Raw genomic sequence first — 1153433 nt, 5'->3', positions numbered from 1 at the left:
CTCTTTAATTCCAGCCAGAGGCTCCCACTTGCCACATTCTTCACGGGCTGGCATGATCCAGGAAGGCCTTGAGCCACAATGGACCCGAGGGCTGGGCTCCTGGCAGGAGAATGGAATCCCCGCTGGATTCAGGCAAAGTGGAAGGATCTCACTGGGAGTGGGTATGCCTCGGTACCGAAAGTCTCTGAGTCTCTGTTCAACCCCAGTGACCACATGTGGCAGAAATTAAGAGCTCCATCTCTGGAGTCAGATTTGAGTTCAGTCCTCTCTCTACTACTCACCATGTTGGGAGACCTCAAACAAGTTACTTCATTCCTCTGAACCTCAGTTTCTTCATCTATAAAATCGGTATACTACTTCTTACGTCATAGAAGTGTTGTAAGGTGTGGTCCATCTTCAGAAGGCTTGGTTGGGTGATGGAGAAGACCAGTGATTTGTGGGGACTAGTGAGCAGAGGGCCTCTGGAAGGCTCTAGATAATAGAACATTCCCCATGCTCTCTCCAGGGCCCCACCCCAAACATACAGGCCTGGGATATCAGAGCCGGGAGAATCTTGGACACCATTCAAGGTGGTCCACTTCTCAGAGGCCGGGCTGGGACTGGAGTCCAGCCCTCCTGACTTGGTGGGACTCGTTCTGGGGAACATGACAGTGATTAGAGCGTGACCAACAGATCTGGAGTCCATCTGAAGTCTGGCTTCAAATCCTAGCTCTGCCACTCAGTCACTTTCCCTCTCCAATCTTGTCCTTTCATCCCTCAATGAGATTAACACTGATCCACACCTTACAGTTGTGCTCCCAATACAGCGGCCGCTTGGAGTAGCTACTGAAATTCAATTAAAATTGAAGTGAAGAAAATTCATGTTCTCAGTCGCACTCACTACCTTTCAGACGCCCAGCTGCCATGTGTGGCAGACACAGACTCTGGTAAGTGGCTAAGTGCTGCCTTGGTGGCTTGGAAAGCGTAAATGAGACAATGCAGATGAAGTGTGTACCTCCAGCTGTCACTGTTGTTTTTCTTATTTTTTATTTTAAAGATCCATTTATTCATTGGGGGGGAGAGGCAGAGAGAGAAACTCAAGCAGACTCCACGCGAACATGGAGCCCGACATGGGGCTCGATTCCAGGACCCTGAGATCACAGCTCCAGCTGAAACCAAGAGTCAGACACTTAACGCACCGAGCCACCCAGGTGCCCCCAACTGTCACTGTTATTATTGGAGCCTCTGGAGTGGTCTTGGTCTCAGCAAGGGTGGCCTAAAGGCCAGGGCATTCCTTGGAACCCTGACTATGTTTGGACCACAGAATGTGGGGATAGAAAAGTAACCATCTACACATCTCCTCGAGCCATCCTCCGAGGATGGAGACAAATTGTTCAAGCTCTGTACTTTACTAAGAAGGAAACTGAGGCCCTGAGAGGTGACATGGATGTCCCCAAAGTCGCCTGACAGAGCAGAGGCCAGAGTACTGTTTCTGACCAGGCACCCAACGATCCTTGCCTCCTGCCCCCCTTCAAGGGCACTGAGAGCCAATGCCATCAGGATTGTCTGGTGGCTTCGTAAAAACTCAGATTTGCAGCCCCCACCTCAGGACAGGGCCCAAGGTCTGCTTTCTTACCAAGAGCTCCAGATGCTTTTGATCCCTAGCCAGTTTGGGGGCACAGGGCCAGGAGATCAGGTCTGACTGGCTCAGGCCGCTGGTGGGGTAAACATGGCAGGCTCGGGGAGCAGCGGCCTCCTCCACTCCTCACACTCCCCTAAATTGGTTTCCCCAGAAGAGCCCTTCTTTCCCCCTCTGACACACGTCAGAAATTCTCAGGGTGCTTTGGGAAAGGTGAGCAAATGAAGACCTTCAGCCTGTTCCCATCAGACATGCCAGGACAGCTGCTCTGACCAAGGTGGCCCATGCTGCGGCTTGAAGAGGCCTAGGAAGTGCGCAGGCTGTGGCATGGTGCTCACTGAGGGACTGTTTTGGCCTGGGCACCTTGACTTTGCCTCAGGCAGGTTGGCCCAGGAGGGAGCCAGTCACTCGAGGCCTGGCAGCCAAGAGCAGCCCTGACAAGATGGCTGCTGGCCAGCCGTCAGTGTTGTTTGGCTCAGGGGGACTGCTCTCTCCGACAGGAAGCCTTTAATCTCCATAGTGGTAATCACGAGTTGAGAGGGACCAGCTTCCCATTCCAGGGAGCTCAGTGGGATTGTGCAACACAGCTCTTTGCAAGGAGAGCCCCCTTTCATCTGAGCACGCCAAGTGTCTTGTTATCCATGTGGCCTGGGAACAGAGAGAACACTTGTCGGCATCTGTCCCCTGCGTACGTGCAGTTTAGCTATGGCTCTGGGAATTGATGAACAAAACAGGATCTGGGCGGGGGAGGGGTCCTTAGGCTGGGGGTATGTAGCTGGATGGCCCATAATCATCTGGGGTGGGCACTTTCTAGAAAGTCTTCCTGCTCTCCACAACCAGCTTCAGACACGCCACATTCCAGTGGGGAAATTCCCAAGAAAGGGAGTCCCCTTGGAATGGCGTAAGAACTATGTCTCCTTCCTCTGTTCAGGGCTCACTAGGTCTCAACAGGGGGCTCTTTGTAAGCCTCAGCCCCGCTGACTCTTCCTCCAAAGTGTAGAGCCCAAGGAGACTCTCCATCTGGCTGAAGCTAAAGACGGAGGGGGTCAGTTTGGAGGACTCGGACACCCGCCCCCGAAAAAACTGACATGGAGGATATGTATATACGGTTAAATGACCCCTCGAGCTTTATTCACTCACTCACTCATGTATTCACTCAACACACCTTTACTGAGGGCTTCTTATGTGCTCTAGCCTCTGGGGAAGAGCAGCAGACAGGACAGAGTCCTTGTTCTGTGGAGCTTATATTCTTATGGGGGAGACTGAGATAGAAAATAAATAAAGTTAATACATAATTAAGAAAGGGGCTATGAAAAAACCAAAAACAGAGAGAAGACAGGGAGAGGAAGGACAACTTTTGGGTGGTTGGGGAAATGGGCTCAGGAAGCATCGACTTGTTCTACCTTTAGGCTGGTCTTAAAAACATCCTGGACGTCCCCGTTGCTCTTAGAAATCAGAGGTTAAAATACCCCTCGAGACCCCTGGTTTGGGGTCTCACTACCCACGCTGTAGACAACTTCCCTGAGTCGAAGATTCCTGTATCTAAAGGATTCAACCACAAACCACGGAACTTTCATGATGTGATAAAAACGGGCAGGCTGATGTTATATCCTTTCCCTTGACGGCGACAGCACTCAATCCTGCCACTGACAGTAAGTTCTGCTTACGTCACCAAGGGCTTGGTCTCGAGAAAGTGTCCCCTTTGGGCCATTCTCCCGACTTTCACTTTCCCAAACCGACACCTTGGATCTGCCGTGCCTGGTGCCCCCGTTTTAGGAAGATGGAGGTGCAAAGGTATCGTGTGCGATAAGGGAAGGTCTGCCTGGAGGCCCGTCTGCCACGACTGATACCGGCAGCCCCACACTGACAGGTGCTCAGTCAGGGCACGCGAGGCCAGCCCTTCCCTGAGAGGCGGCTGTGGTGGATTCAACGGTAGAGATACAGCTGGAGTCCCTGCTGCCTTGTGCCCTAGAGGGACCCAGTTTGGGAGTCAAGCAGGCCCAGAACCAAGTCCTGGCCTTGCTGCTTCCTGGGTCGCCTCAGCGCCTCTAAAGCCTCAGTTTCTCCATCTGTAAAAGGAGGATCTTTAGCTAGCCTGAAGAACCCGTGCGTGAGCCCCTGGCGTGTGGTAGACAGCTGATCAATGACCCTGGCCATGGCTCCCCGGGCCAATGGCTTCATCTCACTCAGCTTTGATTCATCAACTGTGAAAGCGAGATATCAATATATTGTCCTCCTGGGGTTACGGGAGGGTGAAGTGATGCGTGTCAAGTCGCCTGCCACGGGGCCTGGGGTTCAACAGTGTGTGTCTGGTGGGGTGCAAGCCAGAGTGTAGACAGGTGCTCGGACGGGCATGATATTGCCTGAGAAGCGCCCCACGTTGCAGAGCATGGGCCCTCCTCCCTAGCGACTGGCTGAGTCAGTGAAGAGAAAGTGAGGGAGGGGAAGTGAGGGGAAGGACTTTCTGGATGTTTTTGCTGATTTCAGTTTTGGTTTCAGGGTTGGAACCAACTTCAGTAATGCACCCGCTGAACAGACCTCATCACCCAGGGAAGGCCGCGTGGTACCAGGCCAGAGGGTAGAGAAAAGTGCAGTCTCATGGCCTCTACTTCCCCTGCTGGAGAGATAGTTCTGCTTCTCCAGGCTCACCATTAGCCTTTCCATCTGCTGACTCATTCTCACACAGCTCCAGCCCCGGAAAGCTGAGCATGTGGAAGGAGGCCTATTAATAGCCTTTTCCTGGGACACTCATCCTGACTTTTCCTAAGACAGTTTGAATGCAAGCACAGATGCCCTACCCCTCATCCTCCTCCCCACCCCACCACCACTCCCCTAGTAGAGACTGAGAAGGAACAATTCTTGGCCCCGAGAGGTGCCCGGAAAGCTCTGGGGCTTCCATTCTGTCACTGCCAGATTTGTTGGGATTTCAAAATGGAGGCCTATTCATTTTGGTCAGAGAGCAAGGTGTGGGGGAGCTCTTTCTAGAGTGTTCCCAGAGGGCTCCACCAGGGAGCCTTAAAATGGGAAGCTGTAACAAGCGAGAAGGAGGGCACAGAGCAAACCCTGGAAAGTGTCCCGAGGCCCAGTGGAGGGCAGAAAGCACTGTGCCGGGCAGTGTGGCTGGGCTTGTGTGGGAAGAGCTTTTGGGGTCCCTGGGCTCCTGCCCACACCAGAGTACAATCGAACCTGGCTTGGCAAACAGGCCACAGAGCAGAGAAGTCACCTGGACTGTATGCGGTGTGGGGGCCATGGGGCCGGCCAGTGCCTCCATGACCACAGCCCCACACGGACATCCTGCTCTGGGGGCATCAACCACCACAGTAAAGAATGGTGACTGGGGAGCGCCTGGGAGGCGCAGTCGTTAGGTGTCTGCCTTTGGCTCAGGGCGTGATCCCAGAGTTCTGGGATCGAGCCCCACATCAGGCTCCTCCGCTGGGAGCCTGCTTCTTCCTCTCCCACTCCCCCTGCTTGTGTTCCCTCTCTCGCTGGCTGTCTCTTTCTCTGTCAAATAAATAAATAAAATCTTAAAAAAAAAAAAAAAAGAAGAATGGTGACTGGGTGGAAGAAAAGCCATGAAAGGACAAACTGAGGCCCCCTGCGCAGACGTGAAGAGAAACTAAGTGGTCCAGGTTTTTGGACACCACCTTGGGGACCTGGCCTGCACAGTCTCTCTGGTGCCTTGTGTACGGAGGGATGGAAAAGAGGCAGCCTCGTGGGGCACAGAGCACTGGTGCTTTTCATCTCGGTTTTACGGCTCATTAGCTATGTGACCTTGGTCAAGACATGACCCCTCTCTGGGCCTCAGGTTCCTCAGCTGCAAAAAGATAGTGTTAGACAAGGTGAGTTCAAAGGTCTCTTCTAGCCCTGACCTTCCTGGCTAATATGATGTGCCTCTTCAGAAAATGTGGCTCCGTGCGGGACAAAAGAGAGGAACAGCCAAGAGAGTGGGTGGACTTGGGGGGGGGGGGGGACAAGGGACCAAGACGGGAGTGTTGGTGGTTCTTTTCCCTCTTTCCCTCTCCCATCCCTTTCATTAGAAAAGCTTCCCCACGTCCCAGGGTGCCTGGGGGTCTCAGTCGGTTAGGCGTCTGCCTCTGGCTCAGGTCATGGTCCCAGGGTGCTGGGATCGAGTCCTGCATCAGGCTCAGCGGGGAGTCTGCTTCTCCCACTGCCTCCCGCTACCCCTGCTTGTGCACGTGCGAGCTCTCTCTCTGTCTTACAAATAAATACATAAAATCTTTAAAAAAAAAAAAGAAAAGAAAAAAGAAAAGCTTCCCCACGTCCCCTCCCACCATCGCTGGCAGGTCCCCGGCTACCTGGGAAAGCAGAGTCTAGGGTATAGCTTTTCTGGGCCTGAGACCAGCCTCCACCGTCAGGCCCTGTCAGCTGAACCTGCTTCCTCTTCCACCCCTGCTCTGGCCCCCTGTGCTTCCCTTTTCTTCTGGTGCCTCTACGTTCCAGTCAGGATTCAGAAGGCTCCCGGGGGCCATGGGGACTCAAGGAATGACAGTGGTGTGAAGGGGGTGTGGGTAATAAAGAGGAAGCTTGGCCAGTTGGGATGGGGGTGGTGGGGAGAGAGAGGGAGAAATCTTGGCAGAAAATGTGGGTGCTCCCCCCCAACCGCTAACAACCAGCAAGACCCGTGTGGTCCCAAATGTCTTCTGCCTTCTCTTCTCCATCTTCAAGTGGGCAAACCTGCCCTTTCTGCTCAGGAGGAGGCTGGAGACGTTCACATAGCCCTTCGACAGCCTGGTGCTTCACTAGCCGGCAAACAGGGCAGGGGGGGCACAGTCTCCTCCAGCAGGGGAGTGTCACTGGGGACCTGAGGGTGGTAGGGGTCAACAGATTAACTGCTGGCGTGGGAAGAGCCCTGGGCCCAGCTCCAGGATACTTCAACACCATTCGAGGCGAATCCAGGCGGGGACACTCCCTCCTCTGCCCCTTGAACTCGGCACGAAGGGAAGATGGAAAGAGCCGACACGATTTCCCGGCTGGCGCTCCCACCCGCACGTCTGGCTAGCGATTGCTCATGCCCGCAGAAGCCACCTTGCGCACAGCCCCTGGATCCAGATCTCTGCAAAGCGGTGCCAGGGAACCATGGGGGAAGGGAGGGGCATCTGGCTAATGAACTCGCTTTGAGCCAAGACGGAGTTTTTGGTTTGAAAATAGATTGTCTTTTGCTCTCTGACTATTTCTCTGGCATTCGTTTGCTGACTGTGAAAGAGAGGCTTTGGGCCAAAAAGTAAGTCTTCCTGGAACAAATAGACTAGTGAGAACTAACCCTGCACAAAGAGAGGGCATTTTTCCTTTTCGGCACGGCATCCACAATTACAGTAACCAGTAATGAGCACCGGCTGAAGGGGAGCCATGTGCTAAGGGGACAAATTCTGGAATCGGACTGGCTGGGTCCAATCAGGAACCTCTGACTGGATGTGTGATGTGGCCTTGACTTCCTCATCTGTAAATGGGGTAAGAGGTGAGGCTTAGAATGAGGGTCTTTTTTTTTTTTTAATAAAAGCAGTTGGAACTCTTCCTGGTACATGGTGAGCCCTCGGTGACTATTACTCTAACTACTGTTATCTGTACTACGGATAACTATAGATCAGCACTCACTAGATAGAAGTGATTCACTGATAACTATTGATAACTATAACTATTGTTATCATGTTATTGCAGACATTTAGGACCTTCATTTCTGTTTTTTTTTTTAAGATTTTTTATTTATTTATTCGACAGAGATAGAGACAGGCCAGCGAGAGAGGGAACACAAGCAGGGGGAGTGGGAGAGGAAGAAGCAGGCTCCTAGCGGAGGAGCCTGATGTGGGGCTCGATCCCATAACGCCGGGATCACGTCTTGAGCCGAAGGCAGACGCTTAACCGCTGTGCCACCCAGGCGCCCCAGGACCTTCATTTCTACTGTGAAGGACATTTATAATCTAGTTAAATGGATATGAAACAAGCACATGTAAATTTTGATAATACTTTATTTTTTTAAGATTTTATTTATTTATTTGAGAGAGAGAGCACAGAAGGAGAGTGAGAGGGAGAAGCAGATTCCCTGCTGAGCAGAGAGCCTGACATGGGACTCGATCCCAGGACCTTGCGATCATGACCTGAGCCGAAGGCAGACACTTAACTGACTGAGCCACCTAGGTGCCCCAATATAAAATACTTTAAATAACCCAGGACAGTAGCACACAAATGGGGTGTAGGATTGATTACCAAATGGTGGTACAGCTTCCTGAAAGGCCAGACTGGTTCTGCTGGGCCCACAGTCCATTTCTAGGTGGCCAGGTCTCCCCTCCCTCAACCCTATGGAAAGGGCAGCCCAGTGGAGGCTACACAACCCACCACCTATCCACAGGTGTTTGGACCAGGGGCCAAGACTTGGCTCAGTAACCATAGGCCAGCCAGGGACCTGGCATGACTTGGTGTATAAAGCCTAGTTATTCCAATTCAGATGGGGCCCATATGGGGGCCCCACATGGTAGGCACACATACCCCAACATTACAAGAGCACAACAGTGACTGAGAGGCTGACCGTTCACAGAGATGGGACCAGAGCAGACACAGAGCAGAAAACAGCACGTGGAGGCAACCGGAAAGCTCCTGAGGAGAGATGAGAAGGCGCAACCCTGAGAGCTGCCTCAGTTCCTAACAACCTTCTGAAGAATTTAAGTCAGTCTGACTCTTGGGACCAAGAAAGTGGGACTGTAATTTGAAGAAGGAAGGGACCATGGGTGCTGTATCAGCCTGAGGAGAGGACAGAGGTTCCTGTCTGTGAGGCCAAAAGGACATCTAAGGGGCAGAGGGGCTGGAGGAAGAAGCACCCAGAGGATAGTCATGGCGCTGGAAAGACATGAGGAAACGTGAGTAGACTGGTTGGTTGGAGCCAATGATTAGAAGATCGGAATCTGGAAATATTCAGAAAGATACCTTATTGTATCAGTTAGGATGCTTTCAATTGCCTTAGAAAACCCAACCATGGGGCGCCTGGGTGACTCAGTCAGTTAAGCGTCTACCTTTGGCTCAGGTCATGATCCCAGGGGCCTGTGATCAAATCCTGAACTGGGCTCCCTGCTGAGCAGGGAGCCTGTTTCTCCCTCTACCTACTGCTCCCCCTGCTTGTGCTCTCTCTCTCTTTCTCTCTCTCTCTCTCTCTCTCTCTCTCACACACACACACACATAAGTAAATAAATAAAATCTTAAGAAAGAAAGAGAGAGGGAGGGAGGGAGGGAGGGAGGAAGGAAGGAAGGGAGAAAGAAAAGAAAAAAGAAAAGAAAAGAGGGAAGAAGGAAGGAAGGAAGGAAGGAAGGAAGGAAGGAAGGAAGGAAGGAAGGAAGGAAGGAAAGGGAAAGGAAAAGAAAAGGAGAAAACCCAACCAAACTCGGCTTAAACTCTAATGGGAACAGACTGGTTCGAGTTTGGGAACAGTCAGCACGTCAGCACGTTTCCGTGGAGGCCCAATCCAGAGTTCAAAGGCTAGAGAAAGGACCTCACATTGATGCCTGTTCCACTCTTCTAAAGCAGGCATCATCCTAAACCCTGGCTTTAAGTCAATCTGCCAAATGACCAACTTGCCAAAAACATAATTTAAGAAATATTCTTTTTTAAAACAGTCAATGAAAATGCATATATTTTTAATTTGATTCAGAAACTGGCTTTCAGCTAATTGGATTTCAAAAAATTGTTTTTAGGCAAATTGCCCTGCTTTCAGCTATTCTTGGAAATGAAGATGGCTGTAGCAGCCCCTGGGCTATTAGCCTCTCTATTCAGGTCCAGGAGGAGAAAGAGCCTCTGTGCCTCAGCCTGAACAGCAGAAGTCCTGCGGTTCACTCTGGTGGGTCAGCTGGGCTCACATGCCATCCTCTGAGACAATGACATTGGCCTGGAGAGTGTGCTGGCTCGTGTGAACCCAGCTCAGCGGCTTTTCCTGAAGCAGCAGTCGGGTGATGGGACAACACTCGTGGGCTTATGCCATTTGAGCCCCGCTCTTGATTCTAGGGTAGGTGAAATCACACCCAGGCACGTGGCTGGAAGACTCGATGGAAAGACCTTGGAGGTCACAGTTGTTGAGAAGGCAATTAGCAACGTTGGTTACAGCTGGGGACAGTCGTGACCAACCAGCCAAAGGGATCTGACTTTATTCTACCTAGGCAGAAAGGTGACATGGGAGACTTTCAGATCTGGGATATAACCTCTCGAGGTGGTATTTTAGGAAGAGGAGTCTGACTGTAGAATGGATTGGAGGAAGGGAAAATCTAGCAAATCAGTGGGATTATCAGAGAATGAGGGAGGTTGGACAGTGAGGACTGGACCAGGGAACCAGAGCGAGAAGGGAAAGAGGAGCGCAGATAGGAAAAATCTTGAAAGAGGAGATAAGAGGAATTTGTGTCTTATTAGACACTAAGGAAGTGGGAGGATGATGGCCGAGGGAGGAGTCAAAAATGACCCCAAGGTCTGTGACCTGGATGAAAATTTGGGGTGTCTACCCCACTTATTCGCCTTCTCTGAAAGCTATCCCTTCACTCACAGGACAGGGCCCTTGTCCTGGTGCTCCGTTGTGTGGGCAGCTTGGCATTCCTCCCACTTCTGGGAATGGACCCTTCCCTCCTTCTGGGAACAGCCCACTCCCCACCTTCCATGGTTATTGCGAAGCCACTGTGCCAACAACCCCTGTCTAGGGACACTTGACCCAAGATGGGTCAATGAGAACTCTTCCTCAACTTGGCAGTAGAACTGAGAAAGAGATGTCTGTCTGTCTCTGGGAGGCTGTGGATGGGATTGGCACAGCTGGTACCTGCTACTGGCCTCATTCTTCCACGTGGTCCAAGGAGCAGAGGAAGCCAGTCTGCAATACAGAGAAGAACACAGCAGATGCAGTCACGGTGTCTAAGAGTGAGCCCAAGAGCAGCTGCTGGGATCCCTGAGGGCTGTCAGCTTTCTGCACGTACTTCCTCTTCTTGGGTTCGGAGAGACACCCCCTGGCTTCTTCATATACATTTTAAGCATCTATTTCTGAAGTAGGAAAGCAGTAGTTGCTGATTCTAAACAGAAACTATCATTTTGAAACTTATGTGCACTACCAGTGAATTTATTGTAGGTATTCAAGCTGGACCATCACTTAGAGATGTCATGAAGAAATGCCAACACTTGGTGAACAGACCGTTAAGTAAAGAAGGAAGCCACGGGAGCAGGAGAGCACTCCCAGAAACAGTGGAGAGAAGTTCAGAGGAACCTTGTAGAGATTAGAAGGTGTAAGAGGACCCAGCAGAGATACTGATTTACCAGAGAGTTGGGGGACCTGGGAAGGAATGTCCAAAGAATCCAAAGGGAGGTGCAAATTCAAGGAAATACGGGTGACTGTGGGCAGGCTCTGGAGCTGGCTGATTGAGCAGCTCGGTGACGTTACTTAGAGCCCTCGCTAGGTGCGTCCGCTGCCCTGCTCTGCTGCACCGCGCACGGGCTCCGTCTAAGAGTTCATTCCTCCCGTGGCAGAGTAACCAGAATGGGGGAAGAGAGTGAACTGCTTCCCAGCTGAGGACGCTAAGCTTCTCTCTGCAATCTGATTGGACCACTTTAGATCATGTGCACACCCCCAGCCCAGTAAGAGTCACCAGATAAATGCCATTTACTGATTGGCTTAGACCAATCGGAAACCACTTCTTAAGCAGGAGGTGGGATCAGCGTTCCCTGAAGCCCCTGGCAGGGTAGTGGATGGCAGCTGCACCTGAGGCTCCTGGGAACTTAGGGTTCTGTTGGGGGAGGAAGAAAGGGGATCAGAAGCGTCAAAGGCAATAAACAGCCCCCCACGTGGGGCCCACAAGGCCCATATGTGCTGGTCCTGCCTCACCTTGCTTTTTCTCTCTGTGCTTTGTAAAGTTCCCAGGATGTACTAGGTTTCTTTCTCGCTCATGCTCTTCTCATACGCTGATCGCTCTGTGGGGAATAGTCTCCATGATATTTGTTGCCTGACTAATTCTTATTCTTGTATCAAGTCTCACTTAAATGACATTCCTTAAAGAAAACTTTCCAGTCCTCCTAAACTAAATTAACCCCCCTCCCACTTGTGTCCCTATTGGAATCTAATATCCAGTTGTAATTATGTTTATCTTTTGTTCATTTGTAGCTCTGTGGGGGCAGAGGCCATGTTTGTTCTGCCCACCAAGGAGTCCTCAGAGGTTGGCACACAGCAGATGCTCAAGAAATATTTGATGAATGGATGAGTTAGATAGTTCACCCACTTCTTTTTCTAACTCACACCTGACATATCTTTGGAGTTTACATGAGTGTAAATATTTCTATAAAACAATATCTCTTCTAAAAGAATGATGACTTTAAATGAACCTAAAGAATTAGGGATGCTTGGAAAGCTTATGGAGCCGAAGCAATGGGACTTTCTTTTTTATCATATATTTTTGTCATGTCCAAGTAATTATGCTTCATGTCAGTTACATAGATAAAGAGAATGCTAGAAAAAAATGGGTGAATTAGTCCAACACTGCTTTGTTCCACTCCCTACCTCATTAGTTAATTACATTATCAAACATTTATTGAATTCCTCCTCTGCACCAGCCATTGGCTGGGGCTCTAAGACTATGTTTACGTCAGGGTCATTGTATCTGCTAAGGCAAGAACTGAATGAATACATCTTCAGAATGGTGTTGTTGTTGTTGTTGTTGTTGTTGTTTGGTTTTGTTTTGTTTTGTTTTTTTACTACGAAATTTGAAACAATGTTTTTCTGATTAACCTTTAGAGAATCAATTAACTTTTATTACCAGAACATTCTAGCCTGCTTTGCTAGTCAGAGTTTCTACCCAGGAGGGGCTTAAGGGCCAGCAATCTGTTAGGAAGGGAGGCGTGTTTACACAGCAAGTACACTGTTTCTGCTCAGATTGTATGGCTATTTGGCATGGCTAGAGGCAGCTATTGGAAATCATGGGATGATTAAATCATTGCCTCCTCCCAACCACCCCCCCGGAGCTGCCGTTGATCCTAGTTAACTGAAGCATAATTGTATTTTGTTTATCAGACTTTCAGATATCTCAGGCTTCAAAAGCCACTAAGATCTCAAAAAGAAACTTTCAAAGGGAAGAAGTAGCAGTGGTCTTCTTTGATAATTTGTTTATCAATTTATTTTCCAATTGCCCTATCCTTGTCTCCCAGAGGGAGATATGGTTGAGAAACTGACTCTCAGGCTTGATGTCCATAACAGGCTTTAAGATAGAGAATCTTTAATTATTTGGGAGGAGGGGGAGTTTTTGACCTTAAAAAGAAAAAGAAGGTGGAGGAGGAGGAGGGGCGAGGGGGAGGGGGAAAAGGAAGGGGAGGAGGAGGAGGAGAAGAAGAAGAGGGAGGAGGAGAGGAGGAAGAAGAAGGAGGAGGAAAATGTGGTTAGAATGCCAAGTTAAAAATCTATAAATTGGCAATATGGAAGTATAGATTTACCTACTTTATAGGGACGTGATGGTATCAAAATCAGAGGAATGTGCTGTGCAAATACAAAGGATGTAATTTAATAGCTTCCAAAGAGCCTTTCTTGTTTTATTATCGCCCATCCGCTTCTCATGCATTGAAAAAACAAAAACAAAACTTGTTGGTATTTATCCTTCTCACTTATGCTGAATGAACATATTTCACTCAAGGAAAGCAAAACTAGACAGGTCTGGTTTTATTGCACAATCGGATATTAATATACTGTTTTTGAAGATAAATGCTTTATGACCTCAGAATGAATCAGCTCGTGGGGCAAGAAGACATTTAATGCAGCAGGCGGGACGCCTGCCATCGGCTCTCTGCGGTGTGCTTGCTTGCAGCGCCGCGGGGCTGAACTTCACGGCTGCACATGTATGGACCACAGGCAAGCTAGGTTTTCACAGATGCGTGAACTTGGACTTCATCCCCTCTCTCCTTCCTAAATTCTGCTCAGGAAGCTCAGTTCTGTGGTGATGCAATCCGACTGGGTGAAAGCTCACCATGATAATGAGACTCCTAATAATAGCTAACATTCGTTGTGCCCCTATCCCGGGGCCAGACGCGGGGCTAAATGTTTTCGTCCTCATCTTTGGAGCTGGCCCAATACCATTATCAGGTGTATTTTATCATCTTGCCATTTTCCAAAATTATTTGCAGGTGAGGACAAGAGCAGAGAGCAATTCGGTCACTTGCCCAAGATCCCACAACTGGGATTTGAACTGAAGTGCGCCTGGCTCAGGAAAACCTCTGAGCAGCCAGCGAGCTGAGCTCTCAGGGTCCTGCACTTACATGCTCCCTTGTGAGGCCTTGTGCCTAATTCTGTGTCGTAATTTTGTGTCGTAATTTTTCTTACAGTGGCCCCCCAAACTGTGTTAGCTGTAGTCCCCATAAAATCTGGATTCATCCCTGGCTTGACAGCAGAACCTTCATTTTTAATCTCCAAAGTGTGGTTTATAACCAGTCATAGGGCACCTGGGTGGCTCAGCAGGCTTGGCTCAGGTCATGGTCTCAGGGTCCTGGGATCAAGTCCTTCGTTGGGCTCCCTGCTCGGTGGGGAGTCTGCTTCTCCCTCTCCCTCTGCCCCTCCCCTCTGCCTGTGCTCTCTCTCTCTCTCTCTCTCTCTCATGTGCACGCTCTCTCTCTCAAAATAAATAAATAAAATCTTAAAAAAATAACCAATCATAAATGGTGACCCAAGTGACAAGAACTATCTTATTTCCAACACAAAGTAGGTGCTCAGTTCAACTCAGATAAGATGAAAGTATAGACGACTGAAGAAAGGTCATACTTGGAAGCCAGGCTGTGGTTGGATCACTATTATGGGTCAAAAACTATGGGGTGGATTAAAAAGCTGAGAATCCAGAGCACGTTGTGAACCCTTCAAAGAAACGGACTCTTCCCTGACGTGGGGCACAGCATAGCAGCTGAACTTTCCCCCGTGTAAAAGAGCTGATGGGATTCTTCTCTGTACCATTGTACTATTGACAAACCAGGGAGAATGCCACAGTGGTGAATTTTCGGTGACTTCCTCTTCGCAGGCACTTCCATAAGAGACATCTCATTTCACTTAGCTTATCCAATTAACAAAGGGAGGCAAACAAATTAAAAGGAAGTCCCTGAGGTGGCTGAGACTCAGTGTGCTAAGTGCATAAACAACATAATTGGAATCGCCTACCCTGATGAAAGCACCCTGCTCGGGGCTGGCTGTAAACGAGTAGTTCTAGTTTTGCAAGAGTTTGCTAGTGTCCTTGCAAGGAAAGGCTAAGAGGAAATGTGTTTAAAATGTATTTAAAACAAGTTTTTAGTTAGACATGCAGATGGTGAGGATTGATACATATTGGAAGTAACTATTGAAGGAAGTTGGAGAGCCGTATGTTCCTCATGCCTGAATGTCATCTTGTCACCAAGACAAGACCGGAAATTCCAGTGTCCTAATGGGACGCATTTACCCTATGATTTACCCCGAACTATATGCCAGAATGAGGAGATTCTAGAGGGTGGACTACTCTTGAGAACAACAGTGATGGTTCCCAGGATCACCTATGCTTTTTCTTGTGACCTGACTCCGGGGTTCTCTGCCCACTGGTTTCATGCAAGAGTTCTCACCTGACTCAGAAGAATTTGGCCCACCCAGTCTTGATGCCTTGTGTGCTAAAGAAATGACTTGGTCCCATGTAACCTTTACGCTACAAAGGACTTGCCCTTGCCTGTAAAGGAGCAATTAGCAAAATCACAAACTGTCTCTCAGTTTTGGGGGCAACTCATGATTCAGTTTTGGGCACTTCTTGCCTTGTTAAAAAGGATCATGACTTAGGATAGGTGACTTTCTACACAAAGCAATCAACACATTTCATGCAACTCCGCTCAATATTCTAATGGGGAAAAGAAGACAAGGAGGAAGAAGAGAAAGAGAAAGAGAAGACCAAGAAGAGTCATAAGGTAATGAGGCAGCTACTTTCCTTTTCATATATTAATACCCATTACAAATGTTCAGATACACACACACACACACACACAGTTGTTATTTTTTTTTAAAGATTTTATTTATTCATTCATTCAACAGAGATAGAGACAGCCAGCAAGAGAGGGAATACAAGCAGGGGGAGTGGGAGAGGAAGAAGCAGGCTCATAGCGGAAGAGCCTGATGTGGGGCTTGATCCCACAACACCGGGATCATGCCTTGAGCCAAAGGCAGACGCTCAACCGCTGTGCCACCCAGACGCCCCCACACGGTTGTTATTTATCCTCTATCTATCTATCTATCTATCTATCTATCTATCTATCTATCATCATCTATCTATCGATGTTCAAAGTATGACCCAGAAATTCCACTCCTAGGTAATTATCCAAGTGAAATGAAGACCTATGTTCACACAAACACCGAATATTTACAGCACTTTGATTCATCATCACCAGAAGCTGGAAGCAACTCAAATGTCCCGCAGTCTGGAAATGAATAAACAAACTGTGGGGCATTCATGCAGCGGAATGATAGTCAGCAGTCAAAAGGAAGGAGCTGTGGATACAGACAACAACGCGGATGGAACTTAAGGACATAATGCTGAGTGAAAGAAGCCAGCCTCAAAATCATACCTACTGTATGATTCCATTTGTATGACATTCTGGAAAACACAAAACAGTAGGGACAGAAAACAGATCAGTGGTGCCAGGGGTTAAAGGACAGGGGAGGTCTGACTGTACAAGGACAGCCTGAGGGCATTGGGGAAAATTAGTTTATAAACTAAAAGATGAAATAAAGTCAATCAGTGTTACATGAGTATAAGTACAGACAAGTCTACGGCACATCACAGAAAGCTAGAATGAAGTGTACCTAGTTCATTAGTTTTGCTAAAGATGGCATTTTCAAACCCATGGGAGAAAGATGCACTATTTAATAAATGGTGTCGGGAAAACAGGTCTTTATCATTCATTATTAAAGATATGCTTCATACCTTAAATCAAAATAAACTCTAATGGATTAAAGACTTAAATGGGAACAACAGCAAGACTACTAGAAGAAGATACAGACGTTTAAAATGAATCTTAGAGCGAGGAAGGACTTTTTAAGGATGATTCAAAAGTCAGAAACCAGAAAAAAGATTTGCTTTGACTATATAATACATCTTAAAAACTCAGTACAACAAAGAATAATTATAAGCAAGTCAATAGACAAATGGAAAAAACATGGACAACACATATCATAGTTAAAGATATCCATAGTGGCTGCTGGGATGTCCTAACCAGATCCCACCTTTAGCGCTGAGGTCAATGCCCCAGCTGTGAGGTCAGGTGTGTTGGTGTCTCAGAACTCACAGCTAGGCTCTTCTCCTCAACTATCCATAGCTGAAGAGTCACTCTGCCTGGTCATCCCCACTCCCTGAGACAACCCTCACCCAGTGACTTGTCACTAAAGGGTTATAAAAGCCTCACCCTCTTGCCTCAAGTCAGAACTATGAAGGGTCACCCCAGCTCTAGAGCCTCCCATGGAATTCACTGAGTGAGCTCTTCTGTGCAATCCTGCTTTGTTTTCACTCTTTCTTTGGTATTCATCCCAAGAGCACCCCCCAATCAACTCATGCATGGGAATCTGTCTCAGAAACTATTTCTGGAGAACTCAACCTAGGGTAATATCCTTTATATGTAAAGAACTTTCATAAATCAACAAGAAAATTTTTAAATGGGCAAAAGACAAAAACAGCCAATTTTGACATGCATCATAATTAAAATTACCTGTATCTTTTGTCACAGCAAGTTTACTTCTGGAATTTGTCATAGAGAAATACTCTCACAAGTGTGTAAATCTGTATGGTCAAGGATGCCCATGGGAGCATTATTTATAAGAGGGAAAGACCGGAAACAATCTTAATGTCCATCAACTCATTAATAAATGTCATACTATGTAGTTACTAAAAGCAATGATTTAGATGTTTATAAACATGAAATATGGGGCGCCTGGGTGGTGCAGTCATTAAGCGTCTGCCTTTGGCTCAGGGCATGATCCCGACATTATGGGATCGAGCCCCACATCAGGCTCCTCCGCTAGGAGCCTGCTTCTTCCTCTCCCACTCCCCCTGCTTGTGTTCCCTCTCTCGCTGGCTGTCTCTATCTCTGTCAAATAAATAAATAAAATCTTAGAAAAAAAACATGAAACAATATTTAACATTCAAACATATTCTTTAAAATACATTCTGTAAAATAGATTGCACAATATATAGCATATATATAAAATAGAAAAACAACTTGAAAGGTTATAGAAAAAATTTTAGTAAATGTATTTAGGATTATAGAGGATGCTTATTTTCTTCCTCATACTTTGCTGTATTTTCTTTAAAAAAATATATAATGAGCATTACTTACATAACCAGAAGAAAGATAAAAAAATACAATTGGATAAGCCTTTGAATGAAATTCAAGCATACTGTTTAAGACTCAAGCATATTTCATCTTCTCATTTCTAATTATTTCAATTAAAGCAAAATAATTAACCTCAAGATTAACCTTAACAGCAATATATAAACAACATCTTAATTTAAGGCTTTGCTCTTCACATTAATCCATGAGAGTCCCACACTACTTGTGTTGGACACATGCTGTTTCTATGTGTGCTTGCCTGAGCTGTACCTAGTCTCCTAGTTCAGGTCAGGGGGCCTGGTTTGCCCTTAGGGAGCCCTCCCCCCTCTCCTGAGGCCATGAGGGTCTTGTGAGGCTGACCCCACCACCTCCATGGAGGAGCACATAACCTGTCCTCACTTCCCATCTCTCTGGCCACGAGGCATTCAGGGCACCTATGTCCCAAGTCTATTCACTGAGGGTCACCTGCAGAACTCTGCTGGAACTATTGGAAAAGCAATGCTCTTTTTGCTAGGAGGGTCAAGAATAGCTTGGAGAAATGGTGCTGAGTATGAAATCAACACAACAAAGCAGAGCAGAGAGACGGAGGGAGAAATATTTCTGAAGACAGAGTTGGCCTTTCAATCCAGCTGTGCCCAAAGATTCATTTCTGGACTTTCCAGTTCCACAAACCAATACATCCTCCATTTTGCTTCAGACTGTTTGAGTTGGGCATCCTTTGCATCTCGGGGATGTGCTACTACACGCACCCTGCTCTAACTCCACGGAAGGCAAGATCGTGTGGATTTGTTCAATCTTTCAATCATTCCATTAAAATGTAGGGTGCACTGTCTTAGCTCAGGCTGCCACAGCAGAAGATCACAGACGGGGCTTTAACAACAGAATAGAGTTCTCACAGCTCTGGCGGCCAGAAGTCCAAGATCAAGGTGCCAGCAAAGGTGGGTTTCATTCCGAGATCTCTTGGCTGACAAGTGCCACCATCCCGTGATCACACGTCTTCTGTGTGCATGCTGAGACAGAAGCAAGCTTCTTGGCATCTCTTCTCATAAGGGCACCAATCCCGTCATAAAAGCCCCAACCTCGTGACCTCATCTAACTCTAATGATCTCTTAAAGGCCCTATCTCCAAATACCGTCATATTGTGAGCTAAGGCTCCAACATGTGAATTTTGAGGGGAACGAGACGTTCAGTCCATAGCAAACACCTTGGACCCACAGTATGCCAGCCACTGTGCTAATCCTAGGAATACAGGGGAAAACGGCACAATGCCTGCCCTTAACAGGAGGGGTACACTTGGTGGGAACTCAACCCCAGAGAGTGGTCCTTGGGGGTTCCCCAGGTTTCTTCCCAAGGACTTTCCAGCCACCTCTAAGCAGACTGTGGGCCAGCATTTTTATCTCTCTTTGGTCACTCGCTCCTGCTGGAGAGTTAGCGTCTGCCTTCCCTTTGGCTCTCTCTGGCATTCCTTCTTTAGACTCTTCCTTTTGTCTCCCAAGTCAAAAAGGCTGCAGTTGCCCCCACCAGGGAGGCCCGGGGTGGGCAGGCTGGACCAGCTCTGTTTTTGGTAGTGACACAATTGCTCTTTTGCCCTGGCGTCCGTCTTGCTGTTTGTGCTCTCTTCTTGTTGCCTGGACATTCCTCTCTGCTGGGCACAGTGAAATCTGGACCCAGGGGTGACTTAGGGGAAAAGGATAAAGAGAAAAAAGCTGCCCTGTGCCTAAGTCAAAGGGGTTCTGCATGAGCCCCGTCCAGCCTGGACAATGGGCTCCACGGTGGGGGTCAGGACATATGTCTCAGTCAGTCTTTGCCATCAGCCGTTGTTCTCTGAGAATGGGTTTTCTTGGAGGATCTCATGGAGAGGAGTTATGGGCCAGAAGCCAGAATCTGGGCCTTCTGGGGTTCTCTGGCCACATGCTACCTTTATTTCATTACCATTCTCACCCCACAGATGTGTACAAGACCTTCTAGGGAAAGTACTCAGACTCAGAAGAGCTGGGAGTGGAGCTCAGCTGGACAGTTCTCTCCGAAAGCCCTCTTGGAGAATTTTCGAGGTTGTAGATCACATCTCCAGGAGGGGAAAATAAGCAGGCTCAGCAGATTCCATTAGAATAAGGGTAACCCAATGAAGTCATGTCTGGTAATTATAGAATTATCTTAATTATTTTTTAATGTATTCAAGCCTTGAGAACACTGGCATTCTCATTATACAGTATAAACTTTCAGAACCAAGCCCAAACCCTACCTGGGGAAACTGTGCAAATGAGCAGTAACCCCCAAGCACCCTTGGAGGTGAACGGCCCTAAATCCAGCTAAATGATAAACTGTCAACTTTATAGAGCTACCTAGGGAATTTTTTTTTTCTTCTCACTCTAGGAAAATCCTAGAATTCACCCACCTCAGTAGTTCCTTCAGTGTGGACATCAGAATCTCATGGGGGAGCTTTTTCAGACTTCACTTGTCCAGGCCCCACTTCTGGAGGCTGCTTCTGGAGGTCTAGGGTGGGGCCCCAATATCTGAGTCACCACTGATTAATCCCTAAATTGGCAGATGGGGAACTGAGACCCGGAGAGAGAAAGTGATTTGACTAAGGTGACAATAGCCATCTGTCAAAGAGTCAGGGCTAGCGCTCAGGTTTCCTGACTCGGACCCAGTGTTCTTCTTCTCACAAGACAAGTAGAAGTACCAAGAAATTGGTATTCTTGCTCAAACTGCTAGTTATCTTCCATTACACAAGTGCCCACCTTGAAGAATGGAGTGTGGTTCCAGTCTGTGCTTGGGAACACCGCTCAGGGATTTATAACTACTGCCAAACAGACAAACCAGCCATTTGGCTAACAGCTGCCAGACCTCTCTGTCCTTCATTTTCAAAACCAAGGCCACTTGCCCTTTGTATTCCACTGTAGTAGACAAGATAGGGCAATGTGTGACACATGTCTCCCTCTGTTTGCTGCGCCTTTACTCCTAATGCCCTGTGGTTTGTGGTTGTGGTTGCTTGTTTACAAAACCTGGGGCTCAAAGTCATGGTCAGCCCAAAGCCTTTGCTATGGCTTCGCAGAGGGGCTCCTCTGTGCTGCTGTCCCTTCTCGCCTTTTCTCCCAAAGCCACAGAATGTGAATGTGAGCATTTCCAATGAAGGCAGGAGCTGGACCCCCACAACATCAATCGAGAAATAAGTAGTTGTTGAGAGACAGTGCATACCCAGCATCAGATTTATGTTTAACTCACCTGTAGTTAGAAGGCATTTCAGGGTGTTGGGGAAAAGGAATATAAGCTGCTTCAGAGTTCCTTTCTGGAAAAAGAAGTCCCTCTTATTCACAGCACACTTAAAAGAATACCAAAATGTATTACTCCTGGAGGAAAACATTCTTCGGATACTCTGGAAAACACCCACCCAACCTCTCTACGCTGGGCCTGTCTGTAGGAGCTGAGCCATGCACCGTTATCAACCATCTCAAAAGCGTTAGCTCGTTTAGCAGAAATCTGACAACAACGAGTCCTACCGCTTCCTGGACACTTGGACTTGTCACCCATTATAACCACCTGTGTTTTACAGTTGAGGAAATCTAGAGACGGAGTGATTAAAGCCCAGCCAAGGTCACTCCCATGGAGTTCAGAGTACAAGCAGAGGAGAAGGAAAACTTGCTGGGTGTCTAGAATCAAAGGACGCTGTAACTGGAAGGGATTTCAAGAGGTCATTCAGTTCACTTGTTTCACTGCAGGTGAACAGTGAAACCGTCCAAGACTAATGACTGGGGGCAAAGGCTTCATAATGCCTCCAACCTCTTGGTTCTTCCTTAAGTCTCACCAAACTCTCTCTTGCTGTTACTTTTTCTACCTTCCCAACCAGTGTTTAATGCAGAGAACAGTGTTTCTCTATTGTGAGGCCTCACTTGTCCGATTGAAGAGTTGGCTCTGGGGAAGTCTTGAAAGAGCCACTTGGAGAGACTCTGTGGGAAGCTAGAGCAGGCGAAGGCAGAATGTTCTGTATTTTTGGCTCTTTTACGCTCTGCCTGAACGCCAGACAATTGTACTTCTCTGACCCATCCTCTCCAGGGATTATTTTCCCTGGAGAAGAGAAAGCTGAGAGACAAATCATGGGGGATACAAATGCAGAAGATATTGAGCAAAAGTATCCATGACCATAGGCAACCGCAGGGGGTGAAAGGTATCTGGTTGGGTTGATGGGGAGGGGTGTTTCTGCTTCTGGGGGCCATTACTGAAGTAAAATCTGATCCAGGGGGATGCTGAGGAGTCTCCTCCCCAGGAAGACTAGCAGATGGGAGAAAGCTTCACCACAGGGGTGATTTCCTGTGCTTCCCAATGGGAGAAGAAAGATGGAGGAACTTTCCTTGGACTCTTTCCAACTTTGCGGGAGCTCTTCCCCTGGTCTGAAAAAGCACTAGTTCTAAGCATTTGGAAAGACCAGTGCCTAAGAGGAAACTAATAAGCAAACGGCAGCTCAATGAGACTCCCTTTGAATTTGGCTCTTGCCCTGCATTAAACCAGCAGGGACAAGCCGAAAATGAGACGGCTCTTATGTGGCTCCCCAGGCAAAATTTTGAAAGCTAACAACTGACATTTTCTTCTTGATATTTTCCCACCCTATTGCCTCCTTCAATTAGTGCAGTGGGAGGAGATGCAGAGCTCCAAGATTAATTCCATGTATCGGGTTTTATTTTATTAAGTCTCTTTTGGGGGTCAACTATCCGCTAGCATTTGCACTGATTGTTCTCAAATGACTACCTAACATGAAATGCTTCAATTGGGAGAAGAATTTCTCTCAAGACAGTTCTTCCTAAAGGGTAAAATGAGATATTTCAAACTATGCAGAAGAGCTTTAAGGGAAAAAAAATAGGGCAAATACACAGCCTGTTCTTTATATCGGCACCTCTCAGAACTCTTTTCACCCATCTCTTACAGTCTACCAACAAGCACGTCCATCAGTTATGATGGACACTGACTGAGCCCAGCTTTAGGCCAGGCAGTGTGGGGTTCACCGCAAAATATAAGGTTTAGCATCTGCCCTTAACAAGTGTCCAGACTAGTCGGGCCACGAGACTAACTCAGACTCACACAAGGCAACCCACATTCAGGTGCTAAGTGGTGTTAGTGCTTTAGTAGATAGAAGTAGTAAGGACGTTTTTTATTAAAGACTACACAGCTTGAACCGGCTTTCAAGAAATGTCAGATTTGTGGGCACCTGGATGGCTCAGTTGGTTAAGCGTCTGCCTTTGGCTCAGGTCATGATCCCAGGGTCCCGGGATCAAGTCCTGCATTGCGCTCCCTGCCCAGCTGGGAGTCTGCTTCTCCCTCTTCCCCTCCCCCCTGCTCGTGATCTCTCTCTCTCTCTCTCACTCTCTACCTCTCAAATAAATAAATAAAATCTTGAAAAAAAAACAAAAACAAAAACGAAGAAATACCAGATTTGGGAGAAGCAGAGTAAAAAATTAACAAACAAAAAGAAACAAACAGGATGGAGGAAGATAAAAAAGCAAAATTATGAGAATTTAAAGTAATCTTAAAACTTTTTCTTTTTTAGAGAGAGAGAGTGGTGGAGGGACAAGGGGAGAGGGAGAGAGAGAATCTTAAGCAGGCTCCATGCCCCACGCAGAGCCTGACTTGGGGCTTGATCTCACAACCCTGAGACCATGACCTGGACTGAAATCAAGAGTCGTGCTTAACTGACTAAGCCACCCAGGCGCCCCCTAATTTTAGAACTTTAATTATAGATCACTTCAATCATATAAAAAGCTGCAGAAGCCCTATGTACACATCACTCTGCCTCAAACTTGATCAATTCATGGCCAATCTTGCTTCACCTATCCCCTCATCCACTTTTTCCCACATCCTGGATTATTTTGAAGCAAATCCCAGACATCGTATCATTCCATCTGGAAATATTTCAGTATTTTACTAGCATTTTGATGTAAGCAAGGATCAAATTATACAGGTCAGAGCATGTTTCAAAAAACAGCACAAAATTGAATATCTTGGCACAATGAAAAGATCCCCTAAGCGTCAGCCAATGGCATGTGTATTCCCATTTCTATTTTGTTCAACAACAGCCCAACACATCAGAAGAACCCCTAATTTATTTTGGAGGAGGTTGAAATAAAATATATAGGTCCAGAAATATGTGCTTTTTGCTATAATGCTTGGACTTTAATGGAATGTCAGAGGCATATGGACAAACACTTGTCCCTGTACGTCTGCTGCAACTTAAGTGTATTTCTTCATTCTATTTTCAACATAGATCAGGGTGGTATTTCAGGAAGACATGCCTTTCTTAAACCAGAGTCCAACAAAAATGGCCAGTGGAATCTGAGGATGGTGGGACAGGCTGGGCAGGGAGGTGAAGGCACAGCGGGGGGGGGGGGGGGAGCAGAGCAGGTTGGGGGGGGCAAAGAGGGCTCCGGCTGGATGTGAAACTGAGTGGGAGGCAAAGAATGAAAGTGGAGCATGGTAATCTTGGAACAAGGATGAGTCATGCTGAAAATGAGATGCTTTCCCACTGATGCTCTGAATAATACCCCTTGACTGGGAAAAGAAACCAAATGAATGCTGTGCTTGATTGCGGTAGAGATAGAGAATGGCATCCAGAGCACTTAGCTGAAGACTGGGCAGCCCTCCTGGCTCTTCCACTCTTCCAGGTGACCAGCAACAAGCCAACAAACCCCACAGGGTCTCCGACGCCTCGTCATCAACAAAAGGAAAGCGGGGCTAAATTATCTCTGGATTCCTGGAGACCCGCAATAGTCAACAATTCAGTTAATTGAAATGTATTTTAAAAGGTTAGACAGATACGAATTTGCAGTGGCTTTTGGATGGTGTCTGTTAGCAGTAGGAAGCAGCAGTAGCAATTGAGACAACCCAGACCCTGCACAAGCTGTCATATGGGGAAATTAACTAATGGCACTAGCCCACGTGTATCAAGTGTTAGTGACTCTACTAAGCAGCTTACATACATTATCTTACTTAATTCTCACCACAGCCCCGTGAAGTAAGTTCTAATATTATCACGCTACAGTGAGGATACTGAGGCATAGAGAGAGTAAGTAGTCTACCCAAGAAACATTGCCAGTAAATAGGAAAGCCAGAATTGACCCCAGATCTATCTCAATTTCAAACTCTTTACCACTGTACTACATACTCTCCTGTTATCCTAAGGTGCGTAGAATAACGACTAAAGCCTTGTATTTTATCTTCTGATCAAAATCCAGAAACCTTAATTAAATATCTATCTGACACAGAAGCCAGCTTGAAGGGGGTTCCCACTGACTAAGTGTGGGACAAATTCGGCACCAAAATTAAGTGCAATGATGAATTATAAACCACTGAAAAATAGGATTCATAAGTTGCCTTACTGATAACAGATAGATAGATAGATAGATAGATACACAGAAACATAGATACATAGATGAGAGATAGATAGATGATAGATAAGTAGACTACTGAGGATTAACTGGTAAAGGTGGAAATATTGCTGGAGCTGGAAAATCATCCTTTGGCAATCATCAGAGTAAAGATGGGATTAGGCAGAAACCATCGATCTGTGCTAAATCTAAGGGAGAAATGTTAATGAGCAAGATATTTGCATGTTCTTAAAGCATCTCCCCAAAGACTGCTTATTAGTTCAAAGGAGGGAAAAAATTAATTGTACAGGAGAGAAAATTGAACAAGACCTTGACACATGAGAAAAATTTACATTATTACCAGTAAAGGGTAGATGGACGTTGTGTGTCTCCAGCTGCAATACAATCTTAGAAGGACGAAATGTTAATTTTGCAACATTCCAGCCAAGAATGTACAAACAAAACATCAGACAAATGCAATATGAAAATTAAAAAAAAAAAAGGTGAGGGAAAGTGTATTCTTAAAAAATGTAAACATCATAGGAAACAAGAAAAAGCTGCGAAAATGTTCCAGATAAAGGAAGCTAAAGCAGACAAGACAACCAAATGTAAGCCTGACCCCAGGCTTGATGCTTCACGTAAGCTGGGGGGCAACATGGACAATGATATCAAAGACATTGGGGTGCCTGGGTGGCACAGTCGGTTAAGCGGCTGACTCTTGGTTTCAGCTCAGGTCATGATCTCGGGGTCATGAGATCAAGCCCCGCATCAGACTCCACGCTTAGCTCTGAGTCTGCTTGGGACTCTCTCTCCCTCTCCCTCTGCCCCTCCCCCTATCACGTTGTCTCTCTCTCTTTCTCTCTCTCAAATAAATAAATCAATCGTTTTAAAAAAGACATTATTAGATCAACTGACAACATTGGAATATGGGCAATGTACCAATGTAAATTTATGAAGTTGGTAAATGTACTGTGGTTATGTGGAGAATATTCCTATTTTTAGGCAATGCACATAACATTTAGGGATGAAGGATCCTGATGTATGTAGCTTACCATCACCTGATTCAAGGGAGAAAAGAGAGAGAGGGCCAGTGCTAAAGCAAATGGGATAAAATGTTAACAATAGGTGAATCTAGGTAAAAGATTTACCTTTTAATCTTGAAATTTTCCTAAGTTTGAAAACATGTCCAAATAAGAAGATTTTTTTTTTTAAAGGTCAGTCTGATACCACATTAGCAAGCGGTGGTCGGTCCGAGTCCTTAAACTGTGTGGAGGGGAGAAAAGGAATGACCTACATTGAGTCATGAGAATAACTGTCATCAGATGCAAGAAGCTTAAGGCCGAGCTGATTCCCTGCAGTTTAGGGGTTCACCAACCAAAACAAGGAATTATGTGGGTCACACAGAAAACAGACTCACAAGTGAACAAATTCAAATGATTCCACCCTGAGAAACATCAGGAAAACCAACATCTCTGTATGTGTAAGACAAAGGTTTTTAGGCGTGGGCCTATAGCCCACTTACTTCAACACAAGTCTACCCAGGAGAAGAATTGGCCCGTTCAAGCTCACCTTCCATTTGCTGCTCCTTGAAATATGTGGGGACTAAGAGGTTCTGTGCTGGTTGGAAAAGGTAGTTGACAGAAAGAGCAAACTGCTAGCATTGACAAGGATACGATAAGTGCTAGAGGTTGGGGAAACTCTAGAATGAGTAACAAATTCGTGGACAGCTTTTGATGATGGGATTATTGTTATTGTCACAGATTTGAGTTACTTACTAGGCCCTGAGGATACAGAAAGATAAAAAAAAAAATCCCTGTTCTCAGGAAGATTTGGGAAGAGAGACACACAAAGGTAAACCACAGGACAGCAGGTGACAAGTATGAAATGATTGTTCTTGTCACTGTATGTTAGAGTTTATGGACTAGGACAATCAGGAAAAGCTACTGTGGGCATGGAACACCAAGTAAGTGGTAGGGGTAGGCCCTTGCTCCCTCCCTTCTTTCCTCCCTTCCTCCTTTCCTTCCCTCCTTCCTTTCTTCCCTCCCCCCCTCCGTCTTTTGCTCCCTCCTCCCTCCCTCTCTTTTTCTTTCTCTTTCTTCCCTTCCTTCTCTTTCTTTCTTTCTTTTTTTTTAATTTTTTTTATTTTTTTTAATTTTTTTTTATTTTTTTTTATTTTTTGAAGATTTTATTTATTTATTCGACAGAGAGAGAGACAGTCAGCGAGAGAGGGAACACAAGCAGGGGGAGTGGGAGAGGAAGAAGCAGGCTCATAGCAGAGGAGCCTGATGTGGGGCTCGAACCCAGAACGCTGGGATCACTCCCTGAGCCGAAGGCAGACGCTTAACCGCTGTGCCACCCAGGCGCCCCTCTTTCTTTCTTTCTTTCTTTCTTTCTTTCTTTCTTTCTTTCTTTCTTTCTTTCTTCCTATAGACATTTTTTTCAATAGATATTTATTCTGTTTTCTAATTGCAAGGTACTGTGCTAGACACTTAAAGAGAACAGTGAGATAAAAGATGATGCTGAGAGGAAGAAAGAAAGGCACATTTGGGGATTAATTGATGATAATAATGGCTAAAATATAATGGGCCCCTTATGTGTTGCCTGTAGTTGCCATAACACTTGAGCACAAACATAGTGGCTTAACATGACAGAAATTTATTCTCTCACACTTACAAAGGCAGAAGTCTGAAATCAAGGTGTTGGCAAAACCACGCTCTAGGGAAGATTTCTTGTCTTGCTTATTCCAGCATCCGGGGACTGTGGGCATTCCTTGGCAACCTGTCTCCACCCTCCCATGACCTTCTGTTCTGTCTAGTAACCCCATGTGTCTCTTCCTAGTACACTTGTCATTGGATTCAGGGCCTACCTAGATAATCCAGGATGATCTTTTCATCTCAAGATCCTTAATTACATCTTCAAAGACCCCTTTCCAAATAAGGTAACAGTTGCCAGGAATTAGGACACGGACGTATTTTCTGGAGCAAGTCATCCAACCCATTATAGGCCCTTTCCATGTGCCAGGCATTGTCCTAAGCATCTTATATGTATTAACTCACCTCATTCACAATAACCTAATAAAACGTTATTATTTTGGTCCACAGTGAGGAAACGGAAGTGCAGAGCCATTAGCTAACTTGGAAGCATTACTTAAGATAATTTGGCTTGAGTGGTGGGCTTGTGTTGAGGAGGCGTGAGAGATAAGTTTGGCTAAACAAGTTCAGGTCCTGTGCAGGATGCCTCAAATACCTAGATAAAAGGCCCTATTCTGTGGGTAATGGGCAGCCACTGAGGGTTTTGAGCAAGAGTATCATGTGAGCATTGATGTACGAGAATATTGATCAGAAGGCACTGTGTTAAGTAGATTGGAGGAGGGCGGGAGCGGGAGGCCTATTAGCAGCGCTCACGTAATTGCTATGAGAGCTGTGTAGGCCTAGACTGCAGAGCAGGCCACAGACACAGAGAGGCTTACTTAATAGCTCAGCCTTCTTTCATCCCAACATGTGGAGCCAACTCCATTTTCCATTAGACTCAGCTCTGCCATCTTCCTGGGTGCCATTCCGGGAGGCAATTGAGAGAGAGGCCAATCTCCATTTGCCCCAGTTTAGCAGACACTGGTTTTTCCATTAAAGGATTGCTCTCAAATTGGAAGGTACCGAAACAGTGCCTAGAAATGCAATCCCCGTACCTTTGATTGCGGTCGCTTGTAAGACAATGGCACTTTGGGGACTGAAGGATGTCTCTCTTGAGGTTTAGAGATGGTCAACTCTGACCTGATGATGGAAGAAGGCTTGAAGCCAATTTAAAGCATAAATAAAGTCCATAACAAGGACTCCTGGGAACGGTCGTTGATGCAGCTACCATGAAGCCCCATCTCGGCTGTCTTCCTCCAGAGTCAGCAGACAGGCGGAGGCAAACATCTCTAGTCTCACCTCTCATCTACTCTTCTTGGTGACCATTGCTGCTCCTGTACAATCTGAATATTAAACACCCCCTTATTCACTGCTAGTCTTTTCGTCTCCTTCTGATATTTGATCAGTAACACCACGAAACAACATTTCCTATTGGATAATACATGGCTTGAGTCCGAGGGACCCCCAATCATACTCTGAGTCCTCAGCCCAACCTATTATTCAGGCTTCAGGAGCCATCAACGCTAGTCAGAAATATCAAAATGTTTCAAAAGCTCTAAAGTCTTTTTTTTTTTTTCTGCCGCAGTGAAAACAAAACCTGAAATGCCTATTTCACACCTGGAGTTTAATTTTAAGGAGGGCTTTCCTATAAGGATAAGATATTTGATTCATTAAAAAGTTTTCAATACAGAAGTAATACCATCCATTACAAAATAAAATTCAACTACCACTCTGGCATGTGAATGTAAAATTAACAAGTAAAATATTCTTAAGTTTGAGGAGACTATCTTAACTCCATGTAATATCGTTCCAGGGTTAAAAAAAAATTTTTTTTTTTCTAATACATTTGTCCTCTGTGTGCTCTGAGGGCCACCAACATTGGAATCCTGCAGGGGCTTCTTGGAAATGCCACATCTCAGGTGCCGCCGCAGCTCTCACTGAATCTTGAAGCAGAACCGGCAATTTACCAAGGCACTTCAGGTGAGGGCCAGTTTTGCGCTGTTAGTCCTTCAGAAGACAGCTCAGCTGTGACCGAACTGGAAAGATAGAAGTGGACAGAAGAAGGATTAACTAACTCATTCTACAGAATGATGTGTGAACAGGACCGAATTTTGGAACACGCCCCTAGGGCATCAGACTTCGGAGTGACCTGTTAAGGAAATGTCACTCACAAGTAGGCCACCTCCCCTTGGTCCTTATAGTAATTACAAATTAATCAGAAAATCCTAGAACCAGAAACTTTAGAACTGGGATGAACGCCAGAATCTAGAGTAGTTAGTGCCTGTTAGGTTTTGAGCCTCAAACTGGGTTTGTCCCCCCCCCCCTAATTTGGGTATGAAGTTAAAAATAAACACATTCTTGGTGCGATTAGGGCCTCACAAACCCTGGGACCTGGAGCACATTTCTTCATATCTTGGAATCTCAGCCCGTAACCTGTAGGATCTACTCGGCAGGCTTCACAGAGTCGCCATATACCTGAAGGAAGGAACATGGAAGCGCTTTGAAACCTGTGAGAACCTCGAATGTTATCATAGGGCAGATTTCAAGGCTGAGTCCCAGTTTCGTGCAGTTAATTGCATCTCGTGTGAGATAATATCACAGCAAAAGTCTGCTTGAAGTAAAGAAGAAGGTGAGCTAATTAATAAGAAAATGTCATGGTGTTTCCAACACCGTCCAGAAGGAAAAGGTGCTCTGATTCTCATGTGCAAGGGCAGATGGGTTACCGTGGGTGTTCCCTGTTCAGGTCCTGCTGACTGAATGCATGAATTACTGAGCTTGAGAAAGGTGATTTATTAACATTCATTCATTCGACAAACACTGACCGAACCAGGCTGGCTAGGGTTACAGTGCTGAGCAAAAGCACGTGCTGCCCTTGCCCACAGGGAGCTCATAAGCTAACCAAGGAGTAGATAAATGTTAATTGCATCATTGTTCTGGGCCACAAAAGATCAGTCCGAGGAGCAAAGAGCACTTGCACTAGAGAGATTTGACCTGGTCAGAGGTGTTAGAGAAGACCTCCCTGAGGACATAGCCCTTGAGCTGAGAGCTGAAGGATAAGCAAGAGCTAAAGTGGGGGAAAGGGAGAAAGAGAGAACGGTGTGTGCACAGGCCTTTTTGCAGGAGGGAGAATGGTGGTCGGAAAGGCCAGTCCTGTTAGGTGATGGCTTGAGGCTGGGGAGGGCAGCCAGGGCCAGACCATACCCAGCCCCATGCACTTGGGTTCCTCCCAGAACACTGGGAGGCCTCTGAAGGATTACGCTGTGGTGGTGATGGTGGTGGAAGCTGTGTGTTTTGCAATGACCAGACCTGGGTTTTGAAAAGGTGACTCAGGCAGCAAAGGAGAGTATAACGCAGGGGCAGGAGGGCAGAGTGTGTGCAGAGACAGGCAGGAGACTTTTACAGCCTAGGAGAGAGAACGGAAACGCTCCCCTCCACAGAAGATCCAACGGCTGGTCTAGTTCTCTCCTCCCTGGTCAGCCTTGTTTCTGAATAGCCCGGTCCACCAACGGGGAGGCCGGCTGTGTGCAATGGGCTCTCCCCTCTAGACAGAGGAAGTGAACAGACCAAGGGTCCAGCCAGCAAATCAGTCCATGTTAAATCCATGGGAATCCGTCTCGAGCAGGTGAAATGATAAAAACGCAGTTTCTGAGTCTGCAGGTTGAAAATGCAGCCCTGCCTCCATGGTAACCCCAAGTACAGGCAGCCTGAAAGGGCCAGGCTGAGAGTGTCGGCCAGGCAGCAGCACCCCCCTTACTCACTTCCTAACTCCAGGGCAGAGGTCATCTCTTTCATCCACTCACTGAAAAGATGTAGAAAGGTCTAGGGAGGCTAAATAACTTCTCCAAAGTCACAGAGTAACTTCTTACTTTTTAAAGATTTTTAAAATTCATTTGAGAAAGAGAAAGAGGTAGTGAGCAAGGGGAGGGGCAGAGGGAGAGGCAGAGAATCTCCAGCAGACTCCACGCTGAGCATGGAGCCTGACTCAGGGTTCAGTTGGAACCCTGAGATCAAGACCCTGAGATCATGACCTGATCGGAAAACAAGTCAAAAGCTTAACCGACTAAGCCACCCAGGTGCCCCTGAAGTCACACAGTAACTTAAAGGACCAGTTCCCTGGCCATTCTAAAACTCATTAGGGGTGTGATACTTTCAAGATGCCCTACTCGTCAGCATCATCTTTATAGACAAGTAATGGAGAGAGTCATAGAAACATGCTTTTAAATTAAAAAAAATTTTTTTTTAAACTTCTGTTCTTTGTACTTTAATTACAATCTCCAGCTCCTAGAATAGAGGGCTAAAGAGAGAATGGGCATTCCATCTAAACTGACTACCTGAGCCTTCAATAGTTTCTGGTCTAATGTGACGCTGCACGCACGAAATTCACAAATGTCTTTAACGAGCCTTTCTGTATAGGTGTCACTGCCTTTCCTTCTCGAGTTAATTTCCAGGCATGACTGGAGTACTTTGATCCAGTTTTCAGTCTCCAGGAAAAATGAGCTTTCCTTTGCTACTCACTCTCACCCGCCATTCCTTAGCCTAACCAAGTACAAAAAACTCAGCGATTGTCCTGGGCCTCTCAATGTACATTCTACTCTACACTGTTCCTGCTTCCCCTTTGCTTCCTCATAGGGTTTCCTGCTCTGACCCTTTCTTTCATATGGTTTCCCTTACACCCCTGAGCCCTTTTGTGATGTTTCTGGGCTTTATTACTGCATTGTTACTTGTTTATTCTTTTTTCTACTGCCTGTTCCCTCAGGGAGCAGCTACAAATTCCAACCTTGGCCCTCATGCTGTTGCTAGAGATTTTACTGTATATTTGTAATAATTATTCAAGTACATTCCAAAACAAACAAACAAAAACACCCCAAACAGATCCATTTCCCCCATCATTTTTGCTTGAAGATTGAGCATTAGAAGTGATTTACTGTCAACCAAAGTCAAATGCAGTCTGGTTTTCACATGGTTTTCTTCTTCCCGTGGTGCAGTCATGAGTGTGATAACCGAGATTCCGAGGTGTGTCTGTGTGTAGCAGTTATTTGCGAGGGTCCTTAGAAACCTGCCTTTGGGATGGATCGTCTTCAGGCTGGCTTCCTGCCTTGGGCAGCTCCAGGTCGGGGGAGCTTGGCATTGAGAGCAGGGAGGGGTCCTTAGAGGCCTTTGAGATCGCAGTTTGTGTTACACATTTGATTTTTCACTCAAATTGGCAGTGTCTTTCCAAAAGGAGCATTATTTTCTCATCTTTAAAGTATGCTGAGTTTAGTCAGTTTGGATACTAAGCGAAGTATCAGGAGAGTTCTCAAGATTTAGGAAGAAAAAGCCAAGCCATTTTACTCAACCAGGGACCACAACCTCCAGAGTTGTTGGTGAGTAATAGTTACGGTCTCCTTCCGTGTTAACACCCCCCTCCTGGCTGTGTTAACATTGGGAAAGACCCACCAGCTGACAAAGGACAAAGGACAAACGTCAATCAAGCTACCGAAGTATTTTGACTACAAAGTGCTGGGGGGAAGAAAAGTTTATTCAACTGAAAGGTTTTGCTGGTATTGCTCTTTGTGGAGTTCAGGATTATAACTTTTTATAACCTGGAAAATGTAGCTCCCTCCCCCCTCCTCCCCCTTCACATGTGAGAATAAAGCACATTGTGAAATGGCTTTTACAAAAGAAAGAAAAGTCTGTACAAAATAGGTTCTCATAAGTGACTATTGGGTTGAATTCAACCTAAGAGCCTGTTTGTTGGTTGGTTTGTTTTTGAGAGAGAGAGAGAGAGAGAGAGAGAGGAGAGCACAAGCGCCTACCAGCGCCAGAGGTGGGGGGGAGGGGCAGAGGGAGAGAGAGAATCCTAAGTAGGCTCCACCCACCTGGCCTGGCGGAGCAGGGCTTGATCTCCTGACCCTGAGATCATGACCTGAGCCGAAATCCAGCATGGGACGTTTAACTGGCTGAGCCACCCAGGTGCCCCTGAGCCTATTTTCATACGGGTCTGAACATCTTCCAATTCGGTCTGCTCAGTTATTGAAGGGATTGCTATCCCATTTGCTGAGCACCGCAGCCTTCTACGTCTCCTTATCGGGTCCTCTTTGGGCATGAAATTCTCACATTTGGAGAAATCCATTGTTTAAACGAAGGGACACAGCAGCTCCCAAAAGGCAGCAAAATGGTCTTCCAACATGGGGTATCTTGACCCGTAAGTGGCTCCCCAAGTTCTAGAGAGGAGGGGATGGTTGGAAGGAAGGTTGAAGCTGTGTTTAGGGGAGATTATGAATTCCAAAGACCCATCTCCCCACTCCTTAGCACTGTCACCATCCAGATTTCATTTCAAATTTAGCACATTAAAAACGGGCTATTTTCCCCTTAAAATCAGCTCCTCCCTCCACCCTCTCCCCCAGCTTCCTCACCTGTTTAAAGCAGTATTTTCCTTATCAGGTTAAAACATTTGAACTATCTTTATTAAATTCTTCTCCTCAGTTTTCACTCTCCCAATTCACCTTCAAATCCTATCAATTCCTCCTTTTCTACTGTCTTGGAAACTTTTCTCCTTTCTTTTCTACGACTGCAGAACAGAAATAGAAGATGAGGATCCAGCTCTGTAGTTTGGATGGAGAAATGAGAAACACACCACATACAAATGGGGGGAAAAAAACAGAAATAGAAATATTTTTTAAAATGCAAAATAACACGGCTCCAAACTAGCCTTATATATAGATCGTGAGCACTGGCTAGCACTGCTTTTGTCTTGTAGCAATCCAGAACAGTGGGGGTTCTTCCTCCTGTTCTGGGGCTGTGGTGAGGCCTTTAGGGGGTCCAGCTTAGGTTATTCTGATCCCAGCCACCCCTCCACTTTAGGAACAGGAAATCTTCACTTCCAGATGAACTAATCATCACTCAGAGTACAATGTGTATGTATATGCACTCTAGTGTTGGCACAATTTATTGAGTATTTCATCATAACTTAAATATTTTATATGTTTATATTTTACTTCCACCTGGACAGAAGCTCCTTCTTCTGTATTCTTAACTGCCCCTCCTCTTCCCCATAGCAACCAACACAGGGTTCAGCTCCTTGTAGTCTATAAATAAAATGTTTGTTAAATCACAGAGCCTTAGAATTTTGACTCAGAAAGAATCTTGAGTTCCTCTTGCCTAATCCTTTACTTTATGGGTAAAGAAACAGGTCTAGATAGATCAGTTGACTCTCCCAAAGTCACACAGCTGGCTAGTGACAAAGCAAGGACCAGAACCCCGGGTTGCTCCTGCTTGACGTCTGGACCCTAAACTGTCCTTAGATAATCAGTGACAGAAGGTCTCCTAGGGTTGGTGGTGAGAGGGGTGGTCTGCTTTACTGAAACATTCTCAAAGATTCAGTTCATGCCCCTTGCAGGACCTCTCAGAAGGCCTTAACTCCTCAGCCCCGTGGGGAGCAGCACTCGTTTTATGAATGCGTCGCCCTCGTCCCTGGTCTTTACAGGAGGGCGCACCCGGGAGCCTCGCACCCACCGACTCCCCCTCTCGGCCCCTCCCTGGCTGCCTGCCGTCACACAGCGGTCAGGGTCCCTGGTTCTCTTCTATTGATGCCGGCCGGTGGAGGCCATGAGAGGGAGGGTCTCCAGCCCCTCGCCAGGGTGGTGGTGGTGGGGGGTGTCCTTGGCTTCGCGGAGAAAGAACTCAAGAGCAAGCCATGGGGCACCTGGGTGGCACAGCGGTTAGGCGTCTGCCTTCGGCTCAGGGCGTGATCCCGGCATTATGGGATCGAGTCCCACATCAGGCTCTTCCGCTGTGGGCCTGCTTCTTCCTCTCCCACTCCCCCTGCTTGTGTTCCCTCTCTCGCTGGCTGTCTCTATCTCTGTCGAATGAATAAATAAAATCTTTAAAAAAAAAAAAAAAGAGCAAGCCATTCAGGGAAAGAGACAAAGGTGTATCTAGAAGAAAGGGGCTACTTAATAGACAAAGTAGTGGTCTCTCCTCCCAGGTGAGGAAAAAGACCTCCCCCTTTCCCTCTAACGGTTTTCTAAGTTGTTGTGTGTGTGCGTGTGTGTGTGTGTGTGCGCGTGCGCGTAATTGGCTGACGTATAGGAAGGGGCTTACTGCTTAGCTTTATCATTTACACTGAGCGGTGAGTTTTTCTGTTGTCTTAGGGTTGTGGAATTACCCACAGGGAGCAATTTTAAGAATGTTCAGCTTCTATGACTTTCACTGCCAGAGGGAGTCGGGTCTTGTGGTCTTCCATGAGTGGGATCTTGTGACTCTTTTTATGACCTGACTTTTAGGTTAAGGGTCAGCCTAAATACCAAAATGGCTTTACTTTGGTCAACTTGTCTCTCGAGCCTCCCTTCACCACGTGGACTCAGCTCGGAGGATCAAAGTCTGTTGGCTGCCCGAACCCCGTACGTGTGTGGGGCGCCGCGAGGACCCGCAGGGCCCGAGCCGCGGCCCGGCCACGCGGGGGACCCCGCTTGCCCCGCCCCCTCCTGCTGCACGCGGCCCGCGCCCCCAACCCTCCCCCACGACGCCCGCCGCTGCACCCGGCCGCGGCCCCCGGCCCACGCCCGGCTCCAGGAGGGAAAGGCCCCGCCCCCATCTGTTGGAGCCTTGACACCGCCTCCTCCCGCCCCGCCGAGCCTCCACCCAATAGCGAGCGCGGATGGGCGGGGTGCGGAGGCTGTCGTGATGGGGTCCTGGCCAATGGGGAAGCGTGCCGGGCCTGGTGGGCGGGGCGTCGAGGCCTTGTCACGCTCGGGTCCGTGTGAAAACGGGGGTTCCGAGTGCAAAGCAAAGTTTTTTTGTAAACCGTCTGCAAAGGCGGGGGGGCGAAGAAGGCGCCGGAGACCGGGCCGAGTGCAGCTGCCGTGGCCGCCGCCTTTTTAGCTCTTCAGGCGTCGGCTTCCCGGTCCGAGCCACACCGGAGGAGACCAGCGAGGGGAAGACCTGCGCGGAGAACCCTGCAGATGCCCGGAGCCTTCGTAGCGCGGAGCTGCCTGTCGCCCGCCCCCGCCGCCCGCCTGCTCCTGCTCCTGCTCCGGCTCTTCGTCCCCGGGCTTCGGGAGCCCCAGCTCCCCGCCGCCACCGTCACCACCGCCGCCGCCGCCTCGGCCTCTGCCGCCCCGCTGTGGGTGTGGGGACTGGTGGGGCTGAGCCGGGCCTCCGCGCCGGCTCTGAGCACGGACGCCTGAGGAGCTGTGCGCTGCCGGCCCGCCGGGGACGCCCGCAGGCGCGGGGGCTCGGCGGCTTGACCCGGGGCTCGTCCCCGTCCCGCCGCTGAGGCCACACAGCGGTTTCCCGAGCGGCCCAGTCGGGCGGCGAGAGCCCCGCGCCGCCCTCCCGCCTCCGCCTCCGGGTCGCCGGCCGCCGGCGACTCGCCGCCACCGCCAGTGTAGCCGCCCGGCCGCGCTCGGCGGGCCCCTGAGCCGCAGCCATGGGGTGCTGGGGTCGGAACCGGGGCCGGCTGGTGTGCATGCTGATGCTGACCTTCATGTTCATGGTGCTGGAGGTGGTGGTGAGCCGGGTGACCTCGTCGCTGGCGATGCTCTCCGACTCCTTTCACATGCTCTCGGACGTGTTGGCGCTGGTGGTGGCGCTGGTGGCTGAGCGCTTCGCCCGGCGGACCCACGCCACCCAGAAGAACACGTTCGGCTGGATCCGGGCCGAAGTGATGGGGGCTCTGGTGAACGCCATCTTCCTGACCGGCCTCTGCTTCGCCATCCTGCTGGAGGCCATCGAGCGCTTCATCGAGCCGCACGAGATGCAGCAGCCGCTGGTGGTCCTCGGGGTCGGCGTGGCCGGGCTGCTGGTCAACGTGATGGGGCTGTGCCTCTTCCACCATCACAGCGGCTTCGGTAACGACTCCGGCCACGGCCACTCGCACGGGGGTCACGGTCACGGCCACGGTCTCCCCAAGGGGGTCCGCGGCAAAAGCAACCGCACCGGGGACAGCGACGACAGCGTGACCCCGGGTGAGCAGAGGCCCGACCAGGAGGAGACCAACACCCTGGTGTCCAGTAGCAGCAACTCCAACGGGCTGAAACTGGACCGGCCAGGTGAGGAGAGAGTGGCCACCGCAGGTGGTTGGGTCAGGGGAAGCCGGGACCCCAGCCTGGCCCTGGGCGGGATGGCCCGCACGCCCCCTGGTGCCCGCGCCGGCCGGCGCCGCGCCGCCGCCTCTAACCCTGCAGGTCCCGCCCCCGCGGGGCACACGAGGAAATAGGACCCCTTTCGGCCGGGTGCTAGGAGCCGGGGCGCGCGGTTGGGGGTGACGGTGGGGACTGCGGTTTTGGGAGTGGGAAAAGGGTCGGGAAGGGGACCGTCAGCCCTCTGCAATCCACAGCCGCACTTGGCCGCCCTTACGAGCAGTCCTTTCGAGAGACTGTCTGATTTTGGTTTTCACAGAATCAAAAGCGCTTCCTAAGTAAATTTCTTGCCCCCCCCCCCTTGGGAAACGGAGAGAATTCCCAATTCATCCTTAGTTGTTGGCCATTTGACACCTTGCCCTAAGTAGTTCTTGTGACCTTTAAGCAAGTTTCTTAGTGTTATATTCAGAGCCATCTAGCCATTGACTTTCCTGAGCTCAAAACCCTGGTTAAAGGTTCCTTTTATGAAGGGCAATGTGTACTTCAGTTACTTGTCTGAAGTCTGAGCCTAATCCTGCAAATCCTAGATTTAGGACCTGTTTGGTCATGTTTAACATTTCACTTAGGACTTTTCAAAGTCAAACTAAATAAAAGTGATGGTAACTTATTCATCTTATTTTTTACTGGGTGCTTTTCATTCTAAATATAATTGCTCTTGAAGGCAATTTGGAAAATGTTGAAAGAAAAGAGATGGGAAAAAGAATCAACCAAAGCCCAACTACCCAGGCTCTTAATGATGTTAACAATTTGGTGTATTTCCTTCCAGTTTTTTTCATTTACATTTATTTGCTTAGTGGTATGTTACTACATGGACAACTTGTGCTTTTTTGAAGGTGCAGGATATCATGTTAACAAAATTGAACTTGTACATTGAAAAGGTTTCATAAACAATTGAATTTCCCCCTCACTCCCACTCTGCAGGGTGTTACTCCAAAGAAAATTAAGCTGCTCTGGTGTGTACACAGCAATTCCTTTAAAAGATGGGCACGTTTGGTTTAAGAACTGGTAGGGTAGATAGAGATATTTCAGCTTTTCCTGAAGTAGATGATTGTTGATGGGTTTATATTGCTAATTTGTCAGTTTCTAAACCCTCTCCACCAAGAGACTCTGTGGTTTATATTCCTGATAAAAGTTTGAGTTAGCCACAACCCTTTAATGACAAAGAGTGACTAGAGCAGTGTGTCAAATCAGGCATTTGTAGTGGACTTCTCCATAGTTGCATTTAGTTTCGTGGGGGATAGTATTCAGTCTTATGGTTTCTTTTTTTTTCTTTTTTTAAAAGATTTTATTTATTTGTTTGACAGAGATAGAGACAGCCAGCGAGAGAGGGAACACAAGCAGGGGGAGTGGGAGAGGAAGAAGCAGGCTCCCAGCAGAGGAGCCTGATGTGGGGCTCGATCCCATAATGCCGGGATCACGCCCTGAGCCGAAGGCAGACGCCCAACCGCTGTGCCACCCAGGCGCCCCCAGTTTTATGGCTTCTTTTTGTATATGCCAAAAAGTATAGCGGAATGTTCACAGGACCCCACCCCCACAGAAGAGATGAACTTTTTTTTGGAGATGGGGAGGTAGGAGGGTGGTAAGGAGAATGGGGAAGCAGTATCTTCATAATGACTCCATTTAGGCCTGGCCGTTATGCCCTTGCTTGTTCCCAGTAAGTCAGTTTATACTAAACTGCCCTGGGCACATTTTTAAATGACGTTCCATGAAAAATGTTTACCTCTTTCACTAAAATGGAATTAGATGAAGATGCTTGTATAAACACTTCAGATGTATTTGATACCACATTTTTTCTTTCTTTATAGATCCAGAAAAGTCCAGAAATGATGCGGTGGAAGTACAAGTGAATGGGAATCTTATCAGAGAAGCTGACCATGTGGAATTGGAAGATGATGATAAGGCTGGACAACTTAACATGCGTGGAGTTTTTCTGCATGTCTTTGGAGATGCTTTGGGTTCAGTGATTGTAGTAGTAAATGCCTTGGTCTTTTACTTTTCTTGGAAGGGTTGTCCTGAAGGGGAGTTTTGTGTGAATCCATGTACCCCTGACCCCTGCAGAGCATTTATAGAAATAATTAATAGTACTCATGCAACAGTTCATGAGGCCGGTCCTTGCTGGGTGCTCTATTTAGATCCAACTCTTTGCATTGTAATGGTTTGTATACTTCTTTACACAACTTACCCATTACTTAAGGAATCTGCTCTTATTCTTCTACAAACTGTTCCTAAACAAATTGATATCAAAAATTTGATAAAAGAACTTCGAGATGTTGAAGGAGTTGAGGAAGTTCATGAATTACATGTTTGGCAACTTGCTGGAAGCAGAATCATTGCCACTGCTCACATAAAATGTGAAGACCCGACATCATACATGCAGGTGGCCAAAATCATTAAAGACGTTTTTCATAATCACGGAATTCACGCTACTACCATTCAGCCTGAATTTGCTAGTGTAGGCTCTAAATCAAGTGTAGTCCCATGTGAACTTGCCTGCAGAACTCAGTGTGCTTTGAAGCAATGTTGTGGGACACGGCCACAAGCCCCTTCTGGAAAGGATGCAGAAAAGGCCCCAACAGTTAGCATTTCTTGTCTAGAACTTAGTGACAATCTAGAGAAGAAGCCCAGGAGGACTAAAGTTGAAAGCATCCCTGCTGTTGTGATAGAGATTAAAAAAATGCCAAACAAACAACCTGAATCATCTTTGTGAGTCTTGAGAAAGATGTGATATTTGACTTTTGCTTTAAACTGCAAGAGGAAAAGACTCCATTGAAATTCTAAGTTTGCCAAGTAGTGTAATTGAAGTCCTTGTCTGGTCACACAGTTTAATTCTATTTTTGTAAGAACATAATGGGACTGCTTAACAGAGTTCTATATTACAACTTTGTGATAATTAGTGCAGAGTACAGCTATGCTGTAACAATTTTGGAAAGCCAGTTTTAACACTATGTTACATTTTTGTTTAAAGTAAGTATAAACCTTATATAACATAATGACATTTGATTTCCAGTTTTTCCATGGTAAAAAATTAATTAGGGGGATAAATAAATTAAAATTGTTACTGGAATTTCTCTGCTTTTCTTTTCCCCCAGTGTTATACTTTGTTTTTTAGAGTTATAATCACTAAGCTTGAAAAATTATCAACAGGTTTGTTTCCTTTGACGTTTTGCCCTCTGAAATCATTACATAGCATAATGGCAGCATGTTTTTGAGAATGACTCATGGATATTATTAGGAAAAGTTCCCTTTTTTTCCTTCACATGGGGTATTTGTAATACTAAAGATCACTTACTATCCTGGATTCTATATTGCTGAGTATTATTCTAATAAACAGTTGAGATAATTAACAAGTTGAACTACAGTTTACATATATATAATAGGGCATATGGAGAGTAAGAGCAGGGAAGATGGTTTACCAAATTAAATATTTAGATTGTTGGAAGTTAATGTTCAAGACCGCATGTTTTGTTTTACCAAAGTTAGTCTAAAATGTGGACATGTTCACCAGCATTACTTTCTCTGAAAGATTGGCATTAGGAACATTGAGCTCAAAGTTTACTTAATGAAATACATACAGTAAATATTTTTAAGGACCTTAAAGCTAATCTGATAGTTCCATGTTAAATGCAAGCTTATTCGTGTAATCTTTCAAATTGTAGATATTTAAACAAAACTTAAAGACTTAGTCATTTCATGGTGACCAATCATGAATGGATTCAAACGGAGCTTTTTTCGAGTACAACCAGCAGTTCTTGTGCTTCGCCCAGAGCTATTGACTTAGGAAAAGAAGGAAATCTAATGGTTAATGCAGTTTAAATGTTAAATTCTTAAAAAACAAAGTTAAAGCAAAATTAATAATTAAGATTCTGTAGGTCATCCTGTCTTGACATTGCTCAGATCTTGCAGTAGTGGCTTATTTTGTAAAGATGCCACACTATCTACACAGGAAATTGTTCTTGGCTATTTCGTTGTTGCTGTGGGTTTTGAATCCATACACAAATATTATTTAAGGATATTTAAGTTATATTTTTCTTGACAGAGAGGGGTTATGCTTTGTGAAGAAACTAGATTTTTGTCCTCATAAGGATGAATATTAATATCAGTTATCATGTATAGCTCTATTTTTCTAGAAATAAGGAATCCTGACTACTTCAGTAACTTTTATAGCTGACTACTTTTGGGATGGCTATCTTTTGGGATTTGAAATAATTCATTGTTTAATGGGTCTTAAGATGAAAGCGTTGGCATTGGACAGTTAACTTTTTAAAGGGATCTTTTGTGGTAGATGGTGTCTTTTTCTAGTATAAGCCTGTTGCTGGCAATGGGCCTATTTAAGAACAGCCGATTTTTCCAGTGAGAATGAGGTAATTTTAGGAACACAGTTTGTAAGTTCACATTTGCTATAATGGGCCAAAACCATAACCTGCCAATTTGCAGTACATCTTGATCTTTTAATACTCTTATCTGATAATTGTGTAATTCAGTTCCTAAACCGGAAGGTACTTTCAATTTTGCAGAAAAAATTTAAACATGAAATTCGGGAATCTCATCGTATGGGTAAACGAGAGAAAGCTTCAAACTGTACTGTATCACGTACATTCCTGATTCAACACTTAGAACTACAAACCATTAAGATCTTCAAACAGTTTATGTTACAGAAACATTTTGGTAATGACACATAGAGTAGGGTAACTGGTAAAGTACATTCAGTGGGGTTTTCCTTACAAATGCTTTATTGGGTCTTTCTTAAAGGTTGTATAATGTATAAGACATCAGCTAAATGAGGATTTTTCTTTTTTTTAATGGTGTATAAGCGTGGGATAAGGGCTTTTTTTTTTTTTTTCAAAGTGCTTTGAAGGTAACAGCCTTTAGATTTCAGTTACTTCACTTTTCATAATTTTTAAATCGCTTATACATAACAAAGTGGTACCATAGAATTCTTTTTTCAAAGGACTTTGTTATAACAGCAAAATCCGTGGGCACTGACTCACCTTTTGAGTTTTAGCAGAGAATTATTTATTTCTTTACAATGCACTTTCTAACCCATTTTTAGCATTATCTTTTAAAAAATGCTTTTATATTTAAATATTGTGGGATTTAAGTGTCTTTTCCAAAATAGCTTATTCCTTCCTGAAAGAAAATGAGGGAAATAGCCCTGAATTCGTAGGACACTTAAACTCACTATTTAAATATGCTGTTTTATAGCAATGCATCAATTTTAGGAGGTGCATCTCTCCTGCTGGCTCTTTTATATTTGAGCAAGATCAGTGTATTTAGAATATGTGTTTAGAAACTTGTCTGTTGTCTCAGTTTAGTGAAAAGGAGGTGCTGCATGTGCCTGAAATAAAACCAACTCCAATTTTCCCAAGCCCAATGCCGCCTTAGTGAGGAGAGATTGCCTTCTCCCTTGTCACCTTTCAGCTTCTGTGATTGTTTCATAAGGGGTTTGGGGAGGGCATCTGCATTGTAAAAATACGGACTAGAACCTTAAAGTCAAAAAAGGGCAAAAACTTTGGTGTATGAATTTTAGCATTTTAGAAAATAATGTTTGAATAACTAAGGTATGTAATTTGAATCGGAAGAATGTCCATCAAGAGCACCTTGGAAAAATCTCAGTAGGTAGAAGACTGTTAACATGTTTGTATCCTGTTAACATGCTCAGTTAATTTTGAATTTTCGAAAGCTTTGAGGGAAAGGGCCTATGGAACCTAATGTGAAGTATTTAGTAGGCTAACTGGTATTAAGTTGAAGATTCTTTTACTGTTTATAAGCAGATACCATTTGAATGATATAAATGTCATTTACCTGCTGTCTTAAGATGTTCACACATACACAAATATGGAGAATAATTCTACAATATAGAAATATTTATTTTAATAGAGTTTCAGTTAAGGCATAAAACAGTGTTAAAACTCTTGGGAAGGTGGAGGGTTTTTGTTGTTTTTAAGTGGAAAACTGTCAGATGCAGTGTTTGGCCAGCTGCAATGGGAATTGTACTAGCACTCTTTTGATGTAGCTCTACCGATACTATGTGGCGATGCTATTTTGTTATACTGACAAGCTCTGGACTATTTAGCCGTCATTTTCACTGGCACAAGAGCCTTTTGTATGTCATTCAGTTTAAACTTTTAAACCAAAAATTTTGTGGTCCAGTGTCTTTGGCCAAAAGATGCTGGAGGGAATGTAACATACAATTATTATGTGGCTATATATAAAAAGACACAAATTGCCATGTTATGGTCCTGCCTTGAAACAGCACAATGAAGTGTATCAATGTATTCTGTGATTCTTTATGAAACTTCCATGTTGTGTTGTTTTGTGTCGACCATAGCCTGTCGTTTGGGCCAGATGTGGCACAGTTAAATGCAATTATCATCTCATTAAATGCAGATGCAGATAAAAAGTCCTTTAGTGCTGCAACATTTTACCTAACTTTTTGTATGTTTTATGACCGTGCGTTGTTTTCCAAAGCTGTTCCTACCTCACCATGAGGCTTTATGGATTGTTATGTATTATAAATGTTCTTTATGAGACAGACTACTGTGTTTCTTCTCATTTATTAAAAGTTAAGTAGAAAAATAAACTAATTTTAATATCTACTTCATTGTTTTGTGCATGTGGCCTCCCCACCTGTACTAGTTTGGGTTATGTAGACTTCAGGGGCTTAAAGGGGAATTGGAGCTCAAGTGTTGCTAGGTGTACAAGATGACCAGGTTAGAGGATAGTATTGTGGAAGGAAAAAAATGGGCAAAAATTGCAATAGAAGTAGAAAGGGTAACACAGCAAAGGTTCACTAACATGAAATAGGCAATGGCTGTGAAATTTTTTGTTACAAACATTAAGCATTTACATTATGTAATTACATATTAACCTGCTCTTTTTTTAACTTGCTCTTTGTAAGCATAGTTACTAACAAGGATTATTAAATACTTTACAATTTCCTTAAAGAACTTGTGCTCCGGGCTAGGAGATAAGCAGATAAAATTGCATAAGAAAAAAATCATTTGGCAATAAATGGCAATAGAGAAAAGAATTCATAAATACAGTAATACTCCAAAGAAGGGATGAAGATCTTTGGAAAGGATTCATGTAGGTTAAAACTGAAAGGAGGGATGGGGGCTGAGAGGCAAGGGGGCATAGAATGGAGGACTGAGGATCAAGAGGTAGGACCTTGTTAAAAAGGGATGCCTGGGTGGCTCAGTGGGTTAAGCACCTCCCTTCGGCTCAGGTTGTTATGATCCTGGGGTCCTGGGATCGAATCCCACATTGGTCTCCCTGCTCAGTGGGGACCCTGCTTCTCCCTCTCCCTCCGCAGCTCCCCTTGCTTGTGTCAAGTGAATAAATAAAATCTTCGAAGGAAAAAACGGTTGAAGTGCCAGTGTCAACTGGTTTGAATTTGGTTTTATAGGAATAGAGGAAGCCTTCAGTATTTGGATAGACGAGAAAGAAAAGGATACAGGATAGATTTGGAATGACAAGTAGAGAAAGTGAGACAGGAAGACAAATCCATTTACTAGGTAGTGCTAAGAGAATGAGTGAGTTCTCAAATACACAAGCCCATATCTACGTGTACCGCATTTCAGTTGATTCCAAGTTCATCCCTTTTTTATACTTTAATGTTTCTGAAGTCCGAATGCATAGATAGAATCAATAGTATCTTACAACTGTTGGCCAACTTACTTTCTTATCTGGATGTGTCTTACTATTAAGGATTCAGAAAAGAATTCTCAGGCAATATGGGCTTTTAAGAAGTATTTGCCAACATTCCCTAGAACATAATTTCATGTACTATGCATTGCACATCTGGATGAAGGCTGTTGCTTTTGAATTAGACTAAAAATACTCTTAAAAAGGGACAGCATTGTTTTTTTTGAAGAATTTCATAGACGTTTCTGCGTCTTCAGAATTGACCATTTTTGCTCCCCCAACCCTAGGCTATATAGCCTTTTTTTTTTTTAAATCAAGGAATTTATGGCACTTTGTTGCATTTGCTTATTTACAAACTTGTTTCACGTTGTTGAACAAATTTTGTTGTAACAAACTTTGTTACAAACTTGCACAACACAAACTGTGAGGTCCGAGTTGTCTATATTTCCTCAGGATTTAGCACAGAAACTGGCACACTGGAGGGTTTCAAAGGTGTTTGAATGAATATTGAGGAATGGGGGAGTGGAAGAAATAAGATACTCTTCATAGCTAAAATATACTGAGCACTGAAGATATAGTAATAATACTACTAATAGCTAATAATATTCTGGGCACTTGTAAAAATATACTAAGGGACACATGCTTTCATTGAATTCTTACAAGCCATTAGGCATATTTCATTATTCCCATTTTACAGACTTGTTCAGCGCCTGACCCAAAGTCATCTGGCGAGGATGCGACGGAGCCAGGACTGGAATTCCGCAAAGGCATCCGCCAAGTAGCTTGCTTTCCCATCACTTCATATCATCAACAACCAACTTCATAAGCAGATTCAAAATGAAGAGTTCTCTTTAATTTTCCTCCGAGCAGCAATAGAAAGGCCAAAGAAATGAGGAAACTAGATTTTAAAGCATTTGCTATTTATTTAAGAAAATCATGGTAGTCACCATAAGAAGAATTAGAACTCTTCCACCTGAGTTAGACTTTCTTATGTTATGATTTAGTGTCATTTTTATTTTGCGTTACGCGAGGGACAGGAAAAACAATCTTTTTTAAAATTCAGAGTCTCTCCTGGCCTTGTGGACAACTGTTAATCTCTACAAACTGGTAGTATTTTCACCTAAGCTACCATATAGCGTTGTCGCAGGTATTAACTGCTGCTGTTGGAACACAAAAACTATGGCTTCAGTATCCATTAATGCTGAAAACAGCGGGTCTTTGGGGGTATGAGGAGTGGAGGTGATTGAATGAAGTCAATGTGGGTGAGGAGACACAGGGAGGGGCCCTTCTACTTTTCAACAGGGGAGCTGTTAGCATTTGGGTGAGATAATTTATCAGAGAACAGGAGTGAACCATGCACTGAGTTAGGGACCCTGGCTTCCTTCCACACAAATGCCAGAAGCTCCTGCCCCCCCCCATCAAGACACCCTCACTGTTTTAAATGTCCCCAAGGGAGGCAGAAGGGCCCGATGGGAAACCATAAAAGCTAACCAGTGAGAACTCACTCCTCCAGCCTCTCCCACACAATCCGAATGCTACATGTAGTCTCCCCCATTTACATAGACTGGTAACAGAGATCCTTCCTGTTTTGTTCAAACTTCGGTTCCAGGAACCATTCTTTCCTGCTGCATAGTCACATAGAAAGTGAAGTCTAAAGGTGTGATTTCTAAGACTTATAAGCATTGATAGAACCAGGTAGACAGGAGCTCCTCTGACAGGTTGAGAAGATTGTTCTGCTCCAGAAAGCAGTGCAAATGTGGCCATCTGATTTGGTCATGGAACCCTTGGCTATCTCTTCTGAAGTATAAAGTAAAAATGCGTTTCTGGAAACATAAAAGGGGTTAAAACCAGTGCCTTTTTTAAAGTGCAAACTCGAATATTCAAGTAGAAATTGAGAATGATTTACCCTGTTTTTTTTTTTTTTTCTTCTAATGGTGAAAATGTCTAGGACAATATTGGAAAAAACTTACCAGGACTTTTTGTAGCTTGAATCAACAGTGACCTTCAATGACACCTGCCCGAGGCTCTTGCATCAAGATTCCTCTGGAAGGTGATAGTGATGCAGCAATGTTTATTGATAAAGCCGCTGGGTCTTGAGTTTCTATACATTATTCAAAGTCAGTGAGCTGAAAAAAATTAGGTAGCATATTATGGTAGAATAATGATCCCCTAAAGATGTTCATGTCCTAATTCCCAGAAGCCATGAATCTGTGACCTTACATGGCAAAGGGACTTTGCAAGTATAATTAAGTTAGGAATCTTGAGATGGGGAGATTATCTCAGATAATCTACATGGACCAAATATAATCATAAGCGTCCTTAAAGGAGGAGGCAGGAGGGTCAGAGTTAAAAGATAGGATGATGGAAATATGGATGGCAGAAGTAGTGTTGCGGTTAGAGAAATTGGAAGGTGCTACACTGCTCACTTTGGAAATGGAGGGAGAGGCTGCTAGCTGAGGAATTCAGGTGGCCCCTAGGAGCTGGAAAAGGCAAAGAAACATCGTCTGGAAGGAGTACGCCACTGCTGACGCCTGAATCTATTCCTTGAGACCCATTTTGGACTTAGGACCTCCAGAACTATAAGATAATACATTTGTCTTGTTTTAAACCACTAAGTTTGTGGTGATCTGTTATAGCAATGAAAAATGAATATACATGTATCACTGTGTAACTATAATGTACACACTAAATTGGTGATTTATTATTTTGCTCTCATTGGAGTTAAATTACAGGCTGATTTGTAAGTAAAATTTTATGAGAAAAGGGCTAGACACTATAAATGGTGATATAGCTTTTTGTTGAAATATTTATGCGGTAATTGACTTTGGATGTGTATGTGAATGAAGCATTGATCTGCGGTATTAACGTGAGAAGGAATGCTCAGGTTGAACACGTGACATACAATGCAGCGTTTTCTTTACGTATACATGTCGCCCGAGTTTGTATGTCAAGGCACCAAGCTTTAGGGATAAATAATTCCTTAAGGGCATTGGTGGGAGTCCAGACATGCTCGTGTGTTCCCATGAGACCCAGTCTGAGCAAAAGGAGAGCCCGTGGTCAGTGAAAGAACCTTGTATGAATTGGAGATGTCATCCAGAGGCCACCTGCGGTAACTACAGAGTGTCATTCACACAGCAGCCTCCCCTTTCCGCTTCCTCCGTTTCCTGCTTTCATTCCACTTGGTCCCTCCTCTCTATCCTCTCTATCCTGCTCTTTCTCAGCCCAGCCCGTTATTAGGCATATGACCTTGGCAGGTTGGATACTCCTTGGAGTTTCAGTTTTCACATCTGTGAGATGGGACAATGCATCCTTTATGAGGTCCTTGTGAGGAATACCTGGGACAAAAACTAAAATGTATCTAGCACATTCCATGTTCTGGCACTGTGAGAAATGTTTACCCCATGTTATCCTTAACGATCACTCCATGAACTAAATGCTATTATTATCTCCACTTTTTTTTTTTCAGATTTGTTTATTTTGAGAGAGAGGGAGTGAGCAGGGGGAGGGGCAGAGGGAGAGGGAGAGTGAGAATCCCCAAGCAGACTCCCTGCCCAGTGTGGAGCCGGACTCAGGGGTCGATCCCAGGACCCTGACTCAATGTCAAGAGTTGGACGCTTAACTGACCGCCACGCAGGCGCCCCATCTCCACTTTAAAGATGAGGAAACGGGGTGAGAGAATGGAGTGATTTCCATAAACCTGGTGAGTGGGGGAACCAGGACTAACCCAGCTCTGTCTAGGCAACGCCCCTGCTCTTGGCCATGACATCAGCCCCACAGAGAGTCAGCCCGGTCTCTCATCTCCGGTGCTCTTCCAACTCAGCTGTTACTCCAGGCATTCAGCTCTGCAGCCCGACGCCCTGGCTTCAAATCCCAGGCTCCAGAGCTGTGCGATGTTGGCTAAGACACTTAAACTTTCTGCCTTCATTTCCTCATCTGCAAAATGAGGGTAAGAAGAGTATTTTTCTTAGAGGGTTGTTTTAAGATTAAATGAATCAATATAAGTAAAGCACTTTGAACAGTGCCTACTCCTTATTAAGTGCTCAGGGAAGATTGGCCAGTTATTTTATTCCCTTCCTAGTTCTTACTCTCCCTTCTTTCCATACTTCTCTCCCCCCCCTTCTTTCTTTCCCTCTCTCTCTCTCTCTCTCTCCCTAAACCCAATTTGTGACCCTTAAAGCCTTGAATAATCCCTTTCCTAACTCTTGGACTTACACCAGTCCTCTTCAGTGATAACCACTTTTCTCTCTGTCTTTCAAAATCATTGGACATTTTCCCCCCGAGGTGACTTTGTAACACGCGTTAGCCCCATCTCGGGAGACAGGAGTGTCCGGAGGGCAGAGATGATTACCTAGTGATCTGTTCTATGACTGCTCTGGGGGAAGGAGGGAAGGAGGAAAATGATTCAGGCTCAAAACAAGAAAGACAATTCCAAAGATCGCATAGGCTGTGGAAGGAGCCGGTGAGAGGTGCTTCCATGAGTCTGGTGTTCGATGCAGGCGGCAGAGCCTGCTGGTGATTTCTGCTCAGGGCAGAGCTTGGACCCAATAGTTCTGGGATCTTTCTAGCTGAGATGTGGGAATTTCCTGAGAAGTGCTTGTGAGGGGCAGTGATATGGTCCAGAGAAAAGAGCCCGGGGTGATTTTCCTCTGCACTGGCCCCACCACCTGCAGTGCCGGGGAGACATGTCCTTCCGAAGGAGGTAATGACATTCACTTCCATTCTGCTTCTCTTCCCCTTCCTCCTCCTCCCGCTCCCCCTCCCCCTCCTCTTTCTTCTTTTTAAATCAGTGGATAATGTAATTTTCACTTTTTTCCCCCCCAATGGAACTGCTTGAGAACCTCCGAGCGGGCAGTGCGTGAGTCTGGTGGGTCTGGTGAGCGAACCCCTGAGCCCCGCGGCTCCAGTGTTTTTCCTGGACGCCACGGGCGCTGTGGGTGCTCTGAGCTGCGTTAGACTGGTAAGCTGTGTTTTCCCCGCTCTTCATTATAACTTAGCAGCAAGTCACATAAGGAACGACTATTTGAAATGAACAGTGAATGAACAGCAAAAAAACAAAACAAAACAAAAACAGTGATTTTGCAGATTTGCTTCAATATCTGTTTCCCTGGGTCCCTCTGCCGCGTTCCTTTGGGGACTTTTATTTTATAGAACATCCAGGGTCTACCCTCCTCCACACTCCGCTGTACAAAAGAGAAAGGATGGTGCTGGTTCCATCCCATGAGGTTTTTCATTTATTGGAAGTCAAGACCTCTCTTGCCCACAGTGTGGGATTTGTGGAGAAGGGCTTGCAAAGAGCAACCTGAAACTTCTCTTACCTCATCGTTCCAAGCACAACACTCGCATTTTGTATGTATTAAAAAAAAAACTAGCAAATTTTGTGAAGTGTTTAAGTTTTAAAGCCCTTTTTGTCTACTTTTGATGCCAGAACACATGGTAATATTTCAACTTGTACTTTAAAACTATATACATGTATATGTAAATATATGGGTCTACAAATTTTTTTTTTGCTTAAATAAATAAAAGTCAGTCGAACAACTTACACTACTTGTGAAACGGCAAAAAGTTGAAATGTGAGATCACATTTAAAAGAGACTTTTAGAACAATTTTAGTGATATATTAATTTAAAGTAAAAATATTGTTTCCTGTAAATCACTCTCCGCAAAAGTGACAAAGTACCAGGGCCCAGGGGCAAATGAGATGCTGGCAGTAGTGGGGTGAGATGATATGCACTGGAACGTGAACGGCTGCCGCAAGTCAGCAGGCTGGGGAGGGCAGGGGTGTGGGTTGTCCTGGATGCTCGGCTGCCCGGCTCTCTGTCAGGGGCAGGAGCAGCGCTCAGACACGTGAGTCGGGAGCAACTCCGCTGAGGGCTCGGGCAGGAGTGGAAGTTAAGGGGCCATGTAGGCACCTGTGAGCCATCAGGGCCCAGCTCTGTATGGCCACAGATGCACGGTTCATCTGGTGTGGTAGTTCGCACAGGGGTGTCAGAGACACCCAGATGGGGGCTGGAGTCCTGCGACCTGTCCCTTTCCTCTTTATCACCCTGGACGCATCACTTTGGTCTGTTTGGGGTAACAGCAGTATATGCTTATGGGATTGTTGTGAGGGTTGAAGGAATAATGCACCTGCGGTCCTTGGCACAGGATCTGGTATTACATAAAGGCTCAGGAAATTATTATTGGACCTCACTGCAGTCCTAGGAGGCAAATGTTCTCCCTTGACCCCCCACAAAATGAGGTTTAGTGAGACTGAGTTTTGATCTAGATATATTTTTTAAAAGATTATATTATTCATTTGAGAAGGGGAAGGTGCAGAGGGAGAAGGAGAGAGAATCCCAAGCAGACTCCGCTGTCGCTGAGCCAGACAAGGGGCTTAATCCCACCACCCCAAGATCATGACCTGAGCTGAAACCAAGAGTCCGTCGCTTGACCGACTGGGCCACCCAGGCACCCCTAGATTAATTATTAAACTAGATTAAGTATTCATCTAGACTAGGCCTACATTCCCATGGGGCCTCCAAAGCTCTTGATTTTTCCCTGAATGCCACACTTAAACCTTGTGGGGGTTTTCTAGGATTTGGCCGTTCTCCTCCAAAGCACAGATTGATTTCTTCATTCAACAAATCCTTACTGAGCGCCTCTCCTGCAGCGGTTAGCGCTTCACCCCGAGCAGAGACACAGATCCCCGCCCTTGGGAAGTTTACAGTCTACAGAGAGATAAGATAAAGAAGTACAGTGTGTATTAGATTAGCGAGTGATGGAGTCTAAGGAGGAAAAAAATAGCCGGGAAGAGCGCTGGGAGATTATGGGTGTGTTTGTGTGCGTGTCGGAGCGAGGCTTGACGTCAATATTTTAGATATAAAGGCCAGAAAACCTGAAAGAATGAATGAGATATTTGAGTAGAAAGCTAAAAATGCAGAAGCCAGCTCCTGGGGTTTCTGGGGAAAGAGACTTCCAGGCAGAGGGACCAGGAGGGTAGGGCCCTGAGATGAGAGCTCATCAGCTCCTAGAGGCCAGAAGTGGATGCCCCTGGGGAAAGGTCTGTGCTTCTAGAAAGAATTTCTTTATTATTTATTTGATCAGGCTGAGAATCAGCTTTCTTCCCCCAAAGCAGGTTTTTCTAAAACTTGGACTTCCCTTTACGAGCTGCCGCCCCTTGGTTGGGTCACTAAAGCCCGAGGTTGAAGCAACGCGGAGGAACAGTGTTGGCTTAGCGGCGGTCTGATTTGTTGTGTAATGGCAGGGACTTCCTAGATGACTCAGCAGGGTTCTCTGCTTGAAAGTCAAGCCAGCCGATGAGGAGCTCCAGCCCCAGGCCTCCCAGGTCTAGAGGATCCCCTGTAGGGCAAAGGAAGGGACTATTTCTCTGAGCCTGATCTTGACGTCATTTAGCTGCCTGGACTCCTGGAGCTTTGAGCAAATAAATGCTTTATCCCTAAAACACAGATCTTCCAGCTTGACTTTGCCTCCCTGGAAAAGAAAAAAAAAAAAAGAGAGAGAGAGAGAGAGCGAGCCTGCCCCATGCGGTGGGTGAGAACATGGACTTTGGAACAGGAGAATTGGTTTAAGTGCTCACTCTGGCAATTACGAGTTGTGTAGCCTTGAGCAAGTGATTGACCTGAAAAATGAGGCTCTTCTCACTTGAGTCCTAGGACACTGGGGTCAGGTGCCGGGAGGTGGGAAGTGTGCCCAGCGCCGTGCCAGCAGCGAGTAGAACCTTGCCGGATCACCATGATTATTTTTACCCTCTTGAGCATTCCCGTGCTGGTAAAACAGCCACCCCACTACTCTGTCCAATTCCTAATCCTTACCCAAATATTGATACAATTCTGGCCCCTGTACTTTCAGAATCACAACTGAAAATGGATGGCATGATCTCCATATGCAAAGTAAATGTGCTTTGGAGGAACTAGGGTGGGAGGTAAATTGAACCAACTTTTGATTCCCTGCCCTCCCCTTATATGGAAGGGGTGGGTGTGTTTCCCCTTTGATCTTAGAATGTGTTATTCTCCTTGTGCCTTAGACTCCTCATTTACAGACGGGTTCTGGTGAATGGAAACCTGTTTTGAATGTAGCAAGAGAGATTACTATTTAAAAAAAAATCTACATTGTGTGTGTTTTAAGAATGTAGATTCACTATCTCCTAATGGTTTGGTTTGCTAATTTTGTGTTTGCAGAATCATTTGCTTTTCATCAAAATTTTCCGTGGATCTCCGTGGAGTTATGATCCAAAGGCTTTGCATTACAGTGTTTTCCCCATATATAGTTTATAGGGGGTGCAGGGACAGTCATTAGCCTGGGATTTAACTTGTCTTGGGTGAAACGCACATGGGGCACTGGAGGTCACTGAGTTAATGCTAGTCACCAGCAATTAAAGGCCTCCAGAGACAAGAATTTGCACTCCAGCTGCCTTCCCCTCTGTCCTAAGGCGCCTCTGGTCAGGGTGGCCAAAGCCATCTACTCAGCACGGGCATTTTAAAAAATAAACTAATTCTTAATTGCACAATTTATATCCCGATTCATTCTCTTAGTAAGCAATTTAAACGATACTGACAAGGCTCAAGGACGTTTCCCTCGGTTTTCAAGGAGTGTTTGAAAAAATAATGGATTTTGAATTTATCAAAGGTTTTCATTTTCTACTGTTCTAATCCTATGGTTTTGTCCTTTGATCTAATCACCGTCCCCCTGTAATACTCAATTTGATGTCCTTCAAGACCTTTTCCTATGTGTGTGTGTGTGTGTATATGTATGTACTGATACCTGTGTGTGTATATACAGTCAATTAATATGGATACCATATTTATATAGGCATTTAAGCTATATTCATATATATGTGTATGCATATATTCTTAACATATAATTAATACCTTTATTAATTTATGCAGGATTATTTTCTGTGGAGGTTGTTTCTCAACTGAATTGGTCTGCAACTTGCTTCTTTATGCAACAATATGCGGTTCATAGAGATTTACTTTTTCCTTTGGAACTACTGCATAGTTTCCGCTAGTGATAAGTTTATCACATGGGTAAGGCTCCTACTGATGGGTGTTTAGGGTGGTCTGGGTTTTCACTCCTGGAGACAATTTTGCAATGAATTGTCTTTAACCACATTTCCTTGTGCCCGTGGGTCTGCTTTCTAGGAGGCTGATTTTAAGAAGTGTCATGGGGTATATGGAATTTAAATTTATTAGATACTGCCAAATTGCCCATCAAAGGGCCAATTTAAATTCCCACCGACAGTGCATGAGAGGACTTGAAAACTTTTCATATTATTAAACTAAGATTCTTTTTTTTTTTTAAGATTTTATTTATTTATTTGACAGAGAGAGAGACAGCCAGCGAGAGAGGGAACACAAGCAGGGGGAGTGGGAGAGGAAGAAGCAGGCTCTTAGCAGAGGAGCCTGATGTGGGGCTCGATCCCATAATGCCGGGATCACGCCCTGAGCCGAAGGCAGACGCTTAACCGCTGTGCCACTCAGGCGCCCCTAAACTAAGATTCTTGTCAAAAGTTTGGCAAATCCAAATCCAATTTGGTTTTAATTTGCATAAAACCAAATCCAATTTGGTTTTAATTTGCATACATTTGAATACCAGTAGAGTGGAGTATCTTTTCAGGTCTTTATTGGCCACTGATATTTCTTCTTCAATGAGTTTCTTATTCAAATTCTTTCCATAGCTTTCTCATTCGGATTGGTCATCTCTTTTACACTAATTTGTAAGAGTTTTTAAAATATATTCTTGATAGTAATTATTTTTTTCTCCTAGGCTATTGCTTATTCTTAAAGTTTGTTTATGGTATCTCTTCACACACAAAGCACTTATATTTTTGAAGTAGACAAATTAATTACATTTTCTCTTTATAATTTTTGCTTTTTGAATAGTTTCAATAGACGTCCCTAGCCCCATGGTAATAAACATTTGTTAGCATATTTTATTTTAATACATATACACATATAATTCACACATACATACATATATGTAATTCACATGGAATTTATCATCAGGTATAAAATGTATTTTTTGAAATGGGTAAGGCTTAAATATATATGGTACATATATTCAAATATATATTATATATATTTTTATTTTTGATTATTTTAAAACAACTCACAGAGATATTACTCATGAGTATTATATACTATTATTTTCTTAAAGCCTTGTCAGTTAGAAATATATATATTGAAGTACTTATATATTCCTAGCTCACTGGACATTTTTTTTTTAGATTTTATTTATTCATTTGAGAGAGAGAAAGGGAGCAGGGGGAGGGGGAGAGGGGTAGGGGGAGGGACAAGCAGACTCCGTGCTGAGAGCAGAGTCCCACGTGGGTCTCGATCCCACACCCTGAGATCACGACCTGAGCCGCAATCGGGAGTCAGACGCCCAACCCACTGAGCCATCCAGGTATCCCCTAACTCACAAGGCTTTAAAAAAATAATAATAATACATAATAATCATACCTGACAAAATGAGTAGAAATGTCTCAGTATAATCTAATACCCCATTCAGGTTAACTTTTCTTTGCTTGTTCAAAGATATATCATCATGTTCGTTTGAACTGGGATCTAAACAAATTAGTGGGGGGGGAGGGGCCTGGGTGGCTCAGTCAGTTAAATGTCTGCCTTTGGCTCAAGTCATAATCCCAGGGTCCTGGGATCAAGCCCCACATTGGACTCCCCGCTCAATGAGGAGTCCACTTCTCCCTCCCTCTGCCTATTCCCCAGCTTGTGTGCGCTCTCTCTCTCAAATAAATAAATAAAATCTTATAAAAAAAATTAGTGGGTGGATATGTTCCTTGATTTTCTTCTACTCCGTAGCAGTTCTGCCCCCCTCACCATTTTTATTTCCTTATGAATGGTAAGGAGATCGTATTTTATTAGTGATATTCTTGGTATCTATATTTTTAATCATTCACATCACAGTACAGATTGCTAAATTTGTTGTTTGTACGTTTGTTTTGTTTTTGAGGTCTTGACTTTTTTTTAAAGACCTAAGTTTTTTTAAGTTGTAGGTTCACAGTAACACTAAGAGGAATGTGCAGATTCCCCATCTACTCCCCCCCCCCCAGGCACAGCCTCCTCCGATTATCAACATCTCCCACCAGAGTAGAACATTTGTTACAATCAATGAATCTACATTGAACGATCATAATCGCCCACAGTCCATAGATGGCCTTAGGGTTCATTCTTGGTGTTGTACATTCTATGGGTTTGGCCAAATGTACAATGACATGTATCCATCATTATCCCTTCACTTTTTCACGTGATTAATTTGGTGAAAAAAACCTGGTCATTGGTCCTGAAGAGCTTCCTGTGTTCAAGGTATGTCTGCCTCACAATGTCACTTAGTGTTCCCAGCATTTCCTGAAAACTGGTAGTTAGCTTTCAAGTCTTCATTAGATTCAAGTTCAAATATTTTGGCAAGGATATCATGACATTTTTTAATGAGGTAGCTGGTGTATATGAAAGGTAGTGGTTTTGTTCTGTTTTACTTTGTTTATATCTCAATTTTGTATTTGGCCATCTTGCTAAATTTTGTGATCAGTTATAACAGTCTACCAATTAATTTTCTTGTATTCTCTAGTCAAACCATTATATCATCTGTTAATAATGGTAGATTTTTCTTTTCCCCCCAACATTTATACATTTATATATTTATACATTTATGTATCATTGGACAGAGCATCCTATAAAATGTTGGAGCATAGAAATAATAATAATTAGTCTTTACCCACTTTAATGGGATTGCTTTAGTGCTTTACAAAAATATGCCACTTTTGTTATACATTTTGGCTAATGCCCTTTAACAAGTTTACAAAGTTTTGTTAGTTTTCTCAGAGTTTATTTAAAAAATCATGAATGGATTATGAATTTATCAAAGGCTATTATTGTTTATTATCTCTTGAAGCGAGATATCTCTTTAATTTCATTAGTATAGTAAATTACACTAATAGATTCTCTATGTGAACTATCTTTGAATTCTCAGTTCAATTCTTTAAAAAAATTTTTTAAATTTAAATTCAACTAATTAACATGTAGTGTGTTATTAGTTTCAGAGGTAGAGTTCAGTGGTTCATCAGTTGTATATAACACCCAGTGCTCATTATATCACGTACCCTCCTTAATATCCATCACCCAGTTACCCTATCCCCCCACCCCCTCCCCTCCAGTAGCCTTCAGTTTGTTTCCTATGATTAAGAGTCTCTCTTATGGTTTGTCTCCCTCTCTAAGTTTCTCTTGTTTTATTTTCCCCTCTCTTCCCCTATGCTCCTCTGTTTTGTTTCTTAAATTCCACACATGAGTGAAATTATATGAAAATTGTCTTTCTCTGATTGACTTATTTCACTTAGTATAATACCCTCTAGTTCCATCCACATCATTGCAAGCGGCAAAATTTCGTTTTTTTGATGACTGAGTAATATTCCATCGTGTGTGTATATATATATATACCGCAACTTCTCTATCCATATATCTGTCAATGGACATCTGGGTTCTTTCCATCGTTTGGCTATTGTGGGCATTGCTGCTATAAACATTGGGGTGCAGGTGCCCCTTCAGATCACTACATTTGTATCTTTGGGGTAAATGCCAGTAGTGCAATTGCTGGTCCTAGGGTAGCTCTATTTTTAACTTCTTGAGGAAACTCCAAACTGTTTTCCAGAGTGGCTGCACCAGCTTGCGTTCCCACCAACAGTGTAGAGTGTTCCCCTTTCTCCACACCCTCGCCAACATCTGTCATTTCCTTACTTGTTTATTTAAGCCATTCTGACTGGTGTGAGGTTGTATCTCATTGTGGTTCTGATTTGTATTCCCCTGATGCCAAGTGATGTTGAGCATTTTTTCATGTGTCTGTGGCCATCTGTATGTCTTTTTTGGAGATACGCCTGTTCATGTCTTCTGCCCATTTCTTGATTGGATTACTTGTTCTTTGGGTGTTGAGTTTGATAAGTTCTTTATAGATTTTGGATACTAGCCCTTTATCTGATAAGACATTTGCAAATATCTTCTCCCATTCTGTCGGTTGTCTTTTAGTGCTCTCTACTGTTTCCTTTGCTGTGTAAAAGCTTTTATCTTGATGAAGTCCCAATAGCTCATTTTTGTCTTTGTTTCCCTTGCGTTTGGAGACATGTCTAGCAAGAAGCTGCTGTGGCCGAGGTCACAGAGATTGCTGCTTGGGTTCTCCTCTAGGATTTTGATGGATTCCTGTCTCACATTTAGGTCTTTCATCCATTTTGAGTCTCTTTTGTGTATGGTGTAAGGAAATGGTCCAATTTCATTCTTCTGCATGTGGCTGTCCAATTTTCCCAGCACCATTTGTTGAAGAGACTGTTTTGTTTTGTTTATTTCCATTGGATATTCTTTCCTGCTTTGTCAAAGATTAGTTGACCATAGAGTTGAGGGTCCATTTCTGGGTTCTGTGTTCTGTTCCATTGGTCTCTGTGTCTGTTTTTGTGCCAGTACCATACTGTCTTGATGATTACAGCTTTGTCTGAGTTCAATTCTTACTTGGTCTTTTAATACAATGCTGATTACAATGTTGATTTCCCAACATTTTCTTAAGATTTTTGCATCTGTCTCACAGTTATATCAGACTCTTAATTTCTTTTCTTGTGATAGCCTTGTTTGGTTTAAGAATCAAAGTTAAGCTATCATCTTCAAATGAGTTGAGTGGTTTTCCACCATTTTTTCGATGCTGTGGAAGAGGTTATGTAAGCTAGGAAGTATTCATTTCTTGGATGTCTGGTAGAGTTGTCCCTCATAATTATTAAATATACTTTGTATCTATAGTCATATGTCTTTTATTTTTCTTTCTGTTCTTTTTTTTTAAGATTTTATTTATTTATTAGAGAGAGAGAGAGCAAGAGAGCACAAACAAGGGGAGCAGCAGAGGGGGAGGGAGAAGCAGTTTCCCCGCTGAGCAGGGAGCCCGACATGGGCTGATCCCAGGACCCAGAGATCATGACCTAAGCCAAAGGCAGTGAGCTGCCTAACCAACTGAGCCACCCAGACACCCCATGTCTTTCATTTTTCTTAGTGTTTACTTTACCCTTTCTTTTTCTGTTTCGTTATATTTACCAAAGGATTATCCATTACATTGTGCTTTGCAAAGAAACCTCATTTCGTTTTAGAAACAAGGGCAAATTTGTTTTTGAATTATTAATGTTTAGTTTCAACCATTTTTTATTCCTTTACTCTATTTCAGTTGGATTTACTTTGTTTCTCTTTTATTAGCTTAGTTTTTTAAGTTTGAGCTCATTTGTTTTTGAACTTTACAATTATGTAATGGGTATTTAAGATTATAAATGTTCTGAGTACTGACTTGGTTGAATCTTTGCAGATTTCAGTATGTACTCTGATTCTGGATCATTTCCACATAATATGTCATCACCATTTTGACTTCCTGTTTAATCCAAAGGTAAGTAGAGTTTGGGGAGCTATTTTTTTTTATGGTTTCTAATTTTATTGTATTATAGTTAGTGAATGAGGCTATACAAAGTTAACATGTTAGAATTTGCTGAAATTTCTTTCATGGTCAATTTGTGATGAATTTTGTGCAAATTTCATGTGTATTCCATTTGTTTGTTGGGAGCAATTTGTTGATTTGTGTTATTAAAACCCTCCCTACATCCATAATTATTTTTTGTCTGCTTAATTAGTCATTTTCTGAAAGAGATGTGTAAAACTCTCCCAGTATTGCTATGTATTTATCAATTTATACTTGTGATGCTATCAGGATTTACTTTATATATTTCAATCTTGTGTTTAAGCATCTCGATAATCATTGCTATTATATCTTCTTGAGAGATTGCTCCTATTTCTTTTTATCACTTTTAATGCCTTTTATCTTGAATTCTATGTAGTCTGACACTTATGTTGTTACAACTATTTTCACTTTCTTTCCGTTTGCTTCATATATCTTTTTTCATTTCTTTATTTTCATTTTCTTTCGTCATTTTTTTTTAAAGTACATCTCTAGTTTAAAGTCTATGGCTGGATACTTTCTAAAAATGCAGTTCTAGATTCTGTTTTTTAATGGGCAAATTTAATCTGTTCATATTTATTGAGACTATGGATTATTTACAATTGGTCATGCCGTTTTGTGTTTTAGATTTCTGTATGTTATAGTTTTGCTTTTGTTTTTGCTTTCTGCTTTTTGCTCCATTTTATTTCCTTTACTTATTAGAAAGTTTTACATTCTACTTATATTTTTGTAAGTGCTTCAATTCCTTTAAATATTTAACATATATTCTTAAGCATACTTTTTTATTTTATTTTTATTTTTATTTTTATTTTTAAAGGTTTATGTATTTATTTATTTGACAGAGAGAGACAGCCAGCGAGAGAGGGAACACAAGCAGGGGGAGTAGGAGAGGAAGAAGCAGGCTCCCAGCGGAGAAGCCTGATGTGGGGCTCGATCCCAGAACGCCAGGATCATGCCCTGAGCCGAAGGCAGACGCTTAATGACTGCGCCACCCAGGTGCCCCTTAAGCATACTTTTTTAAAACAATGGCTAGAGTTCAATCTATTTTTTTAATTGAAGTATAGTTGACATTAAATATTATGTTTGTTTCAGGTGTACATTATAGTGATTCAATTATATACATTACAAAATACCACGGTAAGTGCAGTTACCATCTGTCACCATACGAAGTTATTATGACATTATTGACTATATTCCCTGTGCTGTATTTTTCATTCCCATAGAGTTTGTCTATATCAAAGCCCCTTGAACAGGAAACTTAGCATGTCTTTACTTTTCTCCTCTTTCATTCCACTGCACAACCATCCATGCTAAGATTTTTTACAATGTATTTTTTTATTGTGATAAAATATATATACCATAAATCTTACCATTTAAGCATTTTAAGTGTGCAATGCAGCGGCATTAAGCACACTCACATTGTTGTGCAAGCATCACCACTCTCCATTTCCAGAACTTTTTCATCATCCCAAACAGAACCTCTGTACCTATAAAACCATAATTCCTCTTTACTGCTTTCCTCCAGATCTTGGTAACCTCTATTATATTTTCTGTCTCTATATATTCATCTATTCTAGGTACATCATATATGTGAAATCATATAATATGTTCTTTTGTGTCTGGTTTATTTCACTTGGCATTATGTTTTCCAGACTCATCCATGTTGTAACATAGATCAGAATTTCATTTTTTTAAAGGCTAAATAATATTCTGTTGTATGAATATACCACATCTTGCTTATCCGCTCACCTGTTAATGAACATTTGGGTCATTTTCACCTTCTATCTAAGGTGAATAATGCTGCCATGAAGATTGATGTGCAAGTATGTTTGAGTCCCTGCTTTCAATTCTTTGGGGTATAAACTTACAAGTGGAGTTGTGGAATCATGGTAATTCTATGTTTAACTTTTGGGGAAACTACCAAAATATTTTCCACAGTGGTTCCACCATTTTACATTCTCACCAGCAATCCTCTGGGATTTCAATTTCTCCATATCATCCCCAACACTTGTTATTTTCCATTGTTTTGATGATGGCCAACATAATGGATGTGGAGCAGTATCTCATTGTGGTTTTAATTTGCATTTTCCTTAACGGCTAGTGATATTGAGCATCTTTTCATGCGCATATTGGCAATTGGCATATCCTTTTTGGAGAAATGCTTATTGAAGTTTTTTGCCGATTTTTCATTTTTGTTGTTTGTATTTTTGTTGTTAAGTTTTAGGAATTCTTTATATATATATATATATATATATATATATATATATATATATATATATATATTTGGATTTTCTCCCATTTTGTGAGTTGTCTTTTCACTCTTGATAGTGTCCTTTGATGCACAAGAGTTTTGAATTTTGATGAAATCTAAGTTATCTGTTTTTGCTTTTGGTGTCTAACCAACAAATCATCACCAAATCAAATGTCGTGAGGATTTCCCCCTATATATTTTTTCCCACTAGTTTTAGTATTCACATTTTGGTCTTCGATCCATTTTGAGTTAACTTTTGTATATGGTGTGAGGTAAGGAACCAATTTCATTCTTTTGCATGTGGAGATCCAATTTTCCTAATTTTCCTAATACTATCTGTTGAAAAGACTGTCCTTTCCCCCATTGAATGATGTTATTATGGGCTGAATTATATTCCCCCCACCCCAAATTTATGTGTTGAAGTCCTAACACCCAGTACCTCAGAATCTGACCGTATTTGGACATAGGACCCTTAAAGAAGTAATTAAAGTTAAACGAAGTCATATGGATGGACCTTAGTCTATAGGACTGTGTTTGGAGTTGAGTCTTCAAAAAGTGATCCAGTTGAAGTGAAGCTGATAGGGTGAACCCTTAATCCGATATAACTGATCAGATGTCCTTATCAGAAGAAAAACAGACATTAGGAATGTGTTCTCATAAAGAAGAGGCCACTTGAGAACACAATAAGAAGATGGCCACTTGTAGGCTAAGGAGAGAGGCCTCAAGAGAAATCAAACCAAATTTAATAATATTAAGTCTTCCAATTCATAAGCATGAGATGTCTTTCCATATCATCACCAAGAGTAACTGTTGATATTACCTGGGTTTAGTTCTAGAAATTTTTGTTTGTTTTGGGGAGTTTTTTTTTTTACAGTAAACATTTATATACACCTAAATATAGATATGATATAGCACAGAAAATACACATACATACGCATACATGTACTTTTGTGCATGCACAAACACATGTGTGTTTCACCTCACTGCTTCTTGAAACTCACTTATTCCTTATGGAGTCATATTTCTTCTTATTGGAAACATCCTTAATTATTTCAGAGACAGTCTACTTTGTCTGGACATGAAATTCTAGCTCTGTTATTTCCCATTAACATTTATAGAGGTATTGCTTGTCTTTTTTTTTTTTTTCAAGGTTTTATTTATTTGAGAGAGAGAGACTGATTGAGAGCACGTACAAGCCAGGGAAGAGGCAGAGGGAAGGAGAAGCAGACTCCCCACTGAGCAGGGAACCCTATCCAGGACTTGATCCCAGGACCTTGGGATCATGACCTGAGCCCTGAAAGCAGATACTTAAGACTGAGCCACCCAGGTGCCCCTATTGCTTGTTTTCTTACATCCAGCATAGCTGATAAGGGCTCACGTCAATCTGAGTTTCTTTCCTTTGTAGACAATCCTTTTTTTCTCCCTGATAGGATTTAGGATTTTTTCTTTGTTATTCTGAAATTTTGCTACCATGTGTCTACATAGAGCTGGCTGAGAGGAAGAGTAGGGGACAGGGTACGTAGGGGTTCAACCCCTATGTGTCTTAGGGGCTCTCAGTATCCACCTTGTCCGAGGATGGGGTTCTCTTGGTACCGCCCTCTTATTATGAGAACAGTGACCTTCTCCGTAATCACATGTACCTTCTGCCTTTTAGGGACTCCACACAATTTCTGGCCCAGAAGAGGTTCTTCTTCTTGTTTTTGATTGATTATAGATTTATTTCATTTTTAAGTTGTATTTTTCAAATATAAGAACTAAAACAATCAAATTTTTGAAAGAAACATAAACTGTCTTTACCATCTTAGGCTAACAAAGGTTTCTTAAATAAGACACAAAAAGCATAAACTATAAAAAAATTAATAAATTTTACTCCACCAAAATGAAAATCTTTTGTCCTTTGGAAGACATTCTCAAAATAATGAAGAAACAAGCCACAGACTGGGGGAAGATATTTGCGAAACACCTATCTGATAGAGGAATCATGAGCAGAATACGTAAAGAACTATTACAACAATTAGAACAAAAGGGTCCTAGAGCGCCTGGATGGCTCAGTTGTTAAGCATCTGCCTTCGGCTCAGGGCGTGATTCTGGGGTCCTGGGATCGAGTCCCGCATTGGGCTCCCTGCTCTGCTGGGAGCCTGCTTCTTCCTCTCCCATTCCCCCTGTTTGTGTTCCCTCTCTCTCTGGCTGTCTCTCTGTCCTTTTTTTTATTATTATTGAGGAAAAGATGTAAGCAGACTCTTCATCAGCGAAGGGGTCTGGATGGCAAAGAGACGCATGGCAAGATGTCCAACATCATTAGAATTAGGGAAACACAAGTTAAAGCTACAGTGAGATATCGCTACACATTAGCTGGAATGGCTAAAAAATAAAAAGTGCTAGTGAGGGTCTAGAACAACTGGAGTCCTCATTCATTGCTGAGAAGAATGCAAAATGGTGCAGCCACTTTGAAAAACAGTTTGGCGCTTTCCCACCAGGGCCCGGCAGCACGGCTCCCGAGAAGGGTGGAGAGAAGAAGGGCCGTTCTGCCGTCGACGAGGTAGTGGCCAGAGGATACACCGCCAACATTCGTAAGCGCATCCGTGGAGTGGGTTTCGAGAGGCGAGCTCGTCGGACACTCAAAGAGATCCGGACGTTTGCCGTGAAGGAGATGGGAACCCCAGGTGTGCACGTTGGCACCATGCTTAACAAAGGTGTGTGGGCCGAAGGAATAAGGAATGCTCCACACTGTATCTGCGTGCGGTTGTCCAGACAACGTAACGAGGATGAAGATTCGCCAAACAAGCTCTACACACTGGTCACCTATGTACCTGTTGCCACTGTCAAAAATCTACAGATAGGGGCGCCTGGGTGGCACAGCGGTTAAGCGTCTGCCTTCGGCTCAGGGCGTGATCCCGGCGTTATGGGATCGAGCCCCGCATCAGGCTCCTCCGCTGGGAGCCTGCTTCTTCCTCTCCCACTCCCTCTGCTTGTGTTCCCTCTCTCACTGGCTATCTCTATCTCTGTCAAATAAATAAATAAAATAAAATAAAAAATCTACAGACAGTGGGGACGAGAACTAGTCGCTGATTGTCAAATAAAGGTATAACACCGCAAAGAAGAAAAGAAAAACAGTTTGGCAATTTTTAATAAAGTAAAATATACGCATACCATAAAACCCAGCAGTCCTACCCGTACTCCTAGGGCAGTTTCCCAGGAGACGTGAAAACATGTCCATGCGAGATCTGTGTGAGTGTGTGTAGCTGTCTTATTTGTAATTGTCCAAAGCCGGGAATGACCCACGTGTCCATCAACTGGTGAACAGATGAGCAAATCCCAGCACTTTCATACTATGGACTACTACTCAGGAATCCAAAAAGAGCTCCTGACACACACGACATGGATGAATCTCGCAAACATTATGCTAAGTGGAAAAAAAAAGCCAGATAAAAAGGTTTATATTGCATGATTCCTATCAAATGACATTTTGGAAAAAGCACAACTGTAAGGACAGAAATCAGGAAGGGAATATACTGTAAGGGGCACAAGGGGACTTTCTCAGGGTGGGGGGGATGGAAGTGTTTTACATCTGCATTGTGGTGGGGATATGACTATATGCACTTGTCAGAAGTCACAGCTATACATTTTTAAAAGGAGTGAATTTTTAATATTTATTATTTTTATTTTTTTAAGATTTTATTTACTTATTTGAGAGAGAGAGAGCATGAGGGGGGAAAGGGGCAGAGGGAGAAGCAGACACCCCGCCAAGCAAGGAGCCCAGTGCAGGGCTTGATCCCAGGACCCTGGGATCATGACTTGAGCTGAAGGCAGATGCTTAATGGACTGAGCCACCCAGGCACCCCAGGAGTGAAATTTGTATATGTAAATTATGCCTCAAAAAATTCTGACATTTAAAAAAAGGGTTTTTTTTTTCCTGTGATTTCTAGCACTTGAGCCAAAAGAGAGAGTGGTAGCTTGTGCTCAGTTGGTCATCTTGAAATGACACTCAGCACAAGATTTTTAAGCAGCACAAGCATCAGCATCCACTTCAGAGCTCCCTGGGTCAGTCTCGCTCTCCTAGGAAGATGGTAATGTCTGTGGAGCCTGGACCAGGGGGACCGGCCATCTTGGTTTGCCCAGGACGGAGAAGGCGTTTCCTGGGACATGAGACTCAAGTATAACACTGAAAGGCCTGGGCAAATTGGGAGGAGTTGGTCCCCCCAGCGAAGGACTGCTTCAGATTCCATTTTTAATCCATCTACAGTACCTAGCAGGGGAAGAGGCACAAACTTGTTGACGGGTGTGTTGTTCAAGAGACGGTCAACAGGCTAGTGACCAGGTTCAGGTGCCTGCCACACAAGGCGTGTGGCCCCCAAGGTCATCATGAGTCAGAAGCAATCTTGGCAAATCCCAAACTCCTGCATCCTGCTGGAGAACCGCCCCGACAGGCTCAGTGTGGGATCCTTTGTCAGCCCTGAGGCATTTCCTCTGTTGGCCTATAACCTAACCTCTTAGCAGTTCAGTTTCTTCATTTATTAACTCAAGTTTGAGTTAAGAGTTAAGTTTGCCGCATCTGATTTAGTCTTTGCAAAAGCCCTTGGAGGAAGCGCGGCTACCCCTTTCGACAGGTGCAGTCTCAGAGGCTCTGCGTCCAAAGCCACACGGTTAACACAATGGCAAATTGGGGTCCGGACCCCAGTCCTGCTTGTTCTGAGCTCAGATACTGAGGCATTTTCCCAAATATCAGGCTAAGTAGCCTATGAAAATGGATAGAAGGCATTCAAGCATTAGTTTTCTGCCTCACTTACCTCTTCCTCCCTTCCCCCAAAATGGAAGGAAACTTTTCTCCCCACAGGTGACTCTATCAGCCAACAAATACAGTTCACTGTATTTAGATTTTCCTGAGTAAGAACTAAGGAAAGAAGAACTTTCCTGGGGGCAGGAGAGAGGGGGAAATGTTGGATAGTCGTGACTGCTAGGCTGGGAGGCGGAAGGTTGGGAGAGGGGTTGCCCTCAGTCTGCGTGGCTGATGCTGTAGCTGGGCCTGTAATCTTTCAGGAAGCTCCCTCCTGTCTGGTCTCCTCTGCCACCAACAACCCAGCACTTGCAGGATGCCTGACCTGGGATTGGCCTGTAACCTGTGGTTGGTGACAAAGCAAACTTGGCTGCCCAGGGCTCAGCCTGGCGCTCCCCCTGGGGCCCTGTAGCCTCGTTAGGTGGTATGTGCCAGGCAGGGCCACTGGGACAGGACCCAGGAGGTCAGCAGCTGGCAAGCATCCTGCAGCCCAGCCCACGAGAAGGTAGGAAAGAATCCCAAACTCCTGAGTGCCTGGGGATGGAACATTCTGCCTTGCTGGCTGTGATTTTCCTCCCCCCTTCCTTGGCAAAGCGAAATAATTAGGTGCATCTCGGCAGCTAAGTCAAAATTAATTTTGCTTCCCTCTGCAATGCGAGTCCAGCTGAGTTGGTCAGGGAGGGGCCCTGGAAAGGTATTTCCACCTTGGCTTGACTTATTAGCTTAGTAGAAATGGACTTTTTGTTCTTACTGGTAGGTTATTAAAACCCTCAAGGAATGTGCAGAAGGCAAATTTAGTTTGAGGAGCCCAGTGGGCCGAGGAAAGGCTGAATAAATAGTGCAGCTGTTTGGATAGCTGGGGTGTTGGAGAGAGGGAGCGTTTGAGGAAGGGCTGCCCCAGGGCCACATCTCCCGCGTGGCTCCTGGGGCTCCACCCGGAGAGGGTCTGCCGGCAGGGTCTGCTGCCCTCAGCCCCATTCCCTTCCCCTGGGTGAGTGGCTCCTCGCCTTCTCCCTGGAGGCCTGAGAAGTGCACTAGCCTCTCGCCCTTGGACTTGATCGCCGCTGAAATCTCTCCCGGTTGAGGAGTGCAGGAGGAAAGGGAGAGGTGACTCGGGGTGACTGGGGAGATGGGGGAATGCCACATCTAGTATGTTCTGACACTCTCTGGAGCAGCGAGCCCTCAGTAGGGTGAAGCAGGCTCCCAGTGCAGGAGGCTCCCAGGGAGGAGGCGGCCCTGTGACCTGTCGCTTGTAAAGGGCTTGATTGAGCTGTGACTCAGAGGCGCAGGGTTGGTTATCCATAATTACAGCCTCGTGTGCTGTTGCGTCTTGTCCAAATGCAGAGATCTCTTTGGCCCCAGAACCTCCTTGCCCCTTCTAAGTGGGAGAGGCATTTCTAAAACACAAATGCTCACATCTCCCTACACTCAACTGCACAAAGGCAAGAATCACCTTTCTAGAAGACGTGTGCTCGCTCCTGGAGCCCAGGGGAGCTTTTCTGAACGTGATAGTGATCATGTCAGCCCTCCTCCAGATCTTTAGCAAGACCTAAAAGCCCTGCTGATCTGGCTCCTGCCCACCTCTCAGCCCCTTCTATCAGCCATGATCTCTACGCCCAGTCATTCAATTAGCGCAACAAATAGTAGTGAGCGCCTACTGTGTGCCAGACATGCTCTAGGCATCGAGGATATTCACGTGAACCAAGTAAAGTCCCTGCTTTCATGGCATTTATATCCTAGAAGGGGAGTAAGGCAAAATGTATAGCACGTTGTTGTCTGGCAGTAAGTGTAAAGGAGAAAAACAAAACAGGGAGGGGACAAGGGAGTCCTATTTCATAAGGATGATCAAGGAAAGTCTCACTTACAATGTGTCATTGGAACAAAGGTCTAAAAGAAGAGAAAGGTTGGGTACCCTGGGTGGCACAGTCTGTAAGTGACTGACTCTTGGTTTCAGCTCAGGTCTGATCTCAGGGTTATGAGACTGAACCCCACATTGGACTCCACACTCAGAATGGGGTCTGCTTGGGTTTCTCTCTCCCTCTCCCTCTGCCCCTTGCAGCCCCACTCCCCATGTGCACACATGCACGCTCTCTCTCAAATAAATAAATTAATTAAAAAAAATAAAAGAAGAGAAAGGGCAAGTCAGATATCTGGGGCAAGGACATGCCAGGTAGAGACCAGTACGTGGAAAGGCCCTGAGGTGGGAACATTCTTTCCATGCTCCAGAGCAAGGAGGACAGTGTGGGTGTAACAGACCGTTGAGATCAAAGAAGAACCTGGGAGCTCGCACTTTTGTTCTTATTCGAGTGAGATGGAGGGTTTCGAGCTGAGTAAGGCTATGACTCTGACATATTTTAAATGGATCCTCTGCCACTTTGTTAACAATGAAATGAAGGAGGGCAGCAGCAGGATCAAGGAGAGCAGTTAGGAAGCTCTTACAGTCATCCAAGAGAGGGGTGAGGGAGGCTTGGGCATGGTCCTATTGGTGGAGGTGGTCAATGGTGGCCAAAATCCAGACCTGTTTGGCACAGCTGTCAGGACTGAGCATGACAGAAACAGGAGTCAGAGATGACTCCAAGTTTTGGGCCGAAACAACTGGAAAGATGAATTGACCACTTACAGATGTGCCAAGACTGCAGGAGAAGCAGGTTTGGGGGTAAGAGCAGGACTTTGGTGTTGGACGTGTTAAATTTGCGATCAGTACTAGACATCCCAGAGAAGGTGTCAAGTAGGCATTTGGATGTTCAAGTCTGGAATTCAGGGGAAAGCTCTAGGAGTCATCAGCTGTAGGAGGTATTTAAAGCCAGGAGCACCCCGTTAACACTGTCCTTATTTAAATTCATGACCGCCCACCTCAATAGGCTCTTGAGAAGACAAAGAAATCCAAGGACAGAGCTCTGGGGCACTTCAGTGATTTGGGGTCAGGAAGATGAAAAAGAGTCACAGAAGGCAAGGGTCACAGAAGGAGTGGCCAATGAGGCAGGAGGAAAAGCAGGAGAGGGTGGTGTCCTGGATGCCAGGGAGGGAGAGCGTTTCAAGGAACAAGTGACCAACTGGGTTAAAAAGTCCTGAGGGGCCAAGTGAGATGGGAACTGAGAATCAATTACGTGGCAAGTAATTGGTCACCTTGAGAAGGTGTGTTTTGTGGAGAAGTGAGAGAAAAGGGCTGATGGAAGTGGGGTCAAGAGAGAGTGGAGGATGGGAATCGAAGACAGTACAGGTAACTCTTTTAAGAGTTTACTGCAAAGAAGCAGAGAAATAGGGGCAGGAGCTGGTAGGGGACATGGCACTAGAAGAGGACTGTTTTTAAAAGACAGAAATAGCATCATATCTGTAGGCTAATGGGAGTGACCTGATGGAGGAAGAAAATGTGATGATGAAGGAGAGACGCTATTGGACTAAGGCCCTTGGGTAGACAAAAGAAGATGGGCTCTAGTTTCTAGGTAGAGGGTTTGGCTTCAGATAGGAGCACGAACAGTTCATCCACAGGAACAGGAGGAAACGTGCAATATCCGGATCCACATTTCAGTTGGCAGGTGTGGTAAGAGCCTATGAAAGCTCTCTTGCAAGTTGTCTTGGAGAGTGGGAGGGCGAATGAACAAGGGAAATGAGGTAGGATTGCAGGGGAGCCCTAAGTGTCCACTTGACCTTAGTTGGCTATGAATTTAGAGTAAGGTCAGTTAGCATGCTTGATGTTTTCTAGGCATGTTTAGCTGTTGTCGTAGAGGTGTTAAATAGGTGGACAGCTAGATTTAACCAAAGTTGGGGTTTTTCTAGAAGAGTACAGTGAGGGGTGCCAGGGTGGCTCAGTCATTAAGCATCTGCCTTCAGCTCAGGGTGTGATCCTGGGGTCCTGGGATCAAGCCCCGCATCGGGCTCCTTGCTCAGTGGGGAGCCTGCTTTTTCCTCTCCCACTCCCCCTGCTTGTGCTCCCTCTCTCACTGGCTGTATCTCTCTCTGTCAAATAAATAAATAAATAAAATCTTTAAAAAAAAAGAAAAAAAAGAGTACAGTGAAGGAAGAGGAGGCAAGAGAGTTGAGGGTATGCAAACGAGTCGCTATAATGATTGACCAGATCATCTAAACTGGGTGAGAGGGGCATTGGGAAAGCGGAGGGGAAGGGAAGGTTGGGTAAGTCTCAGGAGATGGAAGAATTATTGGAGTTCAGGTACCAGGGGAGTGAACTGGGAAGATAAGAGGTGTGGAATTGAGATTATGGAGTTTATGGTAATAACATCTCTGGGGCATGACCATGACGGTGAGCCCCGGAAGTGAGGGGAAGACAGGATGACTAGGAGTGAGGAGGCGAAGAAGAGACCAGGTGTGCCAGATTGCCTGTTGACTTCAGGCTCCCTTCCCCTCTGTGCTCTGCCCAGTACTGCAGGGGCTAGAATTTCCCAGAATCTCCTGCCAATACGCTTCTGAGTTTGTTTCCACAAACGAGGAGGCACTTATGATAGACTTGGAAGTAGAAGAGAAGCAGAAATATTATTGTTTCTCCAGCAGGGCAGTGCTGGACAAGTACACAAGCTGTGGGTTCATCGACAGATTTGCAGAACTCTGTGGGTGGCTTCTGTCGCATCACCTGCCTTCCTAGTGGAGTCAGGTCACTGTGGAAAGCTTCCTGTGTTTCCTGTACCTTCCTGACTTTCTGAAAGCAGGTATCGAATTTGAATTCTATGGCAGCTTCTCTGACCTGTCTTTCAGCCTTTATTTATTTATTTATTTATTTATTTATTTATTTATTTATTTATTTATTAAACCTTTAACTCCTTGTATTGAATACTTTGTGCTTGAAATACCTGGAGGGGTTTCTGGTTGCTTGCTTTCTTTGTTGTTTTTTAATACACCAGATTCCTCCTACCAGAGGTTTTTGTCCCTGCTGCCTTCCCCAACCCCCCTATTCAAAATGCTCTGCTCCGATGCCCCTGCCTCAGCTCTGAGCTCAGGTGATCCTTCCTAGTCAACCTTGTTCCAATTATTTATTGCTGCATAATGAGCTACCCCAAAATGTATAAACAACAACCATTTTACTATGGTCAGGAATTCGGACAGGGCACAGTAGGCATGGCTTCTCTGTGGTCCACATGTCTGGGGCCTCAGTGTGGAAGATGTGAACAGCTGGGGTAACTTGGCTGGCTGAGGACTAGAATCATCTGGAGACATCTTAACTCTCACATGTTTGGTGCCTGGACTGGGATGGCTCACAGGCTGGGCTCAGCAGGGACTGCCAACTTGTGCCCACATGAGTCCTCTCCATGTGGCTTGGACTTCCAAGCATGGTGGGCCCAGAGCCATTGGACTTCTTACAGGGTAGCTCAGGGTTCCGGAAGTGAGTGTTCCAGTGAACGGAGCAGAGGGACTTTTATGTTCTCACCTCTGAAGTCATATATCGGTACTTCCAGTGGACTCGGCTGAAGCAAGCACGAGCCACCCAGACTCAAGAGGAAGAACATAGACTCTTCTTCTCCATGGGAGGAATGTCAAAATCCCGACTTTTGTTTCTTTCAGTATTCGGCTCCTTGTTTGTAGTCATTGCGATGAGAGCATAAGTCAGGGCTTGCACATTCTAATGAATGGCTCCCGCAGCCAGGCAGGGGAGCAAAGCTGGCCAGGTATAAGAGACATGAATGGCTAGGGAACCAGAGAATGTTCCAGCTCTTGGAAGTAACCAGCCACCTCTCGGCACTGGTTAATTGTTATCCCTAGGGAAGGCATGCCTAGTGCTGCTAGAGCTTCCAATTTTTCAGGAGGATCCAGAACTCAGGGTGTTTATGTAAAGCTTTCCAATTTTAACAAGGCTGTGCCGGCCAACTGCCTGGAACCTAGTAGGCTCAATAAATAATTGTGGAAGAAATAGAAAAGTATCCCTGAAGTCCTCTCACACACCCGCCCCCATGCCCACTGCCATTCCTGTCCTGGGTTTCTGCTGACAACGAGAAAAAAGAAAATGTATCATGATGTGAGGAGTGTGGGCGGGGCGTTCCCACCCCTTGGTCAGGGTGCTGTAGGCGATGATGGGGCAAGACTAAGAAACTGGGCTCCCACATGGGCCTGGCCATTTGGTATGATCCACACGGCAGCTCAAGAGGACACTGTGACCTTCCTCTGCTTTCTTTGTCTTCTAAATGCTTAAAATGATCTGAGATACAATGAACGAAGGTCTGGCTCCTCTCACACAACACGTTACATCTCTTTTGTTTTGTTCGCTCTGTGTCCAGGGCCTAGAGAAGCCCCCTGCCATAGAAAGCGCTCAGCGGCTTCTTACTTAGTGAAGGGATGTCAAGGGGGTATTAGGGGTAAGGCCCAGGGGGCAAAACACCCAGGGACAGGTCCCCGGATATATGAGGAAGCTGGGATTAAAATATACACATAGACACACGCACACCCAGTTTGGTACAAAATAGGACTACCGCTGATGCTTTAGTATGGAAGGTGTTCCTTGTACTCTAGCGTCAGGTTTTTGAAAACGCTTGTGCAATTTAAAAATGCATGTTAAAATCAGTTTCCCTATAGGATATTACAGGAAAGAAGGGGATTAAGAGATTTCGGAAATCCTTGGGAAACATTACAAGCTTCATGATTCTCGTCTATTTCAGGCAAAACTGTGAATATTTAAATACGGGATATAAATGCAGAGCCTGGGGATGGAGAGAGCGAGGAGCAGAGTTTCAGCGGAAGGGGGGCTTGGCCTCCCTAAATTTGCCTGGGGGTTCATAGCAACAGAGACTATTCCGTTTTCCCTTTTTTTTTTTTTTTTTTTTTAGTTGTTTTAAAGACATTTGGAAGTTTTGATCTTTTTCCAGGCAGAGCTCACGTAGCCCCGCCAGCTGGGAAGTCAGAAGTTTTGTTTTGTTGTGTCACAAAGGTATGGGGTGTGGTGCCAGTGAGCGCAGACAGAGCACAAAGTCCCTTCCTCCGGAGACTGATGGCCTCAATCCGCAGCTGCTCACCGGTGGCCAGCCGTCCTCCCCCTCGGTCCACTGATGTCAGCGGTGCTGGGGACACAGAGGTGGCAGCCTATTGTGATGTCACTGGCAACAGCATGTTCAAGAGAAAGCCAGCCCTGCACAGAGAACCGAATATCCTTCCAGTCTTTCTTCTACGGAACTGGGCTTGGAACCGGACTTGCCTGACCCCAAACCCTTTCACTCTCCGTGAGTTTTGCAGATGAGCCTTAAGTCTTTTCACACCTTCAGTGGATACAGCCCCCTAATAAATGGTACTCATTTCTCAGAGGCAAGAAGTTAGGACAGTCTCTGGGGGTCCGCCCCCACCCGGCCCCAAGTCACACACAGCGGGTCGCGTGGTCTATCTGCTCGCCATCCAAGGCAGAATTCCAGCAGCAGCTCGGGGCGCAGCTCCCCAGCTTGGTGGGGTCTAGTAAGAGGGATGCTCTCCCCTCCCCCGCGCACCAGGGGGCCGCCCAGCTGCCTGCCCCTGTAACAGCACGGGGAGCGCGGGGGACCCTCAAGAAGTGGGTGTTCGTGGAGGAGTAGCCACGACTGAGCCCCCCCTGGGCGCCAGCTGCAGGGCCGGCTTCTCCCCCAACACATTCTCCTTTAACCCTTACAGCAACCCTAAAAGGCAGGCGCGCTTCCCACCTTACAGACGAGGAAACTGAGGTTTTAGGAGCAGCGCGGACTCGTCCACACTCACAAAGCTACCTAGCAGAGGAGCTAGGATTTGAATGGAGTTAATCTGCCTCCGTAGCAGTTCCTGTGGTAGAAACCACGGAGCGGGGGCGGGGGCGGGGGGGGGGTGCGATTGCCACGTGGGGGCGGCGCGGGGGGCGGGGGCAATGCTTAAGGTGCCTGTTCCCAGCGCTGAGGGCATCCAGAGCAGAGCCGGCGGCCTTTGATCTGGGGGGGGGGGTGGACGTGGGGAGGCAGCGTCCTGGCAGGGGAGGAGGAGGAGCGAATGAAGGGAAACAGGTCTGGCGGTAGGTGGGTCGCTCGGCAGGCTGGATGGCAAGCTCCTCTGGGCCCCTTGGGGTTTGGAACTGGAGGGCGCTGAGGGCAGGGCCACGTGCAGAGGTCACGGCTGGGCTCAGCCCGACCTGAGCAGTCCTTGCTGTGGTGGTTTTCAGCAGGACCCACCAGACGTGCCCTAGCAGCTTCCGGGCTTCCTCAGGCCTTCCCTGTCTCCTTCCTAAGTCACTGGGCTAAGAGAACAGAACATGCCCACAGGGCCAGCTGCCCAGCCGGAGCCTCAAGCAATTCTAGCGCGCAGGCAAGCGAGAGAAGAGAAAGGAATAATCTGTTCCTTAAGTCATCAAATATTTATTGAGCACCTACTAGATGCTGGGTGCCACCATGGAGACCTGAGACCCAGCAGCAAGCCAGAAAGACAGACACCTCTGTCCTTAGGGCGCTTCTCGTGGGGACCAGGGAGACAGTGCATAATCACCATAAGAAATAAGTGAGATCTTAAAGACTGAGATAAAGACAAAGCGAAGCAGAAAAAGGGGGACCAGTAGTGTGTGTGACCGGGGCTGGGGTTGATGCCGGCTGTGATCTTCACATGGTGGTCAGGGGTAGTGAGGCGTGATGCGTGCAGCTCCAGAGGAAGAGTATTCCAGGCAGAGGGAACAGCCAGGTCAAAGTGCGGAGGCAGGACAACACAGGCTTGTGTGTCTGAGCCGGAGCTAGAGGGGAGGGGCATGGGGGGAGCAGAAAGAGATGAGGATTGGCAGATCCGGGGCAGAGAAGGGAGACTAGCTCTGAGCAGAGAGGGGACGTGACCTGCTGTCTGGGTGTAAAGGACCCTCCCTGTTGTGGCAGGAAGAAGGTGGAAACAGAGACCAACCCGAACCCCGGGGCGAGGGGGATCCCAAAGCAGAAGGTGAGGGCGGCTTGGAGCAGGGGGGATGCAGCGGAGGTGGGGGAAGACATTAGTTCTGGATGTAGCTGAGGGAAGAGCCAAAGGGCTCTCTGACAGATTGGATTTGGGGACAGAGAGAAAAAGAGGAAGCAAAGAAGGCCTGGGGGTATTTGACTGACTTGGGGAGCACTGGGAGCTCGCAGGGGCTGACGGGAAGGACAGGGAGGAGCAGAGGGAAGAGCTGGAGTACAGCCTCACACCTACTACCCCTGAGATGTCTGTCACTCGGGCTGGACATCTCGGGTAGGCAGGTAGACATGTGACTCAGAGGCAAGAGAAAGGTCTGGAGTAGAACTGTGTTTGAGGTGTCGTCCTTTAGACGGTGGCCGTGAGCCTGAATGAGGTCACCAAGAGTGTGAGTACAGACCGAGAAAAGGAGGGGCCTTGGGGACTCCGGTGTTGAGAAGCCCAGGAGAAGAGAAGGAGCAAGCAGGAAGGGAGGAGGAGAGCTGGGAAGGCTGGCGTCCCGTCCCGGGGCCAAGTGAAGGACGAGCTTCCAGGGGAGGGGAGGACCCGCTGTGTGGGGCGGAGCTGAATCCAGTCTAGCTGCCTTTGCTGGCCCCGACCTCCCCTCCCCTCCCCTACGCTGAGCTACGATATCCACTCCTGGGGGTGCAGTGAGGATGAAGCGAAATACTGGCTGAAGGGAAGGGCGTTTTGAAAGCTCCTACCAAACAGGAGTTTCTTTCTGGAGGAGAATTCACACACATAATAACGATGAGAAAAATAAAATTATCATGACCATAATGATGATATACTGCTTATTTATGTCTCAGGAAAAAAATGTCTAAGGAATGACCTTGTCAGTAGTAGTAGCTAGGGAGAAACCCCACGGACTAGCGGACTAGCGGGTCACCAACAGTGCCTGTGGGGCGCAGGCTGGAATGGAAGGGCCCAAGGGCCAAGGAAGGGCTTCCCATGGCCGGAGACTTCACAGAGGAGGGTCCCCTAGGCTGGCTCCACAAGGATGTGGAGATGTAGGTGGGCAAAAGGGAAGAGACATCCATGTGAAGGAAAGGGCGTCTTGGAGGTACAGAGCAGGGACTAATGGGGACCTGCTTGATTAGAAAAGCGCAGATTGGGGTGTGTGTGTGTGTGTGTGTGTGTGTGTGTGTGTGTGTGTGTGTGTTGGGGGAACAGGGACAGTGCAGAAGATATTGGCAAAAAATAAGGTGGCATCAGATTTTACACACAGTGGCCATGCTCTGTAAACCAACAACCAGGCCACCAAGCCTAGGTTCGTGCCCAGCCCTGTGCCCCAATGCACCCCAAACCTTCCCCCAACACAGCCTCCATCTCTCCGAGTGCAGTTGCCTGAGTAGTGCCCCCCCCCCCCCCGCTGCAGGCTCCCTGGAGGAGGGATGAAACGCACACGGAGGCTGAGGGAGAGGGTCCCCTCAGGCCCTCTGGCCAGTGAGACCCCAGCGCAGCCCCGCACCCAGCCCCCTGGGGCACGGGGTTACTGGGAACGGGCTCTGCCGCCCCAGTTCTGACCGTTCTAAGGCCTGCCTCCGAGTCTCGGGTGCCTGTCACTGGTTCTTGCAGACGGCCGGGTGCCTGGGTGGCCCCACTGCTCCGCCAGCCCGTGGCCAATCCCAGCTCTGGAAGGCCGGGGAGCACCGCAGACAGCCGCTCCCGGCACAAACACTGGTGGAGGGCTCTTCATCCTCTTCACTGGGAGTCAGAACCCGTCCAGCTCCTGCCCTGCTCTGGCCTCCCTCAGGCTCTGATAAGGAACTATTTTTGCTCTCCACCCCTCCCCCACGTGCCCCTCCTGTCCTGTTCGCTAGGCCCCAGCGGGGCTCTCAGAAGGGGATTCCTGAAAGGCCCGGCACTTCTCGGGACAGGGAGGGGCCACCAGCTGTCAGGCAAGCAGAGGACAGGACAGAAGCAAGTGACTCAGAGGAGCAGCAAGAGAGAGAGAGACACAGGAAGGAGCAGGTGCAGGGAGCGGTGGGAGTGGGGGCGGGGGAGCAAAATGGGACCTGCAGGTTGGGCAGAGTGGGGCCTGGGCGGAGGTGAGGAGGAAATGGAGGAGGGCTGAGGAGAGACAAGGAGGCAGGCAGAGTGCAGGACCCCAGCAGCACCCAGGCTGAGCCCGCTGAGCCCGGGACTGAGAAATCACTGGAGTGGGTGGCTCAGGCTGGGACCCACAGGCCGCCCAGATTTCCCCGAGCAGAGGAAGCCCTCAGCCCTGCCCCTGAACATGAGGCCCTCTGCTGCCCTCCCTTGGGGCCCTGCGGGCTCACAGGTCCAGTAAAGCGTCCAGAGATGGCAGGGGTCACGCAGAGCCTTTCTGTCCCTCCCCAGCAGGGGTGGGGGCGGGGCCTCAGTAGCTCTGGATCTTTGGGGGTGTAGATGGGGTGCAAGGAGAGAGAGGTTCTGGGAGAAGGAGCAGAAGGGATAGAGAGGTCTAGAAGAAGGGCAGGTAGAGGGGTTCTGAAAAAGTGCTAATTTTGAAAAAGAGTGAAAATAGAGACTTTTAAATTTTTTAAAAGATTTTATTTATTTATTTGCCAGAGAGAGAGAGAGCACGAGAGTCCAAGCAGGGGGAGCAGCAGAGGGAGAAGCAGGCTCCCTGCTGAGCAAGGAGCCTGATGAGGGACTCGATCCCAGGACCCTGAGATCAGGACCTGAGGGGAAGGCAGATGCTTAAGCAACTGAACCACCCCAGCGCCCCAAAATAGAGATTTTTTTTAAACTTCAGTGTCCGCTACTTGAGGCTGCTACGCAGTAAACGTTTACTACACAGCGTGTGCTTTGTGGGTTGGTCACGTTGTAGCTGATCTGTGAGCTGCTGACAGTGGAGGCCATCAGGAGGGGTGAGGGTGTGAGTGTGTGAAAGGGCGTAGGGGGTGTGTATGTAATTGTGAGTATGTGATTGTGTGATTGCGTGTGAGGGTGTGTGTGATTGTGAGAGTGTGTGTGGGGGTGAGGGTGTGAGTGTATGTGCATGTGACCCCTCGGGCTGGCCGTCCTGGGGTCCCGTGCGGACCTCAGACAGGATTAGACGTGCCTGGCTGACGGGCTGCCCTGCACAAGTTCTGCTCCAGTCCCTGCAGCCGCTGCGGAAAGGACTCACCCCAGGAAGGAGGTGGGTAACCAATCTCCCCCACATTAGGGGGACAAGTGACCTGCGGCCCATCAGGGGAGGGGACAGCCCAGCCTGACACTCTCTAAGCACGAGGGAGAGGACTCTAAGTAAAACGGGAAGGTGTTCCCTGGAAGACTCTGGCCCTCCAGCCACGTGTAAGACCAAGGGGGGACGGGGCCGCTGCTGCAGTCCAGAGCCCCTGGCGCCCCAGCTCCAAGCCATTGGCAGCAGCAGGTGGTGGCCCCCAGTGGGGTGCGCTGGGGAGGCAGAAACCCTGGTGGGGGCATCTGGGGGTGGGGCCAGTCAATAAGGGGGGTGCTTGAAGAGTCGGCAGAGGTCTGAGGCCTTGTAAAAAGGAAGCAGGAGAAAGCTAGAAGCCGGAGACGTTGTGCTGCAGTCGGCGCGCACAGAGCGTGCAGGGACCGGGGGGACGCAGGTGCACGCGGTAGGAGCAATTCAACACGATCCACGGTTTTCACTAGACTAACCTGTCCTGAGAGCGTGTGTGTCCTGCCAGACCCTGGGGTCACCAGCATGAACTCAACTCCGGCCTGCCCGGCCCTAGGAATGCGTCCTCCGGGGAGTGGGATGAGCATCAATGCCGTCACCGAACCTTCTCGGGCCGCATCTGATAATGACGATAAAAGCAGCAGCGCGGTGAGGACCCGCAGTCCCGCACGTCCCAGGCCCTGTTGGAGGCATTCTCCACATACTCGTGCAGGGGCTGAGGTGCGGGTGAGGCACGGGAGGCAGCCAGAGAGGAGCCCTTGCGGCGGCCCGGCGCCCAAGGGCAGAAGTTCATCGCCCTCACTCTTCACCTCAATCCTGAGGAGAGGCTTCTCCTGAGGAGAGAGCGGTATTTTCCGCAGGGTTCTAGCAGAGGTCAAGGAGGGCATCTGAACTCCCAGCAGCGGTCACTCCCACCGCCACCTGGGCCGGCGGCTCTCCCTCGTTTGGGGCTGGCTGCATCAGACTTGTCTAGACCAGAACACCCATTACCCGATCTCTCCAACTCATCTCTTCCACGGACACCCTCAGGGCCTCCTGGAGAAAGCAGACCTTGGGAGGACAGGGGAGGTCACAGGGAGAGAGGGCAATCGAGGTTGAGGGTAGGGATGGAGGGGCTGGGGGGTGGTGTCCAAGGCTGGGAGGCTGGAGGCTCCCCAGGTGGAGAGAGGCCCAGCCAGCCAGCTCCCTCTTGGCCCACTCAGAGCAGTCCTTCTGGGGAATGCAGGGCTGGCAACTCAGAGGTAGGTGGGGACAGCAGAGATAAGTGGGAGGCCCTGGTATTTACAGGGCTCCGCGTAGGAGAACAAATGTATTCCCAGACGGTGGCCCACCCACATTTTCTTCCCATTTCTGGTTCCATCCTGTATCTTGGGGGGGGGAGGGGGCACCAGTGTCACCAGTGCCTGTGTAGACACCCCCTCCCGCACATGGACACATCCCCAAACAGCAATCCCTAGCCACTCCTTGTGCCCAGGGAAGGGTTGTAATGTTTGGGACACCCTTACCTAAAACATGATTCCTTGTGTATCTGAAATTCAAATGCAGCTAGGCTCCCTATATTTTATCAGGCAGTCCTAACCAGGGGTGTGCCCACCAGCCATAAGGCTGGCCCTCAGTAGGCCCACGGTAGAAACCCTCACAGCCCTGCAAGCTGGCTTAAGGCCCACTGGGCAGGGACTCTCAGGGTCCCAATACTAGAGTGCAGTTGGGAGACATAGGCTCTGGGTGGGCGTTTCTTGGCCCTGTACACTTTCCTGGCCTCTGGATCAGGATCTGGATCTCCTAAACTCAGGAGCTAGAATAGGGGTCCCTTGCCTGCTTACTGGCTGTATGGGGTGAGCCCCAGCCCACCTTCAAGTGAGAGCTCACCTCAGGCAAGACGTGTCCCAGGACCTTTATTGGCCTCCTTGGAGCCTTTGCCTCTAGAGTTCCTCCACCATCCCGGGGAGGCAGTGGCCTCCGACACTGGGAGACGTGGTGGAGCGGCTGAAAGCCAGGGCTGCGAGAGCAAATGTAGGATGCTAGTTACCTTGGAATGGCACGTGAGCAGCGTAATCATTTTTTACTATAAATACGTCCCATGCAATATTTGGGGCAGATTTATACTAAAAAATGATTTCTTGATTATCTGAAATTCAAATTTAACCCAGTGTTCTGGTGTTGATTTTGTTTTTGTTTGGTGCCGGTACATCGGACAGCCCTATCGACAGCTGGGACATGGGAGCCCTGCCGCTAGGTTCCGGCCCTGGCTTCCCCACTTGTCGTCATGTGAGGCTTCCAAAGTTCACTTTCCTTGTCTGCTCCCCCCACCCCGGGCTGGTGGAAGGATGGAATGATGAAGTGTCTGGCTGGGGTAAGTGACAACTGTTATTGTTGTCCCTGGCTGAGGTCCCACAGCTAGAGGCCCCGGGGCTGGGATTCACCCTCCAGCCTCTAGGCTCAGGCCCTCCGTCTTCTCCAGACACTCGCAGCCCAGTGCACACTCCTTGCACCTGAGACCACCCAGCCTGCAAGCATCCCGGGCAAGGGTGCCAAGGCCATAGAAAGGTTTGAGAAGGAAGCACGCTCTGGTCTGGATATCTTGAGTTCCCTGATGACTGGAGAGGAGTCCTGTGGGTTATAAGGGGGAAGGGAGGAGCTAACATGTATTCTGGGCCTAGTGTATGCCTGGCATTTTGTTTCCTAATTTAATCCTTGCAGGCTTGCTCGTTTCTCTTTTGCAACTAAAGATGCCTTCATAACAACATGGGAGGAGGCCCCTGAGGCTACTCCGTATGGACCCTCGTTCCTCCGCCCAGGGCCCACCATCATGGCTCATTCTCACCTCCTGCAGGCCTGGGCTCCCCTCCCCCTTCCCAGTGGGCGTGTCCCTGACCACCCTGCTCACAAAGGGAGCCCTCCACACCGGCTTAGAAATTCCTTATTCCCCCTTTCTGCTGTCTTTTCTTTCCCCAAAGCACCCTCATCAAATATATTAAATAAGGTTCTTATTTGGTTTGTTGTCCCTCTCCCCTTCCAGAATGTAAGTTCCAAGACAGCAGGTTTCCCCAGTCCATTGTGTTTACCGACAGGCTCCCTGTGCCTGAAACAGCCTTGTACATACCGGTCGAATAAATCAAAGGTAATAATGACAGTAACAACCAACATTTATTTGGTACCTCCTTTGCCCCGGAACTAAGTACTTTACATGTGTTCATTTACATAGCCTCATCCTCCCAATACCTCTATGAGGCACAGAGAAGATAAGTAACTTGCCCAAGGTCACACAGCTAGTGGGCAGGATGCGGTCTGGTTGGCCTGAGTTCCTGGTTGGCAATCTCTTACGCACCCCACAGGTGTCCGTGACCCTGGCCTCTGACCCTCTTGTGTGCATCATGGCCCCTTGGTGGCACCCCTCCGGCTCTTCCAGCTTGCCAGATGACGAATGTTTCTGCTTGTTAACTGCTGACTTCGTCTCTTTGCGAGCAGGGACCAGTCTCCTTCATTTTTGCGCCCTCGGTGTTCTGAACAGTGGCCAGCCCCTCCCAGGGCCTCCTCTCTGTGTTCCTGGTTGGTTTGTACGACAACCCTGGGAGGTGGGAAGCACGAGGTAGGATCACTCCACCAGCCCCATTTTACCAGCGAAGAAACAGGCTCAGAGAAATGAAGTGATTTGTTGCAGCAGGAAGAGTAACCAGACCCCAGGCAGCGTGGCCACAGCCCCCGGGGTGGGGATCCACACTCTAGAGCCCCACGGGTTCTGGCTGCTGCCCAAGCTTTGGTGGGCACCTGTCTAACCACATGTCAGAACTGGGCAAAAGCGAAATATCGGTGTGGGGGGTGTGTGTGTGGGGGGTGTGGACCGGGGGGATCCAGCCAGGCTCTTCCATGGGGCCCCGTGGGGGCTGCTGCTTGGCGCTGGAGTGGGTGAACGGCGAAGTACGATTCCAAGGCTGTGATGCGTGTCTGCCAGGTGCGCGGTAGAGCAAACAGAATGCAAAGCGGGGTATATTTAGCCCGTGGCTGCTGCCGTGGCACTTGCCTGCTGCCCAGTCCCCCCTGCTGGGGAAAACCCTCTGGAAGCTGTTCTTCTGGGTGAGGAATGTGTTCTAGTGTTGGTGGCAGGAGCGTGTGTGTGCATGTGGGGCAGGGGGTGGGAATGTACGGAAAACCCAAAGACTCATGGCTCAACCAAGAAAAGGCAACAAGCTCCCAGAAAGAAATATACCTCAGGGGGAAGCAGACGGTCTTTCGGTCTTTCGTCTGTCCTTTCCCTCGGTGCCTGAGGGTGCACTACGGACAGATTCATGCTGAGACCAGGGAATGGTGGAGAGAGGCTACATTTATTCATTCATTCACTCATTCATTCGTTCAGCAAGCGCTTATTGCACTTCCGTTATGCACCAAGCACTGAGCTAAGTGCTGAGAACATACTAGGGAAAATAATGTGCCTGTTCTCATCGAACTTTCAATTTCAAAGGAAACGACCATTAAAGGAGTCTTGCTGGTACTTAGTCATTCTTAGCCATCAGCGCTCTGAAGGAAAATTACCAGATGCCTTGAGAGGGTAAAATAAGGAATTTCAGTCCAGCAGTCAAGGAAGGCTTCCTGGAGGAAGTGGTGCTTAAGCTGAATCCTGGAGGGTACCTAAGAGTTCATTTGGCCACTTGCTGAGAGTTGAGGGGCAGAGAGGGGCAGAGCAGCAAGCCTTCCAGGTCCTGGCAGTGGCACATGCTAAGACCTTGAGGCGGAATGGAACGTTCCCTCTGCAGGCCGCACATCAGGGACTCCATTGCGGTTGGCGTCGGGATCCGCACCTGATAGGGAGACACAGCCCCTGCCCACAGGCATCGCCTTGTCTGATGGGCAAACGAGGGAGTTCAGCCACGAGAACAGCTTTCCACTGGTGCAGAGATGTGGAGGTCTGAAGCGGGCTTTTGCCACGAAGGAACGAGTCCGTTTGGGAAGCCTAGCTGAAGACGGCACGTCTCTGGTTTGGAAGGTGGGAAGTATCCTGATTTGGCAGAGGGTGTAGGAGGTTGAGGAGCTGTGTACAGGGCTGAGGCGTGGGAACAGGCGTACTTCAGGTGGGAGCAGGAGGTGGGTGAACGATTCGGTTTGGATGGGTGCGTTCTGTCTCTCCAGTTAACTGGAGTAGCTACTACGAATTTCCCGATCGTGCGTGTCAAAAAAGCACGGATCTAGCTCGTTTGATCCATGCAAATAGCCCTTGGAGGCAGCTACCGCCATCCTGTTTTACAGGCGAGAAAAAAGAGGCTCAGAGGACTCAGTGGCCTGCCCACGGTGACCCAGGGGAGAGGCGATAGGACCAGGAATGAAACAGAATCTGTCTGCTCTGCGGATCACGAGCCTTTCATTGAACTTGCCTTCCTAACGACCTGACATCCTAGGGATTGTCCCTGCCTGCCCTGGGAGTCGTTTGTACCTTAAGAGTGGGCTGAAACCATGGTTAGCATTTGCAAGCATTGACTGGTGACATGACTGTGGTCATCTGACCCGCCGGCACACATCCCATCCCCTCTGCAGCCCACAGAGGAGCCGCTTGGAGTTCTTTATTGCAAAAGGCAAAGCCCGGGAGGAGGTAAGGCCTGCCCCAGATCCCAGAGCAAGCTGGAAAGAATTCGAAAATGGTCTTTCCTCCATCCTATAATCCACAAGTCTTGACTGGTATCATGAGAACTGGGGTTGTGGTCTGTTTATCGCTATATCCCAGGGCCCCAGAAGAGAGGATGGCACCCAGTACGCATGCAAAAATTTTGTTGCAACCCATCTCTGGGGACGGTGCAGTGTTAAGGGGAATTTGACACATACAGTCCCTGCCCTCTGGCAGTTCGTCGTCTAACTGAACATAATGTAACAGACACACACGCGTGTGCACACACACACACACACACTCACGCATGCACACACATGCACACACGCTCACAGGAAGCCAGTCTCTGACTTATCCTCTACCCGGCCATACACGATGAAATAGCTTTCATCCATAATAAGGCGGACGTAAGTTACACGCGAGCCAGCCAGCTGATTTTTCCCACCGGTGAAATTACTCAGAAACCAAAACCAAAGTCAACCAATACAATAGCATCTAATATTTTTGTCATCTTCTTTTGGAGGTTTTTTTCCGAGGGAGGTGGGTGGTGGATATAACTTACATGATAAAGTTTGCAAGTTTCGAGTGTCCAGCCAGATGGATTTTTACGTCTCCAATGTGCGTATACACTTGTGAAACCTCAACCTGGATAAACACAGAGCATTTCCAGCACCCTGGAGCTTTCTCACGCACTCTCCCAGAATCCACCCTTCCCCTGGGCAGACGCTTCTGCTATATTTTACTTTGCCTCTTCTTGACCTTCACCGAAATGGAATTATATGGTAAGGACTCTTTCGTGTCTGGCTGCTTTTGCTCAACAGAACGTCTGTGAGGTTCGTGCTTGATTCTGTGTGTAGTGGTTTCCTCTTTTTAATTGCTGTACAGCCTATGTAATGCTGTGTAGCAAATGTTATATATATATGTCATATATGTAACATAATACAAGTAATATAAAACAAATATATAAAATTATATATATTGACTATATATGTGCATAATCAATCCATTTATCCATTCTCCTTTTGATGGGTGTTTGGGTTATTTCCACTTTGGATCTATTGTGAATGGAATCACAATGAACACTTCTGCACGTGTCCTTTGATGAGCTGAAGCACTGAATTCAATTGCTAATATCCAAGAAGCAGTGTTGCTCGGTAGGCTTACGCTTACCTTTAGTAGATTTCTCAAAGCGCTTCCCAGGTTGTAACCATTTATACTTCCACCAGCAGTAGAAAGAGATGGGAGACTTTTTAAGGTCAGGAATGTGATCCCCCCTCTAAGTCTCCTGCCGTTCCCCACAAGACTGGACTAAAATATTGGGTAGAGTATTAGAACCAGGATCTCCATGTGCTCTCCCCAGACCTTAGGGGAGCAAGGATTCCTTGCGGCGCCAGGGAGTCTGGGGGTGGGAGGCTGGGGATGGCCGGTGGGCTGGGTGGGGATCTGCTGGGGAGGGTTTCTCCATAGTTGGCCCAGGAGACAGTCCAGGTGCTCCGAGAGCTGTTCTGTGATGTCCCAGTGGATTGTGCTGGTGTCGGGGTGACTTGGTCAGTGGGACATCTCCAATCGGCCCACAAATAAAAGGTAAGTGGTACTATTTATTCTGGAATGAATTTATGGCTGGAGTGCCACCTACCACAGGAGAATACAGTCTCGTTCCCTCTCCCCCCATTCTCCACGCAGCTCCCTACTTCCTCCCTCTGCCAGAATGAATAGTGACATCGACATTGAGGAGATGGGTCAAGCACTCTGGTCCCAGGGAGATGGGAGAGTGGGCAAGATATTCACTGCTCTCTGTTGCCCCATCGAAGAGGCCGCAGGACTAAAACTCTCGGTTTCCTGCGAGGGAAGAAGTACCTAGACAGGGAAGGATTGTGGAGAGGGCTGAACGGAAGAGGGGCTTGCCCCAATTAACTTGAAGAGGTGTCTTCCGGGGACACTTCCCCTATTGTTGCCGCTGATGGGACGCGATGTTACCCATAACGTGTCCACAGGCAAAAAAGGAAAAGCTCAGTGTAGTCCTCACTCAGTGGGCTCATTTCTGCCGCTGTGACCTGGGAGCACGTGGGAGAATGGCGTAAAAGGTCCTTACGGAGTCAGTCAAACCTGCATTCCAGTCCTGGTTCTGCCCTTTACTAACTGCAAGGCTTTGAGCAAGGTATGGGAGCTTTCCAGGCCTTAGTTTCCTTGTCTGTAGTGTGGCTGGTCTACTGATTAAACGGGGCAGGCACAGACAACATCAGCAAAGGGCACAGGTGGGCGCTCACAGGAGCTCCTTCTCAGGGAGGGAGGAGAAGTTGGGCGTGGGGAGGAAGCCAGTTTCTCTGGGAGCCCCTGCCTGGGCTGATCCAGGAGGCAGCCAATGTGGGCCGGGGGAGACCATCTGCCTGATTTTATCAAGATGCCTTTCAGACTCAGCATTCTCTTTCCTGAAAACAGACAGATAAAGGGACTGGGAGGTCAGCCGAGAGGACCAGAGTTAGACATAAATTGGAGGGTGGGCGTCAAACCAAGCTGCAAGGTCTTTGCAAGAAAGAGAGAATTTCATTCCTGGCATTTGGGGATAGAGTTCTATTTGTTGCCACAGAAATGACATACTGAGGGGAGGGTCACTTAGAGGCCTTGGTCTCCCGGCCCTGGAGGCCAGGCCACGAAGAAGGTGTGGCTGGTGTGGAAGCCACAGGTCCAGCCATCTGTAAGTGCTGGATTCAGGGGCAGATCTGAACCTGCCCAAACCTCCAGGCCTGCCTTTCTTATTTATTCCACCCTCTAGAAGGCCTTGGCCTACCCTGGGGACCCACTTCAAGTGGCTTCCTTCCCTTGGCTACAAAGCCTTTGAAACTGGCTGAGGCATTTCCTGTCCCCGGCCGAGTCAGGCTAACAGGGGGCCAGGTTTCCTCCCCAGCCTGCTGCTGGGTCAGGCCTGGTTTGAGCCTGGGCCAAGCTTGGGAAGGCAGTAGGTGTGGGGGTCTTCCTTCCAGCTCAGGGAAGGGGCTGGGGAGGAGGCAGGCCCTGGCCGAGCATGTAGCACTGGGGTCAGGCTCAGATTGGGGATCAGAGGCACGCAGCCCGGTACTTTGAGAACAGGGCACAGAGCTCCATAGCTGTCCCCCTAAGGCAGCCCGAGATAGCTCCCTGCGGGCCCAGGAGCCACGGCAGCTCGGCAGCTCGCTGAATGAAGCAGGGTAGGTAGCTTTAAGCAATCGCTTTACGTTTAACTCTCCAAACGCTAAGTTCCAAATTTAGCTATCAGCTCAGGGCTGATAACCCACTCTGCTGCCACTTCCCATCTTGCTTTGTTTTGTTTTTGACAAATAACAGTTGTAAATATTGAAGGTGTACAGTGTGATGTTTGGATAGGGTATGCATTGTGAAATGGGGTCACGAGCAGCCTCCACTCTGCTTCTTTATCCTGAGTCCCGCTCTCCGGCCTCCGGGGGCTCCTGCCCTCAGGATAAAGTAGCGATGGCAGTAGTAATCATAGTAACAGGGGTTCAGCCAGGTGATCCCACCGGAAGCAGAGAACACCCTGCCCCTCCCTGTCTGGACGGTCTTTGGACCTTCTGGCAAAGTGCCACAGGGGTCTAAGGCAGGGGGTGGCTTCCCAGGTGAGGGGTCTCCTCTTTCCTGCCTCCCCGTGCCTGTTTCAAGGTCTGAACCCACAGAGAGGCCCCTCTTGAAGATGCTGCAGCCAAGGTCACCACCCAATGTCAGCAGTGCACCTGCGGGGTGGGGTAAGGATGCGGGAGGATGGGCCGAGGGCCGGGGGAGAGAAAACAGAAGAAAGGTTGCCGAGGCTGTGAGGTGGGGAGAAGAAGCCAGGCTCCCCCTTCATAGCCTAAAGGATCATGGGACGCTGGGGTGGGGGTGGCGGGACAGAGGATGACTTGGTGGAAGATGTGCTCATTTGCATGCTATTTTTGCACGCCATTTGCATGCTTTTCATGGACTGTCTCGAGTACAGCCCAGGGAGGTGCCCCCCCGCCCCATTCTCTCCCCTCCGTCCCTCTCTGAGGTGCTGGGGTCTGCAAGCCCCAGAGGGGAAGCCGTGGACGGGCTCCCCCTGCACCACAGCCCTGTCTGCGCAGGGGCTGCAGGGGTGGGGAGCGTGTCATGAGCCCCGTGGTAGGGAAGCCAGGGCTAGGAGAGAGCCTGGGGCAGGGGGAGCACCCTACTAGGAGGAGAGGGGTGCAGGGATGAAGGGGGTCTGAGGATGAGGAGCTTTCCGACTCCAGGCTTTTTCCTAGACAAGGGCCCCAGAGGAAGGAAGCCAGATCGGGCGTCTCCTCCTGAATTCTTGTGAAGTTTTGTTTCTCTCAGCAAAGCCGGCTTTGACATCAAACGCCTTTCTTTCCCAGGGGTCCTGCTTCAGCCGCAGCCCTAGACCATCTCTGTAGTCAAGCCTGGGGGGGGGGGGTGGCAAGAAGGAGGGACCATCAGGGACAGGGCTCTGTGCCTTCATAGGGGCTGGCTGGGCCCATGATCAAACAGGAACATGGGTCCTGAGCTGGCTTTTGGGTGGACCTGGGGTACCTGAGCCCTGGCTGGCTTCTGACTGGTCAAGGGTGGCTAATCCCAGAGTGCCCTGGGGCAGGACTATGGGTGACCTGGGAGGGATTCTTCCCCACCCCCAGCTGTGAGGATCCGACCTCTTTGCACTTTTTCTTTCTGTCTCTCAGTTTTCTTTGCTCACTCTCACCATCTATGTGATTTTTAAATCATGAACATAGAATTATGACCCTGTAGACCTGTTGGCCTTCCCAGGGCATTTCCCCACTGCTAATCCCAGCCTCTCCCGATGCTGCTGACAGGCTCACTCTGTTTGCGGTGGGGAGGGGGACATCTACTTTCTAGCTTACACTGTTGGAAGCATGGCTTCACTGTCTGAGGAGCCGACAGCAGGCATCTGGGCAGCTGGAGGGCAGCAGGAGAAGGCACTTCGGTTGGGGAGGGCTTGACACACTGGTGAGGCCTCCACGGGCCCCAGAAAGCAGGGATGGCCCAGCCAAGCCTGGGAAGAGCATCTTAAAAGCCTTGGTTCAACTCCCAGGAAACAGGTTGAGTTCATCTCTTCTGAGGGGAGAAGCACCTAGAAGAGGCAGGAGACGATTTATTCCACAAAACAAACAACCTAGCTGCCTGGCCCGCCCACGGGTTTGGCAGACCCAGGAGCTGTTTGCACACGCACAGTCTGGAACGCTCACAGGCTAGGTGCACACTCACCGGCGCTGGAAGGCATGTGTGGGATCTGTGCGCACTCGCGGAGGCTCTGTGTGTGTCCAGTTCAGAAACACCCACAGACTCTAGCTAAGTTATGCTCCAGGGTCATTTGTCTTCAGGTGAGGTTCCATCTTGTCCTAATTCATGCAATTACGCGACCCCTATGCTCTAGCGCCCCGTGCAGTTCAGGTGGCCCACCCCTCTTCCATTTACAACTGAGAAAAGAGCAAGTGGGATCAAGTGATTTATCTAAGACCACACAGCTGATAAGCAAATTTGCTTTGGGGTTTTCAGAGTTTAGAGTCTGGAGGTGACAGAGATTTTGGGGGTGACTTAAATCCGGGGAGGCTTTTCTGAGCTCACGTCCAGATCGGCCTCTTTTTAAAAGTGTGTCCTTTGACAAGTTACTAAACCTCTCTGAGCTCCAGCTCCCTTTGCTTTAAAATAGGAGCCATCAAACCTACCCTGCAAGGTTGTCACCAGGCTTGCGAACCATATACATTTGAAGCCTGGTGCATAGTAGGTACTCATAGAAGGGGTTCTGCAACTATTTGATAAGGTGGTAAAGCAATCGACCACAATGCGACGTCATGACATCGAGCATGGGCCGGGCTCTATGCTTGTTGCTGGGGAGGCTAGGGCAGCTGGGGGTGTCTGGGTAGGTAGCACGTGGGGTAAAGACGAGGAAAACTGGTGTGTCCTGTGACCAATGTCATAGGGAATGTGGAAGAGAGGCACTGACAGCAGATGGTGCATGTGGGGGTCCGGATGGGGCAATGAAGATTTCCTGGAAATGGAAGGATGAATAAAACTTACCCAGGCAAGAAGAAAGGGAAAGGAGATTCGATTCCATTGAGGAACCGTAAGGACAAAGACCCGGGGCCATGGCGAGTCAGACGGGTGGATATGGCTGAAGGGGCCCAGAGGGGCCCCAGGGAGAGGATTGGTGTGGACAAAGAAGTGTGGCTTTGGCCTGAAGGGCCAGGGAGTCTTTGAAAATAGACATAGGCCAACCCCAAAAGTTCTCAGCAGAAAAGCAAATTTAGAAAATAATGAACTTTGCTTCAGTTGACTCTTTTTTTCTCAAAGTGTTGCTTCATCAAATGCTAAAAAACCTTTTGCCTTTAATAAAGGTCACTGGCCAATGAAAGTTGGCACAGCGCTAGGCTCCTCGGAAGAAATTCAAACACACCTGAGAAATGCAAGTACCTACCCATTTCCTGATGGCTTAATAAACTATTATCGCTTGGGGACTTCGACCTGCGGGGCCCGCAAGCCCCCCCGCTGAGATTTACCCCCGTTGCGTCATCAGTGTATCGAACACACCATGGTGGATGGTTGCCAAAGCCATGCTTGAGGATGGTGAGTGGGGAAGGGGGTTTTCAAAGTGTTTCACTCATTCCAATTGATTCAACAAATATTAGCCAGGCACCATTCCAGGAGTTTGGGGATGACTTCGGAAATAAGACAAGGCTCCTGTGCTCCTCAGGCCTAGTCGGATTACACTGGCACTTTGTGGCTGCTACCAAGTGCTCCGGTGACAATCACTCAACCATCCCGACGATGGCGGCGGAGCGCTGGGAGTCGGGCCTTTCCAAGTCAGACCACATCTGGGCTCAAATTCCCGCTAGTGGAACTCAGGCCAGTGAGTCATCAGGAGTAAAGTAGGAGACACAGACTGCTGTTTTCCAGGATGAAATGGGATAAAGAAAGTGCCGAGAGTTGGGTGGCAGACAGTTCCAGGAAGATACTATTCCACGGGGTTATTCTGGCCAAGAAAGGTCAACAGAACCTGGGACATCTTCAGGAACTGGGTCATTTGTGAAATTAGCAAACACGTGGAAACCCAGCAACACATTTCTGGAAAGAGTACAGAGAACAGAAAGTTCAGGAGAGACCAGTCTGGGGGCAGGGAAGGAGAGGAAAACTTTGGGGGAAGTGCCCTGGAGGGTCTTGTTCCACAGTTCATGCCTTTGACCTTAACCTTCATCAGAGAATCTGTCTCACTGCATACCAGCAGCTTACATAGAACACTCTTACATTCAAACAAGAATGAGGGGCCTGGGTTTCCCACTCAAGAAGAGGAATCTACGATGCTCAGGATGGTCTTGGATCTGACCAGGGAAGGGACAGCCAAGGTCACAGTGAGAACTTCCCAATGGCCAGTCTACCAGTCTAAGAGAGCCAGAAACACTCGCCAAATTGGGACACTTCTTTCCCTGGTTTTGTTTGGTGGCGGGGTGGGGTGGGGTGGGGGGGGTGGGAGGGAGTGCGGGGAAGGATGATTCAGGGAGGTTTGGGCAATGCTTCATCCTCATAGGCTCACGGATTCAGAGACTCTTGTAGTTGGACGGAGCTTTTGTCTACCCCCAGTCGAATGCTGAGGACAGAGTCCCAGGGGCAGGCCGTGATTTGATCAGTGAAGCTGGGACCAGAACTCACACCAGCTGGTCGCTGGTCGTGGGTCAGTGCACACAAGTTGTAAATGACTCACACGTATTATCTCCGAACTCCTGACTAAGACATCCAGCTGCCTACCTGACATCTCTTCTTGAATGTCTTAAAGGGTCCTCCAACTCAGTGTGTCTAAGACTGAACACTTCATCTTCCCCTCATACTGGTTGCAGGCTCCGTGTGTGGACCTCCACCTACCCAGCCGAGCGAGCCAGCAAGAAACGCACACACACTCTTTCTCATACCCTCTGTACCCCATTGGTTCCTGAGTTCTGCTGATTTTATCTCTTAAATTCTTCTTTAGTCCCCCCCCCACCCCTTTCCTCCACTTCCTACATCATTACCCTGATGCAAGGTACCCTGACCTTTCACCTCGGACGTAGTGCAATCGCCATCTACCTGCTAGGGGCGCCTGAGCGCATTCTGGACCATTCCTCACAATGCAGTCACATGACCTTGACAGAGCCCAGACCTAGTCATTGTCACACGCACACACACCAGCTTGGGAAAACCTCAGTGTCTTCCCTTCATCTTTAGGATAAAGACAAAGCTTATTAACGTGACTTCCAAAGCCCTACATCACCTGGCTCCTACTTGGCTCGGCCACCTGCTCTCATATCATACGACACATGCTCTTCCTGTCCCCACACCAGCCACACTGACCAGACAGTCCCACACCGTAGCCGTTCAAGGTTATCCAGCTCTTCCTCCCTTCCTCCCTTGGCCTCGGTAACACCTTTTCATCCTTTCGATTCCAGCGCATACTCCATTTTCGCAGGAAACCCTTCCTGAGTGGGTCAAACCCTCCTGTGTTATGTTCTTGAAGCACCTGTCACGGCTCACGGTTTACATGGGTTTGGTGAGTGTTTGGCGAATGGCGTTTCCTCACGTCCTATAAGCTCCACGAGAGGAGAGACCAGGTCTGGTCATGCCCTAGGTGCATCGTTAAGTGCCTGGCGCTTGGGAGGCCCCAAAACATTTGCTCACTGAGCAAGTGAACTAACGAATGCTCCATTTCTCCTATTTTCTCCAAATATGACACAATGAAGAAAAATCACCACTTTTTGTCCACAGATGGCCTCCTGTGCCTCTTTCTGAAACAAGATGGGAGGTTAGATCGCGAGACGCATGTGAATTCGTTTGTACCACGAACCTTACATCCTAATAGTTTCCTTTCTACATTCCTGAGGAAGATCGCCATGTTCTGGTAAGCAGAAAGAAAAACAGACCGAAGTGATATGTACAGTATGACTCTACTGTCATTTTTAAACTCACTGAAAACGAAGAGCAGCAAATAGTGGGATATGAGTGACCTTCCTTCCTTTTTTCTTTTTTGGTAAATTCTCCATTATGTATTACTCGGTAGAGAAGTAAAAAGTATGAGAACTTTTCTGAACATATTCACACACACACACACACACACACACACACACACACACTGGTTTGAAAAATGGAAGGTCATGTGTTCACATACCCAAGAATGGAAACCATATTTCCCCTCAGCCTGGGGCCTTTCTGAAAGTAGAAACCACTTCACTTCCCCTCTGTATTTCTCTCCGCACCATCCTCTCCCCACTTCAGCCAGCACTCTTAGTTCCAAGTGCCAGAAAACCAACTCAGATTAATTTAGGCAAAAGGGAAAGGTAGATGCTTCCATAGCCGGACAGTTCCAGGCATGGTAGCTCTCAGAGCTCAAGGGATTGGTCTTTCTCTGTGTCTTGCCTTGGCTTTCCTCCCAACGGTGGCAAGAGGCCCACCAGCAGTCCCGGATTCCTATGTGCTACCAGCAGAGAGCACCCCTCACCCTGGCAAGTGTCTTGATGCTGATCTCTGCACCGGTAGCTGTGGCCAGGGTGCGGATGGGGCCAAATCTCTTACTGGCCAGGCCTGGGCCAGGTGCTAACTTCTGGCCGTGGGACCTACAGGAATCTGACAGATTAGAGGTGAGTGGTTCAGAACTGGAATGCCTTTGCCAGAATGAGGGGCAAGGCGCTATGTGCAGGCAAAACAGAAGGTTACCAGCGCACACGGAGCACTTGGGCTCTGCCCGCAGCACTGCCTGGCTGGCCTCGTGCTGGAACCATCTGGGGAGGGAGGCAAGTGGAGAGTCGGGCAGCAGGACCTTTCCACATCAGCTGCTGAACCTCCATCTACTTCCATCTGTGCCAACAGTCTCAGCTGAACATTCAGAGGGAGGGATTCGGAGTCTATGCACGTCCCAGAAAGTGGGGAGGAGGAGGAGAGCGATGTTTGCCAAGTCGCATGGAAAATTGCCCTTGAGCTTCTCCAAACACCGTATGCCAGGAGGCCCAGCTTGATAACCGGTAGAACTGGGGCCCTGACTGGCTAAGCAGGCCACTCAGGATGGCTGGGAGGACCTGGTGGCCTGGCTTCCCTCCCAGGAGCTGGGCCCATGGGCTGGTGAGGGCTCCGTGAGTGCAGATCAGGCTCTGAGGGATAACCCTCTCAGGCAACCCTCTGCTGGTGAGGGTGTAAGATGAAGAGGAAACATGACTGATGGGTTCAGGAAGTTCCCAGCCCGACCAGAGAGAAGTAACAAGCCAAGATCGAGGCTGTACTTTGGGGCATTGGGCTTGATGTGCCGGTCCCTGGTCCCTGTCGGAGAGACAGCATGCCAGCCCCCTCTATGCCGGGGATTAAGTTTGTCCCACGCTGTCTTTACTTGTCTTGTCCACTCGATTATTTCTGCCCTTGGAGTCCCAGCCCATTCTGACCACAAAGCCTGCGGCACGACCCACTGCACCTAGGAGCCCCAGCACGGCGCCTGCCCCGACAAGAGAACCGTCCCTTCTCACTCTGGCCCAGCCCCTCATCTGCCTGGAAGGCCCCCCAGGCAAGGCTGGTACAGGCTCTCTTGGTGGAATCTCTGCTGGAGGGAAAGGTCCCAGGGAAGCCTGAGCCCAAAATGAGGAGTAAGGTTGGTTCCCGCAGGGGCCTCCTGGGGGGAATCTTCTGCAGGCGTCACCATTTCCAAATACTCATCACCAAGGCTGGGAAAGGCCGGTGCAGGAGAAAGTGGCAGAGAGCCGGGGGTGAGGAAGTGAGAGCAGATGGAGGCAAGAATGGGAGAAGACAGCGCTGAGCAGCCCCGAGCCAGCCAGCCCAGCGGATGTGGGGACACCAAGCCACACCCTGCTGGACGGTCCCCTGGCAGCTTGCAGGAGAACCTCGGCCCAGCACTGTCTGAACCAGCAGCCCACCAGCGAGCTCCTGGGGCTTGATGAGGCCATCGGATGAGCCAGCCTCCTCCTCTTCGCCCCTCTTCCTCTGTCCCCCACCTTGCAGTGCACTTCTCCCTGCTCCCTCCTGTGTCATGCCTCCGCCTCCTCCCCTGAGCTGGCCTCCTCTCACACAGCTTAATGGTGCCGAGCCTGTTTGCGCAATGAACTGCCAGTGCTTGGTGTTTAAGACTGGCAGGCACTCCCACAGGGGTCCTTCTTGATCTTTCTGCTGCTACTGAGAAGACGGATTGTCCTGGCAAGTTCTTAATAAACATTTAATGAATGAACGGATTAACGAATGAACACCTGCTATCTGATTTGAACCCCAGCAACCCTTTAAGGCAGCCCAGAGAGTTACCATTAGTGCCATCTACGGCTGGGGGAAACTGAGACCCAGAGAAATTATATGCTACACATAGGAAGGCAGTGGCCAACTGGGGTCAGAATCCTGTTCTCCCAGTACCCGCGACTGCACTACCCTGGACCCACAGCCTATCCCTTTCACCCCCCTGCACCCTCTCAGCCACCCCTTGGGGTTCAGAGAGCCAGACTGGAGGAAAGCACATGGATCATGTGGGCCGATTTGCACCCCGCTGGCTCTGGGCTGGGGGGACAGGTGGTCTGGGTGGCTCTCTCTGCTTGCTGTGATGGCCTCCTCCCTGGGTCCCCAGCATTCCGCAGCTCCTCTCCCCTGGGGTCTGCCTGCCCAGCACAGTCACATCAGAGCCTCCACTGCATTACAGTGAAACCTGGCTGCACATGGCAGTGACCTTTGACCTGCTGGCAGGAAGGGACCAGATTAAATGTTCAGTGACCTCCTTGACTTCGGGACTGTGGGGGAATAGGAGAAAGCAGGATTCCCAGGGAGTTGGAGGTGGGAGACACTAGCATACTTTCCAATCTCCACTGGTGGTTGTGTGGCCGCCACTGGAGGAGCTCTTCTGGCACCCAGAAGACTTTAACCTCAGGGGTGGACTTCACAGAGGACAGCCTCGAGGTGCTGGGGAGACTCCTGCCCCTCCAAACCCCACTACCATTCCTGTGCACCAGTTTCTTTGCCATGAGGCCCCGAACCTGGTGGAGGACGGATAAAGGCCTTAATTACGTGCTTCTCATTGTCAACCAATTTATCTGATCTTTTCCAGGACAATTGCGGGGGGGGGGGGGTAGTGTAGCTGATAAAGGAGTGATAGTCCGACTAAAGCTACTAGCCACAAGTGGCAATTTAAATTCAAATTCATAAAATGAAATAAAAAATTCCTCAGTTGCACATTTTGAACAGCCAGAGTGCTCAGTAGCTACTGGATTTGACAGCACAGATACAGGACGTTTCCATAACTGCAGAAAGTTCCATTGGACAGGGCTGGGCCAGAGACTGGCCTTGGCTCCCTGATAACCTAGCAGACCCCTTTTGGAAACTGGGCATGTCCAGGGTGGGGGGTGGGGGGTTGGGTATTGGGGGATAGGGCTCCGCCGGCCCAGTCATCGCAGTGGGGAGGGTTCAGGCTTTGAGGGAAGGCACCACCTCCCACACTGCTCCGGGCCCGAGCCCGGGCCCCGCGGGCGCCCCCTGCGGGCTGGGAGCTGCTGGGCGCCGGAGGCGCGGCTCCGCGGGTGAGGGGACTCAGCAGAGGGTGCGGGCGGGGTGAGCGCGCGGAGCCGGGTCCCCGGGGAGGTCGGCGCCGCGGGGAGCTGGCTGAGGCCGAGCAAGAGCGACGGGACACCTGCGGAGAGCGGCCTGCGCCCCTCTTTCCCCCGGAGCAGGGAGCTCCCTGCTCTCTCCGCGCCCCAGCCGTCGCCGTTAACCTGGCGGTTAATTATTAATTTCTCTGCTCGGCTAGAAGCGAAAGTTCCGCGGGACTCAGACGGGGAGGGAGCCTCGGAAGCGCTCCCAGCCGCTCGTTTTGCCGCGGGAAGCAGAGGCCAGGGCAGGGCGAAGTCACCGGCACCGGGCTGCGGCCTTGGCGGGGGGGGGGGGGGGCGAGGGGGGAAGGGGGGACTGGGGGAGGTGGCAGGGGTGGGGGTTGGGGGGAATGGAATGGTAACGTTCTTTCCTCTCCTCGGCCCCTTCCTCCCCCGCCACCCCGCTTCGGGGACTCCACTCACTGGCCTCCTCTTACCGATAGTCCATCCCATGCCTGCTCCTTGTGCCAAACTCCGCAGGGCGCCTCAGCCTCGGTGGCTGATTCCGTCGTCCCCCTCTGCTGGATGAGCAATCTCAGAATGCTGCGGCGAGGCCCCCGACGTGGCACAACTCAGGGGCAGAGCGCAGAACCGAACCCAGGTCTGGCGGACACGGGCCCAGCGTCGCTTTCTGTCCCCACAGCTGCCCAGCCCCGGAGATGCCTGCACCCCAGTCTACCCAGTGAACAACTACAGGAGTAGAGGAAACAGGGGCGGCACTGCCCAGGCCTCCAGCCTCCCTTCCCCATTCGCTCACAAGCCCTTACTATTACTACAACCTTAATCAGTCCGAAAATCCTGCCAAGGATTCATGTCAGGCTACATTATAAAATGCTCCTTTGGGCTGAAAGCAATTGTTAAGTGAGACACTCCGTCCAAGAAGTCCCTTTCCTGACTGCAGCCACCCCATCTGTGGCCGAGACTTCAAGGTTTTGGTTCACAGGTGGCAAGGCCAGGGAAGGAACTCATTCAAAAAATGGGGATAAAAGTATTCTGAAATGAAGCTGGACGTCCCAGGAAGCAAGATTAGGTCTCCCAGGCCCTTGGGTACAATGAGGCACGCAGGCGGCCGCACACTCCGAGGCAAGGACTGGGCCTATTAGAATCTATCTGGGAGGTGCGGCCCTGACCCAGCATCCATCCTGGACCGGTGGGCACCGCGGGGGCTGAGTTTCGCAGGGAACCCAAGGTTCGTCCCCCTCCTCGCCACGAGATGTCGCTGCTGCTCACAGTTGGAGGGCACGGGGCGGGATCAACTCCCCAGCTGACTTCCGGCATCAGAAACTCTCCAGCCTTCTGTGTTTTTAACAGACCTTACAGGGGATTTTGATGCTCGCACAAGATTGAGAACCACTGATACAGGTCATCCTGTGGCCCCTGCAGTCTTGCTCCTCTGCAGGTAACTCAGCCTGTCACCCATCTGGAGTTCCCACCCTGCTCCCTAACATGAACCTACGTTCTCAGAGCTTCCATTTCCCCTATGGCAAAATGGGGGTGATAGTACCCACCAGACAGGGCTGTTATGAGGCCAAAATGAGACAGTGTCTGAAAATGGCTCTGCAGACCAGGGCACTGTGCTGTAAAGCTGTGTCATGGCACTTGCTGTTCTAGTTCCTTCATGACTAGCTCCAAACATTTGAAATGCCGCTTATTCTGAGGGTTCCATCGCCTCTCTTTTCTTCTCTCAACACCCCTATTTCTGTCCAGCGTACACCCCGATAAAAGCTCAATTCCACAGAGCACTCCCCATGTTCTAGACCCTGTTTTATGTATTTTATTTAATCCTTACACAGCCCTACGACGTCGGTACTATGAGGGACGATGATAAGGACACTAAGGTGCAGAGAGATTAAATAATTTCCCCCAGATCATGTAGTTAGCAAGTGGTGAGGCTGGATTTGAACTCAGGCAGCCCAACACAGTGCTTGTGTTTGCCAGGTCTACCCAAGGCTGCCCCTACAGCGTGGTTCCCGCGCCCTTGTATGGTGCGCAGCGGTGTGGAGTGGTGGAAAGAGCGCTGGGTTTGGATTCACTTTCTAGCTCTGTGATTGCAGCTGAATCACTGAACCTCTTGGTACACCCCTCCTCAACACGGCTGGGCTCTTCATCACACCAGCACTGACTCAACATCGCCACCAGATCTGTAGACGACAGCAGTCTTCCATGGTTTCCTTGCTTTGTAATAGAGGAAGTTCCAGGTCTTATACGTTTCCTGCCCAGGTCTGCAATCGGCCTCTTCTCCAAGAAACCCTCATTAGTTTCAGAGATAAATGGCATTTCAAGGCCACAATCTAGGCCTTAGTATCCGTTTTTTAAAATTTAATTTGATCACGTATTGCGTGTATTTAAAAAATATGTAAGCAAATAATTTTATTAACCAGTGTATTGAATGCCTACTAGGCATCAGGCAGTTTCTGGTAGAAGGTGGATTATAAAGAAGCATAATTTATTATTACCACATTTCAGGACCCTAAGAGAAATGGAGGAGGCCATTCGAGGGCATTTGTGCAATGAGTCCCAGTAACTCCTTGGGGACAGAGCAGCAGTTCGTGGCATAAGTAGAATAACCTGGTCTCCCAGCTGGAGCCCAAAGCTTGAAGGTCTCAGCGTCTGTTTGGCTGGTGAGGGAGAGATGTTTGAGTTCAGGATGAGGCCAGGTAATGGGGGCAGGTGACTCCTGTTGCCGTGTTTACTGGCTCGGGTGGCCCTGGGGACTGACTGAGGGCAGGCAGGAGGAGCACAGTGGAGCTTTCTGAGCAGTCTCTCTAAGGAGCCCCGCAGGTGTGGTGCCTGATTCCTGCCTAAACAGGTAGAAGTCTCAGGGGCCAACAGAGAATTGTGAGCACTGTGACCCTGCTCCGCCCCCGTCCGTCAGACGAGGGAGCTGGGGTGCTTGAGTTTGCCCCAGTGAACGAGGATTGAGGAAGAGGTATCGGATAGGAGATCGGGCACCCACAGGAGCCCCGGGGACTGCGCACTGGGCAGTGTTGTCCACCCTGGAGCTCTAGGTCAGGGTGCCTGGGAGTGAGGGGTGTGTGCCTAGGGTGAACTCCATTTCTCAAAAGCCATGGGAATAAGGCCCCAGCCACAGGGCCAGGCTCCATGAGAACCACGCTCCTTCCCTGTTCCATCAGCCTGAGGGGGCCTCTGACCCCGGGCAGCCATCACCAGCACCACAAGGGACAGCTCTGGCCTCTGGTGGGATGCAAAGGGCCTGGCCTTTCGGCTCTGAAACTTTCAACAATTACTGCCCGAGCCTCAGTTTTCTCATTATCAAAGGGAGACACTCAGAATACCATCATGGGAGCACCTGCGGGAGGGAGACGGGGTGATGTGACAGGGGCCTTGCAGAGGCCTGCCTATGGTAGACTGGGCCCTTTCTCCTGTCATGGCATTAGGGACACCGAGAACCTGTGCGACTGGCATGGGTGTCCATGCAGGGCCTAGAACCTCAAAGACCTCCAGGAGCCAGGCAAACACCCCACACGTGGAAGCAGCCACCGCGAGAAGACAAGGGAACCAAGTGGAGAGCGCGTGCCCAGCGGCATCCGAGGTATGGCTGCCAGTCCCCCCTGGTGTCGCCTTTACACTTGGACTTGCCCCAGCAAACAAGGACCAACGCGAGGGTCTCCCTGAGCTTCCAGAGAATGCTGAGGGTGAGTCTGAGCCTCCTCTGCCCCGAGTCTCACAGAGTGCCCCGCTTGGGCTCTGAAAACAGCCTCTCTCCAGCCAGGGAGCAAAGTCTGTCTCTGCATGCACTGGCAGGAGCCTCAGGGTTTGGTCTGGAGCTCGGTGAGAGGGGGTGATTCCTGGCAGGACAATGGGACCCTGGCTGGGCCCCTCTCCACAGCCAGAAGCCTGCCCCGGGGACAGGTCTGGGTCTGCTCTGGAAGCACCTCCCTGTCCTGAGGGCTCCAGGAGAGTCTGGAATAAGGGGGACTGCGAGAGCCCCCTCACCACCCTCCTGCCTCTCACAGAGGTACGGTCTGCAGTATTGGGGTGTCTTTTGTTAAAGCCAAGGAGATGGGGGCCATGGGCTCTGCCCCTGAATGTGCCAGTGCGATAACACAGAGAAACTGACTCTGGGGGTCCCCAAACCTGGGACTAGCTGCTGTTTATTGAGGGGGCTAACTCACTGGACATGTTACATCCATATCTCCTCTAATCCTTACAACTCTCCAAGGAAGGTATTCTGGCCCCCAATTATAGCTGAGGCTCAGAGAAGTTCCGACACAAAGCTGGGATCACACAGCAAACAAGTATTCAGTCTAGGTCTGAAACTAGAGAGATAGAGGCCTTTGAAGAGCCCCACTCCTCATCCATAAGGCCCCCTGCCTCTATGCCGAGCTCCCATGAGTTCAAGAATGGTTCTAGGAAACTTACCCCAGACACCGGAGAGCAAATGGTTTCTGAGACTTTCTGGACTCTGGGGATGGGCGCTGGCATTCTCCACAGCCCCAGCACCCAGGAATCTGTCCTGCCCTCCTCCTTGGGCTCTGGTGAAGGAGGACCCATGTGTGTTAATAAAATGAAACAAAGGAAGTGAACGTGTTTTGTACATGGTCAGGGGGTATGCAAATGCAAAATGGCCGCGCCTTACTTTCCCTCCTGGGCATGACTCTCCAGCGAATGAGGAGGCTGGGTTTCTGTGTTTAATCCTTCTTCAGTGAGGTCATATAGCAGATTCATCCAGCCCCGTGAGCACCGTCTGACACGACTCGTGTCCACACAGCACAGCGTGGACCAGTCAGATAGTTTGCGGTTACACATCCCCTAAGATGACCTTTTCCAACTCTAGATCCAAGCAGACGCTTTTGTTTTTACAGAGTGAGCTGTTACGTGCACGTCGTTTTTAGCCTGTTCAGCAAACCTGGACGGGCAGGCGGCCTGAACTCAACTACCCTTGGAAGAAATGTGCAAGCTAAGAGAAGCTCTATGGTTCTCTCTGACCTTCACAGACACCCAGAAAATCAAGTGACCTTACTGCAAACAGAAAAGCTAGGAAATAATGGCTAAGAAATAAATGAATAAACTTCCCTTCTCCTTCAAGAGTCCTTTTTTCAAGGGCGATGTAACCACAAGTCAAACACCTTGAAGAGAAGCCCAGCACACGTGCCGTGCAGCCCTATTCTTCGCTGAGGCTAATACAGGAATTCCAGCACAACACCGGGGTTTTCTGGGGTGCGATTTACTTCTCCCCGCCTTTATCCACGTGTATACCCAGCACAGTGGGTCCTGCTCTTTCCACAGGATAGGAAGCTAGAAAGCGAATTTTGGCATAATTACTGTCGTGCGGCTGGATAAAGTCTGGGTTGTTGATGCGGCATAATTTGTAAGCAGCTGCTCCCTTGGCGGACAGCTAGACTGCTTCCAGCATGTGTCAGAACAGCTTTGGAATCTTGGTTTTTCAATTCCTGTTTCCAATTTCCTTCCCATGGGGTTTCTAGAGAGTCCAGGCAACTGGCAGCTCCCACCCAGAAGTGAAAGGGGCTTCTTGCCCCAGTGAGAAGCATGTTGGGGCCTCAACACGGCGCGTGGCCCTCTGCTTCTCTGTGGTCGATTAGACGGCTCTGCTCTTTTTCTTTCCTGACAGGTTGTTTAGCAGGAGGAGGTTAAAGTGCTTTTGTTTTATCTTCTGAGGAAAGAACCAAGGGCACAGGTCAAAGAAACCCTGGGGAGCCTGCTGCCACCTTCTAGCAATTTCCAGCAGCCAGTGGGGTCTTACACACGACAGGTGCTCAGCCTCAGCTGACATCCTGACTCTTTCACCAGCCCTTGATTTCAGATTCAATCCCTAATCCTCCTGTTCCTGGGTTCCCTCCTTAATCAGCCCACCAAGTATATCTATCTATTTGAAAGACTGCTGAAATACCTCCTTTTCCAAGCAGCCTTCCAGGATTATGAGAAGAGCAAGTAACATGGAATTCCGCCCAACACACACACACAGGCGCGCACACACACACACCACCTCCTTATCCCCTCCGGATAAGGCACTTGTAACACAGAGAAAACGAGAAAATGAGATGTATTTGGTGCTCATGACCAAAGCTTAGGGTGTACGTGCCCAGGGGCTTCTATCTGATTTGTGGATGCTAGTGAGACAGCAGGGCACAGAGGAGGTTTGGAAAAAAAGAGCGTAGGTTATTGTCCTGGCTTTGTTCCCCACCTGCTGTGCTGCGTGAGCAAGTTGCTTGCCCTTTCTGAGCTCATTATCTCAGCAGTGTGGGAGTAAAGGGCATCCAAGCCCCCTGCTTCTCCAGGATTCTCCGTTGAGCAACCCAGGGACGAGAGAGGGGTGTGTGTGTGGTACAGGAGAGAGAGTGGGAGCTGGGAAGCCAGGGGCTGCTGTCCAGGGGGTCCCTGGATCTCTGCAGTGCCGTCAGCCCCCAACACACAGCCTTGCTCCCCTTCTCTGGCCGGAAGCCCCTGAGGGCACAGACGAGGCTGGTGTCTCCACCTGCCCCTGCACACCAAGCCTGGGGGCCTGGGACTGGCACAAAGTACGTGCTTAGTGAACCTCTGTAGGGGAGATGAATGGGGCCAGGACGTGCAGGGAGGCCGGATGTGGTGAATGAAAACAGGGCACTTGGAGTTCCCCAAGGGCTCGTGTAAGCTCTAGCCATTTACAAGTCTGTCATAAAGGACCCTGGGGGAAAGATTGGGGGAAAGATTGGGGAAAGATTCCAGAAAGGATTGTTCTTGGTCCTTCGCGTGCGACCGTAAAGCATCTGCTTGGACTAGTGGGGAAAGATTGCACTGGATCAGCCGGTCTGTTGCCCTGGTGTGCTCTCTGTAAAAAGCCACTGCGGGAAGAGGCACCCTGCTGACATGGGATCCCCAGAGACGACAGGGTCACTCAGACCTAAGGCCTCTCGCTGTGCCTTACCTTTCAGGGTCATTGAGCAAGTCTGGCCCTCAAGAAGGTGGTGGCGAGAGAGGCGGCCCAGCTACGTGGAGGACAGGTGTCCGGGAGCCAGCAGGGCAGAGGGCCCAGGAAGCAGACAGGGGTGCCTGGCGGTGACTGAGAAGGGTAAGTGTCCAAAGGGTTTGCAGCGCAGGGTGTGATGAAAACCCCCTATTCACTTCCATAAACCCTTCAGTCAACTCTGGCTGAGGGAATGATTCTTTCTGGGGACCGAGGCTGAGCCCAGTGATAAGGGTCACACAGAGCAGGAAGCATCTGCTTGCTGGGGTGGCTGTCCCTGGGATACTGGTCCTGGGGCAGTGTCCCCCCAACAACCTGTGCCACATCCCTGTTGCTAACGGTTCTTCCTGGACATCATGCTACTTGACCTCTTGGCGGCATTTAATGTCACAACCACCCCTACATTTGATTTTTCCCTTCTGACTTTTCCAAAAGCAAGAGCCCAGGACAAGGATGTGAATGCAGGTCCTGGGGCTTGGGAGGAGGCAGGAGTGAGGGCGCAGGAGAAGGAGGCAGGAAGGAGGGAAACCGGCCCAGGGTGTCGTGGCAAGTTCACCACTGAGGGCAGCAGGGTATGAGTCCCTGGGGGCGCCCTGGGAATTGTGACATCACGCCTTCCAAGAACTGTCAACCTGATGGACTGGAGTCTGGAGCATTTATCTGCCAGCTCCCATGCCCCAGAGGTTGAAGACTGTCCCCAGTGACACTAGCTGCCCCAGGCTTGGGGACTACACTCGCAGGTGGGCCCAGTGGGCTTCCTCAGCCTCAGACGGTTGTGAGCTTGAGCGGGGATGTTGTCAGTTAAAGGAACCTCTGACTTCTAACAGAACTGCTCTCCAGAGCTGTGCTCGGAGTGGACATGGGCCAAGGAGATGTGATGGGGACACCAGTGGTGTCATTGCTGCCGTCCCCGACCACCCTTCCTCCATCTCTCTGGGGATGCTTCTCCGGGCCCGTCGTCCATAAGTATCTGCTAACGCTGCTTGACCTCCACTCCCTTTTCTACATGCTCACGGACTATTTAAGAGAGCCCGGAGTTTTGCCAGGGCCCTGGGATGGGGTCGGAATGCCAGGGACACACATTACCAGGGGCTGCTCACTCGCTGCCCCTGTGTTCCTTTGTCCGTGCCTGCACCTCCCGGGCCTGGGGCGTCTGTCCCAGGCTCTCTTCTCTTGTGGTCCTCTGTGATCGGAGTCTGCTCACCTGCGCCCAGAGTTACACCTCTCCCCTGCCCCTGACAGCCCCCAGATCTGCATCTTTCTCCAAACCCTTTCTTCTGTGGTGTGCAGCTGGTCACTGATCTCTCCCCTGGGAGTCATACAGTCCTCTCCACGTCCACACAGCCAGAGCCCAGCCTGGCTTCCCCAGGGCTGTCATGTCTCACCACCATCCAAGTCAGAGTACGCAAACAATGCAGTCTCTCCTCCTTCTCCACGCCCAGTCCGAACGGCCCCTTGGTCGGCAGGCAGCGTACTCCCCCCCCGGGTGCCCCCGTTGCTCTGGACTCACTGATGTTCTTCCTTGGGAACTGATTTTAGAATCTATTAAGATCCACATGCGATGTCCAGGTCCATGTAGGACAACCACCCTGCACAATCGCACCTTCTCCCCCACCGTTCTTCCCAGGCCCCAGGGCATCCCCTCCACAGCCTCACGCCAGTGCCCCCCCAGAGGCCCCCATCAGCATGAGCCATTCTCTCTAATGCAATGCCATATGCCAGGCCCCCTCCTCCCATTGGTTTTCCATTACTTGGCCTCCTCCCAGAAGCATTTCCAGGTTGAGCAGAAGGGGCTCCCCTGCTTTCTTAAGCCTACCCTGCCTGCGCCGGGGTGCAGCACACCCAGGCCTCTGGGCCACCCTCCAACGGCCCCCAGCTTCCCCTGCCTCCCCTGCCATGAGCACCTTAGCAGCACACAGCCCATCCCTGCCCGGCTCGTGTCTGTTGCCCGCAGATCCTCGAGCTGTGACAGTTCACCTCCCGGGGAGCTTTCAGGTTCAGGAAGAGCCCAGGGGCAGGTCTGGGACAGTCGCTTAGCACAGACAGCAGGCTCAGGCTGCTTTCGCCGTCATCTTTCAATCCCATGCAGGACAAACATGTATGTCGTATGTGCTCGGGCTTGGGCTCCTTGCCCTGGAGGAGCTCTCACCCTGCGGGGGTGCTGAACCGCGTGCTCAGGAAACTGCGAGGCACAGCCAATTCTCATTAGTTGAGGTCATGTTCTGAAAGTCGACGCAAATGATGAATTAGCAAATACGAAGCAACTGCTCCTGGGGGAAATACAGAGTTAGTTCCCAAAAGCCTCCGGTCATGACATTTTTTGCCAACCAATCAATCCATTAACTTGTTTTGTGTGTATTTCTGGTTAAAGACACTTTACGTATATATATTGTTGATTCATGCACACTGAACTCACGGCCAACAGGGCTGTAACTCAGACTTGGACGAGGCTTGTGTATTTTCTCCGTGAGGCCCATCACAGCCTGCTCGTGCTTGGGAACACCACACGGCGCTCCAGCACCGTGCTTGGAGCCATCTCCAAAGGGAGGAATCACCAACAAGAAGCACCAAGTGGGAAAAGTGTGGCACTCAGCAGACCATGAAAAGGACCCTTGTTTACAGCGTGAGAGCTGAGACAAGAAGGCAGAGGGCTGCTTTGTTCGGCCTCAGCTGGGAATGTGCTTGCCAGGCGAGTCAAATTTTTCAGTGCTTTGTAAAGGTCCAGAATGACCACAAAAGTGCTGTGAGCATTGATTTGGGGATAACAAATTTTAGCGAGTAGGAAAATTGGCAAATATGGAATCCGTGAGTAATGAAGATCGACTGTATGTACAGAATTAAGAATGAAGCTTCAGGAAGTGGAGAGGAGGGAACTGCTGGGAAGACAGGAAAACTTACCAGGGTTTTGCCACTGGAGCTAAATTTCGAGGGATAAGTAAGACTTCCCCAGGCGGGAGGGCACTTGGGGCAGAGGGCGCGTTGTGCACAAAGGCATGAGACAATGTGGAGTGAGGTGATTAATTTCTTTGGTATGAAGATGGGAAATCTGGGAGGGAACATGTCAGGAAGAGCTCTGATTTCCAGGAACCAAGGGAAGGGCAGAAAGTTTCCACGTCCATGCATTCTCACAGGGCTTTCCACTAGTCAGGGGCAGGCCAACTGCTGGGGCAGAGAAACCCCAAATGGCTTGACCCAATGCATTTTTTGCACTATTAGAGTTCAGAATGGGTGACTGGCAGATGGCCTTCCACATAACTTAGACTTTGGCTCCTTTCAAATCGTGGCTCCACTGTGCTCCAGGACCTGAGTCCTCACTGCCCATCAGCAAATGGGAAAAGATGGAAGGTGAAAACTTACATTGGAGACTTACGTAAGCCAGGCCTTACAGTGGCACACATTTCCCGCCCACCCCCCATCCCCCCACCATTCTGTCCTGTGAGGCTACCTAGATTCCAGGGAGGCTGGGTGATGAAATCTCTGTCTGGACAGCTGCTTCCCAGAACGTGCCCACACTCAGGAAGGGGGCATGAAGCTTTGGTGGACAGCTAGCTTTTTCTGCCGCAGGTTCTCACGGCAGAATCTTGAAGAAGTTAGTAGTGAGTGAATTCTATGGAAATGGGCCATCTGTCCAGCACAGAGTAGATAGTCAGTAAACACTCTGTGAATGACTGAATGAGAAATGCATTATGCCTCTCTCCTTAGTCCCCTTTAGTTTAATGTATTTGAGACTAGAGCAGGGGGCTGGGGGAGAAGGACAGAGAGAGGGAGCCAGGGCTTAAGCAAGTCAGCTGGGAGGAAGGTGAACATTCTCATTTTTCCTGCCGTCAGATACAATGCTGCCTTTACTTGGAGAAGGAAATGTGGCCACAGGAGTGGGGAGAGGGCTGCCCAGAGAGAAGAGGTATGGGTAAACGCAAGTCTGGTCTGTGTCTATTATGTCAGTTTTAATGCAATCTCATTCAGGATTTGGGCTACAGAGACCTTCTGCAGGACTCGGAAAGCCCAATGCATGACTGAGTGGTGAGAAGTGGTCTGGAACAGTCCCCACGACCTGGAAGGAAGCCAGGGAAAAGGAACAGGAGGAGCACCCCCATAAGGGCAGCCTGACATCTAGGGTCAGGGAGCTTCTCCAATCTCCCCTCGGTTTTTAATCTAGCCTTGCGCCCAACGGCTTCATAATTCCACATATCTAATTTCTTAATCAAGCGCCATCTGTGAGGCAATGTCATGGGCCCCACTGGTGTTTCTGCCTTTGAATGGCTGCTGAATATTTACGCTTCGGCAACTCCCATTGATGTCAAATGAGAGAAAAAACAACCACCACCTTTTCTCTCTAGTACAAATTCACACTCAGCATGGATAATCACAAAGCCTCCACAGGCTAACAAATCAAAATAAATTAGCAGTCAACACAAATGCCAAGGCCTCTTTGAGTTATGGTGTCAAGGCTGCAGGCAGGGGAGGGAAGGTGGGTGGGGATGACCCCCTCTGCTGGTCACAGGCATCATTGGAAAGTGCAGGAAAGGAGCCAGCTGTGTCAGGAAGGAAGATACAAAAAACTTGGTCATCTGTGTGCATGTTCCCCAGAGTCGCAGGTCAGGAGTTCAGAAGCTCACCCCTTGCTACAATGAAATCTTCCTTTTGATGGCTGACGACATTGACCTGTATGATCTCATTTACATTAACTGTGTGTGTGTGTGTGTGTGTGTGTGTGTGTGTGTGTGTGTGTGTGTGTTTGAGGGTGAGGTATTAAGACTAATGCATGGCTCTAGAAAAGGGATAAAATTTTTCATTCAAACAGAATGGTCAATAGTAGACCCAAAGTTGTACAGTAGGAAGACAGAAGTCTTTAGCTCTGAACCCTAACACTGTCCATGCTCCCTACCCTCCTGCAAGATTTCCATCTCTTACTCATCTGACCCGCCTCACAGAGGCTTGGCTGGGACGCGTGGAGGGGGAGGGGAATGGGATCACCCATCCTCATCCAGCTCCTACCATTGTGACTGCATAGCACAGTGCTTGGACCTACGTGTGGCATGAATTAATGTGTGACTTGGTCACTTCTCATCACTTCTAGTAACTTTCCCAAAAGGACGGCAGAGCTTTCTTGCCCTCTAGTCCATACCCCCCACCCCCAGCGTAGAAATGCCTTAGAATCTCTGCCCTTGAGGAAGTACCAGGACGGAAGTGGGACGTTCAGAGGTGGGAACTTCCGGTTACCTGTCTCAGGTTGCTCTGGCCTCAGCTGGCCCCGGGGTGGGGGCCACTTGGGAACTGTGGGTCAGAGGAAATGAGCTTCAGCTCCCCAAAATGTGGCAGTCCTCCAGACCCAGCGGCTCTCCCAACCTTTGGAACAGTTGTGCCGTGAACTGGCCAAGAGAAGGAATGGCCCAGATCCTGACTTAAGACCCCTGCTTGAGAAGCTGGTTGAGGAAAGCAGATTCACCCAGCAGAAGCAAGAATACAACAAGCACAGAGTGGCAGAGCTCCCAGGGGAAAATCGCAACATGCAGGCTGGCAGGCCAAGCCCGTTCATCAGAGTTACTCCTTGGCTAAGCGTTCTGTTTTATTGCGCACGCAGTTAGGACTGGATGTGCCCAGCAGTCCGTCCATCATCTGGTGGCTGGCACAGCATCACAGTAGGCCTGATGCTGCTCACAGGGTGATAAGCATCTGTGTCAGCGCCCCCTAATGTCTGGTGAGCCACTAACTGAAATAGCCTGCAAGTGATAAAGCGTCCAGAGCGCGGGGAGGCCCACAGGCAAGTGTGGGATCCCGGAGAGCAGCAACAGAAGGCTCCCACCAGCCCTGCACATCACCTCAAATACCTCAGAATCAGTCACTGTGATCCACACTCCCCCTTCCCCCTGGACTCTTTCCTCCGCCTCGTGCCCTCCTCCAGAAAGTCACCAGAGCTTCCCGCCCTTGAGCTTGCCTTGAGGGATAGAATTTCGATCAGCAAAGAGGAAAACAGGTACAGATGCAGGTGAAGGTGAAGACAAATCTTTTCAGGCCCAGCCCCCCACATCCCCCCCTTTCCTGGAGGAGGGAAGTAGGCGGGAGGAGGGCAGCTGCACCAAGATGGGATCATCTGCCCCCTGCAGCTCTGCCCCCCGTTGGTGCCACCCCACCCCAGCGCAGGGAGGAACGCCATCTGGACGCAGGCGCTCTGTCACCACCTGGGTCTTCCCAGGCCTCGGTGTCAGGTCAGACAGGCTCCCGTGACAGATAATACAGCTCCAGGTGAAAGAGGCTTAGGTGGGTCTCCATGGCAACCGCAGATCTGGGCTGGCCCGTTGCCTCTGAGGTTCAGGAGGAGCCGTGCTTCCAGCCCCCTGGGGCACGCACACACGCGCACACACACTCCACAAACACCAGCCCAGACTGGATCTCTCCTCTGGTCAGGGTTGTTTTCTCTCCGCACAACTTCTGAGGGACAGAGAGGGAAGAGCGTGAGGCAGCAGCCAGCTGCAGAAGAGAAAGAAGAGGGAGAGGTTTCTAGTATAGGTTCCCTCCACCCCGCCCCTTCCCTGGATGATCTCTTCTCCCCGGCTGGGAAGCAGAAGGCAGGACCCCCGCTGGACCTTTCACCTCCCGAGAGACTGACCTCAGAAAGCCAGGTAAGAGGGTGATCTCCCCAGCAGACTGTGGCTTCCCCACCCGAACGCTGGAAGCAGCAACCCGACCTGAAACCTTCTAGATGTTGGAGCAGAGGCTGGGCCAAGCCTGGAGCAGGGAGGAGTGGCTCGGGGCTGTGGCAGGCTGGGGACAGCCTACTGGCAGTCTGAGCCCAGGACCCAGATGGCCTCAGCGAGGCCTCATCGGTCCTCATCTGTCCCACAAGGGTCGGTGGACTCCGCAGGATCCTCGGGGCCTTGACTTGTCCTGTGGGAAGCCATAGGTCTGTCCACTCTGGAACCAGCAAGCCCCAGCATTTTCTCTTCTGCTTTGATGGGGAGGCCCCTGGCAGGGGGAAGAGAGGTGAACCTACCAGAGAGTCTCTCATTGATTTGAGAATTGTGACTTGAGCACCTACTAAGTGCAAGATGCAGAGTCAGGCTCTTGGGACACAGCCATGACCGAGACACACGGGTGATGTGTAGACCTCAGTCTGTGAGTCCTGATGACACACCCAGGGGAGCGGCCTGGATGGGGCCGTGTGGGGGTGCTCTAGGGAGAGCATCAGACTTGCGAAGAGACATCCAAGCTTTGACCCTCAGATCCGTGTAGAGTTTCTTGGGGATCAGCCGCCCTTCCCCACCCCCACCGCGACCGTGGTCATTTGGGCCTGAGCACTTGACCTCTCCTGGTTGCACCTCTGCCCCCGAACGAGGAGGACTGACTGCCATTCATTCATTCATTCATTCATACATTCAGGAACCATTTATGAAACGCCTACTGCATGCCAGCAAATTCAACAAACAGAGCTCTTGCCCTCTCAGAGCTCACAGCTGGCAGGGGAGAGAGAGAAACAACCAAAACAGTAAGAAGTGTATTTGTTACAGATGCTGTGATATGCTAGGCCCTCATGCCACCCACAGCAGACACCCAGTTCTACCTCAGTGGGGGTCAGTGAGGGGCAGGCAAGGGGGAGCCGACCCTCGAGGTGAGTCGTAAAAGATGAGCAGGTGTTTGTCAGGGGGATGGAGGCCCACAGGTCAGCAGGTCAGGCTGAGTCACACCTGGCTTGGTGGGTTACTGGTTTTTTCTATGATGCCAAAAAGAAATAAGGTCAGTGTATAATCTGTGAAGTGGGCCTTGGACACTTGGTTTTTTGTTTTTTTTTTTAAAGATTTTATTTATTTATTCGACAGAGATAGAGACAGCCAGCGAGAGAGGGAACACAGTCAGGGGGAGTGGGAGAGGAAGAAGCAGGCTCATAGCAGAGGAGCCTGATGTGGGGCTCGATCCCATAACGCCGGGATCACTCCCTGAGCCGAAGGCAGACGCTTAACCGCTGTGCCACCAAGGCGCCCCTGGACACTTGGTTTTAACAGGGCTGGAAGGAAGGTCAGAGAGAGGAGCCTTTACTCTCTGCACCTGTTTTGAGGCCTCTGCCCAGATGAGGGTCTGGCTTCAGCAGGGCCACCCTGCCTGCTCTATGAAGCAGGGGGTAATTTGGGACAGCCCAGCAAAGTTGTTACTCCATACCCATAGGCCGGGGGACACGGAAGGCAGCCCTCCCTCTGGCCAGCAGACACCCCAGTTCAGCTGTTAGAGCCTGGCTTCAGAGGTGGGGCCTGGGCGTGGCTCCCTTTGTACTGAGACAGCAGCTTCCTGACCAGGACTCTGCCGTCCCTCCCTGGCTGGCCACCGGGCTGGTGGCCTGGTGCTCACTGGAGGCAGGGGACCTCTCATGCCTTCTGTAGGGGTCTCAGAGCCTTGTTTCTCACTATGAGGGCACACCCCTGATTGTTCCCACCACTGAGACATCCCCTTTCCCCTCCGACTGCTAACTGCCTGGAACCAGGCTCCTCTTGCCCTTGAGCTTGGGGATGGTTTTTCTAGCGTATCTAACGAGCCACAGCTGGTGATAGGGTCTCCCAGGGAGCCATGGAAAAGGCATTATCCTCAGGGATGTTCAAAAATAGGCTGAAGGAAGAGCTCAGAGAGTCTAGTGGTGGAAGGGGTAATGACGGGGAAGGGAGGGAGGGGAAGGAAGAGCAGTGAATGAACAAGCACTTAGTGGAGTGAAGCCAAAAGGCTGAGAGAGCATCGGAGGGCTTTCCTGCTGGTGGGGTAAACTGAGCCCCCCCCCCCGAACTTTCCCTTCATCCAGGGGGCTCAGCTCTGGAGAAGCCAGGGTTAGGGCAAGGCCAGGAACAAGGCTGGAGTCTGGCTTGTGCCAAACCACAGAGTCCTTTATTTTTTATGCTGCAGACCCCTTTGGAAGTCTGTAGAGCCTTCGGATACATTCTTAGCAAAACGTTTCTAAATGCATAAAATTCAGCTCATAGGCTTAGGGAAGAAACCACCTGCACTGAAATGTAGCTACTTATATATTTTTAAAATATCAATTTAAGATCTAGTAATCTATGCGCCTCTCCATCAACCTGTAAAATAATGAAATCCAGTGGCAGGGCAAACCCCATGATTTCACAGTAGCGATGAACAGAAACCATATTTTAAGAATAACAGCTTTCAAGTGTTGTGAAAATATCTGTGATCTCTGCTGGTGGTGATGTCACAGGTGCTCCCTATACTGCGGTGGCGGGTGGCCCGCATTCATAGCTGACAGAAATACTACATCCCAGTTAAAGTTCGTGAAAATAAAGAAGGGTGTTTTTTTTTTCCTACCTGAGTTCGTAAACCTCAATGTCTTGTTGATTTATGAAGCCCTTACGTGGACATCCTTTTCTGATCTTCACAGTACTGGGAAGTAGGTATCCTTATTACCCCAGCTTACAGACAGGTAGACTGAGGCTTGGAGCAGTGAAGGCGGCCTGGACATAGTCAGCATCTGGCGGGGACAGAAACGCAGAGGAATTGAGCTTAGGTTTACTCTGCTAAAGCCCGTGCTCTGCCCCCAACCCCAGCCCCCTCATCTGAGCTGGCAATGGGCCAAGGGCAGGGTGGGCACACGCCTCATGGGGCTGTACTCCGGATTACAGCCGTGCCCGTGCTCCACAGAACCATCCTTGCTTGTCTCCGTGATGTCCTTCCCCTCCTGAACGTGTGCTCCCGGAGGGAGACCCAGCCCCCAGCACCCCAGCACGGCGGCCCCCAGCACAGTGACCGGGAGCGCTGGGTCGGAAGGCAGGCCTGGGCCTCGGGCCGCAGACTGCAGGCCAGCCCAGCACACCCACGGCTCGCTCCCTCCACACCCACGCGCGTCCATGGAGAAATACCGCGGGCTTTGCACAAGTGTGGTGGAAACCGTGAGTGGAGGTGCTGAGGAACAAGTCAAGTCCACCGGGTAGAATGAGTTAGGAAGGCTTCCTGCAGAAAGTGAGTTTTGAGCTAGATTTCCCCCAACTTTTAAATTGTGAAGATGCTCCAAGATGCAGGGGAGTTGGCAGAGGAGTGCAGTACACACGCATAAAATCGCCCTGGAGAAAACCACTGTGAATACTTTGCCCTGGTTGCCCTATCGCTGTGTGTGTGCATGTGTATGTGACATTTTTCTGAACCGAAAAAGAAGACATTGCTGACATTGTGTATTTCAGCCATGAACACTTCAACATGGCCTCCTACGTTGGGCTATTTGTCCCTACTCCCCTAGAACCATGACACCATTTTTATACCTAAGAAGATCAACACTCATCCCCCCAATGTCCTAATTGTTTTATTTTTTTTAAAAGATTGTATTTATTTATTTGTCAGAGAGAGAGAGAAGGAGAAAGCGCACAAGCAGGGGGAGAAGCAGGCTCCCCACTGAGCAAGGAGCCTGGTGCGGTACTCGATCCTAGGATCCCGGGATCATGACCCAAGCCGAGGGTAGACGCTTCACTGATGGAGCCACTCAGGCGTCTCTGTCCTAATTGTTTTAAACAAGGATTCAATCAATGTTCGAGCATTGGAGGCAGACTATAGGTGCTGTTGGCTGAATGGGAAGCAGGCGTTCATCAAAGGAAGATTCCAGAGTCACCACGGTGCTGCCAAGGCACTGAGCAGGAGTTTGAGGGGACCTGAAGCTTACATGGAGGAGTCTGGCTTTGCCACAGAGGGAGGGGGTTAATCCAGATTTGGGGGGCGGGGAGGAGTCGAAGCCAAATTGTGCAAAGTGCCTAGAGAAGGCCACACTTGCTGTTCTGATTAGCCTTCTGGGTGTCTTTATCGGACTCCATGTGACCATCATGCTCTTCCCAAGACAGTCCCTACACAGACTCACATGGGTCTCGGCTGTGGGTCAGGTCCTGGGGATGCTGTGAGCTAAGCCAATGACCTCTGGTGGCTGTGTGGCCGGCCCGCCTCTGCCCTGCTCTCCCTCCCTTTATCCCTCTTTCCCTCCTTTGCCCTTTTAAGAACTTAAGCAGACCTGCTAAAGAGCCTCCCAGGACAACAGCTGGCACCAGAGAGAGAAATAGCTCCAGCAGAAACCTTGTCTCTGTCAAAGGCTCCAGTGAGGGCGGGGAGAGGGGAGTGGGGAGCAGGGAGAAAATTCAGAGCCTGCCCCCTGCCCTTAGGAGCCCCCACCGCCTGGGCCAGAGAGGCTGAGAGCCCACGGAACCCAGGACTCAGGTAAGGTCACTCCGCACAGCCCCTGCCATCTGCCGTGGGGTGAGCACCTGTCTCTAGGCCAGCTCGGGTCAGGAGCACAGCCTTGAACCCAGGGGAGATGAGCCAAGCCCCAGGTTGCACTTTAGACCATACTTTGGCTTTCTTCTGGCCTCACCCCCCTGGGGCAAGGAGTCTAGGGGTTAGGAAGATGTGCATACACTGAGGTCACGTCCCCTCCAGATCAGGCCTTAGATTCTAAGACCAGAATCCCCCACCAGTCTCCCGCCCACTTCCAGAGCCTGAGCAAGCCTCCTCCATGGCCCAGTCTCCTCAGGGTGGGCGACATGGCCAACACCAACAATCCCAGGGCTGAGCGTGGCAAAGAAGTGGTGGTTGGTAGGTGTGCGGATGGGCCTTGGATGTGAACGCTGGGGTGTCCCCACATGTTTGCCAGGCCCCTCATGGTGTGAGAAGAGAAGGGGGACAGGCTGAGAGCCAGGTTCAACCCATGCCTCCATGTTCTAGCAAAGAACTCTCTCCTGAGAGTCCAAGAATTCTCAGTTTGAATCTGAGCCTCCAAGTTGTTATGAAGCTGCAGTGGACAAGGAAGGAAGCACAACGTATTTTATTTCATAGCTTGTTAACCTAATTTGTAACTTAAATGTTTAGACACATGGAATGTGAGGTTCTGTTTACGGCACTGCCCTAGTCCCCTAGCAAATGTGTGGTGCCCTGACCCGGCCTGGCGTGGCTTTGCTGCCAATATTCGGAGGCCGGTTTGTGTGGAGATAAAAGTGTCTTCAGTGCCTCCCATCTGTCCTTTGTTCTGTATTCCCCCGCCACAGGAGGACCCTCTAGCCTAGAATGGCCAAGCCATTCTCTTGCTGCCTCCTTCTGGCTCAAATGCAAATCCAGATTAAGAAGAAAAAAAGGCCTTTGAGGGGGCCATGCTTGACCCAGGGATGAGTCCCTCAAAATGGATCTTAGGAAGGGTGAGAAGTTTTGGATTGGGAAGGGACTCCCTAGAGAGAGTTCTAGCCAGCTGTACACACACACACACACAACACACACACACACACACACACACACACACACACACAGGGACAGAGAATGAGGACTAAAGCACCACATGGCAACCGCATCCATCACTCTGGGATTAATCCAATATCACTCTATTTACTTATGGACCTCAGCTGCACTCTTGCCGTAGATCAGACCTTCTGCTGGGTGCTGGCTGCTGGGTAGGATGATGCCCAAGACCTGGTTTGTCACTGTGTCTGGAGAGGGAGATGGACACACGTGCAGTCGCGGTGTACTGGGGCTGTGCCTGGGTGGGGAAGCACAGAGCAGACTGGGAGCAGAGAGATGAGGCCATGGAACCTGGTCAGGGAGGGCATGGGAGCCTCCTAAAGGAAGCAGAGTATGAGCTAAGAGCTGAAGGAGGATTTATTCAGTACAGTGCTGAAAGTGCTCTATGCATAAAGAAAATGGGATATATATATATGTATATACTCACCTATAAGAAAGAGGGGAATCTTGCCTTTTGCAACAACACGGATGGGCCTTGAGGGCACTATGCTAAGTGAAATAAGGCAGACAGAGAAAGACAAATACCGTATGACCTCACTTATATGTGGAATCTAAAACAAAACAAAAACAAAAAACTGAGCTCATAGATAGAGAATAGACTGGTGGTTGCCAGAGGCAGCAGGTGGGAAGGGGGGTGACATGGGTGCAAGAGGGCCAAAAAGTACAAATTTCCAGGTGTAACTTACATGAGTCCTGGGGATGACTATAGTTAAAACCCTTGTATTGTATGTTTGAAAGTTGGTAAGAGACCTTAACAATTCTCATCACAGAGAAAGCAATTGTAACCATGTACAGGGGACAGATATTAACTAGACTTATGGGGTGATCATTTCACAATATATACGAATATCGAATCATTATGTTGTACATTTGAAACTACTGTAATGTTACATGTCAATTATACCTCAGTAAAAGAAAAGAAAAGAATGTTCTAGATATGTGCAAAGGCCTAAAAGCAAGAGAAAGCTGGGCACATTCTGAGAAAGAATGTGTGTGTGTGTGTATGTGTGTATGTGTGTGGGACTGGGGGGAAAGGGGACTTTGATGAGACATGAAGCTGACGATATAAACAGGAGCCACATGATAAAGGGCCCTGAAGCCATATGAAGGGGTCTAAGGACATTGGGAACAACTGAAAGCCTTTACATACCCCCCTGGGCTTAAACACAGGGCAATTTAAAGCCCCTCACAGGCCACAGACACTTTGACTATTGGAGCACCTGCCCCATCACATCAAACATCATCATAAAATGAATCCACATTACGATTATTTTTAAATAAAAATTTGAAAGGGGGTTTATAACTTTAATTTGGAATTATTATTAATAATTTATTAATTTCAGTTTTTCAGACTTCTATTGATATTTCGAAGCCAGTGAAATTTGGAGGGGGACACATGGAGGTGACAGGCTCACAGCTCCCAGACCGCATGCTCCATCTATGTTATGGTATCTAATGAAAACAAAACAGGGACATGATCAGACTTATGAGTTAGAAGGATCACACTTTCAGGGCACCTGGGTGATTCAGTTGGTTGAGCATCTGACTCGTGATCTCAGCTCAGGATTTGATTTCAGGGTTGTGAGTTCAAGCCCCACTTTGAGCCTACTTAAAAAAAGAAAAGAAAAGAAAAAGATCATGCTTTCTAAGTCATCGAGTGGAAGCTGTTCAATGGGTATGGGACTTCAATTTTGCAAGATGAGAAAGTGCCAGAGATTTGTTGCGTAACAATGCACTTATAGTTAACACTACCGTCCGGTACATTTAAAAATCTTTCAGATGGTAAATTTTATGTTATTTGCTTTTTTTTAGAACCACAATAAAAGGAAAGTGGAGTGGAGATTAGATCAGAAGGATCAGCCCTGAGTTGCCAGCTAGGAGCAGCTGTAATATACCTGGGAGATGGTCTAGACCGAAACTAAAGGAGGGACAGAGAATAGACAGATTTAGAAGAATTATAATATTTAAATTTGGAAGAATCAACAGGAATTGGATGCAAGAATTGACAGATGGGGCAAAGTGATGAGATGAGGATGATGCATCACTTTTGGCAACAAGGTTATGCCCACTGCCACGCTGGGGCCCTGGGAAAAGCAGCAGCCACAGGGAAGGGATGTGGGAGCTGTGGGTTAAGGTGTGAGTGGAACATGCTGTGTGTGGGAGGGGGTGTCCAGGAAGCATCTGGACACCATGACCTGGAGTTTGAGAGACAACTGGCTTCTGGATTTTGATTCGGGAGCTATCAACATTGAGGAGATAATTGGAGATGTGTGAAAGGATGAGGCCTATTAACATAAGACAGCCTCAGACAGAGCCCCAAGGAACAGCGACAACCCAAGGAAGGCCAGGGGACGGGTGCCCATATGGGGTCTAAAAGCAAGTCCCAGGAGGCAGACCAAGGCACAAGGCAGACCAGGGCAGGACCTAGACCAAAGATTGTGGCCTAATGGAAGCCAAGGAAGGATTCTTTCCACTGGAAGGGATGGTCAGTGGAGTTGGGTTGGGAAGCCTCAGGTGAGTTGGGACATATGCAGTCAGTAGGGGTGTGGCAGGGAGTGGAGGATTTTTGGAGCGGGGACAGTGTCTGTGGCAGGTTACATTCATTCCAAGGCATCATACCCCTCCCCCTGAGCCTCACTGGTCTCTTCCTCATTCATTCATCTTCCGGCCTGGTGAAGCTCAAGGGACAGCTTCCCAGCATCGAGGGGCAGGTGATGGTGGGGGGATATTGGGGTGGAGGGGTTGAGGGAGGTTAACCAAAGATATCTTCCTGGGGAAGGAGGGCCTGGGCCAGGTTTGGAAGTATCATAGTGTGAGGCTCAGTGAGGCAGAGAGGCAGGAAGCATCCCGGCAGGGAGACCCCACATGTCCTCATGACCCCAGAGCTCAGCCAATATCTCATCCTCAGGAAGGGTCTCTGAGTGACAGGACAGTGTGGAGCCATGGGGGCCAGAGGAGATTGTCTTTCTCATGGCCACTGACAAATGCCCCCTCATTCAGGGGAGGTCAGATCTGTGGGGCTCATTCTTTCACCATCATTCATTCATTCATTCATTCATGCATCATTCATCCCTTTGTTCGTGCGTTCACTCACTCATTCGTTTGGCATTTATTAAGCACCACAGCAGTACTATCCAGCACCAGGGATGGAAGCATGAATAGGGCATGGTCCTCACCCACATATAACACACAGAGTCAGGGAGGTAGATGGTCTCGCTCCGTAAAGTGTTCCTGGTGCTATGAAGAATGTCTGTAGGAGTGCTATCAGGGGACAAAGTGGAGAGTGGTCACATCAGGAAAAGTGTCTCAGGGAAAGTGTCAGGAAAAGCTCCAGAGAGGAGCTGAGCCCAGTGCTAAGTCCCCAGGCAGGGGAGGGAGGGACACTGGACAGAGCATGGGGCTGTGAGTAGCCCAGCACCGTCAGCAGCCCCTGCGGGGACTGGTAACCCACCCAGACTTGGAGTGCCCTTCACGGGGTTGAATGAATACCTCAAATGACTACATTCACTCTTTTGCTGTTAAGCATCAACCTGACCCATGTACTTGTAAAAACACAAACACCTGCTACTGTAGGAAACATAGCACATTCAGTTACAAGGTGTCCCACCGCCTGATTCAACCAGAGCCCTTGGCCTTGGGCAGAGGCTCCCAGTGTTCACGGCTCTAAGGACAGAACACAGCCCACCTCCATCCCCCAGCACTTTCCCCACACTACTGCCCAGCCTTATGATTCTAAACACATGAAGCAGCTACGGACAGAGAAGAAAAGCTTCTAAATGTCCCAACCCCGAGAACAGGGTCTGATGGTCTGTGTCCTCCTCTCCCTACCCCCTGGGAAGGAGTCAAGGTGTAATCTGAGGCCCCACTGGTGATGGGCTTAGGCTTAGTGGAGGATGAAAGTTTTAAACTTCCTAAATATAATGGTTGCTAAGGGAATTGGTGGTTCATGGGTAAAGAGGAGTTTTCATTGGTGCCACCCCAGAAGTCTACTACTGCCCCATAAAACTTTTCCTATTTGTGTCTGATTCTCCAGCATTAACAGTTCATTTCTCTGCCAGGTGGTGGGAAGGCTGCCTAAAAATGTGTATGTCTCCATGCCCCCCAGCTATGTTGTGGAGACTGCGTTCATCCCATCACTTTTCTTGGCATCTGGAGGGTCTGGGCAGGGAGACCATTGGTGCATGGCATGGGGAGCTCTCAGGAGGGGGAGAGGCATAGACGGGGGGTTGGGGCATCTGGAAGCCCTCTGCAGATTTTGACCTGGGAATGGCCCTCACCTTCACTGTTGTCAGACGCACAAACCCACTTCGGACAGGCATCGGGGTATGCCTGAGATGGTAGTTCCTCTACCCATCCATCCATCCGTCCACCCACCCAGTCAGCCATTCACCAAACCTGTATTGTGCAAGACCTTGTGGAAAAATGACAAGTTAAGGTCCCTGCTCCTGCCGCCGATGCTCCTTGCACATGCCTCTCTTCGTACCTTGGCTGGGTCCTCGGGATGCCTTCTCCATCAGTCTGTGTGTATGAAGCCAGCATTCCCCCTTCAGCCTGCTCTTGTCCACAAGCCTTCTACTATCCTCTTCATCCTCTGGAGTCCTTCCCTTCCCCTTAAGTACCGACAAGATGCTTCACTGATCCCGTTTACCTCTTTCCATGACATCTCCTGGGCAGCAGGGTCCCTGACATGTTTCCGTTTGTGTTCCTCCACAGATGGGTACACAGTGCTTGATTAATGCCCATGAATGAATGAATGAATGAATGGTAGGTAAGTTGTGTCCTTTGCAGGATGAGGTCAACCCCACACCATTCCAAGCTTCCTTCAGCAGCAGGCTGGGGTATTAAGAAACTCAGGGTGTTTTCCTGTTAGGTTGACAGAAGATGTAGTGATGTACTTTTTCCCCCTTAAACTGTAGGGATAAGATTGTGCTCAGCCACACACAGTGTATTTCCTTCTTTGTTTGGAATTAGTGGGGATTTGGGAGGTGGTTCCTTGGGGCTCAGCCATCGGGATGCATTAGGGATCGTCATAACCATGAGACTATCGTACTTTAATGTGGGGCTGAGAGTGCCCCACGTTGATTCACAACTGCTTCTCATGACAGCCCAATCTTGTCTTACAGAATTAGAAATGAAGGCTCAGAAAGGTTAAGCAACTTACTCTGGGCCACCCAGCCGTGAGGGCGGAGCAGGTCTTCTGTCTCGGGTTCCAGCTCTCCTCCTTCCCCTTCCTCTCCCTGCCCTGACTGACAGACGGGCCCAAGAAAGACACACTCTTGCCCTGTCTCGGCAGGGTCCGGCGGGGCCATGTCCCTCATCCCCTGGCTTCGGTGGACTGAAGCGCCCCCACGGCTGTCGTCCCGGAGGCCGGCTGAGATGGTGCTGGAGACGCTCATGATGGAGCTGGCGGGGCAGATGCGAGAGGCTGAGAGGCAGCAGTGGGAGCGCAGCAACGCGGTCAGGAAGGTCTGCACCGGGGTAGACTACAGCTGGCTGGCCAGCGCACCCCGGCCCACCTATGACCTCAGCCCTGGCGAGCGGCTGCAACTAGAGGACGTCTGTGCCAAGATCCACCCCTCCTACTGTGGGCCCGCCATCCTCAGGTAACCCCTGGCCGGGCATGGGGCCCCGGCTGGTGCACTGCAGGCTCCCGGGGTGCAGCTGCGGGGGGGGGGTGCTGAGGCCATCAGGACTGGATCCAGGGCACCTGCATGCCCCAGGGATCTGTTCAAAGGAGCAGGGCAGAAGGAGGAATCTGCAAGAGCCCAGAGAACACCAGGCCAGAGCTAGGGGTCCAGAAGGAGGCAGGAGGCAGCTCCTGGAGGCACATAACTTTTGATGCGTGAGAACCCCAGGCCTCTGAGCTTCCTGTTCTCCCTGGATTATCATTACCCTGGATTTTAACACAGCTGGCTCTTCCTCCTTCATCGGTTCGTCTTCTATATCACCGTCTTAGAAAGGTTTTCAGATAATCTTTCCAAAATTCAGTTTTTAATTATCCTATTTCATACTAGTATAATAGTTTGCTTCAGGGGACTGTGCATGTGTGTGTGTGTCTGTGTGTGTGCGTGAGTGCACGCATGTGTGTGTGCGTGTGTGCATGTGAAGTGATCAGAGGCCTGGGGCATTGAAGATGCAGAAATTCAGAGCTTGGGTACCACAATGTTCCTGAATATAAATGTAACCTTAATAGACCTCTGACCCACATGGCCCAGGCTTGGTTGGGTTCATGTTAAAGTCGAAGAAATATAGTCCAACAACCAACAATAATTTCAAAAGTTCCTCAAGTTCCTCACCTGCACTTCTGAAACATCCCCCAAATCTTCAGTCACATCTCTTTAACCAATGTAAGCATCTGTTGTACCCCTTTTTTTCTTAGAAATTCTCCTTAAAACTCCTTCTTAAACTCCTTCTCTTTCTCCAGTCTTACCCACACTCCACTGGATTTTGTAGTCTTTTTCACCCCCTGCCCCCTTTCTTCCTTCAGGCTGAGAATCTTACCCTCTCCAGGTTCTCTTGTTCCGTACTATGGAATCCCCCCAAAATATACCTACTTCCAGAAGCACCTGGGGTTGGGGCGGTAGGGGGAGTGAGTCATGGGGGTGGTGCTGATGAGAGAATCCAGGCTGGTAAACCAAACCTGATAAACGAGGGGGAGACTGGGGACACACATAGGATCATGATTGTTCCCTCATAATTCCTGTCTCACTGCTGAAAAGTTTGGTAAGTCCAGACTCGAAATATGGTGGAGGAAACCATTAAGTGGACTTGCTAATAACTATCCTTCATTTTGAGTGCTAAGCAAAGACATTTTAGGCAGAGGAAAACCTCACCCAGCAGGTACCAGGAGCTATGGAAGGAATATCACAGGGCAGTGACACCATCAGATAGACATTTCAAAGAGATCGCTCTGGCCACCGGGGAGAGAAGGGTGGGAGAGCTGAGCCAGAAAGCCTCATGTAGGTAAAGCCAGGCCATGGTAGCAGTGGGTTCCCCTTACTACTCTGGCATCGATAACCTGAGGTCAATGTCAGGATCTTTACATATACACATACACACGCACATGCACACATACACATATACATATGCATATGCATACAGACTGGTAGCTATGACCCCAGTTTACAGATGAGAAAGCTGAGGCCCATAGAGGCCGGAAGTAGCAGAGTGGGAATTTGAACTCAGTACTGGCTGGAGCAATATAGGGAGGTGCAGTGGTTTCTGATTGACGTCAGAAGGGAGGAAGTGGCAGAAAGGGGACCTGCCCACTGGGAGTGCACAGGGAAGCCCCGGCGGTTAGACACCTGCTCTGTGCCACTCCGGCTGACTCACCCGCAGCCCCTCTCCTGCTCTGAGCTCAGGTTCCGGCAGCTGCTGGCCGAGCAGGAGCCCGAGGTGCAGGAGGTGTCCCAGCTCTTCCGCTCGGTGCTGCAGGAGGTCTTGGAGAGAATGAAGCAGGAGGAGGAGGCCCACAAGCTGACGCGACAGTGGAGCCTGCGGCCTCGCGGCAACCTGGCACTGGCCACCTTCAAGACCCGCGCACGCATCTCCCCCTTCACCAGTGACATCCGGACTATCTCGGAGGACGTGGAGCGGGACACGCCGCCGCCGCTCCGGACCTGGAGCATGCCCGAGTTCCGGGCGCCCAAGGAGGACTGACCGGTGCTCTCCCCTGCCCAGGAGCTGAGCCACCTGCGGGAGGGCATGATAGGCTGGTGACTGGTCCCGAGTCCTGGAACCTCCCCACCTGCCCTTGACAAGGGGCCCAAGAGGTGGCCCCATCCCAAGACATTGCTGTAAGATGGAGCAAGCCCTCCGGCCCACCCTCCCCCATCAGCCACGAGGCTTGGGGTTAGGGCTTGGAGCTTGGAGCGGCAGCGATCCCTCCCCCGCCAACCTGCGCAAGTCAGCTGGAACATCCCCTCCCCTGCCTTGCAGAGATTCGGGGCCTTGGCAGACAGACCCCAGCCCATCCGCATCTTCTGCTTCTGTCTGGAAAGGGAAGAGTTGCCCTGACTTTTTGCCAAGACCTGAGTTCTCACCCCAATTCAGGGATGTCCTAGTCACCCCCTCACTCTGAGTAAGGAGGGACTTGTTGGTAGTGTGGATTCTCTGCGGGTGACTGCTGGTGGCTGGTCTCACCACTGCAGGTAGGTCACCGCCTGGTGGACAGGCAGAGCTGAAGGGGACCACAGAAGCCAATAGGTCCACTCTCCTCAGCTAGTGAAATGAATAAACTGAGGCTCACAGACAGCCAGATTCTTATACCTTAAATTGCAGCCAGATCCCCATGGGCCACAAATTGTTCCTGCAGGCATAGTCTCTGCCCCTGAGTCCTTGAGTCCTGGGCTATGATGGGACAGGTCCAAGGGCTATGTCTCCACCTGCCTGTGGCCTGACACATCTCTGACCTAGGAATTGACATGGGGTCTAAGGCAGCTAGGATCAGAGGTAGGATGCCCTTACCCCACCCCCAAGAGTATAGTCATGTGGGATGTGGCCAATACCTGGCAGCTCCTTCCAGAGGTGAAGTTTCAAGGCCTTCCTCCTCACTGCTCTGGAGAGCCCAGGTGTCTGATTCCAGGGTCTGTTCTCTAACTGGTCACCCCAAGGAAAGTGACACCAAAACCCCTAACTGGCCTCAAAGAACCAAGTGAAATGTTCTAGAAGAGCCTCCCTACAGCCTTCACTGTCCTTCCATTTCTAATTCAGTTAGACCTTGATAATGTGCATGTGGTGCTCCAATGTCTGGAAAGTCAGGTGGCTTCCCCACATACCCTGGGCTGAAGTGGAGTGTGGGGGGATGGGTGGGGAAAGGGTCTGTCCCCAACTATCAGTGCGTGCTCAGTAAATGCAAGTGGATCTTAACAATTAGTCTAAATCAAATGCCAGGAGATAAGTCAATGGGGGAAAATCCATATATTGCCTGACCAAGCTCAGTAGAAAAAAATAATTTTTTTAATGATCTGGTTTTGGATTATTTTCATTCAAGTCTGGACAAAAAAATCATATGATGGAAAACCTCTTATCCAATACAGTCAAGATGAAGGAGTTGTCTCATTACATAACTGGTGGTAGTTGAAAAGCACTTAAATGAAAATATACACCTAAGCTTCTTACATATTTTCTGTTAAGACATAAAAAAAAGTTCATTCAATTGCCAAGCTGTGTTCGTTCTTTTGCGACATGTGTGGATTTTCTGATGAGAATTCCACAATTGAGTGTTATTGGCTTGTGTGCCCTTGAATCACACCAATAAGAACAACTGGCCTAAACAAGTTTGGGACAAGCAGAAGTGACCCTCGGTAAGCAGACGGGTCACTTGGTAGGGGCAAAAGTGTTGGGGAAAGTTAGAATAGGGTGTACTAGCTGTGAGCTTTCTGGGTACCCTGGATGGGGGTCAGGGTGTTTTTTCCGAGGGAATGGACTGTCAGGGTCAACCCGGTTGCAGGGTGCGGGCGGTTCAGGGGAGGTCACTTAAGAGAATATCTACTATTTTCCTCCTTCCCCACCACCCTACATGAACCTACCCTCCCCAAAGAAAAGGAAGATGTGAGACTCTCAACAGCATGTTCTTTTTTAAGTTGAAGTAACTGGCCATCCGTGGAAGCCTTCCCTGCCCACTGCAGTCAAGACAGACAGAACCCACCAGCCCCAGACACAGCTTGTCCTACTGCCGTGAATTCCAACTGGTGACCCTCAAACCTGTGAGAAGTTGCTCCTCTGGCTGGATTCAAGTCACTAAAGGAAGTTATGATGTCAGCCTCAATTTCTATCTATAAAACTCCAGTAAGAACAAATAAAAGAATGAAACAGTTGGAGAGCCTGCCTGCGAATGTGTGGCAGCCGCTGGCTGGCGCCAGTTGGAGGACTGAGCAGGGCTGTCCATCTCCCCTCAGCCCAACACCGCCAGCCACTAGAGGGAGCCACGGGGGGTGGGAACGCTCGGTGGTTGGTGGTTACATTTTATTTTACTGCGTGGAATTTTTCTTTAAATCTTGTTTTATGAAATTTAAAAATTTTTAAAAATTCATAATAAAATTTAAATTTGAAAACAGAGGAGTATTGCAAAAAGTGTAAGAGCCCGCCATATGCCTCTCACCAAGGCTTAGTAGTTATTAGCATTTTGCCGTATTTCCTTTAATATATTTTTTGGTGAAGTATTTTAACATAACTCCCAGTCAGCATGACATCTCAGCCCTGAACCCTTCAGTATGCACTGCAAAGGCAGAAGGAAAGTTTCCTGTGTAACTCCAGTGCAATACTATGACTTCCAACAAAATTAACAGTAATTCCTTAATATCGTCTAATATCCAGTCCATATTCAAATTTCCCTAGCTACTCCCAACAATAGATTTTTGCAGTTTTATTTCTTTGACTGAGGACCTAGTCAAGTCCCACACATTGACACAAAATTTGTAATTTGTTTTATACATGGTCATATAGCATTTATTTAATTTCACAATGAAGAATTGCTTAAATAGAAAGTGTTTATGGAACATTAGTGTTAATATGCAATAAGTTAATGACAGCACATAAACGAGGATAATTCTGCAAATTAGCCTAAGAATGCTCTTTATTTCGCTCCTTGTTATTTTCATTTGATTAAAATTCTTCCACAGCAACCAAGATTCTCTAATACCTTGAAAAGTGATGTTAAAAATCGATAATGGCAATATATCTAATTTGACTTTTCATTTGATGAAAGTGCTCTCCGTGTCCGTGGGCTTAATTATCTGAGACACGCTTGCAAATAGCAACCTAAAGCCTCCTCTTTTCCCGCCCTTTAGAAACAAAACACTAAAATGTATCAAAATAACTCAGGGGAAATCTCAAGAATTCTAGTAGTAGGTAATGAAAATAGTTTATGTCTATGTTTGATGCCATTATTCAACATGTAGTGAAATCTCAGTCTGTCTTAATATTCCTGTGGCTCCCCAGCACAATATGTTATTTCAAAATTTATTCATCGACAAATCATTTTTAGGCAGTTATTTTAAATCAATTTAACACCCTGCATCATTTGTTAAATGGGGGAAATTGGCATCTGTTTCCTTTTATCAATGTTATTACATAGAGTATTAAATTAGCATTATATATTTAGTCAGGTGCTAATCTAAAAATAAAAACATGGACTAAAAAGCATGACTTTATCGTACTCAAGGCAAAAATAAAAGAATGATTTTTAAAAGTTTCTAAAAATTTCCAAGAGTTGTTACAGTCTTGAGAAAGGCATTCACGAGCCAACAGGAGTTGGAGTGTTTTCTAGCACATTTGATTGTACTGCATTCCAGTTACAATTCCCTTGCTGGAACAAATGCAACATTCCCGAAGCCCTGCAGGCAAACTTGGAAGTTCTCCAGCCCTGTCTCCCCTCCCAGCTAGGTTTAGTGTGCAGAGAATTCCATTCCAGGAACAAGCTATTTCTCTCTGTGTAGCTGAGTCCTGAGGTTCACAGCTGAAAATCGACTTCTGGCCCCTGCTCAGGGCTGTGGGCCTCTGCTAGGCTCTCCCTAAGTGTCCAGGCTCCAGGGCACCGGGCAGAGGAGATCTAGCTGAGGTTCACCTGTCCTTAGTAGAAAAGAAATCAAGGTGCTGGGCAAAGAAACTGCTCTGAAGTGTGAAAGGGACTGGAGAAATACGTCTCTTATCCACATAAGCCAGTCCAACAATATTGCTAAGGACAGAAATGGCACTGTCTTCAAGAAAATGCCTTTATTGGGACACCTGGAAGGCCCAGTTACTTAAACGCCTGCCTTCAGCTCCAAGTCATGATCCCAGGGTCCTGGGATCGGGATCGAGTCCCACATTGGGCTTCTTGCTCAGCAGGGAGTCTGCTTCTCCCTATCCTCTGCCTGCCGCTCCCCCTGCTTGTGCGCATGCACGCTCTCTCTGACAAGTAAATAAAATCTTAAAAAAAAAAGAAAAGAGGGGCGCCTGGATGGCGCAGTTGTCTGCCTCCGGCTTAGGGCGTGATCCCGGCGTTCTGGAATAGAGCCCCACATCAGGCTCCTCCACTAGGAGCCTGCTTCTTCCTCTCTCACTCCCCCTGCTTGTGTTCCCTCTCTCCCTGGCTGTCTTTCTCTGTCAAATAAATAAATAAAATCTTTAAAAATAAAAAAATTTTTTTTAAAAAGAAAAGAAAAAAGAAAATTCCTTTATTAACATTTGAATGGCCCTTTGCACTTGACCCACTTGATCTGCATGTGATCTTGACCATCAGGCAAGTGCATTCTGTTTTTGATACGCCAGGGGCCAGCCTAGACCTGGAAGGCAGGGCTCCTTTCCCTTGTCTCACTGCTCCTCAGTGTTCCAGATCCTCGTTCCCTCTCAGAACCACCCGGCAGAGCCTCACCACTGAACCTCTCACACAGGGATGTAAACTTAGGTGTGTCTCTGCTCACTCCTTCCCCGGGCCATTCAGCTGCCTCCAGTAGCCTGCGAAATCCTCAGGGCAGGAACCAGGTCTTTCACCTCTGAGTCTCTACCTTCTGGGCATGGAGTAGGCACTTTACAAACGTGCTTAGTGGATGGTGCATGTGGACACCAACTGCGAGCTGAAGGCACCACAAATGAATGAGCACTGAGGCATTTATGATGTATCCACATCATTGGTTGGATTCAGTTCTACAAGGCCAGGGTCCATGTCTGATTTGAGTGTGTATCTCCCAAAATATGCCTGGCACATTGTAAGTGGTCTTTTTAAGAATTCATTCATTTATTCATCAAGTATTCGCTGAGTGCCTCTATGTGTTGTAGCCGTACAGGAGATGGGGCAGGGGTGCAGTTACCTGTAAGGGTTCTAGCTGGATAAAACAAAACCGAGCTTTTGGCTCTTCTCTGAATTACTCTGGAAGGCTTCCTGGAGGAGGTAGGATTTCCCAAGGGCATGTTTGGTCAAAATGACCCCAGTGTGCGTGGTCTAGAAACAGACCCAGATGCCTATCATCCTTTCTTTTGCCCGTGTCTTTCCTTGTTCAGTGTAGGCCTGAGGGAGACACTTCTACTTAGCATTTTGACTTTACTAGAAATAGGTTCTCTGTGAAGACAGAGACGTGGAAGGACTCTTCTAGAAAGACTGTACTTTCCCATGGTGCTCAGGCCTAGACCAGATAAACGCTTACATTAATTCTTTCTGGGATTCAGAAGATGATACAGAAACCAACAAGGGGGAAGCTTTCCCTCGGGGAAACCACGGAGCGCCACACAGCTCCAAGTCTGTCAGGGTCCAGGGACAGGAATACATGGAGGACTCACCCTCTTTCTTCTGTGAAACCTTCTTCCTTTTGTCTGGAGGTGAGGCTGGGTGCTATGCAGAGGGGTTGGAGGCTTCTGCTGCTCGGAGCAGGCATTTATCGTGGAACTGAGAGCAGGGGCTTAGGGGAGAGCATGCACGCACCTCACTTGAAGCAAATTCGATTTCAGAGAATGTGCACTTTTGAAAGGAACAGTTCTTGGCCCGACAAAATAATTCCCCATGAGGTTCCTTAAGGGGTAAGTACTGAAGGTAGGATTTGGTTTACAAAGAACGAAAGTATACTATGAAATTTTGGGGGACTTCTCTCTTGTCAAAAGACATGTACATCTCTAGGCCGATTCACAGAATCCTACAACCACAACAAACCTCCAGAGCTCAGCCCGGTCCTGATTCCTGCCTCTGAGAAAAACTGCCCTAATCAATCCTTACTGACATCCCCTGTATACAGAGCTCCATGCCAGGACTCGTAAACACACTGCAGATTTATTATAATTTCCAAAAGCCGAGGGTTTACAACCTCTGGGGGACAGAGTCTAGGGCAATGCTATTGTATTCATCAGGAGTTTTAGTTGCTGGTGAGAGAAACACAGATGAAATTGGCAGAAAGACCAAAGGGCATTTGTGACTCCCCCGGGATCAGTCCATGGGCATGTGACCTATAAAGTCACACAGGGCCCCATGCCCAGAAAGGCCTATCCTTGGTTTAATGCTTTGCTATCACTGCCTTGAAACCCTTTTTTTTTTTTTAGATTTTATTTATTTGAGAGAGAAAGACAGAGATAGCAAGAAAGATCATGAGTGGGGAGGAAAGGGAGAAGCAGACTCTCCGCTTAGCTGGGAGCCCGATGTGGGGCTCCATCCCAGGACCCTGGGATCATGACCTGAGCCAAAGGCAGACGCTTAACCGACTAAGCCACCCAGGTACCCCTGTCTTGAAACTCTTCATAACTTTTTAATAAGGGGCTCCAAATTTACTTTGGCATGTACATGGCTGGTCCTGACGGCAGCCACAGTTGGGAGTCCAGGGTCGTTACTGCCCAAAGATACTCATACCATGGAATGTGGGAATGTGCTCTCTCCTCCCCTCCCCCATCCCCTCCTCCTCACACGGCCCCCCTCCTTTCTTCTTTCCCTTTCTTTGCTCTCTCTCTTCCCTTCCCTCTCTCTCTCTCTCCAGCTCCTGGCTCTGCCTCCCTCTGTGTGCTGATTTATTTGTCCTCTAGAGTGTCCTCTAGATGGCCACTGGTGCTGCAGGCTGGCATGACCCCAGGTTGGCCCTCCTGACATCCGTATACCAATCCCAGAGAAAGGCTTTTTGGCAGAGCTTGACTGGCCAGTCACCAAACCTGCTTCTTCCTTCTCCTGGGATCACAACTAGATGGCATTCCAGCCTCCCCTGCCTCTGGAGTGGCCACGTGAATGAGTTTGGCCAATGGAATGTGAGCAGATGTGAAAGTCTCCTCTTCCAGCCTGGCCCATAGAAACCTCCCAAAAGTGATTTTCTTCTTCTCTTTCTCCCTTTGCTGGCTGAATAGAGCAGACTCTGAGGCCCAGAAAGAGAATGGAGCCACAAGATGAAAGGAGCTTGGGTCCCTGAATGACTCCATGGAGGGCCACATTGGACTTAGAGTGAATTACAAATGCACTTCTATTTGGTAAACCACCAAGATCTGTGGGTTCTCTTTGCAGATGCTAGAGTTTCTAATCTGTACCTAACACATACTGTGATTGCCCCTGCGTGGGACGTAAGCCAGCCTTGGACCAATTACTACTGCTGGGTGATCATGAGCCCATCTAAGGGCCTGGGGCATCAGACTACAGCCCCACTAGGACTACATGCAGCGGGGGAGGAAAGTGGATGGAAAATACACACATGGCCCCACAAAAAAACAGCTTCCAAAGTTTACTCTAGCCCTGAATAAGAGAGCAACCCAAAATCTCAAAGTTTCCAAAGATGTATTCTTTGAAAATTTAGATAGCTTACTATTAAAATGGTTCTCCCTATTACTGACTATTGTAATATCATCATAGTTCTTTCAAAGAACTTAATATTGCCTTCATTCCCATATCGAGGTAATTAACAGAGGCTCACCCCCTTTATTCTTGCTTCAAGGGCCACATATAAGACTCTAGCTGAAGGTCTCGTGGATGAGAAAGCTAGAAAGTTCCCTTGACAGTCTAACCTTCTGTTGCCATTTCAATCTTTAGCCTAGATGTAGCTAAATAGAGGAAAAAATAACGCAGCAACTGCTTCTCATAGTCCCTGAAATAAAGCCATGCCCGCCATTGTCTGCTGAGGAACTTTTCATTTTGGTTGGTTTTCTCTCTGCCACTCCATCTGCTCTTAAAAGGTTTCCTATCTTTGACTGGTGAACAGATTTCGCTCTGCCTCGGGGGGTGGGGGAGAGCTTACCAATGTGGATAGAATCGTTGGGACTTTGGGGCTGCTGGAAATTCTGGGTTATAGTGTTCACAAAATGGTTCCCCCATTTCCAACTTTGCAAATCACTCACCTATCTGAGGCTCCTGTTCCTCATCTATCAGATAAGCATGGCTACGCTGTCTACCTCCCTGGCTGTGGTGAGGTTAAAATAAGATCAAATGCATTGCAAACTAGAAAGGAACTTTCAAATTTAAGATCTGACAGTTGCTCGTGACAGACTTCCTTTCAGTTAGTATGGATAATGGAAAGTCAATGGGACACACTGAAGATCATTTGTCACCTTCCTTCCTCTGGGATATCCAGATCCAGTTCTTTAATCATCACTCTTGAACCTGATTGCCCCAATCTCTTAGATCTGTGGTTCTCAGGTGTGGCTGCACAGATCATCGGGGGAGCTTTTATTCCGGTGCTCAGCTGCACCCCAGACTCAATAAATCAGAAACTCAGGACGGGTCTTAGGCATAGGTTTTCTAAAACACTCCAGGTGATGCCATTGTGCGGCCAAGGCTGAGAACCACTGTTTTAAGTTACTCTTTTGGGGGGGGGGGACTTAGGAAATTCTCTCTTGTCATATCTGAATCTATCTGAATCTAATACGTGCCTAAATAATTTCATTTCAATAGGAGATGAATGCACTTTGGAGCTATTACATTGGCCTTATGTTATGTTAGAGACAGTTGATTGCCCAGATTGTCACATAGATGTTTTTCATTTTGCTTAGCAGTGTTCAGGAGATGCTTGGAGATGAGATGTATCTTTTACAGAATGCTGAAAATGCTGTTTTATAACAACTGGAAAGATGGAGAGAATGATGGACTCTGAGCTGTTTTGTATAAACCTGGAAGAATACCATTTGGTAGGATGACAATTATCTGGTGTCTGTTGTAGAAACTATTCATGAGGCTGTGTGTGTGTGTGTGTGTGTGTGTGTGTGTGTGTGTGTGTGTGTCTAAGACAGAGACAGAGAGTTGGAATCCAGTAGGTGGAGGGGCTGGCAAGACCACGAGGCAGCTGGCTAGAGTGGGAGGGTGGAGGTGCCATCACTGGTGACACTCTGATCCACTGGGCGCTAAAGCAGCCCTCAGACCAAAGCCACTCCAGAGAACCAAGCCGGGTCTCCTTTGCAGAAGGTCCCGTGAGCGTCCGCTGGTGGTCACGGGAGGCTCAGCTGGAGAGTCCATCCTGTGGGCTGTAGATCCCCAGGGAAGAGCAGCATGCTGGTCTTCCCCAGCCACAGCCAGCCCACTTCTCCCCTCCAGCCACAGGTCTGCCCTGCTGCTGCAACATCACATCCTCTCCTTTTGTGTGACCTGGGCCCAGGTATTTAATCTTGCTGAGCTTCAGTTTTCTCATTTAGTAATATTTACTTGACACCAGTGTTGTGGGGATCCACGGAGATTGAGGCCATATGGAGCTCTGGGAACCAGAAGGGGAGTCCGCTGAGCCCCTCTCTCCGTGCTCAGAGGCACCTTGCTGCGTGCACTCTTGCTTTCCACCTGCTCGCCTGCCCTCTGTGTCCTCAATGGCTGTCCCCATGGTGTAGGCTGTTTCCCCAGGATCCATTCTGGGCAGCTCCCTCCCATCTAAGAGCACATCACATTCTGTCCTGCAATCCTTTTTTTATTCCCCATTGACCTCCACACTTACCCTGGGAAGTAGATGAGGCAGCATCACCATTTCCAGTGTGCCCAACATCAAAGCGCAAATCACTGGCAAGCACCTCAAGGAAAGGACCTGCCATCTTAAAACTTACTATGTGTGCCAGGCTCATGCCAAGCATGCTGCACACAGTACCTCATTTTAGCCGCACAAACAACACGGCGAAGCAGGTATTTTTGTCCCCACTCTACAGAGAAAGAGGCGGGGGGTTAGGTAGTTGGTGACTTTTCTAAGGTCATAAAGAGAGTAACTGGTATACCAGAACTTTAACCCCTTTCTCATCAGTTACAAAGGCCTCCCCACCTCTCCGGCAGTGACTTATACCTAGGTCTCTGGATTCCTGGAAAATTGTTTCTCTTCCAATAAAATCCTATCCTCTAGGAACAGCCTAGCACACTCATAGCTGCCAGTAGCACTGTGCTGGGCATTTCAGTAAAGCCTTCTCTTCACTTGGAGACATTTCTGCTTAGGATAACTAATTGTCTAATGCAGAATAAACCAGAATATGTACTCTCATGACTCAGTCCTTCCAGGGCCAGAATCAGGTAATCCCCAGATAAGTATCAACCCTGGCTATTCTCACAAGAGTGCTTCAAGGGGGAAGAAATGTAGATTCACTCTTCTTTCCCTTTCCTGTTCACTTAGGTGGAAACAGTACTTAGCCCTGAAAATCTGTGTTTTTAAATGTTTTTCAAGCGGTTCTATGATAAGCCAGGACTTTTATGCTTCAGGTCCTGACCTATTGACAAACAGATGGTATTATGGACCTGACTCATAAAATCAATGTATTGGATTATGACTAGGAATTTTTTTCTATTTTTAGGGATTTATTCATTTTAGAGTGAGAGAGCATGAGCGGGGGTGGGGGGACAGAGGGAGAGAGAGAGAGAATCCTCGAGCAGGCTCCCCACTGAGCACAGAGCCCAATGCAGGGCTCGATCCCAGGATCCTGAGACCATGACCTGAGCCAAAAATAAGAGTCAGGCACTTAACCGACTGAGCCACCCAGGCACCCCGGATTATGACTAGGAATTTTTAAAAGAAAAGCAATACAGTAGAAAATAACAGTGTATATGGCACATAAGAATAAATATAAATATTACTTCAGGAAACTTTTGCCTTGGTTCCATATCCATGAATATGTGTATGTGTGTATGTATACGTATACTAGGTCACAATGTAAAATGTATTTCTTTTGAGTCACAGAAAGCACTTGGAAAATGCCAACTGTTTGTTGTTTATAATCTGTTTGCCATTAGGATTTATTATATTAACAGTTTTCATAGTTTTGGTCTCAGACACTGTACTCTTAAAATTTATTAAGGTACCCAATGAACTATTTTTTTTTTTTAAGATTTTATTTATTTAGTCAACAGAGATAGAGACAGCCAGAGAGAGAGGGAACACAAGCAGGGGGAGTGGGAGAGGAAGAAGCAGGCTCATAGCGGAGGAGCCTGATGTGGGGCCCGATCCCATAACACCGGGATCACGCCCTGAGCCGAAGGCAGACGCTTAACCGCTGTGCCACCCAGGCGCCCCGCAATGAACTATTTTTTATAAGCATTACAACTATCAATATTTACTATATTAGAAACTAAAATTGGAAAATTCAATCTTTACTAATTCATTTAAAATAACAACTAGAAACTCATTACACATTAACATGAAGGACATTTTTAAATAATATATATATAATAGTGAGAAGAGTGACATTGTTTTTTTTTTTTTTAAAGATTTTATTTATTTACTTGACAGAGATAGAGACAGCCAGCAAGAGAGGGAACATAAGCAGGGGGAGTGGGAGAGGAAGAAGCAGGCTCATAGCAGAGGAGCCTGATGTGGGGCTCGATCCCAGAACGCCGGGATCACACCCTGAGCCGAAGGCAGATGCTTAACCGCTGTGCCACCCAGGCGCCCCAAGAGTGACATTGTTTTACATTTTTGCACATCCGTAATGTCTGGAGTGGACACACCCTAAGATGACCTCAGTGAGTCTAGGGAGCGAGGGAGAACCTATGACTTGCTTCTCGCCAAAAGAATTTGCAAAGGTGATGATATAGTCACTCTTGGGATTACGTTATGTTATATAAAATGCCATCAAGGAGACTGGAGTGGGATTTTGCTGCTGGCTTTGGAGAAGTAAGCTACAATGTGGTGGGAAGCAAGGACCGATGTTGTCCTATGGCAGGGACCCGCGGTTGCTGAGAGCAGCCCCTGGCCAACAGCTAGCCAGAAAACAGGGACGTTGGTGCTACGACTTCACAGCACTGAAATCTGCCAACAAGCAGTGCCCTTGGACAAGGACCCCTGAGCCTCAGGTGAAATTGCACCCCTGGCCAACATCTTAATTTTAGCCTGTGAGACCTTGTGCAGAGACCCTGAGGATCCCATCTGAGCCCAGACTCCTGACCCATAGAAACTGATATAAATGGGGGTTGTGTTAAGCTGCGATGGTTGTGGTTGTTATACAGTAACGGGAAACCAATACATATGGCCACTTGTATCTGCTTCTGCATTCAATCTGTTGTGATAAGTTGTTTTAACTGAAGTATCTGAAGAAAATCCAGCTGCACACAGATATGCACTTAGAAAAGGGAAAAGAATTTTAATTGTTTTTTTAGATCCTGCTGGGAGAGGAAAATGGGAATTATTGTTTAATAGATACAGAAATTCAGTTGGGGATGATGAAAAGTTCTGGAGATGTAATGGGTGATGCTTGCCCAACAATATGAATACACCTAATGCCACTCAACTGCATACTTTAAAAAATCGTTAAAATGGTAAATTTCATATTATGTACATTTTACCACCATTAAAAAAAATAAATTCCTGACAATTCAGAGATCAAAACAGAGTTAGCTGCAATGTGGAATCCGAAATCATGTCAATGATTTTCATACTCTGTTACACTAAAATCCATTGGTCAACCTTGCACTTTAAATGGCTTTTACCTATTCATGATTTTGTAACATCATGCATTGATTATCTGAAAAATATTGGTCTCACTTAATTATACAATATAAAAAATTCATATTCATTAACATCACTACTAATCACATCAGAAAAGTCATTAATTAAGTTTGGGGAAGCTGTTAAATTCATGATGTAAGAAAAAGAAGGAAAATGAGGAGTGGATTTAAATTTACCAAAATTTTGATTTTTCCTTGAGAGCTTGACTTTTATCACTGGCAACAAATACAGTACTACTGACTATATACTAGAGATTTAGAAAACAAAGCAGGAAAGAGGGCATGGGAAGCAGAAGGTCAGGAAGTTGACATCTTTTGGTTGTATTTTCCAAAGATGGTCACAGCCGTATCACCCTTTACAATGTGTTCTTGTCACACCCCATCAAGAAATGGAGTCTAATCCCATCCCCTTGAAAGCAGGCTGACTAGAGTGACTTGCTTCATCAACAGAACAAAGCAAAACTGACATTCTGGAACTTCCAAAGGTAGGTCACAGCAAGCCTTACAGCTTCTGCCTGGAATGCTTGCTCTTGGAACACCCCTGTCAGAACTCGGCCACCAACCTTGAAAACACAAGTCTCCTGGTGAGGACACCTGTTGCTTGACAGCGCCAGAAGAGCTCCCAGCAGCCGGTCAGCTTCCACTAGCAGTCACAGTGGGGAGCCCTCTTGGTTGTCCAGCCCTAGAGTGCCTTCAGATGACTACAGCCCCATGAAAGACCCCAGGTTAAAACTGCCCACCTGGGGCACCTGGGTGGCTTAGTGAGTTAAGCGGCTGCCTTTGGCTCAGGTCATGATCCCAGGGACCTGGGATAGAGCCCCACATTAGGTTCCCTGCTCAGCGGGCAGCCTGCTTCTCCCTCTTCCTTTGCCCCTCCCCCTGGCTCATTTTCTGTCTCTCTCTCTCTCAAATAAAATATATAAAATCTTTTTTAAAAAGACAGTAGGGAGAAAAGATGGAGGAAAGTGTAGGGGTATTTATAGAAAAAAAGAGTAAAATAACTGACTATAGTTGATGGAACAAAAAGTAAAATTGCAAGCATGTTAGTGATGCCAAATTAGCAAAAAGAAAAACGAATTATAACACAGGTAACAAACTGACAGGATAAAGTAGGTGAGACAAAAGAACAATTAAAAGTGAACTAATCAATAGATATTGTCTAGACTTGAATGTGAACAACAGTTGTTTTATTTTGACTATTTTGACTGCCCTGTATCTGATTCTTCTATGTTTGGTGACTATTCCTCTGCGTGCCTCCTGCCATCAATGCTGAAAAGGTCAATGCTTGCTTTCCCAGTTTCCTAAGCAGGCAGGACATGGGCATGTGATCGAGGCTCAGTCAACCACTGCTAGGAGCCAGTGACACAAAAAAGCAGAGATGGCGAAGAATCCATTCTGCAGGGAGGCAGAAAAGCCCAGCGTCTAGTGGCAGCAGTGGCAGTGAATGCAGAGGGTGGCAGTGACCACGGCAACGTGAACTGAGGCGGTCGGGCTCGGCAGAGGCGGTGGTGGTGGTGTGCCCTTACCAGACTGGGCTCTGTGGCATGCATTTACCTATAGTTCTAGCTGCCAAGTTTTACTTCGTTCCTAACTATTCTCAGATTCATTCTCAGGGTTTCTTGGCATTTCTGTGAGTTACTCAATATCCTTTCAGTATATCCCTTTCCTATTTACATAAGCCAGAGTCTGTTTCCTTTGCTTAGAGCTAGGAACTCTGATTAGTCCACTGATAAATCAAGAAATAGAAGTGTAAGCATATTACCTGAGAAAGAATGAGAAACCCAAATGTCAACAGTGGTTAGCACATGCAATTCCTTTAGCTTTAACGAATCTTCCTGAATTGCACTTTCCTGGCTTTGTCTGGAAAATGCCTCATCATCCTCCAGATTTCAATTTAGATATCATTTTCCTCTCCAAAGCCTTTCCTTGTCCTCTAACACATTCGTACCAAGTCATAGCATTCATTTGCATTGTAGTGGACTATTTCTTTGTCTTTATTGCCCAATATAATAAAAGTTCCTTGGCTGAGGGGACTATATCATGGTTACCATTATGCCTGGTACATACTGCATATTCTCAATGAAATTTGTTAATGAACAAGTTATAGGGGAGTTTTAATGAATTTTTTTCTAAATTATCTAATTTATAAATGGAAATACCTTAACAAGGTACTAAACATACCTTCTTCACTACTTGAATCCATAGGGCTTCCTTAATAACGATGAAGAAGTAAACACATGGTCATCTGAAGAATAAAATATTGATCAGCTGTGTTAGTGTCAGTGGTGTCTTGGGTTTTTCTTTCCCTTTTTCTTTTGTTTGTGTTGATCTTGATTGATAATAAATGTAACACAATTATCCTCTCAAATATTAACAACAAGTGAAAGAGAAACAAAGTAATTTTCAAAACATACATGAAAATACTCAGAAGGTCTTAAACCAAGTAAAATTCCTACCTCTGTTTCTGGCGGTCCAGGCATCTTTGGCACTTGTGTGGACATTTTTTTTTTAAGATTTTATTTATTTATTTGAGAGAGAGAGCAAGAGCAGGGGGAGAGGGAGAAGCAGACTCCCCACTGAGCAGGGAGCTGGGCACTAGGCTGGATCCCAGGACCCCGGGATTAGGACCCAAGCCCCAAGGCAGGTGCTTAACTCACTGAGCCACCCAGGCGCCCCCTTGTGTGGGTTTCTTATCCATATCTATACAACCTGCCTTCGTTGCCTGTAAAACCAAAATGTTGACAAATTATTAGAGAATTTAAAAAACAAAATGAAGTTTTTGGGGACAAAAGATATGAAAACTATGTTTTAAATTCTGAATAGAAAGAGGGACAGATATTAGTGACTCACAAATGGTTTTATTTTCCTATTAAATGGTAACTTCCATAAACCTAATGTGAATATCTGTCCTCACAACAAAAATCAAATATGTATTTCTTTTTTTTTTTAAGATTTTATTTATTTATTTGACAGAGAGAGAGAGAGAGACAGCCAGCAAGAGAGGGAACACAAGCAGGGGGAGTGGGAGAGGAAGAAGCAGGCTCCCAGCAGGGCAGGGAGCCTGATGCGGGGCTCGATCCCAAGACTCTGGGATCACGCCCTGAGCTGAAGGCAGATGCTTAACGACTGAGCCACCCAGGCGCCCCTCAAATATGTATTTCTATAACCTTGCTAAAAATCTCATGCAGATTCAATCAAACTAAGCACCCTGTTTCAGTTGAATTTTGCTTTGTAGTCTAAAAACAAGAATTCAGTAGTGATGTGGTGATACTCTTGGACCACATTACATCAGACTGGTTTTCTTCATTGATAAAGGGAAATACCAGTTGCTACAGACTGAATTGTATCCCTCCAAAATTCATTTATTGAGACTCTAACCCTCAGTGTAACTGTATTTAGAGATAGTATCTTTAGGAGGTAATTAAGGTTCAACGAAGTCATTGGGTAGAGCCCTAATCTGATAGGACTGGTGGCCTTACAAGAAGAAAGAGAGATCTCTTTCTCCTCCCCATGCACCCGGAAGAAAAGGCCATGTGCAGGTGTGAGGGTGCAGCAAGAAGTTAGCCATCTGAAGCCAGGAAAAGAGTTCTCGCTGGAAACCAAACACTGCTGAAACCCTGCTCTTGGACTTTCTGGTCTCCAGAAGTGTGGGAAAAGAAATTCCTGTTGTTTAAGCCACGTGGTCTATGGTATTTTGTTATGGCAGCCCAAGCATAGCAATGGACCAGTCAAGGAGAGCTGCGATTTGGCTCCCTTCATAGCTGAGATCATCTCCTTGGTACCTGCCACATACCATTCCTTATCTCAATCTGGGGCTTCACTTTTTTCCTCCACACTTAAAGAAAGTCCATCTTAGGGCTCAATCCTGAATCTTTTTGATTGTTCCTCTCTATACCTTATTGATTCCTAACCTTTAGTACACATAAGAAACACCAAGGAGCTTGTTAAAAAACTAAATCCTATGCTCCACACACAGAAATCTTCATTTAGAGGATCTGGATTCAAGAAGACTTGAGACCAAACTCTGCAAAACACTGCTTTTTTAGAAATCTTATGTAGTCCTATAATTTCAATGAATATATTACACCTCCAACCTTTTATTTGTCCAGATCTCCAATATTTCATCTCTGTTTAATAAGCACTTGCCCTGAATCATCAATTACCAATTTGCATTTTAAAGTAAAACCAAGCTCTTCTGGAGACTTAGTCATTTCGGTAGGTAAAACCACATTTCTCCTAGTTCATACTGTCATACAGCAAATTTACTTAAGTCTCTGATCCAGTGCTGAAAATGTAGTCCTGAACAAAACAGACAATGTTTCTACATTCACAGAGCTTACATTCTAGTTTTGGGAGAAGAAGAAAAAACACAAAACAATTTCTAATGGTAAGTGTTATGAAGAAAATAAACAAGTGATGTAATTGATAATGCCCTGGTGGATAGGAAGTGTCTGCCTCTGAGGAGGTGACACTTGACCTGATAATTTGAAAGATGCGAATCAAGGGCACCTGGGTGGCTCAATCGGTTAAGCTGTTAAGCATCTGCCTTTGGCTCAGGTCATGATCTCAGGGTTCTGGGATTGAGCTCCCTGCTCAGTGGGGAGCCTGCTTCTCCTTCTCCCTCTGCTCCTCCTCTGTTCTCTCTCTCTCTCATAAATAAATAAAATCTAAAAAAAAAAAAAAGGATGCAAATCAGCCAACCATGTGGAAACTTGTAGGAAAAAACTTTTAGGCAGATGGAACACACAAGTTCAATGGTCCTGAGACAGGAAGAAGTTCAGCATTTTTGATGTTCAGAAAGATGGTTGGTAAATCTCAAACACAGTAGTCAAGGGGGAGTGGTATGAAATGAGGTAACAAGTAAGCAAGGACCAGACAATGTAAAACTATAAAACCAGCTTCATGTTTAAGGACTTGGAATTTCATCCTAAGTACAGTGGGAAGCAAATGGAGAGTTTTAAGCAGGGACTGTCAAAATCTGAATGAAATCTGATTTGTGTTTTTAAAAAGATCATATGGCTGTGTTTTGTGGGAAGAGATTGTATAAGGGTAAAAGCAGAAGCAGGAAACCCAGTTAGATGCGTTTTACAGTATTTTGAATAGGAGATTTTGGTGGTTTGGCTTAGGGCAGAGTTTCTCCACCCTGTTCCTATTGTCATTTGGAGCTGCATTATTCTTTGTTGTGAAGGGCTTTCATATGCAAGTAGGATATTTAACTACAGCTCTGGCCTCTACCAGTTAATTTCAAGTTGCCTTTTTTTTTTTTTTGGAAAAATGAGAGGAAAAAAAGAATTACAGAGAATAAATCTAAGAGGCCTATAAGTATAATAAGAATGCCAGAAAGAAGAGACAATGGTGGAAATGAAATAAAAGAGTGGAAAATGTGTCAGGGCTGAACAAAAAAGAACTCTTCAAATTGACAGAACCCACTAACTACTAAAGAAGATAAAAGAAAAAAAAAGAATCTCTATGCCTATATTCATCATGTTGAAAGTTTCAAGAGATTACCAAATGCTTCCAAAAGGAAAGTGATCACAAAGAAAGATTTAGACTAGCATCAGTCTTTTTATCAACACTGAATGCTAGGACATATTGAAAAAGACCTTTAGGGGCGCCTGGGTGGCTCAGTCAGTTAAGCATCTGCCTTCTGCTCAGGTCATAATCCCAGGGTCCTGGGATCTGGCCCCGTGTTGAGCTCCCTGCTCAGTGGGGAGCCTGCTTCTCCCTCTCCCACTGCCCCTGCTTATGCTCTCTCTCTCTGTCAAACGAATAAATAAAAATCTTTAAAAGAAAAGAAAAAGATCTTTGGAGATCTCAGGGCAAACAATTTTAAGCCTAGAATTCTATATTCAGCTAAGTTATCAGGAAATAGGCAGGCAAAATCAAGTCATGCAAAGATGTGGAAGGTTTATTTCCCACGTACCTTTTCTGAGAAGTTCCTTGAGTATTTGCTTCAGCAAAATTAGGGTGAAAAGAAAGGAAGCAGAAGGTGAAGGATACAAAATTGTGGAAAACCCTAGGAGTTCAAAGGAAAAAGTAAGATCTCAGGAAAAAAGCTGTGCAAAGGACTAAAAAGGAATTGGTCCAATTTAGAACAAAATATCAGTGGGTTCCAATAAAAATGTTATTGAGAATTAATTAATACTAGCAACATTCTCCTAGAAACATGACCCCAGAACTTAAGGAAAATATAAGCCAAGCACATAACCAGGACTTGTAGTGAGCCATATTTACAAAATTACAATGATATAAATGTTCTTTTTATCAGTTTTCAACTTTTAAATTCAACTTCTAGAAGAAAATATGGATGTTTTAATCAAGGCTATAGAATAAAAAGTAATTTATCCAATTACAATGCCATATCTATAAAGTCACAACTTACAGAACATGAAAGATAAAGGGGGAGAAAAGGTAGAGGGAAAGATAGGAGTGCTGATATCATCCTACAAAATCAAGAAATACTGCTGAGATTTGCTGGAATGAGAAATATGTGATTAAATATATTGTTTAAGATTATAATCGTGAATAAACAATAGAGGAAATAAAAACAGTCTTAAAACTATCAAATCTGGGGAGAAAAGTGGTTGGCACAAGTGAAGGGTGGTAGAAGCAAGATGAGTGCTCATCTATCATAGCAGAAAGTCAGAGCATAACATATAAATCCGATTGAGAAAGAACAGTATAAACATATTATTTAGAGATGTAGCTGTAAGCACCAAAGAAACTAAACATTCAGGGGCACTTGGGTGGCTCAGACGGTTAAGTGTCTGCCTTCAGCTCAGGTCATGATCTCCAGGTCCTGGGATCAAGACCCATGTTGGGTTCCCAGCTCTGCTGGGAGTCTGCTTCTCCCTCTTACTCTCCCTCTCTCCCTGCTTGTGCTCTCTCTGTCTCTCTCTCTCTCAAATAAATACAATCTTTAAAAAAAGTAAAAGAAACTAAACATACAAAAGATTTAAGGTGTTTGTCTGTGGGGAGCTGGATCTAAAATTAGAAGAAAGCAAGTGGGCTAGAGACTGTTACTTTTCATTATAAACCTTCTACACTCCTTGATCTTTTAATCATGTGCATGCATTATGTTGCTGAATGTTTTAAGATATTTTTTAAAAGAATGAGTGGTAATCAAGGAAACAGAGCCAAGAAACATAATCTATATTTTATGAAATACAGTTCTTTGAAAGCAGAAAAGTGGCATAGTGGTTGGAGGGACTATTGAGGTCAAGGGTAGGATTTTAAAAGAGATTTTACACCAACTAGAGTGCTTTTTTTTTTAACTTAAAAATACTTTTAAATTTCCATACAGTAAAAACTTATTTGTGTGTGTCTACACAGCACTTTGAGTTTTAACACATGCATAAATTCTTTTAACAGTATACAGAATAGTATAACAGTATACAGAACATTAACAGGATACAGAACAGTATACAGAACAGAACAATTCCAATATCTCAAAAACTCCTTCATGCTACCCCTCTGCAGTCAGACCCTCTCCCTACCTATAACCCCTACCACTCACTGGTATGTTCTCTGTCCCTTCAGTTTTGCCTTTTCCAGAATATCATATAAATGGAATCCTACATATGAACCATTTGAGATTAGCTTCCTTTGCTTATTAAATACATTTGAGTCATTGCATATATCAATAATTTGTTCCTTTTTCCTTTTTTTTTTTTCTAAGAGAGAGAATGAATTTGGGGCAGGGAGGAGGGGCAGAGGAAGAAGGAGAGAGAATCTTAAGAAAGCTCCATGCCTAGTGTGGAGACCGACATGGGGCTTGATCTCACAACCCTAAGATCATGACCTGAGTCAAAATCACAAGTCTGATGCTTAGTGGACACCCTTTTTATTTCTGAATACTATTCCATTATATGGATGAACCACGGTGTGTTTATCCATTCACTCACTGAAGGGCATTTAGTTCATGCAGATTTTCTTGTTTAGTCTGCTAATATAGTGAATTACACTGATTGATTTTCAAATGTTGAATCAACTTTGCTTTGGGACATTTGAGATAATTAATAATGCTGCTATAAACATTGATATACACATTGTTGTGTTAATGTTTGCTTTCATTTCTCTGAGATAAACATATAAAAGTGGAATTTCTGTATTATATGGTAAATGTATGTTTAACTTTATTATAAGAAACTGAACAGCTGTTCTCCAGAGAGCCTGTACTATTTTGCATCTCCATAGCAATGTATGAATGTTCCAGTTTCTCCACATCTTTGCTGGTACTCGGTGGGTTTTTTTTTTTTTATTCATTCTAATAGGTATGCAATATTTTTTGTGGTTTTAATTTTCATTTCCCTAATGATTAATTATGTTGAATATCTTTCATGTGCTTATTTGCCATCTGTGTCTCTCTTTAGTGAAGTGTCTGTTCAAACTTTGCCCATTTTTTTGAGTTGTTTTCTAGTTAGGTTTTGAAAAAGTCTTTAAATATTCCAGATATAAGTCTTTTGTTGTGTATATGCCTTGTCTTTCATTCTCTTTGTAATATCCTTCATGTAGCAAAATATTTTAATTTTGATAAAGTCCAATTTATCAATTTTTCCTTTTATGAAGTGCTTTTGGTGTTGTAACTAAGAACTCTTTGCCTAATCCAAGGTTTCAAAATTTTTTCTCCTATGTTTTCCTCAAGTTTCATATTTTTTGCTCTTTTAGGTCTATGATTCGCTTTGAGTTAATTTTTATATGTGGTATGGGATGTAGGCCAAGATTTATTTTCCACATGTGGATATCCAGTTTTTCCAGCACCATGTATTGACTGAAAGGGCTGTCCTTTCTTCATTGAGTTGCATTTGCCCCTCTCTCAAAAATCAGTTGGCCAAATTTTGTGGGTCTATTTCTGGACTCTGTTCTATTCCATTGGTCTATGTGTCTATCCTTTCACCAGTACCACATTGTCTTGATTACTACAGCTTCATAGGATGTCTTAAAAGCAGACTGTGTGGATTCTTCAAATTTGCTCTTCATTTGCAAAATTGTATTGCTATTCTAGTTCCTTTATTTTCCTTAAAACTTTAGAATCAACTAATATGTATGTACAAAAATCCTGCTGGGATTTTTATTGCAATTGTATTAAGTGCATAAATCAATTTGGGGAGAACTGACATCTTAACTATATTGAATCTTTTAATCCATGAACATAGTATGGGTGTTGATTTTTTTTATCAGCATTTTGTACTTCTCAGCATAAAGATCCTGCACATACTTTGTTAGATTTACACCTAAGTATTTCATTTGTAGACGAGAGGAGTGGGTCACCTTCCAATTGTTCATTTCTAGTGTAGAAATATGATTATTGTACGTTAACCTTTTATCCCGCATAAATTCACTTCTTAGTATTAAGACCTTCTTGTAGATTTCTTGAGATTTACTACATAGACAATTATGGATTTGACTCTTTTTTGGGCTCAAAATGTTTATTTTTCCTCAACTTGGTTGAACCAAATTTTACTTTTTTTAAGAACACAGATGAAACATCTTGGGTTTGTGATGATGAGTTTTAAAAAATCACAGATGTTGAATCTTGTTAAGTGCTTTTTTTTTGCATCTATTCATAGGATCATGTAGTTTTTCTTGTTTAGTTTGTTAATGTGGTAGATTATACTAACTGATTTTCAAATGTTGAACCAGCCTTGAATTCCTGGGGTAAATGTCACATGATCACAAAGTATTTTTCTTCTTACATGCTGCTGGATTCAATCTGCCAATTTTTTTGAGGATTCTTGCATCTTTGTTCATTAGAGATACTGATGTGGTTTTCTGTTCTATATTGTTTTTATCTGGTTTTGGTATCAGGTAATTTTGGCTTCATAAAATGAGTTGGGAGCCTTCCTTCTTCTATCTTCTAGAAGAGCTTGTGCAGAACTATCATTTTATCTTTAAATATTTGGTGAAATTCACCAGCGAAGTTATCTGGGCCTGGACTTCACCCTTTTATAGATTTTATTTTTTTAAGTAGGCTCCACACCCAGCATGGAGGCTGACACGGGGCTTGAACTCATGACCCTGAGATCAAGACCTGAACCGAGATCAAGAGTTGGATGTTTAACTGACTGAGCCACCCAGGTGCTCCTAGATTTTTAAATACAAATTCAATTTTTTAATAGTTACAGTACTATTCAGCTTATCTGTTTCTTCTTAGGTACATTTTGGTAGCTGTGATAGTGGTCTCATTCATCTGAATTGTTGAATTTATAAGTTTATAATTGTATCTCTTTTAATATCCATTGGGTCAGTAGTGACATCTCCTCTTAGAGCATGTATACTATAGGAATGACCTAGTGCAATAAAAAACTGAAGACAAAGTAGAAAAAGTATATAATTGCAGCTGTACAGACCTCAAACCTTGTTATCATTGACTCCTTCCTGTCTTTCAATTCTATATCCATCCTTTTCATTTGTCCTTGCCAATATTTCTTGCAGTTTCCCCCCATTCTCTATACTGCTTGGCATAGCCCTGTAGTATCTCCTCCACTATCTACCTAAATTATTCCACTGGCTGCCTAACCGGTTTCACTGCCATTGCCCACTGCCATTGCCCATTCACCCTTCGCACTCCTGCCAGATTTTACTACTTAACTTCCAATGGCTCCACTCTGCCTGCAAGATAAGGACCCTCCATATCTGGTTTAGTCTTGCCTTTTGAGTTGCAGTTCATTTTATTTTCCTAAATCAAGGGTCTTTAACATGCAGGCTTTGGAAGGGAGGGGTGGGTCATGAATCTCCTAAAATTTGAGTATAAAATGTTATATGAATAGGAACTTTATTTCTAGAGGAAAGCTACAACCATTATCAGATATTCAAACTGAAAAAAAATGTGCTAAGAAGAGCCTTCAACCTAATCTTTGTTTCTATAATGTATCAAGAATACACTATACATATTAAAAAATTCACTATATAGCCTCGCCAGCAGTTCCCACATCAGTAGTGATCACTCCTTTCTCTGATCTTAAGATTCACATAACTTCAATGATCTAGCGTAAACTTAACATTTTACAGATGAGGACACAATCTAGCACTTAACAAATTTGTCTAAAGTGGCTCCAGTAGAACTTCTCTGTACAACTGAGTGCTGATGTGCTATTTGGTTGGTCTTTTTATGAATAAATTCCATATTTCTCCTTGTAGTCAGGAACTAAACCTCAAGAGTTCCTTGAAACTCCAATTATCTTTACTGTCTTAAATAAACTAGCTGCTCAAATGTTTGCTGAGAACAGTGATGATGATAAGACAGTCATACTGGGGCAAAGGAAAAGGGCTGGTTAGTGAATACTGGGTTAGAAGCACATTTTTAAGAAAGCATAAGCACATTTGGGGGATGCAACATATTAAGACCAGAGCTTAGATAACTTATAAAATGTAACTCTCAGGCGTCTGCAATAAGGAGAGCTTTGAGGGTTCCTAGACAGCATCCAGAAAAAAATTCCTCAGAAGCAAATAAAAAGGGGATGCCCAGGTATTTGGTAAAGAGAAAGGATAATAGCACCTGCTTTGGAGTGAGCTACACCATGGATTCAAATGTCAACGCCACATCCAAGCTATTCACTGTTGCAGTTACAGGGTTCTTGTCTCACAGAGTAGAAGAATGAATCTCAAGGAAAAAAGGGTGAAATGAAGTAAAAGTTTAAGTGAAGGTGAGAACAGAAAGAAAAGAGCTCTCTAAAGTGAGAGGGGTTCCGAATGCGTTGTCACTGAGGGGTTTTATGGCCGGTCTTTTATAGAAAACTGACCAGGGAACTCGGTAAATATCTCATCTATAACATTTAGGACAAACAAGGTAGATTTGTAAATATTATAAAAGTATCTCGACTATATTTAGAAAAAACAAGGTGGATTTGTTATGTTCCCTTCTCTCTGGTTAATATCTTGTCTATAACATTACTCTACATCTGGAATTTCTGTGAGGCTGGTTATGTAGCCCCCTACCCAGCCTCACCTGTCCCTTACTCATCACCTGAGCAAATTATTAACATTTCTGTGCTTCCGTTTTGTCATTTGTTTCTACCTAAGGATCGTAGCAATGTTTAAAATAATGCCTGTGGAGTGCTTCCGTCCCTGTCTTATTCTTAAGGCATTCCTTCGTTAATTGCTGCTATTATTTAATGACAAGAGGGGGTTTGGGAAGGGAGGAGGTGCTGCGCTGAGGGATGATCCTTGGTAGAGATTTTCGTCGGAAGATGGGAGATTCTGTAGCAGACAGATGAGGTATATTCGAAGAAGTTGGGGGTAGGGGTCACATTTCCCCGGTGCGTACCTGCAGGACCCATCCCAGTGGCAGCGAGAGGAAGAGCTGGCAGTGTCGGACCAAGAACACACCCTCCACAGTACATACACGAGAGGCCCGCGACCGGATAAGATGAATGAAGCTTACGAGAAAGGCCTCACCTGCTGGGGAAACCTGGAGCGCTGGAAACGGCCTCATTTGGGGAGAGGGGGAGGACGGCCTAGGGGGTGACCGGGAGGTCGGAAGACATGATAACGGTGCTTGAGGGAAGGGGAAGGTGGGAAGAAAGGGGCAACGCCGGCCCCTTCCAGCCACAGCTCCCACTGCGACCATCACTTACTGGAAACTACAGGGGAAACGACTATTTGGGGCGAGCTCCACAGCCCCAGGCCGCGGCTGCTCAGGAACCCGCCGCGGAGCAGGACGTGGGACCGCTCCCCGGCGCGCGGCGGGAGGGCGCGGGGGAGTCACCGGCGGGAACCGCCCCGCCCACGACGCAGGGAGGGCGGGGCCACGGGCCTCTTCCGGCCGCGCTGTCTTCGGCCCGGGCTGCGGGCGCGGGGGCGTGAGGGCGCATCTGCGCGGGCTGTCACGCTCTTCGCCGGGCGTTTCCCCTGGCGACGTCGGGAACCTGGAGCTCTAGGGCCGAGTTCTGTAACAGATGGTCGCCAAATGGCAGCGGTTTTCCGGCATTTGTTTGGGATTCCATTTCAAATTCTATAATGGGTTGTCGCCAAATGGCAAAGGTTTCCTGGGCTTTGGTTTCCCGCAGATTCGTTTGCCCAGATTTGGTATCAGTACAATTTTGAGAGTTCCTGTCCAGCACTGAGGATATTTCTCCGTTTATCCGAGTCTTCCCTCGTTGTTCAGCTGAAGTCTTGCAATCTTCTTGGCGGTTTGCACATTTCTTTTTAGGTTTTTTTTCCTGGCAGTTTTTATTGCTATTTTGGTTTGTTTGTTCTTCCTAGTGGACTTTTATTGTACGCTAGGATAATGTGGGTTTTGGTGTGGATCTGTGACTTGACTGAACCTTTGTTTTCTAATAATTTTCTTGGATTTTGTAGGTAAGAATTCATCTGTAAATAACAATTTCGGCTTTTCCCAAGAATCCAACACAACACTTCACTAGCCTCAGGACTTTCTCCCTTCTTTCCAGAAGTTACTTGGATTGCATTTTACCTTAGCCTTCATGATGTTTTCTGAAGGTTTCTGGCAGTTCCTTTTTTAAAAACATTAACTGCACTTTGTTCTTTTCCTAGTTTATCAATTCGTTTTTATTTTCTTAAAATCAGAAATGGGTATTTATTATCAAATACTGTATCAGTCTCACAGATGATCATACAGCTTTTCTCCATTACCCTGTAATAATAGGACTACAATAATAGATTTTCTAAAGTTGAGCCATCCTTACAGTCCTGGTATGTATTCTTCCAGTACATTGCTGGATGAAAATTGCTGTGTATTTCATACAGGAGTTTTGTGTCCAAGTGAATAAGGAAAGGGTTAAGGTATAGACAAGGAGAGATAGGGGGCCCCTGGCTAGGCTCTGAGACTCTTCCTGGCAGGCAGAAGCGTTAAGACAGTAAACAAAAGATAAGGAAACAGACCACCCGGCCTTGGATGGTCTGGAGTATTTTTCTTTGGCGGCTACAGTGTATCACAGAAAATGACCAGACCTCAAAGAATTACGTCACTGAGGGTGTTCTCAATGGTCCTTACTCAAACCAAGATGGCAAAGAATCTCAAGGCCACAAGCTTCCCAGTCAGTTTTTAATAAAAGACTGCCACTAGAAGCTCTCGGTGGCAACCAATTCGGGACCCCCTCACTTCAAAGAGCTGCTTCTTTCTTCTTTCCTTTCCTTTCCTTTCTTCCCTTCACTTAATAAACTTTCAATTCACTTCACCCTTTTGTGTCCACGAGATTCATTCTTCGACTCTGAGACAAGAACCCTGGATCCTGCAACATATGTTCATAAGTGAAATTGGCTTATGCTTTTCTTTAGTTGTCCTTGTCCAGTTTTGATATTAGTTTATGGAAGGTCAAAATGACTCAGATTAATTTCTTTTTATGTGACCTGGAATAGAACTACCGTATGAATGATCTATGCCTTAGGTTTGAAAAACTCATCTTTAAAGCCATCTGGGTGTCGTGACTTTTTAAGAGATAAATATATTTTCTTCCTAGAAAAGTATCAATTTCATTTACATTTTCAAATTTTGGGGTATTAAATTGTCTCTGTGTCATGAGCACGCTGTCAGGGTACACGCAGGAGTTGTGTCTTTCCACTATGTCAGCTTTATTCTGTCATAAATCAAGGTTAATGTAATTATAAAGCAGGTTCAGGATTCCAAACTCAATGACATTTCACCAGTGGTTAACTTGGCTTTTTCCATGACACACAAAACAGAACACAAGTCACCCAGAAAACAAGATAACACAGGGGGTAGGAAGTTAAAAAACCAAACGCAAAGTCATTCTGTGGGCGCGCAGTTGAGATAAGGCCTTGGTCAGGTCCAAGTCAGCTCTTGGCACTTGCATCTTACTATGTTTAGGCAGTGAAGGGTCTCAGTTCTGTTCAGAGATCAATGGGGAGAGCCTTCAGCGTAAGCTGCCTTTTTTAAGTGGTCAGACGTAGAGAGGTCAGTGTCTGGAGAGTCTGACAGATTCCTGCAAAAATCCTCCCCTTTTTAAATGGGTTGAATTGGTTTGAGGTCCTGCAGACCTCCTCTGCCTCTGCTTGTGATCAGTTCTGGGGTGTCGTCAGCTGGTGCTGGTCTCTGCGATATCTCATGGCTGCAATGCCCTTAACTGCTGGTGTCATTGCTTGACATAGGCCCCTGCTGGACATCAGAGACTCCATCTTGCTCTCTACACTCTGGTATTAACTTTTTTTTTTAATCTCATATTGTTCTTATTCATATATATTCTGTTGGAGTCCATTTTCTTGATCAGTTTTGTTGAACCACCTTTTGATTTTTGATTAATTTTGATTGATTTTGTTATTGATAACATTTATCTAGAAGTTTTTTCTCTTTCGTTAATGTATGCCTTCATTAATTTCTTCCTTATTTTGTTTAAAGATTTGATTTATTTATCTGACACAGCACAGGCGGGGATAGTGGCAGAGGGAGAGGGAGAAGCAGGCTCCCTGCCAAGCAGGGAGCCTGATGCGGGACTCAATCCCAGGACCCCAGGATCATGACCTGAGCCGAAGGCAGACGCTTAACTGACTGAGCCACTCAGGAGCCCCGCTATTTTGTTTTAAATATGTGTTTAAATAGCATATACATGTGCCCCCACATTGGAGATATTTCCTCCTTTAATAGTAAAATTTAACCCTTTCATATGTATGTGCTTGGATTTAATTCTGACTTGTTTTTTTCTATATATTGTGCTTCCTGTTGTTTTCTTCTCTTTTCTGTCTTTGGTTTGATAAAGTTTCATTTTCCAGATTTTTTTTTCTTTAGTAGTTTGGAAGTTATATATTCAATTTTTATCTAGTGGTTACTCATTATATTTTAGCTCATTTAAATTTCTTTTTTTATATAAACATATGGAGCTTATCAGCATTTTTATGAGGCAGTCTTATCTAGTGGTTAAGAGTAAAGACTCTGAAGACAGATTGCCTGGATAGAGCTTATTATATAACCTCTTTGTGCCTCAGTTGCCGTATCTGTAAAATGGGGATAAAATAGCATATACCTGATAAGATTATTGTGAGGATTAGTGTGTTAGTGTATAATTAGTATGTAAAATTCTTAGGATACTGCCTAGCACACAGCACATAGATCTCTCTAACCACGTTTTTTCATCTATGAAAGGGACATAATACCTGCCTAGCAGATTTGTTATAAAGATAATGCATTATTGTATCTATACTATTCAGTTTAATAAAATAAACACCTTCTACGCACTTGAATTAGCATGGGTTTTGGCTTCAAGGATTCATGATTTAGTAAGGACCCAGGCACAGAAACACAATTGCAGTATGACACAACTTTAATACTGTTCCCATCTCCTCTCTTGTCACCTTCTTACCCATGTTCCACACAGAGCAGTTTCAGAACACATTAATCAGATCACGTATTCTCCTGCCAAAATGATTTCCACTTCCATTACACTTTACACAAACCACAGTCTCCTGACTATGACTTTAACACTACACTCTGGGCCCTGCCTCCCCTCTACTCTCATCAAGTGCCAGTCTCCCCTCTTCTGGTGACTCTAACCACACAGGCTACCCTTGGTTCCTTAAACCAACTCTCTCATTCCTTGGTGCCCTCTGCCTAGAATTTTCATCCCACCTGTGCTGACTCATCATGGCTGACTCATCTTTCAGGTCTCATCTTGACTCAGTCAGGTTCTTAGTTACAGACAACAGAAAGCACTCCGGCTGAGAAAGGGACTTTATCAACATTGCATAGCCCACAGAGTCTCCAGGAAGACCAGAAGCCAGATGTAGGTGCCGCAACACCCAAACATGCCAGCGGCTCCAGTGAGAACCCACTGCTCCTGCCAACGCTTGACACCAACACAACTTCCACAAACACACGCTTCAAAACTCAGGGCTCTCCCTCTGGGACGCTCGGCTCCCTCCCCACTGGGTAGGCAGAGTTTGGCACGTTTTCTTCTTCGTCTTGCAAATCGTTCTTGCAACAAATGAGTTGAATCTGTCCAACTTCATCTTTCAAGTTGAAGTGGTGTGTGACCATGCCTAGGTCACCCCTGCCTGTGCTGCAAAGGGGGTCCAGGGGGCAGGTCTTCTCACAGGAAACTCCTCAGGTATTGGAGGGTGTTCAAAAGTGCTGCACATTCAGAGAACCTGTCATGTGAACACTAAATATCATGTCACCTCAGCAAAAGGCCTTCCCTGACAGCCCTAAGTATACACATACTCTCCCCAGCCCAGCCCCGTATTCTTTGACCGGGCTCCGTCATCTTCTTCAAGGCATTTGCCACAACTTCTATTGTTGTCCATTGGCTCAAATGCCTTATAAATCCTGGCACCAGAGTCTAGTCTCCAAGTGGAGGTGCATTCAAATAAGTGTCACTCAAGCAGCCAAAAATAATTTTAAAATGTATTTCAGCCTTTAACATGGGTCTCTTGGAAGAAAAAATTATTACAGGGGCTCCAGTCAGAATTTCCATCTGTTCTCATTGGTTCGCGTTCCCTTTTCTCTCTTCGTTCATTCCCGCCAATCCTCCTGTGCATTGATTTAGCATTTCTTCATAAATTTTGCCCCTAGGGCTCTCTCTTCAAGTGTTTCCTGCCTGTTCCCTTATCCTGCGTCACAGACATTCAGAACTGGTCTGAGACATCCATCTTTCTCACAGAACAGGGGGAAGAAGTTGAGAGACCGAGGAGGCTGAGAACATTTACACATTGAGGCTCACTGGCTCACCACGTGTGTCTGACCTCCAGATTATAAATTTTACAAAGACAGGGACAATATCTGTTCTATTTGTGCCTAACGGAAAAATCTGACAAACACATAGCCAATTAACATCTGTTTTCTGGAAAAAAAGAAGAGTCCAGCAACTGAAGTACAGAGAAGGAAGTACACAGTACAGAGCAGGAGCGCTTGGCTTAGTGAAGGGCCGGCAGCGGGGAGGAGGGAGGAGCAGTGAGTAAGGAGTTTGGGAAGGCATCCTGGAGAAGAGGAGGCCAGGGCAGAATCTTAAACAGAAAGAATTCACCATGGACAGAAAGAGGTAAGGATGGAGAAGAGCATTCTAGTTAGAAGTGCAGCACCAGCACAGAGAAATGCCAGTCAGCTTGCAGGGACACCACTAAAGGTGACGTAGGGGGACCGGCAGGAGGCAGGCATGGCGGGCCTTATATGCCATGCTAAGGAGGCTGGGCTTTGTCCTATGGGTGATGCAGCCACAGTGGGTGGAGTGAGGAATCGTTCTCAGATTTTCATTTTAAAGAGATTACTGGGTGGCAGTGTGAGGTTAGATGTGACAGCAGCGAAAGAAAAAAATAAAACAAGCTGTGTAGCAAAAAATGTAGGCTTTCAAACAGGGCAGTAGTGGGGAGTAGGGATAGTTTGCAGGGATCAAGAAATTACTTGGAGGTCAAATTGGCAGTACCGGGTGGGTGACTGGATGGCGAAAGGGAGGGAGGAATCTAGAATAGTCTCCAGACTTCTGGCTTGGAGGATGAGGTCATCAGCTGGGGTAGAATAAATGGGAAGAGCCACGGATTGGCAGTGGTGGGGAGAGCCAGAAGATGGCCAGTTCTGAGGTGGACTTTAAAGTACCTTCGGGACTTCGAAGACGAGACGTGCAGCAGGTACTTGGATATTTGAGGCTGCAGCTTACGGCAGGTCAGGGGCAGAGACGCAGAGATGCTCCTGAGGAGGGAGCAGCACGGACGGAGGGGACCCTGAGTTTAAGAGTTGGCTGTGGGGTGCACTGGGAGGAACTGCTGTTTTCAGGGGGGCATCTGGCCCTCCTGACATTCATTTGCCTTCCCACCTCTCTTGGTACGTCTTTTCCCTCCGACCATTCCTTCTCCAAATGCTTTGCTGGCTCCTCTTCCTCCTTTCCTAAAATGTGGCGTTCCCAGGTGATTTCCCCACCTGGGCTCCCTCCTGTGCGTCCATCAAAGCTTTATCTCCGGTCCAGAATTCTTACGTAGAGTTAAGACCCATGTCTCCCACCACTTTCTAAGAGAAAAGAGGTAGTTAGACTGAGTGTCCAAGGGACCACACAAAGGGCGTGTGGCTCTCCGTTCTGTTTGCTTGCGTACAAGACTGTCACTGTGACCTGGAAACTGGCTTTAACTATCTCCTGTCTCTCTGAAAAACCAAACTTGGACATCAGGGGTCAGAATTCAGATCTGTTCATATGCATTGATATGTACCCCACCTTTCCACCCTACTTTAATCCTGTACATACTTTTCTCGAGGTTTTTAACTTCCTTTTTATGCCTAGTGTATTGTTTTCATTAGGAATTTAAATCAGACCAAGATAGAGATAAAAATTTAAATATTTCTGATATAGGGGTGCCTGGCTGGCTTAGTCGTAGAGCATGACTCTTGATCTTGGGGTTGTGAGTTCGAGTCCCATGTTGGGTGGAGAGATTACTTAAAAAATAAAATCTTTATATATTTCTGATATAGAATAAAAATACCTACTCTGATCATAAAAGAGGAAAAATAGTCTACATGGATCCACTTCTTTAAAACAAAAATCACAACTCTTATTTTGGAGAAAGGAGTGCTTTTTCCTCTGGAATACCTTGTTCCATGATCACTGTTTCAATGATGAAGGGACTCTGAGCTCGTAAGCAAACCATGCCACGACTGAAGCTTTTTATGTAGAGAAGCTGGTTAGAACACAAAACCAAACCAGTATTTTGATAAATTCACTTTAAAATGTTTTCCATACAAGCTCCTTCAAACTAGTGACAACAATATGAACTTCGACTCCCAAGGAGTTGGACCGGATTAAAAACACTGAAAACAAACACGCAGAACCAGGCGGTCTGGCTGTGTGATCTGCATTGGTGTGAGCTCAGTCTGTCGACCATCGGTTGTACCCGCGTTCACCAGGGGCTACGGTGTGGTTCTTTAGTATGTGTCCACTGTGAACTTACTTCTTTGACTTTAAGCCTTTGGCATGATTTCTGCACTATGAGTCTTCAGCATCTTGAAAATTTTCACCGAAGAGATTAAGGAAGTTCCCATTATTCCAGAAGCCACTGGTATGAAAATCATGTCTCTTCTATCAGATTCAACTGTTCAAATTTGTAAGGTTAATGGAAGTCACCTGAGGGAGCTGCATTAAGTGGCTCTCAGCCCATGGCACTTTGCCCTTACACACTCAAGGCAGCCAGCTTGAGTGTGAGTGAACACTCAGTTGCATAACAAGGAAGGAGGGCTTGGAAAACTGGGTACTTTTTTTGATCAGCTCAGGCTTAACAACAATCAGAAGGACTCATTTCGACTTATATAAACACCCTTGTATAGAGACCCACACAGATAGATGCATAAGAATAGAATCATCTCTGTTTTCACAAAGTACTTACAACTTTGATAAGAAAAGTCACAAGTTTATATAAATGCCCATTTTCATAACAATTTGTGAATTCAAAAGTTCTCTCAAAAAGAATAGGAGATACTGCTTTTCATAATCAGTTTGGGATGGGACTACTTTTGATACCATAGGACTAAAAATGGTGTTCTCCCTAGGTTTTAAATTTCTCTTATCCATGAATGACATTTTCTCCGTCACATGCTAAATTCTGCCCATTCTCACATTAACTTACTATTATTACCAAAATACCTTAAAGCTAGATGTATACATATACAGGTACACATATATTTACTAAATTGACTCATGAAATTGTTACTATTTGACCTTCCCTGATGTATGAAAATAGTTTTCTTCACAGGGGTTGAACCTAATAAAATACAAACTTTAGTTGGATGGCTATATCCCCTTATATATACATATATATATGTATATACTTTATCTCTCTACACACACACACACACACACACACACACCACAATATTTCCTGTTTACTTCAACGGGAAGAATGAAAATCTTTCTCAATACACCAGTTCTAATGTGCTTGCTGACCACTAGTGATTTTTAATGAAAATATTTAGAGATATAGTAATTTCTACAAATTTAGCATTTGACCAAAAAAAGTCTGGTCCAAACTGGGCATATTGTCTTTGAAATCACAGTACCCTGCTATGTAATTGGGACAGCCTATCTTGAAAGATGGCTTTTGCAGGCTTACGGTTAGGTCTAGAATCAGCAGGCCAAATACTAAAATGCTGAAGCGTTTTCAATTCTTCCTGTGTGTCCTCAATAACATTTCACACAGTGCCTACCCTGAGACACTATGCCAAGCACCAGTAAAAGAGATAGGCCCCAGACCTTGCTTTCAAGAAACTTAACATCTTTTAAGAGATATAAAAATATAAATAATGAGAGGATAGTCTAAGTGTTTTAAGTTTCAAACTGGGACAGAGTAAGATGTAAAAAGAAGATAGCACTTGAGAAGTTTTACACTGACTTCAAACATCAGGGGTAAAAAGCCAGCTACAAATGTGTACTGAGCTCAAAGTCAGTCCATATGCTAATCACAGGTGTCCTCCTCCATGGTTCTGGACCCAACAAGCCCTTCATCACCCCAGACACAGGGACTAGAGGTCCTCTAGGTCAGTTAAATCCACAGCCACTTTCAGGAACACGGTGTCATCTTTAATGTAGGTGTTCTTGGCATTCTCCAAAGTGGAGTGGGCCACGAAGCGGGGGCAGCCAGACGCAATGTTCATCTCCCCATCAGGTCTTTTAAAGCTACTGCTGCTGGGGTCAGCCTTGAAGGTCTCCATGATGTGGTTCTTTTTACCACTCTGGTCCAAAAGCATCAGGGTCACCCTCTGCCTGAACGGCCACTGCAACAGGGAGTCGAACTCCCCTCGCATCACCACGAAGTACAGCGACAGGTGGGTCCCCTTCCCGGACCCGTCCCCGTTCAGGTACGCTCTAGCACAGAGCCGGTAGCCGCACCGGCTGGTATAGAAAGGCTGGCTGAAGATGGACAGCGTGTGCCCGTCCAGCGCCTCCCTCTTCTTCATCTTATAGTCTGTCACCTTCCAGATGAGCTTTCCATTATAGCAGGCCCCTTCCAGCAGCTTAAATCGCTCTTCGTTTTTATTCAGTTGGGCTTTATGGATATTAATGTGGGCATCGTGTTTGTTCGTCTCCCCTTCCAGAACAACTGCAAAGAAAAAAAAAAAAAAAAGATTCCACAGGCCTTAGAGCTGTCTTTAGAATTTGCCCAAAGTGGAATTTTGATATAGGAAGAGAACCAATAAAATTCTGACACCCAAAAATGAACTGAATTCAATGTCCACCAATGGACCATTTGTATTAATAATTACTGACTCTCGTGTCTTGGCAAGAGTAGCACCAAGGAAACCCGAATGCGAACTCTTGAACTGAAACTGATCAAAGTGCAGAGAAGACACACGCATTGAACTAGTGTGCATTAGCAAGGTGAGCCCCATTATTTAATAACTGGAATGCTTTTAAAGAGCCAAACCTTTTATATTTTTCTATACTTAAAACAATGTTGATGCCACTTCTCTCTCTTCACTTTCTCATTATCTTCCACTCTCCTTAAAATCCACCACTCCCTGTTTCTGGAATTTCCTGGCCCATTTCCACCCCTTGCCTGTTCCAGCCCCTGCTCATCGCCCTCCATCACTTCTCCCCCCGAGTGGCCAGAATCTCACGCTGTTCTGTTTCACAAATACCAGATTCGACCATTGTTTATCCTGGACAGCTGCTACTCTCCATTTGGCCAGACAACAGAATCATCAAAAGAGACAAGAGAATCATCAAAAGAGAAGTAAAATATGAGACATACCCAGTCTTTGATCATTGGTTTCTAACAGGGTAATTTTCTGTTTCACTGTATCAATCGCTTCCACCAAAGGCCTCAGATCAAATTTATTTTGCTGCTGGTTAGCCGTTTGTAACAACTGGCGCACTTGAGTTTCTAGCCAAGCAGATTTGTCAATGTGACTGGCGAGAACCTTTCAGTACAACATGGATCATGACATCAAAAAAATATATTGTTACTCTCTTAGTAATTCACTGAGATTGAATTTTTTCGACTCAAACATTTCACATTTAATTAAACAATTAATGAGATGGAAAAGGGACAGTCCAGAAGAGAAAATTCGGTAAGGATCACAGAGAGATGACCCATCTAATAATATCTTCCTCCTCCTCCCAATCCCAGCTCCTGTTCCAAGTCTTTGAACTTCTCTTCATCTGACTTTTACTCCTCCCTCAATTTCTCTCCATTTGGTTCTCTAACCTATCTTTATATTTCTGTTCTCCTGTTGTCTCTCCTCTTCCCTTACAACTTCCTGCTCAGGGGCTACTCTCCGGATCCACTCCTGCTCTGGTAGAAGACCGAGAATGAGCTGGGAGTTGGCCCACCGCTCTGGCCTGAGCACTAAGATGGTACAGAAGTGCCCTGAGGTAAGGCCTGAACTTTTGATTGCTCGCCTTAGATGGAAGAGATTAAATAAACCTAGGCCTATATTACTCCTCACCTTTACCCTTCAGTACCTTACCTCTGACAGGTTTCTGTTAGAAAAAGGTCAAAACTGAGATAGTAACATATGATGGATTTCCTTTTTTCTTTCTTTCTTTCTTTCTTTCTTTCTTTCTTTCTTTCTTTCTTTCTTTCTTTCTTTCTTTCTTTCTTTCTTTCTTTCTTCCTTCCTTCCTTCCTTCCTTCCTTCCTTCCTTCCTTCCTTCCTTTCTCTTTCTTTTTCTTTCTTTCTTTCTTTCTTTCTTTCTTTCTTTCTTTCTTTCTTTCTTTCTTTCTTTCTTTCTTTCTTTCTTTCTCTTCCTTCCTTCCTTCCTTCCTTCCTTCCTTCCTTCCTTCCTTCCTTTCCTTTTTTTTTATGTCCTTTTTTTCTACACACACACACACACACACACACACACACACACACACACAGTATGCTGACCAAGTATGGAAATTATACGGCCTGCATTTTTCTGGGAGAGTCTACATTTCAAAAATACTACCCGTGCCACAGGTCTTAAAATCTTTTTCACTATAAATTTTGTAACTACAATAAAGACATAATTCATTAGAAATGTGTTTATGGTTATTTAACATTCATGATTTGCAAAGTAATTTTTGCTATAGTTTAGTGTTGTTTAAAGCATTTTCTTCCCAAGGGAATTAATAGTTTCACTTTGTTGACTGCAAAATGCAGAACTATAGATACTCTCAATGAAGCAGACATCAAGGGACTAATACTGGCCCAACATTAATTACAACCCCAATTGCCATATACTGTATAAAAGTATTGTATCAATATTAAATTTACTGACATTGTTAAATGTTGGGGTTATGTAAAAGAAGATTTTTATTCTTATGAAATACATACTGAAGTTTGTAGGGGTAAAGGGGCCTAATATATACAGCTTACTCTCAAATGGTTCGGAAAGAACACACACCCACACATACAGCAACAGTGAGATGGAGAGAGAGATGGGACAAAATACTGACAATGGGTGAATCTGGGTGAATACACAGGTATTTTTAAGCACTATCTTATTCTTGGAGCTTTTCTTTACATTTGAAATTCTCTCCACTGAAGAAGTTATAAGGAAAACCTTGGCTATGAGTAGAGAGGCCATTTCTCACCTGGATGTTTGAGAGGAAGCTTCCATTTTTGCCAAACAGCTGTGCAAACTGCTTGAACTCCTTTTCGAATTTCTTTACAGTTTCTGCTAGCTGCTGGATTTTACTTTCTTTCTGCTCTAGGCTCTTATATAAATCAGAAATCTAGTAACAGGAAGGTGAATGAGATCATTTAAATGCACGTATACAAGTTAAAATAATGTAAATATAGCCCTAGGAAAATATTGCAAGTTAGAAAACATTTCTAGAAAAATATATACATATATATATATTTCTAGGAAAATATTTACCAGTAGGTTCCTATATAATATTTGCAGATACTTCAAAAAAACCAGATCCACAGATTTTTTGTCAGCCTTTTCTATACTTAACCTGTTACGAGGGTCCATCTAACCATTGTGATATCACTTGACTAAATTTACTGAACTGGTTCTCTTCATTCATTCAGCATGCACTGAGTAACAACCGCAGAGTACTGATCACCATACCATCATAGATACTATCTGCACCGTATCAGCAGTAACAGCTGAAATTTGCTGAATGTCTGTCATACCCTCATATTCATTAGCTCTTTTAATCCTCAAAGAACCCCATGAGTTGGGTGTGATTATCAGTCCCATTTCACAGACAAAGAAACAGAGGCAGAAAGCTTAAGTCACCTGCCCAGAACACAGCTAGCTTAGCAAGTGGTAGGCAAAACACGTTATGCTCTTCGAATCCGTAATGTATTTGAGGGAAGTAACCAAAAGCCTTCGTGTGAGCCTGGATCGCTCTTCTCTTATCCCCTCATCTGTTCAATCATCCATACTCAGCAACTTTAACTCCTGACACACAACAAAACAAACACGACTCTTACATCCACTTCTCATTTCATCTCATTTCATCTCAACACCTGTTTTAGACTTCATTATTTCTCACTCGGGCTGGACCCACAGCTTCCCAACTGGTCCTACACCGTGCCTCGCACTCCCGCCAGAAGGGAAGCTCTATGGGAACTGGGACGCGGGTCCCACAATCCACAGTAACCCCAGAACTGGCCTGGTGTCTGGCATGTGTGATAAATACTTGTTGAGTGACTGTATGAATGAATGATGCTCTCCCTTTCTTTAGTCTTGTTTTCCTCTAATTTATCCTCCATGCTGTAACCAGAGTAACATGAAGAGAGAAATCTGGTCTTGTCACCTCCCCCCTTCCTTAACCATCCTCAGTGGCCTTCTTTTACAGACCCTACAGGGCCCTGTGTGATCTGCCCCTGGCTACCTTCTCAGCCTCCTGCCCATCCACATCCCACGTGTGCCCAGCAAGACTACACTCTTCTATTGTCCCTTGGGTCCTGCTCTCTCAGATGCTTCCTTCTCCATCTAGAAACCAACAATTTTTCAGCCTCCACTCAAGGGCACTTTCTCTCAGAAATATCTCCTTACCAGTACCAACAACGTAGGTCCTCTCTCAAGTTCCAAGACCCCGACCTCGCTCTAGCATTTCACTTGCCCTCATTACTCTTACTGCTTCCTGGGGTTGTTTTGGTCTTTTTCCTCCACTCCATTGTTGAGGCTACATTTCACTCATTTCTCCAGCCCCAAAGCCTGGCACCCAGGGGACATTTGATACATGTTTTATAAATGTGCTCTCCGGCCCCAGAATCTTCCATTTAGACCCTGAGAGCTGACTTCCACCTACACGACAGACCTATCTCCCTGATCGAAAGCAAACCTCGGTGTCTCCTCTCCCCACCCTCTCCTCTGCTCTCCTCTGCTCCTGCTCCTGTTCCTTAGTGCCCATCTCAGGCAGTAACTGTCCTCTGCCTTCTCGACTTACAGCTTGCAGTCCCGACCTCTCTCAGTGCCCTCTCCATCCCCACAGACACAGCCTCGGCTGGCCTTCTCCAGTACCGCCGGCACCGCCGGCTCCAGTATCTTGCCTTCCCCTAATACTGAGCAGCTTGTCATGCTGGCGCTCTGCTAAGAGTTTAAACCGATTCCCTCATTTAAGCCTCACCACAACCCCATTTATGAATGAGGAAATGGGGAAAAGAGAGGTGAAGTAGCTTGTCCAAACCCATACATGGCAAGTGTGGAGCCAGGTCTCGAAACCAGGCGTTCCGGCTCCAGAGCCCTCAGCCATCCGTGGCCAGGCTCTCCGGCTACATCGTCTAGGTTAGCGCAACATCCTTCTGCCTCGTCCCCCCCGTCTCTCACGCTCTCCTCTCCGTCTATCTGTCTTCTATGCTTCCACCAGCTGTCTTTTTTTTTTTAAGATTTTAAATTTTATTTATTTATTTGAGAGAGAGAGAGAGAGAGCACGAGCAGGGGGAAGGGGAGGGGCAGAGGAAGAGGGAGAAGCAGACTCCCCACCGTGCTGGGAGCCCAATGTGGGGCTCGATCCCAGGACCTGGGATCATGACCTGAGCCGAAGGCAGACGCTGAACCAACTGAGTCACCCAGGTGCCCTGCAGTTGTCTTACTTTTTAAAGCCAAACAAAACATTAGCTGGCCACGTACTGGTCCCCACCTGCCCCCAGTATCCCGAAGTTCACCTAATGCCACTTTGCTTTTATGAAAGACCTATGTTAGTACCTGTTTCCACTAACCAAAAGAAGTCGAAGAGGATTTTCGCTTTTATGAAATGGTGACTGTTTCTTTGCTTTACACCCCTCCAGCTTATGAAAGGTTTCATAGGATCGCTCTACTTTCCCATAGTGGGGGAAACCTGTATTTTCCTATTTCAAAAACCTCCATTATTAGCTCCCTATTACTGACAAACATTAGTTCTATCTTTGGCCTTTAAATCCTTTCTGAAACAAGGCAGAATACGAATGAATAAAAAAAAATAATTGAATGTACAGTATCCACAACTTTTTAGCTTACATGGAAGGCGGTGGCAGTGTGGATCCAGCATACCATTCATCAGCTCTCCCCTGTCTCGCACTCAGCAGCCTCACCACCCCAAAACCCCTGTTCCTTGAACCGTCAGCCTCCCTCATGCCTCCCTGTCCTGGCAGGAGCTCTCCTCTTCTGAAACGTCCTCTTGCTACAACATTCAGGCTGACAAATCTCTTCCTTCAAAGCGAAGCTCACATGTGCTACCTTGAAGAGCCTTCCCCAACCCCCGCCGAGGAAGCTGCTGCAGCCTCTGTACCCCAGACTGAGCCCCAGCATGTCCCAGGGCACAGCAACGTCTCTCTTTGCATTTTCATACGTTCTTCAAGGGCAGAAGCCGTGTCCTCCTCCACTCAGAGCCCCTAGCAACTAACCTCCCACCTGACATATGGCAGGTGTTTGCTGAACGAATGAATGGCTGGGTGGATGAGGCGAGTGGTACAGAAAGAGCTTGGGAATGGTTACCAGGCAGCGTGCCCTCTACCAAAGTTACAGTTTAACTGGTCTTTCCAATTTTCTCCAGGATCTCACCTTGAAACTCATATACCTCCTTTAATATGGAACCAGACATCATACAATGGGTTTGAGAAGTCTGATCCTCTGAGATGTTCTAACAGAATAATTAACTTTTATAATAACTACTCAACAGAATCAGCACTTATTGAGGTCCATGACGAATATTCTGGGGATTGTGGCAGGCATTTGCACACACAATTTCACTTGATAATCCCAACTCAGTGAAATAAAGAGGTATGTAGGCATGTATCAGGCAGCAAAGCTTCTCCGACTTCTAAGACTTACTGCAAAATATATAAAACCCATAATGCCTAGAACAGATAATCAACTGTCGTTTCAGAGTAACACTGGTCTAATTCAAAAACATCAAACGCCTACTTGTCACCTACCAGGTGCCAAATATTAACCAGAAGGCGTGTGGTTAGGCTGCAGAGAGGCAGTATGGTATTTCGTGCCGAGCACTGGACTGAGAATCAGGGGACATGGATTTGAGGTTCCATTCTGCCACTTACAACTTACAAACACACCAGAATTTCTTTGAGCTTAGTCACTTCATCGGATGAATGAGAGGGTTGGACCCAAAGATCTCAAAGGCACCTTCCAGTTCTAATATTCTATAATCCTATGAGTCTGTCCGGCCGCTTAGTAGAAAAACACCTACCTCCAGTCGACTTGTACTGAAACAGAGGAGAATGTAAAAATACCAACAGTTACCAATCCCAGCAAGGGTGCTGCCTCCCTTTACACGTGAACCCTTGAATATTTACCTGTTCTTCTAACTGAAAGTTCTTTTCTAAAACCAGAAGCATGTGGTCCCGTAAGGCAGAATGCTCATGCTCCTGCAGGTTCCCCCGTTTATCCTTCAAAAGGAAGAGGAAAGGAAGTCAGGTTGTTGAAAGGCTTAAAAAATGAAGGTGGTGGTGGGATATTCCGCTAACGCAGAGCTGTAACAACTTTGCTTACTGGTCTAAAGGTGGGTTGTAGGGAAAAAGAGCCCCTCCTGGTCCCTTTTCCAGTTCCAGGATTTTAAGGTGCCCATGCCACCATTTTATTTTATTTTTTTCATTCTGAATTTCTTTTTTTTAAATGTTTTTTTATTATGTTAGTCACCATACAGTATGCGACCATTTTAAGTCTGCAGAAACAGAAACTGTCAAAATTCTCAAAGCGGATTTCCTTCTGTGCGCTGGGAATCTAGGACTGTGGGGTTAAGTGTAGTTATCGTTTCTCAACTAGTCCCACATAAAACCTATCTCCTTGGTGGGTTAGCTTCAGATCAGGGTCAAGCCTAGTTGAGTTCTCTCTCCTACCAAGCACCCAATTCCATGCTGCCTTCTATCAAAGGCCAAAGGTACACAACCTGATGGTAATTCCATCCCACGCAAATTTGTTGCCCTCAAAATCAAATAATATGTTTGCAAGAATAAAGGGTCACTTCTTCCCTAATCATTAAAATACTGAATCGCAAACTGCCTATATTACCAGTAAAAGCAAATGTTAGGTGTTCTGGGTGATCTGTGGACCTAAGCATACATTTATCATCAATTTCCCTTCAGTTTTGGATTGGTTCCTCTTCCAGAGAACAAATCTCATCCTCCGCTTTGGTACTGAGGAGAGTTCTAGTGGACGGCCCGACTGTGAAGATTTCTCTCAGAGCTGGAAAGCAATTCTGTATTTCATGCACTAAAATGGTAAACCCTATCTGTTTTACAGCCAAGATAATCACTGGCTTGGTATGTGAAAATGTATGGACTCTTCACTGATTTTTTTTAAAATGCTTCTCACAATATACATTTTTTTTCAGATAGGTTTTTAAAATAAGAGAAATGTATGCTTATGTCAAACAAAACAGCAAGAAACAGAATGAAAAGCAAAAGTCCCCTTCCCTCCATCTCCACCCCCAATTCCCCAATCTCTCACTCACCAGACTCAGCAAAGATATATACACATTTTTAACTCAATGAGATCATAACCATATTCAATTTTTAAAAATATGTACCTTATTCTTTTTATCAGATGCATGGTATTCCCAAATATAAATATATACAATTATATAGTCAGCACTTTAGTGATGGGCTTTCAGGTTTTTAGCTTTTTGTTTCATTTTGCTATATAAACATCTTTGTGTGAGTGTGTTTGTATATGTGCGTAATCATTGCATACTTATAAAAGAGTGAGAAACTCCTAGCAATAGAGTTATAAGGTCAATGCGTGGATTCACTTTTTTTTTTTAATGAAGACATTTTTATTTTATTTATTTATTTTTTTAAGTAACCTGTATGCCCAGCATGGATGGGGCTTGAACTTACAACCCTGAGATCAAGAGTCATATGCTCCATTGACTGAGCCAGCCAAACACCCCTCACTTTTCATAAATATAACCAAACTGCCCTCAAAAAATTTGGGTATTATAAACTGTATTAATCTTCGCCAGTTTGATGGTGAAAGTTTTATTTCTTGTTATAATTTACATTTATTTAGAAGTGAGATGGAATGTCTTTTTTTTTTTTTTACATCTATTAGTCAATTGAATTTTTTTCTGGAACTACTCATATATTCCATTGCCTCTTTTTCTATTAAGTTGGATAAACTATTTACATGTAACAGTTTTTATATATTAAGGAAAATACCCTTTTTGCCTTGTCATATACTGGAGATATTTACTTCCAGTTTGTGGTTTGCCATGTGACTTTATTTATGGTATTTTAAAAAATCATATAAAAGTTTCAAATAATTGTGGTTAAACATCAAAGTTATAGCTTCTGGTTTTGTGTTAGTCATCTAAGACCTTTATTTCAAGAATAAAAAAAAATTCACTCAACTTTTCTTCTAGTATTTTTATGATCTTTTTAAAATAAACTTTTTATTTGGAGTAATTTTAGATGTACAGAAAGTGTGAAATAATACAGCGCATGATATATCTTAATGCGTAAAACTTTGATTCATTGAAATGTATTAAACTGAGGTAGGACTCAAACTTTCTTTTCTTCTCTTTTTAATTTATTTTATACAATTTATTGACTAATATTTTTAAGGTTTTTAATAGGTAATAAAATACACTTTAAAATATGATTTCAAATCAATTCTGTTTCAAAATACTTCGTGATAGACCAGGGGTACCAGAAAACCAAGATTTATAATCATCAGAGGAATCACTCCAGAAAGTCTCAGAATCTGGTAGAGGCAGTGGAGTCCAAATTAGAGAAATTACCATGATGGTTAATTTTATGTCTCAGCTTAGCTGGGCTACGGTGCCCAGTTGTTTGGTCAACACTAATCTAGATGTTGCCATGAAGGTATTTTGTAGATATGATAAACGTTTACGATCAGTTGACTTTAAGTAAAGCAGATTACCCCACATCGTTTGGTAGGGCTTCATTCGACCAGCTGAAGGCCTAGTGAGCAAAAAATAAGGTTTCCTGAAGAAGAAGCACTTCTCCTCAAGACTATCACACAGAAACTCCAGCCTGCTGGTCTACCCTGCAAATAATCCAATTCGCCAGCCCTCTCAATCACATAAACTAATTTCTTAAAATAAATTTCTATCTATGTATCTACATGTAGATATGTATCTCCTATTGATTCTGCTTCTCTGGAGAACCCTGACTAATAACATTGCCAGCCTTAAAGTTCTTCCAAAGTGAATGTCCTTCTGCATCCTGAATGGGATCAAAGAGTAAAATAAACCTGCTATATAAATTACACAGTGGAATGTAGAGGCAGAAACAAAAAGGCATCCCATACCTTTACAGCACAGCCATAGTGCTTAAAAGGACAGTCTTGTTCACCTTCAGGACACACAGCAAGGTGTTCATCCACCTATGAAACAGACGGCCTCATGCTACCGAAATTCATCACCAGTCTCCAGCTCCCTGAGAGAAGTGTAGCACGCAGGGAACCCCAGGGTGGCTTGGGAAGGAGGGAGGGAACAGAATGGGAAAAGCCATGCTGAGGCCTGGTGGAGAGAGAGCTACGGTAAAAACGGAGAAAAACTCTCAGGGAAAAGGGAAGGGGACACAGAGACGTGGTTATCGTGGGTGTTCTTTAAACCCTGGGCCTCAGCTGGTGGGATGTGATCAAACACACACCACATTGGTTACTAAACCTTTATCTTACATAAAATCTACTCAGAGAATCATTTACAGTTACCTCAGTTCTTGGAATAATCTGCAAACACTTGTTAGGACAAGATACTGGGTACTCGGGACACAAGTTTTCCTCATGATTCTGAAACAGAGAAAGGGTGATGAAACAGAGCCAATCTTTGCTTCCCAGGGTTCCTTTCTATGGCCTCAGAGTGCTGATGCATGTCTCTGGGGGTCTGTGTTGTGTGGCTTACCCTCTACAGGAAGGTACAGCCTAGTTCCAAAAAGGACTAAAGATGGCCACTTCCTTCCCATGAATTCAATTCAATTTTCCAACTATTCCAAAAGAAGGTCAGAGGGCACAGGACTCACAGAGGGCAGATTCTGGGAGACAGCAGTATGGCTCCTCCGGTACATGTAAAAGGTACCCCATGCTCTCTTTCTCTCCTTATGACCTGCCACTCCAATTAGATCATAGCACCCTGAGGGCACAGTATCGTCACCTCCTTGTGACCCAGTACCCAGCATCGCTCCTTGCACACTCACACTCAGTAGGTGCTCAAACAATGCTTCTGCCAATGATAAATAAGTAGAGTCCTACCAACAAGAAGGTTGTTAGCTTTTTACAGAACTTTCAGATAATTCTTTGGACCTATTTCTGTACAAAAATAAATTCAGGAATGTCCTGATTCAGTGTGACGGCTCACGTAGAATTTAGTCCCATAAAGACTATTCGTTGTTTGTTTGTTTGGGTTTTTTTACCTGTAGATTGATTACTACCACATCTTTTTTGCAATAAAGGCATTTTTCCTCTCGAAAATGGCAATGTGCACTCAAATGTTCTTTCAGATCTTTCCGAAGGACTAGCTCCTGACAGTTCTCATTAGAACACTGCACAGCTTGAAACAGGCACTGTTGGAGGTGGTCCTGCAACAGAAAAAACAGGCCAGTGGGCCCCACTAACCAGGGCAGTGGGAGGGGGAGCCAGCTGGAAGCCTGGAGAGGGAGAGAGGACACGGGGGGCAGGGTCAGCAGGGCAGACCGAGGCCGCGCCAGGCAGCCTTGTTTGATAGGAGTTAGGAGGACAGGGGCGATGGCTGGAGAAGGAAGCACGTTGAGTCTGTTTCAGATTATCTATTAGCTCAGATTCTCAGGTTAGTTCCTGAACATTTTCCTTAGGCTTGCGAATGATTTATCTGTTCTTCAAAGACATTTTTAATTTCTTTTTGCACCCCTGGCACCAAGTACTAATCTCTGCACAGCAGATGGCAAAAGCTAGGACGGAGGGGAAAGAGAGAAGAAAAGCAGGGTATGTCCTAAGTGCAGGAAGGAAGGGAAAGGATTGAAGAGAAGAAGAGGGGGGAGGGAGTGGGAGCTGTTCCAGAGTGGTCAAGAAAAGCAGACGGAAGAAATACAGGATCCCAGGCCCAAGAGAAGCTGGGAATGGTCAGGCTGTGGTCAAAAAATGGGCTTCACCAGAATATGTGACAATGATGACATGGACAGTGCTCGTTCCAGTATCTTCCAGGTATAGACTTTTAAAAGCAGGAGGCATACATTAATAAAACCTCTGATCACTGCAAGTTATTGCGATGCTAACAAGTCATCAAAACCCTAGTGAGTCCATCCCCTGCGCGATCCCCTAAAACACAGCTGGCCTGTTACTTGTTTTCGTAAATAAGTTTTTTCTGGAGAACAGCCACCCATCTACTTGTTTACATACCGTGGGGGGTCGGGGTGCTGGTTTCCCTCTGAAAGGGAAGGGCTGAGTTGAGCGGTGGATACAGAGACTGTATGGCCCGCAAAGCCTAAACATTTTACTAATTGGCTCTTGACAGAACAGTTTGCTGAGCCCTTTCCTACAGGAAAGAAAAAGCAACCAGTTTTTCTGCAGGAGATAAATAAATATTATAGCTACTCTCCTTTGCCTCTATTTATAAGAAACAAAGAGTGACCACTGAAATCCATATCTTCTCCAGAATTCGCTAATGCCACCCCTCCACTCTCACCAAAACAGTCAACACTCAACACGATTCCGCTACCAGGGGGAACCTACACCTCACCATGCAAGCCAGGGTGCGGGTGGGGGGCAGGAACGAGGGGAAACACGGAAGAAACAGGTGAAAAGAAACCAGCCACTGTTCTCTGGAAGCTGATGATCTGGTCACAAAAGCTGATGGCTGGTCCATTTGAGCCTCATTTCCTGCTCAGGCTTCGTGACAACAAAGTTGGAAAAGAGGCTCTGCTCTAGGGCCTGGCTATAAAAACATAAGAAAGTTCTAGAAGGTTTGGTGAACCTCCAGAAAAGTCCTGGGGTTAACAGGGAAAGCGTTTACACGTTTAGAAGCTCAGTGCCTGGGGGGTTTGGAGGCAAGGGGGAGAAAAGGCTGAATCACCTGAAATGTGTTCCAAAATGTGTGGGTGGGAGAGGAAAATTTCAGCAGCCTCCAAGCCATTCTCTGGAAGCTAGAGACGCCTGCTTCTTATTCCTGCACAGTGTGATCAACCCGATATGGGCCTGCCATGGCAGAGCCCCACTGCCCTATTTCCAGTTTGGCATTTACCAAGCTTCCTGCTTCCCCAGCTGGATGGAAGAACCAGGTAGGGCAGTTTCATGTGAAAGTAACTCCCCTTCGCTCCCCCTACACCTCATGAGTTTGCAGCTCATACCAGTGCTTCACCTTTAAACCACATCCTAGCTCTGATCTGGTCTGCATTCTATGCTTCAGATCATAAACTAACAGGCCACAGCCCACAGCTTCTGGAACCACCCACCCACCACCTGCCAATACTTTCGGGCAGGGATCCTTGCAATCACGTCTTCCTGCAGACTGCCATGGCTCCCACCGTGGCTACCCCAAATCCTTCACAGTTCCCCACAAATGACATGTCCTTTTGCCCCACTTGTCCCACATCTTCTCTTTTGGATCAATGACCCCTAACCCACAATTTAGGTCTAGCACAGATAGTACGCCCTCCATGTGTTCCAAACGAAATGGACCTCTTCGCTCGCACCTTAGCCTTTGGGGTGCTGTATGGTAGCCAACTATATTGCTAGACAGGAATTCTCTGAGAGCAACCCAATGAACCCCATACCACGCTTAGCCCAGGAACTGTCACATAAAGGTGTTCAGTACATGTCACTGGAAAAAATGACAAAGGCAAATATTGGTCATGAGTAATACCGACCTGGAATCGTCCCAGAATAATCTTGGCATTACATCCAGGAGCATTTTTGCAATACACATATAAATTGAGGACTTCCCTTTTGCAGCAGTTGTCTTTGAACACCTAAGAGAAAAGACATAATAGGTCTCATACACTTCAAAGCTTCAGAGCAATGTGAGTGAAACTATTATTAGTTTGGTCTTCAAATACATCTCAAAAGTCAGGTGGAAACTTCCAGACAATGGTTGGAATGGAAATATCAGATTCAGCACCATAAAAGAAGAGGCTTTCTCAGATACATTTTTCCGACAGGCTACCCTAAACATTCAAGTCAGGAAATTCAATGCTCAATGCAGTAGGCTGCAGGAGAATCTCACAGTGACTTGACCTCGTACGCTCAAAGGTCAGAAGGTGGGCTGTGGAGGAGGGTGATGCTTTCAGCTTCCTGTCATAGTGTAAAAGTTTGTATTAGTCATCAGGTCATGTCACTGAGGCTGTGCTGACTTGCTATTTCAGTGCACACCAGGGGTTGGCAAACTTTCTCCATAAAGGGTCAGATAGTATTTTCAGCTTTGCAGGCCACGATGCAACCTTTTCTTTTGCAACTATTCAGCTCTGCTGTACACAATAGTTAAATTGACATATACGGCTGTGTTCCAATAAGGCATTATTAATGGACACTGAAATGTAAATTTTGTGTAATTTTCATGTGTTACAAAACATTATTCTTCTTCTGATTTTTAAAATAAGTTTTTGTTTTGAAATCGCTCAAAGACTCAAGAGAAGTTGCAAATATAGTACAGAACTCCCGTGTACCCTTCTTTGGATTTTTTTTCAATGATATACGGGAAAACCATTCTTAGCTCACAGGCCATACAAAAACAGGTGGCAGGCTGGATTTGTCCCAACAAATCTCATGTTGTAGTATGCCAACCCCTGATCGAGTGGGTGAGGCCCAGACAAACACAGCACTGTCCTCTGCTAGGCATTTGCAAAACACAACGTAAGAGCGTAGAGAAGGAGGGGTGCCTGGGTGGCTTCGTTGGTTATGCGTCTGCCTTCAGCTCAGGTCATGATCCCAGGGTCCTGGCATGGAGTCCCATGGCCCTGCTCATCAGGGAGCCTGCTTCTCCCTCTCCCCGCCCCCCCACTCATGCTCTCTCTCTCTCTCTCTCTCTGACAAATAAATAAATAAAAAGTCTTGGGAAAAAAAAAAAGAGCATAGAGTAGGAGCTTATACATCAGACTAGGTGCTCAGGGAGATTCCTGGAGGGGGTGACGCTTAGACGCCCTGTAACAGAATTGTAAAGGAAGAAAACTGAGCTTAAAAGGAAGTTTTAAGGGTGGGGTGCCTGGGTGGCTCTGTTGGTTAAGCATCCAATTCTCAATTTCAGCTCAGGTCATAATCTCAGGGTTGTGAGATCGAGCTCCAGGTCAGGCTCTGCACTGAGTGTGGAGCCTGCCTAAGATTCTCTCTCTCCCTCCGCCCCTCTCCCCCACCAAAAGGAAGTTTTAAGGGAGAAAATCTTCAGATTAGGTAAGTTTCTTAGATGCAACACTAAAGGAACAAGCAACCAAAACAAACAGAAGACAAGTAAGACCTCATCAAAATGAAAAGCTTTCATGCTTCAAAGGACACCACCAAGAGAGTGAAGAGACAACCCACAGAATGGGAGAGAAATATTTGCAAATCATATATCTGATAAGAGCCTTGTATCTAGAATATATTAAAGAGCTCTCAGAACTCATCAATAAAAGACAATTAATCCACTTAAAAATGGGCAAAGAAATTAAATAGGCATTTCTACCCAAAGATATACAAATGGACAAATATATGAAGAGATGCTCCATATCATTAGTCATCAGAGAAATGCAAATCAAAACAGGTACCCTCTGGAAAGACAATAATCAGGACAGTAGGGGTGCCTGTGTGGCTCAGTCGGTTAAAAGTCTGCCTTTGGCTCGGGTCATGATCCCAGGGTCCTGGGATTGAGCCCTGCATCGGGGCTCCCTGCTCAGTGGGGAGTCTGCTTCTCTCTCTCCCTCTCTCCCTCTGCCCCTGCTATGCTCTCTCTCTCTCTATCTCGCTTACTCTCTCTCAAATAAATAAATAAAATCTTTAAAAAATAATAATAATAATGAAGACAGACAGTAACAACTTTTGGCAAGGATCTAGAGACATTAGAACTCTCACACCCTGCTGGATAGAATGTAAAATGGTGCAGCTCCTTTGGAAAATAGTCTGACAGTTCCTCAGAATGTTACACGTACAGTGACCATTATGACCCTAAACAGAATTACCACATGACCCAGGAATCCCACTCCTGAGTGTATACCCAAGAAACACATACACTTTGAAGGCAAATTTAGTGGCAGATGAATTATATCTCAATAAAGCTATTGTTAGACATAATCATAATAGAAGGAAGTTTTAGAAATTGACGCGAAGAGAAAGTGAATTCCAAGAACCAGGATGTTTCATTTCTCCAAGCAACTCAGTACACCCGGAGCTGGTGTAGGAAGGGGGTAAGGAGAGAGCAGAGGAGAAACTGGGCGGGGGGGGGGAGGGGCGTCAATAAAGCCCCAAACAAGCCTCTGAAACAACGATAGGAGTGGGGTTTGACCTGACCCCACAGCAGAAGAATGTGGACTCTAAGAAAGGGCCCCCTGTCCCGCTCTACTGCTCCAACCCCTCTGTCCAATTCAGCCCAGAACACTGGCTTCTCCATCACCCAGCAAACTACTAAACCAAAGTGGGGATTTTCTTACCTCCTGAGATCTGATAACCTCCTTATCTACAGGACAGAGTGGAACTGCATTTAATTCTCTGGAGAGAAAAATAAAAATAGAGCAGAATTAAGAGTTGACCTCAACAGCTCTTCCGAGAGCATCCCCAGCACTCCCGCCATGCTTGATCCCTTCGAGCTCCCCCTGAACAGGCCAGGCCCTGTCTTCCCTCCTGCGCTCTCTCCCCAAGAAGGGTTGTATCTCTCCCCCGTGCCCCCATTGCAGCTTCAGCACCTCCCCAGTCTGCTGAAAAACTCCTGTTCATTCCGCAGGATGCAGGTCAAATAGTAAGTTCCCCAGACAGAGTTCGATGTCCTCTGCCAGGGCTTATCACCCTGTACCACAATCTGTCTCCTTCACTAGACTGGAGCATTCTAGAGGGCAGAGACTGGGTCCTGTTCCACACTGGACCTCCAGCTCTTCCTCTCCGTGCCCTAGAGCTTAGTTTAATAAGATGCCTGGAACACACAGGTACTGAATGGACAAACCCATGAATGAATGAGAATGTGCTGTAATAACCTCATTTTCAAGCTTGGTAGGAGACAGCTTGCTAACTGCCCTAAATAAGCCCCCAAAGCCTGCTTCCACATCTCTCCTGGTCTCCCCTTCTAAAGTGCAGGACCCAGGTTTTACAGTGCGCCCACTGAGGTGAGGATGTGACACCACCTCTGTCTTAAGGCAGGGAAAAGTCAGAGCAACTATCACGAAGATCCTGTGAAAGTCGGGTCCTTCCCAACACAGACGGGGCATCAAGGTTGGCGCTCCCGTGCAAAGCAGGCGTGGTCTGCATTTTAAGAAAAGGTGATGTCGTGAGCCCCAAGTCATGTATAGAATTCTTGAATCATTACATTGCACACCTGAAACTAACAGAACACTGTATGTTCATTACACTTGATTTAAAAAAAAAAAGTGGGTGGGGAGGTGACTATCAGTGAGTGGCAAAAAAAAAAAAAAAAAAAAAGAACATGATTCCTCAGGCTCTCAGAGAAGGGCTTCCAGAGAGCCCCTCCTCGTGTCCGTGGTTCTGCGGCCAACCACAGCAATTCCAAAGCTACCAAGCTGAGTGGCCGCTCTGGACACTTGGGTCCCAGGAACACCCCTGTCTGCTTGTGAGCAGAGCTGCGGGCCCTGCGCGCTCACCTCAGGGACAGGATGCAGTGCTGGCAGAAGCGGTGCCCGCAGCCCGTCTGGTGGGGGTTGTGCAGCACGGAGTGGCAGAAGGCACACTTGTAGCGCTCTTCTAATGGCTCCACAAACTGGTACTCTGTGTCGGGCTCAAAGTCCAAGGAGATGGAGTTGCCGGAATTCTGGCGGATGAAACCACACGGGACACCTCCTTGCTCCTCAGAATAAGCCATTCTGCGGGGGCGGGGGGAGGGGAGTCAGAGAAGAGAAGGAAAATTGAGTGTGCAGAGACCAAAACCACTGTTTCCTAATTAGTGCACATCACCCCCCTGGTCATTTCATGAGGACTTGGTAACAAACAGTAACAACCTCCGGCCACTGGAGGGCTCCTGCACAGGGGAGATGTCTTTGGGGTGCTCAGGCAGGAGGCTGGACCAGAACACTTCTTTTTTTTTTTTTTAAAGATTTTGTTTATTTATTCGACAGAGATAGAGACAGCCAGCGAGAGAGGGAACACAAGCAGGGGGAGTGGGAGAGGAAGAAGCAGGGTCCCAGCGGAGGAGCCTGATGTGGGGCTCGATCCCATAACGCCGGGATCACGCCCGGAGCGGAAGGCAGACGCTTAACTGCTGTGCCACCCAGGCGCCCCTGGACCAGAACACTTCTAGCAAGATTTTATGAGACTTCGGACTTTTGCCCATCAGCCTCTTACAGGATGCTAAATTATCCTGTCAGTGTGGCCACACACTTGGACCAAATACAGCCAGGTGTTAACTACATTCTAAGCAGACTCTTGTATGCAATTTTCTTCCACTGAGTTGAGAGAATGGAAACAAACGTTTTGTTAACATTTTTTGGAAGCACCTTGTATACCAATACAATTCTTGCAATATATATAGATACATCACCACCACCAAACCCCAACATTTCTCACCTGAACTAAATAAGCACGTTAACTGCTTTCCCCTCCAATCCATTCTCCATAGTATAGCCAGGGCAACATTTCCAAAATGCAAGTGTGATTGAAGGTTACCTCCTCTCATTGTTCAGTGGCTTCCCAAGCTCTTAGGGGAAAGTCCACAATGCTAAGAGAGCGATGAGACTGTATCCTCTCCACCCAGCAGCACCCCAGAGCTCTCCTCCCCTCGCTTTCTGCACTAGAGCCATACAGGCTTTCTTTTCATTCTTCTAATACATCAAGCTGTCTCCTGCCACAGGGCCTTTGCATAAGCTATTGCCTCTACCTAGAATGCTTCCCCTAGCCTCTTCCAGTCTTCTTCACTTCACATTCATGATTCAGATTTCAAATGTCATATCCTCAGGTAAGCTTTCTCTTCCCCACTCCCCTTCCTCCACCCCATTGAACAGCAGAACACCCACTCATGCCTATGAAGCATGCATGGCCTCCAGGGAGTGGCTGAGGGATAATGGTAGGTGGGTGGCAGGGGTGGGGGTTGGGGGGATGGAGTGGTGTTTCACTCTATAATCCGTTTGAATTTTTGAACATGAATATAGTACCCGTTCAAAAATAAACAAGTACACAAAAACAAAAACTAAACATCCACTGTTATATCTATCATAGAACCAGATTCTGAACTCTGATTTTAAATTAGACATGCGTTTGTGTATTTGATCTATAACTGTGTGCTTCAGTGACACACAAATCCCATCTGGTCTTACTCATTGTTGCTTCTCTAGCCCTCAGCTCCGAGCCAAGCATGGAGAACAAATCAACTATTTGTTGAATTAATCTGATTGAATGGACTCTGACAAATCTGCAACAGGACGGCTCTAACTAGTGTTGCCTGTTAACACAGTGATTCTTTACTTTCTTATAAGGAAGGACTTTCCCCATCTTTGAAATCTGATGAAAAGTCTAGACCTTCTCCGCATAAAACAGCACAGACACCTGATCTCTGGACCTCCCCAGACCCTCTGAAGTTTCCCCAGGTTAACAACAGCCCTGCCTCCCCAGTAGGAATGCTGTTGCTTTGGGCACACAGCCAAGAGTGGTGTTTTCAGGGTGTCTGGCAAGTGGCTAAAGGATGGGAGGCAATCGAGTGTGGTCCCTGGCAGTGACACCCTTCCACGTGGTTAGGGAACAGGAAGCCTTGGCCTTCAGGCTTGCTTGCTTTGGCTTGTGCTTGGGATCCCTCAAGAATCTCCTGCAGCTGATGAGGTCAGCTGGGCCTGAGAGCAGCTGCGTGGCCTGACAGTGCAGGCGGGAGATGGGCGCCATCCAGCCCCCAGCCCCGCTCGTGTCAGCTGCCGACCTCCCCCAGTGCTGGAGAGGGCTGACTCTGGGGTGCGGCTGCAAACTGGAGCAGAGAAAGCAACTGGCCTCTTTCAGCAAAGAAAGCTTTCTCTCTGGAGGAGACCCGCGGAACAGGGGATTTTTTTTTTTAATCCCAGGGTTTGAGACTGAAGCCCCCCCTTTTCCTCTCTGCATATGTTTCCTGAAGAACATCAAGGTGGGTAGGTGAATAGTACAAGATGTGATTGCTCCCCTTCCAACCTGGTTTACTCTTGAGAGTGAACGAGTCTTAACTGTGAAGATGAAGAGGCACCGCACTTGACTCACACGCCAATCCTAATGTCCAAGACTCACCTTTCTCTCAGAGAAACGGAAACACCAACTCCAAACCTCCTTCATCGGCCCTGGGTTCTCTGGTCCCAAGGGATGACAACGATTCATGTCGACGCCCCTCTAGGATTCTCTCTGAGACCAGGCTCATGTCTCTGTCACGCAGCATCTAAATTTGGACTCTCAGAGATATGTCCTAATGGAACAGGCTTGCTCAGCTCCTAAAACAGGGCAGTAAAATGTTCCCTTCTGCTACATTCGATCCTCTTTCCTAACAAAAGAATTTAATACATTCATCTGTGTATCCATCTTTCTCTACAACAGCAGTTGTCAAACTTTTTGGTCTCAGGACACCCCCATCCCTTTACACTCTTAAAAAAAAAGAGGACCCAGAGACCCAGAATAGCCAACACGAAATTGAAGGAGTAGAACAAAATTGGAGGATTGACACAATCCTACTTCAAGTCTTACTACGAAGCTATAATAACCAAGATAGTGTAGTAGTGGTGAAAGAACAGACAGATGACTGGAACAGAATAGAGAACCCCAAAGTAGACCCGCATCAATATAGTTGACTGATCTTTGACAAAGAAGCAAAGGAGCAAGGACAGGTTTTCCACCAGTGGTGCTGGAACAACCGGACATCCATGCAAAAAAAAAAAAGATGACTCTAGACCTAGACTTTCCACCCTTAAAAACCTAACTCGAAATGGATCATAGCCCTAAATGTAAAATGCAAAGCCATTAAACTCCCAGGAGACCACATGGGAGAAACTCTAGATGACCTGGGGTATGGCAACGACTTTTTAGAGACAGCACCAAAGGCACAGCACGAACCATGAAAGAAAGAATTCGTAAACTGGACTTCATGAAAATTAAAACATTCTGCTCTGCAAAAAGACACTGTCAAGAGACAGACTGGGAGGAAATATTTTCAAAAGACACATCTGATAAAGGACAGTTGCCCAAAATACACCCCATCAGAGAAGATAGGCAGAGGGCAAATAAGCATATGAAAAGCTGCTCCCCATCCTATGTTGTCAGGAAGATACAAATAAAAACGAGATACCACTATTTACCTACTTGAATGGCCCAAATCCCCAACACTGATGGTCCCAAATATCAGAGGATGTGGAGGGACAGGAACCCTCACTCACTGTGGGTGGGAATGCAACACTTGGGAAGACAGCCTGGCAGTTTCTTACTAAACATTTCTTACCATCCAGGAATCCCTCCTTGGTATTTACCCATGGGAGTTGCAAACCTATGTCCACATAAAACCCTGCACACAGATGTTTATAGGAGCTTTATTCATAACAGCCAAAACTTAGAAGCAATCGAGATGTCCAACAGCAGGTGAATGGATAAACTGTACAACCTGACAACGGGACAGTCTTCAGCACTAATAAAAAATGAGCTATCAAGCCATGAAAAGGTGTAGAGGAATCTTAAATGCATATTACTTAGTGAAAGAAGCCAATCTGAAGAGCCTACATACTGTACAGGTTCAACTATAGGACATTCTGAAAAAGGCAAAATGATGGAGGCAGTAAAAAGATCAGTGGTTGCCAGGAATTAGGATGGAGGTAGGGAGAGATGAATGGGTGGCGCATGGAGGATTTTTAGGACAGTGAAAATACTCGGTATGATACTATAACGGTAGATACATGTCATTATACATTTGTCCTAAGCAACACCTTATCTGCCTAAAGACAGATCCTCCAAATGGAACTCAATAATTATAAACCACCTCTCCAGGAGTCTCATCAACCAGGAAAGAGTGGCCAGAAGAAACTAGAAGGTGACACCCCGACAAACTTGGTCACAAACTATCACATCTCCCACCTAATCTTCTAAGGGCTCATTTATCTCTCCTAAAAATCATTCCCTCTTCCCTAAGAGGCCTACTTCCCTCTCCCCTCCCCCTCTTAGGATGGTATTCAAGCCTGAATCCCAAGCCACCTCAGAGAGCTACTCATTTTCCCCTGGGTATCTCCCACGCATACATGAATTATAGATGTTAATAAACTTGTTTGTTTTTCTCTTGCTAATCTGTCTTTTATCACAGAGGTCTCAGCTAAGAACCCTTCCCCAAAATGGAATCAATTCAATGTATTCACAGATATGACAGAGTCCCAATAATACGACCATAAAGGTTGCCGTTTCTTTGTCTAACAAACATATTTCTTTAATTAATTGAACATTTCCAGCTAGTACTCTGTCATTCCTAGGCAGCTATTTAGTGGAAATAAATAAGAGTTCCATTTTATTAAAATCTTTCCCCTTTGGGTATAATAGCTTATGTAACAGGAAGAGTAAAAAGAGTTCAGTTCTTGCAAATAAGAAAAGAAAGTCATTGAAATTATTATCAGAGCCCGTATGTCTGCCTTATTCCTGCCACTGATGGCACTCACAGTGCGGTCCTCCTGCTGAAAAGTTACTGACTCAAATCTGGAAAGACAAGAGACCTACAATATGCTCCCCAAGGGTTCTTATTGAGTTTCTTATAAACGTCATTTTTTAGCTTCATAAATTGCTGCCTCTTTTCGTTGAGAATTTTCTAAGAATTCCAAAGGAAAGCTGTGGATGTCAAGATTTAAGTTCTTTACTTACAAATTTCTTCTGATTCACTTTGGGGGAACACATAATGAACACTCTAACATCTGAAGCAACAAGAGCTTAGGCTTTAGTTACTATAAAAAAGGCACATGTCTAGCAGAATTCAGTCTCGTGTTTAAAAAAAAAAAGGTAGATCCTTGTCTGTCCGTCTGTCCGTACTCCTTCCATAGGATCCCAAACACCTTGTTTAGATTAATGAAGGTTTGGAAAACTTGGGAATGTTTTTATAAATCATTTTATACTTTGTGGGGAGTTTTTTTTTTTTGAAAGATTTATTTATTTTGAGAGAGAGAGCTTGAGTGTGGGATTGGGGGGGAAGGGGCAGAAGGAGAGAGAGAATCTCAAGCAGACTCCCTGCAGAGCATGGAGCACTCCCACAAACCTGAGATCACACCCTGAGATCCCGACCCGAGCCAAAAACCAAGAGTCAGAAGCTCAACTGACTGAGCCACCCAGGCGCCCCAATCATTTTATACTTTGTAAGACATAAGCCCAGAAATTATGCCTCCAGAGCTTTCAAGATCTGATTCTTGGGAGTTACTCGTTACTACAGATGAAGTTCCAGAGTGAAAATGGCACAGGGCCAGAGACCTGGGCTCCATCCCTGCTCTGCTGCTCACCACCCAGGCAACCTTGAACAAGACACCCCCACAGCTCCCTCATTTGTCCAGCCCTCATGGACTCAGCATGCATGTGTCCTGGATTGGGTCCCAAGAGTGCAGAGATCTGTTATATTACATCTGCCGTGGAGGGTCTCCAGGGCAAGTAGAGGCAATTAGACACAAGAATGATGCATTATAATTCCCTGGAGGCAGGTACCACAAAAAAAAAAAACCTGTCTGAGCCCAGGTGAGGGGTAGCTAACACTTTCTGAGGTGTCTGTGTGGATTTTACAGAGAAGAGAACGTCTCGCTGGTTATGAAGAAAGTACCCCTTCTCCTTTCCCAATGAAGGAGATACAAGAATTTCCCATAGGATATCATAAAAGTTCTGGAATAATTAATAATTAAATGTAGATCAAGGGGAATGAAGGGAACATGCCAGTCATTTGCCTGTTTGCTCTCAGACTCCCTGCTCTCCTGCCCTGGCCTGCATCACGAGGTGGGGTGAGGGTTGACCCCCACAAACTCTTGTTTTCTGGGCTCCTGGCTTTTGGCTAGGTTCAGCCAATAAGAGACACTGTTAAGAGACTGAAGGGTGGCAGGAAGGGAGAAGCCAGAATATTTCTCTCCCATCCCTTGGTGCTGGGTAGCATCTCCACAGTGACTGGGTCTCCTCTATGGCTTTGGTCGCCAACAGATGGCCCCTGGCTCTGTGGACTAGCTCCTGCCAGGTGGGCCAAGAGTGGTCCACAGCTCCTAAGCTCTAGAGGGTTGGGCAGCCTCCCGCCAGGACTCATCTCTGAGTTGCTTCATCCTGAGTCTTATGTTTAGCTTCCCAGCTTTGCCATCACCTGTGTAAGCTGATACCTGTGTAACTAAAAACCTGTCAGAAACCACTGAAAAGGTCTCCGTGAGATATACGTGTGGAGAGAGAGGGGAGGAGCATCACATGAGGAGCCCTGAATGAATGCCACAGCCAGGAATTCCAAATTTTACCTCATGTTTTCGATGATTTTAGGGATGCTAAACATACGGGACAGGCCCAGGCACGGAGTTTAGGAAAGAGGCTAATACAACAGACCAAAGGAGGATGACAATGGCCTGATCTAAGGCAGAGGCAGAGAGAAGCCATGTTTGTGAGGCATTTCGGAGGTAAAAATGCAGGAATTTAGAAATGGGTTCAGTGGAAGGGCTGAAGGAGAGGACAGTGGAGGATGAATCCCAGGTTCGCTTGGAAGACTGAGTAATTGATGACACCAATGGGAGAGGATGAAGGAGAGAAGGAAAGAAGCAAGGGTGTGGGTAGGGAACATATCGAGGTTGGGGTCCCTTAGGGACAGTCTTAAGGGAGTGGGGGTGAGCCAGACGAGCTGACATCTAACATCTCTTCCAGAATAAATGATATGATTTCTAGGAATGGCCACATTTCTTTTTTTATCAATAACCTTTTTAAAATTACCCAAGGCATTAAAAAATTGTTTGACTTTACAAATAATTCGGTTGTCATTTTAGTGACGGCATTTGACATAATAGATTTAGATCTATGCCAGGAATGTAAGATCTGGAGACAGAAGACACCCCAGAGAGACAGCAATGGAAAAATTCCTTGAAGCCAGTACTGAAGTCTGCCCTTCCCACTCACGCCTGTGGCTACAGAGCAGCCCTTGTTTACTCCCTACTTGGGATTTAACTGGTGCCGCTTCCCCCAAAGTAACTGCCATTCAGCCTTGTGTGACATTCTACCCCTTTCTAGGTCCAAGATCCCTCCTACTAATGACTTCTAGGGTCCAGGGGCTGTTGGTAGGTGTACAGAGGTGCCTGGGAAGGGTTTGAGAGGCTTACAGTGTTCCCCCAAGGCTCCTTTGTAAGGGAAGGTCCTGACAGCTGCAGTCAAGAGAGGCTGCTTTCTCTGACAGGTGGGACTGACAGGGTCAGGTGACAAGGAGGGGGCACAAAGGCTGGCCAGGAGCCCCAGGACAGTCCTTGAGCTGTGGGCAATGGAGGGGCAACCCCGCACTGGCCAATGAAAGCTACCAATCCCAGGATGGGCTGCTAGAAGGCAAACTGCCCTTTTCTCAGCTCCATTCAGGCCTCACCAGAAGCATAAGGAGCCAACCCCTGATTGATGCTCGCATTTGGCAACGGGAGGGGGAGGTGCAAGAATGCTTTTCCCCAGACCCACCTGAGAGCCAACAAAGGGTCCTGGGCTGAAATTTAAGGAGGAGAGATGTACTGAGTGATGAGGAAAAGTTAAAATGTCAAATCCCAAGAGGCAGTGACCCAAGGAGACTCTGGAATCTGTGCCCTGGCTCCGACAGCCCGGTGCCCATCTGCTAGAAGGACAGGCAGTTCCTGCTCTCAGTCACCTGGCCCTTGAATTCTGAGATTCCGCTCTTCCAGGAAGAACAGTTACTACCAGGAAAGTGAAAAGAAGAAGAAGAAGAAGGAGGAGGAGGAGGAGGAGGAGGAGGGGGAAAAGAAGAAGAAGAAGAAGGGGAGGAGGAGGAGGGGGGAGACAGCAGAAGAGGAAGAAGATACTTTATTTAGTACGTTATCCGCATGGCATGAGGGAGAAGTGAGATACATTTAAAGTGGTTACCAAAACCTCAGTCTTCAATGGCCCAGAAAGATCTTTCCTTGGAAGACAAAACCCCTTAAGACAACTCCTAGGCCTCTGGTCCAACCCTTGACCTTCTCTTCCTCTCTATCGTTTCCATAGCTTTTAACACAACAACAATATGACTACTATGTGACCTCTGGGAGAAACTGGTTTTATTTTCACTAACCTTTAGCCATGTAGGTTAGACAAAGAGGAAGGGCCTTGGAGAAACGCAGAAGTAATGAGGCCATTTTCCATCAGGCGTAATGTGGGAGGGAGACCATGCGGCCCGACAGTATGTGACGACAGCTTACGGATGACCCACTGCCTATCCACGGGATGGCTGGCTTTGGTGTTGCTGAGGCAGAGGTAAGGGTGTATTTTCTTTTTCTTTTCTTTTCCTTATACTTGCCCAGGAAAGGGTTTTCTTGGATACAGGATGAATGATGTGGGTAAGATTATAATTCCTTTAAAGAGAAGTGTGATTTCTTTCCAAGCTGTCAGGAAACCCCTGGTTCCCCATTTTCCTGGGAGTGCAGCAAAGCACTGCTGGTGAGAAGAGGGTTCCAGGGCTGAAGGGCATCCCTGCACCCCTCGTGGTGTGCCACCCCCATTGCCCTCAACAGCTATCTCACCTACGGGGAAACCTCAGAGCCCATCTTGAGCCCACCTGGTTCCAAGTGATGCTGGATCAGACCTTTTAGATTGGCTCTCAGAACTTAAGAACAAGAGAAAAAAAAAAGAGAGAGAGAGAGAGAGAGAGAGAGAGAGAATACTGCTGATCTTCCCGCACAAAAGCTTCCTCTTTGGGAAGCTTCGACTCCAGTCTTTCGGCCGCCAGCCTCAGCTGTCCCAGTCCTCCCTGCTGTCCGGGGTCAGCTCCTTGGCGAGCTCCTCAGGGAGGGGCTGTCCTCATTGGTCTCCAGATCCTCAGAGTCAGCCTCAGGCCCGGCCTACAGCACTCAGTCAGCGTTCGCTAAATAGGGGAACTCTAGGATTAATGTGAGGCCTTCCTGAAAAGGGGCTGTTGGAAGGAGGGCCACGAAGACAACCTAGGGCAAATATGAATGAGGCAGACAGACGGCAAGGGGACGATATGAAAAGATGTGAAGGGAACTAAGGGCTGGAATTGGATGTGGGTCAGGATTACATTCAGTGAGGCTATGTCTAGGCTCAGAGCCAGCTAATTTACGTGCACAGTCTTGTTTTAATCCTGATGGCAACCCGATGACGGATACATCATTAGTATCCCCAGTTTGCTGAAGGAGGAAACTTGGAGATTTCCCATGGCCAGGAAGCAGTGGAGGCCCTCAGGGGAGAAAGAGGTGCTGGGGTTCCTCTCTGCTTCTCCAAAGCCTGCCAAGAGGAAGTGCGGGATGTTGGCCACCGCCATGGACTCCGGAGTTGACCTGCCTTGGCACAAATCCTGATTCTATCCCTGAATAGCTGTATGATCTCAGGCAAGTTGCTCAGTCTCTATGCTTCTCAGTTTCTTCATCTATAAAATAGTGATAATGATAATAGTAGTTACCTCAGAGAATCTTTGAAGATTATATAAGTTAATATGATACATCAAGGGTCAGCCAACCCACCACTTGTTTTCGTAAATAAAGTTTTATCAGAACACAGTCACGTTCATTTGTTTACATATCATCTATGGTTGTTTTGTATTGTTTTGTTTTGTTTTTTGCTACCACAGCTGAGTTGAGCAGTTCTGCCACAGACCATATGGCCCAGAGCCTAAAATATTTACTTTTTGGTTCTTTACAGAAAAAGTTTGCTGACCCCCCCCCATGCATGAAAGCTTATAATGGTGGTACACAGGAACTGCTAGGAGGGCTATGATGATGATGATGATGATGATGAAGCATTTGCCTCAGAGCCCCTCCATCAATGTCCCCCACTCCGAGGATAACCCTGTGGGGCACTGTATCAGGCTCAGGGGGCCAGGGAAGAACAAGAGAGAGAGAGGGTCCAAGGCTGCTCCTGCGGGGCTTACAACCTAATGGAGGAGACAAGGGAGTAACAACAAAGGAGGCAGTTACAAACTGTGATAAGTCCTCTGAAGGAAATAAACAGGATGTTGAGATAAAGAAACGGAAGCAGCCACTGTTGACAGGAAGGCCTCATGGAGGAGGTGATACTTGAACGGCAAGGGGAGGATGAGAAGGAGCAAGTGTGAGGAGTAGCAGGACGGACGCTGCAGGTGGAGGGACAGCAAGGGTAACAGTCGGGTCTGGGAAAGGCCTTGCCATATTTGAGAAACACCGAGAAGGCCTGCGTTGCCTAATGTCAGGGACAAGAGAAAGAACAGCAGGAGACAGGCCAGGAGCCAGATCACATGGGCCTGGTCGCCCACAGGAAAGAGTCCGGGTTTGTTCTAAGAACAAAGCAACGGGAAGCAGCATGAGTATTTTAGGGAACTAATGGCAGTGTCTGCTTTGGAGCCTAAAAAGGCCACTCCAGATGCTGCACGAACGGACTGTGAAGGCAGCGGGAGAGCAGTCAGGAGGCTGATGGAGTGGAGACACTGCGGCAGTCGGGGGGAGAGCACAGACCTGGACTGTGGTGGTGGCAGGGAAATGGAGCAGTCCAGTGACTGAATATGAGGCTTGGAGGCAGGGAGGACTGGAGGCTGATGCCAGGATTGGGCCTCAACACCTCGGTGGAGGTGGTGCTGTTCTCTGAGATGGGGAAGAACGAAGGCAAAGGGAGGGAAGTCAGGAGTCATTTGGGACCATAGGGAGAGAGCCTAGTCCCTTTTCCTGAAGACACCCCTTCAGGTAGGAGATAATGACCTCAGCCCCTCACCCCCACCCCAGGGCAACTTGCCTAAATATTCCCCTTTCCTTCCTATGTTCTTTTCATGCTTGTATATGTTCCCTCACTCACTGGTTTGCTATGCATGCACTTTGCTTTTTCTGCATCCCTATATTCCTACCCCCACTCCCCTGTCCGGGCCCAGAAGCGATAGCGATGAGTGGGAGTTCTGATCAGAGTTGCGTCCTGAGAACCCGCCCACTGTCCCCTCCGCTACAGTCAGCAGCCCCATCAAGGCTCGAGTCACACCATTCCCTTGTGGGTGGGCACAGCACCTCGCTGACTCATCTTCACTCAGATGCATAAATTGTACCTACTCCCATGATTTCCCCAGATACCAGCCCCTCCCCAACACAAAGTGCTGCTCCCCGTCATCAGGGACCTGCCTTTCTCATTTCTCTATCTCCTCCTCCAAACACATTCTCCTTCTCCCTTCACCCAATGCATTATTCTGAATTCATGGTTACACTGGACTATCTCCCACTGAAGTTCATTCATTCAATCACTTCTTGTAAATCATTCCTCTGCTGAGGACCTATCACACGCAGACACTGATGGGGAAACAGGAATGCAGCGCTGTGGGCCCGGATTCCTCACACCCCCACCCCCACCCCGCCACGGGCTGTGGGCAGTGGGCTTCGGCCCAGCAGCACCCGCACCGGGCACTTCGCCCCCTCCCCTGCCCTTTCATTGCTGGCTCCAGAGCAGTGCCTGTAGACCTGTGTCCCTCCGAGGAACCCATGGGCACCTCCCTGCAGCCTGGCCTGCTCTCCCAGTTCTCTGTACCCTACCCTTGAACAAGCTGGGGGGCCTGAATCATCTCGTGTTGAGTGGGCGAGGGGAGTGCCCTAGGTAGTTTGGAAAAGCATATTATATTAGTTTGATGACCTAAACTGAATCACACAATCAGACTCACCAATTAGTCTGCCCTTTATGTGGCATTTGGTACTTCCTCCTTGAAACCCCCTGATCCCTGGGTCCTGGGGACACTGTGCTGTGTGGCCTTCTCCCACCCCTGACCACACTTCTGTGGGGCTCCCTGCGGGACTCCCCTGAGATTGGGTCAGCCTCTGTCCCTCATTCTTGCCAAACTCCCACCTCTCCCCATGGGAAAGGCTGCCTCATCCCAACCGGATTTCTTTCCAAATGTGGGGGAGGATCCCTACTTCATCACATCCTGGGGCGTCATCTGAGCCTTACGGTTTTCTCACCTTCTCCCTTCCCAACCACCCTACCTTCTCACATACATGGGGAGATGAAGACTCCAGGGGCCCGGCCAGCAGAGCCAGTGGCAGTTTGGAGACACAGCCAATAGACAACGGTTGAGAGGCTGAGACTGGGCTTGGAATTCAGAAGCTTTTGCCCAGCCCCACCGTCCATGGCCTACGGGGGGTCTGCGGAAAGGGGAGAGACCTGAGACCTCCCTAGACCGGATGCACAACAGACAAGCCAAGGTGGATTCAGAAGCCTTGGCCTGACCTTCCGGCAACATCGTTCTAGCCGCGCCTCATCTCTCACATGAGCTCGTGCACAGCTGTCTCTGGGCCAAGTCACATCTCCAAAGCTGACCACAGACGTGTGACACACTGGCCAGTGCCTCAGAGCTGGGAGAGACTGTGGCTGGGGCAGGAGTTGATGTTCTGCAAGGAGCAATCCCCTCCTGACCAGCGGCGAGGCCAGCTCTGGCCCGGGCCCAGGGAGAAAGCGGATGGGACTAGAGGTGGACCTCTCATCCCGGCTCTATACTGTGGCAGTATAGCCTAGAAGCTTCCTGAGGTCTGCTACTCCAGGTGTACCCCAGATGCCCAGCGCACACATGGGTAGGCATCCTTGAGTTGTCACAGAACTCTCTAGCCCCTCACACAACCCTGGACGTCGGGTTCTTGGGATCAGGACGGCAGAAGAGGGACAGAAGGAAGGGAGCCCGGGGGGTGGGGCAAGAGAAAGAGAAAGAATTTGAAAGAATGGCTTTCCCTGCAACAACTGAGCCAGTCAGTTGTACAAGGGCTTAAGAGATCAGCAAGCCAAGGGTGTCACAGCTTTTAAAGAACAGCGACACTCATTAAACCAAATCTCACGCAGAGACATCGGTAAATAAAAAAGTGTACGGAGGAACTATTTTGGTGGAAACAAGGCCTGTTTGGGTTTCCTACGACCTATACCCCCTCTGGCAACTTCTCTGGGTAGTTTTAAGGGGTTCCACAGCTTGATTTTTCAAGATAATAATACTAACACTACCACTCACACACTTAGCAGTTTGTTCACACACATCTCACCCAGTCCTCACACTAACCGTGTGGCAATATTATCGTCACCTTTCTGATGGCGTCTGTACCTGGGGCCCGAGCTGTCAAGCCACTTGCCCCAAATCACACAGCTAGCACGTGGCGGAGCAGGAATTCAATCTAGGCTTCCCAACTCCAAGTCCAGTGCTCTTTGCTCTGTGTCATGGCTAAAGGGAAATGTGCCACATTCACCCGACACCAAGACCGAGGTCTGGGTGAGAGGCAGTGCAGCCTAGAGACCAGCTCTGGAATCAGACCTTGGGGTTCAATTCCTTCTGCCATCCACTTACCTGGGTCATCTCTTCCTCATCGAGAAAATGGGACAATAATAGTTAGGATTAAATATGTTAATTCATGTAAATCACTAGCACACAGGGCCTGATGCATAAATAAGCACCATCCTTCACTCCTAGTCAGCATTTATTCAGTGCCTGTTGTATGCAGAGGCCCATGCCTCATTCTACTGTGGGAGGGGGAGGGAGGAGGAGCGGGGGAGGACCCCAAGTTACCAGACAGTTCCCATCTCCCAGACGGTTCCAGCCCTACATGCAAAGTACAACCACCGTATGCCCTAAGAGCGCGCCCTAGAGCATGGTACAGATGCTGGCTTGGACAGCTTACCCCAGGGAAACAGACCTCCGTTTGGGGAGCCTCCCTGTCGCAACATTTTAGCCTACCCTATAATGTATTTCAGAATTGGGATCTCTCAGTAGTAGCTAGAAGTCTGCTTGTTAAGCAAGTTTCTGGGCTAGATTCTGTAGCAGGTTACCATGTGAGCCGCACAGAGCTGGACCCTTGGGCCAGCTCCTAGACCATTCCTCCTCCTCCCCACTGGCTGCTCCTCATTTCCCCATTGCTCAGAGGACCCAGGCTGGTGCTGGACCTCTTTCTCTTCTCTCTACGCTCATTTTCCTGGTGAGCTCATCTTGGCTCCCGCCTTAGATGGCATCCGAGGCTGACAAGTGCCCCGATTTCTATCTGCAGTCTGGACCTCTCCTCATTCCAGCTGCCTGGTCCACACCTCCACGTTCGTTCACCAGACACCCAACAGTAACACAGCCGAGCCCACCCGACCTGCTCCTGCATGGCCTTCGTCCACCTCAGGAAAATGGTGCCACCGAACACCCTACTGCTTGGATCAAAACTTTGGAGTCGCCCTTGGCTCTTCTTACTCTGCACCCCACCACACAGATCCTCCCAGCTCTTCTTCCAAACACCTCAAACTGCCACTCCTCACTTTCGGCACAACCACTCTGCTCTAAGCCGGCATCGTCTCCCCACTGGAAACAGCATTAATCTCTTAGCTGGCCTCCTGCCTCTGCCCTTCCCTGTACAGCCCAGTCACACCCCAGCAGCCAGAGCCACCTGTCTAAAAACAGAAGTCGGATATGCCACTCCTCTGCTCTCAGGGTGAAAGCCAGTGTTCTTCGAGTCCTGCGTGACCTGGCCTGCTACTCAGTTTCTAGCACTCTCCTCCTGTTCACACACTCGAGCCACACTGACCTCGCTTCTTCTTAACCAGTGCAAGAGGCTTTATTTGCTGTCTGTCCCCCCGGCGCCCGAATGGCTTGTCCCCCCACTTCAGGTATCTGCTCAAATGCTACCTCTCGAGTGAGGCCTTCATCGACGGCCCGCTTGGAGACCCCACCTCCCTGACTACACACCCCCTCCCTTGAGGCATTTTTCTCCAAAGCGCTTACAACCAGAGGCATGTTACAGGTTTACTTCCTTACCGCTGAGCCTTCCCAGCCAGGATGCAAGCTCCGTGGGGGCAGAGGGGTTTCTTCTGTTTGCTGAGGCCCTGACGCTCGGAACAGTGCACGTGATAGTACACCACAGACCCTGACGGAAAGACCACACGGCTCCCTCACGGTGCTCTGCAGGGAGCGGGAGAGCTTCAGCTCCCACCTACCCTGCTTCCCAAGGCCTAAATCTTCTCATCTCCGCTGTTTGTAAGTCTTGAAATCCCACCCGTTCCAGCTAGACGGGGCAAAGCTGGCTAATAATGCTGGTCAACCTGGAGAGGGGCACTCAGGGTCAGGAGGGGAGGGTCCAGCCAGACGGGGCTGGAAAAGCCGAGTTTGAGCCTTGCTCCTGACTCCTACTAACGTGAACCAGCCCCTGGTGAGGGGTCACAGCGGGAGCCAGGTACCGGGGAAGGAGGGGAAGATGCCAAGAAGGATTTTTAAAGGTTGACAGGCCAATATTTCAATCAATAAACATGGATGGGGCCCTCACCCAGGTGTCTCGCAAGGTGCTAGAGAGCTGACATCACATTTGCCAGGGTCCTTTTCTGGAGGCTTCATCATGCGGACAGGTAACAGGGTTTGAGGCCAGGTTTTCCTTTTCAACTTATTCTCTTGTTTTCAGTATCTATTTCAAACCTTTCTCTTCTCCACAGACCTTGACCACGCCCCCCTACGCCTGCCCCCTCCCCCTCTCACCCAGAAACTTCACTTCCTACTGCACAGAAAAAAATAGAAATCTTCAGACCAGAACGACCTCCACTTCCTGCCACCAGACCTGCGTGTCTCCCTGCACAGGGGCCCCCTTGCTCTGCCCTCTCCCTCCCAGGGGGTGTGTTAGAGGTGACCTCTGAATTAGGCCAACCTCTCCACCTATCCTGAACTCCTGCCTTCTCTGGGGGACTTGACTTGACATCCATTGTCTCCCACCCCACCTTCTTCATTGCCAACTTCTCCCTGTCAGTTGGCTCCTTCCATCAGCTCTCACACAGGTCTCTCCAGAGATCAAAGCAACACTAAAAATCCTCACTCTCATATTTCTTGAAAGTTCTAGCTCTCTCCTTCCTCTCATAGCCCAACTTCTTCATTTACCCTCACCCAGTGGAGTGACCGTCTCCACTGGCCTTTCTTCACTCCAGTCCTCAGCCCACTCTGGCCTGGCTCACATCCTCACCAAGCCACCCAAAGCAGCGATGGCTGGGTCACTAATGCCAATGGTCCATTTTCAGTTTTCATCTTCCTGGCTTCTCAGCAATGTCTGACATTGTTGTCCCCCAATCCCTCCTCCAAACACACATTCTCCCTTCAGCTTCCCTGAAACCACACTGTCCAACACCAGAGACAATGTACGAACTAACAGCGGCCAGGCGTCTCTCTCTCCCCACCCTGGACCTCCACTGCATCTAGACTCACATTCCGGCTGCCTACCCAGCGCCTCCTTCTGACTGTCATGCAGGCACTCCAAAGCCAACACATCCCCTCTCTGAAGTTGCTCTGTCTCCAGAGCTCCCTCGTAGTGAAGACCCACTCTTTCTTTATCTTCCTGCTGTCACCAGACAACTGGCATCATCCGGGCAATGCCTTCCCTCTCCCCCACCCCCATCCTATCAGTCACGGAGGCCCCCCGAGTGTACCTGATGGGTCCATTCCACCTTCTTCTCTCTACCACCCTCACGACCAACGCCCTGATTCAAGCTGCCATCCCTGTCAGCTGGGCCCCCGCACAGCCTCCGACAACTCGTCTCCTTCACCCACTCGCTCCTGCGAGCATTTTTCACACAGAGCCGAGCTGAGCTTCTGAAAACACCAAGCTGCGTCACTCACACAATCTTTTTTGCGGCCTCCCAATCCTCTTAATGTCCTCAAGCCCTAGCACATGCTGCAGCGGTCCTGCCCCCATCCCCAGTGTCATCTGGGAGCCCCCTCCTTCCCCACCCCTTGCTCTCCATCCTCCCCAGCCCCCTCGCCGCTCCCCCTACACGCTGCAGACCCGCCCCATGCAGCCTGCACCCTGCAGGCTCTCTCCCTCTGCTCCAGCTGCGGTCTCTGCTGGGGACAGCCTGTCCGCCCTCGCCTCCCTCTCGCTGAGCGAACCCCCTCCCGAGGCCCAGCTGAAGCGCCTCATACCCAGCTAGGGCGTCACGAGCCTCCTCGGCCAGGTTAGGTCCCCTCTTCCTCCGGGCGTGCTAGTCACCACCCTGTGCCTCGCCTCACCCTTCACAGCACCGCCGGTGACCGCGGGCCGTTTATTATGTAATTACCGGTTCAGTATTAAGCTGCACCAGCAAACAGAAAGCAGGGCCTCGGCCAGGCCTTTGTCAAGGTGCTGGCACAGAGCAAGCGCTCGGTATCTGAGTGAATGAACAGCTGCCCCTTCGGGTGCCTGCAACGTGCTAGAAGCTTTACATGGGTCGTTCCCACTTGGCACAGCAACCCAATGAGGTACGAGCGCTAGTCTTAGTAGTCGTGCTCCCGTTCTACCGATTAGGATTATAGAAACGTGTCCAAGGTGACATGGGTGGTAAGTGCTGGCTAAACCCCAGGCTGGTCTCCCCTCAAAGCCACTACACCACGCTTCCCTCTGAGCTCCCACGGGCTCACTCAGCACTGGACACACGGGAGGAGCTCGACCAAGAGGGACAGATGGAGTCACCCACTATGTCATCTCTTTGGTCCTCACAGTCACCCTTGAGGCCTACAAAGAAGAATTATAATTCCCCTTTTCCAAATGAGGAAAGAAAACGGAGTCTAGGGGTTCAGACGGTCACCAGAGGTAGGTGGCCATGCTGGGCTGGTCCTAGGTCTCCTGGCTTCTCTCTGGAGTGATTTTCTCCACAGCATAACCATAGCTAGGCACGGATGGGTGGAAGTATGCAGGGAAGCCATGCAGAAAAGAGGTAACATAGCAGGCTTGAGACTGCCATCCTTAGAAAGTTCTGCTTCTAAGGATGGCCCTTGGTTAACATCTTGGAGGGTGGATTTGTGGCAGGTGCCTCTGACTGGTTCGGGTGGTGCACTGGGCCCAAACTGTTTTTGCAAGCAATGCGGTTGTTGCTGAGCACTTGTTTTTCTTCTGGAAGTCTGGAATTTTGGTATAAGTTAGGCAGGGGATGCCTACATAACCCATCCTCAATAAATACCCTGGGCACTGAGTCTCTAATGAGGTTCCCCGATAGACAACATTTCACACGTTGTCACAATTCAGTGCCGGAGGAATTACGTGATCCTATGTGACGTTGTTGGTGGGGAGGACTCTTGGAGCCTGCGCCTGGCTTCCTCTGGACTTCTCCCCGTGTGCCTTTTTCATTTACTGATTTTACTTTACATCCTTCCACTGTAACGAATCATAGCTGTGTGACTATATGCTGAGTCCTGTGAGTCCTCAGAGAATATCATGGAACCTGGGTATGGTTTTGGGGAGACATTCCTAACAAGAGATGAATTTGAGTTTTCTTTGAAAAGGGGCATGAATTAGTCTATTAAAACAGGAGGAATTCTAGGCAGAAGAAATGATATGAAGAAAGTTAGGAACAGGTAAGTCAGATGGAGAAGACCCTACAGCCGTACGACACAGCCAAGCAGAGTTGACATTGAGAGAATCGAGCATTACGGCTGTGGGGTGGAAGAGACGGGCACTAGAGAAGTCCCACTTGTTCTAACGACCCAGCATCAGTGAAGGGAACCACTTGAAATCACACAGACGGAATTACTGTCAAGGAAGGACTGAAAGAATTTAGTGTCTGGCTGTCCACAGCTAATATCCACGGAATTGGACATTTCTCAGAAAGGTCTCCAGAAGTACCACTGAGCAGTTGAAGCAACAGCCTAAATTATTGGCTTTTCAAATAAACCACCTCAATATGAGGAAGTCAGTCTGCACCAGAATAATCTACTTCCCATCCATGAAGGGCAACTATTCACTCCTTCCTTGTCCCTTCGAAACGCCTTTGCCCACAGTCCAATATCCCCTCCCATCCCTCCTGTCCACTTCTCACTCTTCAGGAGGGCTTCCTGGAATAACCTCACTCAACTGTCGAATCGCTTCTTTTATTCTGCAACTCCGTAGCACTGAAGCCTTCACTTTATGTTAACTCGTTTGCCTTTAACCCAGGGCAGCATGGTAAGTTTTCCTAGGTTGGATCATAGGTATCTGCCCAGCCTCTTCCTCAGAATCTTCATGTCATGATGGCAGAAGAGGGACTTTCACGACTGTTTGGCTTCACCCCACCCACTTGCCTCCATCCTCTAGCATCAAGGGCCCCTCTAACGGAAGGCTCTGTATACAGCCTGGCTGTTCCAAGCCACCCCCCTTGTAGGGGAGCATGGAAAGGGCTCTGGCTGGTAGCTTTGTACCCAGTCACCTTCACTCCATGCTCTGCTCTGACGCGCAGCTGGCTCCCACTAAAGGAACGGCTCTGCTCCTGTAATCAAGCCAGTGCCTGTATTTTGCTTTCCAAATCCATTCTGTTTCTTCTGCTGGGTCCCTGGTTCACCTCCCTACCCAGCACTGTTTTCCCTCCAAGATGGCAGCTGCTCTGCCCACAGATTATTCTAAAGACTGGAATCCTGTCCCTGAAACCTACTCCCTGGGGCCGGGCCCCCATTATCTGCTGCTGTCTGCCCTCCTCTCTGGCGTCTGCCTGCCAAGGGCTTGTCCCAGCTTCTCCCCACCATGCCCTCTCCCGTCCCAGCTCACCTGTCCCCCGGAGACTGAGGTCTGCCTGGTCTAGAGATTGCAAAGTGACAGCACCAGGCTAGTTTAAAGGATGGTCCACCCTGGCACTTGGCAGTTCTTTCGTTTGTCTGTTTTTAATTTAAATTTGAATGCCTTTAGGCTAGACACACATTTTGCACCTCCCCAGAGACCCCACAACTCCCTACTGCTATGACACGCATGGAACAAGAAAACCAGCTTTACTGAGTACCCACCAGATGCCAGGCTCTGTGTACATATTGGCTCATTGAATCCTTCCACCAGCCTCAAGCGAGCGACATTACTATCTCTCTGTGGAAACACTGAGGCTCCTGGAAGTTGGGCAACTTGCCCAGATCATACAACTACAACCAGCAAGCCATAAATTCAGATTAGAACCCAGATCTCCCAGCTTCTGCAAGTCCACACGATTTCCACTATGCATTACGCCCCCTCTGCAGCGGGCGTGAGAGGATACAGGAGGAGGGCAGGGCAGCGAGTAAATGCACGATTGAGGTAGTACAGGAAAGAGGTCGAGTGGATGTGAACTCAGGTAGCAGCCCTGGTGCCCAGAACCGGCTGGAGGAGACAGGCCAGACATTACCGTGGGAGAACAGTGGTGTCTGCACGGGTTAGGGAGACCTCAGAACTTCTTTCTCTTCAGACGGCTTGGGACAGGTGTCTAAGCGGCTCCTGAAACATCATGGTGAAGATTTTGTGTGTCACAAATCAAACTGGCCAGGAAGAGAGCTGGGGGAGAGACAGAAACCTTTCCTCAAGGGTGATGGTTTAAACCTTGGGAGGTCAGGAGGGCTCGAGGGAGAGGAGCGCAGGGGATAGAGGGCGAGCCTGAGGACACAGCCTGGGCCTCATACCAGCACTTGCAGGGCAGAGGGAGGATGAGAAGCCTGAGGTCAAGGAAGGGAGTGTCAGTGGGGCCAGGGGGGCACCCTCCAAGGAGATGGGCAACAGCTGCACAGCAGGCTGGCGACTGAGGATTACCAGGCCCCAGAAACCCTCAGGCAATCTGAGCAGCAGGCCAGGTGCATGGCGCTGAGTGAGGAACACAGCCTAAGTACAAGTGTTGGCTGCTCTTTCCAGAAGCTTCTCAGTGAAAGGGAGAGAAGAGGGGGTGCAGAAACATGGGTTTTTCCTGTTTAACAGAGGCTGAGTTAGTGGAGCAGGGGAAGGAGTCAGTGGTCAGGAAACAATGGAGGGAACCTGTCAGAGGGAGCAGAAGGCTGAATCTGGGGTGTAGGTGGAGAAGGTGTTCTCCCGTGGGTCAGGAGAGTACCTTTTCCCTGAGAGAAAACAGGCCACGGGGGAAATCCCAGGGATATTCTAAACTGGTGAGCAGAGAAGCCGGTGAAGCGTGTGTCCAGCCATGAGGCACGGGGAGCTGCTGAGAGACAGATGGGTCCCCCTTCCCTGCTCACACCCCCCGGGGAAGGGCGCTCCCCGGGCTCCATGATTCAATGCGGGGCCACAGACCCTGCAGGTGCATGCGAACGTCCCCTGCTCTTGCTGCCACCCGATCTGAGCGCGCACCACCACCTGCCTCCTGATAACAACAAGCAGATTCATCCCCGTCGCTGCAAATGGATTTTGAATTTTTCTGTCAGGACGGATGAGTATTTTCACTTTTATTTCCTCTTGGGTCCTCCAGCCCACTTCCTCACAAGACAGGGCCTGCCGGGGGCCATGCGGATCCACTGCTGTCCGACCCTCCAAATAAAGCTCTCCTCTGGGCAAAGCAACAAACTCAGTGGGGCCTAACGCTGGCCTCAGCCGTGGCGGGAACCTCCAACCCTGGGGATCACTTCTGCCCCTGGGACATGTTCTCCTTTCCCCCAACACACACACAGACACCGGCATAGCTCTGCTGAGGGGAGGACTCCTGCCCCAAAGGAGCCTCAGAAAAAGCCACCACCCGGGCAGAAAAAGCTCTTCAGAGACTGGGTCTGCCAGTGCTTCCGCTTCCCTGGGTCTATTAGCTCTGAAAGACCCCGGATCAGTGACGGAGGTGTCAGGCAGCCTTTGACGAATGCCTTTCTGGTTCCCTTCTGCTCCTCCCACCCAGAATCCTGACTTCCTCTAGCTGAAATAACCCAAGAGCACAGGACTTGGAGGCCAAAGACTTGGGCTGGGGTCCTGGCTGGTCCCTACATCCCGTGAGAGCTTCCCAGTCACTTCCGAGCCCCAGCTTTGCAACCAGCTAAGTGGAAGGAACAGCACCTGCCTCTCCCTTCTCTCAGGGAGGCAGGGAGAGGTTAACCAGGTGAGAAAGGCTATTTTCAAACTGCCCAGGGCTCAGCCTGTCTAGAGCCCCACCCAGCACAGGTTCCCCAGCCATCAGCCCCTAGCAGCTCAGAGCCCGAGGGAGACACATCCCCAATGAATCCAGTGCAGACATTTGCTTAGGCCTACTCTATGCCAGATTCCTGGACGTAAACAAGAATAGACACAGGTCTTGCCCCCCAGTTCACTCGGCTGGGCAGAGCTAACGGGGCGGGCATCTGTTCACGCAGTGGCCAAGGCAGAGTCACCAGAACCTGGTCCGTGTCGCTGGGAATAGACCGGACATGCATCATCAGAGTCCAGGCTGAGGAGGAGGTGGGCAGACTTAGCTCTCTGAGAAACCAGGGTGGGGGCCTGGAACCAGATACCTGGCCCAGCACGGGAGCCTAAATAAAGGGTTACTACACTAGTGCTTCGCCCTCACCGTCTGGGAGATGTGGACAATAATCCTGCGTTGGCCTCACTCACTAGGATATCATGGAGGACAACATGAGAATGGCAATGAGAAAATGCTTTAAAAAGGAAATTAAAAAATTTTTCTTCAGGGTCCTCCGCAGTGAAGCTGAGATAATCCCAGAGGGTCTGTTTGTGTAAACGCTGGTGAGCCTTTCCCATGGCTAGCCTAACAGGCCTGACTCAGAGGCATCCAGCTCCCTCGCTCTGCAAATCATCCCCCACTGAAATATCCCACTCACTGCACTTGGTACTTTCAGCGGATGGGGCCTCCTCTCCTTTCCCTATTCTTCCCACTGCCCTGCCACCCAGGGCCAATGGGTACCAGGTGATGGCTGGCTGACAGATGGAAACACTGCCCAGCCTCCTCCCACTGCCACAGACCTCAGCCCAAAGCCCAGAGGACCTGAGAAAATAACCTCCTCCATCACCGCCTGTCCAGCAGGACATCCAGAGGCTGGCTCAGATAGGAGACTTTCTTCTGCTTCTGTCTAGGACTGGGGGAGGGAGAGTCCAGGATCTGAGTGCCTACCCATTCCTCAGGGTTCAAAACAATAACAAACACAAGAAAGAGTTGACAGGGGCTCGGTATTTTATGCTTCCGTCTCATATCCATCTTTCCTGCAGCAATGCCTGTCCTGTGCAAACAGCAGAACTGGGGGGAGGAGTGTTCAGAGGCTAGGTTTTCACCCAGACGATCCAGTGCTAACGCCGTCTCGCTGGCCAGGTGAGGAGGGCAGAGCAGCCAGAGGCACTGTGGATTTGAGAGGTCGCACCCGGCCCTTCCGGCCTCAAGCTCTCACGCCCTGAACAGGTTCTATTCCCAGAAGTACTTCAGTGTCTTTGCATTTTGTCTTCCAGAGCGCTTTTAAAATGCAAACGCCCCTGGAGGGAGAAACCGTATTCCGCTGGCCCCAGCCACACAGCACCTGGGCCCGATAAATATTTACTGAATTAGATTGGTTATGCGGGGCCTGTCCTCACAGGACGCGGGTCGGAGCGCAGGGCTGAGAAGGGTGGGGCTGCAGGGACCGCCTGGGCAGGGAGCCACGCCTCCTTCCGCGAGCTCGAGCAGCCCCGCCAGCCACAGCGAGATAACGTGAGTTAGGAGAAAGTAAATCTGAAACAGCCAAATATGGAAACTCTGCAGGAGGGGGCAGAACCAGCCGAGAAAGTCGGCAGCGGCGGAGCGGCGCAGCGGAGTGAACCACAGGAGCGCGGCCCCAGCGCTCACTGACAATTCTCAGAACTGCCAAAACCCTGCAGGGCAGGAACAAGGGGGAGGCAATCTGGTCTGGAAAACCCAGATTCCACCAATTCTCTGGGTGTCCCTGGGCAACTCACTTCAACTCCCCGAACCTTGGTTTCCTCCAAGACCCCTCTGAGCTCAGCTTAGGGTGTGTGTGGGCAGTGTTGTGTTTTGTCTCGTGTTGTGTTTCTAAATGAGCACGCTCCATCGAACAGTTTGTGGAGGTTTCCATTCATTCTAATATTCCAGTTTCATTCCGGAGGGCTCTGGTTGGAGAAGTTCTGCAGAAGTGGAGGGGGTGCTTAAGGGTACGGAGGGAGAGCCTAGGGTTTGCAGTGCGTGTGTACCGGGCTCGCCTGAACCCCCAGCCCCCACAACCCGCTACGTCCCCCAACCTGAACCTGGTCCATCCAATCCACAGCCGCGCTCTGGAGCAGCTCCCCAGCTCGGGACCCCCAGCTGCGTCCACACCACACCCTTCCCCTGCTAAGAAAACCCGCTCCGAGCTGCGGAGCCCAGCTGTCTCCCGAACCCCCTACAGCACCTCCTCGCCCGCAGCAGCGGCCACCTGCCCCGCGGGCTGGCCCGGCCGCGTCGCACTCACCCCCCCGCGCCCTCCCGGCGCTGGTCGGAGCCCCGGTCGGGGGACTCGCTGACGCGAGCAGGGCGGGAGGCCCGGGGCCCCAGCGGCCGGGCGCGGGGCGCGGGGAGGAGGCTGCGGGTCTCTTGCCGCTGCGGCGCTTTCGGTTTCAAAGCAAACGGGACAGGCCAAAAAGCGCTCCTCGGTCCCCTCACTCAAGCCCTGCAGCCGGGTGGCTGATCGCCGCTGCCACCGCCGGGGCGGCGACCTGCCAGGACTCACATGTGGCTCCGCGCGGGGGGTCCGTCGGCGCGGGTCCGCAGGCGCGCGGCTACTCCAGGAAGGGGCCGGCGGCGAGGCGGGGGCGAGGCTCTCAGCCCCCGAGCCCGGCCTGCTGAGCCCGGCCGGGGAAGGAAGGAGGGCGGGCCCGGGACCGGGAGGGGAGGGGCCTGGGGCGGGGCCCGCGAGCGGTCAGGGCGAGGGGCGCAGGCCGGGGGGTGGGGTGGGGGGAAGGGCGGACGCGCGGTAAAGTGCTGGGTAGAACGCTGAGCGACAGTTACTGAGCAGTTAGAAATCTAACCCACCCTCACTAGAATCACAAGTACTTACAAACAAAAAGCATCTCAGATTTTCCTCAAATGCCTCTGAACTGCACACATCTTACCCCTCAACCTGGGACAACCAAGCTCAGCCAACCCTTTTTCATGCTTTGACCCCATTAGCTCAAGGTCTCAGGTCTGGTTCCAATCAGTCCTTCCTCATCTTCCTTAGCAGGAGCGCAGATTTGCCAGCCCTCCTCCTTGTTGCTGGTCTAGCAATCCCTTAGAGATGTCGAGGTTGCCCTTGGACCAAGGGCTTCCCAAACATCTCTTTGGATCTTCAAAACAACCTTGCGAAGTAGGCCTGGTCCTCCTCATTTCACCTATGAGCTATTTGAGGTCCAGAGAAGTGACCTGAAGTGATGTGCCGGAAGCTGGACCCTCAGCAAGTGCTGTAGCTACAACTTGATCCTGGTTCTCCCGAGTCTGAAACACAGGACTCCCTTACAATACCCCTCTCCATGAGCATGTGTTCTGAATGATATTTGTCGTCTAATAAATCTCCTCTGTGGGGCAACTGGGGGGCTCAGTTGGTTAAGCATCTGCCTTCGGGTCAGGTCATGATCCCAGGGTCCTGGGATCAGGTCCCCCATTCAGCTCCTTGCTTAGCGGGAAGCCTGCTTTTCCCTCTGCTTGCTGCTCCCCCTGCTTGTGCTCTCTCTGACAAAGAAATAAAATCTTAAATATATATATATATATATATATATATATATATATATATATATACACACACACACATACACACACATATATATGTGTATATATAAATCTCCTCTGTGAAGGTTGATGGGGCATGAAGAGCATGGACTTTGGAATGAAATAGACCAGAACTCCAATCCTAGCTTCCTCACTTTCCGTTAGGCAAACTCGGGCAAGTTATTTGACTGCCTTGAGCTTTAATTACTCATCAGTAAAAGGGGAGAATTAGTGAAATGCACAACCCAGATATGCAGAGGAGCCAGGCAGGAATCAGACATGCTCTGGGCTCCTGGTACTGTCATTGACTGTGATTCAATGGCCTCTCCCCCCCTCCTCTCCATCAACTGAATAAAGCAACCAATTTGTCCCTAGAATCATTTCAGAGTTTTAAGGATAATGAAATCAGATTCTGGGGCAGATAGTGGATCTTTAATCGTGGGCTGCATGACTTCAGGGCTAGGAATATAAGTCAGGAGGTAGAGGAATTTTCGACAGGTATTAGTTGAAATTAAAGGACATTTCTCAGCTCCTCATGTTGATTGCAGAATCCTGGGCAAGGTGTCTGGAAGAATGGAGAAGACAGACCCTGGGAATAAACAGGTCTGATGGAAGAGACATGATCCCTTTCCTCAAGCATCTTTAAGATGGATAGGAAGGACAGGATGTAAATGTACATATGAAATCAATATTAAATACTTGCAGAGGATAGCTAACATTTATTGTCTTATTATACACCAGGTACTGTGCTCAGTGCTTTATTCCTATTAACCCATTTAATCATCAGCCCTGTTTTATAGATGAGAAAACTTGTCTCTTGAACAATTTTCCCCAAACTGCGAAATCCTTAGTTTGGAAAGATGGGATTTCAACCTGAGAAGTCTGGCGCTATTAGCCATCACACCACCGTGACCCTCAAAGAAATGGTTGGTGTAAATTCAAACAAAACAACTTTAAGAAGGTGACAAATTTTAGCAATTTTAGTGTTCTGAAAATATTTGCAATGTTATGAACAGAATGGTCTTCAAACTAAATTCATCTATAAAAATAAGGGCAAGATTAGACTATACATTAAATTTTTACACAACAGAAAAGGCCTCAACTTTTTATCTGTCTCCTATAAACACCCTAAGTTTACCCTCAAACTTCAAAGAGACGTGGCTTTCAGCTGTTTCATTTGCTGAATAAATTAATAGGGGAAGAGACTGCAGCCCAGGCTGTCAAAGGAAGATTGTGCAGATGGAGCGGGGAGGGCGCCACCTACTGGAAAAGCAGATGGATGTATCACCTTCCTCGTGCTGCCCTTCTGTGACAGGACCAATTAATACAGGCAGTTAGGAGCGCAGTAAAATGTCACATCTTCCATCACCTAGATGTCAGTGAGATCAGACAAAAAGCAAAAATCTTCTTGGGGCTTAGCGTGCACCTTTAACTTCCATTGTAAGTCACAATGGAAAGTCTTTGCCTGTAATGGAACCACATATGGAAAGTATGATAGAGCAGCAAAACCTACCAGTGCTGAGGACATAGAACGCTCACTTGCTAAGTATGTTCTGCACTGAGACGATAAATGAATGAATACCTGTGGGTTTTCCGTATTTAAATTCTTGACCCAGTGATATGTGGTCCCTTTGCTTTCATCAAATAATCTTTAACCCAGCTCCGCCTGTGAGTAGGCTGACCACCACAAGAAAAGAGGCAAAAGGTGCTGGAGGCAAGGAGCTTCTCCCAGGACAGGTGCAATTAAAAAAAAAAAAAAGACTCGTTTTCCAAAGACTCTTTTTTCCAACCGTATATCCATTGTATGGGTGTACCACAGTTTATTTATCCATTCACCTAATGAAGGGCATCTTGGTTTTTTCCAATTATGAACTGGAATTAATTGGAAATTATGAATAAGGCTGCTATTAATTTGTATGCTGGTTTTGGTGGAAAATACATCTCCATATAGTCTGTATTTGTTCCAGAAGATCCCTCACTCAATATACACGTTCCGCCCTCCCCTTCTCTGTTCATAGTTTGTGTGATCATCAGCCTTTTTGTTGGAGAAATTAGATTTTTATTGTTTTAAATGTAGGCCTGCTGTCCTCCCTGTATGTTTGGCTAAATGTGGATTTTGTCCATTTTGATAGTTCCTTTAATAAGATTCACACATGCAATTCCCATCAGTGCTTGGAAAAAAACATTTTAACATGTTAACTCTGCATAGTCAATGTAGGGCATTAAAAACTATATTTTAAGGTTATTATTTAGCTTTAGGAACCATGAAGTAAGATCATGGGTTTGATTGGCACAATCTGGTTTTGTTAGACTTTGTAATTGGTCAGTAACAAGGAAACCATTTATTCAGTATTTCTTTCTTTCCTCTCTTTCTTTCTCTTCCTTCCTTCCTTCCTTCCTTCCTTCCTTCCTTCCTTCCTTCCTTCCTTCCTCTCTCTCTCTCTCTTTCTTTTTGAGAATGTTGCCTACTCTATATGGAGAGATTGTATTTATTTTGTTAAAGATTTATTTATTTATTTTAGGAAGAGAGAGAGAGCGGGGGGTGGGGCAGAGGGAGAGAAACTCAAGCAGACCCAGCACTGAGTGAGGAGCCCGATCTCAGGACCCTGAGATCAGGACCCTGAGATCACAACGTGAGCTGAAACCAAGAGCTGGGTTCTTGACAGACTGAGCCACCCAGGCGCCCCAACATGGAGAGATTTTAAACAACGCTCTTAGCTCTTATAACCTTGGTTAACCACATCCTCTGTTGCACAGAAAACAGGACAGAAGCATTAAGAAGGAAAGGCATAAGCTCAGGAAAGGGCTTATCCTGGGAAAAGCTGACTAAGTTCAAATGTCCTTGACTCCCACACGTAGTCTATGACCTTGCTCCTTTATCCTGAGAAACACGCACAAGTCCCAGCAGGCACAACGAGGGCCTGTCATTATGATACACCGTCCTGAGGCTGCTGCATCCATTGCACACACTTTAGTTACGTATTTTTTCCCTCTTTTAAACATGTTTACTGTTATACCCTCAATACCACAAAATCCACCCAATCAATGAATTTTAGTAAATGCAGACAGTTATGCAACCTTAACCAAAATAAAACTTTAGAACAAACCCATCACCCTGTGTGTCCTTTTACAGTCCATCCCTACACCGAGTCCTGGACTCGGGCAAGAGCAGATCTGCTGTTTCTATAGTTGTGCATTTTCTGAAATATTTATATGAATAACTACATAGTATTTTGTGTCAGTTGACATAATGTTTTTGTGGGTCATTCAGTTTGTTGCATATATCAATAGTTTCTCCCTTTTTATTGCTGATTGGTACACCATTGTATGGATACTCCGCATTTTGTTTACCTGTTCACCAGCTTATAGACATTGGGATTATTTCCAGTATTGGGTTATTATGAATAATGCTGCCATGAACATTAAAATACAAATTTTTGTATGGACATACATTTTCACTTCTCTTTAGGTAGATACCTAGGAGAAAAATTACTGGGTCGTGTTGTATATGAACATTTAATCTGTTGGAAATTGCCAGTTTTCCAAAGTGGCTATATCACTGCATATTACATTTCTACCAGCCATATGAGAAGTTCCCAGTTTCTCCACAACCCTGGCAACAGTTGGTATTGCCAGTCTTTTTAATAGTAGCCGTTCTAGTTGGTGTTATAGGTGCCTCGTTGTGGCTTTACTTTGCGTTTTCCTTATGACTAATGATGTGACATTTTCCTTTTACTCCTTTGTCATTTGTCATTTGCATGACTTCTCTATCCAAATGTCTGTCCAAATTTTCTGCCCATTCTAATTGTTTTTTGTTGTTTTTGTCCTCTTATTATTGACTTGTTAAGAGATCTTATTACTAGATTCTTAAGAGATCATTATATGTCTGGATACAAATCTTTTTTTTTATGACTTTATTTTTATTTATTTGACAGAGAGAGACAGCCAGCAAGAGAGGGAACACAAGCAGGGGGAGTGGGAGAGGAAGAAGCAGGCTCCCAGTGGAGAAGCCTGATGTGGGGCTCGATCCCAGAACTCCGGGATCACACCCTGAGCTGAAGGCAGACGCTTAACGACTGAGCCACCCAGGTGCCCCTGGATACAAATCTTTAATCAGATATATATCTGTAAATGTTTCCCCCTTGTCAATAACTTGTGTTATTTTCTTAGTTGCATCTTTTGAAAAGATGTTTTTAAACTTTGAAGAAATCCAAATTATCAATTTTTTCCTGTTATTTATCATTCTTTTGATGATGTATTTTATTCCAGGAATTCATAGTTTTAGTTCTGACCTCCAGGCCTATGATCCATTTCAATCTGATTTTTGTGGACAGTGTGAGGTAAGGATCAAGGTTTTTTTGTTTTGGGGGTTCTTTTTGGCATGCAGATATCCTATCCTTTCTGCCATTGAACTACCGTTGCACATTTATTTATTTATTTATTGAAAGTCAATTAACCATGTAGTGTGAGTGTACTTCTGGAGTCTATTCTGTTCCACTGTCTATATGTCCATCTTTACACCCTTTATAACAAGTAATCAGTTAGCGCAAGTCCCCAGTTTTGTTTTGTTTTTTAAAGATTGTATTTATTTGAGAGAGAGAGCATGAGTGAGGCGAAGGGCAGGGGGAGAGAGAGAGAGAGAGAGAGAGAGAGAGAGAGGGAGATATCTCCAGCAGACACTGCCCTGGGCAGGGAGCCCGATGCAGGGCTCGATCCCAAGACCCCGGGATCATGACCTGAGCAGAAGGCAAAGGCTTACCACACTGAGCCATCCAGGCACCCCTGGTTTTGTTTTCAAAATTGTTTTAGTTAGTCTAAGGTTCAGGTTGGCATTTGTTTTTTGTAAATGAAGTTTTATTGACATATAGCCATGTTTGTTGATTTTTATATTTTCTATAGCTATTTTGTACTACGTGGGTAAAGATGAGTAGTTGCAACAGGTGTGGACTGTAAAGCCTAAAATATTCACTGTCTGGCCATTTATAGAAAAGTTTGCTGACCCCTGGTCTAGGTCTTCAGCATTGCTACATAAATTTTGGAAATAGCCTGTCAATTTGTGCAAAACAATCCTGCTAAGATTTTGATAGAGATTGGGTTGAATCTATAAATTAATTTGAGGAGAATTACCATCTTAACAATATTAAGGCTTCCAATCCATAAACATGGTATATCCCTCCATTTGTTTAGGTCTTCTTTAATTTACCTCAGCAGTATTTTATAGATTTTAGTGAACTGGTCTTTCACATTTTTATTAAATTTATTCCTAAATATTTTATTCTTTTTGATACTATTGTGAATAAAATTGTTTTCTCAATTCCATTTTCAGATAATTCATTCCTACTATATATTCAGTCGATTCTAGATTGATCTTGTATCCCATGACCTTCTTAAACTCACTTATTATTCTAGTAGGTTTTTGGAGGTTTATTAGTATTTTTTACATGCAAGATCATGTCATCCACAAATAAAGACAATTTTTGTTCTTTCCCATCTGTATGCCTTTATTTTTCTCACCTTTTTGCTTTGCTAGAATGCCCAGTTAAATGTTGAAGTTGTGAAAACAGATACCCTTCCCTTGGTTTCAATCCTTGGGAAAAGCATTCAGTTAAGTATGGCATTATTTATGGGCTTCCTGTAGATGCCCTTTATCAGGTTGAAGAAATTATCTTATATTTCTGTTTTCTGAGAGTTTTTATCATGAATGGGTGTAGATTTTGTCAAATGTCTTTTCTGTGTCTACTGACATGACTGTCTTTTCCTTTTATTTTATTAATGTGATATACTGCAACGATTCTCATCAGAGGGTGATTTTGCTCCCCGGGGAACATTTGCTAATGGCTGGAGACATTTATGATTGTCAGTCTGGGGCTGGGGGAGAGGAGGGTACTGGCATCACATGCAGAGGCTGAGGATTCTGCTATACATCGTACAATGCATAACAAAGAATTATCTAGCCCAAAATGTCAATAGTGCTGAGGTTGAGAAACCCCACACTATTGACAGAAAGAAATCAACCTTAGCTGATTTCTGTTAAACCAAACTTGCATTCCTGGGATAAACACCACTGGGTTATGCTGTGCAATTCTTTCTGGATGCTGCTATCTTCCTAAGGATTTTTACATCTCTGTTCACTAGAGATATTAATCTGAAGTTTTCTTGTCTTCATTTCGCTTTGAATCAGAGTATTAATGCTCTCATGGAATGAGTAGGAAAGTGTTCTTTCCTCCTGTATTTTCCAAGTTTGTGTAGGTTTGGTATTATTTATTTAAGGATTTAATAGAATTCACCAGTAAAGCTATCTGGGACAAGACTTCTGTGTGTGTGAAGATTTTAAGTTACAAATTCAGTTTCTTTACTTGATTCAGATTTTCTATTTCTTTTTGAGACAGTTTTGGTAAGAATTTGTCCATTTCATAAACATCACCCAATTTGTTGGCATAAAGTAGTCATAATATTCCTTTACAAATTATTTTAATTTTTGCAGGTTACACAATGATGACCTCTCTTCCAGTCTAGATTTTGGTAATTTATGTGCTTTTTATTCTTGATCTAAAAAATTTTCTAATAGATTTTCAATTGTTGATCTCTTTGAGAAGCTACTACTGGTTTCAGATTTTTCTCTATTGTTTTCTAATCTATTTCATTTATTTTTCAACTATGATCTTTATTTCTTCTCTTCTGCTTGAGTTTACTTTCTTCCCCCTAGCTTTTAAAGCGGAAAGCTTAGATGATTTAAATCTTTCTTCCTAATATATTTAAAGCTAGAAATTTCCTTCTAGGCACCACTTTGCAGCATCCAGATTTTTATATACTGTGTTTTTACTTATTTTCAGTTCAAGATAGTTTCTAATTTCTCTTGTAATTTATTTTCTGACCCATAGTTTAGAAATGTGTTTAATTTTATTTTATTTATTTATTTTTAAAGATTTTATTTTTTTTTTTTATTTATTCGACAGAGATAGAGACAGCCAGTGAGAGAGGGAACACAAGCAGGGGGAGTGGGAGAGGAAGAAGCAGGCTCCCAGTGGAGGAGCCTGATGTGGGGCTCGATCCCATAATGCCGGGATCACGCCCTGAGCCGAAGGCAGACGCTTAACCGCTGTGCCACCCAGGCGCCCCTAGAAATGTGTTTAATTTTAATATTTGGGAATGACAGATTACTGTAGCTGATTCCTAATTCCATTGTATTCAGAGGACATAACTCCAGAAGATTTGAATGCTTCTCCACATATTAAAACTTGTTCCTGGCACAGAATATGGTCTATCTTGGAAACATTTCACGTGTATTCTGTTGTTGGGTGGAATGATCTTTGAATTTCAATTAGAGGTAAAGGTGATTGATAGTGTTGTTCAAGTCTTCTATATTCTTACTCACTTTTGGTTTTCATGTTCTATCAATTTTTGAGACATGGGTATTGAAATTATGGACTTTAATGGTTGGATTTGCCTACTTCTTGCATTTCTCAGGGATCCTCTTGATGATGTGGAACCTTTATCATTATTAAATGACCACCTGTGTCTTTGATAACAATCTTTGCTTTGAAATCCTTGACATGTTATTATCTAGTCACTCCAATTTTCTTTTGTTAAGATGGTATATATTCATCTATTGTATTGGTTTTCTACTGCTGCATAACGAGTACTACTCCTAAATTCAGCAGTTCAAAGCAACACTCATTAATTCAGGTCCTGTAGTAAGAAATCATGGGCACAGCTGGGCTGAGTTCTCTGCTTCACGGTCTCTCAAAGAAAGGCTGGAGTGTAACCAGAGAATGCAATAGTCTACTAACAACGGAAATCACAATCTTTTAATCTAACCACAGAAGTGACATCATCACCTTTGCCATATCCTATTGGTCAGAAGCAAGTCACTACATTCAGCCCACATGTAAGGGCATGAATACCAGGAAGCAGGAATTTTGGGGGGCCTGCCCCCATCTCTGTCTCTAATCTGAGGTTATTATGGGACATTTCTGAGGATGTTTTCCTGTGCTTTTGCTTTCATGGAGTTGAGAGGTTCTTCAGTCGTTAGGTTTTGTCATAAATCTGTTTCCATCTGCTGGTGGCACCTCCCCTGGCCTTCCCACACCGTTAAGGGCTATTTTATTTTTTGTTGTCATTTCAGTAAGATTTTGGAAGGGAAGAAAAATAAACTGGGGCTCATGATGTGAAGTAACTTGTTGAATGGGGTTGGAAAAGTCACCATAGTACAAGGAGGACTCTTTTGTATATACAAGCCAAGTGACAAGCCCCTCAATGGCTGTTTTCAAACTCTGTTTTGGAAAAGCAACAACATATGAACAAAAATGGTGTTAGGAATAAAGGCTTCTTGAAGCCAAACCCTACCAATCATGAAAGCTGTTCTGGGCTGTAAGCTAGATAGCTCAAGAGATAAAACTTTTGGGGGCGTCTGGGTGGCACAGTGGTTAAGCGTCTGCCTTCGGCTCAGGGCATGATCCCGGTGTTCTGGGATCGAGCCCCACATCAGGCTCCTCCACTAAGAGCCTGCTTCTTCCTCTCCCACTCCCCCTGCTTATGCTCCCTCTCTCGCTGGCTGTCTCTGTCAAATAAATTAAAAAAAAAATCTTAAAAAAAAAAAGAGATAAAACTTTTGTTGTGATATTATTCAAGACCTCCTTAGCTACGGTAACTATACCCTGTATGTTTAAATAAGATTAAATAATACAGAATAAAAATTTAACCTTTCTTAAAATAATCCAGAGAAAAAAGACATTATATAAAGCATTCTGGGAGGTTAACCTTTATGCCATTTACATTGTGAAGACTGCTCCTAGATCTCTCTAGTTCTCATTCCCAGCCTCTTCTCAAGAGACTCTGCTCACCCAAATTCTAGATTTAGGATTCTAAAGTTTAAGTTACCATATTGTAAATACCTATTCCCTTATCAATAAGCAACAGTCTAGCCACATGGCCTTTCAGATACAAACTCACACATCCAGGAGCATTCCTTTTAATATTTTACTCCCAAACTCCACTGCTACTGAAATTTATTGCTACAGAACATTCCTTCATTAAGGTAAAATTATGATACAGACTTACATTGGGAGGGGTCATTTGTGACCTACTTTGTCCTAAGAGAAGGTAGGTTACATACCCCCATTAATGCTGTCAGAACATGTCATTTCTTAGAGACATTTCATACCACATGGTTTCTCAAGCTTGATTATTGGATTCTTTCTGTATTCACTTACTCTGTTATCTTCCTATGAATATCTATAATGAATGCCTAGGTTAAAAAACTAAAACAAACATGTTAATTTTTCTTGTGTTTTCTTATAGTTACAATGTATTCATCATTTATTGTGGGGAACCACAAAGAGAAAGACAGATCCTCCTTTGAGGTCTAAGTCAGATTAATAGTTGTTTTGAGGAGACCTTCATACCCTAGTGTTAAGTGATCAGCCATAATTAATGTGTCTGAGTAAATCTACTTTTGATAGCAGGAAGAAATATTAAAATAGTACAACACATTTACTAACTAAACTCAGTACTTTCACCAAAAAACTTGGCAATATTAATATTTTTAAAAATCATGACTGACACTTTTTTTGCTTATTCCCTATATCTATTCCTAAAAAGAACGCTGGCCTATATTAAGACAGAATTTTACATTCTTTCATCTTTATTCTACATTGTATTTTACTCAATTGTAGGATTATTGATTAAGGAAAAGTTCTGATCAAAACTTACCTTTACCTCCATCCATATTACACTGGAATTAAAGAATATAGAAAAAATATTTTTTCATTGATATTACCAGGCGTATCAACAGTGTGATTTATTTTTAGTTATGTAATGAAAAAAATACTTGGGTGTAGATTTTTCAAAAATGATAACCTTGACATTATGAAATGGTCATTAAAATATTTCTAGATTTTGCTTTTTTATAAAAATCAATATTTAGAATTTCACAGTGAAGAGGTCCTAAATTCTTCATACAACATGAAATTATATAAAAATAGAAGACATAGACATCTTTAACTCTTTAATCCTTTGATTAAGCAGCAAGCATATCACTCTTCCAGGCCAAACACTGCTTAAACAAAAAAGAAAATTAATGACGTGCAAAATATTTACAAAATATGCAAAGCACACAATAAGACATCTCACTATATACATGTGTCATATTACTAACGAAGCTCAGATTTTTCTACTGTGTGCTCTAGTGTACGTAAATCAAATCACAGCACATCCCTCAGATACAGCATCTTGGCCCACGGCTGGGATAGAACAGATTTTTAAATGAATCATAATGTACTCAACAGCTGGACAGATGCTGGTGCTGACCAACTTGACTGACATGTCCCACACACTGTATACTGAAGGTCTACTGACAAGAGACAAGACAATAAAAGCCGTATAGTATGCACATATGCAAGACAATCTAAGTACTTTAAAAAAATGCTTTAGATATTTTCTTTTGATATATAACTGCCCACCCCCACCCCCCGTGGCTTTTAAAGTAAAAATAAGTATAAATTTTTGAATATTAAGAATTTTGAATCAGATTTTTATCTAGTTACAATCCAGGGGCAGGGACTATTTAAGATGATCCAATGAGAAAGACAAGACACACCCTGGAAAAAGTTTGTGTGAGAACTTAAGGTCCTTATGAAGAGAAGTGGTCTAAACTTCAAAATTAAAACTAATCAATGAATTTAAATCTAATAGCTCCTTAAGGCTTTAGAGCCAATGGCAGGGGCTATTTTTCCAATATTGGGAATATATGACTTCTCAAAACATAAATCAAGGGCTTTAGATGTTGACTATTTCGTAAAGTAGTTCTAGATATGATGAGAATATAAATGTGCAAACATTTAGCCTTAAGTTCCACTAGTACAATTATCTAAGTGATCTGTCCCTTTGCACAAGTCATGATTCCAATATGAAATCACTGTATCAAAAATATTAGTAACACATTGTTGAAATACTATTACTTGTAAAATATTCTTTGTAGGTGCTTAATGATTTATGTGTTCAGTTAAGACTTGAAATGTTTTTGCTTCTTTATAAAAAAGGGGTCTCAGCATTTTAAGTTAACAGCACAATTGTGACAATATACTGATACATCTTTAGATAACACAGAACAAATTCTTAAATTTATTTTATGAAATATTGTTGATGATTTAACCCTAAACCAAACTCACAAGCACAGGTCGGCTGCAAGGAATACACAAATGTATCCAAATAGTACAATAGAGATTTATCAAGAAAACATCCTTTATATTAAATGCAGACCATATTAATAAGTATGAGGGCAATTTTAAGTCAGAACCTAAACACAAAAAGGGTATTGTAAATAAATGCTTCCATAACCACTATCTCCACGTAACTGACAAAATATAATTCTCTTCTAAAGTCCCCAAATATAGGCAACTACTAGTTAAAAGCAGATAGCATTTAGAAACATTTTTTTTAAAAATCAAAATTAACTCCATTTTCAAGGAACTTAAAGACAATGTACTTCAACAAATTAAGTTCTCATGTGTATGTAAAATTATTATTCTGATCCTCTTATTACTGACAGATGACAGGTCAATGACCTTTAAGCAAGGACTTTGCACTAGGACCCTAAACTGTATGTTAAAGGGTTAGTAGGTTCAGTACATTCTTTGTGGTTTCATATAATTGCTTTGCAATTGATTAAATTGCTTTCTTTTAAAGGAATATATTAAAATTCCTTTAGAAAAAAAAGCAAGATTTTTTGAAAAAAGGGATATGCACTATAATTTCTTAAATATGCATTAAATGAACATATGTCAAAATCTGAAATGCAGGCTATTTATTCTTGCACTCCTAACATAGGAAAATGTTGTTAAAAATTAAATTAAGGAAGAAAGAAAAAAAGTCAAACATCCTTAAGAAACTTAAGGAGTTTTCACAATTCCTAAGTCAATATTTCTGTACTAGGAGCCTTGACTATGAAGAGGCAGAAATATAAAGAATCTCAATAAAATAAATACAGTAAAAACAAAACAAAAAAACCTTGGTATATAGAATACTTAACCTTTTTTTTTCTTTTATGAGATCATGTCGCTGAACGTATACTCTAGAAAGGAGGCTAACTGTAGGCTTTTTGTTGTATAACATTTAGTTCGGTTACACGAACCAAAAAATTTCCTAGACATCCACTTATGCTAGCCCACTGCCACAGACCTAGTTCGCAGCCTCAGTATCTAGGAGGGACTGTTCTCTCCTCTTTTGCATCAGTCTGATGAGCATTGGTATAATGATGGGGTGAAGAGTTACTGTAGCTCTGTCCAATTTAATTTTAGTGCAGTGAGGACTGTGAATCTGTCTGAATTCCGATAAGTGACGGTGGCTGTTGACCACCAACCGTGGACAACACTGGTCTTGGGTTTAGACGGGGTGGCATAGAATTAGCAGGGCGAATGAGAGGTGGTGGAGGCTGATTTAAAGTTGGTCGGGGCTGGAGGAACCGGGCCTGCTGCTGGAGTGGAGGAGGCTGCCGGTGAAGAGCAGGGGCAGCAGGCAGTGTTGGACGAAGAAGTGGTGGAGGCTGGTTCAGAGTGGCAATGGGGGCTGTTGGTGTTGGAGTGGATGATGGGGCAGGAGGTGATGGACCCAGAGTCCGAGGAGCCTGTGGGGTCTGTGCCTAGAGGTGAGGAAACAAAAATACATGTATGAGATGAGAGTTCCTAATGAACTTAATACAATATAGTTTGGGCTGTCACAGGAAAAACAAAACAAATCAAAACAAAACAAAAACGTAACACCAGTGTTTTTTGGAAGCAAAAGCTTCTTTTATTTTAAACAAAACAAAACAAAAAACCAAAAACTGAAAAAGCAACGAAGCTACCAAACAGGCATCTTTATTAGTAACAGCTTAACACTGGAAATAAAAATAAGACTATGAAAGAACAATACACTCTCCATTCTTCTAGGATCAGAACTTAGCATGTCATTAGGACTTAAGAGTCACGAGAGAGGCACCACTGAGTCAGTGCACTGTCAACCTTTCATGCTCATTTAGCTAGTCCTCTGACAAATTAACCTTACAGAACACCACACAAAATGATGATTCCTCAACTCATATTAGCTCAAATTCCATACACAAACACACCTCCTCTTCTTCATCAGTGCTCTTCCCTGATGGCACATTAGAAGCACTTTTTGTCTCCTCCCCTAAAGTAGAAGCATCACCATTAGAAGCCTGGGTTCCTTGTTCTGCTTCCCACTCCTGCAATACCTCCTCTAAGTTAAACCGACGCCTGTAGTTTACAAAGAAGTTCTTCACTTGGCCAACAGTCTTGTTGCCAATTACATCTGCAATAGCTTGAAAATCTTTACCATATTTGCGGACACCTGGAAGGCAAAGTAAATAATACACCTGTGAAGGATCAATAAGGAGAGCTGTGTGTACTATACATCATGCACACACAAAAGATACCAGCAATGAAAATCCTTTCTCATACACTCTGCTCATTTCTCAATTCTGAGTAGAGACTCAGATATCAGGGTCACAGATGAGAACTATTAATTATGTCATTTCAGTGAGCCAGCCACTTGCCTTCAACTGAACAATCAGAAACTTACCATTTTTTACATACTCAGTTATTTTCTCCAATCCTCTCTTGAACTCTCAAATACAGTCCATTTATTGTAAAGCATTGAATTCTTTGTTCCATCCTCAATTCCACATTCATTTATTTCCCTAGTAGCCAGTCACCTAAATTTGAGCAACACCGTTTGTAAACAAAACTGGATGGGAATGAGCCATCTCTTTTATCCCCTCAACGGACTGAGTGAGTAGTCTTAAGAGTTCCCCCATTAAGAAAAGCATTATAACTTGGTCTAAATACCAGCTTCAATAGGATTACTTGCCTAATCTCACCGGGGTACCAATGAATAGAAATAAGAATTGAAACATAAAAAAGAGAATCATCACAATGTGATGGGTAAAAAAAAGAGAAGCTATTTTTCAGAGTTGGTTGGATTTCAACTCATCTAACAGTTCCAAAGACTGTGTGTGTGGAGGACTCTTCCCTAGCTGTACTTTACAGCCTACAGAATACGGTTACAGCAGTGACTACGTGTAGAGTACTTGCTGTGCTTACCATCACTACCTTAAATTTAAGAAGGACTGTACATTCAGTTACTTGAGAACCTAACTTTTTGTAATGAAAATTTTATTGTAATGAAAGATAATATTTGATTTATGGACTTGAGATAGTCAATTATACAACAGAATTTGGAATGACTTCATATAATCAGATGGATAATAAAGTGCTCTTAAGGGAATTCTAAAAGGACGTTCACTGACTCATCATTTAACTCAAAATATAAAAGGTGTCAAAAATTTTGATTTTACAATTTCATAACTATTGTTTAAAGTACCGGAAAACAGTCACTCATTAATTACAGATGAAAAAAGAGAAAAAAATGATACTTATGATATTAAAGTCTATAATGTAACCTAAGCAATCAGAATCATGGGAATTTAAATAAATTCAACATGTATACAATCACAGATGAGATAATAATATAAGGGTATGTCAACACCTCAAGAGAAATGCTAGATTCATTCTTAAGGATATCTACTGGTACGATCTACCCAATTACCTAAAAGCACTATCACAATACGACAAAATTCTTGTTTTTAATTTCTGCCTTTATTTTGTATGGAGAACTTGGGAATGAGTATCTCTTGCTTAAATTCAACTAGCCAGGCTTGACTCTAGGGGGAGTGCCTTATCTTAAAGAGCATTTTGGGCAGGTTTGACATGATTAAGCTATAATGATTTTTAATATAGAGTTTGGGGTCTATAAACTGTGCTCATTTGCTTTGTTCTCAGGAAAGACATATGCATGACAATAAATTATGACACTTAATATTAATTACAGTATTTAGCAACATAAGTTCTCTTTAAATCCATGAGCTAATTTCCAACTCAAACTCTGTAACTGAGTAAAAATTCTAAGGGTGACTAGGTTCCACTGAGGGTTTATTTGGCAATAAAAAACCACCATTATTTAATACTAGGAATTATTGCTATCTATTCAGGTACTTCTCTACCACTTATACTTTGGAAAATAACAACTCATTTGAGATTGCTGCACTGAAAAATAACTCCTATTTAGTAATCAGACACAGAGTTCTACTGATGTACTAATTTTTACAAGGGGCATTTAATTTACATTCTAGAAATGGCCAAATCTATTGAACACTTGAGTTTGGAAATGAAAACTTTAAATAAATCTAAGACTAGTTCTTCTGTATCGTAGCAAGAAGTCACATTAAGACTATCTGACTCCAAATATGAAGGTATTACAATCCTCAGAACACCTATTTGTTTAGCAAAATATATTCCAAAACCTACCAGTAAGTTGTCCCCACGTCTGATTCCATTTTATAACTGTCCCTTTTTTTGATTTTCCATTTTATTTTCTCTTGCTCAAGGGACTTTACCTTGTCACCAACATTGTTGGACTTCCCGAATTACAGACCCCCAAACCAAAACTACTTCCTGTAGGAGGCTTGGTTTTCCTATACACTCTGGATGTCAAGGACTTTTTCTAAGTCGCCTAGGTTCTGAGTCACCCAGTATGTTTATCATTAACTCAGGTATGCCATATAGACTACTCTGTAAAATCTTAAGGCTCAGACCACACTGCAGACTTTTGTAGTATGGTTGAGGATCCCACTCGTGTCCTGAGAACAAGTGGGCCTTCGGGGATGTTAAAGCACTTAGCCTGAAGGATGGCTGGGCACGGTCTGGAATAGCTAGTGTTTCTTGGCAGTCCTTTCTGGACAACGGCAGTCTCATTCGTTTGCCCCGGTGTGTTGTGACAAATTTCATAATTTTTTTCTGTATGCCATGATGTGAGAAAAGTTGGGAGGTACCGTCCTGTGAAATATAATGCTCAGTGCACAGGAAGTGCTCAGGAAATAGATTGGCTTTTCTTCCCCAAACCACAAGAATCGCATATAGCTAACTTCTTTAAACACCTTCACATTTCCCATGATGCTGGTTCAACAGCATATTTTGGTTAGAAGGTGGAATTCTTAAGTCTATACTGTGGCTGATAACTATGTAAATGCTAGTGAAACACAAACTGAAGACTTACTGGAACAGCTCCTTCAGAAGAATCCAGCTAGGCTTCTGGAGGAAAACCTAGCAGGGGTAGCAATGCAGAGCAACTAACTTTAACAACCCAGGACATCAGAGCTACTTCAGTTCCAATTTGTACCTGGAAGAAGGGTGGTCCACTCTTTTTTTCACAATTTATAGTAAGTAAGGACATCTGATTGCTTTATCAGCAAGGGAATCAAACACTGATTAAATCTCTCTCACTTCCTGAAGATGTAAAATGGTTATTAGGTCCATCTGAATCATGGTTTTAAATTAAACTTCTCACCTTGGGGCAAAAGGTCAGTTTTTAAGGTCAGTAGAATGAAATTTTAGAAAATCCTAGAAGAGGTAAATTGCAAATTTCCCAGGAAGAGGGAAAAAAGTGTTTTCAGTCAAATTTTGAAAGTTACAGTCAAACAACTTGCCTACCTATGCTGGCAGATGATACCTTATAATCTTCAACAGACACTTCTGAAGTTTTGTTTGGGAATTAATATAAAAATATAACTATCATCATATTTTATAAAAGCCCACATTTTCCAAACAGTATTTTTCGTTCTGCCCAACAAAAACACATATTCATATTTTTTAAAATTTGGCTAGTAAGACTATAACTTCAGGAGCATTTGTGGTGTTGTGTTTTCCAACTCTGGACATGAAACTATAGGTGTCCTCCCCCCCCCCCCCCCCCGCCCCGAGATAGAAGGGACATCATGAATCTGCTTTTGGTATGTTTAAGATGTTATCTTTAAAATCTGATTTTGGGCTACCCAGAAAAAAAAGTCAAAACATTATAGTGGCAAGCTGCTCCTAGGCGTAAAATTTGGGGGGGATATTGTTTCTTGCTTCTTATAACAATATTTCTAAAAGTGAGCATGTACTTAGTATAACCAGAAAATATAGTTTTGAAAATAAGAACATAGTGACATCTAGAAACTCCAAGGATGTGGTTCTTTCCTATCAATAAGAGATTAATTTTAAACTCAAACACTTTGAGAACTTGCATTTCTTTCAACCTCCTGTAAATCTCTTCAAGAACTCATTTTTAAAGTTAAAAAAAAAAAAAGACATCAACAGCAGTGGGACCGGGAATGGTGCATCTAGGTGAGGACTACAAGTCAAAATCATATATTCTCATTCTAATATCTAGCCTTTCTCTTCCGAGTCTTGTGTTCCCATCATCCTTGTTATAAGTTAAATTCCACCACAAAGATGCTGGAAATTTTGAATCATGCGTTATCTGAAGCGAGTGAATCAGAGGGCTGACAATTATACTTTTGGTTCTCCATTTTTATGATACCTGTTATAATAGAAGAAACTCTCTAAAGCAAATGAGTGTCTTTTAAATGGAAAAATACAAATCTCCTGATCTCCATTTCCTTTTGCTCATTCATGTACTGGGTTACAATCCATATATTTTAATCAAGTGCCAAATTGCTTTCTCCCCTCCTTTAGGAACCATTCTAGCTTTTTTCTTAATGTATGAGATAAAATTAGAAAGAAGACAATTTCTAGGCTTGCAACCTAAAAATGAATGAAATGTATAAACTACAGGAAGAGAAGGTAAAATTTAACTGTGAAAGCATAATGACTTGAATGTAGTTCTGTCATTTCCCGTTTTATGAGAAGGCAGACAATAAGAAAAAAAAATAAAATAAACATTAAAGCTGATATCTTGATAAAACTGGAAAAGTTTCTTGTTGTTTACCCTAAAATAGCACTAATATTTTAGCTGGGGAATACATTATTTTTTAGCACTAATATGAAATAAATGCATTTAAGAGAAGGCCTGAAATAAATATTGTACACCAGGCTTCCGCCCCTCTACACTTTGAAGAGTCAATGTTTTCTACTATCATTTAAATGTATTATTATTATTATTTTTAAAACAGCTAATAATTGTTCCATTTTACATGAAAAAAATACACCCAGAATCTAATTCTCTTCTTAATTCTTGCTAAATAAGAAATGTTTATCATATGAATATCAAGACTGACCTAAAAGCATTACAAATTAGAAAAAATATTTATATATGTATCACACAAGCTATAAATAGGGATATTTCCATTCACACAAATTGTGAAGACTATAATTAATATCCTAACTAATCTGTTATAATAGAAAACTCAGCTACTTAAGGCTGGCACAGATTACAGAAAGTAGAGAAATACCATTTTTAACAAGTACTTTTTAGAAAGAGGTTTAAATTAGCCACATTTGTAACATCCTACCTGAGGACTCTTGAAAGAATGTTAATGAAGTTATAACATAGCTAGAACTAAAATTTAGAACTAAAATTAATATAATAAAGTGATAGATTACACAAGTATAAACATTCTTGTTTGGTCTGAGCATGATTTCCCCCCTTCCAAATAAGGCAGAAAGAAGGAAAAATAGTTTATTATTTATTTAAATAGTCATTATTTAAGTGGTAGTATTTAGTTAACAACAGTATTAAGTAGACGGGAAAAAAAGTGGGAAATATGTATTTAAGCCCTAGGAAATGATCCTAATATATGTATGTGGTTTTAAAAAAGTTACAATAAAAAAGTTAATTAACAGTAGAATAGTAAGTCTCACTAATGACACTAGAGTTTATATTTCTCTCTGCAGGTCACCCTAATAGTCAATTATGAGCAAGATTTAAAAAGGCATTTAACAAATGAGTGTTAAATCAAAATACATACACAAAATGTCTTAAATATAAAGTGCTTAGAAACTAAAATATTAGTATCAAAACTTACATGATTTATTATTTTATAAAACTGAAACAGTCATAATAATATCATATAAAGGTTTATCACAAATAAAGATTAAAAAGAAGAAAAACAAAAGAACTGCCTGCTAAGACAGGTATTTCTGGACAGCAAACTGCATGTTAAAATAAAAACTGCAGTTATGTACCTTAACCACACTGAGATTCAGGTACATGTGACATTACTGTAGGATTATACCGTTTATAAGACACGCTTCTGAGCATTATATAAACGTGTGGGCTCATTAGCAAAAATGGCGCCTTTTAGTCTTCCCTAAAGTCTTCCCTATTTTGGATACAAATAGCTATATTGTTTTATTTTATGTAACGAACCCCCCTCCCAGAAGAGAAAAACAAAAAACCCTAAAAAACCCGAAGTGAAACAAAAATCCCACATATAGAGTTAAAATAAAGACATTAACTTATCAAGAAAGTGCCTTCAAAATCCCAACAACATGCGTATTTCTGTACAAACTGCTGCATTAGTATAATTTAAGAATTCCTTTTTAAATGTGCATAAGAATACTGAATATATCTCAGCAGAGAGGAAATGTTTGACTATATCCATAAATATTTTTTTAATATTTATAAACTGAGATAATGTCCACATATACAGCTCAAACTATACATGTAAATCCTGCCATTGTCCCTTCCCTTGAATGCAGCTCAGCATATCTGACCCAGGCATAGGATTCCATGGTAGTGCTGCAGAACATCAAATCCTAAACATATTTCCCTAAGTGAGTCTCTCCAGAAAATCCTTTCACTGGGATAATTTTCATATTAGAGTACAGGATTAATAACTAACCTTTAAGTAAATGAAATACTGGAAATCAGGGTTAAATTCTACAGGGCACACACACACACACACACACACACACACACACACACACACAGATGGATAGAAACACAGGCTTTACGTCAATAAAAGCAATGCTTCCCCAAATAACTATGTTAGAGCTATAAGTCATAGATCTAAATCAATATGAAACAGCCCCTGAAAATACTAGTTGTTTTGTTTTGTTTTTTAGTAACATGGAGCCTGACCTCACGACCCTAGTCTCATGCTCTACCGATTAGGCCAGCCAGGCGCTCCTACTCATTTTGTAATCTAAATTTTAAACAGTTTCTAATTTAAAAATAGCTGTTATTGAACATTATAAACTAATTAAACTTTGTTCTGCCTCATTCAGAAACTTAGCTCCACAATTACAGATGCGCTAAATGCATAGCCAGCACCCTGCCTCCATAGGATCAAGTATTTATTCTGTTTATGAAATGACTGTTTTGTGCTGTATAGGCAAAGAGAAGGCTGACATCATCCTGATGGCACCGTCCTGTGACATTTTCTAATCACACTGGCAGGGTAATTCTTACTCACTCTAGTCCAAACTGCAGAGTCATCTAGTAATCAAATTATTCTCACATGCAAATGATACCTGCACATCCTTTTTGAGTTAAATATGTTCTCTATGTTTGAATAATTAGAATATTTTTCAAAGTATACTTATATGTTTCGCAGGGGCCCAACTCTCTTATAGTAGTTAACCTAGATAAAAAAAAGCTATTAGTACTCAACACAAAGAGGGCTCAGCCAGGAAAAACCAAATTGTAGACCAAACTTGTAATTACACAATCAGTCCTGCAGATAGTTTACCTTGAACGGAAAAGAAAAAAAAAAAAAACCTACAACACTGAATTAAAAATACACAGTTTGCCCTTCCTTAAGTAATTCAAACCTGAGAAAATCCAAGTTTATAACACTACAAATTTGCCCATGGGCATTCATAATACAAAGAGTGCTCTGCCATATAATTCAACAAAGCATTCTTATAAATAGTGCATTTAAAAATGCTATATGTATATTTTTCAATGTATCTCTTAACTCTCTCTTTTATTATTTATATAGTATATATATGTATTTTTAAAGTCGGATTTCTAAGCATTCAGTGGCATATCTCTTAAGTTATGGTACACTGAAAGTTAAGTGTATCGTTAATATTTTCAGTACCTGACATTTATCAGAGAAACACTATTATACAGAATAATTGGAAAACCCAGAAACATGTAATAGTTTATGCTTTTAATGATGAAGTATCAATGACTAATATAGTAAGAATGAACCCAATTGCAGGAAAACTGAAGCAAAGGCACAGAGAGACCACATGACTTGTTCAAGCTTGTCATCACCATCATTGTTAAGGCTGAGAATGTGTTACTTGCTGTACAGGACCCCAAATGCATACAGGCTCGGTAAAGTCACATCCACAAGAACAAAACAGAATTCCTGGTTTTCAGGACTTTGTGGTAAACGCAAGAGCCCTTTCTTGATCCATTTCTAAAGGAAGGGAAGAACTATGGTAGTCACCTTTCATGACAAGTTAAATAATTAACAACAATAACTGCTTATCTTTAATATACCTTGCACTGCTAGAAGCTGCTCCTCTGTGGTCCAACGGGCATTAATTTTCTGATTTGACTACAAAATTAAAGAGAAGTTTCCTAATGAGGATATGAAGACAGACATTTTTCCAAAGTGCTTATTTTTGTTTAACTTTTCACCAAATCACAGACATGAGATTACTAAAACTCTGATTTACGAAGATTCTGTTTTTATAAGGATTAAAAAATATATTTTGAGTTACCTTTTACCCACACAAAAAGATAATGAAAGGGAAATGTACCAATATGGGAGAATGAACAACATTCACATTTATACTCTAGTCAGAGGCATTAAAACTGAGAATATCTATTAGTCATTCATTTTCCAACTACAATGTTCCTATCACACATGGCAAGTGTTAATTTTAGCCTAGTTTTAAGCATTTAAGAGACTTTATCTTCTTTAGAGAGGATCTGTGACTTGCTCTAAAATTTCTTCTCTTCACGTTTAAATTAAACCTAACCTTACTCCACCAAAACCAGTGTTATAAATTAATACAGAACTGTAGATCAGGCCTAATTCCTAAAATATTGATTTAAATTTCTGAAGCAGAAAGTGACCCACTGTTAAGAATAGATTTTTTCTCCCTAAGACCTCCCCACACTTCTCCCAATATTTTTGTTGAAAAAAAAATCCTACGTTTAGGACTTTAATTATAGCAAAACTACAATACTGAACACCGAATCAAATTTCATTACTGTATACCCACTGATTAGTGCAAGAACTGCTGGCAGTAGAAGAAGGGACAGCAATAAGTATATACCAGCCTACAGAGGTTTACAGAAGAAACTGCCCAGATAAACTGGCCTGGTGTAATACATGGATAGGCTGGGCAAAACAGAAAAAAGGCCTCCTTTGAGAACAAGTGTTTAGGTCTTATGTCACTTGTGGTCTTAGCAATAAAAGTTTCTACAGTACACAGAGGTTCTGGGAATATCTACTTTCTCACCATGAGTGAAGAGGTACACAAAGTAAGCATTCAGAAGAAAGAATAAAACAAAAATTCAAAATTAGAAAAATATTATCAGAGAAGAAAGGAAAATGTTTTTAAAGAGACTGAATAAAGGAGGAAAAAACCTAAAGCAAAAGCACTGAACACCAGATGATGAGATTAAGAAGAGACCAAGGCAAGGGCAGGCAGACAGTGGATAAGCCTCAAGGTCAGGATACTGGCAATGAATCAAAAGAACATTAAAAAGGTAAAGAAAAAGAATGGGCCATAGGCTATATATAAAGAAGCAGTAACAAGAGAAGGCAAACCATGGTTTAAAAAGTGAAAAAAAGGAAAGAAAAGGAAAAAGGAGATGACAGAAGAAAAACTTGAAATTCAAAATCCATCTTCCCCAAAAAGAGGATGAACATGAATGGAATAGGAGCTAATATCTGAGTCAAAACCCAGGCAGTCTGATGCCACCTTCACTGTGAAAGGTAGATACTAGAACCTTATTAAAACAGGTCCAAATATTTCAGGATAAATGGTAAAAAATAAAGGGCTGACTTGCAACTTAATCTGAAATATGAAACTAAAACTTATGAAAATTAGTTATTTTAAAAAAAATAGTTAATGATTTTGCTTATATGTTTTTATTTCTGGCATGTCTTTGCTGAACATACACTGGCATGTCTTTGCTGAACATACACTGGCATTTGAAATTACAACATGAGCACAGAGTGGGTCATTTTTGTTTGAAGACCTCAACAATTCTTTCAAGGGCCTCCCTTAATTCTGTTACTCAAATTCTTTTTTGAAATGCCTATGAGTCATCACCCTTTTTTCTTCAATTGTTAACTCTGCTAAATACCCATCTGTCAACAATTTTGCAAGAGATTAAAGCCATTCTCTTGTACTTTCATAGACTTCAGAAGTTTTGCATCTTTTGCAAGGTTTAAAATTTGGTTTGTGCTGTATTTGCATTACATTAGCAAGAAAGTAAGAGAGAAGGATGCTGATGTGATGGGTGGGAAAGGTAACAGCTAGAGTTAATTAGCTAGAATTAATTAGGGATAGCTCGGGAGCAGAGCCCAATTTTATAAGTTCATTAGCAAATATTCTGTTGTTTGGCAACTTTTGCTTCTCCATGAATCCTGTAGATTAATGAGCATTTGGATACTGAGGATCTCCTGTAATACTACACGGCAAATTGTTTTGAGGACTAAATTTAGAATAAATGTAAAATATATACATGTATATATACATACATATATATGTAAAATTTATATATGTTTAGAACATATACAAAAAACACCTGGCACAGTGCCTGAGCAAACAGAATTTGAAGTTGATCAACTGATGTTTGTTAAACCTGAAAGGCAGAAACTGGAAGAAAAGTTATCATTAATGGAAAGGGAACAAAAAATAAAGTAACATGCACTATGAAAACTTATTTTGGCTTATAAGCAAATCAGGAGATAGGATAAACACAAATAGCTATAAATAAAATTAAAAGTTCAGAGTATACTGTGGATTCAAAGATGAGAGGAAAAAGTCACAACGACTAGAACAGGGAAGGCCAGCTGGAGGGGCTAGACACTGAGGTGGGTTAAAGAACAGGGTAAGTTTCTGAAAGGCAAAGATCAGAAGACACACCATGCATAGGCAACAACAGGATCAACAATTAGGAAGAAGTGATAAATACGCCTGGAAAGTTGGTGGTATTTAAACTAAAATATGGTAAGGACCACTTTTGGAAGGGCAGTAAATATCAAGATTAATGAGTTCACACTAAATTTAATAGGCAATAGGTTTTTGGGGGGAGGGAACAGAGGGAGAGGAGTAGAGTTCTAATCAGATTAAGACTTTAAGCCTGGAGAGCTGGGAGAAGGGTGGTGCCATTAAGGACCTAAGAAGTTATGAAATGCTGATTGGGGAGAAGAGGAAGGCAAGACTAAGATGATGACTGTAACTTGGGATTCACTGACAATGAGGTATTAAGCAGGACATTCAGGTGGAGCTCAGGATCCACTTGAGGCTAAAACAGATTCATCTATGCAAACACAGCTTTTAAGGGTCTGGAAAATGTTTATGAGGGAAAACAATGGAGTAACATCCTACTCAGATGTAAGGTTCTAAAATCTGCCTCTGAATTTAAAACAAAAAGATTTTTATTTTAAATTCCAAATTACTATTGAAATGCTCTTACAAAGGTGGTCATGGAGATAGGCACACAATCTCTCAATAAGCCCACACGGCCAGATATTCCTCCAGCACTGAAATGGACCACTAGTTTTTCAGTTAATCCTAGATGAAGCTTTGGTTGAAATTTAGGGTAGTACTGAATAAAAAAACATAAATACATATTTAAATACTAGAATTTCAAATCAAGGAGACTGCTTGCACAGGAGGCCTGTGGAAGCTAAAGCCTTCTAAAGAAATAGTGAATTCACAGTTCCAGCCCCAGTGAATTCACAGTTCCAGCCCCTAACTGCTTACTCTGCGGGACTTCAGGCAGGATTGCCAGCTCTCCTCTTACTAAACATACTCCTTTTCACTTGGCTAAGTATCTGTGGCTGAGTTTGTGTCATTTAAATGTACATATGATGCAATTTTAGTATAGTGAAGTGATGAGCTTGTATGATGTTTCCAAAGAGAAGAGAAGTGAATTTTGAGGATAAAAACTTGGATAATGCTTGTATTTACAAAAGGAAAATTACAGCTAAAAAGGGAACGTAATAGTTACAAAAGACATCACCTCTCAAAAGTTAAAGGAAGAGAGGTTGTCATCTATGTCAAGGCTCAGAAAAAGGCAAGAAAAATGAGTTAGAGCCATGGAATTTGATCATTAGCAGCAGTGTTAGCCTTTAAGCAGCAGCTTCAGTGGAAAAACGCAGGGAGGAGGGCTGAAACTGCATTGAATTAGAGTCTGTATGACAAAACGGAAGCAGTGGAAGAAAGGGAAGACTGAAGGAGAAACAGGGTCAAAAAATTTTAAATACATAAGATTCCTTCAAGTTATTGATTTTTCTATTCTCTTTTAAACCCAAGAAACTTTCGCAGAGATTTGCTTAACTTAAGGAAAGGACAACTAGATTATATCTAGGAATCTAAAATTGTGTAGTAGTTATGGTTAGTTAGGTAGTACCACTGAATGTTCAGTACCAGAACATTCTTCTACAGCAAATCCCAGACGGAAATATAGTTGTTTTTAAAATAATGAAATGTTAATCTAAACGAAAATAATCCAATATATAATGGTCATAAAACTAATAATATGAAAGACCCCAAAGAGGCTTCTAGAACAATCTTTGACATCCTTCGTGATTTCGGTATCTTCACGCTTCCTTTCCCTACTAAATTAGTCCTCGCATCTTTCCCATTTTTGTCAGTAGTAGATTCATACTATCTTTGAACTGAAAGTATTAGAAAAGGACACCAAGTTAAACCTTTCACCCAATGCTGAAAATTCCAATCTACATCCATAATGAAAGACAGTCACCCACCTATGCATGAAAACATCAATAGATGGGGAAATTTCTAGCTTTAAAAAGCACTCCTTTTTTAAGTTTCTTCTTTCCTGGTTTCATTAATCTCCTTGTCCCACCTTCCTACCTCCAACCAAAACAAATCAAAGGATACCCACAGGCCACCACTCCCCCAACACTCTTACATACTTTCAAATCGATACATTATTTTCTATTTTGCAATGTTCTTTGGATTTATCACTTGCTGTCCACTCCTACAACTAATACCTGACCATACCCAAAACGCCTTTTACCATTTACTTTATCACTCACATGCTTAGTATTTTAACAGCTATAAAGTTTCCAACTTAGCCTATATACTACTACCTGGATAACCTTCCTAAAATTAAAAACTCCCATTACATCCTTCTTATATTGAAGAAACTACAGGGTCTTCCCATTTGACCTAATTTAAAAGGCAAACTTCTCTTCGTAGCTCTCAGACTCTTCTACTCTAGCCCTTGCCCACTGATCTCTATTATAAAGAAGTCCCTGCTGAACTCAACCCTGTTAACATCTCTCTCATATACCACATTCACTCGTCCCCTGCGTCCAAATTTGCTTTCCTAAGGAGACAATAGGTGTCATGAGAGAAAACTGTTTTACACTTTCACTAAATTCTCAATAGTAATCAGAATGCCCGTTGACTGATTTTTTTCCCTCACAGGATTTATACATATTTTGAATGTACTGTTCAATACCAAACCATTGTTCATATTATTCCCTTTGCCTGCACTTTTTGTATGTGCAAAACTCCTACTCATCCTTCAAACTTCAGCTGAAACGTCACCCGTCAGGAAGTCTTCCCTGATTATCTAGCAAGAATGAGGAATTACCACTTGTTTTCCTGTAGCTTTTTACTTATAAATCTATCACACAACTTCAACCAGCTTGCCTTATGACATCTAGACTGTGTTTTATTTTTTAAGGCAGATGGAAAAATCCATCACACATTTCCCACAGTGCCTAAAACAGTGCTTTACATGAAATAAGTGATCAGTAAATACTTATGGGAGTGAATAAATTTTCTTCAACAAATTTTTTCCTAAGTGAAAATAACAAATACAACCAAATGAGTAAGTAAAGCATCTTAGTAACTGTTTACTTCCAGATGAGTTACATCACTTAGTAGCCTATTGTTCTAATGGTTAATGAAATTCTTTTATTACATATTAGGTAGAAATTCTATTATCTAACCTAAAGAAAAGGTGACAGATCACATGATTTTTCAAGGTCTTTACTAAGACTGCTAATCTAGTATTTTGAAATAGGTGTATTCTGGGTGTTCTTCCCTGCAAAGCAACAGAAATAATATGATAAATATAAATATATCCTCAGTGTTTTCTAGATAATAAACACTACATACATTTTTCAGGTCATAGGAGTTCAATAAACCAACCTCAAAGTAATAATCAAACTTCATGGTATAGATGGTAGAGTGTTAAGATTCTGCTTGTTTCATTTTGATCATTATTTTTACAAAAACCCAAAAAATATAAATGTCTGATAACTTCTAACCCCCAAACTGCATTTAAATGTGAAAATCAAAATATAATTTTGCTATTAAATGAAAACTTTCAAAAGTAAGAGGGAGCAGGATATGAACCTAGGACTCTAAATGGATTCTAAGATTGTGAAATATGGCCAAAATTTCACTATTTACTAGATGTGACGTTGATCAAGCCAGTTAACCTCTCTGAGGCCCAAATTTGTCATATAAAATAGTAGTTGCTACATCTACTTCTTGGGATTTATGGGAGCATCATATGAAAATAAACTTATAAACGTTACTGCACTTTCATGTCGTACTTTATGTTATGTTAATGAGTGAAGCTATCCTTCCATTTTCTGGAAAATTTGAGTTTAGAATCATTGTTTCCTTGAAATTTGGTAGACTTTTTCTGTAAAACCATCTGGGCTCAGTATTTTCTTATGAAAAAAATGTTAACTGTTACTTCATTTTATTTAATGACTATACATTTATCAGTTTTTCCTTCTTCTTAAGACAATTTTGGTAAGATATATTTTCCTACAATTTTTTTTTTTAAAGATTTTATTTATTTATTTGACAGAGAGAGAGACAGTCAGCGAGAGAGGGAACACAAGCAGGGGGAGTGGGAGAGGAAGAAGCAGGCTCCCAGCGGAGCAGGGAGCCCAATGCAGGGCTCAATCCCAGGACCCTGGGATCACACCCTGAGCCGAAGGCAGACGCTTAACGACTGAGCCACCCAGGCGCCCCTTTCCTACAAATTTCTAAGTTTTATTTAAATTTTCTAATTTATTGACATAAAGTTCTTTATGGTAATAAAGTTCTTTATGGTATTCTGCTATTTTTAATATCTGCTATAATTTTTTAAAGTTAATTTTTTAAGTTATGAAATTATAGGCATTTCAAACTTTTGGCTTTTATGAATTTTAATGCATAATTAAATATGAAATTAAAATAATTGTAATATGAAATTTAAAACAATTTTTGTTACAATAATATAAAGTAATATTCTTTGTATTACTATCTTTAAATAAACAAAAATGTCACTCAAATGTTTGTCATTTTACCTGTGGGTTTGGAATGAGATATTATATTAGTTTATATATATTTCATTCTTTCCCATTATCTAACCTTCTTAAAAGAGTTCTTTCAAAACAAACAAACAAACAAACAAAAGAACAATTTTATTCCCAATGACTCTTCCTTTCTGAAAGATTCTAATGAGTGAGACAGAATATGGTGCCTTCGTTCTGAAGCACTGCCCCCTGGCTCTTCTGCCCTCCCCCCCACCCCTCACGCATATTTCATTTGTAGATATTTCAGGCAACTTGTGATGGGGGGCGGGGGGCATCCCATTAGGACCAAATAAGGATGAATTTGATTATTAAATACAGAGAAAGGCAGGTCCAGGATATGAAGCACGGCATAGGAGTCTTAAAAAAAAGAGACAAGAGAAGATTTGTAATAGAAGCTTTTGTGAAAAGACTTGATTGGACTTTATGGGCATTTAAATACTATAATTATCACAAATATCAAATATGTATTAGGTTTCAGAGGAAACAGAAGAAAGACTTGAGAAAATGGTTAATCTCTATCTTGTTTTTAGATTTCACATTTTCAGGGATAGGAGTACAAGAATGTTAATTAAGTCCACATACTAAAATCCTAATTAAAAATCTGAGTCAAAAGATAAATACCTTAAAATAAAAAATTGTTAAAATTGCTAAATGAGCTCCTTTTCTTACGTTCTTTCTCTTGTTGTGTTACCAATTCACATACGTAGGAAAAGGCTTTGAGCAAACACTCCTGCAGACCCAGAAATGTACTGGCTTCTTATCAATTACTTTCTATTTTCACATGCACTGGGCCTACCTGTATAGCTGTTTTTCCCTACTCACTTTGCTTGATATGAATTGCTAACGGCAGGAAAGAAATGACTTCACCTAAATTGTTAGCCAAGTCTCAAAAGACTATCTAAATGACAAAACAGAAACATGACAAATTACCCACGCTATGACATCTTCAAAGTATTAACAACACATGCGACCAAAATAGTAAATACTGGATAGATAACTCAAGGAATAAGGTTTCACCATACTTAGTCACATATATTCTTCAATAACATACCTCAGGAGGTTTGAATTCTTCAATTCCGCCTTCCATTTTCTGTTTAAGTGCACTGTTTACTTGCTTAGCATTCTGAACCTTCAACAAAAAAACCCGAAGTATGAATGAGATCACATACTTAAGTAAATGTATGAGTATTCAACAAATGAAAAGGATATATACCAAAACCTTCTTAAATTTTATTTTAGGAGGACAGACACTTAATTACATTTTACCACACTTGGGGCCATTCAACTAATATCCACATCAATTACTATATATATATCTACTAATTAACTAATTATATATGTAACTAATATATCTCTAGTATGCTAATAAGCAGTCTACAAATCATAGTATCTGAGTATCTTTTAACAATGTCTCTTATAAGACAAATGGTATACAGAGGAATTAAATTCCATCAATATTGCTCATTACCATAATGTTTTGATAAAAATAACAATTATTCCAATAAGAATAATAATGATGAGAGTGGATAACATTAGGTGTTTATTAGGTTAAGCATCATTGTTGGTGCTTCACATGTAATAAATCACTTAATTTTCACAACTACTTTGTTAAGTAAGTATAATCAGTTCTGCTATAACCTGACATACCTATTCTCAAAAATCACCCTACTAGGCCAAATCAAACAATAAAAACCACAGGACTTATGGGGAAACAGAGCCTGGGACTCAACACTGAAAAACTTTATCAATGACACATTAAAAAAAAGACAGGAACCTCATAAAAATGATAGCAGATTTACACATTTAAATAATAAAGAAATTTACAAATGCTACAATAAAGATGGTACTTTACCTTGGAAAAGACCTAAGGTTGCTTATACAAGTGTCAAATAGTTGCAGCTTGTGAGTTACTGGGAAGTGGTAGAAGGAAGGTTATTTGAAATCCGATGAAAAATTTTAACACCAGATACGGATGTGTGTGGTTCGTAACATACAGTCAATTGAGGGAGCTGGTATACACCTGAAGTGTTTGGATATGTACTCAGCTAGGTCAGTTTTCCACTCATAAAAATCAAATACAAGCAAATGCAAAATTCACATTATACTCAAATTGTTCCCTAGTATATCAATCGTGTTGGAACAAATTCATGTTTTCAAAATAAGCATTATAGCAGAACTGACTCTACTTTTACTGTAACCATTTTACAGATGAGGAAGGCAGGGCACAGAGAAGGCAGGAAACTTTGCCTACGCTACAGAGAGAGGAGGCAGAACCTGAATCTGAACCATGCCAAGTTTTTAACTACTATTCTACTAGCAATGTTATTAACCTTTACCTAGAATATTAAGGATTCGAATTTTTGTTTGTTCATTTGTCTACGCTTTTTTTCTTGGTTTGCTATTTTTTTTCCAGTATACTCAATTAAATATTTATAAAGTGATTTGAGAAATTTTTTCTCAGAGATCTTAACACAGCTAAAATATAAAAATCTAGGTTGATTCAAATGTAGTTAGTCGGTCAACCATGTTAGATACACAAAGATAGAATGTAAAAATGTAAATTCTCAGTCTTTAAGGATTTCATAGATTAGTGGGGAGATAAATAAATATAAAAGTATGATAAACGCTAAAACACCTAAACTAAACTTGGAGGAAGAGAGAAAAGAGAGCAAGTATTTTGTATTCATGTTAACAGGCGTGGGTAATGGGGAAAATAGGGTAAATTTTCCAAAGGAGATGACATCTAAATTTTGTTTCAAAGGATTAGTAAGAGAAATACACAGGTAGGCAAGGTTGGGCAGGAAATGCCTTCCAGGCAGAATAGCATGTAGGAAGAAGAGGAAAAGCAGTTAGGCTGGGACAGAACAGAGAATTTGAATTCTGCCTAAAGACTGAGGAAACCTAAAGAATTTTTTAAAATATTTTATTTATTTATTTATTAAGAGAGAGCGCACGCACGCCTGCAGAGGGGAGCAGAGGGAGAGGGACAAGCAGATTCAGTGTTGCATATGGAGCTGACGTGGGCCTCAATCTCACAACCCTGCGACCATGATCTGAGCTGAAAGCAAGAGTCAGACGCTTAACCGACTGAGCCACCCAGGTGCCTCAACCTAAAGAATTTTTAAGCAAGGAAGCAATGTAACCATATTTGCCTTTTATAAAAGAACAATAATTCCAGTAGTAATTTGTAGAATGGAATGGAATGAAGAAGGAAAAAATTAATGTAACAATCCCAATGAGAAACATAGAGGACTTCAATTAAAACAGTAGGAATGAAGTAATCACGGTGGTGGCACACAGATGGATAAAAGAAATAACCTGGAAACAAAAATTAAGATGTGTTTGTAAACACGTGATGGGGAGAATTAGGGAGAAGGAAGAATCAAGGATAACTCTGGCCACTGGCTTGAGTACCTGAGTGTATGTGGTGTTAATCACTGTGATAGGGAATGCAAAGGAGGAACAGGTAACTAGGGCAGGTGTGGGAGAAGTCAGTTTGGACACTGTCTTCATATGAGATGTGTCTGGAATATAAAAATAGTAGAATTTATAAACCCAAGAGTGCAAATCTTTACTATGTCACACATCAAATGACTAACCAAGAAAGGAGTTTAAAGCTTTAAAAAAGGTCCTTTATAATAAAAATAGGCTATAAGTCAAGTTGTAGTGTTAAGGATAGAATATGAGTACAGGCAACTGAGTACATCTTACTCCCTTGTTGTTTAAAAAATTTTTGAGCAATTTAAAAAATTTTAACCCTATGTTTACAAAAAAAAAATCATTCATACATCAAACTGGGTTTTCCGGGATTTTAATACATTAAAATGACATCATCCAATCTAACTCATGTACTACTTTCAGAGACAATGCAACTGGAAATATTTTTGCCATTCTAGTGGGTATTTCTAAAAAGCAAATGCCTATGGACGTTCCTGCATCTTCAAAAGAAAAAGGAAAGAAACAGACCACAGTTCTCCAAGGCTGGCTATTTTTCCCACACTGCAGAAAAACAATTAAAAATCATCTTCAAGAGTTTCAATATGTACTGTAACACAGCCTTCGCTTCTTCAGTCTGCTCGCTGACTTCTTAGACTGCTTGGTTAGAAGACTCTTCTCACTGCTGGTTAACTGCTATTGGTACTTGATAGGTTCTATGTTCTGAACTCCTGTAAAGAACCTTACAAGCTATTTCATGTAATTTAATTTTGTGCTGAATAGTCTTCAAAGGACTTTATAAATAATGTAACATTTTAAATGAGTCTCCAATTCACTTGTCTTTCTACCATATTATTGCTTTCTCCAACTTTATCTACAAATTCCAGGTAGATTCTAGAGGAACCCGAAGACTGGCACTCTTCCTATAAAGCCAATGACCATATAAGAAAGAAGCCCTTGAACATGAGAAAGAATTTGTAAATTTCAAAGATCATGCCTATCAAAGGCCAACCAACAAGGACTACAAATACACCACCCAGGAAAAACCCTATAGCTTTCATTTTAGGTTTTTGGAAGAAGAATCTGAATCTTCTTCATAAACCAATTACAAAAGCCAACCCAGCTACAAAGAAAACATTACCAACAGCCAATAGTGCTTTGTCAAATCAGAGAATCATTCCAAAGGAGAGGAAAAACACTCAATATCCTGTTAATCCCATTCCAATTTTCTGGGTGTCCATTAAGATCATGGCTACAAGGGTGAAGGCAGTGGCGACAGAATGTCAGGGCGCCCAGGTCACGAAGCAAAGTCAGGAGAAAAGAAGCTGGGAAGCAGACAAGGCAAGAGCCGCCACATCTTCTGGAAAGATGCAGCCATCCCTACCCTAGCTTCAAGACCACTTGAAACCTTTTTAAAGATAGCTTTTTCCAGTGGTAGAACTGGGATGGTGTATGGGGCAGAAATTACACTGGGAAGGGTCAGAGAATATGTGATGGTAAGAAAGCAGAGGAAGGGGCGCCTGGGTGGCACAGCGGTTAAGCATCTGCCTTTGGCTCAGGGCGTGAGCCCAGCATTATGGGATCGAGCCCCACATCAGGCTCCTCTGCTAGGAGCCTGTTTCTTCCTCTCCCACTCCCCCTGCCTGTGTTCCCTCTCTCGCTGGCTGTCTCTCTCTCTGTCAAATAAATAAACAAAATCTTAAAAAAAAAAAAAAAAGCAGAGGAAGCTAATATGGTAGATATTTGTTCAAGAAGTTTGTTGGAGGGGCGCCTGGGTGGCACAGCGGTTAAGCGTCTGCCTTCGGCTCAGGGCGTGATCCCGGCGTTATGGGATCGAGCCCCACATCAGGCTCCTCTGCTATGAGCCTGCTTCTTCCTCTCCCACTCCCCCTGCTTGTGTTCCCTCTCTCGCTGGCTGTCTCTATCTCTGTTTTGAATAAATAAATAAAATCTTTTAAAAAAAAAGAAGTTTGTTGGAGAAAAAAGAGAAATATAAGAGCAGTTTGGGTGAATAACCAGGGTCACGAGATAGAGAAATCTGAATGTTTGGGATAGAGAAAAACTATCTTGCTCCCACACTAAACCGCTGCCAAGGTTCTTACATTTTATATAAAGTGGTACAATATTAATTCTAGGGATAACATTGTAATACCTAAGCAAGGATGATATGGTAGGCTGAGGATGCAAACCATAATCCCTAGAGCAACTACTAAAATAAAAAATGCAAAGAGATGTAGTTGAAAAATATAAATAAGACGATGTTACACCTCTCTTTAAAATCCTTCAGTGGTTTCTTAACTCATGATGAATTTTAGATTTCTTAACATGACCTTCTGATCAATTCTTGTCTACCTCTGCTGTAACTTGCTAAAGGCAAGTAGAAATTAACGAAGAGCTTTAAAATGAATGATTTTGATCACACCAGTATTTTAAGAAGATAACATGGACAACAATGTGTAGCACAGAGCTGCAGTGAAAGTGGACAGCAAGGAGAATTCACAAGACAGTTATGGTCAGATAAGTGGTTGTAAGGACCTGAACAAAGGTAGTAGTGATGGGATTAAAAGTGAGGGGACTGATTTAAAGAAAATTTTTCTGATAAACTTACACAACTAGGTTACCATTTGGATTTGTGTATACTGGGGGATGTGATAATGGCAAGGGATAAAATGAAGAGGATTCTCATGTTTCAACAGACAGGCGACAGAGAAAAACCATCTTTTAGGGGTTAGATGAGATGCCTAGCAGGTAGCTAGAGGTATAGCAATACAAAGCTTGGGAGAAAAGTCACAGCCTGAGAAGCAGATTCAGAAGTCACTGGTGCATAGTGTAAGATTGCTTGATACAGACCAAGAAAGTACACACTGAGAAGAGTTACTAGGTCTAAAGGATAGGGAAAACAACAGAAACCAAGACAGAGAGGAAAAGATGACTGAGAAAGGCCAGAAACCTAAGAACAACCATTAACTGAGTATTTACTATGTGCTAGGCACTGTTGTAAGAACTTCTCATCTTATCCTGTTTAATTCCTTCCAAGCATCATATTATTATCCATATTTCAAGACGAGAAAGCTGAGTTAAGAAGTTAACCAGCACCCCCGAGGTTACACAGAAACTAAATGATGTAGCTAGGGTTAAAATTTACGTTCAGTGACCCTAGATCCTGACTCTTAACCATGATTAACCTGATTATGATGATGACATATTTATAATACCACGGCAGCTACTACTTATAATAATGATGAGGATGAGGAAAGCAGCCATTATTCACTAAGCACTCAAAATGTGCCAGACACAACTCAACAATCTGCAAGTAACATCTCAACTAACTCCTAAGAACCTGTAAGAGAAGTATGATTATCTTATCCTCAATTTCACAGATATAAAACTGAAGCTCAGAGAAATCCTATTATTTCCCAATATCACAGAGCTAACTGGTAACAATGCTGGGATTCAAATTTAGAATAGGTGGAGGCATCTCTGAATTTGGAAACAAGGTAAATTTTAAAGAGTAGAGCTTATGTAAGTGGGTAGCTGAGAAAATCTGTACAAAACTTAGTTTACTGAGGTTTTAAAAGTGGATGAACAGAATAGACAGACTCATCAAAAATATGATTTTTATAGAATACCTGACGTTTTAAAGAGATCAGCTCCATGTCCAGTTGCCGCAGGATGGTGTTGGCTGCATTGGGACTACAGGAAACAGCTACCACGTCTTCCTGGGTTAAATACATGCCCTTAGGTGGACGGCACTTAGAACGCTGAGAATGATGGCGGTGTTGTAAACTCTGATACTCTCTCCTTCCAAGTCCAATCTTGCTAGTTTGGACAGGTTGTTCAGTATTACCCTAGAAGAATAAAGATAGAAGAATAGGTCATTTGGTTTTCATGCATGTATAAACCGAAGAAAGTCTATTACTGGAAGTATCTGCTACACTAAGCACACCTAAAAAATACTTCTAACCAATTACATTATGTACAAGTACACACACACACAGACACACACGCAGCACTCATCAACTGGGGGAAAATACGCAAACAACATAATGTGGCCTTGACTAAGCCACTCAATAAGATGTTTGGTTTCTAGCCCAGATGACTATGAACAAACGAAAAAGTAAGTTGGACTCTATAAACTATTCTTGTTTGCTTCAAGATGGAATATATTTTCCCTCAGCGATAAAGGGCCTTAAAAAAAAAAAAAGCTGTAACTTATTAAGTTCCAGGAAAATTAAAAAGGGACAAATTAGGAATTATGACAAGTGGCAGATAACACTTCATTCTCACTTTAGAGTTGTTGAAAGAGAACTATGCCTCTGAAGATTAAAAGGGACACAGAATTATCTTAATCTTGACCTTTCTAAACTCTAAATCTATTTATCTGTGAATAAAATAAAAAGTGAATTTGTATTTTGAAAGAGGTTAGGACAGCTCGAATAATAAGGACCATGAACTCTTAAGTAGGATTTCATTATTACTTGCAATATTCTTAAAGTGTGATATAAAAATACAATGTTATTCCGTGCTTCTGAGACAGGAATCCATTTGAAATAGTGCCCATTAGGTTGAAGGGCAACCTAATTTCAACTGATTAGATTTAATGCTCAATTCTTTAGAGAAGGAACTCTGAGTAAAAGTCATGAAACAACTGTATAATGAAGCATAATCCACTTCACTGCTTAACTCCTAACTCAAAGCAATACATGGCAAACTTGATGTTCAAGGAAATTCCTCCCAGTGTAGTACTCCTAAAATTGCTGGACCAACTATTTTTTTGAAACATCTTTAAAAATTTAATTCTGAGGTGGCAGGGAAGTGAAAAAATTCCTCAGAAATCAGAAATAATGTGAAAGCAGCAATCTAAGGGTATAAGTGAATATGCAGGAGCTGGCATATGCCTAAGGCCCAGGTTTCAATGGACAATAGGTGTAGGTCACAGGAGACAAAGCCAGACCCCTGGGAGGGGACCCATTATTGCGCAAAGTAGAAAAAAATGCTCCAGTCCTGCTGAGGAAGAGGATGATTTGAGAGAGATATGCCTATCTTATCCTTAGCTGAATGAAAAGCAAAGATACCCAAAAAAGTCTTCCCTGAGAATCCCTAATCACAGGCCTACATTAAAGCTGGTTTGGGGATTAAATTTATATGAACTGTCTGGCCTGAAAAATCCCAGATCAGAAACTTAAATTGTCTCAGGTTGGTAGGGCCTTCAGACACTTAGCAAAAGCAAATGCAAAGTGTCTCTAGAAGAATGCGTTTTAAACCCAGGTCTCAAAAATTTTCCACAAGTATGCTCCAAGGAAAATGAGTTCCCAACCACAAACTGCTAAACAAGCCCTATGAGTGAGAGACAGCAGAAGCAAACAACAGAATTAGAACAGCAAAGAGTGCAGATACTAGAATTACTGAATAAAGGGAATAAGATAAATGTGTTACAAGTGCATAAAGAGATAAACAACAGATTTGAAAATACGGAATATTCTTTTAGGAGTCTATCAAAACTGACTAAGCAGATATGCCAAAGAACCGAATAACACATCTAGAAATTAAAAAAATACTATAATTAAGATTAGAAACTCAGTGGATGGGTTACTTAGCAGATTAGACAGAGCTCAAAAGAACAGTAGTGACTTAGAACATACATACGATAAAAATTACCACAATGCAGCACAGAAATATGGAAAGACAAAAAGATGGAAAATGAGTGGTTAAGAGACATGTGGAACTCCATTAGATTTCTTAAAAGGATTCCCAAAAGAAAGAATAGATAGAATAAGGAAGACAATATTCAAAGAGGCAACAAATGAGAATTTTACAGAACTTAAATAGGACTCAAGAAGTACGATGAATCCAAAACAAATTAAAAAAAAAAAAATCCACAGTCAGATACATTAAAGTGAAACACCACTAAAGACAAAGAAGAGACCATAAAAGCAGAGAAAGAGAAAAGACAAATTACCTCCAAAGGAATGATAATTAGCCTGGCAGCAGACTTTTCTGCAGGAATGGCAGAAATCAGAAGCAGTAGAATATTATCTTCAAATAATAGCTGTAAACCTACGAGTCTAACCCCAGCAAAACCACGGTTTCAAGAACAAGGGAGAAAGAGACATTTTGGACACACCAAAACCAACTATTTATAAGTAACAGACTCTCACTAAATTAACTTGTACAAGATATACTTCAGGAAAAGGGGAAATGATTTTTAAAGAAAGGTCTAAGATTCAAGAAAGAATGATGAGTAAATTTTAAACATATACATAAATAAATACAAAAAAACAATGACTATATGTTTGAGAGATTTTAAAAAACAAGATGTGGGGCGCCTGGGTGGCGCAGTCGTTAAGCGTCTGCCTTCAGGTCAGGGCGTGATCCCGGCGTTCTGGGATCGAGCCCCACATCAGGCTCCTCCGTTGGGAGCCTGCTTCTTCCTCTCCCACTTCCCCTGATTGTGTTCCCTCTCTCGCTGGCTGTCTCTCTCTGTCAAATAAATAAATAAAATCTTAAAAAAAAAAACAAAACAAACCAAGATGTAACTAAAATTGGATAAAAACAGCATATAAACCAGGAGGGTAGAGAATCAAGTGAAAGCATTCTAAGGGCCAATATTAATCAGAAAATCATTTAAAAAACCCCAACATTAGACTTTAAGTTAAATACGCAGGAAAAATTTCCAGGGTACACAATAAGAATAGAAATATAGAAACATCCCAAACTTGCAGAGAATAAAAAAGTGGAACTGGAGATGATGGAGTCTTAATGCAAAAAAAAAAAAAAAAAAAAAAAGAAGAAGAAGAAGAAGAAAAAAGAAAAAAGCAAGCCATGAAGGAGGGGAAACTAGAAAAAGCAAGTCAAATAAAAGTAAAAAAAAAGAACAAAAATATACATAGATCAGTGATCATGACTGATGTAAAGAGACTAAACTCTCCAGATAAATTATAAAATCCTACCAATATGCTCCTCATAAAGACACACACTTAAATTGAAATACTGAAGGAAAATAATAAAGATATATCAGGCAAATACTTAATAAAAGAAAGATGGCAGTTATATCAGACAAAATAATTTTAAAAGCAGAAGACATTACAAAATATGTAAACATTTTTGAGACCTGGGGTTTGAAGTGCATTCTTCTAGAGACAAGTATTGATAAAAGGTTCAATTCAGCAGCAAAATAAAACAATTCTAGACCTCAATTCTATGCACCTAATAACAACAGCTTTGAAATATAAAGCGTGTCACTTCTCAGTTAATTGATCAGATAAGCAGATAATAATAACCACACTAGCAAGGCAAGCAGTAAGAGAACACAGAATTCAAGCACAGAACTGACAAGGTACAATTAATAGACACAGAATCCTATAACTAAAAGAGTATTATTTTCTTCTCAAACACACATGGAAAAACATTTATAAAAATTCTGTATTCTAGGCTTGGAGGTTTCAAAACATGTCATCAAAATCCTCAACATTCCAGCCATTGAGAAGTGGGATCTATATCCCCTCCAACTGATTCTGGACCAATTTCAGCAACTCACTTACAACCCACAGAATGCAACAGAAGTGATGCTGAATAACTTCCAAGGCTAGGCCAGAAGAGGCTGGGTAGTTTCCACTCAGTGCTTTCGGAATGAATGCTTTGGAGAAAACCAACCCATGGTAAGAAGCCAGATTACTCATGGACCACCAGGCTAGAGAGGAATGCCAGCTGGCAGCTAGCATATCAACTACTAGTCATGTAAGTGAGCTGAAAACCTTCAATTTATTCTAGTTGATATTGAAACATAAAAACCATTCTAAAATTAGGAATAAGGTAAAAATATTTGTTATCATAACTTCTCTTCAACATTATAAAGGTGAATCTAACCAGTTCAGGAAGGGAAGAAATAAAAAGTATGTAAGAATTGAAAAGAAAACTATTATTTTCAGATAACATAAATCTCTTCATAGGAAATCTACAAATAAATTACACAAAGGTTTCTTTTCTCCCAATATGTAGATCTCCACTTCTCTTCTATAATGTAGATTCAATGGAATATCTATTAGGGCTTCTTAAAAACCACAACCAAGCAGTGGGACTTATCCTACTTATCAAGACTTATAGGCTATCAAGGCTTAGTCAAGGCTTAGTCAAGTCAAGGCTATCAGACTTATCATAAAGCTACAGCAATTAAGACATTGTAGGACTGACAAGAGAAGAACAGACAATCACGGATATATAAAACCTCATATATGATAAAGCTGACATTGCAGACCCATTGAAAGAGATGAACTCACTTCTGTATTAGGAAACAAAAATAAAAATGGAATTCTACCTCACAACACAAACAAACCTTAATTACTGACAGATCAAGGACTTAAGTGTAAAAAGCAAAACTTTAAAGCTTAAATGTGAAAATATAAAAGAACACTGACATTTGACTCTGTACATGCTTCTGATGTAACAGCTGTTCATCAAAAGCATGTAAAGAGGGGCGCCTGGGTGGCACAGCGATTAAGCGTCTGCCTTCGGCTCAGGGCGTGATCCCGGCATCACGGGATCGAGCCCCACATCAGGCTCCTCCGCTATGAGCCTGCTTCTTCCTCTCCCACTCCCCCTGCTTGTGTTCCCTCTCTTGCTGACTGTCTCTATCTCTGTCGAATAAATAAATAAAATCTTTAAAAAAAAAAAAAGCATGTAAAGAGAGTAAAAAGATAAACACAAACTGCTAAAAGCTGTTGCAACACATTTAACTAAGGGATTAGTATCCAGAATGCATAAAGATTTTAATAAGAAAAAAAATTTATACATTCAGTCTTTAAGAAAAAGACAAAAACAACCCCACAGGAAAGGAGGTAAAAAATAAACAAAAATAGCAATTTTTTTTTAAAAGACACAATAATAGACAATAAACAAATGGAAAAATATTCAGGCTCATTAGTAATCTGATGAAATTTCGAACACAATGATACCATTTCATACTACCAGATCTGTAACATTTTAAAAGTCTGATTACATCAAGCGTTGTCAAAGAAGTGGATAGTAGTACCCTCATGGCCCAACAGAAGTACAAATGACCCATGAACAATGCAGGGGTGGGGATACTGACCTTCCCTGCAATCAAAACCCTGTGTACAACCTTTTTTTTTTTTTAAAAGATTTATTTATTTATTTATGTGACAGAGGGAGAGAGAGAGAGAGAGCACAAGCAGGGGGAGCGGGAGAGGGAGAAGCAGACTCCCCACTGAGCAGGGAGCCTGATGTGGGGCTCGATCCCAGGACCCTGGGATCATGACTTGAGCCAAAGGCAGTCACTTAACCAACTGAGTCACCCAGGCGCCCCTGGTACAACATCTGACCCCTCAAAAACTTCATTACTAATAGCCTACTGTTGACCAGAAGCCTTACTGACAACACAATCGATCAACACATTTTTTGTATGTAGTATATATACCATATTTTTACAATAAACTTAGCTAGAAAAAAGAAAACGTTATGAAGAAAATCTTAAGGAAAAGAAAATAAATCTACAGTACTGTATTAATTGAAAACATCTGCATGAAAGCGGACCTATGCAGTCCAAATGTGTGTTGTAAGGTCCACTCGACTAGGTAACGGCAAAGATGAACATGGTTATAACCCTAGAGTAATTCCATTCCGAATACTTCTCGGGTATTATTTACTCAGTAAGTCACTGGTGGCATTTTGGTGGAACAAATCTGTGCTGTGCATTTCAGGAGAGCTGGCGTGACTTTCCCACCATATGCCACTGTAATAATGAAAAACCCGTCCACAATTTCTAAATGCCCCTTATGGGGACAATACTAAACCTACTAAACCTGAGAGGCACTATTCCAGAGGAATTCTTATATATGTGTATTCAGGATATATTCTTATCAGTATTGTGTACAATAATAATAAACTGGAAATGATGTCCATTGATAAGAAATGGGTAAGTTGTGGGGGCGCCTGGGTGGCACAGTCGTTAAGCATCTGCCTTTGGCTCAGGGCGTGATCCCAGCATTCTGGGATTGAGCCCCACATCAGGCTTCTCCTCTGGGAGCCTGCTTCTTCCTCTCCCACTCCCCCTGCTTGTGTTCCCTCTCTCGCTGGCTGTCTCTCTGTCAAATAAATAAATAAAATATTAAAAAAAAAAAAAAAAAAGAAATGGGTAAGTTGTGGCATATGCATACAATGGAACACTGTAATACAGTGATGAAAATGAATTGCAAAAACATGTTGGACAACAACAACAAAATGCAAGTAGATAAAAAATATGTATAATGATTCCATTTAAATCAAGTTTGAAATGGACAAAACTCAATGACAGTTGGTCAGAGATACATACATATGTGATAAAACTATAAAAAAAGGAAGTGAATAATTGATACAATTCAGGATCGGGTTCCCTTTTCAGGATAGAGGTTCTCTCTGGAGAGAAGAGAGAGGGGTACAATGAAGGAAACATACACACAGGACTTCTTGTTTCTTAAGCTCAGTGATGGAGATGCTGGTTGTTTATTCTTTTAAACTCTACATACTCCATGATAATATATAGTCCACAATTTTTAAAAGTTTATTAAAAACCTTCTATATAATGTGTCAATAACATGCAGAAGCAGGTATGCAGACCTGTGTTAAAGGCAATAATACATTATCATTCCTGCCTGTGTCCCTATCATTTGTGAAAGAGCAGAGGAATGAATGAAGCTGCTGACATATACTACCTGTCCTGAACCACAACCTGGAGGATTCCTATTAGCATTTTTTTTTCAAGATTATGTTTATTTATTTATTTGAGAGAGAGAGAGAGATAGAAATAGAGAGCACAAGTGGGGGTGGGGGGCAGAGGGAGAAGGAGACTCCCCACTGAGCAGGAAGCCAGTCACCGTGGGGCTCGATTCCAGGACCCTGGGATCATGACCTGAGCTGAAGGCAGCCACTTAACTGACTGAACCACCCAGGCATCCCCCTTTTAACATTTTTTAATGTATACTTTCCTTATGCTAATAGTATGAGATCGCAGGCAAACAAAAGGGAAAGTGTGTATGTATCATCTCACATAGCTGGACAGAATAGTTATTATACATACATAAATTCTCTAGATAACTCAAATCCCTAATCTCTTACATTTGTACAGTAAATAACAAGTTTATAATGTGTATTCTCATTCATTATAATAAATTTGACCAAATGCTTACTATATTTCAGGCCCTGTAGATAGATACGATTCTTGCTCTTAAAGAGCCTACCACAAAGGGATAGGCAGGCAAAATAGGGGACCCCAATGAGTATTTTAATAGATTTAAAGAAAAATAAGGAGTTGGTCAATTCAAGAGAAAGCACAGGAGAGATTTCATAAAGAAGTTACATCTTACAGAGTTATGAGGAATTTCCTAGGCATATTTAGGAAGAAAGAGAATTCCAGAAAAAAAGAACCAACATAACCACAGGACAAAAGCGAGGGAACTAAAACACTTCTCTAAAACACTGTTAGTAATTTGAAATATGTGGGGTGGGGTGGGGAATGCCTTACTAGAGAGCTCTGTGTTTTATCCTAATCCTACATACAAAGCCATGGGAGGGTTACAAGCAGTAAATATGGTTTTAAAAAGATTGCTTTGGCAACAGGGTTAAAGAACAGACTGGAAGGGGTGGTGTGGAGAGTCTGGAAGCCAGGAGGGAAAACAGAAAATTCCAGTAATTCAGAGAAGAGATGATAACCTAAAAGTAAGGCAGTTGCATAGAACATAAAGGACAAAATTTACAGCTATTTGAGAGAAACAATTAAAAACAATGATAAAACGAACAGAATTGAGAAAGTATAGAATAGTATAGTATAAAATAATAACAGAGAAAGAAAAAAGTCACTAAAATTGAGACAGAACAGTTAAAAAAGTAGACAAAGGGCACCCAGGTGGCTCAGTTGGTTAAGTGTCTGCCTCCAGCTCAGGTCATGATTCTGGAGTCCTGGGATCGAGTCCCAGATCCCAACATTGGGCTCCCTGCTCAGCGGGGAGTCTGCTTCTTCCTCAGGCCCTCGCCCCCAGCTCGTGCTCTCGCTCTCAAATAAATAAATAAAAGCTTTAAAAAAAATTAAAAAGTAGACAAGAATCACAGAACCACCTGAAACCAAGATTGTACTGTATGTTAACTAACTAGAATTTAAATAAAATCTGAAAAATAAAAAGAAACTTGGCCACTGGGGGGGAAAAGAATCATAGAATTGTGCTACAAAAAAAAGAAGAGATTTTCAGGAAGAAGGAAGGGTCAGTAACTTGAAATGATATAGAATGCACGAGTAGAATATAATGAACAATCAATCCATCATTGGATGTGGGAGTTAGGTTGACCTGTCAGCTGTTTCAGTGAAAAGACCGAAGACGCCCGAATGAAGTAAAGTCAAAAGCGAAGTAGTAGGAATGAGTAGAGTTTTTTCTAGACTGCTAGATATTTCTCTACCAGCTACACTTTTACACAGAAGATGTGAGCATAATTTGGGCTGCAGTGAAAAGGTTAGAGAGGGATAACTGATGGAAAAAGTCGTAGTTGTGACACGAAGGGACAGACAGGATCAAACCAGGGAAGGGACGTTTGTTACTGTGAGAGAGAGGCATTGAGGCAGACTTCATTCAGCAAATGTTCCTCAGTATCATTTCATATTAATAGATTTATAAGATTTTTAAAAGTCTGATCATATCAAATATTGGCAAGGAGGTAGACAGTAAGCACTGTGTAAAGTGCTTACAAGAGGTACAACGTAACTCATCCCTGACTTCAAGAAGTGTACAGCCTAGTGGGCAAAACAGTAATTTTAATTGTTCTAAAAACATGCTCAGATGAAAAGGGTAGTAACAGAGGTCAGGGAGAAGGGCTGGAATTTAAGGGAGTTCCTGCTTGATATTTTCTCTGTGAAGTTATCAGCCAAGTTTTTGGGGGGAGTGGAGAGACAGTAGATGATGTGTAGAAAGGGATGCATGTTCAAAATACCTGCTTAAATAATGAATAGAACAACAGCACCTTTCATTCAAGATTTACTATGTATTGGGTACTGTAAGAAGTGCTTCTGTATATATTACCTCTTTGATTCCCAAACAATCCTATTATTTTCATTTTACCAAGGGAAAACACTGAGGCTTAGAGGTTAAACACTGAGAGGCATAAGGACTGCACTGAGATCTGAAACCATATTTTCTAAGTGGCAACAATTTACAGGATTGTGCCATTTTCTCCTGCTGTGCCTCTCAGACCAAGAATAGCAACAGACCCAGCATTGTGGGTTCATAGGGTTAGGGAAGGTATAGAAGAGGATAGGGAAATTGGGAGTTAAAGATACTGGGAAGAGAACAATAAAATGTCATTGGTGAAGAGTTTAAGATGACAACAAGGGACAAGAATGGGGCAATGGCATTGAGGTATGTCGGTCATTAAATAGGAGGAAGTTACGTTCTGTCTCCCAATTTCCATCTTCGCTATTCCACAGCTGTCTCTAGCTCACAAGCCTTTACCCTTCAATATTTGGTCTATTTTTTACAATTATGTGATTCCTTGCCTGTGTAAATGAGTATGTATATCAATTTAGCCTTTTCCTAGTGATTTTAAGTCATCATGATTATCATCATTTCGAGGAACAGGAGTGCTTTTCTAGTTGGGGATTCTCCCATCTCTTCCTTTGAGGCAGCTTTTATTTTCACTCCTGTCAGTATACCGCTACACAGAGTGCCCCAACTTATGATGGTTCCGGTTACAATTTTTCAACTCTACGATGGTATTCACAGGTATTCAACAGAAACTGTACTTTGAATTTTCTTCTTTTTCCAAGCTAGCAATATACGGTAAAATGCTCTCTCATGAAGCTGGGCGGTGGCAGTGAGCTGCAACTCCCAGTCGGCCATGCGAATGCGAGAACAACTGATACACTGACAACCACTGTGGATATTTACCACCATTCTGTGTTTCACTTTCAGCACAGTATTCAATTACATGAAATACTCAACACTTTATTATAAAATAGGCTCTGTGTTAGATGATTTTGCCCAACTACAGGCTAACGTATGTTCTGAGCATGTTTAAGGTAGGCTAGGCTAAGTGATGATGTTTGCTAGATTAGGTATATTAAATGCATTTCTGACTTACAATATTTTCAGTTTACGATGAGTTTACTAGGATGTAACCCCACTGTAAGCTGAGGAAGATCTAATTTCTGATTTGCTAAAATATGGAACAAAACAAGTGTTTTTAAGAAAAATTGGGTGATAAAGCTTAATTTTAATTGTATTATACTCAAGACTGTATGTTTTGATGTGATGATGTTTGCTAGATTAGGTATATTAAATGCATTTCTGACTTACAATATTTTCAGTTTACGATGAGTTTACTAGGATGTAACCCCACTGTAAGTTGAGGAAGATCTAATTTCTGATTTGCTAAAATATGGAACAAAACAAGTGTTTTTAAGAAAAATTGGGTGATAAAGCTTAATTTTAATTGTATTATACTCAAGACTGTATTATCTGAGGGTGGTTTTCTTTCTTTTCTCTGGGGCAGGGCTTTCATACTTCTAAGTGGATGAGATAACCCCACAATTATTTTAACTACTGGCTAACTGGGAGTTCTAGATACTACTTTTTTTCCCCAAAAACCTCTAGCACTGAAATTTAGTACTTCCTACACCATGATATAAAAATGTTTTTCTTAACATGAAGTACGATTCATTCTTTTTTGCATGGATTTGTAGAACAATTACAAGCACTCTAATGATCATCATTACCTCTTTCTTGGCTTCTTTTTTTGGATCATAATCACTATCATTTCCATCCATTGGGTGTGTTTCTTCCACATCATCATCACTGAGAAGAAACAAAGATTAGTACATTTAAGTCCCTTTTTATTCTGTTCCGGGGCTCTTATCAAATTACAGTATACCTTGCTAATAATTTCACTAGACATTCCCCAACAAAACAAGAGTTGTCCTTGGGAAGATGACCTTCTATAATTTAGATTTCTGTGGTGTTCAGAAACATTTATCTTTTTGGGTATATAGAACCATGTTAGCAAACATGTCTACCTAAAAAATAGAGACCCAATAGGAAAGATATTTAGAGAGAATACCATTTGGGAAAGAGAACACATATATTAATTTGATATAATACTTATTATTTCATTTCTCCATTTGGAAGATAAAGACAAACACCAATAAGCAAAATGATTTTATACCACCAGAAAGATATAGCTACAATAATGGGGACTTCAGTTACTCAGGTAATTGTACTCAGGCAATTATGGAAAGAGCATGTTCTAGAGAATATATTTCTTAATGTATTCTAAACATATGTATTGCATATATCAATACTAAAAGGAAGCACTTGCAAGTACAGTTAAACACAGCTCAAATATATCTCAGTTGTAGTGTTTGCTGGCTATGATTAACAGTTAAAGAGTTAAAAAAAAAGTCCTTACTATTAAGATTTGTGATCATTCTTCCTGCCAGAGACGAAACATGAATGTAAAGTTAGGAAGTATTTACAATGTGTTGTGATAATTTTTCTGCCTTAGGAAATGTAAGCAATCCAATACAGTGTCCCTAACAATATAACTATATAAAGGAATCCAACCTACCTGTCGCCCTGATTATGTCTATTGGCTAGTTTACGAGCCTGACGATCCATCAAGCTTGTCCTGGATCGAGTTTTTTTCCAGGAATAGTAATATTTTACAAGGCTAGCAATTGTCTTATCTGGAAGCTTGAAAAAGAAAGTCATGTTAATATCAGCAAGTTTAATTCACAAACTCCGATTAACAGAATGAGTAATATTTCTGATATTCTTTGATCCTTAAAGGCATAGATGAAAAATATTTTCATGAGTACATTTACGAATTACAGAACTAAAAACTACTGTTACAGTCATAGTAATCCACCACACCTATGTCACTGACATTTCTGAATGAATACTCCTATTTTTTCTGAGAGGAAAGGGGAGACAAGAATGTCACAAACATGGTAACAATGCACCCAGATGTCCCCAACACAATGTTAGCATTTGGTATTTGTTTTTCTGAAAGAGTTACTCTTTTCTTCCCATCTCTGTAAGTTGAAATTTTAAAACTGATAATTAACATACCTGAAAATTCACCAGTTTAAAATGTACAATTCAGTGGTTTCTATCATATTCATTAAGTTATGCAACCATAACTATTTAATTCCAGACATTTTCATAACTTCAAAAAAAAAAACATTAGTAGTCATCCTCTGGTCTTCCTTACCCCAGTCTCTGGCAACAAGTAATCTACTTTCCATCTCTATGGATTTGTCTATTCTGGACATTTCATATAAATGGGATCATATACTATGTGACCTTTTATGGCTGGCTTTTGTCACTTAGCATCATGTTTTCAAGAAAAGCTATTCAATTTTCAACAATGAATTTTCTGAATCATTTGTCTTAAATCCAGGTTTTAAGATGATAAAGAATACAATCAGACTTTAGCTACCAAATAAACTCTCTGGGTATTAAAATGACTAATCATCATGCGCTGATATGTCATACTGGCAAACAAGGACACATACTCCCAATCAAAGGCTCTCTTCAATTATGGAACACACTTAGATATATTTGCAAACATTATCTAATTTTTATCCATTCAGGTTAAAAGATTCTAATGCAGCAACTTCTCAGGTTTATATTCTTTTGACACAATACTAAAAATTTAAAAACTAGAAGTAAGGAGTTTTTCTTCTTAAAAACAACAGTACCTGTACAATATTGAAATACAGAATTTTAAAAAATTGATTTTCATACCCAAAGGAATATAAATTAGAAAATGTTAAAAATGAAACATTTAAAATTAAATTGAAATTGTGATTTTTTTCCCTAAAACAAGCACATTTAATACACATATATTTAAGTCATAACGAAACATAAAAACGATGAAATAGCACATAACTGTCATGAGGTAGAGTGGGTATTGAAAATAGGGTATATATAAATATATAGGTACTTTAAATATCAAATATTTTTAAATATTAAAATTAGAACGAAAACTTTTTTGTATTTAATAACTGGGAAGTGTTTAATAATAGCGTATCTTTCAGGTATGAATTACAGTAAAACCAAAATTACCATACCATTTGCTGAATCCTGTGAAAGCTCTTCCCATGAAAACTAAAGGCTTGTTCAAACAGGACTTTATCTTCCACTGTCCACTCATCCGGAAAGGGAGTGAAATTAGGGAGATCAGCAAGGGACTTCTCAATGTTATGTTTATGCCAGAATAACATGCCAAGTGCCTTTGAAGAGAAATCATTCCCCTTTGGTTTTAATGGACTTATGTTCCATCACACTTAAGAGAGTTAAACACAAATTAGGTTAAAATCTTAAGCCCATGACTTCAACTGAAAATACACTCACAGTTTAGACCTTTTAATCAGGAATGCCCAAGTAGTAGACCTCACTTATTTATTTCTTTTACATCAGGGCCTCAGAACAGTGAATGTTCTTACATACCACATTTGCTGCATAACCTAGGAACAACAGTGAGCTGAAGAGAGTGACTATAATTACTAAAGCAGGTTTGTAGACTTGTATCAAGACTGACCCACATTTACTCATTTGTCAATGTGTAGAGAAAAACATGCTAAAAAGAAAAATATCCAGTAAATACTTGAAGAAAACTATCAATCATAACACCAAACTAGAAGTGCTCAGTTGAAACTGAGTAGAGAAATATTTAAGTGTTAACCTTTTAGAAGTATATACCAATGGGCTGAACAGTTCCAAGGAGTACCTCAATTGCAACCTTAATAATATTTACCACATATAACTTTTAAAGTTCTTTATTATCATAATGCACACAAAGAATTATTATGAGGCATATTAATAACTTCAATGACTTTATTACCAAATCATAGGAAAGCCCAAAATGGGTAATTTCTAACCTTCCACAACTTTCCCTTCTATTGTTAAGTAAGTCTTAGGTCTTCATCTTTACTATAAGGTATTGAGTATCAAATTTCACTTTTTTTTTTTTTTAAGATTTTATTTATTTATTCGACAGTGTTAGAGACAGCCAGCGAGAGAGGGAACACAAGCAGGGGGAGTGGGAGAGGAAGAAGTAGGCTCATAGCGGAGGAGCCCGATGTGGGGTTCGATCCCATAACGCCGGGATCACGCCCTGAGCCAAAGGCAGACGCTTAACCGCTGTGCCACCCAGGCGCCCCCAAATTTCACTTTTTAAGAAGAGAGATAGCAGCTTTTTAAATACTGCATTTTAAAATTAATTTCTATACTCTGGTAGTACTCCTTTAAAATGAACATGAAAATGAACATTATTACGTTTTGAAGGATTAATGTCTCAAATATTAAACAGAAAGTCAAGAATACAAAACAAAATAATCAAAGGCTTCAAAATTCACAAAGAAAGTTAACGATGTTTAGATAAACATCTCAATTTCTAGAAATGACTTTGTATTATTTAACCACGGTACTGACTATAAAGTTAGCTCTTAATAATCCAGATTATAGATATTTCATTTATTTTACTATTAATTTTGATAAAGGCTGATCTAGTAATTAGTTGAAAAGAGATTTAAGAATCTCTATTTCCTTTTTATTTTTTCATGTTCTTCATTCCTTCATTACAAGGGAAAATGAACCATTTGCCCCATATAGATCTCCTTTTAAAGTTATCTAATAAAAAAAAAGCCCCCCAAAATAAATTTTAAAATTAAATTTAAAAAAGGCCCTTCATAAATTGTTTCATTCAAAATTGGGAAGTCAAATATTTCTTTAAATAAAAAGTTTAACCTCTAAGTCTTTCAGGTTAAAAGGTCACAGAGAATTACTTATACTAAAAAAAAAAAAAATTCCTTTTGGTAAGCGTTTGCCAGAATAATCTAAAAGCTTTCAGAACTCAAAGCAGAGTAAGAAATAGAGGTATTGAGAGAAATGTTCAAGCCCTTGAGATGAACAATGTTTATAAAAGCAAAATCCATAATTCTGAAAGGTCAGACTTTGCTAGGACTTTTGTGGTACCTATAAAATTGGTTGAACTGCACTTTCTTAGGATAGAAACAACCAAGAGATGTCCTTTGGATTTGGTAAAGATTGAGGAAAGCTTTAATATTAAAATGTTACTCTACATACCTGTTCCACATTGTAGCCATGTTTCTCCTTTGCAATTGCAATATATTCATCCACTGCAATGAAACAATGTTATATAATTAATTATTCTTATTTACTTTGTGTGCTTAGGTGTACTTTTTTTTTTTTTAAACAAAGCAAAATGAAAATATTATATTCCAGGGCTTTTTCCAGGGAAAAGTCCTCTTCCATAAATGTTACAAAAAAAGACTTCTATGAACAGGATCAGAAGCTTCCTTGATTTAAAATTTTACTTAGTATGATTTATCTGTAAGATTGTATAGCATATATTTATTAAATTCAATGACATTATATAATTATTTTCATATACAAAAAAGAGCAATCTGTATATAGCCAATAGAACCTAATTACAGTGTAAAATATTAGATAATTTCTTCATTTTTGTTTCAGTCTTTATTTGAAGGGACTTAGCTGTTTCAGCCCCATGTCATAGTAAGAGTTGGCCCAAAGCCTCTACCTTCCCACTTTTCACTGCTGTACAAAGGATGGTTTATCTATGTATGGTTTTGCCAGCTATACGTAATAACATGTTCATGCTTTGGTAGCCCTAAATTTTCTTCAGCTCTTCCTGCAAGCTATACAGAAGGTGTCTGAATATTCCATTTTCATTCATCTTCCATATGTAATCAAGCCAATAGAATTACTTAGATAAGCACAGCTTCAATGATGAGGTACCAGCTATTTCAAGGCCTCACTGCTGAGATGTCTGCCATTTCAGTCAGCAGGACTGTTTTATGTGAAATCCACAGTCACTCCTGTTTGATCCTTTTTTAAGGATCAAACAGTGTGTGTGTGTGTGTATGTATATTATATGAAATATGAAATAAAATTCTCTTTAAGCATATTTGGAGAAGCAGAGGTTAAGAATTCTGATCCCAGAACAGCTAGTCTACCAGGGCTTGGTTCTCAGCCTTATTGCTAGTTTTTTCACTATAAGCAATTAACTCTTCCTTTTTGTACCTTACTTTCCTCACTCTAAAACAGTACCTTCTTCCTGGGATTAAATGAGCTAACATATATCGAGTGTTTAGAATAACACCTGGCACATTTAAGGCACTTTATATGAGTTTGCTATTATTATTAGTCAATATAAGATAATTTAATATATAAAAATGATACTGTAACAATAATGCTATTAGAATAACAACTATTTTTTATGGATGCTATTATAGTTCCCTAAGACTGTAAAATTTTGCAGAAAGTCCAAATACTGTATTTTGTTTAGAACTTAAATACATAGCACTTAAACACAAGACAGGTCTAAATATATGCTGTTAAACTTTAACAAAAATGTCTTACAGTCCTATAAATAGAAGGCTAAACAATACCAGCCAATCTGTGGTTTCCAACCTTGGTTACGCATCAGATTCAGTGGGGGAGCTTTATAAAAGTAAGTTCAGGAGCACCTGGATGGCTCCATTGGAAGACAGTGCAACCCTTGATCTCGGGTCATGAGTTCAAGCCCCATGTAGAGTATATACATTATTTAAAAATAGAATCTTAAAAAATAAATAAATAAATAAAATAAAAAATAAAAAGTAAGTCCAGAATCCACCCCTAAAGATTCTGATTTAATTGGTTTGTGATAGAGACCAGACATCAGTACCGCCTTTTATAAGTTCCCCCAAGGGGGGCGCCTGGGTGGCTCAGTCGTTAAGCGTCTGCCTTCAGCTCAGGGCATGATCCCAGGGTCCTGGGATCAAGCCCCGCATCAGGCTGTCTGCTCTGCTGGGAGCCTGCTTCTTCTTCTCCCATTCCCCCTGCTTGTGTTCCCTCTCTCGCTGGCTGTCTCTCTCTCTGTCAAATAAATAAATAAAATCTTAAAAAAAAAAAAAAAAAAAAAAAGTTCCCCCAAGTGATTCCAACGCACAGCCAGGGTTGAAAACCACTGCCTGAGATCTTCGGTCTAGGATATTTTTCATGGACACCACACAATCAGGATATGCTGGCTTTCTGAATTTTGTTTTCCACCTTGTTAAGAAATGCACCATTGTACAAAACAGTGCTAGGACAGCAAAAGCCAGTGATACCCTGATGCTCAGTTTATGAATGAAAACCTTTGCCTGTAATGAGAACTGAACCAGAGAAACCTGATAATCTCCCTCAGGTTTCTTAGTATACAGTCCCAGGCCAAATGTACAATTTTGTGTTTTCTGTTAAGAATGCCTCAAGGGCATGTAATTCCTAGATTACCAGCTAGACTTCTTGCTGGTATTCCAAAACTGTCAAATAGGAAGAATTATCAGGTATGCACCATAATACTCAATTTTCAATTTTTAGTTCTCTTATTGCATCAATAAGTATGCTGAGACTTACTACGCACATGATATACAGGACATCGTTAATTTTCATGGGACTAAATAAACCATTACGGGACATCTTTAAAATTTAGTAAATATTTTGAAAAGACAAGCTTATTTTACAGCTGCAAGAACAGCTGTGCAGTGGTTTTTTGTTTGTCTGTTTTAACAAATTCAATGATAACTAAATGGAGGGGTGGGGATCTTAGTTTTGTTACCTGCACGTTTCCTATATCTGATGTGCCGCAAAGGATCAGGTCCGCTACATCACATTGAAGTCTAAAGCCACACCATGATTCAAGAAGTGCATGGTCAATGATCCAGAAGGTCTCCGTCCAGAAATGGGGAGCTCAAAGATGACCTGATTGATGGCTGCTGAAGTCAGTTCTTTCCCCTTTCCTCTTTAAAATGGTAATGATAGTGGGCTCTCTGAAGTTTGAAGGCATTTCTTTACAGCTCCATATACTGAGGAAAAGCCTGTGCAGATGTCTACATAGTAACTCCCTCCCCTGCTTGAGGATTTAAGCAGCAATGCCATCAGATCCTAGGTATTTTCAGTCTTCTGGGCCTGACACAAATTGGAATGATCAACCCACTATCTTTCAAAAGGAAAAACATTCTAATATAACAACCTCCATCAAAAAACAAAACAAAACAAAGACAAACTGTTTTCTTATGAGAATCCAAGTGACCCAAAACAAATATAAGTTGCATTTTCAATTGGTTGATAGATCCCTATTGACATAAACATTCAATTTCAGAAGACTTACATTTGGCATCTGGGATACTGTGATATGGAGACCACACAAGCATTCCTCCATTGTCTTTATCTGTGTACTTTGTAGCACCTGGGGAAAAAATTCATTACTTTGAATATGATGGATTTTATGTACATTTAAAGTAAGTATAAACAAAGTAAGCTTTATTTCTATTTTTGTACAGTACCTCCAAGAGGATAAAGGAACAAAATACGAGGAAACAGAGAAGAAAAGCAGATTTACATTAAATACAGTTAAGTATTTCATTTATGGAATTGAAGAAAATTTCACAATGACTGAAGTTAACCCCTTTTAAATGAAAAAGAAAGACTTTCTTAAATACACTATATAGCCCTACTTCTTGACAGGTAATAAACCTTAACCTTCTAAACACTATTTGGGAGGCAATAAAAATTTTGTCTTTTAAAATTAGAGAATACCTCAGGTGATAAGTTATTTCTGTTTTGCCCCATATCTAAATGGGCCAAGATTACCATCATTTAAAAATACTTGTATCTGGTTTTTATTTACTCTTATTCCTTGTGAGTCTGCCAACTATTCCTTTAGCATTAATTTCATTTATTACAGTTTATATTTATAAAATTATGTGCTCTGTGTAAGAGGTCAAAAACAAAAGTCAAAAAATGTAGAAGTTAATAATGCTGTTTTTCTTAAAGTAATCAGAGTCGACCTCTAATGTAGAAGCACACTATTACGGTTGCTTATTTCTAATCTGTTATAATATAAAAAGTCAGAAAAATCAAGCTCTATTAAAACTACATTAAGGATAGAATGAATGAAAGCCTGACACAGCTGTCCCAGTGCCAAGTACGTGCCCGTGGGTTCTGTCTTTTAATTACTCGGTGGTCTCTTTCTGGCTTCTTTCTAATTCCTAGGTGCATTCAAGTTAATTAAAACTATCAAGAAATGAAGCATTGTTGCCACCTACTTACTTTAAGACTTGTCTATGACCATATCATAATTGACTTTTATGAGGTATTGATAGCCGCCAACAAATGGCAAGAATTTCAAAAATTATTCACATAAAACATCAACAGAATTCTGTGGTTAAACTGTAATCATTCATAAAGTTATAAGATATTTGGGATAAAGAACATTCACTTCCAGGGGTAAAGGAACTACTAGTATAATCTCAATCTAGAGAAGTTATCTATCCAGGAACAACGTAATATAGTTCCGTAGTTTTTAATTTTTGGACAATCATTACACATCACTACTGCATATTCAATCAACAAATTATAGAAAATGATACATTGTTAGTGAAAATATGAAGCTAAAATTGTTTAAAAATTGTATGTGTTTTACTATAAGGAAAAATTAAGGATGGAGAAAAGAGAAATGAGAAAATAGTACCAAAGTATTAGAAAAATCGTATTTACAAAATGAATCTAAAGCAAAACCTACAGCATTTTGTCGTATCTTTAATAAAGATGGCAAAAAGCTGAAAGTTTAAGAAAACACAAAGTAGAAGTACATTATCTAAAATTTATATTCAATGAAAACAAATTTCAAGTTTTTTTAAAAACTTCAAAAAAATATATATTAAATTTCTAACCACATAAAATATAAACACAAAAGCAAAATTGGCAGCCACTCAATGGAAATAAAGACATATTCAAGTTGGTCAGAAGTCTTTATCTAATGCTATTCCTAGTGAGTATTCTAATCTTCAAATCAACATGGAATGATTCTTTTTCACAATGGATTATAACAATAATTTATTTTTTTTAAAGATTTTATTTATTTATTTGACAGAGATAGAGACAGCCAGTGAGAGAGGGAACACAAGCAGGGGGAGTGGGAGAGGAAGAAGCAGGCCCATAGCGGAAGAGCCTGATGTGGGGCTCGATCCCATAACGCTGGGATCACGCCCTCAGCCAAAGGCAGACGCTCAACTGCTGTGCCACCCAGGCGCCCCAACAATAAGATAATTTAAATCCTACTTAACAGAGTAAGGATTGCAACAAAGAAAGGTTTCCATTAAGTCTCAAGTCTTAAGAGCATACCATGCTTAATATTTAAACATATTTCCTGCATCTGATTCTTGCATTACAGAAAATCTTAATACCTTCACAAAATGTCTCTTCTTACACAGATATAAACTATTTCTTGTATTTTTCCCCATGAAGAGTAACAGTTAAGTTTTCCAAAAAAATTCTTAGGACTACAATTAAGGGCTTGATCTGACAAAAATTGACATCCAAGCTGTGGGGACTAACAGCTCTTCTAATATGGGGGTGGGGGGTGCTAATAGGGAGAGTAATTGTGTCTGGTAGCAGAGAATGCCTAATTAGGCATTTCACAATGTTCCTTTTTTTTTTTTTTTAACATTTATTTATTTGAGGGAGAGAAAGACAGCGAGAGAGAACATGAGTGGGAGGCGGGGTGAGGGAGCAGCAGATTCCCTGCTGAGCAGGAAGCCCCAAGCGAGGCTCAATCCCAGGACCCCAGGATCATGACCTGAGCTGAAGGCAGATGCTTAACTGAGCCACCCAGGCACCCCCACAATGTTCTCTTCCTAACCTTGAACTAAACTCTTACCATTTTCAATCACGTATGTGTCAACTAGGCCCAAGAGATGACTGATGTTCACAGGAAATGAAATATTTTAATATAATGGTTAAGAGTGTAACCATTATAAAGCTAGACTAATTCGAATCCAAGCACTGCCATTCCCTAGCTTTGCCATCTTAGGGAAATTTACCTATGTTGTCCATGCCTCAGTTTAATTCGTTAAAAACATGGATGATGAGGGGTGCCCCGGTGGCTTAGTCGGTTAAGTGGCTGACTATGGATTTCAGCTCAGGTAAGGATCTCAGGATCCTGGGATCCAGGCCCCATACTGAGCCCCCACACTGGGCTTCCCACTCAGTGGGGAGTCTGCTTGAGGATTCTCTCTCTCCCTTTCCCTCTGTTCCCTCCCCCCCGCCCCCACTTGCACGCTCTCTAAAATTAAATAAATCTTAAAAAAAAAGGGATGATGAGAGTACTTCACAGTATTAAAAAATTAAATGAATGTATGCAAAGTACCTGGCATACAGTAAGCATTACCTACACATTATTATTACTAGTATATGCTCACTGAAAGCCGTTCTTGTTCCCTTTTATCTCTACTCTGAAAAGACTTGTCATCTTATCAAATAATAACACAAATGAATAAAACCTCATGGGGCTCTAACACAAACAGCTGATGCCTTCTCTCACCAATCCCTTGAAAATGAGATTGGATAGTTGAAATGACCCTTTTGTTTCTCTAACAACTCAGACCTGACTTCTCTCCTATAAAAAGAGAAAGTAACTTGTATTATTAAATCAATGTACCCCTCAGGATGCTTTGCATCCAATAAAGTTTTATCCTTTCCATTATAAAAGTTGAAAAAATATCTAAAGGACATAAACTCAGTATTTATTTTGCTTTTATGTGTAACAATATTTAACATTATATCTCAAAACTATCTGATACTCAGATATAATACTGAAGGAATGCCTGGGTGGCTCAGCTGCTTAAGCCTCTGCTTTTGGCTCAGGTCATGATCCCAGGGTCCTGGGGTCAAGTCCCACATCAGCAGGGAGCCTGCTTCTCCCTTTTTGGCCCCCTGCTCGTGCGCTCTCTCTGACAAATAAATAAATAAAATCTTAAAAAAAAAAGAAGTAATACTGAAAATCAAGCTTGCCTCACCAACAAAATAATCCAGTTTAGAAGTATTCTATCTTCCAAACAGATTAAAAAAAACAAACCAAATCCTAGATAGCAAGCTACCATCATTTTAAAAGACTATATAGTAGCATGACAGTTCTGAAAACAAAATTAAACAATTTTTTAAAGTATGAAATGAAACACTTAAAAGTTTAATAACTGCAGTTGGTAAAGTACATTTATGAGACCAATTGGGGAAAAACAACAACTGAAAAACAAAAGTATAATTTTGATAAGCTAGGATTTTTACATGAAGAGCAATTTTCAAAATACGTACAAAAATAAAAATCTACTTCTTCTTAGTTTAAGACATTTAGAATAAGGATTTTGATGAAAATCATAGAACAAATATTCTATATAAATAATTTAAGTACTGAGAATATTAAGACACACCAAATATTTTTTTAAAAATTCTCCTATTTATGAACTCGGCTCTCACTTACATATATAATTCACTACCTTCAAACTGGGATAAATAACAACTTTCCAAAGGGTATGTAAGCATAGGTAAGTTTTATGGGAATCAATTTTCAGAAACGTTAGCTTCCCCGTGTGCTCTTTCCCAAGACAATCTGCCTGAGAATTCACCTGCAGCTTAAATGTATATGCTCATTCTAATTCTAACCTCCTTCACTAATGCCCTCCTCTGTCTTACAAAAAAAAAAAAAGAAAGAGGCAGTTCTCTTACCCCATCCCACATCCGACAAGAGTACATTGCCTAAAATTTTAAGACCTCAACATTGTCAAACAAAGGGTGTCAGCAAGGCTCTCCTTTACTGAAGGCATCATAGCTATTACAATTTCAATCAATTATAAGTTAATTGTAATAACTCAAACCACAAGAGACTTAACACTTAGAGCCTTATGTTCACAAGAATACATATTACAGTGGTAGAGAAACTGGATAGGTGATCAATAAAGCACTTTCAAGCACAAAAATATAAAATTCCGCGGGGGAAAATGCATGGAAATGATTTCAAAGATAAAAAGGAAAAATGTAAACTTTCAGACTATTTGCCTATTCACACTTTTTATAAAATAGATACTATCATATTACTGTAGTACTTATATTTAACTGGATGCATTTAAAATAAGGAATAATGGCTTTATTTCAGAGTGCTAATATTTTCAATACACTGGAGATTATGCTTTTCAACTACTTAAACACAGCAACAAGTGATAGATGTCAAAAATATGCGAGAAAAATTTTTTGAAAATTCTTTTATGAATATACAAGCAAAACATTTTGAAGACCATTGCTTTATAGACTTTAATTTTCACCTAATCTTATGATATAGTTAACATCATCTCCCTGTCACAAATGAGAAAATAAAGGCATGGATACATCAGGTAGTTCGTCAAGGTCACTACGCCCGTAGCTAAAAGGCATATGGGAAGAGGTGAGACTCAATCACCACACGAAACTGCTCCTTCCTTGATATACAAATAGTCAGGAGGCACTAAATAAAGTCGGGAAGTGAAAAATCTGAAGAAGAAAAAGGCACCTAAGAAAATAATCAAACCCAGTTAGTAAATTTTTATAAAGGCATTCTCAGCAATGGTGTTAACATAAACTGTTCCTAAACTTATATTCAGTAATTCCAATTTAAATCACAATTCTTTTCATACTTTCTAAAATACTTATTTTAGTAAGTCATTCTCTGCTTGATTTCTATCATCACTATTAAAAATGTCCTACACACACAAATCCTCTTTAATTTTCCTATATTCTGATCATAATAATCTTGGTACCTAAGAAATTGTACTTCCAAATAAGTTGGTTACAGGTGAATAATCTCCATGAAGGTAGACTGAATGGTTTATGAGACTAAAGATAAATGTATGAGAAAAAGAAAAGGAGAAAGAGGAACTGACCATTTCTCAATTTCCATCATTAATAAATATCTCTTTTCCTTTTATCTTTCCCAAGGAAATATGTTTAATTTCTTACCAAATTATATTGAATTGATGTGAAGTAGAAACTTCACACAACAGCACAACACTTAGAATAAAAGAGAGCAATGGCACTATGTTGAAAAGCATAGAGGTTCAATATTTACTTTTAAAAAGTGTCTAACAACTGATAATCTACATTTGCTTGACAAGATTTGCTTATGATGGCTATAGGAAAGCCTATTCAGGTTTAAGTGATAACTGGTTTTACTTGTGTCCTAGGATTCAGTATTCTTCTGCAGATTATTAGGGAGAAAATTTATAGATGAATTTTTAAAATGTGACATATATTCCTATCCTAATAAAGAGTATCAATTATAATCTAAATAAATAACTTGAAAATGACTTTAAAAAATATAATAATTCAGTGATTTTTTCCCCACAAATATTCTGCTTAGGTTCAAAATAATAATTAAAAAAATGATGATCAAGTAAACTGGATAACTCAAACTGGCTATATGAAACTACCTGAAGCATTCTGCACTTTTAATGAATTATTTTTCAAATTTTGAAATATATTCCAATCTATCATGAAATGAAAACCAAAACAAACAAAACAAGACATAAAAACCTTTACAGTGATCTAGATCATGGCATATATAAATTTGTTTCAGCAAGAAGTCTGGTTTTTAGACACAGGACTTCCTAATCAACCTGCATACAGTTGTCTATAAAATATAAACCTACCAAATGGAACAAAAAGATATGTTTATTAACTTATGAAATAACTAATAGCTAATTATTTACTAATTTACTAATTGTAACTAATAAGTAGTTACAAATAACTAATTTGTAAATCAGTTTATCATTTCCCACAAAAGCAGAGTACCAGTGAATGCCCAAAATCACAAAGGTACAAATGTATGCAGAATCATTCTTCTTAATTATGAAATTTGATCTTTACTGAATAACTGCCATATGCCCAATCATGTATTCCTGATAAGAATTCCATGAAACATTTTTTTTTTTTCCATTTTACAGCTAGGGAAACTAAGGATCAGAGAAGGTCACTGACTTGCTCAGAGCACAAAAATAAAATAGCTGGGAACTGAATTCAGTCTATCTTAAGCCAAAGCATGCTTTTTCCAAGTATCAAGTTAATACCTGAGGCAACATAGTAATGTGAAAGTGTTATTCACCTACTAGCTGCATCAATAAACAAAATTAGTTTCACAGAACATTTAAAATTATTTGAAGACCACCAGTACACACACCTGATAGTTTTTGAATAAAATGTATTAACAGCTATGTCATTTATAAGGACACCCACATCTAACGAGTATTCGTATCATTGCTTTTACCTACTGAAAAACAGACTGCACTGACAATCCTTTTAACATTCATTATTTTACCCTCCCCCTCGGGACAGGAGATGCCACCTAAAACTCTTTATTTTGCATTGTTGTAATGGGCAGGGGATGGATGATAATACCCATCTATACCCTATAATGAAGTAAAGAAGCTATCCCTCACCCCTCAAAAAAAAAAAACCCACAAGAAAGCCGTTATTAATATCTAATACAGAATTCAAAAGTCCGACACAATGTTATTATGAGTGGGCAATGGGCAAAAAACTGACCAACTGTAAGGGAGAAAGGAAAAAAAAGAGCTCCTTCAAAGTCTGCCCAAAGACTGAACTGAAGAGGGTCTGGGGTGGGGAGAAGGAAACACGCTCCACTCCGGGAGGCTCCAGCAAGGGCGCCTCCATATGCGGAACTCTCGCCCAATCCCCGTCCAGGCTGAAATCCCGTGACCGCCAGAGAGCCTGTTTGGAGAAAAGTAGACAGGGAGCCCGCAAGCTGGGTTGGCAGAGGACGCTGGAACCTGGCTGCTCGGGGAGAAAATGTCTCCTTGGCAGCTGCAGCCACTGTCCTGTGGTCTGACTTCCTAGGGCTGGCTGGAGGGCGAGGTGTGCCTCTGGCTTCTCCCCACCCCCTTCCCCCATCCCTTTCTCTCCGCGGCTCCTACAGTCCGCAGAGCTGTCGCGACCAAAGCTACACCACCTAGCTAAAAAGAAAGAAAAAAGAAAATCCCGTGTGCGCGCGGGTCGGCCAGGGCTCGCCCTCGGCTTCGGCCGATGACAGCAGCCCCGGCATCCGCCGCCCTTGCGGAGCGCGGCCCTCCGCTCCCGGGGGCCGACGGTGTGGCAATTGACATTTGCATGGTTCTTCCACACGCAGCCCGCACGCCCTCTCCTCCAGCCCTCGGCCCAGCAGCCGCTCCTTCCCCAGCCTCGGACCCCCGAATCCGCCGAGGGCCGCCTCCCTCTGCTCTCCCCGACCTCGCCCCGGGCTCGTGGGGACAGAAAGGCGATGCCACCAGCGGGCAAGTGGCCTCCGAAGGAACCATGTTAACCTTGCAATGCACACATCTGCCCACACGCCCTGTGTCACAGCCCTGCCAAGCCTGACATCCTCCCCGCCAGATGCCTGCCCATCCCAGCCCCGCATCCCCTCCCAACAGCACACCCGGACCCCTACCCCGGCCGCCCCTCTACCCCTTCCACCCTAAACCATTCCCGAAAAAGGGGAGACAGGATTTTGCTTAAGCAAATATATCTACCTGGATCAAATTCAGGGATCCGAGCTTGGTATTCAGCTCCGACTCTCATCCCAACATCTGCAAAGCAATGCCAAAAAGAAAAAAAAAAAAAAAAAGAAAAAAGAAAAAAAAAGAAAAGAAAGAGAAGAAAAAAAGAAAAAGGAAGAAACACTTAATAAAATATAAAAATTGCTGGAGGGAGGAAAGAAGCGGCGGGTGGATGGGAAGATATTAACTCCGGGCACTCCGGGAGATGGCAGCGGATGGGGGCGGGGAGCGAGGTGGGGGGGGCGAGGGCGGAGGATTGGTCGAGGGCGGAGGGACGGGGGTCGCGGGGGGTGCTGCTGCACTGCACCGGGAGTTCGAGGCTACCGCAGCGCCCGGGCTCCGAGGGGAGGGCGGGAGCGCGGCGAGGGGAGGGGGCTGGGGGAGGGGAGGAGGGAGGGGGGCAGGCGGGCTGGCGGGGAGGAGTTCGAGGCTACCACCGTGCTCGTCGTCGCTGCTGCAGCCGCTCTCGGGCTCGGAGTAGTGCAGCCCGCCGTTGGTGGACGAGGCGCCGCCGCCGCCGCCGCCCGCCGGGCTCTTGGCGCTGTCGTTGGCCGATCGGTTCTTCCCCAGTAACTCGGGCCCTTTCTCCATCATGCCGGGCATGGTAGAAGAGGGGAGGGGGAAAGGTGAGGGAAAGCGGTAGGCGTCAGGGTGAAGGGGGAGATGGCTTACGAGTGCGGGCGGGAGGGAGAGGAGGAGGAGGAGGAGACGGCGGCGGCGGAGGAGGAGGAGGAGGAGGGTGTTAATATGGAGCCGCCATAACCGCCCCGGTCCGGCAGTAGCGCAGTCGCCTCACAACAACCCGCCCCGGCCCCGCCTCTCTCCCCTCCTCCCTCCGCCCGCCCGGCGCAGTCCCGGGCGCCCCTGTCGGCCGCGCCGCGCTCTACGCCGCCGCCGGTATCACTCCGCCCCGCAGGGAGGTTCCGGCCGCCGGGCGGGGAGGGGCGAGGGGGGGAGGCGGAGGGGAAGAGGGGGAGGGGCGGGGAAGCCCCGCTCGCCGGCAGCCTGGGCAACCCCAACCGAGCTAATAAAATCTCCGCAGAAGCGCGACCGCCTCTCCGGCTTCCTTCCTAGGGGGCGCTCGGGCGCGCGGGCGGAGGCGAACACAAGGGCGTGGGACTCTTTGCCCTCTCAGGGCGGAAGGAACGCGCCCAGCCTGAGAAAGGGCCGGCGCGACCCGAGGCGCTGGAGTCAGGGGAGCGGCCCCCCTCTCTCGGAAGGGGTTGCGGGTCGGGGCGGCCGGGCGGGTCTCGGCGGGAACACGGCCCGCCTTGAGATCCTGCGGCGGTTCGACTGTTCGGTTTCGCGGCTCCTCCGCCGGCGTCGAGCTGGTGTCGCGCGCTTGCCCGCGGTGCCGCGGGGCAGTCGGACTGTGTGACGGGGAGCCCTTCGAGTTCCAGGGCCGGCGGGCCAGAGTAGCAGACGCGGTCATGATTATCTGGACGCTGCAGTTTGGGTGTCTGAATCCCAGAACTGGGGCCTGACTCCCTAGAGGGTTTGAGGGTGCCGAGATGAGTTTCCAGTGCTGAGCAATGCAGCTGTATTTTGCTAAAAGGTGTTTTGTTAAAAACCTTTCCCCCGTTCTCTCACCTTTGCTTTATTTTTATCCATTTTTCGCCTTTACTGTTACGTTAGTTAGGAAGTGGGTGTTGTCAGTGGTGAAATAAAATTACGACCGGGGCCTTGTCCAGTGGTGCTTACTCAGTCGGCGCTGACCCGTGGTCAGGGCTTGGAGCAGAGCTGTAGGGAGGGCGGAGTCCCCGAGTAGAGGTGAGGCAAGAGCTGCATTCTGGCAGGATTTCCAGCCTGGCGGGCTCTGTGCTCTGTAATGCTTTTCTGAATTGCAGTAGACAGAAGGAATAGGGAACTGCCTATTTCGTTCACCAGATTTGAGGATGTCTGCTTTGTGCCAGCCTGCCTGGCATTGGGAGCTATTTATGATTTTCTTTATTATTTATTTATTGTTTTTGCTCAGCAATAAGAATTAAGGACTTCCTGTGAACATCTAGTATGCAAATGAATGCAAAACAGTATTTGTGGTCCATAGATAAGGTATTCTCCGAACACTTAAAGATTGTCCTGTATGAATTCTATTATAGGTCAATGCGGAGTGGATCAAAGCAGAAATAAGCCTCTCTGGCCAGAGCAAGACTTCACTGAAAGCAGTAACATACCTAAAGCAGGAATGTCTGGATCAGGAATTGATTGAGAAAAAAAAAAAAAAAACCTGGGAAGTAAATATTTGGCAAGATTCCTGTCTAAAGGGGAAAGTCTCCTGAGCAGGTACAAAACCTATCTTGTTCTGATAGTGGATGTAGTTTGATCTATCGAAGCTTGATATGATTCCATTAGATCATACAACTAAACCTTTTATTCTTTTCTTTCTCTCAACAAATATAGTTCTGAATATTATTTTAATTCCCATATAGTTTTTGTGCAATGAGAGAATATCCTGGGCAAATGAAACAAATAGCCATTTCCTATGACAGATACATTTTTGATTGTAGATTAATACATTGGTATTTTCATTTTCACACACAAGCTTCTAATGAGCATGATTCAGCATCTCTGGTCCTATAATGCAAAGGCCAGACCCTGAACTAAGTGAATTCACGAAAGATAAATGTTGCTCTGAGTCCTTTGGGCCAGAATGCTTTCTAACTTCCCAACTTTGCAACACTTTCCAGCCTCTTTTCTACTGAAAGGAATTCCTGCATAAAGATCAGGGATTAAAACATTGCGAAGATTTGGGGACTTTTGTAACATTTCTAATGATTAGTAAAACCCTTAAGGAAGATTCCACACTTTTCTTGAGTACAACGAAGAGGACAGAACAAGGAAGAATGCATTCTACTCTTGGGAGAAGAACCTCAGGGATGGGATCTTTTTTTTGTGAAAGAAAACATCTGAAGCTGGCCTGGTTCTGAAGAATAGGCCTTAAAATGATTTCCCAACAGTTAATAAGAACAGTATTAAAAAAAAAAAGGGAAAACCTAAGAAGAAAATCTTGGGGATGTCTATAAGGGGTTAGAGGAAAAGAATCTGGTCAAGGAAGAAGAATGCTCGGGGTGCCTGGGCGGCTCAGTCATTAAGCGTCTGCCTTCAGCTCAGGGCGTGATCCCGGTGTTCTGGGATCGAGCCCCACATCAGGTTCTCCGCTGGAAGCCTGCTTCTTCCTCTCCCACTCCCCTTGGTTGTGTTCCCTCTCTCGCTGGCTGTCTCTATCTCTGTCAAATGAATAAATAAAATCTTTAAGAAAAAAAAAAAAAAAGGAAGAAGAAAGCTTTAAGAAAGGGTTAATAAATAATGTCCAGTGATGCAGAGTCATGAGACAGGTTTGAGAAAAGGTCTCTGGATTTGTTAACTAGAACAATATTTGTTATTTTGTTTGTTTGCTTTTTTACTGTATTAAACTTTTCCTATTTTCATTGTAGTTTAAATTTGGAATACATCTCATAGTTCTAAAATCAAATGATATAAGAGGAAATACTTCACTATTGTAGTGGACATCCCAGTGACAAAAAGGCAAGGAATAAAATGTATAAAGATTTTTTGTTTTGTTTTGTTTTTATTTGAGAGAGAGAGCAAGAGAGAGAGAGCATGAGTTGGGGGAGGGCAGAGGGAGAGAGAGAGAAGCAGACTCCTTGCTGAGCAGGGAACCTGACTCTGTGCTTGATCTCAGGACCCTGAGATCACGACTTGAGCTGAAGGCAGGCACTTACTTGGCTGAGCCACCCAGGTGCCTCCAAAATGTATAAGGATTGGAAAGAAATACATAAATTTGTTATTTGGAGAAAGCATGATAGTCTGTATATAAAATTATAATCTATAAACCTTTAGTATTAGTAATGAATTTAGCAAGTTGCTGGATACAGTCAGTATATAAAGATCAATTAAGTTTTAAAATACCAGAACTAAACAGTTAGAAAGTGAATTTTTAAAAATGATAACATGTGAATGCATCAAAAATATCGAATACCTAATGTTTTAGCTTCTGACGGCTGTAACAAATTACGACAAATTCAGTGGCTTAAAACAAACTCCTGTCATACTTCTGGAGAAGCCTGAAATCAAGGTGTCAGCAGGGCTGCACTCCCTACAGAGGCTTTAGGGAGAATCTGTTCCCGCCTTTTCCAGTTTCTGGTGTCTGTTAGCATTCCTTGGTTTGAAGCCTCATCACCCCAATCTCTACCTCCATCTTCACATTGCCTTCTCTTCTGTGTGTGATGAATTTTCCTCTTCCTCTATTATATAAAGACACTGATAACAATAGGATCCATCTGGATAATCTAGGATTATTTCCTTGTCTCAAGAGCCTTAACTTAATCACATCTGCAAAGACCCTTCTTCCAAATAGGGTAACATTTATAGGTTCCAGGAATTAGGACCTGATATGGGAGCACCATCTAACACATGGCACCTAGGAATAAATCTTAATGAAAGGTTATAAGAACTCTATACTAAAAATTATGTTATTCAAAGAAATCAGAGAAGACCCAAGTAACTGGTCAGATACAGTATGGTCATGGATTGGAAGATTCAATATTGTAAAAATGTCAGCCTCCCCAGTTGATCAGTAGATTTAGTCTAATCCCTATTAGAATCCTAGCAGATTGTGTGTGTGTCATTTGACAAGCTGAAATTTAAATGGAAATTCAGAAGATCAAGAAGAGTCAAGACAATCTGGAGGAAGAACAAAGTTGGAGGACTTATACTATCGGGTGTTAGAAAGGAGACCAATGGAACTGAATAGAACTCATTTGAACATTTTATGTGAAGGTGACACTGTACTAATGTGGAGAAAACAATGGATGCTTTAATAAATGTTGCTGGATCAACTGAATGTCTGTGGAAAACAAAAAACCTTGATTCGTACTCATACTAAAAACAAAAGCAAAACAAAACCCTAAATAGATTGTGGACCTAAAAGTAAAAGGTAAAGCAATAGTGCTTTTAGAAAATACCATGGTTTGGGGCGCCTGGGTAGCGCAGTCGTTAAGCATCTGCCTTCGGCTCAGGGCGTGATCCCGGCGTTCCGGGACTCGTCCGGGATCGAGTCCCACATCGGGCTCCTCCGCTGGGAGCCTGCTTCTTCCTCTCCCACTCCCCCTGCTGTGTTCCCTCTCTCGCGAACTGTCTCTCTGTCACATAAATAAATAAAAAAATATATTAAAAAAAAAAAAAAGAAAATACCATGGTTTATTGTCTTTACAGTTTGGGTAGTCAAATTATTTCTTAAATAGGACATAAAAAGCATGAGGAAAATATTGAGCATTCCAGGCACAGAAAATAATATGGGGGGCACCTGGCTGGCTTAGTCAGTAGAGCATGCAACTCTTGATCGCGGGTTTGTTAATTCAAGCCCCACATTGGGTGTGGAGATTGCTCAAAAGTAAAAAAATCTTTAAAAAAAAAGCAGTATGGGAAATGCAAAGAATCTTGAATTGTGTTATGTCAAGGAGCTACAAATAATTTTGTATTCCTGGAGCATGAAGTGAACTGAGAATGGCCCTGGAGAGTTAGGCAAGGACTGAACCACATAAAGGCCTTGATAGCCTTCAAAGGGTTAAGCAATTTATAGATAATGGAAAAGGATCAGAGGGATCTAAGCAAGAGAATGATTCAGTTCAATTGGTATTTTAGTGGTGCCTGGGTGGCTCAGTCGTTAAGCATTTGCCTTAAGCCCAGGGCATGATCCCGGGATCCTGGGATCGAGCCCTGCATCGGGCTCCCTGCTCTGCTTGGAGCCTACTTCTCTCCTGCTCCCCCTGTTTGTGTTCCCTCTCTCGCTGGCTCTCTCTCTCTCTCTGTCAAATAAATAAATAAAATCTAAAAAAAAAAAAAATTGGTTATTTTAGATGAAATTGAATGTGGCAAAGAAATCAATTAGAAGACTGTTCAGAATTAGTTAAGAAATTATGAGGTTTAAGTTATGGCAGTGGTAGCAAGAATAGAATTGGAGACAGATGCAGATAAATAGGAGGCAAAATTAGCAAAATTTGGGGCTTGATTGAATATGGAAAGGAAGAGGGAATGGAGGAGTCTAAGCTGATGCCAGGATTTTGGCTTGACTGTCTGGGTGGATTGTGTCAACACAGAGTTGGTGAATAATGACCTACCAATTTGAGGGACAAGGAGAATGAATTTATTTCCAGATATGTTGGGTTTTCAACAGGGAGATATCAGCATGCATTTGGATATATAACTAAGATCAAGAGTGCAGAGAGGGCTTTGTTGCCAATTGATTGTAGCTAACTAAAGTCATGAGACCTAAGTAGATCATGCAAGAAGAGGATGTAAAATTAGAAGTATAATGAGCTGAGAATGAAAAGCAGATGAACACCAACATTGAAGGGCCATACAGAGGAAAAGAAATGCGTAAAAGAGACTGAGCACAAATAGAGAAAGAAATAAGAAGACAACTAAGGAGAGTGTAACTTCCCGAAACCAAAGGTATAGAGAGATCTAAAGAGAAAGGATCTCCAGGACAGCAGAGAAGTCAGTAAATTAAAGATAAGACACCAGTATGTACAATGCTTTGGCAAGTAAGAGAACATGAAAGATCTTGGAAAGACCACTTTTACTAGGATCATGGACCAAAGAACCGAACTGCAGTGGATTGAGAAGTGAAGAAATCCTTTAAGGAAAGGGGAACAACAATATGAACCTACTCCAGAAAAGTACTCATATGGATAAGAAAAGGAAAAAATGGAACTAAGTATCTTAGAGCAATGTAGCTCTAGAGTTAGAGGCGAGAGTATGTATATATGTAATATCTCAAAAGTTGAAGTACCAAGTGTGGTTATTTCTCCCCTATTAACAGATGGATGTATACAGCTGGAACTTTATGTTAAGGAAAAGAGAACAAAGGTTATCTAAGTCTGTGTACGTAGTAGGTGTTTAATAAATGTTTGCTGAATTGAACAAAACCAACATCCAGACCGTAGCAGTATGTATGTATTTCCTTTCTAACACACATAAATAACTACAGAATGTTTCTGAAAGAGTATAGAAGAAACTGTTTACTGCTGGGGAGTGGGTGTCACTGTCTGAGATGGAAGGGGGATTTTATGTCATGTATTCCATTCACAGTTGGTCTCTTTTGCCATGTGTACGTATTACTGTTTTGAGGAAATAAATGTTTAAAGAATCAATAGACAAAACACAGATAAGTATAATTTTAAAAATAATGTAGAAGTTCCACCTACTAGAAGTTGAGAAGTAGAACGGAAGAGGAAAGATGGAAAGATTATAGGGGTATTATTCTCGTTTGACAAAAGAAAAAAAATTTAAGCAGGGCAGTAATTGTGGGTTACACCTTAATTCACCAACTACGCTAGGCACACAGGAAGGACCTTAACAGATGTCCTATTTTATTCATATCATCCAGGCTCATAATGATTTTCTTTATGACAACAATTTTGCTGAAAAGCTTATTGATTTGCTTTTTGGTTCTCCTTCATTATTACATTAAAAGTGTCTGTCTCAGATGTTTAACTCCAAAACAGTAAAGTGATGCTGTGCAACATTGAGCCCAGGCTGGTGGGAAGGCCCAAACATGTTTACAACAGTGAGGAGCTTCGTGTTTTTGTTTGTTTTGTTTTTTTTAGAGCCACTGATCCCCAAGGTGGGGTGGGGGTGGGATCATATAATTTTAGAGGTCTGGCAATGCCCCTCCCCCATAGCTACCATTTCTCAAACTGGTCTTCCAACTTCCTTTAAAACAGATAATAGAGATAGGAAACTACAACACAAAGTAGATCATTTCATTTTTTAAGTTTAAGTCTTAGAAAACCTCTTCTTTTTCTTCTTTCTTCTTTTTTTTTTTTTTGTACCCAAAGTTCATCTACATCTGAGAGAAACCCCAAATAACTGTCTTAAACAAAATGAAAATGTATTTTTCATGTAAAAGATATCCAGAAGTAGGCAGTCCTGGCCTAAATGACAACTGCAGTGAAAGTGTCAGGGATCCAGGCTCCTTTTATTTTAGCTCTTCACTGTTCCTAGAGTGTCACTTTTGCCCTTGTGATCCAAGATGGCGGTTAGAATGCCAGTCATCATGACCACGCTCCAAGTTAGAGGAAGAAAGGCAGAAGGCCACAGCCCTTCTCTTTAAGGAGATTTTCTGGAAGTGTAGCATACCATTTATGTTGATGTATCGAGGTTCAGAACTTAGTCACATGGCCCACTAACTTCAAAGGAGACTGGGAAATGTCAAAGTGCTCCACTAAAAATCAAGGTTCCATTGCTAAGGATGAAGGAGGAAATGAGTACTGAAAGGCAGCTAGCAAGCTCTGTCACACTGGTCATTTAAGTATTTGAAAAGAACAGGGGTGCCTGGGTGGCTTGGTCAAACATCTGACTTTGGCTCAGGTCATGATCCCAGCATTCTGCGACTGAGTCCACCTTTGAACCCCATGTGGAGTGGGGGTGGAGCCCCCCATCCAGCCCCAGGTCCAGCTCCCTGCTCATCGGAAAGTCTGTTTCTCCCTCCCCCTCTGCCTGCTGCTCCCCCCAGCTTGTGCTCTCTTTCTCTCTCAAATAAATAAATAAAATCATTTTATAAAATAAAATAAGCTTTCTTGGCAACAACCGCCCATGTTACTAAGTCTGGAGTCATCTCTATTCTCTGGGTCTTTCACATTTGTTATTGTTTAGCCTGTGCCTCCATTTAGACTCCAGCAGGTTTTTAATTTTCTTTTTTTAACCCCTCCCCTCCTAAGCAAAGGAATATAAATGTATTGTCATTTAATTTCACCTGGTTTGTTTTAGCTTATCTAAACCTTTTGAGAACTTTTTGAATTCCAACTTTCCTACTTAACACATGACTTAGCTGTGGGCATTTGCACCTCTGATAAAAAGTATCTCGCTTAAGGAACAGAAACAGTGTCTTAATTTATATTCTAAGCATTGGGTACAATCCCTGTGTATAGGTGATTCTCAATATTTGTTTAGTGAGTGAATTCTGCAGTTAAAAGTAAAGGACATTTTCTTGAAGAGTTGGGTTTTTTTTTTTTTTTAATTCTGGAATTGTTTATGAAAGGAGACTATGAAATCTCCCTGTCTTTTATTTATTTATTTTAAAGATTGTATTTATTTTATGACAGAGCACAAGCTGGGGGGAGCAGCAGGCAGAGGGGGAGGGAGAAGCAGACTCCCTGCTGAGCAAGGAGCCCCACCCGGGACTCATCCCAAGATCCCGGGATCATGACCTGAGCCAAAGGCAGACACTTAACCAACTGAGCCACCCAGGGGCCCTAGGAGAATCATATTTGAACACGTATCCTGACTTTTAAAACTGGGAAGGTGATTTAAACAGTTTTGCTCAATTTCTAGATCATACAAATACGATTTTGTGATGATTTACTTGGCTATATTTAAAAAAAGGAAAAGACTAGACAGTGACAAGTTTCAAGTTAACTGTGCCCCCAATACATAGTATCCTTTCCTAACTCATTTCTTTCCCTCAGTTTTATAAATTACAAAATAGAATTCATAAATCATTTTTTTTTAAATTGAAAAAGGCATTTAAAGAACATATTCATTAGAGTCAGTCTAGGATCCAAATTCTGAGGTAATCTGAAGATTTGGGCATAAGATTAGATATGCCAGTCTCTGAAATGGAAACAAACTAACACTAAATTCATTTGTGGCAATAATCCTAGAAAGTAACTTGAAAATGTTTTAGAAAAACTGCTGCTCATGAAATTAAGAGTTCCTAATATATATTCGTGTAGACTGGAGATTGTAATCAAAATATGTGTAGAATCATCTATAAATTTGGTTTTTAGACATTAATGACACACACACACACACACACACACACACACACGCCAGTCACTGGCGTATAGTAAATATTCAGATTTTAATTATTATTATTAAATGTATAGATTAGAAATAAAGTTGAAGAAAGAGGAAGAGACCAAGGAGATGGCACCAGAAATCTATACAATGGTCCTTTACTTAGAATAAAATAATCCTAGAAATAATACAAAGAAACAGGTTTCCTGAAGAATCTCAACTGGCTATACACAGGATTTTTAAAAAAGTAACTGTTGCTAACTGTGCTATGTTTTGTCCCCCTTTCCCTCTGGCTACAGGGTCTCTTAGCTACATCTTGATCTAATTTCATTACGTTTGGTTATCAGAATAATGTGATTCTCTTTAGCATGGGCCATATTTTTGGCTCTTGGGGCTTGCAGTAGGTATAGGACCCTTATTGCTATTAAGTCTCTCTGTCTCTCTCTCTTTCTCCCATACACTCATGCACACATCTCATTTCTCATCTCTCAGCTCTATTTTCTCTGGGTTTACCTTAATTCTCTAATACTTCAGGAAGCCACTCCTAGACATGAAGTCCTTTAAGCCTCATTAAATAACACGGGATGAAGGAGAAACATGGTGCTTTAACCCAGTGCAATACACATTATATTGTCAACCCAACACAGACATGCATAAATGTGTATCAGTCAGCTATTTCTGCGTAATAACAACCAGAACATCTCAGGGGGATACAACACTAAGCATTTATTTTCACTCATGGGTGTGTGTTGGTTAGGGTCAGCTGATCTATGCTGGATTCAGCTGGGTTTCTTGGCTGATCTTGGCAGGGCTAGCTTGTGTCTGGATTGGTTGGTGGTTAGCTGACACAGGCTTCTCTTACTCAGGGGAGGGTCAGCCTTTTTGTTCTATTAGATTTTCAACTGACTGGACAAGGCCCACCCACATTAGAGAGAGCAATATGTTTAACTCACCTAAGGATTTAAATGTTAATGTCATCCAAAAACACCTTCAAAGAAACACTCAAAATAATATTTGACCAAATATCTGAACATCTTATGGATCAGTCAAGTTAATACATAAAATTAACCATCACAGTCTCTTAATGCTTTGCTTCCCTAGAATAGTTATCATCACCAATCTACCTCTCAGATTACTCCTTCCCCACCCTCCCTGGAAGAAATGCATTGTAACACTCTTGTTTCTGGAAGATAGGCCATATTTATCTTGTAGTTTTGTGAACTTCCAGTCCACCACTGAATACCCTCTTTGGGGTTTAATACCTCACTGTAGATAATACTGTTTTACATAAAAGTATTGAAGTAATTGGATTTTTTTTTCTACAAACACACACATAAAGTTGTTTCAAATTCCTGTAGAAAAGAATGGAATATAAATATGCATACATTGTTTTTGCCAACTAAATGTTTTACATATTTAACTACTTTTCTTATAAAGTGAAAGCTGTCTTTTAAGGTCTTAAATTGTTGGGTTTTCAGACTAACTCAGTCTTATCTTTTTTTTTTCTTCCCATTTTATTAATAAACCAGAAAAGTCTTCCCTAGTTCTTAAGTTTTTTCTGTTTTTTCACATTTCTTAGTTTGAAGAAGCAAAGAAGTCATAGACTATATTTGATGAATCCAGAGACTTTAAAATTCATTCTGTCATTATTCCACATACATTTACCCATCATAATTTTGAGATATTTGGAACACAGAGCTGCATAATGCATAGTCCATAGCTTTAAGGGGCTCATAACCATATGAGAGAGAAAGAGACTTATCAAAAACAGTCCTGGAGTTAGGGGCTCTCTTTGTCTAGTAACATGCCCCATGTTTCTCCATTTTATAGGTGGAGAAATAGGTGCAAAAATCTATAACTGGTTGGGCAAATTGTAATGAATTGGTAACACAGTAAGAGAGAAAACACCAAGGTGACACCCACTCTAATAAATTTGTACCTGGGTCTGAGCCCGGCTCCAGAGAATCAAGCCACTGGACAAACTGCCACCCTAGCAACTGACTGGCACCAGCTCAATATAACTTGCCATATCTCCCGACAATCCTGTCTTTTTAAAAAGATTTTATTTATTTATTTGAGAGAGAGAGCAAGAGAGCGTGAGCAGGGGCAGAGGGAGAAGGAGAAGCAGAACCCCCACTGAGCAGGGAACCCGCTGTGGGACTCCATCCTAGAACCCTGGGATCATGACCTGAGCCAAAGGCAGACGCTTAACCGACTGAGCCACCCAGGTGCCCCACAATCCTGTCTTTTAAAGTCAGCTCATTTTCTCCTTCTCAAAAAGGGCTATTTCAGATATTCTTTGTTTTCATTTCTTTAACCCTACTATTCACCTCTCTTTATTTTCATAGATAACCTTTCTTCTAACTTTAACCCCCTCCCCCAACCATAAGCTATTAAACACTCTGCCACCAAATTGTAGTCCAAGCCTCTACCTCCCCTTCCCTTCCACAGGTCAGTGTAGAGATCTTAGGGAAGTTCAGTCTCACATTTCCCTTACGCTGCCCACTCAGTTCTCTTCTAGGCACCTAGTCAGCTTTGTGGCACTGTTCTTAGTACTGCTGGTCACTTAGAGGAAATCTGGGACATGGCATCCTTCAGGGAAGACGGGCCTGGAATAGACTACCACTCCAGTTTACCCAGGATCACCAGTTAGACTGTGCAAATACACATGAATCTCTTCACAATTTTAAAAGTGGAATTACAATGTGGGATAGAAAAGGCTAAAGATCTGCACTGAATGGGCTTCTCCCTGAATCCAAAGGAAAACTATAGCAAACACCATCAACATTCTGCTTCATATCCTCTTGGCCTTCTTAAGTTCTCTGTGAAGACGGTTTCCACACACTCAAGCCCCCATGTCTCCTTCCTTTGCTTGAAGGCTCTCTTCAGCCCCATGGGAGTTTGTTGTGCTATAGGCAGGTGCAACGCACAAGCGTGGAGGGGGAGTTATACCCATGGGGGCAATCTTCAACCAACAGGGGCTGGGGTGGGTAAATAAATGCCCCAGCCTCCTCAACCGCCAGATAATTCTTTGGTGTTGCACATGGTTTCTCAGAAGATCCTCAATGGGATTGAGCCCTAGTTGCCTACTCATTGACAATGGAAAACCGCTTATTACTAACCCACTCAACCCCACTCAATAAAGCACTGTTGGTGGCTTTTCTCCCTTTTCTGTCTCACTTTTCCCATGTCTTCTTCTGCCCTTCTTAGAATCACCTCACAAATAAATCTTCTGTACCCAAAGCCTTACACTCAAAGTCTACTTTTTGAAGAAGGCCAAACTAAGATATTGAACAACTTAGGTTTTTAAAAAAGGGAGTCCCTTCACTGGAGTCACCCCTAGTCTCTCTACTGACTATGCGGCTTTCAGATTTGTTCCTGTATCAGACACCTCTTGTGAGCCATTTCAGAGTGGTTTAGCCTCACTTACCTTTTACTCCAACTACTGCTGTGGCAACTAGTTCTCTGCATAGTCTCGTAGCTTCCTCTAGGTGCAATCTGGCAATACCTCACCTCAGGCCCATGGAGCTTAACTCTCACTCTCCAACTGGGGTTTGTCTGTTGACTCCATAGTGAAGAACACTGTGGAAACTAACTGTGGTGCTAGTGTTTATGCAACTCAGGAGTACTAGGGCTCAGGCCTTTGGGGGAAAACTTTGAGCAGTGGGGGATGGGATCCAAATCATAAATACTACCCCCCTTTTATCTCTAATTAATAGTCTGGAGATGTATTTCAGACAACTCCTTGGCAGTCCCCTGGATCCCACAGCCAGTCACCCACTGTGGTGTCCAAATTAGTAATGCATCTTTGAGTGGTCTTGCATCTTTCCTGCTCCCCCACATCCCTTGATCCTGCTTCCTGGTTCATACTCCTCTATAGGAAATGTATATTTAAACCTTTGTTTCAGGCTCTGTTTCCTGGTAAACTAGCCTAAAATAGTACCTTTCTTCTTCTCAGCCTCATTTTTAAATTGTTCCCTGTGAAAGTTTTACCAAACTTTGGTAAACCAAGGATGGGAGTAACTCCCTGGATCCATACTTCTTGCCTCATTAGTACAATTCTGTAAACTTGTATCATTCAATCTGAAATGATGCCCTGTAGTTTTAGAGGCTGGTCAGGGATGTCAGGTGCCACAGATTTTTTTTTTCTTTTTTCTTTTTGTTTTGGTGTATAGCTATGGGGAGATTTGACACACCTGCTCTCATCGTGTGTCCAAAATAGTCTGTTAGGCTAGGTTAGGTTAGGACTTCTGAGTTGGGTCCTCTCTTTGATGTGACTATCAATGTGAACTGGACAACTGTTGCTCTACTGCTGTATCTGATGAGACAAACATGAATACACCATTGTGGTAGGCACTATCCAAAGTGGCTTCTGGTGATCTGTGCTCCTGATAGTCACTCCTTTGTATAATCCCCTCCTCTTGAGTGTCAGTGGGACCCAGTGACTCGGTTCTAACAAACAGAATACAGCAAAAGTGATGGGGCTGTCACTTCCAAGATTAGGTTAGAAAGGACTGTGACTTCCTTCTTGCTCACACTTTCTCTCTGGTTCTCATTAGTTCACTCTGATGAAGCTAGCTGCTACGTTTTGAAAAGCCCACATGGCAAGCCCACATGGCAAGGAACTGAGGGAGGCCTCTAGGCAACAGTCTGCAAAGAACTGAGGCCTTCTGTGCAATAGCCCACAAAAAGCTAAATCCTGCTGACAACCAGGTGAGTGAGCTTGGAAACACATTCTTCCTTCAGCTGATCTTTGAGATGACTACAGTCCCCAACTTATGATGGTTTTACTTACAATTTTTTCACTTTACAATGGTGTGGAAGCAATATGTACACATTCAGTAGAAACTATACTTCGAATTTTTAATTTTAATCTTTTCCAGGCCTAGCAATATGTAGTACAATGCCTTTTCATGATACTGGGCAGTGGCAGTAAGCCGAAGCTCCCAGTCAGCCAAGCAATCACAAGGGTAGACAACCAGTACACTTATAACCATTCTTACCTACACAACCATGCTGTTTTTCACTTTCAGTACAGTACTTGATAAATTACATGATCTGTTCAACACTTTATTATAAAATAGGCTTTGTGCTGGATGATGTTGCCCAACTCTAGGCTAATGTACGTGTTCTGAACACATTTTAAGATAGGCTAAGCTATGACGTTTGGTAGGTTGGGTGTATTAAATGCACGTTTGACATAACAGTATTTTAAATTTACAATAGATTTATTGGGATGTGATACCATTGTAGTCAAGGAAGATCTGTAGAGCCCAACATCTTGATGGTAGCCTTGTGAGAGACCCTGACCCAGAAGACTCAGCTAAGCCATGCTGTGATTCCTGACCCACATAAAATGTGAGATAATAATAATTGTATTAATAATATATTTTCTAAAGCAAACATTAATTCTCTGGAACAGTAAATCTAAAGACATAAGAAGAGCATATTTTCTGATTACATGTGATTTGAAATGGGCTGCCTTCCACAACCCACTCCCCTTGGAATCAACTAGTTATTTTAAATTGTGTTTAGTTCCTTTTATACTTTCTCTTTTGGCCTTCAAATATAATAAAGGAGCTATAAGAGTTCCTACCTTAGTTAACTCAAGACCACTGAAATGATGGTTTTAAGTGTTTTCCTTCAAGATAAAGAAGATTCCATACGGATTTTATGGTTGCATGACCACCTCTTTCTCTCTTTAAAGCATTTATTCTGCAAACATTAATTGAGAACCTCCTACTGTGTGTACCAAGTCCTCTGCCTGAGGTTGGGGTTACAAGGATTAATTAAACTTGGTCTTTAGTGAGGAAGTCTAACAAATTCGCAAAGTCATTAAATGCAGTAGGATAAGTCTCAGTCGCTTTGGAAACACAGTGTGGGGATTCTGTAAGATTTTTGGTAGAACGTGATTTCTAATTTGAGACCTGAACAAGTGGTAGATGGCCTGATGGAGTTAATGGAAGGAAGTCTCTGGTAAGAGAGGAACAGTATGTGCAAAGCCTTGGAGCCTTAATCATTGGGTTATTCTATATCACTTTTTCTGTGTTTTTAATGTCTCCCTTTCCATTTGGCATCTTCTTCATGGCCTTTAAACATCTTAATATTTCTTAGATTCAAAAACAATGAAAAAGAAGATGGCAGAGTAGGAGGACTCTAAGCTCATCTGGTTCCACAGATAACAACTAGATAACACTCACACCAGCAAATAACCCAGAAAATAACGTGAAGACAGGCAGAATAAACTCCACAACTAAATGTAGAGAAGAGGCCCCATTGAAGAGGGAAGGAAGGGCAGAGACACAGTCAAAAGCTAAATGGACCTGCAGGACTGTCCGTGGGAGGGAGGGACACCACGGGCATGGAAAAGGGAGAGAAACAGACCCTTAGACAGATAAGCCTGTACAGGAAGATGAATTCCCATAACATTTGGCTTTGAAAACCAGAGGGGCCTAATGTGAGTTCTTACAACCAGCAGGACTTAAAACCTGGAATTTTAAAACCAATGGGCTTGGCTTTGGGAAAGCCAGAAGGACAAAAGGAAACTGAGTCCCCATCCTTCAAGAGATAACACCAAAAAACAGCCAACAGATACAGCATAATAGAAGCAGTTTGCAAAACGCCTGGGGCATCCAGGGGGGAGAGTAGTTTACTCATCTCAGAGCATGTTCCAAAGCAACAGAGGTCTTTGGAAGACTTCTCCAGAATAAAGGAGTTGGCAGGCACCATTTCCCTCCCTTGCTCCCAGCATAAACACATGACCACCTGCTGGAACCAGCCCATTGCTGATACTACCTAACTTGCTAACACTGCCTCCCCATGTCCCCTTTCCCAGAGCTGCAGGGCCACTTGCACAGAGGACCAGTGGCCCAAACCTTGTTAACACCACTGCATTGCTGCCCTGCCCAATACTCCCCTCCTCCACATTTTGCAGATCCACTCCCTCCAAAATGCTCTTGGCTGGAGCTCATCCTTGGTGGTGCCACAGGCCTGGCAATGTGCAAGCCACCCCTTTAGTGCCCAGCACCTCTCCAAAATGACTCCTGTCCTGAGAGAGGGGAAGATAACCACATATACCAGTCAGACGGAGGCACCAGCAGTGGGCTGAAGGCAGACAGCTGGTATGACTGCAGGCCTCACACACCAATGAAAGCTTTCCTGGGGACAACACGGGGAAAGTGCCCTGCAGTTTGGTGCTACTGCATCTTTGGCAAACACCTGGTCTGACTCAACTCAAACCTAAGGCAGCCCCAGACTGACCCACTAACATCACAGGGACCAAACACTGCCTACAACAGGCAGAGAGCCACTGCAGAGGACCTAACTGAAGGAAAAAGTAGCTCGTCCACAACGGGAGGGCACATGCAACACACATAGGAGACACACCCAAAGGACTAGATTCCAGTGAACAGGCAACATTGTTCAGGGCACCACAGGAACTCTTCATAAGACCACTACTTTCAAGAGCAGGAGATATAGTTGACTTTGCCAACACAGAGAAACACAGAATTAGACACAATGAAGAGACAAACAATATGTCCCAAATGAAAGAACAGGACAAAAATCAAGAACAGCAGAAGACTGAAGCAAAATGGAGATAAGTAATATGCCTGATGCAGAATTTAAAATTATGATCCTAAAGATAATCACTGAACTTGAGGAAAGAGTGTGGACATCAGCAAGACCCTTAACAAAGAGATAAAAAAGAACCAATCAGAGATGAAGAATACCATAAATGAATTAAAAATACACTAGATGGAATAAATAGTAGACTAGAGGAAGCAGAAGAACAAATCAGACCTGGAGGGCAAAGTAATGGAAAGTAATCAAGATGAGCTGGTGAGAAAAAATTATGCAAAATGAGAATAGACTTAAGGAATTCAGTGACACCATCAAGTGTAATAATATTCGTTATTACAGGGATCCCAGAAGGAGAAGACAGAGAAAAGAGGGCACAAAATTTATTTGAAAAAATAATAGCTGAAAACTTCCTGAATTTGGGGAAGGAAACAAATCCAGATCCAGGAGGCACAGAGATTACCCAAAAAAGTCAACCGAAGGAGGTCCACACCAAGACACATAGTAATTAACATGGCAAAAAGTAATGATAAAGAGAAAGTTTTAGAAGCAGCAAGAGGGGAAAAAAAAAAAAGTTACATACAGGGGAAACCCCATAAGGCTATCAGCTGATTTTTCAGCAGAAATGTTGCAGGCCAGAAGAGAATGGCATGAAACATTCAAAGTGCTGAAAGGGAAAAATCTGCAGCCAAGAATAGTCTATCCAGCAAGGCTTCATTCAGAATAGAAGAAGAAGTAAAGAGTTTCCCTGACAAACAAAAGTTAATGGAATTCATGACCACTAAATCAGCCCTACAAGAAAGGAAAAAGGAGGCTCTGAATGGAAAGGAAAGGCCATAAGCAAGAGTAAGGAAAGTAGGAAACATGAAAGCAGAAAAAATAAGTATATCTGTAAAAATCGGTCAAAAGACTCACAGAATAAAAGGATGTAAAGTACAACATCACATACCTAAAACACGGGGAGGAGACATGTAAAGAATGGGTTTAACCTTAGGTGGCCATCAACTTAAATTAGACAGCTATATGCAGAATAGTAACCACAAATCAAAAACCAGTAATAGATATGCAAAAAATAATGAGAACAGGATCCAAGTATAACACTAAAGAAAGCCAACTAATCCTGAGAGAAAAGAACAAGGGAAGAAAGGAACAGAGAAAGACTATAAAATAACCATAAAAATGTAACAAAATGGCAATAAATACATACCAATCAATAATTATTTTGAATGCAAATGGACTAAATGCTCCAATCAAAAGACGTAGAATGACAGAATGGATAAAAAACAAGAACCATCTACATGCTGCCTACAAGAGACTCATTCCAGACCTAAAGACACATGCAGATTGAAAGTGAAAGATGAAGCATTTTTTCATGCAAATGGATGTGAAAAGAAGCTGGGGTAGCAATTCTTATATCGGAAAAAATAGACTTTAACACAAAGACAGTAACAAAATACAAAGAAGGACACTATATAATAATAAAGAGAACAATCCAACAAGAAGATACAATAATAGTAAATATTTCTGCACACAACATAGGAGCACCCAAATATTTAAAGCAGTTAAAAACAAACATAAAGAAAGTAATCAATAGTAATACAGTAATAGCAGGGAACTTTAACACCCCACTTACATCAACAGACAGATCATGCAAACAGAAAAACACATTGGACCAGATGGATCTAACATATATATTCAGAATATTCCATCCTAAAACAGCAGAATACACATTCTTTTCAAGTGTACATTGAACATTCTCTAGACTAGATCACATATTAGGCCACAAAATAAACCTCAACAAATTCAAAAAGATCAAAGTCATACCATGCATCTTTTCTGATCATAATACTATAAAACTAGAAATCAACCACAAGAAAAAAATCTAGAAAGAGCCCAAAACATGGAGGTTAAATAACATGCTACTAAACAATGAATAAGTGGCGCCTGGGTGGCTCAGTTGGTTAAGCGTCTGCCTTAGGCTCAGGTCATGATCCCAGGGTCCTGGGATTGAGCAGGGCCCTGATCAGGCTCCTTGCTCAGTGGGGAGTCTGCTTCTCCCTCTGCCCTTCTCCTGCTCATTTTCTCTTTCTCTGGAAATAAATGAATAAAATCTTAAAAAAAAAAAAAGCAGCGAATGGGTCAACCAAGAAATCAAAGAGGAAATTAAAAATTCCATGGAGACAAATGAAAATGAAAACACAGTGGTCCAAAATCTCCGATATGCAGCAAAAGTGGTTCTAAGAGGAAAGTTTATAGCAATACAGGCCTACCTCAAAAAGCAAGAAAGATCTCAAATAAACAACCTAATCTTACACCTAAAGGAGCTAGAAAAGGAAGAGCAAACAAAGCCCAAACCCAGCAAAAGGAAGAAATTAATAAAGCTTAGAGCAGAAATAAATGATATAGAAACTAAAAAACCAAACCAAAACAACAACAAAAAAGAAACTAAAAAACAACAGAACACATCAATGAAACCAGGAGCTGATCCTTTGAAAAGATCAACAAAATTGATAAACTTTTAGCCAGACTCATCGAGAGAGAGAGAGAGAGAGAGAGAACTCAAAACAAAATCAGAAATGGAAGAGGAGAAATAACAACTGACATCACAGAAATACAAAGGATTGTAAGAGCATATTATGAAAAATTATATACCAACAAATTGTGCAACCCCGAAGAAATGGATAAATTCCTAGAAACATATAACCTCCCAAAACTGAATCAGTAAGAAAAAGAAAATTTGAACAGACTGATGACCAGCAATGAAATTGAATCAGTAGTAAAAAAACTTTCAACAAATGAAAGTCCAGGATCAGACAGCTTCACAGGTGAATTCTACCAAACTTACTTACTTAATTTATTTATTTTAGATTTATTTATTTATTTATTTATTTGAGAGAGAGAAAGAGAGAGAATGATTGAGGGGAGGGGCAGAGGGACAAGCAGACTCCCTGCTGAGCACAGAGCTCAATGTGGGGCTTATTTCCAGGACCCTGAGATCATGACCAGAGCTGAAGCCAGAAGCTTAACCAACTGAGCTACCCAGATGTCCCTCTACCAAACATTTAAAGAAGAGTTAATACCTAATTCTTTTCAAAGTATTCCAAAAAATAGAAGAGGAGGGAAAACTTCCAAATTCGTTCTATGAGACCAGCATTACCCTGATACCAAAACCAGGTAAAGACATTACAAAAAAAAAAAGAGAGAGAACTACAGGCCAACATCTCTAATGAACATAGATGCAAAAATCCTCAACAAAATATTAGGAAACCAAATCCAACAATGCATTAAAAAATGATCCACCAAGATCAAGTGGGATTTATCTTTGGAATGCAAGTGTGGTTCAGTAGTTGCAAATCAATCCATGGTACATCACATCAATAAGGGAAGAATAAAAACCATATGATCATTTCAGTAGATGCAGAAAAAGCATTTGACAAAGTACAGCATCCATTTATGATAAAACCCTCAACAATGTAGGTTTAGAGGGAATATACCTCAACGTAATGAAGGCCATATATGAAAAACCCACAGCTAACATCATACCAAATGGTGAAAAACTCTCACTGAGAATTTTTCACCTGAATTCAGGAACAAGACAAGAATGTCCACTCTCACCATTTTTATTCAAGATAGTACTGGAAGTCCTAGGCACACAGTCAGACAAGAAAAGGCAATAAAAGGCATCCAAATTGATAAGGAAGAAGTAAAACTTTCCCTATTTACAGATGATATGATACTATACATAGAAAATCCTAAAGACTCCACCAAAAACCTACTAGAACTGATAAATGAATTCAGTAAGGATGCAGGATACAAAATCAATGTACAGAAGTCTGTTCCATTTATATACACTAATAATGAAGCAGCAGAAAGAGAAATTAAGAAAACAATCCCATTTACAATCGTACCAAAAATAATAAAATACCTGAAAATAAACTTAACCAAGAAAATGAAAGCAAAGATATTCCATGCTCATGGATTGGAAGAAAAAATATTGTTAAAATATTCATACTACCCAAAGCAATCTACACATCTAATGCAATCCCTATCAAAATACCAATAGCATTTTTCACAGAACTAGAACAAACAATCCTAAAATTTGTGTGGAACCACAAAAGACCCCAAATAGCCAAAACAATCTTGAAAAAGAAAAGCATAGCTGGAGGTATCACAATTCCAGATTTCAAGTTATACTAAAAAGGTGTAGTAACCAAAACAGTATGGTACTGGCACAAAAATAGACACATAGATCAATAGAATAGGATAGAAAGCCCAGAAATAAACCCACAATTATTTGGTCAATTAATCTTTGACAAAGGAGGCAAGAATATGCAATGGAAAAATGACTGGACAGCTACATGCAAAAGAATGAAACTGGACCACTTTCTCATAACATCCACACACACACACACAAAAACTCAAAATGGATTAAGGAACTAAATGTAAGAGCTAAAACTATAAAAATCCTATAAGAAAGCACAGGAATAATTTCTCTGACATCAACCATAGCAACATTTTTCTAGATATGTCTCCTGAGGTAAGGGAAACAAAAGCAAAAATAAACTGTTGGAACTACATAAAAATAGAAACCTCTGTACAGCAAGGGAAACAGTCAACAAAACTAAAAGACATCCTACTGAATGGGAAAAGATATTTCCAAATGACATATCCAATAAAGGGTTAGTATTCAAAATATATAAAGAACTTGTATAAGTCAACACCCAAAATCAAATAATTTAATTTAAAAATGGACAGAAGACATGAACAGACATTTCTCCAAAGAAGACACAGATGGCCAACAGACACACAAAAAGTGCTCAATATCATCAGGGAAATGCAAATCAAAACTACAATGAAATATTACCTCACACCTGTCAAAATGACTAAAATCTAAAATACAAGAAATAGCAAGTGTTTGTGATGATGTGTAGAGAAAGGAAATCTCGTGCACTGTTGGTGGGAATGAAAACTGGTGCAGCCACTGTAGAAAATTGTATGGAGTTACCTCAAAAAATTAAAAATAGAACTACCCTATTATCCAGTCAACACACTATCGAGTATTTGCTCAAAGAATACGAAAACACTAATTTCGAAAGGATATATGCACTCTTATGTTTATTGCAGCTTTATTTACAAATTATGGAAGCAGCTCAAGTATCCCTAGATAGATGAATGGATAAGGAAGATGTGGCACATATATGCAATGGAATATTATTCATCCATAAGGAATGAAATCTTGTCATTTGCAACAACATGGGTAGAGCTAGAGAGTATAATGCTTAGGGAGCTAAGTCAGTCAGAGAAAGACAAATACTGTATGATATCACTCATGTGTGGAATTTAAGAAACAAAACAAACAAAGGGAAAAAAAGAAGAGAGAGAGAGAGACAAATCATGAAACAGGCTCTTAACTTTGGAGAACAAACTGATGGTTACCAAAGGGGAGGGGGTGGGGGATGGATGAAATAGATGATGGGGGTTAAGGAGGGCAATTGCTGTGATGAGCACTGGTAATGTATGGAAGTGTTGAATCACTATATTGTACACCTGAGACTCATATAACACTGCATGTTAACTAACCAGAATTAAAATAAAAACTTGAAAAAATGGAAAAACTTATTGTTATTATGTTCTTATGTAACCTGTTTGGTGAATGGCTTAGTCATGATCAAATTAGATAATGTGTATGGAAGCGACACGGAAGCTGTGAAATGCTACAGAGAAAAATCTATCTTTTTAAAAAATCTTTTAAAATATTTCATTTATTTATTTGAGAGACAGAGAGAACGAGCAGTGGGGAGGGGCAGAGGGAGAGAGAGAGAGAGAGAGGGAGAGGGAGAAAAGCAGGCTCCCTGCTGAGCAGGGAGCCTGATGCTGGGCTCACAGGACCTGGAGATCATGAAGGCAGATGCTTAACTGAGCCACCCAGGCGCCCCCAGAAGAATCTATCTAAGAGCTATAGTTAAAGAACTGAAATTTCTTCTTCTCTTCCCCAAAGAGATTTACTTAATGGGATTGCATTTCCAACCACACAAATTCTTGAGAATGTTTTTGGAAAATCTACTAAACTGCAGTCAGAAACAGAACCCCACACTGAACCTTTACATCTACTGTATCCTTATACCAAGCCAGAACAGAGTTTGCAGGCCTGCATCATGCTGCCCTAGGTCTGATTTAGATTTCTAGTTTTTTTTTCCCTAAGATTTTATTTATTTATTTATTTGTCAGAGAGAGAGAGAGAGAGGGCACGCGTGCACTCACACAAGCAGGGGGATCAGCAGGCAGAGGGAGAAACAGGCTCCGCACTGAGCAGGGATCATGACCTGAGCCGAAGGCAGATGCTTAACCAACTGAGCCACACAAGTGTCCCCAGATTTCTAGTTTTTAGTGAGGTGGACTATTCTTTGCTGATTGGCATCTTCCTCATTGTAGCATTAAGCTCAACCATGCAAGCTTTGTCTTTGAAAGCACCCAAAAAATAGCTTCAAAATTATTTTAAATAATAGAGAATATTTAGCCCTTCCTTCTCACCACCAAGAAAAATACGGCAAGTTTTCTCATTTATATCCAAATGTGAATGACTGCTTTACTACTCACCAGCAAAAACTGATTCCGGTTCTCAGAAACCCACTATCTACAGGCTTCTAAGTAGCTTGTTCATAGTTGGAACTTAAAAAGGTTATGTTATAGTTACTCAGTAACTTCAAAATTCCTTTTCTATACTATATAAGATGCTACTAAGCTTTTAGCAACAATAAATTTTATTTTATTTATTTTATTTTTTCTTATGGGAAGCTAGGCAAAACTACCAAGGAAGTATTAAAACCCATAAAATTATTATTGAGAACAATCACTTGATATTATGTGGCCACAAAGACATTAAGCCATATTCCACATTTCTACAAAGTCCCCTGAAGTATGGCACAGTCCTATAATCAATGTTATATGAGTAAATTTATTTTAAAATCTTAGTGGATTTGAAACATATAAAATAATAATACATTTTAAATGAGGTCAGAAGATTTTCTGAAGTTTTCCCCCAAATTTTTTTGAGGGTAACTTTCTTGGCCAATATGAGAATTTATGAGGCCCTGATAATTTGTCTTAAAATATATTTTATAAAAAATTTTAGGCTCTTTAGAAAGAGAAATTGCTTTGAAATGCTAATTACCCCGACCCCTCCTTGGTTTCTATTGCATTTGTCATCTTATTATCTTAAGACATGTTGGTAAAAAGCTGATATGGAAGGGCTTTGAAACAAGAAGAAAGTCTTTCCAGCCTTGAATTAAGGTAATTTTAAGTATCAAATCTGCAGACATCCAGGGGTTGTTCAAGAACAAAGCTTCATCTGTCGCCTGTTCTTATGCATTTTAATGTACTGTACACTAAGACTCAAGAAAAAAAAGGTTTAACAAGCTTCTGACTTTTGATTGAAACTCTTTTGCAGGGTCTTTCACAAAAACATTTTATAACCCAGAGAGTTAAGTAAGGATTTTTGAATTTTTAAAATATTATTATTATTATTTATTATTAATTTTTTTAGAAGAGTGAGCCAGGCTTTGAAAAGCATTCTTCTAGAAACCTAAAGCTTTGCTGATTGCTTCCAGGTTTTGATATATTTCTGAGGCTAACAGGTTACCACAGTAGGGGGCATCAAAGAGATGGTAAGTTTGCACCTCGAAAATAATTCTATTTTTGTATTGAAATTGAATTTGCCTTTATAGATAGAATAAATTTACATTTCAAATAGCAAAGGAAATTCTGCAAAGGACTCCTACAACATCCAGACCCAAGTTATCTATAGTCTACCACCTTCAGTAACTTCTTTGCCAATTATCCTGGATCTGCAGAGAAATTCTTATAAGGGCATTTTAAACACCATGAGGAATGCATGATTAACTTTTATAGAAAAGCAATCTAGAATATAAGAACTATAGGTTATTTGTCCAAAATGCCTTTTTTTTGAAAAGCAGGGACTGTGGGGTCATCAAGATAAATAGAAACCTAGTAAACAGAAATGGGAGATACTGTGAGTGACAGGAATTCAAGCTGAGTGAGGTGTGCCCAAAGCCCAGGGTTCTACTTGGTGGCCAGATGGTGGTGGGGAGATGCCCTTTCACCCTACCCAGGTGAGCCAGGTGCCTGTCATCCTCAAAGAGGCTGTCAGGATTAAATTTACCTTGTCACTCTTCCCTGTTTTCATTAATCAACATTTAAGTTTCCTGTCCTTGACCTAGTCTTAAACTTTGCTTCCTACCTGTTTCCAAATCATTTCACTGCATTTCTAGGAACTTCTAGTCCACAGATTAAACAAATCCTCTGATTATCTCAAGCTATGACTGAGAACTCACCTTCAAATCTTGCCTTAACTGAAACCTGATTCTCTGCTGGAGATAACCTCCTCCATGGGCATTTCCAATAGTGGCTATTCTTACACGCAGTTATAAAGGAAGACATTTTATCAATGGGACCCCCTCCTTCTGGCAAATATTTAAAGGTCGCCTCTTCCCTGATTCTCTTAGCACGCATAGCCTGACCCTGCTCAACACTATCTATGAGGTTCAGCTAGCCTACCAGAAGAGTGTATTCCCTCCTTCCTCCTCTTCCCCCTCCCCCTCCACCCCCTACTGTTCTTCCTCTTTTTTCTCCTCCTTCTTGTCTTGTCCTTGTTCTTGTCCTTGTTCTGCTGCTGCTGCTTCTGCTTCTTCTGCCTTTTCTGTTTCTTCTTTTGGCTGCCAAGAGGCATGTAGTTCTTGGTGAGTACATTTAATTGGTAAAGTTTTAGTAAGTTTAAATGATGTTTAATAAGAAAAGTTCATATTTTGATCTTCACATCACCTTTCATTTTTGACAATATAAAAAAGTTTTTTATATTAAACTGTGAGTATGTAGGAGAAAGGAAACAATTTTTAAAATGTTTCTTTTTGTATGTTAATCAACTACCTTATGGATTTTTCTTTTTTTGGTTTATATATTATTTGCCTGGAGTAAATTGTTTTCTTAAGTACTATTCAGTGAAGGCTTGTACAATTATTGATGGATTTAGGCTGTCTTTTCCAAGTTTTGCTCCCTAAATCAGACTCTTTAACCCCTTTGAGTTGCCATGCTACCATGCTGATGTGACAATTACTTAAAGAAGCATTTTCGGGTCCTTGGAGGGATTCTGATCAATGCTTTCTCTGAGATCTGGCAAAAGTATTTTACTTCCTTTTGCAACAAAGACATGTAATATTGTTTATAATAAGTTTGAAAAGATTACTTGAATGGAGGCTGCCTATTCTCACATTTCCATAGGGAAAGGTCCTGGAGCAACCAACATTCTTCTAGCACAATGTTCTAGACCTTTTCTTTTTCTTTTTTTTTTTTTTTAAGGTTTTATTTGTTATTTATTTATTTTTGTTTTATTTTTTTAAAAAGATTTTATTTATTTATTTGACAGAGAGAGACAGCCAGCGAGAGAGGGAACACAAGCAGGGGAGTGGGAGAGGAAGAAGCAGGCTCCTAGCGGAGGAGCCTGATGTGGGACTCAATCCCAGAACGCTGGGATCACACCCTGAGCCGAAGACAGATGCTTGACTGACTGAGCCACCCAGGCACTCCTCTAGACCTTTTCTTTCCCGTCCTTATGTGGCAATCCTACTTTCTTTGGAATTGATACTCTGACTATCCTCACTGCTGGTATCTTCACATCTGGAGGTTATTACCCTCATTCTTGAAGATTTTGGCTCCTGTCTTCTCTTCTTAACACCGGCTCTCATCCTAGATGCTCTATCCAATACCAAAGCCTCAAAGTTCTTTGATAGCTTTGACCCCATTAACCCATCCCTCCAATTTATTTTAGCAAATTACTTGCCCTTTGGAATGACTTCACATTTATCATAGCTGTGGGAAGAAAGGAAAGTGCAGTAGACTGAAATTTTTGTGGGCCCTAATGAACCATGCTAGTATTTATGACCTGTATACCTTCTTGCCTTGACTCTGAGCTGACTGTATGACCCGCATGGAACAATTACATCAGTTCCAGTCCTAAAGCTTAAGAGGTCCTGAGAGCTCTCACTTTGCACTCTTGGAGAAGCCATCTGCCATGCTGTAAGTAGCTCAAACTAACCTTTTGGAGAGACCATATAGAGTATAATTAGGGCCCTGGGAAACAGCCCCAGCTCAGCTAAAACCCAGCACCATGTGAGCAGTGTTATTTTGGACCGTTTAGCATCCCAGGACCCCAGGAGATACCTGTGAAGTAGAATAACCACCTGGTCAATCCATACCTTGTAAGAAATAATAATCTGTTATGATTTTAAGCCTCTAAATTTTGTGGGTAGTTTGTTATGAAGCAGCAGATAATGGAAACACAAAGTATTTTCTCTCCCCACATTCCCATCCTGGGCCATAGAGGAGGAACATATATGGCCTCTCTTCTAGTCCCTTGGGTGTAATTCCCAAGAGTGGCTAATATAATTGTGAAGATTTTTCCCATAGCTAGTTGAATAGTGTTCCTCCCCAAAATTTGTGTCCTTCCAAAAACCTCAGAATTTAGGCATATGGTAATTAGTTAAGGATTTTGGAGCAAATCATCTTGGATTTAGAGTAGGCTCTAAATCTAATGACTATTATTTTTATATTAGAAAGGAGAGGAAGATTTGGACACACAGAGACACAAAGGAGACAATGTGAAGATGGAGACAGAGATTGGAATAATGGGTCTACAAACCAAGGACTGCTAGGAGCCACCAGAAGCTGGAAGAAGCAAGAGTGTTTCCCTCCTAGAAATGTTGGCATCTTGATTTTGGATTTCTCTCTGTCAGTACTGTGAGAGAATAGATTTCTGTTGTTTTAAGCCACCCAGTTTGTGGTAATTTGTTATAGTAGGCCTACAAAATGAATATGTTGACATTCACTGTTGGGTGAAATCATTGCATTGAAAGGAAATGGGTGACCACAATTCTTGAATCCATCTGTACCTGGATGGACGCAACAGGCCCAAATCCTTAATCCATGCATCTGATTAGAAAAGTGGACTTAGAGTCTCTTCTGCAAACCCTGTCGTATCTCTGACTCGCAGGAACTTTTTCCTTCCCAGTGCTACTTCAGATGGTTAAGTGTGTCTACCTGTTCTCTGCCAATCCAGGATCCTCCTATCTCTTTTGATATAAGGTAGTTCAGTTCAACTGTAGTGTTTCCAATTAGCACCAGACAGCAACTAACTTACTTTTGAAAAATGTTAGTGCTGCCAAGGGACCTAATTATAGACAAGGGACATATGTTAAGGGACATAATTTAAGAGTTTGTAGGGCAGTTTGCACAGGATAAATCCAGCATAATATTTGTATTCACCCCACATTATGCAACTTGCTTTGCCAATGAACTATGAGCTGAAGTAACATGTATCCCCTCAAAAGTAGAAGCTTTGAGAACTACATGTGAATCATCATAATATCTTTTTCCTGTTTTTGCATTCATAGAATCACATGTCAAGATGACTTCCATCAGCACTGGTCCTTGAATGTCTATAATGAATAAATTTCCCTTAGTGCTCTCTCTATAGTAAATATGTAGTGTGAATGAGAAGCAATGTTTTTTTTTTTTTTAATTACTGAGATTTTCAGATTGTTTGTTGCCTCAGCATAACCTGGCCTATCCTGTCTATTTCAAACAATATCAGTAAATTCAGTGAGCATCTCAAATTATACTCTTCTTTTCTTGTTCTAACACCTTCAGAATTCATTTTCACACTTACTCTCTAGATTTCTGCATAGCCTAAGATAGCAAAATCTTATAATTATTAGGAACTGTAATCCTTCTCTTCTTGTTTTAAATTTGCAGTTAGCTCTCAGGGGATCTCTGGGGGTGCCAGATACTGTCTAATGCAAACTCAGCATCATCCCTGCCCTTATAAGGATTCCCCTGCATTACAGTGGCCAGAAGTCTGGAACCTACATTTCCCAGATTCCCTTGTCATCAGGGTTTTGGTTTTGATTCTTCCAATAAGAGTTATTCCTGCTAGATTTTGGAAGGTGGAAGACAGCAGAAATCATTATTGCTCAATCTTAACAGGCAGGCATGTAGTCTTCAGAGACATCAGGCGTGAGATTTTCCAGTGGTTTCTAGGCTTTCTACTGAGCACCATCTGTTTTGGTGCAACAGGCTGTTGAGATCATTGGTGGCAGTTTCCTGTGATTCCTGAAACTTTGATTTCCAGATATAACTGATGACTTTCCCTGTCCATCGCTCTCTTCAGCACTTCCAAAGGTTTTTTAAACATCTAATCCCTTTTACTAAATATTTTCCTGCCTGAAAAGCAGTGGCTTCCGTTTTCCTGACCATAGACTTACAGACTATGGTCTGACTCTAGTTATTATTTAGGCATAGACACCAATCAAACAGAGCAGATCCCAAACTAATCAAAATAGATTCTAGTTACAAACAACCAGTTCAGCTTCACTGGTGGTACCAGCCGAATGTCAGCTCTGGTTAAGGAATTGGAGAGAAGTGTATATGAGAGAGGCATGAAATACATTGCTCTCCTTTCAGACAAGTCTTCACAGTTTAAAGTAACAGCTTCATCTGATAGGTAAGAGGTAGCTGCGTTGCTAGTGTGGTGTAATCAATATGTATGATCTTTGTCCCGAGTATCCAGCGCAGAGTTCCTAAGACACTTGGAATTTCTTGAGTGATAGGATCGTCTTTTATCACTCATTAAGAAGTCCTTTTGAGCACATTTGAGTTTATGCTAATGAGACAACTTAGGGTGGGGCCCCCAGATAACCTTGGGATGGAGCTGGTCACCAGAAAGACCAAGTGATTGGAGTATTGGAACTTTCAGACCCACCCACTGACCTCCAGGAAGGGGAAGGGAAAGGCAGCTATAGATAAAGTGCTGTAAAAACTAGTGAACAATAAGAGTTGATGAACTTCTGGGTTGACAAATGCCTGGAAATGGGGGAAAGTGGAGAGCCCAAACAGCAAGGAAGCTCTGCACCCTTCCCACAAACCTTGCTCTATGCATCTCTTCCATCTGGCTGTTCCTGAGTTCTATCCTTTTATAATAACTGGTAATTCAGTAAGGACAATGTTTCTCTGAGTTCTTTGAGCCACTCTAGTAAATTAATCAAACCCAAAATGAGGGTTGTGGGAACCTCCAATCTATCGCTGGTTGGTCAGAAGCACAGGAACCTGGACTTCCAATTGGCATCTGAAGTGGGGGCCATTCTAGTGGGACTCAGCCCTTAATCTGCGGGATCTGATGGTATCTCCAGGTAGACAGTGTCAGAATTGAGTTAAATTTGTGGGACACCAATTCATTAAAAACTAAAGATTGCTTTCTGTTGGATAAAAACAACATTATTCCAGTAAGAGAGATTCGATGGGAGTGGGAACTGAAGGTGTTCCAAATCATTTTATATACTCCAATTCTAATTACTGGATCCCAGTCTTTCTTGATCAGTGCCCTTTCTTGCACACCAGACAGATAACAGCAAGACTGTAGATTTAATGGTCCTGTAATTCAGTAAGTTTGGAGGTCAGACTTTGAATTTATTTTTCAGCTATCTCAATGTTTTGGTATTAGAAAAGCAGATATGTTAGCAAAATCTAGAAAGTCCACAGGTTTCAGACTGTGACATAAGTAAAAAATTTAGGAATCTGAACATTCTCTTACTTTAAGCTTTCTGGGGCCATTAGAAAAGCTACCCTATGTCATAGTCCTTGAATTCCTCATAATTTTTCTGTGTCCTATGGCAATAGCCATTTAATTGCCAATGCCTTCAAAAAGCACTTGATTTCAGATAGTCATGACAGGTGGTAATTTAATTAGCTCTTTGGAGACTATGTTCCATGGACTATCACTTAATACTAACTGAGTTTTCTACACCTTCAGATTCAATCATTCCTTATAACTAACCCATGTATCACCTCTTCTTTCCCCTGAAGGTATATTGCCTACAACTGTATCTTTTCAATATCTCTGTCATATCCTCAGTTGCAAGTTTCAGAAACTGGAAGTTCTAAGAAAAGGAATATATTGAAACTATGTCAGGTGGCTCACAACATCACTAGATATGCTAGAGAACCAGGCTAAAGAGATTGGTGCAAGGCATCCCAGACACCTGCATCCAGGATCATATCAGTCATCACTGACCACTGGGCACTTCAACTTGTGCCACCACCAAACTTGCATCTTGTGGTCCAAGATGACCCTTCCAGCTCATTTCATCACATATACATTTAGATAAGCAGGAAGGAATACGACGAAGTAGAGGGATAGCCCTTTCCTTCAAAGCAAGTTCTGGAAATGGAACACATAACTTCTGTTCATATCCCATTCATCAGAATGTCACATGACCATACCCAGCAAAAAAAAAAAGTACCATGAAAAGTGATTTCCTCTGGGAAACACCATATGTCCAGCTAAAATTTTGAGGTCTTATTACTCCAGAAAGAAGGGAAGAATACATAGCAAAGGACAATTTTCTCTACCAAGGTAACTTTGTGGAAATAAGAGTACACAAAGAAGTATTCTAGCCAAATGAAATTTGTAGCAGAATAAAATTTCAAAATCAAAAAGACATGAAACATAATAAAGTCTAGTGTTTAATTCAGTAAAGCATGTGTATAAGTCAAAATGATGCTGGTTATATGGCTAAGAACTATAATGAAATTGTTAAGAAAGGACTCTTTATTTTTAATTTTTTTAGAGAGAGAGCAAGAGCATGTGCACAAGCTTGAGTGGGGTATGGGGAGAGGGGAAAGGCAGAGGGAGGGGAAGAGCAATAATCTTAGGCAGACTCCATGCTTAACACAGAGCCAGTGCAGGGCTCAATCTCACAGCCCTGAGATCATGACCTGAGCCAAAACCAAGAGTCGCATGCTTAACCAACCGAGCCACCCAGGACCCTAAAAAGGACTCTTTAAATAGAAAAGCCATATCCCTGATTATCCTTTACTTAGGGTTATCACTTGTTAATATGAAATATATGATTTTTTTTCCTTACAAAAATGAACTAAGGGTCTCTTCAGAGAACAGGTGAGAGACAAAGTTATTTTTGAATTGCGTATTAACAGAGAAATATAAATACAAATGCTTATAAAGGTTTAAAAGAAACTATTAGAGAGTTTTTTGTTAAACTCAATATTGCCAGAAGGAGTAAAGAGAACAGTGAAAACAGGCAATTCATCAAAATAAAGGAAAGGGGCAGGGAGGAAAACAATAAGAATACATAATAAACATTATGAGTTTATTAAGGAGTCTCAGCTTTTTGGGATGGTAGGTAAAGTGAAATGATTAAGCTTGGGGGCACTGAGATCAGATTTAATGGTTTCACCACTTACCAGCTGTATGACTAAGGCAAATTGCTTAAACTCTCTGGGCTTCAACTTCTTTTCTTTATAAAGGGAACATTGCCTCATGGAGGTTGTTGTGAGGTTTAAACAGAGTTACTATATGTAAAGTGCTTAATACAGTGCCTACCACTTGGGAAGTGCTCAAACAATGTTAGTTATTGTGGTAGACTGTGACACTGGTAGCCTGTAGTTAACCATATTTCCTGGTATTTGAGTCCTTGTACAACCCCCTCCCACGCTGACCCTAGGCTTTGCCCTGTGACTTGCTTTGGCCAATGGGAAATTTGTAAGCATGATGCAGGCAGAGGCTTCACAGATGCTTTACATCTTGGGCTCCCTCACAGCTGTGATGCTGTGATGAAGTTCAGACTGCCTTGTTGGAAAGTAAGGTCGCATGAACAGACCCTGCAGGATGAAATACCACCTGGAGGAGAACTGAGGCACCAGGCCAAGCCCCTGCTGAATGCAGCAATGTGTGCCCTCATTGGACGCTATGTAGAGTAGAACAGCCCAGTTGACCTGTAGAGTCATGAGAAATAATCATTATTATTTTAAACTACTGTCTTGGGGTGATTTGTTATATAGCAATGGATAACTAAACTGGTTACTATTCTCAAGATGAAAACGTTTTTCTTTTTTTTCCTAATAATCCCCCATTTGTGTTATATCAACTGCCCTCCCCCCTGGGTGAGGAGGGGAGGACCGGTGCTGGATGAGATTCCTGTCTTCTGTTGTCACTGCTTCTCTGGTGATGTGAACTGGCTGTGCTTCATGCCCTCTGTTCACGGGTGTCCAAAAGCTGGCCTTTTCATGGAACATGAGTGATTTCTTCAGGGTGCCCAAAGAAAGAGCCACATACCACACCCCATTGCATATTCCTTGAGAGCAAGATCTGACTCATGGTTGATTTATTTTCCCTCCCTCATTTCTACAAAGTTGCCCCACAGGCACCTTCCCCTGGCTTCCCTTAGCCCAAATAAGAGAAAACGTGCAGAACAGATAGCTCAAGCCCACCCATTTCTGGCTATTTCCAATGCTTTTATTTTACATTTATTCTTGAAAAATAGTGTTGTTAATTCTATTTATCTCTCACATCTATTTTTGTTATCAATACCATGTATTTTAATTCTACATATATTTTAACCTCAACAAGATATTTTCATTGTTTAGTCAACATTCATTTAGTTTTAACCATATATCTACCCTTTCTTTTTTCTCTATACCTTGTATTACTGAGCTTAAATCAGGGATCAGTTTCTTTGCCTGAGGAACTGTTTCAGTGTTACTTTTGGTGTAGGTCTACTGGCATTAAATTCCCCCAAGTTTTTATGTGTCTGAAATTGTCTTTATTTCACCTTTACTTTTGAAAGATATTTTAACTGGATGTAACTTTCTGGGTTGACTGTTACTTTCTTGCTTAAATTTGAAATTTTTTTTCCATTGTCTTCTGACTTCCATATTTTCTTTTGAGGAGTCAGCTATCAGTTTTTATTGTTACTCCTGTAAAATTATGCATCTCTCCCTTTTCCTCTGCTTTAAGGTTTATTCCTTTTTCTTTAATTTTTAACAATTTTACTCTGATGTGTCTAGATATTATTTTCCTTACATTTGTTCTACTTGAGGTTTTTCAAGCTTTTTGGATTGGTGGCTTATTGTTTTTTCACCAATTTTGGAAAATTCTCGGACAGTATCTTTTCAAATACAATTTTGCCCATTCACTTTCTCCTTTCCTTTGGGATTGCATATTTTGATTGTTTTACCATGCCTTACGAGTCCATTTTATAATTCTCTTTATTTTCCATTCTTTTTATCTGCTTTAATCTGTATAATTTCTTTTGACCTATTTTCCAGTTCACTAATCATCTCTTCTGTTGTGTCTAATTTGTTTTAAATCCTACATATTGAGTACTTCATTTCTGAAACTTTATTTTTAATTTCTAGGATTTCTACTTGATTTATTTTTACATGTCTTCAGGTCTCTAATAAAATTCTCCATATTTTCACTTGTTTTCTGCATCATTCCCTTGATATTTTTGAATATATTAAGTTATTTTAACTTATAAGACTGACAACTTCAAAAAAAGATTCATCTGAGTATCTATTTCTACTGTCTTTTTTTATTTTGCTTTTTAATCATTTGGTTCAGTACATTTTTATTTAATACTGGACATTGTGTATGAAACTTTCTGAGGCATTGGATGATGTTATCCTCCTTCAAAGAGGATTAAATTTTCTTCTTGCCCTCATTTAAGTAGAGCAGGCTTTGAGATGGTTGGAGACTGGGCTTAAAGCTTTATGAGGGATGGTATATTACTGCTGTAGCCTTTAAACTAGGGTATAGTCATTCAGAAATCTCTACTTGAAAACTGACATATTGTCCAGAATTCCTTCTCCATTTTGGGCTCTGAACTCCTATTTTTGTCTGTTTAGCCACATATGACTGCCTTAATCTCTGTATATCTTTTAAACACCTTAAAAAATTTGAGGGGTGTGTGTGTGTGTTTGTTTTGTTTTGGGTTTTGTTGTTGTTGTTTATTTCTTTTGTTTACGGTTCTTCTTCCTTACCTCATTACCCAAAGACTTAGGATTCAGAGAAATTCTTTGAGGCAAAATCTTTGTGGAATGTTATATTCATTTCTCTGTGATTCTCTTCTCTCTGAGGTCCTGGCTGCTGTACTTGTTTTGAATGCTAATTTTTGTCTTTCTGTCCTCATCAGATCGCTAAAAGCTGTCGACCACTGTTTTATGCTGTGTCCCTATCTCCCAGTTAGGAAATGGCAAATTCCCTGAGGGGAAAATTGGTGGAGAATGTCTGGTTTATTCCAGTTTGTTTCCCTTGCCTCTATAATCTTGACTTTCCTGGCCTGGCTACTTGGCTGCTTTTCAGTATGTTTAAATGACTGACTTTTTGTTTTTGTATTTTATGTAGCTTTATAGTTGTTCTTTTTAAGAGCTTCTCTTAAAAATCTTAATGTTAGACTTAAAAAGTAAAAGTCTAAAGCCTCTACAGCCTTTTAAGGTTAAAAAATCCATAACATTTCCAACTGCTACCTTTTAGACTCTTTAAGTTTTTAGCATCCTCTGGTTACACCAAATAAGAAATGGCTTTCCAAGTTTTTCTTAAAGCATCTCTTCTGTTCTCTTTACTTGTGACATACTCATATAAGTGTCCATTATGTATCTATTTTTTCCACTGCATGCATCCCAATAGAAGAGTGTTCGAATAGCACCAAAACAAAAGCTGCCAAATAGATGAGTTGAGAGGGAGAAATACAGTTCTTGCTTAAATAAATAATGTTGAATGAAATTCTCACTTTTTGCCTATTGAGAATCGAGGTAGTAGTCTGCATCAGTGCATTTTTGTTCTTGAAGTAAATAACTCCCTCTGCTCCTACTTTCTACAGCCCTTAAGTAGTGGCTTATTGTAATAGTGACTTCTTCAACTGCAATTGATACATCACTGCATTTTCCCCTTTCTAGTACTAATTTTTAACAGCTTTTTTTAATGATTTGGCATCAATATGATTATCCACAATTCACTGACAATGTTTGTCTTGTTCTAGGCACTGAGCATGCAGTGGTAAGCAAACAGACACATGGTTATTCTGTCATAAAAATGACATGCCTCAGAGGGATGATACAGGTAGAACTTAACCACTCTTTTTCCTGAATATTGCCAGGCTGTTGCACTGTCTTGATTCACAATTGGGCTATCTTCTCCTTCACTGATGCTTCTGAAATTGTGTAGTTTGTAGGGCTGAGTGCTTCCACACTGCATGCTGTTATTCTGTTTTTGGTGGTGATAATGTTGTCTTCCTTCTTGTCGCATCTACCTTCTCCATGGTAACTTCTTGAAGCTGCCAGAATGATGTAACTTTTTTCCTCTTCCTTTCTTTCAGCCACTCCTGCACAGTTGCCAAGGGAAACCAGATAAGTATTAAGTGTAATAATAATTTAAATATTCTCTGTTTGAATAGAGATAAAGTGCATGGCTTTAATGACATCTATTTCAAACTAGCTTCAGGCTTTTGCTGCATTTACTTTAGGTTTTTTTTTATTATGCTCACAGGTGTTTCAGAGTTGAGGTACCTGGAAGTCTAAGTACCAGATAAATAGGGTAATGTCTATAAGGAGAAAGTCTAGACAATGTTGTTGGGGAAATGGGGGTGGGGGTAAGGGCCTTATTTGAGATTGTCCTAATTTTTTAAAAAAAGACTCTAATATGAATGAGTAAGGGATGGTCTATAGGTATTTTTTTTTAAGATTTTATTTATTTATTTGACAGAGATAGAGACAGCCAGCGAGAGAGGGAACACAAGCAGGGGGAATGGGAGAGGAAGAAGCAGGCTCATAGTGGAGGAGCCTGATGTGGGGCTCGATCCCAGAACGCCGGGATCATGCCCTGAGCCGAAGGCAGACGCTTAACCGCTGTGCCACCCAGGCGCCCCAGTCTATAGGTATTTTTAACTCCTTCTTAGCAGCTCCTGCTCCAGGTGGGAAAGAAAGGCCACTGCCTGGATAAAGTTGGCTAACTTTATCTTGCCTATTTCCCCTCTTCAATAAACTGGTCAATCTATGCTCAGCTTCTCAAATTCTTACTATCTTTATCTCTACAGTTTTGATAGGCTCTGTTACATCGTGACCTTTATGAACTAGTTTATTCCCCAAACCAACCATTCTGTTCTCTGCTTTGTGTTGTTGGATGCCGCAAACCACAGTTTTTGCTTTGCCAGCTGCCCCCATAGGCTTTGACAATAGTGATTCCTCACATTGACAATGACAAGTGATTGCACTGTTTGGTTTCTGTTTGTAGTTTTCCATTATATCAATACTGGAAACCCAGAGATATAACACTACCTGACCAGTGTGCTTCCTCAGAGGATTAAGTACCAGCTCCTCAGGGCTCCTCCTCCAATACTCTACATTTTAATAATACCAATGTCTTCATTTTCTGTCTTCTTACAGTTCTAAGACTGGTACTTGCTTCCTGAGGCTACTATCTTTGTGATACTTTAGCTTCCATGTTTGCCTTTTCAGTTCCCTATACATGACTAACAATTGTTTGGATTAAATCCTCTCTGTTGAAATAATTTATGTAGTTTTTCTTTTTTCTGAACTTGACCCTGACTATCCATATGTGCCATTTTATTTCTTTCATAAGAAGTACCATAGGTTTATGACACACTAAAAGTATAGAGAGGATAGCCAACATTTATATCAATCAGCCCATAATTCCTGGATTCCAGGTGAGGAACATATGCTGTAGCAAAAGGCTATTCAGATAGGAAAAGGGTGATGTGTAGTCACTGATTTCTAAAACACAGAAATTTCTAGTAAAACAATCAGCATAATACAGAAAACTGATGAAAGGGTGGAGAATGAGGTTTGTTACCACTCAACTGAGCTTTATTTTTGGTTCTCCAGGATAATTGAGTGTTTCCAATGGATGAGGCTTGGGATCTCTGCTGAAGTAATCTGCAGCTTGACTTTCATGGTAATTTTACTTAACACTTGTCACAAGGATTATTAAGTAATTTTTTGAGTATTTAAAAAATTTTTAAAAAGATTTTATTATTTATGCATTTGAGAGAGTGAGAGAGAGAGAGCACAAGTGGGAGAGTGGCAGCAAGAGAGGGAGAGGCAGACTCCCTGCTGAGCAGGGAGCCCAATGTGGGGCTCAATCCCAGGACCCTGAGAGCATGACCTGAGCCGAAAGCAGATACTTAACCCACTGAGCCACCCAGACACCCCTAGTTATTTGAGTATTTTTTTTAAATGTTTATTTACCCATTTGGGCTGCTTCTTAAGGACAGGGACTATGTCTGTTTTATTTCTTTCTCTATTTCTATTTATAGCACAGTGCCTGGCATAAAGGTGCTCAGAAAATTTGTCAAAGGAGAAACAGGAGGAAAAAAGATAATTTAAATCTAAAGATCACATGCACAGAATGCACAATATGTCCCTTTTTGGAAGTCATCAACTGGTCTAGATGCCCAGGACATCATTCTCCTCTATTTCCTCCTATTTTATTGTCGAAGGCTGTCCATCAATCAGGGATATCATTTAGTTGGTGCATATCAGCTGTTGTCATTCTGCTTCCCCTTTCTAGTAAACCCATAGTAAATGAGGACATCAAGATTTCTGGTTCAGAAAAAATAATAAGCTTGAAAACCTTTCTGCTAAAACACCTAGAAATGCTGGATGAGGCTTGGGATCTCTGTGTTCGGTCCTGCTTTTTCCCCCAGATTATCTATTCTGATATTCCCTGCCCTCCTTTTTTGATGTATTTAGTCCATTAACATTTAATGTAATGAGAGATATGGCTTGATTTAATCTGATTTTTCATATTTTTTTCCTGTTTGTCTCCACTCCTTTTTGTTTTGTTTTGCTCTTTCCTCACTTTCTACCTCCTTCAAAATTTTGTTTTTATTTATTAGATTTTTAGTACTAATTTCTAGTTGTTTACTCCAGAGGTTATAATATACATCATTAACTTTTCAGTATACTTGGATTTAATGTTTTGTGTCTTACAATGTGTAAATCTTCATTTGTATAGGACAATTTAACCCTCTATCTGCCATCCTTTAGCTTTAGTTGTCATATGTATTACGTCTACATTCATTATAATCTCCAAAAGTAATTCTATAATTTTTGCTTTAAACAATTATGTTTATTTTAAATAAAATAGGAGAAATAGTCATATATACTTATCCAGTATTTACCATTCTTGATGGCTCTAATTCATTCCTGAAGATCTGAGCTCCTCTTTTGTGTCATTTCCCTGTAGTTTGATGAATTCCCTTCAACATTTCTTATAGTACACTTCTGGTAGTAATGAAATCTCCTAGTTTACCTTTATTTAAAAACCTTTTCAGTTTTCTTTCATTCTCATAAGATATATTTGCTAGTTACAGCATGCTGAATTGATAGTATTATTCTTCAAGGACTTGAAAAATATCGTTCACTCTTTTCTGGCCCCCATAGCTTTTGAAGAAAAGTCCAAAGCCATTGAATATTTTTTCCTCTTATATGTAACATTTCTTCCAGGTGCTTTCACAATTTTCTCTTTACTTTTGGTTCAACAGTATGTCAGTTATCTATTGCTGTGTAACAAATTACTCTAAAACTTAACAGCTAAAATAATACACATTTATTCTCTTACAGTTTCTGTGGGTCAGGAATTCAGAATCTGGACACAGCTTTCTCAGTGCTCTGGTATTGGTCTCTTATGGGTTAATCACAGTTTTCTCAGGCTTGATTGTGAAGAATGTACGCGTAGCTCAAGTGCAAGGTTTTGCCAAGATTCGGTTTCTTATGGGCTGTTGGCCAGATGCCTCAGTTTCTCATGAGCTATTGACCAGAGGTTTCCCTCAGTTCCTTGCCACATGTTCCTCTCCCTAGAATATCTCACAGCATGGTAGTCTGTTTAATGAAAGTAAGCAAGCAAGTATGGCAGGGGAAAGAGAGAGAGAGAGGGAACTACCAAGAGGAAAGTCACAATTTTGTCATCTAATTATGGAAGTTATAGCCCATAAATTTTCTGTATTTTACTCACCAAAAACAAGTCACAAGGTTCAGCCTGCACTCAAGGAAAGCGATTGCACAAGGGCATGAATATCATGGGGTTGGAGTTATTTGGAACGATTCCAGAAATTGTCTACCAATTTGACTACCATACGTCCAGACATGTTTTTCTTTGTATTTATTCTTTTTTAAAGATTTTACTTATTTATTTGAGAGAGAGAGAGAGAGAGAGAGATTGAGTGGTGGGGAGGGGCAGAGGGAGCTGAGCAGGAAGCCCAATGTGGGACCCAGAGATCATGATCCGAGCCCAAGGCAGACACTTAACTGATTGAGCCACCCAGATGTCCCTATTTTTTTAAGTTGTCTCCATGACCAACATGGGGCTTGAACTCATGACCCTGAGATCAAGAGTCACATGCTCTACAGACTGAGCCAGCCAGGTGTCCTTGTATTTATTTTTATTGGGGTTTGCTAAGCTTCTTGAATCTGTAAATACATATATTTCATCAAATTTGGGAAGTTTTGTTCCCATCATTTCCTTGCATATTTTTTCTACCCCATTCTCTCTCTTCTCTTTTTTGGGGATTCCAGTTGCCTGTATGTCAGCCTTTTTGATATGTCTCTCAGATTCCTAAGTTTCTGTTAATTTTTTTCAAAATTTTCTTTCTGTTTTTTCAGATTGCACAATTTCTATTGATCTAACTTGCTCTACTCTCAACTTTGGTTCACTATTAAAGCTATCCAGGGAATTTTTTATTTCAGATACTGTATTTTTTAGTTCTAAAATTCCCATTTAAAATATTTAACAATGTTGTAACCCTTATTAGAATTCCTTCAAATTTTTAGTATCATAGTACCTCAAACAATGGAAGTGGTCAGACCTCTCACAATCTCTGAAAAAAATGATTACCTAGAAGATACTTAACAAGTGTTTGCTGATTTGGGGGTACCTGGGTGGCTTAGTTGGTTAAGCATCTGCCTTCAGCTCAGGTCATGATCCTGGGGTTCTGAGATTGAGCCCCATGTCATGTTCCCTGCTCAGCAAGGAGTCTGCTTCTCCCTCTCCCTCTGCCCCTGCCCCCAACTTGTGTTTTCTCTCTCTCTCTCTCTCTCTCAAATAGATAAATAAAATCTTAAAAAAAACACAAATGTTTGCTGATTTGAATTTAATCACAACAAAGCCAGTGAACTCAACATCAAACAAGAGAAAGTCCAGGAAAGGAGCAAGAAATACCAGGTATCTTTACTGACTTGTTTTGGGAAGTCAGGCACACTGACTTCAGATAAGTCTGATTAGTAGAGTACCAAGAAAAGGTAGTGTATGTTTTAACTCACAGACAAGGAAGGTTTTAAGTCTGTGTGGCAGACAGATTATAAGATGGCTCTCATGATTTCTGTCAATTGGTATTCACATCTTTGTGTAATCCTCTCCCCTTGAGTGTAGACAGGACTTGTGACTTGCTTCTAACAAATAGAATATGACAAAGGTGATGGACTCCTGTGATTATGTTGTATAAGACTCTGTCTTGCTAGCAGACTCACTTTACAGGCTATTTGCTGGGCTGATGAAGGAAATGGCTTGGTTGGGGAAACCTACATGACAAGGCACCACAGGTGGCTTCCAGCTTCCAGCCAGTAAGAAGCTTGTCTTACAACCACAAAGAACCACAACAGTCGAAATTTATTTAGAAGCAGCTTTTCCCGCAGTTGAGCCTGCACATGAGAACACAGCACAGCTAACACCTTGACTTCAGCCTTGCAGAGGACCCAGTCAAGCCATCCCTAGTGTCCTGACCCACAGAAACTGTGAAATAATAAATGTGTGTTGCTTTAAGCCACTGAATTGGTAGTAATCTGTTATGCAGCAATAGAAAATGAATACAAACTACATTGTTACAGAGTTGTGCTACCTTTTATTTTGTTGACAGTGATTTTCCTAAGTGATTTTCATATTTAATATGCTGCTTGAGTTTTAGGAAATGAAATATTTTGAGAGCAGCAATTTTATAGAGTAATCGTAGGAACAATAGGACTCTGGGGAACCCAAAAGAAAAGCTTTTTTTTTTTTTAATGATCTGGTGCCAGCATTTCCACTCTTGGAAATTTGTCCATAGAAATAAAGGCTTATTCAGTGAGGATAAATGCATGATATATATTTTTAATTGCATTGTTGTAGTGGCAAAAGAACCAGAAACAAATTTTTAATAGCTAAATTGCTTTCCAAAAAGGCTGTTAGAATGCACATTTCAAAAAAAAAAAAAAAGAAGAACAATTCCCATTTCCACCAGCAATGTATAAGTACCCTTTTCCCCATGTCTTTTAATGGATTTCTCCTATCCATCCATATTAGTTTGCTAAGGCTGCCATAGCAAAGTACCAGGCGGCTTAAACAAATGAAATTTATTTTCTCACAGTTCTGGAGTCTAGAAGTCTGAAATTAAGATATTGACAGGGCTGGGTTTTTTTCTGGGCCTCTCACCTGGGCTTGTGGATAGCTGTCTTCTACGTATACCTTCTTACAGGCTTCCCTCTGTGTGTTTGTATCCAAATTTTCTCTTATATAGATACAATCATATTGTATTAAGGACCACCCCGATGACTTCATTTTTATTTAATAAGGGCATATATATATGTGCCTGCACTTATCCTTCATGATACTTCATCGTTGTAATATTATCCTATTTTTGTGAAACAATGACAATCTTCCTTTATTTATATGTTTATTTATTTGTATATAATTACACAGAAATGAAAAAAGATATAAAAGATACAATATAGATTGGTAACATTGGATATGTGGGGGTTGGAGGAGGGGATATAGTAAGGAGAGTGGCAGAGATATAGTAAGCAATCAAATAAAAATCAACAACAAAATCTGAAAAAATATGGTATTCATGCATGTATGGATAATACTGTACAATTTATTATTTAAAAAAAATGTTTTTCATTGCCTATATATGATTGTGTAACAAAGAGTTGCAAACTCTCAGGGTACCTGGGTGGCTCAGTCAGTTAAGGGTCTGCCTTCACCTCAGGTCATGATCCCGGAGTCCTGGGATCAAGCCCCACATCAGGCTCCCTGCTCAGCAGGGCATCTGCTTCTCCCTCTGCCCCTCCCCCCGCTTGTGCTTGCACTCTCTCTCGAGCTCTGTCTCTCAAATAACTAAAAAAAAAAAAAAAAAAAAAAAAAGAATTGCTCTCATTGACATAGAGCAATAATCGGATCTTGTACAGCTGGGCTTGACTGGACCAGCAGAGGTTTTGCACAAGGTGGGATCAGTGGGAGGGCTAGGGCAAGCTCTTCTTATGGAATAGCAGAATCTCAAAAGGTCAATAGAAGATATGAAAGGCATCAGCAGGCCTAGGCTTGAAACTGGTACATTGTCATTTTTTGGCCAAAGGGAGTGACAAAGTCAAGGGATTGGGAAGTATGCTGTACTCGCGGAAGTGGGGTTAGGAGAGGGAGTTAATATTTCTAATCAATAATCCAATCTATAGCAGTTATATAAATATATATATTTAGAGTTATGCATTTCTATATGTACATAAAGAATTTTATGAAAGGATGGATCCAAAATTAATGGGAGTTATTTGAACATGGTAGAGTTTGAATCATGTTTACTTTTTTGTTCTTTTTACTTTATGTGTTTAAATTTTTGCCATGAATACACTTCATTGTACAATCTAACAATAACAATAAAGATATTTTATTGGGGTATAAAGTAATTTACTCAAGTGAAGGGGATTATAGGGGGAGGGGAGAGCAGTCTAAGCAGAGAAAGCCTTCCAGAGTCAAGATAGCATTATACACGGCCATGAATCCTTAAATAACTGAAGTAAAAATTTTCTGACTTTGCCAACTTTATTTTGGTCATTATGCAAAACCACTGATTTTAGTCACATAGATACTCAGTTATAATTTGTTATATCCTAATTTAATTTAATAATTTATACTATATAAGAAAAGAAATTAAAGCAATGGTTCTCAAAAACCTAGCTGATCACTAATCAACCAGAGTGCTTTTCAAATTATATATATTTCAAAGTCCTACTACTGACTCAGGTCTATGAAGTGAGGGTTAGAAAGCATTTTCACAAACTCCCAGATAATTTTTATGATCACTCACATTTGGAAACCCTGGGATAAAGCCAATTTTGTAGACTTTGTCCAGTATCCCCTCTCTCACACAGATGATGAAAATGAAAAGAATTAAATTATGTAATTGTCTATGGGCCTTTCAGATGTCCTGACCATCCAGACTAGTTGTTTATATTGCTCCCACATCACCAGTACAAAGAGCAGTTGCCGTGCTCTCCATGTTGCTTGACTGTGTAGAATCGTATTAAAAGTAGCCACTAGATAAGTGAACTTGATCCTAGGGTCAATTTATATACTTGCTGGGGAGACTGATTTACTTTTTAAGTGAAATTGAACAGTTCAAAAGAAATTCTTGCTTAGACTGACTTCCATGCAGAGGGTTTTTTAATAGGGTTGAAAAACTTCCATATAACTAAAAGCACTCTTCCTTAACCTAAAATTGCAACGTTTCTCTCAGAAACCCAGGTACTGGCTCAGTGAACCTGGAAGTACATGCCCTAGAAAGGGAATAGAATAATTTCCTGAGGTTTAATTTTTTTAACATGATTTGGTTCCTTTTATGCTTTGTACTTAACAGCCAGGCTTTGAGGCTGTTTAACCCCCCAAATGGGCAGAGCTCAGGCCCATTGAAACAAGAGGAGATAAGCCTATTCTCTGCACTCCGGCTAAGGAAACAGAAAAACAAAAACAAACACAAACAAACAAACAAATGAAAACACCCCCTGATGTCCAGAATTTGGGGAACTGGGAGATATAGAAAAGATCTTAAATGTTTGGGTATGCAGGCAGGGAACTCTTTGAGAAAGGAAGTAGAAGAAAATCAAGGCTACAGGTTCTTTGATAAGCTTGTCAAGTTTGTCTCAATGTGGAGAGCAAAATCAAATTGACAGGCAATTAACAATCTGGACCTGTTCTCAAAATTTCTCTGCATTACAGCCAGAGGAATTTGGAATTTACAGAGATCCAAGGTAAAGTAATTTTCCCCTCATATTTCATGCAGGTAAAATATGCTGAGAAAAATGAATAAACCTAAACTAAATGTACAAGAATACATATTTCTTGTTCTCTTGCCTATCTCAAGGGCTGGAAAATTCCATCTCTCACCATTACATCTTAAACTTCTCACTTGCTTGATTTTGGATGGAGTCTTATACTCCAGGCTGTAAAAGGTAAACACAAAGTCCTGTGAGGTACAAGTCATCCCTACTTGATGAGGAACCATCAAATTTGACCAATTTGTCCCTTGTGTCAATAATTAGGATTGCCAAGAAGAAAATGCAGAACAAATAAAAATGTGATTAGAATTATAAATGAAAACACAAGTCACCAAATTCAGAATTTGGTTCTGTTGAAATGTGCTGACTCTGGTCTGGGGAAATGCCATCATACTGTGGCTAGTCCTAAGGAATTCCAACATGGCCCTTTCTCTCACTCAATTTTTCCATCCACTATTCTTCCCTCACAGCATGCCATTCACTACTATATTAAAGGTAGTGATGTCTGTAAAGAACCAAAGCCAAAACCAAACAAAACTTCCAGTTCTCCTAGAGATAACCCATACAATGCTCAAGATAAAAACACTGCCTTCCCTTCTCAAGGGGTAGAACTTAACCAAACGGCTATTCCTTTACTTTAGGTTGTTTTGGAGAATATTTTTGTGGTCCAGATTTACTCAATAGTTTTAGTTAAAAAAAAAAAAAAGCTACACATTCCCTTCAATTTGAACTGGTACCGTGCTTTCAAAAACCTTAAAATTTACTTGAAGTATAGCTAAAATATAGTACTCAAACTCATTAAGTGGGTAAAATTTGTTTTCAGACGTAATTGTTTCAATTTCATTCCAGTGTCAGCCTAGGCTATCACTGTTAAATCAGTCCTGGAAATAAAAGGAGTCCAGTTAAATAAATTTTTAATGTTAATTTTGCCCCTTGATAAGAGAAGAATTTTTTTCTTCTAAATAAAGGAAGAGAAGATTGGGAAGTACTGTGTCAATGATTCTTAAAATACATTAATACAGCCTATCATCTGAGGATTTGGGGTGGGGCAGAGAGAAGCAGAATTTTTTAAAAAATTTTTAAAAAATTTATTTATTTGACAGAGGTAGAGAGAGCCAGAGAGCATAAATGGGGGGGAGGGTTGCAGAATGGCAGAGGGAGAGGGAAAAGCAGTCTCCCAGCTGAGCAGGGAGCCTGATGCGGGGCTCGATCCCAGGACCCTGGGATTATGACCTGAGTAAAAGGCAGATGCTTAATCCACTGAGCCACCCAGGCGCCCCACACAGAATGTTTTAGTTGAAAACTTTCCCTCTCCTTCCATGATCATGTTAACAATATGTTAAACCATATTCTTATTCCAACTCCCAAGATAGTGACCCAGAAAGAGATAAAAGAAGGAAAAGAAAGATTCAGTCAAAGAACCATTCTGGAATGTTTGACTGCTGTCTAAAATCTTGGGTTAGATGTCAGCCTTCCTCCCACGACTGTTCCTAAATTCAAGTCTTCAAATGCATCTTGTTTCTGAAATAAACAAAGAAACAGATAAAATTTAGTGGCTTGCTTTAAGAGAAGTCCAAGGAGTTTATTTTTTAAATGCTGAAGACTTAACCAAAACTTCATCAAAAATAGCAGCACAGGGGCGCCTGGGTGGCACAGCGGTTAAGCGTCTGCCTTCGGCTCAGGGCGTGATCCCGGCGTTCTGGGATCGAGCCCCACATCAGGCTCCTCCGCTATGAGCCTGCTTCTTCCTCTCCTACTCCCCCTGCTTGTCTTCCCTCTCTCGCTGGCTGTCTCTATCTCTGTCAAATAAATAAATAAAATCTTAAAAAAAAAAATAGCAGCACAATTAATTGTTTTGATTGCTTTAAGAGGACCAATGATAGTGTTAGGGTTTGAATGTTTGTGTCCCTCCGAAATACCCAATGTGGTGGTATTTGGAGGTGTGGTCTTTGGGAGGTAATTAGGTTTAGATGAGGTCATGAGAGCAGGCCCTCATGATGAAATTATGTCTTTATAAAAAGAGGAAGAGACACTAGAGTTCTTTTTCTCTCCACCATATGAGGACACAGCAAGAAGACGGACATCTACAAGCCAGGAAGAGAGCTCTTGCTGGGAACTAAATCTGCTAGCACCTTGATCTGAGACTTCCTAGCTTCCAGAACTGTGAGAAATAATGGGCTGTTGTTTAAGCCACCCAGTCTATGGTATTATGTTATTGCAACCTGAGCTGACTAATAGAGATAGGTTCAAAGGGAGTAGCAGTGGGACGCTGGGTTAAGTGTCCAACTCTTGATTTTGGCTCATGTGGTGGTCCCAGGGTCATGAGATTGAGCCCTGAGTCTTTGGGACCCGCACTCAGCATGGGGTCTGCTTGAGATTCTCTCCCTCTGCACGTCTCCATGCTCTCTCCCTCTCTAAAATAAATAAATAAATCTAAAAAAAAGGGGGTAGTAGTCGTAGAATGCACAGAGAAATCCTGAAATTAAGTAACGGGACATGTAGAGCATAACAGAAATAACAGTAGAACCAGTACAAGTTAATCATCTGGTCTTAGGAGAACCAGACTTAAAATGAATGCATAGGACTTCTCCTTTCCAACCATTACCAGAGTAATTGGTCTCCTACTACCTACAATAAGGACACTAGATAAAAATATATGTTTTTGAGATTTTTCTTTATTTTTGGTTTTCAGCAGTTTAAACATTAATTAATTAAATTGTATAATTAGCATACAGTGTTAGTAATTTTTAGCAGTTTGACCCTGATATGCTAACTAGCTGTGGTTTTCATTGCATTATCCTGTTTTGGAGGTTTGTTGAGCTTATTGAATATGCAAATTAATATTTTCTACCAAGTTTGGGAAATTTTCAGCCATCACTCATCAGATATTTTTCCTGTTCCACACTCTCTTATTTTGGGACTCTGTTTACAATGTCCGACAGGTTTTTGAAAATGCTTTAATCTTTTTTCTCATTGTTCTTCATATTGAATAATTTGATCTCTTTTCAGTTCACTGATTCTGCCTTCTACCATATCAAATGTGAAGTTGAGTCCGTGTAGTGAGCTTTCCATTTCTATTATTCTACTTTTCAGTCTAGAATTTGTATTTGTACTTTATTAAAAAATATTTTCCATGGGTCTATTGAGATTCTTTATCTGTTTGAGCATTGAGACTACTATTTCCTTTAGTTCTTTGAACACATTTTAATCCTTTATAATAGCTGCTTTGATTTCTATGTACAACATTGGGCCCACTTGGAATCACTAAATGTTGACTTCCTTTCTCCCTTTGGGTGTCATGCTTTCCTGTTTTTTTTTTTTTGTATGGCTAGTAATTTTATTGAAAACTGAGTATTATAGATAATGCATTGTATCAACACTGGATATTCTTTTTTTTATTTTTAAGATTTATTTATTTATTTTTGAGAGAGAGAATGAGTGAGCACAGGTTGGGGGAAGGGTAAAGGGAGAGAATCGCAAGCAGACTCTCTGCTGAGTGCAGAGCCTGACATGGAGCTCCATCTCATGACCCATGAGATCATGACCTAAGCAAAACCAAGAGTTGGATGCTCAATTGACTGAGCCACCCAGGCACCCAACACTGGATATTCTTATATTCTTTTAAGGATTGTTGGTTTTTTATTTTAATAAACAGTTAACTTGACTGGACTAAAACTGTTTATTCCATTGGTATGTCCCATGTGATCATAAGCTACTGGCTGGCCAGGGATATGGGCAGATTTATACTCAGATTTTGATACTTTTGTCCTTTTAGGATTACATTTCTAAATTTCTAGCTGCTCCTTCAGTCTTGAACTCTGTCCCCTGTCACACTAAATGAGTAAGGATTTAGTTTTCTGCTTCTGGAGATATGGAGTTTGGGAGAATATTTTAAGACAAAAACATCACAGACACAATTCTTACCTGTTTCAGTTGTGGATTTTCAAGTGGAAACTCTCTTGTGGTTTCTTTTGAATGCCTTTAAATCGTTATTTTTAAAAAACATTTTGTCCAGATTTCATAATTGTTATCTATGAATGGATTTGCTTGAATATTTCACCCTGTAAATATGGGAAACTGGACTTTCACTCTTAGTTTTGAAAGATATTTTTTGCTGCATTTAGAATTCTGTGCTAAAAGCTTTTTCTTGTTTCTGTTCAGCTCTTTAAGAGGTATTCATTGTATTCTGGCCTCCATTGTTTCTAATGAGAATTTAGCTGTCATTCTTATTGTTCCTCTGTATATAATGTATCTCTTTTTCTTCAGCTTGTGTGTGTGTGTGTGTGTGTGTGTGTGTGTGTGTGTGTACTTGTCTTTGTCAAACTTGGGGTTCACTAAGCTTCTTGAATAAATGCATACTTAAGTACATGTTTTTCACAAAATTTGGAAAATTTTGAAATTTGAAGTTTTTAGTTATTCTTCAAGAAAAATATTTTCTTTTTAAATTTTTTATTATGTTATGTTAGTTTTTGATGTAGTGTTCCTAACAACATAATACAAAATTTAAAAAAAAAAAGATTTGTAATGAGGGAAAAAAAAGAAATGTATTTTCTGCTCCATTCACTCTCTTCTTTCCTTCTGTGATTCTAATTATAAATATTAGAGAGCTTAATTTCTTTTAAAAGCATATTATTTAAAGTAAAAATAGTGGGATTTCATAGTTGGATTTGTAACATAAGTAACAATGAAACATATCACAAAAAAAGGCACAAAGTATGGAGGGCTAGGAATGAATTGTACAGTATACTCTTTTAATTTTATGTGTTCAATATTAACCCTAATTAAGCTGTAGTAAGTTAAAGGTACATATTGTAACTCCTAGAGCAACCACTAAAAATAATGCAAAGATGTGTTGCCAAAAAAACAGTAGAAGAATTGAAATGTAATATTAAAAATATTTGATTAAACCAAAAGAAAAAATAAAGGAGGAAGAGAAGAAATAATAGATGGGATATGTAGAAAACTAAAAGCAGATTGTAAACCCAGTCCCGATAATATCAATAATTACATTCACTGTAAATGGATTAAATACTGCAATTAAAAGAATACAATGATCAGAATGGATTAAAAGAGAGAGAGAGAGAGATGCAGCTGTGTATGGAGAATGCACTTTAAAAATAAACACAGTTCAAAGTAAAAGGAGAAAAGATCAATCATGTAGGCAATAAGGATAAGAAAGTAGTTGTTATTATATTAATATCATGCAAAATAGACTTCAAAGAACATCACCAGAGATAAAGGGGAACATTTTATAATGATGAAAAGATTGATTCATCAAGAAGATGTAAAATTCTTAAGTATCTATAAACCTAATAATAGAACTTCAAAATATGTGAAGCAAAACTGACAGAACAAAAGGGAGAAAGAGACAAATGCACAATTTTTAACACATCTCTCTCAGCAATTAATGTAACAAGTGGTTAAAACAAGTAGACAAAAATCAATAGGGTATAGAAGATAGGTTAATCAACTTGACTTAATTGAAGTTTATAGAATATTTCACCCAGCAACTGTAGAATATGAATTCTTTCAAAGTGAATATGGAATGGTTGCCAAGATAGACCATATGCTAGCTCATAAAATAATTCTGTATAAATTTCAAAAGGTTGAAATCTTATAGACTATATTCTCAGAACATAATGAAATTAAATTAGAAATTAATTACAAATAAAATACCTAAAGAAACTCCAGATATTTGGAAATTAAACAGCTTGTTTCTCTATAAGCCATGTGTCAAGAAACATCATAGAGGGAAGTAGAAAATATTTCAAACTGAATGACAATAACAAATACATAAAAAATTATGGGGAAATGTTTTACTTTTAAAAAATGTTTATGTCAGAAAATGGCAAATTTTCAAATCAATGACCTCAGTTTCTACCTTAAGAAGCTAGAAAAAGAGGAGCAATTTAAAGTAAAAAGAAGTACAAGGAAAAAAAAAGAGCAGAAATCAATAAAACAGAAAATATACAAACAGAATAATTAATAGTTAAAAGTTGGCTTTTTGAAAGAAATGATAAAAATGACAAAAAAAAGAGAAAAAACACAAATTACTAAAATCAGCAATGAAAGAGGTGTTATCACTATATGGGATCCTACAGACGTTAGTGAACTAACTGGGGTGATGGAAATACTCTATCATAATTGCTATTTTGTTACACGAGTGTGTACATTTGTTAAAACCCATTGAATTGTATACTTAATATCTACACATTTCACTGTAAGTAAATTTTACCTTAATTTTAAAAAGTTAAGTCAAATGTATCATGCTCTCAGTTGGCTTCTTTCTTTGCTTTTGTGTATGCTTTTGTGCAAACCAGCATTTTGGTAAGACTTGAATTTATTCAACCCATTCTCTAACTTGGAAATGCAGTCTTTGACCTATTCATTTTGTAGTTACTATAATTGTATGTTCTTATTTCCTTTCTTCTTAGATTGTACGCTCTTGAAGAATAGGACTGTCTCTTCTGTACGCTATGTTCCAAGGACCTCATATGGTACCGTGAACTTTGTGGGTGCTTGACAAATATCTGGATTATTTCTCAACTCCCAGCTTTTGATCGTAATTAAAGCAAGCAGAGCTAACCAAGATAGGATCGAGTATCAGGCATTTAAGAGGGTGAATTAGAGCATGCCTGCGAGTGTTTGTGTGAATGATCGTGTGTATGTAGCTCTGTTCCACAACAGATGAAGAACAATTTGGGTTCATTCTACATTAGCTATTTCTCTTCTCTTAGATACAGGGCATAACTAAGGCTTCCCATTTTTAATTGGTCTGGAAAATCATCTCAAGCATGTTACTTTGTTGTAAAAATATCTCTAACAAAGTTAAGGATTACTGTGCCTCACTTCCTTGTCAGAACCTTCATCAACAGAAATGAAATCATGTAGGATGCATAGGAAAAATAATTCCCTAATGTCAGTGAAATTGTTAAATGTGTATACTAGTATGTACAACACTCCCACAGTAAATGTTAATTACAAGAAGGTCATATGGGAAGGACAATATCAAACATGCTTTGGGGGTCTTAAACCTAGCAAAGTGCATAAGCTTAACTTCTAAGGGTATGCCTTTGAAGGGGTAAAGAAGAATTAAGAGGGCAGGTGGGAGAGAGAAAGAAGTGAAGGACAAATTGGGGGTGAGAAGAACTTATTTTTTAAGTCATTCGAAGCTTGAGTTCATCAATTCAGGGACCATGTGCTCCTTTCTTTCATCCTCAACATTTATTGTGCATTGGTTTTGTAGCTCCATGGCTATTGAGACATTTCCTGCCCTTGGGTTAGTCTGGGACTTACGGGGATTCAGTGGGTAATATGTACAAAGTGCTTCATATTTCTCGACATTTGGGCAACTATCAGTCTTATTGTGTTTGTTCACTTTATGGATCCTAGTATTCCTCCCCCTCCCCTGGTCACTCCCCATTTAGATTTCAAACTTACAAAGGAATAGGCCATGTCTTATAACTTCATCTGTTATTTTATATAGTACTTAACACCCTGTGGGCAGCATAGCATTACTGTCCTTAGACTCCAGCGAAGGGGCCTTTACTATCCCTCACAGGGCTCCACTTATCACACAAACAAACATAGATGTATGGACTGCGTGTCACTCGTGAGATGAGCTCAGCTGTGGCACAGCGTGACCTATAATCCTAAACAGCCCCTCTTGAGACTAACAGCATTCACCTCTTCATCCCTTGCTCCATGTCCTCAAAATAAAAAGCGACTGTGTCTAATTGGTGACGATTATAGATTGTGCACGACCAACATTCGAAACAAAAATTTCTGAGGGAAGGATTTGAGCAGTAGAAGCACTTAGGTAAGAGAAAAAACAAATTAATTAACTTGCCAATTTCTTCCTCTCAGATAATATGAATACAATAGATTTTCACATAATGAATTATCATATTCCAATACTGCCTAGCATCCATTTTCTTACTTCCTTACAACAATTGAACATGACATCTGGCAAACACTGTGTAATATTAAATGATTCATATTACTCTTACATTGATATATATGCAGGTCTAAATATAGCATGCGTAGTAACTGATTCTTTATATAAAAGTTTGGATATAGATATTGATTTAAGAGATGATAAAAACTATTAAATGATGCTGAAATTAAAATATTTTATAATATTTAACAATTATAATAATTTTTCATATATAGCTTTATTACAATGTTTGAGTATGATACAAAAAGTTCATGATTTGTTTCTGAATCTAAGTAATGCTTTAGAGATTTTACTTTAGTTGCTATTGTTTCAGCAAAGTTTCTCCAAATTGAAATTAGTAACAATCAAACAAACAAAAACTTATATAGGAACTTCTCTGGTTCAAGAAAGGCCATCTAATTAGGAATGACTCAGAGTAGAAACAAACTATGTGAAAAATCTTGATTATAACCACATAATTAGTGATTTTGCTAGAATGGAAACTAGAAAAGTAAATTTCATGGAATAAATGTAATTAATGAATGTTTTGTTACTCATCAGTTATCACTGACTCATCAACAGAACACCCGAGACGTGCAGTAGTAATTAAATTCAATTGTTTTTGATATTTAGCTGACATTTGATCATATAAAAAACATAGTTTCACACATTAAAAAATTTTTGTTATGAAAGATAATTTGTCCAGGTAAGAGGATAGAACATATTTTATTTGAAAGCTTATTAATATGAGTTAGAACTTTCCAGTATTTCTTCTGTTGGTATGTGAGTCTACATTTGTATTCTTGCACTGGATCATGTATATATTAGGGGAAGTTTCACAAAGTAGCATATGATGAATACATTTTTGCTTATTGCTTGATATAAGATCTTCATGGGAAATAAATATTTTCTTCATGGTAAGAATTCTTTAAAAAATAATGCTTTAATTTGCTGAAAATCTTTTTCTAGCAGTTTCAGATGAAGGTTTCTGGTGATTTCTTATTCTCTGGAACAATTCCCATGGTTTAAAATAGCATTTGGTAATGTATCAATTGGCTTCCTTTCTCCTTTCTGAAAAGCTCAGATATTAAAGTCAGACTAAGGTTGGCATTATGAGGTGGATGGTGTGTGGGGGAGCCAGAGCTGGGTAAGGAGGGCATTCACATGGTGGGGCACCCTAGAGCAGTGTTGGAGCCCAAGCTGGGTGAAAAGAGCACTCATATGTATAGGGAAGCCTGGCCATGAGGTTTCAGAGCCTGAGCAGAATAAAGACATTGTCTCTATAGGGAAAAGATGGTGGCAATAATGGGAAATGGATTACAAATGGGGGGGTGCTAATAAAAAAGATAAAGATATCAAGAAAAGTGGGAGTCAGGATTTTCACTATCTAATGGAAAGGGAGAAAACTAGAATGAACACTGTGGTGTTAGGTTGGAATTGATTGTATCTGTGTGAACTCATGATTTCAATGAATATAATAACTTAAATTGATAAAATAAAGAAATAGATATAGATGTGCGATGTGTATGTATGATGGCCTTGCAGTAGCATCCCCTTTCCACCCCAGTAGCAATGAGCACACATTTCATCCAGGTTTCTAAATGTCATTTTCTACTAAAAAGTATCAGAGCTTTCTAGTGATGACTGATTCCAGAGCTCAGTTAAAACTTCAGGGACATCCTATTGAGCCAGAGAGTAAGTGTTCTAGGAATGAAGGACCATGTCAAAGGGATACAGGCACAGCAAAGGAAACCATCAACAAAATGAAAAGGCATCCTACTGAATGGGAGAGAATATTTGCAAATTATGTATCTGATAATCAGCTAATAACCAAAATATGTAAAGAACTCATGCAACTCAATAGCAGAAAACAATCTGATTAAAAAATGGGCAGAAGATCTGAATATGCATTTTTCCAAAGAGGACATACAGATGGCCAATATATAATGTACCTGCACCTGTTGTTCAACATCACTCATCATCAGGGACATGCAAATCAAAACCACAATGAGATACCACCTCACACCTGTTAGAGTGGCTATTAGGAAAGAAACAGGAAATAACAAGTGTTGTGAGGATATGGAGAATATGTAACTCTTGTACACTGTTGGTGGGAATGTAAGTCGGTGCAGCCACTATGGAAAACGAAGTTTCTGCAAAAAAAAAATAAATAAAAATTGAGCTACCATAGGATCCAGCAATTCCATTTCTGCGTATTTATCTGAAGAAAATGAAAACCCTAACTCGAAAAGATATATTCACCCCAAAGTGTCCATCTATGGATGAACGGATAAAGAAAATGTGGTGTAGCCTGCTGCCCTCATGCTGCTCCTGCCTAGCGCTGCAGACAGCCACGACACCGCTGTCACCCACTCTCTGACCTCTGCCTCCACACCCTGTCAGCCTCAACCTCTGGAACGTGGTTTGATGCTTTTGTTAAGAGGAGAAACAAAATGCTTCTGCCTCTTTTCAGGAACTGGAGGATAAAAGGAGTTATCAGAAGAGTCAGAAGATGAAGAGTTACAGTTAGAAGAGTTTCCCTTGTTGAAAACACTTGATCGCAAAGGCTAGAAGATAAGGCAATGGTTTTAAAACATCACCCAGACAAATGGAAAGCAGCTGGTGAACCAGTAAAGAAAGAGATAAGGACTACTTCACTTGCATAACTAAGGCTTATGAAATGCTGTCTGAACCAGTGAAAAGATAAGCATTCCACAGCATAGATCCTACTTTCGATAACATGGTTCCTCCCAAAAGTGAAGCAAAGCACACTTTCTTTGACGTGTTTTCCCCAGTGTTTGAAAGGAATTCCAGATGGTCAAATAAAAAGAAAAAAAGTCCCTAAACTTGGTGTTATGAATTCATCATTAGAAGATATAGAGGCCTTTCATTCTTTCTGGTATAATTTTGATTCTTGGAGAGAATTTTCTTATTTAAATGAAGACGAAAAGAAAAAACAGAATGTCATGAAGAGAGGAGACGGATTGAAAAGCAGAACAGAGCAACAACGGCACAAAGAAAAATAAAAGAAATGGACAGAATAAGAACATTAGTTGATAATGCTGTGATCCAAGGATAAAAAAAATTAAGGAAGAAGAAAAAGCCACCAAAGAAAGAGAAAAGAAAGCCAAAGCAGAAGCAAAACAGAAGGAGAGAAAAACTAAAGAAAAACAAGACAAGCTGAGCTAGAAGCTGTTTGGTTAGCCAAAGAGAAAGAAGAGGAGGAAATTAGACAACAAGCATTATTGTCTAAGTAGGAAAAAGATATCCAGAAAAAAGCCATTAAAAAGGAAAGGCAAAAACTTTGAAACTCACGTAAGACCTGGAATCACTTTTCTGACAATGAGGCAGAGCAGGTTAAAATGATGGAAGAAGTGGAAAGAATGTGTGATTGGCTTGAGCTAGCAAGCTTACAGTGTTTGAATGAAACACACCAACCTACTAAAGAAGTAGGAAAGGCTTGCTCTGGAAAAGCAGAAGAAATAAATGAACAAGTTCAAAAAGAGACAGAGAAACCTGAAGCTCGCATGCAACAGCGTCTAAGAACGCAGACAAAGCAACCGGCTAAGTGGAAATGGCAGTAAAAATCGGTCAGCAGACGATCTGCAATTACAAACTAATTGAACCTCCTCCCTGCTGGAACAAATTGAGCATGGGAAGTTATTGCTACATCGTACGAAGGATGAACATACATCCTTCTTCTGGAGTCAAGAGAACTGCCAAAGATGTTATTGATAAAGTAAAGAGTCTTCAAAAACTTGACCCTCATAAAAAAGGTGACATAAAGAAAAAGACTTTTGATAAATTTCGAAAAAAAAAAAAAACCAACACAACAACAACATGGAGTGGTGCCTGAAGCAGACAATGCAACACCTTCACAACTATTGGAAGGTCCACACACAGATTTCATCTCTCTGACAACAGAAGAACAGAAGCTTCTGGAACAAGCTTTGAAAACATACCCCGTAAATACACCTGAGAGATGGGAACACATAGCAGAAGCAGTGCCTGGCAGGACAAAGAAGGACGGCATGAAATGATGCAAGGAACTCGTTGAGGTGGTAAAGCAAAGAAAGCTGCTCATTTGCCGAATGCAAGTAGAGCCAAGAAACGGCTTACGACAATTTTTATTTTGTGTGCATTTTTAAAGCAAAACTGAAAATACTGTACAAAAAAAAAAAAAAGAAAACATGGTGTATATATACAATGGACTATTATTCAGCCATAAAAAATGAAGTCTTGGGGCGCCAGGTGGCTCAGTCGGTTAAGGGGCAGACTCTTGGTTTCGGCTTAGGTCACGATCTCCAGCGGCGAGATGGAGCCCTGCTTCAGGCTCCATGCTCAGCCCAGATTCTTCTTAAGACTTTCTCTCCCACTGCCCCTCCCCACTGCTCTCTGTCTCTGTCTGTCTTTCTCACATAAATAAATCAATCTTAAACAGAAAAGAATGAAGTCTTGCCATGTGTGAAAACATGAATGGACTTTGAGGGTATTGTGCTAAGTGAAGTAAGTCAGACAGAGAAATACACATGATCTCACTTACGATCTCACTTACATGTGGAATCTAAGAAACTCCAAAAACAAATGAAAAACCAAGCTCACGGATACAGAGAAGAGATTGGTTGTTGTCAGAGGTGAGGGGTGAGGATAGGTGAAGCAGGTGACGGAGGTCAAAAGGTACAAAAGGTACCAACTTCCAGTTATAAAATAAAGAAGTCATGGGGATGTAATGTCCAGCATGGTGACTAGAGTTAATAATACTATATTTGAAAGTTGCTAAGAGAGTAGATCTTAAAAGTTCTCATCACACATAATTTTTTTTTGGTAACTATGTATGGCGATGGATGTTAACTAGACTTACGTATATGAATATCAAATCATTATGTTGTATACCTGAAATTAACATATTGATACATGTTAATTATACCTCAATAAAAAATAAATAAATAGAAAGTAATACAACAACAACAAAAGGACACAAGCCAGCTTGAAGGAGATCCCACTGATCAATTTGAGCCTCAAAGAGATATAATCTGTTATTTTAGAGATGGTAACCCGCTGAATATAATAGGAAGTTTTGAGTCCATGCTAGTATAAATTAATAAATTTACATTGTTTTAAAGTGCTTCTACATAAAATATTTATTAATTATAAAGAGAAGAGGAGGCTTGCAGTGGAGAAGCTTGGCAGACACGATCTAAATCATATGGTTAAGGCTGACATTCGCCATAAAGGAACAAATCAAAAGCCGCACCACCTAAGAATGCAATGAGAGGATGTCAACATTGTTTCTGCAATATTCCTACCAAAGATGTATAACCTGAATTTAAGGAGGAGAAAACATCATCAGACAACTCTAACTTGAGAAGCATTCTATAAAATAACTGGCCCATCATTTCCAACTGTGTCAAGGCCATGAAAGTCAAGGAAAGACAGAGCTGTTCTAGCCTGAAGGACATTTTGATGCAACGTGTGATTGTGAACTGGATCTATAAAACACATTAATGGACAATTGGGGTCTGAGGATTAAAGTGTAGTGTCAGTGTTAACTTTGTGATCGTGATGGCTGTGGACTATAGGAGGATGTTCTTGTCTGTAGGAAATATACACTAAAGCATTTAGAGGGTGATGGGGCATCAGGTTGGAAACTTATTCTCAAATGATTCAGGAAGAAAAGGTCTTTGAATTCTATTTGCAACTTTTCTATAAGTTTGAGATTTTTCCAAGACCAAAAAATTTATGCTAAATATAAACAATTAAAAATAATTCTTAAAATCACTAATTATAATCCTGAAAATGAATAGAAAATAACAAATCAGTTTTGGCCAACTAACCTAAAGACACTTTAAGAGCACAGTTTACATAAAACACCCCAGGCTGTTTTAATGAAATGGCAGATAAAATGAAAGAAACATTGTGCCTTATAAGTGATATATAAGCACAAAATGCCACATAGCAGGGGGAAAAGCCTACATCCCACGTGAGTACCAAGTACTCAAAACCGAGGTCTGAAGTAGACTGTTGTATAGAGTATATTTCTACATTATTAGAGTAGAAAAAGGAATGTGTTTCTGCCTGCTGAGACAGAATATCACAAACGGTTGGATTGTTAATTAGTTGATTGGTTGATTCATCCTGGCTCTGCCATTTGCTAGCTGTAAGACCTTGACATGTCACCTAATCTCTCTGTGCCTCAATTTCCTCATATATAAAATAAGCATAATTACAGGGCCTACCTCATAGGTGCTCAATAGGTGAACTTTATTTTTTTAAAGATTTTATTTATTTATTTGTCAGAGAGAGAGAGCACAAACAGGGGGAGCAGCACAGGCAGAGGGAGAAGCAGGCTCCCTGCTGAGCAAGGAGCCCAATGCAGGGCTCAATCCCAGGACCCTGGGATCATGACCTGGGCTGAAGGCAGACGCTTCACCGACTGAGCCCCCCAGGTGCCCCACAGTGGGTGAACTTTAAATAAGTTAGTGTATGTACAGTGCTTAGATTACTGCCTGGCACAAAACAAGTGCTACCTGAAAGTATTAGCTTTTGTTATTAATTCATTCATCAACAGTGCAATTTGCATTTTTCAGTGTTAAGGATGGTAATGCCATGGTGCATCTCCCTACCAGGTGTTGAGAGATAGTTTACCTGCTATGGAAATTTCTTATACGATCCCCCCAACCCCTCGCACCCCTACCCAGCCTGTGTCCCTTTGGACTCTCCTCAATGGAGAGTGTCAGTACCCACCATGGCCTGACCCCAGCTTTTCATCCTGACCCTAGAACCCCACTGGCTGAGCTGGGAGTCCTTCGCCAGAATATCTAGAACATATCTTATGTTTTCTGGCAAATGGTTCATTGTTTTCCTTCATGTGACTCTGCCTTCAGGATGTTTGCTTCTTTACCTCCTTGTAGAACTAATCAAACTGTCTGGGACTACGACCAAACCCACCTCCTCTGTGTTCCACAGAGCTCCTCTGTTCATCTCATTCCATTTTGAAGTTAATGCAGTACCTTCAATACATTTGAAACTGAAATACTGTTACATTTTTGATGTTTTCTATTTTCAGTAACCATGCAGTGCTCAGGCCCCCCAAAGTCTGTGATGATGAGCATATTAACACTGACAGAGGAGGGCTTACATAATTTTTTAAGGATCGTGTGCAAAATTTTAAGCTTTAATTATTGTTATCAATCAATAGTTCAGTTCTTGTTTGCATCTGTTTATGGGACTCATTTAGGCAAATCTCTTATGGTCTGTGAGTCATTTATTTATGCATTTTATTGCTGTGTCACTGTGAAGAGCAGATGGCAGTAAATGTATCTTGACTTGATTTAAGGACTTGAATCTCCCTTGCATTAAGGAGTGCCACTTTTAATGCTGCCATCCTCTTTAAAGTTGCTTGCTTGAGAGCATCTGAGAATATACGGTAAAAATCTGCATGTCCTTTACCTAATCTAGTACATAGGCCTAAATGTGGACACCAGTGAATAGAGTATGAATTTCAGAGACAGTCACAGCTATGTTTAACACTTGGCTCTTCAAGAAAGTACTTCATAACAGCTGAGGAGTTTGGGCAAATTTCTTCATCAAAGAACGGTGATATTGACTCCCAAAAGGCTACCAGAAAAACAAAACAAAACATGACCTATTGCCCAAACAAATCTTTGTGTATTTGATTTGCTGTAGGAAGGGTGAACATCATCTTGACAGAGAGTAATATCTCAGAAGAGAGAAGTCAGGGGAGGATATTTATAGGATTTAGATAGGCTGGATAGCATTTAAGGTGGAGAACTAGTTGAGGGGGGCAGAAATGATGAAATAATAACTTTGGATTGGGGGGCCTAGGGAGATAAGCATGCAGCTAATGTTAAAATTAACCTATTTTAGTTGGTTCACAGTCTTATTTTCCAGGGGCAAGCAGTTAGGTCATTTTTGTTTTTTTCAGTATTTTGTCTAACACAGGGACAGGAAGATATGTCCAGTTCCAGGACTGTTTAACACAGATTTAGGAAATTCAGTGATCAAATTATGCCATCAGATTGTTGTATAAAATAGAATACTGTATATAAATGAGACCTGCACTGAGTTAGTGCTCATTAAAATGATAGTTTCTTTTCTCTCCTAGCTCAGCTGCTTCCCAAACTTTCCACCTCTGTTTGTTTATATGGAGACCTCCTCTTTATATTAACACCATCTAAATCAGTGGTCTGCCATAATAATAGCACTCAAAAAAGCTTCTTGAATGAGTAAATAAAAATCAAAAGATAAAACTTTGGAAATAAAAAAGTGTTTGCAGAGTTTTAATAATAGTTTAAACCCATGAAACTGGGTTTCTTCCAAGCATAATTAACTTATTTATTATTGTACTGAATGCAAATTTCTCATTAACTCATTGAAGTTCTGGAAACTTGAAAACCTGAAGAAAAGCACTTAGATTTTGATTGCCAATATTTAAATTATTCAATTTTGTTAACTGTCATGGTGGGAAAAAGTTATCCAAATTAGTTAAGAGTCATTATATACAGATCTTCTAAAGATGCTGCTACAACATCAGGTAAAGTGAGAGGTCTAAAGATCAGGTTCCGTGTAACATTTTTTCCTCTTTGAACTGGTAGGCTTTTTTTTGATCACCTTCATTAGAAAACAATTTCAGTTACTTCTGAATCACTTTGCACCTAATTTTATTGATAAAATACAATAAATTGTACAATTGTAAAGGTCTTACATCCCATAATGCTCCGTTTTCCCATAGCGTTTGCCTGCTTTCTCTCTCTCTCCGTTTCTGTCTCCCTATCTATGTGTCTGTCTCCGTCTTCGTCTCTCTCTCTCTCTCTCTCTCTCTCTCACACACACACACACACACACACACACACACACACACACACACACAGAGACATCAGCAGTTCCCTGACCACTAGAGCCTCTTAGAACTTTTAAAGTACACATATCAAAATCCCTTTCTCTCTTCATCAACCCCTAGGAAATTCTGACTCAGTCAAGTATACACTGAGCATTTAGGAATCTGTTCTTTTGAAAAGCACCTCAGGAGAGTCTGGTGATCAAATGGGTTTGGGAACCAGCCCCTGAGGAATATGGCCTTAAGGGCACTCACAACTCCTGGGATTTCAGAGGAGCCCTGCATCCTCTGACAGTCATTCTTACATGCAGAGGGCAATGGCTTCTTTTCCTTTCCTGCCCCCGTTCTAGCTTCAGTGGAGGTACCCAGGCTGCATCTGGTTCCGGGCATGCTTCATTAGCTGCAAGGTTAATACGACTGTGACTTTGTTTTGTTTTCTTTTGCAGGGCCATCAGAAGGGCGAGATGAACAGGAAAAGGAAATTGAATACAGTAAAATTCTATTCTTCTTTTAAGAAACTGGAGTCCCCTTTATTCCTGCATGGGCACGAGGTGTAAGAAGTTGATGTGTCAGCTGACAACTGTTCATGAAAACCTCACCAAGAAATGTCTGAGTTTCTATAGAATTTAAAGCCCCAGACTGATCTATTTTAGTTTCGAGGCAGGTGCTAATTCTTATGGCTACAGCAGTCATCTCTCTCTCTTTCATGTGGTGTTGGACTAATAATAGCTACCATTTATTGGCAGCTGCTACGTTTGGAGAACAAGTTCAGCACTTTCTCTACTTTGTTTCATTTAATTCTAACAGCAACACTGAAACCTATTTTCCTCATATTACAGAAGAAACTGAGGCTTGGGAAGATTAAATAATTTACCCGAGGTTAGACACCACGTGCACTGCACAGCCAGCCTGGAGACCTAGGTTTTTTAACTCCAGACCTGAATCCTGAAGGCATTACAGAATAGTGAATACAACTATGGGCTTTGAGCCCTCCTGCCTGGCCTCAACCCCCTGCTGTGTAACCCTGGGCAATTTGTGGAACCCCTCTGTGCCTCAGTTTCCTCATCTGAAAATGGGGTTTTTAACCCAGTTAATAAATGGGCAAAGGATCTGGACAGATGGCAAATAACCATATAAAAAGATGCTCAACATCTATGTCATTAGGAAATTGCAAATGAAAACAACAGTGACATACCATCACGCACCTATTGGAATAGCTAAACCCCAAAACACTGACAACCCCAAATACTAGGGAGGATATGGAGCAACAGGAACTCTCCTTTATTGCTCGTGGAAATGCAAAATGCTACAGTCACTTTGGAAGACAGTTTGGAGGTTTATTTTTTTAAAGATTTTTATTTATTTGTCGGAGAGAGAGTGAGCGAGCACAAGCAGGGGAGCATCAGGCAGAAGGAGAAGCAGGCTCCCTGATGAGCAAGGAGCCCAGTGCAGGACTCTATCCCAGGACCCCCAGATCATGACCTGAGCCAAAGGCAGATGCTTAACCAACTGAGCTACCCAGGTGTCCCCAGTTTGGTGGTTTCCTATAAAGGTACACATCTTACCATACAGTCCAGCGGTCATACTCTTCAACATTTACTCGAACAAGTTGAAAACATGTCCACACAAAAACTGACACATTTATAGCGGCTTTATTCATCATTGCCAAAGTTGGACGCAACCAAGATGTTCAATAGGTGAATGAGTAAACAGACTGGCACATCATTACAATGGAAGATTATTTAACAATATGAAGAAACGAGCTATCAAGCCGCACAAGACGTGGAAGAGCCTAAATGCATACTACTGAGCGAAAAAAGCCATTGTGAAAAGTCTACACGTATGATTTCAACCGTAGCATATTCTGAAAAAGGCAAACTATGAAGAAAGGAAAAAGCAGTAGTTGCCAGGGATCCAGGGGTAGAGGGAGGGACGACTAGGTGGAACACGGGAATTTTAGGGCAGTGAAACTATTCTGTATGATACTGTAATGGTGGACACATGGCATTACATGTTTGTTAAAACCCACAGAACTGTACAACACGAAGAGTCAACCCCGATGTAAACTAAGGAGCTTAATTAGTAATAATGCATCAATATTAGGTCATCAGTTGTAAAAAAAAGTACTACATTAATGCAAGATGTTGATAATAGGGAGAACTATGTGCATGGTGGGGTGGAGGGAGGAGGGAAAACAGAGTATATGGGAATTCCCTATACTTTCCACACAATTTTTCTGTGAACCTCGAGTTGCTCTAAAAAATAGTTTATTAATTAAAAAAGAATGTCCAAAAAAAGAGAGGGTTATTGTGAGGATTAATGAGTTAATATAAATAAAACACTTAGAAAAAATGCCTGGTACTGGCACTGAATAAATATTATTATTGTTATTATTATTCCTAATCTATATCGCTTCTTTGGAGGTGATCCAAACATTTGTCTGGGAGCAGCCTGAAGTTTTGGTGGGAAATTTAGTGTGACCTTGGCCAGATAACATGAACTCTTTGTACCACCATTTCCTCCTCTATAAAGTGGGGATGCAAATTATACCTACTTCTTAGGTTGTTGTAAAGAATTAATGGGTCAATGCATATAAAAGGTTCAGAACAGTGCCAGGCATGTAAGTGTACCCTAAATAGAGCTACTTGTGCTACTGTTTCTAATGCTTGACCTCCCAACCCTCAGTACTCTATGGAACTCTGCTCAAGCCCATCACCTAATTTTCGTTTTCTTTGCTTGCCCCCATTTTAGCACAAGAACTTATGTTTGACCTCGGGAGGGGATGTAGCACACTGAGACGCTCAATATCTGCTGAACAAAAGGACAGAGCTATAGAACTGAAACCTGGACACCTCACCTGCAAGGAGGCCTTCAGCGTTCAAAGTTGTGAGAGCATGTACATTATGCAGGTCTTAACGTGCAGTCCAAATGATGAGAAGTACGCTTGCTTTCCTGGGGGACTCCCTCCTTTACTATCTAATGTATCTTGGGCTCTTCTTGGGTTATTCTAACATTTGGACACTATTGCTATAATATCTACTTCCCATCTCTCTTCGGGTTTACAACTCTGATGATACTGCAATGAATTTCAGCTGTTTGATATCCCAGTGATCATAGGTTCTTAGTCCTATGGTTGACTTTGAATTTGGAAGGTATTCTTTCTGGTCTATCAAACTTCATCAAGTTTATATCTAACCTTCACAGTCTGATATGAATTCTAGGTTTCAAATAACCTTTCATCTCTTAGGGGGCAGAATTACAAATATTCCACCAAAGTCAATTTCTTTTTCTAGAATGGTATACATGTGTATGTATGTATGTGCACAGGTGCATGCGTGTGTGTATGTATGAAAGATATGTATTATGTTCCTTATAAATTCTACAGATATTTAATTAAAATATATAGGCACTGAATGTTCTCAAAACAGAGTCACTTTTTTTATGAGTCCTTAAAAGATTGACGTGTTTAGGTGTAACTCTTGTGGAGAAAGAATGAATGAAGACAGTTTTAAAAACAGTGAAAGAATCTATTGCCTTGCATTTTTAGGTATGATAATTATGATAATACCAATGCATAAAAATTGGAACCAAGTTATTTCAAACTAAAAAAATCTAAGGAAAATATATATGCAAAATATGATATCATTAGTGATTATTCTAATAATAGGCTGAAAACACATATATACTTTTTACACATAAACTAAATCATAGTTGTTCACTGGTCTTGACTTATGGATCCTTAGAGTTCTTAAACATGAATCTTAATCTTTCGAGGTGGCCTAGATGATGCATTTGGTTTATCAATGTTGATGGCGTGGAAAATTCTCAAAGGAAAGAACTCTGCACATCTCATCCTATGACTCCTCTCTTTAAAATCCTTCAGTGGCTTTCTGTTGCTTTTTGGTAGAGTAAACCTTTCATTGGGTCAACAAGGTTGGACCTAATCGCCTCATTAACACATCACTAGACACATCTCTCACTCTCTTAGCTTCACCACCTCTGGCCTTCTGGTTCCTCAACCTGTTATGCTCCCTACACCAACTGATTTTTAGAAGGGATAATTCCTTCAGGTATCTACTTAGATCTCATTTCCTCTCCCCATGCCCTACATTCTGCTCTTACTCTCCTTACTCATTCTCCCTAATTCTGCATCATAAAAGATCTGGGAATTGTGATGATGGTAAAGCAGGGTCCACTCCTTGAGCGTTCTGGGGGGTGTTGGGAAGTGAGGGGGCAGGAAGGCCCTTGGAAGGAACAATCCTGCTTGGTTGCTTTGTCTCTGTCATGCAAATGATTGGGATTTCTGTTCGTTAAAAACAAAGCTGTTTCCTTCTCTTCATCACGATCTTGTGTATCCTCATGGTTCCCGGGGTGGGTGGAAGGCTGTATTAAATGGCATGTGGGATTCTCTGGGTCTAAGAATCTAGCTTTTCTCCTGGGTAAACTATCTTTCTGTTCTTAGGCTCAGTTATTATGTTCCTTCTATGTTTCAAAATGTCTGTTCCAAGATAGCCCAAAGGATTGATGAGAAATATTAAAGCAGTTGAAGGCGCAACTGAATGATTGCCCTTTGTGAATTTATTTTCATTCTTTTTTTTTTTTTAAGATTTTTAAAATTTATTTGTCAGACAGAGCAGGGGAAACAGCAGGCAGAGGGAGAAGCAGACTCCCCACTGAGCAGGGAGCCCACTGTGGGACGCCATCCTGGGACCCTGGGATCATGACCCAAACCGAAGGCAGTTGCTTAACCGACTGAGCCACCCAGGTGTCCCAATTTATTTTCATTCTTAAGGCAAAACCATCACATGCGTGCTGGTAAATGTGTAACAATCAACCATATGGGGGAGAGGGGGGAAGCGTGTATTTGCAATATTTGCTTGTTTCTATGGTGGAAATTCTCCCACCATGGCCACTTTCAAGCTACCAACGTGCAGTAGCACACCACTCTGTAGCATTTCCACTGGACAGAAAAAATAGGTGCAAATAACTTCAAGGAGGCAGATAATAGTAAAGTAATAAAAGTAAATAAAAAGTAAATAAAAGTAAATATACAGTAAAGTAGTAAAATAATTAGAATGCGATGAGTTTTGAGTATTTATCTTTATTTTTAACATAATTTATTTAATTCTAATTTAATTTAATGTTGAATAATGACTTTCTTTAGCAACTGGCTTGCAAAATTCCTGAAAATGTAAAAATTAATTCTCATAAACTGGTGTGAATCAGCTTAAGCACATACTGAACACCATTTTCTCCCCTTAACATAAACAGTCTGTTCACATTGAGATTCAGCAAACATGAAACTTAAACTTCCTGATTCCCTGTAGGAAATTAACTTCTGTATAAAATTAGAGTTGTGAGTTAGGTATTAAAAGTATTGCAAGTAAGAAAGGTTAAGAAATGTTACACTGATCTTTTCTAACTGTCAGGTGATTTTGTTGTTGTTTCAGTATGTTTTTCCCATGAAAGAAACACACACCAACTTAATAATGTATGGAAATTTAAATCTTTATATCTAATGGTTTACAGTATTACTCAAATGCTGTCTGCTAACCCACAGCATTATTATCACCTGACATCAGGTTGAAAATGAAGATTCTCAGGTACTATCCAGAATTCTTGAATCACAGTCTGCACTTTGACAAGATCCCGAACTGATCTACACGCACAGTGCATTTTTGAGAAGCACTGACAGACTGAGAATCAGCTTGAAGTTAGGCAAGTCTGGCTCTAGAACAACACTGTGATGATGGAAATGTTCCATATCTGTGCTGCTCAAAACATTAGCTGTTAACCACATGGGGCTATTGAGCACGTGAAATGTGGCTAGTGCCTGAAGAAGGTCTCCTTGAGTATTCAGTGAAGTACTGGATTGGCACATGTGTATGAGGAAATTATTCAGATTGGGAAAAAACCATCCAAGAAGTTTAAAGAGAATAGTGCTTACCGCTAGGAGATCCAGGAATGGTGCCTGTTCCTATAAATCCAGTGCTTCATACAGTGTAGCAAATATTAAGTGCTTAGCTAGTGTTACTGTTGGTGTTGGTGTTGAATCCTTATACTCTTAAGAAAGTTAATGTTATTAACCCTCATTTATAGATGAAAGCAGAGGAGCAGAGAGGTTAAGTAACTTGTCCAAGATCACACAGCCAATAAGGGGTAGAGCTGAGTCTCAAAATGGTTCTATTTGACTTCAAAACTCATTTTTTCAACCACAATGCTGACCTAACTCCAATAGGAGATTATGTTTTTCTCCTCTGCTCTTCAGTACTGAGCTTGCTCCAAATCAACTGGATCTCAGTAAAAGTTGATCCTCAAAAGTGTTTGTGGGTAAGAGATGGTCCTTCCATAATCCATTTCTGGAAAATGTCAGTACTCCCTAGGAAGCAGCTCACACATATTTCCCATTTTCCCCTGCACTGATGCTAACGTGATTTCTTAAATCCTGACAACATGTGGGAAGTTAATTTGAGACTTGCCCTTTCTGCTAGAAACTAGAAGTATAGGACAGTGAATTGGTGATCTGAATAGCTGTCTGGACTTCTTTCCATTACTTTGTCAATCATGGCACTGCTCTCTGCCCTGGGTTTAATGAGTTTATTTTTAATGTCCCCATGTGAAATAATTTTCCCCATTCACAAACTAAAATGCTCTGTAATTTGCAACTCTTCCCTGGTTGCCTTCCCAACCCTGATTGATAACTTGATTGTCTTTTTTCATGTCATCCCCTAACGTCTAGGCACAGTTGTCTTGCCATGCTGGTCACCTCAGGGGCTCTCTATCATCTCCAAGACCAAGTAGAAAGTTTGTATTTTTGGTTTATGTAAGCCACATGTCAGCTGTGGATCTGTGACCCACTGAGACCGAAATAGGATCACCTCAATTCTAGGAAATTCATGTTTGTCTCCAAGATCTCTGTGTCTCTGCATCTTCTGCATGAATACTCCTACTTCTGGGCTCAGCTTTTATTGGGTAGTGCCTCTGCAGGTATGTAATTCTGCTTTGTACGTTCTTTAAGCATTTAAGAACTGCCCCCCCCCCCAATTTGGCTTTGAGGTTAGCTGACTTAAAGCTAATTTGGGGGAGATTTCTATTGTATCAGTGCAAATGACTTCAAATTGAACATTAGATATTCTTTTTTTTTTTTTTTTAAGATTTTATTTATTTATTCGACAGAGAGAGAGACAGCCAGCGAGAGAGGGAACACAAGCAGGGGGAGTGGGAGAGGAAGAAGCAGGCTCCCAGCGGAGGAGCCTGATGAGAGGCTCTATCCCAGGACTCCGGGATCATGCCCTGAGCCAAAGGCAGACGCTTAACGACTGAGCCACCCAGGCGCCCCAGATATTCTTTTTGTGAAATGCCTTTTAGCTACTCCCACATTACTGGACTTTTACCCTACATGGTCTCCAACTGTGCATCGTATCTCTGATTCTCCTCTTACCCTCCCTGTTTAGAAGCTAAAATATATTTCTTTCTTTGCTTTAGGAAGACCACTCTAGCCACTTTCTAAAATATTTACCATGATGCCTGCTGATATTCATATTCTTTGGTCTACCAATAAGCAGCAGTCCAAATATTGGCTCAAAAAATTACAGTAACCTCCCCAAGAGGAATTCTGGTGCCAACTGTTAAGACAATACATTTGTTGCTTCCATTGACCTAAGTTTTGCTTACATTTCCAGCCTCATCTCCCCACTAGTGTACGTGCTATTTCTGCTATCAACATACTATGTTTTTCTTCATTTCCGTATTTTAAAAAGTGTCACTACTTCTGCTTGGAAGTCCCTTCCATCCTCCCATTAAAAAAAATATATATATATATATATATATATTAGATTATTTATTTATTTAAGAGAGAGTGAAAGTGAGCGAGAGAGAGCACAGAGGGAGAGGGAGAAGCAGACTTGATGCTATCAACATATTGTGTTTTTCTTCATTTCCGTATTTTAAAAAGTGTCACTACTTCTGCTTGGAAGTCCCTTCCATCCTCCCATTAAAAAAAAAAAAATATATATATATATATATTAGATTATTTATTTATTTAAGAGAGAGTGAAAGTGAGCGAGAGAGAGCACAGAGGGAGAGGGAGAAGCAGACTTGATGCCAAAAGGAGAGCCTGATGCGGGACTCGATCCCCAGACCCTGAGACAATGATCTGAGCTGAAGGCAGACGCTTTAACCGACTGAGCCACCAGAAATATATATATTTAAAGGGAAAGTTGTGCCTCTTATACGATATAAAATTCTTTAAAAATCAAAGATTTTATATAACTCATTAATTAATGTGGGAACTAGTAAGATGCTACAACACGTTCAAAGGACAGTCTAGAGAGCAGAAACATGTATGGGCCATACAAGCCATCAAGAACACAGAGATAAATTTGCTTCAGAAATGCAAAACTGGTTTATTCCACATTGGGGGAGGAAGACCAATGGAAGCTCCATCAGAAGAAAATGCATTTGTGCACCTCTGGACAAAATTAATCTGCACTGCTCTAAGTTGTCCACAAATTACAGAGTTATAAGTAGCTCAAAGGCCACGAAGGGCACAAAGACCCCATAAAACCAGATATCTTTGGAGGATGTGCTAGACACCACTTGGTTTTCATTAAACACACCCAGTAATCTTTTTGGTGCATTTCCAAGGAATTCACAATTTTTCTTTGTACTCCCTTTCTCTTCCTCTACCATCTTCTGCTCCTTTCTTCCTCTCTTTGCTCCCATTTCTAGTTCCCAGTGGTTGACTCAGACCTTTCTACATAGTCTCAACCTGTGTACTTAATAACCTGTCTACAGTTTGTGCAGAATCTGTATCACTAGCTTGCTAAACAGTGGGTTTTTTTTAAAAAAAATTATTTCTTTCTCCTTTTGAACAGAATTGGTAAACCATTTGTGTGCTTAGGCCTCTGGTTACTCTGGTGTTTCATTCTGCTGGGTTTGGAGGCTTGAATTAACTTGAACTAGCTGTACGGTTTCTTAATACATTTTTTCCATATCTTAGACTTCAATTTCTTCTGTACGATGTTGGAAGGTTGAATTAATTCAAATATTATTTTCTCTAACAAAGAAGGTAAGACCAAAAGGGACTTTGAGGAATTCCATATTTTCTGTCATTTGTTGCATTTTTATGCAAACATATTCTATAAATAGTCATCCTCTGCTTTATATATTCATTTACTTGCTCTAAGAATAAGGTTTGGTTGCCTGTAACATTTATCACAATTCTCAGAATATTAAGGGAGTTAGTTTCTGGCACTTGGTTTATAAGTTAATACAACTGACATTTATCTTTTGTCATTTCTGTATTTATGTCCTAAATGTAAACTATTTGCGGAGCTGTAGTGCTCTGGTTTTGTTATGTTCTTCTTTACTTTCTTCCTTCTTGGGATGATACATAATAATACTTGTGGAACTGTATTGTACTAGTCAATACCTTATAGAGGTAAATTGTATTAAGGCTCCTGAGAATTCATGCTATATAGTTCTTACTGGAAGATACTTTACCAAGTCATTTATTAGGTGGCCACAGAAGGGGCCTGTTGACACTGAGGCAGTATTTTTCAGAAAAAAGATGGCCAATGAGTAAACAAAGTGGCGTTTGAAGAGCAGAGGTGAGTAGGATCCCACGCTGGTGTAGAGAGAAATCTTGTGATCACAAGATCGTGTATAATGTGAACAAACTAAAGCTATCCAAACAGTGTCACAGTGATTCCCCAGTGACTTAAAAGCACAAATAAGAGTTACTGTTCTGCTGAATTTTCAAGTCGGAATCTTGCCCAATGTTAAGCACAGAGAGAAAAATCTTATGCTGTTCTCCTAAATGCTCTGGGTGCAGTTGGACAATCTTTTGTGTGGTTGAGGCTTTAAAAACTGCTGCTCACAAAGCTGTGGGGGTTGAGGATTGCCGGCCTGGGTCGGAGAGGAAGGCTCTGCCTGCAGCAGTGGGTAGAAAGCCAGGCTGCGGTAGATGGGGCCAACCTTAAGTGTATTGTCATGGAATGGACACCTTCATGGCCTCTGTCCACGGCTTCTCTTACAAGGCCTCTGCTATTTGTATATCTTCTTTGGAGACATGTCTGTTCATATCTTCTGCCCATTTCTTGACTGGATTTTTTATTTTTTGGGTGTTGAGTTTGATAAGTTCTTTATAGATTTTGGATACTAGCCCTTTATCTGATATGCCAATTGCAAATATCTTCTCCCATTCCATAGGCTGCCTTTTAGTTTTGTTGACTCTTTCCTTTGCTGTTCAAAAGCTTTTTATCTTGATGAAGTCCCGATAGTTCATTTTTGTCTTTGTTTCCCTTGACTTTGGAGACATGTCTAGCAAGCTGTTGCTGCAGCTGAAGTCACAGAGGTTGCTGCCTGGGTTCTCCTTTAGGATTTTGACAGATTCCTGTCTCACATTTAGGTCTTCCATCCATTTTGAGTTTATTTTTGTGTGTGGTATAAGAAACTGGTCCAGTTTCATTCTTCTTCATGTGGCTGTCCAGTTTTCCCAACACCATTTGTTGAAGAGACTGTTCTTTTTCCATTGGATATTCTTCCCTGCTTTGTTGAAGGTTAGCTGACCGTAGAGCTGACGGTCCATTTCTGGGTTTTTTATTCTGTTCCATTGATCATGTGTCTGTTCTTGTGCCAGTACGATACTGTCTTGATGATTGCAGCTTTGTAATACAGCTTGAAGTCCGGAATTATGATGCCTCTGGCTTTGGTTTTCTTTTTTAACATTACTTTGGCTATTTGGGGTCTTTTATGGTTTCATACAAATTTTAGGATTATTTGTTCCAAATCTATGAAAAATGCTGATGGTATTTTGATACAGATTGCATTGAATGTGTAGATTGCTTTGGGTAGCATAGACATTTTAACAATATTTGTTCTTCCAATCAGACATTTCTCCAAAGCGGATATACAAATGACCAACAGATACATGAAAACATGCTCAACATCACTTGACATCAGGGAAATACAAATCAAAACCACGATGAGATACCACCTCACGCCAGTCAGATTGCAAACTGGTTCAGTCATTCTGGAAAACAGTATGGAGGTTCCTCAAAGAGTTAAAAATAGAGCTACCCTATGACTGAGGAATTGCACTACTAGGTATTTATCCGAAGGCTACAAGCATAGTGATTTGAAGGGACACATGCACCCCAATTTTTACAGCAGCAATGTCCACACAGCCAAAATATGGAAAGAGTCTAGATGTCTATTGACAGATGAATGGATAAAGAAGATGTGAAATATATATACAATGGAATATTACTCAATCATCAAAAAGAATGGAACCTTGCCATTTGCAACATGAATGGACTAGAGGGTTTTATGCTAAGTGAAATAAGTTAGCCAGAGAGAGACAAATACCATATGATTTCATTCATATGTGGAAGTTAAGAAACAAAACAGATGAACATAGGGAAATGGAAAGAAAAATAAAATAAGATTAAAATTGAGAGGGAGGCAAACCATAAGAGACACTGAACTCTAGGAAATAAACAGGGTGCTGGAGGGGAGGTGGGTCGGGGGGAAGGATAATTGGATGATGGGCATTAAGGAGGGCATTTGATACCCTGGGTGTTATAAGCAACTGATGAATCACTAAATTCTACCTCTGAAACTAATAAAAAGTTAAAATATAGGAGAAGTAAATACACCACTAGCACAGATGGGGGTTATTTAAAAAAAAAGAGACAGTCCTCTGCTATAGCCTCCTGGAAAGATTAGTGGGGAGGGGGAGATTTTAGCTTCCAAGATGAACTCCTAGAATTCATGGTTTTTCTTCTTGCTCTTCTTGCACAGTGTCTCTCCTGTCACAAGCCCCTGAGCTGCAGGCAGGTTAGCTGCATCAACCAGTTTTAAACAGTAAAAGGGAATGGCAGGGCATAAAGTGTACAACCGAAAACGAACAGGCAAACAGTGATGTGCCAGACATCGTCCTCGTTGCCTTACGTTATGAATTTGTTTACTCTTCATTTTGCCTTGCAAAGCGGTAATCCATTAAAAAAGGAAAAGGCTCTTCTTGTTTTACACAATTTACAGTCCTAGTTAATCCCAAACCTTGGTGAGTTTAGTGTCTTGGTGTCTCTGGTTAATTGAGTTAATTTCTGTCCTCTAGTCCAAAGTGTCCCCCTGACCCCCCACCTCTTTCTCTTTTAATTTCTAAGGGAATAAATTCCATGTGTGAAGGTCGGCCATGTCCTTTTGCAGATGGCCAGACCCAGAAATATTGATTTGGCATTTGATACCATGACTGAAATCACACTGAATCTTCCAGCTTCCTATAATTCATGCTAAACATCTTGGTCTGCTTCTTTATCTGTTGATCTATCCATGATTTTCACCAGCAATATAGCTATGGTAGCAGGTCCTCAGGTGGCTTTGTGTGTCTTATATTTGATGAAAATCTTTGGGTGATAGTGAAAATAGGACTCTTTTAAAATAATTTTTTTTGGGGGTGGGGGCGCCTGGATGGCTCAGTCAGTTGAGCATCCAGCTCTTGGTCTCAGCTTAGGTCTTGATCTCAGGGTCTTGAGTTCAAGCCCCGCATTGAGCCTACTCAGGCCCTGTGTGGAGCTTACTTTAAACAAACAAACAAACAAACAAACAAACAAACAAACAAATTGTTTTTGGGTTATTTGAAACTGTATACCATAGAGTAATGAGGCCCAACTCTGTTTTTTATGATAACTAAGGATGTTTATTATATCCCCCCAAAATTGTCAAAAGCTACCAGTGTTCCTTTAAGAATAATAATAGCTAATGCTTCCACAGTGCTTGCACTGTGCCAGGCCCTGTTCTAGTTGCTGTATGTATGTTACCAAATCTTAATCCTCACAATAACGTCTGCCAGCAAAATTAGTTTGACTTGTTTCCTTCCTTCTATCATTTTCTTCTAATTCCAAGTCTCATGTGGATGCAGTAAGTGGTGAGACTTAATGTCACAAGCTTACGCTTGATTGCAAGGGAGGCTGTCAAGGCAGGCCCAGGTCTTTGCCTTGGGAGTTTGGACTCATCGTGAAGAATGTGACCACAATATGGGAATGTGTTTAAAAGATTCCAGGACACCATAAATTTAAATAATGCCACTATGGAGACACTGGAAGAAAATCAGGAATGTGGCATCACAGAAGCCAAGGGAAAAGTATGTTTCAAATGCCAACAAGAGGTCCAGTGCTGTGAAGAGTGAAAATATTCACCAATGACCTTAGTGAGAGCCATTTCTGCAGAGTGTTGGGAAGGGAGAGAGATGGATTGGACTGAGGAGAGAATAGGATCTGAGGAAATGAAAATAGTGACTTTAGGCAACTCTTTAAAGATCAGCAGTGAAGAAGGGGAGAAATATAGGATAGCAGTTGATAGAGTGGGAAGCGGGATCAGGCTTTTTTTTTTTTTAATTCGAATGTGAAGGATTCAGTGGAGAGAAGATGATGAAGATATAGGACAGAAAAGGTGTAATCAGTAATAGTAAGCTTCTGAGAAGGAGGCTGGGGATGGTATTCAGAACACACTACTGTTTCAAAAGGTGGAATAGATGAGAAAACAGTAGCAATGGTAGAGAGTGGCTGCCAGCTCGCTGAGGGCTCTGGTAGGGTAGGGAATCTTGCAGGTATAGGTAGCAATGCCAATCTGGCCTATTTCACAATTGCCTTCAGCATGGTTTAGCTGCCAAGATGCAGGCGCAGAGGGAACAGATAGTGTATTTATCTAGGATTGGGTTTATGAAATGATAAGGGTAGAGGAGTTTAAGATGTTGGTGAGAGAGTTACTAAACTGACAGACTATGTAATCAAAACTGAATGACGGGAAGTAAACATGGTGGTGGTGGCGGTAGTGTTAACTAACAGGGAGTTCAGCGACCTGAATGTCCCAAAGATACAGAAGGATGTTTGTGGTGGACAGTGGTTGAATAATCAAATTGGAAAGATAGAAGTTTTGGGTCAAAAGCATATGTGGTAGGCAACCTCTAAGAAAATTCACAATGGGATGCCTGGGTGGCTCAGTCGGTTAAGGTCTGCTTTCAGCTCAGGTCATGATCCCAGGGTTCTGGGATCAAGACCCGCATTGGGCTCCTTGCTCAGAGGGGAGCCTGCTTCTACCTATGCCTGCCGCTTCCCCTGCTTGTGCATGTGCTCTCTCTGACAAATAAATAAAATCTGGAAAAAATCAAAACACCAAGAATGTCTCCCTCTCATCTTTTCCTAAGGAACAGACTTAAGTAGGCCCTAAGAGGAGATGAAGTAAAGAAGATCTGTATGCAGCATTTTAGTACGATTGATGGCAAGGTCCAAACTGATGGAACCTACCCTGCTGGTTTTATGGATATCATCAGCATTGACAAGACAGGGGAGAATTTCCATCTGATCTATGACACCAAGGGTTGCTTTGCTCTTCATCAGATTACACCTGAGGAGGTTAAGTATAAGTTATACAAAGTGAGAAAGACTCTTTAAACCCATTGTAATTTGGTTGCTTCCCCAGTATTCCACTGAAAATGTATCTACTAAGGTCTCGATCACCAATGAATCATTAGATCCAGTGGACATTTTCCAGTGTTTGTAGCATATGGCATACGATGGTGTTCTTCATTTCTCCCACTTAAAGACTTTCTCCCTCTGCGCTTGTAGAAAACTGCTTCTCAGAGTTGTCCCTGCTTCCAAACTGCTCCTTCCCGGCCTCCTCAGAAGTCTGTAAATTGTTGATTTCCAATCTCTGGCTCTACTCAGATGTGTCTTTTGGGCTCTACACCTGTGTGTATCCACCTGCCTACTCAATATTTCTTTGTAATGTCCCACAAACACCTAAACTTTTTCAAAACTGAATAAAATTTTCCCTAAATTTATTTTAAGAAATGAAGAAGAGTAGTGTTATTTCTATTGATCATGGTCTTCAAAGGAGAAAGTTTACATGAATGTGGAAAAGTAGTGATTTGGATATGGTAGTGAGGGATTGGATGAATTCTCACTGCAGCTTCTGGCTTCTAGGCACACAGGCCACAGCAGATGAATATACCCTAAATGAGGGGGATCAGTGGGATTTCCAGCTTAGAGGAAAGCTAAGTCTCAGTTCAGAGGAGATGGGAAAGCCTTCAGTGATGAGATCAAGCTGAACTATAATTTCTTTTTTTTTTTAACTATAATTTCTTGACAAAGAAAGAAAGATTTAGAGTGTATAACTGAGAGAGGAAAGTAGCTGAAAGGAGGGAAATTATAAAGAAGCAAATCACTCACCGCATGAGCTTCTCGAGGACAAGTGCCAATCATTAGTATCTTTCCAACCTTCGAATCTATCCCAGTGTCTGGTATATGCTAGTCTCTGAGCAAATGTTTGTTATAATAAAATGAGACTGTTGTAAATGGCTTTTAATTATTTTCCACGAGGGGTATGCAGTAACAGATCCTGTTCTCTGATGGTAAGAGGAAATGAGAAAGAAGGATATTAACTTTGGGCATTTAGAAGGACATAACCCAATTCTACAAACATTTATAAATGTCTATTGAGTTAGCCACAGTTGAGTGCAACACCCACATTTGTGCATCCTTTCCCCCCAGTCACATAGATTGATGGACTATGATTCTCATTGTGGCAGATTCTCTCCCTTTCCCAGCACTCAGGAGGAGATATCTATAATAAAGAACAGGTCCTTCCAGTGGATATGGCCTATACACCTCTCTTCCTGTAAGTTTATTAGAAAAGAATTTTTGTTAACAAAAATTAAATATAATGAATAATACACCAGTCATTGGGTTATAGGAACTGAAATTTCTCTTGCTACAAATTCCCCGTTTTAGATATTTCACTCATGGTGGCAGAGCTGGTGAAGTTACCTCCACATTCAATTTCTCCTAATGGAGCTAATTGTTTGGTAATGATGAGGCATCCCTGCTTGGCCATTCTGGCTCCCAGGCCTTCCAGGACTCCTGGGTGACTCTCCCATGTTTGAAGGGTCCTTGGCTTTCTGAAATATGTCACCTATACCTAATGGTCTTAATAAAACGAAAAAAATGTAATTTCTGTCTTTGCATGCTGCCATTTCCAACCCCCACCCCGGTGTGCGGCATTGTCTTCCTCTGCATTTGATAGATTTTTTTTGTTATTGTTGGGCATAGAGATGTTTCTGTTACCTCCTGGACTCTTTTCCCGGCCAGTCTGCAGACTTCCATCATCATGCTCTCTCTGTTGTGGTGTACCTCCATCACTACCAATGCCCTGTGAACTCATCATGGCTCAATTACATTTGTCAGAACAAAGATTGGCAAAGTTCATCTTTGTTTCAAGGAGCTCTCCATCTATTGTATGATACAGATATAAACTCATGTTATAATTGAGAGGTAAACTAAACGATGGAGAGTATAGGAGGAGAATTGCTGAGAAAGGTAGGCAAGAGACATTGGAGTCAAAGTTTACAAGTTTTTATTTCAGACTGGTGTATCCTTCTTGGTAGAAGTTCTAGACAGTGGTAGCCCATTTTCTTCAGGGAGGGACAGAGGCAGCTTAATTGGAATTCTGGTCACAGTTATTTAAAATTGTCCCTTTAAATGAAAAGTGGCTTTGCCTGTTATATAAAAATACAGGCGCTCCCAACTGCTTTGCCAATGCACATTGGTATATAGTGAATCCTTTACAAATGTGTTACCCAATTTTGACAAATTTGTAAGAAGAAAGCTTGCTCCAACTGAGATTCCTCCATTTCAGTAATAGATCTCAGAATTTGAAGCTGAGCAGATCCTGGAACTGAATGTAGAGTGGGGAACAGAAGGTGTCAAGTAAGAGGTAGGAAGCATAGCGTATTGTCAAACCAGCCCCTCAAAAGATGGTGTGTTTACTGAACCTGTGCAACCTTGGCCTGTGAATTATCAAAGAGATTGTGGACTGGACGGAACACGACTCTTCCCACAGTCCCCTAATGTTGAGCGTTGGGCAAGGGAATGCTTTGCTTTCTCTTTGAGACGTGCTTTCATAGACACTGTGAGACATGGTCACACTGAGTAGTGATGGTGGTTAAAGACTGCTGACTTTTTAGTATTCTTTTAGGTCTTTTATTCTCTTCAAGTGTGCCACTAAAATTTATAGTATTCAAAAAGGTGTCCCCCACACACAATGTAGTGCATGATAAGAATCACTATGGTAATACATTTAAAATTAAAATGGCAGCGATCTCCTTGTTCTTTTTTCTTATCAGGTAAAAGGCTTTAACATCTCTCACCTCAAATGAATATCATCTGTTTCTTTTCTATCTGAGCCACAGAACACAAAACTCATAAAATCTGAGAAGTTTTATTAACTCTCTATGACAGTTTTCCCCCATTCTCTTCTTTATCTTCCCTGCACAAGCAGGATTATGAGGTTGCTTGATGGGTTTTTAATATTGTCAGGAAAAATCTCCCCTCGGGCATGTTTGTGCAGTAGATAACATAACCTTAAGAGCCTTATTCAAATGAACTTATTCAAATGAAGTGGGCAGACACTCTTGAGCCAGCTCAGCACCAAATACATTTCAGATAAGTTCTCATCAACCACCGTTTGTTATCTCATTTGTAATGGGACAAAGAACCACTAGACGGAGCTAGGGCTTAAGAAATCACAGCTCTCAGTTGGGCGTCTGATGTGATGGGTTATCTTATGGAAGAAGGGTATCATTACTTGGATTTCAAAGCCTACACAAGCCTTACCGACCTCGGCTATCAGCCATCATCTATTTACTTTGTGCCCGCACACGATGATGTCCTCAGTGGCCCAATTTATTTAGTCACTCAAATGATGACGTCTCACCTTGGTATAGCACTTCACAGTTTAGAGTGCTGCCCCGGCGTAATGTTTGATCTTCACGGTAACTCTGAGGCATTGCTGGGCAAGAGTCAGTCCTTGTATTTTGAGACTAGAAAATGGAGACAGGGTGCCTGCAATACAATAGGATGAGTCAGTTTAGTTAACCTGGACAGTTGAGGTGGTGTGGTCTGCTTTTCCCTTGTAAACATTTTTGTGTTGACTATTATTCTAGCCTGGAACTAACTAGAAAACTCTCAAGCCATTCACACCCACTGGGGGGACATACAGTAAAATAGACAGGTAAAGAGTTGTGCGGGTGGAAATGGCCCAACGTAAGTGAGCCCAGGAAAAGTGAGCAAATGTGAGCTTCTGCCGAGAAACTTTTGATGTATGTGATTCTTCATATCAGGGGCAGGTGTGGAGACCAGTACCTCATCCTTGAGGTGTAGACAGTGCTTCTCAAGCCAAGGTTGTGCTTATTACTTAATGTTAAGTGTTGGGGAAGCCGCTCACCCCATCCCTCCACCCCAAGCATTTGCCCTCAGAGGCAAGCCCACTGTTTGAATGTCTGTCAGTTTGTTCCTGTTCCCTAAGCTCACACATTGATCATAACAGGTTGTTATGATCGACTAAAAAAAAAGTTATGCATATATACTTATATTTTCTTGGCCTTTTGTGAAAATAGACCCTGGATAAGATTGGGAATCAGGTCACTCAGCAAATTTACCAAAGGTCCAGAGCCTGCATTTGTGCCTTTAGTTATCTTTAACAACTCAAGACAGTTCTTCTGGAGCTGGATCGGTTAGTGGTCACTCTGCAAGTCCGACCTCTCACAACTCAACTTCTTTAACTCCTGGTACAACACTGGCAACTTTCACAAACGAGGCTAACAAACCCTAAGGAGAGGCGGGAAGGTGTTCCAAGAGTCTCAGAGCTCCCAGAGGTTCCGGCCTGAAACAGAGCGAAGGAAGAGGGTTACAGGATCACGTCCCCCCAAGGCTCCCGGTAACCTCGTTGGTAGTGAATCCACCAAAGACAGGGATCAGAACACCTTCCTCTCCAGCCCAAGGCGCATCCCGAACCCATTCCCGGGCTGTGCCCAGAGGGTGGCGCTGCTAACCCAGCCTCGGCCCACCGCGGCCCGCCGCTTCCTGGCCGCTGCGGGAGCCCCCCGCTCACTCTCCCGCAGGCCGACGGGGGGCGAGGGGGGGGGCTGCGCCCAGTAGGGGGCGCCCCGGCTCAGGCACCGCGGCTCCCTCCGCCCACCCGGAAGCGGCTGCGGCGAGGCGAGCCCCGCGCGAGTGCTCTGCGAGGCGGGCCGCAGGGAGGGAGGCGCGAAGAGGGCGCGAGGGTGGCAGCCGGAGGGAGCCGCCGCCCCTGGCCGCCCGGGTCCCCGCGGGGCGCATGGGGCGCTTCGAGCCGGGATCGCGCGAGGGCCCGGCGCCCAGCTTCCTGCTGCCCTGAGAAGCCGCGCCGGGACGCCCCCAGGACCCCAAGCTGCCGGGAGGATGACCATGGCCGGGGGCAGGAGAGGACTGGTGGCCCCGCAGAACACGTTTCTGGAGAATATTGTCCGGCGGTCCAGTGGTAAGAGGTGCATTCGGATTTCGGTTACCCAGGCTTTTTATCCGTGCCTCGACTGCCGACGCCTCCCGCCGCCCGGCGCCAGCAGATGCAGTAGAACCCGGAGCTCTGCTGGGAGCCGCGGCGCGGGCGCCCGGGGCTGCCTCCCGGAGGCTAGGCTAGGTGGGCAGGGTGGGGCGAGGTCTGTGGGCCCCCATCCCAAGAGGAGAGCTCTGCTGGGGACGCCTTTGGGGCGCTTCCCGCGCCTTCTCGTTCTCCTCTCCAGAGAGCGTGACAGCTGATGGGCAAAGTACTGGGAAAAGTGATGGGAAGCCCGACGCGGCACGAGCGGCAGCGCGCTCCCCATCAGCACTGCCCACCCGTCCGCGGAGGCTCGCCGGGCTCTCCGGCTGCAACCCAGGCGCCGCCTCTCCCCAGGGAGAGCCAGCAGTAGAGAAGGCCACTCGGGTCCGGGCCCCGGAGGGATGGGGGCGGCGGCCGCTCCCACCTTCCATCGGGCAGCTGAAAAGTCCGAGGTGTGGGCACGCGGGGGTATGGGGACGCGCTGCAGGTTACCCGGTTCCACCTCTTCACCCACCCACCCTCTTGGAGGTTAAGTTAAAGCTCCCGAGGGGCAGAGTTTCCTGGACTTAGATGGGAAATGGAGCGCATAGGTGCAGAGCTGGCCAAGCGGTCACAGGGACAGACCTGCCATAGTTCCTCTCTTCCAAACCTCAGCAGTGTTTTATGCCTGTACGTCTTGCTCAGCTCAACATTCCCAAGCTCACCAAGTCTGTAAATCTATCCCTTTCCCAGTAAACCAGTGCTCCCCGCTCCTCTTTCTCTGTGGCATTAAGATGGACAGTGGCATTAAGCGCTGGACGGTGAGAGCCCTAGCAGCAGGGATGGAAAGGGAAACATCTCCGATACCTTTAGGACCCACAGCAAAGCATCCTGGCTAAAGAACTTGCCTAGCAGATAGGAGGTGGGCATCTGGAAGGTGCGGTGCACACCCGTTCGTCAAAGAGCCCAAGTGAAAGGGGGCCAAGTCTGGAGATGCTCTTTACAGGCTCTGGGACTCCTCTCCTTCCAGAGGCAGATGACACGAAGAGCTAACTTAGGAAACCGGTTTTAAAAATGCGGGAATATCACAGCTTCAGAGCCTTAAGGAGGAGCTTATTTTAAAATCATGGACTTCTATTTGGATTTGGTTAGGGATTCAGGGGAAGAGCGTAAAAAGTGACTTACGCTCCCAAGAAATACTCTTGAATTAAAAAGTGATTTAAGTTTAGCTTCCAACCAAAAAACTTGTCAACTAGGATAGCATATTATTGCGTATTACTTAAATATTTTAGAAATGATCATTGATTGTGTGCCTCTTAAGAATAAGAGTATTGAGTTTCTGGTTAGTCACCTTTCCCTTCAAGGTCTTTCTCACTCAAACTAACTGAGGTGGCTTTTAGAACGAGGTCACAGCTATTACATGGGGATTCAAGGGGATGATAATTACTACATGAATAGTCACAATGAACTCTTCTGTCATAAAAAAGCTAGAGGTGTTCATGGATCTTTAAATAAAATCACTATTTCAGAGTTAATTTGCTGTGATTGCTCTGGTTGTTGACCTGTTAGGGGGTGTGGAGACAGTCTTACAGCTTTGGGGCTCCCAGTGCCAGTGAAACCAACTTTCTCATAAATATCAGTAACAATTCCATTTGGGGGGGGTGAAGAGGCAGTATTCTTTAGGTTATAGGGGAAACCTTGTGTCTAATATGTATCATATAATGTTTCTGAGTGGAGGAAGAGGTAACAGAATCTTACATGTATAGTTATAAGGTTCCTTGGGCTTGTAGGAGGACCTTAAGAATAGTGGAACCAGGGGTACCTGGGTGACTCAGTCGCTGGAGTGTCTGACTCTTGATTTCAGCTCAGGTCATGATCTCAGGGTCCTGGGATCAAGCCCTGTGTTGGGCTCTGCGCTCAGCAGGGAATCTGCTTGAGGATTCTCCCTCCTGCCCCTCCCCTGCTTGCACTTTCTGTCTCTCTCTCTAAAATAAATACATAAATCTTAAAAAAAAAAAAGAATGGTGAAACTAATACCACACACACACACAATGAATGTTAGAACTGAGACGGCAGAATACTGTAGTTGATTTTCTTAGAGCCACTTCTCCTGTCTAAGCATATATAGAATGTCAATAGACCAAGTAGCGGGGAATATTTTTAGCATTGGCATTTTAATTTCAGCACCAATTCCAACAGCTTGACTTCAGTTAACCAACCAACCAACCAAACGACATCAACACAAACAAAACATTCTAGGAGAGTTGGATGAACTTTTAAAGTTACCTATTATTTCAGAAGAAAATATTCTGATCTTGACATGTGGTTAAAGCTTTTAGTGATCCCTTTCATCAGGTTTCCAAAACACAAATAGAAGAAAAATATGTGGACTCAGATATATCACAGTATCTACACGCATTGTTTTATTTTACTGTGATGGAAAAAAGTCTATTTAAAAATATTGATCGTCTCCTCCTAAAATCCACTAGCCTTTTTTTGGACAGGACAGTATTGAAATAGCAGTTTACCTTTAAATAGCAATACTTTTTAGATCATCTTTAGTAAGCATTTTCTCCTAGTGGTCTTATGCAGTATTATTGTTCCTCTTTTACAGATCAGAAAACTGAGCCCTAGGAATGTTAAGTGACTTATTTAAAGCGGGAGGCACATGGTGCCTAATGCAGGAGGTCTTTGGAGGGTATCACTCATCATTGTGTCTCCAGCCATATGACTTAGCCTGTGCAGCTACTGTTATCCTTAAAAAAACAAAACAAAACAAAAAAACCCTGCTCTCATTATATGCTTATGGATAATAGAACTGGCTTTGTCTTGGGGCATTTGAATATCTGGTGTCTGGGATATCCTAGCCTGTAGGATTCAATGCTGTATTGCCTGCCTCTCCTTCCCCGTCTTTGTACAGATGAAGAAAGTGAAGCAGGGGCATTTCCTCAAATATTTAAGGGCAGAGCTGACAAGACCCGAAGTCCCTTGACCCCAGGGTCATGTTCCTTATGGTACACTCTGCAACAATCTTCCTTGAATTACCATTATGTTCTCTAGAGAAGCTTAATTTCCCAGTGGAGATTGAATAAAATGTTATAACAACAAGAACGACATCCATTTTGGCTAACAGCCACACTACCACATCCAAACAGAATAACAGGGCAAAGGAGAAGCTAATTCTGTTCTAAGGAAGGGCAGTATTTTCACCTTTGTCAGCATGGTTTAGCTGAAGTCACCGGCAGTGTAACAGGCGCTTACTTATTCAAGCACCTGTTATAAAGTATTAAATAACTTTGATCCTTATATGCCAGCAAAGGAGGTGCAGTGTCTCCATTTTAGAGTTTCAGGAGCTAAGAATCTCGAGGTGCCTGGGTGGCTCAGTTGGTTAAGCATCTGCCTTCATCCCAGGGTCCTGGGATGGAGCCCTGTGCTGGACTCCTTGCTCAGTGAGGAGCCTGCTTCTCCCTCTGCCTCTGCCCCTCCCCCTGCTTGTTCTCTCTCACGCTCTCTCTCAAATAAATAAATAAATAAAAATCTTTAAAAAAAGAATCCTTAGATTAAGTAATTTACCTACAGTTAGTAAAAGGCAGAATTAGAAAAGGTAATTAGAGGCGCATCGGGGACTAGTCAGCAGCTGTGACAGGTTTGTTCATTCAAAAAGGATTTATTGAGCACAGTTATTGAACACCGGGGATATAGTGGAAATCCAGAAACCCTCCTTAGCCCTTAGAAATTTACATTCTAGTGAATCTGCGTCCCAGCATCTTGACCCTTTCCACAATGTTTCTGGCTGCAGTTTTTATTTAGGCCTGACACTGTGTTTAAAAAAACCCCACATTTTTAAGGTGTTTAACTGGTCTGGATGGGACTAAAATCTAGTTTAACTTTCTCTGATACATTCTGAATACTATTTGGAGGAAAGATTTAGTAATTATCTGTTTTTTGGATAGTTGCAAGTAGTTAGCAGAAATAAGTAACTATTCCCCAGATTTGGCTTATGGTCCTGTCGGTGATCATTTCAAATCCTTCAATTGACTTTCTTACCAGCCTGTTTCTCTTTTATATTCATGATTGGAAAGTGCTGTTCCAGAATATTTTTCGATGGTTGCTTAAATCCAGGCACTTACTCTCTTAGGAAGGCTGGCAGACCTTAGTGCCAGGAAACTACAAAAATATTACCCTAAATGGTCCCATTCTAGGCAGAACATATGTTTTAGTGTTCGGAAACCTATATCAAACAATTGTAGGTGCCAGTAAGAATCCATGCACGTTAGCAGGAGTGAAACGTAGCACGTTTTGGTACAGATTTATGTACATGTATAATTTACAGATTGCTAAATCAGCTGTGTTTTTGTGTAGTGTTAAGTTGGTTCAGGTTGTTGATATAATTAGTACACAAACAGGATGAAAGCCGCGGGTAATGTGGTGTCTCCTCATAGATGTGTTGAGCCATGGTAATATTTATAAAACAGAAAACTGGTTAAAAGCCATTGTTGCTCTGAAAGGGGAATAGATGATAACCCGGATTACTACCAGCTCGGCGGAGCCTGTTTTTTTCTTGTAATGTGTTCTAAGATAACCTTCAGCCAAGGCTCAGCTGTCTTGCTCGGAAAGTGTCAAAGAGTTAAATCTAGTGACTGATCATCAGCTCGAAGATAGGGAGGATGAAGGCTTCTGATTTAACGGAAGGCAGTAACATTTCCAAACCCCATGTTTCTATGAAATCCCTCTATTTTGATCATGTAAAAGAAGAAATGCATTTGAGGAGCATTGCGGATGAATTGAATCTTTGGGTTCATTCTTTCTGACACCAGCTCTTCATTTATGATCGGGTGTCATTTGGGCCAGCATTCCCTCGAAGTTCCTCCATTCTTCCCCTCCCCTGTATTTTTGGTTAGTTAATGGCTTGTAAGCAAACACTTAAAAAATATTTGTTGTTTATTCAAAGTGTAAAGTGTCTGCTTTGTACATTTCGGATAGTTGGACCATGGTTGGTTTTTGTTGTTGTTGTTTTGTTTTGTTTTTTTGTTTCTTAAAGTGGCCACACCTGTAACTGGTGAGAAAGAGAAATAGAAACATAGACTCTTAGGTCTGAAGGGACATTTTTTACTATTCGTTTTCCAGTGTTTGAATGTCTCCGGAACTTCCCTCTCATGCTCGAATAGCTTCAGTGATGGGACATTCACTTTCTTACAAGGAATGTTCTGTTTTTAAGTAACTGTAACTGTGAGCTAGCTTCTCTTGTCTTGCCTTGTCTTGCGTTGCCTTCCCTTCTCTTCCCTCCCGTCCCCTTCTTTTCTCTTTTCTCCTCCTCCTCTTCCCTCCCCTCCTCCTCCTCCTCTCTTTTCTTGTTGTTATTCTTTGGTCTCACCCAAATCTGTCCTCTTACAGGGCTGCCCTATTTGAGATCTGCTCCATAGAACAAAACTGACTTAGTTCCCTCCTTTTTTCCACCAGAAAACCACTTTTTTTTTTTTTTTTTTTTTTTTTTGGTGGTGGTTATTTGATAATAGTTGTCCTGCCTGGATTTGTCGCCCCTGTTTTTTTTTTTTTTTTTTTTTGTTAACCTTTTTGATTGTATAATACCACAATAGAAGAGCACATAAAATAATTTTGTGCAGCTCAGCACATTTGTATAAAGTAAATACTGTGCTGTCACCACCTATGCCCAGAAATAGAATCTTGCCAGCTCTCCAGAAGCCCCCGGGACCTTCCTGATCCCAGCGACCTTACTTTCCAAAGGGAGCCATCTTCTGATTTTCTGGTGATCACTTTCTTGCTGTTCCTCTTAATTTTACCACCTTGTTTTGTATTTCTGAACACCTACAGGTTCATTTTTTGTCCGTTTTTGAGGTTTATATGCATGGGGCCATATAGCAAGTGTTCTTGGGTCAGCTGGAGATTCACGCATGTTGTTACATGTGCTGTTGGTTCATTTTCACTGTGATGTCATGCTTCCTGGTGTGACTATACTGCGGTTTTATTTATCCATTCTGCACTTGATGGACATGCATTGGTTCACAAACTGGCCCCGTACACGGAAGGCGAAGATCTACCAAAGAAAGAGGCAGAGCACTCCTGACGGGTAGGTGGCAGGCTCAGTAAGCAAGGGAACTTACTTCGGAGGCTTGTCTTGGGCCGCCAAAACCAAATAGAGCTCCGCACCCACTACCAGAATCGGAAAACTTTGCATACAGGCCTTAACTGGGGTCAGCCATGTGTTCAGTCCACATGTATCAACCCCTTACTCTCTCAGGGCTGCATGCTTGGTTGGAATGGCTCCCACTGTGGGAGCTGGGAGCAGAATGTACATTCCCAGGATGGGGGAGAGGGTGAGGAGCCTCCGATTCACTGGGCCCCACTGGCAGGTCAACCAGTGGCCATGTTGTCTCAAGGACCTCCTCCAGCAACATGTGAGTTGTTTCGAGTTTTATGCTATTCCTTCTGCCGCAGACATTCTTAGACATGTCTTTTCGGACATGTGGGCACAGGTTTCTCTTGCGTGATACCTGGGGTATTTGTGGTCAACTGTGTTAGATGGCAAGCAATTGGCTGAAGGGTTTGTATCCATTTACTGTCCCACCAGCCGCGAAGGAGAGTTCTCATTGTTCCACCTCCTTGCCAAAACTTGGCAATTTTCTCCTTTTTCTTTTTCGTAGGGACATTGCCCAAAGAGTCTAGTCACTCCTAAAACAGGGTCATTTAGAGTTATGTTAATAGTGAGCACATGATCCAAATGAAATGAAAACAAAACTTGCTCTTGTCCTTGGGGAGGCGTCAGTGTCTGTGTGTTGAAATGTTCTCACAGTCTGAACTCCCTCACACACGCTGGTAAATGACCTGAAAGCTTGCACAGTTAGAATCGTGTGCAAAGGGTACGCGCAGGGGTGCGCGTGTGCAGACGCGCATGTGGCTGTGTGTACTTAGGAGACTTATTTTCTTAAACGGAGAAGCACTAAACCCCGGGGACAGAGATTATGGAAGCATCAGAGCTGGCAGTGAGAAGGACATGGGAAGCGAGTGATTTATGTTCACTTTAGCAAAAGACGGAAAATGACTGATGGAAGGGCAGAGATGAAGGAGGAACGAAATATCAAAGACAAAGTAAAATGCCAAGTAAAGGCTCGCTCATGCGTTCAGCTTCAGAAACATGGTGGCCCTCCTTTGCCAGATGCCGAGCTGGAGGCTGAGCATACCACCATGATGGAGACTTTTGTGATACTGGGTCTCGTCGAGGGATTTATGATAAAGACCAACACGCCCTAGAAACCTCGGAAGATTTAAGAGATGTTATGTTGGTGGAACACGCGCTACCCATTTTCCTCTTATAAATGCCTTACCCCAAAATAATTCTTAGATTTTACAGCCTTTTCTTTTTCTGTGAGATGGAATGTGGGATGACTAGAACCCTGAAGTCAATTTAAAGAAGATTGCAGAATGTGTGAATCTTTGTTTCGGTGGGTGGAAGTTTTCCTAAAAAAAAATCTCATTCCTCTGGGATATCTCATTGCTCTGACTTCTTTGGCATGCTGTCTTGGTTTGTTCACCCATCGTGAGTTTTCAGCTGTTGACTTTAAAAATAAAACAGTTATTTTACCAGCAAAAGTGGGTTGCTTTAGGATTAGCAGAGAATCGCAATTCGGGACAAACGGGCTATGGCAGAAACGACAGCGCCGTCCAACAAAGGAGAGGAACGTTATTTTATGGAGAAGAAGGGGGAAAGTTGGGAGGGGTTGTTTCAAACAAACATCCATGGGAGAAAGGCAGGAATTCAGGGAGATGATGGTTTCTCATTGGCCGAGTTGCTGAGGTGGCCGATTCTTATTGGAGACACAGTATACATCGTCTCCTGTTGGGCCTGCAGCTGATGAGGATTCTATCCTGTTGCGGATTCTTCTGTTGGGGGTCTGTGTGTAATGGACTGGTCGTGATGTTGAGTGGTACAGTGGGAGAGCGCCCCTTTCTGGCCTCTCCACTCCCATTTCAGTAAGGTGTCCCTTGATTAATTTTCCCACGGCACGTCCTAGATGCTGGGATTTGTCTGGTGCTCCGGTGGTCCTCCAGTCGCGTGCAGTCTTGGCGACCCCACTGCGGTCTGACCAAATCAAGCATCTCCTCAGTTCTCATGGTCTCTGTTCCAGCACCACTGTTAATGACCAACTACCAAAAACTCATCTGATTGGATGTTAGAGAGTTACACCAGTAATCAGAATGTTTGCTCACTCATCCTAAGATTGCTCATTTTGTAAATTGAAATGACAATCTTTGGATTAGTCCTATGTTGCATAAAACTGAGTTTGCAAATTAACTGAGTCAATTCTTTTCTTTTCTTTTTTAGATTTTATTTATTTGAGAGAGAGAGAGAGCGCGTGAGCATGAGTGGGGGGGTGGTAGAGGGGGTGGGAGAAGCAGACTCCCCGCTGAGCAGGGAGCCTGACTGGGGACTCGATTGCAGGACCCTGAGATCATGACCTGAGCCGAAGGCAGATGCTTAACCCACTGAGCCACCCAGGCGTCCCTCTAAATAAATTTTTCAGTTTCAATTTTCTTTTGTTTTTTTCTCAGCATTATCGGTATCAAATTGATGAGAGTTCTAGCTCCTATCACGACGGTTGTGCTTTGAGCCTCTTCGTGGGTCAGTGTACTGCCCATCTTCTGTTTGCCTCCCCAGGGCCCTTCTCTTTTCTTCTCCAGCCTGTTCTGTGTCTGGGAGGCTGACCCTGTATGGATTATGTCCGTAGGCTCCCTTGCTTTCTGGCTTCTGGCTGGCTTCAGCACGTAGGGCATATCGCCATGAGATGGGAGGCAGAATTTATTTACTCTGTGCTATTTATTCTCCCAGTTTCCTCCCTCCCTCCCTCCATTGTAGCCTAGCTGTTTTCCCTTGATTAAAGGTTACATATCCAGCTCGCTCTCTTTGGGTCTGGGGAGGGCTGAATGTCGTAAAGTTTCCAAGCGTTGCTAACCCTGGGGGTGCTGCCTGCCCCCGAAGCTTTCCTCAGAGGTGTTTGGGGGGCAGGCTGCAGCTGTCCAGTACTACCCCTAAGGTCTGATTATCGCATCTCTTCCCTATTCTGGGTTCTGGGACTTCGCCTTGGTAACTTTAAATCTGCCGTGCTGGGAATATTCGCACCGCAGAAATTGGCGAATGGTATATATCATTTGCCACAATTTACTAGCAGGCCGCTGCCGATAGCTCACCCGGGCCTTTGTGAATAGTTACGTTATTAAACACTCCTCTAAGGAACTATTTTGAGTGTGCTGTTATTTCCCTGCCAGCACTGACAGACAGAACCTGTTACTTGTTCTCTGGATCAAGGACTTTCTCAGCCTTTTGTCCAGACCAGCTGTAATCACGGGGGTGAACTTGGTGAGGGGGTGTGCGTTCAGGTACTTCCTTCGTCTGCGCAAACAACACCTGTGTTCTGCCTGCTGAAGGCAGCGTGCCCTTGCTTTTCCACTCGGTGAGTTGGTCACCTAGGGGCTGGAGAGCCACTTTCATATGCCTTCTCCGTCGTTTTTCACTGTCATGAGCTCAGAAGTCAGGAAAGACCGTAGGTAAACTGGGAGTTTATCAGAGACATCGGAAGCCAGGACCGCTAGTTAGAAGCACTATTAGAGTTCTTGGTTACAGTCGTGACCTTAGACAGAGAGCCGTTCTCACACGTGTGCCTGGCAGCGTGCCAGAGGTTTTGCAAGCTTCGCCTCCTCTGACCTTCCGTGTGACTCCTGTCGTGTGAGTGCTTTCATTATTCCCATTCTACACATGCAGACACTGAGGTTTAAAGACACTAAGTCAATTGCCCTTGTTAATTTCTAATAGTAGACTCTCTAGGGACTCGATAAGAATGCAGATTCTCGGGCCCTACCTCATTCCTGGTGCATCGGGATCTCTGGGCAAGGGACCCAGTTGCTGTGTTTTCCGGGCCCTCCAGGCAGCTCTGATGGCTGTTGCAGGTGGAGGACCCCTGCTTTTGAGACCCACCCTGTGTTGTTTTTCACTTGAGAGTCACAGAGCTGGCTGCTCGGGTGTGTGGGTGGAGGAGGGTGCCTGTTGGAGGGCGAGTGAACTTTTTCTCGATAGCCTTTCCATGAGTGTTCCAGTTTTTCTCCTGCCTCAGAGGGCAGCTAGTGTGTCAGGGAGTGAAATCTCTCCAGGCACCTGCTGGGCCCTGTTAGCCCCCTCTGTAGCAAGATCCCTCTGGAATTTTGAAATTGTGGTTTCCTCTGCTGCACGTTTACCCACCATCTACTTCCCGTCTCCCAGAGACGGGGCTCATGCTTCTCTTTGTCGTCGCGTATATTCCTTTTGATTTTCAAGCCGTCATTCCAGAACGAGGAAATACACGGTGTGATCCATCTGCCGTTTTGAAGTGATAACTGATACTTTCCGAAGATCGAGGCGGCCCTCAATTCTAGTCATTCTCCCTTGTCAGATAAAATGACACTTGATACTTTTCCCGCCTAGCGAGCACACCCAGAGATTGCGCTCCCGCCGGACTTTCATAGAGGGTGCCATTTTTCTCTGTTGTTCTTGACAATGACAGAACTAAAACAGTTTAGTAACGACTTTCATGTCCTTTATTCAAGGGAACAATCCATGGACTGGGGGTGTGCTGTGCCTCACAAGCCGCAGGGGCTCTTCCAGAGGGATTCGGGGCAAGAGGGGGTTTTATGTGGCGTTAGAAGAGGCAACGCGGAAACATGGCAGCACGATGGGTTAGGAGGTCGGGGGATTTCCTCAGGAGACTAGCGCGTCTTGTTTTCTAGGTAAGGTGGGCTAGCTACAGCTGAGTTGGGCAATTGGAATATGTGTGTGTGGGGGTATATGTGAGGCGTCCTTGATAGTGAGGCATTCCCTGTAAGTGTGGGCTGACTTAGGTTTAGATCTGTGACGTGGGCTGGGCCACTGGGGTGGCCACCATTTTGTGGATCCCAGTGCACGAATTAGCTATCATTCTGTCCCCCAACTTCCCAATCCTTACCTTCCAATTGTCTCTAATTATGACTTCTCTTTGAATTTTCTGGTTTTCTTCTCTTTCTCTATCTCCCTCGGGCTCTTAGTCTCTGTCTCTCTCTTCAGTCTCTCCTACACACTCCTCCAGCGGGCTTACGTTCTCTGCTCACTCACTCTCTAGGTCTTGCTTTAGGTATCTTGCTCTTAGGTGCCCATTCTCCAGCTCTGGCTCATGCTCTTGTAGTCTCTGCTGCTGTCCTTCCCAATCCCCTCCCCCATGCTCCCTGTCCTTCCATTCCCTCCTTCTCTCCATCTGTCTTCCTGCCCATCTCTGCCTACTGCTGACTGCCACGGATTGTCTCTGTTGTCTGTCTCCGTTGCTCTCTGCATTTTGTCTATATCCCCGTCTGTCCGTGTTGCTCTCTGCCACTTGTCTTCATTGCTATCTCTATGTCATCTCGCTCCATCTGTTTGCTGTCTCTCTCTGTCTGTAGTCTCTGCCTCCATCTCTCTGTCTCTGCCTTTGTCTGTCTGCCTCTTTCTGTCCAGTTCTCCTCTCACCTGCCTCAATAGATGCTCTTCTGTGTATCCATCTGAGTGCCTTGTGTCTCTCCCAAGACCTCCTTTCTCCATTTACTGACCAGCATGCACGGGGTCACCTCTACAGACTTCTTGGCCTTGCTGTCTTGGTTTTTGTTCTGAAAGAATCTAATTGGCCCAGCCCTGCCAAGGGTGGGTTGGCCAGTTGTCCACTTCTGGTCTAGTGTGCTGTGACTGGGGCCTGGGTGGACGGTGGGGGGGGTATGGAGTTGTGTGATATGTAGACTATGGCAGGCACAGCTAGACAGGGAGGGTGGGTGGAGCTTTCAGATGGACACGTGTGTCCCCTGCACTCCTGCCGTGCCTGGGACAAAGTAGATACTCAAATATTTGTATTAAGCTGAGCTGCTCTGAGATTCCTTCCATTTACCTTGGTGCTATACTTTAGCCTCACTGGGCCATTTACCAAGAAAGTTTTAAAGATTTTATTTATTTATTTGTCAGAGAGAGAAAGAGAGAGAGAGAGCACAAGCAGGGGGAGCGGCAGGCAGAGGGAGAAGCGAGGCTCCCTGCTGAGCAAAGAGCCCTATGCGGGGCTCGAGCCCAGGACTCTTGGATCATGACCTGAGCTGAAGGCAGACACTTAACCAACTGATCCACCCAGGCGTCCCACCAAGAAAGTTTTAAAATAACACAGGAGGCAAATGTAAAACTAATGAAAAAAATCTTTTTCTAGCACTATTTAATATTCTATACTGCTTACTTTGAGTCACTTCTTTTTTTTTTTTTTTAGTTCTGGGGATGAAATTTTTGCATGTTATTCAATGATGGTCAAAGAGTTTTGTTCAAAATGCCTATGCATAAAGAAATGATTATGACTATAAAAATGAGAATAAGACACCTGCTTGATTAATCTGTTGCACCACTTGTTAGCCACTGAGGACAACAATAAATATTTCTTTGCAGTAATTCAACATATCACTAACCTCTTATTTATTAAGTAGACTATCAGTGAATCCTAAAAAAGTCTCCATTTTTAACACAATTTCATGTGTTTTTGTTCCCTTCCATCCTGCTTGTAAAACTGATTCATCTGTTTTTATTGTTTTAAAATCCTTTAATTTGATGCTGATTGAAAGTGGAGGTCATGCTTCTGAAACCACGTACTTGGGCGTAACTACCCAGGTAACAAAGTGTTTGAGTTTGCTCTAGGAAACTGAAGCCTCTCTTTCTATTGTAACTTACTGACTTAATCAAAATGTATTTATGTAGGATATTAAAATTAGAGGCAAAGCAATTGATTATCGAATCTATTGGGAGTTTAGTTTGTAATGTGCCAGGATTGGGCCCTTGACAGTTTAGAAGAGTCATTTTCATGGAATTTTATCGTTGAAAAACTCAGTAGAGCCAGGACATGACTTCTGCTGCATAAAGATTTTAGATGTTTTCTTTAGGTGTGTCATACTGACCTAGCTTGTTTCTCTTGTCCCTTCTTCTCCATTCTTCCAAATATTACCAAATCTCAATCTTTTCTGTGTTTCCAAAAATTAATTTCTGGCATGGATTTTATTTAGGTGCAAGCAAGTTGAATTGTTGTTTTCTTGTCTTTGTCTAGTGCTCATGTACATACTTCTTGTTCTTATCATTTATCTCAGTGATTTTTTCTATTGTTTTTCTATTGTTTTAAAAGAAGGAAAAGATAATTTTACTGAAACTTGCTTTTTGTAAGAGCACTGACATCCTAGTAATCTGTAACAGTGAAAGTATTCCAAAGATGTGTTCCCTTCTAAGAAGAATATCTCTCGTTCTTAGAAGCATGTTGTGAAATATATATTGTAGGTCTCTAAATAACCAGTGTGTGCAGGGAACAATACGTTTGCATGAACTGCTTGCGGGATGTAGCTTTTATCTGCGTGATGGCCCAAACTGAGTCACTTGCTAAGTCATTGCTTTAGTTAGTCTCTCCTTTGTTATTTGTGGTAATTAGGATAAAAAGCAATTTTCTAATAATTTCTTTTTGGAGTCTCTCTGTGTTATGCTTTATGGGCAAATGGTAGGTTTGGGATGATTCTGACCCGTCTCACTGACTGCGGTGTGACTTGGCTCATTCCCCATCAGCTGAAGAAACTTTACATGGTGTGGGGAAGGGAGTCTTTAAAATTTTAAGAGAGTGTTTGTTCTATTCTGCAAACCAGAGGAAAACTGTGGGCTGGGGAAGGTTGAATTTGGGAAACCTTACTTTTAATTGCACACGCTTATAGTGAAAGACCTTCAGGGGGTAAAAAGGCATCAGAGGGAGGCAGTAGAATCAATCTAATTTGCATCAAAGACCTGGAGACACAGGGAACTTTCAGATGAGAGCCAATGAATAAATCATGGCATGGGCAGCCAAGTTGAACCTACACATTTTGTTGAACAACGTAAGAGGGACTTGATCAGTTCAGAGGATATGAATTTGGAGGCAGGCTTGGTGCTTCAGAATGGGCCACTGGCTGATTGGAAGTCACACATTCTACATGCAAAAGCTATATGTATAGGGGCGCCTGGGTGGCTCAGTCAGTCAAGCGACCGACTTGATTTCAGCCCAGGTCATGACTGAGGGTCATGGGATCAAGCCCTGTGTCAGGCTCCATGCTCAGCAGTGAGTCTGTTTGTCCTTGTCCCTTTGCTTCTCCTGTGTTCTCTCTCTCTCTCTCTCTCTCAAATAAATAAATAAATAAATAAATAAATAAAATCTTAAAAAAAATAGCTACATCTATAGTCAAGAGCATATGTCTTACTTGGATTTAACAAATTCCGAAGACTCATTTGGGCATTTTCTGTATATATGAACTGACCTACCAACATGTGATTTCTGTCTACCATAGACTCCCTTGCATAGTATACTTCTACAGGAATATAGCACATCCTGTCATGTGTGCAAATCCAGGCAGTTTTGCTGAGCAAAAGCCCGGTACAACATGGCTCACCTGAAATGTATCACCTTCCCACTGAGTTAAGTTTAGGGGGTGTTTCTGCTATTTTTAAAGTGACCTAGACTCTGCAGAGTCCAGCATTTAAAGTAGTGATAGTTCAGGGTTATGACTGATTCGTTCTTTGTTATGAAGCCAGTTACCTAGAGAGTCAGATTTTATTGCTAGCAGAAGCATAGAAAATTTGTAGTTCACCTCCACTGAGACCCAGAGAGCTGAAGTGACGTACCCACACAGCTCATTAGGGGACAACACTGCCACTAGGACCCACCTTGGTGTCCCCATGGTTGTTCTTTCAGATGGTGCTCTGGGGACCCTAGGGATTGCTGGGGAGGGGGGGATTAATAGGGCATCTTTCATCCCTTCTTCTCCCGTTGGTTTTCATTGTTGACTAGGTTCCTTGGTGCTTCTCCATAGAATCTCATGGCCTCTGTCTTCCTAGATGTCCTCTGCTTATAGAATGTCTGCATGGTGTCTCCAGTAGTATAGCTCAGGGCTCACCTGGCAGCTCAGGGCTCTGCAGAAGCAGATGCTTCCAGACCTTCAGAGCTTAGGCCTGGGATTGGCATTGTATCCATTCTACTGCAGTCTGTTGGTCAAAGCAAATTGCAGACCCACCCAGATTCAAGGGGAGGGAACTAAACCAGAGCATCAGTGCGAGGAGGCATGGTTTATTGGGGGCCATCAGTGTAATCTCAACTGTTTATAATGCTGGTTTGTACCAACTCTCAGAGTCACGGTCCTGAGACACGTGAGGGTCTCTACAAAAATATGTATATTTTTTTTTCAAAAAAAAAGAGAGAAAGTGAAAAGGACTTAACAAAGCACCAGGAGTGTTCTGGAAGGGATTGTATTGCCTCTTCTTTTGTAGGTATTTTATGAAGACTTACCAGTGCTATTTGGCAGAACCAGGAGGCAGGAACGCAGATGACCCCTGAATACCCTTGTGATCTTGGAGTTTGATTCATGTTAATGTGTTGGAGCCCATTTAGCCTTCAATCCTCCAGGTTTTTACCCAAGTGAAGGTTGTCTGAAGGAGCCACTTGAAAGTCAAAATACAGTATCAGCTTTATGACTATTAAACTAGATTGGAGACTATGCACTGCCACCTGTCTCCCTCCTCAAGCCTAGACTTTGGCTTCTAGACCACGAGTCACTGACCTACTCCTAGAGGGAGAAGCTGGAGATGACCGAGCATAGGGCTGGCAGGACTATCCCAGTGGGTTTTTTTTTCTTTTCTTTCTTTTTTTTTTTTTTTAAAGTAGGCTCCGCACCCAGCATGGAGCCCCATGCAAGGGTTAAATTCACAACCCTGAGGTTAAGACTTGAGCTGAGATCAAGAGTTGGACACTTAACTGCCTGAGCCATCCAGGTGCCCCCCAGGTGGGTTCTGAGACAGGTAGCTCAGGCTCTCTCTTCCTCACCATCCCAGGCACAGGCAGGTCTGAGAGGTGAATACACACAGTGGATTCTGTTTGCTTTTGAGATACCTGCTGGTAGCTTGATCAGTCTACTTAGGCAGGTGTAAGTGAAGGGGGTGAAGGAACGGGTCAAAGTATTCATTTTAACACTTCTTTCTGGGGATGGGTAGAGACTCCTTCTGCTCAATGAAAGCCCCAGGTGTGGAAAGATAAGTGTTGCCTTCATAAAAGCTATTTATTAAAATAGAGCTTTATAGAGGTACTGTATTCTGCCAAACCTAGAGTCCTGGAGTACTACCAAGGACTTCGGGGGAGCTGCAGAGTTTGTGAGCTGTGGTCCTGCTGATTCTGTTAAAGATCATTGTAGAACATCATACAGTGAAGAGCATTGGCTTTGGTGTTTGTGATGGTTAATTTTATGTGTCAACACGATTCAGTTACAGAGTGTGGAGCTATTTGGTCATATATTATTCTGAGTGTTTCTGTGAGGGTGTTTTTGAACGAGTGTAATGTTTAAATCAGTAGACTGAGTAAAGCAGATTGCTCTCCCTAATGTGGGTGGGCTTCCTCTAATCAGTTGAAGGGCTGAATAGAACAAAAAGCTGAGTTTCCCCCTGAATAAGAGGGAAGTCTTTCTACCCGACTACTTTTAAGCTGGGAATTGGTTTCTTCCTCCCTTTGGGTTTGAAATGAAACATTGGCTCTTCCGTGGTCTACACCATGAGTTCTCCTGGTTCTTAGGCCTTTCAATTTGAACTGGAACTACACACCATTGGCTGTCTTGGGTCTCCAGTGCGGCAACTGCAGATCTTGGGATTTGTCATCCTTCATAATCACATGAGCCAATTCTGTATAATAAATCTCTCTTTCTTTCTCTGGACACACACACACACACACACACACACGCACACACACACACCCCTACACACACACACACACACACACACACACCCCTCCTACTAGTTCTGTTTCTGTGAACCATGATACAGTGGTAAGCAGTCCCAGCTCTACTGGATGTATGACCTAGGAAAAGTTTCATCAATTTGCTAAGGCTTTTGGCAATATCTGTAAAAATGGATTAATTCGAGTGTCTGCCTACCTCAGGGAGTAATGACCCAGTGACTGTTAATACATGCAGTCTTGATGGTGATGATGCCCTTTTCACCAATGAAGAATGGCAGATATCCTAACATTTCTCAGTTTAAAATCTCCAAATCTCTGTATCCAGGTCAGGCCAATTCTGCTGCAGTCTTAGGAGGGTATTTTTTTTTTTTTGATGTTTTGTCCATGTTTTGTTTGGTTTCAAAATATGTTTTCACATATTCAGCTTGGTGAATAGTAAATAATCCTGGAGTCATTTATGTGCAGATGTGGAATGCGTGTCTCTCCATTTGGCTAGAAAGTCCGTATCACTTCACTAGAACCCTCTTATTTGGCATTCTTACCCAGCAGGAGTATAGCCAACTGCCTGGAGGAATTAAGGAGACTTACTTGAACAAAACTGCGGTCATGGAGGTCTTGCACCAGAGTTTATGCACCTTTTCAGGAGATCCCCACTTGCTGAGCCTGTCTCTTCTTGTGCAGACATACTTCTGGAAGCATGGTAGCAAATTGACTCAGACCCACCTATATTCGCTTCTTTATTTTATTTAACAAAGCTTATCTCCCTCAGAAGCTCCCACTCCACTGAACAGCGGAGAGAGACTCTGAACAACCCAGTTCGTAGTATCTCAAGCTCTTCCGTTTTAATTATTCTTTTGTGGGTCACTCAGTCTCTTGTGTTGAGAAAACAATTCTGCCCATCCCATTGCTTTCCCCTCTGATGGTGTGGGGGGTGGAGGAAAGCACTTGGCACTGCCTTGGGGGACCTTGTTTCCCCCCCTCTAGTTCCTTGGGTCTCTGGCAACGGCCTATGTTCTGCTCACTAGATGACTAGCAGCTGAATTTATATTCTGTTCCTTGGATTGAGCAGAGCTTGATGTCCTGCCTCAACCCAACACGTACTCCCTTGTGTGTGTATATGGGTGTAGTACGTGTATGTATGTGTGTGCATGCATGTTGCGTTATGTGTGTGTGTGGACATAACTCGATCCTGTCTGGGCCCCCACTGGCTGTGCAGATCGCCTCGGATGTTTGCCTGCACCCCTAAGTCAGGCAGTGTGACACACAGCGTTTGGCTACAGGGTCACTTCGCTCCACTGTGATAACCATCTGCTTATGCAACTTCAGCACTAGCGGCGTAGTTGGGAGCTTCTGGGTCCTTTCCAGAAGCCACGGGAGTGGAGGGGGTACTCCGGAGGTTAATACAGCCAGGTTTGCTCTGCAGCTACTTTCAGCCGCCAGTGTGGTATCCCCTCCCAGCCCTGAGTGTCGGCTCTAAGGCACCAAGTTTCCCCTCCTCTCCTGTCCTCGCCTGTCCCTATGTGGAAGCAGGACTGTTGTAGAATCAGTCAGCACACTAGCTTTTAAGAAGTGGGAGGTGATAATTTGCAAGGGAGGCAAGAGACCAAATATTAAAAATTTACACAGGGGAACACAAACATTTAGATGAGGAACACTTACTTCTATACACATCAGTATTTCCTGAGGACATCACTGTGGATCACAAAGTAGAGTCACAGTGTATAGTGACACGGATGGTAATGTTGACTCGCCAGTTCAAGGTCTCATTATACTTAGTATTTTTATTTATTTATTTATTTATTTATTTATTTATTTATTTATTAATTTATTGATAAAGATTTTATTTATTTATTTGTCAGAGAGAGAGAGAGCACAAGCAGAGGGAGCAGCAGGCAGAGGGAGAAGCAGGCTCCCCGCTGAGCAGGGAGCCCGATGTGGGACTCGATCCCAGGACCCTGGGAACATGACCTGAGCCGAACGCAGACGCTTGACTGACTGAGCCTCCCAGGTGTCCCTATACTTAGTATTTTTATAGGAAGGCTCACAAATCTAATGTGTTATAAAGATTTTCATAGAAATGGTCTGATTTTCGTACTTAATGAAATACCAGGGAGACGGTGTAATATGATGATTAAAAGCATGGATTTTGAAGTCAGATAGACCTAGATTCAAATCTGACTCGAACCTGCTATGACTGACTGTGTCCTCAGGGGCTCAGTGTACTTGTGAGTAAAAATGATGAAATCCGTGACACTTTGTTTAGTAAAGTGGTACCATCTCACAAAGGTTGTTATGAAGATCAAAAAACCCTCCCCTTAATATATGAAAAAGTCTTAGTACAGAGCCTGGCACAGAGTAAATATCAATAAATGGTATGTGTTCTTATTAATATCTGAAATATTGCTTATGTGGAATCCCTTAGTTTCTGATGATATATGTAATGTTATGGCATTTATATGGGTAGTCTGCAATTATAAACAGATTATAGTTTGGAAGGCAATTTGCAGGTCAGTTATTTGTAGCTTAGGAATTGAAGAGAATCTAAGAGATGCCCCCTTTCCAGCCAACCATAATAGGGTGCACATGCGTGTGCAAGGGATGGGGCAGGGGAAGGGATAAGAATTTCCTTCCTGTTGGGGGTAAATGGCTTTGTGACTGGGACTAGAATTCTTTCCTCCAATTCACTCCACATCCTTGGCTAAAGAGAGAATTCCTAGACCCTCTATCACACAGTGGCAAGGGAATCTTGCTCCCTGGCAACTATAATTTCTTGCTTGGGTTAATAGTGAGAGGTAACTATTTTAGAATTTTTAAATTCTATGATGAGAAATCCTCTGAGTGGATGATCAGTAGGCTGATGTTTCTATTCCTACAGCACTTCCTATTTTTCTGTTTCCTTTCTAAAGTTAAAGATACTAGGAGACTTGCTTTTCCCCTGATAAGACTGTAATCTGTACCCCAGCGACAGTGGGAATGCTTAAGGAAGGGTGAGCACCTTTAAAGGAAGACAAGAGTGTGTTTATGAGAAATTGCAGTGATATCTGGAGCTTGAAATGTATCCTGTTCTCATTTTTTAGCAAAAAAAAAAAAAAATCAAGAAGTTAATTTTTCTGATTAAATTCATTAAAAATTAAGAATATACTTATTTTTATCAAAGTAATATATGTTGTTGGTTAAAAATATCAAACTGAAGAGCTTATAAAGAAAAACAACCATCCTGTGCCTTGTCCCTTTGCCCATCCTGCTCACCAGAGGTCACATGTTCTAATTTTAGCCATTTCTTCTTATGGTTTCTGCCATGTCTCTAAATAGTATGCATTACAGCTATTTCTAGATTTATCAATTTTAGCTATTAGCTGTTGACTTCTGTGAATTTAGCTGAGTTTTTATCTCACTTTATTTACGTTCAGCCCCCTTCTCCTAATTTAATTATATTTTTCCCTTATTGGTTATCTTTGCAACTTTAAAATATTTATACCTTTCTTTTTTATTATATCAGCTCTAGACACCATCCCGTGGTTGTTCTCACTTTTCTGTCTAAACTTATCATTTGTATTTTTTATGGTGGGAATTGATAAGATTATATTCAGATACTTACAGTTAAATATTTCATGCTTTGACTATATGTGGGTTTTAAAAATTGGAAATTAATAAGGTGTTTTACACTGTGGTGACAGTGATGAGGTATGGTATGATTTGGTTTCCCTTCTTGCCCAGCCTTTGTTTTCTTTGATGCTTCTACTTTCTTTTCCTGCCCACTCCACACCCCCAAATTATATACTTATATTGACTTATTTTTTTTAGATTTAATTTATTTATTTGAGAGAGAGAGAGAGAGAGAGCAAGCATGAGCGGGGGGGGGGGAGGGGCAGAGGGAGAGGGAGAAGCAGGATCCTGTCTGAGCAGGGAGCCCGATGCAGGACTCGATCCCAGGACCCTGGGATCATGACCTGAGCTGAAGGTAGACGCTTAACCGACTGAGCCACCTAGGTGTCCCTTGACTTTTTATGTTGTTTCAAATGATCAGGAATATCATCAGATCCTGACCTCCTTTCTCCCTAGATAACTCTCTTCTGGAACTTCTGTTCTCTGAACCACTGTGCTGAATGCTTTCTGTTAGCTTCCTTCTGCTTTCTATATTTGGAGTCACTTTCCCCCTGGTTCTCATGTTATCTTCTTTCCTTATTCCTTCACTTGGCTGATAGACATCTCCAAGTAACTTCCCAAGAAAGAATATGCGGGAGGGGCCTGGGTGGCTCAGTCGGTTAAGCATTTGACTCTTGATTTCAGCTCAGGTCCTGGTCTCAGGATCCTGGGATCGAACCCTGTGTTGGCTCTGCGCTCAGCGGGGAGTCTGCTTGTGGAGTCTCTCTCCCTCTCCCCCTCCTGCCAGTCATGTGCTCTCTAAAATAAATAAATAAATATTAAAAAAAGAGAATATGTGAGAAATAACTTTCCTAGGTCTTTGCACATATGAATATCTTTATTCTACCCTCATATTTGGTTGTTTTAATTTTTAAAAAATGTCGCTGGCTTTTTCTCAAGCTGTTCTTCCTCTTGTTCCTGTTAGCATGCATGTTGTTCCTCTTGGATTGATGCTCTGTGTCTTATTTTAAAAAATATTTCTGTCTCTTTCTGTACTACTCTCTATGAGACTTTATCATCTAATATTTATGTTGAATTCTTAATTACTTTTAATTCACAGAGGGTCTTAATTGTTCTCTTAGTTTTTTCTTTCATAGCATCCCATTCTAGCTTTATGGTTGTACTAGCTCTTGAATCTCTCTGAGGATATTAATTGGGGATTTTTTTAAAGTTATTTTTTGTTTCCTCTATTATTTCTGCTTCTTCCATTGTCATTTTTTCTGTTCTTTATTACTCTAATTTTTGTGTGAATTTTAACGTTTTTAATTCATTTACTTTTATTTTAGAAGTGCCTAGGATAGGAGAGAAAATAAACACATGCAGTCAAATCATTATCTATACCTGGCAATTACTCCCTCTTAGCACATCTCTTTAGTGGGGCATTAGTCGTGAAAGAGCTCGCTCAGTTTTTCCCAACTATGTGAGGTCTTTGAGGAAAATTACTTACACTTTTATGAGTCAACAACAAAGTTAAACTGATTGGACTTCATATACATTTAAGGGTGATTTAGTGAATTTGTTTCTTTTCTTTTTCTTTCTTCTTTTTTTTTTAAGAGAGAGCAAGCGCCACGTGTGTGATTGGGGGTGTAGAGGGAGAGGGGAGAGAGAGAGAATCTTAAGGAGGCTCCATGCTGAACTCCACACAGGGCTTGATCTCCCCACCCTGAGATCATGACATGAGCCGAAATCAAGAGTCACACACTTAACTGACTGAGCCACCTAGCTGCCCCTGATTTATTGAATTTTGCACTGTTCTGTTCAAGAATAACTCAGGAAGAGAAGACCAATATGAAGCGTTATCCCCCCTTTTTATTTTTTTTATTATTTATTTATTTATTTATTTATTTATTTATTTATTTATTTTTTATAGGCCATTTTATTTTTTTTATTTATTTATTTATTTTTTTTTTATGATTTTTTATTATATTATGTTAGTCACCATACAGTACATCCCCGGTTTCCGATGTAAGGCTCGATGATTCATTAGTTGTGTATAACACCCAGTGCACCATGCAATACGTGCCCTCCTTACTACCCATCACCGGTCTATCCCATTCCCCCACCCCCCTCCCCTCTGAAGTCCTCAGTTTGTTTCTCATAGTCCATAGTCTCTCATGTTTCATTCCCCCTTCTGATTACCCCCCCTTTCTTTATCCCTTTCTTCCCCTACCGATCTTCCTAGTTCTTATGTTGCATAGATGAGAGAAATCATATGATAGTTGTCTTTCTCTGCTTGACTTATTTCACTTAGCATTATCTCCTCCAGTGCCGTCCATGTTGCAGCAAATGTTGAGAATTCGTTCTTTCTGATAGCTGAGTAATATTCCATTGTATATATGGACCACAACTTCTTTTTTTTTTCCTTTAAAGATTTTATTTATTTATTCAACAGAGATAGAGACAGCCAGCGAGAGAGGGGACACAAGCAGGGGGAGTGGGAGAGGAAGAAGCAGGCTCATAGCGGAAGAGCCTGATGTGGGGCTCGATCCCATAACGCCGGGATCACGCCCTGAGCCGAAGGCAGACGCTTAACCGCTGTGCCATCCAGGCGCCCCTGGACCACAACTTTAATCCAGTCATCTGTTGAAGGGCATCTCGGCTCCTTGCACGATTTAGCTATTGTGGACATTGCTGCTATGAACATTTATCCCCCCCTTTTTAAAAAAAATAGCACCTTTATTAAGATAGAATTCACATAACATAAATTTCACACTTTTTAGATGTACAGTAGTTTAGTATATTTACAGAGTTGTGCATCCATCACCACCGTCACATTCCAGAACATTTTCATCACCCCAAATCAGAACCTCCATACCCATTGGCAGTCACTCTGTCTTCCCACCCCTCCCCTCCAGGCCCCTGGCAACGATGAATCTACTCTGTGTCTATGGATTTGCTGCTTCTGGGTATTTCACATAAATGGAACCAAAAAATATGTGACTTTTTGTGTCTGGCCTCCTTCACTTGGCATGATATTTTTAAGGTTCATCCATGTTGGAATATGTATCGGTATTTTGTTTCTTTTTATTGCCAAATAGATACCACATTTTGTCTATCTGTTCATCAGTTTATGGGCTTTTTGGATTGTTTCCACATCTTGGCTGTTGTGAATAATGTTGCTATGAACATTCATGTACAAATTTTTGTGCAGATGTATGTCGCCATTCCTCTTGAGCGTGTATTTAGGAATAGAATTGCTGAGTATTATGGTAACTTTATGGGTAACTTTTGAAGAACTGCCAAACTGTCGAATTGACTGCACCATTCTACATTCCCATCAGCTGTGCACAAGGGTTCCAGGATGAGAGTTCAATTTCTCCACATCCTCATCAACACTTGCTGTTGTCTTTTTAATTTTAGCCATCCTAGTGGTATACCTGAAGGGTTATCCTGTCTCCAGAAGAAAGTCAAAGATCTTTGACAGTCAAGCCCATCCCAGTCTGGTCTTCAGGCTCATCTCCTGCCAATCTTCCTGGCTGCCCTTTGTCTGTCTATGCCAGTCTGCATGTGTTCCATGCTGCCAGACCTTTGCTCATGCTGGTCCTCAGCCTGGAATGTTCCCTTCCTCCCACAACCTCTTGAGTTCACCAGAGGCAGACAATATATGTTCATTTCTCTAAATATTGTTTTTGTATCACATGTGGTAATTACATATTAGGCATTCAAAATGTTTGAGTGAGTCTTACTCACCCTTCTAGATTAGAGCAAGTTCAAATGTGACCCCCTCTGAGACACAGGCCTTTACCTCCCTCAGAGTTAATCATTTTATTACTGGTTTCTTTAGTTAGTTGTGCATATGTCTTTTTGTCCTGATAATTCCTGGAACGCATGGACCATATCTCATCAGGCTGGATATCTCCAGGATCTCGTAATGTGCTTGGTACCTAGTGGGCACGCAAGAAGTATTCATGATTATATGGGAAAGAGGGAGGGAAAGACTGGTTGTAGATTTTCAGTAAAAGCATATTTATAGAATTAACAGGTATATAGATTAACTTCCTGAAAGTTGTGTTCTATGTTCCTTTCAAATAGATGAAAGCATTTTCAAGAATAGATTACCGTATTTGGTTATTTCTCCAACGTTTGGTTCCTCTACTCCTCCCCACATAGATAAGAAGGGATAGTTACCCATATTTTAAATAAATTGTAGATGTTGTACTAAAACAAAATTAGCCTCCCAACTAAATGAGGACATTATATGTCACTGCTATTTCACTGTGCAGGGTGTTCGTATATAAACAAAACCCCCTCCCGTTTACAACAAAAGAAGGGTTGTGTGCATGTTCTTTTTTTCTTTTCTTGGGAAAGGGGTAAGTATTCTGTGGAAAGGAGAGAGCCAAGCTAACATAATGATGATATTTAAGTTCTGGATGTTATTTGCCTAATTTAAGGTCTTGAAGAGAAAAAGAGGGACGGTTGATTACCTGAACACAGAAAGTACTGAAGACTTGATCTTGAAAACTGTGGGAAGTGGGGAGAACATGCTGAGCAGCCACACATCTCTGGCCCACTGAATCCCTGCATCCGAAGTGAATGTGGGCTGATGGTCAGTGGAAGAGCTCTGAAACGTGGCTCCTGTGGCTACAGAATCTCAGAATCAGCAAGAAGGTTTTTGCCACTGTGAGCGTCTTGATCAGGTTCTAATAGGATCTAGTATTAGGAGCGTCTAGTCACTTCCTTACCAAGAGGGGGGCTCTCCGGTGTGTGGGTTGCACAAGGACATCGTCCGTCTCCATTCCTCTGCCTAAGAAGACTTTCTCCTCCTAGGATTGGTAAATGCTAATCAGGGTCAACAAGGCCAATTTGTAGCTTTTGGCCAAAAGACTGACAAGGCTAAGATGCTAGATGGAGCCCAGAAGAAATCCCTTTTGCGTTCTCTCTTGCTCCAGAGTACCAGTGTACTTTCATTGTGATGACTTAGGACTTGAACTTGTCTCATGGGAATCACTGAATTTCTGCAGGATTCATTGGCTGGTTGGTTAAGTATCTTCCTTTGCTAACTTCCTCTTGGAGGACAATAACCTTAGCATTTGAATTCAAAATATTCAGTTCTAAAGGACTGTTCTTTTGTATTCCTCACAGGGCCATTTTCCTGTTCAAGAGACTGTTTTAGAGGGAAGCCAAGATACGTGGATTGGTTGACATTATTTATGTCCTCATTGAATCTCAACTAATGTCTTGCCTCCTATGCCCTTTTCTTTTCTCCTTCTTCTTCTTCTTCTTCTTCTTTTTCTTCTTCTTCTTCTTCTTTTTTTTTTTTAACAGATACTAATTTTGTGTTGGGGAATGCCCAGATAGTGGACTGGCCTATCGTGTACAGCAATGACGGATTTTGCAAGCTGTCTGGCTATCACAGGGCGGAAGTGATGCAAAAAAGCAGTACCTGCAGGTATTTATGTCCGGGGTTGTTCTGTTGAACAGTCTATCATGGTATCTTCTGGAAAAACAAAACGGCTTACTTGGTGCGGGGATTGCCTTTCTCTCATTTAGTGTTTATTCAGGAACATTTCTGGTGATACCATCTCTCGTTCACGCACTATACCGGGGAATCAAAGAAGGCTTCGAACATGGCCTCTGCAAACTGACTGGACTTGTAAGTCACTGACACGGGGTCACCTAGAGAAACTCAGGAAAGCCACTTTATCTAGAAAATGGGGACTCAGAAGTTTATGAGGTGTTAGATGAAATGATATGAAAGTTAGGTGATGCTATAAAATGAAATGAAAATGAAATAAAATTTTAGGCGATTAATTAATTTTTGAAAATACATGACTGTTTGAGAAGAAACCCTACCATGTTGGAGACAAGGGCCTTGTTCATAGGGCTTTTCACCAGAAAAAGAAAAGAGAACTGAGATTTGGTTGCCTTCTAATCCATGCTGTCACATCTCTGGTCGCTCACTCGGAGGCAGGGGCAGATTGTGCTAACAGTGCGCGCAGCCTGGGCGTTTGACAGGGTTACTGATCGAGCAGTACCCTTGGGCTGGGGCATTAGAAACGCCTTTTAAAGCATCTACAAGGTGTGGAGCTGAGCAGAGCAAGCCGAGTGGAGCATGTGCCCGGCCCTGCCAGACACCCCCCTGCGGTGCCCTGGCAAGGTCTTGGCTCAGCACAGCCTCTCACTCCTTCTCACTCCTTCTTCGGAGTCTTCTGTCTTCACTGGCGTTTGCATGAAGTGGACTCATTTTCCCAGACCTGCCAAATCAAGAAATACAGTCATCTCTGAAGGGTGGAAAAACCTGTCTGATACAGGCATCGTCTTTGGTTTTCAGAAATTGCATTTTGATGGTCTTAAATCAGCCACGTAACTAGTTCTGATGAGAAGTATTAAATGCTTCGAAAAATATCCTTTTCTTAAATTTTAGGTGTTTTGGGCTGGGAAATGGAAAACTTAAGATTCTCCTTCTTCCCTTCAAGATGTAGAAATTATGACTCTTAAGTCCTGCCATAGAATTCTCTTACATTTGTGGTGTGCTGTTATCCTCGTTAGCGTCTCTCTCTGTACCTGCATCTACGTCGATATTTGCATATATACAATCAAAACAAATCAGGGAGTTAGCCTCACTTTCTGGTGTGACCTGAGCAACTTTCCTTCCCTTTCTTGCTTCTTATTGGCTCTAACCAGACCCTTGAAGAAGATCAGATCCGATAACTTGCAAATTTAGCCACCTTTTCTTTCATGCACAATTGTAGGAAACTTACTCAATTCCCTGAACGTGTCCCTTTCCTAAAGATAAAGTAGACCTGCCTTCGTGCTGGCTGTATTCCTAACAACGGCTCAGGAGCCTCTTGTGCGTATTTCTTGGATTGCAGGTGTCTGAAATCTAATGTCCGGGTAAAGGAAACTTACAGCTACCAGTAAACTAGTCTGAGGAAGTACATAAGACTAATGAAAGCTGGGTGTAATTTTGGCACCTCACTTATTTCAAGTCTCCATTTTACAGGGATTTGTTTCCCCTCGTGAAGGAAATGGCCAGGCTATATACCATGGTGTCACTTAAATGGAGGTCACTTATCTAGCAAATTAACTCAGAAAGAGAAAGTGGGAGGAAGCTAAAAAGGCAACTGGCTAAATAGGACGGTCACAGAGCTTACGTTCTTTTCCTCCTTCAAGAAGTCCTCTTGTTCTCAGGCAGGGCTAATTTAGTCTTGATCGAGCCATCTTTTTAAAGATAAGTCAACAAGCTCAGTTATCTCTTTTCCTGATTTATGGATGAAAAGCGGAGTGCTGCATGAGAAAAGCACGAGGGCAACCGTACATAATGATGTCTCAACAGGCTGGGAAGGGACAGAATAACAAAAGTGACACAGAATTCATAAAGTCAACAGTGAGGGCACTTTTTTTTTTTTTTTTAAACAGAGTGCCGGCAATCGCAAGCCTGCAGTAAGCTCAAGGCGGTTCCAGTATCAAGCCAAGCAAGGCCCTTGAGTTGGTGGTAGCCTTGAGGTTCTCTGTGGCTCTGCAATTCTGATTCTGTGATTCAAGTCATCACGAGAGAGATTGCGTTCAGCACGCACAGTTTTGGAATATGGGGATTGTGTTGTTTAGAACGCATGCCCTGGCTTCCACCTTACCCGAGGCTTGGGGGCTGAGTGTTGGTGTCCTTCTTGTTCTGGTCTCATGAAGGCCTGAGGTGGACGGGAAATGCTCGCTGTGTCCATGGCGAGGCTTTGTCCGAGGACTGGCTTTTCCTGGCCCATTGAGAGATGGCTTTTCTCCTCTCCCATGTTGTTAGTGTCCTGTGCTGTGGTTTATTCTACCTAGCTGGGGGTATATCTTATTCCCAGAGGGACAAAGCTTATTCACAGTGAGGCCCAGTCCTGGCTGTTTTCCTGCCTCTGCTGAGAACCAGAATTAGTCAGTAGGAAGTTCTGTCTGGAGGTTTTCTCTCATTTTCTTTCATGCTGCTTATTTCCCCCCTTAGTCTACTTTTCTCCAAATGTGAGCAGTAGGGAGCTGTATTGGTAAGAACTGTAGGATTTTATCATTTCTATATTTTAAGCCCGGTGCTTTTTGGGGGGTGCGGTGGGGGGGTAGGAAACAGAGCTGCACACAGAGTGCTGAATCTTCTGTTTCTTTCCTTAGCTCTGCCTTAATGGTCAGAGCATCAAATTGCACCCTTTGGTGCAATTCTTTGGTTGATGAATTTTTGTGATTTTTTCCCTATTCTTTTGTTTATTTGGTTGGGAATTAGAAGAGGAAAAAAAATCTGTGGTCCAGATTTACTCTGCCATCTTTCCCGGGAAATTTCCCAGAGTTGTACTTCTAAAATGCAAATCTGATTATGGAACTCTTTTGCTTAAAACTTTCTGGTGTCTTCCCCGCCCCCCATTGCTTTCAAGATAAGGTTTAAATTCCTTCACGTGGCTTATCATGCCACGTGCTCCTTCATGATCTGGTCTGTGCTTATCTTTCTATGTTATCTGTTGGGGAATCTCCCCTCATTATGTATATTCCAGTCCCAGTGAACTGAACCACATTCAGGTTCCAGAATTAACCTCCCTCTCACCTCTCTGCCTTTGCACATGTTTTTCTTTTGCCTGGAATGTTCTTTTCCCTCCTTTTCCCATCTAATTTCCACCTGCTCTTTAGATTTCATTTGCCTTTACCTCTGGGAAGCCTTCGCTGACCACACAGGGCTCTGTGCCCGTATTCTGTGTTCTGTAATTCTGTATGGGTTGGTCACAGTGTTTCCTGATCCACTCTTTTCTGTGTATCTCCTCTTATTATACCGTTCATTTTTGGGGGAGGTGGTGATAGAATGCTGGTGAGTTAGTGAGTCTTCTTTGAGTGAATGTTTTCATTGTGCATGTGAGTGTGTGTGTGTGTGTGTATGTGTGTTCATTCCACATAGCACAGTGCTAGGTAGAGGAGAGATGTTTAACAGATGCTGGCACAAATACTCAATATTTGTTAAACTAACTTGAGCTTTTTGGTTGATTTGCAGTTTTATGTATGGGGAGCTGACCGATAAAGATACAATTGAAAAGGTGCGGCAAACATTTGAGAACTATGAGATGAATTCCTTTGAAATTTTGATGTACAAGAAGAACAGTGAGTATCCAGACCATTCTGAACCATACCTTTACGTGCTTGGAATAGCAAAAGAGGTCCTCTTCCTCTGTTGTTGACTTGGATTTTCTTGTCCCCTATTAGCTAAATGTTGTTACGTGAGGCTATTGTGTATGTTGGGATAAATGGTGTGGATTGCTGAGTTATACTGTTCCTTACAGAACACTTGAACTTGTTACTAACCAATTAAGACTTATTTTTAAAAAAATTTTATTTATTTATATGAGAGAGAGAGAGCACCAGTGGGGGCAGAGGGAGAGGAGAAGCAGTCTCCCTGCTGAGCAAGGAGCCAGATACGGGGGTCGACCCAGGACCCTGGGATCATGACCTGAGCCGCAGGCAGACACTTAACCAACTGAGCCCCCCAGGCGCCCCCAGTTAAGACTTCTTGATCTCAGGGCGCCTGGCTGGCTCAGTCGGTAGAGCACTTGACTCTTGACCTTGAGGTTCTAAGTGTGAGCCTGACGTTGGGTGTAGAGATTATTTAAAAATAAAACCTTAAAAAAAAGAAAAAGACTTCTTGATCTCTTTTTCTGCCAAGGTAATGTTTTTCGTATTGGTTTACCTATGGTGAGCTGCTAGCTGGAGATACTTACAGACTTTAAGCCTTTTGGGGGGAAAGGAAGCCATGGGACAGCGACTCTGGCCAGATCATCTTTGAATCTGTCCTCCACGGTACCCAGCCCAGCAGGAAACACCAGTAGATGCCCTGTTAGGTGAAGGGGATTAAGAGCACACTTATCCTGACGAGCACAGAGTAATATCTAGAATTGTTGCATCACTATGTCGTACACCTGAAACTAATATAACCCTATATGTCAACTACACTGGAATTAAAAAGAAAAGAGTTTCTGAATAAAATTTTCTTCTCCCGATCACCTTAGTTTTCCATCAGAGTTGGTATTACTATTCAGAGTGGTTTGTGATTTTGTATTTGTTTTGGCTACAATGATTTCCACAAAGTATATTAATGAAGAGTTTTGGTCAATAGCCATACACAGGTATAAAACTCGCTTTTCTCTCCTGACATTTCCTGCCGAATGGAGATGAGCCATGTTAGAAGTATGGAACAGTGGGGCATATATGGCCATAGCAGGGCTGCAGAGGTGTCCAATAGTGCTGTGTTTTGGGTTTTAAAAAACTATTTTGTCTGTAAAGCATTCTGTTCTTTATATGTAGATTAAATGGTAGGTCATAGATTCAATAGAACGTTTCCAGAGTGGCGCAGATGGCACATGAGGATACGGGTTTATCCTGGTGGCATTCAGAGTGATACATTTTGCTCTGGAAAGCAAAGGGCACGTTTTATCTGGAAGGAGCTGGGTCTTTGGTCTGCAGTGTTGGAGCGGGGAGCTGAGAGCATTGTTTGCTCGCCGCCCTGTGCTGATGCTGATCTGAGAGACTGGCTCCGGGCGTCAACTAATCCAAGAGGGCTGGTCCTGCAGCTTTCACACTAGCGGGGAGCCTTGCTCCGCCTCCCTCCTGCAGCCAGTAAGCTGAGTTCCTACCCCGCTATTCAGCAGGAGAGGAGCAGGGTGAAAGACCGTGAATGACTCCTCCACTATGGGGAGTACAGCCCAGAGCACCAGCTCTGACCAGGAGCACACTGGCCTTTTCATGGGAAGGAGATGCTCTGCTCATGTGTCCCGAGCTAACGGAGGAAGTTCAAGGTTTTTCACACTAGGAGCCTTGTGTACTGAACAGTGTGGATTTCCCCTTGACACAGCATACTAGTTGGGTAGGTGTCTCACAAAAATAACGCTTTGCAGTTATATTTTGCTTCACAGTTTTCAAGCTTCATTAGACTATGCGTTTAACTTGCTCAAATTATATGTGTTTGGCACAAAAGGGAGAGAAGGGGAAACTTAATTTAAATTGAGTCAGTGATTTCACTTGCCATGCCCTTTATTTTTTTATTTTAATGTTTTTTTATTATATTATGTTAGTCACCATACAGTACATCCCCGGTTTCCGATGTAAAGTTCGATGATTCATTAGTTGCGTATAACACCCAGTGCACCATGCAATACGTGCCCTCCTTACTACCCATCACCGGTCTATCCCATTCCCCCACCCCCCTCCCCTCTGAAGCCCTAAGTTTGTTTCTCAGAGTCCATAGTCTCTCATGCTTCATGCCCTTTAGGGAGCACGTACCCCAGAGGAAGTGTGCGATGAGGAGGGGAAGCTGTTGTTCCCTCAGCTGCCTCTGGGGCTGAAGGCCTTGTATTACGAGCATCTCATTGCTGAAGGTGGTTCTTGTAGCTGAAGTTCTGAACGTTAGGTAGGCATGGCCCGTGCACGGAAGTCAGTTGGTTCAACTAATTCTACCAAAGAACGATCATCTCTTCCTTGCTCTGAGGTTGTGGTAGGCGTACTGAGAGATGCATGCCGGTCTCCAGGGGGGCGTGTCCGCCTAGGCATGGGACTCTACTTCCAGGGTGGTGCTAAAGAATTTTCAAGAGTAATTGTGCTTACCCTTTGGCTTGAGAAAATAAACTCTGTGGAAGATAGGACTCCACTCTATTATAAAATGTTGATTCTCTAAGCCCTGTGAAGTAGTCATGGCTGATGTTGTTTATACCCATTGTATAAGAAGTTAAATTCCTTACTCAAGGACACGCGGAGTTTCCAGTGTCCTGGCCATTCTTCGAAGACTGGGTACAAGGCAGGGCCACCATATATAGCTGTGGAGGCTATTCTCTGAATAGAGGGCAACTGGAAGCCAGCTTACGGTTTACTTGCTGAATCCTCTACGCACCGTAGCTTAGCATTACATCTGTGCTGAGGGAGGAGCTTCTCTTTCTAATTTGCACAAAGATGTCTAGAAGGCTAGCGGGAGTTCCATGCAAGGCTAAGCCTGTACGGAAAACAGGGAGCAGGAAATTGATGCAGATAGTGTTGGGTTCTTCCTAGGAACCTGTTCATGGCCTCCCAACTCCTCCAAATCCCATCTTCTCCTTAGGAATTTAGAAACTTTCAATAATTTATTAAGCCTGAGTATTTTACATTTGCACTGAATTCTGTGGTTTTTTTTTTAAGATTTTATTTTTTTATTTGAGAGAGAGAGACAGCACAAGCAGGGGGGAGGGACAAAGGGAGAGGGAGGAGCAGACTCCCCTCTGAGCAGGGAGCCCAGCATGGGGGCTCGATCCCAGGACCCCGAGATCACGACCTGAACCAAAGGCAGATGCTAAACCAACTGAGCCAACCAGGTGCCCCCATCCTTTTTTTTTTTTAGCTGCTTTTTATTGACCCACTACTCTGTGTCAGACACAGGCTTACAGTAGGGATGTGGTTATGAAAAGAGACACAGCCTCTGCCCCTATAGCAGGGGGGCGGCAGCATCCACTCCACGGTACAGAGCCCTTAAGTGTTTTGATGGTGACACCATTTGGAGAGGGTCACCAAGCCCTAACTTAGAAGGTCAGGGAAGGAAGTCTTCCTAGCAGACAGGAAATCCATGCAGAAACTAAAGATGGTGGGAGTTAGGCAGAGGAAAGAGCAAAGAGTAGCTCAGGCCAATGAAATGCACTGGAGTTTCAGGAGACCCAAAGCAGGGCGCCTCAGACTTACATACATAGGAGATCACCTGCATATTGCAATTCTAGTTCTCTTCAGTAGGTCTGGGGAAGGCTCTGAGCTTCTGCCCCCAGTGATAGCAGCGTCACTGGTGCACGTATCACACTGAGTTGCAAGGACAGAAAGCAGCTATAGTGAAGACTGACTTCCGTGTCTACAGGATGTGTCTCCTTCACGGCCGGATCCCCTGCACCCAGCACAGTGCCTGACACATAGCAAATGCTCCCCCAAGCTCATGGAGAATTGTGTAAATATGTAAATCGATAAGGGGTGACCATTGAGGCTGGAGAGGTTAGGAAGGGCCAGTAATGCAGCCACGTTAAAGAGTTTAGAATTTGTCTTAAGAGCAATGTTTGGGGGGTACCTGGGTGGCTCAGTCGGTTAAGCATCTGCCTTCAGCTTAGGTCATGACCTCAGGGTCCTGGGATCGAGCCCCACGTCGGGCTCCCTGCTCAGTGGGGAGTCTGCTTGTCTTTCTCCCTCTGCCCTTCCCCCTGCTCATGCTCTCTCTGTCTCTCTCTTAAAATAAATAAAATCTAAAAAAAAAAAAAAGCAGTGTTCAAGAAAGAGGGTGGGGGTGGGGGAGGATAAGTATATAACCAGATTTACATTTTAGAAAGATGACTCCAGTAGAATGGGGAGATGGAATGAAGCATAGGAGACTGGAGGTCAGGGGCCCACTTAGGAGTGACCTGGCGACAAGATGGTTGCAGCCTACGGGGCGGGGGGAAGAGGCAGTTGAGAAGGAGAGATGTCCAGGGATGTCTCCTCCAGGACCAGGAGGACTGAGTGTGGGGACTTCGTCGGGGTGCCTACTGACTGGCTCTCCCCTCAGTCTGCCAAGCCCCAGGCAGTGCCCAGGAAGCAGGAAGCATAGTGTTTCCCATCAGGAGTTCTTCGTCTGGCCTCAAGGAAACCATGCGAGTATCTAGCACAGAGCCTGGCATCGAAGATGCTCGGTGAATGTTTGTTGAGTGACTTTGGAAGGAACTCTGCAGTTACGAAGAAACAGCTGAGTGCAAGAGAAGCATGTGGTTCCGAATGAGGGCCTCAGGGCCGAAGTGGGAATATTGTGGGGCCCAACTGGCCGGTGATGCCGCCGAGGAGCAGACTGAACAGACCTGGGCCGGAGGAGGGAGGGAAGAGGCAGAGTTTGCTTCTACTTTCAAAACATCTAGTTCAGTAGACGGAAACGTTCAGCATTTTGAAGCAGTAGAGTCCCATGGGGGAAAAGCACTCTTCTTGAGATTTTAAAATGTGAAATGTCATTTCTAAAAGAATTTTTATTTTTTTCTCTGATTTTTAGATTGAATCATTTTTACTATGGAGAATACATGAACATAGGAAGGAAAACAATCACCCCAGAGACTCAGAGCAATATTACTATGCTATAAACTTTCTGGTGTGTTTCCTTTTAGGTTTTGTCTTACACATGTTACATAATTGAGATTTTGTTGTGTATACAACTTAATGTCATACATATGTTTAATCTTTTATCATAAAAATATCCTCCTCGTTAAAATCCCCCATAACTCTAATTTAGGAAAAATTCATTAATACTTCCTCCACTGTTGGATATTTATGAGGCTTTAAACTTTATTAAATACCGTGCCGAGGGGAATCTCTTCATGTAAGGATATTTATTGGCATTCTGAAATATTTCCTAGAAGTTGAGAATTATCACATCAGATAACGTGAGCTGAGGTTCCTGAGACGTTCTGCCAAACAGGGTTTCAGAACTGAACCCATTCCCAAGTTCACTTTCGGGTTTTGAGGTCTGACTCATTGTACTACACCAGCACTCAACAGTAGCATTTTCAAATGATCCAATTGCCTCCAATTAAACCTTTGTTGTTGTTGTTGTTGTTATTTTAGATTTTATTTATTTATTTGACAGAGAGAGAGAGAGGGAGAGAGTACACACACAAGCAGGGGAAGCAGACGGAGAGGAAGAAGCAGGCTTCCTGCTGAGCAGGGAGCCTGATGTGAGGCTTGATCCCAGGACCCTGGGATCATGACCAGAGCCGAAGGCAGACGCTTAACCAACTGAGCCACCCAGGCACCTCTTTTTTGTTGTTTAATGAATAGTTTTAATGCTAGTGAGACTGAAACACTTTTTCCTATTTACTGTCTGTTTAAAATTACCCTTTTTATGTTAATTGTGCAGATTCTTTGCTCATATCTTCTATTTAATTCTGGTGATTTTCTTATTGATTTTTTAAAATAAACTCTTAATAAATTGGCTTCTCACCCCCATTCTTCAACAGTATTTGCAAGGACAACTTTGTAGGAAGAATCGTCTGTTGATAAGCATTCATGTTTGTCCTACTTTTGGGAGGTTGGGAATAATTAGCAGAAGGCTTCCTGGTGTGCTTTGAAATGAGCGTGTGGAACAGTAATCCATATCTTGAAGGGCGGATGATTTGAGATTTTCTATCGATTGGCCAGTCTGATGAATAAACCTGGGCATTTGAGTGGTGCTATGCGTTTCGTGTCGTTAACGTAACTCATTCTCAGTGCGTTAGTTTTCACACACTGGTGACAGTCATCATGAACGAACTCATTCAGTAAATATTTAGGTGGTCACTCTTGTGCTAGTCAATTAGTTTTTCCATTTTTCAAACAAGCAAATCATGAAGTATCAGCTCTGAGGGAAAGCAGGACACTCTCTGGTAACACTCCACGGCATGTGACTGACTCCACAGTTTGTGGCATGGTGGGCGGTCTCCTGTTTGGGACCTCTGGATCAGCTTCTGCATCAAAGAAGCCCAGGAAAAGGCTTCTTCCTGCAGCTGTGCCAAGCCAGCAAGGAGAAGCTGCCAGCCAAATACTTACTGATTAGCTCCCGTCGGCCTATGGGTTTGAGCCAAAGAGATGCAGATAGAAGACACTGACTCTGCCTTTGAGGAGGTTACAATCTAGCTGTGGAGACAGATCTAATAGGAAAACCATCATATTTTGCCCATTTTCCTAATGGATTGTCTTTTACTTATTCAATGCTAGGAGCAATTTTACGTAAGGGATATTGATTCTATGTTGAAAAATATTTTTATTTAAAATGTTTTTCTTTTTAATTAGGCTTTTAAAATACCATTTATAAAGTAAAAAAATTATGGCAGCGTTTTCCTTTATGGTTCTGAGCTTTATATAATGTTTCGGAAGCTTGTCTTTTTACCTAAATAATGAAAATATTCTTCCATTTTTTCCTTCTGATACTTTTAGAGCCATGTTAGGATATGTAAAACGTTAAACCATTTGGAATTTGTTTTTATGTGACGTAGCAGTTTAAGTTCATTTATTTTCCACATTGCTTATTGAGTTGTTTCAGTACTATTACAGAATCCAGCTCTTCCCTTCTAATTTGAAATGTCCTTTTCTTAGATGCTAGATTCTCACACATTCATGAGCTTATTTCTCTCCTCCCCTTTTCCAGGAGTCCTTTTGTAACTTATTAGCTATGTGAATTTGATTAAAATGCTCTCCCACTGGGGTTCCCCATAGGTAAAATGGGGAATAATGCGGTCACAATTCCATCTCACAGAGTTGCTGTGAGAAGTTAGCCATAAGGTGTCAGGACTGGGCCCCCTGTAAGCACTTAATAAATGATACTGTTGTTTTCACTGTTGCTTATTTTAGGGCCGGTGCCAGTGGCTCTTAGTTACTGTACAGTTGACCTTTGAGCAAGGCAAGGTTAAGGGTGTCAGCCCCCCCTTGCAGGTGAAAGTCTGGGTTTAACTTTTGACTCCCCCAAAACTTAACTACTCATAGCCTACCGTTGACTGAAGCCTTACCAATAACATAAATAGTTAGCACATATTTTGGGTTTCATATGTATTATACACTGTATTCTTAAAGTAAGCTAGAGAAAAGGAAATCTTACAAACAAAATCATAAGGAAGAGAAAATACATTTACAGTACTGTATTTATTGAAAAAAAAAAATCCACGTTCCCTGGAGGAAGTGGGAGGGACAGGCTCTACATTTTCATTCCAAATAAAATTCTCTTTCTATAAAGAAAAAAAAAATCCGTGTATAAGTCGACATGCGCCACTCAAATGTGTTTTGTTCAGGGGTCAATGATGGGTGATAGTCCTTGTTATCATTTTTCTTTCAAAAAATTTCAGAGATTTCTTGGCTGTTCTTCTAGCTTTATTTTTCTACTTGAATTTCAATTCGTCAAACTCTAAGAAAAACAAACAAAAAAAGAACAATTGAGATTCTGATTGAAATTGCATTAAATTTATATATTAAAAGAGGAGGTTTGACATCTTACAAAATTGAATCTTCTCATCTGCAAACAATGTAGCTCTCTCCATTTATTTAGGTTTTGTGTTTTGTTTTGGTCTTCAATCAAATTTTAATTAAATTGAGGCTCAGGCATTGATTTTTCTAGCTTTTCCCCCATGTCTGAGACTGGCATTCTTCCTAGGAACTGGTAGAGGCAGCTCTGGAGTTACATTAAACATCTTGAAATACATCCTCTTTTAAGTCATCCCAACACCCCTGTGAGGTAAGATCGAACATTTCCATCTTACAGGTGAGGAATTTAAAAGGAAGGGAGAAATGTTTTGGACACATTTACATTTTTACTGAATTTAAAGGAGGTCTATAATCCCCATTTTGCAAATGAGAAAACTGATTCTAAGAGGTTAAGTTGACATGGCCAAGGCATACGGTAAACTAAGAGATAGGACTCAAACCCGGGACTTGGGATTCCCAGTCGTATGCTCTAATGGCCATGGCCATTGCTTCCCACTGGTGCTCTCTCAGACTCTTTGTACTTGTCATTTGTCTCAGTGAAGGTGACCTGGGACCAACCACTCTGTTTCCTAGGGGAGGCCGCCATTCCCTAGTCTAGTTTCTGGACCTATCATCTGAATGGCCCAGCACGTGGCAGCCATTCCCATGAGCCAGTTACATGGCGGTCAATTCCATTGCTGTTGAATATGGCGTGGCTTCCTGGCTGCCTGGTTACAGAGAGAACCTGGGAGAAGGCCCAGGGTAGAAGGAAGCCTGACGGAGACCAAAAAAATCTCTTGTATACCTGAGCCTTGCTTTTTTGTTATCTGACTACTGGGGTTGAGAAACCTCATGGCTATGTCAAGTTGTCAGGTTCATTACTACATGACCTGAGGCAGCTAATTAGGCATGAGAATCGCAGAGTGAGCAGGAGGAGGAGCCTGACCTGGAGCTTCCCCTCCACTAGCACGCTCCGCCAGGAAAGACCGGCTCTCCCCGCAGCAGCCGCCTTGGCCATCAGCCTTTGCTCTGTTTTTTCTGGATTTATGTATTGATCTTCCTTTATTTATCATTCACCCTTTGTCCTTTTTGCAGAAACAGGACATCAAATACTTGCTTTTCTCGATTTGCCCACTGTAGGCACTTGGGTGCAGAGGCAGAATTTTAACCTCATCTTCCCGATTTTGTGTCTGTATGTGTGAGTATTTGTTCTTGTATTGCCTCTTGTATCTTGGTGGAATGAATTATCATCCAGAATCTGGGCTCTCGGAGAGATCCCTGGAGGCCAACTGCCCTGGCCTCTGCCTCTGGGCAGGTCTATATCTGAACGGAGCCAAAGGGCTCCTGACTATCCTTGGGGGCATCTAGAGGGGTGGAAGAGAAACCGAGTGAGTGGGGCTCCAGGCGCTGGGCAGCTGCGTTCACTTGAAGCACCTGTTTCACATATTGAGACTTTGAGTGATGTTCCACTGGTTAAAAATGCTTTGCTCTTGAGAGTAAAACGTTGAAATTACTGGTCTGTGCCACCTGGGTGGGACTCATGTTCTCCTTAGAAAGAATTTCAGAAATGAAATTTAAGTCCATTCTGTGTGCTTTTCTAGATTGTTTAGGGAATGCTAATTTGGGAGAGAGGCAGGTCAGAGTGACTCTGAAGACACTGGAAGTAGGATTTATTTCTTTGGAACTCAGCAGGTATTCCTAGAGTACCTGCCTCGCCACAGGTGTGGAGTTTCCCAACTCCAGGATGGTGCCATTTGGAGTTGAGCAATGTAATAGCCTCATGTAACCCTCTGCATAACATCGCACTACACAGGGGTGCAGGGGATGAGACAGAGAAACTTCAGATCTCCTGCCCCAGAGTGAATTATGGTCTGTTTAAAGACAGAGCCCTCCATTGTTGAGGTTTGAAGGGAGACATCACATAGCACTTTCTTTCCTTGCCTGTGATCAGAAGCAATTGAGAGAGATTCAGGAATCAGGCAAATGGAGGTTAAAATTCCCCTTTATGACCAGTGAAGCTGATCCTGGAGAATGTAGTTTATGTCTGTGGGCAAGTAAGGCTTCTAACAGTGAATCCTAGAATCAGACAGACTTCCGCACCCAACACAGGTGCGGAACCACAGGCTTCTCCTCCTATCGGTCATCCCCCTGCCCTTTTGACTTATCCGCTAACATCTATAGAATGGGGAAGCAGAGCAGGGTGTGGATTCATCGCTAAGAAAGCAGAGGAAGAGAAGTGGTTGAGCTACACATATCTAATTCTTGACTCCCGAAATACCAATCCAGGGAAAAGACCCGAGAGTTCCTTTGAAATCTGTCTCTCCACTCGGATACCCCAGATCAGGCAGTAGGAGGTTCCCTCCCTCAACAAGCCCAACTGATCAGCCAGAGACACGCTCTAAGGCCATGCATCGTGACTATATGAATTTTTGGTACAAGATTCATATTTATTTCCTGAAAAGAAATGATCAGAATAGCATGTGTTTAATCAGGGAACATTTCTGGAGGAAGCAACGGGCTCAGTTTGGTGGAGAGAAGCACACAGCTTTAAACAGATTGACCTGTACAAATTGACAGGGGCGGGGGAGTTCAAGATGAGTTCAAGATGAGTAAAATGAAAAGGTTTCCCACCACAACGAATACAGTAGGCTCTCGTGATCTGGGAGATGTAGGGTAACGTCATCAATCCCAGGGGTCATAAAGGGAATATCAAGATTAGATGGCACAGTCACAACTGGAAAAGTTCACAGGCCTGGGGCCCAGCTGATACAGTGCAGGTGGCAGCTGGGAAGGTTATGGTTCCAGGGATTCCAGCAAGATGAGGCTCCTAGGGTTAGACCTCATGAGTGGGGGGGGGGGGCTCTCCTCTGATTCCTTACTGGTTGATAAATGAACAGTGTTTTCTGGTTTACCATCTGAAAAAAAATTGGTTAAGTTTTTTTTTTTTTCCTTAAGAGCAGAAAGGAAATGGTTTTTTGGTTTGTTTGCTTTTGGTCTTACAAGCTAGGATATAAGGGAGAGCTGTGGGTATGTAGGCTCCATTGGTGTGACGCTTTATTTTGAGTTTTCTGTTGCTTAATTGAAAGTGGTTTAAAATCCCACAGGTTCTGAGCAGGGAACTGGAAGGAATAGTAACACAGACCTTTCAAAAACAGTAGGTGATTCAAAGGCCATATTCTTCTTGATTTTGGAGTGCTACGTGTGATTTTGTATGGTAGATTTTTCTTTCAAAACATGTTTTTCTTAGGGTGACATTATAACCTGTTTGTCTTCTAAGAACACCCAGAAACTGGCAGCTGAAAATTATGGAACAGGAGAATCGACAGAGGGTGAAAGTTAACTCTGGGTGAATGTGTAGGTAATGAAGACTTAAGGAGAATACGTTCCCATCTGATCGATTTGCTGCCTGTTTGACTATATATTTTATGGTTATTTATGCTTCCATATGAATAAGTGGTATAGCCAGATCTGTAAGCTGGTTCTTGTTAAATTGGATTGGCTAACCCTGATGTCAGTCAGAGATGTCTGTCTGTGCATGTCGTAGTAGAGTATAGAGTTTTCTGTGATTGCCCACAGAGACACCCAGAGGTACCTCTTGGGGATTTATTTCCATCTCCCAAGATTCAGTGAGTTGTTTGCTTGCTATCTTAAAATAAAATAATAGATGTAAAATGCCGAACACGGTGCCTGGTATGTAGAAAGCTTCTCTAATTCTTCCTCCTCCTCCTCCTCCTCTTCTTCTTCTTCTTCTTCTTCTTCTTCTTCTTCTTCTTCTTCTTATTTTTTAAAGGATTTTATTTATTTATTTGACACAGAGAAAGAGAGAGAGAGCGCGTGTGCACAAACGGGAGTGGCAGAGACAGAGGGAGAAGCAGGCTCCCTGCTTAGCAGGAAGCCTGCCAGGGGCTCGATCCCAGGACTCTGGGATTGTGACTTGAGCGGAAGGCAGATGCTTAACCGACTGAGCCACCCAGGTGCCCCAGGAAGCTTGTCTAATTCTTAACAGGGAGAAATACTTACTGTTTTTTAACTTGAAAATGGTTATAAAATAGCATGTAAAGTATTATCCCAGTTCTGGAAAATTCAGCAAATAGTTAAGTTCTTATATACCAGATGCTGTTTAAGGACCTGGGGTATGAGAACTAGATAGGGAAGAACTTGCCATTTCTTTGTGTCTCATTTAATTTTGCATCACAGAGTTGATTGGTGTGGCTTGCTAGGATGTCCTCTATAGATAGAAAACATTTGTTTCGCCTCATTCTTTTTTGGAAGCCAGACACTGACTTTGTATAGATATTTAGCCATAGATACCTGAGTGTGTGTCCTCTCTGAGAAGTTAGTTAGATGAGTCCTGCCCGCTTTCTCCTTGTGTGGATTAGGGCAGGGCTTTGGGAGAGCTCATTTATCCCGTTTTCACTCAGGAATAAGGATTGGAAGTTGAAACAGTGGTTGAGCTTCCTAAAGCACTAACGTAAATAGAGGCCAAAGCCACCTGGAAACCTCCCTTTTTGAGGGAGGCTTTGCTGGGAGAATGAGTGTGGTGGTTCTCTTCCTTCTTCAGCCTGTTGTCATCTGCCCCATTGCATTGGACCTTTTGGATTTTTATTTTGGGGGGAGGGACTTAGAAATATAGCTTTTGGCCCATGGTTGATTGAGCGTGTGGGTCAAATTGCTGGATGCCCAAACTGGATTTTGACACCAGGGTCCTTTAACAATGGAAATTTGAGTTCGCAGTGGTCTGCTGGCCATGGTTGGCAATGCCCATCCTGGTCCCTACTTTTTACTTGTCTACACTGCATGGTTTAAGGTAAGTATTTAGGTTTCTGTACCTTAGTGACTTCCATAAGATCAGGAGGGATTTTCAACCCATTTTCTAATCATTTTTCGAGGGTTAAGAGATGGACACTTACAAAATATTTGAACCGAAGAAAATCCCTGCCAAATAGTCACTGTGAAAGTTTTTTTATCCCAGCAAGAAGAGGAATTCATGGTATGATATCCTAGCACCTAAAGGAATGAAACCATTTTAAAATGAATTAATATTTGTACCTATTCATTCCCAAGTCTTTATTCCAGAGCCCCTCACATGAGAATGCAAATTACTGACCAACCTTCTGATATTTCTTTCAGGGACACCTGTGTGGTTCTTTGTGAAAATTGCTCCAATTCGAAATGAACAGGATAAAGTGGTTTTATTTCTTTGCACTTTCAGTGACATAACAGCTTTCAAACAGCCAATTGAGGATGATTCATGTAAAGGTTTGTAATTCTGATTTGTACAAATACATTTATGCTTTTTTTTTTTATCCTGTGGTGTGACTCCATTCCAGAGAATTTGAGGTTGCCAAGGCAATCTCTGCACAAAGATCAAGATTTAAACTTTAATTTGTGTGGGGTAAAGCATTGTATCCTTCTGGAATGTATTAAGGGGGAGAAGGGGGGGGGAAAGCTTTGTTGAGGAAAGCATTTGAATCAATTGTATACCTTTTTAGATTAACCCTTTCCAGTAACAATTAGACAGCAGAAGGCAGTTGGGCACCTCTGGTATCAGCAGAATCTTTTCCCGGTGTCCCCGTGACAGGTGCTGGTCAGCCAAATGAGGCAGTCCATGGCCACATTCATCTTATCTGTATGTAAACTTTGTTAGATTTGACTGAGTTCTTGCATTGCAAGATTGTTCAAGTAGATTTTAACACATCTCTACCTCTGTGGTTGATTGAGTGAAGTCTGTGGCTGGTGAATTCATTGGAAACGTGGTATTAATGAGGCCAGGGTCTTGAGTGACATTTCCACATGGGTCATTTCATCAGCTTGTGACTACAGATTGTAATACTCACTTCAGCCTATCATGTGCACGAATTCTTTGGATAACACTGGGGGCCAAGGAAGGCAAGGGCTCAGGATTTCTAGAACAATGGTACTCTTGAAGAGGTCAGGCTCATCAGATGTACAAAAGATGGCATGTTATTTCCAGAGGTTTGGGGTTCAGGGGTGTCACAATGCTCTGTTCCATCCCTCTTCCACAGCGTGCATGCAAGGTAACCAAGAGGCCCTAGCTTTTTTTAATTGCAGTCCTTCTTGGCTCTGTGGTTGATTTTCCAGCTCTCTCTCTCGGAGAACTCTGCTCCTTGCGGTTTCCTGAGATGTAGCAGACAGATGTGAGTGGAGTCCAGGGAGAAGTCCAATTGGGGAGTATAATTCTTGATGTGACAAAATTGTGATTGTTAAATGTGCCTCCTAGGAGGAAATGAAAAGCATTATGGGGATGCTCTCTTGGGCTGTGTCTCTAGCATATTTGGAGGCTCACATTTATAAAGTTCAGAGCGCAGTGCTGTGTATACCAGTCCCGTATTTTTTTTTTTTTAACTATCTGATAACTCAGTAAATCAATTTCAGCCTGCCTTTTGGTTTCAAGGCGACAGCAGATGTAAAGTTTCTCAGCTGGCGCCTCTGCCTCCTGCAGTCTCCTCTTTTTCCACAGGTTCGTGATTCCCTGATTTCTTCTTGGTTTCCAACTTGAGGATTTCTCAGTGCATGGAGTGATTCCTTAGTGATAGACTCATGATTAAGTGTCATCCTGCTACCCTCTAGAAAGGCCGTTCACTTTTTTAACTGAATAAACTCATAAAATATTAAAGGCAGTCAGATATTTTGACTTTGTTTTTATAAGTTTTGTCTTAAAACTGTAAAGAGTCAGAATGTTGGCTGAGTCAGACTGTTTGCCTCTCGCTACTGCTGGCACGGTTTTGGGTGACATGCAAGTATTGTTTAGTAGGAAAGACGTACTCAACAGAGAGCGCTCCCCGCCCGCCACCTAGGTGTCTGCGCTCGGCTCTCATGAAACGTAAAAGAGGAGATCAAACTGATGCAGTGAGAGTCGCCTCGGTTTATTTTCCAGGAAGAAAGAAATGCTCTACTTCACTGAACCTGACTCGATGCATTTCTTTGCTGATGAGAGTTTTGGTACACACACACACACGCACGCACATGCACACACACACACATGCACGCACACTCACATGCACACTTCAGTGCTCCCTGGAGCGATCACGCTTAATGCCTTCTCCAAGACACGGCGTTAGAAGCCTGTCCATTTCCAGTGCCACGGTAGATATGCTTGGACCCTCCCTCTTGTTATGTCACTGTGTCCCTGGCCTCCTTTGAGTTGGTACTCTGCTGAGGACAAGGTTAAATTTTATGAGTCTGTTTATGGTGGAAGAGCATGATAGCCGTCCAGACCTTGTTAGTTGTCTATAAACTGCAGCTCTGGCTGCAAGGATCTAATCTAGGAAGATGTGTTGCCATGTGGCTGGCTTGTTCTCCTGACTTGACATTTCTTCTTGGATGTGCTCTCCCATTGGGAGCTTCTGGCAGATTCCAGCTGGGTTTTCAGTACAGTACCTCTGTCAGCAGTAAGTCTTAAGAGCCTTGCTGACCCAGCCTTGTTTAGAGTTCACTTTTGAGCGGGAAGGGGAGGGTGGTTTATCCAGAACCCCAGAAATGCCCGGATAATTGCCCTTTGGCATAGCCGCGCAAGATGTTTCCCACCGTCGCATTCGTCCTTTGTTTCAGTCAGTTGTGCTCAGACTGTCTTTCAGATGGCACTGTGTTCCTTGATCATGCAGGGCCTAACTGGGGCTAGGGGCTGGGCTAAGTGCATCCAGCAGCGGTAGGAGAAGCCAGGTGGTGCCTCACATTTTTCCATGAACAACGCATAAAGTGGTAAACACATGGGATAGTCTGCTGTGGGCTAGTTCAGCGTCGGACACAAAGTAACTCCCTTTTGGCAGGTGATTGGGCTGCTCTGAGGCCCCTCTTTTATTTAATGTATCAGTTCTCAAGCTCCTAGTGATGAATGACCCAGGCCCCTGACCTCCTCAACTTTTCTTTTCTGTCCATCTTTCGACTGCTTCCCTTGCTCTTTGACAAAAAGTGTCCACAAATGATGTGGGCCAGGAAATGCAAGTCAAGCTAGGTTTGCTGTTTGGTAGCAGGGGTGTGTGTGTGTGTGTGTGTGTGTGTGTGTGTGTGTGTGTGTGTATTTGAAGTTGGAATGAACGAGTAGATGGGAATTCTTGGCTGAAATGAGAATCTGTGATGTTTCAGGAGTTTCATTTGTTTCTAATCTCTTACTGTTCTAGTTTTTTAAAATGTAAATTCAATTAATTAGCATATAATATATTGTTAGTTTCAGAGGTAGAGGTCAGTGATTTATCCGTCTTATATAACACCCAGTGCTCATTACATCACCTGCCCTCCTTAATGTCCATCACCCAGCTACTCCCTCCCCTCACCCTCCTCCCCTCCAGCAGCCCTCTATTTGTTTCCTATGATTAAGACTCTCTTATGGTTTATCTCCCTCTCTGATTTTGTCTTGTTTTATTTTTTCCTCTCTTCCCCTGTGATCCTGTTTTTGTTTCTTAAATTCCACATATGAGTGAGATCATATGATAATTGTCTTTCTCTGATTGACTTATTTCGCTTTCTTACTTATCTGTTATTACGGATAATTAGTAGTGGCTGCAGGATAGTTTTCTTGGTCCTGTTCTCCCTTTTGAGCTAGGCGGCTTGGGCACATGGGTAGAGAAGAATTAGATGATAAGGTTCAGAGTTTTCTCTCTAGATTGTTTCCTAAAGGATGAGTATGAGTCATCCCTCTGGTTTTGTCTCTTTCCCCACCAAATAATCTCACACTAAAGGAGTGAATTCATTTTTAAAGACCCACGTATTACTTCTACACAGTAGACTTGAGCCAGATTCAGATCGCAAAAGGAATGTAAAACTTCAGAGGAGACTTTTAAAGGCCGAAGGTTGAGAATGTGCAGGGATGAGGGCCCTGGCAAGCTGTTATAACTGCAGACCTTTCCCCACTTGTCTCCCTGTGCGATATTTGCGAGGCACTCTTGAAAAAGAAACTGGGCGTGGATACAAGCCACAGGTCCCCTCGACCCCTCTGATACCAACATTTTATCTGTCTGCCCTTAGGGTGATGGAAAGGTGATGATTTAGTGACTGCTCCGTGAAGAAGCCACCCTAGACTTGTGGTTATTTCTACACTGACAGGGAAAAGATCCAGGGAGGAGGACTTGAGGACGCTTGTTAGGCAGTGTCCACACTGACTGTCCATCTTGGTCCCTGGTGTCCTTTATTCTCTTGCGTACGTTGGATTATAGCACCAGCTCCTCTAAGAGAATCTATGACTTTGCAGATTAGGACAAGCCTGGGCTCACAGCCTCCCCACCGAGGTCAGGACCCCTTACAGCCATCCTCTGCCACTTCTACTCAAAGCGACTTGGCATGCGGGCCTGTAGGTCTGTCTTTTCTCCTATCCCTGGACTTAACTTATCCTTGGAGGAGCTGGAATTTCATCTCATTCCAGAATCCTCTCTTCTGGCCTAAGGAGGATACAGGGCTGTGTGGGCTAACACAGCCTAGTGGGGGGCTCACCCCTGTTGAAACCAGCACCCTTTGTGTGGTCAAGGGAGGGAGCAGCGATTGTCCTTACTGAGGATGGAGAAAGGATCCAGTGAGTACTTTTTAGCCAACTGCTGGATTGCACGCTGTGTTTCCTTCCTTCTGGCCTTCTTCTGTTTTCATGCCTCCCCTTACCTTCCTGCCACCCCCTCGCACCCCAAAGACACCCAGTACGTATGTGTGCTGGACAGATAGAAGTCTGCCTAAGGCCGGGGGAAGTATACAATGAGGGGGTGGGCAGTTCTGTTCGTGGTCGGGCAGTATCCGGAAAGGGCTCCCTTGAAGGATGAGCTGCCTTATCTTCCTTGTGGAAAAGGTCCACGGTGCGTCCCCTAAGGAAGATCACCCTGACCTAGGTTCTCATTGGGTTCTGTCCTCCTTTCTGGCCTTTTGGACAACAGGAGATTCGTTGTTTCCAGGAGGGTTTCTCCTGATGGCTCTGGTCCAAATTGTACCTATTATGTTCCGTCACATGCATTTGTTTCTCTTACGTGTTTTTAATCTCGTTGTGTGGCTGACACCCCAGTCCCCCAAACCAGGAACGCAGAGACCGCCTGGGATGCCTCTTCTCTCCTTCTGCAGCTGTTGCTCACCTACCTTGGTAGCTGTTCTCAAGGTCCCCTTGGGGCCTGGCCCAGGCCCCACTATCGTCCAGGCGCTCAGGACCCCTTGCCTGGGGTCCTGACTGGCCTTTTATCTGTCAAGCTTGTTTTATAAAGCCTACCATGCACATTCCCATTCTGTCTTTCTAAAGTGAAATCGGTGTGTTTCCCTCCCACCCCACCCCCCAATTTAAACTCCCCCCTGCTTCCCCATGGGTTTCAGGATGAAGGTCACATTTCTTAACTTGCTATCTCGGTTCTTACCACTGAAGTTCTTCACCATCTGGCCCCTGGCATCCACGTTAACATCATTTCAGGCCACGGTCTGCATCCTCCTCCTCTCTACCAGCTGGGCCTCCTTCAGCCAGCCATTTAGGGTATCTTACTCCTCGCTGACATATTACCCTATTTTATGATTTTTGCCTTTGTAGGAGCTCTTCCTTCTGTGTGCATTGTCTATCTTTTCCTTCTTGTGTTTTTAACTCCTACTCATCTTTCAGAATTTTGCTCTAGGGTCACCTCTTCTGGGAAGCCCTCCCTGACGCCCTAGCCTGGATTTGCTATGCCTTCTCTGGACGGTCTTGACCATAGCATCCTATACTCATGTCTGTCTCAGAGCTTAGCTTACCATATCGTGGCTTTTAAAATTTATCTGTCTTGCCTACTGGGGTGCATGCTCTTTGGAGCCAGAGTCCATATTTTATTGATCTTAGTATCTCCAGTACCTTAGCACTATGCCTGGCATGTAGTAATTATGTTTACAGACTTAATACATGAATGAATGATGTTTTTTCATCTGGCCAGGCAATGATTCCTATTAGAAAGTATCTGTAGTTCAGAAAGGAAAACACGGGGTGGAACTTGGAAGAGAACCTTTTCCGTTCCTTCAGAACAGGCAGAGCCTGGCCTTCCTGGTAAGGTGTGATGGAGAATTGTACTGTCTGTCCATTTCCCTGTCCAGCAGCCATTCATCATCCCATGCCTTCCACTCAGGCAGCTAAGAGCCAGCTCCTTGGATAGCCACGTTCTTGGAAAGGTTTCAGGGCTAGCCCAGAGAGCAAGAGGCTAGCCTGAGCCTGGGGAAATGCCCAGAGGTCCAGGGATCTTATCTTTTCTTTTCAAGATTTTATTTATTTATTTGACAGAGAGAGAGACATCCAGCGAGAGAGGGAACACAAGCAGGGGGAGTGGGAGAGGAAGAAGCAGGCTCCCAGCGGAGCAGGGAGCCCAATGCGGTGCTCGATCCCAGGACTCTGGCATCACGCCCTGAGCTGAAGGCAGACGCTTAACGACTGAGCCACCCAGGCACCCCAGGGATCTTTCTTTTCATCCCTTGTGCTAGATCAGCATATGGACCAGGACCCTGAGCTCCCTGCCAGGCAGGATCTGGGGTATCTGTCCTGCCACCTCCTTATCATTTGTCTCAGAGTGTGGGTCATGGTGGTGGTATAGTGATGGTAGCAGAGGGGTGGGTTGGATCAGGGGGTTGCCGAGCCCTTGTTGACGTTTCCACGCACAGTTATGTTTTACCTGATTGAAAAATACACTTTATGTTCTTGAAAAGCTTTATAGAATTCAATTCCAGTTTTGTTTCAGGCTGAAAGAGAGCCTCACTCAGAAAGAGACTTTAAAAAAATCCAAGTTTGGTACTAGGCTCTTTGGGATTCTTGTTATTTGGGGAACCTGTCACCAACTGTCCTTCCCCCATCCCAGAGCAGACTAAAATATGCCCATGCTTTCCCCCCACCTACCTGGGATTAGATTCATTTCTTACTCCTCTGGCTTTGGAGACTGTAATGCGTGGGCTGGCCATTTCACTAGCGTGTCCTTGCCATCCCTGGAACCAGCTCAGCCTCTACTAGATCTGACTGTGTGGGGGTTCGGAGCAGCCCGAGCCCAGTCACAAAGTCAGAGAAATATCTTGACTGACTGGTATTATCTGACAGGAAAGCTTGGGTCAGAGTGGACAGATCAGGGTTCTGGACTCTTTATAGTTGTCTAGGTACTCTGTGCCTCAGTTTCCCCATTTGTAAAACAGTCCTGAAACCTACCTATGTCACAAAGCTAATTGATGAGGACAGAGTGAAAGTGCAGGGAAAAGTAAATTGCTACACAAATTTGAGTGTGTCGAGATGCTTTTCTGAGCAGCAAGTCTGGGTTGGGAGGAATGCAGAGTGACTCTTGGGAGCCCAGGAGGACAATGGGTTTGTGTGCTTCCAACAGTGTGACTGGTGGTGTGAATGTCCATGACCTGCAGGACGTGGTTGAAACTGTCTTTTCTCTCCTCTGCCCGCTCCAGGCTGGGGGAAGTTTGCTCGGCTGACCAGAGCGCTGACGAGCAGCAGGGGCGTCCTGCAGCAGCTGGCTCCCAGCGTGCAGAAAGGCGAGAATGTCCACAAGCACTCCCGCCTGGCTGAGGTAAGGGCGGGGGCTAGCTCTTCTTAAACCTCACTTCCTTGGGGTCCGTGGGCTAAGAAAATGGTACAAAGCAAGTGTGTGGTTTGGAAGGGACCTTCAGGACCCTCAGACTCGTGTCTTGCCTGGGCTACACACCATGATGTGTGACTTGGGGAAAGTGACCCAACTCCTTTCAGCTTTGTACTTCCCTCTGTAAGAGGAGACCGCGAACAGCTCTCTTCCATCTTATTGAGGTTACAGGTGTCAATTCACTTTCTTGAGGGAGTAGGGAAAGAGCTGGAAGTGCTATATACATGAAAGGGTTTTTACTTATAAACCTTAAATAATTTCATTATTTAATTAATACCTATTATCAGAGGAAAAAAAGATAATAGGAAACAAGCAAAAGTCACCTGTAATCCCACTAACCCGATGGCTTTGTTATAATTTTTGTATGCATTCCTTAACTCTTTTTATTAAGTGTAGCCTGTTTCCTAAAGCCTAATGAATACATTTTTTCATAGTTAATATTTATGAAGTTCAAATGTATCTAAGAATCAATGTGTATATTTAATGTGGCTGTGTTACCTTTTCTTCACCTTACATCATCATGAACATCTGTCTAGGTTAATAAATGTACTCGAAATTATTGCTGTTCTGATAACCTTTGTCGTAAGGAAAACCTGTGGCCGTGGTATTCTCCCTGTTGCTGGGACAAACGAGAGGCTGGGAAGCCTGGACAAGGTGGTTCACTAGGCTTCATGCACCCCAGTTACTCTTACCGTTTTTGGTGGTTCTGCATCCAAATCATGTATTATCTGCCTTCCATGGTGCCTGGCCTTCATTTTTTCAACTCAGCCCGGGTGGACCAGTGAAGAGTGCCACCCCTTGCCCACAGCAAACTTCCACCTTACCCAGAGATGACAATGTAAGCTGTCTGTCTGCCGGCTCATGGGCACTCAGTGCTTGACCCTTGCTCAGATGATGGGGTCCTTTCTGGCCTGACTCGTGGCTCCTGGAATCCTAAGAGAGGAACAGCCGGCACAGTGCAGCTCACATTCAGTGCCCGAATGTCAGATGAGTTCACTACAGACGATCTCCTCGTGGCGTCCGAAAGCTTCTGCCAACAGTGGGGATGGGAGCAGTCACCTATGTCACGTTAGAGAAAGAAAGGCACTTGGAAGCATAGCTTTTGGTCCTGATGTGGGCTCAGTATATTGTAGAAAGAAAACTAAAGGAGACCTTTTGGCGTACAGCCTGCACTTTTCCTGTGCCTGCTGCCGCTTTTGGTTAATAAAGCAGCCTCCTTTGCTGCTGCTGTCTGCCTCTTACTCAAGCCACATTACTGGTATGCAGTTCCTGTACACCAGGCTCGCTCTTCTCTCAGACGTCTGGTGTGGCGGCTCCTTCACCAGCCCTGAGTCTGTGCTCAAATGTCATTTTCTCCGGGGGGCTACCTGCGTCAGTCAGAGTTCTTCGAGAGAAACAGAACCACAAGGATATTTATATATTCAGAGATTTATTGCAAGGAATTGGTTTATGTGATTGTGGGGGCTGGCGAGGCGAGTCCAAAATTCGTAGGGCAGCTTGGCCAACTGGAAACTCATGGAAGAATCTGATGCCGAAGTCCATAGTGGTATTCCTTCTTCCTCAGTTTTGCTCTTAAGGCCTTTCAACTGATTAGATGGGGCCCACCCAGGTTATAGAGTATAATCTGCTCTCCTGAAAGTCAGCCCAGTGTAGATGTTAGTCACATCTACAAAGTTCCTTCACAGGAATGCTCAGATCAGTTTCTGATCGAGTAACTGGGTGCCATGGCCTAGCCAGGTTGACACATAAAACCAACCTTACAGTTCAGCCCTGTCAGCCTGTCACACACATTTACTTAAACCACACTTACTCTCCAAATAAAGACTGTAACAGAGTCATACTTCCACCTAACATGATCCAATTATCGTGTATATAACCAAAAATGGACCAACTCTTCCCACAGAAGAGGGTGCAAAATCCTTGGGTGACGTTCACTCTTCCCCTTGATATTCTGTGAAATACTGAGATGTAAATTATTATTAATACATCTTATGTTTGGGGGCGCCTGGGTGGCCCAGTCATTAAGCATCTGCCTTCAGCTCAGGGCGTGATCCCAGAGTACTGGGATCGAGCCCCACATCAGGCTCCTCCGCTGGGAGCCTGCTTCTTCCTCTCCCACTCCCCCTGCTTGTGTTCCCTCTCGCTGGCTGTCTCTCTCTCCGTCAAATAAATAAATAAAATCTTTAAAAAAAAGTACATCTTATGTTTGGTAAGGGGATAAGAGAGGGAAGAAAATAAAGTATTTGCTTAATATAAATATGCATACATGTATATGTGTATATATATATATAGATAGATAGATAGATAGATAGATATACACACAGACATTCGTAAGAAAATAAAAATACTCATACCTCCTTATTCTCTCCTGCTCTTTTTCTCCACTTAGTACCTTCTAATGTACTATCCACCTTATTTATTTCTTCTGTTTGTTGTTCATTGACACATCCCAAGCACTTAAAACAGTGTCTGGCACATAGTAGATGCTTATCAGTAGTCTTTGTTTTTCTTTCTTTCTTTCTTTCTTTCTTTCTTTCTTTCTTTCTTTCTTTCTTTCTTTCTTTCTTTCTTTCTTTCTCTCTCTCTCTCTCTCTCTCTCTCCCTTTCTTTCTTTCTTTCTTTCTTTCTTTCTTTCTTTCTTTCTTTCTTTCTTTCCTTCCTCCCTTCCTCCCTTTCTTTCTTTCTTTCTTTCTTTCTTTCTTTCTTTCTTTCTTTCTTTCTTTCTTTCTTTCTTTCTTTCTTTCCCTTTCCTGATTGAACAGATGAAAGAAAGGAAGTGATGTTAGTGCTTTTGTTGACCTCCTCTGACATAAGTAGTTGCTCATTGATTGGCAATATGAGGCAGACATATGGGTCCCATCCCAGGGACTAGTTAGCCTGGCTAGAGGCTTATGGATTTTACTGATCTTTTCAAAGAACCAGATTCTGATTTTGTTGATTTTCTCAAAGGGTTTTCTGTTTCCAGTTTCATTGATTTCTGCTCTAATTTTTATTATTTGTTTTCTCCTACTTTGGATTTAATTTGCTCTTCTTTTTTTTAGTTTCCTAAGAAGGAAACTAAGATTATTGATTTTTGATCTTTCTTCTTTTCTTATATATGCATTCAATGCTATAAATCTTCCTCTAAGCACTGCTTTCACTGGATCCCACAAATGTGCATAAATTCTGTGTTCCTTTTCATTTAGTTTTAAAATATTTTAAAATTTAAAAAAAATATTTTAAAATTTCTCTTGAGATTTCTTCTTTGATCCCATGTGTTATTTAGAAGTGTGTTTCATCTCCAAGCATTCTGGGATTTTATAGCTACCTTTCTGTTATTGATTTCTAGTTTTAATTCCACTGTGATCTGAGAGCAGACGTCGTATGATTTCTGTTCTTTTACGTTTGTTAAGGTGTGTTTCATGGCCCAGAATGTGGTCTCTCTTGCTGAATGCTGAGGTGAGCTTGGGAAGAACATGTGCTCTGCTGTGGTTGGATAAAGTGGTCTACAGATCATCAGTCAGATCCAGTTGGTTGATTGTGGTGTTGAGTTCAGCCATGTCCTCAGTGATTTTCTGCTTCCTGGGTCTGCCCATTTCTCATAGAGGATTGTTGAAGTCACCAACTTGATAGTGGATTCATCTATTTCTCCTTGCAGTTCTCTCAGTTCTTGGCCCACATATGTTGATGCTCTGTTGTTAGGCACATACAGATTAAGGGTTGTTACATCTTCTTGAAAAATTGACCCCTTTGTCATCGTGTAATATCCTTCTTTATCCCTGCTAATTTTTCTTGCCCTGAAATCTGGTCTGCCAGAAATTAATATAGCTACTTCTGCTTTCTTTTGAGTGTTAGCATGGTATATCTTTCTTCATCCTTTTATATAATCTATCTGTGCCTTTATATGTAAAGTGGGTTTCTTATGGACAGCATATAATCGGATCTTATTTTTTGATCCGTTTTGACAATCTCTGTCTTAATTGCATATTTAATGTTTGACTATTGATGTTTAAAGTGATTACTGATGTAGTTGGATTAATAGCTGGCACATTTGTTACTGTTTTCTATTTTTTGTCCTTGTTCTTTGTTCCTATATTGTTTCCACTTTTTCTGTTTTTTTTCGGTTTTAATTAAGTGTCATATATGATTCTCTTTTCTCTCCTTTCTTAGCATTATCAATTATACTTCTTTTTTTACTTTTTTAAGTGGTTGCCCAAGAGTTTGCAATATATATTTACAACTAATCTGAGTCTACTTTGAAATAACACTGTACTGCCTCATGGATAGTGCAACTACCTTATGTAATAACAAAAATAATTCTAATTCTTTTTTTTTTAATGATTTTTTATTATATTATGTTAGTCACCATACAGTACATCCCCGGTTTCCAATGTAAGGCTCGATGATTCATTAGTTGTGTATAACACCCAGTGCGCCATGCAATACGTGCCCTCCTTACTACCCATCACCAGCCTATCCCATTCCCCCATCCCCCTCCCCTCTGAAGCCCTCAGTTTGTTTCTCAGAGTCCACAGTCTCTCATGCTTCATTCCCCCTTCTGATTACCCCCCCCTTTCTTTATCCCTTTCTTCCCCTACTGATCATTCTAGTTCTTATGTTCCATAGATGAGAGAAATCATATGATAGTTGTCTTTCTCTGCTTGACTTATTTCATTTAGCATTATCTCCTCCAGTGCCGTCCATGTTGTAGCAAATGTTGAGAACTCGTTCTTTCTGATAGCTGAGTAATATTCCATTGTATATATGGACTACAACTTCTTAATCCAGTCATCTGTTGAAGGCCATCTTGGCTCCTTCCATGATTTAGCTATTGTGGACATTGCTGCTATGAACATTGGGGTGCATATGGCCTTTCTCTTCACTACGTCTGTATCTTTGGGGTAAACACCCAGTAGTGCAATGGCTGGATCATAGGGTAGCTCAATTTTTAACTTTTTAAGGGACCTCCACACTGTTTTCCAGAGTGGCTGTACCAACTTGCATTCCCACCAACGATGTAGGAGGGATCCCCTTTCTCCACATCCTCTCCAACAATTGTTGTTTCTTGCCTTGTCTATTTTTACCATTCTAACTGGCGTAAGGTGGTATCTCAGTGTGGTTTTGATTTGAATTTCCTTGATGGCTAATGATTTTGAACATTTTTTCATGTGTCTGTTAGCCATTTGTATGTCTTCATTGGAAAAGTGTCTGTTCATATCTTCTGCCCATTTTTTGATTTGTTTATTTGTTTCTCGTGTATTGAGTTTGAGAAGTTCTTTGTAGATCTTGGATACCAGTCCTTTATCTGTAGGGTCATTTGCAAATATATTCTCCCATTCCGTGGGCTGCCTCTTAGTTTTTCTGACTGTTTCCTTGGCTGTGCAGAAACTTTTAATCTTGATGAAGTCCCATAAATTCATTTTATCTTTTGTTTCTCTTGCCTTTGGGGATGTGTCATGAAAAAGGTTGCTTTGGCCGATGTCGTAGAGGTTGCTGCCTATGTTCTCCTCTAGAATTTTGATGGATTCCTGTCTCACATCGAGGTCTTTCATCCATTTGGAGTTTATTTTTGTGTATGGTGTGAGAGAGTGGTCAAGTTTCATTCTTTTGCATGTAGCTGTCCAATTTTCCCAGCACCATTTATTGAAGAGACTGTCTTTTTCCCACCGGATGTTTTTTCCTGCTTTATCAAATATTAGTTGCCCAAAGAGCTGAGGGTCCATTTCTGGGCTCTCTATTCTGTTCCATTGGTCTATGTGTCTGTTTTTGTGCCAGTACCATGCTGTCTTTGTGATCACAGCTTTGTAGTACAGCTCGAAGTCTGGCATTGTGATGCCCCCAGCTTTGTTTTTCCTTTTCAACAGTTCCTTGGAGATTCGGGGCCTTTTCTGTTTCCATACAAATTTAAGGACTATTTGTTCCAGTTCTTTGAAAAATGTCCTCGGTATTTTGATCGGGATAGCATTGAAAGTGTAGATTGCTCTGGGTCGCATGGACATTTTAACTATGTTAATTCTTCCGATCCATGAGCATGGGATATCTTTCCATCTTTTTATGTCTTCCTCAATGTCTTTCAAGAGTGATTTATAGTTTCTGGAATATAGGTCCTTTACGTCTCTGGTTAAGTTAATTCCAAGGTAACGTATGGTTTTTGGTGCTATTGTAAATGGGATGGATTCCCTAATTTCTCTTTCTTCGGTCTCGTTATTTGTGTATAGAAAAGCAACTGATTTCTGAGCATTGATTTTGTATCCCGCCACGTTACTGAATTGCTCTATAACTTCTAATAGTTTGGGAGTGGCTTCTTTTGGGTTTTCCATATAGAGTATCATGTCATCTGCGAAGAGAGACATTTTGACTTCTTCTTTGCCGATTTGAATACCTTTGATCCCTTTTTGTCGTCTGATTGCTGTTGCAAGGACTTCTCGTACTATGTTGAATAATAATGGCGAGAGTGGGCATCCTTGTCGAGTTCCTGATCTTAAGGGAAAGGCTTCCAGCTTTTCCCCATTGAGAATAATATTTGCAGTAGGCTTTTCATAGATGGCTTTTATGAGATTGAGAAATGTACCTTCTATTCCTACACTCTGAAGGGTTTTAATCAGGAAAGGATGCTGTATTTTGTCAAATGCTTTTTCGGCATCGATTGAGAGGATCATATGGTTCCTGAGTCTTTTCTTGTTGATATGATGTATCACGCTAATAATCCTAATTCTTGATTCCTCCTTTCTGTTCCTTGTATCATTGCTGTCATTATCCATGAGCATAAGTAAGCATACATATCTATATATCTATATGTGTGTGTGTGTGTGTATATATATATATATATATATATACACAGAATTAAATACATTGTTGCTATTTTATTTTTGAACAAAGTTTTCCCTTTTATATCATTAAAGAATATGAAAAATAAAAGTTTTTATTTACCTTTACTTTTTCCTTCTCTGATGCTCTTTCTTTATGTAGATCTGAGTTTCTGACCTGTATTATCTTCCTTTTCTCTGAACAACTTCTTTTAACATTTCTTGCAAGGCAGTTCCACTGGCAACAAATTCCGTTAATTTTTTCAGAAAAAGTCATTATTTCTCCTTTACTACTTTTTTTTTTTAAAGATTTTATTTATTTATTTGAGAGGGAGCGAGAGAGGAAGCACAAATGGGGGGAGGGGCAAAGAGAGAGGGAGAATCAGGCTCTCTGCTGAGCAGGGAGCCCCATGTGGGGCTTGATCCCTAGACCCTGAGATCATGACCTGAGCCAAAGGCAGACGCTTAACCAACTGAGCCACCCAGGCGCCCCTCCACTTTTGAAAGATAATTTCATGGGGTACAGAATTCTAGGCTGGTGTTTTTTCTTCTCTCAACTCTTTAAATATTTCAGTCTGCTCTCTTTTGTTTATGGTTCTGAGGAGAAGTTAGATGCAATTCTTATCTTGGCTCCTTATAAGTTAGGTGTTTTTTTCCTCTGGCTTCTTTCAAGATCTTTTCTTGACCTTTGATTTCCTGCCGTTTGGATAGGATATGCCTAGGTGTGTTTTGTTTACTTGTTTGTTTTGTGGTCCTGTATCCTGCTTGGTGGTCTGTGAGCTTCCTGCACCTGGGACTTGGTGTGTGACATGAATTTGGGGGAAATTCCTGGTCATTATTGCTTCAAATATTTTTTCTGTTTCTTTCTTCCCCTCTGGTGTTCTCATTACACATATGTTACACCTTCTGCAGTTGTCCCACAGTCCCTGGATATTCTGTTGTATTTATTTATTTTGTTGGTCCTTTTGTTACTGGATTTCTATTCCTTTAGCACCCGCAGTTCTTGGTCACACTCCTTCAAAGAAGGAAGAGGAAGACCAGACAAAGAATGGTGGGCAACAAGGCAAAATTCATTGAGGAAGAGTACAATGCTCTCGAAGAGGAAGGGGACTGGAGAGGGTTGCTGTTGGAGTTTCTAAGTTTAGGGTTTGTTATGAGCTCTATTGCAGAACGAGCCTAAGCAACCAGGATGTGTTGTGCCAGTCAGGGCTTTGATCACGTATCTGTCTACCTATTAGATTCATGTCTACATGCTGATGGTCTTTTTGGGTTGACATCTGAGGGCTTTGGTCTTAGCTGCCCCTTGCTCATGATAGTGACAAATGCTCTGTGGCTAATTGTTTTATTTTAAGACGTTTTGCAGAAATCATTTCTGCAAAGGCTGCAAAATGGAATGCCAGTGTGGTCCTGTCTAAGCTGCAGAAAGAATGTTAGTGCTGTTCTGTCTTAGCTGTCCTGAGTCTATATTTTCTTGTTGGGGACCCTGGCCCTGTCTACCCAACTGTCCAACTAACTCCTAACACTTTCCTTTGCTTTTTGGTTTTGGAGGCTTCTGTCAACATATCCTCAAGCTCAGAGATTCTTTCCTCAGCTGTGTTCAGTCTGCTAATGAGCTCATCAAAGGCATTCTTCATATCTGTTACAGTGTTTTTGATCTCTAATGTTTCCTTTTGGTTCTTTCTTAGAAATTCCATCACTTTGCTTACATAACCCATCTGTTCTTGCATGTTACATTTTTCATTAGAGCCCTTCACATATTAATCATAGTTGTTTTAATTCCTGGTCTGATATTTCCAATGCCCCTGCCATGTCTGGGCCTGGTTCCGATGCTACTAGCTCTGTGTCTTCAGACTGTGTTTTTTGGCTCTTGGTATGCCTTGCAATGTTTTGAAAGCTGAACTTGATGTACTGGGTAAAAGGCTCATGGGTAAGTAGGCCCTTAATGGTGTGGGGGTGAAGGGTCAGGGAGAAGCAGCATTGTATAGTCCTATGATTAGCTGTTTTAGTGAGTTTATGCCCCTGGGATGTGAATTTCATGAATGCTCTGAGTATTTCCCCTACTTCGGCCAGACAAAATGTATAGAGGGGGCTAGAATTGGGTGTTTCCCTCCCCCCAGGTCAGGGAGGCACCATGAAACCCAACACATTAGGCTCTGATTATACAGTTTCTCCTGAGGGCAGGCCTTTCTGAAAGAGAACAGAATGCTCTGGTGTATTTCAATATAGTTACCTTTCTTCTCCTCTTCGAGAAGCAGGAGGGGATTTTTCTCTGATTTTCACCGTGAGGATCTGGTACGGCTCCTGGAGGTAAAACTCACCAAACTATGCCTGGCTCTCCCTGCACTTTGTAACTCTCAGACTTGGCCACACTGAGCCACCAGATATTTGCCGGTTATGGGGTAGGTTTTCCTATCCGGTACGGGTTCTTGTGGAAGCTTCGGCTCCTGGGTTTCTCCTGTGGCAGGTTGTCATTTTTTTTATTCACCTGCCTGCTTCTCTAGTTTTTGGTGCAATGGTTTGCCCTGCAGTTCCACTTGTCTGATGGATCTAAGAATTGTCCATTTTCAGGGGCTGGTTCAGCTTTTCACTTGTTGTTAGGATGGTGACAATTTCCAAGCTCCTTACCTCCTGGATTGGAAACTGGAAGTTGAAACAGAGAAAACTCTGCCATAGCCTACAGCCGATTTCCTGCTCGGTTTTCTCACTGGTAGGTGCCACTGGCCAAATGTAGATTGAGTAAGAGTATGGATACCTCAGACCTCTCCCACTTCTAGGAAAAATTCGACACAATACACAAGTGGACTGGTAATAGTTTTCCTTTTAAATGGATTGCACTTCGTATTTTCAAGGCCCACTTATTTCCTTGTTAGACTGTTCTTTTTCCCTGAGCTCGGGCAATGTGGCTTTGGTCCTCGCTTTACTCCTCACGTCTCCCTCTGGGACTGATTGTGGGAAAGAAGGAGGCACACGTTTACTGTGTGCTAGGCTCTGTGCTTCTCATCTTTAATACTCCGGACAAGTCAGAGCAGTTTTACAGAGGGGGGAATGGGGCCATAGGGAGGGTCACTAACTTGTTCATGGTCACCCAGCAGGACATGGTAGGCTCTGGATTGAGAACCAGGTTTATGTGCCTTTAACTCAACCCGTTTCCCATTTGGGCCGGTTCCTTCTGTGCATTCTCTTCATCCCAGTCCTCTGCTATTACGCATCTCAGGGTTACCAGACCTTCTGGCTTTAGACCTGCTGGGGGTCTGTGATCTCCCTCATCTCAGGATAGAGAACCAAGCCCATCTTGTCCACTGTTCTTGAGCACCCTGTTCCCTTGACCTCCGTTTGGTGTGAGCATTTGTTCTTTTAGGGGGCCAGTTTATTTTCAGATTCTCCAAGTATCTTAATGCATAAGTCAGGCTGGAGGACCCTTGTCAAGGGTTGAGTTCTGTGGGACGCAGACGCTGGGTAACATCTATGAAAGAAAACGGGGAGGAGGCAGCCCCTGGGCCGGGGGCACATCAGACCACAGCGCAAATCCGAGGGAGGCTCTGCAGCGTGACGTGAGCTCTGCAGCAGAGAGGCCAGCTACGGGAGGCCGACACGGGCCAGAAGGGCCAGGCCGCTCAGCCACCGTCTTGCTCAGCCATTGGCAGTGCCTCAGCAGAAAGGTCGGGTTTCCATCCCTTAGGAAGCTACCAGGAGGCTGTCTGCTACCTGCACCTGCAGCGGGGTAGAGAATCCTTTCCTGAAGTGGGATTTGAAAGGGCGCATTTCTGAGTTTACTACCCAGCTATAACGCTTTCCACCTTTGTAGGGCAGAAGGTCCTGGTGGGCGTATGAGAGCGCACCACTCCTGCTCTGCAGGATTTCACTGTGGTTTTCACGCAAGGGTGACCCCGTGGGGGGTTGGTCTGTCTGGGAGCACTGTGCTGCCGTGCCAGCCCCTCTCTCTCCCTGGGACGGCTGTGGGGAGGACCTGGAGGGGAAACCAGCTTTCCCTGTCACCTCCTCTTTCACCTCTTCCCTATGAGGGAGCCAGGTCCAGATATAATCTGAGATATGCCATCGTGGTGGCTGGAGCACAGGCACATCATTCAGCCAGGCCCCGCGGGGTGCGTGGTCCAGCTCACGAGGCTCTCCGTCTCACCATACGGAGATCGGGTCAATGCTGTATGTTCTTCATATGTTCTGCTGCTGTTCTTGATGCAGGCGATCGGAGTGGTGGGCTGGCACAGCACGGCACGTTATAACCCACTTAGCAACTTACTCAGTTGTGTGATTTCCCGCGAGTCATTTCAGCTCTAAGAGCTTCCGTGTCCTCCTCTTCCTTCTCTTCAAGTGGAGGTAGTGAGTTCAAATGAGAGTAATAGATACCCATAGATTTGTTCAGAGCAGGGAAGGTTCTGAATACAAACAGTTTGACATATAGTAAATGCTCAATAATTTTAGCTTAATATTAAGATTTTTAGTTCATTAAGTCCTGTTTTAAAACAGTTCTGAAAAAAGAAATCCTGCCATTTGGGACAAGATGGATGGACATTGAGGGGAGTGCTAAGTGAAATAAGTCAGACAGAGAAAGGCCAGTACTCTGTGATCTTACTTATATACATGGAATCTAAAAGCAAACAGGCAAACAAGAAACCTGAGCTCATAGAGACAGGGAACAGACACAGAGAACAGATTGGTGGCTGCCGAGTTGGGGGTGGGAGAAATGGGTGAAAGGGTTCAAAATGTACAAACTTCCACTTATAAGATAAATGAATCCTGGAGATGTAACATATAGCATGGTAGCTGCAGTTAACAATACTGTATTGGATATTTGAAAGTTGCTAAGACAGTAGATCTTAAAAGTTCTCATCATAAGGAAAAAAAGTGCTTGGGACACCAGGGTGGCTCAGTTGGTTAGGTGTCTGCCTTTGGCTCAGGTCATGATTCCAGGGTCCTGGGATTGAGTCCCACGTCAGGCTCCCTGTTCAGCGGGGAGTCTGCTTCTCCCTCTCCCTCTGCTTCCCACTCCCCCTGCTTGTGCTCACTTGCTCTCTCTCTCTGACAAATAAATAAAATCTTGAAAAAAAGAAAAAAAAGAAATGCTTAACTATGTGTAGTGATCATTTCACAAAATACACATATATCAAATCATGAGGTTGTACACCTGAGACTAATGTTATATGTTAATTATATCTCAATAAGAAAAAAATTTCAATTTTTGGAAATAAAACAGGTTCTTCTTTATCAGATTTTATTTTATCTTATTTTTTTAAAAGATTTTATTTATTTGAGAGAGAGAGAGGAGTGGGGAGGGGCAGAGGGAGGGAGAGAGAGAGAGAGAGAGAGAAGCAGACTCCCCACTGAGCAGGAAGCCCGATGTGGGGCTCGATTTCAGGACCCAGAGATCATGACCTGAGTCGAAGGCAGATGCTTAACTGACTGAGCCACCCAGGTGCCCCTTTTATCAGATTTTAAAACAGAGGCATATAAAGTAAAAAGTGAAATGCTCACTGTTTCTTGGAAGTAACCATTTTTAAAACAGTGTATGAGTTTTATTATAATATGTTTGTATATATTTATATTGATTTTTTTAACAAAAAATGAGGTCACACTATATTTTCAATTTACCTTTTTTTTTTTTTCACTTAATAGTATATTCGGGGTATTTCCCTAAGAGTACATATCCCCTTCATTCTTTTTAATGGTTGCTTTGTATTCCCCTGCATAACTATATTCAAATCTATTTAGCTATCCCCTGTTGAAGGATATGTAAGTGTTATTAGTCTTTGGCTATTTCAGGTAATGCTTCAGTGAACCTCCTTTATGTATATATTTTTTTAAAGATTTAAAAGATTTGAAGATTATTTATTTGAGAGAGAGCACGAGCAGGGGGAGAGGTAGAGGGAGAAGCACTGCCCCCCCCTCCCCGAGCATGGAGCCTGCCATGAGGCTCGATCCCAGGACCCGGAGATCATGACCTGAGCTGAAGGCAGACACTTAACAGACTGAGCCGCCCAGGCGCCCCTCCTTGTATGTATATTTTCGGTTTTAATTTAGAAATCTTTTAAATATTCAGAATAGTAGAGAGTAATTAACAAGCATTCCTTTGATTATACTATCTAGATAGTGATTTCTCTCTTCAAATCCTTTTGTAACAATTAAAATATTAAAGATAAAGTTGAGGTGCTCTTTGAACTTATTCATAGAGGTAAATCACCCTGAAGTTGTGTGTCTCCTTGTTATCGATGTTTTAATATTTGTATTACTATGTATTTATCCAGAAAACACATACAGTAAAATTGTGTGTTTTAAAAAAATATATTTGCACAAATGATATCATACTGTGATATTTTACAGCTTGCATTTTACAGCCAATATTGATTTTTGAAAGCTTTTTATTTTGAAAGAATTATAGATTCACAGGAAGTTGCATAACTAGTACGGAGAGTGTCTGGTACCCTTCACCCAATTCCCTCAATGACAACATTTATATAACTATCCTGCAGTAGCAAAGCCAAGAAAGTGACATGTGTAGAATAGTGTTAATTAAATTAAAGATTGTCGTTGGGCTTCCCCAGTTTTTACACGCATTCGTTTATGTTTGTGTGCGTGTGCACGCATGTAAGGGTATATTTAGTTTTGTAAGAAGCTGCCAAACTATTTGCCAGTTGCAGTTGGTTCTATCACTTTATCTTCCTACCAGTAATATAGGACACATCCATTTTCTCTGCATCCTTGCCAACATTGAATATTGCCACTCTTTTTCATTTTTCTTACTAATGAGGGTGTCGTGATATCTCATCGTGGTCCTAGTTTGCATTTTCGTAAATGGCTCAAGATGCTGAACATCTTTTCATGAGTTTGTTTCCAGCTACATATTTCCTTTGGTGAAAAGCTTATTCATGTCTCTTGCCCATTTTTAAATTCAATCCTGCTAACATTTCTTTCTTTCTCATTGCATTAAACATGTAGGCATGCTTTAAATCTTCTCCCTTGGTGGTTCATTTCCTCTTGTGTTGAGCTTCTCTACAACGAGAGGTTTTTGGTGGAAGTCCATCGGGTTCCCAGTTGGGGAGGCGTCTGGGTGTGGTGGTTGAGATTGCCTGTGCCATCTGTCATAAACTTTCACCTGGCTCAGACCAGCTTTTCTGTAAAAGTCTTGGCCCTGGGCCTCCCAGCCATGTGAACAGTGTGAACTCTGGCTCCACGCTTGGGTATGGCACACGTTTGGGGCTCTGATTTTCTCATAGATAACAATTTTTCCACGCAAAGTTCCAGACAGGTGTCCAGTTTCCTTCTTACGTCTCTGACATATGTGCTAGTTGTCTTCTGTTCTGTTCGTCTGTCAGGGCAGCCCGTTGTCACCCCAGTGAGAGCACGTGTGTTCCCCTCCGCCCTCTACAGTGTGTGTGTTCTGATAACCCCTGCTTCTGAGAAATGCCTGGGCTGTTTGGTGTCAGCTCCTGGCTGCTTTGGTTTTGTGTTCCTGCTTTGTTTCTGGTACCTGAGATTTTGAACTTTTCGATTTCTTTTTACATGTCGAATTTTTATTTTATTATTACTTTTTAAAGAATTTATTTATTTACTAAGAGAGAGCAAGAGAGCGTGCGTGAGAGGGGGAGGGGCAGAGAGAGAGGGAGAGAGAGAATCCCAAGCAGACTCCCTGCTGAGTGTGGAGCCTGACTCGGGGCTCAATCTCATGACCCTGAGATCCTTACCTGAGCCGAAATCAAGAGTTGGACACTTAACCGACTGAGCCACTCAGGTGCCCCTTAAATGTTTAATGTTTAAATAGCATCTCAACATGTTTGGTGTAACTGGAAGTTTGCCATGTTAGAGCTTAGTTCATTCTATTGACTCTTGGCTCTCTAAACACTTGGGCTCTTGTGAATACGATAGGTTCCTGGAAATGGAATTAAAGAGACAGAGGGTACAAACATTTTTTTTTAAAGATTTTATTTATTTATTTGACAGAGAGAGCGAGAGAGCACAAGCAGGGGGAACAAGGGGAACAGTAGAGGGAGAGGGAGAAGCAGGCTCCCTGCTGAGCAGGGAACCCGTTGCGGAGCTCCATCCCAGGACCCTGAGATCATGACCTGAACCGAAGGCAGATACTTAACCATCTGAGCCACCATTTAAAACTTGGTAGAAACTGCCTGAGTTCACAGAACAAGGTATTACCCGTTTATGCTGCCTGTCCAATCACACGTGCCACTTTATTCTCTCACTGTTACTGATAATTGGTGCTAACAATTGTTTTACTCACTCTAAAGTTTTAACATTTTTTTAAAAGATTTTATTTATTTATTTGTTAGAGAAAGAGAGTGAGAGAGCATATAAGCAGGGGGAGCAGCAGAGGGAGAGAGAGAAGCAGGCTCTCTGCTGAGCAAGGGGCCCGATGCGGGACTCGATCCCAGGACCCTGGGATCATGACCTGAGCTAAAGGCAGACACTTAACCGACTGAGCCACCCAGGTGCCCCTAAAGTTTTAACATTTTCATTAATTTTTAAAGGAAGAGCACTTTGTGCACTGCCCAGGGATTTGACATGATAAGTATAGAGGATGCCTCGCTTACATGCACGAGCACGCTGCCACAGCCGCCCAAGGGCACGACATGCCTGGGGCACGTGAGGTGGTGCCGAGCCAGCCGCCTCCCCAGGCAGCAGGACAGAGATGTGGAGAACTGAAGTCAGCTCGCTGCACACACGCACAGAGGGCCGCGCTTGCTGTCTGCACTCGCAAGGGATGTATGGAGGTGCCGTCTGCTGCCGAGGGAGAGCAGAGGCAGGTACCAGGTCTGGGATATGAGTCTGTGTCACAGTGCCTAGGTTTCCAGTCTCACGGGCCAGAGTCTGCCAGTATGTATGAGAGCAAAGGTGTTATCCTTTCTTCCTAGAAACAGACTCTGTGTGTCTTGAAATTGAGATTTCCTGCTCCACTTTTTTTTTGCTTTCTGGGTGTGGACTTCATGTGACTCCTTTAGACTCAGGGGAAAGTGACAACACTCCAGTGGTGCCTCACTGCTGCATGGTTCTCTCCTGCTTTGGAGAGGAGTCTAACTTTGGCAACAGGAACTTCTGCCACAAGCATCTGGGTTTTGGGCTAATTTTGCCTCTTGTAAAGAGTCTTTTTAAATACTCAGAATTGTCTCAAAGTGGAATAGGCTGTGCTTGTAGGTAGTAAGTTTGTCTTTACCAGAGGTATTTGGAGAACCACTTGATGTCTGTTGAACATGAGCTTGGGAAGTGCGGCTGGACTCATGGCCTTGCCCTTGCCTTCCAGCCCCGAAGGCCAGCCTGTGCCTGGTCGCTCCGTGCGCACTCACAGTCCATGGGGCTCCTACTGGCCAGCTCTCTCGTGCCTGAGGACTGGGATCTTGTGGTGGGGGGAGGATTCTCGGCTTTTTTCTTAGGAGGATCATTTTGTGTATGTGTTTATGATATTTTAATAAACTGTTTTACTCAAAACACGCATGGGAAAACTCAAATGTTTGGTGATACCAGAGATCAACCGTATATTTGATTTTGGTAAAAAGTTATAAATAACCAGGTGAAATGAGGGTTGAGGATTTTCTACAGCTGTTTTCTTTTCTTTCTTTTTTTTCTCTTAAGAGACAGGATGATGTAGTGGAAAGAGAAGGGGATTTGGAGTCAGACTGACCCGAATTCTCCTCCAAGACTCCACTGCATTCCAGCTGTGTGACTTTCTGAATGTTACTAAGCCTCGCTCATCTTTCCTCATCCTCGGGAAATAGGATACGACCTACCCCAAAGGACGGTAGTGAGGATTTGCGATGGTTTACGACAAGTATGATCTTATTACTCCCTGCTTAAAAATCCGTTAGTATCATCTTGCTACTTCTTTGGATGAACTTAAAATTTCTGTCATGACTTACAAGACTCAGCTCATCTCTCCAGCTCTATCTGGCGGCTCCCCGCTCGCTGGGAGCATCAAACTCTCTCTTGCCCCTGGGCCTTGGAACGTGCCCTTCCTCTGCCTGCAAGTTCTTGCTCCTTCTCTTGGCTTGGCTCGTTCCTACTGAGTCTCAAGGTAGACACCACACCTTCCCAACTGCCCCTGCCGGTTCAGTCTCCTCAGACACTTTCCTCGCCATGTGCAATTTCCATGTTGAGCACTCATGCCACGGGGAGTGCTGTTGTTGAATATTTGCCTCCTCTGGTAGATGAAGGTCTGTGAAGATGGGGCAGTTTATGTATTCTACCTCCCTGCCATCAAACATGAGGCTGGCACGTAGTCAGCGCTTGGTAAAATGTTCATTAAATGAATGAAGGAGGAAGGAAGCAAGAACCTCACTCAGTGCTTGATACTTAGTCGGTCCTCACTAGGTGTTGATTCCCTTTCACATTAAGCCCTTCCTGCCCTCATGACGGCTGTCTGCCTTGGTCATGGCTAGCAGATTTGGTAATGATGGCGACACTTCCGTATCTCAACTACATCACTTCTTCTCAACACTTGGATTTAGAGAAGTATAGCTGAGGATTTCAAAGTAAAAAGTTAAAAGAATTTCTTGGCAAAATAAGAAGAAACCGAGATCGTGACCCTATTACATTTCAATACGTGCTTATAATTGTGAAGGTGTCATGTGGGTTGGTACTCGACTGTGACATAAAGTATATGGGTTCCTACTTCTAATTGCTTCTCACTGCCTTTATCTCTTCCATTAAAGAGCAAGTGCATCATGGAAAAAGTTCTAAAAATAGTGCCTGTCTGGTTTATGGAGAAGGGTGTTTATGACAGGAATTAAGCAATTGTTTAGCTCGGGATGTCTGAAACCCCAAATCAGCTTTTATTTTGTGGCCGGAGCTTCGTTCTCAACCTCGTTAACATCTTGCTCTCCCTTTTCCTTTGAATGTGCTTTTTCTGGCGGGGACTAGTTTGTTCTCACTCTGTAGTCATGAAAACCAAAGTAGTTTCTCAACAGAAACAGGAGCTGTACTTGGGAAGAGGGAGGGGTCACCTGGAGTAAGGGGTTCGGAGAACCAGGGTTTCTCTTTGCCCATAGGCGGAGGATGTTCGAGGCAGTCGTGGTGGATGACGGGATGGTGGTGTTTGCGGGTGCTCCCACCTGTGTCCCGAGATGATCGGTGAGGCCAGTTTGGTGGGTGAAGTGTTGAGTACCCCGGGGCCATTCTCAAAGAGGACGTTCCCTGTGTTTGACTCTGGGTCCTTCTGCTGATACCATCCTGGGAGAGATGACGGCTGGTACTCCCCGTTAGCCAGCAGTCTTGAGGCTGCTGGCTCCTCTGACCCTTGTCAGGACCCATCCTGGTCATGGTAGATTGGCCAGGTCTTCAGCCTCCCAGGAAGGCTGTAGAGTCTGCCCATGGTCTCATCCATTGCTACTCCCGTGTTGAAGCCCGCATCCTCTCTTTCCTGGAGGTCTGTGGTCCCTCTAGCTGGCCTCCCTGTATTTCCAGGCCTGCCTCTTCTGTTCCTTCTGCCACATGGATACCTGAGTACCTTTGCACACAGCAATTGATGATGAACTTCCCTTCCTTAAAATTCTTATGTTTACATAAGGGGCGCATCAAGTCTTGCCCTCCCCTTCCTTTATATTTAGTGTCATTTTCCAATTTTGTCTTCTGTAGACCCCCGTCTCCCAAAACACAAAATGACAACAACAAAGGCAAACCACTCCTGGGCCTGAGCCACACCAGGCTCCTCCCACACCGAGCTCTTACTCTGCCTCCTTCACACTCCAAGCCTTGTGCACACAGTGCGCTGAAAATGCCCTGCCTGAGCTTTGTCTGTGGCCCATCCTTCTGGGGAGATCTTGACAGTCACCTCGCATCGAAGCCTTTCCTGACTCCTTAAGCCCGTTCATTGCCTCTTTTCCTCTGCTCCTGCAGTACTTTCATCCATGCATCTCTTCCCACTTTCATATTATGTATTAGTAGTTTGCTTGCACATGTCTCTTCCCTTCTAAACTATGGGATCCTCGGATCCTCGTGGGTCGCCGCTTTCAGTGTCTGAGTGTCCATGGTTGCTTTTATAAGGATCCACAGAATTGATGGGATCTGTGTGGCCATTTTATTTTGTCTCCCCCCCCCAATAAATGTACTTTTAGCAGTCTTCTTTTCTTCCCAGGCCATTCAGTTCTGCCATTCTTGGTCCCTGATCTTTGAGGAAGCCAAGAGCTTTAGGCAAGTAGGATGTACTCCTTGAACTGATTGCTGGAGCCTTCCTGGTTGTCATCCAGAATCTCTTGAATGGGAGAAGATGTTTGCAAATGATCTATCCAATAAGGGGTTAATATCCAAACTACATTTAAAAAATTATATAAGTCAACACCAACCCCCCTCCCAAGTAATCCCATTAAACATGGGCAGAGGACCTCATAGATATTTTTCCAAAGAACCCATACAGATGGCCAACAGACACTTGAAAAGATCTGAAACAATTTTTTCTTCATTTGCACAAAAATACTCATGTTTGGATACTATTTAACGATTTACAAGAAAGATGTATAGATTTGTGTATACAGATACACACATATATCTACATTTGTATTTTTATTTGACCTTCACAGTATCTATCTGGTGTAAGTGGTATTAGCTTCATTTTTCAGTTGAGGAAACTGAGGCACGGGGACTTGGCTGATCAGCTGTGGAGCCAAGATCAACTCCATCAGGTGGAGATTCTGCTGGGTTCCGTCTGCCACAGCTGTATCTTGATTGCCTTCCTGTGTTCGCAGCCCCCCTCCTTAATGATTTCCCCAACCACCCTTTTGTTTTCTGACATGTCCTTGTCTCCCTCCCTCCTTGTCTTGCATACGTTTTTACGTGCGCACACACGTTTGTGGTTCACATTTTGAATGTATTTTTTGTTGTCTGATGTGCTGTTAGTTCATCCATGCCAAATCTGCTTTAGAGACAGTGTCTGCATTTGTGTAAGTTCGTTCAGGACATTACTATGGCTCAGTAGAATGACCTAGTTTAGACTTGTGCGGTCCAGTATGGTGACAGCTAGCCTCATGTGGCTCTTGAGCAATTGGGATGTGACTAATCTGAATGGAGAGACAGTAAACTATGTTACACATGCTGGGTTTCAAACCTAGTATGAAAAAAGGAATGTGAAATGTCTCACTAATAACTTTATATATTGATTATATCTTAAAGTCATCATTTTTGGATATATTGGGTTAAATTATTGGGTTAAAATATTAAAATTAATTTGACCTGTTTCCTTTTACTTCTTTTTTTTTAATGATATTTTATTATATTATGTTAGTCACCATAGAGTACATCCCCGGTTTCCGATGTAAAGTTCGATGATTCATTAGTTGCGTATAACACCCAGTGCACCATGCAATACGTGCCTTCCTCTTTTTATGGGGCTGCTAGAAAATTCAAATTGCATATGAGAGTCACACTGTGGCTTGCATCCTATTCGAATCCAGTTTGGACTGTGGGCTATTGAATCAGATTTGGGTTTGAATCTCAGGTCCACCACTTCATTAGCTTTGTGGTTTTGGGCACTTAGCATCCCCGAAATCATTTCTCTTATTTATAAAATAAAAACCAACATCTACCTTGCACGGTTTTTGTAAGAATTAAGTTGTATTTTTCACATAAAGTGCTCAGGCCAGAACACGGCATGGGAGCAGAGGGGTTTAAAAATACGCATCTTGGCGTTAAACTTGACAAGGTTAGCCACGCTGGCTGCGCTACGTAAAACCTTTCTGGGCTTGGACAAGTTACTTTAATTCCCCAAGCCTCAGTTTCTTCAGTGTAAAATAGGGATGATAATAATATGAACCTCATAGAATTAGGAGTATTAAACATGTTCATCTATGTAAAGGGCTTATTAGCTCAGGGTAGGGCATATAGTTGACACTCAATGATAACCAATACTGTAATATCTAGGGAAGGGCATCTGCTGGAAACTTTCATGCTATCAAGTGGTAGATGTGGACTTTGGTTTTTATTTTTATTTCTTTATGACTGTACTTGCAATTAGAATAAGGTCTTAAGGTATAATATTTTCTGTTGTCTTTATCATGGTTACTGTAGTGTTCTAAGAACATTCTTGATACTGTATTTTTGCAAGAATTAGATTATTATTTAGATCTTCTTTTATAGCCTCTTCTTTGATTTTATTCATTCAGCCATTCATGTATTCAAGTGGCTTTTGTTCAGCACTTACTGTGTGCCGGGCACTGTGTAAGGCCCGACAGTGGGGGAACGAGAAGACAAACCTCCTGCTGTCATGGAGCTGATAGTCCAGTGGGAGAGCCATTCGTAAGCAAGTACATAGATACGGTATTACTGTGATTCCTGATAAATGCTAGGAAAGGAACAAATCTGGTGATGTGATAGAAAGTAACAGAGGAAGGGTAGTGGTGGGAGTCTGTTTCAGACTGGGTGGTCAGAGAAGGCCTCTGTGGGGAGATGGCACTTAGACCAAGACTCAGAGGTTGGGAAGAACCTGTCTGTGCTGGGGAGGTGCAATGTGAGCTGCTCCAAGGTAGGAAAAGCACTTCAGCATTCTTGCAGAAAGGCAGTGGGGTGGAGTGGTTGGTGAGGGTAAAAGGCTTAGGTGAGTTGGAAAGATAGACAGGGACTCACAGGGCCAGCGTTGAAGCAGGGAAACGTTGGGAAGCTGTCGCCATGCTCCAGTGGGAAGGGATGGGGCATAGGGTGGACTTGTAGAAGGAAGTTTGAGAATAGTGAGTGGATCCTGAGTTGTGTGCTTTTGGTGGTAGAAGCAACAGAACTCCCTGATGGGTTAGTTCTGAAGGGTTTCCTGAAGGGGGACCCGAGCTGTAGTGCGGGTGGCCCTACAGCAGGAAGGAGTGGTGAGGAAAGTGTTTCAAGCAGGAAGATGTGTAAAAATCTGTAGAAAGCCGCCAAGAGAGTGAGTTAGATCAGGATGGGAGAGCCCACTGGATTTAGCAACATTGAGATCTTGGTGACCTTGGGAAAGTATTTCATTAGCTAGAGGAGACTGTAGTCAGGGCATATGGGGTGTGATGGCAAGGGAGGAAGGTGGAGACACTGTGTTTACACTACTTTTTCAGAAAGTCTGGCTATACAGGGGGACAGCAGAAGGAGCTTAGCAAGAAAGGGGCGTTGGTTGATGTGTAAAGATGCTGATGGAATGATCCTGTGTCCAAGGAGAGGTTGGTGGAATGAAAAGAGAGGGCATCATGGCAGGGGGTGGGTATGTAAAGCACTTGAGGTAGGGGAGAGGAATGAGGTTTAGAGCACATGGGAGGAACTGGCCTTTGACAGGAGGTGGGCACTTTCTCTGTTGAAACCAGAAGGAGGTAGGTGGCTAAGGCTGGAGGCCAATTTGTAAACACTGACCATTGGAAGATCAGGAGACTTTCTCTGGTTCTCTTTTTTCCATGATTCGCAACGAGAAAACATGAGCTAAGAGTGAGGTAGTGGAGAGCAGCACTTAAGAACTTAGAGTGAGATGTTATCATCTCTGACCAACTTCAGCAGAAATCACTTGCATGGTGACTGTCTCTTGACACAGAAGCGTTTCTGGGTAAGGTGGTTTGGTCCTGCTTCTTTCTTAATCTGGGTAGTGTGGCTTGGGGACTAGGGTGGTGATTTCAGGGAGACGGGCTCTGGCCAGTGTGGCTGGTTTGGAACTTGCATTGGGAAGGCTTAGAGAAGGTCCACACTGGGGGATGCTGCCTTTGACCAGGAGCTGACTTCATAAGATGACAGGGTGGCATGTTGCCGTCATGCAGAGGTCTTATGGAGAAGAGTAGTTTTTCAAGAGTCATGCAGTAGAAGAAAAGCATGGAATTAGGGAACTGGGCTCAGGCTTAAGATCCCGTTTGGTTATCTGCAGTAGGACTGAGCAAGCCGTTTACGTTCTGAGCTTACTTTCCCCATTTGTAAAATAAGGAAAATACTAGTCTCCCCAATCTTCTGAGTTTGTGTGAGATGTGATGACGTATGTCACTGTGCTGTGAAAGGTATTTCAGGCTGTACAAATAGATTAGTGAAAACACTTGAAGGCTTGGAGCTGGCAGCCAGGCTTGTGCTCCCCGCTCTCTGCTTACTCAGGCCCAGTATGACTCAGGCTGAGTCACTTCGCCTCTCTGAGCCTCCGTTTTCCCATCTGTAGAACTCCCTCACAGGGTGATTATGGGGATTCAAAAGTACAATAGAGGGCTTTGGAAGTAAAAGCGCTAGAGAAATGTGACAATCAGACCAACGTCCCTATTCTTCATGTTGGGAAAAGCCCTTCCTCTATTTTCCTTCCAGAATTAGTCTACAAGATGAGCATTTTTTGGCGTCATCCATAATGGCCTGTAATGAGCACTTCCTGTGGGCAAAGCCTGGGACTGGGTGTTGTAGGGGGAGGGACAGGAAGAGGGTGAACTAGCAACATTACGCTTGGTGAAGTCGTATCTGCATTTGGGGGACTCCCGGTCTGATTGGGCATGTAGGACAGACACAAGCCCACCCTTGGAAGTGCATTTTGGAAGGGCTGCCAGCTCTCTGCCTTCGGAAGCTTCCACTGTACGAGACTAATCAAATGGAAGAGACTAGAAACACGTGTCACACTGATAAGTGCAGAAAAGACGTGGGGGAGAGGACTGGCCGCTGTGGCCCCCAGGACCACCGCACCAGGTCATTGTGTCTCCATGTCTGGTGAAGCTGTTCCTCTGCAAAGTTTCTGAGGTGTCACTGAGTATCTCACATAAGGCAAATTCCTTATGGCTGGATGCAAGTTTGGCTTCCCATCTCTTTTGACTCTGTACCCAGAGACTTCCTCCCTTTGGAGGACATTGACCCCTTTCCAGATAATGATATTCTGAATGACTCTGAGAAGGTTTTTTTCCTGAGGATGACAGTCATGGAGCTCATCAGAGTGGTGTCCAGGTCTGAATCCATTCCCACACAGACTTCTGAGAAGGCAGGTAGGTCAGTCTCCCAGGAATCTTTGCGATCAACATGCATAATTAGTCATCTGCCACTGTACTCTGAAAAGACTGTTGGAGTCGATGCAAAATGTTCTTTTGATCAGGAAATTTCTCCAAAGAATATTGACTGTCTGTAATGAAGAACTACGTGGTTATTTCTGCCTTCTAATTGCTATAGGTAATTGCTGAAGAGTTAACAGAGGATCTCAAGTCAAACCACAAAACTTGGCTTTCTAGGAATCATTTGTAGCCCTTTTAAAAAAGATTTTTAAAAATTTATTTATTAGAGAGAAAGAGAGAGAACGAGCAGGAAGGAGGGGCAGAGGGAGAGGGAGAAGCAGACTCCCCACTGAGCAGGGAAGTCTAATACAGGGCTCTATCCCAGGACCCGGAGATCATGACCTGAGATGAAGACAGATGCTTGACCCACTGAACCACCCAGGTGCCCCCATTTGTAGCCTTTAACATAAAGATTTGGAAGGACTACATGTCACATTTATTCTGATCAAATATCCTAGCATCCAAGTCTACTCCCAGAATGCAGGTACCCTCTGGTTTCAGTATAAAAGGCTGCATCTCAGAGATGGAAGGGGAGAAGTGAATACAAGTCCCCAGCAACCCTCTCTGTTTAGCTTCACACCTCTGTCAATCCCCTTTGAATCCCTGATGTGGGAATAGCAGTGGGGTGGTGGTGGTGGGGAGTCTGTGGTCAACCTGGCAGTTTGGGGGAGCTATGAAGACACCATTGACTCAAGCTTCATTCAAGCAGGTCTTAATAGTGTCCTTGGAAGGCATGGGAATCCACTTAGAAACAATTATGGATTATACTAAACTGTCACAGGAGCAGCCATTTTTCTCTAAAAAGGCATTTCATCCTGCGGCTTGTTTCGGAGAATCATGGAGCTCCAGGTGACTTTGGTGTGCGGTCAGCAGGTGGCTGCTTACCTGTGGGTTCTTTTGAGTTCTGGCTGAATAGTCTTGCAAACATACAATAAACCCCTAAGTAACTCAGCTCCCTTTCCTCTGCCTTTCCCTTAGCTGAATGCCCACGACCCTTTCCTTACAAGGCTTATAATTCATCTATATTCTTTGACTTTTAAAGATTAAACTTTTTTTTTCAATGAGTCATGGAATCATGAAAACTAATGATGACTAACATAACATAATAAAAAATAAAAATTAAAAAAAATTAAACTTCTTGTTGAGATGACTGTAGATTCACATGGAAGAAATAATCCATAGAGATTCCATGGGCTCTACTCAGTTTCCCCTGGTGGTAGCTTTCTGCAAAACTATAGTACAATATCCCCCCCAAGATACTGACATTGGTACAAGATGGGCAAGATACGGAATAATTCATCATCACAGGAATATCTCATGTTGCCTTCGGATAGCTACAGTTCCCTCCTTCCAGCCTTCACCCCCTCCTTAAGCCCTTGGCAACCACTAATTTGTTCTCTATTTGTACCATTTTGTCATTTCAAGGGTCTTGTGTGAATAGAATCATGCAGTACATTATCTATGGGGATTGTTGATCGGTCTCTGGAGATTTATCCAGCTTGCTGCATGTATCGTTAGTCTGTACTTTTTATTGCGAGTATTTTCCATCATGTGGATATACCACAGTGTGTGTCACTGTCTACCTGTTGAAGGATATCTGGGTTATTTCCAGTTTTTGGCTCTTACGAGTAAAGCTCTGTCCACGGTCACGTACAGGTTTTTGTGTGAATGTGAGTTTCCATTTTTCTGGGATAAATGCCCAGGAGTGTAACTGCTGGGTCAGGGGGTAGTTGCATACTTGGTTGTCGAACTGCAGAATTCTTCCCTGGAGTGGCTGTACCATCTTGTATCTCCGCTAACAACATGTGAGCGCTCTAGTTGGTCTGCATTGCCATGAGCATTTGGTATTGTCACTATTTTGTCTTGTAGCCATTCTGATAGGTGTGTAGTGATATCTCATGGTCATTTTCATGTGTATTTCCCTAAGGACCGATGATAGTGCACATCTTTTCACAGGCTTATGTGTCTTCTGTATATGCTCCTTTGTGAAATGACCCTTCGTGTCTTTTCCTCATTTTCCGATTGTATTGTCTTTTTTTTTTTTTATTGTTGAGTTTGGAGATTATATATTGTGAGTTATATATTCTAGATACTCTTTCTTTGTGGGATATGTGGTTTGCAGATATCTTCTCCAAGTCATAGTTTGTCACTTCATCCTCCTAATAGAGCATTCTGCTCTTGGTGGGTGGAAGTGTTTTATAAATGTTGACTAAATCCTGTTGGTTGAGGATGTTGTTGAGTGCTGCTATATCCTTGCTCATTTTCCGTCTGGTTGTTCTAGCAGAGGTTGAGAGAGGATAGTGTGGATTTGTCTGCTCCTCAGTTCTACCGGTTTTTGCTTTGCTTGTATTTAGAGCTCTCTGGTATACACGTCAGGGTTTCTAGGTCTTGGTGAATTGACCCTTTTATCATGATGTAAGATGCCTTTCTGTCTCTGTTGTTCAGCCGGGGTAATTTCTACTGTTTCCTCTGTCCCCTCCATTCTGCTGTTGAACCTATCCACTGAAATGCTTAAATTGGTTATTGTATTTTTGGTTCTAAAATTTACATTTGGGTCATCTTTATATTTTCTCTTCCTTTGCTGAGACTTTCTACTTCTTGGCTATTTCTGAGACTATTTTTTATCCATTTGTTTCAAGCATATCCGTAATTGCCTGTTCAAGCCTTTTTAGGATGGCTGTTTAAAAATCTTCATCAGATATTTCTGACATCGCTGTCATCCTGGTGTTGGTATCTATTAATTGTTTTTCATTCGAGATTTACCTGATTCTTGGTGTAACGCGCAATTTTTAAAAAAAATTTTTTTTAAAAGATTTTATTTATTTATTCGACAGAGAGAGACAGCCAGCGAGAGAGGGAACACAAGCAGGGGGAGTGGGAGAGGAAGAAGCAGGCTCATAGTGGAGGAGCCTGATGTGGGGCTTGATCCCGGAATGCTGGGATCATGCCCTGAGCCAAAGGCAGACGCTTAACCGCTGTGCCACCCAGGTGCCCCGTAACAAGCAATTTTTGCTAGAAACTTGGACATTTTGGATATTAAGTAATGAGACCCTGGATCTCCTTTAAACCTTTTGTTTTAAGTGCCTTCCTTTGATCTGGGCCTGGCAGAGGAAGGGGTAGGCATCCCCTCATTCCTCCACGTTGGGGTAGAAGTCCAGGTTTTTAACTCAGCCTCTGCTGACACCTGAGGGGCGCTCCTTGTTATCTTTGGGTGAGCGTGAGAGTTCCAGTGGCCTGTTGAGCTTACACTGGTCCCTCCCTGCCTTATGGGCAGACTTGGCTTCATGACTGCTGGGTGGACATGGAAGTCCAGGCTCCTCACTGGGCCTTTTCCAGCACTAGCCCTGTAGGGAGAAGGAGGAGGAGAAGGAGGTTGGGTGCTTTATTGCAGCCTTGAGATGGGGGAAACCTAGCTTCCTAGTAGCCTTTGCTGGCCTGGGTGGGAATGGGGCCAAGGCTTTTACTGTGCTGCTTAGCTGTGTTTGAGTGGTTATTACCTAAAAGTTTTCTGTCTTTTTAGGCTGCCCTTTTCCCAGTCCCTTTGCTACAGAGAGTGGGCTTTTGTTGGGACTTTTTGGGTCTGTACCCATGGGTCTTTCCAGGTGCCTGGCTTCTTCAGCTCTAAGTCTGGGAATGTCTGAGGCACAAAGAACGCCCAGAGAACCCCTCACTGTTATTCCGAGGCAGTGTGCTTTTTTCTCTCCACCTTTCAGAGTCTTAAGTTTGTGTTATACGCAGGGTCCAAGGCATTTAGTTGTACTTAGAGGAGGAATAGAGAAAAGTGTGTCTACTTTGATCTTTCTGGAAGTGGAAGTCCCATTTAGTTTACTGCCTTGAGATCTCAGGGCCCAAGCTTCTTTAATCACACTTGTATAAATTTCTTTTCATGGGGAGAGAACTTAAAATCCCAAGCCTAGAAGAGCTCTGTGCATTGGTGGAAGGGGTGGAAACAGTTCCCATACACGAAGATGCACATTGGGCACTCTGTGGATCTGGCTTTCTTTTACTCACCTTTTAAGGCCTGGGGTCAACCATAGAGGAGACAGGGATATTCAGATTATTTTATATTCACTAAGGGGTCTTTATCCTCTAGAGGAAAAAATAAGTTCCCAGGACAGAAGAGGAAGTTTCACCCAGAGATTTATAAGAACCTGTAAGTGGCCCAGAGGAGTAGCTCGGGATTGGGGGTGAGGATCGCTTCCAGCTTGGCCTGGCCTCTGAAAGTGTGGCTTTTTGCTTTTGACTACTGAGGGCGAAACCCATCTGTGATATTTTCTTGGAGCCAAGCTTCTCTGGACTTCATCCTTCATGAGTCAGCTTCCTTAAAAGCCCCTTCCTTAGGGAAGTGTAACCTCGACGTGGAATGGCATGTGTTTCTAATCCAGCTAGACCTAGTTGGGGATCTGGTTCCATCTTTTGCTAGCTGTATGACCTTGACATTCAGTCGTCCACTTAAAAACCATCCTGTGGTGCTGACTCTGGGCCAGCCACCATGCTGGGTTTGGGGATAAAGTCATGGGCACCTTTCATTGCTCCCTTTGCTTTACTTTCTGGGCATGAGCAAGTCATCAGCTGGTTTTACTTCAAAAATACATTAAAAAATTGGACTACTTTTCCTCATTCCCTCATCTCTTTCCCAGGTTGTTAGAGTAAGGTCCCTGATTCTGTTCTTCCTTCTAATCCTTTGCCTCAATTCATTATCTACACAGCAGCCAGGGTAATCTTTTAAAAACATGCACCAGATTAATATTCTTTTGTTAAACCCCTCTGGTTACGCTCAGACATACTGAGAATGAAGTCTAACCCTCCTCGTGGTCCACTAGGTCCTGGGTGGTCTGGTTTCCACTTTTCTGAGCTCATCTGGCGTCCCTTTCCCCCCATCCAGTGGGCTTCAGTCATGCCAGACTTCTCTCTCTGCCTGAGCACATCAAGCTTGTCCCACCCTGGGGCCGTTGCCGGTTCTGCTCTCTGCCTCGGATAATTTTCTGAACAAGTTTGAAAGGCTGGTTTCTGGTTGTCATTCATTCAGGTTTCAGTTCAAACGCTGTCCCTCCCCTGCTCCTCATGTCACATTCTAGCTAGTCGCCAGGTCCCCACCCTTGCCTCTTAGTTAGCTCTTACCATAATTTGAAATTATCTGGATTCGTCTCCTAGACCGAGCTCCACAAGAGCAGGCATCATGCTGTTTCCTTCATTGCTGTACATCCAGCGTCTAGAACAGTTCCTGCCACAGAACAGTAAATATTTGTTGAGTAAAGTTGCTTAATTCTCTGGGGCCTCAGTTTCTCCCTTGTTGCATAGAATAATAATTGGCTAACAGTACAAGGTTGTATTTAGAATTAAGTGAGATAAAACGTGTAGGTGAAGTACTTAGTACAATCCTTGGCTCACAATAAGCCAAATAATGGTTTGTCATTGTTTCCTTCCGATTCTTTATATTATAATGTTCATTTCCATTCTCCTACACTCCTCTAGTACCTGTTCTTGCTCCTAATGATCCATTTGGAGTGTCATGAGCATTCGTTGGCCAGTGGCGGATGCTGACTGGTTAGACGCTCGCGATGGAATCCTAACTTAGTTCTCTCTTGACCGTGTTTTTCTACAGGTTCTGCAGCTGGGCTCAGACATTCTTCCTCAGTACAAGCAAGAGGCACCGAAGACTCCCCCTCACATTATCCTACATTACTGTGTTTTTAAGACCACGTGGGATTGGATCATCTTGATCTTAACCTTCTACACAGCCATCCTGGTCCCTTACAACGTCTCCTTTAAGACCAGGCAGAACAACGTGGCCTGGCTGGTTGTGGATAGCATCGTGGATGTTATCTTTTTGGTGGACATTGTGCTGAATTTTCATACTACCTTTGTTGGACCAGCTGGGGAGGTGATCTCTGACCCCAAACTCATCCGCATGAACTACCTGAAGACGTGGTTTGTGATTGACCTTCTGTCCTGTTTGCCATATGATGTCATCAACGCTTTTGAGAACGTGGATGAGGTTAGTGCCTTTATGGGTGATCCAGGGAAGATTGGTTTTGCTGATCAGATCCCACCACCCCTGGAGGGGAGAGAGAGTCAGGTACATGCCTCAAATCTCAGACCTTGTTGTCATGTCTTGAAAGCTGAATAAATGTGGGTGGTCAAAAGAAGAGTAATTCCGTGGGTGGGAACTGGCATGGCTGATGTCTGGAACGGAGGGAGCATGCTTGATGGATAGTCTCGCCTGCTGTTTTCGTCCTTTGGAGGATTGGAGGCCCTGCATGTCTGTGAATGGATGTGGAAGAGACCAGAGGCTTCCCTCTTATTTCGCGTGGAGTGCAAGCCACTGGCTCAGGGGTGGTGGGGCTGCAGAAGCAGGCATGCATTGCCTCTGCATTTGGTGAATCTTTCACTTGGTATGCAATGGCTGAATGTCTCCCTATTAATTGTTCTAATTATGGGGATTTTTCTATCATCTGCTGCTGACCTTTGGCTGTTTCATAACTAATGAACTCCTGGCAACAGGGATGCTATTTTCCCCCCAAGTTTGCTTGCTATTTTTTTTTTTTTTTTTGGTAAGTGTTGGAAAAAGTAGTTGTTTCTTTGCTAAAATGAGTTTTGGCAGTGACCACTGGCATTCAGTGGTCCATACTCTCCCTTGCGTACATTTGCTGAGGTAGTCAGGCTATGGTCAAGTCCGGCCCTGTGACTAGGAGGGGTAGTACCATTGCTGGATTACGCTGCTTTGGATTGTTAGTCTTCCCATCAGTGGAAGGAATGAAAAGGAGACAAATGCTCCGTAAGTGTGTTGGAATTAGGACATGCTCAAATGGTCAGTGAACAGATGCCTGCGACATGTTGCCTAAGGAAGGGACCACTGGCCTGGTTCAAGTGATTTTCTCCTTTGAAAAAGTGAGGATGTCAAGTCATCACAGAGGAAAATGTCAGATTCTTATTCTTATTCTTAAATGTTCTATCGGAGTTGTTCTTCCTTCTTCCTACTGCCTAGTTGATGCTCCAAAAGGATGAAGATAAGGTAGTTTGTCTGGTAAATCTTCAGCCTCATAGAGCAGTGGGCCCTCACTGTCTTGGATTACAGAGGGTCCCAGAAGTCTCGGTCTGGCTAGGTGTTAACTGGGTGGGTAATTCAGGAAGCCATCTGGAAGTTGAGTTGAGGCAAGATTCACTGTCAGGGCTAGAGAGCTAGTGGGACTAGCCTTGAGATAATTGGAAGGAACAGCCAGCTCCCTGCCAAGACAAGATCTGGCCAGTGACTCTGTGACTTGCTGGTGACGTAATGATGCCTCCCAGCCTTCAGATCAGTATCAGTAGTAGGTGAGGACTCCAGCCCCTTCCTCAGTGAGAACCCAGCTACCTACCACTTCCCTCTCCAGAGAAGAGGAGCTGATGTTCAGATGCTCTAAACTCAGAACAACCCCTGCTTTTATCTATGTGGTGTGTTTTAATTTACTTTGAAATCGCAGGGAATAATGCTCTGGGTGGCTTGTGTGGATTTTGTAGGGGGATTGAATGAGTGAGACTGATCGCTTACAAGAACAAAACATCCCTAAAGTGAATGTTGGGATTCTTTAGTGTGAATCTGAGTACACATTGGGAATGATATTTTTCTCTGTGAGCCCATTTGTAGAAGATTTTATGTTAGTTGGTGAGGAAAATATCATTTTGGCTTAGATAACTCAACGGAATTATTTCAACCTAAAAAAGCTTCTTATACACATATGGGAAATGAAATTTAACTTAAAAAAAACCTCTCGGGTTTTTAAAATAAACCATTTGCTATTTAGAGCAATAGCATTGAAAATTTGCAGATAAATAGAACAGTTTTCCGGCTTCCACAGGTTCTTGTTAAACATTGGCAGAGCCATAAACACATTTGTAAATGTGTCAAGATTACCTTGTCCCTTAGCAAAACAGAGAGCCTCCCCTCAAGCACTGTGTATGTCACGTTGGAAGTCCTTTGCTATCAATTGTGAGTACCCCTGGTGTGGTTTCTGATTTCCACAGTCATGAAATAGGTTGGCAGATAGGAAAAATGCCAGTTATCCGTAGCTTTTTAGTTGGAAGGCGTTTAGCATCAAAGCTCTCATTACCATCTCTTGGTCATAAATAATATGAGTATTAGGGGACTGTTGTTATGATTTGCTTCCATAAAGACTTGATTTTACGTTTAGTAATTTCTTTTCAGGCTTTGGCTGACACCTAAAACAATGCCTTTTTGTAACATTTATTGTGATGTCGGGCAGTCAGTGCCAGGAAACTGAAGATTTGGCTTCTGGCCCTCTTGGTATCACCTGTTAGGACAGCTGGGACTTTGTGCATGCCATTTAGCCTCTGTGGATCAGTTTTCTTATCTACACCTTGGGGATCATGCTACCTTTCCTGCCTGAAGGCATGGCATTTGGGCAGTAGATTATTTGAGTTCCCTGCTAGCTGCAAAGTGAGTTTGGTGAGTTCTAAAATCTCATCTGCGTTCGTCTTACCTCCAGGAGTTAATGATAAAAACAAGAAGCCTAGCACTTTGAGCTCCTACCTGTAGTGGGGGTGGGAGGATGGTGGGATGGGATGAGGGTTCAGAGCCCAGGAGGACCATGAAGGTCATCCAGTTCAACCCTCTTAGCTCACAAATAAGGCAACAGACACAGGGGGGATGTGACTCACTCAAGATGACACAGCAAATCATATGGCTACGGCGATAATGAGTCCCCTTTTGACTCCTCTCTATTCTTCATGGTGACAGAGTGGATAACATAGGGACAAAACGCTGACGGACACAGTTGAGTCAAAACTGACCAAGAAGCTTCCAAAGTCTGTGGCAAAGCCCTTGGCCTGGTAGTGGGACGTTGGGCACTGTGTACAGGAGGTGGGGCTCTGCACTTCCCCCAGAGCAGCCATGTTGGTAATGAGATAGGCAGTTTAGCACGCTCACGGAGGGACAGACCCCGCATGGTTTTCCAGGCATAGGCCTTTGTTGAAAGGCACCATTAAATTAGTGGGAATGGAAGGTTGGTGGGGCTTAGAGGAGGTTGGAGAGGCCATGAAGGGTGCCCCAGTTGTTGATCCTGGGTATGGCTGGGTGAGAGAATTCCGATGAATTGTTTCCCATCCACTGCCTGCTGTCTCCTTGGCCATGCTCTGTTGCAGAGTTGCTCATCTAAGATTGCAACTCCCTCTGCTCTAGTCCCTTTCTTTGGGAGAGTGTGGGGAAGAAAAAAAATTATTGACTCATTTTTCATAAAAAAATACATGGAGCTGAATCCTCTCGGGTGTCCTCCTAATTATCCCAATGGATTTGTGTCCTAGTGGAGACCACCAAAGAAGAGAGGAATGTGCGGTGGTGGCTTTGCCATCTGTGTGTGTGTCGGGAGCGGGGGCTGGGGTGTGGGTGTGGGGTGGGGGCTCTTGAAGTGAAAGGACTAGATCCACCCAAGGCTTGGGTCAAGAAAGAACCGGGTTAAATTGCTAATGCCAGCAATTGTGAATTCAGTCCTGTGGATGTCGCCCACCTCCGTGATTTAAGCCACACAAACGATCCCTTTGGACTCAACTTGTTTCACTTATGTAGATGGCCCACATTTGCGTCATTCTCCAGTCTGTTGGTCATAATCTGTTTTGGAGGCTGTTTGGGAATATGTTTGCACATTAGTTAAGCTGGTGAGAGGACAAAAGGTCTGGAAACCGGGTGAACTGAAGCTTGCCATAGGTCTGCTGAAGCAAAAGCCAGATGAGTCTTTCTCAAGCGCTTAGCGGATTACTGGCCGGGTGCTTCATGGATTAAAGATGGAATTATTATTCACAAAACATATTCCCTTTCCCCAGGAAGCCTTCTTGCCTCCTGCCATTGGAGTGTGGAAGTGCCCGGAGGTGAATGGAGCCAATCAGGCTACCTCCCAGGTCACAGTTCTGGCGCCTTCCATCCCTGGCTCTGTATGTGACCTTGGACAGCAGCTGGTGGTGTTGACACAGCTGACCCTTGCCAAGAGCCTGCTCTCACAGGAGATGCTCCCCGTAGAGCAGAACAGGAGCAAGGAGTGGAAAGATGAAGAGTATTGACAACGGCTTCCCTTTAGCTAGGGCGTTAAACTTTCTAAAACACTTCACACAGAGGTTCTTTATTCTAATTCTTCTGTGGCAAGTCCCTCCGCCAGCCAGCTGTGCAAACTTGTGCAAGCGTTTCAGCTCCCTGGACTTTGTTTGCCTCACCTGCAAGAGGGGTCCATCCCAGCTCCAACCTTGAGGACCCTGGGCGACTATTATCCCAGCGTTGCTGCTGAGGGGAAAGGGCCCGGCTGTCCAGGCAACGAAGCTGGGCTTCAAGCTTCTGATTCTCAGCCTGACTTTCTCTCCAGGCAGGTCATGCTGCCTCATCACAGAATCTCGAGCCAGAGTGAACCAAGCTGTGCGTTTTAGTTCCCGAGTCCCCCTTTCTGAATTGTTCCCTGGCACGGTCACTTCCGCTCTCCTCTTACATGGCCGACAGGTGAGAAGTTTGAGTGGCCGGCGTGGGTAAGCCTCCACGAAGGTTGCTGGTCTGTGTGTACAGGGCAGGACAGTGAGTGTGAAGGTCAGAAGTGACTCCCCCCCCCCCACCGCCCCCACTTCTCTCTCCTTGGCAGATGGGCTCCCCTCTACTTTCTCCTAGGTTCACTGTTCCTGGCTCTTCCAGGCTTTCCCTGATGCCGAAAGCAAATTGGACCCCCGCGGGTTGCTCATCCCGTTAATTGGTGGTTGTCAGTCCTAATCTGTAGTTTTGATTTAGGTGGATGGACACAGGTGACTCCTCTGCTGTCAGCTGAAAGTCACAAGGTGACCTGGAATTTGCTTCCCTATAGAGTCCCAGCCATAGAGGCCATGTCCATGGTTTGTAGTAGCACTTAACATTAAGAATTATTCAGAGCAATTCTAGGTTCATAGAAAAATGGAACAAAGAGCACAAAGACCACAGTTTCCCTATCATGGACATCTTGCATTAGTGCGGTACATTGATGACAGCAATACTGATACATTCTTATTAGCTTAAGTTCATCGTGAACGTTAGGACTCACTCTGTAGAATACATCGTAAGGGTTTTTGCAAATTGTTAATGACAGAGCTCCATCATTAAGTGTCATACATAATGTTCCACTGCTCTAAACATCTCTGTGCTCCACCTGTTCATCCCACCCTCCTCCCCAACCCCTGGCGACCACTGATCTTTTTACTGTCTCTGTAATTTTGCCTTTTCGAGAATGTCATATAGTTGGAATCATACAATCTGTAGCCTTTCCAGGTTGGCTGCTTTCACTTGGTGATATGTATTTAAGGCTCCTCCGTGTCTTTTCATGGCTTGATAGCTCATTTCTTTTCATTGCTTAGCAATATTCTGTTGAGTGGATGTACCATAATCTTTTCAGTAATAGCAATTAAAAAAAATTACTGAAAGCCATTGCTTATTCAAGCCTGATCAGTTGAGGCCTTGTCTGGGATTTCCTCCTCCTCTGGGTCTCTTGGACATGGAGAGCAGACAGGAGCTGAGACACTGGTGCGCAGACTGGCTTCCGGCCTGTGCTGTCTCCTGGGTAAAAACTGACAACGTTTAGCACAAGTTGTTAGTCTGTTACTGTGACAGACAGCAAAATGATCGTGCATTATACTTCCCTCACATTTCAGACTCTTTTCTTTGGCATTTCTCTCTTTTATTTTGGAGCCATTTCTACATCTGATTTTGGCAAACGCAAGAGGACACAAGCAGACACACTATAGTTTTTATCCCCGTGTCTCGTTAGGGGCAGGAAGTGCTGCTGATGGGTGTGTTTCTCTTTTGACGGCCTGCCGTGGTGGCCAGGGGCCGAGGTCCCATCTCAGTAATGTTCCCGATGTTGCCACTGTCCCCATGCTGGCAATGCTGTTGTCTCCCCCATCTTACCCACCAGGGGAATCCAGCTGAGATCTTTCCCTCTTATTTTTATTTATTTTTAAAATCATTCTTCTTCCAAACTTGTGCTCATAGCATGTGAAGGACCATGGAGGTCCTGGGAGCAAACTAGACTCAAGCCACCCTGCATCATTTCTCAACGCTTCCCTACTGTCTGTTCTCTCCCAGCCTCCATTCTAGCCAACCCAAGTCCTGCTTCTCTTCTAATTCTCCACCAACTTTTCTTGGTACCTCTTTAAGGTTGTTCCCTCTTTAAAGAGATCTTACTGACTGGGGTGCTAGGGGATGAGAATACAGCTCTTCAAAGCTTGCAGTCTGGTGGGGGTCACAGGTAAATGACAGTGGTGGAGAATGTGAGAGGTGCTGTTCCAGGGCTCAGTTCAGGGTGTTATGGCTTACTAACGGGGAGTACTTAGCCTAGCGAGAGAATACAGGAAGGCCTCCTGGAGGAGATGAGGCGAGTTAGTTTGGTGAGGTGTAAGAAGGGTGTTCTTGAAAGAGGAGAGAGCATATGCAGAGGAGTTCGCTCTTAGGGCCGAACAAGCATTCACTGTGTCCAAAGCCAAGTCAGCACTGGGGGAGGGAGGCAAGATCCAGTGTTAGAATCTCAGAGTCTTGCCAAAGAGTTTACATTTTATCATGTGGTCAAAAAGAAACCATTAAGGGTTTCCATTAGATGTGTGCCATGATCTGACTTTGATTTTGAAGGTGTATGCAGGCAGCAGTGGTGAGAATGAGAGGAAAATGTCGCAGGTCTCCCCTCCTCTAGTTCCCTTGAGTCCACAGCGCTTAGGCTGTTCTCTCCGCCACTGCACCGAAGCAACACCACCTCTCTGCCCCAGATCTCCTGATCCTCTGGCCCTCACTCTTAATGCCTGGCCAAGCCCCCACCCTGAACCCTGATTGGACCCAGTTCTCTGGCTCCTCTGGGCTGTGCTCCAGTGCCTCACTGTCAATGGAGAACTCCATCACCATGTAGACCCACCCTTAGTACACGTGGGATGCTTACTGTGTTTCTCCAGGCACTGCCCTCCAAGGCAGGTCCTTTGTTCCCCCAACCCATTCAGGTCTGGCTGTCACCTCCACCCCTGCTCTGAGCCTTGCTCATAAATCAAGTGACTGTGCATATGGAGGACTCTGTTATTATGTTCCATTGGTTTATCTATTCTTAACTCCTTTACCGCACTGTGTTAATTAGCATAGTACTATAGTAAGTATTAGAATCAGTTACCTGGGTTCTTTTGTTTCAAGACGGCCAAAGAGCCTTTGTATAGCCAAATAAATTCTAGATTTGGCTTGCCAGTTTCCACCTAAACCCCAAAAACTTGTTGGGATTTTGGTTGGAATTACATTAAATCTAAAAACCAGTTTGGAGAGGGGAGCCTGGGTGGCTCAGTTGGTTAAGCTTCTGACTCTTGGTTTTGGCTTAGGTCCTGATCTCATAGGTTGAGATTGAGCCCCGACTGGGGCTCTGTGCTCAGCGGGAGTCTGCTTGGGTAGTCTCCTCTTCTGCCCCTTCCACCATTCACATGCGTGCTTTCTCTCAAATAAATAAATAAAATCTTAAAAAAAAAACAATTTGGAGAGAATGGAAGTCTTAATTATTGAGTTTTCCAAATGTTGACCATAGAATATCCATTTATTTGGGTCTTCTTTAATTATCACTATATTAACAAAATATTCTTAACAATATTTGCTGCCATTCTTTTTTGTTCTTGCTGTTAAACTTATTCCTAGACACCTGGTATTTTTGGCACTCTGTAAATGGCTGGCTTCATTTCCCATTTGTTTTCTGCTGGTTTAAAGTGTTTTTTGTTTATTGATTTTACAGCAGAGTTACCCCCAATTTGCTTATTAATTTGAAGGTTTTTTAGGGTATTTAGAATTTTTTACATGCACAATCATGTCTTTATGAATAAAAACTATTTAATTTTTTTTCCTCTGCAAAATCTATACCTTTATTTCTTTTTCTTAGTCCTGTCTGGGATCAACAATATAATGTTGAATAGAAGTGGGTACAGTAGACGTCCTTCTCTTATTTTTAATCTCAGGGGGAATATGTTCAGTGTTTCAGCATCAAGTATATTGTTGACTTTAGTTGTGTGTAAATACTCTCTGTTAGATTAAGGAAGATCTCTTATATTCCTGGTTTTCCGAGAATTTTTGCCATTAACGGGTTTTGAATTCTACCAAATACTTTCCTGCGTTTGTTGAGATAAAATGTTTTTCCTCCTTTAATTTATTAATGTGGTGAATTATACTGATTGACTTTTTAAAGAAAGATTTATTTATTTATTTGAGAGAGAGAAAGAGAGTGTGTGTGTGTGTGAGAAAGCACAAACAGGGGGAGTGGCAGAGGGAGAGGGAGAAGCAGGCTCCCCACTGAGCAGGGAGCCAGATTCAGGGCTTGGTCCCTGGGATCATGACCTGAGCTGAAGGCAGAGGCTTAGCTGACTGAGCCACCCAGGTGTCCTGTTGATTAACTTTTGAATGTTGAATTATCGCTGAATTCCTAGAATAAACCCTAGTTGGCCATGATGTCTTGTACTTTTTTACATAACTGTAAATTATTTTGTAATATTTTATTTAGGAATTTAGCATTTATGTTCATGAAGGTGTTGGCCTTTAATAATTTTTTTGTGTGATATCCTTGTTAGGTATATACAGGGAAGTGTATCTTCTATCACTATTCTCTGAAAGAATTTGTATAAGATGGGACTATTCAGACATATAGGAATATAGGGCCATTCAGGTATTCTTTTTTTTTTTTTTCTTGTGTCAGTTTTGCATTGTTAAAGATTTGGCCATTTCATCTAGTGTGTCAAATGTATTGGCAAAAAGTTATACATAGTATGTGTGTTTTTTTTTTTAATGTTGTATCTATAATGTTTTCTTTCCCTTTATTCTTCATTGGTCATTTGTATCTTCTCTCTGTTTATCTTGGTAGAGTTTTCTCAATTATAGTAATCTTTTCAAAAAACCAACTTTTGGCTTTGTTAATTGTTAAATGTCTGTTTTCTATTTCATTGATTTTTGCTCCTATTTGTATGTTTTCTTTGTTCTACTTTTCTGGGGCATTAAGTTTACTAGATTCCACCTCCCCAAAGCAAAAATTAATAGACATAAACAATTCCATAATCAAAGTTGAAGTCTGCATATACCCCTTTCTCAGTAACTGATAGAACAAGCAGACAAAATATTGAGTAATTACAGATAATTTTTTAAAGCTCTATCTACTTGACCTAATTAGCCTATAGGGAATAAACACTTAACAACTTCAAAATACATATTTTTTTGGAATTTCATATAAAATATTTACCAAAATAGACCAGATACTGAACCGTAAAGGAAGTCTCAACAAAATTCAAGGATTGAAATCATATAGTGTACTTTCTTACCACTGAGAAATTAACCTAGAAATCAGTAATAAAAAGATTAGTAGGAAATTACCACCATTTGCATTCCTGCCAACTGTGCATGAATGTTCCTTTTTCTCCACATCCTTACCAACCCTTGTTATTTCTTTCTGATAGTAGCCATTCCGACGGGTGTAAGGTGATATATCTCATTATGGTTTTGATTTGCATTTCCTTGATCGTTAGTATGTTGAGAATCTTTTCATGTATCTATTGGCCGTCAGTGTATCTTCTTTGGAATAATGTCTGTTCAGGCTCTATGCCTATTTTTAATCGAATTATGTGGGGTTTTTTTGGTGTCGAATTGTAGACGTTCTTTATGTATTTTAGTTCTTAGCCCCTTAATGGATATATCGTTTGCATTTATCTTCTCCAAGGAGTAGGTTGCTTTTTCATTTTGTTAATGGTTTCTTTCACTGTGCAAAAGCTTTTTATTTTAATGTAGTCCCAATAGTTTATTTTTGCTTTTTTCCCTCCTGCCTGAGGAGACATATCTAGAAAAATGTTGCTGAGGCTGATGTCGAGATTACTGCCTGTGTTTTCTCCTAGGAGTTTTATGGTTTGATGTCTCACACTTAGGTCTTTAATCTATTTTGAGTTTATTTTTGTGTCGGGTGTAAGAAAGTGGTCTACATGCATTTCTTTTGCATGTAGCTGTCCAGTTTTCCCAGCACCATATGTTGAAGAGACTTTCTTTTTTCCACTGTATATGATTGCCTTCTTTGTCATAGATGAATTGACCGTATAAGCATGGGTTTATTTATGGGGCTCTCTATTCTGTTCATTGATCTATGTGTCTATTTTTGTGCTAGTACCATACTGTTTTGATTATTATAGATAGCTTTGTAGTGTATCTTGAAATCTAGGATTGTGATGTCTCCAGCTTTGTTGTTCTTTCTCAAAATTGCTTTGGCTATTCAGGGTCTTTTGTGGTTCCATACACATTTTAGGACTATTTGTTCTAGTTCTGTGAAAATGCTAGTGGTATTTTGATAGGGGTTGCACTGAATCTGTAGATCGCTTTGGGTAGTAGGGACATTTTAACAATTCCTCCAATCCGTGAGCATGAAATATTTTCCACTTGTTTGTGTCGTCTTTAATTTCTTTCATCAGAGTTTTATACTTTTCAGAGTACAGGTCATTCGCCTTCTTGATTAAGTTTGTTCCTGGGTATTTTATTCTTTTTGGTGCAGTTGTTAATGGAATTGTTTTCTTAAATTCGGTTTTTGCTACTTCGTTATTGGTATGTAGATAAACAATAAATTTCTGTATATTAATTTTGTATCCTGCAACCTTACTGAATTCATTCATCAGTACTAATAGTTTTTTTAGTAGAGTCTTTAGGGTTTTTATGTATAGTCTTGTGGCCTTATTTTTAAAGAATATCTCTTGTAAATAGATAGCAAAGGATTGGGTCTTTTTTTATTTTTTGAAAATCTGGTCCATCAATAATTGTCTTGTAACTGGAACACGTAGTCCACTTTCTTTTGTCACTCTTGTTGCTGTCATTGGGTTTTAGTCTGTCATCTTGCTATTTATTTTCTCTTTCTCATACTTGTTTTTTTTTTTTGGTTCCTATTTCCGTTTTTCCCACCTTCTTGGGATTAATTATTTGTTTATTATTCCACTTAATTTCCCAACTTAGCTTTTTAGTCGTATATATTTTATTATTCTTTTAGTGCTCACCCTAGAGATTACAACTGCATTCTCTGCATATTAAAAGCTATTTAAATTAGTACTTTTACCCTTTCTCAAACTACGTAAGATCTTTACAGTAGTTTAATTCTGTTTAACCTCCTTTTTGCCCTTTGTGCTATTTTTGTTATACACATACAGGTCTTTGTTATCATTCTTGTTTTAAATTGTCAATACTCTTTTATATTTATTCATATGTTTTTCACTCTTCTTTTTAGTTTCATAGTTTTGGGAGGGGAATCAATTTCTTTCAGCCCAAGCATCTGTTTTCATTCTTTTTCACAGTACAGTTCTTTCAGTGATGATTTTTTTAAATCATTTGTTTGAAAACATCTTTATTTGGATTATTTTTGCAAGGTGTAAAATTATAGGCTTGCTTTTTTATTTTTAAACCTTCTAGCAGTGTAAATATGTTATTGCTTCTGATGAGAATTCAGATGTCATTCTATTGTTGTTCTCCTGAATGTGAATTGTCTTATTTTCCTCTGCTTCTTTTATTTATTTATCTTCAAATTTTTATTTAAATTCTAGTTAGTTAACGTGTAGTGTAATAGTGGTTTCAGGAGTAGAATTTAGTGATTCATCACTTACATACCACACCCAGTGCTCATCGTGACAAACACCCTCCTCAGTGCCCGTCACCCATTTAGCCCACTGTCCACCCACCTCCTTCCATCATCCCTCAGTTTGTTTTCTATTGTTAAGAGTCTTTTATGGTTTGTTTCCCTCTCTCTTTTTTCCTTCCCAAATGCTCACCTGTTTCGATTCTTAAACTCCGCATATAAGTAAAATCATGTGGTATTTGTCTTTCTCTGACTGATTTATTTCACTTAGCATAATACACTAGCTCCATCCATGTTATTGCAAATGGCAAGATTTTATTCTTTCTGATGGCTGAGTAATTTTCCACGGTGTGTGTGTGTGTGTGTGTGTATGTGTGTGTATCCCACATTTTCTTTATTCATTCATCGGTCAGTGAACATTTGGGCTCTCTCTGTAGTTTGGCTATTGTTAATCATGCTGCTATAAATATCAGGGTGTATGTACCCCTTCAAATCTGCATTTTCGTATCCTTTGGGTAAATTCCTCTGCTTCTTTTAAAATTTCCTGTATATTTTTTGTTTTTAACATTTTGACCATTAAGTTCCTGGGTTGGGTTTTGTTGTTGACTATATTTCACATGTCTCTTATGGGTATGTTCTGTTCTCTTTTCATCTATGATTCAGGTTGACTAATTTTTATTGACCTATATTCAAATTCACTAATCCTATTTCTGCTGTAACCAGTCTGCTGTAAATCTGTCTGATTAATTTAAAATATAGGTTTTTTTTCCCCCCAGAATACTCATTTGATCCTTTTTTCTCCCCTTTTGTAACAGGTTGAGATATAATTCACATACCACACCATTCACCCATTTAAAGTGTACAAGTCAGTGGTTTTTAGTATATTCTCAGAGTTGTGCAACCATCACCTGAATCAATTTTAGAATATTAAAAAATTTTTAATCATGGTAAATACACATAACGTAAAATTTACCACCTGAGCCATTTTTAAGTATACAGCTCAGTGGCGTTAGGACATTCCCATTGTCTTGCTACCATCACTACCATTCATCCACAGAACTCTTTTCGCCTTGCAAGACTAAAACTCTGTACCTATTAAACAATAAATCCCCATCCACCCCCGTAAATACAGGTTTTATATGTATTAACTTCTGACTCTTGATGGAGTCTGAGACACAGAGATGTTGGTGCCGTTATTGGAAAGCACATAGCTAGTGAGAGGCAGAACAGATCTTGTCTTCCCAGTTGAGGTTCCAAAAGTATTGAAATGTTTGGATGATGACTTGTTTAACCTTGAGTTCACTACAGCCTCAGGGCCCAATTTAGCTTAGATGATTGTGGCTTTTATTTGAATTATCTAGCCCATACCAATAACAGCATCCATGGCCACATTTGTAGGAAAGGGAGTCTGAAGGATACGGAAACTATACTAAAGGGTTTTGAGAATTAGACCTTCTTGGGGAATTAGTATCCTATGGGTTTCTCCAAGTACAGGAAATCTCTGTGGATAAGACAAGGTTTGAGGATTAGCTGAAGTGTATCTCAAGGTGTTGGTTAGGAGGCAAGAGAGCATTGCCTGTCTGATGGTGGAGGCCTTTGTAAGAACTCATGACTAAGCCTTCCTTTAAGAAGTAGTAGTTTTTGGGTGCATGTGTTCTTACCCTCCTAATATGTTGAAAGGTTTTGAAGGCAAAAGTAATACTTAGTGCTCATTAATTGACAACATGAGTGTCCACATATTTGAATTAGAGCATCTAAGAAGCACTTGTTTTAGGTTGAATGAGAAGCTCCCCAGTAGAGTGATACGAGATGGTCAGAAAAGTCTCTTACAAATATCATCTCTCCCACTAGCCTGCTTAAAATTCTGACTTTTTTTTTTTCTCCTTGTTATTTGTTCTATGTTTTCTTATTAAGCAGAGTAACAAATCAAAACAGTTGTAATTGTGATAGTAGTGGTAGGGGGCTGGTCTCTCATGACCTTTGGTGAGGAAGAGAGGAGTGTGTGCTCCGCTGTCAGACCGTGGCCTTATGGGGTGAGGGCCTACTGTGGAGTTTCCGGAAGCATGGCTTTCGCCAGAGACATGGATGATGGTGCCAGAGATGGGCTGTCTGCTTCCCAATGGTCCAAAGACGAACTGGCAGAGATGGTGCAGGTAGTGAATGTAGATTCAGGCATGCTATAAATAGAATGCCAGGTCCATGTGGGGCGATGTAGGAACGAGACATGAAGCCTCATTGAAAGGAAACGTAAAGAAAAAATAGGGAATAAAGAGTACTAAGCAACAGAAAAGACTTGCATTTTTAGTTACAATTTTATATAACCACATTTCTTTGAAAGGGATGTATATAAATGAAAGGCTTCTATTTGAATAGAAAAAGCAACAAAAAACATGGCAACACTTAGAGGAAAGAATGGGACCTTGTACATAATGTCATTTTCAGTGTTTTACAGAGCCCCTTACGTCTTATTCCAATAAAAGTGTTTTGTTTTGTTTTTTAAAGCAGGCACTAGAACAGATGAGAGAGTAAATGTGACTGTGTTTTGTGCTCTTTGGGAAAAGGTATGACAGAAATATACCTCTATTTATTCACCGGGTATTGATTGAACAGCACCAGAAATAGAGCTCTGTGTTCAGTGCTTTGGGAATTTTAGAGGAAATAAAATGGTTTCAGGTTGAGGGTTTTGAGCCAGGTCTGCAGGAAAGGTATAGCCGGGAACTGGCAGGTAGAATTGTCAGTTGGCCAAACAGCGTAACTTCATGATGAAATAACCAGCTGCCTCTTTGACTCTGTCTCTGACTAGCTGTGTGACCTTGAGCACATTAGTTATCCTCTCTAAACCTTGGTGTTTTGTTTCTTAAAGATTTTATTTATTTATTAGTCAGAGAGAGAGCACAAGCAGGGGGAGTGGCAGGCAGAGGAAGAAGCAGGCTCCTCGCTGATCAAGGAGCCTGAGGCAGGACTCCATCCCAGGACCCTGGGATCATAACCTGAGCCAAAGGCAGATGCTTAACCAACTGAGCCACCCAGGCGCCCTTAAACCCTGGTGTTCTTATCTTTAATGAGGGCAGTGTCTATCTTGCAGGGTGTTGTGGGGATTAAATTAGGTAATGTGTATAGATTAGTGCAGTGCTGGCATGTCGCCAGCACTTAGTAACTAGTACTGCTATTCCTATTGTTGTTGTTAGCCCAGGAGATGTTCTAAAAGAGTAATGATTATTTCCCTCAGGAAGATTCTTTTTTTTTTTTAATGATTTTTTATTATATTATGTTAGTCACCATACAGCACATCCCCGGTTTCCGATGTAAGGCTCGATGATTCATTAGTTGCGTATAGCACCCAGTGCACCATGCAATACCTGCCCTCCTTACTACCCATCACCGGCCTATCCCATTCCCCCACTCCCCTCCCCTCTGAGGCCCTCAGTTTGTTTCTCAGAGTCCATAGTCTCTCATGTTTCATTCCCCCTTCTGATTACCCCCCTTTCTTTATCCCTTTCTTCCCCTACCGATCATCCTAGTTCTTATGTTCCATAGATGAGAGAAATCATATGATAGTTGTCTTTCTCTGCTTGACTTATTTCACTTAGCATTATCTCCTCCAGTGCCGCCTCATGAAGATTCTTGGCCCTGGGAAGTATTGCTGTTGGGAAGCTCGTCTTTACTCCTGAGCACATAGGTTTGAACCATCCGATGACCATTCATACCCCACCCTTCATGGAGCCTTGGCCAAAAATGAGAGGCCCCAGTCGCAAGAGAGATTTTGCATAGATTTTGCATAGAGGTCTCAAGGCCAGACCAGAACAGCCATGCTGACGGCTCACTCTGCTTTCTGGATCTGAGCACCGTCTGATTGCACATGAAAATCATCTCGGTTGCCTGTTGAAAATACGTATGCTCAGGCTCCACTCCAGTGTGTTGATCCTCTGTTCCACAAACTCGTATTTTTAACATTCTCCTCTGTTGGTTCTTCTGGGGCCATCCTAGCTCCAGACTAGCATTTGGAGTCACCTCAGACCATTTGGAAACTTTCCTAATGGGCTGGGAGTGGCCTTACCTGCGTGTTCCCTGTTTCCCTGGATCTTGGAATGTCTTTGAACGTTGACCTGCCGCTGCCTTGGCTATCCTCCTCTCTCACAGCCATGCCTTCTCTAAGTTCTTGAAGCCTGCGCTAACCCCCATATTTGAATCAGCAAACATTTACTAAGCTCCAGAGAGGCAAGGTGTGCAAACAAAGCAGAACGAATTCTTGTTTCTTTTGCTTTTTGTGCATTGCTCTGTGACACATACCTCTTCAGACTCTAGTGATGATAATAATTATTCCATAAAAAATATAGCTCCTGTTTATTGGGCACTTACCATGTGAGAGGATTGTCCTGAGCTAAGTGCTTGATGCCTCTCATCTCATTTTATTTTCACAGTTCAGTGAAGACGACTCACTCCCATTTTATAGGAGAGGACATTGAGGCTTAGAGTGGCGGTCTGCTAGGGAACAGAGCTGACATTCTCATTGCGGGACTTGGAAGTTCTGTCTTCACCACTTTGTTGATCCTGTGGTTGGTATTTGTAGCAAGCTCTACAGATAACGTGAGGGAGGACTTGAAACTTTAGTCTACCAGTCCCTCCCCCCTCCAACCTCTTTCATATGAGAAATGCACCTGACAGGTTGGGTTAGTCAATGACAGGATGCAGAGGTGAGTCAAAATGCTCTGAGAGCCCAAGGAAGGAGTTGTTAAATGGGCACGATGGTCGGCCATTTCATGGAGGAGGAGGCAGATGGGCCAAGCCTTAAGGGAATAGGCTTGTTTTGATAGATGATGCTGTGACCAAGCAGATTTTCCCCACTGCCACAGCTGTAATGATTCAGGACTTCAGTGTCATAACATATCTGGGGAGTTTGGGTGGGGCTTAGCCTATTTTTGGTACTTGTTGATATGATTGTGCTAATATTGATAATTGTCTTCCTTGAGCCGTAGTTTACAAAGTGGAGTTTAAAATGTGGAAAACATATAAAAATGTTTAGATTTTACAACTTTCCAGAGGAAACAGAGGTGGAAACAGAGGGCTCCCAGTGTAAAAGATGGTGATTTTAAAAGACTGCCTTGTGTTTGTTGAGGGTCCCCTGAAGAAGCATATCTTGGAGCTGATCCCTCTCTACGAGGAGTCGGGGATGCCAAAGACTAGGAAGTTTTAACCAGGGGAAAATAGTATCAGGAGGTAGGGGTGAAGTGGGACCCTCTAACCTGAGCAAATAGGACAGCCAAGGCCTAGAGGTACAAAGCTGCATGGTGCATTCAGGGCACAGGGGTGTGGGGGGGCTGGCCTGCAGGGGGCTGGAACATAGTGTGTGAGGAAGGGCGTGGGCGATGAGGCTTGAAAGGTGGGATTGTGGTTTGCCTGGGTGGCTCAGTCGGTTAAGTGTCTGCCTTTGGCTCAGGTCATAATCCCAGGGTCCTGGGGTCGAGCCCTGCATGGGCATCTCCCTTTGCCTGCCGCTCCCCCTGCTTGTGCTCTCTCTCTGTCAAATAAATAAAATCTTAAAAAAAAAAAAGGTGGGATCGTGGAGGGCTTTGAATTCGAGGTACCCTTTCGATGGAGATATACACAGTATTCATTCTAGACTTCAATTCCAGCACAGGGGATTGATTTTATATCCTCGTATCCAGTAGGGGCCAAAGGAAGGGCCTTTGGGGAGCATCCCACATGGTTATCTTGCCTGTTTTTCCCTCATCCCTGTTGCTGTAATAAAGTATAAGCTGTCCAGTTCCTTGCGGAGTTCTAAAGAGGCTCCGTGAACTCTGTATTATGATGCTTTAGCACTTTACATTGTCTCCATGTGAAATCTCACGTTTGATTCTCATCATCAAAATGGGTGGGATATCGCTCTTGGATCCAGTAACAGTTATCACTTACTGAGTTCCTGATATGTGTTCCCACCGTGCCAGTGCTCCACAGACATGATCACCGAATGCCCACCATTGTGCAAGGTAGTTGTCAGTTTTTTGTTTGCCTGATGAGGAAGCTAAAGCTTAGAAACTAGCTTAAGTAACTTGCTCTTTCATAGAACCCCACCCCCAGGTTTAGAAACCAAACGTGCCTTACTGCTGAGTCCATGTTCTTTCCATCCGGCTCTGCTGCCACCTCTGTCTTACTGCTGGGGGACCTAAGGTCCAGAGATGGCATTTTTTTTTTTTTTTTGAAGATTTATTTATTTATTTAAGAGAGAGAGAGGGAGAGAGAGAGAGAGAGGAGAGAGTGCACGTGCACACACAAGGGAAGGGGCAAAGGCAGAGGAAGAGAGAGAAACCATAAGCAGTCTCTCCACTCAGCATGGAGCCCAACGAGGGGCTTGATCCCAGGACTCTGAGATCATGACCTGAGATGAAACCAAGAGTTGGCCGCTCAACTGACTGAGCCACCCAGGCGCCCCCCTCAGAGAAGGTATCTTGCCCAGGGCACACTTGGAATGGTGAGACAGCAGCTTGTCCAGGTTACTGTGAGTCTTTTCTTGAGCTGCGAGCACCCTGCTGGCTACCAGGTACCCTTAGTATGACCCCTAGTATCCCATGAGTTACTGGCCAGCTGGTCCCTCTGGAGTCTGTAATATTCATTCTTCGTCATTTGTCCAAAGGCATATGGTCTTCCCTCCCTCAGTAGTTGGTACTCGAAGCTCCCTCCTAGTGTTGACAGCTTAGTCATTATACCATCTTCTCATATTTCTCATGTATTCACCCATATTTGCTGTGTAAATCTCCAGAAACAGCCTGTTTATGAAGGGTCTTTGACAAGGCTATAACTCTAGCCTGATCTGAGGATGCTACTATAATTAGTTACAGGTTGGCATTCGCTAAATTGAATACAATCCATCATGCTTATTAGATATGGTGGGGGAGGCCGCACCCTGAAGGCGCAGTAGTAGGAAACACACATTAAATATACCTAAGTTGAGTATTTTCCCAGGCAGCTGCATATACAGAGCAGGGGCACGTGTTTGTAACACAGCAGCTCTCTTCTGCAATGGCACAGAGGAAATAGTGGGGACTGGGGAAGAAAAAGCACTTAGAAGCTTTCAAAGTAAATTGAGCTAGTTACAAAGTACCTCTAAGAAAATTTAAATCATAATACGTGAGAATGGAAAACAGAAGAAGTGATTCTTCAGGTAATTACCAAAGATTTCTCAGGTGGGATGGAGTTTTCTCCAAGTACAGGTATCTTGACACGTTATAGACTATCCTAGTGACCTATTGGTTTTTATAGCATTTGGGAACTTTAGCTGTTGTCAGTTGCCGGAAGTGCGACATGTAACATACTCTAGATCCCAGTTACTTTCAGCCCTTTCATTTTTGGTCCTCAGCATCAAGACAGACCTTTATTAATAGCCTCATTTTAAGAGGAACTAGGGCATATGAGGTACATGGCTCGGGTCACTCGATGTTTTGGAGGATGTGCCCTTGAAGGCAGCGCTGTTGTAGCTGTCAGAATCAACCCAGATGGATGGGCTCTAATACTAGGTTTGTTTGTATGTTTCCCAGCTGGGCAGCACGTCTCCACTCATGGCTATAATAAGAAAACTCATGGGCTGGTTTTGATGTGTATTTCTGATCGGAAAATTAGTACCTGGTACTTTTACCTTTATTTTTGTTCCTTAAACATATTGCAAGTTCGTCCAAAAATTCCCCCACAACACAAGTTAACATCTGTAAGAGTCCCAAGTTTGGTAGCGTGTGGCCCTTGTTGGGGGGCAGGCGCGTTGACAAAACAAAGCTTGGCCCCAACTGCATTTCCCTTTACCACTTGCTATCACAGGGGCACTGACAGAGGATGTGAAAATGCCAGTGCTTGGTCCAACTTGTTCCTGGAAGAGGAACCTGAAATGTATGATAGTAACACCATTCTTTTAAAAAAGAGAAAAAGGAAAGAAACAGAGCTACCCAGTTTTCATTTCCTATCAGACACCTGCCACATTTATTCTGTCTTTTCCCGGCTTGTAACTAAAAGCTAAGGACATACATTGACCATTTCTTATTTTCATCCTATTCACACCTACCTGTCCATGTCCAGGGCCTGACGGAGACACACACAGCTAATTGGACAGCACTACCATTGCGGTCAAGGAAATTTCCTTGCTTTATTGAATGTTGTCAAGTCTAATCTCAAGCAGGCAGCACAACATAAAGTATAGCTTCCATTGTCTTGTTTTTCTTCTAGGGTAAGAATCTGATTTTCTTGGTCTTTTCTAGAATGTGGGCACACTTCCCTGCTGGGATTCATATATTAAACAGAAATATTTGTGCAGAGGGCTTATAGGTCTTCTGTTTTCACAGAATCCAATCCAATTTTCTGATTCCCCAAATTAATCATTATGACCATTTATTATGTCTTGGAGGCAGTCCTTTCAAATGTGTTACTTCTAAATATGTATCCCGTGAGCAGGAGGTGGACTTCCCAGCTGATCCCTTAGTAGAATGAAGCTGGCTTGTGTTGCTGGATTTAGTTTATTTTAATTTCATCTGAATTTTTCAACAGTTCTCAGCCTATCTTGCAACAGTAAAGCTTTTATTAGTTTTCGCATCCTTTTCCTGTCTGTTATTTATTTCTTTTCTCAACAACCCTACGTGGATGTTGAGAATTTTATGAAAAAGGGAAACAGAGGTCAGGAGTGATGGACTTATTCAAAGTCTTACAGCTGCAGAACTCAAGATCAGATTTCCTGACCCCTAGGCCAGTTTTCTAATTCTTGCCTGATTGGGTCCTGAGCTTTTCTTTGTGATTAATATGAACTTTGTTTTCGACATCTTCTTTTAAACTATACCTCCTGTCCAACCTACACACCAGACTTAGACACACATGTTTGCACATGCATGCATGGGTCCACACATGGGGATTCCCCTTTCTCCTTTGCTCCCCTATGAGACCTAGAAAATTTGAGTTCTTTGCTGTGTCCTCACACATTCTTCACTGCTAGAGCTAAGTGGGAAATGGAGGAGGAAGTTGGAGCAAAGGGAACAATTCTGGTATGGTGGGGGGGGGGGCTCAGAAGTTTCCAGCATGTTTTGCCTGAGTCAGTGGAAAGCTGGTCCCATTTCTGCCCCAGTTTGACAGTACAGATGGACTTAGGGCAATTTGAAAATAATTATAGAGGAGGGGAACCTGGTTTCAGATGATGGCATTCCTGACTGAGTTAGTATTTATAGCTAGAAAATGGAGAGATTTTTATATTGAAAAAATTTCCCCTGTATTAAAGACCCAATTCACTTGGGATGGCCACACAGTCACTACTACTCAATCCTCAAGAAAGCTGAACACTGGCTCTTCTTTTCTCATATGCTGGTGATTTTCTTCGTATAGTCATGGTGTGAAAAGGGATGATTCATTTTTTGTTGTTGTTATTGTTTCTTCTGTGACTCATTCATGGACTGAGGAGTCCTTTGGACTAGATGTAGTTCTACAGTGATGGTATCTCTAAAACTCAGCTTTCTTTTGATCAATCAGTTCCCAGGCATATCAGCCCAACATGGTCTGTGTGCAGAATGAGATGTGAGTTTGACTTCCTGCCAGTTTCCTTCTGGCCTAAATACGCTGTAAGCACTGTCTGCCTTGCCTTGTCATACACACACACACACACACACACACACACACACACGCACGCACACACACAGTTACCTAATACATTGTGATGCCTGTTCTCAAGCTTCTTATCTTGTTGCTTCTCAATATATATTGGGTGCCATCACCCTACGTAGAGCTTAGGATCAGAGTAGAGAACTGGGTGGGCTGTCTCTCTGCCTATTACTGCTTTTACATCTGTCTCAAGACTAGGCAATTCAGCTATAACAAACAACTTCTTTTAGCCTTAGATTGTATCATAAGACAGTCCACATTATTCTTTTCTTTTCTCTGAGCTTCCTGCTGACCCACCTATTTGTACAAGTTATTTCTATATTATCTTTCATCAGAATGTTTTTGTAGGGACATGGAACTCTCAACAACATGCTGCCTGTAAATGTCATGTTGGGGAGGGTCTGTTATGGGAAGATTTCTTGAGGTAGCAAGCCCTATGAGTGGGTAGCTTCTTGTAAGCACTCATTACAGAAGGTGATATTCTCCAACCCATAGCCATCTTGTAGTCCTGTCCATTATGGCTGTCTTGGCGTGCCTTGACCTGCATCTGGGGATCAGGTTTATATTTGAGCTCATGTGCCTTGTCCAGCTTCCAATTTCATGTTGGACTCATTTAGCAGTTGGTTCAGACAAAGCCTGGATTAAAGCTTGTCAACCACAAAGGAAGCCATTTTAAGGGTAATTGAGATGGAAAAGTTGGACAGAGGAGGACGGAGCATATTTAATCCAAATTCTTGAAATAATTTAGTATCTTGTGATATGTTAATATTGGTACCAAATTAAAAATGTCTTTTTCAATTTTTTAAAAAAGATTTTACTTATTTATTCGAGAGAGAGACACAGACAGAGATAGCAAGAGAGAGCCTGAGTGGGGAGGAGAGGGAGAAGCAGACTCCTGCCAAGCAGGGAGCCCAATGTGGGACTCAATTCCAGGACCTTGAGATCATAACCTGAGCCGAAGGCAGACTCTTAACCCAGCCATCCCAAAAATGTCTTTATTTATTAATGAGTGTTTTTCCAGAACCTCTTGATGTTACTTTGCCAGCTAGTGTAATAAATATAATAAAACTGCATTATATTATTTAATTTGGATTTCACTAATTAACATTACCTCCTGTTTGCGTTAATTTTCTGTTAAAATAATTTAATTCATTAAACACTCAATAAATAGCTTGTTTACTAAGGAAAGCACTGTGTATGGAGTGGGCTAGAGATGGAAGATGGAGGCATTAATTGAGAAGCCACTATAACTGGTTTTAGTAGAGTGTAACTGAGGAACTTTCTCAGGCTTGAAGCACTAGAAAACACTCTAAAGCTTAAAATAAAAGCTTCTGAGGAAAAATTATGAAAATAATATAAGAAAAATAATTGAGGTCAATACATCAAATATATAGGCAAAATTTTAATATCTCATCAGAGATGAGAGAAATATCAAGATGAGTGGGAGCACAACAGAAAAATGGAAAATTCACTCAGTGGGCAATAAGCAAACAAGAAAATGTTCAAATTTCTAATGATTAAACATGGTAAATGAAACAATCGTGGGAAATTTAAAATATGGGCTAGCAATGGGTACATGAGGAGGTTGTCACATCCTCTTGCTAAAAAGTAGCTCTAAACTTGACAAACTTGGTGAAGATAACAATTTCAGTGCTCTAGAAATTGAACTAAGTTATATAATCATCTGAGAAACATTTATACATAAAACCCCACAGAACTTCAGGTAAGAACAGTGGCAGTACGTGGCCTGTTTGCTTGGGGTACCTGTTGTGTCCCTCCTTCCCCCACTGCTCCATTGGCACGGTGCTTCTGCCGGGGCAGGGCAGGCTGTGAGGAACAGCCACTGTACTGCTGCGGGCAAAGGAGAGTCACTTGATTTGGAGTGGCTGGTGATGCCCATACCCACCAGCATTGTCAGTGACCATCTCCATGGTACTGGAAATGGGGAAGGCCACCATCTCTAGCTTGAGGTTGCAGTTGTGATTAGGGCAAAATATTCCTGACTGAGGTGCAGCCAAGACCAGAGAAGGCCCAAACTATCTACATACGTCTGGATAACCTCGAGGCTGTTTGCACGTGCAGAGCAGGCACTCAAAGCCCCAGCAGCCAGCAAAATACTAGGCAGGCTTAGAACAGCTTGAATTTTTGATGCACTCCCCTACTTCCGTATAGATCCATTGGCAGAGAATGGAAGCCTTATGGGCATGAGGTGTTTGGTCTCATCCTCTGACTGACTGCCAAGTGACATCAACACAGGAGTGAACACTAAGAGTCCAGGCTTCAAAATAAAAGCAAGAATAATAGTTAAATACAGCTCAGCAGAGACATCATGACCATACACAACATGGGAGACAGATTTCACAGATTGACCTGAGGCAAGTTACTAAACAAACAAAACCAAACAATAATAACTTACTGTGATTATATTCTCTATAATGTCCTGTTTTCAACAAAATGTGATGAAGTGAACAAAGAAATAGTAAAGTGTGATCCATACTCAGGAAAAAAAAAAGCAGTTAGTAAAAGCTGCCCCTTAATGTTCTCAGATATTGGGTTTAGCAGACCAAAGACTTCAAAGTAGTAATATTCATGTTCAAAGAAGTAAATGAAGGTATATTTGAAGAATTGAAGGACAGTATGACAACAATGACTCGACAAGTAAAGAGCCAAGAATTATAAAATAGAATTAAATCAGAATTCTGGAGTTGAACAATGTAATGGCTGAGATAAAAAAAATTCACTGGAGTGGGGTGGGGGGGCTCTGACTGGCTCAGTTGGAAGAGTGTGGGACTCTTGATCCCGGGGTCCTGAGTTTGAGCCCCACATTGGGTGTAGGGATGACTTTAAAAAATAAACATAAAAAAATTTACTGGAGGAACTAAGTACAAGATTGTAGATGGCAGAAGAAATAATAAGTGAATTCGAAGATAAGTCAAGAGAAGTAATCTAATCTGAACAGGGAGAACAGAGTGAAAAAGATGAAAAATGGATGTGGCAAAAGACAAAGTGAACATCACGGAAGTTGCAAGAGAAAATTACTCGTGGGCTTATGGATGCAGTTAAAGGCTGACTTCTCATCTGAAACAATGGAGACCAGAAAATAATGAAATGGCCCATTCGAAGTGCTAAACTTAAAACAAAAACAAATTCTGTTCAACCAAATTCCACCAAGAATCCTGTATCCATCAAAACTAGCCTTCACAAATGAAAGTAAACTAAAGATGTTCACAATACACAAAGACGGGGAGAATTGGTTGCTAGCAGACATGCCTTTCAAGACACACTAAATGAAGTCCTTCACAATGCAAGGAAATGACATTAGATTTAACTTGAATCCCCAAGAAGAAAAGAAGGGCATCAGAAATGGCAAATACATGTAGTAAAAAGACTTTTAAATATACCTACTTATCATTTCTTCTCTTAACTTCCTTAAAAGACGAGAGTGCATAAAGCAATAATTATAATCCTGTATTGTTGAGTGTGTAACTTATATAGATGTGATATGACAATAATAGCACAAACTCTTTTAAAAATAGAGGAAGAGGGAACACATCAAACAGAGAACGCTTTATCTCTGGGACTAGTAGTATTCTGATAGCAAAGACAGATGATACAAGGGAAGAAAACAATAGACCAATATCTTAGGAACATAGACACAAAACTTCTTAACACAATATTAGCAAACCAAATCTGGTAACGTATAAAAAGATTTATTCACTATGAGAAAATGGGATTTATCCCTGGAATGCATGGTTGTTTTAACACCCCAAAATTAATTAACATAATATGCCATATTAATAGAATAAAGACAAAGACTACACAGTTATCTTCAATGCAGAAAAAGCATTAATGAAAGCCCAATACCCACCCATGATAAAAACTTCCAACACACCAGGAATAGAAAGGAGCCCCCTCAACCTGATACAGAGAATCTATGAAATACCTACAGCTAACATCATCACGGCAAAAAACTGGACGTTTTATCCTAAGATTTGGAAGAAAAAACAAAATAAGGAAGGAAAGAAGGAAAAAAGGAAAAAAGAAGGAAGGAGTTAAGGGCATTCAAATTGCCGAGAAAGAAGTAAAGTTGTCTTTATAAGCAGATGAAATGATTCTTTATACAGGATATCCAGGGAGTCTACAAATGACCAGAACTAATAAGGAAATTTAACAAGATAACAGACTATAAGATCAGTATACAAAACTCAATTCTATTCCCAATTCTATTTTCCAGTCCCAGAAAAGAAAATGAAATTAAGAAAAAGATTCTATTTACAATAGCATCAAAAAGAATAAAAGTTGGAGGACTGACACTAATAGATTTCAAAACATAACTATAATGCCACAATTATCAAGAGAGTATGGAATTAGCACAAGGATAAACATATAAATCAGAACAGAATTGGGAATCTAGAAATAAATATTTACATTTATGATCCGCTGACTTTCTACACAGGTGCTAAAACAGTTCACTGGGGGGAAAGGATAGTGTTTTCCACAGATGGTGCCAAGACCATCTTAGGTATCTTTATCCCTTCCTCACATCCTACACCAAAATTAACTCAAACTGAATCTAGATCTAAATGTAAAAGCTAAAACTATAAAAGTTCCAGAAGAAAACATAAGAGAAAATCTTAGTCACCTTGGGTTAGTCAAAGAATTCTTAGATACAGTACCCAAAGTACAATACAATGAAGGGAAAAAATAGATAAATTTAACTTTATTAACATTAAAAACATTTGTGTTTCAAAGCATACCATTAAGAAAGTGAAAATATAAGCCACAGACTGGGAGAAAATATTTGCAGATCATATAACCAATTACATATTTGTATCCAGGATATATGAAGAACTCTTAAAATTTGGTAATCGCGGAGGAGTTAAGATGGTGGAGGAGTAGGGGACCCCTTTTTCAGCCGGTCCCCTGAGTCGAGCTGGATAGGTACCAGACCAGCCTAAATAACCACGGAATCAGCCTGAGACGCAGGATGATGCATCTGGATCTCTACAAATGAACATCTCCAGCGCTGAGTATTGAGGTACGAAGAGGGGAGCTGTAAACAGTGCACAGATACCGGAAGATAAACGGAAGGGGGAGGGAGCTGCCGCGTTTGGGCGCCGGGAAGCGGCAGCCACCTGCACGGGGGAGCGGGCGGACTCACAGAGGGCACCCGCGAGAGAGCGGACTGAGACCGGTGAGCAGTGAACGCGCGCGCCACCAGGCATCTCCCGGAACACCGGAATCCCGGTGTGCTCACGGGATCCAGACTGAGACCGGGAGCTCCCGGAGTGCGCGCGGGGCGGCTGGCGGCTGGCGGGCCACCTGCACAGGGGAGCAGGCGGACTCGCGGTCGGCACCCGCGAAACAGCAGACTGAGACCCTGAACCGGGTGCGCGCGCCACCAGGCTTCTCACGGAACTCCGGAATCGAGGTGTGCTCACCGGGCATAGACTCAGACCGGGAGACCCGGGAGCGCGCGGGGCGGCCGGTGGCTGGCGGCATTAGAAACACAAAGGACAGAGACAGAGCGGCCGGTGGCTGGCGGCATTAGAAACACAAAGGACAGAGACGCGCCGGCCCTGGAAGTGAGGGCAGGGACGCCGGGTGTGGGGCGCACATCCCGGGACGCTGCAGGGTTGAGCAGCAACAACAGTAATAGAGTTAAAGTGGCCAGAACATCAGTGGAGAACGGGCCGCAATCCCTCTGTTCTGCGACAATGCAGCCGCTGCTGCTCTGACCCTCAGAAGAGGCATAGCCGGCCGCCAGGGAAAGCCGCCAGAGAACAAAAGCCTGGAAATACCGGCTCAGAGAGTGCCCATCCCCATCCTCCCTCGCAGGGGACGCCGAGACTCTACCCAAACAGGGTTGCCTGAGTATCGGCGCGGCAGGTCCTCCCCCAGAACACAGAAGGCAGGCTGAAAAATCAAGAAGCCCACAACCCAGGCGCCTGGGTGGCGCCGTCATTGAGCTCCTGTCTCCGGCTTAGGGCGTGATCCCAGCGTTCCGGAAAGGAGTCCCTCATCGGGCTCCTCCGCTGGGAGCCTGCTTCTTCCTCTCTCACTCCCCTGCTTCTGTTCCGTTCTTGCTGACTGTCTGTCTCCCTCTCTCAGATAAGTAAATAAATAAAATCTTTAAAGAAGAAGCCCACATCTCTAAGATCCCTATAAAACAAGGGGCACAGCCTGGGACCCAGTCAATAATTTTGGGCTCTGGAAACCCCGCAACCTCTCTTCATCAGAATGACAAGAAGGAGAAGCCCCCCCCAGCAAAGAAAAGACAGTGAGTCAGTGGCCTCTGCCACAGAAGTAACGGATATGGATGTAACCAAATTATCAGAAATGGAATTCAGAGTAACAATGGTCAAGATAATGAGTAGACTTGAGAAAAGTATTCAGGAAAATATTACTGAGAATATAGAATCCCTAAGGGCGGAAATGAGAGCGAATTTGACAGAAATTAAAAATTCTATGAGCCAAATGCAGGCAAAACTAGAGGCTCTGACGGCCAGGGTCACGGAAGCGGAGGAAAGGGTTAGTGAATTGGAGGATGGGTTAATAGAGGAAAAAATAAAAATAGAAGATGGTCTTAAAAAAATCCACGCCCACGAATGTTGGCTACGGGAGATTACTGACTCAACGAAACGATCCAATGTTAGAATCATCGGCATCCCCGAGGGGGTGGAGAAAAACAGAGGCCTAGAAGAGATATTTGAACAAATTGTAGCTGAAAACTTCCCTAATCTAGCAAGGGAAACAAAAATTCGTGTCCAAGAGGCAGAGAGGACCCCTCCCAAGCTCAACCATGACAGACCTACACCACGTCACGTCATAGTGCAATTCGCAAATATGAGATCCAAGGATACAGTATTGAAAGCGGCCAGGGCAAAGAAATTTCTCACGTACCAAGGCAAAGGCATCAGAATTACATCAGACCTGTCTACACAGACCTGGAATGAGAGAAAGGGTTGGGGGAGCATTTTTAAAGCTCTTTCAGAGAAAAACATGCAGCCAAGGATCCTTTATCCAGCAAGGCTGTCATTCAGAATTGATGGAGAAATAAAGACATTTCAGAATCGAGAGCCACTAGCCAATTTCGTAACCACGAAACCAGCCCTACAGGAGGTATTACGGGGGGTTCTATAAAAGTAAAAAGGCCCCAAGAGTGATACAAAACAGAAAGTCACAGCCAATACAAACAAAGACTTTACTGACAACATGGCAGAATTAAAAGCATATCTCTCAGTACTCAGCCTGAACATTAATGGTTTAAATTCTTGCTTTAACGCCACAGGGTTGCAGATTGGATAAAAAGAAATGACCCATCCATTTGCTGTCTACAAGAGACTCATTTCGAACCCAAAGATGCATTCAGACTGAGAGTAAGGGGATGGAGTACCATCTTTCACGCAAATGGACCTCAAAAGAAAGCTGGGGTAGCAATTCTCATATCAGATAAATTGGATTTTAAACTACAGACTATAGTTAGAGATGCAGAAGGGCACTATATTATTCTTAAAGGAAGTATTCAACAAGTGGATATGACAATTATAAATATATATGCCCCCAACAGGGGAGCAGCAAGATACACAAGCCAACTCTTAACCAGAATAAAGAGACATATAGATAAAAATACATTAATAGTAGGGGACCTCAACACTCCACTCTCAGAAATAGACAGAACACCCTGGCAAAAACTAAGCAAAGAATCAAAGGCTTTGAATGCCATACTCGACGAGTTGGACCTCTTAGATATATATAGAACACTACACCCCAGAACCAAAGAATACTCATTCTATTCTAATGCCCATGGAACATTTTCAAGAATAGACCATGTTCTGGGACACAAAACAGGTCTCAGCCGATACCAAAAGATTGAAATTATCCCCTGCATATTCTCAGACCACAACGCTCTGAAATTGGAACTCAACCACAAGGAAAAATTTGGAAGAAACTCAAACACTTGGAGACTAAGAACCATCCTGCTCAGGAATGACTCGATAAACCAGGAAATCAAGAATCAAATTAAACAATTTATGGAGACCAATGAGAATGAAAATACAACAGTCCAAAACCTATGGGATACTGCAAAGGCAGTCCTAAGGGGGAAATACATAGCCATCCAAGCCTCACTCAAAAGAATAGAAAAATCTAAAATGCAGTTTTTATATTCTCACCTCAAGAAGCTGGAACAGCAACAGAGGGACAGGCCTAATCCACGCACAAGGAAGCAGTTGACCAAAATTAGAGCTGAAATCAATCAAGCAGAAACCAGAAGTACAGTAGAGCAGATCAACAGGACTAGAAGCTGGTTCTTGGAGAGAATCAATAAAATTGACAGACCACTGGCAAGACTTATCCAAAAGAAAAGAGAAAGGACCCAGATTATTAAAATTATGAATGAAAAAGGAGAGGTCACGACGAGCACCATTGAAATTGGAAGGATTATTAGAAATTTTTATCAACAGCTATATGCCAATAAACTAAGCAATCTGGAAGAGATGGAATCCTTCCTGGAAACCTATAAACTACCAAGATTGAAACCGGAAGAAATTGATTTCTTAAACAGGCCAATTAATTATGAAGAAATTGAGTCAGTGATAAACAACCTTCCAAATAACAAAACTCCAGGCCCGGACGGTTTTCCTGGGGAATTCTACCAAACATTCAAAGAAGAAATAATACCTATTCTCCTAAAGCTATTTCAAAAAATAGAAACAGAAGGAAAGCTACCAAACTCATTCTATGAGGCCAATATTACCTTGATCCCCAAACCAGGCAAAGACCCCCTCAAAAAGGAGAATTACAGACCGATTTCCCTAATGAATATGGACGCCAAAATCCTCAACAAGATACTTGCTAATAGAATCCAACAGTTCATTAAAAGGATTATCCACCACGATCAAGTGGGATTCATACCTGGGATGCAAGCGTGGTTCAATATTCGCAAATCAATCAGCGTGATACATCATATCAACAAGAAAAGACTCAAGAACCATATGATCCTCTCAATCGATGCCAAAAAAGCATTTGACAAAATACAGCATCCTTTCCTGATTAAAACCCTTCAGAGTGTAGGAATAGAAGGTACATTTCTCAATCTCATAAAAGCCATCTATGAAAAGCCTACTGCAAATATTATTCTCAATGGGGAAAAGCTGGAAGCCTTTCCCTTAAGATCAGGAACACGACAAGGATGCCCACTCTTGCCACTATTATTCAACATAGTACTAGAAGTCCTTGCAACAGCAATCAGACAACAAAAAGGGATCAAAGGTATTCAAATCGGCAAAGAAGAAGTCAAAATGTCTCTCTTCGCAGACGACATGATACTCTATATGGAAAACCCAAAAGAAGCCACTCCCAAACTATTAGAAGTTATAGAGCAATTCAGTAACGTGGCGGGATACAAAATCAATGCTCAGAAATCAGTTGCATTTCTGTACAGGAATAACGAGAACGAAGAAAGAGAAATCAGGGAATCCATCCCATTTACAATAGCACCAAAAACCATACGTTACCTTGGAATTAACTTAACCAGAGATGTAAAGGACCTTTATTCTAGAAACTATAAATCACTCTTAAAAGACATTGAGGAAGACATAAAAAGATGGAAAGATATTCCATGCTCATGGATCGGAAGAATTAACATAGTAAAAATGTCCATGCTACCCAGAGCAATCTACACTTTCAATGCTATCCCGATCAAAATACCGAGAACGTTTTTCAAAGAACTGGAACAAATAGTCCTTAAATTTGTATGGAAACAGAAAAGGCCCCGAATCTCCAAGGAACTGTTGAAAAGGAAAAACAAGCTGGGGGCATCACAATGACGTATTTCGAGCTGTACTACAAAGCTGTGATCACAAAGACAGCATGGTACTGGCACAAAAACAGACACATAGACCAATGGAACAGAATAGAGAGCCCAGAAATGGACCCTCGGCTCTTTGGGCAACTAATATTTGATAAAGCAGGAAAAAACATCCGGTGGGAAAAAGACAGTCTCTTCAATAAATGGTGCTGGGAAAATTGGACAGCTACATGCAAAAGAATGAAACTTGACCACTCTCTCACACCATACACAAAAATAAACTCCAAATGGATGAAAGACCTCGATGTGAGACAGGAATCCATCAAAATTCTAGAGGAGAACATAGGCAGCAACCTCTACGACATCGGCCAAAGCAACCTTTTTCATGACACATCCCCAAAGGCAAGAGAAACAAAAGATAAAATGAATTTATGGGACTTCATCAAGATTAAAAGTTTCTGCACATCCAAGGAAACAGTCAGAAAAACTAAGAGGCAGCCCACGGAATGGGAGAATATATTTGCAAATGACACTACAGATAAAGGACTGGTATCCAAGATCTACAAAGAACTTCTCAAACTCAATACACGAGAAACAAATAAACAAATCAAAAAATGGGCAGAAGATATGAACAGACACTTTTCCAATGAAGACATACAAATGGCTAACAGACACATGAAAAAATGTTCAAAATCATTAGCCATCAAGGAAATTCAAATCAAAACCACACTGAGATACCACCTTACGCCAGTTAGAATGGCAAAAATAGACAAGGCAAGAAACAACAATTGTTGGAGAGGATGTGGAGAAAGGGGATCCCTCCTACATTGTTGGTGGGAATGCAAGTTGGTACAGCCACTCTGGAAAACAGTGTGGAGGTCCCTTAAAAAGTTAAAAATTGAGCTACCCTATGATCCAGCCATTGCACTACTGGGTGTTTACCCCAAAGATACAGACGTAGTGAAGAGAAAGGCCATATGCACCCCAATGTTCATAGCAGCAATGTCCACAATAGCTAAATCATGGAAGGAGCCAAGATGCCCTTCAACAGATGACTGGATTAAGAAGTTGTGGTCCATATATACAATGGAATATTACTCAGCAATCAGAAAGAATGAGTTCTCAACATTTGCTACAACATGGACGGCACTGGAGGAGATAATGCTTAGTGAAATAAGTCAAGCAGAGAAAGACAACTATCATATGATTTCTCTCATCTATGGAACATAAGAACTAGAATGATCAGTAGGGGAAGAAAGGGATAAAGAAAGGGGGGGTAATCAGAAGGGGGAATGAAACATGAGAGACTATGGACTATGAGAAACAAACTGAGGGCTACAGAGGGGAGGGGGGTGGGGGAATGGGATAGACCGGTGATGGGTAGTAAGGAGGGCACATATTGCATGGTGCACTGGGTGTTATACACAACTAATGAATCATCGAGCCTTACATCGAAAACCGGGGATGTACTGTATGGTGACTAACATAATATAATAAAAAATCATTATTAAAATAAAAAAAAAATAAAATAAAATTTGGTAATCGCTAAACCATCCAATTAAAAATGGGCAAAAGAACCTCCTCAGGCCCTGGAGAAAACCTCTCCACCTTGGAACTCCTGCCTGAAATCCCCAGGTCATGGAGATGACCTCTTCCAGATCACATTTTATACCTACCCCTTCTCCCCTTTCCAGAGAAGAGCCTCCAGCCCCAACCTGGAAGGCAGAGGCAAAGCTGTAAGAGTTGCTGTTTTCTGAGTGCCAACTACATGCCAGATGCTTGACCTATGTGGTCAGCTGAATAATGGCCCCAAAGAGATTCCCATCCTAATCCCTGGAACCTGTGAATGTGACATTATGTGGCAAAAGGAGCTTTGCAGATGTGATGGAGTTAAAGATCTTGAGATGCGGGAATTATCCCGGATTGTCCAGGGAGTCCCTAAATGTGATCACGCACACCCTTATAAGAGGAGGCAGAGGGAGATGGGATGACAGGAGAGGAGAAGGCGAGGTGATGTCAGGAGCAGAGACTGGAGCGGTGTGGTGTGAAAATGGAAGAAGGAGCTATGAGCCAAGGAATGGGGCGGCCACTAGAAGCTGAAAAGTCAAGGGATTTGATTCTCCCCTGGGGCCTCCAGAAGAAACCAGTCCTACCGTCACCGAGACTGTAGAGTAGGGAGACTGATTTCAGACTTCTGACCTCCAGAAGTGGAAAAGAATATTTCTGTGTTGTTTAAAGCTTCACCCCCAAAATGGGCAAAAGATTTGGATACACTTTTCACCATTACAAATGGCTATTAAGCACGACTAACGATCATTTTTTTTTTTTTGGTCCTGTGATTTAATTTTTCTTTTAAAAAAAATTTTTTTTTTTTTTGCATTTGACTAAAGATTCTTAACACCATTAATCATTATGGAAATACATATTAAAACCAAAATGAGATATGTCTATTTACCCATCATAATAAAAAAGGCAATATCAAATATTGATGACAATGTGATGAAACTGGAACTCTCATACATTGCCGGTAAGGAATATAAAATGGTGGAGCCACTTCAGAAAATGGTTCAGCAGGGGTACCTGCTTAGTCAGTAGGGCGCGACTCTTGGTTTTGGCTCAGATCATGATCTCAGCGTTGTGGGATCAAGCCCCATGTTGGGCTCCATGCTCAGTGGAGAGTCTGCTTGAGATTCTCTCTCCCTCTCCCTTTGCCCCTCCCCCCGTGTATTCTCGCTCCCTCTGTCAAATAAATAAATCGATCTTTAAAAAAAATTAGTTGGGCAATTTCTAAAAAGTTAAACATACATTTCCCACGCAACAGAGAAATTTCACTCCTAGGTATCCACCTATGGTATGTGAAAGTGTATGTCCACACAAAGATAGGTGTGCAGGTGTTCACAGTAGCATTTTTCATCATAACTGGAAACCTGGAAACTACCCAGATGTCTAACTGGTGAGTGAATATGTTTGTGGAGGATATTGGAAATGTACTAACACTGGATTGTGGTGATGGTTGTACAGCCTTATAAATGTACTAGTAATCGTTGAACTGCACACTTACCCCAAATGATGCTGATTCTTGGGAGAGTGTGGTGAAACTGACAAATTCATGCTTTGAAAATTGTTATGAACTTTTGGGAAAATAATGCAGCAATAGATGGTATGAAAAAATATAATAATGTAAATGTTTGGATTTCACTCACTCTTAAAAATGTTTATTTGGAAATAATTCAAAGGAAGAAAAAAAATCTCATGTGCATGGAATCTTCCTTGCAGCATTCCCTCTAAACATGTAACTCTGGAGACAATCCAGTAGTCTCATAATAGTGAAATGGTTGATGCATCATTTAGATGAAATATCTGTTTTCATTTAAAAACAGCTATGACTGACATGAACAGATACGTATAGTTGTCTCATAATCAAAGAAAACAGTCTTTAAAATTATATGTTTGCTATAATTAAATTGTGTAAAATTATGTATATTGGGCCCACACTGGAATGGAATGTGAACTGTGTGTAGTTGACTCTTTTTACCTTTTTAAAAATTCCATTACTCTTGCTATAAGATTGTCAAAATAAGATAAATATGGCACTAGGAGGAAAAAAGTAGTAACAAGCGCTATTGGAGGTATTTAAATTTGAATAGAAAAGAAGAGATGGATGGATGGATAGGAGTTTTGTTTTATGGATTCAGTTGGTATGATTTGGTGATTGGTTAGGATGTGGGGTATGGGTGAGAAAAGAGTCTCCGTGGCCAGTGAATTTCTGTCTCTTTCAGAAGATGATGATTCCATTAATAGAAAAAGGAAAGAGGTCTAGGGGCCACCGGCAGAGACAGCAATCCGTTTTTGTTATGTTACTGAGCATGCACCTGAAATAAAGGTATTCACTTAGTACTTTTTCCCTTTTGGAATGTTGAGTTTGAAGTGCCACTGTGATTTCCAGGTTGAGATGTCCAAGGGTCAGCATGAAGTAGGTTTACAGAAGTTTGGAGAGAAGTTGGACTAAAAGGATAGAGGAGGAGACCGAATGCTTGTGGGTGCTAGAGCCAGAGGAAGTCATGGAAGTTGATGGTCGGGCATCCCAGTGACGTGTGAGAGCGCATGCGGTGGGCGATGGGTGTCCGGTGTGAAGCACTAAGTGTGAGAGCCCTAAGCAGGTAGGAGGCAGACAGCCAATGTAAGCATTCTTAGGAGACATTTGGCGGTGATCGGAAGGAAAGAGGTGAGACAAAACTCAAGTCATAGCAAGACTGCAGAAAGGATTTGTTACAGAGGTCTCCCTGAAGATTGTAGGGTGAAGTTCTTCTTTGCTTGAAGAACCACCCAGACTCTTCACTGCTGTGAAGGCATGTCAGCCTCTCTCCAACTTTAATGCACTTGCCCAGCAGATACAGACCTTCCCCAATGGAGCAGACATAATTTCGTGGCGTTCTGTAACTGAAATGATTGTTACCCTAATGATCATTTTCTACTGCAGTGAGAAAAGAATTGTAAAAATCAATTTCTCATTTTACTGACTCTGACAATGACGGTCTTCATCAGAAAACAAACTAGCTTGCCAATTTTGACAGCTTTCTTGTGAAAAGCAGGGTTTTTATCTTTTCACCCAGTGTATAAATAAGCCTTTTAAAAAAGTAACTTTAGGGTAGCTGAAAATCATTAAAGAGATGGAGGAGTTTCCAGATGAGGACCGACAAAAAGATCACAACTCCTTCATCTAAAATCACAGAGGTGGAGTAGGACAGAATTGGAGTCTAAATTGACAGAAGCTGCAAGGGAACGCAACCTGGTCCGGACAGCCCAGACACCAAAATGAGAGACAGTCTTCTGGGCAATAATACCTACCTCACGGGCTCTTTGCTAGTATTAAGAGAGATTGTATAAAAAATGCTTTGTAATCAAGCACTCCTCAAATATAGGATGCTATTATTAGAACTTGGTGGGTGGTGTTTTGGAAAAATAGAAGGACTAAAACCCCTGCTTGGGTAGTTGGGTGGGGAGCATGAGCCAGTAGAATATAAATAGAATGCCTAGAGAAGGTCGCAGGCATTTGCACCTGAGTGGATTTTTAAGGCCAGTGGGTCTTTTCTGTACCTTCCCTTGACCCTGAAGTTGAACCACCATATACTCCTTATCACATCTGTTAGTTAATGGCCCAATCATGGATTGGATGGACACTAAACCCACCATTTCCCTCAGTATATAGCATTTTTAAACTCCTTTAAGCGGTAAAGTATTATACACTAGCAAATAAATATAAAATGTATAAATATTTAGCAACTTGCTCTCCAAAAAAATCCTGATTTGTAGCGCTTACTAATTTTTTTTTCGATTTTATTTATTATTTGAGAGAGAGAGAGCATGAGTGGAGGTGAAGGGCAGAGGGAGAAGCAGACTCCCCACTGAGCAGGGAGCCTGATGTGGGGCTCGGATTCCAGGACTTGGGATCATGACCCGAGCCAAAGGCAGACGCTTAACCGACTGAGCCCCCCAGGCGCCCCGAGAGCTTACTAATTTCTATGGTACAAATACTTCCTCCATAGCTGATTTCAGGCTACTAACATGAGGTCACTGAATGTCATTGGAAGAGATGCACAGTAGCATATCATTATATAGTATTTTCACCATCCGGACACAATAAAAGTAGATGACCTTGAGAGAATGGGTAATAGTAACGTGGAATACAATAGAAAGTAATGTGTTTTGAGTATTTGCTTTTAATATAATTAATTTAATTTTAAGCTTGTATTATTTTATTTTTAATAATGTGTTTAAGAACTAGCTCTCAAAATTCCTAAAAATCTAATAATTGCTCACTTGAGCTGGTGTGAGCAGTCTCAAGTACACAATATTTGAATAACTTACAGGTCATAGTCAGAAAATATTTAGGCCTATAAGATGATAAAAATACTATATATCAAAACTTGTAGGATGATGCAAAGATATTGCTTAGCTGGCAATTTAAAATATTAAATGGTTGTATTAGTAAATAGGAAACATTAAAAAATAATGAGGTAAGCACTCAACTTAAGATAGTAAAAAACAACTGAATAAATCTTTAAAAAGTAGAAGGAAGATAATAAAGATGAAACCAGAAATATTAACAAAAATTCAAAGGCAAAATCATCCGTCTCAAAATTTCTTTCTTTGAAGAGACACACAAAATTGACAAAACCTTGCTGAGATTAATCCAGGAAATCAGAGAAGCCACAAACGAAAGAGCAAATATAAGGCATGTCTACAGATCTAACAGAAATTGAGAGAAGAGTAAGAGAAACTTAAAGCTTTATAGCAACATGTTTGAAAACTTGGATAAAATAATGAAATTCTGTGGGGGGGGGACTTAAAATTGACCCAATTAAAAAATATAGAAAACTTAAATTCTCTTATAACCACTACTAACTGAAGTAGTATTTAATAAACTTCTAATAAAGAAAACGCCAACACCAGGTGATTTTATAGATTAATCCTACCGACTTTTCAAGATAGGTATCATGATAGTCTTGTATAAAGTCCAGAGAATAGAAAAAGGAAGAATACTCCTAATCTATTCTGTAAAGCCAGTACATTCACAATACTGAAGCACGCAAGGATGGTGTCGGAAAGACAATTACAGGTCAAACTCATTCACGAATATGGATGCAGAATTCATAACCAAACAAAGTAAATAGAGTGCTGTACTATACAGAAAGGGTAATATGTCATAACCAATTTGGTTTGTTTTAAGAATGCATAGGAAGTTTATGGGATGCCTGGGTGGCTCAGTCAGTTAAGTGTCCGCCTTCAGCCCGGGTCATGATTCCAGGGTCCTGGGATCAAGTCCCAAATCTGGCTTCTTGCTTAGTGGGGAGTCTGCTTCTCCCTTTGCCTGCTGCTCCCCCCTGTTTATGCTCTCTCTCTCTCTCTCTCTCATAAATAAATAAATAAAATCTTTAAAAAAAAGAATGCATAGGAAGTTTAATATTCAAAAATTTATAAATTTGATTTATTTACATGAACAGATAAACAGAGATAACCAATCTAAATTACCTTAAAGATATAGAAATGGCAATTTATTAGAAGCCAGTACCCATTTATGATAATGTCCTTAATCTGGTAAAGAATGTTTACTAAAAACCTCTGAAAATAATCATTCTAGCGGGGATATTTTAGAAGCTTTTTCCTTAAAACCAGAAACAAGACAAAGATGCTCACGATCACAGCTTCAGATCGACATTGTACTGGAAATCCTTGATGATAAGAGAAAAAAAGTAATCAACAGTGTAAGGAGTGGGTGGGGGGGAAGAAAAATTAAGCGGGAAGATATCCTCTAACAGGTGTCAAGACTTTCTTTAAAATAACATAGTGATTGGGACAGTGTCATTTGCTACAGGATAGACAGATTGATGGAACCAAATAGATGCAGGCCCACACATCTGGGAATCTGGTAATGAACAAAGGTGGCATTGCGTGCACTGGGGAAATAGGTGGTTCTTGGATACCTGATTATTTGTATGGGTAAGATGATATTGGTTCTTTTCCTCATACTGCGTGTAAACCCCAGATAAATTGTTGATTTAAATGTGAAAGGCAAAGCTTTAAAACTTTTAGAAAAGAATCTAGAAAAACCCCTATGACCTTTGATAGCAAAGGGTTTCTTAAAGCAGTTACCAAAAAGGCTAACCATAAAAGTTTGATGTGTTTGACCGTATTAAAATTAAGAATTTTGTTTGTTTTTGTTGTTTTTAAAATTTTTATTTTATTTAAATTCAATTAATTAACATATAGTATATTATTTGTTTCCGAGGTAGAGGTCAGTGATTCATTAGTTGCATATAACACCCAGCGCTCATTATATCACGTGCCCTCCTTAATGCCCATCACCAAGCTACCCCATCCCCCCAACCTACCTCCCCTTCAACAGCCCTCCGTTTCCTATAGTTAAGAGTGTCTTATAAGGGTTTGCCTCCCTCTCTGATTCCATCTTATTTTATTTTTCCCTCCTTTCCCCTATGATCCTCTTTTTTATTTCTTAAATTCCACATATAAGTGAAATTATATGATAATTGTCTTTCTCTGATTGACTAATTTCGCTTAGCATAATACCCTCTAGTTCCATTCACATCATTGTAAATGGTTAAGATTTCTTTTTGTTGTTATTGTTGGCTGAGTAATATTCCATTGTGTGTGTGTATATATATATATATATATACCGTATCTTCTTTATCCATTCACCTCTCAATGGGCATCTGGGCTCTTTCCATTGTGGACATTGCTGCTATAAACACAGGAGAGCACGTGCCCCTTTGTTTTTTTTTTGTTTTTTTTTATTTATTCGACAGAGAGAGACAGCCAGCGAGAGAGGGAACACAGGCAGGGGGAGTGGGAGAGGAAGAAGCAGGCTCTTAGCGGAGGAGCCTGATGTGGGGCTCGATCCCAGAACGCCGGGATCACGCCCTGAGCCGAAGGCAGACGCTTAACGGCTGCGCCACCCAGGCGCCCCAGCACGTGCCCCTTTGGATTACTATTTTTGTATCCTTTGGGTAAATACCTAGTAATGCAATTGCTGGGTCATAGGGTTAAAATTAAGAATTTTTGTTCAGCAAAGACAGCATGAGAAAAATTAAAAGATCGGTTACTAGTTAAGAGAAGATATTTCTAAAACTTATAATCATTAAAGTGTAGGTGCCCAGAATATATATTTTTAAAAGCAAAGAAGAAAAAGGTAAAATACCCAGTATTAATTAATTAATTAAATTAATTAAAAATAATTAATAATTATTAAAATAATCAATTAAAAATAATTAAGAAAGGCATATGAAAAGGCATTATGCAGAAGAAACATAAATGGCCGATAACGTAGGAAATGATGCCTGCCTCATCTGTAACAAGAGAAACAGAAATAAGACCACAAGAAGTTGCTTACTTACTCAGTAGCTCACAAAATTTAAGTTTTTCAATGTCAAGTGGCAATAATGTGATGGGATGGTATAGAATCCAGCAGTCCTACTCCTAGAATCCTAGAATCCCTAGAATCTTGTGCAAAGATGCGTTAAGGGACATGTTCAAGAATGTTCCTAGCAGCATTGTTTCTAAGACTAAAAACCTGGAGACGACCCAAATCTGCTTCAGTGGAAAAATATACTGTGGTACACTTACCTAATGGGATGTCATTAGGTGGTAAAAATGAATAAACTTCAGTTATTTGCAGTAACATGCCTGAATCTTAAAAATATAGTGTTTGGTAAAATCAAGTAACAACTCAGGAGGAATGCATAAGGTGTACTTATTATTATGTTTCTAAACCTCAAGAACAAGTAAAACTAAGTAACATATTATTTAGGGCTTTATATACACATTAAAAGTGGAGAGAGAGAGAGAGGAAAGTAGCCCTAGCATAAACACTGCTCTGGTCTTGTCTAACAAATCTTAAAAGCAAGACCTGAAGAGATCAAAGAATAGCTAAGTAATATAATCGTGTCCTAGAACAAAGCTAATTTCGCTATTTACATATTTACATATTTACAGGAATACAAAAATATCCAGCACCCAGTGAGGTGAATTCACAATGTCTGGCATCAAATAAAAAATTACCGGTCATGCAAAGTATGATGCACAATGAGGAGAAAATCCAGTCAATCAGAACTAACCCAGAAAAGATGCAGAGGATAAAATAAGCAGACGAGGCACGAAAGCAATTATTATAATTGTATTCGTCTGTTCAAGAAACAAGAGAAAAGACTGAGCACCATACCTAGGAAAGTCATAGAGTTCCCTGACTTGGGGAATCCAGAGCAGAGTGGGAGGGCTTAGCCTTGAAATGAAGAAGGCTCACTTTTTTCTCTAAAACTCTAGAATAAAAAGGCAAAGATGGCTCCGGGTATAGATATGAGGATAGAGTGAGAGAAGGAATTTGAGGGAGTTGGTAGTTGATAATTTTGATTATATGAGTCAAACAAGAGCTGGGTTCGCTTTTGAAATTGGGTACAGAAGTTTCGAATAGCTCTAATAGCATATTAAAGAAGGAATTGACCAAAAAACAGACAAAACCACATAAAATCACTCCTGCAGTTAGGGCCATTGCATATGGTTGTCTGGCTTACATACTGCATGAGACTAGAAGCACCAGCATTCTCAGAATAGTCTATGTGAATGGTACTCGGGAGGATTGTGAAATAGGCGACCTAAACAACTATACATGGCAGCCTAAGCTTATTAGAAGATAGACTGAGATTGGAAGCTGTAAGCCTACAGAAAATTGCTCCTGAGATTAGAAACCGTAAGCCTGGGGCGCCTAGGTGGCTCAGTCGTTAAGCGTCTGCCTTCAGCTCTGGTCATGATCCCAGGGTCCTGGGATCGAGCCCCTCATCGGGATCCCTGCTTCTCCTTCTCCCACTCCCCCTGCTTGTATTCCCTCTCTCGCTATCTCTCTCTCTGTAAATAAATAAATAAATAAATAAATAAATAAATAAATAAATAAATAAAATCTTTAAAAAAAAATAGAAACCATAAGTCTGCAGTAAGAACAGTCAGCAGCATGTTTATGTGATTTTTCTCTAAGGGTGAATCTTTGGAATGGACTTTTGGGAGCATGGAGGAGAAAGACATAGGACTGAATGTTAAAGATGATTGTTCAAGGGTGGTGGGAAGGCTGAACTTGAACCCCTGTTCTAGTTCAGATGTCCGTGTGTTCCCATCCCCTCCCTGTGCTGTGGATATTATTAGTTTGTCTCCTCCACAACGCTGCAAGCCCTATGAAAAAGTGACCGGTCTTAATGTCCCCTATATTGCCACGCCTAGGTCACACCTGCGTATAGGCAGGACTCCATGAATATCTGTTGGATGGGCAGATGGGTAAATGAGCTCAAGGCTGCATGGGGAAGGAAATTACATTCGAAGAGTGGGGGCCAGGGAAAAAGGAAAGAGGTAGGGTGTATTTGATGCATTTCAAGGACTAGTGAAGCAGGAGCAAAGGTGTGAAGGGGCTGGAAGGGGTCTGTGGTTGGAGGTGAGAATTAGTCCAACCCTGTGAAGTGACAAATTCTCAGATATGGCCCTGGGAGTGGGTGCTGGGAGTGAGAGGAGGTAAAGGCAGAGGCACCCGTGTATGGCATATACCTGATTCCAGTTAAGAGTGGGGGGTTGGGGGCTGGCCCGAGTTCAGTTAGGAGTTAATCTGCCCACATTGATAGCGGTGCTACTTTTGCTCTCTCCCTGAGCAGCCAGTCTCTTTTTATATACAATAACTAGTCGATAGTTCTAATAAGGCTTTGATATTATAGAATAAAATCACCCCATTACAGAAAAAGCATAATGTACTGGATTTTATCCCATTACTGATACATTTTTCTGTGCCCGAGGAAAGCTTATCCCATTCACCCCCACAACCGTGACCAGCAGAATATCTGGAAAGAAAGTGCTTCTGCGAAGAAACTTAAACCAAGGTCCTAGATGGAGCCCCATCCTATTATAGAAATCACACGTACAGAGGTTCAAATGCTCTTCAGGTACAGAGAACATTCTCTTTGACAGACATGAACAGGGATGTCTCTATTTCAGTTTCTCCACTGGGTCCTATGCTTTACAAACCCTTTTCTGTACTTTTCTTTTTATGTCTTTCCAGTTTCCTGGATGCACATAGGCGTCTGTGTCTCCCCCTTTACATACTGCACCCCTGCATGGGGGATCAGCCCCCATGGGGTTTCTGTAACAGCCCTGGGACTAGAACAGCCTAGTCCCCCCCCTCCCCCCGCCCCCAACCCCCAAGTGTGCTGTTCAAGTGCAGAGATTCTCCCTGCAAGTTTAGGCCGAGGCTTTCCAGGGCAACTCCTCTTCCTCCCCCTTTTCATTAAAAATGGTTCTTTACCCATTTAACCGATTTATGTCCTGTCTAGCACTTTACACAGTCAGACAGTATCTTGTTAAACTTTTTTTTCTTCTTTTTTTTTTTTGTCTCTCACTAGAAGGGTTGGTCCCATAAAGGTAGAACTTCTATGATTTGCTTAACCTTGAGTCCTCCATGCATTGCACAGTGCCCGGCATACGGGGCCACTCAGTAAGTAGATCTCTCAAACCAGGGTGTGTTGGCCATTCCTACATTTTTATTTGCAATGAGGATAAAAGTACTTGCTTCCTGGAGTCATGGTGAAGACGAAATGAACCGATGCATATTAAGCACTTAGCATGCTATTTGGCATGTGAGTTATGAGTCCCAATAAATGGTGGCCAGTATGAGGACCTGGACACATTCTGGGGCACGTGTGTAGGGCCTGCCCTGGAGACCTCTGAGCCCAGCAGTGAGGCAATCAGCTGTCGGCTTCTTACTCGCCCTCCCCCTGCTGAGCAGTAGGTGGCGCTCTGGAAGGGGAACAGCAAGCGGTTCTCTTACCTGGAGCTAGGAGTATGTGCAAAAGAAGAAACTCACCTCCTCCTTGTCCATCTGTTTTTATTCTTGTTCTCTTGTGTCTTGATAATCTTTTCCTCGCTGACGTCTGGTTTCAGAAGAGTACTGTGTTTGATTAAAGCAGGCTTCCCATGATTGGTTTACCCTTCTTCCTTTAAAAAAAATCTTCTCTATGCCTGACTGATTGATTCATAGCATCTTTATCTAATGTTACCTCATAATGTCATTGCTGAGGCCTCTAATTGCGGTGAGTGGTTCTGTGCACAGAATATAATTACTTTTGCAGCAGCTTGGAATGTGTTGAAATAATGACCAGATGAACAATTATAATGGGCAATATGGCTCATGGTGGCAGATCTGCGGAGAGCAGATCTAAAATCAACAGCAGAAACCTGGACCATCTGCTGGTGTTCCCTGCCCCACTCATTGGCTGGGTCTCTTCTGATCGCTTTCACTCTGCTAGCGTTTGTGAAGTTCTGTTGTGTGTACCATACTCTGGGAGGTGCTGTGGGGGGTAGAAAAGTAGCAGAAAGCATTGGTCCTGACCGTGATCTTGCTTTCTTGTTAGAAGAGAGATATATATTGCGATGTAACAACTGGAAATGGTATAAAAAAAATCTATATTCGCATTGCTTAATGAAGCAAAGGAGTGAGCTATTTGGGTTGAGATCTGTGAGGGGAGATTCCTCGAAGAAGGGAGCCTTGACTATGGTCTTCAAAAAAGGGGTCAAATTTGGGCTGTCAGGGTTAAGACATTAGAAGGGAACTTAAAATGTCAAAGCTGAGGAATCAGCAAGTCATGCACTAGCATCTCTCAGGAGAGATAAAGCTAGACTCCTGGGGCTTTGGCAGCTTGTCTGGGACATGAGTTTGCAGAGGAGGTAAGGGCCAGCAGGCTCATGTGTAAATCTGAGCTTGGTCAGTTTTAAATGGCTCTGGCTGATCCGAGGGAATGCGTGGCATCTTCTTTTTTTTCCCTTTAAATATAAAAATCATGTGACAACATTGAAGGCAATTATAATTAAAGAAAATAGTTTACTACATGTCATTGTAATCCAGGGGTCAGCAAACTGGCCTGTAGGTCAAATCCAGCCTACCATCTGTTTTTGTATGGCCCAGGAGCTAATAGTGGTTTTTACCTTTTTAAATGGTTGAAAACATTCAAGAGTGACATATGAAAATGACATGAAATTCAAATTCAGTGTCCACAAATAAAGTTTTATTAGAACACAGGCACACTCACTCATTTATATCTTGTCTGTGGCTGCTTTGGGCTGCAGTGGGCAGAATGGAATAGTTGTGACAGAGGCTGTATGGCCCACAACTCCTAAAGTATTTACTATGTGGCACTTTACAGAAAATGTTTGCTGACCTCTGTCCTAACCCAATAGCCCAGAAATGTCATTTCTGCCTATTTCCTTTCAATCTTTATCTAAATGTACACATAATTTGCATAGTTGTACACATTTTTGTACACAGGTTTTCCTGCTTTGTGTCCCAGTTTCCTGTAATTAGTCTTCATAGTTATAATTTGAATTTGTGTAATGCTTTGAAATGTAAAAAATGCCTAATATCCAGTGTCTTGTTTTATCATAGCAGCCCATGTGAGAAGAGGGAGTGCTCCCATTTCGTGAACTGTCATAGTGATCAAGTGATCAAGGTCACACAGATAGCAAGCAAGTAAAGCCAGGATTTCTGACTCCAAATCCCTTAGTCACTTCCCTTTACAATAATTGCCTACTGATAATTATATAATTTTCCCCCCACGTTAATGTAAATTATTTTTAATTAATAATTCTTCTATTGTCAGATATATACGTTGTCCCCAGTTCTTCCCTTTTACCAGTTCGTGAACATCATGTCTATGACTTGTTTTGTCTTTTATGTACTTTAAGGGGAAGAATTTAGATTTGTCTTAACATCTGCTTTTCAGCGGAGAACACCAATGGTATGGATGAGGCAGGGACTGAGCTGTAAGTAGGGGAGATGCAAGCTGCCTTCTCAGAGGCTGAACTGATTTCCAAAGTTATTTAGCAGTGATTTGTGGGATGCCTGTTAGTTAGTGCCAGACACAGGGCTGGTTGGTCCTGGGCATTTGGTATTGAAATTGACGGAGTTCCTGCCTTCAAGAAACTAAGTCATATACAGGACAGAGGGGGGATGGGTAAGCTGGCCAGGATGCTACATGGTGCCGACTACAACAGGGACGCCTGTGGATGCTTGGGAACATGCCGCCCTGACTGGGAGCTCAGAGAAGGTTTTACAATGAAGGACAGGTAGGGAGTGGGCCAGGTAGAAAGGGGGCACGGGAGACAGTGGGAAGAGATGTTATTTTAGGCCTGGGGACCAGTCGGTGTGAAGGACAGGCCATGAGACGCACCTGGCATGTCTAAGCAATTCATGTTGTTCACTGTGGCCAGAGTGTAAGTGTGTGAGAAGGTGGGGAGAGAGAAGGCAGGAGGAGCAGATCGGGGCCTTATCACAAGAGCCTTGTGTACCCCCCTGGGGAGCATAAGCTATGCCACGAGGGCATCGAAGAGTCTAGGTGGGAGAGGATTACGATCAGAACTGCCTTTTTGGAGAAAATGATCAAGTCGCAGCACAAAGGTTAAATTAGGTGGGGTAAACCATGGGCAAGGGGCCAGTTGGGACAGCTGCTGCAGAAATCTAGGTGGGAGACGAGTGTATCCGTGTGGATGGAAGAAGGTGTGCTGGTTCCAGAAACCACTGGAGGCAAAATGAATAGAACTCTGTGGTTGCCTGTATGTGGGGGAATCATCAAGAAGGAAGAACCAAATCAAAGATGACATCCAGGTTCCTGGACAAGCAGGGGGAGGGACAGAAGGAGAGGGAGAAGCAGACTCCCTGCTGAGCAGGGAACCCGATGCAGGACTCAATCCCAGGACCCCCCGGGATCATGACCTGAGCCGAAGGCAGACACTTAAGCGACTGAGCCACCCAGGCATCCCTAGATTTTTTTTTTAAGATTTTATTTTTAAGCAATTTCCACACCTAACATGGGGCTTGAACTCACAACTCTGAGATCAAGAATCACACATTCTACCAACTGAGCCAGCCAGGCACCCTTTTAGATTTTTTTTCCAACTGTTAAGGTCCAGTAAAAGGATTACTAGACAAAGGATATGAATCTTTAAAGATTCTTGATATGATTTGAGGGTATTATAGTCTCAAAGAGGCAGTCAGTTTATAATACCAACACATGGGTTTTTGTGTAGGGGAGTAATCTGATGAAAAAAGTGTAAGATGATAGAAACGTGTAGGTTGCACTCAGTCAGAGAGTCCTGGAGGGGTGGCTCTTATAGAAATCTAAGTCTGAGGTTAAGGGTGGCGTATTAGCCAAAGCTTGTCATGTCCCTGTCCATAGCGGATCATTCGTTTGTTCATTCAGGAATCACTTACTATGTGCCTGCTGTGTGTTAAGACTGCACTGCATGTCTCAGGGACATATCAAGGAGAAAGAACCATGTTCTTTTGCTTAGAAAGGGGTTCTATATGTAGTAAAAAATCAAGACATACAGGAAAAACTTCGGCAAAAGCAGGACACAATGAATGTTGTAATAATGGTACAGAATGCTATGGGAAGTCAATGAGAAGAGATTAATTCTAGACTGGGGGTTGGGGGGTGAGGAGGAAGAGGCAGGTTCAGACCAGGCTTCTTTGAAGAGCTATTGTTTGAGCTGGGTTTTACTGACTGTAAGTAGAAGTTTGGGACAGGTGAATTGGAATAGTCCAAGTGGAGTATAAGACACAGATTTGGGGACACGCTGCTTTCCTGTTTATTGTGAGCTCTGTCTCTGGGCTGTCGCTGATGCCGCAGAGAAGGCAGCCCAATGTATTTCTGTATCTAAGGCTGTATTACTCGATGAGTAATACAGGAGTTTCTAAAAGCAGGAGTGTCTCAGCGTTTCTCTGCCTCACAAAACAGTGCCCTAGTTTTGGTCACAGAGTGAAGCAATGGAGAAGGATTTCTGATTCGGAGACATGGTGCTGCCTCCAGGATTTTGCTAGGAAGGGGCAGGGCATCTTGCCCTCCGTGAGGCAGGTTGGGGTGCTTCCAGGCTTCCCGGACTGGACAGGGTATCCTCTGGCTATTTTCTGGCCTGGTGTCCCCTAATCCCCTCCCCCCCCGGAAAGTACAAACCATGCCTCAGGCCACCAGGAACATGCTCCCAGACCAGTGGGACATAGAAAGCCTGAACTTCATGGTACGATTGCACTAAGACATTTTCAGTTATTTTATGAAAACCAAGCGGGATCATATTTGTGGAAGAGCTTTGTAAACTGTTAAGTGCTGGGTGGATGCCATGTATTCATTCACTCAGCGAATCATTATAGAGGGTCTGCTACAGCGTTCTAGTGCTGAGGATACAGCAGTGCCCCTCAGCTTGGTGTTTATATGCTAGGACATGGGACGGTCAACAAACAAAAGGTAAAGCCTACCGTGTGTTAAATCTGACAAATGCTCTGGAGAAAAATGAAATAGGGAAGGCAGAAAGGGTGGGTATGTTGGGCCTGGGTGTTGTGATTTCGCAGGGGGTCAGAGAAGGCCTTGTTTGAGAAGGTAACATTTGGGAAATGGCCCCTTGGTGAATGAGTATACTGGGGATGTTGGGGTATGGGAGTCCCAGGCAGAGGGAAAGCAAGTGCAGAGGCTCAGAGGTGGGGGCCTACCTGACATGCCTGAGGACCAGCAGACGTTCTGTATGACTTAGCGGGCAGGAGGGAGGGAGTGGGCAATGGTAGGAAATGAGGTTGGAGGTGTCCTGAAGTAGGAGAGAGAGCAGCACAGAATAGATGAGCCTTGCGACCACCGTGAGAACTTTCACTTTCATTCTGAGCAGAAGTCATTGGAAGGCCTATGTGGTGTAACTGTTGTTCTTCTGTCTCTGCCCTGCCCTCCTAGCGACCTTGAGCCAGACGGCCTGGTTTGAATCCAGCTAGGACAACTTAGCTCGCTTTGTATTCTTGTGCAAGTTACTTAACCTCTCTGTGCCTCAGTTTCTCCTCTGTAAAATGGGGATAATCGTGGTTCCCACCTTATAGGAGTTAATGAGAATTAAATGAGCTCATGCATATAACATGCATTGCCTGGCACATGCCAAATGCTGTGCAAATATTTGTTAAAAACAGAAAAGTTTTGGGGCGCCTGGGTAGCGCAGTCGTTAAGCGTCTGCCTTTGGCTCAGGGCGTGATCCTGGCGTTTCGGGATCGAGTCCCACATCGGGCTCCTCTGCTGAGAGCCTGCTTCTTCCTCTCCCTCTCCCCTGCTGTGTTCCCTCTCTCGCTGGCTGTCTCTCTGTCACATAAATAAATAAAATCTTTAAAAAAAAAAAACAGAAAAGTTTTAATTTTTTTATTTATTTTTTAATTTTTAATTTTTATTTTTAATTTTAATTTTTTTATAATTTTTTTAAAAGATTTTATTTATTTATTCGACAGAGATAGAGACAGCCAACGAGAGAGGGAACACAAGCAGGGGGAGTGGGAGAGGAAGAAGCAGGCTCATAGCGGAGGAGCCTGATGTGGGGCTCGATCCCATAACGCAGGGATCACTCCCTGAGCCGAAGGCAGATGCCCAACCGCTGTGCCACCCAGGCGCCCCTAATTTTTTTATAATTTTTATTTTGTTATGTTAGTCACCATACAGTACATCCCCAGTTTTTGATGCAATGTTCCATGATTCATTATTTGTGTATAACACCCAGTGCACCATGCAATATGTGCCCTCCTTAATACCCATCACTGGCCTATCCCAGTCCCCCAGAAAAGTTTTTAAATTACTGTAACCTTGGGGTGCCTGGGTGGGTCAGTCAGTTAAGCGTCCGACTCTTGATTTTGGCTCAGGTCATTATCTCAGGGTTGTGGGATTGAGACCCACGTCAGGCTCTGTGCTAGGCATGGAGTCCACCTGTCCGTCTCCCTTTGCTCCTCCCCTTACTCGCATGCTCTCTCTCTCTCAAATAAATAAATAAATAAATAAATAAATATCTTAAAAACTTGCTGCAAACTTCGGGGACTCAAAACAGATATTTGTGCACTGACTCATAGGAACATCATTCATAACGGCTCAGTGGAAAGGTCTCAGGTGTCCATCAGTGGGTGAATGGATAAGCAAAAGTGATATAAAACTGGTGCAACCACTAGGGAAAACTGTATAGAGGTTCCTCAAAAAATTAAAAATAGAACTACCCTATGATCTGGCAATTCTACTCCTGGCTGTATATCCAGAGGAAATGAACATACTAACTTGAAGAGATGCCTGCACCCATGATGATAGCAGCATTATTTATGACAGCCGAGACATGGAAGCAACCGCAGTGTCCAGAGATAGACAAATGGATAAAGAAATTGTGGTGTGTATATATACAATGGAAAGTCAGCCATAAAATTCACCCGTAAAAAGAACAGGAAATCTTGTCACTTGTGACAACATAGATGGAACTTGAGGGCATTATGATAAGTGAAATAAGTCAGACAGAGAAAAATAAGTATTGTGTGAGATCACTTACATGTGGAATTTTTTAAAAAGCTGTAAAAACCCAAACTCATAGAAAAGAGATTAGATCTGTAGTTACCAGAGGTGGGGGTAGGGGAGGGGGAATGGGAGGGAAGTGGTCAAAAGGCGCTAACTTCCAGTTATAAGATAATAAGTGCTAGGGATCTCATGTGCACACGAGGACTATAGCTGACACTGTTGTATGATGTACAGGAAAGTTGCTAAGGGAGTAAATCCTAAGAGTTTGTGTCACAGGGAAAAAAAATGTTTTTAATCTGTATGAGATGATGGATAGTAACTAAACTTATTGTGGTTATGATACCAAAGTAAGTCAGATCAGCATCCTGTGCACCCTAAGCTTATAGGGTTGAATGTCAATCATGTCTCGATAAAACTGGGAAAAAGTGGGGTATTACGCACAATGGAATATTATTCATCCATAAAAAGGAATGAAATTCTGACACCTGTTACAAGGTGGATGAACCCTGAAGACAGTAGCAGCTCCACGATCCCTGGGGTCAGCTCCTGACCCAGAGTTCTGTGATGCCAGGGCTCCTGAGCCAGGGCTTATGTCCTCAGCCCTCCATTGACATCTGGGCCGTTCTGCGGTCCCACCCTTTGGCAGCCTCCTTTGGCCATCTGCTTTGTGGTCTGGGGGACTGCAGCTCTGTCTGCTTGCCTGGAGGGCTTTGCAGCTGAGAGCTCTGTTCTGTACAAAGATGGGCTTGTGTCCTGGTACCACCAGGAAGGGATTTAAATTGTCTGTAAATGCATCATGACTTTAAAAATCATTTGTATGTAACACCACCACCACCAACAGCACTCATTTGTCGAGCTTTTGATTTTAACTCTCCAAAAGATGTCCCCATGAATTATTTTGCTATCGCCTCATTATAGTTCTGTGAGTCAGGTGGAGTCGAGAGCCCTTCAGAGCCACCCCAGCTTGACTATTCGCCTTTGGGTCAGCCTCTTCCCCTCTCTGGTTCTCACAAGCCCCATCTGGGGTGGGGCTGAGAGTCTTGGGAGTCTCTTGATGTCCATTTTGTTTCACATCCGAGGTGAAGTCATTTGAATAATCAGCAGCACGTAGAGAACTGAAGCCAGCTTGCTGGCACTAGACCTGTTCTGTGTGGGAAACCCACATCGTGGAGTCCCCGGTGAATGTACACAGGGTATTGCCTTGGGTAGTCCTAGGATGCCATCCTGCCTGTCTACAGGTCACCTTGTAAGAGTCCAGAATCCTTAGTCTGTCCCAATGCAGCAGGGTCCAAGTCCAAGCTTTTTCATGGCATTAATCTTTAGGCAATGGAAGGAGCATCATCATCAATTTATCCTAGCACTGCTTTTGTTTTTTACTTTTTCATTCTGCTACTTACTGTATATACCCCCAGCCTACTCACTGCTTGAAGAGAAGGTGGGAATCATCAGTCTCTTTTACCATGGTCAACTTGGCTTTGGCGGAGGACTTCCTGAGTGGGTGGAGGAGAATAGTAGGCTAGTTTCTGTCTTTGGAACAGCCATGGAGGAGTCTGATTTCATTGCTTATATTTATTTATTTATTTATTTATTTGTTCATTCATTGATTTATTTATCCATTGATCTTAAGCAATTTTATTATTTTTATTTTTTTTATTATGTTCAGTTAGCCAGCATAAGTTTTTGATGTAGCGTTCAACGATTCATTAGTTGCGTATCACTTGTTTTAAAAAATCTGATTGCGATCAACACGCATCATCCTTCAAGGCTGCTTGTCCATCAGTTAGTTCATCAAAAGTCCAAACATTCCGATAAAGCAGGGAGAATTATATTATTTATCCTATAGACTAGTTAGGAGAATTCAGTGAGTTGATGCCTATAAGACTAAAAGTTAGGATTCCTTGCCCTGTTGCAAGTGCTTAGTTAATTATGGCTGTGATTGTTTGCTGTTATTTAGCAAGATGAGGCTGACAGGTCAGGCGGGGTCTGCGTACAGCTTTTCCGTTAAAATAAACTTGTAAGTGGCATGTTTGTAATTTTAATAATTTCTGATCATGGTAGTCAGAGAAGTGCTAGATCTTTTAAAGTGAGTTTAGAAATACAAACACCTAGATTTATAGATTGTATTCTATTAGTTTTCCGGGTATCCTGGGCCTCTCCTATCCTTCTCAGGTGAGCCTGGGGCTCTGTGTGTCCAGAAACACGAGGCCCCCTGCTTGCTTTCCTTTCCCTTACGTGGTGATTTTGGCCAGATGCCCTTGACTGGCTGGTCTCAACTTTTCAGGAAAGGAGCATTATTTTCCCTCTTTATTAATCCTCACTTAGAGGTGACTTCTTTCTAACATTTCAGATCTTTTCTTTTTACTGAGGGCAAATAGTTTCTCCCCTTTGTGACTGTCTTTCTCTTTTTTTGGGGGGGGGCTGGATTTTTATAGCTGAAGGAGATTGAGGTGACCACCTCCCGATAACAACTAATACTTTTGTGAACATTAACCCTGTGTAAATGCATTTTCCCCACATGACAGGTGAAGAAGTGAAATTCAGAGAGTTTGGGGACTGGGTGGGGTCATGGACAGAGATAGTAAGAAGTGTGCCAGAGGCAAGGGCCTGGTTCTAAGCTTGAGACCCACAAGAGGCTTTGGGTGTGCGTAGGACTTCTCACTGTGGCCTTTTTTTTTTTTTTTTTTTCCTATCGAGAAGACAATTTCTTTTCTCTATGGCTTTTCTCAGTCTCTGAAGTTGTAGCTATCGATTATTTTAACCACACGAAATGGTGACTATTCTTACTTCCGCCTTCTTCCAGAAAGTTTAGAACTCTGTATTTACCAGAAGCCTCTTAAAGGAGCCATAACTTCTCCTTAGAACATTCCTACAGAGACTTATCCTCAGAGGGCCAGATGGCAGGAGAGTAGAACTCTGTGTATGTCAGTTGCTTCATGGAATGAAAGAGTCTAGAATGATTAGCGGTCTCATCACCTTTCACTGCTGAGGCTGCAAGAAACAAGAGCCCTCGAGGGCTTTAAATCTATTTGTGAAGATGGGGCAGAGTTAAAACCATGAATAATATTAGAGGTGAAGCACTGCTACTTTTAGCTGGAGGGGGTTCTTATTACCTTTAACCTACAGGTCCCTGAAATTACGGCCACTCAGTCTGCCTGAGAGTCTTCTGTTTCTCCCTGTCCCTTCCCCATTACCCAGGGTGTCAGTCACACACCATGTCCTGGACTAAGCCCACCCCCACGGCCTGCTCCAGGGACCCTGCTTTGGTGTCCCCGGTGGTCCGCCGGAAGTGTGCCCTGTGGCTCGTCTAGCTCTTGTCCTGAGACTGCTCTGCCCCCGGGCATTTGTTTGCCCAGTGCCGTGAGCTAGTCCCTGAGCACTGGGGAGACTTTGCACCCACCCCGGCTCTCACAGTTACAACCCAAGAGGCTGGGCTACCCGCCTGCAGCTCACTGTACCAGGCTCCCCGGATCGGGGGGAACTCCTCACACATCCAAACCAGCCTCTTGAGCCTTCCCTCCTCACCACCCCGGCGGAGGCCTCCCGGCCATTCCACAGATTCCTGCTGCTTGCCAGGAGGCAACACATTCGGGGGCTCCTGTATAGCGTCTGGGGACTTCCATCTTCTGACTGGGAGCTTAATTTTGGGTGATGATGAGGCCGAAGTGGATTATGTCTGAGGGGGGAGGGAGTGTGTTTTTCAAAGCCAAATTAGACGGCATAGGGAGTGATCTCCACCTCCCTCACCACAGTGTTATCACGTGTGGTCAGGAGGTCCCGGCCGCGTGCTCACATGCCACTCGGTGAGGTGATGCTTTCATAATGTCAGCACTGTTCCGTATCAAGAGCTCTGGCCAAGCAGTGATAAGTGGACCAAAGTCCTCCTCAGGCCCCAGTGCTGAAAACTACATACACAGCCCTCACGAAAGTCACTGGGATTTTCACCTACACCGGACCCTGACATGCTGTTGTCTCTGAGAATTTAAAACAGGTCAGCTTAAAGCAAATTAAGGGCATGGCTAATTCTGCAGGAATATCACAGCTGTAAGCACAATGTGTATTTATTGTTTCTTTTAGTAGGAGAGAAAGTACAATCTGGGCTCTTTGGATTCATTTCACTTCCCTGGAAGAAGAAAACCTGAGATGAGGATTCTGCGAAGGACAAAGCCATAGCTTGACAAAGCCAGATTCTCTACTCTGTAGACCTACAATTTTATTTGGCCAGTGATAGATTTCAATTTTCGGTGCCTAGCAAGAAAAAGAGCTTGATGCTTTAATGTTGCAGCTGAACACACAGTTTATTTCAAGGTTTGAATTGCCAACAGAAGGAAGGTGGATGGTTTTAAGCGATGTTTCTTAACTTCTTTCAATGATTGTTTTCTGTGGAGTCTGCAGATGTGTCGTTTGGATACATTATCGGATTAAACAAATGCAAGGTTGCAGGCTATCCCATTCCTGGTTAGGAACGGGATAAACTCAGCAACTACATCCTCCACGTACAGCCACAGGCCTCGTGGGAATTCAGCCTTGATGGCAGCAGCTGACTTGTATTTGCTGCTCACTGTGTTTTTCCTCGGGCTGTGTTTTCTCTGTGCCTGATTGTAGGCATCGTGAGGACAAGGCATTGCATGTTTGGTTTTGTACCCCTGGTAGCTCTTGGCTGTGTCTTCCTGCACTAGGTTTTCAGGAAATGACTGTGGAATTGAATTCAACAAGCTGAAAGTACAATGTTGAAACAATGGAAGGCAAGCAAATTGTGTTTAAGCTTCAGTGAGTGACTTCCAGTAAGATCTGGTAAGCCAATTTATTGCATTAGGTAGTTGAAATGGATCTGCAGTTCTCAGAGTGGTGGGGTCATCATGGAACATTTATTCTCGAAGTCATCTCTGTTTTAAAGACAACAAACACACCGAGCTCTGTTAATACAGTAGTAAATCCTCATGCCAGACCACTAGGTTTGCGACGGTCCCAAGGTCTTCATGTGAGCGTCAGTGTAGGTTTCCACTCCGTAAGCATGTATTGAGCAACTGAGAGGGGCTAGGACTTTAATGGTGGGAAATTAGAGCAAGGAGTTATTATGGGGAGTCAGTTGATCAGGGTTCAAATTCTAGGTCCATCACTTTCTACCTGTGTGATACTGGACAAATGAAAACATCGGTTTCTTTATCTGTGGATTGGGTGTATAATGTATTTACCTCCCAAGGTTATGAGGATTAAGTGAGGTAATCCTTGTAAAGTCCTTACTGTGCCTGACACTTAGTAAGTACTCAACAAATGCTAATTATTACTCTTACTAAAGATGTGCTTCGTGACCTCAGGGGGCTGTGTCAGCCTAATAGAAAGACATTGTGACATTCATGCCTCAGGACCTTTGTACTTGCCGATTGCTCTGTCTGGAACATGCTTAGATACTTAGATGCTCTTAGATTCTTAGATACTCTTGGGTCCACATTCTTATCTCCACTGGGCCTTTACTTAAATGCCAAGTTCTCAGGGAAGTTTTCCTTCACAACCCTGTTTAATGCTGAACATCACCCCCTCTTCCTGCTACATTTTATATTCATTTTCCTGATTAATTTTTCATCTTTTTGTCTTATACCATTTATTTTACTTATTCTATTTATCATCTATCTTTCCCAATTGAAAGAAAGTTCCAGAGGGGTGAGGATTTTGGTCTGGTTTGCCGCTGGTCTGTCATCAGTGCTGGAAATCATGTGTGCCCCATATTAAAGTGCTCAATAAGTGTTTGTTGAAAGAATGAATCAAGGACCAGTCATGGGAATCTGGAGGCCATGTTGAACTTTGTCTGTGGGTGTCAGGGAGAAGCATCACAGAGAGATGACTGTGTGTTGAGTCTTAGGCTCACCATTCTTGACCTTTCTTCTGTTAACACTGTCAAGGATTATGGAGGCTGAGAAGTCCCATTATCTGCCACCTGCAAGCTAGAGACCCAGGAGAGGTGGTGGTGTATGTTCTAATCTGAGTACAGGAGAAGACCAAGGTCCCAGTTTGAAAACAGTCAGGCAGAGAGTGTGAATTCTCTGTTACCCGACTTTTTGTTTTATTCAGGCCTCTAGTGGATTGGAGAGGCCCGCCCACAGTAGGGAGGACAGTCTGTTTTATTCTGTTATGGATTCAAATGTTAATCTCAGTCCAGAAACATCCTCACAGACACACCCAGAATAATGTTTAACCCAATGTGTGGACACCCTATGTCCCAGTCATGTTGAGACATAAAATTAAGCATCACAGCTACGCAGAGAGGATTCGGCTTCTGTGTGTGACATCTGGTTCTGATTTTGAGGGTGCTACTGTACCTACACTCCTTTCTCTACAGGTCAAGAAAGCAGATTGAAATTCAGATGAGAGAGTAGTGCTATTATTAGAATAAGTTTGAGTTCACTTTAATACTTACTTTATTTATTTTTTATTTAGAGAGAAAGAGAACAGGGGAGGAGGGGCAGAGGGAGAGGGAGAAAGAATTGTAAGTAGGCTCTGTGCTCAGCACGTGGGGCTCGATCTCATGACCCTGCGATCATGACCTGAGTCAAAATCAAGAGTTGGACACTTAAGAGAGTGAGCCACCCAAGTGCTCCCACTCTAATACTTATTTTATTTTATTTTGTTTTATTTTATCTTTAAGATTTTATTTATTTGTCACAAGGAGAGAGAGAGAGAGGAAGAGCACGAGCAGGGAGGAGGAACAGAGGGTGAGGGAGAAGCAGGCTCCCCACTGAACAAGGAGCCCGATGCGGGACTTGATCCCAGGACCCTGGGATCATGACCTAAACCGAAGGCAGACGCTTAACCAACTGAGCCACCCAGGCATCCCCTCTAATACTTATTTTAAAAGGCATATAGCTTGTATAGTTGCTGAGGATATGTGACTTATCCTACCACTGGGGTGTTGAGAAATGTCTTTAAGGATGGGTAAGGATTTCCCAGGCAGACAACCAGGGAAATAGTGTTTTGAGGCAGAGGGAATAGCATATGCAAAGGCATGAATGCACAGTGTGATTGTTGAACCACAAATGATTTGATAGGACTAAAGCAGAAGATGCCTGGGAGGGAGGCAGTGAGAGGTGAGGCTGTTGGGGACCAAATTACAAAGGATTTTGTTTGCTCAAAGAATAGAATTTTATCTAGAAGGCAATGGGAGCCATTGAGTGGTTCTAAGCAGGGTTGTGTCACATTTTTAAACTTATATTTAATTATATTTATAACTTGATTTTTAAAAAATGTGGGAAAACAAACTGAGGGCGTCAGAGGGGAGGGGGGTGGGGGAATGGGATAGGCTGGTGATGGGTATTAAGGAGGGCACATATTGCATGGTGCACTGGGTGTTATACACAAGTAATGAATCATGGAACTTTACATCAAAAACTAGGGGTATACTGTATGGTGACTAACATAATATAATAAAAAATATTAATAAAAAATTTGGAAAAACAATAATTCACATGGTACAACATTCAAAAGGGTATATACAGTAAAGAATCTCTCTCCCTGGGACAGTCAATATTTTTAGTATCTTATCTATACTTATAGAGATGTTATATAAATAGACAAGAAAATTTCCTTGTTTTCTATTTTTAGCCAACGGCAGCAAAATTAGGCATCGGAATACTGATATGCCTTATTATCACTCTTTAAAAAAAAAATTCAGTTACAAAAAGTTCTTGTAGCCAACTGAGATGATGACACCTAGCTTTTCAAATGGGAGACTGTAGACCTGGGGCACATTCTCCACACTGGGGAGTAGGAGATGGGCTGGAGGTTACATGTGTCAAACTTAGGAACTCATGGGATATCCCACCGACAAGCTCCTAGGGGTTTTAAAGTCGGGAGAAATGTCTAGTTTGGAAAGATGGATTTGTAGGTTATTAATGTATATGGTGGTTAAAGCCACATTAATGGATACAGCTGCCAGGGAAAGGGGTATAAGGAGAAGAGAAAAAGGCCAAAGACAATGCCTTTTTGATAATCATTCAATATCTAATATTAAATATCTAATTAGGAATAATTAGAAAGAGTTATTGTGGGAACCGAAGGAGGACAGTCCATGGCCACATTGTTGTAATAGTTAGGGTTCAAGTCTGGCAAGTATAAGGAATATAAAGTTTATTAAAAGGATGTTAGGTACTCAGAGAGTGTTTGGAAAGCCCAGAAAAATATTTGGAGACTATCTGGGAAAATCACAGTGCAGAACTGGTCCTGTGAAATAAATCACGCTGCTACTGGACATGCACGTGCAGTGTGCAGGGCTAATACCACCTTCAGTGGAGCCTGGGAACCAATTCTGGAACAACTACCTGCTATCTCTGGGAACTAGGTGATGCTGCCATGCTCTTGGAAAAAGGGTCCTGCGCAGTTTCTCCGTTAGCTACTATTCAGTCACTGGGGTGGGTGTCTCTGGTGGTAGATTCTAGATCATGTGCTCACACTTCAGCTGCAATGAAGTTTGGAGAAAGAAGATTTGTGTTTATCCTCAGCTTCTGGGATGGGAGACAAGTTCTGCTTTGTAAGGTGGTCATTCCTCAAATGCAGAAAGACAGTTTAGACAATGTATGGCCATGAAGAATGTTAAATGTCCATAGCAGGTGCCAAATGCTGAAGGTATAGCAATTAGAAGGCAGTTGGTGACCTTCAAGATAGTAGATTCTGGGAAGTGGTGGGAATGGGACATCTTAATGCAGTGGGTTGAGAAATGAGTGGGAAATGAGGAAATTGAGCCTTTGTGTGTTGATTATGGTTTCAGGAAGGAATATTAGGAAGAGGAGGAAAATTGATATATCTGGAAAGTTGCATAGATCTTGAAACAGCAGTGTGATTATAGTCAAAGAGAAATTAGTCCCTGGGAGGGAGGTTTTGAAGACAAAGGCAGAGGAGAGAGAGGAGGGTGGATAGTTGATGGGGTGATGTCCGTGAGCAGGTGGAGGAATGGGTTTTGGTGCAGTGTGGAAGGATGGTGAAAATGCACATACTTGTATTTGTGGAGGTGGGGTGTAGAGGGAGAGTTGATACTATTGACCTCTACTTTCTCTGTGAGTTGGGAGGTAATGTTGGTGGAGAATGAGAATGGCACAGGTCAGGTGGGATCTTGAAAAGAGTAGAGATGATTTGGAATATCTATCGATGTGAAGGGGAGAAAGGGTTGTTCAAGGAAGAGGAAAAGAATGGGTGAGAAGCATCCAGGGACCCAGCTGAGAATGGAAATGGCAGCTCTTTCCCTGCTGTTGGATCTCATGCAGTGCTGGGTTTGACAAGAGGGCAAGGAGAAAGGTTGTTGGTAGGTAAGGAGAGAGTACTGTAAGTTATGTAACAGGGTCTAGTTTGATAGGAAAGGAAGTGAAATCTGGAGAGTCAATGATTGGAAAAGAAAAGATATCAAAAAGAAGCCAAAGAGTAGATTGGGTTGGGTGGGGATAACGGAGAGAGCGGAGAAACAGAAGCGTGTAATCATTGCGTCTAATGCTGGTGTGTAAGACGTCAGAGAGGGAGTGGTTTCCATTGATGATGATCACTCAGGACATGGAGAGGGGGTGAAGGTCACTGGAAGTAGAGGGGTTGGAGTGTTGAATGAGTTTTCCCCATGGATGTTGAACGTTCCCATGCCGATAGCAGGAGATGGGCTGGAAATCCAGGTGCAAAGATTTTAAAGGATGAAAGGAAGAAGTTGATAAGTGGGATAATTAGCGAAAGATTAAATTTTGGCATATTTGTAAGCATTCAACAGATGTTAGCCGTCAATAATCAGATGGCCGTAATGAGGGGGTGTTGTTGCTGGATGGCATGAATCTTAAAGGAAGAGAATTTTTTTTTTTCTTTTTGAGGGCCGCCCAGCTCTTGTTTGGAAGGTGAAGGTGTGGAGATTGAAAACTCCCTGCTCCTGACTCCAGGGTGTACGGGAGAAGCATGGGGAAAAGCAGAGTGCTCGGGGAGAACTGGCTTCGACTAAAGCAAGAAGATGGTGGGAACAGTCCTGGAGGACATTGAGGCTAGGAATTTCTTTACACATGAAGATGGCTTCCAGAAGACTCACAGGGAGGCATGTGATGGGGGCCTTTAGCTGCAGGAGGATGCAGGTGAAGAGTAATTGTGTGAGGTTGAATGCAGCAAAAATAAAGTTAACTACAGATTCTGCTATGGACGCCATCATGTCGCCACCTGGGGGAACTATTCAAGGACCTGAAAGACTGAATGGTTTTTTCAGTAGCACATTGTCATTAGTGCTGTTCTCTCCATGCCTATGACAGAAAAAAAAAAATGTGAGCCAGACGTTGGTGAATTGGGCTATTTGAGAAAGTAAGGTATAGTCCAAGTTAATGAAATAATTTATGTAGTCTGGGTGAATAGGTAAAAATTGATAGTTCACATACACATGAATTTGAATGTCCATTAAATTTGAATGGCATCGGTATCGCTGCAGCTGAGGTTACTGAGAATTTAGAAGGGCTTCCTTGCCGTTGTACTTGTTGGCTTCAGTGATGAGGCTCGCCAGCCCAGCACCGTCCCTTCATCCATGTTGATTCATCTTGAAAGTCTTGGTTCTTCATAATTTTAAGGTTGTGATAAGGAACTTTCTGGAACAATTTGGAGTGTGAGATAGGTTTTCTGATACAAGAAGTCCCTGGGGAAATATGATTCTCTACCATATGGTACCGTCATGTTTTTAGCATACTAAAATAAAAAAAAAAAGTTTGGAGTATTCTATTTATCTCATCTACTGAACTTCAGGCAAATAAGAAAAAAATGCAAATTAATAGCTTGAAATGATTTTAAGTAGCTAGAATTCCAGCTGTTAGTGCAATAGGAGAGAGCTTATACAAAACCGTGTAATAGAGTATCAGTGTACACAGGTAAATAACACAGTGAGGAAGTGCTTATTTTATATTATTCCAGAGGCTTCTTAAAATGAGAAAGAATTCTGTAATAATCCAAACTCTCAATTCTGTTTAGAAAATGTTTCAGCCCCTTTCTGAGAAGGTGCTGATCCTGTGTAGTTATATTACGTTCCCAGGGCGGCTTCATATAATAGAAATTTATTCTCTCACAGTTCTGGAAGCTAGAAATCTGAAGTCAAAGTGTCAGTAGGACCATGTTCTCTCTGAAGGCTCTCAGAGAGAATCTGTTCCATGCCTTTCTCTTAGCTTCTGCTGCGGCTGGTAATCCTTGGCGTTCCCTGGCTTGAAGACACATCACTTCGGTCTGCATTGGTAGAGAACACCTGGTTTTCTCTCTGTGTGTCTGGCTCTCCTCTTTTTATAAGGACATCAGTCATACTAGATTCAGTATGACCTCTTCTTAACTAACCACACCCACAACAACCCCGTTTCCAAATAAGGTCACATTCTGAGGTTCTGGGAAAGACATGAATTTGGAGAGGACACTAGTCAACCCAATACAGGAGGCTTCTAAAATGAATAGCAAATGGCTTCTGCCTTCAGGAAGAAGTAGCATCTACTGTAATTGGGGAAACTATAGAGCAAAGCAGTGTGTTCAGTTGGTAATGGATACAGAATACCACAGACACATTGAGGGGTGAGGAGTGGTTGTGACTCCAGGGTAGTCATGGAAGGCTTTAGGGTAGACGTAGTGACCAACCTGAAGGATAACAGTGTACAAGCTGGTGGAGAGGGGGAGGCTGGGCCTTCTGGGCTGAGGGTCTCGTCTGAGCAGGCGCAGAGATGCAGGTGTACGTCCACTGTGCAAGGTGTTCAAGACGTCTGGAGTATACGGAGAGAGAATAGCAGGCCTTTGGGTAGCGGTCGCATGTGTTGAGTGGCCACTGGGAGGGGATGGAGAACGGAGGAGGGATGAAGTGCAGGTGGAACGGAGGCAGATAAGAAAGGTCCCAGAGGCCCAGTCGTCCATGTCCATGAATGACAGCCAGAATGGGATCTTAGAGATGTAGTGGTGAAAGGGGGACTTTGAGGAGAAGCTGAATGGAGCTCTGGAAGGCATCACTGGACTCAGAGGGCCTCTTCCCCACGCTGGGCACTGGAGCCACAACATTGAACAAGAAGACAAAGACGGCATCATTTTTTAAAAAATATTTTTTATTATAGTATGTTAGTCACCATACAAGGACGGCATCATTTTAACCTCTTCCCTGTGGCATTAGCACAAGGCGTACATAGTAGGTTCTCCTTAAATGTTGCTTTGAATTAAATATGAGAGAGGAAAAATGACAAGGCAGTTTTGCCTTGGGTAATAAGTTCTGCTTCAGAGTAGAACTGCTTTGAAAGATGATCTCAGGAACCTCCTTAGGAGCAGGTGGAGAGTAGGTGGCTGCATACATGTGTTTGATTTCTGAGTCATCACAAAGGCTCCTGTGCCTCCCAAAATATCTGCTTCATCCAGGCTGTGGGTACTTTAAATTCGACTATTGGAGGTTGGTTTCTCCGTTGAGAAACCAACTCTGGAGAGAGGATATCCATTTACCCTCATCAGTCTTTTGCACCTTAATATGGGGGGTTTTCTTAGCCAAGAAAAGCATGTGGAAATGTTGGGTAATCGTTCTTTCTGATAGCTGAGTAATATTCCATTGTATATATGGACCACATCTTCTTAATCCAGTCATCTGTTGAAGGGCATCTCGGCTGCTTCCACAATTTAGCTATTGTGGACAATGCTGCTACGAACATTGGGGTGCATATAGCCCTTCTCTTTACTACATCTGTATCTTTGGGGTAAATACCCAGTAGTGCAATTACTGGATCATAGGGTAACTTAATTTTTAGCTTTTTGAGGGACCTCCACACTTTTTCCAAAGTGGCTGTACCAACTTGTATTCCCACCAACGTGGACGGGACTGGAGGAGATTATGCTAAGTGAAATAAGTCAAGCAGAGAAAGACAATTATCATATGGTTTCACTCATTTATGGAACATAAAAAATAGGAAGATAGTAGGAGAAGGAAGGGAAGAATGAAGGGGGAATGAACCATAAGAGACTGTGGACTCTGGGAAACAAACTGAGGGCTTCAGAGGGGAGGGGCATGGGGGATTGGGATAGGCCAGTGACAGGTATTAAGGAGGGCACATACTGCATGGTGCACTGGGTGTTGTACACAAATAATGAATCATGGAACATTGCATCAAAAACTAAGGATATACTGTATGGTGACTAACATAACATAATAAAAATTATTATAAAAGAAAAGAAAAGAAGAAAAGAAAAGAAAAGAATGTGGAGGGAAAAGGGAACCCAGGAGAGGAGTACTGGACATGCTGAAGATAAACTTTGTCAGAGTTAGCAGTTCAGATGAGCTGACCCTGGGGATGTAGTCTGTTGGCCTAGAAGAATCCACTATTATTTATCAGCTGGTGTATGTTGGACAAGAAGTGATTATTTCTGTTCTAAGTTTTACGGCTACAAAACTGTTGTTTATTTGTTTTATTTATTTATTCATTTATTTATTTATTTATTTATTTATTTTAAAGATTTTAATTTATTTATTCAACAGAGACAGAGATAGCCAGCGAGAGAGGGAACACAAGCAGGGGGAGTGGGAGAGGAAGAAGCAGGCTCCTAGTGGAGGAGCCTGATGTGGGGCTCGATCCCATAACGCCGGGATCACGCCCTGAGCTGAAGGCAGACGCTTAACCGCTGTGCCACCCAGGCGCCCCTATTTGTTTTATTTTTTAAAAGGTGCAATAAATCCCACCTCCCCCACCTTCACCTTAACAAAAATAATTTTTGTGGCAGCCTGATCTCTGGTCTTTGTTGACAAGGCTGTGCTATGTACGGTCTGTGGGTTCACATGTCAAGGAAGGCTAATAATAGCTACTGTACCAAGTATCCCCTGAAGTTTCAGTGGCTTATTTCAGAGGTTTCATTGTTCATTCACATCATAAAATCAGGGACCCAGGCTTCTTCCATGCTCTACGTCCACCATCTTTAATACTTGGTCTCAGGGTCTCCCTAGCCTCATCTGGAAGGCATTCCAAGGGGAAGAGAAAGCACACTTACTTTTAACTGCATTGGCTTAGAAATGACACACACTTTGCCTCTTATCCATTGCTGAGAACCAGTCTCAGAGACTCACCCAGCTGGGAAGAGACTGGGAGACATAGTTTAGCTGGGTGTCCAAGAAGAGGAAGCAACCTTGGGTGAGTCTCTGATACAGGCTCATCAGAAAGTGTTTACACATTGTCTTTCTGTCTGTAACATAAACTGACCCTTGGGGGTTGTTATGAAGGGAACAGGGACAAGAGAGACTAGCAGTGACCTGGAAACTGTCCAGTGTTTAGAGTAGTGTAAAGTCATTCATTCTAGTTGGTAGAGGGCATCTTCCTGCTGTGGGATTATTGCTGTATAAGGGAGTCCGAAGTTGTGGTGCCAAGAAATGTCTCTATTTTGTGTGCTTGTTTATTTGCTTTTAATAGACATGGGAAAAGCTAATGGAAATCTCCCTTCCCTACAACTTGGAATCGCTCTGGAATAGGAATTATGCGGTGATGTTAGCGTTTCCTCTAGTTCACTTTCCTCATTGTCTAGATGAGAGAGGCAATTGAATTGTGCAAATTCACATAGCAGGATAGTGGTTTACTTGGGTCTCAGACCTTCTTTTCCAGATTTCTACTCTGATGTTCTTTTCACTACTGCTATTCCCTTAGAGAATCACCATTTGGAGGAGAGACCCACCCTGGCTGGGTCTTCAGGATGGCAGGAGGCTTGATCAGCCGAAATCGGAAGCTTCCTTCTAGCTCTGAGATCCCTTGATTGATTGTGTTTAAATATATGGTGTCTGATTGTATAATCCCTGCCCTGATGGGAGTGATGTAGCTTCAAAGAATTTGCAACTTTCCTGAGAAAACAGAATCTTAGTTCTTTATTTTCTCAGCTGTTTCTTTAGTTCATTTTTATCTTTTTCTTAAAAACTGTTTGCTTTTAAATATATTTATTTTTCTAACTGTAAAAGTAATAATTTCAATTAAGAAATTAAGTAAATATATTCAAGTGTAACAAAAATATATATAAATATAACAAAAAAATTTCCTGTAATTCTGTAACTCGACAATGCAGTGGTAACCACTATCAATATTTTACATTTCTCTCCATGTGTTTCCTAGCCATTTTTTGAACACATAAATACTTGTATACTAATGTACAGTATGTAATTAGAATGAAATATTATACAATATGAAATAAATATTATACAACTCTTAAAATATTTCATATTACTTAGTATGAAATATTATATAACCCTTAAAATTGTTTTAAAATAGTAACAATATGAAAAATGCTCACATATATTTGTGTACTTATCACAATCATTAGTATAAATTAGCATAAAATTCTAATTTTGTCTTGTTTGTTTTGTTATCTGCTTTTTAATGGAAGTAGAAAAAAGCAAATTGAAATCTCCCTTTCATCTATCTTGGAATAAAATTCTAATTATATAGTGCATAACTATACAAATATGTATGAGCATTTCTCCATATTGTGACGTATTTTAAAACCTTTGTTAAAGGGTTGCATACTGTTGCATCTTGTGGAAATACACTATGCTGAAGGAAACAGCCCAGGTGGGGAGGAGGCAAGAAGTAGTAGTATCTTTGGTTCTTGGCCCTCACACTCTGCTCCTCTTCTCCCAGGGCATCAGCAGCTTGTTTAGCTCACTGAAGGTCGTTCGGCTGCTTCGTCTGGGGCGAGTGGCTCGTAAACTGGACCACTACATTGAATACGGAGCTGCCGTGCTGGTCTTGCTGGTGTGCGTGTTTGGGCTAGCCGCTCACTGGATGGCCTGCATTTGGTACAGCATCGGGGACTACGAGATCTTTGATGAAGACACCAAGACCATCCGCAACAACAGCTGGCTCTACCAACTGGCGATGGACATTGGCAGCCCTTACCAGTTTAACGGGTCCGGCTCAGGGAAGTGGGAAGGCGGTCCCAGTAAGAATTCAGTCTACATCTCCTCGTTGTATTTCACTATGACCAGCCTTACCAGCGTGGGCTTTGGCAACATTGCCCCCTCCACAGACATCGAGAAAATCTTTGCGGTGGCCATCATGATGATTGGCTGTAAGTATGACAGTTGCTGGCGCTGGGTGGGGGATGGGCAGGAGGCACACCGTTTGGACATCCCTTCTATTGGCTGGAAATAGGGCAATGACTACAATGCTAGCAGGATCAGGATCAGTGTAATAACTTCAAATAAGAAAAGCTTTTATTTTTTTTTAAAGATGAGCTTTATAGTTCTCCTGATAATTAAAACATTGCTACGAAGTGTTTACTGCAAAGAAATTTAGAAAATACAAAATAGCACAAAGGAGCACATTGAGACCAACTGTAATTCTGCCTATCAGAGATAACTATGATTACCTTTGGCCTCTCCCTTATAGATTACTTTCTATCCATATATGAACACACAGATACAGACTTTTATAAAGTTGGGATGAGATCGTGCTATATATACAACTTGGTAACCTGCTTGCTCATAGAACAGTGAATTGTGAAAGTCTTTCTGTGTCAGTTTGAACATAGCTCCAGATCTGTGCAGTCCCATACGGTACCAGAAAAAAAATGTGTGAAAAAAAATGTGCAATATCTCATGAATTATCTTTTATATTGATTACATAATGAAATGATAATATTTTCGTATAGTGGGTTAAATAAAATATTCTATTATGATTAATTTCATGTTTCTTTTTAGAAATATTTTTATTTAGGAATTTTATTTAGGAATATTTTTATTGTATTTTCTATTTTTCATACATCTTTGATGTCTGCTTGATGATTAAGAAATTTCCCAAATCCAAAAAACAAAACACCTCCCCCCCAAAAAAAACCCAAAACCCCACACTGGATAAAAAGGCTCTTGGTCAGTTGAGAAGTAATGGGTTGGTGGATTTAACTTGCCTGGACTGAAAAACAAAAACAACCTTAGTTCTTGAGGAAGGTGCTTAAATCTGTCATTTACCCATTGACCCTTGAGTAGCTGTTGCTAATGCGGGCTCTGGGCACAGCCTTGGGCTGGAACCATTATTGAACTCTCTTCACTGAAGGGAGTCGTAGGGAGAGGTAGGCCTTACTGGGCTGGGGAAAGCATATGCCTTCAAATGCCTTGGACTCACCGTGAACCCGCCAAGTGCACCCTGTTGGCATTTCAATGATAAATGGTGACGTGGGCGAGGATAGTCCTGCCGTGAAGTATCAGTGTGGACAGGAGTCTGGTCCAAAGCTGGGCTTTGGTTACAGCAGGCAGAGACTGTCTCGCTCCTTGTGCTCCTTCAGAGTGGAGTTGTCACATCAGTCGTTAAACTCACCAGGGAATTCCAAGACCAGGAGACCTGAGGCTTCAGTTGGTCTTGCTTTGTCCAACCCGCCAGGGATCCAGCATCCCCCTCTGCGAATGGGCTTTATGACCCCCACTTGTCACATTGGCTGCTTGCCTCCTCCCTTTCTGCAACTAGCTCATCGTGTCTGATGCGGTTCTTCTGCACGAGCCCCCTGTGCAAGGCACGGAGCTCGCCTCTGAGTAGTCACTGAGTGTGTCTAGGTGTAATTAATTTGTGGGAAGTGTGTGCTCATGGAGCTTTTGGGTTTGCTTCTTACTTTCAAATGGATCTTAATAGAGGTGATTGCCTGACCATGGGAAGCAGCGTTAAGTATCTGTGGGTGGCTAATTGCTTTCGCTTAATTAGGACTTGAGGTGCTTTCTCATGTTGTGTAAAAGGATTTAAGACCTTCGCTCTTCTAGGACAATTTCAACCTTAACGGCACTAGTTTTCCAGGTGGAGCTGGCAGCATTTTTGTGAGCCTTGGGGCACCAGGTAAGCAACCAGATGTGCCGTGCTCTGGGCCCAATCTGCCTCTAAGAGAGGGAGGGGAGACATTTTGTCAATCGAAATATCTCATTATATGAATGACAGGAAATGTGCTAAAAGTGGTCAGTTGGGAAATGGGCCCCATGCCATGGGCTCTCCAAAGGCTTTCAGATATGAAGAGACTTTGTTGCAACTTTGTTGAGGAAAAGAAGAAAGAGAATGGTTCTGGTGGCATGTAATAAAGATAAGCAGGGACACCTGGGTGGCTCGGTTGGTTGAGCGTCTGACTCTTGGTTTAGGCTCGAGTCATGATCGTAGGGTCATGGGATCGAGCCCCACGTCAGGCTCTGTGCTCAGTGGGGTCTGCTTGCCTCTCCCCCTCTGCCCCTCCTCTACTTGTGTGCGCACATGTGCGTGTGCTCTCTCTCTCTTTCTCTTTCTCTCAAACAAATAAAATCTTAAAAAAAAAAAGATAAGCAGATTTTTCCAAAATCATTCTATGGAGAACATGACTTCCTGGGTATGATCCCCAAGGAAAACCTCAAACGATTATTATCACCTCTTTTCTCTCTGCATCTTCTCAGAGCATTATGATATTCCCATTTCTTTTTAAAAAAGCGTAATAGTGCACAGGCAGTCACTCTGCATTATGCGACCAAGTGCGATGTTTAGGTAGACAAGCCTACTTAACTGTAACCCCATTTCCCGAACACTCGTTATGTGCCAGGTGCTGTGATGAGCGCTCCATACATGATTGCTGCTGCTTGTGGCAGCTCTGTACTTTAGAGAGTATTATCTCCATCTTGTAAGGAAATGGACTCAGAAAAGGTAACTTCCTTCCCACGAACCTAGGACTGGTAAGCGGGAGAGACAGGCTTTGGATCCAGGCCCCTCTGAATTAAAAGCCAGGCTCTTCCCATGGAGCCGACCTGCGGTCGTGTGGTCTGAGAGCACAGACTGCCAGCCTCTGGCCCCGACTCACCGACACCTTGCAAATTCTCTCCATCGGTTTTAACAAGCCAATAGTTCCTGTAGTGGAAAGTTTTGTATGCTTGTTGTTGTCGTTGTTTTAATTTAAGAACAAGATTACGATACAGACTCAGGGGACCAGGTGCTTTGGAAATCAGCCATTTCTCATCAATCTGTCACTTACAGTTACAGCTGTTCCGCTTTCCGTGTGACACGTCTGACAAATGGTTGTGCTAACAACAAAGTTATTGCGCTCTGTGTAATGTGGTGGCAATTATCCTCGTAAACTCGCATTCTAAACAACCTTTGTTCGGGACAACTGCCGATGTCTTACTGGATTTATGGGGCTCTCTTTTATCTTGCTTTGCCTGTGGGTGCACATGCACACACGTGACTCCTTACCGCACGCTCACAGGGTTGGGCTGATGCCAGATCTGGGATTGGGGGACACGGACCACAGCCTGCATTTGTGCCGAGGGGTCATGCTGCTCCCTGGCCAGTCCCCTGGCAGTCAGGCCCGGAAGTCCTTAAGGAGTAGAGAGAGACAAAAAGCCAGTGGGCTTTTGAAGTAATGGTATTTTGTGAATTTTCCTTCTTTGCATTGAGTTTTGTATGTGTTGGTAATAATATTTCTTCGCTATTATATAGCACTGTATTAACCATAATACAGATTATCCAGAAGCCTTCTGTTGATTCTCATCTCTGCTCTCTGGCACTGGATATCCATTATAACTTGGCCAGTTCTCCAGAGAATGCTAGGAAGCAGGAACACTATTTTCAAGCTTGCCCACCTTTCTCAGGTCTGATAAAAAGTTGCAGGGGCACTTGGGGGGCCCAGTCGGTTAAGCGTCTGACTCTTGGTTTTGGCTCAGGTCCTGATCTTGGGGTTGTGAGATGGAGCCCTGTGTCAGGCTCTGCACCCAGGGGGAAGTCTGCTTGAGATTCTCTCTCTCTCTTTCCCCCCCACACTCTTTCTCTCAAATAAATAAAAATCTTTTTTTAAAAAAAAGTCGCAATAGGAAGAGATGAAAACCATTGGCTCAAATGAGTCTTTGTGATTAGCTGTGGCTGTAGGTGATCCATGATGTCTCATTTCTGTTCTGGCATCTAGACCCGGGCCAGGGGCAAGGCAGCCCGCACCCGATCTCCCTGCCTTCCTCGTGTGGGTCTTTGGTTTCCTGCAAGGGCTCCCCATGAGGTGTGGTGAAGGGACTCCTTCTATCTTTTTGCACATCTCCTGTGTGCCAGCGGTGCTGAGAGAATCACAAGGCCACACTAGCCTTCTGTGTGATGCCTGGGAGAGGATGTCCCCCATTCAGCAAGCTCATACTGAGGGCCTGCCCTGCAGACCCCCGGCTGTGTGCTACGGACACATACGCTGTGGGAGGCACGCTCAGGGAGTCCAAGGTCTGAAGGGGATGGGGACAGTGGGAGGGACAGAGACAGGTCCCATCACCCAACAGCTGGTGACTGAGGCCTGGAGATGGAGCCGCCTCTGTGGGCCAGACCTTGCCCGGGCCTCTGAGGGGTCCCTCCAAGAAGAAGGATTGTCAGGAGGAAAGAGTCTCTTTATCTGGGATGTCTCAGCCTAGGGACACGACCCTGTCTTGGGGAGCTCTCCAGGGAGAATTTGATGGTGAGGAGACAGTTTCCGTTTTCCTAATATGGGCTTTTGCACTTTTCTGATTCTTTCCTCATAATGTCATTGCTGTCATCCTGTCATTATAATTAAGCCACATTCATTTCCTTTCCCTCTGATATGGCAGGGGGTCTAGACATTGTACTCCTACTCCAGACACTCTCCGCCCCCCCAGCTGAACATCAGCCTCCTACCTCAGCACCGCATACCTGTCTCCTTGGATTCCTTTCTTTCTTGCCAGTCCTCCCCTACCTCAGCTCCTCAAAACCACAGCAGAATGTCAGTGAGGAAGGGACCCTATGAGTGTCCTTTTAGCCCACAGCAGCCCTCCTTCTAGTTCTTCTGCTGGGCCAGATCTCCTCCTGGTCACTGTTTCGGTCAAGCTGCCCCTGAGCCCGGGAGATACCCAAGAGTAACTGGGCTCACTGCTGGTGGCTTCTGTACATCACCTTCTCTCCTGGGGAAGTCACACTAGTAACCTGCACACCTGGACATGTGACCCCACTACCTCACCCACCTACAATATCCTTCATGGCTTCCTTTCAGCTGAAATTGTTATTTGCAAGCAAACAGGGACTTTCCCCGCCTCCTTTGTGATCTTTTTCAAACATTTCTTATTTCTTTCCATTTCACCTTTGTTGAATATGCTTTTTTGCATTCTATACCAATATTGTGGTTTTTCACAAATGAGATGGTACACATCTCCCAGGAGGCTGTAAATATACTCTTAGGAGACGTTAAACACATAGTAGACTCCCAATACATATTTATGGATTTGTTGATCCCCAACAGCCGAGGAGGCTCTAGAGTTTTGGAAGTAGTCTTTAGTGCCGTGGGCAAAAGCTTTATTAGTTAGGATATGGATTCTGCTGCTGGACAGAGACAGAGAGTAATAGCATCAACAAGGGATATGTTTCCTACAAGTTTAGGGGTGGTCTGGCTGCTCAGCAATCATCAGAGACCCAGGTTTCTCCGGTGTCTTCAGCACATGACTTCCATATTGGGATCCCATATGGCTGTTCTGGCTTCAGCCATATGTTCTTTTTCCAGAAAGTAGAAAGAAGGGGAAGGGAAAGACTAGGAAGTTGTACTGTATTATCTGTGTTCATAACTCCTTGGCTGGAATTTGGTAATCTGGCCACACCTAGCTGCAAAGGAGGTTGGGAAATGGTCTTTATTCTGGGTGGTCATGTGCTCAGGTGAAAGTCAGTAATGTAGACAAGGAGAACAGCTGTTGGAGAGCAAAGCCGCGGAGTCTGTGTGCCTCAGCTTTCCTCCCTCTTCTCCCTCCCTCTTCCCTCCCTTCCATTGATACCAGCAAACATTATACGCATCCCCCTGTTGGAACTTCATTCCCCAAATTGCTGGTCGAGAGACTTTGGTTCAAGTCCTGGATCAGCTCTGTGCCTTGGGTTAGACTCTTTAATTTCTGCAGATTAGGGGTAAGAGGCTCTTCTTACATCTCACTTAGTCTTGTAAGAACTAAATGAGATCACGATGTAGGATAGCTCTTTGAAAGAGCTGAAAATTTTACATTCAGATGTCATGATTTTGTTGTTGTTAGTTGCAGGGATTGTTTCTCACTCTTCCCAGTGAATTTTTTCTTTCCTGTTCTTCGGGAAAAAAAAATCATTCTTTCCTTCTCAGGAGCTGTTTAAGTTTCATCTTTGGTTTTTGTTTATCTGGGAAATAGGGTACTGTCCAGACTGCTATGGAAGAAGGAACTAGTCTTTTCTCATTTTTTCTTACAAGTTTTTTCCTAGCCAGCAAATCAGATTACTTTTTCTCTAGAACCTGATTTTTTAAAAGAAATTCTGCCTGCCACTGTGCAGTTCACGTGGGTATCCCCATCTCTGATACAGCCTCCAGCTACTTTCTGTCTTCTGCATCCCTGTCTCCCCCACCTCCAGAAAACTCTCTCTGGCTACCCCATCTGGGTTTTCCACCCTTAGCTGTCTTCGTCCTCCCTAAGGCTAATGAGCTCTGCTTTGGGTTTATTCACTTGCACTTAGGCTTTACGCTGCTCTTTAAATATTCTTGTGACTTCCTAGTTATCTTTCTTGTCTCGTGTATATTTTGTTACCTCCTCTGAAACTCTCGGCTTCTGGAAGGCAGGGCCTGTGTGTTTCCCTGCCCTTCCTCTTCTCCTTTGTGCCTGGTCACATGTTTTGAACGTGGGGAAGAACACGAGCTTTGGAGCTGAGCCGTTCTGGTTTTCAGACCCACCTCTACTCCTGGTTAGTGCTTTCCCCTTTGGCAGGTTCCCCCGCTGACAATGGAGACCCCAGGCCCTGCCTGAGCCAAGTGTGCAGATGAAAAAATGAAATGATGCAGCGTCCCTAGCACAGTGCTTCTCACCTGGGGTGTTCAAACAGTGGTAGTTCTCTCCCTGGCCCCCAGCCCCTCTCTTCCTACACATCTCTTGGGCTCACCAAGTGATGATGTTTCTCAGCCATTTGTTGGTTCCTCAGGTGTGCTCTACAAGAGAATTGGAGCTTGCCTCGAATATCGGGTGCATTGCACTGTTTAAGTACAGGTCACTCAAATACATGTATTTGGATGTGAGTTTCTTTCACTATAAAGCTTCTTTAAAAAAAAAATTGTCCTGACTTCAGAACAAGTTAAAGGAAGTTCTTAAAAAAAGGGGAAAGTGATTCGGTGTGGTTGGAAGGCCTCCCAGGCATCACTGTCCAGACCAGACTGGTAGGATCTTCCCTGGACAGGAAATAGTACCATGAGGAGTGAGAGTGCCCCCTGGAGCAGGAGAGAATGGGCTAGAAACACTGGTGCACTGAGCACCCAAAATGAGCCTGATGTCATGCTGGGAACTTTCTCTTACCCAGTAACTTCAAAAAAGGCTTTATTATCCCTGTTTTGCAGCTAAGAATACTTAGGTTCAGAGACATGAAGTAACGAGATCACAGGTTAAGAGGGGGCAGAACTGAGTTTTGAACCCAGTTTCATCTAACAGTGAAGTTTCACTTTGTCTTGTTGCTTCTGTTGCTGATTACTTTGGAATATGGGAGCAGAAAATGTTCTCTGTGGTGTGTGTGGTGTTGGGAGGCAGGGAAAAGGGCTGGGGAGAGAGGGGGCTGTGGAAAGATTGCAGAGAGCGGGTGCTTTCCCTGGAATCCTTCTCTATTATTTTGAATTATAATTATAGTGACAAAATATCTGATTACGTGTGTTGTGAGAAGATATCACCTTTGTTCATAGCTGGATTACTGCTCTGGGCAGAAGAATTTACAACAAAAGTCTTAGATGCTAAGCAGCTCTGCCAGTGGGAAGCCAACCGGATGAGGGGTATTGTTTCAGACCTTGGAGATACCCATGTCATTTGCGAAATTTCTTTCTTTTTAAAAATATCATCTCCATGCAAGTGAAAATGATCATGTGGAGCTGTTGCTATAATCAAGTCTTTTTTTTTTTAGAGGGGGGAGGGAGAGAAAGACAAAGGGTGGGGGAAGGGGCAGAGGGAGAGAGAGAATCTCAAGCAGGCTCCACACTCAGCACAGAACCCGACACGGGGCTTGATCCCACAGCCCTGAGATCATGACCTGAGCCGAAATCAAGAGTCAGACGCTTCACCGTCTGAGCCACCCAGGCGCCCCTGTAATCAAGTCTTTTGCTCCCGTGTCTCTGTTACCTTTGCAACTCTCCATGTTCCAAGGGACAGGGAGCATTTCCCCCATTTTTTGGATAAGGAAATTGTGGAGTCACTTGTCGAAAGTCCCACAGCCAGTTAGAAGCAGAGCTGGCCTCCAGCCCAGGTCACTGCTCTCGGCTCAGTATTTCTCCTTCTTCCAGATCAGCATGCTAGTTGCTGGTACTGGTAGCCACAGGTCACAAGTTCTCGCGGCTGGGCCCTTGATGAGATGTCCTCAAAGCTTGATGAGAAGAAGTGAAGGTGGGTGAAGAATGGGTAAGCTTTCCATTTTGTTTCCAGCAAAAGAACTTGATTCGTCAAGTTTCACACCTCTTTGGCTGCTTTTTTATCAAGCCTTTATTGTGGCTTTCAACCACTGGGTTGATGACTCCAGACAGCTGGGGAGAAATCATTTTCCTTTCCTTTCCTTTTCTAAAACCAGTGAGAGGAGGAAAGCCCACCAGGGAAATATGAAGTATGGTCCCCGAGAAAACAAATGTTACATTGACCTGTCAATTCCCTGGAACCCCAGTCAGTCTGTAGTTTACCTGAGTACCCCCTTTGTTCATGTAACAAACAAATTTTGAGCGTCTGCCATGTGCCAGGCGCTGTGTAAGTACTAAGGATAGAGCAGTGACTTAAGACTGATGCAGGCTCTGCTCGCACGTTGCTTATGGGCTGCTGGGGGAGCCGGATGAGTAAATAAGAAATCGCTGCAAAGCGAGGTGAGTCACTGCTAAGGAAAGGGTAGGTTATTATGGGAGCATGGGCCCCTCACCCAGGCAGGGGTCAAGGAGGAGGACAGGGAGTTCACACCCCATTTATTTGGGAAGAGCCCTGGGAAGACATCATCCCTTCCTCGATTTGCTTATAATCTGATTTGGGAAATAGAAATGCCAGCAGGAAAGACCACGGGAAGTTGGACAGTAGTGCAATAGTCCCCTGCCCCCCGCCTCGTTGTCTGCGGGAGAGGTGTTCCAAGACCCCCAGTGAATGCCTTCAGCTGCAGTCGGTACCAAGCCCTACGTGTACTGTCTTTGCCCACATGAACCTATGACAAAGCTTAACTCCTACATGAGGCACAGTAAGAGATTGACAACAACTAATAATAAAATAGAATGATTGGGGCGCCTGGGTGGCTCAGTCGGTTAAGCGTCTGCCTTCGGTTCAGGTCATGATCCCAGGGTTCTGGGATCGAGCCCCGCATCGGGCTCCCTGCTCAACAGGGAGTCTGCTTCTCCCTCTCCTGCTCCCCTGCTTGTGCACCCTCTTGCTCGCTCACTCTCTTTCTCTCAAATAAATAAATAAATAAATAGAATCTTTAAAAAAAATTAAAAAATTAAGTAGAACAATTATAGCAATATGTTGTACTTCAAGTTCTGTGAATGTGGTCTCTCTCAAAGTATCTTACTGTACTGTGCTCACATCGCAATTTCTTGCGATGACATGAGGTGGTACCATGCCCATGTGACGAGGTGAAGTGAGGGGAAGGATTGACAGCATTAGGCTGCTGTTGACCTGCTGGCAACAGTCAGAGGCAGGATCCTCCACCTCCGGACTGGGATTGGCCACGGGTCACCGAAACCACGGATAAGGAGGGGTGGGATTGTGACCGCTGTAGATGTCCGGGGAAGAGCAGTGAGCCAGTTCTTGCGTCCCAACTTCTGGGGGGACAGTGATCTTTTTTTGTAAAGTGGAGATGAGAGTGGCCTGAAATAAGAGAGATTTTACTGGCCGGTGAGTAAGAGGTAGGATTTGCAGGGCTTCCAGAGATGGCTTGGTAAGAACTGTGCTAACAGCAAGCTACCCAGCATGCACTGTGTGTAGAACGCTTTATATACGCGCCTCGTGAGTTCTCCTGGCACTCTTGGGTCACGGGTGTGTTTATCCCAGATTTCCAGGTGAGGAAGCTGGAGCTCAGAGCGGTCAGTTATGTTCCCGTGGCTCAACCTCTTCGGATTGGCGGAGTCAGAATTCAAAGCCAGACCCCTGGCCCCCAAGTTCATTGTCTCTCCAGCACCTGTGCTGCCTCCCCAGTCACTGGCAGCAGTGAGAAGGGCCCTGAGGACACCGGGGACATAGCCTGGAGCAGAAGGCTACCAAGAAAGCAGCCACCATCCCTTCCTGCCAAACAGGACAGCAGAAAGAAATATATGCTAATTCAAGAGGGGCCGCGTGCCCGCTCTGTGCCTCCTGGCTCCTCAGCCCTCTCCATCTCCTTCCTGCGGTAGGCTCGTGCTCAGGGACCATCTCTAACCACCCGCCATGTGCCAAGAGACAGGAATGGTGACAAATCGCAGCGAGGCTATATTACTGAATTTCTTGAACACCCAGATCTTGGTCTTTTAGTCTACCATTCAGGAAAATCATTGCAATGCAGACTCTATTTTATTTTTTTTAATTTATTTTTAGTTTTTATTTTTTTTACTTGGAGGACATTGTCAGTGATTTCTGCATCAAATAGCTGTTTGTTAAGCTAAAGATGCCATAGTCCTGTTAATGGCCAGCTTGTTGCCATCCAAGCCTGTCCCCTTTTCCTGGACAGCCCCCCCTTTCCAATCAACACTCCCCAGAAAGGAGACTAACTCAGAAATGGGGATGGTTTCTGAGAGTCTGCTCCATTGCTAACGAAACCAGTTAAACCGCACATGCAACTGACATTGTGTCAGGAAGATCATTTTAATTTCTAAAATCATTATAACATAGACCGTCCATGGCAGCAGGAGAGATAAGCATGGGAATGAATCCTGGCTCCATTACTTAATAGTCAAGTGAACAAGCTACTTAATTCCTGAGCCTCTGTCTTCATCTACAAAATACCAATGCAGTGACGTACACGAAAGTAAAAGTTCCCCCCTTTCAGAGCCCTCGTTTCTGCCTGGTGCCAAGCCCAGAGCCACAGATGGCCTGTTGGTTGATGTTGACGCCATTCCTCCAGCACCCTCGGTCTTTGCTGTTTGTTCCGCAGCTCGGCAAGGGACTTGGGTGGGCGTTGGCTGGGGGTGTAGAGGCAGGAGGAGGTGTGTGAGGGCGGTGACGGAATGGGGCCAGCACCATGCTCTGCGTACGGAAAAGCTTGATAAGGGTTTGCTTGTGGAACTAAATATCAAGATGAAAATTTGCTAGTGAGGCTGCCACAGACGAGATGCTGTCAGGGCCAACTCCGCCAATCCTCACCGGAGAGTGACTTTGCAGACTCGAAAAATGTTTCCATTTTCACTTTTCCCCATTGTGGTCCTCAGTGTATATGAGAGAGAGAATAATTTTAGCTCTCACCAGCTAGAGGTCTGGCTCTGAATCATAGCTACATGGTGATAAAAACCCACTGTTGCCACAAGAAAGCTTGGCAGGGAGAGAGGTCTTGGTACGAAGAGCAAAATGAAAGAGCTGGAGGTTGAAACAGAAAATCAAATATATGAGAAATCACCAGTGAGTTCTGCAGAGCTGCAGATACCCTGCTTGTAGGGCTAACCCTGTTCAGAAGGGTGGCCCTTTGTTCCTCCCTGGAGGCGGGAAGAGGAGTTGGGCTGGGCTGGAATGGGGGTGGTGGCAAAGCCAGAGCCGGGAGAGAGATCCCTCTTCCCGATCATAACCACAGACCTGAGGGCCAGGCCCTCCCCAGCCCTCCACCCCCGGCTTTGAGCTCCCTGCGTTAGGTATGAGGGAGGCAGAATGCACCTGTTGGAGTAACAGCAGTAAACACTAAAGGGTCCTTACAAAGCAGGGCACAAATGTGCATCTTAACAGAGCACAGCAGACCGACTACGCTCCGCAGAGACAGTACACAGTGGGGGGACTCTCAGGTTGTGGGACTGCCTGTCCGTGTAGCCTTGCCAAGCAGCAAGCGGGAAGTGGGGGAAGCGGCAGAAGCCACAGGTTCTCTTCTGGTTGTCGTTTTGATTCCATCCCTCCTGGGAACTCAGGTGTTTAATTACACTGAGCTGCACTCGCACGCCTGCATGGGAGGCCTTGGCTGCAATCCAGTGCCTTGAGTGGAAGGGAGGCAGGATTTCTTAGCAAGGGCCTCTCTGGACACACAGTGGAACGTGGGATTTGAACCTTCCATCTTTGCTTCTTTCTCTCCCTCCCTTCCACAAATATTTATTACACCCCTGTGTGCCAAGCACTTAGAAATGGTGTTTAGACAGATGACTAATCAGCCATTCTTTGTGATAATTAACTAGATCTCCAATTACATTGTGGGTACTCGGAGAATTTTGGAATTGAGAAGGACCTCAAGATGTTGTCAGCCTACTTGTTAGATCCTTGACTCCTTTCCCTGAAGTTTGAACAGTCCCTCGAATGAGACCATTCCATTTCTGGCTAAGTTCAAGGGTGAGAATTTCCCCTTTATATAAAGCTCAAATTCCCTCCCTGTGGATTCCGTCCTGTTTTCTTACCTTTTTACTCCTGGGACTTCATGTGACAAATCTAGCTTTTCTTTTGCACAACAATGCTTCAAATCTTTGAAACCCGTTACATCTGCCTGGAGGCTTCACCTCTCCAAGATGGATAAAACGAGCTTCTTCCATGTGCTTCTGAGAACTTTTTGGTGATGATCTCTTTTCTCTCCCCTTTGTCCCTGTGTCTCTCACGAGGGGCCCAGGACTAAACTCGGTTTTCTGTCTGTGGTTTGGTCAGAGCAGAACTGAGTAGGACTCTTGCTTCCCTCACTTTGAAGTCACGTTTATAGATTGAACAAGCATCAGAATGGGAAAGGGTCTTAGAGACCACTTGTCCTAACAGCATCCTTATGAAGGTAAACAGATGAGGTCCAGAGGGAAATAGCTGAGTTGTTTTGTGGCAGAGTAAGAAAAGGACTTAAGTCTCCCCCAAGCCCCAATCCTTTAAGGTTTGAATACTTTCCATCACTCCTTAGCACATCTCTACATCTCTCTAGCTTGCTCTCAATTCAAATTTGTATTTTTGACTACTACATCATTCTGTTGATTAAAATTTCACTGGCACCCAGCTCAAGTCTTAAATTATTTCATAGATTCTACTATGAACCATGTTTCTACCATCTTCTGCTTTTCCAGTTGGCTGTTTGGATCCAACTCTGTGATTTGACATTTCTCCAGATGTGTTTCCCCATTTCCCTTGGCTATACCAATCTGGGAATATAGTCATCGAACAAAGTCACAGTAGTAGGAAGAGAACAATGACTCCTTCTTCTGTCGCTTGAAGCAAGATCCTTAGAACCTGGCTTCTGGTTTAAGGGGTATTAGTGATCTCACGTTGACTCTGGCGTGACCATAGATCCTTCTTCTTCCACCTGGCAATATCCACTTTCCTTCCCTGTCCTGTCCTGTCACTTACCATTGTGACTCCCACCCTGCCAGGCTGTGGATCTTTTTCTCTACCAAAGTTCTGATGTTACTCCTGTGTCACCACAATGACACGTAGAAGCTCCTTACTCTACTCCAGTGTGGGCGAAATGCCCTCCTCCCACCTGTGCTAGACTCTGGCATCAGGACGGAATAGGATCACATCATGCTGCCAGTTATAGAACACTTTGATTTGACTCTTGAGTCAGACTCTTGAGTTTGGGCTGGAAGACACCATGTACTGCTGTGCTCTCCCTCTCCTGCACTCACAGAGTCTCATCACCCTATCCCAGTGCTCATAAACAAAGCTTGTTCTTGGTAAGCATCTCTACACGGAGAAACCATATTTCTGCCGTTCTCTGCTTTTGCATTTGGCTGTTTGGACTCAACTGCATGACTGCCGGTAGGGTGAGCCTTTCCCCATTGGCTACAACTTGGCACTCAGAGGGCTACTGTTCACTAGCTACTTAGAGGTCTTATCTGGAAAGCGCCCATTCGTTCCCTGCACCACTCTCATCTGAAGGGCTCCTGGGACCTCACATATAAATAAATTGCAACTTTTTGCCCCCATGTGCGTGGATGTAGTTTTTGCGAAGTTACAGTTTTAGATTTATTTTTATGACTTTTTGATCGTCAGATACAAGATTTACAAATATTTTCTTCCATTCTGTTGGTTGCCCTTTCATTTTTTAGATCTTATTATTTATTTATTTATTTATTTATTTATTTATTTATTTATTTATTTATTTATAGCGAGTGGGAGGAAGGGCAGAGAGAGAAGGGGAGAGAAGCAGACTGCACTGAGCATGTTGCCTGATGCAGGGTTTGATCTCACCACCCTGAGATCATGACCTGAGCCGAAATCAAGAGTTGGGTGCTTCACTGACTGAGCCACCCAGGCACCCCGCCTTTTCATTTTCTTGATGGTGCCCTTTGCACAAAGTTTTTAATTTTGATGAAGTCCCAATTACCCGGGCGTTTTTGTTGTGGCTTGTGCTTTTGCCGTGTTAAGGGCTGGCAATCTTTAATCTGCCCTCTTGGTTATTACCTCCCTAGCCAAAAGTTATCCAAGTATTTGATCAACACATTTTCCATCTGAGGTGTTCTGGTTCATTTCATCATTTGTTCATGGCACATTGTGTAAAAGCAATGCATGCTCTAGAACCCCTCCCCTTCTCCCACTACCTTAGAAACTTGCAGGGGACTTCCTAATCTACCAGAGAGGGGATCAGAGCGAATATGACGAAGGCATGGAATTAAGAGCAAGGGAGGTAGCTCATAAACCCATAGCTTTATTGTAGATAGGAAATACCGTTTTGTGGATTTCACTGGATGTCTCTTCTATGTAGTGAAAGGGAGTCATGGGAGATGGTTATGAAAATCTCTTAATTTTTCTGGGATACTGCTAAGAGCTAGAGTGAAGAACATCATTATGGGGAATGACAATCAGGAGTCTTCTCCAGTGGGTGTTCCTGAGTGTTACCCGAGTCTGGGAGGAGGCATGTGGTGTTGAACAGTGGCACCTGACCTGGCCACATCTTGTCATCCGGTCCCCTGGCCTCCATGATGCTCTGGCAGCCAAAAATGGCTGCTGCTCACCCCGTATTAAACCACCGACCTGCTTTTCACAGTCAGCTCAGTCCCAGAGACCTGGCTGTTTCTCATCCCCAGGCTTAGAAGCCAAGCATGAGGCTTGGGGCAGGGAGAAGACTCGCCTGAGGTCACATGCTGACCTTTTCACCACCAGCCCAGCTGAAAATAGCTCCCTGGCTTCTGTCTTTGGGAGTTCAGACCTGACTGTGCATCTGTCATCCACGTTGCCCCTTTCAACCAGCTGCTCCCCGGAGACCCTGAAGCCAGCTGAGAGAGTGCACAAAAGCGTGAGCAAGAGTGGGCAGGTGAGGTCTGATTGGAGGGAAGTAAGAACTTACATCGGAGCAGGCGCATTTGATTTAGGGAGAATGAAAATAGGAATTCTAGTTCCCTCCGTGGCTGTGATGCTTTGCAGCAAGTGGAGTGTGTCGTACACATTATGCCACTTAATCCTCATAGTAACGCAGTCGAGGAAGCGAGGCTTGGAGTGCTGACTGGTTTTCCTGACGTGGCACAGCTACTGGGTGGAGGAGCCAGAGCTCACACCTAAGTCTTCTGAGGTGTTCCCTCGGCACCCCACAGCTGCCCCTTTGGGAACCCCACTGAGAACAAGGCTAGGCTGGGCCAGTTCCACCTTGTTCTTCATTCACTGCGATGAAAGACATGAGTCTCACACGGAGCTGTCTGGCTCACAGCAATCAATGTGGACGGTGTGTTATTAGTGAGAGTCTCAGTTCTGTGGACTCAGGGCCACATGTCAGGAACTGAAGGCTGAATAGCTGACTGTGGGAAGGAGCCGGTGCTCTGCTTTGGGGAGGCGTCTGCAGTGGCCATTCAGCTCCTGGTCAGTCTCATGGCGCTCTGTGTACAGAAGCACATCAGTACCCGGATGGCTTGCTTTGCTTTGCTCTTCCTCCCTTCCTTTCTTCCTTCCTTCCCTCCTTGGAGAGAGAGAGAAGCAGAAGGAGACAGAGAGAGGGAATCTTAAGCAGGCTCCAGGCCCAGCATGTGAGCCTGACGTGGGGTTCGATCTCATAACCCTGAGATCACCACCCAAGCTGAAATTAAGAGTCGGATGCTTGACCGACTGAGCCACGCAGGCACCTCAGATGTCTTGCTTTTCTGTGTTCGGATTAGTCAGGATAATGGCAGTGCTGCCAACAATATTAAGAGCTAGGATTTATTGAACACTTATTACGGGTCAGGTCTCTTAACCCATATGGACTCATTTAATCATGACAGCACTATGAGATGGGACTATTACCATCATTCCCATTTTACAGATATGAAAACAGAGGCACAGAAAATCAGCCTCAAATCAGCTAGGAAGGGGGAGGAGCTGGGATTCACAGATTCCAACCGCAGACACTCACCTAACTCAGTGTGGGTTGGAGACCTACCGGACACCCAGATCTCTGGGGTACAGGCAGCTTCCAGGGCATGGCTCTTTCTTCCTGCTCTGCTGAATCTTTACCCCTGCCTCTGCCTCTCTCCGGGGCTGCAGGTGTGGGAAGTTGTGAAGGGGGGCCCGGTGGGGTAGACCCTCTGTTGAAAATAGGCCTTAGAGGTGTTATCCTATTCACCTTGCCTTCCCTTATCTACTCCCTGTGGGACTTTGAGAAGTTCTCAAAGCCAAGGTTTACCTTCTGAGCTTGTTTCCTCATCTGCAAAACGGAGACAATGATGTCTACTTGGCAGGGTAGTTGAGAGGACATGGTGTCTGAAATCCCTGACACAGGGCCTGGCACGTAGTAAGTTCCAAATAAATCAGTGCTGGAGTTATTAATCACTATGATTATTTTCCCTTCTCCTTCTCCTTCCTATCCCCACCCTAGATGGAGATGGGGCTGCTGCCCAGAGAGCACTGTCTGCAGGGTATCTGACCCCAGCCCCTCTTTCAAAATTGGTACAGAGGCCTGTGAAGTGGGAGAAGGTGGTCCCCTCTCACCCAGTCCGGTTCCAAAGCCTTCTCCTCTTAGTATGAAATGGCAGGCATTGTTCTCTTTTTCAAACCATTGGCCTTTCGGATAAATTAAATAATAGTGCACCAACGAAAATTTCTCCACACCTTCCGCTGAGTTGATCAGCCCTCCCTGCCCAGCTGCAAGCCGCTAGAGACGGTAGCCCTGGAGCGCGGGATGGGGACAGGGGAGGCCCGGGAAAGGAGAGATGCTCTCTTTCTGCATTGTGTGCAAGCTTCTGTGACGTCACCTTTTTGCTAGGCTCACTCAGCTGCTGCTTTCCCCTTTAATCAGGCTTCTTGCAAAGCTGTTATCTCATTATTTAAATATCCTCTAGTCGAATGTTCTCACATTCATAATTTAATGACCTTAATTATGCGTATTAGCTGCCTGCTGACATTCCACTCGGTTCCTCGGAAGCTAGGAGTTGCGCTTGGAAGTGCTTGTTCCCTGGTCAGGTACATAAAGAGACAGAGAGAACAAGAGACCTGCTAACCTGCCTGAGCCCTTTCCCTGATGACTGCCGCTCACTGTCCTCAGAGGTGGGCTGTCTGAGCTCAGCTGTGCTCCCTCTTTGGGGTGGGGATGAGGAGACAACAAATATTTGGAGGGGCCAGTTCAGTCTCTTCCCCCAAGGAGCAGTCTTGCATTTCTGTGCCTGTGTTTCACCGCCTGGAGACAGGAAAACTAAGCCTCCTTAACCCTCCTGTCTCCCTTCCTGAGAGTAGATGCATGGGGTGCATTTGAGATTTGCTGTGTAACCTCGGGCCAGATCTTTCAGAGACGACTTCAGTGACAACATCGAGGGTTGATGTGAGGTCTGTTATTTTAGTATAGAAGGTGTACAGGGCTTCATCTCCTAGTTATGGCATTCCATTTTTTCCCTAAACTTTTATTTAATGCCTACTGTGTGCAAGGCACATCGTAGGTATCTCCAGGTAGCAAGCAGACCTTTCTTTGCTCTAAGCCTGCATATTGATAAAAACATTTTGCTGTTTGCTGGTGGAATGAAATACCTACTGTGTCCACCATCCATGCACAGAGTGAGTGGTGGCCGTATTTCTGAACTACCCAAGTAAAGACAAGTCCTGTAGCTTAGTTGTGCTTCCAGAGGCTTGACATTGTTCCATAATGCCATCAGCACTTCTGAATCTTCCCAGAGAGGTTGCTGATTTACTGCCTGTGGTTGGCAAGCATATTTTATTCATTCATTTGAGAAGAGATTGAGCAGCTAGATGCTGAGAATAAATAAAACAATAAAAAAGTTGCAAGGAGGTGACAGCAGGAGAACAGACAATTTTAATGCAGTGTGAGAAGTTCCATGATTGCTGGTGAGGATAGAGTTCTAAGAAGACATGGGTAGCAGTTTCCTAATCCAGTCTTTGGGGTCAAGGAGAAATGGATGTTTACTGTGCCCTGAAGGCTGACTAGGGTTAGCCACGTGAAAAAAAAAATTGGAGATGGGAGAGCATGGAGGCAGTCCAAGGAACACAGTGCATTTGAAGAAAATGAAATGAGTTCACACAGCCAGACCTTAGGGAGAGAGAGAACAACTAGCAAGCATCAAGGCTCCAGCAGAAAGTAGGGGCTAATCTTGCAGGGTCACAGGTGGTAAGAGCTTGCGTTTTTGCTGGAGGAGCTCTCCAGAGATTTTCAGCAGGGACATTCACCGTTAGAGAATGGATTGGAGGGGAGCCTAGAGGCAGAAACAACAAATAGGAAGCATTGGTGTTATTTTAGTGTAGAAATCATGATGATCTGAGCTAAGGCAGTGGTAGTGAGGATGGGGCGAGATGGAGGGATTCCAGAAATATTAAGAAAGTCGATGGGCAGTTCTTGGCAATGTCCCCGCCTGGGCTTGGAGACAGAGTGTGCCACTCCACGGCTACTTCACCATGGGCTTCCTGCCCAGCCAGGCAGGTAGATGGATGTGGCATTTTAACAATGCCCCAAAGCACCACTTTGAGCCATATGGAGGGTCTGTGGGCGGCTGGGCAGCGCCAGTGGGGAACAGACGGGCTGGCCGGCAGCGATGATGAATGAGCACGTCTCCCGGAGCCAAGACTTCCCTCTAAGCCTCCCTCCCCCAGCTGCTGTGCGCAAAGACCCGGGGGCGCCCAGTGGCAGAGACACCACGGTCAGCGGCAGAATAGCATCTTTGTTTCTTCTCTTTTTCCTGCAGAGCCCTTTGCTTGAGCTCCTCTGGGGCACAACCGAAGAATTGCTCTGTCTTTATGAGACGATTTTACTAAAGAAACAATGGGTCAGCTCACTCTAGCCGAGCACCACGTGCAGATGGCTGCTCTGCAGACGTGGGGAGCAGCCGCTCCTGGCTGAGGGGGGCTGCCGGCGGGGGTGAGCCCCTCTTCCACCCGCCCCCCCCACTGGTTCATTTGCTCCTGGTTGATGTTTCCTCAGGGTCTGTTCATCGCGGTCTGGCCAGACAGACCCCCACCCCTGACCCCACCCCGCCCCTCTGGGCCACCCACGTGTGCATCTTGAAAGGTGCCCGACATCCTTAGGGAGGCCAGCCCTCAGCCCTGGCTGAGACAGGGCAGCATGTGGAAGACGGAAGCCTCCCTCCCCACTGTCCTCCGAAGGCCTGAGGTTGGGAGGTCTAGGTGTTTTGATGTTTGTTCCTCTGAAATCACTATCCATGTTTTTCTCATTTGGGGCCATACGACTTTGCTGCACGTGATCCAGGCTGAACCGGCGTGTGTGTCCTTTACCCACGTTGTCTCCTTGCTTCCTCCTCCCATGCAGGGCTCCTCTCCTCCAGCCTTGTGGGGACGACCGAGCTCCCATCTCTGAGCACCGCCTTCCTTCCCTTCCGGCTCCTTCCTTGCCTTCCCCACTGCTGTCCCTCAATCTCCCCTTCCTAGACCGAGTCCAGCACTTGGATTCTGGGCTGCAGAAATGTTTCCCAGCACCATCACGGGCTTTGGAAGGAGACTCCTGCCCTCTCCGCAGCCAGGTTTTGGGCTCCGCTGCTTTGCTCAGAGTTGATGGCGTGCTGTCGCTGGCGGCAAGCTTCAGCACCACCGTGGGGGCTTCAGGCCTCACACCTGGGAAGCCTTTCCCGGCAGCCTTCAAATCCTGGGCTCTGACACCAGCCTGCCAGCAGGACCCCTTGGGAAGGAAACGGTTTCTGGGGAGAGGCCCCTCCCCTCCCAATCTCCTTTCTATAACACAGGGGCTGCTGTGGATGCATTTTTTTCCTGAAAGTCTCCCATTTGTCCCTCCCCACTCTATCCCACTCCTAGCCCTGATACCCCAAATTGGGAGCTTCCTTGGAGTCACTAGAAATAGAAGTGCTTAGGTCTGCTTTGGAATTGCCTCTTCTAGTGTGAAAAGAAGGGGATGGTGGTGTGGGCTCTGTGTGGTGGCCTGCTTCTAAGAACTCAGTAGCCATGGTGAATGCCTTCCCCGTGCTTTAAGGCCAGGGAGCCCCCGGAGGGAAGGGCTGGTTGGACGTATTTATTGTGGCTTTGGCTGTGTCTCGTGGGCTGCTGAGATCCAGCTGCTGAGAGCCAGACAGGAGCAGTGGCGTTCTTTGGCCTGACTGGGAACTCGCAGGTGGCAGAAGCAGCAGCTTTTGAGGGCCTGGTGTGGCTCCCTGGCTCCTGCCACCCCAAACATTCTGCTCTTTCCCTTCCTCTCTGTTTCTTCTTGGCAGGACCTTGTTTGTGTTTGTTTTGGGGTTGGTTCCATCCCAATGCATAGGAGGTCAAATTAGTGCCCTCTCTCCTTGGAGGAGGGGGAGGGGACCCTGGCTCCTGGAGGACTTGGCGCGTCTGCTCTGCACAGCCACCCCACCTCGGTGGTGCGACCAGCCAGATCAGCAGGGGCCGTGAGGGCACCCCGGGTCGTCACCCTGTGGTGTGCTCCTCTTAATGATTTTTACTTGTATTATAGTGTCATTTAATCTTTAACCGGCGGCATTAGTTCCAAGCTCTAAGCATTACTCGGGTTTTAAAGTTTACATGGACAGCCGTCTATGGGGGCTGTGCTTTTTTTATTTCTTCATCAATCACACACGCCTGGAGTCCTGTGTAGGCACTGCAGATCCCGGAGATGGATCATTCTCAGAGCCTGCCTTCGAGGAGTTTTTAATCTGCTGGTCTAGCGAACAACTCTCCATCAGAGTGGGTGTGATAAATGCTGCAGAGAGATCTCTGGAGAGAGGGCTAGAGTTTAGAGAATGAGAAATGACTTTGAGGAAGACACATCTTCTACGGCTGCAAGAGCGGGCCTGTGAGAATACCGGGTTCACGCTAGCGTGCTCCTCACAGGTCTGTTACTCTTGTCGCTGGGCAAGCAGAGGTTGATTTGTGGACCATGTAGTATTTGATGGGAGTCTGAAAGAAGGCTCTGTGTCACTTGGATATGGGGACGGACCTTTCTTGTCTGTCCATCTGGCCAGTGTAGCTATGCCATGGGCCTTAGGCAAGCCAGCAGGGGACGGGTCAGGAGTCCGTCCTGCCTACGTTATGGGCTTAGAAGACATTCAGACTGGGCAGCTAGTAGATATGGGTAGTTCACAGCCGAGGAATGCCAGCATAAGACAGGGCGTCCGGGAGCCCTGAGCTGGAACGCTACCATGTACGAAGCTGTGCAAAAGAGGCAACAAAAGGTATTTTGAAAATAAGCCCTAGCCTTCAGAGGTCAGGGGTTCCAAGCCATAGGAGATGTGGTCCCAGCCCCAGGCAGCTCATCACCCAGGTGACTATTAGATCCTTTCACATAAAACACATAAATGAGGTATAAGACACTGAGTGAAACTGTTCTCTACTATCTCAGGATCAACAGGGTTTGCCCCAAATCACCAAGGCAGCTCTTCCTCCTGACTTCCTCAGCTCTCTTAATAGTGCCACTGTACTCCCAGCTACCAGCTGTCTGTCCCTGGGCCTTTTCCATCCTTTTCTGCATCATCTCCTCCCTGGAGAGCCTAGAAGTTGCATCCCCTAGAACTTGGGGTCCATCCACTCCTTTAGGGTCTCATTACCATACCCCAATCCTTTCCGTCTTCACACCTCATAGGAATATCATAAGAGCCTCTTGATTTGACCTACTTCTTGCTTTTCTCTCTTGCAACCATCCCAGAGCTGGCCACCCAACCCGATCAGGGATTGGATTGGAGACTGAGGGCGAATTGAACGCAGAGTCCTGTAAGGAGGGCACTATGTTGTCCAGGTGAGAGCTGAGGTCGGCTCTGATGATGGAGAGAAGTGGGAAAAGCCTGGATAGACTTTGGAGGTGGAACCAACAGGAGCAGGTGATGGATTGGCTGTGAAAGGGTTGATGGTGGAGGTTGTAAGACTAGTTGACTTCGTTGGACTAGTTAGGCTCGTTGGGAGACTAGTGCCTTACCTGGGGCTGGGTTCGTGGAGGTGGCCCAGGTCTTGAAGTGAGGGTGGGCTGTTATTTAAGGGTGGATCATGAGTTTGGGTTCAAATATATTGAGTTTGATGCATCCGAGAGACATAGTAGAGAGTCGACTTGGGGACTGGGGCTAAGGAGGGAGGTTTGGCCCAGAGATATAAATCTGGGAGCCACTGGCATATAGCTTCCTAGTTAGTTCAGGATGCTAACTGAGCAGATGCTGTTACACACAGCTTCCCGACCAAAGGTCTTGGAGGTGGTGTGTGTGTTTTATTTTTATGTAGGTCGTGTGAGCCGTGTATCATAGGGTACTGAAGCTGGGCCTCTCTCTGTCTGGCCAGGTTCAGGAGAAGGACGATGAGAATAGCAAACAAGGGGCCGTCTCTGGTTAAGCACATCAGTGAGGGAAACCCGTTGTTCTTTAATCACTGCCTGTGAAGATGACCATGGCCCTTCTTTTTTTTTTTTTTTTTTTTAAAGATTTTATTTATTTATTCGACAGAGATAGAGACAGCCAGCGAGAGAGGGAACACAGGCAGGGGGAGTGGGAGAGGAAGAAGCAGGCTCCTAGCGGAAGAGCCTGATGTGGGGCTCGATCCCATAACGTCGGGATCACGCCCTGAGCCGAAGGCAGACGCTTAACCGCTGTGCCACCCAGGTGCCCCGACCATGGCCCTTCTGTTAGTCCCATGGAAAGGCAGTTTGTGTGAGCCATTCACACCTCTCCTCACTCCATCATGACCTTGGCCCAGTGTTTGCACACCAGAGCTAGGAGTATGGCTAATTGCATCAAACCCACCTCAATACCACCCACCGGCCTAGTTATTATTCCTGCTTCTGCCCAGAGTCCTGTTCCAGAAATTCTCTAAACAGACCAAACATACCCAAGTGCTTCACACCTCCCACAGACTTCTCTAGCCCACCAGGCCTCACAAAACATATTTGTCCTTTCAAATGAAACCGTAATCTTGGCTTATCTAGATTCGATAGTCCAGAGATGTCTGTAGCTGAAAAATAAAGAAGGAAACAGAGGGACTTTTAAACGCGCTTGTGCTCAGACTCCCTGCGTAAACAGCCCCAGCCAGCCTCGGACAGGAGTACCTGGGATGGCATGTGCAGACGGGTGCCTGCCCTGCCCGCTCTTGCCCTCCCGGCTTCTCCGTGTGTCATGAATGGGGACGGCTCTGGGCGAGCTCGGTTCCCATCCAGACGTCGCTGTGTTTGTGCACCGCTTTATAGTTGTGCAATTATTTGTTTAAAGTCGGCCCTCTGCTCTCTAAGCTCCTTAAAGGGAAGGAGGAGTCTGTCTTGTTTACTGCTGTCTTCTCGAGGCACCAGACAGCACCTGGCTGACAATACATGTTTAGGGTTAAAGAATTATACTCATTTACCCATCAGTTATTCATTAGATACGCATTAGTTACTACCCCTTTATCCTACAGTTTCCTCCTTCCCAGTGGGTCTGCTCTATTCCTACTATTAGGCCTATGGGTTGTTGTTTTTTTTAACTTTTTTTTTTTTTAACTATCTTTAACATGTAATGTCTTTGCAGTATTGGTTTTATAAGAGCGGGATAGCCATTAGTAGCCTGGGCAGACATGGGCTTGAATTTTGTTCTGCTCGTTAAATAGCTGCAGGACCTTGGGCAAGTGGCGTAACCTCTCTGTGCCTCACTTTCCTGATCTGCAAAATGGGGACAAGATTCTTACCCTAACATGTTGTTGTGAGGAACCAATGAGATCACAAATATAAATTGCTTGGTGCAGTGTCTGGCCCACCCTTTAGTGATTGTTAAACACAAATACATTTTCAGAGTCTGTCTTTTCCATTGTTCTTTTAGACTCATGGTTGTCAAATTTTGGGTCTCAAGACTCCTTTATAATCTTAAAAATTACCAAAAATCCCAAAGAGCTTTTGTTCATATGACTTATATCTACTAATACTTATTGTTTTGGAAATTAAAACTGAAAAAATTTTAAAGTATTTGTTGTCATTGAAAGATAGGAGTAATGAACCCATTGCATGTTGACAATAGGTATATCTTCCAAAACAAAACAGAAAAAAATTTAGCGTCAAAAGTGGTATTGGGGGGCACCTGGGTGGCTCTGTCGGTTAAGCAGCCAACTCCTGATTTTGGCTCAGATCATGGTCTCAGGGTCATGAGATCGAGCCCTGTGTCGGGCTCTGCACTCAGCAGGGAGTGGGTTTGAGATTCTTTCTCTCCTTCTGCCCCTCCCCCTTTTGGCTCTCTCTCTCTCTCAAATAAATAAATAGTCTAAAATAAATAATGTAAAAAAAGTGCTGTTGTTTTACATCTTTGCACATCTTTTTAGTCCTGCCTTAATAGATGACAGCTGGAAAGTCATATGTGCCTCTGTGTTCAGTCCACTGCACGATGGCAGACCATGTAACCTCTGGAAACTTTACTCACTGGACACTTGGGAGAGATTGAGGGTGAAAAAGGAAAATAATGGCTTAGTATTAGTATGAGAATATTCTGAACTTAAGGACCCTCTGGAAGGGTCTCGGGGATTCTCGGGGGTTCCTGGTCACATTTTGGGAACTGCTGTTCTAAGTATTGGGTTCCAAAAATTAAGATCATAGTCAGATATTTGGGGCTCATCTGAGTGAGGAAATCAATGAGACTGAAAACCTTTGTGAGCTGAGCCCCATAAGGTGCTGTGAGAATTTCAAAGCCGGAGCATCTTCAATTCACTCTTTCCTCCCTCTCCAGCATCCAGGCAGGTGGATAGCTCTCTGAAAGGCCTTCTTTCATTTTTATCCTCCCCAGTCTCCACTGGAGTCCAGGCTCAAATAACCCACTCCTGAATAGTGAACCCCAGGATTCTCTCCTGGGTGTGACCATGTGATGTTGGAGTCAGACCTGGCTAAAATTCTAGGTTCATTTACCATGAGGCACTGGTTGCCCATCTGTAAAAGAAAGCTGGTTGCCAGGACTGTCCTCAGGGAGTCATGTAGTTCTAAACGAGATCACGATGCCCCACACCTGACACAGGGCCTGGCTCACAGTGGGGACTCAGTGAGTTCCGCCAGCTCACTCCCAGGGCATCACTGAACCCCTCCTCCTCTGAACCCCCACGGGACCTAAAGCCACTGTCTGCATTTACCACTCACTTGCAGGTTGTGTTGTTTCTTTCTTTCTTTCTTTTTTTTTTTTTTAAGATTTTATTTATTTATTTGACAGAGGGACAGCCAGCGAGAGAGGGAACACAGCAGGGGAGTAGGAGAGGAAGAAGCAGGCTCCCAGTGGAGGAGCCCGATGTGGGACTCGATCCTGGAACGCCAGGATCACGCCCTGAGCCGAAGGCAGACGCTTAATGACTGCGCTACCCAGGCGCCCCAGGTTGTATTGTTTCATAACAAGTTTCTCAAGATTGTTAGGCATGGGACACCTGGGTAGCTCAGTTGGTTAAGCGACCAACTCTTGGTTTCAGCTCAGGTCATGATCTCAGGGTCATGAGATCGAGCCCCACCTTGGGCTCCGAACTTGGTAGGGAGTCTGCCTGAGAGTCTCTCCCTCTGCCCCTCCCCCGTTTGCATGCTCTCTCCCCCTCTCTCAAATAAATAAATAAATCTTAAAAAAAAAAAAAAAGATTGTTAAGCACGAGAGGCAAAACCGTGCCTGTAAATGTTTCTGTACCTTCCATGGGGCTGAGGTCTATAAATATTTATTGCTTTGTGTAAAAGAAGTAGAAGATGCCCTTCCAGAAGAATGGTTTGGTGGGAGGACGTATTCTGTTTGTACGAGGAAATATTGTCATTCTTAGAAACTGACATTATCAACAAGTGACAATCAGCAGGCAGATCAGATCCACGGGCAAGCGATGGCTACCAGAAACACATCTGCTTAACGAAGATTGCCAAAGGCTTTGCCAATGGTGGACATATTTTGGGTGTTTTTTGGTATGATGCAATTCACAGAGAGAAATAAACATAGTGGCTTAGAGTTATGTAGAAAGGCATTAGTGTAAGCTAGATGTTACTGGAAGAAGCAACTGAAAGGTGGTCCTGGCCACTTACCACTTAGCGACTTCCAACAGCCCTTCCAGGGGCTTCCACCATCTCCCCAGCCCTGTGAGGAACCCTCTCTTCTTAGGTCCTGCAGACTTGTGTCCCCTTCTGGTCTTGGAGCATGAGCTCTTTCTCCTTGCTTCTCCTCTTGGCTCCCTCTGTAACTTGACTCCCCCCACCCCGAAGAGTACTCAGAATGGCAGGAAACAAAAGCCCAGGAAAAGAAGGTGAAGGCAGGTTTTGCTTCTGCCCTTCTAAGCACACTACCTTCTCCTATAGGCCTGCAAAGACAGGTGCGCTAAGGGCCCCGCACCTCCTTAGACCAGGGAAGAAAAAACCATAGTAAGAGAAATGCAAAATCCAAATTAATATCCCAGTAAATTATCTTGTCTCATTAGGGAATCATAATAGGGCTCTTGCCTGATTTCCTTCTCCCTAGGAGTCTGCGGGAGTCTTGGGATGGCGATGGGGATGTCATCATCACATGTCTGGGAGAGAACTGTCGACTTCCTTGCCCACTGTGCAGGGTCCCACAGAGTGTTCCTGATGGGGCCAGTCTTTAAAGTGGATCCTGTCTAATCTCCAGGCTCCGGATGAGATTATAACCAACCCACTCAGAAGGGCTAATTATTTGTCTTGGTTTTCAAGATTTTTAAGCCACACCTCACAGTCTTTCTTGCTTCCCCAGTCTTGCGTTCAGTCTGTTCAGGGTCATGTCCTGCTCCCAGGGGTGAGATATTCCACTTCGGTTTTCTGCTGAAAGAAGCACACCTGGCTGATCTTTCTCAGATGGCCCCTCCCTCCTCTGAAGGCCAACCCCTCTCTGTCCTCTGTGCTCAGGTTGCCTTGAGCACCCAGCTGTTTGCCCGCCTACTGCCGGCTTAGGGAGAGCTCATTTCTGATCCTGTTGTGATGGGGCAGAGTTCTGGGACCATGGAATGCTCCTTTCCCAAGAAGACCATCCCATTTGAAGGTGTGGACTGGTCACAGGCAAGGGTTTGTTTGCCAAAACCAAATAAACGTGTTTAGAAATGCTGTGGGAGACATGCTGTCAGGGGATCCTGTGCTACTGCTCTGTGTTTGCTGGAAGAACTCAGAAAAAGATAGGATTTTATAGTTGTGCAGTTATCCACAACCCTCCCCAGCTTGGGCTAATAGGAATAGGAAAGCAAAGCCTGACCTTTTCCTTTTTCTTCTGTTCCTTTCTTTTCCTCTTTTGTTCCTGTTCTTTCCTCCTCTCTCTTTCCCTGTTCTCTTCATCCCCTTCCGTCCTTCATTATTATCTTTCTTTCTGTATCCAGTCAGCATGAATTCTCCTAGAGAAAACTGAACTTTACCTGGAATGCTGGACACCAGGAATCCAGAATGTCCCTGCTTCAGGTTGCTAGGCAGGTCCCACATAGCTTTCTGGAAAAGGCTTTCATTTTTAGCCATTTATCCTTGGTTAAATGTAATCCAAACTCCGTTCTTTAGAGATTTATTTAGCGGAGGTTTAGGGTCCAGGACCCTATTCTTTCCTTATTCCGTTTGCTCGCTGACTGGACTCAGCTCCTCAGCCAATCTCTCCATGCTGGGGACAAGAAAAACAAGAGGAGAAACCTCCAGTCTTTTTTGGGGTGGTCTTTGAGCTCATATCTATCGCAACTTTACTCTGCACTGCTTAGAAGTGTTTGAAGGTAACTGCCCACAGCCTGGGTACTGGCCAGCTTTTTCTCTAGGACATATGTTTTTGATGGCAGGGATTTGTCAGGTAGCATTTTAAAAAGATCCCATACGTTGATGACACCAACTTCTTCGGTTACCTATGATCTAGGGTGGTTGAGGCAAAGATCTTAGAATTAAGGACTGGAAAAACCAGTTCTAGACTTTGTCCTTTAATCATTTTGGATTTTAGTTCCTGTCTTTACAAGGAGGGAACATGAGCCTATCTTAACTAAGGTCCAGGGATGAAGAGGACTCATGGAGATGGTTAGTATCCAAGTTCCTTGTAGTAGTTTACATTATGTTTCTTCACACACCCTCCTCGTGATAAGCGATACCAATAACAATTGGTGACGTTCTACGTCACCCAGAATCTCTGCTGGCTGTCTGCAGTCTTACTGTCAGATCGCTTGCTTGGTGATCCGTCTGCTCATCTCAGCTCCGTGACGTGGCTTAGGGTGTGTGCGCGTGCATGCGCGTGCCTGCATGTGGCTTGGCTGTGTTGGAAAAACGAAGGCAGAGAGCTGGTCTCCTGCTAAGTTAGTACAGTGTCGAGAACCGAGGAAGAGGATGAAACCGGGGGAATGAGGAGCCCCTGCCCTTCTTCTTTTTCAGTAGTCTCCTCCAAGGAGACTTTGTGTTCTGTTTGGGGCCTGTCTCTTCTCTGATACCATCTCTACCCTCAACTTTCATCCCTTCCCTGTGCTTAGTGGTCCTGATGTCTTTGTCTGCAGACCCATGCTGGTAATGGGTGTGTGTAGGGAGATTATTATGGGCCAAAGAGGCCTTCTATTGCAAAGCATCCTACCTGCAGGTGAGACATGGTACCTCATCTCTCATCTTCTCTATACCTCTTTCTGATGCTTTGTTAGGGATGTTTTGCAGAACTTCATATTTTTTAAAGGGAGGGCCTGTGTGTTCTTTTTTAACCCCAAGATGCTATAATTATAGAGTGGATCCTTCTTGCCATTACTCTCATTGTGGTCAAAGCAATGGCAGAAGGCAGCATATATTCATGATACTGAATTACCCTTAGTCAATTATTATTGCATCTCCACTGTGTGGCTGGCATGTATAAAGGTTTGAAGGTGAATAAAGCACAGACCCTACATTTAAGGAGCTACAAGTCCAATGGGAACATAGACACATAAACCCAGTATTAAAATACCGTGTGACTGACTGGGCCAAGACGGAGTAACAGAGACTGGATTTAGCCTCCTGCCTCAAAACAAAACAAAACAAAAACAAACCAGACAAAACATACAAAACGATGCTTTCCAAGACACTGGGCATCAAGCAATGAAGGACAGTGATCTCTGAGACACAGGAAATAAAGGAGCTTAGCCCTGTGATTGCCCCAAATTATTGCCTTAGAAGAATTTCCAAGCTGTGAGTCCAAGGAGGAGGAACCCAGGCCTGAGGAGATGGAGGTGAGAGTCTGGGACAGACTAAGGCAGTCCGATTTTACAGAATAGAGTAGCAAACAGGAGAGACTGTGCAGAGAGAGAACTCAGGATATGTAGAGAGTCTCCCCTAGAGTATTCAGTAGACCACTAATCACTGCATGTGAATGAAGAAACTACCCAAGTCTAGGGAAAGAACCACCCAGAAGGATTAAGAAAACAGTGCTTAGTGCTCACATGGGGCTGAGAAGAGTGCCTATTCCCACCAGGCAGACTGGATTGATAGGTACTGGGTTGTGTTCTCAGGAGGGTCCTTCCTAGAGGGGAATAATCAACTTTAGACTAAACACTACTCTAGAATTTAGACTAAACAGGTAACAAATCTCAAAAGCAAGACCTCTAACGATCAAACTGTTTCCAAGTAGCTTAACCATTTTCTTGAACAAAGTTCAAAAATATTTATAGTAATGCAAAAATAACCAGCATCCAAAGAGGTCAAATTCACAAAGACTGACATTCAGTAAAATATTACCAGTTACACAAAAAAGGAGGAAAATATAATGCATGATGAAGGAGAAAAATCGACCTATCAAAACTAACCCAGATGTTAGAATTACTTCTAAGAAAGAAATTAAATTAGTAATTATAACTCTATTCCATATGTTCCAAAGATGAAATAGATACATGGGAGATTTTTTTTTTGGATCCAAATCAAGCTTCTAGAGATGAAAAGAATAATATCTGAGGTTAAACAAATGCACTGGATAGGATTAATGGTAGAAGTAGACACTGGACATTGCAGAAGGAAAGATTAATGGACTTGAAAACATAGCAATAAAAGCTACCCAAAATGAAACTCCGAGAAAGTAAAGAATTTTGAAAAAATGAACAGAGCATCAGTGAACTATGGCACATCTTCAAGGAGCTGATATACCTGTAATTGGAGTCCTTGAGAGAGAGGAGGGAACAGAAACAATATTTGAAGAAATAACGTCTGAAAAAATTCCGAACTTGATAAAAACTGAATTTGCCAATCCAAGATCCCAGCAAACCCCCAGCACAAGAAACATGGGGGGGACCAAAAAGCCCCGCACGAAGGCACACCATAATCAAACTGTTCAAAATCAGTGATACGAAGAAAATCTTTCAAGCAACATGTTCTATACTGAGGAATAAAAATACCAGACTTCTCACCGGAAATGATGCAAACAAAAGACAATGGAGCACCATCGTTAAAGTACTGAAAAAAAGAAAGGAAGAAAGAAACTCTGTCCACCTAAAATTCTATATCCAACAAAATATTTATTTATTTATTTGTTTGTTTGTTTATTTATTTATTTTTTGTTATGTTATGTTAGTCACCATACAGTACTTCGTCAGTTTTTGATATAGTGTTCCATGACTCATTGTTTGCATATAACACCCAGTGCTCATTGCAATATGTGCCCTCCTTAGTACCCATCACCAGGCACAACCATCTTTCAAAAATAAAAGTAAAATGAAGACATTTCAGACATACAAGATCTAAAAATATTTATTACCAATAAACCAGCACTATAAAAAAATGTACACAGAGGCCCTTCAGACAAAAAAGAAAATGGTACTGGGAGGAAGTATGGATCTACATAAAGAATAGAAAGCACCAGAAATGGTTGCCTCTCTGCCTGAACTTTCTTTTCTTCTTTTGCTGACTTACTTCTACCCGTCTTTCAAGACTCATCTCAGATGACCGCCATCTTTCCCCAACCTCCACGGCTGGAGTCTGTGTCCCTCCCAGGACACTCTGTGGTGAGCCCTTACCCGGCATTCATCAGTAGGTATTATAATGGCCTGTTCACGTACCTAGCTCCTCCAGGAACTTACGAGCTCCTTGAAGGCTGAGACTGTGTGCTGATAACCGGAAGTCAGTGACCAACAGATGCTTATTGGGCGGATCAGAATTCTGAACTAAGACATGGTAGTGGTAGTAAGACGGAAAGGGCTCTGTCGCTCTGTCTGGACACACTTCTGAGCAAAAACCAGTAAGACATTGTTGGTGACCAAGCAGTAGTGGAATCCACTTCTTTGTTTCCCAAGACATTAGTCCTTTGTGGGACCCCTTTTTGTCGTATCCAGGTTCAACATATATTATTATTTACTTAACATTATTTTTAAATCGACTCATACATTTTTATGTAACTCACTGTATTTTTGAAAGAAAGAATACATTGTAGCCAGTGCTGGGATGGAGGCATGAATGGGGGAGCCATTATTGGGGGTGGTGAGCCTCTGTGAGCCCAGGAAGACTTTGCTATTGTTTGCATGAGTGGGTGACTGAAAGAAGGAATGAGGTGTCATTTGAGCATTTCTAAAAGAAGGAATAAGCAAATCCTTAAGCAGAAAAATGGAGAAAGGCTGCACCTTGCCGAGGGCGCTGCGTCTGCAGAAACGGTGAGCCCGGTTTGCAGATGAATTTCAGGCATTCGGGGAATGGTGAGGGATGAGGGCTGAGGGCAGGGGTTTATGATGAGAGTTTATTTTGGGGCTCAAGCTGGCCCCTGGAAAAATTAAGCTCACTCACAATAGGCCACTGACTGACCTCTTCCCCTCCGCCTAGCGTCTCCTCTGGAAGGGGTGGAAGATATCTGAAAACGGCCTTAAGTCTCAGCTCAGAGCCTGTGATGTGAACGGGCATGAGCGCATGGCTGAGAGCAGGGCAGCTGCTGAACGGACCTCCAGCAGCTCTTCCAAGCACAGTGTGGGTGGGGAAGAGCTTACCTCCCTGAGGCTGGCCAGCCAGGCCTGCGGAGTGGGGACAGGGGTGGAGGGTGGCAGGCAGGTGTCCTGGCTGCTGCTCTTCCTCACCCATAGTGGGAGTACCCCTGAGGTGGAGGAGAGAACAGTTCGGGGTCTGAAGGCAGGTCTGGGTTTGAGGGCCTAGGTCATGACTTACAAGTCGTATGCCCTTGACAAAGACACTTCCTCTCTCTGAACTGTGCCTTCTTCATCTATACAGTAGAGCCAGAAAGAACTTTTCTACCTACCTTGGCATTCTCAAGGCTCACAAGGTAGGAGATGCTTTGTAAACCCTCAGATGCTGTGCAGGTGCTAACTGTTCGTGTGGGGAAGAGAAGCCCTCTCACGTGGCTTTTGAGAAGGAGCCTGCGTTTGGTGTAGATACATGTTATTGGACTTGCTGTTGGAACCGAGGATGGCCATGCGCGGTCCTTGCGAGGAGTTAGAGTGGGGCTTATCGAGGGCTTTTTCCTTTTCAAAGGCTAATGGCCCTGGCTCTGTTCCTGCCAGTGCCTGTGGGTGCAACAATTCCTCTGCCCTCTCTTTATTGCTCTTAGTTCTTTTTCTGTCCCTCCCTCGCCCTTGATCTGACATGGGCATCCAGGGGTATGGCTTAGAGCTGTCAGTGGCTGCAGAGCTCAAGAGGCTGATGAATCACTGTCCAGAGCTTGGGCTGGGAAGAGGAGGCTCCCATCAGACCGTGTCTAACCCAGGCCCTTGGTTTAACCATCCACGTTTAATCCTTTGATGCCCCTTGTTCGGCAGCCATTTGTCAGGGCCATACATTCCTCTTGACCCTCTTGCATTCCAGACCCCGTACTAGGTTCTGACAATTTCTTTTCCTCAGTAGGCCAGCCTCTACCAAACTTGCTTGGAATTGTTGAAACTGGGCTGCTCAAGACAGACCATCATAAGCCTGTGATTTGGATAGCTCTTTTCTGTGTGTACATATATATGTATTATAAAGGCTTTCGCATGGCCCTCCTTAATGCTCTAAACAACACTACGCAGTGTGCAGTATAATTTTTTTAAAGACTTTATTTTTTTATTTGACAGAGAGAGCACAAGCAGGGGGAGTGGCAGGCAGAGGGAGAGGGAGAAGCAGGCTCCCCACAGAGCAGAGAGCCCCATGCGGGACTCGATCCTAGGACCTTGGGATCATGACCTGGGCCGAAGGCAGACGCTTAACCGACTGAGCCACCCAGTGCCCGGTATGCAATATAATTTCTGTGCCCTTGAAGTCAGGCTGGCTGGGATGAAAAGAGATGAAGCAGCTTGTTCAAGGTAGCACAGCTGGTAAGTGGTGGACTCGGGATTCGAACCTATCTTCTGTTTCTAGAATCCCAGTGCCATCCAGCACGGGACATGAACCCCGTTGTGTCTTGTCCATGAGGAAGGCCAAACATTTGTAGGATGTGTGGTTTCTGTGACTCCAGTGCTGACAGTGGGTTGTAGAGAAACTCCTTTGCTCCCAGATCTGGTGTGGTCCCTCCAGAGATCTGGTGCCAACTTGCCCGAGGCAGGACGATGATGACGTGAGCCTCACACACACTGGCCAGGAAGGAAGAGCTTTTCTCTATTGGAAGCAAATCCCCGATGGCGCCCTATGTCTTCAGGAGCACGGATTCACTTCTCTAAGGATGGGAGCTTACCGCCTCTGTCTGAATTCATTTACATTCATTTCTCTGAAAAGACCTCCCATTGAAGGTTTTTCTAAACGCTCCCTCTCCCTAACTTCATACCTAAGCGCTTGTTTCTGGTCTATTAGATTTGTAATTTAGGAAGAAAATTAGGTGACTGCATTTTTTAGGGCAGGATTTATTGATTTTAACCCCACCATTACTACTGGAGCTTATGACTTACTCTTCCCGAAACGCGTTCCTATGCGTTCCTGCTCAATGCCGGTGGCTGTGAGCTTCACAGACTTTTTTCACAGTTCCTGTGTTTCATGGGGTATTAATGACTCCATTTTGCAGAGTGATAATGTGGTGATGTTTTTGCTTTTCAGGGCTGAAAAGGTTTAGAGATTCTGCCTGGTGTGGTTTCTCATTAGAATGGAGTTTAGATGCAAGCATTGATTTCTTCTTTCCAAAAAAAGGGAAACACCTCAGCAGCCTTCCAGCAAGCACGTTCCGCCTGAAATGGGAATGATTTTTCCCTCCTACTCCTCATCCTTCTTATGTTTGTATTTTCTTCCTTCTCGCGACGGCTCACAAGTACACCGAAAACTTCTCTGACTCATACCATGGGAGCCGGCAAGTTCCTCTTCTAATCTTGAATGTTCCGTGCTTAGCAATAACAGAGGGGCCAGCGGGGTTGCCATTTCAGCCTGTTCATCATCTGCAGGCGTGGGTCGGAGCGCTTGAGATTCTTGAGGGCTTTTTTTTTTTGGCTTTTTAAGTTTTTAGTTTAATTCTGGTTCGTTAACATACAGTGTTATATTAGTTTCAGGTATACAACATAGTGGTTCACCATTTCCATCCACCATCCGGTGCTCATCGTGACAGGTGCACTCCTTGAGGGCTATTTTTGATCTTGAGATCTGGGGAATGAGGTGAGAAGTGTTCGTGGGTGGGGGGGGGAGGTGATTCCTTCAGGAGCTAACTTTCTCTGAATCTGTCCTGATTTCTCCTCCCTTGATTGGAATTTAACGTCTTTCTCTTATACCCACATGAGAGTCCCTATTTTCTAGAAATGTTACTTACCTGTTTGATGTGTGCACCTGTGACTACACATGTCTGTGAAAACTAGCTCTGTTAGGCACCTTTTTTAAAAAACAATATTTAAAGGGGTTCTTTTAGCTGTAGGCTTCGTGAAATCCAAAGATGACCAATACATAGAAATTATTTAGTTCAGTATTGAATTCATACATCAGACTTATAATCAGGAAGATAATAAAGTGACTTCATTATTCATTTAATTAATTTCTGTGCATTTGTATGTTTGGCTTATATTGTCAGTGACAGGAGAAAAGGGGTCATTCATTCATTCATTCTTTTGGTACCATTTGTGTTCTAGGTAACTCTTTTTTTGGGAATACAGTGATGAGTAAGATAGACGAGGCCCCTGCCATCTTGGAGCTTTGGTCTAGTGGAGGAAATAGACAATTAATTAAGGAGTCACTAGTCCCCGTGGTGGGGGCTATCTTTTATATATTCCTCAGAAGGTAATACAGCGATACACACATAGGAATTGTTTAGCTTTTGCGGAAGAGAAGGATTGAAGAATTTGTATGGAATCGTGCAGTGAGAAAATAGGAGCAGATGGAGGGAGGAAATTTTGGGTGGTAGTGGGTGAATGCTGGGAAGTTGTCAGTGCTGTTGCTGATGGAGCGGGTGGGCCCTGATGCAGGTGTGGGAAATGGGGCATCACGTGCCCTGCTAACTAAAGACTTCCACAGCTGCTCAGGATGCAGGTTCATTCCTTCCCACTGGGAGCTGTGTCGCCTCAGAGCCATTTTCCGGGCTGATTTATGCACCAGGGAGGCTCCCCATGGGCTGCACTCCTGACCTGCTTCAGACTCTGCAGCCCCATCTTCTGCCCCTCCCCTTGCCCCTACTCCTGCTCCCCTCTTCTCCACACACATGACTAGATCAATATACCTTTAATTAGGGATCCTTCTAAATTTCTAGAAGCAGCTTTCTCCCTCCAATAGCAAATGGTGCTTTCCGAAAGCAAGTCGTTTATCCTGACTGGTGAACGGTGGAAATCAGGCTTGGTGGTGGTGGTGCTTTTTTTTTTTTTTTTTTTTTTTTTAATTCAGGGGGAAAACTACACCTTAAGTTGACTTAGATTTTCTCCAAGAAAGAAAAATCACCAAATTACCTGGGAGCAAGTTAACTCAGGCTGAGAGCTAAGGTTAAATGCTGGGGAAGGAGAGGTGGAGAGGGCAGGCTGAAGCACTTAATCCATTTTGAGTTGATTTTTGCTGTGACTCGCCAAAGGCAGAGCAAATTAGGCCTGCATTTGGCCATGGACTTAGACGGGTATGATGGTGCTAAGTGACACTAAGGACACCAAGGGATTCCGTGAGAAAACTAGATGTCCTTCCCAGTCCCATATGGAGCTGGGTACTTTGGGCTCCTTGTTGCTTTAGCGCTTCTTGAAAGAATAGGGTTACCCTCTTTAATTTGCGGGCATTAAATGCTGCCGCATTTTTATGGCTCTTGAGAGCAACCCATAAAACCAAAGGCTCCATGGAGAAGGAGGAACCTTAGGGGACCTCTGTACCTGTGGGGAGAAGAGCAATGAAAAGATTTCTATTTTTCTCATAGTCCCCGTTACCCCTGGCCATTTCACTGTAGTTTCAGGAAGCATATCATGGTCCATCCCCATCGATGGAGGAGTGAAGAATTGAATCCTAGGGAAATGGGCAGAAACACTTTTCCTCCTGGGGTAAACAACCAGATTCCAGGGAGTGTCTGTCAAATGAAAAGGGAAGATGGGGGAAGAATAGGTTTAGGGTGGGGGCGGGGAGGGGAGAGACTGATGAGAGGTTCAGTTTTGGGTTTGTTAAATTTGAGATGCGAAACAGAGATGTTTCCAGTGTTAACCTGATCTACCAATCCCTACCTCTGTGTTGACTTCTACTTTAATATAGATGTTTAATACATTTTAGCCAGTAGGTCAGTTTTCTTCTTTGCTCTTCTTTTAAAAAATTATCTTAATTCTTCATATACTGTTATTCTTGCATTGAAATTTTAAAATTAGTTGAAGTGCACTAAAAACTCTTGGGAATTTGCGTGGAATCACCTTTATAGCCATTTGGGAAGAATTAATATTTTAATAATGTTCAGTCTTATCATACTTAATGATTTATTTCTCCACTTATTCAAGCATTTAAAAAATTTCTTTTGATATAGGTTGGGTAATTTTCTCCATTAATGTTCTGTACATTTTTGTTACGTTTATTCCTAGATGTTTTCTACTGTTTGTTTCCATCATAGTCTCTCTCCCTCTTTTTTTTTTTTTTTTTTTTAGTGAAGTTTTCTAATTGATTATGGCTCGGGAATAATGTTGTTGGTTTTTAAAATTTTTAATTCCAATATAGTTAACATATAGTGTTATATTTTTAGGTGTACAATATAGTGATTCAGCACTTCATATATTACTTATCAGTGATGAGTGTACTCTTAATCCCCTATTGATTTTTGCTTCCAGATTTTATATCCAGCAACCTTCCTGAACTCTCCTACCAGTTCAATTAGTTTTCTCTGATGATTCTTTTTTATTTTCTACATAGATAAATATATAACTCACACCTACAATTTTAATTCTTATTTTTTAATCATTATCACTCCTTGTTCTTAGTGAATTTTTTGAGCATTCAGCATAACAATCAGTAGTAGTAGTCATAGGAAGCTTGTTTTCTTTGTTCTTGACTTTAAAGGGAAAGCTTTTGAAGTTTCACCACTGAGAATTAATGTTGACTCTTGGTTTCTGATAGATGCTCTTTATAGGTTAAACCAGTGCTTCTCTAATCTTGGCTTCTTACAAGTAATTGAAAGTATGTTTTCTTAATACTTCATCAGTATCTCTTGAAAAGAATATATATTTTATTTCTATCTGTTAGGGTGGTAAATTACATTGACAGCTATCTGTCCCCTTCCTTCCTTCATTCTTTTCTTTCTCTCTTGTTTCCCTGCTCCTTTCCTCCTTCCCTATATCTCAAGTGTAGGGAATTGAGTTGCTCATATTCCCCAGAGTATGGAACACTCACAGCCTTGGTCTATCAAGATCCTATCTATTATTATTATTATTATTATAATTTCCCTTTAACTCAGTATTTTAACTTCTATTTGTATATTTAGACATATGTGTAGATTGAGAAATATACAGTATTGTGTGTATTGTGTGTATGTGGAGGGATATGTATGTGTGTTTAATTTGCATAAAACATATTGTGCTATGAATATCATGGTTTCTTTTTGTCTCTTTCAACTCCATGGTCCTTGGCATTATACTTATACTGCTATATGGAAATATATAGAAATCCACTAATTTTTTTAGTAATATGATAGAAATATATTACTACTGATGTAATTCTGCACAAAATGCAGTGTTATATAAAACTGCATTTTACTTATCCCTTGGTGATGGACTTAGGTTACCTCCCAAGGCTTGGTACCACAAACAATGCTGTGCTGAATAATCTTGGTCATGTTTCCATAGGACCTTTGGGAGAGTTTTTCTGGAGTATAAATGGATGAAAGGGTGGTGTGTTTGCTAGGTTTTCTAATATTGATCAAATCATACATTTCTAGCACAATTCCGACTTGGTTACTAGATAAGATGCTTTTAGCTATATATAGAAATCTCTGACTCCAATTGGCGTAAATAAACATTAGGAAAATTTATTATCTCACATTATAAGATGTGCTAATGTAGAGCTTCTTCAACACTGTTTAATTCAGTGGCTGAAAGGCAGCATGGGATTTCTGCCATCTTTCTGCTCCGTCATCTTCCACGTTGGCGTTTCCCCTCTGCCAGGTTCCAGGGCTCACATGCAGGTAACTACCGTGCCCAGAAGAAGTAGAAGACAACTTCTTTTCTTTGAATCCTTTTCAAAGTGAGGAAACTTCCCAGAAGCTTCCACGTTCACCCTGAACAGACTCTTCTGTGCCTCGCTGACCAGAATTTTATTACGTGTTGAGGCCTACTCTTCTCCCCAGCCAGGAGAATAAAACCATCACAAGTTGTTTAGACCAGTGACTCTCAAACCTGGCTACACATTAGAATCACCTGGAAGCTTTAAAAAAATGAATCATAGGCTCTCAATTTCACTTAGCTGAGTTATAGTGACTAATATTTTATCTGAACTTTTGACTATTATCTAGTGTCTCTTGTAGGTATTGGTCTATTTGAATATTTTAAATTCTTTGCTTTAAATCTTTTATGATCATAAATCTCTGTGATGATTTATTGTCTTCTTTATCTGGAGAAATTTCTCCTTGTTCATTTTATATATTATTTTTGTATTTTCTCTTTTTTTTAATGCCCTTGAACCAGTGTCATGTTCTTCTCATGGTAAAAGTCGGGGGCACAAGAGGGAAATCCCAACTATGTAGGCACATTTCAGGCCTTTGTTCATCATATACTTTCTAAAATCTTATTTTTCAAGTAAAGTCACATGGTCAAGTCCAAAGTCAAGGAGTAGTCAGTTTCAATAATCCCGCATCTGTAAGGCCATTGCATGGGTTTGGATAATAATATTGCTTAGGAGAATGAAGGAGTAAGACCAGTGATTCAATTTACACCAGGTAGGAAGTGAAAAAGGACAATTCAGTAGCCAAAAATGAGAGAATGGGCCATTCTCTCAAGTGCTACAGAAAGGCCAAGAGCTGAGAGGACTTTTAAAAGGCCACTTAATGTGGCTTAGTGGTCACTGGTGATTTTAGAGAAGATTGAAGTGTTTAGGATAAAAGATAGATTAAAGGTAGTTAAGAATAAAGTGGTAGAGGGGCACCTGGGTGGCTCAGTCGGTTAAGCAGCTGCCTTCGGCTCAGGTCATGATCTCAGGGTCCTGGAATTGAGCCCTGTATTAGGCTCCTTGCTCAGGGGGAAGGCTGCTTCTCCCTCTACCTGCTGCTCCACCTGCTTGTGCTCTCTCTCGCTCACTCTCTCTCTCTGTCAAATAAATGAATAAAATCTTAAAAAAAAAGAATAAAGTGGTAGAAGAGTTATAGAATCGATAAACCTTATTTATGAAGAGCTGGGAAGGGAAGAAAAGAACTAACTGCCTTTAAAAAAAAATAGGGGAAACCTGGGAAAATGTAGAAGCAGAAATGAAAGGAGATTGCAGTTGCTTAATTGGTAGTTAGGGAATAATTGTAATTGTCAGGTCAGGCAGAGGGGTGGTAGGTAGAGTGTGTGCAAGAGCCAGCTTTAATCATCACCACTGTATCATAGCTAAATTTATTAAGCTTTTATTATGGTCCAGGCACAGTACTTTCATGGATTATTTTACTTAATCCTTAAAATAACCCTAAGAGATACACAGAATGTATTATTCCTATTCCAGAGTATGGGCACAAGCTCAGAGGAAGTAAGTAAATTGCCTAGGGCTGCCCAGCTAATAAGGTGCAGAACAAGTACCAGAATCCAATGCAGTGTTATTCATCCTAAGGAAGGATGGGTGTGGAGGAGTGATGAGTTGAAGTGAAGGTGGGTGTGTCCCCTGAAGCCTAATGATCTTGCAAGTATGAAGTATACTGAGTAGGGGGAATATGGTGGGTAACCTGTGTAAGCAAAGAAAAAGACAACTACAGTAGAAAGAATATATAAATAACACAGAAGAGCAGGGTGGTATTAGAAAGGGTCACTCTGTATTGGACCGGTTCTCATCCTCCTGTCAGAAATGATCAGCTTGACAAGAGAAACTAAGAAAGAAAACATCTAAGATTTGAGACTTGACATGTCCGCTAATGAGGTATGACTAGGAAGATGCCAAGACCAGGCTAAGAACACTGGGGAAAACCTCGCTAACTAACAGAGGCTACAGCTGTTAGCAGAGATGTGAGTATATTTAAAGTAGGGCAGGGCAGCTGGGTGACGTCACTCACAATGGGAAAAGAGAGCTGAGAATCTTGGCTGGGAGAGCACCCTATGCTTTTTCATCCCAAACCTGGTGTTGGGAAGTCCACATTGTTCTGGGTTAAGAGAAGACTATCGGGGGAGCCTGGGTGGTGCAGTCAGTTGGGTGTCAGACTCTTGCTTTCAGCTTGGGTCCTGATCTCAGGGTCATGAAATTGGGCCCCACATCAGGCTCTGTGCTGAGTACAGAGTCTGCTGAGGTTTCTCTCTCCCTCTAACTCTGCCCCTCCCCACCTCACGGGCACTTTCTCTCTCTTTCAAATAAATAAGTAAATAAATCTTTAAAAAGAGAGAGAGAGAGAGAGAGAGAGAGAAGACCATTAGACCTAAACCAAGTCTTGGATATTGAATAACACAGAGACACTTTTGGAGGTGTGGGTGGGGGGTGAAGGAGGGACAGCACTGGATCTTTTCATGGCATCAGTTACTTCTACTTTCATATATGAAGAGTAACTGGGACTAGACGTGGTCTCCTACTGTAAACAACTAGAAAACCAGACAAAAATATATGAAACAGCTCTTTTCTCGATACTAGGCAACAGGAAGTGCAGTACCATGACCCCTCAAAGAAGGGAAACAAATGCAGTAAGCCCCATCAAAGTGCCAGCTTTCTGTCTGGGGCACTTCCTGGACAACCAAGCAGAACATGGTGGTTCTGCTGAGCTGAGGAGATAGAAATAGGAGTTTGGAGAGGCTCGGGTGGCTGGAATGTGCTATGTAGAAAATGCTTAGGATTTGCATAGAGGTCCTCTTTCATCTATAGCTAAGTACTAACTATAGGGTGAAACCACAAGCGTGGGCAGAGGAAGATTAGATACCTGTAAGGTGAATAATTCCTAGAGGTAATACAGAGTTAGTAGAAATTTGAGTTCTAACCAGCCAGAATGGAGGATCTTTGATGAACATCAAGGTCATTACAAAAGAGACCACAAAAATACCACAGCTTAGTAATAGGACTAAATGAATCCTAGAGTAAACTGTACTTAATAATGTTTTAATAAAGCTTAGAGGAGGATCAAGCTGATATGCAAGTAAATTAACTGCCTGACAGAACATAGTCCAACCCTTATTAAAGAAGACAACAAAATATTTGTAATGGAGAAATCATTTTAAGAAAGGATGCTAAGAGATTTTTCCTTGTTAAATGATGACAAAATATTTTGTTTCTGAATGTGGTATAAATGTGTTTGCTCTGAAATATTAATCTCTGAACTTTTGAAAAATATTGGAAACATTTTTTCACCTGTTAAAAGTCTTATAAATAAAAAGTTCTTGTGGGATTTGAATCCATTAAAAAAAAAAAAAGACAACAAAATCCAACATTCAATAACATAAAAGGCACAATTTCTAGCATCCAATCCAAAATTACTAGGCATGCATTAAAGCAGAGAAAAAAAAAAGTGACCTATAATTAGGAGAGAGACCAGTTAATAGAAACAGACCCAAAATAACAGAGAAGAAAGAATTAACACACAGGCCTTTAGAACAGCTATAAAATACATGTGATTGGAGTCCCAGAAAGGGAGGAGGGTAAAAAAATAAAAGGGATCAAAGCTAAAAGCTTTCTAAATTTTGTGAAAATTATTATAGATCACATATCCAAGCAGCTCAACAATCCCTAAGCAGGATAAACACAAAAGAAAAACACACCAATGGGATTCAGATCAAATTACTGAAAACAATTTATAAGGAGAAAATTTTCAGAACGTATGGAAACATATTGCATACAGACAGAGACACATTATATGTGGAGGAATGAAGATACCAGTGACCACATACTTCTTGTCAGATACTTTTTAGCCAGAAGCAGATGAAATGGTATCTTTAAAGTGTCGAAACAAAAGCAACAACAAAATAAGCTATTCACCTTGGACTCTGTATACAGTAAAAATATCCCTCAAAAATAAATATGAAATAACAACTTTTTTGAAGAAACAAAAATTGCCAGAGTTTTTCACCAGGAGACCTGAAATACAAGGTGGATAGTATCAATGAAACTTAAGTCTACACAAATGAGAGAAGAGCATATGTGTGGATAAATACAAAAGAATAAAAAAGCTGACCCCAAGAGGGTAAATACTTTATGACTCCATTTATGTAACATTTCTGAAATGACAAAATTATAGAAATGGAGAACAGACTAGTGGTTGCCAGGGCTTAAGGGAGGGAGGATGGGAGGAGTGCAGGAGGGAAGTGGGTTATGGCTACGGAAAGGGAAGCATGAGGAATCCTTGTGGTGGGAAAGGTGCTAGAGTATTTCAATGGGGAAATAGTCTTTTCAACAAATGGTGCTAGAAACTTGTTAGTCATATTCAAAAATGAACTTCAACTCTTGCTTCACACCAAGCACAAAAATTAACTTGAAACAGACAAGTAAAACATCTAGAAATCAGGATGTTTTTGCAGCCTTTGGATAGGCAAAGATTGCTTAGGACACAGAAAATTTGAAACATAAAAGAAAAAAATGGATATGTGGGACTTCATCAAAAACACTATTAAGAAAGACACCATTAAGAAAATGAAATTTCTAGCCACAGACTAGGATAAAATAGCTGATAAAGGATTTGAATCCAGAATTTATAAAGAACTTGTACAACTCAGTAATAAAAAACATCAATTCAGTTTTTTAAATAGGCAAAAGATTTGGACAGGAATGTCGCAAAAGCAGATATATGAGGGACAAAAAGCACATGAAAAGATGCTCAATTTAGTCATCAAGGAAATGCAATTTAGAACCACAATGAAATACCCACTAGGCTAAAACTAAAAAGACTTCAGCCCTGCTGGTGGGTGTGCAAAAGTGATATTAACATTTTGGAAATCAGTTTGGCAGTTTCTTATAAAGTTAAGTATGCCCTTACAGTAAGACCCAGTGTTTCCACTTCTGTACATCTACCAAAGAGTGATGAGAACATATGTCCACACAAAAAACTTTTACATTAATGTTTATAATAAATCAAATTAGGAAAATCACCAATGTTCATAAGCAGATGAATGGATAAACAAATTGTAGTATCTTCTTCGTATGATATGATCCTACCAACAACAAAAAAGCAATGAACTAGAGATACACATAATAATGTGGTTGAATATCAAATATATTAGGCTGAGTTGTAAAAAAAAAAAAAGCCAGATCCACAATAGTACATACAGTGTGATTTAATTTATATGAAATTACAGAAAAGGAGAAACTAACTTACAACGAGGTTAGAACAGATAACTGGTTGCCTCTGGGACACAGATAAAGATGTTAAGGGAACTTTTTCGGGTAATTAAAATGTTCTTTATCTTGATTGTGTTGGTGGTTACATTTGTCAGAACTCATCAAGCTGTAAACTTCAAGTGGGAACATTGTGTCACACGTAAATTATACCTCGATAAAGTTGTTTTTAAAAAATTAGCACCATCTAGTTGCTTTTCAGTCTACCTCTGCCACACAACCCAGATGCCAGGCTGAAGCAGAGCACCTGTGGGAGGTTCATTTCATTCTTGACATTGCCTAGGTTTTCTATGAAATTTTATACGTATGTCTGTATATGTGTACGTATTACGTATGTGCAGAGATATACAAGATTAGACATACACGTAGGTATATATACTTTATTGAAATAGAGCTCACATATACACAACGTACACATTTAAATTTTACAGTTCAGTGGTTTTTAGTATATTCCCTGAGTTGTGAAACCATCTCCACTGTCAATTTTAGAACATTTTCATAATCACAAAAAGAAACCCTGAACCAATTTGCAGTCACCTCCTATTTCTCCCCACATCCCTTAGCCGTAAGTAGATTAAGAGTACTACCACTAGTATACTATCACTCTATGTATGCTTAGATTTGCCTCTTCTGGATGTTTCATATGAATTAAATCATATAATATGTGGCTTTTTTACTTGTTTGAATTAGAAGAATAATATTTTCAAAGTTCATCTATATTATAGCATGTCTCAGTACTTCATTTCTTTTTACTGCTGAATAATATTCCATTATATGGATATACCATGTCTTATTTATCCATTATTGATGGACATACAAGTCATTTCTACTTTTTTGGCTCTTATGAATAATGTTATGAACATTCATGTGCAAGTTTTTGAATGGACATGTTACCATTTCTCTTGGGTATCTACCTAGGAGTGAAATTGCTCGGTCATGTGGTAACTCTATATTTAACATTTTGAGGAACTGCCAAACTGTTTCCCAAAGGATTTGCACCATTTTATGCTCCTACCAGCGGTTTACAAGGGTTCCAGTGTTTCCACATCATCACCAACACTTGTCTTTTTGGTTATCACCTTGTGGTGTGAAGTGGTGTATCTCATCGTGGTTTTGATTTGCATTTCCCTGATGACCAATGATGTTGAGCAACTTTTTATGTGCTCATTGACCGTCTATATATCTTTGGAGAAATGTCTAAACATTTCTTTTGCCCGTTTTATAATTAAGTTGTCTTTTTATTACTGAGTTTTAAAAGTTCTTTATAGTCTGGATACAAATCCCTTATCAGATACACGATTTACAAATATTTTCTTCCATTCTGTGGTTGTATTTTCACTTGTTTGATGGTATTTTTTGCAACACAAAAGTTTTTTTTTCATATAATCCAATTTACTTTGTTTCTTGTGCTTTTGATGGCATAATTAAGAAGGCTTTGCCTAACCCAAGACCATAAAGATATACTCCTATATATTTTTTTAGCTCTTGTAATTAGGTTTCTGATCCATTTTGAGTAATGGTATGAGGAAAGGGCTTAACTTCATTCTTTTGTATGTGGATATCCAGTAGTCCTAGCACTGTTTGTTGAAAATACAGTTCTTTCCCCCATTGAATTTTATTGGTATAAATGCATTAAAAAAAACCAAACCTGGCCTTTATCATTCTTTTTGATTCATATTTAGCCTATCCATCCATCATCTGCCCGAGAGGTAGAATAACAATGAGAATCAAAATGGGAATTCTCCCATCTCATTGGATTATGCTGTGCCCCACAATCTAGATTAAATTTCAAAACAAAACTATCTATCTTAAGAGGTTAGGGAAAAGTAAGAGAGGGGCCTTGCTCCACTTTGAAAAACAGATTTTGAGCTGTGCCTTTCTTTTCCCACTCTGGAAAATGTGATGGGGGCGGAGGGGACTAGGAAGGGACCAGCAGAGCAGCCCATACGCATAGCTTCCATCCCATCTGGAGATAGACCATTTTTCCAAATCTTTCCTTATTACATAAAATGCATTTATCAGCAAGAGGAATAGCATTTATGAGTTACAAGGCTTAACTATGGCATTGTGTGTACGCTGTGAATATTGAGGCATTAAATGAACAATTTTTGATGGATAAAAGGCTGCCTTTTTGAAAAAACTTTGTCCCCACCACCCTAGGACCCAAGATCATTTTGTTTGCCGCACAACATACTGGAAAGATTAGCAGCTTTGAGTTCGAGTAAGTTGTTAACAGATTTAGATCTGGACTTGATACTATTTCTGTGCTTAAAAATTGCATGACCTTGGGCAAGTGATCTGAAGTCTTTGAGTTCGGTTTCGAGTACAAAATGGGATAATAAACTACCTTGCAGTATTATTGTGAAGACTAAATTAACAAGCTGCCATATGAAAATACTTGGTCCAGAGCTGGCACATACAACCTTACAGTGGGAGAGTATATGCCCAGGAGCTTGCTCGGTAAAAAGCATGTGCTCAATGGATGTACTGATAGGCTCACCACGTAAATCAGACCAGGCCTCTCTGGCCCTCGGCAGCTCCAAACTTACAAGTTTCCTTTTCAGAAGCTCTTCATGGAGTCAAGGAAGTTCTCTTGGCCATTTTTTACTTGTGTAGGAAATAAGTCATGCCAGCTGCTCCCTTTGTGAATCTTCCCACTGAAGTCCTCACAGCCTAATGCAACATGCATGCCCTGAGATTCCTTCTCCCGCCTATGAGAACAGGGTAGATTCCAGTTACCATTTGGTTTTCTTGCCCATTGGCTCCTGGGAATCCTTGTGGAGGAAGGGGGCACTCCTATCAGGTTATATGTTTTTGAGGTTCGGCCCATTGGCCATGAGCAGAAGCCTCCCAGGTTGGGATAAGGACCTCTCCTCCGTGTTCCCTGGGTGTTTCTTTCATGTTGTACTGTCCACATGAGCAAGGAGTGGGTCTTATTTCTACTCGTATGCCCAATGCCTAGCATGGTACCTGTCCCATAAATGGGTGCCCATGGATGTTATTTTGAGTACAGCATGAAGAAACACTCATCAATCCTGTCTCTATTGGAAAAATATCCAGGCAAACCTTCTTGATCAGAGGCTCAACTGTCTGGACGGTATGGCTTGATTTCATCCAAAGGTCTGGCCTCATGGATAAGCAAAACAGGCATCCATCCTCCTGGTGTGATTTCTGGACTGCTGATAAGGTCTCAGGCCCCTCACTTGTTCCTCTTTTCTGCTTCTACATGCTAGAAATTCTTCTAATAGAAGTAAAGCCTTTCATTATGCATAATATTAAATGTAGTTATTGGTGTGAATGGTTAGCTGTTGACCCAAATGTGCTGTAAACCAGAGCTTCCCGTATGCTAATATACATACAGACCACCCGGGGATCTTGTTGACGTGAAGCTCCTGGCTCTGCATTCTTACACCGTCCCGGGTGGTGCCTCTGCTCCTGGCCTCTGGACCATACTTTGAATGGCAGCCTCTGTTATGGGCTGACCTGTGTCCCCTTAAAGGTCATATGTTGAATCCCAACACCTAGGATTTCAGATGTCACTGTATTTGGAGACAAAATCTTTAAGGAGATAATGAATTAAAGTGAGGTCATTCAGGTGGGCTCTAATCTAATATGGCGGATTTCCTTACAAGAAGAGGAAATTAGGGCACAGACCCACACAGAGGGACAACCCTGTGGAGACACGTGTTGTTCCATCTACAAGCCAAGAAAAGAGGCCTCAGGAGAGACCAAACCTGCGAACACCTTGATCTCAGAGCTCTAACCCCCAGACCTGCAAAGAAATAAAGGCTCGTTGTTTAACCCCCCCTGCGTGTGGTACTTTGTTATGGCGGGCCTAGCAACAGAATCCAGGCTCTCAGCCAGGGTTTCTCAGCTGAGAGTGCATCCAAATGATCTATGATGTGTCGCTTAGATTTAAGACCTTCATTATTAGATGTACTGGATGAGCACCTCCAGAGTGACCACGAGCCATGAGTACGAGAACTTAGTGAAAAGACCCACCCAGGATTCTGATGTGCTCTCCTGAGTAAGAACAACCCAAAGACCAGTTTCTTTTAGTGGGATGTTCCAGCAGGGGGTTGGGTGAGGGGTGACCATCTTTAACAGAGAGAAGTTAGAATTCTGTAGTGATTCAACAAGAGGATGACTTGCGCCCATGGCTGGCAGAGTCGGGGAAGGAGGAACAGGCCAGGCAAAGATCCTTGCCTCTCTCTGTGTTCTGTGACTTCATGTTTCAGCCTGCTTGGCTTTTTCTCATCACCTCATCCCCGAGGGAGGCTTCTGCAGGGGTCAGTGGGGAGAGCAGGGCTGGGATGGAGGATAGGCAGCATAGTTCTTCCCTCAACATCCATTCAAAGAACAAAGAAGCAACAGGCATTCAGTTCCTTCAAAAGGGTGTTTCTGGCTCTCCTAGAGAAATAGGGGTAGGGATCACTCCAATTGGGCTCGGTTTGTGCAAGGTACATGAAACACCCCTCACAGCAAATCTCTCTCTCTCTCAAGAGTGCTTGGTACTCATGCTAAGAATGAGTTCAATGAAAAATTTTGATTCTAGCTAAATATGGAAAATAGGGTTTTTAGATGGCAGCTACCCAAAGGGTTTGAAACTCTTGCTCCATAACAAAGCTCAGCTAAGAACTCAAGATTCAGTAAGGAAGGGGGCGCCTGGGTGGCTCAGTCGTTAAGCGTCTGCCTTCGGCTCAGGGCGTGATCCTGGAGTTCTGGGATCGAGCCCCATGTTGGGCTCTTCCGCTGGGAGCCTGCTTCTTTCTCTCCCACTCCTCCTCCTTGTGTTCCCTCTCTCACTGGCTGTCTATCTCTGTGTCAAATGAATAAATAAAATCTTAAAAAAAAAGATTCAGTAAGGAGGAAGATTTGAAAGGGTCTTGATGATGAGGGTAAAAAGATGCCTTCAGAACATTAGCACCATTGCCTGGAGCATGAGATCACCTGCCAAGAAATCGCAGTCAAGAGTAAGTTAATTGCTTGATTTTTTTTTTAAAAGCTTGTGAACTTATTCTTTGAAAATAAATGAGCTATCTAACTACAGTTCAAGTACTGGCAGGTGGAATGAATCATGGAGGGAGAAAGTGCTAAGGGGAAAAGTAGATTGCAGCAGAGCCCAGTGCCTTAGACCACGTGTGAAAGCATTGCCAGCATTTCCTGCTGAGTCACGAGGCTCTGATACAGAAGAACAGCAGGTAGGTACGGAGGGCCGGGTCCCTGAATAAGCCCGTAAGGGTCACTGAGACTGGACTTGCTCTCCATGTGCCAATGGAGCAGCTCTCAGCTCTCTGGCTAAACAATATTCTTGATACTCTTACCTGCTCTCTGTCTTACGTTTAGTTCCCAGTCTACAGAGGGAGAATATGGTCAAGGTCATACCCTTAAAAATCGGCAGACATCCAGCAACCGGGCTTACTTCTTCTCCCCAGTTGCTGCCTGTAGCCACGGCCGCAGTGCTCACACCTTTGGTGGAGCCGTTGGCCACCACGGGGGAGGTATTATTTTTTGGGAAAAATGGACTCTGCTTTGAAGCTCACGGAAGATAGTGAGAGGTTTGAGAAAAAGTGAGTTCACATTTCTTTTCTTGTAAAATCTTTGTTTCAAACATCGTGTGAGAAAGTCAGAGTCCTGGTCACTTTGCTGCAATTTCTATCCCTCCTTACTGTGACTCCTTCCTCTGGTTCAGTGGGTGCCTTGGCCCTTGGCTGGTGATGTCCCTGGCCTGGGCTGTGGACCAGTTTGAGGTGGATAAAGCTTTAGAGGATGCTCTGGAGAGGAGACTTCCGGAACTTCCCCACATTGATACTTTCACCCTTCTCCTTCATCACTAGACATTTGTATCAAGTGGGGTCGGGTCAGAATGAATAAGGAACTAAGGATATACTGTATGGTGACTAACATAACAAAATAAAAATTATTAAAAGAAAAAAAAAGAATGAATAAGGAGGGCATCCTTTTCAAGAGAAAGAAATTGCAAAGGGGAAGCTGAAGGGTGAGCCCCAGGCATTTTTAGCATTAGCTAAAAATCTCCTAGGGGTTGTCATGATATTAAAGCCACAGCTAAGGACAATTGCTTGATTCCCCGGGCTCATACTTATTAAGGCTCATGTAGGTGCGTCTTACCCCTTGATGGTCCGCCCCAGGTGGATGATGTACTTAGTTGTCACTGGTTGTGCTGGTGGACAGCCACCAGTTGACAGCCTGGTCTCCAGGCCTCTCTGACAAAAGCTCTGCCATCTTCCTTTTCAATCTGCAGTGGTTGTGGATTGTCTAGGTCGCTTTCCTTTTCATTGTTTTTGACTGTCCTGGAATCCGGCACTGACCATTCTTCCCTCCTCTTGGACTGGCTGAATTGTCTGAGGCAAATTGTTCTCTGAGCCTTGATGTCTTCATTTTTAAATGGAGGGGCTCTTCCTTCCATTTTCGTTATTCTGTGAAATGAAGGAAAACCTTTCTCATTATGACTTGATAGTAAAATGAGATTAGGAGATTAGGAGAATCCATTATTATATTGTATAAAATAAAATTGTGGATTTTAAATTAATGTGTAGATTCCACATAAAAAGGCTCCTCTGTTCTAATAATTGATCATTTGCTGAATTTTTCCTGCTTCACATAGAGTCATAAAAATGTGAGGCAACATGTTTCCGGAATAAAGTGATTTTTGATCCTTGGTTATTTTATCTATATGATAAAACTTATCAAGAACGTCAAACACATTATATCAATAGGTAAGACTTGGTCTAATTTTTTAACTAGAGAAGCCCTTTTATTTCCAGGGATATTAAAACGTGGCCTGATTCAGGCTCGTCAGTCTCCTAGTAAAAGGATTGAAATGCTAGACAAAGCATTCACAGGAGGCAGAAGACAGCGGGGCTGACTTTCACCAGGATGGTTGGGTCTATACGCAGAATTTAGACAAGGGTATTGATCCGAAAGACAGGAAAAGCAAACAGTGGGTTCATCTGGCAAAACCCAAGAAATCCCCCCCAAATTGTGTTTCTGTGATGCGGGACTAGGGTAGTGGTAGCCTTTTCAGCTCTTAAAGGCAAATACTTCTCTGTGTAGTTCTGTCTGGTTAGGCTGAGTCTGGGCTCTGCGGACACCCTGGTCCCTGGTGCCCTTGACCACCCAGGAGACCTTGGTCTTCTTGTTCTGTAGACTCCTGTAGGACAGAGTCCCCTGGGGGATTTGAGGTCCATTGGAGGATTTCTGACACTGGTGGGCTCAGCAGAGTAGGTCTCTCAAGGCAAGCTCCAGCTCTCTCTGTTCATCCTCTGTCTCGGTGGCCAGGCCTCTGGGGAGCAGTCCAGCCAGCAAGGGCTTTGCCACATCCCGCACTTGGACCCCCTTCCAAACTTGCATTTTGTTCCGTGCCTATTCTCCATACAGAAGGCTAGGGCCTTTCTTTAGACGTGATCTCTTTTAGGCCACAGAGGCCCTGGTGGCTACATGTTGTCTCTGTCTGGCAGAAAAGGAAACAGACTCAGCGTGGGACAAACGTTCATGTGGCCAGTGAGCAGGGGAGTCAGGGGTCCATCTAGCTCTGTTTCAGTCCAAACTTTCTATTGTAACTGAGGGACATTATCTGGCCAAAGGCACATCTTAGTGGTATTTAATCCTGCTCTTTCAATGGCCCTGCATTTATGCCTGATTGGCGCTTAGAAAGCCACTGAATGATGGAAATGTTGGAACCAGAGAAAGAAGAGAAGACGTGATCCCCAAAAGAGAACACATCACTCAGATGAGATGTGGTTGTGAAACCTTTTTTTTTTTTTAAACAGAAACAAATGGTGTAGTTGTGCCTGGAATGTTCAAAATTGCTTTGGACCGTGTGGGTCTTTTTAATGGGACACCTGAGAAATTCCAGCATTTTTTTCTTGATGTGTGAGGCTAGTGTTTATTTATGAAAGAAAGGGAACCATGAAATAATGTTGACCTTGCAGGACATTTGTAGCTGTGGAAACATTTGTTGTCTCCCTTGGGCTGAGGATGTTTGCCTGAGTTGCGTTTAAATAGTGCGTCCTTCCTTTGGGTGGATGAGACCGGTGGGTGAGAATTCTAAGGGTAGAATTCCCTTCCCACAAGGGTTCTGTTAATTTTGTGGTTCCTGAAAGACGAGGGACTCTCTTAGATTTTTTTTTTCTTTCCTTAGCAGTTTGTGGACTAGAATCATTGAAATAGAAGGGGTCTTAGCAATCACTTCGCTTGGAAATGAAAATGGACCCTACCAGCTAAACAAAGCATTTGTGTGGAGCCCGTGTTAACTGCGGGCCTACTGTGTGCTCAGTGCAATACCTCCCTAGATGGGCTCTTCTCCAGCTTCTGTCTCGCAGTCTCCTCTTGCTCCCCAGGTCCCAGCTCCAAACATCTGAGCTTTTTTGAGTTCTCAAAGCATGCTGAGGCCTTCTTTCCCTCTGGGCCTTTGGCTGTGATATTCCTTTGGCCTGTAATTCCCCTTTTCCAGTTTCCTGAGCTGGCTTTTCCTCATGCCTCATACATACCTCCCGTTAGAGATGCTTTCTTTACTCCCCAGCTGGAAGAAAGTCCGCCCCCCATCCCATCTTCCTTTCTTCCAAAACATACTGTTTTTATCCTCTGAACACTTTCAGATTTGTAATTATGTATTTGTTTGCTTACTGATTTAGTTTCTTTCTCCCCTACCTGTCTTTAACCTGCGTGAGGGCAAAGGCCAAGTTCGTTCACCAGGATATCCTTACCATTTAGCATGCTTCCTCGCACATGGCAGGCAGGCACTCAATAGAACACTTACTGATTTGGGAGTGGCTATTATAATTCCCAGTCGGTGCAACTGAAGGGCAGGGAGGTGAAGTGACTTTTCAGAGTCACCCACCTAGTAAGTGTCAGAGCTAGGACTCTCTTCTTGTTCCTTATTCTCAACTCCAGTGCTCACTTCACTTTACAGTTCAGTGTGACTTTTATTTAGAAATGTAGCTTTCTTGCTTCGTTATTGTGCTGATAGAAACAGACTCTTTTAGCCATTACAGTTTGTCCTAGTTCGGGATTAGAGAAAGTGCTGGACGAGGTACTTGCATACATCAGACTGAGACGACGGAGTATCTTCCATTAAATAGAAGCTCCTTGGGCTCAAGAGTCACCACTGTCCAAAGGCTGGCAGCCCTGTGACCAGAGAAAGGTCTGGATTGACTCCTTTTTCTGTGTCCCAGAGCAGAGAGCACATGGCTTTGTCTTACGGGAATGCATAGGCCAGGAAGGCTGATTTTGAATAGCCCTCTATGTGAGTAAGAAGGTTGATTTGGTGGGTGTTGGAGGCAGAAAGCTGCCTCTCTCTTACTGGTCTGAAATGACCTGTTTGTACAAGAAAGGAGAAACACTGGGGACATGGCTATTGGAGGCCAGTGTTCTCTACAGAGATGGAAGAGACCTCTGGAACAACTTCTAGAAAGTGGGCTTTTGATCTGCCCCTGGATGCTGACAAGCAGAGCCCATTTTCTCTTTCCTTCCATGAAAGGCTGTTGTTGTGGTTTTGACTCATTGTAAATCACTGATATTAGAGTGGCATTGTTCTGCCTCTTGGCTTGTTGTTGGGGCTGCTGCGTCAGGCCTGAGCTGGTGCCCTGAAATCCCTCAGGAGTCCCTGCTTTGCCAAGGCCGAGCTAGCAGAGCTATAGGGGAGGCGATATGCCTGCCCATCTCTGGATCCTACTTTGGATTCAGCAGTTTATCTCTGGGTTCTGCATTCAACACTGATCCAAATGCTTTTAGATACAAATAGATGACCTGCTTTGCCCCCTTGCTGCTAATGTCTTCCTTGATTTCTCTTCCTTTTCTGAAAGGCCTTCTTCCTGGGATGGGCACTTCAACAAATACTTTGCTTTTTTTCTTCTCACATGTGTTCAGCTTCCTTCCTCAACTGCAGGGAATACTCCCGGGGAGGACTCCTAAGTCTCAGCATGCTCTTCCTTCTAGACCACGCACTGATCCACAGAGACTTTGACTTGAATCACAGACAGTGACAGCAGGAAAGGACTTGGTGATCATCTCAGGGGGTTTCCATCTTGCGGTACATGGAGCCCTAGGGTCTTTGGCAAGGGGGAGGAAGGTGCAGGGCAGATGGGGCTCCCTTTCCTTCTCATCCTATCAGCCATTCTTTACCTGTTTTACATACTGAACTCTATCTAAAATGTTGCTTGATCAAAGGACTCATGACTTAAAACCATGGTTTGAGGAACTGTGTTCTAGTTCAAATCCTCCAGAGAGGCAGTGGTGATCCGAATGAATCCTCAGAGAAGTTCTTCACCTAAATGGAGTTGTCAAGCTTTCAGCAGATGCCATGTTATTTTTAATTCTAATTGTTATATATTAATTCTGAATTGTATCCATGTAGTAGAATGTTTGTAGAATTCTGTACAAGTATAGGTATATTTTAATATATACATATATTTTAAGATGTGCACAAAATACACATGCATATGTATATATATGTATAAGACAGGGCTCCAGTGCTCACATCTCTAAAGAAGCAGTTGGTATTCTCCCATCTGGAAGTAATCTTGCATTGCCTTTTAACATGCTACTTGAACATTTTTTTCCTCTTAATTTCCCTCTGCCTTGAATTGTAATGGCTTGTGTTCATTTTTCTCCCCTATAAACTCTATGTTCTTTCAGGTTTGAAACTCTGAACTGTTTATCTTTGTAATCTCTGTAACACGTAGCCATGTGCTCTGCACATGCAATGAAGTAATCAGTACTTTATAGTATAGTACTTTATTATGAAGTCAGAATTTCCTGCTTGGGCCTCTTAAGGACCTAATTAACTTTTCATAGAGAAAAAAATGCCACACGGCTATGGACTGTACCCTGGCCATCTACCTCACAGATGTGTGCTGTTATTCACAAGGTGGGGCAGAGAAGATGGCCCTGACTACTCCATGCAAATTAATTTCCATCACTGCAAGAACAACTCTAGCTGTGGGGCTTATTATAGGAGGCCAAGAATGTTAGTGTTATAAGGGAATTCGTGGAAGTGGGTGTGATGGTTAATTTTAAGGCATCAAATTTATGTATCAATTTGACTGGGCCACTGGGTGGCCATGTATTTGGTCAGACGACTTTCTAGGTGTGTCTGTGGGGGTGACTGGTTGAAATTAACCTTGGAATCAGTATACTGAGAAAGGAGATTGCCCTCCTTGGTGTGGATGGCCTAAATAGAACAAAAAGGGACTCTTCCATGAGTAAGGACTTGTTCTCTGTGTATTGAGCTGGGCCATTGGTCTTCGTCCCTCCCACCCTTGGTCTTTTCTTGCCTTTGGACTATAATTGAAAAAATTGGCTCTCCATAGGTCTTGAGCTCGCCAGCTTTCATAGTGGAAATTATACGGTTGGCTCTTCTTGTTCTTAGGCCTTCAGACTCAGACTGAACTACATATTGACTCTCCACGGTCTGACTGCAGATCTTGGGACTTCTTAGCCTCCATAATTGTGTGAGCTAATTGGAACCTCTTCGTTCCATTTCTCTTGAGAATCCTGATCTGTACAGATTTTGGTACTAAGGAATGGGGTCTTGCCGTAACAAGTCTAAAAATTTAGAAGTGGCTTTGGAACCAAATGGAAGCTGGAAGAGTTTTGAGGTGCTTGTTAGCAATATGGATGTTAAGGGCATTTTTGGTGAGGTCTCAGATGGAAATGAGAAACACATTATTCGAAATTGGAAAAAAATTGCCATAAATGGTAACAACTGAACTGTGTTCTAGTGTTTTGTGGAAGTTAGAACTTCCCAGCAATGACATTGGATATATAGCTGAGGAGATTCTTAAGCAAAGCATTGAAGAAGCGGCTTCGTTCCTCCTGCCTGCTTATAGCAAAATGCAAAAGGAGAGAGATGAGGTAAAGAAGAAATTGTTATGCTAAAAGGAACAGAACATGACGATTTGGAAAATGCTCAGCCTATCCGGACTGCAAACAATGAGATAGTATGTTCTAAGGAGAACATCAAGGGTGTGGCTGAACTCTCACTCAGTAAAGGATTTGTGGGATTATACGAACAGAAACACTGCCAGTTTGAACCAATGGGAACGGAGATGGGGCAAAATGATGGAAGGCTATTGGACTTCTTAGATTTGACAGGATGAGAGAGCTATTTGATAGCAAAGATGTGCTGTTCTTCAGGAAGAGGGAAATGACCCCAAAGGCAATTCAGAGATCCTCAGCGCCACCACCTGAGTTTTACCAGCCCAGATAGCCTCTGCCTGAAACCTTGGGGGTAGGATCGCCCTGCAGAACCATGGTGGTGGGACCCCAGCTTGTCAAAGCCTCAGGGGTGGGAACGCCATCTAGACCTGTGAAGTTGACACTGCCGTCTCAGTGAGCCTAGGGGCAGAGTATGGAACCAAAGAGGTGCTAGGTTGTGTACCTACCTGATGTTTAGGTAAAACTTTGGACTTAAGACTTTAGAGTTGATGCTGGAATGAGTTAAGACTTTAGGGACTTTGGGGATGGAATTAATGCATGCAAGAAGGCCATGAATTTTGGGGGGCTGGAGATGGAATGCTATGGACTTAATTGCATCCTTCTGAAATTCATATGTTGAAATCCTAACCTCCAGTGTGACTGTATTTGGGGATTGGGCTTTTAGGAAGCAACGGCAGTTAAATGAGGTCATAAGGATGGGATCCTAATATGATATGGATTGGTGGCCTTATAAAAAGGCCAATCTCTTGCCCTCTCTCTCCACATGCATGAACTGAGGAAAGGCCATGTAAGCACACAGCAAGAAGGTAGCCATCTGCAAGCTGGGGCGAGAGATCTCTCCAGAAACGGAAGTTGCTGGACTTTGATCTTGGACTTTTCAACTTTGCAACAATTGTGAGAAAATTAATTTCTGTTGTTTAATCCATCTAATCTTTGGTATTTGTTTTCACAACCTGAGCTGACTAATATGGTGGGATGACTAGAGATCACTCTTGCATCAATGATCTAGGACCTGGGTGGTTAATATGGGCTATTGAGTCTTGACAGAACTCAACTCGAATTCTTATCATATTGAACTGAACTTATTAAGACAGGGGTCAAGTGAAAGCAGCCATATGACCAACCGGCCAGTGAGAGAGACATGAGCCTTGGAATATTTGTATCATTTATGCCCCAAATTCTCTATGTCCAGTCATCTTCTAAGGTGTAAAATAATAGGCAGGAGAAATCATGCATTGAGTAATGTAACTCAACAAATATTTATTGAATGTCTACCACATATAAAGGTACCTTGCTACATCTGTGTAAAAGGTATTGAGATTCCTAAGATGTGGCCTCTGCCTTCCAAGAACCTACAGCTTTGTGGCAATCCTGCCTCAACAATTCTTAAACTCATAGGTGGACATTATCAACTTTTAATATACTTCAGGTAGAGATTACCCATCAATCGTAACTGTTGTTCACCTTCAAGGACAGTTGCCTTCCAGAATCCAGCCCAGCCTATTATTGCTTCTTCCACTCTTCATCCCTGTCCTGTACTGTAAGATCTTGGGGAATCGCTACTTTCCATCTTGCTTTGTTCCTGGTCATCTTAATCACCAGGCAGATGCTAAAAAACTTCTAAAAAATGGAAAAAGGAGGGATAGGTTCATGGGTTACAAGACTATTGCATGAAACTTGACATAATTTAGGTCCCTGTGGGAGACATTAGAAGATGAAATTTAAGCTTAAGTATATTACAATTTCCTGATAGGCACTAATAATCATAATGAAACTTCACTTCTAATCAGTGATTACAGTTTGCAGTGGGAGTGCCTTGACCCTACCTAATGGAGACATTCATTGTGCTTCTTTGCTCTTGCCTACATTTGCTCATTGGCCGTGACATGAAAAATAGGCCATTTTAGATTTTGGATTGAGTGTTACTCTGCACATAAATGATGAGATTTCATCATTTTGCTTGGAAATCTAGTGCCTATCGTATACAGGGATTTCGAGGGGCAGGTTTATCTTTTGACTTTCCCATGTAAAAGTATGGAAATGACGTGCCTTTTTTTAAAAGATTTTATTTTTTTAAGTACTCTCTACACCCAATGTGGGGCTCAGACTTACAATCCCAAGATCAAGAGTCACATGGTCCACTGACTGAGCCAGCCATGTGCCCCAGAACTTGCCTTTCTTGTTGACAACTGTCTTTGCCTTTCTTCCATAGTGGAAAAGGCTGTCATTTTTAAATTTGTAGGAAAATTGGACATTTGTGGGTTAATTGGCAATATTTGCATGCTATAATTAGTTTCATTATGCTTCAATTATATTAATTAAACTCTTGTCCTGGAGAGGACATTTTTCTTCCCTGCATCCCTCCAAATGTGCATCTGGAAGCTGCTTCCCTGTGGTTTTGTGAGCACATGAGGCAGCGTCCGTGTTTTTTCATCCTTATATTCCCCAGTACAGTATAAATGTTTGTTGAATTGAATCAAACATGTAGAGACAGAGTTTGGAAAATCAATGCTGGTAACTCCAGTGGCTTTTAAACTCACTCTCCATGTTCTCCAGTGCCTAAATTTGCTAGTCTACACACATGCTTTGTAAGTCTTCCCATCCCCACGTATTTTATGAATTAGCATAATCAACAAGACAACAATCTACATGCCAGGTGAGAGCTGGGAGAAAGGAGGAGTTTTGTGTTTCAAGGCCAATTTTATGCTAGGAACGGACTTGGGAGCTTTCACATACATTGTCTTATTTTATCAAAGTGTTTTTTCCCTTGGCGCAGCGGGTTGATTTTAACAAAAAGCCAGGTGAAGCAAAAAAAGAAATTGCACCTTGGCTTGCTGGAAATCCCTACAGGCATCAGATACTGCTGAAGGGGTTGATAAAAATGGGTTTAACAGAAGTCCTGCTTTGTGGTCTCATCACTAAATCATTACCTGTTGGGAAAACAATTTTCTAGATGATATACTTGCAGTAAGCCATACTGAACTACCAAATCCTTATTATTCCTTACTTACTCTAAGTCAATTGCTATTCACCCAGCCAAGGTAGCTGGTTCTGAAGCAGAGCTGTATGTGAAGAAGAAGTGAGAGGCAAGTTGCCTCCTTAATGTGTCTTGCTTTTAAAGGGGAATAAAATATGGGGTGCCTGGGTGGCTCGGTCAGTTAAGCGACTGACTCTCGATCTCAGCCCAGGTCTTGATCTCAGGGTCATGAGTTCAGGCTCTGCCTTGGGCTTTACACAGGGTGTGAAGCCTACTTAAAAAGAAGGAAAAAAAAGAGAGAAAAAAGTGACATTGTAGTAAATGTGCTCCTAAAACAAAATGTGATAATAGATGGTGAACAATTGCCTTCCATCCCTGATAGAAAATGTGAATATTAATGCAGTGCTCTTTCAGACACATACGTGCATTAAATGAATGTGATCTTGTGACTCTCTGGTAAACACCGTCGGTTGGTTATTTTCAATTAGCCGTGGCCTCCCCAGGACTACCTTAGTGTGGGCCAAGATATAAGAACACATAGAGGTCAAATGATATCCACTTAACGGGTAGTTCATCCCCAGTATGTCAGGTGCTGGGAGACTTTATTGCAGACACGTATGAATTCCAACCCAAAGATTGGCTGATAACAGTTACCCAAGCGGAGTTACAGAATAGAAAGGTCAGTGTTCAGCAAGAATGGGGGGAGCATAAACATTTGTCAAATGGTTAGCTTGGTCTCTCCACCTTCTAAAGAGGTAAGCATATTAGTGGTTGGTTTCCTAATACATTATACAACAGGATGCTCTAGGGGGTCCATTTCCTGACGGTGATTGCTCCGCACGTGGAGCACTGAGCACTGTTAGCCCCATTAAGGGTCCATCAGAATCGTCCAGTGGTCTAGAAATGCCACTCACGTATTTCTTGCAAGCACATTAATTCAGCCTGAGTAGAAGCCGAGCGTTGCCCAAGACACTGTTACATCATCCCTTTTTCTCTCTTCCTCCAAGAGCTCTTCCTACCTTCTCAGGTCTGGTAGGTAGGTCCATATTGGATGATTTTGAATATTCTGCAGGCTACATTCCTTATTTGTTTCATTATGGCATTTTAGAGGAAAAACTACTTTCTCCTTAACTCTGGCTTGTTGACTTGTGAACACATGTAATGAATGAGGGGATGTGGATGGTAGGGCAATCATCCCCAGCTGGGAAACAGCAGCTCCTTGGGGTTCTGGTAATCTGTCAGAGTTGTCAACCTCATCGTCACTGAGGGTTTTTTCATCTTGTCTTATTGAAATGCCAGCTATTTTGTCACCTAAAATCTGAAAATAGTAACACCACACAAGGGTGGTATGAGTAGTAAATATCGTGATTAGAGGTGCTAGGCCTGCGCCCCACACCTTAGTAACCACTCAGTACGTGTTAGTCGAATTCGAATTCCCTCCACCATCCCTGAAGGATCACCTCATTGAAGCATTGTACCTTCGGTTAGAGTATAACAGGTATTTTTCACCACGTCCATTTGTTAGCTCAATTCCTCGCCATCTGTGTTCTTTGTCCATCTGCCAACCTGGAAAAATCCTCTCCTTGTCTCTCAATGATGAGTTCGGTTTTTTTTTTTTTTTAGATAACACTCTTTATATTTTGGGCTTTATTAAGGTGGAATGCTGAAGAGTAAAATTATTTCCAAGGATTACATTAGTGTCTTATCGAGATAATTAAGCTCTTATGTGTTCTCTAGGCGAGCTTCCTGGTTATGGTAGGAGAGAAAGCAACGTGCTCTCGGGCCCTTGAGCTGTTTTTGGCTAATGGAGCAAATGGGGAATCCAGAGCTGGTGGGGACAAAGCCAAAGTTGCATGTATGTTAGATTTACTGAGTAGACGCATATTGGGTCAGTGTCCCTAGCCAGCCTGCAGTAAGGGAATTAGAACACTCAGTGGGGAGAAGTTTGTTCTTTGGAGAAATTTGTTAAAGAAGGAGCTCATGTTCTATCCCATTTAAACCCTGTTTATCAGAAGTTTTCAGGATTTTCTCACATCCTGTCCTCTCACGTGTATTTCTCAATCCCAAATAGAGTGTGTGCATGGGGATTTGAAAATCCTTGTCCAAGCACCTCTTCCCCACCCCACCCCATGGTGCTTATATTCTGGTCGTATTTATAATACACTAGGGTTGCTTGCACTTGTAGATTCATTGGTTCTTAGAAAAAAAGCCTCCTGACACATAACAGGGAAAAAGCCTATCGGGGGCAGTTTCCCCCATATTGAATAAGAGAAGAGACTGTAGAAGCCTTGGGGTATAACATGTTAGCAGCTACTGTTCCAACATAGATTCAGGATGCTGGATCTTCACGGCTCTGGGACCTTTTCCCTATGCCCAAGAAGGTTGGTTAGGATGTCACAGTGGGTGGTGGAAAGAAATAGGCAAGTTTCTTCTGTGGTTTTAAGAACATCTACATCTGATCTAGCTTTATAGGGGAGTAAAAGCCACCATCTCATGATTAGTTATTATTTTTCCCAGCCTGACTCATATTCTAAAAGTCAGCTTCACTGTGCAGGGAGTTAACTACATTCCCTGTTCCCTGGTGGCTCTCTTTACAGCGCAGAGGATCCCAGAAGCTTTGTCCTGGAAGAAACCAGCTAGGAGCTTCTAGTCTCTGGGTCTTATAGGGGACCTTGGAGGCTGGTCTGTTACAGTGTTAAAATGCTATTGAACCACATGGCTCCCTTGTAGAAGAGGACGGTTACACGTGCATGTAACCAAACGGAGAGGAACGTAGCTGGGAGGAAGATGAGGCATAAGCTAATGACTCTCTTACATCCTTAACTGGTATTTAACAGGAAACAGCTCCATGTGTTGGCTCATTACTGACTGACCATTTTGGGGGTCCAGATTTAGAACCGTTTTTTGGGAGTTTTTGTTTGTTTGTTTGTTTTTTAAGTCGCAAGGACAGATTTTTGCAGATGCTACTTCTGTTTTGCCTGAGCTCCTTTTTATTTACTGGCCCACATTGCAGGACAGCTGGCCTGGTGTCCGTTTATGGGGAGAAAGGTAATGGGCCCACATAGGATTCAAAAGCACAAGTTTGTCCTCATTAGGAGAAGTGTGCTTACCAGTGGTGTAAACCGTGGCATCATTCCTCCTGATGGTTTCGGTGAGCTTGTAATTTGTTTGAGTTTTGTTATTTAAACTGTAGCAGGGAGGCCGCTGTAAGTTTAGGAGACCTAAGGGGCCTTTTGTGTCTGAAATGATAGCTCCACAGAGAACTTTGGACCATCCCCTGGCCTCTACGTCATCTCTTGAAAACAGAGCCTTAACTTGCTCTGCAACCTCTCTGGAGAAGACGCCAAACCTAACTTTGCAAAATGCTAGAAGCAAGTTCTTCCCAGTGTCTCATCCTCCGCCCCCCTGGTGTGATGTTACCATTTCCATTTCGGCCTCTCCTGATGGGGTGCAGGGGAGAACCTCATCACCCCTGAGTGTTCCTCCCGCTTTGCCCGGGGCATGTATGCAAACGGGAGAGGGAAACAGCCCCAGCCCGGTCTGGTTTTCAAGGTTTGGTGGTGTTGTTTTTTTTGCCCCCCCTTCCTTTCTTTTCACTTGTCCTTTATAATATATTTTCTTTTCCTGGTCCTTCGTTTACCTCTCTCAAAGACTGGAAATGCTCAGGAGAACACCTGCTTAGTATTTCATTTCTCATTTTTTGTTTTTGATCTCGGCTGCTTTTTGTGAAAGGAAAGCCCCAGAACCACTAACTAAGGTGTATACATTGCCTTGACGGAAAGAAAAGTGCCCCGATGCACTTAGTGCTCAGAGGAGAGATGTCTCCTCTATGACCCATGTTGTCACAGACGGAGAAAAATAAATAGGTCTTCAGATATTTCCTGGAGAAACTTGTCAGCAGACATCAGAACACACACACACACACACACACACACACACACACACACACACACCTCACTCTCCCAGTCCTGGTTAGCTTCTTCACGGGTGCTGGGGCCTCTCCTTTATTCTAGGTAGACCCTCCTTTAGACAGGCTGTCAAGCGATTCTTCATCTGCACCGGGAATGTCAGAAGCCGGCCTCCAAGTGTCAAGGCAATTCCTTCCGCTACGAATACAAAATATTTCCTTTGAAGTCTATCTTCGGAGTTTTAAAAGATACCGGAATGTTTCTAAATGAAATTAAGTAGGATATTACTTTAAAATGGGAGTCTAATTTGACATAAAGTTATTCTCTTATAGCTCTCAATGGACTTTCCCTGCTGTCAACCTAAAAAGACTTCTGAAAATGCTATTTTATTTTTCAGATCACAGACATTTGCTTAGCTCTTTACGAAGCATTTTCAAAAAGCAGTAACGGCATCAACAGCAGTATTCGGCGTTTACTAATTGCTGATGACATGAAGGATGCTGTCCTCAGTGTTTTCCAGGCACTAACTCATTTAATCCTCTCCATAACTGTACTGATGACATGCTGTGTTGTCCCCATTTTCAGGTGTGGAAACTGAGTCATCAAGGGGCTAAATCACTTTCCCTGAATCACATAGCCAGTAAAGGCTAAGGCGAAGGATTCCTTTCTAGGAATGGCTGATTCCAAGGTTCTTGAACTTGCCTCTATCGTGTGTGGCCTCTTAATCATCAGTGTCATATGAGAATCCTGAGTTTCAGAGCAATTAAGTGACTTGATTCACCTGAAGTGACAGAATTAAATTTAACTTTTTTTTCCATTTCCTTTTATTGGTTTCCCCCTCTTACGTCACGGGGTTCTAAGTCAATATTTTAGTGAATCAAAAGCATTCATTGAGCCGCTGTTGTGTTCCAGGTGCTGAGGAAACCTTTGATGATACAAAGGTAATGAACATCTCCTCTTAAGAATTCACAATCTGAGGGGCGCCTGGGTGGCACAGCGGTTAAGCGTCTGCCTTCGGCTCAGGGCGTGATCCCGGCGTTGTGGGATCGAGCCCCACATCAGGCTCCTCCGCTATGAGCCTGCTTCTTCCTCTCCCACTCCCTCTGCTTGTGTTCCCTCTCTCGCTGGCTGTCTCTATCTCTGTCAAATAAATAAATAAATAAAATCTTAAAAAAAAAAGAATTCACAATCTGAGTTTGGGGAGTTACATAGATAAAAACAAAGTGACAAATGCAAGCAGTATGATTAAATGCTCTAAGAGGGCTAAGTACGAGGTGTTTGGGGGACACAGGGGATGGGTGCCTGATCCAACCTAGGGACTGTCCAGAAAAGTTTTGTAGGGGAATTGAGTCTCTAGGAATGAATGGGAGTTAGTCGCATTGAGACAGGGAGATGTTCTGGACAGAGGCACACCTTGTATAAAGGCCCGGATATATTTGAGAGCACGGAGTCTTTGGGGACCGCCAAGAACTTCTGTGTGACCTTGGGTTTAGAAGAAAAGAAGCCAGAGAGATGAATGGGATTTAAATCATAAAGAACACGACAGGTCGTGGTAAGCATTGTTGACTTCTGCTGTTGGCTGGGTGTCACTGAAGGATTTTAAGCAGGTGTTGTAGAGAATGGGCTAGAATGGATGAAGTAAGCTTGGAGGCAGGGAGACGCACTTAGGAGCTTATTAGAATTGTCTAGATAAGAAATGATGAGGGTCCTGACCTCAGGCACAGGCAGTGAGTCAAGCTTTTCCTGCCTCCCCAGGATATGCTTACTTGATTTATCTGTTGCTTTCAGTAGCCAGCATGTCTGCCTGGCTGTCTGTGTCACCACCACACCTTCATCCCTTGTCTTTGTACTATTTGCCTTTCTTTGTCTTCTTTTTTTTTTTTTAAGATTTTTTTTTTTTTAATTTGACAGAGATAGAGACAGCCAGAGAGGGAACACAAGCAGGGGGAGTGGGAGAGGAAGAAGCAGGCTCATAGCGGAGGAGCCTGATGTGGGGCTCGATCCCATAACGCCGGGATCACGCCCTGAGCCGAAGGCAGATGCTTAACCGCTGTGCCACCCAGGCACCCCGCCTTTCTTTGTCTTCTGTACCGTGATTCACGTACTGTCTCTCCTCCGAGACCTCCGCTCCTCAGGGGAAGCGGTGTATCTTTCCTCTCTTTGTTTTCCCTGTACGAGTCCTGCGCCTGGTGCGTGTTCTTCAAGGTTAGTGTGGCTGTAGTCTAGAGTCCTTTTTGGGAAGTAGCCGGAAGAAGGGACCGTTGGAAAGGAAGGATGAAGGAGGAGAATTTTTTCACACTACATAAATTGAGGGGTGTTGGCGGATGAGAATTTCATCTGACTCCACTTGGACTCTGCCAAAGGGCATCAGCCTTCTTCTGGGACTGAAGGTAATTTCCTGGCAGGCTTATTGTTTACTCTCAGTAGTGTTACACAACTTCTGTGCCATCTCATAGAAAGAGAGGAGACTTCAACACAAATAATTAGAGATAAGAATAGCATCTGTCATTCTTTTATTTTTAACCTTTATTGTTTCAATTAAGTTTTACATTTTAATTCCAGTGTAGTTAACGTACAGTGTTATGTAGTTTCAGGTGTACAATATAGTGATTCAGTGATTCCATACAGCAGTACTCAGTGCTCGTCAAGACATACGTACTGCCTCTGTCGTTCTGTTACCTCTGTTCTGAAATACGCACCTGCCCCCGCTGTAAGTGAAAGCCTGCGCTCTTCCCTATAAATTCTGTGGGAGATGGTCATTTAGTTCAGGGGCTTTCAAGATCTCTTTCTCCTATTAAATACAAAAGCCTACATGGAAGCCCAGTATAGAAATCACATTTTTACAAAGAGCTGCCTTGTTGAAGCCAGAGCCGGTTTTGGGGTCCTAAAGCCTTGTCCAGTGGCTCTCTTTGTCATCCCATTCCTACCTTCAAATGAAGGGACTGTGAAAATCACTATTTAAGAACATCAACATTTGCCCCCTAACTATTCACTTTGCTCAGTTTCTCTTAAGTTACATGTGGCTTTTCACAGGTACTTGGTAGTTTGGTTTCTATGGGCTCAAGTGCTCTACCACTTTTTGGGCCCTAGAGTCTTCCAAGAAGAGGGGGATTGGGATCCTCTTCTGCCTATCCCCTCCTTCCGTCTCTCCCAGGTTCTTTTTCTTTTTTCTTTTTTCAAAGATTTTATTTATTTATTTGAGAGAGAAAGAGAGACCAAGCGGGGTGGCGAGGGGCAGAGAGAGAGGGGGATAGAGAATCTCAAGCAGACTCCGAGTGCTGAGCAGGGAGCCCGATACGGGGCTCGATCCCATGACCCTGAGATCATGACCTGAGCCAAAACCGAAAGCCAGATACTTAACTGACAGAGCCACCCAGGCACCCCTCTCCCAGGTTCTTCTATACCATTCTTTGGCCTTCACTGGAAGACAGCCTTGCACCTAGCAGTAAATGCCTCCAGAGACCCTAAATCAGAGGTAATCTTCATTTAGATAGAAGATTTCTTTGAAAGGGTAAGTGTTAAGGAGATGATGCTTCCCTTAAATTCATGCAATTTATCATTCTGGTTAAAATTTAGTTGTATCTCATGGAGTTCTGACACACTTCAGTATCTTTCGTGGCCTTCATGTCCTTACTGCTTGGCCTCAAGGAGTAAGAGGCTGATCTCTGTCCTAAAGATTTTTCAGGGTTACTGATAGGCTCAGAGAGGAAAGAGACCCCCGCTTGTTTGCGTATACATGTGAAAATGTAGTCATGTATTTGTGTTGAGCACACACAAAGGATCTGCGTACGTGAAATTTGGTAAAGAATTATTTATGAGAAGAAATGAAGGGTGTTCTATGAGTGTGAGTTTTTAGGTGCTCTTTCTTGAAGATAACCAGCCATTTCTCCCCTCTGTCTCAGAAGGCTTTACCACTCATTTACAGAAAGCCATCGGGGGGTGAGGCGAGGGGCTCCCTGTTAGCCCTGCAGGGTGGCTTTGCAATGAGTTCTTTCTGTCCAGTAACATAATTGTGAGGTTGTGCCCCATTTGGGAAATCGGATTTACAAACACAACTTATTTAGTAATTGTCAGCTCTGCGAAGGGTGATTTTTCACTTTGGAAAAGGTCTAAGGGTGATTGTTCATTTTGGAAAAGGTCTTTTCAAGTAAGTGTATTACCCAAATTCCTAAAAATAACCCTCACTTAGTGCTTCCCAGGGATTGTTTACAGATCCTTAACAATCTAGAGTAAAGAGAAGGGAAACTTTAAAACCAAGATGTTTAGGAATCTGCTGGCTCTTTGAAGAACGATCTGCAAAGATGATAAGGAATCTCTGAAATGAAGGGCACCTGGGTGGCTTAGTGGGTTTAGCATCTGCCTTCCAACTCAGGTCTTGATCCTGGTGTCCCCGGGGTCAAGCCTGGTTCTCCCTCTCCCTCTGCCACTCCCCCTATTTGTGCTCTCTCTCACTCACTCTCTCTCAAAGAAGTAAATAAAATCTAAAAAGAGAGAGAGAATTTCTGAAATGATTTAACTTCCTCAAATTCAACTTATACATACCTTTTTTAAAAAAGAAATGTAACACCCATTGAATGATTTGTCTAAAGAATATTAGCAACTGTAATTTGCTGATACTTGATTTTCTGTGTAATATATAAGACATTTCAGTGAATGGGATGAAATCTGTAACCCCTTCTGAGATGGCTTCCAGGGCTGAGTGAGTAAGAAGAGGTTCTGCCCCACCGAGCAGAGAGGACCGAACGTTCTCTCACTTTGATTGTCACGCATAATCTCTGAAGGGAAGTGCTTACCTAGAAATGTTATTCTCCTCCAGATTATGATTATTATCTTTTCAGAAGATTACTTTTTGTTATCTACTCTTAGAGGGAGACCGAATAAGCCTGCTTGTCCTTAAATGTATTTATGGTCGAGTTTTTACACAATGTGTTTTTACACATTTTTAATGTAGGAATATCTGATAAGAGAGGGAGGGAAAAAGTAGATTTGAGAAGACTCTGAATTGGGAAAATGGGCTCATCAGATTACAGCAAGATACCTGGAATATTCATTTGAGATTTAAATATTTAGTGAGCGCCTGGTACCTGCCAAAAATTTACAGGCTAAGTTAGGTTTAAGGAGAGGATTATCAAACATCTGAGCAGGACCAGATAAGAGGCCATGGTCTTTTTGGGCAGACCTTACCAGGAGTTTCCTGTTTTAGTATGTTGTGGGAATTTGGCAAATGTGGACATATACAGAGAGGACTGACTGCATGGAGAAGGTTCTGGAAGCCATTTTGTTTGAGAAACTATTGAACAAACACGGGCAGTTTACCTAGAGAAGAGAAGATTTTTGGTAAAGAGATCATGAAAAATGTTTTTAAATCTTCACTGTTTGATGTGATAGTTACTAACTACATGTACCTATTTCAATTTAAATTAATGAAAATTGAGTAAAAATTTAAAGACTAGTTCCTTAGTTTTACCTGTACATTTCAAGAGCTTAGTAGCCACATGGGGCTAGTAGTTACCATATTGGCCAGTGCACAGATACAGTAATTTTCCATCATTGCAGAAAATTTTATTAGACGGTGCTGTTCTAAATACCTGAAGAATTTCGTGCAAGAGAAAGAATAGGTTCATCCTGCATATCTCCAGAAGGTATAGTCATGCCCAATGGAGAACAGAGAGGAAAATTTTTCCAGCACTTGAGTTTGGTCAGTAACCAAAGAAGCAGAGTGGAAAGCTCTCTAAGAGGGGAAATATTGACTCTTGGTGACCCTTGTCAAGGATGTCGTAGCAGGAAGGATGAGTAGATGGGTTCCACAGCTTTCCAGCCACCAGACTTTGTCTGCCTGTCCATGTCAGCCCCTGAGCTGTAGCCCACCCAGCCCACTCAGACATCCGTTGGAGCTCCTTCCAGCTCCTTCATTATTTGGTCGTAGAAAGTACCTGGTGGTCTGGCCGAGACTAATCTCCATTCCCTCTCTCAGTTCTGTCTTGGTCTGATTTGAACCCTCCTTGGGAAGGCTGGTAATTTATAAAGTTTATTAAAAGTTTATTTCTCAATGAAATTATGCCTAGGAAGAACTTATTTCTGAATAAGCAAAAACGGAGAAATCTTCTCTGAATATAAATTTGGATGAATGATGGGTAGGGATAATGCAAAGGCATTGTTTTCTAACCCTGTGTAGGCTTGAATTATTCAAGGTCCTATATATTCAAATACTTGAACTTAGGCAGAGTGAAACATCAATGAGAAGTTGGCAACAATATTTTCTTTGGATAAGCCACAAAGCAAATAGTTGACCCGTGTGTTTGGAGAGGTCTGTGTTTGCAGGGTATCTTTATGGCGAAGTCATGCTTCCTCAGATGCTTGGTTGAACTTAGAGAATTAAGGGACCATGATTAATAGGTGTTTATACAGCTCTTTAGTAGTTTTTAAGGAGACTGTGCCTGATAACCCAAAAAATTATTTCTGGAGATCTAAGACCAGGTTGGTTACCTGAGCACATTCCTTAACTGAAGCTTGATGGTGTTGCCTTGCGTAGGAAGCTCACCTCTAGTCATGCCTGGGCAGTTTTTTTGGTCTTCTGTAGTTCTGAAACGACATTCTCAAACTGCCTGAGAGTACCAGAGGAGGAAAATGACACACCAAATACATTAGGATTGTCTCTCTAAGAGGCCAAGAGAGAAAGAGTGGCAGAGTCTTGCAGACAGATTGTGGTCCAAACACCTCAATTATCTTGGATTGACTTTGTCATTTTTCCAAGCTCTCAATGGGAAATCATTGTCTACTTTTTTTTTTTAACCTTACTTGTTTGTCTTTAAATGTCCTTTAATTTGCTTCTTTGAATGGCATAAACGGCTGGTCTCCCTTTTCTTTCTCCTCTCTTATTCAACACAGAATCTGGTTTACTCCTATTCAATGGATGGGGTTAAAATATACTCTAGGCAAGTGTTTTATCATTGACATATTCCAACTCACCCTGTGCTTGAAGCTCAGGTATTTTTTCTGTGCCCCGACTCTCCAAAGAAATGTCTCCTTGAGGCAAACACACATACATTTATTTGCCAGAACTAAGTTTCTTCAGTTAAGTATCCTTGGTTCAATGCATCTGCAGTGAGGAAGGAGCTCCTAACTATGTCTGCACACAGTCAGGAGGAAGTTCTCATGGGCAGTGATGCTTAAATCAAGCAACAGGATGAGTAGGAGTCTGTGGCATGGATGGGATGGGAGGGGGGAGCATTCCAGGCAGTGGGAGTGGCCCATACCCAGGGAGAGAAACCCCAGAGCTTGAGATGTTTAAAGGAAATTCGAGGGTGGTTCTGGGAAAAGAACTAATGGGAGAATCATTCATCTATCAACAAATATTAAGCCCCCATGATGTGCTAGGTTCTGTTCTAGACACTGAAGATATATTAGTGGATAAAACAAAGATTCCTGTCCTTATGGAACTGATATGTCAGAAAATGATCAATACATGTAAAATGATAGTATTAAATAAATTATTTCTAAAGAGCTTCGAACAACCCTTGGCACATGATAAGGGCTACATGAGTGGTTTTTTTGTTGTTTTGTTGTTGTTTTAAAAGATTTTATTTATTTATTTGATAGAGAGAGACAGCCAGCGAGAGAGGGAATACAAGCATGGAGAGTGGGAGAGGAAGAAGCAGGCTCCCAGAGGAGGAGCCCGATGTGGGACTCCCAGAACACTGGGATCACGCCCTGAGCCGAAGGCAGACGCTTAACGACTGCGCTACCCAGGCGCCCCTACATGAGTGTTTTATTGATAAACCAAGTAATTTCATGTGTTTGTTAGAAAGCAGTAAGTGCTGTGGGAGTTGAGGGCTGGGGAATCATAGAGTTTGGTAAGGGAAGTTGGAAGCATCAAAGGGAGGCATTAAGAATGGGTTGAAATATTACACCCTCTTTGAGAAACCTTTTGGAAAAATTACAATTGAGCAAAGACTTAAAGAAGATGCAGAGTTCACGATGCTGTTATTTTGGTAAAAAGCCTTCCTGTGTAGGTAAGAGCCCTTGCAAAGACCCTAAGGCAGGAAAATGTCTTTGGGAAACAGCAAAGATGCCAGCGTGGAGAAATGACGCTGGAGAGATGGGAAGGGACTGACAGAAGGTCATCATCAGGACTTCTGGGTCATCATAAGGACTTTGGCTTTTAGTCTGAGTAAGATGGAGAGTTATAGGAATACGATCTGACTTAGGTGTTAAGGGGTCAGTCTGGCTGCTGGATTGAAAACAGACTTTAGGGGGACAACATTAATGGTCACACGAAGCCACTTATGGTGCCAACCTGTAAAGGGCATTATAATCGCCCTAGGAATTTTATAAGAAAGAGATAGTTCTTCCCAAAACTCACTGTAGGGAAAGTACTATACATCGGAAGTGAAACTTAACACTGGGACATGTTTGGTTGAGTAACAAAATATGCACTGAATGCCTTCTGAGGACCATGGATCTAGTAACTGCAGGCCTCTTGTTTGGCTGAGTGGGAGCTGTAGTTTGCTGCCAGAGCCAAACTGTCAGAACGATAGAGGAGAGGCCAAGTGGGCCTTCATTCTCAGCTTCCCTCCAGTTTGAGCTCATGCCCTCCTTAGACTAGGGTTCTTATTGAATCAGACTCCCCAGAGAGCCCTATGTTTCAGTCCCTCCACCCTAAGGAGAAATGCAGAATCCAGATCCTAAATGACCTTGAACATCCTTCAAATTATGCCTAGCTACATAAACTATACACACTTCCATGATGGCCTTCTTTTCCCACCTCCAGACTCCCTTGGAGAATGTTCTCTTCCTTCATCCTGGCAGCAGTGTTATTCCATTCTTCAGTAATAATGATTCATTGTTCTCTCAGAGGATTAACTGCCACTGTGCTAAAAGATGTGGACCCTACCTGGGAGGGGAGCCCCCGGGATATTTGACACGGATGAGTAGTTTTCACAACCGGTATTTAGAGAGAACAGTCTTGGGCATTACATAATGATAAGGAGGTCGATTCTCCAAGAAGGTATAATGACCTTAATGTGTATGTCTAGCAACTGCATCAAAGTATTGGAGGCTGGGGCGCCTGGGTGGTTCAGTCTGTTGAGTGTCAGACCCTTGGATTTGGCTTGGGTCACGAGATTGAGCTCCAGGTCGAGCTCCATGCTCAGTGCAGAGTCTGCTTGTCCCTCTCCCTCTGCCCCTCCCCCTAATGAATAAATAGATAGATAAATAAATAAAATCTTAAAAAAAACTGTATGAGGCAAAAAATGATAGAACTGCAAGGAGAAAGAGATGAATCCACTATCATAATTGGCAACTTCCACACCCGTCTACCAGAAATGGACAGATCTAGCAGGCAGAAAATCAGTAACAACAAAGTTGGACTCAACAATACCATCAGTCAACTGGATATAATTGACATCTATAGACTACTTCATCTAACAATAGCCTTCTCAAGCTCACATGGAGCATTGACCAAGATAGACCACATTCTGGTCCATAAAACACACCTAAACAAATTTAAAAGAATAGAAATCATGCAGTGTCTCCTGTCAGACCATGGTGGAATTAAATTAGAAATCAACAGAAGACAGGTAACTGGAAAATCCCAGAAAGAACAACTTAAGCATCAACAGCCTACTTTAAGTCAGTATGCTTTGTTGAGTGCCTGCTTCATGGCAGGTCCCCAAGGGTAAGCACCATGGCTGTGTCCTTGGTGCACTCATTCCCTGACTTGATGATCTGCCAGTAGTTGTATAGTAAATAATTAAAGATTTGGTAAAAGAGTGAAACTTACCTGGACTTCATAACCTACTGATGAGGGATAGGTGTGGGTTAGCTAGAGACCCTGACAATGATAGTGTATTCCATAAGTGCTCTGAGATCTAGATGTTACTATGGAAACAGTGAGGCTGCAGTCCTTATCAGTGCCTCATCTATTGCTTTTGTTTTATTATGTTACATCCTTTGCCTGTTTCTCCTTGTATTGCATGGTGAGTGCCCGTGTCTGTTATTCTCCACATACCGTAGTACATGGAAACGGATGCTTAATAAAGGACTCTTGATGAAGTAATGATAGCTACCATCACTTACTGAGCTTCTCCCATCTTCACAAACATTTTCAGTTAATCCTCCAATAGCCTATTGAGGCAGGTGTTATATATCTCCATTTTATAGATAAGAAAATGGAATGGGCTAATATGTCCAAAATAACCAGCTAAGGTGATGACCATTGGAGCTGGTTTGTGAACACAGATACATCCGATCCCAAAGCCATGCTCTCAGCCATCACTATGTTCTAGATCATACCCTGGTGGTGTGAACGTAAGAAGATAATTTAATAAGTCCTACTTTCCAGTTCCTCTTTGGGAGAGTGGCAATAATTCTTCCCTGCCTGTTTCAGTTGAGATATTCAAAAGTAAGCTGTAATGTACAAATTGAAAGTATTGAAATAGTCACCTGTTTACTTTATAGCACAAGAGCCTTTAGCATAGAAATTGTTCTACTCCTCTTTGATCTTCCTGGTTCTCCACCCAAATCCTTGAAAAGTAGTAGTATTTGTGAATGTTTGTGGCAGGATAAAATTACAAGTTAAGGAGAGATTACATCATCATGAAGGGTTTTGCAAACTATTTCTAAAAGTTTGGAATTGTAGTTATGAAACTGAAGAAGGTTGAATTTATATTCTCTCCAGGTTCTTTGTTGCTGAATGTGTTTCCCACCAGACTCTGAGTTGCCACGTGCCAACTCTGCGGGCCCCGGGCAGACTTGGCAGAGGGGCTGCCTAGGTTCCGTGCCTGCACAGCGTGGTCAGGAGGGATAGGTTATTGCTCACTGGGCTCTGCACACAGAGGCACATTTTGCAACGCTGCTCTTTGCACGTCGTCAGTCAGAAATGTAACTTTCAGAGCGTAAGGCATTTTAGTTTGCATGTATTCAGAGTGATTGTAGAATTGCTGTAGCAGATAATTTCATGGTGAGAGGAAAAATACTTCTTAGATGTTCTCAACTGAAATCCTGAAATCCTGAACTCGAGGTTGTCAGCTCTTCTTTCGATGACTGTGCTCCCTTTAAAAAGAAGGAAAAGAAAAAAAAAAAATAACCTTCAAGTTCTTCTTTCCGGGAGGCATAAGATGCCATGACCCCTACTTTGTTTGACCTTTTCAATGGACCCTTTTCTAGTTGGTTTTAGTGTCTAAAATGGGTTGGGCTGATGTGAGGTTGCATCTTTATTATTTTCACTTTATTCGTTGTGGACGGTGTTACTAACTCCATAGGGAGCTGCCTTGTGAAGTCACGAGCACAGGGATGTGGGTACAGGAGAATGGGTATAGGGGGCTCCCCAGAAACCCATTGTTGCAAGTGGAAAACAGCTCAGAGCACGTCGACTGATAATGGGGCTGGAGAGTCTCCACAAATCAAAAATAAAAATAGCAGCATATGCACTCTTGTCAGCATGCTAGTTTAGTGCTTCTCAAGCTGTCTGCGGTAAAGAACTAGTTTTTGATTTCTTGAAATATCCAATCCATCTCAGACTAACACTTCTGTCAAAATATGAGAAGTTGAATTCGGAAAAATTAAATTTTAAATAGATGAATAACATACAAGCCCCAAGTTTACATTTGATTCAACAGACATGAACTTTTACTTCAATAAGCATACTCAGAACAAACAGAGAAAAAGGAAAGAATTACAAAGACTGTGCACATTTTTTATTTGACACGCACAGACTGGTGATTAATATAGAAAATTCCTATTATACTTGTACTTTTGTCGTTCCACAATCATAATTAAACAGAGTCACGAGTGAAAAGGCAATTCCTTCTATTAAATGCCTATATGCACACTTTGAATGAACACCATGCATAGACGAGCTTGCTTCTTGCTTGCTAATGTATCGAGTGTGGGTTGGATTGACAAAAATACTGTTCTCGGGGGATAGATGATGAAGCCCAAACTGAGTGCATCAGGGACACAAGCCATGGCTCAGGCACTCGGCAAAAGCATGCTGAATTAGAGTAGGTTGTTGGCAACTAGATGGTCCCTTCTGATATGTGGTTCTGGGAACTACTCATCCGTGTCAAAAACCTGTACTGTATGGTGACTAACATAATATAATAAAAAAAACATTAAAAAAATAAAAAAACCAAAAAACCAACAAACAAAAAACCTGTAGGTTCCACTCCCAGGTAGAGCCCACATCTTTTAGGACAGCAACAGCTGATCCTCTGAGCCGCCCTCAGCTAAACCCCTTTGTTCAAGACCAGGCGCTTTCAGAAGTGATTTGCAATGGCTTTCTGAATAACAATGAACAAGAATCATTATTACTAGAAAGTGGAATAAAACTGCTCCCAGCGTGAAGGAATAGAACATTCTTCTACAGGGTCTGGAGACAGGAGAGAAAGGTGGAAGTGTATGTGGCTTATGTTCCTAGGTATTCTATGAAGGTCATTCAAGGTCATTTGGGATCTGCCCCTGCATTTCTCCTTATGGTGGTGGGATTAACATACAGGTTCTCTGGGTGGTCTGATATAATGTTCACAGGAATAAAAAAAGAGACTCTAGCTAATTTAGCCTCACTCAGAATATTCATTTGTAATTTTTATCTAAAATGAAGCAAGTGGTGTTGTGTTTCCAAATTCATCTTCAGTTCTTCATCAGTAGCCAGTTCCAAAAATGTTAGTTAAATTTAAATTATCTTTTGATTAAAAAAAATGAATCCATAGAATCGTCTATGTATAAACTTAAAAAAATAAATTCAAAACATTTTCTCAAATTCAGAAAATATTTGGTGATAACTTTTTTCAGATATGCTGTATCAATATCGTCACACCCTTCAGTGATACTTGTTAAACCTGGAACATGTCGTCAACTCTGGACACTGTTCTTTGACGTTTCTAGCTTTTGTGTTTGTCTTCAGTCTTATCTGTCATTGAAAAACATGTTCCTCCTTTACATGGAAGTATTAGGATCAGGATCGTTGAAATAAGAAGGACAGACAAAGAAACAAGTTTGGATGTCTAATTTACATCTTTGTAAAGTTGGGATGAAGCTGGCAAAACATTAAGAATTTCTCCTGCACTTAAGACATTCTTGACAGAACTTTTCCTCTTGATAACCATCAAACGTCAACCTGTAATACTCCTATTTATTATTGGCCTCCTTCTCAACAATTTATTCAGAGGAAGCCTGACTTTAATTCATTTACCTTTATGTACTTTACAATTTTTACTGCATCGCTAAATACAGTGTTTCGTTTAGCTAACTTATTTTTGAAGCAAGTCTTTCTCAACAAAGGCAGCAATGCGTTAATTTACATTCTGGTGCGAGTTTATTAATCTGCGTAATTCCAGAATGTTTTCTTGTCTCTGCAGCTGTGCTATCAGAACATCCTCTACACGAAACTTAAACTCCAAACCACATCTGTTGACAATGTAATTCTTAGCTTTATACGTGTGAGAGCTAGTTGTGTCTTTTGGCAATGAGCATGGGGGGAAAAAGGGATTCTTCCTTCCTATCACCATCATGTTCGAATCATCTATGTACTGAAAGATTGCCTTCTTAGTGGTGTGGGTGCACTTGTCAAGTTGCAATGAGGAATCCTTTGCTAGCTTTATTTGGTCTCAGAGCTGGTCTTCCGTATCAACCAGCCTGCTGCGTTACTGTGATAGCACTTGAAAGTGGTGCTGGAGCGACCTTCTTTGCCACAGATCCACCCAACATTTCTAAGCAAATACCTCTGATGCAGATTTTCACGGTTTTATTGATTGCGTGTGGGTTTGGTTTTTGTTGTTGTTGTTGTTTGCCTTAACAACCCAAAGTGCTATTTTATTAGAAGCCTGCAAAGCATTAATAGGTAAAATTTTGAACATTTACTTCTGTGGCTTTCTAATGCAATCCTCTCATTTCAAAGAATTCTCTTGGTTTTGAGGGTTTTTTTTTTTTTTTTTTTAAACCTTGTGTAAGGAAATGCTGCCCCAGAAGTTTTGGAGGTATCGTTACTTAGAACATCTCTCTGCCAGTAACACACTTTTTGAGTTTAGCATGCCACCCTCAAACATGCCTACAAACCCAGACTTAGTATATGAGGAATGGTACTTCCAAATAAAACTAGCATGAACTCCTTGGTCTCCATTTCTTTGGAACCACTGTCACTGCCATATTTGGTTTACTTCTACTGATGTGCTCAGCCGAAGTGTGTCTTGTCTTGAAACAAGCAAGTCCTGTGAAATTGCTTTTACAGTTTTAAATTAGAGCTAAAAATACATAATACAATTTTTGCTTTCTTAATTTAGCTAATAATGTTAAGCCACAAATAAAGCAAGGTTGCTTACAAATGGAACCAATCACAAAAATAGCAGTTATAAAAGTAAACACATGCCGACGTTGCCTCCATCTGCCTGTCTTCTCTGGCCTCCCTCGTCTGACTTCCTAGCTGGCTACCTCACACTTCTCATCTGAGCTGGTGAGGAGGTAGGTAGGAAGACATGGGTCTAGTAATGACTGTTTAAAATCCTTCTGTAGCCTAATTCACGGGAAAAAATAGGGAGACCAGGGTTTTATGGCTTGTGCTTTACATTTCATGTTATTTCCTAACGGGGATGGTAGTATCAAATTGTGTCCTGGGGCATTTCCTCCATTCCATGTGTCTGATCTGTGATTATGTTGAAACAAGTGCTGACTTCCGGTCCGCAGATACATTTGAGCAGTTACAATGTGTATAGCCCTGTGCTAGATGTGGGAGGGAATACCGCAGTACGTATATCATAGTTTCTGTCTTCTCTGACCTGACGGATTGGTAAAGAGGATAATTCAGGTATCAAGTGAATGGAATATCCGTTGCTGCATAACAGATTCCCCCAAAATGTAGTGATTTAAAACAGTAGCAGTTTTTTTATTTAGCTCATAAATCTGCAGCTGGTCAGTGGTTCATCATGGTGGCTCATTTCTGTCCCACCTGTTGTCAGTAGGCTCAGCTCAACTGGACACTGGATGATCCTTTTTTAGGATGGCTCACTCACATGGGTAGCAAATTGGTTCCCCGGCTCGGGCTTTGAGCTAGGGACCCAGGTTGCTTTCCATGTAGGCGTCTCCACAGGCTGTTTGGGCTTTCTCCTTATAATGGCTGGGTTGCAACTGTGACTGTCCCCAGCGATGAAGGCAGAAGTACATGGCACTTTAAAGACTTAGCCCTGGAAGTCACATGGCATCTCTCCTACCATGCTCTGAAGGTTGGTGCAGTCACAAAACCTAGCAGGTTAAAAGAGAAGGAAACAAAGCTGTGGATGAGTGTGTGGCAAGAATATAGAAGAGGAAATGTGATGGGACATAGTGTCATAACTATCTTTAGAAAACACAATCTACCGTACAAGTTATTCATTCATTCAACAGCATTTATCAAGCCCTTACTATGTGCCTGGCACTCTTAAGGACTTGGTATTCAGAGATAAATAAGACATGGTTTCTGCCTAGAGAAACTTACAGTTGTAGGAGAGAAAGACGATATAATTAACTATACGTCATAAAATATTATAAGTACTATGCCAGATGTTTGTGCAAATTACAGCGGTGGCTCAGAAGGAGGGGTGGTAAGATTTTCAGGGAAGGAGCATTCAAATTGGCTCTAAAGAGGTATGTAAGGGCGACAGTTCTCAAAGCAGGATCTCTGTATCCCTGGGGTTCCCAAGACCTCAAGGAGTTTGCGAGGTCACAACTATTTACGTAATAATGCAAAGACGTTGTTTGCCTGTTTTACTGTGTTCATACTGTGCACTGATGGTACAAAAGCAATGGTGTGCAAATAGCCAGCTCCTTAGCATGAATCAAGGCAGTCCCAAACTGCATTAGTTGTCATTGAATTCTTCACTGTCAGGCACTTGTTTAAAAAAAAAATGTGATTTTACTGGAGAATGCCCTTGATGAAGTGTTAAGAATAGTTAAATTTAGTAAAAGTTGACCCTTGAGTATCTATTTTAATATTCTGTGTGGCAAAATGGGAAGCATACGTAAAGAACTTATTATGTATACTGAAATACGGTCGTTCCAAGGAAAAGCAATTGTGCAATTGGATTCCAAGCTGCAACAGGGTCTCCTTTCTTGCTGTTTCACCACCATTCTTACTCGAAAGAAAAACTGACGCACAAAGCATGGCTTTCCAGACTTGGGTATTTGGCAGACATTTTCATGAAAATCAGTGAGGTGAGCCCATCACATCAAGGAAAACGACTGACAGTATTTGTTGCCAATTATGAAATTAAAGCTTTCCAGGAAAATTAGAATTACGGAAAACAAGTAACTGCCCTCACGAGTGTGACAGTTTCCAATACTAAAGACTGTATGATGCAGTCGATAGTGATATTAATGAATACGGTTTTTTGGTATTCTTTGATGGAAAGTGTTGACTTTTGGAAGATCTGCATAACTTATGAACTCATATTTTCCGAATGACCAATGTGTGATGTCACAAAATCATACGTGGGTAAAAGATCCATTCAAAGTACAAAGTAGATCAATGTATTCATGTAACACAGTATGAAAAGTTCATTGATATGATTTCAGATTCCATATTAAACTGGAAAAAATTACTATTTGTTGAATTTTAGGATAGTATCAAAGAAGAGTGTCCTTAGTTGTCTGAAAGGGCTATTAAAATATACCTCCCTGGGGCGCCTGGGTGGCACAGCGGTTGGGCGTCTGCCTTCGGCTCAGGGCGTGATCCCAGTGATCTGGGATCGAGCCCCACATCAGGCTCTTCTGCTATGAGCCTGCTTCTTCCTCTCCCACTCCCCCTGCTTGTGTTCCCTCTCTCGCTGACTGTCTCTATCTCTGTCGAATAAATAAATAAAAAAATCTTTAAAAAAAAATATATATACCTCCCGTTTCCAACTACATACCTGTGTGAGATTGGCTTTTCTTCATATACTTGAACCAGTACAACATACCACTTCAGTCGAGGACAGAAGCAGGTGTAAAAATCTAGCTGTCATCTCTTAAGCCAGACATTTAAAAGGTTTCTAAAAATGTAAAGCAGTAACACTCTTCTTACTAATTTTTTAATGTTTTGGACAGTATTGCTGTTTTTGTAAAGTATGTTATCTATGTTAACATATAATGAACATGTCATTATTTTTAAGTGGATAAATGAATATTTTAAAATTTTCTCAGACTTAAGTTCTAACATGGTAAACAAAAGCTCTTTGTAGTATCAGTGTTTTAAGAGCGGAAAGGAGTCCTAAGACTCAAATTCGAGACCCGAGTGGAGGCTGTCATATTCACCAGAATAAGGGACATGCTGGGGACAAAGGCTCAGAGACTGATGGAGGGAACTGGGCACAATCAGGGTATGGAACGAAGGCCAAAGGGATTCAGTGAGGGGCAGGGGACAGAGGAGAGGTGTGAGAGCTGGCACCTGCCTGGGTAGGCAAGGCCTGGTGCAGGGATGGAATGCCCAGGCCTCAGACCACCTGGTTCAAATCTTCACTCTACCCCTTGGTTCCTGTGTGATTTGGGGAAAGTTACTTAACCTCTCTAGGGATTGAAGTGTAGTGCCTGTTATCTAGGTCTGTTAGGATTCAATGAGATGAGCTCTGTAAAATGCTTGACATGGTACTTGGCATAAAGAAAGCACTCAATAAATGTTAGCTATTTTTTACTAAGGTGTTTGGACTCTGTTCTCCAGTAAGGAGAGTGTCGGAAGGCTTTTAAGCAAGAAAAAGACCAGACCGGATTAAGATGTGTTGTAAGAAAAATGTGGGGAGAGCGCATGTCATAGTTGGGCCTTTTCTGGATGCATTATGGTCCTTAGGGGAATACATTTAGGCTGAACTGCACCGGCTACTCTTTTGGCAGAAGTCTTCAACCTCAGGAAGCCTCTTGGGCATACCAGTTACTTTAGGAACAGTTTTATGCACAACTGGGAATCAGTTCTCTTTTGTGGAAACTTTTGCTGGCCTATGAACTTTCAAATTTAGATTGGTTTTGTCCCCCCTCCTTTTCACCCAGACTGCTTTTCATGTGCATGACTAATTCTAGAATCATTTCGCTCTCCTCAAGTAAGTGACTGCCTGGTGCCCATTCTCACATTACCATTGTTTCGGAGAGGGCCAGAAGTTACCATGGGTACTGTCAGTAGAACCAGGAGGGGCCAGGAGCCGCTCGCAGGAAGAAGAGGCCCTGGTGGCTGAGAAATCACTGGGTTATTCCGGGCAGGGAAATTCAGTTCATCAGGAATATGTTGAGGGTTTTCTCTGTGCCGGGCACTGAGGAGCAACAGACGTGAAAGAATATGGCTGCCACCCCCATCCTTAGAGAAGCTTGCCTTCCCTGTGGTGAGGGCCAGGAGGCACGTTTCCAGACAACTACATCGTGAGTTATGTGTGACAAGTGCTAAAGCTTGAAGTAAAAGTGAAGTGCTGGAGGGGGAGCCCAGAGGAGAGCCTACTATAAGCGCGGCTGATAAAGACTTGATGGCATTTGAGCTGGGCCTTGACAGAGAGGTCAGGTTCAGGCAGAAGTGGGCGGTTAAGGTCCTTTCTATGGGGAGATCATGAGTAAAGATGGGGAAGTAAGGCAGGCAACATAGGCAAGGTATTTGTGGCACCCAGTGCAAACCGAAAATGCTAGACCCTTTGTTCACAAACCATTGTGAATTTCAAGACAGGGCAGCCAGAGCATTCGCCCAAGCGTGGGACCTTCCAAGGGCAGAGGTCACGGGACGGCACGGGTTGCACACCCTTGGAACCAATCCTGAATGCAGGGTGCATGCGAAGAACGGTGGTCCGGGGCATAGCTGCGTGAGCGTGAGTGGTGGAAGACAAGTGGGCGGAGGCACGTTGGAGCCACATGCCTGGGCACCACCGGTAGGAGGATGGGCCGGATGCTGAGTTCAGTGGGGAACCTCTGAAATTTGGAGCCAGGAATGCTGGAATCCAAAGAATATCTTCAATACTTGGCTCCCGCTGTGTAGAAGCAAAATTTGAGGTGGCTTGGGAGGGACTGGAGAGAGGATGAGGGCTCGGGTCCTTTGAGAAGGGATGGCTCTGCACACCAGAAGCGGCAGCAGGAATGGAAGGGGGCAAATGGACACAGGGGTAACTAAAATGAGAAAGGGTGTGCAGAAATGATATTGAAATGTTGAGCCTGCGTGGCAGGACTGAGAAGAAAGAGCAAAGGTCGTTGAGGAAGGTGGGCATTCAATCCATGTTCTTTACAGATTGGCTGATTTATCTGCAGTGACTTCATGACTCTGCAAGGATTTCACCAAAGCGCTAAAACTTCAATGATGGAAATAACCAAGTACATGTAAATTCTGAAATAGATCAAGCAGAGAAAGACAATTATCATATGGTTTCACTCATTTGTGGAACATAAGGAATAGCAGGGAGATCGGTAGAAAGAAGGGAAGAATGAAGGGGGGGGTAAACAGAAGGGGGAATGAACCACGAGAGACTGTGGACTCTGGGAAACAAACTGAGGGCTTCAGAGGGGAGGGGGTTGGGGGTCTGGGATAGGCCGGTGATGGGTATTAAGGAGGGCACATATTGCATGGTGCACTGGGTGTTATACGCAAACAATGAATCATGGAACATTACATCAAAAACTAAGGATGTACTGTATGGTGAATAACATAACATAATAAAAAATTAAAAAAAAAAATTCTTCAGCAAAGGGCAGTGTCCGCACCCTCATTATATTTAATGAAGCTCTGAAAATGTCCACCGGTGCAGAACGCACGCTAAGGGTTTGATGAGCAAGTCTTGATTTGTGCAAATCCAAGCATCTTAGGCTGACCTAGGGCTTCAGGCCCAGCCCTTGCGCACCTGTCCAGCCTCCTCTCACACTGCCCCCCATCCGTACCCTGTGCCCCAGGGCTGGACCAGTTTCTTTTGCCTGAGAATCTTCCTTTCCCACTCCACTGCCATACCCCCAACTCTAATTATTCTTCAAAACTGTTCTCTGGGCATGCTGCACACCCTGCCCACCCCTACCCCCCCACTCCCCACGCCCCACCCCCCGCCCCCAAGTCTAGATTGCACCCTGACCACTCTGTGTCTCCTTTGTCTATTCATATAGACACTGGTCTCGTCAGACATTGGACCTCAGTGATAGCACCACGCCTAACGTAAGGGAGATGCTTGGTAGATGTTTGTGGAATAAATGAATAAATAAAGAGATCAAGTTTGGCCATTAGACGGAAGTGATTATCTGAAAACCCATTCATTTCTGCATTAATAGCTGAACTGTTTTTAGTCTCAAAGAGGGCACATGGCCTGCAGTGCCTAAGCGGCAGAGCGTATGCTACTGCTGATTGACTAGCCATGTGCCGAATGGGGCTCACTTTTATCATTCTGATACCCCAGCCCGTCTGCTGCACCAGGGACCGGGGGAGCAGGACCGACCCAAGTGCAAGAAGAGGCTGGGAATGGTCCACACTCATGCATTGTTAGTAGAGAATTTAGAACTATTAAAGTATCCACTGAAAGTTGGACCATTTCTGTTAACACCATGAGCTGGCACTTCTAAACGTCAGTGGCAAAATACTCCTTCCCCTCAGGGGCTGTTCTGCTTTCTCCCCCACAGAACCCCACTGGGGAGCAGCCCAGGGTTGCAATCCTGCCTCTCAGGGCAGAGTAGAGACTATTTATCTGTGCTTTCTATAACTGTGGGCCCCTCAGAACTTCCTTTTTCCTCCTCCCATTGATGGCAATGTCACAGTGACCTTCCTGGGGCCAACCAAGCCTGCCACTTCTCAGGCGCTCTGCATCCCTCCTTTTAGATTTAGAGAGGCATCCGGAGGGTTGCTTGGCTCGGAAAAGCCTCTCTGAGTGGAGCTGAAATCTTAGTTGTAGAATGGAATTAGAGGGCTGTCGTGGAATCAGCATCTCCGCCCCTGTGTATAATATGCTGGATGGGAGTCTAGGTCTGGTCTTGCATTTACTAGCACTTGTGTAGCTCGTGGACCTCACTCAGTGCACACATCTTTCTGAAACCCCTCCCTCTGTGCTGAATGAGGTTGGGAACTATTTCAAAAGCTACAGAAGCTATGGCAATTTGAAAACTTTACTAGCCGACATTTTGTATCAGAGCTAATATAATAGCAATAGGATGCCCCATCTTGACAAACCAAATTAGCAGTTTGAAAGGTATGGTGATACCAGTGGATCACTCATAAATATTGAGGTGGGTAGTGTCTCCCTTGGCCGTAAGCCAGTTGTCAGAATGAGCAAGCCAGTTGGTGGACTGCCCTGACCCTTTTCCTAGAACCTGTGAGCAGAGCAAATTCTGTTTGTTGGGTGCTGGTTGAGGTTGCCATGTCTGTGCTCAGCCCAAGGGTGGAGATTCCTGGTATAAATAAGGAGCTCCACTGCCTATAGGATAAAACCTAAGGATGCCTTTCATGATGCGGGTCTCGTCAAAATGCCAACTTCCTCCTTAGGGTCACCCCACCACTAACCTTGAACTCTAGGAACCAGCTATGCTGGGAGACGTGCAGATCCTCAGACAAAACTTGTTCTCTCAACCATCCAGGCTTGGCCATACTGTTTGGTTTGCCCAGAATTTTCCACTTACCCTCACTCCCTCATTCACCAGAATAACTCACGACTAAGTTCTGGCACCTTCTCATGCAGGAGGGCTTTCTTCACCCAGTTCCCCAAATGGGATCAGTTAAATGCAGACTTTGTTCCGTGTACTTAACATTGAAGCTAAATAACCTCACTTGTCCCCTAGCCCACATCGTCCTCATCCCTGTCTTCTGCATCTCGGGAGATGTTAGTTCTATTGTCTGGAATCCCTTCCCACGTGCTTCCTTCTATCCTCAGCATTGCTCCTCCAGGAGAATTCTCTGGGGATGGTTTCTTCTGCTTATCTCAAGGCTGATTATGTTTTTATGAGCACTGTTCTTACAGTCCTGATAGCTACCACGAAGTCAACTGTTCAGTGGTAATGGTGTGGTGAAACTGAATCAGAAATCTGCAGGAATTTACTACTTGGGCCTTTTCTGTTAGCAACAATACTGTCAAGAGAAGAATAGAATCCAATAATTTCTGATTGCTATTTTTTGGGCCAATTTATCAAGTTACGTACATATCTTCTCAATACAAGTTGAATGTTGGGTTTTTTCCTCCCTTACTCAACATATCCACCACTGCTTAGCTTAGTTTTTCTTTTTCTCTCTCCCCTCAGGGTAATCTTGACTGTCTGGCAGCCCCAGTTGATTCAGGGCAGAAGCCCAGGGCCCTTGGCTTGTCCAAAGTATCATGGCGGACACTCAAGGCTTGGCTGCTCATAACCCTGGTGAAGGCTCTGTGTCCTCCTCCTGACATTTGGCCAGCCCCCCTTAGCCATCTCTCTTCATGAAAAATATTGACCTTGCTCATTTCAAGGCCTAAAATTACCTTTTTTCTCTACATACTATTTCTTAATCTTTCCTCTTTCAAGTGAGAAAAGAAAAGTCAAGCATGCAATTTTTTCCTAGTCTCTGTAAAATCGGAATCCAGCCTATGATTATATCTTCTTAACTAGCAAAAAGTTCAAAAGTTACTAGTTTCTTCAATTAACTGCACTCCCTCTCTTATTTTTTTAAATCATCAGTACCCTGTTAGCATTAACTGCTTCTTGGCTAAGCCTGCTCGTTTATAATCCATTTCATAAAGGCAATGTATTTCTTTCCTTAAACATTTTTAGAATAGTGGAACGTAACCAGACTTTCTTAAAACAAGGCATCCAGTGGTTCCTCGCAGATGATTTAGAGGCTCACAGATGGGGTTGAGATAATGGGCCTATAAGAATCATGGGAGTTTTAAAAAATCTGCTGGCTCACCCTTTCTCACCCCACTTCACCCCTGAGTGTAATTAAACCCAGGAAAATATAACTTTAAAAAAGCGATTTTGATGATTCTAATCTGGCCTCTGGTTGAGAACCGTGGTCATGATGGTTCCAGGTACACAGGACCCATCTGAGGGCTGTCGATTTCACACGTGAGTTACACGGAGGAGCAGAAGTGGGGGTAGTTAGATGCGATGGTTCTGGAGGCTTCTGGAAGAGTTATGTTCTGTGTTGAGTTGAATCTTGAATAATAACAACATAGCCACGACTGGCATGCGTTGAACATGTATTGCGTAGAGCACCTCATCAAGTCACCACCTTCAATCCTCACCAAGGATGGCATTATCCCCTCTTTGCACAGATGGGGAAAATGGAGCTCAGAGAGATCAAGTGCTTGGCCCCAAGTCACACAGCAGATAAGTAGCAGAGCTAGTATTTAGCCCTTCAGTCAGTGTGACTCCAGAGCTCTGACTGCTATGATGTGTCGGATTTAGTGGGAGGGAAGCAGCAGAGACTCATGGTGTGGGTTACAGCAGGAAAATTATTTCTACCTGATCGAAATCTTTGTGGGAGACAGTTATCTGGGTTTATAAGAAGTCCTTCAAGTCAATTATGGACATCACCATTAGGCTGAAAATTGTCTTTCTGTCTCTAAGAAGATGAGAAAGGCCGAGTTTTTATCATCATGAATAGACCTGGTGTGTGAACCTCCACTTCAATTTTTCTATCTAATTCCATAATCATAATTCATAATCATAGTCATTTCTTGGAGATCAGAGGGACTTTAGATCCCGTGAAGTCCTTTTTCTTGTCCCACTTCCTTATTTGGCAGGTTTATTTATTCACGGGAAGGCAGCATCGGGCCAAGTCAAGCCGAGCTGCCCCCCACATCTCAGCGCAGTGTAGTGAGGCCAGCGCAGCGCTCCTGCCCCTTCCCTCGGCGGATTCCCTCGGCTCGCGGGAGTCACTTGGCTCCGGGGGCTCCGCTCCCCTGCCCGCTGCTTGGGACCGTCCGAGGGCCCTCCCGGCACAGGCCGGATGTCTGACACCCCTCCGCCCTTCTGCGGAAAGTGAAGTTTGAAGAGTGGGTTAGAGGGAACGATGGACGTGAAGAGGCGGCTCCACCTGGCGCGGAGGAACCAGACTTCTGCAGCTGTTGGATGAATGATCGAATGACGGGAAAATTGCAGGCTGAACCCTGAATTTGTGAACTTAGAGTTGCTCAGTTTCCTAAGTGCAGGCTTGATTTCAGTTTCCCATCTCCCCCAGCTACCTAAATTGAAAAAAAAAACTTGAGCTCGGGGACAATAGCATCTTTGGAGGTCTGGACAGGTTAGCAGAAAACCTTTCAAATCCCACACATCTGAACTTTAGTGCATTCTACTGCAAAGTATCAGCACCTTGGAACCTTTGAAAAAGTAGGAATGTCTGAAAAGCCTGGACCTGTTTAACTGTGGGGTTGCTAGTCTGAATGGCTAGGGAGAGGGCATCTTCCCTCGCTGACCTACCTGGATGGCTGGCGCCACGAGGATCTAGAAGCCCCTGGTTCAGATGCCCAGGTGAATGGTGTGCACGAAGAAGAGCAGGACGAAGAAGAGGAGGAGGATGAGGGTGGTGAGGAGGCGGCGGAGGAGTTTGATAACCACTAAGATGAAGAGGAAGAAGCAGGTGTAAAAGGGGGGAGGATGCAGGTGAAGTCAGTGGGGAGGAAGACTTTGGACATGATGGAGAAGGTGATGAAGATAAGGGGATGGGGAGGAAGAAGAGGAAGAAAACTAAGGAAGTGGGCAGGTAAAAGAGGAAAAGAAAAATTGATGATGAAGGAGAAGATGATTAAGACCAAAATAACCTGCGAAGAAAGAACTGCTCAGATTGGTTGGACTGCTCACTGGTAGCAGTTTAAATAATAATAGTAATAAAGGTAATAATAGTAATAAAGGGTATCTGTGATACCAACCACAGGACCCCACCCACCCAAAGAGCCAAAGAATAGTTCCGGTGACATTCTGCCTTCCTCCATTTGGTCCCTCTTTAAAATCCACCATCAACTTGGGGACTTCACCCCTACAAAATTGTTAAGTCCTGTTAGGTTCTCGTGTAAGATTCTTGCTGAGCATGGGCTGTTGTGGTCAGTGAGTCAACCGTCAGCGGCTGCTAGTTACGCCAAAGCATTTTTACTTTCTGTACAACAAAGAAGGCTTGTAAGTCAAATCTTAACATAAAAAAGAAAGTTCCCCACTTTCTTAGTGGGAATTAGCTGACCCAAAATATCCATGGTGCCGTGGCTGAGAAACCCTGGTATAAATGTTCAAGGCATGGACTGGGTTTGAATCCAGCTCTATACTTACTAGCTGTGTGACCTTAGCCACGTTACTTAACCTCTCTGTGGCCCATCTGCAAATAAGGCTCATGATCGTCCCTTCCTCACAGGGCTGTCAAGGGACTTAAGTGAGTTGGTGTATTTGAGGCACCGGAGGAGTGTCTGGCACACCGTAGACGAGTGTTTAAGAGAGGCGTCTGGTACCGTGGTGGAGCGGGCTCCCAAGTCAGCCTGGCTGCATGCGAATCCTCCATCTGCCATTTACCAGCTGTGTGACTTCGGGCAAATCACTTAAACATTCTTGACTCAGATGCATCAGTAAGAGGAAGATAATAATAGTATTTACCATTAAGATAAATCATGTATGCAAAATGATCGGAACAGTGATTTGTACATCCTAAAAGCTGTATACGTTCCAGTTGTTATTATTACTGTTTTTATTCCTTTTGTTAAACAAATATTTGGGCCTCCTGGGCACAAGGGGTGAAGTCACTTGACTTACAGCTGTTAGATAGCAAAGTCGGAATGAGGACCACTGACTCACGAAAGAAGGAAAGCTCTGTCCAGTACAAGAGTTTACGATTCTCTCGACTCCTCGGCATCCCGTGTAGCAAAAAGCCGGGTGGGGTGCGATCATTCGGGGTAGTTACTAATTTGGAGGCAGTGTGGAGAGAGGCACTATAAACTACAGGGTCACTTAGCAGCATGTAATTCCAGCGCTGCCTTTGAGAAACGAAGACTGCAGGTCACTCAAGGAGGAAAATCACCAGATGCTGAAGTGCCAAGATCAGAGTTGTCAACAGGGGAGAAAGTGATTTGAATTTCTTTCTATTACTATTATTGGAAGGGGTATTTCTTTAAAAGACATTTTGTGCAGTCATTGTGCTGTTCCAATGTAATTCACCATGGTGATAGTAGTGCCTTTTGAAAAGAATTTTCCTTTTCTTATTTGCAGTTGTTTTGAGATGTAGAAGAAAAACAAAATTTCAGCTTTCTGAGAGCTTCTAACTTTGGGAGTTATAACTACTATTGGAAAATGAGCCCAGTTAAGGTTAACACACCTGTTTAAATGGCTTTAAAAATTGTGTGTTACTTTAAATGGCTTTGTTAATTAGATTCTCTTTGATGACTCATATTGGAGAAATATAAACGTAGGGCTCTTGTTATGACTCAAGCAAGACCTGGGTTAGAAAACCTGCAAACCGGTCTACCTTTTTAGCCAGGTGTAACTGTAACTAAGTGTTTGTCTCTTTACAATCAGGAACTCAGCAAGCACAAAATAAGTGAAAGTAGCAAATTATTTGGAGACCTTTCCAACCTGTGTCTGACCTTCTTGATTCATTTGCAGAGGTAATTGCCTGTGGAAATTGCTATGCTTTTATCTGTGGTGCTATTAAAACACTGGTTGAAATGAGGTGGCACAGACTGCATGGTTAATGGGTTACCGTGGAGTGGGAGCTGTTGTTTTATTCGACAGATGAGAAATAGCTGAAAATAACCTTCTGTCTCCCCTGTAAGACTTTTGCTTGTTAAGTGACATTCACCAACACAGCAGAGTTTCAGCGTGGTATAGGAATTTGTGCTATTCTTAGCAAGATATTAAGTGAGAGTTTTCAGGCTTTTCTGGCTATGAAGTAGGGAATATTCCCTGATTTCTGTGCTCAGGGGAATGGCTGTCCACCTTGGGGAGGAATGAGAACACAGTGCCCATAGGACATCCGGAGCGGAGTGGAGTCGTTCGTATCTCTGTCCCCTGCATCAAGGTACCACTGACCTGTGGGATCATTCCCTCATTCTCTCCTGGCTTCACTGTCGTTGTTCTGTCTAGTGGGGTAAGGTTAGCTGCCTTCTTGGCCTCCTCCTGCTTCCTCAGTATGGCCCAGTATTTTTTTCCCCCTCCGACCATCCTCCTCCCTTGGAATGGAGCATTATACTCACAACTTATTAGGGAAAGAGTGGGGGATCCCTGTGGTATAAAGCAGTGTTTCTCAAATCTTGAAGATGCCTCAAAATCACCTGGAGAGTTTGAAGAGATACAAATTCCTGGGTCTCACCCCCAGAGATTTGGAGCCAGTAGATTTGGAGTGGGCTTGAGAATTTTCATTTCTACCAATTGCCCAAGCAAGTGATGTTCCTGGTTTGAGACCACGTTGTGAGGCCTTTGTGTGATATTATGATTTGTAATAGTAAATATATATATTTGGTTTTCTTCCCTGTTTCTGGCACAGAGCTCCTAAAACCCTTGGAATTTCCTGTGCTGATAGCAATAAAGGTGTCTCTTGTTGTATGAATGAGGTGACTTTTGGAAGCACCTAAGGATCTGGGCTGGTTGCCAGGAGAGCCAATCACGTGATTAGAAGGTTGGAACTTTCAACCCCCCCCCCACTTCCCCTTCCCCCAACCAGCCTCCTGGGAGGGAAGAAGGGATGAAGATGGACTTCATTCACCAATGGCCAATGATTTAATCAATCATGCCTATGTAACGAAGCCTCCATAAGAACCCAGAAAGAGAGGGTTTGGAGAGCCTCTAGGTTGGTGAACCAGAACACTTCCAAGTGCCATGCCAGGCCCCAAACTCCAGGAGGACAGACACTCCTTTGTTCAGGGCCTTACCCTGTGTATCTATTCATCTGGCTATTGACCCCTATCCTTTAATATCCTTTGTAATCACCCAGGAATCTAGTGAGTAAACAGGTTTCCTGAGTTCTGTGAGCCGCTCTAGCAAATTAATCGAACCCAAGGAGGGATTCATGGGAACCATTGTCAGAAGTACAAGTAGCCATCTGGACTGGCAAATGGCATCTTAAGTGGGAGCAGTCTCATGGGGCTGAGCCCTTAACCTGTGGAATCTGGTGCTGTCCCTGGCGGACAATCTTAGAATGGAGTGGAATTGTAGGACACCCAGCTGGTGTCAGAGAAATGGTTGTGGGGTGTGGAAAAAGCCCACCCACATTATAAACTCACCTCTTTGGGACAGTCTCTTCAATAGTTAGCCGACAGCACTTTCTGAGCACTCACTGCATGCAGGAGTAGAAAGATGTCCCTGAAATGACCACCATAATTCCTGCACTCCAGAAAGTCTTCTGTTTAAAGAAAAGCACAAGCCTCCATATCGCAGTGGGCTGTACCCACTCAAAGCCAAGAGCTGAGGGGACCTGAGTCTCAGGGTGCTGAATGGAGGGATATTAACCCTGGGTGGGTCGAGAAAGAAGACTAAGATTTATTTTAGATCTATCCCAAGCCAGCACTGTGGTTGGCATTTGCTGTGTTAATTCACTGAATCATCACAGAAATCCTGAGCGGTGGGGATTATGCTCTTTCTCTCATAAATGAGGAAACTGAGGCTCTTATGACTTGAATCTGTGGTGTAGGGGCCAAGGGCAGGACGCCCCAAGATGAGCCACTTCAGCATGAAGATTATTTTGAGCTGACAACAATTAACACCCTGTGGGCTCAAGAGAAACTCTCGCCCTTCCCTTAACTACATAGGAGAATCTAAGTTGGGGGTCTTTCTCAGAATAAGGGTTATTAGCAGAGATAAATTTTATCTGAGTGACCCATCTGTATGGCAGGGCAAACATCTGATTGCCAAATATCTGTTCTTCTTATCGCCCTGTGAAGTGCTTTCCTTTCCTCTGAAGTCCCAGACCCCTAACCCCATCCCTCCAGGATGACATATAGACCTCATTTTACCTGGCTGTCTTTGGAATTGCCATGTCTGGGTGGATTGCCTGTATGTATGCTATTGAATTTGATTTTCTCCTATTAATCTGTCCCATGTCAATTTGATTCTTTGTCCAGCTAGAAAGGACCCTTGAAGGGGACAGAAATTTTTGCTCCTTGAGAGCGGCAGGGCCAATAGGGTTCTTTCTTTTAAGAGACCAAGTTATTTTCACTACTCCATGTTGCTTCTCAGCATAGCACACAAGCCTGAGTATTCAGTTAATGTTTGTTGAATTAAGATGCCAGATGATTAAGTTAGGGAAGGAATGTTTCCAGGAAATGATGACTCTAGAGATGGTCATTAACCAGCCCGCTGTTAATTATTGTTGTATTTATTGAGCATTTATTATGTACCAGGTACTGTGATAAGCATTTTATATACATTACTAAAAAATAAACTATAAGGTAATTATTTATTCTATATGAAGATATTTAAAGAGGAGGAATGATTATTCTGGGGTTGGTAGTGAAACCAGGTTTCCAAATTGCAACTTTTTGTCTCCACAGTATAGAGTTCTCCTACTCTGCTCTGATCTGCTTTAGCATGACACCCAGTAGTTACTTTTTTTGTCTTCCCCTTGTTACTACTCATTTCTTCCCAGATAATGAGATAGATCCACAGCTATGGATTTCAAGACACAGGAAATAAAATTTTAAAAGTTAGTTGCCAGTTACCATGCCAATATAAACATTATCCTCGCACCCACTCATCATTATCACATTAGGATAAGCACGAGCAATTACAGCAGCAAAGACCAAAAATACTACATGAACAAAATGAGATGTGTTGCTGTCATGTGGGCCAGATGACATGGATCGAGGACTTCAGTCTGGTTCCCAGGCCTTCCTCCCACCCCCTCTGCCTTCCTGCATGCCTCTGTTTATTCCTCAGTCCTTCCTAATCTATGAGCAGCTCAGTTCAGAATCACCACGTAGTCAGTATTTCAGCAGATGCGTCAAAGTTCTTAGCATTTATAGATTTTGCAAAAACTCTGCGGGCCTCGGTTTTTGCAGGATGAGCTTGGTTTAAAACCTCTCTCTGCAGTCCAGGACTTTCCTATTATGATAAAGTTTGGGTCTGTCTATGCCACTAAAAGATAATAGTTCCCATTCAGGTTAGTGTTCCAGGCTGCTGTCTTAGTGAAATGCCCTCCGATGTGCGTGTTCTGACATTTGACTCCAGGTCAATAGCTGAAAGAGACGATAACGTTGAAGGTCTCTTTGTTCTGAGTGCTCTGGGTACTTTCACACAGTGTCTCGTTCCCCCAACAACCCAGGGAAGTGAGCGGGTGATATTTCTTTTGTCAGGCTGACAGAAATGGAAGGGGAGAGCAGCAAAGTAATTTGCCTCTGGCTGCACGGCTCTAAGTGGCTGAGCCAGAACTTGAACCCAAGAGGGTATAACTCAGAAGACCCATCTTCCTGTCCTTATCAGATAATATTGTGGGTGCGGAAGTCACTGGGTTCACCACTCAGGATTTGCTGGGCTGTGCTTGACCTAGAAAGCAGAAGATTCCATTTCTGAGCTCCTTCTCTGGCTTTTGAGATTCTACTTGCTGTATCTCATTAATGTCTTGGAAGTAAGAGGATGTCTCTGGACTGCTTTGAGCTCTCAGTGCCAATGTTGTGTGTGTTAATGACTTTCCCCCCCAACCCACAAGTGCAGCCACATGACTTAATGAGCAGTTCGTCCTAATCAGATGGTTGGCTAATGGGGAATTAAGGATCATAAGACTGGTGATTTTATTCTAAGGGAAATTCATATAACGAGAGTCTTTTTTCTTTTTTTCCTTCAAAAAATGAAGAAATTAAGTCTCATTAAAATAAGCAGCAGTAAGGCATAATCTTCATAGATACTGAATTTGAGGCACTATCGGGTTCAAAAGCAGGGATTGGAAAGGACTTCTGCTTCCTTGGTTTTTCCTGTTGGCATCTATGAGGTCTGGGGGTGGCAGGATAGCCAGGGTGGGAGTAGAGCTGAAGTGGGGAACAGGGAGGACAGAAGGAAGGAGGGAGGGAGGGGTGTATTAAAGTCTATATCCTGGAAATGGGCTTTTTATAGAAATGCAACTCTCTCTTTTTCATCTGTCTAAACCTACTCTAAAAAAGAAATTGGTGAATAATGTAATGGGCCTTGACCATGAAGAACAAATCAAAACCAACATTTATGTCCGTAGAGTTTGACAGCATATTCTGAATTGTGAAAGAGGATAGAAAATCATAGTACCATGCTTCTCAAAATCCCCAGCAGTAACAGTATCCCCTGGGAACTTGTTAAAGATATCCATTCTCTAGGGCCCACCCAAGAGCTACGAATCTGGAACTCTGGGGTCAAGGGCCCAGAACTGTGTCAAATGCCCTCCAGGTGATTCTGACACACACTGAAACTTGGGAGTGGGTGATTTAGTGGCGTATGGCCTTGGAGTCAGAGAGACCCTGGGTTCTGGCCTCTCTGCATGCTGTTTCTCTGATATTGGACTTCATTTTCCTTTTCCGCCAAGTAGTGATGGTACCCACCTTTAGGTAGTGTTATTTTTTTATGATTACTGCATTGCTCTGAGCTCTTGGCTTTGAAGATTTGGAAACTATTTTTCCATTTTGGTGGGGGGGCAGCTTGGGCGAGAGCCAGCAATTCCTAATTGCCTTTGCAAACCATTCGTTTGGCTGTCAGTAAACATGGCTGACTGAACACACACATTTGCGTCTGATCACTGCTGAAACCACACTAAAGTGACAACAAAGGAAAGGTCCTTTTAGAGCATTAGCGCATTAGGACAAAGAGCACGAGAGGTGAGTAACACAAATTGGAAAGCTAGAAAGCAGTGACTGACTTGGCAGACCAAAGAAAGCTGAACCCTAAGGTGACAGAGGGGAAATCTAAACAATAATTTGATTCACAGCAGAACTTCCCCAAAGACTCAGGCATTATGGCAAGAGTGTCATTGGAAGTGAGGGTGAAGGGGGGTCAGGAATAGGGCTGGTTGAAAGTTTGTTTAAGAAGCATTTAGACCCCATCCAGGGGCACCTTGGGTGGCTCAGTCAGTTAAGCGTCTGACTCTTGATTTTGGCTCAGGTCATGATCTCAGGGTCATTAGAGCCCCACATAGGGCTCCACACTAGGCGTGGAGTCTAAGATTTCTCTCCCCTTCTCCTTCTGCCCTCCTCTCCATCCCTCCTCCCCACTTGCTCATGCTGTCTCTCTCTTTCTCTCTCTAAAAAAAAATTTTTCTTTTAAAAATAATTCGCTTTCTTTTGCATGCCACAGGACAGATTTCCAGTTTTAAAACAGGGTACATCAAGAACAAAAATATACCCCCCTTTCCCAACCATCTTTATTTTCACCAATACAAGAAAGCCTTCTGGAAATATAAGCAAGTGACTGAACAGGATCGAACCACTGAATCTGCAAGTCAATACATGATCTTTTATGGCAGAATAACCAAGAATTTTCCCCAAAGGAAGATTTTAATTTTCCAAATATAAAAGAGTTAAAAGGATCATATGCGAACAAAGATCTTATTCCAGGTTTTATGGTAAAGATTAAGAAGAGACTGCACTGAATACAGTGAAGAAAGCTGAACCTCTTACTCATAAATAGATCCAAATTAAGAATTTCTACAACATTTCTTTAGAACACAGAACCAGAATTCTTTTTAAAAAAGGAGCATTTAGGGGCGCCTGGGTGGCACAGCGGTTAAGCGTCTGCCTTCGGCTCAGGGCGTGATCCCGGCGTTATGGGATCGAGCCCCACATCAGGTTCCTCCGCTATGAGCCTGCTTCTTCCTCTCCCTCTCCCCCTGCTTGTGTTCCCTCTCTCACTGGCTATCTCTGTAAAATAAATAAATAAAATGTTTAAAAAAAAAAGGAGCATTTAGACCTCCAAATATCCTTCTCCTTCTATGAAGCTAGGTCACTGCCCCTCCTCCACTCACAGAAGCCGTGTATATTCTTTTTTTTTTTTTATATTACGTTAGTCACCATACAGTACATCCCTAGTTTTTGATGTAAAGTTCCATGATTCATTACTTGCGTATAACACCCAGTGCACCATGCAATACGTGCCCTCCTTACTACCCGTGTATATTCTTGAGAGAGAGTCTCTGGGCTGGAAGACACCACGGACAGCGGAAGGCGCAGGTACCCTATGACAGCGGACCTTAGGGGAAAGTTCATACACTGAATGTTGAGACCTTCAGCCTGCCTCCTTGATTGCTGAATGCTGCGGGCATTCTCCAGACAGGAGATTGAGGACTTCTCTAGGAACCCAAAGAAGTGCAAAAGGACAATCCTAAAGTTGATGGCACCACACATTCTTCAACACCAACTCCAGCCAGGTCGCCCTACAGTGAATTCTCACAGTTGACAACCCCCACTCATACACACAAGGGTCCCACGCTTAAATATGAGCAGGCATCTAAGGACTGCCATATATTTCTAATTTGAAAGGCAGGCAAACACAAATACATGAGGAAATGAAAGACCAAGCAGGGATAAGAAAACTTAAAAATATATCTATGATTGAAATCCTCAGAAGATAAAAGACATTAATGTCAATGAAACAGAACAGAATGCTATTAAAAAGCAACATTTAGTGAACGGGAAACGGATGGAAATGAAAAGTATGATATCGAATGAAAATGAAATAAAGGGATAGAAGATGGGGCACCTGGGTGGCTCAGCTGGTTGAGCGTCCAACACTTGATGTCAGCTCAGGTCATGATCTCAGGGTCATGAGACTGAGTTTTGCACCGGGCTTGTGCTGAGCGTGGAGCCTGCTTAAGAGCTATTCTCTCCTCCCTCTCTCCCTTCCCCCCCTTGTTTGCATGCATGCTCACTCTCTCTCTTAAACAACAACAAAAAAAAGGAATAGAAGATAAAAGTTGAAGAAATCTCCCACAAAGTGATAGGAAGAAACTGGAGAGAAAAATAAAACTAGATCAATTTAGGAGCCCAGCACTTGGGAAAAAAGAATAGAAAATAAGAGGAAGAAACCATCAGAGAAATAATCCAATTAATTATGTGACTAAACTATTAACTATATAACTAAATTTATGTAATCATTTTTCAATATATACGTATATCAAATCATTGTGTTATACACCTTAAACTAATACAATGCTATCTGTCAGTTATATCCCACTAAAACTGGAGGAAATCAAAGATGGGACCAAGAGAAGCTTTTACCAATATGACTTGGAAAGCCTACCTCCATTTTTAAGGATTCTCTTTTCAAAATTTTTATGTTTTTACCTGATTTGTTTCCTGCAGCGATACTTAATTCCCTCAGTGTGTTCATTCAGCCCATGCTTTTTTAGTCTTTTTCTGTATTTGGCATAAAAGGGGAACAGAAAGATGTCAGAGGTGTCAGTGTGACTTTATCCATATCAACTCATCTTCCATGACCAGCATGTCCCCATCGTTGCCAAATGGAGGGGCCAGATCATAAGGGCTGACAAAGGCCTAATAACCTCCTACTGGGAATTAAGAGTCAGAAACAAGCATAGGTGTGAGTAGAGTCTTATTTAAATTGTTTTTATATCTCTTTTGGAATTCCGTATAGAACAAAATCAGTTTGGATAAACCCATAAACTACCCACAGAGAGCAATGATTTTTAAATTATTACAAAGAGGAAAAAGACTCATTAGTCCTTTATCTCTAAGCTTTGATACACCTGCAGAAATAGCTTTTTTTTTTAGCCTTCTTGAATTTAGGAGTAAATTATGCTCTGCAAAGTTGTTTAGTTGGGGTGCATTTTCCAACAGGAATAAATTTTTGTGAATAATGACCAGCTTCCTAAAGAAGCCCACAAGTCTGTTTACCCCACTGATGATGAAAAGCAGGTGAGGTTCTAATAGCTCTGTGGGAGCCAGTGGCCCAGGATGGCGGAGAGGCTCTGCTAACACAGGGATGGGGCTTCACATCTTCACTCCCTTTTGTTAGCAGGCAGATTAAGTGCCCATCTCGCTTCAGGAAGCTGGAGACAGAGGTGAGAGATGGGGGAGTGGTATGGGGGTACGGCCACTGGCTCTAGACTGGGGTGCTTAAGGAGACCAGGGAGCTGGAGAGCAGGTTAAGCATAAACAAAGAATAAATTAGGGGCTTCGGAACTGTGGCCTGCTAACCACACTTCTTATTTCCAAACTCAGTCCTGCAATGTCTCTAGTCTGTTCCCCCAAAGATCCTCAAGGTTGACCTATCTGCTTTACTTCCATTTCTAATGCCCTTAATTTACTGCTTCTGACTAGGGTTTTCCTCCATCTTGGGTTCATAAAATAGAACAGTCTCTCAATTTTCCTTCTCCCTTACCTTTTGAGAAACTGTGAAGAATTTTATTTTAAGTGATAAAAAAAAAAATGCTGACTAGAAATAAAGTGTCATTATTACGCTTATCCTTCCATCACCCCATCCACCGCTGTCACCACTCTCCCTGTTTACTTTCTTTGCTCTTCCCTCCCCTGCCCTCTCCCCTCCCCTCATCTCTTCCCTCCACTCTCCTTCCTTCTCTGCTCCTCTCTTTTCCTTTTATTCACTTTAATCTGCTGGAGGCAAGTTTTAAAAAAGAAAGAAAGAAAATGAAGTAACCCAAGAAAATTTCCTTGAAAGGAAGGCCATAAATTTCCAGATTGAAAGGACTTATTGAAAGCCTAGCACAATGGACGAGAACTGAGCCACAGCAAAGGCACACCATTATGAATTTTCAAAACATTGCAGAAAGAGAGATTCTCGAGAGGAAAAAACAGATTCAGTATGAAGGACGAAGGATGTGAATGCTTTCGTCTTCTCAACAGCAAGAGAAGACAATGGAGAAATGCTTCCATTGAGAAATGAGAGCAAGGATTTCACATCTAGGATTCTACACCAGCTCAGCTGTTAATTGATTTTAAGAGTAAACATTGGGTCTCAAAAATTTTGCTTTCATATACCCTTTCTGTAAAAAGATGTCTTCTACTGACAAAAACTAGTAAACCAAGAGGGTGAAAGGCATGGGATACAGGAATCAGGGGATCTAACCCCAATAAGTGACACTACTTCCCAGGATGCTGGGGCAGGACACCCACACGGCTGGCAACGGAACGGTTCAGAAGCCTCCAGGAGAGATTTCTTTTTTCTTTTTCTTTTTCTTTTTATTTTTTTTAAAGATTTTATTTATTTGTTTGACAGAAATAGAGACAGCCAGTGAGAGAGAGAACACAAACAGGGGGAGTGGGAGAGGAAGAAGCAGGCTTCCCAGTGGAGGAGCCTGATGTGGGGCTCGATCCCAGAATGCCGGGATCACGCCCTGAGCCGAAGGCAGACGCTCAACGACTGAGCCACCCAGGCGCCCCACTTTTTCTTTTTTTTAAAATAAGCTCCATGCCCAGCATGGAGCCCAGTGTGGGGCTTGAACTCACAACCCTGAGATCAAGATGTGAGCTGATATCAAGAGTCAAATACTTAACTGACTGAGCCACTCAGGTGCCCCCAGGAGAGATTTCATTATAAAAATGAAATTGATAGGCTAACTAATGTATTTTAATATATTAAGAAGAGACTTTATCTGTGGGAGAATTTGGAGTCAAATTAGTGATAAGCAAACTAAACAAATGAAAAGACCATCATTCGCTATAGGGAACAGGAAACACTGTAGAAAAGGAAAAGTGACCTGAGTATCCTGTGTGGCTTAGCTGTGAATATCTCTCATCCAGTTACAGTAATATCCACACAGATAATTATCTAACCGAGATGATGCTCTAACCACATTGGAGGATGGGGCAATGGGAAGAGGGGAAATGAGTGAGATTAGAGGGCAATGGGGGGCGGGGGAAGAGAGCTAAATTCTCAGAGGCCAGCAGATAATTCCTAAAACCGAAATATCAGGACATGGCAATTTGAGAATGACATTCAACCATGAAGATCGATAGCAAAACAATCAGCTTAATACAGTGGAAATGGGTTCTTCTGCAGAATGGGAAATTGGGTGAAAAGAAAGAATATCTAGGGGAGTAAAGACTAAAAGATGTTTTGCCCATTTAACTCTTTAAACGATGTGTATGTGTAAGTATACACAAATAAACAAGAACATTTAAAAAGGGAAACAGGGGCGCCTGGGTGGCACAGCGGTTAAGCCTCTGCCTTCGGCTCAGGGCGTGATCCCGGCGTTATGGGATCGAGTCCCGCATCAGGCTCCTCCTCTGGGAGCCTGCTTTTTCCTCTCCCACTCCCCCTGCTGTGTTCCCTCTCTCGCTGGCTGTCTCTATCTCTGTCGGATAAATAAATAAAATCTTTAAAAAAAAAAAAAAGGAAACAAAAATTTTGCCACCCTTCCCCTAAATTCCATACAGTAACTTTTAACTGAGAGTCAGAGAATACTGTGTTTATTTTTCTTTGGGTGGGACCCAGGGCTCTTGCTATGATACAGGGTTAACTCTAAACTGCTCAAAGAGAGAAAGACACCTGCCCTTAGGCAAATCAGCATTTTGCCTTGGGATTGAGAAAAGTCTTTCCTACCTCCTATGGGGCGGGAAGGGGGGGGAACCCAACTAATTCACACTGAGTGTCATCCAGGGCGTCCTTGGCCCTGTGGGACTCTGTTATGCGGGGACATTCCAATCTCCCTCTCTTCCTCCCCACAGCACACGCAAGTATCTATCCAAGCAGTAGCTGGACTTCTATAGAATCTCTCCCAGTTAGGTTGTGAGTATGTAAGGCATAATGCTTCATATAGAGATAGCCATAAATAAATTGTATGCATGAAAAATGTGTAACCTCACTTCATATAACATTAGACAAGGGGCGTTGAGTGAATTATCCATTTTTGATAGCAATAATGTTTCTAATAATAATAATAATAATAATAATTAAATAAGGCCCTCCTGAGGACCTTTAACCTTCTAGAATGTCTCAGAGGCAGACTGCCATGAGAGCAGCCCTGGGTTGTGAATGATAGATGTGGCATCACTGTCTTAACGGTCTGGCCAGCACACCAGTGCCCCGGACGTGAGCCTAGTTCTTAAACCATGGAAAAGAGAGCTATTCTTACTGTATTGATTCGGTGTAACTGTATTTTTAAGCTCAAAATTAAATTAGTTTTCTGGCAGCCATTCTGACAAAGGCACCTCTTACTCTTCACGCAAGACCTCTGGTTCACTGTGGACCAGAAAACAGAGCTGATCCAAGACCGTCATACAGGCTTATCGAGTTAGAGTCAGACTCGCTGGGGACAAGGGAGCCAGCAGGGGCCCCGGGAGGCTGGTTCTGAGCACACTCGGTGATGCGGGAGGCAGGAAGCAGGAGATCTGACCCTCTTGTGTGTGAGTTCATTTATGAGCTTCCAAGGGCTGTGTCTGCATTATTCAGGCTTTGACTACTTTTGCTTTTATCTGGCTTCTTTTGTTCAGATTGATACCCCCCCCCCCCGGTACCTTTCTAGAACTGGCAGCACTCTTGCCAATCCTCATTTATAATTCTTCTCAGGCGGAATCGTGTCTGCAGTGTCTTGGGCAGTATATCCAGCCCCGGCGGACAGACTACTGAAGCTTTCCTCCCCTTACACCTAGATCCATGCCTTGCTCTCGGATTTTTCCGTCTCTCAGTCTTCAGCTAAGCCTGAGTGAGATCATTTGAAAGAAGTTATTGTGGCCTCTCCACACAGTGGGACAGTATTCATCAACAACATGGAATGAACCACTGACACCTGCAACAACAGGGATGCACCCCAAGGGCGTTTTGCCAAGTGTAAAAGACCAATCTCAAAAGGTCACATACTGCACGATTCCATTTAGTTAATGTTTTTGAAATGGCAGGATTATAAAACAGGAGAAGAGATTCGTAGTTCCCCGGGGGAGCGTGAGTATAAAGGGGGAGCACGAGAGATATGTCTGCGGCGATGGGACAGTTTGTTTTCTGAATGTGGAGCTGGTTACATGAGCATACGCAGGTGATGAAATGTCACCGAGTTATACACATACTTCATGGCAACGTAAATCTTCAGGTTTTGACATTGTGCTCTACTTACATAAGATGTAACCAGTGGGGAACCGGGGTGATGGGTAGACAGGATCTCTTTGTACTATCTTTACAGCTTTCTGTGAATTTATAATGATTGCCCAAAAAATGTTTTTTTTCCTTAAAAAAAGGAATGAACTGTTCATAATGCAACAATATGGATGAATCTCAAAATAATTATGCTGAATATAAGAAACTAGTCAAAAAAAGCACAAAAGAAAAATATAGACGAATTGGACTACCTCAAAACTATAAATGTTTATGTGCAAACAACACCATCAAGAAAGTGAAAAGACAAAAAAAGAAAAGTGAAAAGACAACCCACATGGGGTGAGAAAGTATTTGCAAATCCTATCTGTCTGATAAAGGATTTGTATCCAGAATATATAAAGAACACGTACAGCTCAGTAATAAAATGACAAGCAACCCAACTGAGAAATAGGCAAGATTTTTCTCCAAAAAATAGATAAGAATGACCCGTAAGCACACAGAAAGGTGCTCAACATCATGAGCCATCAGGGAAATGCCCATTCAGAGTGGGATGAGATGGCAGTGTTCACTCCCTAGGATGGCAGTAATCAAAAAGGCAGATAATAACAAGTGTTGACAGGGTGTTGGGGACATTTGGAACTCTCATACACTGCTCCTGGGAACAAAACAAGGTGCACCTGCTTTGGAAAACAAGTCCTAAGATGTTAAACATAGTTACCAGATGACCCAGCAATTCCACTCCTGGGTGTCTACCCGAGAGAGCTGAAAACATGTTCATGACAGCTCATAACAGCATGATTCATAATAGCCGAGAAGTAAGTGACCCGAATGCCCACGGACTGATGAGTGGACAAGTGAAACGTGGATTGTCACCATTGTCGAACATTATTTACTCAGCGATAAAGAGGAATGAAGTACCCAAGCATGTGCAACGGGGATGGTCCTTGAAAACGTTGTATTAAATGAAAGGAGCCAGCTGTAGAACTTCATATCTTGTATGATTCAATTTATATGAGATGTCCAGAGGAGGCAAGTCTATAGAGACAGAAAACAGGTTACTGGTTGCTGAGGGCTAGGGCCTGGGGGTGGGGTGGGGAATGACTGAGAGTGGGTAGGGGGTTTCTTTGGGAGGGGGATGGAAATATTCTAAACTTAGACGTAGTGATGGTCACACAACTCTGTAAATATAATAAAAGCCACTGAACTATACACTTTAAATGGACATATTTCATGGTGTGTGAATTATATCTAAATAAAATGTTTAAAAGAGTGCATACTGTATGGTTACATTTATAGAACATTCTTGAAAATGCAAGCTCACCTGTGGTGACAGAAAATATTAGCAATCGCTTGGAACAGGACAGAGTATAAAGGGACGTGACAAAACTTTGGAAAGTGATGGAAGTGTTCACTGACTTGTCTGTGTGATGGGTTTGTGGGTGTATACATATTTCAAAGCTTATCAGGTTGTATACATGAAGGGTGCAGTTTATTATATGTCAACAATCACTCAACTAAAAAAAACAACAACGTGTGAGTGAATTTCACAAATAATAATAGTAATAATAATTTAACAAATATTTATTGGCTACTGGTATAGTGTTAGCTCCTGGGGATACAATGGCAAGGAAAAGATGGGTCCAGCCTTCAAGCAGTTCATACAGGCACCGGCAAAGAAAGATGCATATGGTTGCAAAATGGTTTATATACCATTCCGAGCCTGGGAAGTCATGGTCAGCTTCATGGGGAGGCTTTCTGGAAGTGGTGGCACTTGAGCTCAGCCTTCAAGGGCAAGTGGGGGTTAGAGGTAGAAGGCGGGGTTTGTGATGACATAAGGGGCCTCCTTCCTGACGCTGATGTAGGGGGAGCGGTAGGAGCACATAGTATGTACTTGTTATATCTCAGAGGTGACCTGATTTCACTTTTGCCATATTACAGTCATGCTTTTCTCCCCATGAGCCACATCACAGTGGAGTGGATTGTTGTATTCACATGTACCTTAACAGTAAGTGTGAAGCAAAGTTATAAATAACATCCTTTGTTGCTCTTGGCAGACTCGCCATTGTTTAGTTACTTGTCATGATGTATTCAAGGTCTGTCCTTCCACTGCATTGTTTGCTGCGTGAGAGCCAGGACTGAGTGTCTCGTACACCATCCTGTCCTCTGCAGGTAGCGTGGTACTTGGCACATTAGCAGGGCTTGAGAAAGATTACTTGCTGCTAGGTTAGGAATTGGGCTGGTACAGAATAACACATTTGGCTGGTGGCCTCAGGCATGGCTCAAACTTTTTTGTGTCAAGAAGTATAAAGTAGTCTCACTGCTCCTGCCCCCCCTTCTCTCTGCCTCTTAGCTCCGGCCCCAGTCATGCCAACTCCGGTCCACCCTAGCCCTGCCAACCCCCTGTTTGTCCTAGTGGCCTGCTGTCAGGCCTCTTTAACTGAGTCCACTCCCAGAGGCTGCTGGGTGAGGTTCTTCTGAAGAAGTCAGGACAGTCTGTCCTGGAGAGGGCAGCTCTGGCCACCGGCCTGCTCTGGGCAAGTTGGGCATTCTTGGGCCCTGGTTGAGGGACCACTCATGTGTTGTCTCTTCTCCTTCTCCTGCCTCAGCTCTTCTGTATGCCACCATCTTCGGGAACGTGACCACCATTTTCCAACAGATGTATGCCAACACCAACCGGTACCATGAGATGCTCAACAGCGTTCGGGATTTCCTGAAACTCTACCAGGTGCCAAAGGGCTTGAGTGAGCGAGTCATGGATTATATCGTGTCCACCTGGTCCATGTCCAGAGGCATCGACACCGAGAAGGTAAGGAGGGCGATAAGCTCAGGTGAGCCCTCTGTTGGCTTTCCCAGGGAGAACTGAGGTGCTCCTGGGGCCGGGGGTCCTCAAACCTGGCTGTGCATCAGAATTCATTTGGGTAGTTTGGGGTTCCCATGTCCTACCTCCAGAGGTTTTGGTGGCTTCCAGATCAGCTCTGCTCAAGGACCAGCAATTAAGATTAAGAGCCATTATTTAAGAAACTGGAAAGACAGTGTGTATCTCCTGGAAAAGAGAGGCATTGGAAGTCTAACTGTCTGGGGCAGAATTTCCCAGACTTGTGTGGTGATAAGGCTCGGGGCCATCCACGGGGAGGTCATCGTTGTGGCTGATTTTCCTTTGGCCTCAGGCTCTGAGATGGCACAGCACTGCCACTGATTCTGTCTTTATTTAAATTTTCAATATTTTGTACATTGGAGATTTTTTTTGCATGAATTTTGGTTTTTAAAAATATTGTATTAGGGGCACCTGGGTGGCTCAGTCGTTAAGCGTCTGCCTTCGGCTCAGGGCGTGATCCCAGAGTCCTGGGATCGAGCCCCACATCAGGCTCCTTCACTGGGAGCCTGCTTCTTCCTCTCCCACTCCCCCTGCTTGTGTTCCCTCTCTCGCTGGCTGTCTCTATCCCTATCAAATAAATAAATAAAATCCTAAAAAAAAATAAAAAATAAAATAAAAATATTGTATTAAACTATAATTTCTCTTGCTTCCTGAATTTTTAGCCCAAGGCTGTTGCCTCACTGTAGTCTCAGCTCTGATAAGATTCCCACGATTCGTGGTCCTTAAACACAGATTCCCAGCCTCTCTCCCAGATATATGGAATCAGGATTTAGAGAAGGGGGAGGTGTGAGGAAAAAATCTACATTTTTAACAAGTGGCCCAGTGATCCTGTTGATCAGATGAGTCTGGTGAATACTGATCAAGGGCTTGTGCCTTAGTTATCATTGACTTGAGGAAAACATCAGTTAGGTATCTCTCTAAAGTTAAGGTATCAGTTTTCCCATCTGTAAAATGGAAATAGCCATAAATCCCTATTGTTCTCTAAGAGTTGCATTATTCTAGATGCATTTCAATATAGGGTGGCTGGGAAGAAAAGAGAAATGATACAGTGGATTTTCTATTCACTTCTCAATTATCGCCTGTGTATATTTTCTATAAGCAAACATGTAATCCTGGGTCCATTTTTCTCTGCTTCTCTGTTTTCCACCACACTTCACCTTTTACTGCCAATCTCTAAGTACTTGGGGGATTCTGATTCCTTTCGTTGTCAGAATAAGAAAAACAGAAAGATAACGCTGTTGCAGAAATAGAACACATTCAAAGCCAAATTCAGCTGACTTTGGATCAGCTGTCCTTGCACGTACTCTTCCTCTATTAGAATAGTTAGTTGAGAGTTGACAGCTTAAAAGGAAAACTTGAACTCGGTGTAATTGATTCCCACTTCAGAGGAACGATAATTCAGTTTTGTTGAAGATCGGCCATAATCACAACAGTAACATAATAAGCTCACCACTGTCGCCCCGGCTCCCATGCCTTGAACGCACACTAAGAACAGATATTTACTGCGCTCTCCATGTGCTGGCCCCACATTCACGCTCCAGTGATGCTCAAAGCAGCTCTGGGAGGGAGCTGCTGTTCTTTCCACCCAAGAAACGAGGACACAGAGGCCCGGTGAGTTTTGTTAGCTGCCTCTGGTCACAGAGTTAAGAATGGCGAAGTCAGGATTTGAGTCTGGTTTTGTCTGACTTGGAAATGTGTGCGTTTCCTACTCTTACTTTAAAAAAAATTTTTTTTTTTTATTTAAAACATATACCAGAGAGAAGAAGGATTGAGAAGATGAGGCCAGATGGCGTTTCCTTCATTTCTCACCCAGGCAGGGTGTCAGTAGGGTGGGTCTGAGTCCCTGGCTTCGCCAACCACCTGCCTGAACTGTGTCTCTGCTTTTGCCTCACTCAGCGAGGCACGTAGGTTCTGTGGGTGTCTGGCAGCTGATGGAGCAGAAAAGAACTTTGATCTCTCAGCCCTGGGGCTCCTTTTCCCAGGGGCCAGGGTGGCTTTGTAAATCTGGTTGTCTGGAAAGAAGCCCTTCCCCACCCCACTGCAGGGCTGGGCTGGGCGGGGGCCCATGCGAGACAGCAACGTCAGCGTTTGCCCGCCCTGCCCCTCCCTGCTGCCTCACTTTCCTGGGAGGCTTTGGGATTTGCCCCAGGTCTGGCCTAGGTGGAAGAGGGAATACTGTGGCAAAACTCACTGCAGGGCCCAGCCTGGCCTAGCTGGCTGCCCTTCCTGGCAGGGGCTTGGGGCAGGCAGCTGTTGGGGAGGGGTCCAGTTCCGTGGTCCCATGCCTCTCCCTGGTCCCCTACCCTCCATCCTGGGTCAGAATGGTCAGAGATGACCATGGGAGCCTAGGGGCCATATGTGTGTGTTGGGGGGGGGGAGGAAGGTGGCAGTGCTGGGCTCCTCTAGTTTGACCAGCAATTAGCTGGCTACCATGAACATGTTGCCTCTTCCTCTGAGCCTCAGTTTCCATGTCTGTAACACATGGACACTAGGTGCCTTTTTGTACTAAGGCCAACCTCTAAGGCCCCTTCATCTATGACCTTCTGGACTTCGGAGCCTCCCTCAGCTGACCCACTGCTCCACTGTGCTAATGACATCAAAAGTGAAAGCTCACATGCGCGGAGCACTTGTGTGTGCCAGGCGTTGCACCAGCACTTTCCACACACCAGCTCATGGAATCCTCAGAAGAATTCTAGACTCACGTTCAAAACTAAAGACTTGGGAAAAGAAGCTAAGCATGGCTTTCAAGTTCACAGGAATAGTAAACATTAAAGTCAGGATTGAATCCGGGTCTGCCTGATCTTAAAGTCTATTCTCTCAACCATGTGTCTGTCCAGTCCTGCCTGGGGAGGTTTCATGAGCCTCCATGGTGACATTTCCCTGTGACCTTTGAGGCCCGCAAGAACCATCAAGGATGGTCTCTCCTCAGGACCAAACAGAAGGGAAGGTGCCCAGGAAGGGGTCTGCTGCTGAGAAGCATTCAGCTCAGAGAGAAGGATTTAGGACCCCCTAACCTGCCCAGTGTGGAGCCAACAGGAGAATGATGGAGATGCCTGATGGCCATGGCAGTCCGGGTTGCTGGACCCCCGGGTTCCCTCTCCTCACACGTGCTTTCCAGTGGATCCGGGAACAGGGCCCATGAATAAAACTTTGTCTCCAAGCCAAGGCGTCGTTCACTAGCAGCGTCTGCCAGCAAAGCCCAGCCCAGGGGAAACCAAATATTGAAAGGTGAACTTACCTGGAGAACAAATGTTGGTTTTGAACTGCTGGGCACAGTGTTGACATGACATGCGAGTGTGCTCCACTCCCTGGTGTTCTGCCTGGGGAGAAGAGGATCCACATTAAATCTGCGTTTCTACAGGAGTCTCTTTTTTCAATGAGCCAGAAGGAGGGAAATACTTAGCAAGCTCTCAGTCTAAGCCTTGGCAGTCTGAATTTTCCTGTGCCTCCGTCAGTGCTCCGTCCCCTCTCGCAGAGATCCTGCTTACTTCCTCAGCATCCCGCCACCCCAGAACGAGCAGGAAGAGGCACACAGAGCATGGGGACCAGTGTGTATGGAGCCCCTTGCCGGGTCCTGTACTGTCCCTGGGAAGGTGAGGCTTACACAGAGTTTTGAGGGAGGCTGAGAAACTTCCAGATTCCAAGATGAACTCCAGGCACAGAGGCAAATGGACTGCGTGAAGGCAGAGAAGCAAGGATTCGGGGGTAACCAGCACCCCAAGGAAAGATCTTCATTGAACATGTTTAATTTTATCCTCCCAGCTTTGCTTGCTAGGCTAGGATGGGAGAAAGGATTATTTTAAGAACACTCCTAATTTTTCTGGAAAAGTCCACTTGAAGGTGTCCTACTGTGTTACTTAATGCTTGCTATGCGAGGGCCCACGCAGTGGTTTCTTGTAAAAATTTAGTCCAGGGAACTATTTGTCCCCCTTAGCAAAGGCTAAGAAATTTTCCTTCCTCGAAAGATAAGACCCACATGACCTCTCACAGCTCTCACTTTGCTCTGAGTTTCTAGACGCTAAGAGTGGAATTACAAGTGCCTTTGTTTTGGGCAGCCATGTAATGTATAATGTAGGAAATGGTTAGTATCTAAACTAGGCTCCGGACTCAGGCTATCTAGTTTGAGAGCCCAGCTCTGCCATTTTCTGGCTGTGCAACTTTGGGGAAGTTATTTATCTTCCCTGGGCCTCAGTTTCCTTATCTGTAAGCTGGTACAATACTAGCACCTACGTCAGAGGGTTATGTGAGGATTAAATTAGCTATTACGTGCACATCACAATCATGTAAAATCATTGCCAAATTTCACTTATTTTACTTATGATTTGTCTCCTCCCCCGAGATGGTAAGTTACACAAGGGCAAGGATTTTTGTCTGTATTGTTTACGGCTACATCTTCAGAGCCGAGAATGATTACTGGTGTATAATAAGTGCTCAGTAAATAAGTATGGAATGAATGAATGACTTTAAAGCCCTTAGCAATGCCTGGCCCAGAGTCAAGTGCTCACTAAATGTTACTTTATCTCTCTCTTTAAACCACACATATATTCGGACTATCAGCAGTGTGAGCTCCACCTTCAAAACACATTCTGAATCTGACCCCTCCTCACTGTTCCCCCACCAGCAGCCCAGCTCGGGTGCCCTCCCTTCTCACCGGGCCACCTGCAACAGTGACCTAACTCGATTCCTTGGCTCCCTCCTTGTCACCCTACTGCCAGGGCCCCCGAACCCCGCTCTCCAGCTGTGGTGATCCTCTTAAAAGATAGCCTGGTCTTGTCACGCCCCTGCTCATGACCCTCAGTGTGTCCCCATCACACTCAGAATAAAATCAGAGGCTATTCGTAACCTAAGGTCTCTGTGTGCGTGCATACTTGGCGTTCTTCTGAAGCTTCATCTCCTACCCCTTGCCCCTCTTTCACATTGGCTCTTGCTCAGGTCCCCTCCCAGCCTTGGCTTTGCTGCTGGAATGTCCTCTGACACGTTTTGCAGGTGTCAGCTTACATAGCACCTCCTCAGACAAGCCTTCGCCAGCTGTTAATCCAAAGAGTCGCATGTACTCCTAGCCCCGACTCTCTGGCCCTTCTGAGCATTTACAACAGATTTCTGTGCTCGCTGCTTGTCTGTCCCACGAGAGGGTCAGCTCCCCGGGGACAGGCAGTGTGGCTGTCCCTTCTACCCATGCCTTGAAGCGTGCAGTCTAGCCCAGTGGGGGTGGCGTCCACCCCTGGGGTCATGAGGGGCCACGGGCTGGAGAGCACAGTGAGGACCCTGATGCTGTTTCTTCCTCTGCCCGGCCAGGTTCTGCAGATCTGCCCCAAGGACATGAGAGCCGACATCTGCGTGCACCTGAACCGCAAGGTGTTCAAGGAGCACCCAGCTTTCCGCTTGGCCAGCGATGGCTGCCTGAGGGCACTGGCCATGGAGTTTCAGACAGTGCACTGCGCCCCGGGGGACCTCATCTACCACGCAGGAGAGAGTGTTGACAGCCTCTGCTTTGTGGTCTCCGGCTCCCTGGAGGTGATCCAGGATGATGAGGTGGTGGCTATCTTAGGTAGGTGTGTTACCTTTGCTGGACGTACCCCTCCAGGGCCCAGGGTTGGCTGAGCCACTGGGCAGCTCCGTGCCCCTGCGGCCTTCAGCCAGGGGGAGAGTGCTTCTCGGGGCAAGGCCAAATGCTCGCCTCCATCCAACACACAAATATTTGAGTGCCTGTGTTGTGCCAGTCGCTGTCTTAGGCACTTGGGGGTATCTCAGTGACAAAAATGAGTTTTGTCCTCAAGGGGCTCCCAGGCTACTGGGAGGGAGGAGCAAATAAGCAGACACTTGCATACAGTGGAAGAAGTATCTAATTCAGTATTCAAGTGTCTGGAAGAAGCGATACTCAAGCTGAAACTTACAGACTGGAGGAGTGAAGGGACAAGGGAGTGTCCTCAGCAGAGGGGAAAGCACGTGTGAAATCCCCGCAGAGAGGGAGCACGATGCATTTGTAGAACTGCAGTGCGTCCCCTTGGCACGGCCGGAGCAACAAAGCAAGAAGGGCCACGGGGAGAGATGGGTTGGGTGGGAGCTGCATGCTGGGCAGATCACGGCAGGCTCGGGGAGCCGTGTTAAGGGACTTGGCCTTTATTTCTGGGGCCAGTGGAGGGTGTAAAGCAGGAGAGAGGCTCAGTCGGATTTGAACTTTAGAAAGATGACTATAGTTGCTGCTTGGGGAGTGACTGCAGGGGATGGCTGGGGCAGGGAGAGGAGGTTGGGGACATGTTGTCCAGGGGCGGGTGCATGATGCCCCACACTGACACCGTGATGGGCAGATGGAGGGAAGCAAATGGAGTTGACGCACTTAAGAAGTCGGGTCAACAGATGGTCAATTTGCTGGGGCTGGGGGGTGGGGGGTGGGGGGGTGGGGAGAGGGAAGAGTCGACGAGGGCTGCAGGATTTCTCACTTTGATAACAAGGAAGCCGGTGTGCCACACACTGAACTAGGGGATATGGGGGGGGAGCAGGGTCATGGGGGGACATGTTGGTATTTTGGCATTTTCAGCATCAGCAGCCTTGAGAGATTCATCTGATTGCTTGAGGTTGCTACAGCACAGCTTTTTGCTGGGGCCATGTCTACCTCTCTGAAAGGACAAGCCATCGTGGTCATCTAGTCAGTGCCAGGCATTTTACATACATATTCTCATTTAAGCCTTACAGTAACCCTATGGAGTGATTTTATTTTCCCCGTTTTGCAGATGAGACCGTGAAAGCTCAGAGAGGTTCGGGAACTTTCCCAAGGCCTCACAATGGATGAGGTCCATGGAGCCAGCATCCTGGAGTCCCTCTGAGTCCAAAACCTCTACTCTGATCCGTTTTGCAATACTACAATCCTAATGGTAGCTTATGTAGTTTTCTGGCCCATTAAATTGCCAGGCATTGCTAGACATCGTGGACATATTTTATCCTTTATGTATGATTTCTTACGAAACTGAAGTAGGGAGAGGTTAAGTTATATGGAAGTTAGAAGTGAGATTCAAATTAAGTAGCTAAGCATACATAGTATTTCTATATATGAAGTCCAAACTTTGTTCCTGCTTGACTTTGGAGTGGATGCTTCGTGGCCTTTCTGTTGCTCCCCTGGCCCCAAGCCAGCTTGCCCTCTTGATTACATTCTGCTCAGGTTAACCCAAGGATGATTTATATTCCTTCAGCATGAGCTGGCAGATGGTCAGAGGGAGCCTGGGATAGAGACTGGCTGCGGGGTGGAGGCTGAAGCTGTTTTTTGCTAAAATAAGGGTGTGGATTCCTGCTCTCCATTGAACTCTGCAGACAGGGTCTGCCGTCCTCCTCCACAGAGATCTGAGACTGGACTGTGTATAGGAACAGCACGCATGAGGGGGACAGCCATTGCTTTGGGATGGCAGCGGAAAGGCCATTTATCCCTTCCTTTAATACTCATCAGTGTCCTTGATAAAGGGGACTTTCCATTGGTAATCGCTATGGGGATATCCACCGGGCTAAGAAGTAACCAGCAACTAGTGAGGTCTTCTTTGAGTCGGAATTAGAATTGAATTTGACTTGATCCTTTGGTTAAGGGCATCTTTCACTCATCCCTGCCCCCCTTTTTTTTTTAAGATTTTATTTATTTATTTATTTATTTATTTATTTATTTATTTATTTATTTGTCAGAGAGAGAGAGATAGCACAAGCAGGGGGAGCATCAGGCAGAGGGAGAAGCAGACTCCCCTCTGAGCAGGGAGCCCGATGCGGAACTCGATCCCAGGACCCTGGGATCATGACCTGAGCTGAAAGCAGATGCTTAACTGACTGAGCCACCCAGGCATCCTAGCCCATCCCCCTTATTGATAACTCACCAAATGCCTTTCCAAGGACTCTGTGCTGGTGACCGGCCCCATCCCCCTCACATACGCATACACCGGGCGTTCTTAGTGACCCACCTCGCACAGCTGCATGTTGGGAGTTGGGTTGGACAGTGAAGCCTGGAGAAAGGACAGAGCTGCAGAAGGCTTAAGAAGGGCAAAGGACTGCTTCCCGGCGGGGTCTCATCTCTCCTCAGCCTGGGCTTCTTGTAGGGAAGCTGACCAGGGCTTGATCCACTGTTGATTTACTTGGTCACCTGACTGCTTCTCCAAATCCGGCCCTCTGTCTGCAGTCCCTGCACATTCTGCCTGCTCAGTTAGCGATGCGGACAGGACCTCTGGAATAGCTCAGCAGCTTCCGGTTCAGGGTGGTTGTTGCCCTCAAGCTGTCCCGACTAGAAAAAGCATCTTCATTGTGTCCCCAGGAGCCAGATTAGGTCCAAAAAGTAGGTCCAGGCTTGACATCCTAAGGAGCCTGTACCATTTCAAGAGGCTCTTATTCTATAAAAGGACGTGAAACAAGTCCTTTGACCTAACTTGACCTCTGGGCCAAGACACGTAAGATTCCCAGCTATTTGCTCCCTGGAAATTTAAGTTCAGAGTTTTGTTGTTATTGCTTCTTCCTAAATAGAATTATCTTTTGCTCAATTTCCTGAAATCAGTTGTTCGTGCAAAGGGGGTTCAGGTGACAAATGGTTGTTAAAATTAGATCTCTATTGCCTTTTGATGCATTTCAGTTCAATCCAACCAAAATTTATTGAACACCTGCTACTCACCAGGTGCTGTCATAGAATTGGGATTATCAGTGGACCACATATTAGACCCTGCTTCCAGGAGCTTCTACAAGTGCAGGAGACTGACATTATGAAAAAGCAACAGTCACACTGGTTGATGAAGTGTTACCCCTTCTAGAGGGTCACTGGACAAGTAATGTTTGAGCAGGTCCTATATCAAGTGCTCCAATGGGGAAAAAAAATAGCCAGGGAATCTTTAGTTATTACAAACGGGAGGCTTTAGAATAAAAAAATCATCTGTCTCATTCGGTTGTCTCTACTGTCTTGTTATCAGTTCGCTCATTTACATTCTGCTAATTTGTTTCTTCCTCCCAGTTCTAATATTCTGTTTAATTTTAGCACAAGAATGAGAAAAAGAGTCTGTATTCATAACTGAGTGTGTTTAATAAGTGTTAAAAATAGAACACTTTCTAAAAAAGTTTCCTAGGAGAGTGTTTGTCAAACTTTCTTGACTCGACTAACCATAGGAAATGGTAGATTGTCTCGTGAACGACTAAACACGTGCGCACAGAGTTACATGTGAAGCTCAGTGCTTACTCTTGCCACATGCGATGCACCCTCATTTCTATTAGATTCCATTCTCTTTCGTTTAAATAGACATTGACGTCATGACTCACTAAATTGCTTTCTTGACTGACGCGAAGCCTGCAGTTTAAAAACGTGGTTCCACCAGCATCAACGATACCTCTCTTGGGCTGAAAGCCTTGCTGTCCCCTGACGGCAGACACTACACCTGGATCATCTCTTACGATCTCCTTTTCCTCTGATGTTCTCCACCTTACGATGGAGAGGACACCTTCCCAATCTCCTTTTGGAATTCTCTTAGAAATCACTTGTGTCTTCTCAAACTTAGCTTCTCGGTTCTTTGAAGTAAATTCAAGGCTTTAGGATGTGCATTTTATTCATTATATTTTTAAAGGAATTTTCTTCCAGTTTTTCATAGCTATCAGAATAAAAAGGCATAAGTGCCCATTTTGCCCCCACCCAAGTGGAGAAGATGCCACCACACCTGCAAGCAAGTTGTTATCTGAGTTCTGTGACACTTGACCAAAGTAGAGGAGTCACGAACTTTCCTCAGGGCTCTGTTTGAGTGTGGTCCGTCTCCCTGTGTTTCCATCTCACACATGCAGTATTTAGATGATCTTGTTTCCCTGTGATTTAGTGTCCCTGTAGTAACTTCTATGGTTTTGCATTTTAGTACTTAATTTGTATGTTAACCGTGGATCATGTTGCGTCCTTTCTTTTTGCTTTGCTGTGTTGTGTTTTTCTCATTCCCTTGGGCAAGCCAGAGTCTTTTTGGCCAGACTGTACTGAGGGGTGGAAAGAGCCCTGGGCCCAGAGCTGGAGACTTGACCATAGCCCCGGCTCTGCATGAACTCCCTGCAAGAGTGCCCCCACTAACTGACAAACTTTCCGGGTCTCCTGTGCTTCTCCTAAGCCCATCACACGGTGTCCGTTGTATGTTTACTCATCTGTCCCTCCTGTGAGCTGAGATCCTCTGATTTCCTATCTCCAGCTTGGTCCAGCATATGGAAGGCACCAGGGGGTTTGCGGAATTGAATTGAATTGAATTGAATTGAATTGAATTGAATTGAATTGGAGTTGAATTGAGCTAAAAGGGAGAGACTGGGCTGGGAAGGGCCCCCGTGGTCCAGAATAAGGATCTAGACTTTATCTTGCAGGGATGAGGAGCTCAGGGAGAGTTTCAAACATGAGTGGCATGAAGATTTGGGTGCCACAAACATAGAGGCGTGGAGGCTAGCTAGGAGTCTTGGATGAGAAATGATGAGAGCCTACATATGGTGGTGGAAGGGAGCTGTGGGAACGATCTGAAGCCCAGAGACATTAGGGGAGGGAGAAGCTCCAGGCTGTGGGGTTGAGGGAAGGGAATAGTTTCTGGCAGCTCGTGGACAGGCAATAGGGCCAGAAGAGGATGAAAGATGAGGGTTTATTCTACTGAGTTTGCAGTGTCTTTTTGGAACAGATCTAAGCATGGCTCTCAACTAGTGGAAACTCTTCTTGACTTGTGGATGGGCCAGAGCCTGCCAATGAAAGCAAGCAGCCGTGGGAAAGATTGACAGGCAGGCCCTGGCTCATCACACACCCTGGATTAACTTACTACTTGTGATTCTATCACTATTGAACTAGGGTTTATGTGTAGCTTCTCCTTGCATGTACATGTAAAGTTGTAAATACCGGTTCACCGATGAAATCTTTCTTTTTTTTTTAGTGAACATCCCCTTCTCATGGTTCCTAATTTGGAAGACACTCTTATCTTCACTTAGCTTCTTTGTGTCCATTGACCTTGGTTGGATATTAATGTGGCATTTATTTACTTAGCAACTATCCCAGTGTGACAGGGTGTTAGTCTCTGCAAGGGTGGGTGGTGTAGAGAAAATCCTTGTCTTGGATGAATGTTCTATTCCATTTGGGGAGACAAATGCATGATTAGTGACGATAAGTGACACAGGTACTTCTTTTGCTAGACTTCTTGGCATGAACAAGGACATACTCATGGAGGGGGCAGGAGGTGACTGGATTTGGAAGGACCAGTAGGAGTGTTTGGTAGGCTGACTGTTGAAGTGGGAAGAGCAGCATAAGTCCACAGAGTGAGTAAGAGGTGGGACTCTGTGTAGGTATATTCAGCGACCCATGTGAGTAGAGTAGAATGAGAAGACTTTCCATGTGGCCAGTGGTTCTCAACTTCAGTGAACGTAAGACTCAGCTGGAACACTTATTCACAATGCAGATTCCCAGGTCCCTCCCCGGCTCAAGGATGGAGTCTGCGAATCTGCATCGTCAACAAGCCCTCCCCTCCCCTGGGTGGTTCCCCAGCATGTGCTTAGAAGACTATACCTTGAGAAACATTGCTTTAGGCAGTTACTCCTTGATGTTTTTGGTAGGAAGGGGTGAGATGATGATGTTGTAGGAAGTATAAGGCCCATGCTAGGGCATCTTTTATTACATTAGCCTAAAGCATATGAAGCTGCCAATTTTCAACTATTTCTGACCTGCCGAAATGGTAGAATGACCATCTCGTGATCTGTATTCACGGGGAGGAGTGTCTAGCCTAGGATGGTGGCTCTGTGAAGGTGAGTCAGGATTGACATATGAAGGGGGCATTCTAGATGGAAAGAATAGTGTGAGCTGAGGCCTGGGGAGGGAGAGTGTGTTGTGTAACCCCAGCGCTTGAGCTAGAGCTGAGATCCCCAAGGGGCAGCAGTGGGGCACGGGGCCAGAGAGGCAGGTCAGAGCTCGTCTGTGAACATTTCTAAATGTCAGCATGAGGAGTTGGCAGTGGGGAATCACTGAAGGTGGTGGGTAAAATATGACACCATTAGAGCTCTGACTTGTAAAGATTAATGAAGTAGACACAGAGCGGGAAGGGAGGGCAGTGGGTGGCTCTGGCATACGGTAGAGATGAGCGATGGTAAGGTATGGGCAGTAGAAACTGAGACAGAAGTAGGATTGCCAGATCAAATACAGCACAGCCAGTTAAACTTGGGTTTCATATTAATGAGTAATTTTTGGCTTGAATATTTCCCAAACATGGAATGGAATATACCTCTGCTAAAAAATTATCCATTTATCTAAAATTCAGATTTAACAGGGTGTCTTGTATTTTTATTTGCTAAATCTGGCAACTTTCGATGGGAGGGACATGTTGATGAGACGTTCTGGAAGGAGAGTCTGAAAGGTTGTATAGAATAGGATGTGGGGAGTAACCAGAGGGAGTTGAGGGAGGTGATTCTGACATTCCAGTGGGTGGGGGGAGACGGAGGCACTGGAACAGACAAGGCTAAGTCAGGAGGAAGACACAGTGAGACAGAAAGGTGAGGAACTTGGCTTTGACTTGTTGCATTTAAAGACCAGTGGGGGGGGGCACCTGGGTGGCACAGCGGTTAAGCATCTGCCTTTGGCTCAAGGCGTGATCCTGGCGTTATGGGATCGAGCCCCACATCAGGCTCCTCTGCTGTGAGCCTGCTTCTTCCTCTCCCACTCCCCCTGCTTGTGTTCCCTCTCTCGCTGGCTGTCTCTATCTCTGTCGAATAAATATGGGGCGCCTGGGTGGCACAGCGGTTAAGCGTCTGCCTTAGGCTCAGGGCGTGATCCCGGCGTTCTGGGATCAAGCCCCACATCAGGCTCTTCCGCTATGAGCCTGCTTCTTCCTCTCCCACTCCCCCTGCTTGTGTTCCCTCTCTCACTGGCTGTCTCTATCTCTGTCGAATAAATAAATAAAATCTTTAAAAAAAAAAGAATAAATAAATAAAATCTTAAAAAAAATAAAATAAAATAAACTACCAGTGGGGTATCTGAGTGGAGTCCTCCAAAAGGTAAGTCTGGAACTGGGAAAAGAGGCCAGGGCTCAAGACAGAGATTTAGAATTCAGAGGAAGGAATAGCAAATAGGAAAAAGAAACCAACAAATAAGACAGGTGCAGAGAGAACACAGGGGGTCACATTTATTTTCTGAAATGACCAAGTATTTCAGAGCATTTTAAAAGAAATGGGAGTGTAGCCATACAAAACGCTCCTGAAGAATTTTAAATGGGATAGAAACTCTTATGATAAGTAAAGTAAGTAAAATATAAACTTTTTTAAAGATTTATTTATTTATTTATTTGACAGAGAGACAGCCAGTGAGAGAGGGAACACTAGCAGGGGGAGTGGGAGAGGAAGACGCAGGCTCCCAGTGGAGGAGGGAGGCCAATGTGGGGCTCAGTCCCAGGACCCTGGGATCACGCCCTGGGCCAAAGGCAGACACTTAACGACTGAGCCACCCACGCACCCCAGTACAATATAATTTTTAAATGCAATATGATCTCAATTATATGGGGGGAACACATTTGTAGATAAAAGCCCACAAACATCTCTACCCACATGTCGTAGTTGATGTCTTTAGTCTGTGGGGCTATAGGAGATTTTTGTTTTCCTTTTTCACATATATATATATATTTATCTTTCAAGTCTTCTTTAAAAGATCATACGCTCCTTTCAAAATTAGGAAAAAAAATTTTTAATTGAAAGTGCATCTTGAGAAAGTCAGCATTGTTCCTTATGTTCTTTCGGTTCTTAGGATACCATTTGAAAGAATAACGTTTTTTTCAGAAAGAAGTCTCAACTGCATTTCTTCTGTTATTTACCAGGCCAGTCAGAAAAAAAAAAAAAAAAGCTGACATTTACTTAGTGGGTACTACCCAAGCCTCCCTCAAGGGAGGATGGGATGGCTGGGCGGTGACGACAGAGCGGCTATCGAATAGGATTTTAAAAAGAGCAACAACTGCATGTAAAACGCTCATTATTGTCGAGACGGAGGAGCCCTTCACAGAGCTGCTTCCCGAGACGCTTGTGCGCTGGAGGGGCTGAGGGAGAGGTCCCCCGCTTCCTGCGCGACCGTCTTCTGGAGTGCCCTGCCCCACATGGCCCCGGGAGAGTGTGACCGCCAGGCACCATGTAATAACGTCGCTTGCTCATGCTCAACCCAAGGGGAGGAGGCTGTGTTTAAGTGTCTCTCTAAACACTCCAACCAAGTGTTAACATTCATATAGCTGCCCCATCAACCGAAGCAGTTACATTAAATCCACACTCCCAGGGAGAAGCTAGCCTATGAATAATCTAGAACTTCAGAAATGCAAAGCATTTGTGTCAGGTAATGCACGTGGTACTTGATTGAGGCAGGGTGGGGGGGGGACCAAGTTCTGCTTCCTAATTCTGTTTTTATTTAAGCAATTTAAAAATTGGTTTGCCGTCTCTGAAGACACTGAAGACACTTTGTAGTTAGCAGAGTCAATAGACCTTTCTAAAAGAAATTCTTAGAACCTTAGTGCCCAGACAGAGGGGAATGGTTAAATAAAAAATTATGGTAAATCAAGGCAGCTGTTAGGATGACGATATAAAAAGTTTTATCCGCATGCGAAATGTTTTAAATATAATGTTAAGTGGCGAAAAAAAGCAGAGCATATAGCTCTATGTGCTATTACCTCAACTACTCCAAAAGGCACATGAGAGCCGAGGAAAGACGGAAAGCGTTCCAAACTGTTCATCAGAGTTTTCTCGGTGGTGGCCGGCAGAGCCAATATATTCTATTTCTCAGTGTGGAATCTTTTATAGACAGAAATGGAAAAAAATCAAGTCAACTTGCAATCTTTATCTGTAGTGATCTTGGAAATTACCACCTGCCTTCAGTGAGAGATTTGTGATCTGTTTACTTAGCAGAGATACACTGGGCTAATTTAATTTTCTCTAATTGCAGTTGCGAAGAGAAGGAGAGTGTCTTGATGTTTCCAAGCCATTGCTTTAATGTAACCATTACCGAGTGAGCCCTCATTCACACAGAGATGCCGTGTAGGCTCCACAGGACGGCTGGTGACCCACATTTGGGTGAAATTTTAATTCCTTTAAGGAGAATATTTGTATGATAGGGTAATTTCTAACATTCGTTATCTTTACATCTAATTTTTAAATCCATCTATAAATTTTCAGCTTAGCATTCGGCTGGATCAGAGTGAATTGCAGGACTGTTTCTGAACAGGTCGACAAATTCCTTCTTGGGCCAAGCTACCTGAGGACACATGGGTTCTTGCCTTCGGGCTGGAGACCAATCCTCTCCTCAAAGCCTCCATCCTGAGACATTCTAAGTCTTTCATATCCTGGCCCATTCTAGAGTGTTCCACTCAGACCCATCTTTTCATTGATGTGTTGATTTATTCATTCCATAAATATGCCAGGTGTAGTCTGGGGATTGAAGATACAATGGCGAATCAGACAGACACACCTAGGATAGAGCTAATAGTCTCATCAGGGAGACAGATAAGCAAATACACAGTTTTACAATATAGTATGCCAAGAGGAATAGGAGTAAGAACAGGATGCTGAGGAAGCTTATAAGACAGGTATCTAATCCAGCCCGGCCAAGAGAAATCAAGGAAGGCTTCCAGGCAAAGTTGGTATCTGAGCTGATTATTTGCATGATGAACTGAATTCCACTGGACGCAGCAGTGGTGGTGGGGTTTGGAATAGAGGATTAAAGAGAAAGTGTTCCAGGGAGAGGGGACAACATTTTCAACCACTTCTTTTTCTTTTTTTAAGATTTATTTATTTACTTTAGAGAGAGAGAGTGCACGTGTGGGGGAGAGGCAGAGGCAGAGGGGGAGAGAGAGCATCTCAAGCAGACTCCCCACTGAGCACAAAGCCCAACTCAGAGCTCAATCTCACGACCCTGAGACCATGACCTGAGCATAAACCTAGAGTCGGGCACTTAACCGACTGAGCCACCCAATTCCCACCCCCCCTCCAGCATCTTCAAAGAGCATAAAGCAGAAGAGTGATATTTGTGTTTAGAAAGGTCATCCTTGGGGCGCCTGGGTGGCGCAGTCATTAGACGTCTGCCTTCGGCTCAGGGCGTGATCCCAGGGACCTGGGATCGAGCCCCACATCAGGCTCCTCCACTGGGAGCCTGCTTCTTCCTCTCGTGCTCCCCCTGCTTGTGTTCCCTATCTCGCTGGCTCTCTCTCTCTGTGTCAAATAAATAAATAAAATCTTAAAAAAAAAAAAAAAAGAAAGGTCATCCTGGATGCTGTGAAGAGAATGGGTAGCAGGCAGGAAGACCAACGAGGACGATGTTGAGATATAAGCATGGCTTGAACTGACTTAACGTCAGTAGAAATGGAGAAAAGTAGACAAATTTATGAGATACTTGATGGATAAAATGATCAGAGCTTGGTCTTTCGTTAGGTATGGAGATGAGCAAAATGGTGGAGCCTGGAATGACTCAGACAACTTTCACCGGGACAGGGGACGCTGGCCAGTGCATAGGCTGACCTGGAATCAGTTCCATTTTGGGATTTGTGGGTTTGAGCTAAATGAAAGTGGCCAGTGTGAGATTCTAGACTCAGAAGAGAGACCTAGGCTGGAGGCATAAACATGGGCACCATCGGGATCCAGGTGGCAACTGAAGCTGAGAGGATGAGAAAAACCCAAAGAGAGAAGGGAGGGCAAGAAACGGTAAGGTCTAGAGCAGAGCCCCGAGGAATGCCGTTTATAGGGGCCAGGTGGAGGGGCTGGAGATGGACCGCCAACAAAGAAGAGTGGGCTACCACGGAAGACAGGGAGAGAGGGAAGGAACGTTTTCAACTGATACAGAACCAAATTTCACTGACTAGGAGACGCTCTGGATTATTAGACATGCCTATATTTAATGGCCCGCTAAGACATTATGCTGCCAGTTAAATGGTGATAGATGGCTGATTGTAATCTGATTTCAGAGATAAAAAAAACCCAAACCACTCGACAACTTAAGTATATATTAGAATCAAAGAGCTAGAATAAGTTGAGGACTAAAATACATCTTTCAGATTGATTAGGAACAGAGCTATTACTGACTATGGTGAGAGTAGTGCTAGTGGGCTCTGGGGGGGTAGAAGCAAGGTTAGAGTAGCTTGAGAAATGGGGAGAGGTGGCCGTTAGTTCCAGGGTGCTTGATAAATGGCAAAGATCTTCCAGAGTTCTGACCAAGAGATAAATAAGTAAGAGAGGTACCTGTCAAAATATCACCTTTTTTTTTTTCTGATTAAGCTAATATTGAAGAATCTGCTTTGTATCTGCGTCCAAGAAGCCCTCCCCACATGGAGCCCCAGAATTAGGCCTGCCCTGATGGTGCTGCCCAGCACCTACCCCTGTGAGGGGCTGCCGAGCAGATCTTACACGTGGAGGGCCGGAGAGGACACACTGCCCGCAGGCAGGCAGACCCTGAAGGGAGCAGCGGGCTGGCCTGCACGCGTGCAGATTCTCCTTTCAAACTCCTCACTCGGACGAGGGCCACCGAGAGGCCAAGAGTGTGATGCAACCGGCACTGCCTTTCAGCAGGGAACATGGGCAAGTGGGGGTAAACCTCCCCTACACCGTAAGAGTGTAGAGATGCTATCAATAGCATCAGCAGGAAATTGAGCCATAAAAGAAAGGAAAACAGTGCAGACCAGCTAACCTCCTTTCCTTCTGGCTGTTCAGAAAAATTACCCATCTCTTCCGTGTGTCTCAATTCTCTTGCCTCGCCGTAGAAGGCCAGATCCATTCTCGGTTTTCTCTGTGAAATCCCCATAGTCCTGCCCAAGACAACCTCCGATGTATCCTGATATTATGTTTTTGTTTTGTACTTCCATATTACACATATAGGGGTTTGTCTCCTCACTGTGTAAGCCCCTTGAACATAGAAACAATATCTTTTCTGTATTGTATCCCTCCTCACCGCGGGAACGCTGCCTGGTCCGTGAGAGGTAGAGCCAAACTGTTGAACTGCATGGAATTGTGTGCCCAGACACGGTGAGATGTAACGCCCGGTGTAATAGCTGTCCAGGAGGGAGTCAGGGGCAGTTCCCATCAGAGCTGGCATGTGACATTACAGTTCCTGTGTGGGTTTCATTGAGCAGGTAGATGGCAGACCCACGCCAGTGTCCCATGTCTAATGCGGAGATGGTTTGCTGAAGAGCATACAAATCACTCTCCTTTGTATTAACTTTGAAAGAAGGCAAATATTTGACCATCTCTGAGCTCTCCTACAAAACCTGAAATGCGACCAAACCTCTCTGGAAGGAGCTGCCCCTCTGAGAAGTGGGGTGACATGCTGCCTCTGCTAGGAGCCCAGGCCTCCTGAACATCTCTAGGCCCCACTTTCTTTGCTGGCAAAAGAAATCCAGTAACGTGTTGGCTCAGCACCCAGCACCACAGCACAATCAGATAAGCCCTGGCCCGTAAAGCTAAGGCTTTATTCCTCGTAGTATATTTTCACAGCTTGGACAGGAAGCACATTGATGAGGTCTCCTCTCGGTCTGCCTGTATTGGATGGACCTTCTCCCTTCTCTAAACTGTAGCAGATAAAGCAGAGGTCACAGACTGCCAGCAGCCTTTATTTTTTCAGTAAGAGCAAAAAAAAAAAAGGGGGGGTGGGCTTTGTAGCTTCAGGACAGCTAAAAGAAAGCAAAATTTACAAGGTGTCCAAACCTTGCTCATCTACTCTTCCCCGTAGTCTCAGACGACCTAAGGGAAGCAGCCATAGATGCACGTTTGAGGGTTAAGGATTCCAAATTAAGCTGGAAAGCCAGGACTTCATCATCTTTGGGGTAAGGTACATGGTGGGGTCCTGCGGCAGCGTCCCCAGCCAGTGTCTGGCCTGGAACACAGGAAGCCCTCAGCAGATCCTGTCCCCCCCCGCACCGCAGCCCTCAGTCAGGGCTGGTCTGGGAAGTGGGTGGGTATCACCAAGGTCTTTCGCTGATGTCCTTGGAGCTTTTTCTCTGAAAGTGCTGCCAGAGCTCCATCATCACATGACTGCCCGGTCCTTCAGGTGCGTGGAAGCCCGCGCATTTCCCTGCAGCAGGAGGGGAAAGCAGGCGTGTAGATACCTTCCGCACAGAGCCAAACCCATCGTACTGCCCCACCGGACCATGGACTCCAGAATTGGCTAGGATATGGGTTTAGCTACTCCAACAGAAACCCAAAGTAATAGGAGCTTAGACAAGACAGAAACATGTTTTTCTCTCATGTAGGAGTCGATATAAGAGGGCTGATATGTCCACTTCATGCTGTTAGGTGCCCTGCTTGCTTCTTGCCTCTTGCTTCTTCCTAACTAGGTTGTCACCCTGGCCTCCTGGTCCAAGAGAGCTCACATCCTTATTCCAGCCAGGGGGAGGGGAAGAGAGGGGAAGGGCAGAGCAAGGACCCTAGAAATTGCACACATCCCTTCTGCAACCCTTGCCTTAGCCAGACCTTGGAGAGATGGCCACAGCTAGGTGCGATGCCGTCTTTATTCTGGTCATCTTTGTGCCCAGCTGCAAGTCATAGGCTCCATTACCAGAAGAGGAGAGAACACGTGGATTCCTGGGCCATAGCTTAAGGTCAACGCTGTCTCTGATTTATCCTTTTCCCCATCACCTAGCATGGTGCCTGACCAAGGTAATTGGGCTATCATTTAATTTCTCCAGAGCTCACTTTACTCTCTTTGAAATGGACCTGATGATCCCTGTGGAATTTGCTTCACAGGGCCATTAGCAGAATTCTTCTTTTACTGTGTCTGCGATTTACTGAGGACCTACTGTGTTCTAAGCCCAGGGCTAAGAGCTTTGTTCACATTAAGTTCATGTAAACCATACCATGCCCCTATGAGGTGGGTCTTATTATCCACCTTTTTTAGCTGGGTAAATGGACACTGGGAGGGGTTTAGTAAGATGCCCAGTGCCCTTGGTTTATCTCTGTCCCTAATATCTGTTGAGTGCCTGCTGTGCCCCGAGCCACGGCTGGGATACAGAGCTTCCAGGGATGGCGTGTTTCCAGAGGACAGAGCACACACGTGATGGGGAGCTGCTCCGGCCAAGGGCTCAGGGAGGAGGCTGGAGCATGTTTGGAAGCCTGAGCAGGAGTTATCTAGACCAGGGAGCAGGGTGGAGGTCTGCGGCGGTGCTCGGAAGGCCCTGAGGGAAGCAGGGCACCAGACCTGGAGGGACTGTAAGAGCCACAGCGTGGCTGGAGGGCAGAGAGTGAGCGAAAGAGGGGGTAGGGCCCCCCCCCAGGCTCCCAGCAGGGCAGTCCGACCTGTGTGGCCCTGAGGCTTGTGTTGAGGGAGGACGATAAAATGCTTGGAAAACGTGCCGGGGGCGGTACCAGGGAGGGAGGGCGAGACTTGGCAAATTCTCTTTGTGTCTTAGACACGTCTCAGGGGACCAAGGAGGGGACCCAGATGCGACATGCCTGGCTTGTGTGATGAATCCAGGTCTGAGAACTGCCCTTGTCCTCATCTTCATGTTCCTGAACTGCACAGTTCGGTGGGTGTGCGCACAGTCTTCTCAGAGCTCGCCCGGAAATATTTGTCCAGCCCTGTCCTCTGTCTCATAAGCAGAATTATTCCTAGGGCTAGGGGACAGAATGGGCAACCCTCCGAGCCTCTCTCAGTGACACTAGGGTCTCTGTGGTCACATTTCACCATCCTGATGAAGTGAGTGACAAGGGCCTTCTGGTCTTGAAAGGGCTTGAGGGCAGAGGACCTCCTGATGCCCCAGAGAGGAGGAATCTAGACAGTAGGGCAGGCTGAGAGGACTGGCCCTCATGGAAGCCTGTGTCCTGGCAGGTCTCCCAGCATCCCCAGTGTGGCCCCCAACAGCATTTGAATCCAGGGCTTTAAACAGTGACTCAACAAGTTGGTGTTGCCTGCTCACTGTATAGAGTATGGAAGGCACTTAGGTGAGTTTGCAGCTGAAGGAGGAGACCAGGTACTTTCCTCAAAGGTACACATTATATACTGGCAACACTCGCCTCTACAAGTGAGTGGAGGAACAGATAATCCAAAACATGAGATAGTCCAGAGGCTTCTGGCTTTCCTCCTACTGAAGAGCCCTATGCTGTGTCTCAGGGCCTTTGCATCTGCCGTTTTCTCTCCCTGGACTCATCTCTGTGCTATGTCTTTATGCTGGTTAATTGGAACTCGTCCCTCAGGTCTCAGCTGAGACATCGTAGCTCCCTGAAAGCCTTTCCTCAGCACTTGAGCTTGAATGGGCACTCCTCCTGCTTGGTGTCCTATCCTGTTAGCATGAGGCACTCACTCCTGATACGTTATAGCCCCCTGGGTCTCTGTCTCTCACTACATCATGTCTGTCGTTCCCCTGCTATACCTCAGCCCCTAGAAAAGTGCCTGCCTAAAGTTGCACGACTGACTGAATGAGTTCTTTCTAATTGGTTTGGGTCTAGAAATGGTTGGTGACTTTAGAAGCGAAAAGTAACTTATACTGCAGAGTTACGTTTTGCCAATACAGGGTACCACTGTGCGCGGTCCTTCTAAGAGCACACAATAGGGAATAGTGAAGAGAAGCAGCTGGAGATTTCAGTTTCGTTCTGACCCCTCTGGCCTGCCAAACTCACCCAGAGCCTGTCTTTGAATAAAGAGGGACTTTTCTGAAGGGTTCCAATTGTCAGTTTCAGAGCAGAATTGCTTCCCTGTGACTTTTTAACATTCGGGTAGGCTGTTTGATCCTCCCGGGGACCCAGTTCCAGCACCTCTAGAACTTGCCCCGATCACCCCTCCTAGGCCCTCACTCCCACCTTCCATGCCCCTTCAAGCCTCCTCATGTAGGTGTTCCAGCTTCTGCCTGGGCTTAAATTGAATTATCTACAGGGTCTTGGTTTTTTCCCGTGCTCCTTGCAGAGAGCTGCCCTCCCTCTCCCTGTGCCACCTCAACCCCGTGTCGCAGCTCCCACCTATGTCTTATGAATGTTCTGCAGTCCCACGGCTGTACCCCGTGGGGTTGTTTATGTCCACTGCGACAGTGGAGGTGCGGTAAAGACAGCCACCTTGAAGTGGGGGTGGACAGGGGGAGAAGGATTAATTATCACAGGGATGTTTGCTTGGAGTTTTAATTAGACTGCCATTCCTTACGTCCCCTTTTCGTTCTGTTTTCTCTTCCCCAGCTCAGAACATCCACTCAGAATGTATTTTAGAAACTTGGAATGTTAGGTTTTAACATTCTGCACCCAGTGCCTCAGTATAATAAATAAATCAATAAGCTGGTTGCCTCCAGTAGTTTGATTGCCAAGTGCATTGGGGTAACTGTTGTTCTTCAGTGAGTGATCATTGCTTGCTAGAGAACAAGGGATGAATGTGGGTGTAGGGCTTGTCCTGGCCTCTGATTCGTAACCCTGACCTAGGAAGTCATTATTCCCAAAGCTGTGTGTAACTTACAAGCCGCCTGCCAAATGCTCTGTATCCTCCCCTTTGACAGTTTCCCCAAGTTCTATGTCATAAATACATTTCTCATTTGCCAGAAGAGGCTTGGGTTTGTTTTGAATCTAACAGGCCCTCTGACACCACACTCTTAAATCTCACTAACAGATCATTTATACCCAAAATGCTGCCTTGACAGGAAGAAAGATCGTATGGTTTTCAATTTGAGTTGAAAATCAAATCCAAGTTATAACAACACTGAGACTTCCTGGACTCTATAGATTAATCATGATTATCTTACCGTGAAATACTTTGTGTAGTAGGAACTACTCTCTATTTATTGTTGCTGTCAAAACCTTTGGTTGGAAAACTTTTTCCAGTGGGCATGTTGTCATTTCTAAAGACGCACTTATTAATTTCATGGTGTGTTTAACTATAATATGGTTGTCCTTTATTTTATGCAATAGGCTGAATTTCTACAGATAAATCGTATGTTAAATACATGTGAGGAATTATTATTTTACTTTCTGGGTTCTTTTCTAGTTGGAAAAACTACTCCCAATTTGTTTGAGAAGTATAATGCTCATTCATTAGGTTTTGTTTAAATGCAGGACATTTGACCCTTGAAGAATGTGGGGCGAGGGGCGCTGTTCCTCTGTGCAGTTAAAAATCCACGTATAACTTTTGATTCCCCAAAACTTAACTACTAACAGCTTACTGTTGATGAGAAGCCTTACTGATAACATAAACAATAACTTAACATGTGTTTTGTATGTTATGTGTATTATAGACTATATTCTTACAACAAAGTAAGCCAGAGAAAAGAAAATGTTATTAAGAACATCATAAGGAAGAGAAAATGCATTGCAGTGGTATACTGTATTTATCCAAAAAAATCCACATGTATGTGGACCTGTGCAGCTCAAACCCATGTTGTTCAAGGATCAGCTATAATCTTAATGAGAATCAGGCAAGATTACCCATGGGCTTGCACTTTCAGTGGCTCTAGCTTAGTTTTACTACACTTCATCCCAACAGGAGGCTGCAAGGTTTGTCAATTCTTCACGTTCTCACTGATACTCAGGACACTCAGGAAAATCTGCTCCTGTGAGAAAACCTCGTTGTTCTTTCTTGTCCCATTCTTCCCGGGCAGGAAGTGGGGTCCCAGCTCAGAGCTGGGATCATTTGTGATGTTCTGCTGGAATATAGGGTAACTTCCTAAGTAATTGCTCATGGGCTTTTCAGCCGAGTTCCAGGATTCTGTGTGTTCTGGTTATCTATTTCTGCATAATAAACCTCCCCTAAATGTAATGGTGTAAGAAATTGATGACTGTTTCTCACCATTCTGTGTTTAGCTCAGTTGGTTGGTTCTGACTTGGGCTTTCCACGCGTGGCTGCATGCCAGCGTGGGCCGGGGCTGCGGGCATCCAAAGGCTTGACGGGGCTGGCCGGCTGGCCAGGGTGGCTCATTTGCATGACTGGCAGAGGGCTGGCTGTCAGCTGAGAGCTCAGCCAGACAGCCCAGCAGAGCACTAAGATGTGATCCCTGGTGTGGCTTGTTCTTCTCAAAGCGTGGTAGGTGGATTCTAAGAAGGAGCATCCTAACAATAAGTGTTCCAAGAGACCCAAGCAGAAGCTACAAGGTTTTTTATGACCCGGCCTCAAAAATCCCAGAACATCGTTTCTGCCACACTCCAGAGAAGGGACTAAGGCAGAGTCCAGATTCAGCGGGAAGGAAATTTGGCTTTGTCTCTTGATACCTCTTGACCATCTACCATTCTGTGTGTCAGAAGAGCGTTCCCTAGAAGAGTAAGAGTACCTAAAAATGAAAGGCATGGGAGGCACTGCAGTGAACTGTATGGAAGTTATAGAATGCTTGCTACGTATGAATGAATGGCCAGCCTTGTTGGTTAGAACTCAGTACCAGGGAGCCCACATTGAATGTGGTAGCATCCCACAGAGAGAAGTATTCCCATCGAGTGGCCCCAGCCCTAAAGTAACCCGCTCATAGTGCGGATGATTGAAAAACACCTGGGAAGGGAATTTAACTAGCACAGTTTTAAAGGCATTCTTCCCTAAAAGCTCCCCCATGCGTGCATCTTCATACTGAGTAGTAAAACTATCTTCATAAATCAGAGCTGTACGTTACCTCATAAACACATAGGAAACCGTGGAGTAATGTGTTCGGTACTGTTGATTTGTTGCTCACACTGTGGGGGTGTTTGGAGAAGGCTCTGCCTGTGGAGTACCTTGTATCCTTAGAACGGATTCTTTGGTGTTTGAGAAAAGATCAAGTTCTTTCCAGGTGCTTGGAAGTCTGATCGTCTCCTTGGCCTGAATGAGGAAAACACCTGCCCTGTTAATCATATGGACTTAAGGGTACCTGGGTTCCTGCAGCGTAGCTGGTCTGGACGCATGCGCCGACCGCTCTCCTGAGGGCTATGAGGGTTACTTTCTCCCCTCGTAGCATTGTTTGCTGCCCCTTGCATACTCCTCTCCAGCTCCCTGTGGATTCAAATTTGTGTTTATCTGTGCTGGAAATTTAGAGGCACGATAAACAACATTTCAAGCTATTTATAACTGGAGGCTGTGCCAGGAATGAATTAGGCTTTGCATTAGACATATGTTAAAATGTTGGACTCAGGGAAACGTAAGGAGAATCTCCCTCGATGTGAAGAGCAGATATTTAGAGGAGACTGATAGAAGTTTGACCCAGAATATGGTTATGTGGGATTGGTGTTCTGTTGGCTTATTCCATACACTCTTGAGGAATGCCAGGTATGGAGGCTTGGAGATGCCATGTGTAGGGGACCCATGTTTTTACACTCCCAGGAGGGTCTTTGGCAAGGGTGAGGAACATGGAAGGAGGTAGTGGGGGAGGGTGAGGAATGAGGCACCAGACAAACATAAACTCTAGGGCTGTGGGCAGAGTATGGGAGAGAATGAACTCCACCCCTACGTGCCTTTTTCCACATGGATCGTCCTAAACAGAGGAGCCCTCTCCTGATCTTCAGCTCCCGGTGGAGAGTCCACACCGTCTCCATACTGCTCACCTCTCAGTCAGTCCCACAGATGGAGATCCACAGTTCGCCCTCCCTCCTCCCTTCTCTTTTGGCTGCAGTTACTGGCAGAACTCCAACTCGGCACTGGACACAGTGTGACGTGGAGGGAACTCTCACGTTGGGAGTTACACAATAAGCAAGGACACAGACAAATTATGTGATTATAGATTATGATTGGTGTTTTGAGAATATGGGGGAGTGATAAAGAATAACAGGGGGTTCCCACTTTGGATAGGGTGTTCAGGAGGCAACACCCATGACCCCAACCTCATTGGCTAAACTTTGACATGTATTATATTATATGGTATTTTTAAAGTTTCTTAAATTGCATGCTGTTAAGGTTCAAAATAAAGCCTGTTTTTGTTTTTTTGTTTTTTCCTTTCCTGAGTCCGTGTTGCAGAATGTCAAATGGGCAGCCATTCTGGGAGACAGTGGGAAGTCAACCGGGATGGCCAGACGATGTCTGGTTGACACTTTCTTCACCAGCACTTTCTCTCCCTAGGGAAAGGAGACGTGTTTGGAGATGTGTTCTGGAAGGAAGCCACCCTGGCCCAATCCTGTGCCAACGTGAGGGCCCTGACCTACTGCGACCTGCACGTGATCAAACGGGACGCGCTGCAGAAAGTGCTGGAATTCTACACGGCCTTTTCCCACTCTTTCTCCAGGAACCTCATTCTCACCTACAACTTGAGGAAGAGGGTAAGCTGGCAGTTTCGGCTTCTTTTCCACCGAGCGCCGTCTCTGTGCACTTAGGATAACCACACGGGCCAGGAAAAGTCTTCTCGCAGTTTCTGTAAGGGAAGCAGTCGTTTCTATAGAGGTTCTGAGCGTGGCTTGCTCTTCAGAGCTTTTACTATGAAATAAGGGCAAGAGGAATGTTGCTAGATTAAAAGATGGATTCATTTTGCTGCAGAAGGAGTTTATTTGTGATGTGTCCGTGTGTTTTCCCCAGCAATAGCTAGACATTCTAGCATTTTGAAAAGATGAGTAAAAAAATGAGGTCATTAGTCAGTGAAATGGCTGAGGGGGGCTACTTAATTACAGTAAACTGAATTCTTCCCAGTGACTAGGACTTACTAAATGGTGTGAGGCCATTAGTCAGCTGGTCATAATTTTTAAAAGCTAAGAAGATGAGTCAGTTGGGTCCAGAAAATCAGAAAGGTATGGAATGTGATCGCCTAGAGAATATCTTATAGACACCGGCCAATTTAATGGGTTGAGAAATGATGAGCAGTTTTAAGAACCAGAGAAGATTTCTTGTCTGAAATTGTTTCCTTCATGCTCAAATCATCAGGATTGCTCTGGCTGTCTCCGTGAGGGTTAAAGTAGTCACTCGTCTTGCACTCTTCAGGTTTCTCATGACTGATTTCTTGCACGTCGTCTGTCTCTTTTACAAGGTAGCTCTGACCTATAGAAACCATCTGGAAGGATTGTCATAGGAATCTTTCCAAAAATGACCTCATAATATTTCCTCCAACACTGTTCTTCTCATGGTCCTCGTCTCTGTGGACAGTGTATCACCCTGGGGTTCCAAGTGAGAAATGCTAGCATCATGGTTGATGTTTCTCCCCCTCCCCCATGGTGACTTTACTTCCATCCTTGGGGCTCACTCCGAGCTCGTGGGACACAGAGCCCTGATCCAGACCTTCCCCGCGTCCTGTCCCACACAGTAGGCTCCTGCCTCACACAGTAGGCTCCTGCCTTGTGTCAGTCCACAGGGGGATACTTCCTCCTTTGGCCAATTATGTAACCTTAAAAACTAATTGGATCATGTCACTTCCTTTGTAAAGACTTTTTGCCCCACCCCCCCCAAGTTTAGGATAATGTCTGTACACTTCAGGATGGCTTATGTGGCTTTTCACATCTGGCCGTGACGTAATCCCCCAGCCCCAACCTCAGCCACTCTACCCATGCCCCCACCCCACCCCTACCACTCCCAGCATGAGAGCTCTGCACAGCTCTGCAAGCCACACACTTTCAGAGCCCTGGACCTCTGTGCTCACTCTCTCTCGCTCTCTCTCGCTGGGCTTCCTCAGCCTGGCATTCTTTTTTCTCCTGCTGTGTGTGACAAACGCCTGTTAACCCTTAAGAGGGCCGAAATGTTATTTGTTCATTCATCAAACCCAGTACGCACCAGCTGAATGAGACTTGACATACAAAGCTGAATCACATGCAGGGCCCTATCTCCTGCAGGCTGAAGTCTAACAGAGAAGAGCAGCCCAGGAAGGAGAGTGCAGTACGTGATGCTAAGTACGATGAGGGTGATTTGTTCCAGACGGTGTGGGAGCGGGAAGGAGGAGGGCAGCTAAAGGGGGGGTGGGAAGCGGGCAGGGGGCAGCGGGCAGGGGGAAGTTGGGCAGCGGGCAGGGGGAAGCACTTGAGCTGGGTCTTACAGGATTGAGCCTGCCAAACAAAGAGAGGGGGCGGGTGTTTCATTGGGAGGGGCAGTTCGAGCCAAGGCACAGAGGAAGGAAATAGCCTTTTGTCTTTCACGGTGCCTTGTACCAGGTTCCAAACGCCTATCATTGGGTTGCCCCAACAATATGCTCCCACCTATTTTATTTTATTTAGAGAGAGAGAGAGCACACAAGTGGGGGGAGGAGCAGAGGGAGAGAATCTTAAGTAGGCTCCACACTTGGTGCGTGCAGGGCTCGATCTCACGACCCTGAGATCATGACCTGAGCTGAAATCAAGAGTCAGAGGCTCGACCAACCGAGGCACCCAGGAGCCCCTGCTTCCACCTATTTTTAAATCCCTTAATTGTATCATTGTGTGTGAGTTCCTGCTCAGAGACCTGGGAGGGCAAGGCCTCTATACCTTGATATCCCCAGTGCCTAACCCAGTACGGAGTATAATAAACATTTGGGGATGCCAAGGAGAAAGAGATGGGATCTCTGGGCCTCAGTTTCCACATTGTGAAATATGAGGTTGTGGCTGGACCATTTTTATGGGTCTGTGATTTGAAAGCTGGTCATTCAAATTCTAGTGGGGACTGGGCAGTGGCGGAGAAGCGTGCATTCACGGTTCTTCCTTGTTTATTTGGGAGCATGGAGTGCTTTCTGGTCGTCCTTTTAGCCACGTGGATTCTTCTAAAGTCTATTTTTTTAAATTTTTTTCCTTCTTTTTATGAAAGCAAGTTGATTATAATCAGCTTTCAGTGTTGCTGATAATATAGATTGAAAAAAAGTGCAGTTTGGGTTATTTGGAGTAGTAATCATTTTGGAATAATTGTGGATCAAATAAATCTGTCTTAAAAAAAACAAGGACAACAACAAAAAACAACAGCGCCTCAGTGGTCAGATTGTTTTTGTAAGTACAGAGTGATTGACAACTCGTAGAAAGGAAGCCTCCGGGGCAGCATTTTTGAAGGGCTGGTGTGGTGGAGGATTGGGCACGGTCTGTGTAGCCACTGGTGTAGAGGAAGCATCTAAGCTGTGGAAGGTACGAGAAAGAACTTGGGAAAGATCAGAGGTGTCCAAGGAGGCAGCACCGAGTGGTCCTTAAGGTATTTAGACACTCCCTAGGTACCCCTCCGACATGTTGTGGAGGGGACTGAGGCACCCAATGGAAAGTCAAATCAGTTGACCTTCAAATGTCCTTCCAATTGCACGTGCCTAGGAGTCTGGTATGGATCCAAGACAATTTTAGTGAGATCCTTTATAGGAAGAGGTAGCCATTCTTTTTCTTGGAAAAAAGAGGCTTGTCATTTTGGTGTTGCCATTGTAATCTCTCATTGTGTCCTTCTGAGAATTAATTCATAGTTACATAGGGCATAGAAGACAAGAACATTACATGCATGAATTATTCTCGTAGCTATTTTTTTTCTGGCAAAGTGAAGTGGCTGTTTCTATCTTGGCAAAATCGAGTGTTATTTGCAAAGATTCCTGAGAACATAGTGCCTTTGACACCTGCTTAGGGAGTTGTATCGTTCTGTAGACGTCCTCTAGTGCACAGCAAAAACTTGGAGCTGGAAGGTGTGACTGTGGCCATCCGGTCTCTCCTCCACTTTTTACCACCTTCATTTCCCAAATAGGACCTTTCAGAGAAAGGTCACAGAGCTGGGTCAGTAATGAAAGAATTGGAGCCGGAAATGACTCACTGCACAGGCCTCTTGCTGGTTCTCCCAGCTTCATGGCCTCCCCTGGCCTCTGCATTCCTACCATCACCCCCAAATCCGTGTGTGTGAGCACCACCCTGCTCTTGGCACTGCTCTTGGGACCCAACGCAAGAAGGGACCTGTCACCTTCCTCAGTTTCCTCCAGAGACACCTGAAGTCCTAGGCAAGAGTGAAAGAGGCAGGACCCGGAAGCCAATCCAGCATTTTCCTTGCCTGTGGGCACTAAGCCAGATGAGACCTGGGTCTGTGTCCTGCCTGTTCCACTCAGTCCTTCTGCAAGTTGCAAATGCTGCCTCATCTGTAAAATGAGGGTGATGAGAAGTTCTGCCTTGAAGCGTGATTGTGAAGATGAAATGAGATTGTGCTGGCAACGCTCTCGCACACAGGGTCTCACACGTGGTATGCGCTCGATTCCGTCGTGGCTTGTTATCATTTTGTTTTACCCACTTGACGCCCTACGCCGCTCTACTCTCTACTACCGTGTGCCTTTTGGAAAATAAAAAGAAGGCTGTTCTGCCTTTGCTTATAGAGGGTACTCGCTCGCAGAATGTTCTGTGGGGCAGATGTTGTCTCCGTACGTCGCGCAGCAGAGGAACCAGCTTCTGTGGAATGCTGATACGGTGCTGGCCCCAGCGTCTCTGGCTCCCGCCGGTAGAGAGGTCAGCACTCACTATTTTCGCTAGTTTCATTCATGGAGGGGGAAACCAGGCCGTTCTGATATCTTAGGTCAGTCACCAGGGAGTCAGGGTTTTGCCAAAAGGAAAGCACAGCACGCTTGTTTCTTCTAAGGGACGGGGCACGTAGTTGTCCATGAAAAGTAAGGGAACGTGGAGCTTTCCTCCTCCCAGACCCTCGGCATTCTAGCGCGCAGGGCCCTCTGGGCATCTTCCTCCAGGCCCTCGGTGCTCTTTTCTGTGCACTCACAGCTTCGCACGATACTACTAGCAACACTGTCATCAGCTCCCGTTACTGCGCAAGCGGCAGCCTCCAGCACCAAGCTGCGTGTGTGTTGGGTCGGCTTATTCAATCCTGAGACGGCCTCATGGCATTATAGTATCAGTCCCATCTCTCAGAGCGATCAGCTAGGACCCTGTGGAGGAGAGAATCATTTCTCCAAGGTCACCCAGCCAAGAAGTGGCAGGTTCCAAACCCAGCACGTGCTCCCGATGCTAAACAGCGTTGCGTTGTCCAGGAAAGCCTGACTCTCAGCGTCTCCCGTGTTGGCGTTCTTTGGCTTCTGCCTTCTCCCAGTTCAGTGACTTTTCGGAGCTGGCACAGATTATCTCCAAAGTATCTTCACTATCTCCCAGCACACTCAGAAACGTGTGCAGTAAAAAGGAAGGAAGAATGGAAGGGAGGAAGAGAGGAAGGAAAGGAGGGAGGGAGGAGAGAAGGAACTAATTTGTACAGTGAATCATAGTAACATCCCAGTTTGGGGGACATGAGAAGGCTCATGTCTGTCCCTCAGAGTGATGACCCTACCGTGGCCAGATGTGCGAGAGAGGCCCAGCGCACTTCCCTCTGGTTAGGCAGTAGGCTCACCTGGCCATGACATTACTAACTTACTACACAGAGCACCAGGTTTGGGGAGAGGGGCCTGGCTTTGAATCCTGGTTTTGACTACTGACTAGCTGTCTTGGGAAAGTTACTGAACTAGTCTAAGCTCATCTGTAAAAAGGTCTAATAAAAGTCCCCTTTTTTTTTTTTTCATTTTCTATAGGTCAACTTTATTTTTGACTCTTAGTCACTGAGTGGTGGACAAAATCAATCCAATCACTTCTTTTCCCTGATAATATTCTTATTTATTTATTTATTTATTTATTTATTTATTTATTTATTTTAATTTTAATGTTTTTTGATTATATTATGTTAATTGTATGTTGATTTATTTATTTATTTATTTATTTATTTTTTAATTTTAATTTTAATGTTTTTTGATTATATTATGTTAGTCACCATACAGTACATCCCTGGTTTCTGATGTAAAGTTTATTTATTTATTTATTTATTTATTTATTTATTTATTATTTATTTATTTTTTAATTTTAATTTTAATGTTTTTTGATTATGTTAGTATGTTTATTTATTTATTTATTTATTTATTTTTTAATTTTAATTTTAATGTTTTTTGATTATATTATGTTAGACACCATACAGTACATCCCTGGTTTCTGATGTAAAGTTCGATGATTCATTAGTTGCGTATAACACCCAGTGCACCATGCAATACGCACCTCCTTACAAAAGTCCCTTCTTATTGAGGAGATCAGATGCATGAAAACGCAGAAAGTGACATAGCACCTGTAGGAACCGCTCAATACCCGTTCCACCCTTCTCTCCACAGCCCACTCTCTCCGTCCACCTTCAGCCTTAGAAGCTCTGAGCTCATGCTTTGCTCGCCTTTGTTTATAACCAAACCCTTTCTTAAGGGCTCTACTGTCCCTTCACCCTGGGGTGAGGATTCGCCTCCCAGCAGGTGCTAGCTGGGAGATTGGGTCCTCCTGTTCATCAGTAGGACAGTAGAGAAAATATATCACAATTAAATGATGTATTGTAGACAAGTAATTAGGTAATTAACAGCAGTCAGTGCACGGGATAATTGGCATGTGGGTAATTGGTGGGGTGGTTCTCCTTCTCTGTGTGTGGGGCTTTATTTTTAAAGCCAATGTTGTTGTGGTTTTGAGTATGTTATGCGTAGCTTGTGCTTATGGTAATTTGTTCCAGGATGGATTTTTCTTAGCTTGAGAAGGCCCCAACCTAGTGAGTTTGGGAGGGAGCTGAGACTATAGTTACTGGTGGTTTCAAAGCAGGGGCCTACTAATGCCTATTTTCTACAGCCGAGGTTGCCATAGTGAACCGTCTTGAATACTGTACATGCATTTCTAGCCACCCCCCTCCTCAGTAACCAAAGGGCATTTTCTTCTGAAGAGGAGAAGTTGAAAGCATTGGAGGCTTGGAAAAAGAGCTCTGTTCTGGAAAGCCTCTCAGTTTTCTTTCTGCACAAATTCTTTTGGAAGGTGAAAAGATGGAAAGAAAGATCCCAAGGCCAGGTGCTTGGCAATGTATCCCCTTCCCCACTGAATCATCACAGCCTAAGGTTTAAAAATGATCTCTATATAGTGCATATATTTTTTTTCATCCTTCCATACTGAGGGCTTATATGGAATTAAAATCACCTATTACACTGTCAAATTATAAAGATAATAAAATCAGGTATTGGAATTAGGGGTGGGGGAAGGGGACAGACGATGTGAGTGATAAGGCCATAATTCTTTCAGGACAACAGCATAAAAATCAAAGCCAAGGCCCTTTTCCCTCAAGAGGGTCAGGGGCTGATGTTAGGGACCTGTGTAGACGTCCATGGATCCTTAGGGATCCTCCCTAATACCCCCCAAACATATAGCCGAACCCCATCATGATCCCTGGGGGGTGGGAGACAATGAAAGCACTCCATGCTCTGTTACGAATCAGCTTGAACCGCAGGTGGCTAGAGTATATGTGGACATTCCTAAGGAAGCAGTAAAGTTCTGGAGTGAGTGTGGGCTTTGAAGCTAGATCTCTGCATCTGGGCTCAGCCACGTGCTTGCTGGGGGTGAGGGCACAGGGGGAGATTGAATAAGTACAGCCGTCCTTCTTCTGTGGATTCATACTGTTTACTCCGAACGTAGCTATGGGAAGGGTGATCGTGGGCCGGGCACAGTGTCTTACACACAAGCAGGTGCACAGTTGAGTTGCTTTCCTTCCACTATCCATAGGAATTGGCGGTAGCAGAGCGAAGAAGGCGAGGAGGAGCCCTAATAGTGCGGCTCATAGAATAAGCACATGGAGGCAACAGAGAGTGGTGGTTACAAATGTGGACTCTGGAGTCAGAGTTCTTGGGTTCAAATCTTGGTTCTCCTTCGTGACCATGGGCCAGTTATCTAAACTCCCTGGGCCCCAATTCATTCATTTATGAAATAGGAATAGTAGTAGCACCTTAGAAGGGTACTTTGTCGAAACAAAGTCTCCTTGTATGTGGTGTTCTCATTATTGTTATTGATGAGCTCCGCTTTTCTGGAAATGAGGAGAGCCCATCAGCTGTTGTAAGTTTTAAAACTTGGGGCTGAAATTTAATACCTAGAAATCTCCCAGACAGGTGATTCCAAGATCTGTGCCTGGGCCTCTCAGGGAGCACCAAACGAACAGGTTTGGGAAAGAATGGCTCTGTTGGGCTCGTCACAGATCCTGCTTTCCTCCTAAGGCAGAATGGATAGAGGGAATGGTACAGCCCAACGCGGAGGAGGTGCTGGGGAAGGGCAGCTGTCATTTCTCTTACCCCTTGCCAACCTTGACGGACTATTACATAGTGTGCTAATGAGTCCCAGATCACAGGTTCAGTCCCCGGTGGGTCTCAGATGTTGAGTCCAGCATTTTACACATTTATTTGCCCCCTGACCATTTTTTGGAATCACACCAGCAAGTTTCTATTATCTACTGTAGTATACCTGTTGACACCTACCAGAGCTGGTGTTTTACAGAACATCTCGAGGAAACAGGGACCAGATGTTCTTCAATGTCTCTTCTGGCTTCAATGGTCAGTGACCTGTAGAACGGACAGGTCATGTCTGTGAAGCATCAAGAAGCCAAAGATAACTCTAGCAGCGGGAATCCTGTTCACTCTGACCTCAGTGACACCCCGCGCGGACACTGCTGGCAGAGTCTCTGCTTTCTCAGCATCCTTCTGAACTCAGTTTTCCCCTCGCTGCCCTGCATTCATGTCTCGTGAGCAGTGGCCTTAGGTTACCAGCGAGCAGTTTGTCCCATTCTGGCAAACCCACGTGTTCCTGAAAGGCTGCTCATGGATGTGTTCTGTCTGGTTCCACCAGTCCCGTGTTGGCCCAGTCACATTTCAGGTTCCTACCCCATCTGCCCTGTGTCTGTGCTTCCTTGTTTAAGTGCTCCTTCCACTCTTAAAAATGTGCTCTTTGGCTCTGAACAAGTTCTTATGAATTTTGCCAGTGAGTCATGGAGGTTTTTATTCTAGCCTGAGCTTTTAATAAGTGCAGAGTTAGGATTGCAACCCAGGCGAACTTTCATAATAATAACTACGTTCTAAGATGTTAGATTAATGGAAGCAAATGTTAGTTCAGCCCCTTCAGCGGGTCTTTGAACACCTGCTTCAGGAGCTCACGCACAAAATCTATCCAAGCCCAGATGTCCATACGGATGGTTTCTGGTGTAATGTGTGTCATGGGCCCGCCTGATTTTGGTGCTTCTCATTGCAAACTCTGTTGGTTGCAATGTACTTGTTACTAGTGTCACTTCATGGTCTTGTCCTGCCTGTATTTAACTTAGGCTTCTGGGGTGAAGCTCTGAATCCACAATGGGGCCCTGTCCATATAGCGTCTCTTTAATCTCTCTAGTGTAGGCGAGGCCCCTATCTTTTTTTTTTTTTTAAGATTTTATTTATTTATTTGACAGAGACAGCCAGTGAGAGAGGGAACACAAGTAGGGGGAGTGGAAGAGGAAGAAGCAGGCTCCCAGCAGAAGAGCCTGATACGGGGCTCGATCCCAGGGATCCAGGATCACACCCTGAGCCGAAGGCAGACGCTTAATGACTGCGCCACCCAGGCACCCCGAGGCCCCCTATCTTTTGATCCAATAAGTACCAGTCACTTTCTCTTCGTAGCTCTCATCATACTTCCAATGAACTGTTCACTGTAGGTCTTTTTTTGCAGTCTAGAGGCTTCGTAAGGGCTGGGCCTTGTCCGCCTGATTCACCTCTCTTTCCTGATCAGCTTTCTTAGAGCTTGGTACAAAGTATGTCTTCAATAATTGAATGAATGAGCAAGTGGGCCAACCAACCATCCATCCAGCCAAAAATGAGCATACAAGTATGGCAGCCTCCTTCTTGTTATTGCTGTAGGTTTTTAAAGGCTTGACTACAAGGTGAAGAACCTCTCCTTCTGTCTGTCTCTGAAACTTTGCCCCTATAGCCCCCCTCATCCCTCTCCCCTTTTCTCTCTCCCAGGCTCTGAGTATAGAGGTCTTTCAGCCTTTGTAGGTACTACTGATGCCAGCATAAGATAATAATAATCACCCCAATTTATTGAGTATCTCCCAGGACCAGCATCTGCTAAAGCCTTTATATGCATCATTGTTTCATTAAGATGCTGAGGAAACTAAGGCTCAGTTAGCTGAAATAATTTGCCCCGGATCCAATAAGCTAAGTGAAGCTGGAACTGGAGCTCAAGTTTGGCAATCGCCAAGACCAACTCTTGCTTTTGTGCCCCTCCTCTAAGTGGGGACCCCACTTCCCTGAGGCGGGGTTAGCAGCCCTGGTTCTCCAGCCTTCAGTTCCCTGGGAGGAACCTGTCAGCCAAAGGATGGCTTTGGAGGCCAAGGCAGGCCCTGCCCATGTCCTGTGTCGTTCTACTAGAAAGCAGGCCCCTGGCTGCTGGCTAAAAGCATCTGGGCCTCATGGAGGCACCATCGGCTACATGGCTGATGGCTTTTGAATGTTTGCTATTTGTTCAAAGAAAGGAGAGGGGGATGCTGTGGAGTCACATAGTCCAATGATGGAGCGGGAAGAGGCACAGTGACCCTCCTGACAAGTTTCTCTCTGGGTCAGCTGTGTTACCACAGAGGAAGCATAGCCTCGGGATGGTGTGTGACAAAGCTGCAGTTTGTTTCAGTCCATCATGAAAGGCCACAGGGGTGACCTTTAGCTCTCAGTTGGGGGCCACTTGACTGGAGGTGTGCAGCTGGACATGCCCCTGAAAATCAGGTCACGGCCCCTGTGTTGGTCAGAGCTGGGGAGAGGCCTTAACATCTGAGTATGGGTATGGTAGCCATGAGTCTAAGGCCCCTTCTAGTCCAGGAGTAGTCAGCAAAGGCTGTGAGGAGGTGATTTTGAGATGATATTGCTGGGGGGAGGGGGGATTAGCTGACTGGGAGAGAAATACAGTCCCCTGCGGGTACCCGTATGCCTCCTGGTGGACAGGGCACAGATGGGTGGCTAAATGGCTGATAATCAGGAAGGGGTCTTTGCATGGATGGCGGGAGAACAATGGATCTGAATCATTAGGAATGATTAGAATCTGGGGAGAGAGGGGCCCCGGAGGGAAGCCGCTGGCCAGTTTGTCCATCCCCCAGGTTTTGTGCTAGCTCTTTCCCCACCTGGTTTTGAAGACTCCAGAAGGGAACTGTCCCACTTACAGGGTAGGGGCAGCTGCAGCTTCAGGGTTTGACTTTTCTGGAGGTGCCTAGAGACCCCAAGGAGGCGTGGACCAACATGGGTGACATGATGCTTTCAGGGGCCTGGGGGAGCTTGATGCCTCTTCCACCCTCTTCCCACTGCACCTGCTGAGGCCATAGGACCCCGGCCGCCCCTCAAACCTCTCACTTTCCAGGCTTTAAAATCCACCTGACTATCCCCGGGCGGCCTGAAGTAGCAAGAGCCAGCATATTTTCCATGACAGATTTAATTTTTAAAAAGCCCCTTGCTACAGGCAGCCTGCGGAAGATGGTGCCTTATCCCCGGGAGATCAATTTGCAGACAGCTCCTGCATTCATTCTGCTGCATTTCCCAGCGCACTTCTTGCAAATGCTTAAACCAGACATGAAAACAGCTTCTGGTTCACAGGGTAGGAATTTCTAAAAGGCGATCCTTGTTCAGAGGATAGCACCTAAAGTCCTGTCCTCCTCAGGCTGGAGCACATCATACATTTGGCACTTCCGTAGGTGAGGCGTGACAGCGCATCCGAACCCTCTTGGCCTCTGTAACCATCTGGATGAAGAGAGAAGTGAAGCTGGGTCCCAGTGACTAGAAGCAAGGCGAGGATTTCCCCAGGCTTGGGACAAATCCTATAACAGGTGGCAGGTGGTGGGCAGGGTCGGGGTGGTGTGTGTGTGGAAAATGAACAGGGGATACCTGTAAGAATAAGAAATGGCATAAAATACTAAAAATCCTTGGTGATGGGTATTAACTGGGCTTGTTGTGGTCTGCACTTTGCAATATATACAAATACAGAATCCTTGTATCGTTTACCTAAAATGAATAGAATGCGGTATGCCGATGATATTTCAATGAACACAACACTGGGAAGCCTGGCGAAGCAAAGTGTGCCACAGAAGATGGCAGTTAGCGGCACGCCATGTGGGAAACCTTTCCTTCCCTAAAGCCCCTCGCTCAAGCACGTGGAGGAATTCTGCCGTCAGAATTTGATTTAACTTGATTTCGTAAGAGATGATGTAATGATTATATAAGGTACAGGCGGCGTGAAGGGTGCTGCCTTTCTCTGATATCTTACCGATTTGGTTTACACTTGGCCCTCAGGAGGACCCAGGGAAATCTGGGCAAAGCTACTTTCTTTTGCCCTAGGACAGCGAGGAGCTGGGGCAAGACTCGGCTAAGGGAAAGAAAGGGGATTGAGAAGTCAAGGTAAAGGATACCTCTGGCTGGAGGGTTTCGGGAGGATGAGTAGATTTTGCAGATAGTATTTATCGAAGAGAGGAACTTGGCACCTGCTCTGCGCAGCTGAACTTGGCCTGGGGAGGCACATGCCTTTGCTAACCCCAGACTGCGAGCTGGGCTGGAACAGCAACCCAGGGTTGAGCTTGTCTGCCAAATCCAGTTTTCCCGAACCTTCCGCCCCAGGGCCAGTTGAATGTAGCAGCCGCGTGGCTTTGTTTCGCTATTAGGCTGCATGTTGAGGCAGCTAGGAGGCTGCCAGCATTTTCATCCTGGGCTTTCTGCTTAAGCTCTGCTAATTCCACTCTGACATTTCTCTCAGGTTAGAACCTGAGCAGGAATGCTTTGGGCTCAAAGGCTCAAGCCTTGCTCACTGGCGCTGGAGGCAGCTCCTAATTACCTGTGGTCACAAGTGACAAACACTCCTCCGACTCTATAACCAACCATTTCGAGCAGTGTCTCTATTCCCAGTAGTCCCGACGGCCCTGATGGGAGAGCTGCAGCCTGTGCCTGGCGCAGGGCGGCACCTCCTGTGCTTTGAGCTTCCTCCCTCCCCCTCTCCCGCTGCCGGTTACTGCTCCGACGGCTCGAGGGCTCGGGGCTCACACAGGAGGCCAGAGCATGAGTGGTTGTCCCTTTGTCACCGCACGGGCGCTGGCTTCTGTCTCCTTTTGCAGAGCCAGGCTCTGCCTGCCTGTGTGCATGCACGCCCCTTGCACAGCTGTGGCTGGGACTTTGCAGGCTTCTCAGTGGACTGGTCTGTCTGCCCGCAGTGTGTGTGTGTGTGTGTGTGTGTGTGTGTGCACATGTGTGTGTGTTGTGTGCGCGCACGTGTGTGTGTTGTGTGCACACACACGTGCACAGCATTCCCTCCTATCAGTGATTAGTCCTAAAGGAGGCTGGATACTACACCAGCCAGCTGCTGGATCCAGTCCCCCCCAGCGTCCTGTTCCTCTCCCAGTGAGGGTTGTGGGGTCAGCTCCACTTGGCTAGGGAACTAGGTTTTTTTCCTCTGGGTTAGAGGTGAAGATCGGCCTGACATCTGTAAGCTTGATAACCCTGTAAAGTGCCATGTGTAGTTGTAGTGCCATGTGTGTACTTTCTAGAAGGTAAATGCCCCGATCTGGGCCGGAGCCCCAGATCCTTAGTAATGACAGTGGGCTGGGCATAAGGTGGGAAAGGAGAAGAGGAACCGCACCTGTTATATACTCTGAGTGCACGGCCTTGTGCGCCAGGGACCTTGGGTGGCATTTACAGATTATTCATGGCTACAACCCCCCAGTGAGTTTACTGTAGGTTAATTATGATCCTGAGGCTCTGGTTCAGGAGACAAAAGATGCTCGTCCATGTGCACAGTGGGAAGCAGTACTTCCAAGGTCCCAGCCCGGAGCTCGGGAACAAATGTCCAGGGCAGACGCTACTTCCTCCCCTCCGTGAGGCCACGAGCAGCCCCTCAGAGGAGCTGGCCTCTGGGTCTCGTAAGCTATTGGTGGTGTGGAGACTCCAAGTTTCAATCTCTGTTGACTTAGCTTCCACTTTCTTTGCACGTCTTTCCCATTGTCTGCGTGTGTCTGGTAGGGCATGGGTGTCGCAGATTCTCCTCATCAGTCTTGAGCTTGGCAAGGAAAAGAAAACCATGTGCTTGGAAGCTTCTTGGGAATGGCACCGTGGTATCACCCTTCCACCTCCCGACACACCCTCAGCAGGGACATCCCCAAGTGTCTCACTTCCCTGTGGCTGCAGTCACAGACTACCACGCACTGTGTGGCTTAAAACAACGGCAGTTTACTCTCTCACATTTCTGGAGCCTGGAGGTCCGAGGTAAAGATGTCAGCAGGGCCTCATTCCCTCTGAAGGCCCTAGGGCAGAATCCTTCCTCGCTTCTCCCAGCTTCTGGTGGCTCCTGGCACTTGCTGGCTTGTGGAAACGTAACTCCAGTCTCTGCCTCTATGTGCAGATGGCCTCCATCCCTTGCCTCTGTGTGTCAAATCTACCTTTTCTTTCTCTCACAAAGAACCAACCAGTGTGGTTGCATTCAGGGCCTACTCTAATTCCAGAATGATCTCATCTCCAGGTCCCTACCTTAATGACATCTGCAAACACCCTATTTCCCATTAAGGTCACATGTACAGGTACGGGGATTTAGGCCTTGCACCTATGTTTTTGGAAGGGTGCATTTTAACTCATAACACCACCTTTACCTCCCTCTCTTCCCTCTCTTCTTTCTCTTCCTCCTCCTCCTCTGCTCCCCTCTTCTTCTCTCCCTCCTCTTCCTCCTTGAGTCCCTTCCCAGCATAGGAATTTTTTTTTCTCATAAGGAATATTCTTGTATAAGCCCTGCTCCTTCTTCTGGATGGTTCTTGGAATAAGGTCCAAGTATTTGGTCAATCCTAGTTCCTTTCAATCTTAAAGTAAAATATTTTCCTTTGATTTTCTCATGAGTAGTATACTCAGAACCCAGTGGAACTCTGTTTGAAAGAGAGATTGACAAAACATGGAAAGCACCAGGATCTCAGGAAAGAGCTTTGTGTTGGACATTAGAGAGAGCGTCCTGCTGGCAGAGCTTTGTGAGATGTTGGTAAGTAATACCCACTGCAGATGGTCGAGAACAATCTCTGCTTGACCTTCCAGCTCTGATCTCTCATACTCTCATTCTAAAAACCTCTCATGGTCCCTTACAGCCTCAGAATAAAGTCCAGACCCAGGGATCTCATATCAGCATGTACTTCCAGCTGCAGAGTGCATTGCCCCTTCATGCTGGTGTCTGATGCCCAACCACACTGACAGTTCCAGAACATTCCATGTACCTACTTCCATGTATGGCGTCTGGCTTGGAGCATTCCTCACCCTACTTCACCTCCTCCCACAGATCCCAACCCAGCCATCCAAACCCCTACTTAGAGTCTACTTCCTACCAAAGCCGCCCCAGTCTACTCCCAGCGAGAATCTCTCTCTTCTCTAGTTTGTCTTCCCACGGTGTTTTGTTTGGTCCTTTAGAAGAGGTAGAGCTCATGGTTTCCTATATGTTGGGCACATATCTAATGTTTCCTGTGGATTTGGGGTCCTTATTCATGTTTATCCCTTGCATTCCTTCGTGCAGTGCCTGGCACATAGTAGATGATAATTTAAGCTACTAGAATCACGACTCAGTTGCCACTCACCTGCCTTTGCACTTCAAGTCCAGAAGTGGGGATTTCAGCCCCATGTTCTCAGCCAGCCTATCTTTCTCCTCTCTTTCCAGTAGGCACCCTCAAGCCAGGGGGCTGCCCCAGGGGCCCACACCCTCCACGCCAGGGTGACAGGCTATCCCAATTTACCGGAGACCGTCCTGGTTTCAGCATCTAATGCTCTGCATCCTGAGAAACTCATCAGTCCTGGGCAAACTGCTTACCCTGCTCTGCACTTGGCCTCTCCTGGCTCTTGATGAAAATTCCTATGAATTGAATCGTATGTCTGGCTCCACCTTTCTCTGGTCATTTGTCCTACAACCGCCTAACTACTTTCCTCACCTGCTACTGGGCATCTGGCCCTGGCCGGGCACAGCCCTCCCGAGGCTTCCCCCAAAGACAATCTCATAAATGTGACTTCTGAACTTTCCACCAGCTCATGGGCATCCTGGTCTGGTCTCCTTCTCCACACCAGCCCCAATCCTAACTTGATCCATGTAGCTGACCCTCCCTCCACCCTCGTCCTCCTAATTCCCTGGCTTTATCACATCAAAGAGGGCCTGGGAGGATGGGATCCCAGACCAAACCCTCCCTGCTGTAGAGCCACAACTCAAAGATGCCTCCTCCGTGAAGCCCTCCCCAGGAAACTTTTTCCCACCAGCTCATCACCACTCCATCCTTCTTCCTCTGGGGACACCTAAGTGACTGAATGGATCATGACCTCTTGGGGGAAGTACCTGGTGTCCTGGACTAGTTGTTGGGACCCAAGTTTCACCCCAAGTTTGCTGTAAGGTCAAGTTCTTAACTTCAGTTTCATTAATTGTAAAATGAGAACGTTAGGTGAACCCTAGTATTTTTACCAGCCTTACCAAACTTGGGTTCCAAGGGCATCTGCCCCACGGTGCACTCTGGAGAGCCTTGGATACAAACGTCTTAAGCAAGACAGCCATGGAAAGAGGCCTCTGGAATCTCATCTCCTGTTGGCGCATTCCCTTCACCAGGCCGTGCTTGACTTGTAATTCCCATGTTTATCCTTTGATTCCCCCAGGGTAATCCCATCCTGGCCCAGCTGTGACTAGGACACGAAAGCCATCACCTACAGCTTAAGAGATCTTAAAGTACAATTAGACGACTGATTCCTTTGCCATGACTTGGCTTACAGAACTCAAGATTTGGGAGGAGAGGTTCAATTCCTGAGCCTTGTCCCAGGCTCAGTTTCCAGCAGACCCACCATCATGCCTGATTTGTCCCCTCTGTGCCCAGGATGAATGTCGGGATCCACATGTTGCTGCCCTTGGATGTTTTGGGGGGAACTAAGTCTATTGGTAAAACAGACTGGGGGGCCTTCCACTTCAAACTCTCTAATGCGTGCACATCCTTGTGTGTGTGCATGTGCTTCTAACATCCGTGCCCCACTTTCCTTTAGATGTGGCATTTTCTCATATTTTATCTCATCTGATCCTGGCAACAACTTCATGAGGAACGTGACGGTCAGAGAAGTGAAATGTAGGGTATGCAGGAAAACTAGAACTTAAACTCCTCTTGTCCAGCTCCACATTCCACGTCCTTTCCACTAGCCCACTTGCCTGTGTGCACCTGCGGTGAGCTGATGAACAGCTTTGGGTCTCCCTAGACAGGGGCCCTGAGAACATTCCACTGACAGAGGCAGGCAGCCAAGAGAGCTATCTCGTTGTCCCTGGGTTAAGTTCCATAGACTAGTGTCTCTTAATCTTCAGTGTGCACACAAATCGTCTTCAATCTTGTTAAAAGGCGGAATGTAGTTCAGGAGCTCTGGAGAGGAGTCGAAATTGAGCATTTCTAACACGCCCCAGGGTGACGCTGGTGTTGCTGGCTAACGGTGTTTTGAGGCGCGCTTGAGTGCAGGGCTGTCAACAGCTCTGGGTGACACAGGCTGACAGGGACAGGGAATCTCTATCTCTCCAGGCCTGTCCCCAGGAATCCACTGCTCTTCCCCAGTGACCAAGGCCCAAGAATGCTGATCACGGGGTAAGAGAACCTAAACACCCGCCCTCCCCCATCCCCATACAGTCTGTCGGTCGGTACTCAGAAGCAGGGCACGTGGGTTCCTGTGTCTTATACGCGAAGCGCCACCCTGGGACCTGGCCTGTACTCCCCTGCAGCTGTGGCCCCTGGGCAGAGGGGGATCAGCTCTGTCCCAGAGCAGAGCCAAGCGTGTTGTCGCATGACACCTGCCTTACACTATGTTACACCAGATGGATGGGCTTTCATGCCTGGTCACCATCGGTTCTCAGCTGGCATCTAAAGTCTAGAAAAGGCCTTTTCAGCTACTTTCAGGAGCAAATGGACATCTGGAAATATACTTTTAGATATATCAAATATCAGAATTTCCAGGTTGAAGAAATGGAGCCGAATATTCGAATCCTGGCTGCCCTAGAAAATCAAGTCAATGCAATGCGCCCATGGAGCATTTCCTCACACAGAGACCTTCCCGGACCCTCGTGCTCCCAGTCCAAGTTTGTTCTCCCGTCCGTTTTTACTCACAGCACCCTTTCCCCCTTCATAACACTTAAACCATTGATCATTTAAAATATAAAGTCTTTGATATTTGCTTCTCAGAGTAGTTTTGTCCCCTACTGTCTCCCTAGTAATTAATGCTACCTCTATCTTCGAGAGTGGGTCCCCTGCTCTTTACCTCTCAGGCACTAGGCAGTGGTTCTCAAGGTGTGGTCCTTGGTTAGAATGGCAAATTTTTATCCCCACTCTCACCCTATTGACTTAGAATCTCTAGAGCTAGACCCAGAATCCTGTACTTTGTCAAGCCCTGCCGGTCATCCTAGTGCCCCCTAAATTTTGAGAACCATTGCGTCAGGGTTTGGGACAAGTGCCACAGTGTCGCACAGGTGCAGCCTTACACAGGCTGGCGGTCAGGAAGAGAAGAGGGCCATGGGTTCCTTGGAGCCTCTCATCATCTCACAGAGGTGCTGGGGCCCATTCTGGGTCTACATTCGAGGAGAGCAACCCATTCCCGTTGCCCATCTTCCCGTCTCCCCCTTAATAGTGTAAGTGAGAGAGCAAGCTGGTAGTGAAGGGCCACAGAAAGGACTTGGCACAGGCACACTGGGTCTGGGGAGCTGGCTGATTCCAGCAGTGATCTTTGAACGTAGCTGCCTGAACCCAGGGAGCCCTGGGCCCCAGAGAAGCTGGAGACCGCATCACCCCAACAGAGCGGAAACCTTGGGCCCTGGGAAACGGAGTTGGGATGTAATCCTTCCCACGGGGAGAAGGGAAAGCTCCCAGTCCCAGCTAGCTCACTGCCTAGACAACGCAGAGTGAGATCCCAGGATCACTGTGGGACAGCTCTGCTTACAACCCTGGCACTTAGTAGGCTCTCAATATTTTGGGGGTGAATGAGTAGTGTTACTTCCAACTCTGAAGCTGGTCCTGCTTTTCTAAGGTTTGGGTTGGTCACTATCAGACTGGTGGCTTCTGAAATACTTAAACAGGAATGACCTCTCTTGATGGGCAGGCCAGGGGCTGCATTAGCCCCAGTTTTGTCCCCATACCAAAACGCCAACCCGTGTAAGGCTGCTTGTGTTGGACTTCCAGATTCCTCCCTCCTGTGCAGGCAGCCTGGCTTTCTGAGAACCCTTCAAGGCTTCTTATCTCCACTCTGCAGTTGTAACCAGCACCCCTAGGCTGCCGGGCTGGCTCAGGCCAGTGGAGAGACCCAGTCTGTCTGACCCAGGGCCACCCAGGGAGAGGCAATGACTGGGAGTGTTTCTTTCTACCTGAATGGAGAAGCCCTCACTAAAGATCTGGCCCCAAAGCTTTCCCTGGGCATGCTGGCCCTCCTGGGAAAGCTGATCTTGCCTTGCTCCTGCCATCCACCCAAGAGCCTCTCTCCAGGGCCCTCTGATTGACTTTCATTGTTCAATTAGCAATCTCTGAACAACTCAGGGAAAGCAATTACACAGCGCCTTCCTGGCACCCACGGGAAATGACGGGGGCTTTCTTGTTGCACAGACCCCCAACCCCAGGCTCTCCTCTTTCTTCTGCTCTCCATGCCTTTGCTTTGGCTTAGAAGCTCACATTTCTCCCCCATCTTTTGCAAAGTAGTCTCTCTATCACATGTATCATTTACAAACGGTCCCCTTCCTTGACTCATAATTTCTTCTCAGTGCCTTAATCTCTGTCCTCTTTTTTAATTTCCTCCCTGCTGCCTAGGACTACATTTTCTGGACTGGTAAATAATGACACTGACAATGCTTTGAAGTTGTTTTGTAGTATTTTCCACCCCTGAAAACACACAGACACACAGACACACACACATCCACACCATGAACTGAGACGACTCCACCTGTTCTCACCATTTGAATCTCGCAGGTACATGATTCTTCCTCTCACTCGGCATTAGGCTCTCCCAGCTGATTAAACCTGCTCTCAGGTTTCTAGACAACTTCTCCATGAGCCCTCCTCTGGAGCTGAGAGCTGGGAGGGTGGGGACACTGGGGACATACTCAGGGCCCTGACCCACAATGCTCTCACTCAAACCCAGCCCTGTCCCACAAGCCCACCTCCAGCCCATAGGAAATCGAAGGCTCTGGAATTCTCAAACCAAGGGTCTCACTCACTCCCCATCTGCTATGCCCCAGCACGGTTCCCCTGGAGACCTAGAGAGAAAAGCCATGGGCAGTAGTTCATCAAGACTTCTGGTCTAATGAAGGGAATTCTTTTTATGACAATGCTCTTTGGCCAATGGTCACCTTGAGCCAATGGTCCCCTTTTGCTAAGAGTGACTTCAGCCAAATTCTCAGAAATAGAATAATTCCTTCTGACTTTGATGTGACTAGATTTAATCCACTGTCATTTTCTTCATTGTTTTTGTTGTTTTCTTGGCCTCTCCCTGACCTCACGTGGTGCTTTGAGAAGGCCTCCATTGGTGCAGCGCCTCCCCTCCTGCCCTCGGCTCCAGCAGGTGACTGCCTGACTCAGCCCTGCCTGGCGGCTCACCCAGTTGTCTTCCTTCCAGGAGGTAGGGGGGCACTATCTCTAATCAATTTACTTCAGGCAAATTAAGCAGGATCTTGCCTGCCAGGAATCCTGTCCACTCCTTTTAATCTCGCTGTGTTCTTCAGCCCACCCCCAGAACGTTTCCTTTTATGTAGTTCTTCCAAATATTCCCAGACTGGTGTCCAGTTAGTTAATGCAGGCTGTCCCTGCAGGGATGTCCTTGCAGGTTTGCAGGGTGTTGACTCTTTCTGAGTGCTACCTAAGGCCGGCCCTGGGCACAGAGAACATTGGCCGTCTTTGCACTTTGGGATGCACCGTCTGTGTAGGGTCGTCTGTGAGTGTTTTCTGTTCACCACCCATGCCTCCATCCTCCTCATGCCTGCTTGCTTGCAGCCGGGCTTGGGTAGAACCATTGCTCGCGTGCAGCTTGGTGTCAAGATCCCGGGGCTGGGAGCCCCAGGAAGGAAGATGCCTTTACTTCTTCATTTCTGCCTGGTCTCTCTTTTACAGCTGTAGTGTTCCCAGCATCCTTATGCCTTCCTCTTTTGCCTCTCCCTCCTGTACAAGCAGAAGGACCAAGGAACAAGATTGCCAAGGAAGATTCAAGTTGGCCTGGATCCCCCTGCACTCTTCTTGCCTTGGGATTTTCCTGCACCGTGTATACGGAGCACGTCCTATTTACTAGCATGTTTCAGTCTAGTAAATATGAATTCATTCATCCCATCGATGGTAAACTCTATGTTTATGGAAGCCAAAAGGAAGAGGAACTTTGGTGATATTCTATTATTTTTTTTAATGTCTTCATTATCATGATCAGGTCATGTCATGATTCAGAAAGCCCTCATGGTCACACTCAGCACCACATGCCCCAGCCATTTGAAGGATCCCAGGGACGAGTTTACCAAACCCTGCAGTGGGCCAATTTAAATGAGCTTGTGTCCCCTCAGGCGAAAGTTATCTGTCTTTTTAGAGACGATTGTATGTGAGGGGTAAGCAGGCACCTTGGTCACTCTGACGGGCAATGACTGAAGGGATTGCCTTCAATTTTGGTTTTGGACCGAGCTCACCCTTCCTGTGTCTGAGCCTGAGTGTGCTGAGTGTGTTTTGGTTCTCACTAGCTCGATTTTGGTTCTTTAGAATGCTCTTTAATAAAGAAAAATATTTTTCATCATAAAATTTAATCAGAAACTTTGTCTCAAAGTGGGGAGGAAGGGAAAATTAGGTACTGACCCTAAGGAGAGGACTGTGTCCTATCCACCCAATTAAACCCCAACAGGTAAATAACACAGGGTAAGGGAAATAAGACAGTGGCAGTGTGTAAGTAAAATTCTGAAACCTTTCCAGAAGAGAACAACTGCTGGCAGAGTGTAGGACTGAGGATCTAGAATAAAAGAAGGGAAAATACACCCAGGAACAATGGAATTGGGTAAGCAGAGGTGGAAGAGCAGCAGGCGATGTGAGAAGCCTCCTAGCATGGCTAACGTGTCACCAGTTCTAAATATAGTCACCATTCTTTAGAAGGTAAAAGTTCATTTCTTAAAAAGATAGGAGGGAATGAAAAGAGCTTTATCAGAAGTTGATTTGCAATTCTACTTGAAGAATATACTTGAATATAATTAGAAGAAGACAGGATGGGGCATTCTTTTTCAGAGATGGTATTTCCTGGTGTGGTAGGGAACGCTGAATGTATTGACGGAAACAAGTGGGTCAGACTTTATTGTCTTGTTCATCTTTATCTATCTATGCCCTCCTGCCTTGTGCACCCTTCTCTCTATCACATCAAGTCCCTCCCTTCCTTCCCATCCCTGGGTAGGTCTCAATTTTTCCAGGAAGCTTTACTATCTTTACTTAGTTCTTCCTCCCACAGTCCCATATTTACACTAGGGAGCCACTGCAGATTTTTTTGTTTGTTGTTTTATGTTCTTGTGTTTGCTTTTCCTCCTGGTATCCTGGGATGATCTTTAGGACAGAGACTAAGATGGGACAGCTGGGCTTTTCCACCTGCAGAGTGTAGGACCTGGTGTCCCGGAGCTGGGCTCAGTGTGCCCTCAGAGGTCCTTCCTCCTCCTGCTCACAGAGGACACGCTGTCCAGGGTGCTGATCGACTGTCTGTCAGGCGGTTAAGGGGACTTCTAAACTTCCAGATACCTTGGACTGAAAACTCATTTTGGCTAAAGCCCTGTGGCCAATGTCCAAACAATACTACAAACATTTTTCAGTTAGAGTTGAGAAAGGGTGCCAGTGGCAGTCATGCCAGGTGGTTAAGAGGCTTTTCTCCACATTTCTTTCTCTCTTATACCTGCCTGGTCTCCTTTCAGTGAAAACAAGACTGGTGATGTCAGAGAAATGGGGTAGTACCAGCTGACCAGACAGATCTTATGGTGGGTTTGGTCTGCCAGGTTGGCATAATCTGTGAGGATTTTCTGTGGCCAGCCATGGCCTTTCAGAGGCAAGAAAGCAAACCATGCTGCCTAGTGGAGGCCTCTTGCTGTTGCTTGGGGGGTGGGGGGTTGCTGTCTTATTTTGGTGACTACGATTTGGAATGAAGGGTTCAGTCCTAGACACTGTGTAGGAAGATGACTGACCCTACTGTTCTAGCCCATTCTGTTCTGCCAGGACAGAAAATGACCATTTTTGAGCACACAATTGGCCAATCACTCTGAATTCTGTGTTCTTTCTTTGGCAATCAAGCTCTAAATTCTGGACTCTTTTCACACAATATCCCCCTTCAACCTCTTGGGCTTCCATTTTCTTTTCAGTAAAATGAGAAATTAACCCACATTTTGGAGGTGTAAAGAATATGGTAGGAGAGTGGAATCTTAGAGTGAGAGGAGTACTTAGTAGCAAGACAACTAGACTAGACTGACTAGTCCTCTCATGGAGCATGTAACACTGCGGCTGAGGGGCTGGGGAACCAAGAACAAGAGAGTATAGGAATTGGGAAAGGAGATGATCTATCAGTTAGAGTTACTGTGTCAGGCAACAGAAAGTTATACTGGCTAATTTGAGAAAAAGAGAGAGTTTATTGGAAGGAGGTAGAATAGTTCACAGGTCTTGCTGAAGAACCAGGCTAAGAAAAACTAAGATCCAGGACAGACTGCAGACAAGACTATAAGGGCATCACTGCTGGATGGATTCATTCCATCTGATTTTTCCCTTCCCATCCCTCAGGGTTCACAGACCCAGGGGAGGAAGTCCAATTGTCCTAGCTTGGATCAAATGCCCAGCTTTAGCTAGATGTCCTCACAGTTATAAGACATGGGAGTGCCTCTGATGTGGTAAGCTGTGTCGTATATCAAGGATGCATCAGTGAACAAAGTTACTGCCTTGATGTAGAATCAGAGGAGCCTCCACAGATGAGAACACATTTGATCAAAGACTTAAAGTGTATGAGGGAACAGGCTATGTGGATATCTGGGCAAGAGGGTCTACACAGAGGAAACAGCATGTGCAAAGGCCTTGAGGTGTATAAAAGAAAGCAAAGAGGCCAATATGGTTGGGATGGAATGAGTGGAGGCAAAGTGTCAGGAGAAGATACCAGAGAGGTGGAGGTAGGGAACTCACCTTGTAGGACAGTATGTGGATGTTGACTCCTACTCCAAGGCAGGGGAACCACTGGAGGATTTTGAACAGGAAAATGATGTGCTCTGGCTTCAATTTTGAAAGACCGATCTGGTAGCTGGGTTAAGAACATAGTAGAGTGCAGCAAGGGTGTTAGCAGGGTGGGATCGGTTAGGAAAACACTGTAATAATCTAGATAAGGAATAATGGTGACAGACAGTAGCAGTGGAGGCGTGGGTGAGAGCGATTGGATGCCATAACAGAGGTTCCTGTGGGAGTATAAGAGAGAGTGGAGGACGATTGCAAGGCCTTTGGCCTGACTGACCAGAAGGATGGAGTTCTTACTAAGTCGACGAAGGTTTTTAGAGGATCCAGTGTGGGGCGTGTGTCTGAGTAGGGACAGGGGGAGTCAGGAATTTAGACTCAGATTCTGGGCTATATAAATTTGGGAGCCGTTAGTAAATATATATATATATATATATATATATATATATATATATATATATATATATATATATATATATATATATATATATAAATTAAAGCCACAAGACTGGCTGAGATGACCTGAAGAGTAAGTTCTGTTAGAAAAGAGAAGAGGCCAGAGGTGTGAACCCTGGGTACAGGAGCATAAATGTTAATTGGCCTAATCATATTAATTGAATGAAGGACTAAGGTCTGTAATTCCAAATGTCAGTAGGTAGGATAGCAGACAAGCAGATAGTCTTCTGCTTCTGAAGAGAAAAGCAAAAACAGACACCTAGCCTACATAAGCCCACCTTCTCGTTACGTACCAGATGACTTCTTTCCTTCATTCTCTTCCCTTTGGTCGTCTTTCTGCACTGCTGCTCCCTCTGTGACTGAACTCCTTAGCTGGGACCACTTCTACCAACGTCTTGAGAGCAGATGCTTGTTGCTATGGCCTGTGGCTGCCCAGTGACTACCCTTCCTCTCTACCCACTTCCCACCGGAAAGTCTGGTGGAAACCCAGGTGTCAGGGCATGGAGAGCCTGGAAATAAAAGATATGATCACCACTTAGCTTTGGCCATTCTTTGGTCCTGTACCAGAAAGAAGCTAGAGCCTCCTTTGGGAAGAGCTGAATCGTGTCATTCAGCATAATTGGTGGTATTTGTTGAGGGAGGAGTGGGGGAGGGTGTTGAAGACTCTTCTGTGAGCAAGCAGTCCAGGCACCCACCTCATAATCATACTTGCAGTACACCATGTTGTGCCAAAAAGCCATGGAGGAGGCATGAGTCCTTTGAAGGTTACAGCCTCGTGATGTGGGAGGTAGTCACACCTGCCTGAGAAGCCACCCTTGCCCCCTCCAGCCCCTCCTGCCTCCTCCTTCACTCAGCCCCCTGCAACCTACGAATTGAGGTGCCTGAGACTATTTGGGACCCATCTTGTGCGCCTTTCAAGAACCCATATGTCTTCTTTTTCAGGGTTAGTTTTTGTTTTTTTCTTTTCCTGTCTTTACTATTAATCTGGGAAATTCCAAGGACAGGGACTATATGGAACTTCTGCGTCTTAGTCACGGACAATCTCACAGTTGCTCCCTTTCCCCAGAGGAATTTCATTTTTAAAAATCTAAGGTTAGAAAAATAGATAAAATAATGCAAAAAACAATATGTTAAAAATGTGGCCTGTAGAAAACAAAGTGGATAAGAGAATGAAAATGACTATAATGAAAACATACAAAGTTCTGAACAAAACACTCATGCAAGGGTAAAGAAAACTGAAGTGGCAGGAAATAACTAGAGTGCTGTGTGTGTGTGTGTGTGTGTGTGTGTGTGTGTGGTCAGGGCACAGTATCCAGGACCTGTGTGCTCAGCCGGTAGGGAAAGGATGGTATAGTTTGACTCATAGGCAAGTAAAAACTCTGTTCCCATCATGGTCAATATCTAGAAACCTTTTTGGCGGCCCTCTTGTCTTGCAGCACTGGGTTGAGGACCGACCAGCAGATGTTTGTAGATGGGATCCCTGCCCTCTGGAGCATGACGGTCTATTTTCACAGGCTCTAACGCTAAACAAGCGTATTGTTCATCTTCCTTAATCCCCATAGCCCCCTCCCAGCATTATGAACCCCTCCAACATGCCCACATGCACACATTCATTCACCACACATTTGTTGACTGTCCAATGTGTGGATGAGACATACAGAAATGAAGTCTCACTCCCCAAGGACCTGCACTTCTGACAGATGAAATGGGCAAACGACCAGTGATGGAGATAGTGCGTGATGAGTGCTGCCTCCGGGGTGCACATGAGGTCTAAGAAGTCTCACAGATGAGGTGCTGCCCCCTTCTGGGTCCCATCAGGTGAGGGGGAGTTCACGGTGGAATGGGAGGCTGTGTGGCGGGCATTCCAGGTAGTGGTCAGCACACACAACAGTCCCAAGCTGTGGAAGAGTATGGGGACTCTAGATCATTCCAGACTGAATGATGGAACCTGAGCCATGAGTGGCTGGAAGGAAGAAGAGAAAATGAGGCTAGAGAGTCAGGCAGTGGCCAACTGGAAAGGGCCTTGTAGCCTTGAGGAGCCTCCAGAGGGCTATGAGCAGGGGAAGGATATGGTCATTATTTTAACTAAATAGGAGGAAGAGGAGGAGAAATATTAATATTAATAGTGACATTTCTTGAGTGCCTGGCATGGAGCATTTCACATGTATTATTCCCTTTAATCCTTCAAACAACCTTGTGGGGTAGGTCCCATTCAGGCTTTAAATGGGCACTCTCTCCAGCTCCTAAGAAGCCCCACGAGCAGGTTGCCCATCACAGAGTCAGGGCCCACGGGTCTCACTGTCCTCCCAAGACCACAGGGCTTGGCATCTGCTCACACATGGTTCAGGTGGCAGGAAAGAAGGCTGAGCCACCTGGGGAGGTCCTTGCCTTTGCTCTAAAAGCTGCTTCCTGGAACATCCATTGTACCCAGAAATTTAGGGGGGAGATAATGTAGAAATAAAAGCAGATGTTTTGTATAATAGAATGCAAACTCTAACTGTAAGATAAATGTAGGACTTAAAGAAAAAAATGTTGCATTTTTGTTGGACCTTGAGCTGGGCTTCTATTTTCCCTCTTGCTCCATGCCCCTTCTGGAACATTTTGGTGGGAAGGCTTAAGAAGCAGAGTAAACTAGTGCTCTGACCCCCCAAAGAAGAAACAGCTTCTTAGTGAGGTCTCTACGGTGGGGGGGGGGGGGGCATCGGGGGCGCTGCCTGAGAGTAGTTAGGACTGGCTGATGACTGTCAAAAATAATGACAGACACATAAATTTGTAGTTTGAAGTCTGATTCCTTTGCACAAGATCTCAGAACCTTGCCTAGTAGCACCGTGGACAGAGCCGTCTGAGCTGGGACTGATTTATCTACTCTAGGGAAGCGAGTGTGACTTCTGAAATGTGAGAAATGGAGAGACGAGTTGAAGATGCTCCAGGCATTAACTTGTTGGAGATAAAAGGTAAAGGAGTGCTTATGACTAGACCTTGCACAGGGCAGAATAACGAAGCCGCTAAGACTTGTCCTCCTATCCCTGCTCCCACGATCTCCCCCTCTTTGTTGTATACTGCAAATGAATCGTCTCCTCCGTCCTGGTCTCTCCCTTCACATCCCTGCCCAAATCTGCTCTCTTCAGAACGGTCTGTGTCTCTTCTCTGACTGTCAGTCATATAAGGTCTTCCTCTTAGCCAATGAAGTTTAAAATTTCAGGAGCGCCCTGGTACATGCCGGCAGCTGGTATGACTCACCCCTCTCAAAGGGCAATGAAATTTTAATAACTATAATGATGTCTCGAATTTGCTCAAAGGAAAACATAATTGTTAGACCAGAACCTTATCAATTAATTGTTAATGGTATGATTTTAAGCTTTGTGAGAGGCTGGTATGGAAAGTAATTGAGGGGAGAGGGGCTTCCTGGGGGTTCTCCTACTTCATCTGTGCCTAAACAGAGAAGCACTGTGCTGCTCCGTGGTCACCCATCATAGTCTAGATTGATCCTCAGGTGAACGCCAACCCTTAGTCAAATTCCCATGAGCTTTGCTTCCTCTTTCTCCAGTCAGAACATTTCCCAAACTTAAGCCCATTCTACTTGAGCTCCACTTAGAAAGTGTTTGTTCAGTTTGCACAGCTTTCTAAGAAGGGAAAGAATGTCATTCCACGAACCTGAGGCAAGAAAGAAAAAAAAAATTAGGCTCTGCCAGAATACTTTGGTTTCCATTTAGCTTCCTTCATTCAACTGATACTTTATTCCTCTCGTTCTTCTGTCACCAAAAACAAGGAGAAAGGAGCTTATCTTTTCAGCTGACAGACTGAGGGGCCCGGGGCCTCTGAAGGCTTCACCTCAGAGAGCTGTTGCACCCTGGGCTCTGAATGACCTGGCACCTCATCCAGAAAGGGTTGGGGCCTCCTGTGTGCTGAAGACTGAGTGAGGTTCTGTCCTAGAAGGAGGACAGAGGGAAGAACCTCGAGCCATAAACACACAATAGATGAGTTGGCTGGCCTCGTGGCAGAGCATGGAACAAGGCTGCTCTGCGGTAGGGTTTCTGCAAGGACTGAGGTCAGCATAGACTCCAGTCTTCGGGAAGAGTTTTGAGCCTTGTGCCCAAATTATGCTAATAGGAAATAGCCTGAAATACGAGATGCTAAAGATACACAGGAAGACAAATTACTTAATTAATGGAGTATATTGGTTTCTTTTTTTTTAAGTGGGAATTAATTATATTATATTATACTACATTACATTATAACCCCACTTGCCTTGATTCACAATATTCCCAGGCTTCATAAACTCACTTGGAGCTGGTGGGGATGTGTGTGGAGAGTTGTTCCCGGCCTATGCTCCATGTGAGAACAATTCATCTATGGTTCCCAAAATTATTTGCGTCTGACCCACTGTCTCCCAGGCACCTCTCCTGGCCTATCAGGTTCTCTCTGTGGGCCACTCGGTTACTGAATGTGAGGCTGCCGTGTGGATACCCGGGCTGGCAGGGCATCCTGGAGGAGCCCACACAGCGTTACCTGGTTCTGCCTGGCAGGGGTGGGGATTCAGAGGCCTTTCCTACAAGAGGAATTCATTCTCGGCCAGCTAACTGCTCTCAGGGCTGTGGCCTGATGGTGGGGGCTGCAGCCACCGCTGTATGGGATGTCCTCATGGTCCCAGCCGGCCTGAGTTCCGCTGATCTGACCATGCCTGATGACCTCGGAGATGCTCAAAGGCCTGTATGCCTCCACCGCACACCGGGCCTCAGGCTACAGGGGAGTGCTTCTTGGTTCATTTGCTCCAACCTGACGCCAGTCCACTCTGCACAGAAAATCAGAAGTGTTTGAGATAAAAGACGTGACCTCTCCTTCTCAGCGTGGGTGGTGCAGCGTCCTGCTGAACCGGGAAGAGGAATCCGGCCGAGCGCACTTTTCATATATTGATCCTCACACTTGCTCAGTGTTTGCTCAAGTAATGATTTGTGAGCTTAATAAATGTACCTAGAGCTCCGTTACTTTACCTGAGAACTCCATCAGAGCCTCCCTAAGACAGCTCTGTATTTGAATAGCAACACGTGTGTTTTTAAAGAGGTCTTTTCTTCAGAATTTATACTCTGCGCTATTTTTTAAAGGACTTGTGGCGTTTCTAGAAATCCCAAGCCTTTCATAAAATTTCCCCAGTAACTGGAAACAAGACCTTGAGTTCCTCCCCTTCCTGTAACATGCCTATTTCTGCTTTATTAAATTCACTTACTTAAGCCTCTGTAAATAAATTGTCTATGAAGAGAGAGGGTGTTGTGCTAGAGTAAAAAGAAAGGTGGGCCCGCTGTGGCGAGGGACAGTGTGGTGGTGGGGAGGGGTGCAGGCTCTGAGGCCACACTGCCCAGATCCAGGTCCCGGCCCCGCCTCTCCCAGCTGCGAATGTGGGCAAGTGTCTTAAGGTCTCTGGGGTAAGGGGCTGAAAGGATTTTTACTCCAAGCGTAAGAGCATTTTATAAAACGTCAAGATCTATGTCTACATTATTACTGTAACTATAAATAACATTTCATAGGAAGTTAGGGAAGGTGATGGGAGAGCCAGAAATATTTCAGAATCATTTCTGCTCTTAAAAAGCTTGCAACCCAGCTGGGAAGATAAAACACAAGAAAATAACAGGGTGGAGACAGCGCTCAAATCTCTTCTCCTTATTTAATCAGTTGGCTTCTTCTGTGTCATCGATTCAGCTGTCTTGTAAACAATAGAGTCCTCCTCTTTAATAAGGAAGAGGAGAGTTTAAAAGACAGGACAAGTCAGATGAATGCCCAGGTGCCTGCCTGGATGCCGTCCACAGGAGAGGCCATCGAGTATATTGCAGATCACCGTTGAAAACACAAGAGCCACTTGGTTTGATTATGATTGAACCTGAGTAGGCAATAAGAGTATTCCAAGTTGTTTTAAGTGTTGTTTGAAAGGACAAAGCTGAAGACCAGGGTTTTCTGGGCTCTGGACTGGGTAAGAGGCTTGCTGCGGGGCAAGGAAGCCCATGAGGCCAGGTCAGACATCTAGACTGAGTTCACTCTGCTTACTGCTTCATCTGACCTCCTACCCTCCTAGAAAGTTGTCCCATCCCCAACCACCCCTGACTCTCCCCCAGAGTAACAAGGGACCAGAAGAACTGTGCTGGGATGGAAAGCATGGGAAAATGGTGAGTTTCCTCCTTGCTTACCAGATACACTCGCAGTTGGAGGGGGTCAGGGGTAAAAATGAGACTGGGTTATCACTCATGCTTCTCAGCTCAAAGCCATTTGCTGCCCTTAAAAAAGGTGAGTCCTGAAGAAGCCACAGCGGTACCAGAGGTCACCTGGCAAGTGGCACGGGCCACTCCACTCCGTTTTTCCCACATCCCTGTCAAGAGCTCTTTCTGACTTAGATGTGCCGTGCTTTGTCACCCAGGGGTTTAGCCCTGAAATTGTCCCTTTGGAAACTGATACCAGCTGCCTTTTAGAAAGAAGAAAATTTGGACAGTGAGTCTAATTTTCCTGCCTAGCCTCAGGCAATGATAGTTCTCAGCTGCAACGTTGAGAGGCCATCATTCTCGTCATAGCAAACACGTACAGCATTTACTATGGGCCAGGTTCTGTCCCTAGCACATTGTAGATGTAACTATTTTAATCTCACCCCTGAGTCACAATTGCTCTGGAAAACAAGACCAGTGACCCTCATGTCAGAGTAAGCCTTTGGTCTTTACTGACAGCGTCCTGCTGGAATGAATAGAGAGGGCCCCTTCTCTCCAGTCTCTCTTCCTTCACTGACCTTACCAGGGCTGGGTGGTTTATATCCGTGAAGGAGGGTAGGGCAAGCAAAAAAGACAATGGATATTCTTTAGATATAGTAAGTCTCGAAGCAAGGTGATTTGGTGAAGCCACAGCATGACTGGCCCTGGTGTTGACTTAACTCTGCATTTGCACGCTCTGAGAGCTATTTGTGGAGTACTGATAACATGCTTTTGAAAGGAGTCGCCATCGAAGGGTCTTATCAGTGTGCGAGGGCTTTTCATGTTTTTCTGACAGCCTGAAGAACAAGTACTCTGTTGTTGAGTAAGATAGAGGGACTTTTTGGGGCGCCTGGGTAGCACAGTGGTTAAGCGTCTGCCTTCGGCTCAGGGCGTGATCCCAGCATTCTGGGTTCGAGCCCCACATCGGGCTCCTCCACTGAGAGCCTGCTTCTTCCTCTCCCACTCCCCCTGCTTGTGTTCCCTCTCTCGCTGGCTGTCTCTCTCTGTCAAATAAATAAATAAAATCTTAAAAAAAAAAAAGATAGAGGGACTTCTTTTTCACAATTATTTGTGAGGTGTTTTGCAAGTAATTTGTTACTAACTACAGTAAACTACAATGTTTTCAGATGATTTACTTTAAAAAATGATGACATTCAAAGTTATACCTCCAATAATGTCATTCTCATTCATGGCGTTTCAGTATGCTTTGAGAGGAGAAAAATGTGGTTATAGCTTGTCAGCTGGGAGGGCCATGATCAATGCACAGTGTGTATGAACACCCCCTGCCATGTGTCAGGGGGTCGCTTTTGCCCTAAGTATTTAATGACAGACCTACAGTATTTCCACCAGAATTCTCTGCTTGATTTTGAAGTGTGCCGGAAGGATAGCTGAGTTTTTTTCTTTTTTTTTTTAAGATTTTATTTCTTTATTAGAGAGAGAGTCTGAGCAAGAGAGCACAAGCAAGGGAAATAGCAGAGGGAGAAGGAGAAGAAGGCTCCCCACTGAGCAGGGAGCCCAGTGTGGAGCTCAGTCCTAGGACTCTGGGATCATGACCTGAGCCAAAGGCAGATGCCTAACCAACTGAGCCACCCAGGCACCTCGAGGACAGCTGAATTCTTTCTTGAAGTTAACAAGTAAAGTTAAGTTCAGGCCAGCAGTGGGAGGAATAAGGAAATAGAAAATGAAAGAAAACCTAAAGAAGAACCAACTTATTATCATTGACTTGGTCCCTTCAATTATAAATGTACCCCATGCTCTAAATTCTCTTCCCCTCTCCACCTACATGCAGGGGAATTTAAAAATACAGAATAATTGAAGAGGAATGGTTACTTCTAATCCTTTTCTCCATCTCCTCTATAATCCAACTCAGCCATATTATAGTCCACTTTGAGCTTTCTTTTTAAATTCGGTAGCCTTTGTGTTCCTACCTGCCAGTATTCACTTTGGCTCTTGAGTTTCCAGGGGTTAGGGACTGCATCTGAATTGCTCTGGGCAATTTATAAGAAAGTGCCCAACGAAGGCCCTTTGGCAGTTTGGGATGCAGATGACTAGGGATCAGAGAAGAGCCGCAGCCCAGCCCAGCCAATTGCCAGTAAGACATTTGCTGGCTCGGTTTATGCCTCTAAGTTAAGTGGCAACACCATCAAAATGTAGACCTGCACTTTCTACTGAAGGGGCTATCCAAGGCTGAGCTTTTTCTTGGTGAACACATTTGAAGCTGGCTCCTCCTGCTGAGCTGATCAGTACTGAGTGTGGCAGCCAGATCCCTGGTGGCTGTGTGTGTACATGCACGTGATAAATTCCTGCACACATACCTAGAACCAGTGGTCTCCACTATTTCTTTTCCTATTTCAAATGCATGATATGGAATGATCAGAGAGAAATTTATCTAGAGTTTTCATGTCATCAAGGCAAAAAATTCACTCCAAGTTCGTGTGTTGTAATTGTTATATTGAAATCTATTGTTCCTCCATTAGCCTTCATTATTCCCTCCAACCAGTCACCTGTCCTTCTATTGGATCTCTCCACATAGTCTACTCCCCCATTCCACTATCCACCGTTCATTAAGCATTCATTGTGTGCCAGGCATTGAAAAGGAGAGATACTCACATCCTCTTTCAGATGGACTTGGGCTCTGAGGTTATCACTAAAGAAGGCACGAGACAGTCTAGAAACACAGAATTCATCAGAACTAGGGCAATGGGGCCAAGAGTCTTCAGGCTTCTAGGCATCAGTTCATTATGGCTTAGAGCAATTGTCTGCCAACTCTAGTTCCCAAAGAGCTTAATTAAAAATTTAGGCTCTCGTGCCAACACCCTGAGATTAAGAGTCAGTAGATACTGGGTGTTCCTTAAGAGTGTGCATTTTAATAGGTACCAGGTGATTCTGCTGCAGGTGCTCTGCTGACCACAGAGAACACAGATTTAGAACACCAAGTCTCATCATCCCGATTTAGCATTCCATCCACAGCTGCTTCACTTTGCTTTGTGGTTCAGATCAATTTCTTGTTTGGAAGATTGTTGAGGTCCTTGTGGAATTAGTTGTGTAAACCCCTAGAGACAGGAGACAGGCTTCAGAGGGATTTTGTTTTTAATTTGCCTTGCTGCTTTCTATCCCATGATGGTCTTTTGGACTATTTTGAATATTGAAGAGAGGCTGTAAATGCACTTGGCTTCTGCATGTTAGCAGTAGCTGGACTCCAAGGAAGGTTTGCCAAGTCATTTCCAAAGAATCAGACTGTCTCATGCCTTGATTAAAGGGAATTTATTTTGTTTGAGGATATAATTCCTTGTGTATCTAATGGTAAAACATCTAGACACATGTTTTTTGAGATTATCTATACCCCCCCTTGCCTCTTTGTCTAGAGTTGTATACATCCTTTGTACCATTTCCTCCTGGACAATGACAGGTTAACCCGAGGCCTTGCTTCTGTGTCCTGTGGGCCTCTTGAATAATGGAAGCTTCTATATGCACATTGGAACTGTCACATATTTAGCATGAAGGAGACCCTGTTGGGATCTGCTTTGGTCTTGCTGATCAAAGATAGGACTTCAGTATTGAAGCACATACTTCCCCCCACAACATACTTCGAAATATACATCTCTCTCTCCCTCCCTCCTTCTCTCTCTCTCTGTCCTGGTAGGCAGAATAGTTTCTTCTGAAGTATAAAGACTTGCAATAGAACATGAAAGACTTTGTGCTCTTCCTAATCATAAAAAGCATCAAGGCATAAATAATCATTCATCATCATTAACAATTGTTGATGTGTTTAACACATTGCCAAGTAGTGCCTCGGGCCAGACTGAATGTGGTGATAAACGGCCTCAGCCTCCTTGAGCTCATGTTGGTTCCTCACAGCATTTGTGGTGAAAAACATGGAAAGAGTTTCCATACCCATTCCTCTCTACTGAGGGCTGAGTAGGGATTTCTGGGTTGGAACTTGCTGAATGAATAGTGAGTGAGGAGTCTCAGCCGCTCCTGGGCGCTGTCCGTGGTGCTGAAACATCACTGACTCACCTTGTTTGAGGAGTCCGTGCACATGAGCAGCAGAAATTTTGTCAGATCCATCTGGTTAGTCACCTCATCATGCATCTAAAAGTGCTGTCCTTAAAAGGAGACAAATTCCAGGTGACTGGCTTGGATTAGAGGCACAGGCTGTGGTCACAGAAAAGTATGCCTTGTTGTGCTGCAAACTGGCCCAAGAGGACTTCAACCTGACCTTGGCCCTGTCAGGTTTGAGGAGTTGAGCCGGCCTGCCTGGGATGATTCACCACACACCAGCCCAAGCTTTCTGACACTTCAAGGTCCAGATGCCAACCTGGCAGGGTTCCCTCTGTCCTCTGCATGAATTATTATGGGCATCTGAAAGGGGCCTTTCTTGAGCTGTTAGCTGTAATTGGGTTCATGAGTAATCAGTTTGCTCCCAAGTCTCTCCATTCTTTTCTGCTTGCTTCTGGTGCAATTGTGCATGTGCAAATCACCAAAATGAGCCTTCCTTTCAGAAGGTGGGCAAGTGCTGCTGCCAGGCATGTCGGGAGCCGGTACCAGGATCCTATTTTTTTACTGCTATTTATAGCCTGCACTGGGAAAACTCTGGCTTGTGCATCGGAATGGATGGAAACAATCCACGTGAATTTTTGATATGTTACTTTGTTACTTCATTCCTTTGTCAACATTGGGAGCGTGAGAATGATTAAGAGGCAGTTTCTGTCCTCCAGAAGCTTGCAACCTAGAGAGGCAAACACATAACTACAATACAGTGCCACAAGTTCTGTGATTGTCCAGGGGTAGGGAAATAGTCACAGAAAAGGTGGCATTTGTACTGGATCTTGAAGGGTGAGTAGGAGCTCAGTGGACAGAAAGGGGGGTGATGGGCATTCCTAACAAAGAATACAGGCCCAGCAAGAATAAAAATATATGGATGTGCAAGGCCTGGCTGGGGAACAGTGAGCGGTGGTGTGGGACTCAGCACAGGGGGACTGGGAAGGAGAAAGGGCCAGAAAGCCATTTTGGGAAGGGCCTGCAAGGAGACCAAAAACTTTTGAATAAGGCAAATGCAGTCTTGGCTGCCATGCAGAAGTAAGCTTCCACAGTGGGTCATTAAGCAGCTGATGATCCTTGATGCTTCTCTGCAGATTTCCTCCATTCAAACTTCCTTTCGTTTAGGAGGTCTTCCCTGTTCACCCTCCCTTTTCTCCTCTCAGGCTGAGTTAAGTGACCCATGGACAAGGCCATCATTTAGCCATCGCACTGGGTTACATTGACTTTTCATGTGTCAAGCTTCCCTCACCAGACTGGAAGATTTCTCAGGTCAGGGGCTGGACCCGATTTGGTGTTCTTTGTCCAGCATCTAGGGTGGCGAGTAACATAGAGAGGATGCTCGGTTATTATATCTTAGATGAATGTGTAAAAAACTGAATGAATGCCCTAAAATTTCCTGTAAGATAGAGCCTAAGATTTACATTTAGGGATTCAAAAATACTTTCATAAGTAATTCAGACACTAAAATGTATCTGTGTGGTATGGCTTTGGGCTGTGAACAGTGGGAAGCCATTGGGAACAGACATTTCATGAAAGGGACTGTGAGCCAGGGAGGCCTTCGGGCAGTTCTAAGCTATAATCTGGCCTGCAGGAAAGGGTTAGTTGGGTGACAGTGACAGGCTGATGACTCCAATTAGCCCAGCCTTTATTATACAGCCCAACCTAGATGTCTCGGCTAATGTGGCTGTGGTGGCTCTCATTCTTGGGAAAGCAGACATTTTAATATGGAAAATTATTTTCCATCATTTCCTCATGACAGGAAAAGTCAGGGAGATGGAATGTTCTGTTCCACATGGCAGGCAGTAGATGTTTCAGTCCTGATGATTTTGCCTTAGAAAATGAGGACTATTAACTGAAGCATTTATTGGCATTTGCAGGCAGGACCCATCTCTCTGAACAGATGAGGAAGGACTGTGATGTTGGCCATGGGTGTCCTTAGTGAGTCAATACACTCACTGTGGGCCCCAGAAGGTAGCATGAGACCCTAAAGTCAAACCCTAACTCTGCCCTCCAGCACATGGCTGGAACTGGGTGGCAAAATACAAAGATTTTGAATGTCTGAGAATCCTGTTCACAAAGCCCATGCATTCTGCTGTATGGGAAAGATGCTTAGCCTTCACCCTGTTTCTTATCCATTTATAAGGAAAGTAGATGTTATGCCAAATGGACTTCCTTTTTCTGAATCCCAAGTCTCTCCGTATGTCCAACAGGAAAGCCATTTGATGAATATTTCTTTAAATCTCTGGATTGTTCCTTCATGATTGACAGCATCACAGAGAAAACTGAGCAGAGGCTTGGGATCAGATATCAGGTCCTAAGTCTACTGTGTGTTGGCCCAGTGGCTATTTAGCCATCACTACACATTGGAATCATTCAAGAAGCCTTAAAAATTCTCCACCCCAGAGATTCTAATTTAATTGGCCTACAGTGCAGCCTGAGGACTATGATTTGGGGTTCTAAGGTACAGCCCTGGTTGAGAGCTGCTATATTAAAAGAATCACCTTGGAAACGTCACCCAGCACCCCCCCCAAGTCTTATTTTTTCTTGCCTGTAAATTGGGATGTTAACATGAACCTCACAGAACTGTGAGGAGGAAATCAGATAAGGTCTGTTCAGTTTCTTATCACATTGCTGAAGATGGGATCAGGGATGGGCCATGTAAGCTAGTGACCTTGAGTCTCCTGCGTAAATGACACAGACCACACACTTTCCCGGCCTTGGTGGGGACTATGTGAGAGAGACTGTAGATGAATGTCTGGAGCACAGTGAGGAATGCTCAGCTCACTGCAGGGACAGACCACAGATCTTTCTTCCACATGGGGGTGTCCTGTGCTGCCCAATGACCAGACTTTGGCTCACAGGTATCCCCTTTGTTAACCTTCTGAGGACTGGACTTCTCCACTCCCATAGTTGGCTTGTTTGTCTCCTTTGTTCTAGAATTATTGATTTCTTGTTTTTTTTTTCTTTTCAATCTTAAAGAAATCTGGACCTGAAGGCAGAGAATGGAGGAAACAAAAATACCTTGCTTTTATTTTTCACTTCATTGCTCAGCACACTGGCTGACAGTCCCCAGACTGTCATCAGAAGGCCCCTTTGTCTTGATGAGGTCATCAAGTTACCAATTAGCTTTATTTTATTTTTTTAAAGGTTTTATTTATATGTTTGACAGAGAGAGCACAAGCAGGGGGAACGGCAGGCAGAAGGAGAGGAAGAAGCAGGCTCCCTGCTGTGCAGAGAGCCCAACACGGGGCTCGATCCCAGGACCCTGAGATCATGACCTGAGCCAAAGGCAGCCACTTAACCGACTAAGCCAGGCACCCACAATTAGCTTTATTTTGAAGGAAAGATTATGAGAGTTTCTTCTCAGTTTTTGCCTGGGGAGGGCTTCCTGGGGGCCAGGGTGGACCCTTCCCCCCTTCTTCTCCTACACCTCTGAGGAGTGGCTAGACCCATGAGAGAGGGCTCCTCTCCCTGGGAGGCCACAGTCACTCCTAAGGCAGAGATGCTCAACATTGACTATGACCATAAAAGAACACTTATCTGATGGCTGAAGGATGAAAGAGGCCTATATTTACTCTATATAACATAGTTCTAAAATTTTAAGTTTAAAAATATAAGGTTTTTTTTTCAGGCAAGAAAAGGATTTGACAGGTTTTCAGATACCCAGTATGGGTGGGGCAGATGGGCTTCCTGTCTGATCTGCCCTGCTTATTTAAGTACTTTGGTGAAACATCTCTACTGATTAATTTTCCCCTTAAAGTTACATGCCCTTCAGAAGTCTGTTTGTATCTCCATAAATCGGTGATGATTTTATCAGGTTATCTCCTCTGAGGCCTGTCAGCAACAGGAAGCACATTAACCCCAGCAAGGCAAGTGTGGGATTTTTCCAGAAATGCCTCAGTTCTCCTACACATATGGGGTTAAAGCAGTGAAATTTCTAGGAGGCTGTCTTTTGCTCGTTATGAAACTTGAATCTCTCTTCTTCCATCCCTTCCGGTTTAGATGACTATATTTTACTGGACTCAATTCTAGCGTATCTCAGAAACCCATAGAGAAGGACAAGCATTAATTCCATGAACTTATATTGAGTCCCTACACTGTGCCAGGCCAAGAGATGGAAGACGAATCAGAATCCAAGGAGCTCAGGTGGCTCAGGGAAGAGACGGATAGGTAAATTGTCTGTTACAGCTCCAAGGGGTCAGGGGGATGAGCACGGGCCGGAGACACACAGAGGCGGGGGTGGCGGAGTGCAGAATCCATCTGTGCTGTCAACGCCACCAGGCACTCTTCTGCTGTCCACTCCCTGGGGCACAGGAGGGCTGATCCTTTCTCAAGGAGCTCTGGCTTCCGTCTTTCCCTAGTTATTCAGTGTGCTGCTGCTACGGGGCCGGTATTGTTCTCAGCACTAACAATAGAGCGATTAACAAGATAGCCACAGTTTATCTGTGATGGCCAGAATAATGGGAGAGGTAGTCCCTCCTTGCAAAATGGGAGTATAAAATCGGAAACTGACTGTGTCTAAGCACGCATAGCTAAAGCCAAAGCAGCCCTTGGAGCCCCAGGCAAACTTTTGGGGATGAATCAATTGTCCTTTCTACCTGTAGAGCTTCATCTTTTGCAAGTGTCTTCCCATCCTCCCCTTTGAGCTCCACTTTAGACCCTGAGGCAACACAGCCTAGACCATTGTTCCTGTTCATATAGGGCAGGGAGGGGACTGCTTGGACCTGAAGCGCAGTCTCTTGGCCTTAGAGCAAATTTTCCTTTTTACGTCTTGGTGAAGTTCATGGTCTTTTGTGAGGCCCCAGCTTTGGGCCTTGGCCTCTTTACAGAGTCTGGGACTGGAACCCATTGGAACTTGCTCAGTGCTTAGTCATGGGTTGATGGGCATTGAGGGAGGTGTGAGGGTATGTGGGAGAGAGGCTCATTCTCAGTAGACATGAGTCAGTTTAGAAACATAAGGACAGAAAGCTGGGCCGGGGCTGTGGTCCCTTCCTGGAGCCCCAGGGAAAAGGACAGCTCAGATGTAGCAATTGGCTTCTGACAGCTTCCTTCTGCAGCTTCTGACATGTCTCAGAAAAGCAATGAGGAGCTGAGACAGAGTCTACTCTGTGCCTTGTTGCCTAGGAGCAATTATAGCCCTCCGTTGAGGGAGAATCTGAATTTTGTTTTAGCCAGCCACTTCTACGTGGTCTGCCATTAAGTCTTGGAGTCATATCAGGGATCTCATTATTCTAAATACAATACAAAAATACCTCAAGAGAAAAATGCATTTTATGATATCTAAAAATTTTATTAATCCAAACTACCAAGTGCTTATACAGCTAGTGGCAGCCTTTGTGAGCCAGAGCTCTTGCGCCGAAGACTTTTCATTAGAATTAAAAACCACTATGGTTATTAGATGGGGTTGGCCAAGAGCCAGGGCAGCAGGGCCTGGGTCATGCAGGTTAAATTTAGGTGCTTTTAGTCGCCAGAGCATCAGGCACCTGTTAGATGTGAAAATCCAGCACCAAGTGAAGAGGTCACAAGATACAGAGGAGAGAGCTCTGAACCGAAGCCAGAGGTCTGGCCTGGGTTCCTCACCTTGGCTCCCAGTGGCTCAGGGCTCCTATGCATGGCACTTCCCTCCTGCTCCCTGGGTCGTTGAGTTCTAGCTATAAAAAACAAGGAGACTGAATTTTGGGTCCTTTAGAGCCCTTCTAGCACCAAAGCTCCAGGAGATGCAGAAGGATGAAATGACATCCACTCACCCTCATATCATGACAGTAGTTTTGTTGACTCTGTTCTCTTCCTATCCTCCCCCTCCCCCACGCCCCAAGGAGGCCCAACTTTCTTGGACAACAGTGAGGAGCAGAGAGAACAATCTAAGCTGCTACAATTGCTCCTATCCCTGGTCAGGAGAGAAATCTGCCAACTTGTCCTGGGCCAGGATCCCTCCAGACAGGGGTTTGGCCAAAAATAACAGGTGAGACAATGTGGAGATAGCCCCATATGATTTATTATATGCCATTTTCAGCCAGAGTCTGTGAGAGAAACAATAGGTCTGTCTTGTTCCTAATTCTTTTGAGCATGCAGGTTCAAGTTAACCCATTTAGACATAATTAAAATTCTGTCCCGTATGACTTACCCTTTGTCTTTGGCACAGATCATTCCACATTCTTCCCCATACCGTCCCTATAACCAGACCTTGAGCGACTCTGCCTTATTTACCGTTTACTTTAGTTACATGTGGTTATTCTCACATCGATGGCATCGCCGTGAGATAGAGGCTTTGTGGCCCGGACCAAGCCAGTGCATTGTCGGTCTTCATGAACTTCTATTTGGTTAAACTCTCCTGTCTTCTTGTATCACTTCATTTTGTTGTTGTTGTTAAAAGGATGCAAAGAACTCCTCAACTCTCCCCGTCCACCCCTTACTTCCCATACACCTTTGTTTTCTTTTTCTCTCTCCGTAGGGTATGGCTGACCATACTAAAGATATTGCTCCTACAAATCCTGATGCTCTTTTTAGCTTCTATAAAGTGGTTTGTTCTTACTAATTCTGTCCACTTTGCAGTTTGCTTTTTACAAGTTCTCTTTGGCCATAACACTGCCCTTCCGCTGTGGGGGTGGGGGGAGTGGGTCCCCAGGGCAGTGCAGTAATGTAGCCCTTGTTTTCAGAGAGGTGGTGAAAATCTGCCTGCTCCCCCGTTTAAGAGGAACGGAGGTATACACAGACCCATACACACGCAGCCCTAGAAGGGAGAGGGAAGGGGGCTAATGTGTCAGATGTCGGGGTGGGTGTCTGACCTTTTTTTGTCTCTTTTAATCCTCATACCACCTTGTGAGGTGGTATGGACTGTTTTCCAAGTTTACAAACAGAGCAACATGCTCCAAGAGTTAAAAAAAAAATGTCTATTGAAAGTTAAAGTAAATTATTAATCCCATTCCACAAATTCAATTATACAAGAAAAATGGCCTTACTTTTTTATAAGTCAATTCAAATTTTGCTACATGCCCCCATGCTTACAAGTAACAGAACCTTCATCTCAGAAAATTTGGGTCTACTCCCCCCGTTTCTTAGGGGTTGATCCAAGTTCTGTCCAAAAACACTTCCTGTGATGATGGAAATATATTTGCACTGTCCCATACAGGAGCCCCTAGCCATATGTGACTTTGAGCATTTGAAATGTGGCTAATGAAATTGAGCTAGGGATTTTTAAATTTTGTTTAACTTAAATTAATTTAAATTTAAAGAGCCATATGTGGCTAATGTCTATAGTATTGGACGAACTTCCACGCTGCAAAAGCATTTAGTTGGTCTTGGTTGGGGACACATCCTGGGAATCATTTACCACATTGAGAACCCTGAGAATGGTTTTGTTCCCATCGCAATGTCCAAGTCATTGGTCCCCGCAGACTCCTGGGTCACCTCTATCCCTGACCCCATGTCTCTTTGGGACTGGCTTTCTCTTAGTCATCTCTTCACATTGCATTGGCTCTAGGGCTGCAGGGTTTAAGATGGAAGCCACTAGCCACAGGTACCTGTGAGCACTTGAATTATAGCTTGTGAGGATTGAGGTGTGCTGTAAGTATAAAACATACAATGGATCTTAAAGACTTTAGTATAAAAACAGAATATAGCATATCTCCTTATAGTGTTTTATGTTGATTACATGTTGAAATGCAAATGAATCCTGGACATATTGGGTTAAGTAAACATTATTAAAATTAAATTTCATCTATTTCTTTTTACTTTTTTTAAATGTAGCACCAGAAAAGGCACATGTGACTCACATTTGTGGCTTGCACTGCTTTTCTGTTGGACAGCACTGCTCAAGGGGGTCACTGTGCTTGCCTGAGGCCCCCATAGGGAGATATAAATCCATTTCCTGAGAGTCTGGCTTATCGGATGGGGGAAGTGTTAAGGGGTAACTGGAAATATGGAGGATGGGGTATTTCAGAATGTTACCACTTTACCACCCCAGCAATTGGGTTCTCCAAGGAAGAGGAAAGAGTTCCCAGGCTTTGGATCTAGGAACCAGGGACTGGGCCTCCTTACATGCTGAGGGTCTGCTCAAGAGCGAAGTGAGGCCCAGGGAAGGAGAGAAGAATCACCAATCAGCCTCCGCCTTAGGGTAGGACCTGACTCGTGGGTCAAAAGCTGGATCCCCAAAGGTTGAGGAGGAGTAGGGGCCATGCTGAGGTGCAGTCTGGAGACAAAAGTACATCTGTATCCTGATCCGTGGTGGCTTGACTGAGGGATCCTGTCACAGGATCTGCATGTCCCACTGGGGACACCAGCGGGTGCGTTCCATCCCCACATCAGGAATTGGATTCTTTCCATCACCCCAGACGCTAGTCAGGGCCTGGCCCTTCAGAATGTTTTGGGAAATGATTGTTTAATTAAAGTTAGGCAAATGAGGGCTGCTTTTTCTTCCCACAATGTGTCATTTCATGCCAGAGGCTCTCGGGGAGGCAAAGTGATTTTAGAAATGAATCAGAATATAGTCAAGTAGAAGATATAACTCAAGCAGAAGATGTAAACTCATCCGTTTTGTTGGTCAGTCAGCTGTGTGCCTAGCACCGACTCTTGGCAGAGCCCTAGTGATTGCCACAGCTGCAGTAGAGAGAACAGGAGTTCTCAGGGAGCCTGGTTGGAGATGGAAGGATATGCAACCAGGTCAACCTGGTCAACAAGCTCAGTGGACCATGTTGACAAGCAAAGATGAGCAAAGGAGGCCTCCAACGGGTTGGGGGAAGTAAAGTTTCATGGAAGTTAAAGTTCATAAATCACATTCCATTCCAAATGCCTGTAAAGGAGATCCCATTATTTGAAGAATCCTGCAGACAACCATTCTGCAAGGTAAATCCTTTAATAATAGCATATGATTATTGAGGGTTTTCAGAAAAGTCTGGATTTTTGTGTCCTATATCCCCTTAACACAAGACCCCCCTGACCACCCGAGTATTGCAAAGGGAACATCTTTGAACAGGGATGAGGCATGCTTAGAAAATGGGATAGCTGAAAATGGGTGTATAAATGTGCTGATTGCCTTCTCTGAGAGACCACTGCCACTCTTGCAGTCTCTGCTTCCCTTTGGAGCCCTGAGGCCAGGGCAGCAGGGCCCCTGGAGCTTGTCCTGAAGCTTCTGTTCTTCTGCCCAGCTGCTTTGGTCTCAGAGCCTATGCTGGGGCCAGAAAGATCCCACCGAGGATTCCTTCTGTCCCAGGCCCCCAAAAGGCTGTGTTGGTTCAGCTACGTACCTCGGGGACCCTCTCCCCTTCGGGTCATACAGAGAGTCACACAAGAGCTTGTTTTTATGATTATTGTTGCTAATGTTGGGTTAGAACCCCCACCCCCATTTTCTCAGCCCTGAAAAATCACAGCTACTCATGGCTGTCTGTAACAATTAGCTCTTGATAGGAAAATTATGCCCTAGTGATAATGGTGCAAAATCCTGGAGGTGGGGGGTGGGTATGAGCAAGATTAGTAACGCACAGTTGAACCAAACCAAACTAATCCCCTTAAGATTTATATTGTGTGTTGTGTAAATCTGGCTATTGACAGCTGAAGCTCAGCAAAAGAGAACTGGGCTCCTCGCCCCTCCCATCCTGTCCTCATCCTCATGCCGGGAGTGGCCAGAGGCACACACAGTGCCTGGGCATGAGTCACCCCGTGCAGGCAGCACAGCAGTTCTTCCAGAAATGGTCCCCAGGCCTGTCAGAGTGGGTGGAGGCCTGTCCTTGCCCCTAATGGGGAAGAGCTGGGGGTTTCTATTTCCAGAACCTTCCCTGAATCATCACCTATCTTTGCTGCTTCTGGCCTCCCCACGGAAGCAGATTCTTCATGGAGACTTGACCTGAAGACTTCTCTGAGGTCTGGCTGCCCCTATGCCCTCCCTCAAGGCCTCATACAGAGAGTCCGTGCCGGTCAGACATCGCCATGGATCATCCCTTTGGGAACCAGCCGTCTGTTCCAGAACATTCCAGGGGACTCCCCTCAGAGCAATGGCCAGGGGAAGGAGGGGTTACACATCAGCCTCACACAGGCACTGCATAAATCAGGTACCCGCGAGAGAGACAAAGGGCGTACAGAGGACGGTGGGCTGCACAAAAGACGAAGACAAAGAGGATATAGGGCGCACCCCTTTGAGGGCAGGGCTGGTGTCGGGGTCGTCTGCACCTCCTGTGCAGGGGCACAGTGCCTCGCACACAGGAGCCGGGGGCCATCCATGAGCGAATAAGGAGAGGGAGGAACTGAGACCATAATTCATGAATGGAGCCCTGGAATAAACGTGTCTGTTCTGTCTCCCTTACGCAAACTCACTGCCTGTATAATTGCATTTAGTCCTCAAAGGCCCATTTCACTGACAAGGACACTGAGTTCTGAGTTGAGCAATTTGCATCAAGTCACATGGTGAGTAAGCAGCAGAGGCCCCAGAGTCTAAGTAAAGGGAAAAAAACACAGGAAGAAAATATTTAACGAGCACAATCCCAGGCCAGGTCTTATTATAAACCCTTTCATAACATTGATATTTTATAAAGTTGGGCGAGGTGGATTTTACTCTGCTTATGGACAATTGTGGAAACTGAGATGCAGAAAGGTTAAGTGATGTGCCCTCAGCCATCAGCCACACACACAGCCACACACAGCCACACGCACGGCCACACACACAACCACACAGCCACACACAACCACACACATGGCCACACGCACGGCCACAGACACAGCCACACACAACCACACACAACCACACACACGACCACACACAGCCATTGGCCATTACACAGACTTGGAGTTACAGTCCCCTTGCAGCTCCACAGCCAGAGCTGTCTCCGTGCCCTCTGTGCCCCCCTCCCACACCTTAGACAACACAAGGCCTCTTTGTCACTTGCTTCTCACAGTGGTTGGTAGTTAGAGAAAAATATCTATATTCACACCCTTTTGGCTAGGACGGTCATGAGAACCTCCCCTCCTGAGTGGCAGGAGAATGTGTGAGCCCTTCTAGGCTGTGGAGACTCCCAGGACATGGTCTGGTTTGTGGGGGCTGAATTCCTGCTGGCTTCACTCAGCTGCCTTGGTCACAAATGAAATTAACCCCTGGGCGTCTGACCTCTGAATTGCCCATTTGTAGATGATCTTTAATACAGCACAAGCAGATGTATATTGGTTACTGCCTGTGTGCCTGGGCCTGGGCTGTACCCTGAAAATACAGACATGAATAAGGCAGGCCAGGGGGCAAAGCAGAAAAGTCCATGCGAGAAGGAAATATGAAACAAGTGCTAAGTTGAATCACCCATCATATGCCATGGGAACAGTTAGTTCGGCCGGGGAATACATGGGAAGGCTTCTTGCAGGAGGAGGCATTTGAGTGGGACTGTGAAGGACGAGGACTTCTCTGGGCAGCAAATTTGTATTAGGCGTTGCAGGCTGAGAAAAGAGAAAAGCTAATACTCCAGGTCTCTTCGTCCTTACAACCACTTTCCTAACCCCCCACACCAAAAACTCAGCACCAAAACCAAGCACAATTAGGGAGGCAAATCTCTTTCTTTATGGAGAGCAGGGGAAGGGACCACAGCTTGATACATATTTTACCGCCAGAGCCTAGAGACCTGACAATTAGAAGATGCTCATTTAATATTTATGGAAGAAAGGAAAGAGCAGACCATGCTCCTCAAAGCCAGAGCAGAAGGGCATCTTTAGTGCTGAATGCATTATTTGGACACTTGTGATCTCTTTGTGAGGTACTGGACACTCCCAATTGTGTCTGATCATTTTGCCATCTTTGCATTGGACTCAGAGCCTGGCTGGTGGCATGTTAAAACCTTGTTGCTGGCATGTAACTATATCTCATTTATTACCTTTATTTTCCTGTTCTCATTTTCTTGCTAATATTATCATTTATTTTGTTGGTGCTATGCATCTAAAAAACACATTTAATCTGTTGGTTTTTGAACTGAGGTGGAGAAATAATTTTGAAAGGTGAAAAAAATTAATTGACAAACACAGGAGCAAACCCAAACTAAAGGAATATTGCCCACATAACAGCATCCCATCCTGATGGAGAAGGTGGGGTGAGAAGGGTGCATAAATAGTTATCTGAACAGTTATCTGAATAGTTATCAGGGGAGCCAGGCAGAAGGGAAGGCCACTGCTTTGCTGCAGGATGGGAGGGAGGAGACAACCGTTCACAGCCTCTTCGAGCCACTGGCACTGGGCCTAGGGCTCACAGGCTCGAATCCCAGGGCTCCGTGAGGGTCCCAGGCGTTAAGTAGAAGCCAGAGCTTCAGGAAAGCCAAGACAAGTCTACTGCAAAGATGAAACTGCGTTGAGAACTGCAGCCGTTTTGGTGTCACCTCCTGCTTCCTTAAGCATTGCTTTTGGAGGAATGGACAGCCAAGCTGGCCAAGAGGAAAATCGGAATAAAATAGGTCCAGCATCAATGCTTCCCTTACGTACTGCAAAGGACAGACTCTGGGCCAAAGAGATCTGGAAATAGCAGTAAGACATATATATTCTCCCTCTTCTTCCTCCTCGTCCTCCCCCTCCTCCTCCTCCCCCTCCTCCTCCCTCTCCTCCTCCTCTTTCTCCCTCCTCCTCATCCCTCCTCCTCTCCCTCCTCCCCCTCCTCCTCCTCCCTCCTCCTCCTCCCTCCTCCTCCCCCTCCTTCCCCTCCTCCTTCCTCCTCTTCCTCCCTCCTCCTCCTCCCTCCTCCTCCTCCCTCCTCCTCCTACCCCCTCCTCCTTCCTCCTCCCTCCTCCTCCTCCCTCCTCCTCCTCCCTCCTCCTCCTTCCTCCTCCTCCTTCCTCCTCCTCCCTCCTCCCCCTACCTCCTCCTCCCTCCTCCTCCTCCCTCCTCCTCCTCCTCCCTCCTCCTACCTCCTCCTCCTACCTCCTCCTCCTCCTCCCTCCTCCTCCTACCTCCTCCTCCGTCCTCCTCTTCCTTCCTCTTTCCTTCTCCTCTTTTCTTTTTCCTTCCTTCCTTCTTTCTTTTCCTCTTCCTCTTCCCTCTCCTCCTCCTTCTCCTCCTCTTCCTCCTGTTGCTGTGAGGTTCCAGGCAGGCCTGGACTCTCTGTCCCCACTTTCTCTCTCAGCCCTTAGCCAGTCAATATATGCTTTCAAGTGTCAGGAAGCAGCCCCCAAGGAGGGGTTGATTTAATGTGAAAATTTCACGTGGGCTTAACGATGCTGGCCTTGGTTTTACATTTAGCTCATAGAAGTTCTATTTTTATCTGTGAGTTGTACTTTTTAAAAAAGATTTTATTTATTTATTTTAGAGAGAGAGAGCATGAGTGCAAGGGGCAAAGAGAATCTCACGTAGAGTCCACACTGACCATGGAGCCCGACCCAGGGCTCGATGTCACAACTCTTGAGATCATGACCTGAGCCGAAATCAGGAGTCAGATGCTTAACCAACTGTGCCAGCCGGGCGCCCCATGCGAGTTATACTTTTAAGGACAAGCAAATGTCGCTCATGATTGACAGAGCATGACTACATTTCCTTCATGGATCTTGGAGGCTTAGCATCACTGGTTTGAATGGTAGAGCTTTTTTGTGCCTGCTTCATGCTGGTCTGTGCTCTTGGCTAGACTTCATGGTGTTCCAGGGCTGAACTCGGAGTGGACTCCTGGCTCACTGGCTGGAGTGAGTACCACGGGCCGTGAATCCTGTCGGGACCCAAGGTGACCCCGAGAAGCTGCCCTTCTGTCCTGATGGACAACAACATATGTGGGGACGGCCCAGGGCCTTCCTCTGGAGAAACAACTGGCCCATTGTGGCCTTGGTCATGGGATCCTTCACAGTTGTTTATCCTTCCACTACCGTGTGCAGAGGTGTGGCATGAGCTCACACAGGCGAAGATCCTACCGGCCCAGATCCCAAGCTGGTGAGGGCCTCGGACGAGCACGTGACCCCGGAGCTTAAGGGAGCACCCTGCTGCGTACTGCTGGATGCTAAAGAGACATAACCAAGGGACACCCAGCGCCGGTGTGGGATGAAGACGAGATGCCATCTGAGCTGGGACCTGAAAGCGGAGTAGGGCTGGCTAGGCAAAGAGGAGGAGGCAAGGCCCCCTGGCCAGAGGAACAGCATGAAGGCATCTCAGAGGCTGCAGCATCTGGTGTGCTCAGGAAGCTCTAAGAAGAGCAGCTTAGAAAGGACTAGCCAGTTCTCCAGGTCCAGGACTACAGCTAATGTGCCCCTGTCAGGCCAAGTCCTGGGAACGGGAGTATAATTTGGGGACATGAAAGGGAACTAGGCCTGGGCCCCTGGAGAGGGTACCTCCACCAGCCCCCTGAAGCTCCCCAAGACTCTAAGACATTTACACACATCTTAGCAGGGCCCCGGTGTGATTGCCCAGAAAGTATGATTGCATTTGTGTCAGCCATAGTGTCTGGCCCCCTCCCTCTCCCCCATGGAGGAGGTGAGGCTGGGCAGCCCCAAAACCAGTGCTTAAGGCTAGCTTGGCTAAGAGTGGTGAGTTCCATGGGCCAGGAACTAGAACAGCCAAAACAAAGGGAGATTCTGGGACCAGAAAGGCAAACTGAGTCGAACCTCCACAGGACAGCTGAATGCGGGAGAGGCCAGATGGGTAGCCTGAGGCCAGTGTTTGGGGCCAGTACTTTAAAGGGAAGCAGGTTGGAATCACGGAGCAGAGAGCAGGAGCCTCATTACGCCGCCTGATTGGTGAGGATGGGCTGGCCTGGATCACAGGGATGGATCCAGAGGACACAACACTTCCCCTGTAAGCAGGTCTAGCTTATTGGTCACGTCTGTTGAGCTCCTTTATTTGAACACGGGATCACTGAGGGCAAGGTTGTGCAAAGCAGCAGGTGTGACAAAAGGACCCTGTATTTGAGGCGAGGCAGACCTGAGTATGAATCCCAGCCCTGCTACTTACTAGCCCTGTGGTGTTAGACAAATGACTTAACCTCTCTGAGCTTCATCTTCCTATTTTTAAAATGGGGATAAGGGCGTCTTTGCCACAGGGCGTTCGGAGGACTAATTGCCTTAGTGATTGTGCTGCGTAGATTCCATTGTGTCCTTGTGTGAGGCTTCTGCGGCACGTAGCCACCCACACAGGCAGGTCGCTCTCCGGCCCTGCGTGGGAGGGCTGCTGGGCTGGGGAGGGCCCAGCCACCTTGTCCGTACAGTGGTTCAATCCATCTATCTATCCATCAGCCATCAATCTGTCTGTCTATTTATCTATTTATCTAGCATCTATCTACCCATCTCTCCATCCATCCATCCGTCCATCCATCCATCCATCCATCCATCCATCCATCCATCCATCATCAGTGTGTCTATCCATCACTCATCCATCTATCCATCCATCTGTCCATCATCTGTCTATCTGTCCATCTATCTGTCCATCTATCCATCCATCATTACCAATCTCCCTACACTTCCATCCATCCATCCGCCTCTAGCTTTCTGTATATATATTTCTTAAGCTAATAGGACTATGGGTCTGACCCTTAGTTACTCAGCGGCATGACAGCACCGCCCGCACAAGGAGCCCGCCTCGCGTCTCTGTATTGATTTGCTCAGGCTGCCATGACAAAGTACCACAGCCAGGGTGACTTACGTAACAGAAACGTGTTGTCTCACGGTCTCGGAAGCTAGACGTCCGAGATGAAGGCATCGGCAGGGTTGCTTCCTTCTGAGGCTGTGAGGGAGAATCTGCTGCAGGCCTCTCTCCTGGTCCTGGTGCTTGGTGGGCTTCTTTGGTGTTCCTTGGCTTCTGCTGCATCGCCCTGATCTCTCCCTTCACCCTCATGTGGCATTCTCCCTGTGTGCGGATCCGTCTCTAGGTCCAGATGTCCCCTTTATATAAGGGCACCTGTCATATTGGGTTAGGGACCCACCCTACTCCCGCATGAGCTCATCTCAACTCATTACATCTGCTGCTATCCCGCTTCCAAGGAAGGCCACCTTCCGAGCTACGAAAGGGTAGGACTTCAGCAGATGAATTTTTGAATAATGGTCTCCCTCTCTCTTCTCCAGCTGCCAGTGCACTTGAGAGACGGCTGTGTAGGATCGTGGCCACAACAAGGTGGGGTTTGGGAGATTTGAGTCAAGTGAACTCCTGGAGTTTGAATCCACACCCTTGACTGGCCAGGACTTACCAAGTGAATGGGCCTTATCATTTTGAGTTACTTACTCCTTTCTTCCTCATGTAGAAAAGCATGAGAAGTGCCAGAGTATCTCTGGTCTGCACACCCCTGCCAGGCACTACTCCAGCCCCTGGCTGTGGGCCTCAAACACAAATTCCTCCTCCACCCTCGTCCTCCCTCCCGGGGAACCAAGAATCGTGCTGGTGGGAGGCGTTTGGAGACTAACAGAACCAGACAGAGACTTTCCGTTTTAGAATTGGGAATCTGAGCATTGCAATTAGACCAGAGGTTCTAATCTTGCAGGAAACTTTCACAGAGACTCACTTGACCCCATTCAAATCCCCCCTGATCTCAGCCTGTGTCTGAATGGGCAAGTGCCTGGGAGAATGGGCAGGCAGAATCCTTCCCCCTTGGTGGATCAGTCCCATTGCTCTGCCAGAGTGAAAGAGCTGAACATAGCCCGAGAGTGATCAGCAAACTTCAATGGTCAGTTCAGGGAGGCTGGGACTATTAGCTAAGCTGTTAATGAGCTGTAACTGTGTAAATGGGAGATGTGGTGATGGTCACTGTGTCATTCAGCCTCCAGGCATAGAAAGGGTATGTTCGACTTTGGAGCCTCCGGATTCCCAGACAGTGAGAATTTCCGAGTGGTCCTCACCCGGGATGGGTGCTCTGGACCGGACGCTGGAGACAGAGGCCTCTGGACGGTGGCTCGCAGCAGAGGCATGGCTCTGCAGCTCCTCTCTGCTCCGGGCTAAGCGCGGTCTCGGTGTCAGCTCTTGGAGCACGCAGCAGGCTGGACGCCTTCTCACGTCAGGGCCCATGCAGAGCTCGCCTCCGGGGCGCTGCGCTGGTTGCGGAGTCCCTTCCCTTGGAATCCATCCAGCCACCCCCACCCCCAGCTTCTTCCAACCCCACCCTCTTCTCAAGAGTCCCAGCTCTTTCCCCAAACGGCCGCAGTGAACCTTCGGGTCCTTCTATGGAGCAGTCGCCTGATTTTTCCAGGCTTGAGAATATCTGACTCTTAGACAACGATCTTTCTTTTTCCCAATGCCGGCTACCACCCATTGCACACATTTGATATAAATGATTCACTGAGGAGAAAAACAAAAACTTCCACCCAGGGGAGCAGGAAAAGGAGGGGAACAAGTGAGGGCACCCCAAGACACCTGCCTGCCAGCCTTGTGTGTCTTTCATGCGTGTGGGCAAGAATGTTGTGTTCGTTCATTCAGGAGACATTTGCTGGGCTCCTGCTGGGTGCCTAGCACTGCACTTTGCCCTGTGGGGGATGCTGAAATGAATCGGACATGAATCCCGCCCTGGGGGGCTAATGAATTTGGGGGGAAATTTAGATATTTACATAAAAGAGTAACATCGGGGTGGAAAGCATTGTTTATTATTAGAGCAGGATGGAGATCATGTTGAGTACCTCTGGCTGGGAGATTCAAGGAAGGCTTCCTGGAGGAAGTGGCATTGTTCAGGCCTTTGCCGAAGAGATGGGATTTGAATCAATGCAAACAGGCATGGGGGAAAGGCGAGCAGTCCAGTGTGAAGGCTGCACAAATGGCTGTGGAGTGGGGGTGGAAGTGGGGCATGATCCATTCAGAGTCCTTCTCTGTCCGGAGAGTAGGGCAGCGAAGGGCTCTCGCCAACACGCGGGATGCTGCAGGCACTGTGCTGTATTTAGTGTCTGTGCTACCTGCCACTGCGTGTGCTTACGTTCTGTGTCCAGCCTCATCACGTCCCTGCGTGGCACACCTGTATCACAGCTTGTGCACACTTCACAGCACACAGCAGGCCGGGAAGGGAGGCCTCGCTCGTGGTTCTGTGAAAACGGTCTCTTCCTGGATAGATTCATGTGCCATCTCCAGGGAGCACAGGGAAGGCCCCTTCTTTTAGAGGCTCTGTAGGGGAAGGGAATGGCCTGGCTGTACGAATTCCATCTTTGTGAGCTTGGAGGGGCTTTGTAGAAAGTGCCCCTGCAGACAGGCCCCATCTGGAGCCGGCGGCCCGCCCCTGGGCGGGGCAGTAAGCCTGCAACCTGACGAAGACAGTCTCTTCTCCTCCTGCGCGGCCAGCTGGTTTCCCGGCCGAACACTCACACCTCGACTCTGCGGCCAAGAACACGGATCAGGCAGCCACTTTATTGACCATATAAAAAACAGAGTGGGGGAGAAGAGCAGAGCCGGGCTTGGGTTTTACTGCCAGTAATTGCTTGTGCTGTCCCTGTCCTTGAACAGTTCTGGATGTAAATAGAGACTGGGTCAAGCCAGGGTAAATGCCTGCCTGCCTCATTACGGGCTGGCTCTCTGTGTGCCCGGCAGGGGCGAAGGCCTGGTACTTCTCAGTGCTGGGGGTATAGGGATAGACACCTCACTTCAGAGCTGGGGTAGGGGCCCGGCCCAGCCACTGATTACCGGGCAGCCCCTCCCACCCCTTCTGGGCATGGCTGTCCTTGCCCACACCTGCGAGACTCCTCTCGGACCTTGGGCAAGAAACAATGTATATGGAGAAGCAGCCTCAGTGCCTTCTTATGCCTGTCCCAGCACAGCGTCCCTGCCCCCCCACCCCAACACCTGTTTTCCTGGACTGAATTCCCAGGGAGACGGGAAAGTGCTTCCTTCAGCCCCATCCTGCTGTGTGGTGCCCGACATAACTTGGCTGCAGTAGATGTCCTTCCAATAGACGGTAGAGGGAGAAACTAGGAAACGCCAGCCCGGGACCTCCTGGGTGCCCAGACTCTCCCACTGAGCCCGTTTCCTCATCCATACAGTGGGAATCACAGCATTGGCCCGGGTGGTGGGGTGAAAAGGGGCCCCTGCGTTTAGTAAGAATTGCTAGTGCCTTTGTTGCCTGCCATCTACTTGTGAAGAGGCATGGTCTGAGCTCAGAAGAGCCACTGGTTCCCCACTCTGGCCGCCATCTCCTGGCTGGAAGGCCCAGAGGCCGCCCCTCCCCCTCTGCGGGCCTCAGTTTCTTCATCTGTAACATCGAGAAGTTGAACAAAGTGGTGTGTGAGGTCCTTTCCAGCCCTGACTGTGGTTCTAATGAAGTCATTAAGCACCTGTCACCCACATTCTGAGTCACCAGCCATGGTGCACATAATTCCAGAGAATGGCTAAAGCAAAGGTCATTTTTATTTGATTTGCAAATGCTTTGCTTATTTTGCGGTAGATCGGACTCTCCATGCTGCGTTTTGCTTCTGCAAATACAGCTGCTTGCGTCTCTTGCACCACAACGGTTGTGGATGGGGAAGGGGTGACGGCCGCCCTCAGGGGCGGCTCCTCCCCCCACACGGTCAGTCCTTCGGGCTAAAAGGACTGAGCGAGTCAGGAAGAGGCCCTCCCCGCCTCCTGGTGCCTTTGTGGAAGAGGGGAGATTTCAGGATGAATGAAAATAGCGACCGTGAGGAGTGGAATTAACTGGCAAAAGGACAGGATCTGGATCTGAATGTCCGTTATACCCCTTACCGCCCCACATCGGTATCCTGAGCTGTGCAATGGGGCCAGCGATGGTACCCGTCTCTGAGTTGTCGTGAGGATTAAATATACTACAATAAGGGAAGGGGGGCGGCCCATGACCTGGCTCTCAGGAACCATTCAGTAATGCTGCTGCCGATCAGGATTACGGTGGGCGGAGCGTGGTTTTGCGGTCACATGGCGCAGGCGCAGATGGGGATTGAACTGGGAGGCCCAGGCACCGGGCAGAGACGCAGTATGACCTGGGAGGGAGAAAGGAAGGAGGGAGGGATGGCTGACCATAATCGGTGAGTGTGGGCCAAGAGGAGGACCCTGGCTCAGAACTATGGGCGAGCGGAATCCCAGGGGGAGGATGCCCAGGAAGGGGAGAGGCCTCGGAGAGCTGTGTCTGCGCACTTGCCTCCTGAGCAGTCATGGCAGCAACAGCCTGTTGCTGTTGTTGTGGAAATTGCAGGCAAATGGGGTCCGTGTCTGGGCCAGTCAGGGTCCCCCAGGAACCCCACTGGCCTAAGTGGGCCTAGAATTCGGCTGTGCAGCCCCAGGACTGTGTCCCTGCTGCTCTGACGATGATACTTGGCTAGCCAGAAATCACACACCTCAGGAAGATATTTTCTCTGTCTGGCCGAAGACCCCCATGCACTTCCTGAGGTGAAGGTTAAGCCCCCAGGGAGAGAGACCGGAGAGGCCTGTAATTCTTCCCCTCCAGGCTCATGGGCTCCTCGGGTGCAAGCTGCAGGAGAGCTCAGATCGGAAGGCTTAGAAGAAAGTGTGTTTCCACCAAGGGCCTGAGCTGACGGTTCTTTCCCCTGGAAAGGCTGACAGGCCTTGCCTCATTCAGTACTTCTCAGCAGGCCCCCTCTCCTCGTCCCCCCTCCACCCCCAGCCCCGGCCTGGCAGGGAGGCTGTAGAGGGGAGAGGTGATGCAGTCCGTGGCTTTCTCCAACATTCTCAATGCCAGCGACGTGAACTCCCATCTCCGGAGCTCATGCTGCCCTACCTCGCTGCCTTCCCACTTCCCTCCCACCTGCCTGGGAATACTCAGCCCAAACCCCTGCTGACCCACTTACAACCCCACACACTCCTGCTGACCAGAGAGGGAAGGAGAGAGCTTGCGCTTGCAGCCTGGCAGGAGGAAGGCTTCTGGATGAGTCATTTGCTGTCCTTGACTTTGCAGATTGTGTACAGGAAGAACAGGCAGTGACCAGCTGCTCTCCGTGTGTACGAAGGAGTGAACAAGTGGAGCTGCATTTACATAGAAGTAGACGCAACTCTGTGCGTGCGTGTGTGTGTGTGTGTGTGTGTGTGTGTGTGTAACACTGACCATCAGATGATTAAACGCAGAACTGACTCTCTGGACCTTCTAGAAAGAGAATAGCATTTGGCTCTGGAAGAGCCAGGGACCTTGCCTCTCCCGCCTATCTCCTTGTCTATACAAAATAAGCATACTTGCCCCACATATGCTGCAGGGCTGCTGGGATCCCAGAGGAGAGAGCATGTGTGCCAGCTTTCTGTCAACCAGAGACAGAACACATATCAGCTGTCATATTAATAATGCCGGCATAATGGCAGCTTGCACTGGAAATGGCTTAGAAGGTCACTGGCCTGAAGACAGAGGACTGGACCAGGTGACCTCCTGAGGTCCCCCTGATTCTAACATCACTCTCTGCCTCCCTCTGCCTTTGTTATCAGAGGAGCCAGGGATGCTGGGAAACAAAGGAGGAGAAATGGGAGTCAGTCTGGCGGAAAGGGCCTGAGGTCTCTAATCTTTGAGGCTTAGAGATTGTTATTGGAAATGGGATCAAAACCTAAACATGAAATGGCCAGGGCATCAAGAGTCCTCCTATGGAGACATTAGGCATTGTGCGGCTCCTCGGCCCCTCCCTTCCCTTGGGTTCCCCAGTAGGAGGCAGGAAGGGCCCCAGCCATTGAGACATGTTCTCAGGTGGCACTAGAAGCTTCCCCCCACCCTTGACCCCGGGGAGATTGCATTGTGGTGTCTGCCCTGCCCTGGCCCGAGTGCCTCTCCGTGACTAGGCGTCGCTTCCTTGAGCTGACAGCTGGGCTCCCATGATTGGCAGTGTTGGTGATCACGGAGTCATGGGCCTCATCCGTCACAGGGCCATCTGCCGACGGGGTGCACTCTGCACTTGAACCCCGGGCCACCAGCTCTGCACACGGGCCTGGATCCCTGTTGTTCATCTCAGCTGCTGGCCTCTGCCCTCCTGCTTGGAGGCAACCGAAGAAACTCTGGGCACAAGCCCAAGGTCGCAGGTGTAGCCTAAGAATGGACCGTGATATTTCGTTATATTTCAAAACCAGGTGTTTAGTGAGCACGGGCTCTGTGTCCTGCCTTGCGCCCCACACAAAAGTGTGAGGCCTGGTCTCTGTGCTTGGAGATCTCGCAGGAGGATAGGAAGGCAGCATTTGTTCCTGTCTTTCGTAGAAGCTTCAGTGAAGGAAAATGTAACGATGTGGTCCAATAAATGTTAATAATGTTAGTAAGCAGTGTTTAATTAAGCGTGCACGAGCTATGTGTTAGGCACGCTACACGCAGTATTTCTTTTCATCCTTCCGATAAGCCTATAAAGCTCCTAGGCGCTATTATGAGCTCTATTTTACCGATAAAGAAACTGATATTCCAAGATTTAAAAAACTTGCCTGAGATGCCTGAGAATGCTTATTTCCCCACACCCTCAACCACAAAGTGGACTAAACTTCTGGGTTTTTACCTATCTGATAGTTGGGAAAAAATGGTATCTCAGAGTAGTTTAAATTTGCACTTCTCTTATTATGAGTGAGATTTGGCTGTTTTTCATATGCTTAATGGGCGTTTAAATGTCCTTTTCTGTGATCCTTGTCCATTCTAAAAATTGGAAAGTTGGGTTTTTTTTTCTTATCAATTTTTAGAAGCTACTTTTTGTAATAATAGAAATACAAATAAATATATTCCCATTTTTGTCCTTTGTCTTTTAATTTTGCATATGTTGTCTTTTGTCATAGAGAGTGTTTTTTTTTTTAATGTTACCAAATTTATTATTTTAATGTTACAGGTTCTGGATTCCAGATTAGTTAGCAAGGGCTTCCTATGGTCTCTTTAAATATTAGGATAATAATATAACAAAATCATGTTAAATACGGGGGATTGGACATCAGTATCTATTTCTCATTTCTCCTGAAAATCCAAAAAACAGTGAAATGACACTAGAGGAATTTTTTCTTTTTTTTTGGCAGCGAGAAACATTTTATTCCCAGGTGCTAAGCAGCCCTGTGGCCACCAGCCAAGAGCCCGCAGACTGGGCAAGGCCAGTCCTCATGGCCCAGCCCTGGGAAGCAGGGACTGGCAGTCTGGGTTTGTTCCAGAAGGGGCTTTGGTGGAGACGAAAGCATGCAGGAGAAGGAGGGGGTTACTGTTTCTGGAATATCGGGCACTTGTTGACTGGCATGTCCACCATTCTCTCCAGGAGCAGGCCACTGGCTTGGACCACGCGGTCCAGGAAGGCTGTGTCCCACAGCCGCCACTCCGGGGACTGCATCTAAGAGTTAGGTCAGAATCTATATTACTCTGCGGACTGATCTTTCATTGATCTTATGTGGCGCGTAGGTGGTCAGCAGCGCCTTGGGTGTGAGCAGGTGCCCTCCTGCTCTGAAGACCTCTCCGTGCATTTCAGGGGCTGATGCGGGTCATGTTGGTGCCGGAGTAGCAGGTCCTGTGACCGTGGCGGATCCCGCCCCACTTGCTCCCAATCCCAGGTCACGTCCAAGTACAGTGGGGCCTTCACACTGGACAGCCCCTTAGCCTGACTGGTGACTGGGATGCTGTCCAGGCAGCGCTGGTCCATGTGGGCGGCTGCTCCTGGGCGTGGGGGAAGGTCTGCCTGAAGTGGCTGGTGGGCTGGCCAGAGCCCAAGGCCACCTCGTGCCCTCGGATGCCGCACTGGGCCGGGTCCAGGTACTGGCGTAGCACGCGCAGAATGGCCTCCCTGTTCCACTGTGCGGCCGCCCAGAGCTGTCGTCCAACCCAGGGAAATAGGTTTCTTGTTGTTGGGTTTTTGTTTTTTGTGTTTTTTGTGTGTTTTGTTTTGTTTTGTTTTGTTTTGTTTTTAAAGATGGAAACCCACAAGGACAAAAAAAATTGAGGGAAGAGAAAGTAGCAGATAAGTAATTTCAATAAGGTTTTTGCAGATGGAAGGTGGATGGAGGAATGGTAAGCGCTTTAGGAACAGGAAGGACCCTGCAGCCCAGGCATGCAAAGATGAGAAAGGAACTTTTGTTCTGTCTCTTGTAAAACTCAAGGAAAGCTCTGGCCTTGGATGGGTGGGTGGGGACGCTGCAGCTAAAATCGGGGGTGGGGCATTGGTTTAAAGTTCTTATCTGGCGTGCTAAGAGCTCTACCTCACACAGCCTGGTGACCCTAAAGCTAATGTGGGGATCAAAAGAAGGACATAAAATGTTTGTATCCCTGAAATAAAATAGGGTGCTATCAAAGAAATAATCAAAATATAAGCGAGAACTTTTGCATCTTAAAAAACAGGGTAGTAGGAAATTTAAAACATAGTAAGTCTGTAAGATAAAGTCAAGGAAATCTTTCAGAAGGTAAAATAAAAAGAGTAAGAAAAAAGGGGTGGGGTGATAAAATTGAAGCATCAATCCTACATTTTGACTCATAGGAAAGAAAGAAGATGAAACTGTGGGGAAGAAAAACTACCAAAGAAAGAACGTAAGAACACTTTTCAGAGCCAAAGAGCAAAAATTCTCAGGTTGCAGTGTCATAAGTGTCTGGCTCTTTTAGTAAAGAAGACCCACATCAAAGCATAAAATTGGGAAATCTTGGAACATCAGGGGATTAAAAGTATCCTGCAGACTTCCATAGAAATGGGATCGTTTATGTGCAAAAGATTAGTGGTCAGAATGCCTATGTCAATAGTAATGCTGACAGATAGTGGAGTAGTACTTGCAAAATTCTGTTGGAAAACTATTTTATTCCAGAGTTCTGTATCCAAACTGCTAGTGAAGGGTGAAGGTAAAGACACTTTTAAGAATGCAGGGATTCAAATGGCTCTCAGGGAATCTTTTTTTTGGGGGGGCGGGAAGCCACTATAGGATTTGTGCCTATGAAATGAGGAGGAAACTAAGAAAGAGAAAGTACCAACGATAGGACAACAGCGGAGGGAGATCCTGAGCCTGGCAAAGCAGCCAGAACAGCTTGGAGCAAGGGACGGAGGGTTCCAGAAATGGTATCTCTAGGGGAGAAAAAATGGAACGAATTACTTAGAAATATAGAATATATTATTAATGGGCATATTATAGAGGTATCAGAGTGTATGAAATAAATTAGTGAGAGGTTCATGGACAACCAGGCTGATTTTTTTAAAAATTGAGATAATTCGGTAAAAAGTAAAAGGTGTATGTGTGTGTGTGTGTGTGTGTGTGTGTGTGTGTGTTATATTTATATACATATATACAGCATAAGTGACAGACCAAAATTCGAAGTTGAGGCTCTCTGATCACTAGGTTGGTGGCTTGTGATCTTACAGGAGAACAAAGCTCCTGCTACAGAGGACCCGTGTGACCTTAGGAAGCCACTCTCCCTCCTGGGCCCCCGTTTCTTCACCCATAGAATAAATGGGCTACACAAAACACACAAACCATACGTGAAAAGATAGAAATATTTGATCATGTCAAAGCAAAAAATGTTGGTATGATGAAAGAGAGCATAAAAAATGATTTAAAAACGAAACTATGGACTAGGACAGCAGTTAACAAACTGGCCTGACCCAAATTCGGCCCGCAACTTGCTTTTGTAAATAAAGTTTTATTGGAACACATCCACTCCCATTCATTTATGTTGTGTCTGGCTGTGTTTTGCACTACAGAGGTGGAATTGAGTAGTTTTGACAGAGATGGTATCATGGCCTACAACGTAGAAAATATTTATGATTTGTCCCTGTACAGATAAAGTTTGCCAACCCCTGAACTAGGAGAAGATTTTGACAGTGTATGTAAACAGCAACAAATTAAAACCTAAGATATATAGAGTAAGCTGACAAATTAATATAAAAAAGAAAGAGTACACAGGGTTAAGGCGGGAAGAAGGGCACTAAATGGTGATGTTGAAACACAGGCAGAGTGCCTTTGAAGGTTATCGGGGGCTCCTGGGCACAGATAGGTTCCGGACCCCAGCCTGGGACCTCACACGTGAGGCTGACCCTGGACACTCCCGACCTGCCGCAGGGAATGTGGCAGGAATCTGCGAGCCCCGCCAGCAGGCAGTGAAGTGTCTGCTGTCCATGTCAGGGACAGCGGTGCTTCGTTCCCTGCTCAGAGCTTCTGCAAGCCTCTCACTTGTCACTCTCAGTGCCCTTGGGAGAGAGTCTAATTGTTGCAACCATTGCGTATAAAAAGATATGTGCCAAGAACAATACCTTTGGTGGCTTGTTATTTTCCAATTTGCCTTAATTGGCTCACATGTTGGCTGGCTGATTTTCAAGGGGCAGCACGAGGGGGGCGCTTCCTAAGTAGGAGGGGCACCTGGGACCATCAGCTCCCTGCTCCTGTTCTTTCAGCCAATTAAGCTTAATCCTGGGAGCCAACCACTGAGGAGTGACTGAGTGCTTGGCAGCTGGGTGGGAGGGAAGCAAAATAAGCCTGGATCTGTGGGCTTCAAATCTGCTCTATTTATCAGCCAGATAAATTCTGAGCACCCATGTCCACATTACAAAATAAACGATAATAGTGGTAACCCAACCACCAAGTATCCTCATCTGATAAGGTTGACTTTTTTCTTTTATCCAGGAAAAAAAAAAAAAAAGCATGTATAAAATGTCCATTGGTGAAATACTTTTGAAATATCACTGCAAATTGGGGATGGGGCAAGAGGAGCAGAGGGCAGCACATGGGAACTTGTGCGCCCTGCCAGTGCTGGCAGTGAAACTTCCACCACCTCCGGGCAGGCCACCCTGGTTCCTGCTGCCCTCCTTTGATTATGCAGAGTGGCCTCCCTGGATGCCAGGGGACCAGCCTCCCCAGGCCTGAGGGTTTCCATTCCTGCCCCCAAAGACGGCTTATGGACACTTCTGCTGTGCAGAGTGGGGCTGTCTTGGCCATTCTTGTGCTCACAGGACAGAGATATTCATCTGCCAGTCTTGGTCTGAGCCGCTGTGTCCGCACCATGCGCAGGTCCGACCAGACACGGCTCCTTCGGCCTGGGTGGCAGGACTGCCCCTCGCACTGAATGGGTGACCCAGAAGGGCCACATTCGCAGTATGGGGAAGGTGAGACCTTCTGTGCAGGGTGAGGTGGGGCAGAAACTGCATTTACGGATGTTCGGGGGGGGGGGGGGGAGGTGCTGCCTACTGTGCACGTGTTAGAGCTCCTGTAATTCACATGCCCACCCCGGACAGCACGTTGTTCTGTTTATACCAGGTATAAGAATGGCACAAAAAGAGACTCACATTGGGGAGGAGAATTCTGGTCCAAAACACAGAGACGGAGCGTGCAAGCAGAGACCTGGGCCAGAGACGGAAGCTTCCCTTCCTTGGGTCTGTTACATAGGCTGGGAGGTGGGAATGGGAAGAGGAAAAGGGGTCCCATTTTCAAGTAAAGGTGGGGAGTCCCTGTTTTCTTCTCTGAGTGAGAATCAGGGAGGAGGAGGGGCCTGGAGGGGCTGCAGGCCGGATGGCAGGCAGGTGTTACAGCCCCCTGGCTCCAGCATCACGCAAGCCCAAGCTCGGCCCCTCACTCTCTGTGTCCTCTCCTTTGGCCTCAGCTTCCTCCTCTGTGTAATGGGATTACAAGAGTGGCTGCCCCGTAGGGTTGTTGGGACTCACTGAAATAATGTATGCAGGTGTTTAGAGCGGCGTCTGATGGATGGGGAGAGCACAGCGCCTGGGGGCCACTGCCATGTTCACTGTGGGCCCCCTCTGTGCGTGCCACCCCTGCTTGTTCCCTTCCGTGGTTCAGGTACGTGAGTGCTCACACCATCTCTCCTCTGCCCATTCTCTTGCTGTGTCTTATGCACTCTCCCTGTGAGGCTCTTCTGCAAGGCCTGCTTCTCTTTCTGTCCTGCCTTCTGTCCATCTCGTTCTCTTCTGTTCTGTCTGTCCCCCTCAGATGCCCGGTCCCCCAGAACAGAGCAGGCATCCTCAGGTCCACTTCCCCGGCTCCCCCCAGACCCCATGGGCTTTTCTTGCCTCTCGGCCATCTCCCACAGCCTTTGGGGGTCAGAACAGACAGGTGGGACCAGTTTGCCACACTTATTCTCCCCCTGCGTCCTCTCCCCCAGAAAGCCAGGGGCTGCTGCAGCGTTCCTGCTTCAGGTCTGTGGGCCGAGTATTGGCGTGGGATGGAAGGACAGATGTGTGGTCCAGACATTCAGCTTCCAGGTCAGCTCAAACACCAACTACTGAGAAACCCAAGGCCAGATTCTGCAGCCTGACCAATCAGCCTTCCTTTGTTGTCCTGGACTCAGGACCGACTCCTGCCATCTGTGTGCCGAGGGAAGGAGAGAAGTACAGTCTGGAAGCTGTCTCTCTGGGTGCCACGCGCTCCGATGCTATCATGGGAAAGAATTACAGAGTAGAGGAGGCGGAGCTGGTGCGGCCACTTGATATGCACCACAAACCCACCCCCGAAGGCTGCCTCCGCGGCTTCCTGGCAAGAAAGATGTCACTGTCCCAGATGGCGCAGAGGTGGTTGACTCTGCCTGGCCCGGGGTCAGGGGGAGGCTGATGGGGACAAGAAGAGGGCCCTTGGCCTTTGGCAGATGGCGCGGCCAGGTCCCCGAGCCCAGCAGAGATCATGGGCCAGAAGGAGGGCACAGTCCCTGCCACGGGAGGAGGGGTGAGTGTGCCCCCTGCTTCGTCAGGCTGGGATGTGGTGTGACCTCGCAGCTGGGGAGGCAGCTTCTTGCCCTTGCTTGCTAGGAGTGAGGAGCCATCTGGGACTGAGAAAACAAATCCCATGTCTGCACTTGGTCAAAGGGGTTGCCACAGAGGCAGTGAACACTCTGGAGGGCTGAATTGACCTCTCCGCCCCCAGGCTTGGAGCCTGGTCCCCGTCCACGAGGCAGCACTGGGTCCGGGCAATTGACATTGGTCATACCTTCCCCTTATCTCATTCATCCCTGGGGGCATTCAGTGCTGATCCCAGGATAAGCTCAGAGCTTGGTGCTCGAAGCAGGTGGCCTGCCCGTTTCTACTGTCCCGTCTGCCAGGAAGGGCCTCTTGGCCCACAGGTGCTCAGCTCTCTCCAGAGCCCCGGAGACCTTGGGGCAGCTTCCTGAGCAGAGGACCTTGAACCTGTCCCCTTCCCAAGGCCGCTTTGCTCTGGCATCTGCAGGGATCCCGGTCCCAGTAGCATTGCTGGAGGATCAGCCGACTTGGGCTCTGGTCCGCGGTTCTGTAGACTGACTGAGTAACGTTCAGCTCTGAGCCTCAGTCCTTCATCTTTGAAAGAGGGTGATAACAGTTCCAACTTCATGGGCTTGTGGTTGAGAGTGAAGAGAAGGCATGTAAACGCTTAGCATCGGACCTGACTCAGTAGAGGGCTGTGAGTCACACGGGCCGCAGCTGGGCGGCGGGTGAGTCATCCACAGACGGGGTATTTCTAAGACAGACTTGGGTGAAAACCGGCCTCCTCCTCCCCTGCACAGGCCTCGTTCCTACTGGTTTCTGGAAGCTTTAGGAACAACAGGTCCTCTGAATGATAGGAATAGACCGAGCAGAGAGGAAGAAGGAAGGGGACCCCCAGTCCTTATAGCCAAGAGAATCAAGAGAAAGTCAAGACCTTGACTGGAGCTCTCACAGGCCCCAGAGAGAGAAGCTAAGGTGCTAGGGACACCGGCAAAGGTGACATTAGCCGGGAGCCTCGCCCAGCCCCCGCAGGCGTCCTGTGGCGAGTAAAACAGGGCTGTGCACACCAGGTGGGGGGGTGTCCTCTCCTTCTCATGTACTGCTACGTTTCCACTTAAACTTTTTCCCCTTTTCTCCACCCCGTTCTCTGGCTGCAGTGAGGACCCAGTCAGGAAAACAGAAATTGAAGCCACACTAATTTCTAAGAGCTTTAAATTGGGGAATTGGAGTCGGAAGGCTGAAAGACGGAAAAGCAGATGTTGAGGATGCCCAGAGATTAAGAACTAGAAGCAGCAGTGACGCTCCCATGGGGCCAGGGGAGGGCCCCACTTTCTGGGAAGTGTGCTCGGGATGCCACTAGTGTTCAGACCGCCAAGAGCGGCGCCGCGTGGCTGGTACCGGACATCGGAGGAGACACCCTGGGGCTTGTCCCCAGCTCTGGGACAGGGCCTGGCTTGGGGGTGCCCAGATGGTGAGGAGTGCTGTGGAGCTGTGCTCCGTCCGGCTGCTGCGTGCACAGCGGGGCTGCGGCTGGTCCCCAGGGGAGCGTGGCAAAGCTTGCTCAGGGAGCGCCGAGAGGAAAGAAGCTGCTAAAAGGCGGGCCTGAAGCTGACCGTTGCTGCCGGCACTGTAACTGCAGAAGCTAAAAGCAGGGAGGAAGGTTCTTCTGTCCTCCCCCTGCCATTCAATCCTGCCAGGGCCGGCCATGGGCAGAGCCTAACTAGAGGCCTGCTGCCCAGCGAGTCTGGGAAACGTGGGTGGCCGGCTCTCAGCTCCAGTGTCTCCAAGCAGAGCACAGAGGGTGGACTGATCGGCGGCACACAAATAACCACGCGTGCGCACACACACACACACGCACACACATGCGCGCGCGCGCGCGCACACACACACACACACACACCCTGGGGTGCACTGTCTCATTTTAGCTTCGTGCCGTTCCTCTAGAGATTCTAGTAAAGGCTGTTATTCCCAAGTTATAAAGACAAAACCAAAGACCGAGAAGTTCATGGATTTGCTCAAGTCAGACAGTCAATCACCGAACACTCATGGGATGCCTGCCGCGCGCCAGGCGGTGCTGTAGCTGGGCCCCGGCAGGGAGGCAGACAGCCTGTCTTGGCAATGACGTGGGTCTTGTAGCTGGGGGAGTGGGGAGACCATCAAAGCACACTTGGAGACAGGTAAACACAGTAATAATCTCAGGTATGGAACACAAGTACTGAACAGTGTGAGCCCCTCAGGCAGTACGGGGGGTGGGGGGAGACGGGTTAGGAAAGGCCCAGGCCCCGGGGGGACAGGAACGGCAGCCGCTGAGTAGCGAGCACCCGCGTGCATGGCCAGTGGCCATTCCGAGTCACCCTCACATCTGCGAACTGGGAGCCGTGCTCCCCTGGGTGGAAAAGGTCTTCGACAAGGCACAGGTGAAGAGCGGGGAGGCTGCAGGCACCTCCGAGCAGCCGCCACCGTGGGAAGGCCAGGCAAGGGGAGGGCAGGGCCCGAGCCGTCGGTGGCGCTGGGACCAGGACTCGGCCTGTCCTGGGGGAGGAGTGGTGGCCCCGCCCGTGGCTGAGGAAGGGGCCTTGGCAGCCAGTCCAGCCTCAGGAAGGCAGAAAGCCCGGCTGCTCAGGACTGGGAGAGTACGACAGAGGGGCCCCCAGCTGCTCAGGACTGGGAGAGTACGACAGAGGGGCCCCCAGCCCCCCGCCCACACCAGGAGGGGCCCCCAGCCCCCCGCCCATCCTTCCTCATCCCTTGGGTCCTTCTTCAAAATGCAGCAGTTTCAGGTCAGCTCAGGCCAGGGAAGTCATTGGACCGTCAGTTCCCAAGGGGAAGGCTCTTTCTGCTTTCTTTACACGTGGGTCTCCCACCTCATATACCTTGCACCTCCGTCTGTGGTCAGCAGGCACTGCGTGAAGACTCTTGAGGGGCTGATCGGAGCTGCTTCCTGGTGGAATGAGGTTCTGGCAGAGCCTGAGGCTTAGGGCCACAGTGGGGAATTCGGGGCCGGTCTTGGGAAAGAAGGACTGATCATGGAGAACCTCTGTCTGCTCTCCTGACTGGGGGGTGGGGGAGGGCTGCCCAACTCCAGGGCTGATTCACTGGGTCTGTCTGGTGTCAGAGGAATGGGCCCCTTTCCAGCTCTGGGATCTAGGGTGCCTATGAGGCAGCCCCCTAGCTGAGTTCCTCCCCAGCGGGGAGACAGGCTGCGGCTCCGCAGGCAGAGGGCTCAGACAGGGCAGATATACATACCTGGGGCCCAGGCAGCTGAGATGTTTTTGTCTTCAGATCCACTGCCTCAAGGCCTCTGCTCCAGATGGGGCTCGGGACCAGGAACGGGGGACAGCAATGGCTGGTGCCCAGGAGGGGAACACAGAGCAAGAGGGGGCTGGTGAAGCTGGTGAAGGGCTATGTGTGTGCAGCTGGTCCCCTGGCACAGAGCGGGGGCATCTTGCCTCCTGAGTGTGGGCATGGGCCTTTCCTCTAAACCCAAGTGTGAATTATGTGCCTATGTGGCCATCTTGATGACGCATAGAAAGTTCCCCAGGTGATTCTGTCCCTCTCCCTGGCAGACAAGCACAGCTGGGGAAGAGGGGAGGCAGGTGGCTCCAGGCTTCTTCCCATAAAGAAGGAGCCCTGAGTCACACAGCTGGGCCGTGAGTTTCGGGGTGGAGCTTGTAATGAGAAGTGGGAAGAGGCTTAAAGTTCTCTCGTCTCTAAGAGGTGCCATTTAGGGTTGGTCTCCCTGAAATTTCTTCTTTAACGATTTCTCCTGAGGTCGGGCCGCCTGTGCCCCTTCATCAGACAACCAAGGGGACCAGAGGGACCAGTGGGGCCCCCTGGGCATGAAGGCATGGACGTGCAGTCTACTGAAACAGCCTCTAGAAGGGCAAAGGGCAGCTTCATGGTTTGCAGATGGTTCCATCGGCTTCCCCGGGTGGGAGACAGCCTGGGGCCAAAGCCCTGTGGGAACTGGCAGTGTGCGTTGCCTGGAGATGCTTCTCGGGAACCTGGCACGGGCGGGGCCCCAGGTTGGGGCTTGGGATCCATTTCTCATCTCCCGTGAGCCGGTGTGCACGTCCAGAAGCAGGCTGCGCTGCGGTTCCTGTGGCCGCTCCTCTGCTTCTGGGCCACCCCTTCCGTATCTGTGCTGAGCTACGATCACGGCCTTCTCGGTTGACCCCTCCGTCTACACCCATCAGTCCTCCAGCCTTGCTGCCCTCCGTGCTTTGTGTGGCTGGAAAGGCCCTTCTGGCAGAGCTCTGGTGCGGCCTCTCCCGCGGGAGACTCCTTGGGGATAACCTCGGGTCGCCGGCGTGTGCCGCGGTCTGCCTGGTCCCAGCGCCACCCGAGAGCCGAAGCCAGCATGGTGGGTCCCGGCTTCCAGAGGAGGACAGCAAGGCTCAGAGAGGCAGGGCGCCCGGCTCAGCGCTCCGCTGGCTGTGGCCAGGGTGCGACTCACATGCGGCTGGCGGGCACTAGGTACCGTGCTGAAAGGGGATTCTGTGATGAAGTGGCCTTCTCTGCTCCTGGTGGTGTTTGCAGAGAAGGCTGCTTGAGCCCGCAGGTGAAAGGGGGCGCCTCTGGTCACCTTCTGGCCCATATGTTACCGTGCAGCCCAGGGCTGCTCGCAGTTATGCACCCCTCCTGCATGCAGCCCGGAGTCTCAGTTGTCAATGTGGGGTCAGGCACCACTCTGGCCCTGGGGTACAATCCCCGTGCTTTAGCAAGGACAGGGAGACCCCTGCCATGGTCCAAGAAGGCAGGGAAGCTACTGGGTCAGAGGCCCCTCTCTGAAGTAGCATGGCATGGGCAGAGAATGGAAGAGACCCCCGCACTCTCTTATGCTCCCCATATTCCATAGTGGAGGAGACTAACGCTCCAAAAGGAAAAGCTCAGGGAGCCAGTAGCCTTCTCCCTTCTCACTAAAAGAGCTTCAAACTGAGGGCTTCAGAGGGGAGGGGGGTGGGGGAATGGGATAGGCTGGTGATGGGTAGTAAGGAGGGCACGTATTGCATGGTGCACTGGGTGTTATACGCAACTAATGAATCATGGAACTTTACATCAAAAATAAATAAATAAAAGAGCCCTTCACCGTCCAGGAGCCCTTCTCCAGACCCCCAGGCACTCTTGATTCCCCATGGCCCTGTCCCCGGGTTCACAGCACCCCAGCAGGGACAGGAGCGAGCAGGAGCAGCTCTCCAGAGGAGCCCACACGCCTGGTTCGGAGCTGCTGGGCTGGCAGCTCACTAGGAGGCGCAGGTCCCTAGGTGCCCATCAGCCAGCTCCGGCCCACGCTCTGAGATTCTGCCAGAGCGCCTCTCACCTCCGCCCACCCCGGTGTGAGAGACTTCCCTGCACAGACAACGCTGATCCTGAGTCTGCAGTGTAGGTGTGACCTTCTCAAGGAGTGCGGAACCCTGAGCTTTGTTGGCGGCTGGGCGGCTGCACCCAGGGAAGCATTGAGCTAACCCGAACTCCTGCGTGAAAGCTTCGGGCGTCAGTGTCCTAGAACAGGGATTTTATCAGCACATCAGAAAATGATGTATCAGGACAGTCAAACCCTAGAGTAATCAGACAGTGACATTGTTACAACCATTATTTTTCAAAACTAGACGATTTCATGAATCAAAGAGTTATTTGCTCTAGACCTTTGTGCGTGGGATGGGACAGTCTGCGGGCTGCAGCGGCGGGTGTCCCAGCAACCCTAACCACATGCCACCGACGAGGGGCCACAGACCAGGAAAGACAACAGGGACGTTAGAGCCAACTGTCTAGGAATGTGCAGTTGTCAGGATTCATAGTTGTTTGTCCATTTTGGTAGAAGACACCTATTTCTTTCTTTTTTTTTTTTTTTGAATGCATCTTTTTTTATTAGTATCAGAGGTAGAATTTAGTGATTCATCAGTTGCATACAGCACCCAGAGCTCATTACATCACGTGCCCTCCTTCATGCCCCTCACTCAGTTATCCCATCCCCCGACCCCCCTCCCCTCCAGCAACCCTGTTTGTTTCCTATGATTAAGAGTCTCTTATGGTTTACCCCCTCTCTGTTTTTATCTTATTTTATTTTTTCTTCCCTTCCCCTATGTTCATCTGTTTTGTTTCTTAAATTCCACATATGAGTGAAATCATATGGTATTTGTCTTTCTCTGACTGATTTGTTTCACTTAGCGTAATCTCCTCTAGTTCCATCCATGTCATTGCACATGGCAAGATTTGATTCTTTTTGATGCTTGAGTAATATTCTTGTGTGTGTGTGTGTGTGTGTGCGTGCCACATCTTCTTTATTCATTCATCTGCCGATGGACATCTGGGCTCTTTTCGTATTTTGGCTATTGTGGACATTGTTGCTATAAATATTGGGGTGCATGAGAAAGCACCTATTTCTAAGACTGGGAGAACATTTATGCACATAAATGCTTTGTACCAGATTCTTCAGGAAAAAAGAGAATGCAATCAACCAGGAGACGTTGGGGATGGATGAATCTTTCTTTAATTATTGTCCTTCTGGATGGTAAGACATAGGCAGTGCAGAGACACGAATCCAGAGGACATCAGGTGCAGACTTACCTGGGGGAATGACTTCTGTGTTCATCTCGGAGGGTTGTGAGGGTCACTAATGTGGACAAAGCACTTAGCCCAATATCCGGTCCTTCGCTGAATGGCTAGTGGGCATTAGCTGCTGTTGGGGTTGAAGGCTCAGATGAGGAAGTGAGGAGAAGCACTGGGGAGGGATTCAGATTAGGATGGTGGTAGTGAAATGTTGACCCTCCAGTGCCTGCCCTGAGCTGTCCCTCCCCTGATGGGCTCCCCCCGGCTGCACGCTCCAGGGCAGACCCTTTCCCCTATTTTCCATTTCCCTTTGCCTCGGGCCAGAAGGCAAAGGGAATATTCACTGTATGCCCAGGGTGGAGAGAAACATGGTCTCAACTCTCCAGAGACAATGTGAGTAGGATTGTGTGGGATAATCAGGCTGAAGGGGGCATGGGGAACAAACCAGACACTCAGAGAAGTGTTTGGTGGGTTTCATGTCTGCAAATACCAGGTCACCTTCCACTTTCTTACTGAGCCCGCATAGTGTTAACACAATTTCGCAAATCACAGTGTCCCCAGACAGAGGGAGGCATTATGGAGGACGTGTTTGAGGCTGAACGCTGGTTCGCCTGTCTTGGCCCCTTGGTATCTCTGTTGAGAGAGGAAGGAGGTCACCAGCTCTGCATCTTGGCCCCTTTTCCTCCTGGCCCGCTGGCGACGTGGCTCACGCTGAGGAGGGCTGCTTGGGAAGAGAAGCTGCTCGGGCCAGGAAGAGCTTGGGGATTGAGGGGTCTACAAGACATTGATGTAGCCGTGCTCAGCATGGGAAGTTTCAGGTTTAGGGCTCAGCTAGTGAGAAAAGCAGGATTGTTCACAAGCATGGAGGGCGGGAGGGGCTTCTCACAAACGTCATTCACTGCATCAGCAGAGCAAGGCTGGAAGCAGGAGTAGATGAGACATCTTGGGCTTTAGAAAGCTCCAGGACCATCCTCTGTGTCCGTGGCAGCACACAGCAGGGGGGGGGGGCATTTGCACTGGGTCTGGCCGGCACCTCTGTGAGCTCTCAGCTGCACAGTGTGCGCTGAAGCAGGAGGGCGCTGGGAGGACAGCCGGCGGGAGCACAGAGAACAAAGGGCTGCGCTTTGGGAAGGGCCACATGCAGGATGGGAAGAAGCAGCGGCAGGAAAGGAAACCGAGGCCTAGATGCCAAGGGCCACCATAGCAAATTACTATAAACTGGGTTGGAAGAGGGGCTTAAAACAAAAGCAATGTCTTCTTCCAGAAGCCTGAGAAAAAGTGTCAGTTCCTGCTGGAAGCTTCTCTCCTAGCTTCTGGGTGCCGTCAGCAATCCCTGGCATCTCCTGGCATGTAGCTGCATCGCTCCAGTATTTACCTCTATGTTCACATGGCCTTTGGCTCTGTGCTTCGTGCCTTCTCTTTTCTATCTCTTACAGAGACACTCACCATTGCATTTAAGGCCCGCCCTTAGGTGGTATGATCTCATCTCAGGATCCTTACCTGATTACATGGGCAAAGACCCTTACTCCAAGTAAGGTCACATTCTGAGGTTCCGGGTGGACATATTTGTGGTGACCATAATTCGTTCCACTACACTAGGGAGCACAAAGCGAGGAGAAGAGGGATAGAGACGGCCCTAGTGAAATGCCAGAGGCCAGCAGCCCCCATGCAATGGCATCATCTCTTCCCCGAACAGCAGCCAAGGAATGCATCTCTTTTACCGGGCAGTATTGAGAAGGAAGGCTCCTCGGCCCTCTTGGCCTCGTATCATCCTCAAGACAGAAGAACGGGTGCGTCTGTAGGAGTCTTTCATGCCCTAGGTTAGTTTGTCCAAAGAAGACCTTGCTGACCCACCTGCCCTGGGTGCAGGGGCCAAGAAGGAATGAGATGATGCTAGTCTTGCTCGGGCAAGGTGGTTCTTGCTTAATGCCAGAAGGAAGTGCAGGAAGTGCTCTGAGACGCACCGGACCAGGCCACCTGGAGCAGAGCATCTCCACTCTCTAGATGCTTCCTGGAGAAGGTCCCCTGGGGCTTCTGTGCATTCCTGCTCCTCCCTCCCAGTGCTGTGCCTCGAGGTCACTCATGACTAGGAGGGTAACTGGTACCCCAGCACCTCCAGGGAGGCACGACTTCCCCCATAACCCAAACACCCAGCCCCTGCTGCTCGTCCTGACCACTCGAAGTCTGGATTTCACCTTAAGTTATTCCTCCATCCCAATCAATTGAAGGGTTGCCCAGCCTCAGGTACCTGGGGAGTCGCCCCCCCACCTTGACTGCTCCGAGAGCCTCAGCTTCTTGGCCAGATCTCTCTGCTTCATAGAACTGCCCTTGAATTCTTTAGTGGAGAGGGAGGGTTGGGGAGGGATAGAGGTTATCAAGAAACACTGAGAAAAAACTGTCCTTTTCCCTAAACTCCAAGGCATTTTCCCTGAGCAGAATGGCTCAGAACTCGAGCCTGCGCGGACTCAGGCGCCGGCTTTGGGTCTCACCTCCACCATTCGCGTGCCCTTAGAGAGTCGCTTATCGCTCTCTAGGCTCCGTTTTGTCGTTTGGAAGATGAGGATAGCAATGGTACCCCACTACTGGGGCAGCACCCGTCAGACATGGGACAGCAGTGCCCGGCACAGGACGTTCTCCGTCAGTGTGAGCACCGGCCGCCGGGCTGCTCGCACAGACACAAACTTCTCCCTTGGTGGCATTTCTGCCTTGTGTCCTTGTCTGCACTGTTCCTGTCTGGATACTTCCGCCCAAATTCTTCACCTTTTATACCTGACTACTTCCAGCTCCTCCTTCCAGAATCATCTCAAGGGTCACCCCCACAGGGAATGATCCAGAATACACTTCTTCAGCAACTATGTGATGCCCAACACTCTTTTGCAGGGTTTACTGAGACGGTCCAACCTACCGCTCACACGAGCCCCGTGACTCAGTCACGTGGTCTGCTTGTGCAGGTGGGGAAGCCGAGGCACAGGGAGCACGATCCCCAGGCTGGCTGATTTCCAGAGCTGGTGCTTGTGCGGCCTGTCACTCTGTGCCCGCCACCCCAGCCCCCTGCACCTGCTGTCGAGGCTGTGCTCGCCCGGCCTGTCTGTCTCCCCGCAAGCCGGTGTCCCCGGCAGGGAGGAGGGCGGGCAGAGCTGCGCTCCGTCCGCTCTAGCCGCAGGGGCGGGCCGTGCACCGTCTGAGCTCCGTGACTGGTGTCTGACCTGCACTGGCCTCTGTCGGTCCTTCTGGAAGCCCTGACCCTTCCTGGGCAGTCCACATGTTCATGCTGCTGGGGAGAGAAAAAAGCAGCACTTATAATGAGCCCTTCGGAGGGGGTCAAGAACTGGCCTTTTCCAAAAGCAACACCCAGCCCACTGCCTTATCAAATCAGTCCATCTCCACTTTGTTTTTCCACGTTTTCAGTTTCATAAATGGTCCTGTTTATTAATCTTCATGTTTTATGCTCTGTCGTAAAACCAGGCAGGGCTGCTGGTGGAGGGGGCTGGTAGGAGAGGAAGCTATGAGGAGCAGGACACGTCACCAGGGCCTGTAGGGACAGGAGGCTGGGGACCTGCCCCCCCCCCCCGCCCCCGTTGCTGCTCTGTCCCTCCAAGTGGCTTGGGTCTGTGCCAGCACGGGCCCAGCTCCGGGAGAAGAGGCCTGGCTCCCCCTGTCATGGAGCGGCCATGTGTGTGTACCCTGCCGAGTGCCCTTCATGCCGTAAGCGTTCCATAAATGTTTGCTTGGCTTGGCGTCCTCCGTTCCAGACCACAGAGCTCTTTTTGTCAGATCAAAGGGAGAAGGAGCCAAAGTGATGGCAGGGCCTATCAGGCCTCTTTCAGTCCTCTTCCAGGGGCCAGAGGTTCACTGGGTCTCACTGAGGTCACCCCCCCACACCCGTTCATCCCCATAAACCCCTTGCCCCCAGCCCACCCCACTCAATCCCAGGCAGCACACGGGAGGGCCAAGCCTGGCTGCAAGTGTGGTTCCGACAGAGGGGTGCACAGGGGGCTGGGGTGGTATGTGCCCACACCTCTGCGTGAGCATGCGTGTACAAACGGAAGACAGCAGAGGGCTGGGACCTCACTAGTCATCAGTCCAGGGGCTCTGAGACCCCAGCAGCAGATCTGGTCAGGCTGCCGGCGTCAGAATCACCTGGGAGCTTGTCGCCAATGCGTTTCTGACCCTGCCGCAGGAAGTTCTTGCAGTAGAAGGAGCCTCTCCCAGACGTTTGAATCACAGCCAGATTTGCGAACTGCTGATCTGGTCCAGCCAAGGAAGGACATGACTTACCCACGGCCACACAGCAGCTGGTCAGTGACAGGGCTGGGACCACTCCAAGCCTGTGTTCTTCGTCCTGCTTCTCCATGTTTGGGATCGGGGGCATGTGTCTGAATCTAATAGAAACCAAAATAAATTCCTTTTGGTTTATGTATGGTTTTCTATGATTCATGCTCAGTCTCTGTTCATTTAAACCACTGAGAGTTGACATTATGTATATATTTTTGCTTCCAACCTGAGCTCTTGCAAGCAACTGGGCTCCCACTCGGCTGCCCTCCCCTCACCCTCTGTGCTGTCCGGACTCCAGGTGGACCCTTCCCTTCCCAGTCTTGTCTTTCCCAGACTTGTGCAGCTGGGACCCTCTTGTTCAGCGACGCCGAGGGGACTCCTGCCCCCCTTGGTCTGGGTCTGGGGCTTGGAAAGGGCTCAGGCTTGAGAGAGGCGGGGCTCTCCGTGAATGGAACCCACAAGAGCATCAAACGTCCTGACTCACCTCAGCCTCCGGCGGGGGGCGGGGGGGGGGGTTGCTTTTTCAAACACACTGGAAGTAGCGGCGCAGAAAGCCCCGTAGCTTGACGAGCCTGGCGTCAGTTCGGTTCAGCTCAACAGCATCTATCAGAGGCCTCCCGGGCTCAAGGCTGTTGCTCGGCGCGCGCCCAGAGGGATGCAGACACGGATGCGTGGGGCGCAGTGGCCATCCTGCCCTGGGGCCTCCTCCGTCTCCCCAGGCTCCCGTCAGTCATGAGCCGCTCGCATTCTGCGGGGGCCTCCTGTGCCCCCCACGTCAGGCAAGGGAAAATATATGCCCCTGGGGCCCGCAGGACTCTGGCTGGCCAGGAGCGAGCCAGACCGATCCCGTCATTGGTGACTGGACCCAGGCCAGCTTGTCACCAGGTTGTGGCCTTTCTGGCGGGTGATGAGAGTCCCTGGTCACAATGTCTCCAGACTGACCCCTGGTGCTGCGGCCCCGGCTACCCGTCGCCAGTGGAATGATGGCAAGACGAGAGAGCACCAGCCCGCCCCCGAAGTTCTGTTTGTACCTTTAGCTGTGTGGCCTTCCTCTAGCACAAGCCTATTTTATAATAAAGTGTTGAACATCTCATGTAATTCATCGAGCACCGTACTGAAAGGGAAAAACAGCGTGGTTGTGTGGATAACGGTCCTACGTGGGTCAGTTGCCACCCTGGCCGACTGGGAGCTGGGGCTCACTGCCTCTGCCTGGCATCACGAGAGAGCATCGTCCTGCCCCCAGCAAATGCATAATTCAAATTCCTAGTGAACGGGTATCCCTTGAGCACCATGGTTAAGGTAGGAATATCGTAAATCGGGGCCCATGCGCTCACTACTCTTCCGGAGCGTGTCTGTTATGCATGCAGAAGTCCACTTGTAGTCTCTCCTGCTCTCCGTTAGACCGTGAACATCCGAAACACAGGTGTGTGTGTATGTGTGTTCGGGGGTGGCACACGCAGCATTTCTTTCACCCCAGCACAGGCTCACAAATAGGGAAACGGCCATAATTATTCATTGACATATTCAGTGATTCACTGACCATTGATTAAGCACTATATATATCAAACATGATACCGAAGATGAGAAAAAGAACCCAACCTGAGTAAAGTATTGTGCCTGCCTTCAGAGAGTTTCCCTCTAAGGAAAAGACGAATAAGCAAAATGCTGCTTTTCAGGATGGTTGCAGTGATCTGTGATGGGGCTCTGTGCTCCCAGCAGCAAGGGTCTTTGACCCCCGGGGGTGGGGAGAGTCAGGGAAGCTTGTTAGAGGACATGACTCCGCAGCTGAATCCTGAAAGTCACATAGGAGTCAGGGTGAAGGGATGGGCCGGGAGCTGAGATGGCATGGAGCTTCAAGTACGGGAACGGGGCTTTTCAGGACCAGAAATTGCTCAGAGAGGATGGAGCATACCAGAGCCTGAGGGGCGGGAGGCAGGAGAGTTGATCATGCAGCTTTGTCCGTCCACTAGGGGGCGATGGAAACCCAGAATCCTGCCCTCTGCAGCTCCACAGTGGGGTTAGAGATAGGAGGCACTGTGTGACTGGAATATGGCACAGGAAATGGCCCTCCTATCCATCAGAGCAGTGCACATCCCCCCACATGGATAATTTCGGTGTTTTCCAGAGGGGTTTCTAGGAATCACGACCCTTTCAAAAGAGGGGGTCTAAGGGAAAGGATTTAAGAAATGCTACATGCAATATTCTCCTCTTAGACATTCATAAAAGAAGACACATTAACATGGTAAGGCTCTGAGAAGTCCTGCAGTAAAGAAACTAATTTAACATGGTAGTGCGGCTCAAATTTATCTTGAAATTTCTTCCCTCTCAAGATCCTTGTTAAAACCTCATGGAACACTTTGGAAAAGCTGGATAGACTTGTTCCTCAGGCTTCCATTCAGTACCAGGTCAGAGCAGACAGCACCCTGGGTTTGGGGCTTGCGGGTCTTGCCTCTCCTTCCTAGAGTGCCGTTGGAACCCTGGATCATCTCCGAGCACACGGAGAGCTGCTGTGCCTGGCGCTGGCAGCACAGACCTCATTATCGTGGGTTATGTGGCCACCCCTGCCCACTCAGATATGAAATACTTGGCCAAATGTGTGGTTGTGGTTGCCTCGGAGACAACCTAGAACCAAGAACAATGTCTCCAAAAACGCAGGTGAAGTTAGTAAACGGAACCTCAGACCCCAGGTCAGCACAGCTGTCAGACCACGTCATCATTACTCATTGATTCTCAAAGGAGGGCTCGGGCATCTTTGCAGGGCGGGAAGCTCTTTCCTGGTTCATCTGCCCATCGGGAGTTCAGGTGGGGCTGCCTCCAGCACACAGGATGGCTGACGGCAGCACTAGGATGACACTTTGGGATAAGCCAAGAGGCTTCAGAAGAAACAGCACAGGGCCAGACATCCCTGTCTCCTCCTATGGAGAGCCCCAGCCCGGACGTGCTGAACTGCCCCATTGACACAGCTGCGACATCTGAACACGTTGCCTGGGTCAGGCTGGGCCTCCAGCCCTAGTCCAGGATCCACGGGGCCGTTGGTTGAAGAGCAGAGGCTGTCCTGCCCCTCACACGCGTCCACTATGAATGCATATTAACAGCCTCTGTAAGTCTGCTGGTACACGTCACTGTACAACCTCTCGGGATAAGTTTTGTGCTGCTTCCTCAGTGTCTAAAGGAGTACTTCCTTTTCTTTCGTCTTAGAACATGTCGAGTCTCAAGAGCTGCCCTACCCTCTGATGTTGAGAGAGTCGCTAAGAGGACCGTGTGTGTTCCAAGCCGGTCTCTTCCTTTAGATCATCAATTATGACATCTGTGGCTCCTCTTTCTGGGCAGAAGACATTCTCCCACCGATTCATTAGCTCGCGTATTCATTTAGTTCACAAATACTTATTGAGGGCCCTCCAGGTACCTAGCACTTTCTAACTGCTAGAAATAGTGGACAGAGCAGACAATCTTGCTTTCTTAGGGTAGATAATAATTTTTTTTAAGCTGAAGATACAACATGATATGTAAAATACCTTTCTAGGCCCTCAGGGAGCTTTCCGAGATGCAGATGTAAATAACTGGGACCTCATTTGGGAATGGTTGCTTACAAGGAACAGAACCCCACTCTAACTCAAATAAAAACAGGACGGTACTGTTGAGAATCCAATGTCCTACAGAACAAAGGGCAGGAACCGAGTAATCAGCTCAAGCCACCAACTCTTGGGTGCATGTACCTTCTCATCCACTCTCTTTCCTCTTTCTCGTTCCCTGCTCTGTCCCACCTTCCTTCCTCCCTCCCTTCTTCCCTCCTCCCCTCTCTACGAAGGGGTGTGGCTGGGGGAGGAAACAGACGGCAGCTTTACTACGAGTGGACACAGGATAGAGAGGAATTAGGGCAGAGGAGAGGTGTGAGCACAGAAAAGGCTGTTGGTATTGTGAGGCCGGAGGTAACGTAGAGCTCCACGGAATCAGGGAAGGCTTTCTGGAGGAGGTGCTATTTGAGCTGCGTCTTCGTGTCAGGGCTAGGACTTGGATGCCCAGTGGAGAGCAGGGGCCATTCCCAGAGCAGAGCCCCTGGAGCAGAGGGAGGAAGGGAGGCGGAAGTCTGCTAACTCGGAGCCCTGGGGGAGGGGCAGAGAGGGTCCTGCTCCTTCTACTTATCCCTTCTCCCTGTGATGCCTTTAGTCGGGTTTCTCTTCAAGGTGTGCGGGATTCTCCTGAGTCCCACAGCTCGGATCTGCAGCCTGGGCTACAGGAGTAGACGGGGTGTAGCAGAAGGGGACCAACAAGGGAGGCAGGTTATTAAATCACTGCTGGGAGGGGCAGGGCTGGGAGAAATGCTGCCCAGTGCAGGCCGGAAAGTCATGCCCTGGGGCCCAGGTGGTGTGGCATGAAGGTTTAACCAGGTGGCAAGAGGAGTGGCATCCCCATCTGGTAATGACCCAGGCATCCAGTCATCCAGCTTCAAGGGCTCTGAGGGAGAAGGCAGATGACAGGTGTGAGCCTTGGAGCTGCCAACGATTTGCTGATTGCATCGGGCGGCTCCACGTGCGCCGGCTTCCTCTGCATGTCTTACTGTCGGACGACCATCTTGGCGGTCATCTGTGGGCGCCTACTGAGTAGTGCCATCGGAGAACTCGGGGCAGGGGAGCTTCCTGGAGGAGGGGGTGAGTTATGCACCTGGATATGCACCAGGGTAGCTGAATGTCAGGGTAGCTGACGCCTCGAAAGGGTGAGGGAGCATCTACCATGGGCCAGTGCTGTCACAGGAGTCATCTTGTGTTGGCTTTACACCAAGTCAGAGAAGTGGGGACTTTTCCCACTTTTGAAGGAGGAAACTGAGACTCAGAAGTTAAGATGCCTGCGTGAGGTCACACAGTGGGGCGGCACAGCTGGGATTTAATTCTTTCTGACCCCAAAGCCCATGTTCCTGGCCTGCCACCCCGTGTGCCTCCCCAAGACCTGAGAATCCTGTGGCGGGTCCTCGGGGCAGGTTCTGGGTTGTTCCCAGGCTGCCCGCACACGGCACAGGGGTTTCCAGATTGCGATGATGGAAAAGCTGCTGCTCTCCCTTACACAGGCCTCTCCTCTGCTTCTCAGTGATCTCAAGACGGGGCCTCAGGCCAGTGATTTCTTTTTTTTTTTTTTTTTAAGATTTTTTTTTTTATTTATTTATGTGACAGAGACAGCCAGCGAGAGAGGGAACACAGCAGGGGGAGTGGGAGAGGAAGAAGCAGGCTCATAGCGGAGGAGCCCGATGTGGGACTCGATCCCGGTACGCCGGGATCACGCCCTGAGCCGAAGGCAGACGCTTTAACGACTGCGCTACCCAGGCGCCCCAGGCCAGTGATTTCTGTAACAATATACTGCCGGTGGCTTCCCACAAGTTCAGATGTGGGACACGTCAGACATGTCCCTGAGTGCACCTGCCACATGCCACGTAAGCCAGAAATGACACGGCTTTCCCACAATCGGGGGTCAGCGCAGGGGAAAGCCCGGTCATGTGTGGCTCTTGCTGCACGCAGGGCCGGATTCACGGCCTGGCTTGCTGACCGTCCGTCCGCCCTCCGCATGAAGCACGGTGATCACCAGTGCGCACCTGCTGGACGCCTGATGGGTCTGGGCTTGGATGGCTCGGGTAGGAGTCGCTTACGGCAAACCTTTATGTGACATTTAGCTACCCTGAACCTTGGTTTTCCTCTTCTGTAGAATGGGAATGTGTCCCCGAGCCCCAGTGCTGCTACACGGAATACAGGAAGTAGCATTTAAGGGTCTTACGAGCCATCCCGGCGGTTGTTAGTGTCAGGACAAGGCCGCGTGCGAGGCCGTGCGCTCTTCCCCTGTGAGCCGCCTGCGGACAGGGAGGGCTGCCAAGTGAGACTTGCTGTTGCTTTCACAGCCAGCCGAGTTCGCTTAGGGTCCGGACCTGCAGAAGCCAGTGGCCATGTCAGCCGTGGCCCTGCCTGGGACTCCCCTGAACCTTCCGGGCCTGGAACGTGGTGTACAGCAGCGTGCTCAAACGTTCACGCCCGCGTCACAGATTCCAGGCCTTCCTGTCCGGAAGTTCCAATGTGGCAGGTCGGAGGCAGGGTCAGAAAAATGATTTTTGGGGGTGCCTGGGTGGCATAGCGGTTAAGCGTCTGCCTTCGGCTCAGGGCGTGATCCCGGCGTTCTGGGATCGAGCCCCACATCAGGCTCCTCCGCTGGGAGCCTGCTTCTTCCTCTCCCACTCCCCCTGCTTGTGTTCCCTCTCTCGCTGGCTGTCTCTATCTCTGTCGAATAAATAAATAAAATCTTTAAAAAAAAAAAAAGAAAAGAAAAGAAAAATGATTTTTGAAAAGCTGAACTGCAGGCAAGGACCGCTTCACCGGGGCCAGCTCAGGCGCCAGGACCGTCTCCGGGGCGGAGGCCATTTGGCATCCCCAGCCTCCCCGGCATGTGGGGATGGAGAGGGTGGGTTTGTTTCTCTTGAAGACGATGAGGGCAAGAGTCATTCCTGAGAACGAGGGTCGAGGGTCGGGAAAGGCAGGGGTGGGAAGGCCCTGAGCAAAGCCCAGGGAGGCTCAGTAGGGATGTGGGCACACGGTGCGTGCACGCAGCCCTTGGGTGCCCAAGAGGCTGACTGCAGAGGGACTGAGCTTTGCTGTCTTTCTGTCTCCCTGCAGATTGTGTTCCGGAAGATCAGCGACGTGAAACGGGAGGAGGAAGAGCGCATGAAACGCAAGAATGAGGCCCCCCTGATCTTGCCCCCGGACCACCCTGTCCGCCGACTCTTCCAGAGGTTCCGGCAGCAGAAGGAGGCCCGGCTGGCCGCGGAGCGGGGCGGCCGCGACCCTGACGACCTAGACGTGGAGAAGGGCAGCGCCCTCCCCGAGCACGCCTCGGCCAACCACAGCCTGGCGAAGGCCAGCGTGGTGACCGTGCGCGAGAGCCCTGCCACACCCGTGGCCTTCCAGGCGGCCTCCTCGGCGGCGGTGGCAGACCACGGCAGGCTGCACGCGCCCGGGGCCGAGTGCCTGGGCTCCAGGGCTGGCGGCGGCGACTGCGCCAGGCGCAAGGGCTGGGCCCGCTTCAGGGATGCATGCAGCAAAGCCGAGGACTGGAGCCAGGTGGCCAAGGCCGAGTCCATGGAGACGCTCCCCGACAGGACCAAGGTGTCCGGAGAGGCCACGCTCAAGAAGACGGACTCATGTGACAGCGGCATCACCAAGAGTGACCTGCGTCTGGACAACGTCGGCGAGGCCAGGAGCCCCCAGGACCGGAGCCCCATCTTGGCGGAGGTCAAGCATTCTTTCTACCCCATCCCCGAGCAGACGCTGCAGGCTGCGGTCCTGGAGGTGAAACAGGAGCTGAAGGAGGACATCAAGGCCTTGAGCACCAGAATGACGACTATTGAGAAGCAGCTCTCCGAGGTACTCAGGATATTAACTTCCAGAAGATCCTCTCAGTCTCCACAGGAGCTGTTTGAGATATCGAGGCCCCAGTCCCCAGAATCAGAGAGAGACATCTTTGGAGCAAGCTGAGTGGTCTGTTTAAAAAAAAAAAAGAAGAAGAAGAAAAAAAAAAGTCAAAGATAAAGCCCCGCCTCCCTGCCCTAGACGCCACCCCCACCACACACACCTACACGACCACCAACTTCCAAAGTAGGCTTTTCCTGACGGAGAATCAGAGCAGGGCTGGTCGCTCAGGCCCACGCCCTCTCTCTCTCTCTCTATCTGGGAGCAGACGTGGGAAGAGGCGCATGCTACCGCCCTGCAGGATGGCAGCTGCTCTCGAACTGTCTGCACAATTTTGGAAGAGGGGGCATGCTGTCTAAAGGGTATTTTCCTTCATTTTTAATTTTTTACTGCCACAATCTTTGTAAAAGATGACAACCACTAGAAAAGAGGAGCAGCTATTTGGGGATTGGTGGGAGCGCTCCAGAGAACCCCTCATGGGTTCTCCCCCCCAGGCTGGGCTCCTGCGCCGAGACCCCAAAGACTGTGGTGGGCACAGGGTTTTCCCAGCATTCCCTGTCCTTGTACAGCCCATGTCTGTCATCACCTTCTATTTTCCTACAGTAGTCATTTGTAACAAGCCCGGGACAAGGGGAGCTTCAGGGACAGGGAGGGCAGAGCCTTGCAACTTTCTGTCTGTCATGGTTAAGGCCAGAAAGCAGTGAGGTGCTCTGGGTGCCTCCCATTGACACTGAGAGCCGGGAATCCTCGGGTCTCCTCTCCCAGTAGAGGAGCCAGAGAGGGGCCTTCAGGAAGCAGCCTCTCCGGGCTGTGGTCTGCAGCCTGCTGTCCTGGGAGAGGCCACAGGGAGGGCTCCAGAAGCCTCACAGGCACCTCTGGCCCTGCCCCATGCCACTGTCCTCCTCGCGTGGGCCCCTTCGCTTCTTTTTCTTCTCGGCCTCCCCCCCAGTGTTCCCGTGGCCTTCCTCAGGGCGTGTGGCATCGGCAGGAAGGGCGATGAGCCCAGAGTTGCTTTATTAGCAAAGCAGACACACACATGCACACACACACAACCTCAGAAAAACGATTGTAGCAAGTCCCATGTTTATATTATGATTCTCACTGGGATTGATGGCCCCTCAGAAGTTTGTATTTTGCCCACTACATGGGGTCATCAGAGGACCCTTGGGATCCATGCTTGGCCTTACTTTAAAATTGTAACTTCTTTTTCTGCTCCTACAGTCAGTAGGACTTCAGGAGAAAGCACGAAGCCTGCAGGGCTGCTTGCTTCAGGAGCGGCAGAAAGAGAACGAGGCAGTGGTTCTCCAGCTGGCTCTGTAGGGTGCTGGGGGGAGGCGGCCCAGGAAGGCCTGACGGTCCCAGAGCCCTAGGTCCCTACACCACGATGCTCGGGGACACTCCACTGCCTCCGAGGCACCTGGGGTCAAATTATTCATGTGTCTGGGCACCTTCCAGGGGCGTCTGAGAAAGGAAAGAGGTCTCTCCCAGGCCTAGTGGAACTAGCTCAGGTGTATGCCCTGCAGAGAGGGTCAGGACCTCAAAACTTGACAAGCAAGGCTGGAAGTTCAGCTCTAAGCACTAGCTTGGAGAGAGAATTAGGAGTGCAGGGGATCCAGGGTGCTGGCTTGCTGCGTGGGTCACGCCGCAGCACCTCGCCCCTGCACCTGGCATGGCTTTGCTACACAGATCCTGAACCTGTTAGTCCCCTCAGTACTGAAGGGGACCTGCCAGGGTGGGACTGGCCCTATAAAGATACTCGGCATCTCTGAAGGCCTCCTGTCGGCACCCACCTACCCCCCTGCCCCTTTGGTCCTGCTCAGTGGCCATGACAGGTCCCAGGACTTGGCCTTAGCTGTCTGTGCAGAATGGGGCTGTCCTCTCCTGGCTCCCACTGGCACAGGTGGCCCTGGGGAACAGAGGTCCAGGAGGTGGAGAGAAGATTCCTTCCCCAGGAGTCCCGTGCACTTAGGCCGCTCCTCATGGGAGGCTTATCGGGGTGGCTCCTGGCTTCCCGAGGCTGAGACATTATTCGATTTAGCCTCAGATGGCAGCATACAAAGAAGAGGAAGTCTAATTTCCCAAGGCCGAGTCATGACTGTTTGTGACTCTGGATAAAGCATTGAGACTTTAAGTCTCCTTGAGAAGCTGCCAACTAGTCCAGAGGCTATAAAAGATCTGGAATCCCATCTGCCCCAGAATGTTCTAGTTTGGCATTCCTTAAATGTGCTCATTAGCCCTCTCCTGAAGTTTAGTCCCCACTACTTTCAAGTCAGGGCAAGGGCCCTAATAACTCCATCGTCCAGCCTCAGAAGCACCTGCCCGGCTCTCTGCGGGCTTGATGACAGGCTCCTGTCCAGCGCCCTGCAGGCCAAACTAGAAGGGCCCTTCCCTTCCCCACTGACTCTGCCAGAGGGCACAGGTGCCCCCATTGGGGTCTGAAGGGCAAAGACGCCGATGTGCCAGGCTTGAAAGTCCACACTCTGGGGGGAAAAATAAAGCTTCATGAATGTACTTGTGGATTGACTCCTAGGATTTGAGTGGGGCTCAGGACCAGAAGCCCGGATCCTGCAGAGGGAATGTGCTCATCTCGGGGTCCAGGGCTCCCATGTGAGCCTGTGGTGACAGATGACCACAGTGGCTGGGTGTGCTCTTAGTCTTCTCCACTTAAGGATTATAGGGACTTTTGCTTTCTTTCCTTTGAAAAAGAAATTTTTTTTTTTAATGAGCCAAACCTTCTCTCCTTTCATCTTTATGACATGCACTTGGCCGTGGGCTTTGTGCTAACTACCTACTCTTGCCTGGATGCTGCTCTGGCTTCCCGAGCAAGGGCCACAAGCTTCAGATACTGACCAAACCTCCCACTACCCGGCGGCTGAAGAGAGCTTAGGGAAACACAGCGTCACCAGGTGTCAGACTGAACATTTAGACTTTAGAAGTTACGCTGAGAGATATTTACCCGTTATTTTTTCCCTTCCAAGGGAAGGGGACATAATGTATGATACCATCGCCCAGTACTTGCTGGGTACTTGATCTCATAGTTAAACTCCTTAACCTTGAATGTTATTCGTAGGGAGGCTCCACTTCCCAGAGAAAGTCCCTGCTTTGGGGCCAGCGGTCCTGCGCCCGCACTTGGCTGCTTGTTGACCGTGCTCTCCTCTCCCCACTGACGGAGGTGTGGGGGTGACGCCTGAGTCTATGAAATAAGACAGCCAACAAGATGGTGCGCTCATTCTCGGTGAGGACGCGGACTCCAGACTGAGCTGCTGGCCCATACCCCTGCAGGGACGCCTCCACCAAGTGTGACAAGGTTCCCCCGATAAGGAAAGGGAGGCAGCCCTCTGTTTGAGAAGCCCTGGTTTTGTGTGCGACTTTGATATCTGCACCTTCAACCACCGCACTCTCTTGTGCTCAGACCTGGCTTGTTTCTCAGACCATTCTTGATATTCTCAACCTCAGGCTACATCTGTGTGCAGAGTTCGCAGCCAGCAGCAGGCAACCAGTGGCTTGAAACATCTCTGACGCTACAACAGCATGGGCCCAGTGTTTCAGAGCGGTTCCCGTTTCTTGTTGTCCAATTCCTGGGCCTGTGTTACCCTCAACCTCCTAGATCCTATGTGCTGTTGCTGGCCAACCATCAGGCCCTTTTCTGGAACCTTCTTTCAGAAGTGGAGCCAGCATGGCTCAGAGTAAAAAATGCACTGCACCACCACACCCCATCCCGCAAGCTTCCCCTATCGAATCCTTCGGTGGAAGGTGAAAGTAAGAAGCCAGTCGTTAGAATTTTTGTCCAAGCCTCTGTGGGGACTAAAAGAATGCCTTAGGAGTCCCAGGTGAAGGGAGAGCCTCCTCTCCCCTTGGTGCATTGACCACCACATGGCACATGCACCCTGGAAAATTTTGGAGCCCTGGTGGGGATACAAGTTGCTGATGTGCATTTGATAAATAGACTGTACAATGTTTTGCAATAAAGATGTTTAGCCTTAAGACCCTTGAATGAACTCCAGCTGGGATGGAGCTGCCAACACTCCCCCTCCTCCCTCCTCATGTCGTGTTGCTTAAAGAGGAACCCACTGAGGGCACACTCAGACCCCAGGGTAGCCTCTCCTCCATCACTAAATTGTACTGCCTTCTCGCTCGCTTCAATACCAATACTTTCACCAGCTCCTGTGCCCTCCAGCTGGGGGGGGGGGCGGTTCACTGTCCCCTCAACACCGACCGCAGCCATCAGAGAAAGCACCATTTTCTCACACAAGGTATTCACGTTGAGAAGCTTGGATCTCCACTCCCCTCCCCCACCACACACAGTTCAAAAGAATCAATGTGAATTTGCAGCTTAAATTAGTTTCAAATGAAACTTCTTTCTCATGCGAGCAAATCAGACTTATTCTGGAACCTCTAGAACTGGACTCGAATGCCTTGCAGGTGCCGGACCTCGTGGGTGCCCCCCCCCGCCCCGCCTTTCAACCTAGAGCCTTGGTCTCTTTATCTGTGACTTCAGAGTCGGTCAACGGATCTACTAGTTGCTCAATGAGAAGTTCGCGGATCTTGTATCAGGATACGAACAATGAGAAAGACCTTCATGAAGACAACAACCCCGCCCCAGTGAATGTATTCTCTTAATATTCAGACGTTCTGTTTGTGCATCAGTTGAAAACTGCCCACATCTAACGTTTCGCCAACGCCGTAAGGACACTTCTACTCCTGAGCAGTCCGTCTATCTGAGGCTCTCCTTATATTGACACTCTTTCCATTGAGTCCCGCCAAATCCTTCATTGGGTTTTTCTTTTTCCTTCGCATCTGCCACTTTGTCCAAATGAGCATGAATAGACAGAAGTGCAAATGAGCTGATACTATTTTTATGGTCAGTTTATGCTGCCAGAAACTCCACTGTATGTGTGCAGCTTGGGAATGGTAAGAGGAATACGCGGGCCCCTCCATGGATGATATCCCCTTCTCAACATTTTTAAACAAGCACAAATGATATTTGTAAAAAAAAAAAAAAAGTTTAATTTTATTTATTACGGTAATAAACTATTTTATACATGATATTTGCTTTTGCCTTTTCTTACACAATTTTAAGGTACTGAATTGGTGTTCTGACCCCAGATGGCAGAACAAGGATGGTACTTTCTGTTCCTTTTCAAGAGCTTGGGAGGCCAGAATGTGGAGAGTCCCCGTAAGTATGGTTTTGGAGACCTTAGAATTCTAGAGACCCCCAGATTGCATGTCTAAGGACAGCACAGCAAGAGAACGGTCGTGAAGGTACTTTGCCATCTGATCCAGAAATAGGGCTGTATCTGCTCTTCAGACGTCCCGAGATGCCTGCCAGAGCTGGCATCAGTGGAAAACTGCAGTACAAAATGCATTGATTTAACACGTATCTGAACGTGACCTCCCAATGAGAAGTGAACTTTTACATTTTTAACAATTTGGATTGAAATGTTTTAGATAGATGAATGCTTCCCTGCCTTTTAAAATAGAGTGTCAAAAACATAAGTGAATCTTTTTGGAATGATTCCACATCCACCATATGAGTTCTGATCTGTGCTTGAAATCATGGGTGGTCTCCGAAGCCAGTAAGGCAGAGGACTGCTTGCCCCTCAATGAACTAGGCCTATATACCAGCACTCTCAGTTTGGCTGTGGTTTTAGTACTTGCTTTAATAATTGCTTCCTGCACCTGGTGAAATTCTCCACGGGCCTGTCAACCTGAGTTCTTATTTCATACCACTGGACCGCATTTCAAAAGGGGCACTTTTCTTTTTGTAGACAGAACTTAATTCAGAATGACGAATCTGTGATCGGCTTGCCACATTCAGGCCTCTGCTTGATCTCCTAGGGCCGCGGTATGAATACAGCACGCTTAATCATGTCCTGTACAACCTACTATTTCACTACCTTGCAGAAAAGCATAATAAAAATAAACGAAAGGTGATAGTATTTAAAATTCCAAGTAAGGAGGGCATGTATTGCATGGTGCACTGGGTGTTATACGCAACTAATGAATCATCGAACTTTGCATCAGAAACCAGGGATGTACTGTATGGTGACTAACATAATACAAAAAAACATTTAAAAAAATAAATAAAAATAAAATTCCAAGTGATTTTCAGTCAAAAGCCTCACCAAAAAAAGAAAGAAACTCTCACCTAATAAAGCACCTAACATTATATTCTTTTTATATCCTCAATGGTGAAAAAAAATCTCTCTTCATGAATATGATTTTTATAATTAGTCAATTAGTAATAGTACTAATAGTATTAGTAATACAGAGCTAAGATATAGATATGATATTCTGGGTATCAATTAGTAATAGTACTAATAGTAATACAGAGCTAAGATATAGATATGATATTCTGGGTGCCAAAGGGGTGTCAACTATTAGGGGGATTTTGTTGGTTTGTTTTAAAATAAAACAATTTCCCTGAAGAAGGGCCTCAGGTTTCTCAATGCCCACTGAGAAAGGCCAGCACCGTCAAGATAATCTGGCTTCTCAATAGTTGGTCCTATTGTGTGGATATGTTCCAGTACATTTGTTAGAAGACAAACTCATGATATTATGGTTAACTTCTTATACTTAGTCAACTGTTATATTATTATTTTAAATAAGGAAGTGAGCAGTCACAATTTCTTTAAGGGGAACCCCCATCCCACTAAATTACTAGCGTTCCAATATATAGATTATACAATTAGATATGTGATGGATATATTTTCTTTCTAGGCCTGCGGGCTTTAATAGAACAAAAGGCTTTCTGCTGTCATTTCAAACAATTTAATCTGAAGGAATAACATAAGACTTTCAAAGAACACTTTGAAGTCTTCTCGTACGGTCCCGAGAATTTGTCAGAATGACCAAGAGTTGGCCCTCTTTCAGACGTCTTGCTTGCCTCCCTGGGGATCATCTTGGCAATCGTGTTGGAGCTCTCTGGCTTGCCCACAGAGCCTGGTTGAGGTCAGGGGATCCTGGGGCTAGCAGTGACCCTGGACCTTGTCTAGCTGTTTTCCAGCCCCACGCCTGAGGCTGCCCAGGGCTGACGGCTGTGCAGGAACATGTCACATTCTCCTCAGCTGGATGGCTCCATCTTCCCAGGCACTTACAGAGTCTCTCGTTTAAAGCAAATCCAACATTTTATTTCACGTGCATGAAGACAGCTCTATTATCGCTTTCATGTTACAGCTGGAGAATAGCAAGAGGTTCAAGAAAGAAAACAATGGTCCTGGATAACCCACATGTTGGTTCATCAGGCCTCAGATATGTGGTCCGTCAGGTACTAATTCCCGAGAACCCTCTAAATCATGCAATAGCTTCAAAGGAATCCAGGATTATTACTTCCAAATATATCCACCAATTTTTCCAATATAAGTTGAGGGAATGAATAAGCCTCTCTGTTTTTACATAAATGGTGTCTCTGAAGAGTTCAAATTGTATCGTTTACATATGTACATACATCAGACGCTTGCCTACAATCGTCTTCACGCTCCTGTGTGTCCTTAGCCAGCCCCTTCCTTCCTTGTGAACCTGTGGCTGGCCACGCTTCCTGAACTGGTGTTAGTCCATGACCCTGCACTGTAGTCACCGGGGTGCTCGCTCTTCCCAGCCCTATCTCCTCCTGCAAACTTCCCAGCACCTTGGAATCGCCTGCCTGGCCTCCCTGTCCTTTACCCAGGCAGCTGCTGAGGACACTGCTGTCAGCCTGCCTGTCCCTCTGGGTCTGTTCCTTGGAGCAGTCAACGTAGGGTATGCCCACGGCACACCACCTGCTCCATCCACACCAGCTCTCCCAGGCAGAATGGGTAGGAAGAAGGGATGTCAGCAAGACGGCCGGTCCTGCATTCTAGGAATATGGATCTCATTGAGTTAAAAGCCACGGCCAGGACACAAGGGTCACATCAGATAGCAAATGTGAGATACGTGGCCAGACCAGGTCCAAGGGAACCTTTCATTCAATAACAATTTTATCCATGTGTTTGAGATGTATTTAAGTTCTCCCATAATGAGGTAACTATGGATCAAACTTCAAAGCTTCTTCACATACCGCTTGCCCTCTCAAAAAAAAAAAAAATCCAAAGCCAAACAGACATATTCAGCCTTATCTACCACTTGGGGCTATTAGTGGTCTGTCACCCACTTTCCAGAGGAGTGAATAATTAAGAGTTATAGGTGTATAAGGGCGCCTGGGTAGCGCAGTCATTAAAGCGTCTGCCTTCGGCTCAGGGCGTGATCCCGGCGTTCCGGGATCGAGTCCCACGTCAGGCTCCTCCGCTGGGAGCCTCCTTCTTCCTCTCCCACTCCCCCTGCTGTGTTCCCTCTCTCGCTGGCTGTCTCTCTGTCACATAAGTAAATAAAAATCTTTAAAAAAAAAAAAAGAGTTATAGGTGTATAGATTTTAAGCATTTTCTTCAAAAACTATTCCAAATGATTCTACAAAAATGTGATTTATCAGTGCGACAGAAAAGTCTCCATTTTATTTGAAACAAAACAAAACATTGTAAACCACTGAGTGTCAACCACTGAGTGGGAAGATGACTGCTGGGACTTACTCACGTGGAGAGGAGAAAAGACCACAGGAAACCATCTTTACCCTGTCACTAGCCTGACAGCACCTGTCTATGGACGCGCTAGCTCGTGGTTCCTAATTCTGCTTCTTTATTGGGAAATGAAGAGTAACTGTCTGGTAGAGGAACTGCCATGTTTATACTTCTCTGGAAATCTAGGGAACAAGCAGCCAATGCTGATCACCGTGATGGTGTTCCAGTAACAGATCTCCTTGGGCACCAGCCCTTGCAACACTATAGGACAGGTTGTATCTTCTGGGTAATTAGAAACTTGACTGTGGCTTTGTCTCCTCCCTGCTGGGGAGCTGAAGTGTGAAGCTCAGACCCCAGTTCTGGTTCTAGAGACCACACTGAAGGACATGGGGAAGAGGTCACTTAAATGTTAGCAAATTTTTCAGAAATATGTACAGTGGAGAACAGGCCTTATCACTCGTCAGGACTTCTGTGCTCCAGTTGAGAAATGTCTACTGCATTTAATTCTTGGTAAAGTAGAAAGAATCTGAAGGGCCCTTGGGACTGGGTTCTAGACCACAATGTCACCATGTGCAGCTGAGCAAGATACTACTGCTTTGGACCCCTGCTTACTCAACAGGAAAATGATGGAGTGGGGGGAGATGAGCTCCGGGTCCCCAAAGTGAGAAGCCTCTCTGGTTGTCAGTTTTCTATGAGAGCTCAAGCTTCCAGTCTTGGAGTGAGGTAACTTCAACAAAAGATGAGCAGATGACGCACTGGTTCCTTGGAGGTTGTCTTGGTGTGCAAGGTCAGGGTGAAGCACCATTTGCCTTGGAGGCCAGCAGTAAGGGCTGGCGTGCGCCGGGCGGCATTAGTCCACCGAGTATGTCTGCGCCCAGGCAATGCCGACGTGTGAATAGCAGTACAGGAATCCCAGGACAGAGAGGGTCACATATGGCCAGCCTGCAGGGGGAGGACAGAGATGGAAGAGCAGTTAGAAATGTCTGGGGCAGGACCTTTCACAGGTGCCAACTGTCCCCCTTTGGAGAAGGCAACCCAAGAAATATGGGCCTCAGTTGATGCAGGAAGACACCTACCTCCTAGAACACTCCCTGGAACACCAACAACTTGAACTCTACATGCCCACTGGGGTCAGCATAAAATGACTCAAATGGAAATTAGGTTTAGAAATAGGACAAGCTGTAAAAGAATATATATTTAGAAAACTAAAGTAGTTAATAATCAAAAACGAAGAAAGACCCACAGTAAATCTCAAAATATAGATTGGCCGTTATATTGAACTGAGTGCCATCTGTAAGCACACAGAAGGGAGAGCCTAAATTAAACATTTGCTTTCAAAACTCAAAGCTTTTAGTGGTTCCTTCTATAAGTACTTGTCTTAGAATATCTGATGTTCTTTTCTTTCTTCTTCTTCTCCTCTCCCTTCTCCTCCCCCTCAATTAACAGTCCTCTCTGCTGAGTATTTGTCATTTCATGACTTCCATGTCTTCTACATGTTCCACTTACTCAACCATGTATCAGGAGCTCTGGAGATCCAGAGATGCAGTGGAAAATACCAGATGCCAGAACAGGTGATCTCACTCCAGCCTGGGAAAGACACACACACACTACTGGGATTTATGAGCCACACAGCACGTGCTAGATAACGATGTAGACCGAGCACATTTAAACTGGGCCGTGTGGGGTGAGCAAGGGCTTGTCAGATGGAAAGGGACAGAGATAAGCGACCAGAGAGACCACCTCAAGTGTGAACGTCATGGGCCACCCCAGGAGCAGGGCTCATGTCACTGTGACTACTGCACAGGAAGGGGCAGGCAGGGCAGAGAAAGAAGTAGGGAGGAGGCAGTGGGGAGCCACTGAGGGTACTGTACCCCTGCAGGCTATCTTCTTGCTATGCCAACAACCAGCTGCCATTCTTAATAGAAGTTCCATTAATAAGGCATAGTGGTTAAGTGTGCAGGCTCTGAAGTGAACCTGGACGCCAGTTCAAATCCTGGCTCTGCCACTTGCCACCTGTGTGACCTGGAACAACTTGATGCATCTCAAATGTAAAACGAGGAGACGGACAGAGTACCTTTATTAATAGAGTCTTTATAGGATGCCACGGACTGATTGTGTCCCCCCACATTCATGTGTTGAAGCCCTAACCCCCAATGCCTATTTGGAGATGGGGCCTTTGGGAGGTAAATGGGCTGAGATCAGATCATGAGGGAGGAGCCATCATGATGGGATTAGTGCCCCCATAAGAAGGGACACGGAGAGCTTCCCTCCTCTCTCTCTTCCATATAAAGGCACGGTGAGAAGGTGGCCATCTAAAAGCCAGGAAGAGGGTCCTTACCAGGAACCAAATCAGCTGGCATCTGGATCTTGGACGTTTCCAGTCTCTGGAACTGTGAGAAATAAATGTCTGTTGTTCAAGCCACCCAGTCCATGGTATTTTGTTATGGCGGCCCGAGCTGACTAAGACCTGAGGAAGGAATGTGTGGAATGATGTAAAGGCCTGCACGCTGCCTGGCCTCTGATGGACACTAAGGAAAGGTGGTACTAATACTGGGGAGAGGACACAGAAGTCTTTCTCCACCAAGATGAGAGTGATAACAGGGAAGTCCAGCCCTGGTCTTCCTCTGAACTCCTGTTTTCAACTTTCTCCTGAGACTGGCTTGGCACAACACTTCTCCTAGGCCCTGAAGGCAAGAGAAGTGAGGAGAGCGGAGGACTCCCAAGAGCCTGGCTCTAGGCCCAGCCCTCCAGTCCTACCTCCTGCCTGCCAGTGAGCCAGTGTGTTAGCTTCCTGGGGCTGCTGGAGCAAATTGCCACAAGCTTAGTGGCTTCAAACAACAGAAATGCATTCTCTCATACTTCTAGATTCTGGAAGTCTGAAATCAAGGTGTTGGCAAGTCCACCCTCTCTCTAAAGGCTCTTAGGGAGACTCCTCCCTTGCCTCTTCCAGCTTGGATGACCCCAGACACTCCCTGACTTATGGCAACATACCTCCAATCTCTGCGTGTCTTCATGTGGCTTTCTTCCCTGTGCACGTCTTGTGTCCTCTCCTCTTAAAGGACACCAGTCATTGGATTTAGGGCCTACTCTAAATCCAGGTTGATTTCTTCTCAAGACACTTAGCTAATAACGTCAGCAACAACCCTATTTCCAAATGAAGTCACACTCTGAGGTTGCAGATGGACATAAACTGGAGGGGGCGGGTACTAACTGGCCCAGTACAGCCAGGTAATTTTTCAAGCTTTGAAAGGGACCCAATCTTGCCTGGAAGCCCTCAGACACAGATGCCAGGGGACCTGCTGACATCTGCTCCTCAGTGGGCTCAGGAAGCAGGAATTAGGGAGGGGCTTCAGGCCCGGGGAGCACTGTCAGATGTCAGCAGTGTTTGGGACGATGCGTTGGCAGGTGTTTGGTAAACGCAGAACCCAGAAGCTGGCTATGGCGGTGAGAGAATGGGGATGTTTTATTTACACAAAGCTGGGCCTGGGTCATTGGACAGCTGTGCTTGGCCCTGCAGCTGTCAAGGGACATCCATGAAAGCTTCTGGCCAGCACGCAGAACCGTAAGGACGAACATCCCCAGCACCGCCCGGAAGTGTGGCATACGCATGTTCAGTTTGGACCCCAGTTAGGCCCTGAAAATTCCCTCTACCATTAACTGTCTGCCATGCACGGAGGCAGATAGGTAGCATTTAGGAGACCCGTAATCCTGACTCTACTAGGAGGGCCTCAGTTTCTCCATCTACACAATGGGAGGTCAAAAATAAACAGAAGCACATGAAATAAAATCACAGATTTGGTAGAGCTTTTAAAAAGAGTTTCAGAAATGCAAAGAATTACTATAGGACCACCTAAGAAGTAGGTGTAAATAATCTGTGTGTGAAGCTGTTATGTAAACAGCTCACTGGCCCTGTTAACGGGCGTGTTCCTACAGGTAGTAACCCCAGTGCACACTAGAGGGCTGCCAGGACCTCTTACCTTTTCCTGACCTCAGGCGTAAGCTATGTAATGACAAGGAAAAGACAGATTCCACAAGGCACCCTTCCACAGTATTCACCCAGTACTTCACAAGCATTTTCTGTGTGCCTGGCCTGCCCGAGACACCAGACATCAACATCGCCCTCTGTGGGTGTCTGCTATCGGCACAGGGTCTTTGACTGTAGCCGCTGCTAACCAAGCACTGGTGTGGTCCAAGTGTTGGGGGGTCCTTGGGGGCTCAGATGAGCACAGAAAAAGAAACTAGGATGGGCTGTCATTCTGGCAATACTTGAGGGTTGCTATGATGCAGTCATCCTGGCTTGTCAGACATTAACAAAAAAGATGGTGTCAAAAAGGGTTCTGTTCTAACAAATGAACACCAACCTCATCCTGTAGCCCGCACTCTCCCTGGCCTTCCCCATTCTGTGTTCTCCTTCCAGGCTCTCCCTTCTCACCAGGATTTCCAATCCACACTGTCCAGTCAACTTCCATATCCCGTCATCCCTGACCCCATGCATGCACACGCGTGCACACACACACACCATTAATATGGCTCACAAAGCCTGGTGGGCAGTACGGTACTGGTCAAAGGAAAAGATGCTTCTTGAGAGAGTACTTTAAGGCCAAACCCCCTGCACACTCGGTATATTCATGGCTAGGCCCCCAGATTCAATGATGTTTCCTGGTGGGCTTTTGATACCTAGACCTATTAAGATCTAAACAGCTGAAGAGTTTTAACAGACGACAACTAGGCAGCATTGAAGATATTACAAAGAGGATGCTGGCAAGTCAGGCAACGGTTGCAAAAGATTGGGCAATATAGCTGATAAGACTGCCTATCTGATAGCTACAGCTAAATGCATACAAGAATGATGCGTAGCACCATAGGTTCAATTAAGAAGATCGATGCAGGTGGTGCATAGAGGGAGTTAACGGGATGTAGATGGTTGTATCATGATATTGTTAATAGGACACTGGTGAGTTGTATAATAACTACAGCTAATGAGAACAGGTAGGACACAGAGGGAAATGTCTGTGGCTACAAGAAAGCAAGCAGTGTAATTTTACTTGAGGTTATTATAGCTGAGTGATTTTCTGAGCAATTACATCAATCCGAAAAGACTGGAAAGGCTGAGGATCAGGAGAGTGGAGGAAAAGACCATTATCATGCAGGGCCATGAGAAGTCAAAGGATATATCAAATTGGTTTTCTGGAAAGTGATGGGATAATCAGAACAAGCAGCAAGTCTAATGAAAATCTTTGTTTAAACGGTAACATTGCAAGATGATTGCAGCCACTGTGGAAAACAGCATGGAGGTTCCTCAAAAAATTAAACACAGAATTATCACATATAGACCCAAAAGAACTGAAAGAACAGGAAGAGATATTTGCGTTCCTACGTTCACAGCAGCATTGCGTACAATAACCAAAAGGTGGAAACAACTCAAGTGTCCACTCACAGATGAATGGATACCCAAAATGTGGTCTATACACACAATGGAATATTATTCTGCCTCGAAAAGGAAGGAAATCCTGACACAAGCTACAGCTTGGATGAATCTTGAAGATATTATGCTCAGTGAAATAAGCCAGACACAAAAGGACAAATACTATATATGAAGTCCCTAGAGTAGTGAAATTCATAGAGGCAGAAAGTGGAATGGCAGTTGCTAGGGGCTGGGGGGAGTTACTGTTTAATGGTACAGGAGTTTCAGTTTTGCAAGATTAAAGTTCTGGAGATGGATGGTGGTAATGGTTGCATAGCAACGTGAATGCGCTTAATACCACAGAACTGTACACTTAAAAATGGTTAAAATGGCAAATTTTATGTTATATAAAATTTACCACAATAAAAAATTCTATGCTGAAAGAAGACATCAACCAAATAATATATACCATATTATTCCATTTATTTAAAATGACACTTGATTTATAGTAACGAAAAGCTTGTCAGTGGTTGCCAGGGGCTGGAGCAGAGGGCGGGACAAATTACAAAGGGGACACCAGGAATCTTTGGGGATGATGAAAATGTTTTGCGTCTTGATTACGGGAATATTTTCAAGGGTATATACAACTGGAAAATACCCTAAATGAATATATTTTGCTATGCATAAATTATTTCTCAATAAAGTTGTAAAAAAATTCAAAAGTTGAAAAAATGAAAAAAAAATTTGAAGGTAACATTGGAATATTAGCGAATCACAATCTTGCAGTATTCCGCCACAATGTCCTAGCTTACATATGCCCTCAGGTATTCGAACAAAAGATGCACATCCAAGAAGATACAGTTCACTTTTAAATGATGACAGGTTTTCAATCCTTCATCTTCCTGGGGGCAGGAGGACTTGCCATGTGTAGGACTGAACTGTGGGCTCCCGTGATGCTCTCTTCCACTGGGGCCTCTGAGCGGGCGGACAATGCTAAGAGCTCGCTCTTAACTATGCAGACACACTCAGCAGCTGAATCAGCACAAATCCCTATCCCAGGGAAGAAATCAATCCTTCCTAATGGGAGAGAAGTTAATTGAGTTGCTGAATTGTGTATGAGCTATCAATTACCCCATCAAAGGCTCACTCAGCTGTCAGTCTGGGCAATGCTCCTGAGCCTGTGGCCGCCATCTTGGCTCTAACAGGGCTTTTTCAAAGGCCACATCCTACTGCTAACCATTTTTAGAAGAAAATGGCTGGTGACCACCATATGAACAAACTCAGCAGGGAAGCCTTTCTCTTGCCCTTTCTCCCAGTCAGCCAGCACCATAGTCTCTGTCCGCATGTGAGTAGTTTATGAAGAATATGGAATCTACTATACAGTTTACAAAGAAGACACAGTCGTAGTGAATGCTTACAACACTGCAAGATAGAAATCATTAACAGATACCAATATCCTTGCTTGTAGCCACACTGCCTCAAAAGGGCCCAGAGTCCACACCCCAAGCCCAGAATGTCAGATTAAATTCTATTTGGAGAAAAGTCTGAAGGACTTCAGTCTTTCCTTTAATTTTTATCTATAATAATCTGTCTTTTGCCATTAACAATGCCATAGCCTCCTCCTTGCATCCACCCACGCAAGTTTTCTAGACAGAGGCTCTGATGCCCGGCTGTCCACTGATCCTTTCATTCATCCACTGCTCATTTGTCACCTTGCTGGGTCACAGTTCTCCTTGGGGTTAAGGAACACTCACTTTCAGCTTGGCCCTTGGGTCCCTAAAGCTGAATGGATGGACTCTCACTTTCTCGTCTCTTAGAGCAGCAATGTCATTCAGTGACTCAAAACCATTCTAAGAAAGGAAGAAGAGGAGGTTCCCATTATTCATGAGAGCCACTAGGCTAGAAAGGAAACAAGTCTCACCTCCCCAAACTCTCCTTGGTTAAACGCAAGGCTTCAAATGTGAAGCATGCATTATCATTATTAGATGCCCTCAACATATCCACCCATATCCCTGGGGATGCAGGTGCATATGTAACAGCCCACGTTGCCATCCTGGGAAGACAGATACGAGGCTGATGAATTTCAGCCTCCACGGATAGCCTCTGTGAAGGGCTAGACTCGGAGAAGGATATCCAATGGGGGAATGGAATGAAGAGGTGAGTTCCAGGAGATGCTGCAGAAAAGAGTCATGGGACTTGGTGACTGACGGATTTGGGGGCCAAAGAATACATTCCCTCTCACTGACCCTTAGCATTGCTCACAGAGTACCCTTGGGGCTGACATTCAGCCAGTGCACATCAGAGGGACCCCACCTAACGTTCACAGGCTGATTCAATACCCTACTAGTTAGTAAAAGCCATGATCCCAGCCTTTCCCTCATGACCTGTTCTCTGATTTCACATCAAAAGGGGCAAACCCCTGGTTCTGTAGGGGCCTTCAGGACTCGCTCCAGAGCATGGCTGCCGTCTCTCTGGACTGATGGGTCTGTGCCCATGCCTTACATTTGTTAGATGTGCTGAACACCAGCTCCCCACTCTATACATACATTGTCCTGCTTTGGTGGCATCTTCCACTCTGAGGCCAGCAGGGGTTGAGAGTTCCTCTCCTTAGAGAACCAGTTCAGGCATTGGACCCTCGTGCTAGGGAGTTAGCTCGAGATCTGAAAAGCACCACTACCCCTGTGGCCCCAGCACTCTCTGCACCATCTCCCCAGCCTCGCTGTCATTTCATTAATTATTCGGAGTAACTTTACACACTGTTGCCTTTGTTAAAAGAGCTCGCTCCTGACAGCACTTTATTTTTAACAATATTCAGGCCTGATGGGGAGAAATGATAAGGTGCCTTGGTAGCTTTATTTAAATCTTATTTACTCCAGTAGTCCCAGCCTGGAGATAACATGGAGCCATTCATCAAACAGTCCTGAGCCTGCAGACCTTCCTTCAGAGCTCAATTTTGAGCTGTAACCTTAAAAAAGCTATAGGGCAGGAGCCTTTTCCCATCAGAGGGCTACCTTTTTTTTTGCAAGAGCAAAGCTGCCCAGGCTTCGAAGCCTGTAAACTGCTGGATCTGTTTTCAAACACACGGGGATAATGACAGAAGGTGTGAAGGATAGGCTCTTGCCACTTTAGGGTTAAATAACAATTTTTTTTTTTTTGGTGTAAGAACATGATATTTATTTATTTATTTTTGTAATATTTTTTTATTATATTATGTGTGTCACCATATAGTACATCCCTGGTTTTTGATGTAAAGTTCCATGATGAATTAGTTGCATAAAACACCCAGTGCACCATGCAATACGTGCCCTCCTTACTATCCATCAATTTCTTACCTTCATATGGTTTACAAACCTGGGCCTCAAACCCAGGATTTGAGGCCTTTGTGATTTTTCAAAGAATTCTCAGCTGCCTCTTTCACATCCTTTCATGAGAAAGGAGGACTAGATGCTTCTAATCTGTCCATGAAATTAAAGCATGAAATCCTGGGGCCCTGGCTTTCTAACATGAGCCCACAGCAGAATCACCTGGAGGCCAAGTCAAAAGACGATGCAGGCTCCCAGCCCCCAGTTTCTGATCCAGGAGGACTGCAGCCAGCCTGGGATTTGCATTTCTTTTTTTGTTATAATAATTTTTTATTATATTATGTTAGTCACCATACAGTACATCCCTAGATTTTGATGTAAAGTTCGATGATTCATTACTTGCGTATAACACCCAGTGCACCACGCAATACGTGCCCTCCTTACTACCCATCACCAGCCTATCCCATTCCCCCACTCCCCTCCCCTCTGAAGCCCTCAGTTTGTTTCCCAGAGTCCACAGTCTCTCATGGTTCATTCCCCCTTCTCTTTACCCCCCTTTCTACTTCCCTTCTTCTCCTACTGATCTTCCTACTTCTTATGTTCCATAAATGAGTGAAACCATATGATAATTGTCTTTCTCTGCTTGACTTATTCTGCTTAGCATTATCTCCTCCAGTGCCATCCATGTTGCTGCGAATGTTGTGAAATCGTTCTTTCTTGGGGCTGAGTAATATTCCATTGTATATATGGACCACATCTTCTTAATCCAGTCATCTGCTGAAGGGCATCTCGGCTCCTTCCACAGTTTAGCTATTGTGGACAATGCTGCTATGAACATTGGAGTGCATATGGCCCTTCTCCCCGTTGGGGTAAATACCCAGTAGTGCAATTGCTGGGTCATAGGGTAGCTCAATTTTTAACTTTTTAAGGGACCTCCACACTGTTTTCCAGAGTGGCTGTAACAACTTGCATTCCCACCAGCAGTGTAAGAGGGATCCCCCTCCTCCACATCCTCTCCAACATTTGTTGTTTCCTGCCTTGTCAATTTTTGCCATTCTAACTGGCGTAAGGTGGTATCTCAATGTGGTTTTGATTTGAATTTCCCTGATGGCTAATGATTTTGAACATTTTTTCATGTGTCTGTTAGCCATTTGTATGTCTTCATTGGAAAAGTGTCTGTTCATATCTTCTGCCCATTTTTTGATTTGATTATTTGTTTCCCGTGTATTGAGTTTGAGAATTTCTTTGTAGATTTTGGATACTAATCTTTTATCTGTAGTGTCATTTGCAAATATCTTCTCCCATTCCGTGGGCTGCCTCTTATTTTTTTTGACTGTTTCCTTGGCTGTGCAGAAGCTTTTTATCTTGATGAAGTCCCACAAGTTCATTTTTTCTTTTGTTTCTCTTGCCTTTGGAGATGTGTCATGAAAAAAGTTGCTATGGCCGATGTCAAAGAGGTTGCAGCCTATGTTCTCTGCTAGGATTTTGATGGATTCAAAACTCCATTTGGAGTTTATCTTTGTGTACGGTGTGAGAGAGTGGTCAAGTTTCATTCTTTTGCATGTAGCTGACCAATTTTCCCAGCACCATTTATTGAAAAGACTGTCTTTTTTCCACTGGATGTTTTTTCCTGCTTTGTCAAAGATTAGTTGCCCAAAAAGCCGAGGGTCCATTTCTGGGTTCTCTATTCTGTTCCATTGGTCTATGTGTCTGTTTTTGTGCCAGTACCATGCTGTCTTTGTGATCACAGCTTTGTAGTATAGCTTGAAATCTGGCAACGTGATGCCCCCAGCTTTGTTTTTCCTTTTCAACACTTCCTTGGCGATTCGGGGCCTTTTCTGGTTCCACACAAATTTAAGGGCTGTTTGTTCCAGTTCTTTGAAAAATGTCATTGGTATTTTGATTGGGATGACACTGAAAGTATAGATTGCTTTGGGTAGCATAGACATTTTAACTATGTTTATTCTGCTGATCCATGAGCATGGTATATTTTTCCATCTTTTTGTGTCTTCTTCAATGTCTTTCAAGAGTGATTTGTAGTTTCTAGAATATAGATCCTTTACGTCTCTGGTTAATTCCAAGATAACATATGGTTTTTGGTGCTATTGTAAATGGAATGGATTCCCTAATTTCTCTTTCTTCAGTCTCATTGTTCGTGTATAGAAATGCAACTGATTTCTGAGCATTGATTTTGTATCCCACAGTACAAAATCAATGCTCAGAAATCAGTTCCATTTCTATACACGAACAATGAGACTGAGATTTGCATTTCTAACACATTCCCAGGTGATGTGGATGCTGCTGGTCTAAGAACCACACCTTTGGAACTGCTGTTCTAGGGGAACTCCATAGAAAATTGCAGGAAGAACTTCCTAGTGACAGAGTTGCTCATAACTTGACTGGGCTTTTTCACAGAGCAGAGGAGACAGTTCTGCAGTGTTATGTTCCCAGGTCCATTGCTGGGCAACTTACATTCTCTCAGCTACCTTATCAGGGAGGTATTTAAGCCCCATTTCATAGAGAAAGGAAACTAGGGCTCAGAGAAATAAAGTACTTTCCCAAGGTTTAACGGCTAATTGGCCATGGGACCAAACTGGAACTTAGGGCTGTGTCACTTCTGATGCCTAAGGTAACAGCAGGGAGGGGGAAGCAGCAGGTTTGTATTTCCAGGCACCATCCACCCCTAAATCACTAGGTCACACATCTCCAGAAGCCTCAATTTCTCCATTTTTGTGAAGGGGGAAACAAAGAAAGTATTGATGAGCACATTTATATCCCGTCTTGGTGAGTGCCTACGTTAGGCGGTAGCCATTAAAGAGCACGTTCCCAACGCCTGAGTGATCTTTCGTTAACGTCAGAGCCAGGGGCTGAGCCTCGGTAAGGTAGCTAGCAGGGAGACACAGAGGAAGGGGTGGCTCCCCCTCCGCCCCAGGAGCCTCCTGCCATCCGAGCGAGAGTTGTTTGCCGGGCGCTGTGTGTGCGTTTCAGCCGGCACAAACAGCGGTGGTTAATAAATCACGTTGTTCACGGTCAATTTCGCATCCTGATGCAGCCAACCTAGGCTGCATTTTTCATCCTTTCTTACCTCCCGGCACAAGCCTCGCAGGCAGAAGCTTACTGAGGCACTCACTTCCATAAAGCAAAATCATTTCATGTGAAATTGAGGAAGTGGGGAGAACAAGCCAAAGCCACTTCTTCTTACTCTGACAGCGTAAGTAGACAGCAGTGTTGAGAAAACACATCTTTTCTTTCTCCGGGGCCAAATGGATAGGGACTCGCCTACCAGAAAACTGTCCCTGCAGTTGGTGCCACCGTCCCAACTCCTGCCATTGGGGCTGGAGGCTGCACTGTCAGAACACGCTTCCCCGCTGCGGCTCTTCCTTCACCTGTGTTTTTAATACCGTCTCATTAGGGCTGTTGTTCATTGTTCATTCTTGACCACACTAGATAACGCGGCAGACGCTGCCTAGCAAATGAGCTCATGAAAGACACTTCCCTCCAACAAAGGGATGAGCACAGTGTGGGGCAGGCTCCCTGTCACAGCCCTGACAACCACTCACCCACATCGCTATTTATGAAGCACCCACTGTGTGCCCGGCATTTAGACAGGCAGCCTTGATCCTTGTCACACATACTGCCCGCATCTTCATCTGAGGCCCGTGAGCAGGTGCCACTGAAGGCTGAGCGCGCTCTGGGGCCCCGGACCCTTCACGCACCCCTTTGGGTTCAGTTCCTCAGCTCCATTACCCAAACGTGCAGACAATGAAAGACTCCAGGGAAACAGCACAGACAAGATTATCAAACCACTGCATAGGCTGGGATGACGGGATGACACTAGTTAGTTGAAATTTCACTATGATTAAAGCAGCCAAGCTTCACAGCTTTTGTTTGCTAATCCAATAATGCCAATACGGGACAGAGGAGGTCCGGGAGCACGACCCGGGAGGAGTGGCTGACGGACCTGGCGATGCCTATCTGGGAACACAGACTCTGGATAAGGGAAAAGAGCTGCCTGCCTATATCTAAAGTCTACCCTTAGAAGAGATTTGAGGGGACATCTGTGTGAGGAGGGGACAGACACCCTGGGGGGCAGAGGCACACTTTGGCAGCGGGAGCCCCCCACCCTGCAAAGTCTCAGGAGCCACCAGGTTCCTCCCGCAGGGAAGGCAGGGATTGCAGCAGAGGCAGGACAGGGGTCCGAGCACAAGGGAGGACATGCCTCTTTCAGAGCAGAGGCAGAACCAGGTCTGAGAGTCCATGAATCTGCTTCTCTCTGCACAGGGCACGAGGACCAGGGCACACACAGTAAATGGGCAATGAATGATGATGAGATGGAAGAAACACAGAAATGGTGGTGGACTTTTGAGTTCTCGTTCACAAGACTCCCAAGTCCCTCCTACAGGTGATTAAAAATAAGACTTGTTGCAAAATCCCTGAACAAGCAACCACGTGAATGTACATTTGGCCTCCACATCCCAGCTCGTGGGATCTGAAGCCAATTGACCGAAGCACCCGTGGCCGTGGGTGTGCCTGAGAGAAGAGGCCCACGAACACCTAGGCTTTGCCACAGGACAGCAGAGCACGAATGCCAGTCCAGTCACACCCAGCCTCCTACCACCCCCTGTGAACATACCAGAGAGAGCTGGAAAGGGAGAGAAAGAGAGCGATGCCTAAACCGTGAATATCTGAAAGATGATGTCAGTGATGTGCCTGACATGCTCTTTTCCTAAAGCGGTTGTTAGAGGAAGGATTCCAAATTACTTGACTTAAATTCCTCAGCAAAGAACAGACGGACAAAACCAGGCTCCCCGTGGTAGCGGTGGCAGTTCTCCCTGAGCTCTCAGAGGTGATGGGGGCCTAGGAATGCCACCAGTCCCTCGGGAAGAGGAAGGAACCAGTCCACCTGTCAGAGATGGCTTTGTTCTCACCTGCTGGTCCCACTTACTGCATCTCCAAAATCTACTCTGCTCACCTCCGTGCTGAGGAAGGGGTGGGTTTGAGCCGGGGAAGTATCACGGACCGAAGAGCTTGTCTGTGCCCGATCTTCCAGCAACTGCCGCTTGGAAAGTGGCTACGACCCCCACCCTCTGCCCTGCTCCTGTGAGCCAGCCCCAGGCAGGCCACCTGTGTCTGGGATGCCATGGGGGGCCATGGAGAAGCTTCTCTCTAAGGGTATCGAGCCCACAGTGTTGGTCTCATTCGTGCGGATTTAACCACCTGAGCTGCCCGTTGCCTTGCTGAGAAGGAACTTGACAGAAGCACAAAACAGCTCTGAGATTCGTTCAGAAAAATGTAGCCCCAACATTTACAAATGGGATTTGGAAAAGGCTTCTCATTTCCTAGGTGCCGGTGTAAGAGGCGGGGGGGAGGAAACAGGTAAGAAGGGGCAGGCACAGGGGATGCTCTGGCAGCAACAGTGTCCACGTGTCACCCTCCGGCCAGCTGGCTTGAGGGGGAAAGCAGCCTGCTCGTCCGCAGCAGCTGGGGGAGAAGTTCAGAGCCGCTCAGCACGCAGGGGGCCCCAGGCGCCAGGAGAAGGCAGCACGAGGAGCGGCCGACTCTGGCCTCAGGGAGCCTGGGGCCTTCTCTGCTAAAGAAGCATCAGAGATGTACTATATGTTGGCTACTTGAGCAGAATAATAAAAAATTTGGGTAAAGGACTTAGGGCTAATAATCACCAACTGATGCTATATGTATTACCACTGTTATAAATGTTGTGTCTTAAACTTCTGTCAAGTCTTTGGTTTTTTTTTTTTTAACCAATTAAATCCCAAATGTAATCTGAAAAAAGAATTTAAAAAAATTAAATTAAATTAAAAAATAAAAGCAGCAGCAGCACTTCCTTGGGATGGGGCAAGGGCTCTATTTAGGGGAGGGAAAAGGAACGCTGAAGATCCCACAGGACCACCCCCCCCCCCCCGGTCAAACCAGCACACACTGAAGCCCCGGGGCTCTGCTGAGGGCAAGAGGAGAGCCACAGAGCTGCCCCACACCACAGCCGTTCCTCCCCTGCAGGGGCACGGGGCAAGCCGTATGGCCCAGGACAGCAGCCACAGTCACTGTCACACGGCAAGTGGGGGGCTAGTGAGGGAGAGGCACGTGCAGCTCGAGGGTGAGACAGAGCACGTGCACGAGCGTGGAGACTCGCGTGAGGCTGGCCAGCTCCAGGCACCAGGTTTCCCAAGAGACACTGCCACACAGAAGCCACATCAAGGAGGGTCCAGAAGGGCTCCACAGCGTGGGCATGCTAAGAAGTCAAAGTTCGGTCTGGAAAGAGACCACAGGGTCACATGAAAAGGGAATTAGACTTATTCTCTGTCACTCTGGAAGACAGAACTGGGGCCCGCAGACGGAGATGAAAGGGGGCCGATTCTGGTTGCCACAGAAAGGAGCAGATACCAAGAGGCACATCCCCATAAGGTGGGCATCCTGCGCCCTCATCCCTGTCAGCATCAGGCAGAGTCCCAGCAGATGTGTCTTGGGGATGGCTTCCTCTGATGGGAGTGGGACCAGAGGCTCCAAGGTCCCCTCCACCTCTTAGAGATTACAGTCCTGTAAAATGCAAGCCCTCAAACCATCTTGCCCTCCCCCCCGCCCAGGAAAGGCACAAAGGTTGAGGTTAGACTAAAAGACCCTGTGTCAGGAGCAGGGAGAGGAGGGGCATCCTGTCTGTCCTGGGAACAGCAGACCATGTTATACAGGCTGTGGAAATGTCACAAGATACAACAGATTTTTAGTGAAGTGCTTATGAGGATATTTACCTGACGTAGAAAGTGACTCAGACACTTTTTTTGGACTTGGGTTACAGAAAAAGACATTGTTGTGCCTTAAAGATCCCATTCTGAAGGAACACTGTGTTCCCCCTCAGGCTCCTGACTCTGGCTGATGGCCTTGATGGTGGGTCTGCGTGGGACAGCACGCAGCACTCGGGCCCACACTGGGATTTGTCGCCCGTCCGCCTCACCCAGCGTCCCTTCTGGCAACTCTGCTCACTGGGGCAGCCCAGATGTCCCCACTCTGGCCAGCCTCTGCAGAGAGCAATTTCACAGGGGACACTCACAGGGAAGCTCTCTTCCTCACCTGTCAACTGCTATGAATCCAGCTCCTTGCACCAATTTTCTACAGAGGCGGGGAAGGCAGATCTGTGCAAGTGGGGCTGAGAGGCAAAGCCAAGGCAGCCTGGCTTTCTTGGGGATGTGAGGACTTAATGTTAGCTGTAGTGAGTATGAAGGGATTAGCACCCTTCCCTGCCTCCTCCGGGCTTCCTGTTCCACCAGCGGCAGCGTGCAGAAGGCTGGGATCCCTCGTGAAACATGGCCGCTCTTCACTCTTCTCCTGACAGTCTTTGCGCGGGGTTAACTGTCAGCTGCCAGCGGCCGCAGTTTCTGGCTTGGTTTTGTCTGTGACCTCAGAGCACAATATTTACACTCTGGACTCCTCGTAGAGTTCCCAGATGCTCCCTCGGTGTGGGTCAACTCAGGGCGTGGAACCAGGCCTCAGTGTGCTTTCTCGGATTCCTCCACAGTGAGAGGGCAAGTGTCTACCAGACCGCCTCAGGGCTTGGATCCGGACTTCCCCCATTGGGCCAGTCCTCCTTGCTGTGTCCCAGCAACGAGGTTTGAGGTGGTGGAAGAAGGAACTGTGGCAGCCCCTCTCCTCATGCCTGCTGGTGTCATCTCTGACGACATCTTGAGTGTGGTGCTGATGAGGCTGCTGGAACCTTTCGCAAGGCAGGACCTCCCACCCCCTCTTTCTTGGGGCCGCTGTGTGTTCCATTTGGGATGATTTGGCTACATTCTTGTTCTAAAGGCTGGGAAGGATCTGACCTGAAGAAAAACTCTTCGTCCTTGTGATTCATCATTCAACACTTACTGAGCTCCTACTATATACAGGGCACTGGGCTAAGTATTGGGGATACCAGAGAGATTGAAAGACTAGTTTGTGGGGCACCTGGGTGGCTCAGTCGGTTAAGCATCCAATTCTTGATTTCAGCTCAGCTCATGATCTCAGGGTCCTGGGATCGAGCCCTGGGTCGGGCTCCACACTCAGTGGGGAGTCTGCTTGAGGATTCTCTCTCTCTCTCTGCACCCCCCCCAAAATAAAGAAATAATTCTTTTAAAAAAAGAAAGGAAAGAAAGAAAAAGAAAAGCTGGCTTGCAGTTAGACAGGAATTGGGTGTAAAAAGGTATATCATAATCTCGGGGTGTTTCCTGATGTAGATGAATAAATGAATGAGCCAGCATTCGTTCAACATTTATTAAGCTGTTCTCATGTGCTGGACATAACCTCAAGCGCTAGGGAAACGGGATAGGAAGGCCTGGTCCCTGACCTCAAAGAGCCGCATTCTGGAGAAGGAGGGAGGCATCTGTGAGGCAAGACCCAGAGCGCTGAGAGACCGCGTGGAGAACGCAGGCACAGGCAGGGTTAAGGCAACATAGGCTGCATCTGGTCACTGCCAGCCCTGCCGAGCTAGTCCACGCTCTAGGCACGCACCTTCCAGCGCTTTCCATCCTCTGGGTAAACCCTCCCTCAATGGAAGAAGGCCTGCCCTCCCGTAAAACTGTCCATCTCATGTGCCCCCAGCAGGTACCCGGTTCTGCCCTCCGTAGCAGTTCACTGTTTCACTGTTTCTGGGTCTCTAGGAAGTGAAGAAATCAAAACAAACTTCTTTCCCCCTGGCATCGTAACCTCCGTGAGGAGTTCACACAGCCAGCCAGGCAGGAAAGGCAGCACATTTTATTTTCACTCTTCAGACCCTTCACCTAGAGAGCCAGGGGCAAGGCTGTGTTTGCTTTGATCTCCCCTCCCTCCCCCGTACCCCTGCTCCTTCCCTGCTCTCTCCCCTTCATCTCTCCCCTCCCCTCTCCTCTCCCACCCACCTGCACATTTCATATTGATTGCTGGGGCAGGCAAGGCTATGCTGCCTCATCCTTCTCTCCAGGAAACCTCCCAGCGTGGCTGAGCCGCTGGTGTGTATCTAATATCTGTTCCAGTGACTTCCCCCAGCTCTTGACTATTAGGTCCTCCTTCAATTCTGAGCCACTCATGACAGATGAAAGCAAGGATCATGCGAATTCGCCTCAGCCGCTTGGTAATGGGCCTCAGGGCCAGGGTTCATGGCTGTTGTCCCATCTCCTGCTCCACTGGCTCCTTCATTGACTGTCCCTTGCTGCCAACCACGCCCTGGCCTCGAGGACCCCAGCGGCAAGCCAAGGTGCCTGCTTTCTTACTCAAGGTTTTCTATGTTTCTCTCCAGCATGGTGCAGGCCCCATCACCAAGCTTGTTTCGCCCCTCAATTCTGAGCAGTTCCTAGAGGCATAGAGGAGGAGGGGAAGAGGGGACTCCTTCCAGTTTCCAGTTCTTGTCAGTATCCCTCCAGCAGCAGAAGGCAGCTGTGGCTTCTACTGACATGTTCCATCTCAGCAGAACTTGCCCCCCCTGAGGTCTGAGAACCAGCCATGCAGCAACCCCGGATCTGAGGTTCAAGCAGAAGCCAAAGAGCCAGGACACAGCTATCCAGGACTGCCCAAGAGGACATTTAATCAGTAAAACTGCCTATGGTGGCTCATCTCCTCTTTCTTTTGATGATTTTAGGATATGAGAATATGTGAGACAAAAACAAAAACACTCCATTTGGCCCTCCTGGACCAACGAGAGACGGTGCCATGAAGCAACAAGTTAATAAAGGACAGACTTGCCCAGTGCCCACGTCCCCCTAGCTCATTTCCCTACCTGCCCCACCACCTTGTAAGGACAGAAGGGGTCAACAGCTTGAAGAGTTCCCAGGAATATCCAGCTGATATAGAAAGTGATAAAGAGATAAGAGCTTCCAAATATGCTGATGAAGAGTTTGAGTCATAACTGAATCCCCTTAAATGTGTTTATAGTTGGCTAAATTCTAAAGCTGCAAATAAAAGAGCCTTGTATTATGTTTGCCCTTTTATTAAAAACATAAAATAATCAGACTATGCTTTCCCCCGTTTGTTAAACCCAAGAATGTACCTATAGTCCAACCCTTTTAACAGAACCTTTAAAAATAAATTTTATATGGTATTTGTCTTTCTTTGACTTATTTTGCTTAGTGTTATACAGTCTCGCTCCATCCACATCAATGCAAAGGGCAAAATTTCATTCTTATTGAAGGCTGAGTAATATTCCATTATATATATATCCCCCATAACTTCTTCATCCATTCATCACTCAAAGGACATTTGGACTCTTTTCATAATTTGGCTATTATTGATAATGTTGCTATAAACATTGGGGCACATATGCCCCTTTGAATTAGTATTTTCGTATTCTTTAAGTAAATACTTAGTAGTGCAATTGCTGAAACTAATACTACACTGCATGCTAACTCACTGGAATTTAAATAAAAACTTTGGGGGCAACTGGGTGGCTCAGTCGGTTAAGTGTTTTCAGCTCAGGTCTTGATCTCAGGGTCATGAGTTTAAGCCCCATGTTGGGCTCCATGCTGGGCATAGAGCCTAATTTAAAGGGGGGGGGAAGGGGAAAAAAACTTTTAAGAAATAAATAAAAATAATTTTTAAAAAATCATCTCTACTTCAGCACTCTCTCTAGGATGAGGAACCACAGAGCAGAAAGGAATAACATTGCTGGCCTTCACAGCTGGGGTCAGTTTCAGGAGCCAGAACGCTCAGCCCCAGAAAAGAGCACTGCCCTTGCGCTCAGGAATCCTGAGTTCCATCACTTGTTAGCTACATAGATGAGCTTCTCTAAAACTCTCGTTTTCTTTTCTTTAAAACCAAGATCATCAAGTCCTACTCACAAAATCATTATGAGGAGTGGCTCTGCTGATCCCCCATTCATTCAGCAGAATGCCTGGAGAGGGCAAAACTCTGGCAAGAACGTACTCAGACACCTCACAACTCTAAGTCCAAAAAGGTTTCCTCATGCCTAAAACTTGCCATTGGACAAGCCCACCTCTGGCTTAGAGAGCTATGGAAACACAAACCCTGGATGTACTATTTTGTTGTTTCTAACCCCAAATTTGCTGCTATTTAAACCCACCATCCCTCCAGCATGGTTGTCAGTAGCATGATTTCTGTACCACCAGCCTGCACCCCCATGCCAACATTCCAACATGCTCCCTTCCCATTCCCCAGAAGCTAGACAAGCTGGTTGATACCACATATGGTAGGTCAAGACCTTTCATGACTCTGTCCCCCAGGTGGCCACTGCCAGAGACAGCATGGGACCTGAGGCAGCCACCTCTCAGACACAGCGTGGATGGCTCCAAGCAGCCCATCCTCCCAAATGGAAAAATACTGCACTACCCATATCCCACTGAGGGTCATAATTGTACACAAAGGTCTACCGTGGCCATGGCGAGGTTTGCCTCCAGCACTAATGATCATTGCTCTATTCAGTGTGACCAGTACTATGCTCGAACCACCTTGGTCTGACCCACTCAGGCCTATCTAAATTACTCTTTGGGAGCTGATGTGGGTCCATGTCTCGTTTTATGAATCTCTTTGCAATTATGCTATGCTTAGACTCCTGAAAATGAGTCTACATTCCCAAGCTTACTTAGACACATGGGGAAAAGGGCAGCTGTGTATGCTGTGTGGTCAGAGGGGACCCAGAATGTGATTCCAAACACTAGCTGAAGACAGCCATATATTTGAGGATAACCCCTAAGTAGTACATACTAGAGTTGAATATACCCAAATATATGCTAAATATCCCTTCTGCCCTCCTCAAGTATTTAACTGAAGCCAAGATTATACAGTTGGGCTGATTCTAAGGATTTGAATTACTGGAAGCTGTTTTCATATACACCAATTGGGTTATTTAACACAAAATTCAACAGTGCTGGATGTCTGAGTCTGAATAAATTATAGAATCATTATGCTGGGAATGGTCTGTTCTTAAAAAGCTCAATTCTGGTGTCACTTTAATTGAACCACAAATTCCCTGAACACTTCTGCATGCAGGCATGTTAATTCAAACATTCATAATACAACCAGTTTTTGCATTTTGCATAATGCACATTCAGACCTCCGTGCAATTTTATAATGAATCCTGCATTTGGTATTAACACACATGCAATACATACAGCCACTTTCCGTTCTCTAGAGAACAAATAAATCCTCACCTGGGGGGAAAAAAAACTGCTGGAGAATGCATATGGTATTGTGCATAATTAATCAGCTTGTAGGGTTTTAACACTAAGTGTATATGGATTTAGGGTTTAGGGATAATAACCAAATAGCACTGAATAAGAACACTGGATATTGAGGACAAGACTACAAACCTCTACCGATGAGTAATGAACCCAGAGCAGTGCAACAGCAGAAGGAAAAACCAAATGCTGCCAAGGGGGGGGAGCGTTTCCCACCACCAGCCCTACCAAGTGCACTGCCACGGGAGAAAGGGCTGAATAATAAATCCACAGCTTCAAGTCTCTTTCAGCCAAACATTTGTTAACTATATGTTCATAGTAGTCCTCTGAGGATTAGTACAACAGCACTCGATTTACTTGAAGCCCCCCCCCCCGACTATGCAAAAGTAGTTCAGCTGTTGAGACTGATGACACCACACATGTACCAAGAAGGTATGAAAAGTTTTATTACTCACATAATGAGGATTTCTGGAGAGAGCAGGCATCCAAGCCATTCCAAAATGCCTTGAGCAAAGGCAGGGGCAAGTGGCTTTCGTTTCCAATGTGGTTGAGGGTAGGGCCTGGGTGAGCAGTGGCTGAGTTTGCATAGTTTGAACTTTTCACCAGCACCCAGGGAACGAGCAAGTCCATTTTCTTGTTGGCTTGCCCAGAGATGGGACACAAGGGGATGAAGGAGGGTTGGGGCTGGAAAGCTGTCAGCAGTCAAACGTCAAAAATGGAGGGTCTTTACTACAATTTTCTTACCTTCGAGCTGCCATTTAGGGATTTAAAACCCGACTCTGAAATTGACTTACTGTGTGACTCTCTTCTCATCCGTAAAAGTTGTATAACATTTAAAATAAATGATGTCACACATATCAAAGGAAACTGGTCCAGTGCCTGTATAATAACAGATGTTTAATAATGGCTTCATAGTCTCAATCTGGAAATTTAAGGAAAAAGAATCTGTTTCTTCCACATAGTTCCACCTTTACCCTTAGTTTGTGTTCTTATGAAAACCAGAGAAGCCACCAGCTCTAGTAAGACTCTTAAAACTATCTACCAGAGATACTGGCATAAGGGTGGGACAGGAAGAGTGCAAGGGGCTAAGGCTGGTGGCTGGGGTGGGGGGACCAGGGAGGGGTGGTAGTCAGGGCACTGCAGAGGGCAATTTTCCCAAGATGTGTCACAGAACGCGTCTGTCTGAGGCATCTCTCTGGCCACAGGGGACACATAGCTACAGGAAGGATGGCCCCAGTGGGGTGAAGCAAAGGGCAGGAAATGGTAAGTGTTATGGATTGAATCGTGTCTTCTCCAAAATATATGTTTAAGTCTTAACCCCCACCACTACACTACTTCAGACTGTGACCTTATTTGGAAATACAGTCTTTGCAGATGTAATCAAGTTAAGATAAAGTCATTGTCAACTAGAGTGGGTCCTACATCATGACTGATGGCCTTGTAAAATGAGAGAGACACACACAGTCAGGGAGCGCGCCAGGGGAGAACAGAGGTGGAGGCTCTGTGGTGCGATGGCTGCAAGCCAAGGCCACCGCCAGAAGCTGGAAGAGGAAGGAAGGGTTCTCGCCAGAGTCTCAAAGGAGCACAGTCCCGCGGATACCTTGCCTGTGGACGTTTCTCCTCCTGAACTGTGAGAGAATAAATTGTTGTTTAAGCCACTCTTTGTGGTATCCTGTTGCAGCCGCTCTAGAGAACTAGTATAGTACAGAAGAGACCATCCATTACTTTCATTCTTTTTCTTCACTGAAGATTTGAGTGTGTAATTTTACTCCAAACTGGAATAACTGGGGATGCTGAAGTTCTTTATTTTAGGGTGATGAACAAATCACAGATCTTTATATATTGCCAGTTAGCTTTTAATTCCTCAAAATTAATTTAAATATACAATAAGAAGGTATTTTATGCAAAATATCTATAGTTTTGGCTCATAATAATTTTTATACGACATGGTTAGTGTTACAACAAATTTGCAAACAGAAGGTAAAGATGATTTTTTCTCAAGATCTGCAAGCTAAGACCAAATGTTAACAGTGATTATCTCTGAGTTATGGGATTATAGGTAATTTTTCTTTCCTTTTATAACTTTCAATTTGTCCTCATTGTAATAAATTTTTTTTCCAAAAGAAATACGTTGTTACTTTCCAAGAGACATTATTTTTTTCATAAAAGCAAGAAACAGGATTCAATGCCTTGTCGTATGGGCTTTTGTCTTGACTTTCAATCCTGGGGCTCTGAGATCTGTTCATAGCCTCCTGATTAGGCCTAAAAGGATTAAAATGGGGCATGCAGTGGCAGGAACATCCATTTGTTCCTTTAGAAATTGGAAAAAAATGAACTTATCCTGCCAGCACAAGAGGCTCAGGCCAGGGAGCTTGTGGGTAATATTTTCTGATTTAGTATAATACGGATAGTTCTTTTACTCTCAGGAGTTTTCACAAATTGGCCTTAAAGTCCAGCAGCTTATAAGTCTCTTTGTAGCAGAAACCAAGCATATTTAAGAGTAAATAGAGTGTTCTGATTCTGCTATGACTGCACAAACCTAATAGAGCCTCTGTCTCCTGCTACTTACAACTACACACCGCAAAAATACAGAAAGCAACTACCTGAGGACTCAAGAAAGTAAATGAGAGCAGCAGATTTTAGAGGAGTCGAAATTTGGTGAAGCACAACGGTCAGATGCCCGCTATTATTTTTTCCTCTTTTACCTCTTTCCTGTGCCCAGACAGCAAAGTGGAGCGGCAAGATGGGAGGAGCTAAAAGTGACAGAAACCTTGTCTTCCTGACCAGAGCACCCAGGGGAAGGGCCCCTATGGGCCGGACAGTACAGGGAGAATCTCGGAGGAGAGCAAGAATGAACTGAGAATGGAAGCATAGAACTTGCAGTTTGAACCCAACCAGGTTAATTATTCTGTATCTTGATGGCGGCAGTGACTACACAGGTGTATATATTTGTCAAAATTCATCGACGACTATACGGTACTTAAAAGGGTTACATTTTATTATATGTAAGTTATACCTAAATAAAGTTGATTTAACATTTTTTAGAAGAGAGCCCAGAAATAAACCACAGTGAGCACTCCAGGCCCAGTGGCTCTACCGTAGCACTTCCCTGGCCCATCACCCATGGACTCCCTGCCACGCCCACAGTGGCCCACACTGCCCACCACCCAGGCCTCCACCAGGCCTGACCCAGGTGAGGTCCTGCCGCAGATCCTGGCCATCACTGGCCAGAGCCTGGAGGAGGCACAGGCCAACAGGCTCCACGCCCAATATGGGGCTCAAACTCAGGACACCGAGATCAAGAATCTCATGTTCCACTGACTTAGCCAGCCAGGTGCTCCAAGATCTACCTACTTTTTATGTCTATTAGCATAACTCTAAACTAAGCCAGCAGGATTTCTTTCTTTTTTTTTTTTTTAAGATTTTATTTATTTATTTGACAGAGAGACAGCCAGTGAGAGAGGGAACACAAGCAGGGGGAGTGGGAGAGGAAGAAGCAGGCTCCCAGAGGAGGAGCCTGATGTGGGGCTCGATCCCAGAATGCTGGGATCACGCCCTGAGCAGAAGGCAGACGCTTAACAACTGAGCCACCCAGGCACCCCTAAGCAAGCAGGATTTCTGGACTATTCCAGCTGTAGTAGCCTCTAGACTGATGTTCCTGGTTCCACCACTCGCCTTCCATTCCGGTCTCAGAGCAGCCACAGTGATCTTTTAAAAATGCAATTCGTTTTTAAAAATGCAAATGCACAGGCAAATAGATCAACAGAATAGAGTTGAAAATGCAGAAATAAATACATACATATTATGGCCAATTGATTTTCTACAATGGTGCCAAGGCCTTGGGGAAAAAATGGTCTCTTCAACCAGTGGTCTGGGAAAACTGGATCTCGACATGCAAAAATATGCATCTGAACCCTTACCTAACACCATATACAAAAATTAACTCAAATGGATCAAATACCTAAGTGTAAGAGCTAACCCTGTAAAACCCTTAGAAGAAAACACAGGCATAAATCTTCATAACCTTCAACTAAGCAACAGTTTCTTAGATATGATGCCTATAGCACAGGCAACAAAAGAAAGAATAGACTCACTGGATTTCATTATGATGAAAAACTTTTGTTCTTAAAAGGACACTATCAAGAAAGAAAAAAACAACTCACAGAATGGGAGAAAAAGATTTGTGAATCATATATTTGATAAGAGTCTAGTATCCAGAATATATAAAGAACTCTTACAACTCAATGATAAAAAAACAAATAATCCAATTAAAGAGTGAGCAAAGGATTTGAACAGACATTTCCCCAAACAAGAATGGCTGACAAACACATGAAAAGATGTTCCATGTCATTAGTCTTTAGAGAAATGCAGATGAAAACCACCATGAGATACTACCTCCCACCCACAGGTGTAGCTATAATATAAAAGACAAGAGCAAGTGTTGGTCAGGATGTGGAGAAACTGGAACCCTCGTAAGTTGCTGACGGGAATGGAAAATGATGCAGCCACTCTATAAAAGTTTGGTATTTCCTCAAGAAGTTAAACATAGAGTTCCCATATGACTCTAACTCTCCCTAGACATGTGCTCCCACAAAAACTTCTACGTCAGTGTTTAGAGCAGCAGTATTCATTCACCGAAAGTGGAAATAACCCAAATGTCCATCAACTGATAAATGGATAAACAAATATATCCATACAATGGAATATTATTTGATCTTAAAAAGGGATGAAGTGCTAATACACAACTTGGAAGAACCATGAAAACATGCTATGGGAGGGGTGTGTGGCTGGCTCAGTGTGTTAAGTGTATGACTCTCGATTTTGGCTCAGGACATGGTCTCAGGGTTGTGAGACTGAGCCCCACATTGGGCTTTGAGCTGGGCAGGAAGCCTGCTGAAGATTCTCTCTCCCCCTTCCTCTGCCCTCCCCCTCTCTTTCCCTCTCAAAGAAAGAAAGAAGAAAAGAAAAGAAAAGAAAAGAAAAGAAAAGAAAAGAAAAGAAAAGAAAAGAAAAAAAGAAAGAAAGAAAGAAAGAAAGAAAGAAAGAAAGAAAGAAAGAAAGAAAGAAAGAAAGAAAGAAAAAAAGAAAGAAAACATGCTATGGAGAGGGTGCCAGTCACAAAAGGCCCCATCCTGTGTGATTCCATTTATATGAAATATCCAGAACAGACAAATCTGTAGACACATAAAGATTAGTGGTTTCTGGGTGGGAGGAGGGGAGAATGGGGAATGACCGCTAATGGCAATCGGGTTTCTTCTGGGGGTGATGACAGTGTTGTGGAAACAGACAGTGATGATGGCTGCACACTGTGAATTTACTAAAAGCTGCTGAATTGTAAGTATACTTCTAAGGGTGAATTTTATGTTATGTGAATTACCTCTCAAAAAATCAACACTAATAAAAAATACAATTCATGTCAAAAAAAGAAAAAAAGAAAGAAACCCAAACATAAAAGGTCAATTAATTTATGATAAAGGAGCCAAGAATATACAATGGGGAAGGGCAGTCTCTTTAATAAATGGTGCTGGGTGCACCCCAAAGTTCATAGCAGCATTGTCCACAATAGCTAAATTGTGGAAGGAGCCAAGATGCCCTTCAACAGAAGAATGGATAAAGAAGATGTGGTCCATATAAACAATGGAATATTACTCAGCCATCAGAACAATTACCCAACATTTGCAACAACATGGACAGGACTGGAGATTATGCTAAGTGAAATAACTCAAGCAGAGAAAGACAACTATCATATGGTTTCACTCATTTATGGAACATAAGAAATAGCAGGGAGATTGGTAAGAGAAAAAAGGAAGAATGAAAGGGGGGGTAAACAGAAGGGGGAATGAACCACGAGAGACTATGGACTCTGGGAAACAAACTGAGGGCTTCGGAGGGAAGGGGGGTGGGGGATTGGGATAGGCCGGTGATGGGTATTAAGGAGAGCATGTATTGCATGGAGCACTGGGTGTTATATGCAAACAATGAATCATGGAACACTACATCAAAAACTAATGATGTACTGTATGGTGACTAACATAACATAATAAAAAATTAAAAAAAAAAAGTTAAAAAAAAAAGGGAGAGAACAATGACACCTGAAACTATCTCCATAATAATGAGGATAGAATCTGGTAAGGAGGCAGCCAGGTGTGATGGAAAACACATCCCGTTTGCTAACCTGAGTGACCTTGAACAAGTCATTTAGCCTCTTGGATTCTTCTTTTCCTCATCTGTAAATAGGGATTATAACATCTAACCTTCTAAGAATTTTGTGAGGACTAAATAGGACAATATAAGCAAGAGCCCAGGCACATGCAATTAGCAGATGTTAGAGGACTTTCACGTCCAGATGAGCACTCGGAGGGCATGGCAATGTGTGACAAGTGAAAGTGACAAGCAGAGGCCTTACTAGCAGCAAAGCCTGTTGGATTCATATTGCCTACTACCTTAGAACAACTTGTTCTAAGCAAAAAATGTTCCAGGGTTACATGTTTAGGAAACGCTGAATTAAAGTAAAATAAATATCCTTACTTTATGGTAAAATTGCAAAAGAGGAAATGCTATGCAAAATTTTTCAAACTGATTTTGCCAAGGATCCCTTTTCAGAGGAAACATTTCCCTCTCCCAAGAATATTATTTTAAGGATTAAACTTTGGCAATACTGTGGGAAATGCTGACCTCTTGAAATGAGCATGGGACTGAGAGTCTGGAGACCTGGCCTCTGGTTCTGGTCTGATGCAAGTAATTTTACGTCTCTGGGCCTCAGTGTCCTCTTCTCCGAAATGGGAGACTTAGCCCAGAATCTCTCCTCCAAGATCTTTTGGATCTAACTTTCCACAATTCTATGGCTTCTGCAGAATATACTAGATTGTCTTGCATCAGAGAGACGGCAAACCAGAGGCCTCTGAATTCCCAAATAATTCTTCAAAAATGCCCATATATTCAGCTCCAAATCTCAAAAACAAAAAAATTTAATTTGTCCAAAGTATGAGCATTTCCAGAAGTATTAACACTCATTCTTGGCATATGAATATATCATTTTCCACTAGCTCTAAACACCACTGGCTCATCTTTCTAATGTCTCCAGATGCTTCTGCAATTAGCTCTGTTGTATTTAAATTCTGTCCACTAAATTGAATAAGATGTTCCCTCTTCTCTTCCAAAAAAGCTGTCTGGTGCAAAAAAATAATGGAGCTAACAAGGGACAACAGGAAAGCTGCACTCTGCGGGCAGGCGGTTCACACCAAACCCTTACATGATCCACTTCCCAGAGCTAAATCATGACCGACTCTACCTCTGCATCTCCCACTTCAACTCGCATGGTTACAGTGATGCCTTACAAAAGATAAGGCAGTGATTCCTCCAACATACGAGCAGTATATGCTAGAATGTTTGGAAATATTACCTATTTCACATAATGATTTCATTTGTGATTTATCAAAGACTAGCACTAACTATAAGAATTCTATTTTTTACTTTCTAGATAAATCAAGGGATATACCAACATTGGGGAGATGTCAGTTCTCACCAAATTTATATACATATTCAATGCAATTCCAATCAAAAGTCAACCAAGGTGTTTTGTTTTTTGCTTTGTTTCAGGTTTTTTTTTTTCCAGAAATTGGCAAGATGTTTCTAAAATTTTTATGGAAAGCCAAAGATCGAAGAGTACCTAAGACAATCTGAGAGAATGATAGTGGAGGAATTATATTACCAGCAATAAGAATTACAAAACTTACTCAATTAATATAGTACAATATTGGCCCAGGAGGCAAATAAACCACTGGACATCTGATTTATGATAAAGATAGTGCTGCACATTGGCAGGGAATTGATGGTCTTTTCAATGAATGTTGCTAGGTCAGTTCAGATATTCACACAGATGATAAACAGATCTTCATCCTTATTTCATATCACACACAAAATTAATTCCAAATGGAGATCTAAATAGGAAAGGTAAAAAAAGTAAAGCTTCCAGAAGATAATATAGAGTGATATCTTCATGATCTTGAGGTAAGGAAACATTTCTTTTCTTTTTTTTTTTAAAGGTTTTATTTATTTATTTGACAGAGAAAGACAGCCAGCGAGAGAGGGAACACAAGCAGGGGGAGTGGGAGAGGAAGAAGCAGGCTCATAGCGGAGGAGCCTGATGTGGGGCTCGATCCCATAACGCCAGGATCACGCCCTGAGCCAAAGGCAGACGCTTAACCGCTGTGCCACCCAGGCGCCCCTAAGGAAACATTTCTTAATGAGAACACAGAAACCACTAACAAAGGGAAAATATAAACAAGACCTAATAAATGTAAAAGGACTACGTATCAGAAAACATCATTAAATGAGTAAAATATGGAAGCCGAGAGTAGGAGAGAACATAGCTGCAATACATACAACCAACGAAAGACTTACCTGGAATATATAAAGAATGCTTATATATCAAGAAGAATAAAGCAACTGACTCAATTTTCTTAATGCCCAAAACACTTCAAATGGTATTTCCCAAAAGAGAAAAAGAATTTGTCAACAAACATGCAAAGATACTTAAACTTTAGTCATCAAGGACATGCAAATTAAAATCATGATGAAATACCTTACACATCTACACACACACTTACACACCTACAAACATACACACACACACACATACACCTATGCACAGACATACCTGCACACACACACACGCAATACTAGAAGAATGAAAGTTAAGAAGATGGACAATTCCAAGTTTTGGAGAGGATACATGGCCACTGGAAGCTTCACGTATACTGGTTAGAGAATAAATTGGTGAAACCATATTAGAAAACTGGTGACTTCTACTGAAACTGACCATACACATCTCCTGAGACTTAGCAATTCCATTCCCGCAGTTGTATCCAATAGAAGGGTGGGCATGTGTGCACTCAAAGACATGTACAAGATTTTTCAGAACAGCAATATTTGTAAGAACATCAGTCTAGAAGATATCTAAAAAGTCCATTAATAGTTGGATATATGACTTGTGGCATTTTATGCAATGAAACATAATACAGCAATGAAAATGAATAAACTATTGCTATATGTAGTGATATTGATGAATCTCTCAAACATTATGGTGGAAGAAGACACCAAAAAGAAATGTCAGTTCTGCCAAAATGTGATGCATATGCTCCTAAAAATCACCACGCTACACAAAACCATGCAACTGAAACCACAGGGCTTAGAAGATATTTGCAAATGACATATCCAATATGTTACATATACCCATATATTATATATATGTATGCATGTGTGTCACTCAGAGAAAGACAAATATTATATGATTTCACTCATATGTGGAATTTAAGAAACAAAACAAACAAAGAAAAAAGAGACAAACCAAAAATAGACTCTTAACTACAGAAAACAAACTGATGGTTACTAGAGGGGAGGTGGATGGGGGATGGGTGAAATAGGTGAAAGGGATTAAGAGTACATTTACCATGATGAACACTGAGTAATGTACAGAATTGTTCAATCACTATGCTCTTCACCTATAACTAATATAACACTGTATGTCAACTATACTGGAATTAAAAAAAAAAAAACAAAATCATAGGGCTTAAGGAAAAAAAAACACAGCTAAGGGCATAATATTCAAAACTTTGTCAGTGACACATAAAATTTTAAAAAAAGAAATCTAGTAAAAGTGGTAGCATGGATTTACACATGTAAAATTGTTAAGAAATGAATCAAGTACTAAAATAGTATGTACGTTTACGAAGATCTGAAGTTTGCTTGTGGAAGTGGCCTCAGAGAGCTGCAGCTTGCGAGTTACCATGAAGGGATGGGAGGAGCGTTATCTGAAATGGGGCAGAGTATCAATACTATATGTGGGTGGGTGTGGTTCATAATGTGCCCCATGAACTGAGGTGGCTGGTAGATGTGTGGGGTGTGCGCATGTGTACGTGTTCTGTATTTTCACTGGGCTCCATTCGGCTGCGTGCAGTTTTCTGCATTCACTTCCTTGAAGATGAAATTGCATGCAAGCAAATACTAAATTGCATTATGCTCAAATTACTCCCTATGTATCAATCACGGATGGATGGAAATACATACTTACAAAATAAGCAACATTGCTGAACTGATAGTACCTTATTATTCTATTTAAATAAAGCTCATAGGCAAAATTCATCTATGACATTAGATATCAGGATGCTGGTTACCCTAGACGGGGTTGGAACTAGAAAGGATCACAAAGAGAAACTTCCATAGTGCTAGATACTAGCTAAACAGGTGTGTCTACTTTGTGAAAATTCATCATGCCACACACGTAAGACTTGTGCACTTCATGTATATGTTTAAATAAAAGTTCAAAAAAGGGAATGCTACATTAAAAATTGAAAAACAAGATCTACCCCTTTTAGGAAGGCTTCCTGGCCTTTAAGATAAATGATGAGGTTTTCCTACCCCGCTGGATAGACATTTCAGTTCCTCCCCAAACAAGTACACTAATCAGCCATACTCACGTCACGAACATTTATATGGCTCTTTTCACGCAATGTTCAGCAGTCCATCATCCATAGCACAAAGAATAACAAAGTAGGATTCCTAAGTTACCAACTCCAGACAGGTCCTTAGCCGAAATTCCCGCCTCTTCCTAGCACTGAAAAAGGAACTGGATGACACGGCTTCAGAGTTTCAGCTCTGCCCTTTCCTGGCTGAGTGGGTTTCTCATCATTTCACTGAGTTCTAGCTCCCTCACTTATTGCTCAATCTATATTACAGGACTGTAATGCCAATGACACTGCCTTTCAAAATGTAAACAGAGACCTATATTGTAAGGTGCGATTTAGTATTTCCTCTCTCCTGTTCAACTGAAATTTAGTTTCAGTCTCCTCCTCCCATGTTGGGGTATGTCAACAATGTCTTGGACATCAAGTTCCCCAATAACACAGATGGCTGGCATCACCTAAAGTGTTGTTGTTTTTTTAAATACAGCCCCGTGTAATGAGGGCTTCCACAAATGCATTTAGATGGCAACAGTGTAACTGGGTGTTCTGATGGATGTATTGTCTTCGTAAGGAAAACACGCATCCACACAGCATTTGGAAGTATGTGTAGATCTAGAGGCATTTTAAAACTTCCTTTCCACCTTACTGGAGTCAGCACTCAGTTATCCGTGTTCAGACAAGAGTTTTCACTACTATTGGCATTGCCTCTATTCCACTCTCCGCTGGCCCTGGTCATTATCTTCCTAAGGCACCTCCACCCTAATCTCCTAAAATTCAAGTTCTGTTTTCCCTATCGAATCAAGCGAACTGAAGAGGGTGCAAAAATCTGATATCTAACAATACGTATTTCCACCCACATGCTGATTACTTGGATATGTTAGTTTGGATTATCTCCATCACTGGACCTAGGAGAGTTACCTAGAGCAGTTGGGTCCTTGCGTCCTTCAAGAATCTCAAAGCACGTTACAGATTCTACCCACTAAACTCAGTGGGAGAGGCTCACACACAGAAGAAGTTTTGCTCCTTCCCAGCCATGTGCAACAGCTCCAGGCTTGAAGAGACTGGCAGTAGGAGGGCACTAGAAGGGAAACCAGAAGTTTCCCATGTTGAGTAATGCTGGCACTGACAGATCAATTACGGGAGAGCATCTCTGGATGATGAAAGGAGCGTCTCCATCAGAGTCACTAAGGATGTTTACTGAAATACAGATTCCTGGGTGCCACCCTAGACCCACGGAATCAGAATCTCTTAGAAATAGGGGCTCAGGATTTTGCACTTTAAATAAGCTTTTCAAGTGATTCTGTGGAGCATTGACTGTGGAAACTGTACTGGAGGCGGGGCCAGAGAAGAGCTGACATCACACTGATTAATGATGACACAAAGGGGAGCAATCTCATTAACGAAGCTGTGTTAGACCAGGTCAACCTTGAAATCATTCAACATTGCATTAATAATGAGAAACACAGCTACCAGGCTTCACACCTGCACTGAGCCACAGACAGGAGACAAGAGAGAATGTCGCACATATTTAACACTGAGTTGTCATAGCAAATAAACAAAACCAGAAAATTTCCTACATACCATTCTGAGGACTCATCAGAGGTGAGATGTGGCCCAGGTGTTCCTGCTACTTCAGCATACCCCTGGTCACATAACACACTTCCCACTTGTGTGCGTCAATCCATTTACTGGATGGATTGATAGAGAGCATTTCCTCTGGTGAGCTTGGAAAAGTCTCCTTACACCAGGCAGTTGCAACTCATAAGGACGCTAGAAATGCCAAACTGGCCTGATGAAAGGCAGGGAGTAGCACGGTTCCTGGGCTTTAACAGACGACCACTGAATGTTTTTGGATTTATAGAGTGAAGTAGGAAAGAGAAAATGAGGGACTCCCGGGTGGTTTAGTCGGGTAAGAGTCTGTCTTCGGCTCTGGTCATGATCCCAGGGTCCTAGGATCGAGTCCTGCATCAGGCTCCTTGCTCAGCAGGGAGTCTGCTTCTCCCTCTGCCTGCTTTTGAGTACTCTTTCTCCCTCTCTGTCTCTCTCTGATGAATAAATAAATAAAATCTTTAAAAAAAAGGAAAAAGAAAATGAGATGGAATGTTATTGGAGGATGGAAGGAAAAGTAAACTGAAAGGAGGAAGGTCAGGTGTATAAACGAATGGATGGACGGATGAACAGATGGATTGAGGAACAGATAAAACAACTATGCCAGACCAATTATCCTGTAGCTCCAAACTAATTTTAAACAAATTTACTGAGATATAATTAAAACACTATACAATTAACCCATGTAAAGTATAATTCAATGGCTTTTGTACCCAGAGTTGTGCAACCATTACCATAGCCAATCTTAGAATATTGCATCAGCACCTCCCTCAAAAAGGAACCTCATGAACATTAGCCATGACCCTCTAAACTCCCATCCCTTCCAGCTTAAAGCAACCACTGATATACTTTTTATCTCCATAGATTTGCCTATTCTGGACATTTCATAGAAATGGAATCATACAATATACGGTCCTTTGTGACTGGTTCTTCCACTTACAATTATGTTTTCAACATTCATTTATGTTGTAGCACATATCAGTACTTCATTCCTTTTTATTGCTGGATGATAAGCCACTGTATAGATTACACCACATCTTATTCACCTATTCATCAATTGATGGACATATGAGCTGTTCCCACCTTTTTCACGATTATGAATAATCCTGCTATGAACATTCATGTACAAGTTTTTGTGTGGATATATATGTTCATTTTTCTTGGGTATATAACTAGGAGTAGAATTACTAGGTCACAGGGTAACTCTGTTTAACCCTTTGAAGAAGTTCCAGGCAATATTCCAAAATGTCTGTTTTCTATGTTACAGTTCCGCTGGCAGTGCATGAGTGTTCAAATTTCTCTCACCAACACTTATTTTTCATTTTGGGTTTGTTCAATTTTTATTACAGCAATCTTATTACAGGCTGTGAAGAGATCTCTCACTATGGGTTTTTTTTTGGTTTTTTGTTTTTTTTAATTACCTCTTTTTTTTCTTGTTTGTTTTACTTAATTTTTTTACATAATAATTTTTTATTATGTTATGTTAGTCACCATACAGTGTATCCTTAGTTTTTGAGGTAGTGTTCCATAATTCATTATGGTTTTGATTTGCATTTTCCTGATGGCTAATGAGGCTGAATATCTTTTCATGTGTCTATTGGTCATTTGTATATCTTCTTTGGATAAATGTCTATTCAGATCCTTTGCCCATTTTAAATTATGTGTCATTTTATTATTGAGTTGTCATAATTCTTCATGTATTCCAGATACAAATAATCAGATATATGGTTTGCAAAATTTTCTCACATTCTAGTTGCATTTTTACTTTCCTAATGATGCCCTTTAAATCACACACAAAAAATTAATTTCAATGATGTCCAATTGATCTATTATTTTTCCTTTTGTTACTTGGGCTTTTAGTGCCATATATAAAGAAACCATTGGCTAACTAAGGTCACAAAGATTTGCCCCCATAAGAATTTTGTAGCTTTAATTTTTACACTTAGGTCTTGATGCATTTTGAATTAATTTTGGTATATGATGTGAGGTAGGGATCCAACTTCATTCTTTTGCATGTTGAATATCCACCAAACTATTTTTGACAGAAGAAAAGGTGATACACGGGTGGAATACTGTTAATATTACCAATAATAAGCTACCATTAGTAAGGGCTGTGCAAGATTTTATATTCATTATCTTATTTAATCTCCACAGTCACCTATGAGGTACATATTTTCCTCAAATTATAGGTGAGAAGCGGAGTCTTAGGGTAGGTATTGTGTGCTAGGTCCCAAAGGTAGTAAATGACTCAATTGTGTTTGACTTCAGAGTCCTTTATCACCATTCTACGCTACCACTGAAACACAGCCTTTAGAAATTAGGGGGTTCCTCAAACACATCTGCCTTCTCTTAGCAATCCAATATGAATTCATTTATCAAGAATTTATATGATGCCTTCTCTTTATACTTGAAGGATATTATCACGTCTTTGACGTTTCAAATAGTATGTTTGACTCAAATGAAAATCAGGATTTCTACAGAATCTAAGGAAGACTTCTGTTTCTGGCAATGGAAGTTAAGTTATTTGGACCAATTCTCCCTGGAATTGGAAGAAAAAAATTCTCACCAGAAGAAAAAAAAAACTAAAATTGCTAGATAAACATTTTAATTTTTTCAAAAGGCTGGCAATGTTCTGCACAATAGTAAGGAATTTCCTGGCCAAAATCTAAGAGAAAATGAGAACCAGGGGAGACAAGGGAAAGAGAGCATTAGAAAGTATTTCTAATTTGTTTGTTTGTCTTTCCAGACTAGGCTACAATATTTGGGGTAAGATAACAGAAAAAAAAATTCCAGGGCCTGCTAAAAGTAGTGAGTTTAATAGGCAAATCACAAAAGCACATTAGGTTGGGGCCTAAAAAGGAATCAAATCACCTACAGGTTAATGGTGAACCAGATGTAAACATAGCCTCCTTCTTCCAAAGAAGGAGGAAGAAGAAGTGAATCTCCCCCTAAGAGAATATAACCATGAACCATTCCTATCTAGTATCTATCAGATACAAGCACAAATTTTGTCTGGAGGAAGGTACCTTCGTAGTAGGCCTCAACCCCACACATAATTACAGAAGACAATGAGCAGCACACAAAAGTAACCAAGCATATAAGGAAAGAGGTCTATGGGTAAGACCCAGCACAAAAAGAAGACAATAGATATAAATACAGATTTAATATATTGAACATATCAAGCACAGATTATAAAGCAACTATACTCACTATGTTTAAGAAACAAAAGACAAATCTGAAAATATCTGCAAAGAACAAGAAACTACAACATATTGGGCGCCTGGGTAGCGCAGTCGTTAAGCGTCTGCCTTCGGCTCAGGGCGTGATCCCGGCGTTCCGGGATCAAGTCCCACATCGGGCTCCTCCGCTGGGAGCCTGCTTCTTCCTCTCCCACTCCCCTGCTGTGTTCCCTCTCTAGCTGGCTGTCTCTCTGTCACATAAATAAATAAAATCTTAAAAAAAAAAAAAAAAGAAACTACAACATATGACCCAAGATCCTTCCAGGATGCATTGGCTTTGGAAAAAGTTATTAATCCAAGCAGTCTATTGAGCAAGCTGCTTATCTCCACAAAGACCACCTCTCTGCCTTGGCATTTTCCTTGGCACACTTGCCTAGTCCCTCAAACTCCAGAGGCAAAGGTAAGGAAACAGAGAAGTCTGTAGTGGCCATTTTTTCTTCAAAATTCATAAATTAATCGAACTGATCTACGAAACCAGCAGACAAACCTCAAGTATTTTTGTTCCTCTCAGGTACCAAAACCATTAACCTATACAAATTATGAAGACTTAGATAATTCCCTAAGATCTTCCCCGGGAGAATACTGAAGACTTTTTCTCCTGTCTTTGACAGCCAGCATCCCTAGTCCTCCCTCACATAGCTCCCTGACTGGCCTCTCTGCTCTAAGTACAAACCAGCCTCCACATTACCTCGACACAGATCTTTCAAAAATAAGGATCACGTTACTCTAGTGCAAAAATCTTTCTGTGACCCACCCCTCCCCCAGCGTACTAAGGATGAAGTCCACACGCGGTAACACGACAAGTATGGTCTTCATAACTTTTTGGAGTCCTCTGCTGCGACCAGCCCGTTCACCAACATTGTGCCTTGCCTCTTTCCCACCATGACCCTGAGATGCTTACAGTTTCCTCAGTGTGCAATTTTACAGCTTCATGGTTCTGTGCATGGGTTTTGTCCATGCTGTACCTATCCCTCAAGTCTGGTACTTACTCATCCTTTAAGCCCACCTCTGATGCCACCTTCTCACCCACAAGATAAAGTTTAGCATTCACCTTTTTGTTCCCAAAGCACTTATCAAAGTGCCATGTTCCAGAGCACTGTGTCACATTTTGCCACGTTTGCTTATCACTATCTCCTAAGCACTCAGTACAATGACTGGCAGAGTACAGGGAGGCCCTCTCTCCTTCAAGCAATTTTCTCTGCAAAAGATGTTAGCCTCATCCAGACTCACCTGACCACTGCGCCTCTTCTTCCTGAATCAGACAGGCTGAGCGGCTTCCCAATTTCTTATTTCCTTACTCTGTACTTTCGCTTCCTTTAGTAAAATCTTCACTGATGATAGCAATTTTTTTACAGCAATGCAAAAGGTATGACCCAACCCTCCGGCAATCTTGTTGGGGCAGCCATGAAGTGAAAAAAAGTAATCAAGAAGCAAGCTTCAAATATGAGAAAAGTGACAGGTAACTGTGGACACGAATAGAATGTTAAAACAGGACTAGAAGCATTTTTTTTTTAATGTTAAAAGTTACCTAGTTTCTTCTAGCTTAGTAAAAAACAATGACTTTCCTAGGAAAGGCATGGCTCCCAAGACAGGCTGATAGGCTGTCATTTGAAAGTCAGCACAGAACAGCACCCATTATGTTGTCTGAAATCTTTTTGATTTTGTGTGATTGGCAACCCTCAGGATGCAAATGATCCGCTCTTGTACATTACAACAAATGTGCTCAAAGACCTTTTCACCTAGACTCAACTTGGAACAAAGACTATGAAAATGGTTCCATCTACCCAATATGTAAACAGACAACTGGGGGAAGGGAAATCAAGCAAAACCCATGTTTCTGTGTCATAAACTGGGTGGCAGGCCAGATATATCTTTCTAATGTTCTCTGGAACAGTACTCTATCCCCTGCCTCAGACCTCAGTTGTCTGTTTCTTCTCCCTCTAAAATCTACAGGTTTTAGGAAACTCCCTTCGGTACACACACCTAGTGCCTTCAAGACTTCTAACAGTACAGCAAGACAATCACCTTTAAAACAAAATATTAGATTTCCCCTTTTACTTTACTGATAGAAGGTGAGTCTTCTCAGTTTTTCACCCCCAAGGTCACATGAAAATGCCACCAGAAAAAAAAAAAGAAAAATCCTGAGACATGCTGCCTAGAGACCTACACAGGGCTAAAATTAGTAGCTGCCTCCTTCTCTGGGCAAGAGCTGGCAGCAGCTGGAGTGTGACAATACCCAGAGGAGAAGAGAAGGGAGCAAGAGGCCCTGCAGGCATGCTACTCAGGCCTGCGTGCATGGGGGACAGAGGCTTCAAGCCTTGGGTTGGCTGGGTGCTGGGCCACTTCCAAGTGGCGGTCGGTGACGTTTGACCTCGCAGGCAGCCTCAGTGTGCCAGCCCGACATGAGACATATAATTCCAGATCAGCTATTTCTGTCTGCTGCTTCCTGCATAATCAATGTCATGGGTTAGAAGAGGACACATGAGGAGAAGACGAAGATGAGGCATGGACTTAACTTAAAGAGAGTGTTCTGACCTTCCGGTTCTAGCCTCACGCCTGAACTGCTCCGTCCCTCGAGGTGGGAAGAAGTCACTGCCAGCCCACCTCAGTGCCTTATCCCGCCTCCCACCACCTTCCTGCATGACACAACCCGTGTGAGTTTCCCAGGGCTGCCATAACAAAGCGCCATAAACAGAATGGCCTGACCAACAGAAATTTGTCACCCTTCTGGAGGCCAGAAGTCTGAAGACCAGGTGTCGACAGGGCCCTGCTTCCTCAGAGGCCCCCAGGGGAAGTTCCCTCCTTGCCACTGGCGGCTTCTGCTGGTTCCAGGCTGCCCGGGCATGTGGCAGCACTGCTGCAACCCCTCTGTCTTCACGTGGCCCTCCTTTCCCTGTGGCTTCAGAACATCTTCCCTCTGCATGTCTTTCTCTGGGCCCAAATCGCCCCATTTTATGACACCAGTCATATGGATTAGGGCCCACCCCAATGGTCTCATTTTAATTGTGATTCTCTCTGTAAAGACCCTATTTCCAAATAAAGTCACATTTTGAGATACTGGCTTTAGGACTTCATCATATCTTTTTGGGGGGACACAACTCAATCCATAGCACCCCCTTTGCCATGTCTTACTCTCTTAGTAGGTTTCCCTTGCAAAGAATACTCCTCAGCAGCAGGGAATGGGGACAGGATGACAGCTGGTAGGACTACAAGTCAGTACAGGGAAAAACGGCTCAGGCGAGACTCAACTGCCTGCCAACACCAACCTCTGACCCTTTAATATTCTGTGAGGTACGACACAGGCACTCACAAAACAGGACTCATTTTTGTTTTCTGGATTTCGAGACAATGAACAGTTTTTCTCTGCAGTTTTCAATCGCATCCACTGAATATTCATTGAAATACTTGCCTGCCTTAATTCTACTCAAGAGAGGTGACCACAGTGCTGGACAGAATTCCTGAGGCAAGGAAAGTCCCTCTGGACTCCACCTTCTCATCTTTACTGCAAACAAGAGCCACAACCAGCCCGCGTTGCTGTCCAGGGCTGCATTTTCAGCACTGCGCAAGGTCGTACGGGCCTCTGGCTCTCATGACAGCCATCCTGAGATCATTTTCTCTGGTAATTCGGACAGCACGCCCAAACAAAACGATCTTCTTTCCCTGCTCTCCTGCTCTGAGGAAGGGTGGTTAATACTAGAAACAGGCTCAGGAGCAAGCTAATGGCAATGCCTGAGTAAGCCTAATGAGGAGAAGCCAACACCTGAGTGCTGCTCTGTCAGGTAAGCCAGAGTCCTTCACCAACAGAGCAAATTCAGAATAAAAACAGGTGTTTAAGGGTGCAGACCAGCTAGCGGCCAACCCAGCTATGGCCACGGACTGGCCTATCAGCCCGAGAACCTGTCACCTCCCGCCAACCCCCTATGATAAGTACCAGGAACAGAACAATGACCCAAGCACAGAGACTGCGTCTCCGACAGTCATATCCAGAGACGGTCTGTGGTGAAAATAGTGGTTGCCTGTCTTGATGTGGGCCTCACAGAGCAAAGAGGCCAGAGTATAGTATAACATAAAGAATGTGAGACCTGGAGTCAAAAGGCCTGGGACTCACATGGTCTTTCTGCTTACTGGCTGTGTAATGATGAGCAGTTTTCCCAGCCTCTCTGAGCCTCAGAGTTCTTGGTAACACTGTGGTAACTTCTGCCTAAACTGTCTCACAGGATTGCCAAGCAGACCAACTGAGCTGGGGAAGTGAACATCGATGAACAATAAATAGGCTAGTAACGGTGGATGCTACTAACAGGCATTGAGGGACAGTTAGTCGGAGCCCCTGGGAAAATCTGAACGCCAAGCAGCCTAGACATCTATGTAAAGCAAAGGAATACTTGCTTGTCAGCTGGGCTCTGGCCACACACCCTATGCCGAACTCCACATGGCTAGGCCGGACCACAGGGAAGCTCGTAAGTCAGAGCAGCCTGAATGCCCTGATGTTCCGGATTTTCACAGTGTGGATACCACACACGTACAGATGCATGCACGCACGCGTGTAAGCGTGCTTGTGATTACTTCACTGCAAGCTAGAGCTGGCCTAGGCCTCAGCCCCAGACCCTCTCCTGGCCTTCACCAGTCAAAACAACACAAAGATAGGAGTAACTACATGGGGGGCAGAGAAAGCTTCTGCAGGGGGAAAAAGGAGAAATGGCCACAAGAGAAGAGGTCAAGGGGAGAGATGGCAAAATGGGACCAGTGTGATTCTTGTTCCCTCTCCAGCCTCATGGGATCATCTAAAGGGCCACACTACTGCACCAGCTCTCTGTCCCCTCTGAATATGCGACTGAGACAGGCTGCGAAAATGCTCTCACTCCTTCATATTCCCGTATCAACACCTTTGCAATACGAGTGTACAGCTCCCCCCATGAGATGGTGTCCTGCCCCTCCCGCGAACCTGGACACACTTTATGATGTGCTTGGGCCAAAAGAATGCAGCAGCCATAGGGCGCCAGCCGGAGTCTAAGCCTGACCGTCCTCGCGCGCTTTCTGCTCCCTCTTGAACTGTGATGAGCGCCGTGTGAGCAAGCCTGGAACAGTCTGCCGATGATAGAAGTCAACATGAAGCAGACCTGGCTCCGTCAGTTCGTCTCAGCCAAGGCCACAGGAACGTGAAAGCCCCACTAAACCCGACCCACGGCTGACCCACATGTGTAGGCCTGAGACTGTCCGAGACCAGCCAGTTCCCAAGTGACACAGGCTCATGAGCCAAATAAACGTTTCTTCCTTCAAACTATTACATTTTGCGGTGGTTTGTTACACAGCAGTGGCTAAGTGACACATGCTCACCCCAACAACCAGGGTCCGCTCCAGATCAACACTCCTTTCCTTTGGGCGGGAATAAAGACGATGGAGAGGGACACGGAACAGTGACCTTCTTTCCCCACAGCACACCACTCTTCACACTGAGCTATGCATAGGATTATAGCAGGACTTTCCAAAGTACAAACAACATGGATAAGTTTAGAAGAATTAATTTCCAGACCCTCAATTCTATATATATATATATATATACACACACACACACACACACACAAATATAAATATAAATATAAAAAATACACACACACACATTTTTCTCTAAAAATTAACCTAAGGTTAAGGTTCCCCTTTTCCCTTCTTCTCTCATATCCTTTATCCCACCTGACAAAGGAAAGGTAAGCTCCCCCCATCCTTATGTGACCTCGGGATATTGTTTCAGAGTGTAAAACCCTCAAGGGAGTTGGTAAAACATTTTGTGAAACTGTCTGGCGGTGTCTACAAAAGAGGAATGTATGTATAGTGTGTGATACAGCAACCCCATTCTCAGGTGTGTCCCAACAAAAATGCGTACAGAGTTTCACCACAGGCCATCAATCCAATCAGAGGAGCTCAAAGATGCTCCGGATAAATGAATTGTAACACGTTCACACAATGGCATACTTTACAGTACTAAGCAGGCAAAATCTATAACCACACTCAACAATATGGATGGATCTCTCAACATGATATTGAGCAAATGAAGCTAGACATGAAAGAATACATAGTATGTGCTTCTATTTATAGACCTATTTAAAAAAGAAACAAGCTCCATAACACAAAGATGTGCATTTAGAAGCCAGACTAGTGGTCACCTAAGGGCAGGTTGTAATTGGTAGAGTCCTAAGAAGGGACCTTTAGGAATCAGTTACACATTGTGTTCACTTAGAGAAAATTCTTATGTGCATGTTTCTGGGCTATGTTATACATATATATATATATTTTTTTAAATATTTATTGTCCTGGATGAACCATTTATATTTTTTAAGTCAAAGTTTACAATATATGTTCTAAACAGACATATTTGTCCTTCAATTGTACAAAAACATATTATCTAACACATCACCTAAAAGTGATGTTAATATGTTGAACTTTTGTGTAAACTTCATGGAACTAAAGTTAAACCTCAGAAACATATAGGAGATTTTTTGAGAAACATTTAATTATACTGCAAAAAAGAATGTTGGAAGATCATGATATGGATATCATTTCATGAGAACAGATTGAAAACTGGCATCTTCCTTCTTTCACAAGCTCCCCATATAGCTGTAGTGCTTGTGACTGGCATGGACATTACTGGTGCACCATACCTACTCAAACGTTTCGGGTACCTTACATGAAATCTCTCAGTCAAACAATGTATGGGCTATGTTACATTTTAATAAAAAGCTTGAAAACAGAGGGACAGAATAAAGGGATAATTACATAATTCCTTTACTCAAATAACCACATATTCCTACATTATCCGTCTAAAGAAAAACGAATTTCTAATAATATTTTACATTCTAGGTTTAATAATTACTTGTCATTATTATCATTTTTGTGCCTTGAGTTACGCATTAATAATAATTGTAATGACTCAATCTAGGAGAAACATTTATATTTCTAGCCTTATGGTAACCAAACAGCAAACAACACAACAGTGCTACAGAGAAGTAGGACCGCTGAAAAAGGGAGTAATCTTTCAACAAGACAAAATTCTGTGGGAGAAATGAAATACAAATAGATCAAGGAAATATCACTGTGAAAGAAGATCTGGCCCACATCCATTTTTAAAAGGATGATGGTGAATAGCAAATCACTAAATTATTTATAATCTACACTATTTAAAGGTATCAGTTTTATTTTTAAATATTGATATTCATATTATGGCAAAAATGAGATCTTTTATATTTATTTAAATTTATAATAGAAGAATTTAGATGCCCACATTAAAAAGCATAACAGGGTATATAATTTTTCCAAGTTTCTTTATTAGGAAGAACAGAAGCCAAAAATGGTTCTACGGAAAAAATGATTCAGTATGAAACAATCGCCCCAAGTAGCCTTCCCTTAAGAACCTGTCAGAGGTGTGTTCTACTTCCATTTTTTAGGTTAATCTACATTAATCAGGCTGCTTTTGGTTACAAGTCACAGAAATCCAACCAAACTGGATTAAGAGTCAGTGAAAAGTCTGACATAGTGAAGAGAAGGGCCATATGCACCCCAATGTTCATAGCAGCATTGTCCGCAATAGCTAAATTGTGGAAGGGACCGAGATGCCCTTCAACAGATGACTGGATTAAGAAGTTGTGGTCCATATATACAATGGAATATTACTCAGCTATCAGAAAGAACGAGTTCTCAACATTTGCTGCAACATGGACGGCACTGGAGGAGATAATGCTAAGTGAAATAAGTCAAGCAGAGAAAGACAATTATCATATGATTTCTCTCATCTATGGAACATAAGAACTAGGAAGATCGGTAGGGGAAGAAAGGGATAAAGAAAGGGGGGGTAAACAGAAGGGGGAATGAAGCACAAGAGACTACGGACTATGGGAAACTGAGGGCCTCAGAGGGGAGGGGGGTGGGGGAATGGGATAGACCGGTGATGGGTAGTAAGGAGGGCACGTATTGCATGGTGCACTGGGTGTTATACGCAACTAATAAATCATCGAACTTTACATCAGAAACCCGGGATGTACTGTATGGTGACTAACAAAATAAAAAAACATTAAAAAAAAAAAAGAGTCAGTGAAAGGTCTGAGATTACACCCTACTTGCAAACAACTAATCAGCTTGTCACAATTTCAGGATGCTGGTCGAAGGCACAAGACTCTTGGGTCAGAGACGAAGGACTTTATTACTCACAGCAATAACAGTAGCCAGAGCATTTGTGCCATTTCCCCGAGCCCGTCATCCCACAGTGCACTGCAAAGAGGGCCAGACGATGCCTGCACAGGCAGGGAGGTATGTCACAGGAGATAAACCCTGGCTTAGGAAATCCAAATATTTTATAATGAGCAGTAAGCCTGCCTGACCTTTCTCCCAGAGAAGGATGTTATCTTTATTATACTGAACGATAAACAAATACTTTACTTTGGAGAAAGATATGGTTTCCATCTCCTAGAGATATTTGTTATACAAATATTCTTGGAAAAACGTCTGAAAGAGAGTCAAAAGATATGCACAAACACAAAAGAACAGTGGAGAACTGTCTCCCAACATAAGCTGAGTAAAAAAAAAATAATAAAAATAAATTTGTATAACTCAAAAGTACTACAGATATGTTAGCATCAAGAACTCCTGGATCTAGGGGCTTAAAAATATGTGGCAGTGGGTTGTCTCAAAACTATAGCATCCAACATGCAGCTCTGCTTTCCTTGGAATTGGCTTTCCTTGCTACTTGGCTCTCACTGGGTGGTGGCAAGAGGGCCGCCGGCAGTTCCAGCCCAATGTCCTGACACCAACACAACAGCAAAGGAAAGAATGTTTTTCATTCCTGACAGTTCCAACAGAAACTCTGGAATTGCTCCGCATGGGGAGATGGGCCATATTGACTGGCCAGTCCTGGTCACATACTGAACCCGGGATCTCGGGTGCCGGGTTGCCCCACCACAAAGGCACAGATCGAGAGTGCGGTGGGAGAGCTTTGTTCCCAAAGAATGGGGAACTGAGCTGAGCAGCCAAAGCTGTAGCTTTCTCCTATATGACTTTCCAAATGCCTTCAAGATAACAAACCTCACGTGTATACTTCCGTGAAATTCAAGTACCATTTCTTTTTATAGGCTGATTCTCATTTTAATGAAGCTAGTGGCATATCCAATTTGCTATTTTATAATCAAAGCTCTTTAGTGAAAAATTTTTATTATGTTATGTTAGTCAGCATACAGTACTTCATTAGTTTTTGATGTAGTGTTCCATGATTCATTGTTTGCGTATAACACCCAGTGCACCATGCAATACGTGCCCTCCTTAATAGCCATCCTTGGGCTAGCCCAACCCCCCACCCCGTCCCCTCTGAAATCAGAGGGGGAGAGGAACCATGAGAGACTATAATCAAAGCTCTTTGGGAAGAATCCATCCACAGTGGTGCCACAGAAAGGATGTTCTGTTTGATTGCCGTTGTTACCTTACTCTGCTATTCCAGATTAAATAATGGCTCCTCCACAGACGACCATGCCCTTATCTCTGGAAGCCATAAAGGTTATCTTACTTGGCAAAAGGGACTTTGCAGATGTGATCAAGTAAGGGATCTTGATATGGGAAGATGATCCTGGATTATCCAGGTGGGCCAGATGTAACCATAGGTTCCTTACAATAGAGACACGAGGAATCAGAGAGAAGGCATGGTGAAGACAGAAATAGAGGGACAGAGAGAGTAATTTGAAGAGGAGGAAGGTCAACCATGAGCCAAGGGATGCAGGTGGCCTCTGGAAGCTGGAAAAGGCAAGGAAACAGATCTCTACTCCAGAGCCTACAGAAGAAACCAGTCTTGCCAACACTTTGACTTTGGTCCAGCAAGACTGAATTCAGATTTCTGGCCTCCAGAACAGCGAGAGATAAATTTATGTTGCTTTAAGCCATCAAGTTTGTAATGATTTGTTACAGCAACCATACAAAACAGAGCAGGTGGTGGCATAAAGCAGGTGGTCAGTGCCCAGTGCAATGGTAAACAAACCCAGCAATGGGTCCTGCTGCACAAAAGACTTTGTCCCAAAGCTGAGACACCTGGTGATGATAGTTCTTGCTGAATTTCCTTTGGTTACAAAATGTGACTGAATTCCACATTACATATACTTAATTTTTTTTAATACTTTTAACAAATGCTTAGTAGTGACTGGTGGAGACAATATGGTAAAAAGGGTCTCTTGGCTACTGGTACGTGTGATAAAGGCTAGAAGAGTTACCATTTCAGACTTTATCCTTACATAAGGCATTAGTTCCAGAAGCAGTGGGTGAAGAGCAGGGCTCTCCCCTTTCATCTTCAGCTGGCATGTGCTAGGCCCAGCTGGTGCTGAATCATTCCTGCACACATGGCAGAAGGTATAACAGTAACTGCGATAAGCAGTCAAATAAATTAATAACAAATTCTAGGATGCGTGGTTCATTTCAGAAACCACACATGCACTGAAATCCCAAGTGATTTTCTGGTGTGGGCCTTAGAGTACAGGTCTGGGAATCCTGCTGCAAATATCCTTGTATATAGAGAATAGCTACCATGTGGCAAGCAGCTAGATATACGGTTAGAGAGTAAAGGGGACTTACTTCAATTTTTTAAATTATTTTGGCTTGATTTTAATTTCTATTAACATATTTGTAATATACTTTTTCCCCTTTTCCCCCCAGTTTCATTGAGATATGATTGGCATATAACACTGTATTATTTTAAGGGGTATAACATACTGATTTGATTGTAATACACTTTTGAATATCACCCTGCATATATATGATTGGGGGCAGATAGCTTGGAGCCAGTGAAAGCTAGCAACTTCAAATATTACATGCTAATAAAGTAGTAAAAATCAAAATTGTTTTTATTTGATTAACTGTGTCTAAGTTCTACTAGTCTTTACGTGATATTCTATTTAAAGACCAATTTAAAATGTTCCCATATTCCATAAAACTCTTTTCAAATGAATTCACAGAAACTCCTAGTTAACAGGAAAAAGTTTCCCACAACCTCACAGAAAGTAGTATTTAAATGTACTATGATTCAAATCCCTTTCTAGATATTTTAGAAATTCCCTCAGCTTTAACATAACCCCAGGCGCACTGCTGGATAAGAACGCCCACTCGCTATTTCTCGTGTCCTGTACCGGAAGTACCCATGCCCACGCCATGTGGGTGACCACGTGGCAGAGTAAAGAAGAAACCAAGACCTCTGGAAGTCTTGAAATTCAGATTCCAAGAAGGGCCATAAATGGACTAATGTGTAGCCATGGATAAACCGTATGACCTACGTCTACAGATCAACTTTACCACTGGTACACGGGCGGGAAGCTCCTGCTCCTCTAACTCTTCTAGAACTCGCAGGGGACCCAGTGAGGCAGAAGCAGAACCAATCGGAGCAAAAGAAACTCCCTTTGAAGGTAAAGGCTGGTGAAGTCCGTGAGACAATGTAATCACAAGGGAAGGCCCCTGAGACGCTGAAAACTGCCCCGTCTTCTCTCATCAAAAATAAAATATTATTCCCAAGAACTTAACAAGATGTGAGGGGAATGAGCTTCTATTTAACCACAGCCTTCCTGAATTCCCAGTGTGATACCCCAATTCAGCTTTAAATAAAATGCCTGTCCGGAGCCATTTGAGTCAGGAGACAAATAAACTGCCTGGACAAGCTAGTAATCAGCAAGAAAAGATACTTTCTCCTCTCTCAGCTAGAAATAGTAAGTGAATATGGGGAGTGTAAAGGTCCTGACCTGCATTAAAAAATTACTAGTACCTCTCTCATTGTAATCTGGAGGGAAAACAACCAAATTCTCCTTGCCTTGGCACAGGGCCACTCCAGGGGCTAAGTGCTGAGATGGGGTTTGCCAAATTAGATCAGGCAACAAGAGGGAGAGCGAGGGTGTGTGTGTGTGTGTGTGTGTGTGTGTGTGTGTGTGTGTAATGAGAAGTCAGGCAGGAGAATGTATGGTGGATGCCATGTCTCTACCAAACTCCTAGCACTGCAAAACCCACTTCTGGGGAAATGATTAAGTCCCTTTTTTAAAGAGCCCCTGCCTACTGCTAACACGAGTGGATGGTCTTTCCAGAAGGAACACCACCCTGCACCCAAACAACACTAATAAAGCCCTTGGCCTGCTCAAGGCCAGATATATTCCCAATGTCTATCGATCCCTGCTGAATACATTTTCTCCCCCGCTGTCACAGGACTACAGGGCACTGCGAGGGTGCTGGAGACACAACTGGTTTATGGAGCTTGGTCTTGCAGACTTGGAGTTATACCTCACTGGTATTTCTGAGTTATAGAGCAGTCATCATCTGCTTGTTCAAGAAATGAACTTATACTTCAACATCAAGGATTTAAGGCAGACATGAGAGAGCTTTTTTTTCATCAACAAATGCTTTTGAAGGCCAAAGAGTTATGTATGAATAACCTGAGTTTGCCTCCGCAAAGCATCACACGGCGAGGTCCCTCCGAGAGCAGGCCTGGGGACCAAATCCCCAGGCCACATCCTTCTCAGATCCCTGAATCCAGCTAAGCTCCTTAAATATCTGAGGCCCACACATTCACATTCCTCAAGCTGCTGGAAATAAATTTTGATAGCACAAATTTGGGGACTTTTTTTTTAAAGGCAAAGATATAGATTCTTATTTTCCACAATTAATGGAACATTACTTCTCCAACCTCTGTGGCAGAGAAAACACCTGAGAAAAATGATGTGTGTGCGACGCATACCAGAGCCCTCAGAGGGATGCTTAGCATTCCCATCCCTTGGCTGGCATGGTGCACAGTTCTGGGCACCTGGGCAGTGTGCACAACAGAAAGGGAAGGGTCTGGTTTCACAGCTTTGTATCACCAATCCCATAGAAACCAGGCTAGAGATTTTTACATACACTACTAAAACAAGCTTTGCAGCTTAAAGCAAACAGATCCGTACTGAAATAGGGAGATAGCGGCCTTAAGACAACTCCAGGCTAATCATGAGATGCTTCTAGGGACATCGATGATGCAGTAAAGAGGCTCTCTGAGAACTAGCAAGGCTGTATCCTCTCAGCCCCTCCACTGTGGAGGGATCTGAAATCTCCTCTAGAATCCTTTTCCTCAGACTTCTGGCTGTCCCCTCCCTGCTCTTCCAGGACTCACCGAGGCAAGATCTGTTAGAGCGACACCTGCTACCAGCTCCTGTCATGGCAGCAGGTCCCAGCCCATCAAGGATCAAGGTGCACAGGGACCAGGCTGGTTACCCCCAGGGAAGGGCCACCTTCCCATTAAACCTGGGCATCTAGTATGAGCTCAAACTCTCCATCCCCTCACTCACTCCACTGCATGTTCCTCAGCGAGCAGAGGTGGGTCTTGGAAGAGCAGGATCCACGTGGCTAAAGGAAGAGGCCAGAGACAACCAGGGTGTTCAAGTCCTGGTTTGTTCGTCAGCAGCTACGCGTACAGGACAGCAACCCTGTATCTGAAACCATTGGGGCTAGAGGAGTTTCAGAATTCAGATTTTCTTTTTAAATTTTAGAAAGCTAATATAACACCCCCAGCAGAGTATGAGGAAGCATCCTATAAACTCATTAGTATTTTTTGTACCCAAACATGAATATTCATACTAATCTTCTATCAAGTCAATCAATTTTGTTATGAAGAGAAATCCAGAGTTCCCAAGGATGGGGGATTTGGCACCATCTGGTTTACTTTCCTCCAGGAGATACTGAAATTCACTCAGAGAAAGACCCACAGTGGGAAACAGACAAATGAGGCAACTGTCAAATCCCCGCAGACAGTTCCTGACTCAGGAGGCCCAGGGGACAGATCGGCGACGATGGGACCAGGCTGATTTAAAGAATCTCTGACACAGTAAATGCGTTTTCAGCTGAGCTTCCCTGGCCTAAGAAGCCAGAGAAAAATGCGTCCACGGGGCCCTCCATATTTGGAAATTTGGTCTCCAGGACTCAGGCACCTGGCCCCAAGGATACCACATAGATCCAGTGATGGGCCGTAAAAGGACCCGCTCGGCAGAAGCAGACAGGTTTTGTCAGAGGCCTGAGCCCTGTGTGCCAGCTGATAGCTCCACGGTGTGCAGGGCAAACCATGCCTTGATCTTGATGCCTTCAAGAAACAGTAAGAACATCTTGTAGCTGCTGTCTTTCCTCTGCCGCTTGAAATGCCAGCACGCCCAGGAGCCACCTCCCTCCCCCCCGTTTTCTTCTCACTCTGTGCCTTCACCCTGGCTAACTATATCCACTCCCATGACCTCACCCACCTATATGACCTTGACTCCCACAGCTCTTAGTTCCACCCTCCCCAACTACAACTCGCATTTAAAAGAAGATTTTATTATTTTAGGATAGTTGACATACAATGTTATATTAGTTTCAGATTCAGATGCACAACATAGTCATTCAACAGTTCTGACATTATGCTATGCTCACCACAATAAGTATAGTTACCATCTCTCACCATAAGACATTATTATAATATATACTAACTATATTCCCTATGCTGTATTTTTCATCTCTGTGACTTATTTCATAACTGAAAGTTTGTGCCTCTTCATCCCCATCACCTATTTCACCCATCCCCCCACACCTCCCCCCCCCCGTGACAACCACCAGTTTGTCTTCTGTGTTTACAAGTCTGTTGCTGGTTTTGTTTACTTTGTTTTTTCATATTCTACACATAGGTGAAATCATATGGTATTTGCCCTTCTCTGTCTGACTTATTTCACTTCGCATGATACCCTCTAGGTCCATCCATGTCGCAAGTAGCAAGATGGCTTTTTTATGGCTGAGTAATATTCCACTATGTATACGTACCACATCTTTTTATCCATTCTTCTACTGATGGACACTTAGGTTGCTTCCATATCTTGGCAATTGTAAATAATGCAACGAACATAAGGATGCACCTATCTTTTCCAATTAGTGTTTTCATTTTCTTTGGGTAAATTTCCAGTAGTGGAATTTCTGGATCATATTTTAATTTTATTTTAATTTTTTGATGAGGCTCCATCCTGTTTTTCATACTCTAACTCACATGTTTAACTGCCTCTTGGGCACCTCCAGGTTGCCTCACGTACCCTCTCCTCCTGAGCCATAACCTACTAATACCTGCATACTTCCCCACATCTACCTTGCACTTGGGTTGGTCACATGACTCATTCTGGCCAATGGAATGTGAGCAGAAATGCCGTGTGGCACTGTTGGCAGAGTTGTTTAGTACTTGTGCACCATCCCCGTGTTCTCATCCCCTCCGTGAGGCCAGGACAAGACAGCAGAGAATCAAAATAGAAACAGTCTGGGTCCTGGAGTCCCTGCCTAGAAAAAGCCACTGGACCTGCACTGAACTGTGAGAAAAACAAACTTCTCTGGGGAAGGATCATGAGAGTTTAGAATGATCTGACATAGCAGAGATGCTCTACACCTGCTTCTCCACCTGGCAAGTTCCTACTTAATGCTCCAAACTCCAATTCCAATGCCACCTCTTCTGTGAGATCCAACTTTCGTGGGATGATAAGCCTGTGACCTCTAGCGATTCACTCACGCGTCCGGCCCAACAGTTACCTCAGTCTGCAGACACTTTTCTGTTCGCACGTTTGGCTCTGACATGTGTGTGTGCTTCTCTTTTTAATACTATGTTCTCAGGGCCTCGGAAGTAGCAAACACCTGATGTTTGATTTCCTGAAGCAAAGATCAGAGCCTTCTTGCTCATGTGACCAGCAAATCCCAAGTCAGCATTTCCCCCCGAGTCACAGTGTTCTCAGCATCACGGTACATACCGTGACTGGAGGCAAGAAAAGTAGGGCACTATCGCCCACGACGAGGAGTGTTTTTTATCTTTAGATCCTCTGCACCCCATTAGCTTCCATCTTTATTAAAGGACAGCTTCCACTTAAGAAGTACATTGTCTTTTCAGGAACCATCGGCTAAGACGTTTCTCAGAATGCAAGATCAAACGGGTTTGTAATGACGAGAGGAAAGCGGAGCAGGGCTCTCTCATGACCCCTTTGGGCCTGGCTCCCCCAAGCTGCCTTGCTTTAGACTTGTGACCTGGCATTCTGGGATCACGCAGCTGTACCAGGGTTATTTCTGGTATGAAAAAAGCTGCAGGGAAAGCATCTCCAGCCTTTCAGGGACCCAGATGTAGAGACGATAGCCTGGCCGTGCAGTCACGTCATCGCCGCTTGGCAAAACTTCCCAAACCAAAGGCACAAAACCATGCCAGTGGTCAGGGAAACAGAACAGAGGACCTTTGGTTTCACATCCAGCAAACCTGCAACATGCACTGTTAACCGCTCCCACTCTCCCGATTCTTTTAAGGCTGTGATAGAACTCTTAGTTCCAGCCCGAGGGAGTGGCTCCCAGAAATAAATGATGCTTGGTTATTAATGCAATGTTTTCACAGTAGTTCCCACAGACCGTATTTTACCTGCTGCAGGTGTGGCTTAGCTGTGGACACTGGGACATGAGGTCGACCACTACTTCTGGCATCCCAGCGTTCAGACAGAAACAGCCCCAACAAAGAGCCGTGGCAAACCCAGGTGCCGTGCCCACAGCTGTAAGGGAGCACAGCGGGGCTTCTAGGACCTTCCCTGGCAGGACGTTCAGAGTGGTAAACGACACAAGGTTAGACTTTGCAGTGTACTGAAGGCTGGGATGATAAGGAAGGAAGATCAGGAAACATTTTAAACACCAGAGCAGTAACAGCAAAAGGCAAAGGTAGAGCTTGGGAGAGGTGGGATAGTACCTTTTAATGTCCAGTGCCACGTGTGATAAATAAGAGGTACATCTAAATAGGGGACCCTGAAAGTCACAGCTCAACACAGGGAATTGTTTCTGGTTGGTATTTCAAGGGTTACATACCATGAACAGATCAATGAACGCCTCCCCCTAAATCCATTCAAGGTACCGACAGCATACGTGGAAAAGAAGAAACTGACTGAAAACAGCACTGTTGGGCAACCTACCTTGTATGAAGATCCTGTTCCAGTAGATTTTCCCCACTTGACTGCCGCCGAGAAACACCAGGTTGGACAGGATCAGCATGGATGTGGAGCAAGACGCAAGGGCAGCGTGGAAGCGACGGCGGGCTTGCGGGGAGAGGAACTGGACCTGCGGGCAAAGACAGGCAGTGTCTCATCACAGGCGTGGAAAAACAATGCCGAGGTGCCACCCAGCCCTTGTCAGACACCTGCCCAGAATGCCCACCCCAGAGCCTGAGCCAGGGTTTGACGTAAATGGCTCTCCAAACCTCTATTCCTGCGACATGCGCACTCTGGTCTGAGGAAAGAAGCCATGCACCCCCAACTTGTTGCTTCCTCCTGCCAGACGGGCTCCCCCCTGATGTGTGACACAAGCACTGAAACTAGTGCAGATTTGGCTGGAATGCCTCCACATGTTCTCTGCGTGCAAACCTATAGGTACGAGAACTCTCCCTGGTAACCAGCACCAGTCCATGTCATGAGGTCAAGATCAGGACGATCTTCTGGGCCAGTTAACTTGACTCTGGGAAGCCACCTTGTCCATCTGACCCACTGTTAGGAGGAATCCCATGAAGAGGGTGCAGGAGAATCAGCATAAGCCACCCTCCTTCCTGGAATCAGAGTTCGGGGACACGCATCACACAATGGTTGCCTGTCACAGCACCTGAATTCGCAGGAAATGGAGAAGTGGTTTCCAGCACTGATGGTAACGAACTCTGCTCACCCATCTGAGGTCTTCACTGCACTTTTTTCTCCCCCTTTAACATCTTCTTGGGGATTGCATAAAGTAAGCAAAGCCTTTATTTCTCGACACCAACTGTTCTGCTGGCCCTACCGAGTGAGATCACAGCGCTGCGCCGGGAGTGTGTGAGTGCCATCGGCACATCCGCAGGCATGGGCCATAGGGCCTGCATATGCAGAATGAGAACCAGGTACAGTGTAACCACCGGACCAAAGGGCCCCAGGGTTTCTGACAAATACCTCAGTCTAATCCAAAGATGGGGAAAAGAGAGGGAACAAAGGGCCTAGAGATCGTTCCTGAATATCTTCCAGAAACCTACACATCTCCGGGGTCACTTGCATCCTGATTTCGGTTGTGCTCCAATTACAAATAGGAATCTGGGAGCACGTGGGTGGCTCAGTCGGTTAAGCACCCAACTCTCAATTTCGACTCAGGTCATGATCTCAGGGTTGTGAGATCCAGCCCTGCATCAGGCTCCATGCTCAGTGGGAAGTCTGCTTGGATTTTCTCTCTCGCTCCCTCTGCCCCTCCCCTCCCAGCACTCACTCACTCACTTTCTCTCAAATAATAGCTAAATCGTGGAAGGAACCGAGATGCCCTTCAACAGATGACTGGATTAAGAAGTTGTGGTCCATATATACAATGGAATATTACTCAGCCATCAGAAAGAACAAGTTCTCAACATTTGCTGCAACATGGATGGCACTGGAGGAGATAATGCTAAGTGAAATAAGTCAAGCAGAGAAAGACAATTATCATATGATTTCTCTCATCTATGGAACATAAGAACTAGGAAGATCGGTAGGGGAAGAAAGGGATAAAGAAAGGGGGGGTAATCAGAAGGGGGAAAGCATGAGAGACTATGGACTCCAAGAAATAAACTGAGGGCTTCAGGGGGGGGGGGAGAATGGGATAGGCTGGTGATGGGTAGTAAGGAGGGCACGTATTGCATGGTGCACTGGGTGTTATACGCAACTAATGAATCATCGAACTTTACATCAGAAACCAGGGATGTACTGTATGGTGACTAACATAATATAACAAAAAAAACATTTAAAAAATCAAATAAATAAATAAATCTTAAAAAAAAAAAAGAAATGTGAATTCCTAATGGGTAAAAAGGATTAAGCTAGAGGGTGTCTCCAGCAGGGAGGTTACTTAGTTCTGGCAACCCTGCCATCTGGGGCCACTGTGTAAGCCTTGGCCAGTGTCCTCTTGAAACCTAGAGAAATGAATTTCTGACTCCCTCTCCTTTTTTCTCTCCTGACCATCCCAGGTTCTGTTCTATATGCTCAGATACAGCTGCTACCATATACGTCCCCATCCATGGCATTCTCCTCCAGCATCACCTCGGAGCATGGTGTTACTGCCACCACATGTGAAAGTGTGGCCTTCTCATGCATAAGCTGTGTAGCAGGCACTGACTGACTCATCTGCTTGGACATGATTGTTCTGGAAAGCTCTCAGATGATGCTGACATGTCCCTGGTTAGAGGCTACCAGACAAGATGACCTCTAGTCTCTCCCTTGTTCTAAGAGGCCACAAGCACGTACAAGGGATGCTGTCAAGCAAGACCAGATAAGAGATAGCTACACAGTATGAAAACTGGTAATGAAAGAGAAAAGGGGATAAAGCAGGCTTGTAACTCAGCACTCTTCACCTCTGAGGATAAGGAGACATTAATCTACTGGTTTTTGCATTTTAGAGCAGAAGATATTTTCTGGGTATTACTGGCTCAGTTAGCAGTAACTGGGGAGGCCGGGTGAGAGGAAGCAGGGAGATGGGGGAAAACCCAGAATAATAAATCATGAAAATACAAATTGCTGTAATTGGCATAAATGTGTCCAAATAAGTCTCTCCGTGTACAGGACCACTGATAACACATTTGATTTCTAAGGGACCTGGTGAATCAGATGTTCTACCATTTCTGTTCTAACCCCATCCGTGTCCTCCAACCTTACATCCTGTTAGGGGAATTCAAAGGCCCCATGCAATCTTTTCCATATTAATGTCAATGACAGAGAATGCACATAGCTTGGTTAAGCTCAGAGTGGTTCTCCTTTTACAGGAAATGATTACAATTATTAAATAATCGACTGAGAGGTACCAAGAGAGAAAAACACTCTTTGCATTGGACTTCTAAGCAAGGCTGTGGTGCCGGGTAACCTAGTTTGGGGCAAGGGCCAGGCTAGTTGGAGGCAGAGCTGAGGGGCAAGGGGCAGAGCAAGGGAGGAGGTGAAGGGGAGAATGAGTGCCTGAGACACAGGGCTTCTCTTTCCAGCACCCGAGGCCGTAGTTCCCACGGGTCTTCCTTTGCTTCTGTGATTACTTGTCTACGTGATTCAAATAAATCCCTATTTCTGCTGAGGAAAAGAAAAGTCAAAATACCCGCAAATATGAAGGAGCCTCTGCTCTCAGAGACAAGGGAGGACATCTAAAATTGGAAGCGAAGGACTACAATTCAATTTTTATAAAGAGTTAATTTTGCAAAAACTAAGCAAGAACGCAAAAGGTGTAGGCTGTTGGAATCAATGAAGTAGAAAGATACGAAGGAGAAATCAAGATGTCCACAGGCAGTTCTTGATGACCCCCAGGGTGAGCAGGTGGGAGACAAAGTAGGTGATGATAAAGAAAATCCAAAAACCTGATTTAACTAATAGCCCCACCCTCTGAACTGACAAAATTAGCCTTGCCAACAAGCAGCAAACTCGGCTGAGCATTACTTCTCTTCATTGTGAATCAGTGGGAAAGCAGAATGATAGGCCACCAGCCCCCCCAAAAAAGGGGCCCGTGTGGCTAACGCATGATTAATAATAACAAAGGACATGTGAGTCTCAGCTGTAATTCATCTGTCTTCGGATTCCCTGGACGCGTTAGAGAAGGTGACAGTTTGACAATGAGGCTCTCTCTACCTCAGCCACGGGTTGATACTCTAGTTGTAGGTTCCATACTTAGGGGTCCTAGGAGGGAAAAAGTCACATGGGCAAGGCGAGATCCATCAACAAATACAACTTTCTGAATGTGTAGGGACATAAGGCCAAGGTTCCCATTTTAAACTCTTGATTTCTTCTACACGCTCTCCTCTGATATCCTAGAGCAATTGTCGTCATCACTCCTGTGGTCCTTCACATCTAGAATACAGGCTGTCTGTCCATGCGCAGGGACCATGCCTCGTATGGTAGTCATGGCTGACATGCTTAAAACCCCCCTTGGTAGGAAAACGTATATGAGGGACTGTGAGCCAAATGGGGAAATAAGTCAGTGCACAATGAAGAGTCATCAGGTATAAAAATAAGAATTGCCAATTGATCAGATAAGCCAATGACTAGTAAACAGAATTTGATTTTAACACAAATATAATAGAATAAAAAAGAACTCTGGTCTGGTCATGCTCCCTTCCCAGGAGATAGATGAGGGGATGGCAATCTGATGGTAGTCCTGGAGGCAAAAACCCGGGAGGGCATGGGCTCCCAGGGGATGTTTATAACTTGCTGAGCACTTCTGATTGTCTCAAGGACATCAAAATTATGGCATTTGATGGGCAGGGTCCAGGGATAGTAAACATCCTGCAGTGTGTGAGACGGAACTGTCCTGCCCAGAATGTCAACAGTGCCTCTTGAGTGTGGGTCAAATGTTTTCTTCTACATTCATTGTAAAGCCAACTTCCCTCTTGGCCTGTGGGGACACAGCACCTTCCTTTCTCCCTCAGTAGGAGCAATGCCAAAAATGTGCCCCCTTTCCCCTGGTGCCCAGAGACAGGCATCCCAGGGCAGGGAAAGTGCTCTTTACAGTGCCCCAGTGTGGCCCCCCCGAGCCCACCCACTACCCCCTGGCATCAAACTTGAGAGAGGAGGCGCCTCCTATGCTTCCGACCACAGACGGGCATGGTGTAGCACCAGTTCCAAGGTTCCTCTCCCTCACACCACTCAGACCCATAGGAAAGAGGAAGAATGGGAGGCAAAGCAGGTCAGAAAGTATCATTTCCTATGCTGGGGTGACCAGTTCTCCCTCAGGGACTCTTGACTTCAATGAAAGGTTGTGGGGGGGTTCTCTCCATGTTAATGTTGATATAACCCACTCTTCAGGCCCAAGAGAAGGTACTGGATTTTGGGCCTGGATACAGCAAGCCCCTTAGAACACCAGGCCCAGGGTAGAGCTCTAATTCCTGTTGAGTCTGGGGTTTCTGGTGGAAGAAACAAGAGGTGGGGTGTGGGAATACTACATAAGGACCGTCTAGCAGTGCTTTAAACTTCTCTCTGAGACACTGGCTTCCGAAGGCGAGGAACTAACCCAAACAAAGTAAACCTTAGGGCAGAACTAAATTGTCAAACTAGTTTGCATTTCCTGCTGTGAGGTGGCAGCTCCTGTCTATATTCTTATCTCTATGGAAACTCCTCTCTCTTTTCCAGTCAGCATCCTGTCCCTGGAAATCACAGGACTGAGGCTGGGGCAAACCAGCTGGGTGCTGGGGTGGTGTGGTCCATGGAATCTGGGTCAGAAGTTACTCTCAGAGCGTCTGCGAGGGTGGGAGGCAGATGGCGCGGTGGGGCTGCAGGCTGCTGTGCGAGGTGGGTCCCGCACTTGTCCACAGAGGGACTGCATGTGGGGCTGAGCTGGGAGAAGGGGACAGGCTGAGCATCTGGGGGAGCAGATGGGCCGGAGGAATGGCTGCTGGAGACTGACAAAGGCTTGGCAAGTGGGACCTGATACTGTTTATTTTTAAATGGGGAGAAGCTAAAAAAAGAAATTGGGTGGGTTTGAGCAGCTGGACACAGTTCTTCCATATAATCACTGAAGTCTTTCATTTTCTAATAAAAATGGTAACCAGAGGGTAAGAGAGGATGAACAAGGAAATGGCAAGGGGGATACTGCTGGAGACCAGGAGGAGCAAACAAGGGTAGACACCCCACAGGCTGTAAAGATGAGACCAAAGACAACCAAAGAAACATTATAGCTCTTGTGAAAGAGAAGGGTGGCTAGAGCAAAACACTCAGGAGGACCTGAACTCCTGTCCCATCCTGCACCAACCCACCAGGACACTGCTCCCCTTGCTTCCTTTGCCAAGGCACTTTGGTCATTTCCATTTAGAAGTCTGTATTTCACAAGTATCCCCTCTTTCTCATGCTCCTCCCAGCATGGTGAGCTCTGTCCTTCAGTCTGTATCCCCTAAGACCCATGCACACTCTGTGTGCGCTCAGCAATTACTTAACACCTGTCTCTCTCTTTACCCTAAATAAGTTACAGAATCTCCTGACTTTCTTAATGTTCCATTGCATCCTATATCCAAGCCAAATGAATACATGAAGGCACTTGAAAGCAACACCTCCTTCCTCCTTTTAAGTGTATGGAGCTTCAAAATATATCTGGTCAATGAAGTTATTTACATTTTCCAATCTCTGCTCCTGAGATCTAAGCAATGCATGCTCCTGAGAGAGAATCAAATACTGCAGTGACAAAGACAAAGCCAGTTTTGCTTAAGTGGACGAGTCACCTGCTCCACAGTTCAGATATCCTGCTTGATTAAAAACAGCAGCGGCTATAATTTAGCATCCAAATCCACACAACTGGAAGTGAAATAAGTCAAGCAGAGACAGACAATTATCATATGGTTTCACTTATATGTAGAACATAAGGAATAGCATGGAGGACATTAGAAGAAGGAGGGGGGAAATGAAGGTGAGGAAATCAGAGGGGGAGGTGAACCATGAGAGACTACGGACTCCGGGAAACAAACTGAGGGTTTCAGAGGGGACAGGAGGGTGGGGTGATGGGTTAGCCCGGTGATGGGTATTAAGGAGGACAGGTATTGCAAGGGGCACTGGGTATTATAAGCGAACAATGAATCATGGAACACTACATCAAAAATTAATGATGTACTGTATGGTGACTAACATAACATGATAAAAAAATAATTAAAATTAAAATTAAAAAAACCCACATAGCATATAAAGGAATTTCAGAGGACTTTCAAATAACTAAGCAAACAACTGGCTCTTGGTATAATCAGAGAACTTAAGCCATATCTGAGGAGCCAGGGTCCTGTCAAAAGTTCTGGAATGGCCAACAATACTGTCTCACTCTGTGTTCTTGCTCTTGTAACAATACGCCCTCGCTTCTAGTCCTCACATCTCTGCTCTGGATTTTGCAGAAGCCTCTTTCTTAACTGGCATGTTATATGCTCTGGCCTTTCCCCCTCTGGTTCATCAAGCACACCGAGTATGTCCCTCCACTGTGCAAAATATCTCGGTGGTTCTTCATCGCTTGCAGACTAAAATCCAAAGAAGGCCCTTTACAATCAGCCCTCGTTTTACTTTCCAACCTTACCTCCTACTACTCTACTGATGACACAGCTCTATTCACTGTTCTTCCAACATGGCACACACTCGTACATCTCTAAAATTACTTCACACATTACTTCTTTTGCAGAAACTGTTTTCTCTACTGGGAATGTATCCTCCTAATTCTTTCTTCAAGCTCCAGCTCGATGTCAGGTCAGGAGACCAACAGCTTTGGACCAGCCCAAACAGTGCTCAGGTTCTGGCCCAGGGCAAGATCAGAGTCCTCATAGACCTAGTTCACAATGGTATTTGATCCACGTAGGCTATTCTAACCCTGACAGAGTCAGCCACCCATTTTCTGTGTTTCGGTAACCCATGGGATAGAGAGTATCAATCTATATGTTTTAGATACACAGTTTTTGATACAAAAAAATTCCCTATGTGAGGAGCTTAACCTATATTGCTACCTAAGTAGAAAAAGTTATTCCCATTTTACAAAGGAAGAACCAAAGAGTAGAGCCATTAAGTAACTGATCCTAGGCAGACACTGGTAAGTATAGTAATAAATATAGTGCAGTCATTCACACATTGCTCTAACTCAACATCTTCATGCTCCCTGCTACATTCAGTGTAGCAGTGTGTGTCCCCTCCTCTAGAATGAAATCTTCAAGATATTTGTCTCTTCAGTGCCAGATACAAAGTAGATCTTCAAGAAATGTTTTTATTTCTTGAAATACTTCAAAAACTAGTACTTCATGTATGTGTTCCTTTAGTAATGGTTGATAGATATTGACCAAGTGTCAATTTCAGAAGCTCAATACTTTCAAGAACAATATGGCTTAATATGACACTGGAACTTAAAAAAATAATTAAAATTAACCATTATAGTAGGAGATTTAGCATATCTCCCTAGAAAATGACACCTAAAAGATCAAAAGACTATAAAATAGCTGAATAAAAATTAATAGGCCTAGCATCCAAACTGGAAAGAAAGAAGCAAAATTTATCTCTGATTGCAAGGGAAATGATCTCATATGTAAAAAGTACTAAAGATTCTACAAAAAAACAAAACAAAACAAAACAAAAACCCAAGAAACTGCTACAACTAATGAAAAAGTTCAGCAAAGTTTCAAGATAAAAAATCAGAAACTAATGATGTACTGTATGGTGACTAACATAATAAAAAAATTTTTTTAAAAATCAACATGCAAAAATCAGTTACACTTCTATACATTAATACTGAACAATCTGAAAAGTAGATTAAACAATTCCATTTACAATAATCAAAAAGAATAAAATACTTAGGAATAAATTTAAGGAGGGAAAAGACTTACATAGTGAAAACCACAAAACACTGCTTAAAAAAGAAACAGAAAGACACCCATATTCGTAGATTGGAATATTTAATATTATTAAGATGACAATACCACCCAAAGCTATCTACAGATTCAGCACAATCCCTAACAAAATCCCAATGACATTTTTTTCAAAAATAGAAAAACTCATTTTAAAATTAATATGGAATCTCAAGGGAACCTAAATGGGCAAAACAATCTTAGAATAGGAGAGGCTATCAAGACGCAACATAAGAGGCTCCTACACTCTCCTTCCTCCCATGGATGCACTGAACGTACAGTTATACATGGAACGATTCACACTGAAAGAAACCCAGAAACTAGCCGAGCAACTCCTACACATCAGACAAATGAGAAAATACCCACATCTTAACAGGTAGGCAAAGCTGAGACACACTCTTGTCATAAAGCCCACCCCCAGCACAGCATCATACAATTGGGAGAAAAACCCCAACTCAAAGCTTTTTTCTGAGGAACAAAAATTTGTAACCCCCATCTAGCACCCCACATTTTAAGACTCCCACCACAGGAACAGGCAGTTAGGTCTGAAAAACCAAAGGTGCTTGTGTTCACAAGACCTGCAAGACTCGCAAACAAAGAAGCAGTTCTTAAGGGGCACATGAGCACTTGGTCACAGCTCTTCCCCCACAGAGGGAGCAAGCAACACTCCTGGTCTTTCTCTAAAAAAGGTCAATCTGCATACTTTAAAAACTGCTGCTTGAGGGGTGCCTGTGTGGCTCTGTTGGCTGAGCGTCGGACTCTTGATTTTGGCTTAGGTCATGATATCAGGGTCATGAGATCAGCCTCATGTCGGGCTTCATGCTCAGCAGAGAGTCTGCTTGAGATTCTCTCTCCCTCTCCTTTGCCCCTCCCCCCATTCTTGTATGCTCTGTCTCGCTCTAGCCAAAATAAATAAATAAATCTTTTTAAAAAATTGCTGCCTGAGAGTCAGGCTTTTAATTTAGCACACATCTAGAGGCAGATGGTGATGCTCCCAGGACACTGGGAAGCTAATAGAACCTCCCTCACCTTTTCCCTCCAGCTCACTTTAAGTTGTTAGTATCTCCCTGGGAGGACCCAGTAATCATACCTGCATACCAGCTTTTGCAGCTGCTGCCCAAGGAACAGGTCCCCCAGTGATCTGGCTCAGATAGCTAATGGGGCTTCCATTCACAAGTCCCAGAGGACTGTGGTAAACAAACAAGCAGTTCCTAAGGGGTACAGGAGCACCCTTCTGAGACCATACTACAAGTCCTGGTACAGGGTGAGCAGGCAAAAATTCCCATCTCCCAGTTTTTCCCTGCAAAGGGGATTAAATACATACCCTCCCAGTTGCTGTTCAAGGGTCTGATTCTAATCATATTGTATCAAAGTGCTGACTGTAATCCTCCCCTATGGGACACTAATAGGTCTTAGCATACTTTCAACTAAGAGGGCCACTAAGAATAAAGAAGGTAACTTAAACTTGGACAATCATAAAGGTTTGAGATAAAAATTAGAAGCTCAGGCCAGGCTGACTGGCGTGGTTCATCTTCTACATAAGACCACTCTATCAAGACTGGGGGAGATGGCATTCTTATATAATGCAAAGAAACCATCACAGAGAGTCAAAAAATATGCAGAAACAGAGGAATGTGTTCCAAACAAAAAAGATGGAGGAGGAGGAGGAGGAGGAGGAGGAGGAGGAGGAGGAAAAGAAGGAGGAGGGGGAGGAGGAAGAAGAAGAAGTAGGAGGAGGAGAAGAAGAGGAGGAGGAGGAGGAGGAAGAAGAAGAAAAATCTAAGTGATTTTTACCTGATTGAGAGTTTAAAATAATAGTCATTAAGATGCTCACCAAAGCCAGGAGAGTAATGTGTGAACAAAGTGAGAATTTCAACAAAGAGACAGAAAGTACCAAACAGAAATCACAGAGCTTAATAATATATCAACGGAACTGAAAATTTAATAGAGGGGTTCAAAAGCAGACTAGGTCAAGTGGAATAAATAATCAGCAAACTCAGAGACAGGTCAGTGGAATTTATCCAATCAGAGTAGAAAATGAAAAAAGAATGGAAAGAATTAAGATGGTTTAAGGGACTTATGGATACCATTAAGCAGCCAAAGTACATATTACAGGGGTCTCAGAAGAAAAAGAGAGACTGAAAGGGGAAGAAAGTTTAGTCAAAAAAATAATGGCCAAAAGCTTCCCTAACCCAGAGAAAGAAACAGGCATCTAGATCTAGGAAGCATAAGAAGTAGCAAATAAGAAATCTAAAGAGACCCACACAGAGACAGATTATAATTAAACTGTCAAAAGTTAAAGACAAGGAGAGACTCTTAAATCAGCATAAGAAAAACAATTTGTTACATACAAGGGAACCCTCATAAGACTATCAGCAAATTTTTCAGCAGAAACTTTACAGGCCAGAAGGCAGTGGCACAATGTAATTAAAATGCTTAAAGAAAAACATAGCCAACCAAAAACACTCTACCTGGAAGAGTTGTCCTTCAGAATGAAGGAGAGAAAATGAGTTTTTCAAACAAAAGCTGAAGGAGTTCATCACCACTAAACCAGCCTTATAATAAATGTTAAAGGGATTTTTAAGCTAAAACAAAAGGATGCTAATTAGTAATAGGAAAACATATAAAAGTCACTGGAAATGGTAAATATATAAATTCAGAACACTCTAATGTTGTAATGGTGGTGGTAAATAATTTATAAATCTAATATAAAGGTTAAAAGAAAAAGTACTAAAAATAATAACAACTACAAAAATGTGTTATAGACACACAATGTAAAAGATGTAAATTGTAACATCAAAAACAGAACAGGGAGGTGTAAAAATGTTGAGCTTCTGCATGCAATGGAAGTTATCAGCTTAAAATAGACTGTTATGTTTTATGTAAGCATCATAGTAATCACAAAGCAAAAACATAAAGCAGATACACAAAAGATAAAGGAATCAAAGCATACCACTACAGAAAATTATCATATTGCAAATAAAGAGAGTAAGAGAGAAACAAAGGAATAAAATACAGCTAGAAATAATTAACAAAATAGAAACAGTAAGTGCATACCTATAAATAATTACTATAAATGTTTTATGGAAGTGTGGAATGACTAATATTGTACACCTGAAAATAATATTACACTGGATGTTAACTGGAATTTAAATAAAAACTTTTTTAGAAAATGTAAACGGATTATATTCTCCAATCAAAAGACAGATAAATTTGTATACCAGTGTTTACTGCAATATTATTCACAACAGGCAAAAGGTGGAAACAACCCAAATATCTGTCAATGGGTGAATGGATAAACAAAATGTGATATACATAGGATGGAACAGTATTCAGCCTTTAAAAGACAAAAAATTCTAATATACACTACAACACTACAACATGGATGAATCATAAAGACATTATGCTAAGTGAAATAAGTCAGAAGGAAAAAAATTACATGATTCCACTTATATGTGGTACCTACAATCATCAAATTCATAGAGAAAGAAAGTACAATAGTGGTTTCCGGGGGCCAGGGGAAGGAGGTAATATGAAGTTATTACTTAATAGGTTTAGAGTTTCTGTTTGGGATGATTAAAATATTCTGGAGATTGATGGTGGTAAGGGCTGCACAACATTGTGAATAAATTTAATGCCTCTAAATTGTACATTTAAAAACAGTTAAAACAATAAATTTTATGTCATGTATAATTTATCACAATGAAAGAATTATTAGGCCTGTCTCACAGACAGATATACAGAATAATGAATACATGTAATTTTCATACACAAGTGGACCATAATCAAAAGTGAATACAAACTAAGCCAGCAAAGGAAGACAGATACAGTCTAAGAAGTTATCATGAAGGCCATGCTCACCAACAACGGAATAAAATAAATCAGCAACAACAAAAATTCGTAAACCTTAACACACCAGTAAAATCTTTTAAAATTTCATTGATGTAAACCAAAAACTTTTATTGAAGGAATAGTAAAATGAATAAATGTTGGCAAGTATGATTAAGAAAACAAGGTCAAATAAACGATAAGAGGTAATAATATACAGAAGATTTAAAACTCTTTGGAGATTATATAGCAATATATTTGATAATGTAGCTGAGAAACATAAAGTATCTAGAAAATATAAATTACCCAAAATTCTCACAGAAAAAGTAGATGGCCTGAAAAAGCATAACCACAGAAGAACTGAAAGAGTGGTCAAAACTCTATGCTCAAAGAAAAATTGCCCAGATGATCTTAATGAGCAAGTTCTACCAGATGGCCAAGGAACAGACAATTTCCATGGGAACTGTTTCAGAGGATTAAAAAACCATGGGAAGCTTCCACTGATTTCATGATGCTAGTATAACCCTGATACTAAAGTGATAAAAAGCCAACATAGGGAAAGAAAACCATAAGTTGATCTTTCTTCTGCACATTACCTTAAAAATTCTAAATTAAATAGCTGTAAATTGAGTATAGGAGTGATTAAAAGAATTCTCTCAATCAAGTAAAATTCATCCCAGGAATGGGAGGAGAATTCAATATTGAAAATATTAGAAATTCATGTAACTCATGAGATTAAATAAAGGAGATTAATCTTCTGATCACTCAATAGATGCCAATAAAAGGTAAAATTGCACACTCATTCATGATTTAAAAAAAAAACTAGTAAAAGAAAGGAGTAAGCTTCTTTAGGTTGATAAAGATAATATGTCAAAACCCAGAGTAAGTATTCCCACTAGCTTCAAGAAAAAGACATTTTCTCCTCTACCACTCAAAATCATACTCAAAGACCCAGTCAATACAACAAGACAATTGAATGCAGCGAGGGTTAAATCTGTTGCGAAGGACAAAACTGTCATTATTTGTAGATGATATGACCATCAATCTAGAAAATTCGCAAGCAACAACTGACAAATTACTAGAGCTAATGAAAGGTTTAAACAGGATAGATGCAAAATGATCAGCTCAAAATAAAAATCAGCATCTTTCCTATGCAAAAGTAATAATCCACAAAAAAGTGTCCAAGACTTGTAAGGAGAAATGATAAATCATTATGTAATAACATGAGGGAAGACTCGAATACATAACTATTCATGATTAGAAAGACAGCATCACAGACATACTAACTCAACCCAAATTAAGCTACAATTTAATGCAAATCTAACAAATTCCAGTATAAATACCAAATTCCAATGTAATTTGGAAAAAGAGCCAAAAGAGGCATGGGACTTTCCATATCAGGAATCAAGACATACTATAGAACTCTAGTATTTAAAATAGGAAGAATCAAGTAGATCGATACAACAGAATAGAGCCTAAAAATGAACTTACGTATATTTGGATATTTACTATATATTAAAGATGATCTTTCAAATCAGTAAGGAAAGTATGGACCACTGAATAAAGCAGTCTGAAGATATAAAAACCATTCTTAGTTGCAGGCCATACAGAAACAGGCAGTAGACCAGATTTGGCCCATGGGCCATAGTTGGCCAACTCCTACTCTATTCTATTCTTGGTATCTGTCCTAAAGAAATACTTACACATATGTACAAGGAGGCATATCTAGGCATCTCCACAGCAGCTGCATTTGCAAAAGAATAAATTAGAAGTAACCTAAAATTTCAACAACAGAAGAATGGCTAAATACATTATATATCCATACCACGTCCAATTATGCAGATCTACATACACTAATATAGAAACATCTTCAAAACATGCCATGAGGAGGAAAAAAGCACAAATTTTAGAATATTTATATATTTATTATAACACACACAGTAGTAAAGGTATGTATGGAAGGCTATACTCCAATCTGACAACAATGGTTACCTCTCATGGAAGAAGAAAGACAGCAAGGTGTGTTTGTTGGGGTGGGGAGTGGGGTGGCTGTCTTAGAGGACTCCAGTTTTATCTGTATTTTTTTCAAGAGCATATGGTCATGAATGACTTCATAAATTAAAAAAGTATAAAAGAATAAAAGAAGGAAATCTAGGAATCTTTCCACTTAATGACCTAAGACCTTGGCTATCTCCTCTAAGTATGGAGTCAAGGCACATAGGTGGGAAGATAGAAGCTAGATGACCATCACACCCAAGTTATGACTGTTCAAGGCACTGGGGACCTCCTCTCCAGGTAGTACTGAGGTCCTGTGAGACTATTAAATAAGCCTAAAATGTGACAGATGTGGCCACAGCTATAATCTGTTCAAACACAAAAACAACAGCTTAGAGCAAGTCCTGCTTTTAAGCAAATTTTATATTTAAAAATTTAAAAATCTAAAACTGACAAACAGGTAAAGCATTCCAAAATAATTCAGCCAATAGCAGAGAAAACTGTTCTGTGACATCCAGTTAAACACAGTAGATATCTCTGCTCCCTTCAAAACCCCCTTAAAAAGCAAACATTTGTTGGAAAAGTTATAAATCTACAGGCAAGGAATGGAATAGAAGTGAAAAGCAAGTGAGCAAAATCAACCCATTTTTATAAGATAGAGAGCAGATGGAGGAATTAGCGGGACTGAGACACATGGATAGTAGATATCAAAGAGAGGAGTCATTCATTCACCAGATAGATCCCCAGAAGGCCTAGCCATTACAGGCACCATATACCACAGATGGCAACAGTAAACTACGGAGAAAGAAAACAGGAAGGTTGGTTAAAAACCTGGGTAATGGGCGTACAGACTCTGGGTTTTCCCCCTTCTCTGCCCCTAACCCCCCATGATGAATGAGGTGATAACAAGGTTCTTTAAATCAATAAACTGCATTAGAGTCACTCTAAACTCACGGCCAACAGGCACAGTGGCATTTCAGAATACCAAAGATAGTTTCATTAAGGTTCCAGAGAGAAAAACAGATGACATACAAAGAATCAAAAACCAAAATGGCATTTCTCAACAGTAAAACTAAAAACAAGAAGACAAATTACATCTTCAAAATTTGCAGGAGAAATTACCTTTCGACCTTAAAATTCAGTGCTCCGATAATCAAAGGTGAGGGTGTAATCAAGAGAGTTTGGGAAATACAGGGTCTCAAAAAACATGTATCACCCACGGTGCTTTTCTAAGGCAGCTACTGAAGGATGTGCTCCCCCAAATCGAAGGGAGGGGAGAAAACAAGGAGTTCTAGGGCCCACGACACAGGGATTCAGCCCAGGAGAGAAGAGGAGGGAAATGTCAGGATATCAGCTGTACCGCCTATCTGAAGGGAAACGATCCAGATGGGACGGGAGGAGGGAAGGGCTTCAGGAGAGGTTCTCCAGGAAAAGAAGAGAGCTGACAGATTTCCAAACACATCTGACTACCCGGAAAATACTATTCTGAGGGATTTCTCAATTTCACTGGGGAGTTTGGAAAGAAGTGGTGATAGTAAACTCCTAATCAAACAAAAAGAGGCAAGGTGATTCTTAATCTGAGATGGGGAAAGAGATGACTAAAAAGGAAATTCAGCGATAGCATATTAACTGGCTTGGCAGTGAGCCACACTGAACATTGTGGTAAGAATGTAAACAGCAAGTGTTGACTTAGCCAAAAATAGAGACGCTATTCTATTAGAAGTTGGGAGGACGTTTCAGATGCAAAAACCTCAGGTAGAAAGCAGTTAACGCTTATAATTCATAAGTGAAGAAATACGAGAATAGACTTTAGAAAGGCAAAAGTAGATGTAGAAACAACTAAGAGAATTAGAAGTTGTTGCTGATGAGGACAAGGACGTATGTGCAGGAGGAATGGAGACCAAAGATTCATTTATCTCAAGAAAGCCTTGCAGTACGATTTGACTTCTGACCCATGAACACATATTTCTTAAACTTTCTGGGTTTCCATTCATTTCCACTGCAAAACAGGGATAATGCTAGTACTTACCTATAAAGCTACTATTGAAACCACATGACGTAATTGGGTAAAAATGCTTTTGTGAGCATTCCCATTTCACTCGGACCAATTTTTCCATAGACAGGTTGAGTGAAGCCACAACTAAAACCTAAGTTGTCCAACAACTGAGGGCTGGAATGTCAATTAATCTAATGCCAAATGGTTTGGCCATAGCTTGCTCGTCTCAAATTGCAATTCTTTGTTATTCCTGAGAAACCCCATTTTTGCTGGTTAAAAAAAAAAAATCTAATGCCAAATGTACACAAGCAGCAAGGAGAAATTAAGTGAATGAATAAGTGTATAAGGTCTATCAAAGCAGATGTCTCTTATCTGGTATCAAGGATGCTTAGAATAAATTATGTATACCTGAATTTGACTCCCTTTCTAACTGAACTAACCGTGTGTTCCTACACAAATCACACACCTTCCCAGCCTGTAGGTTTCCTCATCTACAAAACTGAAGATAAGGAACACCTACCCTGCATGGTGGTTGTGATGCTTACATAAAATAAACGGGAAAGATCCTTGTGCAGGATCTGGTACAGTTTATTTCCTGGCAAAGGGTGGCGGCTACAACGGCCCCAGGAGAGTCTGGTCCTTCCATTTCCAACACGAATCAAGCATCCACGGTCAGCTAAGCGAAGCGTCCTGAGGGTGGATCCATCCTGTACCCTTTACTCTCAACAACCTTTAATCAGATAACAGTACATATGCACTGTAGAAAAGGCTGAAAATGTAAATGAGTAAAACCAAGAGAATAAGTATCACCAAGAATCCTGTTAGTAAAAAGCTAACCACCATTAATGTTGGAGTGTGTAAACTTCTATGCATTTCTCTATGTTTGCTATGTACCTTTAAATAAAAATAAATGTTTGTTATATCTGTTATTCTTTATTCCTTTCCATCTTTCTTCACAGTGGAATGATTTGAAAATCATTACTTTTAATGGTGGCCTAGTCAATTTGATAGATGTCCTGAACCTTTTATATGAGACACTTTCCTGCCACCCCTCGGGGGATGGACAGTGGCCATTCCAGCTCTTACTCCAGCCTACTGGAGAGACTCTAGGGTCCAGACCAGAGGAAAAAGCAGAAGCCCCCTTAAATTGTGTTTCAATACATTCTGGCAATCACAGTACATTGATACCAACTCAGCTCATCTCAAATGAGGCCAGCAGCTGCTCCATAGGCTTTTTAAAGCAGTGTTTATTTCTAGGTCTTGGGAGGAATGTGAGATATTTTGGAAGTCCTGAACATCTCTGACTCCTCAGAGCTTTATAAAATGAACACACACACACACATATATATATGTATGCACATATATATGTATGTATACATACATATGTACACACATATGTGTATGTATACATACATATACACACATATATATTACATATATGTGCTATGCAATTACAGCACATATACAGAATATTAATTGCACATAAAGCTTAAGTATACATTGTAAATAAATACATATTGTAGAAATATATCGCACAAAGTACATGCATATTATTCTTTGGGAAAAGGGGGCTAATTTCATCCTTCTATTGATAATAGAAACACTGGAAACTCATGCTTTGCTACCTTCAGAGAGTAATGGGTTTTCTGGAGACCCGGATTTGGAAAGACACAACCAAAGCTTCAGCACGTACACAGTAAGATTTTGCTTTTCCCTAAGCTCATCCACAGAGAGCTGCTGGGCGCTAGGCTGCGACTAGAGTAAGCAGCACTTATCCGTGCTGTAGACGCGGGCACTGAGGACTCGCAAGTAATGAATCTAACCCCGCGAGCCACCTGAAAAAGCCTATTTCAACAATTGACATTCAAGTGATAGATCTCATCTTTGGCTTAGTATTCTTTCCCGAGGTTACAATCCCCAAGGCCGGGAGACTGTGCTGTGCGCTTGACAGGAACGACAGAAGCGCCATGGCAGCAGTGATGATGAGAGGACGACCCCACCCTGCTCAGGCCTAACCTGACAGGGACAGGAAGGCCACAGAAGTCCGAGAGCGGGCCAGACCTGGGGAGCTCACCAGGCCATGCAGAACTGGAAACTGGCTCTAGTTCAAAGCCTTCTCTCCGCCAGAGAGCAGACTCAGTAATGGAAGGTTAAAAAGAACCTGTGAAAATGCTTCTGCCGTGCTAAACATATTTGACTAAGAGGTAGAATTCTTTGCCACATTCCACCTCCTAGACCAGAGGGGTTAAGGTTTAGGTTCAGATTCCCACAGAGAAGAAAATGTGTAAGCAGTGAATTGTGCAGTGTGCTTCCTGCATCGTTAATGACCCTTCGGAGCGGGAGACAATGGGGGGGCACCCACAGGTCGCCATCCACCAAGGAACACACTGTTCGTAACAACACACATTGCCTTTTCCAGACGGAGAGGCCTGGGTGAGTGCTAACAAGCGGGCACAACAGGCTAATTTGACGTGTGGGATTAATACGTTAATTTAATGCTCTCCTGTTTGGTTAAGTGGTTTGCATTTCTATATTTCTAAGTTTGGCGTTCAAACACCTTTATAGGGGAAACCATTTGGCTTCTCTAGCTTCCTCTCCTCCGTTCTCCTGAGTCATAACCCCTGGGCTGCCATGTCTGCCTTCTCACCTCCATGGCAACCCTATTCCTGACTTCAGGCTGTATGTGTGCTAGTCTCCTGACCTGGAATGCCTGTCTTCTCTCTGCTGACCTATCCAAGCCCCACTCTTCATTCTTCAGAGTCCTACTCAAGTTCCAGCTCTTTAAATAAACCATTCTTAAAAGCTTAGCTCACACTGACCGTCACCCCTCACAAACACCAGCTGCCTCTGTCACTCATTCTGGTCTCTCTGCACATAACGCCTTACGCTGGTTCTCAACTATCTGCACATGTCTTGCATCTCCAGCTGGACCATGACCTCCTACAGCACAAGGAAGATGTCTCCCAGCTCCCTCCTCCCACTGTTAGCACCCTGGCCTGAAGACATAACCAGTCTTTAACCTCACCTTACTTTACCCCTTAATGGCATCACCACCACCGACCACCCCCTCCATGAAATACCCTCTTTTTCTTGGTTTCAGTGAAATCACCCTCTAGATTTGCCTCCCCCTTGTGGCCCCTTCTCCTCCACCCAACTTTCCAACGTTGGTGTTCCGCAGGTTCGGTCCTGGGCTGCCACTTTTTCTCCTCTTTCTGCACTCTCTCTGGAAGGTCTCAAACACTTCCAAGGCTCCAAAATACCAACTCTATGCTCCCAAATGTCTATCTCTAGCCTGGACCTTTCTTCTGAGCAATGCCTGGGAATGCTAGGCCAATCAGTATTTATGATGTTTATGAAGACAAGACTGTTTTTTAATATAGATCACTTAGCTCTTCCTAGAGAAAAGCTCTCATTCCATGGCTTTATTGCCTCTTTATTCCAAAGCAGAAACTGCAAAGATGATTATCCTGATAGGCCCCATAAAATACCTTGTTCTTGTAGAGAACTGACTCACAATAGACTCTACCACTATACAATGATAGATAGTACACTATAGGCATTGATGCACTGAAAGAGATGAGAAGAAAAAAAGAAATTAGGAGGACCATGTCTCTTCCTCAGAGTTCTCCAGGGTTCTGCAATGTGTCTGCCACATTGGGCACTGAAAATGTTTTTTTCCCTAAATGAGCAAATTAAGGAGTGAAGAACCAGACTGATCCTGCCTAAGCGGTCAAGTCTAGGAAGGCTTCCAGTCTTGAGAAAATGGCTTATCTACAGTAAGTACTTGATCTCCACTTGCTGCATCAAGCCAAGCAGTAGAGAAACAGAAGATCATGAGTCTGTCAAATAGAAATACTCTTCTTAGACTAGTTTGCTTTTTTTTTATTATATTATGTTAGTCACCATACAGTACATCCCCGGTTTTTGATGTAAAGTTCGATGATTCATTAGTTGCGTATAACACCCAGTGCACCATGCAATACGTGCCCTCCTTACTACCCATCACCAGCCTATCCCATTCCCCCACCCCCTCCCCTCTGTAGCCCACAGTTTGTTTCTCAGAGTCCACAGTCTCTCATGCTTCATTCCTCCTTCTGATTACCCCCCCTTTCTTTATCCCTTTCTTCTCCTACCGATCTTCCTAGTTACGTTCCATAGATGAGAGAAACCATATGATAATTCTTTCTCTACTTGACTTATTTCACTTAGCATTATCTCCTCTGAGATAATTCTTTCTGATAGCTGAATAATATTCCATTGTATATATGGACCACAACTTCTTAATCCAGTCATCTGTTGAAGGGCATCTCGGCTCCTTCCACGATTTAGCTATTGTGGACAGAGCTGCTATGAACATTGGGGTGCATATGGCCCTTCTCTTCACTACGTCTGTATCTTTGGGGTAAACACCCAGTAGTGCAATGGCTGGGTCATAGGGTAGCTCAATTTTTAACTTTTTAAGGGACCTCCACACTGTTTTCCAGAGTGGCTGTACCAACTTGCATTCCCACCAACAATGTAGGAGGGATCCCCTTTCTCCACATCCTCTCCAACAATTGTTGTCTCTTGCCTTGTCAATTTTTGCCATTCTAACTGGCGTAAGGTGGTATCTTAGTGTGGTTTTGATTTGAATTTCCCTGATGGCTAATGATTTTGAACATTTTTTCATGTGTCTGTTACCCATTTGTATGTCTTCATTGGAAAAGTGTCTATTCATATCTTCTGCCCATTTTATGATTTGTTTATTTGTTTCTCGTGTATTGAGTTTGAGAAGTTCTTTGTAGATCTTGGATACCAGTCTTTTATCTGTAGCATCATTTGCAAATATATTCTCCCATTCTGTGGGCTGCCTCTTTTTTTTTTTTTTTTGACTTTTCCTTGGCTGTGCAGAAGCTTTTTATCTTGATGAAGTCCCACAAGTTCATTTTATCTTTTGTTTCTCTTGCCTTTGGAGATGTGTCATGAAAAAGGTTGCTGTGGCTTATGTCGTAGAGGTTGCTGCCTTTGCTCTCCTCTAGGATTTTGATGGATTCCTGTCTCACATCGAGATCTTTCATCCATTTAGAGTTTATCTTTGTGTATGGTGTGAGAGAGTGGTCAAGTTTCATTCTTTTGCATGTAGCTGTCCAATTTTCCCAGCTAGACTAGTTTGCTTTTTAATCCTTCAGTGAGTCAGGTGGGGCTGGTGTCACTGACCTCAAGTGAAAGTTTTTCTTATCAGGTCAACTGACATGTATATCCTGCTAACTAGTGGGTTAGGATTCCAGAGAACTACGTAAGCATTAGTTGGATCATGTCAATCATTCTTAAAATTGAATGATCAATTTTATTTTATTTTTTTTATTTTAATGTTTTTTTATTATGTTAGTCACCACACAGTGCATCCCTGGTTTCTGATGTAAAGTCTGATGATTCATTAGTTGCATATAACACCCAGTGTACCAATACATGCCCTCCTTACTACCCATCACCAGCCTATCCCATTCCCCCACCCCCCTCCCCTCTGAAGCCCTCAGTTTGTTTCTCAGAGTCCACAGTCTCTCATGCTTCATTCCCCCTTCTGATTACCCCCCTTTCTTTATCCCTTTCTTCCCCTACCGATCTTCCTAGTTCTTATGTTCCATAGATGAGAGAAATCATATGATAATTGTCTTTCTCTGCTTGATTTATTTCACTTAGCATTATCTCCTCCAGTGCCGTCCATGTTGCAGCAAATGTTGAGAACTCGTTCTTTCTGATAGCTGAGTAATATTCCATTGTATATATGGACCACAACTTCTTAATCCAGTCATCTGTTGAAGGGCATCTCGGTTCCTTCCACGATTTAGCTATTGTGGACAATGCTGCTATGAAATTGGGGTGCATATGGCCCTTCTCTTCACTACGTCTGTATCTTTGGGGTAAATACCCAGTAGTGCAATGGCTGGATGATCAATTTTAAATTGACTGATCTCTCAAACTCATGGGATTTCTGTACCTACATCTTCAAAGTCAAAATAACCAATATAACAGATAAACTGAATGGATATCTCCACAGAGCTGTGGTCTTTGGGCTCCTTCTGACACACCAGAGCATCAGATCCCTCCCAGAACCATTAGACTGACCCTCCCTGATTGTCACTGGAGGCGCCTTTCCTCAATTAAGTCTATAAATAGAAATTTTACTGCTTCAGAGAGGCTATAAATCAGCTCAGCAGGATACTCTTGGGGCAAAGAAGAGGAGACAAGGGCTGGGGGGAGGAGGACATACTGAAATTATTCAATGAAATGAGCATCAGGGGTGGGGGTGGGTGAGCTGCTTGAGATGTCGATTCTCCCTTTGTAGGAATCACTGACAAGCAACCTGAAGCTATCTTCCTTCAAAAGAGAGAACACATCGAGAACTGGCAAGAGGTAATGTCATTGTACTGATGCTTCAAAATGTTTCCACTTATTAAAAGATTTCAATGCTGGACACAAATTCTAGCTCCCTGAGAGAGTGCTTGTATAGAGAAAAAGCGTGTTGCTTCAGCAGTAACTCTTCTCTGTCCACCCAGCTCGGTGCTTTGTGAAAGTACCTTTTGTCAGCTTCCTACGGCTCTGTGCCCCAGTGAGTCACAACCAATAATCCCCCCTCTCGTAAAGCAGCAGGGTACCAGATAGGCTAATTCCTCCCCAACTCTTTCTTTCCTATATATATTTTGTTCACTGAGCACTAAAATAGCATTTTGCCATCACTAGACCAATTACTATCTATGCTGCTATGGAAAAAAATAATCTGCCTATATAATGCTCAACAAGCCTCAGCCTTAGGAAGTTCTTCCAGTATTCAATCTATATTCTTCATGTTGCTGTATGGGCCTACTTCCTCTTATACTGCCCTCAGTGAGGTCAGAAAATATTCACTCATTTAACAAGTATTTACTACATGCTTACTCTGCGCCAGGCATTGTGATACACGCCAAGGATACAGATCTCTGACTTCATGAGACTTGCAGTTCAGGGAAGGAGGTAAGGATTACACAGGTTATTGTATAAAAATATTTCATTGCAACTGTGTTAAGTACAACAGAAGAGATCACCTACAAGGTGCCCAAAATGCTTTTTTAATCAGGAGCTAATTGACTTAGGAGGGTCCGCAAAGGACAAACAAGATATCACTTGAATTGCAATCTGAAGGATGAATAGAGGTGGAGGGAGGGGAGGGAGGGGAGGGAGCATCCCAGGAAATGGACGAGCCCATGTGGGGATTCTGAGGCTGGAGGGGCCAGGTGGGCAAATGAAGAGAAGGAAGAACAGAGTGTGAAGTGAGGGGTGGGAGCAGAGAGGATGGGGAGAAGTAGCAAGCTCAAGATCAGGCCGGGCCTCGTAGGTCACCTTAAATATTGTGGGCTTTGTCCTAAAATCATGAGATACCACTAAGGATTTTAAGGGTAACAACATAGTTAGGTTTTTATTGAGAAACATCATTCGGCACTGTGAGGATAACGAATTGAAGAAGGCAAAAATGGAAGCAGAGAGACTAGTTAAAAACAATCTGGTAGACTGGGCAAGAAATAAGAACGGTTAGATTAAGAAGAACTAGCAGAAATGGAAATGATTTTTAAAAATTAAGATCTACGTAGGAGGGACGCCTGGGTGGCTCAGTCAGTTGGGCATCTGCCTTCAGCTTGGGTCATGATCCCGGGGTCCTGGGATCAAGTCCTACATAGGCTCCTTGCTCAGCGGGGTCCTGCTTCTCCCTCTGCCTGCTGCTCCCCCTGTTCGTGCTCTCTCTCTCTCTCCCTCCCACTCTCTCACTCTCTGACAAATAAATAAATCAATCTTAAAAAAAAGTAAGATCTACCTAGGAGACAGAATATACAGTGCATACAGGCAGAAGTGAGGGAGAGAGAGTACAAAGGGTGACTTGCTGGTTTGGGCCTTGAGTAACTAGATGAGGATGACTCTTCTAGAACTAGAGAATGCTAGAGGGAATGGAGCTGGTTGGAATTATGGGGGGATGGGGTACACGAGTTCAGTAGTACACATGTTGAGTCTGAGATATCTGTGAGATACACAAGTGCAACAGCTCAGTAGCCATTGGATATACGAGGTACCTCGTCATTAATGCACATCATTTAAAATTATAGTCACATTGTACATTCTTTTAATTTTTTTTTTCTAGATGGGGGGTATGTTTTGGAATTGTGCTGCTCAAAATGGAAGCCCCTAGCCCCTTGAGGGCTACCTAGACTCAAATTAATTAAAATTACATAAACTTAAAAATTAGTTTCTTGGTGACACCTAGTCACATTTCAAGTGCTCAGTGTGGCCTGTGACTCCCATATTGGTCATTTCCATTACTGCAGAAAGTTCAATTGGACAGCCCTGCCTAGAACATCAGAGGGCTTCCTACAATACTCAGTTCTGATTAGTCTTCTGGTGAATGTTCAACTGCCATTTCATCAACACTGAGAAATCCTACTGTATTTTGTGTTCCAGACAAAGCTTTGAGGTTGAAGATGAAAAAAATATGGGGAAAGAAGGTATGATCATCCTTGTTACTCAAGTATCTTCCAACCTATCTTCAAAAAAACAGATGAAGGATTAATGCCATGGAGAGAGTGTATGAGCAGCCTGGGGGAGAGGGGAACTCACATTGTAAAAATACTATCAGATCAATCATAGAGACTAGTGTCAGAGGAAATTAGGTGCTAAGGAGACATTAAGTCTTCATTTGGATTTGGACAAAAGAATGGGGACTGGATTCATGAAGAGAGAGGGAGGGAGAGTAACCCAAGTGGGGAAACAATTTATTCAAGAAGTTACACAACATTTGAAATGTCAGCCCTGTTTCTCTGAAGGAGAACAGAATCTATGCTGAGCTGTATAAGAAACAGAGTAATGGAGGGGGGGGGACCTTTGGGTGGACAAGTGGAAGAACAACTAAAGAATCTACCCAATTGTATTATGCTGAGTGAAATAAGTCAATCAGAGAAAGACAATTATCATATGGTTTCACTCATATGTGGAATATAAGAAATAGCGCAGAGAATCATAGGGGAAGGGAGGGAGAATGGCATGAGAAGAAATCAGAAATGGAGACAAACCATGAGAGACTCTTAACTCTAGGAAACAAACTGAGGGTTGCTGGGGGGGAGGTGGGCGGGGATGGGGTAAGTCGGTGATGGGCATTAAGGAGGGCACGTGATGTGATGAGCACTGGGCGTTACGCGCAACTGATGAATTACTGAACTCTACCTCTGAAACTAATGATGTACTATATGTTGGCTAATTGAAGTAAAAAAAATAAAAAAAAAAAGGAATCAACCCAATTGTGCACTGACTTAACACTGTAGCTAACTCAGACACTGAGCCGACCACTGGGCTATAAATAGTAATTCATCCTGATCTCGTACTCAAGGAGCTCCTCATCTACACAGCCAGAACCAACCACCAGGCTGTCAGGACAGAAGGTGATAAAATAGGCTTTATGAAATATGTTCTCAATAAATATGTACACTAAACACCATTTTCATAATATACAAGACATATATTTCACAAAAAAACGCATACTCAAAAATTACTATACACTTAGGCGTCTAACTTGTGGGTGGGGACTCAAATGAGGCAACCACACGAAGGTCCTGCACTGAGCTGTGATAAGAGGCAGAGCGAACATTCACGTGCTTCCTCCCGTGATTAAGTGTTTTCACTGCCTTCATTTTTAACCAGAATTAACGAGCCATTGGCTACATAGCACAGTTTGGGCTACTCCTTTAACATTTTAGATTTTCAAAATTTGTCAATAACATAAGCCACGGCTCGAAGTCTACAGAGCAATGCTTAACATTAAGTTCAAGGTTAATTTTAGACCCTTTGTGAAGGAATGGAGAGATGTGTTACAGGGCTTCAGCCTAGGCTGAAAAGAATTCTCTGGCTTTCACAGATGATAATTGGGTTTCAGGCTTTGGGGAAGACTATTCAGATTTGAAGACAGAGATTGAAACCTTGATGATACCACCTTTTATGGTTTTTCTTTGTGTTACATAGCCATGACTTTTATTGAAATTCCATTTTCTATTAAGATTCACTGACATTTCTTTCCTGCTGATTGCTGGGTACAACTACTGAATAAAATATTTATCTTTAAACATACATGAGCATATTTAAATTCCTTCAGACGTGTTATTTTGCTATGTGCTTTGTATCAGTTTTTATTGAAATAACTGTCCATTTTTACTATGGCTATCTTTATAGGAAAAAACTCAAATGTATTCTATTTGGGTTTTTTTGGGTTTCTGAAATCTATTTGCTTTAGCTGCATATACTGGGGGAGTTTAGGCACATTAATCACTGCTCAGTAAATTTCTTGTGTTTTATTGCCTGCCGTGAACACTGACAACAGCATATTTCTTTTTAGCCACTTTTTTTCAGGGTTATCAGCATACTGCTGCATATTCAGAACCGACCATTTCCTACAAGATTCTAATACACTGTATATCACTTTTATATGATAAAACATTTGTGTAAAATACGTGTGTAAAGTGCCTAATTTTCCAAATCACTTTCCTGTGGAATCAGAATGGGACTTAAGTACTTAGCTATTTTTTGTTTTTTGGGGGGGTTTTTTATGCTACAGTAACAGTCCCTATCAAATTAGCCGGGACTAAAAACACCAGCACTACTCAGAACTGGCAAGGGCATCCTCGTGCACTGCTGGTAGGAAAGTCACCTGGCACACTCTGACTGCAGGGCAGTTAAGGAAGAGTTAAGCTGTATGCATGGCAAAAAAAAAAAAAAAAAAAAGGGGGGGGGTGAGAAAAACCTTTACTTAGCAATTTTACATACAAGAATTTGTCCTGGTTATGATACTCATTTCAATTTTGATTGACAACTGCAAAAAATTAGAATGACACAACTGCCAATAGTAGGAGACTAAATAAATGATGGCATAGCCATATAATGGAATTCTATGTAGCCATTAAAAGGGGTTGTTAGAAATGGATTTGATGACATAGAAAGGTGGTCCTGATACACTATGTCTCTGGAATAATAGCATTTGTGTTAGACGTTATACATGTGTGCGTACATATAAAGAAAAAAGTTAGAATAGTTGTAACAGTTTTTGTTGAAGAGGTATTTTTCTTTTCCTCTTGTGTGAATTTTCTTATTTTTCTACAATAGGCATGCATTGCTTTAAAACACTTGTGTAAAAAACAAAACAAAAACCCTGCTACCTCTGGGCACATACTTTGAACCAATCTGGCAAGAATAGCCCACAGTGGGGTGAATCTGACAACCGCCTTCCCTCCCAGGCCTAGTCCACCTGGGTCGGCTGCCCCCCGCCCCCCGCCACCTGCTCACCACGCTGTCCTGGACGCACGGGGTCTGCACCAGCCTCTGGACTGCATTCTCCACGGTGACTCCCAGCCAGTTGAGCGCCGCCCAGCACCACAGGTAGTCATAGCCACCATGCCAGAAGCTCACAAACGCAAACGTCACTGCGGTGGAAAACAGTGTCCCCAGCAGGCCGTGCTGGGACCCGCCGACCGGAATGTACACATACCTAGAGAAAGAAGAGCCTGTTAGGAGCCATGCAGTGGGCTGTCCCTTCACCACTACCTGCTCCTGCCCTCGATTCTCCTGTCACACATGGTTAGCGACCATGTGGAGATCCTTCCCTGCTTCCAGGAAGCCACAGAGCACTCCCTGAATTCTCCAACACACCAGCAACCGGCAGAAACACAAGCCTCAGTTCTGAGGGGCTTGAGGTTAAATGAACACGCAGGCTTGAGAGCACTCATCAGAGCAAAACAGCACTTACAGGAGGCAGGGGTGAGGAGTGGTGAATTTACAGTTGCTAAAAGGGGTGTGCCCAACCCTGGAAGCCTAATCACAGAATGGCAACGAAGCTTCCAGTTACATGGGGACACCAACCTTCAAGACAGGTATATATTTTACAGCTCACACTATTATGTTTATGGTTAAGCCCAATATTTAAGCACAATTGCTACAATCAAGCTTCTAAGCGGGAGGAGCTGGGTGCAGAGCAGGGGTGCCAGGACCCGCTGCTCCAGCTTTCCAGGCAAGTTGCCCAGAAGGAGTAGTGACTTTGCAAGTGAAGGGAAGAGCTCTGCGCTCACAGGTCAGCCCAGTTATTACCCAAAATGCACAGCATCCCCAGGGTATGCTCTCTACTGCTGAGGCAGATATCTGACTACACATAAGCAGGACAACCTTCTTCACTCGGTATTTTTCAGCTGGGGTTGAACAAAACTCATCCCTTGTGTCGGTAGACTGGAAAGCTAGGAGCACAGCCTCCTGGTGGCAGCCTTTAAAAAAAAAACCCATAGGTCTTTGGTCTGTGGTGAGTGCTTCTTTGTCCAACCTTCTTCCAGGAAGGAAAATGAAATATCCATTTCCTGCACGCACAGTGTGTTCCAGGCACGGCACTACACACTCTACACACATTGCGTGGTTTGATTCTTTGAAGCACCATATGGTTTACACCTGCTATTCCAGCGTGCCAGCCAGTTTACAATTTGTCCTGTTCGTATATTATTTTAATATTTTGTAGGAAACGTTATTTTGAAAACCATTTTTGCACACCATTTTTGAATAGAACAATTTTATAGACAAGCCGAACATAATAAAAATGAAAACCACTCCTCAGTCAATAAATATTTTAAAAAAACTATAGGATAAGTATTTTTAGATCTCCTCCTTCACTCTCAAACGTGCTCCAGTTTAGATAAAGTTATATGCTCAGGTTAAATAGGCCCATTGCATAGGTGAGAAAACGGAGGCTGAGAAGGTCACTTGAGCAAGGCACACAACCAGGAAGGGGAAGAGCCCTCCTCCAACTACGGCACCAAAGTTCACGCTCTGCATCACACCTACATCTTACACTCCAGTCCAAAACCAGAACGCACACGACAAAGTAGCCATTGCAGAAATAAGCGCAACAAATAAAATGCCTTCTCCTGTGCAAAAACAAGACCATCTTGACAACTAAATTAGCAAATACGTATCAAGCGCTCACTATAGATTACGGGACCTTCATCTGCCATCAAGCATTTATTTAGGCCTCCAGGGCAGTCCTGGCATAATGGGAAACCCAAAGACATAAAACACTGTTCCTGCCAAAAAGGACAAGTATAGCTGGTTGGGAAACAATTGCAAACACGTCCCAGCATTAAGCTAGTTGATACGGTAGAAAGTAGACCAGGAGAGTTCAAGAGTGCAGAGGAGAAGGGAGTGAGTGGAGGCAAGTGGACCCCAGCTTGGCAAGGCCAAGAGGATGAATTTTGCTGGGTGAAGGGGAGAAGGCGGGGACTGCATCATGGACCTAGAAGGGCTGGACTATGAGCCAGAAAAGCCTGACAACCCCAGGCACTGTACTTTTAGTTGGTGTTCTGCTGCCCCCTAGAGGCGGTTCGGTTAGTGGTGCAGAACACGCCTCAGAAGAAGCAAAAGATGGGCCACAATTCTCTATCCTGCCTGCGTGGAGGGAGCTGCTGCTCCATCATGGCACTCCATGAGGCTGCACTCCTATATACACGCATGCAACCTTCTTACACATATGTATACATACATATATATGTATGTATAGAGGCGGGGAGAGAGGGAGAGGGAAACAGGTGTTCAAACCAACTTCAGAAGTATGAGGAATGATGGCTTTTGATAGAAACTACAGATAATTTTATTTAAAAAGGTAATACTAACACCAATACTCTTCTCACCCAAGATAACTATTTCATGTTGACCTTTTATTGTATCTCACAATGTTAAGGTGAGCAGCCCTCTGTATGTCAGGAAACCCAGTGTAGAATAAAAGCCTTTCATCATCCACACCAATGGTCCTTCATATTGGATTCAACTCCAAGAAGGACATGTTCTCATACTTGTGACGAGGAAGTGTCTAGCCCCATAATTACAGGCACAGCTATTTTAGGGACTCTTGGCACTACGGCTTTGTAACTTTGCCTTCCAAATGACAGCCGACAAAAATCTGAGAATTCCTTTTATTCCTAAAATTCATATACGGCAGGTCTCCAAGGACATGAGGCTGCTTATTTTTAAACCTGAAGAGAGTCTGGCTTCCAGACTGGAAGATAAAAATCCCTTCTTCCCTCTTAACCTCTGGAAGGCAGGAGATGCATCAAAAAGGAGAGTAAACAAGTTATTTTCTTTTACAAATTCTACCAGTCTTGTGTCAGTTCCATGATTAATAAAAACAGAAACGTCTCTCTTTTAGGAAAGCAGTAGTATGACCCCACTCACTGAGATCCACTGCTCAGTGAAATTGATTTCCCAAAGGAAGAAAGCTTTCAGTACCACCTTCTCCGCAAAGCAAAAAATAAAAAGATTTTTCTTGTCAGTGACTGTGAGCTTGAGTCTGCACAGGGCCTGCCCTGCCAGGCGGCCTCATGTGGTCACTGCTTGCAGAGAATGCTGCTTCAAGGAGTTAGCCTCCATCTGCAGCCGCCTTCTGAATTTAAAACCATCTCACGGAACCAGCACAACACAGCAATTCCCCAACTCAGGAGGAGGACCTTCTATAAAATGGAGATGTTATTAATAATGTCTACCCTTTACCGAGTGTCTGTGAGCCAGGTGCTTTATGTATACTATTTCTAATCATTACAACAACCTAGCAAGGAACTAGTGACTAGGCCTGTCTTATACAGGAGGGATGAAATCCGAACCTAGAATGTTCTGACATAGACCTTCCAGGCCTATGTCCTATTTGTCTTGTTGTTGTTGTTGTTGTTGTTGTTTTGGTTTGGGTTTTTTTGTTTTTTGGGTTTTTTTTTGGTAATAGAAACATTTCTTGGTGATATGTTCCTCTTATTTAACCAAATCTTCAAAGCAATCTCCACAAAAACAATCACCAGCATTTTACTAACTTGAAGAAATGTCCTTAGTCAGAAAGGAATCTTGCTGGGGGAAAAGATGCTTATTATTTACAAAGGCATTTGGGCCAAGGAGCACTGTGCCAGAAGTCCAGGGGTGTAAGTTCAAATTTTAAACAGACTAACTAGTTTCCTTCTGTCCCACAAGCAGAGATGATACGTGTTATCCTGACCAGACTGGGATCCAGCAGATGTCTGATTACAAAAGACATGGGGGGCATACGAAGTCAATGGTTGGGGGGGGCGGTTGTTGCCGAGTAGTTATACATGAAGGGAGAAGAAAATATGTGTCTCTCTCAGATCCGCTATGAAAAACAACTCAAGAATATGTCTTACAGTTGGGGAGAGGGGTGGTGAAAATACACGTGGTAAAAACATTAATCTTAAAACCACAAGGCTCCCTTTTCCCAGGACCTACACAATAGCTTCCCAGCTTGGCATATTATCTTCAAACTCTTTGCTGAGGCCTAATCCCTGACCCCCTTGAGGTAAGAGGATACTGAATGACTTGGTTTTTACTATCCCGTGGAATGAGGTGAGGTGGGCTTGCAAGGTCCCAATCTTCAATTTCCTAGTGCTCAGCAGGGCTATTCCATCCTATTCCAGCTCTGCCACATCTTTCCATCCTTATTTCCCACTGGTTCTCTTGGCAAATCATGAAATCCTGAACAAATGGGGCTTTCACACCTCCACGCCTTTGGTCATACCACATTCACATCCTCCAGCCTCTCCGGTTTTCCAACTCCTACGTGGCCTACAAAATTTAGTCCATTTTCTACCTCCTCCCAGAAGTCTCTTTTGAATATTCCCACTCTTCTATTTAACCCAGGGCACCTACTCTTTGTACCACTGACCGCACAGTTATTCACCAAAAGATGTCTCCTCTATTATATTGTCATCTCAATTAAATTGTAAACTTCTTTCCAGAAGGACTAGATGTGTGATGTGTGTACATGTGTGCATTTGTTAATATATAGTTCCTAGTCAACAGTATTTACTCACCTAGCAACAAAATTTTCACACCCTCCCATAGCTTTCAAACTTGTGATAAATTATCACCACTGTCATGGACCTATTATGAGCAATTAGGAACCAAGGGAGGATTGTAAGGTCCTGCCCCAGTTATTGGGAGAAACTTCAGGGGACTCTTGTTCCTAGAGAATACAGACACTTGAAGGACGCTGAAGTCTCTCCACACTTTGTAATCCTACTTCCCCATTAGGCTCAAAAGCATGTGGCTCCAAACACTAGACCTATCCTAACCTCAAGAGACTTCACAGATGACAAGTACTAGGCTTGTAAAGATGAGAGCCTTCAGTAGTGGGGAAGGGCAAGACTTCCGGCTGCATTACACTGTCAGTGAGGTGACCTCACCTTGGCTTCACCTGGGCTCTAAGAGGAGCTCCTACTTAGAGATCTTTGCAGGGCTGGCCAGGCTCTCCTAAATGCAGCTCTCATGGGCAATAGCTCCCTGAACTGACCCTGGCTCACATCTGAGTGCTCTCTCCCACGCCTGGTCAACCCCCATCCTCTGGGTAGTAGACAAAGAGCTGGTGTTTAGATCTCACAAAAGCAGCTACAGATCTGCTTATAAAAAGCTTTCAAAAGAAGATGCACACGGTAAAGAAATCACTCTGTCCAGTACAGATCATAATGGAATTTTAATAAGTAAAAACCAGCAGTTGGTTAATGGACAACTCTAGACTTTATCATCTCCAGAAGGCTAAAAGAGGTCTACTTTAAAGCAGAGGGCACATTTTGAGCTGTGATAGCTCTCAGCTCTTTTACCAAGAGATGCTGGCTGTAAGTTTTACATGAAACTCTGAAAAATTGCTTATTAAAAACGCTATGTCCTATTTGGCAACAGAACATTGTGGAATTTATAAAATAGAGATTAAACTCGGGCTATATTTAGTCTACATTTAAACTTCCAGGTTCGTGTAATTAGATGCCAACATTTTTTTTTAAATTAATCTTTTCATTCCACAAAGTCAGTAGCTGAGCGGGTTGAGATGCTGTGCTGACAAACTCAAGCCTATAACACCTATCCTAGAGGAAGATTCAGCTCTACATTCACAGACCGAAACCCAAACTCTAGCTCCCCAAAACCTCTATCTTCCTCACCGCAGAAGCTGACAGAGAATGAATGGCTCAGCCCAGCCTTCCTCACCACCAGAGCACAGCTCAAGTAGCAACAGCAGCAAAGCATAGGGCAAGCAGGAAGGCGGTGCTTAAGACCTGGAGATGTGACCTTGGTTCTGCTCTGCCACCAACCAATCTCCGTAATCTTGAGCTTGTCAATCAAGCCTACTCGGCTTAAGTGTGTACACAGACCATATGCTGGGAGCACTAAAACCTTCTTCGGGTAAGAGCTGCTATGAAGATCAGATGAGACAATGTATGTGTAAGGAATTTGGCGATGCCAACATCCCATATGAATGGGAGGATGCATACGTACTAATAATGAGCCAGGAGCACCACACTTGCATGCAGGAAAAAACAAAATGCCATTATCAGAATGATCAGATGCCATGCCCGTATCTTCCATAAGCATTTGAAGGCACCAAACCTCTGGCCTGCTCCCTCAGAGATGTTCTTTACTTAAAACCATTAGCTTTAAATATGCCACCATCAGAACCAAGCTGCTTAGTGCTCAGGGGTCTAAGCTATGGATTCAACACCCACCCATGCAGACCTGTTGATTACATTTAGCCCAGATGGAGGCCAGCTCTTCTCCCAACATCTGACGTTGGCTACAGAGGGGCCTGTAGAGGGTATACAGATGGGTCAGGGTGCAGGAGCCCCTTCACAACTTGGTCCATCACCAACATCTCACCTACAAATCACTGCTGGCCTTCCACTCAGGTTCCCCTTTACCTACCGAATATGAGAGCCACATGACCAAACCCTTTCCTTATAATGGGTGACTACTGGGTGGGCAGAGCCTCAAGAAAGTGCGTTTACAGGTTTACGCATTCGACCAATTTCAAGCAGCCTGATCACGCTCCAGAAGTTTCCGTCCTCAGTGATACATGAGTCTTTGCAGCACTACAATTCGCACACTACAGACTGGAACTAAAAAACAAACAAACAACTCTTTAACATGCAATACTTCCAAACTAACTTCCAGTCACTCGTGGAGGAAGTAAAGCCCGGGTGGGAGTGACCACAGACAGGGGTACACACTATTCCCTCCATGGGGTTTCCAACCGTCTTCAGCCTAGGAGCACATTGAAGCCTTGGCTCTGGGGCCTGTGTCTATTTTGGGTTATAAATAAACACAATATAAAACAGATTCTTTGGAGATTTGAGCAGAGGAGACAGGACGGGAGTTTATACTCTTTAGTGCCACGGAGCTGAGTCTAATCGCTAATAAAAAGGTCCTTGAGCCTCAGTTTAATAACCACCAAGATTTCCTGGCTGCCTGCCTGTCTCCCCACCTTCCTCCCAAGAGGATGTTAAAAGCATCTATAAGCTTCCCTAGGCCAGATGAAAAGGAGGAGTGTATGGAATGGCAGACGAGAAGGGGCAAACCCAGCTGTCTGCATGAGGTAGGTCTGATTGCCAATCTCACAGTCAGAGGGAAAGGGTTGAGGGGAAAGATGACATTCTTCGCTGCTCCTAACACATTTCCCAACCCTTGCTTCATCAGCAGATCCCAGGCCCCGGATCAAAATTACCACAGTCCTGGATACACAACTCCTCTCAAAAGTAACTGTGCTGTTTCTCTCATATTCTCCCTTTTGATCTCTGCCTCTCCCACATCTTATCCAGTGCCACCCTGCTGGTCTAATCTTCTAACTCACTGATCATGACCGTTAGGGAAATGTTCATTATAATAATGAACTTGTACAACTCAAAAGTTGCTGCAGTGGTGCAATGCCTTGAGGGTCTCTCGAACAAAGTGCTCCGAAGACAAGTGCAATAAAGAAATGCCTAACTGATAGTTGAAGCATTTCATCCTCCATCCGGGTTTACGGTGTAACGATTTTGAGACAGCCGTGTTAGGGCCCCACAGAGGCAGGGCGCATGGCCCTGATAGGTATATAGTCTGTGTTCCCACAGCAACACAGTATCTCACACATACCAGTTGGTTGGTCATTCAGGACAAAACAAAAATTAACAGCTAAGGAAAAGAAGATGCAACTTCCATGTCCTCAGGAAGCTTCTAGTCTGACAATGGTAGCCAAGTCCTTCTCCTTAGGGGGTCCTGCCTATAAGAGATTCCCATGGCAGTATATCCTAAATTAAAACCCATCTACCTGGCTTTTACAAAGTCATTCTCCAACTGGCTCCTTCCTGTGCCACCAACTTATTTTCTGATTCTCCAAAACAGGTTTTCCACTCTAGTCAGTGAACTGCATTCTTACACAAGTCTGAGCTCTATAAGCATGCCAGCCCATCTCCCCACCATGGAAGACCCCCGGTCATAACTGCCCCCATCTAATTTTTTATTCACTTCAAGGAAAATTTCCCTTGCCGATCTCACACAACACTGGTGGCCCTTTGATTCTTCCTCTCTTCAGAATTCACGTATTCGCTGTGGCCTAATTTCCCCAGACTTGTCGATGTGCTGCTCTCTAGCATTTCTGAGTGACTTCATCAGGTCCGCGGGCATGTAGGATCCCCCACCTCGCAACCAAGACATGGAGCAGGGAAATGTTACAATTCCCCCAGAGTCTATCTTAGCCTCTGAATTCAGGGTTGTTCAGTAAATCCTGACCAACTCCCTTCGTTCCCTCATCCTCCTCGTTTCCCTGATTCACCTTCCCTCCCCTTCTTTTTTCTTTGACTGTCACTGTCTCTAAACAAAAGATGATTCTCCAGCTAGAACGTATGGCTTCATAAGTAAATGTCATAATTCACATCTGCTGCCACATTGTCCTCTAAGGTGCTGTGGGTTTTGCAAAGTAACATTTACAAAGTCAGACTAAATCACAGACACCACCAGGAGGTGTCCTGAGCCAGGGGACAGCTGGCAGGGACTGAGACGTGGAACATGTGCCAACTCCAACTTCCCCAGGAAACTGCCAGAGCTATCCAAAAGAAAAGGGAGATCAAACCAAAAAGCAAAACTTCAGTGCTAAGTGGTTTTTTTTTTTAAGATTTATTTATTTATTTTAGAGATACGTGCAGAGGAAGAGGGAGAGAGAAACTCAAGCAGACTCCGTGCCAATCATGGAGCTCAATGCCAGGCTCGATCTCACAACCCTGAGATCATCATGACCTGAGCCAAAACCAAGCGTTGGATGTGTAACTGACTGAGATACCTAGGTGCCCCAATGTGTTAAAATGTTTTTAAAATTAAAGCACCCAAGTTGGGAGGTTTAAGATTTGTGATGTTAACTTTAAAAGCTTCAAATAAAATCATGGACATGTCCATCAGTGTTAGGTACCTGTAAGGGGAGGGTATTCTCAAGGCCAACAGGAGTGTGGCTTTAACCCTTCAACTTTTGGACAATATCTCTTCCTCTGCCACGAATGTCACTTCCAAGTCCAGTGTATGCTTTGGCTATAAGAGAAAGTACCGAGCTGAAGGGTCAAGACAATTGTTGGACATGGATTAATGAATGAAAACACACACACCACCTCAGAGCATAGAGAAGGGTGGGAGTCTGGATGGGTAACTCACGGTCATGGACTTCAGAGCGCTGTTTCCTTCTCTGGGCCTTGGTTTACAGCTAAGAAGAGATGGGGAGAACTAGGGGGTGAGGTCTCTATAGCTTGAAACATGAATGTTCTAGAATGATGAATCACAATGGCATGCTGTTTTGCTACTGGTTTCTGCTAAAACACAAAGGATCTGTCTTTTTTAATGGATTTTCAAGACGTGGAGTGCCTGAATTATGAGCTTACGCTTCTGAGTTCCCCATTTCTCTACCTCCCTATTGCCATAAAGCTAACTCATGAATTAATATGAAATGCATGAGGAAAGGGTTATCTGAAGGAAGGCTGCAGGGAATCCTGACTTAAGGTGATGAATCCCTTCCTGGTAACAAATTTCTACCCACTAATTGATCTGCTTTGCCAATTCAGACATTCATATTCTGGACTTCCTTAAAGAGTAACAGCCCGTTGGTAATAAAAATGCTCATCTGGAGTGGCCATAGATGGGGTTCAATGCCTAGAAAGGGAGAAAAGTGGGAGAAAAAAATGCCGGCAGATATCAGACAAGCACCATTTTAAAAACAATGCCATTCAAGACTGTTTTCAGGAAGAAATAAAATAAAAATCTCAGGCACCGAAGTGATTTTCAAAAAATAATGAAAGCAAAATGGCTACTGGTGGTAATAATGAGGCTACCCCCTCTCTGGACTGAAGTCAGCGCTCGGACAAATCAGCTCTGACAGAACTGTTTCTCATTTATCATAATTATGATCCATAATCCCTATCAGGCATGATACCTTTTAAGGCCGGGCTCTGGAAGGGAAAACTGATAATGCTTGGGTTTGGGCACGAATGGCAATAAATCTGCAGCGGCATCCAACACAACCATGCTAGCACAACACTTACGGAAACAAAGCAAGAACATCATCTCATGCCCGGAAAACGATGTCCCAATAAGCATTTTTCCCTTAATGCAGTGAGAGGCTGCCCAGATGACACTGCTTATTCGAAAGATCCCATGGTAATTGAACGAACCCTTGAGTGCACATTAGAGATTAATATTTTAAGAGATGGCATTTTACAGAGACAGTCTAAGAATGACGTTCAACGTGTGTCACAAAAGGCAGAGTCTTCTGTAGATTAAAAATGCCACCATTCATGCAGTAAAATCATAAGAAATCCATAGACATCAGACGTGGAACTGGATATTAACATGGTAATCCGTGTTGGAAAGCATCCCGTCCCAAGGGTTGAGGAAAGAAGTGGACCATGAGAACGGCATTTTACTTTCTCCCTGGGTTCCTTCTCAAGTGTGGTCAAGATGAGGAAAGAAGTTTTATGGGCTGGAGAGAACTGTGCTTGATTTTTATCTTACTCCTGAGAAAGATGGGTGGAGAGAATGGGGAGTAATCAAGTAGTCCCCAGCTACAAGTGGCTAATGTGGCTGCAGAGAGAAACCAGGTTTTGAGTCTAGAGAAGCAGAGAAGCAGCTGGGGTTCAAATGAAAGAAGTGCTGTTCCCAGCTCTTCGCTCCCACATCACGGTCCTGCCATCCAAGACTATATGACCAGTGAAACTGCAGGCAAGGGCAGTTCCCAAGAGGAGCCATTTCATGGGGGCCAAAGAGCAACAGCATCCCCTTGGAACTCCTGCCTGCCCATGGTGTCTCATCTGCCAGGGCTACATCCACTAACACAAATTTAAGGCCCAGTAACCAGTCCAGCAGCCGTGGGCTTCCAACATCATCACTCTTCCTGATGAGAAAGGAAAAGACATGGAAGAAATGCAATCAGTCTGGGTCATGTGCCCAAATACAAGGTGAAGGGTAGAAAGTAGCTGAGTTTACTATCTCCACCTTAGGTGGCATTGATGAAGAAGTTTATTTTGAGAGCTCAACTGACACACTCTTTTTCCATTCCATGATCAAGGCTAAGAGATAGGAAACCTACTTCTAGAACACTCCCTCTTCTCCTAGAAGGAGTTTCTGGAACCTTGTAGGAGAGAGGGGTGGCTGCCCATATGTAGAGCGTGGAGGTGCTAAGATGCAGCCATGGGCTTTAAACACCAACTCCTCTTATGGATCCAGGAGCCAAGAACCATCCAGGGGGATGCCAGAGGGGGCTAGAGGTAGGGGGCAACCAATCTATTCTTGAGTTCAAGATCAATATTCCCAGCCTGTCTAGTTGTCCTCATGTCTGCCACACTTTCCTGCTGCATCACAGTCATGACAAGACCTCTAAGGCTTCAGGCTGGACTCGAGGGCTCCGCCTTAGTGACCTCCACTGGGAGTCCCAGTACTGCGATTCTCAGTCACATCAGCTCTTCAGTGAGGAGTTTGCTGGAGTGATGGAAATCTCAACACCCCACTGGATGTCAAGGGGGACTCCCAACTCACATTGGCTAAAAGGTTTCCCCAGCCTAAGGCCCCTTCTGCTCCTCCTGCAACATCCAGCCCTGGCTGGTGGGTCTGTGGCTGCTTCTGTCCCTCTGCAGAAGCAGCTGCACATGTGGCTGCCTCTGGCGCAGCTGCAGAACCTTCAGTGTTCTCTCCAGCATCTCCGGAGCTCTCTAGGAACCTCTCGGTTTCCAGGGCTACATTGTACTGTCATGTGCCCAACACCACTCTTGGTGGGAGCTTGCATCAGGGTCTCTGCTGAGACCCATGGGGCCATATAGCTCTTTGGAGAACCTTCATCCAAAGTCCTCTCGGGAGTGAGACACCTCAGAGCACAGACTCCACAAAGGACTGAGCCGCCCCCCACCGCTCTGGGTGAGCTCAAATACTTCCGACAAGTGTACTCCCAAGGCAGCACACAGTGCTCAAGGTCAAACGTCACTCTTTAAGGGTACGGGCTTCCAGAAACGAAACATTCTAATAGTGACTGAGTTGCACCTGTGTAACCTGGTATCATTTAACTGCTCCCAAATCATGCATGTGTGTATTTGTGTTTGTGAAAAGAATGTGCCTACTAAAAATACGCTGAGTACCAACTATGGGCTAGGCCCTGTAATAGACGCTGAAATCGCAAAAAGGTAAATAGCACCATCCTGGGTCTGCCTGGGTAGACTGAGGTAGAGTTAGAAACTGCAAATAGAGGCAGAAAACAAGCAAACAAGCAAACACACACAGCCCAGAGATCTAAACGACACGTACGCACTGAGGGCGTGCAGGTGAAGAAGGTGTTGACTCTGCCGCGGAGGATTCACAGGGAAGCCCACATCTGCGGCAGAGTAAGAAAGGACAGTGGGAGAAAGCTCTATTTTGTCTTTACTGACCAGTTGACCCAATTCCCATTTAACCCTCATACTACTGACAAACTCTTAACCAAAGCCAACGTCAGAGGAGAACGGTCATCATTGCTTGCTCAAATCTTTCAAGGAAAAATACTCTTAGAAGTTGACATTTTTTTTAAAAAAAATGTAATCTTACATTTGCTGCAACATGGACGGGACTAGAGGAGATAATGCTAAGCGGAATAAGTCAAGCAGAGAAAGACAATTACCATATGGTTTCACTCATTTATGGAACATAAGAAGTAGGAAGATCAGTAGGAGAAGAAAGGGAAGAAGAAAGGGGGGTAAACAGAAGGGGGAATGAACCACAAGAGACTGTGGACTCTGGGAAACAAACTGAGGGCTTCAGAGGGGGTGGGGGAATGGGATAGGCTGGTGATGGGTATTAAGGAGGGCACGTATTGCGTGGTGCACTGGGTGTTATATGCAAGTAATGAATCATGGAACTTTACATCAAAAACTAGGGATATACTGTATGGTGACTAACATAATAAAAAATATTATTATTAAAAAAAAGAAAAAAGTTATCAATTAAATGTTTAGATTTGAGAAAACATTCAGAATATAGGGTATCTAAAACAGTCATGTCATGCTTGGAATTGCTTGAGTGAAATAAACAGAAAAGCTAAAAAATAAAAAAAAATAAGAAATTTAAATAAAATCTTCAGTTACTGGTATTGGCACTGATGTTTTTTGTTTTTTGTTTTTTGTTTTTAGATTTTATTTTATTTTATTTTATTTTTTTAATAATGATTTTTTATTATATTATGTTAGTCACCATACAGTACATCCCCAGTTTTCGATGTAAGGCTCGATGATTCATTAGTTGTGTATAACACCCAGTGCACCATGCAATATGTGCCCTCCTTACTACCCATCACCGGTCTATCCCATTCCCCCACCCTCCTCCCCTCTGTAGCCCTCAGTTTGTTTCTCATAGTCCATAGTCTCTCATGTTTCATTCCCCCTTCTGATTACCCCCCCTTTCTTTATCGCTTTCTTCCCCTACTGATCATTCTAGTTCTTATGTTCCATAGATGAGAGAAATCATATGATAGTTGTCTTTCTCTGCTTGACTTATTTCACTAAGCATTATCTCCTCCAGTGCCGTCCATGTTGTAGCAAATGTTGAGAACTCGTTCTTTCTGATTGCTGAGTAATATTCCATTGTATATATGGACCACAACTTCTTAATCCAGTCATCTGTTGCAGGGCATCTCGGCTCCTTCCACGATTTAGCTATTGTGGACATTGCTGCTATGAACATTGGGGGGCACTGATGTTTTTATTTAAAAAAAATGTAATCTTACATTTCACTTTGGAAAATCTAAATGGTAGGCTACAAGGTGACATGAGGGCACATGAGACACAAAATGAAATGAAGCTTTCTTAATGAGTTACCTGGGAACCCAGGGAACCTAGACATCACACCTGGATATTAAAGATGCTGCCCCAGGAATGCGCCTGGCTCAGCAGGCAGGGCCCTAGGGACACCCCTGGCCCCGCCTCCACCTCCGCAACCCTGAACAGCTGTGATCCCTACAGGGCCAGAGAGCATCCCTCTAGGAGACACATTTATAATCCACGTCCAGCTCACCTCATAAGATTGCATATGATGATCGAATAAAAGGAATGAAAAGGAACTGAAAAGTAATGTAAAAAATGATTATTATAGAATCATCGAGCCTTACATCGGAAACCGGGGATGTACTGTATGGTGACTAACATAATATAATAAAAAATCATTAAAATAAAAAAAAATTAAAAAAAATAATAAAAAAATAAAAATAAAAATAAAAAAGTCATCACCAAAAAAAAAAAAAATGATTATTATACTAACAGTATACGGATAATAGTATATTAGTGATACTATTATCTACAATAATCAGGGAAAGAATTTCCATTGAGATAAATATTTTGCTTAATAAAGAAGAGAGAGGAAAAAAAAAAAACCAGACTGCTACTTAAGCCAGGCCCTGCCCTAAACATTTTATAGGTGTTAATTCAATTTTCAAAACTACCCTGGAAACTCCCCCACCCCCACTCCAATTTATAGATGAGGAAAATGAAGCTCAGAGAGATGATTTACTTAGTTCCCCAATCAAAGAGCTGGCAGACTTCGTCCGTGCTGCATCAGAGAGCAGAGCCTGGACCAACCGATGAAAATTACACAGAAGCTTTTCTTCTTCAATCTGAGCTGTCTAAAGTTACAAAGCTAATGATGGAGGGGAGACTGAGATTCAGGTCTGACTCCAAACTGTGTGCTTTTTTTCAGTAAATCAAGTGGTTTCCCCAAGATAACTATGGATGTTAGGCATAGATAACTTATATGCTTAACATTAAAAAGACAGTTAATACTTAATCCAATATCTTTTAGCTTTTAAAAATATCTATCAAGTCCCTAGTAGGGTCAATCACCATGCTCAGTGCTTTATACAGTATTTCACTTGATTTAGTTGATACTTTAGCATTTTTTAGTGCCTCAGAGTCATTTTTGTGAACCTACATTATCATTGTAACAGCAAAGCATAACAGTTCTAGATTATAGAGTGTCCAAAGTCACTACGAGATGACAAAAAATCCAATGTATTTCCACTCGAATAAATCCAGTGGAAACTTATTATACCACCTCAAAGTCCAGAGGGAAGAAGAAGGAATCCTGGAGGCCATCTTGCACATAGATCCCCCGTACCATACCACAACCAGAAGTCATCCAGCCAAAGCCTCAACACTCTCAGTGACCAAGAATTCTCCATTTCTTGAAAAAGTTTTTTCTACCTTTTTTTTTTTAAGACAACTTAGATTGAAGAGAAGATGCTTCTCTTTACTTTTTACCGATTAATCCCAGTTCTCCTCTCTGAAGAAATATGGAACAAATGTAGCAGGTCTTCGACCAGCAAGCAGCCTGTCAAATATCTAATGAAAGTCCTCATCTCACTCCAAAGGCTTCAATGTGCAGGTGACATATCCTCAGTTTCTTTATTCATTCTTTTATATCTGGTTTCAAATCTCCTATCATAGTTCCCCCTTTTCTAGATATTTCCTCATTTGTCCGGGTTCCTTTGGGATTATGGTACCTGAAGGAGATTGAACATTTAAGGAATGACATGAATAGGGTGCCTGGGTGGCTCAGTTAGTTAAGCATCTGCCTTTGGCTCAGGTCATGATCCCAGGGTCGTGGGATCGAGCCCTGCATCAGGCTCCCTGCTCAGCAGGAAGCCTGCTTCTCCCTCTAACTCTGCTTGTGCTCTTTCTCTCTCTCTCAAATAAATAAGTAAATAAATATCTTTAAAAAAAAAACTAAAAAAATGACATGAATAATGAAGAACAGAGTAGGAATACCAATTCTTTTGTAACCATATATTTGTATGAATGACAAATATTTTCTAAGCATCTACTACGTGCTAGGTATTATGCTAAGGACTGGAGATACACGGGAATGTCCCTTGCCCTTACAGAACTTACATCTAACCTATTACACTGACGAAACCTGTGGGGACATTTGTTTGGGGAGCAGCCTTATCTCATACCAAAGCTTGCACCCACTGATTTTCTGAGAAAGTCAAGACCATCATATAAGACTATCTTCACCTTCTTTCCTAATCACATACATCTTTATCTCCACTGGCACCGACCCACTCATTCATTTGTGTTCCCATAGGGGAAGGGATGGCCTTCCCATGACAAAACTAGCTCTGTTCTTTGGTCCTCTTCCCTTAAGCCTCCTGAGGGACAATGCTCCATCAGTTATCTCCCTCTCACACTACATCCTCATCCAGCTCATCTGAACTGGTTCTCTCCTTAGCATTAAGACATATTTCAGCCCCTCCTGTTTTATAAACACCTTTCTTTCATCCCACAACTTCTACATCATCAGCTTCGATCGTAACTTCTTCTCTTCATGGTCAAGTATTTCCAGATCCTTGAAAGAACAGTCCATTCCCAGCCTCTAAGTCCTCCCCTCCCACCCATTCCCTACCCTGTTGTGGTCTGACTCCTGTTCCTTCCTATTCCATTTAAACAATTTTTGTCAAGGTCATTAATGTCCTCTATATTGTCAAAGCCGATGGGTATATTTACAACATTCTCTTACATGTCTTGTCTGCCACGTTTGGTACTGACCGTGCCTTCCATGTCTTAGTCATTATAGTACTACTTACATTCATTATAGAAATTTTAGGAATAGATACATTAAAAAATCCAAAATTAACTACCAATGACCTTTTCTTAATATCCTCTGTGACATTTTTCTACAAATACACATAGATACGTACTTCTCATAAGAATAGGATCATATATGGACCATTTTAAAACACTGCTCTGGTCACCCGGTCATGAGCATACTTCCATATCTCCACCGTCTATATCCACAGTTTTTCCTCCCTTAGCTCTAGTGAAACCACCCTCCTCATTTTCCTTTTACCTCTAGAGCCATCATTTCTCAGTCTCCCTTCTCTTCTCATCCTCTGGCTAGTTCTAAAAACGTCAGCAACTTCTCAGGGCTCTCTCGCCAGGCCTCTCCGTGTTCACACCGGGAGACTGCATCGGCTCATTAACACAGCGATTACTGGAGTGTGGTTCATCTACCACATTAGCCAGCAAGTCAGCCACACAGAGAACAGGTAAACGGTGACGCTAATGTACACAACATGCTCAAGGCATGTCTGCTACACTAATCAGAAGGCAAGAGGAAGCAGAAGAAGAGCTCCAGCGAGGGTACTGCTGGGGAAGTGACTTTGCAAACATGAAGACCAACAAGAGGGCAAGAAACGAGAAAAAAAGGATGAAGGAAAAATGACAGAGAAGGATCAAAACCAAACTCCCCCCTTCGAACCTTTGCTGAGAGCTGGATGTGTCATGCAATTGCTGAAATGCTCTACTGAATGCGCACGGAGGAGCTCCTAACAACCCCCTTGCAATCAGCCTCCGAGAATCACTGTGCATGGGAACCCTTGTGAAGTGACCCTGCAGCAGCTCTCCCTGGATTTCACTCTGCTGCAGAGTTGAAGAACCCTCCCCACTATGCTTCCCACCCACCACTTCATACACTGCCTTCCACCCCCCACCCAATATCTCCTTTCAGCCCCTTTCCAGATTAACATCATTAATCTGCCAAGCCCAAATGATTGCCCTGACCTCTAATATAATCTTTTCTACTATTCTTAAACTCTTAACAGGTTTTATAACTATTCAAGTTTTCAGTTGCTCCATTTTCTTGACTGTATGGGAATGCCGTAGGGCTGAGATCTAGTATGTTACTTGAATCCATATCCCAAATGCCCAATACACTTCTGTATTCCTCTGGGTGCTTGCCAGAGGCAGAACCACGTGATCCAGGGCACTAAGATAAGGAGAGGCCTTAAAGCACAGTGATTATAACAGATCATGGGATCCCCCCAGGGATCTGATCCCACTTCCACTTACTGGTTGAAGGCTATGGCAGACAGTTCACACTCTCTGAGCCCCAGGTCCCTCATTGGTAGAGTATAAAACCCATAGAGATATAAAAATTAACTGAGATATTGAAGGGAAAGAGCTTAGAACAATGCCTGGCATATACAGCAAGCATTCAATAGGTGTCAGATGTCACCTGTGACAAAGACAACACATTTAGAAGCGGTCACGTAAAGAGAAGGGCTCCTGCTCTTCCAGCAAAGCACTAATGTCCTCATATCCACAGCAACTTCAAATTCCTCACCTACCCCCATCTCCTGACCCTTGACACCTGGATTAAAAAGAACTTCTACAAGCACTCTTCTCTTTAGGGGCATCACATTGCTTAATAAGCTGGGTAAGTGGAAGGCCCATGTCAACAATTCAGATCAGAAAAATACACATTATTACCTTCTCTAATTCGTGTTTGCATGATTTGTACAACTAATATATTTTACGCTAGAGAGTATTCTAGAAATATCAGTAAATTCCCTAGCTCCTAAATGTTCAACAGCTACCTAAAATTGAACCAGCTTATTGCATGATATTTGTGAACCGTAATCCTGTAATTAAGGCTTCATTAGTCCCTGCAGTCCCACTGCTCTGTAATGGCTGATATAATATGATGAAGTTTGTGTTATATTCATCGAATCTCTGTCATTTTCATTCATCCATTTATTATTTCGATACCTACTATGGGCACCCACTATACACTAGGCACTGGGCTAAGTGCTGGGGATTCACACACTTAGTGATATCTCTGTGAAAATTTCATGCCACTGGGCAGCTCTTGTTTCACCATCTCTAAACGAGGCTTCATTAAGGATTTTATTAAGTGGCTCGTACTCATCTGGCATTGTGGTGGGCATGATGAGGAATATAAAGATGCTAGAGATATAATCCCTACCCTCAGTAAGTTTATAATCTGGTGGACAGGCAAAACAAACATTGAAAAAGACAGCACTGTAAGACAGTGTAAGTAGCCCCAAAACGGATTTGAATTAACATTTATCCAGTACCTTCTATATGCAGCCACTTGGCTGGGCACCTGCCATATTTAAGTGTAGGAGATAAGTTAAAAACTCCCAATTTTCCGGATGAGAAAAGTGACTTTGAGACTCGGATCTGTCTCTGAAACTCGCATCTTGTCACCAAATCATGCCAACTCTTAGCTCAACTTCTTCACCTAGACTTATTTATGCATTTATACTGATTTATACAAAATGTATGCAATGAGGTACAGAATGGTTAAGTGCCTTGCTCATATTTTAAAATTATGAACAGGTTTATATTTTTAAGAGTTCTTAGTTTTCAAATCCTACAAATTCCACAATTAAACCAAATGCCCCTCTATTTGCCCCAAAAAGTAGCCCGCAGTCTTGCCTGGAGGCCATAAAAAAAGGTCAAGAAGAGCATAGGCCAGGAAGGAATGTACCTGGTCCTACAGGGCTCAATCTAAACCTCAGCGAGGGCCTGGAATGTGGCAAAGGATTCTGTACTTAAACCAGGAAAGGAGGGGGTCGCTGTCATCATCTCTCTGAGCTCTTCCTCTGAAAAAAGGTTAAACAAAAGAACCCCGCAGAGTACCTGGTCCTCAGTAATCAGTAACCTCTGCAATGGACTGGATTGTGTTTCTCCTGGATTAATACACTGAATCCTAACCCCCAGTGTGATGATATTAGGAGGTGGGGCCTTTGGGATGGAATTAGGTCCTGAGGGTGGAGCCCTTGTGAATGAGATTAGTGCCCTCGTAAAAGAAACCCCGAAGAGCTCTTTTGCTTCTTCCACCATGTGAGGATACAATAAGAAGTCAGCAGTCTGCAAACAGAAGAGAATTTTCTTCAGAACCTGGCCATCCTGAAACCTTTACTTCTAGCCTCCAGAACTGTGAGAAACAAATTTCTGTCCTTTATAATCTATTACATGCTATTAGATTCTGTGATAGCAGCCCAAATGCACTAAGACAGCCTCCTTCTATCCCCATGAGCAGTGAAGCTCAAGGTTTGGCATTTTTTTAAAGATGGATAGATTTATTTATTTATTATTTATTCATTCATTCATTCATTCATTCATTCATTTATTTTAGAGAGAGAGCAGAGGGAGGGGCAGAGGGAGAGAGAAACTCAAGCTGATTCCTATGTTGAGCACGGAGCCTGATGCAGGGCTTGGACGTGGGGCTCCATCTCACAACCCTGAGATCACAACCTGAGCCAAAACCCAGAGTCAGATGTTTAACTGACTGTGCCACCCAGGAGCCCCACGGTTTGGCATTTCTTAATCTGCAAAGCTTTCAAAGTCAAAACGAAAAGGAAAAAGCAGATCCACCATGCTCTCCTCTGCTCATCTTGACTGATGGTGTTGCTACTGTCCCCTTTCCACTGGCTCTTTCCAACCTGCAGCTAAGTGCTCTGCACCACAAACATGGCTCAGAATAATCCAGTTTTATTTATCTATCTATCTATTTACTTGAAAGAGAGAGAGAACAACAAACAGGGGGAGCAGCAGAAGGAGAGGGAGAAGCAGGGATCATGACCTGAACCGAAGGCGGACACTTAACCAACTGAGCCACCCATGCACCCCCAGAATAACCCAATTTTGAGAAAACCAGCAAAGCATGAGAGAGACAAGATACACATATTCCCATTTTTTTCTTTAATTAAAAAACAAAACACCTTTGAGGAAGTCAGATATGCTCTATCCTGTTCTTTTTCTTCCTTTCTCTTTTATTCTAAAGAGAAATAAGCAAAATAATAAAAGACCACTTTTGGAAACTAAACACCAGCTCTAAGGTAGGGCCCTGGTCCTTAGATGGTACAAGAGAGGAAGTGGAGGACCCAGCACGTTGGTACTGAGGGTTTCCACATGATTCTAAGATTTCCTAGGAAAGGAAAGCACAGGGAAACATTATCGAGTGGCAAAGCTAGGAGGCAGTCAAACCAGAAGAAACAAATAGTGGACGGCAGACTCAAAGCCTGGAGGGCCTTCTGATGTCATAGTAAACCGAAGCCCTCAACGGGCCTGACCACCCCCAGAGAGGGCTTCTCCCCAACTACTTCACACTAATCAGATTTTTGGCCTCATTAGAAATGTTTCTGGGTGGAAATGCCGTAATTCCGCAGATAATGTGTTATGGAGTCTGGCATACGTTGTTTCACTAATGTCACTCATGCAAAAATACCTTCATTTTCCTGGGTAGCACAATGACTGGATGGCCCAGTCACGGCAGAGCTGCCAGCAAGCATCACAATCAGATTAGATCCTGGCCAGGCACGTGCAGACCAGCGCCGGATTTCCATCTCTGATGTGCGGTCCCTGGGACACTCAGTGGGAGGATGGGGCCATTTTTGTGGATGGCAGCATTGAGGAGTTTAAAGATATAGGTTTAGGAGCCAGAAAGGCCTTGGCCCAAATCCTAGCTCCACTGCTTAAATCATCAGCATGACTATCCAAAAGGAGCTAAAGTCCGTGCTGAATAATTAATAATGAATGGAATTAAAAATTAGATCTATTACTAAAACCTGCTTCACCCTAACCTCTACTGACAAACCTCTCTTCTAGCACTTAGATTCTACTCTAATGATTCAACAGGTGTTTACCGAGTACCTAATATGGGCCAGGCAGAGATTAAATTATTTATTTTCAATTGTAAACAGAATAGACGAGGTCTCTGCTCTCACGGAGCATTCTGTTGGAAAAGACTTAAACAAATGAATAGGTGATATACTTTCATTAATAATTTCTGTGAAAAAATAAAGCAAAATAAAGGGCTAGCATCAGAGCACATAATTTAGAATCCCACCGGAGATGGCATCATGCTATTCACTACTTGTTTCTGTATGTTCATCTATATCCTGAACTAGGAGATAAAGCTTTGGGCATACAAAGCAAGCCTTGTAAGTCTTTATGCCCTATGACATCCATTAGAGTGCCGAGTACACAGCAAATGCTCAGAAAAATTCCCATCAACTGATGAAGAACAAACTGACTAAAGAATATTCTGCAAGTCAGACATCATCTAATCCCATGAGCAACTTCCTGACATCATTACAAAAGAGAAACTTCGGAAATGCAGTTTCCTCACTACTGCCAGACCAAGACTTCTTATATACTTCTCATCCTTGCAACAAATCTGACCCCAGGAAAGTCCCAGTCATCTTTCCATTTCAATTTCTTTCAGCACCTTTCCCAAGGATTCCCCATCAGACCATATACCAGCCATCTATCTGACCCCCATCTATGAATACTTGGCCACAAGAATAACTGACAAAATTCTAAGTGGATTAGCAGCTTCTTTCCTCAAGAACTATTTTGGAGGTTTGAAGAAAAAGGCAGAGATTGTTTACCCATTTGAAAATGAAAGTATTTTCTTTCCTCCCTTTTCCAAAACTTGCAAGCCCTTTCAACTAGGAACCCTCAAAACTGACCAGGAAAGCAGCAAGAAAAAAGTTACCAAATCCATTTCTTAACACTGGAAAGTTAATTTTTCTCTTCCTGTCCCTTCTTCCTAGCAATTCTCCCACTAGAATCCTTAAACACCACAAACCACTCAAGCCAACAAAAACAGATATGTAAGACCCAAAGTCAAGTCCTGGCAGGTGCCAAACATCTGACCTTCAGGCCAACTGTATTCTTTATTTCTAAGGAAAGTAACAAAAGAAACACAGGGTCAGCCAGATAGGAATCACTACCTTCAATTAAAGCTCCCACTATCCTGATTCTTTCTGTAATAGGGGCCACTATGCTTTGTGAATAACATTTTATATTCACTTGGCTTTTACCCAACTACCATTTGTTGGATACCTTTCAGTAGAAGGCCCTATGCTAGGTGCTATAATAAATTCAAACCTGAGTAAGATGAAAAATCTTTGCCACCAAGTAATCTACAATATCGTATTACCTCCAAATACAAAGTAGAATCACCACCCACGCTAAAGAACAGATCCTAGGAATTCAGGCCCACATAAAGTGTACCCATTTGCCCAAGACACATTGAAGGCCAAGTGGCAAGACTATTCTTCTGGCCCTCTAAAAACTGTGTCCAAATGCCCATGTGGACAGTGTCATCCGACCTGCTCCACCCACATACTCCTGGCCACCTAGATAATCAGCCAATAACCTTGCCCGCTCCCTTTCTGACAGTAGTCAACAAATAGCTGGCCCTGGGTATCTATTACCAGGCAGGAGACATTCATGCAGAAATGTGACTTGGGTTATGATCTTTAGGCTGAGAAGGTTACAACTTTTCAACACTACCAGGGGTTTGTGAAGTTGGAAAGGTGGGAAGAGGAGACTGGCTAGTCTGAGAGTTACCTGTCATCTGGGGAAACGGACATCTGTGAGGGTATTTACCGTAACAGACCAGTCCCTGACATAGTAAAGACCTTATTTCTGTATATTTATCTAGCAATTTACTTCAGTTACAAATATAATACATATAATTCTTTAAATAAGCTATATACTCAGAAGCTGGTCCCAGCAACACCTGGCCACTCTTCCTGAGGTCTCTTCCTCATCCATGAGTCTTTGGTCCCACCAGCCCTTCTCCATGCTCCTTTAGCCTCTCGGGGATAAGGACTGAGCATGCGTGACAACTAGCACAATCTATAGGAAGTCTCGTGCATATTTGGATCCCATGCTCCTACAGCCATGCTACACTCTTCTTCACATAAAAGGTCAAAATGCCTAAGTCCTTCAGGAGGTCACTGGCTTTGAGCTGCTTTTCCAGTGGTACTGAATTGTGCTGAATCTGATATTCTTTCTCTCCCAGAACAAGTCATACCCATTTGTGACTGGCTGGGCAGGTTAGGGGTGAAATATGTGGTCAAGGAATTGTTATTTGGGGCAAATTATATGAAGTTAAATTCCATAATCTTGGTCTCATCAGCACCAGTCTCCAACTCAAAGAGCTAATCAACGTCTGCCAAACTACAATCAATCAAATGTGGCAAGAGAGCAGAGCTGCTGGTGTCAGGCTTCAGACTGCCTCTGGGTCTCCAAGATGACACACATAAGTGGGCATCAGTGGAAGGAAAGGACATGTGGGTGTAGGTCGGTGATGCCGTGCTGGCATGACGGCAGGGAGAGCAGCCCCCGGCGCCTGGCAAGCGGCAAGGAGCAGTGGGGATCACGATGGGTATGCCTGCTTTTATGTAATCATGCACTTAACAAATGCCCGGGGCCTGAACACAGCGAGGGCATCTAGTGATAAGCAAAAAGAAACACAGCACTCGCCCAAGTAGAACTGACATTTTAGCAAGGGTGGAGTCAAATTATAGAAGGTTTGGGGTTTTTGCTTCTTCGTTTTAAGAAAACCTGAAGAAAGATACCATTTAAGAGGAAAACCCTCTGCAAAGTCAGGGAACATGAAACAGCACTGGAGAGGGCTGGTGAGAGTGTGACAGCCAACCCCCACCTCCCAACCCCCCTTCAACCACCACCCAGTAGAGACAAGCTGAGAAAAAGACAGGGTTGGGGAGAAGTAAGAGCAGCTGGAGAGCAGAGTAGAACACACACTCTGCAGACCACAGTTCTCATTCTTCACAAAATACTTTTTCAAATGAAAACTGTCACTGAAAACAAAAACAAAACAAAACAAGAAAATCAAGGGGAAGATGAAAGAGAAAAGAATAAAGATGGCTGCTCTTATGAAAACAGGGACTCCAAACATCGACATTAATAAGCAAATTTATTGGTGGCAAGAAATTCCAATCAATACTAATCAGGCTCAGCTGGCCCACTTCTCCTTGCTGGGTTTAATGACACTTCCTGGCCCTTATTGGATTGAGAGTCCACACGCATGCATACTAATGAGGTCACCAGTACAGAATTTACTGCTGGCTTCCAAGGGGGCCTGATGGGCACCATTTCTATCTCCAAGTGTCTGTCAACCAATATATGAGGCTCAGACTATTAGTTCAGTTGGTTTGTTGGTTAGCCCCTAAATGTTTCAACCTGCATGCTTGATCGCTACTGAATCCTGTTATCTAACAGTTTTGAGGGATAGCATGTGAAAGACTGGCTGGTTTGAAATTCTGCAAGCGCCCCTCTGAAATAGAAAACCAGAGAATTCCTGCTTCTAACAGTGATTTAATGATGACCTCTTCCACCATTTCCCTAACTGCCCAACTAGACCATGGCATCTCTACCTCCCATAGACTCCCCCACCTTGGGTGGCCATGCCCTTAACAGGATTTCGGCCCAATTCCAGGACTTCTCCGGCCTTTGACCCACCACTCCAGTCCCACACACAGATGCTAACTCTTCTCCTTCCTGCCCACCACCCCCATCCCCGCCCCCAGCACAGGCAGGAACTGTTGTGTGTCCCAGCAGCTTGGAGAGAAAGACCAACAAGTCTGTAGACGAATGTCTCTCCTTCCCTCATGTGTGCTTTACCTCTGGTGTCAGGGTGGGGGGTGGGGAGGAACAGGCAGAAAGAAGTTTTCCCACGTGAGTGCTCAGAGCAAAAAGGTAGTCCTTGTTCTGTGGGCTGTCCCTGCTTCTTCAAACTGGCTGGTGGTCAGTTCTTCCTTGTTGCAATATGTCCAAATATCAGTCTTTAGTGGGAAGTGTTTATTGGTTCCTTGGAGGGACCTTCTCCTCCAGCACCTGGGTGAGAGATATCCATCTCAAGTTCACCACACTCCCCCATCCTTGAGTACCTCCCACAAGAGGCCCAATCCATATCCTCTCGCTTCTGGGACTCCTTATCTGATGGGCAGCCTTCTTGGCAGGTGGGGGGATGGGAAAAAGAAGATTCCAGCAAGATGGCTCAAGCCCAGCCACCTTCAAAGGGGCCCATGCAACAGACATGAACCTCATGTACTCTAGCCTTGCCAGATGACTAACAGCAGACTGCCTGACAGCACCCCTTTCAGACCCTCCACCTCCCTCCTGACCCTGTCTTCAAACCACAGCAGCTTTGGGCATTTTGCAAACCTGGTGGCTTGATGATTTTCAAAGGTAAGGTAATTGCTAGTCCCAGTTTAACTGAGGAGGAAGAGTTTGGGGCACCCCCACCCTTTATGTGTTATTCTCTTGGGGTCTTCATCTCTCCATTTTAGAGAGGAAAAACACTCCTTCTCCTTCCACAAAGACATGGGGAATAGAGGACACAATAGCCTCTCTTTATAGACACCTCTTTATAAACCTTAAACCCCTTTCTCTCTTCCAGTCCCTTGCTATCGGCAGGCAGGTGGTGGGAAGGGGCCTGTAAGGCTACTTCTCTGAGTCAGGACTTTCAGTAAGCTCTGGGAGTACACTCTGAACTTAAAATGTGGGATTAATGGGCTCTTGTCCCAGCTTTGGGTCTTCATCAGTTCCCCAGAATAAAAAGAAAACTCTCTCGACATCATGTTCCAGAAGTTACCCGCTCTTAGCTCATATCTCCACTGACCACATGGGGCATCTTTAGAAAGACTAGATGATTCCATACAAATCCATCCCTAAAGACAGGTAGCCCATGAAAACCCACTCTCTGACCATGGTTTAGGGATGGCATCTGCCCATTTAAAGGACCTCAGCACCTTTATAGGCTCAAGCTGAAAACAAGCCCCTTCCTCCCCCAGTATCTCCTCCAACACACACATCACACCTGCCTGTGTACTCACACACACGCGCCTGCGGGGCCTCCGCACACTCACACACCCATGACTCACACACACAAGGCAGGGTGCCTGGTCTCTGGGTAGAGAATGGTGCCTTTGTCCCCAAACCCACATCTCAACCATCAGGAGCCAGACCTTACACGGTGAAATCGCTTCCTCGGCCCTCCGAGTTCCAGGGTCTCTACAGCACAACACTAAACCAAGCTCATTTACTGAAGCCAGGAGGACCAAGCAGCAAACTGAGGCTATGCCCCTAGATGAATTAGGGTAGAAAGCTATGGTTTTCCAGAGATAATTAATTAAGCAATTAATTCAACAAGTATTTTTGAGCCCCTACATTATCACAGACACTCTAGAGGGCACTGATGATACAGCAGTGAACAAAACTCTAATTACACAATTATAACAGTGGGTGCCCTCATCCTAGAATTATTAACCTATCTTTTTTATTGCTATTATTATTATTACTACTATTACTACTGCTGCTGCTGCTTTATCTTTCTGAAAATGCCTGCTAGAAAAATCACGGGCATTCACTGCCCCCCTCCCTGTCTCTCCACACACAGTATTCATAAACCCTGTCAACCCTTGATTCCGCTCGCTCATGCAAGGCTCCGCATGCCTATGATGTATGACAACATAAACGGAGCCTGCTCCACTTGAAATTTTCAATAAAAATACAGATCTAAGTGATGAATATTTTATCCAGTGAAGAAAACAATTTCAGGGCCATTTCTAACAACACGTCAACCCAATAGGACTGGGAGGGAGCTGGAGAGTAATGAGGTGGGTAAGCACCAGCACCAGGAGGAGCCAAGGCCCCAGGCAAACCAGAGAGACAGACAGACAGATAGGCAGAGGCAGAGTGTGGACTGAACAGCTCTGAGTCCAGCCCTGTTTGCAGGGGAGGAGACCCAGGACCACAGCAAAGTGATGAGCGAAGCTCCATCGCAGGGACTGAGCCCAGCCAGTTCTGAACGCCAGAAGTGTAACGCTGGCATCAGGGAAGGGTATTTTGGGATGCTCAGTGAGCGTTTCGAAGGGATATGGATAAAATCTGAAGGAGACTGTGAAACCCCACGCTGAGTGAGCTGACTGCAAAATGCACTTGGGTTTTGGCCTTCTCACTGTACTTACATTCCTGAGGCCTTTCTCTCTCCTGCTTTCATGGGTGTGTGTCTGTTCTCTCCTCGGTCCCAGAAGTGCCTCAATGGCAGAACTAATGTCCCCTCTCCTCTGTCTGGAAGGCTCGTGAGAAAAGGGAAGCTATGTTGCTTCTCTTAGCCCCAACTCCTGGGGGAGCCTCTAAAGAGCAAGGACTCAGGCTGAGAGCGGAGGACAAGTAGCAGCAGCTTCCACACTCTGAAAATTCGGTGTGGGTTCCAACATCACAGAACTTGGCCCTTTCTGTGGTAAGCCAAGAAGCCAGCCTTGGTCCCCTCCTTCTGGTCAGTGATGGAGCCACCGGGGGCAAGAAGCTTCCACAGCTGCCTCTGGAAACCTATCTTCTGCTCCCCTTCACGTCTGCCAGGGCTTCAGCAAGATGCTGCAGCTTTAGGGTGGCCGCTTTCTGGAGGCGGCTACCTCCATAACTTGTTAAGGAGAGGGTTATTAAGGTCCAGCCTCCTTGTCTCACGGCGGGACAAGTGTGAAGGGCATCCCCACTCCACAGCTACCCGTGGGGTCACTGAGAGAGGCTTCTCTGCAACTGACAGCGGTTCAACCTTCCCTTTGCTTAATCCTGCCTCTCTCGCTCCCTCACAGGTGTCCATCCCAAGAGCCCTTCCCAGACAAGAACCTGCACTCCGATCTCCTCTCACGGTCTGTTTCCCAGAGAATCCGCTCTCTCAGCCAGGCACCGGCGGCGGTTTGCCGAGAAAGGCACCGGGGAAGGAGACAAATCTCATGCATAAGTTATTTACGTTTGAAGCAAGCAAGGCACTGATTATCTGCCAAACATGCAAACTTTCCCCTAGAGCACTCTGAAAGTCATGAGAGGTCTGGAGGAATCTCTTTGGAAAATTACAACACCCTGAGGAATTCTCAGAACATCTTCCTGCCACCTGCCTCTCTGTGTGTCTTCCTCATTATTCACAACTTTGTTTACCCACATAGAAACAAAATGTTAGAGCTGTCATCAGGAATACAAATGGGAAGCAAGCCATTCTCAAGGCAATCAATAATGCTGAGGAAACAATGGGATTGCAAACTTTTTTATTTTTCTTTAACTGCTGGTCATGGATTTTGAAGCAGAGAAAAGGAAATTCAACTCTTCACATTATAGTCGACTGTCAGTAAGAACAGCTCATTTCCCTATTTTAGCCACTTTGCAGAAAATCAGAACTCAGGAATAACTGAAATGGCCTTGAGAGTGAATAAAAATATTAGGTTCACTTTCCAAAACTTCAACATTACAAAACTTTAAGGATCTCCTCCTTTCTGCAAAGCTTACACACCTGTTTACAAAGGCAAAAGCTTCTCCAAAGTACCTCGGTTAGCAAAGCAGCCTGGGAGCTGATAAACCAATTTGTTTTGCCCTCAATAAATCGTTCATTAATGTTGCTATGACATTTAAAGTTTAAAATGGTTTTATGACTTGAGATTAAAAAAGAATCATTCTAATAAATTTCTTATAACCGAGAGGATCCTGGCATTTTGATGAAGTAGTTCCTCGTGATGATAAAGTTTTATCTTGAATAATGAAGGGGGAAAGCATTAATCACCTTAAAGTCTCAAGAGCCAACAGCCCAGCCGCCTCTCCTAGGGGATTACTCAGAAACACAATTTTAAAAAGACAAAAAGCAAACTACTAATCTTGTAGCAGGGTTAGAATGTTCAGAATAGTTGCTAAGTCTGAGCGGTCTCTAAAATGGTGCAGAATCATCAGAATGGGTTCTCTCCTTCCAGCTGCTCAGGCAGGAGAACGCGAGGAGGACTGAAAGCTCTGGCTTTTATTTCACAGCAAGGCCTTCGGCTGGCTGTAGCAGCAGGACAGCACTGGGAACCTCTGCAGGCACTTGGATTTGGTGGCTGGAGTGCACACAGTGTCATACAAGGACACCGAGTCTCCTGACAAGAGCTGGATGCTACCGCTGAAAGCCCAACTCTGGCTCATGTCAGGATGCTTACCCCCACGGAGCGTTAGCTCGGGCTCAGCCTGTGGAAGTCCTCAGTCCTGTTTGAGAAAGCATTTCTGAAGATAAGACAAACCAATGAGAATGAAAGGTTGGGTGTCACTGGGGTTTAAAAATACCTCTTTCCCACCTCGCCCCTACCCCTAGTCTTCCTCCGCAGGGGAGAGGCGACTTGAAACAACCTTGACTGAATGCCTGCCGTGTGCTCATCATTGCACCTTTAGCTTCCTATCTTTTAAGTTGCACAGTGATGCTGAAGTAAGTGCTACTATCATTTCACAGGTGAAAAAACTGGGGTTCAGAGAACTTCAGTAAGTTACCCAAGGGCACACAGACTGTGAGAGGCAGAGATAAGATCCCAAGCTCAGGCGCCAAAGTGCTGTTTCTACTGCACAGCCGATCTCTTTTCTCCGGTGGACTTCTGGATGTGCACAGAATCATCTCGAGTCTCCTACAAGGTGGTTAGAAACCCAAGCCAATTTGGGCTGAAGAATAAGCCAGTGCTAATTTGTAGATTTCGGAAAAGACAGAACCCATGTGGCTGGAATAATCAAACAGCCAGGCTTGAGGGAGAGACACGCTGAGATGACAGGAGGTGGGAAGAATCAACACTTCAGGAACCAGCACGAAGGCCTGTGGCTGGGAATCAGCACAGTGCCTGGATGGGTGCGGGGTGGGGGATGGGTGCAGACAGTAAATTTCCGCATCGCTGGCCTTGATGAGCCTTTGGTACATGTGCCTCAGGAAAGATGACGACTCACCATGTTATTTTTAAAGGCAGAGTGCAAGTGAGCAGTGGGATCCAATTTCACAATAATCATTTATTGCCGTTATGGATATCTTAATCTTTCCAAAATATTTCCTTTGATTCTTTTATCCTGTAAAAACGTCATTGTTTAAACAAGGTATGTATTATTCTGCTCACTTTAAAGAGGGGGAAAATGAGGCCTACCTTCCCTACAACTCCTCCAAGTTAGCGATGAACCGAAAACTCAGGTCCCGGACCACCAGACCCTTCAAGGGGATGGATGTCACCCATTAAATCGCCTTGGAGAACCGGCTGGTGCTATGGATTCCCACCCCTCCTCACACTCTTCTCTGTACACTTTCAGGAGTCAGGGAGCCCTGCTTACCCTGGACTCCCCAGAGGACCAGGGACTCGAACCTGAACCCCTACCCAAGCCCACACTCAGCCAGTCAACTCTGCCTATCATTGACAAAAATGTACTCCTTGTCAACGGCTCAATGCCAATCCTTCATTCTATGAACTGGAGCCTACACTGAAAATAAAGACAGACAATGTCTGACCCTTCCTCCTTTTCTCCCCTTCCAACAGTAAAATAACAACAATACCTAACTCAGTATTTTAAACGTATTATGCCATGTGATCCTCACAACATTTGAAGGCAGGTCCTATTATTAACCCTGTTTTACAGATGAGCAAACTGAGGCCCCAAGAGATTAGACTTGCCTAACAGCTACCAAGTGGCACAGCCAAGAGTGAAACTCAGGAGCTGGGCTCCAGTGTCCATGTTCTTAACCACCTCTTGGCACTGCCATCTACCACTGGGGGAAGCAGGCACTAAATCTGGTGGTTAAGCACAGAATACCTTCCCATTAGTCCATGTGTGGGGTCTACAACATCCTGTTGCCTGATCGCCAGTGTGCCAAGGAGAACAGGAGCCCTGGGTATGACATGAGCCTCAAACTGTAGCCGGGCCCCCTCTCCAACCCTCTGTACCCACCTGCCACACTAGCTCCCCCAAGTGCTGTGGTTCCTACTCAAGGTCCTTCACTTGGACCCTGTTCATCCATTTGTTATTCATTCATTCATTCATTCATTCACTCATCCATTCATTTAGCTTACAAATAATTACTAAAAACTTAAAATTTTCCAGGCCTTGTAGACTCAACGGATACAGCCTTTCAAAGCAGCTGCTGTCTCCGTTAACCTGCATCCCTGCACATGAGCCCCTCCTATCTGCCACGGCGCCCACCATCATACACGCTACCATCAGGCCTGAGCTCACAGCCACCTGCTTGGCCTTGGTAATGGGGTCACACTTTTCCTGGGTGTTTGTGGAAGCTTTCCCGAGGTTTCCTTTGCCTTGGTACCCACGAGTGAGCACCAAGGGCAGAGTGGAATGTTCAACAGACAGTGGGGGCTCCCGAGGAGGGTCCATCGCTTCTGGGGACAGCAAGTACAGGAGATACGAAAGGAGAATACAAATGCAGCTGTCCCATCAGCCTTCCCCAACGACCCTCTAGACTCTGCTTCATGTGAACACCTCCTCGTCACACAGATGTTGATGCCCCCCTGTAAAATATGAATAGTTTCATATTTTGACTTTTTAAAGTTACTGGCACTTCCAAGCCAATCTGCTGTGCCCTCTACACACATTGGGGAACTACCACCTGTGTGGTATGACACGCCTGCTCAAATAGTCCAGGCTCAGTACAGGCAGAGGGAAATGGCCCTTGAGTGGGGTTCTGGAGTTACTGGAGGACTTGGCCAAATTTACAAATTAAAGCTATCTGGGGGAAACGGGAGCCGAATTACCAGAGGCTTTAGAAGACAGGAGATTTTCATGACTTGCTCAATCATATTCCTTACAGTGCCCAACTCAATGTCATGTGCACAATGGTTGTCCAGTAAGCTTAGAGAACAGAAACAGTAACTAGATTATTGGAGTATTGCCAAATAGAGGTCCTTCGGGACCTGCCTTACTGAGAGATAAAACCATTGTGCCCTCATCACAATTAGCCAGAGTACCACGGAGGGGCCAGGGATGTATTTTCTTAATGGGATCACAGTGCAGTTTTCTGCTAATACGATCAACAAGTCCAGTAATTTCCTTTCTCACAGAGAACAAATGCAAATTTCTGCTCAGGCTCTACTCAAATTATGAATCAAAAAGGTTTTTTTTTTCTTATAATCTATTAAATTTACTTCTCTATATTACATTCCAACCTGTCCTGCCATCTACTGACCACTGGAGCCACCTGGGACCATCTGACTTCCAAGGAGCCTTGGGGACTGCCTCCATTCAAGGTGTCACTATCTGTCACCTCACTCCATGAAAAACCCCGAGCCACCCCGTCTCCACTCCGCCCTCCCTCACACTATCAAGATTCGTCATCAAGTCTTGTCTCTTCCACTTTCATAACGTCTCTCAAATCATTCAATCCTGCCCACTCCTACTCTCATGTGAAGGTGAAGGTTCAAGCCCTCCTCATTCACTGCTCAGACACTTGCAACAACTCCTTGTCTGTCGCTATGCCTCCATGCCTGCCACCGCCAGCTGCCACGTGCTGCCCATGCTGATGTTGTTATCAATTTAAAAACATGAATCTGATCCTGTTAATCTTGTGTTTAAAGCCATGCAGAGGCTCGTTGTTGCATGAGCAGGATTAAGTCCCAGCGCCCTGGCCTATCTGTCCCTTAATACCTTACTCTCACCATGGTCCTATGCATGGGCCTGATGCCTCTGCCCCAGCCACAATGGACCTCCTCCTCTCTAAACCCACACTCATCTTCCCACTCTGCACCCCTGCTCTGGCTGTTTCCTCTCCAAAAATGCCCTCTTCTCCGATCTGCCATGCCTGCCACGGCAAAATCACATACAAATCTTCAAGTCCAGCCCCTGTGTCACATTCTCTGAAATGTTTCCTGGCTTCCCCAAGCCGAGCTGATGTTTCTTCTTCTGTATTTTCCTATCAGGTTATTCACAGCCCTCATACAGCCCTCCACCATACCACATTCTATAAGCTGTGGGCCACTCTGTGTCAGGAGCCACATCCTTTCCATCGTTCTATTCCCACAGCGCAGTGTGTTGCCCGGCACAGCAGCCATGGAGAGAATGTTAGCTGACGTGATCAGCTGAATTACTCAGTAATCCAGGCTGCTGAGGACCAGCACACTGTAATGGGGGGTGAGGCATCTAGACTGAACCTTAAGTAAGATGAGGAAAAGAAGCCAGTGAGAAAAGAGTGCACACTAAGTGTATGGTAAATGCCCTTCCTCGTGCCCTTCAACAATTATTTAAAGGATCTTATTAAGTGCCAGGTATTGAGCTAAGTGTTGGTGATATAACAATGAGCAAACCCAGATAGGATTCCTGCCTTAATGGAGCTTAAGACCCAACAGAGAAGAAAAGCAACCAAATCATTTCACAAACAAAAAACAAACTGTAATGAGGCCCCAAAGACATAGAACAAACTGTTGAGAGAGAAATAATAGGAGGATCTGACTGAGAGATCAGAGGGATGGTATTCTAAGCAGATGGAATAGCTTATGCAAATACCCTGTGGCAGGAAGGGAAAATGTGCCCGCAAGGAATGAAAGAGAACTCATGAGGCTGAAGGGTGCAGAGTGAGGGATGAATATCCTGGATGCGGCTGGAGAGGTAAGAAAGAGAAGAGGCCAGACCTGAGGAAGTCTCACAGGTCAGTTCAAGAATTTTGTCTTCATTCTCAAAGCAGTGGAAGGTACTGGAGCAAAGGTTGCCATGAACAGAATTGTGTTTCGAAAAATTCATTCTCAATACAAGATGGAGAATGGACTGGGGATAGGATGGGAGAATGAATGGGTATTGACTAGATGAGAAACTATTTCAATTGTCCAGATACGAGATGAGCATAGCAATGGAGATTTAGAGATAGTGAGCAAATCTGGGAGCTATAAGGTATGCAGAATCAAAAGACATAGTAATGGATTGATACAGGGGTGCAGGGGAGGTACAAGAGAGGTATCAGACATGACACCTGTGGTCTGATACATGTAGCAGGAGAGGTGATGGCACCATCTGCTGGGATAACAACTCTTGAAGAGCTCAGTTCTTGGGGGAAGATCATGAGTTGTAGTCAACAAATGTTTCGGATGAACCAGGTGGGGGACACACCTATAAGAGAACTGAACCCAGGTAGAAGCTGGATTATGAATAACTGCATAGTATGCTTTGAAAAACACCCTGGAACCTTATTAGACCCTTCTGACCTTCCCTAAATCAAGATATCTGACAAGATCACCAGACAGGAAGTCACATAGTCAAATTCACTAGGACTGTATGCACTGCCAGCTGTATTGATCCCAATGGAGATGCCCAGAGCTTGAAAATGCCACCCCAGGTCCAGTGGTAGAGGAACAGAGGGGATGGGCAGTGCATACATTTCTTTCTCTGTCCTCTTATCGGGGTCTGGTGTGAAAAGGGCAAGAGCCATGGAATAGACATACCTTGGACCTGATGGATGGCCCACAGTCCACCTACACCCCTAAGACACAAAGGGAAGAAACATCAACAATGCATTCTGGGACTAACGACAGGTTCAGTTGCCTCGGATAAGTGGAAGGTAGAGAAAACAAGAGCAGAAAAATAAGGTTGGAAAGGTGAGCTGGGTGGGGTCCAATATGAAGGCCTCCGATTGGAATGCCTCGGACCCTCGCCCTGTGGGCAGAGAGGAGCTCTCAATGTTTCTCAGGAGATGAGGAGACTCTGATCCGTGCTCTGAGAAGGTAATAAGGCAGTGAAAGAATGGACTAAAAGGGCAAAAGAACACAGGCAATAGTACAGAACAGAGTGAGAAGGCTACTGGAAGCATCCCATGAAGAAATGACAAGAGCGTAACAATGAACTAAAAGAAAGGAAAAGGTACAATGGGTAATAATTCATAAAATTTGAGTTTAGAAGTGTCAAGAGAGGTCATCTGAACAAGTCCCTCAGTTCTTCAAGTAAAGCATGCAGAACCACCCACTCACGCAGTTAACCCTCCTGCCACCTCCTCTCCGTCCTCCTAGGCAGCCTATGTTTATGAAATTTGATGAATTTCTTTTCCTTCAAAACACATCCACATTTTTAAAAGGCTACTCTGTCATTTCGTTTTTTTTTTTTTAAGATTTTATTTATTTATTTGACAGAGATAGAGACAGCCAGCGAGAGGGGGAACACAAGCAGGGGGAGTGGGACAGGAAGAAGCAGGCTCCCAGCAGGGAGCCTGATGTGGGGCTCGATCCCAGGGCTCTGGGATCACGCGCTGGGCCAAAGGCAAACGCTTAACAACTGAGCCACCCAGGCACCCCTGTCATTTCCTGATCATGGACCCACTAAACAGGCCTGCCCTTTCTCAGCAGGTCCAGAGGCTTTGGGATAAGAAAACTAAAACCTTTGTCTAACTCTGGTCGTTATGGTGATATAATGGAATTTACCGCACGACACTGTCCTGCAAGCAACAGTGCCATAAGAACCCCCCTCTGTTTGCACAGCTCCAAAAGCAGCCCCTAAGCAACTTGTAAGCGTAGAACAAAACAACCAAATGAAAAATACACACACACACACACACACACACACACAGACACACACACACAATATGTATATTTAATATGATTTAGGATAATATAAACAAAAACACTGAAGCAGCAAAAACAGCTTCAGAATTTTAATAATCTCCTAAACCTAAACTGACACAGCAAAAACAGCGAAAGAAACTAATGCATCTGCTGGACTAGAGAGGAACTGAGATGTGTTTTTCAAATACAATGACACCAGTGGGATAACGTGACTCTGTAACCCAGCGGTAACAGTTTAGTGACAGCAAGAAGTCCAGGCAAGTTGGAGAGGCCAACCTCCCACCCCTGCTGTCTATTGTCTACCTGGAGGTGGAGAACGGCTGGAAGATGGGAAGGCAGAATAATCAAGGTCTGTAAGGACGCAAATATATTATTTCAGTCAAAAGTGACAACTTTCTCTCATACCAGTCTTGAAACAATCTGAATTTCACCCTTTGCCACCGAAAAAGAGCAGAGCTAGAGGCAGAGAAAACAGCCCCCAAAAGCCTCCACAAACAGGAGGCTATCGAGGGAGAGGAGAAAGAGAAAGCAGGGGAGGAGACAGATGAATCCACCAACTGGTCAGCTATCCCATTTAGACACCGGGACTCAACGGGGAACCACAGGAATAAACCCTGAGGGGCTCCCTGGCCAACCCAGAAGACATTCACCACGAGATTCACATGGCTCCACTCTGAGTGGACCTGGGGCCGAGTCATTCAGATCAGGATGCAGACAATCCCACCTCAGCTCTCCAAAGGTCCCTGTGGCAGTAGACAGTCTTTTCTAGGAGAGTCGACCTTTATGCACACATTTCCAGAGGGTGCCGTCACTGATTTAGCACAAATACCAATTATAGGGGATCATCCTAAACCACCTTCCGAGCACAGACCTACTCCCGCAGCTCTTTACCCCCAGCCATGTATGCACTGCGACCCCGAGGCCCTTTTGCTCCCCCCACGTGCACTCAATACTATCACAGTGGCCAAGACCTCCGGTCCTGGAGTTGAACTGCCTGAGTGCATATCTGGCTGTTCAACCTTGGGCAGTTACTTCGACTCTCGGAGATTTCTAACTTAAGATGGAGTAATAATAGTACTTCCCAACTTCAAAAGGGTTAACAGAAATACTATCTATTAAACACTTAGTAAGTGCCTGAAACATCCCAAGTACCCAGCACAGGTTGCCTCTTGTTGTCATCTTTTCTGTGTGTTTTTGTCAGTCGAGAGGAGTCAAGAGCTCTTCAAAAGTCAGGAAAAGTTTGGAGACTAGAGCATTAAGTGTTGGAATGGGCATAATTCAACTCATTTTATCAAGAAAACTGAGGTCGAAGGGGTGAAATAACTTGGCCAGTTCTTTACAGACAGACGGGAGCAATCTCCTGGCTCCTCGGCTACTGTTTTTGCTAATAAACAGGAGCAGCGTGATGTGTTCACGCACAAAAACAGGAAGAAATGAAGACATTCACTGTGGTCATGGTCAACTGACTCATTCACAATTAGCATGTGAATATGCAAGTTGTGTCATGAAGGAAAGTCCTGGAACATGATTTCAGGTAGGAATGAAAAAAGTCAGTATTTTCCATGAAAATGTACAACTCAGATGAAGAAGTAATCCCATGTTTCCAAACCACTGCTCAATCGTATTATGTATTGCATAATTATGATTGCTTTCCAGGACTTTAACCACAATGCTCTCTAATTAGGCTTTATTGTGCTTTGCAACGTTGCTCATTCATTTTTCATTCCCAACTCAAATCCCTGCTAAAGCAAAAACAAAAACAACAACAGAGAAAGAAGGCCCATTCCTGTTGGCTTGCTTGCTTAGATGAGTCCATGAACATAAGAGTGACAAGAATGCCAGGACTGGGCAGCCAACGCCTCTAGTTTCACAAAGAAACCGAAGCATAAATGGGGGCAGAGGGGAAGACTTGTTCCACATCATAAAACTGGTGGTTTCTCTAAATAACCTTTCTTCAAATACACAGAGGGAATTCCTGAATTCTCCCCAATGTCTACTCTTCTTCATTGTGATTAATCCCAGTGCTGTGACACAAGCTTGCCAGGTCTCATCTCAATCCCTGGCTTATTCAGAAGAGGCAGTGAACAGGGTAGAGAGAGGGCTCTTGGGGGTGCAAGAGACCCAGATTCAAACCCCCAGATGTGCCACTTACTGCCTGAGAGACCGTGGCAAGTCTTTAACCTCAAAGAGCCTGAGTTTCCTTATTTAGAAAATGGCAATAACCCACACTCCCTATTGGATTCACAAAGAAATTTGGAGAGACAATTAAAGAGCCTAAGTATGGTACCCAAGGCACGGTAGGTTTTTAGTGGGTCATTACTGTGGTTTTATTTGGAAATGTTTCTCAGTGTAGTGTCTAATTTTTTTAATATAAAGTTTATCTTTTCATTTAAAAATCAACACTCACTGAAGCAAACACACACACATGCTGTGTACATGCATGTGTGTGCATATGGGTTCATGTGTGCATGTGTGTGCACATGTGTGTGATGGCGGAGGGGGAGAGAGACGGACAGAGAAAACATATAAATAAATCAGCTATTGTCCTACAAAGAAAATCACGTCAATATTTTGGAATGTTTTCTCCTGGTTACTTCCTAGGCAACCTTGTAGATCTGTTTGCAGGTTTCCTGCCTCATTGCAGCTATATGTGGATGCAATTATAATTCTGATGATAAATGCTACCTGGGAGAGAGGCTGTTTCAGAGCATCTTTTAAGTCAGATTACAGGACTATTGCCTAAATTAGGAATAATGATCCCAAACAACCTTCTTTAAGTTTTGTCTAGATGCTATTGTGAAAAGCAGCAGCAAACCCTCCACCGTCTTCTGTGTCATGAGTGTGGCTGAAGTTAGAGGCTAGTTCACCAGCTGAAGAGTCTCGTCAGGATTTTAGTGATAAATTGAGTCTCAAGCCAGATGAGAGTCCCACAGAGCAATCCAATCTTATCCAGTCTTTTCACACTTCCTCATTATTAGAATTATAATTTTTATTCTACTTTAAACAACTTTTTCAATGAAACGTTGCAAGGTGTTATACTTCTTAAGACCTTGATTATCTGAAAATGCCCTTGTGTTAAGAACTTTTCTTCACTGGAAGGAAGAGATTACATGCTCATGTCCAAGAGGACTTATTTTAAGGAAACGGGACAAAATTCAGAGGGTGAAAAGGGCTTGGTGGTAACAAGAAAGGAACGGAGACCGCCTACCTCCTTCCATGGCTTCTCTGCTTCTTGCGGACCCTCCTCACGTCTCCTTTCTCTCTCCCCCAATTCGCTTCTCTGCCTCCTCACCATTTCTGCCTCTCTCGGGAGGTTGGCTTGCCCAACACAGGACCTGCCATGGCGCTAACAATACCCTTATCTCCGTGACTTCCGAGCTCCAGTCCTCAATGCCAACCACAACAGTTCACTCTTCCAAAATCCTTGAGGAAGGCTCTCGTTGGCCCAGCTCATCTCTCTGTGCCAGACCTGAAGTCACAGGTTACTTCCCAGAGATCTGCACTCCTAGTCCAATCAGGTTAGCGGGAGATGGCAGGTACCTGGCTCAGGTGCCCGCCTACTCTGCGAGTCAGTTCAGGTGAAGGTGATTCTCTAAGGAGAGGGCTCCCTCTCCTCAGGCACTCCCCAGCACTCCCCATAAAGCGTTTTTAGAGAGCAGCTCTTTTTTGACTTTAGACAGTAAAACAACTCCACTGGATATACAATTCTGGAATGACCATCTTTTGCCCTCGATACCCAGTAGACTGTGTTTCACTGTGTCTAGCATGAAGGGTTGCCAAGCAGACGTCTGACATCTTTTTACTCCTTTCCAGTAACCCTGTTTTCCTGCTTGCATCCCTGTATAGTTTCCTCCTTTGTTCAGTGATTTTAAAATTATGGCAGAATACGCCTCCATATGGCTCCGTTTCTGGTATTTTATCTGTAATACGGTTAATCCTTTAAGTCCAGAAAAGTTTTCTTTTGTATTTTATTGTTTTCAATTGCTTCTGCTCTCATTGTTCTGGTTTCATTTTCAGGAACCTCAAGAATTCTATGGTTATTCCTTACATTTATTATTTCTCTCATCACACCATCTCTTTGTTTTTTCTACAGTGTGGAAGAAGAGCATCTCCAGACTGTTGTCCACATATGAGTCATCATTCTAAAGGACCAATTCTAATCTCCAAAGTGGATTTTAATTATGTGATTGTATCCTCATTTTTCCTCAATAACTCTTTTTTATTTCACCTAGCTCCATCCCCTTCCCTTCTTATCCTCTATTTATATCTTGGCACTCCTATTTCTTTTATGCCACATCTTCTTTATATCATACTGAGGAGAGTAAAAATTTTTTAAAATATTTCCCCTGTTTCTTATAATAAATCACTTTATAGATCTGCTCTTCCTTTGAGACTTGGGATGATGTGCCCTTTACTTTAGATGGAATTTTTTTCAATGGCCACATACTACTTCTTTCTCTACATAAATCCCTAGATGAAGTAAAATGTATTCAGACTTAGCATCTATCAACAGCTTGATATCTATCAAAGAGCTTATTGCTCTTAGCTTTCTTTTTTATATTACACTGGGCATTATATTTCAGTGACGGAAATAATTCACATTCATGATGCCCTATAACAGCAAATTATGGTACACAATGAATCCATTCTGATTAAAGCCTATATGGAGAAAAGCAAAGAATATGAAATATGTACAACTGTTTAAGGGGGAAATGTCAGGTAATATAAAAGATACTCTAATCACTACTTCTAATATGAAGAAAAAATCACTAAAAAAAATTTAAAGAATCTAAAATGCATCTTTTTACAAAATAACAACAACATACAGAACCACAAAGTACCTATGAAATTAACAATGAAGGAGGACTTCAAATGACTGTAGTTTTTCTCAAAATTATTCTTCAGTTGAAAAGGTAAAAGAAAATGTTTGCTGCCTTTCACTTTGTTCTCTGACTTCTTTAGCAGCAGCCAAATCTCATTCGCAGGCAATACACGTGGTGACAAGATGAGGTGCCAGCACCCAGGCCAATTCCAAGTTTCTGACAGGTGTTCTATGATGCGGATCATCTTTCCTGGGGGCTGGGGCGGCAGAGCATTGTCTTCTACCCATTTCCCTGCCCATCTAATCAAGAAACTGACATGACACAATGAAGTGAAATTGCCCGCGGGCAGGGCCCCTTCTGCGGGCACTTCCACCTCCAGTAGCACCTCATGGGGGACACAGTACAGACGGGCACCACTGACAGTCAGCCCCGTGTCCCCTACTTCCTGCCGACTTACTTACCATGGGGGGCTCCACGTGGGTGCAGAAGCAGGGGTGCTTACGAATGGAGGAAGAGCACAGGAGTTGCACTGGGACAACATACAACTACGTACTGGAGGAGGGCAACCCGCTTTTCTGGTGGCCACAGACCACACGTTTCTGAACCAGCAAGGCAGACAGAGGGCACTATTTCCTCTCCAGACCAGTTCCATGTGCCATGGTGAAGGAGATGTCTCGCTGACTCTGACAACAGACTGAATTCTAGTCCAGCTTTCCAGTGTTTATCGTGTTCCTCTTTTTCAGTGTTTTCTAGACGTTACTGTGGGCACCTGGGTGAGGCTCTATCAGAGGCCAAAGATATCATTTAAAACTTGAAGCCCTGTGGCCACCTTTTTCACATCCTCTTTTATGTACACCTTAAAACCAGGCATGGTATTTTATTTTAGAGCTGTGCTGCTCAGCTGAGAGCAATTCTTACCCCTTCCCCCGCCCAGCCCAGTTGCCACTGTCTGGAGACATTTTTGGTTGTCACAACTGAGGGTACCACTGGCATTTAGTAGAAGCTGGAGATGCTGCGAAACATCTACAGGGCACAGGGCAGCCTTCCATGACAAAGAAGTATCTTGTCCAAAATGCCCATAGTACCGAGGTGGAGAAATCCGGCTTTACAGCAAAGGTCCAACTCGAACAGTAGCCCCTGGGGGAATGATTCGACAGGTGTCTTTGCTACTCTCCTCATTACCTGTATTGGCACCAGACCCGTTATCTGAATGCCGCAGTTACATTAACTGTCTGTTGATTAGAATAACAAATCCTTATATGAGAAAGGACAGCTTTTGCCCTCTTTGACGCACATGACACAGCGCGGGCGAGATCTAACCATTAACAGGCAGATGCTGAAAAGCTCCCAGTCAACTAGCAGTAATGTGGTGCTGTACCCAGCATGATGGGGTAGCCACGCATGAAAACTGCAGACAGCTGTGTTCCCCAGTGGGAAACTGGGGTGAGCTGGACGCATTTTGTCTGATCAGACAAACAGTGTTGAAGGGACACCAGAAAGAGGCTCTGAAACTCATCCTCATAATAGCAGCGGTCACTGTGACCCACCAAGAAACAAAACAAACCAGAGGCTCTGGGTTGGATGGGTGGAAGATGATGGGGGGTCTGTGTGCTGGAATGGGCTAGAATTACATGTCTCAGAGCATTCATATGGTTATTTATATAGTTCATAGCAGTGGCTTCAGTGATTAGCTCACTAAAGCTCTGAAAGTTTTTGTTTTTGGTAGGAAATACATATTTATTCAGTAGGGGAAAAAAGGAATTATATTTAGGCAATAGCTAGTTATTTTTCAAACCATACTTTTTTCCTGAAATTTTCCTGGACTTCCCGGGTTGAAATAATCTCTCCTACCTGGGCCCCCAAAACAAATTTTACTTCTGTTTTTCAACTTCCATATATCACTTGCCACATCATATCAAGGGAATTCCATACATATTGTATCTTTACTATGCTCATCAACATTCATTCGTCTTTGTAATACCAACACCCATTCTATGGTTTGACTATGTCAGTTGTTCAAAGCGTATTTTTTCTTAGTTGAAGTATGGTTGATATACACCGTTACATTAATTTCAAGTGTATAACATAGTGATTCAACAATTCTATGCATTATGCAATGCTCACCACAATAAATATTTTCCCCAATTAAAAAGAAGAAAGCATTTCTTAAAGAAAACATTTCACCGCTTTAAGACAGCCAACCCAGTTAGTGATCAGCATTCTGATGGCTAGGGCTAGGGACAAGCAGTGACTATACCTGACATGCATATGCTCCAAGCCCCTCCGAAGCAGCTCTCTCTGAGTTAGGCTTCTGGCTGCTGGCTGAGTAATTGCTAGGATCACCCCAGCACACCCAGGCTGCTCTTCCAGGCTCTGTAATCACAACTGAGGGAGTTCCGCTATTGGTTGCAATGTTTTTAGCCCATTTGCATATTTTCTGTTGTTATTTTGGTTTGGTCTGGAATGTTGTTTACTCTGCTTTTTGGTTCTTGGAAATTCACCCATGGGTATGCTACCCACAAGGAGTCTCCCCCACTGCAAAAAAATGTTCAACCAAAATCTTTGCTGTCTTTTTCATGCAGATACAGCATAAAGACAGACAGACAGACAGACACACACACACACACACACACACACACACACACACAGAGTAAGCGAGCCCCTCAAAGCAGTTTCTGTTATAAAAGGCCAGTCCATGTTTGATGTCTGAAGTGGGGACAAAGCTATCTGTAAGCTGACTGGCCTCCCCTCTCCTACTGTTCTCCCTCCCCCAACCACCGGGATTCCAGCCAATGTCCAGAGAATCATCAACTACAAAAGACAGATTATTTTTTATATATCTACTATGTTTCTTCTACATCCTTGAAAACAGGGTCCATTTTTTTTCTACCTAAGAAATCAGCAAAAAGGGATCACCCTGTTTCTCAGTCCCCTACTCCCATAGAATTAGAGCACAGCGGGTCAAAGCATCAGGCCCATACTCAGCCATACACTACTTTGCAAGGCACTCAGTTCTCCGACATAGATCATCTAACTCATTCCTGTGATTTAGGCACTGTCTTCCCTTGGCCGATGGGGAATGCAGACTGACATAGGCACCTTCACGTGGCCAGGGAGCAGAGGTGCTGGCAGCTGAGGCCAAGTCCTCTAGCCCACAGCTCTATGTACAGCAGCAGCCCTCCCAAGGGCTACGATTCCACATGTCCACTGGTTCTGTCCCAGAGAGGCCGCTGTGCCCTTCCCTGGCACACGAATGCAACTAGGCAACCTTACAAAAAGCAGGTGGCTCGTTAGGAAGACTAGTTAAGAACATGTGGATGCAAAGCCAAACCTCTACCAAAGGGTAACATCCAGTGGTGCATTCTGCTATTAGTACATCCATGGAAAGCAAAAAGGGACTAACCCAATCTAGAGAGTCCTTGTCGACAGCCACAAAGTTAGACACAGGAGGAACAACACTGTGCATATGCTGGCATTGATGGGATCGGTAAATCTAAATGCTATATATGTGGGCTTTCTCTAGGAAGTCTATTATTGCTTGTGCGCACAAGAAGTAGGAGATTTCTGGGGTGGAGGACTGCTTTATAAAAAGAGCATGCAAGTAAATAAATAAGTAAAGTAAGATACAAGACCCTATTAAAAAATGTATGTATCTCTCCTCTGTGTAGTGTGAATAATCATCACTCCGTGTCCTCAGATAACCGAGTGAAATACGACAGGAGTGCACGAATCCCCCAGGGCACCAGGGCAGTGACACAATATGAAGTCTGAAAAGAAAAACCACTGGGCTCTACACGAGCCATCAGAGAGCCAGGAAGGGGTCGGATGCCAGGCTGCGCCCTCGGGTACCTGCTCAGCAGTGCCGAGGAGAGGAAGAGCAGCTGGGGGAGGGCATTCAGCAAATCGCGGCATATTTAGCTCAGTCCTGGGGCAGCCAGCAGGTGTGAGAAGATGTTCTTCCGTTGGTACCACAGCCTGACACTCCCCGTTCTCCCACTGGCTCTCTGGAGTTCACAGGCAGCAGCACTTTGCCCATCCCAGTCTCCCACAGTGACGTTAGGAACCGGCGAGCGTTCTTCATTGTGACACCACCCCGAGCAGCCAGGGGCCAACACATGCCAGGCCCGTTTTTAGCTCTTAGAGGCAGGGTGGATGTCTCAGAAGTTTAACAAATCTTAATGGAACAAATTTACCAGCCTCTTAATATTATTAGAGAAAGCCAGGGATACCAAAACCAGAGAAAATCCCTAAACTTCATTTGATCCGATAGCCTCATTGGCAGGACTACACGACGCCTTTAAAGATCCCCAGCAGACGGCAGCGTCGGCATAGCCGGATTCCGTTGCTCTCCAAAACGTACCTATGGGGACACTTGAGACACACGATGGGCAAGCTGCTGCTCCCCCACCTGCCCAGCAAGACGCATCAGCAACGGGACTGCGAAGCTCTTCACAGGTGAAAGCTGTAGGTCGTCTACCAATCTCAGACCTCAAAGGCAACTGTACACATATCTAAACATTGCAAAGACAATCTCCAGACATAAGCCAAAGAGCTGCCTCCAGTAAGACAGCTGTGTCAACCACCCTCACTTCCCCGGGGTTGACCATTACCACAGATGCTGTCCTCTGAGCCAGGCTTCTCTGTGCCATTTACCTCCATCTCACCAGACTACCTCTCCCGAACACCAGTAGGCCCAAGAAGTGAGGATCGGGGGGGTTATGCCATTCAAGAGATTTACCTTAAACTAAGTGCTATCCTAGATGTCATGGGAATTTTCAAACACAAAGAAAAACGAGAAGTGTCCAAGGCACTCATAAATCAAATGAGGGAGAAAGACCCACACAACTATATTCCAAAAAAAACCAGGATGGAAAGAAGATAAATAGTCCAGATTTGGCTCACCAAATACAGTCCAACTCCAAGCCCCATTATGTAATTATAAATATTATCTTTGGGACTGTGTCCCATTCTCCAGATTCTCTGGTAGGACGCTTCCTTCCCTCCAAATTCCACCGTTAGAGAACGCTTGAACTCCGACATTTCTGGCTGACTTGATCTTTCTCATTGTGCCACAAGTGTTTCCTTCCCCTCTCCAACTAGAACACAGAAAAATTAAGCAGTTGCTTACTCTTCTGTCCCCTCATTGGCTCTAATATATTCTGTGCATAGTAGCAGCTCTGTGCATGATGCTGAATGAAACAGAATATCTAGTATTTTTAACTCTGATAAGGGGTCTCAAGAAGACCAGAATTCTTGGATTGCTCAGCTGGTTACAGGAATCTGTCCACTTTCATCGAGTCACAGAATTCTGCATTATATAGGGTCAGAGCTAGAAGAGACTTTTAAAATCATTAGGTGTTTTACAGATGAGTGACTGATGCCCAGAAACTTCTGGTGACTTTCTCAAGGCCCTGGAATAAATGAAAAGGCCTGGACTAGAATCATGGGTGTCTGAAGTACCAGATGAGAGTAAAGATGTCACAGAACCTAGAGAGAAAGTGAGGAACCACCCTCCGGTACAGCAGAAGGACACGATACAGAGTTGCGTCTCACCCCAGCTGAATAATTTGCTTGTGTAATCAGATGCACATCCTCAGCTAAATGGTTTGTAGTTCATTATTTTGCTTAAAAGTGATTAAAAGGTTCAAAAATAATTATCTATTTCCATTTACAAAATGGATTTCACTGCAATAGACTCAATGTATTAATAAACACTTCCAAATGTCACTCTATGAAAAACATACTGTCTGCAAATAACCTTTCAATTAGAAACAGACGCTGTGGGCTTTCAGATTCTGAAGTGTTTTTATTTTAAATGGCCTGGTCACAAGTGAAACCAGGCTGGCAGCAAACTGTTCTTCCTTTCTCCTCAGGATCCGTTTCAAAGATCTGACCTTGCCTTGGGATTTCACATTACTCCAGAGCACTGGGATTCACAGCCTGCCAGTCCAGAATGTGCTTCTGAATCCGTTCTCTCAATAAAGATCATCCCACCTCTGCGGCAAAGCCGTTTCCACACCGACTTAGGAGGAGAAACGGAAAAATTGTCCGTTGTGGTCCGTGTGGATATTTCTCATCGGATTCAAATTCAACAAATATGGACAGAGCACCTGTTAGACCCTATGAGAGGTACTACATGTGAGCTCCCTGTCCTTGTCCTTGAAGCCGATGGTGGTGTAGAAAAATGGATGAGAAGTCAACAACAGCAACAGAAGTCCTCCCTTGGGGAGCTAAGTAGTTGACGTGCATTTTACGTGCATTAACAAATTTAAGACAGCATCATTGTTACCTCCACTTTACAAATGACAAGATCGAGGCTCAGACCTCGTATGAAAGAGCGCAGGAATTCAAACCCAGGTGGTCTAGCCACAGCCTGCAATGCTATCCCGCCTCTCTGTAGCCGCCGGTGATGAGTCTACTCTTCCACAGGCGTTCCTCCTCTTAATCAGGGCTGCGGATCTCTTCCCCGGAGTCCCTTTACTGACAGGCCAAGGGTCCTCCACCTTTTCAGGTTTACAGAACACTTTAAATACAGTCTGGTCTATAATAATGCACACTTCTTTAAATATCATAGTTTCTACGGAATTGGTAAATAGGAGAACAATGTCCATATACAACAGAAATTATGTCAGTTTATACGTATTTTTTCTTAGCCCCCAAGTAAAAGCATCCAAACACAAAGTTCACCGACAGAGCTGACTACTCATCCCGCTGATCCCGCCCCTTTCTCCCACTGGCCTAGGTGGGCCACATGCTCTGAGAAGCACTGGTGACACGGTTCTCTAAGACCCTGTGTGAAAAAACAACACAAAACAAGGACCCAAAGCCACTCATCTCAGTCATGGCTCAAGTTGTATAAACTCTGCAAGTGCCTTCCCCCCACCCCCCTCTGCCCTTGTCTCTAGAACTCAGTGGCCGGGCCCCTCCTTATAGCCCCTTCTACTAAAGGTAGCATATTTACTGGATCCTTACCAGAATATTTATTTCCTAGGAATTCACAGTGTCTTCCCAGTTGTGCTGATATTTTTATTAGGATTGCTGTTTTTCTTAGCGTCCTGGACAATGTTACATAGGTTTCAAGTGATTTAGCCAACTCTATTTTTCCATAAATCTTGTTGTTTTTGTGTGTGCGATTTTATATAACCTGAGGTTTTTCAAGTTTGTTGGCCTCACATTTTAGCAGAAACACCTGAACTGATACGACAACCAAAAGAATGAAACTTTATCCAATGACCTTGCAATTCCTGAGTTCCCTCCTCAGCAATGGGTGGCCGTGAGAACAGAGCTACTTGCTGCCTTGACCATGCTCATCTGCATAGTATGATAGAGTTTTTAGTTACAATCACCAGAATCCACTCTAGCTAATTTAAGCAGAAAAGGAATTTCTTCAAGGACGTTGCGTCACAGAGTATCTGGGTAGGTCAGTGAATCAGGCCAGGCTAGAAGACGACTGGTCCACCAGACTGCTCTGCGGATACCACTGCTGGCGGTAGCTGGGAACTCGATCAAGTGGCATTTAGAAGTTGCACATCTCTCTACCACCATTGCCAGAAACAGTTCGGTGGGATCCCTCCTTTTCTCTCTTATGAATCAAAGTTGCCTCTCTGCTGCATCGGAGTGCCAGGGCCTGGGATATATTCTTTTATATGTATATATTAATTATGTTATGTTAGTCACCATAAAGTACATCATTAGTTTTTATGTAGTGTTCCATGATTCATTGTTTGCATATAACACCCAATGTTCCATGCAATACCTGCCCTCCTTAATACCCATCACCGGGCTAGCCCATCCTCTGACTCCCCTACCCTTTAAAACCCTCGGTTTGTTTCCCGGAGTCCATAGTCTCTCACGGTTCATCTCCTCCGCTGTTTCCCCCTTCATTTTTCCCTTCCTTCTCCTAATGTCCTCCCTGCTATTCCTTATGTTCCACAAATAAGTGAAACCATATGATACTTGTCTTTCTCTGCTTGATTTATTTCACTTAGCATAATCTCCTCCGGTTCCAACCATGTTGATACAAACGTTGGGTAATCATCCTTTCTGATGGCTGAGTAATATTCCATTGTATATATGGACCACATCTTTTTTATCTATTCGTCTGTTGAAGGGCATCTCGGCTCCTTCCACAGTTTGGCTATTGTGGAAATTGCTGTTATGAATATTGGGGTGCATATGGCCCTTCTTTTCACTACATCTGTATCTTTGGGGTAAATACCTAGTAGTGCAATTGCTGGGTCATAGGGTAGCTCTATTTTTAACTTTTTGAGGAACCTCCACACTGCTTTCCAAAGTGGCTGTACCAGCTTTCTAGGGCCTGGGATACATTCTGACCCTTGATGTAAGGGAGACCCAGAAAGTGACCTCTGACTTGTACTTTCAGAGGTCAGTTTCAGAAGGCCAGAAATTCTCCAAAAGCCAGAGGATGCTCTAAAGGTACGGAATAGCCAGAGTATGGAGAAAGTATCCACGACACTTAAGAAGCAATTCTTACATCACTCTTTGCATATACCAAGCTCCTGGTACGAGGCTGGTGCCCGACTGAGCTCCTGCCCCAGAGCAAGTTGTCCCCATTCCTCACAGCCTGCTTGCTTTAGCGTTCTGTCTGACCCACACCAGCTTCATAGCATGTATCCTCACCACAACAGAACTTGATCTTAAATGTTGACCAATATTTGAAGCCAATCCCAGGGTCCCAAGGCTGCACTTCTTAATAAGTAATGTTGGAAGGAGTAACATTCCCATGAGCACACTGGGATTTTTGACAATCCTCCAAAACAAATAATGGAGAAATAAATCACTACACTGACTCCCAGCATCATACTTACTCTCCGGTACATCAGCAACTCCTTATTCCTACAGACTGCGGGGTATACCAGATCCCCAGTTCACTGAGTAGACTGTCACCCATTCTTCTCATTTGGGTAAAAGCATCTAGATGCAAATGAATCTGCTCTAATTAATACAAAAGTGTACGTCATTGCAAATGCTGGTATTATTAACACTAGGGATAATATTCCCACAACAGATCCTTCTGCTCTAGTAAACAGGCTATGCTACACATTTTCTATTGAATGTTTCTTCTCTTCAGTATGTCAATTCCATCGTCCAAGTGAGGACTTTGAACATGCTAGGATACACATGCATATGTCAGTTTTAACTATAGCTACACTTTCCCAGCCAACTGCTCAGTCACTCATTCCCAAGTTACTGCTGAGAATCTAGGCCTGGCTGGCCCGAATGGCATGGAAAGCCTAGCATGGCCTGGCCCAAAATAACTTCCCAGCCTCACTCTGTGCCCCAACCACAAGGACCTTCTTTCTGTTCTTCCTCCTGGAATACACCCTGCTTCTCTACCTCAGAGCTCTAGGTATGCTTTTCCCTCCACCCTCCACCCCAAGCATTGCCTCCTGGGGGAACCTTCCCGGTGGCTGGCTCCTGCCCCACCCCTGGATCGGGTGCCTTCTGACACACACTTGTAGGACCATGTGTTTCTCCTTTTTGGCACTACTGGCGGTTCTACTTTTCCAGACATGCATAGGGTCTCTGATAAACATTTCTCTGCTCCTAAATCATAAGCTCCACGGGAGAAGGAACTCTATCTCTTTTGCTAACTACTGGGTTCCAAGCACTGAGTAGGGGGCAGTAGACACTATAACTGTTTGATAAAGAAGTGAAGAGATCCATACATTTAGAATGATTGATCGCACCCATTTGGCATTTACCTATTTGCTTGGTTTAACTCAGAATTTGAAGTACCTGACTGTCTTCCTAAGGCAGCATTTCACAGGGGGGAAACTGATGCAGTAATATTTAATAACTGGCTGATAAAACCACATAAGTAGTAAGTACCAGAGCTGATTGGGGAGGGGGGACCTAGCTCTTTCAGGGGAGTCAGCAGGGCTTTGCAAAAGAGGTGTCCTCTGAACCAGGTGCTAAGAGGGCCTATATAGAAAGAAGGAATCGGAAACAGCATGCACAAAAAGAAGAAAATGAACAAGTGAGTCTTGCTCAGGGAACAGAAGGAAGTTTAAGGAGCCTGCTCATGGGGCTGTTAGGTCTAGAAAAGCCCTTGAACAGATGATTGAGGGAGGAGAGCACTGATTAAAACTGCCTTGGGGCGCCTGGGTAGCGCAGTCGTGAAGCGTCGGCCTTCAGCTCAGGGCATGATCCCAAAAAAACTGCCTTTTGTTTCTGGGCTATTTTTTTTTAAGATTTTATTTATTTATTTGACAGAGAGAGGCAGCAAGAGAGGGAACACAAGCAGGGGGAGTGGGAGAGGGAGAAGCAGGCTTCCTGCCGAGCAGGGAGCCCGATGCAGGGCTCCATCCCAGAACGCTGGGATCATGACCTGAGCCGAAGGCAGACGCTTGCAAACGACTGAGCCACCCAGGCGCCCCTGTTTCTGGGCTATTTTGATTCAGTACCTTGGGGTGGGCTGAGGGGACAGACTGGAAGGAGGAAGAAAATAAAGGTGAGGTTCACAATAGAAGGTAAGTGAAGATGAGGGGGGCCTCAGTTATGGCGTACAGAGTGGGAATGAGGGAAACAGGACATGGGCAGTTAGTATTTATAGGGGGAACTAACGGAATTTAGAAACGAAAATGGATGTGGGGCTTGAGGAAGACGGACATTTCCAGAATACCCCCAAGGATTCTACCCTGGTGGTTTTGAGTAGAGCAGCACCCTGTAAGATGGGGGGGGGGGGGGGAGAAGAGTAGGGTCGGCTCCTGGTGGGGGCAGGTAACTAAGGAGCCCCATTTGAGGCAATCCGAATGCTACGAAGGTGATGTTGATCATTCAAACAGGCGGGCAGAAATACAACAGAACACCAGTGTTTCTACAAGGGAAGTAGACAAATGGCATTATCATCTAGACCAGTGTCAGGCAAGAGAATTTTCTGTGATAATGGAACTGTTCTCTCTTTGGTATCCACTGTCCAATACGACAGCCTGTAGCTACCTGTGGCTACAGAGCCCTGAAAATGTGGTTCATGCACCTGAGGAACTGAACTTGTAATTCTGTTGACTTTTAATCAATTTATATTTTTTATAATAAATAATGTGGCTGCTACAGTAGACAGTGCAGATCTGGACAAGAGAATCAGTCCTCTAATATTAAACACACCAAGACTGCTTGTCAAAGATGGCTGAGTTTGGAAGGGACCTTGGAGTTTATTGGGTATAATTCCCTCACTTCACAACTACGTAAACTGAGGTTAAAACAGGAGAAGACACTTGCACGAAGCCAATGCAGCAAGATAGCAGTAAGGTAGACGATGGCCATGGTCTTCTGCGTCCAACCCAGTGTCCTGGCCCCTTCACACACTGCTCGTCCTGATGCAGAAACAGCTGCAGTGTTAACTCCGGTGTGTATGGAACTAAAGCGGTTCATGGGCAAAGCGACCCCCTCCCCGCCGCCGCACTACACACCCCAAACACCATTGGATAAGGAACTCTCTCAGGTGTTTTAGCTGCAAATAACAGAACCCACTCTAATTCGTTTGACTATGAAAGGGATTGATGAGAGAAGGATCGGCAGTTTGCAGGGTCTCTGAGAGAGGGTCTCAAAGCCAGGCTTGGAGGTGATGCAGACAGACAATGCCAACAAATCACACTCCCCCGGCAGTGATGGGGACCCTACTGTGCCCGCCACTTGGCTCAGGGGAGCGGTTCCCAATCACCAGGGCCGGGTGAGGGGCCCCAAGCCCAGACCGCTGCCTTTCAGAGCCAGATGTCACTGCTGCCGGGCTCAGCAGAAGGCATTCCAGGTCCCACCAGCACGCACCTGTTCTCATCAGAGTAGAAATCGAGGGGAGGGGGAATGCGAGACCCTTGCCCAGTGAAGAAAAGCAAGTTCCTGGCTCCCACCTGGTGTGGAAGCCCCACAGGGCAGAATGCTCCCAGGAATTAGAAAAAGAATTCCCAAAAAGGCACTACCACCATCATTACTTAACAAATGTCCTGTCAAGTAAATAACCCATCTGCACTAGTTTTAGACCATGGAACTTACAGCCTGTCTTGCTCAGCACCATCCCTGACTCAGAGCTTTTCACACTTAAAATAATGTCTCTACATTGCAAATTTTCTCAATTAGTTCACCAGTGGCTCTTTTTCATTTTTCGTTAAAGAAACATTTATTCACTGAAACATCTGTATTGATAGAAGCTATGTATGGTAGGAAGTAAATTATGCATTTCAACTCTCTGAGCATGAAGGGTTTCTTTTAGTTGTTTTTTTTTTTAATCTGGGTTTTCTAATTAACAACCCTAATATAGCACAGCCATGAAGATGAATAATTCTAAAAACTTCTTCCTCAAAAGTGGTACCAGTAAGAGAGAAGCAAGAGTAGATCTGAGAAATCTTCTAAGAACTGAAAATTACCGTAATGTAGAACGGAGTCGTCAAGGCCATTCCAACCCCAAAATTCTACAAAGGAAAGAAAAGGTCTATAAACCACATCAGGGGTTTCAGTCTGGACAGTAAATAAGAAAAACTGTCTTGGACAGTGACCGTGGCAGAGGGGAGGTTGGGAAGGGGGCTCAGTTTTCGACAACAAACCAACACATTATGCAACAGCTTCCATGAGCAAACCCGATGGGGTTCTGCTCCTGGCCGCCCAGAGGGGGAGCCAGCGCTGGGGATGTAGCTCCTGTCCTAACAGTGGCTGACGTCCAGGGGCAGCAGCACCACGACGGGAGCACTGAGGGCCTAAGATAAAGTGCCAGGGAAGGAGCCAGAGGCCGGGCTGGCAGGGAGCTCCCGAGACAAGATGATGACTCATCACCAGGGGAAGGCTGCAGACCTCCACCCTGAGTGAAGTTCCTGGCGCCAGACCCACTCTCTCCAGCTGCCCATGCTTCGAGAGAGGGCCTACCGCCATGGTCCACTATGGTTTTATTGCCTCCAAGGTACTGCCCGCGTGCACGACGGCACCTTTGACGGTATACCAAGCAAACATTAACAGAGGGAAGCTAAAGCACAGTTTAGGGTTGTCATTGTTATTTAACAGAGCAGCTTTCACAGCAGCTGGTGGTCAGAGAATCTTCGCTGAGGAGCAAGGACAGGCCTGGGTCACCGAGCTCCAGCTTGCGGTGGCACAGCATGGTGATGGCTGAGGTTCAAAAATCCCAATTTCACTGACTTCCCAGCTAAGCCTGTCACAGTGAGTTTTGAAAAACATAAGTCAGATCATATTATTCCCCTCCTTCAAACCCTCCGATGGCTCTGACGACATTTAAAAGGGAACCCACTCTTCCTCACAGTCTGGCTGTGGCCTCTGCCTCCAGATCTCCTTGGACTCCTTGTTCCATGATCCTGCAGCCCCACCGGCTTCCTTCCTTCTGTTCCTCCCGTGGCTCCTCTTCATCTCAGGGCCTTGGAGCTTGCCCTTCCCTCTGCCTGCAAACAGCCTAGGCCAGACCTTTCTCTGGCTGCCTTCTCCTCCTTGCTCACATCTCCGCTCAGTGTCCCCAGCTGCCTCAAAGAGGCTCTTCCTACTTTACCTGTGCTGTCACAAGTGGCTCTCGGCGCATGCCCCTCCGTCACTTCATGGCAGCCCCTGTGCCCACTTGTTTGTTTGCTTGTCTACTCTCTGTCTCCGCCCACTGCAGTGCAAGCCAAGTGCGGGCAGGGCACTGTCTACCTTCTCACTGCCTCTCTCCCAGCTCCTGGAAGAGTGCTTTAGGCACTTAACTGGTTGCAGAACTGGATTACACGAAAAGACAAGGACATGGTTACTAAGTCCCGTTACATGTTTGAGAGTTAAAATTTACTCATTCAAACATTTAAAAGATAATAATAATAATGGTGCCAAACGCTCAGGCAGCCGTCCTACCTACATTCTGCGTTCTTGGGTTACTCCGACTGGGGACACGGGTTTCAGCTCTATCATAAAGGAAATGAACTTTCTCAATCTGTTGCTTTATTCCTTTCTTTTAATGGGAAAAGCATTACATTTCTAAAAATTGAGATATAACTGACATTTAACATATTAAAAACAAGACAACAGGCCCAAAATGGAGTTGCTAATGCTAAGCCCCACACTGAGACTTCACCAAACAGAGACTTAACTGCAGTTTCCTCTCTTCCAGAAATGGATTCTTAAACCAGTCCATCAGGAATCACCTGATCAGCGCAAGTTAATGTGCCCCATAGACCCCTGCCATGTGCCAAAATAAGCAAAGTAACCATGCAAAAAACCAACCCATTTTTTGGCCTAGTTTAACTTCCTTGTTCCCCTCCCTCCTGCCTATGCAAGTCTTTCATTTTGTACAGCTCCTCAGGGCTCCCTTCTTTCTGGCTAGATTGCATACTGTCCTAACTGGTTCGATTTTTGCTCAAATAGACTCTTCAAACTTTTCGTGTGCCTCAGTGTATCTTTTAACAAACATTATATTAAATTTCAAGTATATAACATAAAAGATCTGATCCACGAGTATGTTGCAAAATGATCCCCACAGTAGTAAGTCTAGTTAACAACCATCACCTCACATGGTTACAAATTTTTGTACGTGTGATGAGACTTTCAAGATCTACGCTCTTAGTGACTTTCAAATTTGCAAGACAGTATTATTAGCTATCGTCACCGTGCTGTGCATTACATTCCCAGGACTTATTTATTTTATAGTGGGAAGTTTGGGCTCCCAAAGGACCCTATGTGCATTAGACACTATGGGATATTGTGGGGAATACACACATGAACCAGACCCTGCCCTCAAAGAGCTGTCAAGGAGGAATGTAGGACATCACAAAAAGAACTCTGTTTAAAGCGATGGGTTCCAAACTTCCCTGAGCATAAGGGTCACCTGGGGCTGGTGGTATGACACCGATTCCTGGCCCACATGCATCTAAAGCATGCTGGCAGATTCCCATGGTCCGGGGAGCTTGGGAAGTAGTGTTATGAAGGGAGAAGGCAGAAGGCTGCTTGGAGGAGGCAGCACTCAGTTGGGCTGGAGGGCCAGGAGGTGGGTGTGGAGAAAAGGGGGATGATTCAGGCACAGGGAACACATAAGCCAAGGAAAGAAGCCAGGAGATTCGGGGAGGGACAGAAAGCCGCATGTGTGCTCATTTGGTGGTGGCACAAAGAAGAATATGGTGAGGTGAGGTGGAAAGGCAGCTCGAAGACCGACTGCGGTGGGCCCGGAACATGAGCATATGGTCTGACTTTGACAGAAGGGAAGAGAAGCACTGACTCGTTCTGAGTAGGAAGTGACAGCATCAGGTAAGTGGTCAACTCACAGGTGAGTAATGAGGGGCTCAGAAAGGGTCCTGAGCTACCTACAGGCCCACAGCTGGAAGGAGAGAGGCCAACACTCAAACCCTGCTACTCTGATTCCAGAGGTGAGGTGCAGGAGGGGAAGGGACAAACTGGCCCTTGCTGAGTCCCCACCGTTCGCAGGCACAGAACTGAGCTATTGGCACCCATCACCACACCTCACGACAGCTCTAGGAGGTATGAAGTCCGAGTTACAGACAAAAGTACACAATCCTTCTCCAGAAAAGGAAGGAAAGGGTGATGTGAAAGATGCTGAGGAGGCCGACTCAAAGGCATTTGGAAACTGGGCACAGGAACAATGATGGAAGTAGGGCAGCGCCACGGAAGAGGGGGCAGGCTCGTGGAAGGGGTGGGGGGACAGCCCGTAAAAGGTGGGACACCCGGTGGAATGGGGGACAGCCCCGTGGAAGGCGGGAGCATGGCCCCATGGAAGGGGGAAGATGGCCTCTTGGAAGGCAGGGGGTCGGCCCCATGGAAGGGGGCGACAGCCCCATGGAAGACGGGGGGGACATCCCTGTGGAAGCAGGATAGCTTCTCTTCAGGACCCTGCCTGCATTTTCATTAACTGCCTCTGTGGGGTCTGCTTTGGGGTCTGGCTTTCTTCACTCACATGCTTTTCACTTTTTATGTAAAACACTTTGTTACGGGAACATTGCACAGCTCATTAGCCATTGGTTTTCATATACCACAAGTGGAATGAAAGGAAGGTTTAAAAAGAATGCTGTGCTACCGCAGTGGCCTCAGAGAAGAGAAGCTTGCGGCAGGCGGGGACCAAAGAGACTTGGTGGCTCCCCAGGAGCTACTTCTCCCCTCCGGGTGCCACTCAGAGACGATCAGCAGGGCCTAATTAGGACTGTGAAACACAGAGTTTAGGCTCAGCTCAGGTGGGAGCAGCTTTTAATCAATGCATTTGCTTTTCATACCACTACTAAAAATCATCTTGTTGGACAAACAAAAGTTGACTTCCATGTTACATTTACAAAACTAAAAATCCAAAATCCCATGTAACAAATCAGGTATTCCGCCTCTGAGTTATTGTGCATGTATGTGTGTCTGTGTTTAGAAATATATACATAATAGTTTTATCTTTCTTTTATATTTATCTATAAAATATGTGTGTGTGTATATATGTATGTGTATATATATTTATATGTCTCTAAACTGCTAGACTGAATACAGATGCTAATTATCTTCCTATTACCATCTGGTTCTTACTCCCAGGACCAAATGCCCACCCTCCTGTCCTTAACCTCTCTGTTTCCAGAGCAGCTCAGAGCCTAACCAGGTATCAACTACCCTAAGGAGACACAGAAAAGAGGGAGGCTTATCCCTAGCTCTCTTCCTTTTTCTTAGGAGGAGTCCTTTAGCCTAAATTAATCCTTCATTTGACTACTTGCCTCCTTAAAGATGCAAGGCAGACTCTTTTGAACATTTCACACATCACAGAATCCAAGACATATTTCAAATGATGGTGAGCAGACTTCTTTATCAACACCACGAATGCTACAATTAACTTCAGCAAATGTGCTGGTAGACTTTGTGCTACTCAAAATAAAGGAGGTTAAAAACTACCCTGTGATTCATGGAGCTCAAAACACCAACATTTTTTTAGCCGAAACAACCCTTCTCTTCTGCTCTAGGGCTAGTTGCATGAATGGGTCGGGTAAAGGACGTCACCAAGGGAAAGCCAAAAACGGCTTTGCTCATTTCAGAATTCAGTGAACCATTAATCCACACAGGACTGTGATTCGCTGCCCTCCAGCAACTCAAAGACCCTCCGGACCACGATGGACTCTCAGGATCGACCTCCAGAATGAAAGCACTACAGGAAGGGAACAGTTCTCCCATTCTACCTTCTCTCTCACCAGAACAAAACGCTTCCAAAGGGCAAACGCTGTTTTACAGAAACATCAGCATTTCCACAGGATCGAATCTATACTATATTAAACACCATTCTATAAGCAGCATCTGTTTACTTAGAGAGAGGTACTTATCTTCTAATGACCATGATCAACCCTGGAGATCTTCTCAGATAGTTTTAGGGCCAGAGGCTCAGTGACATTTTCTATTTGTCTAAGAAATGTCAGTGGAAGGCCCTGATGCTGCATTTCTGCTAGTCCTGACGGGACATCAAGACACCATCCTTAGGACAAAACTAGTGCCTCCGCTGTACTCACACCTGATCTTTAGGGAAAAAAAAAGGAAAATAATAGTAAAGAAAACTTATTTTGTTATTTAGAAAAAAAAATCCTTATTTGAAATGGATTATATAGCTAAGTATAAATAATATAGAAAAGAAGATGGAAATACAGGTACTATTTTCTGATTTTTAAATGTATAAGCATAAGGGCAATGCAAAACTTGTAAAAGGAAAATGGACAAGTTTAATCTTTCAGACATGACAACAACCTGTATCACTTAAAATTACTCGCCAACATGAGGAGCTCAGAGAGGGGCGGAAGGGCAGGCACAGGACAGTAACCGTGTGCCTGCATAAGAGGGGTGGGGCTGGCCACAACTCTGGGTAAAATGTAAAATGCCTGGGTCAGCAAGAATCAAACCAACATCACTAATCACTCTGACTTTCTTGCCAAAACTAAGCTAAACTTAAACATGCTACCCTATCCTTTAAAATGAAACAGCGATTTTCTTCCCTAATCTCTCTTTCCAGATTGGACACTTTTTTCCCTTTTTCTTTTGTAGGACCCCAACCTCGAGTCTTCTTCTGAGGCTATTCTTAAGTGAGTTGTGATTACTGTTTCCTCAAAGTCCTTCCTTTGATTTCCGTGAGATTTGGAAGGATTGAGGTCACTCAATTTTCCCACAGTCATCATAAAACACCAATACCAAAAATGCTCACATTTCATCAAACTTGACAGCTCCCTCCTGCTCCCACAGTGAAATACTCCAACAACTTAAAAGGAAGCATGTCCCTCCTTGCAGTTGCCTAGGCTGGGAGTACAGACAGGGCTCCTGGCTTTGTGGAAATTTATGTCATTCCAGAGAAGTTGACATTACTCCCATCTACATAAAAGATGCAGCTGATTAATTTCAGGCATGCTGCAGTTTCTCTCATGCCAAACACTAAGTATTCAATACAGCCTGACGACCCAGAGTACAAGTGAAGAGCTTGTCGGAGCCAATAAATGTAGTTAATTAAAAAAAAAAATCGATGCCAATTTTTCCAACGCCTCCTCTTTTACAAAGGGAATATATTTTTCTCTCAGCCAACACAGGGTGGGAAGGATTCAAGCAGCACTGCCTCACTCTTCCGACCCTCTACAGTTCTCTCCAGTGACAGAGGCCCAGGAAGATGCCAGCAGTCTCCGGCGCAACAAAGGTACCACCATCACCTTTGCCTCCCCACTCCCCGGGCAACCGGGCAATCACCCTCTGCTTCCCTCCACCCAATTGGAACCACTTTCTCTACGTCAAAAGGGCACTCAACACCTTCTGGTGGCTAAATACAAGAGTTCTTCCAATTAAAAAGAAAAAAAAATCCCCACTCAAACCACCCTCTCCACCAGCTGCCTGGCCTTTCTCTCCTCCCCTTCCCAGCTTCACTTCTTGAAAGATTTGTTGCTGCCATTCCGTCATCTGCCCCTCACATGGCGCCCCTACCCACTTCAACCTGGCTTAGGGACCCTCGTGCCAGGGCAATAGTTCTCACTGACATGCGCGTCTGAAACAGCGCTCCGTCCCCATCGGGCTGGACCTCCCAAACCGGGAGCAGAAAGGACCCATTTTCTAAAGAGAGCTGCAAATAAAGGGGTGATACCCCCACCCGTAGGAGATGGAAAACTGACTGGTCCCTGCAACCACCTCCACCCCACATCTCTACCCCTCAACTTCCAAACTGGGAGGAGGGCAGAGGAAGGAACTCAGAGTCTTCATGTTCTTGGCTTAGGGCAGATTGCTGCCATTTGGGGGAGGGGGGGTGGCGGGAATGAAGAGACCTTGTCACAGAGACTGGGCATGCCTGCAAGGAGGAGTTCCCCAAGTGGACACACGACAAACGTGCTGATTTGCTCTGCCCCTACCACAGGAAATATATGTAGGGATAATATATGAAAGGACAACTGCAGAGAGATGTCAGGGCAGAAAGAAGCCTTAACCCCCAGTTCTGCTTGGTTCACAGAACACTGACGAAGGTGACCATTTAGAACATCTCACTGGTACCCATCCAAAAGGGTCTCCTGCCAGGACAAGGGGATCACAGCACCAGTTACATTAGAGGAACATAGCCACCCCCTTTCCTTCCTGCCCACCCAACATAGGAGATTTGGTTAGAGCCCAGAAGAAGGAAAAGGAGGAGGGGTCCCAGAGGCAGACCATCCCTCCTCCCCACTTCAGGTCCCTCCCACCACAAGCCTGGCAAGTGATAGGCTCAGGGAAAGCCTTAAATCAAATGCCTGTGTTTCTCACAGTGGGGTTCCCAGACGTTTCCAAGTAAGTGGCACACGACAGGCGTTATCATTATTTGTTGAATAAATGACTGAACGGCTTCTTCTTAATTCTTGCCTTCCTTGTCCTTTCTGCCTCATTTTGTTCATTCACTCCAACCACAAATATTTGTTGAAGGTTGATTCTATACAATTTAATCATGGACAGGTGATTAAGACATGTCGCCTGCCCTCCAGAGAGTTACTAGAGAACATAAGCGAGTACAGGCTTACATCGGCCACTAGCACTCGTGGGAACGAGTGGCATGGCAACAGTACCAAGCACCAAAGATGTTAACTCAAAAATCCACACCACCTGCTGAAGTATACCCACCCGGCTTTGTCTCGTCAGTTCACATATGGAATTCTCATGTCTGCCTTTTCGGTGAACGCCGGTCTTTTATCCCTTCTGCTAAAACGCATTTACCCTTAATGTGTTAAGGGTAGTGCTTAACACACTACCATCTATGTGTGATATCCTGGAGAAAGCCAGGAAAATCCATATTCCTTGGGTCTAGGGTAAGCCACAAAGATTTCAGTGCACAGCCTTGAGGCCCTGGAGAAATGTCAAGGTATGTCTGGCCTTTCTTGGAACACCACCATATGTGATGCAGCCGAGGAAATGCTGTGGGTTTAGGAAAAAGGTGATGCTGGTGATGTACATTTCCCCTCAGACGGCATCTTCCCCACAGAAAGATGGTCATGCACTGTGGAGAACTGAACCACTGTAACATCTATCCAGAAATCACATGTGATTTCCAGTTGTTTATTAGCAGACTCTTAGAATTAGCATTTAAAGTCTCGTATCTGCAGAAAGCAAATCACTCTATACAATTTCTAGTTTCCTTGTAATCATTAACTTACAGTCCTTTATCAACCATTACTACTTCTCACATATATTTTTGACAAGAGGTTTTTTTAACAATCATTTTTAACTGTTATTAGAATAATATATGCTCAATACAAAAAAAAACCCTAGAAAATACAGCAAACTTGATAGCAGAAAAAATATCATACAAATTTTTACCAATCCTGTTAATACTCTGGTATATTTCCATTTAACCTCTGTTTGATTTAATAACTATTTGGAATTAATATGCCCCATAAGCCAACTCTGGTAAAAATCACCAATAAACTAGGATATAAACTGCCATCTGTAATCTCCTCCAATTATGAACAAGGTTGGAGTTGCATGACTACAACACAACCAGTAGATTCAACTTTAAAAGCTTAAACTCAATGGAGGGAAAATTGGTTAAGTGGGTCGTTTAATGTATGAATGCAAGCTGGCACTCTTCACTTTTCTATTTGTCTTTCCAGCAGCCCAGCACTTGGAGTAAGTTTGTCCAAGCTTTTGGGAAACTATCACTTCAGATATAAACACCTTTAAAGAGAAGTTCTTCTGATTGTTGAAAAAGGATAATTCCATGTACAATTCTTAGAGACCCAAAAACCATAGTGCCAGTGGTGGGGTTTTTTTGACAAGTATACAATTGCCATTATTCGTCAAGATATTTAAAAAGGATTTTATTTTCATCCCAGTCTTGCATTATAGACATGCTAGTCAATGATATCTAGAATAAAAATTATGGGCTTACCTGATTAAGAAATCATGCAGTCCTACATCAAAATACCTGTTCAAAGAAGACACAGACAAGTATGTCAGTAAAAGAAATGCACAGCAATGGTGGGCTTGACTAAAAATATATAATTTACATTCAGAGCATGGCAAATAAATCAATCACTCTCTAACAGTGGTTCTCAAAGTATGACCCCCTGGAGCGGCCACAGCAGCATTACCTGGGAATTTGCTGGAAATGCAAACTCTCAGGCCCTACCCCAACATACAACTCAGAAATTCTGGGCATGTGGCCCAGCAATTAGATTTGAAAGCCCTCCAGGCGATTCTGATGCAGAACCACTACGCTATGACAGCAAAAGTGTCTCAGCAAGTCTATGCTCCTCTCTAGAAAATAAAGGCCATACAGGTAGATTTGCCCACAGGTAAGTCCTTTTATAACACTAGTTGTCTCAGAGGTTTCCTCGCTCAAATATAAATGAAATGTTTTACCGGTACAAAACCATGCTGGCCAAAGGTAAGAGCAGGGGTGGGGAAGGGTCAGCTCTGTCCATCCATGTTCCTCCCAGCCGTAGTCCCTGGAGCTTTTTACCAGAGACTTACCCTGTCCATAGCTGGGAAGGAAGGGAGGAGAGTAGCTCCATGCACATGCTGGCGAGCTGGCCACGGTGCTTGGGCCTCATACCAGGCAGCCAGTAAGCCCTGGGCAGTGGTGGACCCTTTCAGAGACAGCTTCCCCTGATACCATGAAACTGGCTTAGTCCATATGAATGGTACTGCCTTGGTTTCTCTAATTAGCACATTGGTTCTCCCTAAACCTCTGACCACTTAGCCAGTGTTCTCCTCTCCCCTTTGGGTCTGGCTGTGAGTAAAAAGACTGGGTGGCTGGAACCACGATGCTGCTGTCCACCACGCATGACCGCTACTCCTAACACCAAGATGGTGGTCATTGTATCCCACCCAACAGACTGGCCCCTCAGGTTAGCGATGTGCCCAAGTAAAGCCTGAGTTAATTCTATCCCTACGGACAATGAGCAATAGACACAGAAATTTACCCTACAGTGGGGTCCGACTGCAGAGGCCCTGACTGTCCCTAGCTCCCAGCTTCACTCCTCCCCCGTCCGTGGAACATCCCAGCATGCCTGGCACCTCACCTCACCTGACATAGAGCAGATGATTACTGACATTAAAATGGGATTCCTGGGGCGCCTGGGTGGCACAGCGGTTAAGCGTCTGCCTTCGGCTCAGGACGTGATTCCGGCGTTATGGGATCGAGCCCCACGTCAGGCTCCTCCGCTATGAGCCTGCTTCTTCCTCTCCCACTCCCCCTGCCTGTGTTCCTTCTCTCGCTGGCTGTCTCTATCTCTGTCTAATAAATAAATAAAATCTTAAAAAAAAATGGGATTCCTTTGGGTACCTTTAAATGGCAAGCTTCCTTTATGTACTCAAAATCTGTTTACAGGTCATGGACACGGGGTAGAAGAGAACAGAGCACCAAAGCCAAAATACAAGGTAGCTCATTCACCACATCATTTACCACCTGTAGTCATCACGTGATTCAAGGAAAATGGAATCCAAGACACAGAAATTCCACTTACTCCTAAGTCTTCTGAAAAGAGCTCTAAAGGGAGGTGTACCTTCAGGGTTAGCTGATTTGTTTCAGTTGATATTACATTGACCTGAGGAGATGCTAAGTTCTTCCTACAATCACATTTAACACAGATTTAAAAAAAAAAAAAACAAAAAAAAACAAAAAAAACCCCAAGAAACAGAAATGATCCTTCCTCGCAACCAAAACCCAGGCTACACTCCTTGGCCACGTAAGTAAATAGTCATATGACGGATAGCAACTGCAAGTTCGCCAGGATCTGCGATATGGGAGATACAAGTACATTTAGATGAGAACAAAGATTTCAGCTTCCTTCACTCATCCAAAACGTATTCAGCCTCGTCAGTGACGTCAGCCACAGAAAGCACCAGATTCCATTGCAGGAAAGACAGCACAAAATAGAGAAGGAATCACAGAGAACCACAACATGGTGCGGGAAGGAAGGAAAGAAGACTCTGAGGGAGTAATGAGAAACCTAATGATATTCATAGAAATGATGATTTAGTATCTAGAAGGCGGCAACTCCTATGTTCGGTGCACGCATACACAAGCCTTCGCCAGTGAGGCTGCTACTGGCGTCTCCATTCCTCAGCGCAGGAACTAAGCTCAGAGGCTAAATAACTTGCAGGGCTCACAGCTGGTAGAGGACAAATCTAGGAGTCCAACTGGGCCCTAAAAGCCATGAACTGCTTGCTCTTCCCGCTAAAAGCACAGGCTCTCACTGCCTTTCATTATTACTCATTGAAAATGACTGTTCATTTTAAGAACGGGTCCCTTTCCACCTGCCCTGATTTCCGCTTCTTCCAACGTGGCTGCCCTGCCCCTGGCAAGCCCGCCTGCTCTGCTTCCCTGAGCACACCTGCCCTGCAGGTGCCGTCTACCTCCTTGGCTCTTGGAATCAAGTCAGGCTCTGGAAAGTTATGTCACCTCTGGGCTTCAACTTCTCCATGGGAAAATGGAGATCCCTTATTCATGGGAGGTTATGAGGATTAGGTGATATAACATAAATACTGGGCTTAGCACAGTGCTTGGTAAATCCGTGAGTACTCAATAAATAGCAAGCTCCTTCCCTCCAATTTTTAAGAGTTGTTTCAATGGAAGCCCAATTCCCAATAACTCAACAGGAAAAGGAAGCCACATTAAAAGGAAACAACAGGTCTCACTATGCAGCCCACAAAGAGAGGTCACTTAATCCAGGATGCAGGTGGGGCCTGAGCAGTGGAGTAAAGGGTAGGACAGCTGGAAAGCTGAGGGACAGACCCAGAGCTCAGGAAATAGGAAGAAGAGCAGCAGGACCAATTATTCCATGGAGGCCTCATACAGAGCCTTGAAGCTGCACGTGAGAGCCGGCAGGGCATACAGGGGAGCGGGATCTGGCTGCCAGGCAGGGAAGGCCTCATCCTGCCTGCCCTGGCCCTGACTGGCATCTCAATAAGAAGAACCAGTACACACGAGTGCGTGCCCAGCTTCACCTGTCACCATGGGGTCCCCTAAAGTTTAGGGCCTAAATACACAGAAGTAAGGGGTTGTGACGCATGGTGTTGCGGAACATTTCTTCTCGTGCAAACATGACTGGTCGTGGATGGAATTTGGGGCCGGGACAAGTGAGGGTCTTCAAGCATCCTGTGACAGGCAAGCTTAGGATGGAGAATACGATAATGGTTAACAGTCACTTGGAAACCAGTGGAATGCAGAAGGTCAAGCAAGAATGGGTATTAGCATCAGAAAATATACCAGGAAAAACCTTAAGGGGAAGAAAATGGAACTTCCTCACAGGTATTCACGCCTTACTCTTTTGCTACGTCAATTCATCGCGTGGACATTCATTCATTCGTTAACAGGTATTTTGTCAGAGCCTTCTAAGTGCTGCTGGCCACTGATCTAGCCCTGAGGAGGGGGGGAGAGTAATGTAACAGGGTCCTACTTCTTGTGGCACTCACAGTCTAGGTGGGAGAGGTCCACAACAAATAAGCACTTACATAAAGTGTCAGAGAGCAGAGCAGAGAACGCACAGGAGGTGATAGGACAGAGGGTTGGGCCACACAGCTGCTCAGGGAAGTCCTCTCTGATGAGGTGACACTTGGGTTGTGATCTGTATGGTCAGAAAGGACAAACTATGCAAAGACCAGAGGAAGAGTGTTCCAGGCAGCAGGACAGCTGGGTAAAGCACCAAGGTGAGAAGGAATGTGGCACCTTGGAGGAAAGGAAGAAGGCCAGCAGGACTGGGACAAGCCAAGGTAGGAGAGAGGGGCAGGGACCAGATCTGAAATGGCTGTACATAAGGAGTTTGGGCTTCATTTTAACATCGATAGGAAGCACTAAAGGGTCTTTAACAGGGTAATGGTATTTTTTTCATTTGTTTAAAATTTCATTCATTCCGAGGGGTGAGGGAGTGGTATGCTTTATGTATCAAAAAGAACACTTTAGGTGCCCTGAGGAGAAAGGGTGGGAACAGAAGTAGGGCAGGGAGCCACTGACAGTCTATCTGAGAGGTGACGGGGACTCAGCCCAGGATAGAAACCCTGGAAACGAAGGTGGAGAGACAGGGATGGATTCAGATAGGATTCTGTGGTCCAGTACAAAGACTTGCTCACAGACTCAGGCAGGGTGGGGACAAGGAAGCGAGGGAAGAAGGGAGGGAGGGAAAGAGAGAGGGAAAGAGGAAGGGGGGAAATAATCTGCAGAAGAGCTGAGCGCCTCGCATTATGCAGTTTCACACCAGGCAACCCAAAGGCTCAGCCAGGCCTTGGCTACTGCTGGAGGCTGCACAGGAATGCTTGGGGGCCGGCATCCAGACTGAGGGGATGGCGATGTTCTGTGACTGGCTTAACTTGGACAATGGCTCACCTGCTGGAAGAACTCTAAATGATGGCAGTGGTTTGGGGTCTTTTTAATGAATTTATTGTGGTAAAATCCACATAACACAAAACTTCAACTTTAACCATTTCTTGCGTGCACAACCCAGTGGCATTAAGTACACTCACACTGTTGTGCAAACATCACAACCATCCATCTCCAGAACTTCTTCAACCTTCCTCACATGAAACACTGGGTTTCCTCTTTACCCCGGCAAAGTTGATTTGGGCTCCTTCCAAATAGTTCAGGGGTGCCCCCTCACACAGGGCTATGTCTTTAATTTCAAAACAGAAGCCAACCAGTGCAGTCTAGAAATATCTTCTCACTTAATTTTCCTGTATTAATGTAAAAAGGCACCGTAGGGAACTACAGTAAAAAGGGAATATGCTTTTCTTTTCTTTTTTGATTTTAGAATTGTATGCCAGTTACTGGGCTAGGCCCTCTGGGTGTTACCTCTTCGTCCTCACCACCTCCAGGGTAGATCCCTGTTTTATAAAGCCTCGCGTCCTCACCCCCATCACATAGCTAGCCAGCTGCTGAGTCAGGATCTAGCTCAGAGTACCAAACGCCAAAGTCTGTGCTTTTGTGTCTTCAGCCACTGACTCATTTAACAAATATTTACCATGTGCCAGGTAGTGGGAATTCAGTAACGCACAGCATAGAGCCCCAGCTTCAAGGGAAGTAGAGCCTAGTAAAGTGATGGCAGAGCCAACAAGAAGTTCAATACAGTGTGACTGATCACAAATGTTCTGTCTCTCAAGGGATGCAAACTCCATGAGGGCAAGATCCTGAGCCAGCCACCGAGCAAATTCTCGATAAATATCTGATGAGTGAACCAAAGTGTGAAGAGTGTGTTGTAACAAGACACCGATGCCTCCGTCTGCTCTGATACTAGGCACAGTGCACTGCAGAGAGAAGAGGCCCAAAGTGGTTACTGACCACGCCAATTACCATATGTAAATATATAAAATAAATACCCACAGAGAGAAATGGGGCTTCTCTCCGGATAAGATGGCTATCGAACTACAGCACAATACATCTTATCACCTCCTGAGAAAATAATCTCTCCTCGCTACCAGGCCACGGTAAGCCAGGATTTCCTTAGGAGACATGAGAAAGAGTGACCTTGTGTGTATTATTCTTGGTTCCTTCCAGAAATCAAAAATAGGAAGTCTTTTATGTGTGGATGTGATATAGAAGTTTTTGTTGTCTGAATGTCAACCAGGAGAAGCAGCGGGAGGCAGTTTTCAGCTTGCTACATAAAAAGGAAGTTTCTAACAAGCTGCAATGTCCTACCCACGGCCATGAACTTCCCATCACAGGGTGAGTTCAAGCATGCGTTATGAAGGCATTTAGAGGACAGTGAACCATTGCATAGAAAGCTGGAATGGATGACCTTAAAGGGTCCGCCTAGCCTCAGGCTTCTGAGTCCCTGTTCTAGTCTGAACGCTCCCTTGCCCAGCAGCAGCTCTGATGACCGTCCACATACTCGCACACTGTGCCTGGCCTGACGCTCCCGCAGCAGCCCCGATGCTTAGTTATTACCACTACGATCGCTGTGTTGCAGAGCCTCCCAGGCCGCTGCAATCAGGCTAGCTGTGCCTGACACAGGGCTGCATGTGTGTTGACCCCCATGGCTACCCCCGCTTTGGCCGAAGAGGGTCAGCCCCACACAGCATGTCCATGGCAGAGCTCGGAGCAGAACCCATACACGGTTCGAGGACGTGCCCTGCCCTGCCAGGTTGCCTGCCTTCCGGGCTCCTGGTTCTTCCTCCCAGGCTTGTCTGGGCTCTTTGGGAGCTAGGGATAAAAAGACCAAGAAGCTGTGGCCAGAAGCTGCCAGTGCGTTCGAACTGGTGAGGCCCGTCTTAGAACCAGGGTTGTTACGGCCGCCTGGCATGCCGCATGCAGGGCAGTGTTTGTATGAAGTGCCACGTTTAGGTCTCAGTCCTTGCTCTGTGCCTTCAACCTACAGTCTTCGGTGTCTCCTCTCCAGCTGTGGTCATCTGGTTAGTGGGCATTTAGTGATCCCACTCCCGCCTGCCAAGTGTGAAAACTGACTTAGACAGTTGGAAGCAAAAACCAAATCAATGACTAGGAGAGTAAAGTTTATAGCCAGACTCAAGAAGCCCTGGTCACTTCTCACTGGGCTGCCTAGCTTCATTTCAGAGAATGGAAAAGACCTTCAAGTCTATCCGCGCTGACCTCCTTCCTCACTTGACAGACTAGGAAACAGGATAAAAAAGATGAGGGAGTTTGAAACAGAGCTTCACAACTAGAGGCAGAGCTGCGGTGAGCGGTCCCCGAGACCCTGCTGCGTCATTCAATGTGTCCCCACACAGCTTCCTCCCAGACTCAACTGCCATCTATATTTTCGGAGAATGCCCCAGACTGGCAACCGGCTTCCTGATGACATGACGTACATGTGGCACCATGTTAGAGCAGGTCCATCTCTGTCTGTGGAAGTCACGAGAACACCCAGCCTGCAGGATGCCTCTCCAGGAACACTCACTCTCTTACGCTCCTTCCACCGTCTGGGTCTGTCTGGACCTAACCTGCACATGGATTTGAGACTCAGAGCCTGCTGACAGTCAGGAATAAAACATGATGTTGGGGGTTATCATCTACAATAGCCAAATTATGGAAACAGCCCAGGTGTCCGTCCACCAACTGATGAATGCATAAGGAAGATGTGATAGATAGATAGATAGATAGATAGATAGATAGATAGATAGATAGATAATTATATATATTATATATTTTATATATATATATATACACACACACACACACATACAATGGCGTATAACTCAACCATAAAAAAGAATGAAATCTTGCCATTTGCACCAACATGGATGGATCCAGAGTATTATGTTAAATGAAATAAATCAGTCAGAGAAAATAAATACTGCATGGTTTCACTCATATGGAATTTAAGAAACAAAACAAATGAGCAAGGGGGCAGGGAGAGAGAGAGAAGCAAAACGAGAAACAGATTTTTAACTATGGAGAACTGATGGTTACCAGAGGGGAGGTGGGTGCAGGGGATGGGGGAATAGGTGATGGGGACTCCCGGGGGCACTTCCTGTGATGAGCACCGGGCAGTGTATGGAAATGTTGAATCACTATATCGTACATCTGAAACTATTATCGCACTGTATGTTAACTAACTGGAATCTGAACAAAAACTTTTAAAAAAGTGATGCTGGGGGATCAGGGAAAAGTAAAAGCGAACTTAGGCCAGTAAGACCCCAGCTGGCAGCCAATGCACATTTGGTAAATACCTCACCGAAGTGTGATAGGAAAGTAGAAAGTGAAACTGCAGCCCGCGAGGACAAATTCTAAAAAGCAGACACAGTAAAAACAAAACAAAACAAAACAAATGGTGCTGGGTTTTCACAGGACATGTTCTTTACTGCATCAGACAGGTATGTCTGCCATCAGATTATTAGGGAGCAAATTCTGGGAAAACAGCCCAAAAGCCTGGACATCTGGGCATTTCACAGTGTTAGAGAAAGAAAAAGAGAGAAGGTGCCAGTTCCAGGCATAAACAGCTCAGGAGTGAAGAGCTTTACAGTAGAAACCACATCTCCCAAGACGTGGGATTAGAAATTCAAGCTCTGAGCTCCAGCTATGTCACTTAAAAGAACCTGATGGTGGGCACAAAAATCACAGCTCCGTGTCTCAGCGTTTATACCTGTGGCACAGAGATAGCACCCACGGCACAAGACGGAGCCAATGTAGTGGGTACAAGCAGTTTATAAACCTTCTATGAATGCTCAAGATTATTTTCTTTCCTCCTCGGACTTAATGAAGTTCCTAAAGGTTCTTCTCCAAACTGCATTAGTGCCATATGCATTCATTCATCCAGCAAATATTTATGGAGCACCTTCTAGACGTCAGACACTGCAAGAGATGCCTGGGGTACGACAGTGAACAAGACAGCTAAGTTCCTATCCTCATGTATGTTCCAGAAACAACTCCTTTAACTGATAGGTGATTGGAACATGTTTTCTCTCAGTCTGTAGCTTGTCTTTTTATTTTCTTAAAAGTATCTTCTGAAGCACAAAAGCTTTGAATTTTAAAAATCCATTCATCAATTTTTTTCAATTGCAGACCATGTATTTGATATCATTATGTAAGACATCTTTGCCTAACTCATTCCCTAAAGATTTCTTTCTCCTATGTTTTCTCCTAAAAGCTTTAAGTTTGGCTTTTATATTTAAGTCTTTAATCTATTTGAAGTTAATTTTTGTGCACACTATGAGGGAAGGGTCTAAGTTCATCTTGCTTTTCATCTCTTCATGTAAAAACGTCTCCTGGACATATCTGTCAACATGGAGGTCATTGGCAGCTGTGACAAATGCAGTTTCATCAAGTGGTGGAAATGGAAGCCAGACCAGAGCCGAGAGCAGAGTGAATGAAAAGGACAGGAAGCAGAGACAGTGGGATATAAATAACACTTATGATCAGTTTGGTTCTGAAGAGGAGGGGGAAGGGTAGTAGCTGCAGAAGGATGAGACAAAGGAGGTTGTTTCTTGTTTATCTGGAGGGGAATTTTCCACCGTGACAGGTGATGGGTGCAGAGGCCAGAAGATTTAGTGGAAGCAAGAATTTTAACAGAATATGAGGCAAAGCTATCATGAGAGAAAAGTGGATAGTACTAGGCTCCTCCCACTGGAAGCCAACTGGCAGTGACTCCCACAGATCACCTGGGTTGGAATCTGAAGTGTTACTGAGATGAGGGGAGCTGGCTCCAGAGCCATAGGAGATGGTGATAGAATGCTCTTCTTTCTTCCAGGCAGCATTTGTGCCCACAATGTAACCAGAAGCAGCAAGACAAAGGGAGAGAAATCCATATCCCTGATGGCACTACAGATATGGGCCTGCTGATCCTGCCATCCAGGCTGCCTCTGATAACCCAACTACTAAATTATCTCCAAATGCAGAGTAACATCTGACTTTTGCCTTTCATTCCCCCTTCAGGAAAGATTACACAGAGACATGGGCCTCAGCTTCTATTTATAAGGTAAACTGGGCCCAAGACACCCAGTGCTTCAGGAACCACAATAAAGTAGGGTCAGGCCTTAAAAGGTTGGGGACTGGGAACTGGGCAATAAGTCAACACCCGCCCCAAAAATGCTACCAGTTCACAAAAGTTTAACACAAAGCAAATGTTAACCATATTAGAAGCTGATAATGTCTTCTCTGTGTAGATAGATAGATAGATAGATAGATAGATAGATAGATAGATAGATAGATAATTTTCAGTCAATCATGTTACTAAAATTTCGTTAGAAGGTACGGCTTTTCTCTCGTAGATACAACATTAAAATGAGGGATCCTTCATGATACGTGTTTGATGAAGCTGCCCACTGTGGTTTGAAAAACTGCCATCACATGACCACGTCAATGATCTAGTTTTGCCCCTTGGAATAGTTGAACATTTGGTTCTTCCACTGTCAGTAATCCAAGGCCAACCAACTTGAAAAGACAGATATGAAATTCAAGTGTGTTTAACTGGGGTGAGGTACACAGGCTTTTCCTCCTTTTTTACAGGGAAACAAGCAATTCTTTACTATAACTGGAATTCAAAAATAATGGTCATTATATCTAAAAGTGATACGTAATAACAAATTTTAAAACAAATTCAATATTAGCCTCATTCTCACTAAATTATATCCTTTCCCTCCCGTTTTATTTTCGTATCTGTTATATATCGGAGCCTTGATAAGAATGCCTCTTTGGGGGCGCCTGGGTGGCGCAGTCGTTAAGCATCTGCCTTTGGCTCGGGGCGTGATCCCGGAAATCTGGGATCGAGCCCCACATCAGGCTTCTCCACTAGGAGCCTGCTTCTTCCGCTCCCACTCCCCCTGCTTGTGTTCCCTCTCTCACTGGCTGTCTCTCTCTGTCAGATAGATAGATAGATAGATAGATAGATAGACAGATAGATAGATAGATAGATAAACTCTTTAAGAAAAAAAAAAGAATGCCTCTTTGGTATTTACCTGCTCCTTGACTGTCTAGGATATAATCAGATGCCAGAGTTTAAAACCACCACCTCCCCAAATCTTTGCAGCCTCTCCTATACTAATTACTAGCAAAACTTCTTAGTTTCTCCTTGGGCACCTCTTTCACCTAGATGGCTCCAGCTGATCAAAGTGAATATGACTATTTTTCCTTCTATGAATTTCTATCAAGTTCTCTTTATTGAAATCCAAAGAACAAAATAAGGGGGTCATACAGCAACAATCTGTCAACGGGAGAAGAGCCCATACCACAATCCAGCAGATGCAGGGCAGAGACACGGGGACAGGGATGGGGACGGAGCTCCGCAGGGCTGTGTCACGGTACAAGGCTTGAGGCTCGAAGCCGCCTGACCCAAATGCTCTCACCAGGACTGCACAGAACATACTGCATGAACCTGATCAGCACAGCAGAGCCAGCAAGGAAAAATCAAGAGACTGCGAGGCAGAGAGCTTACACACACAAACGCTCTTGGCTTCTCATAAACCACCATGTAAACGTTTGCCTTTATTTTTCATATTTAGAACCCCAGAGCCAGGTCGGGAGGCCAAGCCTAGACAACTTCACCAGAGGTTCTTTGTTCGGACAGCATTCCAGACAGAGAAGTCCTTTCATGCAGCTGACTGATGGGGCTGCCTGGTCTACTGGGAATGTGGCCTTCAGGGATGTGTGGGTTGGAACCTAAAGGGATCTTCAAAGTTCTCTAGCTCGCAGTCCTCGACCTGTTCACTCACGCTGCCAGTGCTCAGCATCTGTGGTAAGAAAATTAAACCCCTCTCCCTTTGGATGTTACCAAAGGTGACATGGGCCTCAAAGGCAAAAGAGATCTTACTTCAAAGAATAGGAATTACATTGTAAATAATCTCCCACAATTTAAAGTTCACAACTTCCAAGGAAAATTAAAATAGACTACCTTTAATAGAGACACCAAGGAAAAGTAGTATCATATGCACACTACACCACAAACCTTGTTCTTCTGAACATAAACCCTTTCAAGAGAATAAAGAATTTAATTCCCCCCTCACCCCAACAAATACTCATGAGCCCCTACCTTGGGCCAGATACTGCCAGGTGCTGTGAAGAGTCCCTGCTTGCAAGAGCATACGCCTCGGGAGACAACTAATACGTAAACTACAGACTCCAGCAGCCCAGCATGCTAGGGGGGTACCTCTTCAAGAACAAAAGGGCCTCTGTCCCTGGGAGGCTGCTGAGAGTGACAATCCTCCCATCCTCTCCTGTGCCTAACAGATGAGGAAGAGCCCTCAGTCACAAGATCTTAACTACTCAGAAAAGACCAAAGGCCACTGAGCTGACAAGAATGAGCGTTCCCAAGCACAAACAGTAAACACCACACCAGAAGGCTTCCAATTATTTGGTAGCACTCACTTCATCCCAAGAAACTACTCCGTTCTGAAACTCCCACAGTTTTAAGTTAAGAGCCAGTGGCCATATGTTTCTACTTAGTGTTGTGCTTTCTACTGGTCTCTTAATGTTTAACTAGAAACTTCTAGCCGGCTGAGAGCCTATTGGTACCTCAAAGATGGTATGTTCTTTTTCAGTCACTTATGCTTGTAAAAATCCAAAACAAAAACAAAAAATTCCAGGTAGGAGAGCCAAAACAGATTTATTTTTCACAGCAGGGTATATCAAACTATATAAAAAGTCATGTCAGTAATTATCCTATAAGATTCCTTTAAGTAGGGCACACCTTTATACATGTAATAACCCCTCTTCCCAAAACATAAAAGTTTCCGTTTACCCCATTTATCTACAGGTAGAATTTTCCACAAGCTCATTACCTAGACCATAGTCACATGCCAATAAGCAAGTAGGAAAAAAAAGAGACAGAACAGATAACTTCTATCACAAGCCCATATCTACAAGAAACTTGAGTCAAGTCACACAGTTGTACATAACGTATGGCCACAGGTTTGAAGCAGGAGCTCACAAACAGAAGATGTACTTGCCAGACCGATTCAAGATAGAGAATTACAGAAATAAGACAGGGGAACTATGAAAGGACCCTAGTGTAGAATCCTTTTATTTAGGGACAAGCAGTCCCACACAGCCCATTTAGACTTCAATTGGGTTGTTTCATTGTAAAACTCCCTGGTGTTAACATTCATGATCTGAAAGTCAGTGGTAATCAGCCATGGGAGTAAACGAGTGTTGATAGCAGAGCTTCTGAAATAGGCTTCCGCCAGCTAATGGACACCTCTGCCCCGTAGAGCAGTGTTTCTTGAACATTTTTTTCCACGTGACCCACATTAACAAATGTATTTCATAGCTCAACCCAGCATTCACAGATATAGAGAGGTTGTAGTAGCCAGGCTCCAAGATGGCCCTCAATGGTCCCCACCTCTGACAGTCACACCTATGTGTGGTCCCCACTGTACCAGGACTGGACTATGTGAAATCAGGGCAGAAGTGATGACATGTCACTGCTGAGAGTAGGTCATAGAAGAAACTGTGGCTTTGGTCTTGGGGATGCTCTCTGGTTCTTTCTCAGGTCACGTGCTCTGGTGAAAGCCAGCTATGACGTCATGAGTTGCCCTAAGAAAGACCCATGTGGCCAGGAGCTGAACCCCCTTGCCAACAGCCACAGGAGTGACTGGAAGCAGGTCCCAGTGACTGCAGCCCTGGTGAACAGCTTGTCTTCAACCTGAGTCAAACCAAACAGAGAGGCAGCCCCTGACCCCCAGAAATAATAGAGGCTTATTGTTTTAAACTGCTAAGTTTTGGGGTAATTCTTACAGAGAAATAGATAACTACTACAGGTATATAACTGAAACAAAAAGTTTCAAGAAGGCTTACTTACTTTTACTCTGAGCAATTCATAGCGATATTTTCTATTCTCCATTTTTCAGAAAGCTGTTTGCAACCCAGTAAAATGAGTATGACCTACCAACAGGTCATAACCTAAGAGATTCAATAGACACTTACAATATACCAATTATCTTGAGTCCCATGTATACATACGCACATATAGGTAGACATACGCACACTTGTGAATATGCATATATAGATAGATATGGATAGAGTGTGTACTAACAAACCATATCTATATCTATTATTTCAACTGATTCTCACAATAACTCAGAGTGAAGCAAGGACTAAAATCCCCACTTTCCAGATGTGTAAAATATGATACTCAAAAAAGGCTATTTAACTTGCCTGAAGTCCAAGAAGTAAAAAAAAACAGAACTGGGCCCAGCTCCCAGCCCTTCAAACTCCTGGTATTTCCCCAGATGCAATTCATTATATAAATTTCTCATCATATACCTATGTAAAGATATATGTCTATTAAATATTTACTATACACTTATCTTAATATAAATCTGTATAATAGATGACATGTTAAGTTTGTAATCTATTATGGAACTATCCTCCTGGGCTTGCATTCAGTCATCCAGGACATCACTCTCTCCTGGTTTCCCTCAGACCTCACTGGCTGCTCCTTCTCGGATGTCTTTGTTGATTCCAAACTGTTGCTTTCAGAGAGCCAGGGCTCCTTCTTCCTGGATCCTCTTCTCTATAAACTCCTTCCCATGGTCGTCTCACCACCTCGTCTCAGAGTTTTAAATGCTATCTATAGGCTTGAAACTCCCAAATTGGCATTTCCAATTCAGACCTCTCTCCTGTATTCCAGATCCATATATCTCCTTGCCTTTTTAAATATCTCCACTTGAATGTCTAAAAGAAATTCCAAACTTAGCACATCCAAAATTAAACTCCTGATGGTCCCCTTGCACGTGCCCCTCCCATAGCCCTCCCTGTCGTTGACGGCAACTCCATGCTTCCAGCTGCTCGCTCAGCCAAAAACACTGCAGTCACCCTAGACAGTGAGCTCATGAACCAACAGAGCTGTGAGACCAAACAAACAAACAAACCAAACTTAGCACCTGTCTGCTTTAGCAGAGGAACAAAAGAATTAATAATGTCTCTTTGTGCTCACTAGACCATACCCAGAGGGTCATTCTCAATGTCAAGTGTCTACTTGAGAGATTGGCAGAGAGAAGCAAGCTTAGAGGGTACCAGTCAGGATGCGGAGGGGATGGCACAGGGAACCGGATAAAATTAATATGGACAAGTAATGGATTGAAAACATGACGGAGTGATTCTCTGTTCAGGCAGATTTAGCTCAAATGTCATTATGACCAAATGGACTGTCTTGGAAGGTTCCCTGTCACTAGATCACACCGCCTCAGTGATCTTCATCCACCATCCATACTTGAGCACATAGTATGTAGACAGTGAGTATGTAGAAATGACCAAGATATAATCCCTCTTTCACAGGGCTAGGGAAAGACCTGATTGTACTGAGTGATAAATGACAGGACAGAAGGAAGAATGGGAGCTCTGGGAGAGTATACAATACAGAGTGACATCTGGGTAGGCTGCTCAGAGTAAAGGAGCTCTGATCTGAGCTTTGAAGGTTGAAGAAGAGTGAACCAGAGGATGCAGTAGGTGAATGTAGAGGATACAGATAGATATGAGAAAGAGAGAGAACATTTCAGGCAGAAGAAACAGTTTATAAGAAATAGAGACAAAAGGAGATGATATGTCCCATTAGGAGAATGAAGGGGGGGACAGTATCTGCAAATACTTTGGTATGACATAGGGCAAGGGTATAGGGACAGAGGCAAACAGAAAGCAGAAAATAAATAATACTGAATATTTAGTATTAGAACTTATTTGATCCTCACAACAACCCTGTCAGGACTATACCATCATCACCATCCTCTCCATTTTATAGTTGAGATAGCTGAAGCCCAAAGATGTAAATAACTTGGCTAAGGGTTCTCAGCTGCTAGGGGGCTGAGGCAACATCCTAAAGCAGGAAGTGTGGCTCAGAGCCCGCGGTGGTAAGCACTGCCCCATGCTGCCTCTCTGAACATGCCTGTACACCACGGGACTTTAGATTTATCCTAAGGGTACTAGGGAGCCATTACACAGTTTTAAGCAAAGGAATGACTGGACAGAGACTTGCCTTCCAGAAAGACCCCACTCTTACCTAAAGGGTGGAGGAAGAAGGGGCAAGAGTGCAGTGGGGAAGCCTGTTCTGGGAGATGGTGGTGGTCCTACTATGATCGGCCTGAACCAGGCGTGAGCCAGCACAGACTAAGCTCACAGAGGACTTAGCACATAAAGAAATTGCTGCTCCTTTCCATTTCTTCCCACTTTCAACCAAGGACTATATTTACTCTCAGAAAAATGGTGTCTTTGGACAGGTTTTATGAGATGGCTTCATAATGAAGAAGCTTAAACACATAATGTCTGCTTTTCTATATGGAGCTCTTCCTCCCCACCCCGGCCAGTGCTCTTTACAATGTGCTATTTCTGTCTCCTGGTGTGAAAAAAATAATTTTGTAATTTCATATTTTAAGTATTTTTCTAGGTTGAAAGTAAAATTTTCTATGATGGAATGTTTTTCTTAGATGAGTTCTCCATAATCTTTCTCTATTACTGAGCTTACCCTTGACAAAAATTAAGACATGACACTCAGGTTAAATGCCATAGACCCATAGACCTCCTTTAAATTTCTGGTGTAATGCCACCATCAGGTCAGTGGGTCCTTGTTTCATTCCCTTTGTAAGGCCATTAGAGTAAGATTCTCATTAAGGATTTTTGCCTGAGGTCATGCAGGGATGTTTTTGGAAATTTTCTGAGGTGTTTGATTCAGCTGGAATACCACCTCCTGGGTGAATATGAAAATTCTTAGGTTTGGTATTTGAGTCTCCGTGTTCACATCCAGGGGGCCCTCCGCTAGAGAATTCTCCTGAGAACCAAGTCTATGAAAGAGTGTTTCAACTCCAACTGGAGATGTCCATGGACATTGGTAGATACATGTTTCTGCTCATCTCAACTTGTGGTCATTATATCTGGCAGAGTGCCTGATGGTAACTGTAATTTCTTAGAGATGCTCAGAGAGGCCTTTTCTTTCTTTCAAATGTGTTAAAGGCCAGAGTGTTACCCTGGTTTAACACGTTTGTCTTTCTCCTCTCTCCTAAACCATTGCTTGGTCCACCACTCCATTTAGGCCCAATATAACTTGAATGCCTATTGAACCCTATATGCCTGGAGTCCAGACCTTTCATCAGAGATCAGGGAGCAAAGCTCATTTCCAAACCTGGGCTGATTCAGGGGCCACAGTACTGGTTACCAGATCTCAAAACTGTGTGTTTCAGATACATAGTGGACTTTTGTAGGTTACTGTTCTTACTAAAATGGACTCATATGTTCTTTGCTTCCTTCCATAACTCAGTGGTTTGTAGAGGCTCTATGTTAGGACATGGAAAAATCTTTAAAGACTATGCCCCCTACAGATAAGACCACTTAGCCAATTTGAAGTAAGAGTGAGTAATATTAATGGTCTTCTCCAAAGAGTGCACTTTAGACCCCCGGGGACAAAGACTTAGAAGTGACATGGGAGGAGCACCCATAACTTTCTGGTAAGCCCCTCTTTAACTAAGGGCAGGCATTCAAGAGGTGTGTGCTATGGTTCATATGGTCATGGGACATTTTCCTGGATTTACAGATATCAGCATGTACACAGCCTGACCTACAATTTTAGCTTTATAAGCTCCACATACAAAATGGAAACACAGGAGTTGATAGTTACCAAGACTACACTGAATGTCAGTTGCTATGGAGTAGAGAAAGAACATTACAGAAAGAGGCCCTGGTCAAGAGAAACTGAGAAAACACTTGGGGGAGGCTAAAAGACAAAATAATGTCGTGGGGACAGTGAGAAACACTCTGAGTCATGGAGCACAAAATAAGAGCCTCCAATTAGGCCTGCTTCTCTCTCAGGAAGACTTCAATCAGTGTTTCCTCAACATTTATATATTTAATTATGTAGCGCAATTATGAAATTAAACCGACAGGCCCTCAGAGTGACTTTTCAGTCATTCCTCCTAAAGAATCCAGTTTAGTTAGCCCTGGCCCCTGGTTTACTTTCCTCTCCTCTTTCACTCCCTGCCCTCTGCTTGGCTCATCTCGCTACTTCCCACTCAGCCCTTCAAAGCCAGCAGAGCACCAGTCACCAACAATAACACCTTTTGCAAACCATCACATTTTAAATAACCTACACAGCACTTAAATCTAGTTGTACCAAAAGCAAATAATATCAAACTAATAACTTTCATCAAAGAGATGGAATCTTAAAAGAACAAACCATGGCGGAAAACCCATTACTTAGGACTTTCCAGTTGACAAAATTTATCATAAACTATTTGGGAAAGCATTGCTTCTGTTGTCTAATTTTAGTATGGAAATTTCCTTTTTCTCTTAAACCAAACTTGATAATGGGATTCCTCCAAGACCCTATTTTAGCTTATTTGCTATCTGTGAATGTTTTTTACTTTATTCATTTCATTCATTCAATGAGCAAATAATAATTGAACCACTACCATGTCCTAGGCATTGTTTTGGCTCTCAGAATACATCAGTGAATAAAACAGACAAACATGGAGCTTTCATTCCAACAGGGAGAGAAACAATTAAAAATATACATTATCGGTAAGCAGGACCCTACAGTGTGTTAGGGGAGGGGAAGTAACAGAGGAAAAAGAGAAAGTAGAGCAGTGTAAGAGGGATGGGTGGGATGTGGGCTACAATTTAAAACAGAATAGTTAGGGTAAGCCTCATCTTGAAGGTGACAACTGAATCAAGACCTGAAAGAGAAGAGGAATTTGTGATGCAGACATGTGATAGAAGGGTGGGAGGAAGAGCCAGATGACCTTCACACGGGTGTCCCTTCTGTATTATGAACTGCAGTGTAGGTCTGTCAGGTTCTCCAGCAACCCTGGACCTCCCTCCCAGGCCATTCACTATCCATTCACTATCTATTGCTCAGGTCTCAGCCCAATGAAACACACGTCCTTCCTAACTGTCAAAATGAATGTGGATGAGGACAGGGCTCTGTGGAGACCACCATGAACCTCCCTTCGAACACTCCTGATCTTTGTCTTTCAACTGGATACCCCTGACAACCATTCCCTTTGAAGTCCAGGAAGAAACTCAAATAGATGTCACGTGGCTCAGCAGGAAACCATGTTTGTCCTCTTCCATTGCTAAAAAGCCCTCCTGGTTGCTTTTCATTGTTTTTAAATATTAACTAATTCTGAGCATAGCATCCCTTACCACATCCTCAAAGTTACATAACTCCCTTTTTTCTCTCCCTTGGTCCTGAGCCCCTCCCTCTAGCCACAAACCTTCTGCTTTGTCATCAGAGCTAACCCTTGAGCTATTCCCCAGCCATACAGATGCATGGCATGGCAGCCCCATTCCCTTCCATCCTCCCCCACCCCCTGTCCCTCCGCACCAAGATAGGACTTCTTGAGAGTGAAACCTGAAAAATTACATCACAGGTATGAAGAACAGCCAGTGAAAACAACTCAAAATAACTATATGGCTTTAGGTTAAGAGAGACTGGGGACTTCATTATTCCTCTTTTTCACATTCTCCAGAGGCAGACTTCTCCCTCTTTGTTGAAGAAAGCTGAAGAGGCTTTCCAGCTATAGTATAATCAGCAAATCAAGCTCTCCTTTAGGCCAGCAGCCTGTGCAGGATTTAACAACATGGGGAAGGAACATTGACTTCCTGTGGCCAAAGCTAGCAGGAAGACAACCGAGAGGCTTGACCTGAGACAGGGATTCCTAAGCTGAATGTTCTTGACTCTTGAGTTTGCAGAATCTCCAACTTTCTACATACACAAACTATAGAAAAGGTACTATTATAAAAATTATAAATACTGGGGGCAAATCCTCTATAATTAATAACCTCAGTAGTTGGCGTGATTGTATAGGAAATACTGTTCCTGCCCCATAATGAAGGTCTAGGTGTGGACCCTGACTGTCCATTCAAATGGACACACACCCAGGGCTGCAGATGGTTAGGACTTACAAAAGCACCCAGTCTCTTGATAAAAGCTCTAATTATTAATAATGTGAATAGCACTTTCAACATCTCCAGAACAATCCTTCAAAATGAGTGAAGAAGAAATGAGAAACTGATTGGAGTGGCTTCATGATGGGTAAGCATTAACTTAATATAGTCCTAGGAAGAACTCAGAAATGTGAACTTTACCGGGCTATTACAGAAAATCATTTCCCTTATTGTGAGAACAATTTGTGTCTACACATCTCTATGTTATAGTTAGCAAATGTATTAATTAACATCCTGATTATACTTTTATCACTAGGGATAATTTGGGGGGATAAGAATTATGAAAGAAGATAGCCCATGCAAAGTGCCTATTTTGCTCGACACAAGAGGAGAATATGTAGGGTTGATGGGTAAGGACAAATATGTGAGAACATTAATTCAAGCATGTAAAATTCCTACCTCAATTTTCAGAACTAGAGAATTTTAAAGCTGAAGAGGATCTTAAAGATCCCAATTCTATTCCCTCATTTAGCATTAAAAGAAACGGAAGCACAATGGTACAGCTTATCAGATGCCCTCTAGAGACACTAGATGACACAGAGCTTACAGTCTGCGATCCCATGGCCCGAGTGGCCCTGGAACCCGAAGCACTGCTGGTGGAGGAGGGCCTCACGTCAGGTCTGCTGGGAGACCAAGGGGAAGATGAGATGGGCCTTGTTCTTAAGCACCTGTAAAGACAAGGATGAGGCCATAGCTCTGACCAGAGGCAAACTGGTGAACAAGCATTTGGAGCCTGATCCTGAGCCCACGGAGAAAAGGACTGCCTTGGAGTGGTTGGATTCTGAGACTGTGTCCCGTGTCCTAGCACAGGTGCATTCTCCATTCTTAGTCCCATTAGGTCCTGGGCCCGTCCTTGCATGGAAGGAGGCCTGGCCTCTTTGTTCTTTCTCCTTCCTCATCCACATCCTCATGTATTCTCTTCTCCTGTTCCTCTGGTAGCCACTTGCTGTGAGGCAAGATACTGAGGTTCAAGTCTGGGCTCAATGAGGAGCAAAGGGACTCCAAAAACCTCATCTTATTGGTATTTTTCACATAGACAGCCATGACCCTGGACTTCATAGACACTTGAGGGGCCACAAAGGAGAGAAGGGTCATTGGCAGGGCAGGGTCTGCACATATGAGGTATCCTTCCCAAATACCATTTGAGCATGTCCACGTCAAGTTGATGGGGCTTCCCCTGGCTAAGACTGGAGCAATCTGAGCACTAAAAAGTCAAGTGCAATTATGAATTATGAACCTCTGAAAAATAGGAACTGGTATAACCATATATAGATAATAAACAGATTTTTTTAGTGGGGCAAAGTCTCTTATTTACAATAGAATGCCAACTGGTATGTGCCAAGGTTGGAAAACCATCATTTGCAACCACCACAGTAAAGACTGGCTCAGACAAGGACCATCCAGAACGCTAAGTCGAGGGGGAAACACTGACAAAGAGCAGGATATTTGCATGGTCTTAAAGTGCCTCCCACAGAACATTTATTAGTTGCAAAGAGGGGGAAAATGGGTAACGGTACAATAGATGAATCAGACAACACACTTTCAGGACGATGAAAATTAGCATCAGTAATGAGAATTGTTGGACATAGTGTGCTTCCAGAGGTGATACCATAACGTTTCTTCTGTAATATTCCTACCTGAAATGCATATTCTAATTCTAATCACAAGGAAACATCAAAGTAAAAATGCAGAATGTCCTATTAACTAAGGAGGAACTGTACTCTTCAGAGTCATACAAGACATAGAAAGGCTGTGGGAATATTCCAGCTTGAAGGAGACTCCAGAGCAGTCCAGCACCTCTCCATTCTCCCCTTTGACAGAAATCAGGCTTGGGGTTAATAATAGGGTTTATCATTCCTTAAATGAATAGCGTACAGGTGGAAAATCAGAAGTTGTTTTGTTTTGTTTTTTAATTCACAGACCTCTTACACAACCTACTTCATGCTGAGTCTTGCAAAAATAAAGAACAATTAGCCCTCTCCTAGAACATGAGCCTGCCATTCCGCCATAATCCCATGTTGCCACTGGGCTTTGCTTAATATTTTTTTTCTAAATTGTGAATTCACAGCATTCTGAACAAAGCTTTTGCTCTGTGGAAAAACGGATCTGTGCTTTTACCACAGAAATAGATTTCTACTGGGGCGCCTGGATAGTGCAGTCGGTTGGGCATCTGACTCTTGATTTTGGCTCAGGTTGTGATCTCAGGGTCCTGGGACGGAGCCCCATGTGGGACTCCATGCTCAGTGAGGAGTCTTTTTGTCCCACTCAGTCCCCCTCTGCCACTCCCCCCCCACTCTCCCTCTCTCTCTAAAATAAATAAAATCTTTAAAAAAATAGATTTACATTATAGAAATGATTTATACTTTTATTATCCTACTTTGGTTGCTATGTCTTTAATCCCCTTTCTAACTGAACTTTCAAAATAGAGTACATTTGGAGATCCACAGTACATAGAGTAAAAATAACTTCCCTCATGGAGCTGCTCATGGCTGACTTTAATCGGAGGGTCCTAGTTAATTTAGAAAGTAAAAATACATATAATAATATCACTTCTTCCACTTGGTGTTATGGACATTATTTATCTAGATCACGCTGCTAAACATAATCAGAAACGGATCTATTGTTCACACCACATTCCCTTGCCCCACAAATGCACAGACACACACATGGCCTAAAGCTGGAAGGAGTCATTAGAAAGCAAGCAGATTTCTCCCCTGCCTTAAGATAACAAGGCATCAGGAGTCCAGATGAAGCCATCACAGCCCAGTGGTCCAACAAGTGACTTAAATTCATGCAGGTAGGTGACAATAATATGGGATTAAGTTCCTCCAGTGGCTCAGAGCATCATTCCCTCTACTCTTCTAAACAAATGTGGAACATCACTAAATTACTGCATTTTATGGTCTAGCTCTCCAGCTCATCTTGAGAATCACTAATATGGTTTGATTCATTACATTTAATTTCCCAGCGTTTGAAGAGTCCCAATGCTCTCCTCATTGCAGTAAAAATAAAGGTTTGTGGATGTTGTGCCAAAATAACAGCAGAAAGATTCACAGTGATAAAGGGTCACCCAAACAGAAGATGGTGCTTTACTGTGCATTAGTGAAATTTACTGGCGGTAAATCTATAAGAGGTACATTCCTGTCAGACAATATGGATAAAAAACATAACCCTCCCCTTGGCCTCAGTGTCTCCAAGCACAAAAGCAGCTACATTGATACAGCACAGTGGCTCTGGAAAATAACCTCTGGCTTTGAATCCAAGACAGAAGCTGAGATCTTGGGCGCATGAGGAAATGAGAAGAGAGTGTTGGGAAAAAGCTACTGTCATGAGCATATTACACCTTTTAAGCAGTGAGAAATTCATTTAATAAATCGATTGAAGTCTGAAATCTAATTAAATCTAAAAGAGGTAGCAACCGAAATGCAAATAAGTTCGCGCTTCAATTGTATACAAGGAAGCTCTGCCGTGCGTGCCCTTAATAATGCATTACCTAAAGTGCTTTCTGTATTCATTAAAGCCGTGCGGCAACGTGACGTGAATTATTTCTATGCTCTACCTCGGATACAAATACCTTCATGCAGCCAATCCGGCCACTTTCCCCTTCCCAGTCAAGGTGAACGTGATGTGTGGTTCTCAAGGGCTGTGATCGTGGTTGTAAAAAGCAAAGCTAAAACTCAGTAAGGCAACATGCCTAACTGTTATTCAAAAAAACAATGAAGTATTTTTCTACTTACTGGCACCCCACATTTAAAATAATTTGAATGTGCAAGACTAATAATGCAGAATGACAAACTGCCTTATAGAAACCAGCAATCCAATTAGTTTGATTTCAGGATAGAGCACATCTTCAGATAGACACCAGTGGCCCTGGGTCCTGCCATCTCAAGGTACATCTCACTCTCAGAAGCAGCAAACAAAGCAGCCAAATCCCAGGAGCTAGGCTCCATTTGTGAAGAGGGAGTGTTGCAGGGGCAAGGGAGGTGCCAGAAAGTTCTCTGAAGTTGTCAGCAAATGACTGCATCAAGGCTTAACTCCGGATTACTGCAACTCCCCCTCACTGGCTTACTGCTTCTGCCCTTGACCCTAAAGACTAGTCTCATAACACAGTATAGTGTCATTGTCAACTCAAATCCCTTCCATGTCTCCCCATGTATGGTAGTTAATTTTTTTCAAGTTCTTATTTAAATTCCAGTTAGTTTACATACAGTGTTATATTAGTTTCAGATGTACAATATAGTGATTCAACACTTCCATACATCACCCAGTGCTCATCACAGCAAATGCACTCCTGAATCCCCATCACCTATTTCACCCATTCCCCCCACCTTCCTCCCTTCTAGTAACCATCAGTTGTTTCTCCATAGTTAAGAGTCTGTTTCTTGGTTTGCCTCTCTCACTCTTTTTCTCCCCCCTTCATTCCTTTATTTTGTTCCTTAAATTCCGCATGAGTGAAATCCTCTGGTATATGTCTTTCTCTGGCTTATTTCACTTAGCATAATACTCTAGCTCCATCCATGTTATCACAGACAGCAAAATTCCATTCTTTTTATGGCTGAGTAATATTCCATTGTGTATATTTTTGCATGTGTGTGTGTGTATATATATATATATTACTCAGCCATAAAAAGAATGAAATTTTGCTGTATGTGATAACATGGATGGAGCTAGGGTATTATGCTAAGTGAAATGTATATATATATACACATATATATACACAATACACATACACACACACACACACACACACACACACACACTACTGTAGATAATGCTGCTATAAACATCGGAGTGCATGTATCCTTTTGAATTAGTATTTTCATATTCTTTGGGTAAATATCCAGTAGTGCAATTGCTGGATCATAGGGTAGTTCGATTTTTAACTTTTTGAGGAACCTCCATATTGTTTTCCAGAGGGGCTGCACCAGTTTGCATTCCTACCAACAGTGCAAGAGGGTCCCCCTTTCTCCATATCTTCACCAACACTTGTCGTTTCCTATGTTATTACTTTTAGCCATTCTAACTGGTGTGAGGTGATATTTCATTGAAGTTTTGATTTGCATTTCTCTGATGGTGAGTGATGTTGAACATCTTTTCACGTGTCTGTTGGCCATCTGGAGGTCTTCTTTGGAGACATGTCTGTTCATGTCTTCTGCCTATTTTTAAATTGAATTGTTTTCTGGGTGTTGAGTTTTATAAGTTCTTCATGTATTTTTGATACTCACTCTTTATTGGATATGTCACTAACAAATATCTTCTCCCATTCCATAGGTTGCCTTTTTGTTTTGTTGATTGTTTCCTTCCCTGTGCAGAATCTTCTCATTTGATGTAGTCCCAGTTGTTTATTTTTGCTTTTGTTGCCCTTGCCTCATGAGACATATCTAGAAAGAAGTTGCTATGGCTGATGTCAAAGAAGTTGCTGCTATGTTCTCTTCTAAGATTTTTATGCTTTCCTGTCTCACATTTAGGTGTTTAATCCATTTTGAATTTATTTTTGTGTATGGTGTAAGAAAGTGGTCCAGTTTTCCCAAGGCCATTTAAGAGACATTCTTTTTTTTCTATTGCATATTCTTGCCTCCTTTTTCAAAGATTAATTGACCATATAATTGTGGGTTTATTTCTGGGTTTTCTATTCTATTCCACTGATCTATGTGTCTATTTTTGTGCCAGTACCATACTGTTTTGATTACTACAATTTTATAAATTGAAGTCTGGAATTGTGATGCCTCCAGCTTTGCTTTTCTTTTTCAAGAATGCTTCAGCTATTTGGGGTCCTTTGTGGTTCCATACAAATTTTAGAATTGTTGGTTCTAGCTCTGTGAAAAATGCTGTTGGCATTTTGATAGGGGTTGCATTAAGTGTATACATTGCTCTGCAGAGTATAGACATTTTAACAATATTTGTTCTTCCAATTCATGAGCATGGAATGTCTTTCCATTTCTTTGTGTTGTCTCCAATTTCTTTCATCAGTGTTTTATGGTTTTCAGAGTACAGGTTTTTCACCTCTGCTTATTCCCAGGTATCTTATTATTTTTGGTGCAACTGTAAATAGGATTGTTTTCTTAATTTCTCTTTCTGCTGCTTCATTATAGGTGTATAGAAATGCAACAGATTTCTGTACACTGATTTTGTATTCTGGGACTTTACTGAATTCGTGTATCAGTTCTAGCACTTTTTGGTGGAATATTTCAGGGTTTCTATATAGAGTATTGTGTCATCTGCAAATAGTGAAAGTTTGACTTCCTCCTTGCCAATCTGGATGCCTTTTCTTTCTTTTTGTTGTCTGACTCCTGTGGCCAGGACTTCCAGTACTATGTTGAGTAAAAGTGGTGAGAGTGGACATCCTTGTCTCATTCATAACCACAGAGGAAACGTTCTCAGTTTTTCCCCATTTAGGCTGATATTAGCTGTGGGTTTTTCATGTATGGTCTTTATTATGTTGAAGTATGTTCCCACTAAATTTTGTTGAGGGTTTTTATAATGAATGGATGTTGTACTTTGTCAAACGCTTTTTGTCTATGGAAATTGTCATATGGTTCTTATCCCTTCTTTTATTAATATATCATGTTGATTCATTTGTAATTATTGAATATGGTGCTTAATTTTATGTGTCAACTTGACTGGCTAAGAGATGCCCAGATAGTTGGTAAAACATTACTTCTAGGTGTGTCTGTAAAGGTGTTTCCAGAAGAGGTTAGCATTTGAATTGCTAAAGTGAGTAAAGATGATCGCCCTCACCAATGCAGGTGGGCATCATCCAGTCCACTGAGGGCTGATTAGAACAAAAAGGCAGAGAAAGGGCACATTTGCTCTCTGCTTGAGCTGGTACATTCATTTTCTCTTGTCCTCAGACATCAGTGCTCCTGATTCTCAGGCCTTCAGGCTTAGACTATACAACATTGGCCTCTCGACTCTTGGGCCTTTGGACAACATCAGCTTCCTGGTTCTTAGGCCTTCTGACTCAGACTGAATTATACCACTGGCTTTTCTGGTCTTGCATATGGCAGACTGTAGGATTTCTTCATGATTGCACAAGCCAATTTCTGTATAAAATCTCTGTCTCTCAATCACTCTCTCTCCCCCTACCACATATATACACATACCTACACACGTACCTGCATGGATATCACCTACTGGTTCCATTTCTCTGAAGAATCCTAATAAACCACCTCCAATTTAAAAAAAAAAAGAATGCCAATGGCTTACAAAGCTCTTACCTGACCTGCCCTCCTGCCCACTCCCATCTCCTACCACTTTCCTCTGGTCACTCCACACTCCACTGTAGTCATACTGGCCTCCTTGCTATTCTTTGCAAATTTCATGGACACTTCCAGCCCAGGGCTTTTGCACTGGCTGCACCCTCTTCCTGGAACACTTCCCCAGGCACCCATGTGACTCATCTTCTCCTCCAAGTCTTCTTCAAATGTCACTTCTCACTGAGGCCTACCCTCATCATTCCATTTACTGTTGGTCCCATAACTTGATTACATATTTGTAAATTTGCCTACTCACTAAAATTTGTAACCTCAAAATAAATATTTCAGGCACTTCTGCAGCCAGGGTGGCAAGTAGAGTGAGCCACCCAAATGCCACATGCTCAGCTGAGGTAGGACAACATGATGCTCTGACATCTTGTTTCAGCCCACATCATAAATGAATGCCATGGTTTTTGCACTTTTGTGCTTCTTATTGGTGATTTCACTGTAGGGAAAGGCCCCCAGGTATAGTCCTAAAGTGCTAGCTAGTGCTCCTAAGCACAAGAAGGCTGCAATGGGCCCTACTGAGAAAAGATGTATGTTACAGAAGATTCACTCAGGCATAAGTTATAGTGTTGTTGGCCAAGAGTTCAATGTTAATGAATCAACAATATATATTAAGTGTCCTTAAACAGAAACACACATTAAAACAAGGTTGTGTATTGACTGGTTGTCAAATGTTGTGATTAAAGGCTCATAGGAACCTAACTCTACATCTCCCTTAGGAGCAATGGTTTAGTTCCTTGCTAATTCAGTATCCACAGCAAACTTTATTGACTGAGTATTGCAACCCTTCCCCCAGACTTCAGATCCCTCTTACCTGGCTCTATTTTTTCCACAGCATTTATTAGGTCCTAGCACACCATATTATTTACTATAGTTATTACTATCTGTCTCACCAGCTAGAAAGTAAACCCTGTGACAGTGCATGCTGATGCCAGTTTTGCTCATTACTCTGTCCCCAGCACCTAGCATAGTTTCTGGCATAGAACAGGAACTCAGCAAATATTTTTTGGATCGATGAATGAACAGATGGATGGAGAATCAGAACTCCCCCTGAAGCAGAGGTCTGGACGAGTATATTCCTGAAGGATAAGTCACAAAGGCGGGTATCCAGGAACACAAGCAATAAGGCAGGAATTGTGGCCTAGACAGTGTCTACAGCAGGGAAGTAGGAGAAATAGTTCAGGGTCAGCTGAAAGGAAGGGATGTTGGATGAGACAAAAAGAGTTTGCCTGCAGGCTCTGAAGCTGAACCCAGAGGGACAGTTAGCAGGTTTCTAAGGGTAGACTGTACATTTGAAATGGTACAGGCCCCCGAGGGGCACAGAATCCAATGGGGTCCAAATGGAGAGATATGGGGGTGCCAAGCGCCATCATATTTCCTGTCTCTCTACATGGCTGCTAAAGAACTGCTAGGGCAATCATTAACCCTTGATAAATACAATCCCTGATGTTGGTTCCCTGGAGTTCAGCCCACAGAGTTGCCTATCTAAGAAGCAGCTGTACCACAAATCAGTAGCTGCAGCTCAGAGTGTTTGCCTAGGCAACTTGTGACTTGATGCTCAACTTCGACTCTTCAGCTTGTGTTCTGCCTATGGGGTCTGTGATACACAGGCCCGCTCTCTCCCAGTCCTCATTCACTAGGTATCAGCACTCCTGGCAGGTGACTGCACCTCATTCTATCCCAAATGAACTTTTTTTTTTTAAGATTTATTTATTTATTTGAGATAGAGAGCGAGAAAGAGAGCACAAGCAGGTGGGCAGAGGGAGAAGCAGACTCCCCACTGAGCAGGGAGCCCGACGCGGGGCTCCATCCCAGGACCCCAGGATCATGACCTCAGCCAAACGCAGAAGCTTAACCAACTAAGCCACCCAGGTGCCCCCCAAATGAACTTCTAATGTGCTACATAGCTTATATTTTAAGTCAGCTCACCCTAAACACACATACTTTGACACCTGCATGATTCAGTAACAACAGAACATGAACCTTATTTAAGATTAAAAGAAAGATTAAATTCTCACCTCACCCCAGTAGGTAGGCATCACTGACCCATTAACAGGTAGAGAAATCAAGGCTTAGAGAGGTTAAATAATTTGACCAGGGTCACAGATCTAAAAAGGAAAGAATGTGACCCCAGATCTGTTGGATTCCAAAGCTCACACTCTATTGTCTGTACTACGTAATTTCATAACTCTTAGTTTTCAAATAAATGGTTATAAAATATTGCTCTGTTTTCTACAATAACTTTATGTTAATGGTCACATACTTTAATTTTAAAAATTTATTTCACATTTTTCAGGGAATTAGTATAATTTCAATTTATCTTTCGTGGTATCCATTGACTTATGATATTTACAACTTTAAAGACATTGAAGTTTAAACCTATTACTAAAATGCTAAAAAAAAAAAAAAAAAGCAAACATTGGGTAAATTAAGACCTACTATTAAAAGATGACACGGTGTTGTCCCAGCTCTACCGCTTACCTCTTTGAGCAAATTATTTAGCCTCTCTGGACTTTTAGTCTCCTCATCATTACATTGGGATAGTAAAATTGACACCATCCCCGACTGAACAAATAGGACAACAGATGTGGAAGTGTTTATGAATGCTAAAGTGTCATACAGGCTCAATGATGGTCATGCCTCTCTTGGGATACATTACTTGTTAGCATTAATTCCCCAAGGGCGTTCGGCTCTGCACCCATAAATTAGTGGCTGGCACACAGGTGTTCAATAAATACTCACTGAATAAAGAGAATTTGGACTTTTATAGATAGGCTATTAAGGCAATGTTTATGATTTATTTAAATAGTCTATAAATGGAAGACAAAAAATAAAAATAACCTAAAGCATTTGAGAATCAAACCTGAAGATGCAGAGTAGTTTGGGAAAAGGCCACACTACAAGACACTCTGCTCAATGAAATGCTGATAAAATTCGCACTGGAAAAGCAGACATATTTTTGCTACGCCTGCTGCTGGGCACCTCCACCAACTGCTCAGTAGTCAGAGCACAGTCATGGGTTTAACCCTACATGGGCCAGGTGGCTTGGCACAGAGACTGCCCCCATCCTGATAATCCTCTCACAAAGGCTGGTCTCTCATTATAGAGGGAAGGGCTCTGGACAACCATTCCCAATGCCAAGAAAACCTCCATGTTTGGAGGAACAGCATGTTTGAGTTGCATATATGAGAAACTCATTCAAGAATGACTTGCGTGGATTCTTGAGCGAAGTTCCTATACCTACTCAACATAGTGCTGGTACACTGCTGAGTCCCTTGTGCCAAGGCTCCATTAGACAGTGCTCTGATAGGGGCGCCTGGTTGGCTCAGTTGGTTAAGCATCTGCCTTCAGCTCAGGTCATGATCTCAGGGTCTTGAGATCAAGGCCCACATCAGGCTCCCTGCTGTGCAGGGAGTCTGCTTCTCCTTCTTCCTCCACCCCTCTCCCCTCTGCCCCCTGCCACTGCTTGTGTTCTCTCACTCAAATAAATAAATAAAACCTTAAAAAGGAAGGAAGGAAGGAGGGAGGGAGAGAGGAAGGGAAGGCTTTGATAGATCGGAGAGAGCTGCTCTCCCCACTTCACCTCACACCCTCCCCTCTCCTCTGACTCTTCAGCCAGGAAACCCTCAGGACACTAAGGATTTTCCCAGATTCCAAGACGTGGCCTTAACCCTCCTCTTTTGTCTTTCCAGGAGACAAGGATCATAGCCAAATCCCACAGGCGACCCATGTTGAGGGCTCCTTTCAAACCCAGGAGAGGTGCTGGCAGTTTCTTGGCTTTATTGATGGGACTTGGGTGACCAACAACCTTGAGGAAGAAAAGCACACAGACAGCATTTTAATTGCTAATGATTTTGAGTCAAAGGCCAAGTTCTGCCAGATGATATTACTAGTAACTTTCAGGAAATTAAATCTGCTGTCAAATAGGAAATGAAACACGGAAAACATAACATATAAAACTAGTCCCTCCTATTTCTCTATGGATCAGTTTCATGGGACTGAGTAACCACACAACTATTTAAAGGAAATACACCCTGTCTCGGGGTGCCTCGGTGGCTCAGATGGTTAAGTGTCTCCCTTCGGCTCAGGTCATGATCTCCAGGTCCTGGGATCGAGTCCTGTGTCGGGCTCCCAGCTCAGCAGGGAGTCTGCTTCTCCCTCACCCTCTCCCTCTGCCTCTCTCCGTGCTTGTGTTTCCTCTCTCAAATGAATAAATAAAATCTTTTAAAAAAATAAAGGAAATACACCCTGTCTCAAATACATGCATCTCACCCCATTGCAAAATAGTCAATTTCTCACTTAAGAAATCCTGGGGAACCTAAAATTTTAGCCCTCAATTTTTACAGTAAGATGACAGACCACAAGAAGAGTACCTAATCCCTACTGCGACAACAACAAAAGAGCGGTTCAGGAAATACACTGCTATGACAACTACTGCCAGCAATTAGGTCAGTTAGCTAACTAGACAAGTAACATTACATGCAAATTTACAACATGATGGCAATGTGTCATAACAGGACCTGGGCTACCACCACTATGAAGCCTCTGCGCGTCCATTTTCCTCAGTCGTCTGATACAGTGTTGCTCCCCACTCCCAGCGGAAGAACCTCGGCAGTAATAACACAGCAAGCAGCCTCGCCTGAGTGCCGCCAACTCACTCACTAATCATAACCCAAACGGCACCTGTAGGATACCCATGATGTATATTTTAATTAACTTCTTAGCAAATCTTCTGCAGCTAGAAACATTTCCCGGAAATGTAATGACTACTTGTATTTATCGTTCCTGCTTCAACAGGAAGGTCACGTCCATAGGCATTGCTTTCCCGAAGTCTGGTGAGCTGAGTCTCCCACGTAAATAGACTCACTGCGAACTACATCCCTCCCTGCAATGGGGCAGCCCTCCAAAATCCAAAGAAGGTTATATGCAGGTCACAGTCAGCTTCCAGGAGAGATTGGGCATTTCTTCCTGGATGGCAGAGTCCTTGCTCCACAAGGAGCAATTCTAGGGGAAAAGAGGGAAGAGGGCAGAGATGGGGAGAAGTCCACATGTAGGATAACAAGCTGGGGCAAACGCCTTCTGGGGATAACAAAGGGGGAATTCATTTTTCGTAGGTTTTTGTGACTACAGAGCAGTGGCCTGTCCCATCGGGTTTGTGTGCCTCTAAGTCTGCCTTATCAGACTGCTTATTCTTTATCAAAAAGCCACCTGCCAGTCCCCTCCATACCTTGAGTCTGGTTGAGCTCATCCTACCTGCCTCGTCAGTCCTTCTGTGGTCCTATGCCCTAGGAACATCAGTAAAAGCTCCCAGTCAAGTTCTCCTGGGGCCCAGTCCCTGTGACCCATATAAATACTCATAGTTACTCATGGCCATTATCCAGGTAGTCTACAGAGTCAGGGCAAATCAGGAAGGAGGAATCCTTAGGATTCATCTAGCTCAGTCCTAAATTTTAATGGCATATGGTGTCCCCAGGAGATCTTGTTAAAAAGCAGATTCTAATTCAGTAGGTCTTGAGTGAGACCCAGGATCCTGCATTTCTAACAGGCTACCAGGAGAGTCTGATGCTATGGTCCCTCAGACCATACTTAGAACAACAAGGATCTAATGTAAAGCTCTTACAGACATTTCCTGTATTAAAGTAAAATACCATACAGAAAATTAGTAAGGAGTGGTAGTCTTTGGTCTCCATAAGCCAGACACAATGACTGTATTAACAAATATAAATGTTAGAATATATGAACCTTGTACAAAGTACCATAAAGCAAAGAGGAATGAGCAATCCCTCTGTCAGGGGGGAGGAGTGGAGCACAGCTCGACAGGAAAGGTGACACTGAAGCTGGTGTTGAATTGTAGAGTGAGTGGCGTCTTGTCTGACAGAAGGAAGAGGAACATGGTGAGCCCTATAGCACCAGGAGGCCAGCCCCAAAGTCATGGGGGTCTGTGGGTGAACGGGGTGGGCTGGATTGAGGAACAAGGGCTAATTCTTACTGTTGTAATATAAGGTGAGTGAGAAGAACTTGAAATAGTAGGTTGGAGCCAGGTTTGCCTGTCATACTTAAGAATAAAACATTACTTTCAAGCATGACAGGCAGAGAATTAGTCTTAACTTTTATCCTGCAGGCGACTATAGTTTACAATACTTAGAAGGCAGAGTATCCATCTCGTTCAATAGGTAAGCAGTTGGACCGTATCAGAGCATCTTGCTAGCATTTTGAGGGAAAAGCCTCTGAATGTCTACTACAGTCAGGTGGATCAAAGAGAAAGTGGCTGGTAATAAACTTGTAGCTACAGCAGAATGAAATCTCAGGACTTACAAAATGATGACACCAAATATTTTTGCCTTTTTTCTTGGTATAATAGGAAAGGGGAATCTATTCACTCATGATGCTACTGAAGGTATGAATTTTCACCTAGTCATGTACAAGCAAATGCATTTGTGCATCTAAACCTCCTGATTGAAAGGATTAGGATTTAGATTTTAATACAGTAAAAATGTGCTACCTGCATGACCTTGGACACCTTACTTACTGCTCTGGTTCTCATGCAGTGATGATAACATCTAAATCCTTACTCAACAATACTATTACAAGAATAACTAATTTCGACAGGGACTTTTTAAAAATTAAAACCATGTATTCTGTTCCCAGCACCCCCTAAGTCCTCATCCAAGCGCTCACAAATTCAGAATTATGTCTAACTGAATCAGATCTTTGAATATTTTTCTCTGTATTACAGAAAGAATACCCCCTTCTACCTACAAGAGCTGGGCTTTAAAGCTACCTGCCCTAGAGAAGAATGTCAAAAGAGAAGGTAGGAGGAGGAAGTAGAAAACCTATCTCTTGTGACACAGTGAACTGTGGGAAGAGGTGGAAGAGAATAGAAGAACTCAGAAACATGTCCTAAAAGGGAAGGTTATATATAGGTGGAGGTAAAAACCCAAGCAGAGAAGCTCTGGCTTTTTTTTCTGGTTGGAACTCTGACAGACCACCTGCAGGATGCTTTTTACAACAAAGGGTGGCCATACTGGGGTGAATATTGTTAGGCAGAGTGAAGGAAAGAGCCTAGTCAGCATTGCTGAGCCTTCCTCAGCAACCTTAGCACAAGCAGACATTCAGAAGTTCCTGCATTGAAGGTAGTAAGATGTGGGCCAGTACACCTGGTTTAGGGACACCTGTAAGGAATGGCAAGTGAGTCCACTGCAAAGTGTAGTGCACAACCTTGCAAGGGCCTGGCTGAGACTCAAAGGGATCTACCTAGTCAAGAAGAACTGGGGTGAAACTCAGTCAGGAAGAGAGGAAGTCTGGACCCTAACCACACCACGTGCACCAGCTTCCCCTCATTACCCCCACACGGATTCCTGGGGTCAGATCAGACCCATGTCCTCTGAGTCCACTTTAATGGGGCTTTTGCCCCCACCACCTTACTAAGACTGCTGTTGTCAAGGTCACCATGACCTCCATGGGAGGCCAACTCCAATGTCAATCCTCATCTTCCTTTACAATTTTAGGTTGAAATCTGAAGACAACTGGACATGATAAAAAAAGGAGCAATGAACTTAAGGATACGCCAACAGAAGGTATTCAAACTGAAACACAAAGAGGAAAAAGGGGGGGGGGGGGCAAAAGTCAGAACCAAGCATCAAAGAGCTCTGGAATAACATCAAACAGTCTAACATATGTGTCATTGGAGTCCCAGAAGGAAAAGGGAATGGTAAGAAAGAACTATTCAAAGAGATAGTGTCCACGAACTTCCCAAAATTAATGAGATAATAAACCACAGATCTAAGAGCCTCAGAGAACTCCAAACAAAATAAATACAAAGAAAAATACACCTAGGCACGTCACAGTCAAAATGCTGAAGCCAAGATAAAGAGAAAATCTTGAAAGCAGCTAGAGGAAAAAAAGAAACAGAATATACAGAGCAATTACATAGGCTTCTTGTCAGAAACGATGCAAGCCAGAAGATAATGGAGAGACAAAACTGTCCACATAGAATTCTATATCCAGTAAAGATGTCTTTTAAAATTAAAGGCAAAATAAAGACATTTTCAGAAAAATATAAATAAAAGTTTAGCCAGCAGACCAGAAGGCTGAGAAAGTTCTTCAGGCAGAAGGGAGCATAATGCCAAACGGAATATTTACATCTACACAAAGAAATTAATAGTATCAGAAACGGGCTGGGGAGAAGAGGGAATGAGGAGCTATTATTTAATGGATATGGAGTTTCTGTTTGGAAAGATGAAAAAGTTCTAGAGACGGATGGTGGTAATGACTGGAGAATAATGTAAATATACGTAAGGTCACTTAACTGTACAGTTAAAAATGGTTAAAATAGTAAACTTTACATTATATGTTACCATAATAGATGGATGGATGGATGGATAGATAAGTATGAAGGCATTTAAAAAAATAACAAATGGGATGGAAAAAAACAACTATCAAGATGGTAGCTTTAAATGTAACCAATACCAAACTCTTAATGGTCTAAATGCCCCAATGGCAGAGGTTGTCAATTTAGATAAAAAAGCAAAACTTAGCTCTATGCTATCTACAAAAACCTCATTTTAATTATAATGTTAAAAATAAAAAGATGGAGGGGCGCCTGGGTGGCTCAGCTGTTGAGCGTCTGCCTTGGGCTCAGGGCGTGATCCCGGCGTTCTGGGGTCGAGCCTGCTTCTTCCTCTCCCACTCCCCCTGCTTGTGTTCCCTCTCTCGCTGGCTGTCTCTTTCTCTGTCAAATAAATAAATAAAATCTTAAAAAAATAAAAATAAAAAATAAATAAAAAATAAAAAGATGGAATAAGATATGCCATGAGAACATATCAGAAGAAAGCTGGAGTCCCTGTATTAATATCAGACAAAATAAACCTCAGACAGGGAATATCAACAACAATAAACACAGTCATCATAAAATGATAAAGTGGTTACTTTTCATCAAGAACACAGAACACCCCTAAATGAGTGCACCTATAAACAGAGCTTAAAAAGCATAAAGCAAAAATAAAAGGCAAAGGCCTTAAAATGGTTCCCTGTTCTCTTGACACCCATTTGCTACCCCACTTTTCTTGTTCATTCTGTCTCACTGCTACTGGCAGCTTTGTCGCTCCATACACATCCCAGGCTCACTCTCCTGCCTGGTGCTTTTGCACTCAGAGTACTTGCGCTGGAAAACTCTTTACTCGGCCACCAACATGGCCATTCCCTCACTTATTCAGGTCTCTGCTCCAGCGGCACCTTCTCAGTGAACCTCCCTTGATCACCCCATTGACGGCGAAAACTCCTGCTGTTCCCTGTCCCCTTCCCCTGATTTATTTTTTTCTCTATAATGGTTATAAGTTTCGAACATTCTATGTAGTTTACTTGTCTTGCTTACTGTATTATTATTATTATTATTATTATTATTATTATTATTGGGAAGTTATTCAAGCAGACTATTATTATTATGGAAGTTCTATGAGGGCAGGATGTTTTTCTGTTTTCTCACTACTTTAATACGTACGACCTAAAACAGTGCCTGGTGCCTAGTTAGGCACTCAATAAATAAATACCGATTGGCTTTTAAAATTGAAATGCCCCTTTCTAAGCCCATTCCCAGCTATCCCAATGAGGAAGAGTAGATCAGCTGTTTAAAATAGAGAAGTTACAGGGGCGCCTGGGTGGCTCAGTTGGTTAAGCGGCTGCCTTCGGCTCAGGTCATGATCTCAGGGTCCTGGGATTGAGCCCCGTGTCAGGCTCCCTGCTCAGCAGGGATCCTACTTCTCCTTCTGCCCCTCCTCCCCGCTTCTGCTCTCCACCCCTTCTCAAATAAATAAATAAAATCTTCAAAAATAATAGAGAAGCTACATTTAATTTATACATTAGAGTGATAGTGCCTACATTGCATCCATGACACGATGTATAGGAAATTGCCTAGCAGGATACTTAGCATATGTGGCCACCTGCCTAGTCCTCTTACTCTACTCCTTGCCCATTCCTCTGACAGTTTAGGGACTTTATCACGTACACTTTTGCGTTGCCCAAACCTAACAGCGTCTGGTTCATAGAAGCCACTATAATGAAGAAATGAGTCTAACTCTTGATGCCAACTCCTTCAGAACATCTTGCTTGATGAGCCCAGCCGGAGACAGTCTCCCTGCCTCTGAACTCTGCACACACTTACTATCTAAGTCATTTGAGCTTCATCGTATTCTACCATGTATTTGATGCATAAGCACATGCCTCCGAAAGGCAAACAAAACGAACACTTTTTATACTCCTCTGTTCTTCACACATGGGATAAGACAGGAACAATGACATGTTTTACATCTACAGAGAGGAATCCTGTATGGCTAAGATCATGTGTGGTATGACTTGGCGTTACCAACTATCTAACAGTGATATTTTGTCATATAATCAGTAACAATGTGGGCTGTTTAGGAGAGACGTATATGTGACAATGGTCCTACCACAGGCATTATTACAGCCATCACTGAATTATATGCTCATTCATTCTCTCACTGTTCACTCCACATATACCGAATGCCTACTAACTGCTCAGTACTGCAACAGGCATGAACAATATAACAGGAACAGTGCAGGCCCCGCCTTCAAGGAGCTCACAGCCCAGTAAAAGAGACAGACAAGTTGACAGGAGATTACAGTGCCAACTGGTACTCACCATGGTAAGAGTGAGAAGTAGAGGGCACCATGGATGCACAGCAGAAGGATACCTAAGTCAACCTTACAGAGCCAGGATGGGCATCCCAAGAAGGATGCAGTGTGAGGTGAGAGCAGGAGACGTGGAAGTAGGAATGAACAGAGCGTGAGTGGAAGTGGAGCAGAAGTGAAGCAGCTGACATCCTCAGAGGACACCAAATGGTCTGCTACAGCTCAAACATGGTGTGGAGGAAGGGAAGGGAAGAGACAAGGGTTTTCTTACCTTTCACACTGAAATCCCTCATATCTATCCCCCAGCCCCCTTACTCCACTGAAACAAGTGCTCTTGATAATGTTAGTAATGACTTCTGGTTGACCAAACCCAAAAGCATTTTCCAGTCTTCACTTCCCTTGACCTCTCAGAAGCATCGGACTCTGGTGACTATTTCCTCCTTTCTTGAAATACTCTCTTTGCTCTTCTTTCTAAAATATACTCCTGGGGTGCCTGGGTGGTTCAGTTGGTTAAGCATCCAACTCTTGATTTCGGCTCAGGTCATGATCTCAGGGTCGTGAGACCAAGCCCTGCATCAGGCTCTGCACTCAGCAGGGAATCTGCTCAAGATTCTCTCCCTCTGCCCCTCCCCCTTTCATAAATAAATAAATAAATAAATAAAATCTTTTTTTAAAAAATACAAAGAATGACAGAAAGTAGCAGGGATGGGATCAGGAAGGGCCTTGAATGCTAGGTCGAGGAATCTGGCCTCCTTCAGAAAGCCAATGATGACAGTTACATCTCCCCCTCTCCCTCTGTACCTCCTCCTACCCCAGGAGATTAAATAAATCTTCAAAAAAATTAAAATAAAATAAAATATACTCCATAGCTTTTCCTTCTCCTAGAAAAGTTGGCCTTCTCTAGCCAATACTTTTTTTATCTCCTTTACAGGCTCAAATTCTTCCACCCAGGCTGTAAGCACTAGAGTCCTTAAGTCTCAATCCTTATTCAAAGACTTGATTTCTCCCAGGGCCTCCAAGGTTGTAATTGGTCAGAAGACCCCACCTGTATCCAGCCTCAACTCCAATCACAGCACATACTCTGCACTCCAGCCACAATAGCCTTCTTCAGACCAGAGACTTGCCATGTTCACTCCTACCACAGGGCCTTTGTACATGCTGTCCCTGCTGCCTGGAATACTCTTTCCCCTCCTACTCAACCTTCAGATCTCAGTTCAATCCATACCTCAGCAAAGGAGCTTTCTATGGCTAAAACCAATCTCTTTATACACAATTCTACCTTAATCTGTAATTAGTCTTTAAATTAGTATCACGCTTTCTCATTAGACTTTCACATGGCAAGTACTCAAATACAGAGAATGAGGGGTGCCCGGGTGGCTTGGTCAGATGGGCACCTGACTCTTGATTTCAGCTTGGGTCGTGATCTCTGGGTTGTGGGATTGGGCCCCACGTCAGACTCCATGCTCAGCATGGAGTCTGCTTGAAATTCTCTCCCTCTGCCCCTGCCCCTGCTCGAACTCTATCTATCTCTCTCTCAAATAAATAAATAAAATCTTTTTTAAAAAATACAGAGAATGAAAGTCAGTAGCAGGGACCAGATCAGGAAGGGCCTTGAGCTGGGTCAAGGAATCTGGCCTCCTTCAGAAAGCCAATGATGACAGTTGCAAATGCTTCTCAAAGTGTGGTCTGTGGACTGCAGAATCATGTTAGTCGCTTGATAAAATTCAGATTAGTGAGCCCTATCCCAAACTACTCAGTCACAATCTAGAGGTAGGCTCATAGTTGGCCATTTAATAAGCCTCACAGATGATTCTATTACACACTATTTGAGTCCTATTCCTCAGTCCAGTAGTAAAAATGATACAGAATCTGACCACGGTTTAGACCAACTTTCCTAGTAAACATGCACTGAGAATGGCAATATGGGTTACCAGGAGCCTTCTTCACTCAAGAAGCAAGGGCCTCCCTTCCCCTGCTGTGAAGAGTAATGGACCTGGTCCTGCTCCTCCCAATCCTGGGCCAAAATGACTCCCAGGGCCAGGGCTAGAGCCATTATACAGTATGAAACAGAGACAGACAGAACAGAGAGGAGAAGCAGTGGATGGGAAGTTCCAGAAGGTTCAAAGACAAAAATCTGTAGGTTCAGTTTTTCAGAACCCCTTTGGGCATAATCTTCCCATTCCAGGTGACACCTACCTAGCCCTGTTATTTTCTAGGGGACTCCGAATGTTAGCCTTATTGTTTCCTTTTGCTCAAGCACCACTGACTTTCCATGATCAGGGTGTCACTCTTTCCCAGTCCACTGAGAACAAAGGACAGCCTCTGCTTTATTCCCCTGTCCATAAAACAACGAAGGTCCTTTAAATTTTACTTTGCTGTTTTTGTGGTGGTGGTGGTGGTGGTGGTGGTGGTGGTGGTGGTGGTGGTGGTTGGTTGGTTGAGTTGGTTGGTTGGTTGGTTGGCTGGTTGGTTGGTTTTTAGTCTCCAATGAAGAAAAATAGAAGAACAGTTTTCTTTACTCACCCCCTTCTTTTTTCACCAGACCCCATAGGAAACACAAATTCCCTCTTGGGTTCTAATGGTAAGTCATTCAATACAGAAAAGATTGAAACATTCACACTATAAAGAAACACAGAACCCAGAATGCATGCTGCACAAGGTGGGCCCAGAAAAAGCCTCAGGTACAACATAGGAAATAGATAATATGGCAAAAGATGGCATTTTATATCACCAAAAATGCAGTCAGGATGGCAGGTTAATCACTGGAAGTTAGACCCACACTTCACATGTAAGTCAATTTGTCTTTTATCTCTTCTTCAGTGGTGCAGAGGTTCGTAGGGTGCACAGAGGTTCACTCATCTTTCACTCAGGAAATACCTGTTTGTTGAGTGCCTACTATGTGCCAGGCACTGTGTTAGATGACGTGAAGTCTGTGGTGAGCCGGTTTTTGAGAATCTACAGAAAAACTGTTTCAGTAGCTTGTGAATCTCTGAGGTAGGAATTCCTCCTTACATAAAAATAAATACATTTCCAATGGACTTCCTCAACTTATCACCAAAGGCCGAAACTATACAGGCAAAGAATGAGAGATCTGACTGCATGCAAATGTAAAACTGAAACATCAAAATACCTACGAGCATTTAAGGGTAAAAGCAGGCTGCACCTTGAATTTCATCCTCAGATCTGAGGTGGAGCAAAAAACAACACTAGTCTGCTGAAGAGAAGGTGTAAATTAGAAGGAAGACAGTGCTAAAGTTGAAAGAAAGAAAGGAAAGGAAAGGAAAGGAAAGGAAAGGAAAGGAAAGGAAAGGAAAGGAAAGGAAAGGAAAGGAAAGGAAAGGAAAGGAAAGGAGAGGAGAGGAGAAAGATAGTGCTGGGGACCCGGACGTTTAGACTGGCAGACATGGGGCAATTCTCCATTTCTGTTGGCAAATAGTATCTGACCCAGCCCAACGTGAGATAAAGCAACACAGTAGGAGGAGGACAGCCATCGCCCCAGCTCCACACAAGAGACTCTGGCAAGAGAAATGGAGTCAAGTTTCTATGTTGGTGCCAGGCGAACCCCCCTCCCACTTCCACTCAAGCAGCTGTGTCTGGACTGCTGTTTATAACACAAGAGATGTAACAGGAGAACGAAGGCCCACTGACCCCACAGCACTCAGTGACTCAGGGTTAAATGGCAACTCCCTTTCTCCTCACCCCTTGGTGCACAGAGGCCAACCAACTGCCTGACTTGACTCTTCCCTGCACCATCTCCCTTTCTAGGGAGTCAGTACATAGGCGATCATCATTCTCAGATACCCCCAAAGCTCCAGATCCTGTCACACAAGCCATGCTCCAGAGCCTGGAGGAATTCACTGCAGGTCCGTTTCTCTAGAGAGACGGGAAAAGGTAGTGATTACAAGCTCAGACTCCAGAGCCACATGCTTGGGTTCAAAGCCCAGCTCCGCCACTTACTAGCTGTGTGATTCAAGGAGAGTTACTCAACCTCTCTATGTCTCACTTCCATCTTTTGTAAAGTGGGAGTAACAGTACCTACACAGAGGAGTTTTGTGAGGATTAAATACATACACCAAAGCACTTAGAAATATGCCTGGCTGAATGTGTTTGCTGCTTGCAGATGCCAGAGCTGCTGTGACTGCCATTACTATTATTATTCTTACTACTACTCCTTGTGAGGACAAGTTCCAGAAGGGCTTCCCTCCCAGTCCTGCCCCCAGGTTCCATTGCAAGGGATTAGGATCTCTTCTTTCAGCCCCTCCCTCAGACAAATCCTGTCCCCAGAGACAAACAGCTCTTCTCTTATATCAGAGTCTGAATGGAATCTCTTTTCTTCCTTTAACTTTGCAACTCTCTCCTTCATCTGCTCTCAGGGATGTGGCAGGATGTCTGATAAAATAACGAAAGGAATGAAGTTAAAAAGGTGTCGACTCCCCATTCCTTTCAAGGAAGACTCGTTCCCAAGAAAACTGCAAGCCAACGCAGTATTTCGGCACACCAATTACTGATAGTCACTGAGATGCACACAGGGAGGTAAGGAAGGTGGGGTACCAACATGGCCATGGCCTGGAACGCCGCGGCAACAACACAGGGGTGCATGTTACACACAGGAAATACACAGCTGCTGCATCAAGAAGTTTGAAAAGTTTGCTCCTAAGACCTGGTGATCAAGATTTCAGAGAGAAGTGACCATTCCTCCCTGTAGCCCAGAGTTCCTGAGTACCCACTAAATGCTGGGCACTGAGGAGGGTGCTGGGGGACACAGGGTTAACCAAGAACAAGGTCTGATCACTGTCCTCAAAGGGCTCACAGGCTGGTGGGGTGTGAGCAAGCAGAGACACCTCCTTTGGGGTGTGACTCAGGGTGTCAGCTCCCAGAGGTGGGCACGGTCACATCTCCATTTTCCAGAGAAGGAAACTGAGGCACAGGGAGGTCACCAGATAATAAGTAGTAGAGCCAGCATTCAAAGCCACTCAATCTCCAGATCTTGGATCTCAAAGAGCCGGAGGGTCCTCCATTAGAAAACGCCCTGGTGTTTCTTGTGCCAGAGAGCTGCTCCCTCTAAAAGCCTCCAGTCTGAGAGTTTGCTCAGTAATATGCATGCTGAAGACAGCCTCCACAGAGGGAGGAAATGGAGAGGAGAGCAGAGTATCTATCTTCGAAGTCAAAATAAATCCAGGAACCAAAACATAATAATGGTTCATAAAATCTGCTTCAACTTGGTGCCCACTCTGATTTACGGCAGTCTGTGTTTGAAGGAGAAGGTGAAGGGATTTTGAAATATAACCGTCGGGAGACGGAAATACATTTTCTGAGTCTGTTGAAAGGGGGTAAGACAGAAAGACAAAATGTGAGGTGACACAAATGTCTGGTAGCTAGAAACTGTATGCTAAAAGAAACCCCCTAAATGTGAGGGAGAGCCAGCCCAGTGCAGATTACAAGGACCCTGCGCTCTAGTTCTGGATTCCATGCCTTCCACGTGTTACCTCCCATCTCTACCACTTTCCACCTCCTTCCACCAGCGAAGGTATCGGGCCTGCCTTTTCTGGGAAATTAAAAAAACACACAGTATAAAGTTCACTTGCACATCTGTAATTATGATTACTGGCTAACATCACGGTGTCTACAGTGTCCTTGCCCTGTGTTCCTGCGGTAGCACTGGTTTCACTGAACCCTCGAAAAACCCAGGAGGCACGCCCTATGAGGAGCTTAATTTTAACGCTTCAGAAAATTGAGGCATTAGGAGGTTAAATGACTTTTTGCCCAATTACGTGGGTAGTGAGGGAGACAGGACTCCACCACCAGGGACTGGTGTCATCCCCATCCAGTGTGGCTGGGGCTCATATAAACACAGAACTAGAAGAGAATATAGACATCATCTAATGACAAGGGTCTTTCTTTCATTCAACAGTAGGCAACGGTGGAGAAAACTGAGGAAGAATCAACTGGATTGAGCTCTCTCCTCTGAGGGCAGAGAGCCCATGACTTCTCCACCATAGCCTTTATCTCTGACCTGTCACATCTCAGGCTCAGAGCTGGACCAGAGCCTTTCTTCGGCCAGTCGCATCACTGCCCACTGCTTCCCCAACACCACCTACCCACAGGCTGATTCCTCCATCACCTCCGGCTTTGCTAGATTTTCTAGTGCAAAAAAATATATATATATAGAAGCTAGCCCTTCCTGAGGACCTACTAAACACTAAGCTCAGTCAGCCCTCACATGGCCCTATGCAGCGAGTGCTATTATTATCTCTATTTTAGAAATGAAAAGTTAGTCCAGAGCATTTTAATTATTTGCCCAAGGCACACAACTAGTAAGTAGCAAGATCTTGGTTAGCAGGCTGCCTGCAAAAACAGTGAACGCTTATTAAGGACACCCATTCCATCTTTTCCCCTTTATGTTCACGCTGCCCCTGCTGCCCACCCAGCAGTGCTGGTAGACATGGGGTGTACTTCACCAACTCCAGGTTCTCCATCCTGTCCTGCAACCTGAGGTCAGACGTGATTCAAAGTCAGGACTGATATAAAGCCAGCAGTTTGTAAAGCTAGTTTTCATCATCTACCACAGGCCTGGACCAACTCTCCATCGAGGGCCCTAAATTCTTCTATTGACCTAAAACTTCATGCAATCAATTCCCCACTGAATGAAGGGGTTCAGGCTGCTCCCCTGCCCCAACCCCAAAATGTCCCCATACGTTAAGGTCTAGCAGTGCCCAAATTTCTCTTGGTTAAGCTGTGATGCATGAGTTTGCCTATGAAGACCTGAGAGCATCATAATTCAAGAAAGGCAGAGGGCAAGCTCTGCGAGATTCCTGAGATAATTGAAATTGACCCATAACTCACCAGCCGCCACAGGAAATTCTATCACTTTGCACTCTTTGCTTCCATAGCTAAAAATCAAATCAGGGGAACATGATCAGACTTCTAATTTGAAACCTCGGACATGCAATGTCATCTTTAATGACTCCCGGCAAAAGATGCTCATTACAGATCTCAGCCTACCTAAATTAAAACATGAAACCTAAAAATTAAGCAGAAAATTCTCAATTTCTAAGGTCTGTAAGGCCACGGAAAAATCACACAAGAGGGAATACACATACTCCTTAGGGTTTTGTTATGCCCGCAAATATCTGAGCAGGAATTATATGAAAGAAAAGAGCTAAAAGGGAAAAAAATAAATAAACAAACCCATCAGGTCCTAACTTTCAGGTCTGGGCCGTCTGGGTGAAGAGCAATTTTTCATGATCAATCTGAACTAGCATGTCAAGGAACATTATCTCTCTGCTGATGGCCAATTTCATCTGTTCTATGATGTAGAGCTCAGATTCCTCTGATATGGTAACTGCTGGCTTCAAGTCTTCTCTCACTGTTAAGTGGACTGAAATATGCTGCTATCAGTCAGCACAGTGTTCAGGTGTGTAAGCTGCCTTTAAAATGGGAGGCTAAAAATTCCTCTCTCATCATCAGTTCTAAACCTATTCATGGGGTGCCTGGGTGGCTCAGTGGGTTAAGCGTCTGCCTTCGGCTCAGGTCAAGATCCTGGGGTCCTGGGATCCAGCCCCACATTGGGCTCTCTGCTCAGTGGGGAGTCTGCTCCTCCCTCTCCTTCTGCCCCTCCCCTGGCTTGTGCTCTCTCTTGCTCACTCTCTCTCAAATAAATACATAAAATCTAAAATAAATAAACTAACAGACCTCATTCAGTGTGGACTTTCTAGAAGGCCAGGTAACCACTAGACAATCTGCGAAGACTGTTTTTAAATTTCTTCCTTCTGTTTCCCATCCACCCTTCCCTTTGTGTCACTGTATGACTGGCTGCCACTGCCCAGAATAACGTGCATGGCCAGCTTTCACATGTTTGTGACTCAGTTCTTCCCAGACCTACATCCAGGAAGAGGGGGCAACTCCCTGTCTGCAGCAAGACCTCGACAGATGGCCCAGAAATATTAATGTAAAGCTAGATGTAAACAGAAACTACAAATTCAAAACTTTATTTTCCCTCAATGTGCATTTTACAGAGAAAAGTTAGAGAGTGGGGACCAGGGCCACTGTAGGGTTAGGTTACCAGATCCTGAACACGAACATGGTAAACTTCCTCTGAAGGACAGAGGAATATCTGCAAACAGTGTAAAAGAGAAGCTATAATTTTTATTTTTTCAATTCAAAACTACTTCTTCTGAGCCTTAAATTGTGTACTGTAGTGCAGAGCTGACCTCCCTTCCTAAATTCAACTACTTAATGTGGAATGGTCACTGTGTTCCAAGAACGAAGACCAAGGTGTTTCTATGTATAACTGGCAAACTGGAAAACCCTTCAGCAGACTAAAAATTGTGAAGGGGAAAATCTACACCCATGTAAGCTGGAAAAAAAAAAAAGCCAGGATAAAAGTCTAGGTCACTCCAGGAAAGACCATGCTTGTTATTCTGTCAGATGCTCTCGTAAACACTTCCCCCAGGACCACATCACTCCCAGGGCTCAGTCCAGAGCTTCCAGCTCATAGCAACTTTTATGACTCTCTCGCCCACATCTGTCTTAAAACTTTAACTGGGAGGGAGGGAGGAGCGTTTAGACAACCTGGAGTCTACACGATTTGAGTCTAGTTCTAATCGAAAATGACAAAGGTCTTGGCAGATAGGCTCTCTCTGCCTTTGTTGTGTATAGACAGACAACAGAGGGTATTGGACCAAAAAATAATTAACTAAAATAATAAAGGACAAGAAGACAACTACTCTGACTGTGAAATACAGTCAACAGTCTAAACCACCTCTTGTGATAATTAATGCGCTGAGATCTATGGACAAGGAGCCTGGAGCCGGCATGTCTGCCTAAGAGTCATGGATTTTCATTATGCCAACCGACACGAGAAGCCCTTTAGGAGAATATGTTTCCCAAGAACTGCATTAGGGCAAAGTATTCACAAGGAAGCAGAGGAACCATGCTGGGCACACACCAGTCACTGATGACACGACCCCAAATCATGCAGGGTCCCAACCCCTTTGTTCAGTAAATTAATTTTATGAGTAGGTCAAAAGTTAACAGAGCCTCCCAACCAGGTTCACCTTTTAACCAAGAACCACTCTGTGTCCCCCTGGCTAGAGAGAACCCCTTTGCTAGCATTCTCCACCCCTGCCATTAAAACTGGGCAACCTGTGCTATTTGATGAAGTAATTAAGGACAAATCAAAGCAATTATCTAACATTACGTTCAATAACCATATGAAATTTCTAATTCTAAGAAGCAAACTGAACCAATAATAAAATGCACTTACAGAGGCTTACGGCATCTATTATCAGGTTCTATGGAAAACTAGAATGTTGTAGGCTACCCACCCCTTTTTTAATAGCAATATTAAATATGATAACATTCACTGAGCTCTTCCTCTACCTGGGTCCTAGCTCTTCTGCCTATGGAGATGAAATATAAGACTGAAGGTGCCATGTGAATGGGCCAGAACAGCAACTCCGAGCAGAGCCGAGGCTGGGGTGGGGGAAATGGAGGTGCCTAAGACGTGCTGACCCCCACGACTGTGCAGGTCCCCAGGCTGAGCTTCCTGTTAGGGCTGCAAGTGCACAAGCAAGCCCTGTCACTTGTTCCATACTGGAAGTGATAAGAAACACAGCAGCAAGCAAGCCCATCTGGAGAACAACAATCAGAAACAGCAGGGGGACTAAGGGATCTTTTGGAACAAAAGCTCCAGGCCAGCCATACGTTTATGGGGTAAAATCAAGAAGAGTAAGAAAATCAGAAAACACATCTGTCTATCCATGTGCACCAAGTTTAGGAATAATAAAAGGATAAAAAGCTAACATTTGTAAACATCTACTATATGCCAAATGCCTGAAATGCATCAGCTTATTTAATATTCAAAACAACTCTTGAATAGGGGTATTATCACCCTCACTATTATTATTCCCATTTAAGAGAAAAGAAAAATGAAACTTAGAGAAATTTAGGAAATTGTTCCAGAGCTGAGAGCTAGTAAATGCTAATAGGGACCTATGCTATTATCCTAATTCTATTGTTTTTCATTGGCAGTCCCACATATACAGAGGTCATTTTCAAGAAAAACAGAGAGCAATAAAATAATATACTGCAGCATATCCCAAGTTAGTAAGAAACCACTTAGACATCACCCTATGTGCATTTGTACATAGACCAGGAGAGAAATTTTCTTATCTCACATATCTTCACAGCCTGACCGTACCTCTCACAGACTGTCATCCTATCAGACAGATGAAGAAACCCAAGTGCTGAATGTGCCTCGAGTGAGGGACAGAGAAAGGATGGTGGCCCAAACCCTCGGAAGCTCACCAAGCCATGGCTCCTCTCACTGGACAGCCCCAAAGGGCTTTAATAAACCAAACTACTGACCTCCACATCCCCGTGAAACTGAACATGGTGCTCACACAGCGAGGAAGGGGTGGCGGCGTGAGTCCGTCCAGGCGCATGAGCAGAGCTGGGACACCGAAGAGCACCAAGTACTTCAGATAGAAGAAGAGCACGTGGGCCAACGCCAGTCCTCCTGAAAGACAGATGGAGCCATAAGACGCAGAGATGAGCGATGGAGCAATTCCTGCTCCTGAAAATATACCCCCTGCTCCCACTTCTGCACCCTTCTCTTCCCCTTACCTCACTCATTACAAAAAGTTTCCCACATTGGTTTTGAGCAGTAAGAATTTTGGATTAACAAATATGGAAATATTCTTTATTATTGTGATAGGCAATAGGACATCTTACCAGTCACACTTTTACAGACACTGAAGTGTTTTATATCTACTTATGCATTTAAATAATATATATATTTATATATATAATTATATACAATGGATTTTAAAACTATTAGAAAGGGAAAATCCTCCCCAAATTCCAAAACCTCATGAGTTCACACCCACTAGTATGGCTAAAATCAAAAAGTCAGATCAACAAGGGCTGATGAAGATGTGGAGAAACTGAAACTGTCGTACACTGCTGGCAAGAAAGAAAGTGGTGCAGCCACTTTGGAAAACTGCTTGGCGTTTCCTGAAATGATTAAACCTAAAGTTACCCAATGACCCAGCAATTCTACTTTTGGTATATACCCAAGAGAAATGAGAACAGATGCCTACACAGATACTTATACCCAAATGTTTGTATTATCAACAACAGCCAAAAGACAAAAACAACCCACATATCCCTCACCAGATGAATAAACAAAATGTGATCTCTCCGTACAATGGAATATTATGCTGCCATGAAAAGGAATGAACTATTGACACGTGCTACAACACTGATGAATCTTGAAACATCACGCTAAGTGAAATGAGCCAGTCATGAAAGACCACATATTCTATTCCATTCATATGAAAGTCCAGAATGAGGTAACAGAGACAGAACCAGAACTTTGATTCGTGGGTCCCTAGCACTGGAGAGGCAGGGGTGGGATCATGGCAGAGGTGGTGGCTAAAGGGTAGGCTTTCTTTTTGAGGTGATGGAAATATTATAAAATTGGCAGTGGTGACAGTTGCACATAGGTGACTATACTAAACGCCACTGAATTGTATACTTTAAGGGGGTGAATTTTATGGTATGTGAACTATATCACAACAAACCTGTTAATAAAAACAAAGCAAAACAAACAAAAAATTCCTCAGGGCCCCAGGCTCCAGTGGCCTCTTGTCCCAAACTGTGCCTTTCCAGAATGAGAAGAACACAGGATGTGGACACTAGGCAAGATGTGAGGTCAGAGACGCAGGCTATGGCCCACACAGGCCCCTGCCTGCCCCCACTGAGAATGACCCACTTCTGCAGCCAGGGCTCAGGGAGCTCCACCAGCTACCTTCTCTCCTCGGGCTTCCTGGCCACTTTGACCTCTGTGCCCTGTGCCCAATGGGCACTACAGACCTAGGCCACATGTTGGCCCCATTCACACTGACCTCAGCGGGCAGGTGAGGAGGGGTGGCGGGTTTGCCACAGCAGTGCTCACAAGGAGAAGGCCGAGGGCAGAGTGTGTGTGGAAGCCCTGAGAAGACAACCACGTGCTGTCCAACCTCCAGAGCGCCTTCCCCAGTGTGTGGGAAGTACTGCAGGGCAGGGCGGTGCAGCTGAGTGGGCTATCCAGGGGATATTCAGAAGGAAATAACTAAGCCTTAAAGAAGTACTAGCAGAAAACCCTACTGTCTGGCCCTTGCCATATTATACAAGGATTGTGGAAAGGAGTCACGACAACGGAGAGTGTGGCTGTAAATGGCAACTCTGTGCCAGAAGAAACACAGAGCCATTTTCTGAATATGTAGTTTGGGTGAAGGCAAATGGTGGTTCAAATTCAAAAGCCACATGTCCTACAAGGAACAAACCCAGGAATTACTGTGTCTCATTCTCGATCAGGAATGGTCAAACAGGTTCTTCAGACTTGTAGGAACTAGACTACAATCAGATGTATTGAAACGCCTGGGTGTAAAATTATAGCATTCTTAGATGTGCCTGAAAGCAGTCAAGGAAAAAAGCTGATGTGTATGAGAATATATATACATGAACATACAAGAACATCTGTATGTACGTAAGTCTGTGTATACACATCCATGAAGAAGTGAGGTTTATGTGCTAGCAATACCACCCAAAAAGTAACTAGGGGGCATATAACCACACTGAATGGTGAGGAAATCCGTTCCACTGGCCAAGATGGCAGCGGGGTGGGGGGAGCTCAAAAATACTCCAAAATGAATACCAGGCTTTAATCAGAAAAATCCCAGAGCTAGAAGAGGCAAGACAGAAGTAAGGATGTCTAATTAAAGGACACAAAGCTTTCAGAGCCAAAACTGCACAGTCTGAAGAAGCGAAGGCATCAGAGGACCCAGGAAGACCGTTCAAGGTTAGGGCCACCTGGACTTCTTTCACATATGAAGCATCAGAGGCTTCTGTTCCCTGTTAACAGGATGCAAGATCAGGGAGAATGAGCTGCTTCCTTCTCAAATACTGCCTTTCGTGTGATACTGCTTTTGTACAGTTATCAATATGAGGCATATAAACTAAAATCTATAAGATTTTTTAAATGGTCTATCTCATTAAATATTTTATGATCTCAATTCTAGTATCCTACCATCTATATTATGCACGAGGAAGTAGCATTAACACCTCTATTACACATTACCTTATAGGTGTTTCTGTACTTGTGGATTTTTCTACCAGATTACAGGGTGCTCAAAGCCCATGCCCACATGGTTGAACACCAGGACTTGCAATAGCAGGTGCCCAAGAAAAAACAGCTTGCCCAGTTAATGTTGCTAATGGTGGGAAGTTCTTCCCAGGGGTAAACACGAGGGTCTGAATTGTATCAGATCCTCTTAAACTGTTAGATCCACTAGACTTGAAGAACTTAGCATCCGCCTAATGAAAAGTCTTCATGCACCCAGAATGGGTCAAGCTGTGCCTTTGCCAAGGATTGGGGAGAGTTTGCCACAGAGCGGAAAGAGGCCCCTTGACTCTACTGGCCAGCTGCAGAGCTAGCATCTTCATACGGGTGAGCCCCGCCCTCAAGACTCACACAGTCAGTATAAGACACTGATATCAGCTTTACTCTGTTTCAAGAAGCATGCTGTCTCTGCACTGTTATCTGTCCCCACCAGCTTGGGTGCCTGAACTCACTGCTACACTCTCCCACCTCCAGCCTATGCTGGGCTCTTGCTTCCGTCCATGGCCTGACTTCATCTCTGAACCTTTTCTGTTCCAAGGAAAATGACTCCAGCCACTTTGACCTTGTCTGCATCTAACCTACTCTAGATTTTGCTTAAATGCTCTGTGACTAAGGCTGTTCAGATTCAGGAAGCCTCAACATTTTATAAGTTTCTTCTCAGGGCACTTGGGTGGCACAGTTGGTTACACACCTGACTCTTGGTTTCAGCTCAGGGCATGAGATTGAGCGCCACAAAGGGTTCCACGCTCAGTGGGGAGTCTGCCTGAGATTTTCTCTCTCCCTCTTCCCCCACATTGCGCCTGCGTGCGTGCACTCTCTCTCTCTCTCTCTAAAATAAATAAATAAATCTTTTTAAAAAGTTTCTTCTCATACAAAGTTCTTTATAAGAATGTCTTATGCCTACAGTTAACAATATTGTATTATACATTTTTAAAATTTTGTTAATCTAGATCTCATAATAAATGTTCTACCCAGGTTGGTTTTTTTTTAAAAAAAGAACCTTTCCTACATAAGATCTAGGATAAGAACCAGAAATATGAAGATTAATCAAGAAGATTCGAACAAACCAATTACCAGCAAAGAAACTGAATCAGTGATTAAAAAAACTCCCAACAAACAAAAGCCCAGGACCAGATGGCTTCACAGGCGAATTTTACCAAACATTTAAAGAAAAGTTAATATCTTATTCTTCTCAAACTATTTCAAAAAAAATAGAAAAAGAAGGAAAACTTCCAAATTCATTTCTGTGAAGCCAGCTTTATCCTCATACCAAAACCAGATAAGATACCACAAAAAAAGAGAACTACAGGCCCGTATCTTCGATGAACATAGATGCAAAAATCCTCAGCAAAATACTAGCAAACCAAATCCAACTGTACATTAAAAAAAATCATTCACCACGATCAAGTGGGATTTACTGCTAGGCTGCAAGAGTAGTTCAATATTTGCAAATCAATATGATATATCACATCAATAACAGAAAGGATAAGAACCATATGATGATTTCAATAGACAAAGAAAAAGCATTTGACAAAGTACAACATCCATTCATGATAAAACGGTAGGTTTAGAGGGACGATACTTCAACATAATAAAGACCATTTATGAAAAATCCACAGCTAAATCATCTTAATGGGGGAAAACTGAGAGCTTTTCCCCTAAGGTCAAGAACAAGACAAGGATGTCCACTCTCGCCACTTCTATTCAACATAGTACTGGAAGTCCTGGCCACAGCAATCAGACAACAAAAAGAAAAGGCATCCAAATCGGCAAGGAAGAAGTCAAACTTTCACAATTTGCGGATGACATGATACTCTATACCCTGAAAGACTCCACAAAAAACAGCTGGAACTGAAACACGAATTCAGTAAAGTCCCAGAATACAAATCAATGTATGGAAAGCTGCCGCATTTCTAGAAATGCGGAAAGAGAAATCAGCAGAAAGAGAAATCAAGAAAACAATCCCACTTACAACTGCACTTACAACTGCACCAAAAACAGTAAGATACCTAGGAATAAACTTAACCGAAGAGGTGAAAGACCTGTACTCTGAAAACTATAAAACACAGATGAAAGAAACTGAAAACAACACAAAGAAATGGAAAGACATTCCATGCTCATGGATTGGAAGAACAAATACTGTTGAAATGTCTATATTCCCCAAAGCAATGTACACATTTAATGCAATTTCTATCAAAATACCAACAGCATTTTTCACAGAGCTAGAACCAACAATCCTAAAATTTGTATGGAACCCCAAAAGACCCCAAATAGCCAAAGCAATCTTGAAAAAGAAACGCAAAGTTGTAGGCATCACAATTCTGGATTTCAAGCTGTATTACAAAGCCATAGTAATGAAAACAGTATGGTACTGGCACAAAAATAGAGACATAAATCAGTGGAACAGAAAAGAAAACCCAGAAATGAACCCATAATTATATGGTCAATTACTCTTCGACAAAGCAGAAAATGGAAAAAAGAATGTCTGTTCAACAAACAGTATTGGGAAAACTGGACTTTCTTATGCCATACACAAAAATAAATTCAAAATGGGGGTGCCTGGGAGGCTCAGTCAGTTAACCATCCAACTCTTGATTTCAGCTCAGGTCTTGATCTCAGTGTTATGAGTTCAAGCCCCACACTGGGATCCATGTTGGGCATGAAGCCTACTTTAAAAATAAATACATAAATAAATATTCAAAATGGATTAAACACCTAAATGTGAGACGTGAAACCATAGAAATCCTAGAAGAGAATGCAGGCAGTAACGTCTTTGACATTGGCTGTACCAACTTCCTTCTAGATATGTCCCCTGAGGAAAGCACTGGGACTACGTCAAAATAAAATGCTTCTGCACAGCAAAGGAAACAATCAACAAAACTAAAAGGCAGCCTACAGAATGGAGAAGATATTTGCTAATCATGTACCCAGGGTTAGTATCCAAAATATATAAAGAACTTTTAAAACCCAATACCCCAAAAAACAAATAATCCAATTAAAAAGTAGGCAGAAGACATGAACAGGCATTTCTCCAAAGAAGACATGCAGATGGCCAACAAACACATGAAAAGATGCTCATGATCACTCACCATCAGAAAAATGCAAATCAAAACTACAATGAGCTATCACCTCACACATGTCAGAATGGCTAAAATCAACAACATAAAAAACAACAGGTGTTGGCGAGGATATGGAGAAAAAGGAACTCTCTTGCACTTTTGGTAGGAATGCAAACTGGTGCAGCCATTCTGGAAAACAGTATGCAAGTCCCTCAGAAAGTTAAAAATAGAACTACCCTATGGTCCAGCAATTGCACTACTAGGTATTTACCTAGAAAATACAAAATCACTCATTCAAAGGGATACATGCACGCCCCCATGTTTATAGCGGTATTATCTATAATAGCCAAGATATGGAAGCAGCCCAAGTGTCCTCTGAGTCATGAATGGATAAAGAAGATGTGGTATATATACAATGGAATATTACTCAGCCATAAAAAGAATGAAATCTTGCCATTTGCGAAGACATTGATGGAGCTACAGAGTATAATGCTAAGTGAAATAAATCAGAAAAAGATATACAACATGATTTCACTCATATGTGGAATTTAAGAAACAAATGAGCAAAGGGAAAAGAGAGAGAAACCAAGAAACAAACTCTTAACTACAGAGAACCAGTTGATGGTTACCCGAAGGGATGTAGGTGGGGGGATGGGGAGAATAGGTGATGGGGATTAAGGAGTGCATTTACTGTGATAAGCACTGGGTGATGTATGGAAGTGTTGAATTACTAAACTGTACCTGAAACTGTTATAACACTGTGTGTTAACTACTTGGAATTAAAATAAAAACTTAAAAAAAAAAAAAAGATCAATCAAGAACAGAGACAAGGAACCACAACACAATGTAGAAGTGGTACCGTGGCAGACTTGGAGACTTTCCCTTACAGCTAGGGGCACAGGGAGGAAGGGCAGCTCACATGCTGCAAAGATTAACACCACTGGTCAGAGTTACCATGATGGCCAGTTTCCTGCAGAGACACTGAAGAAAAGGTGGCTACTCCCTTGTAGTAGTTATGTAAGGTTCTGTGTCAGGAGGAGGACATGGTCAGGGCCAAGAAAACCAAGTGAGTAAATGTGATTGACAGGGGAAGGGAGTGAGGGAATGGGTAGCAGTGAGGAATTGCTGCTAGGAGCTCCAGAAGGACAAGCACCCAAGTCAAGAAGGGAAGAATGGCGTGGGGTGAGAGATGCAGGCAACAGCTCTTGGTAAGCTTGTCCAGCCTGAAGCGGCCAAGGAGGTCAAAAGAACTCCATCATTTCTAGTCACTGAGTTCTGGGAATAAATAACTACAGCAAATGCTCCAGTTTCAACATGTATTTAAGGATTTGGAAGTTGAACCTATAGCCCCACCAGGTGGAAGCCAGTGTGCCGCCCTGCTGGACTCAGCAGGATAGATGACCTGCTGAAGGAAATGGTTGGAACCCAGTAGGATATTCAGACTCATCCAGGGCACCCCCCCTAGCTGAATCTCCAACTGAGGTGCACACCTGTCCTTGACCTACCTGGGTGGTTGGTATCACAAGACTCTCTATTGATACTATGGTAATTACGTGCTCCAAACTACTGGCTGTCTGTGCCAATGACAAGGCCACCCACAGCTGGCGGCTGACCCTCCAGGACTCAAAAAAGAGGGTGGTCCCAGGGACCGGGGCTGCCCCTGCCCGTGAGCAGTTCCCAGGGGAAGGTTCGAAGACTGTTTTCTAAGAAATGCAAATACTGAGTATCCAGTGCAGCAACACCAAACAAGGAGTGGAAGGGTAGACAAGGAGGAGACAAAAAGGCAATGAGTTGGAGAGGCTAGAGAAGCAGTTACCCAAGGGCCCAGACTCCCCAAACTAGAGACGAACAATGAGGGTGGACAGAGTCAGTGGGTTCAAGAGTGATCTCGGGGATGTAAAATTCTGGCTGCGTGATTTCTTTCTAAGCGATGGTACAGGAGAGGACAAAGAGGCCAGGCTGTAGTCCTCAGGCGGGTCTCCATTCCAGGAGAGGCAGCAGCCAAACAGCCAAACCAGGGCATGACGGCTGGGCCCCTCTGATGGGAGGTGTCAGAACTTTGCCCTTTCGGCACACTTGACAATTGTGAGGCTGGGGATCTACGACCCCTCCATACATGGCTTCTCAAACAGTTCTAGTTCACCTCCCATGGCTCTTGTTAACCACCAATGAAAACAACAGTCACATGTGTAGTAAAAGTGTAAAACACATGAGGGCAAAAATCACCAAACTCGCAATAGCGGTTACTATTTAGGGGGAGCGTGGGAAATGCAATTAGGATAGGTAACCAAGGCAGCTTCAACGATGTTGGTAATATTTTATTTTTTAAACTAAGTGATGTGAGCCTTGGTGGCTCAGTCGGTTAAGTGTCTGCCTTCAGCTCAGGCCATGATCCCAGGATCCTGGGATCGAGCCCCAGGTCGGGCTCCCTGCTCGGCAGGGAGCTTGTCCCCCTCCCTCTGCCCCTCTCCCCCCCACCCCACTCATGCTCTCCTCTCTCTCTCAAATAAACAAAATCTTAAAAAAAAAAAAACAACTAAGTGATGGATAACCACATGTTTATTATATTCTCTTTTAACTTTTAAAATATCCTGTGTATGTGTGTGTATGTGTGTGTGTAAAATATAGTCTCAACTGCCAGGGCAAGTTCACCAACAAACTAGCTCCCGAGAGTGCACTAGGTCACAGGAACAGCAGCTACTGCCTACTAAGCACCTACCACGCCTACATGACGCGCAGTTTGCAGCATCCAACCTCATTCTGAGAACAAGCTCCCTGCGGGTATTATTACCACCCGCATCGCGCAGAGAGGAACGTGGGCACACAAAGGTTACAAAACTCGCCCACAAGCGCACACGATTAAGTAGCCGACTCTGGACTTGAATCTGGGTCCGCTGCCTCAATGCCCCACATTTATTAGATCACATTCTCTGAGAGCAGACTCAGAGACGTTTGCGTGAGGCAGACCAGATGGCAGGGCAACGAGGGGGCTGTTAGAGGCAGCCGAAGGAGATATTCCAAGCAGGGAAAAACTGCAGAGCCAGAGCTCTGAAGATCCTCAGGAAAGCCAGCCTCAAGGAGCACACCGTAAGCAAAGCTGTCCAAGAAACAAATACACAAGGCGGTCCGCTGTGGTAAGCAACTCTAAATTCACAGATTTGAGAATTCTGATCCTCTTAGCATCAAAATGAGTAATTATTAACTCAGAAACCCAAAGGAGAGTTTACCTCCCAAAATGCTCAATCTTTGGACATATTGGAAAATCTAGTTTGGAAAACCTTCTTATTACGTTGAAGTCTAGTTTAAGTCTTCAAAGAAAGGATGTTTTTCTGGAGAGGGAAATAGAGTATTAAATTCTATTTGGCCATCCTCTTTAATTGTAAGCCATTAATGTCTCGGGGGGAAAGGCTATAAGCCACAATAAATCACACTTAAGGTCAAAAGAATTGTCTAGCAAAAATACTGAATACTTCACAAAAACATATCTTAAAGTAAAATCAAGGTGTTCCATAAGCATTTCATACGGCAAGATAAATTTTAAATTTTTTAAAAACTGACTATAGGGGGTGCGTGGGTGTCTCAGTCGGTTCAGTGTCTGCCTTCAGCTCAGATCATGATCCCAGAGTCCCGGGATCAAGCCCTGCGTCGGGCTTCCTGCTCAGCAAAGAGCCTGCTTCTCCCACTGCTGCTCCCCCTGCTTGTTCTTTCTCTCTCTAATAAATTAAAAAAATCTTTAAAAAAATAACAAAATAAAACATAAATAAAAACTGACTATAGTAGCATAACAGAATAGGCCCTTCCCATTCCCAGACTGTGACGGAAGAAAACTCCACAGAGCAGAAGCAAAGCAATCTCAAACACACACACACACACACACACACACACACACAGCACTACATAAGACTTAATAAAGGTGGGAACAGGAGGAGATCTACACAGGGCCAAATGACTTGAAAATTCTGAAAAGCAAATTTTCCGGTAGAGACCAGACGTAGATTATAGTTTGAATTTTGATGCTTCGCTATGACTCACTTTGCCCAGTAGAAGTGCTCTGAAAAATCTATGTGCAAAAAGAACTAGAAATCAACTACTAATTACTCTACTGCAAATCCTTCAAGGAGTAAAAAGTCCCTCTAGAAAGCAAATAATTGCCTCCCTTAAGTATTCAACAAATTCAGATTTCCATACATTACCAATTTTATGTCATCTAAGAAGGCACCTGTATGCTAAGTTACCTGGGCATAATAATGGGTTAGATAGCAATCGGCAGAGATCACAGTGTTCTGAGGGATGTTGGGGGCGGGAAGAAAGGGACTAGCTGGGGTTACAAATGGTAACTGCGGTGCAACTTGCTACCCTTTATACTGCTACATCAAGCGGGCATCTCTTCCATTCTTCAACCAGGCACCATGAAATCACCCTCACACCACACAGAGTATTTGTAATTGAACAGTCAAGTTTCACAGTAGTAAATCCCAGAGTAGCTCCAGGTTCACACTGCATTAATTTCAAATAACCTCCGGATTCTAATCCAAGGAGAGAATCTACAAAAATTAATTTTCTCTACTGAATCTTAAACCTTAGAATGTTTAACGCCTCCAAAGGGTGGGAAGAGAAGAGAATCGCATACTATATAACGTGTGTTTGTGTCCTTAGTTTTCAAAACAGACATCAGATGTCAAATGTCTTATCCCTCTCCCCAACTGTGATTTGCAGAAGGAGAAAAAGCAAATAAATGACTTGGTTAGCATTCCATTACTATTTAGATAGGTGCACAGACATTATTTCAACAACAGCTGGTACTTCAGCGATGTGCTAAAAAAAAAAAAAAAAAAAAAAAAAAACCCTCTGACTACATGCACTCAGGAGATGGGTCCCCAAACTCCAACCACTAAGCAGTAAGATTGTGAACAGGACTCTAATGTACACTCCACGGAGCTTTATTATATCTTTACCATGGAAAAAACAACTAACTTTCAACCACTTTCACCTCCTCACTTCTTGGCTCACTCTCAAATCCCTTGCAAAGCTCTTTTCTATCCCCATAATCTCATCTACCTCAATTTACCACTGTGAAACACCATTCTATAATGAATGCAAGAAATGGGACCTTTTTGAGCTCTTTTCAAGAAAAACCATAAATTACCACCTTTGCCCCCCTTATCCACACTGTCAAAGTATAGTTACAGTCTGTCATGTTTTGTCTCTATATAAGATTCTGATGTTCAAAAGAAAATGGCCAAATGTTTGGCCAAACCCCTGGAACATACAACACCAAGAGAGAAGCCTGTTGTAAACTACAGACTTTGTGTCATTATGATGTGTCAGAGTGGGTTCATCAATTGTAACTAATGGGCCCTCTCTGACGGAGGATGCTGATCGTGGGGGAGGCTGTGCATGTGTGGGCTCGGGGGATATAGTAAATCTCCATACCTTCCCTCAATTTCATTATAAACCTAAACTGCAAAAAAAAAAAAAAAAAAGGTTTTTTTTTTTTTAAAAAGAAAGGAAGAGAAGAAAACAATACTTATTACCTTTTAAAAATACTACTGAAATATTTATGAATAATAAGACTTCTGGGATTTTCTTCAAAACAATGTGGGAGAGAGTACAGACTAAAGAAAATTGGCCATGAGTTGATCATTATTGAACCAGGGTGATGAATATATGGAGGTTAATTATACATTTATGCCTTTAATTTTCTAAAATGCGAAGTTTTAAAAGGAGTGGTATTGGGGCGCCTGGGTGGCTCAGTCGTTAAGCGTCTGCCTTCGGCTCAGGGCGTGATCCCAGGGTCCTGGGATTGAGCCCCCCATCAGGCTCCTCTGCTGGAAGCCTGCTTCTTCCTCTCCCACTCCCACTGCCTGTGTTCCCTCTCTCGCTGGCTGTCTCTCTTGCTGTCAAATAAATGAATAAAATCTTAAAAAAAAAAAAAAAGAAGTGGTATTAAGAGTCTCCTCTGAACCCTGAATTTTAGCCAGGAATGTTCAACTTCCCCCTCACACACCAACCAAATGCATTTGCAGGAGACGCTGAGCAAAATGGACTTATGTCATGCAATTCCACCTCTGCGCTCACCCTATGAGCACAGAAAAAAATGGAAAGTGTACAAGAGGCAAATCAGAGAAACGAGAAGGGGGAGAATGCCATGAAGCAGAATAATGAACTTGCTCATTATCAGTCCTTGAATCAGTGGGAATGGGCGGCCTTTGAAGGAGCTCTCCTTAGAGCAAGATGCAGCACCACAATCTTCATCAATTACAACAATGTTTCTCAAATTTATCTGCTCCTAAGAATCACCTGGGGTAACCGTCCATCACACAGATTCCCAGGCTTCTCCTTGATGGAGTCGGATTTAATAAGTTGGCTCAGGGTCCCGAAATCTGAAGGCAAAGTAAGTACAGATCTTCCTTGACTTACAGTGGGGTTACAATCTGATAAACCCATCGTAAGTCGAAAATATCCTATGTCCAAAATGCATTTGATACACCTAACCTACTGAACGTCACAGCTTAGCCCCGCCTCCCTTAAATGTGCTCAGGACACTTATATTAGCCTACAGTTGAGCAAAATCATCTCACACAAAGCTTACAATGAAGCGTGGAACATCTCATGGCTGCATGGGAGCAGAACTCTGCGTGTCGGTTGTCCACCCTCGTGAGCACACGGCTGACTGAGAGTTGTGGCTCACGGCTGCTGCCCCGCATCACGAGAGCACATCCTATGGGATATTGCCAGCCTGGGAAAAAACTGAAATTCGTAATTCAAAGTATGGTTTCTACGGAATGTCCACTGCTCCTGCATCATTCTAGAGTCAGAAAGTCTTAAGTCGACCCACTGTAAGTCAGGAACCATCCGTAGCAAGAAGCTCAGACAGTCAAGTCTGAGAAGTTCTAAGTTAGAGGAGGCACACCCTCCTTCCTTTTCCCCACGTATACAAATACGCATCAATCTTCTTGGGGAAGGTGAGGTTACCTTTCTGTTGCTCTTCATTTTTTTCTCACTTTCAGGTATAGAAAAGGAAAAAGATGCCTCTCCTGCTCTGTTTGTTATATGCCAGAACTTCAAAGGCAATGTTCCAAACTCACTCCGACATCCATCACTGAGTTCTCCAAAGAGAACGTGCACGGAATTCCAAAGGAAAATCTTGTGCCACGAGATCGACCTTTAATTTTATTAGCTAAAGGCTGCTATAATTTTGACAACCACAACTTAACTGTGAAGAAACACTGTTCTGCTAGCCTGAGGGGAGATCAGCAGTCACTCGGGCACAATCTAATGCTCTCGTTAGGGGAGAAAACCCTAAGCTTCTCTGCAGAGTTCTGCTAAAATAACCTCCACAAAATGTTGTGCTCCGAACAACTCTTAGCAAAACTTAACTCAATTCCAGAACGTAAATAGTAGAAGAGAAAAAAACTAGGGCGCCTGAGTGGCTCCGTCGGTTGAGCATCTGTCTTCGGCTCAGGTCATGATCCCGGGGTCCTGGGATGGAGCCCTGGGTCGGGTCAGGCTCCCTGCTCAGTGGGGAGCCTACTTCTCCTTCTCCCTCTTCCCCTTCCCCTGCTTGTGCTCTCTTGCTCTCTCACCCTTTCTCTCCAATAAATAAAAAAGAGAAAAAAAAAAATACTGCCAGTTTTCAAAGCTTCCTCACAGGGTGAATCCTCAAGTAATTCTCAAATCTGCAAGCATTTTGGGAAAAATAATTGTCAAAGCAACTAAGCTATGTTATATATTTTCTCTACATATTTATTTAATCTATGGCTTCTTTACAATATGTTCTCTCTACTGTGATAGTCCTTGAAGTACTTGAAAATGTACCAATTATAAAAGATACTACATGATTTTTTTTAACCCTTCAGAAGAGGAAGGTTACACTCTGAGCACCCACCCTTTCACAGAAGAAATGCTGGAAAAGCAGGATGTGTCCAGGTCCCCAGCAATCTGTGGATCTTCTACAGATCACCTGCTCCAGTGGCTTTAATAGCCACGCATTCGCTACTGAGCTCCTTTCGCAAACGCTGATGTGTCTCCTGGATTTCACAACTGTAGGTACAATCACCTCTGGGCCTCTCCACTTCATCCCACACCTCCGGCCCCCATGTGGTATCCGACACCCAACAGATGCCTAATGAAGGTTTGGAGAATGATGGAGTGGGTAAGGATTTCCTTCTGGAGGCTTAATGAAACTTTGTTGAATTGATTTGAATTAAATGACCATCATTTTTTCACTGATCACAATTAGATCTGAGGAAGGCTCACGCTTCGCAATCATCAAGCCCATCTAAACTCCCTTAATGTGCTTGTGATACCAAGTTAGTGACAATTCAGGATGAGAACACTCAATTTCTGTCTCCTAATCAAAAGGAATTCATTACAATAGTGGGGGGTGGAGGAAAGTATGGTCTAAATCTGAGGGAGCAGGGGAAGTAGCCCAGAAGTGAGCTGTTTGGAAGGAAGAGTCGGCTGGATGAAGGAACCATCAAGCAAGGATGTGTGCACAGCAGGAAGGTGTGAGGGGGCCAGCATGCGGGAGCGGGGAGCATCTGCCGCGCTGGCCACGTGGCTTCAACAGCAAGACAGGCATGATCGGGGAGGGTCACGCTGGCCGGCTGAGAAGTACAACTTTATATTAGGATCTAAGAAACCAAGTGAGAATGTGAGATGGATTTGTTTTGGGTTTTAGAAAGATTGGTCTGTAAAAAAACAGGAGATGGCTGCTGCTCATGAGGGGAGAAGGGCAGGAAAGCAGCAGGACAGAGGAGAGGACGGAGCAGCACGGCTGGAGAACAGAATCAGAGTTTCAGGTGTGGCAGAGGACCACGGAGCTCCAGTTGTCAATTTTAAGCTGTCTGTGGACTTTTCCAAACCTTTAGTAAAGTCCCCTGCCACACAAAAATGGTTCATCTGAACAGACCTGTGTGTGTGTGTATGTGTGTGGGTACATAAATCAAGAAAAAGAACCAAGTACCATGTGATAATCAGGGCAATGAGCAGCAGGGCAGCAGAGGTCCTTAAATTCCATAGAAGCGAGGGAGGAGAGACACAGGAGGCCATGAATGGGAAGTCTCAGGAGAGCATTAGGCTCTGCTAAGTTCAGGAAACAAGGAGGTCAAGGTCCACCTTATCTAGAAATTAAGGAGCTGGGAGATGCTCCCTGCTGAAATCCAGTGACAATCTGATCTACGGCCTATATATAAAACTATGTTCTACATAAAATCTGGAAACTATAATAAATTAAGAGCTTTTAATTTTGCCAGAGAATTTCACAAAAAGAACTTAACGTGGTAAGACTCAGGGAAGTTGTAAAAACTGGGATGAAAATGGCTACTTTGGTAGGCCTCATCTTTCTGGTCAAGAAGCAACACTACCACCTCACCACCACCTCAAATACATTGTAAATTGCCTGGGAGGCTGAATATTAGACTAATAACATTTTGTCTAATTTGCATTGCTCAAATGACTACCTAGCTTTTACTGCCACCTACTGGCCCTTTCCAGTATGTCTACCCTCAATTCTTGCTACTGACCACACAGCATGCAGACGCGCCACACACACAAAATCTGATTACTACAGTCAAGAATCTCCAGAGAGAGCATCAAATTAAACCACGATCACATTGCAAATGGAAAGCTGTGCTAGCTAGTGGGAGCCCCCGGACAGGGCAGCTGTACACTGATAAAGTCACCCCAGCCAGGCTGATCTCCCCCAGACAGTCAGCACCCATGGGGACAAGTCTGTAATACCAGAATGCCAATCGCCAATTAAGAGTGGGAAATATCACCTCCAAGGTAACAGGGGCCTCACATTTTCCTATGCAAGCCTATTTTCTCTCTGGGTCAACCACACAGGAAATCAAGTTATGCACTCAAGGAGTTGCTTGGTGAGGAAGCAATCAAGACCAGGGCACTGGCCAGAGAAAATGAACATTTAAAGGCACCCAGCTCTGAGAGATGAAGGCATCTTCCCCACAACACAGATATTCTGCCACTGGACCTGATAAAGCCAATGGCTGGAACCGGGTCTCCCTCCCAGTCAATGCTTGGATGGGAATTGTCAGGACTTGCCTTTTGGAGATTTCTCTGTCTAGTTCCAACCAAACCAACAACCTTTCTAGTTGGCAGAATCTTTCCATGGGTATGATAAAGCTTCCAATGAAGCAGTTGTCAGTAAAGGCAAGACCCACATCTCTGACCCACTGTGCACTGATACGATAATCCACTCTTTGTAACGGGCTGCATTTTCCCTATTCCCAAGCTTTTGGAGACACCCCGACAGTCCCATGAACTTCCACTAAACAAGTAACGACAATTTCCATTTCCTGAAGGATTGCAAGTTCACAAAGAGCTTGCACATCTATTACCATAGCTATTCCTTCAAGCACCCCTAGGGTTTCTTTGGGTAAGAGCTATGATTCTTATTTTAAAGATAAGGACAGTGTGCCTGGGTGGCTTAGTCGGTTAAGCATCAGCCTTAGGCTCAGGTCATGATCCCAGAAGCCTGGGATCAAGCCCCACATCAGGCTCCCTGCTCAGCGGGGAGTCTACTTCTCCCTCTTGCTCTGCCCCTCCCCCTGGCTCGTGTTCTCTCTCTCTCAAATAAATAAACTCTTTAGGACACCTGGGTGGCTCAGTTGGTTAAGTGTCTGCCTTCAGCTCAGGTCATGATATCAGGCTCCCTGCTCAGCAGGAAGTCTGCTTCTCCCTCTCACTCTCCCTCTCTGCTCTCCCTCTCTCTCTGCCTCTCTCAAATAAATCAAATCAAATCAAATAAATAAATAAATAAACAAACAAGTAAATAAATAAATAAAATCTTTAAATTAATAAATAAAGACAGCAAGATAAGCGGTATTTCCAAGATCACAGAATTACTGAATATAGAGTAAAGGTTAAAACTCAGATCTTCAGGGGCGCCTGGGTGGCACAGCGGTTAGGCATCTGCCTTCGGCTCAGGGCGTGATCCCGGCGTTATGGGATCAAGCCCCATATCAGGCTCCTCCGCTATGAGCCTGCTTCTTCCTCTCCCACTCCCCCTGCTTGTGTTCCCTCCCTCGCTGGCTGTCTCTATCTCTGTCAAATAAATAAATAAAATCTTTAAAAAAAAAAAAAAACTCAGATCTTCAGGGGCGCCTGGGTGGCACAGCGGTTAAGCATCTGCCTTCGGCTCAGGGCGTGATGCCAGCGTTACGGGATCGAGCCCCACGTCAGGCTCCTCCACTATGAACCTGCCTCTTCCTCTCCCACTCCCCCTGCTTGTGTTCCCTCTCTCGCTGGCTGTCTCTATCTCTGTCGAATAAATAAATAAAATCTTAAAAAAAAAAAAAAACTCAGATCTTCAAAGCCCAAGTGAATCTACTGAGGACACCTGCCCTAAACAGTAAACAGTGCCTGACTGACTCCACCACACATAACAGATAGTGTCAATTATTAGCCACCTACTATTCTAGGCACTGGGAACACCAAGATGACCAACTTAAATATGGCTCCTACTTCCATCATCATACATATATACCATAAGTGATGAGAAGACAAAAAGGAAAAATTCAGATGGCGATCAGCCCGGAGCAGAGAACAGGATGGTGTAAAATGCTGGTTGGCTATTTCTTCTTGGGAAACGGCTTCTCTTTGCAGGGGAAAGTTTCTCTTAGGAAATGACATTTCAGCTGAGACAAGAATGAGAAGTCCTACAATGACAAAGGGAAAGAGCATTCCAACCTAATGGGACAGTTAAAGCCCAGAAAAATGCCCTCTGGTGGGACCATGCTTGTCTGGAGAGAAGCCCGTGTGGTGGAGTGCAAAGGGCAAAGTGATCGGAGACAAATCAGGGATGTGGCTAGGAGCCAAACCATACACCATGTTGTTAAAAACCAGTCTGGTTTTAGTCAGTGCGCAATGGAAAGCCATCATACTACTAAAGAAATGTGCAGCTTTTCAATGGAGTCACACACCATTCTAGAACAGGTTTTACACCCCAGAATCCCAAAGTCTCATGACCTTGCTACTCCTGGTGCTCAATGATTCAGATCTTCTATGAATATAGAATGTTTTCCAGAAATAGGGGGTATTTGAAAAACTCTGAAAACAATTTATCTTGCAGGAAGGAAAAAGGTTTGTCCCATCTAAGCACCCATATTTATAAGTGGTGGGTTCACAACCTCAACATTCAGGCAAATCAAGCTCTGTGCTGCCCAGCGAGGCTCCCATGGGGCACTGGCTGTCTGTTAGCAGAGCTCAGTTCGGCAACACTGGGAGAGACAGCCAGGCCCCACGCCCCCCCCCCCCCAACAGCAGCCTCTCCCTCAGGCTCAAGGGCATCCCGCTCTCCTACAGTTCACTGCTCACATGGCAGCCTGACAGCTGCTTTCTCTGGAACTCAGAGATAAAGCCTGTAACTGTCCTGTAGCAAAGGGATGCTCAAAACGCCCCAAGAGGGGGAGGAGGGAAAGAGAATCAGGAAGGGAGAGAGGGGAATGGGGGGTACCTAGGCCTTCTAAATAGAAACTCAATGCATAAAACAATCACAGCCCTCCACACTCAGTTAAAACACTGCTGAAGCTGGGAGAGAAAACTGCCCTAAAGACCAGTGTGGCAAGGAGTAACCTAGCCTTTGACCTGGGAAATCACCCTCAGGAAATTACCAGGGATGATCAAAAGGGCTCATGTAACTACGTTCTCTGAAGCGTTATTTGTAACAGGGCAAAATTCAAGCCAAGGACCAACAACAGAGAATTGGCTGACTAAACTACAGCAAAGCCATGGGAAGGAAGACCATAAAAATGGCAAAAATCATGCTCTCAAAGAATAGAATCTGTAAGAATATTTCATCGCATAAAGAAAAATTCAGAATATATTGAGCTTTAAAAGTCGGTTGTAAGGAAAACAGGGCAATGAGCAAATCCTTGTAAATTGTCTAGATAAGAAACCAAAGGTAAATGGGACAAGTAGATGGCATCTGAGGAAAGAGACTCGCTTTGGCTCCCCACTCTGCGAGCACTGCTAGTATGCACACTAGTGAGCAAGCCAACTCATTAAAAACTCATTTGGGTAACAGTCTGGCATCGGGAGGTGCTGAGAAAGATCCATCAGAAAAGTGAGCAAGGTGCCTTTTGGCAAAGACACTGGGCCAGCATCTCTGTAAAAACAGTGGGTGTGCTTTCTGCCTGCAGGGGGCACAGCGGGCTTCAGAGTTCCCCCTCCCCCACCCCGCCCTGCCCCAGGAAGCCTCCATGGAAACTCCTAGAGTTCAGGCCACTCAACAGAAAGCAGCTGTGGTCTAACATCAATACTGCGTTTTAAGACTCACTACAGTCCCCCTCCTGTTTCTCATTCCTTACCCTCCATCCGTGTCACACCTACTCCCTGCTCCCCGCGGCAGTCACCAAGACGCTGCCAAGCATCAGCATCAGCTGAAGAACCAGAGCCAAGTGAGAGCAGAGAAGGCAGCAGAAAGAACAAGGGCCTGAAGAGCGACACACTTGGCTCCTCCCTTGGCTTGGCCACCAACCAGCTATGATGCTGAAAAAGCCATTGTGCCTCTCTGAGCCTCCATTTCCCAATCTGTAAAATGAGAATGTTAAATAATCTGTGAGATCGAATTTGGCTCTAAGATTCCAAAGTTCAAAATCTCTCAGGGCATCTGGGTGGCTCAGTCAGTTAAGCGGTTAAGTGTCTGCCTTTTGGCTCAGGTCATGATCTCAAGGTCCTGGGATCGAGCTTCTCTCTCTCTCTCTCTCTCTCTCTCGAAGGAGGAGGAGGAGGAGGAGGAGGAGGAGAAGGAGAAGAAGATCAGCATGCTAGAATCCAGGAGCACTGGAGGAACTGAAAGCTCACACCGAATCTCAGCAGAAATCTTGGGACAGGGAGCAAAGCATGCTGTACTCAATTTTCAGAAGTCCTCTACATACTCGGGAGAGGGGAGGACACAGGCAATGGCTAGTTTAACCCCAGGCCTAGGTCTTCAGAAACCAGCACATACGGTCATGTAGTGCAGCAGCTCAAAAAAAGCAGTTCATTGCTGCTTTCAACCACCAGCTGGTCACAGGAGTGTAGGGACGACATGCCTGGGCAGAGAGCCCTAGTAAGGGTGGATCTGAAGGCTGATGGTATCTCAGCCACCAGGTGCCCCAGACAGAACCAGCCTCCATCCCTGGCTCCTCCCTCTGGCTCTCATTCCCCACAGCCAACTGTTTAGTAGTGCCAAGCAGTTCTACCTCACCAATGTTCCAAATTTTCTTTTCTGCCCATTACCATAGATCTTGAAATACTAATGACCCTGGCTCAGACCTCCATCGCCTCTTCTTTTTTTGGGGGGGGGCACGTTTTTTGCACTCGGGTTTTGGGGTTTTTTGCTTTTTGCCTAAACAACTTTTTAAACTATACATTCTACAAGGACAGAGGCTGGACTTTACATCCTTGTCACCTAAACCAAAGAAGGTATGAATCGATCAGTTCATTTGTGCATGTGCAGGGCACAATTCTTTCACTCTCCGTGTCTGCCTGGACTTCCCACTTTGCCACGAGGCTCCACCTCCTGCCCAGACTTTCTGACCCAGCATAGCTGTGACCTGCTGTCTGTCTGTCTCCGAAGCTAGATCTAGCCCGACGACCAGTGCACTAATGGGCACCACACCTCGAGAGGAGGCAGTGTCATATAAAGGAGCCAGAGATGGCCTCTGTGCATTGGCTTCTAGGTTTATTTCTGCACACCAGGCTGAGACCATTAATTCAAAAGCCTGTGGGTGCCAAACTTAAATTTTTCGACATCCAATTGTTTTAAACATAGCCCAAATCAACAGACTTTTTGCCATCTAGAGCCTGCCTGCTTTGCATACCCTGTGAAACTGTGCCCCAAACCTGCCGGCCACAGAGAAGACCAACCTCAGGGCTATAAAGACCCCAAGCCACTGGTACTCTTCAGAGCTCGCTAACTCAGAGACTCCCCACCAAGCTCCCCATCACGCCACCTAGACACCCCCCTCCTCTCTGATTCCACCCTCCCCAGGGAGTCCCCTTGCCCTGCCCCCCTTCTGAGTGCCCCCGTCCCACGGTATAGACTCAGAAGACCTCACTGTGAGGGACTTCCCCCAATGCACACCTGTGGAAGTAGCACCCCAATAAAGCTGTGTGTGCTACTGCCTCCTCCTCTCACGTCCTTTTCCTTGATCAGCCATGGACTCCCGCCAACCCCCGACAGGCAAGAATCTGGACAATTCTGCATACTGACAAGTGCTTTGTCGTCCCAGTTTGATAACTTTTAATCTGTCTTGTCACCCTAGCTTTAAATTTATCATCTGGCTTAGTCAGTATTGTTTTGAAAAATCTAATCTTCACCTGCAAAGTTCTGTTTCAACAATTCAAAACAGCCTCCTAAGTTCTCCTGACCCTGGTTACCGATCTCAGATCATTGGACTTTCAAGCTCTGGCCCCTATTCTCCTGTCTTGGAGAACAATTTGGGGTACTGGCTGTATCTGTCCCAATCCGTGTCTCTAGACCATGCTCCTGGCAAACAGCCCCTAAGCTGTAACGTTATCCATGGATGTTGTGGCGGAGTCTTGAACCGAGTATTCAATGAAATTTCTAGTTTGCATCTGTAAGATTCCGTGGTTCAGAATATTTGCAACACGGCCTACACTAATGTGGCTGTAGACATCTAATGAGCACAACAGCAAATGGTAGTTATGGCCTTGTTTGTAGATGTACAGAAAAGCAAAGAGGTTTGTTAACATCATAGGATCCTGTGCCTTGATTTGGTTTTTAAGTTATTTGTTATGACACTGAGTGAGCCTGAGATCCTACTAAGAAATGCTGGAAGGAAATAATTAATCACACATGCTTATAACTTCACTAAGAAAATGTGCTTATAACTTCACTAAGAAAATGTACTTGATGAAGGTCAAGTACATTTTCTTAGTGAAGTTACAACTCTCCAGAAATATCTAAAAACGAGGTCTCACTTCGCACAAATCAAATAAGTGCAGTGGATAAGAAATGCTGACACACCTTAAGTAATAATTTTTCCCTTACGCATATTAGCCAAAGTCAGGCTTTAACCACACACACTTGGTTAGGAAGAACAACTGAGAATCTGAATGGAATGCCACAGGAGAGGGGATTATTAGAGAGACAAGTATAACTACAAAATTATAGAAGTGACAGTGGTCTCACTCTATTTTAGGGGACTGTTGATTTGAGTATATAGTCCTCTGGGCTACATACGGACTTTTTGGAAAGGTCCTCTAATCTTTGTATCTTGCTCTGGCTTCCTACGCATCAACATCTGACAAATGTGTGCACAACACTGTCTGCTGCTGGGGAAACTCTCGGGTGGTGTGTAGGATGTCTATCACAGCTGGCAAGGAACATCTGGTCTCCACTTTTCAAGAGGCACTTGCTTCTCTTTTCTCAAATGTCTGGGACCTAAAATTAGATGCAGCCCAGAGCAAAGGGGATGCCACAAAAACACAGCCTCAGAAAATATGAGGGGATCTTTTCCTAGCACCAGTAATTTTACTATCTGATCTCTCCAGTCCCACAAAGAAAGCCTCAGATAGACACCCAGGTCACGTGGCACCACAATCAGGACATAGAGAAGATGTTCCCAGCTTCTCCCAGGTTTGCTCACAAAAGATATATTGGGACAAGCACATAGGTCTGAAATATTCAGAGCCCATGTAAGCACATATGTACACATACAACACCCAACTTATAAGAAAGCAATGGGCCATATCATCCATCATGGATAAGCTAGGTCAAGGGAGTGGAGAATGGGCAAGAAAGCATGAAACTGGGAATGACAATTCAGAAGAATGAGAACAAGAGAATCATAGAAAGACAGGCTCAGGCACCTGGGTAGTTCAGTCGGTTAAGCGTCTGCTTTCAGCTCAGGTCATAAACCCAGGGTCCTGGGATTGAGTCCCAAGTCAGGCTCCCTGCTCAGTAGGGAGTCTGCTTCTCCCTCTGCCTGCCACTCCCCCTGCTCATGCTCTCTGTCTCTCCCTCTCTCAAATCAATAAATAAAATCTTAAAAAAAAAAAAAAAAGACAGGCTCTTAGAGTTCAGAGAAAATCAACAGTTCTCCCATTTTAGTTACTGGGACAGAATTTTGTACACTAGCAATGCCAGATTACTTCACTAATGATTAGGGACTTCTGATTTAATGGCCAAAACTGGCCCCATTTGCCTTTGGTTATGGCATTTTCTGAGAGAATCCACTCTTATTCATATTTATAGTGGCAAAAATACAAAGAATTCTTAATTGTTCACAGTGGTGTTGCACAATTAACCCACATGTCAATTTTTAAATGTCTCTGTTTCTTGGCATGTGGGTATCCCTGCTCTGTAGACCTGTCTTTCTTCATTCATCCATTCAACAGATACTTATGTGCCAGACGTCATGCTTGGGCTGGCAGACACTGCCATTCACCTCTCCATGTGCCCTTTCTTCCTTCCTAACAAGAATCTTCATTTTGATCAAAATGTGCTCTCTTATAAACAGTCACCTTGGAATGCTTTGCACCTAGGACTGGCCATGACCCTGTATTTGTCCTGTAAAAATGTAAGCAATGTTCTAGTCCATAGGGCTTCTGGGAAAACTACTGTTTTTCCAATAAGAAGTAAAGAATGATTTGAAACTTACCTTTAACCTATTTTGTCTCCGCTCCTAGAATGCATATGTACATGTCTAAAGATGAAGCCATCTCGAGACCACAAGCTAGAGAAAGCTGCAAGGAGCCTGAGTCACTGATAACTTCCCAGAGCGGCTACACCAACACTGACACGCTTGTCTTTCCCTTCTTATTCTGAGAAAAATAAAAGCTTACATGGTTGCCCTCTGCAGTCAGGTTTCTCGTATGTGCAGCCTAACTGGGGTACAGTAGTCAGCAGAAAGAAAAGTCAGCTCCTACCTTTAAGAAGCTCACACTCAAAAATGAATGGCCAAGAGTCACCAGTCACTTATTAACATGAAAGACACCAAAGAAACAAAGAAGAAAACAGAAACCTGAAGGAAGGAGCAATGAAAAGAGAAGAAATCCTCCCTCCAAACATGTTTATCATCATCAGTGAAATAAGAGAAGATACCATGATTCATGATGAGAATGCTACACAAGACCAATGTGTGAAAACAAAACAAAAACAAAAAAAACCAAAAAACTCTTGAAAATTAAAACTATTAAAAGCCAAAATTTTTAAAAATATACTAAGAGACAGGTTAGAAGAGAAAGTTGAAAAAATAGTCCAGAAAACAGAGCAAGAAAACCAGAAAGATGAAAAATAGGAGAGAAAGCACTAGAAAATTAGAAGCCCTGTCTAGGAGCCCCAACTGAATAAAAGGGGGAGAGAGAGAGAGAGAGAGAGAGAGAGAGGAAAGTGGGGGTAGTGAAATCATTTGCAAAATAATTCAAGCATATTACCCATAATTAAAGAAAATCTGTTCCATTTTGAGGATGCATCATTATGAAATCTTAGAATATTCTGGACAAAGACCTTACAAGCTCCCCAAAAGGAGGACCAAAGGTCCATACACAAGACCAGGAAAAAGAATGACCTTGGACTCAACGGCAGCACCACAAGCCAGAAGATAATGGAGCAACATTCTCAAAGATTGAGTGAGGGCAAATGAGTTCTCTATCCTGCCACCCTGTACAGCATGCGGAGGGCAGAATAAAGACGTTTCAGACATGTAGGATATCAAAAATTGTCCTCCTCCTGCATCCTTTTTCAGAAAGCTACTCAAAAATATGCTTTGCCAAAATGGCAGAGTAACCCAAAGAACACATGTCCCAGGAAACAAGAAAGAAGCAGAGCAAATCCCCAGGTTAACAGAGAAAAGGAACTGCCCTGGACAACAGGGCAGGTCTGGGGATCAACAGATCCAGGGAGACACAGGACAAAAGGCTTCAGAAAAGACCTGAAGATAAAACGGGTAGATTATGTGAACACATTCAAAGGAGACACACGTAGCTGGGGGAGAATGTGGGGATAAATTAATGATGATTACACAGCAAAGCAAACAAAGACAATTAACAACTTCAGGGAAACTAAAAAGTTATGCGGTAAAAGAAAAATAATCACAGTAAATACGTAACTCAGATTGTCACATAATGAAAGCATTACATACTAATCTAAGGAGAATCGAAAATAACTACATTGCAAGGATGGGAAGATGAGAAGCATGCAAATGTATAGTAAAGGGAGATATGGAAAGTTAAATTATTGTCTTCTAGAATGAAAATGTAAGCAGTAGCTTGATACTGTTGTGTTGGGGAAAAAAGAGATAGGATGGTGACTAAGGTATAGAATGAGTGGTCAAGTTTGTTGTTTAACAACACAGCGAACATTTTTACTTACTTTTGGTTGCCTAGCATCCGGTGTTCTAGCCTCTTGTGTTCTGAAAAGTCCCCATCTTATAAGTCTTTGAAGTAAATGCAGCCTTCCTCCTACTATAGAATGGAAAACACCAGACACTGTTTCCCCAGAGGGGAAGGGACTGCACTTTACCTACTCTCTGCCAATCACACAGGACACTCTGGTGGCAGTGGCATTAATGCTGGCACCCAATGGCCGATGCTGGTGTTGATGGTGTGGGCTATAGAGACTGGTGCCAACAGTAGCTACGGTAGGGGCAGTAGCATCCTCCCAGAATGCACTGTGCGACATATATTTGGGTTTGAGTCTGGCGACACAGCCCAGAGCTCAAGTTTCCAGCCCTCCAAGAACTACCCATTTTTCATTTAATGCATTTGGCTTTCTACATTAATCATCCAAAGTTTTTTTATTTCTTCGCTACTTCCAAGGAAGAAATCATTCAGAAACTGATACTCGAGTAGCGATAGGCATCAAACCCTTAGGGAAACCGAGGGAATCTTGACTCGTTATCTGGATTCTTTGGGGCTTAAGGCAATGAAAATCCAATAAACAGTGAGGCTCTGGAAGTTTCAGGAGCACAGTGTTGAAACTGTTCATCAAATCATTATTGCCTGCGGTCACCTGGAAAACAGCAACCATTGAAGGCAAGTCCTTGAATGGCTGAGTGTACGCTATTGTGGTAGATGCTATATGCCACTAGATCTTCCTCCAGAAAGGAAAGGCTCATTATCCCAGCTGATGGGGAGCGTGACCAGCAGAAAACCTCAGCTGCTAGCCTCTTTGGAGGTTACTTTGGCGCAAGAAAGCTGCTTCATCATCACACCCTTTCTGGGACAGCCACATCCACTACTGATTGACATGTGGGTATAAAGGCTTGTCCCCTCACTCCTCCTAGGATGACAGTTAAGGATCATCTCACCTTCAGAACTTTCTACAGGATCAAGTGAAGCTCCCATTGCATCACAGCTCAATTCTCCCTCTGGCCAGTCCTGCTTCCATCCCTTTCCTTCCACAGATGCTAATTCCAAGAGAACCTCTAACATCCACCCGCAATCTAGCCTCCCTGGGGAACCCAAACTACAATGATTAAGAGCATGGTGTCCTTTAATTCAAGAAAGGTGATGCGGGCTGCTTGCTTCCAACTCCCACGGGGAGTTTCAACAGGAGAGTAAGAATGATAGGCCCAAATTCCTAAATTCTCAGTTCAAGCAATGGATTGAAATCCAGGGATCTTTTATCACTCTGCTTAAAAACAAAACAAAACAAAACAACAAAAACAGGGGGGAAAAAACACCTCTTACCTCCTAGGATCATAGGGCTCAAAAAGCCAAAACCAACCAAGAAGTTTGATCCTGGGTTTATCAAATTACCACGACAACTGACTTCTCACTTTTGCCAAGTATCTAACACAAAAGTCAGAGCACCAATATACAGAGTGGAACCCCCTAAGGACTAAAGTGGAGGTCCATGATTATTCAGAATATTCTGAACCCCCAAACCATGAGCATCCCTTGTCAGCAGAAGCAGTCTCCCTTTCCCTGTGAGATAAGGCTGATCTGGTCTTGACTGAGGACTCTTTATTGAAATCCCTGAAGGAAATTACTATGCAAAAGAAGTCAGTTTTCCTCATTTCTCAGAGTCCTCCTCAGTATCTAGGATGGACCCCAGCACGCCCCAAGGCTTTCTTCACTCCAAAAGACTGCAAGACTTTGTTACATTATAGGGACAAAACTCTGACCAGCATGTGTGGAAATGGATTCTAGATGAAGGAGAAAAGGACACACGGTATACTGGGTGAAATTACCTACATCTACTAACCAGCAGCTAAGGACTCCAGAGGCCAGCTGCCGCAGCTAGCAATGCTGCTGTTTGAGAGGCTGGACACCCAGCCACCACAACTGCCCGTACTTATGGGGCTGAGATGCCAGAAATTCTTCAGGAAATTATAAAAGGAAGTAGCAGAATCATTTCAAGGAATAGGAATGTCAGGGTAGATTTATCATGTGTGACCTGCTAAACCCACTCCCTAATTATGTCCCCAAGAGAGCCCCAATGACACTCCCCTCACCAAGACTTTGAGAAATACATTAGTGAGGGGAATACAAGAATCTCTGAAATGTGTTGCCAAGGCCATTCTCTGTGAGTTAGGGATCCTATTAGGGGACAAGTAGATTACTCATTTCAATGTGGAGACCAGACTCCTTAAGTGAGAAAGATTAAGTAGTGGCATTCCCCCACACACCCACATACGAAGGCAAACTGGGCTTCTTACCATAGTAAGCCATGCGGCCAGCTCAGTAGTCACAATGCTCTGACCCACAGGCATCTCTGGTGAAAGGTAGTTGATTATGAAGCTCCTAGACCTTAAGTAGATGAGGAATCATATCACTTAACCTGGAAAAGTTGCTGAACTTTTTGTGTGTTTCCTCACCTGTACTACAGAGATTAAAGTCCCACCTGCTCATAGGGCTGCCATAAGGATTATGTGTTGATATATGTAAAGCTCTTAAGGTGATGTCTGGCACCGAGTAGGTGCTCAATAAATGTTAGCTATCATTACTATAAATGCGTGTATCTGGGGGGAAAATCAAGTCTTCATAAACTGAGACCTGACTTACGCCACCATGAGAGTTCCAGCCCTTCAGCCAAATCCAAGACTCGAGTCAGTTCACAGACCTAGAAGCTCTTGAATCAATGAAGGGGAGGCTAAATCACTGTGAGAGAAAAAATCCTATAATACCGCAAGTACACAATATGATTCCCCTCTTCCTAGTGCTCCCTCAAGATACTTAGGTCATTTCCTTAGATGGCTGTGTTCCTAGAGAAAGTTAAATATCCAGAACTTGGGGGGAATCATTGAACACTGACTTTAAGTTAACTCTAATATATAGAAACCCAAAACACTATTCTGATCCATGAGTCAGAGGGGGAACATATGAGAGCAATGCTAAATAGACTTTTGACCTGAATCTGTTTCATGGTAGGCCCAGTGGGACCCCAAATCCATCTGTGATTATTTTCTGAGTTCTTGAGGAAAGAACTTGCTCCCAGATCTGTGAACTACAGATTATCACTGTGGGAAACAGAAGCTGAAAGCCTACTCTCCCTAGCAAAATAGTAACCCAAGAGCATCATGGAATCTCTGATAAAATTACAGAGATGAAGACTAACATCAACAGACCCAAAGGATGTAAGTAAAGCGATTCTAGTCAAATCCCCATTTACCTTGCCAATTTGGCAGGTGCAGGAGGTGGAGGGCCTTGGAGAGTGAGTTTGCATCATGGTATATTTAATACAGTTTAACGGGACTCCAGTTAGAGATGCTCTTCCAGATGTGATATATTAGGACAGATTCAAAGAAGCCCTGACACCTGATTTTCAGCTATTAACCTGAAAATTTTTTCTATTTCCTAATAACCAGTGAATATCAAAAGTAGTATACTTTAACCTTGTTGGGACAGAAGTACACCTCTACAGCATTACCTTAGGATGATACTACCTCTCCCGTTCTGAGCCCCTAATTCAACTATAAAAATCAAGCTTGTCTCATTCCCACAGAAGACCTATAGTTGGTTTGTTACATTAACAGTATCATGCTAACAAAGTTTACAAAACTAGAAGTGCCAAGTGTACCAGATGTTTCAGTAAGATACAAACATCCAGAAATGAAATAGAATATATGTTGAGTTATCTTAGAAAAGTTTCTGTGGGGTCAAGATCCAAATAAAAAACAAGCAGATCAACCTTATGCCACTTAGTCCTAAGAAGGAGGTGCAATTGTTGGGAAGCCTCTTTGGAATTTGGAGACAACGTACACATAGTTGGGCATGCTGCTTCGACTCATCATTTACCAGATGAGCTATGCCTAGCCATAGGACAAGAGGACCACGCTACCTGAGATGCCCTTATTCCGCTTGGAGTTATCTGATCCACCCAGCCATAAAATCAGGTGTGCCTGGTAACCCTCCACCATCAATGAATGGATACACACACACATACACACGCATGCAAACAGGCACACACAGGATCCTGAAGTCACAAATACATTGTAGGAAAAGGGACCTCACTTTCCCAATTTGCTGACTCCTGCTAATCACCATCCTTCTCTCATCCCACACCTAAGGCCCCATGACGTCTTGATTAAAGGGGAAAAAGTGAGCTCTGTTCACTAATGGCTCTCCTTGGTATGCTTGGAGGAGTACAGATGAGATGTGGGGATGAAATATGTAAGTGAACACCTCAGAACGAGATCAATGAGAATATCTGTGATCCACGTAAATACTCAACCAAAGGGCCCCTGCTGTTCTCAATAACACAGTGACACCCTGTGCATATCAGCCAGCCTCTTTCCAAAGCCATTCTCATGATTTTAAACAGACTCATGACCAAAGTGTCCATAGTGGACACAATGAAAGCTTTATGTGGGATCAACAACATGGACTGCCCTTCACCAGATTAACCTGGCTATCACCACTGCTGAGTGTCTAACTTGCCAGCCTCTCTACTCTGGTATCAGGTTGATTACTAGACCCCTTCCATCTTGGAGGGGCCACAGAGTTATCCTTATTCTGGATGTGGGTTTGCTTTCCATACCCACCATGGTTCTGCCATCACTGACTGTCTAATTCACTGTCATGTTACCAGACATAACTTGGCTTCTATCTAGTGACCTCACTTTATGCAAATGGAGTAAGACAATGGGCTATACCCCTAGCATTTTCTGGTCTTATGCCATTATCCAGAAACTGCTGGCCTTACGGACTAGTCTATCAATAGTTCCACAACGGTACCTGATGAAAGTCATTACCTTATGATGTTGGAATGCTGTCTTTGCCTGTGATGTTCCAGCGCTGTCCCACGGGATGCAGAAAGTGCTCTGAACCGGTCCACTACATATGGTGCTCTTACCCGTAGCTTAAATACAGAGTCGGTACCCAAGGAGTAGAAGTGGGAGGTGGCACCTCTCACTATAATACCTTTAATCCACTCCTAAAATAGCTGCTGCCCATCCCTGCAAATCAGTGATCTAGTTGCTTATAGAGATTTTTACCACCCAGCAAAGAAATGCTTTCATATAGGGACACACAATGATTCCACTGAATCAAAGTCTACTACTATTACCCAGCCATTCGGAACTTCTCATGGATCTAAGTGAACAAGTAAAGAGGGTAATGTTGTTCGCTGGAAAGATCAACACTCACTATCAAGGGGAAACAGGGTTATTACTCCTATGCAATGCAAGCAGGAAGGAGTACAGGTGGAACTTAGGGGACCTTGTAGGCCTCCTAGCCTAGCTGTGTCTGCTGGTTAGTTAAGGGAAGACCACACTAGCCAAATATACAAAGGACTACCAAGGGTTTAGAGCCCTCAGGAATGAAGATTAGAATCACACCACTGGGTAAAGAACCTCAAACAACAAAGGTACTGGCTGAAGGTGAGAAGAACATGGAACAGGAAGTAGAGGGGGAAAGTCATGAGTCCTCTGATCAAAACTGGCTCTAGAACATTTACCTATTTTTATTTGCTTCTGCTGCATAAACAAATAAATTTTCATTAATATTCCCCTCATTCCCATCCCTTTCTCCTACTATCTCATATAAAGTGTGTTGGTGGGGGCTAACTCTACAGCTGAGCCCGCAGTTACAGAACATACACATTATGGCAGCACCCAAGGAGGCATGAGCACCCCAACAGTATGCACTTGGAGCTGGTTGCAGTGACTCAGAGGAGTTTCCTCTCTGGGGAAGAAGATGCGCATGTTTTCAGCTATATGTGGGACAGCTGTGCACCCCCTTGAAGATGTTGAGTCTGCGGCATACTGCGTGAGGACTATACCCAATCAGGTCTCCTTTCTTTCACTGAAATCTTGTTTGGACTCAAGAGACACAAAGAGGAGCTGTTCAGCATCCTCTTCCTGTAAACTGCGTATTAATAGAATGCATCCTCCTATTGGCCTTCGGAAAGCTACAATTACTATCACTTTTCACCCCAGTGCCTGCCCTTCTGATTGCTCTCCATTGGTTTCAGCAGACACATTTAAGTTTCCCCAAAACTGCTTCTATTTTTCTCACTTATGCCTCATCCTGTGACCCTGGTTTATACTCCTCCAAGACAACCAACATCAACAATGGCTTCTTATTTGCCAAATGAAATAGTCTCTTCAGTCCCCTCTTACTTGGCCACTCTTTGAATTCTGATAAACTGAGAACAGCTTTCTTCCTGAAACCTTCACAAAACCACCTGCTTCCTCCTGCACGTAATGTTACTACTCCTTCTCATTGGGTGCTGACTCCTCCTTTTCACCCTGCCTCTTAAATGCTGGTGTTCTTTCTCTAAAGTTCTATCCTTTCAGTAAGAATGTCTGATGGAGGGGGGCAAAGGCAGCCCCATTTAGGGCTGGAGGACCCTGCCATGGCACAGCCCCTAGAGCCCTACCCGCCCAGCCCTCATGCAGCAAATCCTCCTGGAGTCTGGCTCTCCGTGAGAAGCTGGTTATAGCAGCTCTCGGCCTCACTGGAAACTGAAGTAGAAGGGAAAGGAAATCAACATCTCCCTGAGCAAGGATAAAATGAACGGGACAGAAATTCTATTTTGACATCTCCAGGAGGGCATTCGAGGGAATGAAAGAAAAACAAATGTCACCTTGTTGCCATGGAGTCCCTAATGGCCTCTTAATTACCGTGAGTAGCACTTGAGCTCTGACAGCCAAGCCAGCCACCACTGCTTATTCCATCTCCAGCAGGACAGAATCTGATACCTTCCACAGAGTTCGTGAATATCCTCATTGTTTGATTAACCACATCAAATGAATCCCATAGTAAACAACCTCTGTTTACATCCCTATGCCTGTGAACCTTACCGTCCTCACTCTTTGGAATAATAACAAAAGGTGCGCGATTCCCCTTCGGCACTTTATGCAAAATCTTGGCTCACTCACTGGCTTGGGCCTCAGGTCACTCACATTAACACCGATATAATGTCACTCCCTAGGCAGAGTGCCTCTAAAATGTATTTTCTTCATCTGAACGTGCACATGAAGTGTGCTTTAAGCCCCTGTGCGGCACAGTTCTCTGTAGTGAGCACCAAGGAGGACAGACACCAAAGGTGCTCTACTTAGTGGTCCGGGGGGGGGGGGGGCTCATTTCTGGACAGAGTAGAGCATTCCTCAGCCCCGAGATCCTTGGAGATGAAAGCCCAGTCGTGTATCTTCTGGCACATAAGACAGAGAGGCAGCTTTTATTCGGTCTGTGCTGCTGCCTCGCTCTCTGCTGCAACTTCAGGGCAGGGGGAAAAGGCATTACAGAAGGAGAGAGAGAATAGAAGTGACAATACAAAAATTAAAATGTCACTTTACTGGTTCAGTTCAGAAGGAAACCAGAAACTGCACACCAGCGCCCAAGGCCCCATGGCCTTTGCAAGCTTTTTAACTCCCTAATGCTTACTTTCTTTCTCTCTCTGAACATCTTAAGAGATTCTGGCCCCCAAACCCTAAAGCCAGGGAAAGGCTGTGATCTAGAAAGAAAGGGGATGCCTGTCAGGCTGTACCCCAACCCCGTGGCAGCCTGCAGGAAGGGACCCCTGAGGACAGTCATGGGGGATGGCAGGAAGTGGGGAGCAGGCGAGACTCGCTGGGCTGGCCCACAGCAAGGCCACCTGAGCTTCCTGGACAGGGCACAACATACCAGCCATTGTCACTGAACACCATTAAAGCAGCATATTAGCTACGGTCTCTGCTCATTTCTGATTATTCTACAACCCTGGTTCATACTCCCTAAAAATGACTGAGTCAACAATGGAAAAAGCCAACCATGGCCAGAGTCCGCAGCAACTTTCAAAATGAAACAGACTCTCTTCAGTCCCTTCTTCCCTGGCCTCTCTTCAATTTCTGATCAATTCAGCCTTCTTTTCTTCTTGAAACCTTCACAAAGCCATTGCTTTCTCCTGCATTGGTTACTACTCCTTCCCATTTGTGGCTGGCTCCTCCTTTTCTGCCTGCCTCTTAAATGCGGGCATTCCCTCAAGTTCTACCCGTGACCCCCCTTCATTCTCACACTACCCATTTGCCAGGAAATCTCTTTGCTCCCATGGACTCAACTCTCACGTATATGCAATGGCTGTCAAGAGTCTGTCCCAGCCCCAATTCCTCTCCTGCACTCCAGCGCCACCTACCGAACTGCAGCGCAGACGACTCCACCTCCATGTTCCATTTTCAATTCAACGGGCCAGAAGCTGGACTGTCTCTTTTTTCCTAAACCCTGCTCCTAGTCCTCTACATTCCCCGCTCCTGGTGAATGGAAATGTCAATCACCACCTCATCTCTAAACCTGCCAGTTCCCTGGACTCTTCCCTCTCCGTCACCACCCTGCTGCATTGGCAAGAAGACTTCGTTGACGGTACTTCCATTTTTCTCATCACTTCCTCCTCCTCCACCCCCTGCTTCATTCAAGTCCTCCCCATCTTGCTCTTGGTGAACTAACAGTCCATCCATGTAAAACACTGTCAGGTTCTTTAACATTTGTTGAGTGAAGAGGTGGACCGTGTTCTAACATTTTCCTATTTGCAGTCTTACTCCACCCTGACTCATATTCTGCACTGCAGGCAGAATGATATTCTGAACCCCAAACCTCATCCTTTTCTTCTCTGCTTAAACACGTTATGGTTTTCAACTCTGGGGTATTTAAAATACCCAAAGTAGTTAAATACTTCCATGGGACCCTATCACCTAAAAGGCAGAGTAAATTGTCCTTAGCATGATCAAAGCTATCCAAAATAAAACCCCCTCCCCGGCTTTCCAGAAGACTCTCTGACTAGATCTTAGACTCTGTATCTAGCTCCACCTATAGCTTCAAGTCCCAAGTGCACCAGAGGAACCCCCACCAAGCAGGACCTTTGCTTATACTGCAGTCCCAACTCCTCCCCTTCAGCCATGTCCATCCATTTTCAAAATCACCTGAAGCATCAGCTCCTCCACAAAACCTCTGTGACCCGCCCCTCTTTCCAGAGGTAGCAGGAGGGTGAGGAGTAACCCCATTCCCTTTTGTATCCTCTGCCCACTTAATCTATACAGACAGCTATCTGCGTATTATAAAACTGTAGATGCAGTAAGAAAACAATGTTCTTCACGTACGATTCTCTACAATAAGCTTCTGGAGTACAAAATCTGTCTCTCATTCATCTTTGCATCCCTCCAGCCAAGTCCAGTGCATGGCACTTGATAAATGTTTATGGAATAGAGCAATGAATAGGACATTACACAGCTCAAATAATAAATACTCAAGGCCTAAGGGAATTCAGAGTAAAGGCACTTTCAAGTGTGGAAAGGGTTGATATGAAAGTTTTCCTGTTTCAAGTCAGAGTTCGAATAAAAATAGAGTCAGAATATAGTTTGGCCAAGAAAAGGTTATCACTAAGGTAACTATATAATGACACTTCAGAGAATGAAAGGGGTTGCTACTGGTAATTACAGTAAGACTAGCGGTGTGAAACAGAAATGTAAAATGGGATATGTGCTGCTCTGCAAATCTTAAGAACCAAATTAATTGTTTTAAGAATGGCATGAAATATTAATTACCAAAAGAAAATTGAGATCATCTATTTTCCTGGCTGTCTCACACTAATTTTCAGAACTTCTGTATGAGAAGAAATTTCCAAGACACTGTTCCCAACTTTCTATTCAGAAGCAAACATCACTGGTTGCCCACCAAACACATGTTCCCTACAATCCTTGCCATCGGAAATGCAATTTTGTTCAAGTGCTGAAACTCCTCCCTACCTCCCCTCTCACAGTGACCTGGAAAAAATTCCTAATTATAAACTAATCATGGGGCACTCATTCCCTATGCATGAGGCTGATTACAATGTGGGCATAGGACCCGCATTAGAGCCATTAGATATCAGAGGAGGTAGGTTCCATGGGGTGTTTCTGCAATGCACATGTACTGTTTCTATAATAATGAAAAGTTCTACAGGCAAATGTCTTTATGACCTTAGGGTCGAAAAGAAAAAAATACCCAAGTGTGACAATTATAAAGTAAAGTTTTATAAATTCAATGACATTAAAATAAATTCTGTCCATCAAAAGATTAAAAGATGTAAAAGTCAAACCACAAATCAGAAGATATTAATATTTCCAAAACCACATATAACTGGGAAAAGATGGTAATAAATAAGTCCTCTGGATTCATGAGAAAAAAGACAAAAATCCCTCTAGAAAATGGGCAAAAGTTAGCGATAGGTATTTCACTGAAAATGATACACTAAAATCTTATAAAAAGATACTCAAATTCATTAGTAATCAAGGAAATGCAAATTAAAACTATGAGATAAAATTCACACCACCACATTTTCAAAATTAAATATCAATACCATACAACCCAGCTATTCCACTACTGAGTATTTGTCCACAGAAAATGAAAACACTAATTCAAAAAGATGTATGCACTCCTAGGTATGCAGCATCATTTACAGTACCCAAGTAAGGAAGCAACCTAAGTGCCCATCAACAGATGATAAAGATGTGGTACACAGACACACACACACTCTGGAACATTACTCAGCCATAAAAAAGAAACATCTTGCCATTTACAACACGGATGGACCTAGAGGGTAAAGTGCAAGTGAAATACACGAGACAAACAAATACTATATGACTTAACTTGTATGTGGAATCTAAAAACAAATGAAATATAAACAGACTCATAGACACAGAGAACAATCTGGTAGTTGCCAGAGAGGCAGGAGAAGGGGATGGGAGGGTCGATATGCAAAACAGGGGGAAGGGATTAAAAGGTACAAACTTCCAGTTATAAAATAAATAAGACATGGGGATAGAATGTATGGTATAGGGAATGTAGTTAAAAATATGTAAAACTTTGTATGGTGAAAGATGGTAGCTAGATTTATCATGGTGATCACTTCCTAATGTACATAAATGTTGAATCACTATGTTATATACCTGAAACTAATATAATATTGCGTGTCGACTACACGTCAATAAAAATGAATGAATGAATACTAAGTGCTGATAAGAATTTTGAGTTACAGGAAATTGGTTCGATCATTTTAAAAAATAATTTGGCATAATCTTGTGAATCGAAACATTTCGTGACCATAATCCAGCAATTCTATTTACAGATACATATACTAGAGCAGTGTTTTATAAACTTAGGATAGTGATTCACTCAATTTAGTAGTTTCTAACCACCTTTATTAAATAAAATAGTATAGAACAGAAAAATTATCACAGTACATTTTACGTGGTATAAAGTTAGGTATTACCTTGTGAAAATTCACTCCTTCTCTCTCTCTCTCTCTCTCTCTCTCTCTCTCACACACACACACACACACACACGGACACAAATGCATTTCTTACTATGGGCCATGAGCCAAAGAACTTGAAAGCAACTTTCTTTGCAAATGTTCTCCAAGAGATCTGCAGAAACAGCATTATGCATCACAGAAAAACCCAAAAACTCTTCTTCTATAAATAGACAACTAACTTGTAGCATATGCATTCACGGGCATGCTATACAACAGTGATAAAGCCAATTATGGTAACATGTATCATGTGTTCTCAAAAACATACATTTAAGCAAGGAAATCAAGTCACAGAATAACACACCAAGTATGAATCTTTATATGAAGATTTCTTAAAATATGCAATTTCAGGGAATTTAATTATGGTAAAACTAAAATGAAAAAGAAGGTAATGGATTTCTGTTTCCAGTCCAGCATGTAAAGAGGTTACAAGTCATCACTGCCTCCTAATGGCAAGCAAAAGCTCAAAATGAACAACTCTTCTTAGATCCATCAGAGAAGTGAGATCACAGGGCAAACTGCTGCCCCAAAACTTGGAAACAGATAGGTATATTCAGAGAACCACAACTTCCTGGAGCAGAAATCTTTGTGGGAACAAGTACCAGGGTATGAAGATCTGGACTGTAAAGGACACTGCTGGAGGCTCAGTGTGGGAAAGGCTGAGAGTTAAAAACAGCAAGGAAATAGTCATAAGGGGCCCCCATACTTTTGTGAGGAGCTCTGTCACATTCTCCGGATGAAGACTGGAAAAAATCCCCTCTTGCTTCTGGCAGGAAGAGGAGAAAAGTAATCACTTGGAAATACACCAGAGCATTCTGCTCTTAACAAAGCCTGCCCTCCAGACACACTATTTTACCAGATCCTAACCCATTAGGGTTTAATCAGAGCCTACCAACCCAGGAGAAGGAAAATACCCAATTCCAGTCTGCTCTGGCCTTCTACATGAAGGGAAGAGAAATACCCTACTCCAGTCCCCTCTAGCCACCCTAAAGAGGGTGGAGGAGGAAAAAAGAACAATTGTTTGTGAAGTTCATAGCACAGGGACAAGGCTCATAAAAGACTGAGACTTAATCATAGGACTATAGAACACTCCCCCTCCTTCAATGCCTTACTACTATATTAATTACTAAAGGCCTATTTACTGAAGTTCTTTTTACTCAGTACATCACGTCCACCTTTCAAAAAAAATTACAAGCCATATTAAAAGGCAATCAATCAATCAATACCCCCACAGCTTAAAGAGACAGAGAAAGCATCAGATATGGCAAGGATGTTGGAATTATCAGATTGGGAATTTAAAACAACTATAACTCATATGCTAAGAACTCCAGTGCAAAAAGTAGACAGTATGCAAGAATGGATGGGTAATGTAAGCAGAGAGATGGAAATGCTAAGAAAGAATCAAAAAGAAAAGCCAGAGATCAAAAACACCAGCAGAAATGAAGAATGCCTTTGATGGGCATATTAGCAGACTGAATGCAGCTGAGGAAAGAATCTCTGAGCTTGAGGATATGTCAACAGAAACTTCTAAACCAGAAAAGCAACACGAAAAAGACTGAAAAAAAGAAAATATGGAACAGAGCACCTAACAACTAAGAGACAACTACAAAAGGTATAATGTACATGTAATGGGAATACCAGAAAAAGAAAGGAACAGAAGCAATATTTGAAGCAATAGTGACTAAGATTTCCCCCACAAATTAAAGTCAAACACCAAACCAAAGATCCAGGATAATAACAGGATAAATGCCCCCCAAGACCACACGTAGGCATAACATATTCAAACTGCAGAAAATCAAAATTAAAGAAAAAAGTACTGGAAGAAGCCAGAGGGGGTTGGGAAACCTAACCTATAGAAGAACAAAGATAGGAGTAATACCCAGCTTCTTTTTTTTTTTAAGATTTTATTTATTTATTTGACAGAGAGGCAGCAAGAGAGGAAACACAAGCAGGGGGAGTGGGAGAGGGAGAAGCAGGCTTCCCACTGAGCAGGGAGCCCGATGTGGGGCTCGATCCCAGAATGCTGGGATCATGACCTGAGCTGAAGGCAGACGCTTAACAACTGAGCCACCCAGGTGCCCGATACCCAACTTCTCCTTGGAAACCATGCAAGTATGAAAGCGTATAATATGGGGCGCCTGGGTGGCACAGCGGTTGAGCGTCTGCCTTCGGCTCAGGGCGTGATCCCAGCGTTCTGGGATCGAGCCCCACATCAGGCTCCTCTGCTATGAGCCTGCTTCTTCCTCTCCCACTCCCCCTGCTTGTGTTCCCTCTCTCACTGGCTGTCTCTATCTCTGTCAAATAAATAAATAAAATCTTAAAAAATAATAATAATAATCTAAGTGTCCACCTTAGGAAACTAGAAAAAGAAGAGCAAATTAAATATAAAGTAAACAGAAGAAATAATAAAAATTAGAGCAGATATCAATGAAATTAAAAATAGGAAATAATACAAAAATGTCAACAAAACCAAAAGCTGGCTCTTTGAAAAGATCAATAAAATCAGTAAGTCTTTAGGTTAAGAAAAAAAGTTTCTTATTATTACTAATATGAGAATGAAAATGAGGACATCACTACAGAACCAATGAAGATCAAAAGGATAATAAAGCAATATTATGAACAACTCTATGCCCACAAATTCAATAATTTAGATAAAAAGAACCAATTCCTTGAAAGATAAATCTGCCAATTCACACAGGAATAGATATTATGAATAGGCTTATATCTATAAAGAAATTGACCCAATAATTAATAACCTTCTAAAACAGAAAACATTTAAGGAACAAGTTATACCAATACTCTATAACCACTTCTAGAAGATAGAAATAGAGGGAATACTTCCTAACTCATTCTATGAGGCCAGCATTATCCTAACACTAAAATCAGATGAAGACATTGTAAGAAAACTACAGACCAATATCTGTAATGAACATAGATGCACAAATCCTCAATGATATATTAGCAAATCAGGATCAAGAGGTACAAAATTTCAGTTACTAAATATGTCATAGGTAAAGTATAGCATAGAGAATATAGTCAATAATGTTATAATAAAAAGAATTAGCAAATCAAAATCCAATAATGTATAAAAACAATTATACACCATGACAAGTAAGATTTATCTGAACTACGCAAGGCTGATTCAACATCTGAAAATCAATTAATGTAATCCATCACATCAACAGACCAAAAAAGGAAAAAACACATAATCATATCAACATATGCAAAAAAAAAAAAAAAAAACCCACCACACACACATTTGACAAAATCCAGCACCCATTCATGATAAACGTCTCAGAAAATTAGGAATAGAGGGGAATTTCCTCAACTTGATAAAAAGCATCTGCAAAAAACCTACAGCTACCATCATACTTAATGGTGAGAAACTAGAAGCTTTCCCACTAAGATCAGGAAAAAGGCAAGCATGTCCTCTCTGATCACTCCTTTTCAATATCATACTGGAAGTCCTCGCTAACACAATAAGAGAAGAAAATGAAACAAAAAGTATACACTTTGGGAAGGAGGAAATTTTATTTGCAGATGACATGATTGTCTATGTAGAAAATTTCAGAGTCAACAACGACAACAACAAAACCTCCTGGAACTAATAAGCAATAGCAGCAAGGTTGCAGGATACAAGGTTAATATACCAAAGTCAGTCACTTTCCTATATACCAGAAGTGAACACACGGAATTTGAAATTAAAAACAAGGGGCCTCAGTGTCTCCATCAGTTAAGCATCGGCCTTTGGCTCAGGTATGATCCCAGGGTCCTGGGAAGAGCCCCACGTCAAGCTCTCAGCTCAGTGGGGAGTCTGCTTCTCCCTCTCCCTCTCACCCTCCCCCCGCCAACATTCATGCTCTTGCTCACGCTCTCTCTCTCTCTCTCAAATGAGTAGTCTTTAAAAAAAAGTTTGAAATAAAAAACAATACTATATGCATTAGCACCAAAAAAAAAAAAAAATGAAGATTTAGGTATAATCTAACAAAATATGCACAAGCTTTATACAAGGAAAAGTATAAAACTCTGTTGAACCAAAGAACTAATTAAATGAAGAGGTATCCCATCTCATAGACTCAATATTATCAATATATCAGTTCTTCCCTAATTAATCTATAGATTCAATGCAATCCCAATCAAAATCTAGCAAGTTATTTTGTGGATATCAATAAACTGATTCTAAAGTTTATATCGAGAGGTAAAAGACCCAGAATAACGAACACAATATTGAAGGAGAAAAGCAAAGTCAGAGGACTGACACTATCTGACTTAAAGACTTAGTATAAAGCTACAGGAATCAACAGCGTGTAACACTGGTGAAAGAATAAACAGAAAGATCAATAGAACAGAACAGAGTGCCCAGAAATAGACCCCCATAAATAGAGTCAATCAATTTTGACAAAGGAGCAAAGGCAATACAATGTAAGCAAAGACAGTCTCAATAAATGGGGCTGGAACAACTGGACATCCACATGCCAAAAAAAACGTATCTAGACATAGACTTTTCACCCTTCGCAAAAGTTAACTAAAAATGGAGTATAGATCTAACTGTAAAGTGCAACACTACAAAACTCCTGGAAGATAACAGGAGAAAATCTAGATGACCCTGGACGTGGCAATGATTTTTTAGGTACAACACCAAGGGCATAATCCGTGACAGAAGGAATTGATGAGCTGGACTGAGCGGAACCGTTAAAACGCAGTAATAAAAAAATGAAAAATCCAATTTAAAAACGAGTGAAAGACCTGAACAGACACCATGAAAAGATATATCGATGGCAAATAAGCATATGAAAAGATGCTCCACATGGAATGTCACTGGAGAACTGTACATTAAAACAACGAAATACTACTCTATACCTATTAGAGTAGCCAAAACCCGAAACACTGACACCACCAAATGCTGACAAGAATGTGGAGCAACAGGAACTCATTCAGTACTGGTGGGAATGCAAAATGATGCAGCCACCTGGAAAACCATAGGGCAGATTCCCATGAAAATAAACATACTCTCACCATCCAATCCGGCAACTGCCCTCCTTGTATCTATTCAAAGAAGTTTAAAACTCCCATCCACACAAGAATCTGCACACACAGGTTTTCAGCCTCTTTATTCATAAGTGTAAACTCAGGAGCCACTAAGATGTCTCTCGGGGGCAAACTGTGGTACATTCTAGACAACGGAATATTCAGCACTAAAAAGAAATGAGCTATCAAGCCATGAAAAGACTTGGAGGAACCTTAAATGAATAACAGTACTAAGTGAAAGAGGTCAATCTGGAAAAGCTACATACTGTATGATTCCAATTATATGATATTCTGGAAAAGGCAAAACTATGAAGACGGTAAAAAGATCAGTGGTTGCCAGGGGTGAGAGGGGAGGGAGGGAGGACCAGAAAGAGCACCGAGGAATTTCAGGGCTACGAAACTGCTCTGTGACATTACAGTGGTGGCTACATGTCATTACACATCTGGCAAAACGCACAGACCGTACAACAAACACCAAGAGTAAATCCTAATGGAAACGCTGGACTTCAGGTGATAGCCATGTGTTCATGTAGCTTCATCAGTTATGACAAACGTGCCGCCCTAGTGGGGATGTTGCTAGTGGGGGTGGCTGGGCACGTGTGAGGGTCCGGGAGTATGTGGGAAATCTCTGCCCCTTCCTCTCCACTCCTCTGTAAACCTAGAACTGCTCTAAAAATAAGTCTATTTTTTTTTTAAGTTAAAAAAAGGGGAATGACAAAACCAAAACTCAGGAGAGGGTGACAGAAGGTGATGGGTTGCAGATAGAAACAAAGGCCTTCTAGGATCCTGGTTAATTCTTAAGCTGAGTGACAAATCCCCAAATGGATCATTGATGACTTTTCTGAGTCATTGGATTTAGATCCCCCCCCAATCGTGCTGACCTTAGAAGATAACAGCTTTTCCATATTGCTTGAACCCCATTTTGACTGGTGTTTTTTGTTATTCATAGTTAAAATCACTCAAACTGATGGCCTCTTAATTGAATGCAGTACAACCGGGATCTGATTTAGCATGTCATCATTTCCTCCTATTCTGTTTGTCTAAACTATCATTAGAACTTTGTATTAGTTACCCCCCAACTATAAAAAAGACTTGTTTGGGGAAAAAAAAAAAAAGAGGCTGTAATTAAAACAGCTCAGTATTTTTCCAATCCTAAAGGGTATCTTCCTTGAAAACACTCTGATTAAGCACGTGTGATACCAAAGACAATCAAGACTTTCTAAAAAATCTATAAATCACCAAACAGATAAGGAGTCAGGCTTGTGCTCTTGCCCTCCGTAGGGAGCAGCTTAATCTGGCCGGAAGATCACACATTTCCCATTGGAGCTACAGGCTGGAGGTCAGACCACAGGGCTGAATTCAGCTACCACGGGAGTTCTTAAAGGAGAGCAAACTAGGAAACGAAGAGATTTTGTTCAGAGAGGGGCATGGTCTCTGCTGTTTTGGCCAGAGAAATAAAGAGCAGTGGTTTCTCCACAGACAAGTCCTATACTGGAGACTGCATCCTGCTTAGGAGAGGACTTCCATCCCACCTACTTGCAGATATGAAAAAATGCACAGACCAGAAATGGGGTGGGCAACAGAGGGACATACACAGGCACATGCCATTTATTCTATCTACCAGACACTATGAGCCCAGCCCTTCACCTGCATGCTTCCATTTAATCCTCAAGACAACCCCGCAAAAGCAAGTGTGCTCATCTCACAGGACGAAGATGCAGAGAGGCTGGGTAAACTGCCAAAGGCCGCCCACCAGGGCTTGGTGGGGCAGAGAGTCAAACCCACGTCTGTCCCACTCTAAAGCTCATATTTTTCTCTTCATCATCAAACCCAAGAACCACAAAGAACACCACAGAACAACTCAGTCCTGGAGCATTACCTCTTTGCAGGGCCTCCAAGGCTTCCCCCCACATCTCTTGCCCTCTCCGGTCAAGTGCATTGCTGGCCGCACCGCCAAGATGCAGACCCCGCTAAGTTCAGCAGGATTCCATTAGGAAAAGGGATTCCTACCATCCTCGCTTCCTGCACCACAAAGTCTGGCCCTCACATCCATCGTCCGCCTCACACATGCATCATCTCGGCCACAAGAGGAGCAAGGTTAAAAAAACAAACAAACCAGGGGGGGCGTTGCTCACAGCAGCTACACCCTGTCTGCCCCAGTCCAGCCCCAGTCTGAGGCTACCTCTTGCTATTATACTGACACAGTTGCCACAATTACCTAAGGTCCAACAAGACACAGCCCTCAGGAGTGAGGCGCTGCCGTAGATGGCGTGCATGTACATGAGGTGGACCATCAGCTCCGCCAGCCACCAATAGCAGAGGAGGCGACCCAGCCCCACGGCAAAGGCGGAAAGGCTGGACTTCAGCGAGCAGTACTCTTGCTGCTGCATCTAAAGTAGAAACAAAAGAAGTCATTAGGTTGCGCCTTCGTGTTTTAGATCCTCCAGAGTCCCCTACACAGTATTTCTAGTAAACTTCTCACAAACATTATTGCTCCATCTACCCAAAGAGGGTTGGTTTCATTATTCATTGTCCTTGGGTGAAAAAGCCTTTGGGGGGGGGTCAACCAAGCTGGGGTGGGGTCAACGAGCTGGCCTCGTGCCAAGAACCAAGATGGGTCCTGCTCCCTTCACCCCAGCAACAGCCCTGCAAACACCCAGCGTAGAGGGCAGCACCTGACGTAGCCTCCCTCAGGACTCTGGGGGGTCTCCTTGGGCTCAGGTGTCACCCTGCCTGTCTTCAGCCATCACCCACCCACACAGAAGGCTGGTAAAAGTAGGGCCAAGTCAGGAAGGGGCACAGGACTGGTAAGAGAAAGGGACAATGAGAGACAGAGCCTGAGAACAAGGGGAAAATCTGATGGGGGTGTGTCGTCTTACCTGAAGTTGTTTTTGAAACAAGGCAGAATAAACACAAACAGAGACAGTACACAGGACAAGTCTCCTGCTCCACAGACAGCGCGGTATGACAGTTAGGGACGTGGACTTTGCAGCCAGAGTCGGGATCGGATTCTAGCACAAACCACACAGCTGTGTGACCCTGAGCAGGTTACTTAATCTCTGAGGCTCGGTTCCCTCGTACATAAAGTGAAAAAAATGGTCACAACTAAATATGGTAACATGTATGAAGTACTAAGCACAGCACCCGGCATATAGAAAGCACTGGCTCATTGGTACTTAGTGTCTGGTAGGCTATGTGCCTCCTACTGCACCTTCTTCACATGCTCCCCTCATAGCATCCCAGACCACCAGCTACAGGGCAGAATCAGGACACAGGTCAGAACCAAACACCAAAGGTGAGAGAAGGACGTTTGGAATTTTCCCGGACCCAGACAGACTACGGAGACTTCACTCAACATGTACGGACAACACAGAACCAAACTGATCACAGCACCTGGGTTCTGGGTCCTGCCTCGTTGCCTGCTGTTTGGGGACGCACAACAGCTTAAAACACAAATGCTGAAGCGCAGAAGCACCTCACAGGACGTGTGTGAGCTCCGTTTCAGCCGTGCACCACTAGACAGACACACACACACACACACGAGAGCATGTGAGCGTTCGGGTCTTACTCTGACAACATTCTATTAGACCGAAGCCTGCCCTGTAATGCAGAGCAGAGGCTGATGCAGACATAAAGCATGAAGTTGAATCCACCAACACTCGCTGGCACCTGTTGACAATCTGACCTCCCGACACAACCCGGACAGGAAAGGCCTGTTCCTGGGGCCTCTCGGGCTTCCAGGCACCCTGAACGTCAAAGGCACCAGGGGCCCCGCGGCAGCCGGGGGTGATAGACACTGCCCTCAGACAGGAAGGAAAATCTGCATGCCACGGGATTTATTTTTACTCCACTTTGACCGTACCTTCTACCACTTTCTGAGACTGACCTCTCAGCGCAAGACACCGGCTGCGGAAATTCTGGCAGGCTCGGGAGCATCACAGTAACGCACACAAAAAGCTCGCTCCCTTTTGCCGTCTGCCTGGGTCGCTACACCAAGGAGAGCTCGTTGGTTTAATATTTTTTAACGTAAACTGATCAAACTAACAGGAATTTCCTTTCTCTGTTCGCTTTCCACGGTTGGCCTTGGTCTGCCCTGTGCCCAGCCATACCAACCTGCCTTGTTAGAAGCATCAGTAACTGTGGGGAGGGATCGACCAGGTCATCTGGGAAGGCTTCTCCTGGAAGGAACACTGGGCACGTCAGGGCTCTGCAGACCCACACGGACCACAGCCAACTGCAACCACAGCTGAACTGCATCCCTTTCCAGGGACAAATGAGGGTGGTGCTCATTTGAACGCACACCTTAAGTGTGCGTGCTCTGCAAGACCGTACAGTCCCTGGAGTGGATCTGGAGGCCAACGGATGGGTAAAGCCTCGATGCAGACACGCCTACTTGCCCAACCATTCACGTCTGTTATTGAATGGAGAAGAAAAGGAAATAACCCAAACGTGCAGCAGTGGGAGGTTGGTCAAAAGCATGAGTACACCTCAATATTATATTGCCATGAAAACTACTCTTTCAGTGTGAATAAATAATGAAAGACCGGAAAGATACACATCAAAATAGCAACAGTGATTGTACTCTTTTGGGTAAGATTTTTACATTGTTTTTGACAATTGGTTATTTTTATAATAAGGGGAAAGTAACGGAACTTCACAATATTGTGAAGACTTGGGTCCTCTCTGCTTATGAGGCAAGGCCCTCTATGTCTTCACCCTTCTAAAAAAATGTCTAGCTTCAGGATCTCCCCTCGGCAGCCCGGCGTCCTCTACGGGTAAGTATTCTGCTCACTCTGCTACAACAGACCCATCTTTACTTCTCCTCAACTTCCCACGTCACTAGTAGACTTGCTGAGGTCCTCTTTGTTCATTCTTTTCCAGCTCTCTAAAGCAAATTCATTTTGACCTCACTGCCATCAGCATATGAGGAAACAATTATGAACATAATGTCTGTTGGTCTGTGGAGACCGGAAGAGTTCACACCAAGACAGTCGGCTAAGCTAAGACATGAAGATGCATGTAAACCATTCCAGACCACAGGTGGTCCCTTCTTGGTGCCACACTCTTGGAGGGAACCAAGTCCCTGGCTGAATATGACAACGGCCTCAAGAGCAGTGTGGACAGAACACAATCTTCACACAACAGAATGTGGAGACACTGGAGAGTGTCTAAATAAGCAACTTTGCACATGGCACGTCGGCCCCTGAGTGTAAGCCCACCCAAAGCTCAGGTCTCCTGAAGGCCAGACCTGTACCTGAGGCCTCATAGCATCACTGGGTGTGCAGCCCCAGACCCGGGAGCAGAGAAGCAGCCGGACAGGAGGGGAGCCCCACCAGGCAATCAGAAAAACATGTCTACCCAATCACCTCTTAGCTCCAGGCATTGCCATTCAAGTTCGGTTCAGAGGCCTGCCTTAGCTTCCCCAGATATTGTGCAGTCTAAAATGACACAAATATCTGTCATTAAGGAGAAACATGAGGTGCATTTTGTCGCTGATTGGCTTCCCAATAATGGCTTATCTACTCTCCCCAGGGCAAAACTTCTCTACCCGGTTTAATAAGGTTAATTATGTGTCACCACAGGACCAGAAGAAGGCTGGACTTTTCTCTGCAATGTCCCCTTTTTGATGCTGGATGCCACCTCACTCAGAGTAACAGAATCGTCTTCCTTAATCATACAAGTGAATACGGGAGAAGGAAAACAGTCCAGTTTTTTATTCTATGTGCTTGTACTTAAAAAAATGGTTATTCATCTTTCTTTAGAGTCAGATGAGTACAGTCCACTTATACCTTCAATCTACTCCCTTTTATAAATTCAGCATTTGTCCGTTGTCGATCCAGCAGGAACAAAAGGTATGCCATACAGAGCTCACCTAATGAGTAGGGTTGCTCCCTTGTCTGCATGCGAGCATTTCATTTGAGATATCTCAAACTCGGGGAGCGCCATCCTCCAGACCATGGAAACTGCCATCAGTGGGAATTTTTAGTTAAGGCTCCACTAAAAAATACATATTAACTCATCTGCAAAGTGCATTTTAAAACACATTATATTTCAAAACCTCATTTCATGCAAATTGCATAAAAAGGAATATCGAAGCCTTTCAAAGATAGTCGGATGATTAAAGATGACAGTTCTCAAAGATGAAACGTTCTTTCCCTTCGAACATGAATAATACAGATGTTTAAGAGCACCAAACCAAAGCCTTCCCTGGAGCCAGGGTTCGACTCTGCCAACTCTGCTCCCACCTCTACACTGCGTCCAGGGTACTGTAGCCAGGAGTCTTACCCTTTGTAATGGACGAGCATCTCCCCAATCCATGGTCACGGACTGTACCCTACTCCCAACAAAGCCTCCTGTAATCAGCCCTCCCCTCCCCCTGCCCCGGCATCCAGACCACGGTCGGTGGGATTCCTTGGTCTCTGCCACAACAGCAAGTGGCACCCACAGCTGGTACTGCCGCCGCAGGACTGGGGCCTGCTCCAACCAGCTTTAGCCTCCAGACCCAGATGTCACTAGGCCACACTGCGTCCTCTAACTCCTGGAGGGCTGGCTGTCCAACTGGCAGCAAGGCTCACATCTGTACTCCTTTCACCCCGATCTGCATTCTGTTAGCCTCTCTTTGTCTCTGTGTTACCATCTGTAAAGTGCTGGTAACCAGAGTGTCCCTCTTCTCCAGCGTCTGTGAGGATGCAGGAGTTAGCACACGCCAAGTCGGGCTCGGAGCAGGCGCTCAGTGGGTGTTATTTACTACAGTCTGTATTATTCCAGGTGGTCTCTAGAGCCAGAGCCAGAGCCCGCCCCAAACCCCGAGTGGCACAGCTGGGACACTGCCTGCCTGCCCAGCTCTTACCGACCCTGGCCACTCAAGGCCTGGGCCCACCCTGGCACCTGCAGCAACCACCTGCATCTCTCTCCCGAAGAGACAGAATCAACACATGGCCCCTTCTAAGGCCAAGAATGGCCACTGCCCAGGATCCCCTGCAGCTGTGCCCACCTATGAGACGTGACACCCGGGTCTTGGTTCTGGTCTAAACCTATGTTATAATTCACAACCTCGGGAGCTTCCTGGGGTAAAATCTGAAACTGGCCCCTCTACGTGGAGGGCAGGGAGAGAAAGAAGAGGCAGAGCACTCCAGACTGGTAGGCAGCAGGTGTAATGAGCTGAGGAACTTACATACAAGGCTCGTCTTGAGGGGCTGCAAGATCTCCACCCCCACCTACCAAATCTTCAAAGTTTATATAAAGGCCTTAACCGGGTTCAGTCACATATTCAGTCCAGAGGGTCTCGACGACACCTTTCTCTCTCAAGGCTGTGTCCCTGAAATAGCTCCTAGTGGGGAATGGCAGGGGGAATGTACATTCTAAGGACAGGAGAAGGTGTGAGGAGCCTCTAACTGCCTGGGTTCAGCTTGTGGGTCAACCAGCAGTCTCAGCCTCTCCACAACCTTCTCCAATGACCTCCCCCAGAACTGACACATGCTTCCGGCCAAAAATAACAATAACAGTAATCTTTAACACTTCCCAGGGTTTACATGTCAAGCTATGTTACCTGTACGACATCGTTTAATCCTTACAGCAATCCTACGAGGGAGGTACTACTATTCTTCCCATTTCAGTGCTAAGGAAACAGGAGTCACAAATACAGCAAGTAATTCACCAAATGCTCTCAAGCCAGAGCAAAGCAGGAATTCAAACCCTGTGACAACAGGGTTGGGCTCCAGGGTGTTTGCTCTTCACCACCACGCAAGCTAACTGTTTGGGCACTGGCTCGTCCACTGGGGGTAGGAGCAGAGCCCTCTGTAAGGAAAAGCTCCCTGGTCCTAGCACACTCTGCCTCACCATCCTCCCCCGCACTAGCCCCCCACTGCACAATTCAGCCTGCTCAGAGAAAGATGTGGTGCCCCAGGCTCCAAGCTAAGTGAACAAACAAGCCTCGCGTCTAAGTGCCTCTGCTGATTAAACCTGCCCCCAGCCACCTCAGGGCTCTAGCATCACCCCTAGCTCAGTAGCTGAGTTCCACAGACCACGGGAGAAAAAAATAAAGGGGGCACACGTTCCTGAAACTCCAAATGTCGCCTGAGATGGCCTTCACGTTAAGGGACTGTGGCCTTTTAACAGGAAAATTTTTACCTGCTCACGATCAGTGTGCAAATTTCACATGCCTTACTTCACAGAGGACACCTCTTCTATGCTTCCCTCATCCTGTGTATGCAATTTACATACTAAAAAAATTGGGTGAAAGATACATTCTCCCCAGGCTGCGCCTAATACTATCATTTTATCAACCAGTTTGCCCTTCTGGTTGGTTTCCATGGTGGGGCTCTGCTGCCCCCTGGTGGCAGAGCCTCATACTCTGGCTCTCATTGACAGGACAACCTAAGAACCATGAATTTCAGTATTACCACTTCATGTTACATTTATTCATTCACTCACACACTCGTTCAGAGTGAACGTGCTTACAAGTTCTTCCAGTTGGCTTTCTTCCCCCTACTAGCAGCCTCTTCCTTCGTGGCCTCCCTGAAAGAATTCTTCCACTACTGCCTTAGCTTCCTAGCTAACTGCTCCCTCTTTTTTTATTTTTTTATTTTTTAAAGATTTTATTTATTTATTTGACAGAGAGAGACAGTGAGAGAGAGAACACAAGCAAGGGGAGTGGGAGAGGGAAAAGCAGGCTTCCTGGCAAGCAGGGAGCCCGATGTGGGGCTCGATCCCAGGACCCTGGGATCATGACCTGAGCCAAAGGCAGACGCTTAACAGCTGAGCCACCCAGGCACCCCCTAACTGCTCCCCTTTAAGACCTATTTTTCTCAAAGGGGGTCAGTGCTCCATAAGACCTTCCGTAACTGCAGAAACCTCGCGGCTGTTTTTATTTGCCCTCAGCTTACTAAGCATTTTGCCTTTTCTAGACTGACTTTCCTATAAACTTTCCCAGACCACAGAGAAAGGTTCCAATTTGCCTTCTGGGTTCTCTGCTTTTAGCAAGTGCTCCCATTTTGAAAGGAGTGAAAAAGAGAGGGGTAGGACAGACATGCAACCAGAGTCTCCATACCTGAGTCCCTACAGGAAGAAACCTGGTCACCCCCAGCCTTCAGCCCCCGACTCTGCCAAAGAACTCAGGACAGTGGTTCTCCACCTCTAACAGGCAGCAGAATCACCTGGAAGGCCTATTAAATCACATTGCTGGGCCCCACCGCAAAGTGTCTGAATCAGATCTGAGGTGGGGCCCAAGAATTTGCGTTTCTAACAAGTTCGCAGATGCTGCTGCTGCTGCTGGTCCAAAGACCACACTCTGAGAACCGTGGAGTTAGAATATCAGCTGCTACCGCTAACCACCTGTCTCCTACGCGATAATTTTAAACACAAACTTCAAGTTACTTCAAGACAGAAGAGTGATCCTATGTAACCAAACTGAAGTATGAGAAACTATATGCTAAACATATACCTGCCTAGAATATCAATTTCACTTGAAGATTAATGGAGGAAAAGAAGTTAAATAATTTAATTGGCAATTTTTAAAATTGTACATTGTTATAATGTGTATAATGAAATATACAAGAATAAAATGTGTATACACATTAACATATAACGTACAGATAAATATACAAAAGTGTATAATGAAATACACTTCTGAGTACAATGAATAACTGCATGCAATTTATAAGACAGAATATGAACCCTGCTACCTTTCCAGGGGGCACCTTCCATATTGCCCTTTGGAAATACGCAACACTGCCGCCGGCCCCGCTCTTGGAACTTATTCCAGGCGTGTGTATATGTAGGTACATGTGTGCGTGCATGTGTGCGCTGTGCACAGGCATGTGCTGTGTTCTCTACGTGCATATGTTGTGCTGTGTGTGAGTGTATGTGTGTGCCTATGTGTTGTTATTCCCACCTCCATCGAGACTGTTCTGTTTTGGTGGTAGGAGGTAGAACTGTCCCTCCAGAAACACAGATTTTAGGCATCATCGATTCCTAAACCTCGACTGACTTCCTAAACGCGTTCCATGAGGCTAGCTATGGAAGGAGAACAAAAACTCTAAGAAGGAGGGAAAGGGAGGTGAGAATGACGAAGGCAGCTTGACAGGGGCTTCAGACAAGGCTGCGGGGAAGCTGGGTCCTGGGCAGAAACAGGCACTTGGACCCCAAAACACACCACTACCGTCCACCTCTCTCCAACTCCACTCTGTTGTCTCATCTAGGTCACCCTGAACAATTCCCTGGCGATGACAGTGTTATTTCATAAGCCGTTTACGACAATAAAAGACAACATGGCATTTACCAACCAACAGCTTAGACAGTTTCCCTTTCTACTTTTCCAGGTAACACCATCAGAATTTTTTTTTTCTTTCCCTGGGATGTCTCAGCAGGGGATACCCAGCCCTAAGTTCCTTGATGCGCCCAGTTACTAATCCTGGTTGCCAGAGCCCACCGAAGAGTCGGGGTGGGGGGGGTGGAGTTCCTCGAGCCAACATGCACAAGAGACAGGTCAACCTTTATTTCAAATACTTATTTCCCCCCAGTACTTCACTTATTATGTAAGAAGTACCAACAAGAATGTGTCTTCAGCGTGTGGGCACCCCTGAATGGAAAGCCCCGGAGTCTCCTGGACGGCCACGGCCGATACGGAGGGAGGCTTCATCTACAGAATACCAGTCCAGTCCCCAGCGGGCTCTACCTTGGCGATGAACTCCGGGAAGCTGAGGATGGGCCCGTTGTGGAAGACAGGGTAGTAGAAGACATAGGCCACCAGCCAGGGAAAGGAGTAGAAGCCGCTCCCGGCGGGCACCTGCTGCCAGCAGAACTCGAGGCTGAAGCTGGTGTAGTACAGGCAGCGCACGGTCAGCGTGAACTGCAGCAGGTAGTACTCGTTCTCTGTCTGGTACCAGCCTCTCTGCGGAGTCCCAAAAAGAGAACAGCCCTTGAGCGTCAAGGAAGGACACCGCCCAGGCCCCGGGGAAGGCAGAGCAGCCGTCCCATAAAGGGAGGTGAGAACCAGGGGGCAGCAGGTGGATCTCCCTGGTGACGGAAACAAGCTGCGAATGAGCAGTGGGCAGAGGGGTGACTCTGCCACCAGCCATCCACGGAGCGCGAGGCCTGAGGCATGATAATGAAACTTCTCCCGGAGAGGCACCGCTCAGATCCATCCAGACGTGGAGATGGACCACAGCAAGTGGATACCTTGACAGTTCCTCCACTAATTCAGAAGGCAAAGAGAGGCTTATAAAGGTCACCCGGGAGTCCTGCCTGTTGTCGTTCTCGTTATTCATTTGGTTCCACATGTAGCCGAGGACTATTTGCCAAAGAAGCTTTAGAAACACAGTCAAGAAAAATAGTCCCTGCCCCTGATGTATCTAAATTCTCGTAACAGGAGATAGGTATGGAAGTCTATAGTTACAGTGCAACAAGAAAAGAGAAATAATAAGCATGTAGGGGGAGTAAAATTATGGGTCATTTTGTAATCTTTATTCTTCTATATTTTCCATAATACACAGGTATTGTTTTTTTTTTAATGAGAAAAACAATTTATGGGAATACAAGATAGAAAACTGGGACAAGGGGCGCCTGGGTGGCTCAGTCGTTAAGTGTCTGCCTTCGGCTCAGGGCGTGATCCTGGCGTTCTGGGATCGAGCCCCACATCAGGCTCCTCCAATGGGAGCCTGCTTCTTCCTCTCCCACTCCCCCTGCTTGTATTCCCTCTCTCGCTGGCTGTCTCTCTCTCTCTGTCAGATAAATAAATAAAATCTTTAAAAAAAAAAAGAAAAAAAAAGAAAACTGGGACAAAGGAAGGAACGGTGAATGTGATGCATGGGGGTACTTTTAGGGTTTCCCACAGAAAAACTAAGCACTGAAGAATTTCTATTCCATGCCCAGGACTTTAGCAGCCACCAAGAAAGACGAGGGAACTACTTGTACAAAACCATGAAAACCCAAAGCAAGGAGTTTCTGGTCATTTGTTCCCCTTGGGCAGTATTTTGCAAATCTCTAGTCTGCATAATAAATGGAGTGCTCATTCACCACCAACATCCATAACTGATGCTGACTACCCCAAACAAATGACAATTACCATTGGAGTCTGTCTTGTACAGTTGCGAGGTCCCCGAAAAGTTAGGTATGAATTCCTTTTTATTTGTATTGCGGAACTATTTTTAAGCACATGTATTTAAATGATCACCTAGTTAATCACTGTAGGAAGTGTCTTGTCAAGATGGAGCGGTCACCCTACTTTCATAAGTCCAGATTTTAACAGACGTGCTTAAAGTGTTAGCCCCAATCTGTTGGTGAGAGTGAAGAAAAATTAAGATAGTGTAACAGAAAAAATAACTGAATTTTCAAAAGGCTACAATTTTTCCAAAGTCACTTACCAGATGCCATCTTATTGGAGCCTCAGAACAACTCCGTGAGGAAGACGGAGCACCTATTACTCCCACTTCCAAAATGATGAAATTGAGACTCGGGTTAAATGACTGCCTCCAGTCCCGAGAGTAGGAAAGACAGTTACTAGAAGAGCCAAGGAACCGGGTCACCCAATGGCTCATCCTTCCCATCATGTTCTTTCCCACAACCTTGCCAAGTGCTGTCATTTGAATCAATGAATGAGTGAAGGAGCAAGTGAACAAAAAGAAAGACAAGACAGGAATTTCAGTTCCACGATGACGAAAGAATATCAAAACTTCCTGAGATTTTCTGGGCAAGGAAAACAAGGAAAATGTCTTCTGTCTCAGGGGCTAATCGTGGGCATTGGATGAGAGAAGGAATGTGAAATTTTCCTACAAATTGTAGAGTACTCCACAGATGATTTTTTATTAGATGCACAGAAAACTATTACTTTCTTTTCCCATTGTTCCTTACCCTCTGTTCCTGCAACATCTGGCACCACCCAGGCCTACCAAACTGGGAAAAGGGGTACAAGGTCAACCCTGAGCAACCTTAGAGGTCTAAGACACAGGCAGATCCCAAAGTCAAGACTGCGGAATGCAACACACCAGGATTCACATGTATCAACTCCATGTGGCCACTAGGGGGACCCCCACCACGGTTCTTCAATTGACTCTTGGCTGAAAACAGAAGGCATCTACCCAACGGAAGTGCTGCCGAAGAGGGCTTCTCTTCCCCAGGGTAAAATGGCGACACTTACCTTAACTTCCTCCACATCTTGCAGCCTCAGTGTGGAGAGCAGGAGGAGAGAACAGAGCCATGTGAGGGCCAGCGACCGGAACTGGGCTACACAGAAGGAGATCAGGGTGTGGAGAAAAATAATGGCCGTGCCGTGGGCTCCTAGCACACACCAGGAGGCCCATATTCCATAAGCCCCCAGGATCCAGGGTCTGTGCTGCAGACAGGGAGGGATCCAGGGAGAGAGAGAAAGAGGAAGGGGGGCAGGGAGGAAAAGAAAAAAGACTGAGCTAATGGATATTGCTATTAAAGTTTCTACATATAAGAGCATAATGCTTAGTGATCCATTAACCAAACTATTCTCACGGCCCTGGGGATTTAGTGTAACACAAACAGGATTCAGAGGGACTTTCCACATTAACCCCAGGACTCCACCAGATCCACCCAGAAGCAAGGAGCCACCCTCCCGCCTTCAGCAAAAGCCACCCACACCACTGGATCCCCCAACAAGATTTTTAACAGACTTTTCAACAGACCCTATGGAAGCCAGAAAACAGTTGGAAAAACTACTAATCTGGAACGCAAGCCCCTACATACACTACCCTGCAGAAGTGAAGGTAAAATAAAGTATTGGTCCACGTTTCTCAGGAGTCTCACTGAGACAACTGGGCCATTCTAAAGTCCAAACCAGAGACTTAAATGAAAATATCTTGGTACATTTTTACTACCATATTGTTCACAGTCAAATTGATGTCACAAAAAAGTGTATCTTACCTGCTTTATACAATATTGAGGCCTTTGCATAATCAATCTGATGGACCCATTCGTTTCCATTTTAGGATAATCAGAATATTTTTCTCTCCAATTATCAAGTTACTGACATTGAATAACTAAATAAATAAATAAACATATCTTTGCTTTTATGATATATTCTTGGTCATATATGGCTGGTAAATCTTTACTTACAAACCACAATGTTTTAACATTGTTTGAGAGGCAACATATTATAGTGGTTTAATTACTCAGCTTTGAAGCCCAACTGCCTAAAATAAAGCCTGGTGTCCCCATTAACTAGCTGTGTGGCCTCAGGCAAGTTACTTAATCCCTCTGGTTTTTTTCATATGTAAAATTAGGATAACAGTATCTATTTCATGAGCTTGCTGTGAGGATTGTTAACACACATAAAATGCTTACAACAGTGTCTGCATACATAGTAAGGACACTACCAATACTAGTTATTATTCCTATAGGGGAATATAATGAGTCATTTCGGTGTGCACTTAAAAATATGGTTTCCTGGAATACATCGAGTCGAGAAGTGGGGAATGCTTGAATTTAGGTCTTCTTGTGAAAACAAGAATTCTTTAAGGCAAAGACAGATGTGGACTATGAACTGTAAATCCCATCTTTAAAAGATGCTAACTCTTCCAAAATATTGTCTAAGAACAATTCTTTCCCAAATCTACACGCCAGCCCAAGAGAGAACATTTTAAATGAGTGACTAGGTCAGCCACTTTTAAGTTCCAAGAAAATCAGAGAAATGTGCAGTTCAGTTTTACTATTTTTCCGTCCTGTTGCCCACAGAAAACAGTCCCATAAATTTGCTTCAAATTTTCCCCCAACACTCAGCTCTGGACAGAGGCCAATTATAAGAAACAAGATTGCCAAAGGCCATTTTAAGAACTGGTTTTAACAAAAGAAAAAAAAAAAGGTTTTTCCAACACGATCAACAGGATTTACCCCCGAAATCCTTTTCCATGCGCGCAGGGCTACGGCACACACAACCACGTTTTTATTAAGCGTGATTTGATCCATTTGGAAGAAGCCTATTTGTTCAGCTTTCATTTGGGAACTTAACCACAGACGAAGGGACTTCAGTTTGGAAAAAGCTGAACGAGATTCTCTGATGAATTTCACTGTGTGCACCAGAGCTACCGTACAGGCACAACCTTGTCCCAAATTCTCACCCCCCACGGTCTTCCTCCTGCCAAACGGGACAGGCAGGGCACCTGTAGTACCAGTGCTCCAAGAAGGCACACAAAAGGCTCTCGCCTTACCTGCACGCTCTCCACTGTGCCTCATATCACTTACTCGTTCTCTCCAGGGGGAAGAGGCAGCTCTACCACACACATCCACGGCAGACAGGTGATGTAAAGGAAAAGATAGAAAATAGGCAAAAATAATCGCCTATTTTTTAAAAAACTGTTATATAGGGGCACCTGGGTGGCGCAGTCGTTAAGCGTCTGCCTTTGGTTCAGGGCGTGATCCCGGCGTTATGGGATCGAGCCCCACATCGGACTCCCCGCTCAGCAGAAAGCCTGCTTCTCCCTCTCACACTCCCCCTGCTTGTATTCCCTCTCTCGCTGGCTGTCTCTATCTCTGTCAAATAAATAAATAAAATCTTTTAAATAAATAAAATAAAATAAAATAAAATAAAATAAAATAAAATAAAATAAAATAAAAATAAAAATAAAAATAAAAATAAAAATAAAAATAAAAAAATGTGTGATGGGGCACCCAGGTGGCTCAGTTGGTTGAGTATCTAACTCTTGGTTTTGGCTCAGGTCATTATCTCAGGGTTGTGAGATCGAGCCCCGAGTTGGGCTCTGTGTTCAGTGCGGAGTCTGCTTCTCCCTCTCTTCCTCTCTCCCTGCCCCTCCCCAGACTCCTGCAGTCTCTCTAAAACAAATACATCTTTAAAAAGATAAAAATAAAGGGTATCAAAGTGTGAGCAACCCCAAGCTTGAGAACAAGACAGGCTGGATGAACTCTGCTGAGGCACAGGACTGTCCTGACCCCCTTCACTCACCTTATTCCAGGCTCTTTAGTTTCTAACAGAAGATGAAAAGGCAGGTGAGGGAAGAGAAGAAACGTTTAAAAGTCTAACAAACCTTAAGAAAGAAACTATATTTTTGTGGTAGTTGAGATAAAGCCAAAGTGAGAATGCAGCAGCCTTCCTAACGGACACAGTGCTTCCGGCCCCGACTAAAGGAGGACAGCCACCTGCCCTCTGCTCCTACCGCTCTCCATGTTTACGCTCAGTAGCCCCCTCCGCGGGCTAATATCCGGTCTTGTTCAAATCACAGTAACGTAAGCCCAGAACCTAACATGGCACTGAACACAGAGCAGCATCCCATGAACACTGGATAGATGAGCGAATGTTGGAATAGTTGGGTGGGTAGATATGGGGGGATGGATATGCCTCACCAAGTCTTTGGACTTAACCTGGTAGTTGTGGACTAAAGTTAGCACCAACATTTGGGGCTTTTAAGTCGACTAACATGAAAAGCTGCTATTCTCCAAGGTCTCTACTTGTACCGCTCACCCCCTTATCAACCAAGGCTGCTTTGCCAGTGCAGCTGGAATGAAGGGAGTCATCCCACATCTCGCTGCCTACTGCCTGCTTTCTACTCACAGGGATCTCTTAACAACTCGACTTGTGTTGGGGGAAATCTCCAACAGTTTACAACTGATGGCGCACAGGCACTAAGCTATGAAAGCGGACATCTGCTGCCCCTCACCCCAGGGAGGGGTTCAGGGAGACTAACCAACTGAGCTGACCTGTTTCCATGGCTGAGGGCAGCACCCCTGAGGGAAAACTATGGCCTCGATCTCCTTTTCTTCAAATCTTCTTCATCAGGAGTGAGGGCCCAGCCACAGGAAGAGCTGGCTGGCAATGCCCCTCTCACACCATCCTTCTCACCCAGGGCAGCTTGCTCTGTGCTGTGGACACACAGCGAGACGAGGCTACGGCTCCTTCATTAGCTCACCTCCGGAGGGACGGGTGAGAGGGTGAAGCCTTGGTGAGGACTCCTGTTGGCAACGTTACCAGACTTTGCTGTCTATGAATTCTTTTTGTAGAGCTGCCCAGAAACCACTCAGTGGGGGCATTGTTTGAGAAATAAATAAAAAGAGTCCATCAATAATCCTTATGCATGGCATAATTTATTATATACTATATAATCAATTGCAGCTGCTACTGAAAAAAAAAAAAAAAATATATATATATATATATATATATATATATATATATATATATATATATATATATATATGTATATCCCCAAACAAAGAGAAAAACCAAAACCATCCCAGAGTCCAAGCATCCACATTCCAGCCTGCTTTTCCTGGGAGCAAAGGCCAGTGGGCCTACACAAAGCGAATTTCACCCCTCCTTAGAGATGCACTGAGGGAGGCAGAGAGTCTGGTTAGCACATGAGATTCCCATTAGGTGTGTGGTTTCAGTAAGATGCTGGCAGGGAACACTGTTCACCACAGCCTTCCAGAGGTTAGTTTACTCATTTCAGCCAGCGCCACGGGACCACACTTCTCAGTCCTGTGGCTGATGAGCTCAGCTGGTCAGGGCCCAATGCTAATGATGTGGGTTCTGCCAAGCGGAGGTACACTGAACACCCCGCTCTGTGGTTAGCAACAGAGCCACCCTCAGCCCCCACACCAGGCCAGCCTTCTCAAAAGGTTCACACAGGGGTATTTTTAGTTCCGAGGGCAGAGAACACAATGTCTCAGGTGGTGGCAAGGCCACAGGGTGCTCAAGAAAGGAGGCGACTGTCTGACCCACCCAACACACAATCCAATCATAACAGACCCACAGCCAAAGCTCAGAGCCGTTACTCAGCCTCCCCTCCCAGGGCACCCGCCTATGACGCAGTCTCGCCAAAACCGAGAGAGCGAGCCCTACCCAGAGAAAAGGCGTTTAACCTTGCCCAAGGCGCTCAGTGGAAAGTTTTATTATTTATCATGGTGGGAAGAGAAGAGAAAAGAGAGAGAAGAGCAGGGCAATGCAATCACGCTTTTGAACACAACCTGCCTCTCTCTGGGAGGAGGTGGGACGAGCAAAGGAAGAGACGAGATTCGACAGGAGATGGGGAGCATCCTTCAGGGCTTAAGGACTGGAACAGCGAAAATAGCTCAGATGCTAACATGCTTTTCCTGCAAGTGCTCTCTGTCCACAGCTCCTGACCCCTCCAAGAATGGGGAAAGAAAAGACAGCTGCAGCCCAAATCTTCCACCTTGAGTAAGTCCCAAAAACATCCACCATCTGGAACACTCAGTCCAGGTGGTGAAAGCACAAAGCTAATGGGGCCAAAGTTGTGGTTCATACTTACGTATCAGGGCCAAGCAGACTCAGACAAAGAGAGCCCTGTGCCCCAGCCACCAGCAGAACCCTGCCCACCAACTGTCGCACAAATCAAGCCTGTGGTTGAGATGAGGGGATGGGAGACACACAGAGAGATGACTCAGTGCCAACTCTGCGAAGAACACCTCCTCCTGACTTTGCATAGATGTGGTCCGCAGACAGAAAGTCCACCTGTCCCCCCAGACCGGCTCAGGAGATGCAGGAAGCTGAAAGAAGCAAATGCTCCCATTCCTTCAAACCACAGCTCCAAGGCACCTCCTGGGAAGCTCTCCCTGACACCCGGAGGCAGAGGTGGCCCACGCCTCCTCCCAGGCACCCAACCCACCACGGCAGCAGGTCCAAAATCAAGATCGGTATTTGGTTTCCTCTGTGTTCTCCCCCAGCTTCCTGAGGGGAAGGGGCTGTGTCTCTCAATCCTTCCCCCGCCCCCCACACCCCGACTCAAGCTTGAGAGAGGGTCAGAGAAAGACATGCATGGGAGGAGTGTAGGTGCGGCTGAACAGACAGCCTCTGCCCTCAGGGGTTCTAGAATCTCAAGACAGTGGACTCCTTTCTTGAGCACAGCAGAGGTAAGCGCTCCCAGAAGCACACACGCCGACCTCGGCAAACGCCCGCAGACCGCGGCAGCACTTGGCTTTCATCCTACGCAAGCATAACCCTGAGAAACATCAGACCCTCACCACTCCCCTGAGAAGCAGGCAGTACCACCCCTATTGCACAAATGAGGAACAGGCTCAAAGATCTTAACTAACTTGCATATAAGGCCACGTGGCTCGAGAGCGGCAAAGCTGGGATTCACGCAAGTGCTCCTAAGCACTCTGAATACTGCCAAAGATAAAAAGAGCTTCGACTCAAAGTAACAAGCAAATTAAATGGAGGAACATCTAGATCCTAAACTAGGTATATTTCTGATGCTGGTACATGCAAAGCAGCAGCTGACAATGGATGAAGTTTGGAAAGGAGGGGGAGGAGTGCCCAGTCAAGCGCATCTAGAAAGTTAATCTACATCTTGCATTTGCCAAGGGGCCAGATTGCCTGGGGCGGGGGGCTGGTTCTTGGAGACAAGAAAACCTCAGTCTTCATGCACAAAGCACAGGCATGCATAGAGTATGTAAACAGTGTATCTGTGGTATTAACATTTCATAGTAAGGAAGTCACAATTGGGAAAAATTATATCTAAAAAGGCTGGGGAGGGAGGAAGGGGATGATAAAGAAAAAAAGCTAGAGAGACACTGACCTACAGGAAGCAAACAAGAAGTAGCAAGAACAGAGAGAGGCAAAGGAGACCCGTCAGATGTGGCCGTGTCAGTCCCGATGCACGCGCAAGAGTCAGAGAGGGCAGAAGATGAAAACTCGGTGTGTCCAGGGCACCTGCCTTCCTTCTGCCCCACTTCCTTCTTCCACATGTGCATTACAAGTATATCAAAAATCAAACACAGAGAAAGGAACATTTATAAAGTCTGAAAGGGATAGAGAATAGTGAAATAGCACCTGTATCCCGGCCACCAGCTTAAGAAAGATAAGGTTCTATCAGTGCTTTTAAGGGTGTTGGCCAGATGTCAAGCAGGCCTCAATTAAAATAAATAAACTGTCAAAGGAAAAAAAAAAGGGGTGGGCCTGCATCTCCCCCAATTCTACTTTCCATCCCAACCAGACATAACCACTATCCAGAATTTTAATAGTTATCTCATCTTTGTAAGCATACATGTGAATGTATCATTTAGTTCTGCACAATTCTGAGCTTTATATATATGGGAGCATATCTGATGGAATCCTCTGCAACTTGCCTTATTATTACCTCAATGTCGGGATCCAAACATTCGTCTATGTTGACTATTATAGCTATGATTCATTCCTTCCCATAGAATAATCCATTTCTCCATAATGGACACTTGGATTGCTTCTGGTTCTTCGTTATTATAAACATCACTGCAATGAGTGCCCTGACTCATCCCCTGATTGGCAAAAAAGAGTTTCTCCAGGGAGAGTGTCAGAGTTAGCACTGCAGCCATGGGCCATGCACCCTTTGTATTATGAAGAAACTGTACCAATACATATTCACAACCTCTCTGTGTGTGTTCAGGCAGCCGATACCGGATACAATCGGGATTTTTGTCTTTGCTAAACTGGAAAGTATGAAATGATACAGTTTTAAGATGCATTTGCTTGATTACTAATAAAGTTGAACATGTGTTCTAAGTTTATTGGTCATTTGTGTTTCCTCTTCTGCAAATTCCTTTCCACATCTTGAGCCATTTTTTTATTGGGTGATTTGTCTTTTCCTTAGGAAATTTCTTTAAGTATTCTAAATACCAATCCTCTGTCAGCTTGTAAACAACCTTTTAGTGATTCGCTTCTTCACTTTCTTCATAGTCTCTTTGGATACATCCAAAGATGTGCACAATTATACACTGATGATTACACATGATTATACACTGATAAATTCTTATTTTAATATAAACTTATCAATTTTTTCCTTTACAATTTGTACTTTTTCTGTCTTAAGAAATCTTTCTCGACCCTAACAGTAACAGATGTTCTACCTCACACTTTCTAGAAATAATATACTTTCTCACTGTAAGTCTTTAATCTACCTTGAAAAGGATAAGTATTCATTTCTTTTTAACACAGCTAAACAACTGTGTCAGCTGCGTTTACTGAACAGTTCATCCTTTCCACACAGATCCAAAATGCCAACTCTGTCACAAAACAAGTTTCCAACTATGCACGGGTATTTTCTAAACTCTATTCTGTTCCATTGGTCTATTTGTCTACCCTGGAGCCAATACGACAACGTCTTAATTATCGTATCTTTGTAAGTCGTAATATCTGGTAGGGTATATCCTGTGATTTGGGTGTCAATTTTATACTATCTTCATAATGGTATATTCCCTCTTTTTCTCTTTTCTGAAAAAGTCTGGGAGAGATTTAAGTCATTTGTGTCTTGGATGTTTGGCAGAACTAGTAAATTACTAGTGTTTTCTTTACAAATAGATTTTTGACTAGTGACTCAATTTCTTTTCACAGTTATAGTACAATTTGGTCTTCCTATTTCTTCATGAGTCAGTTTCAGTAGGTCGTATTTTCTAGCAATGTGTCTGCTTTGCCAAAGTTTTCAAGATTTTTGGTGTAAAGTTGTGCAAAATATCCTCTATATTTTTCATCAGCTTTTCCATACCTAATACTGCTTATTTGTGCACTTTCTTTTTCCTTGATCAATCTTGCCACTGATTATTTTATTAATTTCTGCTCTTATTTTTGTTGTTTCCTTCCTTTCCTTCTATCCTTTCCTAACTTGTGTGCTTAGTTCATTATTTTTCAGCCTTTCTTTTTTAATAAGAGTATATAAGATTATGGTTCCCAATTAAGTACCATTCTAGCCACACCCTACAAGTTTTGATATGTAAAATCTTTTTCATTCATTTCTAACTATTTTCTAATTCTAGGTATGATCTCTTTTTTAACCTACAAGTTATTTAAAAATATGTTCTCTTTAATTTCTAAAGGAATTAGAGTTTTCAGGTCATCTTGTGTTACTGGTTTCCAAACTTAATTGCACTGGGATTGAAGAGGGTAGCCTACATAAAACACATACTTTGAAATTTTGTTGAAAATACGTTGAAATTTGTGGCCCATAGATGATTAATTTTTTAAGATTTTATTTATTTGAGACAGAGAGAGAGAGAACATGAGCAGGGAGAGAGGGGCAGAGGGAGAGGAAGAGCAAGAAGCAGACTCCCCACTGAGCAGGGAGCCCAACTCAGGGCTCAATCCCAGGACCCCGGGATCATGACCTGAGCTGAAGGCAGATACTTAACCAACTGAGCCAACCACAAGTGGTTAATTTTTATAAATATTCTGTATTATTTAAAAGAATATGAATTCTTGGGGGCGCCTGGGTAGCTCAGTCATTAAGTGTCTGCCATCAGCTCAGGGCGTGATCCTAGCGTTCTGGGATCAAGCCCCGCATCAGGCTCCTCTGCTGGGAGCCTGCTTCTTCCTCTCCCATTCCCCCTGCTTGTGTTCCCTCTCTTGCTGGCTATGTCAAATTAATAAATAAAATCTTAAAAAAAAAAGAATATGAATTCTCTAGTTGTTAGGTGTAACAATTTACATAATTTCTTTTATCAAGCTTCTGAATTATATTTTCCTTTTTTCTACATGATATAACAATTAGTCATGAAATTATATTAAAATATCTCCCTATAGCAAGCAGAAGGGAGGGGCAGAGGGAGAAGCAGGCTCCCCACTGAGCAGGGAGCCCAGGACCCCAGCATCATGACCTGAGCCAAAGGCAGATGCTTAACCAACTGAGCCACCCAGGTGCCCTCACCCTTACTTTTTAATGACATCTCTAACAGATAAAACTCACCACTTTTTTAAGGGGTGTCTCACCACCCCTACTTTACAGAAAATGATGAATTAAAATTCAGAGGTGAAAAGCTTTCCTAAAGTTATAAAGCCAATCAGTGAGAAAGCCCAGGACCTAATACACCACCTAGTACTCTTCTGCTACACTGCGATTGACCCTTACCCACGGCAGCAGTAGTAAGATGGGATACATTTCACCTTCCCCTCACAAAGTAAAAGTGACAGGTATTATGCTAGTCATTTTACAGATGGGAAAACTGAGACCTAGGGGCAGAGTAAGTCATTTACCTATGGGCAGAGAAACCTTGGTTAAACACAAAAATGTTAAATTCCTAGAAAACTTGGACTCTTAAAAAATACCAAACAGAAATTTGTGGAAGAAAAGAAGCCCACTAATGAGGGCTTGGGTACCTATATAATCCCTTCTAGTTTAGGGATACCCCAAACCTGTATTTTTTATATTGGGTCTGCTCAGGAAGTCCTAGGAAATGTTTTAATGTATGAAGATCTGACAGCACATGATTTTAGTTTTCACCATTTTAGAAGATAGAAACCACTTCAGTACAAAAAGTAATATCATATTTAAAACAAAGAAAGTTAATGTGCTGTTGGGATTTCCTATCTTCCAGGATGAGAAGCAAGCCTTAAAAGTACCGATTTTCAAGAAACAGCTAAAAAATATCCCAAGTCCGGTTCACGTCTCTAACCACATGGCGCCGTTTTTTTGTCTCCCATTCTGGTCTCTCTTGCCCAGAGGCTCCTGCTTCTTCTGTTTCTTCACCTCCATGAACCTCTAAGAATCAAACATTTTTTTGTGGGCTGACTTCTAAGTCAGTCTTTGATTGTGCTGTCTTTACTACAAAGATTTCCAAGCAGACACTCATTTTTTTCAAATTAGGACATCTACAGAGTCAAGAAACATATAGCAGAGAACACTGGACAAAGCCTGGCCCCTCCGCTACAGACAGATCCTTCTGGAAGTATCTCAGGTCCCTAGGTAGCAAAACACATCAAGAGGCTTTCAATCCTCCCACCTGCGAAAGTACTTCTCAAACATCCCCTTTGAAGTAGCCCTTGTTCTCCACTCCAGGCCAGGGTACGAATAAAAAATACTACTGGAATTCTGATCTACAACAGCTACTGTGGCATAAATCATTTGATATTAAAATTATTCCCATTTAATGATATCATTCACTCTACTTTCTTCTGAACTTGTACGAGGAAATCACAGGTCCTCGACAAGCATTTGTTTTAATAAGATCATTTGATTAGGTATGATCTTAAGGAACACCCTCTGTAGTTTTATTCTAAAACCTTCATATTCGATGGCTTTAAAAATAACGTGGAGGAAGCAAGGACAGGATAAGAATGTACGAAACCTTTATCACAAATGTCTTTTTAATCATCAGCAAGTCTTTCTCATCTTTTCCAGGCTTCCAAGGCTAATATCCGCATCTCCTGATTCCCAGTTCAGGACTCTTTCCTCTCAAAAAGCAAAGAAAGCAGCTTAAAGGGAAATGAGGCACAGAGTCAGTCATACCTTCCTTGCAAGCACGTTGGCCAGCTGAGACACAGCCGCGTGGCCAAACAGAAACCGCACAAGCCGCTGTTTTCCCCATTCCATCCAGAAGCTCCACTCGAAGTCAGTCGGGTCCTAAATAGGCCGAAACAGGAGTTAATCAGAGGGATTTTCATACATCTTAGGCAGAACACAAACTCCAGTTAATCAAACAACCAGAAAGAAGGCTAATGAGAGCCCAAACTCCATAAAATGGCATTTATACACTTCTAGCCCAGGCACCAGCACAGCCCCACCCACTTCTACTCTTCCCTCCAGCTTGGCTGGTCTCATTGCCGTTCTCCAAATAAGTGTCTTGTCAAACCTGATCCCACAGGACCCTCTGTGGAACAGAAACCATTATTATTCCCATTTTATAAAAGATGAAACAGAGGCTTAAAGAATTCAACACATGTATCCGGTGTCACACAGCTAGTGCAAGCAATGAATTGAGGTTATCTCAGGTTAGCCACTCGAACAAGAGAAACGCAAATTGGACGCTAATAAAATTGCTTAAGGTCAATCGTGTTAAATTTTGCTGTCATTTCAGGCAGGAGGATAATTTGATAGAGAAATTAACCAATTTCCCATAGGATTAGGATGAAAGAATGAGAGCTATGCTTCCCTTCCCTTCAGGAAGCTCTGTGTCCATTAGCACCCTGTGTCTGGACCTGTACCAGGCAGGGGCAGGTGAAAACTTCTGGCAAGACCGAACAGACGAACAGGTGGGAACTAACACCCAGAAGCCTTGGTTTGGCCTCAGGAGCCCCAGGGAGTCATGGTGGCCAAGTCGAGTATGGAAGGAATAAAGAGTAATTGGCCACTCTAAAGTGGGCAGTTTACAAGGCTGGCCAATGAGCATCTCGGCACCACCATGATAAAGTGGGGATGTGAGATCCTCTGGACTTTCTAGTCAAATTGTGTGGGTGGGGAAGGAACCCCCTAGTGCTACTGATATTGAACAACTCAGCAGTCTCTGCCAATAAAACTTTAATTGGATTTAGAGGAAAATACTTTTTTTTTTTTTACACCTGAGGATTGAGGGGCAATTTCATACCATTACACATATTATAAAACTTTTTTTCCAGAAGGTAAAATATAGATAGAATTTATCTTGATTCATATCAGACTATGACTGCAGAGGTAGGAAACCTAGCAGCCAAGGTTGCAAACTTGTTTTGGTTTAGATCCCAGATCTACCCATGTACTGGTTATGATGATCTGGAGTCAGATGCTTTACCTCTGTGTTCTATCTGCTCATATTATCATATCACATTACTGATCTTCTGGGCTTTTTGTTGTTTTTTAAGGATTTACTTATTTATTTGACAGAGAGAGAGAGAGAGAGGGCAAGCTTGGGGGGTGGGGGCAGGGGGAGAGAGAGAATCCCTAGCAGGTTCCACGAGATCATGACCTGAGCCAAAATCGAGAGTTGGATGTTAAGTGAGAAAGTCACCCAGGCACCCCAGGGTTTGTGAAGTTTAAATGACAACATATATATACCAAAAGTTTAAAACAGTTACTGGCGTGCTACACTCACTAAAAATTGTTACCTGCACTAACTGCTAGTCCCATGTACTTCCCATCCTATGTTAGCCAGCAAGGTTGTATCAAGCTTTTATATGGTGCCACTTTAAACATTTTTTTTCCATTTTCCAAATAAACACAGTTTTGTACATTATCAAATAACACATGTTCTCCACATTCAAGATCCTGATACACACACAAGCTGCTCATAGAGCCCCATCTCATCAAAATCATGGATCTGGTCCAGTTCCTTCCATTCAGAGATGACGACATCAGAGCCCAGGAAATGCCCACGCCACGTAGCCAGGCAGCAGCAGAGCAGAGCACTCAAACCTTTAACCTGGCTTTTGACCCCGATCCAAAGCTCCTTCCCCCATCTCAAAAATTTCAAACTAGTGGAGAATAAATTAAATAAGGCAAACAAGCTCGAAGGTCACATGATGATGTCATGCTAGGAAAATGCCATTTTCGTAACAAGGATAAAGGCAAAAACACTAAAAGCCAAGCTAGAATTTTTTTTTAATTCCACCTCAAAAATATTCCAACATTTTACCTTTTTAAATATGATGTTCTTAAACACTAAGAATTACACTTAAAATTCAGAACCCCAGGCTTACTTATGCTTCAAAATTTTTCTGACTTTAATTTTTTTTTAGCGGAAAAATGATATCTCATAAAATATAAGAAACCAAAAAGACGTTTATATTCCACCAGAAGGCCTAGGACTACTGAACACCCTGTGCTGGTTAAACCCCATCAACAAAAATTACACAGTCTTCATCATTAATTCCTTTTCAGAAAATATCCATTTAAAAGAAATAAAAACATTTCTCTCATGTCTGTCCTTCTCCATTTAAAATATTTACCTACAGGAAATAACCGGACAGAAAAGCTGAGCCAATGAACAGAACAAGAAGGCCAATAACTAGCGGTTAATGATTTGGGTAAGAAAAATGTTGACTCGCCTGCTTTTATAGGCAAAAACTCTACAGACACTGAGTTCAATCACACAATTCAAGGCAAATGTTGGAGCCTCAAATCAAGAACGATTTTTTCATATTCTGTTCCTTCCCCATTTCCTTTCTTGACCCTGCAATTCTTAGTCAATTCGAAAACTATTCTTCAGTTCTCGAAGTGAGTCAGACATAGACTGAGGATACATTCTAGCCAGACAGAACCAGGACAGCCGCTCCACAGAGAAAGGGGAGACTGAACTCCAAGGGACAGTTGTCCACATCCCATGCTCCATATCAGCGCTTCTCAACCTTCAGTGTGCACACAAATCATCTACACATCTTGCTAAAATGTAGATTCTGGCCCAGATTCTCACCTCTGGGATGGGGCCTGGGATTCTAGATTTCCAACCAGCTCTCAGGTGATGACATCTGCTGGACTAGGTCCACAGGACAAGTAGCAAAGATCGAACACTGATTGTGCCTCCCTACAGCTGAACGCTGGTCACCCCAGAGGGTCCTTAACAGCTCACCCTACCTCATATGATTCCCAGGCAGGGACACACTCAAGCGGATCACCTAATATTTACAAACCAAACAATCATCATCTTGCACACTATGGAAAGCTCTGAGCACCTAAATTCAAGAATTTTTTAGACGAATAAGTTAACATGCAGTTATTCATTCTGATGCTTTCAATCTACAACCAGGCAAAACTGAGAAGTCTAAAGCACAAGACAGTTCAAAAGAAACGGCCCAGGTCTGGTATTCTTCACTGCCTCTTTCCCATATAGAGAACAGAGTTCTATCCTAGGCACTGTGAGAAACCCTACAAGTATTCCCCGCCTTGGAGAACTCACAGAACCAAAACCAATCCCCACCACCACCATCTAGATGCTGAAAATCTGCAAAGTGGGGGAGGTCACAGTGATATAATTCAACCACATATATTTGTATGAATGAGACCTTTCCTTCTCATATAAATCACTAATATTCTGGGTATGTGTTTTCTAATGATAACCTTCCAACAACCCTTCTAGTCATTTTTTCTAAAACCCTGTGTTACAGATGAGTTCATTGGGTGTCAGAATAGGTAAATTATTTGCTCAAAATTAGTAGGGGGGAGAGCAAGATTTCAAACACAGGCCTGTTACCAAAGAGGAAGTCCTTTTCCAAGATGTTCCTACTTGTGCTGACTCTTCCTGGACTCTCCTGTCGCCACCCAGACAGACAGACAGACAGATGCACACACACGTGCACATACATGCACCCCACTATCTGACCAAATGGTCTCCAACCAAGAGGGTGCTTCCTTAATGCCACCATAACCACAGAGATGTCGGCTCAAGTGTGATACATTTTCCCCTCTTCCAGGTGGATCTCACTACACCCCCTTCTGTCATTCACATCTCAATTCCAGCCCCTTTATCATAGCAGATCTTATTCTAGTGCTTTTTATTATAGTTAATTCATGTATTTTCTCTCTAGGAAGGAAAAATGGCAAGTTCTTGAAAGTAAGAACCTTGACTTAACCAAATTTGTATCACAAATGCCCAACATTCAGCAAGCCTTAAAAATGGTTGGGGTGTGCAATCAGGCATATTAAGTTCTCATCACACTTCTGTTCCAGCACAAACCTGGGTAAGTCCCTTGGCTACCTGGACCTGAGCCTTCTTGCAGGTAAAATGAAGGGATAAACCAGCGTGATGTCTAAGATTCCCTTCAAAGAATTTTTTTTAAAAAGTTATTTTCCAGACTAAAGGAAAGAAACCCTAGTAGAGTGCTAGTCACCTGCCTACAGACTCAGTTCTGACCTAGTGCCCACTCTTTAGGAAAGGGGTGGATCCCCCATCACCCTCCCATGTGACCAATCCAGGCCTCCACCCTGTCGGTCTGCTCTGTTCCAGAAAGTCCACCACTCAACCAGCCTGCCCTCTTTCCCAGATTGGGAAGAAACTACTACTATATATTTAGTATGTAGTAGGATACTGCCCATAGCAAGATAAGTCAACTATCCTTAGAGAGGCTCAATATCACACGCCAGGTCCAACAGCCAATATATGACAAAGCTTGATATTAAAGCCCTAGGTCCAAGGCTGCTAAGTCTGTTATTTCATGTGATAAATACATACAGCATAAAAATGGTTGAGATAGTAAATTTTAAGGTACAGCTCAGGGGCATTAAGTCCATTTACACTGTTCTACAACCATAACCACCATCCAAGCTTCAGAATTTTCAGTTAGAATGTTCAACTGCTTGACTCAATAGAGTTAAATCTGACATTCATTTCTACACTTCTCTGGAACCTTGAAGGGAGAGTGGGTTGAGACTGCCATACAGTGATTTGTAGTATGTATTTGTACTATGTATTTGATAATACATAAACTATTTTACTCTGATAGCCCCAGAAACACAAATTCAAGAGTTTTTAAGTTCTATCCTAAAACAGAGAGATACTCATAGGTAAAATCTGAGAGAGTTGACCTGCTCAAGATCCCCCAAAGGATTCCAGAAAGTGGACTGAAAAGGGGTAAATCCATGGCTAACAAAAGGGAAACATGAACATTCAGAAAAGCTGCAACATCTAAAATGCCATGGGAGGGGCGCCTGGGTGGCACAGTAGGCTAAGTGTCCAACTCCTGGTTTTGGCTCAGGTCACGATCTCAGGGTGGTGATCCTTCAGGGTCATGCGACGGAGTCCTGCATCAGGCTCCGCACTCACTGTGGAGTCTGCTTAGACCTTCTCTCTCCCGCTCCCTGTGCCCCTCCCCACTGTGCTCACTCTTGCTCTCGCTTTCCCTCCCTCTCTGTCTCTCTCTAAAATAAAATAAAATATAAAATGCCATGGGAAAACAAACATCCTAACCTCCTCAAAATAAAATATTGGCTCTGTATGGCACATTTTGCCCACTGGCTCAATCAACACTTTTCCAACATGACTTCCGAAACATTAGAGGTCAGAAGGCAAAAAACTACATTTCCCAGAATTCCCTGCAGCTAGCTAGCATATCAACATGCACCCCAGCTTCTGATGAACAAATACACAATGACTTCGAAGGTATAAGAACATAAAAATGTATAGGCTGTGAGACTCTTCTGGAAGAACAGTGGTAGAGGCCCCTGTTTTCTGCAGCAGCATCAGTGGACACTCCAGGGTCCAGTCAGTCCAGAGGTGCGGCAGCTACCCTGTGTGGCAGTTTTGGCTAGCTTACCACAGCACTACCTACTCAAGCTGGGACCTCTGCAGCAGCCACAGCTCTGCTCTAGGAATTGCTCCTGGAAGTTCACTTGCTGCCTGTCCCTACAGTCCTTTTGACTACTCTAAAATCTCCTTCATCCCTACAATAAATTCCTTTCTGCTTAAACTGACTAGTGTGGTTCTATTGTCTGCAATGGAATCTTGATCAACATACTTTGGAAGGAATTTTTCTTCTGACTGCAATCCAGCTCCAGCTGTGTAACTGAACCCACTACGAAAATAATTCACTTTGAAGAACACTATTCTGAAATAAGTCTATTCAGTGGAGGAAAATAAAATGGAGCAAAACACCAGGTAGGTCAGTCCAAGGAGGTTCTAGAACTGAACAATGAAGGCAGTGAGTGTGTCACATTCACAAAGTGCATCAATTTATATAGTTCAAACCCAAACAGAAAATGATCTACCTTACCCACCAATCTGTATTTTTCATTATCATAACTCTTTTTTCCTCAGAGAAAACAATAGAGAGCTGAATGTACTGTATATTACTGTTTTCCTTACCCTCATATCCAGCATTTTTCAAAAAAAGTAATATAACAGAAATACTAGATACTTTTGTGTATCTATTTCCTAAATAGCATCATGTTCATATTATTTACTTCGAGACCATACCTAAGATCTCATCACATTGAGCAAAAGTTATCTCTGAACAGAGAAAACCTTTTTGTAAGATACCTGAATCCAGAAATGTTTCCCTGCATGTTCAAAGGCAGCAAGTTCACCTTAATGGCCTATAAATCTCCAAAGGAGAAAGAAAAAAAAAAGAGAGAGAGAGAGAGAGAACTAATTTGTAAGAATTCTGCACAAAGCAGCACGGCTCTCTGGATGAACTCAGGCTAATGATTCATTTAGCAATTATTGGCATAGTTTTATCTTTCAACAGAGGCTTTGCTATGTCTAAAATAGTTTGTACTAAATTATTTTACGTCTCACAATTTCCAGAGCCAACACTCTTCCCCCAACCAACATCTCCTCAAAGATAACATGTTTGGGGGCTCCTGGCTGGCTTCGTAGGTAGAGCACCCAACTCTTGATCTCAGAGTTGTGAGTTTAAGCTCCATGTTGGGTGTGGTGCCTAGGAAGGAAGGAAGGAAGGAAGGAAGGAAGGAAGGAAGGAAGGAAGGAAGGAAGGAAAGAAGGAAGGAGAAGAGGAAGAGGAAGAGGAAGAGGGAAAGGGAAAAGAAAAGAAAAGAAAAAGAGAAAAGAAAATGTTTTCACTAACAAAATTTTTTTTCTATAAATAATAAAGTCTCTGCTTAAATGTGTTTGCCAGCCTGCACAGGTAAAGGAGACGCTCACAAGGGTGGGGATGCCACCAACAGGGCTAACACAAACTACAACTATTCTACACTATATCATACCTAGTCTCTTAACTGGCCCTCATGACCTAAGCCTCCATCCGTCCAGGGTATGATGGGAGCAGGGAGGTGTTCTACAGAAGAAAAGAGGGAGTCTCTCAAGACAACTTCATTAAATCAAGACGATCCAAATTCTTTGAATCTCTTCAGTCCAACTAACAATCTAAATTCAGTAACATTCTCTGGCTAACCCTCTACCTACCTACTTCCTAGAAATTGCTCCAGATTATGCAAGACTTATGCATATACTTGATCAAGCACGCATAGATTCTGTGTCCCTGCCTTGTCTACGCTATATTTCTCCTTTTCTTCCTAAAGCTAACAAAGAGAATCAAATTTTTAAAAAGAAATATTACATTCTGGTATAAAGTCAAAGGCACAAGAACTATGTTCTTTTCTCCAAACCTCTCAAACTGGAAAAACACTGTATTTTCTACAAGGTATATGGAGAAATGAGTTGTAAACCAGTAATAAGGCTGATAAATAAGTTAGGGATCATGACAAAAAAAAAAGTCATAGAACAGGATGGCTAGACAGCAAATTATTTACATAAGATTTCCCAGCTACAAACTCTGCTAATAAATCATGCCTCCCATTAGTGTCGCTTCTCCCAAATACCAAAAACACAAAGTGAGTCACAGTAACATGGAGAAAAAAATGGCCCCCCACCCTTTGAGGGCCTTGGCCCCTAACACGGCCCTCCCACTCAGAGAATTTGCTTTCTGCTTAGGAAGTCTGCACACGTCCAAGAAAACTAGTTAATACACAACATCTCTGCAGTGGGCAAACAAGCAAACTGGAACTCTGTGTAGAATTCCCAAATGCTAGAGGTCCCCAGGACAGAAGGCCAATTAAGAAAGATAGGAACGATAAAAGAGAGAAAAAAGAAAAACATTTCTGTCATCTATCCAGGGGGACAGGAGGAAGAGTCTTCATAACCCCAGATATCATTTTTCTTCTTGAATTTTACACCCTGCATGAAAGACCAGGAAAGCGGGCAGAGTATGTGAAGGATTCTCCCACACACCTTTTCCATCTGTCCCCTTTGTCCATCAGCTGCCCAAGCTCTCAAAGAGACACCCCCCGTGAAACAGAAAATACATATATTGGTCTCTACCCCCCAGTGCCCGCACAGAGCTCCTAAAACCCTTATAATTTCTTGTGGTAAGAACATTGGGAGAATTTTTTATTCTAATACTTGGTCTTTGACCCCCGGTTCCTGACACAGGGCTCCTAATTCCCTTGGAATTCTCTGGGTGAGAGGAGCATCTTTTGTTGTAATATGGTGACTCCTGGTGGGCTCCTGGATGAGGGCTGCTCACCGAAAAGACCAAGCCAGAATTGAGGCTTGGACTTTCTCACCCCCACCCCCCATTCTCCAGAGAAGGGAAACGAGCTGGAAATCAAGTGAATGATCACGCCTATGTGAGAAAGCTTCCACAGAAATCCCAGAAGTACCAGTTTCACAAAACTTCCGGGTTGGTGAACTCATGGCAGTGCCAGGAGAGGGGTGCTCGTGGAAAGGGCATGGAAGCCCCACACCCCTTCCCACAGACCTTGCCTATGCACCTCTTCCATCTGGAAGTTCACGTGTATCTTTTATCATACCCTTCTCTAATAAACTCATTTCTCCCCAGCCCTCCCATGAAGAATGGCTAAAAACCCTGGATGTAATTTTAAAACAAATATAAGAAGACTGAAAGATGGAAAGAAGAAAGCAGCCTGGCTAGGAAGTTCAGGATTTGAGGAATGACATGAACAAAATAAAATAACTCACAGATGGGCTTCACAGTGGAGGTAGAGGACACGGGTAGAATCATCAAACATTAAGATAGGCCAATAGAAATTACACAATCTGAATAACAGAGAAAAATAGACTGAGAAAATAAACAGAGCCTCAGGGACCTGAGCTACAATTATAAAAAATATAATGTTCATGACACTGGAATCCTAAGAAGGGGAAAAAATGCGGGGCAAAAAAAATTGAAAGAAATAACGGCTACAAATTTCACAAATTTGGCAAAAGGCATAAACTACAGATTCAAGATGCTGAATGAACCCCAATCAAATTAAATATACCAATTAAAAGAAAATGGCAGGATGAATTTTTAGGCAATGATCCAAATCTATGCTGTCTGCAAAAAATTCACTTCAAATATAACAGTATAGGTAGGCTCAAGGTAAAAGGATAGAAAAGCATACACCATACAAAAGAAAGCAGCAGTCACCATATTAATATCAGATCAAGTGGACTTTGGTGAAAGAAAATCACCAGGATCATTAAATGATGATAAAAGGGTCGATTCAACAAGAAAACATAACAACCTTAAATGTGTATGTACCAAACAACAGAGCTCTGAAATCCATGAAGAACTGACAGAAAAGAAGAAACAGACAAATCCACGATTACAGTTAAGACTTCAACCCCTCTCTCTCTCTCTCAACAGTTGATATAAAACTGCTAGACAGAAAATCGAGGATACAGGAAAGCCTACCACCAACCAACAGGATCTAATCAACATTTATAGGACATTCCATCCAACAGCACCAGAACACACATTCTTTTTAAGTACCCATGGAACATTCACTAAGATAGACTATATCCTGAGCCATACAACAAATTCACAAATTTAAAAGAATTTCATAATACAGAGTATATTCTCTGACCACAATGGAATCAAATTAGTAATCAGTACCAGAAAGATTAACAGGAAAATCTCCAAACACCTAGAAATTAAGCAACATACTTCTAAATAACCCATGAGTCAGAGAGGAAGTCTTGAGGGAAATAAAAAAATAGAACTGAATAAAAATGAAAGTACGATTTATCAAAATATGTAGGATGCAGCTGATGCAGTGATGGAAAAACATTTATAACACTACATATTTATATTAGAAAGAGTCAAAGTCTCAAAACTCTAAGCTACCACCTCAAGAAACTAGAAGAGGAGCAAAATAAACTCAGAGCAAGTATGAAAAAGGAAATATAGATAAGAAATCAATGAAACAGAAAAATAGAGAAAAATTAGTGGAATGAAAAGCTACTTCTTTGTAAAAATCAAGTTCACAAATCTCTAGCAAATGGACAAAGAATAAAAAAAGACAGCCCAAATTATGGATAACAGGAATGAAACAGGATATCATCAAGCTCCACAGATATCGAGGCTAATAAGGGATACTATGAACAACTCTACATACATAAATTTGACAACTTAGATAAAATGGACAAATTCCTTGAAAAGCAAAACTACCAGAACTCACCCAATACAAAATACATCATTTTTTTTTCTTTTTTTTAAGATTTTATTTATTTATTGGACAGAGAGAGACACAGCGAGAGAGGGAACACCAGCAGGGGGAGTGGGAGAGGGAGAAGCAGGCTTCCGCTGAGCAGGGAGCCAGATTCAGGGCTGGATCCCAGGACCCTTGGATCATGACCTGAGCCGAAGGCAGACACTTAATGACTGAGCCACCCAGGCATCTCATATTAACATATTCTTAATAAAGAAGAAAAATCCCATGATATCAATTGATGCAGAAAAATTATCTAACAAAATTCAACACTCATTCATAAAAACTCTCAAAAAACGACGAACAGAGAAGAACATCCTCAACTTGATAAAGAACGTCTATAAAAATATCCAGAAACATCGAACTTAATGGTGAAGACTGAATGGTTAAGAATAAGAAAAAGACAAGGATGTGCACTCTTGTCACTCTTATTGGATGTAATACTGGGAATCCCAGCCAGTACAATAAGAAAATGCAAGTTATACAGATTGAAAATGAAGAAATAAAACTCCTGATTTGCAGATGACATGGTTGTCTATGTAGAAAATCCCCACAAATCTATCAAAAAAGAGGGAAAAAGGGGCGCCTGGGTGGCACAGCGGTTAAGCGTCTGCCTTCGGCTCAGGGCGTGATCCCGGCGATCTGGGATCGAGCCCCACATCAGGCTCTTCCGCTATGAGCCTGCTTCTTCCTCTCCCACTCCCCCTGCTTGTGTTCCCTCTCTTGCTGGCTGTCTCTATCTCTGTCGAATAAATAAATAAAATCTTAAAAAAAAAAAAAAAAAAAGAGGGAAAAAAAGACTTCCTGTAATAAATGTGTTTAGAAAAGTCATAAGATACAAGACCAAAATATAAGTCAATTATACTTCTATATACTAGCAGTTAACATGTGGAACTTGAAATTAAAACTGTAAGACCATTTATAATTGCTCAAAAAATAAAATACTTAGGGGCGCCTAGCTGGCTCAGTCGTAGAGCATGCAAGTCTTGATCTTGGAGTCGTGAGTTCAAGCCCCACACATGGCATAAAGTTGGCTTAAAATAAAGATAAATAAATAAATTTAAGTGTTAAGAAAAATAAAATAGAATACTTGGGTATAAATCTAACAAAACATGTAGGAAATCTGTATGCTAAAAACTACAAAACACTAATGAAAGAAATAAAGAAATCTTCATGGGCTGGAAGATTCAACATAGTAAAAACCTCAATTTCCCCCAAATTGATCTAACATTTTAATAGAATTCCTACCAAAATCCCAGCAAAATGTTTTGTAGATATAGAAAAGCTTGTTCTAAAATGTATATGAAAAAGCAAAGGAACTAAATGAGCTAAAATAATTTTGAAAAAGAATAGAATTAGAATGATTATATAACCTGATTTTAAGACTCACCAGTAATCAAGAGAATGTGGCATTCGTGGAAAGATAGATACACAGATCAATGGAACAGAAATCAGAACTGAGAAATAGAGCCATATTAGTCTGGCCAATTGATTTTTGACAAAGGTACAAAAACAATTCAATGGAGGAGGAATAGTCTTTTCAATAAATGGTGCTATAGCAACTGGACCTACTATAGCAAAAAAATAATAAATAAACCTTTACCTAAGTAATACAAAAATTAACTAGAGTGCCTGGCTGGCTTAGTTGGTAGAGCGTGTGACTCTTGATCTTGGGGTTTTAAGTTCAAGCCCCAAATTAGGTGTAGAGATTACTTAAAAATAAAATCTTCTAAAAAAAATAACTCAAAATGGATCATGGATTTAGACGTAAAATACAAAGCCATGAAACTTTTGGGAAAAAAATGGAAAATCTGTGGACCATACGACCAGGCCAAGAGTTCTTAGAAATGACACCAAAAGCATAATCCATAAGAGAAAAAAAAAATCAATAAACTGAATTTCTGTGGAAGACCCTAAGAGGATTAAATGATGATAGAAAAAGCAAGCTACTGACAGAAAACAATATTTGCAAATCACCTGACAAAGGACTAATATCTAGACTATATAAAGAACTCTCTATACTCAACAGTAAAAACAAAACCACCCAGGGAGGAAATTGGCAAAAGACATGAACGGTATTTCACCAAAGAGAATATATGAATGACAAGTAAGCGCACAAAAAGATGTTCCGACATCACTGTCCGGGAAATGCAAACTAAACCAGGACCTATCACCGCAGATCTATCAGAAAAGCTAAAACTTGAGTGTTGATAATACCAGATGCTGGCAAGTATGCAGACAAACTCAGCATCTCATGCATTGCTAACAGGAAAGTAACATGGTAGAGTCATCCTGAAAAACAGTCTGGACAGCTCTTCGTAAAATTAAACATACACTTATCATACAATCCAACAATCAAGCTCATGGGTATTTATCCCCAAAAAATGAAAACTTACATCCACACAAAAACCTGTATATAAATATTCATATCAGATGTACTCATAATAGCCAAAAACTAGAAACAACCAAAATGCCCTTCAACGATGGCGTGGTTAAACTAGTTGCGGCCCATCTGTGTTGTGGACCCTGCAACAAAAAGGAATGAATTCCTGATACACACAACTCAGATGGATCTCAAGGGCATTACCCTGAGTGGGGAAGAAAAACAAAAAGGGTGAGCCTCAAAAAGTTACATACTATAAGATTCCATTTGTATAACATTCTCCAAATGACAAAATTATGAGATGGAACACCAAACAGAGGCCTCCATGGGTCAGGGATGGGGAGAGCAGGATAGGTGTGTCTCGAAAGAAGCAGCAAGAGGGAGTTCTTTGTGGGGACAGCAAAGGAAAAGAATGGGACTGTACTCCAAGTCCCAATATACAAAAGGGGTAAAACTGGAATTTCTGCGGTTGAACCAGGACAGGGTGTAGAGACCGGCAGACTTCTGCTTCGCCCCCTAATGGTGGCTCCAGAAGCAGCTGTGAATACAAAGGTGTTTGAAGACTCTCCAAATGGATGACTCAGACTTCTCATTTGCATACCCATAGTACCCTGCATAGAATACAACCTTTTCAAATTTAAAAGAATATTTCTTCCAATTGGACATTTCTAGCTATGAGAAGTTTACTTACAGAATTTCTTGTGCAAACTAGGTAGGGAGTAGCACTCATGGATAAAGAGCTACCATCAGTGTACTAGGAGTTGCAGTTACTGGAGTAGTGAGATCGAGGGACCCATATTTATACTCTGGTTTCTCTTCAAATCGTATAAATCTTTCGCCTTTTACTAAAGATTTCCGTGGAGAGAAACAATTCTGAGTCTTTGGCAAATTTTTTGAAGCCTTGTTCTAAACAAGGCTGTATCAGTTGTTGTAATGAAAGACCTAATCTGAAGGAAAGAAAGGACATTTACATTGTGTAATATTCATTCTATTATCAGTCTGTGACAAATGAGCACTCACTGGTGAAGCTCTTGAATTTATATAATCCCAGTTAGAAATACCTGCCTGCTATATAATAATCTTGACACACTTACCTGTATGGCCAAGGGTTAATAAAAGCCCAGGAAATGTTAAAAAACATACATTGTGGGCTATGTCTCAGAATCTCCATCGTAAGACCCAGTACACCACCACAAGATTGGAGAATTTTTGCTTTCTGGTGCCAAATAGCTCAGAATCCCTCTCTACATAAGATATTATCTCTGGAAGGAACCTTCTATGCAAGGCAGTGCATAAACTTCTCAAGAATCTCATTGGGCTCACAGCTCTGGTTTCCCCTGCTTGCCTAATAAATGTCTATATGTGTGATATAATTTGGTCTGAGATTTGTTTTCATGAAACCTGGGAACAAAATTATGATCAACTAACTAGCCCTCACCCACCTGGAACAGCATCTTCACATCTTCTCCCACGGACCCCATGGATCTCACTCCTACCCTGCAGCTGCTTCTAACTTCTTTTTAACAGAGACTTATCACCTGTCATGCCATGATTTTAAAAAGCAATAACCTTTTAAAGAATGCTGACAGACATTACTTTTAGGGTGTATACTGAGAGAAAGAAGGGTTTTCCCTCCTCCCCGCATCTTTCCCCAAATTTCAGCTCCAAGCCACAGTCCGAACTGCCTGGGCTGAAATGATCTCTGCTGCTTCTCTCTGAATCCTGTTAGAATATTTATATAAGATACGTTGTACAAATTAAGGAAGGAGTTAGCATTTGAACATGCTAATCAGAAATCCAGTCCCAGAGAGCTGCAATTCGAATAATTCCAATATTGGTATCTAAAGCTGCACCTGAGAGTTTATTAGCATAAGCAATGTTAGAAATAAATAATTTACAAATGAAAGAAATGGTCTTCAATATATGTGGGGGGTTGGCGATTTTCTCAGGCTCTAACACTCTTGTAAGAATGTGGCATGCACCAGAGCTTCTGGGAGAATCGCCCTAAGTCCAGCCCTCTGTGTCCCTTCGAAGACTTCCTGAGACTTTCCCTGATCAAACTAGCAGGGCATCTGCTCTAAACCACAGGGTAGGACTGCCTCAACCTCAAAGCCTCCTGAAAAGTGCTTGTTGGAGTACCTAAAGACAAAACAGAGGCTTCTTGAGCTTTCGGGAACAGGTTTGATGGCAAGTTTTGTACCTGCCTACTAATAAGGGTTGCACACATGCACAATTCAGGATCTAGACTCCTTCCTTACAACATACCACTTGGCGGCAAAATTATGGGACCGAAAGACATTTAATTCCTACATACGTCCAACTGTTAGAACCCACAAGAATAAAACCAAAGAATTTGATTTTTGTTGAACCACCAAACAGGCTAGGGTCAGCTCAAAACATGACCCTTCTGTTCAAAGCTCAGCTCAAATCCACATCCTCCAGGTCCCTGGTCATTCCAAGGCTAGAAAGTCTCCCAGCAATTTTTGGCTATACTAACAAGAGACACTCACACACATGAAAACACTTTGACAAGAGACAGTGACACACATGGAAACTTTGTTCCATGTAATGCCAGGGCCGATTTTCAGGCAGGACACACAAACGGGGCCAGTTGTCCTGGTTGTATACAACTGGTATTCTCTTTGGCTTGATTGGTGCCTCTCCCCTTTGTCAAATACATAGTGCATTATCTCTTTTAAAGTGGTATGGAGGCCTGGCATTCTCAGACGGAGTGTAAGCAACTTGAGGAAAGAAACCACACCTGTCACTTCCCTGAGCCCCCAGCACACACTGCACTGCAGCCTGGGCCACAAAGCAGTTGGTAAGCAAACAGTCACGTGTAAGCTGACTGGTTTGTGGCTGAGAAACATCTCACGCAAAACCTACATCCCCACCACAAGACCTGACTCAGCACCACCCTTCTCTCTACTCATCCCTCTCCCACCCTCTCTCTCTCTCTCTGTCTCTCTCTCTCTCTCACACACACACACACACACACATACACACACACACACGATCTTTTAGTTTTGCAGAGCTCCACTCCTGGTTCTAACTTCACCTTATTTCTCCTGGCTTCTTCAAGTGCCTTTATAATGAAACAATATTTGCTATGAACTAGTAGATATAAAAGAGAGGAGGGCAGAGCCAGGAACTTGGTGGCTAAGAGTCAATAAGCAAATCTGATGTGTACCCATTTGCACTGCAGATCCTATTTTTCCGTAAGGCAGAGAGTGACACTTGTTTTCTCTCCTCCCCAGGAAATCACTACGTCATTTTTCTCCTGCCTCACTGCAGATCTTCCCACACATCGAGAAGAAAATCCAGCAGGGCTGAGACTAGATAAGAGTGTGCTGACAGGTAAAGAGCGGGAGTTCTTTATGTGAACAAGAGGGTATCAAGCCCAACGTGTGTTCAGGGACCTTCCTTCCACCATCAGTCTGCGGGTTTCTTGGCCCTACCACGTGGAGATACTTCAGCCCACATTCTTTTTGCCTGGAGGGCCTGGCAGAGGGCACAAGAATCTGCTTCTGCCGAGCAGCCCCTCTGTGCAGGGGCAAAGCTGCATAAAATCCAATTTTCTGTTAGTAAGGACAGGCTGAAAGTTCTCACGCACAGCCGAACTGCTTATTAATCTGCTCCCATCGGATGGAGGGAGGCAGAGATATAATAAGAAACTGGAATCATCTCTGAGGGGCTACGGCTTAACGAAAATGAGGTGAAACCTAAACTCTCTAAACCTGCCAGAATTCAGACTCGTGCAACAAAGCCAATGGTGCTGAGGGACCGACGTTCCTTTACAATGAGCCCCCAATGACATAGGCGTGTTGGATTAAGGTTAATTCAACAAACACTACTGGACGTCTACTGAATGTCAGGCAGGCACAGGCACAGCTGACAGATCCCCTGACATCTCAAACAGATAACTGTTAGGTCACAGAGGTTCAGGAGAGACTCCTGGGAATGAACTCCTAGAAGAGAGAAACGATGGCAGCCGGAGGTTAGAGCGAGGGGAGAGGAGTCAGGGAAGGTTCCCTGGGGGCTGTTCCCCGAGCAGAGGGGCATGCTCACCAGTCTATAGGAACTGTCACGTGTAGGAAACATCAAGGCACCTTCAGGGGATGGCAGACAATCCTGTTACTTAGCAGCAAAGGGTGACCACAAGGATCTGAGGGGCCAACACAAGGTAGGGTCAGCGGACAAATGGGGCTGAAGGTCAGCTATGGAGTCTGCACTTTATACAGTAAGACATGGGAGCACGAATAGCTTCTGCATAATATTATGAGACACACATCCCAGGACATTAACTGCAGGGATGCACAAACCGTGGAGAGTGGGGGAGGAGGTGAGGTAAGGTAAGGGGAGGTGCAGGGTGGGCAAGGCAGGAAAATCTCGAGGGTCCTAAGAGAGGCCCCGGAAGCAACCGTCCACTGCCTTCCGAATAAAGTCCAGACTCCACACATGGTGCCCAGAAGCCTTGTGGTCAGCCTCTGTCTTGTGCCATCCTCCCCCCGACACCCAGCCTCCCAGCCAAGCTACTCTCGCTCTCTCATCCAGGTCCGAATGCATGCCGTTCCCTTCACCCACCTCTCCCCACGGTGTCCCCTGGACCTCAGCTGGAACTGCCATGAGTCCAGATCACATGCACCTTCAGCTTCTGAACACCGCACAGAGGGCTGCATCAGCCACCTCACGGTCCAATCACCACCTTCCCCCAAACCCAGAGTCCAGCGAGGAGAGAGACTGAGCCCGGAACGTCCTGGCCTCCCAGCACCCAGCCCATCCCCTGGAAGCCTTACACGGTAGGTGCTCAAGGAATATCTGTTCAGTGAGTCAAACAGAGCCTGTTGTTTTTTTAAAGTACTAAAATACAGAGGAATTAAAAAATGAGCTGAATCTTAAAATCTGCATAGGCGAAACTTGAGTGCTAAAAACTGTGTCTGTACTTTAGAAAAGTACCTCTTTTCTCTTCATATTCAAAAACATCAGTGATCAAGCTTCCCTTCTCTGATCTTGTCTTTTCTTCCTCACCCTTCTGACAGGCACTGAAAATTCCTCTCTGATTCTACTTCTGAAAGAACTTCTTATCTACAAGGATGCCCCCATTTCAGAACCTGCCACAGGAAGGAGCGTCCTCAGTAAAGAAGGAGGAATTGATTACACGTAAAACTTTTCGTAATACATTAGGCTTTCGAGAGCTCCCTTCAGTAGCAATCCCCGTCCTGATTTAAATGCTTCTCTGTAGAACATTACCTGCTTGCCAGATAAGGGGAATCAGCAAATCTTAACTCTGAAACAAGGGTGTTTTCCACGGAAAGAAAAACATCACCACCACCACAAAAACACATCTCGGGCATCCATTCTGCACCAGGCATACCCAGGCTGGGTGCTCTCTGTCCAGCATCTCTTTCCCTACAGCCTCCCCTTCCCATGCTCCAGATGAGAAAACTGAGGCTCAGAGGAGGTAAAGGCTTTTCCAAAACGCAGTAAATTGCATTGTGAACTCAGTCCAACTCCAAACCTGTGCTCCTTCCATTATGCCAACTACCTTGAATCAGAAATAAAAGGGGAAAGAATTCATGACAGTACAACCCAACACAGAGCTTCATTCGTATCAGTTTGATTCAGACCCTGTCCGGAAGCAAATTTACTATGTCAAGCAAGGAACATGAGCACTAAAAAGTTTCCTCTATCGACTGGGACGACTAGCCAGAATACTAGCATGAAAAAAAGACAAGGGGACCACCAAACACCAAGACAGAGAATGGCCAGAACTGGAAAGGACCAGGCGGGACCTCTCCCTGGCCACCCCCAGGCTCCCAACACGCACCTGCTCCAGGGAGCCACGGGAGCCTGCGGGAAGGCGCACCTCCGAGCCAGGAAGAGCAGACACTGCAAAGGAGGCTGCAAATGTCTCAGCACATGGGACGTGAGCAGTGACGGGGGCACCTACACAAGCTCCCCCCACCACAACTGGCGTCTCAGCAAGTGCCGTCGGCTTTATGCCAAAGAAATTACCAGGCCCAAAGGCATTCCTGATTTGGGCTATGATCCTCCAAACTCTAACATCATCAAAAATTGGAGGACTGAGCGTGGTCAGCCCCAGATCCCCTTCACTATCCTCAGTGAAGCTTCGACCTCAATCGGCATCTCCCTAACACCTCCCTGCCTTTTCCAATCACAGCGAGCCCCTCGGGAACAACGGCTCTTCTACTGATGACCCCGCCAAGTCCTACCACTCTGCGGAGCCTGGCTGTACAGGAGCAGTTTGGGACAGCCTGTGGCGCGGTGGGCGCTCCCTGCTCTGACTGTAAACACCGCCGCACTCCGCGTTTCCCTACACGTCTCTCTACATGCAGTTAGCACCGGCGCATTGTACTCCAATGTTACAACTTGGCGCAATGACATTCAATAAAATAGTCACCTATTCAAGGCACTAAAGATACAAGATTGATTAAATCCCAGCCCTGTCCTTGTGGGACTCACAGTCGAGTGGAGAATGGATAATATAAAACACAACTGTACAAATACATTCATCGTCATACAGCACAAGACACAATCGAAAGCATTAAATCACATCACCGTATCTGTTTTCTTCATATCATTTAGCTCCATCTGTGGCTGTTAGGTTTGTTCATTTACTTACCTTCGATCTGTCCCCATTAAGAGACAATAGGACAGGAACCTTGTCTGTCTGGTTCACTATTGTGTCCCCAACACTCAGTACAGACTTGGGCCCAGAAACATACTCATTAAAAGTAGTATTGTGGAAAGGAATAAAGAGAGAGGCAGGGAAGTGTCAGGAACGATGAGTACTAACCCCAACTCAGAGGTCCAGGCAATGCTTCTGTGACAGGGAGCCAACTGGGCTCAGATGTGAAGAGGGAATAAGGACCAGGCACGGAAGGGCAGAGACAAAATCCAGAAGAGGAAACAGGCTGAGCAAAAGAAACGGCAAATCAGAAATGGCAGAGTCTGTTTGGGGAGAGCCCCTAAATACTGCCGTAGACACCTGTCAGTGCCTGGAGACATTTTTGATTGTCATGACTTGGGTCAGGACTTGCTGCTGGCACGCGCTAGGCAGAGCCCAGGGAGGCTGCTGAACGTCCTACAATGTACACAGCAGCTCCCCCACAACAAAGAATTATCTGGTCTAAAATGTCAGTAGTGCTGAGTTTAGCAACCGTTACATTTAAGATACGGACTGATCAGAAAACATTAAAGATTTTTTCTAAAGTTCACAATTCCTACTCTCACCAAATATCTTCTTTTGATTAGAATTTAGAGCAGGGTGGCATTTGCTTACCACCTCCCATAACCTCAAAGAAAGGAAATATATATCAAGGAGTGTCCAGAACCAACAGGTCTGTATGTTAGCTGAAATGAGACTTTCAGCAGATACTCTGTGAACTTCCTAGCACTACATTTGGCCCCGGGTCTGTTTTATGATCTTCGCCAGGGGCACAGTATCAACTGCCCTCATCTACTGACTATCCACCAGAACTCCTCATTTTTCCTCTAAATTCTAAGACTCCAAACTACCCACCCCATTTCAAGGGATGAGATATAAAAAGATGAGGCCAACAAGAGGTACTCAAGAGCACCAGATCGATGAATGGATGGTCAGATAAACAGAGGCATGGACAGATTTTTCAGAATGGAAAAAGACTGAGTCCTTGGAGCTCCGAGGGCATGTATCTGTGCCTTGTGCACTTTTTCATGAAGGCAGGGTTGTCCTGAATGTTGACATCCCCTGACCCCATGCCCGGTTATGGGGGGGGGGGGGGGTCTGTCGTGGAGAACACTTAGCAAAGGTCATCTCCCCAGGACTCTACAGCCTGGGCAGGGAGTCAAGCAGCTAAACCTGAAGGAGTAGTGACAGGAGCTGGGAAGCGAGCAAAGACAAAGCCCCTTTGTCTGGAAGTGGCACACACAGCAGGATGGAGCCTTCCCCTTGACAATGAAATCTGCCGCAGCTCCCGAACTTGCTGGGACCTGACCCTCTGTTCAACTGCTCATCCTGCCTTGCAATGGCTTCTCTTCTCAAGAGCCAGAAGTCTCTTAGTCTAAAATGGGTTTGTTTTTGCCCCTGGCAAACAATTCAGTATTGTCTGAAATGCCTGAACTGTAACCGTAAGAGGGGGAAAAATGGAGAGAGAGATTACCATTTTTTCCTGTTGTAAGAGAGCCAATAGTGAAATATTTCTAAAGAGTAGATCTTAGACACTCACGAGGGCTATCTCCTGCTACATCTCAAATTCCACCAGGACAAAAGTTTCCCAGATTTCATCATCTCTGAAGTGGGCACAATCCCATCCACCTCACAGTCTTATTCATACCCTAAAAGGGCTTATTTAAATCAGAAACATTTACAAATGGATGCAATGAATGACAAGTCAATTTGCATCCAACTTTTCAGGGAAACTTCTGGTGCGTAGAACAACGAAAGCCAAGCCGGGAATGGCACCCCACGCGGGGCAGGACATTCTTCCCAGTCCCACAAGAACATGGGCCTTCCATTGAATACAGCGGCTCCACACAGAGCCAGAGCTGGAAAGAAGGGACAGATTACCCCAGAAAATCAAAATGGAAATTGAAGTATATTTGCTGCAATTCTAAGCAAGACCTGCAACTCTCACAGTAGAAAAATATCAGCATAAGCAGTGCCCAGCCTGAAAATGAATGGTCTTCCAAAAGCTCGTTTGTAAGTTGGGTGTTTGGAACTTGGAATACAAGCATTATTTTATGTCCCAAGCCAGCCCACAAACACTGATTGAACTTAAAATATATCTGGCACACTGCATAGACCGAAAACAGTAAAAAGCAATATGTTATATCATTTTAAAAATCTATCAAAATAAAAAAAGAAAAAGAAAAATCTATCAAAATGCTTAGAAAAACAAATACACAGCTCATCACTAGCCAAATACAATAGTAATACAAAATACTGAAACCAGGTTTGAAAACTGAGAAGCTTTATCATTTATCCACTAAGTACCTTCTTTAATCCTCCAAATAAAGTGCCAATCTCCAGAGCAAACTGTCGGTCCAGCTCCTCTTCATGTTCTGACAAGAAAAACAGTGTTTCATTAGTCAGTTTTATTTAAAAGTGGGTTGGTTTCATAGGAGAGGCACTAAGAGAAACTGGACTACGTTCTGGAAAAGCTGCCTGTGGCCTGAGCTACAGACATGGAGACAAGTCAGACTCTTGACCTTCCACTCCAGTTTCCTGTGACCTAAGTTCCTGGAAATACGGAGTGGGGCTGATGGAAATGTTCCCTTCAACTTGTAGTAAGGGTCACAAATGGAAAGGGATCCAGAGAAAAAGCTTCCAGCACCAGGAACCAAGGGGGAATTAGTGCAAATACCTCACCTGTATAGGTGGTGAAAAATTATTTTAAACAGATCACGCCACAAAATGATAGTGATCATAGCCCCATGATATGGACACAATGTTTATGAGATTTATAAAATGAAATCATATAACAGTAATAAGTATACAATTGGTTTAAGACAAAAAGTATAACAAAATATTCATTCAAATATTTCTTAAGGGTGTGCAATAACCAGGCACATGTCGTGATATACCATGGCCTTTGCCTGGGGCTCATGGTACCCCAGGGAAGAGAGACAAACCAGTCATGATAAATTGCAATAGTGCTCATGAACACCATGTAAGGAGGAAAGAAACGCTAAGTTGCCTATGCAATGTCCCGTATGCAGCCCAATGGGAATGGATGGAGCTCAAAAGTGTACTCTAAATTGGAGGTGAAGACTGGGGGGTCCTCCGCATAAGGGTAGTGATGAAGCCACCAGAATGTCTGAAATCGCCCCAAAAGGCTCAGAGTATACAAACAAGGGAAAACCAATGCTTATCAGACCAACAAACCTACAAAACCACAGAAGAACCAAACAGGCACTACCCAGAAAGATTGCAGGAAAACCAGGAGAGTGTGTAGTCATTAAAACATAATCCTGAAAGGACACTGGTTTCATAGTAGGATCCAGGGGCAGATTCACACAAACTGGAGGGGCCCCAGCCTCCAACCACGGGCAATACTGCCCCTGGGAACAACAGGAAAGGGTGGGGCGGTGAGCACTGGCCCAGGGTTCCACGTGGCCCAGCTCCAAGACACATTCCCACTGCATCCCACCCGGTCCAGGGGGCGCTGTGGAGCTGTGTGATTGCAGCAGGGCTCTGGTCCTTTCTGTTACAGCTGCATACACGTCACGTTGTGTGTGTGCACACGCGCTCAATTGTGCACAGACTCAAGTCCCAGGGAAGAGCCAACAAACAAACAGCAAACTACTGCAATCCAACAAAGACCTCCTAAAATTCATTAACACAAAGAGGGTGGAAAACCTCTCTGCCTCTTGCCTCTTCTGTTTTGCCTTCACTTACATACAAAGAGCAACCTCCAGAAACATCAGAATTGTGCAGAACTGAAACAAAGCAGAAACGTGTTTGGAGTTTTTGGTTGTGTTTTTTGCTTCTTTTTTAAAAGAGTACATTCAGAAGCAGTGAAATTTACATGGTAAAGCACCGGACTTCCTGAAACTGGAACGCAGCTCCCTCTAGTGGGAAAAAGGAAGCCTACGCAGGTAGGAAAATAATGAAATCCTGTCTGGGGCTGACCAACTGAAATACTGAGACACAATTTTAAAAAGTAAAAAAAGATTAATTTTAGCATATTTTATTTATTTCAACACGGAATCAGTATTAAACAATTACAAATGAGTCATTTTACATCCCGTTTTCTTACTAATTCTTCAATATCCAATATACATGTTATCCTTACAGCACATCTCAATTTGTAAATAACAAGCCACATCTCAATACGTAAATACAAGCCACATTTTAAGTGCTTGTACAGCTAATGGCTACAGTATTGGACAGCACAGCTCTAAACCAAAAATCGTCTCTCAGGCTTGGAGAATTTCTGTAACTCACCCTTGTCTGATTTCTTGACATTAACAAATGCTATACAACATACATGCGTAGCCTCTTTGGAATTCACTGTCTTCAAACTGCCTTAAGTTAGGTGAAAACGCGCTTCTACAGAATTTGGTTGATACAGGAGAACGGCAGCTGAGAACCTGTAATGGAAATCTTTACCTAAAGAGCTTCGGCCATCAGAATTTCTCTGATGAGACCCTTCAGCTAGAGATCCCATATCCTCACTCAGGACTCGGGACAAAAGTTTTCATCATCCCTCACATACACTCAAGCAAAAGGACCCTGCAAACGGAGAGAAGCCTTCTCTGCCTGAGCAATTTTCTCCATACCACACAGGCCTGACTGTCGGGCAGAGCCAGCTCCTTCTTCGAGGTGCCCTGGTTCTCGATTCAGCGCTCCACAAAACTGCCTCAGAGCACAGAAATGAAGCGGTTTCTGTTGATGAGCCCTCATTACTACATCAGCTGTTGATTCTCTCCACTCTGACCACCACCCAACAAGAGGATACATCAAAGCCCCATTCTACCTACTGAGTGAGAGGATTTGCATTTTAATCGATGCCAATGAGCTGTGGTGGTAAACCATTTACTTAAGAGCACTAACTAACCTACCCCTTTCACCCTCAACATTTTGATAGGAAACCATTTCTGGGGTGGGGTAGGGGTAATTAGAGGGCAATAATCAGGAAGAGGAGGAAACACATATACACCCTCGTCTGACACAAGCCACTGCCAGGGACTAGCACACCCAATCATAGCTTAACATGTCCTGCTGTTTCTATGCATTTGAAAAATTCCAATCAGCTCCTACTGATTCTTTATTTCTCTAGGAAGCCGCTGGGTACAGCAGACTGTGGCAGTAAATGAGTAGAGAAAGGGAGCAGAAAAGATGGGCTTCTCCAGATAAGAGAATTTAATGATAGCCAACTCCCAAAAATTCATATATACAATGTCATATAGAAGGATGACAGGTGCTGGTTTTCCCACGACAACTCTTGAGAAGCGCCCCCCCCCCAATTCCCACTCAGGGAATGAAAAGTTGATGTAGAAATAGCCCAAGCAAAAGCAAATCATATATGTAAATAGGACACGAAGCGACATATAACATAAATGGCCTTCAAATCTCCCTAATAAGGCTGCTCACCTGCTACTCACCTGAAAGAACTCTGGGGTCTTTCAAGGAAAGCCACCAGGCACGTGATTTGCCTGGGAATCCTTAAGGCTCTGGAGAGAGGGGGAAGCAGCTCCAGATGGAGATGGAAACACTCAGGCAAAGAGGAAGCCATAAGCTCTGGGCATGTTCTTTTGTGTTTGACAGGACAACAGGGAGCACTGGCTGGAGGAGTGAGGAGCTGTGAAGTCTAACACTGAGGGTTGCCCTCAAATGCCCTACAGCTGAGGCCCTGTCCCAAGTCACTGTGACAAGTTTACTATAGGTGTTAAGAAAGTCGACTCTGGGTGCGGGAGCCTGGGTGGCTCAGCTGGTTAAGCATCGGCCTTCAGCTCAGTCATGATCTCAGGGTCCTGGGATCAAGTTACCTGTTGGGCTCTCTGATCAAGTGGGGAGTCTGCTTCTCCCTCTGTCCCTCTGTGCTATCACCACCCCCCAAACAAATTTTTAAAAAAACAAAAGAAAGTCAACTCTCGGGGCACCTGGGCGGCTCAGTCAGTTAAGCATCTGCCTTCAACTCAGGTCACGATGCCAGGATCCTGGAATTGAGCCCTGCATCGGGCTCCCTGCTCAGTAGGAAGCCTGCTTCTCCCTCTACCCACTCTCTCTAATAAGTCTTAAAAAAAAAAAAAAAAGAGAGAGAGAGAGAGAGAAAGTCAACTCTCTGGAAGCCAACACTCCACCCCCCACCCCAAGGGCCCCACGTCCACATAGGAGGAGAAGGCCCATGCAAGCCTGAGCAATAGGGGTGGGTCAGCAAGCTTGAGTTCCCAGTAGGAAAGCAGGAGCTCTAATGTTTCCTACAACCCCTGGCCAGAGGTGAAAGGGGAAACAGGGTGAACTATAGCAGGAAGCACTGCCAAACAGATCCCTGAGCCTGAGTGTGACACACGCTATTGATGCCGGCCATCAAGGCAGACTGCCCAGTCCTTGGCTTTTGGGTCCTTTCACGGAAGACCTGTTAACTGAAAGGCCCCTGGTGGCCCCTCCCATGGTTCCAAGGGCAAGGCCAACTGTTCAAAGACAGGACCAGGGGTAGCCTCAATTACCCCCCAGTGCTGCTCACCCTGAACTGGGCCCTACAGAGTTGCCAGCTGTCTTGCAACCAAATTCCTCCAGTCACAAATGCAAGTGGGAAAAACTACCTTCTGACTGATTACAAAGCCCACCCCTCGTGAGTGGTTAGTGTGATATATTAACACAAAGAAGAATCTAAATGTGCTATCTCCTTTCCTTATAAACTGAGACTAGTGATAAGAACAGGGAGGTTTAGGAATAAACAGAAGGTAGAAGGTGAAAATGCTCAACTGTAATTGCATTCCACTCTCAGAACACCTACTATATACACAAAGAATCTGGACATGGCAACTCAAATCATTTGTTCATACTTGCTTAAATATCGGGGCTTCCTGGGGCTACAGTTTATTTAGAGAAACATTAACCTCTGCTCACTCAAGACTTTTAAAAATGAAAATAAAGTGTCTGTGAAATGGAAATGCAAATTTATGGAAAATACCACTCTGTTTACAAAAATGTCCCTAATATGCAACTTTTCAGGAAGAAAGCCACGGCATAAAACTTCAGCCTGGGCTCTGGAAAGCCAAAAGGATCTAGGATGGCCTACTGTTCAATAGGGAGTAACTGTCACGGGGGGGGGGGGGGGGGGGGGGGCTAGAATTCATAAATAAACCCAAGAGATCGTTTTTTGAAAAAAAAAAAAAAAAAAAAAAAAAGAACAAATCCACTAAGTGGACAAAACCTTTGGTAAATTCCCTAAAACAGAAAAAATGAGACCGGTGTGTTTCAAAACACTGTATGATCCTCAACCGGATGTTAATACATTTGAAAATTTCAACGAAAAGGAAAAACGTAGGGGTGCCTGGCTGGCTCAGTTGGTGGCGCATGCAACTCTTGATCTCGGGGTTGTGAGTTCAAGCCCCACGTTGGGTGTAGAGATTACGTAAAAATAAAATTGAAAAAAAAAATATATATATATATATACAAATTACTCAAACTGACAAGAAAACCTAAATATAACCTGAAATAACTGAAAGACACTGACGTTTTCAGTGAATCTACTTCCAAAGACTCCACGCGTAGACAAACTTACAAGTGAATATCGAACTCTGATGCTGACGTCTCGTACTCTATGTAAACAGTTTGATAGCATGCACAAAAAAATGAAAAACTTCCCCATTTTATAAAGATAACAGAACGTTGATATTAAAATCTGATGAAACGAAAAATAAAACTACAGGCCAACCAATCTCACTTAGAAATCAATAATTTAAAAAAAACTTGGAAACAAGCAGTGTATTTAAAACTACCGTGGTCATAGGTTGGTTGTAGGAATCCATATAAGCCGTACTGGAAAACGTATAACTTTAGAACATGTCAACAGCTTGAGAGGGAAAAACTATGCAATCATTTGAATAGGTGCTTTAAAAATGAATTCAGGGGCGCCTGGGTGGCACAGCGGTTAACCGTCTGCCTTCGGCTCAGGGCGTGATCCCGGCGTTGTGGGATCGAGCCCCACATCAGGCTCCTCCGCTATGAGCCTGCTTCTTCCTCTCCCACTCCCCCTGCTTGTGTTCCCTCTCTCGCTGGCTGTCTCTATCTCTGTCAAAATAAATAAATAAAATCTTTAAAAAAATAAAAATAAAAATAAAATAAAAATGAATTCAACATTTACTGCTGATTTTAAAATTTTAGTTAAAAGGAGCTAGCCAGATTCCTTAGCACGATTTAAAAAAAAAAAAAAAAGCAAAGTTTATTCAACTTTTCAGTAATGGTAGAAACAATATAGGGATTTCCATTGAAATTAGAATTAAAATAAAAATAGCATTCTTTCCCAACAACTATATTGTTCTAAAAGTTCCAGCTAAGCAATAGATAAAGCAAAACCATTAGTATGATCTGCAGATGATAGTATCTAAACACAAAAATTAGGAAAATCAAAAATAAGTTAATGGAACATTAAGAGAATTCAATAAATTGTTGGAATTTAACATACATAAACCAAAATAAATACCTTTAGACCAGAAATAATCAATTACAAATTATAGGAAATATAACTGGAAAATTTCCCAATCATAAAAGGAAAAAAAAAAGACTCAAAAAATCTGAATAGGAATTTTAGCAGAACCTGTTTTTTTGTGGGGTTTTTGGGGTTTTTTTAAGATTTTATTTATTTGACAAAGAGAGAGACAGCAAGAGGGAACACAAGCAGGGGGAGTGAGAGAGGGAGAAGCAGGCTTCCCGCTGAGCAGGGAGCCTGATGTAGGGCTCCATGCAGGACTCGATCCCAGGACCCTGGGATCATGACCTGAGCTAAAGGCAGACACTTAACGACTGAGCCACACAGGTGCCCCTTAGCAGGACCTGTTATGAAGAAGACCAGCAACCTTTACTAACGGAAATAACAGAAGATCCTGAATGAATAAAGAAAAAATACCATATCCGTGGGTGGAAAAATACAATATTATAAGAATATTAATTATTTACAAATTAATTTCTAGGGTTCTTTTAATTCTAATTAAAACCCTAACGAGATTATTTTCAGAACAGTGTCAAATATGTATATGGAAGAATAAACCAGTGAGAAAAGTTAAGTGAGGAAATGAAGAACGATGAGTAATAACTTATTCCACCAGATACTCAAATATTTTACAAAGCATTTTTAATTAAAACAGTGCAGTAATGATGTATGAATTGATAGAGAAATCAATGAAACAGAAAAGACAGCTCCCCTACCCCAGTCTGGTGTATATATAAGAATTTAGCAATGGTAGGAGCACCTGGGTGGCTTAGTCGATTAAGCAGCTGACTCTTGGTCTTGGCTCAGGTCTTGATCTCCCAGTCTCGGGATCGAGCCCCACTCTGTGCTGCGTGGAGTCCGCTTCACATTCTCTCCCCCTCTCACCCTTCCCCCACTCACCCACATGCACATGTGTGTACATGCTCTCTAATTTAAAAAATCTTAAAAAAAAAAAGAATTTGGCAATGATCAAGATTGCATCATAATTCAATATGGGAAGAAACAGTTAATCCTGTTTGGTTATCTATTTGGGAAAAAATAATTTAACTTTTCACTTCAATCATAGACCAAATACATGTGAGATGGGCTAAAGAAGAAAGGCTGAACTGGCTGAGACACAAGAAGAGGGACACTCTCCAAAAGAAGAAGTATTATTGGCAAACCTTCCTGGAGAGCAGTCTGGGGGAGTCTATCAAGAACCTTAAAAATATTCATGTAGCTGGACTCTGCAATGCCTCTTTTGGAAATCCTTCTTCTGAAAATCCTTCTGAGAAAAGCTATCAGGTATCATACAGCAATACAAATAGATTCCTTACAAACTAAGTGAGCTACACACTCAACTCATACAGATGGAATGAAAAGGAGCAGAGCAAATCCAAAGAAACAATAAGAAATAATAAGAGCAGAAATCAGTGAACTGGAGAACAAAAGGAAACAACTGAGAAACTGAACAAAGCCACAAGCTGGAAAGATCCCGAAGCTCTCTGGCACCATTGATCAGAGCAAAAAAATAAGAGGAAGGAAGGGAGGGAAGATGATGTAAAACAAAATACACAGTAAGAGACGAAAGCAAAACTACAGAAACAAAAAAACTTCAAATGCGCGTATTATGAACCGCAGTACCCTAGTCAAGTTGAAAACCTACACCAATGCAGAAATCCTTGGAAAGCTACAAAATGCCAAAACAGGTACAAGGAGAAATAAACTTGAATATAAACCAAGTGGTCTAAGACTTCCCCTCCCAGCTGCTTCCCCAGGTGACCACCAATCACTCAGGTTTCTACTGATGACAATTCGACTCTTTTCAGGAACTGCATCAAACTGATAATGAGCACAACAATATACGGGCCTCCTTTAGGTGGGAGCATGAACTCTTTCAAGGTTACTGCAGGGCAGATCTCATCTTTCCTCATGTTAAGTGTACGCAGAGGGACATAAAAGTGTTTCTACATCTACCAAACCACAAGGGCACAAACTTGACACAGTGGGTCTGGATTAGCCACGAAGCTGCAGAGCTCCAGGGGAGAAGTCACCAAGCATAGCAGATCACCACCACCCCATCCCCAGTGTTTCCATATGACTTAGAGATGCTCTACGCCTGGCAGAGTCGGGAGGAAGAAGGGGTGTTCTGTTCAGTCCCTGCTGTGAATTTACCCAAAGATTCTATTTGACAAAGGCCATTAAAATCAGTCTGCTGTCCCTAATGGCCTGACAGCTCTGCTTCCCCAGACAGAGTGCCGTGAACAAGATGTCTGTTCCGCGCCCAGAGAAAGCAGCCGTGCACGTGCCCACTGGTGGCATTTCACTCAACGGGTAAGTTTTGAGCCTGTAATATGTTCTAGGCACTCTGTTTGCTCCAGATACAAACATCCCAAAGAAGTTTACAGAAGAGACAGTTTTCCCAGTGACCTACTTCTATCATGCGGCTAAGTAGCACTTTTTCCCGAATTAGACAGTATGACATGGAGCCAAGCAGCCTTAACATTGCACCATTAAACACACTTTGGCAAGACAGGGGGATCCGGCTTCCATGAGCTGAACTGGCAAAAGTATTAGAGAAAGAAGACATTTCTTGGGAGTAACCTGAGAAACCCTTTGGCACTGACATTTAAAGGAAAAACAGGATAAAAGAAGCTTCAGGCTAGGGAGTGGTCACTAGTAAGTCAAACAGCATGAAAGCCTCTGGATCAGCTGAGGTGCAGAAAAGCTTCCTACTATCCACAGAAGCAGCCCCTCCCACTGCCATCCCAGCAGCCAGCGTGACACAGAAAGGAAACATTTTATTCCAGTTTTTGGATAAAATTTTAAATTTTATAGAATAGACAGAAGGGCCTCCCCTTTTAAAGTGAGGTGCTTTAGGAATTAAATTATCGATAAATATAAGTGGCTGAATAGAACAAAATATTGGGCATCGAGTTGGACGCCTCTGAGTTTAAACCCAGTTCCATTAGAACTTATTAGATGTGTTTCTCTCATCTATGGAACATAAGAACTAGGATGATCGGTAGGGGAAGAAAGGGATAAAGAAAGGGGGGGTAATCAGAAGGGGGAATGAAACATGAGAGACTATGGACTATGAGAAACAAACTGAGGGCCTCAGAGGGGAGGGGGGTGGGGGAATGGGATATACCGGCGATGGGTAGTAAGGAGGGCACGTATTCCATGGTGCACTGGGTGTTATACGCAACTAATGAATCATCGAGCCTTACATCGGAAACCGGGGATGTACTGTATGGTGACTAACATAATATAATAAAAAATCATTTAAATAAATAAATAAAAATAAAAACAAAAATAAATATTAAAAAAAAAGAACTTATTAGATGTGTGACCTTGGATAAGTTGTATTTTCAGCCTCTGCATCCTCATCTGGGTAAAAAAGGACAACACCCATGGTGACAGACTCCTAAGATGACTGCCATAAATTCCATGTACGTGCACGTTGCTCCAGCCACAAAGAGTCTTTACCGCCCTTGAATCTGGACTGGGGCTGTGATTTGCTTTCACCAATAAACGAGGTGGAAGTGGACTGTACAACTTTCCAGGCTGAGCTTCAAGAGATCTGCAGCTTCTGCTTTTGTGCGCTTGCAATACTCCCCTCTTGAACCCAGCTGTCCTGTGAGGAAAAATATAAGCCATGTGGAGAGCCATGCAGAGAGAACCTCTGCACGCTAGCTGACAGCCCCCTACTGAGGTCTTGGCTAGCCACATGAGTGAGCCACCAGATGACTGCAGCCCCCGCTAACAACACACACAGCAGAGGACCTGCCCTGCTGAGTCCAGCAGAGGTCTGTTAAAAATAAACTCACGGACAAAGACGCACAAAAATGAGTTAGTGTAATCTATAACATCAACAAGCCAAAAAAGGAAAACCGCATGGTCGTCTCGATAGAGGCACAAAAAGCATTTGACAAAATCCAACACCCATTTACAATTAAAAACTCTCAGCAAACTAGAAATAGAAGGGAACTTCCTCAACTGGATTAAGAACATTTACAAAAAACCTACAGTGAACATCATACTTCATGGTCAGAAAGCATTCCTGCTAAGATCAGAAAAAAGGCAAAACTGTCCCCTCTCACCACTCCTTTTCAATATCATAATGGGAGTCCTAGTTAGTGCGGTAAGAAAATGAAATAAAAGATATACAGAATGGAGGGCGCCTGGATGGCTCAGTTGGTAAGGCATCTGCCTTTGGCTCAGGTCATGATTCCAGGGGCCTGGGATCGAGCCCTGGTAGGGCTTCCTGCTCTGCGGGGAGCCTGCTTCTTCCTCTCCCTCTGCCATTCTCCTGCTTGTGCTCTCTGGCTCTATCTCTCTGTCAAATAAATAAATAAAATCTTTAAAAAAAAAAAAGGTAGACCAAATAGAAGAAAGAAAGAAAAGAAAGAAAAGAAAGAAAAGAAAGAAAAGAAAGAAAAGAAAGAAAAGAAAGAAAGAAAGAAAGAAAGAAAGAAAGAAAGAAAGAAAGAGGTTAAGATGGCGGAGGAGTAGGAGACACCGTTTTCAGCCGGTCCCCTGAGTCGAGCTGGATAGGTACCAGACCAGCCTAAACAACCACGGAACCAGCCTGAGACGCAGGAAGACGCATCTGGATCTCTACAAATGAACATCTCCAGCGCTGAGTATTGAGGTACGAAGCGGGGAGCCATGAAACTGTGCACAGATATCGGAAGATAAATGGAAGGGGGAGGGAGCCGCCGCGTTCGGGTGCCGGGAAGCGGTAGCCACTTGCACGGGGGAGCGGGCGTGGCTCGTGGTCGGCACCCGCAAATCAGCAGACTGAGACCTGGTCGGCACCCGCAAAACAGCAGACTGAGACCGTGAGCCGGGAGCGCACGCCACCAGGCATCTCGCGTAACCCCGGAATCCCGGTGCGCTCACTGGATCCAGACTGAGACCAGGAGATCCGGGAGCGGGCGCTGGGCGGCTGGCGGCATTAGAAACACAAAGGACAGAGACGCGCCGGCCCTGGAAGTGAGGGCTGGGACGCCGGGTGTGGGGCACACATCCCGGGACGCTGCAGGGTTGAGCAGCACCAACAGTAACAGAGTTAAAGTGGCCAGAACATTAGTAGAGAACGGGCCGCAATCCTTCTGTTCCGTGACAGAGGCTGAGATTCGGCCGCTGCTGCTCTGACCCTCAGAAGAGGCACAGCAAACCGCCAGGGAAAGCCGCCAGAGAACAAAAGCCTGGAAATACCGGCTCAGAGAGTGCCCATCCCCATCCCCCCTCGCAGGGGACACGGAGACTCTACCCAAACAGGGCTGCCTGAGTATCGGCGCGGCAGGCCCCTCCCCCAGAAGGCAGGCTGAAAAGTCAAGAAGCCCACAACCCGGGCGCCTTCGGCTTAGGGCGTGATCCCGGCGTTCCGGAAAGGAGTCCCTCATCGGGCTCCTCCGCTGGGAGCCTGCTTCTTCCTCTCCCACTCCCCTGCTTCTGTTCCTTCTCTCGCTGGTTGGCTGCCACATAAATAAATAAATAAAATCTTTAAAGAAGAAGCCCACATCCCTAAGATCCCTATAAAACAAGGGGCACGGCTTGGGACCCAGTCAATAATTTGGGCTCTGGAAACCCCGCAACCTCTCTTCATCAGAATGACAAGAAGGAGAAGCCCCCCCCAGCAAAGAAAAGACAGTGAGTCTGTGGCCTCTGCCACAGAAATAATGGATATGGATGTAACCAAATTATCAGAAATGGAATTCAGAGTAACGATGGTCAAAATGATGAGTAGAATTGAAAAAAGTATAAACGAAAAGGTTACTGAGAATATAGAATCCCTAAGGACAGAAATGAGAGCGAATCTGACAGAAATTAAAAATTCTATGAGCCAAATGCAGGCAAAACTAGAGGCTCTGACGGCCAGGGTCACGGAAGCGGAGGAAAGGGTTAGTGAATTGGAGGATGGGTTAATAGAGGAAAAAATGAAAATAGAAGATGGTCTTAAAAAAATCCACGCCCACGAATGTAGGTTACGTGAAATTACTGACTCAATGAAACGATCCAATGTCAGAATCATCGGCATCCCCGAGGGGGTGGAGAAAAACAGAGGTCTAGAAGAGATATTTGAACAAATTGTAGCTGAAAACTTCCCTAATCTAGCAAGGGAAACAAACATTCGTGTCCAAGAGGCAGAGAGGACCCCTCCCAAGCTCAACCACGACAAACCTACGCCACGTCACGTCATAGTGCATTTTGCAAATATTAGATGCAAGGATACAGTATTGAAAGCGGCCAGGGCAAAGAAATTTCTCACGTACCAAGGCAAAGGCATCAGAATTACGTCAGACCTGTCTACACAGACCTGGAATGAGAGAAAGGGTTGGGGGAGCATATTTAAAGCTCTTTCAGAGAAAAACATGCAGCCAAGGATCCTTTATCCAGCAAGGCTGTCATTCAGAATTGATGGAGAAATAAAGACATTTCAGAATCGCCAGTCACTAACCAATTTTGTAACTACGAAACCAGCCCTACAGGAGATATTACGGGGGGGTTCTATAAAAGTAAAAAGGCCCCAAGAGTGATACAGAGCAGAAAGTCACAGCCAATACAAAAAAAAGACTTTACTGGCAACATGGCAACATTAAAATCATATCTATCAGTAATCAGTCTTAATGTAAATGGTTTGAACCATCCCATAAAACGCCACAGGGTTGCAGATTGGATAAAAAGAAATGACCCATCCATTTGCTGTCTACAACAGACTCATTTCAAACCCAAAGATGCATTCAGACTGAGAGTAAGGGGATGGAGTACCATCTTTCACGCAAATGGTCCTCAAAAGAAAGCTGGGGTAGCAATTCTCATATCAGATAAATTGGATTTTAAACTACAGACTATAGTTAGAGATGCAGAAGGGCACTATATTATTCTTAAGGGAAGTATTCAACAAGTGGATATGACAATTATAAATATATATGCCCCCAACAGGGGAGCAGCAAGATACACAAGCCAACTCTTATCCAGAATAAAGAGACATATAAATGAAAATACATTAATAGTAGGGGACCTCAACACTCCACTATCAGAAATAGACAGAACACCCTGGCAAAAACTAAGCAAAGAATCAAAGGCTTTGAATGCCATACTCGACGAGTTGGACCTCATAGATATATATAGAACACTACACCCCAGAACCAAAGAATACTCATTCTATTCTAATGCCCATGGAACATTCTCAAGAATAGACCATGTTCTGGGACACAAAACAGGTCTCAACCGATACCAAAAGATTGAAATTATCCCCTGCATATTCTCAGACCACAACGCTCTGAAATTGGAACTCAACCACAAGGAAAAATTTGGAAGAAACTCAAACACTTGGAGACTAAGAACCATTCTGCTCAGGAATGACTCGATAAAGCAGGAAATCAAAAATCAAATTAAACAATTTATGGAGACCAATGAGAATGAAAATACAACAGTCCAAAACCTATGGGATACTGCAAAGGCAGTCCTAAGGGGGAAATACATAGCCATCCAAGCCTCACTCAAAAGAATAGAAAAATCTAAAATGCAGTTTTTATATTCCCACCTCAAGAAGCTGGAACAGCAACAGAGGGACAGGCCTAATCCACGTACGAGGAAGCAGTTGACCAAAATTAGAGCTGAAATCAATCAAGCAGAAACCAGAAGTACAGTAGAGCAGATCAACAGGACTAGAAGCTGGTTCTTTGAGAGAATCAATAAAATTGACAGACCACTGGCAAGACTTATCCAAAAGAAAAGAGAAAGGACCCAGATTATTAAAATTATGAATGAAAAAGGAGAGGTCACGACGAGCACCATTGAAATTGGAAGGATTATTAGAAATTTTTATCAACAGCTATATGCCAATAAACTAAGCAATCTGGAAGAGATGGAATCCTTCCTGGAAACCTATAAACTACCAAGATTGAAACCGGAAGAAATTGATTCCTTAAACAGGCCAATTAATTATGAAGAAATTGAGTCAGTGATAAACAACCTTCCAAATAACAAAACTCCAGGCCTGGATGGTTTTCCTGGGGAATTCTACCAAACATTCAAAGAAGAAATAATACCTATTCTCCTAAAGCTATTTCAAAAAATAGAAACAGAAGGAAAGCTACCAAACTCATTCTATGAGGCCAATATTACCTTGATCCCCAAACCAGGCAAAGACCCCCTCAAAAAGGAGAATTACAGACCGATTTCCCTAATGAATATGGACGCCAAAATCCTCAACAAGATACTTGCTAATAGAATCCAACAGTACATTAAAAGGATTATCCATCACGATCAAGTGGGATTCATACCTGGGATGCAAGCGTGGTTCAATATTCGCAAATCAATCAGCGTGATACATCATATCAACAAGAAAAGACTCAGGAACCATATGATCCTCTCAATCGATGCCGAAAAAGCATTTGACAAAATACAGCATCCTTTCCTGATTAAAACCCTTCAGAGTGTAGGAATAGAAGGTACATTTCTCAATCTCATAAAAGCCATCTATGAAAAGCCTACTGCAAATATTATTCTCAATGGAGAAAAGCTGGAAGCCTTTCCCTTAAGATCAGGAACTCGACGAGGATGCCCACTCTCGCCACTATTATTCAACATAGTACTAGAAGTCCTTGCAACAGCAATCAGACGACAAAAAGGGATCAAAGGTATTCAAATTGGCAAAGAAGAAGTCAAAATGTCTCTCTTTGCAGATGACATGATACTCTATATGGAAAACCCAAAAGAAGCCACTCCCAAATTATTAGAAGTTATAGAGCAATTCAGTAACGTGGCAGGATACAAAATAAATGCTCAGAAATCAGTTGCATTTCTATACACGAATAACGAGACCGAAGAAAGAGAAATTAGGGAATCCATCCCATTTACAATAGCACCAAAAACCATACGTTACCTTGGAATTAACTTAACCAGAGACGTAAAGGACCTATATTCTAGAAACTATAAATCACTCTTGAAAGACATTGAGGAAGACATAAAAAGATGGAAAGATATTCCATGCTCATGGATCGGAAGAATTAACATAGTTAAAATGTCCATGCTACCCAGAGCAATCTACACTTTCAATGCTATCCCGATCAAAATACCAAGGACATTTTTCAAAGAACTGGAACAAACAGTCCTTAAATTTGTATGGAAACAGAAAAGGCCCCGAATCTCCAAGGAACTGTTGAAAAGGAAAAACAAAGCTGGGGGCATCACAATGCCGGATTTCGAGCTGTACTACAAAGCTGTGATCACAAAGACAGCATGGTACTGGCACAAAAACAGACACATAGACCAATGGAACAGAATAGAGAGCCCAGAAATGGACCCTCGGCTCTTTGGGCAACTAGTATTTGATAAAGCAGGAAAAAACATCCGGTGGGAAAAAGACAGTCTCTTCAATAAATGGTGCTGGGAAAATTGGACAGCTACATGCAAAAGAATGAAACTTGACCACTATCTCACACCATACACAAAAATAAACTCCAAATGGATGAAAGACCTCAATGTGAGACAGGAATCTATCAAAATTCTAGAGGAGAACATAGGCAACAACCTCTACGACATCGGCCAAAGCAACCTTTTTCATGACACATCCCCAAAGGCAAGAGAAACAAAAGATAAAATGAATTTATGGGACTTCATCAAGATTAAAAGTTTCTGCACAGCCAAGGAAACAGTCAGAAAAACTAAGAGGCAGCCCACGGAATGGGAGAATATATTTGCAAATGACACTATAGATAAAGGACTGGTATCCAAGATCTACAAAGAACTTCTCAAACTCAATACACGAGAAACAAATAAACAAATCAAAAAATGGGCAGAAGATATGAACAGACACTTTTCCAATGAAGACATACAAATGGCTAACAGACACATGAAAAAATGTTCAAAATCATTAGCCATCAAGGAAATTCAAATCAAAACCACACTGAGATACCACCTTACGCCAGTTAGAATGGCAAAAATAGACAAGGCAAGAAACAACAATTGTTGGAGAGGATGTGGAGAAAGGGGATCCCTCCTACATTGCTGGTGGGAATGCAAGTTGGTACAGCCACTCTGGAAAACAGTGTGGAGGTCCCTTAAAAAGTTAAAAATTGAGCTACCCTATGATCCAGCCATTGCACTACTGGGTATTTACCCCAAAGATACAGACGTAGTGAAGAGAAGGGCCATATGCACCCCAATGTTCATAGCAGCAATGTCCACAATAGCTAAATCGTGGAAGGAGCCGAGATGCCCTTCAACAGATGACTGGATTAAGAAGTTGTGGTCCATATATACAATGGAATATTACTCAGCTATCAGAAAGAACGAGTTCTCAACATTTGCTACAACATGGACAGCACTGGAGGAGATAATGCTAAGTGAAATAAGTCAAGCAGAGAAAGACAACTATCATATGATTTCTCTCATCTATGGAACATAAGAACTAGGATGATCAGTAGGGGAAGAAAGGGATAAAGAAAGGGGGGGGTAATCAGAAGGGGGAATGAAACATGAGAGACTATGGACTATGAGAAACAAACTGAGGACTTCAGAGGGGAGGGGGGTGGGGGAATGGGATAGACCGGTGATGGGTAGTAAGGAGGGCACGTATTGCATGGTGCACTGGGTGTTATACACAACTAATGAATCATCGAGCCTTACATCGGAAACCGGGGATGTACTGTATGGTGACATAATATAATAAAAAATCATTAAAAAAAAAAAAAAGAAAAAAAGAAAGAAAGAAAGAAAGAAAGAAAGAAAGAAAGAAAGAAAGAAAGAAAGAAAATTGTCTTTGAATGCAGATAATACAAATACCTATGTAGAAAATCCAAAAAATCTACAAAAAAACTCTTGAAACCAATAAGTGATTATAGCAAGGTTGCAGGATACAAGATTTATGTGCAAAAGTCAATTACTTTCCTGTACATCAGCAATGAACAAGTGAAATTTACAATTAAGAATATAATACCATTTACATTAGCACCCTAAAAAGTGAAATACTTAGGTATAAATCGAACAAAATATACACAAGTTATATGTTAGGAGAACTAGAAAACTGATGAAAAATAAAAAACAAAAAACAAAAAAAAATTGAGAAATATTCCATGTTCATGGATAGGAAGACTCAATATTGTTAAGATGTCAGAGTTACCCAACTTCATCTATAGATTCAATGCAATCTGAATCAAAATCCCAGCAAGTTCCCTTGTGGATACTGACAACATGATTCTAAAGTTTATATGGAGAGGCAAAAGATCCAGAACAGCCAACACAATATTGAAGGAGAAGAACAAAGTCAGAGGACTATTACCATCCAATTTCAAGACTTATTATAAAGCCTCAGTATTCAAGAGACTGTGGCATTGGTGAAAGAACAGACAAATAAATGAATGGAACAGAATAGAAAGCCCAGAAAAAGACCCACATAAATACAGTAAACTGACCTTTGACAAAGGAGCAAAGGTAATACAACACAGGAAAGATGGTCTTTCAACAAATGCTGGACCTGGACACCCGCATTCAAAAAAATTAATCTAGATGCAGATTTTACACCCTTCACAAAAATTAACTGAAAATGGATATTACAGATCTAAATATAAAATGCACTGAACTCTTAGAAGACAACATTAAGAGAAAATCTAGATGACCTTGGCTCTAGGAAGTATTTTTTATATATCCAAAACACAGCTCATGGTAAACTGGACTTAAACAAAATTTAAAATATCTGCTCTGTAAAAGACACTGTCAAGGGAATAAGGTGACAAGCCAAAGGCTGGAAGAAAATATACAAAGAACTATTAAAACTCAAGAATAAGAAAATAAACAACCCAATTAAAAAATGGGCAAAAGACCTGAACAAGCACCTCACCAAAAAAGATTAGATATATATGGCAGTAAGCACATGAAGATGCTCCACATCACATGTCACCAGGGAAATGCAAATTAAAACAACGAGATACCACTGCACACCTGCGAGAATGGCGAAAATCTGGAATACCGACATCCATTTATGGAAAAGACTATGGATTAGCTAATATCCATTCTTTCCTCCTCTATAACAGAACCCTTGACTTTAACTGGATAAATGTACTTCCACCAAAGATTACATTTACTTGCTCCCCTCACAGTTGATGTGAGGGCTACAGGACTGGGTTCTAGCAAATGGTAGGTCAATGGAAATGACGTAAGCAACTTTCAAGTCATACTCAGAGAAGAGGGCCTGTCCTCCCCTTCCCTTCCATCCTTCCTTCTGGGAGAAAAGGGAACATGACAGCTGGAGCTGAAGCAGCCACCTTACATCATGAGGTGAAGCCACATGACAAAGATGGCAGAGGGACATGGTAGAAGGACCCAGGCTCTTTGATGCTATCTGGACACCATACATGCCTTGAACAGTTATGTTGGAGGCTGTGTTTCTGCTGCCAAGCCTACCTTCGAAGTAATATACCATCTCGTAGGGCGTTCTTAAGATTGAATGAGACAAGGTACATGTAGTATCTAATATGGTGCCTGACATAGAGCAGGGTTAGCTCCCCCACACGGGCCCTGGGAGCTCAGAGGCTCCAGAAGAAGGATGCAACTATTTGGCCAGCCTGGACAAAAGAACAGTCCTCATCTACTGCAGATGGTCTGTCTCTGCAACCAAGCCCATGGTTTTGAGTGGGACACATGTAGAATGGGAGAGAAGTCAATCCTGGGGATGCATATCCAAATCAGTCCCAGTGATACATAAGGAGGCACGTATTCAGAGCAGAGCACTCTTCAACTGTGCTTCCCAAAACCCACCTTTTGCCATCTTAAGTGACTTTTCAGAATACTCTGCCAAACTCCTCACATAAATATCCAAGGTCTTTCACAGCTTCTCCCTGATTTTTGATCTAAGCTCAATACTACCACTGTCCCCTCACTCTCTACACTCCAGTCCCACTGAGTGGTTTGTAGTTGCCAGACCATGCTATGCTTCCCCACACCCCAAAGGTTTGTCCATTTGCCTGCAAACTCCTCTGTTTCCACAGATCCTCTGACATCTCCTCTACTCGGCTGGCTCCTGTTCTACCTTACGACAAAGCCCAGTAATCTCCATCTCCTCTAAAAAACTGTCCCTGACGACGGAAGAGACCATCATGGACCCTCCTCGTTTCTTTCTCCCATTCTTCCATAGCATGGGAACCCTGAGTGGCACATGGCCACCAAGGTAAAGATGATGTTTCCCAGCCTCCCAGCTGTGTCCATAAGACCTGGCACTGGCCAACTGGGGATGAGCAGAAGTGTGAGCGCCCCTTAAAGGACAGGAGGGTTCCCATCCCCTTTCGTATAGCCTGGAATGTGGATTTGGTGATGATTCTTCTTCAACAAGCATACAAAGCACTAAACACAGAAGAACAAAAGGATGAAAGGAGTCTGGGCCTCCAATACCATGAGCTGCCTCCACATGTCTGAGAGCAATGATGATGGAAGAGAGATGGAAGAGGTTACTGCAGATCACATCCACAGACTTCAATAGCCATGGAATCAAACCCTCTTGTCACAGAAGACCAGCCACAGGATCCCCTCCAAATCCAGGATTGGGGTGGAAAACTGCACTGACTCAGGTCATGGACTCAAAGTGTCCCAGGGAGGGGAAAGCAAAGCAGGGTCCAAGTCATCCCGAGCCCATTAAACAATCTTCCTGAATCTTCTACCTCTGAATACTTCCCTCCTCCTTCCTTTCTTGATAGAAGGTCAGGAAAGTTGGGACCTTACCTCTGGAAGCTTTGTAAACTTCATAGAAAGAATATAAGTGGAAGCCTAGTGAAGCAAACAGGTAAAACGACAGTTCCCATCGGGGCAGCATTGTTCCTTGTGACAAAGGGTCCAGGCAGATACACTGAGAGTTTCTAGGAAGAGAAACAGAAATAAAAACAGTAAGCCATAGACATGACACTAGGGAACAGCATCATATCAGTTCACTTGCTCTCTCAGGGACCCATCACTATTTAAGGTGATATGGATATAACCCCAGTCACACTTCCTTCTGCCAGTGACTTTATGCATCCCACATCCAAAATGCGTGTGCGTGCACACACGCACATGCCCTGCCTTCCCCGGGGTGGGCAGGTCTTCCCTATGAGCTCCCACAGCCCCCCACCTGCCTCCCATCAGAGTGCACTAAGTAGTAGAGCAGGTGATAGGAAGTCTTAAAATTCTACAAATCAAATAATCAGCTCCCAAGTAACAAAGAGTTAGTTAAACGGCTCTCACTGCTTTACTTAAGCCTCTCAAATATGTCTCACTATGGATGCCAAATTAAAATCGGAGCAAAATTTGAAGCCCCAAGCAAGCACGTCTCATATGGGACAGTAATGCCAAGAATCAGAATTCACACGTGACCTCATTTTATCTTCACAACACCCTAGTGAAGAAGGTGGAGCAGGAGAGTGGCATTTTACAGATGACAAAGGTGAGGCGTAATAAGGCCACACCGTCAGAAATAACTGAGCCAGCACTCAAACCCAGGTCTTGGGACCACTGAGACTCCATGCCTCCCTCAGGCACAGCCAGCCCCATTAACACCAGTTTACAAAGTTACTTGTCCCTACAGCCTGGCTCACAATCCACCATGCACGAACTCCTTTCTTCAGGCTAAGAGAGAGCGGAAAAAGATACAAACTTTGGCTGTCATAAAACAGGAGGTCAGAAGTCAGCGGTCCACCCAGAGCACCCACTGGTAATGACCTAAAAGTTGCTCTGGGAGTTTGGTCTCCTGCAACCTAAGCGATCCAGAAGCAGGCACTTACGCTTTCAATCCCCAACACGCTCAAGCCCTCAGCAACGCCTTCTCAGGTCTCCTTACTATTTTTCAGAACCATTTCTAGCTTCAAACATTTCTACTCACACTTTATTTTTAAATACCTGGCATCACCTAGAATACCTCAGAATTTCTTTGCGGAATTTTGTGGGAATATGGTAGTCTTCCCGTTAGTGGGAAGTTACCTTTAACCTCTGGGTTTTAGGTGTCTCCTTTCAGAGGATGTTGGTGTTATACTGGATGACCTCCTCACCTCCATTAAGAATATGTGATTAGCAAAGTCTGAACCCCTAAAAATGTTACTGAAATGTGAACACAATCTTAGGGATTAAATGAAAGTTCTAGAAGCCCTGCTGTTTAGAACCTTTCCAGGGACATTCTCTTCTAGGACAATTCCTCTGCATTAATTAACTGTGGGGAACCAAAATATTCGGTGTCAAAATGTTTCCCTTTCTGGTGCTCTTAGCTATATCGTATACGTTTTGCAGACACCTACACAAAGATACATAGTTCTGAGCAACAAAGCAGCAGGGCTGCCTCTTCACATTTAAAATGTGGGGACTGGACCAAATAGCCTTCACCTGACAGCATGCTGGGAAACCCTGCATCAAGCAGACTGGGGGGCTGGGGGGGGGCAGTCCCAGCTCTGCCATTTACTGGTAGAGGAACTTGAGTGGGTCACAACCTCTTTGACAGGTTTCCTTACAGAGTTGCTGAATTAAAATTTAATGTAAAATGCTTATCTAAGGCCTGGCACTGAGTAAGTTCCCAAAAAATATTAGCTAGGATCTGTCCAACAGGTCCGCTTAGTGAATTTAATTCATCAGACACCCACCTCACCAGAGCTCTGGTTTTCTTCCTGATCTGACAAGATTTCACAGATCCTCCATGTGGCATGGCCATCCCACCTGCTGCTAGGCTTCCTTCAGATGGGCACCCCCAGAGCTCTCACTCAGGTCCCACATGTTGTCCACACCCCAACCCAATCCACCCCGACAGCAAACAAACCGCCCTTGGGGGCCACCTGCACAGCTTTCTGCCCAGCATCTCTTCTTCACCACTTCTTGGCTTATCCCCAAGAAGTGATATGCATACTCCCATCTGTCTTGTTTCTCAGTCACAATCCCAGGAATGTCACCTCAAAACACCACCACCACACACACACACTCACTGTCCTTCTTAACAGATTTTTCTTCCCTACACCTCTGTTTTCAGCTCTTGCCCACCTATCTCAAGAAAATTCCTCTCCCCAGTGTTTTCTTCTGTATTCATTTCAGCTTTGCCTTTAGAAAGCAAATCAGAGTAGATATGTTTAAAGAATTTAATGACCCAACACTATCAAAGAAAAGGCAAGTTGGACACTGGGGAATATAACTAGAACTTTCAAATGTCCGAACCCATAAAGCTTCCTAAACTCTCTGAAAAATCTCAAGTTTCTATTTCTTGTTCTCTAAACAAGCATGCTCTTCTCTAGGGACAGGCTATCATGATGAAATCAAAGAGGTCCTTACTCAAACGTGTAAGTAATGCTTCTTTTCTGTTGTGCACACACAGATACCATCCTGCAACAGCATCATCAGCTTAATGGGTGTCTGTGAGAGCCTAGAAACTAATCACCGTTTGTAAATTACTTCTCTAGGAAAAGCCAACCACAGCAGCATAGCCTGTGTTTAAGTAAATGCCAACCTGATTAATCTCCATAAATGAGGCTGTACCACTGATATGTGAGAGCTAAGGAGAGATGCCAAGATGTGAGATGGGAAACGGATGTGTCTGAGAACTCTGCCCCTTAGAGGAAATACTGGTCAGGGCTGTGAAGAAGTACAAATGTAGATGGTGAAGGGACAGCAGGAGCCACGTGGCAGAGGGCCTTAAACATAAAGTATTACAAGTTCGGATTTGATTTGCTGAAGAAACCTCAGGCCTATGAGCCAGTACATTTAACTACTCGAGTGAGGCTTCAGGAAGAAGCTCTTTGACAGTCTAGAGGCAAGGAGGCAGCGATTTGGGAGGAAGTAGAGAGAAAGCGCTAGAACCAAGCAACACAAGTAAAGAAAATTAAGTTGTACCTGGCATGAAACCAGTCCAGGGCGCAGGATTGAAAAGAAGAAAACAAAGAACATATAACAGCAACTCCAAAGCTGTAAGATCACAGTATCTCAAAGCTAAATATTATTGACAAGAGTAGAATATTTGAGGTAAATGAAGACAAAGAGAAAGTACATTTAATATTTTGGGTGTTGGAAGGAAATCATAGCAGGTTTCTCTGGGATCAAAGGGAAAGAAGTCAGAATGGCATAGCAATGAATTTTACCTACATACCGGGAAATACCCTGAGGCTGGGTATTTCAAAAAAGTATTTTATCTGGAGATTATAGAACTCAAGAGGCCCACAGAATAAAATCCTAGCTGTAAAATGGCAAGAATTCTTCAGCTTACAGGGTTTTTTCTATACTGAAGTAACTTATATTTGCATTTACGTTGTAATTTAACACTCCACCTGCTTTCAAAGATACCATCTACTCTATTCCCACCAGGAGGGCTAACGGTTCGCTCTTTTTCAGGAATCAGAATCCTGCTCAGGGAAAGGCAGTGATCTGCCCAAGCACACAGAGAAGCCAGTGATGGAGCAAAACCCAGGACCCAACTCCCCAGCTCCCACTCTTTCACAGGCAGAAATCCTGTTCCTTAATCTTGGCAGAGAAGCACAGCTCACTATGCCAAAGCCAAAAACGTGCATAAACATAACTTCTGTAAGATGCTTTCCCCCAGCCATTTCCAATATCACTTCGAATGTAACTTTATTTTTGACGCGTGCTACAAATGGATTCCAACACTTCCATTTTAAATGTTTTCTACTTCTTGGTCTTGATAGATCCCGCGCTGAATGAGCCATCACCACACACCCACATGCACCAGCGGACTTTCAAAACAGCACTGTCGGCATTGAGCTAATAATCCGTAGGTACCAGCATCATCACTGTCACTTCTACCAAACGGTTGCTCGATGTCCTGAGATTTTCCTCTACTTAGTTTGCTTATACTTTAGTAACAGCTGCACTATAATAAGTGTTATTTATAGGCTACCTGTGCTAAGCAAGCGCTGTGCAAGTATTATCTCATTTAATCTTTGTAACAACTTCTGAAGGTTGGTACTTTGGGTACCCTCATTTAACACAAAAGAAAACCAAAGCCCAGAAAGGTCAAGAAACTTGCCCCAGATCACACAGCTGGTAAGCAGCAGAGTTTAGCTTCATACCCACCAAATCTAACTCTAGAGCCTTCCCTCAGCCACCTCCCTCTTACGAGTGCACCAGATTCATTTTTTTCAATGTCTATGATGAAATCAATCCATCAGGAAAGCTAGAAGGTTACACAAGCTACATACAAGCAAAAGAAAATTTTAAAGTTATGTGTAATTGAGATACTCCCTAGGAAGAAAATTTGTACATCAACTAGATGTAATCAAAATACACATGAACCATCTTATTCATACTTTCCTTAAAAGAGTGACGGAAGAAGACATACTAAACCAGTTTACTCAGATATAAGAAGGGAAAGTCAGCAGTTACGTAGAGATAAGGGCTGAGTAAAACGGAAATAATTTTAAATTTTAGGAACAAATGAGCACTCCGGAAATCACAAAGTAATAAAAGTAAAAAGAGCACATGCACACTGAAATGGCAATGGCTTTGAAGAGAATGAAAGAGTAGGATAATATTCTAGCACATTTGGGAAAATTATGAGACTTGCTCCTTTCTAGGATCCAATTTGATGAAACAAACTTATTTTGCAGAATATAAATTGCAGGACTCTCAACGAGGAAACCCAAGTCGAGGCACACTGTGTCCTCTCACGTCAGTTTTCTCCAAACCCTACTTAGGAAACTTACAAAGAGTCTTATTCTTTTACTCACATAATACTAACAACAACAACCAAAAAGAAAAAAACACTTCTCCAAACCCAGAAAGGCTTCACTAACACAGAGTGATGATTGGGTGGGTTGGAGGAGGTCCGCTGGACTGGGCAAAACGTCTAATTACAGAATATTTTAAAATACATACACTACTTCCAAACATGCACCAAAATACCATGTATCAGTTCTGTCTCACTGCACCATAAACCACCCCAACACACAGTGGCTAAAACAACAAAGATCCACTCTCTTCGTGATTCTGTGGGATGGCGATGTGGGCCATTCTCCTAATCTTACCTGGCATCACTCGCTTAACTAAGTCACTGCACAGCTCAACAGGGACTGGAGGGGCCAAGGTGACCTCACCTCCGCCTAGCATTAGGTGCGAGCTGTCAGCGAGGTGCAGCGCTTCTCCTCCACAAGGATCCGGGCGTTCCGGTAGGCCTGACTCTTCACAGCACGTTGGCTTCTGGGGTTCAAAACAACAAAGGCAAGAGGCGCAAGGTCTCTTAAGGACCAGGCGCCAGAATTCACAGAACATTTTGTTGGTCAAAAGGCCAGTCCACATTCAAGCAGGAAGAGAAGAATGATTCCATCTCGTCGCGAGAGCACAGCAACGGCACTTTCCAAGGGGCCAGGGACACAACCTACCATTCCAGTATGTGAGAGTCACTAATACATAGACTCTGGAAAGTTAGTGGCAAAACTGCAGTTCACAAGGGAACTTTAGTACATAAAATGTCACAAAGGTTGGTTATTTGTATATAAAATGAAAACAAATCAGTATGTTCCCCAGATCAGAATTTCAAAACCAGTAGGGACCCTACTGGCATCTGATTTAATCTCTAGCCAGTCTGGAAATTTCTTTTACAAGAACCTACCTGACCATTCCAGTAACATCAAAAGGCAGGGAAACTTTTTCTAGGCAGTTCAGGTTATTATCCTGTTCTTTCCTCAAACTGAGTCAAAAGTTGCCCCCTCTATTTTTAAAAAAACTTTCTGCCACTAGACCGACTGTGCATTCTGGAAGTAAAGGTAGAGAGGAAGGGTAATGGGATGAGATGGCTGTGCAGTCAGAACGCCAAAGTTCGAATCCCAGCTTTGCTACTTCCTAGCTGTATGCCCTAAGATAAGTTGCATAACCTCCCCATGCCTCAATTTCCTTATGTTTTAACAGAGATAACAGCGACCCTCAGAGGACTGCTGTAAGGATGAGATGAACTTACAAAGCGACAGAACAGTGCCTTGGGGATAGTAAGTTCTAAAATGCAATTCTTTTTGTTTTTAATGTTATTGCTATCATACTAAGAAGGCTTAAATTATTCTCTCCAATAATACTCCTTCAAATATTTAAAGATAATTAATGCCACACACTCCATCTCAAGCCCTCTTCCAGGACAAACATTCATGATTCCTTCAACCATTTCTTCAGTGACTTGGTTCCTAGACCCTTTACCAGTCAGTAGTCCCTTTATAGTATTGGTATCTAGACTTGAACCTAAAACTCCAGATGTGACAGAAAGCAGGGAAAGACCATCACTTCTATTCTTCCAGAAACTGTACTTGAAATAATGAAATCTTAGATGCACTTCTTCATTTAACAAGCATCAGTGAACTCCTACTGAAATTCAGGGCACTGTGTTATTTGTGAAGACAAAATATAAAATCCCATCTGGGAAAGCCCCCAAATAGGGCTCTCCCAGAAATGTCCATGTGCTAATCCCTGGAACCTATAAATATAGTTCCTTAGAGAGCAAAGGGATTTTGCAGCTGTCATTAACTTAAAGATGGGGGCATTATCCCTGATTACCCACATAGGCCCAATACTGTCACAAGGGTCCTTCTGGGAGGGTCCGAGACAGAGAAGATGGGATAATGGAAGCAGAGGTTAGCGTAATGTGCTCTGAAGATGAAGAAAGAGACCACAAGCAAAGGAATGGAGGCAGCATCAAAAGGGGCACCTGGGTGGCTCAGTCGTTAAGCGTCTGCCTTCAGCTCAGGGCATGATCCCAGCGTTATGGGATCAAGCCCCACATCAGGCTCCTCTGCTGGAAGCCTGTTTCTTCCTCTCCCACTGCCCCTGCTTGTGTTCCCTCTCTCACTGGCTGTCTCTATCTCTGTCAAATGAATAAATCTTTAAAAAAAAAAAAAAAAAAAGGCAACAACAAAAAAGTCTGCCCTAGAGCTTCCAGAAGGAACGCAGCCCTGCCTACCCTGCCTACGCATGTTGGATTAACTGCATGGTAATAAACTCGTGTTGTTTTAAGCCACTAAATTTGTAGTAATTTGTTAAAGAAACAATAGGAATCTCATATACCACACCTGCCTGGTAGGAGGAAGGTATCTAACTGAAAGAATTTACATTAAAAAAAATCAGAATATTTTTCATCCAACTGTTATAAACTTAAATTGCAAGAAAATTAAATCTAAAACAAAATTTTGTATTCAGTTTGTACCTTGGCATTTTTTGGCTTCCACCTCACACTGATAAGTCTTAATATCACACAAAGCTCTAAGTCTTTTTATATGAACAGCCATGAAGCCCGACCTCTGCTATTAAAGAGCCCCAGAAAGGAGTCACTTTTATGAGCCCATAATTCACAGAAGCTACTGGTTTGCTATTATACTGTCTCCCACGAAAATTCTCAACCTGCTTTAAGCCTTTTTAATCACCAGGAATTATGCCAACTACATCTCACACTCCCCAGATTAGGGGCATATGAATGAACCAAATATTTTTTAGTCTACTATTTTAAGTAAACTTTGTATTAAAATGTACTTCAAATAAAAAAAATTAAGACTTTCAAAAAGCAGATTCACTTGTCATTGCCACTCAGATTAAAAATGTAATGCCTCAAAATGCCTAGCCTGATTCTATCATCTTACTCAGTTGTCCCTGTTTTTGAACTTCATATAAATGGAATCGCATAGCACTCGCTCTGTTGTGTCTGCCTTCTTTTTGTTCAGCTCTATGCGAGGCTCATCCATGTTGTGTGTGAGATAATAATCTATTCATTCTCATTACTAAAGAGTATTCCATCATATAAACTATGCAGTTATCCATTTTACTATTGATGAACATATGGGTTGCTTCCAACATGGGCCCATTTTCAATAATAGTGTTCTGCACATTCTTTGACATGTCTTTCAGTGCCCACATGCCTTTACTGTTGTGTTTATCCAAGAATGGAGTAGCTGGGTCATAGGAGATACATATGTCCAGCTTTACTAAATGATACACCAAACAGTTTCCAGAACGGTTGCACTAAGTTTTATACCCATCAGCAATGTATGAGAGTTCCAGTTTGCTCATCACCCAACCAGGACAGGTATCCCCCACTTTCTGAAAGGTCAGGTTATAACACTTCCCTTTTACAAAAGACCTACATTAGGGGCGCCTGGATGGCACAGGGGTGGAGTGTCTGCCTTCAGCTCAGGGTGTGATCCTGGCGTTATGGGATCGAACCCCACATCAGGCTCCACCGCTATGAGTCTGCTTCTTCCTCTCCCACTCCCCCTGCTTGTGTTCCCTCTCTCGCTGGCTGTCTCTATCTCTGTCGAATAAATAAATAAAATCTTAAAAAAAAAAAAAAAGACCTACATTAGTACCTATTTTTGTTAACCAAAAGAAATGCGAAGATTTTCACTTTTACAAAAAAAGGCAAGAGGAGAGAATGGTCCTCAATGTTTGTTTTGCAGCCAGTCCTTATAGAGGCAGCAGACATGCCGGGGCAGCAAGAGTGGCCCCGAGCGCCTCTCCAGGGAACTACACTGAGGCTCTCAGCATCACATCACCAGAGCTCTGAACTGCGTCTGTGAGCATCTGTACAGGATCTTCATTTACTCTGTACATTCGCCAGCGAGATGTATCCTAAGGTATCAGAAAAGCTTAAGAGGGGGCTTTGGGTCTGGGAATGCTCTAAAGTTTTCCATATAAATCAATGGTAATTGCTTCATTGCTTCACACCATTTCAGCTTACGAAAGATTTCACAGGAATGCTCTGCTTTTGGATAGCAGAGGAAGCCTGTATACGCTTAGCACTCACTCTGGTGAGTATATAGTGATAGCCCATTCTCATTTTAATTTGCATTTTCCTAATTACTAATGAGGTTAACCATCTTTTCATGTATTTAAGAATTTGGATATCCTCTTTTAGGAAGTGACTTGCCCATTTTTCTGTCGGGCTGTCCATTTTTTTTTCTTAATGATGTGTAGAAGTTGTTGCTACATTGTGGGTAGGAGTTCTGTATTGGATAGTATTACAAATATCTTCACCCATTCTGTAGCTTGTCTTCCCACACTCCTTATGGAATCTTTAAATGAACAGAAGTTCTTACCAATCTTGTTCCTTTATAATTAGTTGCTTTTTGTGTCCTGTTCCATAAACTTTTGACTGTCCTTAGGTAATAAAGATATTTTACTTTGCTTTCTTCCAGAAGCTTTATTATTTCAGTTTCACATGTAGGTGTGTGATATATCTTGATTAATATTTGTATATGGGATGAGGTAGATGATCAAGATCCTTTTTATCCATGTGGGGATCCAGTTGGCCCAGCATCATTTACTGAAAAGGCCATAGTTTCTCCACTGCAGTGTGGTGTCACTTTTGTCACAAATCACACATATGTGTGAGTTTGATTCTCGAGTCTCTACTCAGTTCCATGGTCTAGCTTGTGCCAAAACCATATTAGCATATTATGTATTGATCTAGTCATCCAAATTTGCTTTTTCTTAGATTATCTAGAATTTCCAAATAAATTTTAGAATTGGCTTACCAACTTCTATTTTTGAGAAGACATCTGCTGGGATTGGGATTGGGATTGTACTAAATCTATAGACTTATTTGCAAAGCAATGACATACCCTCCATTGTTTAAATCTTCAATTTCTCTCAATAATGTTTTAGCTTGCAAAAAGTTTTTATCATGAATGGGTGCTGAATTTTGTCAAATAATCTTTTTCTCTTATGTGTATGTGGTTAAATTACATTTGATTTTCTGATGTTAGCCAAAGTTTCCCTGTCTAGAATAAGTCCAAATTGGTCATGGTTTAGTATCCTTTTTATAGACTGTTAGACTTGATTTACCAATATATCACTGTTAAGACTTTTGCATCTTTTTTTGTGAGACTATGGCCTGTAATTTTCTTGTAATGTCCTCATCAAGCTTTAGTAACAAGATTATGCTGGCCTCATAAAAGCAGCCAGGGAGTGTTTCCTTGTTTTCATTTTTTTAAACGTTTGGACTATTTCCCTTATGAAACCATGTGGGCTTGGAAATTTTGCTTTGGAAAGGATTTTAACTACAAATTTAACTTCTTTAATAGATACAGGACTATTCTGCTTTTCTAGTTCTTATGTCTTAAAGGGTTTTATTTTATTTCTTTTGAGTGTCCATTTCATATGAATTTTCAAACATATTACCGAAATTGTTCACGATAACATCTTAAAATCTTTTAAATGTCTATGGGATATATAGTGATAAAACCTTTTTCTTCTCTGGCACTGGTAATATCATACTCCATTAAGGTTCATATCCACTGCCCCCCCAAAAAAAGTTCTCCCGCACTATGTGACACACAGCCATTATCACAAGAATATTCTCCAGCAGAATTATCCATAGAAGGAGCAGAGCAAGTACAGTATATAAACAATCCAGCAATTCCCTCTCAACAGCTTTTATCACCGGAAATAACTGAACCTGAGTAAAATGAGACACTAACTGAAAGAGAAGGAAACGGGTATTTGTAATGCTCTAGGGTGGCCAGCAAGCACTCAGAAGAAAACCAGAAGAAAAACAACCACGAAGCAGGGTTTGTAACCTAGGATACCCACCCTTCCACCCCCAAGGCATTCGTAGGTGGAATTCAGGGGGCCATAAACCTATAAATTCTCTCATACAGCTTTATTTTCATGAACCTCTAAAACAAATGCAGGATTTATTATAAATATGAACAACAAACCACGCTGCCAACATCTAGCCTCCCACACTGATGACTGCGCCCTCCAGAGACTCGGCCTTGACCCTAAGTTAGTCTATCTAACCTGCTTCCCAAGGAGGGAGCAAAATAAATAGTAGATACAGCATGGGCTTTGATCCAGAAAAGGGAGTGTAGAACTCAGCCCTGAAATTTACTAGTTTGTGCCTTTGTCACCTCCTCTTTCTTTCTTCTGCTGTAAAAAGGGATAACACCACCTCCCCTCCCCCGTGATTGTAAGGTTTAGAAATAATGAGCCTAAAGCACCTGACAAGCACCTCATCCTTGTTAGTATTAGTTGAATCTTTCAGGTCAGAACTGACTGTCCTTATTCTATACTAATCACAGGGACTGCCACAGAGAAAAAAGGGAAAAGAATTATAGGAAAGATGGAGCATGAAGAATGGAAGGAAAAGAAAAAAAAAACTGTACTTGTTCTTCAAATTCCAGTATAAAAACCACCACCTCCTCAGTGAAGCCTTCCCTCTCCTGTTCCCACAGCACTTAATCAGTAAGCACTTTATAGCACCTAAGTGCCTAGCTGAGAATGAATGAATGAATGAATGAATGAATGAATGAATGAACGAACGAACGAATGAGAAAAACAACACAGAAGGAGACAGAAACAACGGGTCTCATCCCCATAAAACGCAAACCACCAAGGACGCCAACTCCTAGCAGGACTGCTCTGATCCAAAACCCATGAAACAAGGAAGCAGCACATTTCTTAACACCAAGGCCACCCCAGTACCTGGACTGCCGGGGGGGGGGCGGGGGGCGTCTTTTCACGTAAAGACCGATGCCACTTGGAGGCTAGACTTTGAAGAAAAGAGGGCAACTGAGTCTGAAGAGTAGAAAGCAAAATAAATCCCTAACTTTGGGGGTCACTAGAGCCGTAGCAGTAGGGCCGGCGCACTTCTAACAGCGCCTAGGGGACCGGCGGAAACTGAGGACCAAGCCCGGGGAGAGGCCCGCTGGCGGGGGCGTGCGCGACCTCGGCCCGGCCTGCGGGACCCCGGCCACCGGGCCCGGAGCCCGCCCTGGCCCGGGGCGCACTGTCCCCGCCGCCTTTGTCTCCACGACGGGACCGGGCGCCTTCTCTGCCCCGCCCCTGGGCGCGCACGCAGGAACCGGGGTAGGAAACGGAAAGCGCCTGGAGCATTTCTGGTTCTCAAGCGAGTACACCACGAAAGTCAGCTTAACCTCCCCGGGACCCGCTACGGGCCCAGGCTACCAACCTCCGGGCTGTCCCGGGCAGCGACCGCGGCGTTCACGCGCGCCACGAGTCCCCAACAACCCTCTCCGCACTTCCGAGTCCCGGCGGCGGCGGCGGCGGCCGGCTTCCCGGGAAGCCGCCCTCTTCCCCGGGAGCGGCGGTTGGAGGACCCACCCCGCGCGCGTGCTCGGAGCGCGCTCCCGCCGCCGCGCCCGCGCGCCCGCGCGACTCCCAATGGCCAGGTTCGGACACGCGCGGCGCTCCGGGAGCGGGGCGGGGGGGCCCCCGGCCTCCCTCGCTCGTTGGCGCCGGGGCTCCGGGTTTCTAGGCTGAGCGGCGCGCGGGCCTCCCTCCCAATTCCCTTTGCTAGTTGCAGGCCCGGGGCTGCCCCGCACGTTCGGAGCGGAAGTCACCTGAAACACCAGGTGGGCTCTAAATCCAGCCCGGGGGTCCTCACGGACGCTCTGGAGACGAGAGGAAGTAACTTGGCGGGGTGGAAGGAAGGGGGCTTTGCGGCTGGGCTGCTGGACCGGCTTCCCGTGTGAACTTAGCCCCTGGGAGCCTCCCTGCCCTCCTCCGTCAAGCGGAAATAAGCTTCCCTGCTTTCCTCCAGGATTAAGAGTGAAGACCGAATGGGATGAACGTTATCACCTGTAAAGCAATTTACAGAGATTATCACCACTGCCAAATGTATACCAGTGATTTCGAATGGGTTGTAAAAAGTGGAAGTGACTTTGGCTGAGCGCTGTTAATCAGAGGACTCCGAGCCTGCCAGAGGTCCACACATCTACCTGAGCAAGAGAATCACCTGGACTCTTGTTAAAACCAGAGGCATCTGGATCCCTCTTCAAACCAAAGGAATCAGACTCCCCAGGGGAGGGGTGTCTCAGGGGGTTCTATGATCAGGTAAATGTGGATAATTCTGCCTTAGTCAGCAGGAATACACAGAGGCTCTAAATTTAATCTAGCCGTCATTGAAATAGCCCAGCAGATTATCTTTCTGATTCAAAGTTCGCTGAAAAACCAGAGCATAAACTCTCTGAGAACAGGAAACTATCTTCTCTTTCAGGTCCCACCATCCTCACTCCCACCGCCTGGTACAGGATGGTGTTAGGTAAGCAGGTGTTAATAAACTAGCTCCAAGTAGAAGTGCCAGATGTATCAAATAAAAATACAGTCTGCCCAACTAAAATCTAATTTCAGGGGCGCCTGGGTGGCACAGCGGTTAAGCGTCTGCCTCCGGCTCAGGGCGTGATCCCGGCGTGATGGGATCGAGCCCCACATCAGGCTCCTCCGCTATGAGCCTGCTTCTTCCTCTCCCACTCCCCCTGCTTGTGTTCCCTCTCTCGCTGGCTGTCTCTATCTCTGTCAAATAAGTAAATAAAATCTTTAAAAAAAATAAATAAATAAAAATAAATAAATAAAATCTAATTTCAGGTGAATAACCAATACCTTTGTAGTATCAGAATGGCCTATGCAATATTTGGGATATACTTAAACTAAAAAAAAAGTATTCGTTGTTTATCTGAAACTCAAAGTAATTGGGCATCCTGTATTTTATCTGGGAACCCTCAACTTCGCAGAGAGAGTGATACAGTAACAACTCAGCTCAGGTAGTGGCAGAACCAGGGACAGGAATGAGATAAGAGTTCCCGCCTTATTTCTAAATGACACTAAGTGGACAATAATGTAGTTTCACTGTCATTTACACTAAACCCCTTTCTACACAAACAACATATTCACTTGAAAACACAAACAAAAATAAAGGCAGATATAATCATAAGTAAATTAGAAGCACCAATTAAATAAAAATAGTCAAAATGTAAAGAGAAGCCATAGACTAGGAAAAGTATTTGCAGGCACTGTGATGCAAAGTGTTATTTATTATTATATACGGATTAAATAAGAAAAAGTTAGAAGCCAGCTGCAGATGAGCAAGACACAAAACAGATGGAATAAAGAATCCAATAAAAAAAAATAGTTGGGATACACAATTAGGAAACATATTGCCGAAAGCTTAAAGAAGTGCAAAGTAAAATAAGAACACATGATTTTTATATACAAAGCTAGCAGAAGTTAATAAATGACATTAAAGGGGAGCCTGGGTGGCTCAGCTGGTTAAGCATCTGACTCGGTGTCAGCTCAGGTCATGATCTCAGGGTCCTGGGATCTAGCCCAGCATCTGGCTCTGTGCTCGGTGACAAATCTGCTTGAGATTCTTTCCCCTCCCTTTCCCTTCCCCTCTGCTCCTCCCCCTGCTTGCATGTGCACTATCTCTCTCTCCATCTCTCTCTCTCTCTCTCTCTAAAATAAAGAAAATCTTTTTTTTAAAGTAACTTTGTTTTAAAAAAATAAAAAATAAAAAAATAAATGGCATTAAAGGGTGCTTTGTGATAGCACTCACACACAACTTTTTAGGTAGGTAAACAATTTGGCAATATCGAAACCCTTCAAACGTATTAAAACTCCTAAAACCTTTTGGGGGCACCTGGGTGGCTCAGTCGTTAAGCGTCTGCCTTCGGCTCAGGGAGTGATGCCAGAGTCCTGGGATTGAGCCCCACATCGGGCTCCCTACTCCGCAGGGAGCCTGCTTCTCCCTCTCCCACTCCCCCTGCTTGTGTTCCCTCTCTTGCTGGCTGTCTCACTCTCTGTCAAATAAATAAATAAAATCTTTAAAAAATATAAAAATAAAAAAAACAAAACTCCTAAAACCTTTTGAACTCTATATATGACAATAAATCCAAAGGAAATTATCCATAACGTAGAAAATACTCTTTATGAACAAAGATTTTAATTTTAACTTCTATCATTTTAACTTATTTAGTAACAGGGAAAATATACTGTAATGTACCAAAATATACTATAATAAAGGGGAAAATATCCTGGAAACTCCTGAATTTTCCAAAACTAAAGAAGTAGAAATTAACCAAAAATGTATACACTCTTCAGTCTATTAGATACACAGCCTTTTAAAATAATGGTTACTAATCATATATAATAGACCAAATCTTTTTTAAACCTGTGTGTGGAAAAATGACTAGAAATGACTGGAAAGGAAATAAAGTTAAATTTGGGTGGTGGGGCTTGCTTTATTTTTTATTTTTCCACATTTTTATTAAACAGAAATTAATTTTATAATAGAAAATTAATGCATTACCCCCGAAAAAACAAAAAAAAACCCTTTTCTGACCATAAAGTTAGTTTTATGGACTCTAGAATCTCACTTTTCATAATCATATACTGAATGCTGAGACTTTCTAAATATTAAAATCTCCTTAAGACATTCTCCCTAAATATAAACACCTTAACAAACTCTGCACGTTATCTGTTAACCTAGAGACTATCCTTAGCAAATTCTTAGTCCTATGCTGAATTTATCAATTTAGTCAATCACATAAGTCTATGGTAATTATAGTGCCTTAAATATTTCTTAAAATTCAGCAAATTATAAGAGGCCTTGGGATTTTCTCCCATCGGATTATATTCTGAAAGAGGACATACTTAACAGCATAGACCCTTTTTTTTGGTAGTAAAATACATATATAACATTTCCCATCTTAACCATTTTTTTTAAGATTTCTTTATTTTATTTTAGAGAGAGAGAACACGTAAGCATGCGTGCGGGGTCAGGGGGAGGGACAGAGAGGGTGAGGGAGAGAGAACATCTCTAGCAGACTAGCCCCCACCCCAGCAGACTCCCCACCGAGCTCGGAGCCTGATCCCAAGACCCTGAAATCACAGTCTAAGCCAAAACCAAGAGTCGAATGCTCAACCTACTGGGAGACCCAGGCGTCCCCCAATCTTAACCATTGTTAAGGGTACAGTTCAGTAGTGTTAAGTTCATTCACAGTGTCATGCAACTCCAAACTCTTCATCTTGCAACACTGAAGCTCTGCACCCATTAAATAGTAACTCTCTACTAGCCTCAACCCCTGGCAACCACTGTTCTTTCTGTCGCTATGAATTTGGCTTCTCTAGGTACCGCATATACATGGAGTCATACAGCATTTGTCCTTTTGTGAATGGCTTATTTCACTTTGCACAATGCCCTCAAGGCTTAGCCTTGTTATAGCCTGTGTCAAAATTTCCTTCCCTTTTAGGTTGAATAATATTCCATTGTATGTATACACCATGTTTTTATCCATTCATCTGTCGATGGACACTTAGGTTCCTTCTACCTTATGGCTGTTATGAATAATGTTTCTATGAACATGGGTATACAAATATCTCTTTTTGGAGACTCTGCTTCCAATTTTTTTGGCTATATACCCAGAAGAAGAATTGCTGGATCATATAATAATTCCGTTTTTAATTTTTTGGTGGATCCTCATACTGTTTTCCATAGCAGTGGCACCATTTTACATGCCCAACCACAGTGCACAGGGTTCCCATTTCTCCACACCCACCCCAGTGCTATTATTTGGGGTTTTGTTTGTGGATAGCAGCTATCCTAACAGGTGAGACATAATATCTCATTGTGGCTTTGACTTGCATTTCTCTAATAATTAGTGATGTTGATGATCTTTTCTTGTGCTTATTGACCATTTACATGTCATCTTGGGGGAAATGTCTATCCAAGTCCTTTGCTCATTTTTAAATCAAATTGTCTTGTTATTGAACATGTTCAGGATATTATCCCTTATCAGATATACGATTTACAAATATTTTCTCCTTTTCCGTGGGTTTCCCCTTCATGCTGTTGATTGTATCCTTTGATGCAAAGAAGTTTTTAATTTTGATGAAGTCCTATTTATCTATGTTTTTCCTTTGTTTATCTGTGCTTTTGGTGTCATATCCAAGAAATTATTGCCAAATCTAGTATCATAAAGCTTTTCTCTTATGTTTGCTCCTAAGAGTTTTACAGTTTTAGTCCTTAAGTTTAGTTGTAAGATCGATTTTGAGTTAATTGTTGTATATGGCATGAGGTAAGGGTCCATATTTATTCCTTTACATGTGAATATCCAGTTTTCCCAGCACCATTTGTTGAAAAGCCTAGACATCTTTTAAAGGCCAGTGTTTATAGTGGGGGTGTTGTCTAGATCTAAACACCAGGACAAATTTGGGGTTATTTAGAAGAAGGGAGAAAAGAGAGGAGGATTTTTCCCCCTCTCTTCAATGCTTTACACACAGGCAGAATGTCTGGCTTTCAAAGATCTGTTCCTGTCTTAGAAAAGAAGTATCAGGGTTTTGGGGCTTCCTAACTTGAACCTGGAGCAGCCAGCCCTGGGGCTGCCTCCCCTTGGAAGCCTTCTGGGAATCCAGAGAGAATCCTCCCTGGAGCTGAGAAGCAAACCGAGGCTAAAGTACATTGACCACAATTACTGATAATGGGTTTAAAAAAGAAAACTAATTTGTGCCTTGGTATTGTATTCTTTAAAAACAAATATATCAAAATTAGTATGTAAATGTGGGTAAGTAATGGTCATTCACTCTTTATGCCATTGTTTTAATCCCAAATTATTAATCAGGTGCCTGCACTGGGCATGTTTTCTCTCTGGTCCTCTGAGTTTGTGGGAGCCTGAGTTATCTCAGCAGGGCTTTCTGTCCAGACAGATGGCCCTGAGCACCTGGTAGCCACTCTCCCCACTGCAGGGCTGGTCCTTAGGAAGCATTAACCAGGCCAGCTCTTCTCTGTATATTCAGTGATGACTTAGCCATAGAAATAATATCCCTTGTTTCATGAGAGACTATGGACTCTGAGAAACAAACTGAGGGCCTCAGAGGGGAGGGGGGTGGGGGAATGGGATAGACCGGTGATGGGTATTAAGGAGGGCACGTATTGCATGGTGCACTGGGTGTTATATGCAACTAATGAATCATCGAACTTTACATCAAAAACCAGGGATGTACTAACATAATATAATAAAAAAATATTACTATAAGAAAAAAAAAGAAAAATAATATCCATTGAACAGAGGCACAAATAGTTGTTAAGACTTAATTGATGCAGGCTTAAAGATAAAGGACAGAATTTCTAATCATGACGTTTTGGGCGCAGGCAATAATGTGGAGCTCGTCAGAAGCATTAAGGGCCTTCCTCACCCCCACACTGGGCACAGGCTCTCATCTGTTCCACCCACGAGGATGTCGGCGCTGGTTCGCGGCGATCCCCAGGAGTCAACACTGAACTAGCATTTATTTGTCCAACATCTACCTCATGCACAGCACAAAACTAAATATGAGGAGGGATTTTGTTTTTAATGGAAAAAAAAAAAAAAGGACTTGTCTTGCAGGACGTTGCAGCCTAGCTGGGGATTCACCAAGTACATACAAAACAGCTAGCCAACAATAAGCACATTTGAAAGAACAGAGTTCAAACTACCCACATATGCTCAAGAATGCAGTCATATCAGTAGTCTAAACGATGCAGAGCACAATTCGATGTCACCTTCTCCAAGAAGACTTTCCTGACCACCCTGGCAAAATTAACCCCTGCCCAGGCACTTTCCATTCCATTGCATTATTCTTTTACATTTTCCTATAACACGACCACTCTCTGAACTTCTCTTGTTTTTTTTTTAAATATGTTTATTATCTAAGTCAGCATTATTCAGACTACTTGCAAGACATAATATATTAGTAGATTGTAAAATAAAGCTAATGGGTTACACCAGACTTAATTTTTTAAAACAAAACGTAACAGAGTAGAGGAGAATAGAGAATAAAATATGATAGGACAGAACAGAAAACAGGAGAGGTGGCACCTGGGTGGCTCAGTTGGTTAAGCGTCTGCCTTCGGCTCAGGTCATGATCCCAGGGTCCTGGGAGAGAGCCCCATGTCAGGCTCCCTGCTCAGCGGGGAGTCTGCTTCTCCTTCTCCCTCTGCCCCTTCCCTGACTTATGTGCTCTGTCTCTCCCCCTCTCAAATAAATAAATAAAATCTTTAAAAATTTTTTTAAAAGAAAATAGGAGAACACACCACTGGATTTTTATTAAGAATTGTGAACTTTGTCGGAAATACTGCATCAATTAGTGAACAGAACTGAGACCAATCAATAATGGAAGGCTATGACACATATCAGCTGACTAATATGATAAAATTCTATCTTCTAACAAACTCTCATTTAATTTTCTGGTATATGATGTGAAGTTGACCATCACCATTACAGGACAATTAACAGAGTTTGTATTTTATAGTAACATCAATCAGACTTCATTGTAAAGCTTTTTTTTTTCTGAAAAGACATCATCAAGTAAGATATGTGTCAGGTTTGCATCAAATGTACGTTTCATGAAATTAGCGTGAACTGTCCTTTCATGGGACTTCTCCTTACTGTTAGAAAAGGATGATGAAGTGAAAATTAGAGAGATGCCTAAGTTCAGCCTCCAGATGTCTGTAACTATACATAGCGATAATGTTGAGAAAATAGTAAGCTTTAACTTCATTGGAGGAGCACGCTAAAAAGAAAAGGAGGATGCAAAACTTTATAAGGCAGAATATTTAAAATGTTTTTTCAGGGGTACCTGGGTGGCTCAGTCATGTGGGGGTCTGACTCTTGATCTCAGCTCAGGTCTCGATCTCCGGGTTGTGAGTTCAAGCCCCACGTTGGGCTCCATGCTGGGCGTTAGAGCCTACTTAAAAAAATAAAATAAAAAATAAAATGTTTTTCATTGTGTAAAATCCAACAAAAGTGACAAACTCCAATATATTATTTTGTAATGGCACCTTCAAAATCAGTAGGACACTGAGAAACACAGCACGCTGGACTTGTCAACAAGCCCCTCAAACATCTGTGGACAAAAAATTACTGGCACAATTTCTTAGTAGTTCCACAGACTGTTAATGAGATTTAGTTGCATATGGTTCAGCAAAAGAGAGAATGGCTCATACGGATGTTGAAAAATTACTCTTCTAATGTGACTAAATTTGATATCTATGATTTTTAATGATAAACTGGCTAGTAAAATTTATAACTCTTTGGTATAATGCTATTTCTAGTTAAATCTGTGCTACTGCAGAAACTTCTAAAGCCATGCTTTCCATGTGGTTAAAATCCAGTATAGAACTTATGCTCCATCCCAGAAAGAATATGGATTCTGTGAGCTATTCAACTTTTCTAGCTTTTGCAAGATGACGAGGGGTGTGTGTGTGTGTGTGTGTGTGTGTGTGTGTGTGTTTAAATTTAACCTCATACACACTGGATCAGATATATTTACAAAACTGGGGAAAATGCCTCATTGGTCAGTATCTATTAAACTGGAAAAATAATAAGGGAATTATGAGTGACAGAGCCAGCAGATATGTCTAGAAAGCATAACAAAGCTATTTAAATACTGTTAGAAGCTACTAAAAACACTTGTGCCTAGAAATCGGCATCAATAGGAATTCAACTTGGCATCTCCAGAAATAACTCTGCTGAATTTCATGAAAGCGTTAGAAAAAAACACGGTGAAATTTGTTAAACTCATTAAAGAGAGCTCATTGGACAAAACATTGATGTGTTTTGTTCATATTGGTGCAAACCAGACACTCATGCTGAAGCATACTGAAGTTCATTGATTGTCCTAGGGGGACCTAAGGGGAAGTATTAAGCAGAGTGAATAAACTCAGAAATGACAATACCATTTTTCTCACTGAAATGCAATCTCATTTGGCAAACAATCTCATTTTCAAAGATGATGTTTGGGATTTTAAATCAGTATATTTGACTGATGATATTGATATTTTTAATGAACTTATATTTATAACTACAGGGAGAAAACAATGTAATTCAGCAAGCCAAACATCCAGGAGTCCAAAAGACATTTAGTTATGGCAAGAAAGACGTAAAAGCAATCACCCTAGCTCCTATTCTTTCCCAGTACTGTTGCAATGCATTGAAGAAGACATTATTAGTAAGGACAGGAACCGAAATAAAGTTAGGGATATTGTTATACTTGGCTCCTCGGTTTTAAATTTGCAATCATTATTTTCCAGAAGAGAAATTGTAAAATTATGAAAAATTTTTCCAATGAAAGAACCATTTTCTTTTTGAAACTCTGAATCAATAATTGACCCAAACTTGGTGCCCTAAAGAGACAAATGAATTATTGCTGCTGAGTTCTTCATTTTCACTAAAGGATGATCATAAGACACTACATGCATCATTACTTTAGAGTAAGATTAAAGAAGAATCTCCATTGCTAGGTGAAAACAATGCATCGCTATTATTACCACTGCCAGTAAACTATTTGTATGACCGAGGATTTTCAACCTTTAAAACTGATTAAAACAACAGAATTCGGCTCATGAGTTTATGCACAAAGTATTTGTCTTTGTGTGTTCTGGACTGCATTGCATTAAATAAAATCTTCCCTGACTCTTGATTTGCATTACTTAATTGGGAATTTTTTTCTATGCTACATTCAAGTATTGATAAAAATATTTTATGTTTTTAGCTTTTTATATGTAATAAGAGTAAGTGTTGTTCTACAATACTTATGATTCTGTTGTGTAGGGCAGGGCAGGGGGAGAAGGCACGTACTATACTTATGATTCTGTTGTGTAGGGCAGGGCAGGGGGAGAAGGCACGTACTTCATTGCTTTGCAAAAAGTATTTCTTACTGGGAGGTGTGATTTAAAAGAAGGTTGAAAAGTGCCAGTCAGTGTCTGCCCTCCCCTGAAACCAGCCCCTCTAGAATGTAAACTCCAGAAGGGCAAGAATATTTTGTTTTGGGTGGGGGGTTTTGAAGGGGCGAGGGGCAGAGGGAGAGAGAGAATCTTAAGCATGTTCCATGCCCACCAAGGAGCCCAGTGAGGGGCTCTATCTCACGACCATGAGATCATGCCCTGAGCCAAAATCAAGAGTTGGATGCTTAACCAACTGAGCCACCCAGGCACCTAGAAAGGCAAGAATGTCATCTGTCCTGTTCACTACTACTAGTATGTGGAATAGTGCCTACAGGGGCACCTGAGTTGATCAGTCGGTTAAACATTCTACTCTTGGTTTCGGCTCAGGTCATGACTTCACAGCCGTGAGATCAAGTCCCATGCCGGACTCCTCATTCAGTGGGCATCTGCTTCTCTCCCCTATCTCTCTCTCCCTCTGCCCCTCCCCACCCCCATTCTCTCTCTCTCTTTCTAAAATAAATAAATAAATCTTTAAAAAAAGAAAAAGAATAGTGCCTACATATTCAATAAATATTCAACAAATATATTTGCTGAACACACAAACTAACCAAATTGGGAAAAATAATAGTTTGTAATCATCTTTCTTTTACAGATGCGCATTTTAGAAAAAATAAAGAAAAATTACTACAGTCATTTCTGTTAAGAACTAGGAAGGACTCCAGTCCCTTCTAGTTTGTGGATGACCTTAAGTTCTAGGGCTTAGGGAGCTCCGGAGGGGGAGTGACGGAGCAGCAGAAGGGACCAAGTGCAGGTCGAACTCAGCTGACAATAAGACCATTACTTTTCAAACTGAGTTTGACAAGGCGGTTGAGCCCTTTTGGAACCGAAAGATACAGTCTAGTCTTCCTCCCTCAGTTTATAGAGGGAGAGTAAGAACAAAGAAAGAAATGAACATGAGTAACAGTCTTCAGGTGTGCTGGGAGGGAACAGAGTCAAATTTAGATTCGTTTTTGTTTCCTTTTTACAAAATGGGGATAATATTGGTACCATATCATAGATAAGCTATAATGATGAACTGAAATAATAAATGTGAAATACTAAGCATAGTACCTGACCCATAATATGCACTGAATCATTACTAGCTATTATTATTAATATTTCCAATAGAACGTATAATGTTTGGAAATATTCGGTGAGGTTTTATTTCCTTCCTTATACTCATTATTTCCTCTACCACTCTGTCATATTCTACACACATTGTTCTCAGACTGAGAGTAGATAAAGCTGAGAATAAAAAGTCTGTTGAATGTCTGAATGGATTTATTTTAAACTCATAGTAGAGACAACATCTTGAAAGACAGGACTTTCTTTTATTCTGAAAGCTGTGCATTTTGAGAAAGAACAAAAATGTGTGTGGAACTGTTTCCTGATTTTTGGTTTGGGGCCCAACGCCCACCCCATGAGCCAAATCCCCGGGGAAGTGAACAATAGAAACCCACTATGAGGACACTGTTTTTCAAACTGCAGGTTGAGACTTACTCTCAGATCATAAAATGGATTCATTTACTGGGATAACACTGGCATTAAAAGAGATGAAATGGAATGGAATAGAAAATACCAAAGTACACCACAAAGAGTAATGCTAAGTATTATTTCATGAAGCTGTTGTTTTATTTGTGTTGGGTGTATGTCCTTTGCCATTCTGTGAATTACGTTTCCTGTTGTAGTCGTAGTCATTGGCATTCGTACAACACCAGGGATGTCATAGCAGAGGGCATATGTGTCTGTCCTCTCAGAATGTCCCAGGGAGAACAACCGCTCCCAGAGAATTGCCACACCCAGAATGGTGTTGGAAGAGCAGAGCAGCCAGGGTCTAGGGGGGCTGCACAGAGCCGCAAGGCCTAAAAAGTTACTGTGGCCACCAAGAAAGATGCATAAGAGGCCCTGAGCCTCGGTGGTTTGGCAGAAAGTGTTAGCCAAAGTGAACTGAAACAAGTAGAGTCCGGACCATGAGAATAAAGGCAAGATGAGGTAATGGTGGACACTTGGCACATCAGGACAATGGGACATGGAGGAAGAGTTGTCCATCAGCGGAAGCTAGTGTGGACAGAGCGTCATGATGGGCCGGACACTGCTTTCCTCCCCAAACCAGAATGATACATAAGCTCCAGCCTCCAGACACATGTCCTCTGCAGCTGCGGAGACTGAAAGAAGTAGCGGGAGTAAAGAGAAGGAAATTCCTCAGTAGCTACCCAAAAGAGACCATGTTTTAAAAACTGAATTGGAAAACAGTATGGAGGCTCCTCAGAAAGTTAAAAATAGAACTACCCTTGACCCAGCAATTGCACTACTAGGTATTTACCCAAAGAATACAGAATTACTAATTCAAAAGGATACATGCACCCCCCCCCCGTGTTTATAGCAGAGTTATCAACAATAGCCAAATTATGGAAACAGCCCAAATGTCCATCAACTGATGAATGAATAAAGATGTGGTATATATATGCAATGGAATATTACTTAACCATAAAAAAGCCAAAAAAAACCCAAAAAACCCACACAAAAACTATCTTGCCTTTTGTAACAACATGGATGGAACTAGAGAATATTATGCTGAGCGAAATCAGTCAGAGAAAGACAAATACCATATGATTTCACTCATATGTGGAATTTAAGAAACAAAAGAAATAATCATAAGGAAAAAAGGGAAGGAGAGGCAAACTGGGAAACGGAGTCTTTTTTATTTTTTTAATTTTTTAAAAGATTTTATTCATTTGACAGTTCTCTGTCAAAAAATAAGAAAAAAAATAAGCAGGGGGAGGGGCAGAGGGAGAAGCAGGCTCTCTGCTGAGCAGGGAGCACAATGCAGGGCTCAATCTCAGGACCCTGGGATCGTGACGTAAGCTGAAGGCAGATGCATAACTGACTGAGCCACCCAGGTGCCCTAAGAAACAGATTCTTAACTATAGAGAACAAACTCATGGCTACCAGAGGGGAGGTGGGTGGAGGCCTGGATGAAATTGGTGTTGGGGATTAAGGTGGGCACTTATTATGATGAGCACCAGGTGTTATAGTTAAGTGTTGAGTCACTAAATTGTACAGCTGAAACTAATATTATGCTGTGTTAACTGGAATTTTAAAAAAAACTTTAAAAAATTTTTAAGAACTCACATATTTTTATTATGTTATATTATTCCTACCATAATATAAAGGACAAAGCAATATACAATTATGTAGAAAACAGACCTGCCTAGAGAACCAGAAAACAAAGCTTATTTTTGAATTATAATCTCCCAGGTTAGTGCTTGTATATGAATCAAAAAAATAAAACCGAAGTGGCTGAGTTTGGGACTCCTGGGTGGCTCAGTCATTTAAGCGTCTGCCTTCGGCTCAGGTAATGATCCCGAGGCCCTGGGATCGAGCCCCACACCGGACTCCTTGCTCAGTGGGGAGTCTGCTTCTCCCTCTGCCTGCTACTCCCCCTGCTGTGCTCTCTCTCTCCCTCTCTCTCTTTCTCTCTGACAAATAAATGAATAAAATCTTAAAAAAAAAAAAAAAAGTGGCTGAGTTTACCTTGAATTAGGAAAGACTACATTTTCTGCTGCCAAGCAGACATTGGAGGTCGAGCTGCTGGTCTGAGGTCAGTTCTAGGAAAATAAAGTTACATCCTTGAACACCAGGGGCTGTGACTGTATAAAATATCAAACCTGACATGTTGTTATTAATGAGGACTTTGGACTTCGCAGTGGGAAAGTCATGAGCAATCTCTAAAAGAGCAGTTTCCGTGGAATGGTTAGGACAGAAGCCAGATGGGAATAGGGTAGGCACAGAGTGGTCAGCACAAACTGCTCTTTGGAGACACTGGCAATGGGAGTGGGTGTGGACGAGCATGGACAGCAGGCTTGAGGGCAAGTTCTGTTTAAGGGGAGAAACCTAAGGCTTCATAAGCAGAATTTGTAGGCACATGAGGAAGGCTTATACGGAGTTATTCTGGGTAAAGATAGGAACGAGGGCTAAAGATGATTTCCAAGGTGCATGTTCGATACATTATTTTTCAGGTGAACACATAAAATTAGCAAAGGAAAGGCCATGTGCTGCAATAGTACTATGCATTTCAGCACTGGCAAGACGGCGTAGAAAACTGGAAGCTGTTAGTAATGGTGTGTGTCTGATCATGGCTGATCTACTTCTGTCTTCCAGGGCCACCTCCTTCCTGGGGCCGCAAACTCAGAGATCTCTGAAGATGGGGGATCTGCGGGGAGAGTCCAGGGTGCCTCCTCCTTGGAACCTCCTTGGACGCTGTGGCCCAAACCCCTCCTCACTAAAACTCCGCTGCCCAGGAGCTTCAGGGTTCTGCTGGCCCTCCTCTCCGGTCACCATTCTACTGTCCCTTTTCTGCGTCCTCCCCCATTAGTTTCTCCACCCAAGGGACAATTCTGTCAAGGACTCCGATGGAGAGTTCAAAAGGGTGGCGAGGGATCTCTGCTAAACAAGTCTCTCAAAGGCTGACTCTCCTCGGGAGACAAGGGCTGTGTGTCTGGCCCTGGCACGCGTCCACGCTCCCCACCCCCACCCTCTGGGCCAAGGCGGCTCTGAGGAGGCGGCCATGACATCACTTCCTTCGCCTGCATCGGCGCGGCCCGGCCTCACGCCGGCAGCCTTCGGCCACCCAGCCCAGCGGAAATGGGGCCGCGACGGCGCTGGGCCCGCCCTCGCGCTCACCCTCCTTTCTCGCCTGGCTCACCTTCCACGGCGGGTCGCAAGCGTGTGGAGGAAGTGGGCCGTCTTCACAGCAGCGGGTGCCTGCCTGCAGTTTCCCTCCGCTCTTCCAGAAGCTACGAGGGGCTGCAATGACGAAGAGCTTCCACTAGGTGGCCGCACAAGACCTTGTTTGTTTAGTGTAGTTGCCGAGCTGGTAGCAAGAGACCAGACCCTCCCCAGCCAGCCACTCTTGTGGGGCGTGTGTGTGTTTAAGGGGTGCTCAGTGAGCCGAACGGAGGGGCAAAGACAAAGGTTAGGAAAAACCAATATCGAAATAGCTAAATTTACAAAACAGTGACGTCGGGGGTTATCCATGCCTATTCATAGAAGGAACTCAGAAATAATAAGGAGCAGAATTCCCTTAATACCTTTAATCATGTTTAGATCATCGGTTGTTTGGCAGAGAAAGTGTTAGCCTACTAACATTTCTGCCTACCGAAAATGAACCGGGGGCAAGGATCATGCATGAGACCTGCACTCCTCTAAGATTCTGATTTGTACATTCATTTTCATTCACGATCAGAAATTTAATGAGTGCCTACTACGTGACACAGCCTGACTAGGGCTGAGGATACAGCTGTGAACAAGACTAACAAGACCTTGCAATCTCACATAACTTACATTTTCAAAAAATTCATACACATAATAAAGATTGCATTCAATTTCTCCAGCTCTGTTATTCTATGATTCCGTGACTGTACATTTCCTTTGCCTGGCCCTCACATGTAGAAGTATGGGATAACAAGATACAGTTAATCCACCAAAATTAGATGCGCACATGTTTCCCGGAGTATGGTTGCGATATAATTTCCAGAACTTGGTCATCATGCCATCAGGGGTTCCATGAAGAGACAATGCTGTGGAATTTCCATGCCTCTCCTCTTTATCTGTCACCCACTTTTTAAATGATCTGCCAGGACTAGGACAGACCATCTGAGATGTGGGCCATTCCTGGGACAGAAAGAGCAGCGGGGATGCTGAGGAACAAAGACTGAAATATTCAACTGGAAAATAAGCAAGAAAAGTGTTTCAAAATCCAGAATACCAAGAAGATGGTGGAAAAACTCAGAATACAAAGGTGTGGCATTTTTAAGCACTGCCAAATTTATTTCTCCAGCCAAGTCAAACATGACACAATGGAAGCTAGCTTCCAGACTCCCTATATGAGAAAGTACAAATTCTAGTCAGTGTGGAAATCACCGATGGGTCTGGGAGTTGTGTCTGGCTTGATCTGCAAGAGGGCGGCATATGCTTTGCATGCATGCATGCATACGTGCGTGCGTGCGTGTGTGTGTGTGCGTGTGCACGAGCACAGATGAGAGCTAATTAGAGGGAACACCATTCACATGGAATCACAGCACGACAGAGCTGGAAGAGCTCACTTAATCCATCTTCTCATTTTAGAGTTGTAGAAATTGGGCTTACAAAAGGGAGGCTCATGCCCAAGATCATAGAAGTAAGGCTATATAACCCACTATCTTGTCTCCCAGTTCTCAACTTGTCTATATTCTCTGTTCCACAAGTGTCACAGAGGTGTGAGTTGCCTTTCTTATGTGGATTTACTTGATTTTCCTTTACACGTTATATTGGTTAAATGGTGGTCTCCCTCCTCCCCAAAAGATATGTCTACCTGGAACCTGTGAACCTGTGATCTTATTTGGAAAAAGGGTCTTTGCGGATGTAATTAAGGATCTTGAGATGAGATTATCCTTAATAAGGATAAGGATCCTTAATAAGGGTGTTCCCTGAATCTAATGACAAGTGTCTTTATAGACATTTTAGGGGAGAAGACACATAAAGAAGAAAGTGCTATCAAGACAATGGCAGAGATTGGAGTGATGGGTCTACAAGCCAAGGAATGCCGAGGATTGCCAGAAGCCACCAGAAGCTCGGAGAAAGGCATGGAAAGGATTTTCTCTTAGAGTTTTCAGAGGAACCGACTTTGCTAGCACCTTGATTTTGGACTTCTGTCCTCCAGATTATTGAGAGAATAAACTTCTATTGCTTTAAGCCACCCAGCTTGGGGTAATTTGTTACAGCAGCTGCAGCAAACTAACCCACGTGTATCTCTCAGTTTCCTTCATTGCCTTTTCTCATCTCTTCCTCACATTGGAAATGAGTTCTTTCAGCACAGGAACTCTTACGTGAGGCCATTGGCAGAAGAAAGATTGCTTAGGGATGGCAATTCTTTTCTTGGAAGAATCTGAAAATGTTGGGCACTAAGGAGCCACTAACTGAAACCAGCCCCAGAAACCCTAACCCCCAAAGTGATGGTATTAGGCATTAGGGCCTTTGGGAGGTTTTTTAGGTTTAGATGAGGTCACAAGCATAGGGCCCACAATGGGGGTACTGTCTTTCTGAGAAGAGGAAGAGAGCAGAGCCTTGTGAGGACCCAGCAAGAAGGCAGTCATATGCATGCCAGAACAGGAGCTCTCACCAGAACCCAACTATGCTAGCACTCTGGTTTTGGACTTGCCAACCTCTAGAACTGTGAGAAATAAATTGTTTAAGCCACCCAGTCTATGGTATTTTGTTAAGAGCAACCTGAGCTGACTGAGATGGACCAAGACAGACACAGAGATGCCTCAGCCCTGTGTACAGAGATACACATAAGGTCCAGAAACATAAAAGGCCGTCTTAGCAGTTAGCTGGCTAGAGAAACAGCAGAGCAGGCCCTCCGGTCTGATGAGCAGAATGAGGAAAGGAAGGAACTTTGATCCTTTGAGAAAATGGTTTAGGTCAACTATGAGCACAGAAATGCTAGAGAGAGACAACAGCCAGTGGTGACCCTGAGGGCTTAGGGATGACAGTCATGAGCTGCCCAGGGGTCCTAGGCAAGCAGCCTCACGTTCCACAGAGACATAGACAGACACACAGCCAGGTCCTTGGTGTCTATCCCTGTCCTGTCCCTGATTTTCTCCCTTGGGATCAGTTGAATTTCTTTTCCAGCTCTCTGAGGTCTGCTCCCAAGGCTGATGTGGTCACTGAAAACCAAAGATTCATACAACTGAAGAGAATGTTCAGGGTCATTTAAATTTCTTCCCACCCTAGGAAACTGACACTGAAGTCCTTCCAGTCCAGTAGGGCTTGCTGCCTTCAGGGTTCCAAGGCTCTCTTGCTGCTTTCTTTAGAAAGTCCTTGTATCCCAAGGAGATCTTTCCCCTAAGCTCTGGGATTGACCAGTGCATACTGATGGGGGCAGGATCTCCTGGGGAAACATGTGGGCTAAGTGGTTTCTGTTACCATCTGGTCTACAGCCAATCCGCTGGAAATCCCAGGGACCACTCACCAGGAAAAATAAGGCAATGACCTGCAACTAGGTAGCACAAGAAAGCCTCAAAGACCTGTGGTATTGATAGCCCAGGTTCGTTGCTTCTTATCCACTCACACAAGCCAGCCTCCAGACCTTAGGAGCAGGAGCTAAGTAGGAGACTCTGATCAACTGAAATTAGTCTACATATCTGGCCTGGGTATGGGCATGAAGACCGGGACTAGGCTAGACGAGGCAAGGAGGCATAGCCAGAATAGCCGTCACTGACAGTCTCGTATATGTGATAATGTCTCAGTTCAATTTGTATCACACATAGTCTCAGAGAGACAGGGAAGATTGTACATTGGCCAAATACAAGTCACCATAAGAAATCCCTTAGATTTGGACTGAATCACATAGACCTCAAGGAAAATCAGATATGTGCCACTTTGAGAAACCTAGAATGGGAATTTCTACATAACAGATATACTAGGTATATGGCTCACTTTTTGTGGGGTGGGGGTTGGGGTGGGTAATGACTTTGGGGGGAGGGGTGGAGAGGGTAATACCTCAAGTGAATTTAAAATATAAATGGAATTATAAATAATATTAAAGGGCAAATCTATTGCACAATGTCTTCAAGTTTATTTTTCCTTTTCATGTGGTTGTTGGCAAATATCTGGAATGGGAAACAGGATCATTCTTTTGGGAGGCTTTCTCTTTGTGTTTCTCAGTGCTGCAAAAATAAACACACAACTTTAATTTGTTCCCCAAAGAGAGGGATAATAAAAAACAACCACTCAAACCTAGTCAGAATTGCTAGAAGAGCCAGGAAATAGGTTTTGTGGTTGGTTAGTTTGTTTGTTTTTCTTCGTAGTTTTCCGGGAAGTATGATCAAGACAAGCACCTGCCCTTTGGGTAGCACATTCATTCCAAGGGTCAAAGGATTGATGCGTTTGCTGAAACTATCTCTTTGACAGAGCTCATGGCTCCCCCAGGGCTGGGCTCAGAGCTGTTGCTTGAACAAGTCAATGGTGTCATTCTAATGAAAAGCAGGGTGGCAGCTATGGAACTTGGTTTGAAGTAACATGGTCTGATGAATTCCACCTTGAGCACAAACTGAGGTTCACACATGTCAGAGAATGTACCCAAACTACTGAGTGGACAGGAGCAGTCAATTCGCAGGTTTGTTGGACGGGGCTGAAAAAGAAAGGAGGACGTTTCTTGACGACTGGTGGGGTGAAAATGAAAGCCCAGCATGGAATTTTTTCCCTACCTGGCACCTTAGCCTGCTCTGAGCTCTACAGAGAAAGTTCTGAGCCAGAGCTATAGAATTGGTCTTCAGAAAGGACTCTCTGTGAGGACTTCAAGCAAGAGTAGCATTCTTATGTCCCCATATGGACAGGGGACATTGAAAAGGGATGAACCTGGGGGAATCTTTGTGTTAAATGCAATAACACAGTCTCCATTCATACAGACATGTGAGACATCTCTGTGGAGTCTGGATGGGACTTCACTGAAATAGGTAGGAGGTCTTCACTAAGCATGTGCCAAGAAGAATCAGTAAAATGTGGGTTACTGCTATTAAGGTGGCCTCCTCTGTACCCAAGAAAAAAACTGGGGTTGAAATTACACCTCCCCTCTCAGGCTGTAGTTTTCAAACTGTTCTCCATAGTAGCCTAAGTGTTCTGAGGTTGGGGGAGTAGCTCATGGCAGGTTCTGGGCCTTCCCCCACCAACTCAACCAACAGCAGTCACTAGTTCATCTATTTTTCCTGTGGTAAGAAAGATTTTGTAACTTAACAAAAAGGTCTTTATAGCTTAATAGAGAAGTCTTGAACAGCCCTGCTTTAGGGTTCTCTTGACTAAGCTGGTGACTTGTACATAGTAGATTTTCAATGGATTCCATATTTATTTGTATGAGCAATCTAGCCAAGAAAGGAGTTGAAGTGATAATAACTTTTTATTAATGGATGAGACCAGAGTAAGTGATTTATTTCTAAAATATATTGAAAAGAACAAAGCAATTAAAATATTAAGTGTTGGGAATACTGTTTTATTTCTTTTGCACACACCAGAAATGAACAAACACAAATCTTAATGTGAGACATTTATATTGATTCATATCATTGGAAATAACCAAGATAGTGAAAAATCATGAATACATTTGTTATTAACTATATTTCAAAGTTATTGCTGGTTGTGTGGGTCTGTTAAACAGTTGTTGGCTAATTTTCTATCTCAAGAAAGAATAATGACCGCCTCATAAATTGTGTTTCTCTATGCATTTTGATTAACAGAGATTATTATCGATTTAAAAGGGGGAGATTGAAAAGATTAAAACTCCATTAATAAATAAAAACTGTTTGAATGTTAACAGTTTTGAATGTCACGAGCCTAACACTTCATAACACACAGATCTAACAAGTATTTTCCTCCAGGCAGAAGGTCTCAATGAAAATAGCTTTGAATAGAGCAGTACACTGAAGCAAAACTAAAGACTTGGTAGATTGTTTTTCTCTATGCTGAGTTGATGGACCATTTGCAGGAACTTACCCATTTGTGTAACTGTGTCTGACCAGATGGACGTGCTCCAGGGCAGAACATTCTTTTGAGGGCCAAAGCTAGCCAGATCAACAGATTTGAAAATGGCCTGGTCATAAATCTATCAAATCACCTCTGGCTTGAGCTAAGGTTCTGAGCAAATAAAACCATGTGATCTTCTAGACTATTCTCAGGAACTTTCTTTGGAAGACTTCGAAAGGTAGCTATAGTTGTCTAAAAGTCTCCTCGCTTGATAAGATGTCTTTATTTTGTTTAGAACAGGTCAGAGCTACAAGGAACTATTCTATAACGGGGATTAGCATTACCTAGAATTCCAGATTAAAGACAGTTGCATCACACCCTGGGGGTGCAGCAGGTAACTTGAATCAGAATATACGGACCAGACACGGCCTTCCCTGTGCGGCTATAGACCAGTCCAAGAGACGTGGCACAACCACCGTCTGTTTCCAAGCAGGCAAAGTGATCCAGCAGGGTCTGATCAGAAGGGGCCAAATGGGAATCCAGTTTCATGAGTTCTTGGCAGCAGCAAATGCTCACTGTTAGGGGTACACTGAAATGCTAACAGGAACCAGCCAGCTCCATGTAAGGCGTGAGACTGGGATGAGGCCCAAGTCCTGAGAAACTGAACTGGCAGCAACCAGCTAGGCAGCTGGAACACAGGCTAGGCCTACCTCGATGCCAAAGACCAGGGCAGAAGGGACCAAGCAGACAGCCTGGCTACTCATATGCTTCGATTTTTTCTATTTTACAGCCAACTTCAAGGCTGTGTTCACGGTGCTCCAGCCATGGGCAAAAGGCAGCAGTAGAGGATTTTACATCCCTGTCTTAATGGGGAGAAAAAATGCAACCTCGAGGCTGGTCTTCCATGGGTTGTAGCCAGTCCGGGGGTGGGGGGGTGGCGGGGGACAGGGCTGGGGATCACTGCGAAACGTAGTGCCTGGCATCAGGCCTAGGAAGTCCTGATTGTGGAGTGGCCCCAACGGGCAGAGCAATTCACAGATTAGGCGTACTTCTTGGTAGACCACCACCAAATTCTGCATCTACATCTTGAAAATGTGCTTTTACTGAGAAACCAAGAACAACTTTTCTCTGGTTAAATGCTTGCAGGTAAATTTTGCATTCAGCATAGCTAAACAACACATCCTCGGAAGAATTTCTGAATCCTTTGGAGAAGCCTGAAGAGGTAGCGTTAGCTTTCCCATTCTCCTCCATAAGCAGACCACATCTTTGCTTTTCTGTATTTTCCCAGAGGCTGGGAACCAGGCCCAAGAAATGTTGAAAGGAAGGGGTTTTCCAATGTAAAACAAATTCAGGTTCGTGTTTAGATGATACTGAATGTAAATGTGCAAAATCACGTCACGGTCTCACTCTTATTTTTTATCAAGTCCAAAAAGCGAAAATATCCAGAAGCTGCTCCAAGTTAGGAGTTTAAAAGCAAGTACCTTTTGCTATCTGGAACTAGCTTCCACCATGCCACATAGCCCCCTGGAAGATTAGCCAAAATTGCTTTCAACTTACTACTTGCAGCTGTTTGGAATTCCACATCGATTCTCTGCAGAGTTGCAGAGCCTAACTGGGCGAGCCCACAGTAAACACAGGAATCTCTGCCAGCGCTGGCATCTATAGCGCCATGATTTGCAAACATGTTGAATTGCTATTTTATTCAATAAATGGAACGTACAATAGAAAATAGATTTGGAAGTGACATCAAACTTGTTTATCCTGCTAGAGTGGGCTGGGTAAAGCTATTGTGCTTTGGTTATGAAGGAATCTCTGTCGGGAAGGAGTAGGTGGAGTTCTGCCATTCTTTCCTAGCCTGATATTAAGCCCTGGGGGTCTACGCAGTCCACACCCTCCCCCTTGAAGACCTCTTCTCCCAGCACTAACTCCATAGTTTAGGTTAACTAATACCAGTTATGCCCTTGTTTCCAAATCTCAGTGTTATTCATAGATGCCACTTTTCCTTCTTTTTTCCTTTCTTCCTTTTTTCCTTCTTCCTTCCTTCCTTCCTTCCTTCCTTCCTTCCTTCCTTTCTCTCTTTCTTTTCTTTTTAGAGAGAGAGAATGAGAGAGAGAGGGTGCATGCATGAGAGAGAAGAGGGGGTCAAAGCGAGGGGGAGAGAGAATCTTAAGAGGGCTCCACACCCAGTGTGGAGCGTGAAGCTGGGCTGGATCTCACCACCCTGAGATCATGACCTGAGCCAAAATCAAGAGTTAAAGGCTTAACCAACTGAGCTACCCAGGCACCACTCAATGTCACTTTTCTATACAAGTTCTAAATATACATATAATTTTATATGCATTAATAAACACAATATTTAGTGGGAAATATATAAATATATGTGCACGTTTGTATGTAAGTATGTGTAGTACATGTGTGTTCCTATGTGTGTGCATTTATGTGTGTATGTGTATATATACATGAAAGTTTCCTCATCGTCAGGGCTGTGGCTTCTCTACCAGCTAGGAGTTCTCCAAGGGCAAATGGCTATGTTTCCTCCCTTCGTCGCAATTTCCTAGGATGAAGCTCTGCCTCTCCCATCAGTCAAGAGGCATCCAGGACAGGGAGCTCCCTGACCCTTGTCAGAGAGGGCTTAGGAGAGAGGACGCAATACCTTCTGGATGTGCCCGAATGAAGAGGGGGCAGTGAGCACACAGCAGAGCACACAAGGGGAGGAAGAAACTCAAAGATTTGCCCACATAATAGCTACACTTACTTTGCCAGCTTTTTCCGTCTGAACGAATGGGTGTGGTCATTATAAGAAGGTGACTATTCCCCAAGTAAATAGGGTATGCTATTTGGTGGAAAGGAAATTGTAAGAGAAAGTGTCTCATTTCTGCAGTTTGAAAGCAGGTAATCTCTGTAGTCTGGGTGTCTATTTACACTGCTTTTCAGCAATAAAGAGTAACATTACCTTAATAACCCGCTCATCTGAGGCAGGGAGGATACTTAAGGCATCAGAGAAAGAAGCATTTACTCTGATGAGCCACTTTCCCCAAACAGCATAAGATCGACATCATTCGCCCAGGAGATTTTTTTTTTAATTTCTAAAAATATTTCCTGGTTATGACATGTGAACTAAAGCACAGGTACCCTGGGCTCACTTTCTGTGATGGCTAATGACACATGATTCCCACCCCTGTCAGAGAGGGGGGGGAAGGGAAAATAGATATAGCACTAGACTTTGAAAGAAGAAAGTTTTACAAGTTAGAAACCCAACTAAGTAATTGTGAGGCAGAAAATGGCTTAGTAATTTGATCTTGGTGCTTCCAGAAACACCTCTGGGAGGGAGTGCTCAGTCAATGGGGGAATATTGGCTCTGCTCCCCAGACACCAAAGGGCAGGAAAGTTGGGTTTTGCCTTTTTCTCTTCAAAGAGACCTGCGAACGTTTCTGACCCAGGCACTGCTCTCTTTCAGGCAACTGGAGCATTTATCTCAAAAATGGCCTTTTTTTTTTTTTTTTGACACCTGTTCAGAAGCTGCAGGATGACAAGCCACACCCACTCCCACGCCCACAGCCACAGGGCATTGTTCTTGGTTCCAGCCAGCTTGGAAGCTTTGTCTCAACTTGTACTTTTAAAAGGATCTGAGGACAGATTCAGGGGAAGATTTTTTTTTCATAGATGTGGCCTGAGGCATACAGTTTTGTGGGTTTTGTTTTGTTTTGTTTTGTTTTGTCAACAACTAATACAACGCAAGATGCCTTTTCTTTGAAAAAGCTTCGCTGGGCATTATGGCAGTGGTGGGGACTGGGGGTATGCACACACACTGAACTCACGGATTCAGACAGCGCTAAATCAAGATCTGATCGTTTTGACCTTTGAAGAAACGGTTAGGTCTTTTTACTTTTTTTTTTTTTTAATCTTCTTAGAAAGGTAATTGAAAGGGTAGGCAAGATCAGAGAAGGCAAGTTCCATCTCTTCAGCATGCTTCTAAGTATTGTAGGATATCGCCAGGATAGAAACGCATGTTGTTCGGCACAAAACAGTTTTATCTGTTCGCTAACCAGGCTCCATAGAACCATAAAACTGCGTCTGGGAAACCCTATGACCGGTCGACGCAAATAGGATCACGAACCTAAAAATACTTGAAATGGACTCAGCAGTCTTTAAAATGATTTCGTAACATAGGTCACAACGAGGTGGGAAAGTATAGGCTGCGGTTTTGGAATTCCCGGGTTCAAGTCCTGACTTACTTACTGAGAAACGTTAGGTAGCTTCTCAGAGCCTGAGCCGTCTCAACCTTTGTAAGGAATTTCTCATTCACAAAGTATAAATGGAATATTGGTCATCAAAGTGCTTTGTAAACTGTGAAATGCTAGACAAATGTACTTTGTTCTGAGAACCCTTTTATTAGATTATAACATCTTTGGGTCCGAATTTCTTCCAGTAGAGCCCAGGAATCTCTACACTGAAACAGGATTTCCTTAAGTGTTGTGCCATTCAGCCTCAGCTTAGGAATCAGCTTGGTGTGGTCCTTGGACCAGCGACAACAGCACCACCTGGGAACTTACTAGAAATGCAAGTTCTCGGCCACCCCAACCTCCTGAATCAGACGCTCTGAGGCTAAAGTCCTGCATGCAGGGCTCTAATGAGCCTTTCCGGTGATTCGGAGCCCAGTAAACAACTGGGAACCACTAGCCTAGGGTATTACTGCTCAAACTTGAGTGTTCGTACAGATGATCTAGAGGTCTTGTTAAAATGCCTGGGATGACTGTAGGGAGGGAGTAAGGGGAGCAAAGACCTGGAAGACACCAGCCCCCTCTGGCAGAAGGAGTTACCACCCTGAGGGCCGCCTCAGGCCAACACCTGAGAGGACAGCAGGGAGAGAGAATTTCTCTTCTGGCACACATCCCCAAGACTGGGGAGTGGGGTAGGACTTGGGGTCCCTTCTAAGTTGCCCTAAGGTCACTGTGCCAGGTGGAGAATGAGGCAGTGTGGATTGGGAGGGCTATAGGATGCTGTGGCCATATATGGATTACCCCTTTATGTGTTGGAAAAGGGGGTAACAACATCCCCTCTACCCTGCTCAGATCCCCATATTACAGAGATAGCTTTCTGGGGGGTCATCAGGAAAATTCATCCTAGAAGAATCTGATTTGGTGTCTTCTCTAGAATCTTCTTCCCAGGATGAGTTTTTGATAGGGGAGGAAGAGAAGAGCTGGTTCAGAAATCCCCAAGACAATTTTTTAAACTCCACAACGCAACACCTCTTCCTGATTACTGTCTCCTCGATGAGTGCCTGCCTCTGGGGAAAACATGGCCAGAGGAGACTTTCATTTCAGACTCACAAGGGTATTTCCAGCTATGGAAAAAATAGATATTGTATTCAAACGAGGAAAAGCATTTGGCAGAGCCTTTGCCCCTCCCGTCCCGGGTTCCCCGGGCCCCAGCGCCAGCCTCCCTGACACGGCCCCTGTCAGAGAACCGGTTGCTGAAAGGAGGTTTTTCTTGATGCGGAGAAGCATCTTTCTGGGTTTTAATGAGATCATTGATTGTCTCTTTGCTCTGACGAAGATTGTAAATGTGACGGGTGAAATATAAAGAATAATTAGTCCCAGAGGTGAATCCATCCCCTACAATATGTCTTTTCTCCCTCTCAGCCTGTTGAAAAGTTTACTGCTTCCAGATGCGCCTGATTTCAACAGTTAAGAGGAGCCGGTTCCTTTAGAGCTGCAAACTTGTCAGGGAAAAGCTTGTTTCTGAGAAAAGGCTTAAGCTGGAGAGATGATTCCTGAAGAAACAGCTGACGTAGGAAGGAAATATGGCCATGGTGAGGCATTGCTGGCCTCCCTGGGGGGCCTTGACCCCTGTGAGGAGGTGGGGGGAAGGCCTAGGTCAGCCCCCATTACAGTAGCGACTTCTCACTAATTAGCTGTTAAGGAATCCGGCAGCTTCTGAAGGAGACATTTGTTAGGAATGCTTTCCTCAGATCCTGCCAGTGCTCCAGCAAAGCCGGCAAGCCCCAGCCCAGCCGGGAACTTCCTGCTTCCACAGAGCTTGGGACAGGCCTCAGCCACCATCTGAGAGGCCGCAGGAGCCCACACATCAGTCTTTGATAAACACCAGCCACTCCCACTTTAGAAACATAAGCTCTTTAGTCCCTGCCAGTTGCCTGGTAGTTGGAAGAAAATCCTAAGAGCTATGAGCCCCCAAGGACTGCATGATCCAGTCCTGTGACTTCAGACAGGAGAAAAGCCATGAGAGCTGCTTTTTTTCCTCATGTCCACTCTCTTCCTGAGGCCCTTTAGCAGAAGGGTGTCCCTGAGGGGGCCTGCTGGGCAGGGGTAGGGGGATTGAAAGGGTGTAAGAAGGGCATGGCCAGATATTCGAGATGTGGGCCTCAAGAAGCTGGGGCTGTGAGGGAGTCTGGCTGAGGAGGCCCAGGGCCTGGGATTTCCGCTGGCAGGAGGAAAAGGCATCTGGCAGAATAGATGCCCATCTGTGAGGAGGGACTGAGGAGATGGGGCTCCAGGGGGTAGGTGGGCCTCATTCAGCTTGCTTGGGTATAAGCAGAAGAAATGGAAATGGGGGGTGCTGTCTAGCATACCTAAGGCAGAAGAAGGACTGCCTCACAGATCCTACAGAAAACACCCAGCACTGCAAAGCCTACGGAGCAGTGGATGGGGGTGGGGGGCGGGTGGATGCTGAGCTCCTGAAAGCCATTCTTCCCCCCCCAACCCTCACTCATTACCCTCTCCTCCCAATAGTCTCTTTGCTGGGGTTCCTCAAGCATACTAGGTATGCCCATATGTCTTTTGGGCTACCCCAAAAGCAGACTCTGAGCTGGGGGTACAATATAGGGCCAACAGATCCATTAGGATCATCCATGCAGGGGGGCCCACAGTACTTTTCAGGGCCCATGAAAATGTGTTCTTTGTAGAAGCAGAAGAAAAAACTGAAATTTTAGATTAAATAAACAAGCAGGGGGAGTGGGAGAGGAAGAAGCACGCTCCTAGCGGAGAAGCCTGATGTGGGGCTCGATCCCAGAACACTGGGATCACGCCCTGAGCCGGAGGCAGACGCTTAAGGACTGCGCCACCCAGGCGCCCCAGATTAAATATGTTTTAATACATAACATCTTGTATATTCATCTTGAGAGAGGAATAATGCAATCATAAAAATATATTTTTAATTTCTTTCTTTTTTTTTTTTTTTTTTTTTGAAAAAGGGGCCCACAGCCACAAAGGTGCAAGTACCTAGGACCCATGAAAGTCACAATGTGGCCCTGGGTATGGCCCTAATGTTACCTCAATGTAAGAAGTAAGAAATGAGGGCTCAGGGAGCCTAAGTTTTCGCTCACAGCCCCAGCTAATGGGTTGGTGAGTTAGGATTCCTCCCCGTGTCTCTTTGACTCTCATAGCTCTTGCCCTTCCTGGTGATCTGCAGAAACTTGAGAGACTTGGGTGGGTCACGAGAGGAGAAGTTTGGTAGGGAAGATGTGCCTTTTCTCTTGGCTGTTCTCATTTCTCAGGAACAGGACTGGGACAGGCACCCCAGCCTCTGGCAGTTCAACATCTGCAAGCAGCCGTCATGGTGCATCTCTGCGGACTTGGAGCTGCTCGGGCTGCCACGGCCAGATGCAGATGCGTATTTGTGGCTTTCCTCCTTGGCTTCTTTCCCCAGGTTTTCATTCCTTTTATTCTGAGATGGAGCTGAAATTTTTCCAAAAGAGCCCATGGTGGACACCCAGAAGTCAGTAGGGACTCCAAAAGGAAGTTAAGGCCGGGAAAGGGGGCCAAGAAGAGGGGGACCAGCCTAAAGTATACAACACTCAATCCTTTATTGCTCACATGTGGCCTGACCGCTGGTGGACTGGCTCCAGGAAAATCTGAACTCTGGGCTAAGCTTCACTCCGGGCCCTCCAGGCCAGGCCTGGATGTCTCCCCTCAAATCCTCCCTGAGCCAGGCTGATTTTTTTTCATAGTATAACTGCAGAAAGCACTGAGCTGCGGCTCAACAGACCTGGTCCCTGTAGTCCTAGCCACACCACAAACTTGAGCTCTGACCTTGACAAAACCTCTCTGGTTCTCAGTTCCCTCATCTGGGAAATAAGAAAGCTGTTGGACCCCATGATCTTTGAGATTCCAGTAATTAAGCAAACAGAAAACCTGTGCTGCTGAGCGGGAGTCCAGAAAAAGACGTCTGTTGCTTTAAAAAAAAAAAAAAAAAAAGCAGTCCCCCGAGCCCCTCAAGCCGCCGATGCCTGGGTTTGTGAGTGTTGTGTCGAGGACCTTCCGGGCGCTGTCCGGGTTCCGGGGGCGGGAGGGGGGCAGGGGGTGTGGGAAACGGGCTTCGCTCGCAGAGCATCTCCGGCCCTGGCTCCCGGCAGAAGCGGGAGCATATCTGGGGAAATTGCCGCACAGCTGGAGGGCCCTGGGCCCCAGGGTCAGGTGGCCCGCCTGGGACACCTGTGCCCGGCTAGTCCGCAGGCCCGGGCCCCGGGGCCCCTTGGCGTCCCCTCCCCCCCCCCCGGGCCTGGCCGGCGTCTCCCCGGGGCCCCGCGCGGCTCCGGCTCACGGAAGTCGCGCTCTTTCTTTCTTTTCCCCTCGTTAGTGGAGCTGAAATCTGATCGTGGAAAGTCTGGGGCGGGTCTGAGACCCGGCTGGCTCTGGCTCCCAGCGCCTGGGGCGATTCCTGCCGGAGGAACCCAGGCTGGGCCCGCCGCGGGGGCGGGAGGTCGGACACCTCGGGAACTGGAGGCTTTGTCTCTGGGCAAAGCAGGAGAGGGACTTAATTGCAGGGGCGGGGCGGGGGAGGAGACCCGGGAAAGCCGAATGACACCTGACAGCTTTGAGAGAGCCCCCCCTCCCCAACCCCCGCCGCTGGGGGGTGGTCCTGCTAATCCCCTTCGCGAGAGGAAGCTAATTGCTGCAGCCAGAGAACGCAGGATAAAAGCGAGCATGGACCCACACCCACCAGGCCTGGAGTCATGCTATTTGCTGCTAAATTAATATAATTATATTACCTAATGCAAAAACTACGTTAAGAACTCTGGCTTTTGGCTGCATCTAGGAGCTTCTGATGGGTTAAAGGCAACATCTTGGTTTAATTCCCCCTTTTTTCCCATCTCCCCCCCCAACTACAAATGTCAGAAATAAATTATCGAAACCAGATGTAAGGTTTTGGGTGCACATTTTCGGGCAGTTCTGCGCTAACAGATGCCTTGTATTAATAATGTACAGTTGTGACAGGAAATATGGTTTAGAGTCCTGGAAAAACATGAAAGCTAATTCCATTACCCCTTTTCATGGTACCTACTTCTTCTCAAATGCTCAACTGGTTTGGATTACAGCGAAACTTTAGAGGAAAAATGATTTGGTCTGAAACGGTAACTCAGCTCTGCTTTCCAGCCTCTCCCCTCAAGCACCCACCTTCCCACGCACCTGCAGACCTACATTCTATGTGCAAATAACCAGAGATGAGAACATCTGGACCTGGTCATTCCTCAGGGGACACACTTCCAAATGTTCTCTACTTTCCTGTTCATGGGGACTTGGTAGACAGGAAGGCAGGGCCAGTGATCCCAGCTTCACACTCTTGCCTGGGACAGTCCTTTAAAACCTGGCCTACCCACTCACACTTCACTTTCAGCAAAAGTAAAAACAATAAAACACTTTTATGCTCGAGGAACCAGATAAATCCTGGTAATTGATCTCGGGAGAGGGATTATTAAGGGGCTAAGTGCAATGCTTTCCAGAACTGAGGGTGTAATAAGCATGAAGCCAAACAAATGCACAATTTGTTATCTGAATTTCATCACTCGATGCACTGCAAGCAACTGGCTTGAAAATGGCTTTTCTCTAGGAAGGGAGAAGGCTGTAACACATTCATTGACAGTTATGCTCTGTGGCTGAGAAATGTCTGCACTCTCCATGTCTCACACCGGCAGGCACACTCAGAAAGGTCAGAATGTTCCTGCTTGCCTTTCTAAGGGACAGATTTCCCTCCGCTTGATGCCAGTGCACAGTGCAAAAAGAGAAAACTCTTTCGAGGTCTTCCCCTCGCTTACATTCCACCTATGAGGAAACGACAAGACCAGCAGCGAGGGTATCCAGACTGTCCTGGATCCCTAGATGAGAAAGTCTTTTCCTACTCAGATAAAGAACAGTCGCGAAGGAAAGAGAGCTCTCAGTTCGGTTACGTGGGACCAAAGAATCACAACATCCAAAATAATAGCTGTCACTTACTGAGAGCTTATTATGTGCCCGGGACTGTCCTCTCTGCACACATACCCCCATGTGCCCTCTAATCCTCAGAATCCCCGAAAAGGTAGGGGCATTACAATTATGCCCCCAGCTTAAAGATGAAGAAACTGGGTTTCAGAGATGCTGAGTCATCTGCCAAAATTCACCAAGAGGCAGAGCCAACATTCAAAAGTAAGTGTGTCTGAATCCGAAGACTGTTTTAAACAACCTCTTGCACTCGATCTTAGCCAAAAGGCCGAGAAGTGATCAACCACTTGATTTACCCCCGTGGATAACAAAACAGTGTCCTGAATCACGGGCAGATCCACACTGTGTCATTCCTTTAGCAAAACTTTTTTTCAGGGAGAGCGCACAGTCTTCAAGTCCAGAAGAAATTAACAAAAGGCTGCGCCGTAGACGTTTTGTGTGAATGGCACAGATACAACTAGGAGTGGAGGAAGCTACCGAGGACCAAGAGTCAAGTCTTGGCTCTAAGCCCTGGCTCTCCCTCTCACTGGCCGTGAAATCAAAGCAATTAGTCTTGGCTTCAGTTTCTGTACCTTTAAGGTTGACATGATAATACTTGCCCTGTTTGTGAAGATGGTGTGAAATAATGGCTACCCAAATTTTCATCAAGTACTAAGTAAATTGCTGTGTGATCTTAGGCACCTTCCTTTACCTTTCTGATCCTCATTTGTCTCAACTGTGAAACTGTGGGATTGAATGAAACAACGCATAGCTTCACCTCCTGCTCTGAAACTGTACAACCCAAGGGTGGGCGTTGTGGCATAGTTCAAAGGAGCAAAAGCCAGGAAACAGAGGGAATGTCTTCCAAGAGAGAATAGTTGAATAAATTACTGCACATCCACACCTTGAAACAGTATGTAACCAATGAACAATGAAAAATCAGAGCTATGCCAGATGAGTTGGAGGAATTTCTATGCAGTGTTGTTGAAGGAGAAAAATAAGATGTGGAAAAAGGTGTATAAATGATCTCACCTTTGTAAAGCAATGAATGGCATTCCCTCCAGTGTGTATATGCATGTATTCTACATAGAATTATATGAGCAAAGAGGAAAATATACTTATTATTAAAGGCATTAAAGGGAGTAGAAAATGGAGCTAAGGATGACCATAAAAAAATGGGGGAAAATTCTGGATTTAAAAACAATAAAAGGGGGGCACCTGGGTGGCTCAATCAGTTAAGTGTCTGCCTTCGGCTCAGGTCATGATCCCAGGGTCCCTGCTCAGCGGGGAGCCTGCTTCTCCCTCTGCCTGCCACTTCCCCTGCTTGTGCTCTCTCTCTCTCTCTCTCTGACAAATAAATAAATAAAATCTCTTAAAAAAAGGATTTAAAAAAATAAAAATAATAAAAGAGCACGTATATGCTCGACACACACATTTGTGTAAAGATACATATCTGTAAATATGCATTATTTGTAAAAGATGAATCAGTCATAAGTTATTTGAAATAAATAAAATGTTTCATTTAGACTTGTATCAAGATGTAAGAGATTTCTCCCAAATCTCCAAAGTACCCACATAAGGTACTCCCATCGCAAGTTGGTTATATGTCAATAGGTATTTAGAACAGCAAGTTCGGAAGGTAGTCTGAATACTCCCCCTGCCCATCAATCACGTTTACACTATACATTTGCATAAGAAACCCTTTTCTCATATAAAGAAGACCTTCCCAGTTCTTCCCCAAGCGCTTCATCTGCTTAAAGGCGGACCTGTTGAGGTTCTTCTGTTTGCAGGCACTCACAGAGGGGCAGTGATGAAGCAGGGAGCAAAGCCAAACCCTTCCCTTATGGAGCGTACCTCCTAGCGCAGGAGACGGACGAGAAAAACGGGTCAGTAAAATCTAGAACAGGGAGTGATACAGACTGTGACTAAAGACAAAGCAGGGAGAGGGAGTGAGAGAGAAAAGGGTATCTGGCACCAAATTCAAGAAGACATTGAGAAAAAAAAGTAAGCGATATTTGGGCAGAGATCTGAATGGCATGATGTAGTGAGTAAAGCACAGTCCGGCTACAGGAAATAGATCAGGAGGGAGTGAGCTCAGTGCATCTGAGAAGGAGCGAGTTTGCAAGCAGAGGGGAGACACCATCCCCTCCACAGCTACCCCTGGTCCAAGCCACCATGTCTCCCACCTGGACCGCTACTATAACCTCTAGCTGGTCTCTGGGATTCTGTTTCTTGTTTTCTATGGTCAATTTTCCACACTTGCAGCCTGAGTGATCCTTTTAAAATGCAAATCAGATCATGTTACAACAATGTGCAAAACCCTCCAGGAGCTTCCCATCACTTAAAACAACACTCAAAGTCTTTACCTTGGCTGACGCGCTCCCCAGGATCTGGTTCCAGCTACCTCTCTGACCTCAGCTCACCATGTTCCCCTTTGCTCACTCACTGGCCTCCTTGTTCTTCCCTAACAGGCCAACCACACACCTGCCTAGGCCTGGAGTTCCCGTAAACGGACCATGAATCATCCAGTTGCTCTGGCCATGGGTTTAAGAGTCACTCTTGACTCCTTTCCTTTCTCACACTCCACAGTCAATCCATTAGCAAGTTCTGACAGGTTTACATTCTAAAGAGATCCCAAATCAGACTACTTATTATCACCTCCATCAACAACGCTAATCCCAGCCACCACCACCTCTCGCCTGGATTACCGCATCAACCTGCTAACAGTTGCCTTCTTTCCCATCTTGTTCCCCAAAGCCTATCCTTTACCCACTAACCAGAAAGATCCGTTTCCAGCATTTATTCAACATTCAAAAAATATTTATTCACACCCAGCTAGGTGCTAGGGTCTATTTTAGTTGGTGGAGATTCAGTATGAAACAAAATTTAAGAGGTTTCTGCCCTCCAGGAGGGAAGGTTTGAAGCAAAAAATGAAAAAGAGTTTTGTTTTGTGCATGTTAAAACGAGCAATTGGTGTACTTGGTCAATATTATCAAAAACGTTTGGGTGTTTTTGCCCAACAAATTGCCAGCACGGGCCAGCGGCGCTTTATTGTTGTTCCTTAAAAATTTAGTTTAACAAATTCAGCACTCGGGATGCTCTATCTTTCCCAGAATTGGAATGTTCTGCACCCAGCTGGTGGTTGATGCCTTGATATCACATTCCAAACTTCAGTGTATGTGTCGTACCTAAGATCTAGTTTGGAATGCTAAAATTTTCAGACATCTAAAAAATGAAAAATAGAATTCTATGCTAACGCATATGAACCCCTGCACTCTGTTTGGATAAGATACTCAGGAAGCAAGCTTTTCAATAAAACACATAGGCAAGGATATCTATCTACTGACTTCTCTCAGTTCCAAAAAGGATTTGAGGGAAACAACCACATAGAATTGATTAATTTTAACTGTCATCAATCGCAATTTAAACTTGGTCTTACTCCCAAACTTTCATTAAAATGCTTCTTTGAAGGTACTTTAAAAAAAAAATTTTTTTTTTAACTTAGGGTGTCTGCCCCATCCACCTGTAGGGCAAAGGTTGTGGTTTAGTCTTCATTTGACCCCAGTGCCTGATATCATCCTAGGTACGGAATAAATGTTTGTTGAATGAATGAATAAACTTTCCTAGGGCAAACTTTAAATTCAAGTCCTCTATCCAAATTGGAATCAATACTGGCAAAAAGAAATACCTTTTTATCTTTGTATGGGCATTCAGCAAGAAGAATGTTATGACTGCCCCTTTCCACAGGCAAATACTAAAAAAAACAAATTGCCATGGTTTCCAGCTCTTTTTCTTCCAAACCCCTTGTTCTAAAAAAGGTTAGTTGTAGGAACAGAACCCATTATAACCGTGCTAAACACAAATATTTACTATCAGGTGTTAAATACCTGAAAAATCATTAGAAGAGCTGGGGCAGCAGGCTGGAATGACTCCCAGAGCAACACCCCGGAACTGGCCTGATGGGAGGGCTGCCAAGTATATGAATCTGAAGCCGATGGAGTAAAAAACCCACACGGCCACGAGCCGTAGCTGGATTCCGCGATCAGGAGTCTGTCACCAGCACTACCACAGCCACTGCCTCTTGAGATCTACAAGCTGGTGACAGAACACTGAAGGCTGTTATAGAAAAACACAGGGTCTCCGTAGCCATGTTTGCTGCTGGTTCCAGGATCAGCCTGAGCAAGACCCTGGGGTAGGACAAGCTGGGATGCTTTGTCCGCAGGTGAATGCTCGACAAGCCCCAACTGCAGGAAGAGAGCCTTCCATCTACTTGCATCGAGCACGTCTAATTGGCAGAACCTAATCCCCACCCAGAACCTTAGCTGCAAGGGAGTCGGAAACAATTTAGTTCACACCAGTCTCTGTCGTATGGAAATCACACTGGGGAAGGCAGAATAGATACTGGGTGCCAATCAACCATGACCAGTCCTTTCACCCATTTGGCAGAATAACAATACAGGTACCATAGGGCATGTACTCTCTGCCAGTTTAAAGAAGAAACAACTACCTGAGGCAAACCTAGTACGAAAGCATTGAACTCCATGAAAAAACAACTGCCTGCCTTCATGGGAGGAAGAATTACCACTCAACGTGAAGGCAAACACCATCCTTGCTGAGGCCGGAAGTGGGGAGCAAGGAACAGAGACATTTTAAGTGGTGAAAGGAAGGAGAGAGGGCAAAGAGTTTCCCATTTTGAATAGGCATCTTTTACTTCAGATAGACTTCCTTATGGATATACTGAATGTCCTTCGGCAGGTCAGTGCGTGGGGTGGGAAGAGACACAGCTGTCCACAGGCTGAGGGGAGAGACCCACTTCCTCCTCTTTGGACCCTCTGGGGGTCTGGCTTGGTTCTAAGAAAACACAAAGCTTGACAATGAAAAAAATGAGATAAAATGGAGAGGGCAGAAGGTAGAAAAGGGAGGACTCCAGGTGGCCACTGGGGACAGCAACCATGGAACAATGTGTGTTTGGGGGCCAAGGAGAGAAGGCAGCACAGAGCAGTGTGTAAATGACCATAGGATGCTGACGGTCGTGGAACCGCTCCTTGAGAACCAGAAGCATAGGAGGAGGCCCCCCTAAACTACCCAGCTTGTTTCCATACCCCAGGGAGGGTTCTACCCAAAGCCATCCCTGGCACCAGACAAGCTGGGCTCTGGAGGCCCCACCCTGGTTGGAGCTGGTGAACCAATGGCAGGACTCCCTTGTTGAGGTAAGCCCCCTTGCTGAGCTAAGGCCCACTCAAGGACACTGGCCAAAGACTGAATGGTCCTTAAAGAGTCATTGACCAAATGAGGTCTAGCCTGGAGGAGCTATGGAGATGGTAATAAGAGAGAGAGGTGGGGGGGGGGAAGAAATGGAATTAGGAAAGTCTGTCTGGGGAATCCCTTCAGCTTGTCCTATAAAGCTCAATAGCCTGGGATAACAGGAAGAGATGACCAGACTCTGCTTCTTTACCTGATGCTGCTTGTCCAAAGCAGCTTGGGCAAGAGGCTACCCTCTGGCAGGGCCATCAGAGAAGAGCCAGCAACTGCCGCTGGGACCTCCCTGCTCATATGCAGCCTCACTCTCAAACTCTTCAGGGACCTCAAGGACTTCTCTTTCCTTGCTCATTTCTGTTTAGGAATTCCAGAGTTAGGATCCCTGTCAGATGAGTGGTAAGAGCTTTCCCTGGTCTCTCTGTGCCTCAGATTCCTCATCTCTAAGACAGAGGAAATAAAACCACTTACCTCAAAGGGTTGTTGAAAGGTTAAAATGAGATATAATTTGTTTAGACATTACATTAACATGTAATTAGTTTAGAACAGAAACTGGCTCATGTGAAGTGCTGAATAAATATTGTCAGCATTTGTTGTTTTATTTCAATGGGTACTTCTCAGAAGTTGGAGAACACAGATTGTTTAGAGACAGGCTCTGGCAGAGAAGTGAGAGTGGGATGGGGAGGGCGTTGGGTGGGGAGTGACTGAAGAAACACTGTCAGGGGAACAGAAGTTGACCAGTCAGAGGGAATGGAGCCGAGAAGAAGGCACATATAACTAGAAGCAGGGAGAAACATGGCCATGACCATCTGGGTTAGTATACAGATGTGGCTATTATACTGATGGCCAAAACAATGGTGTCTCTTACAAAGTGTATTTCTTTTGTTGTTGTTGTTGTTTTAATTTTATTAATTTATTTGAGAGAGAGAGTACATGCGCACGCACACAAGTACACATGTACGTGGGTGCATGCAAGCAGGGGAGGGGGTGTGGGGCAGAGAGAGAGGGAGGAAGAATCTCAAGCAGACTCAGCACCAAGCTCAGAGCTGGCCATGGGACTCGACCTCATGACCCTGAACCCACCATCCAAGCTGAAACCAAGAGTCAGATGCTCAACTGACTGAACCACCCAGATGCCCCTAACAAAGAGTATTTCTTGCATGAAAATCAGGGTAGATGACGGGACGCCTGGGTGGCACAGCGGTTGGGCGTCTGCCTTCGGCTCAGGGCGTGATCCCGGTGTTATGGGATCGAGCCCCACATCGGGCTCCTCCGCTGTGAGCCTGCTTCTTCCTCTCCCACTCCCCCTGCTTGTGTTCCCTCTCTTGCTGGCTGTCTCTGTCTCTGTCGAATGAATAAATAAAGAATCTTTGAAAAAAAAAAAGAAAAAAAATCAGGGTAGATGATTCAGGACTGAGAGCAGTTCTGTGGCGATGCAAGCTGGAGATACAAGCTTCTCCCTTGTTGGAGAGCCAGGTTTCTTCTATCTTGCTACATGTGACTCTACCTCCTGCTCTAAGATAGCTGCTTCAGCTCCTGCCATGACGCCTACCTTCCTGCCAGTGGGAAGGGGAGAAGAGGTGGTGGTGGGCACATCCATTTCCTAAAGGAGTGATCTAGAAGAGTTACACGTGACCTCTGCTTACATCTCACTAGCCAAGACTCAGTCATGTGTCCACACTGAGATGCAAAAGAGGATAGAAATCTGGTCTTTTGCAGAGTAGTCATGTGCCCATCTGCATTTTGGTGAAGTTTTTTTCTAAAAAAGGAAAGGAAAATGGATATTGGGGGTGACCAATATTGTTTGCTATGGGACTAATGCATATTTGGGGATTTCAATGGAATTTTTATTCCTAATGATTTCTGAAAACACCTGGCAAAGTTATGTCATATTGTTTGTGACCCATATTCAAAAGGCCAAACTGTACATGGAGTTCAAAGCTGGAAGCTTTCTGCTATGGCTCCACTACTACCCGAGTACCAAAGCCACTTGTCTTACCACTGTTGTTGTTGGGTTTTTTTTGTTTTTTTTTGTTTTTTGAGATTTTTTAAATTTATTTGACAGAGAGATAGAGAGAGCCAGAGAGCACAAGCAGGGGGAATAGCAGAGGGGGAGGAAAAGAGAGAGGCAGGCTCCCCACTGAGCAGGGAGCCCAACACAGGGCTTGATCCCAGGACCCCGGGACTATGACCCGAGCTGAAGACAGACGCTTAACCGACAGAGCCACCTAGGCGCCCCTCTTACCATTGTTGATGGAAAAAAGCTTGAAGTGTCCAATTCCTTTCCAGGAAAATGTTTTGAAGATGAATTAAGTCAAATGAGTATTAAATCAACTCTTCCTCTTGAGTGATTCCATCCATTGCCACTGAGATTTATTAAGCAGCTTACCTTTTCTGAGAAAGGATTATTAAAGGACAGTACATGCCAAGCTTTTTAAGTTTGACAAAAATACTCAGATTATTATTAGATTCTGAGATATGCTCTGAAGGTGATGAAGGAGCTTTTTGGAATAAAGCCAAATGCTAATGCTGATTTCAACAGCTGGGCAAGATCTGTGCAAGCACTTCAAGATCGCTCCCATGTTCTCTGTCCTGCTGTTAAATGCCTAAGACATAGCTCTGTGTACGTTCACCTGTTTTTATTTGCCCAAAGCCCTTTCTGGAGGGAGCTGGGATACAAATAAACTACAGGATGGATACCTTCCCAACTAGAAAGCCAGAGTGAGCCAGCTCCTTTGTTTCTACCCATTCCTCTCCTGATAGGGATGTATCATTTCTTGACAAACATATCAAAAACGTGCTATGAAAAAGGACCAGGATTAGCATCAGAGGACTTTTTTCGTTGCCTTGCAATCATGCTGCTATGAAAAGAAGACAAAAGGGGAGAGAGAAGCCCTTAACCTTTAGATCTGTTTTCCTACCATAGACTACTCTGACAGACTAGTGAAGCCTATGGGCCCCTTCTCCAAATAATGTTTTCAAATACATAAAACAAATACATAGGATTACCCAGGAAATTGATTATATTGTGATAGAGCTCTACTCACGGAGATCTACTATGGAGGTCTGTGGACCCCACTGGAAGGACTCTTCTTGGTTTCCTCCCATGCCTAGATTATCAACTTTCTTCAAATCAACTCAGGTTTCAATGATTCAGGCTGCCTTAGCTGAGCATTTGACAAACACACTCCCTCATGTGAAGTTTTACAAAACATGCCCACACTGTCCCAGACACGTAGTCCACACACATTTCTGTGGATATCTATCTGACATTTGAAGGCTGTTGCCATAAAGCTCAAAGCACAGGTGTCCTTACTTCAGGTCGGCTTGGCCCCACAGGCACAGATGGCTATGGGCTCCGCCCGGATGCCCCCTTCTGTCTTAGAGCGCTGAGCAGAGATTCAGTATTGGGATCCATCCTTCAAAAGTAGAAACTTCATGGGGCGCCTGGGTGGCACAGCGGTTAAGCGTCTGCCTTCAGCTCAGGGCGTGATCCCGGCGTTATGGGATCGAGCCCCACATCAGGCTTCTCCGCTAGGAGCCTGCTTCTTCCTCTCCCACTCCCCCTGCTTGTGTTCCCTCTCTCACTGGCTGTCTCTCTCTCTGTCAAATAAATAAATAAAATCTTTAAAAAAAAAAAAAAGTAGAAACTTCATAATAAATACACGAGTTCTCCTCTTGATAAAATACCCAGTGAGGGGGGCTACTTTCATAGTAGCAGAGGCTTCTGGCCTTTGAAATAACTCTTTGTTTTGGCAAAGAGAGACCACAGAAAGACAGGCAGATGGGGAAAGATGGGAGAGGGGTCAACATCTCATGCCTTTGTTAATTCTGCCTCAACAGTGGATCGAGACTGAGGCACCTACAAAGGCCAGAGGCACCTCAGCTTTGGTCTTTGGGTGCTTTCTCATATGGACAAGTTTGGAATAGGAAAGATGATACCAGGTAGGGCCCCAAGATGGCTGGCAGTCCAGGATCTCAACAAGCCTTCCTGAAAACTACCATGGTACCTTATCATGTGTCCTCAGGAATCCCCAGGGGATAATCCTTTCTTAGGTTGCCTTCATTGGGACCCCACATCTGAGGGGAGCCATTTAATGCTTCAAAGAGAGACTCAACTGATGAAAGTCTTAAGAACTCAGGCCTTTCTCTACCCTTCATGAGGGATCTGGTGAGGGAAAAGCCATCTACAAATTCCACCCAAAGATGCAAAATCCCCTCTGAACTACTGATCAGAACAGGGTTACTTTAATGATTTCCACTGTGGATGGAACCAAAAGAATCCTTCATCTACATAAGCCCCGTATAAGACCCCACCATTGGACTGCACTTAACATATGTCTGGTTACTGCCCACAAAGTGCTTAGGCCACTTCCCTAAGGAGAATGCTGCTGTTTCCCTACCTCTGGGAAGAGTTGGACCCCTGTCCCACAAAAAGAGAAAGAACTCATTCCAGGAGTGCAGTGTTTTCTGGAAATTCTCTTGTTATGGTTCTCATGCTCTCCTAGTACTACATGCTACTAAAAAAGTCAATTTACTATATGTACAGTTTAACAGTATTTATTATTATTTATTATTGTCCTAAAGTATCATAAAACAAAATGAGAGCCAAGTATTCACAGTGATTTGTTTCTGGGCAGCGTATTTGGTGGTGACTTTCGTTTTTTCTTTAGGCTTGTGTATATTTTCAAAATTGTCTTCGATAAGCTGGTATTGCTATTGTAACCAGAAGAGAAAGGAAAGAAACCTTGTGAGCAACTACTGGCCTGAAGCCAGAGGCAGTGACTGAATCTTCACCACTTCAAGGCAAAGATGAAAGACGTTTGTGTTTGCTAAAACAAGGGGTCTGCCACAATTTCGGTAAAATGGATGAACTTCATTGAAAGGACACCGATGACAAAAGTAGATACAGGGGACGCCTGGGTGGCTCTGTCGGTTAAGCATCTGCCTTCAGCTCAGGTCATGATCCCAGGGTCCTGGAATCAAGTCCTGCATCAGGCTCCTTGCTCAGCAGGGAGTTGGCTTCTCCCTCTCCACACTCTCCCTATACTCTCTCTCTCACTCTGTCTCTCTCAAATAAATAAGTAAAATCTTAAAAAAAAAAAAAAAAGATAAAAAGAAAGTAGGGGCGCCTGCGTGGCTCAGTTGGTTGAGTGTCTGCCTTCAGCTCGGGTCATGATTGTGATCCAGGAGCCCGCCTCGTGCTCCCTGCTCGGCGGGGAGCTTGCTTCTCCCTCTCCCTCTGCCACTTCCCCTGCTTTTGCGCGCTCTCTCTCTCTCTCTGTCAAATAAATAAAATACTTTTTTTAAAAAGTAGATATAAGAAGGAATAGAAAAATCTTAGCAGTCTTATCTCTTTTGAATTCAAATTCATAATTTAAAATCTTTCCAAAAACAGCAAAACAAACCTCTAGGCCCAGGTAGCTTCTTAGTAAATTCCGTAGAACACTTAGGGAAGAAACAATGCCAATCTTACAAATATTCTTTCAAAAAAAGATGATGGGCAAATATTTCCCAACCGATATTATAAAGCCCCTTTATAACTAATACCAAAATTAGACAAAGACAAGAGTATTTTTACAAGGATATCTTTATAAGAAAAAAAAACTGTAGACCAATATCTCTCATAAACAAAGATGCAAAAATCCTTAATATGATATTGGTAAATGGAATTCAGCAAAAATAGAAAAAGAAAAGAAGTCATCTTCTTTTTCAGGACCATTTTAGCTATTCTAGGTCCTTGGCACTTTCATATAAATATTAGAATCACCTTGTCTAGTTCCACAAAAAAAGAAGAAGAAGAAGAAAAAGATTGTTAAAGAATATAGTTAAGAAAATGAGTAAGCAAGCCATGAATTTGCAGAAACGTTTGCTGTAAACACACGTGCATGAATGCACACACATACACTCTGATAGACTATTAATGGCTCTCTCAAAGATGTCTACATCTTAATCCCCAGAACCTACAAACTTATTACTTTACATGGCAGGAGGAATTTGCAGAAACAACTAAATAAATTAAGAATCTTGAAATGGGGAGGTTATCTTGGATAATTTAGGTAGGCTCCATGTAATCCCAATGGTCATTGTAAGAGGAACGCAGAAGGGGTGAGAGTCACAGAGAGGAGATGTGAGGACTGGAGCAGAGGGTGGAGTGAAGCATTTCTAACATGGAGGAAGTGACTTTGGTGGTCTCTAGAAGCTGGGAAAGGAAAGGAAATAGACTCTCTCCTCTAGCCTCTGGAGGAAGCATTGCCCCTGCCAATAATTTGATTTCAGCCCAGTGAAACTCATTTTGGATTTCTGACCTCCAGAACTGTAAGATAACAAACTTGTGTTGTTTTAAGCCACTAAGTTTTTGGTAATTTGTTACAGCGGCCACAGGAAACTGATACTATAGTCACATACATGGAAACATATACCCCTATATCAACACATAATCAAAGCATTATTATTTTAATCCCTGGAGAAATATCTGTTCGGATCCTTTACCCATTTTCAAATTGGATTACTTATAACCTAAGTTGTAAGAATTCTTTTTATCTTCTGGATACAATTCCCTTTCAGATACAAGACTTGCAAGTATTTTTTTCCCACGCTATGGGTTGTCTTTTCATTTTGTCAATAGTGTTGTTTGAATCAGACAAGGTTTTCATTTTGATGAAGTCCAAATTATCTGGTTTTTATTTTGTTACTGATGCTTTGGGTATCATACATAAGAATCCTTTGCCAAATCCAAGGTTATGAAGGTTATTACCCCTATTTTTTTCTAAGAGTTTTATACTTTTAGGTCTTACATATAGATATTTGATCCATTTTTTAAAGATTTTATTTCTTTATTTTAGAGAGAGAGAGAGAAAACACGAGCAGAGGAGAAGCAGAGGGAGAGGGAAACAATCTCCAGCAGACTTCCCACTGAGCCCGGAGCCTGACACAGGGGTAGATCCCAGGACCCTGAGATCACAACCTGAGGCAAAACCAAGAGTCAGACACTTAACCAACTAAGCCACCCAGGTGCCCCAGATCTTTGATCCATTTTGAGTTAATTTTTGTGTATGTTGTGAAGAAAGAACCCAGCTTCATTCTTTTTCATGCAGCTATTCACACTTCCATTCGTTGAAAAGACTATTCTGTCCTTATTGAATACTCTTGGGACCTTTGTCAAACATTAGTTGACCATAGACAGATGATTTTATTTCTGGACTCTCAACTGTATTCTATTGATTGTATGATTTTTTCAGTGACACTACCACAATGTTTACTGTTGCTTTTTAGTTAAGTTTTTAAATTGGGAAGTTAAGCCCTACTTTGTTGTTTTTTTTTTTTTTTCAAGATTATCTTGGTTATTCTGGGTCCACTGAAAATCCATATGAATTTTTAAATCAGCTTGTCAATTTCTATGAAGTAGTAGTTCAAATACTTATCGCTTTTCTTACGAAATATTTGTAGATTTTCTTCATCAAATGTCTCCTTATTTGTTATATGTCCTTACACCCATTTCCAGAGCCTTTAAATATTGCTGTTTTTTCTTCAGAAATAACTTCCACCAGTTTCACTGGGGAGTGGTTCTATGGAGCTCCTCACACCATCATGCCAGAAGCCAACCTCCCAAACATAAGATTATATTAAAAACTCCTACAACTCAGTATCAGAGAGACGACCCAATGTTGATGAGGATATCATACAACCAGAAGTCTCATTCATTGCTGGTGGAGTGGAAAATAGTACAAAAACTGTTGGAAAATAGCTCAGCACTTTCTTACAAAGTTCAACATTCTACCTACCCTGTTACCCATCAATTCTACTTCTAGATATTTAGCAAAGAGAAATTGGAATTTATGTCCATAAAAAGACTTGTATGAGAATGTTCAGTGGCTTTATTCATAATAGCCTGTCCATCAATGAGAAAATGGGTAAGAAAACAGTGATATATATGTTCAATGGAATACTACTCAAGAACAGAGAGGAATGAACTATGGATACATGCGGCAATGTGGCTGGAACTCAGAAACATTAGGCTGAGCCAAAGAAACCAGACAAACACAAATGTATATTCCTTTTATATGATATCGTAGAAAAGGCAAAAAATTGAGGAAAATTGGTGGAAAAAAAATTGGGACAGTGGTTACCTGGGGGGTCAGAGTGGGGTTGGAAATAGGATTGGCTAGGAAGGAGCATGAGAGAACTTTCTAGGGTGATCGAAGTGGTCTGTATCTTGACATAGGTGTGGCGTATAGCATTGTATGTCAAAATTCATAGAACTTTTATTCTTAAAATCTGTGCATTTCACTGAATGTAAGTTATGCCAATATTAGAAAAATGACAGAGAAACCAGACCAAATACGTAATGCAAGGGCAGAAGAAAGACACCCTGGATCCTTTTAATGGAAGAGGCTAGGAGAGACAACCATGGATTTGGCCCTTTGGCCTAGTTAGCTCTGTAACAATCTTATTACCCAGACAGGGGTCCTACCCTCAGAGAGCTTATGCTCTTCTCCAGGCTTCATCATGAGATACATGGTTGTAACTGACCTATTCCATTTGTGAACATGCAAAACTACATAAAATATATGTATGTCCTCATTCCTGGTATGAAAAGAGACCAAAAAAAAGAAAAAAAATTGGATGATGGTACTTTTGGGGATGCCTGGGTGGCTCAGTCGGTTAAGCGTCTGCCATCGGCTCAGGTCGTGGTCCTGGGGTCTTGGGATCGAGCCCCGCATTGGGCTCCCTGCTCAGTGGGAAGCTTGCATCTCCCCCTCCCTCTGTCCCTCCCGCTGCTTACGCTCTCTCTGTCAAATAAGTAAATAAAATATTTAAAAAAAAAAGAAAGAAAGGTACCTTGGATTTATCTTGTCTAGTGCCTCTTTACCGTTATGAGAAAACAGCAGTTCAAACTGGGGAAGTGTTGACATCCGGAAGGTCATACAGTTCTGCCTCAGTTTCTTCACCTGCAAAATAGAGATATTATGAAAACTAAATGTGCTAATATGTGTAAAGCAATTAGATCAGTTCCTGGCCCATAATTTGGTTATTATTGCTATTACTGTTAACTTCTGTTCTTCTATGAACAATCTGTGAAAACCTTTATTTTTTTTTTTAGTTTATCTATACATAATCCGTGTCCTTCCCGGCAGAGAGCATGAGAGATGGGGGCCAAGGGAGATTTGAAGCTGAAAAGGCAGAGACCCGAAGGTGCATGCTTGGCTCCAAAGGCTGCTGGATGGCTCCCCCTTTCCCCCCTTTGCCACGTCCTTACCCCCATCCCACCCCAGCCAGCCTGTGCTAACAGAACTCAGAAGGTAATACAATCGCCAAGCTCTGAATTCCTAAAGGATCCTGGCTGGGGGCTACTAGTCACTGACAGGAGGCTGGGAGGCTGGTGGAGAGGGCTCTGATAAAGATCAAGTACCCACAGCCCTCCCATTTCAAGGGAGGAGTGGGGAGGGGACGGGAGTGGGTGGGGGTGGAGCCGTCTGCCTTCCTAAGCCTGGCCTCAGCACAGGTTTGCAGAGTCTCTCCAATTGGCTGCCTGGGGAGAAAGTGTTCAGCCTGGAGAGCCTCAGGAATGGGAGTCTAATCAGACCCAGGTGTGGAGTCAATCTCGAAGCTTCCCCTTGCTCTTGCTGCTTCCACCCCCGACCTGGGAGGAGACAGCAGTGGCCTGATCGGGGAGGGCCTTTCCTATGGGGAGAAACCTGGCAGCCAGAGTCCCTCCAGCCCTCTCCACAGGTCCTGCTCCACGACGGATGCTTAGAGACGTCCTCTCTGTCACCTGGCCAGGGAGCCAGGATCTAGACAAGGCTTTGATTGCTTTTTGCTTCCCCCAGGGCCAACAAAAGTGGAAATAACAAATACCACCAGCTCGTTGGGACAGAGAAAAGGAGGGCAGAAAACAGCCAGAGAGGAGGAGACAAGGGCCCTTTCAGACCCCTCAGGCTGTGAGGAGGCACAGGCTCTGCCTAGAGCCCCCTCTCCGGGGGCAGAAACGTGAGGCACCCACAGGACAGAAAAGGAGTAAAACAGAAACGTTATTAACAAGAACATAATGAGTGGCAGAGACTGGAGTGTAAGGGGTGGTTACAACCCATTGTTGTTCTACCGTCTTTGACAGCAGCGAATGGTGTGAGATGTGTGACAATTCTTTTTTAACTCTTTTCAGAACCAAAATCCTGGCAAAGCAGGAACTATGATGGCAATAAACGCCCTGCAGTGCTTCCTGCCTTCTCGCCCAGATGCGCGCTTCCTGAACGCTTGTCTTCACCCCGCCTCGTGTAGGTGCGCCGACATCCGCTCGATTCTCATGATTCGTGGCAGTTATGTTCTATAAAGTCCCTGCGAACCCGGAAGCATTGTTTCTGGGAGAAATACAAGGTTAGGTTCCTGGGAGCCCCTGGTGACATTTCCATCAACCCATCAATACATAACCTTGTTGTATGTGTGTTCTGTTTGCTTAATATAGATTGTTGATCCATGAACGTTGAATTCACAGCTGACAGCACTATCACTCATGCTTGAACCAAACTATCTCACACGTGTATTTTCTTTGGAAGGCACATCACATCATTCTCGTGCTTAGAACAGTAAGACAGCACTTTGCCACTGTCGGCTTGGGCCCATTTTAAGATCATCAATAAAAAAACACAAACATGCCCCGAACATGGCAATAAATAGGCCACAAAAAGGACACTGGTTTAAAGGAGGAGAGCTGAAACAAGAAGGTGTGCCTTGGGGCGCCTGGGTGGCACAGTGGTTGGGCGTCTGCCTTCGGCTCAGGGCGTGATCCCGGCGTTCTGGGATCGAGTCCCACATCGGGCTCCTCCGCTGTGGGCCTGCTTCTTCCGGTCCCACTCCCCTGCTTGTGTTCCCTCTCTCGCTGGCTGTCTCTATCTCTGTCAAATAAATAAATAAAATCTTAAAAAAAAAAAAAAAGAAGGTGTGCCTTGTTTGACTTCAACTGGAAACATGCGTGTCAGGTGACTAAACTTTTCCACCTGTGTCCAAGAATGATCCCGAAAGCCCTGCAAATATTGATTTTGGGTTTATAAATAAATTTTAGTGAGTAGGTGAATTTGTAAAGGCGGAGTCTGCAAATAATCCGAACCCACTGTATTGTGTCTCATTCACTTCTTCTAATAATCCCATGTAGTGGGAATTATTGTTCCCATTTTAAAGATTGGAAAACTGAGCCTCAGGGGGATTATGCAATTTATACAAGGTGATACAGTTAATAAGTGATGTTCGTATTTCTCCCACATCAAATTTAAGACGTTTCACTTACTATAAAATACTACCAGAGAGGAGAGGACCATCGTGCTTTCATCAGTTCTTTATTCTGTTTCTATTCACTGTAACGAAATGGACCTGTTCAGCTGTTGCTGTGAGTTGGTGTGTTCTGCCTACCTGATTTGGGCATGCTTCTGGAAATGAGGAAAACTTCTCCCATCCCCATACTGGGGCTTCCTGAGTATAGAGAGAGTCTCTCCTGCTGTTTATTTCCCAGGAGATTCACAAGCAGGCTCTTGAAAAATCAGTCCCATTCCTCTCCTGGACAGCATGTAGTCTGGGGTGCATGTGGGAGGCCACGGGGAGGCTCTGCATTGATTCACTTGGTAGATGCAACAAATATTGGTCCCCTGTCAGGAGCTTAGCCCAGCTCTGAGCTCCACTCAGAGTTACTGTGAAAATATAGGAAACATCTCAATCCTAGTCCTCTTTAAGAAGGTTACATGTGATATGGGGAGATTAAATAGGACATATTGATTATGGGCCCATTAGACCTATACCAGGTTCATGGTCAAGCTTTGGGCAGGATTTCAGTGGGTGAGGGGGATCCATGAGGACTGGAGTGGGTACTTCTTCACGGACAAGGAATCTCAATGCTGGCTTCAAAGTGATGAGTGGAATAGAAAGAAGGAAGGAAGGAAGTCAGGAAAGTCAAAATAGACATAGCCGTGATAGACCAATATATCTGAGTTTGGAGGCTGGGGCTATGCAAGGCAACACATTCTCTTAGTTCCCTCTCAAACAACACTGAATGGAGCCCAGGAAAAATTCATCCAGGTTCCTTGCCAGCCACAGTGGGGCTTCAGCCTCTTCTAACTTCTAAGCCACTGGGCATGCAGAACCAATGCAGACACCCACCCTGACAACAGGGCATGCTCCACAGAAGTAATGTCCTGGCTGGGGTTCTGTGGCGCCATCTTTACCTTCAGAAAACCAGAGATATCTACCTCCCCAACCCATTTATTACATTCGTTCCTCAATCCACCCCAATCTGGATTCTACCCCATCACTCTAAATAAAGTCACTTTTACAAAGGTCAACAGTGACCTTCCTGTCACTACCTCCAATGCACATTTTTGCAGTTCTCAACTAACTGGATATTTCTCTCTTAGAATGTAACCATCACGAAGTCAGGGAATTTTGCATTCACCACTATATTCCCAACATCTAGAACAGTCTGGCATAGAAGGTTCTGAATGAATGAGTGAATGAATGAATGAATGAATGAATGAACTTTCTCCCAATGGCTTCTGTGACATCCTACTCTCATTTTCTTCCTACCTCCTTAGTGGGCTCCTTCTTTGCCTCCTTTGTAGACTCATCTTCTGCCCTGTGAGATCGCACCAAGTTTCCATTGTAGGCTCTTTTCTTTATATTCTCTTTCCATGGGAGGTCTTATCCATCACTTTCAATTACCATCTGTGGCAGATTGTATTGCCCAAGGGTAGTCACAGCCATGTATTTATCTCATCCCACATAGCCTCTCTACAATGTAACTGACACTCTTCCACCAAAAAGTGGGGTCTGAGTTCTCTCCCCTTGAAATTGGGTGACCCCTTATGACTTCCTTGGCCAATGAAGTATGGTGGAAGTGACACTCTGTGACCTCTGAGGTTAGGTCATATAAAAAATACAGTTTCCACCTGGCTTTCTCTCCTAAGATTTTCACTTTTGGAACCAATCCATCCTGTTGTGAGAAAGCCCAGGCCACATGGAGAGGCCACATGTGGGTGTTAGAGCCAACAGCTAAACAGCTAAACTAAGTTCTCAACCAACAGCCAACATCAACATCAGATAATTCCAGCTCCCAGCCATTGAGTCTTCCAGCTGAGACCTCAGACATTGTAGAGCAGGGTTAGGTCATCTTCTCTGTACCCTGTCCAGAGTCCCCATACACCAAAACCATAAGAGATAATAAATGATGTTGTTTTAAGTCACCAAGTGTTGAGGTTATTGTTGCTCAGCAATAGACAGCCACTACACTGTGTGTGCTGGTATCTCCCTCATTTCCGTTTCCACCCCAGTCTTCTCCTTTGATCGCTGGATCCATATATCCAAATGCCTACTCATCACCTCCACTTGGATGTCTCAATGGAACTACAATCTCACCATGTCCAAAACTAAATTCTAATTTCTCCACAACTCTGCTCCTTTTCCAGTGTTTTCTTTCTCTACCATTTTTACAATCCAGAATCAGACAACCCACCCTTAACACTTTCACGTCTCCCCTGATCCACAACAAATCCATCCGCAAATTCTGTCTGTTTTATCTCTTCAGTGTCTCTCTAACCACCTGTCTTCATCCTCACTACCATCCTGGTCCAAACTGCCATCACTTCTCCTCTGTCTTCACCCCTGCAATGGTTGCCTGTCTTCCCAAATCTGACTTGATTCTCTCCAATTTGTTCTTCACACTGCAATCGATGTGTCCTTATGCAAGGCATTGGAATGACTTTTCCTTGCTCTGAAGATCAAGATCAAAGTTCTTTGCAGGCACTACAGGGTCTTGGAGATCTAGGCCTTGCCTAACCTCTCAGTATGCCACCTCCCTCAGACCTCTGCTTTGCACGATACTGACCTTTGTATTTCCTGGGTTGAGCCATGTTCCTCCCAACAGAAGCATGTGCGTATATCATCACCCTCCCAGAAAATCTCCTCTGCCCCCATCCTTCATCTAGTTAATTTTTTTTCATTCCTCAGACCTCCACCAAAGACACCTCTCCTGACTCTCTTCCACTCCCCATGTAAGGTCCCCTGTTATATGCTGTCTTGGCTCCAAATACTTTTTAATCACAGCATATTTCTGTCTCTCATTGCATATCATCTGTGAGATTATTTGATTACTCTGTCCCCTACAAGACCACAAGCTCCCGACCAGCAGCACCCATGTTTATTTCATCCCTAGCACAGTGAGAAGACATATTTACAGAAAATATGTACTGTTTGTAGAATAAATGACTGGGGGGAGGGGATGCAAAGTGGACGACTGAGCTGTAAACTCCAGCCTGGAGGGCCAGGAGCTCATTTCTCAGTTTTATGAACCCAGTAAGTTGGGGGGATTTTGACATGAACTACACAGCACATTTCCCCTCTCTAGAAGATACATTTTCTTCTTAACAAAATATAAATTTTCTTCAGGTTCCGGACCCCAACACCAGTATGGGGGTGGAGGTGAAGGATTTTAATTAGTTTAAACCAATCAAGGTAATCCTCTTACCCAGGACTGATTTAGGAATAGGCATGAGACACAAGGCTAGTGAGATGGGAGGGGAAGTTGAGTTTCACAGTGACAGGAGGATGTTTCTTGAATGAAGCTGTGATACTTGGAGTCATTTAGTGCCTTGTGGCCCTGAGAGAGCACAGGGCCGGTAAATGACAGAGGTAAAGCCTACTGATGGAGAGAATCCAGCTCTTCAGTGAGTGGACAAAATAAGCAACTTGAAACTGGTTAAGATATGGGACAATAAATGGTTCCACATTGGTGTAAGCCAGGGTTTCTCAACAGCATCACTGCTGACATTTTGGGTGGCACAATTCCTTGTTGCGGGTGTGGTTCTGTGCGTTGTAGGACACTGAGCAGCTCCCTGGCCTCTACCCTCTCCATATGAGTAGCACCCCAAAGCCCAGTTTTGACAACTAAAATTGTCTCCCCTTATTGCCAAATGTCCTCTGGGGGATAAAGTCTTCTTCCCTTGCGAACCACTGGTATAAGCCAACTGAACTAAACTTTCTATTACTTGCAGCCAAAAGCATCTTAACTGATACCATACCCCAGTGACCTTTGTTAACCACAGAGATACATCGTCATACCCACATAGGCCTCTAACCCCAGACCTGCTTGCGTAGCCATTCACACAATTACACCTGCACACCAGCTCTGTTCAATCCTAGCCTCCCTAACTTCTGCTCTGCGTGAGCTCTCAATACTCACTCACTGCCCCAGCCCCAGCCCCACCCATCTCTGCCTTCACCACCTTCTGCCACTTGCTGTGGGGACTGACGACTGTGTTTTCAGTTACACGCTCTTGTTCTGGTGCGTGTCCCTGCTACTCCTCCCACTCATTGCAGTGAGGCTAATAGAAGCTTCCTTTAACCACCCCTACCAAGGCTCATCCCCAGCTGTGTCCTCCTGTGTCACTCATGTCATCAATCTATCTCTCCATCCTTCCTGCCATCCTTCCTTGCATCCGTCTCCTATTCAACCAGGTTGTGCACACTTGCTACGTTCTAGGAGGTACGACAGGCACTGGATAGCAAATCGATTAAGAGATGGAATGTGTCCTTAAAGAGCACACAGTCTGGCTAAGAAGACAGTTTATTAAGCCAGTGAGAAGAGTTAGTAATGTCGAAGACATCTGACCTATTAAGGAAATATGTGTTTTCGCGCCCTAAGGAGCCCTCCCATTTAATTAGGTGTTCAGGATGGTGCTAAGAGCAGTCTTCATCGGCACATGAAGCAGGCCTGGCAGGACCGTATCTGCAAACACGGTTAGTCCAGTTCCAGACACTCGATGAACTCGGGGGAAATAAGAAGGCCCAAGTTTAAGTCCATTCTGTGAAGTCATACTTTTTTTCCTTCCCTTCTGGACTTTTCTCCAACTGGTCTGAATTAGTGAGGTCCAACTGTTTCTATTTAAAGAAAAAGGCAACAAAACCTTCAAGGCGTGCCTCCAAAAATCATGCCAGAAGACACACACGCACACACACCACCACCACCACCACCACCACCACCACCACCAGCCCCACCACCCACACGCTCTGCCCGAGGGACGGGGACGCACACTGACACACACTGTCAAGCAGTGAAGGGAAAAACAGAAATTGGGCATCAGCTCAAAGGGCTTGAAGCTAAGGAGGTGGCGGGACGGCGGCAGGAGGGGCGGGACAAGAGGGGAGCTGGTGAAGAAACGGTTCCAAGCACAACAGAAAAGCCCTCGGCCCAAAGATTCTGGATTTCCTCTTTGGTTCTTTCAAAGAATCAGTCTCTGGCTCTATTTGGCGGAGGAACCAGCACTTGTGGGGTGTGGCCTTGGGTTTGCTTCCCTTCACAGTAACTCTATTGTTCAGAAACTGCGGCCAATTTATGGAAAGAGGTGGAATGTTTATGTAACTGACTCTGCTTTAGACAAGACGTTTGAAAAGGGGGAAAAAAATGACAGATGGAAGGAGGCCAGTCCAAACAGGGTTTTTCTTCCTTTCTGGACACAGATGTTGGAAAAAAGAGGAGAGGGAAGGTGGGAGGGAGAGAAGAAAGTCAGGGACTGAGAAGGAATGCCAAAGTCCGAGCTGGCCAGAGACAGCCAGAGTCTGTCTTTGTGGCCAGGGGCAGAGCCTTGGAGCAGAGTCTCCATTTTTGGAAGCTGCTGTTTTAATTAAATAGGTCACCCCAGTCAGAGCAGCTCTGGTGTGAGGTCTGGATCTCATTAGGCTCAAATGGGTGGGGTAGGGCTGGCCAAGGGGGGAGTGGATCCCCTGGTGTGTACGTGGGGGGTGGGGGCCGGGGATGAGGGAACTTCTTTACTGCTCTCCCCAAAGCCAGGCCCCAGGCAGCTGGAGCTGCCAGGAGGGCCAGACCACAGATGGAGAATTCGCTTCATTAAGCACGGAGTCTGCTCAGCAGCCTGGAGGCCCAGGCAGACTGGAAAAATCAGAAACGCTTTGGGGGGGGGGCGGGGGTTGCAGGGACAAATCTCATCGCTCCACCAGCCCAAGTCAGTGAGGAATTAGGAGAAAAAGCCTCATACCTATACCTTCCCTTGGGAGCTGACTTCGGGCATAGAAGGCAAAGGCGGGAGACAAGAGGTGATAAAATCTTTGTGTTCCAGATTATAGGATTCCTGACCTTGGGAGCCCCTATCCCGTAGGGGAGATGTTCCCTGCCCTTAGGGAGCCCAGTCTGATGCAGGAGACTCAATCCTTGCTCTTGGGAATCCCCAGTAGATAGCCCTGACCCTGGGGTGTCTAGTCTGATGGGGGAGGCAGGAGCGTAGTAATGAAATGGATATCAAGCTCATATAAAATCACCATGAAAACAAGCTCCAGCGAATTTCATGCCAAGTGAGGACAAGGTGTGTGAAAGGACTTGTATTTACAGTGGCGTGAGGTTAGGGATGGTTCCTGGAGGAGGGCAGTTCTGAGCAGCAGGCTGGCTATGGCTTGGCTAGAACAATAGGACAATAGCCTGCATGTGAGAGTCTGTGTTACACATTCTTCATTCACAGGGAGCAGGACTTAGGAGCCCACATCTCCAGAGGTCTCAGTTTGACTGCTTGGACGTAGTGAAGCAGGGCCTGGATGTCCAACATCTGCTAGTAGAATAAAGACCAGTCAGCTGCCAAGCTTTCCCCAAGAAATTCAAACCCAGCCACACGGTTTGCTGGGTCAGGCAGCAGTGATTTCGCTGTCCGAGCATCCTAGAGGCCAGACACCTGTCGGGTCAGATGTCCCCCAAGAATAAGATGACCATATAACTTATCACCTAAATGGGGACACTTTGGAGGGGAATAGGAATGTTACCAATAATTATGCTGGGTCTCTGTCTGTCTACATAGCTAAGTAGAGAAATAGACACATATAATATAGAAGTCTTGTGAATTTTCAAAAGTTATTTAAATTAAAATGAGAGACCTCGAAAACCTTAATTCTTACAGCAAACCTCTTGGGACTATGTCCCCAGCATCCCTAGGGAGGCTGTCATAGATAGATGTTATTTCTGATTGCCCAAATCTTTTACACACCCTCTCGCTATTTTGATAGTTCTTCAGGGTCCACGTGCCACCTTCCCGTGGAAAAGTAAGACAAAATGAAGCCACCCGGCAGACGCACTCTGGGCTCAGAACAGAATTCCCTGGGGATGGGGACATGGTCGGGGTCACCCTCTGCTGGCCCCGGATCACCGCAGGCACAATGACAGGCAGCAGCTCCCCAGGCAGCCAGATCTGCAGTGTGGCTCTGGGAGCTGTCCTAGGAACTCCACCTGGAGTCTCATTTTTCAGTCCTTCCAATATCCTTAAAAGTCTCTTTATGCTTAAACCAGACAGAGATGTTTCCAGCTTTTTTGTTGTGTTTCGTTTTATAAAGAAAGACTGATCAGTTCGGATGATTCAGGAGCCAAAGTTTGAGGAGTTTTTCTTTACACACCTTGTAAGGGATGGGGCTCATTCCAGGGGAAACTTAGCCCCAGGGGGTGAAAGGAGACTACCAAACAATGAGACTATCAAACATCTCAGTCTGCCAGTGCCCAGCCCCTCTTTCACCCTGGGTCTCCATCCACTTGCTTCCCTCTGCCCTCCCCCTTCTTCCCTGGCCCCCATCTCTGGAGCTCTGTCCCATTTCCTGTCCACGGATCCTCACACTGTGCCTCAGAAGTAGGGAGTGAGGGAAAATGTCTCTCTATCCTTCAGGAGAGTAAAGTGAAGTCCAGAGAGGGCAGAGTCTTGGCCATGGTCGTGTAGCTGGCTAAAGGTAGATCTGGGATCACACTTTTGCTCTTAGCCTTCATCTCTGTATTCAGGAGCCCAGTGCTTCCTGAGCCAGGGATGCCTGGAGTCATGAGCCCCCCAGGCATCTGCATTAGCTCAGTGCACCCTGAAAAGAGCGGTGTGACTCAGGCCTGGGGCAGAGCAAGCCTGGATAAGTCACTGACCCTCTTTGGGCTTCAGTGTCCTGACCCCTTAAATGAAGGACTTGGAACAGCTTGCTAATTCTTCACCTTTTGGATGTCATAGATTCCGTTAAAAATCTGATCCTCCTGGGGCACCTGGGTGGCTCAGTTGATTAAGCTTCTGCCTTCGGCTAAGGTCATGGTCCAGGGTCCTGAGATCGAGCCCCACATCGAGCCCCGCATCGGGCCCCTGCTCAGCCGGGAGTCTGCTTCTCCCTCTCTCTCTGCTGCGCTCTCTCTCTGTCAAATAAATAAATAAAGCCTTAAAAAAAAAATCTGATCCTCTTGCTCCTGTCCTTCCCCTAAACCCCTCGAAAATGCACACAAGATATTTTCTGTAAAATTTCGAGGAGATTGTGCCCTCTGGCATAAGACCTGTCTGGGCAACCATATAGGATTGTTAAGAGAATCAGACCAAAATTGAGCTAAAAGGGTTTTATAAGCTACAAAGTATTTTGTAATTTTGAGAGAGATCAATTAGCCAACCGGCTTTTCCCCTTTCCTAAGCTCTGGGGGGATGGTGGTGACATGAAGCCAGAGTTCCCAGATCCTGTCATGAGAAGTCACCCCCACCAGGGTCCTCTTAGCAACAGGTGGCCCTCTCCACTCATGGGGCCTCACTGAGGCTGCACTGCTCCACAGTTCAGGGCCCCGAACTTCACTTCCCTCCACGCTTTCTGTTCCTTGCAGCCGACCCCCTCCACACAACACACGGATGGTGGCATCTCTCAGACCCTGTCCCTCTGAGGACAATCACGTAGTCATTCATCTGCTTCCCCCCTCCAAGATGGCACAGAGCAGTCAGGGAGTGTGGACGGACTTGGCAAGCATGGTGCCATCTGTCCAGCCTTGTGGTCCTCTCCATCACTCCTATTTCTCAGACCTCATATCTAAAGTGGGGGCTCAGAACATACGAACCCAGGACTCATTTCTCCTTGGGATACTCTCAGATGGGAGGAATGTAGAGACAGGCACGTGCAGCCTGATTAGAGGGTAGAGCACGTGTGCGTGCGCACACGCGCGTACACACACACACACGCACACGCAGCTGAGGGGGGCCGCGTCTGTCACAGGCCTGACCTGGCCTGCGTGGCACCAAGGCGCTACATCAAAGGAGAGGAGTGGTGGAGTCGGCGGTTACCCTGGCATGTGGCTCACCTTCCTGCCAGTATTTTCCCTGACAAGACTTTACTTGCCACCCACATCCTCCCTCTCTGGTGGCAGAGAGGATTAACGAGCGCTCTGCTCTTAACAAAGGCCCTTGCCACCCTGGGAATGCTGCTGTCAGCCCCCTCTCACCACCTGCCCACCCAGTCCTGGTTCTACTCACTCTGGGACGGCCCCACATATCCCCTCCCAGGCAGCGGGGATGATGCAAGGAGGGAATGGACCAGAGCCAGGGCGCCCCTGGATACTGACCCTTCAGTGTCTGGAAGTTTTCTCTGGACAATCACTGGAATTAGCAGCAGTGTCCAATGCCCTTCTCTGGTCCCATGGTCTTGAACTAGGGGGCTGGGCCTGAGGGTTCCTGAGAAGCAAGATCATGGTGCCCAGGCAGCAGGGAGGTGAAGGGATGTTGTTGTGAGTCAGGGGAGCTGCTTGTCTCCCTGTACAAGGGATCAAGGGGATCCCAAACTAGACCCACAGCCAGGCCTTTGCCTGGGCCAAAGGCCCAGAACTAGGTTGTCCAATATGGTAGCCAGTAGACTCATGTGACTATTGAGCACTTGAAACATGTCTTGTCCTAAGTGATATCTGTTGTAAGTGCAAAATACACACCAGATTTCAGACTTAATACCAAACAAAAAAGAATATAAAATATATTGTTCATAATTCTAATATTGGTTATATGTTAAAATGATAATCTTTTAACATATTGGGGTAATAAATAATAAATTATATTATTAAAATAAATGTCGCCCACTTCTTTGAATGTATATTTTCTTAAGATTTTATTTATTCATTTGAGAGAGGGGGGGGTTGGAGAGGGGAGAAGCAGACTCCCCTGCTAAGCAGGGAGCCCGACATGGGGTGATCCCAGGACTCCAGGATCACTACCTGAGTCGAAGGCAGACGCTTAAGTGACTAAGCCACCCAGGTGCCCCTGAATTTACATTTTTAATGTGGCTACTAGAAAGTTTAAAATCACATATGTGTTCACGATATATTCGTACTAAACAGTGCAGGTCCTGCAAAAGCAAAGCAAAGGGCCCACCCAGAGCAGGACCAGGAAGGGAGACCCACCTCATAATACTCACCATGAGCTTTAGCTGGGATCGGGAGCTTCTGAAGAGCTCGTCTGAGAACGAGCCATAACTGGACCCAGAAACCAGAACCCCTGATGCCCATTCCAATGCTCGAACCCCTCCAGACAAGCCTCACTCATTCCCTCACCCTCGGAGCTGGGCTGTTGAACAAGTGGCTTGTGGCAGAGGGGGAGAGGGCAGCCCCAGGACTCTGGGCCCTCCATCTAGTGGACCTTCCCTACTGGACCCACTGAGGTTTCAGAGACTGGGATGGTGGTGGTGGTGGTGGGAGTGGTGGTGGTACCTGTTTCTTCCGGCCAGGAGGCTTGTCACAGCCTCCGAGCTCAGGAAAGCAAGATACCCCTGCCATCGCAGGTCATGCTCTATTATTTATTGACCCCAAGGAGGGCTGCCCACGCCGCCTTCCAGCTGGTTAATTGGATTTCATGACAACTTTTTTAAAGGAAATTTTCTGAGGAGCAGTGTTGTGTCCTGCCCCAGGGGTCCTGGGAGCTTCCCTCCATCTCCTCGAAAACACAGCTACTGCTGTCTACCGTGGAGCTTTCATCATGCATGTCAGGGTAGTCCCAGACCGACCGGACGCTGTGGTGGGGCTAACGATCCGCTGATGCTCACAGATGAGAAATAAGCCCCTTGCTCCGCCGAGATGAAGGAAAGCCACCCTGTATCTGACACGCGGGGTCTGCTGGTTAATTTGCGTGCCGTTTCTGCTTCGATTACAGCCCCTGGTAGGTGCAAGCGTGCTGCTTCTCAGAATCAGAACGTCGGAGGTTTGCATTTCCTTCTGGTGAGGAGACTAATACACATAAGGCCCATGATGATAGTTATTATCAAGGCAGAAGCCCCTACTTAAACAATTACTTTGAGACTAGGCAGCGACACGCTAGTATGTCACGGATCTGCTTGTTGTCCCTTCTTGGCGGTCAGTTCTGCCAGGGGGAAGGCCTCATCCCGCGGACCCTCAGGGGTGGACAGCAGGAGACTCCCCTGCCAATTCACAGCCATTCACTGTCCCACGGCTGGAGAAACAGATAAGGAGAGACATAAACCCCGCTGTGGAAAATCTCTATGTTCCCCAGCCTGTGCTTTCAAGGACAGGCGAGAATCCTCCGTGTTACGGTGGGATTTACTGGAGAGCTCTTCTAAACTGTTCCATTCCTGCCAGAAGAAGTTCATGTATTGGGAGGGTCACTGAGGATGGCGGCTGACAAGGGTAAAGCCAGGAGACAGGAGCTGAGCTCAGTGTCTTTGTTGTGCTGAGTTCCAACGTAAGTACGTGCCCACAAACCACTGTCCCGTGAACAGCTGAGAAGAGTCCTGTCCTAGGACTTCCAAGGGACCCCGCAGAGAAGGAGTGCAGGACAGGCGCTCAGACCTGTAGTCACTGAGGCTGGCAACAGAGCCGGCAGCCAGGGAAGCCCTCTGACTGTGGAGTCTCTCTTTTTCATGGACCTGCTCCCTGAATGGGGCCCACATCAACAAGGACGGTGATCACAGAGCTACCGGGATTATATGCCTATATTGTGTAACGTGACTTCCACCCACCGACTAGTTACACATCCCAATAACCCAGTGGGGTAGCTGTTATCATTGGCCTCACTCTACTCATGAGGAAACCAGAGCTTAGGGAAGCCATTCGCTAAACATAAGACATTTATAGAAAGTATGTGCCCATAAACCATTGTCCTGTGGTCACAAATTGATGTGAAGCCAGGCCTGTAACTAAGGTCTCTGATTCCAAAATCCATGGTTAATTCCTACTTCTAATGCCTTTCTAAAAACAAAACAAAACCCCCAAATCTAAGATTCTCATTGCAAACTCATTACGGAGCGGGGGGGAATCTTACATCTTATACCTCATGGAACAGCCTGTAATAGCCCAGGAAGGCGTCACACAGAAAGTGGACCTTGAATTGGCCTTGAGGGGGAGTTACTCTTCATGGGACAGGGAGAGGTCATCTCAGGCTAAGGGAAAAACAGGGGTGAGGGCTGGGAGGTGGGAAGGAGCAGGTCATCAGGAGAGGACATCGGGGAACCAACGAGGCTGGAGCAGAAGGTGGGGTTGGGCAAAGTTTGGAGTGTATTAAAAGTCAGGCCTGAAAAGTTAATAATACCTGTTAGGCTGGTGACTTAGGACAATCAGACACAGAATGGATGGGAGGGAAGGAGTGAGGTCTAGGATAGGTCAGCTGTGATGGTACTACATTTTCAAGTTAGAGATAACCAGAGGGAGGGGAGTAACCAGCTGGGGGAGCAGAGGGGAGAGAAGTTCTGGTGATCCGAGATTTCAAGGATGGGAACAGAGGGTGGCTCCCTGTGGCTGCCCCCCCAGAACGCAAGAGCAGCGCACCCACCGGGCACTCCTGCCCCGCAGGCCTGACTTGGGGATAGGCTTTCCCTTCCCAGCTCCTCCCTGCCCCCTCTGCAGAAAGCCTGAGACATTCCTCATTTCTCCAGCTTCTTGTTTCTCTAATTTTATGATTGTATGAAAATAAGGTTCCCAAATTGCCTTTAATTAGCTTTAATAAGACAGCCTTTTTGCTAATTAAAACGATTATTAAGAAACCATTTATTGAGAATGAACACAGTTGTTAGAACCTAGGAGAATTCTGAACTCTTAATAATAATAACAGCAGCCATCGCCAGCCCTGTGGGCCACCAGTTCACCTGCCCCACTCCTGAATTCAAATGGGGTGGCACTCTGGCTGGGGGCCCACGTTTCAGCCCTTTCCCTCTCCAGGTGCCTCCAGGACCCAATGCTGCCTGCATTGCTAGGACTGCTCATGTCCCCAACACTGGGGTTCTCACTGCCGAATATGGGCCGGGAAAATAATCACAGGGGTTTGCCAGTCAGAGAGCCCGGTGTCGACGGAACAAAGCTGGGCAGGCAGTCAGAGGCCTGTGAAACCTCAAGAGTCACTTCATCTCCCTGGGCCTCGGCCTCCCAGACTGTGAGAAGGGTGGGTGGTGGGCCCGGGTGGCCTCAGAGGTCCCCACCCCTCTTGGAGCGTGGTGGTGCGAAGTCACCTGACGGAGCCTGCACTCTTGGCAACGCACAGCTCTGGGTAACGCGGGAGCGTGGGACTGGCAGAGCCACGCAGCTCAGTGCAGTTCTCCTCTCCTCCCTCTCCGGGAGGGCTGTGCAGGCAGCCGAGGCAAGGGACTCCTGTCGCGAAACGCATGAGGAGCCTCGGAGACAACGCGGCTCCCGCAAGGAAGAAGCGGGGCGCGGGGTAGCGAGGCGAGACCCAGGCGCTGAGGCTCGAGGCGTGTAGGTGTAGCTCCCCAGTCCCCCATCTCCGGGTCCCTGGGTCCCCGGCTGAGGCCCTCTCCCCGGCCCCTCCCCACCCTGCCCCCGGCTGCACAGCTGCCGACAGCTCCTGGGTGACGGCGAAAGGCTTGCGCTGTCATCTTTTCCTGTAGGGAGCCTGGGAGCCAGAGTCTGGAGGGGGCTGCACCGCGACCGAAGGCAATACGCGGGACGGGGGAGGGGAGAGGGGGCAACTCGGATCGAAGGTGGTGGGGAAATCCGGGCCGGAGGAGAGGCCTCGGGCATTTTCCGGGGACGTCGTCTGGGCTGTGTCTGCCTTCTCCGGCCGTGGGTCCATCTGTGCTCTGAGCCCCTCTCCTCTTCCCCACTGTCCTCCCAGGGTCCTTCTAGGGACCTGGTCGGCAGCGTATTAAACATATTTTTAAATATGACAGTGGAAAGAACGTGGGCCCACAGCTCTGGGCTCCAGCTGGGTCCGCTGCGTTGCCGACCTTTTGTGACTCTTTACTGAGCTTTAGTTTCGTCCCACGGAGCGACTGTTAAGGACTGTAATGCAACAAGGGCGGTGAGGTGGCCCAGTCGGAAACTTGGGACAGAAGCGCTAGGGTCGGAGGGCCGTGCACTCACCAGAGAAGGCGAGGGAGAAGCTTCAGGGCCCTAACCCAAGGCTCGGCCAGTCCCTCCCTGCACCCGGGGCTCTCGTGCCCCCAGGTCAGCGCCCGAAGGCGCAACGGAGACCTCAGCGGGGGCCAATTACCCGCGAGTCTCCGGGGTGGGGCCGGGGCCTGGGTGCTGCGTCAAAGCTCCCCAGGGGTTCCTCGGTGCAGCTAGAGTTGAGAACCAGTTCCGCTGAAGGAATAAACAAAGAGGCCTTGGTGGGGAGGGAGAGGAGGGAGCAGGTGGGTCCCCTCCCGTCTGCAGGTGGCCCCTTCGCACAACACTCACATGCCCGCGAACACAGCCACATGCACGCCCAGGCACACACGCACGCTCACTCAGAGGGGCCCACGCTCACACACACACACATACACACACACACACACACCCCATTCACGCCGTCAAGGCCACTCACACCCACACCGCCTGTCTTCCCCGGGCGAGCCTCGCGTCCGGGACGCCCGCAGACCCCCCGCTGGCGTGGACACCCGCGGTGGGGCCCGGCCCTGGCGCTCCGAGGGTCTCCGGCCCGCCGGCCCTGGGCGCTCCGCTGCCGGTGACAGCGCGGCTCCTCCGAGCCCCGGGCGCTCCGCAGAGCCCCCGCCGGGCCGCGCCGCGCTCGCTCCGGCTCTTTGTTATGCTAATTCCCCTTCCCAGCTGGTGCCAGCTGCCTGCACAATGAGCGCCGGGAGCCCTCGCCAGCCCTCGCCAGCCATGGAGTGGGGGCGGGGTGGGGGTGGGGGCTCCGCGCCCTGCACCCGGGATCCTGGCCTGGCCCAGCCTGGCGAGGGGGTGAGCGGCCCAATAATCATCCTTCCCCGCGTCCTCCCCTCCCCCACGCTTGTAGGGCCGCGCCCCTCGGGGCCTGTAGGGCATCCACTGATTCATTCCAGTCGCCCCGGCTGCCCGCCCTCCAGGTGCCAGGGCTTGATGAAAAGTAAAAGGCTCCTCCGCGGCTCGAGAGCAGTGCGGATGAAAGAGAAGCAGCCGCCTCCCAGACCACACAGCTAATCCTCCCATAAACCTCGAGCAAATAAGGGGAGAGGAAGAACAGGCCGGCTACAGATGTGGAGTGCAGCCTCCGGGGATCCCCAAATTAAAACTCGTGCAGGGGAAGCACTTGGACCACCACCAAATGACACTAATTGGGTTATGGGACCATAATCTTGGCTCGTATGAAAAAAACCAACAACAGTTATAGTCACAGCTGCAAGGACTGTCTTCATAAAAAGAAGGGGGAAAGTCCGCTATTTTATTACTCATAAACATGAGAGAGAAGAGGGTTCGCGGATCTCCTGCCTGCGTAGGGCAGGCAGGCTGGTTGCTCGAAGGAGAGGATAACTTTGTGCCAGGAGGAGCAGCGCTGTGGCTGGCTGGCTCGGAATGTGTGGAGCTAATGGGCTAATGTGGGGGGGGGGGCGCACTGGGGAGGGAGGGGGAGGAGGCTGTACTGAGACACCGCGGGGGAGTATGGCCTATCTGGAGGAATGTATTTCAGACAATAGGTTAGCAGCCATATGCAGAAAATCATTCTGGACAGGAAAACTAAGAGATGTATTCTTTTAAGGAACGTCCAGAAGCAGTTTCTTGGTTTCACTGGGGGCAGGGGGAAGTGGAGGTGATGGGGAGGCATTATAGGGAAGGAAATGATGGGGTGATGTGTGTAGAAAATGCAGGTGGAAATCTTCAGAAAGATCCGTTGGTTGTTAGAATCACAAATATTAGGGCCAGGAGAGACCAATCTTAGATGTTCTCTGAGTCCAGCCTCATCGTTTGACAGATGGGATATTAAGACCCAGAGATGTTAAGGGGTTTGTCATGGTTAGACAGCTAGTGGGTGGTAGGAATGGGCAAGAACCTGTCTCCTAACTCCTACTCTAGTGCTCGCAACATTAACTCGGTAATAATTTTGTTGTTAAGAAAGCAGTCATTTGATCAGAAATCAATACAATAGACTGCAGGGAAATAAAAAGTTAGAACATTTTAGAATGATTGAGTTATTATAAACCTTTTTTGATCTGTAATGAGAAGAGTTGGAAATCAATCAATTCTTACAGATTCCATCCCAGCGTTCTTCCTAGCATGTGTCTATTTATTCATCCATTACAATACCCAGAAGGACTGATGGCCCCAGGATTTCTTTATGGGTCGTTCCCATGCAGGGACCAACACTGTTTCCAGAGCAGAGAGATGCCCCCACCCCCCTCCCTCACTGCCCCTCTACACTAAGTCATCTTGGCTAAAACCAGCTGGGTTAAGGCTGGACTGGTTGAAAATTCAAATCAATCATCCTTACTGGTTGGGTTTTTACCCCCAGGAAAATAAAATATCTACTCTAGCTGCTGGGTGTCCAGACACAGAGAGGACAAGGATTGGGAGATGGCCCGCCGAGATCTCCCCGGGCAGACTGAGGTGTCCTGGCTTCCCAGTGCCTCTCTCAGCTGAAATAGCAACTACTGGTGCCACTCGTGAGATCCTAGAGCCTGCTGGGGTAGGAGGAGAACCTGTTGCAGAGAAGTCTTGGAAGGGTCATGGTACAACACTGCATTTTCTTTCATTATATTTAGGTGCCTGTTTCTCATTCTTCAACCATATGGTTCAGTTTGGTTCTCATTTCAGACCTACCAGTCAGCAAGCGTCACTACAAGTGTTCCTCACCCTATGGAAAAATACAAGCTCTTGAAAAGTTAAGAGGGATGGAAATGTCATTTGTTAAAGGGAATCCTATTTGGAAGCCATCCGTTGGGCTCTGAGTTTAAAGGCAACATAGAAAAGGATGACATGTTGAAGTAGGAATAAACACTCCCTAGCTGATCAGCTTTTTATTTTTTTTAAAGATTTTATTTATTGATCTGACAGAGAGTGATCACAAGTAGGCAGAGGCAGAGGCAGAGGGAGAGACAGAGGGAGAAACAGGCTCCCCACTGAGCAGAGAGCTCGATGCAGGGCTGGATCCCAGGACCCTGAGATCATGACCTGAGCCAAAGGCAGATGCCTGACTGACTGAGCCACCCAGGGGCCCCAGCTAATCTGCTTTTTAAATTGAGATCTAATAGGTGAAAACTGTGTCTTAGTTATTTTATGGTAGGCCATGTCCTCCAAGTTACGATTATCCAAAAGAAAATAATTCCTTGGTCTCCATTACCAGATATAGGAACACTAGAAATAATTTTGGGTCTAAATTATCCATATTTTAAATGCTGTATTTTTTTTCGGAGTAAAAACTAAATCTAAGAGAATAATACCATAATTGAATAAGCTTGAACTTTGACAAAACCTAGGGATGAGTCAGAGGTTAATGGTTTTCCACCTTTTCATTTATAAGGGATACCTCTTATTCCCTTCAGATAGTCAGTGCTCTGAGAAATCCTATCTATGAAACCAATTGTATTTATTAAGGATAATGCCTTCATTTCCCAAAGTTTCTTCTTGATTTGTGCTGTGTTAACCCAGAGCTGGTTCAATTCCAAGCAGCAGTAAAGAAATCCGCCATGGGTTAGCCTATGCAACTGCTTTCAGGAAATTTTATGATTTCCAGTAAACCTTTCGATATGTTAAAAATATCTCAAGAACACCAGTGACTCTTTTCATAGCTGCCTGAGGGTCCTAGGTCTGCAGGCTTGACATCATCTCCGTATTTGTTTCAAGCTTGGTCTACAGAACCGAAAAGGCTGAACGCATTTTACAAAAAGGAGAATCTGTACTGTCAAGGTCCCGCCTTCAGGGTGTCCGGACATTAGCGGAGATGTCACGCGTTGGGAATTTACTGCATTCCCATCACATGCATCCAGGCAGGGGCCAGGCACTCCCTGATATTAAAGTCTTTAATCCTGGCAAACTTGCCAAGTGTGTACATTATGTCACCCCATTTTACAGACAAGGAAATCAAGGCACCAAGAAGCCAAGGGGCTGCGGGGCCAAGGTCAAGACTGCACAGCTACAGTGGCAGAGCTGGGATTTGCATCTAGGCAGTGATTCCAAACCCCACTCTTAACCCTCTGCTATATTCCAGTCTCCCAAGGAAACCCACAACCGCTGTGCCATGGAACTGAACAGGAGAGAGGTACCTTGGGCTAATAACTAAACCCAGTCACAAAGATCGTTTGGTGGATTAATTGAAAATCACAACATCTAAGGGCTTGGAAAATATTGTGAAACCCTCCCAGCTCCCAGAAAGAACAGACAAGCCCTTTCTCTCTTCTTGCAAAAACATAAAGGAAATCCTTTAGTCCCTGAAATGGTTTTCCTGTCTTCCTAAAGAAGTTGATCAGAAAAAATAAATAAATAAATAAAAGGAAGGTCTTTCCCTTTTCGTCTTTAGACTTTTCCTTAAAGAAAGTGAGTTCACTCTGCAATGCATGCGGGGCACTACCTCAGACTTCTTGCACTCTACTCCGTCAGAAAGCTACGCCCAACCTTTTGCTGAAATCCCGTGCCTGATAGCCTGTCATTCTCCCTCTCTTCCCTGTCATGCACACAGGTGTTTTGTGAGTTTTGGGGAAGCTATAGATGCCCGAGTGCTGGGTCAGGTGCACTAAGAAAGCTCTGCTTCTTGATTGCCAGGATACAGAGTTAAGTCACATCTGATTGTAGCTCGTTGCACTGACCTCAGAAAACATCTACAGTAGGAGTCCTCAGGCTGGTATCAGCGGGGGCAAGGAATATCACATGCCTGATGCTTGGACCCGCACGCTGCCATGGAATGACCCGGACGAGGGCAATGCCTGTTGAACCCAAGCCAGTCAGGGCAGCACAGGGCCTTCAGGGCAGATCGGGTCTCTCCCAAATTTCGCTATTTGTCCATTGTCTTGGGATCTTGGCAGGAAGCAGGATCACAACTTATGTCCCTGCAAGTTTTCAATGTGTGTTCTATCCCCCAAAACATGGCATTTTATAAGATTTTATAATTTTAAGTCAAGGGAACGGTTATAAAAATGGGGTTGAGAAAAACGTGGTACTTTTATGAGCAATGACTAATTCATCTCCATACGTTCTATCAGTTTCACTGCGGTCAAAAGCAGGTGTTTCCAGGCTATGAATAAGTAGTTTGCATTTTCAAAATTAACAAACTGGACCAACACCAAGGAACAAAACCAACAACCATAGACAGCCCACCAGAGAATTGTTTACCAAAGAAGATGAAGCTCTTAGCAATGGTTTGCAAACACCACCAGACGAGCTTGTGCAAATGCCCTTCGTGTAGTCATGGTTCTTCAGCCTGTCACAGATTCTGAAGGGAAATGCAGAAACAGGAAATTACAGACTATTTTAAACAGCATGTTTTATTAAACTCACTTGCTGGTGCACTTTATGGCAGGATGCGAGATTCAAGTGTTCATAACTTACATCTTTTCAAGTGCTTTTCCTAAGTGCATTCTCCCAGTTGAAATCTGGCATGTACACAGGGCTGGAAACAATCTCTAAAGGAGTAACTGTGTCACCCTTGGTCATGTAGCTCTCCCATCCGATGGAGCGGTGTTAGCCATGTGCGGATAATCGACCTGGCTTACACACTGTAACAGCAGGGAAGCAATGGAGGCCTTGAGGAGTAACTTAAAAGATGATAAACCACAATCAAAAACGCAGCGATCTTAAAAGGAATTACTAGAAACCGTACATTGTGTCTCATCACAGAAATACTGATGCCATTCCTCTCTTCACGGACAGTCCTGCACTTCGTTTAAGCCACCATTGTTCAGGGCCTGCTGCATCCTCATTTTTGAAACAGCCTAGCAAAATTGGCAGGGAGAACCTTAACTACGAATGAAATGGCTTCAAGTTTAAGGGGCTGTCATAAAAATGGATTTGAACAACTAATTATTTTCAAAAACGTGTTCTGCTCACAACTTGTTTGAGGAATATAAAAGCCTAGCAGCGCGGCATGGGAATCCTTATATCCTTGTCTGATATTTATTGTGAAGTTGACATCTCTTAACGCCCATGTCTGCTACAAGTTGTTCTCAGCTCTTCTCTAGACACACGGAGAGGAAGTCATTAAGTGGAGCTGTAGTACAAGTTCATGATTGGAGGGGTGGGCCACCCTGCTTAATGGAGTTAACTATGATCTCTGAAAATAAAGCTTCATTCACTTGCTTCTGCCCTTATTAAACCAAATGTTCTGAATCTCTTTTGTCTTAAAAGATCGTACCAAAGATGCTTTACCCTAATTAGTGACTGGCCGTCAGGTAGTCACTTCCATCAGTTTTGAGTTTTTCTACCTACCTTCCTCCCAAGTCCTGGCCACTGTAATCCTGTCCTTGGGACCCCTTCAAGGTGAAGGACAGAATAACAGGGTTTTAAGAGTTGGAAGCGTAGGACGATGATATCTGTGCTCTTTTAAAGTGCCTCTGCCAGACAATCTTCTACCATCACACTTTTAGAGAGGAAGGACCAGAGGCGAAGGTTAATGATTTGGTTAACGAGGTGCACCTAGATGCCTCAGGGAGTAGCAATTAAAGACATTCTTGGGGGAGCTGGGCCATTTTCTTAAGTGAAGATTTCCCCTCATTTAACTTTTAAAGTCTGGAATCTGCCCTATCAGGTTCTCGTTAAAGCAAAGCACAGCAGTGAGAAAAGGCGGTCTTAGGTGGGTAGACAGAGTGTGGGGTGAAGAGTGTCTCAGCTTTACCAGTCTCTGAGACAGCACTATAGAACCCAGTTAATAAATTATTATCTGTGCCTTGGCCACCTGGAAAAATCGAACTGAGTATCTTTTTTGTTGTTTTTGTTTTTCAAATGTTTATTTATTATATGTTACTGACCATACAGTACATCATTAGTTATTAATGTAGTGTTCCATGATTCATTGTTTGTGTATAGAAAACAATGGTGATACAGGCTCGTAAGAGGCCCTAAATGCTCTCATACCAACAAAAGGAACATTCTTATTTGGATGGGTGTTTAGGGGGTTTTTCAGGGGAATGGGGACGAGGCATGTCTTTTGGTATGCTAGAAATGTCTTAGAGACAAAAACTCGATGACTAAAAATTACAGATTTTAATGCTGCTGAATTCAAAGGCCCCTAACCGTCTAGCAGAGCAGCTCAGCGGGTTCTGCTGAGCGGATGCCTGAGCCCGCAGCTCAGGTGAGTGCCGTGGAAACTCACCAGCTCTGTCCTTTTACAGCTTTGGCCATCAGAAGGAACATCATCTGATAATGCTGGGGGCTTCTAAAAAGCAAAAGGATGTCATCTCTTTCATATTTAAATCTCTAGGATGTATTACATTCATAATAAGAATGTTACCTTTGACAATTAAGCACCCAACTAGCTTTCTCCCTTGACCAAATAAAATATTAGCCTCTAAGAATAACCTTCATACAGAGTTGTATGGAATACCACCAGCAATAATCTATAGCTGTTTGACCATTGATGTACGTGTCATCGTTTTGACAATTTGACATTTCATAAAGCAATCAGCCAAGATTCATTCAGTATCTATGTTATACTTTTTTTTTTTTTTTGGTCAGAAACTTTGTAAAAATGAAAAATCTTTAGATCCTTTAGGATAAAAGCTTCTTGATAACCAACCACATCATTTATGAACATTGGCTTCTTAATCCACAGAAACCTAAGACCACTCCAAAACACCTGTCAGGTTGACCTCTTAAAGTAGTCTCTCATTTTGAGAACGCCCGTGTGGCCACTGCCCCCTAGACATTTTGAGTTTTTTAAAGGAGAAAGAGCAAAGGAAAAGAGAAACATTGCCGACGATCATTCAAATAAGAAAATCTTTGTGAATTTTGATCATTTTAATAAATATATATCAAGAAAACCTCACTTTATTACAACACGTTCATATACAAGCATCTACCATCTAAGTTTTCAACATCAAATGTTTATCAAATATTGAAAATAAAGGACAAAACATTACTAGACTATTTAGCCATAACACAAGAACATGTTTAAAAATTGGTCCTTGTGGACATTGTCCAAATGACGACCCTACTCATACACTGTATGAATGAGACCTATATTTAATATTAACAGCAATAATAAAAAAGCTTTATCTTGGAGAAACTGGGAGGACTTACTTCTTTCCTCCGTTTGGCATTTGGTTCCTGTGAAGTATTGTTTAAGGAGGCCCAAGTCAATTAGCAACCTTGGAAATTGGAATACAGTTTAGCAGGAGTTGGCTGGAGTAGGAGGACGGACGGTCAGAGGGGCACTCTGAACACTCTTGCAAATGTACAAATTAAAGAAATCATTGAGAACACTGTTGACCAAATACATAGTAACTATTGCCAACTGAGTCCCATTTCTCCAAAATAACTTTCCAAAAACTAAAGTCTTTACATTCTTTAAGATAAAACCTTATTGATCACCACATCATTTATTAACATTGTGCTTCTTAATCAACAGCAAAAGTCATATATAAAAAACCACATGCTTTTATAATCTAAACGAGTGAAATGATGCAAAACAGATTAAAGTATAATGCATGCCACTGGTTCATGAACTTCATCGGACAAGAAAACAAAACAAAACAACCCAAAACCCCAAAACCCCCAACCCCAGCAACAGACCCGTTGCCATAGAAAAGCTCAAGCAGCTTAGTGCTGGTTTCTAACAGCTCTATTGTTTCCCCCATCCCTTTCTAAAAATGCCAAATCCAAAAGCAATTGGGCATCAAAAACAAAGGAAGAGTAGAGATGTTGAATCAAAAGTTGAACACAATAGTTTCGAAGTGAACGGTTTCCAAACAATATTGATCCACCCTGTGTATTTTTTTTCCTGTTTGTTAAATCCCTGCTGTAACTCTGATTTATCCTTAATTTTCACATTGGCAAAAATTAAGATAAAGTAAGGCACCAAAAATCGCCCTGTATAACACCTCTCTAACTGCCTCATCACGCATCACAGGCAAGCCAGGAACTCGCAGGGATTACCCTTCTACACACATTGTTGATTGCCGCACCTAGACAGGTGTTTCATTATGTTACATCCTATTTTCATCTGTCATGCAAGACTGTTCAAGACAAGTCCTTAACGGCACGGTGAAGCCACTTCATCTAGCTCCCTGTCTTCAGTCTTTTATTCAGAAAAAAATACGGTATCATAGAGAAGAAGCAGACATCCTTTGTTGGTTATGTTGCTTTGCTCACCAACTACCTACCTAATTAATTGGCACACATGTTGCCGTTTCTTGGCTAGTGACAGGCTCCTTGGGGGTCATGGAAAGATCACAAGGGCACCTTGTCCCCCAGTCTGATCTACTGACCTTTTCTGTGAGAAAACGAAGGTATACTTTTAAGCATTAAGTCGACTGTTCTCTTGGTAACCTCACCACATTTGTAAGTAGCTCGCTGATGCCTACTATACATCTGTTGTATGCAGTCTGCTCTCCAGGCATTAAAACGACACGGCGTGTTCATGGCATAATTTTATCAGTTGTACAAAACTATAAAATCCATTCAAAATAAAATTTATGAGAGCTAATTGATCATGCTGGGCATGCTTCCGGAGTTCGGTGAAAAGATGGCTCATAGTTTATTCCCTTTGCCACAGCACGGCTTGTTACTTGGTGAAGGCTCCTTTTTCCTTAAGGACTTTTTCCAAGACTCACTCACATTGCTTTTGTCATTATATCCAGTCTCAAAATAATCATAAAATTGGCCTTTGCACTCAAAAGCAAGGTCGTTTCCCACAGGTTCATGGCTTAGGGGGCCACCATCCCTATCGGTGTCATTATTTGCCTTCTCATCACTGAATGTGGCCTTTTCCTCAACACCTAGTGACCTGACATCAGTGACAAAGATTTCATTGGCGGGAACCTGGCCATCACTCTTGTAAACAGGTGCGCTGCCTACATCGAAATCCACCTGGTGGGAACAACTCGGTAAAGGCAGAGGGGGGGAGGAAGAGGAAGATGAGGAGGAAGAGGGGGCAGTGGTGGAGGCACTTCCGACACTAGCATGGACAGAAAGGGGTAGGTTTAGGTAGTGACCACCACATTCTTGGTAAAAGCAGCAGGCATGGAACTTCTCACACTCCTCTTTGGCCATCCGCGGTCGTTTTCGGTAAGGGCAGTCTTGAGCCATAAGCCACTCTTGGGTAGAGGTGCCATTGAACGAGCAGGCAGGAAAGCACCAGTTATTCTGCATGATAATTTCGCCATGGATCCGTTTCATCAAGTTGTTTATAAGGACAGATCTCCGGAGGTACACTTCAGGATCATCGATAAACTTGAGCTTTTCTAATGACATATACAGGATATGGGCTCGTTCCTCAAAAATCGAGATGGTCTAAAAATGAAAAAAGGAAGAGAAAACTTAGAGGATATGGGCTATGTAAACATGCCATCACAGTATATTTCTTCCTGGGCAGTTGCTGGATCTGGGAATGCTGGGGTCCTGTTTCTCCCAGGTTCATTTAGGGATGCTGTCCCTAGTGCTGCTAATGACCCGCCCTTCCCGCCTCGACAGCGTGGGATTGGGTCCCAGGGCAGACCACAGCAGGGACAGGTCAGGTCGTCTGAGCTTCTGTGGCCCAGTGAGGGAGATGCCAAAACACACAACACTCATCTGCTCTGCTAGAATTCAGGGGAGCAGTTTCTCCGGAGGGCAGAGAGGTAGTAACGAGGCGCACAAGGAGGGGTTCTCAGTTGCTGGTTATGTTGTTTCTTGATCTGGATGCTAGTTACAGGGATATGTTCACTCTGTGAAACCCATCAAGCAGTACTCTTAGAACACTTGAAGTTTTACGTGTGTGTATACTAACCCATGTGCGCGCACACGCATACTCATGTATTATATGTCCGTTAAGTGTCTTTGGAAGGATGTCAAAATGCAGGTCATAGGAAGTCTACTTCAAACCCTGGCCAGGAGCATGAGAGCTGCGTTCAGTACTGTCCCTCTGGCTTTCACACTTGTAATTATCCTTACTTGATTGAGGGACAACAATAATTGAGGCCCTGAAAGTCTCTGTCGGTGGAAGGGGCAAAGCAGTCTTCCTTCTGGGGCCAGGCAGGAGGAGAGATACAGGGAGGAAATGAGAAGACTCACTTCTGAGCAGTGTGATACTATCACTGGGGTGATGACTGGTACAAATCCAGCAGCCACTCGGAAACGGCTACAACCATAACACAGAAATGAAAGAGGAAATAAACTGATTATGTCTGGGCAACCAGCTCTTCCAGGTCATTAAAAAAAAAAAAAAAAAAAAGTCACCTGGTAGCATGACCTGAGGAACTGTGAACAAATCCAGCCCAGGCTAACCAAAGGCAGGAACTATACATTCAGAGAAAAGCCCAGCACCTGTCAATGCATGTCGACATCTTTATGAGCAAGGTCAAGGTAACAGCTGAAGGACAGGCTTGTGGGGTGGCAAGGAGAGGGGGTAAGAGGAGACACAGACGAAGATGAATTGAAACATTAAAAACCCTCTCTGCATCTCAGACAACTATGGTCTGGGTTACACCCTCCTTGATTAAATCTGTAGATAGTTTTTAAAGGAAGAGAAACATAAGGAAAAAGAACTGGTATTTGAAAAGCTTAGGTGGCCAGTTTCATACTTCTAGGCACTTCCTGGATCCCATTATTTTCTTCTTAACCATGCAGAAGAGTTAGCTGTGGTCTTTTCTAGGGAATGAATTACATATTTTAACAAACTACACCTATGTGATGAGTGTACGATGAAGTGCGTGTTTCTACTTGCATCCACACATTCAAGGGATAGTGAGTCTACCTCTAAGGGGTCAAAAGAGGCCCTAGGGAACAGCTCCCAGGCGGGCACACACAGAAGGGGCTTTGGCCTTGAGACCTAGAGAGTGGAGAGGGGGGAGATGTCAGGAAAGAACAGTGCATTTCGGTATACAGGTGAAAACATGGGACTGCTCATAACCACTGACACGACTTGACAACAATCAAGTCATTTGTAAAAAAGATGTTCCTTGGATTATATAATTTTGTTATTTCTGGGTAGAGGAGCTCCTGCTGGCTCTTTTTTTGACTACTTGTGAAAATAACAGAGGACCCAAAAAAGTGACAACGATTAATATGGTTCTGCTGAGAAGTGGCTCATTTCCATTGCTTGGGTGGAACAATTTAATTTCTGGAAATGGATCAAGCAACTAAGTATCTTAAACTCTTAATAAAAATAATGACTATTAAAAAAACATACTTTATGGCTACAGCTGCTGAGTGGTGGGTGAAAATCCTCTTCTTCCACATACTTCCTCTTAAAGTATGTGATCTTGGATGTTGTTATAGGATTTGAAATTCCCCTGTAATGTGATCCTGTGGTAATAAATCAGATATGACAAATGACATGCGGTTTGCCAAAGGTTCTCCAAACAAAATACTTTCCTTTAATTTCCTTATAGAAGATAACTTGGCTACATATCTGTCTGTACATGGGATGATTAAAAATAAACATTTGTCTTAATATTTGCTATCATACAGAATTCTGTGACCCAGGCTAGGCCAGGATTTCTAGGTAGTCATAAAGGAAAATGACCTATGTCAGCATTTACGAAATACTCCGAATCTTAATTCTATGCACAAACAGCAAAATTCAGAAAGGGGAGGATAGTATCGATTCAAATTGTTTAATTAAGTCCACTGCTCAAATGTATACATCTTTAACTGTAAGAACTAATAACCAAATGACTTTAAAATGTTATCGGCTGTGGGTAAGAAAGCAAATGACTCTCTGCACATTAGAGTTAGAATAGTCCTCTTTTCAAAATATGAAATTAAAAAATTTAACTTAAAATTAAAATTTGAGTCCTTCTGTACTCTTTCAAAAATGTAACGTGTCAACCATGGGTTAAAGTAGGGTCTAATTTTGAAAGAACAGAGCTTTTAATCCCAAATGAACTTCAAGGAGTACACAGTTTACATTGTAGGGGGTTTTTTTCTTTAAAGTAGTATTACACAAAAAATCCAAGGAACTTACCTTAGGATAGAAGAATAAAGAATCAGGAAGAACATACTTCTGTATTTAAAAAATTTTCCCTCTGAATACGAAAGCCAATTGTGTGCTTAATGAAAAGAGGAGACACACAGCTTCTGGCCCAAAGTGCAGAGTCCTTTATGTCTCAGGGGATAAAGATTTCATTGTCAAGCTCACCAGGGGTCGTGTAGCTCTGAGAGAACCATGCAGTTCCACAGGGTGAAAAACCAAAACCCAAACTCAGGGTTTCAAAAATCAAGTTTGGTTCTTTTAAAAATATAGGTGGCATGACTTACACATGAAGCAGCAGAAGTGTAGACTCGTCTGAATGCAATTTAAGTTATCACCTCTGACCCTCTCCCTGGAGCCCTGGACTCACTTATGAGAGGTGAACAGACAGCCTGGGAAGTCCCTGGAACAGGAGCTCTCTCAGCTCAGAAGGGTGCCCCAGACACTAGTCTGGCTGCAGAGCTGCAGAGGGCAGTGGGGGGCGGGGGAAGGTCAAGGGCAGTACCTGCCAGTGGGGGACCGGCTCCCCGGTCTCCCTGCAGAGGAGCCTGTGCTGGCCCAGGGGGGCTCGGGCCTCCGTAGCTGTCAGCCTCCCATAGTGTCTGGTACCCAGCAATTTCAGCAGCTCCTTCCGAGACAATGGGCTCGCAGAATCTATTCATGGACAGAACCAGAGTCATCTCTGACAGCCTCAGATCTAAAAAAAAAAAAAAAAGAAAGAAAGAAAGAAAGAGAAAAAGAAGGAAAACAGCCCTAATCAAGAGTAAGCCAGGGGATGGCCTTGGCATTTTCATTCCTTTGCTTTGGGAAACTTACTTCTCGGTCCTCCCCTTCACCCTGAAACATTTTATTATTTTTTCAAAGAAAACCTCAGCAAACTCTCTCGCTGCTATTAGCTCAGCCTCTGTGTTCAGCAATCTGCATTTCATGGGCGGTTCTTTAAAATCCCATTTCTTATTGTTCTCAGATTCCCCTCAGCCCTCTTTGAGACAGCTGCTTTGCCTCCTAGACACATTTTCCCCCTGACCTTCCCGCAGAAAATGTACCGCTAAGAGGCATGTCCAAAACCCTTGCGCTTCCTTTCTATTAATAAGGCAAAATCAATTTTCTAGTCAATCCCCCCCAGAGTCTCCTTTGATGCAATCCGCTAATCAATCAAACGGAAAGGGTGGGGAGGCCGAAATCTCCACCCTAATCCCTACTTCGGCTCGGCTCGGTGGACTTGGGGCTGTGCGGCTGCCCCCTCCTTCTCTCCTTTCCGCAGGGCCAGTTTCTCTACAACATTCTGGGGCTCCCTCCACTTTCTTCTCCCAAAACGAAGCAGACAGAGACACACTTGGTAGTTGTTTCCACCAGCCCTGATCGGCCTGAACTGGATCTGCCTCCAGTCAAAACACTGTAAGATGAAGACAGAAAATTGGCTCCAGTTTCAAGCCGGGAGTCGCAGCCCCACAGGAGCCAAGCACAACATCCACGGAGCAGGCAGAATATTAAACAGGAGCCAGGGCTTGAGGGCCAGAGGCAGCCGACAACTCTTTCCTCGGCAAGGCCCAGGCACAAGGCAGGAACTTTCCAAGAGGCACCACAGTGCGGCCCTCCTCTCCAGTTCACGCCCCTGCCTGGGGCCTGCGGGGAGACTTGGGAGCCTCTGCTCCCTGATGCCCGTGCGGCTCCTGCATGACTTAGGTGGTGTGGGCCATTTCCACCGGGGTGCGGGGTCTTCACCTGGTCCCAGCTAAGGTTCAAGGCAGGGTCAAGGGTGAGTTCAAGGGGGAGGCGAGTTTGATTCTCCGTCAAAAAGACCAACGGGCCAGAGATCAGTGGTGACAGCAGAGAAGCCTCTGCACCTTATTAACCGCTGGTTCCTTTTACAAGACCTGAACCTCCACTATCCCACTTCGCCATTTAAAGAACTGTCGCAAAGAGCGATGTCAGGCCTGCTTTCTGAAGATTGATTGTCTTTCAAATATATGCTAAGGGTCTAGTGCATGCTTTCTTCTTCAAATTACGCAGCTCCTAACGTTTTTGGGAAAGGGTGAATCCACTGCTGTCCAGCGAGAGATTATGATTACCTATGTGTTCTAACAAGGGTCCACTTCCAGGTACAAGGAGGAAAACCACCAGGGGAAGGGGAAATGGCTTCACTGAAGTGACAAGATTCTAACGGCTAACAGAGCAGCTCTTGGCAGCAATGACTCCATCCTTTACCCAGGCTTCTCTTTGAGATCCTAATTTCCGTCCCAACCTCACCGAAGGATGAACAGGGGAAATGTCCGTGTCAGTGGCTGGCATGAGGACCCAGCTGATTTGGGCTGCTAACCCACCTATCCCTTTCTCTTTTAAAATGCCCCCCAAAGAGGCAGCAGCCAGGGACTCACTGCAAGTAAAACCTTATTACAAAAAAAAAAGAAGAAAAAAGAGAGAGAGAGGTTCGATTATTTTCTAAGAGGAAATGGTGGGACATGCCATTTATTTTGCTCTTGAGTCATCAAAAAATTTACACTACATTGATTTGATAAACTAAGCTATTCTGTCTATCACCCCTCAAACTCGGCATCCAAACAAGGTATCAAACCTCATGATAATTTATTCCCTGGGAGACTCTCATAAATGGTCTAATTTCTTAACCTATTATAAAAGACAGTTTTATCAGTAAGTGCTATTGCCAGGAGCTCATGAATTATAGCTTTTTGTCAGTAGCCCTCTCTCACTGACTGCAACAGTATTTTCCAGCTTGAAATTCACACTCACTTTTGTGCTGGATTCTGGGAATAGGACCCAAGCTTTTTGTCTATGTTGAACTTTTATGACATAAAACCAGAGGAGGTTGACAAATCCACGCCCCTTAAGAAAGTGAAGCATTTGTAGGCCCCCTAGAAGCCATTACCTTTGTTTAATAGGACATTATATGGGCCCTGTGCTATTTTATGTTCCTAAGAGTTTGTTTCCATTTTAATGACTTATCATTGTAGCTTTTTTGGTTGTTAAGGATTTCAGGGTTTCTATTTGTTAGTATTGATTCCAGCATATGAAATCCTATCAGGATGCATCTGAACTTGAAACACAGCATAGTCCTTTTACCTTGGCTCTTTCTTTCCATTACGATATCTGATTTCTCTTAAGTTTTTCTTTCTTGAACTGGAAACTTTTACACACAAACTCCTAAGCCGGAGAAGCTCAGTGCCACAAACGATATTTCTAAGTCTCAACAAAACAGGAATGACTCCGGATTATTTGGGAGTGGGGAGGAGATTTTGCAGTTGAGCCTTTCTTTCTAGTCTATTGAGAAATTATGCCGGGATGTTAATAAATTAAGAAGGCAAGTGCCACATTCGTGAAGCCCTGGGAGTGTGTGGTGCTATGCACCACTGTTTCACATGACTCTTCATGTGTATTATATGTGCAGATCCAAACCGTTATTATTCTCTGTATGATGAAATTTACATTGTAATTCTGCTACCGAGTGCAGAAGTTTCAATCCACGTGCTGCTAATATTAGATATAACCCCAAAGATGTACATTTATGGTAAAATTTGTTTTTTTTTAACATCAGAAGTGAGTAGAGTCAAAAGAAGGCTGTTCAAGTGTGTTTGGTCTATACATGGGTTTAAAACAAAAAAATAACCTCCCATGCCCAGGCTCCAGCATATCTGCTCTGAAACCCACTGGAAGTAGTGCAATGACACCTCAAGCATTCCCAGAAGGCTGAGGGCTAAATGTCATGATTTTCCAGCAAATGTTCATCGTAAAGTTACCAGGCGTTGCTATACAATTTGGTTTTTCCAGATGAGTTAGGCTTGTTCTTTCCTGAGAGCCATTCTAATGCTAATAGGAATGGCTGGCACACAGAACAGGCTAGCTAGGTTTAGTGGCACCTTGAATCTAACAGGGGCTCCTGGTCATTCTTTGCCCACCCCTCCCCCCATCTCTCACTGGAAGTTAGAGAACACTAAGAGCATTATAGCCCTTAGAGATCTGATTCCCACACTGAGACGCAGAGCCGTAAAGGGCTGATATTTCCAATGCACCTTTGGTGCTGGCAGTCTTCAGTGTGCTGCCCAGGTGCAATCAAGCCCCCGACCTCGACGCTGTGCTTAACAAGATGCCAACAGCTCGTCCAGCTGCTGGTGGTGGTGATGGAAGGGGCTGAATGGGTGGAAGAAAATCCTTCAACCCGTCTAAATAGACAGATGTCGCTTTTCTGCCAGTCCCTGCAGTACACCTGTCTGCCCCGGGAAGTGCGTTTCTCAGCTGTAGCTTCGAGAGGCCAGGAGCTTTAGGTCAGGTCCTGGGGCTAGGAACGCGGGTGCTGGGCCTGAAGGAGAAGATGGGGTGTACGGGTGTCCGAGCCCTGGCGCCAGGTCTCCCCATCCCAGGCCCAAGACTGGGGTGGTGAGGTTTGGAGAACCGAATCCCTGCAGGCACCGCGTCCGGGCTCCCGCACAGACACACCCCCAGGGGTCGGTGCCGCCGCCCCTGGGCCCCTTCCCGGGTAGCGAGCGGAGCCCTGCCGGCCGCCGGCCGAAGGAGAAAGTAAACACCACCCCAAGTGTCTGGGAACAAAGGCAAGTTGTCTTTCCACGGTGCCGGAGCCGTGCGCCTCTCCTGAAGAATAAGAGCTATTATTACTCTTTCTTTCTTTTCTTCTTCTTCTTTTTTTTTTTTTAAACAAGTTTCCTTCTAAGGGAAATAAACACCAAAGGTAGGATTCCAAGGAAATGACTCACGGCGGCTGGCAGGGCTCTGGCGAGGCTGGCCCGGGCCCCGCGCTCCAGCCCGCAGCAGATGCCTGCCCGGCCCTCCCTCCCTCGCCGGCCCAGCCCACTCGGAGCCCGCGGCTGCGGGAGCGTCCTGCGCGGCCGTGGGACCCGGGCGCCGGGGGACAGCGCCCGCACCACCCGCGGGCGGCTGCCCTGTCCGCGCCACCCTGGGCCCGGGGGCAGCCTCTCCCCCCCCCCCCGCCTCCGTGGCCCCAGCCGGGCACTCAGGAAAGTTGCTAGGGCCCAGGAGGCGGGAGGGGAGGAAGGGAGGAGAGAGGCGGAGGCGTGGACCAGGCGGGCAGCAGCCGAGCCCGCCGGGGAGGTGAGCTGAGGACAGAGCAGCCGCCGCCGCCCGCAGCGCGGCTCGGCTGCCGGGGAGGAGAGTGCGGGGGCGGAGGTGGCGGAGGACAGAAGGTGTCAGCTCCTGCAGCTATTCCTTTTTTCTCGCAGACGCGCTCTCCTGACATCCACAATCCCTCCCTCTCCACCTGCCCAGCGCCGCGGCGACCTGACCCCGGGGCATCCCTCCTACTGACCCCCCGTTCCCTAGGGGAAGGAAGGGAGCAGCAGCCGAGGACCCTGGGGGCTCACCGGGACTGCCATCCCCACCCGCCCCCGGACTCGGCTCAGTGCGCGCAGGCGGCAGCGGTTCCCGCCCCGGTAAAGGCCCCGCGGCGCACGCCAGCCCCGGGAAAAGCCCGCGCCGCCGCTCCGCCCCGGCGGTGTCCTGGTCCTCGCGCCGCCCAGGTCCCGCTCCGGCCGGCGCGCGTCCACTCGGCAGCCCCGGCGCAGCCCCAGCGCGAGGAAGGCGCGCGGGAGGCCGCGGGGGTGCCAGTGGACGCGCGCAAACGCCCGCGGGGACCGGCCCTCGCCCTCCGCCCGCCCTGGCCTCGCCGCCCGCGCCCGGCCCGGCTCTTACCGCGGGGTCAGCCGGGAGGCGGCGGCCGGAGCGCTCGCGCGGCCGCTGGTCCGCTCTGGGCTCGGCGCCAGCCCGGCCGCCGGTGCACAGTCGCGCGGGGCCCGGCCCGGCCCGGCGGCCCGGTCGGCGGTGGACGCTGGTGCGCGGCGGGCGAGGGTCCCGGCTGGTCCCGCCGCCGCGACTCGGGCGCCGCGCCGCCGTCGCTGCAGACGGTTATGGTAATGAGCGGCTCTGTCTAGCGAGGAGCGTGTGAAACCCGTCAATCCTGTTTGCCATTTCCCCGTGGATTTCCGAGGAGAGGTTCTGCAGGATGCCCCCAGGGTGAGAGAGGGAACATGACAAGCGCGCCCGCTCTCCCGCCCTCCCTCTGCTCCCGCCGCCGCCGCCGCTCCTCAGGCAGCACACGGGGCGCCTTCCCCTCACCCCCACCCCAGCCCGCCCCCTGCCTCCTTCCCTCCTTCCCGCCCTCCCTCCTCCCTCTCCTCCCCTTTCTCCCCTCCCCTCCCCTCCCGGTGCCCGGGGACACGCGGGCCCAGCTCCAGCCCGCAGCCCAGACCCCACGCGCTCCCCGGCTCCCGCCCTAGCCCTGGGGGCTCGCTCCAGCCGGATAACGTATTCACTCTGCAACCTTCTGAGATGTCTTCTCTCTCTCTCTTTTTTTTTTATTTGGTTTAGTTCTGTTGTTGTTGTGTGTGCGTGTGATTAAAAAAAAAAAATCTGTGCCTTTCCCACCCTTTGCAAAAGACTTTCTTCTCCTTTGCCACAGCAAACGGAGATGAGAAACAGATGTCTTTGCAGGACCAAGCAGTTATTCTCCCCTCGCCGCCCGCCCCCGCCCGTTCCCCTCCGGAGCTGCATATGTAAAAAAAAAAAAAGCAACATTGGTCCTACTGCAACTTGAATTGGCAACTCTTTCTGGGTGGGGAGCCTCCAGGGAAAACCTCCAGGAAATAAAAAAGTAATAAAGGAGGTTGTCGTTGGTCAAGGGAATGTAATTTAAGCCCCGGAATCACATTATTTTGCAAATAGTAATTTTCCCCTGTATTAGGCTCAATTGGAGTTTGTTTTTTGAAACATTAATTCATAACTTATGTCTAGGGACTCCTCCATAGCCGAGATGGGTCATTTCAGGTGTAATGAACACAGAGGCTGGGAAGGCATAGACCTAATAAAATCAGGGGGAAGGCACCTGCACAAAAGTGTTACAAAGACTATAATGTTTGTTTACTGCTACTATGCCAGATGTGCTAAATATAACACTTCTTTAAAACAGTGATCCACCGACTGTGAAAAACCAAACCTCTTGCTGCCTGGCTCCCTAGGAATCAAGGAGAGGCACAGACTGAAAATCAGGGAGGAAAGGAATAAGATCAAGGATGAGGATTAGCATCTGCAAATTGAACTCTATCTAATTTGCATGTTTATTTCTTAGAATTGAAATTAAATTTGTGTAATAAATGTTTTCCATTTCATTTGTACACTTAAAATTTGGGTGACTGACGTGCAGTTAAGTGAATTTCTTTTCTTTTTTAAACAAATGTAGTTGATTCAATAAAGCAGCAAACAAATATTAGACATAATTAGAACTAATCTACTTCGAAGGTATTTTTGTTGAACTTTGTACATTTAAAGACTCTCAGAGGTTTTAAGGGTATTAGGAAGCTGAGAGAAGGCAATTATGCTGAAAACAGACTAACTCAACAGACTTCCAGGAGCATTATTTCATTTGGTCCAAAAAGACATTTCGGGGTTGCATGCCTAAAATTGGGAATTGGGCATCCATCTTGGCTTTATTCTGAACCATATTAAGACCATATTAAATTGCATTGGCTCATGTACGACATAGGCCATTATGATAAGAACTTACGAACTGTAAAGATGCCATTTTGCGCAATCAGTGGGTGTAACATGCCCAGCTTATGGGCAGAACATCATTTTCATTTGGGTGGGGGCAAGAGGTTAAGGAAACGCACAAGGGCATTTAAAGCGGTGCGAGTACTCGAAAGTCAAAATCAGTACCTAAAACTGGTTAGTGTCTAACTCAAATGAAGAACTAAATGTGAGGGCTTGGAGGCATGGCTTACTATTGTTTTTATCTCCCTATATTAAAGTTTTATAGCATTTAAAGGACTATGGGGAAATCCCCACATACACTTGGCTGTGTCAAAATACATAAAACCAAAAGGAGCAAATTAAGCATAAAATTGAGAAATAACATGAGACTAAGTATCAGCATGGGTTGCTCTGGCATCTTTTGGAGCTTTGGCTCTGAGAAATGAGCCTTCTGGGAAATTGTCATTGCCCTTGGGTGGGGAGGACTCTTGGCTTTAATGTTACAACAAAATGACATCACAACACAAGTATGAAATCATGGTACTTCACAGCACCCTGTGGTTTTGAGTATGAACTTGACCCTGTCCTGTTCAGATAGGTTAGGTTAGCATGTTGTACTAGCAGCTTTCCCTGCCCTACTTTTTAATCTCAAGGTCAATGTTTTCTGAGATTTAGTGCCCAACTGTTGACAACATGAACTAATGTCAACAAGTAGAAAAGTCAGTCAAACCTCCATGGAAGGAGAATATCATTTAAAGTTTAAAGTGAGCTTCTGGTTGAAGATGGCAACATGGGAAGATCCTGACCTCGCCACCTCCCACAGACACAAGGAATCTACAGCTACAAGTGGAACAATTTCCTCTGAAAAGAAATCTAAAAACTGGGAAAGCAACCTCTTCCCATGGGGCAAAGAAGAGGGAACCCACATTGAAGTGGGTAGGAAGGGTTGAGATACAGTCTCACCGTAAACCCCATCCCTGGTACAGTGACCCAGAATCAGGAGGGAACCCAACCCTGAGCTTCTCCCGGAAGATTGAAGGGTTTGTATCACACATCAGGCATCCCAAATTTTAAGACTGGCCTGAGACATAAGCCCCAAACATCTGGCTTTGAACACCAGTGGGGCTCATCTTCACCAGACCTGCAGGGCCTTTGCACAGTGGGTGCCATTTTGCTTGGTCGCTTGCTAAAGCTGGCAAGCACCATCACTTTCCCCTCTTTCTTTCCCTTTTAAATTTCTTCTTTTTTTTTCCTTTCATTTTTTCCCCTTTTTCTTTTCTTTTTCTTTAGCAGGTGCTATCTTTGCTTTGCTCCAGCCAGTGAGCACCATCTTCCCCCTCTCCCTCTGCTGCGCTATTGAGGGCCAGTGTCTCCCAGAGGGGAGCTTCTAAGCACATCTGGTGCTCCGGTTTTACCCTTGGTAGCTCAGTTTTGTGGCTACCACCCAGAGGATGGCCCTTGATCGCCTGGTCCTGGAGGCCCCTGGGAGCTTGCATTCTTGGGTCCCGCTGGGCTGTAACAGTTGGAGAGATAGTGCTGGCAGGCTACCATTCCCAGCACACTGCACAGATAGCAGACCCAAACACTCTCCCAGTCTTTCTGAGCCAGGGGTCTATTTGTTTGTCCAAGAGCTGTGGCCGGAGGGGCAGGCTTCCGGTTGGCATACTTGCTGGAGCTTATGGAAGTGCCCTCAGGGAACAGAGACCAGTGGACACAAACTCTGCCCTCTCCCTCTCTGCCTCATTCCAGCCTGCTGGTATCTTCCAGAACTGAGGTTATCCTCTTGTCCAGTGCCCTGATTTTTGTGGCTGCTGTCAGGGGACACCTCTCCATTGCCTGGCTCTGGTGACCAGGGCAGCTTATACTTGCTTCAGGTCCTTCGAGACTGTCAACAATCAAGAGTTCCTAAACTCCTGAGCATAGCATAGCAAGAGGCAGCAGACCCAGGAGTTCAGTCTTTCTGCAAAGGAGGCCGATTAGCTTCTAGCTGCAGCATGAGGGGCAGGCTTCAAATTAAACACATCTAAGGGCTGCCCATAAACCTTTCCAGAGACCTCAGAGATGTGAGCACTATCTTTGCACTCTCCCTCTGCTCTGCTCCAAAATACTGGCATCTCTTGGAGGGGAGCTTTTATATGTGTCTGGTACCCCAATTTTTATTACCAGTGCCCTGGATTTATGACTGCTGCTGAGGGGATACCCTTGTTTACCTAGCTCTGCTGGGCAGCGGATTGCATTCTGGGTCCCCTGGGACTCTACCAACCAGAGAGACAGTTCTTGCCAGACTCCCACCTCCAGGACACTGCCAGTCCTGGAGCTTTGGCCTTAGGGGCAGATTGCAGGGTTGGCACACATCTAGAGGCTCTGGAGGTGATCTCAGGGCACATAGGCCATGGGGTATCATCTTTGTAATTCCCCATTCCTTCGCTACAGCTCACCAGTATCTCCCAGAAAGGGGTTTGTACACTTGTTCTGAGCCCTGATTTTTGCAACTGCTAACCAGGGGACACCTTCAGATTGCCTGGTTCTGGAGGCCAGTGGGGCTTATGCGTGTGGTCCCACAAGCTTGCATATATTAACATTCTTTAAAACCTGCTGTCTGAGGAGAGTCTAGCTTCTAATCAGGCTGAATCTAGGTGCTCACTAGGATGCTCCCCTTTGGGACACTGACTAGTGTTGTCACCCCCTCAACTACCAGGAGCTATTAAAGATAAAATAGGCTGCCTGGAAAATCACAAAGGGTTGAGAGACAACCAAGAGCTAGGGCAGGGTTGAACAATGATTCATCTTCTATACAAGGTGGATCCTTCAAGACCAGGAGAAGTGACTGTTTCATCTGGTGCATAGAAACCAACATAGTCAAACGAAATGAATAAACAGAAAAAGATGTTCCAAAAGAAAGAACAAGATAAAACCTCAGAAAACAAACTTAATGAAATGGAGGGAAGTAAATTACCTAGTAAGAAGTTCAAAGTAATGGTCGTAAAGATGTTTACTGAACGCAAGAGAAGAATATAGGAACACAGTAAGAACTTCAACAAAGAGATTGAAAATATATGAAAGTACCAAGCAGAAGTCACAGAACTGAAAATATAATAACTGAACTAAAAAATACACTTGAGGGATTCAACAGCAGACTAGGTGATGCAGAAGAAAGGATCAGTGAACTCAAAGACGGCAGAAAAATGCACCCAAATAATGCAACAAGAAGAAAAAGTGAAAAAATAGTGAAGATAGCTTAAGGGACCTATGGGACAACGTCAAGGGGACTAATATTCACATTATAGGGGTCCCAGAAGAAGAGAGAGAGAAAGAAGCAGAAAACTTATTTGAAGAACTAATGGCTGAAAATTTTTCTAACCTGGATAAGGAAACAGATATCAAGATCCAGGAAGGCTATAGAGTTCCAAAAAAGTTGAAACCAAAAAGACCTGCACCAAGAAACATTATAATTAAAATGTCAAAATTAAAGACAAGGTGAGATTCTTAAAAGCAGCAAGAGAAAAACATCTTGTTACACATATGGAAACCCCCGTAGAATTATCAGCAGGTTTTTTAGCTATAGCCTTATAGGCCCGAAGGGAGTGGCACTATATATTTAAAGCACTGAAATACTTTACTAACGAAAAATACATTACCCAGTGAAGTTATTATTCAGAATTGAAGGAGAGATTAAGAGTTTTCCGGACAAGCAGAAGCTAAGGGAGTTCAGCACCACTAAATCAGACAAGAAATGTTAAGGGACTTCTTTAACCTGAAGTAGAGGGGGTTGCCAATTAGTAACAAGAAAACATATGAAAGTATGAATTTCACTGGTAAAGGTGAACACATTAGAAAGGTAGTGTATTAAATGCTTATAAAGCTAGCTAAAGGTTAAAATAAAAGACAAAGGTAGCAATAACCATAGCTACAATAATTAAGGGATATACAAGATAAAAAGATGTAAGATATGACGTCAAAAACAAGACATGTAGGGGGCTGGGTAATAAAAATGTAGGGCTTTAGGATGCATCTGGGGCTGGTGACATGCAGTAGGATCCTCTCTCATGATGCTGGACAGCAAGATGCAGCTCCCAATCAGCCACATGATCATGAGGGTAAAGCACTGATATGCTTACAACCATTCTGTACCCACACAACCATGCTATTTTTTCACTTTCAGTTCAGTGTTCAATCAATTACATGAGATATTTAAGACTTTATTATAAAATCAGCTTTGTGTTAGATGATTTTGCCTAACTGTAGGCTAAATGGAAGTGTTCTGAACATGTTTAAGGTATGCTAGGCTAAGTTATGATATTTGGTAGGTTACGTGTATGAAATTCATTTTCAGTTAATGATATTTTCAACTTAATATTGGGTTTATTAAGATGTAATTCTACCATAATTTGAGGAAGATCTGTATACTGTTATGGATCTAAATTGTTATATGTAAACTTCATGTTAACCACCAAGCAAAAACCTATAGCGATACACAAAAGACAATGAGAAAGGAATCTAAGCAAACACTAAAGAAAATCATCAAACCACAAAGGAAGAGAGCAAGAAGAAAGGAATAGAGAAACTCCAAAACGGCCAGAAAACAACAGAATGGCAATAAGTACATACCTTTCAAAAAGTACTTTAAATGTAAATGGAGTAAATTCTCCAATCAAAAGACATGGAGTGGCTGAATGGATAAAAAACAAAACTCGTCTGTATTATGCCTATAAGAAACTCACTTCAGATCTAAGGATACACACAGACTGAAAATGAATGGATGGAAAATTGTATTTCATACAATGAAAACCAAAAGAACGCTGGGGTAGACAAAATAGACTTTAAAACAAAGACAAGAAACAAATAAGAACATTACATAATGATAAAGGGATCAATCCAACAAAAAGATGTAACGATTTTAAATACCCACATATCCAACTTAGGAGCACCCAAATATATAAAACAAATTTTAACAGACATAAAGGGAGAAGTAGACAGCAATACAATAGTAGTAGGGGAATTTAATATCCTACTTACACCAGTGGATAGATCATCCACACGGAAAATCAATATGGAAACATTGGCTTTAAATGACACATTAGACCAGAGAGGCTTAACAGATATATACAGAATATTCTATCCAAAAGTAACAGAATACACAATTTTCTAATTTTCTCAAGTGCACATGGAACATTGTCCATGACAGATCATTTTAGGCCACAAAACAAGTCTGACAAATTTAGGAAGATTAAAATCATACCAAGTATCTTTTCTGACGACAGTGGTTTGAAACTAGGAAATCACTTATAAGAAGCAAACTGGAAAATTCACAAATGTGTAAAGATTAAACAACATGCTACTGAAAAACCAGTGCATCAATAAAGAAATCAAAAGCAAAATCAAAAAAATTCCTTGAGACAAATGAAAATGGAAATACAACATCCCAAAATGCATAGGATGAAGCAAAAGCAGTTCTGAGAGGCAATTTCACAGTGATAAATGTCTACCTCAAAAAATAAGAAAAATATCAAATAACTTTACTTTACACCTCAAGGAACTAGAAAAAGAAGAATAAATGAAGCCCAAAGATGGTAGAAGAAAAGAAATAACAAAGATCAGAGCAAAAATAAATAGAGAAAAAGACAATAAAAAAGATCAATGAAGCCAAGAGCTGGTTCTTGGAAAAGATAAGCAAAAAGGACAAAACTTTAGCTAGACTCACCAGGAAAAAAAGAGAGAGGGCCCAAATAAATAAAATCAGAAATGAAAAAGGAGGCATTGCAATTGATACCACAGAACTACTAAGGATCATAAGAGACTACTATGAAAAATGTATGCCAAAAAATTGGACAGCCTAGAAGAAATGGATGAATTCCTAGAAATTTACAATCTTCCAAGACTAAACCACGAAGAATTAGAAAATGTGAACATACCAATTACTAGTAAGGAGATTGAATCAGTAATTTAAAAACTCCCTACAAACAAAAAAGTCCTGGACCAGATGGCTTCACTAGGGAATTGTACCAAACTTTCAAAAAATTAACATAAATCTTTCTCAAACTGTAATGAAAAATAAGAGGAGGGAACACTTACAAACTCATTTTACAAGGCCAGCTTTACCCTGAAACCAAAACCAGATAAGGACACCACAAGAAAGAAAAATTAGGAGTCAATATTCCTGATGAACATAGATGAAAAAATCCTCAACAAAATATTAGCAAACCAAATTCAATAATACATTAAGAGGATCATACATCATGATCAAATGGGATTTATTCGAGTGATGCAAGGATGGTTCAACATCCACAAATCAATCAACATAATATACACATTAACAAAATGAAGGATGAAATTATATGATCATCTCAATAGATGCAGAAAAGCATTTGACAAAACTCAATAGCCGTTTATGACAAAAACTCTTAACAAAGTAGGTACAGAGTGAATGTAGCTCAATGTAATGAAGACCACATATGAGGAGCCCATAGCTAACATCACACTTTAATATCAGGAACAAGACAAGGATACTTACTCTCACCAATTTTATTCAACATAGAATTGTAAATCCTACCCACAGCACTTAGGTAAATAAAAGAAATAAAAGGCATCCAAACTGGAAAGGAAGAGGTAAAACTATTTGCAGATGACATATATTATATACAGAAAACCCTAAAGCTGCCATCAAAAAATTGTTGGAATTAATAAATGAATTCCGTAAAGTTGCACGATAAAAAATCAACATACAGTAATTGGTTGCATTTCTTTACACAAATAACAAACTATCAGAAACAAATTAAGAAAATAATCTGATCTATAATTGCATCAAAAAGAATAAAATACCTAGAAATAAATTCAATCAAAGAGGTGAAAGACCACTGAAAACTATAAGACACTGATAAATTGAAGAAGATACAAATAAATGGAAAGATACTCTGTGCTCATGGATTGAAAGAATTAATATTGTTAAAATGTCCATACTACCCAAAGGAATCTACAGATTCAATGCAATCCCTATGAAAATTCCAGTGACATTTTTTTTTTTACTAGAACTGAAACAAACAATTCCAAAATTTGTATGGAACCACAAAAGAACTCAAAGAGCCAAAGCAATTTGACAAAGAACAAAGCTGGAGGCACCATGCTCCCTGATTTCAAACTATATTACAAAGCTATAGTAATCAAAACTGTATGGTATTGGCGTGAAAACAGACACATGGGTCTGTGGAACAGAATAGAGGGCCTAGAAATAAACCCATGCATATATAGTTAATTAATTTACAACAAAAGAGCCAAGAATATAGGATGTAGAAAGGAGAGTCTCTTCAATAAATGGCATTGGGGAAACAGGACAGCGACATGCAGAAGAATGTTTGCATGGATCACTATCACTGCATAGTTTGCACAGGATCACTATTTTACACAATACACAAAAAGTAATTGAAAATGAATTAAAGACTTTAATGTAAGAACTGAAACCATAAAATTCCCTGAAGAAAACATAGGTGGTAATTTCCTTGTCATTGGTCTTGGCAATGATTTTTTTTTGGATTTGACACCAAAAGCAAAGGCAACAAAAGCAAAACTCAACAAATGTCTCTACATCAAACTAAAAAGCTCCTGCAAAGCATAAAAAGTCATCAACAAAATGAAAAGGCAACCTACTGAATGGAAGACATTATTTGCAAATCCTTTATCTGATAAGGGATTAATATCCAAAATACATAAAGAACTCATACAACGCAATAGCAAAAAAAAAAAAAAAAAAGAAAGAAAGAAAGAAAAACCCCCAATTAGATTAAAATATGGGCAGGGACTCTGAGCAGACATTTTTTCCAAAGAAGACATACAAGTGGCCAAGAGGTATATGGAACTAACTACAAATCATAAATGAATGAAATGTAAATCAAAACCACAGTGCACCATCACCTCACACTTGTTAGATGGCCATTATCAAAAAGATAAGAAATGACAAGTGTTGGCAAGAATGTGGAGAAAACGGAACTCTTGTACTCAGTTGGTGTGAATGTAAATTGATGTAGCCACTATGGAAAGTAGTATGATGATTCCTAAATAAATAAATAAATAAATGTAGAACTACCATATAATCCAGTAATTCCACTTCTGGGCATTTATCCAAAGAAAATGAAAACACTAACTCGAAAAGTTATATTCACACCTGTGTTCATTGCAGCATTATTTACAATAGCCAAGATGTGGAAACAACATAAGTGCACGTGAATGGATAAATGGATCAAAAAAACTGTGATATAGGGGTGCCTGGCTGGCTCAGTGGGTAGAGCATATGACTCTTGATCTTTGGGTCATGAGTTCAATACCCATGTTGCATGTAGGGATTACTTAAAATAAATAAATCTGCTATAAATTTTACATTGATTCAAAAAAAATGGATACACAAACACACAATGGAATATTATTCAGTCATAAAAAGTGAAATCTTGCCATTTGCAACATGGATGGATCTTGATTTTATGCTAAGTGAAAGAAATCAGAGCGAGAGAGACAAATACTGTGGGATCTCATTTATATGTGGAATAAGAAAAAAAAAAAAAACCAAGCTCATAGAACTGATTGGTGGTTGCCAGGGGTGGGAGTTGGGGGTGGCTGAAATGGGTAAAGGGAGTCAAAGTGTGCAAATTTCCAGTTATAAAATAAAAAGTCATGGGGAAGTAATGTACAGCATGGCAACTATTGTTAATGGTAATGTATTGCATATTTGAAAGTTGTTAAGAGAATAAATCTTAAAGGTTCTCATCTACAAAAAAATTTTTCTGTAATTATGTGTGGTGACAGATATTAACTAGATTTATTGTGGTGATCATTTCCCAATATATACAAATATCAGATCATTATGTTGTATACCTGAAAGTAATGTAATGTTGTATATCAATAATATCTCAATAAAAATAAATAAAAATAAAAATTTTAAGTAAGTGGTGGCCATGACACAAGGAAAGAACTGCCTACAAATCAATAATGAAATATTTGGAATGAGTGAATGTAATTTATGAGTTGCAATATTCAACCTGAAAACTATGGTGTCATAATTTTTAGATATGTGTGTGGAAGTTCCAAGACAGAAATTTGATTATAAAACTTACGATATCTTGAGTTGCAAATTCCCTGAAGGCAGTGATGTTTCCCTCAGTCAACAGAGTGCCAGACTTAGAACTACCGAAACACATTTCACAAAACCTTTTTGTCATTTGAAAGGGGGGTGTTTTCAAGTAAAATTCGACTCATTCAGATTGCTCTTGACACTGCCCATTTGGACTAATAAAAAGTCAAAATGATTGGCTTTTAAAAACAAGTGTAACCTTCTCACAACAAAAAGAGGTGTCTATAGTCAATGTCTCCAGCTCCCCTTCTCCCGTTCTCAAACTTGTAATTATACTTTTTCATCCCATCACTCCATGGAAACTGTTATTGTCAATGTCACTAATGATTTCCATGTCGCTAAATCCAAAGCTCTTTTCTTGGCTCTCCTTGACCTGCATGCAGCATTTGACCAACTTGATCACTCTCTCCTCCTTGAAACACCTTCTATCCTGCTTCCAGGAGGATCCCACATATCCTCACACGCACCTGCTTTGCCTCCCACCTTATTGGTACCTCCCTTTCTCTATGACCTCTGAATGTGAGAGTGCTTCTAGCTCAGTCCATTGAAACTTGTCGCTTCCTTTTAGCCACTCTCTTGTGCATCTCATGGCATCGAATACTGTCTATATTCTGATGACTCCCAAATTTAGATCTCCAGTCCTAACCTCTCTCTTGATCTCTAGATTCCACTTAGATGTTTAATGGGCATTACAAGATTTATAGATCCAAAACAGAACCTCTGAGCGTCTCTGCTCCTTCAACTCTGCCACACTGAATAGTCTCCATTGCAGTTAATAAACCACAGTATTTTGTTAGTTGCACATGCAAAAAAAATGTTGGAGTCATCCTTGACTTTTTTTTCCCTTTATACCCTATGTCTAATACATCAAAAAATCCTTAAGGTCCTATCTTAATTTATTTTTATTTTTATTTTTTTATGGAGCAAGAGTTTGAGCTCTTTGAAGATTTATTTATTTTTTTAAAGTTTTTATTTAGATTTCAGCTAGTTAACATACAGTGTCATATTAGTTTCAGGTGTACAATATAGTGATTCAACACTTCATACAACGCCCAGTGCTCATCACAGCAACTGCATTCCTTAATCCCCAGCACTAATTTTACATATGCCCCCACCCCCTCCCCTCTGGTAACCTTAATGTTTTTCTAGAATGTGATTATTTTTTATCATCTCTACTGCCACCATCCTGGTCTGATCCACCATTACCATCTCTTGCCTGGGATATTGCAGTAGCCCTCTGATTGGTCTTCCTGCCTCAGTCTTTGGCTCTTTCTACAGTTCAACAGCCAAAGATGTCAATTTTGCTAAGATTTTTCCTAAGACCTTCCATTTCACTCAATGTAAAAACCAAATCCTTACAATGGTCTCCATAGGCTGGAAGTCTCCCTTTACTTTTCTAACCTCACTCTGTCCCCAGCTATTCTGGAGTGTGTCAGGCCTGTGCTTACCACAGGATATTTGCACTGGCTATTCCCTCTGCCTGGAATGTTTTTTCTCCAGATACTTGCAACGAATCAGTATTCCACTTTTTCCAAGTTTTTGCTCAAATATCACCCTCTTAACAAAGCCTTAAAATTTTTGTTTGAAATTCTAACACTTCATTTCCACATCTTATTTTATTTTTGTCCAGAAGACTTATCACCTTCTAATAGGCTCTATATTTTATGCATTTATTCTATTTATCACAATCTCCTCCCAGAAGAAATTAAGGCCCACACAGGTAGGGGTTTTGTCTTTTTTATTCAGCCCTATGTCTCCAGCATGGAGCCTGGGACACTGACAGCATTCAATAATTATGTGTTGATTGACTGAACAATTATTGATTGACAAGTTATTTTCACATATGTACAGAAACCCAAACAAGGTTAAAATAGAGCTACTCTAATCTATAATATATAGAATGGTGAAGCAGGCAGTTTATTTTATTGTGAACTCATTTGTGTGTTCTAGAATTCTCTGGTCCAGGGCTCTTATCTGCCCTGCAGCACTCCAGGACCTGAAGACGTTCCAAGCTCTTCAAGCACCCAAATGGTTTTGCACTGACTTGCCTGCCTGAGGATCCCCAATACCATATCTCATCCAAACAGATGCTGATGCTCTGGACCAGCCCGCCTGTCCCCCAGTGCAGATTTTCATTCATTGCCAAGATGCTTGCTCTAAGCTACAGTCTTAACACTACAAATTGTGTAAATAGTTGATATCCTGGAATATCACCTCTTGGCAAAGCCACCCTTTCAAAAGCCAGGAGCTCCTCCTCTGTCTTTCTAATCCTACTTCAAAACTCGCCCAGAAACACTTTAATAATTGTGTGCATTTTATATACAAGCATTGAGTTAGACACTGCAGGAGAAGTAGAAATGAATAAGACACTGTTCCTAGACTTATGGAGTCGTCAATATAGTGAGTAGCAGAAGACAAGCGGAGAAAGAATGGTACTATTTAGTAATCCAGGGCGTGGTAGAATGGGAGTTCCATGGTGGGACAAACCACACCCAGATGAGGAGAGCCAGAGACTTATTTAAGAAATTAAAATCTGAAGTTGACCTCGAAGGATAAGTAGGCTCTCAATGGGTGGACATGCGGAAGAGAAGAAAAATATTTCAAACAGAGGAAACCATTTGAGACACATAGGTTGGAAAGCAAAGGGCATCTTTAGCCAATGGTAAGTCCTCCTGTTTTACTAGAGTAATAAAGTATGTGAAAGTTGAAGGTAGATGAAGCCGTATGATAAAAAACGTTGAAAAACAAGAGGTTGACTTTAATTTAATAAGCAATGGGGAACATTTTAGGTTTTTGAGCTGGAGAATGACACAATCAAAGCCAAGCTTTACGAAGTGTAATGCACAGTGGAGACCCAAGCTGGAAAGCTCTTCCAACAGGCTAGGTGACGGAAAATGCCCGTTTGTGAGAGAGTAGTGGCTCTGCTAGGGGAGACGGGAGAGTTATTACAGGGTTGGAATCTTTAGGATACAATCATTGATTGGTTGTGGGGAAGGGAAGAGAGAAATTTGACTCTGGGGCTCCTCCCTGAGTCACCTTGCGGCTGAGTGAACCCATAACAAATGAGAAGAGGCAAGTTTGAAGGGAATATAATGTGGTGGTTCTGGTTATGCTGAGAATGAGATGTTCATGAAATAGATGGAGCCAGTTGAATGTTCTGGTCTAAATGAAGACAGAATTTAAGAGCAAATTATCAAAATTTAGGGTTATTTCAATAACTACTGAGGTTGAAGTCTTAGAACTTAATGAAAAAATTGTAGACTTTACAGAGCATTTAAGAGCGAGGGGCTTATGGGGCGCCTGGGTGGCTCAGTCAGTTAAGCCTCTCCTTTCAGCTCAGGTCATGATTCCAGGGTCCTGGGATCAAGTTCTGCATCGGGCTCCCTGCTCAGTGAGTAACCTGCTTCTCCCTCTCCCTCTGCCGCCAACCCCCCCCCCCCCCGCCCTGCCGCTTGTGCTCTCTGTCAAATAAATAAATAAAATCTCAAAAGTGAGGGGCTTAGGTCAGCACATTGAAGAATATGATAGATGCATTTATTCAGAGGTGAAAATAATATTTTGGTTTAGTGTGTGGGATATTTGTATTAATGATGTAAAAGACCCTTTTGGCTTAAATTTGAAAGAAGAAATTTGGGATGGAATAGTAAATCTGGGATAGCAAGCAGTCTTTCCTAAGTTTCCTGACATCACAATACAGTCATGTCTGTGTGTTTGTGCTTCCTGGTGTGGCTGAATCTATGTATTCATCACCACAGGTGGAAAGGGATTTGATAAGTCATCAGAAAAATCCTGAAATAATTCCTGAAAATATGTAAATCATTGATAATGAGTTTGGAGTCCTGTATCTCTCAGGAATATTTGTATTTTAATAGGAGTCTCCTAAATGACACACAAACTTCAATCAAAGTAATTAATAATTAATGACATGATTTCAGATATAATACAAGCCAATAAACATTATTTCTAAATGGAAATCACACAACATATATGGCCCCTTACTCAGGGTACTATATTAGTGAATAGGTAAGAATAGGTTACAGTATACATACTGATAATTTGTAAAGAGAGGTTTTTCTAGCATACTAGGTAATTTTTGCAATTAAAAAAATTTCCCTTGAAATACATTTAATGCTATTAATATTGTCTTAGCTAAAAGAGTGTGGTAATTGAGTGTATATCAACCCCAACATTCACCCCAAGTCTTCAGAGAAAAGATGGTCCATAAGCTCAGTATAAAAGTTAGGCAGGACCTGGATAACCAGAGAGGAGGAGGGGGGAGCCCTCCATCTGAGCAAGAGATGGCCAAAGAGTGTGTGTGTGTGTGTGTGTGTGTGTGTGTGTGTGTGTGTGTGTGTTGGGGTGTGGGTTTAAACTTTTTACAAAACAAACTGAGATGATACATAAAGAAATAAAGAAGAAAAATGATGATGTGGATATTTTCTAGGGATAATATCACCTGTTTTTGCTCTATTTTCCTTTTCTTCCAAAGAGATTTTTTTCCCACCCATTTCTTTCCTTTGGGAAAAAGGGCCTGTCCAGTTTTTCTTGACCCCAAACCTAAACATATAGGTCCACCCTGTGCCAGAGCACTAGATCAGAAGTATGACTTACTGAGTAAGGAGATGTAGGGTTTCATCTAAAACCTGAAGACAGATTTTGGTGAAGCCACAGAGAGACTATGCAGTGTTGTGTAAAGGATTGCAGACCCAGACAGCAGAGCGTATCACAGCTATTCTTAAGTCTATTTGGTTTTGTTTTATTTTTTAAAGTGTTTTTTTTAAAGGAATCTCTACACCTAACATGGGGCTTGAACTCATGACCCTGAGATCAAGAGTCACACGCTCTACCAACTGAGCCTATTTGTAACTCTCACTGTATCACAAGGGTAGGCTCCAAAGTTCATAATTCTGTCATCCTGTCAAAAAAGACATAGGCCAAGGGGAAGGAGACCCCAAAGAGGGGCAGTTTGTGAAGAAACTATAACTACTTGTAATTTGATTTCAAATTCTCTTTCCTTCCCTATTGGCCTTATCTGTACATTGTTATAAAACAGGTAAGCTGAACATTTTATGAGGCTTAGTGTTAGAATAGCAGGATATATTTATGATACTATGTCATCATCCCAAGAAGCATTTATTAAGTGACTAATAGTTGCATTGGCACATGGACAATTAATCTAACATGGTTGTTTCAGGAGCTGGAAGATTTGTAGGTATCAGCAGTATTTTCTTGGGCTCATCCTTTGCTTTACATACGTGTAATTTCGAGAATTCTTTTCATCTTAGTGTATAAATATTCTTTTTGCTTTTTTGCATTTTTAAAGGATTAAAGCCTTTTCAAAGAAGAGTTTTGGTAGCTGACAAAGGCAAGAATATAATCTAAATAAGTAAAAACTTAAGCTATGTAAAAATTATAGAGATTTAAGTGTGATCCTAATTATATTTATTAAATACTGTTCAATTTAAGTAGTACACTGTGTCTTTACTATCTGTAAATCAATACTGGGTTTAAGTGAAATGTGTGTACTTTTCATAAACATGTTTGATTTTCATAGGTCAAACATTTTATAAATCGAGACCTAGGATAAGTAAGTCAGTGTCATGAAGACATAAAGCTCTAATTAAGAGGAAAATATAAGGGAAATACAGCATGTGGTTATCATTCTTTCCATCTGTAGGCATTAGCCTTGATTTGATTTAGAGCTATTTCATATAATCTTCATGTACACAATGCTAATAGCATAAACAGACCGTATCAGTAACCTGTCTCAGGAAAGCGGAATAGGAATCATGCCCTGGCCGGGGGATACTGGAAGACAAATTCATCTCTGAACATTTCCTTTTGTATTTCTACCTTCTGAGTGGTATAAAATGTGTAGGCATATCAAAGTTCATAACAAAAATTGCTTATGCCATTAGGAAGACGTATTTATTTTCAACAATGTAAGGGGAAAAGCATACAACTGGGGTGGAGAGAGAGGGAGACAGAGCGAGAGAGACAGAGAGACTTGCTGCAGACATCACCTGAGTGGGAAATTACACACTCTGCACACACACGCACGCTCTGCACACACACGCACAGAAGTCATCTCTGACAATTTAATTGTTTAATGGTAGGACTAACAAGGACTCCTTTCTAAAGTAATGGCATATAAAGGCTTCCTAGTGAAGTTAATATTCCTGCTGCATTTGATGGGTGTTTCCCATTTGTGCAGTTCTGCCCTAACAGACTCCTGGTGTTGGATGAGGGGAGGCAGGAGGGGCGGTGGTGTCTGTGTTCAATAGCAGAATCTGGTGAGTGCCTTAGCCTGTGACCTTAGCCATTAAAGCAATAAATCCGAGGCCACGACTGGCACCAGAGCAATTGCTCACATTGGTTGTAATGTCTTGGCTTGCAGTCCTAGGATCTGGTCTTCTTGGACTGATGGCTGGGTGTTTTGAGCACAGAGCCCTTGCTTGTACAGTTGTCTGTTTTCTCTTAGATCACTAGTACCAGGGTTTGGCAGTCATTCGTGCTGAGGTTTTAGGACTTCAGTTTGACCAGTCTTCTAGATAATGAAATGAATGATGTCTCAGATGCTAGGATTTGAATTCTCATCCGGAGCCACAGGCTCTTCTCCTATTTCCTTATGGTTCAGCCTCTGCTCATTTCTGTGCTTTAATTGGATCCCTGGGTGGCCTGCCTGTTACAGCCACGTACGTAACAATGGATGCTCTGTGGAAGAATAGCTGTGTCTCAAGAAATAGAAAGTTCCCCAAGCAGACCCTCATTTGGTAGTTTCCATTCTTAAATCAATACATTTTGCATTCATTACTCTGGTTAACTTGGCTTTGAAAAAAAAGGTTTTGTTGCCTGTATCAGAGAAACCCAGTGGTGGTGGTGGAGATAGAGTCTGACCACAACAGAGAAGGCGGGCTTACTCTGGAGCGTGGTTTCCGGTTGGTTGTGGAACAGCTCCCATGCTGTCTGCTCCTCTCGCCGGAGCGCTGTCTGTGTCTTTCAGTCTAGGAAAAGGCTTAGTAGGCAGAATTGAAAATGACAGACTATTTTTAACACAGGCTTTATATCCCACAGTTCTGGTTCTTACTTCTATTATCATTACTTATTCATAGACTTTTATTCCCAAATATCATTACCCTTTACAGCAATAGGATCAGCAAAGCAACCACTTAAAACAAAACAAATGCAGGAATCCACGTCCCACTCACAGAAACATTTTTTCCCTTCTTGCCAGTTCTCTGTCTCTCTCTGACTACCTGGGGGAAAAGGAGTACTTATCAGTCACTGAGAAGCTCTGCTGCTTCAAGAATACCAGTGGAACAGAGGGGCTTGGCCGTAGGTAATGATATGAAGGCACCGACAGTCGAAGGAAACAGGAAGGAGGTAATGAAATCTGAAAAAAACAAGGGAAGGAATAAAGGAGGGGAGGAAGGTGGGAAGTGGAAAGAAAACTAAGAATACACAGTGTGTGTTGCTTAAATTCAGTCTCAGCAGAAGCAAACACCCATCTAAAACAGATCTTATTTAATTAGAGTGACTCTGAAGCAAGATTGTGTAATTATTCCCTATCTAGCAACAACAGCCACATGTCCTGAGGGCCTACTATATGCCAGATGCTTTCTAAAGGTTATTTGATTTACACAACATTTAATAGTGGGCATGACTATCTCCATTTTACAGTTAAGGGGACTGAGGCTTAGAAAGGCTAAGTGGCTTGTCTAAAGTGTATGCCTCAATTGGGGAGACCTGGAACAGCAACTCAGATCGTTTGAATTCAAACCCTATGCTCATAACCACTATAATTTTTTCAGACTGACTTCCACTGTGTCACATGCCTTGCATTTTATTTGGTCATTTGTCTCTCCACTCACATATATATTTATTTACTTATTTATGTATATACCACATTGTTCCAGAAATGATTTAAGATGGTGTAAATGCCTTGGAGCTATGCACATATCTAAGCAGCTGGCACATGGTTAGGACAGTCTATGTATTTGTTGATTGAGCCACGGAATGTCAATTGTCAAGAGTTTAGAATACTTTCACTGTGGAGTCCTCTTCCTTTTTTATCTTTAAAAGTAGGCCAGCCAGAAAGCCATCTGTGCAGGAAGGTTTGGTGACAGGAACCAGAGTCTGGACTAACTACCCTCCCCAAACCTTTTCTAGACCTTTGCTTCTCTCTTACCATGCTTTATGGGAATTATTTCTCTTCAGCAATTAATTATAGAAACATGAAAAGTGAATTGGCAGGAGAAAGAAAGGATAACCTTACCTTGGAATAACCTGGCAAACACTACTTCAGTCAGCTGTTCAAGGTCAACATCAACAGTAATAAGTCCTGTTGACAATCTGTACTCTTGATCCAGTGTATTGAAAATAGCACTTTACCTCTGTGATCTTCCTCCCCCAAACCCATAACTTCAGTCTAACTGTGAGGAAAACATCAGAAAAATCCCAAGTAAGTGACATTATATAAAATACCACACCCCAGTACTCCTTAAAACTGTCAAGGGAAGACTGAGAAACTGTCACAGTCAAGAGGAGCCTAAGCAGACAGAGTGACTACATGTAATGTGGTGTCCTGAAACACAAAAAGGACAGTAAGTGGAAACTAAGGAAATATTAATAAAGTATGGACTCTAGTTAATTATAATGTATTAGAATTAGTTCATTAATAGTAACAGACGTACTAAAGTATGATAATAATAGGGGAAACTGAGTGCAGGGAATATGAAAACTCTCTGTACTATTTTCTCAAATTTTCTGCAAATCTTAAACTGTTCTAGGGGCGTCTGGGTGGCTCAGTCAGTCAAGCGTCCCACTCTTGATCTCAGCTCAGGTCTTGATCTCAGACTCATGAATTCGGGCCCCGAGTTGGGCTCCATGCTGGGCGCGGAGACTAATAATTAATTAATTAATAAAACGGTCCTAAAAAATAAAGTTCTAAAAAATATTTACACACACACACACACACACACACACACACACGTGAATTGACCAAGACCTTTGAGAGAACCAATGACATGACTAGAAGTAGAATATATGTCCTTGTCTTGAAAACCTATCCTAACGATTGAGATGGATAGCTTTTCCTTGAATTAATGCAATTTTGCTTCCTGTTGATCTCTGGGTTTTTATTACGAGCTTTTGAATATTTGAAGATAGGATGAAGCTGCTGAGGAAGAGTCTACTGAGTTTCTGATGACCTTGAGTAAATAAATGTCATTGCAAAATACACTTATGGAGCCTTACTGGCTCTAGGATGCATATAGTTCAACTCGTGTTCCAGACTTTTCAGTGATGTCATCCTGTATCCAGTTCACTATCAAGCTATTCCAAGGCCTTAGTTTAGTTCTTCAGAACTTAGCAAGAGTTCCCGAATCACTCCAAAAATTGATCAAATAATTATTTCAGTTCAAAACTCTACTGCCACATCCTGTTTGGCTTAATGTTTATTGGAAACTCCCAATGTCTTATATGTAGCCGTACCAGTGACAATATCACCAATAGAAATCACAGATATTTGCATATCACATTACAGTTGCTGTAGATATCACAAAATATCATTTACACTCTTCACTACTTTGAAACTATGGTAGTTATTAGATTTGCTACTGTATCTTGATATTTAATGCATTAATAAAGAAGTACATGTGTTGCTGTAGCAAACATTTAAAAATATTTTGATTCTTGTATTTTAATATAATTGGTTTCCTCTGTAATCCTATGGAGCTTTTAAAATACAATTAAAAACATTTTTTCTGAGAAGGGGTCCAAAAGCTTCCGCAGATTCCCAAAGAGGCTCATGACATAAAAAAGATTAAGAATCTTTGATGTAAGTAGAAAGAACACTGAACCGGGACTCCTGAATCCTGTATTGTGTAATTTCCATAGAATACCTTGACCTCTAGCTTCCTCATTTTTCTCACCATTGTGCACCTTTAAGAAGAAGGAAAAAAAAAAAGTCCAGGCAGATCAAATCAGATAACACATAGGGGAATGCCTGTAAATTGCAAAACCATATAACTGTAAGGAATCGCTGTTATTGTTATGTTTGGCCATTAGATAAAAATGACTTTTTACCAAGGTTTTAAATGTAGTTAATTGCTAGGAATATTCCTCACTCAATGATTTAGACCATGCTTACATGAGCAAAATGAAATGGAAAATTAAATCAATTCTCCGGATGATAATTCATGCTAATAGGTTCCTACATTTGCTTGCAACATCCAGATAATCAAAGAAAATGCATTTTAACTTGAATTAGCAGCATAGCTCTATCACAATTCTCAACTTTACTTTGAATGTATAGATTCAAATGCCAAAATTGAAGTTCTTTTTTTTTTTTTTTTTTATTTATTTATTTGACAGAGACAGAGACAGCCAGCGAGAGAGGGAACTAAGCCGGGGGAGTGGGAGAGGAAGAAGCAGGCTCACAGCAGAAGAGCCTGATGTGGGGCTCGATCCCATAACGCCGGGATCACGCCCTGAGCCGAAGGCAGACGCTTAACCGTTGTGCCACCCAGGCGCCCCCCTGAAGTTCTTAATACTAAGAGGAATAGAATTACTTTCAGACCCCTGTTCTAGTGACATTACTCCGAATGTCCACACTGAGATAACTCATGTGTTCTAGAGACATTGGTGGCTGTTTGTGCATCAGGACACATGCGTATCATTGACTAGAGATTTCTTCTGTACTAGGTAAACATTTTCAATTCCATTTGTATCTACAGACCCTAAACCACGTGGACTTCTGTATAATACATAAGTCTTAGGACAGTGTTGTCTAGTTAGACCCTCAGCAGTTTGCAAGTGGGGAATATTTTCAATGAAAAGGCAGGCTTACCCTTGCTTTATGGTGTCTAGGTCCTAAGCAATCTATACATAACTAAGTGCAGTCATGCTTTAAGGAAACTTACAAACCAAACTGTAAACTGAAAGGACTTGAATTAGTTAGAAGATCAAACAAGGAATTCAATGGGAAAATCTTAGTGAGTCTGTTTCTTTCCATGCTCTAATATAAAAGTAAGTTCCTTCATTCAGTCTAAAGAAATCAGTAATTGCATTTTCTTTCTCTGCTATCTCTTCCCACAACTTTTCATACCAATACAAATGTATGGGTTTAATTTGATTGATGATGCAGTTATGTTAAGAAGACCTACTATAACTATATTGACTTGCTGGAAAATACTTTCAACAAAAAGATAATCGTCTGGGCAATAGCCCATTACTTGGTAGAGAAAGCACATTGCACACTATGATAGCTTGTCAGGGCTGCCATAACGAAGTTCTACCAACTGGGGGGCTTCAACAACAGAATTTAATTTTCTTGCAGTTCTGGAGCCCAGAAGTCTGAGATCAAGGTGTTGACACGGTTGGTTCCTTCTGGGGGCCGAGGGAGAGCATCTGCTCCATACCAAGCCCTTAGCTTCGGGTGGTTGGCTAGTGATCATTAGCATTTCTTGGCTTGTTGAAACATCACCTGGATCTCTGCCTTCATTTTCACAAAACATTCTGCCTGTGTGGGTGTGTCTATGTCCATATTTCCTCTTTTTATAAGGACATTAGTTATACTGGATTACAGCCCACCCTAATGATTTCATCTTAACTAATTCTATCTGTAACAACCCTATTTCCAATTAGGTCACATTCTGAGATAGTGGGGTTAGTGATTTCACATATGAATTGGGGGAGGGACACGATTCAACTCATAACACACACACTAAGTGTTCGATATACAGTTGGTACCCTGAATGGGAAGGTAATATACTTGCAAAGAGCTAGAGGGGCATCTCTTCTTGAGGAGACACGTGGGCAAAGCTCTAATGCCAGTGTAACCATGTATGTAACTCAGCGGCTAAATTAATACAGACCCCCACCCATCCTTAAAGTAACTTCTGGCAGCAGTTTTTAATTTTTACTCTGAAGTCTCTCTAATGGTCTCCTGGGGTTTTATCTAAAAAAAGAAGCTTTACGTGAGTTACCCTGGGCTAAACGACTTTCTACTGTCAGATGGGTCATGCTTATACTATAGTTCCTCACTCGCTCAGCAACATGTTGGTTTTGTTTATCACACAGTTTGAGGAGGACATCGCTAGTGCCTAAGGACTTAATGCTTCTGAGAGTATATCCAAAGCAGGGAAATCGACATTGAGACCAGCCTTTAATTGAAATAAATTGAAGGAATGTGTTTAGACCCAGACTGAGGTTCCAAATCAACCTTAAGAAAGAACTTTCCCTTTACTAACTTATTGTCCTGAAATCAAGACCTGAGCTGAGATCAAGAGTCAGATGCTTAACCGACTGAGCCACCTGGGTGCCCCTTTCTTCACGTTTTATTGAAGATACCAATATACATGGTTTAAAATGCCACAGTTCTGTAAGACTCATAACTAGAACCAATGATTTCCATTCCCCTTCTACCCATCTCCAATTATGACTATCTAGAAACAACCACTAGTGACACTTCTAGGTCTTTCTTTTGGTACTTACCTTCATGTTTCTAAATAACATTTTTTAATGCTCCTTCCTCATATTTTTCATTTTAGTTATATCTATTCTTGCCTTCCTACCATGTAAGGTGAGGCTTCGGTTCTCTTATAGCTCTCCCTATTCTTCCCTCTTCTCACCTCATCTTCTTAATATATCATGATTTTTGGCTAGTTGAATATTCATTCAGATTCTTAAGTATGTAAGTACTTTGCACAACTTGCCATGTAGCGAACTATAATTGCATTTCCTTTTTGTAAAGCTTTTTTTCCCCCGTCTTGGATTAATAATTGCTTGTTATTCTTTCTTCTTACTTCTCTATGTATCTAATGCACTTTCAGTATTTCTTCCTTCTCCTCCTCACTCCTCCCGCCCCCACCTCCCACCTAAGCTCTCTCACACACACTTTCTCTCTCCAGGCTTCCTTCCTGGAGCCCTCCATTTTTCTGATCCAATCAGAGACCCTGATTGCTCCCTAGGGCTGCTGCCTCCAGCTGTCATCCTGGGTCTCCCATTATCATCTTGGGGTTCCCTATGCCTCATTCCTGTGATCAATCCCTTATCCCTTGTTTCTTAGATCCTATATGCTCTTCTTTCAAACTTCCTTTTGGTGGATTACATTTTTAAGTAGCTTCCCAAGAAAGGGCACATAGAAGGGACATTTTCTGAGACATTGTGTGCCAGTTATCAGTTATGGCCTGTCAGCCCAATTGTCCCTCTTTGAGGGTCCTGGAGCTGGACGCTGTAAACACTTCTTCTTTGCCAGCTGGGGCTAGGTTAGTTTTTGTCAATAGAGGGTTCTGGAAAGACACTGCAAGGCATGGCAGAGAAAAGGGTTTCTCTTCCTAGCTCCCACGGGTAGCTGCTAGCAAGTGTGCAGGGAACACAGGGAACCTTGCCCTCCAGCAAGTTTCTCCTCCCACCCCCAGCACGTGCCTCCAGTTCTCCCGCCTAACTTCTATTAAGCCAGCTCCCACTCTCTCCCGTGGGTAGCCTCCTACATACTGGTTTCAGTGTGATGCACCCCAGTGGGCAGTTTCCCACGGACCAGCTTTGGCCCTCGGTACTCCAGTGAACTTCTCCACCATCCCATGGGCTTCAGCGGTGCCCTCTATGAAGAGGTCTGGATGGTAGCCTTCAGGAGAGGAGGCTCTTCCAAGTTTATTCCTCCCTTGTATTGGGGTTCTCTGCCTCAGAAGCAACTGCTCACTACACTTGGTATTCCTCTATGTTTTAGGGTTCTCATTTACCACATTAATCATCTGCTAATTAATAATTTGTCATATTAAATTTTCCCTGCGTCTGACGGATACACTCCACACATCCGAAAATGTGTTTATCCTCTTATTTGATTGAACTTAGGTAGGCAGAGCATTTGGGGTTGAAAATAATAATTTCCTTCAGAATTTTTGATGCTGTTGTATTTCTTTCTAGTTTCCATTGTTATTACTGAGAAGTTTGATGCTGTGCTGGTTCCCGTTCTGTTGCATATGACATTTAAAACAATTTTTGGAAGCTTTCAGGGTCTTTTTTTATTACCAGGTTTCTGAAATTTCATGTGTCTCGGAATGGGTAAAGTGTTGGGAATACTCTGGCAACTCACGTCATTGAGTTCTAGGATATTTTCTTGGCTTTATTTCTATAATAGCACCCTCCTCTTGATTTTCTCTACTTATTCTTTCTGGAACTCCTATTGCATGGATATTGGACATTCTACACTGGTCTTCTGGTTTTCTAAAATTTCTCTCCCATTTTCCATCTCTTTTTTTGTTTTTCTGGAAGATTAAGTCAATTCTATCTCACAGTCTTTCTCTGCTATTGTGTATTTAATTTAAGAGTGAGGCACTAAGAAACTGTATGGAAGCCTTGGTGGGAGTGGTGGGGTGGGGGTGGTGCTTCTGGAATGGTAGTCTTCATTACAGGGCGGCAGAGCTGGACCGTGTCCTAAGTGCCCCCAGCAGTCAGCTTCTGTGAGGCTCTTGGGTTGGTCAATTTTCCCAGAGAAGAATCTTTCAGTCTTCTGTTCAGGGGTATCAACCCAGATTCCAGGATTCTAGGGAGCCAAATTAAAGAAGAGCAATGAAATTCTCACCTTTTGTATGTAGACTTTGATTATCAGGCATATCCCTGTCCTTGGCTTCCTGATGTGCTATGTCCTGAGCCATCTGATGGAGCTTCCTCCCAGAGCAAACCAATCTTCCACTGGGATGGGAAACGGTAGTTACTAGGTGGGGTGGAGGAGGGGATCTAAGAGCCCTAACTGCTTCCTATACAGACTTTCCCTACCCTTCCATTTTAAGCCCCACCTGACCAGCTCTTTGAAGCATATAATACCTGTAATTTCTAGACCATACTGGGGTTCTATACAGTCAATGGTCTTGCTTCTCAGTTATCTTATTTTGCTTTGTGCTGGTTTAAATTTTCAGCTTTTAGCTAATAAGTAATTTACACTCATCTATTTGCTTTCTAAATTCTAACAGTTTACACTGACCTCTCCTTTCCCCTGCTTGCATTTATGGATTTGGGTCTTTCAGGAACTCTATGTGAGGCCCTGGAAGGAAGCAGAGGTAAACATATGTGCTCACTGTGTTGTGTTTGATCAGAAATCTCTTTTGCTTCTTACAGTTTCATGCTAAGAGATATGGGACAAGAAACCATTCCTCACGTTAGGCTTGTGGAGTTGAACTAGATGTAAGCGTTACATTTTCCAAAAAGAAAGCTTACTATTGGGGGAACAGAAGATTTGAATCAAAATATGAATATAGAATATATACGAATGAATATAGAATATAGACATTTGAGACCTCAAGCATCAACACTTATGGCAAATTAGAAATTCACTGAATTAATAGATGAAAAATACAATCAAATGGCTAAAATTAAAAAGAATTTATATATTTCACAATACCATGCTTCTTGATATGGATGGACAAACTAATCTCTCCCAAATCTCAGAACATAATAGTTGGAAACAGAAAGTTACACCCTTGATATATCTAAATAAGTCTGCAATCTAAATTGCTTATAAAAGAGGAAATTGGCTCATTAATTTCTTTCTCAATATTTCCCATGTTTAGAGATTTCTATTTATTGTCATGTCTTTCAGATTTCAGAGAAAGAGAAGGGGGTCAGAGATGAGCAGAGGGGAACAGGTCACACACGGTAGCAGCAGGTGTCCACTTGGGCCCTCAGAGTCACTCACCAGTAAATGTAGAGTCATGAGCAACACGTGAAAACAGTGTATGAAAAAGTCTGCTTCTCTTCATTCTCACCAATAGTCCCAAATAATTTTAAATCCCTTCATTCTTTTTACTTAAAATGGCTTTTTCTTTGTGCATTTGTAACAGATTTAACAATTCTGAAAAATTTAAACCAACATACTTTTATTTATTTTTTATTTTTTTTTTTTAAGATTTTATTTATTTATTTGACAGAGAGAGAGACAGCCAGTGAGAGAGGGAACACAAGCAGGGGGAGTGGGAGAGGAAGAAGCAGGCTCATAGCGGAGGAGCCTGATGTGGGGCTCGATCCCAGAAAGCCGGGATCACGCCCTGAGCCGAAGGCAGACGCTTAACCGCTGTGCCACCCAGGCGCCCCATCATACTTTTAAATTCCTCTTAAAAATGTGAAGCTTACCGAGTGATGTCTTTATTCTCTGAGCCAATATTTTGTTGCTTTAGAGAGAGCAGATACCAGCTAGAAAAACTTTATTGCTCGGGGCGCCTGGGTGGCACAGCGCTTAAGCGTCTGCCTTCAACTCAGGGTGTGATCCTGGCGTTATGGGATCGAGCCCCACATCAGGCTCCTCCGCTAGGAGCCTGCTTCTTCCTCTCCCACTCCCCCTGCTTGTGTTCCCTCTCTTGCTGGCTGTCTCTATCTCTGTTGAATGAATAAATAAAATCTTTAAAAAAAAAAAAACTTTATTGCTCAGTGCTGACTGTTAAGCTTCTGTGTGTTTGTTTGGTTGGTTTTTGCAACTTGAATGAGAGAAAAGTCTTAAAAGCCAGGCTTGGTTGAGAGAGAAGTTGTTAAGACTTCTCTCCATCTATAAAAACCAAAACTTGGAGACCCGAACATAAAGTTTGGCATAAGAGAAGGTGGATTGGGAAATCAAGCGGTGTCTCCTTGCCTGGAGACGAATGAAGGGTGAAGGATGGAGTGGGAGGAGGGAGGAAGACGCAGGAGGTGCAAGACGAGGCCATGGAGATAGGACAAATCCCTGAGAGAGGACCCAGCAATCCTACTCCTGGTCACAGAAACCCCAGGGTAACTGCAGATGGGGCAAGGAGACTGAGAATAGCCACGCTTGCACTTTGGGTGACCACGAACAAAGTTCCATCTCTTCCCAATGGAGAGCAGATAAGGAATACCATCAGCAAATTAGTGGCACCTTGCAATTTTGTCTTCTATTCACACTGTTTTTTTTTAAAAATAATAATAGGTAACATTTAAAGTTTTTTAAATAGGCTGTGGACACTCTCCTAAGCACTTTACATGGATTATCTCATTGTGGTTTTTTTCTGCAGTTAGTCCTGTAAGAGGCGCTCTTTCACAGAGGGGCTACGGAGATGTAAAGAAGGTAAATACCTTGCCCACGGTGCTCGTCAGTGAGTGGTAGAGCCAGGACGGGAATCAAGATCTAGCTGTCGAAGCTCGCGATTCCCCCGCAGAACTGCCTCTCTGGTGCGCCCCCCCTCCGTCCTCCCCTCACTTAGAAGCTTTCTGCTACCCCCCCCCCCCAAACAAAAGAGGGTAAGCGCTGTACCTAACCATCTGTGTTAGTTCAGAGTCTGACGAAGTGCAGTACAGAGAGTCCCGACTTATGCTGGTTTCACTTAGGATTTTTCCACTGCAGGATGGTGTGAAAGCGATTTGAATTCAGTAGAAACCATACTTCGAATTTTGAATTTTGCTCTTTTCCCAGGCTAGTGATATGCTGTGCATTCCTCTCCCATGGTGCTGGGCAGTGGCAGTGAGCCACCGCTCCCAGGCAGCCTCGTGATCCCGGGGGGTTAACGACCGACGCACACACAACCATTCTGTAGTCACACAACCATGCTGTTTTCACTTTCAGTATTGCACTGTTCGGTATTCAATAAATTACACGAGATAGTGAACACTTTGAGACAACAGAATTTGTGTTTTTTGCCCAGCTGTAGGCTAATATAAGTGTTCTGAGCATGTTGAAGGTAGGCCAGACTGAGCTGTGATGTTCAGTAGGTTAAATGTAGTAGATGCATTTCCCGCTACTGATATTTCTAACTTACGATGGATTTATTGGGATGTAATCTCATTGTAAGTTAAGGAAGATCTGTACTTGAAACTCATTCATCCTAAACCGTGACCCCAACCAGGCACTTAAATATTTTTTTTTTTTAAATTTTATTTTTATTTATTCGACAGAGATAGAGACAGCCAGCGAGAGAGGGAACACAAGCAGGGGGAGTGGGAGAGGAAGAAGCAGGCTCATAGCAGAGGAGCGTCATGCGGGGCTCGATCCCAGAACGCCGGGATCAGGCCCTGAGCCGAAGGCAGACGCTTAACCGCTGTGCCACCCAGGCGCCCCGGCACTTAAATATTTTTTAACTTCATTAAGATATAATCTACACATTGTAAAATTCACCCATTTTAAGCGTCCAATTCAATTTTCATAAGGTTCCTGGGCTGTGAAGTCATGCCCATAATCCAGTTTTAGAACATTGTTATCACCCCTAAAATTCTCTCGTATCTATCTACAATATACACTTGTCGCACCCTCAACCCCAGACAACCACTCATCTACTTTCTGTCTTTATAGATTTGCCTTTTCGAGATATCTCATGGATATGAAAAATACATGATGTGGTCTTCTGTGTCTAACTTTTTTCTCTTAACATAACATTTTGGAGATGTATCAATTCATTCTTTTTTATTGCTGAGTAGTATTTCATTGTGCGGATATACTCCATTTTGCTTGTCCACTCACTGGTCGGTGGACATTGACTTGGTGTCTACTTTTTGGCTCTTGTGAATAACACTGCTATAAACATTCATGTGCTCGTCTTCATGTGGACGTATCTTTCATTTCTCTTGAGTACTTATCTGGGAGTGGAATTACTGGCTCCTACAGTAAGTCCATGTTTAACTTTTTAAGAAACAGCAACTTGTATTTTATTTGCATCTCTGAATGTGAATTTAAAGACTTTTTCCTCGATTAAAGGATTTTCAACCATCAGTAAGCAATGGAGAGATTTAGAAAGTTGGAGAGATTGTGGGCTCTCACCGTAGGGAACTCTGATTTCATTTTTTACGGATGTTTGTAGAGTGCCTGAGGCCCTCACTGAAAGTGGGCCATGTGCTGTCCGAGCCACACGGTTCCTTTCTGTTTTGGATAAGCTGGCATATGATGTTGAGATCAAGTCTTGCTTGCTGTGAGGGCTGAAGACTTCTGGAAGGGCTAGCACTCCACAAGACACCCACTAGCAAGTGTTCTCCCTCTAGACACACGGGCAGCCTACAGACCAAACTCAGCCTGCAGGCATGCAATATCGGCCTACACACAGTTTTAAAATTAAAACTTGAATGTTTATAGATTGTTCATGTGTTCCCCATTGTACTCATATTTCTCATTACTCTCTATTGACTAACATAAAAACAACATTGGAGGACTCATGTTACTTGATTGCAAAATTTACTACGAAGTTCTAGTGAGGCTGATTAAGGAGGGCACTTGTTGTGACGAACACCGGGTGACGTATGGAAGTGTTGAATCACTAAATTCTACACCTGAAACTAATACTATGCTATATGTGAACCAAACTGGAATCTAAATAAAATCTTGAAAAATGAAAAAAAAAGTTTGTAGCAACTAAGACAGTGTGCTGTTTTGTGAAAGAAAGGACATATAGATCAATGGAACTGAACAGAGTCCAAAAACACACCCACTCTTACATGGTCAATTGATATTTGATGAAGGTGGAGTGGAACTCAGTGGAGAAAAGACAGTCTTTTCAAGAAATGGTGCTAGAAGAGTTGGACACCCAAATGCAAGAAACCCACAAAACCCAAACCAAACAAAAACTGAATACCTCTGCTCTTCAAAAATACTGTTAAGAGAATGGAAAGAAAGCCAGGGACTAGAAGAAAATATTTACAAAATACATTTCTCCTAGAGGACTGGTGACCACATGATGTATATAAAGAACCAAAATAAATAAATAAATAAATAAACCCAAACAAACAAAACAAAACAAAAAACAAAGCAAAAAAACCCAACCCTCAGTAATAAACAAATAACCTAAAAAGAAAGTGGGTAAAACATTTGAATAGACATCAAGATATCACACCGAAGAAGATATGCAGATGGCAAATAAACACATAAAAATACGCTCAACATTATTAGTCCCTAGGGAAACACAAATTAGAATCACAATGCGTTACCACTATGTGCCTATTAGAATGGCTAGCATTAACAAACAAAACAAAAACTCCTTTTTCTTTTTTCGGGGAGTGGGAAGGGGCAGAGGGAGAGGGAGAGGGAGAATCTTAAGTAGGCTGCACAGCCAGCACAGAGCCCAAAGTGGGGCCCAATTTCAGGACCTGTCAATCACGACCTGAGCCAAAATCAAGAGTCAGTCGCTTAACTGACTGAGCCAGTTAAGTGTCCTCAAAACACCTTTTGATATCTCGTGCTTGCAAGAACGCAAAGCAACTCGACCACATTGGTAGGAATGATAGACCCTTTGAAAAACATTTTGGCAGTTTCTAATAAGTTTAACATATACTTACCATAAGTGATCTAGAAATCCCACTCCGAGTTATTTACCCAAAAGAAAGAAAAACTAATATTCGTATACAAGAAATTATAAATGCTTATAGTTATCTTATTTATAATTAATCAAAACTGAGGTGGGGGGGTTGTCCATCAACTGGTGAGTGGGTACAAAAACTAGTACGCACACACTATGGAATACTACCCAGCAGTAAAAAGGAACAGACTACTGGCAGACGCAACAGCATGGATGAATCTCAAATGTGTTACACTAAACCAAAGAAGTCAGACTCAGAAGGTTAAATCCTGTACAATTCCATTTATACGACAAAGGCAAAACCACAGAAAACAGATTGGTGGCACGTGGGGTTTGAAAGTGGGGGAGAGATTGAGTATAAAGAAAGATGATGGCACTTTTGAGGAGAAGGAGATGCTCTGTCTTGATTGTAGTGGTGCTTATGTGACTGTGTCATAACTCATAGGACTGTTCACTATACACTAAAAATGACAAATTCCATTGTATATATTCTTAAATTATTCTTTAATGAACCTGAAAGAGAAGCCCCTAGGACTACTTTCAATTCTTTTTTTTTTTTAAGATTTTATTTATTTATTCGACAGAGATAGAGACAGCCAGTGAGAGAGGGAACACAAGCAGGGGGAGTGGGAGAGGAAGAAGCAGGCTCATAGCGGAGGAGCCTGACGTGGGGCTCGATCCCATAACGCCGGGATCACGCCGGGATCACACCCTGAGCCGAAGGCAGACGCTTAACCGCTGTGCCACCGAGGCGCCCCTCAATTCTAGCATTTTTAAGATAATAACCTACCAGTTCCAGGTAACCTTGCAATATGGAGACAGTATCTCTTTTTTCCCCACTATTATTAAGTATTTGTTATGAGAATAGGTTACCAAACTGAGCTTGTATAGAAGATGTTTGCAATTGCTGAATATTTCCTTAGCATAAATCTCAATAAAGTGTTTCTGGTCATATTTATAGGCATGCTCACATTTTTACCTCCCTAATATAGCTGTGAAGAATATGAAATCTTTCCAGTTTCCACTTCAACGATGAGCATTTTTCATTTAAGTTTTCTGGTGTGCATGCAGCATAAAGTCTGTTGTATCACTTTACACCTTTTGCAAATCATGTTTAATTTTGTTTGCCCATAACATAACATAACAATGAAATAATAATACACACACACACACACACACATATTCTATTCACACTTCACACTCTTACAGTAACAGAGGAGACTTAATGCACTTCTGTCCTCTGAGGAAGCTTGTGGTAAAACAGGAGAAACATTATGAATAATTAAAAATACGATATTTACTTCAGGAGAAAGATAAATCTTTGAGAAATTCTGTCAGCAGAAAGCTTCACAATCAGGTTCCATATCCTTATAAATAAATTGCTAGTCTTTTCAGGTGTCAGGGGATTTTACAGTCAGATATTAACGAGGTAAAGATGCTCAGCTTGGTCATTAAGGGGGAGGAGAATGAGGACTGAGTTACTTCTTGTTAATTCTTATCATGCTTCAATGTCAGCTAACAAGTGGGTCCTGGATGCTTAGTGCTGGGCCCACGCTAGAGTAATAAAAAGAGGAGGACCTGAGGCTGAAGAATTAATTCTGAGAGATTCCATTTCAAAATATTCAGACCTTAGGAAGTTAGTTTTTCTTCCTCATAGAGATCTGATCTCTTTTATGTGTTTGGCCATTTGGCTTATCATTCTTTTACATATTATTACAGAAAAGTCTCTCTTCTCTACCTAAGGAATTATGGTCAATTGAAGAAAGAAGTAGTCAATCTGGCCAATCAATGGATACAGTAATGGCTGGGGTTCAGGAGACTTGGGATCCAGCTCCACTGTGGTATTAGCTAGCTGTGCAGCCTTGGACAACTGACTTCACCTACCTGGGCTCTCAGCTTTCTCATGTGTATAAAGATGCGGTTGAATTTGGAAATCTCTAAAATCAACTACAGTTCTAAAAATCATCGCTGATTCTGCATGTGTCATCAATTTTCAAATTATTTGAACATGATGTATAAACCTATATTAAATATAATCGAGTCCTTGATAATTCACAATGCATTTCAAAACCAAGCATACCTTCAAGTCATCGCTATTCATGCCTAGCAAAGTTCTGATTAAACAGAAGTTTCAGACTAATGGAATCCTCATTAGACTAGCTTTCACAAGTGTCTCACACAAATATAAAATTTTGATTGTAATAAAAACCTTACCCTCATTTTTATAAAACAAAATTTAATTCTGCAATTAACCATGAGAGAAGGGGATGTAAATCCCTTACTCATGGATTGAGGAAGTTCACATATGACAATCTGACAACTGTCAACCAGTTCGGACCCCTTTACTAGTTTGAAATGCAGATTATCAGCTAGTGTTTATAAAAAATTTAGACAAGAGAGAATTTTCTGATGGGCTCTAGATAGGCTCTAGAATGCAATACATTCTATGTAGATTTTCTCTAGTTGACTGAGTTAGAAGCCAACAAATTAATAATAAAAAAGAATACAGTTAACTTCTTTTAATGGGGTTAAGCTAATCGAAATTTGTGATATTTGGATAAGGACCAATTTGAAATTAACATGTCCTTCCTTCATTTTTTCCTTCATTCTAGTCTTCCTTCACCAAACATTTATTGAGTGGTTACTATCCCAGACTCTAATTTCAAGATAACTCAAAAACACACAAAAAAAACAAAATCCCTTACCTTAAGGAGAGTCTCAATCTATCAGGCATAGCATATAATTTGATAATTACAAAATGATGTGACAATTTATACACAAGCTATGAGGGTTACAGGAGAATTTACTTACCTTGGCACTTTCTCTCTCTCTCTCTCTTACATATATTTATTTGAAGTGACCATATCACACTTGATTTTAGTCAAAAGCCTGAGAAGTGATGACCATTTCATATCAAATTTTAAAGAATAATTTTGAGCCACTGGAGCATTTTTGAAGCAGTAGGGTCACATACAAATAACATCATTCTCATTGTTTTTGAAAGCAGATAGAAGAATCCTTACTTTTTTTGAAAATCCATATGCTTTTGTAGTTGGTATTAGTAGGAGAAATGGAAAGTAATAAAAACATATTTAAAACCTATTTTAGATGAAATGGTCATCTGCTTTTGGTGAAAATAGAGAGACACGGGCATTTTTCATATATTTCTGGCTAGGAGTAAAAATTGGTACCACCTTTCTGGAGGGCGATATAACATGATTTATCAGAACGTTTAAAAATATACCTACTGTGATCCAGCAAGTTTATCCTAATAATTGAGGATGAATGGAAAGATTCAGCTATTAGGGCATACACATTTGGGATTGTTACATCTTTTTGTTGAATTGACTCTTTTATCCGTCGGTAATTGTCCTGCTTTATTCCTAAGTATTTGGGGTGGGGTAAGATTCTGCCAGTCAGTGGAGGGATACAAATAAATTCCTGTTACAAAAAATGGAAATCTAGCAAAACATATTCTTTTTTTTGGAAAGATTTTATTTATTTATTCGACAGAGATAGAGACAGCCAGCGAGAGAGGGAACACAAGCAGGGGGAGTGGGAGAGGAAGAAGCAGGCTCACAGCGGAGGAGCCTGATGTGGGGCTCGATCCCATAACGCCGGGATCACTCCCTGAGTTGAAGGCAGACGCTTCACCGCTGTGCCACCCAGGCGTCCCAACAAAACATATTCTTGAACTTACTATTGGAAACGGTGGCTTGGATTCTACTTGAGCCACAGCAGGTTTACGTTAGCACTAACAGAGATTTGTAGAAATAGCTTTCTATTATTAATAGTCTGAGATGCAGGACTTCTCATTAGGCGTAAGACAAACAACAGTAAACTTTGCACATTGTTTATCATCATATGAGGGATTTACTAGCATATAAATTGTTTCTGTAAAATATATATGACTGTGCCATCCCGTTGGGTACATTTTATTGCTTTCCGATGGCTCAGTGCTTTATCTTGATATTATTTCTGAGCACCCCTTTGAGTTTATATTACAGCATTTAAAAAATCATTGGCCTTAAATAACTAAGCAGAATGCCTAACAGAAAGTAGAGAAACTAAGCTATGTTGCTGTCTTTAGATCAAATTTTCCCTCCCCAATTATCTGGATATTTTGATGAGAATTGAGCTCAAGGCTGTGCTGACACCTTGTATCTAAATATATTTGAGAGAAGTTTTGCCAAGTTAAAGAAATCTGAACATGAAACAGCCACATCTGCTTCACCAATCTGATGGTTTGGGTTTCTTCTTAATTATATTCAATCACCTATTCGACTTTCCATTTGCTACCGCACTATGTCCTATTGTTTGGTGTTGCAATATGGAACATGTTTATGTTCCAAGTAACAGAGCCATATTATAAAAGTAGATCTCTTTAAAACAAAGGTGGCTGCAAAGTCTCTGCTATGCCTCCTATTAAGAGATGGAGTCTATTTCACTCCCCTTGAACCTGGGCTGGCCACGGTGACTTACCAGGTAACATTTTTTAGACCTCGAAAGACCACACATTGATTCAAAGCCTGAAGATGCTTGAGAGTAGATTCTGCACCTGAAGTTTTTATGGGTTAGGTCAGGATTTAGCCCCAGGCACTGGCTACTGCAGAAGAAACATCTAAAGTGCTTGCAGAGGAGAACCAAGAAGGGTGATTCTATCAAGTTGAGAGGGACTGATGCAAGAGTTATTCAGTTGGCCCTAGAGATAAATCTAATTCATCTTTGGGGGTCCTCAGAATGCATTCATGAGGATGAGGTTTGAAAAATCTATTTTTAACACTCTTCCCTTTTTTAAGGGTTATTTTTTTTAAAGATTTTATTTATTTATTTATTTGACACAGAGAGAGGGAGAGGGAGAGAAAGTACAAGCAGGGGGTGTAGCAGAGGGGGAGGGAGAAGTAGGCTCTCCGCTGAGCAGGGATCCTGATGTGGGGCTTGATCCCAAGACCCTGGGATCCTGACCTGGGTCAAAGGCAGACGCTTAACCTACTGAGCCACCCAGGCGCTCCTCCCCAGATGATTCTTAAGCATGTGAACATTTGAGAGCCATTGACACTAGAATTGAAAAGCCTGGGTCTTTTTCCTGTCCCTCCCTCTTCTACTTAACTTCCCAAATGCCCGCCAAGACATTTCACTCTGTTGCTGTCAAAGAGAGACCCATTTAGAAGAGAATCAAAATCAAGGAGAGAATCAGAAATAATTTTATTGGGATCAAAGTGATTGTGTCTGTAGTGGCCGTGAGAAGGCAATGACCACCATCCACTGATGGTTTTCAAGAAATAAAGACAAAAAAATCATGAATAATATGAATAACCAAATTCATTTTCACTTGTTAAGGTTTCCTATAGCCAACTGATCATCTGTACAGTGTTAAAGAAGATTTATTATTTAGAAAATGTTCTCAATCCCAAAGTAGGGTGAAATGAAGAATCAATAAAGAGAAGACCATGTGACTGAAAAAATAGGTTAATGGTTAAAGCTAGGAGAGAAAGCTGAGGAGCTGTAGCAATGCTCCTAAAGATGGCTCACACAATGGAAACAGGAGCAGAATCTTCTGTCAGTTTTTCTCTAAAATCATATTTAAACTCTTTTCTGAAACAATAAACCCATGAACATTTCTGTGATTATTTTGCAAGGCTGATGCTCAAAAGATCACGTGCTTCCCTCCTCCCGCAGTTCGGGCAGAGCAACAGTAAGTGGCAGGAGGTGTGTTGTTTTTTTTTTTAATTTAAAATTTTATTATATTATGTTAGTCACCATACAGTACATCCCCAGTTTTTGATGTAAACGTTCATGATTCATTAGTGGCATATAAGAGGTCTTAGGAATAGTTATATGGTCCCAACTGAATGGTTACAGTCTTGTTTTAGGCATGCTTCTCTGACACGAAAATATGAATCTTTTAAAATATGTCTTAAAGCTGAATTTGGAACTATTACCAACATGACTTAAAATGTTATCCTTACATAGCAAGTACATGCAGAAAAACACTTAGGTAGAAACTGTTAATTTTTCACAAACATGTAACTTATCTTTCATTAATCAACTTTGAGTTGTCACTCTCTTAGTAAGTGATATTATTCTTTCCCAGCTAATAAGACTAGACAATCACAACTGATATTTCCATATGTTCATTTTTTCTTGGCTTTCTCCCTTATATAAATGGCAGAGGGGTGACAAGAATGTATAGTCTCAGAATTGATGGGTTATTTATGGTTAGAAGTGTCCAAGAGAGGAGGCATCTTCCATAGACCTATAGACTATTGTCCATGCAGTTGGGTGTCTCAAATATAGCCGAAAGGTTTATATATGAAATACTTCCTGGGGATTTCCCTAGAAGTCTGTGTCAGTATGTCCTCCTTTGGATACAGAGTTTAGCAAAAGAGATCCACCAACCAACCTTAAAAAGACTCCCTCTTAGAAGAATTAAATATATAATGAGATTATTATATACTCTTGGGTTATAGTCATAGAAAATATACAGCAGTAGATATTTTTCATAGAAATGTGCTAGTGGGAAAGAAAAGCCAAGCATGCTAGTAATTAACAATCCTGAAGTTCTCATAAAGTATTGGCAGATGTTGGGGCACTCGTCTGAAATTAGCGGAAATTCCTCTGCCCCTTGCTAGCAAAATTTAATTCTCTCCTTGAGAGTGAGGATCTAACCTCTGCAACTACTGATAGTCGGCATAGACGTGGCATTCAATTACACATGTAAACAATGTATTTTAAAAGGTTGTGTTAGAATTACATATAGGTCCAAACAGTCTTTCCAATATGATGCCTTTGTTCAAAATATTTTAAAAACTCTTTTGGAATGTGAAAGCCTCCATTGCAGTCTTCAAAACACACCAATTATAGTTCCTTGAAAATGGGCTCGACCTTAGGGACATCCCTAAAGATATCATTTGGTATCTAGAATTGCGCAGAAGATACAAGCTCAGACTGTAGGTTAAAGCTAAGTCCTATCCCTCAACAGTATGGAGCAGGTTTTATTTCCCAGAGATGGCCGCCACCTCCGATCGCATCTGCCGCATTCCATTCTACCTGGATAGACATTTATCACTGTGTCAACCGATAGAGAAGGGGAGGAAATGGCACTCTGTGACTTCCAAGGCTAGGTCATACAAAGGCCACGCACACACGTCTGCCTTGTTCTTTGGGACACTTGCTCTTGGAACCCCGCCACCATGCCGCTGAAAACCAACGCGGAGAGTTCGTGTGCAGCTGAGAGCCCAGTATTAACCACCAGGCGTGTGAATGAGCCTTCAGACGATCCCAGCCCCCACCCATCGAACCACTTCCAGCTGGTGAGTTACCCCAGCCGACACTGTGCGGAGCAGAGATGAGGTGTCTCCGCGAAGCTGTGCCCGAATAGCAAATTCATGAGCAAAATAAATGACTGTTGTTCTTTTAAGCCACTAAGTGTGGGGTGGTTTGTTACTCAACGCTAGAGATCTGGATCAGATTTGGGCTCCTGGGGGGAGAGAGCTGCTGAAACAAAACCTAAAATGTGTGGCACTGGTTTGGGGACTGAGAAGCGGGCAGAACCTGGAAGAGCCTCGAGCAGAGGATTTGCAGGGACTTAAGGACCGCGAGGTTGTCAGCAGGAGCTGGAGAGAAATTGAGGAACGTGTTCCTGGAAGCTGGGTGGGGGTGGGGAGAGAAAGACCCTTATTCTACAGGGGTGAAGAGTTGTGCCTGAAGTCACCTGCGGTAATACGGAAACCGGGAAATGAACCTAATGCATCAATAACCTAGGTAAGGAGATTTGCAGGCCGAGCGCTGGCAGTGCCAGATGACTTCTCACTGGCCACGCATTAGAAAAGAAATAAGAGAAAGGACAGTAAATTTATAAGGGAGCTAGGAATTGCTGGGTACAGAAAATGAAACTGTTTCTCATTTTCAGCCTCTCCAGATGGTGAATGATGCTCAAATTAAGAAATAGCTTCTGGGCAAATTAATGGTGCTGCAAAAAAATGTGGTCTAAATACGAAGCCAAGGGCATGACATACTGGCAATCTTTGTTAAGACCTCAGGCATACTGGGAGCCTGGGCGGTTCAGTCAGTTAAACGTCTGTCTCTTGATTTTGGCTCAGGTCATGATCTCAGGGTCTTGAGATCGAGCCCCATATTGGGCTCTGTGCTCCGCGGGGAGTCTGCTTGAGAGGCTCTTCCTCTGCCCCTCACCCTGCTCATATTTTCGTTCTCTCCCAAACAAACAAACAAATAAATAAATAAAATCTTAAAGAAAAAGACCTCAGACATACTAAAGATGGTGTTTTATAAATCTTTTTTAAAAAAATATTTATTTATCAGAGAGAGAGAGAGTGCACAGCAAGGGGAGCAGCAGGCAGAGGGAGAAGCAGGCTTCCTGCTGAGCAGGGAGCCCGATGTGGGGCTCAATCCCAGGAACCTGGGATCATGAGCTGAGCCGAAGGCAGATGCTTAACGAACTGAGCCACCCATGGGTCCCTATAAATCTTTTCAACCAGATAAAAGCCTTCTCACGGGGGCACCTGGGTGGCACAGCGGTTAAGCGTCTGCCTTCGGCTCAGGGCGTGATCCCGGCGTTACGGGATCGAGCCCCACATCAGGCTCCTCCGCTATGAGCCTGCTTCTTCCTCTCCCACTCCACCTGCTTGTGTTCCCTCTCTCGCTGGCTGTCTCTATCTCTGTCGAATAAATAAATAAAATCTTTTTAAAAAAAAAAGCCTTCTCACGATCCTTGGGTGTTGTCTCCAGTAGCCCCACAGAGATTCCTAAATAGAGAAGGGCTTTTCTCAAAGAGATTTGTGGTGTGGCTTTTACCTAATAGAGTGGATTGGAAATCAATACATAAAGAGCCCACAAAGTTTAAAAAAAAAAAGACACTATCTGAACTGAAAGGAAGAAAGATGGTACAACATCAAAAGAGGTCATTGGACCCATAAGCTTGGATGGGCAGCAAGTAGTCTGATAAGACCCCTCAGCTGCAAGCCTGGGCTACATCTAAAGGAAAGGAAGGAACCTAAATGAAACGTTCTGACCGATGGCCAAGAGGAAGCAAGGGATGCTCCGTGAGTGCTGAGGCCAGCGCATACAAATGCCACACCTCTGCCTTGCTCTCTCGTGAAGCTTGTTTGGGAGCCCAGCTGCTGGGCTGTACGGAAGCCTAGGTCTCAGCTGACAGTCAGCCCCAACCCCCAGGGACGGGGATGAGCCTTCAGATGATTCTGGCCTCTAGCCATCAAGTGACCTCCAGCCTCTGAGTCACCTCACTTGATGCCATGTAGAACAGGAAGCAGCTGTTCCGTCTACACCATTCACAAAATGCAGATTCATGAGCGAATTCACGCAGTTTTCGAAGGCACTTAGCTTCTAGTGCTTTGTTATGCAGCAGTAGGAAACAGGAACGAGGAGAATGGATACACAAATTGTGGTATATCCATACTATGGCATATTATCCAGCGTAAAAAGGAATAAGCACTGAGACATGCGACAACACAGATGAATCTCAAAGATCTTACGCTGAGCAAAAGGAGCTGGACATGCAGAGTATGTACTGTAGGATTCCATTTATTTGAAATTCTAGAAAAGGCAAAATTAATGTAAGACGAATACAAAGTTGTTGCCTTGGGATGCAACTAAGAAGGGATACAGGACAACAGTCTTGGTAGGTGGAAATGGTCCATGTTGGGATAGAGGTGTGGGTTATAAGGGTGCATTCATTGGTCACAATCATACAGCTAATGTTTGTGTATTCAACATACGTAAAACCTTAAAAACTAAAAAATAGGGGCACCTGGGTGGCTCAGTCAGTTAAGTGTCTGCCTTCGGCTCAGGTCATGATCTCAGGGTCCTGGGATCGAGCCCCACATTGGGCTCCCTGCTCAGGGGAAAGCCTGCTTCTCCTTCTCCCTCTGCCTGCCACCCCCCTGCTGCGCGCTCCTCTCTGTCAAATAAATAAATAAGAATCTTTAAAAACATATTTTTAAAAAATTAAAAAATAATTAATAAAAATTAAGTGGGAGTGGGGAATATGTGAAGATATAGAGGATGTAAGAATGACAAAATATTGTTAACAATTAAATCTGGGTGAGCCGTACATAGAATTTTATTTTTCTATTCTGTTCACTTTGTGTATGTTTTGAATTTGCTGCCCGTGTTCAGTTGGTTACCTCTACATCCCAATTCCCTAGAAAATGTGTACTTCCTTTTCTAGATTGTATTCACACATTAGATCCTTGTGAATCCTTTCTTTTTTTTTTTTTTAAGATTTTTAAAATTTATTCATGAGAGAGAAGCAGAGGCAGAGGGAGAAGCAGACTCCCCGCTGAGCAGGGTGTCCGATGCAGGACTCAATCCCCCCTCAATCATGACCTGAGCCGAAGGCAGACACTTAACCAACTGAGCCACCCAGGCGTCCTGTTGAATCCTTTCTGATGTGCCCTCATCTCAAAGAAGAACCAACCACCATAGCACTTGTGAGTCCTTGGCACCGTTTGCCCACTTCTATCACTGCATCTTTAACAACTATTTGCCTTGTTTTGTTTTCAGGTCTGTTTCCTTCTATCAGACCACGTGCTTCATTTGGGAAAGAACCACGTATTATTCATATGCATATATGTATATGTTTACTTATTTTAAAGATTTTACTTATTCATACGAGAGCACACATGAGCATGTGGGGGGAGGGGCAACAGAAGAAAAGAATCTCAAGCAGACTCTGTGCTGAGCATGGAGCCCCGCATGGGGCTCGATCCCAGGACTCTGAGATCACGACCTGAGCTGAAATCAAGAATTGGACACTTAACCGACTGAGCCACCCTGATGCCCCTTAATTTATATTTATATCCCTGAAATGAATACAGTCTTAAACTCATGGTAGGTGTTTAATAATTATTTGTGGCGGTGCCTGGGAGGCACAGTCGGTTAAGCCTCTGACTCTTGGTTTCGGCTCAGATCATGACAGCTGGCCTGCGTGGGGCTCCGCGACAGGCTCTGCGGTCAGTCTGGAGTCTGCTCAAGATTCTCTCTCCCTTTCCCTGCCCCTCCTGCTTGTGTTTTCTCTCTCTCTAGAATGAACAAATAAATCTTTAAAAAAATAATTATTTGTTAAATGAATCAAAGCCCAAGTAAAAATAGTTGAGATATTTTACTTGTATCAAATAATAAGAAAACTGGGGCACCTGGGTGGCTCAGTGGGCTAAGTGTCTGCCTTCGGCTCAGGTCATGAGGGAGCCTGCTTCTCCCTCTCCTCCCTGCTTGTGGTCTCTCTTGCTATCTCTGTTGGTCAAATCTCTCACTCAAATAAATAAATAAAATCTCAAAAAAAAAAAAAAAAGAAAACACTGAAATCACAAAATCTACAGCATAGATTCAGACTATAAATGGTTAAAGCCCTCTGTAAAGTAGGAAGATTTCCACAAAGAAGACACACGCACACACATATACACTCTCATACTCACACATCTAGTCTGAAATTCTAGCATTTGTAAAGCTGGTGTCCATAATTAAGAAATATTCTTACATAGCTCTACTGAAGTTTAACATATTTTTTGTCGCTTTCAAATTCTCTGGCTATCTGCATGCACGCATGGTGTGTACTATACGGGAACTTCCAGTTACCATCGGGGTGAACATGTGCATTGCACAGTTTGAGAGAAACTATAGCAAAATACTGCCCCGTGGTTAAAAATAATTCTCAAAATTTTTGTTTTGTTTAAACACAACTTTTGCCTAAAAGCTTGCAAATAATTAAAATTGAATCCACATACTCCCTCTGTGATTCAAAAATAAAAAGATAAGTGGTATCAAATGTAGTCATAAAGTAAGCCCTTAGCATATTCTGACCCTCAACAGATAACTAAGTAGAGGCTCGGACTTCACAGATTAAGTGGATGTGAAGATAGTTCAGAAGGATCTAGAGGACGGAAACGCTGGGAAATAGGATTTCTGGAATGTATGAGTATCATGCAGAATAAAGACTGCTGATCTAGTGTGTCCCTCAAGCACGTGAAGCTGCTATGCTAAAGCCCACAAATTGCCTCTCGTTACCCATAAAGGTGGATGAAGAAATAAAACAAAAAACATTAATTGCCAGATAACCCGAGTCACGTCACTTAAAACCCATAACTGTGCTGAGTAAGTTGTATCTCCAGGTGAGAAAATAAATGCAAGTGATTAACCATCTTTCCAAGGCCTTCTGCTTCCAGCTCTGGCATGCAGTGCTTGGACACCGTCACTCATATTCTTAAAAAAAAGAAAAAGCTGGACAAACCGAGAATCAGTTACTTTTCTTGTTTGGAAATTAATCATACTGCTAAATAACACCTGGGTCAAAAAGGTGTCTCAAGAGAAAAGAGATTTCTAAACTAAATGAAAATGAAAAATACAACTTATAAAAATTTGTGGGATACACAATAGCAGTGTTGAAAGGGCACCTTACAGATTTAAGTGTATGTATTAGAAAATAAGGGAGATCTAAAACCAATCAGTTAAGGTTCCACCTTAGCGCACTAGAGAAAGAAAACCAATGTAAGCCTATAGCAAGCAGAAAAGAAGAAATAGTAAAAATTGAACTGAAATCAATGGACTTGAAAATAGGAAATGAATACAGAGAATAAAAAGGCAACAGACAGTCTCAGAAAATCTCAGTAAAACTGACAAACTTCTAGTTAGGCTAGCATAGGAACCAAAGAGGGGAGAGAGAGAAAGAGGGAGGGATAGAGGGAAAGAGAACAAGAGGGAGAGGGGGAGGAAGGGAGGGAGGAAGAGAGTTGAAGGGAAGGAAGAAGGTAGGGGCGGGGAGATGCAAACTACTGACATTAGAAATGAAAAAAGGCACATCACTACCATTCCCACACACGAAGCAGATAATAATGGATTATTATTAACAGCTCCATGCCCACAAATTGGATAACTTAGATGAAATGGACAGATTCTTTGAAAGACACAAAGTACCAAAACTCACATACAAAGAAATAGATAATCTAAATAGGCTTTAACCTATTGAAAATTGGAATCAGTAAGTAATATAATTAATAACCTTCAAAAAGAGCAAGTGCCAGGCCCAGGGAGTTTCACAGATAAATTTTACCAAACATTTATGAGACCAGCATTACCCCCATACCAAAACCTGATGAAAATATTACAAAGAAGGAAACTACAAATCAGTATTTCTCACAGCAGATTAAGAATCCTCGAGAAAATATTAGCAAATTGAATATAACAATATGTTACAAGAATTATACACCATGACCAATGAGATGTGTTCCGGGTACGCAAAGCTGGAGCAACATTAGAAAATCAAGCAATGTGGTCTACTATTTCAACAGGCTAAAGAAGAAAAACCATAGGATCATTACGGTCATATTGCATCAATTGATGCAGAAAAAGCATTTGACAAAATTCAACACCTATTCATGATAACTAAGAACAAAGGAAAACTGCCTCAACTTGATAAAGAACATCAACAAAAATTACGGCTAACACAATGGTGAAAGACTAGATAGGGTCTCCCTAAGATTAGGACGAGGCAATGATGTTCTCCATCACCATTCCTATTCAGTGTTGTACTGGAAGTTCTAGCTAGTACAAAAGTAAAGGAAATAAACACATTGGGAAGGAAGAAATAAAAGTCTTTGAAGATGATGTAACTGTCTATGTAGAAAATTCCAAAGAATTAACAAGAACAACAAAAAACTCTCAAAATTAATGAGTACAGCAAGATCATTGGACACAAGATTAATATACAAGTAAATTGCTTTCCAACAAACCAGTAATGAACAACTGAAACTTGAAATGTAAAGAAGTACTATTACCATTTATAATAGCACTAAGAGAAAAGAAATATTAGGTATAAACCTAGCAAAGTAAGTACAGGATCTATATAGAGAAAGCCACAAAGCTCAGATGAAGAAATCATCTAGAGGTCTAAATAAAGGAACAGATATTTTGTTTCCTGGATTGGAGATTCAATATTATTAAGACATCAATTCTTTCCTAGTTGATCCCAGTCAAAACTGCAACAAACAAGGGGCACCTGGGTGGCTCAGTCAGTTAAGCACCCGACTCTTGCTTTTGGCTCAGGTTGTGATCTCAGGATTGTGAGATTGAGCCCTGCATCGGGCTCCACACAGAGTGGAGCCTGTGTTAAATTCTCTCTCCCTCTCTCTCCCTCTATCCCTGCCCAGGGTTCGCACACTCTCTCTATCAAAAAATAAAATAATAAAATAAAATAAAATAAAATAAAATAAAATAAAATAAAATAAAGGCCCATATATTATAGTCAACTCAACTTTGATGAAGGAGCAAAGGCAATTCTATGGAGAAAGGATAGTCTTTTCGACAAATGGTGGTGGAATAATTGGTCATCCACATGCAAAAAATAAACCTTGACGCAGAACTTATCTTTCCATTTTTCCTCTCAGAATAGATTACAGACATAATATAAAATGCAAAACTATAAAACTTCTAGAAGAAAGAAAGAAAAGAAAATAATCCACCCACAATGATGGAGGTATGTCAAAAGGACACAAGAATCAAATGAAAGGGCTCCTAATTGCCAAAGCTGGAACAATTTGAACAATGTAATAAATATAGGAGTATATACCCAAAGCATAAAATATCTGTGAAGGGCACCTGTGTGGCTCAGTTGGTTAAGCGGCTGACTCTTGACTTCGGCTCGGGTCAGGAGCTCAGGGTTGTGAGATGGAGCCCGGCGTTGGACTCCACGCTCAGCTGGGGAGTCTGCTCTTCCCTCTCCCTCTGCCCCTCCCCCTGCTCATGCTCTCTCTCTAAAATAAATAAATAAATAAATAAATAAATAAATAAATAAATCTTTTAAAAAATCTGATATCAGATTTTTTAAATCAATAGTTCCTATTAATATTAAATAAATAATTGAACAAATAAATCAGAGCAGAGGCAAATCTGTGCAGAATTCCAAATAATATATTCAGATACTCTGCCCTTAAAAAAGTAGAGCATAGGGACGCCTGGGTAGCTCAGTTAAGCGTCTGCCAGAGTCCTGGGATCAAGTCTTGCATCAGGCTCCTTGCTCAGCGGGGAGCCTGTTTCTCCCTCTCTCGCTCTCTGACAAATAAATAAATAAAACCTTAAAAACAAAAAAAGAAAGTAGAGCATAACTCCTTAAGTGTGGGCACACAGAGACTTCCTTCCAAAGAGTACAGAATACAAAAGGAAAAAGGACTTTATGGTGGAGAAACCTGACAAACACTACCTCAGCCAGGTGATCAAAGGTCAATGTCAACAGTGACAGCTGATGTTGGTAGCATGTACCCTTGATATGACACTTTCTCTCTGAGATCTTCCTCCCTAAAACCCATAACCTCAGTCCAATCACGAGAGAAACATCAGACAGATCCCAATGGAGGGACCTTCTACAAAATACCACACCAAATACTCACCAAAATACTCCTCAAAACTGTCGAGGTCATCAGAAACAAGGAAAAGTGAGAAACTGTCAGTCAAGAGGAGCCTAAGTGTAACATGATGTCCTGAAATGAAAAAAAGAAAAGTAAAAAGGAAAGTAAAAACTCACAAATCTCAATTAAAAAAAAATTCTCTACCCACCCAACGTAAGGCTGCTGGTATTATACTTCATATCTAGTTACTTAACATTTTTAAAACACGTGGGTTTAAAGAAAATGGCTTCCCAATTGACCCATTAAACTCCCTCATTTTATGGAGTTAAGTCCAAAAGTCTCTGGACTGGATTCAAGGTTATTTACTTATTTAAAACAATCTGGCTGTCACCTTGCTCCTCACAATGCTCTTTGTGTCCTTGCCTTAATTCTACCGAGTGATTTCCTTGCTGCTTAATTTCCTCCTCGCCTCGCTCTGGATTTTTCTAACATTCTTATTGCTTCACTTCTGTCTCTAGGTTTGATGCCTAGGGTTTAGTTGCTTCTCTGGCTTTCAACCCATCACTTTATCTCTTGGCTCACAATTAAACTTGCTTCTCTTAGTTTGGTCAAGTTGGGGAGACAAGGAGCCTTAGAGCCGCTCCTAAAATAACTTCTTCAGGGAGTGGTGGCAGACTGTGTTCCTTGGACCTACCTCATTCTTTGGTTTTGGTCCCTCCAAAATCAGGTGTTGGACCTTGTCCTTTCTCATACTCTATGGCAGTTTTTTCCTTTTGGCTATAGCGCCACCATGTTTGTCTCAGAGGCCAGCTTGGAACCATGAACTTACCTACTGGTGGTAAGGTAGGTGTTACAAGCACAAAATAGACCTGAGATCCATAATAGCTCAAGTACACAGTTTGTTTCTTGCCCATGTAACACTTCTGCAGAAGAAACTATTGGCTGGCGGGAAGGTGATGTCTAAGCAGTGATTCCAGGACGTTGGTTCCTTTTGTCTTGTGGCTCCACCGTCCCCTTGGACACTCGTCATATCTGTAACCAGCTAATGGATGGGGAAGGAGACCCTGAAGGAGGCATTTGGCCTAGAAATGAAGTGTATCCCTTCCACTCACGTTCCAGATGGCTAGAACTTGGTCACATAGCTACAAATATCTGCAGCAAAGGCTGGGAAATGTGGTCTAGCGTGTATCCAGGAAGAGAAGAACAGAGACTTTGTTAAATAGCTTACATTCTCCCTGAGGAAGACAACCTCAAGTCCCATCCGGTTATTGCAATGTTTTCCAAGTCCCATTTCTCTGGTGATGCTCTCTCCTTTTTACCATGTTCAGTGACCTGGGAGTTTAAAGACAAGTTACGTGCTCTCCAATCTCCACCAAATATACAATGTAGAGCAGGAAGTGGCTAAGGGGATGAGAAACATAACAATAGCCAGGGATTCATAGTGGGGAAAACCCTTACTTCTCTCTTAGCAGAGAGAAGGGGAGTGGAGGGGCAGAGGGAGAGAGAGAGAGAATCCTAAGCAGGCTCCATGCCCAGCACAGAGCGCAACACGGGACTCGATCTCACAACCCTGAGATCACGACCTGAGCCGAAATGGAGAGTCAGACACTTAACCGACCGAGCCACCCAGGTGCCCCAGCAGAGAGTTTGGATTTACTCTGGATCTGTTCTCTGAGAGAAGCTCCGGTATCCGTTATTCTCTGTGGCCTTCTGCTCGGACCTCCAGGCAGGTGTACCCGGGATGGTTTCATCTGAAGCAGGCGTTGAGAACGGTTTCCTTCCTGGGGGTTATACAACTTTCATAGCTTGCTTCGTGAGCATGCAAGTTTCCCTGAGGTTGCTATGAAATGGGAGGCAACACTTGATTTTTAAAGATTTTATTTACTTTGGCGAGAGAGGGTGACTGGGAGGGAGAGGGAGGGAAAAGTTGAAGTAGACTCCACGCTGAGCTCAGAGCCTGATGCGGGGCTCAATCCCACGACCCCAAGATCATGACCTGAGCCGAAACCAAGAGTCAGCCACTTAACTGACTGCGCCACCCAGGCTCCCCAAGAGGCAATGCTTTCAGTAAATTCTGATCTTTGCCTCAGGGTGAGGCCCTTTGTTTAGCTGTGCAGTCTTGATGGGACTTCTCGGTCTTCGTATGTGGGGTTCAGAAGGAGACTTTTCAAGCCCCTAAGGCACTTAACCTCTGGGCTCTCTCCATTCCCTCCAATCTCTGCAGGAAAACCATTTACTCCCTGCCCGAGTTTACGTGAATACTTGTAGGATTTTTCAGCAGGAAACGTCTCGACTACATTGTTACTGGGGCTCTCTCCATTCATTTCCCCTGAACTACAAGTTCGTAGTCACACCGACCCCCTTCCAAGTATAACAGGCAACTGTCTTATCAAATGTTTTGCCCCTGCATGATAGGGGAGCCATTCCCCCACTGCGGGCTGCTTGGCTGCTAAGCCAATGTCACATATTGTAAACACTCCTTCTCGCAGAATCCCCCTGGAAGGTCTTAATATTTGTTTTGGTTTTGATTGTTTGTAGTAACAAGTGGACTCTAAAATGTGTAATGGCTCAAATACAATAGAAGCTTTTCTTCTCATTTATGTTAACATTCCAAGGCAAATACATCTGGTTGTCTCTTTCCTGTGAAGTGACTCAGTGACCCCAAATCTTTCCAACTGGTGGCTCTGCCGTGTCCTTGGCTTTCGTTTCCTTCGGTATCCAGCCAGTGGGAAGTGAAAGGAGGCATGGAAAAGGCCCATTTATTTCTTAAAAAGCCTCTTTGAAATTGGTGTACGTCACGTCTGCTCCTATTCCACTGGATAGAACTCAGTCGTATGACCATTCCTGATTTCCAGGGAGGCCAAGAAATGTAGTCAAATGACACAAGAAAGGAAAACATGGATTTTGGTAAAGAGTGGGCCGTTTCTATCACATATTAAAAGGATTGCTTGGAAAGTTTTCCCTTAGATATGTTTTCCTTATGTCAACTTAGTATATGTCTTCGTTTTTTCCTTCTAATTAAGTTTATGAGATTCTTATATAATTTGTCCCCACTTATGTGGCATTTAATTACATAGAAGCATTTAGTGTATTATTTTATTATAATTGATTGACAAGCACTAATTAAACAAAATTCTTCACATATTTACTGAGACCTTTTATTTTTAAATTGAGAATTACTTTATTTTCAAATGGGAAACATCATGGAATATTTTGATAATCTATGGAAAGAAAATGTGACTTAAATATTTTGCACACTGGAGATCAAAAGAATTACAATCAATTTGCAATTAAAACAATCTTGAATATCTATTATATATATATATAGAATATGGTATGATGAAAAACTACCCAAATTCCTCTGCAACAATAAAAACATGATAATTTAATTTAATGATTTTTTAGTTAGAATGCAGATGTGCCTATTTTCTGCTGGAAATTTCACTTTTTATCAATTGCAATCCTGTGAGACAATAAGCCATGACCCAAATCAATATCACTTTTTTTGGAGTAAACGCATAAGCAAGTCTATTATTTTTGCTTCTTTAACCTTAAATGTCTTAAGAGTGGAAATTCAGCCTGTTTTTTGGGGGGGCAGGGATGAATTCAGCAACAAGTACTGGGAAGGGATACAAGTTCCTTAAACTCAGTTGGAGATTAAATTACGAACCCATTTGTTTTAAGCTGAATTGATTCACATTTTGTGTTTCAGTAGAGGCAACTCTACTGAAATTTAATTTTAATTTAAAAAAATTTAAGCCAGAGAATTTGAGCATCGGCGTTCTACTCTTTAAAAAAGTTAACTAAAAAAGGCTTCTGGTTAATTAATGGAACTAAAGATTCAGACAATCAGAGATTAGATAGTATTGTAGTAACTTTAATTTCTGTAAATTTTAGAGCACCAAAAGTTTAAATTCTTTTCAATATGGAAAACAGTACTTGTGAAGTCTGTTTTTATCCATCTTTGTTGCTGGAAACAAAATGGACGAGGGAACAAAATATGAAAAATATATCTAAACTCAAGGTCTCTGGGAAATAATACAATAAATGCCTAATAAAAAAGGATTGGAAATCAACAAACTGCTATTGCCCAATGCAGAACGATTTTGTTAAACAGAATGAAAACGATATCAGTATGAATTATGACACGCTCGCGGTAAGCTAGGTAACAGCATGTGCCGATTCCAGCTACAGATGCTGAGATCACTTTGAAGCTAGCTTCATTCTTGACTTATTGGTGAACTTTAAAGGAGATGATTTTAAAATGTTTAAATTTGCTGTAGTCTGTTTTCTTTGGAGGTCACATTTGACTTAGAATTAAAGAAAATAAAATGACCCAAACATTGTGATAGCAATATTTTATAGCATGTTGAAATGAGATTCCTTTCAGACTCGACGTTTAATAACATTTACATGTCTCCATCCGATGTTGGCTTATGCAATCGACATTATTTTGGGTAATGATCATATTGACACTTGTCAGTGATAAGAATTTGGGCTGATGTTTTGTGTATCCTCATCTGAGAAGACGGACGCTTACCCATGCCAAGTGAATGCTAAAATGTGAAGAGATTTCTTACAGAAAGGTGAAAAAAAGTAACTTTGAACCCACACAAAAATTTATTCTCTGGAAAATCAAACTGCCATTAAAATCTCCTTGGATTAATAATTTTAACAGTTCTTATGTTGTTCACAGAGAGGTCAGCGATTTTTTTTACGTAATACAATTATACAAAAGGAAAAAGGCACCGAGACAATCGGTGTATAGATAGTAGAAAAGTAGATAGGAGAATAAAATGCCACAGATAGCACATTTTCAATTACATGAAAATGATCAGATATATGCTCATTCTATAAAATGGGTCGTTTCACACACGCATCTGTTTATATTTTTGACCCCAAATGCAAATGAATACGTGACGACAGTACAACACTGTTGATAACCATAAAGACACTTATATATATTAATAAGATCCATTAATGGTGTAGAGTCACTAGAAAATATGTTGGAGACAATTGAAGACCAAGGGAAATGTTAATCAGCAGTGCATTTCTTCAGGTTGTTTAACAGTTTTGCTCACAGAGCATTTAAACTTCATCACACTGTTATATCCATTATTAGAAAAATAAGTAAGAAAGCTCTGTAGAAACTATACTATTAAGGAAGTCTCTTTGCCTCCAAAAAAAAAAAAAAAAAGAAGAAGAAGAAGAAGAAAGGAAAAAAAAGAAAGAAAAATAGGAAGAAAGGAAAGAAGCAAAGTAAGGGGATATTCAATGTAAGATTCCACTAACTGAATTTTCCATAAAAATTACATTATTTTGAGAAATAAAACACAATGCAAGAATATGGAGTAGTGTTGAACATCATGAGTTTTAGAAAAAGTATAGACCCTAACATTTATCAAGAACCTTAAAGCTCATATAATAATTGGTTCTTTATCAGACTAACTGAACTGAAAAGGAACATTGATAACACTTTCTTATTTCAAAATTCTAATAAAAATCCAGCCAAAGTTTGGCTGTCCTCTCTACGACAGTTTTAAAGATTCCTCAAAATTGTTGCCACTATATTTTCACCACAAAAACAGAAATCATCTAATTAAAATTGTGCAGAAACATTATAAATCAATTCTGTAATGCAAGCTACTACTGAAACTTTCTCTTAAGTAAATTTAAAGTAATATTTATAATTTCAAAATACTGTTAGAAGTATCACCATTATTTTCTAGCTGTGCTTCAAATAATTGTTTAAATATACTTAAATACTACGCGAGCCGATTTATAAGCAAAAGCTACCCTGGTTTCCCCTCGCAAAACAAATATGACATAATCACAGAATGTTGTAAATGTTCTCAGCATTTGTCCAGAAGGACTGCCCCAAACAAAAACAAACGCCATCTGCCCCCTCCCTCCCAACACAAGCCTTCCTATGACTCTATGGTCTTGACTTCAGCTTCCCTTTTTTGAAATTCTGCCCAGATAAGTCAACATTTGTCATTTTTAAAAACATGGCTTTTGAAGGCTTCCTCACAAAATTAAAAAAAAAAAAAATGTACAAGCGAGAGGGAGAAGATAGAAGACCAAAAGGAGGGAATGTAGGATAGGACCCAATGCCCTAAAATCTCACTTCCGAGAAGCTGGCCTCTACTGCCTTATGACTAGAATCACATGTAGGTATCAGGTTACTGTCCAATGCCAGGGGCTCTAAGACACTGTTCCTTCATGCTTTCGGGGTCCCTTCTTCCTACTGGTGCTCATGCAGTACTCCCATCCCCATTAGTGAAGGTTAGGAACAGCAATCACTGCGGAGAACCTACCCCCAGGGTAGAAAAGGTT

At 44.1% G+C, this 1153433-nt stretch overlaps 7 protein-coding genes, 6 long non-coding RNA genes, 1 other non-coding gene and 5 pseudogenes across 21 annotated transcripts; 12 read left to right on the top strand and 7 right to left on the bottom strand.

Moving 5' to 3' along the window:
* Positions 1-36692: 36692 nt before the first annotated feature.
* On the top strand, positions 36693-44644 carry SLC30A1 (solute carrier family 30 member 1). The gene is made up of 2 exons (XM_045787842.2): positions 36693-37958; positions 39854-44644. The coding sequence occupies exons 1-2, from the start codon at positions 37337-37339 to the stop codon at positions 40753-40755; spliced, it is 1524 nt and encodes a 507-aa protein (XP_045643798.1). The 5' UTR covers positions 36693-37336; the 3' UTR covers positions 40756-44644.
* An 18471-nt stretch (positions 44645-63115) lies between these two features.
* On the top strand, positions 63116-65290 carry LOC123785656 (large ribosomal subunit protein eL31 pseudogene; annotated as a pseudogene).
* A 10170-nt stretch (positions 65291-75460) lies between these two features.
* LOC148110663 (uncharacterized) lies at positions 75461-77714 on the bottom strand. The gene is made up of 2 exons (XR_015722542.1): positions 77576-77714; positions 75461-75845 (listed from the first exon to the last, which is right to left on the bottom strand). It is a non-coding gene; the product is annotated as an uncharacterized LOC148110663 (long non-coding RNA).
* Positions 77715-77837: 123 nt separating this feature from the next.
* Positions 77838-82991, top strand: LOC148110662 (uncharacterized). Its single transcript, XR_015722543.1, has 3 exons — positions 77838-79175; positions 81383-81537; positions 81885-82991. It is a non-coding gene; the product is annotated as an uncharacterized LOC148110662 (long non-coding RNA).
* A 78-nt stretch (positions 82992-83069) lies between these two features.
* Positions 83070-85764, top strand: LOC148110661 (uncharacterized). Its single transcript, XR_015722544.1, has 2 exons — positions 83070-84165; positions 84426-85764. It is a non-coding gene; the product is annotated as an uncharacterized LOC148110661 (long non-coding RNA).
* A 12890-nt stretch (positions 85765-98654) lies between these two features.
* LOC123785874 (uncharacterized) lies at positions 98655-102407 on the top strand. The gene is made up of 3 exons (XR_006777798.2): positions 98655-98775; positions 100775-100929; positions 102203-102407. It is a non-coding gene; the product is annotated as an uncharacterized LOC123785874 (long non-coding RNA).
* A 19450-nt stretch (positions 102408-121857) lies between these two features.
* On the top strand, positions 121858-124209 carry RD3 (RD3 regulator of GUCY2D). Its single transcript, XM_045787909.1, has 2 exons — positions 121858-122153; positions 123912-124209. Exons 1-2 carry the CDS (start codon positions 121858-121860, stop codon positions 124207-124209), a joined length of 594 nt encoding a protein of 197 aa, XP_045643865.1.
* Positions 124210-153091: 28882 nt separating this feature from the next.
* On the bottom strand, positions 153092-200805 carry TRAF5 (TNF receptor associated factor 5). Of its 2 annotated transcripts, none has more exons than XM_045787841.2 (11): positions 200687-200805; positions 175893-176111; positions 174735-174792; positions 171987-172088; positions 169560-169724; positions 168862-168939; positions 168457-168531; positions 165480-165572; positions 161321-161461; positions 159512-159680; positions 153092-158860 (listed from the first exon to the last, which is right to left on the bottom strand). In XM_045787841.2, exons 2-11 carry the CDS (start codon positions 176108-176110, stop codon positions 158283-158285), a joined length of 1677 nt encoding a protein of 558 aa, XP_045643797.1. In that variant the 5' UTR covers position 176111; positions 200687-200805; the 3' UTR covers positions 153092-158282. The 2 variants fall into 2 exon arrangements, with proteins under 2 accessions (XP_045643797.1, XP_087714082.1); XM_087857956.1 differs by lacking the exon at positions 200687-200805 and adding an exon at positions 196429-196715.
* A 10885-nt stretch (positions 200806-211690) lies between these two features.
* Positions 211691-264749, bottom strand: RCOR3 (REST corepressor 3). Of its 3 annotated transcripts, none has more exons than XM_045787836.2 (12): positions 264362-264749; positions 263901-263957; positions 255680-255757; positions 252592-252644; positions 250575-250736; positions 249068-249192; positions 248220-248298; positions 237100-237318; positions 231087-231164; positions 222991-223048; positions 214805-215046; positions 211691-214336 (listed from the first exon to the last, which is right to left on the bottom strand). In XM_045787836.2, exons 1-12 carry the CDS (start codon positions 264528-264530, stop codon positions 213992-213994), a joined length of 1665 nt encoding a protein of 554 aa, XP_045643792.2. In that variant the 5' UTR covers positions 264531-264749; the 3' UTR covers positions 211691-213991. The 3 variants fall into 3 exon arrangements, with proteins under 3 accessions (XP_045643792.2, XP_045643793.2, XP_045643795.2); XM_045787837.2 differs by having other exon boundaries at positions 264365-264747; XM_045787839.2 differs by lacking the exon at positions 214805-215046 and having other exon boundaries at positions 264365-264747.
* LOC123785825 (vesicle transport protein GOT1B pseudogene) lies at positions 231175-237091 on the bottom strand (annotated as a pseudogene).
* Positions 264750-265009: 260 nt separating the features above from the next.
* LOC148110660 (uncharacterized) lies at positions 265010-268849 on the top strand. Its single transcript, XR_015722541.1, has 3 exons — positions 265010-265482; positions 266027-266210; positions 266615-268849. It is a non-coding gene; the product is annotated as an uncharacterized LOC148110660 (long non-coding RNA).
* Positions 268850-300852: 32003 nt separating this feature from the next.
* On the top strand, positions 300853-340907 carry LOC123785823 (uncharacterized). Its single transcript, XR_006777778.2, has 6 exons — positions 300853-301102; positions 302070-302139; positions 326503-326547; positions 328808-328994; positions 332796-333043; positions 340266-340907. It is a non-coding gene; the product is annotated as an uncharacterized LOC123785823 (long non-coding RNA).
* On the top strand, positions 319522-321682 carry LOC123785655 (dnaJ homolog subfamily C member 2 pseudogene; annotated as a pseudogene).
* A 29826-nt stretch (positions 340908-370733) lies between the features above and the next one.
* Positions 370734-707739, top strand: KCNH1 (potassium voltage-gated channel subfamily H member 1). Its single transcript, XM_087866022.1, has 11 exons — positions 370734-370785; positions 371161-371284; positions 374843-374949; positions 387916-388044; positions 395161-395279; positions 424688-425161; positions 490580-491009; positions 595273-595472; positions 600837-601089; positions 621457-621653; positions 701902-707739. Exons 1-11 carry the CDS (start codon positions 370734-370736, stop codon positions 702757-702759), a joined length of 2943 nt encoding a protein of 980 aa, XP_087722148.1. The 3' UTR covers positions 702760-707739.
* LOC123785872 (acidic leucine-rich nuclear phosphoprotein 32 family member B pseudogene) lies at positions 577749-578484 on the top strand (annotated as a pseudogene).
* LOC123785640 (methyltransferase-like 26 pseudogene) lies at positions 678986-689027 on the bottom strand (annotated as a pseudogene).
* Positions 707677-1021761, bottom strand: HHAT (hedgehog acyltransferase). Of its 4 annotated transcripts, none has more exons than XM_045787833.2 (12): positions 1021651-1021761; positions 1009085-1009218; positions 989212-989279; positions 967427-967540; positions 956380-956574; positions 953920-954135; positions 945463-945634; positions 901682-901832; positions 853983-854018; positions 791879-792080; positions 764342-764486; positions 707677-712163 (listed from the first exon to the last, which is right to left on the bottom strand). In XM_045787833.2, exons 2-12 carry the CDS (start codon positions 1009173-1009175, stop codon positions 712072-712074), a joined length of 1482 nt encoding a protein of 493 aa, XP_045643789.2. In that variant the 5' UTR covers positions 1009176-1009218; positions 1021651-1021761; the 3' UTR covers positions 707677-712071. The 4 variants fall into 4 exon arrangements, with proteins under 4 accessions (XP_045643789.2, XP_045643791.2, XP_087714059.1 ...); XM_045787835.2 differs by lacking the exon at positions 1021651-1021761 and adding an exon at positions 1021260-1021397; XM_087857933.1 differs by lacking the exons at positions 953920-954135; positions 1021651-1021761 and adding an exon at positions 1021260-1021397.
* On the top strand, positions 981018-981134 carry LOC123785885 (U5 spliceosomal RNA). Its single transcript, XR_006777803.1, has one exon. It is a non-coding gene; the product is annotated as a U5 spliceosomal RNA (small nuclear RNA).
* A 67885-nt stretch (positions 1021762-1089646) lies between the features above and the next one.
* SERTAD4 (SERTA domain containing 4) lies at positions 1089647-1100637 on the bottom strand. 2 transcript variants are annotated; one of them, XM_045787831.2, is made up of 4 exons: positions 1100497-1100637; positions 1095323-1095514; positions 1094035-1094150; positions 1089647-1092158 (listed from the first exon to the last, which is right to left on the bottom strand). In XM_045787831.2, the coding sequence occupies exons 2-4, from the start codon at positions 1095495-1095497 to the stop codon at positions 1091397-1091399; spliced, it is 1053 nt and encodes a 350-aa protein (XP_045643787.1). In that variant the 5' UTR covers positions 1095498-1095514; positions 1100497-1100637; the 3' UTR covers positions 1089647-1091396. The 2 variants fall into 2 exon arrangements, with proteins under 2 accessions (XP_045643787.1, XP_087714045.1); XM_087857919.1 differs by lacking the exon at positions 1100497-1100637 and having other exon boundaries at positions 1095323-1099585.
* Positions 1100638-1153433: the final 52796 nt, after the last annotated feature.

Source organism: Ursus americanus, chromosome 2, assembly GCF_024610735.1.
Source record: "Ursus americanus isolate L20-20 chromosome 2, mUrsAme1.1.p, whole genome shotgun sequence".
NCBI classification, from domain to species: Eukaryota; Metazoa; Chordata; class Mammalia; order Carnivora; family Ursidae; genus Ursus; species Ursus americanus.
This window is presented reverse-complemented; position numbering and strand designations above follow the sequence as displayed.

Bases quoted from the DNA above. Each gene is read 5' to 3' on its own strand.
- HHAT (XM_045787833.2), bottom strand. From the start codon at position 1,009,175: ATGCTGCCCCGATGGGAACTGTCGTTTTACCTGTTTGCTTCACTAGGC. The intron at 945,635-953,919 runs GTAGAGCCCGCT...TTTCTACTTTAG, and splicing joins TCCCGGAGTTCATCGCCAAG to ATGCAGCAGCAAGAGTACTG. The intron at 712,164-764,341 runs GTAGGTTGCCCA...CTCCCCCTGCAG, and splicing joins GAACAGGATCTTCATACAAG to GCTGGCCATATGTGACCCTC.
- KCNH1 (XM_087866022.1), top strand. From the start codon at position 370,734: ATGCTAGATGGAGCCCAGAAGAAATCCCTTTTGCGTTCTCTCTTGCTC. The intron at 370,786-371,160 runs GTACCAGTGTAC...TTTTTTTAACAG, and splicing joins GCGTTCTCTCTTGCTCCAGA to ATACTAATTTTGTGTTGGGG. The intron at 395,280-424,687 runs GTAAGGGCGGGG...GTTTTTCTACAG, and splicing joins AGCACTCCCGCCTGGCTGAG to GTTCTGCAGCTGGGCTCAGA.
- SERTAD4 (XM_087857919.1), bottom strand. From the start codon at position 1,095,611: ATGAAAATGCCAAGGCCATCCCCTGGCTTACTCTTGATTAGGGCTGTT. The intron at 1,094,151-1,095,322 runs GTACTGCCCTTG...TTATTACCACAG, and splicing joins AGCCGGTCCCCCACTGGCAG to GATCACATTACAGGGGAATT. The intron at 1,092,159-1,094,034 runs GTATGTTTTTTT...TTTCATTTTTAG, and splicing joins TCAGCAGCTGTAGCCATAAA to ACCATCTCGATTTTTGAGGA.
- TRAF5 (XM_045787841.2), bottom strand. From the start codon at position 176,110: ATGGCTTATTCTGAGGAGCAAGGAGGTGTCCCGTGTGGTTTCATCCGC. The intron at 165,573-168,456 runs GTATGGGATGCC...TTCCTTTTGAAG, and splicing joins ACTATGGCTGTGCTGTAAAG to GATAAACGGGGGAACCTGCA. The intron at 158,861-159,511 runs GTATGTCTCATA...TTTTCTTTGCAG, and splicing joins AACCAATGATCAAAGACTGG to TTGTTCTGGAAGGGGAGACG.
- RCOR3 (XM_045787836.2), bottom strand. From the start codon at position 264,530: ATGCCCGGCATGATGGAGAAAGGGCCCGAGTTACTGGGGAAGAACCGA. The intron at 263,958-264,361 runs GTAGCCTCGAAC...ATTGCTTTGCAG, and splicing joins CAGCGACGACGAGCACGGTG to ATGTTGGGATGAGAGTCGGA. The intron at 214,337-214,804 runs GTGTGTTTGTGT...CCTCACCTCTAG, and splicing joins GCACTGATGAAGAAGAGGAG to GCACAGACCCCACAGGCTCC.
- SLC30A1 (XM_045787842.2), top strand. From the start codon at position 37,337: ATGGGGTGCTGGGGTCGGAACCGGGGCCGGCTGGTGTGCATGCTGATG. The intron at 37,959-39,853 runs GTGAGGAGAGAG...CTTTCTTTATAG, and splicing joins GCTGAAACTGGACCGGCCAG to ATCCAGAAAAGTCCAGAAAT.
- RD3 (XM_045787909.1), top strand. From the start codon at position 121,858: ATGTCCCTCATCCCCTGGCTTCGGTGGACTGAAGCGCCCCCACGGCTG. The intron at 122,154-123,911 runs GTAACCCCTGGC...CTCTGAGCTCAG, and splicing joins TGTGGGCCCGCCATCCTCAG to GTTCCGGCAGCTGCTGGCCG.